General features: G+C 37.5%; 2 protein-coding genes and 1 long non-coding RNA gene across 6 annotated transcripts; all 3 read left to right on the top strand.

Annotated features, from left to right (window-relative positions):
• Positions 1-545,645: 545,645 nt before the first annotated feature.
• On the top strand, positions 545,646-1,049,052 carry GALNTL6 (polypeptide N-acetylgalactosaminyltransferase like 6). Its single transcript, XM_042808290.1, has 12 exons — positions 545,646-545,881; positions 729,946-730,054; positions 757,608-757,746; positions 774,790-774,956; positions 956,706-956,891; positions 962,463-962,646; positions 1,000,183-1,000,300; positions 1,012,197-1,012,304; positions 1,024,637-1,024,858; positions 1,033,121-1,033,237; positions 1,040,177-1,040,326; positions 1,046,290-1,049,052. Exons 1-12 carry the CDS (start codon positions 545,753-545,755, stop codon positions 1,046,455-1,046,457), a joined length of 1,797 nt encoding a protein of 598 aa, XP_042664224.1. The 5' UTR covers positions 545,646-545,752; the 3' UTR covers positions 1,046,458-1,049,052.
• A 9,275-nt stretch (positions 1,049,053-1,058,327) lies between these two features.
• On the top strand, positions 1,058,328-1,074,871 carry LOC116959422. The gene is made up of 4 exons (XR_004405831.1): positions 1,058,328-1,058,604; positions 1,066,205-1,066,335; positions 1,072,151-1,072,273; positions 1,074,732-1,074,871. It is a non-coding gene; the product is annotated as an uncharacterized LOC116959422 (long non-coding RNA).
• A 2,686-nt stretch (positions 1,074,872-1,077,557) lies between these two features.
• GALNT7 (polypeptide N-acetylgalactosaminyltransferase 7) lies at positions 1,077,558-1,153,149 on the top strand. Of its 4 annotated transcripts, none has more exons than XM_032983909.2 (12): positions 1,077,558-1,077,686; positions 1,107,260-1,107,717; positions 1,127,663-1,127,829; positions 1,133,827-1,133,957; positions 1,134,220-1,134,299; positions 1,136,502-1,136,684; positions 1,139,880-1,139,997; positions 1,141,914-1,142,036; positions 1,144,124-1,144,342; positions 1,146,519-1,146,617; positions 1,147,938-1,148,066; positions 1,150,808-1,153,149. In XM_032983909.2, the coding sequence occupies exons 1-12, from the start codon at positions 1,077,561-1,077,563 to the stop codon at positions 1,150,943-1,150,945; spliced, it is 1,971 nt and encodes a 656-aa protein (XP_032839800.2). In that variant the 5' UTR covers positions 1,077,558-1,077,560; the 3' UTR covers positions 1,150,946-1,153,149. The 4 variants fall into 4 exon arrangements, with proteins under 4 accessions (XP_032839800.2, XP_032839799.2, XP_032839802.2 ...); XM_032983908.2 differs by lacking the exon at positions 1,136,502-1,136,684 and adding an exon at positions 1,136,146-1,136,328; XM_032983910.2 differs by lacking the exons at positions 1,077,558-1,077,686; positions 1,136,502-1,136,684 and adding exons at positions 1,105,847-1,105,970; positions 1,136,146-1,136,328.
• Positions 1,153,150-1,153,433: the final 284 nt, after the last annotated feature.

The raw sequence follows: 1,153,433 nt of genomic DNA, 5'->3' as shown, positions 1-1,153,433 counted from the left end.
TATTCAACCTGTGACAGAGCCTCCTTTTCTGACAAGAAAGGCTTTCTAGATATCATTGTGCTTAAATATATTATTCCAGATCATGTACAGATTTAGAATTGTACAAACCTGTTAATGAGAACAGGGAATCCAGTCATTACTAGCTCTTTAAAACTACACGAAATGAAAACTGAATGTTTTTGATGATAGTGTTAGAAGTGGAGCTCTGAAGCTGTATTAGTGATTGATGTTCTGAGTGGTGTGTTTCAAGTTGCTTTCAGACCATGAGTGATGGATTGCTTTATTTTGATCGATGTGGGTGTGCTTTGTAGAAGGAAAGGACTTCAGAAACACTCCTCATCATTTTAAAGCACAGTCTAAAGACTGAAGTCTTCTAGATAGACCAATGGTACTGGGAAGTTTGGGTCTGGATCCAGTTTGCTATTTGGGCCTACTGCTACGTTTCCAGCAGATGGGCTCTGAGGGTTTGTAGATGATGAAGATAAATAATGTGCATCTACTGCATCACTGACAACTGATGATGTTCTGTTTTTAAGCCTCAGTTTCCTCCATTTACCACTGCAGTTCCCTCATCTCTCTATGCCTTCTTCTTCTGCTCTGAGCTGTCAAGAGGAGTAAAGCCCTGCAAATCATTGGTCAGATACCAGAGGCCCAGCTAAATTGTTAATCAAGGACCAGGTAGATCAAGGGATTGGAAAAAAAACAATCCTAGGCTATTGAGTCTCCTGATAGAGCACTGACTGGGCAAAATCTGAAACAGCCTGACCAGCCAGCCCGTTCTCACAGCTAGGGTACACACAACAGTAGTAGTGCTTGCTTTGTAAAGCTGTACCCTGAAGATGCCTCAGAGACAATGGGGCAAGCCAGCCTCATAGGAATTGTAAAAGGATTGCAATTTCACGTAAGAAAGTGGCTTTACAGTGCTTTTGTTTACTTATAGGGAAGTGAAGTGAACAGGAAAGGAGGAACACTAGGAAAGTTGGTAGACCCTTGCCTATATTGGGACAGTGTAGTATGAAGAGGCAGGGGGAGGAGTAATCTCTAACGATTAACACTTAATAAGGTCTGTTAAGGCAATGGAAATAAGGGTAACATAAGGGAGAGTAGTAGTGAAGTGACGATGGTGCATGGTGACTAGGAAATAAAGGAAAATATGAGGGGGAATGACAGGGATGCAAACATAGATCTGTTAGAGATTTTTGTTTGCTGGATAAGGGATCAATACCTTATTAGAGAATGTGTGTGAAACTTATGGATGTGGGAATCCTTTCTGAGCAAGGAAACCGAGAAGCCTTTCTGGCAAAACCCACCGTTTGAATGATGAAGGAAGTAGGATATTCAGTGTGCCATGGAGCGCAGCTCCCTATTCATGTGGATTTTGAGTTGGCTGGTAGCAATAGTGAAGTGTTGCACTTGTAGAAAACCTGCCAGGCCTCAAAGTGAGCTTTTAGTTCATCAGTTAGTGGACCTGCCTTCAGTCTGTACTCATTTATCAGTTCATTCAATTGAAACATTCAGTGGGGACATGAGGTACCTGTCTACTGATGTGCTGGAATCCAGCTGATGTCTGATGGGTAGAGGAGGCCTAATTTCTTACTTGCCATTGCCAGCAATAAACATGGCATTAAAAAAATTGCATGTAATGTCTGTATTCCTGAAACACTTGTGAAAGGTCAGAAAACTATTTTCCACTCATCCCTTTTTATCTGTCTGCTTGCTTGCTTTCTTGATTGCCTTCCTTCCTGTGATGACAGGAAAAAAACCCGTTTATGTTGTCACAGTATCTTGCTTTGGGATTGTGTAAAATGTATTATAGGAAGGGCTAAGTGAGACCCTGAATAGTTACCCTGCATGATGAAGATCTCTTTGCCTAACTGGATTCTTGCTCATAATTTGGAATTTTTGTGCATTTTTGTGACACCAGTGGAAGAACAATGCAGTCCTATTCAAACACATGAGGAGATATAAATTCCTATCTGGTGATGGAAGAATACTTGCTATAATAATACTGCAGCAATTTGTTTTTATAGTTGAAGTATAAATCCAAGACCTGCAGCTCATATTTCACATTATTAATAATGCCTCACTTTGTTTTCCTTTTTGTTTTAATGTTGTTTAACACCCAACAGCAAATTGAACTCTCAAGTGTTTTTTTAATTTGTGTGAAACAAGTGAGGCAAGGATAAGTCCTGCATTCACTGAAGGTTAGTTAAGGTGCTGGGAAAACACAGACAATACAGGTTCCACTGCATGTAAGAAAAAACCTTAATCTTTAGAACATTTTTTGGAAGGGTATATTGTGGCTTAGTTCTAAGATTTATAGTCCTGTTTGAAAAACTTGGAGAATTTTTTTTCACTTATTAGGAGAAAGTGCACCTAATCTGACCACTAAAAGTGGATATTAGATGAACAATAATGTTGGTTTTTAGCTTCCTGCCAGTTGAAGTTTTCTGTAAATCTAAATTGTTGTTTGTCTTCTGGATATACAGACTTGTTTGGTGCCAGAGCTTTTGTTTTTCTTTCAACCCTAAATAGCAACTCAGGTTTACTGGTATTTTTGCCTTGATTCATTTTTTCATCTTATTGCTACTCTTTGGTTCTTTCAAGACCATTCTCCTGTTTGTGTGATCTGGCAGTAAGGTTGTTAGATTTATCCCAGTGTCTATGCTGATAGTTAAATATACAACATAAAAAGATAAAAGGAAGAAAATTCCTTTTCCAGCATCCCTAAACAAGATATTCAAAGAAGAAACCTACCTATTTGCTGCTGTGAATTAGTTGTTTGGTTGCACTGGAATTCATGTTGAAATCTTTCACATACTTTTTTCCTTGAATGATCATGCAGCAGCTTCTCCACTTATTTATCACTGTGCCTTGCAGATATTCCAATTCTCGTAGACTTCAGTAGTGAAGATTAGGCAAGCTTTGTTCAAGAGTATTAAGTTTTGGCTTTTGTTTCTATAGTAAATAACTGCCTGGCACTGAGAGGGTTTCCCTATTTTATCAGAGCAGGTAGTTAATCACTCATGGACTACAGGGGCTGCTTTTGCTTTTTGTTTGCTCCTGTTCCACTTCCTGTTGTTTGGGTTGTTTCAGCGTATTGCATCATCCTGTCCGGAGCTCATGCAGAAATGTTAGCAATTCATCTTAGCATTTTCCTCATGTCAGCTGAGGTTGCAAACCAAACTAACATCATTTTTCAAAATGTCACTTTAGGTGGCAAAGAACTGAATCCTGTAGTCCTTACTCAGCCAGAAAAAAAAAAAAAAAAAATCTCATGTTTGCTGATTTAACAGTACACAATCAGACTCAACTGTCAGTAGAATCAGTGTTCTGAAGTTTACCACTGATTTACTATTTTCTGCCAATATTAAGAACAAATGGCATTACACTATGGATTGTTTTTTCACATGCTTGTAATATCTGAGTGGTAACTTGAGATGTGAAATTCTATATGCTTAGGTACAGATTTTAATTCCTCAATTGACTTGGAAATGCTACAAGCAGTAACACTTTTGACTTATGTTAGGGGTAATAAATCCATCCTGAGTACTTTTTCCTGTCTGTCTGGGGATCGTATGGGATTTTCTTTGACCTGCAGTCAAAGGTAACCAGAAATTTGACTGAATTGTTTGACAGGGTGAGGAGCTAGAAGATAAGGGTTGCCTTCAAATTTCATGAAAGTGAGTAGCGAAGCAAAGAAAACATAATTTTATATTCCAGGGAACTGAGGGCTTGCAGTGTTAACTCAGCCCTATTATTTAACCACAGAATTCTCAAAGGGAAATTATTAATAATGACCTAAAATTTTTAGATAATGTGCTGTATTAGAAGACAGAGGATGTCATCCCCAGTAAATCATGCTTTTCTTGTTGGATTCTCTACTGTCTAATAAGGGGTGAACTTACACTTTTTAGAACTGTGGAGATCTGAAAAAGGCTTGTGTGCTCAAAACTATGCTGCTCTTTCAGTGATATCATTTGATCGATTAATGTATTATCACTCTGTATAAACCTTGCCTTGCTTCATTATAATGCAGTTAAAAATATCAATCAGGCATGAGATGCAAATCTATAGAAGAAATGTGTCATTAATTTGTGCTCAGACTTGTCAAGATGAGTTTCTTTAGAGAGAAAAATAACTAAAAAATAAATTGTAACTGATATGACTGAAACAGTCATACTTATTGAAAAGTACTGCAACTTCATAGTTTTTTGTAATGAAAGTAAAAGCTGTGAGAATGCAGGAAATGCCCCCATATCTATGGGTAAAAGAAATGTCATTTTAAAGTTGTTTGTCTTCGCTTCCATAGTGTCACAAACATTAATCTATCTTTCCTACCAGGTTGGCAGAATGACTACCCCATTTTATAGATGGGTAAAAATGGAAAGGTCAGAAAATTTAGGAGCTAATTCTGGCAGGCTGTAGTAAAGTATCATTTTTGTTTAGGGAGAGAGTGGTTTTGAGTGAATCCTGTGACTGTTTCCCCACTTACTGTTGTGGGTTTACTTTGGAGGGTGGTTTTGTATTGTACAACTAGATCCCTTCCAGTATATACTCTTCTGAAAGGTGTCTTTTGACTATCTCAGTGAAACTGTAGATTACTATGTGATTCAATATCTCATTGAAATGGGTTGAAACAGCCAGAGAGTCAAACAAAGCAACATTGCTTTTCCACAGACACCGAATGCAGTATTCTGAACATATTTAATACACTTAAAAGCCTGAGTTTCATTTACTGCATACTTTAGCCATGGTGTATTAATGTCTCATTAAAGAAATGAACAGAAAGGAAGATAAGACAGAAAACTGAAAATGTTGTGTGAACTGAAGATGTTTTGTAGAGTCTACAGAGTGGAATCTCTGCTAATAGATGGTTCCGAATCAGCTGCAAGTAGTGAGCAATGGGAAAACACCTTATGACCGAAATTATCTACATATATGATAGCCAGTGTGTCATATTTAATATGATTTTGAGGACAAAATTACTGGGCTGAGTAGCACTTGAAATTTAAGAAATCTATACCTAAGGTGGAAAACCAAGGAGTATGTTTTCTACAGAACCTTTGTGATATATCTCTAAGTGAAGTGCTGTATCTAGGAGAAGTTTGGAAGTGGTTTTCTACTCCTTTTCTACTACTGCCTGTACAGAAAATGAAGTGGAATAATTTTTTCTATTTGGTAAGGAGAGCCAAAAGTCCTAATGCTTCAGAATAGTCTAATCAATTAATAAATTAGCATGAAGCGGCATCCATCTCATTCTGCCCAAGACTGCTTGTCTTATAACAGTGTAATTGCTTGGACTATAAGAACATGTAACATCCGGGTGTATTTAGGGAAGTGTACTTGGTCCAACAGGTGTCTTACTGAAAAACTCAAGAGCAAGACTGAGCAAAATAGTGTAAGTTATGTTCCTCAAAGTATGTGTTCTCAAAGTTTACAGTAGTATCTTAATAAATTAGTAATATTATGGAAATATTTTAAGTGGTATCTCAGTATGTGAAGGTTAGTGTGGATAACAGTAGATTTTGACTTTTTCTGAAATGTGGAGTAGGTGGAGCTTTTCCACTGCACTAAAATAAATATTCAAAGGTCTCAGTGGTCTTAAAGTCCCCGTACTCAATAGATGTTCCCTTTCATTTTAGGGAAAAGGGGTGGTTAGCTGTGCCTTCTTAAGTTTTACTACCATGTAATTCTTTCTGTAATACATTTGGGGAAAGCACTCATTTGAGGATCATAAGCAATTGACTTCAGTTTTGTATTGGTGGTATTATGAAATTGTGACAGCTAGAATAATTTGGTATCTATCAATGACCTTTTCGGAAGATATTTAATATGTATGATTTAAGATATTGGAATAATTCCTTGATTAATACCATGCAGATACTGAAATTGTTTGGTGAATCGGGTCGTAAGAGACGTTTAGGAACTGAACTGCAGATGTGTGTCAGCTTCAAGTAGTTCAGTTTGAAAGTTCAGTTTAGATCATTATTTGTCTTCAGAAAAATGGAGGATTAGCTAGAAGCAAGACATGTCTCCACCTGTGGAGTACTGTTCTGGTTTGCTTGTGTCTGCTTCTCTCTTTTGTTGCTGCTCTTTGTTGCTTCTGTCTCAGATCCTGCCAGTTCCCTAAAACAGAGACTTTGCTCCGGTAACCTGAATGGTATTTAATAAAACTTGATGTTCTATTACAACTAAATAGTAAAAATTTATAAAATTGACCCAGAGTAGTTCATTTACATTGCTAGACACAGGAATGTCTTACTGTGTTCACCTGCGTTTTGTTGTTTCCTTAGCCTAGGGTTACATGTATAGGGTAAATGAAAAGATAAGGATTATTTACATCCAGCGATATAATGAAAGTTACAGACAAAGCTATTACTTTCTGTCTTTCATTTCTGCCTTCAGAATATAGGAATTTTCTGATTTCCTGTTTATCCCCTCCACAGGATAGACAGATTATCTGTGCTGTCCTTATATGAATACAAGCAATATGGCTCCCTGCTACTACAATTGAAGTTGGTCTTGACTTTCTGCCAGTTCCAGGTCTCTTGGGATTTAATTTCATAGTGAAGAGAAGAACAGAAGAAAAAGTAATGATAATCTGTCATGCTTTAGGATGGTTGCTACTTCCAGGTATGCTCTGAAAAGTTTCAGCTGTTGGAATTGCAGTAGCTGTTTCCTTTGGTGCTATATAATGATGTGAGCTCTTTGCCTGAAGATATTGTCCTAGGTACCCCTCTGACATGAGGTCATATTCAAGGTTCTGATTCTTCTCTTCAAAGCACCTAGCAGCAATATGTCCAAGGAGTCACTCCTTTGCTGTGGTATCCAACTGACATAAAATTCTGCAATAGATGATGACAAAAACATCAAATCACTGAAGAGGACACTTGATGTATTTTAGTACTGACATGGTTTTGGATAGCTGCAGATTTACTACCTTCAGGATGCTAGTATAAAACTCACTTCTCTTTAAATTTTTTTTTTCCAGTGTCAATGTAGAGTAGAAAGAAATTCTAAATGTGTGCTCCTGTCTTACCTCTAAGAAAAAAGGAATAATAACATGGCAACCATACTACTAATGTGTGAAGGTGCCCTAATGATGAACCTGGAGTCATAACTTAATAGACAAACTAAAATGCACAGAAATCATCCAGGATATAAAGCAAGCCAAGACTTATTTGACATCTACCAAAAGAAGGTACAGAAAAATAATTCTGTATCTTCTGTAAATGTTGCAAGACTGAATACTCCAGGAGTTTGTTATAAAAAATGTAAACTCAAGAATTTGGTAAACTTTGAGATGGTTTCGGGCAGTTCGTTGATTCCATGTTCTGTACAGCCCAAGAGCTGTGTGTTGCAACTTCTGGTTCTATTATTCTGGTCCTTTTTTGGTGGCTTTTGGGCACACAACCTGGCACTCTCTCTGGATACAGACTGAGATATGCTGGGAAACACTGTGCAGCTTTATGCTCCTCATGCATAGTATTAGGTTGGGGAGAGCACTTGCAGAGATCAAGTGCTGTTGTTCAAATATAAGCTCAAAGTGGAACTATTAAATATTCTCACAGTGCAAAAAATGCTAAATAGAACTTTCCCATAAAATCAGAAGTATCCTTCCCAAATATTGGTCAGCAATGAAGTCAAATTGACAAGCAACTGGGTCTGTAAAAATCTGTTTTTTAGGTATGTTGTGGTTTTTACAGAGGAGTTAAAACGTGTAATGTAGGGTCATATAATGTTAAAAGTGGCTATGGAACAGATTCTGCCTCAGAGCACGTGAGGGTAAAGTAAGCGTTTGGAGAAGGTTGAGGTCATTCTGTGGTGAATATGTGACTTTCCTCTGCCCTAAACATAGTATCTGAAAGATTAGATATCTTTACATTGGTCATTGATTTTTTTTTTTTGTTTTCCTGGTGCATTATGGATAGTTTTTCCTGGGTATCATCTGCATTCCTTTCTCTTTAATTACGAGGGGATTTTCTGCATATCTGACACCAAATGACTATAGCCCCTTTTATGTTCCACAGTCTCCTTAATTTTAATTGTAAAAGATGCAAAGTGCTACAAAAGGAAAAATACGTGAAATGTAGGTGGGCAACAGAAAAGGACAGTCAGCTTAAAAAAAAAAAAAATGAAGGAACGTTATCAGCAAATAAATAGCAAGCCCCAACACATCTCTGCTGACTTCTATAAAACTTCTGTGGTTTTTTTTTTGTTTTTTGTTTTTTTTTTTTTTTTTTTTTTTTCCCCACACTGTGCTCAATATTTATCAGTTTCATCAGCCTTGAAATAGGAACTACAATTGCTTTGAAAAATGGATTCAGGTTATTTAGTTTCACGCTACTCTCTGTAAGCAGCAATGTGTCTTCTGCTGAAATGCTATTTTGTAACTTCAAGGAGGATTCTTAGTAAATTATGACCTATACCCTTTCCCTTCCATGAAAACGGTGGGAAGGGGTATGGTTTTCTAGCAGACCAATACTTTCCAAAATGTAATAGTCTCAAGCCTTTGCTTCATTAGAGGAACATGGAGTCAGAGTTGTAACTCCTTTGGTCTTGCAGCACTAAGGTTAGTATAGCCTAGACCTTATTTGGTATAAATTAAAATTTGCATCAAAACTATCAGCTCAGGTATAAATAATCAATTTTTCCCTTGCTCATAGCACGCTACTTAAATTCTTCCTGTGTGTAAGAAAGGATTTGCTGAGGGGTTTGTGGCATGGCTATGGCATATGAATAACACATGTTCTGAGCAGTATGGATAAGCATGAAAAAAAGGCTGGTGTGGAAACTGATACAGGCTATGACATATCTAGTGAAATACTCATCAGGAATGTTTTACAACAGCTGTTTGATCATGCCTGCTAAGAATTTACCAGTTACTCAGCTCACCCTGAGCTGTCTCATCTATCAGTTCAGAACCTGTAATGGTAAGACTGAATGAGCTTGCAATGAATGTGTGTTGTTTAAGGAATACTAGACAGCCCAATGTTTGTCTCTTAAAGTTACTAATTTTCAGTTAAAAATAACTAACAAACTTGGCTAGGCTTGATGGAGAGGCTGTGCAAGAAACTTCATGTTTGGGAGATAACCTGAAGCCATGCCACAAATCCCATTCCAGGCCCACCCAGACATCCCGCTGTGCTCGCTCTGCATTGGTAAATCACAGCCTTTTCCCTTACCTGCTTTGCTGTCCTACTCCATGCTGCTTTCTTTAGACCTAAGGCAGAGCTTATCCATGTTTTATGAAGTATTCACTGTATAGTTATTTTTTTTCATTTGCCCTCTTGCTGTTTTTTTTTTTTGGTTGGTTCTGCATTGCTGTGAGTTTCACGTTTTTGTCGTAGTTGTGTGACTCTTGTGATTATGCACATGTGCGTGATTACACTGACCTCAGTGCAGCCCTGCATTTGCAATTAAGTGTCTTAAGATCAGGACTTTACTGTTTAATCTTTCAGTTTTAGGAAACACGATTTTGCATTATACAAAGGCACATCATCATGTGAACAATCCTGTAATAAAAATATTTACTGCTGCTAAAGGGAAAACTATTCTTATATAGGAACTGAGGCTTTGATCTAGTTTTAGACAGTTATCAGCAATGCTTTTGCAAAATTGCAGTGTGCAGGACTGTATCTGAATTTAGCTGAAACAGGATAAATTTTTAAGTCTCCATTCTTGTTGGGATCCCAACTATAGAAAAGTAAATGATCTGGAAAGTTAAAAAATAAAAATGAGTAACTGCAATGGAGTTAAAGAGTATGACATTGAATATATTATGTATGTATGTGCTATTGTCTGTATATTTGACCAATCCCATATATCATGCAAATTAAACATGTCTAAATCTGCAGGTTTCAAGTTTCTTTTTTTTTTTTTTGGCAGGAAACTGCACAGACTTGTTTTAATTTGTTCCATTTACTATTCTTTTCTTTCTCTTAGTTCTGTACTGACAGCATAAAACCTACTGGTCTGATAAAGCACCTGTAGCCTAAATATTTAGAATTGTTTGCCTTTGGTCTGGGAGTCTACCTACCCTTTCAATCCATTTTTATATTACGAAATATTGAAGTTTTGCATGACATTTATCATCCTCCAGCTGGAGGAAGAAAATTCATTACTGGCAATAAATGGATACAGCCATACTGCTGTCACTGACATAACATCTGCTTATGTGGGGGGAACTTTATTTTATTTCTACATCAGTAGGATTAAATTGGGAACCATCTTTTTTTTTTTTTTTTTTTTTTTTTTTCCCCCTACATAATAATGCTAAATATTCTCAGCAATTGAAAATCAGTAATGTTTTATAAATAAGCATATCATATAAACTCAAATATGTATTCTTTTGGACCTTTAAATCCTGCTTTCAGCATAAAGACAGTGTTGGTGTAGTAAATTAAAGCTGCCTTACTGCAGCTATTTTGTCCAATGTTCTATCACAGACCCATATTAATATTTTATCCCCTTTAATATTATTACATGATGCAGGCTTTATTTAAATGGATTTGACGGGCCTCTTGGTTGGCTTGACAACCAGAGGGAAAAATTAATGTTCTGCATTTAATCTCAGCTCAAGGCACTAAATTATTTTGGAGGTCGAAGCTGTCATGCATATCATGCTAAATTATTGAATGTAATAACTATTAGCCTGATGTCTATTTATAGGTATTTTTTTTTAAAAATGTTGTTTACTTCATGCATCTTCAGCTAATTTTGAAGGGAACATCTCTTAAGTTTTCCTCATCCAGTACAGTGCTACTGTATCTTTTACAGATATAGCACTGGAGGTTATTTAACCAGCAATAGAAAAGGAGATGATGGAGTCAGCAGTCTTTAAAGCTGTGGAAATAAAATGGCTTTCATGCTGATGAATTGCATGGTGTACACAGCCTGTGTAACATATGCAGTCTTAACTACTTCAGTTCAAATATATTTAACTTTAAAAGTTCATAAAGGAAAGAATTGTTTCCTTGTTTTTACTATTATTGAAAAGACATAGATCCCAAGGAGGAACTGAACTGCTAAGCATGCAACTTAGAAACGCAGATTTATAGCTGAAGGGCAGTGACTTGTTACCTTAGGAGTACCATATGCTTTAGGAAAAATGGGATGCAGGATAGACTGAACTATAAAATGTCATTAGCAGTTGTTTAAAGAATGCTACAATAGGAATTGTCACATTAAAGCTTGATAATACAATTATTCTCACTGGTGGTGGTACATGTTTTCATAGCTTTGTGTCTCCCCCGCTGTCTTAATCTGCCATGTTAAATAATGTCAAGACGTGTGATAATGTATACACGGTAGAGCACCATTAGGCTTACAGGCCTGTTTGTATAGCTAGGGCTCTGAGGAAAGCCAGTCTCTAGAAGTGGGTGTGTATGACACTTTTGAACTGCCTCTTCTCTTTCCTGGCCCAAGAATCAGTTTCTCACCTCTGTTTTATTCTCATCTTTTGAGTATGAAAAGAAGAGGTACTAGTATCTGTATCATTTAATAGAAATCCCTATATGATGCTCTGTAAAGTCAAGCTTCTGTAACTGTTTCCCTGAAGCATCATCAATTGTGACCAGTGAATTATAAGGAAGTGCTAACATCTGGAAGACTGTCTGTCTTCCTTGCAGTGAGTAGTGATGGACCAAAACCATTTCTGTGCTATCAGGCAGTGCATGCTTATCACAAGTAAGGGTGGAGACCATTGTACTGGTTGTATATGAGTTGACGCATTTTTTGTTTAGATGTATAGCAACAGAGAAAAATGATCCTTGGGTATGTCTTGTAGGATCCATTGATTCAATATTAGAACAGTTAATGTAATAAACTGACTCATTTTAGACATTGGTATAACCAGAGTAACTGCAGTGTTGCCTTGTCATTCTGACAAAACAAAACTAAATGCATCCTTGTACAAAAGCCCACATGAAAACATTTTTTTTTGTTTGTTTATTTTAGATTTTTGTTACTTTGAACCAAGGCAGGATGAACAAATACCTTTTTTTTTTTTTTTTTTTTACATAACTGTAATATAAATAGTTCTGCTGTTCACTGTTTTGACTGCGGTAGAATGATATAAGTTGCCTTGGTACCGTGGTTTAGGCATGTTCCAGCATTATCTCATTTCTGACCCCTGCTACTCACCCTGCCTGTACTGTCTCCTACCTCAGTAGCGAAATGGAGTGTCTAATTACTCAGGCTTCTAGGACCAGTGCTGATCCTTTCCTTACAATGCCTTAGTTACCGAGGCATGCTGTTTTCCAGAGCTTTTGTTTACTGTTTTGTGTACTACTTAGTGGACTAGACAAAACTGAAGATACGTATTTCTGTCTTTTTTGCAAAAAGATGTTCTAAACGAGTACAGCTGGTAGAGGATACATACAGATCCAGACAAACGGTAGGAGCCTGTGTGTGCTTTGTTTGCTTCTTCACCATTTATTATTTTTATTTGGTCTGAATTACCTAAAATATTTATACCCTAGAAGATTTTTTTTTTCCCTTGCATGTGGTTTCTCCTCCAAGTCACGTAGCCTTTCCTGTTAAAATTGCTGGATATTTAACTCCAAATAGAAGAACATTGAGACTTACCTGCTGGTGTATATTGCTACTAATAATTTTACTAAATGACTTCTTATTTGTATCATATTTTTTTTTTTTTTTTGTTATATGGCTACTCTCTAAATTCCTGATCCAAAATGGAGGTATAAAGGCAGTGTACTAACTTTGCAAGTGAAGTAAGATTTGTAGTTTAAAAGTACAGGAAATTCAGTCTTGAGCAAAAATTATAAATAGTCCATAGACTCCCTTATTTATCACAGCTTGCATTTTTCTGTGCACTGTGAAATGCTGATAAAAAAGAAGTATGGCTGTATAGGAGACTAGAATAGTTTTCTGGATATAGTATATAAGTCATGGCTTTCTGTGCTGTGTTTCTGTCGCTTTCTCTTCCAGTGAATTAACATGATATGCCACTGTTAAACAGTTAGGGTATGTCTTCATGAGCAAATAGGAATCTGTCCCTCAATCTTGTGAGCTCAGCTGAGTGAACTTAATATGATTAAATAGTCTCTTCTTTAGTTTGGTCAGCTGACATGGCATTAGATTTTCTGGCCTGCTCCTAAACAGTGCTTTTCAATCATATCACACCCATTCAGTTGAGTAAACATGACTGAAAACGCACATTCAGTTTTTTGCTCATTGAGACCCAGCTTCAGAGAAATTAGCTGGGAAAGAGCCTGAGGATGCCAAGTTCAACCTTATTTACTTTGAAGTCAATGGTAGCTTTGCTATTAACTTCCACAGGATCACAAACATAGTATAAGAACATGATTTTTCAAGCTATTTCACTAATTAAAAATTGATTTTTGGCTTTCTGTGGGTTAAAACAGCTAGATACAAAGTTGTAGGTGGTTTTGTATTTCCAGCCTTTAAGCCCAGTTGCCATCAGCTTGTATAAGAACTGAGCTGGAAATACTGGTAAATCTAATTCTGCTTTAAAACCAACAAAAGGTACTGCTAACAGCTGTGTACAGCTAGGTACACAAATGTCTGGTACCTGCAGAATTTCACCGACTTTAGTATAAAACACTTAATAAAACTGCCAAAATCAATGTTAGCTACGTTTTATTTTCAGTGCAAAATCTCAAGTTCTGTCTGTATATCAATTTCTTTTGTTTTGCTAAAATTCTGTAGGTTATTAAGTTCTTTTTGGACTGCCAGTTTTCCCTGTTTATGATGATTTAAATTAGTTATTCCTGAAGGGAAGCAACAAACACCTTTGGGATTTAATTAAGCATTTGTTCCTTTTCACATGGAAAAACCTTCCAGTTGACAGCAGTCTACTTCCCAGAAACACTGATGCAGTATGTCTCTCCCTGCATCTGGAGTCTGAGTAGATTCATTCTGATTCTCATGTGCTCCAGTAAAAATTTCCAAATGAAGTACTTCTTTTCATGACCTATTTTCAGTTTGAACAATGCTTTGAAGTTCATAGCTGAACTCAGAGGAAGGTCTATCTGGCCAATAAACTTATATTAGTGTTTTACTATTGAACAATTTCTAGTTATTTAGGTTCTCAGGAATGAATTGTCTTCTAATCCTTTTTTTTCCTTTTTAATTTTTTATTTTGTTTTGGCCAGGCAAGTGCAGCCTGAGAAGTACACAAGAAGCCTACAAATCTGCAGTGGGAGTGAAGCGTGTTGAGTGTATAACTTGCATGCAGTGACTATGGACCCTAAGACTGCTTAAATGACATTAAATGAAGTTTTCCTACTGAGTTAAGTGGGAAATTCTCAGCTAAGCACTAACGATTAGAGCTTCATCCAGTGTATCTACCATTTAATATCCCACTCTCTTTTTCCTCGTTGTGACTTACGCTGCAGTGAGAATTTAAGTTAAACAACTGGATGAACTTTCTGGCTGTAAACTCTGAAGCAAACGGATAGTCTATCTGGGGAAGCTCTGGACCCTTAGGGGATGTAAGAGGTTAGACATGCATCTCAGAATGGTTCAAGTATTCTTGTTGCTGGCTTAAGTCAAGGATGTGGACTGGATACGCCCTTTAACTCTCTGCTGATGCTGTTCTCTGATGGTTCTGGTTTAGACATGTTAAACCTTATAATGAGCGTATCAGTATGGGTGAGTGCAATAGAACAATGAAGAGAACTTGAACTTAATAGAAAGTACTTAAACCAGTACAATGTATTTCTTTGTGTCATTCAGAGGTAGGAAATCCATCTGTTTAACTTTCTACTATTGTAGATATATAATGAGAAGTTGGACTTGCTCAGATTATAGCATTCAACTGGAAAAACAAAACAATTTGGGGAAAAAGTACTGCTGTCTGCTTGTAATCTATAGAAGTCTGATACATAGTGATATTTGGAGTTAATCAGTAAGCCTGAAGTTCAGGATGTGAACTGGTATCATTAAGTCATTGACCATAAGCAGCATTTGCTTCTTTGTGTGTCCCCAGTGTAGCAGTAAAACGTGTAGGTATCCAGAAATGTGTCAAAGAGTTGGTTTGCTGTTGTGGAGATATAGCGCATGCTCTCCCTTTAAGTATCTAGCTTTTAACACTGTTTTTAATGGTTACGTGCTTAGTAACTGGGTTTCTTAGCTTAAATAATTAAATAGAAGTAGAATAAGTAGGTTAACTTCTATCACTTGTTCACAGGTGAAAGCTGATGAAAATCCTTCTCATTTTGCAGTTTTTCTTAGGGAAAGGGACAATATTTGTCGTATTTCCTAGTGCAGACAGCCTGCTTTCTGTGCTGCTGTTCAATAGGATGAACTAAGCTCTCTGAGATCAGCAAAAAAATTGTTTAAATGACAGTAGACTATTAAAAAGGATTAAAAAAAGTAGCTAGCTATATATTTTAATACAACAGATATTTTAATGGTAAAACATTTCTGTATAAGCAATTCTATTACTGAAATTCCACAACTTTTTAATGCTCATTTCAATATTTTCTATAATTTCACATCATAGTTACCTAGAATTCAGAAATCCCAATGAATAATATCTTAGCAGTGATCCTCCTATGCAGTCTTACTTTCTGTTGACCTACATTTGAAGTGCAACTCTGTGCTGAAAAGCTGCAACTGTCTGTTGAAAACATTGTGTAAAATGGACTTACTGCTCAACATCCCTTCTTAGAGTGAAAAGTCAGAAAAAAAAAAAAAAAACACCAAACATTCCTGCTTTTTCCTATGACCAACTTGGAGGCAATAGTCAAATTAAAAGGAATACAGCAAATTTGTATGGCGTATCATTCAAGGATTGGTTATTGAGCTTTAGGGGAAAAGTTGAGTTGTATAATTGCAGAAGGTGTGATGGTGGCAGTTGCATGGGCCCCAGCAAAGTGGGGTGGGGGACTTTGTACCAGCAGAAAGCCTCTCCTTAGCTGGATAAGATTTGCTCAGAGGCAAATCAGACATATTGATTCCTTCATGTTGCATAAGCAGTGCTGGTGAGTAGCATTGGAACAGGGCCCGAGAGATGTACCAGATTTTTAGCTTTCCTAGCTGTCTGACTTTTCTTTGAAGGAATCGTATTTGAAGGTGGTATTTATGTGTGTATTGACTGGCGAGGAACATTCGGGATTGAAACACTAGCATCTGCGGGGCTATTAATTTCTTCTCAGATTTTTTTTTTTTTTTTAATGTTAGCTTCCCTGTAGGTAGCGTAAAGGCTCCTCTTTGATATCAGTTCTGACTCCCAAGTTTTCTTTAATCATTATCAGGGTCGGAAGTATAAATAGAGTGGTAGGTAGGGAAGAGAATGGAATAACAAACTTCTGAGTATCTTAATCAAGAATCATTGCAGACAATTGGAGAGGCATCAAGGATAAAAGTAATCTCTTAGTGAAGCTACAGAAATTGATCTATTTAATAGTGGAATGACATGAAATCCGGTTATAAAACTGTAGTAACGAAAGGGGAATGATACTGTGTTTTGTGGAAATAATTTTCTGGGAGGGATTTCAAAGAGAAGGAAGTTGGATGAACTGTTGTCCTGGTTTCAGCTGAAGCCCCCTCCCTCACTACCAAAACCTGCCACACATACAAACCCAACACAACTGTCAAAATGCTTTGTAAGATTTGAGACTTACTCAGGTACACAGTTTTTGAGGCTGGTGGAACCCCTAATTGAAATCGTGTTATAATGGAGCACCATGGTAAGAGAAGACTGACAGAACATCCTGGCGGGATGTGGAAAAAGCAATGAGAATTTGCCTGCTGCAGAGTGAGATCAGGCTGTAAACTTGAAAGAAAAGTAGGACAATGTTATCCTTGAACCTAAAAAGGAGCTTCTAATTTAGTCAAGAGAAGCTTGAAAGAAATAACGCAGAAGATTTCGCAAATCATGAAATAAAACGCTGTCTTAATCTGTGCCCAGTTTTTGGACAGATAATTGTGAGAAGTGAGAGAGGTGTGCCGAACCCTGAAAGTAAGAATGGAAAATACCTGAGGAGAAGCAAAATATATTTTGTGCAGCAGAGGAAAGTACTTGTGAGAAGTTTTTCATAGACCTTTCTAGCTAGTGACTAAATTATCACCTTGAACACAAATGAAACTTATATGCTTATAAATTTGCTCAGTCATGCAGAAACCAATAGACTGTAACTAAAGCTACAGTAAAAAAATATATGACTCTGTCAGATTGAACATAGACTGGTGTTTCTGCCCTAGATTGTGCAGCGGGGGAACGTGCTTACTAAATGTGCCCGTGAGCTAAATGGGATTGCATCAGGAATTAAAATTACATATTCTGGGGCTGAAAATACGCCCCCAAAAATAATTCAGAAAGACTTGCTATCATAGAGTAACAGGAACTACTGTAGATAAAGTGTAGAGAAAAAGGTCAAACTAAGTGAAGTTCACTAAGTGAAATACTCTAGGACAGACCAGATTCTCAGAAAGGAGGCAAATGATACCATTAACCAAAGGATAAAACTAATATTTAGCATGAATTTAGTGTCTGACAAAGAATATTATTACATGTTAACATGCTTAAGGAAAGGTAGAGGCTTTGGTCTAAAACTGAAGAGTTTGTGCATCCTGTAACATAATTACTTCATGCTCCTTCATATGGTTGTTATATCTGCAGTCCAGAAATAGCATCAGAGTGCCACTCCTAAATATATAATTTAATGCATGAATTCTGCACTGAGTATGAAATGCCATTAGTGCGCATAATATTACTGTTTGATCCTTATGACTTGCCCCTACCAAAATACAGGGCATCCGGGGACTGTTCTAGTGTGTGGTGCCGCCCGCCAAGATGCTGCTGCTTAGAAAGCGTGGTACCAGGTTCTTGGTTGTGTGGTCACTTTTGTTACAACAGAAGAAATTCCAACCAGATCATATGTTACAGTGAAGGTTGAGATGACCTACTTAGCTGAGCATGAGGCCACTAGATAGATTAGGACACGTTAGTGACTTTTTGCAACTGGAGATGCTACAGAGGAGTATCTGAAATTTCAGCAACCCAAGAGAGCGTTGTCCCTGGGGAAACCAACTAACGGCAGTATCAAGGGCTGGGCAAAGCAACACAAGCTAAAACCGCCAAGGCACTTCTTTTCATATGGATGGTGCTATCACCGGCTGTCTGACAACTTTGATTTACGTGTTGTTTTACCAAGACTTTTTCTGTCTTTCAAAGAAGGGAATGATTAGAGCTAGATTAGAGTTAGAGCCTGACAGATGGAGATCCTTCACTGCTTCTTGCATGTTGCCTTTTTAAAAGTAATTTTGGTTTATGTACCCAATAAAAATACATAAAAATCATAGCTACAAATCATACTGAGTGTTTTCCTTGATTGCTTTCACCTAAAATACTGCAGGATGTTATTTGTAAGGCTGATATCTAATATTACAGGGCTAATTGGATATGTTTTCTCATCTGTGTTCCTTTTACATATCAGTGAAGAGCTTTTAAAATGTAAGATATCAAAGTCACAACATTTCTTCCATACTTTATTCTTCTGTTTAAAAAAAGAAATATTTTTTTTTTCTGCATCTGCTAGTTCTAAATGAGCTAACTGCTTCTGCTCCTGTAAACAAATAGTTATAAGCAAATTATCAAGAGACAGATGTGAAATCTCTTTCCTACTTTTGGCTAGTCTTCTTTATTAATTATCATGGCAGTTCCATGGACAGGACCAGAAGGCTGTTTTGACCTCAGATTAATTTGGCCTGTGAGTTGCTTCACTAAGGACAAATACCAAGATAATTTCTGGGAGAGAAGTTTGAAGCTGTACAGTTTGGGATACTTCAAGCAATTCAGAGTCTCTGCTTTGGAATCAAATTTGTCCTGGTGCATGAGGAAAAGCCAAGGGATCTTGAATTTTGCATCACTTTTTCCTTGATCCTCTAGCATGATAATGTAGTAATGTAGTTCTGAATCTGGCTCATCAAATGTTTTTTTTATACAGTGGTAGTATACATAAATGCAGATTCCCACAGTTGCAGATTTGTGTAACTCGGCAGAATTTTAACCTTCTATTTATTTTATGGCTTTTCTGTGCCAAATTTTTGGATTCTGGTGAGAAATATCTCATGATCAGCTTTTTATTTGAAATCATCTACACTGAGACACATTAAAAATCTTCATATATATTTAGCATCTAAAGATTTTCATATCTTTACCATTATCACTTCTGGATTTTTTTGAAAATAGAATCCTAACTTGTCGAAAGGAAACCTGGCACTATCCATCTTGTGGTGGCACAGCAGGAAAAACAGATCTTCCCACAAATTCTGAACTACGATAAATTGATTTTATGGAGGATGCATCTTAAGGCTGCTAAATTGCTTAACGTTACCTGTTCTTTAAGCACATATTACTGCAGTTTAGGCTGTTGGAAAAAAAAAAAATGTAGACAAGTTTTGTTGTTCTGAGAAGGCGGTGTTGTATTCAGTGAGAAGTCCTACCAAGTGATGCCAATGGCATGTTCCACTGTTCAGTGGAGGAAAAGTATTAGGTGATGAATTTAAAGAGCAGAAATCTCAGGGACTTCGTTGAAATGTATTTGAGCCTCTGGATGCATGATCTTGTTGTGCCGCCATGGATGCAGCAGAATGCCTCTCTCCAGGGAAAAGGGTCGCAAGATGATGGTTCACTCACTTCGGGACAGTGGATATGACAGGCAGTGGGGAATGTCCTTACCTGCTGATTCATATCAACTGATAACTTATTTTCATTAGCAGTGGTCCAGTCAGGTTCTTTCATCACACTTCTAATTCAGTGACCTGTAAAATCAGAAATGTCTAAGTCATCGTCATAAAAATATGTATCTTATAAGTGCACATTACAGTTGATAGTATTCAGTTCAAGCTGAAAAGAAAAGGTGAATTTCATCTTATAAGAAGTGTTTGAAAGGATGTTTTGAGAAAAGTGATATGCAAATATGATTGAGGTTGATAATTAGCTATAAATACTTGTCTTCTGGGAAACTGAACTAGAGTAACAACCAGAATGCCAAAGGCTGTCCCCCTTTGACCTTCCCCAAAAGGTTATGAAACATCAGTATTCTGAGATCCCAAGTGCTGGTATTTTTGGCTTTCATGGAGATTAGCTGATTTAATTATATTTAATTTATTGATTGAAATCAATTTAGTTGATTTAATTATATTTAATTATAGTACTGAGTTTCTTCTTCAGGGTGCTTTTGATTTATTAACAATTGTTGAAAATATTTGTCATACTCAAGATGAAATTCTGTCCACAGAGATGAGTGGTAGTATTGCCATGGACTTTAAACAAATTGATCTCTTATATACTAGACTCTCCTGTAAGCAGTAATTATATTGTATTAAAACAAGAAGTCAATGAGCCAAATTTTCAGTAAAAGGGTGAAATAGTTCTTAAGTCAGATCTTTGCTCATTAATATGTTAACAGCATGGCTGGCTTTAAAGTAATATAAAATTTGCTCAGTTAAGAATTCAGAAGCCAGGAAATGGCAAATCTTGGTCTAGTGGATGTGTAACATCACAGTTCCTAATTAGATTAATGCGTGTTGCTTCTCAGATCATGCCATATGATGTTTGACTGGCTAATTTGTTCATTAGATTGTGTTTTCAAGTCTTTGTTCTTGGTATAATTTGAAATTCATGGTTACATAGAAAAATAATTTATATAATATATAGAGTTCAAATAATGTAACAAGACAAATCCTTCTTTCAGGGAAAAATATTGCTTATCTCTAGAGAGATCTTTTATAAACTCCTTGCAACTTAGTATTTTTATTTCCCATATACTTTATAATGATGCTACGTATGTGCTATTCTTTGTAGTATTTTTTACATCTTGTTTAGAAAATTATGGAGATTGAGCATCAATCTTCATAAATTAATTTATGTAGAGTGGATTTGTGTTGATAGTTTTCTCTTCATTCCGGCAATCTTGCACTAGGTAGTTTTGTGGGAATTTTTTTTTTTTTGTGATCTCCAGTATCTCGAAAAGCAGAGTGGGTAAAGATGGGAATAATTACTTTGCTAGCAAAGTACAATTTTATGGTACCAGACTTCCATCAAGTGATATCTAATACTTCTGAAGTGTGAGCCCCCTCTACCCACAACCCCCTTCAAAGCAGAGTTAAGTAGTAGAGATAAATAGTGATGGTCAAATAACAGTAAATTGTATCGGACTGTGGAAAGGAGGGATGTCAAGAAGTGAAAAAGACATTGATTCTATTACATTTTATCCATATTCTACTGCAGTTTTGATCCCACAGTGATAATGGCAAAGGGGTAAATATACTCTGTATATAATGAAAGGCTGCTTTTCGCAGTTTTGTTACTGCACTGGTGATGCTTGCATTCCTAGTTTATTTGGGGTTTTTCTGAGGTGGTCTAAAATAGAGCCAGAACTCAGATTTTTTTACTCAGTAGTTCAGAAAAATTAAAAATATGTCTGATTTGAAGTCACAGACACCTTATTTGGAGGAAGAATCATACTTCTGCTTTAGGTATGTTCATGCCTGTGATTAAAAGCTTTTTACATATGCATCCATCTCCTTTAGCTGTTCTGCTGCCTCTGTTTGAAAATAACAGTGCTATCACAGTGACAAAAGGCTAGGTTGTACTCCTAGGGGAAATAATTATAGCAGCACAGAACAGAAGGTAAAATTACCATTTGCTTGCTGTTTTATACTGCAGTACCAAATATTTATCATAGTATTAGTAAGAAAGCCATAAACTTTATGTAGATTTTAGAATATAACAATAAACGAGCTCGTACTGCAATGAAAAGCTAGGTTTTCATGAGACCCAAAAGAAATCTGTTCTAACAATTGTTCAGTCACAGCATGAAATACTCAGGATGCAGTGTTCTGCTGTCTTGTTTTATTAAAAAAAAATTGATAATTTTATCCATGGGTATTCTTACAAGGTTGGATAGACGGTTCTCAGGCTAAGCTCTAACTGTTAGGGCTTACTGTATCAGAAGGGAGATGTCACAGGTATGTCAAAGGTAGGCAATGTTTTTCATGTTTTGGAAAAATATCTGAAGGATGGCCTCAAAATCTATATAGTTACCTGAGGTACCAATGTAAAGGAATATTTTGCTAATCTGCAGCTATTTGGGATAATCTGGACTGTGGCAGTAACAAGTTTGATCTTTCATGCAAATGAGAAAAGGACACCATATGCACTTTGCAAGAGACAGATATGACTTTGTACCTCTTGTTCCTTATTTTCTGGGCTGCCCTTTATGCGGTATACATCCCCGCAGCGATTAATCCAGTTCTTGAATGTGCCCACTGCAGGTAGTTAAATATTTGTTCAGTTTATAAATAACTCAAACAATGCACTGGTGAGTTCTTGCCCAGGTGGAGGGGCAGCACCCGTCCCCCGGTGGAACAACGTGGGTACAGTCAGCTCTCTGACCGCTGCCCTCCGTCCTGTAGTGCCTTTAGTAGCACCTCGGGGGCGGGGAAAGACTGTGTATCCCCATCCATGCTCAGTAAGAGGAACGCTAATGTAAAAGATAATGCTTCACACGGCCAGGTTTCCTCTAGCAGTGAATGGTTGTTCTGGTGAATGCAGGTCAAACAAAATAAACTTTTTTTTTTTTTTTTTTTTTTTTTTTTCTGTGGAAAAGTCAGTATTTTCCACTATACAGTCATGTGTGGGAGCTGAAGAGCTCGAGTTAATATGGCTTGGTGAAGGGCTGCATTGGATTTGTTCTCCTGTTCTCCATTCCTCTGAAATCTTATCAGCTGGCTGGGAAAATTTTGAGCTGTAACATAATAGCACTTACTCCATACCAGGACATTGTGTTATACTGGAAGATATATTTTTAGTAACTTCATCAATATAATGAATACATTTCAGGTAGGATGGAGTAAGTGCTGTAAGCCGTAGTAGCTTCCAGGTCGTACTCCCAGATGGGGGCAGCATTGCTTTAAAAAGTAAAAAGAGAATCGGGCAGGCCTGGACTGGTAATTAAACTCTTCACTCTGAAGAAGTAGGTCGGGTCCCAAATCAGACTAATAAATCCGTGGGTTTATAACGTTTTAGTCAGATCAGCATGCCCCGTAATCACTGCTGTTGATCCATTGGTCTGTCTTGACACATTAAATTGAATTTTAACCAAGGATTCATCAAAGAGGAAACTTTCATAAGAAAAAAAATGCATAAAAACTAAGACGACCAACCATGGTTCTTTCTTCTTGAACCCTAGTGGATTGTTAGTCCTGTCAGGAAACTAATTCTTGACATTGCAACTTAAAATATTCTTCAAATGCAACCCTGTGTTTCCCCAGTATTTCTTATTGCCAGTAATGGATTATGTAAAGAATTACAAGATACAAGGCTGGTGCTCTAGAGATTGAAGGTGACAGAGTTTACTGCCAAGAGCCTGCAAAAACATTGGCTTCTGAGCTTTGTTTCTGGTGGTGCATTTTCGGGTTTTCCACAGCAAGAGAGGAATTCCTTCTCCTTCGGTCAGACAGGTGTTTATGCACACTCACCTCCCCTGTCTCAGAGGACCACTGCAGCAGATGGAAAATCATCTTTATTAATCCTGGAAAATGGGGAATACATTGAGCAAATAGCAGTTTGCTCAATAAAGGAAAAAAAATAAATGGGCAATTAAATTATATTTGGAGTGCGTTACAGGTATAGCTTAGACCAATTTCAAATTCTGGCACTTACTTGCTTTGGAACTAGATCATAGTTTTTCTTCAGTTCATAAAGTTCAGTTGTGTTGTCAGTGTTTCCATAGTGTAAAGATAAAAGCTGCACAAAAAGTTAATGAATTTCTCAGAGCAATTTGAGGGAATTTTTTTGTGGCTTGTTTTTCTGTGGCTACAGCAAAGGATAGAGTAAGAGGAGATATCCCATTGCTACTCTGCAGAACTGCTGGATTAATTAGTCTTGAAACCTGCTGCCATTTGCTTGTTCATTTGTTAACTAGAAGAATCCATTCCTCATTCAGTCTGAGAATGGAGGTGTGGCAATCAGAAGATTTGCATCTTTGTTTTTGTTACCAAGAATGGTGATCAAAGCCTTGTGAGAATAAATTGGTGAGACTCGCTACAGAAAATTTCTTCTTTCAAGCAGCTTAACTATCAGCTATAAAATCCCCTTCTGGGACGAAAGCAAGCTGGAGAGATGAACCTGTAAAACTTTGCACTTGTATGCATAAGGTTTTTGTGGAAGTGTATATAACCCAGGCTATATTGGCATAGATGTACTTAATAATGAAAAATGTCTTGTTTGGATGTACAAAAGCCTGCAGAAGTGCGTTATAACACAGATGGAGTTGTGATTATGACCAGTAGGGAAATTATATCTTCCTCTTCAGACATGTCTACATTCATAGTTTGTGTTCCCACATTTGTATGTGAAGAATCCCACCAAAGTGCTCATGCCAACAGCTTTCAGGTTTGTTATGGGCAGAGACAAGGTCAACAGAGCAAACACCCTTCTCCTTCCCCCCAGATTTTAGCATTAATAAGTTATAAAGGTGTGTCCTTATGTCAAACACTATCTGAGAAAACTCACGCTTCCTGTTATTTGCCCCATGTATTCACTGGCTGACTGAATATTGTACAGATTCAGAAATGCCACCGCGTGCTCTGGGCCAGCTCATGTAGTGAAAACACATGTTTCTCTGGTATGGTGAAGGGGATGAGGTCTAGATAAGACTGAATAAGGCTGAAATCTTTCTGGATGGCCAAACAAATTAACCGTTGGATACACAGGATTGCCTGCAGCAGGTGTAAAATTGCATTATGTTGAATCTTTGTGTGAGAATTGCAAGAAGAGTGGTTTTGAGTTGCAATTAGGAGGAGAAAAAATCAAAATACTTCCTAGGGAGAGAAAAGCTAGAGGGAAGTTGTGTAGGGAGCATGCGCATTTTGGTTATTTCATATCTGTGTCTGAATTGCAGTGAGAGGTGTAATTACAGCATGCAACGTCACACCTGAGTGGTCTTTATCCAAGTCAGCTGAACACTAATGCCTTAAGGCCATGGTAATATCGACTTTAGAAAGGGAGGGAGTCTCCAAAGAGATTAGTGGCTTCCTTTTTACTGAAAATAAGTCTAAAACTGCGAGATGGGGTATTAAAAATGCAAACTAATATTCATTAAAATAATACAACTGACACTAAACTTGAGAGCCCTAGATGAGTATCTCATGTGCACATATTATCCCTAATATGGCTCAATAATTGCACTGTTCACGTGGTAACTGTTAGAAATGTTCTCAAATTCTCAGGAATTATACAGTAAAAAATGGGTCTGAGGTGATAGCATTTCTTCTTTTAGTTGATTATGATAGGCTGATGTTGTAGGACCAGTTTATAAACCTAGTACTCTGTTGGATTTTTATAAAGGGCATACACACACCCACACATACCTGCCCTGCTTTATTTTACATTGGCTTCAGTGCAGATATTTTAGAAGATTGGGTAGTTATGCAAATCTATAAAAAATGGAGAACCTAGCAGAGCACTAAATATTACAGTACACAAGAACAATATTTTCTTGCTCTCTTCCCTTTTCATGGTAGATTCTTTTAATTGGAAAAGGTAAACTATTAAAACAGACATGGTTGTTTTGATTACTGAAAATATTCCCAGTGTTTTATGCATGCAGGTTGATTGCAAATGTATCGTGACTAATTTATTTCTCAATGTTAGTCCATTAACTGAAGTGTTTGTCTACTTGGACATATTTTTTTAGATAGTAAGCTAACTCTGATTCTGTGCAGCTGCATTTCAATTTCTATATTGAAATACTGTTTGCAGAATAAAGATGCTTTATCAGATTTATTCTGGTAAAACTCCATTGACATTGGCCATATCTGACTGTTAAAGTCAACCAGGTTATGCTGTGTGTGATTGACTCTACAATGATCAGTGATGAAACATTAATGTTATGTTCTTCATGGTTTCAGGATGTGAAAAACATTCACCGATGTGTATAGCAGACAGATGGAAAACCAGATCTTATTTTCAAAAAGGGAATTTATGCAGAAGTAATTTTTAAACCATGTTTGCTGTATTTCACACTTAAAGAAACTTCTCTTTACTTCTATTATTCAGTAAATCTGTAATACCAAAGCATAACAAATTGTTCAGTTAAGCTCAAGACAAGTTATGAGGAAATATATATGCAAGGAAGGTATGACTACCTTCATATCTTTAATTTATGGTATGTTTAGCGGTAGTAACATATATAAACCCTGATCAGGGAATAGCAGAAGAGGGTTAGCTTCTGTCATAAAGCCTTCAGTACTCAAATACAATGGGGCAGAAATGTGGGGGCCAGGGGGTCAGTATGTTGCATTTAGGCCTTTTATTTCATCTTTAAGAAGGAAGTAGAACTTATGTCTTTATTGTATGTTTTTTTAAGCTACTAGCTGATTTTCTCTTTTCATGATGTGTACAAAACACAGAGTACTGGTCCTTTCAAGTGATGCCATATTTTTTGGTAACATAAACAAAACTAAATATATCAGAGAATACAGCATGATAGTACCGTGGCATTTTGAAAGCTATCAAGAAGTGAATTAAAAATAGAAAATACCAGGGAATTTCTGGTGGAACCCTTTTCATCACAAAGGGTTTAACAATGTTGGTATTAAACAGGGATATCGGTGACCCTGATCTGTTTTTTTGCTCCCAGTAAGGGAGCAAGAGGCATTAAGATATGGAAAATCTGGGTCCAGGTGAGTGAACAAACACTGGTTGCTGTGTTTGGCTAGGTCTCTCCTTAACTTTATGTGAAACTTTTTGAAAAATGTCTATATTGTCCTCATATAGAACAAAATAAACTTCTCAGCCTTGAAACCTTTTAATTGAAGTGGTACGTTTATTTTTCTGACCTGCCCAGTCATTTAAGCCTTGTGATTAATTTCAAGCTCACTGGGACAGTATCTTCTCCTCTCCTAAGGACAATGACGCTGGAGCATATTTTATTGTTTCTTATATCTTTCTCCTTCAACAATGCAGGCCTCTGTTATAGATTGGATCTACAGCTCTTTGCAGCTTTTTCCTACTCATCTATTGGTATGGAGAGCTGTTCAGTAAACTAGACTTAACAGTCAGTGAATGTCTGGGGGAAAAAAAGAAAGTAGAAATGCCTACCCCTTTTACCACTGCTCCCAATTACAGTCTGTATGAAGTGCTTAGTCTGACAAACTCTTTTCATATCCCCTAGGTGGCAGGCAGTAAAAGCCAAAAATGAGACCCTTTATTATAATAATTTTAGGCAGCTAAACAAATTTAAACGAAAAAAATATTTTAATAGTAGTTGATTTTATTACTCTAATGCAAGTGTCCCGGGTCACTGTGGGTGAATTGTAATGTCTTAACTGTAAAAGTGATGCAAGAATCCTAACCTGAACAAAGCTCAGTTCAATGAGAGTTTTCTTCCCAAGGCAAAACTCAGCCAAGTGTTTTCAGGAGGATTTGCTGAGGTCCAAAGCTCTTTCTCTTTTCTTGGATAGCATACGCCATAACATTAATGCTACCTACCTGTGCTCTGTATTTTTCATTGGTTGGTATCCATTAAGTCTACTAACTGGAAAGAAGAGTAATACCAGTTAACAACTTTATACTGTGTGACAGTCTTGAAATTAGGTTCTGGGAGACTTTCTATTGGCCTCAGAAGCCATGAATTTGAACCAAACTTCTTAAGCCTTCCTAAAGATATGTTCCACTTAAGCTTTAAAGTGTTTTGAACTGTTTCTAAGTTTATAAGAAAAGATAATGTTTTTAAGATATACTTTTTTTGACCAATTTCTAGCATGACGATTCATTTTTTTAACCAAGATTTTCCTATTCTGATCTTAAATTTTCACCTTCCTTAAATGACAGCAAATGCTTTGCAAGACTAGAGGAGAATGGGGTGAAGGTTATATTAGGAGTATCTCTCCCCAAAACCTCTAACATTACCATTTTGTGGCCTGACTTAAGAGTAAGCTAGGAAACAAATTTATTAAGCAGCTTCTTTTCCAAGAGTCTGAACAATGACCATAGAACTGCCTCGACTAAAGTACCCAATTTCTTCCCAACAGTGAATGTTTCCATGCCATAAAGAAGAGAACTTGAAAAACAATCTGGAATGTTACTAGCTAACATTTCTTACAGGGATAAATACCACATGTGGAGTAGGGTATTTCTCTTACCTTTGATGGTCCTTGCACATGTTTAACTCTGTGGCAGTCCATGTAATGCATCATTATATAGTTCTGGGGTCTCACTGGATTTTTGTGGTTTCATGAAGTATCTAATTAAGTCTCTTCTTTTTTTTTTTTTTAAATAAATGTAAATCTGCACCTCTCTAAATATAAGAAAAAAAATGGAAGACAAAAAAATTCAGAGTTCAGAAATTACATGATTTATTAGCAAAAAACCCAACTATTTAAAACTACAGGATGATAGTTTCATAAATGGATGTCATGGTAGGAACATCATTATCTAAAAAACTTCAAAATTGTATTTTCCTATTTCATTTTTATTGGTAAAGATAAAAATGGGATGAATATCTTCTATATAAAAAATTGTACTGCTCTCAGTTAATCTCTTTATATAAGGAGATTTAACTAAAACTCGTGTCTTAAATTTTTGAAGGAGGCTCAGTAGTAAAGTATGGCCTTTTTTATAGGCTTATTATGGAGCATGTACTGCTGCATAGAACCACAGGAAGAAAAAAGTTTATATGATGCACTGAAAATGTAGAGGGGGGAAAAGTAATATTAAAAAAGTGATATTAAAAGTTGCTTGGATGCTTGTCAGGATAAATTTGTGCAAGGATGGTCCCTGTGTGAAATTTGATGGAGGTGCTCTAAGTCTGAACATATATATGACTTCATTTCATGTGGTGTTGAGTACACCCAGACTTACACCAACCAGGAAAAGCAAAGGATCAAACAAATGCTCTTTCCATCCTTTCTCTTCCACTCTTTTAATCTTTAAAATGGTCATTAGAGCTGTAAGGGCAGCTTTTTGGTGAGCCTGATAGGGGCAGCACTCTACTTCATGCCTAAAATGCTGCATTCTTATCTTACTGGTCGTTTTTGTTGTGCTGGAAAATTTTTCTTCTTCATAAATTACAAATTTGATACATTTTAAGGAGCACTTAAAGGCTTTATGCTGTGTTCTCTTTGCTTCCCTTACTTGTCACTTTTCATGTGTCCTTTCTTTTACCCTCTTCAGTGCAGGAATGATCCCAGTGCCTCTTGCCAGTTAAGGCTGTTGTCAGTACAGATCAGTCATCCTTGTAATGGTGTTTGTGACTGAGCAGAGAATACATGGTTAGTGTGAGTATAAGGATTAGAGTGTCAGATTTCATATGTGTTTTTTTTCAGAAATTTTCAGAATCTATTTGCTTGCATCTCATGTTCCTTGGTTGTCTCTTTTGATCCTCTGCCTGGGTCTTATTTGAAGTCTGTTGTAATCATTAATGAAAAGTCACAAACCACTTTGCTTACTGGATGAATGATTTAGAGGAAAAAAGCCTATGTTGCCATGCTTATGGTGTTTAAAATTACTATGACCTAACTTCACCACGTAAGACTAAGGGACAAGCAGAAGGAGCAACTTAAAAAAACCCCAAACCAGAATCCCACTGTTTTTAAGAATTTGTGAAATCTTTTATGTCAAGGTTTACACACACAAACTCTTGAGTTTATATGTATGTCAGGTGTACATACAGGTGCACCGGAAAGGTGAAGGCAGCCTGTGTTCCTAACTAGGTGTCCCTTTCCATTCTGAATCCTATTTAGAACAAACATGATTTTTTTTCTATAACTGTGGAAACGATACAGCTATTTGGAGACCCAGGTGAAAGTCTGAAGCTGTGCGCTCCAGTGAGCACGTGTAACGCAGCATGGCTGCTCTGCTGCAGCAACAGGCCCTAAACAAAATTAAAAAATAAGGCATTCCGTGGTAGTTTTTCCCCATAAACCGAAATAATTGATTGTGACTTGCCTGATAGTTCTCAGGGGCTCCCAAACCCTGTTACAACCTGTTGGTTAAAAAGAAATATGCTTTATAGAATTCCACTAAGGTTGGTCTGCTGCTGTAAAAGTGTAATCCTGTGTTGTTTTATATATTATACTGTACTGGAAATTTTGTATGTAATTGATCATATGCAATTGATGTAATACTGTGCTGCTACTCCATGCAGCTAGGGGCAGCTAGTGTGCCTTAGATAAGCTTTGTGTGAGCAAAGTATATGATTTTAACAGAATCTGCTGGATGAGTCACTGTTAAGAGATTAGGAGACCAAAAGAATTGAAGGAAGAAGCCTCTAAGAAAACAATTGCCGATTGTTAGATAAAAGAATTATAGTAACAGTATTATTCATAAACTTGGTGTCTGCCTAATTGTTCATAATGTCACACTCAAAGGGAAAAATGGAAGGAGAGGTAAAGCAGGCTGTTACAGTAAATTTGGGGAGTTAATGGAGGAATTGTTCTTTTTCCATCTTTGCTGTAGACTTTCAGTGTATTGAAGTCTTGCTAGCGCTCCACAGAGCCACAGAGTCCAGCTGTATAAATGAGGCTGTTAGTTTTTTACCTAAAAATGAATGTACTAGGCTTTTGTGGATGTTCACTAAAAATAAAACCATATCTTAAAGTGGGGGAGTCATATCTGTTTATTGCTTTATGTCACCACAAAATTAATGGATTAATAAGGTAAACAATAAAAGACTGGCTAGGAAGTCTTGTTCTGGAGAAGTGTTAGAAATAATAAGAAAATTCAATCTTTCTTCGACAATCATGTCTGAAAGCAGCCTGTTGTGCCTGAGTTTTACAAGGTGCTGAGAACCTGATGTAATGTTGTATGTTGGATGTGCTACAATATTGACAGCCTTAGGGCTGAGCTGAAGAATGAATGTCAACTGTGATTACAGTTTTCTTGCTTTTGACAATTGGTACCAGATTTAACCTCTCCTGAAGTGTACTTCTTCATTTGCTTTTTAGGTTTATATATGCAAAATGGATGTAGTGTGTGTTTACACTTTACTTTTATGAATGTTAGTTATATCTTCCATACTATCACAATCATAGCCCAATCCATTATTGTGGGAAAACATAGATTAATGATACTCTAGGAGCAGGGAAATCACATTTAGAACTGAATAAACTGCAATCCCACTGAAATATCGAATGTAACTTATTTGTGCAAAAACTTAGTCCTCGAGTTTTATTATGGCTCTAAATTGATCAAACTTTTTAACCTATTAAATTTCCTGTATATTTCCTCTTTGCTAAGAGGCAGTTAGTAAATATGGTGTTAAAATGCTAATGCGAATCTGACATAAGATTTTTTTTTTAACAAACTTATTACTGGTCTGCTCATGTGTTTTACAGTCAATATTACTGCAGCTGCCTCTTCTCGTTGAGTGCAGGTGTCTTAAAGGAAAACAAAATTCTGAGGGAATTCACCCTTGGGACACCGTCTACTAAATAAGAGCCTGGAGAAATTAGAAATGGAGAGTGAAAATAGAAAAAACCCCAGTGTAGGTGAAGACTGGATAATTGCAGCCTACATGAGGAAGCAAGTACTTGCAGACTTAGTTACTGACCATGTCACAAAAAGACAAAATGCAACTTAATGGCCCAATTTCCAGAAATAGGAGCTCTTTACTGAGTACACACAGTTGCATATGCTAAACCGGTTATACAGGCAGACATTTGCCTGCACATAGCCACTGAGATACTTAACCTAATACCTAAAAGGCATTCATCATCATGGCAGAGGTCTACAGTGTGATTTCAGGGAAATTAAATGGAAAAATTGCTTGATCAGAACACATTAAATTTCAATTTTTTTTTTTTTTTAATTTGCCTTGAAGCATCAAATTATGACGGTAGCACTTTAACCTTTTTCTTGCTTATCTTAATTCTAGAAATAAGAGGTATCTGAATATATACAGTTGTATCCCAGATGTTTCAAGTTCTTATCTTGCTTCCGTAGAAGGAAAATTGTGTTGCAACGAAAGTGCCTATTGCAATAAGGACTGTGAACAGTGATGGGATTGAGAACAAATGTGGTAAACGTTTGTCTTTCCATCTGAATGAGCTTCTCTTGCATTTTTTAAAATTGTAATCTTGTGTAGTCTTTCTTTTTTTACCTTCTGGGAGCTATTGACGTGAATGGAAGATAAAGCTGTTAAAACTAGCGTAGTATATGACTCCAGAAATCAGGGGAGTAACTAGCTTTAACACTGTAAAATGATTGCATTTAATCCTACATGCTACTTTCCTTTAAAACTTTGTGCTTGCTGTTTTATGTGGATAAGAGCAACACGAGACTGAGTTACAGTCTACTTAGAGAAGCTAGAATGTGGTAAACAAACATTATGCTACTGCGAGTGTTTGAGTTAAACTATGCACTCGCATTTGCAGTTCCTGCCATCAGAATGGACTGACTGAGCACGTTTTAGGCAAGTTACTGCCCCTCCACGGCAGCTTTTACCTTTGCACTGAAGCAAAGCTGGCTATTGTAATGCCCTGGTGATGGTTTTCACAAGTTGGTTTGGGGGATGTCAGGCAGTCAGAATTTGGTGTCGTGGAAGAGATGGTTCTCGGCAGGGAGCAGTGGGTAACTGATGGGGCTCTGGGAGCTTTAGACTTTCTACCAACCCTAATCCTAACCACTGCTGAACCGCGCACAAGTAATCCAACAGCCATCACCCAGATGGAAAACTTTCCCACAGTGGAGTTGAGAAATTTCTCATTTTGGCAACGTGTGGGGTTTCTCTAATGTTCAGCCTGAGGTGAAGACGATCAAAGGAAAGTGCAGGCTGCTGCAAGAGCTTGGCTGTGTTTGGGCAGTGGCTCGGGTTTATTGTGTAAAGCTTGGCCAGTGCTTATGGTGGAGAGAAGGCTTTGAGTCTTGGTAGTGGGCTGAACAGAGGCTGTCAAATAATTAATGTAATGTCATTCTTTTCAAACTGTTGAGTTTTTGAGGAAAACATAGTAAAGAGAAACCAGGGGAGTCAAACACAGTTTCTGTTTTAGAGAAATGGGGTTGGTTTTATCCCCTGTTCCATCACAGCCATGTTGAATTTTGCTGGTTTTGTTTTAAGCCAGGTTTATAAGATACTCATTCTAGATACTGTATGGAAAACAGGCGTAGGAACAGCTTTAGGTAGAGAAGTGTGTATGTTCAGAAGTCTGTTTCTGATATGCACTTTCTTCTCCTTTCTTGATTTTGTCTGTAGTTGTGTTTTTATAAGGTTCTGAATATAATGTTCTAGGTTCAGATGGGATTTTTTTTTTTTTTCCCTCTTTCTCTTTTATGCTGTGGCCATATGATCTCAGCTGGAGCCTGAGATGTGGATTTGACTGACAGCATCCCTTAAGCAAGGGACAGTGTCTGGGAAATAACTGATGACCTTCATGTTATAGTCTGATAATTAAAGCTGTGATCTAATTAACCCTCATTGCCATCATATGGTTCTTCTGAGAAAACCATTTCTTAGTGGAGTTCCCTTGCTTAATCAAAATTGCAAGGAAATTCTGGACTTGAATTTACCTGAGTGCTTTTACAACTCCTTTGCTTTACTACTGCTGTATGACATCATCTTCACTACCTCTAGTGTTACTGTTTTTATGTATTTGTCGTCCTAAAGTTACTCTGGAATTACATATTCACTTTGGAAGTACAAAGCCATTTAAGTCCTGTGAAATTTGCTTTGCTTAGGAAGAGAGGTTTTTAATGCCTAAAATGAGATGGAGGCAGGGAGAATTTGGGAAACACTCTGTTTAAGAAATTGACTTGTAACAACTGATCTCACTAATGTGATTGTAGTGAATCTTTACTTGCCTTACTTCTATTACAGCTGACAGGATTCAAAATGATGTGATGCTTCCCTTACTGAGTCCACTCTTGTCTTCCTCCCTTATTTTTGGTGTTTTCTCAAGGATTTAAAGAGGCAGAGAAGGGATTAAATCTTTAATGTCACCCTTTATTCAGTCTTCAGTGCTCTGTTTCCTAATTTAGGATGCCTTGCCAGAATCCTTCTTAGCTAAATTCTGAAGTGCCAGCTTTAGATTTAGTGTCAGTAGTCAGGAAAATGTCTCGGAGTAACTCAACACTACTGATACTTAGGTTGGCAGAATTCAACACTAGGGATTCCAAAGCAGGAGGAAGAGAGTTTCAGGGTATCTAATGTTTCCCAGGGAGTGAAAAAAGGGAGCAAAATGATGTGAAAATAACAATTGCACATTTTCAAGTGGTAGAAATAACATTTATTTATTGTGGGAAAACAAACAGGAGAGTATGAAAAGCGCAACATCTTCCCATGACTAAGCTGTTCCTAAGCCTATTCTTTTATGTACAGTATAGACACAGCCAGGCAAAGGCTGTGCCTTATTTTGATTTTATAAATCATTACATACAATTATTTAACAGCAAAAAATCCAGAAAACTGCTCCAGACTGCTGATGTTACTCTTAGTACTGTAATTTCTAACAAGGAGTTCATTGCATTTTTATCTTGTATATAGTATTTAAATAGAGACATATATGTAATGATTATTATCACTTAATGGTACCTTTCTACCTCCCTGCAAAACATAAGAACAAAAATATAGCTAGTTGTGTATGAACTGTATAAAGTAAAACCATCTGTATATATAAAATGATTACAGCAATATATTCGAACTTTGAAGGAGGGTGATCCTATAGCCTTTTTCAGTCCAGTAATGCCATAAGGGACCTAAAAGATACTAATTATTATGACCTCCATTGAGCAAAGCTTTTAAACACATGCTTTGTTTTAACCCTGGGATTTTATTTCCACAGTGCTTTAGGGCTTGCTCTTAGTACAGAAAGTAAAACTGCAAGCCCAGAGTACAGCCTGAATCTGTTCTTTGTGGAGCAGGTGGAGACGAAGGAGCTCAGTGACTTTGTGGTGCAGACTGCCCAGACAGGCTGTCTCCAGGTAAGCGTGGCAGCCCAGCCTAAATAGGTTGTACCATTTGTCTTGATGCCTCTCTTGTAGGCTGATGTGAATACATTGACATAACTGGCCTAGTGTTAACATTTTGGCTAACGGGATCAGCATGGCTGGATCTTCCTTTGGACTAAACCCTGTGGAACTAAGCTTCTGATGATGAAGGTACAAAAGCATAGAAAAATAATAGTTTCAGGCAAAAATATACCTAATAAGAATGCCATGCAGTGCCAGCCACTTAAATACAGTTCCAGATATTTCGGTGATTGCATCATGACTTGCAAGAATAAGGTTCTACTCTATTTACGCTACTTCTATTAAGGAAGAAGACTAAACTTTTTCCTATGAGATAAACTGACTGAATCTTGTATCTGATGGTTTTTGTTTGACTGTCTCCAAGTTTTTGATTGATGAAGCAATTTTAAACTTGTGTGACGTTTTTCTATCTTCAGATGCTTGTGATGTGTCCGTAGTGACTTGTGGTGTACAACTATTCAAAATTTAAATTAGATTTTAAAAGGAAGCATTAAATAACTTCTTTACATATCTTTAGAACTAGAAGAAATGTTGAGTATCTGCCACAATGGGAAATTTTTAAATATGTTAGATATCCGAGGTACTTACACCTTTGAAATTTTTCTCTAAATAAATTTTAATTCTTGTGGCTGCAGCATGTGAATAATCTTTCTTTGCTTCTTGCCTCTGTTGGGGAGATCTGCTGTAATCAAAAAACTTAAAGAAAAAGTAAAAAGCCTCTTAAAAGTTTTTAAAAAACTGAACACATGGGAGGAATGCGCTGTTTTCCTCCAACTTTTGTGGTTAACAAGGGTCTAAATTGTTGAGAAAACTTTTAGCTTTAGATGTTTAATTTTATGTCTGTATTCTAGAAAACTGGTGTTCTTGTCTTGTCTTCCATGTCTCCTTAGCAGTACTAAGACATTTCTAAAGGACCGTGTTAGCTTGTTGAGTCCATTCAACACCTGCTGTTTTGCTATGGGAGACGAAAGTCATACTGAAAGTATTCTTTTAGGACTGGGAGTATAATGCCTCTTACAACTGCTGGTGCAGTAGCAACTTATATTACACAAGGAGAGCAGGTCAAATCTGAATTGTGTCAGGAATGGTATTTAAATCTTTCTGCCATGGCCTGTTTCTTATGACATGGTGAGACCTGGCAGCAGAAGATAATTGATAATGCATCAGTGTTCATTGCTGGAGGCAATAACATGCTCTTGCTTATCTGATATTAGCATTTTGATTTTCATTGCAACCTTAGCGCATGTCTCTAGGAGCAAAGAATAATTTGCATGGGAGTAGTGTTGCACATGAGCTGACTTCCCTACAACATCTGCTGCAAATGGGATTCCTCTTTTAGCAGTCATATTTTCTTATTGTGAGGCTGACAATAAAGAGTCAAATTACTGCTGATCATGCCAGAAGTTTTAATAAGTTATTTATAGTTTCACACTGAAAGTCAGCTTTCTTAGTGATACAAATCAGCGTGTTATTTTTTAGCTGAGCATGTGTGTCCTCAGGTGACAAAATCATTGACTGAAATCCACCCTTAAAAGAATTTAATTCCCATGGCAGCCAAGCAGGGAAGAAGGCCTATTTGTTGATAGGTGCTTTGACATTGGGTTTGAAACGTTGCTCTAAGCTGTTGTGCAGCTATCAACAAGAAGCTTCTCTGACATTTAGTGGTTGTAGGAATGTTTTTCAGAAGAAACTAAGTAATTGTCAACAGATCTGGGATAACAGTGAGGGAAAGGGAATAAATATTTCAAAATTGAGCATTTAAATTAGATGCTTAATTTACCAAGAATGAAAATGGGTAGTGTAAGTGACTTGGTGAGTGGAGTTACTGTGTTAACCATCTGAGTGTACGCAGCAAGCCCGTTTGGGTGCTAGAACTGACTCTCCACCTAGCTTTAGAAATATACATGTCTTTTCCTTGGTTGGCTTGGAGGAATAACCCTATGTTTGACAAGAACATTTCAGCTAACAGACAAGACCTATTCATTTAGTGCCAAACCTGGTTCTCATAGGCTAATAAAACTGTGCTACTTTGGTCTGGTAGTGGTAATCCATAATGAGATGATGGGATGTTGTTAGTGATACTAATGTTATTGAGACTTGAAGTCTGAGGGAGCCCAAGGAGTGCTAAAGGTACCTCTTCAAAGCACTGCTATTCTGGTATAGTAGAAGAGAGGTAAGTGAGAAGGAGGTGTTGAAGAAATTCCTTCCTGTTGTCTTACATATTAAGATATATGAGTAGAAATACTACCCAGTCACAAGAAGGAAAGCTCTAGACTATTTCAGACAGGCAATTGCTTCAGTATCGTTGACCCAGCTGTAGTCAATCTCTTACGCTTGTAGGGAAAAGCTTATCCTCACAACACTCCATTAGTAGATGTTATTTACCTGGGAGGAGGGAATTCAGAAAATAACCTAATTCTTCTATAGGGACTTTAAATGTATTTATTATAATTGTCTTAGCAACCTAGAAGACTATGACTGTTTTGAGTAAAATGAACAATCTGTTAACCAAAGGGCCCCCAACAGTATTAGCACAGAGACTGGAATAAAGATTCTTTGCCCAAGCAGGCCAAAGACTACCCCAAGAAAGCTGAGTCTGAACATAACTCTTAGTGGAAAAAAAAAAAAAGAAAAATTAATTATTCTTTAAAAATGGTAAACCCACCATTTGAGGTAAGTTGTTTCAGTGTTTGTTCATTTTCACTGTTCGTCTGGAAATTTTCCACTTTTTGAAGTCTCAGTTTAGCTCCAGCTTACAATTACTGGTTTTTGTATCCTTGACAGCAAATGCTAAATACGTCATCTACCCTCAGTAACAGATATTTTTCTACACATAATTGAAGTGATAATCACCTTACAGCCTTCTTTTGGAGAGTGGAATAATCGACCTAAGTTAAAAAAGCTTTTCTTGGAAAGCTTTCTGGCATGTGCCAAAAGTTATGACTTATAAGACCATATTTCTGTTATCTCGAACAAACATTCATTTGCCTAACATTTAGCTATGCAACTTTGCAAATGCAGATATGAAACTGGTCCTCTTGTGCATTTTGTATTAACTTCTACAAAAGATTTCCCCCTTACTTGAACATGATATGATTTGGGCTATTTTAAAACTGTAAAAGCAAATTCTCCACATCGTTATGTGTATTAATGAGAATGACCTAGTATTCGTTTAAAACACTTATTCTCTAAAAACCTTAAAGGCAATTCAAGACTTTAACTCAGTGTCCTTATTACTGCATTATTTTTCTTGATCTTGTTTGTGTGGTAGTTGTATATATGGATGTGAGAAAAATTTGAGAGGTTTGGTTAAAAGAGGCACTGGAAAGCATTTCAGTTATTTAATGAAACCACACAGAAGAGATTTTAACAATCTAGCAATTTATTCTGTAGTGTGAGTTCCTAGTTGGGAGTAACTGCTAACGAGAGAACCTGTATTACCACAATTGCAACTTGCAGTCTTTATTTGAAAATTATGGTTAATGTTCTAGAAGTATTATATTAAAATACTGTCCTCCCACTTGTCTTAACAGCCTGAAATTTGTACTTTCACATATAATGATTGAGACAAACTCAGCGTTAGAAGCATGCAGTCAACCTAAAATGTACTCAACTTAAAAACAAAGTCAAGCCATGTCAGAGACGATATCTGCTACTGTTTTGACTATGTACTACAGCACATTTTCTCTTTCCTCTGTTCTTGTGGGTAGAGACAGTGACTAATATCCAGCTTCTGTAAGGAACAAGATATCTGGTTAAATCTAAGCAGATGAATAGTCTCACTGAAATCAGTAGGACTACTTGATAGCTGAAAAGAAATTGAGTTTAGTTCTAAGCAATTTACTTTTTTTTTTTCCTATTAAATATATTGTCTATTTCTTGGTATTTCTTATGTTTAGAGTAATTTTTCTCAGATATCTCAGCAATCACTACAGGAAAACGAAATCAAATTTGGAATTAAATTTTATAACATCTTATTATGGAATATTTCAAATGTTCCTAGTGAACTTTTGGAACCTTTTTTGCTGGAACTTTGAAGTTATTAAAGCCATTATTGCTTTACGGGTTTGATTTATATGCCTAGTACATCAAGGTGCTTTTGATAATATGTCTTAACTGCTGGAAGGAACTTCAGATGCTGAGTTGTGTGCATATCATTATACTATTTCTGGGATTTTTCCTTGAAAGGAAAAGTATAAGGCTTTTGACAACAGAAGGTGTTTTGGTCTCCTTACTAGGTCACATATCCGAGACTGCCTCTTAAATAAAGAGGTATACTTGAAGAAGTAATTGGCAGTAATGTCTGCTAATAACTCCTAAGACTTGAACCTTGCTGCTGTGAATGTGCCACCTGTGCTGCTGTGAATAATGTTCAGTGTTTTTCCTAATGTTTTTATTTTTATTTTTCCTGTCTAACTTCTTATTCTAAATATCAGTGCAGGAATCAACCTTAGAAATATTTTTTGTTTTGTTTCTTGACTTTGGCGGGAGATTCTTCAGCACTTTGCCTAGTGTAAGAGTGCTGCAGAGTCTTGGGCTGATGTGTTTATCATCATGATGTGGCTCCAAATGGCCATTAGTTTACAAGAGGTTCTGTACTATCTGTTGTAGTCATTGAAGAATGGACTCAGTCACCAAACTGCCGCTTAGAAAAGTAAATGCAGAGATTTTCTTAGAATAGCTGAATTATATGGTGTCATATTTACTTTCATAATTTTTGTTTCTGACTTGTGTTTATGAGATCTGCTTGTGTAACTAGACATGTATTCTTTGGCTGCCTGCCTTTTTATTGAGGAAATAGAACAAAGCTAGGATGCCTAACAAAGAAGCAAAGCAGCCCCAAAGACCTTAATGAAATAGAGATACACTAGGCAAAAGAAAAAAAAAAAAAAGTCCTTTTGCCTGGCTAGGTTATTAAATTCAGGAAAACAGTGCATAAATAATATTCTGTCAGTACTAGCTGCCCTTTGACAGGTTAACTAAGGTGACTATGAAGATATCAGCAAGCCCTATTAAGCAAGGAGGAAGCCTAAGGCATCATGCTTGCCAACGAGGTTGTGTTCCTGTGTGCATAAATGGCAGCTGCTGGGCAGTTTCACAGAACTGGATTTTAGATATCTGTGTGCTGGTGGTTGATATACTGGGAGAAAAGTCTCTTTGTACTTTCGTTCACTTTTACTTAAACTTCCAAGGATAATGTGAAATGTAGTAATTTGTACTACATGGAGTACAAGGATAGATAAAGGAGTAATTTGCCATTTGTAGCAGATTAAATCAGGCTTTCAGTTCAATCAAGACAGCTTGCAGCTCAAAGTTATAATCGGATTACCTGACATTGGGAGAAAAATTGAGGCTTCCCAAAAGACCTCCTCAGGTTGTCTTCATGAAATAGAATTTTCAGTTTCTCCCAGTTGCTGAATGGTTTCAGATTTACAAAAAACACCCCCTCTACCCCACCCCAGGCTTTCTCAAAGTTGCATATTAAAACTTAATGAAACCATTAGCATAATGCAATAAAATGATGGTGCTGCTATTCCATTGAAATCAGTAAGGCATTTGGTCAACATCTAGTTAAAGAGTGGGGAAGGATACTTTAAACAATCGTATCTTGAAAATTTAATAAAATGTTCATGTAAAGTTATTTAGCTGAAAGTGTCTGGCTGCACAATCATATATTTAAAAATGCTATATTTTGATTTTTGCCTTTTTTTTTTTTTCTTCAGAAATTAGAAAGAGCTTCTGTCTGCTCATGCTTGTAGATTTCTTATTTTACCATTTTGACCTCAGCTATTGAATGTATGCCTGCTTGCTTTCTCCTGGGTTTATAACATCGTGGTTTCTTAATTAATCTTTAAGTCCTATTTCTTCTGCTGCCACGTTTCCATGGTTCATTCATGCCAACTGGCTTGCAAAGTTATGAAAACTCTTTTAGTGGATGTATTTCATAGCAGTAATCATGCCTGTTTCCTGTGTGACTCTAATTTTATAAAAATATATTAATTCTGAACTCTTGCTCCTTGCACAGCAAGCTGACAGTTTGCAAGTGACAGATCTGCTGAATGGCTTTGCAAATAGAAAAAGAATTTCAAGTAACTGAATAATTGCTTCAGAGCACCTTTCGTGTCAATAGGAGTCTTTTCACAGAGTGCCATAATCTTTGGATCCAGCCTATATAGCCCATTAAATGCATTTAAAATATTGTAAGGGCATAATTAAGTCTCGGCGTATTCCTGTATTCCTTGACAATATCTCCCTTTAAAGTTGTAACATCCTATTATCTGAAGTAGGTTCAAGTAGTAGAAGATCTAGATGTGCTATTTAAAATGGTTTTTGTCCTATGGGAACTGTGGGCTAGTCATGTCAAAACCTTTTATCATTATCAGTTACAAGTGCTTTCTAAAACTATCTCAGATTCAGTGATATGAAAGACGAATCTGTCATCTTAAAGGAAGCCTTCCTGTTGACTGACGTTTTCTCTCTCTCCCAACCAATAATTCCTGGGATTATAGGAGGAGGAGTGAGTATTCAGAAGGAAACTACTACAGTTTTTTTCTATTTTCACTTTGACTGATATCAGGTGTGATGTAGTCAATGCCACTTATGCTATGGCGGTACTGCAGTTCCAGAGGTGACAAAACCAGAGGGATACTGGTGTGAAGCTAGCTAGGATAGAGTCTAGCTATCCTGGATGGGAAGGGATGGGGCAGTGTAGCGTAGGATGGTGTGGTAGCTCACTTTGGTGATGAACCATTTTGGCTGAAAATTGTGAGCCTTTCTTAAGTGCATCAACAGGGAAAGGAAACCTCTTTAGAATTAGAAAATGCAAATGTTTGTACAAAGACTGAAACTTCTTTGAGTTTAACATGGTTAGGTCACCTTTTAAGTAGACTTAAGTCTGATGTTTTCTTTTTATACATCTGAATAGGCTCTTTTACAGTATACGAAGCAACTGGTTGGAGGTTGTCCTTTATTTACGGGAACTTTTCACTAGTGCTACAAAATATTTTCTTAGGACCACAGGGGAATCCTCTTTTTTACCAAGATAATCTAAGTGATTTCTTCTAAGATCTATGAAGTTCCTTTGAATTTTTTGAGAACGCAGAGGAAAACAAAACTGAAGTTAGTTATAGTGAGATAAAGTCAAAACCGCAAAGCTGGTGTTGCTGACCGGATTTTTAAAGGTACCACCAGTGCAAGTGGCTACTTAGAGAATTCTGAAAAGGCTGTTATGAAAAGGTTAAAATAAGCATGGTATTTTAAAATAACCAGGTATGCAGATGTCAAGTTCTTGATGTGGCTAATGATTTGAAGAGGATTGATAGAGCGTGGTGTTTGAAACAAATAGAAACAGAAATTTCAGAAATACAGAATTTACAGAAATTTAAATATAGTTGCGTATCAGCAGTCACAAATCTCACCAAACATCACTTCCAAGGAGCTGCTAGTGAATTATTAAACTGAACTGTGGCCCTGAAAATAGATTTTTTTTTTTTTAAGAAAGAGAGGTGGGAAAATGACACCTCTTGAATGATCTGAAATAAATGTGACAGTCATCTACTTTGAAAGCGTTGTGAGGATATTAGGAAGATACTATCTGATTCATACATTTCTACATCAATTATATGGTTTAAAGTAAATCTGTTGGTTCCTAATTAGCTCTTTGTGCAGCTGTCAGGCTACTTTTATCTTTATTTAGTGTTATGCTTTCGATCTGTGATAGAGCACCAGTGATTACAGATAGAGATTTAGAGTGAAGGAGATAATTTGAAATGCACTGAATGACTTGAAAATAATTAGGTGTGTGCTGAATGGCATTTATCTTGGGACTAGAAATGGGCAAAGGACTCTTGGTGAAAATGTTTTTCTAAATGTTATGGTTTATTTTGTGTTTGGGGTTTTTTTCCACAAAACACTTGGAAAAGTTTTATTAGTCTGGAGAATTAAATACTAAAGTTGAATATCACTTCTAGGAAACTCAGTAAGACACTTTGGGCATGCATATATCTGAAAACCAAAACACATACATACACATTATCACTCACACTGTGTATGCTATCTCTTTTGCCAGAATGAAGAGTTGCACAGATAAGGTACTAGCATCTGAAATAATATTTCCGTATAGGAATATGTCACTTTCCATCCGTATAGGTTTAATCTGAATTTATTTTCTGTAACCTTGAAATAGTAAGATAAAACATACCCTAGTGCAAGTTTCGAGTAAGAAAAAAATAACAAAGATAAAGTTTCTTGAAAAGACTGTAGTTGCACCATCAATGGGAACAAAATTACTGGGGTGGTTCCACAGAGAAAATAATGTCTTACTCCCCCAAGGAGGTAGCTGGAGATCAAAGAGGATCCTTATCTTCACATAAAAGTCTCTGAGAGAGCAAAAGCAGGCAGGCAAGCGTGTGAAGACCACCTGAGGGAAAGAGAATAATTACACGGGTATCAAGTTATGCTGCTTCTCCTTCAAAATTATGGAAGTTACTTGAGTTCTTGGGGATAGAAAGTATGAGAAAACTCTGCAAGCAGTCCTGATAACTCTTTGCTTAATGGGTAAATAAAACCACGGTGTTTTTGGAGAGGCTTGAGTTACTGTGTCACTTGCATCGTAATTCTTACCTGAATTTCCACCTGTGATGTGTTAACACTGTTTGGAATTGTCTTGCATGTGGAATTTAATAAAAGAGATAATTGTAATCCCATGGCTTCTCTGCCAGGAGAAGCACTATATGGTTCTTAAAAAATTAAAACACAGAATCCCAGGCTTGTCCCAGATGGGAGTACAAATATACAGCTTTCTCTGTAACTATGACTCAGGTAACATGATGCTCACAATGAATTTGTTTATTCCAAATCCTTTAGAGAAGCCACAGAGAATATCAGTACAGCAATCTTAGGTCTAACATGAATGGAACAAAATAATTTCTAGCTAATATTTAACAGGCCGGGTTTGATCTTCTTTCACAAAGCATCTTAGTGGTGAACATTTCAGATGAGATGATAGCATTTCAGTTTCTCAGAGTTTTCCAATTATATGACTAAGAGAATGGTTTTATCTTTCTGGGGAAAAAATTGTCCACTGTCAGTTAAAAAGCCTACATTCTTCTTCTATCAGGGATAAAAGCCTGCACTGAGAGAGCAGGAAAGGCCAGGCCCTGTCCTTTACTTTTTAGTGTTTACTTTTCCATTCACTCTCAGTAAATCTAGATTTTTTTTATTTAGATGAAGAACAGTTGTAATTGACAGGAAAATATTAAATTTTAAATACCATTGAAAGTATTTTATACTTAAGTTTATAACTAAAATTGTCAGACCAAGTGGTGAGTTTATAACGCCTTTGTCTCCATTGGGCTTTCTCAATAGCATAGCTCAAAACAGCATATTATGCAATAAACTGCTTGTGCTGCAGATTAATCTGTGGGATGCTGGTGTCCAACTGTGCGGAAGTCTGTAGGACAGAGGACTAAGGATTCTGTGTTTTCTGTATACTTGTTCTGCATTCCCAGATATCCGGGTTTCAGATGTATCTAGTAATTAAAATAGTGTGTTGTAATCATAACATTTGCTTTATATACCCTTGTTACTGTACAAATCTATATTACAACACTTCAGTTCTCTATGAATAGCTATGTCCTGTGTTTAAAACAGCAGATACAATGCCCTAATGGGGATTTTTTTTTCTGCCTAAAAAGAAAAAAAAAGATAACTGATTTCGGGTTCCATCTGGTTGCTTATATTTGCTCTGTAAATAAAAATAATTCCTTCCCTTGGAATACTCTGCTTGCTGCATAAACTTTAATTTCCTGGCAAAGACTTTTCTGTATTACATTTTTTCCTGTGTTCTTTAGTGAGTTCTTTAGATGATCCATGAGACAGAACAAGGAAAAGGGTGAGGGTCATGTCTCTTCTTTAAAAAAAAGGAAATTAATGATGGAAAAAATACAGACAAATGTACCAGAATATGTCAGAGGTGTGCTATGTGAGAAATGTCTATAAGTCATCAGGAAATGTTATAACAGAAAGGATATATACATACTGCTTTAATTGCACCCAGTAGCTCCACAGGTAAACTCTGGTTAACAGTTGCCTTGTACTGGGCTGAAGCAGCCAGGATTTGTAGACATCCTTGCCTGGAATGTGCAGCAGTACTGGAACCTATAAAGAGGATAAAAACTCTCAAAGCAATCGCCTGATAGTCCCTGTTGTTTCACATTTCACATTGTATAATTTAAACAATCTCAAGGATATTTTCTGAAACTGAATGTTTGCATTTCAGTTGTAGTCATGTCTGGGGTAGCTTAGAGGATTCCCCTGCAGACATCCTTCTTGATTCTCTTTCACTATGTCTGCATGGATTAGGAAAATGTTGTATTCACTTTAGTCTTTTACTTTTCAGTGACAGGTATTTGTTTTTTTTTTTTTTTTGTTTTTTTTTTTTTTTTTTGTTTGTTTTTTTGTTTGTTTGTTTGTTTTGGTTTTTTTTATTTATTTATGAGGAAAACAAACAACAAAGCAAACCATAATCCTTACAGATTTTTCTTTCTTTCTTTTTTTTTTTTTTTTTTTGGTGGTGGTGGTAGCAAAATCTCAATTTAATTGGGTGTTTTAAAATACAACTTAGTTGCTGAGAAGTATTCGGGTTCGTTGCAGGGCAGATTTGGTCCATCTTCTACGAACTCCAGCGTAGAGGTTAGACCCTGCACTGGTGCAAAGCCAAGTGCTTCACTGAATTCCATAGGGTTTTCCTCACTCACTGCAATATTGCCTACCTCCTGTCTCGGGTGAAAAATCTCAACATGTTTTTTCCTTCCCCCCCCTGGCCTCTATACTTACTGATAATGTAGCTCCACTCTACTTCTACAGAGATGGGAATATAGGCTGATAACCATGGAGATTTGACAGAAGAGTTTTGCTTAGAGAATATGAAGAAGTTAACTAAAACTGTGCAAAAAATGTTCCATTGTTTTAATTATCTTTGTGGTTTGGTTGTAGGTATTGCCAGAAATCCAGTAGGAACACTGCAGTAGGCAATTTTCTTCACGCCATACAGTATATATGGAAATTCTTCCTTCTGTTTTTTTAAACTATTTTTAGCTGGTCTCTGGGAGTTGTCTTAAAGGTATAAAAACATGGGTTATTTATTCAAGTTTTCAGCTATGTAAATCTACACTGCACTGATTACGTATGTTTGCTTTTCTTGTGTTAATCCTGCTAGTCACTGCATGCAGAACTTTCCTTGTCCTAACTTTCCTCTCTTCCTGACAGCATGGATCAACAGGTTAGAAAACGTGGATTAACAAGTAAGAATGCACAAGCACATTCCTTGTTCAGGCACATAATCAGTCCTACTGTGAACTAGCTGGACAGTCTACATGTTACTCTGTAGGCTGCAGTGTGTACATCTCAGTACTTCTGAGAGAATGAAAGTAGCTTGTTCTTGCATCTGCTGTTGGCAATATATGCCAGTGCTGCTTCTTTTGCCCTTTTCTGTGGAATATTTTTTTATTATTATTTTTCTTTCACTGCACTAGGAAGATCATAGATATGAAGCTTGAGCTGAGATGCCTGAAAGCTGATTTCTGCATATCTAAATACACAGCTAAATTACACAGTGGGTGGATGGAAATTGTCACTAGAAATTAAATTTTCTAGAAGTTCTTCTTACACAAGATATAAGTATATTTTGAAGCTAAATATTGTGGTCTGGAGTGCAACTATGCCATGCAGAATTATATTTTGAATGGTGATTTTTCAGAGAAAATTGTGCTGAAGGCTGTAAGTTTAATCCTGTTGGTCTATGCGGTGGAAATGTTCCTCTCAGCACTGCTGTCTTGCCTGGTTGCCTGGTTCTTAAGTCTATTAAAAGGCAGAATGAACTAGGTAGTGTCTCAATGACTGCTCAGAGGTTACTCTATGTTGTGTACATATACATACCTATACATGCTTCTCAACAAATTATTGCATGAATTTTCAATATTACGGTACCAGAGTACTTGTTATCAGTCATGTGTGTGTGTCTTTGCCTCCATCTCCTTTCTACCTTTGACATTTCTCATTATTGCAATATGCGGTTACGATTGGTAGACCAGCAAGACCGAATGCCTTCCGTGCTCTGTTTTAGCTTTCCTTTGCTTTCAGTTGTAATTCAATGTATAGTATGTTTTCTTACATCACCTGTGACACAGAAATATCCAGAGTCCTCTTTTTGGGGTGTGTGGGTGTGTGTGTGTGTGTTATCAACTATAATTGCAGTACTGAGGGACTACCATCTAAGGGAAGTTCTTGAGGCAGTTCACAGATTATAATTACTGAAAATAGTGTCATCTGTGTTTGTCGTTTTTCACCTTGGATTTTGATGTACCCAGGACCATTTGTTCTATTTACAGAAATGTCCAATATTAACTTTAGAATTGCCAATGATGGAAAATCAAGTGTTTGTTTAGGAAACCATCCTAGAAATCATTGCTCTTAAATGTCTGGATCCACTGGAGCTAGTAATGCTTTTTTTCTATTGTGTTGTAGAGTTCACTGTCAAAATTTCCTTACACTTTTTGTTTAGTTTTTCCTTAACTAGTTTTTTGATTGTTCTCCTGGCATCTTATGTAATGTCTGTTTTTTGGTACTGGAATGGTTTCTTGTGGAATATCTATGAACCGTTTCTAATTTATGAACTTTAACACTGTAAAATACATTATTCCACATAATGATCCCACTGTAAAAGTTACCTCATTACTCTGACTTTCTTCCTTTGCTTGCACACGTACAGACTGCAGTAATCTTCTTATGGTGCAAAGACTAGTTAGTCTCTTTCTCACTGTCTGATGGAAGATATTGATGTCTCCTTCACAAGTGGTCCACTTGGGCTATATTTTTAAGGAGTTAAGTATTTAGCTATAACCAGGTGATTACTGAAGTTAGCGCAATCATTCATGTGCTTAAACATCTGCAGCATCTGGCCATTAGCTCTGCTCTGCTCTCCTCTCTTCTGAAGAATATGGCTTTGTAGTATTCCAAATACCATACTTTTTTTTTTTTTTTTTCCTTTTAGTGCTGTTTTTGTTTCTCGCTCTACTCTATTCCACTTTTAGTCATAAATCCCTTCTCCCAGCTTCTCCTTGACCCTCAGCATTTTTCACTTATGGGCTTTCTAGTTTCTCCTTGACTAATCATCTTCTATTTTTTTAATAGCCTGAAGAACTTTAGCCAAAATGCCATTTTTAATCTCATTTTTCTGTTTCCGACATGCATTCTAGTAATCCTCTTTTCTTATACTACTTGCAATTAATGTATCCCATTAGTGTCCCAGTCTATCAATGTTTCATTTGCTCAAAGGATTAATGTTGAAAAATGTATTAGCACTAATACATAGTAAATGAGAGGGATTCCACTTATGCCTTTAACTTCAGCATGATCGCTGGAAACAAGTATGCTGGCCTTACCTGGAGTCCATACTAGAATGAGTATAAAATATAAACTAGGACAGTTTCTCAATAGATGGATTCTCTCAAACATTTATTAAAGCTCATTTCAAGTAGTAGGCAATATTCTCCTATAGTCTGCTGAGAATCCTCTTGTTGTGCGCTGCATGCTTTATGGCGATAGTCTTTGCCAGATAAGCCTGCAGAAGTATAAGTTAACTGATTGTTTAAATATTGGCTTGTATTAGCTATATAGCTATAGTTTTGAGAGGAAAGAAGAGTACAAAAATAGTTTTCTGGTGTCTTTGGGCTTCTTTGGTTCTGGCTAGTCCCTGATGGGAGAACGAGCCTTCAGAAGGATTATGCTGTTTTGCCTAGGAAGAGCTCTTTGCTGTGGAGAAGTCAGGTACCCAAAGGGCATCCTAGTCCAGGCAGGTTGGAGTCAGTTCTATACCTTCTTGGGAACTATATTACAAGATGTCAGAGTAATTTCTGTTTCCTGGCCTAGATTGAATATGTACACAGTAGTTGTCACATGTATTCTGGTGATCTAACAGATATTTTGTATGGCAGTAGAAAACAATAAATTGTCTTAATCTGTGCTTGGGAGTGTTTTACCTGTGTCTATGACTGTGTTCCTAGCCCACAAGCATAACACTCTGTTTGGGAAATTGCTGTTTATTTGCTGGGCTAACCAAAGACTGAAGTGTAAGGATTTTCACTACTCATTGTTTTATATTTATGTTGCAGGAAGATCTTGATACATTCTTTCTTATGCTTTGGTGCTGACAGAACAGTGTCTTTTATAATAGAATCAGGCCCCACTCTTGATATTGGCCTGAACTGTGCCAGAGTTCAAGTGGCATTTCACTGCCATTTCTTGGACCCTATTGATCAATATGCCAGTGCAATTCCAGTTTCATATACCCTTGAGTTTACAGTCAATTATAAATTAACTTGAACTGCATGAATTTTACTAACAATTTGCTCAGTTTTGTACTTGTAAGTTTCTGAAAGATAAACTTCCTAATTAAAATATGGACTGTATTTGTTCATTCCTGCATACCATATATGCATGGGAAAGAAGGAGGATCAGGGGAACCACAGGCTGCTCAGCCCTAATCCCTGGGAATAGGATGGCTCAGGGGGAATATTATCAACATGTATAAATACCTGATGGGAGCGAGTAAAGAAAGTGCGTCCAGGCTCTTCTCAGTTTTGCCCAGTGACGGAACAAGAGACAATGGACATAAGCTGAAATACAGGAAATTCAGAAGAAAAAAATTTTTACTGAGAAGGTGATCAAACACTGGAGCAAGTTTCCCAGCTGGTGTAGTCTCCCTCCTTGGAGATATTCAGAACACAACCATACACAGTCCTGGGCAGCCTGTTGTGGCTGACCCTGGTTTGAGCAAGTGGTGTTAGAGTAGATGAGTAGATGATCTCCATCTGGCCCTTCCAAGCTTGGCAATTCTGTAATTGTTCCTAGGATGTGGACCAGACATTTGAGTTGGATTTTATAATTGATGAGTCTTTAAAATTAAGATTAGCAATCATTAACAGAAACATTGGGAGTCAAGCTCCTGGTTTTGTGATAACTGAATTCATTTTGTGATGGATGAGAGCCCTTGTGCATCAGGATGATTTTGTAAGTTGTTTCTGTTGCCTGCATGATCTGTTTTAGATTAAAATAGGAAATAGTTGCTTCCTTTTGTCACATGCCTCTTTCTGCAAGACCTTTAACATCAATTCTTTCAAAAAACAACCTAAATCCCCACTAGAGTATCTGAGCCTTGTTCTTCAGTGGTCATAAATGGTCTGTTCGACGTCTTAAACAAAGAGAAGATTGCTTACAGTTGAAGAATGCCAGGCAGTAGACACCCATAACATTTTGAAGACAGTTGAAACTGTGTACAAAAAGAATTCAGTCAGGGTCTGAATTGTATTTTAGCCTTAAAACTTTATTCTTACATATGAGGATTCAGAGTGGCCAGATGGGCAATTTCAACCATAAGACCCACGTACAAGATGATCTAATCCTACAGTCCAGTTCAGATGGTATAAGTAGCACAGCAGGATGGAAAATTAAAATATGAAAGTTAGATTATGAAAATTAGGTAATAGGTTGGAAAAGCCACTTTGATTTTTAAAATAGTTATTGATGTTATTAATTGACGGTTCGATCTATTACCAGCTAGTATTGTTGAGAAAAATGTAACCACCTTTCATGCAGAAGAAGAAAGGTGTATTGTTCCCATCACTAAGAATTTTGAAAGTACCTGCACTGAGGAAGGAAGTCGTCAGAGGAAGATTGAAATGTATTTTCCCGAAGTTTATATACGTCTTGTGTTTACATGCTTTCAAAGATGTTCGTTGGCTTCAGTGATAAACTCACAGAGCATGAAGGCATAGGCATAAGTGTTTCATTCTCTGAGACTGAAAACTGAGGTAGTGCCTCTGTTCAACCATTAGCTAAATTGATAAGTCAAATAATGGGCTATTAGTTATTTTTGGTCAGTTACCAACACTTGATGCTTTGCTCGGTTTACAGATATTTATTGCAAAATTTTTTCTTAAACTTGAGATGGGAAAGACCTTTAATCTTCAGTGAATGCCATGATACATATAATTTTGGGGAACAGGTTCTCAGCAAGTTTTAGTTCTTGTATCTGGTTGGATCTCATGGGCAAGTACCACTTTTCATATGTTGGGAATTTAGATTTTTCTTAGCATTACACATACACTGAATGATTTCCAATCTACTTCATCCACCGATCTCAGAGTTGGCTTGGGTGTGCAGATGTGGCATCTGGTTCCTCTTCAGAACCAGGACATCACATGTTGGAGAAATACAGAATATTCTAGATAATATTGTTGAATATTTTTGTAGATGAGTCTTTGTCAGTATTTCAACTAATTATATTAAAAAAAAAAGTTTACCGAGTTCATCTGTTATCTTGCAAAATGACTTGTATGACTTTATCCACATGACTTAATAAGAAATAATTTTAGTCAACCCGAATGTGCAGTTTGTTACAGATCTTACAGTTGCCACTAATTATCTGATACAAAGATGGTGCTAAATTTATGGGTTTTGATGCAAGTTGTTAACTGGGTGTTAAGGCAGTGTCATTTCATGTAGTTCAATTAGTGGTTTGTTGACATTAGGAAATAACTGAAACAATTTGGAGGTCACTTTTAATGGTCAGTTATTGTCTCTTCTCTTTAACTCATTCCTTGAGTATAATTTGACATTTTCTGAAACAGTACAATATCCTTAAATCACCGTGATTGTTCTTGTTACCACTATTGTCCAATTAGCATCTGATTTTTTTTTTTTTTTTCCCCCTTGGACATGTTAAATGTCCCAGTTTTCATTTTAGGCTTCTGTTGCTTTTGTATTTCTGCTTTAATTTTTCTCTTCCTCTATTCAGTCTTCTTTTGTAAAATCTGTTTTGAATATAGCCCTTTGACATGCACATGGCCTAAATTCAACACAATCCCTTTCACATTCAAAAGATCCTACTTTTGATTTTTGGCCTGTTGCATTCTTCCCACGAAGCCATGAGACTGTTGCACATACATCACCGCTATATGTTTGCTTACAGGAACCCGCTATCACATTCCAACTTTTTCCAAACACCAGTTTCAAATCTTTTCCTTAGAGAATCCTGCAGAAGCAGCACATCTTACCACATTCAGTAAACACAGCTATTTCAAAGACCTTGCAGGACTTAAAAGTACCTGCGATCATTATGCTTCAGTGACAAATTGGAGTTCTTACTGACATCTTTTCAAACGTCTCTGGCAGTACAACCCTGGGGAGACTTCAGTTGTCGGCTTCCCTTTGAACAAGGTTCCCTCATGATAGATTTGAAGACATCAGGGAAAAGAGAAAGAATGGGAATTGTGTCTATTTTTTTTTTTTTTTCTTTCCTAGGTGCCAGGTAAAGAAAAAAGAGGGATTATTTAGAAAGAAATGGTGAAATGTAGGTACCGCACTCCAAAAGTGTCATCCTGGAAACCCTGAACTGAGTTACTGACTAACCCTGGAAGCACAAAATCTGAATATGAGCTTCAGTGATCACTTCACTTCTCTTTCATTCGTGAGAATATTCTACCATACATCTTTCCTTTCTTGGAACATCTCAAAAAGACTGGAGAATTTTAATGCTAATCAAAACTTATATTACAGTCCTCATCAAGTGGTGGCTACTTGTTCTTGATCCCATGTAACTATTACTTGCTCATCTGGTGATTGTGCTCTTAGGCTTATTAAATCCATGCAGGCATAAGTTGTGACAATATAGCTGCAAAATTAAAGAGAACGAAAAATGACTTAATGAAGAATGAATTAACATCCTCTCATTCAATAACTGATTTTATATTTTGGCAGACAAAAGCAATCCCACTCCCATATGTTGCATCTATATAAAGCTTGTGCAGGCTTTCTCACCTCAAAGATTTAGCGAGGCTTCATAGTTCCAGAATAGCTTTCAACCTAGCAGGTAGTGCGCTCTGCCAGGGAAGGGTTGTATGGGTTTTGACCAAAATAAAGTTTTGATCTCAGTACAGAAATGGAAGGAGCTGCCCTTATTTCTGTAATGAAATGTGATACCTCTTTGCTTAATCCCGGAATGACCTAGTGTAGGAGATTGACTTCAGGTAACAAGTACTAGGTTGGGGACTCTTTCAGTAGAGGAAGGAACTGGCTGGTAGGCAAGAAGTAATGCACCAAACTTAGAAGTAAGGGACTGAAGGTAGTTTTATTTTTCAATTTTAGTTCATGCTTTCCATACTGGCTATTGGGATCCTATTTCAGGATGTTTGTTTCTTTATACTGTGTAAGGAGCCTGAATGCCTGACATGGAGTTTCAGAGTGCTTAATGCTTACATAGAAATGCTGCAAGAATTCATCTTCATGGTGCTTAAATTGTTTTCTGGACCTTGCTGCAAAGGGATGTATAGTAAAAACACTTATTTCCCTGACATGCTGCCTTTTCTTAATTGAGATCAGGAAATCAAGTGCTTCCAGGAAGTGGGACGATGCAAGCATAAATTAAATTTGTCATGTATTTCTAGTGTTATGTTAAAAGCTTGTATTGACCTTCTGTACAAGGATTGATATTTAAAGGGAAAACCAAACAGTTAATGGCACTACTAAATTATCTAGTATGGAAAAATAATGCTTTGTATTATCTGCAATCATGATTACAGGAAAAGAGGAGTAGTTCTAACATTTTGTACCTATTTACGATAAGAAGCAAGCTCCATTTTTTCCCCTCCGTTTTTTTTTTTTTTTTTCCACTAAAGGAGAGGAAATTTTATTTTGTTGTTGTTCTGAAACTTTTTTGTAGTCCTTTCCTTACATGTCAACATTGATCAGAATAATTTTATAGTAGCCCTTGTATCAGCAGTTGCAAATGAGGTCAATATGCTTCTGTGTTTCTTCCTTATACATACAGTGGCAGAGAGAATTATCTGATAGAGAATTTAGATTTCCAGGCAAAGTGGTAACAGTACATAGCCAAATTTTATTTGTAGGTATTAATCTAAAGCAAAGAATTTGTTCAGTGTTGGCCTAGGAAGTTTTTGTCAGAATCAGTATTGCACCCAGATCTCCTCAGTTTGAATGTATTACCTTTGCTGCAGTATTTTTTCCTCTGTTATAATACATGTGTGTATGCATGCATGAACAATACAACTCCCAAGACATTTGTTCAGAAAGGCAAAATTTATTCCTACTGGTATATAATTTTTTGGACAAGAGACTGACATGGAGTAAACAGAAGTAACAGAACCCGACTGCTCAGGCTCATTCTCTGTAGTATGCAGCTGTTTCATGAATCCTGTGAAACAATTGCATGCCTACTGAACTTGATAGTTATTTTAGCTGTAAGAAAGCACAGCCACTTGTGTGTGTAGCGCAGAACCTTTTCTGAATTGTGGAAGGGATGAGGATCAGAAGACATCAATCTTTGAGTTCACGGTTCAAATGTTACAACTACTGAGACTGGCTTGTTTTCATCTTAAATTTCTGTACAGAAATTATGTTTTCTGGTTGATTTGTAACCATTTATTTTCCAGTGCTGGTAATTTACCCTGGAAGTCTGTTCTCCCACCTTAGTTAAGTATTCCACTATAAATAGTTGATATTTTGTTAGGTAGGCATAAACAAATAAATCTATTCATAAAGTCTTGTTATATCAAAATCATGTATTAAAAAAAGCTACATTTACTACCTGTGTGCTTTAAATTTATTGCTTAAGACAGTTTCATGTCAGAGAAATCAACCAAGAACACATTAAAATGTTTATAAGATTATATATAATGCTTATACAGTGTAATAATGTGCTGCTTACATTCCTGTAAAAATTAAGGATTATAAGCAAGTTTTTAAGTTCTTGATACCCAGGATGCTGGTAGATATAAATTCTTTCAGTTTTTGGCAAATATGGTTTGATCTTTGTGATGAATGTGGTGTAAAGAGCTGTCAAGAGGGAAGTCAAGAAATTCCCGTGTCCTGCTGTATCATCACTATAGACAGAACCTTCGCTACTGTCAGTTATTGAACACTATGGGAAACTCCTGTACAATTTGATACATTTCCAAAGCCACACCTTAACAAATCAGATTTCCTCCAGAAAGATTTCCTTCAGCCCATTTATTAATGACCTAACCAAGCTGCAGGACTCTGTCTTCTCCATTGATATTTTCAATTGTATTTTTCCAATGGTCAGATCAGAAGTTGACTCTGTGTGTTAATCATTTGCTCTAAAGGGTTTAGAGACCTAGATGAGCAATAGCCACCATTCTACTAGATGCAGGAAAGGCGAACTAAACATAAATCTTCCCTCTTTCTTTTCCATTTTATGTTGATGGAACAGGGTATGATATGTAGCTTCTGTTCTGGAACTTGTATGGACTTTGTGTTCGTAACTGGCATCCACAACCATAGTCTAAAGTGGCTTACTGTGAGCTGGATGCAGGGAAAGAGGAAGAGGTGATAGGAAGCTACAAGCATTCTCCTCTTCACAGGAAAGGGAGACCCAAACTTTCCTAGTATTCCAAAATAACTATGGCCTATATTTACAATAGTTCCCAAAGTCCTTAGAAGTCTGAATTTTGCACATTGTCCTATGCCATTACAGATGTAATCAGGCATTGGTGTTAATACCTCAGATATAGTTTGGTCAAAATGAAACAAACATCCTCCATTACATGATCTGAATACATTTGAATAACGATAGTTTAACTTTGCAGCCTAGTTATAGCACTGAAATCTTAGTATCTGTACAGCACTAAAAATGCTATTTTTCGAATATCAAAGTAAAGCTTGAGGCTAAAAGACCTCTTGCTTATTTCCAATTTACATCCATATGCCTTCCTGACTATTACAATAAGAAACACTGTATTCCTTCATCCCTGTGGCTCTCTTGTAATTTATTTACCTGGGGAAGATCTGCTTTTAGATGCAGCATCTGGTTTTCAATGATTTCCTGCTCTTAGCCAGCTGAATTGACTGAACCAGAAGAAGGTCAAATCTGTTGCTTGAGGTCACAGATTGAATGAATGCCTGAGCTTGGATTTACAGTTAAATCTGGAGTATTCCTTCTTGGTTTTTTGCTGCTTGCAATAAATACTTATTTTAAAGTGTCAGGTGTATTTGGGAATAATAAAGCTGTATTATATGCAAGCAGAAAATTATAATGGTACTTACCAAGTACATACACAGTTCTTGCAAATGTTATCTGTCAAAGCAGCTAGAAAGCAGGAAAAGGGTGGAATATTTTACATTTACAAAATGTAAACATACCTAAAGCAGTAAAAAAGTTAACTGGTAAATGAGGAGATACTTTTTTTTTTTTTTTTAATTGGATAATTATTTGTCTTAATGGCAAATTTAGCACAATGCTATTTCCTTTAATGGTAATCAGGTAAGAAGAAAATGTGTTCTTTATTCCTGTTTTTAATAATAAATTACAGTGTGTGCATCTTTATGGGAATCTGAATTACAGGACCTTGGACCTCTGTGTAACATTTTCCCAATATTCTGCTTGCATAATTCGTTTGTTTTTTTAATTCATTTTTATGTAAGAAGTTGTTTATCAGGAATTGGAGAAATTCAGACTTTACACAATTGTATTGCAAAACTTTAGTCATGATTAGGGGCATGGAAAAATGAGTTCATGGATATAAACATAATTGTCATAGTTGAAATATAACTTGTAAAGATGTTTTTTTCCTGTTTCTTATGTAAACAAAACAAAAATGTGTGTCTAGAGAGATGCTTTATTCAGTTTGGAAAAAAAACATTGGTATTGTCAATGAGACCTTTTATATCTTAACTCAAGGAAATTCTGAAATACTATTTCAAACTAGAAATTGAAATATTTTTGTCTGTTCTGAATTTTTCTAGTTGAAAAAGTAATGCCATATTTTTGTGCAATTATAATGGCAGTTTCTAAATGGAAACAGTTAATCTGAAAAAAATATTCCCTTTTTCTGGCTACTGTGAAGTTGGATGATCATAAAGCACCTAGGAGAGTAATTGAAGTGACAATCCAGTCTAAATAGAGTAGGAATAATTATGCTCCCAGGTCTTCTTGAAATGAACCTCACAGTCGGTCTTTTACACAGACCTGCTCTTTTCTTGGAGGTATGACCTGTCTTGAAGTCGGCATAGATCAGCTGAAAATCTTTTGTGATGTTTGCTATGAAGTGGGAGTGTCCTACAAGTGCCTAATGCTGCAGCTAAGCTGAAGGAGCTGGAAAGCCTCTGGATCCTTCCCTGCAGTGCAGCATCACGTTGGTAGGTTTCCATGTTTGTCAATCAGCAGATTGCACCGACTGAGAGGTGCCTGTTGTCATAAAATGGCACAGTTGTGAGGAAAAGCTCTGGGCTAGAGGAGTACAAATTTTTCACTGTTCTGCATAATATTAGTAAATAGAAGGATCATATCTTTCCATCTTGTTGTCTGCTTTTTGAAACGTTATTCTTATCCCTCTATCTTCTCATTTTGGTGTGTAATTAAACTTCTGAGGCCTTGTGAAATAGTGTGTACTAGTACTTTTTTCCTTTAAAATTCTTCACTCTCTCAATACGGTAAGTGGGTGTGCTTTTGAGAGCTGTATTTGTTGGCATCTTTTTTAGCACACTCAATATTGTAATGCTGTGCTTTGAACAGTCAAAAGCTACTGTTTCTTCAAGCTGTTACAAGGCTAAACTTGTACTCCAAGCTTTGTGTGCATATCTGGCTTGAGGGAAGCCAGTTGTTTTATGGAATAATTTATTTCTCCATCAATTATTAATTATTTATGCAGCTCCAGCAGGTGGATTTAGGGTGTCATTGTTTGATATATATAGAGAAAGAACTAAAGCAGACAGTCTCTGCTTCACAGAGCATAACATTTAGTATCCCAATGACATCTGTCTTCAAGATGTTCCTCTTTACCTTAGATTTTAATTCTGTTAAATTTTTGCATTTGTTTTCTCTTTTATAAATCATTGTTTTGGAAACAAGTCTCTTATAGACAGGCTAACAGTATCAGAGAGATACTGCATTGTGGTTTGTTTGTTTTTTTTTTTTTTTCCTAGTTCCTTGAAACCACTGACTTCATTTAAACTTCCATCTATTCAAAATTTCCTCTTTCCCAAGAGCACACTTTTTCCATATTTTTTCGCTCGAAGTACTATTAATACTTTCTGATTATTCAGCAGAAAACTAAAAATGTCTCTTGAGCCATTCAACCTGATTTAATTGGTTTCGGTGTATGGCAAGCTAAATTCAGAAGTCCATTTATCAAGCTCCAAGTCTCTCCTCCCCTCTAAAACCGAGTGGTGCTCAGGTAAAAAAAATCGTGAGGCAAAAACCTGTTTGGGACTGTGCATAAAAGATTTTGTAACATTCACAAGGTCAGTGCAATGCACAAACTAAAGAAAGGTTGGTTGCTTGTGTTCCCCACCCTCTCCCTGACTTCAGTGCTTTTCTGAGGCCCTGGACTGTTATTCCTGACAGTTTTCCAGGTTTCTCTGAATTGCTTTGAAGTAATATTTTTACTTTGTTCTTTACTTCTTCATTTTTTACTTACTCTGGCACAAAGAAAAAGGGGTGGGGGAGTGCATAAGAATATAAAATATTCTTTCCTTGTGTATCAAAGACAAACAGTGTATTCAGAAGGTCAAAGTTCCTTTTTTTCCTGAAGAATATCAGTTCCTAGGCCCCTTGAGGTATGTGAAGTTGAGCAAGTATCGCCATAAAAACTTTGTTTTCTATTGAAATTTGACATGCTCTCCCACAGTTACCCTCCAACCCACCCAACCCTCCTAAATTCTACTGCTAAGCTTTGCTTACTGTAGACTTGTTGACTTCAGGACAGTGAATAAAGCAAAACTTGAAAAAAGATGACAAAACACCTGGAAGAAATGAATTAATTCCATTTCAAGTTATTTACATGCTTAAATAAAAGAGCTGACATGCAAGTTTGTCCTGATCTTGGTTAAATGTCAGTTGTGTAGTGGTTCACAACTTCAGGACTGGGATTTTTTTATTTGAATTCCATGCTGTTAGCACCCCATGTCTGCTGGGTCTCCTGTTTTTTTCTTCTAAAGTGGATACAAGAGGAAAAAGGCCCTCGACTCAATTCCTGCATCTTCATTTTTTCCTAACTTGGCAGCTAATACAAGCACCCTGTGACAGAGTTGGGAATAACAGACTACTTTTCCTTCCTCTGGTGTAAAAAAAACAGATGTAAAGACCCCGATTACAGCTAACCTTGCAATATGTGAAAATTCTTGGTTGTGATGCGCAAGTGTGAAAAAGAGACAGGAATACAGAACTGGGTTAAGTTTCTTCCTTCTCATCTTACCAAAAATCTTGATTTCTCCTCCATACAGTTGTCTAACAGTAGGGAGAACAATTAACCACCAACTACAGTTACAGCCTGTTAGGCCACTCTTTATGATAGCTGTGGAACAAAGACAGCAAAACACTCCCATGTATGGGAGAAGGGGCTTGGTCTGTGCATGTACAGATAATCTTTTCCATTGCTCTGCATGTGTAGGTCTTTGCTCAGCAATCAAAATGTACCTGGCTCACTTGTTCTTGTGTAAAACCTCAGTGTCCGCTGAATTTACTGATAATTTGCCCTCCAGAAACTCACCTGTACAACAGTGTACCAGAAGCTACACAGGATGGGTGTAAAAGCTCCTGGGGTGATGCAGTTTTGCTGAAGTGTGAGACAGGTTGGCCTTGCCTCTCTACGAGGCTACATGCACTGGAGCACTGGAAATGTCTGCATAATCTAATATTTAAGTATGAAAACTGCCTAACTGTTTTCTGATGAGATCTAGGCAAATAATCAAGCCACAAGGGCTAATAATGCAACTCCTCTGTGGTCTACTCAGGTGTGTTACTGTCTAGGTCATCATTAAAATAGGTCAGTATTATAGGAGAGAGGTAAAATTTGGATAGGCCTTTTAGCCATATGCAGTTATATAAAATCTAGAGTAATCTGTTAAAGATGCTGATTACCACCATGGTTTCACCAAAAATAAACATTTTCAGTTTTTAATAGCATTATTTTTGGGGGTGAAATGACTAAGTTAATAGTTGGAAAATATGCAGTTTATTTGGGGATGTGGTGGTGTTATTTGTACGATCGTGGCTAAAGTGAAAGTTTGTAGGTCAGAAATGCTGACATGAATAATGGAGAAGTCAAACCAGCTGCTAACAGGCTGAGTCCAGAAGGAAGAAATAAATGGGAAGTGATCTTCCTAGCAAAATCTCATGAGCAGAACCCCTGGAGGGGGCTGGGGGAATATTTTCATTTTCCACTTACAATATTCTGTTTGTTTATAGATGGGACTGTGGTTTCTATCTGAGAATTTCAGTCCTGGCTGCTGTATATGGGGTGGTAAGTTTGAGAGAAGGGAGGGAGACGGATGAACAGCACTCCTGCATGTTCAAGCAATCTAACTTTTGAACAGTGTTTAGTTATGGAAAAGACACAGCAGAATAAAAAAATCCTTGCAGTGCCTGTATGCACAGGATAGAAAATCTTTGTACAGTGGTTGCTAGAAGGGAGCGAGAAGCATCTGAAATCAATCAGTCAATTTGGCTGGCGACAAATCAGGAGAGTTAATGGCTCAGCTCAGTGGCTTGAGGCTGCGAAGTAACCTGGACTGAAATGATCCCTGGTGTAATTGGAGAGGCTGCACTAAAATAGAGGGCAAAGTGAATCAGGCCCTGGGCCTGGAGATCAGCACACTATTCAGATTTCTGGGAGATTGTGGAAAATAACTGAAATAATTACTGGGGTAATATGTGGATCTGTCAAGGTAAATCTTAAGAGCTTCAGTTGGTTAAGCCCATTTGTGGGAAGACTATGGCATGGGAGCACTATCTTAAATTGAGTTACACAAACCATATTTGTCCCAATAACTGGTATTTTGGCTCAATGTATTGGAGATAAATGGGTGAGCTTAACTGACTGGAACATACTCCCACTCATTCGCCGTGCTTGATCCATATGCCCAAACTGGGTCTGCTTTAAGGATGCCATATGGGAAGCTGTACTGTCAGGCACTGTGAGTGGGAGAGGTGCATCCCCGTTCAGTAAAATGCTACTGAAGTGCTCAGGGACCAACAGACTGCTGGGGCCAAAGGGAGGACAGGGTTTGACTGAAGGTTATAATTTCAGGTTACAATCCCTGTGTGTGGTACAAGCAGTATTTAGGGTAACGTGAGGATGCTGATACAGGGAAATAGCTGTACCAAGGTATGTTTGGTCAGCAGCTTTGGAAATGCCAACACGACCAAAATTGTGGCTACTTACCTTTTTGGGCACTTACGGGTGGCATAGAAAACTATCACATCACAGATGTGTGCTGTGTAAAGGCAATTCTGAGCATTCCCATATAGATCAGAGGATTTCTCTAACACTGTAACTTGTAGAGAAAGCCCTTACATGTCATTTAAAGATCTATCAGTTTGAGGATCTGTGGCACTAGTGTGGGGAGAAGGTTCAGTAAGATCTGGCTTTAAGTCATAAAGTTATTAGAGTTCATAATTCCTAAGATAGTAAATGAACAAAAAGGGGAACAATGTTTAGGTCAGTGAATAGACTTCTTCTGACTCACATTAGAGTAGCAAGCTTAATTAAGTGGGTGTTTTATGTCATTTGGAAATATCATCATATAGACTCTGCTCAGTTGTGCATCTGTTTTGTCAGTGCCAAGAGAATACCCACAGTTCAGCTGATCTCTGTCTCTGGCGTGCTTCTACGCAGTAATCTTCTGTGTTATTTTTAATTACTAATAAAGACAATAATTATGGATTTCTTTCATCTTAAATTCTTTGATTTGCAGGCTAACACATTCTGATTGACATCCTTACCTTCTGCCCGTCTCCTCCCTTCTGGAGCAGTGGCAGAGAGGCACTTGGCAGTGACTGGGACAGAGCCAAGGGGAGAGGCTCCATTTGCAGGGTCTGTTCTCCGCTCTGGTGCTGACTCCCACTTCTGGGCACTTGATGTCCAAAGGAGTCCCAGTCCACAGCCCCATTTGGCTCTATAAAAACCCTAACATGCTGTTAAGAAAGTACATTTATGTAGGGAGAGCCAGTCCTCAGTGCCTACAGGCTAGATACTGACTTTAATTACAGCCCCAAGCAAGTGAAACATTGTGCTTCTCATAAGTAGCCTCAGGAAGCACTGACCCCAAACCACAGCTCCAACAACACAGTCCTTCCCTCGTTGACTTTCTACCCTGAATGCCACTACCTCAATGTTGGCATATATCAGCAATACATTACTGCTTTCTGTTGCTATCATTTCAGCTACTCTGCACCTTTTAGTGTAGGTGACATCTGCCCCATGCCCCTTGCTGCTTACTTTACAGAACAAAGTAGTAAATGCAATACGGTGTTGATCCCGCGCTATTTCGTTACTGTTTATGCACAAAAGCTGTGCATGTTGGAGTTAGGAGTTTATAGTAAAATTCTTCTTAAAATGAGCAAAGACAGTAAGAGCAGGAAGAGCTGGGTTTGTTTAAAGTAGCTCAAGGAAGCTTGTCCTCTCAGTAGCAACATTGCCTTGGCTTTCTCTAACCTAAGCCTTGCATTGATACTGAATTATCAGTATTAATTTTCCTACTGCAGACAAGGTCATAGTGATTAAGTGGGTTTATAATCCTAGGTACATAGGTATGCTGACTCCTCATGCTCAAGTTTTTATTCTAGGCAATTTCTTCATGACATTGAATAGTTACAAAAAATTAATAGTCGAACTCTCACTGTAGATGATTTGAGATTTTTAGGAATATAGATGAATCTGGTGAATTTTTTAAAAATTTGCCAAGAAAAGTTACTGGGCCATCACTCGCCCCCCTCCTAGTTCATTGCTCCTCATATCAACTGTTGATACAGATGTGGTTGAGGCCCACATTTTAGTTTCAGTGCCTAATAAAAAGTTTTATAGAGAGAAAGGGCCAGTACAAAGTATGGGAGATAGAACTGCATGGCCATATTCAAATCTTCTCTGGCAACATGAAATAAAGATATCTCTTTATTAGTACTGAAACTCGCTCCACTTGAATGGGCCTGCCATACCACAGTTTGCTTACTTGTTTGGCCGATCAGTTGTTGAGAATGTGTAGTAAAAGTCCCTGCAGCACAAATGGCTTGCATGTATGGCTCCTTTCATGAACTTTTTCCTTAGAGGAAGACTGATTTGAGACCTCATTCTACTGACTAAATAAGACTTAAATATTTATAATCCCTCTTCTTTTGCAAATAATCCAAACAATCCATATATTTAATTTGTGTGTTTTCACCTATAATTTAATTACAAGCAGATATTTATGTTCTGAAAAGTTAGAGGATGCAATCCTTTCTGAAATGTCCAAATAATTTCCTTGTACTATTTTACAAAGGTTATTATTGAGGGGATGGTCACATATGCAATCTACTGCAGACAAGTCTGAGGCTGGTGTAAATTTCTTTCTGATACTACGCACATAGGTGGTTCTGGTTTGTCAATACTGTATGGTAAAATTATATCCTGATTTAACTTCTCTTAGCTGGTTTGTCTGCCCATACTTAGAGTATTTTATTGGACTAAAAGTCTTTTACTTTTCTGAGTATCTGAGAAGTTTAAGGTAGTTGTATAACAAGCTTATCTAAGTAAGCAGTGAGCATGCTGGTTCAAGACAAGGAGGGGAATGCATGAAAATCAGCGTGAGTGACTAGCAGAGGAGAAAGATCCCATCCATTCAATTGAATTGATTGTCACCACATTCCTTTCTCGCTCTCATCAGCTACAAAAAAGGCAAAAGGCAGTGGTGCAAGAAGGAGTTAAAACACTGCTTTTGCTGTGCTGCAATTGATTTTGCTGTATCTTATATGGATAACTTGTTAGCACCATGATAAAAACATGAAGGTGGGTTGCCAAGAAGAAACTTGTTTCTGCATAAGAGTTGTCAGGCAGGTGGATAGGTAAGAAACAGAGATCGTTAAATATTTTGGCACAGTGGGCAGTGCAATAGGAGAGAGCAAATACGCAGAATTACAATTAGCCTTGAAAATAAGAGAACAAGTATTGAACTTTGTATACCTGGAAACAGGGAGCAATGGTGTGAATGCAAATGGAGTGGCACTTCAAACAGTGGGGACTTGGGGAAAACAGCACTGTGGATGCTGCGGTTAGCTTGAACTCTATGGAGGTAAGTTGAAAGAGAGTCAGACTTGTATACAGCAAATTTTGGCAGTAAAAATGTGAGTTTTAGGTACATACCAAATACTTGGATGTTCACATTCTGGATGTCTGAGGAGAATGGGTCAGGGATGTCAAAGATGCATGCACTCGGGTAGCAGGAAGGTCAATGATGTTATCAGAAATGAGAGAATATATAGAGTAGGGAGAGGTTAAGAGAAAAGCTAAGTATTTCAAGTAAAGCTAGACTGGTTATATTGACAGTGAGGCCCCAACAAGATTGTGTTTGAGAGACAGCTGAAATGCAGAATAGTAGGATTGGAAAAGTAGTTCTTCAAGAGATCATCTATAAGGAATGAAGAGAGATAAGTATGAGGCACCTTGGAGTAACACTCCTTGGTACTGTTTGAAGTCACATCTTCAGTCTTTGGGTCTTTCATTTCTGTCTGAGAGTCAAAATTGTCTCATGATTTGTGTTCACTATGATGTCATTGTGGTCAAAACTAGTCATTGGATTAAACATGCATGAAGAGCAAAGATTGTGGGTAGTGTACACTCAGTGGTATGCAAGCCATAATGCTAACAATAAAAGATACATATCGGGACTGTTTTACCTACTTATATCACAGGCCCCAAAGAACTTGGACAGTTCCCAAAAGCCAAAGAGCACAGCATTGATGTGGTGTTCAGAGGAGGAGGTGCTTTGAAGAAATCACATAATTCATCAAGATTTTGTGTCTTGATTCTTGCTGAAATAAGTTTAATTCAAAATGATAATTCATTGCTGTGGTATGGAGTGTGACTTTTTTTTTTTCTTTTCCTATGAAGTTTGTGGCATTTATTTCCTGGTAGTGTATACTTTGCTCGCAATCTTTAAACTTCATTAGTTTGTCACAGATTTTGCCATTATACTGCAATACTATCCACCTTTGCTCATGAAATGCATTTTTGGTAGACTCATTTGCTTATTTTCCTAAATGATGAATAGGGAAATTAAATGAGTTAACATATTTAGCCTGAAGTCACTGGACTTCAAAAAAAGCTTCAACTAGCCTCAGTCAGTTGTTTGGGTTAGACAAACGTGCAAGGTGTTAAATTAATCAAGAAATAACTCTGGCTAAATGCACACAGGGATTTGGTGGTGGTGGGGTTTTTTATTTTGTGGTTTTTTTTTGTTTGTGTTTTTTTTTTTTATTATTTTTTTTTCCAGATTTTTACAATGCTAGTATTACAATATCTAAGTTACTAGAAATTCATCCAGCTTTAGAGAGATAGCATAAAAACTTTCCTACTAAAAAACCTGATAGTCTGTCATGCCTGAAATTGTAAGTCTGCTGGTGGTAATTGCAGTTCGTTTCATGAAGTGTAACCCAATACTGTACAATAATTAGTCCATCCTAATTGAAACCTGATGATCCTGAGGGGGAAAAAATGAATGCAGATGTTATTTCTAACTTTTTGGGCTCCTTGCAGATGATCAGAATTGAAGTATCGTTGCAATGTTTTTCAGTACAGGTTCTGTGAATGAATCTCATGTTCAAACCCAAAGCACTTGTCCTGGCAAGCCACACTTCTTAAAATAGCAACTTGGAGCTTTTTTGATGATTTTGCCTGGAGTGGGAGCAGAGACGACAAGCACCATATATCTCAAAAAGTGTTTGTGGAATGTCTGGCATAATGAATACAAGAACCTAGCTGAAAAGAACTTAACATTTTAAGGAAAAACATCTCTTGCAAAATAAAATTTAACAATACTTCCAAGCATGAGGAAACAACTTGCCAGTTAACATCTGCAGCATAATCTTTCGTCCCCTCTAAATTCTGCCCATCTTCCCAAAGTGCAGTGCAAAATGTTGATAGGTTAAAAATTGACCTGTGTCCTAAATAGAAAGTGGGATGGAGGAGTACACTAATAAAGGGAAGAAAGTAATGCCCCTGGTATTATGAAGAACATGAAACTCCTGACAGTAAGGCTAAGAGCTGGAAACAGTGTTTGAAGTGGAGGAAGAGCAAGGAAGGAGACATAAAAAATGTGGGGAATGCAGGTAGGAACTTGGTTTGTGTGCCACTGAAATGGATACTTTAGCTGGATGACTACTTCTATGGTTTTTCTTGGGCAAAAATAGGGTGGAGCAAGTCAAGGGCTTGTTTTTTTTCATGTTTAAATTCAGAAGAGGTATATGAATTGTCATTTAAGATCTTCACTTGTCTTAAACCCTCTTTTCCTTGTTATATTTTTCCGTAAGATTTCTATAAACTTCATTTTAAACACCTTCACAATATGTTGAATGGTGCTTTAATTTGAACAATTTGGGATGAAAGAATGAATTAATTTAGTGTAATAAATTTAGTTTTGTAAGTTAAGCTTAGGGGGCTGCTGCTCTGCTTTGTACTTGCAAGTTGCTATACATGTACTAACCTTTAAAATAATTGTAAAGTTATTTTAATTATCTTTAAGTTAACCTAGTGACAAAATAATTTCACCATCATGGAGGAAAAGATCTTACCAGTGATGTTTAATATTTATATAAGGTCTCTTCTTCAAAGTTTATCAGAGATGGGTGCATGAGAAAGAAGAATGATAATTCTTCATTAAAAGCACCCTGTTGTCATTGTCTGTGATATTGACTGATCAAGTTTGGTCTCTGAAAATTGGGGAAAAGCTGAAGACACCATATAAATAAGTGGGTTGTTTGTTGTTTGTTTTGGGGGTTTGTTTTGTTTTTTTCTTTTTTTAGTAAATATTTCCTATAAGTATTCTTAAAGATATGGTGGTCCAAAAAATCCCATAGCTAAGTAGCACTGAGTGTTTACTTTGAAGCTGGAACAGAATATTTTCTAAAGCCAAACTTCTTAAGAATGAAAGAAAATATGAGGCAATTACATTCTAAAGACCATATATTAAACCCAAACTGTCTCAGTAAAGGCTAAGATCTGTCTACATGTCATAAAAGTTACCTTATTTTTTTCAATTGTTTCTGTAACATGTGAAGCCAGACTGCAATTAGATTCTAGCTGCATCATATTTTCATTCTTATTAAAAGGGTATGTGTGAATGTGTTCGGTAATTCTGTAGTGTTTAATATCCCTATTTCCTACTGTCATGGGAAGCGTCATGCTTTTGCTTCATAACCAGACAGTGTATGTTTTCAATGAAATCTTATTTAGGAAAGTACAACACATTCATCCTTGGTATTTAAGCAAATTCACATTGCAGAATGATTAATTGCATTCAGCCTTTTCATCCACTTCTAATTTTTCAGGGGACATAATTGGATGCAAATTGGCTAGTGTTAATCATTAGATACCACTAATTAAAAACAGAAGCTGAAGGTAATAGTATGATTATTGGTAGAAATAAATGAAGCAGATCAGGTAACACTTTTCTTCAGGGACTCATGACTTGTGCCTGAGCCTCATTAAATTCTAACATGTGAAAGTGCCCTGCTGGTAGAGGCTGCAGGAGAGATGTATTTATAAATAACTTAAAAGTAACATAGGAGGGCAGTGTCTGAAAAAGGAGGTGGGGAACATTCCTGTGGCTCAAGGACTCGGCAGTTTAATAAATTAGGAACTTTAAAAAAGCAATTTAATTAGGTGGAAACTGGTTTTGCATAATGAGAAGCCAGTTGAAAGAGAACCTAAGGACATTTCTGACTGTTTCTGAAACATATGAAAGTGCTGTGTTCTGAAAATTCAATGAGTAATATTTTTGAACCCAAACAATTCATTTCATACTTTATCTGACTGTGATGTTAGATGACCTGTATACTAAGTAAAGTGAATGGTCACTGGAAAAACTGTGACCATGCAATCAAATTGATCACCATGTTTTGTGTGTACATTCAGAGGAGATGATTGCCTCATGCAGAATCTTCTGATTTAGCTTTTAAATTACTTTTAAAATACACTGACAACCGCCGAAACCTTTCAGTCCAGTGATTTTTTTGCATCATAGTCACCAAAGTTTATCAGGGTTAAATGTTAGTAATAACTACCCTTAAGTGATTCATACAGTGGATGGAAAACACCATTTAAATGATTCAAAATACTGGCACCAAAAAAAAAGATATTAATAACAGGTCCTGCATGCTGTTCAACCTCTTGGACAGAATTAGTGAACGGGGTTTTTTTGGGGTTGGAGAGAGCCATCTTGATTTTCACTGGCCTCCTATTCCCCACCGATGCGATGGTCACCAGTGATGTAGGCAGTGACCAGGAGCTGAGATCCCATTTTTTCTGGATCCCGCGCCGCTTCTGCCCAGCAGCTTCACTCTGGCACTGCTACAGCAGAGGAGGGAAGGGCCCAGTGGGACCTGATCACCGCCTTGTCTGTCCGGCAGCTGGAGTGAAGGACCTGTGCCGAGCGCGGTGCCCCAGCTCTTCCGAGGCAGAGGCTGAGGAAGGAGTTCTAGCAATCAGAACTGGGACCTAAGCTTTCTGCTGTGCATACCGCGATTTTACACGCATGTGCCACACTTAGTCATTTTGATAATGGCTGCTATTATATATGCTTAGAATTGCAACTACTACTGTGGTATCAATATATTACAACCAATCTTCCGTAAACATAAATGATGGCTTCAGCACAAAAAGTTATACTGAAAATAGATACTTTAAATTTGATTGTTACTGTTTTAATGGCCTAAAGTTTAGCGTATCCAGTCAGTTTATTATCTACACAAATAGCTTTCTTTTTCAGTGCCACATTGCCACATTCTTATGTCTGAAAGAAGTATTTTATATTGCAGGATTCTCATCAGATCTGAACAAATACTGGGTTAGTGCCAGCAACAGCAGAAAATATGCACAAAAGAATGTAAACGTAAGTACAATTTCTAGGACTAGTATCAAATCACAAATGGATATTTTTACACTGCGTAGTTGCTGGATTCACAAAATAGAGGCCATCAGAAATACAACTCTCTGCATACTACTACATCTGGTCTTAAAACTGTGGGAGAGTTTCATAAGGAAAGTCCAAGCCAATAAAGCTTGTTTGAATAATCTTGCTTGTAACACATGAAGTTTGTCTAAAGTGAATTAAATTGTAATGAGCTCTATATTTATATGACTTCTTTTTTAATATGTTTTTTTATATATGAATGTGAAGCCTAGAGAATACATCATGAAAGTATTCTTAAGAAACAATACTGTCCTCTGAAATAGTCAGTAAGAGCAGATAGACTGAAAATTCTACATTTGACTTGCCAACTGTAAATCCAAAGTCTAAACATTTTTCTAAAATAAGACATGTCTGAAAGGAAAAGAATGTGTTCAGTGGGGCACTAACAGGATGATTGAAAAATATATATGTACAGGTGTGCTGGATGAGTGAGGGAGAAGACACTTGCCTACTGCAATATTACAAACTAAGTACTCTTATTTCAAATTACACCTTCCATCTAAATCTGTTTAATGGAAAACAAGAAATACAGGATCATTTATTGGCAGCTGTCTTGAGAATGGTCTGGGAGTTAGCGTGAATCACAAGTGAGCATGAACGAACAGTATCGTGTGAACATTTTGGAGGGCTGTGTATAGGTAAGGTTTTAGCTACATGGGAATGATGGTATCCTGTTTCAGCCTCAGCTCTGTGAAAGAGATGGATTGATTATGAAGAGCTGAGAGTAGGGGAGCAGTAAAAATAATCAGAGGTTAGGAAGATATCACAGGTCTGGAAAGACTATAGGTGTTGGGGTAGGATGTACTCTAGTGAAAAGAAGAGGGTGGAGGTCAAGTCTTCAGGTGCTTAAAGGGTTGTGACAAAGAAATAGTAGATGATATGTGCACTATGAATTAGAGAACAGATTAGGTAGTGGGTTTGCATTTCACAGAGGTGATTAGATGACAGCAAAACCCTTTTTCAAATCAAGAGTTAAAATAGACTGTTCTGCTGCACTGGAGATCTTTAAGAGCAGGTTGCGTCTCTGAAGGATGACACAGATATAACTGAATCTGTCTTTAGGCGAGGAACTAAATTAGGTCAGACTGACAGCTTGGCTATTGATAGTCTTTATGACATCAGGAAGTAGTTCAGAAAAATGACTGTATAACATAGAATCTATATAGAAGAACATCTTAAAAAGCAGGTGCACAAATATGGCTGTATGAACTAGGAAATTAAAAAATGAGGGAAGCCAAAAGTAATTAACATTCAGAATTTAATCCAGTATTAATTCAGTCATCATGAGAAACAACAGTGGCCACCTGCACAAAAAAATTAACCCCTCCCATGGGTTAGATAGCTTTTATTTCTAACTTGATTATTGGAAGTCTATTTAACACTTTAAAATAACTTCTCTTTAAAAATATATATATTTAATAAATATATAGAGTATATAATTCTATAAAGCATGCTGAAATTCTAAGCTCTGCACAGGGGATCAACCAGTGCCATCGTGAAAAATATGACCCTGCTTTACTTGTCTGTTGTGTGTTATTTTAACCATTTAATATTTCTTGCTTATTCTGTCTATATAAATGCAAATAAGTGTACGGGTGCTATGAAATCATTGCTAATACCAGAGGATACTTAATCTTGTGAATATATGAGCCTACAAGGAGATGTTGATTGATTCACACTACTGTGGTATTTATCTAATGCCTCCTAATACTAAATACAAATTCAGACCCTCATGCTGTTGACGTAGCATGGGGGTCCATACTATGGCTGTAGGCTGGGAGCAGCGTGGGGTGTGTGAATGGGGTGATTGCAGCATTCTATGGGTTCAGGGATTTGCATGAGATGGTGCTCTGCCACCCCAGTAAAAGCTGCCTGGGCTTGCTGCTTCCAGGGGTGTGCGGGAGGGAAGGGTAGCACCTCAGCAGTGTGCGCTCTGCCTCACGGAGCAGCTGGTCAGACTGTGTGAAAGGGTGTCTGCCAGAGTTACCCTTTTAGAAACATGTGCACGCAGTGTTTGAGATGTTTGTGCCAAACTGTGAGGGGCACCTTGCTGGCAGATACCTCTGTTTCTTACCTTGGCAGCTTCTGCTTTGTGTACTACAGTTGCCATTAGATACTGTGAATTGAAGAGCTGAAAAATACTCCTTCTACCCGGACTGTGTATACTACCTTGTGTCAAAAAACATCTGACCCAGGCACAGCCACGATTTCCTTTCCCTGACTGCACAGGTAGAAAGAAAATTGACTTCATCTTTTGCTCTAAGATGAGTCCTCGCAATTAGGAGTGTGGTGGTAGCCCAGAGGATGGGGCCTGTGGGTGCCTTCCAGTGGCATTGTGGCAGACCCCGTGAAGAGAAGGGTGCTGGGCCCTCATTCCAGGCTTGGCCACTCTAAGGGACTATTCCCCATGTTCAATCAGTCAGTGCAGCTCAACATTAAGGACAGTTACGCCAAGTGGCACTGGCGTGGCAGTGTTTCTTCTGGGCAATAGTGGATGCCCTTTTCAATATTTTTCATCTTCTCAGTACCGAGTGAGTGCTGGTGCAGGTACTGTGCAAACGGTGACTGTGATTTGATGATGTTCTTTGCAGTAGGTTCCACATGAGTGTCCTTCACCCATACTGCTCTGGGTTCTACTTTGATGAACAAATGAGCAAATCCGAGGTCTGTTAGCCTTCTTGAGAGAATGGGCATGTGTCGTGGTTTGAGCCTGGTCAGCAGCCAACCACCACAGCCAGTCACCCACCCTTCCCCCTCCCCACCTGGGAATGGGGGTGGGAATTAGAGGGGTGAAGGGAGACTCGTAGGCTGAGATAGGAAGAGTTTAATAATGGCAATAAAATGAGAACAATGATGGTGATAGGAAAAAAAAAAAGAAATATATAAACAGGCAGTGTACAGCATAATTGCTCACCACCCGCTGACCAATACCCAGCCCGTTCCCGGCCAGCGACCCCGAGATACCAAGATCCCACAATCGCAATCCCGGAAGCGAGAGAGAGAGAGAGAGAGAGAGAGCTCCTTCCCGACCACCCCTCCTCTATACAGTGAGCATGACGTGCCATGATATGGAATATTTCACTGGCCAGTTTGGGTCTGGTGCTCTGGCCGTGCTCCCTCCCTGCTCCCTGTGCCCTTGCGCACGGGCAGGACATGGGGAGTCGGAGAGTCCTTGAAGTCTCGGTAGCAGCTGAAAACATCAGTGTGCTGTCAGCATTCTTCTCACACCAAACCCAAAGCTAAATCCAAAACACAGCACTCATCTAGTCCCTGAAAAGGAATATTAACTCAATTTCTGCCCAAACCAGGGCAGCATGTTATAGCAGTGTGAAGGCCTGTTGTTGAGCCTACTCAGCAGCTGAACACCACGCAGCCGCTCACCCACCCTGCCCCCACTTGGGGATGGGGAGGGAATCGGAGGGGCAAAGGGAGACTCGCGGGTTGAGATAAAAACAGTTTAATAACAGTAACAGAATAACACGCTGACAGCAGTATCAGCGGGTGATGGACAATACAGCTGCTCACGTCCCAGCCAGCAATCCCAAACACAAAGGCCCCACAGCCACACTCCCAGAAGTGGCAGCCTGTTCCGGCCCACTCCTGCATTTATATAGTGAGCGCAATGTCACGTGACATGGACTATGGGCCAATCGGGGCCCAGCCCTCCAGCTGTGCTCCCCCCGCCCCCGCACACAGGTGAGGGCACTGGGGCCTGGGGAGCCCCTGGGGTCTCAGGGGGCTGCAGCTCCTCCCGCTGCCAGACCAACGGGAGCTCTAGGCCAGCCCCAACCAGGACAAAGACATTTCTAGTATTGCAATAGCTGAGGTCAAGAGAAACTGCAGGAGCAAGAGAACTGTGGAAAAGCATGAGAGCCCTGAAGTGGCCAGAGCTCAGATCCTGGTGTGTGAATCCTGCAGGACCTGCTTTTGGCTGGCTTTCTGCATCATTCCTCTTTCCACATAAACCAAGGAGAGGGAGAAAGAAGGGAGTATGGTTCTTTCCCCAAAATTCTTTTTTTTTTAACATATTTGTAGTTGTACATCTTTATCGGTATGAATGTAAGCATTGATGTAGTTAAACTTGAAAGCATATATTAAAAGAGGAAAAAATGTGGGGGGACAGAATGGAAGTGTCACAATATGTCTTCAAGAAAATGCACCTAGCATTTCAATGTTAAGAGTCCACCACATAACTTGAACTGACTCAAAATGAGAGATTACTGATGATTAAGCTAAAATCATATTAAGTTTAGAGGCTTGAATCTTTTGATATATTTTTTCTGCAAATGATTATCTCAATATTACACAATCTATAACCCTTCCAGTTTTGTGAAAACGTCATGCTTTTGAAGTGCAAATAATGGTGATTGCTTTGCTTTATCCACAGTAATTAAAAAGGTCCTCTTTGCCCTGCTGTATGTATATTCTCTATTATCTATTTTATCTTTCAGCAAATCTGTTTTACTGGAATAGCTTTGTAATTGGGAATCTGTTCTTATCTACTACATGCCCTTCTTTCTTCTTTTTTGAAGATTGAAATATTTAATGTTTAAGGTTGTTTCAGTGTGTTGAAATTTGTATCTGTGGATAAACATGAGCCTGAAGTTTCCTGCTTTAAAAAAGCAGCTTTTTGATCTACACTAAACACTCATAACATTAAACTGACATCATTATTAAATACTCAATATATGAAGTCTTAATCAGCAGAAAGTGGGTACCCCAGGTGTCCTGTTCTGATTTTCAGTAAATTGCTGTTTAAGCTCCTGTAGATTTCATACTTCAGATTGATACTATACCAAGTGAAATATTTTATGAGATTTTAAAGTGAATTTATTTATTTTTTCTTTAATATATATATATATATTTAAAACAAAGCTCCCTTTCTTTTAGATATCAGCAAAATTAAGTTAGCTGCATCTAATTTCAGACATGAGCCAGCGTGGCCTACTTTCCATACAAATTTAATCCGGTGTAGTGTGCATTATCCATGACTCAGAATAGCATAACAAAAAGCCATCAAAGGTTCCCATTATGAATAAAATAACTGCTAGATAAGATAAATATTCAAGACAGATGATAGCAGAAATTAAAATTTTATAATTGGCCTTCTACAATCAAATTCTAAATTGAAAAAGAGTTTCTTCTGGTTCCATCTATTCTTCATAAATACCATTTGTTACATCTTTGTGTAACTTGAAGAGGGGGAAATGCATTAAGTGGATTGTATTTTTAAAAGGATTATTATGATGTAAATTGCAGCTTGTAATGTGCAGTGCACAATACTGGTAAGAAATAAGTTCATTAGAGGAGGAGTGGACAGCTCAGTGGACTGAAGATGGGAGAAAAGCCTTTCACTTGTATTTCGTTTTGGGGATGGGATCTGGTAATAGCAGAAGGCTAGTTGTAAACTGGTTATGTGTTGATGATCTCATTTATTTTCAACTGAGGACAGAAATCACCATCCCTGCTATAATGATCTTTTTCTCACTGGTAAAAATGATCAGCACTGAGGATCTGGGGTGCTCTCTCCTGTCAATTCATTCGTCTCATTAGTGACAGCAAACTCTCCTCCTGAGACCTTTCTTGTAGGAAGCCTAGATTAATTAGTAATGACAAATAAACATTACATGACATATCCTGCATAGTCAGAAAGTCCCTTCGCTCTTTGAGTGTTTAAAAAGGAAACAAATAGGGAAACAGGAACTTCCCACCTCACTTCTGGTTCGAAGAGAAATACCAGTGATTACATGATTCCTAAAGCAATGGTGCTATGTTTTGTTTAGCTGGCTGTTTGCTATTGCATTTTTTAGGGCTCAATCTCTTTCCTTCCTCTTAGGTCCTGTGCATGCACAGAGCACAAATAATGGTTTCTAATGACTTTCTGTAATTTTGTGCTTTGCAATGGCCATTTTAGCACTGAGCAAACCATGGGCATGAGGCAATCATTGGGGGAAATGTGAGTGGAAAAATAATTGGTACTGAAAGTAGTATATGGAGAGATGGTTCTCACATTTGGAACTGAGGCAGTCTTTAGAGAAGGGGGAACATGATGAGCAGGAGGGATGCACACTGGAAAGCAATACAAGGAACTGGGACCAGCAGGATATATTAGGAGAAAAGTGAGGTTTCCCCATTCTGATTTAGTAGAAAATGATACTGGAAGACTAGATTACAAGGTAACTCTGTACTGTGGACAAGAAACACGAAAATATCTGATCCAGTGCCAGAGTCATGAAACCCTCTTACTTTACAATTTTCTTGAAGGCCTTAAATTTTCAGTTTTGCATAACATCTTTTCCATCTCTATGTCATCCATTACTCTCATCTCTCTCAGGTGTGAACAAGTGGGAATTACAGAATAAGTATCAGAAAGCACTGATGATAGAAAAAAATTACAGCTGTTGTTTGATGGAGTGAAATAAGATCATAAAATACTGAATAAATAAATCAAAAAGCGCAGTCATTCTAGCTTGGGAGTGAGACACACTAAAGAATCTGTCTGAATTGTGATGCTCTCTTTGCATACTGTTTTGGCTACATTTGCTTAGGAATGTAGGTGCTTTAATGCAAAGGTAGATGAAAACAGGAATTCTTAAGTTCTTCTAACGGGCAAAGGGAGCTTGTAATGTAACTTATGCCAGTTGCAGCCTTGATATGTTTTTTCTCAGCAGCAACTCTTGCATAATTTATTGTTCTTAATTTCACACATTTACTTGGAGATAGGGGACACTAAAATAATGAAAGTAGTTTCCCTGTGGCCGATTTTTCTATTTCAGAAAGAAGCTACAGTTTTTAGTGATATGAAAAAAAATAAATATAATTGCATACTGTTATCATACTAAACATATTTGCTTACTAAAAAATCTGTACATCAATACTAATTAGATTCATCTTTGCACACAGGCTAAATGACAAGACACTAAATTTCATTTTCATCATGATGGTGTTACTGTTGTCATAAAGGGAAGATGTCTCAGTAAAATACAGCCATCTTAAAGTGCTGGCCTGGAGTGTCTCTGAGCAACGGCCAGATTTTCACCCTGTGTTGCTCCCCAGAGTAAGGCAGGCAGTGAGGAATTCTGTCTGCAGCTGGGGATGCTGTCAGCCTTGCTGTCAGCGTGCTGGCTCTTGTGGACCTGCCTCTGCTGCTGCAGCTAAGTTTCTGATAGCAACTGAGGCATGGTCTTACTACATATGGGTCTATACTATATATATTACATGGTCTTACTATACAGGTGGTTCACTAGAAGGCCTTTTGCAATGACATTAACCAGCAAAAAGCAAAACTTTGCTGTGTTGTGTTTATATCTCTTATACCTAGTCTGGATTTTAATTTATGTTAGATATAGCTTCCTTGGGATCATTTTTAAGCTAGTGTAAATGGAGGATTAGCTGAGAAGCAGATATCTTTTTGCCTCAGCAAATAATATACTTAAGAGTGACATCTGTCATATGACAATGCAAGTGTTTTTTTTTTTTTTTATAAATGTAGCAAAATGTACTCTTCTGCTTAAATAATCCTTATGAAACATTCTGTTTTGAAAATTTTCCTGGTTTTGGCTGAAATAGAGTTAATTTTTCTTCTTAGTAGCTAAAATAGTTCTGTGTTTTGGATTCCGTATGGGATTTGGTATGAGGAGAATGCTGACAGCACACTAATCTTTTCAGTTGTTACTGAGAGATCAAGGACTTATCGACTCCCCGTGTCCTGCCTGTGCGCAGGTGCACAAGGAGCTGGGAGGGAACACGGCCAGAGCACTGGACCCAAACTGGCCAGTGGAGTATTCCGTATCATGTAATGTCATGCTCAGTATATAGAGGAGGGTCAGCCGGGAAGGAGGGAGTTCTTTCTCACTGCTGGGATTGCAATATTGGTATTTTGGGATCACTAGCTGGGAGCGGGCTGGGTATCAGTTGGTGGGTGATGAGCAATAACATTGTGCCTTGCTTGTTTGTACTTTCTATTATTGTTATTGGTTTGTTTTATTTCAGTAATAAACTGGTTTTATCTCAACCTACGAGTCTCCCTTTGCCCTCCAATTCTTTCCCACATCCCCCAAATAGGGGAGGATAAGCGAGCTGCTGAGTGGTGTTTGGCTGCCGGCTGGGTTTGAACCATGACAAAGTACATACAAAATTAATGTATTTTAAGGTATTTGAAGAATACTTGTTTAAGTATCTATTTCAGAAAGTAAGTTTTCAGTTGATTTGTCAGTCAGCTCTCTTAAAGACAGCTGAAGGATTTTACTGATACTCTAGAGAAAGAAATTCTCAGTACTAGAACTATCATGGAAACTACTTGATGATGACGACTGTTCTGGAAAGCTGTTAGAGGTATTGAAAGTAAGTTTGTCTTGGAAATCATTTTGTACTAGCAACTATAGCAGCATAATTTTGAGTTTGCAGACGCATCTACGATTACCGTTTTATGTTGTTTTTAATATGTATTCTACTATATCTTTTTGATGCTGGTGCAATCTTACTGGTAAGGATATGAAAGAAGCTAAAGATCTCAGGAAAAAATAGCTGCTTTAGACATTGCCATACTCTGAAAAGTTAGAGGAAGTGACAAGGAGCAAGGAAGTTACTTGTTAAAAGGTTATTTTTTTCTTTCCCTATTGCAAAGTTGACTTGAAGGAGTTATAAAATACAAGAACTTCCCTGTTTGTATTACCTTGTGTACAACCATCTAGGCATATTGTCAAAAACTAAGAAGTACTAGCCAGGGGGTGCCTTGGCTGAAATAATCTGCAAATCCATACTTGAGTGAACACAGGAGCCCAAGGAATTAAAATAGTGAACCAGGTGCGTTAACAATGACAGGCCATTAAAGGGCAACACCTTATTATGACAGTTTTGGGCTGTCGAAATGTGATGCTGAAAGTTAAGAGTGCATTGAGGTTTAGGCTCATGCTGTGAATACATAAGTCATAAATAGGTCTCTCCTGGAGGTGGTTGTCTGATTTGTCACAAAAGTGAACAACTGCCCCTGAGGAGCAAAGCAGGGAGCTTGCAGAGCTGCGTGAGGTCTTGCCTTTTCAGCTGTGCAGCACTGCATTAGTAGCTCACCTTGTGGTGGCGAGTAGTCTGTGGATGCTACAGCTCACTGGGTTGATGCTGTTTGTCCATTACAAAGAAGAGGCACGGAATCTTATAAATTGTTTAGGGATTTATATATTATTTCACCTAATCTATTACAAAATGTGGGCTGAGTTAGGATGATAAGATGTGATACTAATGGACAGTGTCTTAAACACATGGCTAAAATCATTACTTGTCATTACTTCTGTCAAGTGATGAAAGTGGATTATTCATCCTTTATCATTTCTAAAATGAAGAAGTAAAAATTACTCTGCATTCTTCCTCTCTGAATGATGACTGAGTTCAAGCCACCATTTTGAGGCTTCTAAGCCAATGAAAGAGAAAGTTCTAATTGGGTCTGATTGACTCAGTACTATTATGCGTGCAATTTACAAATGACCTTCAAAATGCAAGTGAGGAATAACTGTACGATACTGCTTTTTTTAGCTAGTGACTCTTTTCTTCTTTCTCAATATAACCTTTCACAAATAGATCAGTCCCTGGTTAGAATATTGACAAAACACTTTCATATGCTTAAAGCTTAGAACAACTAATATGTATAACAGCATTCATTTAGTCATTTAACTAAATAATTATATCCCCAAGAAAGTCTGATGGGATGACATGTCAAAGAAGTCAGAAAGAACTTTTAAAATCTGCAGTGCTTTAATTAAATAAACACATTTAATATTTGCATATAGAGATTATATTATTTATAATTAACTTCCAAAATAATTTATTTTGCAACCTTTTAATTTTCTCCATATCATTCTGCCTTATTGATAAATCCAGTCGCATTTGACAGCCCCAATCTGGCATTTAAATGTGACCAAAGTAGACAGAGCTATCATTCTTTAAACAACTTATCCTGAGTGACACATTAAAAAAATCTTAAAATCAGTGCCAACAGTCACTTTTGCCTATGGCAGTCATAGATCAGGCCATTTCAAAGCCAAACACACTTTTTTATTATGTGGATAGAGATTACTGTATTCCGATTAACTTTATCCACAGTGTAAGAAGTACTACACTCCTGGGAGCCTTGTCATTGGAAGTAGTAGCCAGGAAACACAAACAGGAAGTTTATTCATCTTTTTAATGGTAACAATCAGTAAAAGATGAAATTTTTAAAAAATTACTTTAATTTTATAGCAAAAAACATATATACTCTTCTTTTTTATCATTAGTCCATCTCACTACCCAAATTATTCTCTGCCTCCAACTCAGCTGCTGATCTTTTCTTGTGGCTTTCCCCAAGAAATACAAAGGATTTTTACTATGTGAATCTTCTACTTTTAGCATCTCAGTTAACTCAGTCTCTCCTCAAGCATGGAAAGTGATACATGCTTCTTCCTTGTGACTAGATTTCAGTAAAACCCCTGTAAAAGTTACTAGAAAGATTATGTTACAGTGAGAATTGAATTGCTCCTTATCAAATTGCCTTTATCCTGCTTCATCCAGGTGAGTCCATCATAATTACTCCTACTGTTTGTCTTCATGATGTGACCTAGTTCTCTGCTGTCAATCCACTTCCAACCTGGAAGGATGGGGGAAAGAGAATTAATGTGAAAAATGAAAGGAGAGGGGCATACAGCAAAGTGGAAGGTGCTCTGGGATCAGCTAGTTTCTCCCTTTCACCCTCATTACTCCCAGGCTTGCTACCTAAACTACTTAAATAAGCAACTCCTTATTTTATTAGACTAATGTTTCTTTTCACATGAATGGCCTTATGGCCATGTAAGTTTGACGTTTAATGTTCATAAAATGTTGATGTTAAACGTTGAGCATTACCTGCTTCCAGAACTAAATGTAGAATGCAGAGGATAACTAGTTAAACATTGTCCTTATTATCAGCACTCAAGGTACATGCTCTATACCAAAAGTCAAATAATGATTTCGGCCAGACATACATTTCTGTGACTATGGGTAAATCAAAGAGTAACCAAATATATGTCTAGTATTTATGCCTGGATATTTAGCTTTTACCAGTAACTGTTATCTGAAGAACTCTTACTGCTTTTCATCATGATTGTTACCCTCCCCTTAAAGAGAATATAGAGCCCTGGTAAGCTGCTGTGAGTGGCACCTCCCCTGATACCTGTTTTTTCTATTTTTGCTTAGTTGCAGTTCTTGGCACAAGGCTACTGTTGTTATCTTGTTTACATTTTCATGTGTGGGTTTGAACTCCACAGTGGTATGTATATATCATTATATTATAGTACTTACACAGTTCCATTTGATTGGAAATCTAATACTTTTTTTCTGAACTGAAAATACTTTTAACTTGATATTGTAGTATTTTTCTATTCTGCATCTCTGCCCATACTTCTGTTCATTTTCTCTAGGTGAAGAAGTGTCTGGTAACAATATTATCCAAACACTGTTGGATAGGATGTGATACTGTCTTAAATGTGGGTCCACCGAGTCTACTAAAAAGGAGAAGAAAAAGGTAGGCTGTTTGCACTGACTAATGAGAAACATATTGGCATAATGGCTGCAGAGGAGCCTTCTGTTAGGAAAAATACTTAATCGTGATTTAAAAGTTCTTTAGCTTCACCAATGTACAATAAGTGTCTCGGAAGTAATGGAGCAATCTTGTGAGACTTAAATCTAATCTGTGGTGGCCTCTATTCAGATATTTAGTGTGTGAAACACTCATCCTGGCAGAATCTTGATGGATTCTATCATTTTAGTGTAGAATGTTGCTGTAAGGGGCTGTTTTTTTTGACTGTTGGGTGAAAGTGGTATATATGCAAACTGACTTTGTAAAGCAACATCTGCTGTTTTCTTTTTGGGGTCTTATTTTTGTAAAAGTCTCTAAAAAGTTATAAAAGGAGGTTAATTTACAATAAGCTCAACCCTTTTAATACAACCTAAAGGCAATAATTGAGCTTTTCCAAATAGGAAAAAATTATTTTAGAAAAGTTGTGGTAAACATCCTGATGTGGATGAACATATTTGAAGTGGCAAACTAGACTTAGTCAGGTTAAGCTTGCACTGATATAAACCTTTGCATCAAATCTCAATCCAAGCTTACTTATAATTTCTTGAAATGGATTCACCTTTTCCTCTGTGTGTTGAAATTGCTTCTCTTTCAAAGAAAACACACTGGAGATGGAAGTGCTTAGTGAACAACTGTTTGGAACTTTCATGTTTGTCAAGAGTTTTGTGAACTTGTGTAAGTTACTTGCTATTTCCATATTCAGTTGATGCCCACAGATACACTGAACAAGTTCAGTTTTCCGTTACTCTAATTCCTGTTACTCTGTCAGACTATGAAAGAAATTTTCTGTATTTAAATGTATGCAAAGAATGCAGTGTATGATCCAGACCCCAGTGAAGTCAATGGTATTTTTTTATTTAGGGAGGCAATCTTCAATTAACTCATCCTATGCATGAAAAACAGATGCATAAGTTAAATGGGAATTAGTACTTTCAGTTATTGATATTGTTCTCACTGCATCCAACGTCAACAAACTCTTTAGCACAGTTGTCGAGTACTTTCATGATTAGCTACTTTTCCCCTATTTATCACTCTGGTGTTACCATTCCACATGTTTTCCTTGTGATGATGAGATCATGAAAAATAATTCCTCATGTGAGCCATACTTGAATAACTGTAACATACGGTCGTACTGAAACAGTCATAGAATCATGGAATCACAGAATGGTTTGGGTTGGAAGGGACCTTAAAGACCATCTAGTTCCCACCCCCCTGCCCCGGGCAGGGCCCCCTTCCCCCAGCCCAGGGGGCTCCCAGCCCCGTCCAACCTGGCCTTGAACCCTTCCAGGGAGGGGGCAGCCACAGCTGCTCTGGGCACCCTGGGCCAGCGCCTCACCCCCCAAACAGGGAAGAATTTCTTCATAATAGATAATCTAAATCTGCCCTCTTTCAGTTTAAAGCCGTTGCACCTTGTCTTATCACTACATGTACTTGTAAAAGGTCATGTTAACTTAAATCAAAATTACAGTTACATTAACATATATCAGACTATACTTTTGTAGCAAATGGGAAACGAGCTCTACTATCGAATATACTCTACTTTTTGTTGATGATAGTAGTAAAATGCATTCAGAACTATGAACTTCTGGCTTCAAGCCTGCAGGCCTGTGATCAGTATACTGACCTGCTGCTTTCTAGAAATTAAGAGTATGGTAAATCCCTGAAGTGTTTCACCTCCACCATTTCCTCTGACAGGCTTTCACAGAACCTCTAGTGATTAATTGTTAGGCTGAGTATGCTTGAACTAAGTCATTAATTTTGTCTGAAAAGGCATAATTCCAGAGCACTTTCTCTAGCAAGATGATATTGCCTGCATTATTAAATACTTTCTCTAATGCCTGCCATCCATAAACCTTCTGCTCCGCAAGCACAGATCCCTTCTATCTGCCTGCAGTTCATGAATAGAGACAATAAACTGAGATTTTTGTACTTCAGGTGTCCTTTTGAAACATTTTGTTTTTCTGAATCTAAAAGCAGTAAATTATGAACTTTGAGTATTTTGAAGCTTTTTGTTGTGTTAGAAGCAAAATTGCTCATACTTAATGTTTTGTATACAAATTTTTGCATAATTCAACCAGAGTTCCCCTTTTCCCCTGAAGGAACTCACAGGCCTGCTAACTGTGGCCTGACAATGACAAAGTGAATTGGAAGAATGGAGAGATAGTGAAGAGAAAGGTACTTAAATTGTAATTCTTTTTGCTATATAAAGTCATAGCATATTAGACACTTTTGGCAAATAGTTTATTTTCATTTTAATTAAAAGTATAACATAAATAAAGGTTTTGTTCTATTGGCATACACAACTACCTCTATTTATATGGTGTGATTTTGCACTAACTTAATAAATTGCTGCAGCTTTTTTTTTTATAGACATTTGAGTCAAACGAATATAAATTCTTAGCATCAATAAAAGAAATAAGGATCATGAGCCTCATTCATTTCGGGAGTGTTCCCAGTGCAATTCTTTGCCTGAAAGGATCCATATTATTTATTGGGCAATGTAAACCAGTATAGGATATAGTCTTGGCCTATTTAACGCTTTATAAGTGCAGTGTGTATGATTTTAACCCCCTGGGTATGAACATAAGTACAGTCACACAAAGTTTATGTCATTATAAGTTTATAATGAAAATTAGCACAAGTTTACATTCAGTTGTTTCTGACCGCAGTCATTGAAATTTATTGGGACTTAAGATGCAACCATTGCATCTTCAAAGAAATCCTTCCAAACCTGATTCAGCAAAGAGTTTAAGAATTTACTCAGTTTTGACCATTCTTATCCTCCCGTCCAGAGAAACAGTTGTATCTATGCTTGCAATCCATTCAAGGAAGGAAAAGAATGGGGCAGATACGATTTTATACAAATCAAACATGTTGTGTTTTCTCAATTTGTGTTCTATAAACACTAGTAAATTTTCAGAGTAATTAAAAATTGTTCTGATAATTCATGCTTGGGGATGGTGCTAATAGCTTGCATCTAAGTGAGAGAATGAAGGTCAGGGTGGCAAGTGTGTGAAGCAGGGTGATGAGAGTCAGGGAGCCCTCAGGAAAGATGAGAGGCTAAGAGGGCTCATCTCAAGTGCTTGTAGAGGAAAGCACACTTGCCTGGGAAACAAGCAGGAGGAGTTAGAACTCCCTATGCAGACACTGAAGTATGGCAGCATTGAGGCAGCTGAGATAGAGTGGGATGGTTTGGATGACTGGCCTTCTGTGATGCATTGAGACAGGCTCTTTAGGGAAGACAGGCTGGGAAGATGAGGAGAGTAGCATCCTTTTACATGAAGGAGCAGCTTAAATGTATGGAGCTTTTCTATGGAATGACAGCTAGGACCTTGTGGAGCAGGACTGGGGAGAGGCAATTAAGGATGATGTGCTCGTGGGTGTTTCTTAGAGACAATCCAATTAACATGAGGAAGTGAGTGTAGCTGCTTTGGATCTCCTATTAACTAACAAATTACATTTGGTCAAGAAGGTAATCATCTGTGGCAGCCTTGTCTGTAGTGGTGTTCAAGATCCTGAGGGAAGTGAGGAAGGCAAGTAGAAGACTGCAGTTTCTGAAGACAAAGGGGGCTTTAGTTTGCAAGACAATATGCCTTTGAGAGGTAAACATCTCTTTAAAAACAAACCAAAACTTTATGGAACACTTACATCTAAAGAAAGACCTCTCCTTCAGTTTTCTCAAGGGGAAACTTCCTTTCAGTTCCAAGGACTTCCATGGAAATCAGGCACAAATGGATTGAATGTCTGTGAGGTAACCCTACTCCATCAGAGTTTCAAATTATTTTGTACAATTTTTACACTGCTGTCAGTGAGACTTGAAAAATATTACTTATTTGGCATTCTTTAAAGCAGGCTTGGATTGCCCAGATTTGATTGAAAGTACACATTGGCCAGCAAAGCCAGGCAGTGTGATAGCTGAGAAGGCAGGAATCCAGCTTGGCTTTTAAATTTGATATTGTTTAAAGTGTTGGCTTTTGGAAACATCCCCTCCTCTGCTTTGTTATGTGTATAAATGGCAGTCATTGAAGACTGGTGCTACTGGCAGAGCAAGAACATGAAACGTCATGACAACAACTGTGAGCTTTCTTCAGAGCAAAAACAGACCTTAAAAACATCCTAAACTAGTGCCATGAATGTAACGATCGTTTAAATTTGTTGATGAATAATTCAAAAATAACCAGTAACATATTCATCAAGTCTACCTGGGAAATAATGAGGAACATCTTATAAGAACCTCCATATGAAAAGTAAGGGACATCCCATGAAGACAGCAGCAGGTGGGCTCAAAATAACCAAATGGGCTGTGGATGGGATTAGTTTATAGACAAGCAGTAGAGCTCTTTGCCACAAGATATGGAGAGGCAAAGAGCCATATGGAGTTAAAATGAGCCCAGTTATCCTTTGAGATTGCTAAATACAAATTAACCATATCTGTCTCAGTAAGTCCATGAACTAAAATGATCAGAAGCTGTGGGGTTGCTTTGCAAATATACTTATCTTGTTCTGCTACTTCTCAGGCATTCACTTTTGGCCACTGTTGAATAGATGTTGGGCTAAATGGACTCCTAGCATGTGTCTGTGGCTCATACATGCTTAAATGATTCATGGATAATTCAGTGAGGAGAAAAAGAAACTACATTTTATGAGTTAGTCATAGTGAAAAATGTAACAAGATCAATCCATTTTTAATTATATCTTATGTAGAAAGATTTTTTTTCTTAGAAAGCTAGTAAAACAGAATACTAGAGATTAACAAGGTTTTTGCTGTCATGTGTGCTGTAACGTGTATGTTATATGACCATGTACCTACATAGAATATTTCTCAACCTATAGCCTTAGTATTTTACAGAATACAATAGGAAAACTTCAGTTGAATTTGAGATAGTTGCGATACTATTTCCAGGTGTTAAAACACATGAATCACATGTTCAACATTCGATACAGGTATTTGGCAGTATTTTTGTTTTATAAAAGAAATAAAGATCAGACCAGAAGAGAAGGTGTACCATTGTGGGAATTTCATGACATAGGCAATTAGAAGACACAGCTGACAGTGGTAGAGCATTCTTTAAAACCCTGCCAGTTTTCCCCTTGTGACACATGTTGATTTACAAGTACAGGCACAAAAAATGGGGTGATTAAGGAATTTATTCTCATTCATTGAACTCTGCAGGCAAATGTCTTCAATATTTAACCAAGAGATCAATGAAAGCAAATTGTTTGCTGACAACCAGCTAGTTACTTCCCTTCAGGTAAATTACAGCTTTAAGTACTCTACCGTTATGAGGACTGTTTTCTCTCTTTATTTTCCTTTATTTCCTGCATTCATTTTCCTTCCTATTTTTCTTACCTCTTTTCCAAGAGCCTCCTTACAAGATAGAACTGGAATTACTTAAAATGCAAAGCAGCTAGTTGCTACTGTGCCATGTATTAGTTAAGCTCCAGTAAGGAGCTGCATGTTTCAGATTCATATATGTGGATAACTGTAATTTCAAAATGAACTCTACAGCCCAGAGTATAGAAAAGTATTTCAACAGGATCTGCTTGCAATCTCCCCAGCTGGGCAGTGCCTTTTTACTTGTGACACCGTTTTGTCCTTTGTTGGGCTAAGAATTTACCAAGTATCACTACTAGCCAATTCTGGAGGGGGAACAGCTCCTGTAAAAACGATGTCAGCTTTTCCAAGGGGGCAATAGTTCTTTTTCAGTGCTGTAAGGTCAAGTCTGACATTCTGTATGATTTTTTTCATAGGATGTTGGTAGCAATAAGAGAAACGCCTCTCTTGTCATGTCCTCTCCTTGTTATGGGAAGTGTTACAGTAGTTGTGAGATTCTTTAAATAGCTACCAAGCTGGGATGCAGTACATTTCAAAAGTCACTGTATACCTTAGAAACTAACCGTCTTTTCTTCTTTTGTGCCTTTGTGGTTAGGAAAGTGGCAACACATCATTAGCTTACAGATTTCTACATGAGAATTGCTTGGGTAGTTATTTTTTCTGTAGGGTTATAGATAAGGAGCTTTTGATTGTTCTTAGCCAAATTTATTAAATCTTAAATTGTACACTTGTAAACCTGAAGAAGCTGATCCACATGGTAGAAGACCAGCTTACAACATCATGCCAGCATTTAGAATAGCCTCAATCTCTTATCTCTCTAGCAGCCCACGTATTGCTTCTGTCAATTCTGTCAAGAGATGGCCTCATTTGCACAGCTCTCGTATGCCACTTGCTGTTATTAGACCCTGGCAAATCATTCTTCTCAAGGAGTAAACTGATATTTTCCACATTTACTTTCAGCCATTACTCCTCCAGGTGCAAACAAGGAAACAACAGAGAAACCATTTCCAATTAAGAAGAAATTGTAAAGACATTTTAAAAAATCTAATAAAAAAATGTATACTTGATTATAAACTGCATCATAGTGCTCTTTATACACATTCTTTTATGTCCTAGAAGCTTTTATCTGTTGCCTAGGATTCTGTTGTGCTTTGCGCTCTATCAACACAAAACAAAAACATAATTCCTGTAACCCAGGACAATGCTCTCTGTTATCCTATGCCATTTTATGTTCTGAAAATCACTTTACAAAACACTTGAAAAAATTCTATAAGCATTCTTTGTCCTTGTATACTCATTGCTTAATTAAGAGACTTATAAATATTCTCTTGAAAATTGATTTCTCAAAATTTCCATAATGTTTTTGAGAAGTTCTTTATTTCCAGACAATTTTCTTGCTTTAAGAAATATGATTTCAGAGAAAATTCTGTTACCAGAACTGGTAGCATTAATGCAGAAGCAAGAAGTAATAGTGGAAAAAACCCCAAACTGTGTAGCTAAAAGAACTTACTAAATGGGCTCTGAAGACATGCCTATAAATATGAGAAGACACTAGAAAAGTAGGTTTTTAAATTAGAAATTTATTTTCAGACTTCATTATGCATTGCAAAACATTTTTTTCCCAAAAATTAAAAGTTACACTTCCATTGATTTTAATAGGTCTATACTCCACACTGTTGATTATTTCTTAAATGCTGTCATAATAGCATGGTAAATTAGATTTGGTCAAACAGATCTGTAGGGCAGGATATAAATCAGTGTAGTAATTCTGACAGCAAGAAAATTACAGCAGTTCTGATACACCGAGGATTTTTGCCTATGTCCTAGGCATGTTGGTTAAATCTCAATATGTCTTTGATGGACATTTGTAATCAGTAACATTATCTGGGATTACTGTACCTACTAATAAAAACCTAAGAATGGTGGTCTTGGATCAGATCAGATGTTCATCTAGTCTGGCATCCTGGAAAATGCTCAAGGAAAGAAGAGCAACAACAGTGATACTTTCCCTGGCATGTTCATCCAATTTCTGGTCTTAGTAGCTTAAGTACATCCTGTGCTAAGGTCTATTTTATGATTCTGGATACGTTGTATTGTTAGTTTATATTCTTTCTTCCCTCAGTTGGATATTTAGCTGCAATTTTATAATTTCTCATATAGACCAGGAACATGATATAAAATAGAAAGGTTAAAGTCTGTATGGAGATGAGAATATGTGGTCCAGCCACTTCAGTGGGACCACCATAAATATCCCCAAAGCATATGGGTAGCCTTTGTACATCACATCAGTGGGCATATAGATCACATGCTTCTGCACATAAACCCCTACTTGTGTATGATTTCTCATAGAATCCTGTTTTTAATCATTCTGTGTGTGAGTCCAAGAGAATACAAGTGTACAATTTGTACGGTTTTAATGATTTCCAAAATTATCTCCGTACATGCAACCTTTTATGGATTTCTGTAACTAAAACCAGGGAGAAAAAAAAAAAAAAAAAACAAGGAAATTCTTTAAATACTAAATCCACTGTAAAGCATTTCCCAAAATGCAGTAAGGAATATAGAGAAATGTATAACAGGAGAAGTTCAACGCTTAGACAATTTCAACTAGAGGAGTTTTTTTCATTATTATGTAACTTACTATCAGAAACAGTTATTGGCATGACATCAAGGTATTTTTGTTCATATGATAGTGTCACTGGACTACATTGATTAATCGCAGTTCCACAAAGCCAACTGTCCTGCTTTAAGTAGCTGCAGCTCCTGCTTGAACTCCAGCAGAAGCTGCCAAGCAATAGACTGAAAACAGTATTTACAAATGTAAAGCAAGAAGAAGTTGTGTTTGTCTCCTGGACCAAAGAACATTTTGTGTCTCTACCATAAAAAAGAGTAGCTTAAGCATTACTCACCTTCCACAATCTCTGGTCTTGATTCAAACATACTTTATTACACGAAATGAAAAAATCGCTGGGATCTTCTGTGCATACCTATCACTTTAGTTTTTCCCATTTGTGTCCATTTTCCTTTTATTCCTATAGGTGGTGTATTGACATGACATAATTCCAGTCGGTTATATGCGGGCTATTAGTCTGAACACTAGTCAGGCAATATGTATTTGACAGCAACCAACTGGGTCAGTAATCCATAATTTGTTGATAGCAATAGACACAGGGCATTAGGGGATTGTAAATGAAGTGCTGATGTAGCAGTAATTGCAGTCAAACTCAGCAGCATTGCCAGAGTTAAGGACTGAAGTTTGCTTTAAAGTCTGTTTTCAGTGGTTTATGTAATTTAGCCAGGGTAATTTGCAGTTGAATGAAACCTGACATGGAAATTGTCAGCTCAAATGCAGATTTCCTTCTGAAAAGGGTTCAACAAAAATCTAGAACACATCAGTCATTGGAGAGGAAGTTTATTTTGCCAGATATGGTTAGGTAATAAATCAAACATAAGCATTTTCAGCTTCAAGGAGTTGATTTTTTAATGATTTGCAGCTTTGTTTTTAAAGTACAATATCAATGAAAAGGTACTTTTTGTTATTACTGTATGAAGCTAGCTGTCAAACAGCAGTCAGTCCACATAAATCTGTGAAATGACGGTGGTACCAAATGGTGTAAGTGAGACCACAACTGGAAGAACAGTTTAACTGTGAAATTAGTTCTTGGTCCTCATATGAATAGCTCTAAATGGCTACTGTTAATAAGTTTATTCACTCTTCTAGATGACACTGAAGCTGGCTCTCCTGAAGAGTCACAACAGGTAAAAGCAAAAGAGGGAATTAGCAGGACCTCTAAAAATTCAAATGGATATTAAATGAAGTTTTCAGCAGTGATGTGGCTGTATTTCTTAGAATGTCAGATCACTCTATGGGCGTTCACTTGCTTCATTTGGAGCTTTCTCTGTATTTCAAATTAAGAAGTTGAAGAAGAGGTCACTAGCCAATCAACACAACAAATTGATTGTAATTACTCCAGTACCCAAAGGTAATAACATTTTCCTTCAAGTGACAGATCTGCGTTGCCTTGTGGTAACCGAGGTCACCTGTACAACTTCAATCCTGTCTAACTATTGCACCATGGGAAAGGAAACCCTGCTCTAGGAAGACCTTTTTCTTGAATAAAACCTCTGGAGTTCAACATTAAGTCCTTGCTCAGTTCAGATTCCACTTTGGTGTATTTATCTTCTAGTACTGTATGCCTGTGCTTACCATTATGTATTTATTTTATCAGAAAAGAAGTAAAGGAACAGATTAGGTATTTGATATTGAAGGTTAATGTTACTTTTATGAAATGTAATGCAATGTCATCTCCTGGATTATGCTTTTGCTTTTCAAGATCCCTTGGCTGCTATTTGTCCTATTAATCTCACAGATGTGTTGTTGAATTTGTAGGAACAGATACGATGTTCTACTTTAAGAGTGAACCATGATCAAGCCAAATAGAACAAACTTGAAATAATTTCTCTTTGGGCTCAGACCTCTTTAGTTGTGATCTCAAGGTTCCTGTGTTGCTGGCATTTGTCGTGATGGGATTTGCTTCTCAGAGGTTGTAACATGAAATAGAAAGTGTTATAGGCAGTATTACTATTATCACTTGTTGACCTAAGCAGCACAACATTCAAGCTTGTTTCGATTATAAGGAGAAATTGGATGTATTTCATTGATGTCACTTTATTTATAGAATCTGTTTTCCTGAATATGGGATGAATTAAATAGGGGCATTTTGTGCTCATAACCTCAAGACTTTTTCCACTAGCTCCTCACCTAGAAACCTCTTGCTAGTGCTTCTAATGTTGTACTGATCATATTAAGCTCTTTATGGGAACTCAGAGTGTGTCGGTCTTGGAATGCTCAGCCCCAGTGTACTTTTCTCTCTTTCACATAAGTGTGTTCTGGCTTAAATGGAAAATGCTGTATAATGCTGAGGATTGTTTGGATTCTTGATGGAAATTTTATACAATTTTTGTGTGTTTTTAACCTGAAGGAAATGAGAGGGAGTGCTGGTGAGAAATTGTTATCTGCACTCAGTACTTCTTTCTTGAAATTAAGTAAAGAATAGGTAGATGGGTATTACTGCTGCCAGTTTTAAGTGGGATATTCAAAATAAAATCATCATCTCTGTTAGAACGGATAGGGGGAAATAAATAGGGGTGGGAATTCCCAAACATTGTCAAGGATGCTGTTTTTCAGAATCTGTTTCAGAAAGTGAAACTTCATGAGATTTGTGTTGTGGGTTAACCACTGTTCATGAGAGCTGGTGCTCAGATGGCTTTGGTTCTCATCTGGACCAGAACTGTAGAATCAGAGGCCTTGGAAAAATCCGTGCTCTTCAGAAAAAAAGGGTTGTTTAGTGTCAGCAAATTCCAGTGTAGTTTTATGTTTAAAAAAATAGTTATAACTATTTAACACAATGCCATATTCTGAGCACCTTTCAATACACGGGTCCGTGCTCCCATTATGCATGGACTGCATGAATCTCTTACAAAGTATGTTCGTGGTTCACTTAAGGGAACTTGCCATTTTTCTTTTCCAGAGCACGTAAGTAAACTACAACCAGCCTGACTGTAGAAAGGTGTTAACTCTGAAGAGATGTATAACTCATGTATCTTCTTGATCTGTCTTACTAAGAGATGTTATGGAGACACTGTAGTTGTCTTATTTTTCACATCAAAAAGAATGAATGAGCAGTGTTTCTTGCACAAAATGCAAATCCTTGAATTTGGTCTTGGTTTCGTCTCAAGTTCCCCCTTAGTTTTTAAAGATCTTCATTGATACTATTATTTACTTTGCTTCAATCAGTTGCATATGTTCTAAGAAGTTTAGCAGATTTATTTTGGCTATGTTGCCGTGAGAATTCATTCTTGTTACTGTGTCCTTATGTGTTGCATGAAGTACTTGTAAATTACAGTCTATCTTCTTGCCACCAATTGGATGGATTCTAAACTCTATCCCATGATTTAGAGTTGTGTTCAAACGGTGAAGTTGAAAATGTGGAATTGTCAAAAAATCTTTGTTAACTCACTGTCTGCATCTGGGATTATGACTCCTCAAACTACATGACCTAGATTTAGATAGCAAAGGAACCTACACTTAAAAGATACTACCCTGTTATTTTGTGTTACTGGTTTTATTTGAGTGAGAAAGGAGAGGAAACAACCCTCCAACTTCTCCAAAGCTTGAAAAATGCTAAAGTCTCTCAGTTCTTTGTCCATACTATGTTACTCTTTGTTGGTGATATAAGATTTTCAGATTCCTGCACTCAATTTCGTGGCTGTTAATCCAAATCAAATTTTAAGCATACTCTGTGGAATAACGAGACTTGCCTACAAAGGGGAATTGCTGCAAGCAAAGTTGTATATTCATCTATGTAATTTGTTCTAAGTGATCTCTTTATACTAACTCCTTGCATAGACAATTTTAGAGCATGTGTCCACCATACATAGTGCAGAAGTGCCCATGCTAGCTTCAGAAACTGAAGGAGTACAGTTATGTCACAGCTGTATTGCAGTGAAGTTGATGTAGCAATACTCCTTTGAGATTGATCTGGTTAATAACTCTTCATAACGTCATGTGGATGTGCCAGCTTTGTCAGATGTAGCTGCAGGCTGTCTCTGCTGTCGGCTGCTAAATGGTTTAGATATGCTCTCTCCATGATTTTCAATGAAAGAGTACGTAATCTTGTTTAGATTAAACTAGAATTGTTTGCAGTGGGAAATTCTCACCAAGTGTTTTGTGCTCTGCGTATTTCGGACAGGTTAGTGTGCAATACAACTTCTCTGTGTAGGCAAACTAGCAGTCTTCGGGATAGAGACTGTGTGTCCTTCATTGTCACACCAGATGACCTGAAGGCACTTCTGTGGCCAGGGACTAGAAAAATGTTAGATTTCAAATTCCTAGCATCTCTCATGAAAGCGCTGCAGATGTTGAAATGAACAGTTAAGAAATATATATATATAGTGGCAGGAAAGTATTTAATTTCTCTGTTTAGGATCTCTGCAAAGAACAATTTCTTGTGTTTGTTATGCATTAACGACAGTGCACAAACTATACTTCATGATGCATTCAGGCACAATAACTTAGTTGGACGGTTGAATACAATTTAAATATGCAAACAGAAGGGACTAATGGAGTATCCTCAAGGACCAACTAATACCTTTATTTATAATTATGTCATTCTACCTACGTTTGTGAAGATACATGTTTGTCACAAATATTATGTTCCGTTTCTGTGGAAATATACTACTCTGATTCGTGTGTTTGGTTGGTTTGTTGTTTTTTTTTTTTTTTTTTTTTTTGTTTGTTTTGTTTTGTTTTATTTTTTTAATTTGTAACACACCACCAATTCAAATGCCTCCTGAGAGTGGGCTCTGAGAGCACTTTTAGTAGTTACTGCTCCTCTACTTAGAAGAACCCTACTTACAAAATAAAAATCAAAATCTAGGCACATTTAGGGAGGAAAGGAGCAATGGGGAAGAAAATAGCAATAATTTATATCCCAGGGGGAAAAAGGTGCTTAGCCTGGGAACTTGGAATAGTCTGTGAATTTGGTTTGAGCTCAAGGGCTGGCCTTCTAGCAAAACCTGCTCCTTGTCATCTTTCCTGCTTTCCATCTGCCACACTCCAGCCGTCAGGAGTGCAGAGTGCTGGGACATGCTCTGTTGGCTGGCCTTGTGGAGGTAGGTCCTCTTCTGGGGCTCCAGCCCCTTACTCAGCTAGGGTGAGGGTTCATGTGATTCCTTCAGGCCTGCTGCTGCCACTAGCATTGCACATTTTCAACAGTGGTTAACTTCTGCCGTTTCTCCTTGTGAATTTCTCCCTGCCGGACCTCAGTTTGTGAGTTCTGAGCCTCGTGTTTTGGTGCAAAGCTTAATTTGAGAAACAAGAGTTTTTAGTGGAAGAAAACCAGTATTGCGTAGGAATGTTAAGTAAAGTGTCAGTTAAGTAAAGTGGTAGACCAGTTTAATTGGCTAGTTTTCTGTTTTAGTGATTTTAGGGACCGATAAGTAGTCACCCAAATAATTTTCAGATAAGTATCTTTCTAACCTCTGGAAGGTATTCACCTGGATTACTAGCTGGACAGAAGCACCAGGGAATCTGGAAAGCTCCTTATTTCCTAGAGTTTAACTGCTATGTTGTAGGAAAAGCTTGTCCATCTATTTCTGAAAAAAAAAGAGGAACATCTAGAATATCTACTTTCTGTCAAATAACATAACCAATTGTGTATACTGTGGCCCCAAGGGATACCTGCTGCCCCAAGGAATTTTCATTCCTTCCAAATTTTATTTAAAAGTAGTTTGTTTTGAACTCTCTCTGGGTACTTTCACAGACACTTCTATTCATATGCAATGGAAGATATTTGTTTTTCTGATGCTCAATCGCTTCAATCAATATGATTGTCAGCTGCTAGTTAAAAAATTGAGATAATTACATTTTTTCATCTACAATCTGCTGGGCTTGTTTGTAATCCATTTTACTGCTTTCCCATCTGCTTTTATTCATTACAGGAAATTTAAATACCCTATTTACTCTGAGTATAATCTTCATTTCCTTTGTATTTGTAAAAGCAGTCATCTCCAAGAAATCATTAGGCTTAATGTTAACCTTTAATGCGATCTGTGAATATGATGAACTATTTTATGAGTTTTCTGAAGTTTGTGTATGACATTTCTATGTTGCCAAACCTGTAATTGATCAGCAATGTAGTGGTGCATTTATGGTTTCAGGGCAACACCTTAATTTTCTGAGGTTTTGTGGATGTTGTAAAGTAATTTTGGTCTTGCAGTGCTGGTTTTCTTGCTCTAGATTCTTTTTCAACTAATATAAAACATGACAGAACTCTGGCTTGGAGTTTCAGTCCCACTGTTTATTAATAAAACTAAACTTAAGTTTCGAGCACTGTAATGCTGCTTGTTTGTATTTTTTTTTTTTTTTTTTTTACTTGAAGAGCTGGAGGCATTAAACATTTATCACTTACTTTGCAGTACCTTATCCTTCCAGCACTCACTGGGCACTCTGGAACACGAGTCAGCGTAATGAACTGCAGCAAGAGCATCTGTGACTCAATAGACAACCTGCTTAATAAATACTTATTGATTTAAATTACAGATTATACACATGCATGAGATACTGAAATAAATTTAATCAGAGCTGGTTATGCATCTGTCTACACTTGACTATATGTCTAAAATAATTATGGCAATATTTGAAGCAAGGCAAAAGGGTTAACAGGTTGAGGGAGCAGCTGGTGGATTGCTGGGTTTCTTTCTGAAGGTGCTAATCAGTTGCTGCCCCCCCTAGAAGGAGCTTTTTGAATATATCCCCAAAGACTGAAGACAGTTTTTCAAGTGCTTACTTTCTGTACATTTTCAAGGACCTTTACCTTGTGAGGAAGTACTACAAGCCACACAGCTGGTGCAAGTGGGAGTAAAGGCACTTACTGTGTGGCCCAGCAGTAAGTTTGGCTTTATGCCTCTTTGCTTTGTGACATATTTCCGTGAGAATATTGTATGAGAAATTAATTTTTCTCTTCCTCAATAAGCTGTTGACTGTAATAAACTATTAGAGGTACAGCACAGGTAGCTATCATAACAATTTTCTTATACATTTTGTGCACAATTACAATTTTCCTTATTGTTCCTGACCTTTATTGGTTCCCTCTCCCCAAGCCCATGGTTTAGAGTTTTATCACATCTGGAGGACATTATTACGTTCATAAGAAAAGCATGTCTTAAAGATCTGCTTGTAAATCACTGCCTTTCAGTGATGATTTCTAGGCACTATTGCCAATAGCTGCACTTCTGTGTGGCTGCTTTAACTGTCTAAAATAATACAGAAATAACTCAGACAAAATTTACCTCTGTGATTTACAGTCTGAGATCATCTGTTTCGGGAGTTCTGTTCCTGAGCTAAGCTGTATTTATTGCAGAGTAGTGTGCATAGATAGCAGTATGTTTTTGCATTAATTTTACAAAGTATCCAAAATGATCTAGTTCTGCTGATCATCATGTTCTGCAGTATAATACAGTGGATCATATTTATGGTTGTGCTAACAAATGGAAGCAAATTTGTAATTCCAGCTCTGTGATACTTCACAACACTAACTTGGTCCTGGAGTTCACTTGAGCAATGATTAGGATCCAATTTTTAGGTGATGGTTAGATGTTTCAGGACGTAGATTTCTGCTCTTTCAACCTCAGGTGCCTTGTACAGATCTTGTGCAAATTCATAAACAACTGTTTCTGCCTGAAAAGTTTATACTTTTCTCCCACATGGGAATTAATTCTGTTATTCTCTAGCCGCAAGGTACTTGCTAAGGGAAAAATGGGATTCTAGGATGCCCCACGATGACTGAAGTGATGTACATTATAAGCAGGTTTCTTACTTTCTTACTGTTACTGCCTGTGTTTAGACGAGCTCTGCTTGCTTCTTTTTGAGGTGTTCAGAGATTTGATCCACACATAAAGAACCCAAATCCTATAGCAAGGGGAGATGTAAGGTGAACACCAGGGCGGGGGGCATTGCTACCAGCCACCTCAAAGTGGCTTGAGCACCTTCCAGGGTGATTGTCCAAGGATGAAGATGTGGCTGATTCAGAGTGTTTTGTGTTGCTAGAGCTGCCCACATGGGCTTGACTGTGTTTTTAACTTTTGTCAATGAATGTGACCAAATGCCAGCAGGTGTAGGGGGTGGGAGGTGGGGGACGGGTGTGAGGCTGTGGTGAGACACTCAGTGTGGTTCTGTCTAATCAGGTTTCTCATTTCTGCACCCGTGTTGTCCCAGTGAGAGCACTGGGTAAGCTTGGACAGTGAACTGAGTAAAAGAGCTGGTCCAGTTGTAAAGAAACCCTGCCAACACCCATCCCTCTCTTTTATGTTTGGAGTATATGAAATTTTATGATTTACTAAAACATAAAGCTGAATCACTTCCACTGTCTGATTTACCAGGCTTTGGCACAGGCTGGTGGTCGGGAAGCTGGAGCAGGTGGGCAAGGGGTGTGAAGGTGAGGAAAGGAGAAAGGGCAGTGACTGGTTTAAGCTGCTTGTTGGACTATATTCGCAGTGTCTTTACAGAGTTGTTTAGTTGTCATGATGCTCCATATGATTTGACTTTTTACACATGTGAGAATCTCATTAACTCTTCATAACTATTTTACATCTGGGTTTATTTAAATTTGTTTTGTCATATAGTCTTGAACTGACTAAAATCCTGTTGTGGTTTCAGCTCAGAGGGCAACTGAGCATCACACAGCCACTCATGTCACCCTTCACCCCTGGTGCTAAGAATAAAATAAGCAAAGGCTTGGAATTCATGATTTGACAGGAAGAGATAAATCACCCATTATGGTCATGGGCAAAAGACATACTTGTTAGGGGAACTAAAAAAGAACATAAATTTAATACAGGCACTAACACCACCAACACTTAATAGAGTAGGACAGTGAGAAGCATTGCCACATCTTGAGAACACCTTCCCCCCACCCCTCCCTTCTTCCCGGGCTCAGCTCTGCTCCCGATATCTCTACCTCCTCCCCCAGCGGCGCAGGGGCAGGGAATGGGGAGTGCAGTCAGTGCTGCCTCTTCTTCCATTTTGGGGGGTGGAACTTCTAGAACTTCTTCCCCCTGCTCCATTGTGGTCCCCCTCTCACAGGAGACAGTCCTCCACAAACTTTCTCCAACTTCAGTCCCTCCCACAGAGCACTTTGCTAGTTGCTCTCATGTGGGACACCCCCGCATGCTGCTGTCCTCCTAGTGCTGAACTACAACAGCAGGGTCTGCTTCTTCCCACAGGATCCCAGCCTCCTTTGGGTGTAGTCACTTTAAATATCCAGGTGGGGCTCCCCACAGGCCATTTACCAGGGTCTGTACCATCATAGACCTCCACGGGTGGCGGGGGGGGGCCACCCTGTTGTCTCACTACAGGATACAGGGGGGTCTCTGCTCCGGCACACCTCCCCGCCCCATTCCCTCCTCTGTTCTTCCACTGATCTTGGTGTTCACATAGATGTCACAACTTCTTCTCACAAGTCCAACTCCTCCTCCCAGGTCCCTTCTTAAGTACGTTATCGCAGAGGTGCAGCTGATTGGCTTGGCCTTGATGCAGAGGTGGGTCCGACTTGGAGCTGGGGGAGATTTGAGAAGCTTCTCACAGGGGGCCACCCCTATAGCCCCTTCCCCTGCTACCAAAGACCCCACCAGTCACTCAATCCCAGGACGGTCTAAAGAGGTTTCTCCTGAATCCTAGTAAGTACTTTGCTCACTTGGTATTTGGGATCTAAATCTCTTGCTTGTAGCTATATTGACTTACTGAACGGTTTTATTCCATTTAGTATATCAAGATGAATATTATGTTAGCAAAAGTGGAAGTTTAATGCTCCCTATTTACTTAGAGAACTATGATATCTTTTACTAATTATGTTGGCTGTCTGCTGAGTTTTGGAAATGTCAGTTGCATTCCATGAGTCTTTGGTACCATTGATAGAAGTAAATACTAATAGCACTTACTTCAGAAGGGTGTTGCATGGCTAAATTAGTGTTTGTAAATTATTCTGAAACTCCAAGATGCCAAATAGTCTGGCACAACAATTAATGTTGCTAGTATTAAGTATCACCCAATTTCTGTATTACATATTCATGCCCTTTAGCAAGGGAAAGGAAGCAGAATGTAATGCTCATTGATGTTTTTAAGTCATTTATTAAAGCTAGTGTCTTATTAATAGCCTGGAAAATCTTCTTTGAAAATAAGAGGTTTAGTTCTTTTTCTGCTACTTTTGAAGTCTAAAGACTGTATAGAGGAACTATTACTGCTTCATAAACAGTTTCTGGGATGAATTTTCAGATTTACTCATGTGTCATTTTAGGGTAGTCCTAGAGATACTATTTCATGAATATGTAGAGTGTGTTTGCTATAATTTTTTATGTTGTAGATTCATGGCAAATTCCCAGTTTATTCAGAAAGTGACCTGCTGTGGAATACTCTCTATATAAAATATCTTTGTTTCTTTGTCAACTCAGACTTTGTTATTGATATGAAATGAATCTGTATTGCAGCATTACTATGCTTTGAAAGCATTAAATGGCATTTGTAGTTCCTCTGTTCTTTACAATGTATCATGGATTTTAAAAAATTTGTTACTTTTCTGATACCAGATTTATCACTACCGTTCATGATTTTGCTTGCCACACCACAGATAATTTTCTGTTGAGTCAGCACCCTCCCTCTTTCTACATAAATACCTATGCTAAGTCTTTTTTACTCAGAGATCTTTAGAACTACACACAGTTTTGACAATTTACCATCTCTTTTACACTGTTGCTTCTCTTCAGTTCTCATGGTCACATTATGCTGGTCTATATTTCACTTTCTTTCTCAGTAGAGTCCCCCCTCAGTTGGGAGGGACCTCAAGGATCATCTCGTCCAACCTTTCTGGGCAAAAGCCTGGTCTAGGCAAGATGGCCCAGCACCCTGCCCAGCTGAATCTTAAAAGTTTCTAGTGTTGGGGAACCCAACACTTCCCTGTGGACACTATTCTAGTGGCTGACTGTTCTCATCGTAAAAAATTTTCCTCTCGTGTCCAATTGGAATCTCCCCAGGAATAACTTGTACCCATTACCCCTCATCTTTTCCGTGTGACTCCTTGTAAAAAGGGAATCTCCATCTTCTTTGTAGCCACCCTTTAAATACTGGAACATGGTGATAAGGTCTCCCCTAAGCCTTCTCTTCTCAAGGCTGAACAAACTCAATTCTCTTGGCCTTTCTTCACATGGCAGCCTTCCCAGTCCCTTGGTCATCTTTGTGGCCCACCTCTGGACCCTCTCCAGCCTGTCCACGTCTTTTTTGTATAGCGGGGACCAAAACTGAACACAGCATTCCAGGAGTGGCCTGAAAAATGCTGAGGAGAGTGGGATAATGACTTCTTGATCTCTGCTGGTGATGTCCTTGTTGGTGCAACCCAGCACCCTTGTTTTGCCGCAGCAGCACACCGGTCACTCATGTCAAGTTTGTTGTCTACCAGGACCCCCAGGTCCCTTTCCACAGAGATGCTCCCCAGCCAGGCAGATTCCAGTCTGTGCTGCACTCCCAGATTTTTTTCCCAGGTGCAAGACCTTACACCTGTCCTTGCTGAACTTTATAAGGTTCCTGTTAGCCCACTCTTCCAGCCTATCCAGGTCTCCCTGCAGGATGGCTCTCCTTTCCGAAGCGTCCACTTCCCCACTCAGTTTGGTATCATCAGCAGACTCCACCAGGGTACGCTTGATCCCACCATCCAGCTCACTTATGAAGATAATAAACAGCGTTGGGCCCAATATCAATTCCTGGGGGACCCCACTTGTGACAGGTTGTCAGTTTGAAAAAGAGCCATTTCCCCCCACCCTCTGGGTGCAGCCTGTCAGCCAGTCCCCACCCACCCACAGACCCCTTGTCTAGACAGTAATACAACAGTTTCTCTAGGAAGTGTCTGTGGGGAACCATATCAAAGGCCTTGGAGAAATACAGGTAGACAATGCTCATTACTTGCCCCACATCAACCAAGCGGGTTACTTTGTCATAGTAACCTCACTGAAGATTCCCTAATGTGGTTGGAAATGGAGTTATAAGGAAATGGCATTTTTACTTAGAAATTAGCTGTAGTCTAGGAAAAGATTGAGACAATCTTGTAGCAGAGATAAAATAGGATTTAGAAGAATTTATGCATTTCTGCGGCAAATTTGGTAGTAGTTTGAGTGGCAGAGATGTCTACGTGAAATAAATACTTCAAAGTAAGTTTAACTGAGTTCAGTGGCCAGGTGTGTCATTAATAAACTTGGAAGGTAAAATGAGCAGAAATTTGCACAGTTTAAACCATTCATGCAACTGAAATGAGGCTGTAAATGATATACGATACCTACTGAGGAAAATACTAGTGGCCACGAAAATAAATTTGATTTCTAAAATTTATTCAATAAAATGCTGCAGAGCAGACCAAATATGCTACAAAGTAATTTTAAAAAATCATGAAGACATTATACAAATTGCATTTTAAATAAATGCAGAAATTGTTATGTAGTTTTAACATGAGAAAAAATAGTGATAGAAGAATCTGGAGTTCTGCTACAGTGGTTATTTGCCTACCTGCTTATTTGGCACACTTAGTAGTACCAGATAGATTCCTGAAAATTAATTCTGTGAAAAGTGCTGAAAATAAAGTATTGAGATATTGAGAAAGCACCAAAAAGCAATCGTAGCTTGAGTATATGGGAAAATTAAAGAAAGATGATATTGTTTCCAAACGCATCAAGAAGAGAGCAGTACTTAAAGTATTGTATGGATTGAATACAGAAGTCTTCTAACTTCATTAAAATAAAACATAACATGATTTCCAATACAAAAGACTGAAGGCTAAAAGTTGTTATATATTTTTGTAACAAAAAATGTTTCATAAAACAGGCTACATGGGACACCAATCTTCTGGAAGTAAGAATAGAATGTAAATTTTTGGTGGTGCTATTCTTTAATAAGAAATGAAGAATAGCATAGAAGTGGAAAAAATTATTAGCTTGTTGGATGTAGACAGTAAAAAACCCTAACATGACAATACTGATTTTTGATTGAAGAATTTGGATGCTGCATTGCATTAATAAAACTCAAGTTGTGGGCAGCTAGCCTCCATTTCCTTTCAATGTGAAAATGTAATTCTACTGGATGATTTCCTGCAATTTTACTGCCAGCATTTGTGAGTGTGATTATGGTGGGGTGTATGAAAGTAGTCGCTTCTTGCCAGCCATGAATCTTATGCTATTCCTTCTCAGTATAGAAAGGAAAAGTTGAGATCATAACCTCACACAGTGAAGTGGGATTCCACATTGCAAACTGAATCACTTCTGAATGGCCCAGTGATTGCAGAAATTAAATTTCTGGTTTCTGTAATCTGCTTGCCTGCCTTATCAGCAGTCCATTGGGATAAAAACAAGGGACTAGAAATTTCTGTTTAATCTAGTCCTTTGCTGTCGCAGGTAAATGCATAATTTAATTCTATTCACTGATGGTTTTTTAAGCTTTTCAATTGCTGTTCTACTGTTTCACCCCTGTTATAACATTGTTCTTTCAAGAATGAGAATGTCTAAAGTGTTCATTCTCTTGGATGTTATGGTAGGAGTTGACATTCAGGATGCAGCATGTGTGCACTGCCTGCTGTTCAGAACTTGGAGGGGAACTTTGGCTCATCTACTTCTGCACTGGAACCTCAAGGGCAAGTCAGGGAGCCTAAGCTGCGGTAAATAATGTAGATGCTCAATGTAGCTACATTAGTACTTTTTTTTTTCCAGGTACAAAGATTCACTCCTTCATCTTGAGACACATTTTTCATTTTATCATTAAGGCCTCTCTTCTGTATTCCATTTCTCATTTTTTCCCTGTATTAGTTATTCATAACCTTTATATTTCTATGATTAGCACAGGCTACAACATTGTCTTTCTTTTTATCTTGCTCATTTGTACTCCAGCAGTGAAATCCACACTGATTAGACTGGAGCAAATTCTTCATCCTGTAGTAGTTTACATAGCCCTTAATGTAGACATTACCTTTTACAATTCACTTATTCAGTCTTTTCCTGTATAGTGCATATAGGTTTTTTTCCTGTGTGGTACATATAGATGCAGATCATTTAGACCCCGTGCTTCCACTTGATTTCTACACATCTTCTAAATGAGACTTGCTTTTCAAATAGTTCAAATTCTTTATGGTAAAGCTAGGGTTTTTTTTTAACTTTTCTATTAGAGCAACTTAATTTCTTTCTGTTCTTATTATGCTCTCAGTTTTGTCTTTACATCAACATTTAAGTTTCACTTTTCCCATCTATTAACTGTTAGTAGAATTCATGAGTTTGTCCATTTAAACAAAGTGATTTTTACCACTTCTCCTCTTTCACACTCATCACTACTCACATTTTGTAGAGCAAAACTGACTTCAAGACCCAAGCGTAAGTATATACTGTATCAAAAGCAAAACCACTGGTTGGCATAAAAATTCCAAGGTAGCTTCTGTGAAATAGGGTAAAATATAAAACCTGCATATAGTAAGTGCTATATATGGGAATGTCACAGTAAAAATACTGAGAAGCCTCATAATATCAAATGAGATGAAAGTGGTAAGAATTGTTAGAGCAAAGATAAAGAACATTAGGACTAGTAAAAAATGATTTAGTTACTTTAACACAAGTGTGCTTGCTACTGTGCCTGCCAAGAGGACCAGTTGGTTCAACCTTTTCCTGGAGCAGACATTGCTTATTGCCAGGTCTGGCAGCCCCTGATGAGAATATCTGGCCCACTAGAAGGTTGTGTTGTGAATTTAGCTAAATTCATGTGCACAATAAAGCCTGTGAACGTGTGTAGCTGTGTAGCTTTCTCCCAAGTTAACAAGTGTTTTACAAAGATTCTCCTCCTGTCCTCACACAGTCAAGAAAGAGAAATCTAGATTTGTCATTTCCTTAAAGACAGACCTGCACTATTTGCAGGAACTTTTCACATCATTATTCTTGGAACCTGATATCAAGGCAGTATGTCAAAAAGTAATCCATTTTCATGCACGTAATCCATTCTTTAGAACAGAACTATTCCTTAGAAAAATAAAAGTATTTAAAGATTGTTTTCAAGCCAAGGAAAACCCCTGTGTGGATATCTCTTCCAAAGACAGCTGTGCACTCTTGCAGATTCCCAGCTTTTGGTGAAAGTGATGGTGAAAGGCAGAAGTTGTGGGAAATAGGTAAAGAAAATAAGCTAGAATGAGTCAAAAGTAAAGGGATACTCTGGATCCTGTTGCGTTGTTGGTACTTGCTTTGATGGGCATTGCTGCTGAATCAGTTTGGTTTTGGAGGTTGTTTACTTGTTTGGGGAATGAATAATCTGCAGTGCTATATAGGTGAAAACACCAGACCATAAATTTGATGGGCCTCTGTCCTGCCTAATCATTCATGTGGCTTGCTGAATCTTTGTCATCTGCCCCAAAATAACGACCCTACTGAGTCTGAGCTGGGGGAGACAGAAGTGCCATAGAGCAGCTGAACCTCTCCTTCAGTGAGAAAAGAGTGATTTGCATACCTAGATCTTCTCTTTGACTGGAGGGAATTTACTTGAAATTAATTTATCCCGAAATCTGCCGTGGCAAAACTTGAGGAGAGATTTGATACAGGCATCCTGGATAGTGATGTGGGTCAGGTTGAATGCCTGAATTATTTAAGTCTTGGGAAAAGCTTGATTTTTATTTTTTTTTTTAGGACAAGGTATTGTTTGAGAATGATTAGTAGTATACTTGAATATTTATTTACCTTTTCTTTCAGCATAAAATGACCAAGACCATTGTTAGGTCAGGTGCCTGATCCTGCATAATGTTAGAATTCTGAATGCCAGATATGATTGTTAGTGTTTTCTCTAAAGAGAAAAATATTCTCCTTTCTGTGAGGAATTATTTGGAAATCATTCTGATTTTCTGTTTCTCTTGCCTTTTACTAACATTTGTGTCTGCCTTGTACTGTTTTATGGAAAACAGTGTTAAGAAATGCGCATGTATGGCCCAGATGCTTTCATTCTGATTTTCACAGAACACCCCCTGATGTCAACAGTTTGCTGAAAAATGATTTTTAAAGAAAGGACATGAGGCTGTAAATACAGGATTATACTATAGAGAAACTAAAGCTTCGTGAAGAGTGCTAATGAGCGTTTTTACTGGGAGAGGAGGTTTTCCAGGTTTATGCCAGGTAGAAAAATTATTTTTATAATTTTTCTGTTAAATGAAGATAGAAACTAAATAGCAAAAATTTGAAGCAGTTACTTCTTTGAATATTGGCATAGTCTGTTTCCCTGAACAGCAGTTTACTGTAATATTACTGTCTTGCAACTAAATGAGAAACGTTTCGTAAAATTAAAAAGACAAGTATTTCAAGAAGCTAATGCTTATAGTTAACTTATAAAGTAAATTTGGTGAGATATTTTTGTGATATACTGCTCTAACTTTCTTTAGGAATGTACTGAACTCAATAAAAACAGAAGTTTAACTAACATATCTATATATACCGATGCTGAATTTATCCAAAATAAAAATATTTTCTTTGTCCAGTTTGCCAAACCACGTTATTTATCTTTGCTGAAAGAAAAGTCTCATAGCAATTTTATATAAAAATTTTTTAGAAATAAATCACCTAGATTCCCATTCATCGTCATACTGATTTTTATGGTCCAAGGAGGATGATGATGAGAGTGACACTGTAGCATGGTAGCGATCATATTCATCTGAGACCTGTAGGCCCCAGGCTTTGCTTTAATGAATACTGAAGTGTTTCGCACAAAATGGAGCAGCTTTGACAGCACCGACTGAGACAGACTCTAAAGCTTTAAATATAAAGTATATGCTCACCCATGGATTGCAAGGGAAAAAATTTCTTTTTAGTATTGTTGGTATAGCAGTATCAGCTACCTGCTAGTAATGAGCCAGGTATCTATTGTGTTAAGCTCTGAATGAAAAGGTAACTCCTGCCTTAGGAAGCTAACCTAGAATTTTGTATGCTATGGTAAATTTAAAAAAAAAAAAATCAGTTTCACGAAAACAAACAAGTGATATTCTAGAGTATATCACTTAAAATTGGGAACAGCTATAGAGTCTTAAGGACGAGAGAATAGACAATAAATATATTTATATAATGGGTTGACTTCAGGTTGAAGTACTCTGTCATGTGCCTGTTGATTGCTGCAATTAGTCTGGAACATGTCAAACTTCTCCCGACTTTTCTAAGAAAGGCTTGCTAAATTAATTCATTCAGCCTTTTCTTACTGGCTTTGTTCTAAGGACTTACTCTTTGTTCCAGTCTTGGTGTTTCTTCTCTTTGCATATCAATGCCTTTCATCATAATGCTGTTTATAAAAGTACTGCAACATTTCAAAAGTCACAACTGTTCTATCCTGGTTTTGTTTTCTCTGTGTCTGATTAAACCTCAAAATGATCACCAGGAAGATTTCATTAAAGTAATTCTTTTTTTTGCTATTAAAGATGTCAAATCTAAGTTCCCAAACTTCTGGTTTTGTCCTTGGCTTTCTTCCACTGTATATTTAAAGTTGTTCTGGAACTTGCCCTTGTAGTTAAATTACGTTTAAATAGTACCTAGACTTTGACCTTTTCTCCTGGGCAAGGAGAATTTTCAGAGTGGTCTTCTGAAAAACAGAAAATATATGAGTAGATGAAAAAATAAATGTAATGCGATTTCCCTGCTTCGTGCATAGTCTCCAGAGGACAATGTCTGGTATGGGTGGCTAGACTAATTCAGTAATATGACAATTTTCTTTTCCTGGCATCACTCTGTGAGGATGATGCCTACCTAATTTAGAGGAACAGATTCTCTACTAAAATGTAGGACACTTCAGGTTGAAGGTTTTTCTTGTAGAATTACTGAAAAAATCTTGCCTTCTCCTTTTGCTATTCTCAAGTACTAAATTATGGATGTTGTGTTTATATTTTTGACCAGATGTTTTTCGGACATCAGTTCCTTGTTGCCGAAGCACTGTGAATTTTTTCTACTAACAGAAGTAGTCTCCAAGAAGACTTTCAGTTATACGTCAAGGTGCCATCCACATAAACAGGCAACCCCAATTTGGCTTTACGTCCATATAATATTCCTGTCATTCTGTGCCATTTAATTTTTGAAATATAAACAAGATGCACATATATGACTAGGTCAACGCAGAACTTTAAAAGACATGTCAAGTTACGAAAACAATTTCATTTATTAGAAATGAAGTGAATTTTAAATGTCAAGCAAAGCTCCCATTATGAGTCAGTCATTCTAAATAAACTGTATTAGTCTGAGATAATTTAAAACCAAACAAGCTGAAAATGTGTCTGGGTTTTGCATGATAATTTGCAACACATTGTTAACATTTGGATTCTTTTCATTCTTCTATACTGATGAGTTTTTAACTGTTTAACTCGGGAAAAGGAATTTAATTCTATGGCTGCATGCTATATAACAGCTGTTAATAATTGCCTGGTCTACAGAATTGCTGCAGGAGGGGATCTTGCTGCAGTTTTGCCAGGTATCTGCCAGGAATTTTACCCGAAGCTTCGCTGTCAGGCCCAAGAGATAGCAGATGAAAGTCTAAGGCACTATCTCCCTCCTTCTTTCTAGCGCTCAGAAACAAAATAAAAGAGAAATATGTACCCCAGGAGTGTTAATACCAGAACATGTGTCATGGTTTAGGCCTGGTTGGCAGCCAACCACAATGCAGCAGCTCTCTCTCCCTTCCCCTCCAGCAATGAGAAGGGACAGAGAGCCAGGCTTGGGGTTAGAGATAGGACTGGGATGGGGTAAAATCCCCCTTTTATGATCATGAGCAAAAGGCAGACTCGTTAGGGGAAGAAAAAAAAGAACATACATTTATTACAGACACTAACAACACATAACAGAGTAGGACAGTGAGAAGCATTGCCACATCTTGAGAACACCTTCCCCCCACCCCTCCCTTCTTCCCGGGCTCAGTTCTACTCCCGATATCTCTACCTCCTCCCCCAATGGCGCAGGGGCAGGGAATGGGGGGTGCAGTCAGCGCTGCCACTTCCTTCCTCTTCGGTGAGGGGAGTGTCCAGAACTTGTTCCTCCTGCTCCATCGTGGTCCCCCTCTCACAGCAGACAGTCCTCCACAAACTTTCTCCGACATGAGTTCCTCCCATGGGCCGCAGCGTTCCCCACACTGCTCCGTCATGGGTCACTAACTTTCTCCGACTGGATTCCCTCCCACGGCTGCAGCCCTTCCCGAGCTGCTCCGGCATGGGACTCCCCCGCATGCTGCAATCCTCCCAGCGCTGAATTACAGCAGCGGGGCTGCCTTTTCCCATGAGACTCCGGCCTTCTTCGGGCACAGATCCTTGATCAGCTGAGCAGGAGCAACAGGCCATAAATCAATGTCTGCTCTACTGTAGACCTCCATGGGTGGCAGGGGGGGGCCGCCCTGCCGTCTCCCCACAGGATACAGGGGGGTCTCTGCTCCGGCACACCTCCCCCCTCCTTTCTTCCTCCGTTCCTCCACTGACCTTGGTGTTCATGCAGCTGCAGCAACTCCTCCTCACAAGTCCCACTGCCCGTCACCACGTCCCTTCTTAAATACGTTATCGCAGAGGCGCAGCCGATTGGCTCAATTTCCCAAACAGAAGTGGAGCTGACGTGGAGCTGGGGGAGCTTCGAGAAGCTTCTCACAGGGGGCTGCCCCGATAGCCCCCTCCCCTGCCACCAAAAAACTCCACCACTCACTCAACCCAGGACAACATGAACACGCATTGACAAGTTACAAGCAGACCCAAGAGATTTTACTATTTAATAAATATGCAAGTTCTAAAAGGCATCATAAACTAGTACTTGAGATGTGTGCTTTATATTACAGAAAATTTGTGTGATGTATTAATATTGGTCTTATGATCAAAATCATGTGGTTAATAGATTCCTGCAGTTCACAAAAATCTTTCCATTAGCATATAACCTTTTACCTACATACAAACTGTTAATTCTTGCTTAATTGTAGTAGCTAGACCTAGTTTTGCAATGCTGATGTATCTAATTAAAAAATGCTGGTTACTGGTATATTCACAGATGAAAAAGCAAGATTTTTTTTGTGAATTGGCAATTTAACATCCACCTGATGCATAATAATACTCTTTTGCAACAATAGTGTAATAAAATGTCACTTTTCTTGTCATGTACAAACTTTACTCTTCTCCCTAAACATACTCATCTTTTTGACTGCATACTCATCTTCTTGGTGCATGGAAAGTAGAGAATAAAAGTAATTCAGGAGGTTATAAGACCTGTTAAAGCACTAGGTATGAAATGGCTCTCGCACTTCACTTTCACAACTTCAGACATAATTATTGCTGCTTAATGGCTGACAGGCTAGAGTCAATTTTTGCAGTCTAAATGTTAAGAGTGGATGATGGCAGCAATAAATACCTGTCAGCAACAGCTTTCAGATACTAAAAAAAGATCCACTTGTATCTGGTCAGAGTGATAAAAGCACATGAAAGTTCACAAATTAACTGACTTTAAAGGATTTGTCAGGTCGGAACTACTGGATTTATTTATCTTTTCTGAATAATACTTGTCGTTACAGATTAGCAACTATTGTTAACGGAAAATCAAGTTAGAGATGAGGAGAAAGGGAAGTGTGTTTTTATCTGCATTTTATCAGGTTGCCTGTATTTTTGAATAGCGTATGCAGGACTTGGTAGTAAAGTACCTCATCTTGTGCTGATGAGGCAAGAGTGTTCAGCTTTGGGCTATAAGCCTAGCTCTCATGTCATCAGCAAGCACGTTTAGGATAACAACATTTTAATGTATTTAAACTTAAATACTATTGCTTTAGGTCATATTTCTTTTGGTTTCCGTTGTCTTTCAGCTTTAGTACTAGAGGTACAAAAGAGGTAGTATTTGACTTCCTAATTAATGCTTAGGTAATGTACAATAAAGCTCTCCAAGCCCCTAAACAGACCATAAGTCTGACAGTGGCTTTGTTTATTTTGCCATTTTTATTTAGTTCATGGTGGAAAGATAGCGTGCCATTACCAGATGTGAGTGAGAGCCAATCTGCTGGCAGTACATTTATAGCACTGGATCTCCTCGCTGTTTAGATTTAGTCTTTTGGTACAACGCGATATGGCCGAGGTAAAGGCCTGTGACCGCTCCTTCCTTCACACTCTTCCCTGCTCCATCTTCCCTGTTCTTGTCCTCAGCTCTGGTGCAGCTCCTCCATGGCCGCAGCCCCTGGGAGCGCCAGCCCTGCCACGGAGTGCCACCACCGCACTGCCCCTGCGCTTCCTGGTCCTCAGCCTCTGCTGCCTGTGCTTAAACAGCTTTCGGCGGTGATGCCGCCAGCTCTGTTTGGTTCCGAGGCACCACAGGCTGCCCCGTTGTCTCTGGCTGGGAAACCGGCTGGATCCAGCTGTTGCTGGTTAGGGGACAGCCGCCACCTTCTCCCACGGGGGCCCCTCTGCAGGCACCCCCCCGTCCCCCCCCCCCCCCAACCGAGACTTTGCCATTTACGCCCGCTACAAGGGGAGGGCACCTTCAGCAACCCGTGGGCCCTGGGGGGCTTCGCCACCGCAGGAGGGGCTGTGAGGAGCCAGCCCAGCCGGGTGCTTACCCTGTCACCCCAGAGCTGCTGGCTCCGGGTCTGCCAGGCCCCTGTGCCCAGATCCATGGAGCCAGAGCTCAGCTCCTCCGAAACAGACCGACCTGCTACCCGTAGGAGCCTCGCTTCCAATTTCCTGTGCCACTTTTCCCAGGATTTAATTTACCAGTATGGTTTTGAAGTTAACCCTCTTCTACATGAGCGCGAGGGCCCCATAAGCCCTGCTGTGGTTTCTCACCTGCCCTCATTTGCTTGTTGCTATTTTGGACTCCTGTTGTCTCCTACTCATCCATGAACCTGACTGCCATAATAGATATATCACTCCCAAGAAAAAATACAAGCAGTAGAAAGTTTGACAAGGCTTCTACCAGTGCTTTCCTGCAGGTTACCAGCCCAGCATTTGGCTCACATAAACCGCAAATTATACCTTCTCACCAGAAGGGAATAAAAACGTTTTACCTCCCTGATCGCAACAATTCTTTTATACGAAAAGCCCCTTCAATTTTATACAGCAGGTTTGGATTCTGTCAGGCCATGGAAGGTATCTATGCCAGACCATTGCTCCCAGCTGAGTACCACTATGCTCTTTAGTTACTGTTTCAGGTCCTCAAAAGACACAACTTTATTTGTTTCTCCAAACCAAAACTACCTTGGGCCCATAACCGAATCACTGCTGAGAGACCAGTCAGAAATGAAACATAGCATTTCATCAGTTCAGCACGGTGAACTGCGCATATTCCACACCCAGAGGACTGGGAGTTTTCAGTCTGCTCCGTGCCTCAAACACACGGTGAGCTATTTCAAACCTTTCTTTTAAAAATCAAACAGCTTTTTTTTTATGCTAGATTTTTTCCCTGACAAACATCTCCAAACTTGTTTCCATAGCACTGTCTTTCCTTACAAAGAAACTGCTTGCCACTCCTGTTATCAAAGTAATTTCATGAGAAGGGCACACAGGTTGTGCCGCTATAGCTTGGATCTGAGCTTTTGTCCAAAGATTTCAGTAAGGATCCAACCTTTCCATGATTTGTACGTTACAAGAATCCAGCCCGGGCATCTTTGGAAAACTGCTCTCAAAAGCCATGTTCCTCATAATACCAATCAGGCTCTTGCAGACAACTGGGCAGGGAGTGCATACTTGTGTTGCAAATAGTCAGCTGCCCAGTGCTCATCAACTCTTCATTCACAGAGGCACATACCCACACAAAGTCATTTACTGGTGGTGGCCTGGTCCAAGTGGAAATGTTTTCTGCTATTACAGACACCATGTGTGTTGCTTTCCAATCTTTCATCAGATTTATAAATGACTGTTCTTTTGTTTTCTTCTTCTAGTACTGTGCTTTGTACTGTTTATGCATATGATCTATATAATTTATATTGTTTATGCTGTACTTTATACTGGTTGTTACAGAGCTCTTAGTCCATGTGCACTGCCTCATAGCACAGCTGACTTTGTGGTTACAGCAATAAAAAGACTGCAAAGTTATTTTAGATTCATACTAGAGTTGAAAAGTCTAACTCCCGCATGAGCTACGTTTGAGTTAAACACAGAGATTGTCACATCTCCTTTAATCAGAATGACATTAAGAACCTTCCCAAGACACCAATTTATCTAAAATAAACCCACAACATTGTCCCCTCCAAACTGTCTTGAACTGATCTTGAAAAAGCCCCAAATCTTAAAGGATCCACTCCTGACTGCAGGTGCTTTTTTGACACCCTGGTCTCTTTTTATACGCTTCCTGTTCAGACAAGGATTAGTGGAAGGCAGTGAGGGTTAAGCAGCAGTCCCCCACCAATATCCCAGTTTTGCATATGGTGCAGGTTACCCTAGGGATTAGGCTTTGCTCACCAACACCCTCCCCACCTTCCTGCAAAAAGCTGCTCCTTCTCTAAAGCCTTCTATCCCCAATGGCTTGAGGACAGCCCAAGCCCTGTTTTTGGCTGGCAGGCTGGAGTGATTCTGTTATCAGGGGATAATGAAAAGCAGTGCCCAGATAAAACCACCTACCACAGTGATCTTCCCCAAAAGCCCTTGTTTTTTTGTTAATCAAAGAAGCCACTTTGTTTAAGCAAAAGCAACGTAACTTTGAAAATACAGCTCTGTTTTTCTGGACTTAAGTTAACATGCCAAACAGGGAAAATGTAAAGTAATTGGTCAGAGAAACAAAACAGAACTGAAGAGACTCATACCCACACAAATATTCAGTTTGAACAATGGTAGCAGCATCACAGAACGCAGACAGGGAAGCAGGACAATGAAATGGATGTAAAGGCACTGGTTCCTTCTGTGCAATGAATCTAAAATGCAGAAAACCAGATGTGTTTCTGTGCCAAAAAAATACTGAAGTTTGCAAGTTACCCACAAGGGCTATCGCTTTCCACTGGAGTCCTCAGTGTCTCGAAGTTCATGCACTGATGGACAGGTTGAGAGAAGATCTCTGCTCACAGGTCACCCACTCTCTCGCTGGGTGGGAGAACCCAGGGCTTCTGCACTGCATAACTGAAGTGAAAGGTTTACATTTAGACCCTTAAGGCCAAAGGAAGAAGCCGAAAATCAGTCACTGCTTACCTAGGTGTTTCAGTCAATTAACGTGGTGGTTAAGATACCCTGAAGGGAGGAAGTAATGTTGAAATCTCACCTTTCTTGGTTAGTGCTTTAGCAACTAAAATATGTAAAAGTAGCGTGTGCATTTTCCTTCTTAAATTGTGGTACTGTTTACTTCAGTATTCATTTACTTATATCTTCTATGTTTTCTAGGGTTTTTCCAATTACTCATAAAGTGGATTTGATACTTCTCAGCTTTGTCTCATGTGTGCTTCCTTCCTGTAGTTAGACTAGGCTGGTTGAGGAGTGAGTAGCTACTGTGATGCTTATTCTGCTTTTCTCACTCAGTGATCTCCAGCTTTGTCACTGTTCTGTGCATATTTGGAGTATTTAAGTTACTTAAGGCTTATTTTCTCTTGATGGATAACTTGGATTAAAGTTACTAAAGGATTTGAATAATTATCCTAGAATAACTGTGTTTATGAGCTACAGAACTGCCACAATGGTTTGTCTCAAACTGTTTTCAAAATGGTTCATGTTAAACCAGATGTGGCACTTTTATCCTGGAATAAGAGTATTCACCAATGAATTATTCAGGGGCTACTGTTCTGGAAAAAACTATCCTTGAGTATTTCTGAGAAGCTCACATGTAGAAAAGCTTTTCTGGTGATGTTCTCCACAAATCATTCATCACTCACAACATTTAGTGTAACAGCAGTCTGGAAGCAGAGGTGAAAAGAACCACAAATCTCACTTGATGTGCCATGTGTGTTGTTTTTCCTGCAAGCAGCTTAGATGTTACTTTATAGCCATTAAAAGTTTATTAAAATGCATGAGAGACATCCATTATAAACCAGAAAAAAAAAGTCCATTAATATTACATATCAAATGAGAGTTATATCCACACACCCCCCCTCCAAAACCTCCAAACACCAAAAAATGTCACATTTAAATGTAGAAATTCAGAAAGGGCAGGAGAATATTCTTATACTGTGCTGGGCAATTGATTAAACTATTAAAAAGTGGATCAATAATGAGACCTTCTGCCTATAAATCCAGCCAGTTCCAAACAATACTGGCATAGCTCCATGACATTGTGATGCAGCTGACATTTCCTGACCTTGCATACTTTGAAGGCAAATTGTATGGCCTTCACACAGTAGTTCTGGGAAGAATGAAAATAAGCCATAAATATTTGAAGGGTAGCGACAATAAGGAAGAAGAATCCTTTAGAATAAACATAGTGATACTGGATTTCATAGGATGGAATTAAGAAAAAGGTGAAATGTAGGTGGACTATCATGAGAAAATTTCCGTTCAGAAGTTACTAAGATATATTTGAATACAAAATAGTTTCCCAAGAGAGGTGGGGGATAATACTCTTACTGGGATCTTTTCATCCTGGTCTATGTGCAGCTATATTCACATGTGACGCTAATGCAGTATTGACAGAGAGTAGATTATTTGTTCATTACTTAAATGTTTGTCTAGTTTACCCATGGGATCTTCTTGTTTCAGTTACATAGTGGGAAATGGATATAGAGTGAGTTTCTCAGATGTATAGAATGTGAAGTGAACAAGCATAAACTGACATCCTAAAGCAATATTCATTACTGACTGCAGCTTTAAAGATGTTACTGTTTTCTTTGTAGTCAGCTCTAGCTGTGTTTTAGGTTTTTAGCCCCCTAGGAGACTTCTTACTGCAGGATACTCTCAAAATTAGGTCTTTCTTTTCCAAGGTATGTGCAATGTTAGTACATCTGTGTGATTCTTGCAGTGCAGCTCAGCAGGCTTTTTCCAAGTAGTAGCTTTCAAGATAACTCCCTATTGGTCTTCTCTGGAAGCAATTGATTAGTAGCTTGGCTTTAAACAAAATATTTTTCAAAAATATTTTCTCCCTAAATAAGCTTTTCTTAGCTTGTAATCATTCTCATTCTCCTGTAAATTATAGGACATATATTTTTGGAGGAAAATCATTCTCTTTCCAATACTAGGAAGTTAATATGTGCTGATCTCAGCCAGCAGAGCCAAAGGTGTCTATGAAATATGCCAGGTGGATAAGCTTCTTTTCAATTAAAGATGAATCATCACTTGTTTGCATTTATTTCAATCATTTCTTAAAATTGTAACCCTGGAAGATTAAGAAGAAATAAATTAAGTTTTTGAAAATATTCTTCTTCTTTAAGATAACTTCTGAAATTGTACTGCAGAACTTAACCCTTCCTTGCAGAAGGAGCTCAATTTTCACAGTACCGTCAGTATTGCATCACATTATTTTATGTGGTCTCCTCCAGGTGGAAGCTCTGAATGAAATTCTCAGTATAGACATTAATCTGCTTCTGCAGAGTTTACCTGCAAGGTCAGGAAATGTTAACAACTTTGTCCACTGAGACAGCACAAACCTTCAGCAGAGCAACATGAGCCATAATATTAATCACCAGAAGTCTCCTCTGTCTTTGAAAATGCTATGGTTTCTTCTACCTGTGATATTAGACAAGGGGACACTGCAAATAAGTGCAGAATAATTTGATACTACATTTACTGTGAATTGGAAATGTTTGTGATACATCCCATCAACTCCGCTTACAGATTAGATCCCAATCACTTTTTTCCTAATTTTTTAGGAGACATTCAATATATATCAGCCAGGAGGAAAAGAAGAAATAGCTGATGTACAAAAGTCTGATGTTTTTTCTTGCTACTGTTACATATGTGACTGGTGTGACATATTGCGATTTATTGAATAGTGTTTGGTTTTGAATCAAGAATAAAGAAGTTGCATTGATCATAAGGAATTGTGTAGTTTCTATATTCAAGTTTAAGAAGCGTACTGAATACGATGTAACATTTATGATGTGCAGCTATTTCTGTGGCATAGTATTATTGCAGATAATGGGAAAAAAACATATGATCATCTTCTGCAAAAACTGTTGAACACTTAGATTGCAAACTGATTTGTTATGATTGTAATGTCTGTATTAATTAAACAAAAGGTTAGACATCTTTTGATGACGATTAAAGTCTTTCAGCTGCAACTTTAAAATGCTGAGTTTCAACCTGTCGTAGCTTAGATGAAAAGGGAACACACAGTTTAGGGCATATAGCTAGGGAATACTTGTCACAAAAATTGCCTGCTCTGGAAATCTAGTACAGGTATATTACACCTCTGTCCTCATTCTTTCACAGTCCAAGATTTGACACATGAGTCAAAAGAGCCTGAAAATGAACTTCACATAGTGTTTCAATGCACATAGGCTGGAGTCACTGGCATGCATAAATCTTCTTATCACTAACGTGTATCTGGATTGTTGAGTTATACAAACAGAAAGCTTGCTTTTTACTCAGATTTAAATCGCTGAAACTAGTTCTGTCTAGAATAACACATAAATTTTAATGTTATCACAGTTTTCCATGGGCTTTAGTAAAGATTAGTGGCAACTGGTCATCTGCTCTGAATTTATATGCATTTAATCAGAGTGGCTCTGTGCTGGTAGCTACAAAGAAATTCTTTGTTAAGTCTGCCCTTAGTATGTTTCTGTAGATATTGCCAAAATACATCTATTGAAAATATGTGATTATCTGCAGAGAGCTTGGGAAGTTTCCATAAAATTTTTTGTAATTTTAGTCTTGTTTGTATTTTTCTGAATTTTAAGTTTGCCTGCATTCTGGCTTGCAAATTATCTGTAAAAACATCTATTAATAAATCCTTGTATTTTCCCTCTAGATGAATAAAACTGATATGAAATTGCTTACTCTAGAAGTCTAGAGTATTTCTAATTAAATTGTAAATCCCGTGTTTCATACATTGCTATATTTACATCACATTTTTGAATTCAATTCTTAGGCACCATTTACCCTGACAAAAAAAATAAATTTAATTATAAAATGGGACTATGGATGTTAAAGAGCTTTAAACATTGGTTCGATTGTAGCCAAAGGTTAAATTTCTGTGGCCATGAATGTGAAGAGAGTTAGCCTGGCAATAAGTAGTTTTGAAAATCTATGCTATGTACCTAATTCCCAATGATTTTCAATAGGAGTTGGTTTCTTATTCTCTGCAGATGTCATAAAATCATTTAAAGAATGTATCTAAATCTGTATTGGAGTATCACTGATTCACAAGGATGTTGCAGTGAACTTTAGAAATTAGCAAATCACTCACTGAGAGTCTGTGGCATGGAGTTAACATTTAGATACTATAGGCATCTAAGTTTTTAGACTTTGGCATTACTAGATAGGATAAATCACTAAAATATAGTAAAATTCAGGGTAATCTTGGGACTGATAACCTGTAACACTTCCCCATTTGACTGTTTTTATTTCATGGTTTTACTAGCCCTGTAGTTTGAATAGCCAAAACAATATACCTTAGCATCCTTCCAACATCTGAATTCAAACTTTTCTACAGAATTCTGGTTTGGTGATAACTAATATTTTTCTAGTGTCATTAATTACATTATCTTCTGTGAATTCCAAGTAAGAAATAACACTGTTAATCAAAAAAAGACTGCCTGGGAATTATAATCATGGAACCATGTGAAGGGAAAATCAGTAGAATGTAAGACCTGTATGTGGGTTGAAGCAATTTTGTAGAATGGTATATCAAAAACCATACAGACTATATAAGGAGTGTGATGATTTAAGTGAAGTAGTGGCTAATCATTGTGTTAATCAATGAAAATTATTTTTTGAAAATTAATGCTTTTCAAAAATTGGGAAAGCGTAAAGGCACTTTTTTCATCCAAAAGTCAAATACTTTCTAAATCAGAAGTGCTGTAAAAAAAATTAGTTTTCAAAGTAGAGAATATTTGTGTAGCTCTTGTATATTGGTGAAAGGAGACAATGAAGTAATCAGGAATGCCTCTGGAATATGAACACTCCAGGAACAGCCAAAATGGAGTCCAGGAATTGCTACAGCAAATGCAATTTAGTAGAATTGTCAATTATGTGTTGGGAAGGACCCATTCCTGTGTTTCTTCTGGAATGAGGAAGTAAAACCGAAGTCTTCTGCAGCTCTTTTCTGACACACTCATCTGGGCCTGGGTTGGTGCTGGGCCAAATATTTTCCCTAGAATATCTTTGGGGAAGAGGAACTGGGAGTGACAGTGATGGTCAGATATTTTAGAGAAAGGGGGCTGATTTTATTTTGTTTTTTTTTTAGCCTCTGAAAAATCTATTTTATCATCAGAAGCTGTCCTTCACCAGCTGAATAAAGGCAATTCATCGGTTCCTATAATTCTTATAATACAGATGAGATAGTTGTAATAGTACAGGTAACTTAAATCTTTTGCTCCTTTGTATTTTTTATGAGTAGAATGTCCTTCCTAACACCATACATAATGTGATACTTTGAAACTAATTTCCAGTGAAACCATTAGTTTCAAGGCTTTCTTTTAGCCTATTCTGGTTTTGTTTGTCCTGACACATCAGTAGTCAGCTTCTTATAATGAGATTTTCATCAGAATAGTACAGGTTTATTCTTCAGTATGATGGGGGTGGAACAAAGCTGCTTAGATTAGCTTTTTGTTGCCAAAAGGGGTCAATACTTGCTCTGATAAAAAGAAGCAGCTAGACCAAATACCTTATTATTGCGCCCTTGTCTGGATGTGCTTTTTTTTCTAATGTTATTTGCTCTGTTCCATTTTAGTAGTTAAAAATATGTCCTGGTCTACCTGGATAGAACAGTACAATTTGATGAAGTACTAACTGCAGACGTAAAGTCCACCTAAATCTTATCCTAATTCTTTCAGAGTTATAAGAACAAAAGTTATAAGTCACACACCTCAGCATTCCTCAGCAGTCACCATCAGAAGATTAATTTACACTGGAAGCTGTGCAAGATGCCAGACCATATTTATAAAAGTATTTTCTAACCCAAAGGGGAGGAAGTTATGGAGAAAACTTGCTGTATGAATTCTTTGACATGTTTGTTTCAGGGTCCACCAGGCCTGTGCTATTATACAAACAAAACAAAACAAAACAATCCCCAAACAGAATCCTATCCCGCACTATTTATGAACTGTTGAAGTTTTTTATTTGTAAAGAAACACTTCAATGTCAACAGTCTTTTTTTTTTTTTTTTTTTCAGTTTGGCAAGCAGCTGTCTTTAAACTTTTGATACCTGTAGTGTTACTTGTTATTCAAACTATTCTCTAAACATGAGTGAAAACAAAAAATATGTGCTAATATTCTGTTTTACTATTTCCTATTGGTTTTCTCATGTTACCAGAATGACTGTGTGTTGAAAGCTGATTTTGCTGGTTGTTGACTGAGACTATATAGCAAACAACTATAAAAGATATCTCAGCTTCTAGCTGCCAGTCTTGCCTTGCTCTCGGAGCTCCAGCTCCTGCAACTGACAGTTTCCATTGGAATCTCCACTTTCATTAAATAATGTAAATTTCTAGCTTTTCAGGTGAAAATATAACCTGATTTCAAGGGTGGAAAACTGCTACCAACAGTGGTTATCCCCAAGATAATTTGATCTGTTACATTTTGGTAAAGAAGAAGGTAAAGAAGAAGGGATTAAGAGAGTTCTGATTTACAGTCTTGAACACATACTTGGCAGTGCTTAATAACAGGACATGATAAATGAAAGCCTTCCATATTTCTGTATGTATTTTGCAAACAAGTTTTTTGCACTGGAATATTTTTCCAGAATAAACTTCTGCTTAGCCAAAACCAAATTTGGGAATTGTGTTTACTTGGGCTGATTGGCAGGTTGCCTGATTTCCTTACTTGATTTGGGTGTATTAACAAATCATCAACATTTAGTAATTTCCTATCTTTCTAATAGGTTCTAATCAGGTTGATGACCATGCTTTACTGTTCATCTTGAACATATACAGCATCAAGACAGAGACTGTCTCTGACCACATCAACATATAAAAAAGATATTACTTCATTTGTACTTTGTACATGTGGAGTAACACTTTTAGGCTTTTGAACATATGAAACAGTTTTAAGCTGTATTTGTGATGTGTAAGGCACTCACTTTAATTTCTTATTTCACCTTCAGTTAGTAACCAAATACATATTAAAGAGGAGATAAGCGACGTATATCCTGGGTAAAGTGAAGCTTTATGTCTCATATGTTTCGGTAGGATTTGACCATGTACATTAGTTAATCATGGACTGGATCCACTAGGAAGCATATCAAACCCCATAGTTTCCTGGCTGCTTGGTGACCTAAACACCATTGAAATAGTCTCACTAAATGAACAGCAATTTGGGGGGACCCCTCTTTACCTCAAACAGTGTGTAGTGCTCCATGTATGAAACTCTAAACATGAAACAGTGGTCTTAGAGTCATAACTGAAGTATTTCATTGAAAATAGGGCAAGAAATCCAGAAAAGGAACATTAGACTGGAAAGAGAAATAAAGAAGGGGAAGCATGGTACAGAATAATTATTTTTAGATGTGTCTCAATCTGTGCTTAACATATTTTTGCAAATTACAACTCAGATTCATGCTTTTTCACTTCCTCTGTGTGCATGTCCTCCTTTAAACTTTGATATAACTTTTGCAGTTCACATTTTTCTATTGAGAAAGCAGAAAATGTAGTAGATAAGCTATTGATATCTTCCCCAAACCATCTGCAGGGCTTATGGGTCCTTTTGTGTATCTGCTGTTTCAATTACACCGTCCCTCTGCCTTGTAACTTCACAAAATGCTCTTTTTCTTGTTCAGAGTTTTCATATTGATTTCAATGGCCCCATCTGAAACCTGTTGGTGTATAGTTGATCTGACAGCTCACTGGGCATGGATTTTGATGGTATAGTCATGCATATGACTTAAAGAACAGAAGGCTGAGACTAGCATGTGGTACAAAATATTAAGATGACATTTCTCCCCTTTAAAAGAACCAGGGGTCTCTGGAATAATCTCATCATCTCTCCCTAAGAGGAAGAGATAAATTCATTGTATACTGGTTTTGATATTTGTAAATATTGAAGTATATGCATATGTATGCTTTAACATGTTTTAAAACATTAGTAGTCTTTAACTTTTATTTCTACTAAACAGATTTTCTGGAATAAATACCTATTACTCAATTACTTTATATTTTAAAATATAGCGGAAATGAGGGTGACTGTTTAGTCTTCTACTGCAGATTTACATCGTTAGAATCTGATTATCCTGTGAGCTGCCCAATGATGTAATAAGATTAATTTTTGCTAATGAGAGTTAAGACAGTTAACCTCTCCTATTATCAACAGGATTAAGAGTTCAGAGCTAAAGGTCTGAGCCTGGATTTCTTGTAAACAATGCAGAATGGCCAGTGTCCACCAACCCCTAAAACTGAAAGATGCTGAGTACCCATTTCTGGAACATATTTTACCTCGGGGGAACTATGTTATGTTCTCACACTGTCATCTAATGAGATAGGCAAAGTTGAGAATAATGTAACCAAACCAAGTCTTAACTCCCACCCCCATCCTTTTCCCTTCCCCTGCTTCCCTCATCCCCCCCTACCCCCCGCCTAGTTTTCGATCTCTTATCTACAACTGCTAGTTTTTCTTAAATATCTGGGACAAAACGCAAAACCAATGAATGTATTTGAGGAGGGAATGGAATATGTATCACTGAGTTACAGTTCTAACAAACTTATATAATTTTTTAAATACTAGTTTCATTTTGGAAATTTTAAACTGGGAAAATTCTGTCCAAGGCTGTTGAATAAAACTGCTTTCCTGGGTTCTAATATTAGTTCTGCACTTAATTAGATATATTAATGGACTGTAGTTGTCAGTGAGCTATCTGAAATACATTCCAGATGCCAGAAAGAAAAAATGCAGTGTAGTCTGTCTTCAGATGCTGACAGTGGGATACTATTGTCTGTCCCCTACTGATTGTGTGTGTAGAGAGGAAGAGGGAGAGGAGAAAGTTTGGCCAGACTGATGTTTTCCTTTCTTTTGTTATGCTTGGCTTTCTCTGCTTTTTCAGCAGTCTTATTATTGTCCGTGCTCCCAACAGTGCTTTCATCATCCCCACAGGCAGCTGCCTGCTATTACTGATTTCTCTAGTAGGTCTCCCTTGTCTTGCTCGCTGCCTGTTTCTGAATCTGCACACTTCCAGTTCAGTGCCATACCTACTGTTATTTGAAACCTCATGATTAAGTATTTTGTTTCATCAGCACAGAGTTAGAACTTTAACCTCAGCTAATAATGACAGCTCACTTATCAAAAGTGTTACTTGAAACAAATGTGGTAAAAACATTAAAGAAATGCTTGACTGAAATATTTTTTTTTGTAATTTATTCACTCTCACTATCAAATAATGTTTTTGCTTGTTTTTAATATTTTATCATATAAATGGTTAGTTGGCTTAAATATTGAAATGCATCCAAATATATTCTATATATGCTCTCTCTATACATCAATAAGCATATATACTTGATGTAAAACTGTATGTGTTTAAAATGAATAAAGTACAAATATATGAGACAATTTTATATTTATTGATAATACATTTAAACTATTATAAGACCAATACCATTACTGTACTAACAGGTATTTGATATAGGAAACATTTGCTTACCCAACAGATGTCTTTTATTCTTTGAAAGTGTTCTTGCATTTCACTTTCACCTTTCAGGTTGAAAATAGTTCTCCTCACAATATATAATTGCCATTTTTCCTGGCTTTTCTCCATAACTTGCGTAAATCATAAACAACAAATGAGCAGGGGCCCATTATCCAATGGTCTCTGCAGAATATTGGTCTTGTCAGTGCTGAGCGCTCAGAATTATGATGAATTTTCATACTTCCAGTGGCTGGAATTTTATGTTGATATTTATGTCATACCATGCTTCACCTACCCTGTTTGAATGTTCTGAGGCTATATGCTAGAAGCCATGATGAAACTTGGTTATGTCAAAACTGCTTCATAGAGGTCTACATGTTTTGATGAGAAAGCTTCTGTGAACAAAAGCATAGATAACAAGCCATTACCGAATAACTAGTAAACTGGGAGTAAAGATACCTACCTGGGAAATGAAAGCGGGAGTCATGTCCTTATTCTGCCTAAATGAAAGCAAAGACATAAACCTGAATCCCTCCTTGAGGAGAGTTTCTTGTCTCAACGAATGCTGAGGGCATTCAAATATAAGCTAATTCAGCTCTTCTTTAAGCTTACTTCACAGAATAAGTTGAATTTATAACCTTCTAGTACTCCCATAAATCCATGTTCCAACCAGAGTGAGATAAACAGAGTGGAAGAGCATGAGTATAGGATCTTGTATCAAACTCCATCGGTACCTGTGTGCTGCCCTCAGACTAGAAGAGTAGGGTGAGCACGGCACGGCACTGATGACCCTACGCAACTTCCAGGTGAGGCACCAGCTTGCACACTGCGAGCGTGGGCGTCTCTACATCCCGATTCCCTGGGCAGCGTGGACATGTTCTGTTTCTGGCCCTGAATTGGCAGAAGCAGGTCAGGTGCTTGAGTTTGGATTTCCCACTATATTATTGCAGCCTTTTCTGGATAATGGACTGGTTTGGTATGGATCAAAGGAGGGAAGGAGAGTTCTTGATTAACATGTAGCATGTGTGCCTTAATGACTTTTTTCTTCATGCTGTTAAAATAATTCAGGATGTTTTAATCCAGTAAAATTGTATGACTGAGCATTGGAAAATTTCAGAATAGAAGATTTGTAAAGCTAATAAATAATTCAGTTAAATGAAACATATTTCCCCCCCTCCCCGGTAATATTCTCCAAAGTCATACTGGGAAGATGTATTAGCCAAACTTCCTCTCAGTTCAAGGATGTTCAGGACTAGGATATGGTTTTTCATGGACTCCGCATAGATAAGAATTTGTTGTCAAATAAATCGCTAAAGTGTCTGCTGTGTCAGTTTTGTCTGTGAAGTTGCTGGAGCAGTAAAGCAAAGCGCTTTGAGGATGTACAGAATGTGAATAAAGATTAAAAAAATCTTTGGGGAAGGAGAGAATTCTCAAGAAAGAAACAAGAAAAGCCTGATTATTTTGCATATATGAACTTATCAGTGTTTCACTGGAATGTGACAAAACCAGATGATATCTCAACTGAATTTATTTTTAAAAGTGTAAATTTACAGTAAGAGGAATTAAATGAATGTACAAAGAAACTAAATGCCCACAGTGTTATACTGGATTGTCTATATGGATTAAGGCTAAATTTTGTGAAGCACTTTTTTTACCAAATGTGTGTATATTCGCATGCAATGATTCCTCCTCTCAGAAAGTTATGGTAACTATTTTCTCTACTTTTTAATTAATGCTATTAACTCGCCATTTCTGTTTTCCATTGTGATTTTATTGTTCCTAAGCCAAGACAAGATTTCAAGTCCTTACAATTATATTTTAAAAGGATCTTGGGACATATATGTTGACTGTCTGAGCTTTAATGGATGTAATTGAAATAGTAACTCAATCAAAATTCCGGTTGATTTCACTAGGAAGAAGGATTCGGTCATTAAAATAAAAGTAAAGGATTCAATTAAAAATACCTAAGCAAGCCCAGAATGATTTATGTTCACATCAGTGATAAATTATATGTCAAATTAAATTATTTGATTCACACCACGTATTTTATTTACAGTACAGTTCTCATAAATAAATACTTTCAGAAAGCAGAGTGGATTTCTCAGCAGTTTGCATGAAGTTAAACCCTCAGCTACTAAAAACAATGAGAAATTGCTATTAACTTTGGCTTGGAAATCCTAATTTCAGGCTGAAAATCAGATATAGAGAAGTGTATGAATTGTGGCAGATGTAGATGAAATAGTTTAAGATACTAACCTCCAGTTCCCTGTTCTGTAGTTCTTGCCTGATTCATGAACACCGAGTTTCTAATAAGACTGTCAGAGCACTAAATCTTTTTCAGATGTACTTAAACACCTCCACCTCCCCCCCCCACCCCCCCCAAAAAAAAAATATCTGATGGCAAACTGGAGAGAGACTCAAGGTGGTTTTGTTGTTGTTTTGTTTTTTTTTTTTTTTTTTTACCTACTTGTTATTGTCTTTTTGGAAAGATTTCATTAGTAACACAAGTATTTATCTTTTCAAGCATCACAAACAATGAAAATCTGAATATTTATCAGGTCTCTTTTTCAACAGTTTTGTTTCCATCTGGACCTACCTTATGACTCCCTGCTTTCTTGAATCAATGATTTTCAGAGCAGTGGCTCCTGTCATTCTCTCCAATGCTTCTGTGCCTGGGCATGCTGATATGTAACAGTGGGCAGCTGACATGTAAATGGCCAAAACAAGAAGGAAGTATGAGCTGCATTTTTAAAGATAAGTTAAGGAAAAAAAAAAAAAAAAAACCAAACATTACAGGAAAGCTAAGATTGTCTTAAAAGCAAGGTTCATTTTTGGCTAGATCTTTCCTGTACTTACCCAAGTCCTATAAATAGTAAGCATTAGGCAAATGTAGTAAGTAAACCTTATGACTATCAAAATAAGATTCATTTAGATGAAGAATTTTTAGAAGAGTAGATGGTATTGCTTTATGTATTGAATTTGATAACATAGTCTTGTCAAATTACAATGAAGATTTTTTTTTTACATTTGGCTTATTTCCTAGGCAGCATTGCTGCCTTACTAGTACAGACAAAGCGGATTGAAAACTTTGTCATGGTCTTTTCATGTTGTAGAACTGCACAACTGAAAACAATATTAATTATATTTTCAGAAATGGATTGTTCATTTTGCATCAGGGGAAAAAAACTTCAACAAAACAAACTTCAACATGATATAAATCCCATTAAAAGTTTAAGGAAAGAAGCTCATATTTATTTCTTTACATAAGCAAGTAAGTACAGGAAGAGATTTAAGTTGTGCTTACTTCTTTTCAGTGCAGAGTGTGAGACAAAAATTAGTAAACCCACTAAAATTACGTAAATTTTGTCTGAAGAAAGTAAAAGCTTGTGACCCTCTTTCCTAATTCTGTTCTTTCTTGATTCTGAATATTTTCCTTATACATTTAGATTTTTTTTTTTTTAATCAGGGAAATTTCTTAATTTTATTGCAAAAATAAATTTTCAGTTACTGTCTTGATTGCGACATTTTGGAAAAGCAGCTTAACGCATTCAGTTATCTACATATTCCCAGTGATCTTGTTAGTGATTTTCTTGTATGACAAAGCTTGTGTGGTGTCACGGTTTTTATCAGAGGACTCTTGTGTGAACGATAACATCAGGTTGCAGTGAAAGGTCATACAACCAATAAAAAGGAAGAATGTGGATTTAACGGGCAGTAGACAATATGCTTTTTTGCCTTTATCTTGGTGAGTGTGGCAATGGTGGGAGGTGTTGCAAAAAGCACTTGACCTCCTTCTGAGAATCAGGAAAAAAAATTAGAGTGAATTTATAAAACCAGATCAGCAATACAGATTGGTCGGGATAGCTTTCATTAAGTAAATTAGACAGTGATGAAAATCCAGACTTCAGTGCATTCAGTCTTCTACATGAGAATAACTGGATGAAGCATGGGAAACCAGTTGAGTCTAGGATAGTTAGACTTTTTCTGCTAGGTTGATTTTGCAATGTAATCTTTATCTCATTTTACAGTCCATACATACAGAAAATTCTTACAGCTCAAAGTTAGGCAACTTGCTAGAGCAGGTAGCTTTTGGGCAGAAATTTTGCTAACTTGAAAAGAGAATAAAGAAAAGCTTGGGGAAAAAGGAAAAGTATAAAGTTAGTACAAATCTTCCGCTTCAATTTGCAGCTAATTGAAATAAAATTTAACCACATTTACTGTTACACAAACTTTTTGTTTAACAAATATTAGTGAGTGTCTAGATTATGGTAGATATTTATGCTATGAATGATGACTAGGTGGTAAACCACACACACAGTAAATCATTGGCTTAAATTGCTTCTATTGATCCATTTGATCAATAGAAAATTATTTGTATAAATATATGAATACATGTGAATTGCCTATGCTATTTTCAGTTCTAATTAAAAGAAAAAAATCCTAATAAGAGGACAAGTAATTTCCTGTAAACAAAGAGATTCTTATTTGTGACATTATTTAATGAAGCTATGGCCTGTGGCTCACTAAGCTAGGCAGAAACTAGTGCTGATTTCTTCTTTGCCACTGTAATGCCATTTTCTCCTGATGTAGTATTTTTGAGACACCAGCAATTTTTTTTCAAAGGCTTAAATGAGATTCAGCTGTTTAACACTATTTATAGGAAGAAATGGATCTTATAATAACTGATATAGGTCTGAAATGATTTTAAAATGGTAGGAAAATTTATTAATAACTGGATGCAAATTACTTACTAAAAATTGTGTCACGTTGTTAGTGTTCATATGTTTCTCTTTTGTGCAATGAGAGAGAGAGAGGTTAAATTACGTGGAATAAATACTGCAGTGTGGTCTTTGTAGGAGCACCTGGAATATGTTTTCCAAGAAAGAATTGCATTTTTGAAACAAAGACAATTTATTTAGAAGGGTGGTGTGTTGACCCTGACCAGCACCCACACAGCTGCTTGCTCACTTGCCCCACCCACGCCTGCCCTGGCAAGACTAGGAAGAGCAAAACTCAGAAGACTCATGAGTTGAGATAAAGACAGTTTAATAAGTGAAGCAAATAGGGGAAAAAACCCAACAAGTGATGTAAAGACAATCATTCACCACCTCCCACGAGCACAGTGATGCCCAGCTAGTCTCTGAGCAATGGCCACCTTTGAAATGCAACCTACCTTTCCCCTTCTTCTTCCACTACCCCACTTTTACATCTGAGCGTGACATGATGTTGTATGGAATCTCCCTTTCGCCAGTTTGAGTCAGCTGGCCCAACCGTGTCCCCTCGCAAACTTTTCCCTACTTCCAGCCTTCTTGCTACTGGTGCAATGCCTTGAAAACTGCTACTGGTTCTAGTACAACAAATGATGTCTTTGTGTTTTTCCCCATCTAATACTGTGAGTTTGGAGGCCAGTCACAGCTGATTCGATGTCTGAAAATTTATAACATACAGACAAGCAAGCCAGAGAGTGTGCCAGTCCAGTTCTTCTCTGGGCTCGCCCATATCACTATCCTCAGAGCCAAGTGCAAAAGAAAGCTTGGGCAGGGTTGCTTTCATTTCCCATCTATAATGAGAGCTTCTCTTTCCCACTGAAAGGGGGATTTTTCCATCTTGTTTTGTGGTCCTTTCACTCTGCTTGCATGATGTGGCAAAGTGTCACTCCATAGTTTTCAAAGAAGAAAAGTTTGTTTCATGTTACAACCTCTCTTCTCCCGTAATACGCTCTTTTTATATCACAATAAAACATTATCTGCGTAAGGCTTTGAGTCAGGGGAGATGGACTGTCAAAAGCCTTTGACTCTTTTACATTTAGAGGAGGCATTGCATGTGCAAATGTGCCAGGAATTAATGTCCTTCATTTCTGGAGTCCCAGCTGGTTTCTTAAAGATTTACCAAGCACTGTGACAGTAAAATTACCTCCAGGCTTGCAAATGAAGAGGGGCTCCATACGCAGTTGGAGACCAGGCTGATGGCAGATGGGAGGGACCCATCTGTGGAGGGTCTTTGAGGCTCCAACAGTTTCACCCTGAAAAGTTTGGCTTCATCAGAAAGTTCAAGGTTATCCTGCAGACTGGAAAGTAGTGTCTGATAAATAAAGTGCATTAAATCTGCTTACCATTCTGCTTAACAAGATCCTGACTTCTGTTTTACCCATTTAAAAAACTGATTGAATGGAAACTATTAAAATAGATTTTACTACTAATTAAAAGGTAAGTACTGCATCATTTTGAAAAAAATCTCTGGAAAATTGACAGAAACTGAACAAAGATGGAAAGCTTTGGAAATTACTTCATTTGTCTTTATTGGATGTACAAATAGCCTTATTCCAGGATGATGTAAATTGATAGAGCTTCACTAAATTTAGTTATGCCTCTCTTGCACTAGCCACAGATTTGATTTGGGGTTATCTTTCATACAGTTTAGATACTCTATTGCCCTTCCTTACACTCAGCTTCAACAGTTCCATTATCTGTCTCTAACTCACAGAGGTCAGAAATCAGCCCGCTGGAAGAGACCCACCTGCTTGGAGGTGGCTCTAGTCAGGTCTGGCACATGGAAGCGCTGAATGTCTCTCCCTGAGGTGAAGGATGGAGCCAGGCTTTGGGATGCTCCTTCCACGGAGCATCCTGGGCTGGGACCAGGCTTCCCTACTGCTCTTTACCCCCTGGAGGAAGGATGGAGAAGGGAAAATTTCTGTTTCTGTGAGGAACAGTGCTGCCCAGCTTCCAGACGCTGGACCATTCGGTAACGATACCAAAAGGCAGCTGCCTGCATTTCCAGAGCTCCCACATTTGAGGCAACTGCCTTTCCCTTGAAACAGGACAGCTGTCACAGATAGTGATGCTGAATGGTAACAGATACCAGGTTTCAGAAGGCACGGTGTGTATAATATTGATCTGCTTCCTCCCTCAGTTACTTGGTTGTAGCACTTCATATCTAAAGAGTAAATCACAGTTGATCAGAATATCTAGAACCTTAATATATTTCAGGGAATAAAATGTTTTCCAGTTCTAGCTATGTTAAAGACCAACTTATATTTTGCCAGTTTGAAAGTTCAGGGACATACTGTGAGTTTTTCCCAGGTTATTGAACATTCAGGTTAGTGGCAGTTATTGTTCTGTCCCCTCAGATGAACTTAAAGGTTTTCTGTCTTCCTTTATTTTATTTATAAAACCTCAACGTCTGCATCAGTTCATCTCTACTCAGGAAAACACTTAGGTAGGTACTTGCTAGAAATTGGTCTCCAGAACAGCACTGTCATCTACAGAAAAATGAATTCATAATGCAAAAGATTTAAAAACACCTTTGTGATAGTACATCACTAACTACCTACTGATGTGGACATAACTGGGAGAAATTTTTTTTTTTTTTTTGTTAGAATCTTAAGGTTGATGAGATCATGTCAAAACCCCAAAAGTGGTTAATATTTTTAATTTAATCTTTTTGCCATTTCTAAAGACAGGGAGTACCCTGATGATTAGGGTATGCTTGGAAAACGTATCTTCTTTGATTGCCAACACTATTATAATTGTTCTGTAACAGCCTGATGGCTGCAGCGGACTGCTGCAGCCTGCTTGCAACAGTTTATTGCAAGCAGGAGTCAATGATGCTACTGACTCGTTCTGTTTAGAGATACAGTGACTACAGATTACTTTTTCCTTTCTAAAGGTGAGAAAGGTACAAAAATAATTGCTCTTCATTATGTGGTATTCCTGTGTTTGTCCCTGTTTTTGATTGTGTTTCATTAATTAACATAGATGAGACATGCATTGTGGATGTATAGTGTATAGTGTATTTCACATCTTTGCAAACCAAGACCTACACAATATATCAAAATGTTTGTGAGTTTGAAACTTAGTTTTATTTTTGATAAAAAGTAAAAGTTTGTGGAAGATATTAATTCTAAAACATCTGCTTGCTTTTATAGATACATTAGTGCCAACTGATTTCTATAATTGTATATTATGATTCGTAATTAATGCCACCAAAGATGATGATATAATTTAAAATTTATTAATTATGAATGACTTCTGTTCTTTAGATAGCTTATTTTTTTCCCCTTTGAATATTGAGATAGATTTTACCTGTGAGTAAGTCCAGTCCACATTCCCCTGGCACTTTTTGTGTATATTGGATTATTTTCAGAAAATCTGCATCAATATGTGCAATTTTACAGAAAACATTTTGCAGTGCTTTAATTCTGAATTTGTTTGCATGTGTATGAGATGCTGCGAGTGTAAACATTTGCAGTGGTGCTGAGAGTGGGCCAACGTGAATTTTAAGCCCAGATGTTCTTTTCTCTCACTGTCTTAACCTGGATATTTAGCACATGAAAACTGCTTGGAAGTGCCAGCTCTGCTGGAAACAGTGTTGAAATGCTGGTAGTTTGTAAATACTAGATATTTATGTGTGGCCAGTTTTACATCCACTGCTCACAATATACATTACTTATGGGTATGGCATACTCTGTGGGCATGCAAACAGTTCTGTAGGTTAGATGAAACATTTGCTTTTAGCACTTTAAGCAAAGGGATGTATACATTTGGGTATCAGGAGAGAAAAAAATGTGTGGTTTCTGAATCCATATGTTATGTATAATGAAGAGAGATTATGCAGAAGCTTGTATGAGACTGTCTTGTCCCCCTTCGTATTCAGCAAATTAATTTCAGAACATCATCTGTTGGAAAAGTTGTGTGCCCAGTGTGGGCTTATTCAAGTGACATAGATTAGATAAAGGTCTAAGCACCAAAAAGACAGACATATTATTTAGCACTTCCCATGAGTTATAACTGGAATAAATTGAATCATAAAAAGAGCTTCAAACTAGTGTGGATGGGAGAAGGCCATCTCAAACTTCCACTCTACCCCTATAGACCACAAATTGTGCTGAAGCTGAACCACCCAGGCATCTCAGATTGTATTTCCTCATCCATCAGCTGAAAAACAGGGAAGGACTAGACACCTCAGCTGTGATGGGCAAGTTTGCTGGAGTCCCTGGACAATTTATGACCTTAGAGCAAAATGCAATATTCTTCTGTCCAGATTCTGGTGTCCAGGTGATAGTGTGAAATTCGCTCCAGTGCAATTAGCCAGCTAAGCACACACATCACTGCCCTTGTGCAGAATCTCAGGGTCTGCTGGAAAAGTCAGAAAAGTTTGGAGGCCAGCAATGGCTGGAGTAGACACATTGCCTGAGGTGTCAACTCTCAGCTGAGGCCAGTAAGCTGTAAGCTGTAAGTAGGGAGGCCAGTAAACTTGAAGATGTCGGCCTGAGTGCAGTGATACTGAAAATTTGAATAGATACCTTCAGCAGGCAGTGGATTAGAAGGTGAACACTACCTTTTGGCAGCCAGCTAGGGAGTGATCAGCATCATCTTTGAGATAAATGTATAGGGATAGAAGATGTGCTGGATGATGATACCTGTTTCGGTGACATGGTGATGCATTTTCTCACACTAGTCTGAGTGAAATAGCCAGAATGCGGGGAGTGGAGTCTGCCCTCTTGGGAGAGAATAGGATTTTGAATGTTAATGTGCCAGTGTTACAGATTTCACAGGTGACACTGCACAGAAGGCATGAAGGTAATTCTCACTTTTCTTGTCTCCTGTAAAATGTGCTGAAGGATGGACATCCCCTTAGCTGGAATGCATGCAGTGCCTTCCTATGCCAGGAAGTTATGAGAGACTTCTATTGCATTTGGCCTCATCACAGAGGAAGAAATATGCTTGAGGTCTTCTCCCATGAAGGGCTTCTGATCACTTACTATCAGACCAGCAGCTGGCAGAAAGCTTGTGCAAACAAATTTAGCACAGATTATAATTCTAATGATGAGATGGAGCCCTCTCTAAAAGGATGTGTTTGTAGTGTCTTGTGGTGGGAATGGGGCACAGGAATTAATGGAGGAGTGCACTTTATGCTGCGCCGTTTTGGGTGGCACATTAGAGACAGTGTCTTGTACAGTGTGTTGTAATGCCTTGAGCCTGGGGGCAAAAGCAGTTTACAGGATGGATATTGCTGATGCAGATAACTTGTCTTGATAAATTTAAGCACGAGTTTAGGTATGTGAAAGGCAATATAAACTTTACTGCTGAAGCTAATTACAAAACTTCCACTCAGTACTGTGCAGGCCAGCCTTTGAGTTTGATGCAACTGTTTTTTGTTTTGTTTTGTTTTGTTTTGTTTTGTTTTGTTTTGTTTTGTTTTGTTTTGTTTTTCTAATGTAAAAAGCCTATTTCTTCTTACCCATTCATATGTCAAGGTTATGTTCACATAATTTTTGCAAGCAAAACTTTCTGTGCATGGATTCTATATGGAATGTATACCAGCACAAAGGCTTCAGGAAACTGCATATTTCATAACAATCACTTCAGTGTGGATATAAAGGCTTCTGGCAGTATTTTTTGTATGAAAATGACTTCAGGACATAATAAGCTTGGTGCACTGCAACCATAATTCACTTTTTTTTTTTTCCCCCCAAGTCTAAGGAGCTGCCTTTTTTCTTAAAAAAAAAAAAAAAAATTACACTTGTAACCCTCTTTCTCTGATTCATTTTGACAACTTTTACTCCTTTTGCTCTTTTTACTGTGAGCATTGAGCACAAAATTTACACAGCTGAAGAGTACAGAGCAATTATTGGTAAGCACACTGTGGATAGCTAAGACTGGTGAGCTAGTAGGTAAGGGTTAATATTACCAGACTGAGAATTATGTGCTCACCAGTCTGATGAGACATCTGACAAGCACTTGCTGCTCAGGCAGTTTTAAGTCAGGTGAGGAGAGGTCAACCGTCTTTGCTCCTTAGATTGAGCTGATCCTTGATGTTGCTGAGTTGCCATCTTCTGGTTTCCCATTTTTTTCCCATTTTAAAACTTGTAATGTCAGTATTTTTCCTCTTGGGTCCTCATGCTGCTAACTATCCCCATGTCTGCACTCACACATTTTTCTGTGTTTTACGCTTCTTACCTAACATGGGTTTTGGTTCGCTTCCTTTTGGTCATCTCAGCAGTTTTCTCAGGAGACTGACCAAAGGCCACACAGTTGTATTGCCCCAGACTGGGCTTTGGTTCATAGACAGCACTAGCCCTTGTCTGAGGGTTGCATGTGAATGGTGTCCCCAGATACTTTCATTTTCTGACTTTTTTATCTGAAGTTTTTGAGAAAATATTAATATTTACACTCACGGATTTAGCTACATCCCAGTAAGCTTAGCTAGTATATAGAAACAGCCAAGACCAAATTTAGTGTCTTGACAGTGTGAAGTCTTTATAGTATTTATAACAATAAAATGAAATGTCATGATAAAAGACTAATACTTAGGATTTCTATTGTGTTTTGCTGTTCAAGGATGTATACAAACATTAAATAACTAATCACTGAATAAAGTATGTTTAAAATAAAATATAAAACATATTCTAATGTTCAGAAGACAAAGAGCATTGCGCTACTGAATAAGAATTATACTGAGAAAATTACTTGTGAGACATCTCCACGGTAAATCAGATGTTATTACTTTCATTATTTGCCATTTCCTGGCATATAGAAGATCCTATCACAGACTAGAATTCCACCCTTTTACATACTATACAAGCAAAAACAAACAATTACCTCCTATTGAAGAATTTACAATCTAAGCATAAAATGAGGGATGATAGACAACAAAACTTTAGGATTTGGTGAGATGTGTTAGATGACAGTGTAGGTAGTGTCCTGCTACATGAACTACCTAACTTTAATCTGGCTTTTCTTAGACATAAAGACAAAAGAGGTTATAAAGAAGGAATATATATGAATTTAATAAGTGAGTCTTGCAGCTGTCTTTTTCATAAGTTTTATGAATCTTAAGCAGAGATCCCATGGGAAGCCTGAATTCTGTTTAACGATAAAACCCAAGTGGCTGAGACTGCTGCCTTTACTGCAAGACTGGCATTCTTCTTTCCACACTAGAAGAAATGTCAGGTTAATTATCTTCAAAATAAATTCAATTTGCTGATATCTAGTTGCATTTTTATAATTTAAAGCTGTGATTCTGCAGGCATTTAAACAGGTGTGTATCTTGGCTCATCTGAGCAGTTATCATCTGACATGATGAAGTGAGTCACAAACACCTTGGCAGCTCTCCACTCTGAAAATACACTGTTTTTTAGCAGACTTTGAATCTACCACTATTAGGTCTGCAGGAAAATTTTGAAATAGTCTTCCAAGGTGTCTTGTCTGATTTCCACTGTGCTTGTTCTCTTCAAACCGAAACTTTAGAAGAAATGAAAATCCGCCTTAGATGATTGCTATTCAAATGTCTCAGAATTCCTCTAGAAGGCTCCTTGGTTGTTTTGTGACAGCCTTTTTGTGCTTCACGTATTAAAGCACCAGAGACAGCTGGTGGAGCTGCCTCTTGAGCACCTTGCCTGTTACAATAAACACTTACACAGCAGTGTGTTACAGGTTGGTTAGCTAAGATTTACAGGGATACAGACAACAGGTTTAAGTTTTGGACTTAATTTGTTTTTAGTGAGCCTGAAGACTCTCAGCAAAAAAATTTTATTTTTGTTATTGAGAGCTTGTATAGTTTCACATCTGTCTTTGAACTTCCAGCTTTCTTTATACTCCTAGGTACAGGTTGCAATCTATCCATGTACAGCACAGCACATAGGCACTTTACCCGAGAGTAGAGTAGAACCATATGGACAGATAATAGCCCTGTCTTCTCTCCTGAAGTATGAAGAGGTATGTGATTAATGATCTCTGGCCTGCAAAGCTAAGATGTGTCATGTGGCATGATGTAGGACGTTTTCCACCTCAAAGCCTGGATTATGGAGATGAGTGTATAATTAATGAGAAAGAGGAAAAACCCCAAAACATTAGGGAAAGAAATTACATGTCTAAGATGATTTGAGTGTCTGTGATTCCATTTTGTGCTGCAGAAATGGACTGGGTAATCCCTCAGGTTTTCTTTCATCTGCCTTTTATTATTCTGTTTATCTAGCAGAAGAAATGTAGAATGCTAGGATTAGTACCCGTCTGCATGCAATGCAGTTTCTAAATAACACCTAACACCAAAGTAACATCTTGTCCACAGCCAGTGTCTTCCTTCATTCAGCTCTTTCAGTTCGGAAGGAGGGATTTGTAAGGGGAGAGAGAAAGAGACCAAACAAGGACATAGGCAGAAATAAGGTGGAGGCTGAAAAGGGGACTGACATCTAGCTGGCTCTGCAGTGAAGGAAAATCAGTCTAAAGACGATAGAGAAAGATAAAAAATCATCTGGTGATACTGCAGATATTTAGTATATTTATAAAGAAAGAAATGTAATGCATTCTCAAAGTAAAAATATCTTGTAATTCTTGCTTTAGCAGGGATTTTCATGTTCCTGAGGGCACCAACAGCCCTGACCAGCCTTGCCCATCCCCTTGGGACCTGCTCCCACCCACCCAGGGCCCAAGACCCCATTTCAGCCCCCTCGAGCTGTCAGCCCCTGTCCCAGTGAAACCACAGCAGGGCTGGTCTCCAGCTCCCCGCAGTCCTGCAGACCAAAGTCCTGGCCCAGCTTCAGCCTGTCCCTGTCCCCAGGCAGGTGCCCGATGCCCGGGGATGGGGCTGTCCTGCTGCTGGCTCCTGGCTGTGGTGGTGGGATGTGTTCTGCCAGGGCTGCCAGGCCCTACCCTGATGTCCCCGGGCAGTCCCTGCAGCGCCCTGTCAAGGGTATGGAAATCAAAGTCTGGCGTTAATTACTGCGTTTGTTACGTGGAGCGAGCCTACCCTGCGCATAACCGAGACCTTACACATCACTGCCTCAAACCTTTTCAGCAGCTACAGCCCCAAACAAAAGCCGTAACAAGTCCCATATAAAAAAGTTTTGTGAAAGTATGTACGTGCTGCATGAGCATATTTAATAACAGAAAAACAGGGCTGGAAGTTTTGTGCACAAGTCAGTCTTGTGCCAGTACAAGTCCTGTTTTCAGACACATCCAGAACATATTTTCCAGTCTATAAATACTACATACATGTATGTTGTCAGTGTATAACCCAGCTTCTTAATCATGAAGGTTTGAAATGCATGTCTGAGTTTTATCCACTGCTTTAAAAATGGTGGGAAGTAAAAGAGTAGAAATAACCTTGACAGGAGAACTTCCTTGTGTTTGTAGAAGGAGCTAATTGAGGTTTAAGTTAGTAATACCATTTTCAATGCAATTCAGATGTTACATGAACATTTGAACCCTTTTTCCTATTTTTCAACAACTATTTAAAGAAAAACCTTTCTTTTTTTCAAGCTCCATTTTTTCTTGGACCATTATGTAAATGTAAAAGTCATGTTTGCATTAAAGTCTGCGTACTGTCATTTCCCTTGTTGATTTCTAAACATATCTAGGATGACTCACTCAGAAAGCTTGGTTTATTCCATCAAGTTTGACTGAGGCATTTATGGATCAGATCAAAGAAGAAGCTGCTGGTATCTGAACTGAGAATTCTGTTTCTTTGTGACATGGAGAGAGCATTTGGAGAGACTAGCGCAGAGATACTTACCAGAAATTAAGGTAGTTCTGCCTCTGAACAAAAAAAGCTAAACTACAGTGATGTATGATGCTTCAGTCTTGCACAATTCATCTCACTAGCTTTTGCTTCCAAAAATGGCTTCTTATGTTCGTCAATCTTCCTTGAGTTGTCTGACATTTTCATTCTATTTCTTTTCCTTTCTCTCACTTCCGAAAACACTGTTTGAATTCCGAGTAGCTGCAGAACAAGTTAAATATATTAAGACAAGAGAAATTTTGCGGACTTGATGACATTGAAATTTGTTTTGGTTTGTTTTTTCCCTCCAATGAACAAAGTTTAACATTTTAAGATTTGTTTCTAGGAAAATCTAGATTGTTTAAGATAGGTTAATCAAAATGTTTCTTCTTTACAAAATCAAACTGTTGTGTGTTAACATTTAGACTTCTTATTATGCTGTTACACAAATTGGAGACTTTGAACAAAGAATGATTTGAAAATTAAAAGATGGAACATTTTTCTTCTGCTTGCATCTTGTCAGAGATTTATTTTCTAGTTTTCTTTTGAAATTAAATTACAACATAATCCAGTTTTATTAAATGCTCTGATTTCATCTAAGCAGCCTATTTTTCAGAATTTCTGCACCAGTTCTACTTCCAGTAGCTAGTGTTGAATAGGCACAAAAAGAACAGATTCCTCGGCAGGAGTTGAAATAATGTTGTTAAGCAAAGACTTGTGCTGAATAGCCAGCACCGAATGTACAAAATTAATTTCAGTGTGTAGCTTTTGATATTCACAAGAACTGTGATGCAGTATAATTCCTGCAAAAATAATTGCACTATAACTCCTAAGAATGATTTTGAAATAAAATAGAAAACTTGTAGAAGATAACAGGCATGCAGGACAAGCACTGTCAAACCAGTAAACCACAACATGATTTTTTCATATAAATTCTGCTCTGTAGATAGTAAAAATTTTATACTTTGTCCAGAAAAAGACAAAGATTCATTGTAATACTAATGTACTGTGTATAGGATTTTGAAGAAAATGGGTTTTGCAGTCCTGCCACTGGCTGGTGTGTCAGAGTCTATGTTGAAAGGTCTTTTGATTTTGGTGCCAGTTTAATTAAGTTAAAGATATTTGACATTATGTCACATATAATTTGATATAAAATGTTCTGTGGTAGTTTAGGTGGGGTTTAATTTTGCCTACTGCCACTATTAGTGCTTTAGAACATGGTGAGAGATTTATAGATGTTTGAGTTTCACATGAGTTGAGGTGATAAATAATATTTAAGACTCTCTGGAAGACTAAATACTCTAATCCCTTCCTAAAATCCTTTTTATACCTTTTGCTTTCAGAGGTAAAATGAACGGTACAGACTAAGAAACTCACTCAAATCATGCAGTTGAATTAAAACATAAAATATTGCTGACAATGCCTAACTCTACACCTGAAAATAATAGAAGTTAGGAATATGATATAGCACATAATATATTATAGTAGCTGTTAGAAATTAGAAAGGTGAATTAGTGTAGGTTGTAGATAGACATGAACTGGAGCTCGTTTTAATCCAGTACTCTAAAGTGTGTTGCAAATTAAGATAAACATTTACCTTTAATGTAAACAATTGGTAAGAGCACGTGTAGTTATTAATACTGCAGAAAATCTTACAACTCTAATATGCTTAATGTGTGATGCCTATAAATAGCTTTGAATAATGGAGAAATCTGAAGTGAGAATATGTTGCTGCCTGCATTCAGTATCATTGCAATTTATACAAAGAAGCCCTCCCCTTTTATTTATTAAAACAAAGACCAGTTCCAGAGTATAAATTTACTCATAAACCTTGTTGCCTTCAAAATATTTTTCAGCAAATGAACAAGAGCTTGGGAATATACTTTTCTGCAAGAAAAAGTATACATTTGCTAATTTTATGCTGTTAGAAATGGAAGTAATAGGATTTTGCATGGAACTAGGTAGAAAAAACTTAAATAGCTCTATGACTTACTAAGAAACTGGAATTTTTTGTAATTCTGAGTTTAACTTGTGCTTAAAGAGCTCCCATGATACCTCACAGTATCATGGATAATACCTGGTTCTTTCCTAATGGTAGTATTTCTTGCAGGATTGCTTCCACATGTCACTAAGGTCTGCTTTTTGGTACCTGTGGCGTACACCAGGAGAAACAGCACATTGTGGTTTTGTCCTGTAGAAGAAAAGACTCATGTGATGAACAACATTATACAGATCCTAAACAATTTTGTGGAAATATAGGAGTGTGTCATATAAATGTTGAATCGAGGCAAAATGAAAGCTTTCTGTTACTCTGATGTTTCAATACCTCGCCTGACTTTCAGAAGAGCTGTGAAAATTCATTAGTAGATTAATTCATTACAGTTATTGTGAGTTTGACCAATTCTAGTGCTTATGTAAGATATTCCTCTATGGTTGCACAGTGACTAACACCGTAAGAACCTTGTTGACTGCAGTCTCTGTATCTCACCAAAATATAGAAGACGGTGGTGATAATCTGTAGTTGTATGGCACATAACTGGGAGGGGGATAAAAAGGAGAGAAGATGCTTGATCTGTATATTACAAAGCAAATGTAAAAGTGTAGACACTACTAAAAGAGGCAATGGCTCAGAATTAAACTCCGTACCACAGAAACTGGATTTCTACATTAAATAAATTAAAACCTTAAGCATGCTGCAGGTAGCCTTAAGATTGAAATATACTGTCTCTATTTCTTAATATTTAAAATTATGAGAAGTATTTATCATTGAAAAGGAGTTCCTTAGCATGCTCAGGTCCTTGTAGCATTTGAACCATTTGAAGTAGCACAGAAGCAGGAGTCAGGAACCTGGGTCAATATCCAAAGGCACTTTGGAGTTTCAGTCATGGGACTTTTGATCTAAATATTCTTTGATCATTTTATGGTCAGGAAAGGTAAAATTGAAGAAATTGGTGGAGAAATAGTTTTTTATTTTCACTAATATTCTATAAAAGGGAACATAGATATTTTTCTTTGTTGTTGTTTTGAAAAAGAGACCTTTTTGAAATCACCACACTGATACATCATGGGACTGCTCTGTTGTGATGACCAATGATCCTAATCATCCCTTTCACCTTTATTGCAGCAGTTTGTAGACTGCAACGCAAATCATAAAGGAATGCAATGTAACTGCATCAAAAATTGATGTAAAATTTGTATAAAGTGCTTTGAGAATCAGTGATTTGCCAGTAGAATTGATGTCTGTATAGAGCTTTGTACCTTAAAAGATGATTTTAGTGTTAGTAGTAGTTACAAATAGTGAAGTTTTTCTTTTAATTATTAATAAGATGGAAATCATTAAAAGGTCAATATTAGCAGAACCAGTTATTCAATAGAATAAGACCGATTATGTTTTCCTAGATCAATATTGAGGATGAACTTATATTGGAAAATTGGCAGAAAGTTTCAGTGTGTTCTTTGTAAAAGAATGACTTCTCCATGTGGGCAACGTTGCTTATGCTGTCCATTTCCAATTTATAAATCATGCCTGGACAACATGAGACTTCAGAAAATCAAAGGTTTTTATACTTGCTTTTGGTTTTTGAAGTTCTTGGCTAAGTCTGGTTGACTCTTTCAGACTTTTTTCTGTGGAAAAGTTGTATCTACTTTTACGTCAAGGATTTTAGTGTGGTATACCAAGCCTATGGATGCAAAAACCAGAATGCTTCTTGCGCATCACAAAACATAAAATGGTGTTAAGATGCTTGGATAACAGTTAAAGCAAAAGCCATGTGCAGAAGCAAAGCACACCAAGGAATTAACTCCTGCCTTCCCCCGGGCAGGCCGGGGCTCAGCCGCCTCCAGGCCAGCCGGGCTCCATCACCTGTAATGGGTGCAGGGGAAGACAAACACCATCGCTCCGAACATCCCCCTTCTTTCTTTTTCTTCCAGCTGTACGTGCTGAGCCTGATGTCACATAGTGTGGGATGTCCCTGGGGTCAGCTGTCCCAGCAGTGTCACCTCCCAACTTCTTGTGCCCCCTGAGCCCGCTCGCCGGCAGGGCGGTGTGAAGAGCAGAAAAGGCCTTGACTCTGCGTAATCCCTGCTCAGCAGTAACTAAAACATCCCTGTATTATCAACACTGTTTCCAGCACAAAGCCAAATCATAGCCCCGTACTAGCTACTGTTAAGAAAATTCACTCTAGCCCAGCCAAAAGCAGCACAAAGGCATTGTGATTGAAACTTTTTTCCCTGATCCTCCATATGGAGCCTTTCTCATGTGGGCAAATGGTTGGCCCACAGTGACTAGAATTCAGAAAGATAGGAATGGGGAGGGGGGCCAAAAGACTATAATTAGCAAGTAATTAATGTGGTAGAACTGGAGTAACTTAATAAACAGGATCTCAAAACAAGTGGTTGTACAGAAAGGTTCCGCTTTTGTCAATAGGATCCCCAGTACTTATGCCTGCCCTCGAGGTGTTTTAAAATGCAATTGAGTATGTTTTCCTCATAGATGCCACAGAAGGGGAAAAAATTGGTGGCTGGGAGAACATAAATGGGGATTAAAATGCTAATGAATCTCTCGTTTTGCATTGTTAATGCATTTATTGAAAGATGGTTATTGATTTAATTATACTAACAAACCAAATTACATTAAAAACGCAGTCTAACTCAGTTTTGAACCTTGGAAATGGAAATAGGTTGCTCACCTTCAGAAAAGAAGAAAATCCTGTTTCAAAGACAGAAAATCAGTTGGATTATGTCTAGAAATTTATTATGGATGCTTTTGAAATGCTGTTGGCATTGAAGTTGCAGAGTGCTATTATTCTCCAAGGTAATTGTAATTGGCTTGATTGCATAATCTTATACATCCTAGTAATAACATTTGCAGAAGTAGATATTGTCTAACTGAAATCCAGGCAGACTTAAATTTTCTGATAACATTCTTAAAGCACAATGGTAGATGGTGAAGGAAGAACATTTGCAGTGCTGCTACATATTGTAAGTAGTTTGATATCTCCATGGAATGTGAAGATTCAAGGTACATAACTTGAAGTATCGTAAGACTGCGTATTACATGTTATGTATAGGCAGCAGACATTCCAGTTATGAATGGAGATTTTTTTTGGTAATTTCTCTTTCCAGAGTTTGGGAGACTTACAGCCTCTTAATAATAATTTCTGTTTATACAAAAAAGCTAAACCACAACCCTTCAACTTGCATATGTTTTGAGTACTTAGGCTCACAAGCAGCAGTTGAGGAAGCAAAATTTCACTCCTCAACTAGGGACTAGTCCAGGATCTTGTTCCCCAGCTATAAGATTTCTGTTGCTGGCAGGCAATAAATAAGAGGGCCTTCACTACTTTATGTGAGCGTGCTGACAGGCAAGCTGACTGCTGCCCTTTGGCTGCCACTCATCAGAATGACGCTACATCTTAGCTCCTCGGAAGCCAAGGCCCTATCGCTTCCTGTGACCATGGAGCCATTTGTTGTGCAGAGCTATCGTAGGAACCCATCCCTAAGTGCTTTTTTTCAAATATGGTTGAAATTTACTGATAGACATACTGTGCAGGAGGGATAAATAGACAAACTTACAGCATGACAAGGCTGTTCTCTTAGCAATCTGAATTAGAAATGGTTTATGAAAATGTTTAAAATTAGAATTTTTTAAAAAACAATTATATGCAGATGAAAAATTAGGAACCTGTATTTTTTTTTTTATTATTATTCTGGTTAATTCTTTCTTCTTCCTCCTTGATTTTCTTTTCCCTTTAACTGTTTTTGTTAGACTGATGTTATTATTTTCCTTTGAAGAAGCTGAGTAAGTTATAAAGAACTACAGATGGACAAAAAAATAAAGTGCAAAAAGGAAGAGGAAATGAAAGTGAAACAAGTATCCCTCCACAGTGTTCCTTCTAGTATCCTTAATGGCAAATGAAGGAAAAAAAAAAAAACAAACCAACCTTTTTAAAATTTTAAAATGTCTTATTTTGACCCCAAATTGAAAAATGTGAATAATTGTATGGAAAATCAGGGTTTTAAAGGAAAAATGCTAATGAATGTAAAATACCTTTTTATCAGTAAAATGTCAAACTTGTAGAGTCTCTTGGTCACAGGATGGTTATTATCAATATGTCTTCTTATTTCAGCAGCACTACGAAAGTGTAATAGCAGGGATTTAGGCATGCTGAGTAGAAAGTACATTCAGAAACTCTAGTAAGGCTCTGACAGAAGACAGTTTTGAACCATGTTTTCCTGCTGACCTTGGCTACTTTTTCTCCATATTGGCCACTAAACCAGTGATAACTATACTTCTATTCAATAAATACTCTCTTTGAACAGTTTGTTAATACCATTCTTGTTTCGGTGGTAACTGTCTGTCTTTATCTTGGTTTCACATTATGTTGTCATATAACCTCTGATAATATGTCTATATTTTCTGTTTCAAATCAACCATCTTTTCTTGCCCTTGGATATCTCTTTACTAGACAATTATTTGCTTCACCATTCCTATTGATGTGTTTCTATGCTTTTTGCTAGTACATTGCACAGAATCATAATTTAGATTGAGAGAAGACTCTGCAGGTCATGTAGTTCAACACAGGTCTCATCATATCATGCTTCTCAGGGATCTGTTATCTAGTTATGAGTATCTCCAAAGATGGAGATTCCATAACCTTTTTGGGAAACTGAAAATGTGTTTCAACCTGTGACCATTACCCCTTTGCCCTACCTTCAAGAAAATCTGGTTCCACCTCCTCTGTATCCTCACAAGTGATGAACAGAGGAGAAGGATCACTTACCTTGACTGGTGAGCTACACTCTTGCTAATACAGCCTCATAGCTTAACACTGATAGCATCTCATGCTTTCAGCTACTGAAGCTCCTGGTACTTGTACCTCTTTTTGAGAACTTTTGCTATTAAAAGAGGCATGTAAAGGTTGAATTAAATCTTTAGTCAGTTTTTGTCTTTGGCTTATTCTGTTTTGCCTCATTGGTGGGTTCTTGTGGAGAAACCAGCAGCTGCTATTGCTAGTACCACACTGACATCTGCAGTTATTGACTGTGACAAAAGAAGCAGGTGCTCAAGCATTACCCAACCTCAGTTTTGTCCCCTCAAAGAAAGAACTATTTAAAGAAAACCACTTGGGCTGCTCATCATGATATGCAAACCTGAGGCGTGTTACGTTGTTGCGTTTCAGAGAACAGCTCAGTAAGGAGAAAAAAAAAATCAAACCTGCAGTAATCCATGAAGTCCATTTGACTCCAATATTTTTTTTTGTTGTTTTGGAGCAAAAATAGTTCCAAAATCATCTTAACTGTAGCTCTGGCTGCATGAGATAAGGAATAGTGCTGAGACAATCCTGTTTCTTCCTTTCAACCTACACATCTATACCTGTGAGCAAAGGCTTTGACTGGCAAGATGAAACTTAATATATCTTGCTTATACTGAATATTTCCTTGAACAGTTTAATGAAATTGGCAAAGAAAGAAAGGACTTAAGGGCAGCATATAGACATTTACTACTATATAGAATATATTCAGTAAAATGGAAATATGTGTTTTAAAGAAAAAAATTCAGCCATTTAATTCCAAAAGTTGAAAATCATGAGTAAAAACTTTCTTATATATTTTTTAAAGTGTTTTCGTGTCTGCATTAACTGTACTTACGTTTAATATAATTTAGTGGAACTATTAATACTCCATTTTTTCAAAGAGTTTAATGGAAGTGAAACTTGCCACTTCAAAAGTGTTGGAGACATTTGACCATGGAATATTCAAATACTGAAAATGGCAATGCAAACTTTAACATCAGTGGTCTTCATTACTGTTTGCTGTGCAAGAACTACTTCTCTATGTTATCATATTCTTGAGCTTTCCAGTGCCTAATAGTGAAGACAGACCAGGTGATGCAGAGATTTGCTTCAGTCAGGCCACTGATAAACTATATGTGTCATTTATGTGCCCACTGTTTTCATAAATGACTGTTATCCACCTAGATGGCAGCACTCTTCAGAAGACTTTTCCCTACTTTAAAGGAAGGAGGGATTAATTAATTGTTTCAGTAACCTATGTACATACCAGATTGCTTATATACTTTAATGTTATTATTGTCACTATTTTCATATATCACCAGCAGGAGATCCTATAGCCACCAGTTAGCACTGCAGCGGTTGAAGCAAAATGTTTTATCTGTAGCTTGCATGAACCTTACAAGCATATATTCATTGACGCTTTTATTTTGTATAGCAAAGGAAAGCATATAAAAATAATGAAATTTGCAGAAGTTGATATAGCAGCGTGTTTAAATTTGCTGTGTATACAAGATGCAATGTATATTCTTGACTAAGCCTTTGCCTTTCTTCCTTGTCCTACCCCACGGTGTTTTTGTTCTTCGTAAACATTCAGAAACAGTATTTATTTATATGATTTTTCTAGTAAAGTATATTGAACTGTGGCTTTAATTTTTCCTTCACATATTTTCTCTGTTGCTTTGTTTTGGTCAGAATTATGATTAGAATTATGGGTTTGTTTCTTATATCTGTAACCTGATATTGCAGAGAAATATACTGCTTCCCAAATAATATTACAGTCAAAGCATCTAGCTGACTTTCAACAATATTCAGTTCCAAATTTGACAAGCGTCCCACAAAGGCACTTTGACTGAATGGGTAGTGAGGAAATCTGGTGTGAAAGGAGAGTTTAAACTATTTTCCTCAGTCTCTATATTCCTTTGCTTCTGGAAAAAGAAGCGGATGATTCCTCCCAAGTGCATGGCAGTATAAAGGCCATAACAACACTGTTAGCGTCTAAGTCAAGATGTGAAATGGAGTATTGATAGCCCCATAGAATAGAGGATTATGTCTGTGACAATTTGGCAATTACAGCATCCATAGTTTTGGTTTAAATGTACTCATCAAGCCTCATGATTATGCCTTGAGCATAAGCTGCTAAGGAAATACTTCCAAACTCTTCCTGAGAATGGTTTCTCCCTTGAGAGACAAGCTGAGTGAAGTAAGGATGATATCTTTGTGATGTATATCTCACCAAGAAGTGCTGCTCAATTCAAATAAACCATTGACAATTTCTGCAGTCATCTTATTTACAGCATAATAAACTGAGACAGCTATAAATCTAGAGCTGTGATACTGCCTTCCCCATCTAGTACACTCCTTTATATTATTAAAAATAAAAAACGGCTCTAAAACTGCACTCAAGCTAGCAAAATGTTTGTCTCCAGACTTCACTAACTATATAACAACTCTCCCTCAAGCCAACACCCTTCCCTGACAGGAATGGGGCTTCTAATTAAGCATTTAATTGTAAACACAAGACCTTAACTCCTGGTATAAAACGACACTGTGTGATGCTCAAATGTAATGGCATAACTGAACTGTGGATAGGTCGTGTATTTTTTTTTTTTCCCAAATGTGAATAGAAATAAGAATGGATGGAAATTGTTTCCTTATGTTGAGAAAACAAGCTGAGAGCTCTTGAAAATCATACATTCAGGTATGATACTGTGGCATAAATTTAGTTTCCATTGTACAGGCTCAAAGTTGTAAGATTTGTGTTTTGCAAGAAGACTATTTTAGCAGAAAATAATTTATTGATTAATCCTAAAAAGAAAGGAGAGGCCTAAGAAAGTAGAAGGTGGACTAGCTGAGCTAGTAGATGTTTCTTATACCTGAGATCCTTAAAACTCTTATAATGGCATATGCAGACTCTTATCTCGGTTTGGTTTTGCTTTGTCCATAAGAGTAAAAACAGTTGAGAAGTTAACTGAAGTTATCATTAGGACCAGCTGAATATTATTGAAATACAAAATTTAGGCTCCAGGAAGTATCAGACTCTTTGTACAGTTAGAAAATAGAAAGTATTGAGTTTCTAATGAAAATATTGCTTCTGATCCTAATTTCTCAGTTTTTTCAGGGCAAAATGAATTATTCAACCTGTAGAAATAATTTGTTTATTCTGGGTCCTGTATGTATCAGTAAGCAACACTGAAAGGAATTTAAAATACACTGAGTAACAAGAAGTATTATATTCTTTTTAATTAGAATTTCTAAACTACAAAACTAAATTACTATCCAGGTTTTTTGTCTGGACAGTAGCTTGATTAGAATAATAAATACAGTGTCTGCATGCTCTGAGTTCTCTGTCAGCATCTGATTCAACAGTGCTTAAAAATTAACTTTGCTTTGAGGCCTGTTTCAGGGATGTTGATGTCAAAAGCACCTTCTTAGCTATAATTTAGGGTTGCAAACTGAATTACTGCAGTGTTATCTGTCAGATGCTAATTAGCTAAAAATATGAGCCTTCTCTTTTTTACCATGCTAATTCTCATTAACAGCAATGTAGAGGTATAAAATATGTGGCTAAAATCCCACTATTTCATTTTAGAATGTAGACTACACTTTTTTAAAGTATGAAGCATTTTTATTTATTCTTTCATGTGTCAGAGAGGGGAAGGAATTTTCTACTGAACTCCTTGAGCTCTCTTGATAAGGCCAAACTTGCATGAAAAAAATACTTCGTGCAAGACAAACAGAATTGCTTCAAGACAGGAGGGAGGAAACACTTTAAAATAATGTGCAAGGACACATAACACTTCCAGACTGCAGATCAAGGAAGTAGAGTAACACGCTGGGGAAAAGTGTTTCTCTTTTATCTGAAGAGCTGTGAATGTATGGGATGCCAGCTTTTTCTTAAGGTGGTGGGTGAGTTTTTGCAGCCTTCGGAAAGGTGAGTAGCCGGGTCGACAGGCTGCGGGGTGTATAGGAGAGAAGTGTCAGTAAACAAACCGCAGGGATCACGTGAGGTGATGGCACGTGAGCGGAGTGAGGTTACCCTGGTTTCAAGGTGTTTTACAGGATAGCAGAGACCTATGTCTTGCTTTTGAAAAGGAGGCTGGGATATGAACTATTGAATACTGAATGTCAGAACTGTGAATATTAATGTGCTATTTAAGGTAATTTTTCAGCCTGCTTCACAAATGTGCTTGTCAGGTGTCTAAAAAGGGGGAGGGGAGGAAGAAAAAGGCTGTGAACTTGTTTGAACAAATATTTCTTTTAGCTGTTGGAACCTGGTCATATTTCCCTCTAAGGCTTTCCTTTTTACTAGTATGCATTATAATCCCTGAAGGATATATGCTTTAGGCCACAAGAAAGCAATTTCCCCTGTCAAATCTGAGTGGCAAAACATAAACTCTGTAGTATAAATCAAATAGGACATACTGATCGATTGCTGTAAACATACTTGAATGTGTTTTTTCTATGTTACATTTAATCTTCTGTATTGCTTTTAATAAAAAATATGTATGAAATATTGGTTGTGCTTAAAATCATCTACTGTGTATCCAAATGTCACAATGGTATACACAAAAGGAGAAAAATTAATAGAATAATGTTTTCAGTATATTTCTCTTTTCAATATAACTTTTTAAGCATCTTGCATAAACAGATGAGATTAAAATAATGCTCTTTATCAGACAGTGTATTTTCCTTTTTTGGAATATTTTTCCCTATGAGTATTCTTACTGAAAATGACACTTTAAAGTAAAACTAATTTTCTTATAATTTTTATTGTAACTGTTATTTTAGTGCTAAATTGAACATTTACTTTTCTTGTGTGTAAATTAATTATGTTAGAGAGAAGACTTCCATTTAAGCCTTGAGTTTCGTAAAGGAAACAAATGGTAATGTGATGTTTTCATGCCAATACTAATCAAATAAAACATATTACTGTCATCTTCCTCGCTCATATCATTCCTGGCATGTACACAAAACCTCTATAACATTAATTTGTGCATGCTAGATATGTATACTTCAGTGCCTGAGAGTATTTCCTACTACTGCCCTTGCATACAAATACACGCACATGCACAAACACAGAAATGCCCTTTGTAGTTTCTTTTTTTTCAGGGTTTTACTTTGGGGAAAAACTTCACCAGCATTTTTTAAGTGCTGGATTGCAGCACCCTTAGAGCGATCACTTTTTAATTCTTCCTGGTAAACCACTACAATTTAACAATCCTCTATGTGAATGCAAAGCTCATTAATGGGATCAGGCTAAAAGTATTGTTTATAATGGCTTTAATGGAGATCTCAGATTTATACAGTGCTTGAATAAGTGAAAAGATCTTACAAAGAAAACCGAAGGACTGCTTAGTCATCTATTTGTTTTAGAGAGGCAGCATACTAAGTGAGTTCAGCAGTCTGTGTAAAGGACTGTGTTACTGCACAGTAACAGACAGTCCTGGAAAACTCCTGGGTGCTCACAGTTTACGGACCTCACTGCAGCTCTGAGCTGTTCCTTGCTGAAGCAGTTGTGCTCAGTTACTATTTAGTGAGGTGACTGGGCTGTATTCAAACAGTTAGGAAAGGGTTGTCCTTCGTGCCCAGCGCCGTTGACATGTATAGTCAGTAATTTCTGCCAGGGCTGCTGTGACAGGTGGGTTCTGTAACCAGAGTTTGGGGGTCTTCTGGTTTATGACAGGCAAGCACCATGGAGCAATTCGGTGAGTGAGAATGTAGTCAGTAGTCTGTAGGAGGGAGCGGCAGCTTTATGTAGCTCATACCCTTTATGGTGCTTAAATGTTATCCATCTGTAGTCCATATATGTGTGCATCTATAGCTACTTGTGATCAGAGGACATTCACATCTGCGCTTGGTCTAGCTGCCTTATGCACATCAAAGCCACCACAGTATCACTCTTCATGCCGCACGACAGTGAGCATGGTTCCTAGTAAGTGTTGCTCACAGCCTGCACAGAGGTGTGAAACAAAAAAAAAAAAAAAAAAAAAAAGATAAATTACTAATTAGCCACATGTTTTCATGAAATATTAACACATTAATCCTTCTCCATACCTCTTAATGTAACTAAATGAGTTACGGTTACCGAATGAGTGAGTTAAAGCTGATATAATCTATGTAGTGCAGCAAAGCACTGTTAGATGGCGTAAGTACAAATTGGAGCAAAGGGTAATTTATATCTTCTTGTGGCCTCTTCTTGGCATGTACCCTGAGCAATCGATGTGTAATTTACCATACAGACTATTTGCATTCATAGATGGAAAATGGAATCATTGATGTGCAAGCTTAAGTAACTCTTGGATTAGTCATAAAATGTGGCAAATGACATCAAAGGAATACAAAATATGTTGCATGCATGAGCTTTCTAACATGATCTGGATTTCCTCACACACCTGACTGATCTTTTGCATCTATTGATGTATATGAAGCAAATGATTTGATTAAAAATACTTAATTTCACATTTTAAAATGTAGAGGGGCAATACTCACCAACAAAAAGAAGGTATTTATAGCTAATGCTTGTTTTTCTTTTTGGAATTTGTGCAGACTGTTTTGATTTTTCTTGCTGAAATTGGTTGCCAAATAATATTTGTTAAAATGCCAGTTACCTTGTCAGCCAGAATTGTTAACTACATAGCAATTTCTCCATTTCTCACACATTTATGTTTGATTCATTTACAATTATACCGTAGCATTTACCATATATCTTGACTGTGGGCTACTTTCTCCTGTGATATTACTTCCCTTTTTGTCCAGATACCAGAAAGCATTCAGGAAACAATCCTCATTTTATCCTCCGCTTTCTGAGATTGTAAATCAATGCTCTTCTATGATCTTATTGATATTAGCAGCTCCTCCAAAATTTTGATTCTTCTTTCATTCTCAGAATGTGCTATTCATAGTCATAAGGGTGGTTCTTACATGAGAAATTATGTCTCATGCACGTTGTGTTGCTCATGTAAGGATTAGGTCCATAAATAGCAGAATTGTTCTTTCTCTCCATTTCAGTATCTGTGCTACAGAGAAAGTGACATGTTCCTTATTAAAAAGAAAATTAAATCCAGGAAATGGTGATGCAATGAAACCATCATTATGACCAGAGAACAGAAAGGATATTAGACTTCTAGTACATATACTTTTGATTGTTAAATACTTCATAATTTATGAATGGTTATTACAACCTTCACTATATGCAGTATTAGCGGAAATTCATAGAGCGCACAAGGAAAGCTGTACTAAATTAGAATACGGCTTTAACATTTCTCCAACTCTCTATCTACCTTCCTGTAGATTTAAAGTTAGCTGATTACCTTTTTGATTTAAAATTAGTTATGAATGTTACTCTTAAGTGATTCTGCTATTTTAGAGCACAGATTTATCAACATGGTTTACCATCATGTTAAATACTGATTAATTTTATGAAAGCTGCTACACTTGGTCTGTCTTACAGCAATGCTGAAAACTCTTTACTGCTCAGAGGGAATGTGTGGATCTCCTTTGCATTCTGTGGTGCATCATTTAGGAGGTTATTAATGGATTTTCATTGCCTTTGGAAAGGCAGTACATTTTTAGACTGATAAAATAGATTGGAAGTTTTATAAAATTAATATGGAGAACTCTAATTGTTGCTAGTCCTAAAGCTGATGCAGGGTTTATTTGGGACTAAGTTCTGGGCTATATGTAGGGTGGCAAAAATCTCCCCAGGTATGTGCAAATCTCTTACTTTAATGTTTTTTTTTTTAGAGGAAAATGGTCTGTCAGTAGCTTGGGAGCAGAGAGAACAAGGAGAGGGTGAAGGTCTCAAGGGTTATTCTGAACTGGTGGTAAGGATGCTGAAATTCATAAGTGGTACAAGTCAAGCTTGTGAAACCTGATTTGTAAAAGTTCACACATTACATCCTCAAAGATGTGAAGTCTTTGGCTCTCCTCACAGGAAAAAAAGGATGTGGTAGAGGAGGAGGGAAGGCTTTTTAAAGTTAGGGGGTTTTGTTTGGTTTGGTTTGGTTGGTTGGTTGGTTGTTTTTTACTGGAATGTGAGACAGGATGGAAGTGGCTGGAAACACTTGAATCAGGCTGGTGAGATGCCTGGTGGCATTTACATGAATCAATACCTTCAGAAATGATTAAAACTCTTCTTTTGGAGGCATTCAGTTTCAACTTAAATAGACTAGTGGGAAGCGGTGCTACTATCAGGCTTGACGTACTTACTGGGGGCAGACAGATGGTTGCCAGGTGTAATTACATGGTAACTCTGAGAGGAAGGCATGGGTTTGTCATCTTCTCACAATACCTCAAGATTCTGGGACTTCAGTTTTGGGCCATCTCCCTGTTACACCAAATACTGCAAGTAACAAATTCAGTGTAGAGGCTGGGAGCCAGCTATGGAAAGGGAGATTAGAGGTTACGCAGGAAAATGCGTAGTGAAAAAGCTCAGGGTCATGTACTTAGAACCATGAGACCGTGCATTAACACAGCTTTATGAACATTATCTGCCAACAGAATACAGCACCAAGCTTCTATTCCTGAAGATTAGAAATAATTGTGGATCAAGAGGTGTCTGAAATGTGCTATCCCTATATGTTTCTTTTATTAGGTGAGAAGTACTGTGTGTTAACCTATGCATATATATGGATCCTTTATAATACAGTTTTTCCTCCCACCATAGGGGATCAGCTGAGGTGAACTGAGCCCAGATCTGAGGGTCTTCTGGAGAAACAAGTACCTCGCTTTCATTTCTCTCCTTTACTATTGTAATACCATCTACTAGTCGTTGATTCTCCATTTGAGTTCAACTGTTGTATTTACAGCTATTATTTTAGTGTGCATCTGAAATTTCCACCAGTTCCACATAATTCAGAAGGAGCACAATAGCTTGAAAAATTGTCAGCTGTGACTGAATGAATGTCATAACAAAGAAAAGACCTGAAATAATTTATTTTCAGAACAGTGTGGCCGACTGAGTGTGGCCTTTAGTGTGACCCGTGTCCTCAGGCTAGAAATTCTTTTTGTATGTTAGTTACTCATCTGAACAATACCGGTACTAGTTATTTCATAAAACGCTTTGAGTTGTGTTGGTAAGAAGTTCTATTTCAAAGCAAAGATTCATTATTATTCTCTTTTATGCTGCATGATTTTCAAAGAGCTGCTGCAAATAAAGGAGTTATTAAGGCTTCTTGAGAAATGATGTAAGTAGCTATTATTATTTTAGCCTCCCATAGAGGGCTAGACTTCTACTACATTAAGAAGGGGAATTCTAACCATGGTTACTTCATTTTAAAATGAGACTCACTTCATTCTGGCAATCTTATTTCTTTAACTTAGCCTTTTTTTTTTTTTTTTTGAGTTAGTACTGTGATTTAAAAGATTATGGACAACAAACAAGCCCCATTCATTATTGCCTGATTTATTATTGGTGAGGAAATTTGGGAGGGATATTTTTAAAGCTTTTTGGAGGGCTAGAGGTTGTCAAAACAAGAATCTTTGTTACAAAACTGGTGAGACAGGACCTCTAATATTTTATTTTCTGAGATGGTCAGCAGTAGGAACAGAAGCCCATCCATTTTAGTGAAGCGATTTCCTGAAGTGTACAGTTCATTGAACTCATGGCATTTAAGATCATCAGCTGGCCTTTTTGTTAGTGTCTTGAGGAAACTTTCAGGAGTTATGAGAGCTGGCTATTCCCCTTTACACTTAGAAGGTTATCTTGTCCTAAACTGTGGACGTACAGCCTGGGAAGCAAAAAAGCCAGACTGACTTGAAAGGGAAGGAATACTTATCTCTTTGGCCTGCTGTGCAGGTCTGGTGAAAACCTGTGGCGTGTTTGCATAGGCAACACCTTCAACAGACGAGCTGAGAAATGTGTGATTCCAGGTTCCCCTTTAATCCAGGGTTTCGCATAATTTTTTTGAAAAAAATAATTTTTGGTTTAAATCCAGAAAAATAGAAGAGCTTGAATTTTGGCATCCCATATATTTCACCAAAAGCTCTGCACATGGGTATACCGTGTGAGTATTAGAGGATAGGATATGTCCCAGGTCCTCCACCTTTTTACAAAATAATGTGATATAGACACAGAAGAGAGCTCCTGGTGAGTCATGTGAAGAGATGTGTCTGGAGAGGAAAGAATTATCCCTGCAAATGTGTGTGTGTTTTTTTGTTTGGTTGAGGGTTTTTTTTGAGGGCTATGAATTTAATCAGTACTAGTGGTCATTTAAGCAGGAAGCCATTCATCATGCTATTTTGTGACTCCTATTAGTAATACCTAAAATTTCCTATGCAGTGAGAAGATAATGTTCTTTATTTAAGTTTGTGAATCTCAATGAACAGTGGAGAATCTAAAAGTTAGGCCTTGTATTGTCCTGAGACAATAAATAATTTGGCCTCTAAGTGCCTTTGGTCTTGGAACTAGTGATCGGATAATTCAGGGAAGCAGAACATGAAGATGTGAGAAAGACATGGACCTGCTCAAGCAGGTCCAGAGGAGCCCACGAAGATGCTCGGGGGGCTGGAGCAGCTCCCTGATGAGGCCAGGCTGAGAGAGTTGGGGGGGTTCAGCCTGGAGAAGAGAAGGCTCCGGGGAGACCTTATAGCGGCCTCCCAGGGCTTAAAGGGGGGACAGGGAAGGTGGGGAGGGATTATGTCAGGGAGTGGGGGGATAGGGCAAGAGGTAATGGTTTAAAACTGAAAGAAGGCAGATTTAGGTGAGCTCTAAGGCAGAAATCCTTCCCTGTGCGGGGGGTGAGGCGCTGGCCCAGGGTGCCCAGAGCAGCTGTGGCTGCCCCCTCCCTGGAAGGGTTCAAGGCCGGGTTGGACGGGGCTGGGAGCCCCCTGGGCTGGGGGAAGGGGGCCCTGCCCGGGGCAGGGGGGGGCACTGGAGGGGCTTTAAGGTCCCTTCAAACCCAAGGTATTCTGTGATTCTGTGATACTGAATGGGAAAGTAAAATGGTTAAATGGAAGGTCCTGAACTGCACCTTTATTTACATCAGTAAGTCAAAGACACTGCAGTTGAGGTTGCAGTGAAGGCAAAGTAACCCATGGACATCCCCAAATGAAATGTGACAGAAGAGGAGAGTGTCTAATCTTGAGGGAGAGGCCAGGCCTAGCATTATACTGAGAGATGTAATAAAACAATAGCTTTCTTTTTTTTTATTCCCCCTCACCCCCACTCTTTTCCATGAAGGAAATTTAAATTTACAACTAATAAGGATGCCATTAAAGACATCAAGAATGTTTTTGAGAACAAAAGCTTTTATCTTACAGTATTGCTGTCCTCCCTTCTGGCCTTTTTTAAGACTTTAAACACTGTCTTTTGGACTATACTGTGCTGTATTACAAATAAGCATGCTCTGCTTGTTAAATACATGGCTCTTGAACAATTTGTTCTCACCAAACTTTGTCTGTTGCTTTTGCACTTTGCTTGAACACATACATCTCTTTGAATGTGTATTAATTTTGTTTAATTGCACTTGGGGGGGCTAGTAAAGTCAAGTAATAATTAATAAACTTTATTCATTAGAGGAAGGTTCAGAATTACAAAAAAATGAAAGGAAGAAAACATAAGTGGAAGACATCTCATTTCACAGTCAGTGGTCTATTAAACTTTGCAGTGCAAGCAGAAATGTTCCCAAAATAATAACTCTGCTCATGTCATTGCACAGTATGTCTTCTACACATACCAGCTTTAGATTACTTTGATATTTGCCCAACAAGTCTTCCAATTTCTCTTCAATGATATCTGAATTATTTAAGCCTTTTTTTTTTTTTCTTTTAGAGAGTGGGAATTTAGGAATGTGTTGGCAGTGTGACCCTGACCATTAACATATAAATAATGTAAGCTGCTCTATACTTTGAGAGAGATGATTGGTTCTGTAAAGATATTTGGACAAATGTGTTCGCTATTTGATCCTCATCCACACAAAAACTAATCATACTGGAAACAGCCTATGAAAGATAAACTAATAAATCTTTGCAAGAACTATGGATGCCTACAATATTTGTTTTGAAAAAGTAGTGAATAAAGGATATGTATTAGGGAGCAAAATATTGATTGATAAACCTGTCATTTCTAAGGGCTGAAAAAGTATGGCTCTTAGACTTATTGATGCAGAGATGGCGGTAATTTTTATTTTAGTAACAAATCATAGTGTGACATATACAAAGGTATTAGGTGATAAATCATGAGATAGGAGGATTCAGGTAGCATCTCTGGGAAAATAGTCCATTTACAGAATAACATTTACATTTCATTTATGTTTTAAATAGAAAAAGTATGGAAGCTGAAGCTGGATACTTTTGTCTGAAAGGTGTTCCCATTCTAAATTAGTAAGGGAATGAGTGTCAGGGCCTTAAGCCACAGCATATTTCAGTGACCTAATTGTGAGGAAAGAGTAGGGCACTACTTATGTGACATTTCTACTTAGGGAAAAATGGATTTTATGTTCTGGTTCCTCAAATTAATTATTCAAAATGCTGAAACAACTAAAATCGGTTTCTGTTCATTGACTTAGAAGTGGCATGACCTAGAATGTGTAAATCCAGGACATTTGGGCTCTATTTGCACATCTCCAGTGATCTGCTTTGTGACCTTGGCTTGGCTTGGCTTCCTTCTTTCTTCGACCTTCTTTCTGCTGTATTTAGGGGTTACTCTCCAGTGCAGATGCTATCCTCTGTTCTCATCAACAGTTTCTGTCTACAGTGTTCTTTAAAGGCAGCTAAATCTATCGTCCAAGTGAAACACTTCTGCACATTGAAATCCTCCAAAAGCCATTTCAGGTTTGGTTGGAAGATGCATTCTCATGTATTCTTTGGGTTAGTACATTGCCAGATCTTCCAGGTTAGGTACATTGGCAGTCTCTAGGCTGTAAGTGAGAAAATAGTTTGTATGGGCTTACACAGAAGATGAGGAAATTTAGAACTAAACTAGCAAAAAATCAGGGGTATAGTCACTATTAAAAAATGATGCACACCTAACTGTAGTGCTTACTACAATAAGATCTTGTGGTACTAATATAACTCTCAAGTGATGCTTGCTTTTAAACTAGATGTAGTTCTATTGACCCCTCTCTGAAAATCTAAAAAAAGAAGTTGCATAGAAAGAGGAGCTGGGAGTAAGATCTCATTAGTTCCTGGCTGGTAGTGGAACTTGGTAGCTCTTTATTGCAGGTTTTTTGAGATATTATATATGATATGTTAATTCTTCAAAATACAAAATATTGGGATTAAAAAAAAAAAAAAATCAGTCTGAGAAATTTCTATGACATCTGATTAGATCCAGCTTCTTGAGGGAACCAAGGTTTTGCTGTTAAGGTTCAATACAGTTATAAAAGTCTTTTCTGATCAATCACAGCAGACTGTATTTGTCTCCAAGCTGGCCAGAAACAGAGTAGTGAATATGCAATATTTTTAAACAAACTTTTAAATTGCTTTGTTCTGGGCCTAATTCATAGTATATCAGAGAACTAATGCAATACTTCACTGTTGTATAACAACCTGTGAGTTACACTCAGTGTTTGGAGAGATCAACATATGTTAGGATAGTGGACATAAGAATAGCACCTGACTTGACAAGAATAGCTTGAGGTACTCTAGAGGATACTGAAATAATGAAAATGTTCAGCTGCTGTGGGAAATCTATGCTGAGCTGCAACAAATAGTACAGCTTAAAATTGGGACCTTACTTTGACTATAAACTCTGTGAACCATATGATGCACAACATTGATGAGTTCTGTATTTGTCTATTAATTTGTCTGAAGAAAATTGAGCAGTTCCAATTGCCTAGACACATGCATGTGATAAAGGGTGAAAAATGCATTTAGAGGGGAAGGGGCTTTGCTGTGTACCATCAATGTACCCATTTACCTTGTCTGTAGTCCTGCTGGCCTTGGATAATGAATGAAAAATGAGTTTTCATCATTAAGGCTTACAGTTCACCCTTGAACATTCATATACAACTGATACTCTTGGGATGCTCAACTGGTAATTCCTGCTGAGATGCCATGGCCTTCTTCCCTGCAGAAAGGAGAGAGAGCTCTAATTTAAAACACTGAATGTATTTGTATCTGTGTGTTAAACAGATATAATGTGAAATTCACTGTATGCTCTCATCTAGTTTGTATTCTCTCAATTGGAACTAAAATTTAATGAGATCAATGCTCTTTGTATCTGACAGTCTTAGTGCACAGCCTTAAGCTGTCTCACTCTTTGTGTTTCACAAACTGCCAATGGAGACAATTCACCTTGTGTCACAAAAGATGAGGAGTAGCTCCATGTTTGTTGTTTTTAGAAAACAAGCATATGAATAATTCTGTGACATTTTTACATGAAGCCCAGTTCAAGGTGAAGTATTGGAGAAGCTGGAATTAATGGACAGAACAGTGGTGCTCACCTGAATTGGTGACTCTTTAAGGCAAAGAGGAGCAATATTTCCTCTGGGGCCCTGGGAACTCATGCTCATTTCTACCTGAGATTGCTGATACAGCATCTGGTAGCTCAGTCAGTTAGTTTGTGACTCATGCGCTTGCTGACAAAAGAGAAGGTTGAGGAGACCACCCTCTGCTCCTCAGTCTCTGCTGTGAGATTCACCTTCCCTCAGTGTACGCTTCCATATCACCAGAGACCCTGTCTGTCACAGGTTTTAGAAAGGTCATGACAGCACCTGAGGCCATTCACATTTATTGTATGAATATGAAATAGAAATTGAAAGGGAAATTATGTGAATCGTTGTACTTGCTCATTCTCTGAGACCAGATCTTGCTCTGAAGAACTGAAAATCCCCTCAAACGTGCTAAGCAGTATGCAGGCAGCATTTATATCTGATACATGAATGACACTTTCCTGTTCCATTCTTCTTGAAGGCAATAACGTGTGCTTTTGTTCCCTTGCCAGCATAGAGGTGTCTAGTGCCATCTGAGGTGCTCTAGGACATCTAGATGTAGCTAGCAGATATAATGGAGAACCTGCAGAAGAGCTGTTGACTTTGGAAGTTGACAGGGGGGAGGTTGGCTGTGTTATCTTGATGCATCTCAGGTGACACTCCGTGTCTATGTATGGCAAATTACTTAAGGCTTAATTGTCTTGTGTATCACAGGGTTTCTGAGGTTTATGAAGTTTAATGCAAGACCTGTGGTAACCAGACATAATATCTAATAAATATCTAAAACACCGTGATCCTGCAAAGAGTGCATCTTGTGCTCATAGGAATGCTTTAATTAAATTACTGTTCTCTATACTGAAGAGGATTTGAGCACGTTTACTTAATCACTCATGTACCTTTCCTTTGTCTATACTTGTAGTAGAATTTCTGACAGAGAATGGCCACGATATTTTGTTGCAGGGTTTGGACAATCCAGGCCTGAGATCAGACCGCTAACAGCCCCTGTGTTATGAGGATGACCTTGAAGGGCTGCGCTGTGAGGAACTGTATCTGTTAATGAGGAATTTTCCCAGCTATGTATCTGGCTACGCTAAGCACAAGTAGGCAGCAAACCGCAAGATGCTTGCCTATCACAGTTCCCCTTTGGGTGCGTGATAAGTTGCTTACGACCAATAATCCAGGGGTATGGGGTGTGTGGACAGCGGGTGCTTGCTGTGCAAGGGATATAACCCAGCGATTCGGGCAATAGAGGGGGACGACATGTAGCCGCATCGGGGTGACTGTCGTTACTCGGGCCACTCTCTGTATTGGGACCCTCTTCATATACTGACTGTGAAATAAAAATAGCACATATCAAGAATCTGAATCTGTGATGTTGGCCTCTCACCTGGCTTTCTGTTGCTCAGATAAAATCAGTCTTCTATTGTTTTACATTAATCTTGTGTTCACAGTTACAGATTTCTTTGATAGAAACCTTTGCTGTTAATTATAGCAATATCTGTCCCAATCTCCATACTTTTTGTTTCCGAGCCAATTTATATTTTAATTTTCATTTAGGTATTAGATACTTCTAAGCGTTCTAGATTAATTTATCAAGGTAATAATCCTAACATGTATTCACTTGGTAGTTTTCTGTGTTCAGAATTTGCAAACAGCCAAAGCCTTCCAATCAGAATAAGTTGGCCTTTGATTCTTAAACTGTTCTCTTTTATTTTTTTTTTAATGTAGAGTTTTTATTTTTTCTAATTCTCATTATAATCCTACAAACTGACATTTATTAAAAGTACTGTGGCAAATCTCTAAAACACTGAAGATTTTCAATTGATTTTAAAGCATAAGAATTTAAAAATGAGTGACCTGATTTTCTTGCAGGACAGAAACTAATTTCGTGATGATATTGGCTTTTAATCAGAGGGGTATGTTGAGAGTGATCTGGTTTGGGGTTTGTATTAAAAATAATAGTAAAACCTTGAGAAGACACTAAATAGTCTCTAGTATTCCTCTCAGAATTTTTAGTTAACTTTCAAACTCACTTGGCATCTCTAAAAAAAACTGGGCTGCATATTCACTTATACATACAGAAGTAACATTACGTTTTAAATTTTATTACTAAAGTCACAGTGACCACTGTAATGGCTAGCAAAGGCTGTTTTTTGCTTCAATTGCTTGCTAATAACATAACATAAAAAAAAAAAAAAGCTACAATTTTTTCAGGCCTCTTTTCATGCTTTCTAAATATGAACTTACGCAAACAAATTTAATGTTTTTCACCTCAAAAAAAAAGAAAAAAATAGAGGCAATTATTATTTTGTTTGACAACTAACTGGACAAAATTATTAAAGACTGCATTTTTTCTTATCGTTTCGCTCATTATCATCACTTCTTTGGGATGACTTACAGGAAAAAAAAAAACACAACAGACTGATATTGTCAGCTGTATTTGTAATATTACAAACATTTCTTACAGTTCACAAAATTAGAATTTATTTTAATTTCAGAAAAAATAACCATTTCCAAAACTGCAATGACTTTTTTTCCTTTGTGTCACAGTATTGGGAATATAAGTAGATAAGTTATGTATAAGAAGCGAATTCTTATAATTATAAATAATGCTGACTGAATATATTGTTTAATTTATTTGAATTAAGTTCATTACCTCTCCTGAGATATATATTTAACTAGCATTTCATATATGGAAGTTGGAGTTTTCACAAGAGAATAAACACATTTTCAGAAGATATTTTTGTTAGCATTGCAGCATATTAAGACTGAACTATAGCTGAATAGCGCTGATTTAGTATTCAAAATATTAGAAAATTATTTGTATTAACATAATAGCAAATGCTATATATGTCACCTCCCAAATTTAAGCAAAGATTGACGTTTAAAAGAATTTAAAATATATGCAACAAGGGCATATGGAACTAAGATGCTAAAACCAACCACAACATGAAAGCTAAGACATATTTTAGCTTAGTTAATGCTGTGAAAAGGTTATGAAAAGGTATTATGAAGTTTTAAAAAGAGTGGCAGTAAATAATTCTTAAATGTAGGGTCAGCATTGCTATTTTTATTGTTATCTTTCAAAACTTTCTCCTTAAGTGGGAATATTAAATCTTCAAAAAGCTTCAGGAAAAAACTGCTGTTCCTCCCAATTCTCTCATAACCTGTTTCTCTTGCATGTCTGAAGGCAGTAGGACAGCACTAGCAAAACCTGTAATTTCTTTCCTTAGTTTCCGGTAGGTACGTACTAATTGTGCTCAGGAAGAATGTTGGTCTTCTCAGCTGTCAGTAATCAGAGGAGGAAGGAGAAAAGGAGAAATTGCATATTCTGTTGTACTAAGACCACAGTGATCTTATACAACCTATGGTGGTGTGTTCATGGCATCCATATATATAGGCTCACAGCATTATTTTGAGGAAAGGGATATTAAAGCCATGTAAGAGCAGTGCAATTCTCTTGGAGTTTGTGTAACTGAGAACATTACTCTGTTGTCTCAACCTAATGAGAAATTTCTGAAGTGTTAGGTATGATCTTTAAAAAGTTATATGCCTCCCCCCACTCTGTATTGCAAATGATGTACAAACACAAATCCCCTCAGTGATCACTCCTCTGCTAATTTTTATGTAAGCAGAAATATTATTTTTATATCTAGTAATTTTGTTTAAAAGACTGTTTTAAGATTTCTTATGCTTATAAGTTAACAAATTGATATTTTTTTTGTCAGTTCATAAAAAGTAAATTTGTGCTGTAGTTTTGAAGAGGAATAATAGTGTATTTTTTAGACATGAATAAACTTAATGTATGTTCTAAGGGCAGAATAAATTTAGAAATCTAAAATACAGAGCCAGGATAAGGGTTTTGGCAGTGAAAACAGAGCAAACACAATTTTTCACAATGGAAGCAGTACTCTTGCTGTAGTAGGGCTTCACAATGCCCCTGTGATTGTAGAATAATCAGAAGTACATCTAATAACTTAAATGTGGGATTAAATCTCCACTTTACTTTCAGAGCATAGGCAAGCAAGGTTCCACTGGAGATCAAGATAGTCAAAGTATGTGTTTTGAAATTAAGATAGTAGGCCTAATGTCTTAGTTGTTCCTTGGCTTTGCTTATATATTTTTAAATTTTATTTCCACTTAATTAAATATAGTTAAAGCTTAAACAAAAGACAATGAGGAAGTGACACAGCCAATAATTTCTTCTTGAACATAAAAAAACCTTTGAAAAATATCCTTGTTTGAGCTCAGAGGGCAACTGAGCACCACACAGCTACTCACTCCCCTCTTCCCCCCAAGCACTCAGAAGGAGAAAAAACGCAAAAGGCTTGGGATTTGGGATAAGGACGGGGAGGGATGAATCATCCATTATGGTCACGAGCAAAAGACAGACTCATTAGGGGAAGAAAAAAAGAACACATTTAATACAGAAACTAACACCACTGCAACTTATCAGACAGAGTAGGACAGTAAGAAGCATTAAAACATCTTGAGAACACCTTCCCCACCCCTCCCTTCTTCCCAGGCTCAGCTCTGCTCCTGATCTCTCTACCTCCTCCCCCCAGCAGTGCAGGGGGGCAGGGAATTGGGGGTGCAGTCAGGGCTGCTGCTTTGTCCATCGTGTTTGTGTGCATGGAAACTTTTGGAACTTCTTCCCCCTGCTTCAGTGTGGTCCCCCTCCCGCAGAAGACAGTTCTTCACAACTTTTCTCCAACTTGAGTCCCTCCCACGGGCCACAGCATTTCCCGAATTGCTCTGGTGTGGGATACCAACTTTCTCCAATTTGTCTCCCACAGGCTGCAGCCCTTCCTGAGGTGCTTCAGTGTGGGAAACACCCGCATGCTGCAGTCCTCCCAGTGCTGAACTACAACAGTGGGGGCTGCTTCTTCCCATAGGGTCCTGGCCACCTTCGGGTGCAGACACCTTAAATATCCATATGGGGCCCCCCAGAGGCAGTATATGAGCTTCTGCTCCACCGTAGATCTCCATGGGTGGCAGGGGGGGCTGCCCTGCCATCTCACCACAGGATACAGGGGGGTCTCTGCTCCGGCACACCTCCCCCCTCCTTTCTTCCTCCGTTCCTCCACTGACCTCAGTGTTCACGTAGATGTTGCAACTCCTCCTCACAACAGCTCCTCTTCCCAAGTCCCTTCTTAAATATGTTATTGCAGCAGTGCAGCTGGTTCGGCCTTGGTGCAGAGCTGGGGCTGACTTGGAGCTGGGGGAGATTTGAGAAGCTTCTCACAGGGTACCACCATTGTAGTCCCCTCCCTTGCTACCAAAAACCCCACCACTCAAACCCAGCACAAGAAGTTAGACTAAAATCCAGAGGTCCCTGCAGACTTTAAAATTTTCCCTTATTAAATCAGCCATCTTTTGAATTCAGTGACTCATTTTTACAATGATCTGTGTTAAGTGTGAACAAAGACTGTAGGCTTTGAACTCCTGAATGTTTTAAGTCAATCCTGAAGCATGCTAAGGATTCTTTACCAGCCTCAAAAGCCATTCTGAATTTACTGTTATTTTTAAACGTATGTGGATATTATTATGCTTTTTTTTTTTTTCTTTTTCTTTGTTGGACTGAGGGCTAGCTGATCTCCTTATGGTAATCTCAACTATATGGTCAGATGAAATTTTAAATCCGGAGTGGGGAAAGCACAAGAGTGGATTTCCACAGCCTGTAGCTGCTGGTGGAGTTGTCCAGCACAAAATTGGGCAGCTGGTGCTGGAGAAACAGCCCCTGCAGCAGCAAGTAAAGGCTGTGAAGGGGTCTGTCGTCCACCTCAGAGCCATGCAACTGTCCCACAGCACTTGCTTCTCAAGCAGTCACTTGCTTTTTCCCCCAGAGAAAAAGGAAACAGCCTGGATGTCAATGGGCTGGACAGGTTTATAGACTGCTGCCAGAAATCATCCTGTGCACATCAGCGCAAAAGAGCTGTTGTGACAAGAGGGGGATGCTGGGCTGCAGTGGTACTTCAGTCACAACCATTGGTCTGTGACCATAACTTTATTCCTCTATAAAATGAATGCTTTATTAATTTGTTAAAACAGATTAAGGAGTACTGTGAGACATCAGCAGCCCTTTATTAAAAGTCCTTGGAAGGCTAAAAATTGGATTTAAGCCTTTTTACTTTTTCTACAGGTATTTTCCTTTCAGTAGACAGGTTGTATCGGTATGAAGCTCTAAGTTCTTTCATATCGTGCTTGCAGTACATCAGGTTAATACATTATTTCCTTTTGTAATTCTAAAGATTATTTTAGGAGCAGTGTGTTGAAGAAATTCATGGGCAAATGGTTGAGAGATACCACTGATGTTATTCCAGTCAGCATTCTTTCTAGTACTATTTCTTGTCTAAGAAGTGGGTTTTAGTATCACATCTGACATGTTAGCATGCAGAGTGCTGTCTCTAACCATATGTTTTAGGTGTCTACATTAGCAATAGATGTGTATGAATAGCAAATTATTCTATTCATTTATTACTCCTGATGACTAGTAAATTATTTTAATGACGTTGACTATCCTATTCATGCATTACTTGTAAGTGATTGGAAGCGAATTGCTGTCAAAAAGGCTTTGCAGCTGCAAAAAATTACACTTCTACTTATATTGTATTCCCTTTACCCCCAAATAGAATATACTATTTCTATCTTTCCACTCGATTCAGCCAGCTGTCACTCACACATCCTCAGACAATTAGAATGCACTCTCATCATATCCCAGCTGCCTGTGATAGACTATTGTTTTGTGGTGCAGTGCGTACAGGATAATCTCTGAGTATCCATATCCCACTGGAAACTGTTCTTTCATTGGCCACACTTTTTTCAGCTGAATGATCTATGATGTTCTAGTCAGGTTCCCAGCATTTCTTAATCTAAGAAGAGTTTTGCATGGTCTCTGTAACATGGGGCTGTCTGAAATGAACTTCTCACTAATATTTCCAATGATTTTGTTTCACAAGTGAGTTAGACATAGTTTGATTTGCTTTGTAGAACTTCTAACATCTCAGATCAATAATTTATTCTGTAATGAGCATACATCAGTTGTATAATTACAGACAGAAAACAAAATTGTTGCTTTTCATACCAAGTGGTCTGTGACAAATGTCATAAAGAATGCTTTCTAAAAGGCACTTATTTTCTAAGAATACATTATTTTAATTTAGGGTTGCTTGAATTGTGATAATATTTCCTGGTCTATTTTAATCATTAAGTGTGCATGTGTTTACTATTTTTCTGAGTATGAAGAACAAGTCCTTAAAGAAATATGCAGAAACAGGAAAAAGTACTATGGTCTGGGTACAGTAAAAGTTGGCTACTTTCATCTTTGCAACACAGACTGTGTTGAATTTTGTGCTTATTCTGATGTTTTCCCTTTCTTCTCTTAGTGGTCGCATAGGAAATAGAGCAATTATAAATTTATTAATCATCTGTTTACTATATAAAGCAAGAAAAAAGATGACCCTTGGAAGGGGGAGGGAGTGGAAAAGAAAGCTTATATTTCTCTTACAGAAATTCAGGTAGCCAAAGGATTATTGGCCATTTTACCATTTATTTCAGACATAGTAAACACAGTATTACAGATTAAATCTAACTGAATGTGAAAGTAAACGATGACTGAACTATTCCTTTTTAGTAACGTCATCCAAAGTCTTGAGCTGAGCACCAGTGATGCTCAGGAGATGAGGAATTTGAAGTACAAGGTTTTCCATGTCTGTGCAAGAAAATTCTGAGGAACCGGTGGCTTTACTACCTGCCAAGGGCACACAGAGAGTAGATCTTTTCAGCTTCAGTGCTAAACTGCAGAGAAGGTAGCATAGCTTTAAACCATGAGTCATCTGTGTCGTGATTTTTGACAGCTTTGTTCTGGAGAGAGATTATGGGTTTTAAGAAAATTACAGAAAAATCTGAGTCCACCTCTTTAACAGCAAGACAGACATCTCTGTCTATTATTATTTTTCCTTCATATTTTAAGCTTGGCATAAGGAATCATTTTCACACCTAATGGTGATTTTTTTTTTTTTTTAAACCTCGTACTGCACTACCACGTCAAGTCCTGAAAATAATTCTAAACTTATTGTTATATACTTTATTGGTAATATTTCCTGTTATCCCTGGCTCTGAAGTCATCTACTAATTATGAAATGAATTTTAAATTTTATCTTCTATATGTATATATATATACGCATCTTCTTCTTATCACTAATTATTATGGCATATGATAAAGCAGTTTTTCAACCACTCGTTTACTGTCATTATTGTTTTCAAAATATCAGTCTTCTACTTCCCTTATGAGTGGTTGGGTTAAACTGTGATGCTTTAGGTAGGCATGAGTTGGCACATACTTCACTGATGCAAAATGGTGTGTTCAGTTTGTCCAAAAGAAGGTTAGGTTCTAGTGTGATTTTTCTTTGTGATAAGTGAGATTTACCAAAATAATGTATGATCCTTTTTTGTGTTGACACTGAATTATGGCTTTAAAAATACTAAAGTTATTAATGTATGTTTTACACTAGAGTTTTTCTCCAGTTTTTAATTTAGAATGATTGTGTTTCTTTCCTTCTCCTTTCTAACTTAACATCCTTGTTTCAGCTTCAGACTACAAACTTCAGTGAAGTCAGTAAATAATGTCTTTAGAATTGGTTGCTCTTAAATCATATGGTCTTTACTGTCAGCGAGCATGTAGAGTGAATTAGAAAGGGTGACATCCAGTTAACACAGCCTTTTGCAGGTTTAATGAGCAATGATAAATTTAAATCTTTTCTTTTGCACTTTCAAAGTAAGTGAAGTTACAAGTAGAATGAGCTAGAGAGACTGTTGTTCCACCAATTCATAATAAATTATTTGTAATTTATTTATACTGGGATAGGAGATGTCTTCTTTGAAATGAGACCTATAGGTTATTTAAATAAATGTCTGTTATCATAAAACCCAATAAAACATTAATTCCTACAACATGTGGAGTTACATGGGAAGATGAGCCATACTATTTCATTACTTGTTTTTTTGGTTGTAAATTTTCAGATATCCCATATACCACTGAAATGTGGCTTCTCTTGATTTCCATTGACATCACCTTATTGATAGCTCTGAGAAAAGGTGCTGCCAGTTTTGTAGCAGCAATTTTATGGACTTTGGAAAACAGTTAAATACAGTTTTAATTAGCTAGTAGGGCCTCTGCATAACAAATAATTTCTTCTCTGTGGTTGTTTTGGTTTTACATTTTTTAAGTCAGAAAAAAATTATAGTTAATCAGAAATAACTAGTTTTGGAATACACTGCATTTGATTATTTGGATTCCAGTTTGTGTAGACAAACTATTTGTGACCGGGGTTTGGTAAGATGCTTTTTGGTTTCCCTGAACCTTTCCTATCGACAGCAGCAGAACTAGTTTAAATGTATTTATGTGGATATTTGAGGACACTTCAGTGTAGTTGAGATGCTAAGGTATAGAGGCATTGTCATAATGAAATATATAATAAGTATTTATCAAAAGATTGAAGATAGAATTGAAAGATTGTTTTCTTAGATATTTTCAGATAATGAAATAAAAATAGACTGATTTTTTTTAAAAGGTGCTTATGCTTCATACTTATTTTAGTTCAAGTAGAAATAAATAGAAACTTGAAATAGGCTATCATTTTATCTTGTGAATATAAACTTGTAGCATTTAATCAAAATTATGAAGGTTCTAGACTAATTATTAGATTTAATTGAACATAACTCTTTTTCTCCATATTAATAACTGTCTCAGTTGTTCCTTCACATTCTCCCCTTCCTGATGAATAGTTCCTCTAACCTTAAACTCCCAACATATCCCAGAATTCTCTCATTTCTTCAACTCAGTATCCCTGCAAAGTCTCCTTCCTGACTTATTGCTGACTCTGCTTTCTAGGCACTTGGGATATCTTTGCCCATGTCCTTGCCAGCATAGATTGTTTGCCTGAAATAGTGCTTCAGTTCACTGTGTCTTCTTTTGAAGAAGTTCACAATGCGCTTATATTGATTATATTTCTGATTCTGATCAACCTTATTTTATTATAAAATGCGAATACATGTCATAATTCCTCATGTATCTCAAGGGAACGATGTGAAATGCAGCTGATTAATGCTTGACAAACACTGAATTTTTGTTTGAAGTGTAGAAGTATGAAGATTCAGATAGTGGTCATGTCCATACTTGAATACTAATAGCTTTGACCAAATGCACTCAAAAAATAACTGTGGCTTATCTTGGAGAATAGTAATGAAAAGGAAAGGTGGTTTTAATCATTATAAAAGCTCTTAGGAAGAGCCCCTCATGAAGGATGCATTTTCTTCCTCTGGGAGAAGCTTGTGAGGACTTAATGGAAAACTGAAGATCTACACTTTGAACATAAGGTCATAAACAACAGTCATTTGTTTCAAGGGAATTGCTTAGAAAGCATTAATGAGAGTATATGCTGGAAAAAATAGTTGTTCTTACACCCTGTATTACTATGTGGTCATTATACTCTCACCAGGTATTTCCCACTCTAGTCTATGCTGCTGATGTTTCTAGAGAGGAACACATCAGCCGTCTAGAAAATGCAAAGAAGGACCCTTTCTGTCTAGAAAAATTATGGGGCTTCTTTTAGATGACTGCTTGTAGGTGGAATTCTTCTTGACACTAGTAGGCCCTCAGAATGTCATGAACTTACATATTCAGTGTTTTTAAATTTGAAGCTTTTGTGTGAAACTGGTTAATGCCATTTGAGGGACCGCCTACAAACCATTTATAATGGCCTCAGTGATTCTTATACTTCAAGGATCAGGGTTTGTTGTATACGATTTTCCTAATTGATTTAATGGGAGATATTTAAACATTCATTGCACACACAAGCAATTATTTTATTTATTCTCTTAGTTATCACATGTACACAGCTGAAGTAGAGTCAAAAGAAAATAGGTGAGAATAAATTAATTATTTTTTTTCACAATGATATCTGAGAAAAGTAATTTAATATATTTTTTAATCCCCAGAACTAACCTTAGTTGTCTTATGAAACGTTTCAACAAATAACTGATAGTCTTTGCTATTAAGCATTGTGAAGCTAGACTTGAAGAAGGAAGCGTTGTTCTCTTTCCTCATATATTCTTCGTTCATTGACACCTTGCTTAACTACAGAAAGCTCTTGAACAAATGTTAAAATGTTATGTTTACTTCTCCACCCCCCCCCCCCCTTCCCCCCCCCTACCCCGGCCTGGAAATTTTGGCATTCTGTTACTGTCTTCCTGTGCTAATGCGTACTTGACAGTTTACACAAGTCCCTTCATTTTTATAGCTCTATGTGTTTGAAAAAATTGTTTCTCCTATGATATGATTTACCTTAATTTTCTTAGGAAGAACCATAATTCTTCACATCCCCTTAAGGGAGAAGACCACTTTATTGTTGTTGCATTTTATTATTTTGCCCAGTCCTAAATTTCTAAATAAAAGTCATATTGGTTCATCGGTCGCAAAGCTAAAGGCTTCACTGAAATGACTGTCACTGAGTAGCTGAAAACCTGACCTATGGATCAACTGGAGAATTAAGGCTTCAAATTGAGAATGGAAAAACACTGAGCACTCGTGGAAAGACTGGCATTCAGGAGAGTAGGCTCAGGGTCACTTGGCTGAGTGAGGCAGCAGGCAGCTGGATGAGATGCAGATGGAGGATTCTGCCTGTTATTTTCACAGTCTGTCCCTAAATAAAGTAAGCTATGGTAATGCTGTCTGAATATGATGATTGTATGGCTCATTGTGGTCATTTTAGTGGGACAGAATACATGAGGGACATTGGGGAGCTGCTGCAACAGATTTATTTTGTCAATATTTAGAAGGTTCAAGCTGCTTTGGTGTAGCAATCAGTTTGAGCAGAACCTCATGCCTTTACAGACGTGAAGAAAGAAGAGAGGGAGATTGGGAACTGAGTAAGGATGATGCTCAGTTAGTTATCAGGTTTATTTTGCCTTCCTATTGCACACTATCACCTAATTTTTTCACCTGTTTTGGTCAGAGCTGAGTGTATTTCATCTAGCAATAGAGTGTTCAACTTGATATACTTGCTAGGGAAAGTGGGACCTAGTAGCACATAACTCAGAAATCCAGTCACGGATAGCTGCAACTTGACTGTATTTGGAAATGTTCCTGTTCCTTAATTCTTCCTTTGTTTCTTAACTTACAATGAATAGACTAAGAAAATTAAGTATTTCCAGGCATGTTTTATACTACGTGCTCTTTAAAAACTCAGCTGTAAACTGAGGTAAAACTGAAAACTGAATTCCTTGACAGGGTTGGTGTTGAAAATTTTAAACTACAATGCTGGTTTTACGTCAGGATTGTGACAATTCTGGCACAAATATGACAGCATTCAGATTCATGACAGTGATATTTAATAGGACTGTGTCTTCAACTGATGTTGCGAGAGGAAGTATAAATTGATCAAAACCTGCAAGCATCTTCCTTTTTCCTGCCAGGAGTAATTTCATGACCACATTGGGTAGCTTGGTCTCTCCACTTGTCTCTCTTTGAATGGCAGAGGCTGCATAGTCCTCCAATCCCTGCCCAAGCACAATTTTCTTCATAGAAAGTAAGGCTTAAGTGCTCTCGAGCTTCCAGAAATGTAGGGTTTCAGACTATACTTCTTTTATCTGATCTGATGAGCTTTAGGAGGTTGCTAGGTTTTCTGTTTTACGAGGGCCTATTAGACAGATAGTAAACCTTGGCCTGCAACTAACCAGCACAATTACAGACCAGTAATACCCTAAAAACTCCAGTCAGGCAAGTTTCAGACATTTATTAGCTGAAGATTAAAGACTAACAGAAACCCAGGATTCCAAATTAGAGGATGGGTTTGTAATAGTTGTGAACAGCTGCGTACCAACTATATATGCTACATCTGACAAACTTTTTACTTCTAATATAATTTTTTAATCTTCTCTCTCATTTTCTTCACAGTCTTCATACCAGGTATAAGGTACCCAAATAACTCACCTTCTTAAGACCCTCCTTTCAGAAGAGCATTCATAGCTAAACATTAAAAAAAAAAAAAAAAAAAAAAAAAAAAAAAAAGAGAGAGACAGATAACTGGAAAAATGCAAATCCTTCTTTCCTTCTCATTTCCATTTAGTCCTTGTTAACTGAAGCATGTTTGCTTAAGAATCTCTTCCCTATGGTATTTTTTTACGCTAGCATTATCAGAGGTAGCAAATCTGTAAGTTTGGAACATGTGTACACAGCTGTTACTCTCGAAAATCACGTGCACTCAAAAGGAAGCTGAGTGTAAGCAGTTCCTATGCAAGTGGAGGGAATATAGGTATTGATTTATCAAGGGGTCATTTGAAATATTTTAAAAATAATTAATGACTGAATATAAATGTGACAGCTGTTAAAATTTATTTTGTATCATACATACATCACAATCTTGGTTTAAAAAAAACCCAAACAAAAACAACACCCCCAAAACCACCCCAAAAATTCAAGCCTAATGCCCCCAAAACTCACTAAATCTCTCCTAAAACCTTGCACAGCTTGAAGCCTTTTTCTACAAATATTCCAGGAGGGTCTTTCTTCCATATGTAATTTTCCAAGGTTATTGTGTGTACTTCAGAATTATTATGACTTGTACATAATGAGGGTATATTTTTAGAGATGAAGTATGAATACTCAACTTCCCAGGCTGTTTCCTTTTTCTGTTACTGAAAGATTAAGTTAGAAGATACAATCTTATATATGTATTCAAATCAGAATTATATATAAAACAGGCATGGATATTCTAGGAGTGGTTAGTATGTATTGAGTATCCTTGGTACTTCTATTAAATATGACGGTTTAAACTCCTGACAAAATTACAAAATTACACAAATGGGCTCTGGTGTCATATGGTGTAAATTATAAGCACTGGATTGTTTGAATTTAACCTTTCTTGTTGACTTTCATCTTATTTTGAACACTGGGAAATTTAACTAATGCTAAATGCCTAGAGATCATAATATTTTTAGATCCCCGTCATCTTGCCAAGTAAAAGAGTTTTGAATGACCTTCTGAAGAACATATGAGAAAATTGCCTACTGTAGATAACACAGTAACTGTGACCAAGGACAGAAAGGACATATAATTCTTTATAGTGAATTTTTTACTGGCTAGTGGCAATCTATTACTGACAGTTTGAGGCTGAAATGAATATCAGTCAGTTTCAGCAAAAACTCCATCTTTGACATCTAAGGAAATCTATGCACCTTTTGATTAGTACTGCGTCAGCCTGTTCACCAGAGATTCAAACACTGGCAAACAAGTCTCATTAGATAGGGAGGAGTGAACTGGCCTTTTGACGATTAAGTTCAACATGCAGTTCAACTAATTAATTTTAATTTGGGGGAGAACCAGTTTCCTGGAGTCTTTTAATGGAAGTGAGAATCCCATCTATATCCTTTTCATTTACTTTTTATATTATTTCATCTCAGATAGCTTAATCTATATGGACTAAAAAAATAATAATTTGTCTGAGTGTGAAGGCACTGCTGTGTTTACTGGGCAAATTGTTCATATGTTTTTACTAACATTTATAAATATATGTAGCATAAAAAAAAGAATATAGATGATATGACCTACATGAACCCAAATAAACAGCTCTACATCACTAAGGCTGATCAATATGGCCAATTAAGTTTTTTTTTTGCAAAAGCTTCACACATCGCATTTTTAACTTCTCTGAAGGCTAGCCCTTTGAGAAACAGTTTAGTAAAAGAAATTTATATTTCAGCTCTGCTGTCATATTTCAGTTACCATTTCTGCCAGTAATTTATCTAAGGCTTGGTGGGAAACAAATTATTTTGGAAGGAATTCTCAGAAATCCACTAAAAAATAGCTCAAGTCCCCTTGACAAACCTTGTCTCAGAGATAAGTTTTGAAAAGCCTGTCTAACCTGAAATATTATAAAGAATAGATTGTGAAATATTTCATTACTAGTTACAAATAGATAAGACTTTGTGCAGCATAATCCAGGATATAGAAATACAGTTATTAGGAAGCATTATAATCAAGTCACATATTAATATGATCAATATTCATGTGATAGATACCATTCAAATGAGAAAAGTCAGACAATCTATCTCAGTAAGTCCAGGGTATTATTATACCTATTCGTCTCAGTTCATATGTTAGAAAACAAAGTTATGATTCCTTAAAAGTACCCTTTTTGTATAAATAAGGTTGGCTGATGGAGTTTTCTGTAATTGATAGAATTTCATCATCTTTTGTCTACTATGCCTACTTCTGGGGAGCAGTCAGGAGAGAAATATAAATCCCTTTCTAACCTTAGTCTTTCTGGAATACGTTATCTGAGCATGATCAACTATAGAACAGCATCTTAGCAATGTTAAGTCTACTTTTATTTTCATTGCACATTGCTTTCACTGATGGGAACAGGAAAAGGTGTGTTTCAATCTGAAGACAACACTGACTAAGAAGAAGTTTAGAGTCTCTCTTTTCCATATTTTGTCAGCAAACCTGTTAAAAGCGATAAGTTTTTACTGGTAATTACCATAGGAAAGGGCTTCAGCAACCATGATCTCTTATATTTGCCCATGTTTTTTCTACGAATATATACTTTTTCCAAAGAACACCTTGTAGTTGTTTATAGGTTACAGAAACCTACAGAGAGAGTGGTGTGCCTTATTCTTGCCGTAGTATTATACGTTGTTGGCAAAAGTGGTTTTCAAAAACCTTTGTAATGTAGGTTCCATCTTAGTATAAAGATTATTTCAGGTGTCAGCTGAGATCAATCCTTATGCAAGTATATTTGAGTACTAAAATAAATAAAACAAAACATGACTTTTTAATATCAGATGGACGTAAGGGGAAAAATCACTAGTACAGGATTATCAGTTTGCTACAAGAATTGTTCTGTGGACAACAGAACTGTGTGGAATATTCTACTGTTTAGTTCTTGTTATAATGTACTTGGTTTAATGTGCATCACCTGTAGTACATTCATCCTTCCAGTAATGAATAAAGCACAGCAACATCAGTACATATTTCTTTTTACAATCTATGGTGTAAGTCACTGAAGTCTGTTCTTTAAGGTCCACTTACATTTGATAAAGTATTTTTACAGTGTGTCTTGTGTGATCAGTCAAGGAGATCCAGTAGTAGTTTTCAGACTACAAGCTCTGGAAAATGGTGCCATCCTATTTTAATTTTTTGACGGATACTAAAATTAACTTAACACATTGCTGTTGTCATATAAGGATAAATCTGAATTTTTTTTTTTTTTTCTATCCAACGTGCAAGTAAAGGAGGGACTTAACATTTAGAAAGTCTAACTTTCCTGCTGAACTTCAAAGAGTACAAAATTAATGCTATCAGTTTATCTGTCATGGTATTTTGTTTTTGATATGGAGGCTTTTATTTTTTGCACTATTGAATTTGTGTATGAATAAAGTTTGTAGCTATTTAAGAAATTAACTGTACTTCAAATTAATGGCACTAACTAGTTTTCCGCTATCAAAACAGATATTAAGATAAACAACAGCAGAGTGAACCTGTAAGGGATATAATTTGATTCCCCAATTTACATATCTAACCAAGTATGACACACTGTGAAGATCTCATCTGAAAGGTATGGTTCCTGACTTGTCCAAATCAAAGCTTCTTAATGCTGTCTGTAGGAATGTAACTCAATTGATGGAAAATTTTTGCAATGTATGGATTACCCAATTTTGTTGGTTTTCTTTGTATTGTGATATTCCTCCTCATTTTTCTGTTTCCTTTGTCAGATTTAACCTTCTTCCTATCTCACACACTTTCTTCCCCTATTTAACTGTGTATTTCTCCACTCTTTATTTTTCTTCACTGCAGATATGCTATCCACTTCCCACACCTCCAGTAGTCTCCTTTCCTGTTCCGTAGCTCTGATGCAAGAGCTGTCAAGTGTCGCCCACCCTGCACACCTTTGTCAACTCTGACACACCTTACCATGGCTCCTGTAAGCAGCTGGGCTGCTGTTGCACCTCGCTCTGCTGATAGCTAAACAACTTCCCTCCACTTCTTTTGCTGAGGCACTGCCGGACCATAGCTAGAAAAAGGAATTTACAATTTTAACTCTGGTTATATTTCAAATGCTCAAGAAAATGTAGAGAGAAACTCTAAGAAACATGTTATGAAGACAAAGAGCGTAAAATGTTATGTGTTTGGGAATACGGAAAAAAAAAAAAAAAAAAAAAAAAAAGATAATTGATTTTTCAGTGTGTACAAAGCCTTGAGGGAAATCCTTTAAAATGTAGTAGCAAATAATAGCAGTCTGAGAAACCTGGGAACCTTGTGATGCTCTGTCTCTCCCACTGCTTTACTGCAGTAAATTGTAGACTTGCATCTAAAATTTGACACAGGATTTTCTTGTGAGTGAGAAACAGTCTGTGGACCTTTTGGGGCAGTACTTGATTGTGTGGGCTTGCTTATCCATTCCCTATTTTTCATTTCTGAATCACTCTGTGTACTTTGATAGTGGTTATATGGTTTGGAATTCCCTAATGAGTAGCTTCTTGTTTCTTATAGATTTCAAAGGAAGACTGTAAAATCTCCTGGAGCTCATCTGTGTAATTCCTTAGATCTTGTCCATAAGAGAACCTAAAAACGTACTGGACGCATCTCACATCTCTAACGTTGTTCATGTCCTATTCATGTGTTTATGTATCTGTGTGTACATGTAAGAGATGGAGAGAGAATTTATGATGGGAATAAAACACAAACTCCTTTTCAAATAACAAAGTTTAGATAATTGCTTATATTTGTGTTGGATAAAAGAATGAAAGCTAGATGATGGAAAGATGGTAACAGGAAAGATGACTTCTAATAACATTGGAAATGTTAATAAACTATTCTCCAAGAGAAATAAGATAGAAAAAGAACAGATTTGTTTCATTTTTAACAAAAAGTGATGTTTATTAGATAGTAGGGTAGAATGCAAATACAAGATTAACAGAGCTTTAGCATGAACTAATCTTAATTAAAGAGCATGTGTCTTATAGGTGTGACTGTCCATGCCTGATGGTGTGGAGTTACTATGATTCTCTGCTTATTGCAACATGACATTGGTGGCCTGAGTAGACGCTTTGCCTTCAATTCTGGCCAGTGAGGCTCAGCTACTTTAAACCAAAGCATCAATGGGGATTTACAGTTGAGGCTAGTTATGAGCCAGAAAGATGTGATGGCTTCTGAATTGGAAAGTGGGTGAAATATAGACATTCATTGCAAATTTGAATATGAAAAGGAACTAGGAAATGGATAAGGGATGTAAGACTGAAAAATATGTATCTTTATTCTGACTGATCTAAATGAAATATTTTGAAGAAATTCAGCTCAAAATTTAAGGTCTCAATGTCATTTTATAATCAGAAAAATAGGTGGAAACATTTACATTTTGTTTTAAATCTTGCATTTTAGAATCTCAGACTCCTGAGACACACATTTGTCTTATTAAATATCTTCAAAACACCTTGGACTTTGATAGAGTGGTGCAAGTATTAATCAAATTAAAACGTCTAAATGTAGACTTTATTCAATGTCTCTAGTCCTTACTCATCGTAGCTCATCTTACTCATCCTATCTAATCTATCCTTATAGATTCTTCAAAACAAGAAAAAAATGTCCATGAAAGAAAGTATACAGTACAAAAGCTGACAATCTAGTAGACATATCAAGTATGTGTTGTTCATCAAAAGGACTGAAAGCTCAAATTCAAGTTCTGAGTCAAGAGCAGATTATGCCTACTGAGAATTGCATTTCGCCCCTCGCATCTGTCTGTTTCTCGGTGTCCTTACCAGCTTCACTAATCCTTTGATTCAGAAAGACAGAAGTTTCCTCTAAGGTTAAAGTGACATGTGATTGACTACTGTATTCTGCATTCAGCCCAGCAGGGTATGATGCAGAACAAGACAGTCCAGTAGACTGTAATTGCTGTTTTACAAGAGAAGAATCTTTCTTCTTCATTTAAAAGAGCAATAGTATAATCAGGGAGAAAAATCATGTTGGAGTTCTGACGTTTAATATCATGTTGAGCTCTCACAACATTCAAAATCATATTTGTAATTTTCTCAAGATGGTTCTTTTTGCAATTTTTATAGTGGTATCACTGTATAAAAAGTTAATAAAAATCAGGAAAGGCATCAGCATAGACTACAGTCCCTTTTATCAAAATTCAAGCTTTGTGGCTGCTATTTCTGTGATGCCATATATTCAAACTTTATACTTTGCTGTATTCATGATTACACGCATTCTCTTCAGTCCATTCCATGTATTTTTTAACCCAACTACCTTCAGTCTCTCTCTTGTCTGGAGGTTTTGGTTTTGTTTCTTTTTTTTTTTTTTTTTTTAATTAATTTCCTTAAGAAGATTGAATTAAATAAAAGATATTACTCATCACCTCAGAACGTGAGGTTTTATCTCCAGGACCCTGAAGTATATAAATGCGTTTGCTACTGAAAATGTCACACAGGTCATTCTTCAGTACCCTCACTTCCAGCAAAACTCTGGGTGTGCAAATATATAACTGCAGCTAGAGGAGAAATAATTCATCTGCAAATCAAAAGACACTGCCATATAGCTAGAATAATTAAAAGAATTCTACTGTAACATATTTTGAAGGTATCACTTTAATTCCAGAGATGAGATTATTTTCTTGCTTTCAGCTAATTTTTTGACAAACCTTTTGGCCTTTCTTTAAGGCTTCTGTGAAAGGTTTCTGTGAAATGTCCTTAAATTCTTCTCTTGAACTGAAACAGTTATGGCTACAACATTGTCAGAGGTAGTTACTGTGTGCTTTAGATCCAGGTCCATCAGCAAAGGACAAGCAAGGCAGCCCTGGCTGAATGGGAACAGGTGGGATTAGAAATGGACCGAGAGAGCATCCAGAGGTATATTCAGTGACTCTTCCCAAAACACTGACAGTGGTGTCTTGTTCTTGGGAACTGCTCAGTGTAACTGTTTATTTAGTGAAGCTGCCTTGCTTCTGTTACACATTATGACAGAAATGACAGCAGCATGAATGGTACTGACCTGATGACATTCTTTGCTTTTTTTAGAAATCATAGACAACCAGTCAGTAAAGGAAAATAAATACCCTATGATTTTGGGGCCCCTGGTTTATAAATCAAATGAGGATTTAAAATATTGAATGCTCAGTGAAACATTCAAAATGATTGATCCATAAGCTGAAAAGAAGTATCTGTTACTATGAATTATTTGCTTATTGCATTTTAAATATGGTAATTTTTTCTTATTTTTTTGCAAGGAATCATATGAATTCATGGTTATGCATTAATTTAGGCAGCTGCATACTGGTGCTTATGGTCTGACATAAAACTTATATTTTGCTCCACCTTTTTTTCTCAAGAACAACTTTTTTCAGTTTTTTCTATGATCTACTGTCAGTACTGTGCTGACAGAAACATGTGAGTGATTAACTTCAAAATATTACATGAAATTGTTTTCTGTGTATTTTATGTACTGTAACTTGTTTGACAGCAGTTCTGTCCTCCCTTTGCAGGTATTCTTTACTGGGCTTGCTTTTCCCCTTCAATGTCATCATTTACTTCTGCTAAGAGCTGGCAAGTGTCTGTCCTCTCCAGGCACTGTTTACTGTTCAGGTATGTTCAGCTATTTACTACTGCTTTGTATTTAAATAATACAAACATATGTTGAGCACACAAATAAAATGTTAATTTTTTACACAAAGGGAACAACAGCAGTCATTGTCGAGGAAAATATTGGAACATTATAAGCAGCGCCTCAAACTGTGCTATAAAGTACTATTATGTGGTATTTCAGATGAAATAATAATAATATAAAGATGCAAAGGAATATTAGACGCTCATCCTGTCCAGGAACCTGCCTCTGAAAGCACTTAGTAAGCAGACTGAGTTAAAACTAGGACTTTGCTGTATATGCAAATGCTTGCAGTGAAAACTAAGTGCAAAGTGCAAAAATGCTGCCGGTCTGATTTCATAACTTTTTTCCCTTTGCTTTGTGCCTCTGTTGCACTTGTTTAAATAGTAATATGGACTGCAGGATCATGCTGACTGGGACCATATGAGTGACTGAACTGGCTTTCGTTTTTCATGACTGCCAAGTTAAAGAGTGGATACAACATTCAGAAATATCCTATCTCTGTGACAGCATCTGGTCATCTTGGCAAGGCAAGTCTAGTTTCTCTATACTGACTTACCCTGTCCATTGGTAGTGCAAAAGATATGAGTAAGGAGCTGTTTCTCCCTAGAACACCAGGAAGAGGAATCTTGAGCCTGAAGGTAATTTTTGCTTTAAGTTAAAGTAATGTTAACTTACTATATAATGGTTTTCATAAAGTAGTCATGCTTTGAGATCATTGGCACCTTATATGGGTAATGGGGGAAAAGGTAAGAAAATTTTAGTAAGTATATTAATAATTAAACCTTTAAAAATCACAAGAGAACATAAATATAGATCCATGCTGACATTTTATAGTCTATCAAATACATGCCTGGAAGCCAATGGAGTTGCACTGAGAGTTGATTTTTGGCTTGGCATTTCCACATTGAAAGAAGGGATGAGTGTGTTCGCTTCCTTATACTCACAGTGAGTTCTGAGCTCCATAAGATTATTGTTAGTCAGTTAAACTTTGAAAGATAAGAGATTATCTGAGACAAAATAGAGTGCTCTGCAAGTGTGGATGCTACAGATTATAACTGTGCTTTAAACTCTGAGAAGGTAGGAAACTGTCAGGAGACCGTTTTATATCTATTCAGTTCACTCCATCAAATACAGTACTTTAAATTCTCAAGATTAGCAATCTTCACCTACAAACTGCTGAAGGACAGAAAAGTTTTACAGATTTCATTTCCAGTGTGTGTGACAGCATCAATGGATTTGTCACTCTCAGCAGTAGTTTCTTCCTGAAACATTTTGACAGAATTTGGAAGCATTAAACTAATTTCTACATCAACATTAAAGAAGTCTAGCAACAACTTGGTATTTTTCCACCATATTTAAAGTATGAGTGAAAATACCTACAGTAAATTTCAAGTTCACGTGTGCATTGTGATTCTGACTGTGGGTTTCTGACAAGATGCTGGAGGCTGCGATATACAGACTTGGGCTCTGTAGGTCAAACTCTGCATTTGGATTGTTGCCACTGAAGTTGTTAGAGATTCTTGGGATAATGATGTTTTACTCCATACTATGGAATGAAAGGGGAATCCAACTCGGTCCATTTGTTGTATTTGGAATTATATATGTGCATCCTTTTTGAGTAAAACCTGACTGACAGTTGTATGCTGTCACTGTTACTGTAGGGCTATTCATTTAATCACAATTATCTATAAATCTTATTATAAGTCAATAATATTTGAATTTGCATGTATCTTCCCCACCATGTGTCTGTTTCTTTTTGGGTTTTTTTAAACCTTACGTTTTACCTAGGAAGAAGATTTCAGGGATCAATTAGCCCCCACTTCTTCGCTGTGTTTGTGCTGCAATAGTAAGCTATACAGAAATAACTTGTGTAGTTATGCACATTTTATTATATAGGTTGATTAGAAAAAAAAAAAAACAAACAAACAAAACTTCAAGGAAAGGAACATCCTTTGTTCAGGAACACCAAGGGAGAAACAAGAATTTTATACCATATTGAAAAAAAGGGTTACGTGAGACGTGATTTTTAGTGTAACAGAATAACATTTACATGTAGAAGGCAAAAAAACCTAACTCCCAAATGCACCTTTCATTGTAAGTAAGAGGGTGATCATGGTCTCTTCTATGCAACAAAAGAATACAACAAATTTAAGATAAAAGATACTGTCTGAACTGTTGACTGATGCCCTGAGTACAGACAAGGGTGTATTACTCTGACTTAGAGACACTCTTGTAAATCTTGGCATATGAACACGGAAAAGAAGATGCATATTGAGTTGGTTGTTCCTGGAATCAGCAGGGCATAGATAAATTACTTGGGAGGCTCTGATCAGTGCTGCTTTGAAGAACTGTGGCAATGTTAACATCCACAGCCCCTTGCAACTGCTGAACCTTATGCAAAGATGATTTAAAGTCTGTTTCATCTGCAAGAGAAAGACATTTAAATTACACTTCTTGAACAGTTCTACTGACTTAATTTTTTAACAATAAATTGCACCAGTGGCAACAAAGGGAACAATTTATAATGCGTTAGTATGTTCCCAGTTTTGCATATAATATATGTTTTCAGAAATGTGTTACTGTATATACCCATGAGGTTCTACATGGAACTGATTTAGGATTATCACTGTACTTTCAATTCATTTATAAGATTTTAAAAGGCAGAACATACTTTTCAATTGAATAAATTGCAGATTGTGTATGGGTTTACTTTTAAGAAACAGAGATACAAGTTCAAAAACTTTGAAAACTAAATAAATAAGAATGGAGAATACTAAAGCAATGTTTACTTCTTAAAAGGAAAAATAAGTATCAGGAAATTCAGATTTTAGGGAATATTTCTGCAGTTGCAGTTGAAAGAACTATTGTAAAATGAAACTTCCACAACCAAATAAATAATGAAAGTTTGATATAATAAAATTAAACTGAAAGGACAGTAATTCATTTAGGCATATTGCATGTAATTTTTGTAGTAGAGGATGAGAAGGGAGAATGAAGAATAAGGTAGTGTGTGAATGCAGATTTGTGTCAATGTGAGTAAAGTTCAAGATAAAGTGCTGGTTTTAATGTTCTGCAGGCCTACAAGCTCCAGAAACACAGTTAATTGGAAGGTATGTTACTCCATTTTTTCTGTTTTCATTGTTGTTGACAGCAGTCTAAAACTTAAAATGCCCTAGTCTCTTATGCTCAATCTGTTATCTGTTTGTTCTTTCACATTCAAGCCAGGTTATAAAGTTTTAATGCTGTATTATCTTATTTGTTCGTAAAATCTTGGCTTTCAAAAATATTAAGTGACACAAAGCAAATCTGGAAAGATGGTTGATGTTTGCAATTTTCCATTAAGTCAATATGTATTGCAAATTAGCAGCTGTGCTTTTCATGATATGGCCCCGTAAGTAAGCAAAATTTAATATACACTACCTTATGGAACAAAACTTTGTGAAATTGGCAAGCAACACACATAATTGCTTGTTTTTCCTAAGGGAGTCACCAGTTTTTATTTAGTTTGCACTGTGGCCCTTCTTCTGGGTAAAACATTTGAGGAAAAGGAAGCCATGCCATGAAGCAGCATAGCTGTCCTAGCATGTTAGGTGATCCTGGACTGTATCACAGTGTCTCCTGGCTTCCAGAACCATCTTAGTTTGGATGAAATACACACTCTGGCAGAAGGCACTTTGGTTTGTGGCTGCTCCTGGCGCTGTCTGATAGCATCAAAACCTGAGTAACTGCTATCATACAGCCCATCCAGAAACCTGAGAAATGGACTGATACTGCATTCTGGAAGAGCAATGCTTTCCCACTCTCACGCAACAAGCTGAGCAAGTAGACACAAAGAAAATTAGATATTCTGACTGCATATATTATGTAAGATATCTGAGCATTCTGGTATGATTATGGAATTCACTGAATAATTACTCCACAAAGTAGTCGCTGAAAGATGAAAAGACAGCTCATTTCCCACCCTCCTCCTTCCCATTAGCCTGTAAAGTAGCAAGGGGCTGACCATCCTGCTCCTTAGGCTTACAGGACTTGCTGGAAAAGATAACCACTGCTCCCCTTCGCCTCCCCACTCTGTTCTCCACTTGGACAATCTGACAAGAGTCCAGCTAACAGGCAGATTGCTATGAAGAGATTATTTAATTTCCCAAGTTTTTGCCTCAGTGTGATATAGTTACCGTTCTGGTCCCAGAAGAGGAGACTTCACCAGGGTCACGATTGAACTTTGGTATTATTCTTTTTATTGCTGGTCCTCCACTAGCTATATTATTCATGCTGGTTACACATCATTTCCAGTAGCTTGAGTCACCTGCGGCTTTATTGCTAGGTGCCCTGCTTAGTCATCATAATTCCTAATCTCTCACATTAGCTGTACTCCTCATTTTTTCTCCTTTATTATTTTGTTCTTTCGGATGATCATCTCTAATGGAACAGCTCTTAGCAATCCATTTCTTGCTATCAGTAACTGGAATGTTTAGGATTGTCAGGCCGCTTGGATACTTTACTGTTAGCTTTCCTGGTTATCAGGGAAGCCATTCTGGATTTCTGGCTGGTTCCACTGTGTGTTGAGTGTATGTTTGCCCTGAGTGTATGGAAACATAAAGTATTCTTTCCTCTTCCTTTGGATTTGTTGGCCTTAGTATAAAAGGTAGTCTTTGGGTCTAGTGCCTCAAGAGTACCCAAATCATCACAAACACAATAGTTTTCAAGAGAAAAACTTATTGTGATAAAAATTCGTTGTTCAGGGTTATTTTTAAAATCATATCTTTCCCTGGAGGACTAGCACGACTGAAGGCTTTTGAGCAGGGCCATTCCCATTTACAGGCAGGAGAAATAGACAGTGTGTGATTTTAAAAAAGTAATATGTTTTAGGACCTGTACTCCAAAGGAATAATTTTGCTTTATAGAATTATAAACACTTAATGGAATGGTTTTACGTACCATAGCCCTATCCCCTAAATAGAATAGATTTTCAGTTATTAAGAATTCATTATCATAGGGTAAATGTAGCATATAAAATTACCTCCCACCAACTGAGGTGAGTGACAGATGCAGGGTGGTGAAGCTTGTTACCTGAAAACTTGAAATCCTCCTCAGGGATCTAGGAGGAGAGTAACACACCAATATCAAGCAGAACAATAACAAACATACCTATTATGCATCTTCCACATAAATAAACTTAGAAGGGAAGTAATTGACATGCTGTAGTTTATTGTAGCAAGATTCAAACATTTTCTATTTTATTTTTTATTAATCAGCATAACATTAATGATTGGAATATAAAGCAGAATTTTTTGCCTATAGATTTCAATGGCAGTTTTCCCCAGGGTGTAATTAGGAGTGTTGTGAGACATTTTTTGCTTCATTTCAAATATGTGAAGCCTGGTTCTACTTCTAGTTAAGTCAACGGCGAGTTTTTCATTAACTCTCACCTGTGACTGTACTAATTTAAGATTACTACACATAAACAAATTTGTTATCTCCCTCCATGCTTCAGATGTCCCACCACGTTAGTATGTGGAGTATGAAATTATCAGTGTAAAAATTGGAGAACTTTGATATCCAGTACTATGTTAGTAAAGTGCTTGACGATGAGAAGAAGAAGAAAATGATGATACACAATTAGAAAAATTGTGTTTTCTAAAATCCTATAAACTAGAAACAGTCTGTAAAGACTTGTACAAATACTACTGTATATATAAAAAGATGTGTTTGAAAAGAGAAATTTCCCCTGGAATAACTGGAATATCTTAATATCTTTTGAGTAACAGAAGAAATAAATGGAATATACAGCACACTGGAAGACAAATGCTAGGAGAAAATTCATTGTCAACAGGAATTACTTGAGAGAAAATCATTGGACTGTTATTGTGATTGATTAGCATAATACACCACTTAAAATTATTTTTTGTATTAATATAGTTATTGGAGCAAAAGAAGCATTTTATTTATTAGTAATTCTTGTCAACAGAACTCTAGGCCGCAGGCAGATTTATCTGTAATTTATTCATATCTGGGCTTGAGTTTTACACTGTATTATAGAGAGAAATAGTAATCTTTCTATTAGAATTTAAGACTAATTCAAAGTATTTTTATCAGAGTTTTTTTTCTACCTGAAGGGATTTAATCATGATTTACTAGACTCTGTTCAACACTGCCAATCTAGTCTCATAAAATTATATTTCTTCTCTAGCTCCTATTTTGAAGTGGTCATAAATATTCTTGTTCTGACTACTCAGACTACTTAGTCTTCGTCATGTGTTGAAAGATGCTCAGCTTCCATCAAAAACTTTAATGTCAGGGGAGCTGAGTACTCTGAACAATTCTCAAGTATCCTGTAAAATAGCAGCAGTTTCAAGGTATTTATAAAGCCAGATAAAGCAGCACTGGCCTGTTACTATAGCGCAAACAGTGAAAAGTCATAAGAAATACAAACCACGTAAAGGCTGGTGAAGTATTTTGAGAAGTGACTGTAGTGTTTTTACAGCTTGATGTATAGATGAACAGCTCAAAACATACCAGAAAGTTAGCAGACATATAAAAAATAAAGCAAACAAAAAAGACAAAACTAATGGCAAACCTAAACTTAAAAGTTTTAATTCTTTGCAAGTCCAGCCCATTGGAGCTTGTGCTTTTCCTACAATAATGACCTGAATTTAACATGTGGAAAAGTAACTTAGTGTGACTGTGTGTGTGTATTGCATGACTGGGAGTGTATTAGTTTAGAGTTAATTGTCTGACTGGATACCCCACATAAAAATGAATGCCCTAGGTTTTAGTTTGGAGGGGTTTGGACAGCCAATATTTATAGGTTATGTGTAAACAGCAAGTTTAAAGAGCTAATTAAGAGTAAATGTATGCATTCATGTAAAAATTGATAAATACAGTGTTTCAAACTAATTTTCTTTAACATTACTTACATAATATGCTTTTAACTGTTTTAATAGAGTAGCCTGATGTCCAGAGTTGTTGATTTCTCATTATTACTTGCAGTAGGTGATCAACAGCTTTTTTACAGAGGCTATCTGTAGGCATAGTCTTGTTTGAAAAAGTTTGCCATGCTATAAGTGTGTTTCTTTGTGTCCATATATCATCAGATCCTTAAGCGCAGTAAATTAACACGTCTCTTTAAAGTTTGATACTGTGATTTATTCCTGTAAATCTGGTAGGTTAAGGTGGATTTTACTTATTTTTCTTCTGCTATGCAAAATTTCATTGAAAAAGTCAGTCATACAAGTCTTATATAACTTTCAGAATTGTTAAAAAAAATTGGAGATGTATATTATGTCATAATTGTTGAATTATACAATGTATTTTTCCAGATAAACAACAACTTTATCCTTTGTCTCTCCTTGAAGCACTTTTTACATATGTCTAGATGTTATACACTAAAGAAAATACAGTCCAAAAGCTGATGTAAAAGATTTTGACATATAAAATCAAATTATATTAGGTCAACAGTCCTTAATGTCAATAGACATAAGTTTGAATGTTGATAACCAAATGCATGACAGGCACTAAGTGTTGGCAAGTTGTGAGAAGGCAAGTGAATTAACATCATTTTGCTAAATATTTTCAGTGGTGCAGATTAATAACTATTTTCTTTAGGGACCAAAATTAGATTTAGTTTTCTCAGCTAAGACTGCAAAATTATCTTTCTAAGCTGGGACTGCATATTTATGTATGGGCTGCATTAGATATATAAGGATTTTGATTTGCTGTTATTATGACATTACTAAATGTTCTTTCACTGAAGTTGCTTTTTGTCAAAAGTAATTAAAGGTTGTTTTGTTTTTGTGAAAAACAAGACTTAATATGAGTTTCTTACCAGTTGTTAAAATGCTACAGTTTTTAAATTAGCAGTAATGAGCATGTTAGAATGAATAGGTGACATATACCTTATGAAAGCTGCAGCTTAGATGGCTTCATCTTAGTTATAGTTGACCCACATAAGAGTCCTGTTCCTGAATACACTAGACGGGGGGGAAGGGGAAGGAATGATTTTTAAAACAGGATCTGCTGTTCAGTGCCAAACAAAAGTGCCCTACATCTGTCTCTGCCAGCAAAATTCAGGCTCAGCAGTTTGATATGACACTAATTTACTTGCAGAGAGATTTATAAACTTCATAAATAGCAGAACAATATGATTAGATAGTACTTCTGTTGATTCAATTACAACTGAGGTTTAAAGATACGAAGAAAAAAAATCAAATGGCCCAAGATGGAATTAAGCTTTCTTAATGGAATGGGAAATAAAGTCAGCAGTGATGAAAAAGAAACAAAGAATTTCTGCTGTGATCAAGCAGGGGGCCCATTTCTTAAGCTGTGATGGATGTATTGCATCAAAAAATAGAATTCTGAACCACACGTCATTCTTGTTCAGGATCTAGATTTCATTTATAACTTTAGTGAAATGTTTTAAAATTATTTATTTTGGTTTCCACTGAACTTGTGTCTTTTCACACAGAATGGGTTATGCACTGGATCACCCCCTCGTAAATATACCCAGAATACTGTGAGGACTTTTTTGGTAGTGACATATTATGCTTTCATTCCATTTAATGTGCAATGTCAGCAGTTCTCTGATGTCTGTTTTTAAGCTGAGAAAGGCAGGAGTTTCAAACTAGCATCCAGCATACAAATCTGTTTGCAGTATTGATAGTTTGGCCATATGTTACAGATATGACATGCCTCTTGTTACTTGTCTGCATTGGACAATTTCCTGTGAGAGGCAAAGATTGAACTCAGTGGGCCATATGGTTATAAACTTCAGCATGTGGCCTAGCAGCAGTAAATCTTCAGTAAAAAATCTCCAGCAGACAAGGATTTATTTCAAAAAAGGTTTTATCTCTCACTATATAAAGCTTGGCTCAGCTTTTTGGCTCAGCTACTTATTTGAAGAAAATTACATATATGTATATGTGTGCACATAAAGAAATTCCATGTTTTTCTGGCAAAAGCAAATTTTTAGATGTTATTTCATCTTGAATGAAACATTTCATATCTGTAAAAATCCTGAAATATCCATCAAGTGAGAGAGATAATGAAAAACATGAGTACTGAGTGCCTATCAGTGGGTAGGGAAATTAGTTCGAAAGTTGAATACCTGTATTTCAGCCCAAACAGTAGCAAATATTCAAATACCACATGATATTTGGTCCTGTCATTCCAAGAAGTACAAGCTGTTTTGTTCAATCCACTAAGATTGCTTTTTCCCATTCCTAACTAATAAAAATTAGCTGTTTGACCGGTGATGCTGGATTACAGTACAAGACTAAGTATAATGTACTCCTACCCTACACCTTCAAGTATAAAGCAAAAATAAGAGAATTTGTTGTGGCTACTGCTTTGAAAAGGCTTATGTTTGATAGCCATCAAGCTGATAACTTCTCAGTGAATATGAAACTGAATGAAAAACAGTTTTGTGAATCCCTTACACTTGTGTCCTTCTTAAGTTTGCTTTCTGGGTTTTGATTCTTTAGTTCTGTGTTTGTTGGGTTTTTTTTGCTTTGTGGAGTATTTTTGTTGGTGGGTTTGTTTTTGGTTTTGGTTTGGTTTTTTGTTTGTTTGTTTTTTGTTTGTTTGGTTGGTTGGTTGGTTTTTTTGTTTGTTTGGTTTTTTTTTTTTGTTTTGTTTTGGTTTTGGTTTTGTTCTGTTTTTTTCCTGAAGAGGGAGAACTGAAAGGACAAAAGGACAAGCTGTTCACCTGGTTTTCAGTTTCATTCATATATTTTTTATAATTTGAGCTATTAGTGAATTATGGAATGTCTTGGATATAAAGGCTTGACCAAGATGATACAAAAGCCTTTGTGAATTTTTCTATAGAGAAGTTCCATAGAGGCAGAAATGCATTGATGTACTTGTTGTTCTAAAGTACGTCTAACTGACAAGTACATTGAGTAACTGAAGAATCACTTCATTTATGAATAAAGATCAAGTAACACAGATTTAAGAAATGAAGAATAGAGGTTTAAAATTATTTGGCAGTGTATTTAACAATAGGACTTAAGGATAAAGCAAACATTTTTGCTATCTGAGGCTATTTTATGCTTAGCAATGTTTATGTCATTAAATTATTGAGACCCATGCATAAGTGCATCTCCGTGTAATAAGAAAAAAATAAAATCAGTATATTTACCAAGGGACAAGAAGTTCTTCATAGGATACTCTTGATGGCATCTCTAGACAAGCAGAGAGAAGCAAGTGGATCTGAAGGCCTTATTTGCAAACATGTTCTTGCATGATTTAAAGTGATTTGAAGTTGAATCAAATTTAATGTTTGCTGGAAACTGTATTGACAGAGACAACTGTCTACCAGTCCTATTAAGGATTATTCTTAGCAGTGTAAGGATTATTCTTAACAGTGCCTCCCTATACTATGATAGTGTCAAAGAGCCTTGGACTGAGACGGTGGAAAGGAGAAACTCCTCTTTCAGTTGCAGGTTTGGGGACATCCCAAACAGAGTGTGTCACTGTTTCCTCAGCGGGCTTACTGCAAGTGGTAGGCAGTCAAATCATAACAGAGCAGCATAGGCCACTTTTCTGAGGCTATTGGGGCCACAGCCTACAGGGGATTACTTAGGTAGCAACAGACCTGTGCTAGTTTGTGCTGGAAAAGCTCTCCAGAAACCTCCGACACCTGGAGTTCTTGAAGCCTGCACAATGAACTATGATTGCTGTATAACCACCATTAGAAAGAAGTATCTGATTACCCTGACAGCTACTCAAAGTAGTAGGAGAGTGACTGGGATTTTTCCATTATGGATGTACTCTGAGACACCATTTGTAACATCATTACTGTCGATTGTGCTGATTTCCAAAGTTGCTGTTTTATTGTCCTTTTTCTTTCTGAAGTACAGTGAATATTTAAACATGAACTGACTTAGTATTTGAAAATGTGAAGGTATTTCTCACGAGAGGGAATCTAGCTGGTGTGGTTTATTTCTCCAGTTTTCTGACTGCATCCTTGTGTGGTAGTATCAGTGGTTAGGAACATCTACACATTGAACATTTATCTGGGCTCTGGAGATTAGTGCATAGGGATTAATGCAGCTGGAATTGTATGTAGGAAAACGGGGTTGTTTTGGGGGATGTAGGGAGACTGAAGACCTTTCCTCCTGATTGAGTCCTTGCTCTGAGCCTATACGTATTTCAATCAGTGAAGTTTTTAATAACATTTAACTGTTGACTGCTGCTGTATCAGCAAACTCGGCGATCAGGTCTGGGTGAAACACCTGCACAAAGTTACCTGTAGTTACATTGCAGTAGGGTTGCAAAAGCCATCAGATGAAGACTCAGTAGATCCAGGTGCTACTCCTTAATAAGAAAGTAAAAAAACTTGGTCTTTCATAGTAACTGGTCTAATAAAAGCCAGTTCAATTGCTTGAAGAGGAAATCTTATTTATCTGCAAGAAATATGTTTACACACGACATGTATAGCAACTAAGATTACTGCTTGCTTTGTGGGACAACTGTATTCTTTAAGACTCTCTTAATTAAAATGGTTGGCTCAATCCCCTTATTATATACGTTTTTGTTTTTTTTTTTTTTTTTACTCTCAGGAAGGCCATGACCTTTCCATAAAAAATATATCCACAATAAATCCGGGAATACTTGCCCAGAATGTTCTCATGTTCTGTGCAGTCAGAATAGTTATGTTCATTCGTTTTCAAATTCAAAAATGAAAATACAGACATGTAACTCAGAAATGTGAAGAGATTTTCTTAGATGTAATCTGTCCTTTGAAGGAAAAGAAGAAAAAAGAATGCCTGGTGGGATTTACCAGTGAGTCTTTCTTTATGTTATTCTGTATTGTAAGTCCCAGTGCTTGCAAATAAAGTACACTGAGAGGTAACAACATCCAGAGGGAATAATACTGAAACAATGGTTATGGATTTCCAGAAGAAACATTTCTGCTTCCAGCATGGTCAGGATCCTAGGATCCTGTTATTGGGTGATGAAAATATTAATAATTTGAACTTTATCTTTAAGAATAAAGAAGATATAAATCCAAAATACGAAAACACCATCCATTACATCTTTTATGCGGATAATAGAGTGTAGAAGGTTGACTAATAATGTATAAAATTATGCATTTATTAATTTAAAATAATCATTTAACTAGTCCAAGTGTTCAAAGTATATAGAAAGTTATCAAATAACCATTACAGTCTTTCAAACAAAACATTCTTATGGCAGGCAAGAGAGACTAATTTTGCAGCTTTTCCCTATTTCTGTCCTCCAACGTTTAACAGAAAAATATAAACAAATAATTATTCACTCAGTCATTTATATATTATCAAACTGATCAGTTGCAGAAAGTGACTGAATTAAATACTTCTTGTTTGAATGCATTTCTGCCTGTCACAAAGCAGGGTAGAAAAAAGAAAATCCTGAAAAGTTACTCTCTCCTTACCTCGACAAACACAAGATAAACCAAGAGCTCCACATTATCTTTCAGTAAATATTAGCACATAAAACATTCAGAAAAGGTTTGTTTTAAGCTAGTCACTTCTCCACAAAGCTTCCTTTGAACCTTCAGAGTTCAAACATTTAACTATATGTCAGAAAACTTGTGTGACAGTGACTGACGCCACTTCTTTCCTGTTTCCTTTGATATGACATACAATCCGGTAGATTTTCCATGAAAAAAAAAAAATCTTAGTCTTCTTCGATTCTTTGGTATATTGGAGCTTTATATCTGAAAGCTGTGGCACTGGGCTCCAGCACTGTTATTTTTAGTGTCTCAGTATGTTTGGAAGAGGAAAATCATCATCCTGAAATTAGCTGTTGGGGTTTGAGCTAAGGAAAGATGCAATGAAAAGTGTCCATTTACATTTTCCAGCATAGACAACATGTTACAAATGTCTATAAAAGCACCACCAAGGAAGGAAAAGAAATCAAGTTCAAACTAGTTATTTGAAATTAAATGATAGTAGTCTCTCCCATAATTTGTGGATCCTGGCCTGATTTTCTTATGAGATCCCGTTTACTCGCATCATATCTTGTATCTTGGGTTGTCCTTCTTAGAGCAAGCACCTATTGGCAAAGTAGATGTTAGCTTTTCTGTCCAATCCACTTGGATTCAGTTTTCTTCTGCTCCTCTTCCTCCAATTTCTTTTGCCTCTAATTAATTCGGGGAAAAAAAGCAGTGTCAAAACTGACTAAATCAAGAACAGATTCACCTTTCTGAATACATAGATATTCTGCTGACAGCTGGGTCTCTTTGGCCTATTGATGATTTTCCAGTTTAGCAAAGGTAACCTCCCAGATCATAATCATCAAAGTGATAAAGTACTCCGTTCACACAACTTTCTTATATAGGCTTGTGTTGTGGTTTGAGCTCAGAGGGCAAATGAGCACCATGCAACTGCTCACTTCACCCTTCCCCCCAGCACTGAAAAGGGGAAAATAACCAAAGGCTTGGTATTTGAGATAAGGACAGGATGGACAAATCACCTATTATGGTCATGAGCAAAAAACAGACTAGTTAGGGGAAGAAAAAAAAAAGAATATAAATTTATTACAGACACTAACACCACCACCACTTAACAGACAAGAGTAGAACAGTGAGAAGCATTACCATATCTGAAAAACACCTTTCCCCACCCCTCCCTTCTTCCCAGGCTCAGCTCTGCTCCTGATATTTCCACTTCTGCGCCTACAGTGGCGCAGGGGCAGGGAATGCGGGGTTCAGTCAGTGCTGCCACATCTTCCATCTCGTAGGTGGGAGGAACTTCTGGAACTTCTTCCTCCTGCTCCATCATGATCCCCCTCTCACAGGAGACAGTCCTCCACAAACTTTCTCCAACTTGAGTCTCTCCCACAGGCCACAGTGTTTCCTTACACTGCTCTGATGTGGGACACCACCTTTCTCCAACTTGAGTCCCTCCTATGGGATGCAGCCCCTCCCGAGCTGCGCCGGCGTGGGACACCCCCGCATGCTGCGATCCTCCCAGCACTGAATTACAGCAGCGGGGGCTGCTTCTTCCCACGAGGTCCCAGCTGGCTTCTGGTGCAGTTACTTTAAGTAGTCATGCGGGGCCCCTCACAGGCCATAGGGAAATACCCTACGTCTGCTCCACCGTAGATCTCCATGGGGGGCGGGGGGTGGCCGCCCTGCTGTCCCACCACAGGATACAGGAGGGTCTCTGCTCTGGCACACCTCCCCCCTCCTTTCTTCCTCCGTTCCTCCACTGACCTTGGTGTTCATGCAGCTGCAGCAACTCCTTCTCACAAGTCCCACTGCCCGTCACCACGTCCCTTCTTAAATACGTTATCGCAGAGGTGCAGCTGATGGGCTCAGTTTTGGTGCAGAGGTGGAGCTGACCTGGAGCTGGGGGAGCTTTGAGAAGCTTCTCACAGGGGGGCGCCCCTATAGCCCCCTCCCCACTACCAAAAAAACCCACCACTCACTCAAACCCAGGAAAGCTTGCTTATTAAAAGATACTACTGCTAAAAACACTGCAGTGAATCTAGAGTATTGGGCAATATTACTAATACTTGCTCTGAGATGGAATCTGTTTACAGTCAGTCACTGTAGCGTGCTAATAAGTTTTAGACTTTCAAGGCACTTTTTTGAAGAATATGTTAATAGCAGCAAACACATACTAGCCGACAATATTTAAGTGTTGAAGCTTAGGTGCATAGAAGCAGCATTACTATATATCTGTGTACACCTGAAGACTTGCATACAGTATATTAAATGGGGAGGGTAATTGCTTAGCTTCTATTATTAGCATTTCTGCAGTGAACCTCATGATAAGTTTGGCCTAGAATTTTTGCCTGTATTTACAAATTGTAGAATTTAGCTAATTATTTAGACTACATGTCTGTGCTAAGTGGCTTGCCTCTAATTTACTGCAAAATCTGCAATGCATTTATTGGGTTTCAGGGCATTTCACTTATGTCATGTTAGTTTTGCAAGGGCATCTCTGAGTTTCTGTATAGATTCTGAAAACCATACTGCAAACAATGTGTTATTGTTTCTTTGTACACCTGCATGCTTTTCATTTACCTGTCCCTTTTCTATTTGCTTTTACATTGCAAACAGGCTACAGCTGCATACCTCATAAGGTGGTGTTACAAAGAGATGCTTAAGAAACATTTATGAATTCATAAGGTGATTAAATATTTTAATACAGCTTCCTCAATATATCTAAAATCTGTAATATGTATGGCTGTGTAGTAAGATGTTAGCACAGTTTAAGATTTAGTTGTCCAGTTTTCCTATTTTCTTTGACAGAAGACATATATATGATTCATTAAACTGGAAATCTATGTAACACACTATATGCCTTACAGCACATTGCAGATGGTGCAGTTCACATGAGAACAAGCAGAGACGAGTCTTAAGGTATTGACACTAAAAATTCTTCTTCTATTCACAGTTATTGAAAAGGAGATATTTCTTTTGTTGAATGAGGACTTTCTACAATTTTCTCTTTAGAGAACTCTGTCCTGGTATTCTTTCTGCATTCCTACATGGCACACTATGTCTCACACTCAGAATTTGGTGGCTTTTGTCATTTTATGAGGTCTGTGAAGCATTTGGATGGATAAGATTTCTTGGGCTAGACTGCAGAAAAGATTTCAGATATCAACATTGTAATCTGAACAGCACTTAAGCAGTTAAATCCAAAATTGTGGTCCTGGAAACCCTGCTGACCTATTGCCTAATCCCAAAGGGATATAAACTGTGAATGGACCCTAATTTCAACTTTAAGAAAAAACTCCTTGCATCTTAACAGTGATATCTGTCTTCCTGTCCAACTCAAGTCTTAAGAAAATTTTGTCTACTGAAGTCTCCTGATGACTCAGTCAAGAAAACCACCTGGGTGTGTGTTGTGGTTTGAGCCTCCTCAGCAGCTAAACGGCACACGGTCGCTCACCCACCCTGCCCCCACTTGGGAATGGGGAGGGAATCGGAGGGGCAAAGGGAGACTCGCAGGTTGAGATAAAAACAGCTTAACAACAGTAACAGAATAACACGCTGACAGCAGTATCAGCGGGTGATGGACAATACAGTTGCTCACCACCCACCTGCTCCCAGCCAGCAATCCCAAACACAAAGGCCCCACGGCCACACTCCCAGAAGTGAGAGCCCCTCCTGGCCCTCTCCTGCCTTTATATAGTGAGCGTAATGTCACGTGACATGGACTATGGGCCAATTGGGGCGCAGCCCTCCAGCTGTGCTCCCCCCGCCCCCGCACACAGGTGAGGGCACTGGGGCCTGGGGAGCCCCTGGGGTCTCAGGGGGCTGCAGCTCCTCCCGCTGCCAGACCAACGGGAGCTCTAGGCCAGCCCCAACCAGGACAGTGTGCTTCTCAGATCTACGCAGAACTGAGTTCCCTGTAAAATGCAGTGGTGGTCAACACTCAGTTTTGAAATCATCTCTTTCTCTTTACTGTTACAAAATGCACCCAAGAGAAAGGAGATTCTTCTGTTTCTAAGAGTCTGGCTGGTTTTCAGAATACATAGGTGATCTTTGGAAAAGGGACAAAAATTGAGGTTTCACTGGCACTGATTTTTGTTTTGTTTTGCTTTGCTTTGTTTTTACTTCATGGATGTGCCTTTTAAATGCAAGAAAAAGAAATAAAGTCAACAGTGTTGTAAATTTCAGCTTTGTACTGTAATCTGTTTTAGTAATTTTAGTTTACTTCAGTGTTACCTTAAAGTTTTAGAAACCTTCAGTGTGTGCAGGAAGAATAAAAATTAGCAAAGCAATGCACCCTAAAACTAACACACCATAATTACTTCAGCTTCATTGTGTTAAGTGCAATATGCCTTTTTTAGTTAATTATATCATCACTTTTTTTTTCCTTCCCTAATCTTTGCTTTATTATTCAGTTGAACAGGACTCTAAATGAAAAAAGGGAAAGAGAGTCACTATTTCAGTTTGGTTTAATCTTTAAATATGTGGTTTGAGGTTTCGACTTATCACCCATATCTTGCTCTAAATACAAAACATTAATTTCCTCATAACCTCTTCTGGGTTTCTCAACAGTATAGCACCTGAGTGCTTCACAAGCAAAATTCGATGAATTTATATTGCTAAGGTCCTCTGAGTGAGGAATGTGATTTACACCCTGCAAAAGGAGAAGAAAACTACAGCCCTCACTGATTTCGGCTGCAACTGTAAATTGTCTGTGTTTTAACAGCTCATACCTTCGGATTTCAAGTAAGGTTCCCAGAAAACAGGAACACATAAGTTCTGGCTGCCTGTCAAGGTGATGCTTTGAAACTACTGGATTGCTGGAGAGAAGCAGCCAGGTGAGAATCCAGTTTTTCAGCACTACAGTCAATCATCCTCACATTTAAAAGGTGATACCAAGCCTTTGTTAATACCCTTTATTATTATAGGGGTGTTACAGACAAATGCATCTCCATGGACTTTGGAGATGATTCATCTTATAGGAGGGGATTCTCATAGTGTGGAATGGGATCACATAGTTAATGTTTATGCACAGCTGATATAAAGTGTTAAGGTACAAAGATGCCTGTGAATCTGAATTTTCTTAAATGTTAAACTTGCAGCCTCAAAACATTTATGTCTTGCTGCCAACTACATATAATTTCCTAATCCATTTGTGATTTGCAACTTTTTGCTTACAGAAAATAATTATTTCTGTTAATTCAATTCCAAAGAGTTCTATTTCATCATCATTTTTCCTAGTGCTAGCATAATGTTTTTAGTCAAGTAGTTTATTTACTAAAATACAGTTCAGGACTGAATAAAAGTTCCCATAGAATTGAATTCAGAATACACTTTGGTCCCATAAATAGGGGAAGGAACATTTTGGAAAGTTTTTTTTTTTTTTTCTGTGAAGTAAAATACATTAGTGTTTTTTCCAACATAAAAAGAAGATTAATTAATAATAAAAAACACTAGTATTTCTTAACATGGAAGCTTTAGTCCCAAATGATCTAAAATATCCTGTATTTAGTCAAAAAAAATCCTTATTTTAGTGAAATGACGTTGTTTCTACTTTACTTAGTTGAGAAAAAATCCAAACCAACAAAAAACAACTCCAAATAATTTCCTCTGCTCTTGCTCCCACTTTTTTTACCTTTTCTGTATTTTTTTTTTTCCCAAGCTGTCCTCTACTGCTTGATTCTACACTTGCTTGTCCCAGTCTGAAAATCTGCTGTTGTATTTGCTCCTTCATGCTCTGACTCCTGTTTCAGTTATTCCTCTCTGGGCAAGTTACCATTATGGGTAGTCATCAAATTATCTCTTAGCAGCTGGAGTCCAGAAATGATTTGGAGATTCTAGGGCAGAAAAATCACCTCCCTTCCCTTAATAGAACCCAATCTTTAACTTTCTCATGGAGTATAATGAATGCAGTGAATTATTATGCAGTGATTGTGCATGTCCTGCACAGTACAGGAATATAGTCAGGGAAGGCCAGTCTTTGCAGAATTTAACTGCTAAATTCTGACACGTTACTTCAGCATGAAAACTTAATTTTTATAGTTTTATAATATATAGTTTATCTTTAGGAAGTCTGGAAAAGGCAGATCTCTGACTCTAGTCAGTCCTTTTTTTCAAGTTTCATGTTCTGCTGCAGACTTTGCAACTTTATGTGAAGTGGCTCTAAGAGTCTAACAGGACATGAAAACGTACCTCTTTCTGACTTTGTTCTTAGAAATTATTGAGCCTTTATTGCCTGAGAGTTGCCTAAGAATGGCATATGGCTTGCAAAATTTTGATGTTATTGGCTTCAGTTTTTCCAAAATTAGTTGTAGCTAAATGAAAAATATTAAAATGAGAATATTACAAACTTAGAGGTAGCAATACTTAGCAGAGAAATTCTTTCCTGATTACTTTAAAAGCCAGGCATATTTTCACCCAACACAATGACAGGACCATTCAAGTGCTTCCTCTGGGAGAAAATTCCTAAAATAGTTTACCTCTCTTGAGATTAAAAAGAAACTGTATGAAGACTCCAATTACAGAAGAAGCTTTTTTTTCCCTGCATTAATCTCTTGTTTCCGTCATCTTGTAATCTAGCTGCAGATAGATGTAGCAGTTTTGCCTTTGGATAGTCACTATACTATTTTCTAAGTAGCTGATGAATTTAAGCAGCCTACTGTATTCACTGAAGTAGGTGAGGTTTCACTAGTGTTGCTGTAAGCAGAATCTGACTGATAAAATGATCTTTTTCTTCTCTGCAGTATTGCTTACGTCTGCTGGTGACAGGATTGCTTGTTTTATCTTGGTGCTTTTATCTGTTCTACTTTCCAGTAAGGCCCTTCTTCCAAATGGCTCTGTGCTTCTAGGTGTATTTTAATAATTCATAACAAAAAGCTTGAGTAAGCAGGATAAATAACAGAGTATGACCCGTGGCTGCACCTCAAAGGCAGGAAACACAAATCGTGTTTAGCCACATAAACATCAAGCTCTCATCTCACTTTACAGACAGCGAGTGGTACACTTGGTAAAAAAACACCTGATTTATAAACACCTGACTTGTAATATAAAAAAGAAGAAATGGGTGACAAAGTTCACAAAACAGATGGTAATTATTTAAAAGGAACATTATTCAAAAATATAAAGGTGCATTCATGTGCAAAGCAGTTTTTCAAAAAAGTATTAATACAAAACCAGCTAAATACGTCAGTGGTAAATGTCAGCTCTATTTCTCTTACACTGTAGTTTTTGGCTTTCTGTGAAGAAAAACCTCAATAGTAATTCAAGGTCTTTGTTAAAACTGAGGTCTTTGCATATTATCCAGGGTTATTTGGACTATTTTAGTAGAACTGGCTGATAAAAATATAGCTGACCATGCAGCTATTGGATAGCTGACTTCTCTTTCTTCTTCTCTACTTACTTCAAAGTCCCTATTCTTCCACCTCCCCAACCTCTCCAAATCCTCAGCAAATTCCTACTTTTATACCTGTTCCCACAACTCCTAGCTCTTCCTCTAAACTTTCCATGGTGATACAGAGTCTATCCATTAATCATACTTTTAAATATTTTTCAAAATAGTTGATGAACTGTTCACAGTGGTCACTGAATGCTCCAGGGACAGCAAAAAGCTAAATATTCCTAAATACTGGGCAGCTGGGCAGTGAAACTATAGCATACTAATGTGTAGAAGGAAAGAGGGCAGTTTTTTGGGAATACCCAGCGGAAAAAAGTGTGGAAGCTTATAATGTTCATAATAGCATTAGCTTCTGCTCTGTGCCTTCTCTTCCACTTTACGGATAAGAGATGATTAGGCAACTGTGGGGAGAGCAGGGAGATAAGGTTCACCATGCAGATGCTAGGGAACAAACTGGCTATGATATCGATGCTCCAGGAGACGTGCTAGCAAAGTCCAATAGCCCCGCAGATCTTTAAGCTCACTGGCTTTTCTAGTACTTTTCTCCTTTCTTGGAGATTTGCAGAAACTATTTCATTCTCAACAATTTGTCACAATTCTAATGCTAAGTCTTAAAAAAAAAAAAAAAAGCCCTTTAACTTAGGTATTTGTGTGTAACAAGTTTGCATTCTGATAAACTTTTGGTCTCCAAATTATGCCTTTCCTTTGGCCCTAAAATATTTGCACCTGTCTCTTCACACCCTATATTTTTTTCCCCTAATCCTTTTAGTCTCATGAAGTGTCCTATTCATTTCTATTACAGATCAAAATCTGGGTCATTAGCTCAAGATACAGGTGTGATCTAATGTTTGTTCTTCTGTATTTTTAAATAAGAAGGATAGTGTAGATAGATCAAGGTCTATTCATCCACCAGGATTCTTTCTCTCTTCAACAACTATTTCACCAACTGTAAATTGTGCAGAAAAATCTGTGATACCTACGGACTCTCACACACTGACAAATAAGATGGTTTGATGTAATTGAAATAGTCCCAGGCATATCATTTAAACAGAATGAATTTGGACAGCACCCAGAGGGGTTAACACAGTGTGAATGTTTCCAACGCTTTTTTTACACTTTGGTGATCTTGAGAGAGCCAAATATTCTTATTAATCAGTGACCATATAATGTACATTATGAATAATGTAACTACCAAGTGCAGTCATCACTGAAGGAAGTACTTAAAAATACACTGTATTTGACAGCAGTTTATGTGAGTGTGTCTCTTATCCTTGCCATCTTTTCTGTGCTCTTTTTAGGACAAAAAGTTGGTTGTTGCCATGATAGAAGTCCCATCCTCCTGCTTCTTTCGTGGTTTAAGCCCAGAGGGCAACTGAGTACCACGCAGCCACTCACTCGCTCCTTCCCCATCAGGGATGGGGAGGAGAAAGTAAAACAAAAGGCTGGGGAATTGAGATAAGGACAGGGAGGGATGACTCACACATTATGGTCATAGGCAAAAGACAGATTTGATTGGGGAAGAAAAAGAACATCAATTTAATTAAACCACCACCATCACTTAATTTACCAATCAGACAGAGTAGGACAGTGAGAAATACAACCACATCTTAAAAACACCTTCCCCCACCCCCTCCCATCTTCCCAGATCAGCTTTTCTCCCGATTTTATTACTTCATCCCCTACAGTGGTGCAGGGGGGCAGGGTATGGATGTTGTGGTCAGTTTGTCACCCGTTATCTCTGCCAATCCTTCCTCCTCAGGGACAGCACTCCTTGCACTCTTCTCCTGCTCCAGTGTGTGGTCCCTCTCACGGGAGACAAGTCCTCCAAGAGCTTTCTGCAACGCGAGTCCTTCCCACAGGCTGCAGAATTTTGTGAATTGCTTCAGTGTGGGTCCCTCCCATGGACTTCAGTCCTCCCAGCAACAAACTGCTCCAGGGTGGGCTTCCCGCAGAGTCCCAGCCTTCTTTGGGCACAACCACCTGCTCTAGCATGGGGTCCTCCACGGGCTGCAGGTGGGCATCTGCTCCGCCGTGGACCTCCATGGGTGGCAGGAGGACAGCCTGCCGTCTCATCGTGGGCTGCAAGGGACTCTCACCCTCACACACATCCCCGCCCCATCCTCTTTTCTTCCACTGACCTCAGTGTTTGCATAGGTATTTCCTTTGCAACTCCTCCTTCTCCTCCCAGGTTCCCCTCACCACACACACAAACCCAACACACCGTCCTTCTCCTTTTGCAAAATGAAACGCACTGACTTGCAAAAGGTCTTGACACAGAGGAACAGAAGGGCATCGCATTTCTGGCAAATTGTGCTTGGTGTGGAAAGAATTCTTTACCTTATTTTTTATGCAGTAGCTAAATTATTTCCCTGATCTTTTTCAGATACTTAAGTGCTGCCTATAATGTATGCTACTGGGATTAGACAGCAGGTGTTTGCTTCAAGTAGTCATAAACTCTTTTAAAAGACTTTAAAATGTCAGTATCAGTTAAAAAGTCTTGGTGGGAAGTTAGCTACTGTGGAGATTTTATGGAAATTTTCAATACAGTGCTTTTCTTCAAAGAATTATATCAAATTTTCATTCATCTGTGACAGAAGATAGTCACCTGGATGCCTCCAAGAGTAAGAGTCTTCTGAAGCCCCTGTGTACAGAAATTATGCAGTTACTCTCTGTGCCGTTTTCAGGCCAGTGCTAGTTTTGTCAGACTTCGTTTCCTGCATGCAGAACATAACCGCCAAGGGTTATGCTTGAAGCAAAACTATCCTGTATTTGTTTTTTTTTTTTTTTCTTCTCTTCCCCTGACAAGCCTTTCTTAAATTTCACCTTATGATTTCCATTGACCCTACTCTGATCATATAAATTTATTCTTTTCTCCCTTGCTTCTAAGGAAAGATTTTAATTTTTCAGCCATCTGAATAATCACTAAGAGAATGAACATATTATTGTGTGTGTAAGTATCGAGATAAAACTGGAGTTAGGAACAGATGTTATCTCAATGGAAGAGGTCTAATATTTGTGAAATGATTTAAATTAGAGATATTTTAATTAAAAATTTTAAAAGTAATCAGATAGTGAACATAAATGGAATGCAACAAATATACTACATCTTTAACTTTTTTTCCAGAATATGATGTGCATACTAGTTGTGATAATGATTTTTAAAGCAATATTTAGCAAAATGCTATTCACTAGCTGTATAAGGAATATGTAGATGTGAATATATATATGAATTTATTCCAATAGTTAGGAAATACTTACAAAGCTTTACATACAATATTTTACATTAAAAATTGTTCTCTTTCTATCTGTGTTGTTCTCAGAAAAGGTACATTTCACTGTGTTCTATCTTCCTGATGGCTTAGCTGCAAGAAAATCATGGTAGAATAACTGATCAATACTAATGCACATTTTAGTGACAACATCAGCAGTAGAAAGGAACTAGAGGCAGTCTCTGATGTTATAAAATGTTGTATTGGATATATTTAGGTGATACTCCAAGTTTATGATAGAGTTTCCGAAGTTTTTTATGTTTTAGTAGCATATTGTTTTTTACAACACTCTGTTTTTACCTCAGAATGACATAAAAAAGAAGATGCTTTAGACTGTTCTGTAAAATAGGTAAAAGATACATGTTGGTACTTTTGGAAGTTTACAAAGACTTTTTTTTAGAGCATGAAAAAGGAGCAAGCACTGTGGGAAATAGCCCTAACAACTGTTGGGAATCTCTCATGCACTTCTGTAAATATACCTTAGTCTATTTCTTCTTGCTTTCATCCTCTCATGTCATGTAGTGACTGAAGGCCTGTATCTATATGTCTTAACATATTTACACGCTATTTTTAGAAGTTTAGTAAGGAAAATGATGATGGGAAAAAAAAAAGTCCGTCCCGAGTTGTATACAGGTCCTTTTTGTGAGAGTTAATTGGCACAGAGAGGTAGCGGAATGCAGCGCTGATGTTTTACATGTAGACTGCTACACAGCACATAATTCTGCAAGAAATAGTGGTAAAAATATTTCACTCATTGGTTTAACATACCAATGCAGCAATGTGTAAGGTTACAAACAAAGAAAAATCAGTTTTGTTCCAATCCAGACCCTCTATAATTCTACAAATTAAATTCAGAGAAACAGTAATACATAAATATAACTGTCATCTGATTGTATTGAGTTGATACTAGATGATATGAATTTCACTTTAAAATTTTATTGACCTATTTTACTACATCAAAAACTTTATTTGGGTTTTGCATTGCAATTTTTCAGGCATTTTAAAGGACTAGTATTTCTTTAAAACGAACAAACATAAAATGCTGTCATATTGATTCCAGAAATCCACATATATTATGCTACAAACACTCTTTTTCATCATCTGGTTTTCATCTTGTCTTTAAGATTTCAGTTTCAGGGAAGCCTGTTCCTTGTTAATAGATTATTTAAAGTATGGTCTGCATATCATACAGTACTGCTGCTGTCTTGAACTCTGTATTATTTAATTTTGTTATCACTTGGGAGCAGAGGGGATATAAATATCAGCAATAAGACTTCATGCTACTTCTGTGAATAAACAATATTTTTTTGTTGATTTACTTGCTAAAATCATCATCGACTGTCTTTCACATGCATTCCTGTTTATTGACAATTAGGATAGGACTTGATGCAAAAGGCTGATTCAACATTTACGAAGTGGTGAATCACCTTTTCTAGATGCTTGTGTCTTTCTGTTGTGGTTTGGGCCTGATTGGCAGCCAACCACAATGCAGCAGCTCTCTCTCCCATCCCTTCCGGCAATGAGAAGGGACAGAGAGCCAGGCTTGGGGATCAAGATAGGACTGGGATGGGGAAAAATCCCCCTTTATGGTCACGAGCAAAAGGCAGACTCGTTAGGGGAGGAAAAAAAGAACATACATTTATTACAGACACTAACAACACATAACAGAGTAGGACAGTGAGAAGCATTGCCACATCTTGAGAACACCTTCCCCCCTCCCCTCCCTTCTTCCCGGGCTCAGCTCTGCTCCCGACATCTCTACCTCCTCCCCCAGTGGCACAGGGGCAGGAAATGGGGGGTGCAGTCAGTGCTGCCACTTCCTTCATCTTCGGTGAGGGGAGTGTCCAGAACTTGTTCCTCCTGCTCCATCGTGGTCCCCCTCTCACAGGAGACAGTCCTCCACAAACTTTCTCCGACATGAGTCCCTCCCATGGGCCACAGCGTTCCCCACACTGCTCCGTCATGGGTCACTAACTTCCTCCGACTGGATTCCCTCCCACGGCTGCAGCCCTTCCCGAGCTGCTCCGGTGTGGGACACCCCCGCATGCTGCAATCCTCCCAGCTCTGAATTACAGCAGCGAGGCTACCTTTTCCCATGAGACCCCGGCCTTCTTTGGGCACAGAACCTTGATCAGCTGAGCAGGAGCCACAGGCCATAAATCAGTGTCTGCTCCACCGTAGATCTTCATGGGTGGCGGGGGGGGGCTGCCCTGCCGTCTCCCCACAGGATACAGGGGGGTCTCTGCTCCGGCACACCTCCCCCCTCCTTTCTTCCTCCGTTCCTCCACTGACCTTGGTGTTCACGCAGCTGCAGCAACTCCTCCTCACAAGTCCCACTGCCCGTCACCACATGCCTTCTTAAATACGTTATCGCAGAGGCGCAGCCGATTGGCTCAATTTCCCAAACAGAAGTGGAGCTGACGTGGAGCTGGGGGAGCTTCGAGAAGCTTCTCACAGGGGGCCGCCCCGATAGCCCCCTCCCCTGCCACCAAAAAACTCCACCACTCACTCAACCCAGGACACTTTCATTTGCTGTAGAAGAGCCAAGATGACCAGCCTGAGCAGGAAATTTGACTTTCAGTCATCTAAAGGTCAGTGAAACATCTCCCAGGCACAGCATATAACTTGCATTCTTGTCACTTTTCAGTCTTTCAGTTTCCAAGTTGTTCCATTCTATGTAGTCCTCCAGAATTTGGCTGCCAAGAGGAGGTTTGTTTAAAGTTTTAAGTTCTCCTGCTTGAAAGTGTCCAGTGAATATCAGTAAGGGTGAAACAGGTAAAGGTGCACAGACCACACTGGTCTCCTGGCCAGGCTGTTTTAGAGTCCATCACATAGAGACATTATTCATGGTAAGTAGCAAGGCACACAAAAGTGACATGTCATTTTTTTTCTTTTTTATCTTTTTTTTTTTTTTTCTTTCTGATTTCACCTTTTCTAAGCATTTGTTTTTGACAGTGATATTGATGAGGTGATTTTTATGAGTTTCATATATTGTGCTGCCATGATTTCTTCAAGTAGTGTGATTTATATACAGTATTTAATAATTAATTTTATTTTTCTCCAAGGTCTTTACCTCAGAAAGAAAATGGATGTTTTCAACCTGGAAGAAATTGTGATATTTACCTAAAAAAGGAGGACAACTTTTAAAGATCATGAAATCAACACTACAGCTAAGCATTGACTTCTATGATGGTTGTGGTGAGCAAAAATATATATGATCATGGCTTTTTCTTTCTATTTCTGGCCAATTTCTTTCACATTATACCTTACTTTCATTTTATGTAGATAGTGACAAGCATGAAAGTCTATTACTCAGATGGCAAAAAATGTTTCTCAATTTAGTACTTCCCAAGAGATTGATTTGGATGTCTCTATGTATTTAAATTTTTTTTAAAAAGAATGGTAACAGTGTTACTGATGCTGAAATTAGTTTCGGAACAATTTTCAAGCACTTTTTAGAACATCTTATTATCATCTCTCTAATTGTGCTTCTCCCTTGCTTGGATGAAATGTCAAGTAAGGTTTGATTATATGCATTTCTTCATGCTGTAAATCTTTGTTGATTATTTTACTTGTTTATTTGGTGGCCAGATCATTGAACAAAGAAAAAAGACATGAATTCTGGTCTATTTTACTATGTTTTTATTGCTTTATCACACCAATTGCAAAGGGATAAATCTGTTTTATCGTTTTTCAAAAGGTTAATGTGACCATTAATCTCTCTTGAATTTATGCTACCCACAATATCTTCTTTATTGCATATCCATTCAAGAACCAAAGCTTTGCGAATTTGATCAAAACCAAACAAATTCTTTTTCCTCTCATCCTCCCCAAAACCCTTGTTTGCCTGGAAACTTTAGTGTAAATCTATTTTGTTATAATCCCTTTAGCATTTTCAGTGAATTAGCTAGCAGACACAGTAAGAGTGTCTAGATGACAGAGTAAATAGATATGCGTATTTCAGCTTTATCAGCCATTGCACACTTTAAACTACGATAGCAGTGAAGCTACTTCAATGGAAGCAATTTTTAATCCGTAGAATTGACTGTATATATCTCTTTAAAGGCAGAAACAGGACTTACAGTTTTCTTCATTAGTAATGGTGTCTTGGAGGAAACAAAAGACTTTGCTTTGTGGAACTTTGGCAGGTGTCAGGTCCCAGAAACCCTCAGAGAAGACTCTTTAGGACGCGTGGTCCATTTTAACCTATGGGCAGCCAGCTCTGGTTCCAAGATATGAAAAAGACACTGACCCACCTAAGATATCTATTGCCCATATAAGAAAGCTAAAGCAGTAGGTGCTGAGAAGATCTGGAGCTGTCCTGTAGCGATATAATGGGTGCTACCTGTAGAATGGCTGTTTACTGTAGGAGTGTATTTAGTGTGGCTTGGATACGTTTATGGAAAATCCCTCAGTGAGTGCTTAAGATGTGATAAGAGACAAGGTCACAAGCGGAAAAAAATAGTCCCCATGGAGCATCAAAGGAACTGTAGTGAATTTAGAAGGGAGGACACTCTCCAAAGAGATGGGTAGCTGGTGCAGGTGTCTGCAAGGTGTAATGCGCAGTGCTGTGTGTTGTCTCACGGATGCGACAGCTCTGGGGCAGAGGGCGGGTTCATCACAGCTGCATGCAGTAGTCCCATGTTTATGAACTCTGCTGGGAGGACGTTACCAGCACGTCTGCTCTTCTCTTTGTGTACAACTGTAATCGCTTGGACCCCAGCTGGCTCATTGTCAAACCAGCACAGATGCTTTCTTATCTTACTTTCCAGCAGTAGCACTGTGCTTAAATCATCTACTCTGTAGACATGCCTTGTAACATTGACAGGAAAAAAGCTTATCTAGTCTTGCTTAGGTAACCACTGGGAATGGCAAGACAGATGTGTGCTTTTCTTGTTTTACAGACCTTTTTTTCCCCCTAAGTATTCTGTTTTTATTGAAGCATAAATAATACTTTGGTTTACTCTGGCCACAAGCTTTTGGAAAGAAGACTCACAGATACTTAAATCTGGTCAAATATGTTTTCATCTAGTATAGGCTTGTTAAAGGAGTGGGAGAACCGCAAAAATTTCAAGAATACTTAGCCCAGGAAGGAGACAGTAGTACAATTAGATCTGTAACTGACAGATGGTACCAGCCAAAAAAATATTGTTCAGGTTTTCCTGTTATAAAGCTCAGCTGGCAAAGCATACTGAAGAACTGGAGACAAGGTTAAATACAGTGTCTGCCACTTAGTTTTGGAAGGCACATCAGTACTTGCTCTGAGTTCTTGGACTTGCTTGTCAGTTTAGAAAAAACAGCCTAGGAAGTGCATTATGTTTTACTGTAATCTTAATTAAAGATAATTAGAATATTCAGATATTCAAAGTCATCTTAGTGAGAGCCATGAGTATGACACTGAGCAGAAGTTTCAAAACTTCAGGCTCCTTTCCAAATTAAGCTTGTTATATTATCTTCCTTTCTAAGTTAAAAATAGGAGGCATCATTCCTGTGCTTTTCTGCATTTTATTTCCTTTGCAAGCATAGTAAACATAATACATCTGCTTAACTATAAGCAAAAAAGGGAGGATGTGCTCCCACAGGGATTAGAGAACTAAGTAAATGTATGGTATTATGAGTAAACGTTTCACAGCCTGCAAGGAAATAGTCATTTTTCTTCAACTGCTTTCTCTTCTTGCTAGTCCTCCACAATGGACTCACTTATAATTCTTCATCTCAGCTACCTATTAATTGCCCCCTGTATTTCATTCAAAATCCCAGGGGTGACTTGGAAAGTCTGGATCAAGATTCACCCTAAAAAATTTAAAAATAACAGAAAAGACATCTACCATCCAGCAAGTTTTATTCTCTGAAGGGGTCGCTTTCTGATCTTTGAGTTGTGTTTTCTTTCTCTTTCAAACAGAGGAAGTCCTTAAGCCCAAAATGTATCTTTAGTTTCATTGTGCAGTGCAAAAGGTTCAGACAATTGAATGCCTCTGCAAGTCTTCAGCCTACACCCCAAGCTGCAAGACAAATTAGAACAAGTAAACATTAGGAAACAGTCATCAACTTCAGGCAGGATACTTAACTTTTCAATAACTTCTAATTTTTATACAGAAAAGAGATTATTTATGGCAATAAGAGATCCCAGTATGAGAGAATTCTAAGATTTTTCATCACCCTCACTAATCCTATTGGAATTAAACTAAAAAAATAATTAAAAATAAAAGGCACTAATTGCATTTGCCCTCTGGAAGGAATGTAAACAAGGATTTGATAATGCTTGATATCCTGGACTCTCAAGGGTGTCCTTTACAGACAGAAAATATTTAGATGAATGGGCAAGTAAAATGTAGAGTCAAGCCCCTTGAAAATGAACAGCAAAAGGACCCCCCAAATCCCCTCATTCTTAATTGTTAGTATTTTTGGTGGTTTTCCTTACTTTTAATTTCCCCTCTAAATAAAAAGCTTTGATGAAGAAGAATGAGGGGACAGACTTGAAGATACTTTGCCTGATGGTATAGAAATCAAGTTATATCTTTATTAAAGTGACAGCCAACAGAATGCACTGAAGACAGTCAACCACATAGCAAAAATACTTCAGAGACATATTGTGCTGCACTGCAGAGAAAATGGTCAGGCACTGGCTGTTGTAGAAGGCGAACACTTCTGATGAACTTGTTGGCCAAAAAAACCAATAGTTTTCATTTTTTCACATGAAAGTGTCAGAGGAAGTACATGTTCCTTTTTGAGACTAGGCAACTAATTCTGATACTGACTTTTAAAATTTATTTTTTATTTTTACTCTACTGTGGACATTCTTGCCACTTCTAAAATTTGAAACTGGTTTTACAATTTAGTAATGGATAATACTTAATTTTTTTAATTGAACAAAAGAAGATCTCAGTACAGGAAAAGTATTTCCAGCCCAGCTCTACTCATAGTGCTTTTGGATTGCTCCTGGAGATGTTATTTGGATGAAAGCTCCTGTCAGACTCGATAAAATGACTGACAAGGCCGAATTGGCATGCATTAAGGGAAATGACAGGAGAAAAGCTTAATCATGCCTGTACCAATAGATTCAAGCTATTTCGGTGATCATACTGCCATCCTGTGTGTGTCAGTAAGGCTTCACTTTCATCTCTGTAGAGAAAGCTACAAGGCAAAAAGGCAATTGGCCTTGATTACGTACTGAAGAGAGGCCAAAGAGGGAAGTAAAGATTTCTTGGCACTGATAGGATAACCGGTCATACTAATACACTCTGCCGTGTCCCACAGAAAAAAATGGGAAGATAGTAGTAAGATGGAGAAATTAATTCTTTTGCTTGGAGAAAGCTTGGAAGTACACACCTTGGCTTTCTCATTCTCTGACCCTGTTCGGTGAAAAAAAAAGCCAGTGAAAAGTGTGGAATAGTGCTAGATGAACAAAAACCATTCAGGTAACCATCAGGGTACTTCAGTATAATGTCTATATGATTACTATGACTGATATTAAATATAAGCTTGCTAATTAAGGAAAGGTTAGTCCAGTCCTTTTTCTTAATTCCAAGTGGTTCCACTGAATGCCTACCATGAAGATTTTAGGTTTCTCCATAGCCACAGCCTATGCTGGAGGCTGCAAAAACTCACTACTGAGAATTTTAGAGTGGCACAGCTGGCAAGCCTTTAGCTTCTTGGGACAATATTGGAAATAAAAGAGTCTGTCTTGAAGATAAAATTCCTGAGTGGCTCCCTCTGTCATACTGGCTTGTTAAAATCCGAATGTGCAGGATAGCCACGACAGCAACATTATCCTGAGAAGCTGAAGGCTATCAACCGCATTACAACACAGCTTTGGAAACAGATTTTATCCCACTGACTACAACTGGCCACCCTTAGAGTATAGCTGGGTGTGCTCTAGGGCTGTTATCTCCTTTAATATTCCTTCTCTGTTTTCCTTATTTTCCTTAAATATTGCTTAAGGTTATTAGAACAAAATCATCTCCACAGGACCTCTGCTTTCTGCCAAGCCCTTGTTAACTCACAGGAGAAGTGAAAATACTAAAGAACTATTAATTCTCTGTGCTTGAAAGAGAAAAGGATGCTGCTATGTCACACAGGAGTTTATCTGAAGTTCTTAAGCTCGGTTTCAGTTCTCCAGATGGGACATGCTCAGACTTGTTAGTGAGAGACAGAATGATAGACAGGTTTTCTTTGCTTTTCTCAGTTTTGGTTTTTATGTCTCATTACTTCAAAAAAAAAAAAGGAGTGATTGGGTTAGGTGGGACGTTCTGTCAGGAGGGGAGCAGCTGTGCATGCCTGTGATGGGAAGTTTATCAGCTGGAGTCTGGGATGAGCTGGAGAGCGAGTGCCACAGCTAGGAGCAGGAGCTAGCAAGGCTGGGGGGCTGCTGGGAGTAGGGTACAGATGGCCCTTGGGGCTCCTCACTGACAAAGATACTTCCTAGAGACCAGGAGGGGTTTTGGTATTGAGTATCCTGACAGCAATACAAGGCCTCGTCTGCAATAAGTGGGCAAAAGGAGATTTGTTTTATATATATACACATATATACATATATATATATAGTGTTATTATTGAACCTACAGTATCCTTTTAAAAAACCCTTTGCTGTCTACCAGGAAAATATCTAGGCAGATCTGCTTCAAGGCTCTGGGGTCCTTTTGCAAGCAGAGACATAACAAACTTGGAACTCAAACCAGATATTGCACTTTCACAGCTTTATGAACACTGGGCTTTTTTCTTTCATTTATACAGCTTTGTCTACATAGGTATAAATCTAGCAAGAACAGTATTTCTGTCACCATATTGTGCAGATGTTGTTGTAACGGCGTTTAGCTGGAGTGGCACTGAAAACTCCAGCAGCCACAGCTATACCCTTCTCAGTGAGAAATACTCAGTGAGTTAAGATTATGGCCAGCGGACAAAAATACTGTATGTCTCCCTCTGTAATTCTCACTTTGTAATATCCTAATGCACAGCAACATGGCCATGATAGTAGGTAATTATAGAAATTGCATTTATTTTAAGATGTGAGTCAGGATATTACCACATGGTACCGTAATCACACAGGCCATAAAAGGATTTGTCTCTTTCTCTAAACCACGAGGGGAATATTGGTGAGTTCCACGTCTCGCTCCTTTTAGTCCGTTCTTGTATTTCCTACCAGTTTTGTCCGTTTGCACATTTCTTCCCTTCAGGCCCTGATTTAAATGTGATTCCCATTCTTTTACTTCTACATTCCTTAGTTTCTGCCTACAGTAAAAGACGTTTCATGCATTCAGAGGCATGATCCCTCTTTTTTTTTTTTTTTTTATGTTGTCATCACTGCTTTTTATTTATCAAATCTTCAGCTTCTCTTCCGCTCGTACTAGCTACTGTGGGTCTTTGTCACAGTTTGATTGTCTAGCACGTTGCTTTCATTTTATTTGGACGTTTACTTATATTTAGTATTTTCTGTTATTTTTGAGCCAGTGTCATTCATTAGCCGACTCTCCCTTATGGCATGACAATGTCTTCATCTTCTACTGTAAAACTGCAGAATGCTTCTGCTTGATGGTGGTTATTGCAGCCTTTCTTTCTCTGATATATTTTTTGTTCATTCCTACTCTAACTAATGTTCCTCATTTTCCATACTCAGACCAGTCATCATGTCTATTTTCTTCTCATTCTTAGTAGTATTAAGAGCCTCAGGGTATTTCTTAAGCCTGTTTAGTGCCATGGAAGTGTCTGATATGTTTGTGGATCACAGTGCTACCCTTTAAAGAGTCCAGAGCTGCTATTAAAAATGTGTTTGCCAGATATTATGAGAAAAGCTATATGGAATTATAAAAACTTACTTTAGCTAAGATTTAGCAAAAAATCCCAAACCTACAAATTCTTTTCACATGACAAAAAAATATGTGATGCTCTTTAATAGTGTGAGCTCAGGCTTTATTAAGACACAACCAGATATCAGAGATGACAGTCCCTAAAATATCTATGTATTAAACAGCATCATGCATGGCTTGGTTATTGCTGAAAATCTGAACTGATGCAGGTTTACACAAACACAAGGCTTTACAAGTAATGCTCAGTAGCGCTAAGCTATTGAAAGCCTTAGTTGATGTTTCCTTTATGACGAGGATTTTTCAAAGGAACGCAGGAATTTCAGGTCATGTGTCCCACCAAAATTCAAGACCAAAGGGATTTGTCTGCGTTAGATTCTGCCACTTTAACATGTACTGAGATCTCAATCTCATAGAGTCCGTGTGAGTGCTAAAAGGGATTTAAATAAAGTTCAAGATTCACACATGGGACTTTTGCTTCCATTAACCTTAATGGGCTGTGAATCAGAGCTATTGAACAATAGCAATGAGAAATCAATTACTTATTATAATAAGCTATTGTGTGTGAGAGGGACAGGCAGATCCTACCCTTTGATTTTATAATTTCTTACATCTCTGAGGCTTATTTTTCATTTATAAAGCCACAGATGGACTAACTTCTGTGGATTCACAAAAACACAAACCAGACTCAGATAAGAGTCCCTTTAAAGTGGTAGCCAAATCTACCTAACACATATCATGTTCAATGAATTAGCTAATAATATAACTTAGTAGGTGGTAAATGAGCTAATAAAATATGCAATATAGTTCTATGTTGGAGTCCAAAACAAGTGTTAAAACAACATTTACTGTTATGTTTGTAGCAATTTGTATAAGCTGCCTGGCAGGAGGTAAGTGTGCTGCACTATTACAAAAATTACAAGAGGAACAATCTCATTATTTGTATCTGGGGCAAAAGGAGGCCTGTGAATTTATCCCCAAAAATGTGCTTTATGAAGAACTGACTAAGCACATATATCAGTGCTGGGTATTAAAATTTAAAGCCCAAGAACTAAAGACAACATTTCCCAGTGAGCAAATGAGGACTGGAGTATTTGATCATAGTAGCCCAAAAAATAAAATAAAATAAAAGCACACCATTGTATGTCAAAGTCATAAAATTACTTACATAATGTTGATTTGAGTAACTTCTGCTGATTCCACAGAAATATAAAACAAATGAACATTGAAAGCAAATCTCAACTGAGAGAGCTATATCACAGAGAGCCGTATCCCCTGACTGTGAATTCTACAGGAACTGCTTTGAAATATATATAAAAAATTTTGTAGTGAAATGATCACGCTGGGCTTCTTCTGCACCACTGATTTTAATGGGATTTTCCTGAGCAGCAAATGCATGATTCAGCTCCGGTTAGTGGCAGTGCCACTCGAATCCAGTCACATAGCTGGTAAGACAGACCTGGGAGTAGAAACCATGTACTGAATTGTATCACCTACCTAAATGGGGAAAAAATGTTCACAAACTTTTGTCCAGTATAATAACTGGAAATACGCTTAATTCTTTTGATCAAAGGGTCAGGTAAGTTATTTAATTGAACCTGCCTTGACTATTAATGCTTGAGGATACCTGCTTAGGAAGACATGTACACTAATGTTTAAATCCCATTCAATTCAAAACAGTGTTTAAGCATGCACTAATCTTTGAGTTTAATAACTCCACCTGTGTAAGTGCTCTCTTCTGTTGCCTTTATCCTACAGGCTACTTCAGGCACGGGTTTGGGGAATGAGGATATAAAACAGAATAACCTCTCGAAAATGTGTCAGCAGTGCTCCTTTGGGTGTGGGGATGCTCACCTCAGCTGTGCTGTTCTAGCAAGAGAGTGCCAAGCAGGCCAAGTGCCACGAATATTCTCTTCTGCTTGGTTTTCTTGAGATTGCACCCCACATATGCTGTTCAGATTTGGGCTACTTAGTTCTAAACAAGGGTTTGTTTAGCCTGCAAAAAAGAGTCTGAAAGGACAGCTAATTGCTGTCTTCTACTACGTAGAAGCTAAGCAAGAGCTGGTACCAGGCTTTTCAGAGGAGTACAGTGAAATAAATAGAGATCACGGTCACAAGATACAGCAAGAAAAATTTGTGCTTTTAGATAAGAAAAATATTTTTCATGGTAAGAGTGGTGAAGTACTGAACAAGGTGACCCTGAAAGGCACTGGAATCTCATAATTTTTAAGATATTCAGAATTTCACAGCACACAGCTATTTTGAAGTATTGTCATAGTTTGAGCCTGGTCGGCAGCCAAACACCACACAGCCACCCTCTCCCCATTCTCTTCCGGCAATGAGAAGGGACAGATGAGCCAGTCTTGGGGATCAAGATAGGACTGGGAGGGGTAGGTCACCCATTACTGTCATGAGCAAAAGGCAGACTTGTTAAGGGAAGAAAAAAAAAGAACATACATTTATTCTGGACACTAACAACACTTAACACAGTAGGACAGTGAGAAGCATTACCACATCTTGAGAACACCTTCCCCCCACCCCTCCCTTCTTCCCAAGCTCAGCTCTGCTCCCGATATCTCTACCTCCTCCCCAGAGTGGTGCAGGGGCAGGGAATGGGGGGTGCAGTCAGTGCTGCCGCTTCTTCCATCTTTGGTGGGGGGAGCTTCTGGAACTTGTTCCCCCTGCTCCAGCATGGTCCCCCTCTCACAGCAGACAGTCCTCCACAAACTTTCTCCGACATGAGTTCCTCCCACAGGCCACAGCGTTCCCCACACTGCTCCATCGTGTGTCACCAACTTTCTCCAACTGGAGTCCCTCCCACGGCTGCAGCCCTTCCCGAGCTGCTCTGGCGTGGGACACCCCCACATGCTGCAATCCTCCCAGCGCTGAATTACAGCAGCGGGGCTACCTTTTCCCACAAGACCCCGGCCTTCTTTGGGCACAGACACCTTGATCAACCAGGCAGAAGCCACAGGCCGTAAATCAGTGTCTGCTCCACCGCAAATCTCCATGGGTGGCAGGGGGGGCCGCCCTGCTGTCTCACCACAGGATACAGGGGGGTCTCTGCTCCAGCACACCTCCCCCCTCCTTTCTTTCTCTGTTCCTCCACTGACCTTGGTGTTCATGCAGCTGCAGCAACTCCTCCTCACAAGTCCGACTGCCCGTCACCACGTCCCTTCTTAAATACTTTATCATGGAGGCGCAACTGATGGGCTCAGTTTTGGTGCAGAGTTGGAGCTGCCTTGGAGATGGGGGAGCTTTGAGAAGCTTCTCACAGGGAGCCACTCATATAGCCCCCTCCCCTGCTACCAAAAACCCCACCACTCACTCAACCCAGGACAAGTATGAAAATATAATTTCATTTAAATGGCTAGTATTTATTTTAAAATTAGGTCATTGAAATCTTCTCTAAGTCTTTTTAATATTTAAGAGACATAGACTCGTATACTCTTCCTAACTGTAAGTTAGATATGCTATTGTAGATATTTGTGTTTCAGCTGTTCACGTTATTGCAATACTGGTTTAGAGAAAGCCAGTGGGTTTCTGGAGTCCCAGTATATGGCTAAAGCAATGTTAGAGAAGGTATAATTCAGGACCACAAAATACAAAACTTTGTACAGAGCCTGAAATGCAGATTTTCATAATTTACATGCCACCTTAATTCTCAGTTTATTTTATGTTCTGTTGAAGAATAAATATTGATCACTGGGATTTTTCTGTAATTGGAAGTCATACATACACAAAAACTCAGAAGCCATCTAATAAAGAGTGTCTTTTCAGAAACTGGACCATTTGTGGGAGTATTTGAATTGGAATATTGGAATTATTTTTAGCTGAGAAACTGAGGTTGAGATTGGTTTTGAAACATCCTTAGTGCAGAACAATGTAAGGGTATTCTACTGAGGAACAAGCAAACATAGTGGTATTGAGATCCTAATTAGAGTTGTAAATGCTGTTAAAAAAGAACTTTCTTCTATCCCTTTCACAAGTAAAGACCTCTGATACACAGAAAAGTATTTTCAATAAAAGTACATAGTAAAACCATTGGTTAGCTTTTATTTGACTCATATTTCCTCTCATTATAATAAATCTTGGTTCTTCTTTATGGCTAAGATGACAAGAGCCTTTTAAGATGTGTTGTAAATGCTGTGTATCTTTATATAACCTTCATGTAATATTTTCTTAATACTCCTGTAGATGAATAATTACATGATTTATGAAAAATATATTGAGGTCATTTGATAGTACAACTGGTTATTGCTATAAGAATATTGATACCAACTGGAGAAAGTAATTACCTGGCAAAGCTGAAGCAAATTCCTTCCAAGCACAATAACCCAGAGCACTCTTTCCAGAGGATGCTAACACTGTTACAGAAGTTGAGAGGATTTGTATAAGATTCCAATAGCTTGTTTCCTTGAAATAAAGAACCCCAACTACTTATTAAACCCAAGTAAAATGTAAAAGATTACACAGAAAATTAAACGAGTAAAAAAAAAAAAAAAAAAACCAAACAGCTACTATTTAAAAGGTACCTGGAATTTTGAGAAGAGAAAGTTTAAATGACTCCAAAAGTCTAGTTTTATAACATCTAGATAAAGCTGATGTGGATTACTGAAGCTGTAGTATAATACAGAAACCAATTCCTGTGAAACACCAAGTTGTTCAGTGATCACGTGTGCTCAGAGGGGGGGTGTAAGCTAAGATTTGATGAAAATAAAGGAACAGGGCAATTTATTTCAGATCCAGGACTCTTGATGTTCAGTGATTTGCCTGTTTCAAGGCAACTTCTTATGTGCCTTTTCTAGGTAACTGACTTATTGTCTTTGGGTTTTTTTAGGAATTTTTTATAGGTTACAGCCCCTTATCCTGTTATAAGATATTGAGGGCATCTAGTCTGTGTAATGCACAGTGAACCAGCATAAAGAATGTTTACCTATTTATTTCTTGCTTTAGCTATCTTTAGTGATCATTTATATGGGAGGTGAGATAGTCAGGTTGACACCCTTCCCCACCACCATCTCCAGAGCAGGCACTCCTCTGGTTTTAAATCTTTTAATCCAAGGTATGAAAGAGCCCTGCAATTTTGTTTTCTGTTGTCTATTTTGTTTAAATATTCTTTTTTTAATATAATAATAATAACAGCGATAATGTTGATCATTATGATTATTTTACTTGTTTCAGCTATGATAGCCCTAGGGCTGGGCAAAGGTAATTAAAAGTTATCATTTGGTAATTGCTTCCACAGAGATGGCAAATAAGAGTTTAACCCCACCTTTTCTCAAAACCGTGAGTAGCTGTTTTTAAGATAAAATTATCTGACATTTAGCAACAGACATATAGTAAGCACAATTGCTATAATCAGTGACAGGGAAGCTCATGGAAGAGAAAAAAAAAATCTTACTAGGGATTTACTAACTAAAAAAAATGTAGAATCCTTTGCCTTAGTTGGATGGACATAACAGCTATTAAGTGGGGAGGAAGTCTATGCCAATTGAATTGGAATAATATAAGGTAATTTCTGACAGCAAGGAAAAAGGAATTGTTCTTTGTTTTTTCAGTCTATTAAAATCACACTGGAAAGAGCAATTTGGACTATTGTGTAGGAAATACTCCTGCACTAGCAGAGCATGAATGGCAGAAATAAGCAAAGGGACGTAAAAGGTCTTACAAGTTTCTAATTAATTGAAATTAAGGTTGAAAGGATTTTTTTTTTTTTTTCAGCTACAGTAAAGATTTAGATTTGTGGTGGATGAACTAAAATGTAACCTTTAACGACAAGGAAAGATAGTGGTATAAAAAAAAAATGCCTTCTACTTACTGACATAGCTAGATCAATGTTTGATTAGTTCACAGATGGTAATTGAATTAAAGCTTGGAAGTGCAATATATAGAGTATTGATTTTTCCTGTTGACTAATCAAGAAACAACAACTTAGATGCTGAGAGAAAAAAAAAAGGTTGCCAGAAAATATAATTGCTATTAAAACACATGTTGTAAGGCAATGACAAAATCAATAGACAACTGATACCATGCAAGTCTGGGTACCTCTAATTACTCAAAATTATGCAGTCTAAATTCTGTATTGGCTTTAGACCACATGTAACCTCATTGATTTCAGCATGAAAGTTGGTCCAGTACCTACAGAACACTTCTTATTGCTTTCCTTTCTCACCAGGGGTCTTTCCCTGCTGAAATCAATAGCAGAACTCACATTAAATCTCAATAATGTATGATCATGGAATATTGTTACTCGAGGAGACATTTGTATGAAAAATGGGAGAAATAATTTCTTCATTGATAACAATGGCAGTTATATTGATGAGGCTGTTGCTTTGCTACATTTGTTGCCGGCTTTTAATTTAGTTTAACAAAATGACAGTTAAATACAGATGCTTATGATAAAGAAGAGTACTTGAATAAAGAATCCAGGAAAGCATCTGTGTATTCTTGATTTCAGCTATATGAATAAAGTCAATAAAAGGCAACTGATGGTTCATTCAAGTGTAAAGCTAAGGTTGTGCATAAAGAATTTTGCTTGGTCAATTAAAACATACACTATATGTAACTACACAAATATTTTCTGCAAAAGTCCTTCTAAAGTTTTATCTTTTTCTCCAAGTGACTGTGGATTTGTGAAGATGTTTTTGGAGGAGCAGTCTACCATCCGTGCTTTTCTGAACTAATAGCTGTTTGAACAAATACATCATGTTTTATTTTTCTTTACTGTCCCACAGAGCTCTCCGGTTACAATGTGGTGAGAGTCAGACAGTACTTGCAATGTGGTTTTGCTGTCCCTAGCTGCCTTTCAAAATCTGTCCAATATCAGAATTTTGTATTGCTCCCTGTATTGCTGTTTGGGCTAGCCTGAGCAATTGTTGAGCTTTGTAGCTGAGTGACATTTAGAGATGAATACTTTTAATGTTTCCACATAGTGTACTTCATATCCCTATTGGAACTATAAAGACACTCCTTTATTATGCTTTAACATATAATCATTACCAAAAATGGCTGTGTTTAAACAGAAGTACTTTCAAAATCCAAAGCTTCTGATGTAATTTGCTGAGGCCTCAGTGACTGAATGAAAATATGCTTGCCTGTCTATTATGCCAGATGTCCCATTAGAGATATGATAGCTATTTTCAATCTCAGTGATTAATATGCTGTGACATCTATAGATGGATGGGAATTGAAGCGGATTTTATGTTAGAGGATACTATCTGGTAATTTAGGGTATGCATCTATCTATCTACCCACACGCAAGTTTTACATTGACTATATACAGATGTAAATGGAGTTCTATCAATTTGGCAAACTTTTATGATGACATAGAAATATTTAAAATCTATCTTGGTTTTTATCATAGTAATTTTCCTCTAGACAATATCCTTCTTCCTCTCACTAGCCTTCTGAATAACATTGATGTTACTTACAGACTTCCTGCTTTACCTTTAAATGGAATCATTGTGTGCTGGAAGCCTCCAGTTCCTGAAGAAGGACTTGCAAGTTGGACGGCAAATATTTTTTTTCCCATGTAAGAAGAAATTAACATTTCTATTATGTCCATACAGAATGAGAGATGTGGACTCTGGCTACTTTAAGAAAATGAGTTATTTTGGAGGATTAAGCAAAATGTTAGTCAATTATATTCACTGATGCAGAAGTTCAGTGAGCTCTGAGGTATTGTTTAGTTGAAAAAGCCGCAGATCTTCTCCAAGCAGATGATTTCACATACCCAGCCTCGTGGTTAATTGAAGACTGTATCTTCTCAGACAAGAGATTCAAAGACGATAAAAGAGGTGACTAAAGAAAGTAGAATACAGAGTTCAAAAGTGAGAGGTAGAGGCAGCTTGATAAAAGCATCCCTCTCTCTTTGAAGAGCATCCTGCGAAGGGGAGAAGGTAAGATACATGTTGGACTTGGGAGTTTAGGAGTGAGTCCCTTTGGGAAAAAAATATGCAGAGCACAGGGATTAGTTCAGCTAGTGAAATTCCTCTTCAGATTGGTCTTGGGTAAAGTTGTATTTGTGAGAGTAATGGTTACTGTTACCTGTTAGGTGAGGTTCAGCAATTTTCTGGCTGAAAGTCCTCACTGTCTTTTCTGTAAGTGCTCTGACCTCCAGGCTAGGGAGAAAGGTTTGGTTTTGTGAGGTACTTAAGGAGGAAGGCAGTCTTTACAGTACTTGGATTTCCCTTTCTTTCTACTAGTATTTATGGAAGTTCTGACAGATTTGTAATGTAAGATCTTATTGACTGAAATAAGAAAGAAATAGCATTCACCTTCTAGTTGTTCATAACAGAATCCTGGTATTCTCCTCATTTGTTATTCATTTTGTTAAAAAAGGTTAAGATATTAAAACGTTAGGGTAAAAGGCCAGTTACATGCCAAAAGTAGTCAGTTTATACTCACAAACAGATCCGTTACGAAAATGGTTTGTTGAGAATATTTAGTGAATATACATATTGAAAAAGGAACAGCTTTCAGCAAAATCATTATTTTAAACTCGTTAATTTTTTATACAATATAGTATACGCATGCCTTTTATATACTGTAGTATGTACTGTGTGTATGAATATATATATATATACAAATGCATATGTAAAACAACTAGCATAAAACACTGATGGGCAGTTATGTTGAAGACCAATTTAAGTTGATATGCAACAACTATAAAGCAACATTGCATAATAACAGTAATATCTGAACAGTTTTCCTTGCCCACAATCACCTTTAGAAATCTGCTGTGATTTCATGCAACGTGTAGCTGTGTTAATTGCTCCAAATCTGCGCTGAATTACTTCACCATGAAATCTGGTTCTCTACCTGGAAAGATTTGGGAATGTAACATATTTGTGTGTGCTGTCTGTACGGAGTATAGGATTAGGCATCTGAGCTTGAATGAAAGCTGCCAAACGCTCGTCACTCTTGATATTAAGTCTCTTGTTCTTTGATCTAAATACACATTCAGAAATCTAATTGTTTTACTCCATCTTTAAAGGTTGTCCTGCTTAGGTGTTGGTTTGGGATCCTGTCTGTTAGTATTAATTAGTGTATTTAGTGTTGTGAGTGAAGCTTTATTCATAACTAAAAAAATTTATACTTTGATTTATATTGTGCACATTTAGCTTTATCCGATCATATTTATATTTCTCAGTTTAGCCACCTAATGGGCTACAAGGTTTAAGGATTCATCTATAATGCTTCCCAAATCCCTTTTTATGTCAGTGCCCTGATATTCATTTACCATTTAGCAGCTATACAGTGTCTATTTTGTTGATCCAAACTCGTTAGTCTACATTTATCCGCATTTGTCATCCACCATCCAGGTGCATTCATTATTTACATTGTTACGTATTGCATTGCTTTTTTTCATTTGCGGTTCTTCCCAAGCACAGCTGACAGAGTATTAGGAAAGAATCCACAAACTCACCAAATCACTCTTTCTTTCTATTGCTTTCAAGAAAAGAAACACTGAGTTTCATTCAGTACAGTTTATGTGGTTATTTATGACAATTTGGATAGATATTGGCAAATCACAAAATATTCATTAATTACTGTATGCTCATAAATTATCAACCATAAATCTTTGCTCACCAGAAACCCATAGAGAGTACATTGTCCTGTTTTTGTGATTCTTAAATTAATTGTGGCATTTTTTCATTACTAAAATGGCACATTACTAAAATGACATTCTCACAGAGAAGAAATTGGCATGATGTGACAGGCACGTAAGCAGATACCTCAAATATCAATAACCTTATTTCACCTAACTCCTTTGGTGCACTTACTTATCTGGTGGTGAATGGGTTTCTCTCACTAGCAAAACTGTATCCCTATGTGTTTCCATGTGCTCTGCTTCTCAGTTGCAAGGACAGAAATGTGTGAATACTCTCTGAATGGCTACACCTGTGGATATTTATTTCTTGTACCATATGCCTGCTAATACATCACCTCATCATTCCTTTTTTACTCAGTTTCCAACATATAATTCAATTGAATCATATTTTACTGCTCAACAAGGTATAGAACTCTGATTATAAATCAGATACCCCCTTCAGATATCTGCTGGAACACAATCTACCCTATATAAAGCTTTTTGTGTTTGGGTTTCTCTTCTTCTTTACCACTGCACTCCACTCTGTCTAAGAAAAACATCACCATAAAAATCACCAATGATTTTTAAATGTGCTTTCCTACTGTATTATACTGTTTAAAATGTGGCGCTCGTTTTGTTTGGTTGGTTTGGGGTTTTTTTGTTGTTGTTTTTGTTTTGGTTTTCTTGTTTGGTTGGTTGATTTTTATTGTTGTTTTTGTTTTATTGCTGTTGTTGCTTTTGTTTTGGTTTGGTTTTGTTTTGTGTGTGTATTTGTTTGTTTTTTTTTTTTTTTTTCCTGCTTTCACCTTTTCTCACAAGGAGGAAGTCTGGACCTCCTTTGCCAGGAACTGATCCTCAGTTGTCTATACTCCCAGCAAAATGGGTTTGGAAAATTATGCAATTTAAAGTCTTGTTTCTGATACTGAAGTTATTTCATCCATAGTGAAATTTGGCCTGTAATATTTATGCAGCACTATCTGGAAATTCACAAGCAGACATGATAACTAAGTAAATACTGGAGACAGCAAAATCCACATTTCACAAGACAAAGATGGACAGATGCACTCAACAGTAAAAGAAGTATGACAGATACTTATGTAGAAATTGAATCTTTTTTTATTTACATGTTAAAGTCAGATGTTTTCTAAACCAGTATTACAGAAACCACCCATAGGTTTTGAGCATGCTGAGCTATTAATGAGAAAAACAGCTGCATAAATCAATGAATTGGGAAGGGGAAGAGTGCCAGTTCTGAGCTATTTCAGGGGTGGTTTTGCTGCTGAGTGAGAAGGGGAATAAAGGCAGTATTTCCAAAACTCATATAAAGCAATAGAAATACTCTTGGCAGATAGATCAGGTCTGCACAGAGTGAAGATCCAAGAATAAATGAGAAGTTATCATTACCAAAAAATGCAAACTACCCAAGTAAGAAGAACTCTCAGCAAGCTGTTCTGAGCCTGGCCACTGTGTTACCCTTGTGCAAGCCCTCCAACATAAGCTGAATGCTAGGTTCTCTTTCTCTGCTCATTGATGGTTTGAAATTGAATTGAAGACACATTGATGGTTTCTTTATCAGAAGCTCTCCATCAGCTTCAAATATTATGAGCCATTTTCTATTTCTTTGTTCACATCAAATCCCTTCTGGTTCCGTAATACACATTTTTACTTGCATACTGTAATTGCATAAATAATTTCTTAGGGAAAAAGCTGAAGTACCATTTTAAGAGTTTATTTAAGCAAGAATTTTAATATTTATAATACATTTAATCTCGAAGGCGGTTAGATCCAAGCATCTTTGATGAAGTGATATTGATTTGTTCAACTGCCCTAAGCAAAATGGATAGTATAATTTCTCTTGTTTTTGATTAGTAAATGCTCTGGCTCTGCTGGCTTTATTTTTTAAATGGTTGACAGAATGTTTGGGGGGAACAGACAATGAATTATCTTTTGAGAATTGCAGCATTAATTTAAATTTGCTTTAATTTATTTTGATGTTATGGTTAGAACTATGATCATTTCAAAGATTTATATTTTCACAGAAGGCAGTGATGGAATTTCCAAAAAATGCATTTGATAGTTCCCTTTACAGAATATGAAAATTATTTTAGAAAGAAGTAACAACTGCGAATTACACACAGTGACATCTATAATATTCATGTGAAAAATGCAAACGCAAATGTGAAATTTATGAAAAACCCCAATCATTCATTGTTCCTCAAAACTGAATGAAATCATAAAATTGCTGCTGGAACATTCTCAGCAGGCTTTAAATGTACTTTTCAATTATATGAGCGTCATTCACCATCTGTCAGCCCCCATATCTGGTCATTTATCTATATGATGACTCACTGCAGGGTGCTATAAGTATCACCATTACTTTATTTAATGAGTACCCTGTCTATCTGCACCCCTCTTGACAGCTTGTGTCCATATCATTCATTCATTGTCAGCCTACCATCAACATAGCAAGGAAGGCATCTGTGGCTGCTGTCTCACGACAAGCTGCTGCTTTTGGTAACATCCGTTCTGGATCACTCCTGTCACCTCTGAGTCCACTCTCCTTGCAGCACCAGTAGCCACGAAGCCACTTCAGCCCACGCGGTCGCAGTACTTCTCCCAGAGGAGGAATGGAAACTCACCCAGGGAATCTGACATTACTTTTGACCTTGAGAATAGGGAATTATCTGATATAAAGGGAGAGTGGGAAGGAGATGCTGATTCCCATTAGTCTTTTCCATGGAAAACATCAGGAAGGTTCTGGATCAAGCTAAAAATTGCATGGAACTTCCTCTCGTAGGCCAAGATGTTCCATGTGGGAGAGAATTCCTCTTCTCACTCCACCCATGTAGGAGATCTGGGGTCCAGGTATGCTCTGGAGTAGGATACCCAAGACTATTAATTACAGGCTGCATGTAATGCTGAAGCATAAAGAGTAAATTCTTATGACCATCATGGACAGGGTCTGTAGAGAGGCTAGAAAGAAAATCCCACAGGAGGAAGTGCAGCGGTTACAGATGCATTTTGAAAACCAGTTTCTGCTATTATTCCTTGCAATTTCAAATTTTATTAACTCATGCAGTTAAAATTCTCACAGTGAATCAGCATATATCAGTACAAAGTCATTAGATAGTGTCATGGTTTAAATCCAGTCAGCAGCCAAACACCACGTAGCCACTTGCTCTACTCTCCTCAGCCCCGGGGATGGGGGAGAGAATTGGAGAGGTAAAGGTAAGGAGACTCATAGGTTGAGATTAAAAAAGTTTAATAATTGAAATAAAATAAAATTCAAATAATTATAATAATAATAGTAATAATAAAAAATGCAAACAAGTAATGTGCAGTGTGATTGCTAACCACACACTGAGTGGTGCCCAGCCCATTCCCAGCTAGCAATCCCAGAGAAGTGAGAATCCTGAGATCGCAGTCCCAGAAGCAAAAGAGCTTCCTGATCAACCCTCATCTATATACTGAGCATGACGTTGCATGAATATTCCACTGGCCAGTTTGGGTCTGTTGCTCTGGCTGCGCTTCCTCCCAGCCTCTTGTGCACCTGCACATGGGCATGACATGGAGAGTTGGAAAGTCCTTGATTTATTAGGAACAACTAAAAACATCAGTAAGTTATCAACATTCTTCTCATGTCAAGTCCCATCCTGAATCCAAAACACAGCACTAATCTAGCTACTAAGAAGGAAAAATAAAAATTAGCTCTATCCCAGCTGAAACCTGGATGAACAGGCATCTAGTATATCTTTCCTTGTAATCTAGTAGTGGTATGCCATCCCTTTTCTCTAGTCATCCAAACCTCAGAAAGTTGAGAAGGGGTTTCCTTTGGCTGCCGACCAGGCTCAAACCACAACATCTTCTTATAACATATGTAAGTAACCAGTCTGGATGTACTTAAACAAGGGCTCTTTATTCTTGATAAGAATTTGTTGGGGAAAAAAAATTCCCACATGGAATTAGTAATCATGGAACAAGGTCTCCTAGCTCTAATAGCCTCTACTGGAGGACATCAAAATTAATTAATATTCACTAGAGAGGGCAGAAGGAAATCAGTGCAATGTTTCTTTATGCAAAGTAAAGAAAAGAACACTCATGTGAAGTGAACTTCTATTTAGTTGGTTACATTTTACAGTGGGATAAAATAATGCTTCTAGACTTGTTATTCATTGACTATATAATTTTAAAATGTGTCAAAAGTGTGGGTCAGCTATATAAATGTTAATTTCACTGGTACAATGAAACAGAATTTAAAATTTAATGAGAAATGCCTATCTGAAGTGAGAATAAGAGAAAAGTTATAACAACTTGCAGTGGTATAGGTGTATAGGTGGTAAGATTTAACCCTGGTAATGGGAGAGGTTAATATCATTCTCATTAATAATGAAGAATAATAAGGATAATGGCATGACATTCATAGATCACCTTCTGTTTGCACTCAGATTATCATAAATTATGACTCTCTGCCATAGGGTTAATCAATGTCCACAGACCCCAGGAAAAGATTTTTCAGGTCTTTTCCTCTTCTGTCTTGTTTTCTGTCTCCATGGAAGGAAGAGTCACCTTGGACTGTGAATGATCTTACTCTTTTGCCTCAGCTCAACAGAGAGCATCCTCCTGTAAATGATGAAGCAGTAAGCAAGCAAAAAATCCTTTCTTCTCAGTTATTTTAAGTTAGATACTCAAAAGCATAAGTGCCTAAAATATAGGAATCAATTAGTATTCTAGGAGGGGACACCAGGAACACAGTACTTCACTTTATATAAATAAAGCAGGTAATAAATATAAATGAGGAGATACAACTAAGCTATGCAGAGGAGATGTAAGAGATTAATGCATGGTAATAAATTTCCCTTGAAGTAAAGAACCATAGCCAAGGAAGGAAGAGTTGTCCCAGTAATGTTAGGTTGAAAAATATGGATCACAAGTGCTGGCAGAGATTCTAAATGTGGAAATTCCCATTTATTTTTCAGTGATTCTATCGCTAGTATTTGGCTGGTATTAATATCTGACACATGTAAGTGGTCAAAATGGAAATTGCCCCACCAAACTTTGAAGATGAGCTTCAGTACAAGAGCATGTTCAGTGAGAAAATCCTCAGAGAAGACATGGAAAAAACCCAAACCCTTCTCACTGCAAGTTCCAGCCCAGGATCGGTTGTCAGGTGTCTTCTCCCTACTGTAACAAAAGTAGCAATTAAAAGAAAAAAAAGTCATCCTAGCAGCCCAGATGTAACCTAGGCAACTTGAGAAATATATGAGGAAACAGTCACAGAATACACCTCCTGTGTTGGTGCATTCTTGTAAATACATGAAATAAAAATATACTTATTTCCTTCAAATAAACAGAACAACCAGTTCTGAAGCATCTGTTACATGTTATTTTACAAAACTGGCAAGTAAAGCAGCATTTTTAATGCTAACATAATTTAAGCAAATATAAATGTAATTGCCTTGAATGAGCTGAGATTTCCTTGGAGTACTCTAAGCAAATACATCCCTTTTTCTAACTAAGATGCAAATGAAAATGGCTTCTTGCTCAATAATAAATAAAGCAGACTGGTTAATCGATCTCTTTCTCATTTCTAAGGCTTTGTATTTCTTTTAGATTCCTAACAGAATAAACTATATCAAAGCCTACTATATACTAAAGTGTTATCTAATATTTACTAGATATGCTTTTTCATTATTTTTAGGAGGAGCCAAAAATAATGATTTTGTTTCCTGATTTTGAAAAAATGAACTCTTGTCAACTCTTAAAAATGTTTATAACTATATTATGACATAACCGCATAATTATGACATTCACCACATAAAAGTGGTGAACTTTAAATATTAATGTTTATTGTGGTTGCACAGATATCTTCAAGTCAAAGTACTCATATTACAGGCTTTTGCCAGTATGATCCACTAGCCTAGAGTGTAAGAAAGAGGTTCTTCAAAATTGTAAATACTAATAACCTTTACGTGAGTAATCTGGCTCGTCTCTGGTACTTTAGTATTCTGTGAGGCAAGACCAAATCTTTCAGTTAATGAAAATGAAATTAAATGAAAATCAAATTCTACTCACTTAAATTGGATGTTCCCATAAAATTGCCTGTATTGGCACTTAGTTGTTTGGTTTTGATTTTTTTTTTACAAGAGGATACCTGACATCTCCTACATTTTTGTTCAAATAAGACTACTAATAGATAAGGTTTAGTTCTTTAGGCCCAATACTTCAACATAGTCAGTATTTGGTGCAGAAATTTGATTTAGATTTAAGTTACTGAGAAATTAAAATTAAATTACTGAGAAATTAAAATTAAATTACTGAGAAATTAAAATTTTATATGAAACCCATCTTAGGATAGTTTGTCTTTAAGTAGCCAGATGAGTTAGTCAAGAATTTAAACTTTATCAGTCAGTAGACCATTTTTCAATAAAGTAATAACCCATTTCTTAGTAACAGAGCGGTCTAGCCACGTCACTCATTTCTGACATTTTACAACTATTCTGTTAATTTATCAAAAATAGATGACATGTTGGTTAGGCAAGGATAGAGTTACCACAGAGTAAAGGTTATGTGTTAAAGAGCCAGCACAAAGTCAGCCAACAGCACACTTGACATCTGGTGAGATTTCTTGGCATTTATTAAATATCAAATTGTGACATTTAGGAAGGCAAAATCATTTAACCTGATACTAATAAGCTCTTAAGATACTATTGCCTATATAAGCCAAACTAAAATAGCAGCAAATATGTGTATGCATACACACACATAAACACACATACACCAGAAGCTAAAAAATCACTAAGGCAAGAACTGGCCTATGTATTATTTAGCATATTAATACTCACTTATCATATTTTCTCTTGAAAAGGTTATAACCTGTGTACAACTACTCATCAGTTTTGCCCATCCACATCACTTGATTCTGAGCTGCTTGCTGATACTGATATGCATACTGGACTTTGATTTTTTAGTGTGACTTCAGTCATACACTCTTTGAAAAATTGTTACTGGGCAATCTGAAAAAAATATGAAACACTTCAGAATCTGAAAAAAATACCCACTTTTTAAATGTAATTTTATGCCCAGGCTTGCTTTTCCAGGTTTTATGTTGACAGCCTTTTCTAAAACTCATTTATTGGTCTTATTGCTCTGTAGATGTGTAACATCGACATCAGAACAGCAGCAATAGGTGTGCCAGATTTTGACCCCATATGTATTGAAAGTTCACTGAAGAGTTCACCGAGGAGAGATTTGGAGAGAGTGTTTTGTTTCTAACCACTAGGACAGGAAGGAATTTGTGGTAAAGGACCTTGAGCGAGACTGATTTGCTCAATTTCTTTTTTTTTATTTTTATTTTTAGTTTAACACTATTTGGGTTGTAAAATTGTTTCTAGCTTGGGAGTGCCATATATCAACCAGCAGGTGTTATTATACATGAACAAAGCATGGTGTATTGCAAAGAAAATGGATCACAAATAATGTGTTCTGGGTATGTAATGTATTATTCTTACCTTGGACTATTTTTCAACTGTAATGTTGCTTGGGAATATTTGCTTGTAATTCCTCATGATATATATTCTTTGCTGATATGTATCTACTGCTTGAAATTATTAAGAAGATGCAATACAAAAATAAATTAATAGGAAAAAGAGATGCAAAATAAGGAAGTGGGCAGAGGCTGTTTTTTAATTTTTATTCACAAGTGAAGCAAGCTGTCTTAAGAGGTCTGTCAGGAGATGACCTGCCTATGACAGCTTTTGCAAACCTGGAGAGCTTTTGTATATGAGTTAGAACAACAGGCAAACCAAACCCAGGCTTACCTTCATTGTAATTATTTTCAATAGCTTACAAGCAAATAAGAAACAGTGATTTTAACGAAAAAAAGTGATACAATGCAGGCTTGAAAAAGACAATGTCTAATTCTTGTCAAACTATTAGCAGGAGCTGGTAAACTTATAGATAGATCATGGCTGATAAACTATCAATGCCTTTCTGTAGCCCATCAAAAAAACAATCAAAGTGTAAACAGATAAGCAGACTTTAATGGAATTCTGGGATAGTTTCTGAAGTGTCAGTGGCACCTTCGAAGGTGAATGCATAGATCAGATTGTAGTGTGTACATTCTGGAGAGGAGAGCCATCAGAGTCTAAAAACCATAAGGAAGTATACATTTCAATATACAAAATTCCAATTGAAAGATTTGCATTTAGTTCTTTGGGCAGGCAACTCTGCCATGATACCCCTTAATCATCTGTAGACTGAAGTTGCCATTGCTACTGGCTGCAAAGCCTCAATGTTAATTTCAACTCTAGGACAGGACATACTGCATGAATCCAGTCCCCGGAAGAGACCAGAAACATATTGAGGAGTAACACTGTGACTGATATGGATGGTCAGTTCTCCCTGAATTACTGGGTGTTGGTCAGCATTCCTTGCATGCAGATGATTCCTAGCCATCAGCTGTAAATCAGTGTCCTGAAGTTTCAGGAGTCTTTGCTATGCCTGCAGGTAGCTTTTGGAATGAATCAGCCAGCAAGAGAGGCTGAATCCATAAGGAGCAGGCAACAGAAATCAAACATTGTGAATTCACACATTGCAAATTACGTTAAAAGCAATAAGTAATTATACAAGATTTCTAGCTATGCTGTGACATTACCTATTTGTTGCCATCACCCCAAATTTAAAAGCTGATCATCAAAAACAAGTGAGATAGAACAGACATAAAATGAAGCAGCAAGATTAATTTAGCCCAATCTTAATTGCAATGATTTATCATTGTCCACTGGGCATTGCAAAAATATTAACAAATCCCACAGAAAGATTAATAGATACCCAGTAATAAACTTAGTCTCCACATCATACATAAAATTAAACATGAAGTTTCCTCATGAGACTCAGATTATTATTATTTAAATACTTGAATTATTATCACTTTAGTGTTTCTGGTTTGTGGAATTTCCATTTCTGCTTCAGCTGTAAGTAAGATCATATTTGTCCAGAATTGTCTTGACAGCCTCAGGAGTCATGAAACACACAGTGCTCAGTGCTGCTTTGCCATCCCACAATGGGTATGTGAGCTTGGCCTCCACCGTTCTCATATCTCACCGCTCATGGTGGGAGAAGCCAGGAGCCCCATGAGGCCCTTTATGGGTCCTCCTGCTTCATTTCACCAAGCTGTTTTCTGAGGGGCTCACCATCCTGCCATTCTGAGTGCAGTCTTGTTGTGATAGGCAACCACTAAAGCTCTTGGAGCCAGATGAGGAAACTGGTGCTTGATAGCAACAATAATAGGATGGGAAGTGCTCAGTGCTCTGTCTCCTAGAGCTCCACCCAGAGCCCAGCCAAGTGCCCTATGCTGTGTGCAAGCAGAGGAAAGCACCTTCACATTGAACCTAAAGCCCTGACAGTTGAAGAGGAGCAGTTGGCATGACAATAAAATTATATTATTTATATTTTTTATATATTATTTTTATATTTTATATATTACTTATATATTATCCCAAAACAAGTGACTCAGGACTTTAAGTGAGGAGATCTCTGTGTTTAGCATATACAGTCCTGAAGTCTTTTTTGGAAGTAACCCTTGAGTTAGTTCTTTCTTTCAAAATGTGATAGTAGCAAGCCCACATTTTAGCATGTTGCCCTCTGTTTGATATGCTCATGACCAAGACAAGTCATGAATATGAGGTGGTTTAGTGCCTTCCTTGGTCAAAGGACCAAGTCATCTTCCAAGGTCATGGCATAGCATGGCAGGCATGTGCAGCATGTGAGTACATCACCTTGCCACCAAGAAAGGCTTTTCATCCTGTTTTCCTTGCTGGTGTATAAAAGGAAGTCCAAAAGATTTCCCAGAAAGGCTGGAGATGAGCAAAGAGAAGGCTAACTTATGGGCTTTAGGGATACATAAAACTGGCCTCTCCTAATTTAGAGGGGCTTCTGATCGTGTGTCACCACAGGAGTATTAGCTTCATAACTACAAGAAATGGGGACATATTTCTCCTTCTCATAGGTTGAACTGGCAAATAATGAACATTTCTATGATGGATTCAATAGATATGGTTAATTCTTTTGGTAAAACACATTTCACAACTTCTGACAAGAAATATCAGTTAACTTCTCTTCCTACCCTCAGGTCATTTCTTTATGATGTCTTTAATTAGACATTTAAAACTGGACTGTTCTTATTGCATGACACTCTGCAAAATTCCTACGTGAACAGAATTTTATCAAATGCTTAAAGGTAGTTCCTGTTTGAAGCTTTATCAATACAACAAACAGGTAGAGATACTAGGGAAATGTAAATACAGTTAGACAAAATTATATAATCATTTAATAATCAACATATTTTCTACAAATAAAATGATGGTAGAAGGTGTTTCCCAGAGGATCTTCAGTTTAGGTGTAGAAAGGACTTCACAAAAGCTATCAGATGGCCACAGAAGTCATTGATTTCAGTACGTGAGCTGAGATCTGATGGGTAAGTAAGATGTTCCTTGTATATTTGCTTAGGTGCTCCTTTTTAGGAATGTTTTTCTCGAGTATTATCTGTAGTAGAAAATCCCCCAAAGCTATGCTATGTGGATTTTAGTAATGAAATAGCTGAGAACTTCTATATAGATAATAGAATTGATGATTATCTGCCTGTCACCATACTGATTGTGCTTAATATTATTACTTTCTTCCCCTTTTTCTATTAATGTTTTTTGAAATGATGGAATATTTGACTGAAGAGTTAAAATAAAAATAAAATGATACATAAAGTAGTAAAAAGTACAAGAATAAGCAAGAAAATACTAAACCACAAAATGATACACTACAATAAAATGATAGAGTACCGGCTTTTCATTTAATGTTTTATGGATGTGCTGAGACTTTATAGTGCCTACTGCTGTTAACAGCTCTTGGACTAATTAGCAGATGCTTAAAATCTCTAAAGATTTGGCCCAGAATTGCTGATTACCTATTGTATGTCCCAGACTGAAGAGAAGCTGTAAATATATGGTATGTGTCATGTACCTGTCAGGCATTCACTCCTTACTTAGAAGAAAAAGCACATGAGATTTTCTGAAATACCATTTTTTGATTGTTATAGGGTGTGGGGCTTTTCAAGAGTTTAAGATCTGCTCATATTCTCCTCTTTCATCACTCACATTTCAACATCTGATGGAGCTGACAACATTTTGATACAACCTTTTAACGTAATAAAATCTTGAGGAGAAATGCTGGAGAGAAATGGAAGCAGCACCCATGCTTATGAAGAGCAAAGCTGCTCATTGTGTTAAATAGTGTCCATGTAACGTTTATGGGCTGTTTAACACAGACCCATTTAAACCTTACAACAAGAAACAAACAAACAAACTCCCTCATTTATAATGGAAACTTCAGAAAGTGACTTATGTAGATCGTAGACTGATATTCTGTTTGGAAATGACTGGGTTTTTATATGGCTACCTTTCTGCCTTTTAAAAAATGCATCACTAACATTTGGCTCATCTTTGAGAAAAAATCTGTCTTAACTACCTACATTTTAGAGACGTTTCAGTGTCTGCAAACAGGTACTTCCATGTGAACATATGTACAGTACAGGAGAAACACTGTCATGGTCTGAAGTTCCTGTTTTATTATTTTTTCACCTGCTTAAGCTAACTTCTTATTTGTGTAATGAATATAAACAGAAACACTTACCTGCAGTTAAGCTAGTTTTTCTAATAGTGTTATTGAATAATCACAGTTTGTGTAATGCTCTGGTATATCTTATTTCCGGTGCTTTTTACAGAGTATGTTATCCTTGTTAGCCCAGCTTAGCATGATGACTGTCAAAATTGGGCCCATGTTGCTTAGAGCTCCATTAGTCCTGTTGATTAAAACACTTCTATCTATTCTTAGTTCAGTCTTACACTATATATCTTTCGACCTAAAAAACCTCGTAAGAGTATGGAGTGGTTCTGTGTGCCAGCGGTTACTGTTTCAAAGGTCCTTTGAAGGAGAGGATCATATCAGATCAGTTACAGGTAAATTCATTAAATCCTGATGAAAGCATTTTGAAATTAAAGTAATCACATTTTCCTGAAAAGGATGCTGGACCTCTCACAGGATTGCCTCTCCATTAGAGTTGTGCATAGTAGTAATACCCAAAAGTGGCTGGTGATCACTTTTATTAACACAGAGGTAAAAATCTGTTCTTGGCTGCGCTGGTTTAGTCTGGGATAGAGTTAATTTTCTTCATAGTAGCTAGTGTGCAGCTGATTTTTGGATTCGTGATGGAAACAGTGTAGAAAATACAGAAATATTTTAGTTCTGAGCAGGGCATACAGATCATCAAGGCCTCTTCTGCTCCTCACACCGCTGTGCCCGTGAGCGGGCTGGGGGGACAGAAGGAGTTGGGAGGGGGCACAGCCACGACAGCTGACCCCAACTGACCCCAGGGACATCCCACACTATGTGACATCAGGCTCAGCACGTACAGCTGGAAGAAGAAGAAAGAAGGGGGATGTTCGGAGCGATGGTGTTTGTCTTCCCCTGCACCCATTACAGGTGATGGAGCCCGGCTGGCCTGGAGGCGGCTGAGCCCCGGCCTGCCCGGGGGAAGGCGGGAGTTAATTCCTTGGTGTGCTTTGCTTGTGTGCATGGCTTTTGCTTTACCTACTGAACTGTCTTTGTCTCATCCCATGAGTTTTCTCACTTTTACGCTCTGAATCTCTCCCCCATCCCACTGCAGGGGAAGTGAGCAAGTGGCTGTGTGGGGCTTAGTTGCTAGCCAGGGTTAAACAACGACACTGGCCTAAAAGTTTTATTTTGTTTGGAATACTCTTAAGGCTTGATTTTAGGATTTGGAGTACTGTTAAAAACAAGGACTGTCAGCCTTTACCAGCCAAGTATGTTTTAGCAAGCATGGGAGTAAATAGCTGACTATTAAAATTTTCCTCCATATCCATACTGTAGAGATATGGATTAATGCTATACTTTTCACTTTAATGGTTGTCTTTGTATTTTTAACATCTAATAATCCTAATGAATCTTGAAGATGTTACACATAGATATCCCAATTTATTTCTTAATGAATTTTTATGGATGTCTTATCAGTAAGCTGGAACCATTCCTGATTGAGTTAGTCTGATGTACTTAAAAACATACTAGGAATAATGAGTAAGCAGTACATAAAATCACAAACCTTAACATAACAAAAATTAGGTGGCATTGTGCAATGTATTTTATGTCTGATTTTTAACGTGGCTCAACTTTTCTACTACACTTCATCCTGATGAAAAAGGGCATTGCTCATACCTAGTGACACTGCTGCCTGTTTAGCTTCACTGCTGCATTGAAATAAAATAATTTTTGCCTGAGATTCAGAGGCTATATTTTTCCAGACAAAGAAGTAGGCCGTTCAAGTGCCCGGAATGGACCCAAAGACTGCAGTAGTTAAAGGGAACTTTCCCTTGGAGGACAAAATCTGTGTTTTTGCCAGAAAAGAGGAATGGAAGCTCTTATGGTTTTAGATGTCATATGTAATTCACAATTGTATGCTTATAACAAAGAAAAGTTTGATAAGAGAAAGAAAAGTTGAAAGAATGTAACTTGCTTAATTTTTCATGTATCTGTTCATTTTATCTTCTCTAACATTCTGCTGTAAGGTCTGCATATATAAGCATTGTCTGAGAATTCAAAAATTAGGTTGGTTCAGTATTGGTTTCAGTAGTAGTAGTAGTAGTAGTAGTAGTAGTAGTAGTAGTAGTAGTAGTAGCAGTAGTTGTTGTAAATGTGAACATAGGTTTTATACAAGGAAAGTGCTAGTTTAAATTATAAGAGATGTTTAAACCCATACCATTTAGAAAGGAAAAGCAAAGAAAGTTCTGGCTCAGGACAAGTTGTTTGTCTCTGGAGTCATTTCTTTGTTAGGGGGGTTTATTAATGTATTTGGTAATTGTATTTGGTTTGTTCTTCAGTTTTCAGTATCTACAAAATTTGAAGGTTAGTTGTTTGACTTTTTGGAGTGGATATATGAGAAATTAAATGGCCATCAAGGTGAAAACAATCACCAAATAGGTGTTCAAAATGAACAATGTAAATTTGATATCAGTGTTTAGGCTTTTGCCTGCTCAGAATTTGCTTTTATGGAAAACTTCAACACTGAGCAAGCTAAATTATGGTAAAATAAACCCATCATTCACTGTCATCCTGCTTTCTTGGTTTGTATTTTTGGTACTGGCGTGGTGTCAGTCATCAATATGAAGTCTGTGAAAATGCATGTGGATCACAAATGTTTTATGAATGCTAGTTACTCAGCTAACAGCCATATTTCTTTCTGGTTTGTAATTTAAATGCAAAATTAATTTGTGTGTGACCTATTGTCAGTTCAGTGCATTGCTGCACAATTCAGCGCATTGATCAGTGCATAATGAAGAATACTGGAAATGTGGACTGGGTAACAAGCAGTAGCAGAGACTGAAATTGCAACTAGTAAGTCAGCAAATATTTGAATGTTTGTTCCTGGCTTATGATGTTTGAAGCAGGAATACAATTTCTTTGCTACTTACGTATATATATGTATAAACAAAGTCCTTGAGAAATTACAAACTTTAAACAGACACAAATGGTAGAAATTAAGGCAATGATGGAAATAGTGGCTTCCTGTTATGAAAAGGCCACTGACATTTCAGACCCCCAATGCTTTCCTGGAAGCTCTCTACATTAACATTTTTTATATTTTTTTCTGCTCTTTGTCTACTGATGCTTTATTATTTAATGCATTTCTTATTCTAGCAAGTAGATGGCATCAAAACTCACAGCAGTATTTCTCTAGAAATCCATAGAAGACATTGCAAAAATCTTTAAATGGATTTCAAATCTAAGGGAAGGGAGGGTGAGGTGCAAATATAGTAAAAGCAAAGTAGGAAAATAAATTCAGGGAAATGTAAAGAGAGTAAAGAGGCGCAATTGTCTGTGAACATTTTATGGTAAGATTTGCATCCTCTTTTGGACACTGAAAGAAGGGATACTTCTCTAATTCTGATCTAGCTAAACTGGAATGGTGAGTTGAAACTGAATCACAGAAAACATAAGGTTTCATTGCATTGGCTTTCTTGTCAATCTTGCATACAGCTTCACTCTTTTTTCTTCTTTTAAGAGGAAGTGGTTATAAGCCTGACTTACATAAGAGTTCCTCTCTCTCCCTGATATGCTAAGAATGAAAAATGAGTAAAAAGCTGTTACAGCCGTAAGAGTGACAATATTAAGCCCAACAGGTGGACTAAAGGTCTGGAGATGTTTATGAGAGCTGGAGTATATCCGGGTGTCAGTAGCAGACTATAAAGTGGTAGCAAAATCAGACAAGGCAAGATAATCAGCATGACTATGCTGAATTTAGTGGTAAGCAGTGTCTGCTCCCTACTATCTTGACTGGCATCTTAATTTTTCTCATGTCATGGATTTAGCTTAGATGGTTTAGAAAAATATCTGGCACCAAAAGAAATCCAAAACTCATTGTATTAATGCATCAGATCAATTCAGCTGTTGCAAAATGTTATAATTTCTGTTAAATGAAGACTTTTAGGCCTGCCACATGATGCACAGACCACAGATGTTACAACAGTGGCATCTGCAAGTTGACAATGCTAGACAGCAAAAGAAAAAACAGTCCCCTTCACCCCACCTCTAAAATAGAAATATCTGTTAAATTAATTAATCATTAAATATTGTTTAATGATATATAAAGTAGACCCTGTTAGGCAAAAGGGAACTGATTTTATTATATCTTGTTTTAAAACCAGCAATCACTAACATACTGGAGAGTATGTATGTGCTCATATGTGTGGATGGATGGATGGATGGATGGATGGATGGATGGATGGATGGATGGATGGATGGATGGATGGATGGATGGATGGACGGACTCCAGCATGGATTGCCACTTCAAAGGCAGGCTTGTGCCTTAGGGTAGGCTCAGCTTCTTCTGTTATCATAAAGAAACTAGAACATATCAAAATGATTGTCATGGCAGCTAGCAGGTGTCAGGGGGCAGCTAAAAGAAGCTTCCTACTGCCTGAAAGCCACATCACATTGTTAATATTTGAGTTTACATTCAACTTATGTGCAGAGAGGTAAAGCAAAGACACATTTCCATTATTATTGTCTTATTTCAGTGTAGGCTGATAAAAAATGCTTGAAATAAAATATCCCAACCAAGTAAAGACTATAGTATGTATTTGTCAATATTATTGTTGCACAAAGGATATTGAGGTAGGCTCACATGAGAAAAGACTTCGTAGTGGGATCTGTAGCTAATGACATATGTTAGAAGAGAGAAATGTTCTGGGGTAAGATAAAAACAAAAGAGAAAGAGAGAGAAAAGGGAAAGGGAAAACTCTCCACAGGGGTAAGCCAGTGGGGGCATTCCCCAGCATAGCAGGTGGAAATGGTGAAGGTGACGAGTGATGAAGGTGATGATGGTGATGATGATGACTATTTTTGCCATGGTTTCTCCCTAGTAGTATATACTTTACACTGGAACTTGCTCAAACTCCCTACAGCAAGCTCCCTCTTGCTTAAGAGGCTGTTGGCACTGATTGGAGTGTGCTAACCAGGTGCAAGCACAGCATCCTGTTTATCAGTTAAGTTCCTGTGTGCATGTATTATTGGATAATATTTACAAAGTATTTCAGTGGCTATCTACCTTATTTTGCACTGTGTGTTTAGCTTTCTCTCATATAAACAAAAAACAGGAGGCAAAGGAAAGCAAAGGAAAGAAGTGCAACATCTCACCAGTGGTATTTTTTTCCCAGGAGAACTGCCACAACACAAACACCAGGGTTTTGCAGGTGCAAGATCGTGGGACCAAGAGCACAAGAACAATGGTGTGGAAACAGAAGGGAAAACTACTGCCACAGAGGTGCTGAGAAGAGACTGCATCTGAGAAAGACTCCAGAGTTGCAAAGAGCAGGGCTTTAGCACTACTAAGGCACCCAAGGCACTTCACAGCAGCATCAGCTGCATGTCCCAAGGTTTGGATTTTATGCATTTTGGAGATGACTTTTTGATTTCTTCTCCTTTGTCCCGTAAAAGTGATACCCCAGTGAATGGCAAGACACGGATAGCTTTGTAAGGGAGAATAAATCCATTTGCAAAGGGAAAAGACATGGTAGATATTGTCTTGGATTATGTCATGAAAAGAAAGCTTTTAAACATTTTTTCAAAGCAATTTGAAATATTTTGACAACTTACAATGACTTTTTTTTTATTTTAACATTTTTATTTTGCATTAGAATATTTTTTAAAACTGTTCTTATTTTTGAGCTTATTTCATAATGACTTTATTAAATATGCTTCATTGTGAAAAAACATGCATACTGAAATTTGTCTGTATTATTTAATTTTTTTTTCATTAGTTATCAAAATGACAGTGTCAGAAAATGACTTGCCATCAACCTAACTTTTATTAAAATGGAAAACCATTAACTATTTTCCAAGCAGTTCTTGAAAGGACATTTTGGAGGGGAGCAAGCACCCTCTGTAACTACAGAACCAGCTGACTGAATTTTCATATTAAGTTTCAAAGCCAGACTTAACTATTACCACCTCTGCTGCTTCTGCACATATAAGAAGTAACAACTGAACAGTTAGTGTCTCTAGATACCTCTTACCCATCTACCCTTGTGTATATATATATATATATACGTATATAAACACACACATTACTTTTATTTACTTTTTGTTTTATCTGTAAGGCTAGTGCCAATTATACTGAATTCTTCCACTTGAGAAAGATCTAAACAATGAGTGAAAAAATTTCTCTGGCCAGTCTAAAGCACAGTGCTTTACTGTCAGTGCTGTTCAGTGCTGTTTGGTAGCTACTGCCATCTACTTGCATAAAGCAAAGCAAAGGCAAGCTCTAAATCTAGAAATTTCAATTTTGTCTGCTAACTAACCATTTTTTTAAATGCATTTTTGTTTTACTGGTAAATACTCCTACCTATAGACATTGTAGTATGTAGGAATAAAAAACTTATAGAAAATTCATAACATAAGTATAGTCAGATTAGTAATAAATGAAACACAGAGGCATTTACTCTGGGAAGACTCTGGACTAAAAGACAAAATTGCTTAGAAAGATGAAGGAGATGTCAGTGACTTTCTGTGTGTACAGGTGAAAGTCGGTGTCAAGTTACAGAGAAAACATATTACTCTCTAGGAGAATAGCTATATTTGGAGCAAGGAATTTTTTCAAAAAAGAAGGCTAGAAGTCTTTTTAATGGAGAGCAGGAGCTTGTGCCACCCTAAGAGCTGGGAGGAGGAATGGAATGGAGGCAGAATGTGAAAGGGACAAAACCAGAGGGACAAAGTACAGTGAGACAGAAGAAAACAGGAGAAGAAATGGAGATAGACATTTGCTTTACTTGCAGGCTAAGGTCAGGAATTCAAAGGTGATTTGTTAGGTGCTGATTGAATGCCATTCCTTTTTCCCTCACACTGATTTTTTTTTTTTTTTTTTTTCCCAAGGAATCGCAGAGTACAAAGAATTTGAAAGTAACCTACAGTTAGCGGCAAGAAGTTGAAGGAGAGACATTGGGGGATGGAAGAAGAGCAGAAAAGGAGAGTAAGTAAGACTTTTACTCCCCATACATAACGTGTCAGTCAATGTCAAACCAGAAGCAGCTTTCATTCTTTTTTTGTGCAGTTATGACAGGAAGACAAAAATATTTAGCTGGGAAGGACACATTTTTCCCTCAACTTGTTTTCCTGTGGTACTCTTAAGTGGCAGCTTGCCAGTTAACTTAAAGTAAGCTTTACAATCCTTCTTTTGAGAAATATAATGATCTTTGCAGAAACCAAATTTGGTTGAACCTGTGTTGTTCAGACTCTTACCAGTGGGCTTTGTATTTTCAGCTGTGCATCCAAATTCTTAGACTGCGCCCTCCTTCCTGCATATGTGCTTTCCTACATAATGCCTTTTCAATAAGAGAGTCTCTTAAGGTCGTCTTCTTCAGAATAAAATTTAATAAATCCCTCAAGATGAGTTCTGGAAGGTGGGTGATCTTTAATATCTTCAAATTTATGTTGTATCTGTGGCAATAGGGGACATTTCCTAAAAGGTACATTCTGAATCCTTTGGTAGTGATGGGTAACACATTGCTATGCAAAGAGTACCATTAAATTTCCAGTGATGTGTCTTTTCTATAACCTTACTTTGGGTCTTAATCAAATCTGAACTTGGATCATTTCCATCTGAGTCTGGATCATTAATTCTGTTTATGTGATGGCTTATGCTCCAGCTCATCTTTCGTATATAATGTTGCTTCTTCTGCCAGGAAAACACTGGCTTAGAGTGGAGCTTGGTTTGTATTTGAACACTGTCCCAAAACTGTTACAACTGCATGTGAATCCTCTTCTGTGGTTGCCCCAGAACATCTGATGCCTTACATTACTCTTTCTGACATATTGAAGTACTATTTTAGCATTTTTTTTCTGCTTCTCCTTATAGTCTGACCATGAAAAAAAAAAAAAAAAAAGAACAACAATACCTGAAAGATAGTTGCAATCCACCACCGGATGAATAACTTGACTGTTAAAGCGACTGTCAAGGTTCAATACAAAAACATCTTCTGGAATCTTGTTCTTGCAGAATAGTCTAAGATATTGGGGTAAAGTTAAAAAAAAAAAAAAAAAAAAGTGGAATAGCTTTGCAGCAAAATTAAACAAGCTCTACAGGATAGTGCCCTACATTTTCTTTTACTCGAAAAGTTTTAATAACTTCTACAATGCCAAGACGTTAAGGATGAAATTTTAAGAAGAATTGAGAAATTATTTATTATGAAATCAGAACATAATTTAATAACAACATGAATTTGCTAGGCTTTGATTTCATATGTCTCTTTTGTCCCTCTGGCTTTCAAGCAAAGTTGGAAAATTCTAGTTTTAAAAAAGAATAGTTTCATTCTGGAATCTCAATCAAGGTGATTTGGAAAAATTTTTATGAGTATCTCAATTCTTAACAAAGCCTGTTAAGACTTAGTCATTACTACATATTTATATACAGTGATGTAGTTTATATTATCCTTTCAGTAAGTGATGTTTGTTAACGTATCTTTATCTAAAAAAAGTAGTCATTATTTTTCTATGACTGTCCAAGACAGTAATCATTGGGTTGAGTACATAATATACTATTTCGTTCTTGGTAAATATAAGAGATTTTGAATTTGGCATTGCTTTCCATCAAATGTCTTCTGAATGCAATATACTTTTTTTTTTTTTCCCTCTGTGCATTTGTTATAGGACAAAAGTCCAGCTGAATCAAATAAATAACCATATGTGTTATTTTCACCTCCTGCTATAGGTCTTCTGTTTCAAGATGCCAGTGAACTGAAAGGACAGAAGGTAAAAGCTCTATGACAAGAGTGAAATAATATTTTTTTCAGAGGAAAAAAACCACCACAGCCCTTTCCACAATACTTAGTGGACTGCTTCATTTTCCTTTCAGCATGTGGTTTCAATCTTTTTTCCATGTTAATAGTTCTAAGGAAAGACTACCAAAGCACCTGGAACTGTTGACTTTCATCAGTGTTTCTAATGGAACAAATTGGCAAAATGTTATCATGCGTGCTGGAAATAAGAAATATCTCACTATCCTTTTTTTTGTTATTGAGTTCTGGTCCAACACTGTTAGGTAAAAAAAGTAGGAAGAAAGACCTGCTAGATCTAACAGATTATTTGAAATCACAGTAATTGTTGACACTCCAAAGAACCAGTTTAAAAAAACCCACAGAATTCACTTTCTATTTTGTTTGATTGATGTTACATTGCAATTTAAAATACAACAACAAAAAAAAACCCAGATGTCTTGTATTGGACTGAAAAGGGCTTTGTACATTAGTGTACAGGGCTGCATCATTTAAACTGCTGCCTCATTTAGAAGGACATGAAAAGCACATTCTACATGGATATATCTTCCATTCTTCTCTTCCCTGAGGTTTGTGTGCCTTATTTAAGATTGTACATACTTTTCACCTAGGATTCACAAGTTGGATTTCTTTCTTGGGTTATTTCTTTCAGAACTTTTCCTTGCAGCTTGTCCCTTCCCAAAGGTGGTCTAAATCTCCCACAATAACTTGGTAGTTAGCACATTTGACCAGAATATGGAGAATACAAATTTAATACCTCCTTTTTTAGAGGTGGGTCCAAATCCACATCCTCTATCTTCTGGGAAATACCCTAATTAAAAGGCTCACATACAGTGACTGGGATATGACTTCTTTTGTGGAAAATCCCAATTTGGACAAAAACATTCAAGATCCACCGCTTGGTAAGAGAAAACGTGAGGGAATAGCCTTTCTCTTGCAACACTGACCTGGAATGGCAATGCAGAATCCTACTTCCAGTGCAAGACAATGAAGTTTACTTTAATTCTGTTAATTAGTTTTGTGGTAACACATATGAAATGTTGCTAGTAAAATGTCATATGTTATCAGAGATCTGATGTACAATATGCTGGCCCATTTCAAGTTGGACTTGACTGAGGAAGGGAACAGCCATGCAAAGATGGGTGGTTTGTTTTTTTTCACTGTATAAGTAGTAATTTATTTGAGCAATTGGAAAAGCTATATTCCATTGTGATTTTTCAATTTTCTTTTAAACAGACTTCGTTCTTCCCCTGCAAGAAATTGTGTCACTATACATGAAGATATCTGTACAGTGTTGGGGATATTAGTCAGGCCTCACAACCTTAGTCTTTCTCTGAAATCCTATAATCTGACAGTCCCTTCTCTTTCATCTAGACTAGTATTGTATACCTTTCTATTCTTATAATCAAAGCAGCGCTTCTTTTCAGTTTCTACTTTCAGTTTCCATTAGAGCTCCAAGATTCATTCTCCTTCCTCTGTCTCCTACAGATTGTCCTCAGGCCACCTCACCTGGTCCCATTTACAGACAGTATCGCTAAATACCATCCCTGAACTGACACCTTCTAGATCTACTCATCAGATCTGACCTTTCACTGTCAGTCTGCTTTCTGTCACTGCTGTGCTGCTGCCAACTCCAATTCAAACTGGCAAACTCATGTTTATGCTCCAGAGCCCTGCACAGCTCTAGTGAAAGGAGATTTGAGTGGCAGATTACCTCTCCTGAATTCCTTTTAACATTAAACACACAGCCAGTACTGCCTGAGCAATGACAATTTTTCTCTTTGCTACGGAAGGACCTGCAAAGTACGTAGTCAGAGCTCAGCTGTGCTACGCAGGATACCAGTGTGGCAACTGGGAGTTGAACAGTTGAGATGGAAAGACCCTTTGTCTGTGTGGCTGTGGAAAACATTGCTGGTTTTAGGGTCCCTTTGTGGAACCGCAAGTCCTGTGCTAACGAGGAAATCATTTCAGTGCAGGCACAGCTTTTCTGAAGTCCACTGACACTTCCAGAGAGTGTATAGTTTTATTCTTCGTCATTACGTTCTGTTAGTCCCTGCAAGGGAATGATGGCAAGGCTTGTCATTATTACTAGGCACATAGCGTCAGTTCTAATATCACAGACTAAACTATATTGCAGGTAGCGGTGAGGAAGATTGCTGTGTGCTGCATTTTTATTACAGGTACTGTATCATTGTAATGTATACATCAGAGCTTCCTGTGCCCTTCAATTGATCATGCTATGATATATGGAACTGTTGAAATAATTATGAATTGAGGACACAAGTATAAAGATCCCCCCAAATTGACTACATTTCTGTAATGCATAATTAAAATGTTCATGTCAGCAAATACCATTGATTGCACTTGATAGTGTATTATGCTACTGTTCCATTGAACTGGCACAGATACTTACAAAAACGGTTAGGTTTTTAGTAGAAAGGGAGTGGAAATCTATTTCATATTCTCACTTTGTCTCCTTACCTATAATGTGACTTTATACAAACATTCTTTAAAGTCAAGTATTGACACCTGGGACAGTTCTGAAGAATGTATAATATGTATAAATAAAACAACTGTTTAAAACTTTCTTATCTTTCTAATGTGATCAATCAAAAGAAAAGTGAATCAGCTCACTGTATCTTCAGTGGTGAATAACGTTCCTTGCAATAATGCTTCCAGCTGGATAGTCACCAGCCATCCCTGGCTACGTGATAAATCAAAACACAAATATTGTTTTTTCCATAGCCCTAGAAGATATAATGCTTAGACAGATTCAAAACAGTGTAGCACAACACTGACTTTATTGAATGCATTCTTGATTCATGCTGTGATCCAGATTTAAGTTCTTTAATTATAAGATTAAAGAAAGTTTCTAATGTATCCCTTCTAATTTCCTCACTTTCTTTATCTTCTCCAACATGGTTTATTCATTGCTTCTCTGATTCTCTGAATTTGAAATTTTAAGAATGATTTTCTGCCTTGCTCTACTGCTGCTCCTGCTGAAATCAGTAATGGCCCAGTATTCATGCACTCAGTATCTAGAAATCTATTAATTCCTTTCTTCTAGGTTGGTAATGATACTAACACGCTCTATATGCAGTAGGCAGATTTTCCTCCTGGGGCAGTGTAATTAAAGTCTAAGTTTAATTCCACATCTCTTTCCTTGAAATGGGTTTATTAGCTGTGGAAGATATGGAGGCTTAAAATAACACTTAAAATAACTGAAGGTTATCCAAATTTGCACTTTGTTTAAATTAGGAAGAGAAGCCAATGCTGAGATTGATTCTAAATACTTTTTCCCTAAACATGGAGGAATGTGGCAAGAGCCATTGCCTTTTCAGGGCTCCATGCTGTTTTTAAATTCAGGCTGAGGTGAAAGGTCTCTCTTCAAGTTTCATCGAAGAGAAGGAAGGCAATGGAATACAAAAGAGCCGGAAAGAGTGTTTCCTGTGGTTGCAGCAAAATCACCTTTTTATTCCCTATTCCCTTTGTTATTGTGATAAACACCTGCTGATCCCAGTAGTTAGCTTTCTGCCTTTGCTATTTACCTCTGGGAAACATCTTACCCACAAAACACAGTATTGGCCTCCCCTCTCTGATGATGGTATAGCAGGCCATTAGCTGCTGATTCAGTTTTGAATGTCAAGCTGGGAATGACATGTGTCAATTTCGATACCATTTAACTCAATGTTCAGGGCAATTTAGCTCAATCCATGGCTTTTCAAAACACATAAGACTTGTTTTGAAAAAAAATAAAGGAAATCTTTTTTCTTAATTAGCTCTTCTTGACTGCTGAGATGAGTCCTGTCTCTGACCCCTGATCTTTTCCATTTGCTTTAAGGACTATGTGTGATTTTCCATATAGCACATGAATATTGACTCTCAAAGTAATAGAGTTTGAAAGTACTCAGTCGGGCTTAACAAACCTGTGCATGTAAAATGATGTACAATAATTTTCAAGAGGATATTTCTATACCATCCTTCCTTTATGCCACAATCTAGATACAGTCCAGCTTCTAAAGGTATTTAGGCAGAATTTGCAAGTCACTAAAAATATGGGCAGATGCTTGGTGTAATTTTCAGAAGCAGTTATGCTTCAGATTAAGTTTCTGTTACCTTAATGATTCAGATCAAGTATCTCTGTGCATGAGATTCATATTTGCCAGTTCCTTGTGATTTTGAAAGGAAATTGAAATAGTGCAAGGACGTGAAATGCCACTCAATGCATTCATGATACCTGTGACTAGGCAGTGCTCTCAAACTTTCCCTGTAAGAAACAATTACAGATACTTCAATCTTTAAATGCTTTCTAGCAGTATGGAACAAAATTGCCTAGAGGAACATTATGTACTAATTTAGATACAATGAAAAAGGAAAAGAAAATGGGTGTTCTAAACCCAAACATTTAGTGAACTAATTCAAAAGGTAATATATAAATGCAGTATTTCCACAAAAAAAAAAAAAAAAAAAAAAAAAAAAAAAAAAGAAACATGAAGGCAGCCATGTAAAAACAATAAACTAATGGTATAGAATAAAGTTGATGTGTTTTTGAACTCAGTGTTTTGAGAGGTTTTTTAATCCCAGAATAATATATTGGAGCACCGCTTCAGAGATAGCATAAGAAGTTGATTATCATTTTAAATTTTTGGTTTTTTCTTCTTTTCTATTTAACAACAAACTGGAGTTTAGATTAGCAATGAACAGAGACCATCTAGGTGAGGTGCAAGTCTGTAGGCAAAGATTCTTATAACATTTTTGGAAAATGTATTAATATACTTCCTGCAGTACTATGCAGATATCAAAATTAGATAGAAAAGACCTTTACAAAACCTTTTTCATTAAAACTTTATCTTCCATCAGCAAAATTGATGTGATTAAGTAAAATATCCAGGAGAAGTTCTACTCCTGGGTAAAAAATTACTGATTACACAGTTGTTCCTCTATGTATTGTAAGCAGATTAAGCAAGCATGAAAGATAGGACTCTATTATTAGCACAAAATAAAAAGGTAACTGGTCCAGTTGTGAGAAATGTGACACGGATGGTTTACATTCATGTTGTAGTAGAAGTAGACCATTGCTATTATGGAAAGATCACACTGGATTTCCAACACTACTGTAGTCGCTCTATGAGAAAAATATATCAGTGTCCATCAGAAATCCTGACAGCAGCAGCCAACAGTGCCAGGCTGGTGGGGAGGAAACATGGGAAAGATCTAGGTGTGTTAGGGGTATGAAACTACCGTGGGTTTGGGGTTAGGTTGGGTCAGGAAAAGCAATAAACAGCATGGCGATGATCCCAAAGGATCCTCTGCAGTGAACAAACGTATTTCAGTGAGAGAAACCACAGACAGGAAGAAAGGACCCATCACACTGTGTCTAAAAGCTGTGGAAATACAGGAAAAACTGCCAGGGGATTTCCCAAAGCATTCTTGACTTAGTTGATAGAAATTCATAATCATAAACATCCCAGAATTTCATTTTATATGACTATATAAATGCATGCGAAATAGTGTAAATCTGATAGCACACATCTGGACTTTTCCTATCCCTCTGGGTATGCTCACTGTGCTGTGATGAGAATAGGGTTAATAAATGTTTTGGTTTACCCTCCTCCTGATTGCAAATGAATGCAAGATCAATGGTACCATTACTGGTCTTTTTTCTGCATCAATGTATTTCTGACAATGTGCACTATGAGCATAAGAGGATGATTTGACCTCTTTATTGTAGTGGGATGTGGCAATTAATTTTTTATTGAAATTTCAATTAGCTTTTCTGTTCCTATAATGTTTTACCTAAATCCTCTTTTTAAGTACTTACTGAGGTTACCAGAAAAGATCATCTAAGCATGACTGTGTTAAAAGGTAGAGGTAAAGAAAACAAATTATTTCTATTGTGTACAAAATTGAGGTCACTTTAGGTTAACTGAATCAGATTCCTTGAAGAGATGAAGACTTTCCACATCATGAAGAATCATTCAGAGAATTCTAATTGAAAAAAGAAAGGCACCAACCTCTTATAAAAAGAAAAAGATACCAAGATTAGTACAACTGAACAAGAAAACCTGAAACAGATTTTACAGACCGTTGCCTTTATGACCCTCATAAAAGAAGAATTGCCAAATGAAAAACAACGGAAAAAACTCCTGCAGATTACAACTTTATATTAAGCTGTCTGGCATCTTGGACCAACTACAGAACAAAGGAATTAGGTTTTACATTTAGAATTCTTATACATCTGAAATACTTAATGTTAATAAAGAAAAACCCACCCTTGCACTTGACACCAAATTAAAAAATGTTATTCACAGAGACAATTTTAAATTTAATTTGGCAGTGACTACGATTGCTAAGGTTAAGTTATTTTTTCCTTGGAAAGCTCTTTCCAAACTTGGAAAGTGACTTCCTGAAAAAAACAGTAGTTAATTGAAATGTTGTGTTATTAATGAAAACTTAAAACATTGTTTTCCCATTCTTTAGCCTGCATTACACAGAAGACATTTTGTACTGAGAAATGAAGCTATTTTGAGGAAATGTATATATGTTAAATATAGGGAATTTGAAGTCCATTAGCCCTTGTATTGTATAAGTGCTAAACCAGCATTTACACTGCATGTCAGCTTTACTCAATACCAAAAGCTGACTAGGTTCAAAAATGTAACTGTATTTCAGTTATATTCTGTTTTCCATGAAAACGTAAGTAATTTGTCAAGCTCAGTCTCTCGGATGCATTTAAATAAGAGAAGTTCATAAATTACATACTAGAAACTTTCATAATAAAGCAAGTAATTCTTACTGTTCTAGCTAAGAAGCCAGTAAGTCCATTTTCACAATGATAATGCCAGTATAACTCATAGGGCATTTAACTCTGTCCAAGAAAGGAAGAACAGATAGATGGGTGCCTGTGCATGTGTCTATGTTTCAGGAAAGTGTTTATCAACTATTTCACTGGTATTGAGTGCCTTTCGTGAAGTGCGGGGGGGCCGGGGAGAGGTAGGGGGAAAGAAGAGTTATGGCCTATTCCATACTCGAAGAAGACTTTTAAAGACCCGTCAGGAAGAAGTTAATGTAAGCTTAGGGGTTCAGTGTACACCCTCTGATTTGCAATAACACCAGAGATTGGCTGAAATTCACAGCTGATACGGAGGAATGCAAGTCCTCTGGACCAAGTGGCACCCTGTCTGCCACGCAGGTGGACGTTTTGCACCTCCTGCCTTCCCAGTTGGGGGTAGCGGTGCTGCGTGATGGGTAAAATTCCTCCTTGTGTTTTGAAACAAAAATCTGTACCTCCAGAAATGATGTATTTTTCCGAGTTCTTATGCAGCCTATGGGGAGATTACAGGTAGAGGAAAAATGTCAACTACCTCCACCTGTAATCAAAGCTGGTTGCCATAGTAACAGCACCTCATTTTTGTGTTAATGGGGGTCAGAATCTGGTGTAGTCCCCAGCTATCTCTTTTTTTTCTGTATCATAGGTTCTTTTAAACTCTGTACATGTGCGGTTGGTAATTTGAGTCCATTTTTTACTCTTCTTAATCTAAAAGAAAACAGCTCAAAGCACATCAGTGTTACTGCTGCACATCCATACATGAACAGCTGAGGAGACTTAATACTCCCTTTAAAATAACATTGCACGCATGCGTTTTTCACCTATCTTTACATACTTGAAAGTAGTTAAAATCCGTGATTATCCAATGACAAAAGACTGATACAAACATGAGGACAGTTTTCTCTGTTTCTGTTGTTCTCCTTTAACCATGTGTCTTTAAAACTTTGCTATTTAAAGCTTGTCTTTAAAGGTAAAGGAACATAAAGAATGTTTCCTTCTGGGACAGTGGATGAATGGTTTGTAGGAGTGTCTACACTGATAACTGCTTACCCTAAAATTATGCTTGTGTGCAATGTACCTAAGAATTTTATTCTATAACTTTTAAACATTTAATTTCCTAACTTCTGACTGTTGTTAATTCTTAGTATCTTAGGAAAGTATATATTGATTTCATTATTTTATGGTGGCAATTTTGTCTCCCTTTTTGAGAATGAAGGTGAACACAGATTTTCTTAAAACTGGAAAAATGCATTGCTCTCATAAATTACTCTCAGAATATTTAAACACAACAAAACAGTTCATAACCACCCAAGGGTTGGATAATATTAAAATGAATACATCAATCAAGTTGCTGCCAGATCTATAGGCAAAGTCGTGATATAAAAAAACACTAAGTAACAAAATATTAGTATCTTCCAATATTTATCCAGGTGTCTTCAAAATAGCTGAACGTAATAAAGTCCAGTAAGTAAAACAATGACAATAAGGTGTTACTGACTTACATTCTTCACATATTTCATGTGCTTGGATTCTCCCTCAGATTTACAGGGGAGTGTGTCTGGAACAAAACCAGTGAAAAAATAATTTGTCTTTTAAATAAATCTGAGGTTCACTGGGGAAACCATAGGTCCTGCCTACGTATATCCAGTAAATTGATAAGAAAATATACCAGGTTGTTTTCAGACTGATTTAACAAAATGTGTTCCTGTGTATTTTTGCATAAAACACCAGATGCTTTAAGGTTAAATCTGAAGCTCATTCTTGTTTACAGGGATCAATAAACTCTGTAATGAAATGCAGCAGATTTTTCAGCTTAATCTGTTTCTACCTAAAAATACTTCTGCATCTTTTCTCATTTGTTGGTCTGATGAATGAAGGGTATCTGGACCAGTGAACAGCCTGAAACAAAACTCACTGGAATGAACAGGAACCTCCCTGTTGACTTCAGTGATCTTTGAATAGATCTAAGGTTACTTTCAAGTCACACAGATGAATTTCAGCGATGAAAATCATCTAGCATGGATTGAAATGTATGGATGATGAACAAGACTATAACATTTTTAACATGATAAAAAGACTGTATAATAATATAACAATACTAAAAAATCCAAATAAACATCCACAAAAAAATGCATAGAATCTAAACCAAGGAAATACGTGAGAATTTAGAGAAAAATTAACATTTAGAGAAAAATGACATCTCTGAATTATTTTCAGATGCAGATGGAGCGTATATATCTTGGACAAAATACACTAGTGTGAAAAAATACATCATACAACATAGGAGAAATGGACAATGTTTCAGTGGGAAATGAATAAATTATTACCCTAAAAGTATATATAACTTATATTAATTCTAAAAAAAAGAGATGTACAAGCCTATGAAATACCAGAAAATGAAGGAAGGAAAAGAAAATCTGCAGGCAATAAAGAGTAAGAAACTCAGGTCTTATGGTGTTTAAACTACTAACATTTTTGCTATTAACTATTTTTTTTAGCTTAAATACATAACATTATCTGAATATTTCCTGCTAAGATGTTACTTCTATATGTTTTCTTATCAGAGTAAACATGTGAACTTTATTTTGAATCCTTCTCTACAAAGATTCTATTCTCCTGACTCTCGATTGTTTTCCTCAGGTTTCTCATTTCCCGAGTATGAGTAGACCAGCAATGCATGTTTTTAGTATTCTGTTCTTTAAAAGTCACAGTGAAGCTATGGTTTTCTTTGGTGTCCTTCAGCTGTTTTCTGCAGGAAATATGTACGGCAGCTCTTTTCTTAAACAAAGGTTGTCCTGGGTTGAGTGAGTGGTGGAGTTTTTGGTGGCAGGGGAGGGGGCTATCGGAGCGGCCCCCTGTGAGAAGCTTCTCGAAGCTCCCCCAGCTCCACGTCAGCTCCACTTCTGTTTGGGAAATTGAGCCAATCAGCTGTGCCTCTGCGATAACATATTTAAGAAGGGACGTGGTGACGGGCAGGGGGACTTGTGAGGAGGAGTTGCTGCAGCTGCATGAACACCAAGGTCAGGGGAGGAATGGAGGAAAAGAAGGAGGGGGGAGGTGTGCCGGAGCAGAGACCCTCTTGTATCCTGTGGAGAGACAGCAGGGCGGCCCCCCTGCCACCCATGGAGATCTACGGTGGAGCAGACATTGATTTACAGCCTGTTGTTCCTGCTCAGCTGATCAAGGTTCTGTGCCCGAAGAAGGCCGGGGTCTCATGGAAAAAGGCAGCCCCGCTGCTGTAATTCAGTGCTGGGAGGATTGCAGCATGTGGGGGAGTCCCACGCCGGAGCAGCTCGGGAAGGGCTGCAGCCGTGGGAGAGAATCCAGTCGGAGAAAGTTAGTGACCCATGACGGAGCAGTGTGGGGAACGCTGCGGCCCATGGGAGAAATTCAAGTCAGAGAAAGTTTGTGGAGGACTGTCTCCTGTGAGAGGGGGACCACGATGGATCAGGGGGTAACAAGTTCCAGACACTCCCCTCACCGAAGATGAAGGAAGTGGCAGCACTGACTGCACCCCCCATTCCCTGCCCCTGCGCCACTGGGGGAGGAGGTAGAGATATCGGGAGCAGAGCTGAGCCCGGGAAGAAGGGAGGGGAGGGGGGAAGGTGTTCTCAAGGTGTGGCAGTGCTTCTCACTGTCATACTCTGTTATGTGTTGTTAGTGTCTGTAATAAATGTATGTCTTTTTTTTCCTTCCCCTAACGAGTCTGCCTCTTGCTCGTGATCATAAAAGGGGGATTTTTCCCCATCCCAGTCCTATCTCTAACCCCAAGCCTGGCTCTCTGTCCCTTCTCATTGCCGGAGGGGAAGGGAGAGAGAGGTGCTGCATTGTGGTTGGCTGTCAATCAGGCCTAAACCACGACAAGGTCTATGGTTGTTTTGTTACTATAGACTTAGCCATATTCTTCAGCTAGTCCATTGGACTTTGGGTAACAAATTAGGTTTGCACCTGTGTGCAGGTCAAATAGAAGAAACTCCAGGCCTTTGCAAATGACTAGATTTATTCAGATATGTGTTGTTTTTCATTCTTTGAAATTAGGTCATTTTGCTATTCTCTCACATAACCAGAATGTCAGACAAGTGATGCTGTGGAGTATTTCACTGTAGTTTTAGTGAACAGATTGCCCACTGAGGAAACTTAAGAATGCTATGAAAAGAAGGTAGTATTTTTCTGATGTTATTTTTGTGCATAGTAAATGCTAGGATTCATGTATGATTTTTATTTCTTTTTTAGAATTTCTGGATAAAGTTCCATTTCCATTCTTTCTTTTCACAAAAATCTAATTCTTCTCAGTTATCTGGTTGGGTTTTTTTCCTTCATAAAGGTCTCCACTCATCAATGAAAATTGCTGTTTTTGTGAATGTTAAGGTTCATTGTTCTATGTTTCTCTCACTATTTCTCTTATTTCTGGATGCTCCCAAATGCTCCTGCATTATGTAATCAATTCTCCAAGTCTCTTCATCTGCCCTCACAAAAGTGTGCATGAAGATCTGGAATGAAACTGTTTTCTGGGTCTGCTTTTCACTTCAGGTTGTCTTTTTATCACTTTAAGATCATAAAATGAGACTTCTGTGGGAGAACTCCCTTAAAGGCTGGAGTTTTGTCAGAAATGTTCTCCTGGGCTTGAAAACTGATTAGGTTTATGTGTATATATAGTGAGAAGGAGACCCGGAGAGAAAGAGAAATATGAAGTTTCTGACATGTATTGAGAAATGCAATTCCTTCTGACCTGAATAAAACTCACCCCAAAAGGACAGGAGAGATGGTGGGTTGGTGACGCTTTATATTAAAGACATTATTGTTTGTTAAAGTCACTAAACTCTTCAAATGCTTATGGATTAGACTCTGAGACTAAATAGGATCAGGCATCTATATACTGCCCACAATGCAAATAAAAAGCAGGACTTTCAGTGGTCACGGTAGGGTTTTGAGATGGTTACCACCAGGAGAAAGAGACATCATCAGGAAAGAACAACAACCTTCTTGCTTTCATTACCAGGTCTTTACAGATATGATTGTTATGCATTTGACATTATCAAAGGTCAAAGTAAATGTTATAGCACCTGTATTAGATTCAAGTTTTTCTTTATCAGTGGAAGTTTTCCCTGTCCTTGATTATCAGCTACATTTAAAATGTTTCAAAGAGCCTTGTGCTGTTACTGCTGGAGAAACTGCTCTTGTATTAATCTCCATTCCCCAAGAAAGCAGGAAACAGAGGAACAGGTCATTAATATGTGCCTGCTTTTAAGGAGAGGCATACTGTGATTTCTAATTAATATATCTATATCAGAAAAAAAAGTATATGAGACTTTTAAGCAATCTAAATAGTTATATACCCCAAAAGCATGAAAAAACCCCTCAGTTAGACCATTTTTCCTCTTTATGTCAAGCAGGGTGTTACAGATTTCAAATATAAGCAGTTGTACATCAGGCCGAAAAAAGATCCCTTTCACTGCAGTTTGCATCTTATTTTCTCAAAATCATATGCAAAAAAAATATATCATTGTTTTGTTCTTTATGTACTGGTCTAGAAGCCTGAGTTTCTGTGTCTGTATGCTAATTTCGAAGTAGACCAATATAAACCTGTTCTTAAAACATCCTGAGATTTGGCTTGCTTAAAAAAGAGATAACAAGTAGTATTATCCATTTAGTTAGATTTTATCTGTAGGTTTATAATGAATAAGCCATGTGGTTGGCATATTTTCAACTATTGCACTGGATTTACAGGTACTTATATGAATAGGTCAGCATGTGCAAAAGAAAAAGCATCTTTCATCATATGGATGTTTTATTACTCTCAGGGTATGTAGATCTTGTTGTTGTTTATCCATAGGACAATTTATTTTGCTGTGAAAATTGCTTTTGCACAAAAAGGTGAGGACAGCCTTTATTTAAATAAGTACCAGCATCAAAGCATCTCAGTTGAACATCTCTACTTTATTAAGACAAATGTCCTATTTACAGTAATACAAAAATTTTCCATTATATAGTTTTTCTGTTTCCTGTCCTGGAGAGATGAAGTTTATTATTTATAAAACTAATAGACATAATCCTTCTACCTTTCCAGCCATCTTGGAAAATAACAACTATTACTGTATCCCTCAAGAATTTAATTCCCTCTGTTGTATTATTTATTTATATAAACGCATCCTTTTTCTGAGAGATGTTTTGAACTAAACCACTTCCCTAGTAAGTTCCATGTGAACTTTTTCCCCACTCACCAGAAAGTTTGGAAAAATTTTTCTGCTCAAAAGAATTATTCTGGGAATTCTTCCAGGGAAAATGAGTGTTATGCTGCTGTTGGATACTGCTTTTTCTACATGCAACAGTGAATGGAATCATAATTGTCATGTAAGCTGCTCTTTAGGTATGCAGTTTGTATGAACTGTGCTTTTTATCCTCTTTAACTCTTAGGTTTGACTATTTTATATGCTATCACTTGTCACGTGTCCATGAGTACAATAATATGTTGCTCCACTATCATACCACACTTTTAGAGGTAGACCTTAAATATATTCATGGCCTGGTTCTTGAACTAGTCAATAAGCTATCAGCTTGCTGGACCTGCATAAGCAACTTGTTTAAAATACCCAACCTTTATTAGAATGAACCTGGAGATTAAAATTAATTATTACTTTCTACAAAATGTATTTTGTTTTGGCTCACTCTTGTTTTCAAAACCTTTTTTTTTTTTTTCAGATGCTTGGATAGACTAGCTTCTATACTGCCTTTTTCTCCAATCTTAATTAGTCTATTAGGCACTTAGGCAGGGACAGGGAACAATGTGGGTATTTTTTAAAGAAGTTGTAATTCATTAATATCATCATATGCATTTTTGTTCTGTTGTGCCTGTGATTTGATGGATATGTTCATACCAGAAAAGTGTGAATATTGTAGCTTAGTGTACCACAGAAAGTCACTGAGCTACACAAGTAACTCAGAACACTGTTATTTTGGGGGCAATCAATACTACTTTTAGTCTTCTAGTGTTCAAATACCATTATGCAAAGTGGATTCAAAACCCCCTAAATAGATAATTCAACTGATTTCCTCACTGTTAATCTAAAACACTCAGAGAGGAACACCTGAAGCAGTTTAGCAATCTAATTCATAGAGGTAAAGTACATTCATTGTCTATCCTGTTTCACTGAATTTTCCTTCAAGATCTGTGTTCCTGTAAGTGTTATTATAAAGACAGGAATGAAAAGGAATTGGTGCAACTAGGAACAAATTCGATTTTTACTGAAGTTTCCTAAAATACTTAAGTCAGTATAGGGCTGTTTCTGGATCCGTGTTAAAATTAAACAAATAAACTTTCAGGACCTTTATCTGCCAGATTGGTGGTGTTATAAATCAATTCCCTTAGTCTTAAAAGAGTGATCCATTGATCTCTGGATTATTAGCACCAGCCTGGTATCCTCCCTGCTGACCAGCTGTCCTTATAACTTCTGATAGACTCACATGGATTTCAGCTGTCAGGGGTCAGGTAATCCTTAGCAATGTTACAGCAACCATAAAGCATTTGAGAATGTGCACAGCTTTTTTCAGGTGCCCACCACTTAAAGTGTATTTTTTCTTACTGAAACTGTTTTGCGCTTTTTCAAGTAATTGTATTTGAACCTAATCAGATTCATGTGCCTATGTAAATAAGGAGGGCTTCCTGTATCTTTTTGCCTCTTTATTGGGGTAAGACTTAGGGAGGTGAAGGGATGGATTTACTCTACTAGGGTAGGATGTTAATCAACTCCTTCAATTTTGTGTCGCTGTTCTAAGGAAATAAACTGCATATCTGAGATTAAGTGTTGTGGTTTGTTTATGCTGTTTTTTTTTTTGTTGTTGTTTGTTTGGGTTTTTTTTATATATTTGAAGTTCAAAGTTTTGATAACTTAAAAAGTTTTGGGTCATTTATGAATCATGTAAAGACACTTAACAATGGGACTTTATTTTTTGCCCTTAAAGGAAGCAAAATGATAACTCAGGATCTAGAGAGTGGCTTAAAACTACTGAGCGTGCCTTTGTGGTTTGGAGAAGAAACCACAGAACAAAATGTTCAGGAGATCTTTGGACTGCATACTCAAAATGCTGAAGAAAAGTAGGAAATGGAAGCAAGAGGCTTGCTTAGTAAACGTTTGTGTATTTGTTGCCTTGTAAAAAGACTGTTTTTTTTTTTTTTTTCTTATTCTAGCTTTTGCATCATCTTTGGTTGATTTAATGAATGCTTGCATATATTTTTTCATATTCACTGCATAAGAACTGATTGTTTTTTGGAACGCTTTTGTAGGGCTGGCCAGCTGTCTGCTTTTGTTGCCATAGGCATATGAAGAAGTGAGGAAAGCATGTACTTGAGTTAGCGTTGGTTTTAGGGATTACTCTTGTAGTCTGTATAAAATAATCAAGAATTCTGAGTTTAGTGGTTTTCCCTAATGATGGGAATATATTTTAGTGGGGAAGCTTCTGGTGCAATTTGATTGAGTACTGATTATAGCTTTTAAGAGTGCTCTTGCTGACTACAGAATTTAACTACTGTTTTGAATATATTGTTCTTACTTTTGATGCCTATAAATTGTTCTTCAGAAACAGACTTTGTTCTCTCCCTCCATGTGTTCTACCCCTTATGTTGATCTGCCACCGGTGTGTTGAACTTGGATCACTTTATTTTGTTGTTGGAGGTGTAACTTCAGATAATGTGTTCTTTAGATAGTATAGCCACTAAGAAAACTATCAGAGTAGGCTCTCATGATGAGTACAAGAGATTAATTTCAGATTGGGCATACAAATATTTTTGATTTTAAAATGAATTTCTGTATCTTCCCTACATCTGAATATGTAGGGGGAAGTTATATGCAGTAGCACAGGATAAGCATGTTGTTAAACTCTTTTAAAATTGGAAAATGCTACTGTTGACATTGCTATGTGGTAAAATTAAATAGTATTTTGGAGAAGTACAATGTCCTGCTATATTCATGGTATTAATTGGGAGATGTTCACTTTTTGGGATTGATACTAGTTAGTAAAGTAAACTCAGAAGTATTTGTGCTACATTTGAGAAAGTAGAAAACTGTTTTTTGTTTTATTTGAAGGAATTAGAAAGCCAAATATCTATAATGTGAGTTGTTTTGAGCAACACATGTTTTAATTTCTTTTACGTTAGTACTAGACTCTTTTTTAATACCTGCCTATTCTTTAATTCTAAGATGATAAAAAAAGTGTTGCACTTGAAGAGTGCATCATAGAAGGTGGCAGTTCTTGGATTTCACTGAAATATTATGATAAAAAATATAATAACAGATGTTGAATAAACTTATTTTCAATGGAAACTTTAAGAAACAGTTACTGTTGCTTGATCTTTGAATATTAATAATATAAAGAGTACAGAGCCTTTTTCTGTTTGCTTGTTTTTGTTTTGTGCTAATAAGGGGACAGATTTCTTACAGGAAAATAAGGTAGTAATAATAACACAAGATATTTAATGTGCACTGACCATTTTTTCTTTCTTTTTTTAAACATGACTAAAAAAGTGTTTCAATTCTGTATTCATATGGATGAAAACTCACTGGGGAGTGCACTGCAGGTATAGGAATTTAGAACACAGATGGTTTTGTATAAAGTTCCTTTCCCCATCTCTGACACTGATTATTGCTCATTTAGACCTCAGTTAATGATTTTAAAGGAACCGGCAGAGATTTGTTGTGAAAGATAAATGCTGGGAAAATAAACAAAACCACTGAATCTTGTTTCTAGAATATGACTGAACTCTGAATGTTTAGGAGCATGGAAATGTTATGGAAGATGCTCTTGTTATAGTATATGAGAACCTAAAACTTCCATAAGGGAAGAGAGAAAATTATTCCATAGCTTAATTGTGTTAAATTATCCACAACTTGAAATGCACACTCTGTAATTTAATGGCAAAAAGCAACAACAGAAACTAGTTGTGTGGGTGGTTTTTTGTTTTTTTTTTTTTTTTTTTCTCTCTCTTTCCCTGCTTTTTAACTATTTTTTTTCTCTCTAAGCACGAATAGGCTCAAAGCACTACAATTGACCTAAATCTGCTAAAACTCACTTTATGGACAAGGGCATTTAAAGCTATCTTAGTATACTCTAAAGTCTGTTGAGCAGAAGACTTTCTGTTATGCATCTAATAGGAATGGTATCATAGGAGAACATTTGAAATTTGGGTTTTCCCTTTAGTGTGCAATCGTACAACAGAACTATGGAAGTGTGATAGACATTACATGATTTAAATTCAAAACTTTATTCTCCAACAGTAGTTTTCCTAACACTGAATTTTCTTGTGACACTGATCTCTTTCATTAACACAAATCTCTTTTAGTGAGAGCTTGGTATCTGAGTAGCAAAGTAAAAATCAATGGAGCTGCTTTTAGGAAATGTAGAATTTCATTAATGAACATAGACACGTTCTTGTAAATGGTCAAGTGATCTGCAAAAACTCTTGGATCAGAGCTTTACTAGGGATATGGAAAGGATGACAGATGTAGCTAGACATAAAGGCACTGAATTTATGATGGCTATAAAAATATAAAACCCATTGGCTTGAATCATCACCTGCCAGGTATGTTGGTCTGTGCTTGAAAATAGACTGACCTGCTGAACCACCTACCCGTCAGGAAATTGGATGAGTCACAATATGGCTTCAGTTTTCAGGGCTGGGCTTCTAGGCATGCGTGAAAGAAGATGGGGGGAACTTACAAGAGTGTACACTGAACCTGGACTACAGCTGCTTCTTTGTGCTCAGAACTGAGTAGTATGGTTGGAAGACTGTAGAATTATTTTTTTTTGCAGAAGAGTGGAGATAGAAAGAAAACTAATTTCTCATGAAATGTGCCTTACACCCTATCCCATGTCCTTCTTTCCCCCCCTCCAGTTAATATTTTCTGGGACATCTCTCTGACAGTCCTATACTAGAAGTTCATGCAGCTTACGTGGTCAGTTCTTCAGGTTGCATAATGAAGTTTGAATAATGAAACAGTGGAATAAGAACTCTCTGGTGAGGGCGAGGGGGAGGAAGAAATGAACTCAAATGAACAACCAAAGCACAAAAACCAACTTGCTGATAGTAACTGGCCAACAGTTCCAATAAGAATAACCAGCACGTTGAAAGAACTTTAGTAATTCAAAGTTTGTGTTTAGTGATTTAACTACACAGCAATCTTCCACTGAAGGGTAGGGAGGTAAGAAACAATGACTTGGTTAGGAGTCAGGAACTTATTTGGACTAATACTAATTTATTTAAATGATAGGAAATGATTAAACTTATGCCAGTTATGTTTTCGCAAAGTAATTTTTCAGTTTATGAAAGCAAAGTTCTTATTTAGCCAAGAAACTGCAGTATGTATCACTTGCATACTGAATTTCTTTTATTGGTATTTCTGGCAAGTACAAGCCACTATGTAATGTTAGTGTAATTTCTTTGTAACATTCATGACTTGCTCTAGGATCACTCACAAGGAAAGTGCTCTATAAACATTAAAGATGACCTATGACTAGAGCAATTTATCTTGCGCTGCTTGCAAACTTCCTGCAGTGTAGCAAATGGGACTTGGGTGCTGTGTAGCTCTTCCTTATCCACCTCTCACAACTTGCAGTATGGTAAGAAACGTTAATGTGGTGTTTTCACCACCCTGTCGTATCAAGCTGATTATTATACTTTCCCTTCATATATGGACATGGTCCTCTAAAGCTGAGGTATCATACTTTTCTGCATTCTTGTTAGAAGGAAGATAAAAGAAACACATCTAAATGATATAGGGACTGTTATCATTAATGAAAGAAAGCTGATTATAGCTTTGCTGTATTGGAGAAATGGCTCAGAGGTACCAGATGCTTTAAATTTTTGGTTTGATTGTCATTTTGTTTAAGATCAATTCACTATGAAAGTAAGCTGTAACATTTTAAATACACTGGCTTCAGGGAATGGAAGAGGTTCACTTCCAAATCTTGATTGATTTTTTTTTTTTTTTTTTATTAATTGCTTACTGGCTTGTTGTAAGAATGTGGAGAAGGAAAAATAAAATGACAAAATAAAAGTGCATAATCTTGAAACATTCCAACAAGACTAATACTATTTTTCAGAAGAAATTATGCATTTTTCCATAAGATTATACTGCTAAGATTCTATTTACTCTGCATGTTTCCAGATGGCTGCAAGAACAACCTGATTTGATTATTCCAATATCCTATGGATATGATTTTGTTCTGGAGTTATATGCCAAGGTACATTTGATTTTAACAAGTCAGTAGGCTCTGAAATAAGTTTCATTCCAAATTTTTTCTATACATACCAAGTTGTTGTTTACTACCTTCAAGATGCCTGTGTTATCCTGGTGTTGTGGTGATTGTGGTATACTAAGTTAAAAAGAGCATGACATCTTCTGGGCTTTTTTCATAAATGGAACTCTTTAGAACCTCACTGCTATATTCAAACCTCACTGATTTTACAATGCCAACTTAAATCCTGAAGTTCGCTTTCTTCTGACCTAGACAAGTACTCTTGCACTATGGAGGTTGTAAGGCATGATTCTTTCAACCTTCTTTGTCCTAAAAATATATCACTGCCATCTTATTGATGTAACTGTTTTCAGCAGTTTCTCTTTCCTTTATCTACTAACTCTTATTCTAGCCCTATTAAACATAGCTATTGCAACTGTTATCTACTGCTTTGGAGAGTCAAAAAAAAAAAAAAAAATCATGAAACCATCTGACTTTAAGTGATTTCTTTCTGATTCTAATGGTCTTTTTGTAAACATGGACTTATGAAACAAGATAGTTTTAAAGCAATGGGATTTCAGAAGTCCAGCAATTTGATTTTGTTTTCCTTGTCCCTCTGACTTGCTTTTTGCTAATTTTCATGTCTGCTACTGTTTAGTCTCTGTCTTTGGCCTAATTTGCATGGCATTGATGGGTATGTTGTATTCTGCTCACTGCTCAGTTGTCACTTCTCTTGATTAACCTTGAAGAAATGGTCAATAGCTGTTGCAGTCTGCATTCCCTTTACAGAAAAGTGTTGAATTCATATATGGGAAGGGTACTTGGAGCAACATGGTTAAAAGGGAGCGGATATCCTGCAATGCCTGGTAAATGGGTAGGCGTTACAGAAGCTATACAGTGGATAAAACTGTAGGTAAGGTGTGTATGCATAGCAAAGGAAAGACTTCTAACATTTCAGGGAAAATGCAATGTGTTTTAGAAGAAAAAGATGGGACAGAGTCCTTAATTGAATCAGAACAATGTCCAGTGAAGTAGTATGTTTCCTTGTGATTAATGTTACCTCTTAGGTGGCTGTGATTAATATTGCTTCCTAGATGGTTGTTAAGATAGACTGAAACTGAAGGTGTGGTGTTGTGTTTTTGTTTTTTTTTTTTTTTTTTGTCCACCGTATAAATAGAAAGGAAAACTGATTGGGATTTGTCCATTAAAAGCAAAGAGAATGAAAATATCTTTAAATTGGAGGGGGAGGATTTGGACTTCTTCCCAAGCTGTTTTTTATAGGTTGCTAGTACACGAGAAGCTCCATTCTGAGCTAATAATTGGGATACATGGTGCCCCTCATTACTAGAACAACCCTGTAAGCATTGAGTTTTTAAACAGAATATCCTCTTTTGATTTGCCTCTGACATTACTGTAATTTTTTTAGTGGAAATATTATGGCTCCAGGTAAAGAATAAGCTTCTAAGGAAAAGAACTTGTTTCCATGCAAATATCCAACATAAGAAAAATAAGAAGTACAATTATTCTTCTCATATCAAAATTTTGTTGAAAAAGAAATATCTACATAGAGAGCCTCAATGAGGTCTTTGACAAAAGGATTAATATTCTTGATCAACACATAGCACTCACTGTAAGTACATGCCTACAGACATGCTTATGTTTGCACTTGTAACACTCAGTTATTTACTGTGCATTTTAGTATTTTGAAGAAACATTCAAACACTATGCTTCCAAAAATCCAATAGGCCTTAACTTAAAGTTCAGTGTTGATCAATAAAAATAACATACTTGGATATACCAAGACCTGAAAACTTGTTCTATTTGAGTATTTTAATTAGCCAGTGAATTACTGACACAGCCCAAGCTCTCAGTCTTGCTCTTCATCATTATCCTTCTGTTACATGTCTTTCTCGCACTTCCTTCCTACTCTTTTCCTTTAGGGGGAAATAAAAATGGATGAAATGGTGCCTATCCTTTTATGAAATTGGACCTGGAAGTAACTAGCATCAATTTATTTCTAGGGATAGAAGCATTTCTAATGCAAAAGAAAATGTGCTTCTGGAAGCCTTCTGGAAGCCTTTTACATACTTACCAATTATCCAAATTATTTTTTGGGTGATCCGTATAGTTTTATCCTTTCTGTAAATATCTTTTGCACACAGAAGTAATGACAGCAAAGTCACAAATAACAGCAGTGAAGATAGAAATAAAATGCCTGCCACCATTTTTTTTTTTTAGGAAACAAATGTCAAATGCTGAATACTTAATCTTGAAATTTTATATTTGAGTAGGGGTGCCTAATCCAGAAAATAGTTCCAGATCACTTGTGTGTTTTTAAGGTTTTGTCTAAATCTGTCTGCTCGGGGGAAAAATTACTTTAAAGAAATACAATTTGAATATTTTGATAAAACAAACATGTCACTCATAACAGAAACAACCTAGAACTATTTTCAGCTAGAGGAGGCGATAAGGTTTAAGCACTTCAGATTTCTGCAAATGCAACACTGTCTTAGAATGTCTTGCAGTGCATTCCTTTGGGCCCTATATTTTAAGCAAAATCCAGATGGCTTCCTGATGCGGGAAGATGCCTTGAGGTACTTGACTACATTGAAGCATGTATTTTTAGAGGAGTGGGATACATCAACATTAGAGCAGTGAAGCACAGGAACACTGCATGTGTTGCTCAAATTGCATCATTTTTTCTCAAGAAACTTTTGGTGTTGAAAAATTTCTGTTTCTGGAAAAACTTGTAGAATCATTTCTTCTTCCACCTTGGAGTAGTTATATGTGTGTACCCATTTTAAAACTTCTTTGTTCTCTCCAGACTTTTATCCCCACTTTTTCCCGAAGAAAGCCGAGGTATTTCACTGTGACTTTTGTTGTAATCTTAACTGCTCTCCACATCTGGTCTTCAAATCTGCCACATCAGCAGGAGGTTACAAGTGTCGTAAGATATTATTAGTGTGTATCTCTCCACTACTGTGCTACAGAAACTGTTGTGACACCATATAATGAATATTTGCTCAATCTGTCATTATTCGGTTAATGTTCTAATTTAGCACTCCATATACCTGAGGACTGTGTGGTAGTTTTTTACTATTAAATTCACTTTTTTCACAAAAGGGGGAAAAAAACCCCCAACTATTAGGCAGAATTACTACATGCTGCATAGATTTTGCTCTTACCATAGTTACATGAATGTAAGCCAGTCTCTTCTAGGAGGAAAAGTAGACTTAAATCAATGTGTTAACGCATGTGGAACTAAAAGCACCCTGGTATGCAGGGACAGAAAGATAAACCAAAGTAAACCTGTCTAGCATCAGGGGTGGCTGCTGTTCAGTGCTGCATTTTAATCTACTTATCAATACATTCAGCTCTGCACTCAAAGTTCTTTAGCTCAGGACCTCCTGAAACATATTCTCAGCTGAGGTAAATGGGCATGACTATCATTTTAGGCAAGGCAAGACTGTATTTTCTATCCTTTATTTATGGCAAGACTGTATTTATATATTAAGGCAAGACTATTTTCTATCCTTTATTTATAAATGTGTGTGTGGAACTCATTGCTTGGAGGCTCAGTTTTACCAGCTCTGTTTGCAGGCTTGTTTTCAATTAGATTCTCCTCCCACCTCAAGCCAGTGCCACAGAACAGAAATCAAGGGTCTCTGAGGGGATAAAATACTCTACTGTGACTGGTGCTGTCAGATGGAAATCACTAGATATCCCTTAGACATTCTGTAGCCTTAGGAGAGGCAGGGACTTTTGATAACAACTACTTTTGGAAGCCAGCAGATGTCTGCTCCTGTCAATGCTGCCAGAGGCGCAGGTGAAAACAGCCACTAACGTGCCCACTGTGCCTCTCCCTCCTGGAAGTGCTGCATTACCACTCAGACTGGAGACTTTTTACAGAATCAGCTATCTAAATGAAGTACAAGAGTGAGGGAGATGTGGATCTTATTTAGGTTAAGTATAAACGGAGCAAAAACATAAGGCAAATTTTCCTCTTCTGTCCTGTGCGTTTGTGAGGGAAAAATATCGTCCCGGCCATCATTGCAGCAATGATCTGTTTGTCTGCTGGCTCCATCACAAAGGCCTCAATCCTACTAACTGGAAGGGAGGATGGAGAGTAATGCCTGGTTGGACTGTTCCTCTTCCTGTGGAGCCATGCAGCTTGGTGCTTACCAAAGTACCCATTGCTGTAAGTGGGGACATATATGCACGCTAGCTTTTAAATAACAAAGACTACAGAAATACATAGAAGTTGATGGTCTTTAAATGTGATAATAAAAGCAGATGTCCCTGTGGCAAATGAATAATCGGTTTGTTTCTTCAGCAGGCTATTGTGTATTATTTAAAAGTAGTAACTGTACCTTTAGAAGGAATGCTGTTGCTTTTGCTCTTTTCCTAGTTTCACTCTGGGTCTCTTACAGGAAGGCCTTCAGTTGAGAGTGCTTACCTGGGAAAAACTTCAAAAGCATGGATTTGAGCAGGCAGATGAGGACCGAGGAAGCAGGGAGCTGCAGGAGTGCAGGCAGAGGAATAGGCTTCTGGGCAGACTTAAAGCTAAGCTGTCGCAGGGCAGAAGGAATGAAACTTTTATAAGGGTTCAAGAGGACTCCAAATTCAACCAAGAAAGGCAGTAAAAGTTTCCACACTAGAAAATAAAACTGGAGGAAAGGGTCCTATGCAATACTGGACAGAGAGGACATAGTTATCTGATTCATCGATGAGCTCTCACATTCTTTGTTGAGAAAGATCTTGTTCCAGGTCACTATTTCTGTGGTATAATAGGAGTCATCTTTAGAGAGTGAGCAGACTAAGCTAGCTTAATAGATGCATCTAAATGTAAATATGGTACAATTCTACCTCAAATTTCTGGCTGTACTTGACAAGGGAAGTTCAAGAATTACTGGAAATAAGGAAGTATGATCAGGAATTACCTAGCTGACAAAGGCTATTACTGTTTATTAATCTGTAAAGAATTTTCTATACCCAGGCTTTACAGTTACCACTTAACCTTCCTTAACTTCAAAAAAAAACCAGCATCAAATTTCAAACAAAGTGTCTTAGACTGGTCAGAATTAAAATCTAAATTGTGATCTGCATAAATTCAGCGATGTTCCTTGTTTTTTAAGCTCGCTCACTCTTTCAGTATTAGCACTTACCTTCAGAATATTTCCTCTATCTGTCACTTACAAACATAAATAATTCTAGTTCATCCTACTTCTCCATAGGACAACATAGTTTTAAACCCCTTTATTTTGTAGCTCAGTCAGCCTAATAATATAAACAATTTAATTCAAATGCCAACTAAACAATAACTTTGTTTTGTCCTTGCATTGTATATTTTCAACACTTTAAACTTGTTTACTACAATGTTTCTAAACAAGACTTCTTATTCTTTTCTGATGACATCTGAATTATTGAAAGATTTCATCTTGACTGCAAAACTCACAGAATGTCTGAAAGAATCTAAATCTATTCCAGACAGTATAAATAATTCATGCTCAATTCTTTTCAGCTGTGGGAATGTTGTTGCTTGTTTACAGCACACTTCAAGGAAAAAAAAAAAATTATAATTTTATAATTTTATTAACATTTATCTGCTATTAAATAAAGCTCGTCATACGTTCGTATAGTAGCTACTAAAATCCTTTTACTATGATGTAATTATCTTTAATCTGCTATGTTTATAGCTACTTTGTTCCTAATTTCTGAACTTAAATTTGCAGAGCTTTTTTTTTTTTTTTTTAAACACTATACAAATGAGGTATTATCAATGTTTTCATGTAAAAGATCCACCCATTTCCCTTTCAGAACCAGAGATGGAGAATGATGTGGGAGGCAAGAGTTCAAATTTACCCAGGATTTGGTTTCTGTGTGCCTGGTTGAGGACAGTAAGTGTGTCCATGTTAACGTTCAAAGTCTAGACATTTGTTTTCATTCCACTGTAGAATGAAAATAAAGCTTTCGAACATTTCTGTGAATCAAAATTGCCCAAATACTTCCCAGCTAAAAATCTTAGAATTATTCTATGGAAGACTCCTTTTCTCAGAACTGACCAGTAAGACCAGCATAACTTAGCCAGTGCCCTCCAATAACTTCATGCTGATTACCTCTCGTGAAGTGTTTTGATATTGATGATAGCAAGTGTATCTTGTTGGATTCCCTTTAATAAAATATGCTCATTTTTTATAATAGGCTCTGACTATTGTGGTTGAGTCAATCTAAAGAAATAAAGGGGAAACTAAAAAATATTTTTTAAAATATTTACTTAGATATGCTCTCTTTTCTATATTATAGGTATTGGAGGACTTGAGAGAAACCATTATATGTAAGCTTCTAACTTTTTGATCTTTGTTTAATATTTCAGGTCAGACATCTCTAAGTGCAAAAGCAAACATACTACTGTTAACAAAGACCTCACAGATTTTGTTTCATGCTAATGTGTGATATGTTTGCATGACAATTTAGAGGACTGATACTGGAAAGGAAGCTGCTGCTGCTAAAAATGCTATAGTGATACTTTTTAGCCTTTTTAGTTACTTAAATTAGTAATGTCATAGGTATAGTTCTGTTCCCTGCACTAGACAGTTTCCCTCATGTAGCTCTAAATCCAAATGAATCCCATCAGTTAGGAGAATAAACCACTATGAGTGTAGGGCTATCCATCTTCACTCAGTAACTGGTAACTGTTTCAGAGAAAATGAAGCCATTAGGTACTGGAAATGATGTAATTATCTGCTCAAGGGTATACTTCCTCTTTCTTCCCTTTCAAGAAGGCTTCCATTATGACTAGTGGTTATATCTTGACTTGCAGCTATAGATGCTTTCACTATACATAAAAATCTCTAACCCTTTTTTGAGTGTTACTGCTTTTTGGGAGCCTATCTCAGTATGTATCCTGTAGTAGTGTCTTATGGGTTAAGAGGTCTGCACAGAAGTTTTGAGTATTCTGTATCTATTTTATCATGGTACTGAGTGGTTGTTACCTCCAGTAGCTACCTCAATTCATTCATCTTTCTGTTCTTGCGGTTTCCAGTTTACATAAGTTTAAGTATTTTATTAGAATGCTTCATCTTTGTATTCTTTTTTTTGACTTCCAATTTGCACCTTAAGGGCCCGAGATTTTTTTCTACTGACAGAAAGGATTCCGTTACTGTTAATGTAACAAACAAGTTTAATGCTTAAATTAAGCGATTAAACAAAAGTTACAAGAGAGGCATTTAATGTCACTTTTTCTAAATACCTAGAATGAAAACAACTATTTTTAATGAGGTCTTTGTCCAGAATTATGGAATGGTTGAGGTTAGAAGGGGCCTCTGAAGGTGACCAGTCAAACCTCCCTGCTCAAGAAGGACCAGCTATAGCAGGCTGTCCAGGGCCATGTACAGTCAGGTTTTGAGTATCTTCACAGACAGACTACACAACTTCTTTGGACAGACCTGTTCCTGTGTTTGACTACCTACACAGTAAAGAAGTGTTTTCTCATTTTCAGATTGAATTTCATGTGTTTCAATTTTTCCCCATTGCTTCTTGTCCTAACAGTGGGCACTACTGAGAAAAGTCTGGCTCCATTCTCTTTGTTCCCTCCCGCCAGCTATTTATATGCATGGATCAGATCCCCCTGAGCCTTCTTTTCTTGAGGTTAAATTATCCCAGCTCTCTGTCTCTCTTCTTGTGAAAGATAATTCAATTCCTTAATCACTTTCATGGCACTGTGCTCAACCCACTCCAGTAAATACATGTCTGTCTTGTACTAGGGAGCCCCAAACTGGACTCAGCACTCCAGGTATGGTTTCAGCAGTGATGAACAGAGAGGAAGTTTCACCTCACTCACCCTGTGGGCAAAGATCTTCTCAGTGCATCCCAGGATTCTGTTAGTCTTCCTTGCCATGAGGATGCATTGGGGATGCTCATGGTCAGCTTGTCCACCAGGACCACAAGATCCTATGCAAAGCTGATCTCCAGCTGCTCAGCCTCACCAGTGTGTACTGGTGCATGTGGTTATTCCTCCCCAACTGCAGGACTCTGCCTTTCCCCTTGCTGAACTGTGTAATGTTTCATTCATCCAGTTCTCCAGTCTGAGGCAGACTCCTCTGGCAGCACAACCATTTGATGTATCAGTCACTTCTCCCAGTTTTGTGTCATCAGTGAACTTGAAGAGGGTGTGCTCTGTCCCATTGTCCAGGTCACTAATAAAGAGGTTAAGCAGCATTTGCCACGTTACTGACCCCTGGGGTATACCACCAGTGGCTTGCCTCAAAATGGACTTTGTGCCAGTGATCACAACAGCCTAGGCCAGGTTGCTCTGCCAGTTTTCAATTTATTTCACTGTGCAGTTATCTAACCTGTACTTTGTAAGCTTGTCTATGATTATGTTAGAGGACACGGTGTCAAAGACTTTACTAAATGTTGCCTTTCCCAGGCATGGCAACCTGGTTCAGGAACGGCACGGCGACCAACCCCAGGCCGCTCGGGCCATCAGCTCACAGACACCAATGTGGTGGATGGCAAATGGCGTTTTATTGAGGAATATACAGGCCTTATATAGCTTGGGTTTACAACATCGCTTCCGTCTGCTTACACCACTGCTACATTACTATTAGCTATCGGGCTATCAGAAAAAGGGGCCCTATCTTTCCGTGCAGCGCGATATCTTCCGGCCGCCAGGCCCTGACTACCTACAACTAAAGTCAAGCTAAACAACATTCACTGCTTTCCCCTTCATCCATTGAGCTAGTCACCTCGTTCTAGAAGACTATCGAATTGGTCTACCATAATTTCCCTTTTGTAAATCCATGCTGACTACTTCCAATCACATTTTTGTCCTTCATATATTTGGAAATGCTTTCACAAAGGATTTTCTCTGTCACCTTTCTAGGAGTCAAGGTGAAGCTGATTAGTCTCTGGTTCCTCAGATCTTCCTTCTTAGCTTTCTTGAAGATAGGTGTGCTATTTGCTCTCTTCCTGTCTTCAGCAACCTCTCACAATCACTATGACTGTTCAAAGATAATTGAGAGTGGCCTTGTTATGGCACTTACATACTGTTTGTTTTAGTTCTCCCTATTCTGGTCCTCCTACAATGTGGTCAAGTTTTCCTTGTTCTAGACTTTCCCTCTAGTCTTCGTGGCCTGGGATTCCTGAAGTTAGTTTTACAAGTAGAGACTGAGGCAAATAAAGCATTGAGTACCTCAGCCTTTCCCCTTCCTTTATAGTTTATGTATCTGTAGAATTCTTGTTGCTCTTTGCATCCCTTGCCAGATTTAACTCCTCATCAGCCTTGGCTTTCCCAACCCTATCCCTGCATGGTTGACCGCAACTCTATACTTCTCCTGTAGTATAATTACAATTTATTAATGTACAATTAAAAGATATGAAAACTGCATAAAACTGCATGGGGGAATTAAAGTGCATTTAGGAATAATTCTTGAACATAGACATTGTTTATATTTTGCTTACTTTTACTAGTAGAAGATATTAGTTCCCATTTTATGAAAAATATAGACATTAATTTTTTTGGTGAAATTTTATTAGCTATATGAATTCAAAGTTGCCCTGTGCTTTGTATTGGAGTAGTTTTTGATTTACCATGGTATAACTGTGTGAAATATATATCCTATTGCTTATTTGTCAGAAAACATGTTAAAGAATTCTGGTGGAGGCTCTTCCCTAACCCATGATGTTCATACTCATTCTTCTCAAAACTTTGACTCTACTGACTACCTATCTACTCTCAACAATGATGGAAAGAACATTGAGCAAAAGTCATAAAACAGCCTCAGTTACCCTGAAAGCACTAAAAGGTGACTCAGAATAAAAGTGGTAAAAGACATTATGCACAGAGTTCTGTTTTTTTAAGCTACTCTGAAGAAAAAAATACATGTTCAGAACAGTGCAGTTACTATTTTCATACTTACTATGCTACATACGCTATTTGTTAGGTGCAAAAACTAAGTGCTAAAAAGTGAATCCAAGGTTTGTTTCCAAAGGCCGTATTCAAGCAGAACTCTCACTGACTTCTCAAAGTAACTTTGAAATTCACGCCAACCAAGTGACACTCAGAAAGTAGCAGAGTTCTGATATAGCTCAATGATGGGGTGCTTTTTCTTCAGCAATGATATTCTTTTTGAAAGAGATTGCAAAAAGAAGCTGTAATAATTCCATTCTGATGCAAATGTGTCTGTATTTCTGCTGAACTTGATTTACCAGTGCTCTTTGCCTGCTTTAGTAGTCTATACCTGTGCAAAGTGCAGAGGAGGGGAAAAGGAGGAGAGAGACTCTATTTTAGTGAAAATCCCTGATTACAAGAACTGATCTCAGCTGTGGTTGTTTTGTTAAATCTGTCTCTGCTTTTTTCATGGGTCCATCTTTTATATGTTTCCCTGATACAAAACAATGTACTCTGGTTTTGTTCTTCTGAATATTACATTTTATGAGATGCTTATATACTTTGTTATGAAATTATTTATCTTCTGCCATTCATGTTCAATAAACCACTACAAAAAAAGTCAGACTCAATAAGAATTAGGAAAGGAAAAAACCAGTGTGCCACCACATCAATTTTATCTTCCAGCAGTTTTTGCTTCAGTGATTCCATTCCCCTGTGTGACTGTTTCCTTTTCTTTTGGAAGAGTGTTCTGCCCGTCATGGCATCTGTTGCACAGATGCATTTCTCATGTTGTACTCAGAAGGAAACTCACCTCTGACTTCCCCCTCTATTTGCCTAGATCTAGATCAGATCTGTTCCCTGTTTTGAAGGTCTGTGGAGGGGAGTCTCATGGATGTTTGCATTCATTCTGCTCAGCATTCTTCCCTGGTCAGGGCGTAGAGAACAAAAACAACACCTTTTGTTTCTCAAGTCCTTGCTCTTTTGCTTGTCCTTTCAGTCTACTTCAAACTTGATCTCAAATATCAACGTTTTTCTCTACATAGTTTTTATTAATAATTCTTGATAGTTCCATATATATACATAGATTTTCTTCTGTCACCTTCCTCCCTACTGAAGTTATATTTTATTAGATTTCTAAAGTACTAGGAAAATGAATATAGTATTTAATTTTCATTGGTGAAAATTACCACTTGAAGTTTTGGAAGCTGTAAATCATATAGGACATATTTTACCATGGGAGGAAGAAGTACTTATAAACTTCAGGACTTTCTATTATACCTCAGTAGGACTTAAGTGTCTTATGCTTGTGTAGTGCCTGTCACATTAGATTCTATCTACTTCACACTACTAGTACAATACAGATAACAGTATTTAAGTGTTTTATTAGCCACATGGTCCTCTGCTGGAGCATGTTCAATTAGAAAGAGAATGCAGAGTGTAACCTATGTAGATGACCTTGCTTTGAGCAGGGGTTGAACTAAAAGATTTCCAGAGATTCCTCCCTACCTCAACTATTCTGTGAATAGGCCTGTGGGAGGAGGGGAGGACCACAGGTGCTCTTGGCTCCCTATCTTGCTCTTCTAGATAAGGCATATAGATCTTGTGTCCAAGCTTCTCAAAATACCCTTTTCTCACAGCTGGGAACTAATCAAGAATGAATGAGATCTTAGCTCTGCCTCCAGTCCTGCTTCCCAGACAGAGTTACTTTGAGGTTGGACAGAGTGAATGGTAAACTACCAAGAGTCTTTTCTAAAACAAACAAGTGTGCCTTTAGAAAAAGAAATGGGAGAGAACAACTGTGATTGATGTGTCTTTCTGGACTATAGTGACTCCTGGTATTAATATCTTTTGGATAGTAATAGAAGTAGCTAATACAATACCTATATCTCTTAACCGTGCCTAGAGTCACTGCAGCCTACAGTGTGCCTGCTGGTGTCCTGATCTGAGGCTTTTTGTGTTAGCAAGAAAGCTCCCACTGAATTTCCTGATGTGGAAATAGGTCTGTAGCCCTTTAGAGACTAGAGGAACATATACTGTCTAACCAGTTCCATTTCAGTGTTTGATATGTGTTCCCACTCAGACAAGAAACGTGCTAGCTGAAGATGTGTAGAAGATGCTGGGCAGTTTATTTTGTACTGTTTCATGGAAGACTTTTTGTGATAATTACAAATCTGATTAAATTTCTTTTGATTACCTTTCCAAAAGTGCTACGGGAGAAATAAATGTCCATATGTTCAAATTGCTACTTTATCTATGAAGTTTACATATGGTGTTTTGAAAGCTTTGTGGACATTTATTTTAACCCTTATGCAATTTATTATTTTTGTTCTTGGTTTTGTTTTGTTTTTTTTTTTTTTTTAAAAAGAAATCTTTGGAAAATCTAATCTGGTGAACACATGCACAGAGTGACTGAAGGAGAGCTTACAGGTCCTGATTCTCACTTCACTGCCACCACTACAGAACTGGCTATTGAAGATAGAGGATAAAACCCATTTTGTGTGGAAAATAACAAGTAGCAGCAGAATTACGCTTTTTGTTAGTCCTTGGGAAACCTAGATTTCCAAAATAGTCACATTTTTCTGTGACAGGATATAACTCTTTAGCAGTAAGCTCTGTGTACCTGCTATTTATTTATCCACACACATTCAGATACTTTCCTTGTGTTGTCTCATTATATTTGAAAGAATTAGTCCCCCACTTTCTCTGTGCCCTCCCTATTTATCTTCCTCTATCCTCTTCCTTATATAAATCTAGAAATGGATGGGAATTACCAGTGAAGGATATTTTGAATTCAGTAATATATTGCTAATTTTAATACCATTAGAGTTTGAGATAGAAGTGATTGCCTGTATGAATTGCTCTTTAGTCAGGTAACTTGTAATAAATTGACTATATCAGAACTGAAGTTTCTTTCTTGTTGTGAGAATTGAAAAGATCTGAAAATATTTGTTTAATTTTGTACTTGTAGTGTGAATCTGATCTTATTTCACTTCTGAAAACATTCAGCTTTGTATTAAGATGTGTTATCAATTTACACGGAGCATAAGGAATACCTGCTCCAAGGTTCTCTTAACTATTTTCATTCCAAGGTTTAATACAAAACGTGTGTGGGAGTAAGGTATTTTTATTTATACTTTTATTTGCTCCAAACTGTTCTTAAAATTAGAACTAATGTGGGTTCTGTCGCTTTAGTGCGGGCTTACACTTGTTTAATAATCAAAACTGGTCTTGAAATCCTGCCTAATATATAAGAATACTAATGAAGTTTCATCAGTTTAATAGTTTTTGTTCACCTTCAGTAGCTAGATTTTCAGGGTAGGCTCTCTCTGATACTAACAAGACTCGGTAATGAAGGAAGCTGCTTGTTGTACAAGCATATTCCTCTTTTCCCCAGTTAAATGTGCTAATGCCTATTAAGCATAAAACCATCTCCTATTTACTTTCTGTAAAACCCAATTTCCCCAAAATTTAAGAGCGTTCCCAGATAACACTCTTGCGAAGAAAAATTAAAGACTCATTCCAGGAGACATGGGTACTTTCCCAATTAGATCTTGGCCATGGATTTCCTTTGATATGCTAGGCAAATCCCTTGAATCAGTGTGCAAGGCAAAAAAAAAGTCTGTGTTTCTTCCATCCTTGTTCTAGGCCATATGATGGGGATATTGGAAAGCTTTGGCATGTAATGGTGTGCTAAAAACAAACCTGCTTTTCCTCTGGATTTTTTGATCTTCAATCTCACTGTTTCTTGTCCGGAATAGAAAATACAGGTAATGCAGCCTCTCCTTTTCTACATTATTATCGTTCTAATAGTGATAAGCACTAAATATGGCACAGTTAATAAGAAAACAAATTATTTTTGAATCTTAAACCTTGTTAGTGTTCTGAAAATAAGGTATGAGGTCAATACCATATAACTTTTTTTTTTCAAAAATGAGAAAAAAATATATTATCAAAAGTAGGTTTCTTGAGGAGAAAAACAATTGATGATCACACAAGAACAGTACATGTCAAGTGCACATTTTGAGATGTCAGTATGTCTTGATGTCCAAGAACTTCACTTTTTAAAGTATTTAATTTCATGTCTATAATTTAACCACCATGATATATTATTTTCACCATGCTTTCCACTGCTACTGCAGTGACGAGATTTGTAATGAAAAAGTCAGTATCAGGTTGTTTTTGTCAGCTGTTGCAGTGTATACTAAAACTTCCAGAGGAGGAAGGAAACGAGTCTTATTCACACCAATTTTGAGGGACAGTACAGTAAGAATGCATGGAGGGAATAGACAATCCCTTTAATCTTAAATATCTCACTCCTGCCTCAAACAGTTTCTAGTCATTGTCTTCACAAAGTTGAATTTGTCTGACTCAGTTAAAATAGAAATACTGAAAGTCATAGAAAGGAACACAGCAGATATTGGTACTAATCAGTATTCAGAAGATGGAAATAGACCATGAAAAGCAGAAAGAAAATCAACCTGAAGCCATATTGTTGATGAGAGGCCACCTTGACTCTCTGACAAGTACAGAGAAATCTGTGTCATGTGAAATCTCTTCAGAGTAATTCTTCTGAAGTGAATTTGAGAAGAATCAGGGGGTGACAGTCCAGAGATCACACTGAAAATGAATTATTCATTTCCCTGCTTGTTAAAATCTTATTATCAATCATAGGTACATGATCTTCAGTACTTGATTGGTTTGAACTGCAAGAGTGCAACCCCTCTAATTCATGTTTTAAACTGTTTTGGGGTTTTTTGGACTGAACTTAATCCTTGAGAGGAAGAGATGCGAAGGAAACAAATACAAGATCTGAATTTATTTGAAGATGGGTAGAATGCTGTAAAAGGACTACTGTGTTCCTCTCCATCTGATGTGGCATAAACCAGTCTTTCTCTGTTAAGGGACGGGGAGGGTAGATGGGGCATTGGAGGAAGGAGAAGGAACTCAAAACACACAAACTGATACCCTTGTAAATTGTGTTATGTTATAAAAGACTGTTAGGATCAAATTTAGGCTTTAATAGATCTGAAATTGGTCTCATTCCCTTGATTATATATGCTGTTTTTGAAACTTGCAACACTGGAGTAGACTAGATGTGCTTTATCAAGATTGAAAATTCTGTAGTTTGCAAAGCTAGCTAAATGGACAGCAGTGAATGTGAATTTACCAATGTTTTTTTCACTAACCTTTTTTGACTTTGACAGGCAACTTTTTGTTTGGTTGCCTTCAAATCCTCTGATGGAAAGTGATAGATATCTGTACAGATAGACAGACAATATATATGTATCTAATATAGATACATAGATTTAAACGTATATCTTAAGTTAAAAGCCTGCAGGTAGTTTTGAAAGTACACATTAGTACTTCAGACTGCTACTGGATGAAAATCAAGTCTTCCTATGCCTGGTAGTGGCTTGAGGGAATCCCTGCATTTTGCTTCATTGTAACATACCCTGAGATAAGGCAAAGAGTAATGCTGCTGCAAAGAGTGAATGCACAGGCATGCATATATCTTGCTAGCACATTTTAACAAATGTTTTTGATATATCAGTTCTGTAGAAATTTGAACTCTGGTAATAAAACTGTAATTCCCTCAAATGAATTATTTATTGAATCTTTCTTTGGTTCCTGCATGTATCTTTTTAGATGTCTGATTATTTCTTATTTAAAGACCATCTTAGCACTACATGCTCCTAAGGAAGAGGAATGAAGTAGTAGAAATATAATGGTGAGATCTTGAAAAAGCTGTGTACCATATTAATTCGAAAACTTTTGTATCTGCCCAGGACACACACACATGACTTTTCCATTAGGGGAATGGTACATAGCTCAGCTCTTGTACACCGCCGTCACCACCAGAAATAAAAAAGGTGCCAAGTTCTAGCTGTTTCATCTGTTTCTGTTCTGAGAATGATGTGGTCGTCTTCAGGTTTTTTATGCCTCCTGTAAAGCACTATTGGTTTCACTAAAGCATTCTTTTCAAATGTGTGCCCCCAAACCACCAGTTTTTCTGTACCCATTACTAGTTTTAAATATTAGGGTTTGAACATGTCTGTTAAAGTAGCTGATGGAACTTAATATGAGATAATGAATAGGTGCCAATGTCTTGAGATTACTAAGAAATTGAGGAATTTTTCAGATAGGGATGCATGATGCAAGAAAGCATGAGTTACAATGTATAACGTTTGTATCCCGGTACTTTCTTAATAACAGAAAGGTTTGTTAGGCTGGATTAGCAATAGATGCATGTGCTCCTAGTACTTCAGGTGTTGGGCATTAGGGCCAGTATTAGGGTTCATTAAATCACTGCCTCAGTGTGATCATGAGTTCAGAGGGCTACGTTTCATACAGGATTTTGTACAGTTAGAGTTCATTTCTGTATGCTGGTGTATTTAGTAACTTCAGTGGGGACACCGGGAAGCTGTTCCACCAGGATAAAGAATTTGGGATTTCACAGGATATTCTTGGAAATGTTACATTATTCAACCAAATGGGTGCAGAAGTTGACTATTTCCTTGATTTTTATTTTCATAGATAAGAGGTCAATTCCTGGTTTAAATTCTATAGATTAATGTTTACACTAAAACTTGATGAATAATGAGAAGTTTGTTTGAAAATATTTTTTTTCCTACAAAAAAAAAAAGTCAGAAGTGCTGTCCGGAGCAATTAATCCAGACTTACGTTGCACAGATAACTCCATCAAAATAACTGCTTCCTCTCCCAAAAGGTCTTTTTCCTTCAGCTGCTGATCCCAATATAAAGTCTGTGAAAGGTAGTGGAAACAGTTTATTTAAATGCAGTCTATTTTCTGTTCAACATTGGTCACTCCTTGCTATATAGGAAATAGATGGTTTATGATTGGTTCTTGCTGACTACTGCCCTTGGCCATGTATGCTCTGTCTTATTTGGCCAATGTAAATATTACAGTTTTAAGTACTATGACTCCCACTTCATGTGCACACACCTTTGCTTGCTAGCATAATTTTCTACTTCATCTTTGTGGGCCTTTTTTGCCTTGCATGCCTAACATGTATTTAAGTTGCCATTCTTAGATCTAAGCAGCAAACTATGGGGTTTTGTCAGTCCTGTGTTGCTCTGGCCAACGACTGAAGGAAAGGACAGAGAGACTATAGTACAATTTGGTTTCTGTCTGTGCTTAAGATGTCGATGTCTGCTAGACAACAGTGCCCTTTCTTATTCCTTTCCAGATAATTTCTACAGCTTGTGGGTTGAAGTGTTGATTTTGGCAAAGAATGCTTAAATCATCTGACTTAGAACTAGAATACGTAATAGATTTGATAACTTTTACCATAAGAAAGTACATTTGCAAGGAAACACTTTCATACTAAGATCATGACTTTGTATTAAACCCTAATTAGTTTACAATACCATCATCTCTTTCCTGCATAATGATTTCTTCCTTAATATTTTCAACATATTAATGAAGCTGTGTACTACTTACACTGACTGCTGAAGTTAAATGTTAGAGTTGGTCCTACACCAGTGTTTCCATACAAGAAGTTTATGCAGAACACTTAAGTCTCAGTTGAATGACGGTTGGGAACTGGCCAGCACATCCACCTTCTCCACTTAAGATCTAGCCCTGAGGTCTTCTACTTTAGTCCAGAGACTGGCCCACAAGAAACCAGAAACCTTTACATATAATCAATTTTGTTCATTTTTGCATTGCTTACACATGTTTGTGTTACAAATTAATAGCTGTTTTTTCCCTCCTAATTTATTCCTTGGTACTTGATAATGTTGATTTGTTCCATGTTATTCCTATTTAGTTTAGGTTTTTAGACCTTACATGGGGGCTTTCAAGAAAGGCTATCTGTAAGTAATAAGGTTCTAACATTTTAAAAATATATTTATCCAAAACACCACAACTTCATCTATCAATAAAATGGAGTGGCTGATCAATCGAAGTTCTCGGTCAACAGAAGAGGAATTGGTAACCTTGAAAATTTACTAAGTCAACTCAACTAAAATACAAACAGAAAGGAATTAAAAAACCATTCTCAAGACAAGAAAGAGAAGGAAACAGGCCTGCATTTTAGAGCATGGAGTATATATTAGAGAAAGCTGGTGTAATCAATACTGCATTCTTTTTTGTCCAGTTGGTATCCAAATTTATGAAGTTTAACCTCATTGCTTTTGTATCTCTGTGAGATAATGAAATTGTTATAGAAAAGTTTAATTTCAGCACACTGACTGTATTTTCTCTTTCTATTTGACATTTGCAGTTTCATAATTAATGTACTATGATATGTTAATTTCAATCATCAGCTGTTTCACATAGCTCATCCTGTTGGAATATTTTACTTGTGGAATGGGATTTGCCATTTGTAACATGAGATAGTAGATTGATAATGCATTTGAAAGAAAATTTAAGGATATGTAGCTGCATTAGTGCCTAGGGGAATCAAGCTCATGTTTGACGAGTGCCAGTACTTTTTAAGAGTGTATTTATACAACTTGTGTCTAAGCCAGGCAACCTTCCTCAGTGTTTTAAAGATAGTGTTAGATCTAAAGTAACTTGCTAAAAAAAAAATGGGGGGGGGGGGGGGGGGGGCAAAAGAAAATTAAACCCTAAAACATTAAGATTACCTAATGTACAAGAAGAAATAGAGGCTGGAATAGGCAGGTATGGAAAGACAGTGTAATGTTTTAATCCATTGTGACTTTTGAGGTATTTAGCAAAATCTTTCGCTGACTCTGGTTTTCATCAGTGCTCATCCATGAGTTCCATTAGCTATAGGTGCACAGTTGCAGTAGCAGGGCAAGTCTTCTACAATACAGAAAATATATTACAGGACACTCTGAATATGAATAATTCAAAAGGTTTGAGTGGTTCAATGAGGGGAAAAAAGGCAATCCAAATGGATTCTTCCACTTACAGGTTTTAGGGGTCATTTCTAAAGATTTCACTCTAACAAATTGGTTGCATTTAAAAGCCTAATAAAACTTAAAGCTATGTTACTAGACTGCATCTGCTCTTGGTACAATGGTTTATTTTAAAGCATTTAAATTGTGCCTGTCAAGTAAATTACATACCCAAGAAATACAACTGACAAGTACATTGGATGGAATATAGTCTGAGCTGCTTTGAATTTTAACCACTGTGATATGTGGTACATCAAAAACTTTATAATGAAAAACATCCATTTCCTTTTTGTGAAATGTTCAGATTCCTTGGAACTCTGGTTCCAATGTGTTCTTTCACTCTGAAAACAGTTCAGGAGAGACACTGAATCCTTCTCTCCTATTTTCTTTGGATCTTTTTGCCTTCTCTCTTGGCTTGTTAGTCTTCATATTGATTTCTTTTTTCTTTTTTAGAACCTAGAGATAAAAGTGCTATCTCACAGACGAATTAATGGAAAACTGTTATTGTTTTAAAAGGCCATACTTAAAGACTGTGTTTAGCCCAGCAACAGAGTGGATTTAAACCTCTTGTTCCTTGTTTTTCACACTATGCATAAACTGATCTGTTTTAGTATAATATGGTATGATTCGTAAAATATGGTACTTAACCTTTTCATGGGTTGCCAGCAAGCTCAGCTGCTGTTTCACAGTAGTTATCAAATTACCTCAGAATTTCTTAAGATTACTGAAGTATCATAAGTAGTTCATGTACAATATTAATTTCAGTATCAGTCTTGCTGTGAGGTGGGAAACTGGCATGCACAATGGGAAAAAGAGTTCTTTCAACTGGTGCTAAAGGAGCAAGAAGACAGCAAATGACAGAGGAGTCATTTTGACCATACCTGGGATTTCTGGGTATCATTTCATGCATTGGATGGAATACCTAACTTCATTTTGATCTTTCTGTATAGTTGCCATTGTAACAGAAGACCAAAAATCATGATAATAAAGATATAATGACATTCCAAAATGTTGTCTGTGGGGTCTGATTCTAAACTACTGCACTAAAATCGTGAGCCTGAATAAAATAGCCAATTTACAGAGCTTAAAGGCTACAAGAGAATATTAAATCCCTAGCTATTAAAAGGCTATAGAAGTTTTGGTACCAGACCAGCTTGAATGTATGTGATAAAGACCTGCAACTGAGACAGCAATAAGAGCAGCCACTTGAGCTTAAGCCAAGATGAGCATAAACAAGTCCTATAGGTTGTATGTAATATCCTGAGCCTGTTTCTACTTGTTTCCTGCCTCATTACAGAAAAGAACACAGTGCTGAAGAACTTGCTTCCTTGTTCTTTTTCAATAAGGATTAATAATGTTGAGTTTCTTAAGCCTCCTCTTTTAAAGTGGCCAAAGTGCAGGTGAGGAGTTAGACTAATTCACAAGTTTAATTCTCTGTGGCTAAACTGTGGTTCATAAATAGTACTTGATAATGTGGTAAAATACAAAGGCCAGGCTCCAGCTTGTCACAAAAGGCATTAGTAAGATGCAAGACTCGACCAGATGTTTTACTTTTTTAAAAGAAAATATTGCAGAGGAAGGATTTTAGGTACTTTGAGCACTTCTAGAGAAACAAAGAAGTACCCTGATTTCTTTTAAAATTATACAAAAGGCATGGGATATGGGGAAGTCGGGAACTCCCTGCTTCAGCCACTGTTGGGATGAAGAGCACTGACCTCTCTCTTATCCTAGGCCAGTGATAAAATCATCAGACTCTAGTAAGGCAAACTGAGATTATCTCCCTGCAACCCTCCCTAAGAAAGAGCCAGAAGAAGGGAAGGACCTGGAGAAAACGTCAGATTTTTTGATTATCAACATATCAGTGGAAATCACTTAGATCTTAAGACAACAGGGAAATCATGACCATTGCAGCATTTTCAGTTTCAAAAAGCTTGGCATTACAAAGGAAGAGTTTTCTTTCCCTGAAATGTTCTCAGAGATGGTTGTGCTTCAGCCTGGTCATCAGCCAGGAGCTGGCTGCAGGACTGATCAAGTCTGAGACTCAATTCTTTTTCTCCACTCCCCAGTTCCCATACTTATATGTGTTTCTAGGTCTGTGAGAGCTCCTACACTGCAGAGTAAGAACTGCTTTGGGCTAGATATCTTCCAAAGTCTCCACCAAGTCAAGATCCTTTGTGCTTGTTGCTAAACACAGATACTTCACTTGCATTCACAATGGCAATGTGACCTCTTTACTTTATCCATCTACCTTAATCTCTCACTTTGGGGTTAGTTCCAAAACTTCTGCAATATCAACACGTCATTTTCTTTTTTCCTTGTTTGTTGTTTGTTCGGATTTTTCTCTGGCTTTTTTTTATCTCTCATTGTGAACTAAGAACTGTATGTTAAGGATCATATGGCCAATCAAATATATAATTGTCTCCTATCTCTTGCCTGTGTCATTTAACAAAAATAATATTTTTTTTTTTTTTTTTTTTATTTCAGGTTGGAAAACCTTAGTATTACTTTCAGGAGCCAGGAATTTGACTCAGATGAACATTCATTAAAATAAATAGTCTGTCCTTTCTCATCGCTTCACTTGAATGAGAAGTTGGTGACTGATTTTTCCTGCCCCCCTCCTTTCCCTTGCTGTTGCATAATGAAAAATGTAATATTGTTAATGAAAGACAAAATGAATGGGAAAGTACTTACACCTGTGTTTGTGATAGTATTGAGAGCTTAATGAAGGTGGAAACCTCATTATTGATAAAATTCAACTGATTTGTATTTAATAAAATGCTTTTGTTCTGTAGCATAATTGCAGTTTTAATATTTTTTTTGGAGACATGAGGCTTATTGAATGTTATCTATACTTACTGCTTTCAAGAAATGGCTAATTAAGAAGACAGTATGACCTTTTTATTTAAGGCTAAATTCTACTCAGTTAACAGGAGTTCTTCACTGATGATTTTTACCTGTACTAATCTAAGATTCAAGGACCTCCGATTCATTCTGCTAGCAGCAGAAGGTAGGAATTGTTCCTACTTGGACCATAAGCAGACACAGCTAAACCAATAAACAATATCTAAGGGCCAACTTCTACATCATTCACTTTCTTTTTTCTTATGAATACTCTGCTCCTGTTGCATTGTGTTCTTTAACTCAGCTAATACTGTATACTGAGAAAACTAGCTAGATCAACTTTTTAATATAGATGAAACTATCAGGTTTTAAAAGTTGTCGGAAATCTTGAATAAACAAAAAGCAAAATAATCCAGAGAAAATAAAATGAGAGCCTTTTTAAATGATTTTTTTTTAATTATTTTTATTTTTAAAAGTAAATTTAGTGTAGGAGCCAACTCTGTGTAAGAAACTTCAATGTATCACTGCTTTGTATTGTAAGTGGGCTCTATAAGAAGCTGGAACATGAGTTGTTGCTGCAATTTTTTTCTAAAGGCTGCTGTCAGCTCTTTATGACTAGATGTTTTCCAAAGAGACAGTAAAAGCCATAGTAAGTACATGTACAACGGTGTGTTAGGATGCACACAGGAAGGAGTTTGTGCTTCTGTGGTGCATCTTGCTTCTACAATGCATAGAAAACAGTTTAAAAAGCAATGTATTTTTTAAGATTGTTAACCTCCTGGATGAAATGAACTAGCAGACAGAAATATTAAAATACTAGTGAATGCATTTAATTCCCTTTATAGCTGTCTTCACTGTCCTTTGTTATCCTCAGGCACTTGCAAAACTGAAAATCTGATGAAAACTTTCCTTTATGGTTTGTCTTCAGGAAGAGCTGTTATGAATTGTTCATAACTGCTCATTAGCCTCAGCTCTTGAGCTCCATTAAAAAGCTTCCTTAACAATTCATGAAAAATCAAAGAAGAAAGGAGAGATTAAGGAAAACATAGAATGCATTTGGAGACATGAACATCCATTGAGCCCAAGGGTTAGATTACAGTAAAGGAGAAAGAGAAGATGGAATACACTCATAGTGCATCAAGGGACTGACAAAAGAGAAATAGAGGGAGCACAGTATTTGATATGTGGCTAGAAAAAAGAGGTTCAGAAAAGCAGATACGTATATGAAGATACACAGTTTCAGAAAAACAATGGCACAAGGGGGAAAAAGTAGAACCAAGAGAAGAGAGAAGTAATGAGTCAAGCTTTTAGAAATTTCTGCTTAAATTTCAGCCAAGTATGTAAATGCTGTTGCAAGCAGTTCTGCACAGACAACTGTTTTGTTTTTCTGTTTGTTTTGGGGTTTTTTTGTTTGTTCGTTTTAGGTTTCTTTGTTTATTTTTTTTTTTTTGTTTGTTTGTTTGTTTGTTTGTTTTTTATTTTGTTTTTCCTTGGGGGCATGGTGATATGCTGCTGTTTGGGGTGGTTTTTTCATAATCATATTTGGCCTTAGGCATGAAATGCTTCAGGCTAATGAGATCTTAAAATTTAATGTTATTTTTAGAAACCCTGTGTTTTTGTATGTGTGCTTGCTTTTTAAGCATAGTACTGAACTCTTGAGAGATTTTCAACGCTATGGAAAAGTGAGATGTTTAAGGAACCAATCTGTGGAATACAGTATGTGGATGCTTGAGTAAGAGAGAGACTATGTTTAGATTTGGAATAAATATTTATTATTTAAATAAATATTTGCTACATGAATCAGCTTGACCTAGCAGTGGAGTGCCGAGTTTAGACTTTCTTCATTTTTATACCTACTTTAACGAAGGAGCTGCTTGAAAATGTATTTTAATCTCCAAAGCCTATAAGCCCTATAGTGCTAAAGTCAAGTTCTATTTAAAGTTAATTTAAAGTGTAGATTGCTATACTGATCTAATAATGGCAAGCCAGGCTGGTTAGTTATGACTCCTCCTTACTGCTGAAAGTCAACTGTCACCATTCACCCTGACTTCACAGGGTTCTAATACTGGTGGATATACTAGTTAATAATCAGTTCATTTTATAAAAATATGAGAAGGATGTTCTAAACTTCTTATATTTTAATGCAATTTAGTAGAATTGCATCTGAAAGGTAGAAAAGATAAAATATTCAGACTGCAGATGTACTTGGAGTTACCAAGAAAATTTGTGTTTGTTTCAATGAAATCTGCTAAAGATTAACCTTTTAAATATGGTCTGTAAATTGACTTGACAAACTACTGATGAATACAATGTCGTAATTACAAAGAATAAGGAATAAGAGTGTTATAGTAATGGAGATACTACTGATGTATCTATCTGTGTGATAAATAATATGCCGCCTTTCTTGTGTTACTAATCATCTGACTTCCAACACTTACATTAAACAGTAAGTACATCTTACTAGGTGCTTACATCACTTGAGTGTTACAGGAAGAAAAATGCACATAGAAATGTTGCTTTTTCCAGTGTTATTCCCTGCCTGACTGTCCAGGGAAAATGCATATTACCCTCCTGAGACATTGAGAATATAGATGAGAAAGCTAGAGAAATAAATGCTAATACACCAGAACACTGCATAAAAGACTAGAGGAAGGTGGAAAAGTGTGACATGGTTTTTAAAATGGATTTAGAAAGCATGATTTCATGCCAGCACCATGATTACTGAGAAGTTTGCTGCTAACAAATTAATTCACTTTTCCAGACTGGATTGAAGGAGGGTTATAGATTTGATATTTAGTACTTTGAAATTCTCATATAAAAGATAAGGTAGGGAAGAGGCCAAAAATACAACAAAAAAGAAAACATGTATATATTTTTTCACTGATTCACTGTCATCTTTGCACATCTTTTCATTACCATCATGGCTATTGGCAGCAAGACTTATCTGAACATTTAACAGCTCTAATTCTGAAATATGAGATTTTTCCTATCATTATATTTTGTAAAAGACCAGGGATCAGAGCTATACCCTCTGTCCCTATAATCTTATTTTTACTTTGGTTCTCTTCAGTTACATATCCAGTCTACTCTGCAACTGATTGATGTTACAGACCACAACAGTGTTTAATTGCTTGCATAGATAATTACGTGATGGATGCCTCGGTGCTGTGCTTTTAGGAACTTAGTAATGGCTGAGGAAAAGTTGATTTTGAGTTCACAGCATGGCTTGTTTGCCAACTGGTATCATAAAAAGGATTCCTGATTGTATTTGACTAACTAAATATTAGCTCTTACTTTATCACAATAATTTCTGTGCTAGGTACTAAAAGTTGTACGTGCATGTACAAACTAAGCTTTAATACTCTAACATTAAAAAAATCACAGCAGAAGTATTATCTTTTAAAACTGACATTAAGTAGATAAATGCTGAATTAGTGGCAATGTGAGCACTCACTAGAGTTTAGGTATTGCCTGCTCTGAAGAACCATACCCTAGTTCCAGGGGAAAGAGGAACTCAAGCATTCAACCTTGAACTCCAATGGCTATGATGGTTCTAGCTTGACTTTGAGATGCTGAGAAGTTATCAGAAGAGGAGCTGGTGGTTCTCCTGCCTGCACCTGGCATTGGAGATGTGACATGGAACAACAAAAGGCTTTGATTTATGTTTTCCAGATATCTGAGGAAAGCCTAGAAATAAGTTTTCACTCAAAAGCTTGAGCTATTGATTAGTGAACTTGGAAAAAGTCTAAGTTCATTTTTAATTTGTTTTATTCTTGGATCCAAATAAAGTCTTGGGAGAGGGGTTACATTAACAGGCCTGAAACTTCTAAAAGTTCAAACAGTTTTGAAAAACTTATTTCACATTCTTAGTGTACCATGCTATGGGTACTTTAAATTCAACCTTAAGTCCTTTGTTTCTGTAAATTCTTAAACTCTTTGCAATGATATTTCAGATTTTTATTCTCTTATTTGACCAACGTGAGGGTCACTAGATACAAAAATTTATGAATTTCAGTTAAAAACAAATAAAAATGTTGGGACCACAAACTTGGAATAAGTTACTTAGATAACTCACTTGTGATACTGTATTTACAGATTTACTGTTTGTAAACCAAAAGCTCCAAAATTTTTCATGTTTGAAAATGTTTAGTTGCAAAAGATGCAGCATTATTCTATAGTCTAAAGAGCAATTTTTGTCTTCCTTTTTACTTTGCATAACTTCACTGAATACAGTAAAGCAGAATAGAATGTAAATTTAGGTGATCCCTAGTCCAGAGTTTCTACTCAAAAACCAGTATGCAGCATCAAATTAATTAAATAACAGGTGGTGAGGCTGATCTAGTTGCCTCAGGGTTTTTCTTCCAAAGAATAGTTATAGTTGATTTATTTGTTTTCTTTAATTAAATTATGGTGTGTAAATGTATGTTTCTTAATGCAGTCTAATTACGACTGGACTGGTGTTCTAGTAGATTTTCAGTTTTTCTGTCTGAATAATTGTCTACAGATATAATAAAATGTTAAACGTGGTCTGAAGAGTAAAATCTTCCCAGGACCCATGTTCTTGTTCTAGCTGTTGTATTGGAAACCTTTCCTGGTCCCTTCAGACAGAATAAGAGCTGTGGAACTTTTTAATACAGCAGAGATTAAATGATAAGAGGACAAAATATGGGAAGAAGAGAGAAATAGAAGAAAGTAGAGTTACAATTAAGTGAGCAAAGAGGGGAGAGCAAAAGGAGATTAAGTTTTTTTGTTTGTTTGTTTTAAAAACCCTCTCTTGTATCTGCCTGTTTGTTTATGGTGGGTTTAGAATATTAAAGGTCTTGTCCAGGAGTTGTGCTGGGGCTTTCCTAGCAGTCTGGATCTGTTTCAGTCTGATACTTCTCACACCCCTGGAAACCATAGGCCTAGGGATGGAAATATCCTGTAAATATGTCAGTACTCCCTAAAGCATATGTCATTTCAATACAGAGCTCCGAAGAACAACACAAATATTTTCATTATAAAAAACCGACACATTTAACTAACACAATCAAAGGATGGCTCTCCATGCCACAGCAAAAGCCTGAACAAGTGATGTATGCTGTCTTGGTCAGCAAATGTAAGGAAATATCTGAAAAAGAGTAGGAAAAATGCAATTATTTTCCAGCTTCCAGATATCTCAGTTTTGAGGGCCCTCCAGAGACATATACATATGTATTTGATAACCTTTAGCATGTTTGCATTAAAATATTTGTCAGGTGTCTCCTTGAACTTATGTGGACATCTCTGTTGGTCACAGTATCCTCTGGCAGCAAGCCCTATGAGTTTATTATCCGCTGCATGAGTAACAACTGGTGAACAAGTGATTTTTTTTTTGTCTGTTTTTTTTTTGTTTTTTTTTTTTTATTAGAATTAAGAATCTACCAAATGTCTCCTCAGCTGTTTCTAGTCTAAGAGGACCTAACTTATTTAGTTGTCTGTCCCTGTAGTAATCATTACTGTCCCTCTCTGAACCTTTTCCAATCTTATTCTATAGGTTGGTCAGGAGGTTTGAGCTTGGGTGAGCTAGTTGAATGCCATGACATTAAGTTGTCTCTGTTTTCCTAGAACTAGAAATATCATAGGCTTGATCTCTGTCAGTATTTTTCCTCCCTCTGAGGAAATGTCTATGTAACAACGGGGTTTGTACGCTCTGACTTTTATATATACATAAAAGAGAAATTAATAAACTTTTCTTTAAGAAAAATGAGTGCAGGAAGAGGCAGCCCTCAGGAATTTTTATATAATGCTTACTGGAGGAATAAGGCAGCATATGTGAAGAAGAAGAATATGGGCTTTTTATTATGAAAGTACAGGTTCTGCCATCTACAGAGTTAATCACCTGAGAGATGTGGGGAGCTAACACATACTGCTGTATCAGCCAAAGTCATGAGGAGCACCTTTTTCTTCTGCTGTTATCCTTCTCAAGCTAAAGATTGATCTTGAGACATTGAAACAGATGGTGATTTGACTTGCATAAAAAGTTAAAATCTCTATTATTGAATCTTATCACGTGACATCTTTTGTCCAACCTTCTGTTTTTATTTTTTTTCTGTCTTTTTAAAGATTTTGGCTTATTCATCCATAAATTTATTCTTGTCAGCGTGTGTCCAGGAGAGCATTTCAAAATAATTCCATGGTTTGATTTTAGTGACAGTTTCCAAAGACCCAAGGTAGTTAAGTGTCATGAACTTAGTGTGCTGTGCATGTAACTTATTTTTTAAATGGTAAACATAAATTTTATTCTTCTGCTTTTCTTACCATTTAAACTGTAGCTTTCCAAAACCAACTGATTTTCTATGACTGATTTATTTTGAATGCACTTTTAATATATGTAAGCTGTCAGGCATAAGATTCCCTTTTTTGAATGAAACCTTAGGTCAGAGAAAGATTATTAAAGGAAGTAACATGTATTTTAATGTTTTATGAATATTAATTATTAATTCATAACTAAATATTTTTGTTTTAGTATAACTCCATTATAGTAATTCTACTGTAATGTTGATATATAATTAATAAAACTAAATTAGCTGTTCCTATTTAAAAGTATCCTGAAAATAACAGGTATTGCTAATATTAGGTAACCTGGTTTAAGCTGTCTTTATTGCTATAGTTAGGAGTCTTTATTGTTGATCATTTGAAACAGATGATGGACTAACTGTGGGTTTTGGCTCCATGTTTAAGACTTCTGTCTGCAAGTGCCAAATAGGTGTTCACTTTTCAAAGATCCCATTTGTGTGCTGCTATGGCTTATGAAATATGAAGGAAATTCCAAACGGGTCTAGAAAGACAACAGAGAGCTTTTAGAGGTATTGATGTAGAAAAACATAACAATACAGATATTCACTTGTGCCAGATATAAAAACATGACTTCCACAACACCACTTTAAGACTGGCTTTTGTACAATTTCCTCTATACTAATCAGATCTGTAAAAGACATCTGGATCAGATCTGTCTGTTGCTTTCTAAATCACTGTATTTTTAATTATTAGTCTAATGATAGAAGCTTCTGGTGGTTGGCTTTTTCTTCCTCAAAAGGAAAAATAAAATTGAAGGTCTTGCTATTTGGCTCATCCCTTTTATTCTCTTGAGTACTAGTGTTGTGATGATGGCTGAAAGATCAGTGGAATAACATAGCTCTGTGGGAATTATATTAAGCTATTATTAGTAGTATTTTATCTGCTGAGGAAATATTTGTATTGTAGGTTTGTTTTGTGTTTTGTTTTTTTTTTCTCCTCTAATAGAATAGTCCATTTCAGAACTCTAAAGGAACTCATGGGGAAGAGGGAACACTGACTTGGACAGAATTTTTCTCTTTATAATTACAGTAGTTAGTCTGTATTAGTTTTCTCTCACTTCAGATAAAGTGTGTGTGTGTTTGTACATAAAACATCTTTTTACAATAACTATATTTAGCTGTGCTGTACCAAGATGACATCCATTTATCTGTGTTAGTGTGGCTGATTCCTTTTACAATTTCTCTCTGAATGGGAATAAATGAAGGTACAGTAAAATTGCATTTTGGACTTTGAAGGGAGATTGAAAGAGAGCTTAATCAAATCAAAATCACTAAAATGAAAAGGAGTATTTCTAAATCTACCCATGAAGTAGAACTGCGAAGCCAGACTAGGCATGATCCATGGAGCTTAAATACTGGGGCAGACATTCCCTTTCTGAGCATGATAGTCTGTCTTACAGTGCTCTGGTACTTCTGATTTCAATCCTGGCTGAGAAGGGAGAAGAATAAGACACTAAGTTGCTGTAAAAAAATAAAAAGGAAACACACAGTGTTTCAGTTCAGGTTCAGGATAATTTTTATTTTATTAATCTCAACTTTTTTCTTGTTTTATTCATCCTATGTTCTTTTTCTCTCAAAGTTTAGAACAGGCACTGACAATGAAATATCTGAGGACTCTACCTATGCTTACTTAAAATGCTGCTAGTATTTTATTGTAAAGTATACACATTTATACCAAAACCACTTTATGCTGCCATGCCCTTGAATCGATTGTCTTTTTTCCTAAATATCTTGTAGACAAACATGCTGTACTCAAAGGACAGGACAATTTCCATTTGTTTTTCTTGAAGTGAATGTGCAGGTGGTTGCCCTGAGGGATCTAATCATTGCGGTTAACTAGTATAGTGGAAAAGAGAGGCAGGCACCTGTGACCCCACAGTTAAAAGGAAATAATTCTTCAGTGAGAAATATAAATCCTTATGAGACAGCATGCATGATTTTTTCCACTTAATCTTGAAAGTTAGAAAGAAGTGAAATGATAGGTAGAGTCTGAACTATAAACAACTAAGATAAATGAGAATGTAGTTAGAAGAGAAAAATGAATAAGAACAAGTAGGGCTTGGGGTCCTTTTAGATTTTCAACAAAAGTGAAAACTAAATCATTGGAAATAAAAGCTAGTCACACTAGTGTCCTGGGTTTGAGTGAGTGATGGGGTGTTTGGTTGCAGGGGAAGGGGCTACAGTGGTGGCCCCTGGTGAGAAACTTCTTGAAGCTCCTCTGGCTCCAAGCCAGACCCACCTCTGCACCAACCCCAAGCCTGTGCCTCTGCAATAATGTATTTAAGAAGGGACGTGGTGAGGAGGAGTTGCTGCAGCTGCCTGAACACCCAGGTCAGTGGAGGAACAGAGGAAGAAAGGAGGGGGGAGGTGTGCCGGAGCAGAGACCCCCCTGTATCCTGTGGTGAGACGGCAGGGCGGCCCCCCCTGCCACCCATGGAGTGCCCCATTGTGTATCAGGTGACTTTGCCAGAAGGAGGCTGGGACCCTGGGGGAAGAAGTAGGCCCTGCTGTTACCGTTTGGCACTGGGAGGATTGCAACATGTGTTGGTTTCCTATGCCAGAGTAGCCTGGAAAGGGCTGCAACCCATGGGAGGGACCTAAGTTGGAAAAAAATTGTGGAGGACTGTCTCCTGTGAGAGGGGGACCATGCTGGAGCAGAGGGAAGAAGTTCTAGAATCTCTCCCACCCACTCCCTGAAGATGGCAGAAGTGGGAGCACTGACTGCACCCCCCCCCGTTCCCTGCCCCCTGAACTGCTGAAGGGAAGAGATAGAGATATTGGGAGCAAGGTTGAGCCTGGAAGAAGGGAGGGGTGGGGGAAGGTGTTTTCAAGATGTGGTAATGTTTCTCACTGTCCTACTCTCTGTTAACTGTTGTTGTTGTGAGTGTCTGTAATAAATTTATGTTCTTCTTTTCTTCCCTTAACAAGCCCATGAACGCAACAGGTGATTTATCATTCCCTGTCCTAATCACGAATCCCAAGCCTTGACTTATTTTCTCCTTCTCAGCACTGGGGGGGGGGGGGGGGGGGGGGAGGGGAAGTGAATGGCTGTGTGGTGCTCAGTTGCCCTCTGAGCTAAAACCATGATACTTGCCTACTGGTAGCATTGCATAGTAGTTCTTTACTATTGACCTGAACTAAAACTCCTTGGGGTAAATTGGAGAAGTATGTAAGGAGAAGTATGTAAGGAGGTTGGAGCTCAGTCAGTTGAATGGATTGGTGTTGATGAGATGGTTTAATGCAACATGAAGGGCAAACACCTAGCTGATCACTCTCAGGAAGGAAATGTTTTAAGGTACTTAAACCCCGCCACCCTCCCTAGTTTTGCCCATTGTGGCCTCTGATTGAAGATACCATTAAGTATCTTGCTTGGTGTTAGATGATGTGAAGCTGTTCTGTGCAGTGGAACAGCAGTGCATGGGTAACCTGGCAGAGGTTTTACTTGTTTCACATAAGCTATCAGATAGTAACCACATTAAAATGCTTCTGTTTTTTTAATTTCTGTCACACTGTAGAAATGTTAAGCTGTTTTTTTTCCCCCAATGATTTACTCATTAGTTATCTAGTTTGTTGCCTCAACTGCATTAGGTCTGTAGTTGGTACATGTTCTGCAGCTGATTCATAAAAGATTATTAAATTGAACATGCATGACAGAAGCTACTAACAAGTGGGCCATTAGTTAGTCATTTGCATGCTTGCTGTAAACTATCCTTAGATTGAATAAATAAATTAAAAGAGAAAGCAGTAATGCAAGCAGATTGAGAAAAATAAAATGCAGTTTTTTGTTGGCTTTTGCTGTGACTTAAATGGGGTGAGTTCCTAGAAAATGAACAACATTCCCAAACAACTATGTTCTATACTAAGTAAATAAAGAGTTGATGTTTGAGAAGTGATTAAAAAATGGCATTCTGAGTGTGACAATGTTATACAGAGAAAACATCTCTTTATTCCAGCGAAAACAATACAGGAAATAATTTATGCTAAATTCTGTCATATTTCTATGTCTGTGCAGTAAAAAATTAATCAGGCCTATTGACTAGTGAATTGTTTTTCCTTCCAGAAGGAGAAATTGACAATAAAAATGGAATTCAGTTTGTTTTATGCTGCAAGACTGTAACATATACTGTTGACAAAATAGCATTGTCTAAGTCTGAGCTTGTCATTTGACCGGCAAAGATAATTGTCCAGTGACAAAAAGATTATATTGTTACTAGATAGTACACGTGTTGTGTTTTCATTTTTAATTAAGGTAAAAACTGAGAAAATGGACCTTTCTAGCATTTGTGTGGGTATTTTGCTGTATTTTTATCAGATCCTTACTACTGTGATGCTTTCTTGCCTCTTGACAATGCTGCAAGTTGCCAATAAAGCTATTGTTGCCTTCAAGGCAGCAAATAACAGAAGAAAGGAACAAGTACTACTGCAGATGTACAGTACAAATTTACGATTTGTTTTTTGTAATCCAGAATGCACTTCCTAATTGGATAGTCAATGCTTTGTTCTCAGATGGAATTCTGTACAGAGAGTATGTGCCCACCAAGGGTGCAGTGAAGATGGAACACAGACCCAAGTGGTAAGAGCACTGGAATGGAAAGCCAAGGAATTTAATATAAAATACAGATTGGCTATAAAATATTCTGTATATGAATGGTATATAGCTGATGACTTAGAGGGTTGCTTGGCATATTTCTTAAGGACACTAAGATATGTGCTGCTCTGTTAAAATTAGGTAAGCTTACCTAGGGCATGATTGTGTAATTTTACTCTGATGGGATGCTTTAATAGATTGTGCCCTTTCTCTAAGCAGAATTTATGCAGATATTAGCCAAAATAACAAGATATTGTGACATGACTTGTTTTATATGTTGCATTTAACCCTTTTCTATAAAGGCTATTTGAGACTGCAAAAGTTCTTCTTTAGAGGATCAGTAGAGCACTACAATAATAAAATGAAATCTCACAGGCTGTCACTGAGAGGCTTTCCTGTGTGTCCACCAAATGGAAGATAAATTGAAGGGTAGCATTGCAGTGTCAGATAGGATGGCATGAAATGGATATGTACCTTTATGATTCAAATTATTAGGAAGTGAACAATGAAAGAATACAGTTGTTATTCCCTTGAAACACTGGTAGTTTACCTTGTCCCAAAGTAACGCAACCTGTTTGCTTTGTCTTCCTTGTAAGACATGATCTGGAGAATGGTGTTTCCCAATCCATTGGAGTTGAAGAAAACTCTGTTTGTACGTGAATGTCTTCTGCCACTTTTTGTTTATAACTAATTTCATAAAAAAATGAGATCAAATGAGAAGAAAAAAAACCCCAAACCATAGTGAGAGAAAAATAATATGTTCCATATTAATATTTTTTCACAGATAGTGATAGGGCCCTCGGTTTTATAGAGACCTGACCCGAGTCTTTAAGCTACAAGAGGCATTTGTTTGCACAAAATTACATTTGAATAGAAAAATATGCATGCATTCAAACAAAACCAGAGATCATTATAAAATTCTGCAAATCCCACGAAAATACTGTATTTATTTTGTGGCTTACAGTCATTTGAATAAATGAAAGAAGAATGTAAGTTTTGTTCTAGGTGAAATTGTACAGAATTAATATTTTCCACTGTCAGGGTGCTTCAATTATTTCTGTGAAGCAACTTTGTAAAATCCTGCTAAGAATAAGTGTATTAGCTTTGAAACTGAAAAGAAATTCTACAAAAGACTTTATTTCATAATGTGATTTCATAAATAGATACCATCATTATTGCATAAACATGCAAGCCTAACTCTGCTGTCTTAGCAATAACTTATGCCGGTATTACTACCAGCAGTGAACAAAGTTGCTTGTGTGATTTTGGGAATCTAACATCAAAGATACTAGGATTTAAATAGATAAAATAAATGTACAGGAAAATATATATATGTGTATAGAAATCAGAGACTCATCTCCCAGGAATTAATATAATTGCTCAACAGCTAGCCTTGAAGATTAGCTATTTATCCATGAAAAGTGAACTTTGTTGCATGATGAGGGTTTCTTTTCTTGTTTATAGCTTCTGAACTTCTTTGTAGGAAAACAGAATTACTTATATACTTAAGGCTTTTGCTTATACTTTAGAAATTGCTATGGAAGGATGGATTAATTAAAGAGTTGTACAGGAAGATGCATGTGTGCCAGACAGCACTAAAGCAAAGTTAGTACTAAACATAACTTGAGACAAGGAAAAAGTGAGTGGTATTACTTAGAGCAGTAACTCCTTGGGATAAAGGACAGGAGAAAGTAAGAGGAGGATGGATGAGTTCTTTGAGTCTATATGCTGTTATCAGGAGATTTCTCCCATTCTTGGTTATACCATTCATCAGTGTCAAGCTTGTGACTAGTGGAGCTTACTGCTAATAGTTATTGATCAGTGGAACCGACAACGGAGTTATAACTGAACATGATTGGGTCACTCCAGGCAAACAAAAATGTCACGCCTCTCTTTCCCCCCCGTATTCTGGTCCAGAAGTCATCTTTGTATTCTGTGGTAAGCCTGCTGGAATGGTAAACTCAACCGCTGTTTAGCACAAGATAGCGATTTTAAACTAAGCAAAATTATGCAAACTAAATTGCTGTATGCCTAGAAAATTCACATTTGCCGAGATCTTAGTAACAAGACAATCCAACTTTCCCCATAAATCATAAAACAAAAAAGAGAAATCATTCCACTGATCATTTCAAAACCTCTTTTCTGGACAGGGTTGCTCCTACCGTCCAGTAGAAAAAACACATTGCAACAAACTCCAATGTACAGTAATGTTGTGTACTTTGGTGCTATGCTTTCACACAAAAATAAATGAGAAGAAAAAAGGAAATGTGTCCATGACACAGATGTACGCTTTGGGTAGACTTAATCCTTTCCTTCCTGTTAGATGGACAGAAAATAAGTTGCATCCACAGTGGCAAAAACTGTTCTCTAACATACAGATCGAGAACTGTAATTTCAACACTGAGTTTGGGAATAGGGTTTTTTCTTTGCAGTGTGAACTAGCATAGACTTAATCAGGTAACAAGAAACTGAGTTTGTAGGCTGGCTTCTGTTGGAATGTCTATTTCGGATGTTGATAACTTTTGTTGTCAAGACTTATTTCAGTCTATTCAGGCAAAACAGCCACTTTGTAATGTCCACATGGATATTCGAATCTCTTGTGAAAAGGCTCTGAATTAGTTATCAACCTGTCTCTGTACAAGCAGGTTAAATTGTTCATTCCGAAGTACATTCCCCTGTACATGTTTAAAGTAAATGCTTCACCTGTCACTCTTCCGGCAAATTATACAAAACTAATGTCTTAAGGACTTTTGAACAAATAGTCTTAAAAGAACACCACACCTCATTTTTCCTTGGAAACAAGAAAGCATATCTTTAGTCAACACATTTCATGCTTCTTCCCAAGACCTTCCTGATGCTCCAACAACATTTCACTTTTTCACATCTTCAAATCTTTGTTAGAACTGTTTGTTGTGATATTGAACAAGTTCCAATCACTACCTCTGTGTGTCTTGCCTTTTTATTTATTTTTTGGTAATGGTCTTGCATACTGCTGTTCATGTCCTCTTCAGTCTACCTTCAGTGATAGCAGCAATATTGTTCTAGCTACTGTTGAACTACTTCACAGGTCATAAGTGTTTTCATATGAACTGTAAGACCAAGTTTTATTTCTAGATCTGACACTTCACTTGAACTTAAAATTATTATTCTGCACTCAGCTGGTGAACCTCTTTATTAACTGAGCTATTCAATAAAACTTTTTCCCACCTGTTCATAGAATCATTGAATGTTTTAGGTTGGAAGGAACCTTAAAGATCGCCTAGTTCCATCCCCCCTGCCCCAGGCAGGGCTCCCTTCCCCCAGCCCAGGGTGCTCCCAGCCCCGTCCAACCTGGCCTTGAACCCTTCCAGGGAGGGGGCAGCCACAGCTGCTCTGGGCACCCTGGGCCAGCGCTTCACCCCCCGCACAGGGAAGGATTTCTTCATTATCTAATTTGATTCTACGCTCTTACAATTTAAAACCATTACCTGTTGTCCTATCTCTACACCCCCTGATAAGAGTGCCTCCCCATTTTTCTTGTAAGGCCCCCTTTAATTACTATAAGGCTGCTACCAGGTGTCTCTGAAACCTTTTCTTCTCTAGGCTGAACAACACCAGTTCTCTCAGTCTGTCCAGGTATATGACGTCAGCTGCTCTTCCCTTAACCGCCAGCATGGTAACCCCATCGTAGAAGGCCAACCAATTTTTCAGACATGACTTGCCCTCAGTGAAGTCGTTGGCTGTCACCAACCACTTCCTTATTTTTCAAGTGCCCTAGTATAGTTTCCAGGAGGATCTGTTCCATCATCTTGCCAGGCACAGAGGTGAGACTGACTTGCCTTGTAGTTTCCTGGGTCGTCTTTTTTCTTTTTTTTTTAAAAAACAGGGGTTATGTTTCCACTTTTCCAGTCAGTGAGAACTTCACTGGACTGCCATGACTTCTCAAATAGGATGGATAGTGGCTTAGCCACTTCATCCACCAGTGCCATCAGGTCCTGTGGATGCATTTCATCAAGTCCAATGGACTTGTGTACCTTCAGGTTCTTCAGATGGTCTCAAACCTGATTTTCTCCTACAGTGGGTGGTTCTTCATTCTCTCAATCACCACATCTGCCTTCTGTATCTTGGGCAATGTGGCTGGAGCCCTTGTCAGTGAAGACTGAGGCAAAGAAATCTTTTCCATATCCTAGGTAACTGGGTCTCCTTTTTCCTTCTGGAGAGGGCTCACATTCTCCCTAGTTTTCCTTTTATCACCGATGTGCCTATAAATATACCATTTATACCTAAATATATAAATTATCTCACCTACTGCTACTACTTCAGGATGAGTTTTCCAGAGTCTGTGTTTGATCTTCCAGCTATATGCAGATGTTTTGGATACATACAAGCATCTCAAATACTACTAGACCCTTATATTTATGCAACTGATGATCTTGGTCTGTCCAGAATTGGGTTTGTAGAGTTTTAGGAATCTTCCCTGCATATGATGGTTGGGAGAAACTCCATGAATCCTTGTGTTGGCTTTTGCAATGTGTATACCATTGTTCAAGCCCTCAGTACTCACTCAGAGGATTTGTGAAACTTTGTAAGCCAATGCATGATGGAGGTTAAAAACAGTTATAAAATTTTTATAACTGGCTCTCAGATAAATAAAATCATCTGATACTGGTTAACATAGAAGGTTAGGTAATCTTAGCATGAAGCAGTTCACAATTTCAGGGTCATCATCACATCTCTTTGTGTGAAAAAAAAAAAAAAAGATTTTTCTTGCTATTCAAAATCATATTTCTTAGACTTATATATGCTTATGAATAAACAGGAAAATTATTTTTAAAAATATGTATATAAATCAAATGGGATGACTATTAAGAAAACATGATGTTTTCTTTCCAGAATGCTAGCTAGAGGATTTTGAGTAATTCAAGAAATCTAAAAATTTAGGAAAAAAAAATTTTCTAGGTCCCACTTTTATTTCAGATACATGAAAGTAAACTTTGAAAGTAGAAGAGATTACTGTGATCAACTTTCAAATTACTGGATTCAGTGAAAGGGTGACATATCTCAAAGGCATGTGCATGAATTAAATCAGACAATTTTAGTATCTGATAAACATTCTTCTTGACGCCAGCCAGATGCCATGTGAAACATCTGTCATCTCCCCCATTCTATTTCTCATATTTATAAAAATTTATCCTCCTTCCTCCATACACCCTAATTCATCTATGTTCCATTAATTTCTTAATTATGGAGTAAGGAGAAAACCCTGTTCAGCCCATTGGGCCTGTGTTTTAGTTTCTTTTTCCATTGTAATTAAGAAAGAAATATTTTAATTTTTTACAAAAGACTTGAAATTTCTATTCCCTTGTCATTTGCTTAACAGACAGCAGAATGTATTCTGGTTGATGTGCCATCAGACGTCATTGCTTTCTTTTTAATGTCCCAGTGCATGTGTTGGATAACGAGTCATATGCCGTCATCAAGACCAAATGGAGCAAGTTATCTGTGGAGTCAGCAGGAAAGGGGAGGAAGGACTTGTACAAAGGATTGACAGTGTTGTGCATTAGTGAGGAATAAATAATAACCAAATACATGCTTCTCCCTGCAGCCTGACATTTCTTCTGAAAAGTTCCTTAAACTAGGGTGTGACTTGCCACTCCCTATTGAGGGTAATTGATTAGGTAATGAGGACCAAGTCATGAGCTCTTCAGAGTTCTCTAAGAGGGTTTGAGCTTTGTGTTTGGTTTGGGCTCCTTTCTAACATAAACATTTTCAGGCAATAAATTAAGCTGTAACAAAATAATTATTGGAAGAGAAAAATTGTGGACCTCTGGTGTTTATTTTCACACTTGCTCATACCTGCTATCAGACCTTAGTTAAATAGCATAGATCTCAGGTGATGAATTTCTTGTTTGCAGATAAATGGAAGCAACATAATTTCCTATCTCACAGGCTTTCTCTTGTACCTCTTGATGCTTCTAGATTCTTGTGCAGAACTCATACAAGCACATGGACATCAGTATAGTTTGCTCTCTAAATTAGAGAACAGAACCAAAAGCTGAGATTGCAATACTAGTAACTAAGGATCAAAGTGAAAAGTGGTTTGTTTGTTTGGTTGGTTTTTTTTTAAATTTTGTTATTATTTGACGTTCAGTTATCAGCTTTATGTTCTGCTTAAGGCTACATGAATTTAATATGTAAAGCAGGCACCTAGAATACAGCATAGTACCTTCTAGATAAGCTTGCAATAACAATAGCTCTGGCAGATGTAGAATTGAAGCCCTGTCAACTCAGAATTAGAATTGAGTGAAATGGAAAAGAACACGTGTGACTTGATAGTACAAAACATCCTAAAGGTTACTCAGTCACTATGGCATCAAGTCTTGGATTTTTCATCATTATTTTCTTTGTTAAAAGGAAGTTTTTGGAATGTCTCTTGTTTATTTTTTTTTTTATAGTTCTTGTTTCCAAAAAGTTTCAGACTGCAGGAGCAGAACACCGTAGTCCTTTTTTGGGGGGAAAAGGTTCACAGCAAGTCACACCTTATTTTAACTTACAAAATAATAATGAGAGTGACTTCTCAGCATATCTCATTCTATACCAGAGTATCACTGAACTGATGAAAAACTTATTTATAAATCTGCTATCACTGCTCTTATTTGCACGATGCATGCCTGCATTCTGTGTAGTAAGCACTGTGTCTAAAGATTTATGCGAAGTAGAAGTTAGTAAAGTTACTCTCAAATACACACGGAAAATATATATACTTAGCATAATTTCAGAATATTCAGATAGCCATCTGGTGTCACCTTAGGACACAAACTGATGAATGTTTTGGTCAGCAATCCTGGTGACACAGTTTTGTTCTGCTTCTGAATGCGGCCAGAAACGTGTAGGAAGGTGAAACTCCAGAGACTTAATACTGTTAGAAATGCCTCAGCATGTTTAATGGGAAAGTTTCTGGATGTATGAAAATAGGCTATGGTCTTTAAAGGCAAAAACACTGTCATACAATACCTGCTTCCAAGAGAGTGGTAGGTTACCTCTGTATTCTGATGCTATAAATGAAAGGGCAGCCACTGAGTCAGATCAAAAGTCGGATCCTCAGTGTGAAAAAGTGTCTGTACTTCCATTAGTGATATCCAGGTATGTACAACAATAAGGACTGAAAGACAATCTAACCATTACTGTTACTTACTTAAAAGAGGCAATGCTTACGGTAACTGCTTATTCTTATTATTACTCATGTATTTGATTTACCACAGTCTCTTTTGTTCACTACAGTAACGTGTTTTATACTTGATTAGTATTAAATGATTGGATTAGTGTGGGAATCTTGTGTAAAAGACTGACTTTTGAATGTTTTCTTTGCTCATTGCAGCCTTTTTCTATGGTAAATTGTACTCTGAATACTATCTGTCAGTGTGCAATAGGTAAGTGATGCTTTTATTACTTAGCTACCTGGTGTCTGATTCTTCTTTTAAAATGGACAATCCTCAGCTCAGTCTCTTTATGCTCTTTTATGATACAAAATCCCAGATGATCAAATAGTTGAAGAACTAAATAAATAAAATAACACTGGCCTCTGGGAGGTAAGATAAACAGTAATGATCAGCTCTCCAGTCTGATGACCTATTTGGCAGCATAAAAGGCAGACAACAAACCAGATGGTCATTTCCTTAAAACTCATTTTCAGTTATTCTACTTCATAGAAATCTATGCCCAAATGACTAAAAAGAGGGTTAGCTGAGAAATGAGGAGGCTGGAGAGGAACTTGGGTAACAGCCAATAGTGATATAATTCCCTTTGTAGAAATTCTCTTTGAAGTAAGTGAAAAACCACTTATGTTCTCAAATCAAGTTTTGAGGAAAAAGGTATTTATAATTTTTTAAGTACTGAACTATATACAAAACACACTGGATAAATCTGTCCTAATCATAGCTGAAGACAGTTATCCTTGTGCTCTGCACTGGACTCAGCAACAGCTTACTTTACTGAACAGAACAGAAAGCTAGAACTTGGGCCCAGTTCAGATATAAGGTTAATGAAGTAATAGGATCTTCTGAGATTTTTCAGGGCATTAGTGGGAGGAAGGTGGGAGGGGAGAGGGAGGGACATATTTTTTAAGACCTGTTTTTTCTGTACTGTACTTTCAAATTTTTTTAATTTTTCTTTTTTTTTTTTTTTAGATGCAAGGAGTTTTGTAGTATGATAGTTGAGTTTTTCCTCATTCAAAATCCTTGTCTTTTTGGGGTGGTCACTACAATGAAAATGTCTTGTTTGAGCCATCACAAACATCTGTTCTGTTTGGGGTCTTGTCTCTATGTTAACAAATTAATTGATGATATTTAACTGCTTTTCTGCACCATAAAGGGTGAAATGGATTTCAGTCAGCCAAAGACTCTCTATTCCAGAGTGCACTGCATATTCAGATGGAGTCCAGCCCTTCTGATCTGAACTTTCTATGCCAGGTTCAAGGATGATCTTCTTTTAATGCTTTTTGTTAGTGTCTGGGGAAAAGGAATTTGGACATTTATTCGTTGTCCCACAATTAAAGCTCTTCTGAAATTTCTGAAATCCAGCCCTGTCTGTTATTGACAAATCAAATAGCTTCCATGCATTCATAAGAGATTGAAGTGTGCAAGGATGTGCAAGTTAGAATATCAACCAAAAAACTGATGATAGTAGCATGCAAGGTTGTTAAGAACAATTCCATTAAAATGAGGGGGGAATTATGCTGTTTGGAAAATATAGGTACTGCACTAGCTGCCTTGTAATATATTACAAATGGATTTCATGTGTTCTTTAGTTTAACATTGAGCAGAAACTTTAGTCCTTACTTAGTGGACAAAAGTTACACTTCCTATATGCAACATACTGGATTATAACCCTTTATGCTTGTGATTATGTGGAATAGTGTTCATATAAAAACAAAATTCTCACCAATAAAATGCTTGTCAGTGAAAATTACCATTACACAATTTTAAAAAATAAAATTTCATATATATTTTATTTATATATACATAAAAATATAAAATTGTGTATATACCAAATCTGCATACACAAATATCTTCAAAAAGAATAAATGGAGTTTATCAACTGAAGTCATACCAAGAGCTAACACTTCTGATTTTGGCTTATTGACTAGAGTGGCATACAAACCTTGAAAGACAATGTGCAGTATCTTCAAGATTGTAATGCCAAATGTGCCTTATAAAAGATTTTTTCTGCCCCCCTTTACTCTCTAAAACTCTTTATAAAATGTTTTGCTGTAGTATACATTATGAACACTACATAAAAACATAACACATTTTATTGTCAGACGATAAAAGACAACGGCTCAGAAGTCTGTTCAATGAATGAATTTTACTGAGTAACACAAATAGTGAGGGCTGAAGTGTGAATATATGTGATATTTTCAGGTTAATATATGTAAGCATGGAAAGAAATATTCGATCTGCCTCATTATTAACCTGAATAAGCATATTAAATAACCAGTCTGAAAATACTGTAAAAAGAGAGCTGAGAGTCTTTAAACAAAATAAGGCATTAAATTCTCATAGATTAAATAGTTAAGGATTCAAGAGTCCTGATCCATAGCTATTCCCTTTGATGTGGAATTGCATATAGCTTTGTATTTGTGTACTGAAAAAAGGACTGGACTCTATTTCTTAGACCTTTTTTACTTAGTTTATCTCTTCCTTTTGACATGAAAATAACTGTGTAAGATAGACACATCCATATTTCTCTATTTCTATTTTTTCCAGCGTGCTCATTGGTATTTGTCAATAGGCAAAGTTTTATATTTATGGTGGAAAGTCATTCTGCTGTAAAACCAAAACATATTTTGTGAAAGTGTTTGGTGTGCATCATTTTCAGAGGACAACAAATATAGATTTAGAGTTTAATGTTAAAAAGAATTATTTAAATACTCAGCAGAAAGCATGCTCTATAGGGAATTATTCTGAGAGGTATATAAGGATGGATACTCAAGCCAGAACTGGAATGAGAATGTGAGTGTAAAGGACTGGGTTTTTGGAATGAAAGACATTGTATATCTGTCTAGTACAAAGAGGGCTATTTTTACTGTACATAAACAACAAAGAATATAAAGTATTCTTAAAACATCCAGAAGGAAAAGTATATAAAGGCTTTAGGCTAGCCTTTTTCTAGACCTTTTTAAGAAATCATGATATCAAGGAATGTACCAGCCATAATGCAAACATTCTAGGATTCATATATATACTAATGGAGTATATATGCACCAGGTACTGAAGATAAAAACTTTTTAAATGTCACGAGTCCATAGGATAAAGGGTACAGCTATGTCATGTTTATCTTGTGTTCAGGCTGAGGTTCTTCATTCCTAGGCAATTTGTCTAGAAAAGGCCTTTCTTTAAAACTGTGTTTAGTTAACTGAGTTATTTTCTCAGTATCAAGCACTTGGCTAAAGAAATGTTAGGCTTTAAACAAGTGCAACAGGATGCAACCCAGTATACTTATGCCAAGAAAAAAAAAGAACCAAAACAGATTCTTATGAATTCATGGGGAATTGTCTGCCCTTCCATGTCTTTGAAAGTGATGAACTTCCTACATGGAAAGAGAAGTGTAAGAATCAAGAGATTTAATTTAGAATAGACAGACAGTTACCTGGGAAGGAACAGTTGTTGATATGAATGGTTATTTGTTCTTATTATTTAAAATCATAATTCTGCTATATTTAATCTATTTTTACACTTAATCTTGTTAATTTTGGGGGAAAAATGACAAATCACAAAGCAACATTTTTTATGTTTTTCAACCATCTTCTCTTTTTTTTTTTTTTATTTGAAGCAGATATTTCTTCAACATGAAACTCCGATATGAGAACCTTAAATGATGAGCTGACTTTGAAATCCAGTGTTCGATCAGGCTCACTTTGAAAATAGTTTCATTTGAGTAATAAGAGGCATAAACTTCAGAATTAGTAGTATGCCTGAAATAAAACTGGTTTGAATGTAAGGTCTCAGAATTTAGTTTGGTTTGTTTTCTTTTTGTAAGCTGTCCCCCTTCCCAGATCTGTATTGCTAAAATAAAATTTTTTAATTTTTATTTTATTTTTAAATCACAAGAAATCCCTATTTGTTCCCATGGGAAATTTTAATTATTTATTTTGTTGAATGACCTCTGAAGTATTCTGGATGATAGTTCTAGGTAGCTAAGGGCCAGTTGCCATTCTAGCCAACTGTCCTACAGTACCAAAACACAGTGGCAGGAACTATGCAATTGTCTGTGTTGCTTTACTGTACAAGAACTGCAGAAGTATTGTTTTTGACTTTGGAGTGGTATAGATCTACTTGTACAGTTTCTTGCTGCTTCCAACAGTTATAATTTATCTCCAGAAACAGATGGTACATCTAAATGACACATGAACTCTAACTCTCAAACTATTTAGCGAGTTGTTTCTTGTGCTCTGATTTCACTGTCAGTTTTACCTTCTTAGCATCCTTACTAGGTCAGTAAGTCTCATTCTGTCAGTGGTCAGTCAGGAAAACATGTATGAATCAAGATCCTGCTAAAAGCAAGCTTTTTTTTAATACCTGTTACTTGATTCAGTTCTTGATTTGTTATTATTCTGTCTGAAAAGTTGTTGTTTTACTATTTGAAACAAATTACTAAATCATGTCTAAACCTGTTTTTATACAGAATTCACAGGTGAATAAGTGACTCAGTGCATCTCTTCTAGCATAAAATATTTGTCCTTGGAAGTTTACCAAAAAGCTGCTATTCTGAGGGGTGGCTGTATAAAGAAAATAAAACATTGTTAACCTGCTCAACTTCATGAATCTGACTTATTCAGCTGGCCTCCTTAGGTTCCTTCTAGACTCATGAACAGTGAGGTTCTCAGAAGATGATTCACAGAAGGATCACAACATGCATTTTCTGAACTACTTTTTGCAGAAAACCACCTCCCTTACTTACAAAGGATAGTAGCCCAAGTGGTAGACAAAACAGGCCTTTAATTTGTGGGGTAAGAGTATCGGTGTGAGTCACTCATGTAGTAGAAGAACTTGGACTTAAATGCAGACAGAGAGGGTGATGGAAGAGAGAAAGAAATGGAGAGGGAGGCAATGATAGTGTAAGGGACACATTGTTCTTTATAGTTTTCAGATGGAAACCACAGATTTATTTATTTTTAAATTATGGCAGTATTTGTGAAGTTAATGTTTCAGAACTGATTTATAACAGAAAAACGCACTTCAATAAAATTTAAATTCTTTTTTTCCCCAAAAAATTTTAGACTTTGCAGAACTGAAATAAAAGTAAATTGTGCTGATTTCTGCTAGCTTTTGACCAAATAAAAATTATTCATTAGAAAGACATTTGTAAGATCTGGGAAAATATGTTTTCAAAACTTACTTGAACTGTCAATCTCTGTAAGAGTTTGTGGAGAGTAAAATTTGCTATATTTGTTGGTCTTCCTGAGTACTGTAGCTCCCTTAAAAGAAGAAAATTGCTTTCCTCGGCAACTTTCTTCATCCACATAATAGCTACAAAAAGACTGGCCCATGAGGTGGTTCAGGTGAAATGTATAACTTTCTGCACGATGCAATGGGTTATTATAGAGAAAGTAATGTTTGATGTTGAGGAAATTAAAACATTTCTGATCATTTCAAAGAATGAATGAAATATTTGAACACTGCTATTTCTTTAAATCTACAAAATTAAAATGAAATATATTAACTGGGATTTTCCCTCTTGTAAAAATATACTCAAATTTTGTGCTTACTTAACTCACTCCAAATAAGAATTTAAAAAAAAAAAAAAGTCACTTTTTTAAGTGTCAGAAATTTCCGTTGTTCACAGAATCTTTTTTTTTTTTTCAATTATAATTCAGAAATCAAGGTCTTCTGCACTGTATGCTTTTGGTCTGAATGTCTCTGTAATTTCTCAGCTTCTGTTGATTAAAGAGCAGCAAGAATATGTGTAGGCAGGAAAAATGAAAGTCCTCCAAGTTTCATGCATCAGTCCCTTGAAATAGTTTTGCTTATTCTATTTCCTGTACAGCTGTCTTACACTGCAGGATTGTTTTTTAATTAGTTTTAATATTCATAGCTTCTCACTGTATTCCTTCAATTCTTTCTCTGTAACTGGTGTTTTAAATATTATCAAAACCTGTGGGTCAAGATGACCACACAAATCTTTTTATATCTAGTTCCAGTGAGGCTCCAGCTGTAGTGCTTTTCCTTACTTTGTGGGGTTTCTTTCCCCCCTTTCTTCCCTCTTTTGGCCATATTGGCTTTTTAAACTTCTCATTTAAAACTCCTGCCATAAATTATGCATTCCATATCCTTTGGGCCCACTTTAATCTCATTATACATGTTTCAGTTTCTCTCTGCTCTTTCTTCTATTTTATTTTATTACACTCGTTTGCACTCAACCTGCTGAATTTTTTTTCCCTAAACTCTGTTATTCTGAAATCCAGTATCTTCATTTCCCCCCTTTGGCTTTACTGTAGATACAATTTTACACTTAACTATATTAAAATTACAGTGCAAAGATCTGGTTACTTTACTTGTTCTATAGCTTTATCTCAAATACTGTCTGGAACTAAAAAAAAATTCAGTACAGTAAGAAAAACACAAAAAACAAAACCAGAAAAAATAATTACTTGACAAATGCATTAATCATTCAAACATATCTAGAAGTGAAGGAGGGAAAATTGAGAACCCCTTGGAACAGTTTAAAAGTATGTTCAAGAGACTGGAAAGTAAAACACAAGATGAGGGTAGTGATGTAAAAATAACACAAAAGATAACAAACAACACTAATACATTATATTAAACAGGTGAACAAAAACAGAGAAATAAGCCAGCTGAGACTGAAGGATTACAATAAGAGAAGAAAAATGTCTGTTGGTCTTGCTCACTGTCAGTATCACTAACTGCTTCCTTCTCACTCATCACCCAAATTGTCATGTCTTATAAAATTATCTGACTGAGAGATGGCCAGATGGGAATTAATATTTCCATGGAGCAGTTAAACATATTTGAAATTGAAATTAACTTTTTCTTCTATGCATTAGTCAGAGGTGCAGAAGATCGCTTCTTCATATGCAAAATAAACATGAAATTAGTCAGGTGTGACATACCCTTATGTACCATTGCTCTTTCGTATAACCTGCGTTTTACAATGGACTTTCATATGCTTGCTCATTTTCACACTCAGTAACATTATTGTTAATTCATTTATATAAGCTATGCTGTGTCCTTCCATGTGTTTTTCTTGTTTTCTAAAAAAAACACTCTTTGACTAGTGCAAAATTAAGATTTATTACTGTAGAGTTGGACCATCACTAAACTTGACAGAAATGGAACATTTGGGAACATTAGAATTTCCAGAGGAAGAAATCACTGCTATTTTCTTCAAACATTAGAAAAATTATGAAAGGAATTACAATTTATTTTAATTGGCTTGAGTATTCTATGACTGTTTCTCTACTAGCACAAGAAATTAATACCAATAAAAAGTTTATTGCTTTGCAAAAAAATACTATAAATAGATTTTGATTCTGTTTAGAATATCACTTCACATTGAAATTATTTGCCATGGATATATTTCTGTGTACTGTACTCTACAGCTTTCACCTTGACACTTTGATTCCTACTTTTTATTTCATTTAAAGATTCCTTAAGCAAACTTTAATTATATGTTATATTACATGTCTCTGATACACTGTTATCTCTTCATACTAAATTAAGAAATGTGCTGACCTGCTTTTTCAATGGATGACTATACCCCTCAACTTTTTTGAGAACTAGCAACACTAGCATGAGCGTTTTTCATTCTCTTGTAACTGTCTGAGGAGTGGTGGGATGCTTGCTCTGATGTTGCTTGTTTTTCTTCTTAGAAATATGCCAATATAAAGTTTATTTGAAATCTTGGCTTCTCCGAGTCCCCCTGTGGCTAAAAGCCATTCTGTCTGGGAGGAAATATTAAATAGGTTTATAGAAAATTGATAGCTACATCAAGATTTGAAAAAGGAAAACTGTATTTTACCCACTTTTCTTATACATTAAAAAAGTGAGCCTGCCTTCATTATTTACCGTGTTACTAACTTTTACTGTAACATGCAGCTACATTTTGATTTATGTAGAAACAATTTCCTTGAACAATTAAACTTTAAGTTCATTCTGCATTTTCCTGTTGATTGGCTTCAAGCATCTTCCCAAACAAAGCATTATCTTTTTTTTTTTTGTGGTCTGTCAGTAGCAAAATAGAAAATCTGAAGTTATACAAGAGAGACAATTAACACTATTCTGTATAAAAAGACTGGAATACCATTTAATTAAAGACTTCCATAAAAGTCTTAACTATCTGTACAATATTCCTATCTGTGCTTAGAGGAATTTTAGAAGTCTAGAATCAGAAAAGTGTGTAGCTTAGAGTACCTTGTACTCCCTGCATCTCCAGCTGTACTGGAGGGTGAGTCAGGTTTTAAGAACAGAGGTTTTTTTGTTGTTTTCTTCACAACCAGCACTTGCAGGGAAATTAATTTTATATATTGCTATCTTGGCAAGAATCAGAACTCTCATTCTAAGTCCTTTTTCAAATTGTTTATTTTCAGAAAAAAATGTTTGCTGAAGTGTTTGCAAAACTAGAAGATCCTCATAAATGGGTTATCTTCTACTATATTTGGTCAGTTTTTGGTGTGATACAGATTATGTTTAAAGAGGATTGGCCAGAAGTCATCTTGAAGTAAAATGACAAGGAGGAATAGGAAGGACTTAATTCCTGAAACAAAAAAAAAAAAATTTTTTTTTTTTTTTAACATTCAGATATGTCTACCTTAGAAAATAATTGAGGCAAGAATAAGATAGAGCATGCTTTTGGTTACTTTGGGGACTTTTAGCACTGCGGTGCTCTTTCCCCTAAATATATAGAACAGGTCAGATTATTCCCAGTTTAATTTTATTGAGTGATTTAGGAGACACAGTGATTGCAGACACAGTACTCTAGCATGTTATGATTTGGATAGAGCGTCCTGCTGAGAAAATCCATTTAAGTCGGAGGGAAATGTTGGTGACAAATTGTAATGAATTTAAAAGCACCAAATCAAGGGCAATGTCCTTAATGAAAAGGGATTTTGTTCAGCTGCAATGGCACCATCATAGGAAATGTAGAAAAATAACTTTGAAGTTGTGACCTGTTGAAAAGCAGCTTAACTCAGATCAATATTTAGACCTACTTTTGACTGTCCGATACCACCATCTGAAAGAATATCTAATTTTCAAAAATGTATTCTGTTCATGAATCTTACTTTTTTGCTCCTACTGCTGAATGTCTTTTTCCAGCTACTGATTTTAAAAGACTGATGAATTTAAGGACATTTAGCAACTTAGGCATGAAATTAATATCAGGAAAGTAAAGAAACAGGAGCATAGAAATAGAATTGGTATGCTGTTAAAATGAGGGATTACACCAGAGTAGTATGCTTGCATATCAAACTAAACTGTAATATTGACTCATTCTTATTTTTCCGTCCCATCTTTTCAGGAATCAGAACACTCTTAAATTAATAACATGATAGAAATGTTGATACCCTAAAAGAACTTACTAATTATTCATGCATCGTTCCTCCCATCAAGCTCTTGGTGATATAAAATTACTAAGAAAAAGCTGTGAAATGGGCATTTTTTCATTTCCACTACCATTTGTTGAATCAGAAAAATTCTGTAAACCTGCTAGTCAGTAAGAAATAAAAGGTATTTAAAATACAATTTTAAAACAATAATAATACTTAATTCCATGGTGGATTTTCCATACTTAGTACTATTTAAAAATTATATCAGATTCTATTTTCATACATGTACAAATTTAATTTAAAAAGAGATTAAGAGACTTTCTTAGTAGAGAAAATATTCATGGTCATCAGCAGTAAAGCACAAACTAATTAGCATTGCCTTGATTTTTTTTATTTCTTTATTGCTACATTTGTTATAAATAATTCTTGGAAACTTTTTTTTTTGTGCTCATACTATTACTGCATATTTCTTAGCTTCTCCCTTTCCAAGACTCTATAGTTCCTTTGATTTTTTTTTTTGCACTGACATTGCATTAAATTTTTGGATTATCTTCTGACATATAGAAAGAGGCTATCACACTTTGCCATTTGACACAAGTTCATCTAACAGCAGAAGCGTAAAGATATAGCAACTGAAAACCTCAGTAATTAAGGTATTGTTCTGTGTATCAGATACTACCTAAAGTACAGCATAAATGGCTCTGAATTAATTTTGTATCATGGTAAGCGATATATAATTTAATTAATTATACAAAGTCACCATTTATCCCATGCATGTTCCTGTTTTCAGGTATACTTTCATGTATTAGCACGTTAAAATATTAGATTAGAAATATCAGACCAGAAAATCAGATGATAAACTCAGTTTAGGGGTTGGTCACATGTAGACCAGTACAGGTAATAACGTGTAAAAATGCCTGTGATCCTTTTTTAATACAGATTGGCCTGTTTTACATTAGAAAATCCAGTCTGATTTATTTAGTTTATCTCCTAAGATCGAACTTCCCCCTCTGACTGAAGGGTGTGGCCCACTGATCTGATTTGTACAGTGTGCAAGAATATTCTTTCTAAACGCCGTTCTTTTCTCATGCACCCTCCAAAGCAGGGAGGTGTGAGCCACTGCTAATCTAAAGGTTTTGTGTCTGAAGACAGAAAACTGTGCTGAGACACACCCACCTGCCCCACCCCTGGCAGGAAACAGTGCTGGCTTGGAGAGCAGGCAGTGCACAGCTATGTGCTAAAGATTGCTTCTGCAGGGATGAAGGAGAATTTGGAAGTCACTAGGAAGCATGGTGCTGTGTTGTTTCGTGATCTACTTTTAAAAGTAATTTTACTGAAGTATTTATAGCACAATTATGCTTTCTAGTATGTGATGTTCCTGGAACAGCATATAAAAAGTGTCTGAAATTAGTAATTTCTTACGGAATTCAAGCAGCACTGGACTGTAGATATCAGCATTAAAATTTGGGGGACTGCGGGGGGAAATGTATTAGGAGGAGGAGGAAGAGAATGGAATTTCCTCTTTAGGGAAGGGGATGCAGTAAGTAACCACGCTGGCCAAGGAAAAAGACCAGAATCCTTCCCCTTGACCAGCGCAGAATTGTCTGAGCACAAAACAGCTGCCTTAGCTCTCACCGGGTTCTGGTGAACTGTAACGGGATAAGAACTGTGCTGCAACTAAATGGATATGTTATTATCTGTCTATGTGTGGCAGTGGTCTAAACTGTATTCGTTGTGTTGTATTCAATTAATCCAGTGGTTTCCTCAAAAATTTTCAGTCATATATACTCCTACCTAATTTAGCTCTAACTGAATGAGTTTTGAAAACAAGGATCAAATGCATAAATAATTTCCATGGGATTTCTGTCAGAATTGGAGTTGAACATAATGTTGGGTGGAATAGCTGCCAGCTTTGTAGAAAGGTATAGACAATTCACAGGACTTTATGCAGCAATGGCTGTTAAGTAGTTTCTGTTTCTGTTAACTATTGTAAATGATAATCCTTAAAATTAGCTTAGTTGATAAATGTTTTAGATAGCACTACATTCACAAGAGGAAACACTGAGGGAGAACAGATTTGAGATTGAAAAAGTTATGACTGTCACTTTTTTTTTTCCTTTTCAGAGTCTTTTCACTTTTCATTTTTAGTGCTGGCAAATTAGACGAAAAACTCTTTGGTGACTGAATTTTTCTTAAGAATTTTTTCCAGTGGGATCTGAGTGCTTACGTGCACATCTAGGGCTAGGAAAGGAAGGGAGAACTTTTAATACTCTTGCTCAGTTTTACAAAATTGGAAGGTTTTTAAAGGTTAAAAGACAGCTTTTAATCTTCTAGGTGGATTGCATGAATGTAGGTGAACACTAATTCAAGTTAAAAAATACTTATGAGAAGAGAAAAGAACAAAAATCTTAATATCAGTTTAACAAAGACATACATAATGTATCTGCTGTTGGTTGTTTTGTTCCTAATCTGGAACCATGTGCAGTCACCTTGATTTTTCTTTTGGCACATATCCAGTTAAAAGATAAAAAGCAATAGAGAAGTTATTCTCTCCAAGGGAGTTGTAGGTTATTAGATCAGACTTACCTTAATAACAGACCCACAGGATAGTTCACTTACCAGTAATGAAAATAAAAGCTCTACTCTGGCAGCTGTCAGCTTGCTGTGTGCTTTAACACACTTATGATAGGTAAGTGACCCATGTGTATGTACAGAGTTGATGGGGTTAAAATGTCAAAGAAAAAAAAAAATGAAAATTCATAAGTATATCAAAGTGTATTTACTTAATTGTCAGGCAAAGGCAGGAAATACAGGAAGTATAGCTCAAAGTGTAAGTGTCCTGGTTTGGGCTGAAATAGAGTTAATGTTCCTTTTTGGTAACTAGATGAGTGCTGTGTTTTGGGTTTAGCTTTGGGTTTGGTATGAGAAGAATGCTGATAGCACACTGATGTTTTCAGCTGCTACCGAGACTTCAAGGACTCTCCGACTCCCCATGTCCTGCCCGTGCGCAAGGGCACAGGGAGCAGGGAGGGAGCACGAACAGAGCACCAGACCCAAACTGGCCAATGAAATATTCCATATCATGGAACGTCATGCTCACTGTATAGAGGAGGGGTGGTCGGGAAGGGGCTCTCTCTCTCGCTTGCTTCCAGGATTGCGATTGCGGGATCTTGGTATTTCAGGATCACCAGCTGGGAGTGGGCTGGATATTGGTCAGCGGGTGGTGAGCAAATGCCTTGTGCATTGCCCATTTATATTTTCTATTACTGTCATTGTTCTAATTTTATTACCATTATTAAACTGTTTCTATCTCAACCCGTGAGTCTCCCTTTCCCCCTCCAATTCTCTCCCCCATTCCCAGGTGTGTGGGGGGAAGAGTGGGTGATCTGCTGTAGGGTGGCTGCCAACCAGGCTCAAACCACAACAGTAAGAAACACAAAGGCTACAAAACTTATGTAGGAGTATTCAAAGGTATAATGTCCATAATCTTAGTCAGCTAATGATATGTAATCAGAGAACCAAAGCTGGAAGCCAAACTGAAGCTAAAATTCTGCTTCAGTCTCTAGACCATAATTTATCTCTGGCTGCCTTCTTCTATCAATACTCATGAGCTGGGCAAACTGGAAACTACCATGTCTGTATGCTCCAGTTCAGCAATTTTCCAATTCCTTTTGCATATCTACCATCTATTCTATTTAGAGAATAAGAAAGGGAAGTTAGAGCTCATTATGCATTGGATTTTGGTCTCATTAGTAGCAAGTCAGTGATTGCAATCCTTTCTGGAAGGTATAGAATCATAATTTAGGTCAGAAGAAACCTCCAGAGATCACTTAGTCCAACCACCTGCTCAAAACAAGTCTAATTAGATGTATTTGCTTAGGGGCATGTTGAGTCAAGTCTGTTACATCTCCAAGGACAGAGATTCCACAGTGTCTCTGGGCACCTGTTCCAGTAGTTAACCAAATCTCAAGGTAAAATATTTCATCTTGCATCTGTTGTCTCTCCTTTTACTACCATGTGCCTCTGAGAAGAGCCTAACTCCATCTTCTCTGTGTTTTCCTATCAGGTAGTTGTAGACAACAGTGAGGTTCCTGCTGAGCCTTCTCTTTTCCAAGTTGAACAGACCCAGTTCTGTCTCTCCTTGCACGTCATATTCCCTTGACTGAGGTCCTCTGCTGGACTCACTCCAGTATGTCAATAACCATTTTGTACTGGGGAGCACCAAACTGGACACACCACTGCAGACACTGTCTCACCAGTTACAGAGGGGAAGGATCATTTCTCTGTGTCTCCGCTGGTTAATTCTTACTGATACAACCCAACATTCAACTTGTTTTCCACCGGGAACACCCCCTCACCCCATTTCATTTTCTCTAGGAAGAGCTGCTTTCCCCACAGTCAGCTCTTGCATGCATTACATTGTGTTATTCCTACCCAGATGCAGAACTTCACAGTTGGTCATGTCAAATTTCACGAGGTTCTGTTCAGATCACTTATCTGCCTTTCATAGGTCTCTCTGAACAGCTACCCTACCCTTCAGCATACTCATTGCTCTCCTGATTTGGTGTTGTCTGTAAACCTGACATTGCACTGTCCTGGCTGAAGACAGTAAACATCACTGGTCCCAGTACGGATCCCTGAGAAACCCCCCTAGTTACTGGAGGCAATCTGAGCTTTGAACCACTGGTAATAACTGTTTTGAGCCTGGCAGTCCAGCTAATTTTCCACGTGCCTTATCTATTTCTCCAGCCCATATCTCACCGATTTAGTGATAAAGGGAATATGGGAGGCTGTATCAAAGGCCTTGATAAAAATCAAGGTACATGGCATCCACTGCCCTTTTCTTGGCCACAGTGCCTTTCACCTTATCTTTGAAAGTAATGAATTTAAGCAGTTATCATTTGCCCTTGGTAAACCATTCTCACTGATCCAAATCACCTTCTTGTCTCTTGTTTTAAGAAATAGCTTCTAAGAGGATTTGTTTCATAACCTTCCCAGGGAATAAGGTGAGGTTGACCAGTGTGTAGGTCTCTGATTGCTCCTTGTCCTTTTTGAAGATGGATAGGATATCTGCTTTTTTCTAGCCATCAGGAACCTCCAATGATTATCATGATGATAGACAGCAGCCTCACAGTGACACAACCAGTTCCATGAACATCAATCCCATAGACTTGTATATGTCCAAGAGGGTTAAGAGATCCATAACTCTTTCTTCCTCTACTGTGGGTACCACTTCATTTCTGCAGACTCTGCTTAGAGGGATTAAGATGCTTGAGAACAAACTTTAACAGTGAAAATTGAGGTAAGGAAGGCAGGGAATATCTCAGATTTATCACTTGTCATTAGACTTCCTTCCTCACTGAGCAATGGGCCTACATTCATCTTAACCTTCCTTCTGCTAATAAGGAACTTACAGAAACAGGTTTTAATACCCTTTACTTCTGTTATTGGTTTCAAATCCATCTGAGCTTTGGCTTTTTCCTACATGTGGGCAGTGTCATCTTATTTCTCCCAAGTAGCCTGTCCCTGCTTTCACCTTCTGTATAATTTTTTTTTGAGTTTAAGGTCGAGTAAGGAGCTCCACATTCATCAGTGCTAGTGATCTTCAGTGCTCACTCAGCTTTCTGCAAATCTAAATCTGCTCTTTTCAGGTCCAAGTTTGTAATTCTGTTGTTAATTTTGCTCACTGCGCTTAGGATCTTAAACTTCACATCCTTGCGGTCTCTGACGTCAAGGCTGCCCTTAACCTTTACATCATCTAGCAGTTCTTGTTTGTGAGTAGTACATCCAACAGAATATCTGTTCTGGTCTGTTTATCAGTCACCTGCATCCCTCACCCTTTTCCTCATTGTGTGGGTATAAGGTTCAGGCTAAGCTCGTCCTAATGAATCCCAACAGGTCTTGTTCTCACCACTGCCCAAGGCACTAAATACACCTGGAGCTGCAGCCAGAAGCCAGGTGTATTTGCCCTGCACCAACAGCCTCCTCACTACCCTGGGATGGGCAGCAGAGCACTGATGGGCTGCAGCACACACTGGCAGCACTGCCTGCACCTTGTCCATGCTTTAATCAGACTCAGTGACCTTCTTTGGAACTATTTTATTTCTGCTTTTATCATTTAGAGATCGTGTAATGAAGCTAAACAGAATTTTCAGAGTTTCAATTTCATTAATTTATATAATGGCATTTAAATGTGTTTAGTATTATTCTCATCTCTTACACAACCTGACACATTTGCTTTCTGACTGTTGTGTGCTGAAGTGACATTTTCATGAGCTATCCCCTGTTACACTTGCATCTGAGTTGTTTCAGCTGGCCTTGAAAGCTGTGGATATGTACAAATCTGAAGTTTCTTAAAATCTTTCCTAGGTGAGACTGACTTCAGCAACTGTGCTGCAGATTTTGTTATCTCATTTTGTCTTTCTTTTCTCAGGTTACTCTAAATATACTACATAAAATACATGTTAAAATGAAAAGAGTCATCTTAGTCACTTGGCTGACTGTCTGGTCAGACCTATGTGCACAATACCAATGTGTTCAGCAGGTATCAGGATGAGTTAGTCAGGTTTCTGGTATTTTGGAAATATTAGCTCCAACCACTCCTAAATATACTTCAGTAAGATAGGAGTAGACAGTAGAAATTCTACTGGTTTATATTGTGAACTTTAGAAAAAGTCCAGGAGAGTGCATTTTTTTCTTTGCTGTATGTGTATGGCAAAATAATGTCTGCTTCTCTTATAATAAGTTTTTAATTTTTTTTTTTAAGTTTTATTCTAGAAAGTGCTCTAGGATACATAGGTCTCAGTTGTCACTCTAACAAAGAGATAACTGACCAGTCCTCATGTAAATCATTTTAAGTCATAAAGGTAAAAAGGGTTTTGAAGTTTTATTTATTTAAGATATTATCTTCCCTTCCTGAGGCAAGAGAACACTGCCTTTAAAGGTCTTTAGGCAGTAGAAACTGCAGGTTGTTAATGCTCTCTGAATATGTAAAAACATGTGTCAGCATCTGTACTAGTATTCTACTCAAATGGTAAAAAATATTCTTATCAGTATGTACCTGTGCCTTCTTGAAGAACACAAATTAAATATATGCAAAGAAAAATGTACACAAAATTACTGTAACACTAATACTAATTTTCACATTCTGTCATTTGGTTATACGAACTTTTCCACATTATCATTATTTCCTCTGTTAATAAAAAGTTAAAAGAAAATGTTCACAATGGATGACTAGTGAAACAACAGCAGGTTATAGCAACAGGTAAAAAAAATTTAAAAGTTAAGAGAAATCTTTTGAGCCTAGGAAAGAAACTGCATAATGTTATGGGACATCAGGACTGTCCTGGGTTGAGTGAGTGGTGGAGTTTTTTGGTGACAGGGGAGGGGGCTATCGGGGCGGCCCCCTGTGAGAAGCTTCTCAAAGCTCCCCCAGCTCCAAGTCAGCTCCACTCCTGTTTGGGAAATTGAGCCAATCGGCTGCGCCTCTGCAATAACATATTTACGAAGGGACGTGGTGACGTGCAGTGGGACTTGTGAGGAGGAGTTGCGGCAACTGCGTGAACACCAAGGTCAGTGGGGGAACGGAGGAAGAAAGGAGCGGGGAGGTGTGCCGGAGCAGAGACCCCCCTGTATCCTGTGGGGAGATGGCAGGGCGGCCCACCCCTGCCACCCATGAAGATCTACAGTGGAGCAGACACTGATTTATGGCCTGTGGCTTCTGTCTGGTTGATCAAGGTGCTGTACCCGAAGAAGGCCGGGGTCTTGTGGGAAAAGGTAGCCCCGCTGCTGTAATTCAGCGCTGGGAGGATTGCAGCATGCGGGGGTGTCCCACGCCAGAGCAGCTCGGGAAGGGCTGCAGCCATGGGAGGGACTCCAGTTGGAGAAATTTGGTGACCCACGACGGAGCAGTGTGGGGAATGCTGTGGCCTGTGGGAGGGACTCACATCGGAGGAAATTTGTGGAGGTGGAAGACTGTCTCCTGTGAGAGGGGGACCACGATGGAACAGGGGGAAGAAGTTCCAGAAGCTCCCCCCACTGAAGATGGAGGAAGTGGCAGTGTTGACTGCACCCCCCATTCCCTGCCCCTGTGCCCCTGGGGGGAGGAGGTAGAGATATCGGGAGCAGAGCTGAGCCCGGGAAGAAGGGAGGGGTGGGGGGAAGGTGTTCTCAAGATGTGGCAATGCTTCTCACTGTCCTACTCTGTTACGTGTTGTTAGTGTCTATAATAAATGTATGTTCTTTTTTTTCTTCCGCTAATGAGTCTGCCTTTTGCTCCTGCCCATTAGGGGTGATTTTTTCCCCATCCCAGTCCTATCTCAAACCCTGAGCCTGGCTCTCTGTCCCTTCTCATTGCCGCAAGAGAAGGGAGAGAGAGTGGCTGCGTGGTGGTTGGCTGCCGACCAGGCTCAAGTGGTTTAGAACATACATTTATTATTTAGGATGGTGTGTCCTTTTCTAGTGAGAAAATCACTTGTGACCTAGTTGTGACCAGTCTAGGACCAGTTCTAAACTCGAGATTACCTGGGCTAAAATGTCAATAATCATCACTGATCACTGGAGAGTGTGTTGGTAATTAAGTATTAGACACCGATCTTCTTCCTCAGAGTTTGCAATAAAAGTGATCTGGCATGTGTAAAAGTTATTATGTACAAATGCATCATGGCTGGTCAATGATTACATGAGCCCTGGTATTGTGCTACTGCAAAGTCTGAGATGAAGAAAGTAGAAATGATGAATGTGGTAGATGCTATTTCATTGCATTGTGTGCAGGCAAATATCTGGTACGAAATTAACTGGAGATGTCATTCAATTAGTAATCAGTTATTGTTTGGGAATATGTATTACTGTTCCTTTGTAAAAAAAATATATAAAGTCTGTGAATAAATACAAGTAAGAGTTTAGAGCTGGTTGGGGTCAACTCTGGCTACTCTAAGCAGATTTTTAATTTCTGAGTTTTATAGACCTGGGAAGTAATTTGTTGGTTTAGGTTTTTTTGTTCCATCAGCCTAATCCCTGATTCTTTCAGAAACTAACCTTATGCGTCTCTCTTTTCTGAAAACATACACATACATGGCTTCTGAAAAATACTATGTGTTAGATTTCAAACAAAGGAGGTTAGGGTAAAATTTACACTTGTGAAACGGAAATGCACAACGTCTTACATTTTGGTTAAGTTCCAGTGAAGTCTGTGTTCACCTATGTGAAAATTGAACAGCTGTTAAAACCATTTTTGGGTGACTGCTACCTCCTTTAGGTTTTAATTTCTTTCCAGATCAGTAACTGCATCTTATTCTCTCTCAACAGTCAGGTTATAATGAATAGCTATTCAAAATATAGCTCAAATTAATCTCTGATATAATTCTGCTATCTTTGAAGTACCTTCTTTGCCCATTTTACAAGTGGAATTAAGGTTGCCCTCGTGTACAGTGTACGTATCGGTGTATAGGCACACATACTTCATAAGACACAAACTGACATATGTATATAAAATTGGGGAAAAAACTCCACATGTATTGTAACTGTATGAAAAATATGTACTATTATATCATTGCTCTAATATATTTCTTCTGTTGTAGGTGCTCTCTCTTCCCAAAGTCTATTAAAGTATCGTTTGCAACCATTTCCCCTATCATCTTCAAGGTGATTTCTAGATTTGGCATAATACTTCCACAGTATTTAAGTTTAAAAAACACACAAACAAAAACCAAACCAAACCAAAAAAAAAAAAAAAACAAAAACTTCAGTGGAGACTGCAGCATGAACTTTAACTAGTCCAAGTTAAAAATGGTAGTGAGAGCATCAGCACCAAGCCATTTTTTAAAATATATATTCTGTTTTCTCTAATATTTTAATAGTTTTCTTTGAGTATTCTGCGTGGTTTGATCCTGGTCAGCAGCTAAACGCCACGCAGTCGCTCACCCACCCTCCCCCCACTTGGGACTGGGGAGGGAATCGGAGGGGCAAAGGGAGACTCGCGGGTTGAGAAAAAAACAGTTTAATAACAGTAACAGAATAACACGCTGACAGCAATATCAGTGGGTGATGTACAATACAGCTGCTCACCACCTGCCTGCTCCCAGCTGGTGATCCCAAACACAAAGGCCCCACAGCCACACTCCCCAAAGTGAGAGCCCCTCCTGGCCCACTCCTGCCTTTATATAGTGAGCACAATGTCACGTGACATGGACTATCAGCCAATCGGGGCCCAGCCCTCCAGCTGTGCTCCCCCCGCCCCCGCACACAGGTGAGGGCACTGGGCCCTGGGGAGCCCCTGGGGTCTCAGGGTGCTGCAGCTCCTCCCGCTGCCGAACCAACGGGAACTCTAGTCCAGACCCAACCAGGACTTCTTCTAAGAAACAGGAATTCTGAGAAAAAGATTGATATTTTATCAAGAAAAATAAGCAGAAATAATAAAGACCTTTATAAGGAGAACAGTAGTGTTGAAAAGTATAATTTTTATGTGACAAAATAATAGGGACCTGACACTCTAAAGATTCCACCACAACGTAAATGCTAATCAGTATAGATTGCTATTCAAATATGGAGTAGAGAGAGAAAAGAAGAAAAATGTATACCTTCAGAAACACATTTTTAGAACTCTCTTTTTTTTTTTATGAGAGAAAAATAGGTCTTTCAAGTTTAAATCAATGTCACCTGTTAAATACCAGGGAAAATTTTGATTGTATTATATACAAGATCAAATATAGATAACTGTAAAAAGTCATAATTTGATCTAATCCTTCTAGAATAATAAGTTTAAAAACAATAATAGTATATATTAGTCTTTTTATTACAGTCTTATGCATAGTAGGGTTGTGGGTAAAGGAAGGTGAATCTACCCATGGGAATAGACTGTAAGTACTGTTTTGATGTAAAATTGAAAACCTTCTAGCATATTGTTCCTTTACTTTCCATTATAAATAGGGCAGAAAAGAGTGGAGATGATGTATAGAAAAGAGAAATTAGTATCCTTCTATATCCCTTAACAGCCACTAGTCTTCTTTTAGGCCTTTCTTCTTCCACCAGATGGGATTTGTCTTAGAGTCTCATATCATCATATTGAAGAGTTGCATCATTAACGTAGGATAACATTTTCAGACATACTGCACAGTTTTCACCTGGTGTTCGTATTTGCTTACATGAGCCCTGGTATTGTGCTACTGATCTATTTTTTGGTTTAGAGATCCCAATTCAACATTTAGTTTTCTCAGCCTTGATGAGCCCAACAGTGCAAGCCAATTACATTTTGAGATAATGCTGGATATCTACTGAGTTAATGAGGTAGGCTACCTTGTTTCATACAGAGCTGTTATCAACAGTAGCATTGTACACCTTAACTGGAATGTGTGAAAAACTCTTGAGAGAAATTTGAGAACAGTTGTCTGTCTCTCAAGATAACAGTAAACTTCATGGCAGTTAGCACACTGTCTTGGAAAAGAACACTTCAGGAATTAATTTCTGAACAGGGCTTGGTAAGTAATTTGTCTCTGACACAGATATCTAGGACCTCCCATCCACCATGTATGTCTGATGAACCAGCAGAAGAGATGATTAGACTCTTGTAGTCTTCTGTACTTACTCTGATTCAGATAATCTTCATGTCTTCCAGAGACATTTGAATAATTTCAGTGGAAAGGACTGAATGTGCTACTGCAGGTTAATGGGTAGTGTAGTTAAGGAAGCTGCCAGGAGGGGGAAGCTGTGGTAGTCAGTAAGAAGGAAGAGGGAATTAAACCACTCTCTGTATTCTAACCTCTGAACTACAGAGCAAGAATGAGAAGGATTGGAAGCTTCTCCCCAAGTTTTGAAAGAAATGAACATTTCTGAGAAATGGTTTAACTTACAATAGGTCAGTCTCTGGTTTTGGTGATTTTAGGCATAGACTGTTCCCTTGGAGGCATATGTGTCTACTGTTCTGTATGCTCAGAGATGCTGGAAAATTGAACATGCTGTTGATCTTACATAAATAGTAACACAAATTTCTGTTAAGTTACCTGATTTCATTTGGGTGTTCTTCCTTTGTATAACCAATTGATAGCAATCAAATAAAATTGATACACACTAACTTTGTAGCTGAGAATGTGGGTTAAAAGAATTAATTTCCTTTAAAACAGTATCATAAAATACTTCTATCTTTCTTGTTATTTTGAACCATTTCGAAACCAAGACAGTCCAGAATACAAGTGATGAATTTTCTGCTGATTGTGCTGAGATATAGAAAGTAATAAAACCAGAGAAAAGTCATGTCATCTATAAACCTGAGAAAGTTCAGTATCTGATCCATAAGTATATAAAAATTATATTACTATGAGTCAAGTATTTTTTTAAAATACAGATCTTTTAAAGCTGGCAGAATCATTTCATAACTCTGTCTTTATGCTGCTGGTTTTTTTTTGACTAACTATATGTGACTTAGAACTTCTCTACAGGTGTCAGAGGATGCAGAGAGGACTGATTATACCGCTGCCAACAACAGTTAATTCCAGAATCTAATCATGCTTATAAAAAATACCTGCCTAATTTCACAGAATCATGAATATCTTGAGTTGGAAGGGACCCATAAGGATCATTGAGTGCAACTCCCTGCTCCTCTCAGGACTACCTAAGAAATAATATGAGCATCCTCCAGACACTCCTTAAATTCTGACAGGCTTGGTGCTGTGATCACTTCTCTGGGGACTCTGTTCCAGTGACCGACTGACCGACTGTTTTTCTAACGTCCCGTCTGAACTTCCCCTGACACAGCTTCATACCATTTCCATTTATTTTTTTTCTAATTTTAACATCCAGCCATTGGTTCTTGTTTCCTATACTTTTTTTAAAAGAACTTCTGTTTTTCTGCTGTTTTTTTTTTTTTCCCCCTGTGAAGCTGTATAAATACTACAACTAAAGTAATCTCTCAATCTTCCTGAGAAGTAAACTTATTTAAATTACTACACAGAACAGTTTTTCAGCTATCTTTTGCATACTCAACTTTTTTCATCTCCTCTTAAACAAATATTGACTGCAGTTTTGTATTTTCTACTAGTATTCATCTTACTGTTATAGCAGACAGCTAAAATATCATATCCATAGTCCCTCTCACTAGTTAGACATTTTCCCAGATTGCTATATTAGTTGCTTGGGTTGAACCCTCTCATAATGGTGCTCTGCTAATGCTGTGTTCTGAAAAAAGTGTGATATTTTATTTTTCTAGGCAGAATTTAGAAGAAAATTGCAATTCCTTTGTGAACTTAATATTTAGCATTTTCATCTTTGTATATGTTATCCTTTCTGTGCATCAATGATTTTATTCTTGGGGACCTCAATTTTCAATAGATGACATAGTTCTGACAGTGTGCTGGAGCCTAGATGGGAATTATCAACATAGTGCCTTCTGCTCTTCCATTTGCATTCACTTTAAGGTAATGTATAGTCTGGAGATTGTAGCACTCCTGACTTGCTGTAGCCTCCTTTTCCCACAGCACACATAGGAATGGAAAGAGAGACAACACTAAACCCAAACTGGTAAAATATTAACAGTCTCCACTTCTGTTAAAATCCATCTGTGCAATCCATCTATGATAAACTTTCATCTCCCTAGACTTATAGCTTTAAAATTCTAGATCATAAGTATATTGCACAATAGAGTTATCAGTGTATCAGCTAAGCACATGTATATTAGCCTTGGGATTAAAAGAAATTATTTAAGTACGTTATGGCAGTAGATTGGTTATAAAAAAATTCAACTGTGTAGTGCTACTCTGTCTTTTGCAACATACAATTTTTGAGAAACATTTATTTTTCACAACTTGAATGGATAGCTCAGGTAAATTTGACCATGTTCTCTGAAAATTGTTAAAAGTACTTTGTTAAAAACATATTCAGTTATTCATGACCTAACTGTGTGTAATACCTGTCCCATATCAACCCTCACAATAAGAGTTTGGAAATTTCTGAGACAAATATGCTATGTCACAGAAATGTTTTTGCGTATTGCACCTGATTTCAAGCATGTTACTATAGAGATAGTGCTAAAAATGGATCTTTGGCATTCACTGTTGCTTAGAAAAATAACTTCGAAGTCTCTGGAGGTAATTTACAGGAACACAATGCATCTCAAAGGTTCCATATCTTGTTCCTGTATAATAATGTTGAAACTATTCCCGGCAAACAATAATGTTACATTATCAGATCAAAGGACTTGCTATTGCAAGTTGAGCTAGGGTTAGTCTGCCCAAGATGGTATTTCTGGAAGCCAGATAGAATCACCGAATCATTTAGGTTGGAAAAGACCTTTAAGATCATTGACTCCAAACATTAACCTAGCATTGCCCAGTGCACCAATAAGCCAGGTTCCTAAGTGCCACACCTACAGGTCTTTTAAATACCTCCAGGGGTGGTGACTCTACCACTTCCATGAGCAGCCTGTTCCAGTGCTTGACAACCCTTTCAGTGAAGAAATTGTTCCTAATATCCAATCTAAACCTCTCCTTGCACAACTTCAGGCCATTTCCTCTTGTCCTGTCACTTGTCATCTGAGAGCAGAAACTGATACCCACCTTGATACAACCTCCTTTGAGGTAGTTGTAGGGAGCGATAAGGTCTCCCCTGAGCCTCCTTTTCTCCAGGCTAAACAACCCCAGTTCCATCAACCGCTTCTCATAGGACTTGTGCTCTTCACCAGCTTCATTGCTCTTCTTTGGACATGCTCCAGCACCTCAAAGTCTTTCTTGTCATGAAGGGCCAAAAACTGAACACAGGATTCGAGTTGCAGCCTCACCAGGGCTGTTTACAGGGGGACAATCACTTCCCTAGTCCTGCTGGCCACACTATTTCTATTACAAGCCAGGATGGTATTGGTCATCTTGGCCACATGGGCACACTGCTGGCTCATATTCAGACAGCTGTTCACCAATACCCTCAGATCCTTTTCCCCTGGACAACTTTCCAGCCACTCCTCCCCTCTTCTGTAGCGTCGTGTGGGCTTATTGTGACTCAAGTGCAGGACCTGGCACTTGGCCTTGTTGAACTTCATACAGTTAGTCTCAGCCCATTGATCCAGCCTATCCAGATCCCTCTGGAGGGCCTTCCTACCCTCAAGCAGATCAACACTCCCACCCAACTTGGTGTCATCTGTTGCCTGGATCCTTCTTCTGGCCCTTCTTGTAAATGGGCACCACATTTTCTAACTTCAAATCAATTGGGACCTCCCTGGTTAGCCAGGACTGATGATTAATGATGGGAAGTAGCTTGGTGAGCATTTCCGCCAGCTCCTGCAGTACCCTTGGGTGGATCCCATCCATTCCCATGGACTTGTGAGTGTCTAAGTGGTGTAACAGATCACTAACCATTTCCCCTTGGGTTACGGGGGCTTAATTCTTCTCCCTGTCTCTGTCTTCCAGCTTAAGGGGCTGAGTATCCAGAGAAAGCTGGTCTTGCTATTAAAGACTGAGGCAAAAAAGTCATTAAGTATCTCAGCCTTTTCCTCATTCTTTGTTACTATGTTTCCCCTCACATACATAAAGGGAGGAGATTGTCCTTAACCCTCCTTTTGTTGCTAATGTATTTATAGAAACATTTTTTATTGCCTTTTATGGCAGTAGCCATATTAAGTTCTGGTTGACCTTCAGCCTTTTTAATTTTCTCCCTGCACAACCTCATGACATCCTTTTAGTCCTCCTCAGTTGCCTGTACCTTCTTCCAAAGGTCATAAACTCTCTTTTTTTTCCTGAGTTCCAGACAAACCTCTCTGTTCAGCCAAGGTGGTCTTCCCCGCCATCTTGTCTTTTGGCACATGGGGACAGCATGCTCCTGTACCTTTGAGATTTCTATCTTGAAGAATGTCCGCTTTCCTGGACTCCTTTGTCCTTCAGGACTGCCTCCCCAGGGACTCTGTCAACCAGCAGCCTAAACAGGCCAAAGTCTGTCCTCTGGAAGTCCAAGGTAGCAGTTATGCTGACCCCACTCCTTACTTCTACAAGAATCAAAAACTCTATAATTTTGTGATTGCTGTGCCCAAGACGGCCTCCAGCCATCACATCTCTCATAAGTAATTTTTTGTTGAAAAAATCAGTGGGGTGCCTTCCCTAGTTTGCTCCCTCACCAACTGTGTATCTTCCACACACTCCAGGAACCTCCTAGACTGTTTCTGCTGTATTGTATTTCCAGTAGACAACTGGTAATTTAAAGCTGCCCATAAGAACAAGAGCTCGTGATTGTGAAACTTCTTCCAGCTGTTTACAGAACATTTCATCTGCCTCTTTATCCTGGTTGGGTGGTCTATAACAACTTCGCACCATGGTATCTGCTTTGTTGGCCTTCCCTCTGATTCTTACCCATAAATACTCAACTTTATCATCACCATCATTAAAAGCTCTAGACAATCAAAACACTCTATAACCTACAGGGCTACCCCACCACCACTCCTTGCTTGCCTATCCCTTCTGAAGAATTTATAGCCATCCATTGTGGCACTCCAGTTTTGCGAGTCATCCCACTATGCTTCCATGATGGCAACTATGTCATAATTTTCCTGCTGCACAGTGGCTCCCAGGCCCTCCTGTTTGTTGCTCATGCTGTCGGTATTGGAGTAGATGCACTTCAGTTGGACTACTGATCCTACCACCTTTATCTGGGGAGAAGCCTTAAGTTCTACATGACCATTCTCAGGCTCTTCTGTGGTTTCTGATGCATCAATAAACCTTTAATCTTTGCTGCCTCATGGATCTCCATCCCTACCTCCATTGAGACAGAAAACTGAAGAACCTTGCTAGCACACCATCTCTCAAATATTGGCATGCTGACCCCTGGGTTTATCTGTAGTGAGCCTGGTTTTATCCCTTCTACCCTTCAAATCTAGTTTAAATCTCTTTCAATGAGCTCTGTTAACTCCTGTGCAAAGATCCTTTTTCCCCTTTGATACAGATGTATCCCACCTATTGCCAACAGGCCTGGAATCATGTAAACCAACCCATCCTCAAAAAAAACAAAATTCTGCCAGTGCCACCAGGCTTAGAGCCAGGTATTGATCTGCTGGCTCTTCCTGTTTCTTCCTTCATCATTCCCTGCAACTGGAAGCATAGAGGAGAACACCAGTTGTGCTCCTGATCCCTTCACCAGTCATCCCAAGGCCCCAAAGTCTCTCTTGATTGCCCTCAAACTTCTTGTTGCAACATCATCACTGCTGATTTGAAAAATCAATAATGGATAACAATTGGAGGGTTGTACCAGGGCAGGAAGCTTTCTCTTCACTTCTTTAACGCAGGACCCAGGGAAGCAGCAGACTTCCATAAGAAGTAGTTCCAGTTTCTATATTGGATCCTCCTTTCAGAACAGGAAGGGAAGTTTCCTTCCTGTTAGAACGGAACAGAAGGGAGTTTCCTATGACAATGACCTGTCTTTTTTTCTTTATTGAAGCAGTTTTGATGCAGGGTGTAGGCCTACTTAACTTCAGCACCACCTCTAAGCCAGATGAACCCCAGGTACCATGGTGTTCAGTTCTACTGCAAATATATAAATTCATCTTACGGCAGGACTAGTGTATGTGTGGGGTCCACCTTGACAGGCCATCTTTGGAGTTCACTTATTTATTCTCTTTTAGTTTATTGCTGTCATACAGCTGTCAGTTTGAAAAAATCTGATTAACTGCAACAGTTTGGAACAAATCCAGTAAGTTGCTGAGAACATGCTGTTAGGAGCCTAGCAGCACTTTTGTCTCCAGGGCAAGCAAAAGTTTTAAAAGTGCAGACATATGTGATCTGTTCATCAGTGTTTATCATGCCAGGGCTTACCTCTCTACCCAGGCAGTTTCTGGCCAGGAGAGCTTGGTGCTCTTATTTGTCTGCTCTCATTACAATTGTTATATCCAGTGATTAAATATCAGTGGTACAGTGTTATGGTAAAGAGGCAGAGTGTGGCAATTATGGGACATAATAAAGACTAGCAGGACAATGCAGCATTGTTATAGAAGTCATAAGAAATTGTACAAATAAACTTATACTAAATCTAGGATTTTCCTTGAGTCTGTCATTGTGATTGCCTCCTTAACTTACATTTTCTTTTAAAACTGTAAATTCTTAGGGCTGGAAAAGAATTTTTGAGAATGTATTTTTTGATAATGTTTTTCATAGCTGTATTTCCATTGAAACTTTTCTACACTTTTCTTTTTAAAAAATGTAGAACACATTCAGCAAGTACAATCCTGAAGTCTGTTCTTGAGCTTTACTCAGGTAAACTCAAGTCAGTTTCAAAATATCTGATAAAAACATGAATTTGTATTTTCTAAATAGTACAGGCTTTGGATTATAGAATTTTGCAGAGTACTGAAGAACCAGTCCACAACAATAAACAACAGTTATAGCCAACTGCTAACGTTAACAGTAACATTCAGTGTAAGAAATGAATTTTACTTATTACATTAGCCTTTGCATAGAGGATTTCAGATGCATGTTGATGTCAAATGCCTTTCCAAAAGAGACTGTCAAGAGAAGTAAACACTTACAAAAGTGACTGATTTAGGAGACAAAATGTACAGATAATAAGCAAGTCAGCAACATATAATTTTATTTTCAGGTAAATGGCCTGAAATTGGTGACTTGCTCTCCCTGGGAGATCAAAGGGGTTCATAAGATTTAGTGAGTGGGAAATATAGAGTGATTTTTTGCTTCAGGTAATGTTGGAACTTCTGGGGTCTTGGGGCAATGCTGTAAGTGGGCATAGTGGTCTTTACATTTGTTCCTCAGCAGGAACATTTGATAACACATTTTCTGAGAGTTGAAACACTCTATTGGAAGATTCTTATCCAAAATCTTGTCTCAATGTTTCTGAAAGCTAAGATATTTAAAGCACTGATAAAGGCTGGTGAGGTTAATGTAAGATGAAGGCCTGGGAGAGATCTGGGTTACTACAAGATTAGAGATTCCAGACAGCTTGTGATAAATTAAAATTTACAGAGAAGATTTTTCTTTCATTTCACCTCAGTAAAGCAGTAAGAGTAAAGCGACTCTCCAAAGGAATTTTTCCTTGTGAACTTCTGCATGAGCAACCCATGTTTATAGATAATACCCTTTAAAATGTACTGCTTGGTAACCACTTTAAAAGTCCTTTTTCATTTACATTATTGAATTTCATTTATAAGGAGTATAAAGAATTAAAATGATGGCCATATCTTCATTGGTGAATTTGCTGTGGAACACCAGGATCTGGTGGCTCCTATCAGTGTAGTTAAAAGTAACTGTGTTTCTGTTGGTCACATATGTTAATGTCAATCAAACTTTATTAGTGCTTTTTCTTGTTTCTGTCTTTTAATGTGTATCTGAAAGGAGAATTTTTACTTGTTTTTATCCTTTCATGAGAGCCTGGAATGTCTCCATTAAGTATTCTCATGGTAATAAGAAAGACAGGCAACCAGATGTTTGCCAGCAAACTGTTTTTACTGTGGAGCAGCCTCAGCTTGTAATGATGGTAGCCCTTAAGTAGGATCATCATGTGCATTTGACTGTTGAATACTTGATGATATGTGTAATCTATTTGTTTGCAAATTGTTCTCATGTAAATTATCTTGAGATAGAAATTGCACTTATCACTAAACCACAAGGGCCAGATTCTATCCTTTTTACTAAATCATCTTGCATAGTTATTATGATGATGAATAATTGTGATCAGTAGCAGTACAGGCTTTGGGGAATTTGGTCTTTAACAAAGTCTGGAAACAAATGCGTTTCATAAATATTTTATGGAAAAATCTGAATGCCATCATGGTCTTCATAATACCACCTAGGGAAAAAAGGCAATCCATGATTCAGATATCTCTTCTATACATTTTCTGCTCTTCAAATTGCCTTCAATATTTTTCCCATGAAATTGTAAAGTGGGATCAAATTTGGAAGTTCTCAGCTCCACTAAGGTGCGCAAAGTTGCTTTATATTTCCAAATGTTGCCTTCCAGTGTTTGGGCAAAATGCATGGTAAATGAAAGTGAAACAAACTCTGGCATAGGCAGGTATGTTGATTGCTTCGGGTCTTCAAGTTGATCTTAATGTTTGTTACAAGCAAGGGATATTGAAATTCCTCTTAGAGTGCTTGAGGTGCTTGGGTTTCCATCTTATTCCAGTTCTTCTTTCATATGGCTTTGGCAGAAGCCAGGGAGGCATCAGACTTCTCTAAGAAGTGAGTCCAGTCTGCATATTGGCCCTTCTGTTCCCTTCATAAGGGAGTCTTCTATGACAATGACCTGTCTTTTTTTTTTTGTTTATGGAAGCAGTTTAGATGCAGGGTCATAGGCTGACTTAGCCTGAGTGACACCTCCAAGCTGGATGAATCATCATCCTCTTTATTGTTTGGTTCCACTTGCAGAGCCCCATACCTATTATGCAAGGGCACCTGAGGAAGTGGGGTAGTCACAGAGGAGATGCACCTGCTGTGGTGGGCAAGAACTTGTCACCATTGCTCCCTATCCTTTAAGTCACAGTGTTCAGTCAGATGGAGAGAGGATAGGGAATCCTCCATGTCATGCATCCTCTCTGTCTCTTGGGTCTGTCTCAGAGAAGGTAAGGATATGATTCCAGTAGTCTGTCTCTCTCTTGCACTCCCTGATACTCCTCAACCTAGTCACCTCCTCTTGGAGCTCTGTCACTGAGCAGAGGAGTTCCTCTCCCTGGGCACACCTCCCACAGGTGTGCTTGCTCCTGCTGTACAGTACTGGCGTAAGAGCAGGGCCCAGCCTGCAGCCTGACACCCAAGGTGCAGCATGTTCCCACCTGAGCTCTGTCTGGGAAGTTGTATCAGTCACGATGGGTGCAGAGCTTGGAGAGGCCATGCCTTTCTGCCAGGATGATAGTATTGCTTCCTGGTTAAGCTGGCAGAACTTCAGCACCCTTCCCGCATGTGCAAACTGCTGCACCATGCCCTTGCTGGCACACACTGTTCCCTGCTCTCCTGGTTGCTAGAGCTTCCTAAGGGATTCTTTTGTATCTGGTGGGGGGTGGGCCTGGTCACCATTGCTCCCTTTGTATTCAGCACTGGTGAGGCTGCAACTCGAATCCTGTGTTCAGTTTTTGGCCCCTCATGACAAGAAAGACTTTGAGGTGCTGGAGCATGTCCAAAGAAGAGCAATGAAGCTGGTGAAGAGCACAAGTCCTATGAGAAGCGGTTGATGGAACTGGGGTTGTTTAGCCTGGAGAAAAGGAGGCTCAGGGGAGACCTTATCACTCCCTACAACTACCTCAAAGGAGGTTGTATCAAGGTGGGTATCAGTCTCTGCTCTCAGATGACAAGTGACAGGACAAGAGGAAATGGCCTGAAGTTGTGCAAGGAGAGGTTTAGATTGGATATTAGGAACAATTTCTTCACTGAAAGGGTTGTCAAGCACTGGAACAGGCTGCTCATGGAAGTGGTAGAGTCACCATCCCTGGAGGTATTTAAAGACCTGTAGGCGTGGCACTTGGGGATATGGTTTATTGGTGCACTGGGTAGTGCTAGGTTAATAGTTGGATGATCTTAATGGTCTTTTCCAATTTAAACAGTTCTGTGATTCTATGATCACTTCCCTGGTCCTGATAGCCACACTGTTTCTGATACAAGCCAGGATCTTCCCCCTTATCTGACTGTGCTTGCTATGGTGAGTAAATGATGACTGTATCAGCTTGAGGCTGATGCTTTGTTCATTTTTTGATGGCTAGCAGTGTCATGGCTTTACTGTATGTTAAGGACAACTAATTGTGCTACAGGGAGTATGCCTTCAGTAGTATGTTACAGAACTTAGTTATAGCTGCCAATGTGCTCTGGTATTATGAATGAGTATCTACTCAATGTACCTTGCTTTGTAGCCTCTCCTGTAACTTCATGTACAGCGTTCTTTCCTTTTACATCCATGTATCTAATGGCACTTTCAGCCTAATGTTCATTAATCTCCTGAAAAAAACATTAAGGCAAGAGAAATACCACAAGAAAGGAAGTGGATGGTTTCAGCAATGGTAGATCACTAGGGTCTCTACTTTCTTGGTAAATTTGAGACTAAGAAGCACATCTCCCTTGATTACCACTTGTTTCCTTCTTTGTTGACAGTTCTTCACAAATGGAGGAATGTTCAGTGCTATTTTCTTTCTGTTGCAAATTCTCAGGGGTGCATGCTTGGTACTTGCCCAGTCCCAGAATAAATGCCTTCTCTGTCCTTGTGGGCATAAGGATTTTTATGTGATAAACTTCATCAGCTTGAATGATGTAGCAGTTGCTTGTAACTCAAAATGTTTAATTTACAGTTTTGTTTGATTTATTGGTTGTAATTTGTCTGTGAGCAGTTTTTCATGTGTACCCATTAGATAAAATCTGACAAATGGATCCTGTTGTGTATCTTTTTTTTCTGATTGGTTCAGACTAATATTTTAGAAATCAAAATGGCATTACGTATACAAACATAAATTTGAAATTCTCTTTTTTTAATGTCACCATTTGATAAAGATGGTGAATACTTTGCAGATCTTCTGCTAGAGCTCAGCCAGTCTTTTAACCTGAGAGAACATATGGCTTGTCCCACTAGAGCCTTGCCTGTGCTTGGCCACACCTCAAAGCTGAAGGAAAAATTGGAGAAGCCCCTGGTGAGAATATTCTTGGAAAGATATTTTATCTTCTATAATTTTTGTAGCTTTCCCTGCGGTGAATAATCTTTGCAGAGATAGGTTTCCCCCTCCATTTTCTTTTAACAGCCTATGTATATTAATACAGATTTTTAAAATTTGATGACGATATGCTATTAAAAATAATAATAAAAAGTCCTAGAACTTGAAACAGAAATGCATTCCTTTAACAAATGAGAGGGTTTTACTTAAGCGGATACCATATATATTGAGCTGGAAACAATCCAGACAGGAGATTGACTGCTCAAAATAATTGTAGTCCAGTAGGATATGCTTAATTAAGTTTTTCAACAAAATTTTGGACTGGGTGGATACATTTGAGCTTTATCTCCCACCTGTTTTGCCATTTTCAAGAGAGCAGTCAGATTTTTCCATGATGAAATTACCATATTTTGAAGACTTTGTGCTGGTACTATGCCCTGCCCACATAGCAGAGGATCTTGAAAGAATGTTAAGCAATCTGGCTGCCTGCAGTCTGACCACCCTCATCTATCATTTTTACACCATTGTGTATATTACTTCTGAAACCAGCTTGATCCTTTTCATTCACTTGAAAACCACTGCAATATCACTGTTCTCACAGAATATTGCTATGGTTTAAGAATTCTTGTCAACCAGGAGTATATCATAGTGAGACCATGGAACGCTAAGATTTCTTGATATGTTTAAGATACAATGGGCTCTGCTACCCAAATTGAAATAAAAACAAAGGGATTTGGTTGTTTGTTTTGTGGGTTATTTTTCCTCCATAATTAATTGTCCTGTGTTGAGTGAGTGGTGGGGTTTTTTGTTTGGTGGCAGGAGGGTCGGAGGGGGCTATAGGGGCATCCCCCTGTGAGAAGCTTCTCGAAGCTCCCCCAGCTCCAAGTCAGCTCCACTTCTGTTTGGGAAATTGAGCCAATCAGCTGCGCCTCTGCGATAATGTATTTAAGAAGGGACGTGCTGATGTGCAGTGGGACTGGTGAGGAGGAGTTGCGGCAGCTGCGTGAACACCAAGGTCAGTGGAGGAACGGAGGAAGAAAGGAGGGGGGAGGTGTGCCGGAGTAGAGACCCCCCTGTATCCTGTGGGGAGATGGCAGGGCGGCCCCCCCCACCACCCATGAAGATCTACAGTGAAGCAGACATTGATTTATGGCCTGTGGCTTCTGTCTGGTTGATCAAGGTGCTGTACCCGAAGAAGGCCAGGGTCTTGTGGGAAAAGGTAGCCCCACTGTTGTAGTTCAGCTCTGAGAGGATTGCAGCATGCGGGGGTGTCCCACGCCAGAGCAGCTCGGGAAGGGCTGCAACCATGGGAGGGAATCCAGTTGGAGAAAGTTGGTGACCCATGACGGAGCAGTGTGGGGAACGCTGTGGCCTGTGGGAGGGATTCACGTCAGAGAAAGTTATGGAGGACTGTCTCCTGTGAGAGGGGGACCACGATGGAACAGGGGGAAGAAGTTCCAGAAGCTCCCCCCACTGAAGATGGAGGAAGTGGCAGTGTTGACTGCACCCCCCATTCCCTGCCCCTGTGCCCCTGGGGGCAGGAGGTAGAGATATTGGGAGCGGAGCTGAGCCTGGGAAGAAAGGAGAGGTGGGGGGAAGGTGTTCTCAAGATGTGGCAATGCTTCTCACTGTCCTACTCTCTGTTACGTGTTGTTAGTGTCTGTAATAAATGTATGTTCTTTTTTTTTCTTCCGCTAATGAGTCTGCCTTCTGCTTGTGATCATAAAGGGGGATTTTTCCCCATCCCAGTCCTATCTTGAACCCCAAGCCTGGCTCTCTGTCCCTTCTTATTGCTGGAAGAGAAGGGAGAGAGAGCCGCTGCATGGTGGTTGGCTGCTGACCAGGCCCAAACCACGACACCAGCGTACACGACAAGATGCCACTGGGTTCTTAGGAACAGGATTAGGAATACTAAACAGCATAGATGCTGAAGTCTTAATGAAAAAACTAACTGCTACTACTGATGACCCGATCAAATTGGAACACCCACTAAAATCATCATTATCAGCCTTAGGAGCAAGTCAATGGCTCCTATCAGACACTTTACCTCACTGGGAACGAATTGAAGAAAATGATCATCAATTAATTGCAAAAACTCTTGGAGCAACTCAAGGTAATAATTCTCTTGCCTTGAGTTGTATCCAAGGGCAATTGTGGATACAGTCCATAGTAGCAGCCATTATTAGAGAAGGAGAAGGAGGAACCCTACCCACTGAGATCCATAAACTGGTCTAGGACAATGCCTCAGAATTTGAAAGGGAATTTCAATCGCGGTGGCAATTGGTCAACTTCACTCATGACACAGAAAGTGATAAAATTATTGCCTTTGTCCTCACTATACGCAATGCTTCGGTGTACAATATATACCAAATCATTGCATTAGGACTAAATCACAATGGAACCATACTCTATCCCTTAGAACATAAAGTATGGGCCCACCAAAAGGGGGAAAACTGGCAAACAATTGATGTAAATGCATGTACCGTGCGAGAACAAGGCTTCATTTGTGAAGGCAATACTCTTGAAGCTCAAAACATTTGTCTCGATACTGAACAAAACATCTGTCACTTTGAAATCCATACAAACAAAACCCCTGAAACCATAGTCCTTTATGTTGGAAAAGGATGTGCTTGCATGCAAACATTATGTGATTTTTTATTAATAGAAGATTTTGTCTATAACATAACTAATCAGTTCAATCTATGTGTATGTAACTTTTCTGTCATTATTGGTTGTGATTTTAATTTCTCTGTGCCAATAACTGCCTATGAAGACTTATATTTCAATTACATGCTCTACTGCTAGTTACAACCTACACCTATTGGGATGAACCTAACCATAATCAAGCAACCCCTCCAACACCCTGACTTAATCAACCTTCTACAACAAGCACGAGAAACTGGACTCTTATCACAGTCCAGCATGATATAAAAGAAATACATCAAGTGTTAATGAGAGTCAAAAAGGATGGAGGACATTGATGGTGGGAAATCCTATTTGGATGGTCACCAACAGCAACAGGACTGTTTAATTCCATGCTTCATCCAGTCATGATTTTCTTAGCTCTAACTTTAGTGTGTTTCCTGCTTATAATAGTGTTGTATATTAAGGTTTGGAGAATGGTTAAACAGATTATGAAGCTGCAAAAGTATCCCCGTGTGTATACTTCCCCAAAACAATATTTTTTCTTCTAATGGAAGCTAATCAAACACAAAACTCCCTCAAATTATAATTCGATTATGGCATCCTCTGTTCATAGGTATAGAGGCAAGAGGCAACCACACTGTCACTCTATGGACAAGATAAACTGACTAGTCATGGGGTGGATTGTGGTGGTGCAATCCTCACCCCCTGGGCAGCTTGGTGCTAAGTGTGATTCCACCCATCTCCCCCAGGAGGTATGTCCACCTGGAGAGATAAGGACTGCTAATGGCAGTGAATCAGAACCTGAAGGAGCCTGGCTCCTGCCCCTCCCTAGAAAATGGTTATCACAGTCCATCAGCTCCTAATGGTCTAGTCTGTTCTGGCACACCTGTACCGCTGATGTGATCAAATGAGAACAAGAACAGTTGCATCTTTATCAAATTCTTGTGCAACTGCTGGAAGGTCCCAGAATGTTTCATTGTTTGAGCTGGGCCTGATGGAAAATATATGACAGAAGTGAGTTATCTTGGACCCTACAAATTGCGACTCCAAGTGAGACCCTTTGAGCTCTCTTAGATTGCAGCTCCCCTGTGACCAGCAGCTCCCCTGAGCTGGGACGCCTCTTGGCTATCAAAAACCTTAAGGTGTCAGCTGCTGCCAGAGCTGATGGAAGGCCAGGGCCAAGTCAACCCACTCCAGTTACAGCCTGTTGAGGTATGCCAAGACATTGTGAGGATTTGCTCTAAACTTGAGGAGGGAACTTTTACTTTGAGCTAGCTTCTCTTACTCTTTCTCTGCCTATTGGGGTGTGGGTATATAATTTATTTTATTGGATCCAAATACTTTGTCGTGTGTGTCTGTGTGTTTGCATGTTTTTGTCTTTCTGTATGCGTGCACATATATATATATGTATTAATTTAAGATACCATATAGTAAGTTAGAGTGAATCTTGTCATCTTAGAATCTGCAGATAAGTTGCTATTTTAATTACAACATTTTCCAGAATTATTTTGTATGCATTTAAACTGGTTAATGATCAAGTACTATTAGTTATTAATAGATTTTGATTTGTTGTTAAATCATCACCATGCTAATACTTACATCCGCGACAACTTGATGGTGTTCTAATTCACAGCATCTGGGAAACTTCTTCAAGATATCAGAAATATTAGAGGATACCCTCCATTACATGTTAGAAATTGCAGTTGATCATGAAATATTACAACCCATGTGATTAATAAACCAAATAAGTATGTTGCTCTGAAAAAAGATGCTGAAGTGTTTTTTAAGGTGTCTGTATAAAAACTTGCAGTGATTAATACACCATGGACTTGAAGTGAGATGGAAAAGTGCTAGCATATAAAAAAAGCAGCTATCTGCTAAATCCCCATCATGAGATAGGGTACTAATGTAATGGGCAGAGCAGTGTAGGCCCATCCATACAATATTGAATAGAACAAGATCACTTTGTGAAAAGGGACAGTGAATAAGGACCTATCTTCATTTGAGGAAGACTGTAAGTTGCACACACTCATACAAAATAAAATGTCTAATAGTTCTGTGTAGGATTTTTGTCTTCTTTCCTGTCTATAACTTAAATTTTTGATCCTGCTGTAATTTAGTTTCTTGGTATTGGTGCAGACACCTTTTTGTCTAAAAAATGGTTGCTCTTCAGGAGGAAGTTTTAGTGGACACATCGGTGAGACTAGATAAAGTGAAATCAACGAAGTGGGGGTAGCCATTATAAAGTTGTAAAAACTCCTCCACCTATCAATCATTATTAAACACCCTCTTGATGTGGAGATGCTTGGAGTTTCCTTTTTTGCCCCTGTCAGTGTGTGTATGCTCTGCAGGATTGTTGTTTTCCTGATCTTCACACTTGAACATCTTCGTCAGTGTTTGTAATGCTGATTCATCACTTTAGAGTTGAGTCATCACTTTAGAGGTGGGGGTATCTGAATTAAGTTTTGCCTCTTTGTTTATTGTGAGGTTCGTTAGACCTTGATAAAGATGAGTGGGAGTAAAGTGCCTCAGTAGACAGCAGTACTGAGTCCTAAAACTATTTAGCTGCCTAAGCAAAATTGCAGGTGCCTTCAGTGTTTCAGAATGAATTAGTTCAGTAGGAATTTGCCAGCTAATTTAGCAAGGACTCTCCTGAAGTCTCATTTGAAAAAGTCAGGCGAAACTGAAAGACAGTGAAATAATAGTAAGATTGTGCCCTTCATTCTTTGGTGAAACTGATGTATATCTATCCACAGGCAATAAAGTATGTTTCAAAATCTTCCTCTCTCTTTCCCCTCCCCATTCCAGCCTAAAAAGACAAGGTTTCTTAAGTTAATTATCAGTAGGTGTACTGATGGATTTGACCTCTAGAAAGATCAAGCATGGTCTTTAAGAGACTTATGCGTATCTTTTCTGCTGGACTTGTTGTTCTGCCACACTATTGAACTGAACCCCCAATGACTTTTCACTTGAGCATTGCATTCAGAATTTGAAGATTATTTCCAGCTGGTAGCGAAAATGCAACAGGCAGCTTTATGCCAGTTACCTCTCCTGAAGTCAGTGTCTTTATGCCTGAGTATTCAGCACAGGCAAATAGAATCATTCCTGATTCATAGCAGGGTCACTTAGGTCAGGGTAGATGGTCTTGTTTATGAAGAACCAGATTAAGAATCAGTAGATCTCCATTTACTGCTGCTGTCCAGGCTAACTTAATTTTTCCACCTTTCATTTCTGCGTTTGTAAAATTGTATTTCATCCTTCTTGTCTGTTTAGAGTCAAGTTGGAGATGACTATTGTTTGGCCTCAAAATTTTTACCAGCAGTCTTCCTTTGACTGGGATTTGGGCTTGGAGTAATTTTGATCTTTATCATAATCTGTTTATTTATTTATTTATTTATTTATTATTTATTTCTCCCTGCAATTAAGTTTTCTGTTACAATGGGTATATGATAAACTATGTTGTTTGGTTGAGAACCATTTTTCTTTCATATATTTCTTCAGATGACATATATGAGATCTAACTAGTATCAGTATTATAGCAAGCAGAGATTGATTAAGAATGTTGACTGTTCTTGAAGCTGTCATGCTGGTTACCAAATTTGCAAACCATTGTCTGGTCCAAAATTTTTCTTTGCAAATGTTCTAATGACTGTGTTATTCTATGTTCGAAGGAAGCAGCCATCTTCTGTACTATTTCTTCATAAGGAAGTGAAAATCAATGCAGAACGTGTAATTAATTTATGAACTATGTCTGCAGCACAAGACATTTGTCTTGCATTAAATTTTACCTTAATGCTGCCTGAGCATTTAAGATATAAATCACTTGCTCTGTGATTGCACTGAGATTTCCAGAATGGTGGACTCTATTTCATCAGGCACAATTTTCCTTCCCCTTTCTCAGAGGATACACGTGTACAGGATAAAGAGATTGGAAGAATATTTATGAAGGCTGCAAAAAAGAGAGGCTATGAATTACAGCAAAGGGAGCCGATTTACCTACGAAAACTCCAGTGAGGAAGCTACAGTTTAAATAGGTCACTTAAAGCCAGTATGTCTTCCTTGTAACCAGGTGATAGTGCTTCACAGAGTGTTTATCTTGTATATTTGACTTCTTCCTAAAAGCTCAGAGATAGCACTGGTAATACTGAGAACATGTGGCCTGGAGTTCTTTTCCAGTTGCTGGGAGGGAACGATGTGGTCTCCTGCACACAAAAAAAAATACAGCAGAATTCTGAGACTTTCAGTAAAGGGCAAAAATGATATTATATGCAGATTTTTCTGTTGATAATGTGGTTTATTTTTCCTTATTCCCTTTGGTAAGTGGTAGAAATTGCACACAGAAACTTCTCCTCTGCAATTATTGAGTTCCCCTGCCAATCTCCCACAGCATGTAAATTCAACTATACAACAGTGGCCCTTTCCTTTGTCAATCACAATGTGGTTTTTATAAAGAAAATATTTGGATTGTTTTGATATTTGTTCAGGAGGGCATTTTATTCACCTTTAGAAAGCATGTAAATTATTAAAGCCACCCCTGAAACTCTGCAATTGAATGGGTCTTCTAATCCTTGTTTGAAAATATAAATTATTCATTGTAGGATTTAATTTAAAAGTTGGCTGTGTGGTTCCTATGGTTGTTTACATTGCATTCTGGTGAAATTGAAAGCACAAATGAATTCCACTAGGTTTTGTTAGAGACCTTCTGACTCAGTATATCTGAAGGTTGTCTTTCTATTTCTTTAAATCTATAATCCCTTTGTTTTTGCTTCCTGTATCAAAATAAAATATAGATAAAAAGAGAAAGTTGCAAAGTGCCTTCAGCAATAGCATTTCACTGAATGCTGCTATCCATTCACACTGGCCACAGTTGGCTCTTGGATTAGAAACATCCGAGGAAAATTGATGTCTGAAGTGGTACTACTATTATTTCAATGTATTATGTTGCATTGTGAGAAAGAACTGAACTGATGTGCTTAGGCCCTGATAATTTAGAGATATTGAATAGTCTGCCATTTTTTTGAAAGAGGAGTAATAGCATTTGTGGGCTACATGAATTTTGTTTGGATAATTTTATCCAATGTAAATGCCCTGCTTCCCCATCCCTATTCCATTCTAATGTCTTAGGAACATTATTGTTAAAGCTTAATGCTAAATTTACTGCAACAAGTGAGCAGTGTATCTTCTCTTTTATTCTAGTGTTGAATGCTCTTGCATTTAACAGATCAAACTGTAGAGATCACTACCTAATGTCCCCTCCCCAACATGCAGAGATGAAAAAGAGCGATGTTACACGTAAAACAATTTCCTAGTGACTGTTACAGCAAAGGAGAGAGGGGTTAGGGAATAGTCTGATCAAGCTTTCTCTTTCTTTGTGTCTTCTAAAAAATGCATCAGGGAAAAATGAGCAGAAAAATCAAGGACAGTCAAATTAAATAGTATGAAAGCATGGCATCAAAACGAGAAATATATCTCTGTGTTAACCTCATAGCAAGTGAATGTAAAGAGCAAATAAATTTAAGAGGAAGTGCTGTATGAAATCTGGAGGTTTTTCTCTGATTCTATTAAAAATTTTCATCAATTGTTATTGCTATAGGAATGTTTTAAGTATGCAGGGGTGTATTATGCCAGTTCAAGATTTTTTTTTTTTTTTTATTAACAGTATTTATCCCCCTTATTTCTGTGAAAATCCTAGATCTTGGAAATCACTGGTCTGGAGAACAGAAAATACAATATGCCTTCAATATGTAGGATTATGGAGCAGAGAGAGAATCCATTCAGGTTGGTCTACACAGGAGTGTGATGCAAGGACCAACTGTGTACGTCCAATGCAGAGCAACTGAGATGTGATAGTTGTGTGGGAATCTAGAGAAGATTGGTCAAAGCAGTCATTATTCTGTATTTAACTTGATTTAGCTGAGAACAGAATACAGCACACTTCTGGCTGAGTCTGTTTCCTCCAAGTTCACTCCTGTTGTGTTCTGCTCTGAACTTATTCTTCTGTTTCTGACACAATTTTCAATGCATACCGCTTCTGTAGCGTGATGCTATACTGTGGTTTTTGTGTAAACGCTTAGCTTCAAATTGATGATTCAGTTTGATCATCCATATGCAAATACATTTGTGTTTGTCTAAGAAGTGTAACGTTGCAACTGGCTGTCATGCCACCAAGCAGATTTACATGCTGCAATCCTGTGCAGTGTTCCTGCTATAGGCCAAGAGCAACCATATGCAGCCAGTTTTTATATATCTCTGTCATTTCACATCACATCAACAAGTTTGCCTTTCCTCCTTTTTAAAAATAAGTACTTTAGAAGAAAGTTTATTCAAAATGTCAGCTGAAACAATCAAAAATCTGTGATTGAGATGCTAGTTCAGGGAACACTGAGATTATTATATGTCAGCAAGCCTGAGAACTAACTGAGTTTGTGGGGTTTTTGGTTTAATGTTTTAGCAAAACAGGGCATAAATAAACACTTCTTGAAAACTTTCAGGAACTTGTTGCGCTTCTTGTCTTCTTTAAGACACATCCTTTTATTAATAAATATGACATTCAGTTTTATTTTTCTGAAAGGAACTTCCACTGTGTGCGGCATTTCCCTCCACAGTCTCATTAATGATATTTACCTTTTATAGTATTCAGGAACTGACAGAAAAGGTAATTTTCTTCCCCACAGGATTTTTGTCAATTTCAGTGAAATGTACTTAAGTAGCTTTGAATGGGGACAAAAGAAGGAAAAAAGATTTCTGTTCTCAGAAAATACATACTGAAAGTATGTAATGGAAAATTGCAAAATACAACTTCAGTATTAGAATGGGAAGTGAACATGTTTGGGATTTTTGTTTGTTATTTTTTGAACCTTATGAAGGTGAGTTCTTAGTTCTGTCAAATATCACAGGTGACTTGTGAGTATGTGGGAAAATGGTTCTTTTCCTCTATTTGCTGTTTAATATTTTTTTGTAGAATCATAGAATCATTTAGGTTGAAATAATCCTTTAAGATCAAGTCCAGCCATTTTACTGGCAGCCTTTCTGATGGTACCAATATTCCGTAATATCTAGGAGTTTGTCCTCACTGACTGCAGAATACTTACTGTAGCATTTTACTATGTGTTTCTGCTGTCAAATTTGTAGTCATTTATGTTTTGTTTGCTCTTCCCCACCACCCGCTTCCTTCCCCCCCCCCCCCCCCCCCATATCTCTGAATCCAGTATATGGAACATACCTCAATGGTTTTCTGCCATGTCTGAAGGAACCCCAGTGATTCCTTCAGTGTATTCTTCCAGTTGCTCCTAAAAGTTAATTATATCATTCTCTCTAGCTTCAAACATCTAGCTAGAGCATGTCAAATATGCAGCTTTGCTATCCTAAGGCACTGTCATTTGAATTCTTAAGTTTCTTCTCTCTAAATCATTTATGTAAAACAGAATAAGGAATGTTTTCCTTTCCTACAGTTATAACCAATGTTAGGTTCTCTAGGCAAAAGCTAAAGCAACATCAAAAAGCAACTCACACACTGAATAATTTTCCCATCTTCCTAACATAGCCACGTTTATGGCCTGGGCATTATATAGCATTTCCAATCTTAGCATAAAACACTCTAAGGCTTGATATTAATACCTATAGAATCAAAAGAAGAGTTGAACAGTTGAACATGTGCTATGAATGCTTTAAATTCTGAAAGCAAGGAAAGTTATGTGGATTTTCTGGCTTCCAGACTATACGTTCTGGAACAGTTTCTATTCAAATAATATCATACATAGTGTCTAAGGACTTGGCTTATGCCTGAGCTCTCAGGAAGCAAACCTCAGAAAGTAAGAACCTAAGATCAACAGTTCCAAGCCAGACAAATCATTATTTAGCCTGGATCCTTTGGCTAATAGCAGAAGCCTAGGGAAATGTGCAAGATCAGAACAAGTACGTAATGATACTGCCCTACATTGCTCTCCCAACATCCAGTGATTTGTGGCTCAACTATTCTTGAACCAAAGGTAGTTTCTTTCTGTTTAAGAGACTGTGCTTGATCTGCCAGTCCAGGTTATTTTTGAATCACTGTAGTCTTCTAGCCTCAGTAATATCCTTTGTTTGAGGCTGAAAATATAAACAGTGAGTGTTAGGTTAGTCTAAACTTAGGCCCAACTGTATGTGGAATCATAATGACAAACTGCAAATTTCTGGAAACTCCTGTCTTCTCGCATGGTAGCATATCCATCTGTCAGTGAAACTTGTCAGTTATACACATGTTTTTTAGGAGTTGCTGTAAATGTACATAACAATTATACTCTTCCTTGGACTAATATCTTAGGTCTTGCATGTGTAACTGGCTTGAATATTTTTGAGCACAACTACACGAACATTTGTGGTAACAGTGTTTAGAGGGGGGGGGAAATGTATTTAATCCAAGTTGATGTATTAGTATATTGGCTTTGACACAGGTTTTCATCAAGAAGGCTTCTATGGCCCTCAGTGAACTCTGAAGAGAGAAAGAGGTGTGGGGGGCGGCTTACTGGGAAACAGTTTAAGTATTTTTTTTTAAATTTAATTTTCTATTGTTTAAAGGTGAACAAATCAGTACAGTGTCATTCTCCTGTGAAAGAAAAGCAAATTCTGAATATCTCACAACTGCTGCAGGACTGGTTTGTTTTTATTTAACCACATGTTTGTAATGATTTTCGCTAAGTGGTTATGTCTCCATCACTATATACTTCTAACAAGGCTTATTTTGAAATGCTTGTTTCATTGTCAGTCGTGCTCCTCTCTGTGCTTTGCAGAACAAGTACAGATGAGAAAGACCTTACACGATTCCTTAGTCTTTCCTTTTGATCCTAAAGTAGATGATGCTAATAAGACTAGAAGACTTAAAGTACATGAAGAATTTTCGTCCTCCTTTCGTTAATATACACCTCATACACACTACTGATTTTCCTGATACACTGTGTTATATGTCTTAGAGGATTTCTCAGTGTGTACTGGGGTTCTTTTAGTAATGATATGTTTATGGGGACAGAGGAATCTTCTTCTCTGAGTCTTTCTATCTGTGGGAAAGGAGCCATGCAATAATAAGGAAACAGTAGTTCTTGCCTTTGTGAAATAGGATTGCTGGAGTAGAAAAGGGAAGCAAAAGATTAATTGGGTCCTGAAAACCTGGGGGAAAAGTCCAGTTTCAGGTTACATTGGGTAGAAAGAGAGATTATAATCAATTTATTACTGCAGAGAAGGACCATATTTTTATTAGGAACAGCCAAAAAAATTAATAAATGAACATGTTTTGATTCACAATGCCAACAAGAAGCTACAGTTATGAGTCAAAAACAATGCAAGGAGTCTACACGCTGACCCCCAGAAGACATAATCAAACATTAAAGCTAGGCTTTTGGAATGCTTCCGATAGTGATTAATATTTTTCACAGTGGGTAGTTGTTGTAAACTAGAACAAGTAGAGAAAGTGTCATTTACTTGTGTTATGTTTGATTCTGAAGCACTCTTGAAATCATGGTTCAAAAGGGTGGAGGAAAAAATTCAGAAGAACCTGTGTTTCATTTTGCATGGTAACATAATCATTTGGGAACATAAGCCTAACTGAAAGTACTTCTAGTCCTTAGAGAATTATTACTATTCTGCCTTGGGCATAAGGTAGAGACTTAGGTCTAGCATGCTGTTACACACAGCACAGTGCAACAGGGAAATATCAGTCTGGGCCCTGAAAGTAATATAGTCATTCTAGTGCATTTTTAAACTTCAGTTTATAATGCATTTCAAGGGCACAGTAATACAAAAGTAATCTGGAATTCTCCTGACCGTGTTGTTTTGGGAGCACGTATATGTTCATGATTTCAGTTGATATAACTTTAATCATTGGTCTCAAATTCTTGTTAAGGTGTTTAAGACATTCCCAGATGATAAAACCCTCTCAATATATACTTATTATCTTTCAACTGGTCTAATGGCATAACTCTTGCTGCAGAACTCTGGCTTCTATAAATCTCACATTAAACTAGAGAGGGTGGCATTAATATGACCATTTCAAAATCAATGGCAATGTGTCAGATTGTGCTCGGTAGATACAGTATACTCAGGCTTCCAGTATTTATACTTCTTGATATGAGAAGGAAATCTGAGCTGGTGTCAAAGAGGCTTCACAGTAAGAAAGACTGCCGAAACAATAATAATTTCTCAATGACTTGCATTAATTTACGGTTCTATAGACCTTGTTCTACTTTGCTAGTATGTAAAAACTGCAGACTGAATTTGTAACAGAAATCACTCTTAGAATGTCTGATTTAGTAAATAGGAGTTCTAAATTAATTCTATTAATTTTTTCATGTCAGCTTTGGTACTGTCTTCAATTCTGTGATGACCTACAATAACATCACTTCATGAGTTCTGTATATGAAGAGTTTCTATTTCAGTAGTATGTGGGAAAAACTGAATAATGTCACAATTTTTTTTCTCAGATTTCAAATCTGCAAGTTTTTTTTCTCACTTATCAAATTCAGCAAGGATCTGAGTCTAATGCTGCCTCACAGTTTTATCTATTATCATTTCTGGTGACAAAAGATTCTGCAGTCAGAACTTGGTTGATGATTCTGTTTATAATCTGATAGATAGAATACAGTCTCTGCATTGCTAGCTGTACTTATAGCTAGTTTATTGTCAGTAAGGAAAGCAGATACTTCTCCAAATGTCATGGAATGCAGGTGTTTCATATAAAATGTTCGTAAAATGGCATCTTATTTGAAAATTATCAGAAACCATTTCAAACGTATTTGATTAAATGATTAACCATAAAGGTATAATTTTTGGTAAAGTGGAAATGTACTGTGGGTTTAGAATTTCAACAGTTTTCTATAGGAATGTTTCTGAAATACATTGTGGGCTCCATGGTCACATCAATAGAAAGAAACAAAATAGTAAGGGTATGGTAACTCAAATTTTAATTTTTTTATATAACCTCCATGCTTTGACACAGCTTCATTTTCCAAAGCAGTCTTAGAATTTAGGTTTTTGTCTTGTAGTCAAATAAAAGCAGAGTACAAAAACTGCCTGCATGCAAAATATTTGCTTTAATACTTTAAATGCTCAAAATTTGATGACTCCATTTGGGGGGATTTTTTTGTTTATTTGTTTTGTTTGTTTGTTTGGGGTTTTTTTGTTTGTTTGGGGTTTTTTGTTTTGTTTTGTTTTTGTTTGGGTTTGTTTTGTTTGTTTGTTTGTTTTTTTTCTTTATTTACACTTTGCCAAAATCATGAAAAAAACAGATTGTCCCACTTTGCCCAGTGAATGAATTTGACTGATTTCAGAATTTTCCCACACCTTGAGTAAGAATGAATGGAATTTGTGCTTGATGAAGTGAATATCAATTGCCTGGGGAAAAAAGGGTTTGTACAATGAGGTATAGAGGTAAGCCAATGCCACTAGCACATTTGAGGAGTGTGATGAGACGAAATACTGTTAGAAGTTTCCTGGTGGAATATATTGTTTCCTAATTAGAATACTTTCCTACACCATTATCTAGAAAATTCGAGTGGTACTGTGTGTATGATATCACTTTGTCATTAGAGTGTTAGTATTTATGGGAGATGTAAATTGTATATTTGTAAGCACAAAGTACTTTTACTACATATTTTATTCTTATGCAGTTTTGCACTTATGGATGCAATCACATATTTTGTCTTTTTGTACCATATATTAGATTATTCAAAAAGATAAAAGATTTTTTCCAAGTCTTTATATATCCATAAAATATATATTTTATTGTTCTACTGATACATAACATCTGATACCTTAACATTGTTGATAATTTAGAAGTTACATTCTGACAGTTTCTGATAAATCAGAGTTTTTCACTGAAAAATACGAAATTATTGAAATTAACATTTCTTCAAAGATCTTGATTTTTTCCCTCTTTTCAAAAGAAATGTTTTTATTTTTTTCAGGATAAAATGACTGTGTTTATTGTATATTGAAATGAATTTAAATTTAAGCTTTCTGAAACCCTCAAAACATTATTTTTATATGGAATAGTGATTCACTAGTATTTTTAGTTTGTTTTATTTTCCTAATCACAGTGGGGAAAACACCTAAACCATCAGTCTTCCTTTTTTTCTATTGAATAGGAAACCAGTTTCTTAATTATCAAAAGGTCTGGTTGAAGTCCTGCACAATTTTTAATCCTTGCTACCTCTTTGATGCTCCAACTTTCTGAAGCTAGTAAGCTAACAAAGTATAGGAAAATTAGTTTTAATAAAGACAGTATTAATTTCCTAAACTTTCTCTACCGAAATATAAAAGTGAAATTGGCACTTGTCAATTCAGTATCTGGCCTTTAAATTATTTTGTAATTTAGTACAACAGCGTACAAGAGTGGCTATTTAACAATGAGCTTCTATAATGAAGGTAATGTCTTGTAACCTCCTTTATGTGTAACTGTTTAAAAAATTCATATTTGCAAAGATCGCTGCTTTTGCTACAAATGGTACTGTATATTTTCATATATATTAAAAGCTTGTTGTCCTTGCATATTATGATTGTGTAAAATACTTATGTATTTTCCGTCCTTGCCACCAGCAGTGTAAATGTGCTACACAGTAGTTTTTCATTGTGAAACAGTGCAGTGAAGCATGAAAGACTGCTCTTGCCTCCCATACTAAGACAGCTATTTGTCCTGTGATGCTTTGTGAAGGACATTAAACAGCACAATGCCATCAGTAGGATGAGGCATACAGTGAAGGGCCCCAGTTAAAGAAATTCACTCTCATGGAATTGTAGACCATCAGTCTAAGGCAATCCAAGGAAAGTAAAGGATAACATGAAAGATTTCTTCTTTGTATATTGATTTTTACTTAAAATGGATTTGTGACATTTCTGACATCACCAAGTTTATTTATTTATGGTATTTCTCAAGGTATTTGTATAACTGTGGAACATAACATCTTGGGAATTAAACATGTCTTAGTAGGAGAATGTGGAACTGAGCCAGGCTGTTTAAAATTTAGGCTACATAAACGAGAGGAAATTAAACATTGAAATATTCCAGGGACTGGAACTTGAGTGTCATGATGATAAATTGTTGAAACAGTTTTGCTTTGGTTTTGACCCACAGGCTTGCAGATGATTCTTGATGCCATTTGGGGGTATGCATGGTCAGAGGCCACTTCCAAAAAGCAGTTTGGACAGTCATGTCCTCTTAGAGCATAAGAGAGTTTACAGAAAAAGCCATTTAGTGCCAAGATAGCTTCAGTGCCTGAGGAAACTCCTGAACACATTAAATCTATTAGTGTAAAAGTAGCTTTGCTATCTGTGGCACATGTACAGGGGAAAAGAAAGGAAAACAATGTATCCAAAACTTCTTGTTTTCATAGAGTATGTTGCAGGAAATTTTCTTTAATTTATATCATATTAGGTGAGTGATGGTTATTGATGGAGACCTACAGATTATTTATTTTTTTTTTCTAAAAATGCATTTCTTTCTGTCCATCTTGTCTGGTGGAAATCAGTTTTATTAAGCACCTGTTCTTTAAGGGCAAGTTAAGGACTGCTTTTTGTTCTGGATTACAACTTGATTCCATTGTGCCACAAATAGGAGGAAATAACATCATAAAACGTTGGAGGTGCCACTCTACAGGTAGAAAGAAGATGGAAGATTCACAGCAAACTCCCTCTCTTGATAAATACACTAAAATCTTACTTCTAGTCCTGTGTGACTGGGTGTGGGTGAAGAATGTCAAGCCCAAAGAAAATCAGAGATGGAGAACAACCATTTTGTAGGGTATGACCCTTTCAGGATCAGCAGTATTTATAGTAGATTTTAGAGGAAACGAATATTTCTCCTATTTTCTGTTGAAGATATAAATCCTTCTACAGTAAGATGAGCTGGAAAAATTCCAAAGGGAAGCTGGTGTAGATACTGTATTGCTATCAGTCTGTACAGTACTCTGTTTAAACCAGGTTTTTGATACTTTGTCCTTTGTCTCTATGTACACCTGCTGCAGCAAACTTAACTCCATCTCTCACAAACCTCTCCTTGTCCCATAATGTTACTTTTCCAGCTCCTTTCAGCTTCTTTAAATTATGTTATCCTACCCTCACCTCCTTCTCTTGTTCCTTAAGTACTTGTCGTGGTAAGTGGCAGTGAGGGCTGTGGCTAGCTTCAAAATACACATAGTCTAATTAGCTATGCATTTTATGACTGACTAATTAAAAGATCAGGAGACTAGAAAATGTTGAAATTAGATCACAGTCCTTCTGGGAAACACAAAATTGAGCCTCCTCTACCCCATTATGAAATACATTGCAAGCAGCTTGTGGCCTCCTGCTGCCTCCTTGCAAAATTGATTGAAATGAACCAAATAACAAAATTTATGGGATGGGGGCTAGGGAATGGATGGGCAGATAGAAATAGTCTCATGAACAGTCTGAAGTAGATTGAGTCTGAAAGCTAAGGATGGTGCTTATTTTCAGTAAGTAATAAATCTGTAAATACACAATTGTCATTTTTATGTTCCCAGCACAGTACAATGAGTAGAGTCTGTATCACTGAAGTGAGTCTTTTCACTGGCCTGGAGTTACAAATGTTTTTTAGACTTATGAGTCCTTTTTTCTCCTTTCTTCTTTTTCCTCTCTTTTTTCCTCCTTAAAAAAAATCAACTTTAACTTTCAGGTGGTTTAACTTCTCAAATTTGCAACAGCAATTTACACCTTAATCTAAAATATATACTTTCCTAAAACAAACAAGCAAAACCACAACAAAAAAACAAAATAAGCTTTCAATAAGATTTCAAAGTTGTGAATAAGATATGATGGGCTGTATCTTATTGTTCATCCAGTTTATGATAGGCTCAGCAGGGACATGCGTTTGATGAGAGAGTGATTATGTTTCCCTCAATCTCTGGTTTACCCTGGCTGCAGGCCTATTTTAAACCACATTTGTTTGCTTTGCTGCATCTGCTACATGTGATCTAGACTGACATGGTATTTTTGCTGTTTTTCCACTTCCAAAAGTAGAAAAGTTTCAGCAGCTCCATCTTCTGTCAGTCTGGGCCTTCTATTGGCAAAGCAGTAACATTAGAGTAGAGCTGATACGTGTAGAATGGATCAATACCTGCAACAAATGGAGTTTTTTACTACCTACCTGTTGGCTGCTTGATTTCATAGTCTAGTGATACCTTTGACTATAATGGAGTTTCTTTCTGGTCTACACAATTTTATCTTGAAAGAACTAGACATACTGTTCTATGGTTTGATATACTCAATAAGCCATTTATTCTAAATGACTGAGAAAGACTCCTATTGTATTCATATTGTAACAGAATAATGTGCCAAGCATTTCTTCAGGTATACTTATGAATCTAAACCATGCAATAAAACATCTACAGATAATTAGTAAATTATAATCAGTCAGAATTAAATAAGGTTTTCATATTTTTTTTTTTAATGGTCACTTTTTAAATTAATATTTTATCTTTTAACCTTTTCAAACTACTTTGAAACAGGCATGTTTCCCTGCTGTCTACTTCCAAAAGATAATATTCTAAATAGTGATTCAGGTTTTGAACAAGTTAGACCACAACTGAAATGGAAGATTTGCAGCTGTAAACCTAATCCACACTGTTTGTCTTTGAGCTGTGAAGTTTGTCAGTCAGATTCAGTTTTAGCCCTGGATCTCCTCTTGGCTCTTTCACTGGGATGTAACTGTTGTTGCCTGGTAAGACCTGATCCAAGTAACAGGGGGAAAACAAACCAAGCCTATCCTCATGTTCTTCCTGGAGGAAACACATCGTTCAGTGAAGTTAATAGACAGAAGCAGAGAATATAGTAATTCACTAAGTGTTAGTTTCCAGTGATCAAAGGTTTGTTACTCCATATGCAAAACACAGACTTTCCAAATTTGTCTGATCTGATACATTTTTTATTTTTATTTTTTTTTTTTTAATTCTTAGGTATGGCATCTAGTCTGTGTTTAAAAATAGGAAACTTCCAATGTAGAAATTTTTAGATACATTTTAATGACTAGGATTAAATAGTTCACTGTTCATTTTGGAAGAAAAGACATTAAAGATTCCCGAAATGTGTTTAAAAATAAAAAAGAAAAAAGCAGTTTAAAAGTATTATCTTTCCCTTTCATAACATTGAATAATATTTCTCAAAAAGTTTGGCTATAATTGCATTTTAATCATCTGCTTATGTTTTATTCCATTTTTTAATGCATCATGATTCACAAAAATGTCCATCTATCACTTCAATTAAATATTTCCAAGGACTATTATAATAATAGTGTCATATTCATTCTTCATTTTCAAGGTAGAGCATTTTTATATAGAATTTTAAAACCTGATTTTAGGTTTTGCACAGTTATATAGCAGATCTGTTTCCAGATGCATTCTCCTTGTTTTTCATTCACCTAAGCTCCCAGTTTTCTTTAATCGGTCATTGCTACCTTTCTCTATCTTGAACATTAATATAAATTATAGAAAACAGTTATGCAAGTGGAAGATGCTAAGAAACTCCACTATACTGGCCAGATCTCTGGTAAAAATTTACCACAGTGTATATGGAATTCAGTGACAGCTGCCTGGATGCTACTTTATGTTTCCTGTTAAATCTGAGTCTAGGTCTATAACCTGTAACTGCCTAAGTATGTAATTGCCATGTTACCCCCAGGGCATTGTGGTACTGCAGTTGTGACTCCAACGTGCTTTGAAATGCTTCCTACATAAAGTTTTAAAAAACAGCATAGATCCACTTTGTCTAAGCAGTGTGCAAATTTGAGAAATAGTCATGTTAAAAATTGTGTTCTAGGTGCTGAAATGATGCTGTACAAAAAGCCTCGATATTCAATTATATATTAAAAGAAATCTCAGCCTTAACATGTTACAGGTGAAAGTTTAAAAATATGAAGTAACACTGGACTACAAGCTGTGAGGACATTTTTTGGAGTTCACAAACAGGCTAAGCTGTAACACAAATAGAGCTTTCAAAAGCCAGAAGGGACGTGATCTGAGGTTTGTTTTTTGGTTTGGTTTGGTTTGGTTTGTTTGTTTGTTGTTTTTTTGTTTTGTTTTGGTTTTTTTATGTTTATTTGTTTGATTTTTGTAGAAACCGTGTCATGATTTCTAGTCCTTGGGACTGACAGTTTCAAGCTTCCTGCACATCACCAAGTATTTAACCTTTTTACAGAAAAGTACCTCTGAAGCCCAAACAGTGCTTCTTCACATCATTTGTATACTGCTTGAACTGAAGTTTGGACAAAGGCTTGAGTTATTTCAAATTTTGATTACTGGTTGGTATCTAATTTTTTTCTATACAATAAAAAAAATTGATTCCAGCACTTAGAGAGGATGTCTAATTAAAACCTTTCTGTGGTAAGCATTGTGAGCAATTCCAACACTGCTTTTGATACAAGGAAAGTGGGGGCAAGGATTAATGGATTTGTTGAAGGCTGGTGAATGAAAGTCAGACTTTAGAGACAAGGTTAGAATTTACTGCTCTGTATGGCCTGCTTCTACTGCTGAAAAAGTCAGGAAAAAATACTGAAACATTTGAGAAGGTAAAGACAAAAGACATTTGAGAAGGAAATGAAAGCACAAACCACAGTTTTAGTCACAAGAGGACAGCTTTGCAAGCCTGATTGCTCTATGTTTTAACAAGAGATAATAAAGTTAGTAAACATCACATATTTTGATGATGAAATTTAAATTTTAAGAAATTTAAGAAATCTAATTTTAAGAAAACTGGATTTTCTCTTCTGGCTTCTAAGCACTTAGGGATTTTTGTATTCTCATGTGTTTGTGCATTTGCATATGTGTAGTGTGTAAACAAAAACATATGTGTATAGAAGTGCACTAAAGTTATCAGGCCACTTTTGTTCTCCAGTCAGCAAAGAGACTGATAGCAAAAACCAGTTGCTAGGAATTTCTGACTGCAGCACCCTTCCACTACACTTTAATCCAGCGTGTTGGGTTTGTATGCGTGTAGCGGGGTTTTTGGTAGTGAGAAAAGGGGCTACAGCAGTGTCCCCCTGTGAGAAGCTTCTTGAAGCTCCCCCAGCTCTGCGTCAAACCCGCCTCTGGGCAGGGCTGAGCCAAACACCGATGGTGGCTGCAACTCTGTGATAACGTATTTAAGAAGGGGAGTCGTGAGGAGGGATTGCAAGACACCCATGTGAACGCTGAGACTGGTGGAACAGAGGAGAAAAGGGCGGAGGTGCACTGGGGCAGAGACTCCCCTGCAGCCTGTGGTGAGGTGGCAGGCTGTCCCCCTCCAGACTGTGGAGGACCTCATGCCAGAGCAGGTGTCTGCACCCAAAGAAGGCCAGGACCCTGGGGGAAGCCCACGCTGTGGCTGTTTAGGGCTGGGAGGAATGCAGTGCACAGGAGGGAGCCACGCTGGAGCAGCTCAAGAAAAGCTGCAGCCCGTGAGAAGGACACATGTTGGAGAAAGTCTGTGGAAGAACTGTCTCCCATGAAAGGGACCCCATGCTGGAGCAGGGGAAGAGTCCTTCTCAGGGGTCCGGAGGAGGAAGGAGCGGCGGACTGACTGTAACCCCATCCTCTGCCCCTCTCCGCCACTGCGGGGGGGGTAAATAGAGAAATCAGGAGCAAAGCTGAGCCTGGGAACAAGGAAAGGGTAGGGGGAAGGTGTTTTTAAGATGTGATTATACTTCTCACTATCCTACTCTCTTTGTTAAATATTATTGGTGTTGGTGTTTGAATTAAATTTATGTTCCTTTTCTTTCCCTAAGGAGTCTATCTTTTGCCTGGGACCATAACAGATGACTCATGTCTCCTTGTCCTTATCTTGATTCTGGAACCTTTTGTTGTATTTTTCCCCTTCCCATTCCTGAGGGGGAAAGGGTGAGCAAGCAGCTGTGCAGTCTGTTGCCTTCTGGTCTAAAACCACAACATCCAGCAAATTGGTTTTACCTCCAGCCAATGAGGCTGATAGGGTGATATTTTGCCAGTTACCAGTCTCTACCTTGCAAAGTGAAGCTTAGGTTCCATTGTCTTAGAACTTCTCTACATTATCAGAACACCAGAGTACCCAGAAACAGGAAAGAAATTTTATTCACTAATCCAGATTATCACTTCCAGTCTAGGCTACTAAGGATGAAGGACCAGCCAATAGTTCAATGGGTGCAAATTTGACTGCAGGGTAAATTTAATCTAAAGGAGGTGAAGACTTTTTGAATATGCCTGATAAACTCTTCTTTTTAGATACAATTATTTGTATTGCTATTGGCTATTCCTGCATAGTGAACCCTTTGTTGAACACAGAAAAAAGTGTTTAGGTTATAACTCCTTAAATTCTTCGTGAATCCCTGCCCAGGCAACAGACTACATACAAAAGGTCAGTGATACTGATGAAGTTGTAAGAGTCAGATTGAATAATAAAGAGGTTGATTTCTGGGGAAAGTTGCTGAAGCTATTGTAGTGCTGGCTACTCTGTAACATCTCCAACACTAAAAAATCTGAAATCTGGCTCTATTTCAATATATATGGGGACCTCAGAAGAATTACAAGTCATGTAACTTGTAAACTCTTTTATTTATATTTCCCCATAGCAGAAGCAGCACTTACCTGCTGTAAAAATTAAACTCACATCACAGAGCTGAACAGCAAATGTGCCTTTCCCATGACAAATCCAGATTCTGTCAACTTCCTAAAGCCTCAAGATTATTGAGTTACAATCCACAGGCTCACTTACTCACTCTAGTGTGATGAAATAAATTTAAACTACTTGGCTAGTTTCAAGTAATTTATTTTCCTTTTTTAATTTTAAAGAAGATAGTTAATTTTAAATTACTACTACTACTATATTTAGTTAAATTCTAAATTAGTATTTTCACTGAACACAATAACCTTTAAGAATTCACGAGGGAAAAACGGTGATGTGTCTTTTAATATGTGAATCAACTAAGTGTGCCAAAAAAAAGTTATTTCTTTAAATATATAATGAAGGGCAGAAAAGTGTTTACGTAGTCTTATCCTTGGCACAGTTAATTCAGAAGACTTGCTGAGAATTTTGCCCCAATATAATATTATTAATTTGCTGACGTGACTTTAATATTACAAGTCATAATTCTGTGAATTTGGGGCTTGGCTCATAAATCAGTAATAAAATATGACCTCTCTTCACCCCTTTCATTTGACTAAATTTGTTGTAATTAGTAGCAATGTAATTTGTCACTATTGAGGATTCTTTTATCAATTAAAAAAATACCTTTCTCTATCATTATTCAGACCCACAGGAAAAATGCATGGTCACAGGTCAATACAACGTAGACATTTATCCTGATATATGCAGTCCTCTGAGTCTTTCTCTTTTCTTCTTGAAATAAAAGCCCAGGAAATAGTAATCCCTGTATTAATTTTTCTAGTGCTATAAAATAAGCACTGATATCTCTCTTCTGGTCCATTGATGGTGGCTGCTCTCCTTCCTTTCTTTTCTTTCCAAAGCTTTAAAACAACAGTTGTTTCAAGGGAAGGCACTAGTTTCAATACTGTGTCTGTGAAGTCTAAATTAAAGACAAAAAAATAAAAAAACAGTAGTACAGGAATGTGACTGGTTTAGAAATAGTCCTTAACTAATCTCAAATTAATACTGAGCTGATTTTATAGCTGCAGCAGTGTGTCTGTGCTGGAAGTAATTGGAAATAATAATGACTATGACTGCTACTTCTTGTAATTGTTGAAGTGATCATTACCATGACTCCATTAGCTGCTTTCTGGAAATCATGGACCAAATCTGAGTAAATACTAAGAACTTTTAACACAAATCCAGACATTTGAATCATTCAAAGTGAGACACTTTTGTAAAGAAAATAAGCTAATTTAGGGCTGATTTACGTTATTATTCTTTGCTTGCTATTGTAGCCCCAGGCCAGGAATATAGTGCAAATCACAGAGAAAATGGAGAGTCCTACACTCTAGTATTGATAAGAGGCCACAGGCCAACATTCAGAACAAGCTTACACTTCTTATTCCAACCAATATAGCTGCACAGGTTGATTTTAATGTCTTTGTATTTCTTGCAGTTTTAGGTCTCATTTCATTTCAGCATTTTGCATTTTCAGTAATGTTTGTGGTACCAGAGCACTGTTTTTATAAACTTTGCTTAGACCCAAAGCTTCCTCTCTGGAAGAAATGTCATTTTCTGGTTAAACACTAATTGTCTTGTTCAGGGTAATTGTGAACACACCAGTAATATGTCTGCCTTTTTTTTTTTTTTTTTTTTTTTTTTTTTAATACTAAAATGTAACCACAAGGTGAGGTCTGATTAGCATTTAGACTTTCCCAAATGCAAGACTGTTGCTTTCCTTTTATTTGTTTATCTACGGAAAATAATGTCTACATTTTTTTTTACCAATTTCCTTTCATTTCTGGACCTTCACCTGTGCAGAATGTGTGATGCTGCTTACATTTTTGTAATAGTTTTATGATTGAATACCAATTCTTAATTAAGGGAAAATTTAAAACCCACCGAGAGCACCCAAAGAGTCTATTGGAGTTACAGGTACTTTTTGATTGTCATCTTTCTGTTCACATCCACTGCTTACAGTGTTGAGTTGACTATCTTATTTTCCTTTTCTTTTAGAGTTTTAACTTTTGTGGAATTTTACTTGCTGTAGTCTACTCCTCAGCTTATTTTACTTTTAAGTCTGGGAATCAGTTAGGCTGTTTGGTGAGTTCTTCACTGGTGAATTACCAAAAAATTGCTGTCCATAAGAAAAATGCTTCTCTAACATCCCTTCATTTTTCCTGAGTTGTGAAAGATGTTACTTAAAGGAACAGTGCTCAAGAATGTGCATTATATACACGCTGTAGTCATTATATACCTTTAATGATTACTCATGCAACCAAGAAAGGCACTTCTCTATGGGCTGAGTTACACAGTTCATTGAAAACGGTGTCTTTACAGCTGTACCACAGTTTAAATTGGTTTCTGGAATGAAGGCAAAAATATAATTTAAAAGCTAGAATAAAAATAATTATTTTTTCCTTGCCTGTTACTACCTTAATATGCATCTGATGTTCTGAAACTTTTATTGAATAAAAAAAGCTGGTTTTCATCCTTGTGAAAAAGGATCGATTGATTATCTAAGAACACTCTTTTCAGTACAGGATTCATATGTCCTGAAGCTAGAGAGAGGCCATTTATAGATTCAAAATGGAGCAGATGAAAGAGAGAGCTTTCTAAAAACTGATATGTGGTATTCTTCAGTATGACCTCACTTCCTATGTATTTGAATGTAGGGTGTGTTTTTCTCTAGAGAATGGGTCTACATGAATGTAGAAGAATTTTTTAAAATAATTTAAAAATTCCAGTTTTACCAAAATCTTTAGGATGAATCAAATGCTGATCTTTGTTTTGAAGAAATCAGCAAAAATTCCACATAAATTAGTAATACATATTTAGGGAAGACACTTGCTTTTGAAGCAAATAAACAGTATGGATATAACTGAAGACAAAATTGACTTTGCGATGTATTGTAGTTAGTCTTTGAATGATTTAAGCAATAGATAAGAGACTGGTTATGTTTGCTTTCATTAATTGTTGCTTTGCTTTGTTTTCTTTCTTTACCTTTTTAGTAGGACTAAATTGTAGTTATACATTCATTCTTGATAGATGTTTCCTCTGGGAACCATGCAACTATGCTAAGAATCTTAGGTTTAAGTAGCATTATATTTCACAGACAGTACCTTGATTAAGATGAACTTTAATTGAGATAAATGGTGGCTTCTTAATCATCTGTTTGGCATGGTGAGTCTTGTATCTTCAGACTAATGCTGGAAGTAATGAAAATTTTTCATTTCCTTAGTGAAAGCACAAATTAGATTTTTGCAGAATTGTTGCCCACCTGTGCTGGTAAGTGTACACCTGTTAGAAAGCAATAGTAAGCAATTTCATTTTACAGATTTTTCTCTATAATGAAGTTGTATTATCTTCCCAGTTATCCTATAAGGATGCACGTCAGCAGTATCTGTTCCGGGAACAATATTATTTAATCATGGTTAGGCCTAATGACTACTGATGCAAATAATCTTCATTTCTTAATTCATAGAACAGTTGGGCAGTGGTGGTTTTTGATTTCTTTGGGAAGATGCTCCATTCAGAAATCAAGATAAATTGTTCAGTAGAGAAAAGCTCAGAATGTATACATTATTTAGATTTGACATTTCATCTTTGTTAGAAGTATTAAGCACATCAGCTTGAATAACAATCCATAAAGATACCATTTTGTCTGTACATCCACAGGAAGGTTTGGATCTTGTGCAATGAGAAACATGAATAAACAGCCAGTTCCTTAGTGTCAGGTTTAAACTGAATAGCCCATTATCTTTCTGGGAGTAATTTAAAATAGCACGGTGTTACTGGATTTTCAACCAAGGCATTCTTAAGGTTCCACTTAAAGAAATAAAGACAAAGAGGACCTATATGACCCAAATCTGCCATAGCAGAGAGACTTGTGTATGCATTACATTTTTATCCAAAATGTGAGCTCTTTGACATGCCAGGGTCACAGAGAAAGTCCTGTCCTTTTTCTGGTCTCTGGGTTTTTCACCTGGGTTCCATCTTTCTACTTATTCAATATCTCAGACTTTTTCAAGGACGTGTACATGAAAGATTTGACTCCAAATGAGTCATAGAAAATAAAATGCAAGTCCCTAGTAGACAAAATAATAGGAAGATACCAGTTACCTAACTTTTTTACACTTTTATGGGAATAGTGTTTTGGTTACCTGTGTATTTTGGCTGATGTCATGGATTTGGTCTCATCCATATAGAAATGAGAATTTATATTGGAATACAGCCAGATCAATGAATGCCTTTTTTCCTAATACTGACTTAGAATGGCATCCTTACAAAGGAATTGCATTTCTCCTCTTGTGGGCGATTATCTTACATTTCAAACATATGACTAGACAAACCACTTAATGTGTGTAATATAAAATTGTGTACAGGCTCTTTAAGATCTCATATTCTTCAAGGTTACATTTTAATAAATCACTGAAAGTGATAAGTAGCCTGTAAAACATAGATCCAACCTAATCCTGGGCTTAATTTAATCTAATATCTTTGTTCAAAAGTAGATTATGACATCTTTTAACTTGTGTATATATGCTTCCCTAGTCAGAAAACCAAAGCAGACTATAAAATGTGGAAAATAGTGCCCTACTTCAAGAAGACATATTTTCCATTATTATTAAGTATCCCATTGCCTTTTTCACAGTGCTAGCGTATTTTGAATCATTCAATGAAACACGCAAGCAGTTTTTGCAAATCTAAAAGCTGGTTACTATAGTCATAGTATAAAATTTTAATGTTAATATTTTCTTAATATGTCATACAAACAAGTTACTAGGAAAAAACAAACAATATAGTTGTACTCCTTGCTTCAGATTTGATTTAGAAACAACATAATTCTCTCAGCTTTTGTCAGTGCATATTGTAAAGACAACAAGATTCTTGGGTTTACATTTTATCGTATATATAATCTTGGTGTAGGTAGGATTTTTCAAAGGACTTTTTTGTACCATAGGCTTGAAGTAATTGAGCGATTGTCAATGATGACACCTAACTCTTGTAAAATACTCTCAATATAGCTTTTTAAGTGGTGTACAGAAAAATAGTCAAACAGTATTTTCTTTTATGGTAATAAAATATTTTCTGTCCACCTGATTGTGAAAACATGTTATATACACTTATGGTTTAAACAAAAAGCTGAACAAAGGCCAGAATTTTATGGAAATGCATATTTTATTAAATTCTACAACTGTGTAATTTTAGGATTTGCCTTTAACTATATACCATTTACTACTAATTACTGTTTTGCTGAAAGCACTTTTTGTATCCAAAGACAGTGATAAGGGAAAGAAACCATATAACTTGAAAAATAAGAAGCACTGTTATTTTGAAATGTTAGTAGAGAAGTACAAACCACTTGTGAAAGTTGTACATAGAAGAACAAAAAAATCCAACCATTTAAATTTGACCTCCTTTTCTTAGGAAATATAGGCCTTATTTTCCCATCCTGTTTTATTCATTTGGAATATTTGTTAAATATTTACACTCCAGGATTCAGTTGCAAAAGGAGATTGTACTGCAGGAGGCTCAAAAAAACAAATAACTTTCAAGTCTGTATAAATATTTATTTGCCTTTGTTTGTGGTAAATGACAAAGAGCATAGCTTTACAGTTTCTTAGGTCTTGGCATATTTTCCTCTTTTAAGTGAAAGGCAGGAACACTAGCTACAGTTTTATGCAGTGTAAGACAGGTATAGGCAATAGTACAGCGTCCAGTTAGTTTTTATATGATTTCTAGGCTTCTTGTTTATATCATCTTCATAAGAAATACAATGTAATAAAGACAGAACATTTTGTGAAGGTGTAAGGCTGCATCAGACAGAATCAAACAGATCTCAGGAGCAAGATATCCTGTAGTTTAAAAAAAATATATGAAAATATTTTTTCAGCTTCTTGACCTCTAGTAAATAACTTTCAGCCTTCATCTTTCTTGCAGGGACTTTCTAATCTTTAGTACAGAGTAGCATTTGGTATTTGATTGTAGCCTTAAGCACAAGTGTCTAAGTGAGGTAAAGCTTAATCTCTTCATTTTAAATAATCTATTTCTAGAGGAGATGTGGTTTAGGAAGAAGGTTCAAAACAGATGCATTATTTAGTTCTATCAGGGACTCAGGAAACCACACCAAAATAAAATGGCTTCCTACCCCATTTCTCTGCTCCCTTGTATCTGGGCTGTTATACAGTTCTTATGGATGTTCTCTCTTTTTTCTACCTAGAAATGTTCTGAAGTACTTGAAAGATTTACATTTATCTGCAATTTTCGTATATTTGGTAGCCTTAATAGACTTCATGGCACCAGCTGGGATACAGCTTGTGTGGAAATGCTATATATTACAGCCATGTCTAGCAAAGCTGTTTCATAAAATAGATTATTTTAAAAAACATCAGGTGAACTACGTGTGCGTGTAGTTTGATTGTATATGCAAAGCTTGTACCCACTGAATCTGCTATATCCCAGTAGTGCTAGGTACACTGCATATGCAGAGCAACAGTCAGCACACGCGGAGCAGACTGTGCCTCCCTGCAGCACTGCATACTCTCTACAGACAATGTGGCCATAATTTCCAGGCAAAACTTGGTGGGAGCCGGTCTTGATAGGTCCAGAAACATCCCTGTGGGGCTGGAATATACAGTGCTTCAGTTATGGGTGACCCATGACTTTACAGAGAAGACAGTGAGAAAGCAGGCAGGATACCCTTTTAACACCTCAGTTGACACTAGGTTAATGGATAGGCATCTGAACTGAGCCTTGGTGTAAGGACACCTGGTACAGGCACAGGGTGATTCCAGAAATACTGCTGGAACTTCCCATGTGTAAGTCATAAAAGGGTATACAGAACATCATATCTATATCTAGACATGTAATTTATATTTTTTACATACAGTCACACTGACTTCCTGTAGTGTGTGCTGTCTTTTTGTTTTTTTAATATAGTCTACTATGTTACATTACTTGAAGCATACGAGTAAAAACAAGTGTTAGCGGTCGCAATCGCAAATAGAACTTACCTACACATAGCAGATAAGCAGGCACTTCTTTATTCCAGCGCTGGGGAACACGGGGGATAACTCCACCAAAGACGTGTTCGCCGACAGGTACAAAGCACAACATATTTATACACTTTTTCAGCAGAGTCATAGTTACATAAGATCAATAATTCCATAACGTTTAAGCTGACCTTTATAATGATTGGCTTTTAGTTACCTCTCCCTACCTATATTCCTATTCTGCAGAAATCATTGGTCATCCTCACTAATTGATTTAAATAGAATGGGGGGAGGGCAATGATTAGCATATTCGTGCTATTTCTTGGAAATTATTATCATATGCAAATGTCTCTAACGCATGTATGATTATACTGGATGGGGGTCTCTGGTGGTCATTGATAGTCTTCATCACTGTGTCGGCTGATTGAACTCCATCCTTGTGCATGCTCACTCCACCTTTGGTTAATGTTCACCTCTCCCTTGGCCGATCTTTCCAACCAAACCAGTTTTCCTCAGGTACCTATTGTTTCAAGTCAAGATCCATAACCAGTACCCATTGCGTTAATTCAGAGTCCAAGACGATTCTTATAATGTTCAAAGCACACAGCATACTAGTTGCTTAATCCTAAGGGCCTTAGTATACTTTATATTCTCAGAGCTACTGTAGCTTCATGTTAAAACAAAATCATATTTTTAAACTAAAATCAAAATAATATTCTAGGATTCAAACTGTAAGAAACTATGAACTAAGGGTATTGTTTATTGAAATTTATGTTAAGCTCAATGTAAAGGTTAGGCGGCAAAAGACAAAAAAACTGCTTATGCAAATAGCTGCCAGACACCACTTGTGTGAGACAAGATAACCTGTGAGACAAGATGACTGCGTGAGATAAGATAACCGCAATTGCTTACACAAACCAGATACTTGTGCAAGCAGAAGGGGGTACTGATCAAAGACAACCACGAATGTAAAAATGTATAAAAAGGAACTGTTTGAACTGATCAGTACGGCAGTTGGCGGAGCGCAGACTCCCCTGTCGTCCAGCGCTGTCTTTGCTCATATTCTACTTGCTATAATTAATAAAATTATAATTGGATTATGATCCATTGTGGTCTCAATTTATAACAATTTCATGGTGCCGTGACTCGGATAAGGAACGGTGGGCTTCTGTCCTCCGGGGAGGCGCCCCGCGGCAATCCGCGGCCCCGCGACTGATAGCCCACCCCATCCTTACCGACGAACCTAAATTCTAGAATAATGAGCAAAGGAGAAACCGGTAAAATCCCATAAAAATTCTGTGCACGGGAGTCCGGACGAAGACGCAGGATGCGTAAGTATATTGCGAATTTGTTCGCGGGTTTACCGTTCGGGCGGGATTGGGTTTCCTGGATTATAACGAATGAGAGGTTCGATATACTGAACCAAGCGAGTGCGGACCCTTAAGTACTGCGTTTCCCATTTCCCGCGAGGGACTGGGCCAGGAACAAGGGGAGCAAGTGAGTGTGTGTTTGTGGATAATCCAGAAGATGGGGGCGAAGGGCAGCAAGCCTTCGACTCCCATGGGAAGGGTACCCACTGTACCTATGAATACCCCTCTGGCATATATCTTAGACAATTGGAGATATTTCCCTGGAACACTAGGGAAAGATAAGCAGAAAATGATAGAATATTGTACTAAGATATGGGGAGGGAAGAAGATTTCTAAAAATGTCTTTTGGCCAGTCTGCGGGTCAGAAGAAGATTGGATAAATGCAACAATTAAATCTCTGGGTTAATAATAAAAAACCCCTTAACCCAGAAGAAAGTCAGTATGCGGAAGTGTGGGTAAAAAGACCGGGAGCTAGACTTTACCCGCTGAATGAAATAAAAACTAAACAAAAGAAAAAGAAGGAAGGGTTAGACAAAACCCTTCTAACCCCCCCTCCTTACATTTCCCCTCCTGCTCCCACAGCCCCTCCAGAGGTCCCCAGAGCGCCCACTCCCCCACCGGAGTCGGAACAAGAGTCTCCCCCTCCTCCTAGACGTGTAACTAGAAGCCAAAAAGGGGCAGCTCAGATGTACCCCCTAAGGGAAATACCCATGGGGGGACCTCAACCCGTGATCGGATATATTTCCGTACCCCTAAACTCGGCTGACCTATGAGATTTTAAAAGAACCGAGATGGGAAACTTAATTGAGGACCCACTCGGAGTGGCAGAAAGATTAAATCAATTTTTTGGACCAAACCTTTATACTTGGGATGAGATGCAATCTATCCTTGGTCAATTATTTACTACCAAGGAAAGAGATATGATTAGACGAGCAGGAATGAGACTGTGGGATGCTCAACATGCCCAGGGACCTCAAGCGGATATTAAATGGCCACTCCAAAGACCTAATAGGGATAATCAGGATCTGGTGCATAGAACTCATATGCAGGACCTGAGAACTATAGTAATTCAGGGAATTAGAGAAGCAGTACCCTGTGGCCAGAATATTAATAAAGCATTTAATGAAATGCAAAAGAAAGATGAGAGCCCTACTGAGTGGCTGGAACGACTGAGGAAAGCCCTTCAGCTGTATTCTGGGGTAAATCCAGACGACCCTTTAGGGCAAGCACTCCTCAAAACTCAGTTTGTGGCAAAATCATGGGAAGATATCAGAAAGTCTATGTAAGGCGAGAGGAAGAGAGTAGCAAGCGACAAGTAAAAATGATGGTAGCAGCGGTCAGAGAGGACCGTAAAGGACGAACTGGTGAACACAGATCTGCTGGAACGAAACAAGGGAACGTAGTAGTAAAGAAGGAACAGAGATGTTGTTTTTACTGTGGAAAGAAGGGACATATAAAGAAGAATTGCAGAGAAAGGATCAGGGATGAGGAAATATTGAAAACGGAATAGGAGAGTCAGGGGCTCTATATCTTAGGGGACCGGAGTCATCATGAGCCCTTGATAAAATTAAAAATAGGTCCCCATAAACAGGAGTTCACCTTTTTAGTAGACACTGGGGCTGAAAAAATCGACTATTAAACAAATACCTGAGGGATGTAAAATTTCCCCGGAAAAAGTACAAGTAATTGGGGCAAAAGGAGAACCATTTAAAGTAAACAAAATCAAAAATGTGGTATTCGAAACTGAAAATAAATTTGGAATGGGTGAACTCTTGCTCGTCCCTGAAGCAGAATTTAATCTGCTAGGACGAGATTTAATTGTTGAATTACAATTAGAAATTAAAGTGAAAAATTAAGAGCTAACAGTGTCTACTTATCCTTTGACCGTGGATGAGCAAAAACAAATTAACCCCGATGTCTGGTACTCTCCGGACACAATTAGTAGACTGGAAATCCCACCGATTAAAATCCAAGTTTCTGAACCCCACATACCTGTGAGGGTAAAGCAATATCCCATTTCCCTAGACAGACGGAGAGGATTAAAACCAGAAATTGATCGATTATTAGCACAAGGAATCTTAGAGCCTTGTATGTCACCCTTTAACACCCCCATTCTGCCTGTAAAGAAACCAAATGGGAAATATCGGCTCGTACATGATTTAAGGGAAATCGTTTAAGGGAGCACGGGGCGGCTAGGGTTAATCCCTTGCGGGGAAGTCCCAGCGGCAGGAATTCAAGGGGGGATGGGATTTGTGAATGTGCCGCTCAGTAATGTAGAAGTGAGGGCGTATAAGAATGAATTTAGGAGGTTATTAGAGGACCCTGTGGGGCTGTCAGAGAAGACTGATCAATTTTGGGACCCAGTATATATATACATGGGAGGAGATGCAGTCGATTACGGGAATTTTTTTTCTCTCCTGAGGAAAGACAGATGATCAGAACGGTTGGAATGTGGATATGGGAGAGAGAAAATCAGCAGGGGATACCCGGGGAAAGGAAACTCCCTGTAACCCCTCTGCAGTGGAATCAGAATGAACAAGAGCGGAGGAGAGATATGAGTGACTCTAGGTCATTATAATAAGAGTCTGGAGGAACTCCTGAGAGAAGCACAGAAAGTAGATATTAGGAAGGATGAAGAAGAGGCTAAAACTAAAGCTAAAACTATGATAACTGCACAAGAAGCTGTTAGAAACAAACACAAGGAATCTCAGACGGGAAATCACAAATTTGAAACAGGCAAGGGAATGAAAGGGAAGGCGGAACCAAGAGGCACCACTGGCTAGGGAAATCACAAGGGAATGTTTTCATTGTGGGAAGGAGGGGCATTATAAACAAGAATGCCCCCCGAGAATACGGGACCTGTTGGTGTTTGAAGTAACCCAACAGGATGAGGGTGGTAATCACTAGGGGTGTCAGGGACTCTACCTCCTGGGGGATATACCAACAGAAGAGCCCTTGATAAATTTGAAATTAAGACCCCAGGAGGAAGATTATGTAAAAGATACAACTTGGGCTGTAGGGGCTAAAGGTGAAGGGGTTTTTGGTCCCAGTTATAAAGAATGTGTTAATACAAGGGGAAGATCAATATGCTGTTAATGATTTGTTGTTAATGCCAGGGGTAGGATGTAATTTGCTAGGTAGAGATTTACAAGTGCAATTAGGAATAGGTGTGGTGCTGGGTGAAGGAAAACTAGTGGTTAAATTACTAGATTTATGGGAGGAGAATCGGGGAGGATATTTAGGAACCAGAGCATAACTGTTTGGATTTTATAAATTATCAAACGAAAATAAGAGAAGATCTGTTAAATAAACCTTTGCCCTAAAGAGAAAAACTATTTATTGATGGGTCCTCTCGATGCCTAGAAGGAAAAATATTGGGTTATGTAATTATCGAGAGGCAGAAGATGGAAGTGTTTGAAAAGGGGAAATTACCTGCTGGGTGGTCAGCACAAGTCTGTGAACTCTATGCCCTAAAACAGGTATTGGTGTATTTGAGAGATAAGGAAGGGACAGTGTACACAGACTCAAAGTATGCATTTGGAGTGGTCCACACATTTGGAAAAATATGGGAAGAAAGAGGGCTTATAAATACAAAAGGGAAGGAGCTAGTACACAAGCGGCTGATCAGAGAAGTTTTAGAAGCCCTGAAGCTCCCCACAGAAATTGCAATTGTGCATGTGAAAGGACATCAGAGGGGAGCATCAATGGAAATAAGGGGGAATAATTTAGCAGATTAAGTAGCCAGAGAAGCAGCTACAGAATCATCACTGGTAGTTTTATTGGTAATAATACCAGGGGATTATGAGAATTTAGCCCCAAATTTCACAGAACAAGAAAAGGATATACTTAAAAATAAGGGGGAAAAGATTCAGAAGGAAAATGGACTTTAGCAGATGGAAGGCAGATGTTAAACAAAACAAGATCATGAGAAATTCAGATCATGAGAAATTCTGTCATTAATACATTAGAAAATACATTGGGGAACACAATCACTTTGTGATCATTTTCTTAGACAATATGGGTGTATAGGAATATATATATGGTGGCTAAACAACTAGTTGATCGATGTTTGATTTGTTAAAAAGTGAACAAAAAGGTAATGAGATAAGGTGGCTGGGGAATAGGAGCTAGCCATACAAAGCCTCCAGGTACTCCAGGTAGACTTAACAGAGCTACCTTAAATACAAAGGTGGAAGTATTTGTTGGTATTAGTGGCTCACTTAACTCATTGGGTGGAAGCAATCCCCCACACCAAGGGCAATGGCAAGCATGGTATCCAAGGTGTTACTGGAAAATATTATCCCCAGATATGGATTAATAGAAAGAATAGACTTGGGCGGAGGAACATATTTCATTTTAAAAAAAAATTATACAACAGCTATCTGAAGCCTTAGGGATCGAATGGGCATGGCACACCCCATGGCATCCTCGGAGTTCTGGAAGAGGAGAAAGAATGAATCAAACTTCAAAACAAACCTCGACTAAGATAATGATTGAGACTCAGATGTCTTGGATTAAATGCCTGCCGTTGGCCTTATTAAGGATCAATACTCAGCCACGAACAGACCTGGGAATTTCTCCCTATGAAATGATGTTTGGATTACTATGTATGAGTAATGACAGGGATATTGTCATCCCTGAAGTAGGAGATCAGTATGTAAGAAAGTATGTAATAAGAATTGGTAACACTTTAATGAAGCTAAGAAAGAAAGGACTTCTGCCTCAAATACCACCATTGGCTTTTAAATATCCACAATGTAAAACCAGGTGATTGGGTATTGATAAAAGTGTGGAAAGATTAATCATTAACTCCCGAGTGGGAAGGTCCATTTCAGGTGCTGCTGATCACCGAGACAGCGATCCGAACAAAAGAAAAGGGGTGGACTCTTGCCTCCTGAGGAAAAGGACCGGTGGAAAAGCCTCAGGAGTGGACTGTGGTACCATCAACTGACCAACTACAAGTCACCCTCAAAGGACTAAGTAAATTCATCAGGAGGGGATTGAATGACTCTTAACCAGTGGTTTGACTGGGTTTTTGACTGGGTTCAGAGGTAACACTGTGAAAATTTACTTATTCATTTACTTACTTGCTGTATAAGGAAACAAAAACAAAAAAAACAGACAAAACCAAACAAAAAAACTGTCAGGGAAAAGCTGGCGTTTACCGAGCATTAACCGACAGACATGTTACAGAGTGGCTTTTGGTAACAGATTATGAGCATTTTGGATTCAATTAGGCATTGCTAGAAAATCAACCTAATAGGGTAATACCTTGTCTCGAGTGTAGGTATGGATGTCATGAAGCATGGGTTTTGTGTGAATGTGAAATGTGTTACCGGATGTGGTATTTCTTGCAGATGGAGAAAATTGTCTTATAACTGTATAGGGAAGGGGCATGAACTGTAACCTTGATTTACGGGGAAAAAGAGGTTAGTCCCCAGAATTTGTGATGTCCCTGAGAGTTGATGGGAGGACACTATCGGAAAGTGCCAAAATTTTGCTTTGCTTAGAAACAAAGGAAGTGGCTACAAAGGAGCTGCACTTGAATTGACTAACTCTTAACACACGGATTTGTTAAACAGTAGAGGGCAAGACCGGGTTAACCTCTGTGCTCGCCACCAAGAAGACCTTTTTCTCAGCTGTGGGCTGCAACCCCATAGGCATGAGAGGTGGGAGCATATGTTATACCGGACCTCTGCTAATCATCCTGGTATGGTTTGCTTTAATAGTGGCAAATTTGTGCAGCAAGTGCTTTACTGTTATGTCCAACATCAGAGTGGCTTTGCTTTCCCAAAGACAGAAGGGTGGATGGAGATATTTTTAGTGGGAAGAAGAGAATCCAAGTAAAAGATGTGACAGAAGTAAAACAGCCAGTACCAAAACCGCCGAAAAGACCTATAACAGAATTTTCGACATGGTTAACCAAAGGAGATGGTGGTTTACATAAGCAGATACAACTACATGGGCACTTGAAAGAGGAACATTTACAAGGGCAAAAGATATGTAGTAAAAAGGCAAACAAAGTGAGGGCTACCAACATCAAGGCTGCACAATAAATTGCTGCCCATGCATAAGCACGCTCCATTGTTTTCGCGGTATCGGAGGTACAAGAGTGAGAGCGCAAGTGGTGAACCTGCCTGGTCTGTAGGGATCAGGAGTCAGGGTCCACATACGCAGCAGGAAAATGGATTTCCACGCCCCCAGTCCAAAGCGCATGTGTTGTTGGAGGGTCTCGAAAGTTCGGCTATACCCGGATGGCAAAAACAACTGCCAGGCCCGCCCAGATCTAGGCAGCACAGGCATTCTGGGTGGAAGAGAAACTTCCGCTCATTGCGCACTTGGACCTTCCTCGGTCAAGCCGCTAGCCTGGGGCTGGACTATCCCACTAATCTTACTGATCCCGCTGGATTGCAATCTTGGGAAGATGGGAGTAGGGGACGATCCCGTGTGCGCCGGCCTGCTGTTAGGATTTTTCATTATATTGGTGGTGACTGTCGTTGCCATCGCGGTATGCGAGGGAATGTCTCGTGGCTGGTGTCGGAGATCACCTCCTCCCCCCAATCCTCCAAGATCACGAAGACAACTAAGACGCCCTCGAAACCGTGATGAGGTGATGGAAACAGACTTATAGTTCAAAGAAGAAAATGTTATTGATCAGAGGAGTTACCGCGCGGCGTGTGACTGTTGTTCTTGGACTCTATCTTTCTGTCGCTATCGCCCCGTGAGTAAGGGTAACAAGACATCGAAGGACAACATGCAAAGGACAGTGCTGATATCTTTGGTTCTTACTTTTTCTCTTTCTGATTGTGTCGCGTGGGACTTTGCTGGATTGTTATACAGTTAATTATTTCAGGTTCTTGTTTGCTAATAAATTGTTGATTATTGTTTACAGAGTGTCTGATAGTACGGTTGACTGTGCAGTTCGGCACACAGCTCGAATGTGCTTAACACCAACAGGTGAAACAGTAGTAGCAAATTGCATGTTGGTCACAACTTGTTGGATTAACTGAACAAAGCAAGGAATAAATAACACACGGCAAAAACATTAAGGCGACAACTGCACATAGCAGATAGAATAAGAGCTGTTTTACCTATGGTGCTCTGAAAACACCCTCAATGTTAGACTCAGAATGGTGGGATGATCTATTAGGAGCTTCCTGGTGGAAAAGATTGTTGTGAATGCGTTATGCCACGTGAAAACTATGATTGTAATTGTAAGGTATTATCTTGAGAGTGTTATGATAAATGTTGGAATTGTGGAAAAAGGTTTGTTTGCAGTGACGAAAATGAAAGTAGCATCTAATAAACAATAATAGGATAAAAGAAAAAGGGGGGATTGTAAGAAACTATGAACTAAGGGTATTGTTTATTGAAATTTATGTTAAGCTCAATGTAAAGGTTAGGCGGCAAAAGACAAAAAAACTGCTTATGCAAATAGCTGCCAGACACCACTTGTGTGAGACAAGATAACCTGTGAGACAAGATGACTGCGTGAGATAAGATAACCGCAATTGCTTACACAAACCAGATACTTGTGCAAGCAGAAGGGGGTACTGATCAAAGACAACCACGAATGTAAAAATGTATAAAAAGGAACTGTTTGAACTGATCAGTACGGCAGTTGGCGGAGCGCAGACTCCCCTGTCGTCCAGCGCTGTCTTTGCTCATATTCTACTTGCTATAATTAATAAAATTATAATTGGATTATGATCCATTGTGGTCTCAATTTATAACAAAACTGTTTCATTAAGGTAACTGCAACAGGAGTACCTCCTGTACAGAGGACTTGCTGGAATGTCTTACTTTAAAAAAAAAAAAGAAGAAAAAAATCTTTTTCTTCACAAGGCACAGGGCATATTTTTGCATATAGATGCAGTGTTACAAAAGATGTCATATTAAAGATGGTGAAACATACTTTTACAAGAAGGCTTAGCAAGGTGATTCTAGTTCTCCTTGCTTGCCAGTGTAGTAATGTACTAGATTAAAAAGCCAGGAGACCACAAATGGATGCAAGCAAGAAGTATCAGGAGGGTTCTCCTCAAAGAAAGTACTTTCGATAAAAGGGTGAGGTTTTAAAGATATTTTTCACTACTTTGTGACTGTTGACTAAAAAAGACAAAAGAAAATGAATTTCAATCTTTTTTTCTTAAATTCCACCAATTTAGAGAATTGTAGGCTTTTGAAAGAAAAGGGAGGGAGACCGTAAAAAAAAATGAAAAATGTTATCAAAGGCAGAGTATGTGAGGACAAATTTCCAACACTTTTAGACAGCCTGGTTTTGTATTTTAATTGCCAATTTCTTTTTATCCTTCACTCCTCTGGCATACATTTGATTTTCCAATCTGCTATTGTTTCATGATGTTTAGCAATCCAGTTGTTCTGAGCTCTGAGTGATGATTCCTTAATGTGTCTGTTCACCCAGGTATTTACAAGCTGCTTGTGCATAAGCTTTTTCCCACATCTCCAGGGTACATACTCCAGTTTACAGATCATCATTTCAGTGACGCACGGTATCTGAACTACATAACACTCAGAGTTTGCTGAAGATTTAAAAACAAGTACCCTGCAATTCGAGTAACAGAAGTACAGAGGTCTAGACAAAGCCATGCCCCCAGGAAGCCATCAGTGGGATTTGGATCAATTGCCTTTCAAGATTAAAGTCTTTTACCAGGAATGTCTCCTCCTGTTTCCCCTCTGAAAAGGGGAGCTCACTAGCAGGCTGTTCCTTGCAGTCTTTTTTGGTTCACAGTCAAGAAAAAATCTCCAGTATTCTGTGCTCTTGGCATTTTAATCTCTCCCGTGTATGTTTTCATTGTCCACTTTTCCTTTTATGTTGGATTGCCCCTGCCTTCTTCTTTTCCCCTCCTGTATAGAATTATCTTTGTTTGACTGGGCTACTCCTTTTATCCCACCTGTACCAGGCTAGAGCAGGTAAGGATTTACAGTATTTATCTTTGATTCCAAAGTGGTAGATACATGTGCAGGACCATGTGATCTTGTATTTAGCTTACTATTTTATAAAATACTTCAGGATATCAGAATATCTTGCATATTTTAGAACAATTTAGTCATAATACAGTTCATATATCTTGTTTATTATTTATAGTTTCTTTAGTCTACCTTTTACAAATAAAGCGCATGTGTGAACACTGGCATTTTAGTCTGCCCCTACAGCACATCTTTTTGTTTTCCAGTGTTCATGTTGACCAGTGGCATGTACTATTAATGTTACTGTAATAATACAAGGTCTCTCTATATATACTTTATGTGGTTATGATACTTGCAATACTGTAGCATCAGTTGGTAGTGGATTAGTTACACAATTAAAAATTATAATTAAAAAAAGCTATGCTGTTGTTCCTCAAACAGGGTTCGTTGCCCAGTGTGCAAAAAGCCCATCTTACATACAGAGCAGAGAGATCTGTTTATTCCATATTTGTCCAAAGGTGGATGCTAGGTGGTAATTCCACAAAGATAGCACCCCACACAAAAGAACTTCAAAGTATTTATACACTTCAAACCACATGAATATACATTTACTGTAATGACTATTAGTTAGTTCCTTATCACTTTATCCCTCATTGGTTAGTTATATTTAAATTAGCCACACTCGCTATGTAAATTAGTACACATACTCCTTACAGGCATGGGAGGGCAAGTGTTTTTGATTTTGGATTGAGTGGGTTGTGATCTTCCCCTGCTGCCTTTACCTTTCCCCTAGTTACTGCCTATTTTTACTGACTTTGTGCTTCTTGGGCGATTATCCAGCCTTTGGGACCTTCTGGGGTAGGATGTTCCCCTCTTACAAGTCTTTTAGCTTCTTTTCAAGGGCAGGGTCGTTAGCAAGGCCTGAATTGTTTGTACAAATTATCAGGCTTACACAATAGAGCCAGTGATTAGTGGTCCTCCTTAGATCAGTGCAGTACACCGGATCCTAAATTAAAGTGCCACTATAGTTTAGGCATTAACCCCAACATATGGTTTTATTCAGGCTACGGTACCTTTACATTGCATAACAAATTGATATGGACTCTAAAATTCTTTGTGGTTAAGGTGTAGAGGAAAGAATCTTATTGCTGTTGTTTTTTACTTCCTTAACACAAATGGCATTTGAGAGCAAATTCCATGAGAAATCACCTGTATCTTCAACAGTGTCTCTTCACAGTCGCGCTAGAAGGTATGTCTGGCTAATACTTTTGTCAGCTCTCATGAGCCCTGAGTAGTGATCGTTAAACCAAGGGCTACTTTCATTGACTTTCACAGTGTAGCAACGTTAATGAGGCTCAGTTATTGGTATAAACAGTAATTTAATTTACAAATGCAAGGACTATGACAAATGAAATGAGAGCTGTCTGTCTGTCTGTCTGCTGATGTGATTTTGTTGCTGTTGTGATGGAACCTTGTGAGTGTTCACACCAAAAATAAGAGTTTTGTACTATTTCTAGTGTTCTAAATATATTCTTGGAGTAATTTTCACTGTCTATTCCAAATTTATCTAATTGTCTCAATAAGTCTGATAGAACAGCAGCTGACATCTTGTGGGTGCCTTGCCTCTCACAACCAATCAGCTAGAATCAACTCAAGCATCTGTCACTGTTAGAGCACAGATTTAGTAGGGGAGTTGTGGGTCACAGATTTGTTTAAATGAGTGAGGAAAGGATGGGAAGAAATAAGTAAAGAAAGAATACTAGGTTTTGGCAGGGGGATGCAGAATAGATGTATTATTTAAATCTGGTAACACCATTACTTCACAGTTTTATGTGTAATTTTTTGTTTAAAAATGGTAGTTGTATGTTGTTCCATGTAACCTACAATGTTTTGGATTTTTTGCTTGGGTGGGAATCTCAGGGGGGAAGGAGGTGTCTAAATCAATACTTTCAGAATGGGAACAATGTTTTGGGGGTATTAATCGGACCTTTAGCCGAAAGAAAAAATGAAAGGAATGCCAGTGATTACACTTAACGAACAACAACAACAACAACAAACCCCTCTACCTTCCCCCCAAAACAAAACAAAGTAAAACAGACCATGCAGAACCTACAGTAGTGGAAGTCAGGTAGGTGTTAGTTGTTTCTCCTGGCAAAATAAATAAGGCATCTCTTCTGAATGTTTTCGAAGTAGGATGTTGCTTTCTAAATCTATCAAGCAGTGATATTTTCAGTTTTGATCTTGAATAGTCACTATTCTGCTAGGTAGTTCTGGCTTAAATCAAAAGAACTGAAGATGGAAAATAAAGAAATATATCTATAAGCAAGAGAATGCAGTGCCTATTTTATCAGCTTATCAAGAAGACAGTGACTCAATTATGTGTGCCTTGGGACTTGTCTGTCTCTTTTGATTTTATATAAAGTTTTCATACAAGTTTAAATAAAATCAGGACACTACAGTAGTATTTTAAGGTCTTCCCCAGTAGTACAGTGAATTGTCACAGTCACAGCTTTTGCGCTGGTTAAGAAGGTAGCTGGTCTCTCCTTCATCAATACCCAGTACATGGAATTTGGAGCTAAGTGTAGGCTAGGTCTGTGTAAATAGCAAACACTATATCTTATTGTTAGAAGTCAAATTCTCATTCTTCAAGTTGTACTTTGTAAAACTTCACAGAAGGCAACAGTGGTATTTATTTATTTTAGTAACTGATGGCTACATTATCACTTTTTTTTTTTGTCTTAGAGAAAGGTGGTGACTTTTCCAACAAATAAGGTTTTGCTTTTCTTGGATATCCTAACATAATTTAGCGAGGATTTAAGTTATGAGAGGTGGGACAGTAGGGAGCTTCTTAATGTGGGCTTTTTTAGGGGAATGTTATTTCTGCATCCACATTATTAGTCTTTATTGTCTTTATATATGCCTATATGATAGAAGCAAGGCAGAAATCCAGCTGCTATTTGAAAGCAGTAATAGAGCATCTAAAAAGTTAGAAGTTGAACCTACTAGCTTTTGGATGGACTGCTCTTGGCTCTGTTCCATAGGCACTTGCCCCAGGAGCCTTTGCAGAGTCAGAGATGACTGTCCATGTGAATCCAATTACAGCATTAAGCCCACAGTAAGCTAAATCAGCAGATGTTGTAAATTTAGAGGAAACATATTCTGTACCAGCTAAAACTCCTGAAAATAACCCTCTTCTGACTGTCTGATATGCTTCTTTCTTTTCCTTAACCTATGTTAGTTTTCTCTGATCTTTTAAGTCAGGACTGAATGACTGGTAGAGAATCTATTCCTTTATGATTCTTGTTGACCATATGGTTATTCTCTTAATTTGGCTGTTTGACTTAAAAACAAAATCTTAGGATGTTTAATGAAAAATTAACCTTCAGAGAAAATTTCAAGTCAATGTCAACATAGTGCTTCTGTACAACAAGTTTTTCATGAACATGGTCTCTTCCCACAAAAATTTCTTCTAGCAGATAAAAGGAATCTTTTATTTAATTTTGTTTTTCTTGGCACTTGGTTGGAACATTGTCATTTGAGTAGTAACTTCTCCTGAAAAAATATTGACCAAGATATTTAGAATTTCTTCAGAAATATCTGTAGGAGAGTTGGACCATGTGAGGGTTTGTTTTCTTATAATTTTTGTGGAAACAAGCCCAGTCCTGTCACTTTCCTGTGCATCCAAACCCAGACCTTAAAAATCCTGGAGTTGAAGTGCTGTTTATTAATAGAATATTGCCAAAGAGCATTTTGCTCATCCACTATTTCCTCCAGCGACACGTCTCACCAAGAATATTAACTGAATTAGAGGATAAATTAATACCTGCAGCTAACAAGATTTTTTATATAGCTTAATGAAAGTTTGAGGTTAACCAAGATAAGTAGGTCCTGATCGGGGGAGTTGTGCTCATCTAAACAGCCCTGTTGAGGCAGTTGAACTATTCAGATGAGAAAGGACTGAATGGTGAGGTCTTGTTTCTTCTGTATTATGCACCTAACTTAAAATTCCTCACAGCAGGAGAAAAAGCATACGCAGAGGCTAAGTTACCTTTAAGACAAATATTTAAATTGAAGCTAAGTAGATGGAAGGCATTATGGAAAATGTATGGCTAACTCACAGGTATTATGCAAGCCAAGCATAAAAGCTATCCTAGAGCCTAAAGCATGTCAGCAGTTGGAGTTATGTGATAGCACACTGTCAGGTTTCAAAGCAGTAAACAAAGGTGAAAAAAATTACTGGCTTATTTAACACACTAATTAGCCTCTTTTTTTTTTTTTTTTTTAATAATGACTATTTGCAGGGATTTAAATGAATAAATCTCAGAAAACATCAATAGAATTTGGAACTTCAGTGATTAAAATGTACGAGAAATGATATATTACTCTCCATTTGAAACATATAACTTTATGATATTGGCATTCCAGGCACTTCAGCATGTTGTTGTTTTTTTTTTTTTTTTCCATAAGTGAAAATTCTCAGTATTACCATACATTCCTACTGTCAGTGATGAAAGGCCCTGGGATGAGTCTAGTGAAGCTGTAATTATATACTGTACATGCAGATAATCTGTAAAGAACACAATTTATGTAATTATATTCTGACTTATTAATTATGTCTTGAATTGATGACTTGCTTTCAAATTAATCAATATATACACTGCCTCATACTAAAATTGACCTCTATGAGATGTCCTGTGAGAAGACTCAGCTGAAGCATTGGAGGCTTCAGTTATAAATTTTGGAGAACACAATGGAATCCCTTCCTGGTTGCTATGGGTGATAAAGCAATATAAATATAATGTTCTTGAGTAAGAACATAGATGATGCAATAGTGTGATAACTGCTAGTAAATATTGATTTTTAATTAACTCTTGCAAATTAATGTGTGGTAATGCACGTAAGCAATATTTGAAAATATGACATTACAAAAATGATGTTGTGGTGTTACCTTTCCCTTTCATCAAAGGAATGTTTAAATTTGGGGAAAAAAATAGCAATAGACAAGTCATGCACACTGTTTTCAAGATGAAAAGCATATAAGAATGAGATTTGTGGTGTAGAAAGCTTTTAACCCTTTTAATTCAACAGTGCCTCTTTCCTTGCAGCAATGGCTATAAATGCATTTATTTTTTCACTAAATTTAGACTGGCAGCAAACATTTATGTGAATTACTGAGTCTGACATCTAATTAACACAGTCTTTACAGGTTTAATGAGCAGTGATAAATTTCTATCCTTTCTTTGGCACATTTTAATTAGTTGTAATTATGAGTGAAGTGACCTGAAAAGCTTGTTGTCCCATGGATTCATCATAAATTTCTGTAATTTATATATGTAGAGACAGAATGAGTTTTTATGGAATTGGAAAACCAAAGGTTATTTAAACTGTTACATCAGTCATATAATATCCTTCTGTAAAACTCAGGTAAGCAAAACACTGGACATAAATATTTGACTACGCTGCAGGTGATGCTTCATAAATTAAATTATTGTCTTTTTTTTGTCTGAAGAATAAGTAAGCATTGAAATATACTTCATCTGTTGCTCACGACTGAAATGTTGACTGCTGACATTCATCTTTAGTGACAGTGTAAGTTTCAAGAAGAAAAAATATATGTGCTTAAAATATTTATTTTTAATGGTTTTTAGCACTGAATAGTTGCTGAAATGAAAGGCAAAGAAATAAAAATATAATCTCAATTAAGGTCACAACACTGAGTACAAAGTGTTTTCCTTACTAGAGCCATAGCCAAGACTATTCTTCCTGCATAGGGAGTTTTGTAGTCTCTAGAGTGAGACATGAAAGAACTGTCAATGAGACCAATACAAATTTACATTGCCTAACAAAGCATAGGAAAGTAGCTGAAATGCTCAGCCATTAAAATAAATGTGTATTTCTTAAAACTGTAAAATGAAACATGCAAAACTTTATGAAGATTTCAGTCATGAACTGTACTTTGATTTAGAAGATATAATTTCATAAAATGCAACTTTATGTAGAATTTCTCTCTTGTAAATATGATATTTCACTTCTTGTATGAGTAATGAGGGCTGTTAAAAGAGGGCATGCTGAGTTAGGGTTAAAATCATTGAAGGCCCAAACCTGTGAAGTGCTATACCTTTTGGGAGCTGGTGGGAGTCCAAGGCATATGGCATCCCACAGGAGTCCCTGTTCTCCGTGCTGTGAGACACAGTGTCCTTTTCACAAGGAGGAGGGTCTCCTGGTAATGCTAGTTTTTTTGGCATCTTTCATCCTAACTCCTCAAGTCTGACAGCTACTGCACCACCATGCAGAATATCTGAAGATATGAAAGAGAGAACAGGTGGGGGTTTTTGACAGAATTGTGAAAAAGGGGAACAAAAGAAATCTCACTTGTTAATATAATGAGAAAAACTTGATTATTCTCTATTAAGGGGGATTAAAATATTCATAAGTCAGAAAAACATGAGTGTGTCTATTTCCATGATTTGGGCTCAAACACTCTTTCTTGCAATCATCAGGCACTGAACAAATTTCTAGCTTCTGCATTAGTAGCAAATTGGTGATTCCTTTGGTATCTCTTGTTATTTTCATTTGGGACAACACAACTTTGCATAGTTTCTGCTGAAGAATTTTTTAGTGGTAAAATTACTGAATAAGGTCTTCTGTTGAACCTACATCTCATACCTGGCAGCCTGTGAATGGTATGGGCGGAGAGGGAGCAGTAGGTCTTGGTCTTGTATTCATTTGACTATGGTTTTTGGATGCTTGAAACTGTTCTGTTAATCTAAACAGTAGTCTCAGAATCTCTGGATTGACTAACTGGACTAACCTGAGGTGAAATATATAAGAACAGAACTCAAAAAGGAAGAACAGCCACAGTAAAAAGAACAAGTAGAAGTAGAAACAGTACATGTATTGGAAAGGTTAAAAATTTAAGAAAGATATTTTTTCCTCAGAGAATCTCTTGAAGGTAATAGTAAAGTCAAGCATCACTGCCAAACTCAGGTCTCAGTTTGTTGTAGTGCCTGACTTTAATGAACTTCCTTCTTTATTCAATTCTTTCACAGTGTTTACTAGACTTGTCCTCTGCCTTCATTTTCACTGCATATTTTCTATTCCTTTTATGAAAGATAAGTAAATTGTTCTCAATTACTTGCCATAATGATTGATGACAGTGTCTTGTTTAATCACTTTCTGATGTTTTTTTCTGTCTGGTGGGCTACTCAAGGAGTGTAACAGTGTAACATTTGTTAATACAGACAGTAATTGTGAGTACAAGGAAGTGTTTTTTGTTTTGTTTTGGTTTTTTTGGTTGTTTGTTTTTTTATTGATGAGAAAGTTGCATCAGGTCATACATGCAGCTATGGGTTTGTTTCCTAGAGAACATTTATTATTACTTTATCAGGCTAGTTTTAAACAGGGAAAAAAAAAAAAAAAAAAAACATAGAGTTTATTTCAGTTTTCTTGGGAGTCTAGACCAGGTCTGATCAGGAGGACATTTGCTTTCCCACAGTCATCCTACATTTTCTTCTTTGGGCATGGTTTGTAAATTCTTAGAAAATGAACTGAGAATTAACATTTCATTTTAAAAGGCACAGGTAGAATTTCAGAATATCTTATTCTGAAAGCAATTTATTAATAGCAGAGTACTTCTTTGCTAAGGACCACTAGATAGTCCTTAGAAAGATGAGAAGGTGTGACCTCATATTTTACCAATTTGGTTTTTTGCACTCTCACAAGACATTTTTCAGGATCTGGCTACTCAGTTGAAGCATTGGAGGTTTTCATTATAAATTTGGGGGAACAGAGTGGAATCCCTTCCTTGTTGCTGTGGGTGATAAAACAATATAAATATAACTTATATAACCATTTTTCTGGTTTTTGTTAGCCATTAATGCCATATCATCCCAAGGGCACTTTGCTCCTCTGGTAAAATTGATCTGTAGAGTTTGAGAGTTTGATTTGTAGCCTTTCTTTTCATGCCATTTATTTTGTTTAGTGAATTGAAGTAACCTCAGCTTTTACGTAATTTAAATTCAGTTTTTCCTCTTCAGCAGCACTATTCAACAAAATGAGTAAGTCAAGAATAAGTATTTTTGGTGTGGCATTTTGAAACTCAACTATGAAGACGTAAATGAGAGCCTCAGCAGATGAACATCAGACATGTGAATACTGTTTCTGAGATTGAACATTAACTTCCAGTAACACCTTTGAATATAAAGGAATCAGACTTCATTGTGTCGATTTGTTGAGCTGGCTTTTTTTTATCCCCTGCTAAACTCATGAGGAGCAAAACGATGAAATAAAATATTACGAGAATCAAAGTGAAAAGTATCCAGCCTGTGAGTCTGAGACAGATCCTGGAATAATTATCTTTCCTCAAATACTGCTGCTCATATCTTTTCCATTGCTGTTGTTACTTATGCTGTCATCAAGGAGAAAAATTGTTGAGTCCTAAATCTTCTCCACTGTATATATGAACAGAGATAATGAAAACTCCCTGGACTCCATCTGGGGACATAATTTGACCTTTCTTGTAAATTCTGTCAAAACTGCTCTATAAATGGGGAAGGAACAATGACAGAGGATACACATCATTGTCCTTACTAGATCTGTGGAGACTACTTAGGAAAGATAATGAGGACACACATTAATTCTGACAGGTATCATTTCCAAACAGTGGAATTTCCTTTTGCGGAAGTTTCTAGTACATTTCTAGCTCAACGCATCATGTGAAGGGCCTGGGCATGCTGTTTTGGACTGGATATGCCCATATATTTACTGCGGAAGTAAATACTTTCCCATTTCTGATCATGCAAAGGGAAGATATGGTTTAAATTGTACATGGACTGAATGAAACCGTTATGTGTAATAATGAGGTCAAATAAGTTAGTTTGCAACATTGCAAAGAAATGAATAGAAACACCATTTGTCATATGCAAATTACCCATCCAGACACACTATTTTTCTGGTTTTGATTGTTTTAAAATCAAACCTATGTAGATAAAAGGATGAATGAATGAATCAAATAAAGTTTTCCACTTAAAAATGGCCAGACCCAGACAAACCAGTGAGATCAGTAAAATGGTGAGGAGGATAGCAATATATTTAATAGTAGAAAAGAAACACAGTATATGTGCTCTACAGCATATATATTGCTTATTAAAAAGTTGCATAGGCCCTTATTCTTAAAGGTATTTATTCAGCTCTTCAAAGTTTGACTGACTTAATCTAAATTTCACTGGCAGTGCGTGAGACCAAAAGTTAGGGATAGTAAAGGATTTAGGTGCTTTAAAATATGTTTTAGGTATTTAAATCCAAAATTGTTATTAAAAAATCCTAAACTTATCGATGCCATTGCTCAGGGCAATTTCAACATATTTAGATGCCCTCTTGATTAGTTTAAATATGTCTCTTTGACTGTACAGAAAGTAATTCCATCATTGCTTAATTCCCAGAAGAAACCAGTAGCCAGATGACGCTTCTTAATTTTTCTGCAGGCCCAATTATTACACCTCTGTCCTGGTTTGGGCTGAAATAGAGTTAATATTCCTTTTCAGGGACTAGATGAGTGCTGTGTTTTGGATTTAGCTTTGGGTTTGGTATGAGAAGAATGCTGATAGCACACTGATGTTTTCAGCTGCTACCGAGACTTCAAGGACTCTCCGACTCCCCATGTCCTGCCCGTGCGCAAGGGCACAGGGAGCAGGGAGGGAGCACAAACAGAGCACCAGACCCAAACTGGCCAGTGAAATATTCCATAGCATGGAACGTCATGCTCACTGTATAGAGGAGGGGTGGTCGGGAAGGAGCTCTCTCTCTCTCGCTTCCGGGATTGCGATTGCGGGATCTTGGTATTTTGGGGTTGCTGGCCGGGAACGGGCTGGGTATTGGTCAGCAGGTGGTGAGCAATTACTCTGTACTTTGCCTGTTTATATATTTCTTTTTGTTTTCCCCCTAGCATCATCATTGTTCTCGTTTTATTGCCATTATTAAACTGTTCCTACCTCAGCCTGCGAGTCTCCCTTCACCCCTCTAATCCCCTCCCCCATTCCCAGGTGGGGAGGGGGAAGGGAGGGTGACCAGCTACGGGGGTTGGTTGCCGACCAGGGTCAAACCACAACAACCTCTTAAACATAGACAAGGTCTTGCTTCCCAGGAGGTAAAGCTGTGGCCATTCTGTTTCAGGGGAAGGTCTGTGGTGACACATTTCATGAAGTAAACTATTGTGTAAACTATTTGCTCAAAGAATAGGAAATCCAGGGATGGCTTGGAAAAGAAATAGACCTGAATGCTTTAGCTGCTAGGAGAGTCATTCCTTTCCCTTATGCTGTTTGTGTATTTTGTCTCATTATTATTAAATTCTCTTTTCTAAGAAGTAATTGACAGGTTATTTCAAGTAAGAGTTATGGTATACCGTACTTAATGATGTTACCTTGCCCAAAAATAATTTTTGCCTTCTTAACTGCTGCTTTTTCTCTGTTATAACCATGAAAAAGAAGTAAAAATGAGTCAAGTGTAGTGCCAACTTGTACAGGTTGTTTTTATTTGTATTAATGTTTAGAATTAAATAGAAGGTTCTTAGGAGGTAGAAATTCTGGTTGGCATGATTTTTCAGAGAAGTGTTTTGAGAAATTTTTTAGTTCTTAATTTTTCCAGAAAGCTTTTACCGAATGGAACAAACAAAATATTACTTATGCACTATGTTAAATGAGTACTGTCCCGTGATGCAGAAAAACTGTCTCACAAGAATTCTAATCTGCTGCTGAACATTATTGATTAAAAAAAAAAACCACAACACCAACAAAACCCTATACTGGTCTGTGTAGAACTTTAAAAATATCTATTGATTGTTTTCTACATGAAGGATTATTTTTATTATGATAAATCTGTTCTTGTCTTTGTGGCTTTCCTTGACTCTAACAAAAGCTGTACTTGTGTAAATAACTGAAAGTATATATAGTCTTTTCTGTTACAGTAAATGAGAGGAAAGAAAGTTTTAGGTACAGTGTGATAGAATACTCTTTGTACTGTGGTTGGCCCTTTTTTTAAGAACAAATAAGGGGATCTTCCTGCTCTGTTTCCTCTGCATTTAAAGAAATAAAACTGAGACAACAAGATATTGGTCTGGAAAATGTGCATAAAGACTTTATCTGGCTGTTTAAATAGTAATTTTGTGTTTTCCATCCATATGTGCCAAAAAAGCAATCAAGTATACTTTAAAAAGCTACCAAGAACTGAAGTACAATCCCTAAATTTAAATATGTTTTTACACCCGGTATTTGTAATTCTTTCTCTCATATACTCAGCAGTTACAATAGTCCCAGACTGTACCAGCTTCTACTTACATTCTTTATAATGCTATCCCGGTTGTAAGGAGCAGCATTAGTTCCAAGGTTGTCCTGTTTTATGGAAACTGTGGTCTGTGTATAAAGCTATGGTTTTTTTCTCTGGCTCCACATCCAGCTGTCTTCAATAGGTAGCTTTGGGTAGTATGAACTATAGCTGCTGTCAAAAAGACAAAGATATGGTTGGTTTGTGATGGGGACCGCACTTAAAGAGGTGGTGGCTCCTGTCTCTTAAATCAAAAAGAAGCAGTGGTCTCTTGGTCACAACTACCTGAATATACTGGGCAGCTGAGTAGCTGAGTAGCTAACAGTAGTGTAATATGCATTTACTTAGTGTTTAGCATAGACTAAATAAAGTTCCACTCCACATTAGATACTAATGTTCAATTCTGATAAATAAACGGAGCTGCTATGTAAAAACTACAGGGTAAAAATCTTAGTTCTGAGCCGTTCTACTCCTGCAATAATTGGAGATCATTTTTCTTTACTCCATCTTCAAGCATGTTTTTGTTGGAAATGTTTACTTCTGTTGGATCTCAATCTATATATATATATATATATTTATTGTTATTCTCCCTTTATTGGCTTTGTGGACCTTCCAATGTCAAGGTGTATATTTATGATTAGCACAATTGTAAAGGTTGATGTGTTAGACTTCCTACCCGGTTGTATTGTGTCATATTCAGTGATTGTGTCCTCTCTCTCATTGACTTTTCTACTACTGCTCTCCTTGCAGTTTTCCACAGGAAAGAAATACACCTGTATTTAGACATCTGAACTAATTTGATGAGACATTTTAGTGTCATGGCAAGTGTAGGGCTGAATTCACTGTGCTAGCATTCTTTCTCTGCAGTAGATGAGTAAGTAAAATGTCACTCAAAACCAATGAAGACCAATTCATTGTGATGTGCCTTAAGATGGCTGGGATACTAGCTGGGTCCAAAATAGCAAAAATTAAACCAATTCAGAACTAGAGAAACAGCTAAAAGAAGGCTAGAGTAGGGAACAGAATTTCTACTGAAGAATAAAACTGGGTAAACTGAGGGGAAGGCAGCTTGAGCAGTCTTTTGCTGTGGTCAGAACTGGGCTTACATACTACGCAGTACTACTTGAGTGGTATACAAATATTACTATAAGGAGATGCATAAACCACCTCTCAATGATATGTCAGAAATTAGGGTAGACAGCTGACTTATGTCTTCCAATCAAACATCTTTGTCCTCCTCTCACATAAAGTAACAAAATACAAACCCAAAAATGAATCTTGGGGATGTAAGATTTATTCATAGTGCCGAATGTTACTTAGTGCTTTATAAATAGACTCAGGTGAAGTATACACTTCAGTATATACAGTATGGTGAAAAGCATAGGGAGAGTCTACCATGGTTTCCAGAAATATTAATGAAAAAGTAATTAGATTATGTACATAGAAATATTTGTCTAAATGTGCTGAATAAGTGTTCAGCTGGGTTTGGAATAACCAGTGTAAATATTTTTCTTGATAGAAGTTTTTTTTCCCTCCCAAAACAAGTGTTTCTTGCATGTAAGTATTTCCAATCTTTAATGGCTCTAAATTATATTTTATTTATACTTAAATCAGTATGTTGGAGAATTGTCTGACATTCATTCAGAAAAGTATTTCAATGGAATTAATTTTTCTAAGTTTTTTATAATGCTGTACTAGGGGAATGAGAATGAACTGTAGCAATTTAAGAGAATTAAGGTGTAGGTTTTTTTTTTTTTTTTTTTAATATCCCACTTTAACCCTTGAGTCTGGCTCTCATGCTGCCAGATTTTTTCAGATGATCAAAGTAGGAATTAATTTAATGTGTTTAGTAACAGAATGCATCATCATACTGGAGGCTTGCCATCAGGGAGGTGGACATCAGAGATGCACGTGGTTTCCATGCACCTTTCAGAGCTGCATATGCTTCCCAAGGTACAGGAAAGTAAAAGAAGGCTTTTCCAGAGAGAAGAAAGGAACAGATATTCTTCAGGGATAGTAGCTGAAAAGAGAATGCATATGTATTATGTGTCAATAACATTAAAATAAGTTTTCTTGCACTTGAATGCTGCTGAAAGATGAGCAGCAAACCTGAAGTACAAGGCTTGAACTGATTTGAGTACAACAGCTGAATGCAGATAATGCTCTGTTCTTTAGCCATTTGAACATCTTCCTGCTTTTTAATGTGTCAAGCACAACCAAAAAGGAGTGTGACAGAAGAAAGAGAAATGATGTATTTATCCCGATGCTTAAACACTATCTATAGAAAGGAAACAGTCATTGTTTTTACAGTATTTATTAACTGATGGGATTACGTACTTTGTGAGTGTGTAAAAGAGTTGCCTGTTTAAAGTGAAGACTGGGTAGGGGAGGAGCTGGGAGAAATCTCCTAATAGCAGTTTTATCAGACATTATATGCTACAGATCTCACAGGCAGCTTTGGTATGTAAAGGATACTGCAGCAAGTGGGGGATTGAATCAATGGTATTCAGCAGAGGCAGGAGGAAGCGGTGGAAGACAGGCAAGTGTCATAAGATCTGTGATGACTTCTGTATGTTATGGGAAATCATAGGAGTGGCAGAGCCAGGTAAAAGAGTTAGAAAGGGTTAAGATGTCATCTCAGGATGAAATTTCATCAGGATGAAATATAATTGCTTCTACTGAGTTTTAATAAAGTGAAATTTGTGATCATGTAAAAACAAATCAGTTTTTCCATTAATATACAATAGGTATCTGAGGACATAATCTGAACAGTGCAATTTCATAGACTCTTTAAAAATCATACCTACAGTAATACAGAGTCATAAAATCTTTCAAAGATTGGACTCATGCTGTATACCGTACAGGAAGTAATAAAATATGAATGCAAAATGTCGAACTATAATAAATAAAGTTTGAACTCTTAAAATATATGATTTAAATGACACTTTAATAAGCTTTCCAAATGATGAAGAATAAGAATCTTACAGTGATTATTTTTTTTAAGATATGACAACATTTTAGGCATCTCCAAATTGTATCTGCCAAAGAAAAGTAAAATCAAATGATTAATGACAGCATGTACCTTTCTTGTCCAAATAAATTAAAAAAAAGAATTCTGATTAGAAATACTCTCCTATGTAAATGGGGAAATAAATCTTAATTCATGTATGGGTGCAAAATGGAAAGTGTTTTAAAACAAAAAAAAAGTTCCCACATGCTGGGACATGACATGCTGTGGCATGATGTTCAATGACTAATGTCATCCTCTAAAATCTTGTCAGTTTTTTGTTTTTTTTTTTTTTTTTTTTTTTTAATTATTATTATTTTTAATAAGCATTTCTCTCAAGTAATAATGAGATGTAGCTGGCAGATAACACAAGCTAAAATGTTATCAGAGAAAATGGCAATTAGAGATATGTATGTTATATGGAAGTCTCTTCACTTATCAACAAGGAGAGTGGAGCACTACAGGCACAGCAAAACTGAGTTTCTTACTGGCTTTGTAAAGATTTTCCACCATTTGTACTGTCATATAATTAGAGACTTTTCTCTTTGAGGAAATTTGGTATGCCACATAGAGTATGCCCTAGTAATGAAAGAGCTGCCAGACGAGCTGCCACGAGGGTGATCCTCCCACACTTGTTTTTCTGAGCTGTTGAATTTGATTTGAATTCCTATTCTGGTTGCTTAAATTACAACACTGTTGACTACTTCACTTGGATTTTGGATATATGGACCTAAAATCTGTATACATAATTAAAAGTTATTTTCACAGGTACTCTATAGATAAATTCATGCTTTAGGAAGTGCGCCAGCCAGAACAGCTGGGTTGTATTCAGTTTTCACTTACAGGAACAAAATCTTCTTTCTAGTCTCTCTTTTTATCGATGTAGAACTTATCCCTGGTGTATATTTTATTTTTGTGTCTATGTTCTTTTCATCTGTCCCAGGTAATTTGAAGACTGTAGGATAGTTTTTCAGTCTAACAAGTCTGACTAACCGAAAGCTTTTGAGATACTACAGGTCATCCCTTTCATTTCATTCCAGGTGACAGCTCTTGAAGCATACAGCAGAGATAAGTTTGCTCCTGTGTTTCATACAGTATTTTTTTCTCCTTTACAGAAAGCCCTTCTTGTTCTATTACAAGAGTGGTTTTCTACATACTCCCATTTATTTTCTGGTAAGAAGGAACTGAAAAAGAAAAGCATGTTCCTGGTGTGCAGCTTCATCAGTGTCATGTGGTCCAGGCTTGTTTGATGACATGGTAGATCTGCTTTAATAGTGACTCTTTGTTTCCATATCTGCCAATTTGCATTTCATTTTCTCTTCATTTCCAACATATGAAGACCGCTGTCCTAGTTTCTGCTCTTCTGTAAAAATTGTGTTCAGGATTCTTTGATGTCTTTATCAATTTTTATATTTTCTTAGCTTAATATTAGTTCACTTTACCCATATTTTTAATGCATCCTATACTCCATCTCCTGGCTTTAAGTGAGGGGTGGGGTTTTTGGTAGAAGGGGCAGGGGCAACCAGTGTGAGAAGCTTCTTGAAGCTCCCCCAGCTCCAAGTCAGCTCCACCTCTGCACCAAAACTGAGCCAATCAGCTGCGCCTCTGCGATAACGTATTTAAGAAGGGACGTGGTGACGAGCAGTGGGACTGGTGAGGAGGAGTTGGGGCAGCTGCGTGAACACCAAGGTCAGTGGAGGAACGGAGGAAGAAAGGAGGGGGGAGGTGTGCCGGAGCAGAGACCCCCCTGTATCCTGTGGGGAGATGGCAGGGAGGCCCCCCCTGCCACCCATGGAGATCTACGGTGGAGCAGACATTGATTTATGGCCTGTGGGGGGCCCAAGTGAAGATGGCAGAAGCAGCAGCACTGACTGCACCCGCCATTCCTTGCCCCCTGCACTGCTGGGGGGAGGAGGTACAGATATCGGGAGCAGAGCTGAGCCCGGGAAGAAGGGAGGGGTGGGGGGAAGGTGTTTTTGAGATGTGGTAAAGTTTCTTACTGTCCTACTCTGTCAAGTGTTATTGTTGTTAGTGTCTGTATTAAATCTATGTTCTTTTTTTCTTCCCATAACAAGTCTGTATTTTGCCCATGACCATACTGGGTGATTTGTCCCTCTTTGTCTTATATTGAATCCCAGGCCTTTACTTATTTTCTCCTTCTCAGCACTGGGGGAAAGGGGGGACTGAGCAGCTGCATGGTGCTCAGTTGCCTTCTGAGCTCAAACCACAGTACCTCATTTGCAGATTTCTGTATTCTGACCTGCTAATATAACCCATGAATTTTGTTAGTATTTACATAAGTTATTAATAGAAAATTTGTCTACAAATGAAATTTATGTTGTTTTTGTGCAATAAAACCAGGAAATTTTGACAGATTTTATTGTAGGAATCAATATTTAAAAAAAAAAAAAAAATCGTTTATCTGAGTTTTGCTTTGGAAACTCATGGGAGCATCAGTATATTTGCATGTATTTTCTTCTCATTTTTCTTTTTCTGAATTTTTAGCTGTAGAAGGTTTACCTAGATTTGATAGTAGATAAATCAGTAATTACAGTTTCACCCCCGAAAAACTGTCACTAAGAAAGAGTTACAAATTTACACGTTGAGTCTGCCCAAATTCCACAGTACCAGTAATGCAGACAGTACTTCAGAGATCACTTCTGAACTGTATTGATATTTGTCCTTAATACCGCATTGACTTGCATCAGGATCACAATGCCAGGAACGTATATTTATGGATTTGCACCTTTGTGCTAGTCTCACCATATAGAACAATAATTTTGGGAATTAGAAATTGAATCATTCTCTCATGATTACTGCTTCTGCTCAGATGCTGTTGAACTGTTTATTCCCAAGTCAATTGTACTGTTTCTTTTTCTGTTACTGTTTTAAAAAAGGAAAAAAAAAAAAAACCCAACAATTTAAAAAGAAACAAAGATGTATACAGTTCAGAGTAGTTCAGTGTGCTTACGTTAACCCAATAAATGCTTTTTCTTAACATCACTTACTATATTATAGAACTATTTTGTGAGGTTTTTCAAGAAATGTGAGCTTCAGTTACTGTCCATCTTGAACCTTTTCAGTTAATTGTCTTGTAGAATCATAGGACAATTTTCTTTGGAAAGGTTCTCTGAAGTCCTCTAGTCTAGCCTTCTACTGAAATCAAGGTCTGCAAGGTTAGATGTAGTTTCTCAGGGCTTTTATCCAGTTGGATCTTGAAAACTTCAAGGATGGAGTCTGTACAACAACTGTGATCAACCTGTCCCACTGTTTGGCTGTTCTCACAGTGAAAACCAGTCCATATCTCCCTTGTTTCAATTTATGGCCACTGATCCATGTTTTTCTGGTATTGGTCGTCCCAAAACTGTGTTCTATGTGTGATCTGGCAGGTAATGAACATTTTTTTAGAATTCTTTGCTATTTTCATCCCTACTGTTAAAGGAGCTCTTAGTGCTGAAGATACTGGCTTCAGTCCTTTCTTAATTCTCAGCATATTGCAATTCTTTCCTGGGAAAAAAAAAATCTTGTTTCTAATTGCTCTAAGAAGATATCAGTGTGAATCATTGGAGGAGAAGGGCAAGGAGCACCTTCTCTACTAAATTTGCTTCATTTAGCAACAGCATGTTGTCTGTGGGATTCTCCTTTGACACAGCTGTTTTCCTCGAGGATGTCGCCCTGAATAATCTAAAATAATCAGTGCTTTTGTTGTTGGTCATGGTACAGCCATACTTCAGGGAACTCTAGTGCTTATTTATTTGGCCAAGTTCCATTCTCACAGAGACAGAGCATAACATACAGCTTTATCTGGAAGGTAGCTGAACATTTTAGCAGAAATGCTTGTGTAATTACTCAGGAAAAGGGGCTACATTTTTCAGGATGGTTTAACCTCAGCAGCCATTGAAAGTGATTCTAGATTTTGGGTTCTGCAGGCGATTTGCATTTTCTCTTCTCTAAACATCCCCTGCCTCCAGCAAAACCTACTTCTCCCCAAGCAAGCATATTTTGTCCAAAATGTAGATGTTTGACTTTCTTCCCTAAGCATCATCTTACCAGTCCTACATAAACATCTATCTCCTAAATGTTCACTGCCTGCAAGTTACCTCCTCCATCAAAAGCAACTGATGTACAGAGATCAGCTCTTCTTCTTGCCACAGAACAGTGGCATTAGTGGGTGTCTCTCCATGTTGGGATACGGGTAGGTGTAACAAAAGCTGCTGAAACTGTAGGTTTCAACTGTGAGAAAAAAAGGGGGGGTTTCTGGTCGACCATGCTGATTTCTATCAAAGAAGGATCTCTTAAAATGTTCAGCTCTTTTGTGATGAACAATTATGAACTTGAAGATCTGAATGAACTTCATTCAGCCTAAAGAAAGTTTCTCTGTACGGCTTTAATACCGAACAGATGTTGTGCCTGGCAGGAATCTTTCCTGCCTAAAATACAAATCACAGCAGCTTCAGGGCTGTTCAGAGCTCTGCTAGCTGCCAATCTTGTCCAGTGGACATTACCATATGTGCTGGCTGAATTAATTCTGCTCAGTGGAAATTTCTCTTCCTATCTGAAGAGTATCCCAGCTTTTATAGCTTCTTCAGCATTGAAGGAATGGATACGGATGAGGAGGAAGAGCCTGAATGGACTTCTTGTGAAGGGAGAGAGAGGCTAGTAACATGCTTGTAGACACAGATAATGAAAGAGATTGCTTTTTATGCAGTATTTTCTGTGTTACTTTATTTGCTTACTTCAGAAAGGATATTATATCACTCCAAAAATAACACAGATATATTAAATGGCAAAGTTGTAAAATATTTGGTTCTTCCAGATATCATGCCTTTCTGTTTCTTTTTCAGGTTTGTTTATTTAATGTGGAGGATGTATCTGTGAAATGCACAACAAAAATGCACCAAATCTTACAACAGTTTGTGATACTGAATGCTTTTAATGAATATACTTTTAGGTAAGTTTGTTTTTTCATAGTGTAATCCATTGAATGAGTGTAACTCAGAATAGAACACCAGATTCTTATCTCTATCTAAACCTAGTCTGCAACATTTGATCAGAAGTCTCATAAGGGAGGGTGCTGAAAGATTATTCAATATTGTTTAAAGAGCATGTTTCTGCCTCTCTGATCCCTTTCACTTTCTCATGTAATTCAAACATTCTGGATTTGTTTTGACCTGGTGTATGATAATGCTGTGAATTTCTTAAGTTTCAGACTCACTGTCATTTCATCAGGAGAAATAAACCTATTCTGTCAATGTTTCCACTAGTTTCAAACCTGAGCTTTGAGGCGACCATTCTGTGCCCCACATTGCACCTTTGTTCAGGAATATGGAAATGCCTGATTCGAGTCCCTACTTTACCTGATCCATGGCAGAGGTTTGAGACTGGAGTTTCCTATTATTCCACCTTTTTTCTGTTTCCCAGAAAGTGACCGGGGAACCCCAGGACTCTGTGGGAGGTAACTGCTGCATAGTTGACAAGTTAGCTCCTAGTATCCAGTGCAGACTTACCACAGTAAGGACATCTGAAACTGCAGATTGATCTGACCTGGATGAGTCAAAGTATGCTATACCTGGACGAGACCAAGTGGTATCTGTACAATGTCTCCAGCCTGTTAGTCAGCAGCATGTGTATAAAACAAGTTAAACCACTTTCTCAAGTCTATGGGTTCATCTCTGTTAGTATTTTACCTTAGATCAGAAATGCGCTTTTGAAGCGAATATTCTGATCACCCTGATTTGTCAGCCTGATATATTGCATACTGATCCTACAGTACACAAGGTGGATTTTCTTTACATCAAAGTAAAAGAGAAAACATGCTGTGGGAGCATGCATGTTATGATCTAAACACTAATGGTTATTCAACCTATTGAGATCAGACTAGAGCTATGCCACAATAAAACATGCTGAAACACTTATAATGTAGATGTCAGGTCCTTGGCCCAAGGAGTTTTTCCTCTGGATTCATTCCATGCTGCCTTCTAATGTCCATACTACCCCCATGTTACCACACTCTGATGTAGTCATACACGGCCTGTTCGCTCATATGTTGGCTTACACGGAAGTAATGTTTGCCTATTGATGTTGCAGCAATCTTCCAGAAATTTCATCAACATCAAAATAACATTTTTCTGTACTTCACAGATAGTAAAAAAGTAAACATCAATAACATGTTAAGGCCATCTACTCTTTTATTAAAAGTGTTATTGGCCATTATTATTGAGATTTCTTTTTTTTTTTTTTAATTTTTATTAATGATTTTATTAATTTACAATTTGAGCTGCAAACTACTTTCTTTTTTTTTTCCTTTCTTTCTTCCTTCACCTGATGTTTTACCCCAAACTCATTTGCGATCCTTGCTAGGAATAATCTGGCATATAATCAGCCTCCCAGGAACAGTATAAGTGCATTGTGGGGTGAGAGTAGGACTGGTACTAATAATAAATTATCCAGTGTTTCTGTTTTTTGCAAGATGTCTTTGTACATTAAAATAAATATTGATTAATTTGTTTAGATTATTGATTTTTCAAAGGATCTTGTTTATATCTCTGTAGGAAGGGAAGTTAGATGCTTCAAATTAAACCAGTATGAATAATCATCTTGAATTTTACCAGGTGGGATTAATGTGGCTTTTATAGCTCAATCTTTGTCAATAGTTTTTCCAGTCAAGGTTTCTATCATTTCAGTAATAAGTAACTTCTTTAATAGTCATAAATCCCATAAGGTTTTTATACATATATGTAATATAGTGGAAGGTCAAACAAGTTTTTCTAAAATGAACTGTCAGGTACAGCGTATAGTGAAACCTCAAATTCTGCAAACAGGGAAACAATCAAAAATAAAACAACAGACCAAAACAAAAAAAAAAAAAAAAAAAAAGGAAAAGAAAAGAAAAAAACATCCTCAAATCCGGGTTAGAATACATTAAAAGCTCACTGGAATGAAAGAAGTCAATTTCAGAAACAAAATGAGCAGAACACTGTATACTAAACTCCACTCAGAATAAGGCTTCCATCTGCCACATGCCATTCAAATACATAAGATAATAAATACTCACATTCAAAAAATAAAGTACACTGTATTTATGCTTTTTCCTTTTATGCAGAAACGGAGGGGAAAAGCTAATTGTATCTCTACAACTCTGAAGAAAGTTGCGTATAAGTATGGCTGTGCAATATAGTTTTTTTGAATGGTTTCAACAACTGGATGTTTTATTTAAATTTATATTCCAGGAAGTCCTCTGTGCAACCACAAGTGGTGTGATCTCACAGGGGATTTTTCCAAGCATGAGACTGTCCCATCAGGGGATTATCCCACTGTTTTGGGTTTTTTTTGTTGCCCATTTGTCCTAAGGTCCTCCTGCTGTCATGTGCTGCTATTGTGAATTTCAGGAATAGCATATGATTTGTCAGGAGGATCTTAAGCAACAATGTCTAGGGCAACTATAAGTGTGTCCACTTTAGTGTTCTACATTGGATAAGGAGTCTCTTTACAATCTTGCTTTGGTTCACGTTCAAGGGTTTTCAGAGTGCTCTAATTCAATTCTTTCCTGATGACCCTGAATTGGTAAGAGGACCTGTCCTGTAAGAGCACAGCTAATGAGCTCTAACCCCGAGTGGGCATTAGCTCACAGGATGAAACTGGAGCTAGTCAGCTATAACCCTTTCAAATATATATAACATGGACTGCTGGTTCTCTGCAGCAAATGATTCACTCTACAAATTTCACTCCCGTTGTGCCATGGTACTTGTTAAATTAGATATAGTCTATGTTCGTCCTCCTTCTATTGTATTTTCTACTGCTTCAGCAAATGTATCTTCTCTACCTCACATGACTTGGAGAGGATCTGTAAGGGGACGCAAAGCTTTTGAAGGAAAGCAAGCATTTTTAGATCCAGTGATCTCAGCTGGATAGAGCTTCAGAATTATCAAGGGCTACATAAAATAGATAAAAATAGAGTGGATATTTAGGATTCGATTCAGCTATTTTTATTCCAATATCTGATAAGAATAGTGCATCTGAACTGATTTCTTCGCTTAGTAGTAAATGCACATTTCACCGATTTCATCAGAGATTCTACGACAAGGTCAGAGTTCAGCCTTCATCCAAGAGTCACTTCTGCTGAGGATGTGGGACATTCAGTTCAAGCTTTCAACTCAAGTAAACAAGCATGTTTTAGAATTTTTTCAACCTGTCAGTTCTACAAATTGGAATTTTAAACTAATGCATATTTGTCAAGCATGCCAAGGTGTGAGAAATTCACTAGGGAAGAACAAAAGTATAATTTACTGACTGCAGTATTTTTCAAGTTATTTAAATGTGATTCCTTTCCTGCCTCCTTTCTCTGAACTTACTACGCTACACCTTACTGAGGACTAAAAATACAAGGTTATGATGAGCACCTCCATACAAATGAATAAAATTGTTTTATTATACGGAAGAATGAAGGGCACTAGAAGGTCTTGATATTCCCAGAAATAAACCTGCCTGTGGTTTGATGTGATTTCCTTTGTCTGTGACAAAGACAGCATTAAACACATTATTTCTGAAACTGATTCCAGTTTAAATCCTGTAGAAGAACTGTTGATCCATTCACTGACATAATAGTAACTTGTAATTAATAGGGCTTCCTAAGCCAGTGACCTCTACCTGCTATCCTTCTGCCTTTACAGCATTCTCTCATTCTTTTTTTTCTGGAAGCTCTGTACTATGGCACTCCCAATAAATGCCAGAAGTAATAGTTCACAGTTTTTGGTTCCTTAACTCTAAACTCAGTGGTCTTTCAGTGCCTTCCAGGCTTTGTTTCACCCCTCTTGCAGTCCTCAATAACCTGGATCAGGTATACGTCATCTCAGTTTATTCCTTCATTTTCAATTCTACTTGGGAGACTTTTGTTTCACAGCTGAGAACACTTTTCTACATTCCTCATCTCCTTGGTCTGCTGCCCAAATGCTCTAAATTTCCTGGAGTCCTTTCAAGTTTGTTCACTAATTTTGGGCTATTTTAAGGACTTTCTATCCTCTTTAGACTTGCTATCCTCTTAGTTAAAACTGTCAGAAGATCAAATACATCTTTGATTAAAGACCTTGCTAGTACCACCACATATTCAGAGGAAGATGGAATCAGAGGAAGGTGGAGAATCCACACAGGATGTTGCAGGAAATTTTTACACATTCTGTATCTTATGATAAATTTTGTATTATTAGCATATTCTTGTGAAAATACTCCTTAAAAATACTCCTCAAAACATTCACTTTAAACAATTTGTACTTATTTTTTAGAACTCTTGAAAGAGGTATGTGGTATCCATTTGGGTCTTGTTTAATATATCCTTTAGCCATAACTTCTAGGGCTGTTAGTGTTGTAATCAAGAAATAACCTAGGTTTAGAAATTGGAAAATGGCTAATATTAAGGGAAGAAAAAAAAAACCCTATGATCTTCTGTTGGGAAGCTCTGCACATAGTGACAGAAAACAATTGCCATTGCTTTTTTTGTATTTTTATTTTTATTTCTGGAAACAGAGTAAAATGTTATCACCTTATAAAGTACACTTTTATATAAGCTTTCAGAGATAAAGCAAACTTTGAAGGAAACTGGATGACCACTCTGTTTACTATATGGTCTGCCAACTGTGTTCCAAATTAATATACTGAAGACTGCTGGGCAAAATGGTTTGCAGATTTTCAGTATGAGTGTGAACTGTTGCCATAAATATAGGTTTATAGATCAAACACTTGGCAGTGCTGAGAACATTGAGAATGATGGCAGCTCTCCACAGAAGGAAATGGTGTTTCGTGTGACCTTCCAGGCATCTTCCATGTGGATTAGCACAGACACAGTCTCTGGATTGATGATACCAGGCACAAGCTCAGTAAGAAAAGTATGTGTGTTTATTACTGGAGGGGAAAGGTCATCTTTGCATCTTCGTAGTGAGGTGTTCCTTCCCTCTAAAAAACTGTTGTTTCTTGTCTTCCAGCTCCAATTCTCAAAGCTGCTCTGGGAAAATCAGGCTTGACTAGCACAGTAGCCATTACAGTCTGTGTAAACAGGCTCAGGAGCTGTGATATTCATAATGAAACGAGGTTTGAATTTGGGTCTAATTATTCGGTGTGTTAAGGACTCTCAGTTCCACTAATAAAATATGAGGGCACTCAACATTTTTTGCAAGGAATTCAACACCTTACAGAATTAGTCTCTGGATGAATTCAGATGAGATGTCCAGGACAGATAATTATAATGAACAGGTATTAAAGAAATAATTGACACTTTAAGTTACAATAAAAGAGATGCTGTTGTGGCTGGTCACTAACATCTATAAACTGTGACTTGAACAAAAGATTAATTGCTTATAGAGTATGTAAATACTTTTCTACATTTTTAAAAATTGCCTTCTGATTATTTTTTAAATAGCAGGGATCGTGTTTTGGGGATTTTCTTTTCAACAAGTAATCTCATTCAGTTTTAACATAGACTGGAAATGCTCAGCCCTGACCCTGTACTTCAAAATGCAGTCTACCCCAAACAGTGTAATTAAAAAAACAGAAGTTGTGGCATCTGTTATATATATAAAAAAAAAAAAAGAGTAAAGTAAATCTGGAAATTCTTGTATGATGATCTTGTTTTAGGACCTAAGGGTTAAAAATAAATTATTATTAAAATATTAATAATAATTTAATTATTTAATTTATATGTTATTGTGCTTTATTTTTAATTACATTGTCTTTAATGATATTTAATATTTATTTTAAATCATTTCATTATAATGAATTTCCAATAATAAACATTGGATATATTTGAACTGCATAATTGATCCCAGAGTATTCTATGTAGAATAACTTCCAATCCCTTCCCCGCCCTCTGCCTAGTCTCCAATACATAGGTGAAATTACTAAAGTGCCAACATTTATTTGTTTTCAGTGCTGATTAATATGTCAGACAACATTTTCTCTTCTTAAGTCAATACTCAAGTTTTTAAAACTATGATAAGGGAAAACTAAGTAATTTTGGTTTAATTCTCACAACTCTACTAGCTCTAAACAGCATATCCTTTTACTGTGTAATTTGCTATAATATAGGCGATGCATGTCATTTAGAATATTTTCTTCTTGCTTTAGAAGATCACTTTTTCTGTGGTAGATGTCTATAGCATTAATAGCAAATGTTGTGTAAATTCTTTGTTACAGCTACTTCTGTATTGAATGAAGATAGAGAGCACTGAAGACACTGGAGTCATCAGGTGGCCCAGGAATTTGCTGAAGAGCAGAGTGCTTTGATTCTATTTCATATTTGTTATTAAACTTGAGAACTGCAATAGCTTGTCATGAATTTCAGAAGCATGTGGGAGGAAACACTGTAACAAGTACATGAGGGAGAGAGACGGCAAAATTTACAAACAATTGGTTAAATTAGAGTCAACACAGCTCACTTCAGAGATGACTTAGGTGACAGTACTTGTTACCTAAAGGACAAATTTTCATATGGTTGCTTTTCATTTTTCTGGTTAAAAATCCTTAGAATTACAGAAGTACTACCAAAGATTGTGAACGAGTAATTGATGTACTTGATGTCAGGTGGAGACAATAATTGAAAGCTTTGCTTTTTGGAACAAATTGAATTAAACTGTTAACTGCTACCTAATGTTTGATGTTTGAAGGTATGCATGAAGAAATACAAGGCAGACGTTTTTGCTAAGAAATAACTTTTTACTGAAAGAATATCTGAAATTACAGTCTATTATTAACATTGTTGTGAAAGTGTTTATGAAACAGTGTATTAATCTAATAGTAAGTCTTGATGTATGGTAATTCTTTCAGCATCACTTACTGTTACTTTTTACCTCAAAGAGTACTCTGAATTTTTCTTGGGCTCTCTGGGCATGTTTGTGTAGCAATTTAAGCTCTAATCAGAATCTTAGGTTTAAATTTTATCTGCCTTTTTGACCATGATGAAATCTGCCATGTGTTGGGGCAGGAACTGTGCCAGTGCCATTGCACAAGGTGAGGTCTAGTCCAGTGGGCCTGTATGCAGTGTTGAATTGGGACAGCTCCAACTTGTCTCATTTAAATATTCTCACCCCCAGGCCTTTTCAGGCTGCTTTTACTGTTGATTTTCTCACTTTCTTCATAGATGAATGTGTTTACAAGTTCTTAGCTTCGCTAGTAGCAGCCTGCCACTTAAAAATGTTGTCAGGTGATTACTTGAGAACTAATAACATGCACAGTAACATAGCTGAGTTCAGTCCAAACAGACATGTTCAGTGACAGGATAACTGCTCATGGGGTTGTAAGTGGAGGAAGTTCCTAAGACTTAATTCCTAATTCTTAAGAATTAAATGATGTTTGTACAGGAAAGCTTCCAGAATCAATAGTTTACTTGCATTTTTGAAAGAAAATATTTTTTTCTGTTTTGGACAGGACATTTTGCATTTGTACTTGCAAGTGCATGGGTAGGAAAGAGGAGTAAACAATACAGCAACTTGATTTTTTGAGCAGTGGAATAGCTCTGAAATGTTGTAATTTCTTTATAAACATTGATACTTAAAATATGGTATTGCTATTGTGAATAAAATTGAGACACAGTCTTGGTTGCTCGTTAATGACAAAATCTTTAAACTAGACTTAGAAGAGGTTGTAAATATTCACAGATACATCTGAACAATAATGACAAGGAAAAGGACTTAAAAATTATTGAGTTTAGGGTTGATTTTAAGAAGGTCATAAGAAGGACTAATAGAATAGTAATATGTCAATCCACCAAATATTTTAATTGTTTCTGCACTAATTTGAGAAGTAAAGGAAATAAACAGGAAGAGCTGAAATCTTAATTAATGATCACAACAGTGTCTCAATTGGCATATGAGACACTCAGTGGGATAATTCACATGATTATAATATTGGTGGTATAATTTCTCCAGAAACATCTACAAGTGGGGAAAATGAGAGAATGTATTGCTTTGCATGGCAAGTAGATCCATAAAGAGATGATGTACACTTTCTTGATATGGATAAAATGGTCAAATCTGCTATGAACCACTAGATAAGATTTGATTCTTGGGGGGAAAAAGACTTTTTCTGGAAGAAAAAGAAAATAAACAGAGTTTTCAGTTGCACAGACAAGAGTAGTAAATATTTTTTTTAGAAAATAGATCCGAGTCACAAAATTTCCAGCATATTTTTACACAGAAAATAGGAAAACAGAAAAAACAAACAAACAAACAAACAAAACCTATAAAGAATATTAGATTATTAGATATGTAAATCTAAACATGTTTTGGAATGGTAGGAAATGTGAAAGTAGCAAAAAACCTGTATTAGAATGACTGTGAAAAGAGAAGGTTTACAGTTCTCAGAAAATACCTAAACCCCCAAAGAATAAAGCTTAAGGAAGTAAGCTTAAATAGAGAACTGACAGGAAAATGTGATAGGAAGCAAGTCTATGTAGAAAGGGAGTTCAGAGCAGTTCCATTTCCTTAAACAGACTAAATTAAAGATATGCATGTATTTATCCTAGGATAGAGAAATAATAGAAAGTATAAGCAGGGATGAATGAAATAATATAATTAAACCTTCAATGATCTCAAATGAAAGAGTATGTACAGAATGAAGAAAATATAGCAAACTATTAAGGACATTAAAACTAGCATAAAAACCTAGGCACAAACTCAGAAGTGGAAAGGTAGAAAATGAGATATTTTTGACAACAGGTTAGGAAGGTAAAAAGGAAAATATTGCGTAAGTGAAATTCAGAAAGTCCCTGAACTGATTGGAGTCTGGGAGGTAATTAAGAAGTACCAGATACGCGTGACATGGTTTTCCCACTTCTATCATGGGTGTTTATGGTCACTGCTGAAAAGGTGATCCTGGCCTGGAGGGACTGTTGATGCAATGTACTGTACCTGTGAGACTGAAGGCCAGAGACCCAGCCAGTGGATATTCTTCCCGCTGCAGGGCAGCATTATAGTGTCTCTGCTGTTCCCGGGCAGATGCAATGCATCAGGATGGTCACAGAGCTGGGAAGCTGTGTTTGGCTTCCATAGCAAGGCAAAAGAAATGGAGTGGCACTGAATGAAATAGAGGTCTGCCTGCAAAGGGCAGCATAAGTTCACTGTAAGTTTTTCTGTTTGTTTGAAACTTGACAGGACACTGTTTTGAAAGACGTTATAAAAATATGTCTCTTGTGTACACTACGTGAGTGAGGTAACACATTAGTCTCAGTTCCACCACAGAGGGACCTTTTATTCCCACTCAGTATTTTCAGTTCATTAGGATTACAGTTAAAAAAAAAAAAAACAAACAAAAAAGGCAGTTTTAACTTAGGCAAGCATATTTGGAGTTAAATTGGTATTTAATTATATTCTTTAAAATTTAGATGTATCTTTCTGTTTCTTCCTCAGTGTACTGAGGTTATTGTTTGTACAGCAGGCTGTTAACAATTGGACTGGAAACATATGGAAAAAAAATACACATTGTGGAGCAGATATCAACTTAACAGCAGTAACTCGTCTCCATAAATTTGGATTTAATGAGTTCTCAACCTTGAGATTTTCCTTTATTTTACAGTGTTACTATTCTCATATTATCCTTATCTATATTATTTAATATTTTGCATAATTACTAAATATGTAACATTTTTTTAAAAATCACTTCGAATCCATGTTACAAATTGAAGAGTGGAGCTTGTGTCTTCATCAGAATATTAACACCACTTCTCTTCTCATATTCTAACCTGCTGCTTCTCCAGCACTGCAGAGCTCCAGTTGCCTCAATAAACATTGCCTTTCATATCATTGGTAATTAATCACTGATACAGAAGGAAAGGGAATAAAGGGCACCATTTTTACCACAAGAAAGTACAAAAATGTGTTTCTAATATCACCTTTAAAATCTCAAGTCTATTTTGTGTGCGTGGTCCAACACCCAATGTAAGACTAGTATGTCAAGTGTAGTGTTCTTATGACACTAGTGTCACAACAAACAGGAGTGGTAAAGCACATCCTTTAAGCCTTTTGTCAGTTATTATTTTCAGCTCTGGTAAATATCCCAATTTCAAAGAGCACTTTAGTTTTCCCTCTTATTCCCTAGCCTCCTTTGCAGAGGAATTTGTGTTTTGATTAGTTGCTAAGATAACTGTACAGAGTCTCTGTCTCTGCTCAGTCTCATGGTCTCTCAGTGTCTCAGTCTCTCCCCAAGATGTATTCCCTCCAGTGGCCTCTAAACATCCTGGAGGTGTTCTGGTGGGAGAGTGTCACAGCCCATTTGTCAGGAAAGTAGAAAAGGGGAATTGGCCATTGGCAATTCCTTGTAGCACCTTCTGTTTGAAGCAAGCAGGCAGGCAAAGGTGGTGCAAGGAACAGGGCATCAGATAAACAAGATACAGAGAAGCTTACACTTAGTTTACAGGTAAGGTGCTAGAGATAACACTCAGAAATGTGCAATAACTGCTTGTTTGATCTGTATGAAGTTTATACAATGTGGCTGGTTTCTTGAGTGTATCTGCATTGCAGGTCTGGTGATTGCTCATCACAGCTGTAGTGCCAGGGCAGGTTCAGAGTCAAGCTCTGGATCAGGATGGTATGTGGCTGGGCACAGGCAAGGCACAGAAGCAAGGACCAAGGGGGTGGCCTGAAGCAGGGGCAGGTCTCTCCCCACAAGTTTTTTAAGGCTCTTTTTGAACAGCTCTTTCTTCAGAGTGGTGTGAATTAAGATGGGTGCCACATCAGAGAGCTGTCCTTGAGCACAGGCAGCTGAACTCCTGGGAGGCAGGGAGTGTAAGCTTCAGGCCCTGAGAGTAAGTAAAAATAGTGCTGGTATGCCAGACATTACAGAAAAGAAGAATGATACATAAATATTAACACACAAAATCAATTACTTAGAAAATCTGTAATTGCAGGAGGCAAATAATTGCTTTGTGTACCTTTATGATTCAAAATAACTCGACTTCTTGTGAAGTAGCGTTAATCCATGCAAGTCAACATATTGTAATCTACTCATGTAATACTTCTGTGTGAAATTAACTGATGGAAACAAGAGAGTGATCAAGGTTTTAACTGTCCTTTTAAAAGTGTTTAAACAATAAGATATTTTTCAGCCAGAAACAAGTATATTTCCCCTTAACTGTGCAAATTTAAATTACAACCTTTGGTGTATCACTCTACTACTTTGCATAAAGCAGTCATTATACTGCAAAGCTGTTAGGTCTCACCAAACCTGGTTTGGTTTGGTTTTCTGGGCCACATGTCACCACAGCCCTTGTTTTGTATCAATACTTTTACAAAGTGTGCAGTGACATGCAACACGCAGTTTTCGATTTGAAATATCTGTCACAGAAAGAAGACTTAGAATAGATCAATGACCCATTTTAATTTTTAGAACCTTTGTATTTCTTCTGCTCCTTGGTTTATTCTAGGTATTTCCCCTACGATGGATGTTCAAAGAAAATTCCTATTTAACCTTTAAGGATAATCCTTTTACTCCTCAGAATTCAGGCCACTAGTTTTACATACAGCATAAAACATAGTATGGACAAGTAATTTCTGTGAAATGCCCTCACCTCTTACTGGATATGTTTATGTTCAGTTAATGGGAATGCTAAGAATAACTGTAGTTTGGGATTTCAGATATGTGCAGGGAGGGTTACTATCTTAATTATCTATTGAGAGAATTTATAACTTTGTATTTACAGCACAGTTATTAATCCAATATATTTGTAGGTACATACAAAGATGTTCTGAGCATGTTATGCATACATTTTCAAGGCAATTGCCAGCATGTTTTGAAATACAATTTCCATTTAGTTATGAACATACAGTGCAAGGGGGATTATGTGTTCTGCTTTTTGACATATTTTAGTCCTCTGTGCCTTGTCATCACTCAGCAGGTCTTCAGAGTATGTACTGCTTATGTAAATGTTCCTTCATCACCCCTTTCAGTCCTTTTGCCATTTCAGTTTGTCTATCATACCAGTTTTATAATATTAATTCTCAACTTCAAAGTAATTTATTTATCTCCTAAGACATAATTTCTTTGGATTTCTATTTCCTGTTTTTTATTGTGTTAATTTATACTTCCAATCTCACTGTTTTACAACTTTTTTCTTGCTGTCTCTTCATCATCTCTTCACCTTTCTCCATGTCCACAGGCAGAAGGTGGGTAGGGGTGAAGGGATTGCATTCTTGAAATGATCTCTCCCCTTTGTTAAATCACATCTTGAGATTTCTTGTATGACATTTACAAATAATTAATGACATAATTACATAATTGTTTGATATTGATCATATCAGATATGTTACTTTTACTTAGAAAAAAAAAATAACATTTTTAAAATGTTATTGTTCATGTCATAGATAAAACCAGTTTAGAATCAAGTCGTGATGACACTTTGTGGGTGGGCTGTAGTTTTATGGCATCCAATTCCTCATTACACTACTTGCTATCTTGTGCGTCAAATAATATCAGTCAGATAATCTAATTTAATACGATTATTAAATATTTTCTAAAATATAAAATTTCATAGTAATTTATTCCTTAATTGTTATAATTGGTTTAAGGATAATTTTGTATATACAGCTCCTGAGAATGAGGGCCTGTATATGGCTAGTAGCTTCACATTACGACAGGTGAAATCATGGTTATAAATATAACCTCTGTGTGATCTCTCGACACTTACTGATGAGAGCAGCCAACATGATAGAAATTCATGCATAAATATTTCCCAAACCTTTAAAATAAATTAGGAATGATTACAAGGAATAAAAACCACCTCACTGTTACTGGAAGGGTAGACTCTGCAATTCACCATTAGCATTAATTTCCTGTAATAAGACTATGGGGTTTTTGTCTCTTGAAACTTTGCCAAGTTCTAAACATTCGGGTTGATGTCTTCCATGTCATATACCTGCCCTGAATTTAACTATTTTATAAAAATTTAACCCCACATGGCTCATCAAGGTACGAAAGCAAGGCCAGATTGCAAATATCTTGTGTTGCAATAAAGAAAAAATTTCTGAAGCTCTGTTTATTATTTCACATTTTATGTGCAATATATATTTTATTATTATTACATTATTTCTTATTCTTTTATGCAACGTAATTCTAGCATCTCTGTTTTTGTAGTGAGAATTTAAAAATTGACAGGGAAATGGTTTCTGTGAGGAAGTGCCTTTTGACTTCGGTGGAAGCTACTCAAATGTGTGCAAGCCAAAAACTTTTGAAAAATCCTATGTGCTTTGCCTAGAAGCTAGAAGCTTTGAGGTACTCTATTATTGGCAGGGAGTGACTGCTCTTAGTTCTCTTGCAGCTCCCACTGCAGACAAGACAATACTCTTTTACCACAGAGAAACCAGACCAGAGTGCAGCTGGAAGGAGGACAGAAGTCTGTTTCTCCTCTGCTAATAACTGAGGCAGCAGAAAATCATACATCTCAAATGACTTTCAGTTAGAGAGAAAGGAGTAGGCTGTGGCTTTGGAAGCCCCGGGAGACAAAAGCTGGGTCAGAAGGGGATAAAATTTGGAGGAGGAAAAAGAGAATGGAGAATGGGAAAAAGAAGAAAAAGCAGAGCTAGTTGGACAGAGGAATGGAAACTAGTGCAGGGAGAAGTGATATCTATTTGTGATTTGGATGCTCTGTTTAGCATCTTTAATGTAAGTTTGTATATGTAAGGATGTAATTTTCAGTGTTCTGGTCTCCCTTCCAGCCAGCTGGGCAGATGTATAGGTAGATTTGAGATTGTTTTTCTTGACAAAATTAGATTTTGCTTCTCCAAGAACATAATAAAACGTGCATAAGATCTCACTGACACTGTAATCTGTTAATTCCAGGACCTCAGGGAGAAATTTCTCCTGAGATACGCTCACATGAGACAAACATTTAAATCCAAAAGACATAAATACTACTTTAAGAACATGAAAATTTAGACATTCACATCAAGGTGACTACTTTTGAAGTGTTTAAGTAATAACATGGTACTCTAAGAGTAAGTTAGAGCTTTGTATTGTTATATGTTTTAAAGGTTTATTGGATATTTAGAGCCTTATTCTCTCACCATGTACTAATTTTCTGCTAGCACATATACAGAATTAGGCTCATGTAGAACAACACTGGGAAATATGCTGTGTTGAAAATGTAAGCTGACAGAATCAGTTCTGCTTGAAAAGTGCAATGTTACATTTAGTTCACGTGCATCTCGCATGTAAACCTGTAGGTGGTAGTGAGTGGGTAGATAGTTAACAGTGAGATAACAGTTGAAATATACTTAATAGTCCAGCTGAGATGGGCACTTTGTGAAGGAAGTGAAAATTCATGAGTCCCCTGCTGCTTGGCTGAGTGGCTTAGGGTGCATCATGCTGACCAAACTGGCATGTCTGAGCTGTCTGCACAGTAGTCAGCCTATTTTTATTCTACAGGTACAAGTCCATTTTGTCATGCAGCAAAATTTCTTATTGTGTTGTTTTCTTCTCTCTCCAGTCTGACCCTAGTAAAATTAAGCCTTTATATGTTTTGTTTGAGGTATCTTTTCTTAGAGAAGATTGTCTAGTAAAAAGTTCACATGAAGCAAGGAACTTCACCTTTTGCTTTTACTACATTTAAGCCTGAGTATAATTAGGCTGGAGTTTGTGAGGCAGAAGAAAAATAAGTACATGTTCTTACTTGAAATAGAATGTTCTACCTTCCATTCAGCCTTCTATATGACTCTCAGGGGATCCTAATGTTTGTCTCAAATGTTTAATATGAACATTAATTTCCTTAATCAGCCTGAAGTGTTGCCAGTGTTAATCCAGGAAAGCAGGTAGCTTGAACCTGGGAAATAGCAGAGCAGAACACTCTGTATGTTTTTCATTGAAAGGGAGTTGAATAGAATCTTTCATTTGGATGAATATTGCTCAACATGTGAAATCATTTGAAGGCAGTCTTCAAATTCACTACCTTGTGCTCTTGCCTGCATCCTTAGTATGTATAGGGAAGGTAAAGAGGACTACAAAATGTCTGCTGTTGAGACCTCAGTCATCACTGCAAATATTATTTGATATAGAAGTTTCACCTATGCAAGGATTGTCACTAATCTTTTTCAGGAAAGCATGTAAAACTGCACGTGGAAAATATCCCCCTCTTCACAAAATGCTGTTAAGAGTTGATTTCCCTCTGAGCCCAAGTCAAGATGATCGTTTGGCAGCATACCTTATTTTGATGTTAGGTACTACTCAGACATCAATTTCAATCAAGATGGAACCTCCTGAAAACTGCCTTACTAGATCCTGTAATGGGATTAGCCTTGAGTTTTTAGAGCTCCCATTTCCAAATCTTCTATTGTTTTCCTCCACTTGACAAAAAGTATTTATCAGACAAGGAAAAAAAAAAAACAAAACAAAACAAAACATAAAGAAAACAAAAGAATCAAAACCTTCAGTGACACTTTCAGCAGTATTTTTTTTTTTGAAATCTCAAATGAATTATAAATGGATATGATTGACTAGGTTGCAAAACATAGCTACTGCTCAGGTTCAGAAAAGGAAGGTAACCACTTGTAATAGACACCTAGAATTGCATTCATTTCATCAGTTCCTTAGGCTTCAAATGAGAAGTCTTGTTTCTGATGGGTGTATCAGGTTGTCTAAGTACATATAAATAAATAAAAATCTATAACATGACAAGATAGTGGCATCATTACTTCTGGTCACCTAAGCACCACATGGGCAGCTGCACATGCATCTTTTCATGTTTACTGTGCTCACATACTGTTCCAGTTCTCAGGCTGACATGGAATATAGAATCCTATAGTAGACTAGCTTAAATCCCACAGACATTAGTCTAGTGAGATGCTACACAGTCTATATTGCTGGACTAACCACTTCACTGGAGGAACTGCATTAGAACTGGAGATGGAAGATGTCCTAAAACTCTCTTTATAGACACAATTTTAGAGATGTGATTCCATAAAAATAAAACTCTTACCAAAGAAGGACTCTTCATCAGTTTTTTCATATTATTGCTATCCACATAACCTTGGAATGAAGACGCTTTTTCTCACCTTAAAATCCATTTCAGAGTTACTGCTGTCATACAAATTAAGGTATGCAAAAACAAATTAAGCCTCTTGATGTATTGGGTAATGGTATTGCCACAACTGAGTGTGGTGCTGCCATACTGTCAGGGCCTTGAGTATGTTACTAAATCTTAACTATCTAGACTATTTTCACCTGGGACATCTACCTACATATCCTCTAGAGTCTCCAATTACCTCCTGGGAATGTAGATCTTCTCTGAGCTATGTTAGAGCTGACCCAGCTGATGTATTCTCCTGAATGAAGGTTTCCTACATTGTAGGTTTCTTTGTCTTCAGTACAGTTTTTATCCATCTTCTACTATTTGTGACTGAACTCTCTGAATAAACACCAGACCTCACCTTGTCTAGACCTGTTCAGATACTGTGGGACTGTGACCTTGTTGATGAGAGCACTGCCTGTGCTATGGTGGTCTTTGGCTCCTGGCTTGTCCTCCCTCTTGGAGTAGCCAGTCTTGCTGCTACCTCGATGCACAGCTCAAAATATCATTACTCCAGGTGTTGCTGCATATTGAGGCACAAGTGGATATTTGGAAGATGAAACATGATGAGAACATGAAGGGCACTAAACACTCCCTGTAATTACCCAGAAGTTGATACTTGTCAGATGGGCCAGGTATCTTATGCTGGTGAGAGTATTAGAACTCTATCTCCTTTCAAGCTTTACAGATATTTCTGTTTAAAAAATATATAATGTGAAATAATAAACTGCATTTTATTGGTTTTCACAATACATATAAAGTATACAGTCATCCTGCAATTAGTGAGCATGATTTAAAGAATGAGATGGAGAATGTCAGCATCCCTGAAAAGCTGTAGGGAAGTTGAGCATCTTTGCTCAGCCTTTCTGACTCTTCCATTCTGTACTCAATGAAACAAAATTACACTGATATAAATGGCAAACCACCCTAGACTGTTACTGCTTTGGTTGCTGGAGTATATTGTGTCAACACAACTACTATATATGTTGTAGTGAAACTTACTGGTTTCTCTGTTGTATTCTAAAAAAATCTCTGAATCAAACTCTCATGTTTTATCTGTATTCAGAATAAATCATAAGAAAGTATCACAAAAAGAAGGGCTGATGCCATATAGAAAAGAAATCCATATATATGTTCTAGTCCTTCTTTTTCCCCTAAAGGAAAATATTTGTCAAATGAGGGAGATTTGCTGCTGCAGTTTGACAGAAAGAAAAAAGATTATGCAATATATACAGAGAAAGGAATGAATTTCCTGCTGTTTAAAAGCCTGAAATTTCGGAAGGGAGGAACACACAGTTAAAACTAAAAGACCTCAAACAAAAAGTTAATCTGGCAAAAATGATTGTTCTCATCTTTCATTCCTATTTCTAATTGATTCAATATTGTTGATTTGTATAAGGTATTTATTGTATAAAAGCTTTCTTTAAGAAATAGAATTCTTCAATAGAGAGTCTAAAGGAGATATGCACCCATACACTTAATATTGGTTGTATTTTACATTAGATTTTTTCCCTAGTTCAATATTCAGTTATAGTTATTGACATTAATTATTACTATTATCACATTAATTATTGTTATGTTATTAATAATATCCATAAATAAAAGTAATGAGACAAAATGCTGTTACATGACTCAAATTAGAATTTATTAAAATAAAAGTGCATTTAATCAAAAGACGTGAATGAAAGCACAATAAAAACTAGACGGGGAATTCTTTTAATCCAAACCAAAGGAAACCAGATGATTAATACCATGATAAAGCCATAAGAATGAATGAATATCTGATAAAATACCTGATAGAAATGAATGATTATTGCTACATATGAGAGAAGGCACCCTACCCTAGGGAAAACAGGAAATGAAAAAGTGATAAAGCAAGCAAGGTATTCCATATCATATCAATGAAACTTATTTAATGTAACTTAAAACTTTAAAAATTAATTTTATAAAAGGAAAAAGAAACCACAATTTATTTTTCAGTCAATAAGTATATCAAACAGGTTTTTCATATTTTCAGAGTTCCAAACTTCTTCAGGCTCTCCATCTCTATTGCTTCCTTTGTTTGTGATGTGTTTGCATCACTTCTTTAACCTCTAGCACAATTAGACATCAGAGGGCACAGGGAAAAGCTTTTGTCTTGTAGGGCATGGTGGATTTTGTCATACTCCATTCTTTTGTCTGTTTCCTTTGACTAGGAAACTAGAATTCTGCTAGGTTTTTCACTTGCCATATGAAGGGTGGTGCCTTTGTGTGAAGAGCTTTACTGCTAGATGGGAAATCAAAGTAATGTTTCTTTTCAGGGGGAGATGACTATATTTCAGATTAAAATTCAGAGGAAATAGATCTGCAAAGGAAAACGTGGGAGCAAGTTTCAAGCTTCCTTGGGGAGTTCTACAATGTGCAAAATTATTCTTCAAGAATCTGAGTCTTTCAGATAATTTAAGGTTTGCAAATGTCTTGCTAGACCTGTTTGAGACTCAGATGCATTTTGAGATGTGGTAGATGTAGTTTTCTTACTTCTTAACATATATTATTCCTGCCATATGCTTCAAAAGTTTATAAAGCTTTATTGCTACCAAATTAACTATGTAATAGCAGCAATTTCAGGGTTAAGGGGAGAAGAGATAGCAGTTATTTCTTCAGGACAATGCCCTTTAATTGCTATATCAGAAATTCATCTTACTCTCTCTGCTTACTGAAATTCATCTTCAGTGTTTTCTCCCAAACTGTCCGTTTGAAGTTCAAATGGCAGCAATATGTTTTCGTGATATCATCAGCAAATATTTTAAAGCTTATTTATGTATTTCTGATTTCATATTACTATGAATATTTTTAAAATGAAAGCGCTTTTACATATTTTATTTAATCTCTCTTTATTCAACAAGGTTGTGTTGGAGTTTCCTCAAGTGGAATGAAACCAAAAATACCATGTTTTTACCAAGGGCATATGATGGGAGACTTCTTGTAATGCAGTATTAGTTACTTCTAAGGTTCTTAGAGTTTCTAGGCAAAGCAAATCAATTTATCCCAAGAGCATTGTCTCTTGGAAATTGGGAAATAAAAATAAATAACTAATAAAAAATAAATAGTTCTGCTCCCTTGGTCTGCTACTGCTAGACTCAACTATAATTATAATTAATGTAATCAATCTATAATTATAATTAATGTAGCTCAGTTATACTACTTTTACTTGTGCTTAAATCAATAAAGCTTTTTGCGTCTGGAGGAGTATCTTTAGACTACAGACTGTGTCTAAGTCTTCTTTTATAGTAACAATCAGCCTAAAAGAGAAGAAAAATGGCAGAGTGAGGTCTAAAAGAATTTTGTATGAAAACTCAGGGTATTCTGATATTTAGAATACTTTATAAAATTAGTCAGTAGGCCATGTCACTGCAAGAACTGAATCCAGACAGGAATTCAGTTAGGAATGATCCTAAACTACTTAAGAATGATAACATTTCATTTAAATATGTGACATGGCCAAACCTAGCTTCAAAATACTTGGCTTACATACAATATATGTGCATGAGGCTCCCTGTGGCTGCAAAACTGTGTCAGTGTGTTGATAATAAATACTGAGCTCTAGGCTGCTATGGCAACAATGGTAGCAGTACAGGAGTTAGCTAATTTTAGTCTAGTTTGAGTATGTCTACAAAGGTTGTAGTTACTCTATTGCCTATACTAAAAACATAATCTTAGATCACTTCAACATCTTAAAATATGAACCAAATCCTGAACACTCAAAAGTGATATTTAGATGTATGTGATGTGCTACTAAACATTTGAGTAACTTCAGACTTTTTTTTTTCTTTTTGCTGTATATTCTAAGATGTATTGCAGTAATCAAATGCAAGGCATGAAAAAAGCCTTGACCTCCATGACCAGAATATATACCTGAGGCAAAACCAATCTGCTTGATATTTCTTTCAGTATTTAGTAGATTGAAAATCCAATAATCTCGTTGACAAGAATGTTAATGTCCATACTTTTCCCCTGGGAATCAATGAAGTTTCTCAGATAGGTATAACATTCATAGGCAGTAGTTATGACATGAAGATGGGAACGGAGCATCTAATTTTTACACTAGTGGGAAATAACATAGTGCAATGATGGAGGTCACCTTGAATTACAACAGATACATGTTGCAGACTTCTCTGGTCTGGGCAGAATGTCAAAATATCTTGTTCAGGTAAGCCCAAAGACAACTTAAGGCCTTCAGCAGTCACTTCCACTTTCTCTGTATTGTTGATGCCACACTAAAATTAGAATTTGTTTATAGACTAATAGTAAACTACTATACCAAGAATTTATCTTATGAGCATGCTTGATAAAAGAAATTAGATTATTGAGCTGAACATTATCAGCTATTGTAGGTTTAAAAATACAATACCTGATGAAGACAGATACTCTAACAGAGGTAAGAAAAATATTTTATTGATTTTTTTTTGTTCTTGTTGTTATGGACTGATTTAACAAAATATGCTTGCAAATTTGAGTTATCTTAAAAGTTTTGATGAGTTATATACACCTCCCATTTTGGAAGGTGCTTGATAAACTTTTAGATCAAGGGGACTAAAATAAATATGTTTAGTTTATTTGCCTGACACTGCTTCCATTATCAAAGCATGGCTTATTTGAATTTAAACAGAAGTTTGTGTTGATCTCACAGCTGAGAATAGGAGTGATTCCCTTGCCAACAAATTAGCTAAATATTCTCACTTTACACACCTTATTACCATTTCATCCTGGGTTAGCTAAATGACATTGTTATTGCATAAGCTACCTTGTTCACAAAGCTGCCTTTTAGTGAGGGCTTATCTTAATGCTTTCTAATAAAACACAAACCCAAAGTCAGCACTGGACTTTTATAAAGGCAAGAATAAAAGAGCCTGATTTATAAAAGTCTTAAAGTAAAGCATTGTCTACTCACATATATGACTTTCCTCACATGAGTTGCCGAGCCTGGAGAAGAAGGTCCAGTGTGAAGCATCCTAACTGCTTCAGGTGACAAATGTTGATAAACAGCACATTGTTAGAGCAGAGAATGTATTAATGTCCATACTTACAGCACAAATACATGAAGATTTTGCTGAATATTGGAAATATGTGAGTTACTTCTCCTTATAGTAACAGCAGTGGGATTACCACATCATCAATTACGGTTAGTTGTTTTTTGTTTTCTTTTCTTTTCTTTTTTTTTTTTTTTTTTAATTTTGTTTTTGTTTGTTTGGGGTTTGGTTTTGTTTTGTCTTGTTGGTTTTGTCCTTTTTATAAAAGGGTTGTTCCAATGTGCTGAAATGTATTTTGTAGCCTCTGAGGTAGACCTTGACTAAACACTTTGAGAACTATAATATTGGCTCAGTTCTGGAGTGCTGGATCTGATAACAAAGGTACTCTCATTCAGATTTGTTATTTTTTCCCCATTTACCTGCAGTGAGAAGGTGGTAGGAGAAATGGGCAAGTGATTCTGTATGTAAGAAAGGAGAGGAAATTCTTGTTGCTCAGAAAGAGCATTATTCTTTTTTTTTTTTTTTTTTTTTTTTTTTTTTTTTACAAATGTGTTTGTTTTGTTCACCAAGCAGTCTTCTTGCAAATTTGAGGATGGTCCTGAAGTCTTTTTGATTACTATTTTCCTGATACTACCTGAAAAATGTGGGTTATTCATAGATATATAGCAGGAAAAAAAAAAAATGAAAAAAGATCACTTGGCTCTTGTGTTGATAGAAGAAAGGAGTTTCACAAATTAGGTAACAGAATGGTGATGAATCCAAATTTCTTACTAGTGTAACTGAAATATACCTCAGAGTTTGATGTAATTTGTGTAGGAATATTTTCCCTACTTGTGCTATTAGCACATTTTTAAATCTCAGTTTTTCAGAAGCAGGGGTATATGTGAAAACATGAGGGAGGCAGAAGGCAAGGTGGGTGAGTGTCACTACACAGAATGTAATTTTGAAGAGTGTACTGACTACTGAAACAGTAAGTGCCTGACAGACCATTACATTAGAAGGGGAGATGTATTCTTGTCTCAAAATTAGCTTAAAAGCTACTGACGTGACTATGAAGCTTTCACTGCAGAATTAAAAAAACAGAACTGATCTTGTGTCAGCAAGATAACACATTAGAGATATTGGAACAATTCCTGAACTCATTGTTCAGAAAGCAACATGCATCAACAGGTTGCATAGACAAGCCCCAGCACAGCAAAATGGCCTCAGCAGTTAGCAGAAAATACAATCTGATATTTTCCTTAATGCATGTGCTCAGAGGATCTGTAGAAATGACTAGGAAAAAAAATATTTACCTGTTTGGAAAGATGAGGTGGAAATACAGGCTGACTAACCTTTACTGAGTATGGAGTAGTAAGGTCTATGTCTGCTTACACAGACATTGATAGGAATTTTGCAACTAAATTAGCACAAGCAGCTACTGCGTTTGGAGAACATAAGCAAGGAATTAAAATATGAAGTATAACTGGTAGACTATGAAAGAAACCGCTGAGATGTAAACCTGGTTTCTGTTCAGATTTTTTTCTATACAAACTTGCACAAGGTCACTTCTCTGTATGCCATCTCACTCATTTGTAAATTAAGAATAACACCTGCCTGCCTTGGATTATTTATTCTGAAGATTAATTAAAATTCATAAAAGCGCTTTCAGAATTTAGTGTTGCAAAAATGCGAGAAGAAGATTTGTAATTTTGATAAAGAGGAGACCTGTGATGACTGGTAAGAAGAAACACCACATACTAGACAGCTAATATAGTTAGAAGAACTGCCAAAGATTTGGTCACTCTTTATGATGGACGGTTTTCCTGAATTATGTACCTTTTTTCTGAAAGAATGGAAGTTTTAAGAGTTATCATTCCCTATTTATTCTTGAAACAAAGCACGTCAACTGTGCAACAAAACATGCACACTGTGGAGATTTTAATGAGACTGGATTATTTTCATACTATTGAAGTCTAATTGTGGCTTTAAATCATAGGTTAGCTCAAAGAATCTGAGCAAATTATAATATGGGAAAACTGACCATCAATTACAGTGGAAAAAGAGACCCCATTTTCCTTAAGTACTGTAACTCGAAATGAGTACTTTCACAGGGGAATTTCCTTTACAGACATTGTGGCTGTTTTCTAATCAGAGAAGAGGAATAGGACACTGACTCCTTAAGTGTTTTTACATATACCATTTCCTGACACAGGTGCCAAATCACAGTTTGGTCTTAGATTTTTTCTCCCAAATAGGAAATGTATGCAATTCCTGTAATTCAAGTTGTTGCTGGGGATTATTGCTTTGTGCTTATTGCAGATATTACTGTACATTCTGGGTAAGAATCTCCACCTCCTTTGATGCCTTGTTACATGACCTGGTGGAATTATATAGGTGCTTGAAATGGGTTCTTGTGTAAACCACTCATAGAACAGTGTCAAGGCATTTCAGTGAAAATGTAAATGAGAGTCATTAAATATATCTAGGAATATTCAAACAATAGCACTGCCTGCCAAATTCTTGTGGTCACCTAGATACTAAATGTTGCAGACATAAAACTCGATGAAGGAGGTAATGACTCTTCATAAATTCAGTACTTTCATAAAGTCACCTGTGATGGTTCTCAATGCATATCTGTTAAATCCTAGTTTATTTTCAGTCAGAATATCTGGTGACAATATTGAAAGGGCTTTTTAGAACATAATTTTTATTTCTTGGAAACATTTATTTGATTATTTTGAGGTTATTGCATAGCATTTATGCATATATCCAGATGATACTGCTGAAACAAATAAATTTTTTAAAAGAAAGGCTGAAGAATTCAATCAGAGTTTACATGTGATCTGTTCTGTAATGTTTTTATTTGTAATAAAAATAATTTAAAAAATAGTATCAGTTCTTGGTTTTGAACAGAATCAGTTTTTTATAATAGCATTTCAGCTTGATTTCTTTCTGTAATTTTTGTTATATTTCCAGGTAATTGTAGTGTAATGTATAGTGTAATATATATGTAATAATATACTGAAATTGTAAAAAAATTATAGTGAAAAGTCAGAAATATTTTTCAGCAGTAAGAATATTCTCTGTTAATTCATTTCACATACCAAGTGATAGCACTTCTCTTTCATTTGGAAGGTTAGTTGAAAGAATATTTGAGTTTATCATATCTGAAAGTCCTAACTGTCATTTAAATTAATTTCCCTAGCTATAGATTTTCAAATTAAATTTAATACTAGTAATCTTTTAATTACATTAGAAGTTTTGCTGTTTGCTCTTTTCTTCTTACAGGATTGTCATCATTTGAATTATACTTAATAAAAATAGAAACATGCAAACATGGGTCACTGACAAATGAAAAAACTCACCATTTTATTAAAGCTTTGAATAAATAGTCAAAAGTTATCATCAGCCACACATTTAATTTCCATCTTGATCTTATCTCATATCATTTTCTTCCAGTGGAGAATATCCATACATGTGGGTGCTTCTCCATCATTAATTCAGCAGTACAAAACCCATTCATTTCCAAAGGCTCCTTTCCTTCTCTGTAAATGATTTCCTTATTTTTTTGCTTTAAATTCCTCTTGGCCTAAAGTTCTTTGCAACCTTTTTCTTAGTGCTTAAAAGAGGTTCTACATTTTTAAATAAATGACTACTTCCTTGGTAAGCTTTTAAAATAACCCAGACATGGAATTCATAATTTTTACACTCCCCATATCTAACATATGCACCCGTCAATTATTTCTAGGCATGCTACCAATTCAAAAGTAGATGAAGTGAACATTTACAAATCATGGTTGAGAGAGTTTTGAGCAGTGTCTTTGCACTCTCCATAGCATTTGTACTTTGTAAAGCGCTTGCACAAGAACTGCTGACAGACAGATATTTGTGTTGCAAAAGGTTGAGAAAAATTGAGATTCTGTCAGATCAAAGAGAAAACAAATTAGAAGGAACATCCTACCTTTCTATATATTGTGTAAAAATCTAGATATTACCATGAAAATTGTCTTTGCTGATTTCAAATAGATGAATACTCATCATACATACATGTGTATGAATTCTAAGATAGACTTCAAGTGTAACAGAAATCAAAGTTGGTGTTTTTTTTAGACTGAAGTTATTAAGCTCAAGTTAACACTTGACTTGGAAACGCCTGGAAACTAAGATAGAAAACAGAGCTATCCTGTGAATCACAGAATTTATGGGCACAGAATGTCACATTTCTTGTTCCATAAATTATTTACAATTAATTGCAATTATTGAATGTAGATTTGCTTGTATAGTTTGGCTTAATCATCCTAATAGTTATTGTTGGGCAGAACTGACCTCTGTATAAATGTAGAGGTTTCAATTTTTTCTTACAGTCTAAGTAGCAACTAATTTTCCTTGTTTCATGTGAAAAAATACCTTCCCCTGTTTTTCCAGTAAACAGTCTTTCATTAAATTTTGATTTTTTTCTGTGAAGTTTCATGCAAATCTGTATTTAGTTTCTGAGTTCCAGTCCGTTAAATACTGGCCTAAAATAGTTCCTATTTGGAGTCTCATGGTATTTTGGGCCTCTCAGGTGTGAGGGTTAGACTATGCAGAAAATCAAAAACTACAGAACAAACATTAGTGTTTTTGGGTTACATAATTATTTAGTTACGTATCAAAAAGGGAAAACTGCTCACTAATAAAAGAGAAAGGTTTGCGACAGCTGTGTGGTATAGCATGTGCCCCACTATTTCAAGCACTGTAATAATAGAAACATTAAATTTTCTTTAATGTTGAAATGTCTCTAGATTGTTTGTTTGAATATGATTGTTAATACTGCATAGGTTTTATTTTTGCAAATACAGTCTAAAGTACTCTTGAAATTACTGTATCTGCACTTTTCCCTTAGTAAGAGGCATGGCATTCATTTTACTCATTTCACGTCAGCTTAACATTGGTGTAATCAATTATATTGATTACAGTGGATCAACCGATGTATTTGTAGATGAAAGGAGGTGTAGCTGAGATGGTCTCAATAACTAAAAGTGCAGACCTTACTCTATTGTAGTATATTCAAGAAAGAGGAAAATAGACTGAAGAGATGCGGAAAGCTCTTTATTGTACTTTGTACTGGGAAACAATGATTTGATGACTTAAAATATGAGCAGAATCATTAGTAGTTCTTATATTGCCCCAACTCTGCAAATTATAATGGAAACCTACTGATCTGATCTTTTTTTTTTTTTTTTTCTTTCATGATGTATGACTGTGTTTGAAAAGTTAATATCGTCCACTATTATCGTGGTCTTCAATAATAATAATAGTAATTATTATTATTATTACACTTACTATGTTTTCTTTTTATTAAAAAAGTGAACTAGATGCACAGTACATTTTGCAACTACCTATCTTCATCTCTCATGTTAATAGAAACCAGGATTAACTAAACTCAAGAGAGTATAGTCACTTTGATGAATGCTGCAGGACAGGATATTCAGCTTGTGAAAGCTTACCCGATTTTTATTGAATATCAAGCTTCTGCATCTGTGTTTGAAAATACATTTTTCTCTGCTCTAGTGAGAGCTAAGATTATTTTTAATCATGACAAGGAAGATGTTTAGAATTAGTGGTTTTGCCTTCTACCTACTCTTTTTTCAGGGGTTAGGCAAACTGAATTTATGCATCATGAATGAAGGCAAAGTGAGTTGGTTTAGGATTTCACATCACTGGTGAATACCTTTTAAATGAAACGGATGCTTTAATTCTCTATACGTTTGCATACTGTCTGGCTTTATTTTGCTTTTCTGTTTTAGAAAATCCTCCTCCTGCCTAGCTTATTGACAAGATCGGGATACCAGCATAGCAACTTCAATGGCTGAAAAGCCATTCCCTGAGCGCAAAAGCTAATGAGTTGTGGTTTCCTGCAGTTCTGTGTCCTTTCTCCTCCCATCACTGCTGCAATACCTCTAGCTCCCCCTCACCCTGCACAGTAGTCATTTTCGTTCTTCTATTTCTCCTAGCTCCTGCTGGTCTTCAAGCAGCATGAGCTGTAACTCATTCCAAGCCAAGTGCTGAGGGCCATCTGGTAGGTATAACAGAGCAAGTAAGTCTTGAACTGTTTAATTGAATGTGATTGGAGTTTAATTCACTACCAGAAATTAACTCGCAAAACTCAAACGATGCTTTGGAATAAAATAACCTGATTAAAAATTGTGAGTTTGTTACAAGATATAGAGATGTCTAACTCAGAAATGGAGTTTTGGATTCAGACCTTGAAAAATAAGTTTAGATATGTGAATGAAGTTGAGAGTCATCCAGCTTGAGGATTTTGGTTTCTACGAACTAAGTTAACATATTTCATTAATTCATTTGTTAGAAACTGCGTGTGTTTACTGTTGTTACTATTTAAATCTAGGTAATGATGCATCACTCTCTTATCCTTGTTAGTCGATCAATGTATGCAAGTAATTGTTTTCCAGTTTTCATATTCTCAGTTCCTACAAAACACATAAAGCTCTTCAGCTGCCATTCTTCTTTTTTTAACCTCTTACAAAGTATGAAAGGGCAACCGGACTTGTATTTTTTTATTAATGTATTTTTTAATTTATGTGTTTATGTATTTTTTTTTTTACTTGCAAACCAGGTGTCCTTTATTTTTGACATGTCTTTTCATGAATGAATTAAAATTTTATGATGAAATAGCTCAATACACTGCTATAGAGAATTACAAATCAAATATTAAAAGTAGTTCAATTGTTTTTCACATGCTTCTTTAGTCAGTCTCCCAGCTTGTAGCTTGCATTGCTTTCTTATTGTTTGTATTATTTAAAATTGTTTGCCCTCTTTTGCTGTGATACAGTGATTAAATAGTCCCATCAGTGTACTAACAATTATTTAGGAAAACATCTGGTCTAAATAAACATTAAGTTACTAATTTTCATTCTTGGTTTTATTACTGATGGTTTAAAATTTCATGCACTTCTGATAACAATATGGCAATAAAAGTACTGGTGATGTGGGCCAAATTCTGTAAATTCTTGCTTTGAAGTTTAGAATTCAGAGTAAAGAAATTCTACTGAAAGTACTTCTTATAGTCTCACTTCATTGTCTTTAAGTTGTCTCCTGAGAATAACTATTATATATCTTAGGAAAGCCTAGCTGGCAGGACTGCATTATTATCTTGAGCTTCACTGTCTTTGCAATAGGTCAGTAGAATCAGACTGGAATAGGTTTCTTCAGGCTGAAGTAGGCTACTACTCTCTGAAAAGCTGATAAGCACACATGCTTAATGTAAAGGGGTTTACTTATCAGATGGACACATCAGTATTCAGACATTACAGTCCCACTAATGCTTTTAATAAAAAACTTGGTAGGTACTTTCAACAAATCAGGAGCTAGAGGACAAATGAACTACAGGGTTTTGGGGTAGGATGTACTTACAGGATCTGAGTGAATGTATTAGTTTTGCCTGGCAAGGTTTTGGTATCGAGGCTGCTACAGGGGTGGCTTCTGTGAGAAGCTGCTAGAAGCTTCCCCTATGTCCAACAGAGCCAATGCCCACTGATGGCCAAGGCCAAGACCACCAGTGATGGTGGTAGCACCTTGGATAACATATTTAAGAAGGGGGGGGGGGAAATGGCACAACTGGGCAACTGCAGCTGGAGAGAGGAGTGACAATATGTGAGAGCAAGAACTCTGCAGACACCAAGGTCAGTGGAGAGGAAGAGGAGGTGCTTCAGGCACCAGAGCAGAGATTCCCCTGCAGCCCTTGGTGAAGACCATGGTGAGACAGGCTGTGTCCTGCAGCCCATGGAGGTTAACGGTGGGGCAGATGCCCACCTGCAGCCTGTGAGGGACCCCAAACAGAGCAGGTGGATACATCCAAAGGAGGCTGTGACCCTGCGGGAAGCCCACGCTGGAGCAGGCTCCTGGCAGGATCTGTGGTCCTGTGGAGAGAGGAGCCCACGCTGGAGCAGGTTGGCTGGCAGGGCTTGTGACCATGGTGGTAACTAGTGAGTAATCTCTCCTTGTCCTTATCTAAACCCACGAGCCTTTCATTCTATTTTCTCTCCCCCTGTCCAGCTGAGGAGGGGAGCGACAGAGCAGCTTTGGTGGGCACCTGGCATCCAGCCAGGGTCAACCCACCACAGTGGACCTGAGTGAGTAGTTCAGCAATTTTTTTACATGATTTGAACATGAGCCATTTACATTTATTTGTTTTGCCAACTTAAAGGCATAGGCATACAGGTTGTTTGAGAGGCTGATTAACCACATACAGTATATAGATAACAAGAAATGAATATTAGTACATTTTGAAAATTCTAACCAAGTACTTGAAAATGCCAGGAAAAATGTTTCCCATCCTTTAAAATAGAATCTTACATTTAAACCATTTTTAGATTGTGCCCATTGCTATTGCATGTGCAATTCTTGGTATTTTATAGCTGCAGCAGGGTAATATAACATTCAAATATTGAGTTTATACACCATCTAAAGTGGTCAGCTGAAGAGATCCAAATATTCAGTTTAATGTTATGCTTCTACTTCCTTGGAAACATCCCTTGAAATTGTCACTCAGGTTCCAATACACCTACATTTTGTTATTTCTTTAGATACTAAATCTGGGATCATTTTATTTCACCAGTTCTTTTAAATGTATTACTGTAATTGAAGAGGGATTGTTTACATATTTCATAATAGGACCACACTCTGGAAAGAAATTGAGAGGCTGAAGGTTTAAAAACAAGCAAGCAAATGACAAACCTGCAAAGAAACAGTACTGAAAACTATTTTAAATGTTGTTAGAGATGAGTTTAAATTACCTGCTTTCTGGGATGGGTAGAATTCAGAATCTTATTTAAAAAATTCAAATACTACTTTCTGCTGCATTTTTATTCCTAACATTTTTATTTAGATGACTGGTATGAAATAATTATGTAGTATTTATTTTAGTATTAGACATTTATCACCAGTGATTTAAGTGATATGTTGTTAATGACTATGTACATGTTTTAGTTCTCAGTGCTTATTCAGTCTGATCTCCCATGTCAGGACCCATGTCACTGCTGAGTTACATGACGATACTATCTCCTGCTAAATTGAATGTCTTCTGGAGCTAATGGAGCACCTTAATGACTTTGTTGGAGTCTAGAATGAGTTTTGTAGAGGGCAAACCATGGCTTTGTGCACTTTTACTATAATTATGAACCTCAGCAAAATATTACTGTAATTAGGCTAACGTAGTCCATATTTAGTTAATTTCACATATTAATTGAAGCTAATAACTTTAATCACTGTAGTTACTGAGGCTAATTTAGATAACATATACATAAAATTTTGTATATGAATAAATGTGTATTTGTAGGATTGCAAGCAGTCATGCCGTCTGCAAAAATCTAAAGTATTTACTGCCATTCAGGCGTATATACTAACTCTCTGATTGTAACCCATTGCGATAACAAATAAACATGGATTAGCTACTGTAACCCATACAATAAAACCTATCAAATGAGCAGCTGGCAGCTGAAGGCCTCGCCTACAGTAACAGACGCTGATTTGGGAAAGACAGACAGGTCTCAGAAATGTGAATATTCCAGCAGCTAGTGTGAAACAGTCATAGCAGAAACTTACCTTCTTTTACAGTTCAGATGGGTGCTATTAATTCAAAGCAGTATGCTGTGTTTGAATTCCTTTTCTGTTAACAGTTTTGTCAAGACTCAGACAATCCTTTGAGAAGTATCCATTATTTTTCTGTGAGAAACTTCATAGTGTTCTTACAGTAAAACTTTTGCTGTTCATAGTATAACTTGAAAATTTTTAGCTGTGTCTGGCAGCAAAAAATGGTTAGTGTAACAATAAGATTGTGTCAATCTTGTTGAGTGGGGAAGCAGGAAAAGCTTAAAATTTTAAATACTGATTAAATACCATCAAAAGAAAAATTAAAATTAGACTAAGGAAGAAGACAGATAAAATCCTGATTCTGCTGATATCTGAGGGAATCTAGGTCCTTGATTCATGCAGTCAGCGTTTCATCAAGTGTATAGAGTCCTGTTTTGAGGAGGATGGAAACTTAACATGCTCAGAAATTTTGCATAAAAATTGAACCATTGTACAGTTACGTATTTTCAGGTACAAAATAAGAACAATCAGTCACCTAAGACTGGTTAGTCATGACATAACTGATATAACTTCTTGTTCATTAGGTTAAAGCTTCATAAAGAACACAGTTTATGCTGGGCATTATAATGTTATTTGATTGTCTTAATTCTAGAGATAAAATGCTGAGAGAATAAAAAAAGTAAAATTCTTTATTACTGTCCCAATCCTTCACAACATAGGACATAATTCAAGAAAAAGAAGAAAAACACAGACAAAAAGTAAATGTGAGTACCTTTTTATTATGTTATTTATTTAGCCTATTAGTTGCTGTGGAATTGAGGTGATGCATGCCATACTATTTCTCGATTTTAATAATGATCTTCTTGAACTTTTCAGACACCTCATTTTCTGTACTGTTTTCAGGCTATCCAATTTCCCTTTTAGCAGTAATCCATAAAATTCATGACAGGAACATCAACAGAAATGTAGAAAGTAACCCACTTTGTGTCTTTCTCACTTAAGCATTTCCTGTGAACACTAAGGACTTTTAAGTTCAATTCTAACTTGTAATATTATGAGTGTTCTTCTGTAATACTCCTTTCATTTACTGGTTTAAGTTGTCTATTTTTTTTGGCTTGTTTGTTTGTTTTGGGGTAGGTAAAATAGGCACTACTGAAGCCGTGAGAGATATACCATTTTTTATTGTTTGTTTTAAATAACTAAATTGTCTTACTTTTTTTTTTATCCATATCCTGTGCAAAAATTACTCTGATTATTTTAAATTTGTACCTCAGTTACTGAACAAAACAAAGAAGGCTGCCAACTCCATGTTTTACAGGATATGGATATCAATTTATTTAAAATGCTTTCTAAAATAAATTGAAATGCACCATACTATAATTTAAGTGTGCTGCTGTGCGGTTACTCAGGAAGCTGTTAATAAAAAAAGAAAAAAAAAGTAATTTTACTGATACCTGTGGGAAAATCTAGAATAGTGGTCATTCATATTAAATTTATATCAACTTTATGAGGTTTTTGTCATCTTGACACATTTATGGAGCTGTTAAATTTTTGCTGCCTGGGGGATATAATGTACTTGATGTGACCCCAGTTATTAAATCTGGACCATGCAAGTAACATTGATGACTTGTCATTCAAGAACAAAACAGATCCAAGTCTTCTCTGGTTCTAGAAGAAGGACATTTTTCTTCAAGAAACAGGTATGGAAATAATTATTATGATCTATATCAAAAAGATACTTGAAAAGGGAAGGAGGGAGAAATATACAGGCATTTAATCAGGTATTATGTAATTGTTCATGGGTGATAAAATAGGGCTTTGCACATTCTACAATAGCCTAAAAGATCTTCCATTGTCCAAACATTAAACCTGAGTGGACAAGCAGATATACAAGATTTGTAATACATTTCAAATTTCTGTATTCATTTACTTTATAGAAGCTATATTCTCTATAGGGATATGCAAGTGAGCATAAATTGTATTAGGGCCTTATATTATCACTATGTTGTCATTACTGTTGTCTCAGAATTCCCATAATCATCATGTTGCATCAAATCCAATTTAAATAAACAACTTTTAAAAAAACCTATTAATTTACATTGGAACCAGATCTAATAACAATAAGAAAAAAAAAAAAAAAAGACAGTATCCACTGTAGTTCAGAGATCTATCTAGAATAATTCTAAATTAAGATTCCATATAATTAATCAGGAAGATTTCAAGCTTGTCAATAATCAGCTCATCGTGGAGAAAGTCGTTGTGTTGCTACATCTCTGTAGATTGAGATTTATGCTTCGTTCTTCATAATCACTAAGAAAAAGACATGAAGTCATTTACAAAAAAAGAATACACTCATATTTATACCTTTATATTCTCTAGAACACATGGTATTCTCAGCTAAAATTTTGGGTTGGAAGGGAACACTTCAACTTTAAATATTTAAGAACTTTTACAACATAAACATTTTGGTTATATTCGAATTAATAGTAACAAATAATTTTGTTGTTGGTAATTTTTTATTGTATTATAGCAAGATAAATAGCATTATATTTTAAATTTTATTTAATTTCTGGGTTTATTTTCACTAGTTCATTTATTTTTTCTGTGTTGGGGCACATTCTTCTGGATAAAAAATGCATGCTTTGTTTCACAGCCAAAATCTTTCTATTTTTACTAGTCACTAACTGCACAGTTGTGCACATATTACCGAAAGTCTCAGTAGAAAAGATTGGTTATATAGCTTTTAGGTTCACTTAGGGAAATTTCATGGTAAATATTCCCATTTCTAAACATAGTACTATAAGATACTTACTGAACTGAATCATAACCATGCAGATTCATAACGTGTGCTTTGCAATGTCTAAATTCCCTCCTTTTTACATTTTGTTTTATGTAATGCTACCAACACCGTGGTGGTTCTCTGATACTAATATTGTGAACCTATTTACCTTGCAAGCTAACATTCACTGCAAACTGGTTTTGCCCAGATGAAAAGTACAGTGAGTATAGCCTCTTCTTCAATATTTAATTACTTTAGTTTTCTAAGTGAAGAAATTAAATGACATATGAAAACCTGTATGGGAATTAATAATTTTTTTGTGTGTGCTTGGGCTAGAGATTCCATCTTTACTTTTTCTTTCTGCTTTTCTCATCGTTATTACTGTTCTTAATGCACAGATTACTTACAAATGATGAAGCCCAAATGATTACTTTTTCCATGAAGGCAGCTATATCATGTAGGCAACAGGTAGCTCTCTTCTTCCTATAATCTCTAGAGTGTCCCTATAGGTCAAGGACTTTAAATCTTAAAGAGGTATGTACATTCCAGATATTAAAAAAAAAGAATACCAGAACCAAAACCCCACTAATAAATATTTCAGAGCTAAGTATGTCTTCACTATTCCAGCTACTGACATTTAATAAAATTCTAAATGTATTACAAAGCATATATAGTGCTTTTCTGTTTCGAAGATAACCAGCTATGACTAATTGTAAAGTAGCCATAAGGTTTTCTCATGAGAGTAAACTCTTTATGCTAAACAGGCAAGAGACAGGAAACTTCCACAAATCTTGTTTAATCCACGAATCTTCTTGACAGATTGTACGTTATAACATCCAGAATTTTTCATCAGAGAGATGAATGAATGAAGCTGAAAACAAAGGTATTAATATCACATTAAATATATATATCCAGTCATGTGCCATATATTATATATAGCACTGAATTTTAAGTTTCTTTAATTTCTGTACCTATATTAAAAACTTACAAAATCACTTGAGAAGAACAATGGGTATAATTTTTGTATTAGAGCCATTTTTACTGTGTCTTCAGTGATTATGTTATTTATTAATATAATAGCAATTTAATTTAGCTACTTTTGCTTTTATCCCATTAGTGAGGTTTTTCAGTTGTTTTTCCAAACAATGTGGTGCAAGTTCATTTACAATAGTTTCCTTATATAACTTTGGCCTTAGTTTAAGAGGACAGTGTAAGTATTTTTAATGAAAATTGAACAATCTGTATATTTTTACAACTAAAACTAAAATATGTATAAAACTAAAGTTTTCTATGTATGCATCCATGTGTTTAGGAAAAAGAAAGGCCTTCATTACAAAGACTTCTCTATTATTTCTTCAGACTAATCATAGAATTTAGAGAAGTATTCTCTGGGACACATCTGTTTCATGTGGGTCAGTAATGAAGGAATATGCAGCACAGACAAGTGCAAAATTATTTTGAAAACCCCACCAGAACCATGTTCAGATTATGACAGGTTAACATACTACATAATATTGTAGACAGAACAGTTATTTTATACTTATGACTTACTCTAATTAAAAAAAAAACAAAACTACTTAATATTAAATTTCTGAAAATGTATGCAGATGTTAATATCAAATATTTTAGAAAATATACAAATCTGAATTTTACTTCCTTAGTCATATCTGTTTGGAAAATGAGATCTCCATGTTTTCAGCTATCATGGGGACAGGCCAGTCAGGCTTGGAGAATGTCAGCATGAGGTAAACTCTTTCATCTACAAAAACATCCACACATGCAGATACAGTACAGAGTGGAGCTCAATATTGGAAAGTGGACCTCAGTTAAAAAAAAAACAACGAAGTGAGTAGTCATGAAGCATTCTAGTTGTTTTCTTTATCTTCTTCATTCCATACTTTCTTGCATTCATCATTAGATGTATTTTTTACCACCAAATGGGCTTAGTTTATTATCATATTTTTTGTAATAGCTAAACAGCACATACATTGTTTCTACTAAGCATGTTTTATTTATTAGAAACATGCAAACCAGTGAAGAAAACTAAATTGCAGGCATTTTAAGGCATACATATCTCACATTCCCTATACCTCTAAAACATATTACTATCTTACTAAGAATTACTGTGTAAGCAACATGCAAAAGTACTTTATTGACTACAGCAGGTGTATCTGAAGAAGAATTTTATCCTACAGGTCAAGAGGTGTCTTTTTAGCCCAATATTAGGAAGAAAATAACTTCTAAGTTTAGATTCATCTAGATGAGCAGTTTTTCTTCAGCTGTTGACTATGTACCTGACTTAGAAAATATTGGAATTTGGGCTTAGAATTTGGTTATGTAGGATGACTGTGTTAACATGCTAAAAAAGTATTGAGATATTGAAAAATGACTGTTCTGAGCAAAAGAAAACTGAAGAAACTTTTTCTATGTCCTGATCTTTTGACAGCTATATCAATAAGAGCTTCTAGTTTCAAGATTCATAGAAGGTCCCAGCTATAAGTAAGATTATCTAGTAGTTAGTTCAGTTTTTTCTATCTTTTCTAGTTTGTGCTCCTGCTGTTTATCAAAAGCAAGTCAGACAAGATGACCTTTCGCACTGAGACAGATAAAGTATTTCATTACAATTTCCATTATCACAGAAATAGAGAAAAAACATTCTGAACTGGAAACTATGTCAAAATATTTAAAACAAATATAAATTGCAGGAGTTTAAATATTTAGCTCATTCATTCTGTTGGGGTCTATTTTTAAATCTAATGTTTTGAAATCTGTGGTTTTTAAAAAAGCTGTTCTGTCAGGGGATTTTTCATCTGCAGGATGTTTTATTTCAGATACTTACCTGTCTTGTCATTAATTTTTTTACCAGAGAGAAATAGGTATTGAGTTAGTGGAGGGGGAAAATTGCCCCTTCAGGAAAAAAGAAGGAAAGCTGCAAATGCATCAGCTTTTACAGTACTTTCTTGGTATCAGTGACAAACACCACCATAAATGAGTTACTGTAGTAGAATTTTCAACTGCTTAGCAAACGATTGTCATGACCATTTTAGGTGAAATAATGCAAGTTGATACAGGAAACAGACTTTTATCATTTGGATATTGCAGAGTCAAGAAATAACCAGTAATGACTAACGGAAAGGAAAAAGACCATATCATGGTTTACTGTATAAATATCAGTGAGAATACAGATTAGTTTAAGGAAGTTCAAAAAATATGTTTCTAATTTACTTTCTGCATTATGTTAAACCATTCATGGTGAGAAAACAATACTTTTAATGTTAATATGAAATAGTAATTCGTGTGGTATTGAGCCTGTTACTATCCTGTAGTATCTAACTTCTAGTGAAGGGCAAGATGCAACAGCTAATAGAATTGTGTGAAATTTGTGAGGGAGTCCTATTTTTGTGCATTTGAAGGTACCTATATGACAGCCATGCAGAATATATATTTCAAAAATCCTGTCAACAACACAGCAAAACCATGTTTTTATCTGCAAAAGTAAAACACTTTTGTCCACAAAAGCACTAAAAATACACTTATGGAATAGTGCCAAACTAGAGCCAGTGTGTGACATCTTAGGCTGTGAAACAGCTCTACCGAGTGTGAAATAGAAGAACCGAAGAAGTACATGCAGTGATTTTCCTCCATTTTTGCTTGGCTTTAAGAAAAAGACACATATTTTAGAATAACATTGACCTCATGGTAAATGGACAAGATAACACAAGTACAATCACAGTATTATCTCAAAATTACTACAGTCCATTACAGGCCATTCATTCTGGTGAATGAACCACAAAAACAAAGGTATATAACTGGTATATTTTCACTTCTGCAGAATTAATGCCAAGGAGTGTAATTTTACTACCTGTTGGAACAAATAACAGATGACAAGCCTTTGAGCATTCAGCATCAGTTTTGGATGGTCAGCACCTTGCTGAGTGTCTTTGCAGATTAATTTTCTACCTAATTCTGAAATGTTGTCATATTTAGGCATATCATCTTGTTCTTAAATTGGAGTCATATGATTCTGGAGAAGTTGGGTAAATTGATGTACTTGGTGTACATCAGGTCTAGATCTTGATCTGATTCCCAAGCAAGTCAAAGGAGAATTTCCTCTGAAGTTCTCCATCTTCTGTGACTAGGCTTAGTGTCTTAGTGGAGAATGAAGTTCAGCCCCAGGGGTGTTATTTCGTCATTTAGTCAGAATACTTTCATATTTTTAGTTAGAGAAATAAGTTAATCTATGTGTTTGTGAATGTATAGATAGGAAAAGATCTTTTAAAATTTCATTTTGAAAAGAAAAGAAAAAAGAACATGAATATGCACTTGTACTTTTCCTAAGCAACAATACTATTCATCAAAAAATTATATTTCAAACTGGTTTGTCACATTTACAGTACTTCTAAATATGCAAGATATAATGAAGAGAGCTATAAGATGTTTCTCATGTAGCATTTGAAATTCAAAGATCACTTCTACCATGCTACTCAGAGATTTGCATATATGTAAAGGCATGTTTAAATTGTAACAGTCATTCAATTATAAACACAGAAAAGAAAAAAAAAAAAAAAAACAAATATCAGAAAGATACAGAAATAAGGGACTGGGAAAAATACATTTTTTAGCCTGGTCATTAATTCACGTTCTCACCTTGTCATACAAAAATATTTAATTTGAAGAAACACTGGTCAAAAAAAAAAATCACTTTCTTTTTTCTCCTCACCTAAAATGATAACTTCAATCCAAAGCAATTAAGGTTAATATTATGTGTAAGTGGAAATTCCCTTTTCCCAGGATGCTTTCTAGGTTATACTCTGTTTCTGTGCGTTTCAAATAAGAAGTCTGTCTGATACACTTTAGCTATTAAACTGAAGGCTTCTAACTGTTAAAAAACTTACTTGTCATGTTTTAATTAATGGTTAACCAATATGCTTTCTCTGACAGTGAGCAATCACTTTTTCTTTTTCCTGAAAGAAGGTAGGTGCAGTCTGTTCCTTTCATCCCTGATAGAAGGAGGACAAATTATAGACTAGATAAATGCAAAATTTGTGCTTGGTTCTGTCTTGCCTACTGAATTATTCTTCTGGCTCCAATTTGTAAGGCAGAACTTGAAATTTAGATCTTGCACCAAAACCTTACTTTCCAGACAGTGTGCTGCTGAAAGGTACTTCCTCTGCCACTGCAGTACAGGAAACACAAACTGTAGCGTTTCTCCAGTTTTGTATTTCTTGGCTGTACCTCAGATGAGAGTGCAGGCTGCTGGCCTCTGGCCTGTATACTTGCTGAATACATGGACTTGGCACAAGTAGCTATAACACTGTAGAGGGGCAGATTCCTATCTGAAAAAGATGAGTTCCGGACATACACGAAATAATTGCATTTAAAAGCTTCATAGAAGACTATAGAGACATCCAGTGACATATGGGAAAATATATTAGATCCCTTTGGAAATGCCAGCCACGCTGACCACTGACAGTGGTGTGTTATAAAAGCCATGTCTCATTATATGAGATTTCCCCGATGGTTTGGCCATTGAGTCTTGCAGCCTGTGAAACTGTACATCCACAGAGTGCTCTTTGCTTCTTTCCCGCTTTCATCTGAATTGCTCGGCGTGGCTGGTTCAACAATGGTATCATTATTTAAACCCCAGGAGCAACAATATAAAATTGAAAAGAAATCAAGAGAGTAAATAAATTGAAAGTAACAGATGATGATCTAGTTCATGGTGTGCTAAGGCAAGAAGATAACCTACCCTGCGCATGCAGATAAGTCTTTATGGCCACGTCAGGGGCTTTCTGTTCTCTCAGAAGTATACAGAACACTTCTCGTCCTTCCACTGTGGCAGCACAGGAGTGATGCATGATGGAAGGAAAATACAGATTGTAACAGCCAAAGAGTGGCTTCATGAGGTCAGCCCAGGACAGACTCTCTAGCCAAGCATTCCACCTCTGCCAGAGATAAGAATATGATGCCCTGGAAAATGCAGGGGGCTATCCTCTACTTCCAAGAATACTTCTTCCAGCCCAAAAATTTGAGCCCCAGTTCGCCATTAGGCCATGCTATTACCTCATTTTCTCAGCTTTTTAAAAGTCCTTACATTGTTCAATTGGGGGGGGGGGGGGTTTGACCCCTGTAAGATTTTAGTATCCACAACATCTTACAGCAGGAAGTTCCATGCATTAAGTAAACATGTGACCATGCGGTTACAAAAAAAAAACAAAAAAACAAACAACCTTAACCACATTTGTTCTCTATCTGAATTCTTGTTCAAGCGGATCTTCCATACTTCTCGGAAAAGACTTAATTATTGTTTCCCTCTTACCTCTATGACCTTTTTTATAATATATAGATGCCCATCCTTTTTCCTATCAACTGTCTCTTCTCCAGACCAAAGGATCCATGTCTTAAGTCATACCAGTTGCTTTTCTCTGAACTTCTCCCAGTTCTTCCATGAACTTACTGAGTTGCAATCCAACTGCATACAATATTCAAGTCACCAGTGCCTCATACATTTCCATGACAGCGTGGCAATGTTTTCTATTTTGCTCTTTTCCTTATTGTTTCTTGCATTCAATTCATTCTGTTTTCACTGCTCCTGAACTTTGAGCTGATGTAGTGAAAACCCCAAGACACCACTCTTGAGAAAGCATAGAGTCCATTGTTTTTTATGTGAAATACAGATATTTTTTTCCATATGCATTACTATATATCTTATCTTTATACACCTAATTTTATCTGCCATTTTATGCTACAATTTCTCAGTCTTTTTTTTTTTTTCCCCTGAAATTGTTCACAGTTGGCTCTTATCCTTACTATCCTCAATAACCTTATATTGTGAAAGTTCGTTCTTCACCTTCCTAGACAAGTTGTGAATATATTGAACAAAGCAGGTACTAGTACAGATCCTGAAGTATTCTCTGCTGAAAGCTGCTCATTCTTTTTTCTGTTTTTGTTTGTTTGTTTGTTTGTTTGTGTTTTTGTTTTTGTTTTTGGTTTTGGTTTTGGTTTTGTTTTTTTTTGACTTAGAATTCATCCTTGCAGAACCTTCTCTTTTAATCTAGAGCTGGAAGACGAACCTTCTTGAATGTCTTAGAAATAGACAATTGGGTCTTCCTTTTCCACGTTACTTCATAATCAAGAGATCTGAATGTTTTGTTTTCCTGATGGATCATAAAGAATGCCTATGTTGAAATCAATAGAGGAGAAGTGCTGTTCTCTCTGATCATGACTGCTGCCAATGAAAAGTGTACAGAGTAAAACTAATGTAGATTTAGTTATTTCTAAAATAACATCTTTTATTTCTGAGATATTCAGCCATTTGCAAAGCATGTGACAGTACTACCTGTATATGGTAGCTTGCATTACCCTTCTTTTACAATTTTACTTAGGACTCCAGCCAGGAAGTAACAAGTGCAGCTCATTTGCCCTTTAGTCATTATATATCATAAGATATGCCAGAATGCTGACTAAAATGATATGTGTTCTACCTAATGTATTACATTTTGTGCTTAAAAGTAAAAAGATTTATTGATAAAACTATTTTGCCAGTGTTTGAACTTGAATTACTTCTCATTCATTCATTCTGTTCTTTGTGCATTCTTAATATTTGTAATTCAAAGGATGGACCCAAATTTTGCCCTCATTTTACACTGCATTGAATCCAATGTGTAATGGACTGAGTCCAGCATGTGAAAAACACAAGTAATGTTCTCTCCCTTAGAAACTGAATACCTGTGATTATATGCTACATTCTTTAAGGACGGCTGGGGAGATATATTTTAGACATCACTAAAAAAACAAGTTATTTATTCTTGGTTAGATTCAAAGACGGACAACTTTTTCATGAGACTGATTTACAGTATTCTGAAAGCCATAATCTGTATCCCACTGGCAATTGCTTTTTATTATTATGTTTATATATGTTTTAATAAGAGCTGCCTTTTGAAATCAGCTCCTCCTTAGACCTAATCTAGGAATAAAACCATAATGCCAAGTTTATGATATCTTAGTGTGTTGCTATGGAAGTGATATTAGCAATATTAGAAATCCAGCACTGTGGGCTGTGTAGCAGTAGAATGTGACAGAAACTGAAAGCGTGGATGTGGTAGAAGAAGCTTGTATTTCAACACAAATGTCTTTGATTCTTTGGAATGCCATCAGAAAAAAAGAGGACAGTATATCAGAGGAAAGTAAGTATATTTAGATATTACAGTTTATCTTGATGAGGATGTCTAGAATGTAAGAGTGTAAAGTTCTTAATTGTCAAAAAATATGTTTTTAAAAAATAAATTTAAAGGTTAGAATCACTACACATGAATCAATATTCTTATTAAGGAAAAAGAAAGGAAGATTTTTTTACTGTTTGCTGTTGTGACCATAAGCTCATTTTTCTTTCATATTTTCTTAATTTCTTAATTTCTTTCTTTTCTTTTCATTTTGATTCTGCAATGGGAAACAGACCAAACAGATGGTAGCAACCTAGTTCTGTTCCTTTTTAGCTGTAATTATTTCCAGTGACAGTTAAGGATGCCTGGCTCTGTCTTGGGCCCTTGTATAGTAAGCCTGTTGATATTGAGTGATTATTGAATAACTCTAGAATATATATTTATGTGCAATTTAAGGTACAAAATGATCAGTTGAAGTTTTTTACAATGTGCTTAGATACATAGAAAGATGAAAGACTGAAGAATGGATCAATAAAGTCATTACTAGATGGAAAATGCTATGAAAACATATCGGTGATGTACGATTAAACTAAAGAACAAAAATCATATACAATCACTGGTTCCAGCTTTTGACAGGAAACATGAGCCTTTAGGTATAAATGACTGTGAATGGCAAAACGCAGCTGCTGCCTTCATTTGAATAGCCTAAGGAAGACAGGAGAGCAATCAAAACATGCCCCAGCAACAAGCAATCATTTCAGAGCTTTAGATGACTTAAAAAGTGATAGCAAGTTAGACCCTGAAGAGTACTAGACAGGATCCTGTGATGTGGTATTGCCAACCTCTTTGGAGGAGATACAGTGAATAAAGGAATATTCATGAGAAAAGGAATGTTCCACAGGGAATTAAGCAGCTGCAGAACCCGCAGTCTCTGCATGAAACATCACATACGTTCCAGTTTTTGCAGCTGCCCTTCAGCCTCTCTTCAGCTGCTGAAACACTCATCTTTGCCTTCCTCTTTCTGGTCCTAATGAACGCTCCCCAGCATCAGCTGAGGGCTATTTGCATGTTCTGCAGCAATCGGCTGCAGTGCTAATAAAATCTGTTCTCAAGTGCACCGTTTTACATTTACTGCTCCTTTTTTTTTTTTTTTTTTTTTAATTTTATTTTGTTAAGAACTTAACAAGTGAGAACATACCAGTTGACCTAAAAGTATGCTGGAGCTGTAGAACTGTGCACAGCAACTATGACAAATAAATTGCTCTTGTGAGTACGATTTAAATACAACAGTGGATTCAGGAGGAAAGAGATTCCAGAGGTGCAAACCAGAGATGAGATCCTCACAGCCTAGAGCAGTGCTATTTTTTTTTTAAGAGCCCTGGTGATAACAATAGCCCAGGTCTAGAAACAGTAGGACCATCTTAGCAACACACTGTCCTGGCTAAAAGCCCATTTTTATTTTCTTTCTGGTTTTGTGACAGACTTGATCAGCAAAGAGGTTGAATGTCTGCATCATGCTGCCTGGTGTATTTTGCAGACATGTCTGCAGCTATCTTTAATCTTACTGACATCAAATAAAGCATTTTGGGGGAAGGTAAGAGCAGGTAAAATGGTGTAAAGCATAACAATAAATTTATCTACTGTGTCAGTAGGCCCATATTTTGTTGACCTAGCTCCAGTTTCCTGCTTTACATAGCTCCGTTTCTCTTCATTCACCATTCTCCCTTTTATTGCATTCCATAATTGCCAGAGACAAATGAAATCCAAAAATTCTGTGGAGAAAAACAAGTTAAGCACCCCCAGCTGTTCACAGCAGCATGAGCTGCTGGTCCATTAATTCCAATATGTATGTGCACAGGCCTCAAGCTCAGCCTTGCCCCAGCAACTGCTAGGAATGCAGAATTATTGCTTATAATAAATCATTGTAAGCCAATCGGATCTCTGGATACCCTGGTGTTTTGACACATGCTGCATTTGTAAGAATGACATTTTCAAATGTTAAAAAACTATAGGACAACTTCACTTTATTATTATCTTTGCTAAACTTACTTTTGACTTCTGTCATCTTAACCTTATTCTTAAAAAAAAAAAAAAAGGAAGAAACAGAGGAAAAAAAAGAAAAAACAACTTGGTTGCTAGTGTAAACAAAAAGAATTTAAGTTGCTCATAGAAATGCATTGCCATCGTATAGCGTTGCTTACATGAGAATAAATGTAACCCAAGAGCTGTAATAATTTGTGGAAGTTTTAACTATGCCTGTGTCACCATTCAGATGTTTGCTGTTGCCTAGAAATGAGTTCTTTATGAAGGTTAAACAAAAAATAATGCTGGGTAGCAGAAATTGCTAAACTGACACTAAAGATATCATAAATATTTTGGTTGCCCAAGGAGAACAGATAAATAATTATCTCCAAGTCTTGAACGGTACAGTCATCAGGCATATAACACCACATCATTTTTTTTTCCCTTACCAGATCATTTCATAATGGCTGATGGAATGTCCTGCTTAAAATTTTTTGAAACAATATGGCCAACAGCTGTATCAGGTAATATGTTACACACGGAGATCGTAAGTAGAGAGTTTTTCAGGTATATCCAGGAACTTATATAAATATAGGAAATGCACCAATTCTAATGGGTTTGGATTTACTTAATCTGAATTGAAGTCTAGTTTATAAAATAAACTTAATTTTTAACTAAGTAAATGTCCTTGCAATCTTTTACACTATTATCTATGTCAATTTAAATAACAATTAATTTTTTGATTGGAAGACGTGAAGGTATGAAAAAGTTGTTTTGTTTGGTTTGTTTTTAAAAGAAAGCTAAAAACCTACTTCAGTTTGTTTACTTTACTCCACTCTGCTATCTGTCAGGATCTAAGTTAAAACAAGTCCAGTTCCTTTAGCTACAGTGATAAAAATTCGGCTAGTGTTTGCAAGTGGCTTTCAAATTGATGCTGGTAGTTAGTGGCATGTTTTCACTGCACAATTAACTAGGCACTCTATTTGAGTTATAACTCACCTCAACCTCAGCATCCATACAAAGGAGCTAGGTTGTATTTTGCTCCCTTCTTTAAGTGGGAATACTATCAGGTGTTTAAGTACAGTCTTCTAGCTGAAATCCAGTGGTGAGGATTCGGGTAGTGTCAATATGCAGAGGATAGTCATCCAGTGCTAGGACCGGTGTCAAACTTGGCTGTCAATCACTTGTATACACCGCGTGGTGAGAAGCCAAAGTGCATCAAGCAAGTCAGCATAATGAAACATTGGAGCTTACTGGTCTGTACGGTCCAGTAATAGAGTGACACTGGGAGACAGGAAAAACAGTGTTGTTTTGGGACTAAATAAACCTGCCTGTGTGGGGTTATTACTAAAGAGTGTTCCAATCTGTGCTTATAGTTTAAAACCTTACAATACTTTCCATACATGAAATCCAATTCTGAGTTTTGCTCAGTGTATGGACAATTTCTACATGTCAGAGGAATTCACATTGTTAGCATTGACCTGAAGATACAAGCCTTAGTAAATGTTCCCTGCTAAATAAACAGGTACCATACATGGTTTGGGAAGTAATACAAAATAATTTTGGATAAATGTGATTGCTAGTATCTCTTAATAAAAACAAATTTTGAGTAAAATATCAAAACTGCTGAATGAAGTCAGTGATAGCAATGCCTTTGGAATTTCAGTGCATACATAATAGAAGTGTGAAAATGAATGTGTTTCTTCATGTCTAAAATACTTGTTTCTGTAACACTAGTCCTTTGATCCCTAGATAGAAAAGGATCATCCAAGTGACAAGTTTCTGGCTCACTCACTCTTAATCTAAACTAGTTTACACTGTGGAAAAATCACAGAATAAGTCTGAGAGTGATGCAGATGAAATGTAGTGAAATAATTCTCTGTACAATGGATGCAGTTGTCAGAGCAACCACACTGTGGAATTTCTCTAATGAGAATCAGTGTAGTTTAGTTTAACCCCTGTGTTACTAATTTTTTCTTTTAATTCCTTTACAGTCACTGGTTTATTTCACCAACTCAGCAGTGTTGGCAACTAATAATCCAAGGCAGAAAAAAAAGACCAAGCCAGTATTAATTAAAAAACATTGTAATGAGAAGTTAGTGCCCAGCACTGTGAATCTGGAGACTGAAGTAAAATTTACCTCCTCTCAATTTAATGTGAGCTTTATTGTAGTTCAAGACTAATCTTGAATTCAGTGGCAGTTCTACAACTGACTACATATCACCTTGATTTGACTTTGGTGAACCCACAAAATTCCCTATCTGTAAACTGGATGTAACTTTTCTGCTTAAAATGGATGCTGTGAGACTAAATTAATTGTTTTTTTTTTTTTTGCTTGCAAGAAACATGAGGTACTTGTAACAACTAAGTCTATGAACAATCAAAGTAGATAAAATCTTTGTGAGTATTGGAAGGGAGGAATCACAGGCCAAATTGTTTAGTTAAATTATTCAAGGCATACCTCACCAGAGTTATTCTGATACTCTTAAAAGATTTTATTGGAGAATGATAGTGAAAATATAGGGAATTCTCTTCTGTGCTAATGTTAGAAAGCTTTCTTTATCTTGATAAGATTTTATTTGGGTGTTGTAAGGAGGCTGGAGAGGAGAATATATTTCTCCTGAGGATTGGTAAATTGTGATACTGCCCTAATGCCCCATAATAGGATTATTATTGTTGTTGTTGTTATTATTATTATTATTATTATTATTATTATAGCGTTGATGATTTTAATTATATATTTTTGATTCTACTTTAATAAATGAAAGAATTTTTAATTTAAATTATCATTTATATGGTTTTGACCTCAATTTTAATATATTTCTATACACATGCAATGGGTATATAAATTCAATTTAAACTAATAATTACTCAGAACATTAAATTTGTTGATTGCTTGCAGAATGTTTATACCAAAATATTCTTCTTTTTGATAAAAGTGAAATGGTCAAGTTTATTCTATCATATCTCAGGTTAACAGATACTGAGTTTGAGTTAACATGTCACTGCATGAAAATTTAGATGTCTATTTTGCATACTATTTTAACAGTTTTTTAAAAAAAAGTTAGTCTACTATTGAATTTTCTCATATGAATTAGATTATATGACTTCAGTGTTTTGAAAATGCTTCATCAATCCAAAATGAAGTTCCACTTTAAATTTCCATGTGTTTTATAATACATTCAGCCGATAAAACTGAAGTGTTTTATAATAGCTGTACTGAAACATAGCTGGATTTTAGTCTTAGTATTGACCAGGTAAGTATGGCCTCAAGATACTGATCTACATTGACTTTTGTCCCATGACTCCAGAGCACATCTCCCTCATCCAGTTGTCTTACCCTGAAATTCCTTTTTGTTACTCTTCTTTCTTCTAGCAATACTTATAAACTCAGCAAAAAAAGCCTATGCATTTCACAGTTTCCCAGTATACCAGTATTTGAGATATACATCAAATAGCAAGCAAGGTATTGTGGGATGTGTGTTGTGTCATACACACCCTAGTTGGTTGTCATTACTGCACGTCTGTCACAGACCCTCCACTTATTATACTGTTTGGGTTCTCTGCACCAGACAGTTGTCCATGTCTCCATCCTCGACATAAACTACCTCCTTTCTTCAACACTCACTCTTTCCCTGATATGCCACTTTATGTTAACCTTGGCTGCTGTTGCATTGTTCAAACAATTATTGTTTGTCATTGTCCCGCTGGGAAGGATGTTTCCTGGGCTGAACAATATGTGAATATGTGAAGTATCTGTACAAAAAATGATAGCCTGGCATCTTTCTTCTCCATCTATCCTTGATTCCTACACTGCAGCAGATTTTAGGAACTCCCTTTTGACAGTGGTTGTGGTCTTCAGGAACCCAAAGCCAAATATCAGGATTTTTTTTTCCTCCTCCGTTTAAAGTGTCCCATGCCTCAACTAATGCACAGGCTTAAATGCTCATACAACAAAGCAACATCAAATTCATCGTTGTCATGATAAGGGTAACATTTTTATATTAATTTAAATCACTTCAATACTGAAGTTATACAGGAGGGTCTGTCTGAAGACATGCTTCTCCCTGTTTTCTTCCACCAGTAGCATCAGTTAGTAGGCTTATGCCGTGAATTGTGCGCCCATCAGTTCAAGCTGGATTTACATTAAAGCTATCTAATTCTCAGTGGATAGAATTATTTTCATTTTTTATTTAATTTTTTGGTGGTTAGTTAGTGACAGGCTTTTTCTGATTTAGTTGTGGTTTCTTCTCTGCTGCCTACCCTACTGCTATGGAATGTATAATTTACTGCATTAATTTAAGGGAAGTTTTAACTGGGTTTTGTACCTGATTGATATTTTCTAGTTATAGAATTCTCTTTAGATGAGCTGTTAAATACTACACTGTTGCCATGGGTTCAGTTAGAAGGGTATACTAGTTAAATGTTGTAGAGCATGACAATTTCTACCAGTATATCCTACTCTCTCTATATATCTTTCAAAACTGTAACTTTTTCAAACCAAGTAGAAGTTGTTTATATCATGAAGAGATGTCTGTTTATGAATTTAGAGAAAATATGAGGCTATTTAGGCTAATTTGGGGGGGTTTGACCTTGGCTTAAGTAGGAAACTCATATTCATTATATTTAGAAAAGGTAATAAATTGATTGGAAGGCTTAGACTGTGTCATTTATCTTACATCATGACTTTAACAGTTAGGCTATGATTTTAATCAAAAAATGTCACTTTGGATTTTAAATCCATTTTTATCACCTAGAACATCTCATCTGTCAATATCTGATTAGAGGTCCTCGCTGCTTGAGACAGCTTTTCTCTTTCTGACAGATAATCTGAAGCTCTGAGACCATCGATTGAAGCTTCATCTCCAGAAGAAAAAAAAAAAAAAAAAGAGCTAAGAGATAATTTTGGACTACACTTTAACCTGTGACTTCTGCCTTGCGCCCAATGGAAAGGCTGAATCTTCCTGTCTTATCACTGCAAAGACAGACTACTCCTGTATTGATTTAGACAGAGAAGTTCAAATAGGTTCCAGATTGATTATTTCTTCATAATATCTCATCTGAGTTTAAGGGAAACTATCGGGTTTTTTTTGTTGTTTCTTTTCAGCCTCATTTTTTCTGCTTTTAATTTTCAGTGCAGTAGAATATATGTCACTGGACTAACACAGGCACTTGATATTCCTGTCCACAGTGCTACACATACCATAAGAAACTTTCTGTTCACTCTTTTTGAGGTGATTACTTCATTACAATACAGTTACAGTACAGTAGCTGTCCTGAAGATGAAAAAGAGGCTAAAATTTCAATCTAAGATATATGTAAAATCAGAAACAGATAAATTGATTATTGTTGGAGACCCTGAAAGGTCTGCTATGTCCGCCTGCTATAATGACAAGTGCTTTTCTAATCTATTCATAACTATGTCTTCTGAGAAAAAATGAATTCTATTTCTTGGTACCTGTAGGAAAAAAATACTGCAATTAATGTTTTCAAACATTCAGTTAGTTCACAAATCTGTATTTGATAGTAAGTAGCACAAGCATATTTTCCCCACATAGCAATTTTGAGTGCTGAAAATCAGGCATTTATTTAGATACGTACCATAAATAGAGGGGTAGATTTCTACATTTAGTTATCCAAGTAATTTTTTAATCTAAATGCATAGCTTGCATCTATTGCTTTCTCCTCTTAGAAGGAAAACTTCTGTATTTGTCCTTCTATGGACATATCTGGATCCTGGATAAGGCAAATTCAAAGACTAACAGGCAGAAATTTATTATCTGACTATACAAAAGCTATTATACATATTTTATTTTCTTATATTCATATGTACTGTGTTGAAATTTGACAGTATTCTAGGTTTGAATTTACATTTTGTCAGACAGAGAAGTGTTGGTGAGAAGGTAAAAGGAAGGTGAAACTTTGCTATGCCTGGGAATATTTAGCATAGACAAAGAAAGAATCAAGATTTTTGTGTGGTGTCCAAATTAAAAGGTGTTGATATCAGCCAAAATCATCAAGTGCAGTGGTAAGTACCTGAGATTGCAAGACATCTAAAGATGTAGAGTCAAATGTATTCAAACCAAACATACTTGAAAACAAGAAATACAACCACCAAAAATTTGCCAGATTTTTTTATAAAGAACTCAGCGCTGTTGACATTCACATTAACAGCTAAGAATTTGAATACAGTATGTAGAAAACTTGAAGCCAACATAGGACTCAAAGGGGTTGTTCCTGAATTTATCTGTAATATTAGAACAGTGATAGGGACCCTTAGTAATAGGTGTCCAAACAAATGTACATCAGAGATGCTCACAATTATTAGATGATTCTTATCTAATTAAGCTCTCCTTTGGGTTTCTGAGCTAATGACCTGATTTAATTTTGATTTGCAGCTTTGTCAATTAAGTATTTTCCTTTTATACATCCATTTTTGAAGCAAATTCATGGTATGAGCACAGAGTAGTTGTTTGCACACATCACAGAAATACTATCATCTGCCTTGGCTTTCTTAATTATTCTTGTGAAATGCAATATTGAATCTACTTCAAGTAATCTTTGGATTTTCCTGTTGATTTGAATTTAGATTAATCTACTTTGTCAAAAGCCTTAGAAAACAATTAATAACTTAGATTTGTTGACAAGAATGGGCAATAATTGTTGATTTTAACAAAACTTCATGATGAGTCTGAAGATTTTTCAAGCTTTTGAAGTTCAAAGCAGTGAGCAGGAAAAATGATCCTGCTCAGATTCTTTCAGTTCCAAAAGCTGCCAGCTGAAGAGTATTAGGTAGCTTTACAGTTAACTCAGTAAACTGAGCCTTGAAATAACATTTAATGGCAGTCTGTATTTCCCAGCTCCCTGAAGAAAAGGATCTCAGGGATCATGAAAGCAATTATGAGCATAGCAGCAAAAGAAGATAAAAGCAACAGGAGAAACAAAACTAAGAGAACCTGTCTTTGTTTTGAATGGAAGGAAAGCTGTTTGCAGTGACAGATACACACAAAACTCTCTCTGAGCCTAGACTTAAAAGATGAGATGAAATACTACAGAGGAAATAATATATTTAATTCATTTCCATTAGTGCAGGAATTAAAATGTCATTTAGTTGACATATTGAATCTGCTACATATTTAATTTCTAACAACCACAACTATAAGCAATATTAGTTAACAAGTAACAAAATTAACAAAGATCTCATATTTGCATTAGTCATTTATACTATGCTCATACATGAGTGAATAAACAATAGTTAAATAAACATCAAAGCTCTTCCAGCTATTATGCTCTGGAGAGCAGGTAGAAGAATAAAAGTAATTTCTATATACTAGAAAATCCCATCCTAGAAGAGAGAATTGGATTGAGATATTTTTTTTTCTTTTCATTTGTTCATTAATATGTCATACATTAGTTGTGAACTTCAGGAAGGAAATAACTTCTAGATTGTTAATCATTCAACTTACCTTCACATTACAAAAATGCCCAGGGCATTTTGGCTTTTTCTTTGTGCCTTTTTTTTTTTTTTTTTTAATTTGCTTTTCCTGAAGAGATTCAAAGGCTTAAAATGAGATTGGATTCAACAGATGAAGACCTATTCCAACTCCAGGTTGTCCAACAATGTCTTTCCTTGCTTTTCTATGGAAAATATACCTGCCTTATTTGTTTCAAAAACATTTATTTTCAGATCACCTTGTAAAATAAGAAGCTGGCATACTGTCATATACTGTCATACATGGAGATTAAGGTCAAAATACCTTTCAGTTTGGGTGGCAAACTGAGCTACCCATGACCTGCTTTCCAGACTATTTAGCATTACAAATAGCTCAATGGTACAGTAGTTTTAAGCAAAGCTTCTGCTGACTTCTGTTGCAGATTTTACTATTCAGTACGTCTGCATATCAGAATCATAGGTCAGAAATCAGGTGATCACAAATTATGTGTCCTTATTTAATGGACATCCATAAAAAAGTCTATTTTAAATGGCTTATTCATTAGCACATAGGAATTCAGTAGCTAAGGAAAGAATATGGTTTAGTTCTATGGGTTTCCATTCAGCTGCTTCAATTGTGAGATTGTATTTTTGTTGTTGCTATAATCCCAGGTTTGTTTTGAGGAAGGAAGGAAGGACAGACTGAGACTGAGGAGTGAGGCTCCTGCTATCAGCGTTAATAAGCAGATTTGAATTTACATGGTCCTCAGACGTTTCCAGGAAAATACCTGGCAGCCTCAGTCTGAAGCATTCTTAGTACAAATGAAATTTGTCACAGTAAAGATATCATTTTTAAGAACATAAAGATTGTATTTTTAAAAGCAAATAATTTGGGCAGACTTCCACAGGCATGGCTAGCTCACGCTTCCCGTAAGGACATTCCACACTATATTTTGGCTGCCTGTTTGGAAAGCAGAGAATTTTGATAGCTTTCCAATTAATAATTTATGAGAATCAATCAACAATAACAAATTCTTTTAATATTAGGAACAACACAGTTTCTCTAAACTGTTTTTTCTAAAATCAAGACAAAACAAATTAAAGCAATATTGCATGAAAAATTTTAGCCTCAATGATTCTATTTTGTCAAAATTATAGATAATTAAAACCATTGCCTTAAAAAAAAATTAATAGGAAGCACCAAAGGTGATGCAGTTCCACAGTTCTAATATTTAATGACAGAAATAAAATGAGGAGTTTTTTGTATCTCTCCTTTTGCAGCAAAATGCAGCGTGCTCTGAAACCCCTGAAGTGAGCTGAAATCCTGTCACTGGTTGTAAGTGGGCTTTAAACAAAGCCCATAATGAAGCTACAAAATAACTTTTACAAAATTTCTCATCAGAACAGACGTTTTTCATTCTCTAGCGGATACAGTTAGAAAGAGCTTTGCTGAAATTACATGTGTAATTGTTTCTTTTTATTCCAAAACACTTTGTCGATCGCTTCGGTTCTTTGATGTAGTAGTTATAATATTGTTAAGGCAAGCGGCCAGTCAAGTTTCCTTACACGTGTCTCAGCAGATGGGTTATTGGCAGACCCATCCCACAAACATTAATCTTTTTAAACTATTTATTTGAAACTTTGATCATTCAATTGAGTTCTCCACTGTTCCTTTGAGTGAAAATATGTATATGTGCATATATACATATATATGAATACATACTTTGGTGTATATACACACACACCTATATATGCATATGGCACACACACATATACAGATATACACCAAAATGAAACAAAATATTTCTCGTTTTGCTTCCTGTGTTCAAAAAAGAGCTGTCACTATGGAGTTGCTGATCATAGCTAACCACATAAGAAAATTAACTTCACTATTCTTGTGTGCAGAGATGTGTTGACAGAAAGTTGTGAATCTTTTACATCATCGAATAAAACTAGTTTAAGTTAAAGGCAAAGAAATACATCTATTATATCACAGACTTCTAGGACACAAACTGTTTAAAGAAATGTCTCTCAGGTATGCTTATAAGTTTAGATTCAAGGAAGAAGATGCAGCTAGGAATGTAGTACTTTGATTATATTAGTTCAGCTTTTAACAAATCATATTCTGATGCTGTTATGCTTTCGGATGTCTCTTAATCTAATGTTATTTTTTTGTATCTTGATAAACAACCCCCTTAAAACTTTACAGAGAAGTGTAAAGCTTCCTTATTTTCCCTTTTTAATTACAATTTAAAATTTAATAATTATTTTTTTTATTTTATCAAAATGGTAAAAAAATTCCAAGAAAAGTTTATTATTCAGTATTAAATTCTTCTATGTATCATTATCTACTTAATATTGTTTTTATTTTTCATAATATATAACCATGGAGACTAGTAAGAATCCTGAAACTTTAAGTCACTGCATTGCTCATAATGCTGTCGTCTTTTAGTATTTGTAGGAAAATGCCAAAATGTTTCCCCAAACTCAAAGGCATCCTTTCTAACTTGTCTAAAATTAAATAGCAGAAATTTACAAGACATCTCATTCTCTGTGTATGAGAACAGTCTTTTTTTTGAAAACTCAGAAACTTGGACCCTTCTAGAAATACATTGTTACGCTTATTTAAAGTAAAGCTAAAAAGTACAATTAATGGTCCTCAGGGCTTTCCTGGGACAACCAAAAACTAGAAAATATGAAATTATATTGAACATTAAGAAGCTGAAATATGGATATAGAAAGAAAAATGAACATCTGTAGAGCTACATTTTTGCTACTTTATGTTCATTTAAAATGAGACATAATTATCTCCTCATCTTTTAAAACTAATACAACCATCAATGCCCCGTATTATATCAAAGCACAGGAGATTCCGGTCTCTTGACCAAGCATACTCATTCGCTTTTTTTGTTTGTGTGTTTGAATGTCTGACAGAATGTGAGGAAATGGTAAAGAAAGTAAATTGGGCTAGCTGGACTTTGGTCACTCCCCATTCCTTCCTGTTTATAGATTGTATTTTCCAGGGGTTCAAGTTCAGCTTTCACATCTGTAAATGATAAAATCTTATTTCAGACACCTCATGAAGTATTCTTAACATATTACTTCAAAAGGGGACAATTGTATTTAAAAGATTACTTCGTAGATTATACTCTAGATGTATATATAACAATTCAGTCTCATTTGTCCAGGTTCAGGAACAGGTTTCTGCTGAATATAGTACTGAACTTAATGTCACCATGAGTAACCATGCATATCATGCAAGAATGGGATACTGTAACAGAAAGATAAATGGAAGCTCTTTGGAAAATGCAATGTTAATTCTTTCATCTTCTTTAAAGGAATTTTCCTGACATATTGATCCAATTGAATGCCACTAGTTAGATGTCAGGAGCGCTCTATTTTTATTCCTTAGTGGTTAGTAACAAAAAGGAGTATGTGAATTTTATGTTTAAAAAAAAAAATGATAATTGGAAAAGCATACAGTGAAAAGTACCTAGAAAAAACAATCATTTTGTGAGAAACATTCCTAAACCTCCAAAATATGTTAATAGTTTTACAAGTAAATGGGTATACAGTTTCATGTGCAAAAAAAATTTTTTTTTTTTCTGGTAATTTTAAACATTTTTTTTTTAATATCTGCTGAAGCTCACTCTAAATTTGACTGAGTTTTCCTTATTGTATGTAGTTGTCTGCTAAATACAAATATTGGGGTTTTTAATATGTCTGGTTTTAATTCCTATCTCTAAAAATCTTCTTCTCAGTTTGGATATTTGACCTTTAGGATGGCATTTTCCTTTCATTCTGTATTAGGTTTAAGACTAGGCAATGCATTCCAAACAAAATCAGTGAACCACAGAAAGAGATACATGATAAGACTGCTCAAGAAATATTTGTGTTTGGTTCTGAGGTTTGTAGATAAATATTCTATAAGTTTAGAGAAAATAGTATAACATCATTCATTACTATTTTTGTCCCAGTGAGATGGAGGTCATTCCATAAAAATTTTATTGCATACATCAGTCCTTCATTGCTATCATATAAAATGTTAAATTTCTATTCTCTAAACTGCTTCAAAGGCAGTGTGAGCAGCACATTTTTCAATACACGCTGGTATAAATTCAAGAAATCAATGGTAACATTTTTGCATTTGAAAGCAACACAACTGAAATTCTGATGTTGTGGTTGAAATATGAGAAAAGCTGTACAGTAGCACTTATCACTAGATCAATAACTAGTATTTTTTCTTCATGAGCTTGATTATTTTCTTTGCTCTGGCTCATCAGTGTCATTCTTGACTCCTCTCTATTCTCTTTTTCAGCTCAGCAAGCCTTCTTTCCATCTTATCATAAAAATTCATCCTTTCTTCCTTTCTGTTCATGTCCTTGTGGAAAATTTGTCCCTTCTTCATTTGGATCTAAAATTTCAATACTTGATATGTTGTCTTATCCCATACTTATCTCTTTGTCTTCAATTCTGGGTTTTTTGACTTCATATCTCTTGCAGAATCAAATTTAAGCCCTTTGCTCTGTTTTTTAATAAAGGGTCTTGCCTCACATCTAAACTAATAACTTCCTTTGTCCTTTATCTTCTCTTGCTTGAAATTACTGATTTGGTTTTCATTGCTATCCCTCTTGTTCCCCATGTTGTGAATAGTCATTCCATCGTCTTATTACAAAGTATTTTTAAAAACAGTAGTTCCAAGAAAACTTCTTACTCCTTTCATTTCCAAAACTTCCAGTTCTTATATTTCTGCAGCAAAGGTCTCTGAAAGCATGTAGAGGGTAGTGTTTCCTATTAGCAGTGATGTGAGTTAGCATGCTAAAATGAAGAGTAAGTGATGTGACACAAGACTGACTGAACTGGTAACATGCATTCAGATTCTCTGACCCTGTTTTGGTTGTTTTCTCTGACCTGCTACATTAGTTTTACAGCTTCAGCTGTTTTAGATGTAATGATTTACAAAACATAGAATATCAACTGCCAAAAAAGTGTCAGAGAGAAATGACTAATGTCCCTTTCTAATAGGGAGGCTTGCTTTTTTCCCTTTCCTTTTATTTTACTCTTTTGGGCATGAATTATTTTATAGTATATTAAATTAATATGCTGTTGGTCTTTAGATTTTCATCAGTAATGAAGACTAAGAGTAAAAAGCCCTGATCTGAAACAAAGCCTAAATGATCCTTCCTACCAAAGGAGATATTAAAGGAAACAGGAAATCTAATAAATGAAATCTCTTCGATCTTCACCATTGAAATTGCTAGTCTTAGATAAGGTGTGCTCTGCAAAGCGTCAGTATTCATGCCAGAGTAAACTGAAATAATAGCACTTGAAAATGAAATATTTCATAGCATAGATTCTGTTTCTATTCTGGTCTTTTTAGAAGAGAAAATGAAAATTCATTAACTCTGTGCTATGAATTATTTTCTTTTTTATAGTATTTAACTTCAATAGACCATCATTGCGCATGTCATTTCTGGTGGATAAAATATTCCTGCAGCAGTTGTACAACAATATAATTAAGCATCTTTCCTACTTTTGATGGATAAATTACTGAAAGTATTTATACAGTGGAAAAACTACATTAGCTATCATTCCTTTGTCTGGTATATTGCACGAGAAAACCTCATTCCTCTGTACATATTGTAATAAAATTGCGGGGAGGGAAATTACAATCAGGATGAAATAGCTGATAGGAGCCTTTTTAGTTTTGACAATGGAGGTTTCTTGGGGAGTGGTAGTAAAACATTGTTTAGGAAGTAAAAGGTCTGTTTTCAGTTTGCTTGAAAGGAAGTTAATCTATTAAACATCAAATTTGCAAATGTGATTTTAGAGCGTGTCAAAATTTGAGATTTTCCTTTCTCAGGGAATTGTAAATATTGCTGTTAGTTTTAACCTTGAAATTTCAATTATACAGGTCTGTTGTTGAATAAATACCAAAATTTCCAGATGAAACATTTGTGTGGGTTTGTTTCACATTTAACCTGCATTATTTTAGAATTTTATTCTTCCCCTCTCTATGAGATCACTCAGTCCCAGCTAATCTGTATCTTCATGCTCCCTGAAGATCTGACTTATAGGAAGCACAACAGTAGTGCAGTTAGTGGGGACAGTCCCTGACAGGATCAGACATCTTACCAACCCAAACCTTAGAGACAAACAGGGAACATGAAACATCTGGGTTGAATTTCCTAAGAGACACCTCAACAGCTTAAAGGAATGCATGTATTAATATTCTGTGATTAGTATATGAAGTGCAAATCCCTAGCCCTTGAACTTGGTGGATTTACACTGGGGTGGTTTTATATGTTTTTATTTACACTTTTTCCCCCCCTTTAGATGTCAAATTGCTCTTACAAGAGAAACAAATCAAGTAGGGTTACCCTGCTCACTTTTCACTAGGAATACCTCTGGAAGATTGGTAGGAAGGAAGAGGAGACAGCCGTGCTGTTGTGCTGCACCACCAGTTACCAGGTAACACTGCAAGTTGTATCATGCACAGCTGTGGGTAATTCCTGCTTCTGTATTGCAGTATATGGCTACTGGTAGTTAAAACTGCTTTGGTGTGTTGCAAGTCAAACCTAGATACCCTGTGGCATTACACAATTAACACAGCATCAGTTAGGGATTTAACATTTGCTTTCAAAAGGATACTAGACTGCTGTAGCAGTATCTTGGAAAGCAGTGATCCGAAGTATATTTGCAATAGGTTATGGTGCCTGAGTGAGGAAAGGATTTATCCTCAAGATCTATAGATGATCAGTATTACCACTTTAGCTGTTTGACAATTCAATTTAGCAAAAAGCTTGTGTGTTCTTTTTCACTGCGGTTTGTCCTTATTTCCCTTCTCTTGGATGGTCCACCCTAAACATATCTGACCAAGTCCTGTCCTGAAACTCATAACCTACAGCTTTCCAGATACAGAAACATCAACCACAAGGACAAATGAGTTCTGTGAAGATTGACATCAATGTGACTCTAAGTGGAGGAAAATTTGACATTTTCTCTTTTGTATAGGACAAATTCTGCTTCCCACAGCCCTGCCAGTATTCCACAAGAGTCAGATTTCAAGCTCCATTTAAAAATTGCTTCAGCAAACACTAGAAACTCCTTTAGAAGTAAACTTTTTTCTCTCCATTGAGACTACATTTTTAAGCTGTGTGTCCAAAGTATATGTAGACATTCCTATAGCCTCCAAAGTATTTATAGCAGAACAGGCCATTTGAACTAACTGGGAGATTTTTATTATTATTACTTTGTGTCTCACGATAATAAAAAGTCCTTACTTTGAGATGGTTAGCAGTGGAAAAAACGAATCTTACTGGAGTTTTGGCTTGGCACTGCGCATCTATAGGTGATACAAACAGCATGCACTACAGGAGAAAAGAAACAAATGTGACGGGTAGAAAGGAGTACGAGGGAAATGTATGGGAGGCTCTTCTGAGGTTAATTCCTTCATTAATAGCTGAATCATCAGCTTTGGAACCCAATAAAGACTACAGGACAGCTATCATTGCTTTCAGTGAGTTTCAAATATTATTTCCATTTCTTCTTTAGGTTTATACAAGTCTTCTCTTATTAGTTCACATAAGTGTATTCCCAAAACTAAAATGAAATATGAGATGGTCAAAACTCATCCATGAAGTTTATTCATGATAAATATGCTTAAGACTGTTCTACATTAGCAGAAATATCTATGTTCTACTAGAACAATGTGCAAGCAAATGAAGAGATGCTATCTTCTCTGGGAATTTCCAAGAATAAGCTGGAAATGTAGATCCTGAAACATTACAGTGGTCTTTCCTCTTACAGATCAGCTAGTCTGTGCAGTGGATGCACTCTGTCATCTAGATACTTTCCACTGAACTTGTGATAACCTGAAGTGCATTCCTGATGCTTCATTCAGTGTTGAAATGATAATGTGTTTTGTTGTTCCTTTTACCCCCCTTAAATTTATATGCAATTGAACAGTGAAAAAATAGTTGGAAGATACACAATTTGGAAGACAGAATGCATCAGAAGCACTGAGATGCATGCAAGAGAATGTACCTGTATATACTACTATCTTCCAAAGCATTGTTTTTCTAAATTCCATAAACTAAGGAATTTTAATAATTGATGGTATAACCTTGAGTAAGCAGTCACTGTGTTTTGAAGCCAAGGTATTACCAGAATGAACAGTAGCGCACATGCACAATGAGATTTGAATGTAACTTTGAGCTCAACAAATTTATTTGTCTGTTTTCTTATTTGACTGTTCCTGAAAGAGAAATATTGCCTGCATGTCCAAATAAGAAAACCAAGTACTTTAATGTAGTTGAAGGGTTATGTTGCAGGTTATTTTTCATGTACAATAGTGAAATTTAAATATTATTCAGAGAAACAGTAATTAGGAATTTGTGCCATTAGTGAGAAAACCTGGCCATATGCTATTGAAAGTTGCTAGTATAGTTTCACTCTCCAATGTATCTTCAAGCATACATTTTTACAGCCTTCAGTGTCTGTACATACTCTTATTCTCTCTGCCTCAAAGGGATCTTGATCGTTTCTGTCACTTGGTCATGTATCTAAATTAAAACGTGGAAAAACTTTAACAAATCTTTGGTCTATATAAAAAGAGTTACTTTTGTTGCTAAGAAAAATAATAATGCCAAGAGTGAAAAATTTACACCTTACCTGACTGAATTGCCTGAATATTTGTTTGAACCAGAAGCACTGTCCAACAATTGAAGAATCTGATTCAGTGACAAATATTTCTCTGCCAACTACTTATTTTTATAGTCAAATAACTTAACCATTTGTATGATTAAAAATTATGAAGATCTTTCTTTAGTATGAATGTTTTTACTTTTGCTTGTCTACTTTATCAGAAGTTGATTTCTGATTTTTTTCTTATAAAATTCTGACTACACAAGAGAAAAATTTTGGAAGGTTATTGTTAACGTCAAGGGTTGAATGGAAGAAATTACATTACCTCTACTCTGGTTGTCACTATTGTGACTGATATAATTATAAAGAAAAATATATGAAAGATATTTTGATCATTAGTTCCTGAATCTATAAATGGTAAGCTGTCTTCATGTTTCTGATATCTTGATTTTATAAGATTAGCACATTAAATTTAATGATAAGTAAGACTTTAGACTTCTGTCAATCAGTCAATTTATGGTTCATCTGAAAATTTAGTCTTTATTTAAATATTATGTAAATATACACAGTGTAGAATGACCACAATAAAAGATTTCTTTTTCATTAAAAATGCAGCTCAGCAGCTTTGTAATAAATGGTGACATTATGTATATGCCAATCCCTTCTGGAAAATTGGAGTGATTCTACACTTTGCCAAGAATTTGACATGCCACCCTAAATGTTTAATCAGAGATGCTGTGACATTCAATGTTGCTTGTATAAATGTGTCAGTCTAACTTTTATTAAACCTCTTCAAAATGAAACAGAATCTGCTTCTGGAAAAAAATAAAATCACGACTGAACCAAACTAATGTTATTAATTTATTCTCACTGGATATGATATAAATAATATAAAATTAACTATGATCCTCATTTCACTGAGCACAAATTCTTCTAGTAAAAGTTTTGAATTGGAATAGAACTCAGAGGAGTGCTGTGTCAAATTAATGATCATGAAGGAAGGCTCACAGAGCATTAGTAGTCAGCTTCTGCCTTGAGTGAGACCAGGGAATAGATGCCATTCAGCCATCTGAACAGAATTTCTATGATAAAATCTGTCCTTCAGAAAACCAGAAGAACCTAACGGGAATTTCCTGTAACTTCTCAATTGGTTTATTCTATCCTGGCCATGGAAAAGACATATTGGATTTCAGATAAGGGCCAGAGAAGGCAACTGAAAAGGATCATTATTAATCTGCTGGTGCTGCAGATTAAAAGGGCTGTACAAGTTAATAGTTCTAATCCTGAAAAGCTTTACTTATATGTTTTATCTCTTCATTTCCATATATAGCCTTTGTTTAGTGAGACTAGCTGCATAATTTAGGAGAATTTAGCATAATTTAGGTTTGTGTATATGATTTAAACTTCATAACATGGACAATATTTCTATACCAATATTTCTAGGTCATAATGTTGCTTTTACTGTTGTTTCTTCAGATTTTTCTTATATACTTTTTATCTGCTATTTATTTATCCTCTGGTATCAAAATAACAAGGTAATTAGGTTCTATTCTGCCATCAACAAGTGACAAAAGCCTTACTAATGCCAGCTCATCCAGGTTTTAATTCCCAGCGCTTATGAGAAAGTAGTGGGTCCCATTGTTGTTGTCATATTGTTGTTTATTTGTTCTCGCATGGGACACTGGGAAATGAGGGGCAGGGAGGTACTCTATAAACACAGAACATAAACATGTTCTGTAGGATGGACAAGGTAGAGGCATATGCACAGAGGAAGTGGAAGGCTGGGAGACAGTGCTGGTCAGTGTAAGAACCAATAATAAGCTCTAAATCTTCTGAAGTTTTACAGAAAGCTTGACACTGAAGAATAAAAAGATATTTTGATGTATATTTATAATATTAAAGGAAGAGAGGGAGAATTGTCTGGTTTTATACAGCTAAATCTGCCAGACAAGTTGAGTGGAGGAAGAAGATTTTTTTACAGCTGTTCTGGTCCCAATGTTTTCAATATGAAGTGGTACCTTATTCATTTTTTGCAAAACAATAAAGTAAGACTCTAATACCTCAACCAGCTCTGGATTGTAAAGCTAGTGACGTGCTCTTACTTAATCAACCCCAAATTGCAGAATTGCTGTATTTGCCAGCATTCTTTCCTCCCTGGAAAGTGGGTATAGTCAGAACCCCCAGAATCCTTTCTAGTTGCTGAATGATTATATATGTCTACTGGCAGCAAATATTGTTGTTCTATATTTTATTTGGTGTGATGCTGTGTTGTAGGATATGCACTGCTGCACCTCTACCCAGACCTGATATCCACCTGTGCTGTTGGATGTGAATAAAAGGTAGAATCCAGGATTACATTTAAAAGTACAGATTATGCTTAAAAAGAGGCATCAAGTGATCTGGAGCTTTCATGGCTCCTGTAGATGCGAGATTCTTTTGAGAAAGTTGGTGTTTAGCTGTTAGTACTAGCTAAAGTAAAATAAATCCCTGCTTCATTCCATGTAGTCATGGTTCAGCAAGAATTACATGATAGTCATATGCTCATAAATGTATTGTTTGTAATTATAATATATTTTTGCAGTGTGAACGTAAAATGAAAAACAATGGAGTAGCCAGGCCTGTAGAAACACAAAATATTTCCATTGTTACAGAGAGAAAATTTCTATAGGAAGGAGGATTTGGGGATCCTAAGAGGGAAAAAACTGTTCATAATTTATACTCTGTAAATTCTGGTAAGATACTAACTTTCTCGTCTGGTAGATGGACCTTTAATCTTATGTACTCAGCCATCATTCTTGTTATGTACCCAGTCTTCATTCTTCTATCATCAGGAAGTTGTTGGTATATCCAGCAACCTACTGAAATGCTGGATTAACCCAAAGGGAGAGGAATTAAAGATGGAAAAATATCTAGTATTTCTTACAGTTTTAAGGCTCCTTTTGTCATGTGACTGAAGCCTTAAATTTAGTCACAAATGCTTTCTCGTTCTCTATGCTTGAGAGATTTCTGGGAATTATACTATAGCAATTCTAGAAAGTAGCAACCTGACTATTTGTTCTTTCCCCCTTTAAAGTTTCCTGACTCCCAGCTACCCTGGCATATGATTAAATCATGACCTTCAGTCTAATTCATGATTAGAAGAAGGATAAGGAGGATGTTTTAATGAAGATGCTGAGGGTATTATACTGTTCAGAGTTGTTGAGGTCATTGGAAGAAAGTATTGTTCATCAAGATACTCTTTTTCCCCTTACAGCACTTTTAATTTTCTGTTTCTCTATGTTTATATGCAAATGTCATATTTCTGGAGTTTACAAGTATTTCCAAGCAAAACTGAAGAGGCAGTCATACCAGTCATATGGCCTCTTTAGGGAACAGTAGAGAAGTCTGACAAAACAATATTGATTTAGTATCCAGTGTTATCTTGTTTACTCCACTTGAAATATTTAGGTTGCATTAACAGTAATGCTTCATTTGGGCATTGCATGGCCTTTTATGACCATCTAGGAAGAGGAGGAAAAAAAATCCAGGCTGGCATGAAACCATCTGTTTGCTGTCTGAAGGCAGCTATCTCCCAGACTTTTCAATACAGAGAGGAAAGAATACTGGACAAAAAACTCTTCCCACTAAAACTGTAGGAATAACAAACCTACAAGGAGGTTTCTAAAAAACCACCAATGATAAATCAGATAGAAATGTACGGAGAAGTATGTCTGATATTAAAACTCCCCATGATTTGATCAGTATGCTTAGTAACTCAGGAAAAGTAGCACTTACATTTTATATATTATAGAAGAGGAGGAACAGCAGGAGCATAAAATAGAGAAATGACTGGGGAAAATGATCTTTTACTGTAGTGCACAAAGTAATGTTTGTATTCTAGGATGAAATAGGAAACAACTGGAGATCCCTTTTAATCATACCAAAGACTGTATGATGATATACCAATGCCACAATATTCTCTAGTTACTACAGCAGTGTGGTAAAGCTGTACTGGCTATTCATATCCTTGAAGTAAAAGCAAGGTCTTGCATTGGTCTTGTGGAGGCAAGTCATCCATAACCTTAGTGTGTGGAAAAAGAAAAAGAGATGACAAAAGCTGTGGAGTCTTCAAAATTGCCTAAGGTGCCCTTTATGGCAGAATGAATCCTAGCCTCAGAATAAAATAAATATTACTTGATCAATGTATTACAGAGAGTATTTTATTCTGTAATCTTATGGAGCACTGTTTAGTTCATAATTTGTTTTTGAAATGTTTTATTCTACAGCATGCCCATAACAGTAACTGCCATAACTTTAATGATGTTTTAATATCATGAGATCTCATTATAACAGTCTGCTTATTCGGTTTTTGCTGATAAGTGAAGTAAGAATGCCAGCTGTTCTGGTTGAATTACTGGGTCCATGGATTACTAAAAAGAAAATTAATGTAGTTATTATTCCTTTTTTTTTTTTTTTTTTTTTTTTTTCTGTTGAGTAGCATTTAAAGGTTCCAGTCAGGATTAGAGCCTCATTATAATAGATGCTGTATAAACATTAAAGATGGCCTTACATGTTAAATACAACATGCTGTTATTGTTCAGTTTAATGTTGAAACAAGCTGCATTTTATTTACAATTTCAGGAAGAGAAGTCATGTTTAAATAATGTTGTTCATATTTAACTAATACAATTAATTCAGCCATCCAAAACCTGTGTAAAGACTAAAAAAAAGTATATCTTAGAACTGAGATGACAGTGATGACTGTCTAAAACCTAGTTCACTTATTTTGTACCAACAGCCTAAATATTGTATTGCATACTGATCTGGGGTTGGGGAAATGGAAGTAAACCAAATTGATTTCCATCACAAAACAACAATGAATACAGTAACACTATTTTATTTACAGCACAGATGTTTATTTAATCAATTTATTGGTATCAACTTAGAGAAAATTGAACTAAGTTGAAAAAATACAGCATTTCATCACATACTGGAAAAAAATAATGTATACAGATATGTATTTACGGCACTTTGAGATATACTGTATACTGCAGGAAAGATAATTTATCTTTATATCTTATGTTATTATCGTACGTGTCAAATAGTATTTTAGTTTGTCATATTTCTAAAAAAAATAGGCTCATTTCAGGAAAGCAGTCATCACTGTATATGTGTGTTTGTCATATTTATTTTAAAGTTTAACCATCACCTCACCTTGATTTTTCTTGGAGTGATAGAAAGAAATCACCTTTCTCACTGTTTAAAAGAGCAAACTCACCAGCAAATGGGCAAGACCTCTAAATATGGCTATAGCATTAGCTCATCTGGAGCGTGATGTAGAGAAAAAAGGATGCAGAGCATTTCTGCCATGATGTTCTAGTAAACACTTGGAATAAGCCTGTTCTTAGAATCAGAAACCTTCTCACAGAAAGTGCTACAAAAACATCATCAGTAATTTAATACATGGCCTTTGGATACCTCACAATGACTGTTAGCAAGTTTCATGCTGGGCAACAAACAACTTTTGTATTTTCTGCCTGATCTTGCTGGCAGGCTCCTAAAAAGATAACAGAATAAAAACCCCACTAACTGGTGCCAAACCTGGAAATAATAATGTATGTATAGACTTTTATCAAGCTGACGTCATAATGCACAGCTTCTAATAGGTGAGGTATGAATGGTACCTATTCCATAAGTGAAAAGATGATGGTTTTCTGGATCTTATAATATCCAAACACTTGAAGCTCATCACATAACAAATTATCTTAACTGGTTTAAGCAATCAAGTATAAAATACTGCTGCCCGTTGAGAGTTCGCAGTAGTACGTACTGTTGGCAGGGGTGAGCGGGCAAGAGCCGGTGGGAAGGGTTTGCAGCATTTGTGCGCATCAGGTGCAGGGTCTGCTGGCTTCAGTGTTCGACACTGCTGGCAGCCCTTTGGTCCACAGATGCTCGTGTCCTTGGCTCTGTGGATCAGGCAAATGAGCAGCCACGTTACTTGTTTATATCTGGATCCAAATGTATATATAGCCACGACACAATCCTCCCGTTAATATGTGCTGACACCACACACGCTGAATTTTGCAAATGTCACAATAGGCCTATCTAGTATTCTCATTTTCTGACAGAGATGATTATTTTTTTTAACTGGCAGATTAGTAAAACTACTTGTCCACTACCAGGTATCTGTAAGAAGTCTCTAAATACCATAAAGGTTCTTAAAAATCCTCCTGAATTATAGAAGGAGCAAAACCAATTATCCATGCTTAGTTTTGATATATATTAAACTTGAGCTTTCTGACATATGAAATTGATTTTTCTGTTTTTTTCCACTAGCGAAATAGAGTATTTTGAAGGCTTCTGTTCTAGAAAGTGACTACAGTCAGTCAAAAATTTACACAGGATTTTCTTTTTATAATAAAAAATGTTATTTTTGAAAATATCGGTTTTTTAATTAAAAAAAAGTATTTAGATTTTTCTATTTTTAAGAGAACTGCCAAGCCTGTATACATTTTTCTAATTCTTAGTGAAAATACTACCTTAGATGTCATAATTGTTCATTGTGATTTTGTATATTAAAATGAACTTCTCAATCACCAAATGGAACTATTGAAATAATTCAAGCATTTTTAGCTCTGCTTCTTAAAAATCATTTTAAAATCAGTAAATCATGTCAAAATATATCCATTCAGAAATCTTTGGGAATGGGAAGCTCCAGAATTTTGCCCAAATTTCACTTCTTCTAAAAAAGTTCCATATTGTTTATGTTGTCATTCAAGTTTAACAATGACAAACCTTAAATAACAAATAACTCACTTGACTTATAGTAGTGTAATAAATACAAAGATAAGCAGCTCTGTTTCTTTTCAGTTATTGGCTACAAGAAGAGAAGCTTCAAGTTTGTTAGGCTGGGATTGGAAAAGTCTTTGAGGATGTAGGAACAAGTCCAATAAGTGACTATTTTTCTGTTTTTGCTTTTGTAAGAAACCTTGCGTTTGAAAGAAAAAAAATACCGTCCAAGATTATATTACAGCTACCTTATTTTGTTTTGTGGTTTTTTTTTTTTTTAACAAACAAAATGTTTAAAAATTAAGGTGAGAAAATAGATTATACTTTGCTTTTTAAAATTTTGCATTCAGCTGCATACTTTCATATAAGTATTTTTTTTTTTTTGAAAACACATTAAACTTTGAAATTATATCACTGCAAAAACATGTCATACAGGAAAAACAGTTAGCAATGATCACTTGGAAAAAAAATGCAACTCATTTATGTAAATTGATAGCCCAGAGGAACCCAAGAACCATAAAATAAATATGCATATCATTACAACAGATAAACGTAGCTTCTGCAGAAATCACTTCCAGAGCTTAATTACAAATGGTTATTTTTGACAGAAATCTTGTGGTTTGAATTAACAAATGTAATAAAATATTCAGACTAGCAGTTTAAAATATGTTTTCTTTTACCCTTTGAGACAGGACTTAAATAGGAATGGAACACATACAGGGAATTTTTTAATTATTATTTAGCAGTACATTAATACAATATTATAACAAAAAAAAAAGAATCTTCAGTGTAGCAATCTTTTCAGAGTAGTATACAATCTATGGTTTAGTTGTATATTTACAGAACAATACCTAACATATTTGATCACTGCAGTGCTTCCCAGAGCCATCTCATCACTTGTAGTAACAAGTCTGTGAATACTGTAGCCAGGTATGGCCAGTACAGAGCACAGAAAGTATTTTCTATATTCAGCTGTTTTTTTTGACATTATCACATTCTTTAAACAGTCTGCTGACAAAAACTCCAGCTATTTTTCTTATATAACCTAAGAGAAATACCAATAATTCAGTTACAGATAATTCATTCATATCCAAATGAATTAATGTCATTTAGTGATGTCAAAAATTGAAGTTCAGCACAGCAGAGTGAAATCCAAGAATAACATGTTTGCCTGTATTTGTCAATCCTACCGGCATTTTGAAAACCTTTTTACTCCTATCATATTGTCAAAGGTTATACATGCAATAAGGTTTATGTGACCGTGTCTCAACCTTCATAATTATGACACAAACTCTTAGAACATATAGTAAATATTTCAATCATAAAAACTTTATATTTGGGGAACACTGTGGTAACTCTTGCAATAGCTCACTGTGACAAGGTTCGGGGGTTTTGCAAAGATTAATTTTATGCAACACGCAGATCAGTCAGAGCTCAAACAGTGAATAAATTAGTCCCAAGTTGCACTTTAATGCAGTCTGATTGATGATTGACAACAAGTGTTGCAGGGTAACTTCAGTAATATATAAGTATCCAATTCTCAGACACCATACTTCCGTAAATATTTGCTATTTCCCCCTTTCCTGCTTGTAGTTGATCCAGTTATTCCTCACCCTGTCATGATTCCTAATGACAGGAATTGTCTGGAAGTGTGCACCTGCAACAGGGAATCTTGAAGGCACTTAAATTTGATTTTATCCAGCCAAACAGTTCCTGTCTCTTCTTTCCTAATTTCCTGGATTTTGAGCTTTGGGGTTGGTTTTTTGTTTTGTTTGGGATTTTTTATGTTTGTTGAGTTTTTTTGAGGGAATAAGAATAGGTGCAGAAAGAGAACGGGAATCAGAATAGTAAATACTCTTGTCTTGAATCATGTGATAGTCCGTCTAAGTGTCTAGTTTGTTTATTAATACACCTTGTCCTTCTAGGTTGACTAGACTAAGAGAAATGTTAAGAGAAGATGATGAAATTTATTCTCCCTACATCTGAGCCCCAAGGTACTAATTTGTCACCTTGACCAGCTGGCCCAAACTCCAACTGATGTATAATATGGCTGTATTACAAAAAGTTATGTCACATTAATTATGTTATTTGAACAGGCAAACACAACGCACTGCATATTAGCTTCAGCCGCTCACTGGTGTGGTGATGATATGCTCTGTCCTATTATGACTGCTGGGATGCTCAGAAGAAGGTTGACTTTAAAGATTTCTAAAACTGTGTCTTTTATGGCAAGCAGGTAAAAGGATGTGCAAAAAAAAAAAGGCTGCTGTCATTTCTGGCTGAAGGCCAAACAACTTGGAACAACTCAGCAGAGAATTTAAATTGTTCACTCCATCATCTATAGTGGAATAAGACTAATAGTCTAAATTCTTTTTAAGTGATCAAAAATTTATGTCATAGTAGGCTCAAAGTGTTGGAGATACATCTTATATATTAGGAGTTAAAATATCAGATTCAGATATTTCTGGCAACATCTTTGTCTGGTGTTGTTATAATTTCCTGACAGCTTCAATAGAGATCAGTGAGTTATTACAAATAAGTTGCTTATCATGTAGCTTTGCACTAGAAGAATATTTAGTGAAATTAGTGTCAGTGTTAGTGACAATGAAACCCTTTGGCAAATCTAGCAGGGAATTTAAAAACTAATATAGAATTAATATATGTATCTCACCCTTCTTGTCCCTGTAATGTATAAATCTGAGGACTCTCGTATAAGGTAAGTGTAAATCTCCCGTCTAATATAAAATGAATTTTAATAATGAATTAGGTACAGAAGTATTGATATCTCTTCTGAAAATCTGATAGCAAGTTGACCAGAGTTATCAATTTCTGATGAACCTTAGACATACGTATCTTTGACCAGTACATCTTTCCTATTGTCTGTGAGTGGCTTGACAGCCATACAACACAAAGGCACAGTTTTCTTCCATGTTTATTAAAGATTATCTATCCTTATTTTCTTTAAATATCAAAGCACAGTTTTGTCTAAGTGGAGGAAAATATTGCTTGTCTTTTTTGCAGCTGAGGAGATCGTGGCCAAGGAAAGGAAGACCAGAAATTTTCAAAGGTTAAGTACCAAGTATGAAAGGTGAGAATTGAGAACAGGGGAGACAGGAGCAGGAGGGCTGAGGCATTCAGATCACACCACAAGACTGAAGAGATGCTCTATACTAGACAGAACTCTCCAGGAGGCTGCTTCTGTCTTTGCCTTCATCTTCGATAGTAAATCTGCATCTAATGTTGCCTTCTTGTTGCATCAGCATGCAGAGGAATGACCCATTTTAATAATCTTCAAAGGTCTTCCTCTTCTCTGCTCATGACAAGAATTGGATAATTGCCTGTCCATTGGATTATAGCAGCCACCATGGGTTACTCAGACAAGGCAAAATAATTTCCTTCTACCTGTGATTTTGAATGCATCTGCCAGCTCCTCTGTCCAAGTTTTAAATCACATCAGGACAGGAATTCAAGATCTAAATGGCAATAAGATTAAGCATACAGTTTTCTGATTTTTAGGGGGGTTTAGTTTTTTTTGTGTTGTGGGTTTTTTGTTGTTCTTGTTTTTTTTTTTTTGTTTTTTGTTTTTTTTTTTTTTTTTTTTAGTGTATAACAAAATGACTTAAGGTTTATTATATTAATGTCGGGAATTCACTATCAGACTTCTTGTTTTTCAGAATACCATCAATGCTGATAAAAAATATTCCAGTAAAGGTTTGCTAAAATGTAAATTCCATGTGTTTACTTCTGCATTTCAAATCTAAATGGTACAAGCAGTTTCCTTTTAACGTTCACATTTATTCTGTGTTTATTTATAATCTGCTGAGAACAAAAAAAATATCTCAGTGTGAGTTGCCTTATCTTAAATAGTGGACAATGGAACCAACGTGTAAAACCATCTATTAGCATGTCAGTCAGAGTGTTATTGTACTCCCCCAAAATAGTAGGTCTACTTTAAACAAGACTGTGATTTATGATTCAGAATCACAAAAACTCTCTTTCTAAGCCAGTAAAGAAGACATCTGGGAAGAGCAGATCTAAGTCTATTCAAACCTCAGAGATTTTACCTTTTATAAATTCAAATTATCTGCTTTCAGCATTGAAATAGTGTTTCAGAATGACAAAAGAAACAGATCACTGGTGTACAACAGGCTGACTTAACCACAGGCTTCAATGGCAGTGTGCAAGAGAGGTTTTGTAAATGTGGCATTAAGAATAACTGGTGGTTATCTTGTATTTGCTGTGATCAAGAAAATAAATTCAAGTAAATACACATGATAGTTCTTAGATGGCAGCTCCCTATGAGTTTATGTCTAATATTAATAACTATACTTCCAAGAAAATTAAGGCACTGTAAAGGTTATTGGATTCAGATTTTAGATGAAGCTTTAAGAACCTTGGGTTTGTCACGTACAGAGTAAACAAAGGCAACTGAAGGATCTTCACACACTGAAAGTCAGTATGGTTGAAACTGAAGCTGCAGAAGTCAGAGCAGAAACATGGATCACAACTGCCTAGTGTTCATGAAGTCACCAGATTCTGGTATGAAGTTTGGTGATGTTATTTTAAATGACTACTTTGTGATGTGTATGGGATCTGGAATAATAATGCAATGAATAAGGATTCTGATTCCAGAATATTTGAGGGCAAATCTTTCATTGATTTCAGTTGAGCCAGGAAAACACCCAATAAGTATTTTTGCATGTCGTTCCAAATACAGTGTAAAAAGTAGGAACTACATATTCTGAGATCTGGCTCCCTATATTTGAGCCTCTTGTCTCTCTTTTCTACCTGACCACAGAATTCCTGTTCATCCCTTTTAACATGCTTGCCATAGTGTTAAAAAAAAATAATAAAATACAGAAACTTTGGTAACATACCATTAGGCCAACTTCTGAACTAGAGTGGAAGCATTTCGTAGAAGGTGAATTGGAAAAAACTCACACTGAATTTGTCAATGCAAAGTGCTAAGTCTTGTTCTATTAGCTCTGTAGAGGATTTACCTACTGAATCCAAGTGTGTACACAACTGTGTTTAGAAATTTCAGATGTGACCTTCAGCATCACTTTTGTTTAGGAGGCAGAGAACTGCTTCTCTGAAATTGCTAATTCTGCACACACTGAAATCTACCACTGGCTTCAATTAAGGGCAGGATTTTTTTCTGGAAGAGACATTTCCAGTAGTGACGAATGATGTAATGGATTTTTTATGTGACCAAATGGACACTTAATATACCTAATAGTATTTCCTTAGTATCATTTACCTAAGTTCAAAATGTGTAATTCGTTTAGTGTTTTATAAATTGTTATTTTGGAGTTGTGCCAGAAATTAGAACAAAAATTGAAATGACCATAATATTATTTTTTAATATGGAGTGCACATATAAATGGAATACACCAAATCAAGACATAATTCAGACTCATTATAGATAGCAACTTAACACTGAAATGTGCTGATATGAAAAAAAAAAAAAAAAGTTCAGGATTAATTATATGGAAAAATAAAGCGAACACATGCAATAAACTAATTAAATGTGAACTTGTTCATAGAAAAGGAATGTTTACTCTGTCCAGAGATAGATTTAAGGCCTACTGATAATTAGAAAATCCTGCTAATAGTGCTACAGGACATTAAAAATTCCTATACAATATTTCATCAAGTGATAGGATTTGAAATACAGGAAACTGAACACACTTTTCATTCCTTTTAGTACCATGTGCTTCAGCAGTTTTTAGATATGCTGCCTTCTAGAAAGCTATATCTTCTGGATGACACTGGCCTTGCAGTATTTCTGCTCTACTCTAGTTCTCCTGTAACAGATTGGATTTGGTATTGAAACCATTCCAGGTTATTTGGAGTATTTACGCCTCTTGCACCAAATGGAAATTAGCTTGTTACATATTCAAAATTCATCAGGACAAAAAATTATTATGACAAATATTCACCTATTCTTCTCTAAGTGTCCATCCTTGGAGACTTTTGATGTGTAGTTTATGGGAAATACTAACTTTAAATGAAGAAGAAGAAATTTAGAGTTACATCAAAAATTGTGTGTCAAGTAGCACACATCCAGTAAGAGAGCTTGTTGCTTAGGATAGTGGTGAAAATACATTAAGGTCAATGAAATGCTTTGAAGTCTTAAAAAGGCATGTAGCTGTAGCCTTTCTTGTTAGACCTGGGTTTGCTTTACCACAATATTGTCATTTGCTTCAATCCAAGGATGTTCTTTTCAACTCAGTACTGTGTGCAATGTGTTCAGATGCCACAAGGCATCTTCTTTTCCCATTTGCTACATTCAGTAATCAAGGACACATTTGAGAAAGGATCAATCATTTTGTGCACCTCTACCTTTTAGAAAGGTTCCCAGATTACTATAGGGCCACATTTTTTTGTTGTTGTTCATATTTTCAATTTTCAATAACATCCACAGAGCATGGCCATTAGAATTATCAGAACAACACAAAGGTTTTTATCTCTTTTTAATTACAACTGTATTCATCTGTATTATATATATTTATGCAAATTGGTGTCTAAAATAGAGATGGCCCTGAACTGAAATGTTGATTCCAAATACTCTGAAACTTTTTAAATGGGTGAAGTACAGATTCAAATTTTGTGTTTCTCATGAAATTCTAGTTAAAAGGTAATTATTTCTGCCATAATTACTGTTAATCACGAATTTCTAAGTATGATTCAACCCTGAAACCTCCTCAATAGTAAAGATGTGCTGTCTGTCATGGTGAAATGAATTTTGATTAAAATAGTGGTTCTAGAACAATAGCAGTTCTTTATTAGTCAAAATTTCCACTCCAGAAACTTCTTGGCAAAGTTTCCAAAGGACTGATCTGACTCCAGCCCAACGCTCACAAAAAGAGGATGGAGTAGCTTGTGGCAGGTAGGCATTGCTCTGAGGTGGATCATTAAGGGATTTCAACCTATCGAGCAGGGCACGGACAAGGATCTGAGGGTCATGGCCTTACCTCAAAGCTCTTGTTTGAGCAAGAGTGAGGTAAAGCCTGTTTCAATAAGTACGTGGAGCCAGTTGTCTCTATAGATGAGACACAAGAAATGAGAAATGGTCTCTAAGCACAGCAGCAACAGTTGTTCCTGAGCATTTTTGTTTCAGAAAAAGGTGGATTTTTTTTTTTCACCCATCTGTATACTCTGTATACACACATATCTTTCAGAAACAGATAAGAACATTGTGAAATTAAATAATCTTTATTTTTTCTTACTTGTTATGTTTTATTCATAAGAGTTTTTTTCCTTTTTTCTTGTGCTTTTCTTTCTTGTTAAGGGATATTTTCATTTGCACTTCAGGCCAAAACCAAGCCCCACTGATTAGAAGGAGTGTTTCTGTGGGTTTCAAAAACACCAGATCTTTTAAACCCCTGAGCCAGCACCACTTACAGAGAGTGTTCTGGACCTTTTATGATGTTACAGTATGGTAAATTTTATAATCATTTACTACTGCATAGAATGCTAATAAATGCCTCTCTAATAGGCAAATACTTTATTCCTAAAATGTTGATTACTCTAAGTGATTCAGAAATCCTAATGAATAGTTATGTATAAGGAAGTAATTTTGAAAATGAGTTTTTGGAGTGCATGAAAACATGAAGAAATGCGGCTTGTTTAGGAGGTGCTGATGAGATCAAACATGTCCAGCAGAAAATGGAGTTCTTGGACTTGACAGGAATAATTTTGTTAAGTGTGAGCAGATATGACTCCCAAAAAGAGTAAGCATCCAAATAAAAGGCATTTAATCTTACAATAAAACAGTGCTTGAAGCATTTGCAAGCATTCATCAAATCCTTTCAGTATGGGCAAGGAATATTTTAGGCTAGATTTTCACTATACTTTCTGGCAGAATTCAAGTTATGAACACAAATGGCCTTTACCTAGATGGCTAATAGTAACAGCTTAGATGATGCCTTAGGATCAGTATTGAGATTGTATATCTTTGCACCCACAGCTAACTTGTAAAGAGCATGAGGAATGAGGAAGTCACAGGCTGCTTCCGGATATGATATTTCTTCTGGCAATGGTTAAATTTGTAAGTTTGGCTGATATAATTTCCTAGTTGATATACCATGGTTCAGTTCTGCATTCTTACACATTTATTCCCTGGGTTCATTTATTTTGGAGAATTTATTTATTCTCTGGGCTCAGTCCTAGAATATCCTTTTCCTCTCAAGCTTTTAGTAGGCATTCTATTTCACTTGTCCTCTAAATAAAAACTTCACTATTTCAGGAGACCTACAGTGTTTCTATTGTCCTATTAAACTTCAGATGCTGGGGAGGCTGGAGTTTACTTTTTGTTTTGGGTTTTGGGGGTGGGTTTTTTCAGTAAAAATGTAAGCCTTTTTTCCTGTAGAATGTTTTGAAGTTTTCCCCAGAGTCTCTGAGAAAAACCTTCGAAACAACTTCTGGTTTCTTACCCTTCTTCTTTCAGCTCTGTGTACAACACACACAAAAGTTTCTCTTTCCATTTTTTTTTTCCCCTCTGTGGGAAGAAAAGCTTCAGAAAGGCTGTCTTTCCCTTTGCTTGCTATCCAGTTGTCTCAAACACACTTATTTGAAGTATTCAGGTAGTGCTGAGTGAAATGTTTTTATTTTTTCATTTGCTTTCAGGTAAGACTGGATTATCTCATGATGCCTTGCATTAAAATTTGAGCTATAAAGGATGATGCTGTCTACATACCGAGTCTTGTGTGCTAAGATGCCTGAGGATATGATGTGCCTGATGTACAAACCCTTCTGAGATCCTCTTGCACATGTCATATACCCTCTTCTGTCCCCAGTTCAGACAGGATCCTAGGAAACTACATGCAGTGTGATCATTATCAATACCACAGCATTGTGTTCAGTCTGTGCATCCTGTATTGGTAAAAACGATCTTTTAATTGCTGATTTTAATCCAGAAAATAACTCAGAAAAGAATTATACCAGGTGTTTTAGACTGTGGGATGAAGACAGGAGCATTTGAACTGCCAACTACTGAAATGCAAATGGGTCATTATGCCTATAGTTTTACTGAAAAGGATATGTTATCAATGTCACAATAACACTTTTATGCCAACTGCTGTGTACATGAAGTCTTGTTTAAAATATCACCAATGAGGATCAACACATAGACACAGATAGTTATCTCATATTAGCTTCCTCAGGAGAGTGGATCTTGGCAGATGAGTACACTTAGAAATGCTCTGTGGTTTTGAGAGAGATGATTTGTGTCATAAAGTTTAAATAGTCATTAATAGTCATTTTTCTTTCTTAGAGGATGTTATTTAGCAGACTGGCATCTAGACAGTCAGACAGATTTAACTGGAGCTACTTGAAAACCAAGCAATGGTTAGTTATCAGCTGCCAACGGTTAAAGTGAAATATATTCATCTACAGGAAGTCAGAGGAGTCAGTTTTAATGAACTCCTTCTGTTACTTTGGATCAGGAAAGCAATGACTGTAACACATGATCTCAGAAATGCCTCTGGTAGACATCCATTTTCTCCAGAAAATGCAGTGAGTGACATGTGTGCTCTGATGGAAGTGCCTGGAGGAGAAGCCAAGATTGTTCAGCTCTTGGGAAAAAGGAACTCCAGAGATTGTCTGGTTCAGTGGCTGCCTTGGAACATGAAAGATGTTTTCAGTTCTATATGTAAGATTTCAGTCCTAGATGACCTGGGTCTTTGATCTCTGAACTCACAATGAGTAGCGCAGTGTTTAAGCTTCCTTTTGTTATTTTTTATGCAGACTTTAGTGTCACATAACTTTTCAGAGTGTTTTTAAGGCATCCAGATTGATGGCAGCTAGACAGGCACAACTCCACCTCACTCAGATTTTTACTTTGAGCCTCATTATTGGTAATGCCTCATATATATTTGATATTCTGAAAATGATGAAAAAAGTCATGGTTTCAGTTACTGAGGAAGGAGGATAAATTTTTCAGATGGAGAGGGAGCACTGAAAATCCTGGCATTTTCATACAAGTATTCAGCACATTTTAGATCCTAAGTTAATATCTGATAATCAAGTTATTTGACTATATTCAGTTTTAGTAAAATTTGTTAAATAATGCAATATTTATAAAATACTAAACAAGTAAGGAATGTTATTCAGACATCAGATTTTTTCATAAAATAAAATATCTCTTTCAGTGCAGACACTTCTGGTAACACAGTAAAAAATAAATAAATCACATTATCAGTAGAGGAAAACAATTTAAAAAAAGCATTTAATCTTTTCTTTTGTACACACAAGGAAGGAACCCATACTGCTTTAATCTGGGATTGTATTGGCTTCAGCTTGCTCCAGTGATGGATAAGGATGTGATTATTTGTGACAAATATGAATTTCTTGTAGGTATTTGGTGTAAAAACACAGAGAAGTGACAAGAAACCTAATCAGTATTCAGGCCACAGGGGAAGTTTAATCTGCCTTTGGAGCACATTTAGTTCAGTAGGAGTGTCCTGCACTCATCCCTGAATGAGATTTAGTTATTTTGTGCACAGATTATGATATTACCACAATAAGCGTGACAAATGCTCCAATTTTAGTCGGAATTCTATCTGAATGTTAAAAGATCCCTTTCCAGGCATTGCCTCTGGATTTCCAATTTTCTAACCCTATTTATTATGAAAAATATATGAGACACCATCAAGACCATATTTAAATAAAGGAAAGGAAAGAAGGGAAAGAGGGAAAAGCATCCAATTAAAATTTCCTGGGAAAAAGGCTATAAACACACAGATGCTTGCACACATGCACCCCTAGTCCCCTTTCTCCATTACAGAATTCTTAATTGTTTCAGAGCTCTCTCTAGTACAAACTCTTTATGGTGGACATGACCAATATTGTGTTCTATCGGGTGCTCCTAAAAAATGTTTACTGTACAATCTCTGTAGGATGGATCAAGCAGGTGTAGTCTGAAAACCCTGAGTCCAGTGTAACAGAGTGAAAAGTGAAGATATTTGCTGACAACAAAAGTTCTTTCACAGGGAAATGCTGGTGAAAAATTAAGAGTTTTTCATCAGGTCTTAAATGTATGTTGTTGAGGCTTCTTCCAGCAAAAGAATGTTGATCACCATTAAAGCTTTCCAGAAAAATGAGAAGAGGAAATAACATAAAGAGAGTAGAAATACATTTTGCACTTTGATTAAGTTTATTTGTGAGGCATTATGTGTGACATTAAATGACTTGTTAAAGCTCTCAGATTTGGCATCACAACGCTTTCCTAAGACTTGTGATTAGTGATTGTAGCATTAAGATGTCCTTGATCTGAGCACACTTGCTATTTTTTTTAGTATGCATACCTACCCTACTGAGATTCTCCATTAATATTTTTGTGGTTTTCTTTTTTGTATTTTGCGAAACTAACCACTGGCTTCAGTCTGAAGTAGAGCTCTTATTTTGAACCACTGTTACTTATTAATTGTAATTTTAAACTCGTCTTGGCTTTTTCTTTGTATATAATATCTTGTCCTCATACAATAGCTGTCTGTAACCAGGCTGTTCTACTGACGTTGGACAAACTTAATGAAAATTTGAACTGGGAAACAGTGGCTGATGGTTTGGAATGTCAGTTGGACTGTGTTCATTATGATCACATGAGTTTTAAAACCTAATTTTTGTTAACATACTGCCTTTAAATATTTTTTTAAATTTCTCTTTAGAATAGTTACATAAACTTGGTTGTCCTGTGTAAAATTCAGCTCAGTCACCCAAGCCTCTGTCTACCTTTTGGTTAAGTTGATGTGATACAAAAAATGAGGCGTTTCTATATATACTATGTAACTTGTATTTCAATTTGTAAAGATACTTTGATTAGCTATTTGGTGAAAAATGATTGAATGCAAGATGATTCTGACAGAAAAGTTTAACTATAGTATCTATTTAATAAAAAAGGTAAACTTATTTATTAAGAAAAATAAGTCTTTTATAATTGGAAGTAACCAGTGTGCTTCATGTAATCTGGCAAAAAATGGCCATGCACCCACAGGGCTACTTAGTTCAAAACCAATTTGGTAATCTTCCAACTGGAAATTACAATAAATTAAGGTCATTTCTCCAAGGAATGACGTAAACACTTAAGTAATGGAGCTCCTCTCTTTATGTTGAATCACATAAGTAAAATTAGAGCCTGCTTAATTACATCTATTGTTGAATGTTTCAATCAGGCATTTAAATACCTGCAGTGGGGCTCATAATAACATTTCTCTTTGCTAAGTTGGAAACATTAAACCCCCAAGCAATCAGGGCAGACATATCTATTCTATATGAAAGGCAGTGGGCAAAACTAGTCTAACTAGTAAAAAAAATCCCAGCCCTACAAATTGTGGTTTTTTATATTTTATGTTAAAATATTTGTTGCTATTATATTTTTACACCATGCCATTAAAAAAACCCCAATGATTAGTTGCTCATAGGGGCTTACACTTTGTGTCGTTTTTTTTTTTTTTTCAAAACTTATAAAGATGTAGGATATTAAGGGTAAATAGGCATTTTCCCTTCTTATTTCTCCAGATCTCCATGTAATTTTGCAAGATATACCGTATCTTCAAAGCATAAAATACTGCGTGGGACCACACAGCTGGATTGTCTTTAGCCTTCTCTGAACTCTGAAAATGATCATATGTAAATACTGTCATTTTCTAATGTAACTGCATGGCAAAACTCCTTTTGGTACTCAGAATTTGGTTCTTGGCATTTTTTATTGGTGTCATCTTTAATCAAACAGCAAAGTTACTCAGTGACACAAAACCAGATTTTTGGAAGTAGGTGTTTAAGCAGCTGAAGTCCTTGATGTACTTTCCATGTTTCAGGTCTGGTAGCCTGACTCTGGCTTTTAGGATTCGCACAGGCTTTCTGGTAGTAGTAATGCACTAAGAAAGGTGATTCAGCTTGGGGCCACCATGTGCCTTCTAAGAGAAGAGACGTGAGACTTTATGGGGAATTCTCTGCTGTTCAGTTTACTCATTAAGCTACTTAGTTCTGCACTCCACGATCCTTACTTGGACAGTAAGACCAGAAAATGTATTCTCTTGGGGCTTGGAGAGGTAGAAAGGAAAAATAGTAATGCTCTGAGCGGACAGGAATGTACAGATGCATCAGTATTTAATTCAGGCCATTAAGTCTTGTGAGCAATAGACACTAAATTTACAAACACCTGTGAATTTAATGTTTTTCATGTTTAAACTTTTTGGCCTATTCAAGTAAACTGATACACAATAAGTTGACTCAAGGAATGCAAAAAAGGACTTCATTCAGATGAATTAGCTGAAAAAGGCTGTGCAAACTACAGCTGATGTTGACAAGTGAACTGTGGAGTCTGTGTTTTATTGAATTTTGTTCAGTTCAATAATGTATGAAAATGACAGGTGGAAATGTATTAAACCTATACATATGGATGTTGCAGTCATGCATGAACATCCTGGACATAAAAAGCTACTTAATCATCTTTCTCAGATGATAATGTTTGATGTTATTCTCAGAAGTATTTTATATATAAGCAGATAGTATTAATAAAGCAATAGAATTTAACAGGAATTTTATTTAAGTTCATGAATATGCATACAGGTATCATCTATCTCTGGATGAGATATCCATGATTTTCAATGCCTGTATAGCATGACCATAGTCCTAGGTAGTCTATTAAAAACCTATTATTCATAACAACATATGAATAAGCAAGGACTTCCCTACATGGCTACAAGTCAATATTGTTATAAGTAACATTTAATTTAATGTAGACAAAATTGGATGTTTCTGAACAGTAATTATGCTTTTGTAATACATTATATTTGGAAAAACAAAGTTGAAAATGTTTTCCTTTTTATATTATGTGGAACCAGATCAGGGGTGAGTGACAGATATTAAAAATACATTAAATCAATTTCTCTTGCTTATTTCACATGACATTTTACGTTTCTTTGTGTATTTATAATTAGACTTCGTGCATATGCATATGATACGAGTGACAAAACGCTCAGTTTTTAAAGACATATTATTATAGTAATGTTTAACTGAGTTTAAATTGTTTTTAAAACCTTCCTTTCCCTGTACAAAACCAAAACAAAACAAAAAGATAAAAGATGCAATAAAGCTTGCAAAGTAATTAAAAAATTTAAAAATATTTATACTCTTAATATACATCATTATTAGTACATGAAACATGGGGTTTTCAGAAAATGGAGGGAAAAAACCTAAATCCATTCATTGTGCAAAGATGATAAAGGACTCTAAATTTACTTAATCCTTGCTTAAGGGTTTGCAAATTCACTCTTCATTTTATCTGGTGAGGTACTTGCTTCACTGAAAGAAAAAGGTTTGCCATTGGCTTCAGTAGAAACCTTATTTTTTTCCCTGTGAAGTGCAGAGTAATGTAGAGATTTCATTTATTTTCTCAATAGGGTGCTTATTATAAGGTATTAGAGAAGTTTCTCCAAACCTGTACTCAAATAAATTTCACCCAGTCAGAATTAAACATCATGATGACATTCTGGGTTCCAGGAACTGAATTCTGCTTTTAGGATTCAGTGAAAATATTCAAGTAACAGGAATGGAAAAATGCTGTGACTGTGTTTTGGAATCTATTTCAAACACAGATGGACTCACTTCTCTTTTCAACTTCAGCCCAATTTCCCTTACCTGGCTGAGTGTTCCCATCTCGCTGGGTATTTCCACAGGGAACCGCATGAATCCCTGTCTTGTCTCTCGTGTGGTTTTTATGTCAGATGTGCTGGTTAGTGTGAATCTCAGCAGTACTCACTGGCTGGTAGCTGAGTAGAAATTCAAAGAAATATCAATGTATGTGTAAAAAAAAAAGGTTTGATTTAAGGTGCATGTAAGTTGTTAATACTTTTAAACTGAAAACTGTATGCTCTTGGCACATATTGTTTTAAAATCGAAAGGTTATATTTTGTATTTCTGCATACAAAGTACTCAGTGGTCTCCTCTAGCAGGCTAATTTGAAAGCTCAGCCTACATAAGATTAGATTGTAGCTTTCTTAATAATGAACGGTGTTTTGCTGGAAGACTAGTTCTTTTCTAAGCCAGAGACAGACCAAGATATGCTTGAATTTAAGGAAATACTTTATAACATGGCTGATAATCATGGCTCAGTTCATCTCACTTCAATTTCAGTGAGGATTGGAAGGGCCCCTGTACTGATTATATAGATTTTGTGAGAATGTTAAAGTATAAAAAAATTATTAAAATGAGTATTTGATTATTACATATTTGTCAGCTGATATCCTGTATCACCTGTCTAAATGACTGGGTTAGCTTCAAAGTTGCAGACCATAAATATAATTTTAAAATTCTTCCAATAAACTAAATGAGAGGTTAGAATATTTGTTTGACTTTTTCCTTCCTTTCAGCATGTCACTGTTAAGATTCTCCTGCTAGAAGCATCTTTTCCACTAGGCTTCTGTGAATACCCCCACTTAAGGACAGATCTTTTTAGTTTTCAAAGGCAGAGGGGAAAACAAAACCTAGAAGATCTCAGAAACATCATAATATCCCTGCTCACTCTGCATATTATAAAGTGTAAAACGGATACTTAACTTTAAACATCTGTTAGTACTTCTATTAGAACAACATCCATAGCACCGTATAGCACAATATAATCCTACCTCCAAGAGCTTACCATCTTAAGGTCCTAGTCTTATAATGGATCCCAGTGACCAAATGAAGCACAGGAAAGCCTAAAAAAAAAAGCCTGTAATATACAGACTTATGGCCCTTTGATTGTAGAATTATAAAAGCAACAAGCAGTGCTAGCACCAATAGGGAAGAAAAATTTGAAGCTCCTTTTGTTAGTTTATAACAAGGATCCATTCAGCAGTATCTAGCGTGCCAGCTAGAAGACTAGAGTCAGAGTACTTCAAGCAATTTCATTATAAACCTTGCTATTGAGAAATTTATAAGACTGCTATAAAACTTCACTCAAGGCTGATCAGTGCCAAAGAACATTCCTTTTCCACTTAAAAATAACATGTAGCTGCTGTTTATAAATGATAGGGTTGCAAAATTAGAGAGGGAGAGAGATTTTCAAAGGCATAAATTGGGACTGGACACACATTCTTTCTTTCTTGGAATATCAGTCAATAAATTCAAAACAAAAAAAGGTGAGGCAAAAAACTTTTACACAATTCCTGTGTAGCAAAGCATACATTTTGATGAATAGAAGGAAGTAGTGATGGAAATTTTATTGCATAAATTTTTTTCCCCCCTCAACAGGCTATTTTTTTTCCAACTCCATTTTTTAAAATTCTAATTAGGTTTTGGATTATGTTCTTTTGGTGATTGAAACTTTAAAAGGACAAGTTGCTAGAGTTTCAAAATTATCTTGTATAACTTCTCCTTGGTATAATTTTATACCTGCCCATATTGTCATTTTAACAGCTTCCTGCTGTGATAAATTGTAATGACTATCTGCCCATGATCACCTGTCAGCTATAAAATATTGCAATATACATTTTGAAATTGGACAAATTAATCTTTGTGTGATAGACTTTTCCACTGTCTTATTTCTTATACACCTCTGTAATATTTCTTCTTCTAAATTTGGTTGCCTTCTAATTAATAAAATTAAACAAGAAAAGTTAGACAAAGGAAATTAAATTCCAAGTTGCCAAAGGAAAAAGAGTTTGAGTAATATACACAAAAAGTATGATGAATTAGGGTTCCTGTTGCAGCTTTGTTATTCAAGAATTTACAGACAATACAGGTTTTATCATCCCTTATTTTCTTTCTTTTTTAATATGTATATCAAGTATGTATAGTATTATTAACACTATATATATGCTGAGTGTAGTTTCTCTTTCTATCAACATTAATTTCTAGTGAGGTGCAGTTGTTCCTCATTGACTTGGATATAAATGTCTCCCTTGCAAGCACTCCACCTTCTCTCCAAGAACAAATTTGTCCTATTCTTTTGACCCAGACACACAAAAAAAAAGAAAGGGCAGCTCCAGATATGAACAAAATGAAAAGGTGATTTTCAAGAAAAGGGGTTTCTGCCCATTACTCTAAAATGAACAACTGAAAAATAACTCTCTTAACAACGCAGCATTTTTCAACTTCCTTTCTTTTCTCTGGTGCTTCCTTCTATGGTGGAAGAACAGGAGAATGCTGCTGGTGGAAAATAGTCTAGTAAAAAGGAATGAATGCAGACATATCACTACCATAGCAATCCAAGTCCTAGGAATACAACTAGAGAACAGGATGTTTTTGCAACTTACCTCCAGACTTCTTAACGCTTGGGTTTTGTGGGAACAGACTGACTTCTGCTTACACGGTACAGAGCATCTACCTTCTCCCTCTAAAATCCTCAGACACTGAAAGGGAAAATCCCATAGAGCTGACTCTTTGGAGAAGATACAAATTATATCTAGACCAGTAAAATTTCTTAAAGCATCTTTTAGATGCAGTTAAACCGTTAGCCATATCAAATGCAGAATTAAAGACAGCCTCTTCATGCCTCCTGTTAGATTTGATGGTCTTTAGCTCAGAATTTTGAACTAATTTTAGAAAGGAAAAAAGGACCTGTTACAAGTGTGAGGTAAGTCTTACATAATCTATCATCATGTTACTATTTCCCTGTTTCCAGTTATATATTGCTATACCCACATAAGTAATAAAGAAGAAATTATATTGTTAGATTTTTCTATACAGGTGGTTCATCATTTCATGTAGGCATACATAAAAAATTATTATGACTACTCTGTGTAGGGATGTTTTCTTGTGACATGGAAAATCTGCTTTTCATAGTTGCACATGATGGCAGGAATTTTTCTCCCCATGTATGACACGACACTGAAATATGAGGTGTATGATTTTGTGGGAGAATAACAGTTTTAACTATATTACATGTTTAAAATCCCAACTGAACATAATATAACTTTACTAGCTCATTTCTCCTGGGGCATCAACACCATTTATCACTACTATTTTCATCTGGCACATCTGAACTATCATGATCAGCGTTTTATGTGGGAATGAAAGCATTCAATATGGTCTCTCTTCTCTAATGATCTGAGGTCAGATACAATACTGCTGGAGGCAGTGAAGATGCATTTTTATCATACACTTGAGAGACATCCATTTGACATATTTTATAGTTTTCTAGGTTAAGACCAGCCAAGCTGCTTCTTAGTTGCACTGACCTGGCATGGGGTCATTTGCTGTAATAACAAGATTAATTCAAATAAGTTTTGTCATACTACAGTGCTAAAAGTTTGGCACATGCAGCCCAGTATTTGGGGACCAAACCAAAATTTCTAGTACTTTTTTTGCAGCTCTTAGAAAGGCAATGGAATCACTTGCCCAACTGATTTCTCCCCACAGAAAGGTTGCATGTGGTATGCTTAGATAAGGTCTTTGTGAAGAAGTGTTAGTTGCTCTCCTTTTCTCACAGAGGATTCATGGAATGTGGGCTGATGACTTAGTCAAGAGTATCTTGTGGGTTAGGTTTAAAACTTCAATTCCAGTGCATAAAAATATATGGCTGTTCCTTTTTACACCACAAATTCATGAGTCTCTGTCAATTTGTAAGCCTCAGTAATCCATCATGTGAGAAGCAGCATTACCACAAATACGTTTTATCATCAGCTTTTTCACAGAGATTTGTGATCATTTTAAGATAGAGGAGGAATTTGGGAATAAAATATTCCAAATCAAAGCACAATCCCTAATTTATTTGAATTCATCCTAATAATATATATCTACTTACATAATTTCAAAATCCATTTTTCAGTGTGACATTAAAATAAATGCATTGTTTTTATTGACATAGTACAGGTCATGAAAAGTAAAGATAAATTTAGTATAACGAGGATGTGATGAGTCCATAGGACATTTTGAATATGTATGAAAATTTATTCTGAGCACTGCCTTTTATTGCCACAAGGTTTTCTTTGGTTGGATAATATTATGCTAAGGCAAGAATCTTCCAAAAATTGTCATTTATTAAGATTAAAAAGTCAACACTTGATGGCAAGCACTGTGAGTTAGTCAGAAGAGAACAAGTTCTCTCTGTAGATTACTGCTTATTTTGCTCATAAAACCCCACTCATTGTCACTCATAGCAGTTGTAAAAAAAAAAACCAAAACAAAACAAAACAAAGCTCTCCATGTTTATTGATTTTCAGTAATTCCACATTATAGCTACCGATCAGCATCAAAGGGTCAAATTCCAATACCATAGCTAGGAATTTACTCTGTTATTGACCTTATTGCAAAAAAAAAAAAAAAAAAAAGGTGGCATATGATACTATGCTATGTGAAGAAGACTAGAATCTTCCTCCACAATATCTGTTTTGAAACTGTAATCTCATAAATACATTCAGAAGGCTAAAATTTACTCGATGGAAAGTGTAACTTAAAAACCACACGCCTTATCAGTGAAATATATTCAATTTTCTTACCCTTGCAAATTCCATGGTAGGTTGATGTTGCCCTTCTGAAAACTAGACAACTTAATGTTTGTGGTTTTCAGATATTTCCTAAATAAGAACCATAAACAGTTTTCTGCAATTTACAGCATACTTACAGTGTCTACCATGTTTAGAATACAGTTGAAACTAACACTAGTCTAAAAAAATTACCATCTTATATAATAAGTGTCATATAATATATAATAAATAACTAGTTTTAAGATGTTTGGGTTTGATACTTTTCTGATGGTGCTTGGCTGAGTTGAATGTTGTCTCCAAGATGCAGAAAGAAGTTCAGCACAGCAGTGGCAATATATTGATTTTTCTTATTGTTAATTTCTTTGCAACTTTCTACCATGCTAATTCTGAAAAAGCAAATTATTTCCTTCCCTTTCTTTATTTTTTCACTGTTGTGAAAGTTTTACACATTTTTAACCTTTAATCAGCCAAAGTTCCTTATCTGTATATGTAGTCATCTGCCTTTCACATGCCAGCTCAAAAATTACAAATTCACTGTCCACTGAAATTTTCAGAATTAAAGAGCTCAGAGTATGAATGTAAGATTCATACATGGTACAGCATGTATGTAGTTTCAGATGTTGAAGATATTATTTCTTAGGGGAGAAAATTTAAATAACTCATATGGACACCCTCATCTATCTAATTTCTTTCTGTCTCTCGTGTAGTGTCAGTAACTTTGAGCATAAGACGATACAGTGAGGAAGAACTACTGAAAGTAATTAGCACCAGTGACAAAATCAAGTCCTGTTTTTCCGGAATAATATCTCAAGTAAACTATAAAATTACTATTCAGACATAAGCCAAGTTACATTCATAGTTAAGTTATATCAGTAGAAAGCCTCCAATTATCTTCAGCAGGCTTGTCTCATTCAGAAACTTTTATGAGTAATTAAAATAATAAACATGTATAAAATGGGAGTCTTTGAACATCATTCATGAAAGATTTAAAAAACCTGAGAAATAGTGAATACATTGTCTGTGATTTCTCACTATGCTGATTCTGATGATAACATAATTACTGTTGATCTTCTTTGCAGTCATTCCATTTATGGCCCTTGCTATGAGTGTTACAGGTTAACAACACTCTGAAGTCATTAGTTTCACTTTGAAAATGAGGACTATGTCTATATTTTAAGATTAATTTTAAACATGTATAATTTTTAAATGGTAGTGAAAGATTTTCAAATAAAGTAGACAAAGTATTTGTATAAAATTAAGTCTGTGCAGTTACCATTCTTTGATTTTGATAGCTGAGGACAAAATATGGGTAGTCATTTGCTGTGTCATAAAAGCAAAATGCTAAAATTGCTCATTTTGCTCTGATGACTGTTGAAAATGGGACTTCTGTTAAAGTTGTCTTAATATTGTCTCTATTTTGGAATTTTATTCAGAAATATATACATCCTTGTACTTCAGTTATATATTTGATGAAACCTTTTTGAGGGGAGACAGCATCTCTGTGCTTATACAAAATAGGTTGAAAAAATCAGACAGCTAATTCTCTCTAGAATTGGGAGCAATTTTTCTCAAATAAATACATTTTGCTCTTAAATGAGGGTGGGTTTCTGTTTTGTTTTTTTGGTTTGTTTTTTTTTGTTTTGTTTTTTCAAAAATCCTCCCTCATTGGCAGAGTAAGCTAAGCACATAATTAACTTAATGAAATAGAAAATTTTTAATATTCTCTATTAATTGTTGTATGATTTTCAGAGATAATAGGGATATCTTGCCAAGCAATTATTTGTTTACATATATCAAATAATGAGCTAAAAAACAATTAATGGGGACATCCTACTATAACTATCGCCAGTCCATGTGTCCAGTACGTAACAAATAATGTTCAAGTTTGGGTTATTTATTGCAACACTGTAAGAAATATAGTAAATCATTTATTTATAAAATGGTGTTCATACTGGTTACTTGTGTCTTTGTACCAAAATGTGAAGGCTCTTGTTTTTATACTATGCTTTAATTATTACAGAAAAGTAATTTTCATCACTCTTCTAGCAGATTTTAAAATAATGGAAAAGCATAAAATCTTGCCTTCCACTCTATCAGTTGTCCTTTTAACATGGCATTCTACTCTATTTATTGAATCAAATTATGGGAAATGTCATATGTAGTGATGTTCAAACTACAGTCTTTAAACTCCTTCTAAGAATGCTAGGAAAACTAACTTAGAGAAGTCAGCTCGCTGTCAGTCAGTCTTTTTGCATTATTCAGGAGTCCATAACTTTGTAGACTATACCAGAGGTCTCCTGTTTGAAAAATCATTTTTCCATAAAGCATTAATTATGTAAAAATTGAGCAACTCTCCCATCAGTTCTATGGGGGACCTGAGACCAGTTCGCTGACTAAGCTGAAGTGTATCTACTTCAGGCAAAAAGTAAGAAATGGAGTAAAATGTCGTTTAGATTTAAAAGAAAACAAAACAGCTTTTACAGTTACATATTCCCACAATATTACAAGCAGCACTTTAACACACAACAATGAACAGCAGGTCACATAAGTGAAAAGTTACCATCAGTTCAGCTATGGAAATCACAGCTGACCAGAACCCAGGAGGAGCTCAGACAGATCATAAGAACAGATCTCCTGCATTTATTGTCTTCTAAAGCAATCCCCAAATCATCCATCCTATACTAGAATAAAACAATCAGCAAAAAAGAGGGTAAAAAATAAATCTCTGCTAGCAAAACCTTTGCAATAAGCAGGCTGACTGCCTAGCAAGCGTATCTCTTAGAAGTTGACAAGGTTCATGTCACCACAAACTGCAGAATCTTTGGAAATTGAAGAAACTGCAATATCAATAAATCCTTCAAGGCAGAGACAACATTAAGTTCAAGCAGGGATACAGGAGACTATGCAAAGCTTTTCTGGAAGAAATTCAGAAGCAGCCACCGGGAGCACTCACAACTGAACCAACTCCTTTCATCATCTGCTGTAATGCTGATAGTCAGTATGTCTTGTACAGGATTGTGGCTTTATTTCTTTTACGTGTGTACACTATGAAGACCTCAGCTAGAGGCAGCTGTTCTCTCTGTAAATCCAGGTCCAGTTTGTGTTAGGACATAGCTAATGCTAGGTCAGGGCCTGAACTCAAGCCCCAGCTTCATATTTTCACCACAGTCTCGCAACAAACCTGGATATATATACATGTAAATATATATATGTCCCCATCCAAGAGCATCTTGAGAGAGAGAGAGAGCACAGGGAAAGGGAAGCTTAGTTCCTAAAAGCTCTTGGTTTTGGAATACAGGTGATTTTTCTAAATTCCTTGTCTACACTGAAACCTGACTTTAAGCATCCTATTTCAGGGTTTTGAGCAGAGGAAGAACCTCTCTCAGCCCAGCTTAGCCACCTGTGAGCAGGAGGAAAACCACTCCAGACCCACCACCTCTGTGGCGCAGGTGACCTCTCAGCTGCTCCCTGCTCCTCCTGAGTGCCCATGAGTGACTCCACTCCTGCCTCATGGAATTACATTTGCTGTGAGAAATCAGACTCAAAGTGTGCCCCCACCATCAGTGGGGGCACCCAGGGGACTAGCAGCCTGAGAGAAGCCCCCAAACATACCACCTGCCCAGTGCCAATAGTCTTGATGGTGCCCAAACTTGACCTTTCCCTCTACATTTCACTCCCACATAGTTCAGGTATTGTAGCGTTAATGATTGAAATTCTTCACGTCTCTTCTTGGGAAGGCTGGTCACTTACACTAGGATCAGAAATCCTGTTAGGAAAACTTCATTTTGGAAGGTAAAGTCTAGACATGTCTTTGAAAAATCTTATGTGTTAATCCAGTGCTTAGTGCTGTGCTCAACAGCATACAGATGCAATGCATACCTTCAGAAGATAACAATCATGAAGCACTAAAATCTGTTATAAACTCTAAATTCAGCTACATTAGTTCTCTCAGACATTTAGCTTACTTTTAGAAAATAGATAATTGCAGAAACAGAGGCAAGGCTAAAAGACCTTCACTTTTGTTACAATTTCTGTTAATAAAGTGAAAATTATTTCTGAAATATTACCATAATAATAACAAATATAAATATATTTATATCACAACAGCTATTTTGCACTAATTTTTAAAACATCCATCTCTGTTAATATTGAAAAGCTGAATATTTTAATTATTTTTTCTTAACTCACTGCTTAGCTATTAATACTTACAAACAGCTTTTCTCATTCTCTGAAAACATACATTTTAGTATTCATTGCAGGAATTAAAATTAGCAAAAACTTGGAGAATTAAACATGACTGACTAGGATAGCAAAGAGTCCTGAGGGAATGGCTGTTCCCAGAAATAACTAATTACTGAGATTTTTTCTAGCTTTGTATATCCTTTCATACTCTTCCCAAGTGATAAATACGTTTTATACACTTTCTAAAGGGAAGAAGGAACCACTTGATTTATTTATATTTGTGTTTTGAAATCTCAGACTTGGAATCCTTTGAGAAGTCAAAACAAAAATGAGAAATGTAAAAATCAGAGTTCCTAAATTACTACCATCCCAAACTAAACTGAGTATCTGTGTGATAGCCAATGACATCACTGACAGAGGTCCTGAAAGGTTTTAATTATCCAGATCAAAAGCAGCCATTTATTATGCTAAACCCCAGAGTTCATCATAAATATTTGTTTTTTGTATTAGATAAGACCAGATTAGTATAATATTCTATACCAAACAGTATCTCATCAAGAGAATAATTATCATTTATACCTTGATTTGTATTTTTTTTCCAGATGTTTCTAAGTGATTTATATACATAATTCATGTTGCTGTGAATGACAGTTTTGAGCTACCATTTCCCTGGTGGCTTTGAAAGTTTTATTTGAGCTGTTTTATCATCCTTCAACTATACTTATTGAATATTCCTTTTCTTTTTTTTTTCTTTTTTTTTTTTTTTTTTTTAGTTAGTTACAAATAAGTAATACAATGGGGAAAACTATGAAATCTACCTCAGAAGAACATATATATTTGAGTGAAAAATAAGTGCTTGTATCTTAGAATGTTTGTGTTTAATCTGAGTTTATGTACCACTTTCCTAATATGTGAGATATGAGACACTGATTTACGACCATTTCTGTAATTCCCCTGCAGTTTTAGCATGGCAAAATTATATCCTTAGATAGAACTGAAATGTCAGTTGATGATTAGTGCACTATTACGCCTTTTCACTGGATGGTAAAGTGTTTATAAATCTACCTGTTATGAAGTCAATACAGATTACACCTGCAGTTAACTTGAGGTTTTGCTACTTTTAGGTTAGCAATTACATGTCACATTACAGACTTTTATTAAGCCAGATTTCAAATGCCTATAAAACAGTATACTTTTCTGCAGAAGCATCAACAACAGCTTATTTTTCACTATTTTATGGTGCTCCAGACAATGCCAGTTTATTGCAGAAAACATACATCACAAACGAGCTGAGACGAGCTGAGACAAGCTGAACAAACCTTTCAAAGTCTACGACATGGCATTCGCTTTCAGTGAGCGCACTATCATTTGTGCAAGTCTTAACGAAATCCATTATGTCATCTCTGTTCAATGAGGCTAGAGAAAGTAGAAACATTAACATCACTGAACTGTCAAAAAGCAGACCTATTTGCAAGTGTCGAGCTTGAAGCACAGAAGGGAACGTTCTGCACAGGATCAGCAGCTTTGCCTAACCGAGACATGCTTGAGATGTGGGCCAAGAGTTTCAGGCATCTCAGCTTAAAGGACATATTTCACAGCACATCAGTGGCTCAGATTTTTCTAGGTTTTTATCATGGTGGAGAGAAGGTACAGGAGAGGAACCACCTCTGAATTCAATAAAAGAAGGATTGTGCCCATTCCATCACATCAAAAAGTATTTATTTTAAGTACAGGCAAAAAGAGTTATCATAAACTACAGTGTATAATTCTAGGTTTTAAAAGATCCTTCATCAATGAATACACAGTACCATCAAAGTTTCAATAACCAGTCATTGTATACTTAGACCCCAAGATCTTTTCCTTGGGCTTCTGATTGCTTTTCTGTGAAGCTAATAGCATATGAAAGGAGTAAGGTGGCCAATTCAATTTTAAAAGAAGTTTTTAAATTGCTGTGCAGCTGAAGCATGACATAGCTTGAACAATTCCTTTATCATTGTCTGGGTTTTTTGGACAAACTATGCTATATCTACTTCACAGTGCTAGGTTCCTGCTTACTTAGAAAAACAAATCAAAACACAAACAGGTGTGGAGAAACAAGGTCCTTTTTAACTAATGCATGAGGATAGTATCCACAGCAAGGTGCTAAAAATCTCTCACTTACCATGAACATATTTTGGTGTTCATTTATTGGGAAAACCTTTGACTAATAAAGGATAAGCATTTGGAGTGCTTGAACCTAGCCTGTGCTTCAGTGGTTTTCCTTGCAAAATGAGAATAGTATTATTTTCTTTTTTTCCATTCTTTGTTTACCTTATGTAAAAATGAAAATGAAAACATATATACATTTACAGTGAGATTATATGGTTCAAGGGTTTTTGCCTGAACACCTGTACTGGAACTTAGTCACGCAATTGACCCTATTTTAAGAAATGTGAAATACTTTCTTTTCAGGGGGGAATCAGTATCTGCAAAAAATGTTGCAAAAAATGTTGCAAAAGTATCTTCCAAAAGAATCTGAGTCGCTGTGTAAATATAGAAAATATCAGCTAACCATTGTGAAGTTTAGAATTTATTTATTTGTTGGATCTCATGATGACAATGCTACTTTAGTAAAAAATAAGAAAATGGTTCAACACTATTTTAAATGTAGTCGGTCTTTCTGCCAGTTATAAACAAAATTTTAAAGACTATCCGAAAAGAAACTGAAAATACAATTTGAAAGCCAATTCCTAAAAGCTCTGAACAGCACTGATACTGGCTTTCCCTAGTTTCTTTCACCTGCTTTATATTTTTTCAAACTGTTCTTCATTTCAGATATTATTTCTCACATTTTCTGTAGTTAATATGTGTCTCCTGAGGTTGGTTGTGAATTCAGCTATTCCCATCTACTTCATAAAGTCTACAATTAAGGCTGTATCTCATTTTTAAAACTCATCTATTCTTTGGAAGAATTTTGAGTCTCTACTAATCAGTAAATATAGCAAAAAAAAAAATGGTATAGTACTTGTTACAGAGAAAAGAATGTCAGCTAGATATGACAACTTGTACCAATTTTGTTTCACCTGGGATCTTTTACGAAATGCCATTCCTTGATTGCTTCCACTTATTTCTACTCTCATATGACCTCTTTTCTACCCTTCTCAGTACTTCCTTTCTGTCGCTGCTTCTCACCTCCTTCCAGCTTTCTTCTGTTGTTTTTTTTCCCAAGTTTCTATTGAAATATTTGGTGTTCATAATCATTTGGATTAACAGTTGATATACAGTCTCTTGCTGTATAAATACTTATCATGCATGTATCTTAATTAGTATTTGCGATATTAATAGATCATGATACAATCAAAATGCTGGGATTTTATTGGCATAATTTACATAAAGCAATTGTTCTTTATCTAGTGTAATTAAATGAACATTACTCAATAAATAGATCCTGGAGGCTTTACTCCCAAATCCGTATGTTGTCTGTATCATCAATAATGAAGACACTGAAAATTTAACATTAGACTAATAAATAATATAATGTAGTTAGTAAAATCTAAAAACAGTAAAGTGGAACAGTAGGTAGTAGCTTGCTGTTTTTTCGCACTAAGTAGGCATTCAGAGAGTAATGGGGCTGTGGATTTAATTTTTGATGGAGCTGCTAACCAGTCGAAGATGAGCCATAGTTTTTATCCTGGAAAAATTATGATCATGAAAACTGGAAATAAAACTAAGAAAGTAGATGTACATTTTAAGCAGCTAAGTGAAGGTAATACTCACCAAGGTCAATGTGGAAGGATAATTAATCCTGTTGATGGGTTTACCATTTAATATGTTTGTTTAAGGAAGTTAGAGTGTAAATACATATAGTTTTTTTAAAATCATGACCACAAATTTACACCAGATCAATTTAATAGCAGAAATAACTTCATTTTAGTTGTCCATAGGTCTAGAACAATGACCTTTCTTAGAGTTGTGAAATAGAAAACCGAATCTCTGATAGCTTTAGCTTCAAAGGTTTGATATCTGAAAAGGAGCTCTGTATAAATCCGTGTTATGTTTTACAGAGGCATTGGAACTACTGTGCTGAAATAAATAAGATAAAAAGTGATTCGTGAGCATGACACAGAAATAGCAGTATGAAGACAGTAAGAAAATAACTTGAGTGAAAGAAGAGAATAAAGAAAAAAAAATCCACTAGAGCTAAATTTGAAGAAATAGGGAAGAAAAAACATAAACTACAGCATGTCTTTGAAAAATGTGCACAGGTGAAGAGTATGCTACTTAATTCAAAGAAACCAACAGTGGTTTTTTTATACATTAGATGTACTTAACATTTTTATTTAAGTCACAGAAAAGAGACCAACTATAAACATACGCTACAAAAGTTTGAGAAGTATGTCACTGTACATATGAAGGAAATATTTTTTAGATTTCAGAAATTTATTTTACAGATAAAGCATCGTTCTGACAGGGTCAAGCTTGTACTGAGACCTCCCAAATTCTGCCCTAGTACTGGTTTCATAAGTAAAGCTCAGAACGGAGAACTAAACTGAGAATGTAGTTTAGTGGGCATGAGATTATGTGGTTTGTAGGTAAGAGTGATCTTAATCATTTAGTTCTGCCATCACAACCTAACAGTGAAAAAAGACTGAGGGTAACAAAGCAATGATTAGATAAAGCTGTAGAATCAGTCTGAGTTGAATATGACATTGCTAATTTATCGGGCAGCAGCAGTGAAACGTGTTTCAAGGCTTACAGAAATTTTTATGGGAAACTGAAAAATTCAATGCCTGTAATAGAAGCTGATGTTAAAAGAACTGAGAAATTACATATATATAAAGACTCAGAGTAAGATTGGAGAAGAAAAAAATTCCTGAAATCACTATTGCTTTTTCAAAATGACACAATGCCTATCTATGATGAAAATTTTTTTGAAGGCTGATGACACAAAATAGTCACTCTGAAACTGTTTACCCAGGTCACTTCTAAAATAGGGAAAAACCAGCATGTTGAATCACAGATCATTTACATGGAAGACTGGCAAGAAAAGGGTGGATGAATTACCAAAAAGGCAAACTGTGTAACTTTAGAGAGGGGTTTTTAATATGCAACATTTTTTTCCCCTCCTTATTTAAAGAAAAGGTCAGTGCTTCTGAACAGAAGTATAACATGCCTTGAAAGACAGCGGAGACCCTCATAACACTGCCTGAAAGTGATTGTGCATCTCTTGACAGCAGTATGTATGAGTGACAGATATCACTATGCTTTTCAGAGGTTAAATGACATTAATAAATTCAGTCAGTGGATAGACTAGAAATATTTGGAAATATGCAGCAGAGTTCTGTAAATTGTTGTTGTCTTCTTCGCCTGGAAAAAGACAGATGTGAACTTAAAACTTATGCACCAGTTTCAACAAGCACCCTGAAAGCCTTAATTCCATTTTAACCTCATACTTAACACTGGTTAGATCTGCCCTGTTATCTTGGTTGGTTTAGGGAGTGTGAGCTTGAAACTGCAGAAGCTCATGAATTGTTTGGTAGGTATGGGTCAAACTGATCATCGGGTAAAAGCTGCATTTCTTACAAGTACATTGGGTCGAAACTGATTTTGTACTCAGAGGCAAAGCTTACGGTATATGAGATATATCTCCTTACTAAGTGATAATAAAACCAAAAAAACTATAAGCTAGAACTCTTTGATACCAGCAACAGTATCTTTTTCTCTGGCTGTGATTAACTGAATTTCTTTAAGGATAATATCTTTCCTACGTTCCTTCCCACTGTTAGAGGTAGACAGTGAGGATTTCAAGTAACATTTTGTTCTATGTAGATCTCAGTGAGGTCTTCTTCTACACAGTTTTGAAAGGGACCAGATGCATCCAGGTTTGTAGAAACTGAGGCAAACTCCTAAGTTAGTACATCTTGTAGTCTTTGTGTTCACAAGGAGATGAATGTTTGAGCTAATTCATACAATTTACTAGAGATTTAGGTTTTGACAGAGTGCATTACACACAGCTGTGGTGTTTTATCAAACCTGGTTCCTGCTCTCTGTGCTGTATAAACTAATCTCTACTATAACTTCACTCAGTCCCTAATTTCTACCTGCTACAGAGAAGTGTGATGTGTTAATTACCTAATTAACACATCTTCTTTGTAATTAACCTGGCCTTCTCTTTATCCTGACTATTCACACCAGAAAGAAAGATGTCAGGTGGATCAATTTACAACAATCTAAGCTGTTTACAAGTATATAGGCAGTTTAAAACAAATAGTATGTTAAAAAGGTCTCAATAGGGAAACAAGTTTTATTACCAGTTACTGAGGTAGTAAAAAATGACATTTTCATTAGAATAATATCTATGCTGTACTCTCTAATGCCCAGCTTGGGAAAAGCTGAGGATCATTTGCTACAAAAAATTTGGAAAACATGTCCCACCGGGCAGAAAATGGGAAGAGGAAAAGATTAGTCTGAAACAGTCACCTGCTGGAAGGGTGCAGAATCAGAGGGAATGTTTCTTGACAGCAACCTTTGGGTGAGGCATTAATCATTCTCTCCTGCTTGGAGCTTGTTGCTTTGTGTAGGTGGGTCTCCTAGGGAAAATCCTGCTAAGGGGTGATTAGCAGCAAGAGGTTTCAGGGATAGACTACTGATTTATTCTATTTGATTTAGGTGGATATTGTTATGGAGGGATTTAGTTTTTAATTTGTATGGCTGCGAGCGTAACAAAAAAATTTTAAACAACTAAGGATAGTTCAAAAAAGAGAGTTTATGCATTGCTACAAAATACTGCTAGTGCTTTTCTTTAACGTGTTTGATCTCTTGAATGGAATCCATAAGCCTCATAGGAACTGTTCAGTGTAGAGATGTATTTTTAAATCCATTCCTTCTCCAGAGCATAGGTGACCTATCCACCAGAGGCTCAAAGTTTTAATTTTGCCTACTTTGGAACTCAGGTGTGGAGAGATTTTTTTGACAATTCTCCTTTAAAAAGAAACATTAAGGAAAGGAAAAAGGGGAGGGGGGAAACCAGACAACCCAGTAGTTGTATTTCTGTGATGTTGATAGTAGCTGATTACCATGAGAAGTACAGTCTGCAGTATTTTACATATCTTACCCACTTAATTTTTCATGAAAATCTATAAATAATTTTGGCACCTGGTGCTTCCCTTTGTAGGGAAGTTGTCTGGGGTTTTTTGTTTTGTTTTGTTTGCTTGCTCGTTTTGTTTGTCTTTCATAGTTGTGCATGTTCTATTTTTACATGGTCTTTCTAGCAATTGAGTTACTACATAAAGGGAGTTGATAATACTTTCCCCCGTAATGTTTAGGAGAACTAAGAGGTTACTAGTAGGACTTTATGTGTGGCTTTATTCTGAAGGCATTTTATGAACACATTTAAGCAGTAAGAATCACAGAAAAATAATAATAAAAAAAGAATGCTAGTTTATTATAAGATATTAAGCTTAGGTGGGAGATTGTATGGTATGTCTGATCATCTCTGACAGTACTGAGGTATTTGGGGAAATACAGTGGAAAAAATACTTCCAGCACTTGAGAAACTGTTAGGATAAAAAAGTGGAAGCAACAGTGACAATTTTAAGAGTTTTAAGTGTACTGAGGTGGATGAGCAGGTATTTCTAGAACTGTAAATTCTGACTTAAGTGGCTATCTTCTGTCTAAATTGTGCTTTAGATGCTGAAATCTTATTTTAAATCAGGCTACTAAAGCTTAGGTAGGAGTGGTATAAACCTAAAAGATTAATAGTTCTGTATTCCTCAGGTGCAGTAAAGAAGAGCAGAACCAGACTTTTTTTTTCTTCCTTTCCCCTCCCCTTACCCCGTTCTCCTTTTTCTAAAGGAAAAGTGAGAGTTGGTCTTAAAAAGACTTCCAGAAAACCTTTTCAGCTTATTTCTGGAATGTAGCCAGTCTTTCAAATGTAATGTAGCAATTAACTCACCCTCAAATCAGGTGATTTTCCAAATCTTTCTAAAGCTAAAATTATTTCCATTGCAACTGAAATTTCAGGAGCACCCCGTTGAGCGCAGTGAGTGCTGTTTGGTGACGCATGGCACGAAGGATGCAGTCCATATGCTGTCGTGTGACTCACAGGGGAGAACGTCCTCAGTGCAAAGGGATGCTGTCAGCTTATCCTGCTTTTTTTAATTTGCGTTCATTTGCTGTAGTTGTTCTTCCGGAAACATGATGAACTTAAAAAATTAGTGCCCGAGATGCCTTTAGCAGATTTGGGTACTTAGCTGAAAGGAAGCAAAACCCCATGATGTTTTTCACTGTGGTCTGTTGCGGTCATTCGGCTTGGCCAGAGCCTAAGCCTGGGCCTGCAGGTGTAAAGCATTGCTTTGTCTGTTAGAACAGGAACACAGCCTGTCAGAAATTAGTTTGCCTTATTCTAAACTTCACTAGTTCCAGCACAAAGTGCCTTTTTGAGCTGTGCCACCAAGAGCTGATGTTAGTAAGTCCAAAGAGCACACTGCGGGGCCTGCCTCCCATCTCGTGTAACCGCAGGGGATGGGCCGCCCGAGCGAGCACAGAGGCCGTTCTCCATGGGGTCTCGGGAAGTGTATGCATCAGTACGATTCTGAATGTCTTGCCCAGCTCTGGGCACGGTGGCGGCGAGAGCTGCCGTCTGTGGAGGTGCCAGGGGTGTGCGGCAGCTGGGGATATTGACTCCTTTGTTTGTTGGGGAGGATCTGTACCTTTGAATCCTAGCTGAGAGCCGGCTGCCTCCAGACAGGAAGAAATTGGCTTCCTGGTGTTCCTCTCGGGATGCTACCTGCCTTACAGCTCTTCTTGTGTGTCCTTCAATCCACTTTAAAGCAGTATTAGGAATTTTCATTCATACCAGCGCAAACTAACGTTCATTGAAGCCAGTAGGGGCCCTGTGCCTGTGCTACATCCCGCTGCCGTTCAAAGTCAGCGCCACAAAGTAACCGCGCAGCACTCGAGAAGGAGGTTCTGTGCAAGTCTTACAGTTACTGCTTTACTGAGAGCGTTACTGCTCCAAAATGATGGGGAGAGATTATGAGCACGGACAGTTGTATATGTCTAAGTTTAAAAAATCCCGATCAGTAAAGAATGGAATAAGCTACACATTATATCCTGAGCAGCAGCCAAGTAAATCACCCCTGATTATTCCTGACATCAGCCTCTGGGATTCCCTCTTTCCTCCTGAAATGTGTGCTGTAAGAAGAATTTACAAAATAAAAAAAATTGCCAACTGCTATTCAAATGATAAGTGGTGCATACTAATTACATTTTATATGGTGATTAATTAAAAATAACCATGCAAATGTCTAATTTAAGAGTCACTCAATTCACTAAGTCTTCAGACACTGCCTAGCTGCCCTAGGCATTTGGTGGTTAGGCAATTTATTCAAGCTTTCAAAATATTCTCAAAATGTCTAAGATAATGAAGGTTCTTGAAAAAGTTCCAGTTAGCTTGGAATATATAAACAGAGGTTTCAGAACAGTAAAATAGCACTGCATATATTTGCATTTTTGAGCTGAAGTACTCTGTATATACATAAAAATAGACCAGGAAGGGAATAATAGAGATTCTAAATAATCTGAATATTTTGTTGCAACGCATAGTGGACCAGTTCATAAATTATTTAATTGAATTAAGAAAATTAAATATTATCTCACTTAGATCCAACTTTTTTTTTTTTTTCTTTAAATAGGAAGCTTTTGATACACATGTAGACAGGGACTTTGCCTTATTCACAAATAAATGTAATTGTATCAGGAGACTTACGTCATAATCGTGACGGTTCAAATACAGTGAATGTTAATCAGGGGAATATGCAATTTACAGAACAGATTACAGCAGCCTAGTGGATGAGAGATTAAAATATACAGTGTAAAGAACATTTTCAGAAAGTAATGACTAAAAATTTACAGAAGTATAATTTAACATTTTTGCTAATGGAAAAATAATGTTAATACTTGAATTGCTATTTTAGGATCTCAGTTCATATGTCTTTTTTGGTAGAACTTTTATTTAATTTGGTCAATAAATAACAACAAAAAAAAATTACAATCAATAGGTGTCTAAGAAAACCCCTGCATTTAATTTCATGTTTCTGTTTATGTAGGAAACAGTACTCTAATCATTATTGCCACAAATCTTCCTAGACAAAATATTTGCAGTTTCTGTATTATACAAGAGAATACATGCTGTTCCATCATACTCTCATAACTTACATTTTTAATGTTAAGTCTCTCTACCAGACATCCAAATGTTTTCCACAGAGGTGAGTGAGTCTTGGGTTATGACAAATGGTTTTAAAAGCTCCATCTGCACTGGGGCACCTTCACCCCAGTAAAGGAATTATTGATATGGCCCTCTTGAAAAATAGAATGATATTATAAGGACATTAACCATGCCGTTCTGAGCCACTTGAGAATTCTTTCAGCTCTAAAACTATTCCTGTAAACTCTACAGATATAACAGGGTTATCTGCAAGAATATTCTGGAATTAAACCAGAGAAAATCGAGATCTGTAAATGCAGAATGCATTTATTTTTCCATGCATTAGTGATGTCCCTACTGCTCTCCAAATATTCCACACAATTTTCCTCAAATTAATCCAGCAATAACAGATACTTGTTTTCTGGGACTATTCTAGTTTACAGATGGCTATAAATAGTAACCGGTTTCTGTATCTGCAGACATTCCTGCCTGCAAATGCTTTACAAGCATAAAAGTAAAATTAATTAGTTATTGTATTAATTATGAAGTATCTCTCCATGTTTTTATAAATAACAGTATTTCTTGCCATGTGCAGGGGAACTCACAGTAGATGAGATTATATAATGACACTTTCCACTATTCTCTAAAGTAAGTTTTACACACAGAATAATTATTTTACTTTTCAGTGTTTAAATAAAGTTTACCATTTAAGCACTTCACATAGAAGCTGCATAGAATCCTGAATAGTAGATATGAAAAAGACATACTGTGGTAGATTTTTTTAGTTATCCTTTGTTCATACAAAACTTGCTACTTGTTTTGTAAAAAATGTTCAGCATGCTATCTTTCTTTTTTTTTTTTAAACTCTAAATGACTCAAATATTTCAAGTGGTGGGATAAGGTTACTTCCCACTGGCAGCATCCACTGTAGATGCATCAACACTGGAATCTCCATGTGTCTACCAAAACCCCTTTTTGTGTGTCCAGAAATTATATTTGGTGTCTGTTATTCTGGTATTTTCCTGAAATTAAAAGAGCTTTTTCTGTTTACTGATGTCCTGCCGGTGGAAGTGTTTGGTGTAGTTCGAGACTTTACTAGGTAGTACTTTGAATACTGTACTAATTACAGAGAAGTATTTAATAAGCTCTGTCATCTCATAGTATTTTCTAGTTCCAAATGGAGATACTTCTTCATTGAGTTAAGGTCCTGGGTTTTCATAAGGAGTTCATTCAATCCATAATTGCTTTAATTTTGGATAAGATGAGATGCCAGTATACATGTTTATAGCTCTCTCCAGATTTGCACATACAGCTCAGGCACAGTTTTTGGACTTAATAATCAAAAACTGTGTTTTCTGAAGTAGTTCTTTTTTCCACTATAAATTAGCTATATAAAAATGTCCTGGATCTCACCCATAGCCCAACAATTAGAAGTGATTCCTTGTTTCTCCAGGATATTTGAATTAGAAATGAAATTGGAATACTAATTTTTGATTTTGAACCTCCATAAAACTGTAAAATAACAGATGGAAAATATGATACATATTTTTAGCAAAATATTCTATCGCTCTTCCATCTTTTGATTAAATTTCCCCATGATGCGAGTCCCCCAGATTGGTTTCATTATAATATTAGTCAGAATCTGGTATGATCTTAGGTCAAAATCAGTCACCATCAATTTAATTTCACCTGTATGTAAAACAGAGGTATACTATTCTATTCTAGGCATTTCTACTATTTCTCTTTCTTTTTCTCATGGGTTTGGTTTTTTTTTTTTTTTGATAATTACAGGAGGTTTTATTGCTGAAGTTTCATAAGTATGTTTTATGTTCACCTGGTATTTGACAGATTGGCCGTCAGCATGGAAATTTTTTCCTGGGAAGCTTGAAAACTCAGTTGAGCCATTGCTGAGAACCAACAGAGCAAGGATTAGAGTTGCTGGTTTTGGCAGAGCACTATATATTCAGCACTAATAAGGCCTGTTTCACGTTGGTCAGCAGCACACGACATCTGGCTAGGACCAGGAAATGGTCAGTGACTCAAAAGAATCAATGTGTTGTCTTCCAGCTGCGCTCTCTTTGGTGAGGCAATGACAAAGGACAAGGCTTCTGGGGAAGGGAATTACTGCTCTGGCCTCCTGCCTGTGTGGTCAAGAAGTCCACCGTTTCCCCCTTACATCCCACCAGAGTCTGCTAGCGCCCACTTCCACCCTTTACTGCTGGGCCCCTGGTTCCACCCCAGGCTCCGAGAGGGTAAACTGAGGCAGCTGGCCTGTGCAGTGCTGTTTGCATTTGGCAGATGTTAACCCCCTGCATCCCGGACGTTTACGCTTGTCATCTGTGTGTACACAACAGCTACATTTAGCCCGTAAAACAATATGATTCAACTGAGCTGCTAATTCTGATGAGCCCTAAATAATGCCATTAATCAAATTGCTATTCCAGTTGCCTGAAGGTCACTCATTTTTTCTTTTTTTTTTTTTTTTTTTTTCCAAATTTAAAAACTTGACCAGAATGGGAAACTGGCTAATAGGATACTTCCTAGTGTTATATCTTGTTCTCCCTTTTCTTTCAGAGTATACAAATGTTAAATATCCATTAACATAAAAACACTGTAGACATAATACATGTTTATATTTCAGAACAATAATGATGTTTCTATATAATTCTTTGCAGTTCTTTTGTCCCATACTTTATCCTCTGCATTATTTCTAAAGGATTTTAATAGAAAAACTTTATATAAAAATTCTGCAGAGGAAAACACTTAAATATTTTCTAAGCTCGTTTACCCTTTTTACAGATCCGGTTACCATAACAACTTGAATTGTTGCTATAGTAATATTCTTTTATTATGAAATAGTATTTTTTTTGCACAAGATATTTTCATAAGCATCTTGACCTCCAAAATTAGTTATTTAAAAATATTTTCTAGAATTTATTTCATAGTTTCATAGGACAATATACAAGGGATATTTTTTTTTTTTAAATAGGGTTTGATTTTTATTTAGAAAAAATCAAAAATATTCTCCTCAGAAATAAGTGAAATCTTACACATTTATACTGTGAGGGTCTTTACTAGTCCCCTACAAATTTATTTTTTCTACCTTCTTAATCCATTGGCTTATGAAAAGTAGAAAAGTTAAATATTTTTTTAAAGGCTTGTTTTTGTTTTTCATAGGTTTTTCTTCCCACATTTACAAGGATTTTAGTTACTTAAAAGCTGGTCATTTCTATTTTTATATGTAAGAACCTGAGGATCAAAAAAAAAAATCAAAACTAATGCAGGTTTTCAGGAAACTCCTTCCTTTTAAAAAAAAAATAATATATACATAATAAGTAACATAAACTAATAGTATGTCAGTGTAATATATAAATAATCAAATATATATATTATTGGATCTTATATATAATTTATAAAATAGTAACATTTTTATTATTTTATTTATAAAATAGTAATAGCCTTTTCTTATGCAGCCTGGTATAGGTTATGAGAGGCATATCTAAATTTTCTGCAAAATTATTTTTTTTTTCTAGATCTAAACAATGTATAGTAAGGATATTATATTTTTCTACCAGCTTCTGCTTATTTCTCCCTTTACTCTTTCCCATTTCTTTTCTATTTGTGAAAACTAGTCTTACTTTTGCTGTATAATGAGAAGCTGGTTCCTAGCTCTTACTCTGGGTCTCCAAGGATAGAAGACAGTCAATCCCCAGTACTGTATTCTAAAGAGAGACTTAGCAAAGGAAACAAAGCAGTTAAAAGTTAGGTTCTCTAGAGCAAGTTGTTTCTTTAAAAACAAACAAACAAACCACCTGAAATTATAGAATTGAAGTTTACAGAGAGATGCTATTCTTAAGCAAAATATTTTAAAAAACTTACACATAATCATTGGTCTCTATCAGAATTCTAATGTTTGTTAAAGGAACATTGGATTAGGAGATTGATAATGCAAGTTAGGTATTTTAAATTCATCAGGTCTGATTCTATTTCTGGTATCTGTTGTTAGAATGATTTTTTTCCCACCAGTGTCCTGCCTGAGGGCCACATTTTGAAGCTACTGTCCTGGGAGGTGACAGATGTGTAGCAAACTGAATGTTTCCTCCCATTTTGTACATGTAAGCTCTGTGCAAGAGAGTTTAGCAATGGCATCATGACTGTTCCAAAAACAAGTGGCTGTTACCAATTCTTTTTGTTGTGAGCCCCATCCTTTTAAACATAAAAGTCAAAATTTAAGACCGTCGAATAGAGGTCTTTGGGGAATTTACTGGAAGAATGTGGCTCTTAAACAGACTGAACATAAGTGCTGAACAGTGAAATATTTATTTTTTCAGAACTAGGACATATGTGAGAAATTTTAAGATATGAAAGTTCTTTAAAAGACAGTGTAATTAAACTATGTTATAAGATGGAATTTGAGTAGATTTTAATGCTTGCAATTTTGAACTTGAACTGTTGAAAAACTCCAGACACGTCCTGATTCAGACAATTTCCTTCCTAGGAAGTGATACTCTGTCTGCAGTTGTAATAAGTGTTAGTAAGCTTTCTCTGTGACATTGCATAAAGACTTTGGAATGTCTTTGTCCTGATGTAAAATGTGTTTAACGAGTGCAGTATCTCAATATTAACATTTTCTGGTCCTGAGCATCTTTTTAGATGACACTTTCTGCTTCAGGATAGCCAAAGTTATATCACCATAATGAAGCCATGAAGCTAGTTCACTTGTCTTCTGTTTATTCACAAACTTTTTTTATTGGATTTTGTGTAGAAGACTACAATCGCTAATCAGACATTCTTCATTTGAGCAATTTTACACTTCTCTAATTATTAATATATTGACTTATGCATATGTAACAATGCTAGGAATGCTGGAGGTCATCTTTGAATGCATTTTAATGCAATAATTGCAAAATTTACAGGAGTATTCATTTTCTAGAAAGAAGGTCCACAAGACATAAGTTATGAAGAATTTTCAAGTTATATTCAGTTATCTTCTGTTCACACATTTAGCATTTTGTGGGTTTGTTTTTTTTTCATACTGTACAGACTTTTATAAAATAATCACACTTTCAGTAATTGCATCAATTAAAAAAACAAACAAACAAACAAATTATTTTTAGCACTGTCTTTCACTATTTTTCATTTTCATTTTACCATAATTTCTCCTTACTGTCTAGTCTGACACAGGTCTTTAGGAGAAAGAGTGTTAGCTTTCTAATAAGTATGAGGCTATTTTTATTCCTAATATTTATTTCTATAAGAGTATATCTATTGTAGAGACACTCATAATATGTGTGCATAACACATTAGTTAGATATATATCTAGGAATTCATAGTGCATGTACACTATCAGTGTCTATATAATGTCCTGTTCCTATATAATACCATAGATAAACTGCAGGAGCAGTGCTGCAGTTGCAAATTTATGGTTGCAACATGGAGGCTCTGAAGTGATTACACTGATAGGTCTTTGTTTTAATAATGTGAAAATTTATCTTCTACATGTTGAGAGCAAAAGTTCAACAGTAGTTATTCTAACAGCTTTTCTGATAAGTTGTTATTATATAAGAAAGGTAATAAGTCTTTGGCTTAATGTTCGCATTAGAGGGTATACTACATTCAACAAAGGTTTAAATAGTGTATATCAATGAAATATTTTTATGCCTTGAAAGGGCCAGGATCATATTCAGTGACAGCTACTCATCTCTGGAAATATTTCATTTTTGTTATTAAAAAATCCAAAGGAGTTCTTACAACAACAAAAAATAATTTGGATTTAACTCTGTTTTCCCTTTATCCTAATATATAGTAAATTCTGGGAAAAATAAAGTCGCTTCTGTGAGATCAAAATCTGATACTAATATTAGGTCCATAAGTGTGTTTTACTCTAGATTATGTCTTGAGCACTAGCTGTTGGAATACAAGATTGTGCTTATGATGCTGTAGGGGAAAATTTGGGTACAGGAGTCAAAAAGCACTCCTATTTGCAGAAACCAGGCAGAGGTATACCCAGCCCAAGTTTGCCACTGTATATTTCTTCTGCCCCTTCAGCAACATCAAATGATCAATGTCATGTAGAAGGTTTGGGACCCTGGAAGGGTCCAGTACTGTATTTGCAAAGGCCTGTAAGATATGTAAGTCCGACTGTGCTCAGGTAAGAGCAATGTGGCTGCAATGTAGAAAACTAGATGTCATTTGGCTACTGACATAGGTGCCTGGATCAGGGGTTAGGGAAAATGCTGTACTGTAACTTGCTCCTTAACATACATACCTCCTGCACTTTACTGTTAGAGAGGCCTGGGGAACATGGGGACTGAGAGCTTAATAGGTGAAGTGAACATTCATGCAAGAAAGCAGATTGACTTGGTTTTCATGTACTTCTATTTATTTCTTTAACACGGTTTGTACAGAAGGACTCTTCTACATTCCCCTTTTCCCACATCTCATTTTGCTCTAGAGATACTGTAGTAATGCAAGTTTACGCTGTCCTTTGCATCTGAGATACTAAAAATGCTAATTAATAAGGTTTCCTTCCAGCCTCACCCCTCTTTTCATTTGTAAGTGTTCTGTAAGTCTGCCAGAACAGTCATGCAGTACTTGTCAAATGGGCTTATTAATAATTAGTTTGTATTTTTGGGGTCAGTTTGGAGAAGTTTTTTTTGGTTTTGCTTTGTTATGCATTTTCTAAATATAGCCAAGGAGTTTTTTGGGTCTTGTTTTGCTCTCTTATCATGCCCTTTCACAGGCTGTAATGAAAAACCTACTTATCAGTGAGGCTGTACAATTAGCTGTTCACTATTTTCTTTTAAGTGTGAAGGTAAAGATATGCAACCATGTTGGGCTTTATAGTTAATTATTGAATTTTTCTACAAATACAACCAAGCGGTTACACCTAAAATGAGTTCTAAATTGTCAAGTTAAAAAAACCCCAATGCTTTACCTTTCAGCGGTATTGGAACTAGAAACCTAGAGCACTAAGTTTAGTCCCATAAAGTTCCACTTAGAATTCTGAATTTAAAAACATGGTCCGTTACTGTTTGAACTTTGGTATCAGGATCAGTAGTATGAAGAGAAAAACTGATTCCAAACTCCCCATAAAGACCTACCACACCCACGTGGTCTGTGGAAAAGAAAATGTCCCATCACATTATAAAATGTGACAACTGTGAGGGTCTTGGGGGTCTGGTGACAAAACTACTCATGTCCTGGTTTCAGCTGGGCTAATTCTCTTCGTAGTAGCTGGTACAGTGCTGTGTTTTGGATTTAGAATGAGAATAATGTTGATAACACACTGATATTTTAATTGCTGGTGAGCAGCCATACACTAAGTCAAGGACTTTTCAGTTTTTATGCTGCCCTGCCAGTGAGGGGACGCAGCCAGGACAGCTGACCCAAACTGGCCAAAGGTATATGCCGTACCGTATAACACCATGCTCAGCACATAACCTGGGGAGACAGCTGGCCAGGGGGCTGCTGCTCAGCAACAGGCTGGGCATCAGTCAGCTCTTGGTGAGCAACTGTTTTTCATTTGCTTTACTTGTTTTTCTTGGATTTTATTTCTCTCTCTTTTTGTTATTTTCCTTTTCATTACTATTATTATTTCATTTCGACTATCAAACTGTTCTTATCACAACCCATGAGTTTCCTTTTTCTCATCCTTCCAATTCTCGCCCCTATCCCACTGACAGGGGCGTGAGTGAATGGCTGTGTGGTGCTTATAAGGTTGCCAGCTGGGATTAAACCACAACAACGTGATTAAGTCAAATGAACGTTACACTGATTTCTTCTCCTCCTTCTGCTGGAGGGTATTGAAGTCTTAGGTTTTTAACAGCATGGAAATAATTTTGTGTGCTAAACTGTAAGATTGCAATTCTATTAATCTGAAACCTAGTTAAACCGAGTATGTCACTTTTCATTTAAAATTTAGCAATCTCTAGGACTGTCCTTTTCAAGATTTTCTTTAATTTTAACTGGAAATTCAGAACATCATATATCTGCTTTCCCTGCAGATACTTTGTTGTCATAAGACAGAGCCATAGCTTTATAGTCCTTTTTTTTTTTTTTTTTTTTCTTTCACCTACTAGCAATAATCCATATGGAGCTAAAATAACAGCATGTAACTTTTGTCACCAAGGAGATCAGATGGTAGAATATCTACCAATACCTCCCCTAGTGAGAGAAGCTTTGTGCAACTTAGATAAACTACCAATTTTTATGAATTTAGCTACTATACTTTTTTTTTATATGCTCTGAAATTACATATTTACAGAAGTCTGCACATGTTCTGTTTCAGTTCTCTGCAAAAACTGTTTGTAACATTAAACTAATAGTTTGAGCACTTGTACCTTATAACATTCCCATCACTAAAGACAAATTAGGAGTAGTAGGTAGCACATAGTTAACATTAATGATATTTTAGAAATAAAAACATAGGACTGTAGTAAATAATAAAATGCATCATCCATCAGTTCTCTGAGTCTTATGTCAGTCTAACTAGAACAGTTGTTCCTGTTACTGTCACACTTGTTTTGTTAATATGAAAACAAATAAGCCAAGCCAGAAGAGAACCTTTGTGAAGCATAAATCCAACTTGGAGTCATCTCATGCCCACTTCAACAAAGATTTTGAAGGACAAATAAATTTATTACTGTTCAAATGGCTTGTAAATGTTCAAATTACTTGTAAAAGGTTGGGAGAACAGTTAATCTTAAAAAAACTTGAAAACAATGTAAAAGTTACAGATCTGTCTTTGTATTATGTACCTCCATTTATTTTTATCTTGTTGAATTCAAATAAAGTTGATGACGCTATATAATACATCAGCCAAGATACTGTGAGATTGCAATTTTCTCCTGTTCTGAAAAATACCATCCTTGAATGCTAAAGTGTAATTCTACTTCTGTATATTTCCCAATAAATCCAAATAACTTTTGTTGAATCACTTCAGTTACTCTTTCTTGCACCAATATTAATTAGTGCACAATATTGTCAAGTTTATACTTTTTGACAATGAAGCAGTGTATTTACAAGTCTATATTATGTAGTATTTTATTAACTTACTAAAAAATTTGTTCTTTATCGTAGAGGATGTCTATACAGGCTTAGGCACCTTAAAACTTAAATGCTTCAGGAATCACCTCACTGAATTTAAGAAATTCTGTTTTCCATGTAACTGTTCTCATAGGTTGTTAAAGATTATCAGAAGATGAAATGATGGAGGAGAACTGCTGAATTCTTAATGGTTATATAGAAGACCTTCAGTCATTCAAAGTAGCCTCTTAAGGGGTTAATCTCAAACAACATGATCTTGCCATTGATTTCTGAAGGGAGAGGATATTTGGAAAAGGTGAAAAGTCTTAAAATGCTTGTTAAGAATCGGAGATGAATTAGTTTGTCGTTTTCAAGGGATGCCTTAGACTTGGGTCATTGTGAGAAAGGAATCAAGAACAGAGTTACCTTTGCACTGTTGACACACAGGAAAGGATTTATAATACTAAAATATTCTTGAATAATTTTGAAAAAATTTTAATAATGCTAAATTGGATAGAGAAATGTAACCATAAGAATTTGATAGAATTAAACTCACCATTTCTCATGACTCTCACATCCTTGATTTCTAATGATTCCTAGTTCAGTAAAATATAAATAAGGACAGCTCAATTTCATGCTCTTCAGCAGTAGTAGCAGAGTCTTGCTCACAAATGAGAAAGCTTGAAGATCAAGTAATTCCAATGTTCCCCCACAACAGTGATTGTGCACTTGCATTACTGCTCATATTTTCTGTTTAGATAACAGCAGAGCCAACAACCCATTCAATGCATTCAGAAGCACAAGTGGGTTATTTTTAAAAGATTAATGGTTCTGCAAAGCAGCAACATACGTAATTAAGAAGCCTATATTCCTACATTTAACCTGATTCAGTGCCCTACACTTAAAAGAAATGTTAAATTTGACATTCTATTGAGTTCTGACACAATATGAACAAAAAGCAATTTAATTATAGAGCCTACAACAAAGAAGAGTGAGGGCAAGACTGAAATTAGCTTGATCTAGTTAGAATCAAAGGCACCTTTTCATCAGGTAAGATAAAGGTCAAATTATGGAGAACAGTGATATAATTGTTGGGTCTGGAAGAATTAGGAACAGTATCACAAAAGGAAGGCTCTGGCTAATGGCAGCATTTATAATGGGTACTCGCAAGGTAATGGAGGCTGCAGTGGTTAGCATGGGAATAAGCTAAAGCTAACCCATTATATTCAAATAGTATGCAACGATAACTAGCAGGTAGCCATAAATTCTAAGATTACTGCACAGGATATTCAGACCTGTCTGAATAGTTGTTTCTTGTTTAACCATAACCAATACACAACACAAACGCACCAGAGAGCATCAAGGGCAACTATAACTTTTTATCTTTGTGTTTGGTCTGATTAATATGGGAGATGGGTTTTATTTCCCCACTAATGCTTTATTTTTACCCACTAACACTATTAATATATCTAAATTGGCTCTAATTATGTCTGAAACCAGGAACTGTAAAGCAATACTAATATGGTGTGCTGTGGTATGTATAAGTTTAGCATATTACATCCAAGAGATGTTGTTGAACTGTTGGTTGTAACAACTTGTTATAAAACTTCTATTAATCTTTTTTTTTAGTAGTTATTAATCTCTGAGACTATTTTAGTGATTAAAAAATAATTTTAACACTGTGAAAAGGTATTTATTCTGTGCAATATATTTCAGAATAGCAGATGGGTGTGGGAAAACAAGGAGAGGAAGTGGCATGTGCAAAACCAGGATGCAGCAAGTAAAGCACATGGATATCATAGGAGATAAAGTACTCTAAGCAAATTGTAGTGACTAGGAATTTGGAGTTGATAAACATGCAGAGAGAACTCTTAGCTAGTTCCAGAAATTCCAAGGGAAACTAGCATCCTTCTAAGTTATAGTTCTTTAATAATGTACCTTGAGTAGACTTCCAAGAACTACGAAAGCAGTATGTTATGTATTAATATAAAGATATTTAAAAAACAAAACAAAACAAAACAAACAAAACACAAACCAAAAAAACCCCAAGCTTCCCTTTAAGGTTTTCTTACTTTTTATGGATAAAAAGATAATCTTGAAAACACAGGGGATTCTTCTCCCTTCTACTCAGCACTGGTAAGACAAATCAGGTGTGCCATGTCTAGTTCTGGGCTCCTCACTACAAGGGAGACATGGACATACTGAAGCCAGTTCAGCAAAGGGACACAAAGATGAATGAGAGTTTGACAGAAAGGCTGAGAGAGCTGGGAATGTTCAGCCTGGAAAAAAGAAGGCTCAGGCTTTTCCATGTGTACCAATACTTGATGGCCAGGAGAGGAGGGAAGTAAAGAAAACAGATGATATTTACTATTGCTGCTTTTTATGAGTGCCCCTAATGGATGTCACATGAAAAAAAAGCAATCTTGGTAGCTGTAGGCAGATCCATTTAAATTACAAACAGCATAAAGGTTATCATATTGATTATATTAGGAATAAGAGAAAATACTGCTATGGTTAGGTTAATGAAAATGAGAAAGCAGAGTTCTGGAGATTTCTTCTCTCTGAGGAAATGCACCACTATAAAGGCATAAATTTTGCATGGCTTCTATTTCTGAAATAACAGATTAGTGTGGACATAGTCTTCAAAAATTGTATTCTTTTTGGTGTCCAGAATCTCTATAGTAAACACTCTGGTAAGGCACAGGAAGAGAAAAGGAAGGAAACTGATAAGTAGAAATAATATTTGGAAAACCTTCATAAAGGCTTTTATAATGGTAGTTGTGATAGAAATATCTACAGAAGCTGAAAATATCAGTGGACCTCTGATAATAAACACAATTAGCAAGAAGTCCAGAAAATTGCACTGCATGGTTGCTACTCCCCGGGGAAGGTATATTCCCTCCATGACTTACTGTTAGATTATGGCTTCTGTCTGGAAACTTAAGGCCAATTTAATGGACATTGACTATCATCTGTGTCTTACAAGGATTTTATTCCTTTTTTTCCTTTTTTTTTTTTTTTTTTTTTTTAATTAGCCATGTTTACATTAATACTTTACACACAAATTACTTGCAGATCTTGCATACTTTCTGAATTCATAGTGTAGCTTCTTGACCAAGCAACTACAATGATTCAATTGTACAATATTACACAGCATGAAGCTATATTGTACTACTGCTTGTAATGGGACATTATTTTGATTTCTCAGCAAGATGCAATATTAAAACAGTAACACTCACACTATTTTTCAGTGTGAAACAGCTCCCATGTTTATGTTGTTTTCTCAGGACTGTAAATTTGGATAGCAATTCTTGACTCATGGCACAGGTTTTCAGCTGAAGTGTGCTGTCCTAAGGAAGAATGGCATATGAATGCTTTTGTATTTCTAGCTATTTGACTAGTGTAGAGCTTTCAGATCATTAGTCTTTGCTGACAGAAAGGTACAGTTTGCATCAGTTTAAAAGTCTACAAAAAAGAATTGCAGCAAGGCAGGCTGAATCATGTAGTGTTGCTTCAGTTTGCTTACAAAGTGAAGATCTTCCTAAAAGGTATGATAACCCTTCAATGCCTAAATGAAACATAAAAAGTAATGAAATTTTGGAATTCCACGGAAATACCTGTACAATGAGCTAACAATCTTTCCATTTATTAGTTGAGAAGAATGTCTTGTAAGTTTAACTTGATGATGTGCTGAGAAATAGAAAGACCATACTGGAATGGTATTGCAGTCTCTAAGAATCTAATACACAGAAGGATTAAAATTAGATAAGGTAATTTGTAATATGATATTTAGTGATTGTTATACCTTTCAGTATTTACTTATCATGTAACACAGAAGGTTTTTTTTACCATAGCCCAAGGAAAAAACACTTGAATATGAATTGCTAAAATTGACCTTTACTTACATATTGTGACTTTTACATGGCACTATTATGATAAACTGACTCTAGCTTCAAATTTATTACTCAACCCTGACCTTTGGTTATATTAGAATATTGCTTTCAACCAGACTAAATAATAATGTCTCTGTGAATGTAAGGAACTGGCAGATCTGAGATGTCAATTGCCAGCTCAATTTTCCTTTCACCTGGGAGTACAGCATGTCACAGTGCTTTATTGATCTAAGAGCCATTAGAGTTCAGTGTTATACCTCTTTAGTTTTCCATACAGTTCAGTACAGTGCACTGTAAAAGAGATGAAGCATGAACTGGAGCATGGCTCCAGTCAAGACTGGTCAAAATTTGGAATGTCTATTTCATCAGAAATAAGTACAGTTATTTTGAATATTTATTTTTTGAAAGTTGGAACATGCAGCCAAAATGTCTTAGTAAAGATCTTTAAAAAGATCCTTCCAAAAGTATTACTGCATAAGATTTTTAGTATATTCTGGTAACAAACTTTTTTTTTTTGAGATTTAATTGCTTAGTTTTTATGTTACTGGAACACTTCGAACAACTTCATTATTGCAAATATGTTATGCTCCTTTTGGATACAGTATAGTAAAATATTTTGGTTTTGTGATTGAATGTAATATTCAAAATGGAGGACAGCATTTTACTGCAAAGAAACTTCTTGAGAACTTTTTTCCTAAGTGTCAGTGATGTTGATAGAATTTGCTGATACGTTTTGATTTAATAAAATCAGTATCCACTGATAGAAGCTGTTCAGATAGTCAGTTTTCAATCTGCTGTAATCTAAAGGATAATAATGAATAAAAGTGCCTCGTTGTCACCTCTTCTCATCACACTTCAGAAGAATTATTGTATTTCTGTGTAAGAATGTCTTTCAAGTGGTGCAGCATCTTCATGTGCATTTGCTTTTCAAATAGGGACTGAAATCAGTAGGTTTTTTACTTTAGAAAGGACTAAGATTATAATCCTATAGAAACCTGCATTATTAAAATGATAATTCATTTACTTCACATCTACATAAAGATTAAGGAGTTTGGCCAACTATTATTATTATACTATTGGTATCAGGGTTCTTCTGGATACCAAAGCACATGTCTGCTAACATTCAGGCCGTAGCCAATTTTTAAGCATGTTCATAAACCTATTAGTTGTTATTGAGTCTTAAAACATCTTGTCACGTGCTTCTGTCTACTGTGCTGCTATGTGGATGAAGAGCAGAGCAACTTATTTCTCCTTTTTATGAGGCTCTTTAACTTTTATAATTTAATGTTTTAATATTTAATGTGTTAAATACGGTAAAATTAAACTGTGTTGTCTCTATCCAAATTATTTTTAAGGTATTCATGTTGACTGAAAGTGAAAGTGACTAAGTAGGTAGGTATACATAATAGAGAGATATTTTAACAAGGTGTTTTCTAGAATACATATTGTTGTATTCCTTTATTCTTCCAATGATGTTTAATTAGTAGTGGGAAAAGAAAGCAGAATTTCTCCATAGATTAACAGTGTATAGTTTTGTGGTTTAATATTTCCTTCAAACTAAATACATATTGGTGTGTATTTTTAATATTTTAGGCAGTTTTGTGTAATTATTTTAAGTGTACATTTTTCCTTCCTTACTCATGGTAGATAGAAAAATACTTTAGTATCTACCAGAGTGCTTAATAATGGAAGTGATAAGTAAAATAAAAAACATTGGTATTGTCTTACAAATACCAATGTCTTTCAAATTCCCATTTGTTAAAACCTAATTTTGTGATAATTATACTTGAAGACATTAAGTACTGCACATAGTGTTTTATAATTTTAAACATCATCTTTAAAATTCACTTGTAGTCATTCCACCATCACAAAGAGGTCTCCAGTCATCTTTCTTTAAAATCAGAACTATTTACAACAGATACAGGATTTTACTAGTTTGTTGGCAGCAACAAGGTTGCCTTTAAAATGTTCACGTTAAAGCAGAGGTGTTTTCTGGAAACAAATTCAATATGTGATGCTTTGAAAGCAGTCATCAGTCAGCAAAACGGTTGTAGAAAAAGATTCCACCATCTATTCCTCATTTCATTTGACTGATTGATCTGATAAGGCCAGTACAACAGAAGCAGTTTGTTATTCCAAGCACTCTAAACTTAATCTCACTTAAGGAAAAAAAAAAAAAAAGGAATAAAATCAATTGTCATTTTCAGCTTTTTAGAAGACTCTGCATCTTATTTTACAAAACAAATACTTGTTCCTATTATGATGGAGGAAATAAAAATGCAACTTCTGTCTAGAAATTACTGCTTAGCTTATTGCTATTTTATGAGCATTTCTTCCCCTGACTGAGAACACAGTTTAATTGCTCAATAAAATTGTAAGATTTCAAGACAAAAAATCTACTATAAAATTAAATGAGATTTAAAAAATGTATGCTAAACAATGTGGCAGTTCATTACACCAGTGCTGGCGGTTTTGAGAGCTGAGAATTAGAGGGTCAGATCCATTAAAGCTATATTGATGTCAGATGAAGTTGAGGCAGCATTTTGTCCTAAGTTTACAGGGTACTCAAATTCAGCAAAACACTGTAACAAAAATTTTGTGGAACTGATCACTACTGGGGATATGAGGTCTTTATTCACAGATAACCCCATCTTCCCAAATGAAAGAAAAGTCAGATTGCAACACTTTGTTATTTGGGGGGGTTTGGGCTCTGTGACATTTTATCTGTGAATTTCAATTATTGGGCAGTGACAAGGCAGACAGAATTCTCTGTGCCTGCTCCGCTATTCGAAAATTAATGAGAAAAGACAGCAAAGCCTAGGTTTTAAAGCCCCTGAGAAGAGGATGTTGGAGAAGCATCACAGGGGAAGGATTTTTGCCTGTAGCATTCTTACAGATTCACAAGATTTGTGAATACAGCCAGTGCCTGACAGCTGGATGTGATGGCACTCCACAAAGACTTCTGTCAGCCACTGCATTCGCCTCCACGGGGTCTTTGGTATTTCTGTGCTGGAAGAAATGCTCCAGCCTCTTTCACCTTCAAACCATAACCAGGTCACTTTTTCACACTGGCTTTGGCACCCTGTCAAAACAAAAGTAGAGCTTCTCAGGGAGCGCGGCCAAGCAGCAGTCAGCGGCACTGGCCCGGGACGGGTACCTAGCTGAGGCTGTCCCCTGGTCCAGCTGGCGCAGGAGATGGGCTCCCCCGGCTCAGGGTGGGAGCTGGGTGGCAGGAGGCCATTCCCCCAGAGTGGGTGCCAGGGAGCGGCAGGCAGCAGCGGTGCGGACAGCAGACTGCAAGAAACTGCTGATGAGACAGTCTGAGGTCAAGGGGAGGCTTACCCGTTCCATTTTGATACAAAATCAGAGGAGCTGGGAGCGATTGGCTTTTTTAGAATTACTTACACCAAAGCAAAATTCAGGGGCTGTATAAGCTAATGTGATGCTAAATTTAAACCATGAATCCTTTCCAGAATCCTGGCCAGGTTTAAAGCATACTGATGAGATGAATTTTATGGCCATTTTTACACCTATTTGCTTTCAGTTTTTTATACATATTTCATTGTCCGTTAAACCCTTGCATCACTGGAGAGCCTAAAATAACTTTCTTCAAAAGCTGAAACCAAATGGACTTCTTTATAGTGAAAATAGCATACTTTATTCTTCATTATTTTTTTGTTTCACTGTTAACCTTTGTACCTCATATCATTCCACCTGCTACTTATCTTCGTTCTACAGGTTGGAAAAGAAAGAATTCCATATTTATAATCCCAAATTGAGTAACACGGTAAATTCACTGGCCCTACCTTCATCCTTCAACCATGGAGACATGACTCTTTCTTGCAGTTTGTACCCCTGAGTCTCAGAAGTATAAATCTTTATAGGAATATACTAGCACAATTGCTGAATCTCTCACACTGCTTATAACCTGCTATTAAATTTAGATTCCCTTTTGTGGATATTTAATGAATTTATAGATTTCGTCCTTGATGAATGGTTACATCATAACAACACAACATCTTTTACCACACTGCAGAGCAAAAGATAGTACAAATTTTGAGTCACTAACCACTTCAGGGTGAATCATCTACTAAGGGGACTACTTCTCTGGACTTTGTTTACTCTGTTTGACACCTCTGTTTTTCTGAAATTAGGTCTGTTTCCAAATGGCCTCTGAAGTATGGGGAAAATGACTCTTAAAGAAATGGAAAAGAAGAGAAAGATCCAACTCAGAAAAGATCTAGACAATGATACCTATTGATGTTTCTCCATAAAAAGAGAAATATTAGATAGTATTTTATCTATGCAACTTTGTAAAATTCAGTTAGATATAAACTGACTTGTCAATTCATGCTTCCAGTTCCTGTAAGATACCTTTCATACCTCAGAGAAAAGAAAGAATATTTATTTTAATTTACACTTTTCAGAAACAGTGGCTTTGAAATCAGTCATTAACACAGTAAAATTAATGGTCTCGTGTCGCAGCTCCTAAGCAGAGAGATCCTGTTAACTTGCATAGCAGTTCTCAGATTGCAGCTGAAAAATTTTATTTTGGATTGATCCTGATACATTTTCTCCTTGTAAATGTTTCATTTTATGTACAGAAAAGGTGATGATGTTAATTTTCCTAGCTACTTCTAGCAGTTCAGGAAAATATTACAAAACATCTTCCTTGTTTTGTTCTAGAATGTGAACCTTTCATTAAAAAAAAGGAAGTCCTAATATTTAGATGCTAAATATTATTAAAGTTATGTGAAAATTAAAAATATTATCTCCATTTTTAGAAATATATGCTTTCAGTTTTGTATATATATTTCATTGTCTGTTAAATCCTTGCATCACTAAAGAGCCTAAAATAGCACCTTCAGATCTATGTGGGCCAAATCTTCTCCTTCTCTGTTTAGCAGTCATTAGTTGGACCAGAGGCTATTGACAGCTCTTGATAATTGATTATATAAGAAGATACAGTTCACAACTGCCACTAAGATTGCAGGCAGATGTTTAATCTCACTTAATTTTCCATGTTAATTTTACCTATTCTTTGTAAGTCAAATATTTATTAGTGCAATAACATGTGTGATTGTACTATAGGTATCTGAGTAAAAGATGTATGCCTTCCTGCATAATACTTTTATTAAGAAATGAATCTCTAAATAAATTTATCATTCAGAATTTCAGATGTTTCTAAATAATGTTTGAATAACTCCATGTTCTACCAAAGAACTCTGTCACCGACTTTTGTATTCCTAATGTTTTCAATTGTTTAACGTACCTGGAAAACTTCACTGCAAGTGGTTGAGGTTGTGAATGACTTAAAGCATTGTGGATTTAACATCTTCTATTCCGATAAAATTATATGGTAAGTAATTCACTCATTTATTTTGAATTAACATAACAAAATTTGAAATTAATTGGCATCGATTGTCCAACTGTGCCATTTTCTGAAGCAGCCTCAGTACTTAGTCTGAAGCAGTTTTTCCATTTTTTTATTGGTACATAAATTATAAAGATGTACTTTGATATTTTATTTCATTTTAGAAAACCATAACCAACAATTGGAAAGAACCTTACTGTTCTTCAGGATATGTAGAATTCAGCAGACAGAAGTAGAAGAAACTTTTTTTATTTTCCTCTGCCAAGACAACTGAGTCAGTGAATAAAGCAGGAAAAGTATTGAAGAGGTACCTATCTTCACCCTAGAGCACTGAGACAATTCTTTATTCTTGGCTGTTGTGTTTTCTATAATTAGAATATATTTTTTAATCATTCGGAATGCATTCAAGTTTTAAGTGGCTCGGGATGCACACAGTAAATTATTATACTGCTGGTCTATACTGGAAGCTTTATGAGCCATTCTGTATACTGATTTGTTAAAGAAAGAAAAAACAACGTAAAAAGTCAAGCTTAAAGTTACAAAAAGCATTGCTGCTTTGGTTTTCCTATTTATGAAGCACTGAACTGTAGAGTACTCTAATGATAGCTGGTATTAATGTTAACAAACTTGAAAATCTTGCTGACTAGTCTAACATTTAGGTGCTTTTCCATTCTGTTTCTCATCAACCTTTAGCTTTCTGCTGGCGGCACTACATTTATTATGTTAGTGTGAATAGATAATTACAAACAGTGGTAAAACGAAACACCACCACTGGCAAAGCTAAGAGGCTTTTAAAAGCTTCATCCCACTCAGTTAAAAAAAAAAAAAAATTAAATGAAAACACATAGATTGTGAAAATGCCAGTTTTATTAACACAGAACCCCCTTTTTTGTGCTGCTTGCTAAATAGCTTCAATTCTATTAGAAAATATCCTGTTTCCTAAAACTAGCATTTTCTGGTTCTTGCTTTCTACTTAAAAATGAACAGTAGAATATTTCTTCAGAAACTATCCAGGGGATTTGAAAAAAAAAAAAAATTAATTCTTCTTCTCACAGATTGGTCTTTAACTAAAGGTTAATCTGTATAGCAGTTGAAATTCTGGTGATCCCGAGTTGTCTGTTGGAGGTGATCTTTAGCCTTTTGTAAGCAGAGCTTTATTTTGCAAAGACACAGGGGACATGTTGTAGGGGAGATAGGGTATAATGCCTGATGTATTGTACTGGAGAGCTGAAGAAGAGAATACTAAAGAGGGAATAATAAGTGTGAAGAGAATACCACAGGGCACAGCAAGTCCCTCCTCTTCAGTTAAGTTTAGAAAATAAAAAAAATGCTGGTGGTTCATTTGGATCCTTAGCCCGTAGCTGCATCTACTGATGCTGCTTCAGAATTTGCTTATGTCTAGGCAGAATATACTTTACATTTGTCCTGTAAACACTACAGCTCTTAATGCTTTATTTGGCCTTTGTACTATATTCCATTATCCTGTATGAAATTCATCCTGGGAGCAGATGTTGGGCACAAGATTGCACAAGAGTCAATGAAGTTGTCAAATTAAAAACTAAATAGGACATGGACTATGTGTTGGCCGTTTTCCCAGCATGAATTTCACTTTTTTTCTACATGAATTCCTGACTCCTCTTCTTCCTTTGTGAGAGGTCTTCTATTTCTTTAAGGAGACCTTGAGCTCTTTAGAAATTAATATGTATTTTAGTCCTTTATTAAAGAATGTGACAAGAATACTGACAACAAAACGGTGTCTTTCCTTTCTTATATCTTAGTGAGATTGGTTAGGGAAAAAGAAAACTAAGGAAATACATACAGACTGGCACTTCATAATACCTATTTGTAAATAATATTCTCAAAATCATGTTGGTTTTTCTTTTTTTTTTTTCTGTCCTGTTTCAATATCAGCATATGCCCTAGGGGGATACTACAAAAAATTGTAGATCTGTTATTACGATTTTTTCATTTCCATGCTATGCAAAAGAGTAATCAATATTGGAGCACTGTAGTTTTTGATCCCCTTGACTTTATTACACATGAAGAATGAGTATTGCTTCCACAGGTATTTGCTACTAACCTTGTCTTCATATGATTCTTCATAAAAATATGGATATCCTGTCTTCAATCTACAGATGTGGATGCATTCTGCAGTAATATTTTTCTAAACATTAAGTTACAGAATTTACTTTTAAAGCCTGTTTAGCACTGACCTATTAGTAGTCATGTTTTATAATTTAATTGATTTGCTGGTTTTTCAACTATCATGGTGATTTTTAAAGTCTTTTTTTTTTTTTTTTTTTTTTTTTACAGAAAAGGTTTGTAAGAAAATACTCATGCATACAGCAATTCAGTTTTCTGTATACTTCATGAAGGTCGCATTTTCAAGGAAAGCATAGACAGTTCAGGGAAAAAAATCCTCCACATATACAAGCACACACACTCAAGCACACATGCTATCTTTATGACATAGTTTGTTATGTTAGAAATAGAAATCAAGTATATGGGGTGGAAGGGAAATTTTTAGGCTAAAGAAAAATTACTTTAGGAGTTGTCCTTGTGTGAAAAGAAGAGGAGAAACAGTAACCATACACAGTTTTCCAGGGATATTAAAATAGTCAAGTGTTAGAACTGTTTAAGCAAATGTGTACTTCAAGATGGGAATGAGGCATATGGCAAAGTTGTTGAATATCTTATTGCAAGAGTTGTAAACTGATTTCAATTTAGGTCAGTCACTGACATTCCCCAGAACTCAAGGCATAGGTTCAACAATCCTTCTTTAGCAATATTCTGCATTTGTGTCAAATGTGGTGGTTTTTCATTAAAAAATTCAATAATGGTCTTGAATTTTTAAAGTATTTTTAAGAGGTAAAAGCACAAAGGAAGTGTTTTATATCAGGCTAAATAACTGAAAAAATATGTGGTGTTTTCCTACTTATTTTTTATACTACAGCTTCAAAGTGTGATTAACTGGTTGTTACATTCTATTATAAATATGCTTCAACTGAAGAGGTGTTCAATTGGCTGTTAACACTTTAAATTAATCAATGTGTACCTCACAGTCAGCTAAAACTCATTTTTGTGACTGTAAAGTGCCATCTTTGTCTTCTTCTAGTACAACATATATACATGCTTTTCTCCACAATATCTTTTAAATAGTGCTGAAGTGATCTCCAGGGAGCATATTTGTCATGAGATAATTACTGTCCTGTACTATATGAAACTCTTGGCTGCTCTTCATGCTTTAGGATATCCCAGGAGGATAATCACTGCATTACAATGTCTTTTCTATTGTGATTTAATATCTTCTTACACTGATTGACAAAGCAGTCAAGGTGAAATTAATTTCTCTTGTACCTGTAGTTTCCCAGCACAATTTGAAGTGAAAAGACATTGAGTAATGCTGTTCGGAAATGTACAACAGCCCTCCTTTCTGAAATTAGACTAGAGCTACCTACATTTAAAAAGCTATGAAACATGGCATCTGGCAAGCTCGTTCTTCTCAATCTTTTTTTATAATCAGGCTTAAGATGTCATAGTATATTCCCTTGCTGAAGATGCTCAAAGCATAGCTCTGATACAGTCTTTACACCTTAACATACATAGGTGGTACAGACACACACAGCTGGAGAAGATGTTGGTACTCAACACTTGAGCAATTCAGAGTATGGGTCTCATTGGGGCTAGGTCACCACTTCCAGGTGGGGTTGGCTTGTGCAAAGCCAATCCACACCCCGAAATGCAGGGGTAAGTAAATCAGGAGGAACTGTTCAGGCTGACTTCGCTGACCAGTGAAGCGAGTGGGTAGTTGATGAGGAAACCTCTGTGGTTGTGTTGGCGTCGGTCCTGGGATAGTCATACAACTATTTCTCTTAGGCTCTCCAAGGGATGTGTTATACATCTCAGTCTAAAACTTGGGTACGCAGCTTTTGGGGCTAAAAAGATTACTGTTCCTGACCACACGCCACCCGCACTGAGCTTCAGAGTCACATACCAGCATCGCACACTACAGCTTTACCCCTTACTCCCTTCCCAACCCCTGCGGTGCCTAGCTGCCAGAACAGACCCTTCTTACCAAGGAGACACAGCCTACGCTATTTTGTATGATTCTCTGACTTGTGCCAGTAAAAAGACCTGTTCATGGTATTTTGAAAGGAAAAGGGAACCAAGTCAGAGGCAGCTTGGGAGCTTGGGAAATGGAAAAAAAAAAAAAAAAAAAGAAAACAAACCCCAAAACCTCATAGGAGCATTTGTAAATCCAAATGAATATTTTAATTGTTGAAAGAATGACTGCTTCTTAAAGACAAGAGTTTGGTGTTGTGAATGCCTTTGTGATTGCACGTGCTTTTGAAATACACACACCTGCTTTCACAAAAAAAAAAAAAAAAAAACCACAACACCTTAATCTTTGGTAGCTATGTAATGAGCAAGGAAGCATATGGAAAGAAGGCTGGAAACCATTTAAATCATTGTTTAATTTATTATGAGAGGAAAAGTAAAGTTATATGAGAAGATCTGATTCCTCTTTTTCCAGTTGAAAGACAGAGAAAAAGAACAATATAACAATGATTCGTGATGCAATTTATGATTTGCCCTTAAGATATTTATGAAACTATTATCTTTATTTCCCCTTTTTCTTCTCATATAATTTGATTTGCAGGAAAATTAATAAAAGAAATTACATACACAAAATCATAGCCCATAACTGCTGCATACTCAAATTGATAAATGTGAGCCATACTCAGTGTGATATTTAACAGAAATTAAAATATGATGGTACTAAAGTTATATCTCTTTTTTTTTTTTTTTCTCTTCATTGGCTCTGCCATTAAATGAAAGGAAATCTGAATATTATGCATCTTGACAATGGACTCTTACATAGTGAAACAGCATTTAGCATTATTAAAATGTGAGCTATTCTTGTAATTGCATTTTTTTTCAACACTAAAGCAGTGATTGATATACATAATATTCGGTTGATAAGTCATGGAAGATACAGTAACAGTAAATTTCTTAAAGCTATTAAGCTGTCTTTTGTTAACATTGAAATTACAGCCAAAGAATACTTAGGATAATAATTGTATTGGTTGCATATATAATTGAGATTGAGGTAGAAACTAATCTAAACTGAATCAAAATGAATTTTTACACACAATGTGCTTCTAATAATGTGTCTGCTTGCTTAGACAGACAACCACAAACTCAATCCATGCACCGTGATGCAGAAGTGGAAAGATGCCACCAGAAACTTATTACAGAAAGGAAGATTTGAAAACAGAAAAGCCGGTCCAGTGCTTCTTTCTTACGTGTTGTAGTAGTGTGGTTTCTCTGCTTTCCATGTAGAAAATAAGAATAAGAACTTTTCCTTAACTTACTGCTATGTTGATCTTCATCTGTTGTAAGATCATAAAGAAAGGTCTTGGATACTATGGTAACAGTGGTTTATGAGCCTGAGAAATCACTAAAAACACTTTATCATTTGAATAAAATGAAAAATGTATTTGCTTGTAGAGCCTAAGAAAATCAAAAGAAAGTAGAAAAGCATGGAAGAATAATTTGCACAAAACACAGAATGCAAGTACAACATGCAGGTAAAACAGTGCCCTGGTAACATGCAGTGTAGACTTTCATAGCTCAAATAAGAGTGGCATTAAGAATCATCTTAAAAACAAGAATTATAGAGAGCCTTCCCATTGTGGTCAAGCAAATCTTCTGCCATACTTCAGCCAAGCATGTTCTGTGGTTGTTAAATATTTTACAGAAAAAATATTTAGAAAATATTTTCATCTTAATTATTTTTGCTACCACTTTTTGTGATTATTAACACTAATTTTTGTGCATAAAGACTGAATACTGAATACGTGGGGAAAAATATATAGTGAACATATTTTAGAAATCTATGGCATTATCTAAAAAAGCATTAGTCTTACTGTCATAATCCAAAGTCTCACTACCTCTTTTATAGGTTATAAAAATGTGCTTTTGGAAAGTTAGACTTCTAGGATTCCTATTATTGGAGACTCAGTGAAGCATCATATGCCAAATATTTCTGCAATGCAAAGTTAAATGTTGCTAGTTTAGGATTGAATCTTGGAGGGAAAATTCCATGTGTGAAAACAAAGCACCTTATTTTCTTTTAAACACTAGTTGTGTGAAGCTATTCAGAGGTTATACTATAGCTTTGTCAAATTTTCTAGGGTTTCTTAGAAAACTTTCTGAAGTGTGTTTCTTAGCAAATAATGAATCTACTGCGTGCATATGCATGAATGTTTGTTCTAGGTAAATAGTGGTACTGAAGTCCTGCCATGTTTACTTCTGGATTTCCAAACAATCTGCTTAAAGTAGGGTTTTTCACCCTTGTGCAGACTTCTGGCATAAAGAGGAAGAGAACCAAAGGGCAGAAAAAAGTTTGCTTCTCTGGGGCTCTAGGTCCCCATGATTTATTCCAAGAAGCCCCATGTGAATTTCTTCAGATGAAGTAATAACAACAGGAATTTTGCCGTTGTTCAGTGGGATCAAGGCTCTGCACCAAACCACTGACTGTAATTCAATTATACGGTGTCAGAAGCAGAATAAACCCCAGCCTTCACATATGACTTGCCCACATCTTTGCTTTCTACTGGTATGTAAAATAAGCGAAATATGCTCGCCTGAGCATCCAACTATTATTGTTGGCAAGCCTCCAGCAGCAGTAGCATAGGTTATAGTGTCCCAGGGTTCAAATTAACACCATCATATTGGGAAAGTGGTTGGTTTGTTTCTTTTTTTTTTTTTTTTTTTTTTTATTCCAAGGTTCTGCAAGTGTGGCACAGCATAAAGCTATGTGTTTGTTCTCTCCTGGATGGCAGGACTGACCTTCAACCAAATATTTAAGAAACTTTGCAGAGCCTGATGTGCTTCACGCTGCATGATTCAATGGGAAGGAAGCCTGCCTCTACAGGAGGTCATCCAGAAAGTAAGATAAAGCAGCACTCTGAAAGGAACAGCAGCAGGACATGGCTCAAAATATTATCAAAGGAAGAAAACTGTTTTCTTAAAGGGCAACAGCCTCCATGGCAGAGGTAATACATTTGCATTGCGACACTTTTAGAAGGTATGTGATTTTCAGTGGGGTGTCATGGCATTCAGACAAAATGCCACACACAAAAAGAGTACCTATAATCTATTGTATGTTTTCAAAAACTGCCTGAATATGTGTCTGCTGCTATGAAGAACTTACACAGTTTAAAGAGAAAAAGTTCTGCAACTTCCTCACCTAAACAATTTCTTTTTCTTTTCCCTTTAATAGAAGGCACACAGATAAGTATTCTAAGTATTGGTCACAACTCTAACTATAGATGTCATACAGAGCAAGTGTGGTAACAACACATTACAGAAAATATTTCTTTTCAGCCTTATTTTTTTTTCTTCAGAATGTATTTCTGAAGGGAGAATTTAGGCTCTTATGTGTAAAGGTCAGGAGCAATATTTCTAAAGAAAGTTACAAGACCGACACTTTTCTGTTCAGCTTTGTGATTTATGGTAGCATAGTAAGGCCTTTGTTAAGTTTCATCTGACCTCATGCTCTCCAAGTCCTGTTTGAGCAAGTGTATAAGCAGTTAAAGAATGTATCTCATATTAAACAACATCTAGTATTTGGTTGTCTTACTTTGTGCTTTTTAATGCAATTATACAGAATTTGAGACACCTGGAGCCTCCCCATGCTCCTTCAAACTCTTCTGCTTTAACATTTCAGCAGCTACTTCAGATAAATATTGAAATTTTGAAGGAAGGCATGAGTGAGAGAGAAGAGGAGGGTGGAGCCAAGGGGACTAGCGTGATGCTCCATTCGGTCACTGACCAGCCAGGCTTCCTCTGGCTCTGCACTGGTGAGAGGCCTCTTCTGGCCCATGACTCTGGGGCTGGGTAGGATGATTTCACCTATTTAATTAGATGTTTATGAAAGAGCACCACACCAGCTGTCAATTCTAGAAGTCCACTCACTGAACATAAGGGAAGATGTTTCTTTTCCCTATTGTTACTTGCCCTGTATGAGCCAGCACAGGCAGGATGCAGGAGTAACCACAAAATCACGGAAGAAAAGTGAAGAATAAATTTATTTTCATTACCTCATCAACCAGAGGATCCCAGAAGCAGCATCCAAGCAGGGATGCAGGCACTATGGAGCTTGGGCCATGCTAGAGGATCACCAAACCAGCTGGTTTCACCTGTATTTCAGGGATTTGCACAGGTGCAATTTACCACTGTTTTGTTTTTTCCCATAGCAGGGCGGGAGCCTCAAGCATGTTCAGTAGTGCGCCTCTGGGTCTATCACAGGGCTATGTTATCTAAACACAATTGTTCTACTTGTTCAACACACAAGGCCAAACAAAATTAAGATGATATATGTATTTTTCAACACCCCAGTTGCAAGTCACTTGAGCATGTTTACAATCCTCCTTGCCAATCTTCAATTATTTTCCCATATATGCTATATAGTTCTATGTTAAATTAATCTCTGTTAAATGTTCAAAAACATTGAGGAAGGATATTACTTTTTTTTTTTTTTTTAGGTAAAGCTACACATAGATGTCTCATTTATGCAGGTATACACTCAAATTTTTATACACATGTGCATGTACTCACATATAAGTGAACTCAAATTTATAATAGATTTTAAAGAGTAGATAATGCCATTAATATTAAAGAATTCATAAAACATCTTCTTTAAAAGAAAATTTTGATAATTATATACACACATAGAGTCGTATAATATTGCAGTGTGTTTTAAATACTATTCGAACTCTCTATGATTATAATGCGCAAATATGTAACATCAAGACTGTCTGAAGGCAAAGGAATGTCAGAAGAAATACATGATGAGAATAAAATCATAGTCAAGACTGAATATATTAAAAATGCTAACTGAATTATTCCAGTTATCGACAACATTTTACAACTTCAAAATTTATCTACAAGTATACGATATGAGCATTTTACCATTCTGGTTTATCTGAACATGATTTGATTGCCTTAGCATCCTCTTCTGCCAATGGGCTGTAGCATTAGAAGTGTAGCAATAGCAGTTGCACTAAGATGATGCTACTGATTAGAGCAACAATCCATCCCTGCTCTCTCCCATCTCTGATGGTGGCCAATCACAAGTTCATAGGAAAAGCATACTGAAAACAAAGGTAGAGTAGATGCATGATCTTTAATACTTCTTCCAGGTTTTTAAAAAAATCAGTAATTTATGTTTTATTATATTATTTTCTCCCACATCATATACACAAACTTTTGACACGTTTTATTTCTTCTATAATTATTTCTTAACCCATTTTTGCTACTGCTAAATGACATGGCAAAGCTATGTAATTTTACAATTATTTTCTTTTGCTTGTTTTAAACCTGTTACTTGGTAGTTTAAGTGCATGCCCCACCTAGTTCAGGTGTTTTGGTAGGAAAAAGTGAAAAGAATTTTTTTTTTTTTCACTTAATTCAGAGCCTTCATAAGCCTACAGCTCTCTATCAGATTCTCTCCAAGCCATCCCTTTATGAAGTTGGATAATATATAGCTACCTATATGTTCTTATATAGAAGCTTCTTCGTGGTTAGCCTCATCACCCTTTTTTTCTATCTCTAGTTCTTTTTGAAAGGTCTATTTCAAGTCTGTATTACAGAATTTCTCCATTTTCTTTGCACATTGTTGCAGAATAACCTAGATTTCCCTAGGAAGCTGAAATTCCACCAGCAATCTTCCTTTCCTCTGGCAGTAAAGTTGATTTAAAGGATAGCTAGTATACTTAAAATGTTGGCAATTTGACATTGAAATCTGAAGAAAATATCACATGATCTGTTTGATTTATTAATATTCAATTTATTGATCTGTTTATGAAAATTATCTATTATCATGTCTAACTGAAATGATTCCTCAGACTTATCTTCTATAAAGAAAGGCTGTGATATCAGCTTTCCTTAGGCTTCTCTGCTATGAACGTCAAGGCATTGGGATGCTCAAATTTTCTCTGATGGTTTTTTCTTCCCATAGCATCTCTTCTGTACCTGCAGGTTCTATTGACCTTGAAATCACAGAGCTTTGGCACATGACTGCAAGATTGTACAGCTATTTGGCAGATTCTATGTTTATGATAAGTTTGTAAAATCAGTCATAGCTTTGAGGTATTTACTAAAACATTCCTCAGATATTTTCTTTGTCTTGCGTCATTGACAGTTTCATATTTATGTTATGAAAGATAATGTTTCTGGTCTCATTTATTCCTAACTTCCCTATCTTTGATGTATTTTTTCTGTAAGGTCCTCCTGTTTGATTTAGAAGATGCACCCTAATTAAATGAGATGGACCTTTTTTCAGAGAGGAGGCCTTTTAGATGTGCTTTTGGTGTGATACTATTCTTATTCTGATTGGCTACTGTGGTGTCTGTAGCTAATTTACATGCTGTATTTTACCCTTTCAGCTGCTCTTTTTCATTTCCGTTTTTTACAAGCTTGACATTTTCATATGCTGCTAATTGAAGGTAAGCAATAGTATTAAGAATAGTTAACACTGTATCTCTTCTATAAGGACATAGGTCACTGTTACAAAGTCGCTATTCGATTGCGGTATTTTGAACAAAATCCTGCCTTTGTTCAGAACTAAATCACATTTTTTTTTTCTCTTTTTGTGAGTTCTGCAATGATTCACTCTGAGTAGCAGTCATATATGATATCAAAAACCTATACTTCACATTATATATCATCTGACGTTTATCCACTGTGGATTATGTTCTCATTTATGGTTTTATTGACCTCTCTTGGAACAAGATATCTATTAGACTGTTTAATTGAGCCTTTCTTCTGACCTAAAAACAGATCAATCAAACTTCCAGTCTTATTTACTCATGTACATTGAACTGTATTTCCTAGTAAAATGGATTCCAGCATTACTTTGGGAACGTTAATTTTAAAAGGGCCATGGGAAATCTAGTCCACAGAGAAGGAATGGAAATAAATCAGTTTTTAAACAGGGGAGGAAGGAAGGTCTTCCATGAGCTGAAGCAGCTCATATCAAGAGATGTTTAAAGATCAAAGCAAATTTCTCCAAAGAGCAAATATAGATAGCCCATGGAGGAAGTGTGGAGTTCTAGAAGAGTAAAATAAAGTTGCCTATGGAGAATAACAGAGAATAATGTAAAACTTAATGATTAATAGGATACACAGACCCAAACAATAACTCTCAAAAGTCCTTCTTTCCCCAAAAACTGCAGGATAGCAAATTGCTTTTATGTGGAGAAAGAAGAACTACAAATTGTGCTTTAATTTAGACTTTTGTCACTTAGTTCAGGTGGATTTTGTAATTTTAAGTGACAAAGTTTCAAGATAAATGGAAGAAATAAGTATTTTCCCAAGTTACTAAGGTATGTCTCTGTTGTGCTGAGTCTGTGCATTCTCTATGCGCTAGATTTGTACTTAACTCTAGTATTCCTTCTCTGAAATAGCAAATATACCTATGGCACTTCATACAAATGTCATTGTAAATGAAATGCTAAACTGGAGTATGAGCTATGAATTGCCTATCCACGTAATCTGCAAATTACTTTTAATAATCCATCAAAGGAAACAGACTGTGTCATGTTAAAGGTTTTTGCCGTATCTCAATGAGCGCAGCTCTGCAGAAGACACTTGAGCTCTACAGTTGCATCCATTCACTCTGGGAAAATCTCCTAATGCCTCATGTGGAGGAAGGTCTTCAGCATCTAGTCCTCATAGCAGAGATCTCCAAGACTGAAAGAAAAAGGTGTTGCTGTAACTGCTCAGACAATATAGTCTCCATCTCTGGCACAATTATATAATGAATAGTTGAAGTCTGGGGAGTAGCACGGCAAAATTGAACAGGGAAGAAATTTAAATTGTATCACGTTGTTTTGAGTTACTACACAGCATAAATGCCTGTTTTATATGAAAAGAAATAATAACCTTATTGTGAGAACTGTGCCAAAGGAAAGTGGTTACTTTGAGGGTTTTCTTCACGTTGATGTACTTCAGAACACTCTTGATACTACACTAAATGTAATGTTATGACGTAACGTATGCATACCTTAATTCCACCCCTTGAAACAATACAACCAGGCTGGGCTCACTTCAAGAAGTAGTCTCTTGTAAAGCTCGTGTCAGATCTTACAGCTCCTGTATATATTAGTCAGCTTTAGTCATCGAGGACTACTCAAGTGTTTACAGTGAATTATAAAGAATTTACGGGATCATTGTGAGAGAGAAAAAACAAGTTTTGTCTTCAGAAATGCTGACAATCTCTCAGTATTGAAAGACCAGTATGAGTGCTTTATGATCCATATCAAAGAAAGATTTCAGTGTTGCTGATATTTTAGTACAGCTACATAACAAGAAGCAGTCAAAAGAATAAAACTATATGGCTGAGATTCAAATATGCTCATAAAGCCAGTGTTTGGATGCTCAGTGGGCTTTGTAGCCCCAATAATTCTCACTTGTGTCACATCAGAAGCCTTAGGCACTCTTGTCCTATGACAGCATCTTGTTAGCAAGCAGCAGACCCCAGTAGAAACAAAAGCTTAGGGCATCTCTGCCTAACTGCCCATGAACTCCAGTTTTGTTAGAATTCTGCCTCACAAGAGATTTGGTTACTAATTTGATTTGTAGAAGAGCAAAACCCTGGCAAATTAAAAGCAGAAAACACTCCCAAGTGATTTGCTGCAAAGTATAATAAATGAGTAGCTGCTTTAAATGAATAATATTCCATTAATTTCACATAACAGCAAAAGTAGGATTTTTTTTCCCCCTAGTTTATGAGTGAAGTTGTCTTGTTTGAAAAAAAATCCATTATTGGAAGCATCGATAGAAAAGATGGTTTATAGACAAGACTTGATTATGTCAGTCCTTGATTCAAAAGTTGCCATTTAAACAGTATTGTCAATACCAAGTCATCAAAGCCTCAAAAATTACATGGTTGATGAGAGAAATATATTTGGAAAACAGCAGAAAGATTTTCATGCTTAACATAATTACCACACAAGTATGAAGAATCAGAAATATTTCTCACCTGTATGCCTCACAGTATAGTGAAATAATTGCTCAAACACCTAGGTTGAAGATCAAACAAGCCAGGCATACTCAAAGTATATTTTGCCATTGTTTTCCCATTACAGGTTTTACAAGACATTTTAACAACAGCTAACTCCAGGAGAAGAAATTAAACAAGTGAAAACTGGAACAGGTGGGTCTATTCCAGGTGTTGACACACAGAAGGATTTGCGAATCCAAAATGTCTTGACCTATTTTACAGGATAAGAGCTAAGAAAAAAAATTTCAATGATTCTTGAAATAGCAACATTCCCTACAAATATAAAAATATAGAAGAAATCAGGACTTCCAAATATAATGTCAGATAGAATGAAATATTTCTGCACTGGCATGCTGTGCTCTTATTCATTCTCCATGCATTCATTCTCCACCATCTTACTGCTTTTCACCATGATTTCTGTCACTCTTCCATAAGCAAAATAAAACAGATATGTCAATTTTCACACAGAAATTTCTGCTTTTGGTGCTCAGCATCATTCATTGTTTTATTTCTCTTTCTTTTAAAAAACTTTCTTTATGTTAAAGCTAAGCTAAAACTTAAACTGTAGAAATTATTCCTATCCTGATTTTACAAACAGTTTGTGTATAAACCTTTACTCACTTTAGCAGTGGTTCCACTATAGTGTAATGCTTAATTTACATTAATAAACCAAATGACTTCATTTGGTTCCTGTTATGGGACTGAAAGCCAAATATGCATCTTTAATCACATGCCTGATGAGCCTATTTGGCATTCAGTCCCTCAGCAGGAACCAGGTGAAGTCATTGGGATTATTAATGCAAGTTAAACATGTAAGTATTTTCTGGACTAATAGTCAATTGTATTTAACTGCTCCTCACAGTCAGTAGAGATAACTACACTGAATTGTGATTATTATATGATTTCTAACAATCATAGAAGTGAAACACAAGTTCTTTCCTTGGAGGTCATTTAGGATTTTTTTTTAATCTTGAAATATAAAAGATACAAACTACAGAGTAGGTACAGCCTACAGAGATGCATATTATGAGTAACAATTAAAAGTATAACTTGCTGATATTTGTGTGAAGATCTTGAGAAATATGGTGATATTCTCTTGTTATAGAGGGTGCTTAACGGCTATAAACCCTAGTGTTATTTCTATATTCTTAATTATTAAAATATCTATTTACTAGCTAGAAAAAAATAGTGGGTTTTCTGTGGAAGGTGGTCAACTTTGGAGTCCCACTGGAATCTCTGTTTGAACCCATGTTGATTAAAGTGTTCTTAAATACCCTGGAAAGGGGTTGAATAAGTGGGAGTAAATGGTTTGCTGTTAAACCAAAACTGTGGGACTGTAGTAAAGAAAAGGACCAAATGCAATTAATTATGAAGGGACAAAATAACCACTGAGTGACTGGGTGATAAAAATAATAATGTGTAATGTAAAGTAATAGGAGGAAAATATTTGAACTTTATGTATGCAGTGTTGAGTTTTGAGCTATTATTATTCAGGGATGAGATTATGGGACTGTAGCAGATAAAACTATCCACATTACAATAAATGTTTTCTAAGAAAGCAGCATTTCAATGTACAGTGTTCCAAAAAACAAACTGTCAAAAAGAGGAGCAAATAGAAAAAGTCACTCTGTCACTCTCTAAAACTATGACATCCCCTTCTTTTGAAAACTGTGCACAGTGCTCTGGTTCATCTTCTCAAAAGGGATACAGTGGACCTGCATGGAAAGGTGTGACAAGGGTACAACAGGATTTTGGGCTTGATTGGGCATTTGGTCTTGCACGTTGCAGCTGCTTTCACAGACTAGCAAATCACTGTCAGCAAAGTGAATGCTCGGGAGAGAGGATTCTTCATTTTCCCAAAATGTCCAGTCCACTTGCAGATCTATGGGTGATGGAGAAGCCCCCGTGTAAGACAGAACACCCCTGTGGGACCAGTGTCACACAATCAGCATGACTGCACGTCCTAGTGCTGATTTGTTGTTTTCTTTCTCAGTGCTTCTCCAACTCTTCAAGGTTCATTCAGTTTGTTGGTGATGATTTTCTCACATCCCCACGACAGGCAATCACAATTTGATAAAGGAAAACACTCCTTATGAATGATATAGGTATCACACTGATTCGTCAGTGATACATCTCAACCTCTCAGCCATCTTTTCCAAGTTTTGTTTTCTGTGCTTTTAAGTGCCGCCCTAGATGACAGTGGAACTAGTCTGACACTTGCTCAGCAGCAGTTAACAACAGACTAAAATGCTTTTATGACACTGTTTGTATCTAGTTGCAGTAACATTCAGATTTTTCATGTAAATTGGAGCTCTCTTTTTTTCTTTCTTCTGAAACTTGTATTCACACAGTTGAGCAGAATAATTTTTCATTCTTGATGCAGAAATAATTTTGAGATCTGGAAAGGTCAAACAGCTCATGGTCTGTATTATTTTTACAGCTTAATTGGCACAAAAAAAAATAATTATAAATCTTGAAAATTCACAACAGGAAAATCCTCAGTCTATGAAGAACCTGCCTATCGGAAGGGGCTAGGTAAGGGACAGAGGAGAAATAGGTTTCCTGTCCTCAGCCATTTGTGCCTTTCCTAATCAAATAGGATGGATAGAATGTAGTTCTTGCCAGCTTTGTGCAATGTAGGCTACTAGAGCAGTAAAAAACACAGTGAGGATCCTTAGGGTAAGAGTAGATAAGCAAAGGAACTAAATTACAAAGACCTAACCGGGTATCCCTTAAGAACTGACACTGAAGGCTCACTTTAGCTCCTTCAGTTGTGAAATGCACTGGTTTAATATACCACGCTTTAGTTTTTGAAAATCTGGATTTTGATCATTTCCTCTGTTAGGCTGAATCTGATGGAGAAACTACATTTCTATTTTCAAGCAAAAATGCATTAGTTGATCCTAAAGTGTGGTGTATTCTGTAGATGTGGGAGATGGTTGTGGGCATGGATCGGTTAATGCCTTTGACTGAGTCCTAGTACGTTTAAGATGGTAGGCGTTACTCTAGGGTCAAAGAGCTGTGGAGCAGCAGGATTTTTCAGACATGCATAATTCTGTTTACTACGGTCATTAAAAGAGCAGAACAGTAAGAGTTGATGGTTTGTAATCTTTCATATACTCTTCTTGATAATCATTATCCACCAGAGGGAGCTGCCCTAGAAGTATTAAAAAAAGTAGTTTTTATTGTGAATTTTGGCTTCGAGTTATAATTTTTCCTCACCTTCAGCCTGAAGGAATGGGGATGTTTTAGAATTAGTTGTACTGAAGTAAAAGACCAACCTTTATACATGCAGTATGTTTTTTTATAAACATATGTCATAATTTTATCATTTTTATAAACAATTTCAATCACAGGGTTCATAAGAAAAGCTAATATACAAGGTTCTGTGCCAGTCTGAGGGCACAGTTATTAAGATATGTTATTAACAGAAGTGACCTCTGTCATTTCTCTGTCAAGCAACTAAGCTTGCTTCTGAAACCTGTCTGGTCTTTACCAGTTTTCTATTTTAGATGCTCCCTTCAGCACATCAGTGCACTGCCACATTAAGTTACGGGATTAAAGGAATGTAAATTTCACCACTGAAAATATTCCTGTATGTAAAGTAAAATTTGCTCAATCTTGTTCAAAATCTGCTGAGCCACTGACTTCTGAACACTAAATATTTTCTTTTCTGAATGCTAGATTAGACAGTGTAAAAGTGGTTGAATCTTTCAATTTTGGACTAATTTGATAATTTTTTTTACTGGTGTGACATCTTGCCTTTTCTTTTCTTTGTTTCCCAGTGCTCTGAAAGAATCCATCCAGGTTAATGATAAATTTTATTATACTTAGTTACAATTGAAGCTTACTCATAGGAATAATCCTGTCAATCTTGAAAATTAGATAGATATATCATCATACATTAAGCTGTTCACATATACACAAATTATTTCCCAAGTCAACACTTTTAACAACAGATCACATAGTAATTTAGGTCAAGTCTGCAACTATTTATTTTGGTCATCCTTTGAATTATTTTTCTAGCTATGTATAAATGAATATGTGGTTTTAAGAATTAGTTTCTGTCAGTGTTTGGTTTAGCTTGTTTTTCCACTAAGAGCAAGTACAATCACGTCTAAGGTAATTTAAGAGAAGTTTTTACTTCATACTTGTAGTGGACTGCATATATGGCAAATGGGAATGGCCTTTAGAAAATATTACTATCTTTATCATTTTTAAATTTCCATGTATGTAAACCAAAAAGAGAGTAACTGGATGAATTTTACAGCATCTATTTTATCTGTCTCCCTCACAAAGAAATATTATCTCTCTCTAGAACACTCTGAGAAAGGACAAAACCAAAAATACTTTGAGAGAAATACCTTAACAGCCAGGAGATATATTTCTCCACTGGAATGCTGAAGTTGTAGTACCTTATTTTCTGAGGTTATATAAAATAGTAATATGCCTTAAATGTTTAGATGCTCTATTATCTACAGAAAATTAGTATTTTTTGCAAGCAGCTGCTGAGTCTGATCATTCGTCCATATTCAGCTCCAAAGTCTGCGGATGCGTTTTTAACAAAGATCTTTTGTATCAAACAGTAAGCAGATTAAATGCAATTTATTGGGATTAAGTTTGAGGCAGATTTCTGAGTTGACTTGCCAGTCGCATCTTTTTGAAAAGCTACAGGTAGCTGCAGCGAGATGCATTTACAACTTCCAATAAGCTTAAATCTAAATGATCAGCAGCATGCCTGAGGCTGTGGTGAAAAACTAGGGCAGATTCACTGCTTTAGAATCCAATAAAGGCAAGTTTGCTACATGCTACAGCTACTGGCAAGGGAGAGCATCCATTCAGCACCTGCTGTATTTCAAGCTCCATTGAGCTTCTTCTGGGCAGCTCATCTGATAGCCCTGAAGGAGAGTTTAAATTTGAGCGAAGTCCAAAGAAAAATCAGACAAATGTTTTGTGCCTCGGAGCACTAGATAGAAAGAAATTTTATATGTTGCATAAAGTAGTAACTAACATAGATTTGTATATGCTTTGCATAATTTTATAGGCTAGTCTTTCATTTAACTGACAAAGGGAATGCCAGTAAGCCTGACACTGCAGCTTTTTTTACAGTTCTGGCAGTAGAAAGAGGCATTTTGGATACACTGTGATGTGATGTGATCTTTTCTGTGAGTACCCTTAGGGGTCACAATTCCTAAGAGTCCAAATCAGGTCTGAATATTGGTTTTAACACATAGATTTATAATTGGAAATTTGTACTATTGTTGCAATTTCCACAATTTTTTTTTGTGCTTTGAGTCATTGTGTATAAATTCTTGGTACAGCTTCCACATTGGGAAAGAGCATCAAACGTGTTTTGGAGTTCAAAATATATTAATTCAGGTGACTCATTAGATCCTCTGTTATCATGGCATTCTTAAATTGGGACTGGTCATCCCAGCTTCACACCAGATTATCAGCAAATTATTTCATCTCCATCTTAGTTTTTTTTTACCAAGCTTTTAATTTAATTTTAGCACTATCAGCTAGTATTTTTCCTGACAGAAATGTCATTATTTAGACACAAACTGTGATTTTTTTAATATCGTTTGGTTTCCTGCCTTTTTCTATATTCAACAGACCAGACAAAACTGCATGAAAATAAACAATTTTTTTTTTTTCATTCCACCTGATCACACTAGAAGGGCTGCTTCTAGTGCAGAAAGGCATTTAGAGCAGAAAGATATGTAAGGAAACTTATTTTTAAATGAATTTATTTTTCAGAGAGATATTTTTTTCTAAAGTGTGATTAAAGCTGAAGAAAGAAAAAAGAATTGCAAGACCTGAAAACTTCTGGAAAACAGTTTCCCAGTTACTATGGTGGTAGGATTTTAAAAGCCGCCTACAAATTTGATGTTTCTCTCCAAAGGATCTGACTGCTACTTCATATTTGTAAAAACTGAGAGACGCTGGGAACATTGAAATATTAAAAGAAGTAAAGTTATTTTCTTTTCCCAGCACAGAGAAAAGCTATAGATGCTTCAGAGAGATATAGAGGCGAAAAGGAATGTTCTGAGATTGAGGCTATTTAGTCAATATATTCTCTAAGGGAAATTACAAAGTGATTAACAACGTGAAGCAGACCCAGGGCATGCAGCCAGGGATTTATCTCCTCTGGTAAGCAAGGCATGAGAAGAGGCTATTGCAATGGTATTACTCAAAGTTTTACTGAATGCAGGTATTATTGGAACATTTAGCCTGACCTCTAAGGTAATTGGTCCTTATCTTTTGCCAAGATACCTTGTACTGAATCCAAAAATATTCCTGGATAAAACATATCTTCCAGAAAAGCAGCAGGTGAACCCACTCATCCTATTAATAAGGCATTGTAATAGTTAATCCCACTCATTGTGGAAATTGCATGCATTTTTTCATATGAGTTTTATTTGACATTAGACTTTCAGTGCCTGTTTCTTAATCTTGTCTTTTTTAAGCGTCATGCAGTGTTTTCTCCCCGTGAAGGTACTTGGACACTACTTGAATTACCACTACTGGGTGGGAGTGGAGGAAGGACAGAGGGAAAAAAAAAAAAGCAGTTTGCAAGGTGTCTCACTGTAAGGAGTTACTTTGTTATGTTCATCAGAAGATGCATCTAATTACCCACCAACACATTTGACCTGGTAATGCTTAAATCTTCTAACTTTCTGTATGCCCATTCTACCATGCATTTTCCACAATGCCTTTAACTTCCTTTATCGGATTTATACATCCTTTAGTTTTTAAGTTTATATTATTTTCTATTTCCTTGATGTTTTCTTATACTGTTAAGTACTGTCCTCACATTGTCCTAAACCAAGATGTATTTTCAGATATAATTCTCATCTTGATAACAAAATTGTTACTGCATGATTCTTGCTCTCTAACAGCCACGTTATTTTTATAGAATTTCCAAATTTCTTTTGATCTTTCTCTTTAAACATTGTTCTCTAACCCGTTTCACTTATGACGGCCTTCATTTTGGGGAAAATCACTCCTATGGAAATTTATGTACTAACACAGTTCTTAGTGTCTCTGAGTATGTTCTTTTTCCTTATGGAGAAATCAGTGGGCAGCTGCGTTATTACTATTGATCTGTAGGTTCTGAAACAATGTCTGGTTCTGTTATTGATTAATCTTTATTCAACATAATGACATCCAAATTAAATTAGAATTGCAATTAAACACAGTGTCTTTTGAGCCTGGAAGTTGTTTTCTTCATTTAACACTGCTATTATTCTACTGTTTGGTATCCTACGTGCTTTAATCAAACTGTATTACCCAAAATCCAGGTTTTCTTTATGATTGTTAGAAAAATACTTAAGAATGACTTCGTTCTGGTAATATTCTTTTAAATTCAAATATTTGAATAAAATTCAAATATTTTTATTATTTTCCTTAATTACTACTGTTTCCTAGGTTTGGGTGTTTTTAAAATTTGTTTGTTACAGGGATTCACATGCATTTATGTTCTACATTATCATTATTTGTCTTAAGTTCATGTTTATTGGTGACTTTCTAACATTAAAATAATCTGACTTGTTCTGCCAGGTTTCTGATAGTTGCTTGCTCTTCTCATGAGTCATAACAATTCTTTTCCTTAGCAAAACAACTGGCATTGGTTATATAAGCAGTTTTATATCCCTTGTCAGCTCAGCTGAACTTGTTTGCAATATGCTGAGTAGGAGTTTGCATGACAGTTGTCTTCTCAGCACCCTTTTCTCCCTGTTGCTGATGCAACAGCCTCCTTGATGTCCAGCTAGTCTCTGAGATCATTAGCTCATTATCATTGGTGGAGATGCAGCCTGTTCTTCTTGTCTAGCCTCCTCCCTTATGGCGATGTTGTACGCTATTTTGCAAAAACAAATTTTCCACTTTGCACTATCTATGCAAACAGTAATGTGTCTGCAGAACTCTCAATAACAAATCATGCTACAAGAATAGCTCTAGAACTTTGTTAATATCCTGAAATCTTCTGCTGTTGAAGTAGGTCTCTGACAGCAAAGTACGTCATTAGAGGCAGAGTATAATTTTATAATTCCATGCAATTTATGGTTGCATTTTTACTTTTGCTCCAGGCAATTGGCACTGTATCTTGTACGTAGTACTGAGAACCTTCACTCTCACCTCAGCTGGAGTAACACTTCCAGCTCTTTTTCTCCAGTCTCTGAAATACTGTGTAAGTTGATACATCTCTTAACTGAAGAGCTTACAAATTAGAAAGGTATATTTTAGTTCAAACAGTACTTCTCAGGATTGATTCTTACTTCAGAGCTTACTTAACCTCTAACACTAAGACAAATGGAAATTCACTACTAACTCGCAATGTATATTTCAATAGCTAGTTTTCCCTCATGTTTAAATGAACAGCTTAAATGAATAGAGGTGGATTGAGTATGATAGGCCAGCAGCTATGTATGAAAATGTATTCTGTTAGCGTTCTATATCTACCTCTGAATAGGAAGTACCCCTTCCAAAATGAGTACAGGATGTGTATGCCAGTTGCATACACAACCTAAAATTTGATAATCCCCCTAATTGCTAATATACTGAATGACTCTCATACATACAAATGAACGCTTAACACATTTTTGTAGCTCATTAGCCTTTATAAGTATTTTTACAGAGCACAGCCCTGAAAATTAGATCTCCAGAAATTTGCAGAAGTGACATCCTGTTACTGCTCTTAAATGAGGAAGAAATCTAATTCCTAGTGTGTTAGTTACCAGTGAAGGCACTGTATGAACCTGGGAGGATGATGTTAATTCTTTACATCAGCCAGGCAAAACTCAGTCAACATCCACAGAATCTTCTCCAGCCGTAACTAGGAATCAAAACCTGAGCTCCTCAATTCAAAGTGTTCTTTGCTTCCCCTCTCTCTGTCATATGGCTCTTAATCAGTTTGGGAGACTGCACCAAATAGACTGGACTGTTTGTGACACTCAGTGGTTCATCCAGGGTAGTAACTTGGCCTTTGAACTATGTTTCCACAAATACACAAGCAAAGTAATAAACTAGTAGGGTTTTTTTTTATTTTGAGTATCCCTAGAGTGACAGGAAGAGATGTATTAGGAAGCACCCATTGTGTCTCTTTCTAAGAATAATTTAGCCTGACAAGGGCATGGGGAGCAGCGTCAAGCTTCAGTCATAACATCAGTTTTGATGCTTGCTTTTTTTTGTTTTTTTTTTTTTTTTTTTTGTTTGTTTGTTTGTTTGTTTGTTTGTTTTTTGTAGTTGTTTTTTTGTTTGTTGTTTTTGTTTTGTTTTGTTTTTAATGAAAGAGCAGTGCATAACTGGTACAAAATATCTTAGAATTGCTCTTATTTTATATCACTATTTTTTACTCATTATTTTAATGTGTAGCTGAGCATTAACATAGTGCTTAAAAAATAATTTAATAGAGCAGAACAGCTTTCAGTTTTGGAAATGAGATTAAGGCTTCACTAAAAACTGATGTATATGATGCTTTGCATTTTAGAACATGCTGGTGAATAGGGAAGAATAGTCTTTGCTTTATGAAACTAATTTTGGAGGGGTACTTTAACAAAGGAGTGATTGATGCACTTCATTTCAGTTAAGAGGCTTTATACTGAATTATACCTTTCATTGGCATATAAAAGTATTTATCTAAAATCAAAGATGTTGGCTGTCCCCAGGACACTTGATTATAGTCTGAAATATTTGTGGAATGGCTTTATATGTATGATTGCCTTTCTGAAATGGGAATTTCCCCCTTGCTGCAGTATACCTATGATATAATATACATTCAGCAGCAATGAAACTTAATGACTGGCACTCTGTATAAACAACTAGCTATTTCAGTTAATGAAATAGACTTCTTGAAACATTTCTTCAATTGCAGATAGGTCTAAGAAATCACTGTTATGTAGGGTATGACAGAACAAAGCATTCCTGTAGGAAGCTGGGTGCTCTCAAACTTACATTACGTTTCTGATTCTCTCTCAGCAGTAAGTGTAAAGCTCATGCTTTTGGCTCCACCATGGAGCTACCAATTGTAACTGCAACTGCACTGTTGACATTCATCACACGACTTGAATCTTAAGCTTAAATGTCTTTATATTATTATCTTTAGCCTACCTGTTTGTAGTATAATTTCATATAGTCATAACACATTTTAAAAGCACATGATCTTTGTAGAGAAATAGTTAGAAAGAACAGAAAGTTTGCTAAGCTATCAAAAGAAATAATTATAGTTTGCAAGTTAATGCATTTTTTTTTACTTTATTTAGAATACAAACATGGTAAAAAAATATTTTAAATTCTCAGTGAGGAAGCTGCTTTGGTACATTCTTATTCATCAGACAACTCTTTAACTTTCTGAAGTTCTTTAACTTCATCGTAATTTTCCTATGCTTATGAACTTTTGTTAGTCACAAAAATGTGCCTTCTTACTGAACCATCTCGGTATGTATCTCAAAACTGCAGAATTTTGGTCTGCTTTGATAAAGTTTTCAATGTTTCTTTTATCTTGATAACCGTTATATACCTTTTATATCATGTTTCATATTGTGTCTTTTCCATGTTAGCCTCAGCTTTTAAATTCTATTGCCGTTTTCCACAAAGTGGGTAACTCCTTCCTCACACACCTGTAAGCAAAAAATCTTTAAAAAAGAAGCTTGGCACAGTGTGAAATATAACAAAGTGATCACACATACTACCATGTCACATAATACTCACCTCCTAGTATTCCATCAAATAAGGACATAGCACTGTTCACATTTTTAGATTCACTGTGGTTTAGACACAGGTAGTTGAAATGGCAGTTGCTAGTTTTAGGATATTCTTTGTGTGTATTGGGAAGATTCATTAATTCTTCTATCTGATACAGATTGCTGTGTGTGGATTAGTTAAGGGGGAAGATTAACCAAGCCTGCCCAGGGTCACCATATTTTGAAATAGATTTTTCTATTCCAAAATATTGTCAGCTTATTAATGAGTCACTTTATAAATTTTCATTTTTCAGAATTTTAAGCATTTTGTGACTGTGCCATATTAATAAATAAAACAAATGTGTGCAAAGTCTAGTTCTGCCTTACTTCAGGCACACTCCTTATAAACTAGGCTCTCTGATGCATAAGTTTGAGACTTACAGTCATGTAAAATTCTGATGAACTTCTGTGGAGCTTTGGCCATGTAAAATACATGGCATTCCAGCCAGGAAAAAACAGCATCTGAGACCTTGTTAAACCAGGAACTTTATGGGTCGGATTCCTCCCAGAAACAGAACTTTCATATGTTTGAGTTTATCGTGACATATACTGAGGAACTTTGACAACTTTTCAACTTATCACCAATGTCCTTATACAGTCACACTGACCAAAACTACTCAGCCTGTGTACATAGATTGCTCCCTTCAAAAAGTAAGCAAGCAAGCAACCAACCAACCAAAAAGCTTAAGGTCTATTTTGTCTTCCACTTTTGGACCTTTGCTCTGAATCAGCTGGAAAACAAATAGTAGAGTTATGTGACTTAGTACATAGTGGGTGACTCAATACATAGAAGGAGATTTATTGCTTCCTTTAAAAGACACTCTGACCCAATTCCGGCTTGGTTTCAATAAGGTTTCAGTTGGGCAGTAACAGTATTTCTCTTTCTGTACTTTGCCAGCTTCATCTTCTGTTCTTTTCCTTTAGCAGCTGACTTGTCAAAGAGACTAAGCTATCAGTAGTCTGAATTACAAGCATTTTCAAATGGATCCAGTTTTGAAATACTAATTCTTGAAAGAAGTAGACAATTTGAAAACTAGGTAAGACAGGGCTCCAGGCCCTTGAGTGGGAGGGGAATACACAAATTTGACAGTTTTAGATTTCTTCATAACATTCATTCATAAAGGAGGGATGAGTAGCAGTAGTCAGATGGATTAAACAAGTCAGTTGAGCCCCTCAGGTTGGAAGGGACCCCTGGATCTGTCAAACAAGGTACTGTACATAGTCACAGTGCATTTTCCTAAACAAAAAGTTAGCAAGATCCTTTTAAAACAAATTAAGTTCCTTTCTCCTAATACTTGATTGAATTTTAGTTTACTAGTGAAAATGTCATTCCCTAATTTATTTTTTTTTTTCCTCCTGGACATTTTTTATATGATCTTGTCCCAGACTACACTAAACTCAGTTTCAGTTTCATTATTCTAGCTCTCAAGGTCCTCTTTCTCTTTCTGTATAACATTCTGATCTTCTCCTTTATTGCTGATGACTCTCAAAATGTCATTAGCATATTTTTGTGCTAAGATCACTAATAAAATAATCAATAGCATTTTTCGCCAAGACCAGTGCTTGACCAGCCTCTACAAGATCTGAAGTTTACACAGTGGAGATAGATTAATTAAAAAAAAAAAAAAGAATGTATTTCTAAATTATAATCTAAAATAGTGTATGCACCCTAAAGACGTAAGTATATTTCTCAGTCAACTTGATTAAGCAGTCAGAAGTTCAAGAACAGAGCTGAAGGAAAAAACAAAATTCCAAATAACTCATGCTGATAATGAAAAGTGCTTCTAAATACAAGTTTATATGCAGATGGTATTCCTTTTGTTTCATAATAATATTTAATACGAGATATGGATTAACTTTTTTCTCTGTACAGAACCTCAAGAGACCAGAGGGAATTTTTCAGAATGAAATTTGAATTAGCTTTTGCTAGGAATAATATTTTGACTGGCATGAGACTGACCGAAAACTGATGTAGTGCTGCATTATTAATCACAAAAACTAGGTAAGATTGTCCGACGTCCTTTGCCTTCTTGAGAATTTTTCCCCATTGTCTTCTGCAGTGACAAAATAAGCCCATTATCAAATAGAGAGGTGCAGTCTTTCTGAAAATTAGGTAGCATAGATGTGCCTCCATAACTATATTTATACAATTATGACTGCTAAGCCTAACATGAAAAGCACTTATAGCAGTAAAAACACATTTTGTACATGCTGCCTGTAAACACCATCTCCAAAACATGTTTTCCTGTTACGATTTTAGGATACTTTTCAAGAAGGTGTTCAAACAAGTGTGCTTAAGCAGCCTTTTAAGTGCAGATGGATAAACATAGTAAACAATTGTGTATTAAATGCTGTAGGAACCCCAGCTAAACAAGAGTGATTGCAAAATACAGAAGAACCTTTCTTGTAAAAGCATGAAGTATTGGTTGCAAAACAGATTTGTGTTCATAGTAAAGACAGGTCCTTAGTTGCAGTGACCTAAGTCAGCAATTTCATGGTAACAGATATAAGCAGGGTGGTTGACTCATGCAGAATGGTAGCTCCATCTTCACTCAAAACCAGACATAAACAGTGCTCAGAAACCTCTTTAAACACTGTGAGGTCTTTTCCCTCCTTTTTCATCAATAAAATTTGTGCCTCTTTGCAAGATATAAGAGTATGTGTCATTGTTATTCATGGAAACTGTCAGGCTTTTTAACTCCACTGAGAAACATGAAGAGTGAGTGACAGATGGGGACCGCTATCTTGGCAAGGAAGTTCTCTGCTAGCAGAATGCCATGATATGAGACCTGAAAGAAAGAAGAGATGACAATTTAACTTGTTCTTATACAGAAACGTCATCTGAAAAGAGGCATCTCATTGTGAAGTAGCCTAAGATGCCATGATATTAACTCCTATGTATGCAGACTGATACTGTCTTCTGTCTTAGCTTTTAGATGCCAAGTGGTCTTGAAAAGCTTGAAACATGTAAATTAGACTTAATAACACTAACGCAAACTGCTCTGGTGACTTCCCAAAGGCTGGAAAGCATTTAACTCAGGTGTGATATCTCGAGAACATGAGCTTGAAGATTTTACACGAAACTTCAAAATCCCTACCTATTGATGAGGTGTTCAAACCGTAGTGACTCTTTATCTTGATAAGTGCTTTGTATGCCTCTTTTATGCTCTTTAAGTCAGGAACATGTATCAGAGTAGTTAACTCCAATATTACACATCTACAGTCATGATGTGCCAATGTCCACAATGCAAGGTCATTTAAAGCATGGGAAGGACATAAGTGAAAAGCACTGCTCAACCGAGCACGTGTGTGGGAACACAGGTGGGCAGGAGAAGGAGGCTGATGACCTTCCTGATGGCCAAAAGGAAAAACTGAAAAAGAAAACTCATTTTGGGCTGAACAAAACCCCTCATATACATTGAAATGGAGCACTTTATTTGAACTTTAAAATGGTCTTACGGGTTTTTGTTATTTTAAACTTTAAGTTTCCTTATAGTGTTCATGTTTTACTTTTTTTTTTTTTTAATAGGGTTTTATTTGTTGTTGTTTAGTTTCCAGCCAATCCATTTGCTTCCACATATATCCAAATTCTGATTTTTTCATTGAGTAGAATCTATAATTACAGCAGAAATCTTCTTCCTAATTTTTTTCTCTCTCCTCTAGTATATATAAAATTGTAGATGCATGTACCTAGAAAAAGTTCTAGAGAATTCAGGATTTACTACTTGACAGACTTCATCAATCACTTCATAAAGAGCTCTTAACATTAGCTATTCTTAAATTTATCATTAATTTCAGGATGAAAGATTTTTGAAAATCCATTTGGCTCTATTCTTAGCTATTTTTTATCCTTGAACATGGAATGATCCTCTTGATATTGTATTAAGTGACTAAAATTAGCTCCCCAAGGTATGGAAGGCCCTCTATATCCTAGTTATAAAAAATATTTCCTCTAAATAATGAGGGAGTGGAGGGGTGGGAATTCTAAGCTATATTTGCTAAGATTGGGCATTACCATGGAAAAACATTTCTGTTTCAGAATGACAGCTTTTTTAAAAAAGTAAGTTTGTCAAGTCCTATGAGCGAGTACTGCTTTATTGCCTGTAGCCTGATTCACCCCTCATTTACTCCCCTTTGCTGTAGTTACAATGAAGTTGTTCTCACTTTAACGAAAAACTTCGAGCCAGATACATGTGTTGAAGAGCTCTAACTCTGAAGTGAAACGACAGGACAGAATGCTTATTGATTCACATTACAGCAGTGGAGGTTGTTATTGGCTTTCCCCATGCACATTTCAGTGTTGTCTAAGGACTATCAGGTCTCCAGTTAAGTTACTGCAATTCTAGCACCTGGTGCTGCTTCTAACTATTTGGAGGCAAACCAAGATTTAGAACCATACAGTAAGCTGGGCATTTCAAAACAATGAGTTCATGGATATTTTAACACCAGAAATTGCCAGTTTTCACAAATATTCATAAGAGGGATAAACATATGCTCATGGAGACGTCCACACATTTGGTAAAATTATCCCTGCCCTTAGTTTCCTGAGAGTTACCTATCTTGTCTTTTATTCAGGGTATGAGAAGGAAGGAAAAAAAAAAAAAAAAAAAAAAAAAAGGGCAAAAAGGCAACAAACAAACAAAACAAACTGAATGAAAAAAATTTTTTTTTCACATCTGAGAGCCACCAGTACTTTATTTCTTCACCTTTGTGCCAATATGAAACTCATTGAAATTATAGGTTTTAGCTCAAAATTTTCAATACATTTTTGATGAAACTCTTTGGTTAGTTTTATCTTTATTTCCTTCATAATACTCAGTGATGTCTCTATTTCTTATGTTTGATCCTATAATGTATTCTGAGTCCTACTACTGTTGAATATCCTATGAGCCTGAATGAAATCTGAGACTGAAAAGACAACTTGTCATGTCGGAACAGTAATAGCCAAAAACTCTTCCAGTTCTCATGATGGCTTTTTTGAAATATGGATAACAACTTCCATGGAAAATACTAAGTATCTGGTTAGTAAGACTGTAGATCAACCTGACAATAACTGTTGGTTATTTAACAAGAATTTTTCTAGTCATTCTCTTCCTTTATGGTTTTGCTCTGGTTGGTTTATCTCTAGTCTTCAATATTTTCATGTAAAATGTCAAATATAGTAATCATTAAAAAGCAGAAAAAACTCTTACTAATATCTCTTAGGAAAAAATGCTTTCTAATATAAAGTATTTATCCTGAGCCTTGTTTCTTTCAGCATTTATTTTCTTACTTGAATATGGTGGAATCAATATTGCAAATCACATTCATAGAGCTCATCAGAAATCACTGGGTTTGGTGATTATAATTTTAAATAAAATGACATTTTCTCCTTAATGATGGAGCAATATGTAGTCATTAGAACCCAGGTTATGCAATTGCTGGGTTTCACCCCAGAATATATAAAACTGTCATCTTGCCTTCTGTGGCATCTATGATGCCTTTCTACAGTACATGATGGAATTCAGTGTGGTAATGTAGTATAAATGTGTTGCTTCTTGCTTGCTTCATGTTTTTATATATATTTATATGAGAAATTTGCACTGATGGAACTGGATCTGTCAGCATCATGATCTTCATTTAAATTCTCCTTGACATTTTCTTCGTCTTCAGATTTGAATAAAGTATTTATATAGCATTTGTTGTCCAAGGTACACTTCACAGAAATTAATAGTCAGATGTTGGTGAGTTAAGGAAATACTACATGTTATTCACACTGAACTGTTAGTAGCAAACCAACATTTTAGTTTGCTCACTTTTCAAGCTGATATCTTGATCTCTGATGCAACGGAGAGAGGAGAAGGTGCAGGCCATTGCAGTGTTTCAGGTGACATGAGGGCTCTGTGTGATCACTAGAGTGGCTTCTTCAAATCGCAGGGGTGTGTAACGTGCCCTACGGAACGGCAGGGAGGCACGGTGAGGGCCTGGGGCACGTGGTGCTCAGCCGGCTGGGAGTGCGTGGAGGATGACAGAGGCACTATGTGGTACCATCTCATCCATTTATCGTTTTAATATGATTAACTGAAATACATTATTCCCAGTGCTGGACCTGGGCTTAGTCTTGGAAAGAACTGTTTAGAGCAGCCCAAAACAAAACTGGAGGCAAAAGAGCAACTAAGTAATGTGAGCTCCCTCTAGCCCCTTCTGCTCTCCTGCTTATCAGCGTAGACATCTCTGAAGTTTGTTGGCGATGCCTCTAGCGAGAAATCAGAACTGAAGGTGACATCTGCTACCTTTTGATATATTCTGCACATTTTACACATGTGGTGAGATGAGACTTTCAATCTTGTTAAGGAAGCTTTGCAGAACGTACTGTTTTATTTCCAGTAATATAATGTTATTTTAAATCCAACCTGGATCAGGTTGTGTGACCAGAGTATGAAGGCCCTATGTATTATCAGACAAAGGAAACTCTTCTATGTGAAGAGTAATGTTGGTGTGAGGCCTTACTAGACACTTGGAAAATGTATAGTGAGCTTTCTGAAATGGGCTAGGAAGAAGACCTAAAAGGAGGGTTGATCTTCTAAAAAGCTGAATGCTTTTCCTAGCTAACACAGAGTTGAGTTTGTTCTGTTCTTGTAAAGCTAATATATTGCTTCTGTTTGTTGAAAAAGATGTTCTAAAAGAAGATAACTTTTTTTCATCCAACTTCCTGCAAATGCCATGTTCCTGCGCCATATTTAGGTCCAAATTACTGTGGATTTTTGTGAAAGGAAGAATGAGCAACTATTTTTCCTGACATCAGTGTTTTATGATTACTGAGCTATTTAGAAATATTTGACATTGTACTGATTTTCTCTCTCAAAATAAACTTTTCTGATTACCCTTACATTTCAGTGATTTCTTTTGTGCAGTAGTGAATCTGCAGCTTGTGAGGTAACTGGCAAAAAGTCTGATACATCAGCATTTTTGTTTGCTTTCTTGAGTTTGTAGTGGCACAGCAACAATGAAGAAGCAATCATCCATCATCCAGCCAGTCAAACAGAATAAAGATTTGAAAATGGAAATAATGTATGGTGTTAGCTTTGCTCATTTAAGTTTTATGTGACTTTTACTGGACCAATAGCATTTCCCTGGAATTTAAACCAAACTTGGTAATTCTGGAATAGGAATGACATTATTTTCTAAATGCCAGAGATTTTTGGGTGGAATCCCCTGAAAAACTTTCCATATGATTTATGTCTTTTCACTGCTATTAAACTTTTATTTAAGGTAAGGGACCTTTAAATATACTGTGGCTATAAAATCTCCACTAGCTAAAAAGAAGAGGTCTTCAGATTTATAACTACTTCATTTTTAATAAATGTTTGTAGTATACTTCTCAAGTAAATTTTCTGGCTCTATACAATATTGCCAAACCTAATAACTTCAAAAGGCCAGGAGCCAAAAATCTTGATAAAAGGAACTTCTCTTAAATTTCTCTCTGGGGACTGAATTTCTGTATTTCCTATACGAGTAGGAGGGATCCTAGCTTTCCCTTTCAGTTGAAATTCTCAGTTAACTTTGAGAACAAGAGTCTGATTCTAAGAAAAACCCAACGAATTAGATTTACAAAAAATATTTCCACAGTTAACAGCAGTACAAATATGTGATGATGTTTTTGAAACTTGATGACAAAACTGAAGACAGAGGAGGCCAAAATGACTTAGAAAAGGAAGGTCAATAACAAACTGTTATATGTATTGTTATTTATAGCTAGAGTCTATGTATAAATGAGTATTTCAGTTTTTGAGGTGAATATGTTGAAACTTTTTTCTGCAGAATACATTGAAAATATATGTTTTCTGTGGGAGTTTGGAAGATCTTGGATTTTGAACTTTTGTAAAAGAGTACTGTGTTATCACATTGAATTTCCATTTCTATTTCTAGTATGCTACCAGCATCATGCCTTTCTCTTGAGATTTTTTGAGGGTGTGAGGTGCTGTGAGGGACCCTTGGAGGTCTGAGGATTGAAACCAGCCATGATAAAATCATGTCAGTCCCCCAAAATACCAAAATTCACAATTGTTTGAAACTCCATTTCAGATCTGGGTTATACTAGTAGAAAACCAGACCCCTTGGCCCACCTTCCTGCCTTTGAGCGTGGTTTGCAACACTATGTATTGTCTCTAGCTAAGAAGACTGAGACAAAGCATGGGAACAGACCTGGTCATTTTATATCTCAAGTTACCTGGAGGTAAATATTGTAATCAAAGCAAACTCCTGTTCCATTACCTTTATTTACTCTTTTATATGGTAATGTTACAGACAGTTAATCATAATTTTACTAGATTCATTCTCTGTTTAAAGCACATCAACCTCTGCTGTTTGTAACAGTGAACATGAAGGTGGGTACTTTATCTTTCATGGGAGTGCAGAATTTGTCTCCCACAAGATACACACTGAATAGTCTCTTTACTGCATGAAGAGTATTGATTAGCCATGAGCTGGAGTCTCTTTTGGGTAATTCTATACGTAAAGCTGTGGTCTCAAAAAAATTACCTCGCACTCTGTCCAAGTTCAGCTTCTAGGTTTGCAATGTGTGGCTGAACAGCTTTTTCTAGTCAGTCATCTTGCTTGGTAGCTCTCATCCCTGAGAGGATCTTTCACACTTAGCTCTGATTTTATGTCCTAGGTCATATCAGAAATCTTGGTGGAACTTTTAGCTTAGGAGGACATGTAGAAGCAGAAATGAAAATACACTAAATTGTGGTGCCAAGTTGTACACAGTTTCAGAATGCACCTCTTTAATTCTTTTTCCTATATGGCTTGAGATCTCAAACATCAAACACTTAAATGTTCGAATGTATTCCCACTGAAGAAACCATATATTCTGCAGCTCCACTACGAGTTCTTCTAGGGCAAGCATATGTTATTGCCACATGCCTTGATGTGTGTTTGCAGCTTTTAAGTCACAGAACAGTGATGATTGGTTGTTTTTGTTTTTGTTTTTTTCCTTTTTATAAACCAGCTTAGTCTCTCAAAAATTCAGCAATTCATATTAGGGCTAGGTGGTTTATGATTGTGTGAAAAAATTATTTGCTGAAAAATGTGCCTTTATTCTTTACAAAGAAGACCTGAATTTGTCTGTTGTGGACTATGACCCTTACTACAAAATCATTCTCAGGACTCAGGAAATTAAATTGAATTTCATCTCCTGAGAGTGAATGTCTGCATTCACTTCAACCTCTGGAGAGGGACATAACTGGTATGCTGTGGAATTCCAGTATGCAACATCTTCTAAATCTTTCCTGCCAGTACTTCTACTTTTTCTATACAATTATTATGTGATCTCATAGCAATCATTTCTATACTTAGGGTGGTTCTGTCTATTAAGCTTCTTGCACTGAGTGGAGGAACATCAGGGCTGAATTCCATCAGACAAAAAGGCATCTGAATCAAAATTTTCTGTGTGCCGGGTAAGTTTCCTAACCCTGGATGACGAGGTAAAAAAAGTAAGTGGAATTTCTGACAAGAAGATCAATGCCCTTTGTTTTTCTGAATACTTCTAATCCTTTGGTGGATTCAGCTCTTGAATACATCCCTAGCTGAAACAATCAAAAAGTGTAATTGCTTGAAGAGCCTTTCTGGTGATCTTCCATGACATCCTTATAGCCTGACAGGGGTGAAAAGAAAGCAATGAAGTATATCCTTTGTCACTAAGACAATAAAGCAAAGCCTTGCACATGACACTCTTCTAAGCAAGATTAGTTTATGTAGGTCTTGCAACTATCAGGGTGAGTGCAAAATTGTCTGGAAGCTACAGAGAGAATAAAGTATCAATGGCTCACTCTCAAGTGTGGGCGGATACGTTTTGCAGAGCTCTGCAAGGGTCTGTCCTGCATCTGAACATGTCAAAGTTCTTGCTAACAGCCTGGATTACAGAATAGAAATTGTTTATTAAATTTGTATATGACAGTGGAAGACAGGCTTAAATTCAAAGTGATTTTGACAAGATAGATAAATATTCGGGGAAAAAACAAGCCAAAACAAAACAAAATTATGTTCAATAGAGATGGTGCAAAAAGGTGAAGTATTCAGCCATAGAGAAAGAAATAGGAACAATAAATTAGGTGGTAGTTAATCAGAGGGAAACGAGCCCAAGCAGAGTTTAAATTGTATCACAAAATGGTCCTCAGTTAATATCCTGCTGCTGTTAAAACCAAAGCTTGTGTTCCACATGGAAACGTGGAAAAAGAGCATACACTGTGACACATGCACAACTATCCTTCTTCTCTTACAAATACTTAAAAGGTGCCAAGTAGCACCAGCGTCCAGCTTCGGACGTTGCACTTCGAGAAGGATACAGATCAGTTGAAGACAGTCCTGATGAAAGTAGTAAGAGACATCAGCTATTGAGAGGTCCTGGAATGCCTACGGAACAACATCTGAGGTAGGCTTTAACTACTTTAAAGACTGAGGGGAATACTCTGGTTGCTGGTTTTGGTGGCTAATGTAATACTCTGAAATCACAGCAAGGGAGATTCAAGTTAAACATTAAGGAAAAGTTTGTAACAGCAAATCAGAACAGATTGCCTGAGGAGGCTGTAGTGGTGCTATCACTGGAGGACTTCAGAGTGGGGTAGACAGACACTTGTCAAGAATGACATAGATGTAGGTGATCGTGCCTTGGGGCAGAGCCACACAGCTGACCTCACAAGGTCTCTTCTAGTCCTGCTTTTACGTGAAGAGCATTATGCTGTTTCCTCCCACCCCACCTTCAGAGATCTTCTGTTCCTCCCACAAGCTTTCCTTAGCTCCAGCTACTCTCCTAAAAATAACCTTTAACTGCCTCTTTTACTGTTTTATGCATGTGTAGGAAATGCTTTCTGCACAAGATGGTTCCATGGATGGACAAGATCGATCTCCCCTGTGAAAAAGGACAGGAGTAGTCCTCACCATTTGTAGAGATCGACTTCGGTTACAGAAAGAGGATTCTCACTGCAGGATTTAGATCTAGATGTTGAGAAATATTTCAGCCACAGGTAGAAATACGGACTATAATTGAGGTGACAGCTTTTTATACGCAGGGCAGAAAAAAAAAGGAAGTTAGATTTACCTTTATTTTTCAATATTCGTTCTAGACACATTAATGTTACAAGTTTGCACACGTTTTCCCCACTGTTTGATGTGACAAAGCTGAAAGGGCACTAGGTCCTAGAAAGCTTAACCCAAGTGTCCTCCTGTTTTGCTGAGAGGAGTTAAGTTTGAGAAGAGAGGGTAATTGCACAACGTAGTCAGAACGAGGAGCTGAACTCAGACCAGGAACCCAAACGGGCCTGAGGCAACAAGCAGGGTAGAGCCGGCAACCGGAGCGACACCGCTTTGAACATCTCCTTCCTCCCGGTGCAGCTCCCGGGGCGGGGGGCGACCTCAGCCCCCCGCGGGGCGGGCGAGGCAGGGGCTGCCCGGGCTGCCGGCCGGGGAAAGGCGGTGCTGCCGGGGGGGGGGGGGGTGTGGGGGGGTGTGGGGGGGTGTCCCGGGGAGCCCCCGGCCGGTGAGAGCCCCGGCACCGCCCGGCGCAGCGGGCCCCCAGCGCGCTTCACTTCCCCCCGCGTTTCATGGAGCGCCGTGGAGGACGGACCGGAACGGGAATTGCAAACCCCGTCCCCACGGTGCGCGGCGGCGGCGGCGCCGCCCGGCTCCGGCCCGCGGTCCTCCGCGCACCGCGGGGCTCCGCTCGCCGGCGCGGAAAGGCGCGGAGCCGGCGGCTGGCACACCTGAGGGCGGCCGGGATGAGGGGGCCCGGCCGGCGCACCTCGTGGCGGTGGGGGGGGGAAATGCGGAGACCGGCCCCTCCCGGAGCACCTCGTGGCGGTGTGGGGGGGGAAATGCGGAGACCGGCCCCTCCCGGAGCGCGGAGGAACGCGCTGCGGCGCCGGCCTCTACGCTCCTCACATTTATTTTTATTTCTTTTCTTTTTTTTTTTTTTTTTTTAATTTAAACTCTTGCTTAGAAAATTGCGCGTGATGAGCTCACGATGCCGCGCCCCCCCCCGCCCCGGGCCCGGGCAGGCAAGGGGATGTGAGGCGGGCGGGCGCGGCGAGCCGCGAGGGCTCCGCGCAGCACTGAGGGCTCCGCGCGAGCCAGGAGGAGGGAGGGGGCGCTCCCTGGGCTAACCCTGTTTACCAGACTCGGGCTGTGGCGGTTTTTACCTCTGTTTTTTATTTATTTATTTATTTATTTATTTATTTACCACACCACCCACCCCCCCACCCCCGCTGTGTGTCGGGCTGTTTGCCGCTCCGTGCGCAGGTGGATCCATGTTCTCCCCCGGGAGCGGCACCGCCGCCGCGCAGCGCCGCGCCGGGGCGGGGGGAGCGGCCGGCAGCTTCGGCCCCGCCGCCGCCGCCGCCGCCGCGGGGGGCGGCCCCGCCCGGGTGCGGGGCGGGCGGCCGTGAGGCGGGCGGGCGGGCGAAGTTTCTCCGCGGCGCCGGGCCCTTCCGAGGGACAGCGGAGAGGGAAGGAGCTGGCCCCGTGGTGCTGGGGTAGCCGCTGCCGCCGCTGTCACCAGAGCAGCCCGGCTTTGGCCATGAAGAGGAAACAGAAGAGGTTTCTGCAAATGACGCTGCTCTTCACCGCGGCTCTGATTTTCCTGCCCGACATCGGCCTCTGGTCTCTCTACAAGGAGAAGCACCTGGTGAAGCCCGCCGAGCCGCAGGTAGGTGCGAAGCCGCCCGGGAGCGCTGCCCCGCGGTGCTCCGCGCCGCTCCGCGGTGCCCCGCTGTGGCGGAGGGGGGGCTGCCGCCTCTCGGGGCCTCGCCCCCCGCCGCGGCTGAGCGGGGCCCGGCGGAGCGGAGCGGAGGGGAGCGCCGGGCGCGGAGCGGCAGCACCTGGGCTCCTCCTGCCTCCGCGCCCGGGGTGGGGAGGGGAAAGTTGGGGGCGGCCGAAGGAGCCTACCGGGGTGGGCTGCCCCGGGAAAGGGCAAGGGGAGAGGGGACACAGGGGCCGGCTCTGGATTCGGGGGGGACGCGGGATTCTCGTGCCCTGGTTAGCCCAGGGGGGATGCGGGGCTCTCATTTTCCTGGCGAGGAGTGGAGTTTTTTGACCGCAACTTTTATTTGTCCGCCTGTCTGCGATACTTCTGGAACTGTTGTGGGGCTGTGCGTCCGCTAAAATTGCTCGGGATCCATCTGGGTAACTAACTGCCTGGGGTTTTTGTTTCCCCTTCCTTTCTGTTGAAAACTCGGCAGAAGTGACCCACAATCTTTTTCTCTTCTGAACGTTACTAATGTGACCTGCTACAACTGTGCTGTGTGTCACTGCTTGTCGGACTGATGTCACAACGAACTTTCAAATGTTTTCAGTTTACAGTCTCCTCAATCACCGTTATTAATAATAGCAGTTGGCACAAGCTGGTTTTTTTCTTAACTTATTCTTCAACTCTCTGGTTTATGTATGGCTCATAAATCACAGTATGATCCGCGTTAAACGAAGTTTAGTTTTGGGGAGTTGTAATGCAGTGCTTTAAAACCCTGCCTGTAATTTACCAAAGCTTGTATTTGTTCTGTTCGACAGTGCTGTGCTCCTACACTGTAATTGTCAGTGTAATTTAAATATAACATAAATATTTCATAGATCATTAGTAAGAAATTATGGGATTGATTGATCTTTTAGTTTGTTTGCCATTTGCATAGCCTTCGTGTTAGAGTGTATAAGACAGCATCATGTATCATTTTAGTGTATTAGTAGTGTTAATTTCAAGGGTCATCACCCATCTATATAATGTACTTTTCACATACTAAATGTATTTAAGTCAATGGCTTCAACTGAACGGTAACGTATTTGATTCTTTGTTAATATAGCTAACCATTACAGAAGATAGTCCTCTAAAGTTTCGTAACTTTTAGTTAATGAAATATGCTGAGTGATAGATACTTTATTACTACAGGAGGAAGTTAGGGATAGCTTCTTAATTTGAAGCTTACTTTATCTTTCCAAGGGTTTTGAAATGCAGTGTGTCAGGTGCTAGATTTTAGTTGGAAGTAATTGCTGCTGAAAGAAAATTATACACAATCATAAGTCTCCATCATTAGTTTACAAGGTGCATACTGTAGTCTTTGTGGTTTCAAATTTACTTTGTGATTTTTGAAAAGCTAAGGTATTCCATGCAAATAATGATTTCCATGTTTGTTGCACAGCTCTTCACAAGACACATGCTTTGGCAGAAAATGAAATTTCTAATGTTCAAGACTATAAGTAGAGCACGACTGGCTAGCACTCAAAGGAAAATAACTTAAACAAACCAAAAAAAAAAAAAACCAAAAAAACCCCAAACAAACCAACCCAAAACCCAAGTTCTGGATAAAATGGTGGAAGAAAGCCTCAGAGGTCAGCAGCTGAGCATACATGAAGGGCTAGTGAGACTTGCTAATAATATCCCAGCAAATTTTAAATCCCAAGTTTTCTGAAAGGGGATTTTTACTAGCTTCTCTCTCTCTCTTTTTTTTTTTTTTTTTTTTTTTTTTTTTTTTTCCTCCCTTTTCTCCCCACCTGAATACTAATTGAGCAGTAATGGGACTGTTTAATGGGGAAACAATAAAAATGAGCAATGAAACTTTGAACCTTACAGCTGACTCTAATGTAATTCAGTTATCACTATCAGAATTGAAGTCATGTTGGCAATGTCATTACCCAGTGAGGATAGCAGGTTGAAGTAGAGGTGAGTAATGTAATTACGGTACTTGTGTCTTTTGATGTGCACGTTATAACCCAAAATGCGTACAAGGAACAAGGGTTGAAATACAAGTTTTGAGTTCAACTCTTCTAAATAAAAGGGAAACGGTGCGAAGATGACCAATGTATTTCTTTGAGACTACACTAGAAATGAGGTCATACTAGAAAAGACTGCGTTAGAAATAATGAAATAGTATCATAGTAGAAGTATAACCTTTTTTCCCCGATAAAGTTAGTAGGAGATGCAAGAACTTCAATGCTCAACGCAGTCATTCTTTGCCCTTGAGGTGTTCAGTTACTCAATACTTAGTGTGACTTAGCACGAGTTTAAAGGTCAGTCCTACTGAAACTGCAACAGGCTTCTCTTACACATTCTAAATTTGTGTTAGTTTACGTAGGTAGGTGTGTAGAGTCAGCACCTGGCAGTGATGTACAGTCAGACTGCTATGGTATGTCCTGACCATGGAAGAGGGGCAGAGCTGTCAATGACTTTAAGTTAGCCATAGGCTGAACTGGTTTTGCCCTCATGGGTAAAATGTGTGTCCGGTGGTATTCTGATGCTGGCAGTAATGTTTATAAATGTGCTGTATTGTTTTAAGAACAATTAAATTAATGTTATTGATCATCGCTGTTTTTGAGGAGATAGCATGGTGAAATTCTGATTTTCTGACTGGCTATAAATTAAACTTTCCAAGTCACTGCTAAAGCAGACATCCCCAAACTTCCCTGTGAATGAGGGCTCTGTCAGCCTCTCCCACCACCTCAGCTGCTTGCCACAGCACTGGAGCGAAGGAGGGATAGCAGGCTGATGGAGGAGGCATTGATATCCTGACAGCAGTAAGCAGAGAAGCTGTTCAAAAGCAGTCCACAATGCAAAAATAGTCTCTTTCTATCAATGATAGAACAGTGTCCCCTGGGGACTGTCATTCCCAGTGCCTAGGAGAGGGCATTTGTGCTCTTTAGTGCTATCTAGAAATTCTAACATGACAAAATAAGTTGACTTTTTTATTCTTTAAAATAGTGCTGCAATAAGTTACATAAGAATTTTTTTTTTTGTTATTGTGCAAATTCTGTTCTGAGCCGAGAAGCTCTTCTTTAGGAAAGATTAAAAGATGAGAAAATGGTATTGACAATGCTGATTTCAGATAGCATTAATGGTTTTGATCACTGTAAATTAATTTTATGAGCACTATTAACCTGTGTTTCATACAAACTTTTTTTTTTTTAACCTATCATGTTTTCCTAAGGTTTTTATTTGTTAACTCGATAGGCTTGGATCTTTAAATTTTGATAATGGTTACTTACTTTTGGTTTATCACAGTATTTAAAGTGGACCTCCAAGCATAATGCTACAGCTATTAAGGTTCTGGGTTACATGGAGCAACAAGCTCTCCATAAAATATAGTTTGACAGTAAAGCAGTGCATGTGAGGAAAAAAAATATAATACATTTCCGGTTTAATTCTTTCTAAGTCAGTCTTCCTTGCTGTACTATGGGAATAACGGAAATTGAACAGGGTATTTTTATTGCCTTTTAAAAGAAGTCTTATAAATTCCTTAACACATTATGGTGTCCTTGAGTTTTGATTACAGTTTTTACATTCAGTTTAACTTTTTAAATTTTTTTTTTTTTATTTGTCACTGCAATATTATGTATGTGATACAAGGATCCTGTTTGATCTTTTCTTTGGTTAAAATCCCAAGGCCACAGTGTTTGAACACTAAGTAATACTGATAAAACTGCTAATTTCAGTGTTGTTTTCTGTGGAGGAAAAGTGACAGTGCAGTACCACTAGTAGGATGTAATCGTAGTCCAGAGCTGGTTATCTGATGCTTTCTAAAGTTAGTGCTACTTTATTTGGCTCTAGTAAGGCTTTATCCATGTCTGTTTATATACTTTCAATATATGAAAAATAACTTAATGTAAAAAAAATACATTTCTTGCAGCAGTTTTCCACTGGGTGTAATAGAGGCTTTTGGTGAAAAGTGGTGTGAGATATGTTTCTGTTTTTATGGGATGCCAGTGCAGTTGGCTGAAAGGAGGGCGGTCTAGTGAAGTAACCCCTAATGCATTTCAACTTGATTTGGTACTTTTTTTCTTTCAGTTGTCATCTCCCTGCTTCCTGATGTCAGATCTCCTCACTTAAAATTGGATTGAACAGCAGCATCTCTTAGTCACAGATGCTCTGTAATACTTATTCACAGATGTATTACTGAAATGCTTTATCATGTGTGAAGTAAGGAAAGAAGGTAGATTTCTGGCTTCGTTTTACTTATGCTTTGGTGCAGTGGAGCATGCTACTTTAACCTCCTGATTTAGGCTCTTCTGCAGGAGGAGCTCTCAGTGGTATTGGCCCTTTTTATTTTGGTGCATGCACACTACCCATAGCAAAGACCAAAATACAGATGTGCTGTGAGGGGAAAGTGTTGGTCGATGTCACAGTCACACTCTTTCACTTGTCCTGTGAATTCTGTATTTCTCTCTGGTTAGCCCCATGATTAGGTCTTCCTCTTGGGATATGTGAGGTACGCATTTAAATTAACTTCTCAGGATAACGAGAACTTATTTCTTACGAATCCTGGGCCTGTATTGTAGTTGAAAGGCACAAAATCCACCTTCCAAGCCTGCTGGCTGTGAAAGTACTAACTTTGTCTCTTGAATCCGGGAAGCGGTTTCAGCCTAAAATTCAGCTTGCAAACAGTCATTAGTATCTGAAGTCTGAAAGAGGTGAAAATGTGCAATGTTTCCTACTGTTTAGGACACAGGTTCTTATAATAATTTTAATTGTTCTAGGACAGGTAACACTGTTTATTCACTGTTGATGCCAGTGAAGTATAAAGTTTGGATGGGTGAATCTTGTTTCTGGAGCTGTATAAAAGCTGTATCTTGAAAGTGAAACTCTTCCTCTCCCCACTCCCCCCTTTCCTCTTCCCCCCCCCCCCCCCCCCCCCCCCCAGTTTTAGCTGTATTTCCCTTGCTTTTCCAGTTGATTTCAACAGCTACAAAATCTTATACTAGGTAGGGTTTGGTAGGACACAAATAGATGCTTATTTTGTATGTTGCGCTGTCAGGATACTGTCAGTTACTTACATATTTAGTTCCACTGCCTCAGTTACTTACCTTTGCTTCCACCACAAACTTGTGAGACAGAAGAGTTTTGTTTAACGGCAAAGTAGATAAAGTATAGAGTGACAAACAGGCCTAAGTCTAAAAAGTGGCTGCTTGACTATTGATGACATTAATTTGTACTATTTTGTGAGAGTGCATGGCCAAACATAAAAAATACTGACAAAATGAAGCCTCACTTTCTGTGCTCAGTCTCTCAGTTTCTATGCATGTGCGGGTTCTGAGCAAGTCCTCATTTCTCTCCCCAGAGCAGCAGCTGGGACCTGGTGTGTTCAATCCTCTTTTATTCTGTGTCCCTGTTTGTTGCTGTGCTGGTATGTCAGCTCCGAAGGCCCCTATACATGTCATGGCAAAACAGAGATCAGTGTATTAAAATGCAGTGCATTAGTAGTCTGCATTTGCCATTTAAGTATTTAACAGTTGTACAGTTAACACTTCTGTAATTCACTCCTTTGTCCGAGTTGTTCATGTATAATTTTATTCCCCTGTATATATTGGAGCCTACAGAGGAAAATATTGTTTGAGGTCTAAAACCTTTGTTATTTTTAAGATACAATATTATTTTTGGCAATTAACAGTATGTTTCTGTTGTATTCACTATACCAGAGGGAGCCCTCCTGTGGTTAATTTAATACCTATCAATTTTCAGGAAGGTTACTAAGCAGAGTATTTCTTACAGGATAAAATGGGCTGTTTTCTATATTTAGTTTTCTTTCCATTTTACTCAGAGTTTATAATGCATTCCAGCTAATGTTATTGTGTGTAGTTACCTTTTTTTTTTTAGGCACAGTCATTTAAAATATATCCAGATCAAGAAACCTCTGCGCATGCCAACATTTGGACTTGTAGAAAGAGCACTGCGATGGGGGGGACTCAGTGGCCTTATCAAAGCAGTGGGATGCAGTATTCCTCTCACTGATTAGGGGACATACCTAACCTGTATTTTGCCTCCTCACTGGGACATGATGCCCACTTCCCTCCTAAACTTCCTCCTCCCCCCGTGCAGGGAATGCAGCTCTTGGGTTTGGGTCCGGGCAACCACAGCAGCACTGTAGGTGCATCCCGGGCGGGAGCCAGTCTGCACCGTGCCACTGTGCCTGCTGTTCTGTGGAGATGCAACCATGTGTGTAGGCAGGTGTGTCTGTTCACATACAGAAGAAAGAACAATTCATCTTTTCTCGTCTTTTTTTTTTTTCCCTTTTTTTTTTTTTTTTTTTTTTCTTTTTGAATGCTCAGATAGGTAACTTATGGTCTTTGTCTAGCAACATGCTGATGCGCACATTTATAGCAATTGACTTCAACAAAATTGAGTGTATGCTAACTATTTCGATGGATTGGGGCCAGGAGCAGACATGTTTGGTTACTTTAAATAAGGCTGAAAAAAAACTAACTCAGAGGTTGACAAGTTAAATACAGTGCAGCTCAGGAATCCCAGGCTAAAAATCCTATGTCTGTCATAAGTGTTCCTCACTGTCAAGATACCAAATTATGCTGAGTGAAAGAAATAGAAGTCCCAGGTTTTTTCGTGTTTCCTTAGAATGTGAAAAGGCTTTATTAGGAGATGTCAACCTCCTGTACCAACTCGTTTCTGAGAATTCCAGTGTAAACTGGTTTTTAAGTTCAAGCTCTGTTGTGAGTCATTGTTTTCAAACTGGTTTTGACAATTGTCACATTTGGAGGAGTTTCACTGTGTGATGGGTTTGGCTGGGTAATCCTTCTCAAAATATGTCTTTGACAGAGAAATCTTTTCCTTCTTCTTTATGAAAAAAAAAAAAAAACTATAGAAGAGACCTACTTGCAGAGGTTTGCTCAAGAGGTAAAGGAGAGGAAGAAAATCTATTGCAAGAATTTAACAGGATTTCATGCTTCTTTGTCAAATTCTTCACCTTCATTTCCACACATCTTTCATCATAGAGTCATGACATGACTCCAAGTCTGTGCAAACACCTAATGATTCAAGTCAGCTATTTAATCACCGAACTAATAGCAATATACTGAGAGAATTGTAGGAGTACAAATGATGAGGTGCATGTGCAGCTAATGTAGGAAATATATGGGCTGAAATATTCCACTCGTGTGGATATTTGTAGCCTGCAGGTTCAGAGTTGCCATGTTTCTTTTCAAGGTGGTGTTTCACAGGGACAATATTATCTCATGCTGGCATTTTAAGATGTCTTGGAAGATCTTATTGAAGGAATTTCCAATCCCCTCCTTCTTCTGGTCAGATCCTGTTTATTGAAAACCTCTGGCCTCACTTTTGGAAGCAGTCACCAGCTGAAATGTGAGGATTTCATCTAGCCACATGTGGATTTAAGAGACAACTGCAGCATCCTTTTCCCCCTGTCACCTCCAGCTGTTGGTTACCATCCAATGCCTGAATTTTTCAGCAAAATCTCTGGTGACAGGACATAACAGCATTTGACAGATGCTTCATTGGATCGTCTGAAACCACCTCCACAACAGTTTAAGCCAATCTGCCAGACTTTTCCCTGAAGTAGTTGAAGAATATTTACATGTCTTCTTCAGAGCCATGTGAGCAGTAAAGCCCATGAGAGCTGCAGCAACAAGGAGGTTGGAGATTGGTGACATCTGGCAGTGCCGCGAACATGCAGTGCCCAGAAATCGCTGTCAGGTTTCTGCCATCTAAGAGTAACCATGCAGTTTCCTATACTTTGACAGTTGTGTGTTTGGTTGTTTTTTTTTTTTTTTTTGGTTTTGTTTGGTTTGTTTTTTTGTTTGTATGTTTCTTTAAATGCCAAATTTACAGTTCAAGTTGGGCATAGTAGACTAGAAAGTCTGGCCCGTACAACTTAAATGTCTCATCAATCAGTGATAAACCATTGATTCTGTGCTTAAGATGCGACGGTGACTTAACAGTTTACTACTGTGCTATACAGCAGTTTATGAGACAATGCGATACTACTAAGAGATTTAGCTAGGCAGAGTAATTATCTGAACTAGAATTTGGTCAGGACACCAGTATTAATACAGTGTGCTTTAGAAATTGGATTGCTCACTGAAGTATGAAAGTGTAGACTTATCAGACTAACTTAAGGTGCTCATTTGCCTAAAGAAGCATAATTTTTCATATTTGTACTTAAAATAGAATAACGGATGAGTTTATTTAGAAAGTTTTAGCCTATTTACTTATTATTACTCTCTGAAAATAGTATTCTATAAATTAAGTGCTAGGAGAATGCAAACAAGTGTTTAGGACAAGCAGGAAGATTTTATAGCCAGACTGTGACGAGTTCTCTTTATAGATTAAGATGGGGGAAAGCAAGGGCTCCCTGTCTCTGTTCAGAGCCAACGTCTGGGAAATACAGTCCCTGCACATGTATGCCTGAAATGTTAACGGCTTCTGTAGTGTGAGATAAGTATTTTATCCCATATGTTTTGCCTTGCTGTGATTAAAATCTCCCAGTTTTGCATTAGATAACATAGTTGTCTGTCACAGGCAGTTTGTCTTTCTGTTTTGTCACCCAATCCCCGGGCTAAAAGTTGTGCTTGTAATGTAATATTTAGTTAATGCTCTGAAGCTTTATGTGGTTCTTTATGTCAGTGAAGGCAAGGTCAAACAACTGCACATGTACTTGGGAGGTTTGAAATATTCCCACCCACAAGAGTTACCTCTAATGGATATTGGCAACCGAAGTCTCTCTTCTGCACAGATTAACTATATCCTTGGCAAAATTTTGCCAGTCCCTGGCAAAAGCTGCACAGATACAGCAGTAGTTAGTCAGAGCTAGATAACTTGAGAAGAGACTGTAAATTGTACCAAGTCTTGTGCTGAACCAGTATCCTTCAGTGGTTCACCAGCTCTGAATCATGTGTCTTGCACAGAATGTAATACATAGTTCAATGCAATAGTTCAATTTATATATATATATTTTTATGAGAGGCAAAATGCCTACTGTGGACCTTCAATGGACAAAGCCCTCTTATTTTCAACATTGCAGCACATGTCTGTCTCTTGCCTCTTTTTTTTTTTTTTTTTTTTTTTTTTTAAAAAAAAAGAAACCAAACGCCTTTTGGCCTCTAATGTTTTTGATAACTCATTTGATTGCTGGGTAAATTATTATATTGGATTGCTCGAATCTTGGAAATTTTTAGATTGCTGTTTCTGGAGAGTGGTAGTTTCACGTTAGCACAGGGAATGCATGAAAAAGACGCATTAATGCCATCCTACAAGAAATACATTGCTATTTTCAGGCTCTGATAAATGACTACATTTTAAGTTGCATTTCATATGGATACAAAATGAATGACAGGCTTGAATGAATGTTGTTTTTTCCAGAATTGCTCAACATAAACTAAAATGACAGTCAAATTGCTGATCAAATTTTGCAATTATAACACCAGTATAAAAGTGTAAATCCAGAACTTTTATGACATTAAGTAATGAATTCTCCACTGAAGTTACAAAATCATTAGAGACACAGCATACATGGACATAAAAAATACATGGGATGGCTGTAAAAATTAGCAGAAAACTAAAAAATGACATGCAAAAGCCTCACAGCAAAATATTCTGGCCGTATGTTTAACCTGTGTTTCATATCAGATTAAATCTTTTTCAGCACAGAGGCATCCTTGACATAATTCCCAAAGATGGTGAAGCAGTGGGAATTTCTCCAAGTATACAGAGATACTCCTCCTAGTGATGGTCAGATTTTATTTTGCTCTATATTACTTCTTGATCTATACATCAGTCTGAGAGAAGAGTGGCTTTATCTCTCCATTTTTCCTAAAGTAGTCCATTTAAGAGATACAAGCCCAATGAAAGCACAGCCAGAACATGTGTACTAGCCTGTGTTTTGCTAACATGAAAGTGAAATTGCATTCACCTCCACTAACTGCCTATATACTAATAGAATTTTAAAAAGAAAATTGAAAGCTGGCGTCTTGAGCATTGCAAACAGGCATGCCGTGTGTGCAGGAAGGGCTGCAGAGGAGGGCAGGGAACTTCTGGAGCTCCTTCAGGGAAAGCAGCAAAGCTGCAGAGGGGTGGGAAATAGATCTGCCTGGAAACACAGTCCTTTACCTTATGTGATCTTGTCCTGGTTTGGGCTGGCCTAGAGCTCCCGTTGGTCTGGCAGCGGGAGGAGCTGCAGCCCCCTGAGACCCCAGGGGCTCCCCAGGCCCCAGTGCCCTCACCTGTGTGCGGGGGCGGGGGGAGCACAGCTGGAGGGCTGGGCCCCGATTGGCCGATAGTCCATGTCATGTGACGTTACGCTCACTATATAAAGGCAGGAGTGGGCCGGGAGGGGCTCTCACTTCTGGGAGTGTGGCTGTGGGGCCTTTGTGTTCGGGATTGCCAGCCAGGTGGTGAGTAACTGTATTGTCCATCACCCGCTGATACTGCTGTCAGCGTGTTATTCTGTTACTGTTATTAAACTGTTTCTATCTCAACCCACGAGTCTCCCTTTGCACCTCTGATTCCCTCCCCAAGTGGTATGGGTGAGCGGCTGTGTGGCGTTTAGCTGCTGACCAGGCTCAAACCACAACAGATCTTTCCCCATCTTCCCTGTCTCCTTGTTTCATGAGGACAGGATGCATCAAGAGCAGTAAACATGCTGAGATGTTGTTTAAGTCATCCATACACAAAGTGTAGAGAGAAACTGCCTGACAAAGAGGTGTTATTAACATGAGACTTACTTTTTATAGAAAACTGATGTGGTATCTCAGCAAATTACTACTCAGAAAAATCTGAGTGTTGCAGTTCACATGCTGACCCCACACAGAGTAATAGTGCAGTCACTGAAGATTAAGGTGTTTTCACTGAAGCAACTTCAATATGAACATGTGAGAGAAATTTTTCTTCGAATGCTCAAGATGCACAACAGATGTCTCCTTCAGAAGCAATGAAGAAAAATTGTATTTTATATTGGGAGAAGGGAAATCGAAATGGCATCATGCTAAGCAGCAACCTGCTTCTGCATCTGGAATGGATGTGCATGACAAATGGACACAGGAGATCAAGCCCAGGACACATGTATTTATTGCCTGTTCACCTTGTAACCCCTTCAGACAGGTCTTGGAAAAACTTGCCTTTTTTTTGTGTTCTAGTAATGTTTGTTATGTGATTTACAAGAGTAAAATCTTACTGAATTAAGTTTAAAACTAAAGTTCAGTGAATTGAGACTCTTTCAATGCATTCTGAAGAAACTGTTAGTAGAATAGATTCTTCAGAAATGGTTATTAGTGTGTGCTTTGAGTTTTTCCTCTAATTTATATATACACACAGATATGTACACAATGTGTATGTTTGTTTATGGGCAGGAGGAGGTGAGGAGATGATCTTTGCTTCCTACAGGAAGAGGGAGTTTATTTTTTTTTTTTTAGGTAACATGTCCTAACACTCTTATGAGGAATGGAATGATTTTGTGAAAGACACCGTGCAAATACATGGGAAAGTACGTGTATGAGTACAAATTCAGTACAATCTACAGTGTCTATGGCATTTTCAAAGGTTTTTTTTTGTTGTTGTTGTTGGTTTTGTTTTTTAATAAATGGGGATTTTTGGTTTGTTTTTGTCTCTCCTCCCTCTTTATGCACAGATTGTATGTGGGCTGGCTTTATGTTCGATTTTTGAACAGTGATAACTTTAGATGATCTACTGAACTTTTTTCCCCTCTCTACTTCTAAGTCTTGAAATAAGTAGGAAATAAAAGATGTTGGCTCATTTCATTTATGCCCTCAATTCTTTCTAATCTTTCCTGTTAGTCATTTATACTCTTTAGACAATGGACTCCCATATAGATATCTATAGGAGACCATGCACAGTTTTGTTCAAAAAATACTTGCCCAAGGCTGCCTTCTTTACAATATACTTTGCTAACCTGCTTTTCTCCTGATATGTGTGATCTAAATAATCAAATAACTGACCTCTTCCATCTAGTAACCTTTCTCATATTGCAGATTAACCTCTGATTTACTGATATGGTTGTTAGAGAGACCAGCTATTCTCTTTTAATGATAACTGAGACTGAGAAGCTGCCAGAGTTTTAGGATGGAAATGACAGGAAGGAAGCAGGAGAGAAAGGAAAATGCACAGCCAGGAGAATAATAAGAAAAATATATCTTATAACATATATTTCTGGAACTTCTAAGTCATGTTGCTATCATGTGTCCTATGCCTTCTATTTCATGTTGCACTAATCTGTATCTCTGACATATATTATCATATTATTATTTTTTTAAATGCATGCTAACTGCAACCTTGCTTCTCTATTCTAATTTATTATAGCATATTAGTAAAGCTGCTTTGGAATACCTGGGATTAATGATGCATTTAAACTGTTTCAAAATGACCCTGGGCTAGGTCAATTATTGAAGTAGTGCCAGTGAGGAATATTTTATTTAGATTGCAGTAAGCTCTTAGTTTTATGTTAACCGCATCATACAAACATGATCTGTGGACTTTTAATGCTGTAGTGAATTGAAAATGTGTGAATAAAGTGTGCTTTATATTTTTATGTAGCAAACTAAGGCTCCTTCTCAAGAGGAGACTCTGTAACCTTTTTTTCTTCACCAGTAACTTTAGTTTTTTTGTTAAATTGGTCTTCTGGAAGAGGAGATGAAAACTGATTCCAGTCATGGCCTGGAAGTATAGCTACACAAAACTTGTAGAAATTCACTTAAACAGAATATGCATCTCCCCAGAACAACACTTTCAACTAATTTAGAGGTCTATTACTGATATAGGAGGGATAAGAACAGTGTTTAAAATTAAGACTCCTGTCTTGTGTAGGCGAACAGTGACTTCACAGTGACTGAGATGCTCAGGAGTTCAGCAGACATCCTGAACATTAAGCCACTTAAAAGGAGAAACAAAATGTAAAACAAGACCAGAAGGATTCATTCCATGTGCTTCAGAAGAATCATGGGAAGGGAAAGAAAAACCCTTTTATGTTTTGGGGTTGTTATTAGTCTGAGGTACTTCCAAGGTGCTTGAAAACTAAGGCGGTCCATGCCTAGGAAGCAGGGGCATAAAAAATGATCTGTGGGATCAATAGCTGGTGTTTGGAAGATTCATTATAATGGGCAGAGTTTATGTAATGGAAGAGAGAAAATAAAAAATGGGAAAGTTGGGGTAGCATACAGGCAGAATTTTACTGCTATAGCTAAAGATCTCTCCCCATAATCTTCTGTCTGTCTAGCGCTCTGAAGGAAAATGTGGATAAATATAAAATAATGTATATGGGGAAGTAAATAACCTTAGTTTTACATATACAGCAATAACTTTTGACATAGTAATTGCTACTCAGGAAGGAGCTCTTGATGCTTATATTAGTTTTATGAAAATGTTAGCTTTCGTTTCAAAGAGGATAACATTGTTATGACTACTGTGTGAATTCACTGTGTACTTTCAAATACTGTATGCAATTCTTGTGCAATCAGAATCGTCACAGATGGGGAGGGAAAGATACCCGTCAGGGGTGACTGAATTAAGTAAAGGTTTCATTGTTAAGTGACCGATGAGAGCACTGAGAATACGGTAGAGGTATCTAAGAAGAGTGACATGGAAAAGATATGCAGGGATCACTTTATTCACTCTCTCTTTCAGTAGAAATAATAGCATAAAATTAAATACTGTACCAGGCTCAAAACAAGTACAGAACTAAGTACAATAGGTTATTAAGCTGTGGATCTTTCTGAGCCAGGGATTGTGAATATTAAAAGCTTACATGTCTTCAGCTGAATACATTCATGGAAGAAAAATCCATTAGGGCTAAAGACAGCACCTCTGGCTTGCGAAGTCCTTGAACCACCAGTTGTTGGAAGCTGGAAGGGTATTGTAGGGAAGTGAGGTTGTTTGTTTGCTGTGTATTTATATATTTCTTTAGGATTTGCTGTTGATCAGTCAGAAACAGATAGTCAGCTAGATGGGGCTTTTTATGTGACTTCTATAAAAGTCATTCTTAAACTAATAATGTATAAGTTGAAGTCATCCACAGTAGCTGCTGATAAGAAGTCAAGTTGTGGAACAGGAGGAAATTTTGAATGAGTTACTGGATGCTGGAGAGTGCTTTGGTAAGCTAGAAAGAATTATAAATGCCAGACAGTTTCAGTGTTGCAGCTCCACAATGAATTTGAGGTGTGGCACACTGAGAAAGCATGTGCTTGAGACTAAGTGTAACTGTAACAATATCCATTTTCCTATTATAAGTGAGTATTTTGGTGCATGAGTTAACGTTTAAGGGAGACTAAAGGCACAGTTTAAAGGTTCTAAACTTCAGTTGATACTTGCAGGGGCACTGGTTGTCATCGTTTCCATCCTCTGTTAGGTGCTAGCAATAGGATCCCAGTGTCTTCTGTGTGCTTAGCTTGCTTTATGTTTTTATGCAACATTTTCTCTTTTTCTTTGTCCTAACTAGTGTTAAATCTTTGTTCCTCATGATAAAACAGGGACATGTCGAATATGATAGTGTCATAAGGAACATCTTAAATCTGAGTTCATGGTATTGTGTCAGTGATGTGGAACAGCTTGGAGTGTTTGTAGTTTTTTTGTTGTGTTTTGATTTTTTTTTTTTTTTTTTTTAATAATACTGAAGGGAAATATTTGCCTATATTGGTATGTTGTATCTAAAGATGAGATTATGGCCTTAAAATATTTAAATTACTATGTGGAATATCTGAAGAGCTGTACATTTATTCCTCTGTGACTTGAACTCTTGAGTATATATAGATATGAATGTGATGTTTTGCTGTTTCCAAATGGTTCCCATTTTCCTGGTATTGAACTTTGATATCAAGGCTGCATTTTGGATTTCAGTATGAATAGAATCTACCACAGGAATGTGTATCTTAACCAGCTAAGAGTAAGGAAAAAAATCTTTTCTTTCTCCCCTGCCTCGGTAGAGGTTACTTACAGGAAACCGTATTCATTAGGATTCTATAGGCTGAGCAGGTCAGGGATTTGCCAGGTAGCTTACCAGAACACCACTTAAGAGTTTGCTGACAGTAACTGGTGAAGATAAAAGCTCATCTCTCTTTTTCCTTTTTTTTTTTTTTTTTTTTTTTTAAGTGAATAGCATAATGTGAATTTGCTAATGCAAAGCAGTACATGTAAGATGGAAAAGGGCTTTTTTTTAAAGACCTCTTCTGGAATTTAGTTTTAGAATCACAGAATGGATTGGGCTGCAAGATACCATAAAGACCATCTAATCTAACCCCCCTGCCATGGGCAGGGACATCTTTCACTAGGTTAGATTTCTTAATGCCCCATCCAACCTGACCTTGAACACTTCCAAAGATGGGGCATCCACAACTTCTCTGGGCAACTTGTTCCAGTGTCTTAATACCCTCATCATAAAAAATTTTCTACCTTATGGCCTACCTAAATCTACCCTCTTTCAGTTTAAAACTGCTGTCCCATGTGCTGACGCTACAGGACTTGGTAATAAGTCTCTCTCCATCTTTCTTATAAGCCTGCTTTATGTATAAAAAGGCTGCAATAAGGGCTTCCTGAACCAATGCATGCTTGTTTGCTAAAATCTTCTCCTGCACTGAAGTTTTATGTATGATGTAGGAATTTGTTATATCTATCTCTTTCCTAAATACATGCCTGCTAGATAGACCTAGTTTGTATGTTGCAGTGTGATACTATCGACTATGCTGTTGAGCAGTTGTCAGGGCCTGAATTTTAGAATTACACAAGTGCTTCCAGATTATTTCATAGCAAAACCACAGGATTAAAAAAAAAAAAAAATAGTCTTCATTGCCATCATCCTCATTACTGGAGTAAAGCTCCCATTGCCTTCAATGGGAACTGAGTTTTGTAATCAGTGCTGTCAGTCACCATCTGGACTGACTTTCTCTTTCATATCGGAATCTTACCATAGAGTCCTTCCTTTCTGGGATGCCATCTGTCAGGCGGTTTCTTTTGACTTATTTCCAGCATCAACCTTTGTACCTTCTTTTATATCTTCTTCTGTGCTCCAAGCAACCTCTCAAATCTTCATTCTCCCCGCTGTTTTCAAAATACCTTTTGAAAACTGGTGTACACAATGAAGTACCTAGCAATAATAGCTATTACCAAACCCTAGGCAACATCACAGTCATCTGAAGAAATTCTGTGAGGAGGACAAGGCTTGGAAGACATTAACCCCAAACCCTTTTCTCATCCCTACAAGTGATATTTCAAAGCAGTGGCTAAGGAAGAAGTTTGAACCACTGACGAGTTTGAGTCTTTTCTGTGGATAAAAGAAATCAGTTAGTATGGCAGTTAACCTAATAATAGCTTACAAAAGTAACAGCTCCTATAGATTTAAAAATAAGATCAAGTAACATTAATCTAATTGTATAACTGTTTTTGAAAGGCTTTTACTCAGTAAAGCTGTAGTTATGAAGACTTAAAAAACCTGTAGCTTTGGGCTGATGGTTGCTAACAGTCCTGCATACGGTGTTTTCACCTTGATGTAGTTAATGTTAAATGTCACCAATTTATCTGGCACTTTATAAGCAAATAGAATGAAAAGTGTGGACCCAAAACCTTCCAGTTTAAAAGAAAAAAACAAAAAATAAGAATGTATTAGAAATAATAAATATAAATTTGAAAAAAAAAATTTTTTTGAAAATAAATCCAAGATAAGAAGTTATGCATCTTCTTAATAAACTAAAGATCACTAGTCCGCATGTGGTTTAATTAATGAGTTTTAAATATAATTCAGACATGCTATCCACTGTAACTCATGCACAAAGGAGATTTGTGTATATCTGAATAGCAGCCTTTCTTCCAAATGGTTTCAGGGATGTGATTTTTTTCCAAACAAAATTTGAGTAAACTCTTGTTGGTTTATGAATTCTATTTGAACTATAAACAAGGATGATTTAGACTTTCAAAGAGATAGAAAAAGCAGTAATTTTTATAGCAGTAGGCTTTTTTAGTGTCTATATTAAAAAAAAACCCTACCAAACTCTCTCACCTTGTGACTAGATAGCCTACAGGTAGAGACAAACCAATTACTGTGTTCATATTGTATTCATTCTCACAGGAAAATATTATCTAGTATGAAAAGCCCTACTTATTTCAAAGGTTAGAAAATGTGGCAACAGACAGTTGTGTAAGAGAAAATTGAAATAGAGATTTTACAGTATCAAGGCTTGCCAGCACCTTACCATGCCATATTTGCTCATGGTTATTTTGCATGAAAATTAAATAATAGAAGTCTGTGTTGGAAAAGTATAACTACATTGCAGAATAATTAAGAAGTGACATGCAGTATCTGTAGATAATGTCATTTGTTTAAATGTATTGAGAATAAGCAGTATTCTTTCTGAGAAGCTAAGTTGGCGTAAGATATATGCCTTTTCCAAATATCAAATCCATTTCTTGCTGGGAAGTGGTGTGAATGACCAAGTACTGGCTTGTCCCTCGGCAACTAAGGCTCTATTCATGACTTTTCAGTCCCTCTGTGATGTCTAGTTTATCACTTTGTCTCTCTGTGATGAGCTTTCCTTACTTTTAAGATGTAGCTAGGAAAACTTCCTCCGAAAAGCAGTTGTCAATTGCAGATGAAGAGAGTGATACAGAAGAACCAAATGTCTAATAATTATTGCGTGACTGATGCTACTGCTCAGCTTTACCTTAAAATGGTTTATTGAAGGATCTTTGCTCTCTAGTAGATGCTGCAGGGAGCTGGCTACTTATGTGCTTTTTTTCCTAGGGTAAGATAGCTGTGATTATTTTACACCTCCAACTGCACGGTGTCATTTTTGTACTATTCCTCCTGGAGAGGAAAATGAAGAAATTTGTCTCACAGAAAAGTTAGAGAGGTTTTTCATACAGGTTAGTGACACACGTAAGTGTTTTTCAGTCTTATATTAAATCTTCAAGGTTCCCTAAGCAATAAATCTGAACTATTTCTGTTATGGAAAACTGTCCATTTCCCCCATTTCCCTCTTGCTTCTGAGAAGCCAAATAGAGATGGAAAAAGAAAAAAAAGTATAATTTGAACTTTGCCAGCAAATTTACTTGTGGTGTCTTTTTGCAGAGTAGTAATAGGTGGGAGCAAGGATGGGGAATCTGGCTGTAGTATATCTGCTTTCAGCAGCTCTGATAGTTTACCAGACTCTTATTTTTCAAGGCAAAGCTTCGTTAGCTCCTAATTTGGCTTTTCTTTCTGTCTGTCTTGGAATTTTTCTGATTCACTTCATGTACTTTTAGCTGAAACTGCGGAAAAAAATTAAAAATCTGAGAAACAACCACTGTCCTGTTGTCACCTAACAGCTTCCTTCTCAAAGTCAAATTCTATAGGATGGTGCCAGCCCTCATCGTAGGGGCCAGTGAGCTTGTGATGTCATAATCTGTATAGAAAGATCATGTTTGCTTTTCTTTCCAGGCAGTGAATTGTATGCAGTTAAGATGCTGCTTGAAACTGTAATAGAGCAAAATTCATGGGAGTTTTTCATATGCACCAGAAAAATTTGTTGTTGCTACAGACTTTGTTGGATGCCTCTGCCTTGAATGATTTCTTCAAGTTTATTTTGTCAGTATGGGGACTTTCACTTTACTTATTTGTGGGCACAATCCCATCATTTTATCACTACTTTTTTAGACCTGGCCCTGAGCTGTTATAAGAAGTGAATCAGTCTTGTTCCTGCAAAAGGAGCTAATTTCAAACACCTTCTATGGTATGGTAATTAATTATATGTGCAGTCAACAGGGAGTTGTAAAAAGACAAGGCATTTAATAGTGTGGGATCATATCTAGAGAAAAAGAATTTTCTACTTAGGAAAGTTGACCTAGTGGGTCTGGTGTACTTCTGTTGCTTACTTAAGTCCTCTGATGGTATCTGATCTGACTGAGCCTCTTTAGATAGCTTAGCAACATGCCTGTGTCTTAGAATTCCTCTGAAGCAGTGGTTTCCCAGGGAAAGTTCCCCACTTTTTATGATGAGTCACTTGAAAAACCTGGGTGTAATTAGGAACTAGGTAAAATTTACTACTACTTAATTTTACTATGTAAACTTTTTTTTTTTAATAAACATTGGTTAGCTTTTGTTTGTAACTGTTTGCCTTTTTCACTTTATTTGCAATGAATAATCACAGTATATTTACAAAATATGATCTTCCGTATTGAATAAATCTGTTCTTATACCAGTTTCATGAGCCCCTCTCTAGCCCTGGATAGTAAGAGGTGTTACAGAGAATTTTTTTTTTTTATGAGTTTCTGTGATGGATGATTATGGAATAACATGCCCACAGGGAAAATTATTTCTTCCTAAGCCTTGTCACTTAGTGGTTGGCTTATGTCCTGTAGTCTGAAGACTTATATCCCATATACTTTACAACTAAGTTCATACAGCACTTCATTTTAGCTGACTTCAAATTTTGTTCATTACTGACTTCCAGCTTGGGAATATTATTATTCCTTATTGTTCTGCACTTCGACAAAATCAGTCAAGAGGCCATCATTCTAACAGAAAGCTGTGACCGATTGCTTTAAAAATAAATGATACTTTCACTGACACGAGAGAAAAAAGGTTCATTAAAACTCATGTTGGAGAACTCTCATCACTCTTTTTCCATTGCATTTGACATTGCCTGAGAGACTGTTATATATTATGTTTATTTTTAGAGACTATTGTTCTCTTTAAACCTGCTCTGCAACTAGTGGAAAGCACTAATGCTTTCAAACAGAACTTAAATTTACAGAAGCAAGACATTCATGCTTCTGTTATAGTAAGGGGCTATCTCATGAAAAATCTCTTAAAAATAAGTTTGACTTTGTCAGAGAAGGAAAATAAAACATAAGGAGAATCACACACTGCTTTAACGCACACAGATTGAAAACCTGTGCACCTTTTATCAAGAATGTAATGACATTTATAAGTCTGAGGCTCAGCACCTCATGCTTATTTTAATAATTTCTTTTGAAGTGCTGAAAAAGCAAACTAGTTTCATTTAGTTTACTTTTTCCCCCCAAAACAGACCTACTCTGCTACTCAGTGTCCTGAATCATGTACAGAGCTCATAAACTAACGTGTTCTATAATCATATGAGATAAATTGTTATAGTAAATGAATTGAGGTATGTTTCAGTTCCTTTCTTAATTAATGTAATAAAAACCAATAAGAAAATGACAAATTATTTTGGTTTCAGCATAGACCAAAGCTAAAATACAACTAGTTCCAATTAGAACATACATAAATACACAAAAGTATATGATTTAACCAGACAAATTGTAAACCAGCAAATTTCCTGTGTTTTACAAAATGGTAAGCAGATTCAGGAAAAGCCACACTTTTTTTTTTTTTTTCCCCCTCATTGTCTTCTGTGTTTCAATACCTACTTACTTTGCAGGGATAAAATACTAGTTATTACATGGGCTTTCTTTCTCCTTTTAGGTACCTGGTGGGTTTATCTCATACAGTTAACATCAAATGGACTACAAGATCATGGTTTCCAGGGTCTGTGACTTCAAATCACCTTTGCAAACCCCTAATTTCAGCCCTCAGAACTCACTTTTGGTCGGGTGACCAGACTACGTCACCGTATTTACTTGTAAAACGCATCATGCTTCTCCTCTTTCCTATTAATACCAGAGCATCATGACTTGCTTTCACCTGAACTGAATGTCTGTAAGGAGAAAGATTCATGACTAGATAAAAATTCAGAAAGTAAAGCTGTCATTCTATATTCTATATTGCTGAAGCAACTAACACAGTATAACAGCTGCCAAATTACCTGTAATCAGCATCCACACAATAGAAGGCACACTGCATACTAATGAAGTTGTGATTAACATCTATTAACAATGTGGAATTTGTCAATGAAAAAGTAAAGATGATTCAGTGCAATATTTGGAAAGAATTACTGTTTGTGAAGTTTCATGACTTTGGACATAGCGATTTTAGATTGTTGTCAGAAATTTGTTAGTGGTTTAAAAACATGCCTTGAAAAACTGTGTGCATAACTGCTAAGAAAAGGAAATGTGTTGAAAAATGCTGTCGTAATGGAAAAATGAGTACACCTGTCCTCCTGGCTCATCCCCTCCCCATTCTGACTATATTAAATATTAAATTTTTTTAGGCATATCAGGTCTCAAATTTCCTTGGGTAGTCTGTCCCAATTTTTTCTTCCCTCCCCTCCCCTTTCCTTATTTTATTCTGCATCCAAGCTCTATAAAACTTGTTGTAGTAACCTATGATAGAAGGATACACTAACTATTGTAATGCCACCCTTCTTAATCCCCCTGGAATAATGTAGAGAACACATGGGCTTCTCCGTGGAAGAGTTACTAGAAAAACCATGTCAAGAAAATGTTATTTTGTTTATGCTTTTTTTTTTTTTTTTTTTTTTTTTTTTTTTTAAAATGCCCCAAAATCTCAGCAGGTAAGTAGAGACACTGAATTAGACTATTCTAATTCTTTCTCATGTTGAATTTTCAGTCTAGAACTTGTCTCGGGACTTCATGTTACAAAAGTCAGTTTATGAAACATGTTTATGGGTTTTAACCAGCTTAGAGCCCTAGGGTAGTGTCTTGACTTTGGTACAGTCATAGAAATTCACCTTTGGAATTTGTGAGTTTGTAGTTTGACTTGATCAGCTTAAGGCTAGATCTGAAAAGAGGCCTGGATGTTAGAGGTGCTGAGCTTTTCAACACTTAACACAGGAGAACTGCGAAGTGTTCCAGAAGCCTGTTTGTCCCTGAAGATTCAGTGTCTCGATCATACATTCACTTGTGACTTGCTTAACTTAAGGACAGGGGAAACAGTCCTGCATGGAAGTAGCTTGTAAAAAATGCTATTCAGAATGTGATTCCTTCACTGCATCCTCCTTAAGAAGCCAAGCTGAGGGAAGATATAGATAGATTTCATTGATAACGACCCTGGAGCCATATTTTAACATCCTTCCTGTAAAGGCGACGCAGTGGTATTTTTTTCCTCAGCATTTTTCTCTCTGACATTAACATAGTGATGAGGGCATGTGTAGACTCAGGTTCAATTCCCTTCTTTGCCTGAAGGTCAGTTTTCATCTCTCTGGAGAAAGAAAATACCACTTTTCAGGCAATTTTAAAACAAGAATGCTCTCCTTGCTCCCTGCTGAAGATACACCCTGAAGAGAATTCAGCACTTGTTGGTTACCGTCTAGGGAAACAATGTTATTTCGGTGTCTGTCTCTCAAGTGGCTTAACTTCTGGATATGCCCAGTAACCACAGTGCCTAACTGGTTGAAGAAATAGGGGATACTGGAAACATCCATACTGTGCTTGTAGTAAGAAGTTTAATGCAATTGGGTTAGCTGCTGTGTGGTGGAGAGGTCGGTGGATTTCTGAACTAAGGAAGCCTGCAGATGAGGTCAGCCTATTTAGCATGAGTTCTGGAAACACATTATCAAGACTCTTAGCTTAGTTTCGCAACAAAAAAATTAGCTTCCTTACAGGGTTTTCTGAAGAGAGGTATCAACAAAGCCTGTCTTAAAACACCTTCACTGCTTTCTACTGAGACATCTTGTTGTGTCAGAGTTCCTGGTTTGCTCTCTTTCTGCAGTGTATTTTGTCAGGTTGTTTAAGAGTAATCCATTAACAAAATGGGCTTGTCAAATCTCCTCATCATGGTTTAGAAAAAGTATAAATTTAGTAATTGTTAAGTTATTTGAAGATTAGTCAGTCTCTGAGGTAGTCTACTATGTTCTGCCAGCAGAATAGCAACATTAGCCAAATTTAGGGTCTTTGTTTCATCTGTGTAATCCTCACCAGTGCTAACAGAGGCACATAGCTCTAGCTAAGAAGAATAACTTGAGCCAGAATACGTAAAACCAGAAGTCATATACAGACAACTCTAATGATAATGCTTTTTTTTTGTCATTAAAAAGTATGTAAATTTTAAACAGTTGTGAGGTTTTCAGTTGATTTAAGGGTGCAGCAGTTGAGATGAAAAATTTGCAGTCCTGTGCATTTTTTTTCTGGTGATATGACAACTGGCAGAACTCATGTGCTTCTCTGATAAGACTTATCAGAGATAATTAACTTGGGATTTTGGGCTTCTTTAGTGTATACATCTGTCACTAACATTGAAGCTCACAAACTGGATAAATGTGATTTATTAGGTTAGAAATACCTGAAATGTTTACAAGGGACAGAAAAGAGTTGGGTGCTGATGTCAAGCTATTAGACAAATTTGTATATAGTACTTCTATTTTTTTTTTTTTTTAATAGACAGACATTTTAAAGGTACAAAGAAAAATTATTCCCTAAAGTCAGTAGGCACCCATGTTAAAGGAAGACAAGTTGAACTATTTGCATGTCCAGAGTTGTTCTATGAAAATGAAAGCTGATGTTTTTATGACTAGAATTCTTTAAACCTTGGAGGCCTGTATTTTATATGTGAAAACCTCTTAAAAAGTGAAAGAGCATGATGGTGTAGGGCACTTAAGAGTATTTAGTGCTATAACTCAACTATTCTCAATGCTACCCGGAAATAACATTGCTTCTCCAAGATGAGGTGTCTGATCTACATAGAATTTACTGCCTCTTGTTTCTGTGGGTTTCCTTCCCTTGGAGCTGGTGCAAGGTCCTGTCACTGGACCTTGATGACCCCTAAGGCCTGTGTAACTTGGACCCCATGGAGATCATAGTGAGGTTATGCAGGGATAAAATCAGCAAGGCACTGGTGAGACCTCTTCAGATGTCAAGACTGGAAAGTAGTTCTAGCCTGCTGTGATGGGCTGCACTTCGACAAGTTGCATCTCATGTTTCTTCTGGCTACACAGGTACAATGTCAGTGTTTTCTGATTGCTTCCACAGATGTCTCTAGCTGGCAAAATGTCTACTTTGAAGTAAACATATCCCTATGGAGGCTCATGGGCATGGACTTCAATGTCATAGCCCTCAGCAGAATTTTCCTGAGCAATCTCTTGTTCTACTTTTGTATGTGTGGTACCACAAGTACGTGAATACTCTAGATTTGCCATCAGTCTGGTCATTTGTCAGGGGGGTTATTCCTATGATTCACCAAGCAACCAAGAGCAATGAAGTTTTGTTTACTCATTCCTTTCTTTCTTTCCTCTACTCCGTAAAACATACTGGACCTCCAATTCTTTGCATAGGGTTGATCTTGGATGATGAATTTTCCACTGAGAATAGATATAAAAATTTACTGTGTTTTCCTGCAAGCAATAAGGAATGAGAGTGGCAATAAAATCTTGAATTAATAGCAAATAGTCAGCATTATTTGACTGTACGAGTAAAATTTTGTTAAGAAGATGATTGAAAAAAGGTATCTGGGTCATCTGATTGTCACAATAGAGAAAAAAAATAAAATCACTCAAATATAGTCACACGCCTTGAAATCTCTGTTCAAAATACTTTAAAGGCTTCTCTTTGCTCTGCTGCCTTTCAAAGATTTGATTTTTTTTTTTTTGTGACAACAGAAAAAACAAACTGTAAATTTGTGATTAATTTGCAATGTGCAGTATGATTCAAGAAGTTTGGTTCTAAAACACAAGGTCCTTTTCTTCCTAAGAAGTTTGGAAGTACAGTGTCTGGAAAAAACCCTACAACTTGCCATCAAAATTTCATTAGTTTCTTGTTCATTTTTAGATGAAGAAAAGAGTGGGTGAGGCTGTTTGGTGGGAATGGTGCCCACCTGCGGAGCGGCAGAGGAACGAAGTGCCGAGACGGACTCAATGTGGGTGATAGAGCATCGTTTTTCTTTATTGGTCCAGGGTACATATATTTATACAGACAACGCTAATTATTATTCCTACTAGTCACTAGCTGATTGGCTTAAGTTCTAAGGGTCATATTCGCACGGTCCACCTACTTGCAGTTAGCTAACAGCACAAGCTTCTCGGCCACTATTTCTAATTCCTCTTAACCTGTTTTCGACACACCATGGTACACAAGGCTGAAGCGTCCTTGACATTCTTCATGTATCAGCAGCTGCGAGCAGCTGCAGGCAAACCCTAGTGAGGCCCAGCATCAGCCCCTAGAACAGGCTCTGATCGTACAGTTGCTCAGTGGACTCATGACCCTTGTCTCTGAGCCATTCTCCAACACCCACCTGTGGAGTTGCAAGGTTCTTGACTGTAGCTGAGGCTGCCTGCTTCCTTAAGAAGCAAATTAATCACTGGGCAGTGCCCTCTGTTTCAGTTTCAATGCTTAAAGCATTAACCTACAATGTGAACATTTTTGGGAACAGAATAGCATGTTTTGTATCTTTTATGTAACTATTTTGGTAGTACTTGAAAGGATAACCTTAAAATGTCTCAATTTCTGCAAATATATATGCTGAAATATAATAAAGTTTCAAACCTAGCATGGAAAGCTAATGTCTCATCAAGGTTACTGTTTAAGTTTACTATTTTCTGTTCAGCATCTGAATAACATGCAATAAAGCAATGCAGTTGTTTGCAAAATAATGTAAAACATTGAAATATGAGATTCATCCAGCAAATGGAGCTAAGTGTATTGCAGAGAGGGTGATTGATTTTGGTTTTTCTTTAGTGCTTCCAAGTTCTGTTTTCAAGGTGATTTTATGTTATTCGGAAGCTCTCTACCTATTTTTCAAGGACTAAAGGACTCAATATTGTTGTGCTGTGGGTTTTTTTTGAGATTTTTTTTTTTTGGGTGGTTGTTTAATTTTTGTTTTAATCTACATTTTAAACATAAGGGACCAATTTTCCTGTGTGTTCTTTGGGTTTTATTTTGGTTTGCTTTTTAAACCTTTTGTTGTCACCTCTGTGCCTTTAAAGTGGGAATAAAATGCTATCAAAACAGAACAGCAGTGTTACATCTGCTTTGTACCTGGTTCAGAAGCTATAAATCTTAACATACACACACACAACCTATCATGCTGTTATTATTCATTCTTGACCAGAATTCTTTTTTTTTTTTTTTTTTTTTCTTTTATGGAAAATAAAGCAACTTAAAATATTTCTCTGTTTGTTGCTGCAGGGAGTTGCCAGGTAAACCTTTACTTGTTTATAGCTACAGTGGAAGACCTTTTTAAAACAGGCCTTTGCTTTTGGTCACATGAAAGTTCATATACTATTAAAAGAAATAAAATTCAATCTGTTCTAAGCATAGTTTCTCGTGTTTGTTTTTGTAATGAAATAAACATGACATGGAAGTATGCACAATCTTAACTGATGCTTCATCCTTATGCTAAGATCTGATATATGGACAGATTATCTGGTTGCACTGTGTACTAACAAAAGCAGAGCTCTTAAAGGTAAATGTTTCTTTCACGGAGATCATAACTAATATATGGACTGAACACACAGGGATTTGAGCAATATCTGAATTTATCAAATTCCTATTGGAGCCCAAATTATGTGTGTTCAGATTGCAAGAGTGTTACTTTCAATTTTTTCCATCCTCTTGCAAGGATAATATGGGAGAATTGTTGTCGTGGTTTGAGCCTGGTCGGCAGCCGACCACCACGCAGCCACTCTCTCTCCCTTCTCTTGCGGCAATGAGAAGGGACAGAGAGCCAGGCTCGGGGTTTGAGATAGGACTGGGATGGGGAAAAATCACCCCTTATGGGCACGAGCAAAAGGCAGACTTGTTAGGGGAATTAAAAAGACAACATGCATTTATTACAGACACTAACAACATGTAACAGAGTAGGACAGTGAGAAGCATTGCCACATCTTGAGAACACCTTCCCCCCACCCCTCCCTTCTTCCCGGGATCATCTCTGCTCCTGATATCTCTACCTCTTCCCCCCGGCAACACATGGGGAAGGGAACAGGGGGTGCAGTCAGTGCTGCTTCTTTCTTCATCTTCGGTGGGGGGAGCTTCTGGGACTTTTTCCCCCCGCTCCATCATGGTCCCCTTCTCACAGGAGACAGTCCAACATGAGTTCCTCCCACGGGCTGCATTGTTTCCCCACACTGCTCCGTCATGGGTCACTAAATTTCTCCGACTGGATTCCCTCCTACGGCTGCAGCCCTTCCCGAGCTGCTCCGGCGTGGGACTCCCCCGCACGCTGCAATCCTCCCAGCGCTGAATTACAGCCGCGGGGCTATCTTTTCCCACAAGACCCCGGCCTTCTTCGGGCACAGCACCTTGATCAACCAGGTGGAAGCCACAGGCCATAAATCAATGTCTGCTCCACTGTAGATCTCCATGGATGGCAGGGGGGGCAGCCCTGTCGTCTCCCCACAGGATACAGGGGGGTCTCTGCTCCGGCACACCTCCCCCCTCCTTTCTTCCTCCGTTCCTCCCCTGACCTTGGTGTTCATGCAGCTGCCGCAACTCTTCCTCACCAGTCCCACTGCCCGTCACCACGTCCCTTCTTAAATACGTTATCGCAGAGGTGCAGCCGATTGGCTCAGTTTCCAAATAGAGGTGGAGCTGACTTGGAGCTGGGGGAGCTTTGAGAAGCTTCTCACAGGGGGCCACCCCCATACCCCCCTCCCCTACCACCAAAAAAACCCCACCACTCACTCAACCCAGGACAATTGTAATCATACATTCTGCTTTTAGCATCTGACTATCTAGATACACTAAACCTGAAATGTTACTCACAGTGTTACCTTTTGGAAGACAGCAGCTGGTATTTTCTTCTCTCCTGCAGGCTATGACAGTCTCTTGCCAAATTGGGGTATTGTGCCTCTTGCTTTCAGACAGATTTGGCTAGTTCATGAGTTTTCAGCTCTGGTGTCTGTCACCTTTTTGTAGCGGTAATCTGTCTACACCCATCTGTGCAGAAATAAGAGGTTATGCAGGTATTGAAGTGGAAAGGAAACAAATGGCAAGTTGGATTAAGTGGAATTCACAAATTAACGTTAAATGAAAAAAACCTACATGATAAAGAAACCTCTCTGGTGGAGAAGAGCAGGAAGGAAATGAAGTTGTTGAAAGAGCACAGAAGGGGAGGGGAGGTGACTGCTAAGAGCAGACATAGGTAGATGAGCCTTTGGGTAGGTTTTAATTTTTGTTCCTACTATGCTGATAGCTTGCCAAAAAAAACCAAACCAAACCAAACCAAAAACAACCCAAACAAAAAAAACCACCAAACCATAGGTGGGGAGAAGGAATGACATCTCTGTGTCTACAGCCAAATATATTTCTTGTTTTTTAAAAAAGAAAAAAATGTATGGTCCCACAGACCTCCTTCACATAGAGCTAAAACAAAATACAAAAATCCATTTTTGCTTTGGAGGGCAGCTTCTGAGCTATATGTAAGTCCATGACATGTAGAAATCTTGAACAAAATTCACATATTTTGGGAAACCTAAGTGAATTCACTCTCACTTTTGCTGATTGACTAGAAATAGTGTGAAGGATACAGAAACCTCATTATTTTAGGCTTTTTTTATCACTGAAATGCAAGACAATGAATTAATCAAAATAATCCTGAGGAAAGTCTGAGACCTACCTATGCTTTTTTGGAATGTATTTTCTCACATAATTCTGAGTTTCCGAAGCAGCTTATTATTAATATTGTCATATTAAAAAATAAGTTGATGCTTGTTGAATTGGATATGTTATTAAATAAAAACCTCCACATGTTAGTTTCACTTATTTTATAAATTCAGAAAATCAGAATTTATGCAACTGGAATTAGTAACTAAAGTTTTGCTTATCCTTAGTGATTTTCTATACTTCTTTTTTTTTTTTTTGGTTGGTTGTTTTTTTGTCTTCTAATTTTGTAATGAACTTCGCACCTTCAAAGAAAGCTACAGCATTATTTAGCACACAAGATTCAAATGCGTTTTGTCTTTTAAATAAAGTTCCTTTAGCCTCTGTTTTTATACTATTAGTGTTGTTATTACTGTGTAGTACTTGAAAAATTAAGTGCCCTTTATCTTGGCAACTCTAATTAAGATTGAGACAAAAAGTATTTTGTCTTTCAGATCTTCTGTTGATTTAAAATGTTAACTTACTTATTTGTAAGAGTATTTCAGTGTACTCTATGTCCTTCTCTCATGGAATATTTAATTATAGTACTATTTCAAAGGTAAATTTTTGGTTTTTAATGCAGTGGCATACTACAGTGGGAGGAGTGGTCAGCATCGCAGCTATTAGTCTTCTACACCTTTGACTTTGCTCCCTGAAATATATACAGAAATTCTTACTGAAAATGGGAATTCACTGGCTCTGTACCAACACTTAAGCATATGCATGGTTTTCCTTATGATAATCAGGCTTGTTATGCTGATTCTGTGACTTGAATGAAAGATTGGTCAAAAGGAGTGTAAAGACCCATAAACGTTGCTGAAAGTCAGTTTCCACACAACTGGTCAGAGCCATTTTGTTTCACATTTCCTCAGAGTTTAAAATAATAATAACAAAGCAATGAAGAGGTCTATTTCTCCCTCCTTTCAATCTAGACCATATTTCTGAACTCAAGGTGTGTTTGCTCAGCTTGGCTCAGTGGTCATTAAAGCTCCATGAAACATGAAAAGCATTTGGGAAAAGCCTCAGTAGGGCAATTCAAAATTAACCCAGGTGAACTATGGTTTGCTTATCTTCTGTTGTAGATTTTGGGAGTTTTACAGATTATGAGTTTGCAGACTCATTGTTACATTTATTGTTCTGAGTTAACATATACTTCAGAAAATAATTAGAGTTTTAATAATGCTGATATATTAACTGATTAAAATCAGTTATCAATTTATATAATTTTTACACATTTTTCATTTCTTTAGTGTTGAATGTTTAAATTTTCCTCTCTTGCCCATGTTTTAATATGTCCTGCTTGCCTCAAAATAAAAAATTGTTTCCTGTTGCATACATATTGGGAGGGGGGCGGAAAAGACATTTTTAAAAAATTGTTCAAAGGACTTCACAGTTGTCTCTAGAAAAAAAAATCTAAACCACTTCAGATTAATTTTCAGTGGTGATGTTCTGCTGAGTCTGTGAGAAAAGAAATGAGTTTCATAGGGTCTGCACAGATGGATCCCTGCACCATTTCAACAATCCCTCCTGTTCTTTTTGTATCTATCTGTGTTTTAACAAAATGACTCATCGGCATTGAATCCTGGATTTATAGTCTGGGTTTCTAGTGTTTAGATGGGAATTATTTAATCTGGTTGGTGTCTGACAATTTGTGCAATCACTGAGATTTTTAAGTATTAGTCTTTCTTTTTTTTTTTATTCTGGAATTTAATTTTGTACACCAAAAGAGAAACAATTCGAGGTATTACATGGTTAACAGAACATTGACATAATTTTGGCTTAGTTTAGGAGTGAAAACAGTGATGTTTGTAAGCTGTGGGAGAGGGGGGGGTTGTGTGCAGGACAGAGCTGTCACTAAGGGAGCTGGGCAGGCGGTTCCTGGCAGCAGCCCTCTGCCAGAAACACAGCACCCGCTGAGAGAAATTTTCTTTTCGCAGATTCAAGTTTGCCTTTTGAGTAACAGGAGCCAAATCAACTTGAGCACTGTTTTGTCAGTCTGCACCAAAGAGTTTGATAGCACTGTGATGAGAGTTTTGAGGGTGTGGGAAAGGAGGGAGGATGGTATATTTCTGTGGATAATTTTCTATATTGTCCTAGTGGAGATAGCCATGCTGACAGTGTTTCAGCACAGGCCTAAGCCAATCCTTTAGCTATGGGATGTACTGAAGATAGAAAGTGTGTTTTACAAGTAGAAAGTCAGCTGTCAGGAACATGGCTTTGGTGAGAAAGTGCTGATTGAAAAATTTGTGAATGGCTGTTGGCCAGGTCCTGGGGAAACACAGGAGTGCGTGTCTTGTGCTGTCCCTGTCACACCGCGCCGGCTGGTTTAGGTGACATGGTTGGGAGGTATTAAGGGTTGTTAATCCGCAGTGTGTCCCCAGCCATGCAAGACTGGTGGAAAGCAGGGTCTGTGCCTCATGCTATCCATGGAGCTGTTGTTTTCTCTCACACACACATACTTATGCAAGATGGTGTGCCAGTCGAGGGAAACCTCTGAAGTTACACATGCATAAACCAACCGAGGTCCTTTAAATCAGGTATGAAATGTCAAAACCAACCTGAATAATCAGCAAGTTGTGGACTGCCCTTCTGCAGGCACGTGGTGATACAGTGAAATGGTGACCCATTTCAAATAAAACAAACTCTTTTTCTAAAATGCAAGAGCTTGAGTTAGTCCGTAAGTGCACTTCTGTTGAAAAGCACTAATTATTTGTACAGAAGTATTTAATTAATTGAACAGTGTATAGAGTGGGTTAAATTTGCAGTGGTTCTTGACACTTTTTACAGATTTCTCCTATTTTAAGTATGACATCAATGAATGCATTTTGCATAGCTATCAACATGCTATGACTGCATGCTTACTTCTTAAACAGAACCTTTTTCCTGAAATTACTCAACATTGTGGACTAAGTCGTTAACTCTGCTCTATTGCTGGTACTACAAACTAATTTTTATATTGCCTTAACTGGACCCTTGGGATTCTCTTCACTGTGATTCTACATCACTGTTTAAGAGCTCATCACTGGTGTGGTCCTCACCTGCTGGAGAGTGGTAATTTGATCACTGACAATAGAATAAAATGCTTTAATTTGAAGATGCAAATACAGTTAGAGTAGAATAATGAGTCAGTTCCTCAGTTGTGTAGATGGTAGCATTGACTTCAACAGACCTGTGCTGTTATACATCAAGCAAGAATTTGACTCAAAGCCTAATGAACTCATTTAACTCCTGTGACTCAGAAATGACCTTTTTTTTTTTTTTTTTTTACTGTAGCATAAAGGGTGAGGTGTATTTAAAAAGATTTAATTAACCTGTCTAAATTTGATCATCTGACTAATAGGTGTTCCTGTTCATTTAAGGATAAGACAGAATCATTGTGTTTTCTAATTAAGAACTAAACTTCAGGCTGTGTGCCCATTTGAAATATGTATTGTTTGGATTGGAAGGGGAGATTTGGAAAGAAAAAGAAAGCCATCTGAACACTTAATAGAAAGGAACTTGGCCAAAAAGGAAAGGTAAGCATTGCTGGTCATTACTCCAAAATAACAAAAAATAGATTAGATACTATGCTTTTATTTAATGTATTTTTCAGTGGTCCTGTGTGAGGGTTTGCACACCTGGTGTTTTACTTTGCTTTCAAATTTACTTCTCATTTGATTTCCTTATTTCTCCTGGTTCTCCCTGTGAGAACTGAAGCTGTGGGAAGGTGGGGTTTAAGATTATTTATTTCAAGAGAGCTCTGATTCATCCCACCTGCTTCTCCATCTTAAATAAAACATTTACAATATAATTGTGATTTTTCCCCCCACCCCCCTTGCCTCGCCCTTTGTTTTCCATCTCTGTTCTCCCCAGCCCCCTGTGCCTGACAGCTCAGGGTCTCCTCGTCTCCTTGACTGAACTTACTACCTGCTTCCATGCCCTTGTTATGTGTTTTACCAATTTCAGTGCTTCTGTGGCATTTCTCTGAATCATGGGGAAATTCTCCCTTATTTCCCTCCCTTAGGGCAATTTCGTTTTCCATTTGACTCAATCTGAACTTCTGTTATCTCTCTCTTCTTCCTTCTGCTCCTGAAACTATCATCTCCTCCTCTGCGAACTGAAGTGACATTGCAAATGCCATCTCTGTCTGGGCCCTGCTTGTTCTTGGGTCGTTTCTTTGCTTTTGGTTCCCTCTGTGCACTCTGACTTTGTTACAGCTACTTGTTTTCCGGCTGTTCATCCTTTTCTCTCTGGGGTGCTCTGGAACTACTGGAAAGGATATTTAGGGCAGCACAAATTAGGCATATGAGCAAATCTTGATGATACTGTTTCTTTACAAGCTGATCATGACCATCCTGATCAGAAAAATACGCTGTCTCTGGCCTCTACTGTCATTATTTCTGGTGCTTTCCTTTTTGTTCTATAAAATTGATCTTAATTTCTGCTTTTTAGAGCCACTGTTGCTCTGGATCCTTGTTTGCCATACAACAGTGGGATGACTTTTCTGTTCTCTTTATTTCTCTCAGTTGGTGAGATTGATCTTATTTTACTGAAATTTGCTGTACTGAGGGCTTTGTAGGGAATGGATTTTTTCAGTTTGTTAGTAACTGAAAAGGTAGGAATTTAAATGAGTTTTAAAATATAGAGTGAATAATAATTTACCCTTCTCATTATCCATATCATTGTCTTTTTGGAGAGTTTGAGACATCTACCCTGTTTTGTCCTCAGTTATCATCTTCCCAAATGAATAATCCCAGTGTATTTAATCTTGCATAAAAAGGCAGGTTGTGTTCTTGTGATTATCCATTCCCAGTGCTACTAAAACTTATAAAATTAGGAAGGACCAAAATTTCATTCATCCTTCAAAATGTAGATACACCTTGACTTATACAACAGCACAGGAGGGTTTTTTTTGTTTGTTTTTATTACCTATCTAATAATTCTTGGCATTCTGACTGTGTTTCTGGAGATCTTTTGAGCACTGTCTCTAGTTCATACTTTATTTTTCCCTACCACATATGATTTGTAATTCTGGCTAGTAAATGAAGAGAACATGTCAGTGCACTGGCAATTTCAGGTAGGCAAAAATGCAAACCATGGAATTTCGTTAAAATACTACAATTAATAGACTGGTGAAACTGAGTTTAAGTATACGTATCATCTAAGAAATTGGAGATCTCTGTGATGGGAGTGTTTAGAAGGCTGATATATCAGGCCAGTTCTAGATTTAAAACAAAACTTTACTAAGCTAGTAGTCACTAACATCACACCTCCTGCTAATAGTTTTTTTGTATATTATTAATCTCTGCCACTGTATTCAAAGCAGTCAGTCCTTAAAACTTGCATTCTGTGTAAGCTGTGAATACACAGTACCACAGAGCTGATGAAGATGGAGATGACAGATGCTGGTAACACGAACTTCGTTAGCATGAGCCAAGACAATTTGGGTTTTCCTGAGGCGCGGAATCATGACTTTGCAACCAGTAAAGTTATAAAGTAGGTATGTTTATTCAGCGCTGGGCGCACGGGGGAATCATTTCCTCCAAATGTATGGGCACCTTGGAGCGAGAAGTGGCTCCTTTTTATTACGTAGAATGTTACATATGTATCACAATTCTGGGGATAGGGAGGGAATATTACAATTAGTTCCGAGAAATCCTTAAAATATCTCCCGTCCCAACCCCCCCGCGCCGACCCTCCCCTAGCAACTCTTATGTTATCAAATAGACAGCATGTCTTACCAAAACACAGGGCATGTCCCAACAAACACAGGGCATGTCCCGACAAGCAATCTTAACAGACAAAGAACATGTCTCACCCTCAGGTGCAACGTCCTGAGGGTGGGGGGGGGGCATCTGGTTTCCTTAGTTCATTCCCACCTTCCCATTCTACTCTTTGACTTTTCACAGCAGGTCTGGAGGAATTTTTCTTTTCTCACTTTGAATCTTGACCAGGTGCTTGTCAGAGGAAAATGCTGGGAGGAGCTGGAAGGCTCAGAAGAGCACTCGAGTTCAGATATAGCTGATCTTTGGGTCCTTGTGACCTGACCCTATTCTTGGCAGTATGGGCAGAAAGATTCCCCTTTGCTTCAAAGTCAGGTGGGTCCTTACAGAGCTCTGCTGTTTTAATGGTAAATCATATGAATCAATGAATCCGAACCCACAGAAGTTGTCTCTGTGTTGGTAACTGCAAATCTCAATTTAGACAGCACTCATTCAAGGCCAGCAAGGCACTGGCTGTACAGTTCAGGAAGGCCAATATTAGCTTTCTCTGTGATAATGGCTGCCAACTCTGGAAAACTAAATTTTTAGAGAATTTCAAACTTGTGAGATTTAACAACATTAAAAAAAAACCACCACTGAACTACTGATACATTGCTAATGTCAGAAGAATTTTGGTTGAGGTTAATAACCAAAAGTCACATGCCGTGACTGATCTTGTTACTGTAAGTTGTAGTTTGTAATTTCAGGACAGTGGAGCTATAAAAGTTTACACTGGCTGAGAAGCTCCTTAGTTTTTAAAAGTACATCAACACAGTTAGGTTCTGCAAATATGGCATTTCAGCAGCCAGGAATAAGAACAGTGTAAATTGATTCTCTGTACTGAATAAGTGAAACATATTCGGTGGGAATTCTGGATGTGATGAGCACTTCAGAATAAAAACTGTATGTAGGCATCAAATTCAAATACTTTGGCTATGTTTCTTAACATACACAGACACACACATACATGCTGAGGATATATATTTCTCTCTGTCTCATTAAATTCAGTTGCATCAGTCTAACTGCGTGTTGTGGTTTAACACTGCAGTATTTTACACAAACTACACAGTTTGCATTTTGCAAACTTAAAACTGTCAGAATATATTGGTAAACAATATATACAGATATGTGCAGAAATAGCTTTTTTCAAGTAAAGATAGAAAGCTGTGTTATAAATTCTTACGAAATTCTTACCAGAACACAAGAATTACTGTATACAGAATTTTATATATGCCCTTGAGAAGTGAAGATTTCAAAGTTAAAAAAAAAAAAAAAATTGAAGAGAGGAAGGAAAAGAAGTGGCAATAGCTTGTCAACAATACTTAGCAAAGTACTTAACAAAATTTTCATGAATTTTATGTTGGGAAAAAAATGATACTTTTTGGCATTCAACATAAAGAGAATTCAAAAAAAGTGAGTGTAAAGCATCAGATAATGGAATATGGCGCCTGACAAAACTGCTAGGCTCACAAGAAAGAGACTAAATATACTGTGACTTCAAGCAAAATGTTTCAGGCTGATTGGTGATCTAAAATTAATTGAGTTAAAAAATCTCTTAAGAAAAAAAAAAAAATAAAATTTTCTACTTTCTACAACATCAACCTGAAATTTTCCCTGAGGGATGGGGAAAAAAAAATCAACTTCTTGGAAAGCATTTTGAAAATTCCCAATGAGATTAAAGTATTTTACTTTTTAATTTTAATTTTTTCTATCTCTGTTTCAATTTAGAGGTTTATGAAGCCATTACCAATATGGATATGCAGGCATTTACAAACTCCTTTAATACTGTCAAACTGGTTTTGAGAGATTTGACTTGTGTATAGATCTATAGTTAATTCATTTTATTGTTGGCCTCAGAATTGTTGTGAGGAGGGAAAGTTATCTGATTTTTACAAATGTTGTTCTGATTTTCCATGTTTTTTTCCTTTAGTCATCCAACACAAGCTCCATATTGTTGCAGTTACCTTAATAAAACAGTTTGAATCCTAGAATATTATTTCGATTTTAGTTTAAAAAAATGGCCTTGATTTAAAATGGAATTATAGCAGCTATGACAATATAAAGTATGTTGAGGCCCTTAGGAACAGATAACTAGTATGGTGTTTGCCTTAATCACTATAGGAATCGTTATGGACTCTGAATCAAAACAATGGGTACTGATTATGGATCTTGAGTTAAAATGACTATGTAACCATGACTATGTAACCATGACTATGTAACCATGACTCTGCTGAAAAAGTGTATAAATATGTGGTGTTTTGTATCTGTCGCTGAATACGTCTTTGGTGGAGTTATCCCCCGTGTTCCCCAGCGCTGGAATAAAGAAGTGCCTGCTTATCTGCTGTGTGTAGGTAAGTTCTATTCGTGATTGCGACCGCTAACAATATCATCTGTACATTGCAATCACGATTGTTTGCAAGATGGATAATGTGGAAGTACATCTGAAATTACACGCACAGATTTTCTACTCGTGATAACAATGAACCACTAGAACTGTTTTGTACTAATAATTTCATTGCAAAGTTGGGATTGTTCATCACTACAAACCACTGAATTTTCTTGAGGTAAGGGACTAGTAATTAAAATGAAATTATATTATACAAAAATACATAAGATATTTTCTCTAGAGCTTAAGAATTTCTTCTCTAAAAAGGGAGCCCATCACCTGGAAGGGACAGCTGAAAAAAAACCACCTAGTCTCATCAGATCATTAAATAATTGCAATCTACAGATGTGATTCAGCAAGAAACAGACATGTGTGACTGTAATTTTATGAGGAAAGAGGAAGAGAAGTGCTGGCACAACCGCACATGTTCCTCCCTCTTCCTGAATGAGGAATGTAAACACATGTGCAGAGGCACTTCTTGGGTAACCAGATGAGGGGAGATGGAGCAGGCAGGAGGAAATTAAAAGCTCCTCTTGTATTTTGCCAACCAGAGAAAAAGCAAGAGCAGCCTACCTTCAAATATCCAACACAACTGTAGAAAAGAGCCCCCCAAAAATTCCAAACTGGCCAGTAACACATCAAGTTGGAAATGTGGAGGAGGTCCTTAAATGTAAAAAACATGTAAAACCCACTCAAAATGTATTCTAAGAAGTAGAGATGCCACAGAAATGCTCAAGGGATAATCTGTTTAATATTAAAGATTTTAACTGGACAACATAATTAAAAATGTGAACATGAGTTGTGTTTTTAAAATACATTCTAAATCAGTATTCTGGAAGTTGGTATTGTATTATGCTGGATACTTCTAATGCCACGGTTTTGTGAAAGTTCAGGGTGTCAGCCACTCACGCAGCTGTACTTTCTTTCATTTCTGATTTGGTTTGATTTAATTATGTTAGATTTCTTTGAAACTACCAAGTTTCTTTGTGTGATAATACAGGTCTGTTATGCATAGGGGGTTGCAGAGTTTGCATAAATATTCAGAAAGGGAATTTTAATAAGCGGATTTATTATGTGCACCAAGAACAATAATTTACAACCTGATATCAACCAACTGTGTTTCAGGACACAATTAGTGAATTAGGTGTCAGTACTTACACATTTCAGTGATAGTTACGTACTTTTTAAGAAGTCTTCTAAGATCCTACATGCTAGTTAGATACCTAATTATTATAGGAAACCTGACTCCTGATTTTTAAATCTATTTGGTATCATGAAAAAAGGTCAGAAAAGAGGAGGGCAGCTTGCTAGCAGTATAAATCACAGATATTAATTTATAAGAAATAGTCTGAATTGTTTGTTGTTGCTTCGTTAAGGTGTGTGCATTGCCCTGTAGGTGAGGCTTAGGCTCCTGAGGAGCTGTAAGGAAGTGCCAGGGTACTTCTTGCAATAGCAGCAGGCACTGCTCCACCTCTCTTACTCAGTGAGGGCTGCCTCTCATCTTGCAACTCAAGCAGAGGCTTACTTGGTCCTAAACATGCGTATACTTAAATCCTATAATGGTTGAAGCATTTTTGTACCCAATAAAACCAATATTCTCATTGCTAATAACCTTAAGGTCAGTGTGCTTCATGTGAACAGGCATTATGCTGACAGTGAGGGGCCCAGTCCTGTTTTTTTATTAGGCTCATTATCAACTAATGATGAGGACTTGCTGTCATGGTGCTGTGATGATGATGTGTGGCGTAAGGGTAGCAGTAACAGTCAAAGCCTTGAAAGCGTGGGCACAGGGTGCTATCAGGGTCCCTGCAGCCAGTGTGCCCCACTGATGGGCAATGAAAATGGCAGCCTGCAGATCTGGGAAAAGACTGGTTTTGTTTTAAGAAAATTAGCCAAGCAACAGGATGAGGAAACTGCTGTGGCCTGGGAAAGAAACACCCAGTAAGCACGTTGTGGCAGGTGGTGCAGGTGAAGGGGGGATGGCAGTTGTCTGCAAAATCAGATGTCTGACAAAAGGACAAATCCCAAATGTAGGAGGGGACAGATCCCCCTTTTGATTCGGGCTCCCTGCCTGCATGAGCTATCTTGAGTCTGTTTGCTTTGTCCTTGAGGGTTGAGACCATCAAATGTGAGGTGACCATTGGCTCAATGGAATTGGAAGACCTGAACAAAAAAAAAAAAAAAAAAACTCTAAAAATTTTCTTCTGTGGTGTTAAAATGAATATGTAATTTTATATCTCATCGAGAGTATCACATTTACATAATCCTGTCATGTCCCACCTGTGGGGAGGGAGGAAGTAACTAAAATTCTCAAATCCCCTCAGTGTGGCTTAAGATGCTACAACACACAAGGTCTGCACGTAAACATCAACTTTAATGGGAACAAATATTCTGGAAATGTTGGCGCTGTCACAGTTATGTCTACCTAAGCTATGCAGCTTTATGGGAAACCAAGGTGGGCCTTTATCACTTTAACAACGTTAAGAGAATAGAGAAAGGGATAGAGGGGGAAAAGAGGGAGAGATCATCAGTCCTGGATCCAGCATCAGACCTGGCAGCTGTGGTGTTTAGTGTAGAGAGTCCCCCCGAGTCTCATGCATGCCCCTATTTATGGCTCCAATTCCTGGACTTCTGGAACTTTCTCTTACCCCAGTTCCAGGAGTGGTTGAGACACCAGTCAATCAAGAGAAGTAACATGAGGGCCCTCCCCATGACTTACTTCTGGTCCTCACTCTTGGGGCATTGCCCGGGCACACAGTACAGTCACTTGGGGCTTGTTGCTTATAAATCTCCGTAACACATCTGTGTTGCACCTTATTGACAGAATATCCTTACCTCATTTTTTGTGAGTTGTGGTTGGCAGATTGCTGTTTACATCAAGCCCTGGATTGCAAAATAGCAGATTGTGGGGGGCATAGCTCCATCTATTAGAGCAACCTACACTGTAGTAGGCTGTAGTAGGTATACTACACTAGTATGGTGAACTATGAGAAATGTGTAACTAAGGAATAGCATATATGAAATGCAATATACAAGTAAGCCATAGGATGCGTGTTTAAATTTTGCTTTGTTCTGGGCTAATACCAGTAATTGCGATGTGGAGCCTTTTACGTGTAGGGTGTGAGCTCAGACGGTGCTGGTCATTGCTTGCTGGCTACTAGCTGCAGGAGGTGCCAGATCCAGTCCAACTTCCAACAGACAAAACCTTGTTAGTGTAGAGAGAATTGCAATCCCAGAGGTGGAGATGCTCAAAATCACTAAAAATTATTCAACAATTTAATTTTTTTTTTAAACATAGTTTGTTCTGTCTTCAATCATTTCCTTGTCCTAGATCATAGAAGAGAGAAAGGCTTATTTTTCAGCATGACTGAGAGCCAGTTCATATTACTTTAGGGAGTCTGACTGATAATTTGCAAGAGAGAAGCTGGAGTGATCTGAAAGGTTCAAGAAAAGAGCACTTTTTCTTTATGAGTTATTGAATATAAAAGACTAATTATGTCTTTTGTTTTTGTGGGGGACAGAACTCATCATTGCAACACTACCAATCCCATCAATCTGAACAACCCGATGATTTAAAAATATTCTGTCATAGCTTGTGGTTGCATAGTTGTTCAGCTCCTTTCTCTAGAGTGAAATAATCTGATGTGGTATTGAAACTGCCACTAAGAATTGTTAATGTATAATTTATCCTTGCAATTAAAAAGCATTTTTAACCAAGTGTCACAACACAGTGACAAGTAAATTAGGCTGTGATTTACATTACAGTGCTTTGCAACTTGATTTAGTGTCACTCTGGAGGAACTGACAAACAGCCCCAGTGGAGTAAGACAGTGCTTTCAGTAAAAAATGAATTAATTTCCCATGTGTTAGCAAGGATTGAAAGATAGTTGCTGCCTGGTACTGAAACAATGATTCATATTTTTTGTTTGTTTTCTAAAATGTTAAGCAATACAACAGCAAAACTTTCTAGACAGAAAGAATACTTGGGTCAGACACAGTGATTGATAACTTGGTGCTTTTATAAAATAAAACTTAATTTAATACCTTAGGGCTTTTTTCCTTGCTGTAGTAAGAAAGGAAGATGAATCTAGTTATTTTATATTTTCCTTAGTCACTGTCTAAAATTGCAAGCTTTGGAATGTCAGAATATGAACATCGTAAAGAAGTCAGGTTAAATGCTGCTAAATGAAACTCACCAAAGGTAAGTTAGGTGAAACACAATTACCATTGGATTTAGAAAAAATACAGTCCCTTAAATATCATCAGTAATATCAGATATTCACTACATTAGTATTCCAGGATATCATTCACTCTTGGTTTTGGATGCTTCCATTTTTTTCTTGTCTTATCTTCTTTCTAATGAGTACAATAACATTATAGAAAGTAAGTGTGAAACTGTAATGCTGTTGAGATTTTTGTTGAGGGCAAGAGGAGGAAGAAATTCTCATACAATGAGCTAAATGAGTCAGTCATTCTCCTCATTAGCTATAGTTAGCTGTTTCTAGGGAAACTATACCAACAGTGATGGAGTGACATTTAATAGGTTGTTCCATCTGTACTTGCTCTGCTCTAGTAACTAGAAGTAGCTGAATGAACTTCTCAGTGTCCTGACCATGTGAGAAATGCTCTTTCAGACCATGGGACGACTTGGTAATTGCAGTCACTAGAGATAGTTAAGTAAAGACAATTCCTGCAGTGGGAAGGAACTTCCATTATTGCAAGATATTTGTAATGGTCAATCTTTTAGTCCATAGTTCTTCCCTCTTGTCATGTTTTTTTAAAAAAAGAGGGGTGGTGGTGAATTCAATGCTTGATTATCTACATTTTATGAACACGTTCATCAGTCAAATAGTTGCTGGAGGTGCAAGAAAGCATCTCTGCAAGTGGATGTCATTTGGTAGTTAGTTCACTTACTAACAGCTCAGTTCTTCATTGCTGTTTAGCTGCCTGTAGCTAAAGGACAAAGCAAGGAGAAAAAATACCATAAAAAGCTAAGAGTCCAGCCCTGACTGTTTTGTTAAAACACAAGCTTTCACACTCCTTAAAATCGGGAAAGCATTTTGTTCTACAAACATTTCTTGTTGGAAATATAGAAGAAAAATATGATTTAACCGGATCTTATTTATTTATTTATTTTGCACTGCAAGAAAATTATCATATGGGAAGAGCTAGTATTATAGGGAGGAAGAATTGTGTGTTCATGTTGGTAGCATATTAAGGATTTGTGGGGGCCTTGGAGTGGGTTTAGCAGTAGTCTTTTATACAAGGGAGTATGTCTTGCTCTAGAAAATAATAGCATTAGGATGATTACATATGATAGCTTCTTAAGTAAAATGGTTTGACTCTGGCATATTTTAATGGTTTGCCAGACAATGGAAAAAATACAGGCCTTATGAAGTGTATATAGTGTCAGTGAATTGGCAGTGTACTTTTCTGTGTAACCAAAATGCTGCATAACAAAATTTGGAATGGTGTGTCCTGGTTGGCATTATGGGAGGAGGTACTGAAAAGTCTGTGGGTAGAAACTCTCTTAAAATGGGATAAAATGAGGTTTGTGCCTTTGTATCATCTTGGCTTATGTCTGCTATGTGAATTACATTCTACTATATTCAGGTAAATTACCTGAAGACAAGGCAGATAGGTATTTTGGTTCCTTGTTTTTCTGCAGATAATCATGGTTTCACTTCATGAAGGGGCAGCATAATACACTGTGGTACAGGAATTTTTCTCCCCAGCTCCCTTTAGATCCTCCTTAATAAAGATGATGAAAAACTGACAACAAATCAATCTCATCCAAACGGTCACAGACAAGTTAAAAAGGTGACACTAATTCTACATTCTAAGCATGTTAATTACTTTTTATGGCAAATGATCACAGTGGATATTCCTACACAACATCAACTATAGACCAGTAAGTACAAGCTCTGCAGGGCATGTTGTGACCTACTTACTCTAAGGTCACAAACTTTCAAGAGCCTCTGAGGAAAGAATGGTTTTTCACAGTTTACAAAAGCTACTTTCCCCACCATTTTTTAAATGGGAGTCTGAGCAAATGATGTCAGCTTTAGCACAAAGTGATGTGGCATTACCATGACTTGGACTCAAGTGCCAGCTATCGTTATACAAAATACAGATAATAAGCAGACAGGTCTAGTGCCCAGTGGTATTTCCAAGAACTTTTTCTTCATGAGGAATTACTCATGTTGTTCTCATCAATCTGCTGTAGCCATACTACCTTAATAAAGTGTCCTCAAAGATTCTGAACAAATTGACTAAATTTGGAACAAATTACATGGATTTTTTTTTTTTTTTTTTCTCCCAGAGAGTATTATTTCAATCCTTTATACAGATTCTTAGCTGGGACTCCTTATACAAGATCTTGTTAGACAACTGTCTTGCATGCCAGAAAAAGTATGACAGCAAAAAAGCAAGATTATCTTTTCATAAAGTTCAGGTGTAGTGGCTTCCTTTCTTGGTTTCTCAGGCTGATGGCTTGAGTATTTTGAATACTTAAGGCAAGGTGTGCCTTGGTGTCATCTGCTCCAAAATGCTGTAAGCCAGAAATGAAAACATCATAAGATGAATTTTCCTTCTTGAGGAAATTTCCTACTATTTCTGCTCCCGCTGTCAGCAAAGACAATAACAGGACTGACAGAGCCGGAAGTTCAGTTATCTTTGGGCTTTCCTGTGCAAAATTCAGGAAGCAGAAGAGTAGTAAGACAGGAGCAAGAGTTGTTTACTCTATACTGATATGTCTTTATTAGGAGAGCTATGTGCTCAGTCACAGTGAAGAAGGAAAACGCCTCTGTGACCTGCCCAACAAGAACATTAATCTTCTGCATGTTTTGTAACTCTTGGAAGTTGCTAGTTTTCAAAATGGTTTTGGGGATTTTTTTAGTTTGTTTTTTGTTTGTTTGGTTTTTTTTTCCCCTCCTTTGACTTCTCATGGGATGTTTCTTTGTATGTTCATGATCTAATATGCTGAAAAGTTACTTCACATGAATGGAACAGTGCCTCTTTGGTACCTTTTTTTCTGGGTGATCCAGTTAAAGTAATAGAGGTATAAATCCAGATATGTGGTTAGCTTTGTAAAGAGGGAGTTTGATACTGAAAAGCTGGGTGGACCAATGCCTGTTCTTTCACAATTTTGGATTTAGAAAGATATATGTTGTATTAAGAAAAAAGTAGGTAAGTCCTCATTTCAAAGGATATGAAATACTGTTGAAAGCAAGGGAGCCAAGTTCGATATTACTGATTTTTATAGATGTGACTTGAAAGGTTGTCAGACTTCCAGATTTTCTGAGTTTAAATTAATGAGATAGAGTTATTTGTACCCTGTTCTCCCTGGTAACTTGCACTCATCTTAACTTGTGTCCTTCTTTATTTCTCTCCATGGCATAGGTCAGCATTACAGGAGACCTCTCTTATGTACGCCTAAAGTGATTGTATTGTGCTATTGATTTATGCATGAAATATGTCTCTGTTATTGTCCAATGTAAGGCACATTACCTGAATGTATATTGTTTCTCAACGTACCTGATGTTGTCTTTACAGTGCTGATACCAAAACATGTGAAAAAGCCGAATATGGGTAGCAATAAATAGAGAGAAAAGGAAAATCTTGTGATGTTAACTGCTTGGAACTGGGCTTCATACTTCCCATTAGACTGTGTGTAGTTTACATGTTTATACAGTAAGTAACCTGGTAATCTACTGTGATTTATTTTATGAGTTTAAACTAATTTCTGGTGCAGTTATCATGGATTAGAAGCAGAAAAGAGGCAGTGGGAAAAGAAAAAAGTAAAAGTGGTGGGAGAGGAGACTTCAGGAGAAAGAAAGGTGATGTGGCAAAAGCAGGAAAGAATCGTTCCCTAAAAAAGAAACTGTGTTAATTACCAATAGAAAACCAAAGGTGACTGGGGATGGTAAAGAGTGTAAAAGAAAGAAAAACACAGTGTCTTTAAATTTTCTACTACTAAATAGGTTACAAGACCTTCATCACAGGATATGGGCAAAGAAGAAGGAAGCAAAAGGAAGGTGAAGCAATTTTAACACAGGATTGCTTGGTTTGTTTCTATTTAGTGTCTTAAAATACACACTAAATGCACTAATTGCATTATTACAAGTATTGTTATAAACAACAAAAATCAAGAGGCAAGTGTCTGTGGTATGTTTCTTCCACACCAGCAATTTGGGAAAGTGATGGAGGAAACAGGCATTTAAGAATTAATACAGTATTTTACAAAATGTAGCAAAGCAGGTATAATTTCCAAGCCAGTTCAGACTTATTTTTAATTGAATATATTGCACATTGATAATTTTTACTTACCCTCAGTTCAAGTAAACTTGAGTGTACAATCTTTCCTAAAAATTGTTAGATTATCCTTAAATTATAGGAACATTGGCAATACTGTTTGCCTATGACAGGAGCTTTTCTTACAGAAGACATGCTGTGAATACCTTGTTGCTTTATTGTCCTGGGTTGAGTGAGTGGTGGGGTTTTTTGGTAGTAGGGGAGGGGGCCATAGGGGTGGCCCCCTGTGAGAAGCTTCTCGAAGCTCCCCCAGCTCCAAGTCAGCTCCACCTCTGCACCAAAACTAAGCCCATCAGCTGCACCTCTGCGATAACGTATTTAAGAAGGGACGTGGTGACGGGCAGTGGGACTTGTGAGGAGGAGTTGTGGCAGCTGCGTGAACACCAAGGTCAGTGGAGGAACGGAGGTAGAAAGGAGGGGGGAGGTGTGCTGGAGCAGAGACCCCCTTGTATCCTGTGGGGAGACGACAGGGTGCCCTCTCCCTCCCTTCACCCCCCCCCCCCAAGATCTGTGGTGGAGCAGACACTGATTTATGGCCTGTGAGGTGTTTTGTATGGATGATCACGGTGCTGTGCCTGAAGAAGGCCGGGGTCTTGTGGGAAGATGCAGCCCCCGCTGCTGTAATTCAGTGCTGGGAGGATTGCAGCATGCGGGGGTGTCCCACGCCGGAGCAGCTCGGGAAGGGCTGCAGCCGTGGGAGGGAATCCAGTTGGAGAAAGTTGGTGACCCATGACAGAGCAGTGTGGGGAACGCTGCGGCCCGTGGGATGGACTCATGTCGGAGAAAGTTTGTGGAGGACTGTCTCCTGTGAGAGGGGGGACCATGATGGAGCAGGGGGAACAAGTTCCAGAAGCTCCCCCCACCGAAGATGGAGGAAGTGGCAGAGCTGACTGCACCCCCCGTTCCCTGCCCCTGCACCGCTGTGGGGAGGAGGTAGAGATATCGGGAGCAGAGCTGAGCCTGGGAAGAAAGGAGGGGTAGGGGGAAGGTGTTCTCAAGATGTGGCAATGCTTCTCACTGTCCTACTCTGTTATGTGTTGTTAGTGTCTGTAATAAATGTATGTTCTCTTTTTCTTCCCCTAACGAGTCTGCCTTTTGCTCGTGACCATAATGGGTGATCTGCCCCTCATGGTCCTATCTCAAATCCCAAGCCTGGCTCATTTGTTCCTTCTCATTGCTGGAAGAGAAGGGGGAGTGAGTGGCTGTGTGTCGTTTGGCTGCCGACCAGGCTCAAACCATGACATTTACGTAATTATATATCCTTAAAGCTGTTTCATATGTGGTTAATGATAGAGAGTTTGAAGGCATTTAAGTTTGTACAATGCAAAGAGAGACAAAAGAAGGAAAGGGTTTGCATTATTAATATTTGTATTTCAGTAAGTTTTGGAAACATCGTAACAGCACTGAATTGGAGGGAACAAAAACTTGATAAATGTTGGGATAAATTGTTTAACTAAGAAATTGGTATTAGGTGGGATGAAATTGTGCTTTTGTACTCTCAAATTTGCCAGTTTGTTTCTATGTCCTGGTCTTTCAGTTTTATCCAAGTAAGCATCTTTTGTCCTAAAATTTCTCCGTGTGCCCTTATAGCATGCAATAGGAGTCCTCAGCACTGTGTTATAAATGTACTGACAAGTTGCACCACACACTTCACAGTGCTTCAAGTACATTGATTCGAAAAACACAGAAGTATGTGTTGGGCCATAGAAGGCTCCCAGATGGGGCCAAGTACCATGTTGTGAAGGTCCTTCCATGAGCATCGTGCACGTGAGCCGCTTTGGCCTGAGAATCCACTTAGTTCTAGCACCAGGGACTGTTGCTGAGTGTGAAAACACATGAGGTAGACAGATACACCTCAGAAAAATCTGTGGTGTAAGATATTTGATTTTACACTGAAGCAAGAGGAGAATTGTTTTCAAAGCCTACAGCTGGTATTCAGCATGGAGTTGGAAACTACCGACATAGCACAGCAGAGCCTGAGTGAAATGTCTGCTATCTCTCAGCTGGTAGCAGTTTCTGTCTGCATGAGCTTTTTTTCATCTGCTTCCATCCAGCTCAGAAAAGTGCTGCAGATACTGTCAGTTAAAACAATTTGACGTTTTGCAGAGCAGAGGAGAGCTGGAACAGGCAGACAGTGATCTCTGCTAGGAGGCCACATACTGAGGGTGCTGCTCACCTCAGCTGTTTGTCATCGGTCACTCTCCAAGGCTCACCTCCCTGCTTCTTCTGCAGAAGGTGTCTTGCTCCATCCAAAGTGTCAGAAGAAGCTTTCTTGCCCATGAAGGAAGGATCAGGCTTTGTATGACTGTGGGCCTAAGTAACGATTGAGTACGTGACTTTGTGCCTTTGATATTCTGCCACAAGGAGGTAACTCCCAGGATGGTGTAGGGAAAACTAAGAGTCAATTTTTGTAGCAAAATACAAAAGAATACAAATGTGCATTCAGGGAGGCATCTTACTGAGAAAATAACTACAAGTAATAACATATGGAAAAATGTTTGTGTGTATGAAAGAACAGTATTGTGTATTTTCAAGACTTAAGTTTACAATTACATTTATTATGCAATCAAAATCATGTTTTTTTACTGGCATTTTGTCTCATTGTAGAATATTTATTGTTTTGTTAGATTCTAAAAGTGTATCTGAAATCTCAAGTGTTACTGAGCATTTGCCAGTTTATATTAAGAGAAGTAACTGTAGTCTTTCATTCCCTCTTTCTTCCCCCTTTCTCAATTTCATTTTTCTACATTTATCTTTCTGGGGGAAACCATGGTAGATTTTGTATTTATGTACTAAGTATGGTTCAGCACTGAGTATCCCAAACAAAAGAGTTCATAATATTTAATGCCAGAAAAGAAGAATGAATCAGGGATAGTTCTAGGTGTTGTGGAACCAAAACCCGAAATATAGATACTTTTAATGTATAGGACATCTGTGATAGATTATTAATGTTTGGTATTTTTAAGTCTAGTAATTTTGTTTATAAATGCATTTTATGTTAGCTGAGAGAGAGAAATAAGTGGTAATAGGAAATATGTCAAAGCTATCTGATCTTGAATTCTTAGTCTTTAATTTATTCCAATAATCTGCTGGTTGTAGTTTGGTTACAGAGTTGCAAGTTCCAGCCATTAAAAAAATTATGACAGCTTTAACAATTTTATACTATTCACTTTTAATTTGAAAATAAAAAAAAATTTCCAAAGACATAAAAAATTGCAGGTAAATACTTAAAACACCTGTACCAGCTTTTAAGTGGTATAAAGTGCTATAATTTTACTGACTTCAAAATTAATTCTAATGTGTTGAGAAACTGTCTCTTCACTTTGAATCATCAATAATTTATCACAGATCTTGGGCAAAATTGCTGTTAGATTTCACAAACCTGAAAGAAAATGCAAAAACTGTAGCGGGGTGGGGAAGAAATCAAATGTATGCTTACAGTAATTGATGTTTGACATGAGCAAAAAAATGTTTATTGGTGCAGTTTAGATAATGAAAAAAGCATTCTATTTTAAAACTCAGAAAGACTTCAGAATCTGCTTCAGGAGACACTGAAGAGTTTATGGTGAATATTCTTAGGAGAAGAAATTCTTCAATGTTTGGTCTTTCAGTAGCAGCTTCTTTAATGATTTATGTGCTGTTGCAATATATTTTTTGATAAACCTTATTAAAAAAGTTATGGTTGGAAGTCCTGTTTGCTGAAGCAAATAATTAGCATGAATACCATTATAAAACTTCTCTTTCTGTTCCCTCAAATTTAAATAAATAACACGTGTGATGCTGATTACTGCCTTCCAAAGACATAAATGCTGGAGAGTTGGTTGATTTAGAGCACATGTATTTGTAGCATTAGAATCTTTTGTGTGAATCCTTCTACACAGAAAGTAGAGATGATGAGAACGAGTTTTCTCACATTAACCAGCAATGCTGTGTGTTAAAAGATGCTCTGTGTAGAAGACTCAGTAAACAAAGCAGGGGCATAAGAAGGATCAGTGAAATATGCAGAACTTTCAGGCTGGAAAGAGGACTACATCAATTAGAATAAAGATCTTTGCTGTCATAGAAAAAAAAAAAAAAAAGTAAAAACCAAAATACATTTACAGGTGAAAACATTAAAATAGAAGGTCCGGCATAAACACAAAATTTTGTATGTGTACATGAAGAGCTCTTCATGCAGTTTTGTCATTTTTATAGTCAGTGGCCAAGCAATATAGTCCCTGGAGCCTTCTGAGTGATTTAACCTATACTAAAAAGGATTAGGTCTGATAATCAACAGAGGAAAGAAAGAAACAAGCAGATTAATGCATTTTTAATTTATAATCTGGATTATGTAAAAACTCTAGTGAGGAAATAAGTATGTTCTTACAGATGTTTAGAAGTGAATGTACAGCACTTGTAGTAAAATCTTGTAAACTGGAGAAGTATATAAAAATTGTCAGAAGAAGAAGAAGAAAAAAAAAAAGGGACTTTGCAGATAAGGCAGTTATTTTTGATGCTGTGATAGTAAAAGATGATCCACAGGAGATGAGTAATGGCAGTGCATTAATGAGTTCCAAAGGGGGGAGAACGGCAAAAAAAAGTGTTAACTTACAATTGCCACAGATGTAGGACTTGTAATTGGAGCTGCATTTGCTGCTCTTAAGGACAATGAGTAAGGGTTTAGTTCTTGGTTTTATAAAGACATCAGATGGGATGCCTCAACAGTTTTATTCTGAATATCATCCCTGCAGTTTTGCGCAATTCATAGCATTCTGTCTTTTCTCTCTTGATCTTTTTGAGTTCATGTCACTTCTTTCAGAGAGTGGAAGGACAACTGAAGGAGACAGGCACCTGGTGTAATGAAACTATCATTAGCGAAGATACAAATACTGAAAGGTTATAAGTTAACATGTAAAATTTAGGTATTTTTGATGTGTGATTTCCCTCTTCTCCACATACCCCTCTCCCTCCTGAGTGGAAATACTTAACCTTTAGTTACTGAATAGGTTTCAGTTATTTCATTTATATATTTTTTAAAATAAAAATGTATTTTTCAGTTTTCTGTACCTCTTTTAGAAGGCCCATGCATATTCAGGCACACAAGCATGTGCTTTTTTCTGCATACAGATATTGTAGCAGTTCTGTGCGAATATGAACTCTACATTGTTTGAATTAGGTACCTGTAATGCTTCTTTTTTATTGCACTGATTGCAAAACCAAACAAATAAAAAACACAAGCCGGACAGTAGCCTGCATTTTTATAGTAAAGGAATAGAGTTCTGAAAATGTAATCCATTAATTTGATCTGCTCATTGTCAAAAATGCCTTGAAAATTCTAATTTGACTTGAGGGTCAGTTGAGAGATCTGGATGGGAATCCCAGTAAGAATTGCATTTCCTATTTCTCGTGGCTAACATTTTATAGGGTTTTAAAGAAAACGGGCAGAGGCACAATTCTACAGTGTTTTCAATAAAAAAATAAAGATATAACCTTCTTATTTGGAGAGAGGGGAGGAAAAATTAAATATCTGCAAGCCGTAATCTGTATCCCAGAGGAGTATTAAGAGTTTTGCATGCTGTGAATATATTAACTATGCATGCTAATGCAACACTATCGGTACAGTGATCTCCAGCAGTATTGAAGTACATTCCACTTTTTGGGCTTATCTAAATTTGTTAATTAAATACTGCGGTTTATATTTGAAAAAGTGTGTTTTCTGTGCATTAAGGGTTAACAGGTGTGACACACTGCTTATCTTCTATTTATCAGCAGTTTGTCTTCAACCAAACTGTAATGGAAGCCTCTGCTCTTTCTTCAAATGGGGACTTTAAAAATAGAAGCTGTAGCTAGAGCAATCATTAAAGCAACAAGGAACACCTGAATAAATTTTGTCAAATGCAGTTTTTTAAAGTAGTTGATGTTTGTCATCATAATTATGAATGCTAGATCTTTAACTTTTCTTAATAGCTGCAGAGACTTGGACTAGTAATGGTATATTTTTCTTTCATGATAAGCTTCTTTAAATGGGCAGACTTTTTTCACTTGAACAGAATCCCAGTGACATCCAGTATACAGCTTGTCCCTCTGTGCCATTTAGATGCAGGAGCTCTTTGAGTTTCATACCTGATCAAGCATTTAAAAACCTACTTACCTCTAAACACAGGATTTTAACCAGGTGATTTCAAAGTGAGGCAATGTGTCACTTTTGATAAAATGAGGCCTGAGAAATTTTAAGTGAAAAAAATAAAATAAATATCTACTATTAGTATTCTGAAAGTGGCTCCTTTCAGAGCATTGATCCAGAGATAAGCACTGCACCCTCGCTGCAGCTGAGAAGGATCCAAAATTGTATTTGCTCTGTATTGCAATGAAAACAAAAACTTTTGTATGTTGTTTGTAAAATGCCATAATCCTTCTCCAGTATTCTCATTTTAGCCTGGTGATAAGGGCAAATCTGTAGCACAGGAGTATTACAACTTGAACAAGTTGAAGTCAGTGTCCTACTTGATTAAGATAAGAATTACTTTAGCAACCCACCTAAAATGTCAGAGATACTTGATTTGATACTGCCTGAGTAACTAAATGTAACTGACATCATCAATGATGATTAGAGGTGAGTAATGATGTTTAACAGCAACTGCTTTCTGCTTCTGGTTTTGAAAAACTGCATCTGCCCTTTTTTTTTTTTTTTTTTTTTATGGTGTCACTTGGAGTCATCGGGTCATTTAGCTCTAACTCTGATATTTCAAGACCATACTGTATAAACCTCACCTGAGCGGGGAGAGCAAAGACCAAAGTCTTCCCCAGGCACGTGATCGTGGTCATCTGACCTTAAGGAAATAAAGTACTGTTTCAGGCACATCACGGAAAAACCGCATGAGGCATCAGGACTCTAACATGCCATTGTGTAGCAGGCTGCATATACTGTGTGTGTTTTCCAGGGTAGTTGGAAGGTACACCAGTGCATGAATTCTGTGATAGTGGCAACACTTGCTGAGTACCACAGAGGGTGATGGATGTTTTCTCTGAGTGGAGTTCCTGTCTTTGCACCTTAATGAAGTCACCCTGACAACACTGAAATAGGTACCCAACTACTCTAAAGTAACCATTAATATGCCTTGTTCATTCAAGTCACTGGAGATACACAAAAGAATGTAGTTATTCATGTATGGGATGATTTACATATCAAATATTTAACACAAGTGTTGTTCTATTCTGAAAAAAATATTTATCCAAACTTGACATCTACTGAAGGTGGTTTCTGAAGTCTGACAAAGAATCAACCGCAAAGAAAATAAATAATCATTGACATGTTTTCAGGAGAGAGAGGAAACCTTAATGTAAACATATTTTTCGTAGTGAGGCACTGTCTACACTCAGATTCTGACTATATTAAAATATAGATGGATAGCAAAATTTCCCCAATACAAGGGTACTTTAAAAGAAAGAAAGGAGTGATTTTGCAAAGTCTGGTGAAGGTTTTTTGGTACTAAAGTACCATAGTAAAAATCTGATCCAATCAGAGTAATTAGTGGCATAAGGCACTTTGTCTAGACAAATGCAAATTACTCCATAGGTGTTACTAACTTAAGCATCATTTAAAAACAAACCTCATACACACCACAGTTACCTAGTAAAAATTTAGAACTATGAAGCCAACTTATCATAAACTTTTCAGTATCAGTCTGATTTCTCTCATGTTATAATGTGTCTGAATGCCAAATGACCAGTGGCCACCTTGATGGATGCATGCAGATGTTCACTCTGTAGGTAGCAACTTTCAGCAGAGATGTATTTCAGGTCCTCAAAGATGCTTGTTTTATGACCGTGCTGTGTAAATATAAAGTGCAAAAGGCAGAGTTCTAAGAAGAAAGTACCATCACAACCTTATAGAGTTCAAGACTAAACTCTGGAAGTCATTGCTCCACAATTTTAAACCATTTAATTATTTCATTAATTTAGTTAATTGAAATTATATTGATTTAATTTCTTAATAAATTCCTTTAATTCAATTTAGTGGAAAAAATATGGTGTGGAAGAGGCATATCTAATTATTAGTGAATGCCTAGTACTGCAGTTCAAATCCTCTCCTCAACTAGAATATGCCGTATGTCTTAAAATAAGTTTTAATCTCAAGAAAATTACCCCCTCTCCTGACATAGGATAGAGTTGTACTTGTCATTTCTTAGATCTATCATTTTTATAACTAGGTAACTTTAATGAAATTCAACATTTTTGTTATAAACTGATACATAGGCACATCAGCCATCTCCCTGAAATGTCTGAAACATCAAGAACATCAGTTTTGAAATACCAGGGATAGATTAAATACCAGGGACAAAGTATAAATCTTTGCAGTTCTTTCTAATGCAGGATTTAAAATTATTCATAATGCTTCTTTTATACTATAAACTATTGACTGGAAAAGCACAACTTTGGGAAAGTTTTAAAAAAGTTTTTATGAATCGCCTTATTCTATGTATGCATATATTTTTGTATGTACTTCAGTAGTAAAAATATTTGGTGTTTTCTAACCTTTTCTGAAACTGGAATTAAGAGTAGGTGTTGCGCTAAGTTGTTGCTTTTAGGAACAAGAAAATTACATTTAAAACAGGCTACCTGTGCTGAAGTGGAAGTAAACTATTTTCCTTATTCACAGTTGATTTAAACACTTAAGATCCGCATCCTGAGAGAACTAAATCTTGATTTTTAAATTCAGTTTGAGAGTCTAACTCCTATAAGCATCTGAACAATGGAAAATGAGATCTTACGTAAATTGGTAGGAGTTACTATTTTAACTGCTTTCTTTTGATTGTTTGTTTATTTATTCATAAAGAAATATAAATTTCTATATTTTATATAAACGATATAAATCTATTTTTATGCTAAAATTTACTGAAAGAGTGAGTTGGTTTGCTGCCTGGTAAGTAACAAAAGCTTTGCAAATCTGAAATCATGCTAGTAAGTCATTAAATCTGAAGTAATTTTTTTGCAGATCTTGTTAATAAGTGGTTAATAGAGTATGTTAAAAGGTCTTGTAATTCTCTACTAGCTAACTGTAAAACTGAGCCATGCAGTTTGCAGAGTGAAAATTTAAATTATGAATTCCATCAGTTGATTACAAATTATTGCTAAAATGATTCTTTATAGTCATTTATTTCTTACATTTCTAATTTTCTCAAATCACTGCGTTCTTGCCATAAATTTTATAAGAGCCTTAAATGCCACTTGGAACAGCTGTTCTTCCACAGTACTGACACTCCTTGAAAGTTTAGTTTATTTTAGTCTCTGCTTAAACTTCTGTCTGGTCCAGTCCCATTATTTGAAAGGAATATTGTAAACAGGACAACTTTAAAATCAGAGAGTTTCCAAATGTGTCTATTTTTTTAGAATGTAATGCAGAAATTAGATTATAATGACTCTAATTGTTTTTATTTGCATAAGCAGAAAAATAACTGTGATAAATGTTTCATACTGCTGCCAACTTTTTTTCACTAGGACAAGACCAGTGTGGTTGATATCTTACATGCAGGTGTACAAGATTTGGTATTTAAGAAGCATCACTGCCAAATGAGGGCTAAGATATAATGAGGGCATTATCAATTTTGTCATTCATTTCCAGTTACGGGATGTGGTGTTCAATCTTAATTGACAGTACTTTAAAATAAAACTGAGGTTTGGTTGCTTAAGTGACAAAATCTTCAGCAGACAGAGACAACAAGTAGAGAAGGGTATTCTGTTTTGCGTTCAGATTCTTGTTTCTCATGCGCAGTTCTCTTAATTTTCAGTGGTAATAATTATCTCATAAGAAAAAGGGGCCATTTTAGTTATTTATAATGTGGATATGTGTAAATAACTATATGTATGAGACATATGTATGTACACATGCTCTATAGTGTAGGTATAATGTATAATGCTCACATACTTTCATATACATAGATATAAATTCTTGTTGATCTGTCACATCTTTGTACTACTAACACAGTACGGTTGATAGTATAATATTTTCATAAAAAGGTAATCCAATATAACAGATACCCCACATAAGAAAATATGGTAGTCAAAATGATAGAGTTTATGAATTATAGTAACTACACATTTTATTGTATGTTATACTTTGCATTTTACCTTTTATTATAATATACATTTAATGATTATTACAAAGACTGTAGCTCCTGAAATAATTTAAATGTTAATTTGATATGGGTAATAAATTGCTCCTTACTTTTAGGAGATACAGCTAGAATTGTTACCTGTTCTATTGCCTGGTGGAAAAAGAATAAATAATGATAAATGGGGACAAAAGATTCTCAGGCTTAGACTAAGTTTTGCATGTTCAAACTGCACTTACAGTGAAGTTAAAGAGAATAACATTGTTGTCTGGCAGCATGATAGCAATATGAACATAGTTTAGTGGAGACTCGTGAAACAAAGAATTCCAAAGATTTGAAGTGCCAGATTACCTAGTATGTAGTGTAGCAAATGGTCACAAATCCATTGCTTAAAACCTGTCTGTGACTGATGGAAGTTGAGTGTCAGTATAGGAGAAAGTGTGATGCTCTTCATTATTTGGTTTGAGTATAACTATGTAGGGTGAGTGTTTCCTGTTAACAGGAGGATGAGCTATTGCATACTGTCAGTTTTCAAGCAAGGATGCCATTATAGACATTTGTAAGTGAGAGGATGAACTCAGAATTTCTATGTAATGTAATAATGTTTTCTACTGTTCTGAAGTATGTTTGTATAGCTTTTTGTTTTCAGCAATGTCTCTAGTCATACACTGCCTGCTTAATGAAATGCCCTCTGATGACTTCTCTCTTCTGTGAGGATGATATGAGTTCATATTTTTAAGAATACATTTAAATTTGGAGAGTCCTGATAAACAGTTTTCACTTTATCTCACTGACTTCCAAAGGAATATTGCCAGTGATCCATTGCCAGTGGATCCGACAAATGCTTATTTGGTACTTGATGAAAGACTGCTCAGTGATGAAAACTGAGGAGTAAGCAGGGATGGAGCTTCTACTTCTTGAACTATTTAACAAGCAGAGGGGAAATTTTCTCTGGTGAAGTGTGAGCCTGTTTTAATCTCACCTGTGCCCATTGGCTTTCATGCCTTTATTAATATGGCATAGGATTCTCACATTTCTAATCAGTGCAGCATTTGTACGGTGGAGCCTTATGCTTTTGGCTTATCGCGAGTGTGTTGGCACATAGTTGCTAATTCAGCATGGTCTGGGTTTGCAGGTTGAGCCTGGCAGATCTGAGCTGTGGTGGTGCTGGATTCAATATACAGGTGTCGATTTTACTGCACAGTAAAGTCATTGTGAATGTGTTGGACTCACTATTAGTACACAGGTAGTCCTATGCTTATGCTCCTATAAGTTCTGGTTTTATCTTTTTTACTCTGGACAAATTTCTGAAGGGAAAAAAAGAGGACTGCATATGACAATTCTGACTTCATACCCTTTGAGTAGTTGCATATGTTTTTTGTATTGTGAGCAAAATGCTCCTTTGTTGCAGAAATTAGCTGGTATTTGTAAAATATCAAAGGAAAGTTGAGATGGCTTATTGTGAACTTTTCCTTTCGAAACAAAATTCTGAACTTTTTCAGTCTTCACTCATGTCAAAATACAGTTGAATGGGTTCCTTTATGACTCCAAGGATTAGTTGGCAAGCCAGGACACTAAATACTTCTGATAAGTAAAGACTTTTCCCATAAGAGGAAAATGTTTCTCACTTGGTCTCTAAATTTATGCATAACTATTTCCAGGTAGACTGCATAACTGAAAAAGCAGTACAAAACTATCTTTTGAAAGCTTTATGCACAGGGGTTTGAGTTCTTTTATGTATGCCAAGTATTAATACATTAAGAGGTAATGGGTACAGATATTTGAGTTTTCTAGAACCAGGGATATATTTGAAAAGAATTTATCATGAAAGTGATATAGTTCAGTGTCATCACCGTAACAGTGAAAGAGGAGAATATAGTAAACCATAATTTGCCTGTGGGGTAAGATGTAAGAAAAAGCTGGAGGGGAGACATACTCTAGTTCTTTGGGACTATCCAGATGTCAGAGAACAGAAAAAGAAACCGTTGAGCAATAGATTTTTTTTTTTTTTTTTTTTTTTTTTATCTCCCCTGCCCGGTTAGTAAGTTCAGTGGGGGCTGATTGTGGAACTGGTAAATCTGGGTAAAAATTTCTGACATTCATTTGTAAATACTTAATCTTTTTATAAAGTTAGGTGCTCTACTTAATTTTATTTAAATTGTGCATCTGACGATTTCATTAGTCATCTGATAACTCTAATCAGCATCAACGTCCTACACAAAAAAATGTGTATCCTAAAAAAAAATTATATTCTAGTCAGAGTTGACAGTCACTGGAAGGTTTTTGGATTATACGGTCTTTCGAATTTAAATTCTGAGGGGTATCAAGCAGGGGAATAACTTGTGCTTGATTTAGCATATCTGTGATTGTTCTGTGGATCCTCAGATGGTGTTCTCTGGAGCTGAACTGTATCACACTGTTTCTGAAAAGGGTAGAAACTGTGGCCATCTCTGACATCAGAAGTAGTTCTTTCTCTTAATTTTAAAACATGCCTTTCTAATTCACAAATAGAAAGTATGAGGGAACATAGGATTAAAACATCAGGATCTCTTTCTGACTTGGATAATGACTTGCTGAACAGAACTTCTGAGCCTGATGAAGTTACACTGTTACATCTCTAGAAGAATGTGACAAAAAAACCCTGGAATTTTAGATATTTCAGGATTACTTCAGGTAGCTTCTTTCATCTGGTTGGAAGGGGCCGAAGAAGAATTAGAGACCTTCCTTCTAGCTTTCCAAGCGTGTGGAGGAATTGAGAGGAACATCATGTTGACCCAGTGCTGCTAAGGTAGTTTGTAGCTTCAAAGGAGATGTGCCTCATTGCTTTTCCTTTTGAAGCCCAGCTGAGCTGATGTCAACTCTCTCTTGAAGCCCCACAGTTACCAAGAAGAACCCAAGCCCCTGTTTGCCTGATCTCGCCTTTCCTGACCACCACCGATCACTCTTGCCCATCTATGTGAATATGCATCTGCGAATTGGCTTTGTGTAGTGTCTGTGTTTGTTGATTAAATACGTGTTAATATATTACACTGTCATGCAGTAAATTTAGTTGTTTTCCTTTGGTGTCCTTCCTTGCTCCAATATTTGAAGAATTATTTTCAAGACCATGCTAGTGTCCCGACCAATTAAGTCAATGCTAGACAGTAACTCTGCTTAAACATAAATGTATAAATAAGCTTATGGAGTGTTTCTTTTCTTAAACATGGAGTTTATTTCCCTAAAATTACTTTTTGATTTACAGTTAGGAGTCTTTGTTCCTAGGTTAGTAATTGCTTTAGGCACTAGACTGAAAGTGAGAGCTCTGCCATTGATGTAAGAGGCATACAAAATTCAGTGGGGAAAAGGAACTGAACATAATACCACAGATTTTTTTCTTCAGAAGTCATTTAAATGGAATGAGTTAGGTTCATATCATTTCCTAGCTATAGAAAAATTTGGGCAATGAAGCCCTTTGATTTAAGTGTATTTTAGCATAGAGAAAATATTATAGGGTAAAACGTAGTTGGTTTATTTCTTTATTTTACAGTTTTAAATGACTGCAGTTGTATTGTACAATTAAAAAAAAAAAAAATAAACAAGTCCTATGAAATGTTGTGGTACAGTCTTTGACCTTAAAAGTATATTCTATAAATTGCATTAAAATTGGAGACTTACAAAAATTAATATAATTCCCTTCAATACTATATGCAAATTGTGTGGCAGATTGTTGGGCATTTTTTAGGTATTGTATGGCTATGCCATTGAGTAATCTTCAAGTTGTATTGATGGTGAAGAGAGGCAAGCAGTGTGTTGAAAGTAACTTTACCACACAGTCAAGTGTTCTCTCTCCATAGATTAATGCAAAGTATTTGATTAGGGAAAATTTAATTTCTGTGGTGGATCACTTGTCTACAGATTGCTGAAACAGCCTTGTCTGTGGGCTTGTTCTATTCTGCTTTCATCCAGTCTCATGTGACTTTTTTTTTGATAAATAAATAGAGAACACTCGAAGAATACAGAAGCCATACCCAAAACACATGGAACAAATTTAATAGGGAAACTTGGGCTATCTAGCCTATCTGTACATCACTTTCGTAATTCCTTTATGTTGTTTTTTTGTTTTGTTTTGTTTTGTTTTGTTTTGTTTTGTTTTGTTTTTTTGCGGAGAAGTTTGTGATAATGTGCTTAAGAAGTGTATTAATTTTGAATTGTCATGCCTGTGAATTCCCTCTTGAAAATAACAGAGGAGAGGAGTTGTTACACTTTTATATTTTAACTTCTAGGGATCTTTTGAAAGGAGTTCACAGTCTTTCACTTTTGTGCCAGGAGAAAACTATTTGGGGGAAAAAAAACACACTTTCAAAAAGGTTTTGTTGAATAGAATTCTGTCATCTCTCATTGGACAAACAAAAAAAAGACTTTTCAGCCTTGATGGATAAAGTAATACAGAATAAAGCACTGTAGAATAAAGAACACCATACTAGTTTCAAACTCCTTTTAAATTCAATATTTAATTGCAATAGGATACTTTTTCATCATTATTATTATTTTACCTATGACAAATTTATGATAAAAAAAGCACAGAATAGATATACTTTTCTGCATCTCTTTTACTTAATTGCCAATTAAAATTTAATTTAATCAAAATTGGTTACAGTTTTTGCAAACTTGTTGTGCTATGTTATTTGTCATGAAAATGGTTTAGTATTTAACTTTGGTCTAGATGACTCACATAAGTCTATTTTTTTTTTCTTTTTTTCTGTCCCCCTTGAGATACTCCACTAGCTGCTGGTTTTGTTACCCTTCACAGGATGCTCTGGAAAAGCCAGAAAGGTTCCAGCTTTGTTTTGATCTTACTTCACATTGTATGAAGGAGGCAGTTCAGTTGCAAAAAGTAGCTTCTTTCTTAGATCTTTTTGTCTGGAAACCATTTATTGGTTTCAGAAATTTGCAGTAAGAAAATTTAAAGGCTGAACCAGCTAGAAAGAAGTAATGACTGGGCCAACTGAGTTGGAGGTAGACTTACCATTTCTGCTTCTTTTCCCTTCTGAATACTTCTGTAGAACAAAACTCCAATTGGTAGTATTTTTTTGCTGTAGAGATTCTGTCTGTCACTTCATTTCAGTAGTTTATCCGTGTCCTTTTCCACAGGTTTATTTAGTGGAAATGAGAATATTGATTAATCTTTGAAAGAGAAATGATGTCTTACATCACCTGACAGAGGAAAAAGGAACAATGGAAAAATGGAATATTCTCCTACTTCTCCTCTTGCATCCTTACAGAAGAGCCAAGCAGAAATCAGTACTATGCTAGTATATTTTTTTTCTCTTTATGTTGTAGTGGATAGCAACAGAAGTTTCTTGACTGAATACAGGTGAAAGGAAAGAAATACTTTTTTTTTTTTTTTTCATATGCTTGCAGTAAATAGTGCCTTAATCTGCATTCAGACTGCTGAAATGGTTGTCTTTTGCTATCGTGTATCAACTATGACAAAATATGCCAGAATCTGCCCTAGAGATTCCCATGAACAAAAGGTTTTCATACCCAGTTATTTTTAAGAATATAGAGTTCTAAAAAGCATAGTAATAAAATTAGAAAACCATTTTATTTCCCACTCCATCTTACAGAATATTTCTCTGCTAAAGTGGGAAAATAAAGTGCTTATAAAAATGAGTTACTGTATTTTGTATAAGCAATGATGTGTAATTCTAGGTATATGCGTAGTGGATACTACAAGGAGATTAACTGTAGGCTCACAGAGGACTAGCAGGGAAACATGCCTTACCTTCCAAAGTTGCATGGGGACTTTTTCCTGAAAATCCCCAATAAAGATCTTTGTTCTACAAATAAAAATAAAAGGCAGTTTTATGCCCAGTAACTGTGTTATCTTTGCCATGAGATCAGAGAAGGATAAAAGTACAGAAATTATAGCATGGTTAATAACCAAAGATAAATGTAATGAATTGACATCAAGGAAGCAAAGACAGATAATATGAATAAATTTGAATTGTTTTAAAACATAGGCCTAAAATGCTATATTACTTTGAAGTTGCTTAATCTCTCTTTAGACCGAACTTCTTCAAACTTAAATCTTGTTTTCCTTATACTTCAATACTAATGACACAGCAAAGTGTGAAATTTAAGCTTCATTTATATAATTGGATGATTAATTATTAATGAAATGTGAATGATGATAAGTGTACCTTATTAATCTTCAGTTATCTTTTCTACTATTATTATGCATTGTCTTTGCCTTATAGTATGACTAACAATAAAGGAATATTAATACATCCCCAGTGAATAGAATTGAAAAATCAGTCATATGCTTTTATTTTGCTATTGAACACTTGTTTCCAAACCAATCTGCTGCAGAAATACAATTGCTATGAATCAGCAGCTGCTATTACCACTAAATAGAGACTGTTGGCTGCTCTGAAGATGGAGTTTTACTAGTCTTTGTAAGATTTACATAAGTGTTTTTCTGAACAGAATGAGCAGTTATAATATAGACATTTGGTGTTTTCATTTGGATCTTCCAGTCGTTTTCTCTTCTACTAGAACTATCGCAATGCAGATGAAATCCATACAAATAATCAAATAAGAACAAGTCTTTCTCTAAAGCGGTTTGCATGTAAGATCTGATCTCTCTCATCAAAGTCACTGGCTAAGCTTAGAGTTAAAAAAAAGCAGAAACAAATACAGAATTTGAAATTCATGTCTTATGTTGTTGTTTTAGTGAGTTTATTTCACAAAAAAAGATGTTCGCTCTGTGCTCTCAGCTGGTGACAGCATTCATAAAGAAGCTCTGGCTAAGACTCTCATAATTGGAGCTTTTACAAGATGATTTGCATTTCTCTTGGTGTGGCAACCCCACGATAACTGGTAGCGGGTAGAGGAGGCCCTGGGAAGGGTTATGATCAATGGAGAGCAGCTGAACAAGGCAGCCCAAAGCCAACGGGCTTGCTAAAACCTTTCAAAGGCAAAAATCTGCCCTGGATGGGAAACAGCTGGTAGATGGGATGTCTTGTTTGTCTGAAGGTCTCCTGTTGTACAGCTCTTCAAAGAAAGAGAAATGCTCTGGAAGCAGAGTGGTCATGGAGAATATTTTGGCACTGTTTATGAGTTAATACTCATGAAAGGCAGGGGGAAATTAAATTACTATTGAAATAAGATTTAAGGAATACTTTTATAATATTAGATAGATAAAGGTAATATGTGAAATACTATTTAATGTGTCTTAAGTATCATGTTTAATAAAGCATAGATATTTCAAAATAATTAACTTCATAATGTTTACTACAGTAATACTTAAGTATTAGTGAGGTAGGTGGTTCTATAACTCTATAGTCCCCATCCCGTCATAATTGTAAACACAATAGCATGTACAGAGAAGGATGAGGGGTCTAGGCTATATAATGTGCAATAGTGTGATTATTGCTCATTTGAGGACTGTCGGCTCCCCAATGAGAGAAGAAAAGCTCATTATAAATTGTCACACAGAGATTTTTAGGATAAGAGCCTGTGATCCATATTGGTGATGAGAGCAAAATACATCTCCTCTTATCTTCAAAGTAATTCCATGACAGATGTCAACAATATGGGTGATTACTATGTCATTTCAAAGGGAAAATAGAATGCTAAATAAATGTTTGGCACAGCTAAACATATTCAGTGATTTTATTTTTAATAAATTTTTTTCATATTTTCATTATTAGTCTCAATTTTAGCTTGTCCCCTGTTGGTTAGTTAAGTCACAATATTGTTTCTGCTCCTTGAAATAACATGTGTGTTCACAAACAGTTCAGTAAGGAATTATGAGGCTTTTCTGCAATTTGCTCTCTGCAGAACTTTGACTGCTGCAAGTTCATGGCTTGTTCACTGAGAATGTAAGTTATTTTACAGACCATATGCACATTATATATTTTATGTGTACATATACACATTAATTCTTCCTTAATTCTTACACCTCTAACTGCAGTGATTTGTCTGTTCACTGGTATTTTCACATCATTATACCTGTAATTCTGGTAAATGCTAATGTTATACAGGCATACTGGGTATAGGTTTTTGTTGTCGGTTGTTTTTGTTACTGTTGTTCCCCCTTTCCCAAATGTAGAAACACTGAAAAAAAAAACAAAAACAAAAACAAAAAAACAAATAGCTCTAGATTTATTGTCTTTCTTACTTGCTTTTTAATTTCTTTTCTCTTTTCCATTTCCTTACCACTTCAGTCTCTATTACTTGTAGAATCAAATCTTAAGTGAGTAGTTGAATGAAGTTGGTTTATCTTTCCTAAGAAAAGAAGAATTTATTTCTTTTTTTTTTTTTTGCACTGCTTCAACTTTCAGTGACACTTGGGTAGATCGACATTTCACTGTCCTGTTGTTCTAAGCTCAAAGAAAAAGTTTTCTTGACAATTTTTTTTCCACAAAAGCATGAAGTAAAAGAAAAAAAACAAACCAAACACTACAATATACAGTAGATGATACATGCTTTGCAACTTGTATCTACTCTTTGTGTGGTTTTATGTGCATATAATTGCAAATGTGATACAAAGAAAATGTTGCATACATACTGTGAAAAATAGAATAATACTGGTATAGTGATTACAAACATTATTCTGAGAAAAGCAGAAAATAATTAGGTATCTCCTTTTCCCTTAATGATCCCAAACTTTTTTTCATTACTTTGAATAACCAAAAATCTAATGACATTGTTTTGACAAGCTGAAGTAAATTACACGCTCTCTCTGCCGTTTCTTTTGGCATATCCCAAAACTTCTACCTAACTAGGTCAGAAATTTCCATCATTTTCACTGTGATTTCTCCATGCAGTAAACTTTCTTTGTAGTCAGAGAGAATATGAACACAGAACAGCTGTAAGATCAACCTCCCTCTGTAGAAAGATTTTGCATCATTGAAGCAAAATAGCTGAGGATGTGGCTCACAATGATTTAGAGTTTTTGTTGGGTTTTTTTTTTGGTCTCAGACAGCTCTACCAGACTGTTTAATACAAATGAATGTGCCATGTTTAGTACTAATAAAACAGATGGATGTAGAACTGTTATCAAAATGGACTGTATCAGAATAGAAGGTGTGCAGAACACTTCAGGCTTAAGTACCTTTTTGTTCTTTTGTAACTGCATATGCAAATATACATCCTTTCAGTATGTTTCTTTTCCTAAAGCTGACTTTTTTTTTCACTCATCTACAAATCATTAACCAAGTAAATGTCAAAATCCTGAGAAGAAAGCCTTGTGTGGAAAAAATACTGTATTATAAACAGGTATACGGACATGATTTATGTATATTCACTGCGGGAAATTTTCTTTGTATTTTTGAGGGAATGGCTTTTAACCAATTTATTTACCTACAGCAATAAATCAATAAATATGTTACATCTAGGAACAGATTTTGAAGTGTCTGCCTGAACATAAAAAATTCTCATAGGTATTAAAAGCCATTATGTTCTGAAACTGCAACACCCTTTGAAATTCACACAAAAATTTCTTAATATAGTCAGAGATGTTCACTACAGTTATTAGAAATATTCTTGATACTGAGGTGGGATTTGATTTTATAATTTACAAAATTATTAATTTTTCCATGGAATATCTGTAAATGAGGTTGCATTTATAATTGTATGAAGTTTTTGGAAGCAAGTTGTTTGTAACTTTGGCTGAGTTTTGTGCACGTGTAAGTTGTAGTCTTTAAAACATGAAGCTGTAATTTGTATTTTATGAATAGTTAGAGTTCAGCCTTCCCTGCACACCCATGTGTCTCTATGCTGCTCATCTATGATTACAAATCAAATACAAAGCACACTGCACTATAATCAATTTAAAGAGGGAAACCAATATCAAGAGCTGTTGTAATTCAGAACCACACCCCCCATGTGAAAAACGTCGTTTTCCATTTAAGAGTGGAAAATTAAACATTTTGATAAAACAAAACCAAATCCACTGTCTCTTAATGCCCTATGAATTAAGAACCTTGCTACTGATTAGTTGTGATTGGTCCATTTGATCTCCCAATAGTCAGAAGTGGCAGAAGTGGCTGCTGTCCTGGGCAGGTTTTCTGTGCACACATGGGTGGGTGCAGGAGCGCACCTGATTCTGTTGATGGCTTCCGCTTTTGCTCTGGTGAAAAAAGTTATCCAGATTACTATCCTGAATGTATTGCTTGAGTATCACACCTTACACCTTCTCAGACTGCTTCCAAAATGCTATAGAAATGCTTATGGGGTTGCTCACCAGCAAGCTATGTGACACTGTATTGTTGTTCTCTTAGTACTGACTTTAACTCAGATTTACATATTAAACTGTTTCAGTTTTGTTAACTGTCTGTGACTCTCAGTATTTTAATGTGGGATGTTGCATATTTTAATGTACAGTTCATTAATAGAAAGTGGTTATAAGAGGAGTAGTACCTGGTGTAGAAATATGTAAAAATTACTTAATTTTCTCTATTTTTTTTTAAGTCCTTATATATAAAATCTATGTTGTTCCACACATCCACATCCTAGGCTATAACATGTCTCTCTCTACTCAGGAGATTCCTTGAATTATTATTGTGGAACTACTTTATTGAAAAAAGAAAATGAAGCTTCAAATTTATTGTTATTTGTGGTGAAATACTGTGCATTTGACAAAGACCGTAATCTTCAAAGATCTGAATTATTATTCTTCTTTCTTTACCCTAAGACCTTGTAGTATTCTTGTTTCCAAATCACAGATGACAGTGTCTTTTTATCACTAGCATTAGTTCTTTATTGCAAAACGGGTTGCACAAGGTGAAGCAGTCATTACAGCAACTGTAAGTCCCCACAAAATAACAAAATCTACTTTCACCTTGGGTATGATCTCATCTGGCAAACAAGATAGAGAAAGGAACAAGACTCCTATGTGATGCTGAGCTGTGTTAACAAATCCCAGCTTGGAGTTAAAAAAAGTTTAAGTGTGTGTATTCATAAATGTCTTATGTATACTTTAGAAAGTGATTTAGGAACAAGTAACCTCCAAAATACAGTGCCATCTGCACATTCTACAAACATTAAAGTGAAGAATCTTGTAATCATTGTATAAAGCACAATACGCGCAGATTTCAACCTCTAAGCTATGCTATTCTTTTGGCATAAATTTTCCAAATTAAAAGAAAAACCTCGTACAAGTTTTGAAAAATTAGTGAGCTGGTCACTTATCTCTGTATTCCCTATTGTGAACACTAAAGATGTGACATTTTGTTTTAAATGTTTTCCCCCCGTGCAATCTGGCAATTCTTGACAAGAACAATTCTCCAGCGTTGCATAAATATGAGCAGGTAGGTGTATTTTCCTTTAATCACTCTGTAAAGAGTCTTTCCACTAAAGCATTGTGCAGAGCACTGGGTAGAATGCCAGGGAACTGATTACAAAGATATCCATAAAATAGAAATACCAGTCTCATAATTCTGTATTGATTACCTAAGCATTAGTGACTGCTGCATACTGTGTCTCATGAAATCACTGAATATGAAGTGTGAATACTCTTTAAAAATTTTATTGACTTCAATCTGACAGTTTTATTCTCATGTTAGTAAATCGTCTCAAGTGCTGCCTTTTTCATGTGACGTGTCTAGAGATTCAGTTATCATTAACAGAACAAAGGCTATATTGCAGGCATACTCTTACCCATAACTAAGAAAAATAGTATCTTGAAGTGCCTAAAACTGCAGAGGAGATTTTGTACCTGGCTACTGAATAACTGAAAATGATTTCTTGTAAATATTTCAGTACTGCTTATGAGAGCAAATGAAATCAGTTTCCCTTATTCTGCACACCCACCCCCATCCGGATCCTGTGGTATGTGGTTTCCAAGTGACAGTTAAGGGTATTTTTCATTGTTAGCATCAATTTGTGGCTGCAAACTGGGTTTCCTCATCTGATTCCTGTTGATTTTCATTCTTGATCTTTGTTTGCTTCTTTGGCTGCCAGTTGGGTATGTAAGCTCTAGTTCTTTCTGATGAACCAAATGCCATATAGTACATCCCTCTTTCCATTATGAAGTCTTAGCTCATTTAACAGTAGTGCCATTTGGGTTGTAGCAGCTTTCTTACCACTTAGGCCATGGAAAGATCTCCAGTAATTACAAAAATACTAGTCCTGTTCTCCCTCATCCCCTCTTTTTGTGGGTACCAGTCTCTCCCAGCTGAGGGCAGAGTACCACCACACTGTTGCAACTGGAGGAGGTAGAGCTTTCATCACCCAGCTTCCTGCTATCTCCCAGAAGGTTTGTATTTCAATGTCAAGATAAAACTTAGTTCTTTTGAACAGCAGAGAAAGGTCCGAGTGAAATTTATGTTTTATTTTTATTGGTGGTGGCTGTTACTACAACACAGCTCAACAGAATTATAGTACAGTTACTTTTATACTGTATCAAAACCAATGTTCCAGACATTCTTAGTGTTTGTAGAGGTTTTGATCTAGACACGGCCAGTACAAATGCAGAAACCTAGTGAACAATTAAAAACCAACCTCTCTGAAATCTCTGTGAAACTGTGTAGCCACATTTGAGCCTTGTCATTTGTATCCATTTTTAAGTATCACCGTTGTGTCTTTCTTTGTGTATGTCCTTGGGGGCAAGAGTTGTTGGGTTTTATTTGTTTAGTTCTGTGTTTATTTGATGGGGTTTTTTATGAAGCTGGGGAGACAAGTCTCTCCATGGAGAAGAAAGAATAAAAGAGTATTTCCTTTTTCTCATCTTGTTTGTAAAGACGTTACAAGGAAAGTAGGGTTAAAAATAAAACATAATTTCCTGTGAAAGTGATAGTAAATGGGAAAGATATTGTGTTTATTTCATTTGAACCGGTTCCTACTGGATAAACAAAAAAGTAAATGTTGCTTTGAGCCAGCCTGTGGTACTTGTCTTATGAAACAAAAATTTTGCATAAAGTCTTTATTTATTCTGACATTACATAATTATTTAATTTGAAATTAAAATAAGTAGAATATAATGTAATTTCTGTATGCCAGTGGCTTCAGTATTGAAGTATTGAAAAATTATGACTGAGTCAGAGAATATATGGTGTATTTAGCAATGGTTAGATTCTTCAATAAGTTCAGAAACATACACAGTTTTTTTCTTTGAAGAAAAAATTCTCACGCATTTAAACTTTCTAAGAATATTCATGCAGAATGCACAAGCTTTTCATTTGCATGAAAGACTGCACAAGAATATTCATTTCAGAATGCACATTTTCTTAAATACACTTAATTCCTAGATGTACTTAGTTTGATGTAATAATGGCAATGATCTGAAGCATGCATGTGCACATGTGGGTGTGTGCATGTTCCTTTGCATCTAGGGAGCAGTTAACCAATTTGTGAGCCTAACTAATTTCAAAGTGTGTCTCTGGAGCAGCAATGTTCTCCTCTTCCACGCTTGTAGAAGAAACACATTTGACTTCTCTGTAAACTGCTTTTCACTTTGAAGGCTTTACTTGTTTTTTTGTGAATTCCTCCTAGAGCCAGAACTGCTGTTCAAAGAGACAATCTTTCCCAACTGCCTGAGTTGGTGTGAACACTTGCTTTTCAGGTAATGTCTGCCACTTTGATGGTACTTGTCTATCCAAGCATGTCCTATTTTCAAATACAGATTCAGATGATAGGAGGAGATAGGAACCCAAGCGTGTATTGTGAGGTTAGTCCTTAGATCTTAGGATTTGGGGGTCCTCAGAGACCCTGCAAGTCTTTGGGTTATAGGCATGGTGAATCCTGGGAGTTCTCTGCTTACTCTGTGAGGGAGCAAAGAGTTTCATGAAGTTAAGATTTGCTCAGAAGATTTATTTTTTAAGTGATTTTACTACTTCTGTGGACTTGGATATTTGAAATTCATATCTGTTTCTTACAGAAATGTGTTTTGTTCAAAGGTAATCACACTGTGATTTAGTATCATTTGCATGTCATACACAGAATTAATATGTATAGGTATTTTATATTATTAATCGTATTATAGGGAAAGCTCTTTGAGATCTAAGGTATCATAATGTCTTTAAAAACATATAATGAAGAGAACATAGATAAAGCAAATTGTTATTACTGTCCTTTCAAAAATAAATTAGATCGTGATCTCTGAATCAAGATTTCAAGGTTTCTTCATGTCATCTTACAGTTTGTTCTTTTTTACAGACCTCTGTAAATTCTGTATCTGTATGTCATTTATTTAGCTACTGTATACTTGTGTTCTAGTACTACAAAATGAGGAATACTCTGCCAATTCTAAGGATATTTTTACTCTATTTTTTAGCTGACAGAATAGATATAATTAAGAATGGACTGATTTCCTGGATGTATTTGAAAGCCTTTACAGGAAACTAATAATTTTCTTTTTTCTTCTACAAATAAAACATCTCTCAATGCTTTGTTGCTATTGTGGTTTGTTGGCAGAGCTGCGGTGGAGCAGATGTCTCCACATCAATGTCACGTCCTGCTGTAGAGGCTGCAGTTTGCACATTTATTTTACTAATGGAAGTATGCAAGGCTGTAGGTCAAAATTTTCTTCTTTGGAGTTTGTTTATCTAATGCCATTGTTCCTATGGTTAAAATCTACCACTATTTCAAAATATTATCAAACAGTACTGGTTACTTGGTATATTGAATTAATCCCTTGTCAAAGCAGTGTTCTGTTTAGAGGCAGAAATTTTCAGGGGTTTCATAATTTCTTTATCATAGCCGAAGTCCATTTTTGGTGATTTTTTGAGGCTTTTTTTTCAGTTTTAGCAAATCCTGAACAGCAGGAAAACAGCAGTCATTCAGTTACGATCTTAACTAAAATGTGCTATACAAGATGACATTGATGATTTGTCGTTGACTTCTTATTTACAAAATGTAATGAGAAATGCGGTGAGGTTTTTTCCCCCTAAAAGTGAAAAATTACTAACATGAAGAGATAAATTCACTTAATTCATGGGATATTTAAATTTTTTTTTTTGGTAAAGAGTTAACTTTTCTCTTTCCAATTTGGTGTTGAGGTTTCTCTGCATTCACTTCTACTCACTTCTGTGCTTTATGTGGATCATCTTTTATCATCTAAACATTAAAATGGAGATATTAAAAGTAGGAGAAATTTTTATGATGAATTGTTCATTTTTCATTGAAAAAAAAGAAATCTGGTAGAATCACTTGAAAGTATAAAATATAGTCAAATTTCTTGTGTGGGAATGTTGCATCTGGAGAGAATTTTTAACCCTAGAGTTATCTTCTGTAACCTGAAAGCTTTCCTTTCACTCTTTAGAATATCTGGAATAATAGAAGTTTTTACAGAGCATAAGATGTCTGACTTCTAATGGATGTTTGCCACTACCCCATCTTTAATAACCCTTTAATATATCTGGCTTCCACAGCATCCTATATTGGCTGGTTGGAATATAAACTGCCTTTGATGTATGGCACACCTTGGAAGAGGGCCTTCCTAGGAATTTTTCCTCCAAAATAAGCTTTTTAAGAACAGGCACCATCCCCGTCTTTAGCTCAGGGGCAAAAAGGAAGTATTATTCACCTTCTTTACCGAGGAATCCTTTAACTGTAATATGCGTTGATAAATGTTCAGTGGTCCTTTTGCTGAGATTTCCAGAAACACTTTGAATCTACAAATTATAATGGATTTCACAGTTTACATGATGTCTGAAAAAGTACTTTGTTGTTTTTTTGTTTTTTTTTTTTTTTTTTTCCCTATTACTTTTAAGGGTGCTCCCTTACAGTTTACGTTATGAGAAACAATATGTAATGTTTCCTTAAGCAACTTCTTTATATCATTCATGATTTCTATAGCCCACTAAACTGAAGAGTCTTGGAGCTGTTCTTGGAAGCTTTTCACACCTTTGATCACCTTTTCTGCCTTTCTTTGTACAAGGTTTTTAGCTTTATTTTAGTTTAGTCATATGTTTTTGAGAGATGGTGAGCATTGTGCGATGATCAAGGTGCTCCACCACCATAGAGTTATATAGTGAGTGGCCTAATAGTTTATTCTCTGTTCCTTTTTAATAATTCCAGAAGTTTTGTTATCCCTTTGTCTTCTACTGAAAAGAGATTCCAATATATGTTTTTTCCTAAGAGAAGATAACAAATTTACAACTTATCATAAAAATTATCACAATAACTGACTTCATTATCAACACTCAATTTTGTTTGTTTTATCAAATTGCACTTCTTTACCATTTAGACTTACATTTCATTATTCTGAATAATTTCAAGTCATCATTAAACTTTGATATAACATTCTTCATTCCCTCTTCCATATAAATTGTTCAACATTCTGAAAAATACACAGCTCTAGCCAGATACTGTAGAACTTGTAAATACTGCTTATTGTGGAAATGACCATAGGTTCTTCTCTTTGCTTTCCCATCTTTAATACATAATCTTCCACAAGATTGCTTCTGATTTTATTCCATGAAAAGTTAGTTTCTTTAAGAAATTCTGAAAAACTGTGGAGACATTTTGGGAATTCTGGTAGGCAATAAGACCAGCATATTCTTTCCATGCTAATTGACTTCTAAGAATCCAAACGTATTTGTGAAATACAGCTTTCTTCAAGACGATACTTAGTATACACCATTACATGGAATGCCACCTGAAGTGTTTTTCTGGCTGATGAAATTTACCCGTATGGGTTCTTTAAGTTAGTGATTCTGTTTAGAAGGTACGTAATCAATTGGTTTATGGTGCTGCATATAATATACATGGGGTAATGATTAATAGAGGTAGTACTTCATGTCCTCTTTATAGAGGTTTCTGTCTGCTGGCCATGTATTTCCTTAACAAGGCCAAGAAGCAACATTATGACTTGTCAATTCTAGATAAATGCTGTGGTGAGGTCTCTTATTCCATCAGTGTCTCCCATGAATTACAACAATACCAATATCATCATTCCAATCTGCAATAGTTTAATGAGGAGAAGTAAGCTCTCAGAGCTAATCTGCAAAATTGTATGTCATGTACATTCTCTGTATGACTATCCAAGTGTCTTCCATGGTCCTGATGCCTTGTTCATAAAATATGTGAACTCAGTTGGGGCTATATGGTTGTTACGTTATTGTGTGTAAAAGGCCAGTGATTATAACCAGTCCTTACAACAAAACCCTACAGCCACAACATAGTATGGAGTGTGAATGGTAGAGGAATGCTCTTTTAAAAATGCAAATGCTAGCAGACTATAAATAAGGAGTTGTCAGGCTTGTAGTTAAATTTGTTAGCAGGAATAAACTCCTTTAACCTAATCAAACATTAATATCTCCTTCTCACTGACATTAAGCTAATGCTGTGAATAATTGAAAACCATAGACTATCATCATTCTGTAACAAGAAAACATTTTCTATACCTTCTTTGTTAGTAAATAGCAATACAATACATTTTCTAAAATCTTTGTATCTCTCTCCGTCCAAAGTGCTCAGCATAGTTCTCCTGTCTCTGTGCTGTATTTTTGCTTTGATGGGTAAATAGAAGCTGTAAACCAGTGCCACTAAGGCCATAACTCTAAGCTTACTGTTTCTGTAGCTCATTACTATTCTTTAGCAACAAACATGCATATAATGTAAAGTAGTTATATTTTCTGTTTCACTGCATCTCTGCTTTATCTGATGTTTCTCTGCTAAGGACAGCTTCACATAAAAAAACATTCAGTGGATATATTTGGAAATGTATCTTTTAAATTATTAATCTGGATACCATGAGTATGTAAATCAGAAAAAATAATTTCCCATATGATCTATTTATGAGAAAGTGTTTTACATACAGATGGTCTGATCTTAATCACTTAGGGCCATATATAGCCAAAAATATAGACAGACTCTGTGCCATAAGCTGGCTAGCAGATTAAGGCAAGCTTCCTATCTCATTCTGGTGGCTATAGCTAGAGAGAGTGTGAAGCAATGTTCCTTTCATGCACAAGAGCACAGTAGAGAAATTCTCTGTATTTGCCAGAATTTGTGAGAATCATCTTTAATCTTTTAATTCATAACAATATTGCTCATTCTGGAATATCTGGAGCCATAGTATATCAAGTTGTTAAAAGTCAGTCTGTGAAAATGTCACACAGACACAAAATTTCTGATCTTTTTATAAGCAAAGTCGTGTCACATAATTAAAATCACAAACTCTTTTTAGTGCTATTGTTCTAGTTCAACATTTTTCACTGCTAAGAGTATTTCCTGTCTTCATAACTTTCACTTTTTGGTTTACTTCAACAAATGTTAAATAAGTCTCAACAAACTATATCAAATGCATAAATCATTACCAGCTGGAAATCCTTTAATTTAATTAACTTCTGTGCGGCATACTCAGGTCTTCACACAGAGCTTTCCACTTTCTGTTGCTCATTGTATGAGATAGGATATATTGGGTCAGATGCTACCAGGGAATGTACAGAGGAGTGCAGTAAGGTTGGAACCCGGGAAGAAGCTCTTTTCAGCCCACACTGTATGGATGTTGCTTCAGGATCTCAGGTATTACCTGATTAAATCAGAAAATGCTGTGATGTGTACAGAAATTCAGGCACTACAACAGAATTCTTGAGGTCATGGAGGATCACACTGTATTTGAGAATGAGCAGAAGATCCAAGATAATTTGGGAGAAGCAAGGAAAGTTTCTTTATATTTCAGAGAGATGTAGCAGTAGTAGCATTTTGCATGTGACTAATCTGCTGAGGTTAGCAGAATTCCTCAAAATCACAGCACTGAGTGCATTTTCCAAAGTGTTACACTAAACCTGTGGCAAGAGGGGAAGCAAAGCAAAAATGTTGGTTTTTTTTTCCTTTTTAAAGTTTTTTTTTTCAATTTTAAACAATTTTATTCATGTTTTAAGACCTGGAGGGGTGTAGTAATTCTGATTATTGTGGTAGGGTTTTTTGTTTGTTTTTTTTTTGTTTGTTTTTTTTTGTTTGAGTGGTGGGGGTTTTTTTAGTGCATATCTTGGCTAATGTAATACCACATGAGAAGTTCTGCACTAGGGATACCTCGACATTACAAGGTGTCTTGACATTTTAAATACATGTACTTTAAATGCTGATGCAGAAAGAGTAGGGCTTTTGCTTGGTTTGTTGCTTTTTTTTTTTATTTTCCCCTCTTCAAAAGAAGCTACAATACTATTCATATTATTTGATATTTGAGGAGGCTTGGAAGAAGAGCAGAAAGGAGATTGTTACTCTTGATATTAATAACTAACAGTAAATAAAATAATGTGACAGAGCAAAGCACATGGAGGAAGCAGGACAAGAGGATTAGCATAGGTTACAGCATGCCTGCAGTTTTTGCCAGCCCAAATGGTACAAGATGGAAATCCTGCTGCCTGAATTGAATTGTGAAAGAGAATAAAAATATATAAATCCATGTAAATATCGCCTTTGCCATGTGAGATAGGTTGTCTGTGTATAATGAAGGCCAGAGAAACAAGCATTATTCAAAACAGTTCTTTACCTTGCTGAAAATGGAGCGATTGGTAGAACAATAACCTAGCAAAAGGGCAGTGAAATGAATGCTGAGGAAACGGATGTTATAGCAATAATCTATTGGGAGTCTGGAAACTCTTAAGAGTGTGAGTAATAATCCATTGGAAATGATTGAGAAAAAACTGTAAATGTATTACAGCACTCACTACAGAACCACACACAGATTTCCCAGTTATTCTCTCAAGTGTTGTCAAAATTTAGCAGTATAATATCTTTTGTATAAGGTGTATTTCAATTTGATAATGAGCTGCTAGTTTATCTAAATGACCCCAATAGAGAATGCTGTGCTGAGTGTCACCAGGTGACCTAGTTCCATGGTTTGGCATAGCAATGTGTGATACTCTAAATCACAGCTGTAAATAAGAAAAAAAAAATAACCAACATATAGATTGTGTGTGAGTATTTTTATTTTAAATTTCTCAGGGGTCTTTTCCCTGTTGACTATTTGAGCTTTTGGTCCTCTCTAACTAGGACAGCTAACTTAATTTTTTGAGTGCTTTTAGAACATTTTTAGAACAACTTAAAATTTTGCTTTGAAATTACTTAATTATTCGACGCTTTAAAGTGAGTATCTTGTGGACCTTAAAACTGAACTCAACTATGCTGTGATACTGGATTTTCATCTGTTTTATCCAAACTACTGTTTCGCAGTAATAATAACTTAATGTGCTGCATTTGAGTGAGTGGTGGGGATTTTTGGTGTCAGGGGAGGGGGCTATAGGAGCGGCCCCCTGTGAGAAGCTTCTTGAAGCTCCCCCAGCTCCAAGTCAGCTCCACCTCTGCACCAAAACTGAGCCCATCAGCTGCGCCTCTGCAATAGCGTATTTAAGAAGGGACGTGGTGACAGGCAGTGGGACTGGTGAGGAGGAGTTGCTGCAACTGCGTGAACACCAAGGTCAGTGGAGGAATGGAGGAAGAAAGGAGGGGGGAGGTGTGCCGGAGCAGAGACCCCCCTGTATCCTGTGGTGAGACGGCAGGGCGGCCCCCTCCTGCCACCCATGGAGATCTACGGTGGAGCAGACATTGATTTATGGCCTGTGTTTCTCATGGGTGATCAGGGTGATTGTACCCAAACAAGACCGGGGTCTTGTGAGGAAAAAGTAGACCCCACTGTTGTAGTTCAGCACTGGGAGGATTGCAGCATGCGGGGGTGTCCCACGCCGGAGCAGCTCGGGAAGGGCTGCAGCCGTGGGAGGGTCTCCAGTTGGAGAAATTTGGTGTCCCACACCGGAGCAGTGTAGGGAAATGCTGTGGCCCATGGTAGGAACTCATGTTGGAGGAAGTTTGTGGAGGACTGTCTCCCGTGAGAGGGGGACCACACTGGAGCAGGGGGAGAAATTCCAGAAGTTTCCCCCACCAAAGATTGAAGAAGCGTCAGCACTGACTGCACCCCCCATTCCCTGCCCCTGCGCCCCTGGGGGAGGAGGTAGAGATATCGGGAGCAGAGCTGAGCCCGGGAAGAAGGGAGGGGTGGGGGTAAGGTGTTCTCAAGGTGTGGCAATGCCTCTCACTGTCCTACTCTGTTACGTGTTGTTAGTGTCTGTAATAAATGTATGTTCTCTTTTTCTTCCCCTAACAAGTCTGCCTTTTGCTTGTGACCATAATGGGTGATTTGCCCCTCCCGGTCCTATCTCGAATCCCAAGCCTGGCTTATTGGTCCCTTCTCATCGCTGGGAGGGAAGGGAGACGTGAGCGGCTGTGTGGTGCTCAGTTGCCATCTGAGATCAAACCATGCGACTTTAAAAAGCATTTTTTTCTTCTTGACGTGTCAGAATAATACAAAATAATTGTGGCTTGGTTAATTCCGATCTGGTGGTCAAACTACATGTTTTCCTGCCGTTTACATGCTCAGTAATTACTTGAAGCCAGAAGCAGAAGACCAGCATCTGAAGCAGATGAACCGATCTGTCTTACGTGCAATAAACTTCCATGTTCTTGGTAGAAACAGTCCTCTGTGTCTTCTTTTCTCAGTTAAATAGATATATCATTAATAATGACCAATATTTGTATGTCAAAGACCACTTAGTTTGAAACACCGATGTCTGCAACACTGGATGAACTTTCAGGACTCCCCTAAACATTAGCTCCTGTTGACAAGTGCCAGTTAGGCTAGTAGTTTTCCTTGATGTTTTATAGCTGTTGCTAATCTGAGGGATATTAGTTGGAAAACAGCCAGTTTGTTGATTTCTTTCTCTGCCATTTCTCTGCCATTTCTTTCTCTCTCATAGTTTTTAAGGAACTAGGGAATGATTTCCTACTCCTCCTGGTACATGTCTCTGTGGGCGAGAACTGCATGTCTGTGACACCTCTGCCATTTACAGCCATGGTATTAGATTAGGACAGTGCCATATTTTTAGCACTTCATAGCAATTACTGACACCTTAATTTATATATATTTTTATATATATACATATATATATATATATATAAAGAAAATAGAAGAAAAGCTTCTCATTCTTCCTCTGTTGTCTTCAGCACCTTGTTGACATAAATTAGACGGGTTTGAGCCCAGTGACTTCTCCCTTCCCTTACAAATCTTGCCTTTTTCCATTTCTTAATTGTATCTTTTGTTTCAAGTGAATGCTACATTAGTAAGATTTAAATCACTATTACCCATTCTTAACACTTCTTAGCTTGCCCATGGCCATTCGCTCTGTGCTAATATTGCTGCTCCTGGCTCACCTGGGACTCTGTGTCACAATCAAACCTTAAACAAATAAACCCCTCATATCCATTCACACTGATATGCTAATTTTCTGTTGCCCTATTTGTCCAGTCCTCCTATAAAGAGATTAATTGAAGTAATGTTACTTTCTTAACCTTTTTGGCAGTGCTGCACTTGCTTTGCTGTGTTTTTACATTCAGTTTTTGATCCTTGCAAAACCTTGCAAAGTGGATAATATATTGCTTTTTTTTTTGTAACTTCTTCCAAGTTTAGGCACTTTGTGTTGCTTGCAATACATGAGCTGTTTTTTGGGTCTTTTGTTTGTTTTTGGTGGAATTAGATTTTTAGTTCTGTTTGCTTATCTTTCTCAGGAATATTTCTCATAGTACTTGACATTATAAGTCCATAGCATTGCGGATAGTGCAGTGGGGATTCTGTCAACATCTTCACATTGTGCAACCACTGGTGGTTGTAAACTGTTGCAAATGAATGTAATGTGGATTGTATTTTTGCGTCATTTTCCAGACACAGTTTTAGACTCTGCCAAATTTTGTATACTGATACTCCAGAACAGTTTTTGTCAATTCTCTCATAAAGTTCTCACCCATAGTCTCCTCTTTTCTCTAGGGTCTTAGGTTGCTTATAGCATTAGAAAATGCCAGCACACTCGGCTGGCATACTCTGGTAGTTTTTGCAAGAGTTATTTTGAGACATAATTCCAGGATGTATCTTTATGAGTGTTTTGGTCCAGAACAGTCTGGTCATGTTTCAGGTACTTGGTAGTCTGGAAGATTTTTAGGCAGATTGCAGTATTTTTGAAATTTGACACATTCTTAACATATGTGCTTTAAGTTAACTGATACCTTATTACCCACATAAAAAAAAAATAAAAACAAAAACAAACAAAAAAAAACCCACATAGGAACCAATTCTTATTTTTACTGAGAACCAGCAATATTTTTTAACTAGTGCTCAATAATAATCTGAGGTGCTTTGTGAAATTCCCTTTTTTCCCCTCTTCAAATTTCTCTTTCTTTCAAGATTCTTTTTCAGTATTCCTAAGGAATATTTTTTCAGCTTGCTATTTTCAGAAATTGCATAAAGTCATGAAGCTCCACTTAATAGTGCCTATAATCTAAATCTGCATGCCATAATTTCTGCATAAAACAGAAACAAGTTCCAGCAACTAGTTTAAATGACACAAGCCTTTTAATAGTACACTTCTTGACATATATTCTGTGTATAAATAATCATGGGGTCAAAAGTATAAATTGTTTTAGTTTGCAGAGAAGTTGTTGCTTAGACACATGCCAGTTTTTGCATGGTAATGAGGCAAATTGTTATTGTATGTTAATCTGTTATTTTTCTATTTTAGAAGTATAATGAATGCTTGATAGGTTGAAATATATTTGCATAAACTATTATGGGTCAAATTCATGGATATTCTTTCTGAGTTTGTAATGAGATATGAAAATATTCTAATTGAAAGAGTTTCTTAATATGGTACTATAGAAATGTGACTGTGAAATGTATCATGAGAAATGGAACAAAAAGAGAACGAGGTAGTGTTTTCTCCGAAAGAGATTTTTAAAAAACGACCAAACAACCTTCCTTATCAGGATTGCTTCTTATACTGTTTGTTCTTTGATTCAGTCCAAACTCTGTTGAACTGACCTTGGGAATAGGATCAGCAATGGATAAACCACTTAAGAATTTAGTAGAAATTTTATTAATTTATGATGTGAGACAGGGAAGACATGTACATTATTTCAGTCAAGAGAGGGATTTGCTGACTTACAAGTAAAGAAATAGAGCCACGGCATGGCTCAGAACACTAGCACCCAGTTCACCATACTGCTATACAGTGGGCAGTGTAAAGAACAGGGTGTTGCTGCTGCAAACTACCACTCTTAAACAGTCCATCAATGAAATTCAGGGATTGGGATGGCTGGTCACCACTCATATTTGTTTGGATGTGACTGCACTGATTCAAAGGTTTGCAGAGTTTGGAACATGTTATATCAGTTGGTTTTGGGGGCAAAGAATGGTGTCTGGCCAGTGTGGATACAGGTTAAATGAGTGGCTGAAAATGAAGCAAAAACCTAATTTTTGTTCACCTTTGTTAGCCAATGGTGAATTTATGTACTGCTTATTCCAGTTAAGTACAGACAATGTAAATACTGGTTTCTTTGAACTGAATTTAAAACTCTTAGACAGGACTTGGACCCATGAATTTAACTCATATTTTATGAAAGTTTTTTCTCACAGCACTAAATACGTATGCAAGCTACAGTAAGAAAGAGAACAAGAAAATCTAGGTATAGAACATTGTAAAAGTAATGATCAATAGCACAAAAGATAATTTCTATTATAGAAGTTATGCAATTACAAGGTATTGATCAAATTCTATGTCATAAATATTGGTAGAACAGTAATTTATTTCAAGAATAAGACAGTCTGAAAGATCATGCAAAATGTTGGAATATTATCAGAAAAACATGAATTACTGGACAATTTTCCAGAAGTTCTCCTGAAAAAAATACTGCTGAAGCCGTGCTGTCTTCTCCTCTCAATGCCTGGTGTGCCAACGCAGCTAAAAGAGTACATTTATCTCCCTATACCTCATTTGAGTCCCTTATTAATGCTGACATCTGTTCAAATCTTAATTACCACATTACCACAAATAGTCCCTTGTCAAATCTAACCTAATTTAAAAATAGCTCAAAAACAGAAGTGCAAAATGTGTCTCTATGTAATACAATGATGTTTTATTAATAAGTAAATGGATAAATAATTTGCATAATATTAAAAGCATCAAGATTACAAAGCTTTTTTATTCAGTTTTTGGAGATTTTTGGCATGAAAAGCTATATTGTTGATAACTTTTGTATATATGAAAACCAACTCAAATGCATTATGCATTATGCATGGGAGGGTGATCCATAATCTTCCTAGAGAAATGTTTTTTATATGATATACAGTCATTTCCTAGTTATGTGTCCTTAGGTCGTATCCTTTACAGAACAACTGCAAACATTATTATTATTAAAAAAGAAAAAAAAATAAAACACCAAGACTGAAATATTTTTGTGCCATTTTTGATACTTAAATATTGAACACATTATCGAGTGTCTGAAATGAGTATTTGAGTAGCAGAAACAGAATGATAGAATATTTCTTGTCATCCAAAGTTAGAATAAATCAATGGCCTTTCTTGATGCACGTGTTTTCAGAGGCATTGAAAGACCTTTAAAGGTCATTACCAGGTGTGTGCGGCTCCAGATGTTCCTGCCAAATGTTATCACACTGTTTAACTTCCTTAATGATACTGTTCAAGCCTTTGCACAATCTTGTGCCCTTTAACCGTCAGGTGAAGTGGCAAAATCTTGACGGTCAAAATCTCAGCAAAAGTCAAAATTGGCCCCTTAGAGTTATATAGATGAATAGGGCTTTCGGGTGCATCTAACCCTTGATCAGCTGTAAAAGAAATGTAAGGAATCTCAAAGATGGCTCAGAATAAAGGGTGCCTTCTGGTGTGCTGCTCATCTACTTGTAACTAAATAAAAGCAAAAACTGTGAAACGGACAGGGAAAAAGAACATATGTAGATCTATATCTGGACCTTCCTGCCTGGGCATTTAGAGCTTGATTACCAAGGCTAGTATCCAAAATGTGATTTTTAAGTATCATCTCACCCCAGCTATTGGCAAAATAAGAGCTATATCTGCAACTTATAAATTTCCCTTACTACATGGGTCATTGCTTTTGGGGAAGGTTTTGAGGCAAAGTCTAACAGATCGGATTTGAGACCTTGATAATCCTTAGGGTTTTCCTTCAGTAAAGCTCATCTGTGCTAAGGGACTTTATTAATAGTTCTGTCAAACCTAAGAATACAAAAAAAAAAAAAACAACCACTTTGTAGACTACAAATGTATAAAATGTCAGTTAGTCATTCTTGTCTCAGGTTGAATGAAGATACTTCAGAGCAGGCCATGAAGTTGTTTGGTTGTTTTTGGAGTATTCTGAGGTGTTGGAGGAACGTAGGAGGTTAAGCCTGAGAAGCAGGATCAACAAGCATTTCTAGCCAGTGCACTAAGGGACTGCTTCATAAGAGGCATGTGTTGACACAGGTCAAAAATTGTAAGATCCAGCTAGAAGGTGATTTGTGGCTCATAAACTTCCAGGTATAGAGGAAGGAAGATGTAAAGTATTTGTTCCTTCCCTGTCTGAAAGATCCCTGTAATACAGAAAACCAATGGTCATCTATAAAACCAGCAATGTTGTTACTTCTATGCATCATCATGTCATTTTATGCTTCTCCAGTTAAAACTCAGCTGTCTCAACTAGAGAGCAGATTTCTGTAGTTATCTAGATAAGGTTCAGAGCACTTCTAATGTGGGGACCTCAGTGTTTGAGCAATGAAGGATTTAATATCTGTTCTTTGAGATGCTTTCAATCTGTAGAAAGTAATTACCATTTAGATACTTTTCTTCTGTTGTTTTTGGTGAATTATATGATCGTGGTAGTCAAGAAGACAGTGTTGTAAATCCGTGTTAGTGACATAATCTGAGAGAATTGTTCATTTAGTGTCTGTGCCTTAAGAGCTCAGGCCTCCACACTATACAAACTTGTTTGATTTGAAGCACATAAGCACTCTTACTGACTTTTCTGACAATTTAATCTTTCCTCGTAAATACATTCAATCTCTGCATCTTGCCATTGAGTAGGCTTCCAAATACATACTTATATGATACACTTATCTTGGGGGAGTTCTAAACATCTCAGGCAGTTCTAAACATATAACATTCTGTGTCAACATTAAAGATTGTGCCTTCAGACTGCATAAACTTTATTCCCTCAAAATGCAAATTTTAATTGTTGTGCTTCAATTTAAATGTAAAGCACAGAGTGTTATGTTACCCTCCATGTTTATGCATACACTTGTATTTAGTTTGCAAGCTGAGAATACTCATACATTCCTATAAAGATTTAAGTGAAAAATATCTTCAGAAGGGTTGTAAAGAAAATGAAAATCTCAATTTAGGCCCTACATTCTCAATTCTCTACAATATGTTTTAACTTCATCTACCACCTGACTGTTAGAAGATTCAGATGATGATGTTTTCTTTGAAGATTTTTAAAACTGGGATCATGTCTTTTGGAAGGTCTGATGAATGTTGGTATTTGGATAATCTATTGTGTATTGAGCATGAGTTTATCTGCTGGCTTGTCATACATCAATAACTGAAATTTTTTAGTAATGCCTTTTGTGAATAAAAACTTGCAAGAACCTTTGGAAGTTTTGAATGAGCCAAATCAATGAGCTGAAAAATCAAATAATAACTTCCTCCTAAAAATTATGTTCTCTTGAGGTATTAGGAATATGAAATTATGACTAAAGAAAGCAGCTGAATTTGCTGTTTTCTCATCTCTATACTATCAGTAAAAAAAGAACACAGTCTGTTAATTTTCCCAAACTCTTGAGTATTTTCGGCATCAATGACTTTTAAAGAGTTTGAAGTGGGAATCTGCTGAATATAAGGTGATATGTCTCAGGTAGTTCTGTGGGTTTTTTTATGCTAAGAGAACAGCAACCAAGTATTCGCCTTTTTTTTTTTTTTTTTTTGTCTTTTTGTTATGCAGAAATTAATTTATGTCTATAATCCAATGCATGATAGGTTCCTTCCTCCAAAAACAACACAAAACTTCCCTTTCTCCCCCACCAAATAAAAGGACTGAAGGGTGGGGCATGCCAGAGAAACAAGTGATCCTTACCCTTGAATAGCCTGATCTGTGCTCAATTAAGTGATATGTTCTTTGGCTCAACATTACTCTGATCTAGACTACATGTGAAAGAAAATGGTACCAGCGTGTTGAGTAATTTCTGGTTTTGTGTATTTCAATACATTTACTGATGAAGTTTATCTTATTGTTTGTTTATTGTAGCACAGTTGAACACCATAATACATCACCAGCTGAGTTAGCTGAATTCTCTTCTAGTGCAGAATGGCTTAACCACAACTAATGAGTGACATCTGTGAGGCTCTAGCAAAAGCAGCTGATGCTTAGAGTCCATTTTGGATTACCAACACTTTATTATGTATAAACACAATAGCAGAAAGTCTACTGACCTCTCTAGCCCACATCTGGCTGCTGAGGGAAAAGAATCTGTTTTCACATGTAAGCACAGCAGATTTTTGATAGCCAATGGAAACACACAGTTTTCAGTGATGCATAGTTTAAGAGTTTAAATTTTCTAATGGGTATCTAGGTAATTGCATGCTTTTGCCTGTTAGAAGAAAGTGAATGAGGCAAGAATCAGGGAATGCTGTTCAAAATTGTTTTCTAATTATTGAGCCAACTACCTCAAAATATACCCACAGTGCTCAATCCCTTCTAATTTCTGTCACTTTGCATCTGCTTTCTTGGTCCCCTCAAGAGCATTTAAGAACAAGAACGGTTTTTAGCACTCACAGCTTGCTGTCTGTATCAGGAGTGCTAAGATCAATACCATGTACTCTACCTCCAGAGGAGATCAGTGCATTTTATGCTTAAAACTTAGTGTGTCATCAGCACTTCTATTTTAGAAATGGGAATACAAGCCTGCAGCACTAAGGACCTTGCTGAAGGCTTACACACTTGAAACCAGCAGCAAGTCTGTTGCTGTAATTGTAGTGTGTTGTTGCTGATTGTTAATGCCTGTTGGGTGGGTTGCTTTAAATGTGTGCTATCTTTTCATGTGTCAGTCTCTCGGAAGGTTGGAGGGGCTTTAAAAACAAAGTGGAATTCAGTAAATGCGTAGATGACATTCAGTGACTTTTGATGTGTTAAAAAGGAGGTAAAGTTCTGAAATGGAGAACAGAACTTTAGCTTTTCTTCCCCAGCAATGAAATATTTTAGTCTACTGATCCTATTCACTCACTTTTACAAATACCATATAAAGTGTCATATCGTTATATTGTGAAATGTAGTCTATACATCTCAGCAACTAAATGATTAATTATCTTTTCATCTACAGCGATCCAATTGCCAAAATTGAAGATGTGTAATGTCAAGTACTGCGTGTATCTGTTTTTCAATATTGGCTCTCCAAATGTTTACTTAAATGGGTAGAGCTGATCATTGCAGTCCCTTGAACAAGAACATGTTGTAGATACTCTGCTTACTTGAGGAGCAAGCACTTTCTCAGGAGCTTGTCTTGGATCCATCACATTTTCCTGTAGGTCTAAAAATTAGAATGCCTAGGTGGTAAATAGTAAAATTTGCTATTCCACTAACAAAGTAGCACAGTAGTTGTATGTTCTGCACATGCTATAGGGAGATAAATTTTCTGTTTTTGCAAGTATGATGCATTTACTTGGTAACGACTGTCCTGTAGAGGTGTCCTCAGTTGGTAAGAAGAGCTTATGTGGTGACTCAATTTATTGATTTCTGGGACAATGTCTGTACAGAGGCATCAAACATATCTTGCTTCTTCCCTAGTGATGCTCACTTTTATGTACCATACTGAAAAGACTGTCTGATTTTAGTCCTGGCAATGATCTGTTTATTGTAAATTTGTGTTCCACACTGATATCTCAGGTAACATAACAGAACATGCATTCCCATCTTGGTCTTCAGCTATGGAGCCTGTGTTACTGGAATTACATTTCTGAAGTGGCTGCTCACTCAGAATTGCATACTGCAAAGATAAGAATAATTCAGACTAATTCTTTGTTATTTCATTGTTAACTTGATTTGATACCATCTGTGCATATTTACCATCACTCCCTGTTGGGCTTCTTTTCTAGACATATTCATCACCTTTCCTTCCAATTCAGTGCTTGCCCAGCACCAGTGAAGTCAGATAGTAAGTCTCTCTCTTTTAATTCTCATTGTTTGCTGACGGGGAATGTCTGTTCATTCATCACAGAAGCACAGTCCTCTTTGGCTTCTCAAATGAGGATTGCTTTTCTTTGAATACATAGAATGTGCATTGTAAATTCTTATTCACTGATGGGGTCCTATTTCTTCCTTGAATATGTTCACTGGACCCCATCTGCTGTGCTTCTGATTTTCTGAGCATCTACCTACTGTGCATGTGCATAATTGTAATTTTTAGATGTACATAAATAAATATCTACACACATGTTTTTTTTCCAGTGCAAAAAAGTGTCCTATGAATTCCATCTTACTTTGCCACTGTTTTATTGGACTGCCTCTGATCTTGTCACCCTTGTGTCCCGATCCGGTATCGGGGATGTCCCGATCCAATATCAGGGAGGGTTCTACAACGATCCCAAGAGTGAGATTAAGACACAAACGAGGTCAGATGCTGGACAACCTTGTGATCTTTATTAAACAAGCGACTGATAAAAGCGATAGGACAGGGAGAAAGGAGAGGAAAGTCAGAATCCCTAAGCTAGAAAGCGGTAGAGATGCGGCAAGATTAATCACCACCACCATGAGCCCGCGATGTCCCGTTGGCTCAGTCTCGGTGCAATCGATGATGGTCCAAGCTCCAAGCTCCAAGCTCCACCGAAGTCCACAAGAGAGATGTTTTGGGAGCCCGCACGTGCACACACACACACATGCACCACACACCCCGCACCCAACAACACACACAAGTACAGAGTACGCAGTCCTTTTATCGCCTCAGTCCCCACGATTTCCCGGAAAAGTCCGCCCACTTCCACGGAGCTCATTGTAATATGTGCCGCCCCATGGACCTCCATGCGCACATGCCCAGGTGTTCATGGGGGTCTCGCTGGCGAGGGTCGGCCCGCGGTGCCCTCAGCCTCTGCACATCGTCCTCGCCTCGATTTCCTCCCGACCCGGCTCGCGCGCAGGTGCATCCTGGCTGGCACTTCCAGGGACGTTGGTATTTGCGCTTCGGGCAGACGTCGTGGTTTCTTCGGGGACTACCCGTCTCCTTCAAGGCGTACTCTGTCGCATCAACAGGATGCGGGGGCCAGGCAGTGGTAGTGGTGCAGCAGCGATGTTGAGACAAACAAAGTCCTACACAGTCTCCTACACCTTGGCACTTCTCTTTAGCCTGTAAACAACACCCTTGTTGCCCATGCATAGACAGGGATAGAGATCTTCCATGAATTCAGGTTGTATTTATCTAATGGAGCATCTGTTTGCTGTTCCTGAACTTTTTGTCTATCCTTAGAAGCAGGACTGTCTTTTCTTGTATCTTTGAAAGATGTCCATCTTTGACATTACAGTAAACAATAACCTCAGGTTGGAAACCAGCATGAGATTCACATCCCAAGAAGAAATTTTCCACCCTGATAGGCATCAGATACCTATTTGCTGGTTATCAAAGACAAAATAAAGTTCTGGTCTTCCATGCAGTTTTATATATAAGCATGTTTCTTGAAACAAAAGACGAGATTGTATTTTTTTTTAGAATATTCTTAGTAATGTAATAGTGATGTTGGGGTTGACGCGGACAAAATTACGGTCGAGACGGACAGATTCTTCGTTACAGCAAGATAACAGCAAAGCCACAAACAAAAAGGGCCCTTAATTTCTCCTTCTCTGTTCCTTTATTCTTTTTCTACAGGGTGTGCAGATTTTCCAACCGCCTACCGACCCGCCCCTTCATGTCTGTGTTCATACATCGCATGTTCATGGAAATGAACCCTGGCCCTTCCCAGGGCGGAGAAGTTAATATGCATGAGCTCATCATGCAAGCATAGTAAGATGAAAAGTTCAAAAGTTCAGGCTCCCAAGCTTTCTAGTATCTCTATCCACCTAAAACTAGTTCCAAGTACGAGGTTATCAGTTCTTCCAATGTGTCTCTTTTCTTACTGGTTCAGAGTTGTTGTGTTCTCTTACTGAGGTCCATAAGCTTGCTCATCTTGCAGCTCCTCCTGTTCTTGTTTGCTCTCTCAGGGGTAGTTTGGAATCCTTTCAAGGTTGAAGCTGTTCCTTCCCAGGGCCTCAGTCCAGCTGAGGTCCCCCACATAGTAACATTGTCGTATGACCAGTTTTGGCAAAAGAATCAATTTTCAGTGTCTCTTGGAGCTGGGGATACCTGGGTTTCAGTTTAGATTAAATGAAGCTTTGCTTTTTTTTTCAGCTCTGAGGAAAAATCCTGTATTATATAACCAAAACCGACTAGTTCTATATGATCTGTGCATATGTACAACACTAGTTTTAAGTCATTATTATTAACACTAATGACTAAATGTGTAAGTATTACTATTCTTAAGCAAGTGTAAAAACATTTAAAAAAATGTGGGAGAAGTAGCTTAGGTAAAAATGCTTTTTCTTTGGTAAAAATTGGTACACAGAAGCATTTTTACATGCAGTATTTTTCTCCCAACTATAAAACACAAATATAATTTTTGATTACTACAGTATGTATATTTTATTCCATGTAGTGTATAATAGAATTATTGGTAAGGGAAGAATTCATTGCAGTTCACTTATTGTGATTACTGTTTAAATTTCTGTAGCTTTCAATGTGCAAACAGCAACATCCAACTAATGTTCTTTTCACTTCATTAGTAAAATGAGGAAACACGATTTATGTTAAAATGTAAATAGTTTGCTAAAACAGCATCACAATATGGGCAGAAAAAAATTATATGAAAACATTTTTTGTTTTCCTTTCTTTCTGAAATCTTTTCTGAATTCAGTTTTATTTTAGAGATTTATTTTTTTTCATATGAAGATCCAAGTGATGGAGCTTTTGCTATGCTTCTCTATTCAGTTTGGCCATGATTAAGTGGTTCTGCATCCAATACAGCTGCTGTTAGTTGTCTGCGTGCTGAAAACTACTTGCACTACTCCTTACTGACTATATTGATCCATGATGCCTGACACTACGTACTGAAAGTGTCAAGAAAATTTCTGTAGTTGTCAACACTGCATAAGCAAGTTCAAATAGAGTATCTTTCCTCCTCCTGTGTCCAAGGTGTTCTGTCTCGTGGGAAGTTGCAAAATAATTTTCAACAATTTGAAATGGATGAGGAGAGGTTTTGTTTCCAGCCTGCAGGTAATACAGCTCTTTTCAAGATAATTGTGATGCTTGTCTGTGTCCCTGAGCACATAGTCACTCTTACCTTCACTTCACTGGAAAAACTGTATTTGTCCATCATAGCAAGCATTCTTCTTCTTCCAGTGAGAGTGACTTTTCTAAGTGTACTCCACTGAGAGTAAATGCAATACATCCCAAACAAGTCTTAGGAACCTTTCCTTCTGGTCTGTAATTTCCACGAAACTGTTTTCCTGGTGCTCAGAATGTTGTTTTGTTGCAGTAGGTTATCCTTTATGGAAAGAAGTACTCAATTATGGATGTAAACTTATGTTTATGAGTTCAGGAAATAGCAACTCCTAACTTCTTTTGCACTTATGGAAAATTTACTTGTCCATGACACAGACAAATAGAGTGCCCATGGCACAGCACGTGATGGCCATGGCTGTGTGGGCGCACAGCTTCCCATTTAAATTTCCATCCATTCTTTACAGTAAGCACATTTAATTCAGGTAGATTATATCATCAGATAGTTACAGGGGCTGAAACAATGTTCAAGATTAATTTCCTTAAAGAGGAAAGGATTGCAGTATTCTGGCATCTTTCAGGCAAATTCACATATCTGTATTTGCATGCTTTGGTTTTCATCATACTTCTCTTTAAAAAGTAAACCTTTTAAGATTGTATTTAAATACAGTAGATGCTGCATTTGGAGTGTTGAAACTGTATTCTTAACCACATCTTACCCAATTAGCCAGTGCATTTCACGAAAATAGCATCTCAAGGCTTGCACAACAAAAGCTATGATAACACTAAATAGTCATTTATTTGTTCAACAGCCTTAAGTTGTTCTGGTTTTTTATTATTTTTTATTTTTATTTCTTTTTCCTTAGATCCTTAAATTAAAGGTATCTTGTAAAGAAGTTTTAGTCTCTGTAAAAGAGCGTTCTCCTTCATGGAGGAGCTCTATGGTTTTGAGCTCTCAGGGAGTCTGATTACCTGCCAATTGAATTAGTTCCTGAACAAAATCCTTAGTTTTCTTTTCTACAAAGGGTTTTGGCAGCTGTTTTGGGGATTTTATTTTTGAATCCATGAGATTTATGAATGGACAGACACAACAGTCATGATGCAAGAGTATACAGAAGGAAATGGAAGAAGGAATCAAAACAAGGGTTCCTTACTTTGAAAGACGACAACTTCATTGGTGTTGGAAGGAAAAAAAAAAAGTAAATTAAAAAAATCCATTATCATGTTTGAGTATAAGTGTATCTATTAAGTAATTGAAAATTATCAATAAGAGTTATGACGAAGTGTATTTCTCTTCTTAAAGGAGACATTTTTTCTGTAAGTTTTTGTCTTTTAGCTTTTTACGTAAGACATTCCTACTCTGAAAACAAATTTTCATTGCAATTAATTTTTCAGATAGCTATCCAATAAAAGGCCATGAGTTGGCTGCCGGTTAATGGTATATGATTTTTTGTTTACAAATTCTCTCTTAGAATAATTCTATTAAACCTCAGTTGTAGATAAGGTGATACCTTACTGAACAAAACTGATTTCTAATTCTTTCTCCTTCTCGTTTTGATATTAATTGCTTTACCAAGCCATTATTTGTCAGCTCTTTTCTGAATTTGAGTCACCCCAAGAAATCTTAAGTATATTCAGACCCAAATAAGCTCCAGTCCTGCAAGATGTCAGATGTCCATTTAACTCCAAGATCCTGAGAACCCCGTTTCATGCAGAATTGGGATATGTGTTTGAATCTGCTTTAGCTCAGTATTTCCTTAGAGAGATGTTTGTATTTCAGAAGTTTTATACTGATGTGTCATTACTTTGATATTTCTTAAATATGCATTTAAGATACTGGATTAACATGGAGTTTGGGTTTCAGAGATTACAGTTTTCCTGTAAAATCTGTAACAATAATGAGACCAGAAATTGGGAGTTTTGTTTAGGTAAGTAAAGATCAAATAAGTGAATTGTTAAAAGGTATCAAAGCTGATCTGAGATTTTAGGAATTTTTAAATCTGGAATTGTTGATGAGGGCCAGATTTCAGTATTAACAAAGTTATCTGTCCCAGTTTTGGTTGTCTTAGATTGCAGAGATCTGTAATATCTCAGTTGACATAAATGTATTTACATCTGTGACGAGTGTCGAAAATGACTGTGAAAATTATAATCTTTGACTGTCTGTACTTAAATATATATATAGAAGAGGATGTATGGTTTAGTATTCTTACCTTTTTATGACAGCCACTGCATTTGACGTTATTGCTGCACTGCCCAAAGAAAAAGACCCATCTCTGTTATGTTTTGCTTTCATTACTTGAGTTAATTTAAAGGATAAATGTAAATTGTGGTTCTGTTGTTGGAGTGTGCTGCAGCTGACAGTGTTTAATTCTGCTTTTGTATTTTTTCATAGCATAAGCAGTAGCTGAATTATTTTGTTGACATTCTCTTTATATTACATTTATTTAAAAATCAATAGAGAAGCCACATTAAATAAATATATTTTTTTAAACTGTGTGCTTTTTTTTTTTTTATAATTCTGTCTATGCTGACTTTTTTCCTATGAAAACAAACAAACAACAACAAAAGTGCTGTATATCCCTTGTTACTTTGCAGTAATGTTGGTTAAGGAGTTTATTCATCAATTTGTTAGGAAGGCTTTCATGCAGGTTATAGAATTGCTTATATAATAGAAGTAAGTTAAGTCTAAAGCCTTGTGAGTTGGAAAAACTTTCTGAACTTTTACATAAACCGTGCTCACAACTCTTTTGTAATAAATGTCTGGAACTATATTGAGGATGTACGAGAGAGATTTGGTTTTAAACTCTAAAACCTGATCGATATTTGTAGCTAACCCACAGTATACTGTCAAAAGAAGGGTTTTTTCTCTTAACAGTGACCATATAATATATGTTTTAATTACGCTTTTTCTTAAATTAATTTTCTCATATAGAATAACATTAAAATTTAATGACAAATTCTGTTTTCACTTATGTCGTTTTGATTCCATTAGGTGGCAACAGAATGTGGTCAGTGGTGTTTCAAAAACATATATCACAATTAAATACTTTGTCTTAGGGCAGTGTGCTTTCAGGAAATTGATTTTTGAGTTTAACACTGAACATGGTAAATTTGGGAAGCCTTTATATGCTACTAAAGCTATTTATTATCTGTCAGATAGGGAATAGACTCCTGTGTTTTGGAATGAAGTCATCCTTTGCTTCCTGATTGAAGAAAACCTGGACACGGTGATTTGAAAGTATCCACACTGGGGTAAATCTTTCAAACTGGTGCTTGTGCTGGTATATCACAGAGCTGATGCAGAGACAGAGCTGCTGAAGGGAGAGCCCACAGTGCAGGCCTCGGGCTGCACAAAGTGCCCAGACCCATCTCCTGGGACAGGGGTGGGGGGCAGAGCTGCCTGCTGCAAAAGGTGTGCCCGGGGGAGGCCCTCCTGCTGCAGGTGCTGAGCTGCAGGAGGCAGCGGGAAGGGTGCATAGCATCAGGGAGCCTGAGAAGGAGTTGGATAGTTGGTTCCAAGCGCAGTCTGCAGTGGACGCACAGCCCACGGCCAGACAGTCAAAACCTCCCTCACCTGCACACACAGAAGTGAGGAAGGCCAAAAATGCATAAGAATGGAAGCTTGCAACGGCAAGGGCCTGCAACAGAAAGGCTTCCCCCGAAGCCTGAGGTGCCCTTGCAGAACTGCTTCACCAGTTTGCAGACTGAAGAGGAGAGACCCGTCACAGCAGGAGAGGTGCTGGAACTGAGTAAGGCAGCCTGGTCTGCTCCCTGTATAACAACCAGCGCAACTAAGCAAAGGTGATGGGTGACAGTGGTAGGCAACTCTCTTCTGAGTGGTGTGGAGGCACCTTCTGCCAACCTAACGCACTCCAGAGAGGTGTGCTGCTTACCAGGGGCTTGAGTCAGGGATGTCACCGACTGCTGAGCCTCATACAGCCCACTGACTATTATCTGCTGCTGTTGCTTCACATGGGCACCAGTAATACAGCCACAAGCAGTATGAGGAGTATCAAGAAGGGTTACAGAGTCCTGGAAGTGGCAGTAGGTCTCTGGAGCGCAGGTAGTTTTTTTCATCAGTCCTCCTGGTCAAAGCGAGGGGATTCAAAAGGGCCAGTCAAATCCGGTGAATCAACAAATGGTTCCAGGACTGGTGCCACAGCCAGGCTACTTAGACCATGGGACACGCTTTGCGAAACCTGGTCTGCTGGGGGCTGATGGGGTCCATCTATCAGAGAATGGGAAGGGTATCTTTGGTCATAGGCTTGCCAAGCTGGAGAAGATCAGGTTCAAGATCGTCTAAGGAATCTGAAGGTGCACAAGTCCATGGGACTTTGTGAGATGCATCCACAGGTCCTGATGGAACTGGCTGATGAAGTGCCTAATCCACTATCCATGCTATTTGAGAAGTGGCAGTCCAGTGAAGTTCCCACTGACTGGAAAAGAGGAAACATAACTCCCATTTTTAAAAAGGGAAAAAAGGAAGACCTGAGGATCTACAGGCCAGTCAGTCTCACTTCTGTGCCTGACAAGATGATGGAGCCGATCCTCCTGAAAAATATGCTAGGGCACATGGAATATAAGGAGGCTATTGGTGACAGCCAACATGGCTCCACTAAGGGCAAATCATACCTGACAAGTTTGTTGGCTTTCTACGAGAGGGTTACAGTGCTGGTGGATAAGCGAAGAGCAGCTAACATCAGCTACCTGGACTTGTGCAAAGCATTTGACACTGTCTCACGTGACACCCTTGTCTCTAAATTGGAGAGATGTGGATTTGATGGATGGACCACTTGGTGGATAAGGAGTTGGCTGGACAGTCACACTCAAAGAGTTGCAGTCAATGGCTTGATGTCCAAGTGGAGAGCAGTGACAGATGGTATTCCTCAGGGGTTGGTATTGAGACCAGAGCTGTTTAACATCTTTGCTGGAGACGTGAACAGTGGGATTGAGTGCACACTCAGCAAGTTTGATGTTGACACCGAACTGTGTGGTGCGGTCAACATGCTGGAGGGAAGGGATGCCATCCAGAGGGACATTGACAGGTTTGAGATGTGGGCCGGTGCAAACATCATGAAGTTCAACAAGGCCAAGTGCAAAGTCCTGCATATGGGTCAGGGCAATCCCAAGAACAAATACAGGCCGGGTGGTGAGTGGATTGAGAGCAGCCTTGCGGAGAAGGACTTGGGAATGGTGGTTGACAAGATGCTCAACATGACTCGGCAGTGTGTGCTCACAGCCCAGAAAGCCAACCGTATCCTGGGCTGCATCATGAGGAGTGTGGCCAGCAGGATGAGGGAGGTGATTCTCCCCCTCTACTCCACTTTCATGAGACCCTACCTGGAGTACTGAATCCAGCTCTGGGGCCCCCCAACATAAGAAGGACATGGACCCTCTCAAGCGGGTCCAGAGGAGGCCACGAAGATGATCGGGGGCTGGAACACCTTCCTTATGAGGCCAGGCTGAGAGAGCTGGGGTTGTTCAGCCTGGAGAAGAGAAGGCTCCGGGGAGACCTTACAGCGGCCTCCCAGTACTTGAAAGGGGCCTACAAGAAGATGGGGAGCAACTTTTTATAAGAGACTGTGGGGATGGGATGAGGGGTAACAGTTTTAAACTGAAAGACTGTAGATTCAGATTAGATATAGGGAAGAAATTCTTTACTGTGAGAGTGGCGAGATGCTGGAACAGGTTCCCCAGAGAAATTGTGGCTGCCCCCTCTCTGGAAGGGTACAAGGCCAGGTTGGATGGGGCTGGGAGCAACCTGGTCTAGTGGAACGTGTCCCTGCCCGTGGCAGGGGCTTGGAACTAGATGATCTTTAAGGTCCCTTCCAACCCAAACCATTCTGTGATTCTCTGATTGCTGAGAAATGCCAGATGAAAATGGCATTCTCTCTCTTTTTCTTCTTGTTCAATGGGAATGGAGTAAAAGAAAGAGCATTAATCTACATTTCCATTATATGTAGGAAACGACACAGAATATTATTGTTTGTTTTGTGTCTTTAACTCTTCATGGGTCTATGAATACCTATGTAGCCACCCACGCCAATTACACTATTTCATGTCATATAGGAACTGGCATTTTTTGAGCTCAATTTATTCTGTTTTTTTTTTTTTTTTTTTTATACCAGTTATAGCATGAGAAGTAAGTAAGTGAGAGTAGAAAGAAGGTAAAGTATTTCATTTGAATCAGCTGCAGAATTCAGTACCATGTTATTTGGTCGCATCTTCAACTACCAAGAACAGTGTTGAAATCTTATAGCTTGAAACATTTCTGACAGTAGTTGCTCATGTATAGGAAACAGAAAGACTTCAGATAACCACTATTTCAGTTGTTTAACTTGGAAAAAAAATAATATAGGGATATGGGATTGTTTGTCTTTGCTTTTGGATTAAAACTTGCTTCACTCAAAGCTCTTCACAGAGTTTCTAGTTAGGCTTGATTTTCTGCATTTCATACAATTTATTGCAATTATTTTTTTTATTTTTTTTTTTCCTAATTGCCAGCTGCATTTGTTAACCACTCTATCAGGCATCGGGCTTTCATCAATTTCTGGGGGATTTTTGTTTTTTTTTTTTGACTTAGGAAGAAACTTCCTTCTGTTATTACTTTATTGATCCTAAAATGTTGTCTGAAAGTATCCTGTTTGGTTTTTATTGAATCTCATGATGTCTTAGGCTTGTTGGTTTCTGTGACACAGTCACCTTTTAACAAGGATCTCTACTTATGTCATGTGATTAAATATTCTGATCAGTGTTGCTTTTTTCCTGTGTGTGGTTCTTCATATGCTTCCTTGTATACCAACTTAAGTTTTCAACGTGTTTAGGCAATGGTCCACTTGGTTCTGGAAGTGGTAGTGAATAAGATATTTTATGCACAGGAACTATTTTAAATGTAGTGGAAGTCCTCATTGTAAGCAAGTGTGTGGAAAGAAAGAATAAGCGGAACCTGTCATGGTCAGCAGGATTCCCAAACAGGAATTTCAGATGTTAGTCTGGACCTTTGTAGGTGGTAAATGAGCCTTGGATGTCCAGCAATGGCTTAGTGAATGAGCAGGGTCAATGTGCACCTGAGCCTGTGAAATCTTGAACTGATTTCTCGGTAGCCAGTAATCCAAACCATTAAAGCTCTCTATATTAATTGTTCTACAATTATTTCAACTTAAATGATGCTACAGAAAGGCATACCAGCAAAGTGACTAAACTAGGTTAAACCCAAGTGCAGTCTTTGAGCTTAAATCCTATCACATTTCTGGTTTAAAGTTATTTATTACTTTTTGTCTGTTTGTACATCTTGTTCCTAATTACAGCCAGTTATTAAGATTAATACTTACCTTCAGCAAACAGTGTTTGCCAGGTTTACCTTTGTTTTGTCTGCCTGATGGATGTGCTGAAAGGAGGCTTATAAGATTCCCCCTTAGAAACAGGGAAGATTGATCAACTGTAATGATAAGAACAGCAGCATCGTTTTGGCTTCACCGTGGGGTAAGAGCCTATCAAAATGATATAGTTAAACAACAGTGGAAATCAATTAGTCAGTGACTGTAGTTTTTCTGTAGGGATTTTGTTAACCTGTTTTATACAGCTGTAGAAAAATATGCACTCATTTTTTTTTTCCCTTGGTTTGACTGAAACAGATGCTATTTTCTTTTAGCATTAACTTTTTAGTTTATTTCATTAACAGACTGTCAGTTCCATTCCTAAAGCAGAGAACATTTGTAGTCATCTCAGCGCAATAAACACACATTGAAGCTCAATGACCTAGACTGCAAGTTTAGTCAGAGGAGTCTTAAAATCTACCCCAGGGTAGAAACAAAATGACAAAAAAGCTGGAAGCTGTCAGGGTGCTTTTTGAATGTTAAACCTGTGAAATTTGATGCTTCTTTGCTTCTGTAGGCTCTGCATGTATACAGAGGTCAGCCTTTTCTCCTTTCTTGTGAAGATATATATATACTGTGTACAGGACAATAATGCCAGTTTGTTCAGTTAGGCCATATTTGACTTTAATTATGGTGTCAGGAGTTGAGCTGAAATTATTTAAAAACTGTTGTTAGGGTATTCTTCAAGCTGAGAGATACCTTGATATTTAATAAAAAAGAATACCTACGGTTAAATAATCTCATTAAGGCATTATACAGTCATAGATCTCCCTTCCCTCCCCTCTCCCCCTCCTTTTTGTAAAATGATGTTATTGGGAGGACTGAAAGACTGAGTAATCAAGAATCAAATAATGGCTCCATCCTCTTGAAAAGCTGCATCATTGACCCCATTGCCTATAAGTTTTAATTAGGGTAGGTATGGTTGTCATGCTGATGCAGGGCTCCAGTGATCATGAGAGGTTTTGGTTTGACTGGCTGCCCATGGTGCTCTTTGGGAGCATGGGAAGGGAGGGAGAGTGTGAGGTTCTTGTATTGGAGAGGCAAGCAGCCCCCTTGGGGACAGGCACTCTGATACTGTGGCGTAGAGATGGCTGTGATAGAAAATCAAAGAAGCTGCCTATGCTAGGGGTTTTGAAGTGGTGTGTGCTGCATGTCAGGCTGGAAAAGTGGCAAGAGTCTTGGGATGCCCCAGGCAAAGATATTCTGCAAGGTGAATCCTGCAGGAAGCAGCAAAGGGTTAGTTGCTTTTATTATTTCATATTATATTATATATGGCATATCCATTCAAGAAGTCCTAGCTCTCAAGAAGAAGTATTGATCCACATTGTGTACAGAGTCTCATTAGAGCTTACTCATTACTGCCAAGGTAGTCCTTCTCCCATCTTGTTTTTGGAGAGTGGATGCTCCCAAAATCATGCACTTGTCCTTACTGATCAGATATCCCATCTAGTTAATTTTTTTTATTTGTTTACAAATACTTCATATTCTTCTGTTGGGTCACAAAGCATTTACTGCCCTAAAACTTGACATTGCCTGAAAATGACTCATAAATTAAAGCACTATATAACAATGCTGTCTTATTTGATAAGGAAGAGTTTGCAGTGAGATTTCAGGTATGTTTCCCACAGTCCATACATAAAAGCACTTGTTAATTATTAATTCCTCCCCCTTATTTTTTTAGAGTTGGTTCCCAACACTTCCCAAGAACATGTTGAGCAGCTGTTTTCAGTTGTGTCCATTATAACAACCTCAGCTCTCTCAGCCTGTCCTTGACGTGCGGAAACAGACTCCACAATCTGATAGATTGTAAAGTAGGTATGTTTATTCAGCGCTGAGGTACACAGGGGATAACTCCTCCTATTGTGTACCCAACGTGGGGTGCTGTTACCTTAGATTTATAGAGCAAATGATTACATATTCATAATATTTCGCAATACGCCTATACATATGCAACACCTATCCCCGCTTCGTATTATAATTAGCATTTCCATAATCTCCTCCTAGTTGAGTCTGCGCAGTGTCTTCTGGTGGTGGTCGTGGGGGTCTTTGGGGATGAAGTCAAGCTCCTCTTCCTCCTGTCCGCTCTGTGACCCCAGGTTTTGCGCAGACTCAGTTTCTTACTGGCTGTTGTCCAAACCGCGGGTCTAGTTCCAACCGGCTTGGTACTGATAAAGCCTAGAGAGCTCATCGTGTTTTACAAACTGTCTGCTCACTAAGCAGAACTGTTAACCGTTATCTAAACTATTTCCCTTGAACTATTTTCTTTTGTTATCCCCTTCTTGCTATTCTCATGTTAACCCTTACATCCCCTGTTCCTATCTTGGCCCTGTATCATCCTCATAAGGGCCTTGATCATCTTTGTGTCCCTTCTTGACCTGCTTGAGCAGGCCCGTGTCCTTCTTATGTTGGGGGCCCCAGAGCTGGACCCAGCACTGCAGCAGAGTAGAGTAGATAGAGCAGAGTAGAGGGGGAGAATCCCCTCCCTCGACCTGCTGGCCATTATTCCATTTGGATAGTAAATACAGAAAACAGTTCAAAAAATTCCAGTTTTATGGTATAAATTATCCCCAAATAAAGCTTTTATCTAACTTGAACACTTTTTTACTTCCTTGTAATACTTCATATGAAAAACATATCTTTGTATTGTAGCGGGGATGCTCAAGTAACACAGTTGTTTCCTGAAAGCCAGGCAAATCATAAATCCTACATTAATATAATCTGCTAAAGGGAAATTTATATAACTGTTGTTTTGATGATAAACCTGTATTTAACTTAATCCAATTTTCTATAAATATTATATATGTATATCTTAAAATGGAAACAACAAATTATGTAATAAACTACTAAAAAATAAGACTTCAGTAAAGACTGAAACATGCTTTTGAGAATTTATTCCAGCTACTATTCTTTAAAGAAATGCTCTTAAAAAGGTCCCTAAATGTGCCTAATCTGCACTGTTCCTTTTTATTGTCCTTTGCTTTTTCTCCTAAAGCTAAATGTGGCAGACATTGTAATGAATTCATTATACATACATGTCAGAACTGGCTTTGTCTCTTCACATTTGCTAACAGGTAATGAACTAGAACAACTGACAATCTATGCAGATTTCTTACTGTGAAGGCAGTTTCTTTAATTTGAACAGATGACCTGAGTACAGGGTCCATTAGCATAACTATAGATGGTGTGTGCAAGGGGTATTTAGCAAGAGGAGTTTCTTAGTATTTTTCCTTTTCCTTCTTTTGACAGAAATAGTTGACATTTGATTTTGTAATTACTTTGAGCCAAGAATACTTTTGTCAAGGACAGTGTTTCACTAACAGAAAACCCTAAATAATCTTGACACCAAAATCTAGAAATAGGAGTTTTTCACGTGTAATATCTTTACTCATATGTTGTATAATGATCATCCCACGTTATACCACAAATAAATTGTTTATTGAATTAAAATGGGAAAGACAAACTACAGACCATGGGGATCAGATCCTGTATTGTGATACTGTGTTTTAAACATAATCCTGTAGATGAAGTAGACTAATTTATTTCCATCCTTCCCAGGCATTACTTCCATTAACTTTAACCTGCAGTGATCTTCATAGTTTTCTATTTCTTTTTGATTGTTATGAAAGTATAAGGATTTTCACCTCATGATTCCATCTATCCAATTGTATCCTGTTGAGATTAAACACAGATTTATAAATAGCAGTGAAAATATCCAGAGTCATATTTTGCACTTGAGGGGTCAAAACTTGGCGTGTGTCTGAATTGCACACTGCAATGATAATAAACATGGCTATTAGGATAATTTGTTGAGTGCTGGCAACACAATATAAAATAGGAAGACATGGCCAGTGTTGTAAAACAGTTTGTAAGGGTTAATTGCTGCCTCTGGCTTAGCAGGAATGCTAATGGAGAAAAAAACTACAATTCACAGTTTGTAGTTAAAAGTCTCCTCAGGTGGTGGATCTCAGGATTTTGTGTAAGTGGGTAGCGCAAAGATGAGTAGAGGAAAGAAAGAAAGAATTGGAAAGAAAAACCCTCAACAAAACCACAACCACCTTAAGGATTGTGGAGTTTCTGTGCCAAGCCCTATGTGGTATTTGCCTTGCTTCAAGGTGCCCTACATGATTTCCTAACCTCTGCCTGTAAGCTGTGATACTGCTTCCATTGACTTGTCCTTTTTATAACTAGGAAAGCAAAACAATGAAAGCAAGGGAAAAAATTCACTTCCATGCTATATAAATGCTAGGACCATGGGTGCCATCCTGTCCACTCTAACCTCCAAGCTTAGGTGTCCCAAAAGAGGAAAAAAAACCCTGGGGAGTATGTCCTTTGCTATCCCCTATAAGAACTTACATTTTGCTAAAAGAAGGTGCGTACACTGTACAGTAAAGCTGAAAATCATTAAAGGAAGACAAACTGGGTGTATTCAATTAGTTAATCTATTAGTGGAGTACTAATGCAGAAAATCATGAAAGAGGATCTAATTCACTAACACAAGAGTGAAACTTATGTCTGAAGACATCTTAATAAGGGCTGGATTTTTTCAGTTCTTAAGAAGTGCTACCTGGGGGAAAAATGGCCATCCCGTTCAGAAGCAGGCAAATTTGAAGGCTGATGGAATATATTTTAAACTGGAAGCAAAAAAAAAGGTCTATAAAGTCATTAAATCCAGTAAACGGAATCTCCTTCCATTATTCAACTTTCTCACATTTCCTTGACCTATAATAAATTATGGTTTTCTTCTCAGATAAAATTTTGAGTGGTCTCTGTGCTCTCTCTGCTGGCTCCTGAAGACCTGTTTGCACCCAGTGACTAATTCCAAGGTTTCCAGTTCTTCCCGTTTCTTGTCCACATGAAGCAATAAAGCTGTGCAGATACCCATGTTCAGGTCAAGGCTCAAAAGGAACAAAACTTTTTAGTTGCATCACTTACTGTACTGAATTTTCTAGTTTTTCTTCCTTTACAGAACTGTTCTTTTTAATCATTTTATTCCTGATTTCAAAATTTCCTGGATGTTCTGGAAAAAACAAAAACATTTCTATTTTTTAAACACGGCCTAGAATTACATGTGCTACAGATGGAATGCCTGATTTAAAACTCTACCTCATTCAAGCAATTTGGTTTAGAAAACTTTAATACACAAATTAAGTCCAAAGTAGAGACAGGTGCTAACTAACCGTTCATCCACTCAAACACAGGGGAAAAACTGAAAAAAATCTCTAGTTGTATGCTTTTCTATTTCTAACTCTGCCTTCCAGTTTTGAACAAACGGACACTCGAGTAAAACACTGGATTTCATCAGAGTGTTAATTATCACTTGATAAGAGAACTGAAACTTTCAACATTTCAGAACAAAACACTGAAGAATTTAGTAAGAATGTAATTGTGGTCAAAAAGAACTCTGTAGAAAATAGCTTCCTATGTATTTATCTGTGGTTTGGTTTTGGTTGGTGTCCTGGTTTGAGCCCAGAAGGCAACTGAGCCACATGCAGCTGTTTGTTCACTCCTGCCTCAGGAATGTGGAGAAAATAAAACAAAAGACTCCAGAATCAAGATAAGGACGGGGAGGGATGACTCGCCCATTATGATAAGGGGCAAAAGGCAGAATCATTGTGAAAGAGAAAGAACATCAATTTAATTCGAACACCACCACCACCACATAATTTTCCAATCAAACAGGACAGTGGGAAGCATTACTACATCTTGAAAACCTCTTCCCCCCATCCCTCCCTTCTTCCCAGGCTCAGCTTCACTCCCGATTTCTGTACCTTCTCCCCGCCACAGTGGCACAGAGGGGCAGGGGATAGGGTTTGCAGTCAGTCCATCACCCATTATTTCTGCTGCTCCTTCCTCCTAGGGGGGAGGATTCCTCACATTCTTCCCCTGCTCCAGGTGGGGTTCCTCCCGCAGGAGACAGTCCTGCACAAACTGCTTTGACATGAGTCCTTCCCACAGGCTTCGCCGCTTCATGAAATGCTCCGGTGTGGGTCCCTCTTGTGTGTTGCAATCCTCCCAACACTGAACTACAACACAGGGACTTCCCTCAGAGTCCTGGCCTCCTTTGGGCACAGCCACCTGCTCCCGCATGGGACCTTCCATTGGCGGCAGGTGGGCATCTGCTCCACCGTAGACCTCCATGGGTGGCAGGAGGACAGCCTGCCCTCTCACCATGGGCTGCAGGGCAGTCTCTGCTTCAGCGCCCTTCCCCCTTCTCCTTTCTTCCACTGACCTTGGTGGTTGCATAGGTATTTCCCTCACAACTACTCCTCCTCTCAGGTTCCGCTTCTTAAATATGTCATCACAGAGGTGCAGCCACTGTCACTAATTGGCTGGGCCCTGGCCAGGATTGGAGCTGAGGAAGCTTTGAGAAACTTCTTATCGGGGGCCACCACTGTAGCCCCCTCCCCTGCTACCAAAACCCCGTCACGCACACAAGCTCAGCATAGTCATGTTTTTGTTTGTTTTGCTTTTTAACTGTGTCCTCATTTTATTTTTTCAGATCTAATTTTTTCCCTACTTTTTAAAAAAATATTTATTATTTATTTATTCTTGAATTTGTGGCCTAGCAGACACATTTCTTCTGACAACACAGTGTTTTCTACATGATGATGAGGGCAAAGATTTATCCCTGGCATATTAATCACAGGTAAAATAATAAAAGGAATCCTGTAATTTTTATTAAGCTTTTCCGTATACAGTGGTAAAACACATTGCAAGTAAGGTGGTAGTCTAGATGTGCTGTTCTCTATACAACCTTTGCAAATTTTCTGTTAATATTGTTCAAAAATATGAATTGTGATTTTCTTCCATCCCTGATGGTGATGAGACAGTGAAATGAATACTGAGATATGCTGAGATGGCTGCTTCAGTAAACCTTGGACTAGTAATTTGTTTGATTTTTTTAAATTTACTGTATAAATGTGAGAAATACCACTGCTAGTAAATTTTTTAGACACACATTTAGAAACGCTTTATGGAAGCTCGGGTCTTGGTAGCACTATTCTCATGAATGTAGAATTTGCTTAAGAAAAAAGCAGAGATGAATTCTTTATTTTTTCTTAAGTGTTATGAGCTGCAATAATTGCTTATCTCAACCCAAATTAAAAAGTTTAAATCCAGATCTTACATTCAGAGAAAGTGGAACAGTTACACTGCTTCTGCACTGCTGGTGGTAATGGAAGTTATGCTGTCAACAAACTAAGGACGGATAGCAGTAGTTAGGTGTGAAACCAAGCTGTCATTTCTCCAGGTCTTTATTCAGTGCATAATCACAGAAGGTCTGTTGTCAGGAGATTACAGAACTCTGTAAATGAAGCTAGAGCACATGCCAAAAAAATTGCCATCTCTACACCAAACGTTAAAGGAAGTTTAAGGTAGCGTGTCTTGCATAATTTTCAAAAAAATTAAAGGAACATTCTTTCTGACAATGATAAGAAAGATTAGTAAGGCATTTGGAGCAAGATTTGCTGGAAAATATGATTGGGCTACTAATTCACTAGCAGATTAATTTTGTAAACTACATCCAATGGAAATGATTGGTCTACCTTAACAATTTTTTAAAAATGAACTGCATCAGGAAGCATGCATGAGTAATGCTAAATGGTGTAGTAAAACTATAATATTTTTTCTCTTTTTAATAGGGAGATAACTAGAGCAGCCGTACCGAAGTGCACTGCATGGAATTGACTGGTAGTAATTAACAAACTCAGCAACTAAGTATGCAGCCATCAATCATCCTAAAGAATTAAAGAAAAATCAATTAACAATTTAATTAAAAATCATTTGATGACCTCAGTTATTCTGTTTAAATAAGATCATCATTTTGCTTCCCAGTTTAGAATTTAGAGCAATTATTTAATTAAAATGCCAATGAAATATTGACCTAGTGAAACCTTTATTCTAGGTGTTTTAAATATAGATTATCAAATTATTTTAACGACTACGTATCAAATGAGATATGAACAGTGGTGTTCCTTTTATTTTATGAAAGATTTTTACTGCTGGTGTTATCCTTATACTGCAATATAGAGGTGTTTTCTGGCAGAAGGTAACTCAGGCTATTTTTATCTGCTCCTCAGATTTTTAGCTGTTATCTGAGGGCTACTTTTCTTATACTCACTACAGTCCTCGTCCATTACCTTTCACCCTCCTGTGATGAGAAAGCACACTGAGAGTGAATTACTAGTTTTTGTTAATTCTTTTCCGAATGTCGTTGTTGCTGTGGTTTATCCTTTCCTTATAGACAAGAGGCTTCTCAGTCCTTGACTGAGTTCTGCCTCTTGTCTGTGGTAACTTCTGTTTTCCCAGACTAAGATTTTGAATCTGCAAGATAATGTTAACACTCAGTTCAGTTACCTAGATTTTATGGTCGGGTTTGTTTTAATGCAATTAGATTAATTTTAAATAGAACATTATACCATTTAAGCAATATACACTGGTCAGCTAGTGTGGTTTTGTTTGATTGATTTTTAATTTAAAATAAAATACTTTTTAATAAAAAACTTCAGTAGATTTGTAATGCTTCCTCTTACACTTCCATCTTCCCATATTTCTGCTAGTAAAGGTTAAAAAAAATATTTAATATAAAAAGAAATATTGAAACTTAATATTCCTTAAATGCTTTCATGTCTTGAGCAAAGGAAGTGGAGGAGAAAAATAGAGTATATAAAATAATACAGTATATTGGTAGTCCTGTCTTGCTGCTGACATTGTTAAGATAGTAAGGAACCTAACATGAAAGATGTAATTACCACCGTCCCTGCCTCTGCATTCTGCCCTGGCACACACAGGCATCTGCAACAATGAACATGTATTTCCCCATTGCTGAAGTACAAGTTTCTTGTAACAGGAGTTTAACAGCATTGTCACCAATTGTCATGGATGGGAAGAAAGGAACTTGATAACTTGATCTTAATAATTTCCTAGGTGTCACTTGGCACTAGGACAAGCTCAAACATATCAAGCAGAAATGGGGCATCCAAGCTAATAGCAGCTGGTTAGCATGGGTATTTGCCACTATGAAACATATTGCAAAACTTTGAGCAATCTTTATGTCTTTCCCTTGAATAAATTTCATGAGATCTTCCTTCTTAGGCATATGTTGAGATATTGCTAATAGGTCCTGATGGTCAATATTCACGTAACTTTGGTAAACTGAGGCTCAGGATCAACGTTAAGTGTCCTTTTATGCCAGTGAAACCAGCATGATGATTCTGCAGTAGGATATCGGGCTACATGGACCCATTGTGACAGTTATTAAATTACTTAGAAAAAATCACTGAATCAGTTATACAAAAAGACCATCAAGTTCAGTGCACCATCTTCCCCTGTATCTCTTGCAGCTGGCAGAAGTATGCAGTCTTTCTGCACAGCTCCTGTACTCAGTGGAACTTCGTCCCTCCCAATCGCTTCACCCATAGCGTGTTTTATTAAGTAGAAAGAAGGCAGTTTACACTATGTCAGTTTTACAACTCCCTTTGCTGACAAAAGGAAGCACTGTGTTTCTTCAGATTTATATTGCAAAACAAGATTGAACTATTTTTACAAAGCTCTAAAAGCACTAACTGGTGTCTGTGAGAACTTGCACTAGAAAATGGATAATCTGAGCAGTGTTAGGTTTTTTTTTTTTTATATGAAAGTTATTAATTAAACTGACTTTTTAGTTTAGACTGTTAAAAATAGGGAAGATGCATAATGTGATATCTTAGTCACTGATGTACTGAAGGTCACATTAAATATTTATTGTGAACAAATTGAAATACGACTGAATGAGTCTTTGCGGACTAGGGGCCTCCATCCTTCAATCCGTGAAAACAAGCTTAACATTCAGAGCTTTCCTTTCTTACATTGCATTTATATATGAAATACAAGAGATGTCAGAATATACAGCCAGAGAGCTAATGACTTGTTTTGTTGTTTTTTTTTTTTTTTAAAAACATCAATAGGAGTGTAAAATTTATGTGAAGAGCTAAATTATATAGAGTCACTGTATGTACATACTCACTGCACTCAGTAGTTGTACTACAGAGTATATAAGATGTCTCTGCCATGGTAGATTTTGTACTTCAAGTCAGGTGCTATTACAATTTGATGTCCTAACTAAATCTTTCCCACAGTATATGCAGTTTTAATGTACTAAAATATACTTGAAATGCGATTAAATTGGTTGTCATGTGCTTTGGAACATTTTACGTCCTCTTGTCTATCAATATGTCTTCTGGATATGCTCACCCTTGCACACTTTTAAACATCCTGTTTCTCTTAAGCAATCATAGTCAGCTGTTATATGTCCATTTTTATTTCACTTGTAGACCTTTATATTGCACCCTGTCATTATGTGCTGCTTCACAATTTATTTTATAACAATCAACTATAAGACAAGGACTGTATCTTGTAGTTTTTTGCACTAATCCAAAATGATGTACTGCATGATTTAATAGACCAGGTCATGAGCGAGGCTTGGTTCTGTTCGCTGGAGTTTATTTATACTGCTTTAAAATGTGCATTTATCCCCTTCGTTTTTTTTCTGCCTCTTAAATGTGTTGATTTTGTGATTCCACATTTTCATCTTGACTGAAATTTTAAGTTTAAATGTAAACCTACTGTAAGAGTACAAAAGCAGTTTTTCTTTTATAATTTTTTATCTTTATCCTAGTCTTGGATGACTGAAATGAGATTTTTTTTTTTTTTTTTTTCTTTCTTCTCTATCTAGACCCTGTGTCTCTTAAGTTGCTTAAGCAAGCATCTGACCATGGTAAACTTGACTAAAAATAACTTTTTACAGTGTTGTATGTGACTTTTATAATGGTGGTTTGTTGGTTGTTTCTTTGGTTTTGTTTGGTTGTAAACAACTTTTTATAGACATTTTTTATGAGTCTTACTTTCTTTCTTTTCTGTTAGCTTTATGTTAATTATTTGTCCTGGGTTCAGCTGGGATAGAGTTAATTTTCACAAGAAGCTGGGAAGGGACACAGCCAGGACTTTCTTAGGCTTTGTGGGTTTGTGGAGAATGAATATTCCAAATTACAGTCAGATTGTAAGCCATCTTTGTCGAGTGACCCAGAAGAGAAATTACTTTAAATGAGGCCCTGAGCAATGACAAACCTTTCAACAAATTAGACGGAAGGTAGTTCATTCAGTAACCCTTGGACCACTCTGGGAAGGACAAGATGTTAAAAATGTGTTCCACACCGCAGCCAGGGAGAATGGCCCTACCTGGAGTTTATGGAAGAAAGCACCAGGTTAGGCCCGAGGCCAACCTTTGGGGTTTTGGAGTTGGGGATATAGAGGATCCGAGGCCCACTATACTCCAACTGAAAAGGAGATTTTTGGCAGCATATGAAGGAGTTTGAGCTGCTTCAGCAGTGGTTGGTACTGAAGCGCAGCTCCTCCTGGCACCCCAACTGCTGGGGCTTGGCTGTTAACAGAAAGGGTCTGCTCTACACATCACGCAACCGATGCCACATGGCGTAAGTGGGTCGCACTGATCACACAGTGTCGCACTGATCATGGACTGCCCAGAAGGCAAAGATTTCGGAATATTGACAGAGGAGGTGATGTGTGCTCAAGAGGCCCTACCATATAATAAGCTACAAGAAAATGGGGAGCAATATGCCCTGTTCACTGATGGGTCCTGTCGCATTGTGGGGAAGTATTGGAGGTGAGAAGGCTGCTGTATGGAATCCTGTACGACAAGTCACAGAAACTGCTGAAAGAGAAGGTGAATTGATCCAGTTTGTGGAAGTGAAAGCTGTCCATCTGGCCTTAGATATTGCTGACCAAGAAAAGCAGCCAGTATCCGATCTGTACACTGACTTATGGATGGTGGCAAATGCCCTGTGGGGGTGGCTACAGCAGTGGAAGCAGAACAACCAGCAGCGCAGAGGCAAACCCACCTGAGCTGCTGCATTGTGGTGAGATATCGCTGCTCAGGTAGAAAACCTGGTTATAAAAGTACATGCACATATGTGCATCAAAGACAGAAAAACTGGTGGTAAATAATTGGAAAGTAGAAGATTGGTCATGATACAGATGGTATAGAATACGAGGTGGATAATGTCGGGGGTTTGGCTGGGATAGGGTTAATTTTCACAAGAAGTTGAGAGGGAGCGCAGCTGGGACAGCTGACCTGAACTAGCCAGGAGGATGTTTGGTACTGTTTGAAGTCATGCTCAGTATGTAACTGGGAGGAGTTGGCTGAGGATGGGAGGAATTGTGGCTCAGGAAGGAGCCGAGCGTCAGGTTCCAGGTGGTGAGCAATTGCATTGTGCATCACTCACTTAATATATTCTTTCATTAGTAATACTGTTTCTTCTCTCTTTCTGTTGTCCTATTAAACTGTCCTTATCTCAGCCCATGTTGTTTTACCTTTTTCTTCTGATTCTCATCCCCATCCCACAAGGGCAGGGGTAGTGAGGGAGTGGCTGAATGGTGCTTTGTTGCCACCTGGGCTTAAACTACGAAATTCTTGCACACTGAATTCCCACAAACTCTGGAAATGTAGGTAGGTTTTCCTGGCTGAGACATCAGTAGCACTGAAGATGGCAACTTACTTATCAGTTCTGCTGACAGTGAATGACCTTGACTAGTTTCTCTGTCATCTAGACCCATAACAGTACGCAAGCAAAACATAGTAGAAGACAAATTCCATGTTCATGCATGTCATGCATCTATTGACAAAAATATTGCTGATTAACTAATACTTTTTCCAAGCAGAGGTTTATGTTAGCTACCCGAAATTAAATAGACAGAGATTTTTGGGCAAAGTAGCCTAATGCTGACACTCCGTAAGTACCAGCCAGTGTTTTATTTGCACTACTGGGACATGTGGTCCTGCCTCTGCCCTGTTTCCTGCTTCACCCCCCTCCTACTTTGAGGTAGTTTGTGTATTATACTGCTCAAACGGTCATGAAAATTCTTTTTTTTTTTTTTTTTTTTTTCCCAAACAAGTTTAGTATTCCCAAATGCAGTTGTAAATCCCCTTTTGTCTGCAATTTACTAAATTTGCATTATTTTTTTTTCTGTTTGTAACTTTCTTGTATGTGTCTAAGCATCTTTTCCTGGCAGTTTCCTCAGGTTGTGAAAGTACTGTGTTCTCTTTTACATGATGTCCAGACACAGTTGATTTTAAAACTTTTAGGTTTCCGTGGGTTACAATTTTCTACCTTCTTTTTTTCTTCCAAGAAACTATAGATATATTTAGCTAAGTGAAGGGTGGAGTTTTCATAAAATCAGGTGAATCTATGAGCCAGAGATTAACAGAACAACTCTATTATGTTCTTTGGAAATAAGAATCGTTAAAATTTTAGTAATTTTCTATGCCATTTCCTTACTCATTAACATTTTCTATCACTTCTAATGGAGTCTGCATGAAGCTCATTTTATTTTAAACAGATTTCATTCTGTTTTAAGCCTAAACTTAGCTATTTATGTGTATTCATACTTTTCTTCATCATCTTACAATATAAAAGAAGGGGTTTTGTTTGTTACGTGATCTTCTACTTTACTTTTACCATTGCTATAAACTTTGATTTTGTGAAATATTTTAGCATATGCTCTCTGTGAAAGATATAATATTGTGTGAAATTTTATTGTCCTCTTAAGATTGAGAAGACATCCTGTTAAATGTGGTAAATTGTTTTAATGTATGGCAATGACTATTAAGAATAATATAGGAACATAAAGCACTAGGAACATATATTTATAGTGGAAAGTTTGGTGATAATTATCTTTCATGCTGCATGATGAATGTTTCAGTATGTAAGTGGTGGCAATTTCTCAGTGATAAATCTCTCAGGTATTATAAAGGCTAAGAGTAAAACTTTCACATCAAAAGCTGTCATTCTCTTCTGGTACAGCTATTTGTAAAGGCAGCCTGGAAAATAAGGTTTTCTTTATAATGACATATGAAGTTTCACAGCATGATTTTTTTATCAGTATTTCATTTTCCTAACAGACCATGCTAAAGGTAGTTTATCTAGCTTCAGTCTTATGTGGAGATCATTAGTGTAGTGAAACAATGATAACATGGCAAAATTATCAGAGTTGTGATTTGTACTTCCACCATATAATGAGAGAAGGGTGACAAAGACTTTACCTTCCCAGTGAAGTTTTCCTTGAAGTGCATGTGAATTTTATTAATCTGAAGCATATACTTGTTGTATCATCCTTCCTGTAAGATAATACCCATCTTACTTTGCATGAAAATTTGGTCATATTTAAAGAATATTTAACATAAGTAGAACTTTTCTGGATTAAATTGTGACCTTGAAAACTTCTAGAACCAATAGAGCTTTGTTACACAAAGGCCTCTGCTTCTTCCATTAATCATAATAGACTGTGCCTACAGCTATTGTTGGCTTTTCAAAGTGAATTATTAAAGATATAGGAACATGGGAAGTATTTATTGCAGATCATTTTATCAAGCCAAAAGGGCAGGAGTCATTCTGTATGGAATACAGGAAAAGGGATGTTTTTCCTGTCTGCATTTGCAATAGGCCTGTAGCTTCATGCTTTTGGAATACGTCAGCTTAAAATCAATGTACTATTTAAAGAATAAGGATTTGATAAACCAACTGCTACATATTAGTGTCTTTATTCACAAAAGTATCTTCAGGGTCCTTTATTCCAGTGCAGGCAAGCAATGTTATCTGAAATCTCCCTGCATATTTAAGCAGCTCTCACTTCTATTTCTATGTCTTTTTGGAAGCATACAGTCTGTCATCACAAACTCCTGGGGGATATCTGTTAGGTAAAGAAACAATACTTGACTGCCTTTTTATCTTAATTAAATCCTCATTGATGAAATGATGTATTGATTTATAGCTCACAGACATGCCAGGAACTTGGGGTTTTAGGCTGAAATGACAATCCTAAAAATACTTTTTTAAAACAAAATGAAAATTGGATAGTAACGTTACTTTCCCCAAAAGCTTATAATTTTCTTTCTGTTGGGTTTAATTAGTTGAACCAAGGCTAGAAGAAAAAGAAGAAACTATAATCAGCAGTCTTAAGAAACACATCATTTAAGTGGCAGATAAATATAGATAATGAAGAACTTCTGAGACAGGCCACAGTGTGGCCCCTTAATGATGCACATCCACGTCACTGAGCGGTGGGATAGGATTTTCCTGGGGAAGGTATGTGTGAGAATGTTGGATGCTGTACTAGGATGCACCAGTTAGGAATTTCCAGTAAACTTCCAGAACTCCATTAACTCAAAATTCTTAATTGATGCATCCAATGGCCATGGCCATTCAGAACAGAGCACTGCCATGTGACATCTTGTTTTATGTGTGTCTGAAGATGCATATTTGCTTATTCAGCCTCAGGTACTTCAGAATTAGGCTCAGTACAAGTACATTATGCGGCAAAGGGAAGGAGGTTCCTTCAGAAAGCTCCAGAATGGAGTGGTACCAGGGGGATGAGTTGATACCTACAGATAGTCAAGAGAAATGGTGAAAGCCATCACTAATGATGATTCTGTGATTCCGTTTCTTTGAGTTTGGAGAGTCAAAAGGTAAATGAGTGCAAGTGCTAATGACATCATTCCTTTCTGCACCCACTGAATACGCTCAGATGGCCTATGACTGACACTTTTATATTTATATGTGTATAAATATATATTTATATTTTATATTTACATTACTGCTATTTAATCTTCATTCTTGGTTGGCTGTATGCCATCAGTTCTACAGTTAAATGGTATTTATGTTAGACAAGGCTTGTTATCAGGTTATGAATGCAAATGTTCCCTAAAGCGTATTTATAACGCACTTTTTGTGTCAAATCAGAAATGTTTTAAACTTACTGTATGTGCTAAACAATTGATTGCATAACTACTCACATGTAATGTGCATACAAGGATGTAGCAAGGATATGACCTTGTAGAGAAAGATATGACCAAGGTCTACTCTTGTAACAAGGTAAATTAGCTTTAGAGAATTTTTGTGCCACAATTAACAACTTTATTCAGCCATCTGAAATTCACTGTTCTGATCTGTATGTGGATTGCAAGTGAGAATATGTGTGTCATCTTTGAAACTAACTTTGAAAGAAGAGTACCACAATATTAGTAGTACTTAGCAGTGCAGCAGCTGGTAAGGCACAGGTGCACTTTGCTTTCTTGGTGTCAGAGTAGAACTTGAGTTCAAAAATTTTGTTGTGTGTAGTGGCTCACTCAGTTCAGTTCCCTTTTTGAAAGTATATTCACGGTCAGTATTTGGCTAGTTTAGGAAGTTTGTTTTCACTTTGTTGTTACGAAATTGAAGCTCGTTTCCCTAGTATACTGCTACTAAGGTATTTCAAGGAAAGCAAATATTTTTTTTTTTTCCCTGGAACATGTGGAAATCTTATTTTTCTGTCTTTTCAAGGTGATAATTTATACAGGAGGTTCTGTAAACAGATACTTACATTGGATATAATAACTTGTATATTTTTTTTTTAACTGAAAACCCAATTAAGTGTTAGCTAGATAAGCTGCTAAACCCTTTTATGGATAAACATGATTTAAATTATTCCATACTTTCCTCTGAGAATAAAAATCAGAAAAATAAATTTATTTGGACCTAGGAAGAGGACTGAAATGAGACATTGCAATACAGACATTGAAATGAGATAATAATGATTTTATACATTTATAGTATTTTAAGCTGGTTTTTAGCAATTTTTCAATATTTTAGCTTTTACAGTTGTTACAGGCTTCCTGTGAATCCTATTATTTAATGAGGACAATACACAGTGCTGGATGAAAAATGAGAATGCTGTTTTTCTGAGGCAGAAAACAAAGGAACATTAATGAACCTTAGTTTCTCATACAGTATTAGCTTAGGAGCCCCTGTTCCTAAGATGTTTAAGTACACTGAAGTTCACTGCTTAATTACTGAGCTTGCAACATTGTGTAGTCTATTCTAGAGCTTCATTAGAATATTTTTTTCACTATCTAACCATGCATCTTGCAGCAGTTTAAGGCCATTTCTTCTTGACCTGCTCATCAAAGATATGTTTCTGGTTTGCATATTTTAAAATTGCTATTGAGTCACAGCTCAGCTCTTATTTGTATATGAAAGCATTAGTTTGGGGATGAGAATAAATTAATGATGACGTTATCTAGAATAATGAACAGTAGCACAAAGACAGTGACAGTAATTAGAGATGGTATTTTGAAGCCTCCTCTCGGGCCCTCAGCGTCAAGGTTTGAGATCTCTTGTAAGGATCGGTGTTTTCTGTGGTGCTTCCAGGCATGTCTGAAGTCTGAGAAATAATGTCAGTCTTTGCTATTATTTCAGGTTTAAGCAGGTAAATTAGGCTATGTAAGCTCTTGGGCCAGGCTGGGCATGTGCAGCTGGGCCCCACCAAGTGGGGCACTGTTGCTTTCAGGGCCAGGCACACACATTAAATGTGCTTCATGCATTTAAATGTGATAGGGTATTCTAAAGTGTATTAAATATATGAGTGATAAAGCAGTCATCCAGATTGACTGCATTAGATGTTATAAATTGGGTGACAGGTTTAGGTACATAACACAGGCAGGCTTAATTTTTATGATTTTTACAACTTTAAAAATTGTGGAAAAGTCTTTTATTGCTGAAACAGTTTGCCAGTTGGAGGACAGCAAGTATGTTGTGTAATGAGAATTTAAATTTTCTGAGAATTTTGCTCATGACAAATGGGAGAACCAAAACATAGGTAAAGTTGAGTGTGAACTTTCAAGTAAAAACTTCCCCTTCTGCTGTATTCTGTGGTGGATTTTAATTGTAAAAAAATGTAGATTTTTTTTTAGAACTAATCTAACAACATTGTGTTGTTGTTAGATATGAAAAAGAGATGCACTAGAATGCTCTCTCAGCAGAAGATTTCATTATAAGTAAAGATATGCACTTGTTTTAGATAAGTATATATATCAATACTAACAGGCATTTAAAATCTTGACTGTAAGATGTTTCACACATTTCTTTCAGCCAAAGAAGGAAGAATGTCAGCCACTAGTAATGCTTTTGAAGCAAAGTAATACAGAAAATATAGTATAGTACTCCCAGAAGATGAAGGTGTGAATTTTCCCATACATCATCTTAATGGCAACATTTTCTACAAAATGACATGGGGCATTCCTTTCATATTTCATGACTTCTATTTGCCCAGCTTCAAAATGCCAAATGTGCCAGTGAACAGCACTTTAATATTCATGGGTTTCTGGGATGGCTTTGACAGTTGTCAGCTAGAAAAATGGCTTAATTAGAAGGAATCTGACTTGTGATTTCTTCTTCATACTCAGCCACGTGCACAAACATGCAACATATATCTCCACATTTCTCTTCAATGGAAAGTATAATTCATGAGTGAGAGTATTCTTTTCCCATTACAGTTGACTATGTTGATTTAAAATGCATTTTCATTCATTAAAATTACTAGAAAAGTACATTAATGGAAAATATACTAGAATCCAGGGGAAAAAAGATCCTGATAGGCACTGAAACTAATGACTTAAAATTGTAAATATGATTAAAGTAACATTAATATTAATTTATGTTATCAGAGAGACAAATATAAAACTAAACCACAGGCAACCATTTTCCAGACAGCTGAGCTACTTGTGTAAGAAACAGATTTTTTAAGAGATTGAAGAGGAACTCAGACTGTTTTAAAACAGCAAAGGTTCAGGTGGGGATCATGTTCATACTGAATTATTAACAGCAGGAGGGGATAAGCTAACAAAAGCTTCAGAAAGTAATTGGACTAATCTGTAAGGAAAATCAAAGATAGTGGTGGAACTTGTTGTTCTGAGAGGAGGAAATGGAGTGGAATCCTAGTGGATGAAGCCCTGTTTAATTTGGGGGTCCTATAACTTCTCTTACAGTTTAAAGAATAAGAAAGAGACTGTCAGTATGAAAACTCAAAAAGCATGTATAAAATTGATTATTTCCAGTTCATCCAGTACTCATTAAAAATGAGGCAATGATCAGAATGTGACTGTGTGCTTTAAAGAAGGTGCATTGTTTGGACCACATCAAAGGTCCTCATTATAAATTACATATGAAAATGTAGGAAGCTAAGATACTAAGCATCTTTAAGGTAAACATTAAATGATCACATGCTTTTAAATCAGATATAATGTATTTTGTAAATGACATTATAAAAAACAAGCAGGAAGTTTTCTCTATAGTTCTGGCATACAATATTTTAACAAGGATCCAGAGTTTCATGGGTATAGAGGTAGAACGACATGACTAGGGTCTCACATAGAGCTTTAATTAAAAGCAATACAGCCAGATGGGAAAGAGTACAGTCTCTCATTAGTTTAACTTAACTAACTCCATACTTGAATTCTATATGGATTTTGTTGCAATTGGAGCTCTGATTCTATCAAAACAAAGCAAACCAAAAAAGCTTTTTTTTTTTTTACAATTAGATTTTAATTTAATTTTAATTAACATGTTAAATTGAAACATGAACAGGGTTTCAATCTTTATCACTAGAATTTCATGAGTTCCCCTCTGCTTCCATCTCAAAGCAATAGCTAACTACTTCAAACTTGCAATTAATGGACTTTCTTCTCTGTATCTGAACCACAAGTTAGAGGGATTTTTTCAGTTTTAGGTCTCAACTAGATACAAAATCCCAAGGCCAAGTACAGATTTTGTGATCCAAATTGCATTTAAAATAACTAAATATATAAATTTTAAAGGCATTTTCAACCCAGGTTGTCATTCCATTTCACCAGTAGCTCTGACAGTGTATTGTGGCTGTGCAGAGGTGATTTTTCTTCTACATTTTATTCAGTGCTTGATCTGTTCCACATATGACTTGTGGTGGAGTTCCTAAGTTCTGTGAAATCATGTTGTGTGTAAACTGCAGATGCTGTACGCTGCAGGAGTATTGCAAAATGGGGCATTTGTACAAGTTCTTGACCAGAAATATTTTCCCCACTAAATTCACAATTAAATTTCTATAGTCAAAATTCAGCTGTTACACCATCTTAATGGTTCTGTAGTATGGTTCCATAGCAGTAGCAGTACTAGATCTGAAGGTAATCTGAAGGTAAATTCATTATATAGAGTTCTTTGTAATTTCTTGTCCTTTTCTGCTGAGTAAATAGTGCTATGTGATGGTAGATCCTGAGCAGTGGAGATATTCATGTTGATGAGTAAGTGCTTTTCTGCACTGAGTAGTCACATAGCTGAGAGTGGCTCTGTAGAGCTATCTTCATGCAAGACCCATTTCAGAAAAATTAATAAACATTTTCTTCAGTCCTTCTGTAGTCAAGGAAGCACTTAAACACTCATTTGAAATACATACCCAGCTTCCTTAGTAGTCAATGAAAAGTTATGGATCTGAATTGTCATGAATTTTGAACACAAGGTTTAGACTTGATATGATGGAGGGTCAATCCTGAACTTTCTCTTCAATTGAAAAATCTGCAAAAGTATGTGATCTTTTGATTATATCAGCTGTGAAGTCTATAGCAGTGATCATTCATCTGCCCTTACAGTAATTCAGGCTTGTCTGAGTTACTTCGCAATAATTTATTTGTATTTTAGTTACTCTAGGATTCTAATACATGTTTTTTTAGCTTTTAGAAATGGTTAGGTTTTACATTATATTTATTCCCTGTAAAAATGCTTTTTTGAAGAAAGGTATTTGACTTGTTGCAGACATATGTTTTACCACAAAAGAACCTTTACTTGAATGTATTCATTGTGCTCAGTGCCACAGATAATTAAATTTTGAGAGAGAGGAACAGCAGGGAATTAATTGTTTTTATTAAGAAATGAACATGACAATTCATAAATAATGATAAGGGTAACCATGAAATGTTACTATACTGGCTTACTGTTTCCATTCATCAATAATTATTGTTATTTCTGGACTTAAATACTAATCCTCTAAACACTTTTGTGCACGTGTGTATAAATTCAAATGAACTTCCATTAACTTCAGGAAGAGTTCCCATAAAATTATATATGCATAAGCTTTGCAGAAGTGGCATTTCAGATTATTAATATTCTAGATAGAAACCAGAGAATTAACTTCCACCTGGCATTAGCTGAAATAAAGCCATAGCTTTCGCTGAAACGGAAGTGATTTATATCTCCCGATTTTCTTCGTTAAAAGTTGTTAGATTTGATGATTAACAAAATTTGCATTTAGTCAATCAGTACTAGCAGTATTCAAAATCAACTTTTCCACACAAAGGTGAGAAATCAAGGAGATTATAAAGATACTGAGGTAACTATGTTTATCTTGGGATCGCAAGTACACAAGTGTTTCCCTGCCTTTTTCACATAACACAGCATTGTGTTACATAAGTGATATGTTATATTCCAGAGTAATATATTAGAGTTAAAAAAAAATTGCAATTCTGTAGTTACTGTTGTCTGATGTGAGATGATCAAGACATTTTTCAGTGCTATGGCACTTTTAAATAAGGAATACTAATCAGACTCTTTCATCATCTAGATGAGGAATAGGTCACTGGAGAATATAACATTCTTGGGTGACATGCCATTATACAACAGGGACATCTCTAAGAAATTCTTTGACATGGCAGTATTTCTTAACATGATTTGCCTAGAGATGAAGTCAAATTTACTGTAATTCTGCACAGCTAGTAAATCTGCCATCAACCTGTCAGTTACATCAGTAAAGCTACCTTTTCCCAGATGTCAGTCTGTAAATTATTGTATTTATTGATTGAGTCACAGATTATTTCACCTCTGGCCTTCAGTTTCTGATAAAACAATAGAAAAGAATTTGTTTCTTCCTCAAAAAAAGGATGTTAAATTTAAATTATGGATAACATACGGATGAAAAAATCTGCATACTGTTCACATGTGTTGTCCTTAATGTAATTCATTTTATTTCCTTCCTTTGTGAATACAGTTCAGCAAAGTGTGGGTATTTTTCATGAATTTGCAAGTGATTTTGTTAAAAGAAGTAGTAGACTTCGGTGGAAACTCCTGAACTTTAAATTATAATCTGGCATGTTTGCTTTAGAGCATATAGTACTTACTGTGTGTTCAGAAAAGAGCACGAAAGTGAGTAGAGGAAAGATTGAACTTGCTGCTGTGATGTGATGTATACACTAAAAAGACATGGAAGTAGTGTGAAACACAGTAGACCTTTGCTCATTTTCAGTTAGCTATAAACTAATTTCAGTGTATCTAGATTCTGTAACAATAATAATGAATTGAATGGGCAGGGAAGAGAAAGGCTGCACCAGTTAGCTGTAAAACAAAAATATGAAAAAGCTGTACTTCAGAGGAGTTGCTCAGAACAGTAACATTTTCAGTAATATACATTTCCCATTTGACTGTTATTTTCCATCAAGCTTCTATCTTCATATTACTGCATTATATAAATGCTCAAGTTTGATATATTTTTTTGAACAGAACCTAAATTTTAGCTTATTTTCCAGTGTAGTACAACTCCTGAAAGGAGCGGATTTAATTTTTTCAATGACAAGCAGTGAAATTCCCGTGTAGATTATTCTTGGGTCATTCTGATGTTGTTTTATACAAGTAAGAATATGTTATGGTGCTAATTTTAGTTAGTAACAATAATACAGCAAAACGTGCAGGTAACATAAAAAAATAGGAAGATACACCATAGGCAGATCATTTTAACCTTCCATATTATTAACAAAAAGACATTTGTTTAAATGTATTAATTTGAATATTAGCAAGCAATGATAGATAATTAGTCATGCTAGTAAATGGAGCACTAACATTACAGTGAGAAGTCATCAGGTACACTCTTTGCCAGTGGCAGTTTTTGACCTTTTGTATAATTATGAGATTGTTAGAACTAGATGGATGTGAGAATGCAAATTCAGAAGAAACCACTGCAGTTTGCATGTTTTCTCTCTCTATTGCTTGGTAGCATCACAAAGGGTTCTCAGAAAGTATCAAAAATGTTAGTAGCTCTGAAGTCAGTGAAGATGAGAAGATTGACTCTGGAAAGTGGGGTGAAAATGTGAATCCAAGCCAACTCTTTTAGCTTGCAATCTGCTAAATTTAATGTTGACAAACTCAGAAGAATAGCATGAAAATAATGAGTTTTTAGTTTATGATGTTTGAGAAGGTTATGCTGAACACTCAACAGAGAGCTTTGAATTCTAAATTTGGAGTTTAAATAATAATAATGATAATCTTGTATACAATATAATTAATTTATGTGGTAATGTCCCCACATCTGAAATATATGCCTATCCTTTTTTTAGAAAGATATTGTACAGGTTAATGTGTGCTGTGAGTTAGTAAAGTACTATACCATTTCAATCATTTATTGAGGTCCTCAGTCTTGATGGGCTCCTCAAAGCCACATCTCTTGGCACTTACTTCAGCCGCTCTGCAGTCCTTCTCTCCACCTCAGCCAACTCTGCTCCCCACTGCACTACCGTCCCCTGTCTTCCTACTCTTCAGAGCCTCCTTAGGCCCTGCTCACCCTTCATTATTCATTGATTTTCGATGCCCACTGATTGCTGTGGATCTCTGGAACAGTTATCCAAAACAGCCTGCCAGTTTTTCCCTCTTTTCTAACCTGAGTTCCCAAAAACTTGCATTGGTCTTTCCCATCTGTTTCAGATCTTTATGAAACTGTTGAGATATCCCCATGACCACAGAAGATGTATCATCCCTGTGGCAAGGACGCTCCCTGTGACGTACATGCAGAAAAGTTTTGATGTGGCTGTGACCAAATTATATTCATAGCAATCAGCAAGTATAAAATAGAAGAAAAAAAAAAAATCCCATAAGTATTATCTTACAGCATCTCTTCTTTCTTGCCAGACTTGTGTAACTATTTTTTTAATTCTTTCAGTATGAAAACATTTCTAGTACAATCTGACTTAATTTATTTCTTTCAAATTGTATCCTAACATTATAGATAGTTTAATAACAAGGGTACTAATAAATCCTCAAAACCAACTTAACTGTATCTCTCTATTTCCAGTTAATTCAGCTAAACTATTCATGATTGTTAAGTGGATGTACTTGTTAGCAGGGCAAAAGTTAAATAACTAAGTAGTAAACAAAGAGATGAGCAAGGAAGAAATTCGGAGTAGAGGTGTAATTTAGAAATTTATTATGAAGGGCAGATCTTGTCTTTATGCCGAAGATTTAAATGGAAAGGTCAATACTTTAATATTCTCTTTGGCTCATCAGATATGCTATTAAATGTCAGGACTTTACTAAGGTGCATACTAAATTTTTCTCCAGTATTTTGGTCTCTCAGTGTTTGTCTGGGCCTGTTGTTTTACCAAAGTGGCAGAAGACAGGCCATCATTTTCAGGATTCCAATAGTAAGCCTTATCTGTGAATTTTGGAGGGGGGAGATGAGTCACAGTTTTGGTGTGATTGTAAAAACCTTACCAGGAATGGTGTTTCTCAACATCTTTACACTGAGCTTAAGTATGGAAAGGGTAATTGTCTTCTTCGTCTTCTACTCACTGTCCTTATTTAATTGACTGGCCCATCAGCTGATGTTCTTCAATCACTGTGTCCCCTTCAGCTCTCTACTGATTTTCTGGTAAAAAAGTTCTCTGGGACAGCTGCACTTGACTGTAGTTGTGGGTTTTTTTTTGTCGTTGGACTTTGCTCTTGATTAATTTAAATTTCTCTGTTTAGATTTTAGACCAATGGGATTTTATAACCAAAAGGGAAATTATATTGTAATTAATTTGTAAATTCCTTAGTAAAGGAAGCCCTATACAGTGTTATATGAATGATCATGGAGCTGATCAATAACGTGGCAGGAGGGACCCACTCTGGAGCAGCAGACTGTCCTGGTTTTGGCTGGGATAGAATTAATTTTTCTTCTTAGTAGCTAGAATAGTGCTGTGTTTTGGATTCAATATGAGATTTGGTATGAGAAGAATGCTGATAATACACTGATGTTTTCAGTTGTTGCTAAGAGGTCAAGAACTCTCCAACTCCCCATGTCCTGCTCGTGCACAGGTGCACAAGGAGCTGTGAGGGAGCACGGCCAGAGCACCGGCCCCAAATTGGCCAATGGAATATTCCGTATCACGTAACATCATGCTCAGTATATAAAGGAGCATTGGCTGAGAAGGAGGGGACTTGCTCTCGCTTCTGGGACTGCAGTTTCAGAATCTTGGTGTTTTGGGATTGCTGGCTGGGAACAGGCTGGGTAGCAGTTGGCGGGTGGTTAGCAATAGCATTGTGTGTTATCTGTTTGTACTTTCTGTTATCGTTAATGTTTTATTTTATTTCAATTATTAAATTGGTTTTATCTCAACCTACAAGTCTCCCTTTACCCCTCTGATTCTCTCCCCCACCCCCCAAGTGGGGGAAGGTGAGTAAGCAGCTGTGTGGTATTTGGTTGCCATCTGGGTTTAAACCACAACAGTCCTTTGTGGCATCTAACTTGGGGCATGAGGAATGGAGAAGATAAGGATGGTAATTGGGAGAAGTAACAGGAAATACACAGTCTGAAACCTGTTAGCATAATGATCATGGGAATTTATCTTTTCACTGTAGTAGAGGGTGAAGGGGTGGATTTTGTGGATTGTGTTTCAGTATTGTGATAATGTTAATTTTATTTTGCTGTAGGGAAGTTTCAGTTTTTCCATTTTTGTGTTGACGTGACTGAAGTTTCTGAATATTGTCTTTGTGTAATGAATGTGTATTTTAATGAGAATTCTTAAATATCTGATTCACAGAGGTGAGGGATGGAAAGTACTGGGTCTGTGTGTGTGGAATGGGTTTTTGATAGCAGGGGAGGGGGCTACAGCAGTGGTCCCTCTGAGAAGCTTCTTGAAACTCCCATGGCTCCAGGTTGGACCCACCTCTGGCCAGGGCCGAGCCAGTTAGCGACAGTGACTGTATGTCTGTGATAACGTATTTAAGAAGAGGAACCTGGGAGGAGTTGGATTTGTAAGGAGGGGCTGTGAGAAGGACAGCTATGCAAACACTGAAGTCAGTGAAAAAAAGGAGGAGGAAGGGAAGGAGATGCACCAGAGCAGAGACTCTTCTGCAGCTCCTGGTGATAGAACAGGCTGCCCCCCTGCTACCCATGGAGGTCCATCGTGGGGCAGAAGCCCACCTGCAGCCCTTGGAGGGTCCCATGCTGTAGCAGGTGGCTGTGCCCAAAGGAGGCCAGGACTCTGAGGGAAGAAGCTGATGCTGTTATAGTTTGGCACTGGGAGAACCGCAACATGTGGGAGGGACCCGTGCTGGAGCAGCTTGGGAAATGCTGAGGCCCATGGGAAGGACTCATGTCAGGGAAAGTTCGTGGAGGACCGTCTCCAGTGAGAAGGGCACCACACTGGAGCAGGGGAAAAAATGTGTGGAGTCCTCTCCCCAAGGAGGAAGGAGCAGCGGACTGGCTGTAACCCCTATCCCCTGCCCCCTGAGCTGCTGCTAGGGGAGAGGAGGTAGAGAAATCAGGAGCAAAAGTCATCCCTTGAAGAAGGGAGGGGTGGGGGAAAGGTGTTTTCAAGATGTGGTAATGTTTCTCACTGTCCTACTCTGTCTTTTAAGTGGTTGTTGTTAGTGTCTCATTAGAATTGACATTCTTTCTCTTCCCCAGTTGAGTCTGTCTTTTTTCCATGACCATAATGGGTGAGTCATCCCTCCCTGTCCTTATCTAGATTTTGGAGCCTTTAGAGCTCATCTAAATCAAGAAGGCATTCAGGATTAGACACATCCAGTTTGCATGTGTGAAAGACTTTGCTCCTTATCAATCCATATGTCCAATTTTTCCAAATTGCTAAGAATTTAGAAAACTCCAACTCTTTATGCGTCTGTAGAAAACTTCCCTCTGCCATCTCACAAACACTTTATTCTAGTCAGGGCTGGAACACATGATCTCTCAATCCAGCGTTGCAGCTTATCTCCTGGTATAAAATCAGTTGTGTATCTAGGCACTTAGATCAATACAAAGTCTGAGCAGGGCAGTGAAGTTACTGATAGAGGGCAACCCAGATTAAATTATATCAGGACACATTCAGTTAGGTTTAGCAAAGACATTAGGAGGGAGCACAGCAAGAAGAAAGCAGAACTGTGACAGCATTGCATTACTTGCTGACAGCTGGCATGCACTGTGAGTGTCTTTCAGATCTGTCTACAGAAATATTATTTATTGACATCTGGGCTGAGGTTTTGGTTTGTATATGGTTTGTAATGTGTGTTCATAGCCCAGAAAGCCAGCTGCATCCTGAGCTGCATCAAGAGAAGTGTGGCCAGCAGGTCAAGAAAGGTGATTCTCCCCATCTACTCTACTTACAGCCTTCCAGTACTTAAAGGGGGCCTACAAGAAAGATGGGGAGCGGCTTTTTATCAGAGAGTGTAGTGATAGGATGAGGGGTAACAGTTTTAAACTGAAAGAGAGAAGATTCAGATTAGATATAAAGAACAAATTCCCTGTGCGGGGGGTGAGGCGCTGGCCCAAGGTGCCCAGAGCAGCTGTGGCTGCCCCCTCCCTGGAAGGGTTCAAGGCCAGGTTGGACGGGGCTGGGAGCCCCCTGGGCTGGGGGAAGGGGGCCCTGCCCGGGGCAGGGGGGTTGGAACTAGTTGATCTTTAAGGTCCCTTCCAACCCAAACCATCCTATGATAACCCTTTCTAGAGCTTGTGATATTTTAAAAGGGTTGCCATATCTTTTCTCTTCATTTTGTTTTTAAAGATTGAGTTACATTATCATCACATATTAACTTATGCTACAATATAGATAATTATTAAAACATTGCTACATATTGGTATCAGAATACACAAAGGCCACAGACGGTTTTAAGGCCCATCACACACAGTGCTTGTACCAGCCTCCTCCGAGGCACAGTTGGCTCTGTCAGAAAATTTTCCCTTAAGGTTTTCAAGGTTTGTTAGCTACGTCTATATATTATGTTATTATGTGTTTAGAGCCTGTGCATATGCAATCAGCATGGGATATTCAGTGGAATTAAATACCAGCTCACAACAGACTGAAATTTGGGGTTTCCAACTCCCTGCCTGGTCTGAGTTCCATTCCGAGGATTACTTCCCAGTTCAATCTCCCCCAATGTACTGGCCATGGTTTCCCTTTTTGGTCTTCGACATTTTTACTGATCCTGGGCTGTATGGTAAAGAAATCTTGCCATCAGTGGCATGTTGCTACAGGTGCTACAGCCATGTCCTAGAATAACGATGGTACAGTAAATACTGTCATAGAGTTCCATATCAATGGATTTCAGCTCCATCTGTTTTTCTCAAGAGTTTATTTCTGAATATGTTGAAGGTAAAAGACAAAATCCCAAAGAATTAGGATGACAGAAAGTAATCTTTCATCCTTTTTGCTGCTGGAAGGGAGAGCTCTGATCCTGCCCTCCAGCTGCTGCATAGCCCATTGCTGTCAGCTGGAAACGGAGATACAATCTATATTTTATATATTAGCATCCTATATGTAACAGTCAACTCCTGGACTGAAACTCCCCTGAGCCTTTTGTTTCCCTGCCAGGACTACAAGCTCCTGTTTTTCAAGCAGCCTCTTTAAAGACAATTAATGCAGAACAGCAATAAGCTACGTCTGTGATCTTTGTGAACAGTATGAGCAGGAAACTCAGACTTTAGATTTTAATTTCTTAAGTTTTATTCTGCAAATAGTAATGCTCAAAGTTGCTTCTTTTGTACAGGGTGATTTTTAAGCAACTCCTCTAGAGATTTGTCCTGGGTTGAGTGAGTGGTGGAGTTTTTTGGTGGCAGGGGAGAGGGCTATCGGGGCGGCCCCCTGTAAGAAGCTTCTCAAAGCTCCCCCAGCTCCACGTCAGCTCCACTTCTGTTTGGGAAATTGAGCCAATCAGCTGCACCTCTGTGATAACGTATTTAAGAAGGGACGTGGTGACGGGCAGTGGGACTTGTGAGGAGGAGTTGCTGCAGCTGCGTGAACACCAAGGTCAGTGGAGGAACGGAGGAAGAAAGGAGGGGGGAGGTGTGCCGGAGCAGAGGCCCCCCTGTATCCTGTGGGGAGACGGCAGGGTGGCCCCCCCTGCTACCCATGAAGATCTACGGTGGAGCAGACACTGATTTATGGCCTGTGGCTCCTGCTCAGTTGATCAAGGTTCTGTGCCCGAAGAAGGCCGGGGTCTCATGGGAAAAGGTAGCCCCGTTGCTGTAATTCAGTGCTGGGAGGATTGCAGCATGCGGGGGTGTCCCACGCCGGAGCAGCTCGGGAAGGGCTGCAGCCGTGGGAGGGACTCCAGTTGGAGGAAGTTAGTGACCCATGACGGAGCAGTGTGAGGAACGCTGCAGCCCATGGGAGGAATTCAAGTCGGAGAAAGTTTGTGGAGGACTGTCTCATGTGAGAGGGGGACCACGATGGAGCAGGGGGAAGAAGTTCCAGAAGCTCCACCCACCGAAAATGGAGAAGTGGCAGCACTGTCTGCACCCCCCATTCCCTGCCCCTGCACCACTGCGGGGAGGAGGTAGAGATATCGGAAGCAGAGCTGAGCCCGGGAAGAAGGGAGGGGTGGGGGGAAGGTGTTCTCAAGATGTGGCAATGCTTCTCACTGTCCTACTCTGTTATGTGTTGTTAGTGTCTGTAATAAATGTATGTTCTTTTTTTCTTCCCCTAACGAGTCTGCCTTTTGCTCGTGATCATAAAAGGGGGATTTTTTCCCCATCCCAGTCCTATCTCGAACCCCAAGCCTGGCTCTCTGTCCCTTCTCATTGCCAGAGGGGAAGGGAGAGAGAGCTGCTGCATTGTGGTTGGCTGCCAACCAGGCCTAAACCACAACAAGATTAAATGTTCAGGTTAAACAGTCATAAGATTCTTCGTTATCTACTGAATTTTTGATTGGAGCTGTGCTGCCCTGCGCAATATCTAAAAATATTTAAAAATTGGCTGGACATTTTAAAATTATTAGATCAATAGAGAAAAAAACCCTGAGTTTTCTTATGTCTGAAGTATACACCGCTCACAGCTAGAAAGCAATTCAGTGTGATATGTGTAAGTGTGAAATGAATATGAAAAGATTAATGAAAATAATGGAAAAGTTTTGGAGCAGCGTTATGTCTAAATTTGTTCTGGGTACCAAATATGCAATTATAAGTACTATAATCTTTTTTTGCTATAACTATATTCTAAAAATTAGAGTATAATTAGTGCTAAGGAACATTCCCTTGTATTCATTTCTTATTACATGCTTTTTATAACATTCTCAAGTCATTACACTCAGGAAAGTACTACATTCAAATGTGTAATCCTTCATATTCTAACCTCATTGTGTTTTACAAGAACTGAAAACATGGAAGGGCATTCTTCCTGCTCTTAAAGCCCCAAGTGGGGTTTGCATTGTGTGTTTTCTCTTGACCATTGCCTATTTGGGGTTTCTGTATGTATGGTTCTATAGTAGTTCCAAGGTAAGGAATCGTGAAAGCTCTGAAATGCAGCCAGGTCCCCTGTGAGTCCTTCTCACCCAGCAAATATATCTATAAGGTACCTTCTCTGTTAACATCAGGAGAAAACCTTATTCAAAGTTCATTCTGATTGAACTTCAAAACTGAAATCTCCTTATACTCTATCCTTAGTCTGAATTGGAACATTTGGCCCTGTTGGCTAATTCTAAAAGAGAAAATTATCAGTCATAACTTAGTTTTCTTCTGAAGACTTATAATCAGACTTAGAAAATTTAGACCCAGATCCCCTAGAGTGCTAGATGCTTTATTGCTAGTGACATCAAGGGCCACTCCTTTTGAAGATGTTCCAGACTGGATGTTATGCCATTAAATATTTTAAATACTAGAATGTCTAAACCAGTTCAGAAATGCTTTAAATTGCACAGTTACATTATTTAATGTATTATTTTGAATTAGGTTATATTGTACTAATATAGTGTAATTAGTACAAAAGAGCTAGTCAAGATGATGTCTCTTAATAGACTTAAAGAGGTAAGCAGACTGGTTAAATCATCAAGAGGAAAAAATAAGTGTGCTTGTTGCTAATCAGAACAAACGCACATATTAAAATAATATATTTTGAATTCAGAAACTAATATGCTTTATTTACTTACTACATTGCATGATAGTTTAGAAATTTATGTATCTAACATTTGTCAGTGCTGCTGTAAATAATTCCCATTGATGTTCTTCACTTTTTTTTTTTTTACTTTTTTATTAATCTTTACTTTTAAGTTAGAACAGAGCTGGAATTTGTGCTCTGCTCTGTTACTATTTCCTGGGCATGTCTGACAGCTTAGCTAGTTGCTTGACCGTAAGATTTAGAAGTCTGGGGAAGAAAGAGGACAATTAATCTCTCAACCCCAAATTAAAGTCTTTCCGACATTTTGATGTAATACTTTACACCTCACTAAGTGAGTGTCAAGTGGAGACACTGACATCTGACACTACAAAGACTAAAATATTCATGCATATTATAAATACAGAATGTAAGAAATAGTGCTCTCTACCCACATTTATTGCTAGGAGTTAAGGCCAATATATTAATCATGTCTTTAGTATCCCCCTCTGTACCTTCATTCACTTGCCCAGAACCAAAATAAGATATGCAGCTTTTGAACAAGTTTTTATCTTTTGTTGTTCTGAATTATGATCATGTTGGAAAAAGAAAGAAACCTCCAGTATTCATCCTCTATACAATCCTCTTCAAAAAATAATGTTTTAAAAGAAGGAGAAAGAAAAGGAATGCAAAATCAAGTTTGCAATCTGTATTGTATTATTACAGTTGTTTGTCTCACTTTCTGTGCTTCAGCAAATCAGAAACTATTATCTCTCTTTAAAATCTCTGTAAATAATTTAAAATCTCACACTCTGTTACTGATTAGATGGAGTCACTCAGCATGTCATTGGCTTATCCACTACTCAAAAAAAGATGTAAATGGAGGAATTGTATCAATCTGAAGAAGGCCGAACTTCTTTCAGGAATTATCTGTTGCATGCAGGAAAAGCTTTTATTTCTATTCTATTCTGTTCTGTTCTGGTTTAATACTTCTGTGCACCATTTAGTTTATCTTTGGAAATAAAGAGCCAGCATTTGTTCTGTATCTTTCTTTACTTTTGAACAAGCTTGGGGCAAGCAAGTCAACATACAGTACAAACTATGCTAGAGCTATAATTTCTGCTAAATATTGTCCCACTGCTACGAAACAAATCTTATTTTGCGAATATTTCTCCAAAGTGATAATACTTATGGATCTGGCAGCTCTTGTACAACTGTTGAAATGCTTTACTATTTTGTATGTTTGTGAGAAGGAGTTGGAGTGAAGTGGAAGAGAGGGAAAGACATTCTTCTGTCCTCACTTGGGAATGTGTGTTTTTAGCTTAATGAGAGGAACAAACAAAGCCTGTGATTCATAAAGCCAAAAAAAAAAAAAAATTTGAAATAGTATGTCAAATATAAAGAAAATACAAATGGATTTTTTTGTTGTTGTTTTTTGTTTCAGAAAGTTATATTTCTTTGCCATATCTGTGATGGAAAAGAGAGAGGCAGATAATTACTTTTTGATTTGTAGGGTCAGCAATATTGCTTTTTATAAAATTGGTATTTTTTTAATTTTGGGTTTGTGAAATCACTTACTTGATGTGTTTGTGCGAATGGTAGGTTTTGGGATGAATTATATGTGAATGACTTAGATATACCAAAGAAATGCACAAATACAGCTGTATTGAATGTTTCTCACGTACTTCTTCAACTCAGTCACTGCCCAGTCGGATGTTTTATCAATTTTTTTACATTTTAAACATAGATTATAAGATAACATTCTTTGTTGTAGTATAAGCATTTAAACACTTATAAAGGGGAAACAGAGGAAAATAAATTCAGTTAGTTTGGAAAAGTATATTTTCCAGTTATACAGATAACTGACTTTCAGCAAATTTAAGGAGACATTAATTTTTGTTTGGTTTGTGCAGAACTCAAAGATGCTGAGCTTGTCAACATGATAAATTCCTTGGTACACTTACTTTCAAGATTCCTTGAAAACTGGTAGCAAATTTTAGTGTTGTTGACAACAAATTCGACTAATAAAATAACCAAACAAAACTATACAATTGATTGTCTTCTTAAAACTAAGAGATCATTGACAGTCAATTGAAATCTGGATGACTAAGCATAAAACTTCTTCCAGATAAATATGTGAACGCTAACCCTTAAATGTTAGAAGATTCTATTTTTGTTAGAAAACTAAGAGAAACATTAACTAATTACTCAGTAGAGTAAAAAATAAATATAAGTAATTATAAATAAATATAAAAATGATACTCAGTGCAGTGCAAGACGCATGGCTGTTCCACCACAAATACATTTTTCAAAACGTAATAAATTAACTTCCCATTTTTTTCAATAGAAACTTGATGAAAGCATAGAAATCTAGAAATGTATTTGTGAGAACCAAAATAATCCATTTTGTCCCCATGTCTTCTCTAGGGCTTTATACCAAATGCACAAGAAAACGGCGTTTTCACCTGGAACATCATCTTTGTACTTTCACCATGGTTTTTTTTTTCTATACCAAATATTCTTGGGTTTTTTCTTGTTTTATTATTAAATCAATCATAGAAGTATGATTATCACTATTAGGATTAGGAGTTTTTTAATTGCTGTTGTTTTGCATTGATTTTCTGTCTCACCGAGTAGAAGGATTTTCAGAATATTGAGGAGTTTCTGATACTTTGTGACTAGCAGAGGAGCTCTGGGAGAGGAATAGGAATGGTACAGTGATGAGATTGGTAAAATTATATAAATGAGACTTTTTAACAAACAGATGACTTGACATTACAAAGACAGTTTTAAAAAATTACTTTTCAATCTCTGATATTTAAGGACCATAAAAATACTTATTTTTAGTATAGATGATTTTTACCAGATAATTCTGTAGTGGTCTTTGTCATATGTCAGACTGACTTTCCCAAAAAGGTTTAAATTCTATCTTGAATTGAATCTCTGTTGAAAATTTAAATCAATACTTGAGAAATAAAAGAAAATTATTACTGAGAATATTATCTGTGCAATTAATTATTTAAATTTCTAGCTGTGCTTCTAAGATGTTTTGAGAGGTAATTTCAGTCTCTCTGTTTGTTATATGTGAGCAAAACTGTCTCTTACAGAAATAGGCTGAAGTTCTAGAGGCTGGGTGCGATATAAACTTATTAATATTTAACTATAAAGTGATTATCTTTCTGTGACCTGACAATATTATGGAAGATGCTTGCAATGCATGGATTGTGAAAGTAATTAAACAAACAAACAAAGAAAACAAACAAAAAAAAAAACAGGCTGTATTATTTCCACCAGTGAAGTAGTTACTATACAGTAAGTTTGCTAAGTTAGATTCAAATAACAATGATAGAAAATTCTGTAATAAGCTTCCTAAGAATGAGAGATGCAGTTTCTTTGTCATTCCTGCTCTGTCAATGTAGTCATTTCATGCAGTTATCCCTTATAAATCCAGTCCAAAAACACTTGTCTTGATTGGTGAACTGACTTGTAATGAATATAAGATGCAAGTTTGTGACTGTTGGTAAATGTAACACTAAGAAAAACCCTAAATATTGTTTAGCTAGAACATTGCTTTGAATGACACAGCAGTTTTCAGAGTTTTTTTTTTTATTAGTTGTTTTTAAGTTATTTAGACTATGTTTTTTTTTGTTGCTAATGTAATTATGTAATTTCGTTGTCTGTCTTGGCTAGTGCAAGAACTTTTTTTTCTTTTTTTTTCATTTTACGGGGGAGTCTCTCAGTTCTCTTTTATCATTCTTACACAGCTTAAAGTTCTTGGTAAAGTTCACACTTTCTTGCTTTATCAGTTTAGAATTCTTCAATTTCATGTGGACATGGAACATCCCATATGATATTTGATCTGTATTGTTTAACAAGTTACAAGCCAAGATCTATGAATATGAAATTGTGCCTCTTCCCCAAGAACATGTATACACTCAACGTGAAGTGACTATGGCACTATGACACCATTTTTCTCATTCTTAAATTTTAAGTTGGAGCAAAAATAGCTAGAGAAGGGACTAGATCCTCAAAGATATTTAGAAACCTGTTTTCTTTTTTTAGTCACTTGCCTCCTAGATTGAACTTTGACCCTGAAATTCCTGGTCAAAAATGACCAGTATTGGAAAATTAATTAAGGCAAGATCCAGAGTCTGGCTATCTCCTAACCAGTGCCTCATTTGCTTCAAACAGGCAGACATTTGGCTGTGAATATTACCATAATTCAATTAAAAGAACTGACATAGGTATTTACATTTATTTCTAGATAGAGTTTGTTGCTTTATTTCATACTAATGAGAACAGTTTCACAATTAATGTTACAGTGCTCTTTTCTTCATGTACTGCCTGTCATTTTGTCATATTACTGTACTCAGTAAAGCCAGGACTGACCCTGCATAATACACTGTCTTTTGTTCTTTTCCATGTATTGCTTTCCCCTAAATTTCTGACAACTTCACATATTTTTGAAGAGCCCTTTTTTTATTAATAGTTGTATCCCCCATAATTCAACACTTGCATTTGTGGATGATGGGGTTGGAAGGAGAGCCTGGTGCAGTGACTCCATTCCAACAGCTTCGAAGTTATTTATGACTTTCTACAGAATACTCATTAGACTCCCCTTCTGCCTCTCTCCAGTTCTTTTGTGAACACTTTCCAAAATGGTGACCCTGTTGCCTTTCTTTCAGCAAAACAACCCAATTAGCTTCACTAAATGTGCTTGCATTTGTTTAGGCTTCTTTTTCTTTTCATGGTTCGAGGGCCATTTCGTCATGTTCTGACAGTAACTACTTTATATAGATACCTTTTTATTAGCTCTCCTTGTGTACTTACAAAGAGTTACTATACTCTTTCCGTAGTATTTTTTTCCTCTAGTATATATTAACTAATTTCTCCTACCTGTTTCTTTTTAACTAATTTCTCCTACCTGTTTCTTTATGCAGAATGCCTTCTAATTTTTATCATACTGCTTTTGCATTACAGAATATGTTTTTACTGCTCTGAGTTCTTGCTCTCACTATTCTGACTATACAGATTAGCAGCATATTTACAGTATTCTGTGTTTAGCTGTATCAGTACATCAGCAAGAGAAATAATTGCCCCATTAGAGCTGTCTGTACAGCCATTCTATGTACAATCTCTAGCATATAGTGCTAATTTTTTAATTCTGTTCATGTTCAGTATATTTTATTCCTCATATCTTTTCCAGCACTGCTGTTCCCTAGTTACTATTTTCTGTGGTTTATATTTATCTAAATACAAGTGTCACACAACCATAGAAAGTGGCAATCCCTGAGTTTCAAAAATACTGCAAAAGAACATCAGAAAAATGCACAGCATTAATACAAAGGTGATAAAAAGCAAGATTATGTCTTAACCAGTGCTCTGTCAAATAGGAAGGAGGTGGGGTAAGCAGGGATAAGGTGAAAATACATTTTTTTTCAAGAATCAAGAGGAGAAAACATACTCTAAACTTTGTTTGTAGTCAAAGATACAAGGTGGTTAACATGTTGACTAAAGATATAATATTACTGGATAAATATGACAATCATTTGACTGAGACTTTAGCAAAACACACTTGGAGAGGAAAAGCTTTGAGGGATAAATATAACCTGTGGTTGTTTTTGGTTATGCAAGCAGTTCTTAGGGTCTTAGTAAGACAGAGTATGGATTTGCAAAAGTTTCTATCTCTTATAATGCCTTTCAAAACCTTTCTATTAATAGAAACACTATGGAGGGGAAAGGAGGCAATGCAGGTGTTGACATCATGAAGTAGCCAGTTTAACTAGGGTAAGGGTGTCAGCAGCACATCACATACAGAGATGTTCCAAGTGGTGGTAATTTTGTGGGCTGAATGTTTAAATAAGAGTTCCTGCTTCCACGCTCCTTTGACACTTGACATTGAATCGGTGTTACCTTCTGTGTGCTCTTCTCTTCAGCTGCACTGTGAATTTGAGCCAGATTAGCATGCATGGTGGTGTTGCCACCTGTGTCATGTTACTCGATTTGTTCTTCAGTTCAGTGTAAGAGCTCTTGAGTCTGTTCAAGAGTATCATTGGTGCTCTCTTGCTAGTAATCAGTGGCATATTTCAATTGTAAATACAGTAGAAACAGATAGAGTTGTTTAAATTCTTATGGAGGAAATGGAAGTCTATTAACATAATCATAAGGCTATTTAACTTCTTCATCTATAGTATCCTCACTAGTCATGAATCATGGGGGGAAATGCTATACAAGTATACACATTAAATTCTTAATCTTTTTCTCAGCCTTACCAAGACAAACCTAGAGTTTCTACAACAGTTGTTTAAGCAACTGGGAAGAACCCAATATATCCCAGTTGAAGTCAGCTAAATGGCAAGCTAGTGCTTGAGGCATAGAAAACTGAATATGGCATACGATTACACCAATAACAGATACATTGTATTGTGAAACACCATGAGGCAGTATACAGAGGACCCAATTACTGTATTTTTGTTGTGTTGATATTTTTTCCTTGGACGATTAATTGACAGTTACAATATTGAAACATGAAGTATCAACTCAGAGAAGAAATGGTAAGCTACTGAAAAACTTCAGAATGTTTACTTTCTGAATAAAAATAAAACATTATTTTTTTATATTTTGTCAATGCATAATTGCTTTCTAACTGATGACTTCATTGATTTTTTTTTTTAATTTATTTCTCTTTTAGAATTTGAGAAGGGAACCGCTCTCCTTTGACATTTATATGATGTCTCAAACACTATACAACACAGAAAGTAAATATCATAAAAATAGATCTCTGTCCATAGTTTGTTAATATAAGGAATACAGATATGGAATCTCCATATTCATGTTTCTCATGGAGTTTATGTCAAGGATTCAATTATTCCTGTTATTTCCAATAGAATAATATATGAAGGAGTATTTAGTCTTGAGAACGTAATGAATTATATTACTACTTAATTTAATGTGACTAACATTACAGTGGGGCAATAAATCATATACCTCCTTAGATTGGCTTTGAAACATTTTTATGGCCAAGATCAGGATGTAAATTGAAAAACTGTCATACCATTTTAGAAATAATGATACTGCTGCAGCAGGGATAGAGATGGCCAAGGATAAAGAGGCAGCCTCATTTTCTGAGGTAATTGCACCTGTGCTCCTCATGATTTTTGACATTGCAGGAACTGAGGCCTCAGAAAGTGACTTCAGTTTATTACCAGTGGTTCTCTTCTTGTCTGGGACAGGGAGAGTGTAATCCTGGGATCACATCTCTTATGAAGTGAGTTTTATGATAAAATATTTTTATTAATAAATTATGGATTTGTAGATTACCAGGAAGCTGTGGGCCTTGGATAAGAAATATTTTGAGTCTGATTATACAACTCTTTTGTTGCTAATTGTTTTTGTGCCTTTGACTGTTCAAGTGGTTTCTTTCTTGTTCAGTTGTTCACTCAGTCTTTCTCTTTCCCCTACCCCTTTGAGGTTAGGTAAATGAGGTTCAGGTTACTATATGATGTTACAGATCATCCATAGATTCAGATATTTTGTTCAAGAGCTACCAAAGTTTTTGCTTTAAGAAACTTGTAATGTGTTTTTCTTTTTGGAGAATAGCCTCACCCATCTTTAATTCTATAGCTAACCTCACTAGCTGTGAATCAGCCGATTGAGTATTAAATAAGAACGTTTATTCTGTTCTTTATCTTTTTCTCAGTCCTAGGAAAATTTGAATCATTGAGCTTATCACCAAACATGATCTATGAGATTATTATGGAGCTACAAGCCATTTTAAAAGTACCAATACTATAAGAGATATTAATGATAATCATTATGTTTAACAAGATGTCTATGTAAAGGTAATGACTGCACAATTTTATTTGCCTTGGAGAACAGTTTAAATGCAGATGAACAACACAACAAACTCACATTTGAAATATATAAGTGGAGTTGCACTATATTTAAACTTAGGAGAAGATATCAATACAGCATGACTATTAGTATCTAATTTAGCAGGCTAAATTACCTGACTAATCTCCCTAGGATGTCTTCAAAATATATGAGAGAATGCGGCTTCTCCAGAGAGTAATCCTTGAGTAGAAGCCTAATTTAAGGCTCTGAATTGCCCTCTGGAGAAGTTTATTGCTCTCCTTTCAATAATCCAGGAGCTTGGTTAATAATTACTAATTATTTATCAGCATGCTAAGGTAGGTATCCAAAAAGGAAATCAGAACGTCTATGAAATATTTACCTAGTTACAGCAATTTCAGAGATTCTGTGATTTTAAACTAAATGTCTCACTTTGGTCTCTTGTTTCTATAGTTCCAGACTATAGAAATTGTCGAGGAGCAGCAAGAAAAGGCTTAAAATGACATTTACCATAATATAAGATATTAAAGCAGACCTCACTTCAAGAAATCACAAGGGAACTTCACACAGATGTTGGGCTAAATGCATGGGCTAAGACCAGAATTAGATTGAAAGAGGCTGTTTAAAAGAGCTCATCAGTCTACAAATTCCTGGGTGTTACCAAGATGCAGTATTTTACAAAGCCTGATAGGTATTCCAACCCCCCTGAATTGTCTTTAAAAGACAGTCTCTGCAAGAGATGCAGAGGTAACAACACAGTCATAAATACTATTTTCCTGAAGGTGTCTTTCCTGAGACCCCATAAATAGCAGCTGCTGCCTTACAGCTGGAGAACTCATCTGGGGAGTTTTGCAGCTATTACCTCGTAACTAGCAGAAGCTGTAGTGTTGGTGTAGGGATTTTGTTGATTTGCTTTATAATTGCATGATGGTTACTTTAAATATTTTTGGAAAGTCTTTACATTGATGTTTTAATTATGGGTCATTTTCTGCTTGGTTGGTGTTTGTTTGCTGAACATATATATATACACACAAGTGCATAAGGGCATCAAACAAAGCGCTGAAGTGAATTCAATTTCCAGACTAGGAAAACCTTTTGAGCAGTACTGGCCTTGTAGGACCTCCTAAAATAGATTGAATTTGAGCTAGCTCAACCTTCTGCTTAGACTGTTTCCTAAATTGGAGTAATTGCATTAGAATTGTGATGAAATTTATTATCCCTTCAGTTCTTCCATCTAATTAATTCTGGCCTAAGTGTATCCACTGGACTCAAAAAGATTAAAAAAAAAAAAAAAAAGGAAAGGAAAAAGTAAATGGAATAATAATACCATACTAGAAAAGTCTACCTATTTTTTGAGTTGTTTTTTGTTGTTTTTTCTTTTTTGAGTGGAGGATGGAGGTGTGTAGCTTAGTGAAAACATTTAAAATATCACCTAGGTTTTCCGGACTGCTATGCGTATGTCTGTACTGCAGTCGGGATGTATGACGAGCAGCTTAGTTAGGCATACCTGTTCTACCTTTAATTGAGCTGTCCTGGATCATCAATGATGCCATAGTTGCACAGATTTCTACGTGGATTGTACTATCTTTACTAGACCTTGCATATTAATTTGTGTGTGTTTGCTGCTATTGCTGTTCATTTTCATATGATATCACAGTCATGTATCAATGAAGTAATTAGATAAAACCTCAGCTGATGAATTATTGGTATGTTGATTTGATGTAGAGATTTCTAACAGATGTTTAATGTGTTAATAGCATGTCCTATTCATTCTCTGAAAAATGAGAAGCTTGTTGAATAATGTTTGTTTAAGTTTGTGTAACACAACAGAGCAGAGATACTCAAGCTAGCTCAGCCTGGTAGAGCGGTATTTTCAGATGGCACAAGATAATTGCATACAGCTGCATGTTAGCAGCTAACACAGTACTCCACCTGGGTTTATATTACTCTGCCTCTCAGTGTGGGTAATTAAACAAAGCAGAAAAGATTAAATAAAATTTCCCCCTTTTATACCTATAAGCTAATATAAGTTCTTAAGCTCATTTACTTAACAGGACATTAAAGTTGAACTATTGGGAGCAATGAAACAAAAAATTGTCTAATAATGATGTATTTAGTGCTGTCCTTCATTGTTTTATGAGGAGATACTCTTCTTGAGACAGATGAATCATTTTGACATGATTGTTTTGGCATATCTTGTCACAAATAGTCAGCTACGTTTTGTAATACAGAAAGTTTTATTTTCCTTATTAATTAAATATCACAACTTTCCTATTCTCTAAGTTATAATTTGAGTTAGTAAGCTCCAGTTCCCTATCAGGATGCTTTAATTTACAGTTCTAACATGACCAATGCCAGTAAAATGTTCTAGTATATTATCTGGCAGTAAATAAAACCTGTCAGAAAAATCGATAAAAAGAACAGTGCTTAACAAAAGACATATGCCTCATAAATAATATGTCATGACAACGAGCAGCCATAGTAACATATTTGAAGGAAAAGGATGAAAAAAGTAACCAACCAGAAGGAGCTAATGGGCTATTTTTTCTAGAGATCTACCATAGACTTTTCCTGTCACAATATTATTGCATTTGTGATAAAGCAAAAGGATTTGTGCTGTGATTTTTTTTTTTTTTTTTTTTTTAGTATACTATGGAAATTTCAGATAGCAAAGATCAGCTTACATTTTTATAAAGAGCAAGAGTGTCATCCTATCACTAATCCCTTTATATATTAGTATTATATCAGTATTCCTCCTCTGTCTTAACCCCAGATCTGACTCATTGTTTTTCAAGAACATATGATGCATTTATGCAAAAGGTGCATTTAGCTATTTATGAATCATTAGTTCAAGTCATAAACCACAACATTTTGGAAGAAACACATCCTAGTAGTTTGGAAATGACAAATAGGTTAATGGATTTGAGAGAAATCTGTATGTTTCACTTGAATTGGCAAACTAAATAAGCTTCAGATCTCTTGATAGTAAAGTTTTTTGTTTGTTTGTTTTTTTAAATGAGCATGCTGTAAATATTTGTGGTGAAGGGAGATATTTGCTTTAATGCAATGATGGTGAAGTATAAAATGGCAGCAATAGCATGGAAGAGCCACACCATTCCCACCTTCCTTCCCCACCCCACCCCACACGCCCCCTAAAAAAAAAAAAAAAAAAAAAAAAAAAACCACACACAAAAAAAAACCAAACCAAACCAAAACCCTCCAATCCTTCTCTCCAAAACAAGATATAAAGGTATACTGAAACACTAGCGCTAAAAGTAAGCTTTTAGGAAGATTTCACAGGAAGAGTTAACCAGAGACCTGGATAAAGCCAGATTTGATGTCATGGAAAACTTAGAATATGAAGGCCAAAAAGTTTTTATACAGAAGATAGTGGAGACATAATGTAGGGGTTAGGGTATAATGCAATAGAAAATAGCAGTAAATTAGTAATGAAATAGAATATTAAAGGGAAGCAATTTTAGATTTGTCATCTTGAAATCATTCAGAATTAAAAGTTTAGTTAGTCTGGGGAAGAGGAGATAAAGCAAGAAAAGACGTAGTGTACAGCATTAGGAGTTGCAGGAAAAGGCATGACACTGTTTAATTCAGCAGGTAAATTAAAACATAAGTCTTCCATGTGTTCTGTGATGCAAAGAAAGAGGAAAGCAAACTGTAATGTAAGGAGTTCCTTGAGTACTTAGTGGGCTGGTTTATAAAAAGTTCAGTACTTGTCTGATTTATCTACATTTACTCTGTGGGTGGCAGAACAGCTATTGTGAAGTATTGTCTTCCAGTATTAACATTTAAAAAAAAAAAAATCACATGGCTTTTAAGTTAAATGTGAATCTTCACCAATCTTAATACATTCATAGTTTTCCTTTGTTTAATTTGTGATTTTACTGTACAAAGATTTCAGTGCTTCTGTTACTGTTCGTGAATTGAAAGTGTGTTATTATCACATCAGACTTACACAAGCTCGTATGCGAAACGGTGGCAGGAGCTTAACATCACAGCCCTCCTGATGTGCGAGGTGCAGGAGTCGTGCTATTTGCTAATTATGTTCCTTTTCTTCTGTGAACAGAGATGCTGAATAAGACCAGATATTGTAAAGTGGCGTTGACTACCTGTGTCGTATTTTCAGGAGTCAGTGTGTCACAATTCAAACAGGAAAAGACTTCTATTATTGAAATTTTTATATAATAAATTCTCCTTTTGGGATGAGGAACGTTATTTCTGTTAATTTAGAGGAGAGGTAAAGTGTCCCAGTAGCATCATAGGTCGTTCGGGATGCTTTTCAGATATGTCAGCTTCAAAAGCACGGCGTGATTCTTTTGGTGGGTAGAGTGGTATTGAATATGATTTCAGTGTTTCTGTATACTTACCTAGGAAACATATTGAGGAGGAATACATACTGAAAGAAAAGAATGGTTTGCATCATGTGAATACTATAAAGAGGATCATCTTAGCACTCAAGAAGTATGGTCCTCTGTGTCATTTGGGAAAAAAACTCTATGTAGACAGGGATTTGGAAGGTTTTTAGTATATTTCTGTTTTAATTCTCAATTGATGAGGAAATATGTAATAAATGGAAAAATAATTCTGATAAAATATTACCAGGTGTTACTTTGTGGTGTTAGTAGATCTGTGGATGGATCTCACACTGCTTAGGATTTTCTACTGTTATGGTCATTATACAGAAATTTGTCCTACTCAAAACACTACTGTCCATAGATCTGATGGAAATGTTCATTAATCTCTATAAAAAGTGTCTCTTTTGGGGTGTGACTGAGATAATTGTCTTCCTTTTGACTTCTCATAGGCCTGGATGTGTCTAATGTCACATCCCCTGTTTGCCTATTGGCACCTTCCACTAATGTGAATGCATGCAGCCTTGCACACTTCTCCATGCCAGTACTGGAAATCTAAATTAAAATATGCTCTCAGCAAGCAGTGCCACAAAGGTCAATATGAGGAAGAATATTCTGTCTGTAATTTGGGCAGCAGGAATGGTAGCCAAAGAAACCAGCTGTGGCAAACAGAAGAAAATATAAGCAGATATTAAAAAATACGAAATCATATTTAGAAACCTCAAACCACAGAATGGAACCCTAAAAAGGGATTTATGATGTATCACTTTAGTTCTGATTTGCAGTCTGTTATTATGATATAATCTGTGTTTCTCTTTGGGGAACAGCAAATAGCGTCTGGTAGCTCTTTGGATTCCCTCCAAACTGCTTTGAAATAGATATGAACATAGTAAAGTAGTTTGAAGGATGGGCAGCTGGTGAGCGTATCAGAACGATGAGAAGTTCTTGGTTTTGAGGGAATTCTGATCTTTATATTCTAGTAAAGTTTATTGTTATGAATGCAGAGTTTAATTTTAAACTTAAGTAAGCTTCTTATTTCAAGAGCAATAATACTGCTTTGCAGTGTGAATGTGTTCACAGACATCATTGAAGGTTTCCATTAGTTGCATAACATAGAAATGTGGAGACTAGATGAGCTTACCAGTCAATCCTGAGCACTGCACTGGAGTGACTGAATCACTTTGAGTCTGTGTCTGCTTCAGGTTCGCTGCCTCTTTGCAGTGCAGTGTAGTGCCACAGCCAGGGAAGTCTGGGGATGAGACCACCTAACTGGGAAGGACCACTGCCACTGGCTGACTTCTGCAGCTCCAGAAGCCTTTAAATCCAATAGCTCAAACTCTACTGACAGAAAATCCACATAACCTTTTGCAGATTGATGTGAACTGGCTTCATCAATAGGTTAGGCTGATGCAAATGATTTTGCGTCTGAGAGAGAATAAATGGAAGCTATTTGGTTGTGTTTGCACAGTGCAAAATGCAGGCAGATGTGTGCCATTTTTTATTTTTGGCTTGGATGGGTGGCCATCGGTGGCTAAGGTTACATCAACAAAGAGCGTTGATAGCACAATAGCTGCTGCAGAGGACCTAATGTCTGGTTTATGTGCGCTTCAGAGAAGCTCACTCTGGACTAGCTCTAGACTGGTCCCATGGACTGAATGCTCACTAGATGTTAGCTAGTAGAAGATTTGGAAAAGCTCAATTCTGTGAGCCTGGGGGGTTAGTTCCTGTCTCTCCACAAAAGACTGTAGAGACGTAGCCTAGGAGCCCAAGCAGAGGAAGACCACTCTGTAGGTATATACATATACCACATTTTACTTCCTTTCCTCCCATGGTATTTTAATGAAATATAATCACTTCCTTTGGAAAACTGTATTACAATTTAAGTAACCTCACTGTTATGAAATGGCTTTCAGTGTCCTGTCCAGTTTCTTTAAGTCGTGTCATACCTTTAATTATTTCTTATAATAATCTCATACAAGTTCTCTGCTTTCTTGTGCTTAAATCTATGTAAAAGATTTATCTTCTGCACCATATGTGATTATTTTCCATTTATAGTTATTCATTATTCATATTTTTAAAGTAAATAAATGATAAACAAGTATACAGGAAAAGTAATTATATAGGATATCTAGACATATCAGGTAAAGGCTGATTTGCATCCCCCACACTTCACACATAGTTTCTTATATTCTCCCTTCCAGGAAATCTCATCTCATGTTTATAGAATTTTTTTGATTTTAATAGTTTACTACTTGTTGCCTTGTATGGCAATCCTAATTGCCGTTTACTCATCTAATTCAGTGTGCTGATCTCCAAAGATATTGATGCCTATTCAGTGACTTGATGTCAGTGAGTGCCCAATATTTGGAGTAAGGTTCTTACAATGAAATCCCTACCCCTTGTGATTTCTTTTTGCGTTTATAACTTCTAACCTGCATGATTAGATCATATGTACCATATAATGCAAATCAAAGATTCATATAAAATCCACAGTGAGAAGGATGTATAGGAATTTTCAAGTCTTTTAGTGTTGTGTCTGTTCTTCAAAAATTACATTAATTGTGATCATGAATAGAACAGTTAAGCTGTTTATTGCCATGTACATTGGTGAAAATTCTTATAGCATAGAAAATCTTACATATGTTCTCATAGTGAAGAATGCAATCATAAAGAGGACATTATTTAATTATGTGAAATATTACGGAATTTAAATAGTGAAAGACATAAAAAGAGAGCTTGATTCTTGTTTTCATGAGTCAACTATCTCACAAATTTATAAAGAACTTCCTCATCAGCAGAACTGTATGATTATTTTTTTGTAAGGATTCAGAGTTACAGATACGGCATCCAAACTGAAGATTTAATGAAGCTGGTCTTTACTTGTAATCTGAGTAATAGTGAAATAATTAACATGGTAAAACACACTTTCTTTTAATTCCTCATCAGACTCTTAAGAAGTTTTTAAACTAGGAAGGGTTTTCTATGCTTACTATAGAATTTTCTTGGTCAGAAACAAATTCTTTTTTCTCTTTTATTCCAGGACAATTAATCTATTAATGGTAGGGTAAAATCATTGAGAGCAGCAGTCTCTTAGCCTTTGTGATTTGGAGTGTGCTGAACAAGAGAGTTTCTTAGTTATTTTCAAAAGCAAGGATCCACACAGTAATTGGGAATGTTTGTCTATGCTTCTTTACTTTAAAGCAGACTTTATATTATAATTTGACAACACAGATCCCTGTTTGAAGCAAAGGAATTTTTATCAGGGCCTGGATGTGTGAGAACATGTATATAGCACTCCACCCACTCAGGAAAGGAGAATAAGCCTTTGAAAAGCACAGTCATTAGCATGGCCCAATGTTTAACCTTCCAAAAATAGGTGAGTGCTATGTGTTGTCTCTTATTAGGGAAGCTGTAGATAAAAATCATTCTGAATCCCAGCTTGTGGGTACCAGGTGCTAGTGTAGGAACAAAAAGTTTTTAGTTACACTATTACTCTTAAAACTCACACACCCATATCGGACTGAAAGTAGATTACTTCACTTTAATGCAGTGAGAACCTATTTGTTCCTAAAAATCTATGAAGAATATAATGAAGGCCGCTAGTAGAGCAATCCTATTACAACTTTGCATGCAGAGCATTAGCAATAAGCGTTAGAAGCTGCTGGATCAGTACCTTTGCAGTTTGCCCACTGACTCAAGCAGAAATTGTTGTGAACTCTGTCTGAATATCTTGGGCGGTGACATCTGTTGGATTCTTTTTCTTCTTTGAAGTATGTTGGTTTGGGTTTGGGGTTGGGTGCATATGGTGTGCTGTTACATTATAAATTATATATGCCAAGTAGAAATGGAACATATTAAATCTTACCTATGACAGAAAAGCAGGCACTTATACTTTGTAAAATTGTATTTATATTTATTGTATTGCAAGCAGTCTAAGACATGCTAGACTTAGCTAATTATTTTCTTCCTTTCTTTCAAGTACTGCAATTTTCCGAACGATGAATCAGAAACATTTATGGTTCTTAGCAATCTTTATCAGATTTTTAAGTTGTGTTCTTTTTGTTTTACCAATGAAAAATAGGCCTTGTCCTGCTTCTTTGAAAGTTCATAGCAATGTTTTAATTCAGGTTAGCTGAAGGAACTCAGATAATTTAAACAGATTATTTGATGACATTAATATTAAGCTCTCCAAATTCATTATTACAAGTATTGTTTGTCTGTAAATCTCACAGTGTTTAAAAGACAAGTTTACAAGAGGGATGCTGGTGCCTAAATGTCCCTGCAGGCATCTAAATCAAGCATTTAAATGTCAATGTATTCATACCTCACCTGTAAAGTACTGAGAAGAAAACTCCTTTGGATTTTTTGTTTCAAATCCCATAGCTGTATAAGCTGATAATTTAATGCTTCTCAGCACTTACATGGCTTACAAAATGTGACCAGTGAGCTGAGCTGCAAGGAACCAGTTTGAATCATTGACCTTATTTGTGAAAACAGTGTATACTCAGCATGGATGTTCATGTCCTCTATTCTGTGGTAATACGCAGAGGGTGTTATTAAATGAGCTGATAAGAAAAAAGCTTCCAGAAAAGATGGTGTAAAATGGTTTTACTTAAAATACTTGCTGAAATATTGGAGAGTCCAGAGTCACACTCCCTCCCTTTTCTAATGGATTTATATTCAGGTTTTCATGCTAACCAATTGGGTAGTCCTTTCAGAGACTTTCATGATGGAGCTGTTCTATTTAGAATTAAGTACTTAAATATCTTTTAAGCCAGAGAGAAGAATTCTGTAACCTAGTGATTAAGGCAGACCTTTGGGATAGGGAATCAGGCTTTCAGATTCCATGACAATGAACGTTTCAGTATGTATTCTAAATTAAGCATTCATTAGAGCGGGGACTTGAACTTGATCCTCCCTCCTCACAAGTGAATATCCTAATCATGGAGCTATGTCAATTCCTACGTGTTCACTGTAATGATTCCTTGTGGTGCCAGGGAGGCGTGCCAGGGAGAGTACGAGGATGAATACAGAGTGTGTTATCACAAGCTCCCTGTGGCACTCTTCTGAAAGTGGAAAGCAAAGCATTCAGATGCCCTTTAGATGAAGGGGGTTTGAACCTGTGCTTTCTGTTATCTTATGTGCATTGTAACCAGTGAGCAACCAGGTAAAATGCAACTCTGTCAAACATGTTCTGAAAGAATTGATGCTGCTTAGTTTTCAGAAGGAAGCTCAGGATCCTGTTTCAGAATTACAAATCAGGGGATAAATGCCTTCCTCTGCCAGGAGTGACCTGCCCTGAGCCTGTGGAAGGGAAAGGACTTGGCTTTCTTGTCAGCCTTTTCTAGTGACTAGCATAGATGTCCTGTGCTCAGTGTGCTGACTGTAGTAAACTTTCCTAGACACATGGTTCTCCTTACACATCATGAAAGTGTCATAGTAAGATATATATATATATATATACACACACATAAATTTCTAGCCTTGTCTGAAAATAGAGGTATATTTTGCAGTAGTCATAGAACCTTAGAATGGTTTGGGTTGGAAGGGACCTTAAAGATGATCTAGTCCCAACCCCCCTGCCTCAGGCAGGGACACCCCTTCCAGCCCCGTCCAACCTGGCCTTGAACCCTTCCAGGGAGGGGGCAGCCACAGCTGCTCTGGGCAACCTGTGCCAGCGTCTCACCCCCGGCACAGGGAAGAATTTCTTCCATATATCTAATCTAAACCTACCCTCTTTCAGTTTAAAACCATTAGCTCTTGCCCTATCACTACACTCCCTGATCCAGAGTCCCTCCCCTCCTTCCCTGTCCCCCCTTTAACGCCCTGGGAGGCCAATATAAGGTCTCCCCGGAGCCTTCTCTTCTCCAGGCTCAACCCCCCCAGCTCGCTCAGCCTGGCCTCACAGGGGAGCTGCTCCAGCCCCCTGATTGTCTTCTGGCCTTCTCTGGACCCAGTCAAGCAGGTCCATGTCTTTCCTATGTTGGGGTCCCCAGAACTGGACATAGTAGTGCAGGTGGAGTCTCATGAGAGCAGAATAGATTTGGTTTAAAGAAAAACTATATGTTATTTTATATAAATGTCAAGTTTTGAAATACTACATAAAGAACTCCATATAATCTTTCCTATCATTAAAACCAGCAAATCAGTTAAGTGAAGAAATTACGATTGCAAGTGATTTGTATGGCATAAGTGTGTGCTGCTTTGTAAAAATAATTGCAGTTCTTGTGCCAAATACTTTTAAATATCTAATTGATTTTTAATATTTTTGACAGAAGGTTCCTTTTGTGAGCTTTAACAATTAATATTGTAATAGAGCAATCTAGGGACTTCCATGATCTAGCTCAAACAATTTATACTCTAATACATTGTAGAATTTTGTACTCAATTACTGTAAGTAGAACTGATGAAATGTCTATTAAGTTTGTTCAATATTTCTCAATATAATTTTCAATTTTAAGTGGTTTATGACACTATTGAGTATAAGGCATAATGGTTGGAATTCCTAATGTGAGATATCTGCATCAGGTTGAATATTTGGAGGGAGATTTTCAGGCAAAATGCATATTTTAGAAACCTCAAGGGGGGAAAATAGTGTTTTACTTATTTATACATATTATTTTACTTTAAATAGTCTTACTGTCTTCCTACTTTGACGCAGGAAGATGAAATTACAGGGAGAAGAAGATTTCATCAAATCCATGTTTATTGTCTTCTCCATAGGCCCAAATGTGGACAAGTTTTAAGACTTCTAAAAATACCTCTTTCTGCATTCCCAATTAAAACATTTCACTTTTTCGTAGGTAGCCAGATCTTCAAAGATCTTTTTGTCACCTACCATCATTAACTTTGACCATTCCATGGAGCACCAGAGTATAATCCTATGGACTAGTAGGTGAGAAAGATGGAGAGAAACATGTCATGGTGTCTAGTGAGGGAACCTTAGAACTGAAGATGTGGCACATGTGGTCTGTGTCATAGGTTACATGGGAAGAGAAAGGGAAAAAAAATGGACATAGAATCTGGTAAGATTAGGAGACAGGTATTGGGGAAAGAATCTAGGACTGGATTTAAAAAGGAAAGGCACCAGAAGAAGGAGAAGTTAGGAGAAGAGAATCTACAATTTGATCTGGTGATGGTAGCACTGGGATAGGTGAGGTATTTTGGAAACAGAGCAGTGCAAGTGAGATGAAGTACAGATAAGAAAAGAGGAAGATGACTTTGTGGAATCTTGATTTCACCTACGTTTCTAGATATTAGTTTTCGGAGGTATTTTGAATTAATCCTCTTTTCTCCTTGTTATAAGACCTGATTCAAGAATAGTCATTAAGCACTGAAGATGATTTGCCACAAGTAGACATGGAAAGGAAATGATAGAAGAGAAATCATTTTAACTTAAAGTTTACCATCAGTCCCGTTGTTCCTGCCTTTGTCTCTGGAGCAGTTAGGAACCATTAATATTAGGTATATGTTCAAATGTGTGGATAGTACCTTATTGGCTGATGGCTTATTTGATTGCAGATCGAGCTGTAAATTTATTTCTGTGGCAGAGATATGGCTACATGGTGTAGCTCTTTCTGCATGAATTTTAATTTGGAAGAGATATTTTCTCATTTGATTTAGGAGTAGAGAAATACACTTGAAATTGATTCTTTGGAATGTTAATGCTATGGGAATCTCAAAATAGTTTAAAATGGGAAATAACTGCTGTCTGTATTTATGTTTTTCCAGAGGAGCAACTGTCTCCATTCCTTGCCTAGTTTCAGGGTAAGTTCTAGCAAAATTCAGTGTCCATCAATAATAACTATTCATTATCTTTAAATGTACTGAGGGCTTTGGTAACGATACATCTAATCTACAGATTTCAAACTTAACAAATACCATTCCTTAAGATTTCCTTGAAATATAGGGTCCAGAGGGTGAGTGATTTCATCTTTCTTCTTCATTTGGGAATGCTTATTCCCATGAGTTTTACCTGATAGAGTGTAAGCAATACCAGTAAATCCATGCTGTCATCACCTGGAAGCAAAGCTGCACATTTCCTTTCTATAAAGATGTGTCTGGGAGTTGAGGCACTTCCTGTCTCCTCACCCCTTCACCCCAAGCTTAAGTGATGAAGTCTTTAGTTTTTATTTGTTGTGTATCTTAAGCCATGCTTGATAAGGTTTGTACATTTCAAATGTTACATTTTCTGAACTTGTAGAACCTTATTTTATAAAAAGAAAGATACTTAATATATTTTCATAAAAGTCTAGTTGCTAGTGAAGAGGCTTTAACCATGATCGATGATTTGCATTATTGACTTGCTTCAGTAGCCTAAATAATGTGTTTCCTGCCTAGACATTGCAATCACTTAGGTTACCTTCTTCAAATGTTTAGTATATGGTCTTGTTTCTCAGTTGAGAAAAGCTGGGAATATTTCCTTTTCCATAGAAGTGGTAGGAATTGCTTCTCTTCCTTGTTTCTGTCAGTTTGTGTCTTTAGAAGACATTAATTTTGTAAAAGTTGAAAAGTAGGCCAAAATTGGTGCCTTTTGTATTGTTTAATTTAATGTAAAGGTCTATTGTAAACATAAATGATGCTAAACTGCTAATTTTCAATTACTTCATCAATCATTAGGCAATGTAATAATGTTGCTTTAGTTTTCACTTGACAGTTTTAGACAGATTCTCTTTTTCTGCATTATTTTTGAGCCCTGAAAACTAGCAACCTTTATATATAAATGACCTTTTGAAAATTAACTGGAATATTTTTTAAAAAATGCGAAGGAAGCATTTAATATTTGACATAATCCACACAATTAATTTGTTATCAAGTTATAGGGGTTTTGAAAACAAATGAAATGATATGAATTTGTGCATTCACAATCAATAAAGACAGGACCGTATATCAGTGAGCATTTCCTTAAATTGTCCTCCAGGACTTGAGTTAAAATTACACTAATGATAAAGAAATTGAGTCTTTAAAAGAAAACTGCAGCAATGTTCCAAAGCACTGAGCACTGGCACAAGTTTCCCAGGGAGACTGTGAAATCTCCACCCTTGGAAATACTGAAAAGCTATCTGGACATGGTCCTGAGCAGCCTGTTCTAGGTGGCCCTGACTGAGCAGGGGGGTTGGATGAGATGACCTCCAGAGGTCCCTTCTAACTTCAGCCGTTCTGTGATTCAGTGAACCAGGTGTTAAATCTGTATTGCTTAGAGGCTAGATTTTGGGCTGGATAGGATCCTTGGAAGTAAAAAAGATAGGTGCAAAAACATATTAAAAACCAACCAACCAACCAAACAAAACCAAACAAAAAACCAAACAAAACAAAACAAACACAACCAACCAAACAAAAAAAAAACCCCAAACCTGCCACATTTCAATTTCTTTATTTTCAATGATCCAGTTTAACCAGTATTCATGGCTTTTGCTTTCTTTTGCAATAGTTCAGAGCACAGGTGAATCTAGTTCAACATAAGGAATTAATCTCTCTACTCTGTTTACTCTTGGTTTTCTCAGTGGCTTGAAAGTGAAGCAAATACAACTGAAGCCAGATCTTGGTATAACTTGGAAAAAGATTTAGTTTACTTTATAATTTATTTATTTGGGGAAATTGCATAGCTCAAGAGAATGGTAATGGGATACATAATCTATCACATTGAAATAACCAGTGTAAATAAGGTCACCATTATTAGTGGTCAGAGATTTTTAGACATTCCAGTGGGTCATTGAATACCTCTTTGAAATGAGATTGGTCTCAGTCCAGTTCACAGACTTTCAGTGGGGTTTTTCACCTTGGGAAACATCAGCTTTTGCTGACAGTTTCCACAGACGGGTCAAGAACTTTTGTGGTCAGTCTCTTTGAGACGAGCTGCAGGTGTAATGTATTTACGTATATTTTGATGCAGCCTGATGCTATGTCTGTATAAAGTAAGTTCTTTGAAGGTCAAGTTAGATAATGTCTGTGTTTTGTTTGTTTTTAGAAAGAAGTATGTTATTAATTTTAAGCAAAGATCTGTAATTTTTAATGATGCCTTCTCTTAACTTTTTTCTATTATAACAAATCAATTTACTTTGAAACAATTTGGTTAAAACTGTATTGATATCAATGTTTAATTACACGCACAAAGGATTCTAAGCTTCTCTGCTTTTTCTTCTGCTTTTTAAAAGACTTTTACAGACTTATTTATTTTTTTATTTTTAATAATTAGATCCTATAAAAAATCTTGAGTTAGTAAACCTTTGAATTAGCAAAAATCAAGAGTATGAATGGCAAAACAGCTTAATTGCAGGGTGTGAATAAGCATGATTTTCCTGTGAATTTTGCTTAGAGATTTGTCAAGAAAAAAATCCACTTCCATTTGTAACTGTGAAGCTGATGAGGTAATATATACTATGAAGGCTGATGCAAGGCATAACTGTGGTAACTTACTGGATCAAACCTCTGTGCCTTCTCTCAGCCCATCTATTGATTCTTCAACAGTGGAGCTGCAAAATTAATTTTTGTGTGCCAGGGTCTGAAGTACCCGTTTGTATTGTTTTCCTGCTGCCAACCATTCTAGACAATAAAATTGTGACATTTTTTAAACACTTATAGCAGTGAAAGAATGTAATTGACAAATTGTGCATAGATAATTGTTATTTTGGATAGGAACATAAGGATATGAAGAAAGGGGGTTTTAAACTAATTACTAATGAAAAATTAAATTTATTTCGCATTCAGTTCGTTCATTCGAGGTAAGAGATTAAAAACTTCATGATTTGTGAGTTTGAAAAATGAGGTTTAAAATCTCATTAAAAATACTGGATGATTTTTCTACTCCCCACATAGTATGTGTAACCTTCTGCTTCTGTAACCAGACATGCTCGCTATTGCCTGTCACTTCATTGTTTAGCTGGTGCTCAAGCCATTGAGATCTTTGTTTTGTTCTTCAGCTAATACTTTCATCCTAGTTTGGACACCTCTCCTGTGTTCTTTGCATTACTCATCTTGCCTTCACATCTTAAGAAAAAATTATATAAAGACATCATTAGGAGTAAAAAAATTTTTCCATGCAGACATAATAAATGATTTGATGGAGGAGACTTCATTGCAGTATATTATCCATCAAAGTCATTGTAATTGCAACTTACCCTGAGACTTTTTATAATATAGTTGAGTAACAGAAATACAAACAAGGTCATTCTCCTCTTGTGTATGAAAAGTATGAGATGTTTTTAAAGTCCGTGCTGCTGATTCCACAAGAATGTATTGTCCAAGGAAAATAACTGTTTGCACTATTTTGGATTGTGCAGAAAGACAATTTCAAAGGTCAGTGTAAGTTCCTCCATTAAATCTTTCTCCTCATCCTCAATGTTAATATTTATGCCTCATCCCCTGGTCTGTCCCCTCTCTTTTTTCCATTCTTGATCCTCAGAGATCTTAGTGGGCATAATTAAGGTCTGTCTAAAAAGTTCTAAAATTATCACAATAAAATGCTTCATAACCATATTAAAGAGGGTACTTTGAATGTTACTTGTTAATTTATTTTGCTTAGTTTGTATCCAAAACATATACAGGATGTGAAGATTTTTCTATTTCCATCATTTATGTGTGCTTGATGAGAAAGAGCAAATAAGAGAGATTTTATAATTTTTCTGCAGAGATTTTTGTGGTGTAAACATAAAGTTGAAGGTTAAGCTCCCTATACTTTTCCTGCCTGTGTGATATATACATAGTCTTGTACGCATTGGTTGCACTTCTTCATTTCTATCCTGTTTTGTACTCACCTTCTAGTGACTAATTCTTTGCTGACATGTGCCAGCTGATAAAGCTTCTCTGAATTTGATTCAGGCCTATGTAGAAGCAGACAGGTAAAAAACATTGCTTCAGCAACTTCCTTGAAAAACAAATTTGTCATTAAACTGTGTGTGTCCAAAGTGTGCCCCAAAGTCCCACAACTTCCAGAACAGTGATTTGGTATTTCCAAACAACCATGCTGTTCTGTTTTGTGTCAATACAAACTTGCCTTTATACCTATAATAAATATACTATGATGCATACAACATTTTAGGGATAGAAGGAAAAAATCGTACACACCTGCCAAAATATGTAAGCCTTTATTCATGGAGCTCAAATAAATTATTGCATTCCAAGTCTATAACAATATAGCAAAAAACTAATCCACTTCTCTGTGTAGTACTCTGTCTCCTGACTGCTATTATCCACCTATATGGTTATCCAGATTTTCAATATAGTGTGTAGGAGTGAAATAAGGATTTTTTAAACCATCAAGACAGACTACCCAGAAAGATTATTTTTTTTTTTAATGAGTTAAGTTGCAGCTCATATTTTATGATATTTGTGATTCAGTCATCGTGGATCTGAAAGCACTATAGAGCTTTTCATTGATAAGAAAATGTAATTATCTAATTTAAAATGAACACTGGAATAAAATAGTAAAATGTGTATCAAAATTATGAGGACTACTTTTTCTTTTAACATTTACCAAAGCTGATGTGAACACAGTTCACCTACTGAGTGCCTCATGTCTGTTTTGTGCTTTCATCACAGCTATTTCTGATCTGCCTTTCAAGCTGACCCCTTTGTGGAGTCACATGTTTGACAGACAGCTTAGGCAGTGGCATTTCACAAGTGAATTACTTGGTCACTGAAATCAGTGCTACTATTCTCATTATATCTGTATTTTTATCTTGTATCTTCATAGCTCTGAACTGCTTGTGTTCTTGGAAGTCTCCAAGATAATAAAGCAAATTAGAGCACATAGATTCTATTAAGAAGCACTTCATGGTGTTTGGAACTGTTTTGTTTTGGGGTTTTTTGGTTTGGTTGGGGTTTTTTCTTTGTTGGCTTGGTTTGGGTTTGGTTTTTTTTTTTTTTTTTTGTTAAATTGAAATAGGAATGCTGAATGGAAACTGCAGCTCTACTTCTTAGTGGCACGTTGTCTACAGATGTGGTCTTTCAAACACCTTGAAATCCAGCTTTTGAATATCAGGCTTTACCATGACAGCAGGCTCCTCTCTACACCTCAGTCTTCATTTGCACTCAGTCATTTGTTGAGGGGTCTTCTGGCCTTCTTGTTCTTATTTTGCTCCCGGTGGTCCATTTGGGCCCCATTCTGCAAAGAAATGCACAATTTAAAAAACAAAATGGGACGTGTTCCTGTTGTTGCTCTGCTGTTGAACTTTGTCCAATTCCTGAATAAATAAATGGACATTCAGAGTTAATGGCCATGTTGGTAGGAAACATATTATCCCAGTACAGAGAGCTGTTAAGTGCCAAAAGCTCAATTCTTCTGTCGCAGTTTCTCAGACAGAGAATGTCTGTTAACTGTCAAGCTTGTGATGCAAGATGAGTACTGTAATTTGCAGAGAGGACTTTGATCGTAAATAGCCCTTATATATCAAAAGCAAATTCATAACCTGAGACAAAGTATCTTGGAAACTCCCATGAAAATAATGCTTCTTTCTTTGGATACAGGAAATTAAGGTTATGGAACTCAGTTAAATTATTGCCATTGGCAACCTAATTTCTGCCATACTCTGTACTTTTAATTTCTTATGTTAGGATTGCCATAGTTCCCAGTAGTCCCAGTCTTGAAACATATTTCTCTGTCATAGGGAGAGTAAGGCTCCAAGGGCAGCCCTTACTTCCTGTTGTATCATCTTTGCTAAAAATGCTAAAGGCCTTGTAACATTGATGTTATCCTATTTTCTTCATATTGTCTACAATGATTAAATGTTTATACCAATTATCAGTTGTTAATCAAGGCATTAATAACTGATTATAAGTCATTTTGTTATTGCTACAGAAAAAGTAATATAATGTAACATACTTTATTGCTTAAAAGTCCCTGCAAATGGTATTCTTAATAAAACTTGGTAATTATCACTATTGAAGTAAGCAAGCAGGGCTCTAATTATAGTCCAAAAGCTATAATTTATTGTAAAAAGCTGACATTGTAAGGCTTGTTGTGCCTTACTTTGAAAGATCTAAATATTTGCACCAGTACTCCCTATGACAGGTTAACAATTAAGAAAACGGTTGAAACCTGTGTCCCATAAAAAAAAAAACAGTCTAATATCCATTTTCACTAGGTTTATGGTATCACTGTCTTGAGCTTTGGTAGATAACTCCTTAAAATTATTCAGCCTTTTTTTTGTTTGTTTTTTTTTTCTGTTTGATATACTGAAGCTTTTTGTATGCTAATATAAATAGGCATTAAGTATAAGAGTTTAAACCAGTGTCTTATCCACTATCTTTGACAGGGCTGGAAAGACCAGAGAAGATACTTAATAAAAGAATATATAATGAACTTCTACTGCTAATACAAGGCAATTCTTTCTTGATATAGAGGTCTTGAAGCATTGGAGTTGGCAGTTTTCATTGCTTTCATTCCAGCAAATGTAACTTTTGTGACTACCCTAAATTTTTAATATAAAGTTTTTAGATAGAAACGTGAAAAACATCCTGATTATCATAAAAAACACCTTGCGACTAAACAACTGAAATTTTTAAATCAAAAGGCTCTGAGTTTCAAAATGTAGAAGTTCCACAATACTTACGGAAAGGCAGAATTTATCTTCATTATATAAAATCTGCATTAGATGGAAAGGTGTGGATCATTCAACAATGTGACAGCTGAGGGTAGAAGTATTTTCTCATGAGAGCGTAGTGATGCTATCAGATAAGGAAATAAGACATCTGCAGAATTTTGATAAAGAAGATGGTATATCTTGATGATTTTAAGCCTGTGGAAAAAGCTTGTCCAATCTACCTCAACAGTCACTAAAGCAGCCTAACTCACTATTGAAAGGTTGACCTATCTGCTGTACTGCCTATTCAGTTCCATATCTTTCAGGAATGATTTTAAGAGGATTATGGATGTACTCTATATCATATGTTTCAGTCTCAACATCACTGAGGTTTTGGTACAGTGATTATGACCAAAAGACATAAACCAAAAAAAAACTGAAGTGTGACTAATCTCCTCCTGTGAAATTCTGCAGTTTTCTGTTAATGACATTTAAAAAAAAAATAAATTACTGCTCTGACACTAATGACTCACTATTTGTATTTCTTCTGTCTACAGTTCTTATTACAACTGCTAGTGCATGTTATTAATACTAATGTAAGTGTAAATAATAATATAAATATTATGGTCTGTGAAGCTGCTAAGTTTGTGGTTTAAAATACTCTAGCGGTTGTTTCAGTCAGGTCAAATCCTATCATCCAGACATGATTATCTTCTATTGTTATTTACTTATCTTCCTAGCTATAAGCCCATGGAAATGTATTCAAATTCAGATAGGATCATGACATCCAAGTCTCATCTGGGGATCATATGAATTACATTAAGATATTTTCAATGACTGTATCAACTCAAGAATCCCCTTGACTAAGTCTACTTTAGTTTTATTTTTCAGATTCCAACATAAGTAGTATGATTGCACAGCATCAGAACAGGACTGAACAAAATTGCTTTTGAAAGGTTAAAATGGTTCATTTTTACATTTCTGACCTCACATGGTTTTGGTTTGTGATTTTTTTGTTTTGTTTTGTTTTCATTTTAAGCAATGTGAAACTTGTTTCGCTTTGTTTTGGGCAATGAACAGTGGAAAAAAAAGATAAATATTCACGCATCTTATCACCAGGCATACATGCATAATTTTCACACCATATGACTTGGAGTATTCCTAGTGATGATGGCTGGAGTAGGAATAACAGTTTCTAGGTCAATGACATAAAAATCTCAATTGGAAGTAATATTTCTCTATGTTCTCTCCTCTTCCGTACTGCCAGCATTGTAGGGCATATTTTTACCTCTTCTTCTTTCCCCCTTTGCTTTCTGGAGCATCCCACTGTACTTGGACCCCACTCTGGAACCTGATCTGCTCACTGCTCTTATCACTGCACTACAGGTGTGAATAATCCTTGTGAGCAGGTGGGGAATTGCTGAAGGTGTCCTCTCACTTTCTGTCCCACGGTTATGTGCTAGACCCTGGTGTGGCTGAGAGCTAGACAGACTGTCAGTTCCAAGCCCTGAGCATGTTGGGTGATTTGCATTTGCTTCATGAGTTTCATCTTTTCTGCAACATACAGAAGGTGTCTGTGAGTATTCTTAATTTTACCATATTTGTAATACACATTCACTGTGCCCTGTTTACACTATACCAAATTAAACTTAAAAATCTATGACATGATGAAGGAATAATTTATTTAGCCTGTATGTTTAGACAAAAGCACAATCACAGAAATGAAATATGGACATGTAATGCAAACTGGTAGTGCAATTAATATGGATTATAGTCAGATGAGTATGATTGCTTTCTATCACAGAAATACATGTTCTTTTCATCATTGGTATGCACAATATATTATCTTAAAAAGGTCACGTACTTGTCACAATGTATCAGATTTTTAATAACACCAGAAAGCCCTTGTGCTTCAGTTTAAAAATCTAATGGTGCGCCATCTATTCTAACAGAACTAGAATGTGTATTTTGTAGCTTCATAAACATTGACCATGTGTACATTTTGGTTAGTTTACAATTTAATATGCACCCCTGTAGCAAAATTTACCAAGATACAACGCATTACTCTCTAACAAGTAACTCTATCATAAATAAAGTTCAGATATAACTTGAAAATATTTATTATACACTATATATATTACATACATGCTTATTATATATGTTTGTAATACATATATGCAATGATCTGAAATAATTTGTTACATTAATGTAATGTAGGTCTGTTACATAATTAATACAATTTTTTAAAATACCAGATGTTTTAAGAAAAAACTACAGTGTCAAATATAGTTTTTGACCATAACCATCATGCTTCAGTGCACAGCCTCTGAAATCTGTTCTTTGCCTTAACACGTTACCAAATCCTGTGCAAGTGAGAGCACAAGTTTAGTTGTCCTGATATCTGCACAGGGAACTCAGAGGCACTCAGAGGCATTCAAGACAATTTGGAGGAAGGGGAGGTGGAGAGGATGAGATCTGCTAATTAGGGTTGTCACAGCCCAATTGGTATTATAGCAGCTATGCTATTTACACAGCTCCTGTTTAAAAGCTGCAAACCCACTCTACATATTCTTTACTTACTTGTTTGGCACATCTAAAAATTAAATATAAATAAACTCTTCTGACTCTAGTTTAATTCAAACAGAAAGAGTGGATTTAACAATATGATTTGAGGTAGTGCTGCACGATTCTAACTAAAATAAACTTTCCCTCATAGTCGAAATTTGACCTGACTTGAGGAGAGACAGAAGTGATAAAATTCAAACTTTGACCAGAGCTCCAGAGTCGTATGTTGAGGAAAGCAGCAATAATATCTGGTGATTTGAAATTCATCATTCAAAACATGTCTATACATGTTACTGACTGGCCTACAACCATGTGGTCACAGTGCAGTTAGTCTGAAGTGTTCTGAAATCCTCAGCCTAAGGAGCGGGGCATTAGTTGTTTCTGTTCTGGGTTTCCAGCCACTCCTGTAGTCTTGGGACTCTGGTCCGACATCCTTCCTTTAAACAAGCTGATTGCAGCTTTGTTTCAACTCTGAAATCGGTGTCTTGAGTCTCCCATGTGTGGACCCCATGCTCACTCATGCATACATTCCCTCAGTATCTGATGATACTCAGGCATTAAGTTTAACTCGTTTGTGGATATGCTAGATAGCAGTGCAGGCACAGCAGAGGAACTTTATAGCAATAGCCAATTTTAAAAGCACCTGGAGAAAGATATTTTAAAAATGCACTTATAGTTCAAGCTGCGCATTTGATTGGACAGAGAGGACACCTTGCCCTTTATTCTCCAATATATGAAATCAATACATGACATATGGTGTCAGTAAAATCATCTTCTTCCTTTGAAAGGAATCTCTATTTCCACAAGTTAAGCTGGGAAATTCAACTCTCTTTCCTTAGTCCCACTCAGCCCATCTGTGCAAAGAAAATGTATTGCTCCAGGGAACAGATGGAGTCAGTGGCTTTGTTGTACTTTGTTGTGCTGTGGGCTCCCCATTCTGGATTAGTCATGTTCCTTGAGTGGGGTTACTTTTCTGCAGTACAATATAGCAAGCGCTATTGTGTAAGTTTACTAGATGCTCAGCATGTAACAAAAAGTAGGGTTCAGAGTAGTATTCAACCAGGCTCCATTCTGCCCCACCAGAATTTCTGTTTTCTGGATGGATTTGAATTTTAATAATATCTACCAAAATATATATATACCTCTGTGTGTGTGTGTGTGTGTGTGTGTGTGTGTGTTCATCATTTTCTTTAGTTTTGTTTTTTAATTATATATCTGCTTTGGAAAAGAAAAAAAAAAAAGCAACAAACCTAAAAATAAAAAATCCACCCCTTATAATTTGACTTCTGATATGTTTTGCAGTCCCAGAAAACACAGTATTCACCATGCAGAAATTAGTTTCAAGAGAAGTTTATGATCAAAAGAATCCTTTTCAGTTTGTTAAACAAGGATGGATTAAAAAAGTTGTAGAAACAAATGCATAAGGATAGTGTATGGATGGTATCACTGATATAACATTCATCCCTTGGGTGAAGTTGAAGTTTCTGTGAGAGTTTGCTATGAGACTTGATTGTGATTTGCTATTTAGAGCAGCCACAAAGGAAACATGAAAAAACCCTTTCAAGGGTGTGTGAATCGTCAGTACCTACATTCCAATACTATAGCTTTTTAAAAACTTAGGCTTTCTTATTACAACTATGAAGTTACTTTAAGATAAATTTCTACATCTTCTGAGTTTAGGTTAAGTATTATATTAAATTTAAAACATTAACAAAAATATCTTTTTTCTTTTGTAGAAAAAATGCATTAATTTTATTGGTGGAATAAAACTTCCACCATTTTTAGTACAGATAGATTTCTTTTTCTCCTGAGAATGGTGAAAATAATGTTTTGCATATATTATTGAAATTGAAATCTGTGTTATTGAGTTTACAAATAGCAAATTTTCAAAAGTAAACTCAGAATATGTAAAAATAATATAAATAAAATAGATATTGAATTCTTTATGCCAAACTGTAAGTAATTTAATTTTCTGTGGTGGGAATGGGCTAATTAATGGACAAAACAAATAGGTAGAACATAGATGTAGTTTATGCTTTGCTGTCATAAACACATCAGATAACCTTGTGTGGAAATTATATGCTTTTACATCCAGCTATTTGCTAGAAAATATTCAGTCTGACAGGTGGTAGTACACAAAGGACCTTGTGTTATCCTCAGGAAAAGGAGACTTGGGGACCTCTGTAAGTTGACAAAGCCTTTGTTACCTGATGTGTTATTGCTTAGGTCATCCTGAGTGCTGAAAATGCTAGAAGTTTGTGGATGAGACATTTTTGCATTATTATGACCTTTTTTTCCATCTCTTTTAAAAACAAATACTCATTATTCTCTGGAATTGCTGTCATTTGACACTTGGAGAATGTTGGGGTTCTTTGATGGTACTTATCTTCAGTAATAACTGTAGCTGGACACACAAACAGATTTCTGCATCTTGCCAGTGTTTTTGAAAATACAGTGTTGTTACCCAAGGTCCGTATCTATGTGAAAAATTTAAGAAGCTGATGAAAATTCTAGGTGGCAGCTTTGCAGGAAAGTGGACAGACACAAAGATAAAAAAAAAAAGTTAAAGATAACACTGCTTTCATGACACCCAGTTAAAATACTTTCTAAGGTGCTTGACAACGTTATACGAAAACTCTTTGATTTAACTGCATGAATTAAGGTACAGTGCACCCTGAATATTTGTTTCTGAAAACCACATTTAAGGGTGGTGTATTCTGAGACTGTAATCTGAGCTATATTTGCATTTTCCTACATTTTCACCCTCTAGGAAAGGGTGATGTGTGCATATGGACATTTCCTGGGTCTTCTCCATACAAAGGTGCTGTACCATACTGAAATTACTTAGTTCATGTGGGATAACATGTTTCTTCCTGGCACAGTATTTTAGGATGTTATACTGCATAGAGTCTAGAACATTTGTCCCCACTGTCAGTTCTATATGCACCAACAGAACACCATTCCCATAAGAAATATTATGTAGAATAATCTCTTGTGGGCAACGTATGAATAAAATAAGGAACATGTGCTTTGCACAACATGCAAAAGGTCAGGGGCCTAGGTGTATGAAACTTTTAGATCTCCAGGAAGAGTGACAAAACACATCAAGGTCTCCTGTCTGTTTATATAGTCACTCAGACCAGCTTCTTCTGCCAGGCAGGCCCTTTCTTGCATCTGCAGATCCTCTTTGGTAATGGTGGTTAACCAAGAGAGAGACTTTATTGAATAAAGTTTGTTTACATTCTTATGTCACCCACTACTCAGCATCACTTCAGCCATGCTCTTTAGCAAAACCTTCTTTTAAGGTGAAGTCTTTATGTCAAGATGACAGTCATGGCTGGTGACACATGTGTAAGCCATCCAAGAAGGTGACAGGCATTCCAATAACCTGTCAGCAGCTTACCTGTGACAGCTACTCACAACTGAAATAAGTTCTTGAAACATAGGTTACGCTTTTCCAAAAGCAGCTGTCACGTGAAATGAAGGTCACAACTTTGATACAGATGTGTACAGACATGTGTCTATTATACTGAACTATGAGGATTAAGCAGAAAACAATGAGGCGGTATTTAGAATAAATTAAGAGACTATGAAGGTTTTCTTCTGTCTGCATACATTTTTGACTGTATAGTAGCTGTAATAATTCAGTATTTGTGATTAAATTATTGCCATACAAAATCTGTAGTGCTGGTTATATGATATGGTAAGTAACAGTGTTGTGGTTTGAGCCTGGTCGGCAGCCAACCACCACGCAACCACTCTCTTTCCCTTCTCTTCTGGCAATAAGAAGGGACAGAGAGCCAGGCTTAGGGTTCGAGATAGGACTGGGATGGGGAAAAAAATCACCCTTTATGGGCACAAGCAAAAGGCAGACTCGTTAGGGGAAGAAAAAAACATACATTTATTACAGACATTAACAACATGTAACAGAGTAGGACAGCGAGAAACATTGCCACCTCCTGAGAACACCTTCCCCCCACCCCTCTCTTCTTCCTGGGCTCATCTCTGCTCCTGATATCTCTATCTCCTCCCCCCAGGGGCACAGGGTGCAGGGAATGGGGGGTGCAGTCAGTGCTGCCGCTTCTTCCAGCTTCAGTGGGGGGAGCTTCTGGAACTTCTTCCCCCTGCTCCATTGTGGTCCCCCTCTCACAGGGGACAGTCCTCCACAAACTTTCTCCAACATGAGTCCCTCCCACGGGCCACAGTGTTCCCCACACTGCTCTGGTGTGGGTCACCAACTTTCTCCAACTGGATTCTCTCCCATGGCTGCAGCCCTTCCCGAGCTGCTCCGGTGTGGGACTCCCCCGCATGCTGCAATCCTCCCAGCACTGAATTACAGCAGCGGGGCTACCTTTTCCCATGAGACCCCGGCCTTCTTCGGGCACAGAACCTTGATCAGGCGAGCAGGAACAACAGGCTGTAAATCAATGTCTGCTCCACCGTAGATCTTCATGGGTGGCAGGGGGGGCCGCCCTGCCGTCTCACCACAGGATACAGGAGGGTCTCTGCTCTGGCACACCTCCCCCCTCCTTTCTTCCTCCGTTCCTCCACTGACCTTGGTGTTCATTTAGCTGCAGCAACTCCTCCTCACAAGTCCCACTGCCCGTCACCACGTCCCTTCTTAAATACGTTATCGCAGAGGTGCAGCCGATTGGCTCAGTTTCCAAATAGAGCTGGAGCTGACTTGGAGCTGGGGGAGCTTCGAGAAGCTTCTCACAGGGGGCCGCCCCGATAGCCCCCTCTCCTGCCACCAAAAAAACTCTACCACTCACTCAACCCAGGACAAACAGGAAGGTATAGGAAGCACTTTTGATACTTTAATAATTCTCTCTACTTCCAGTTAATAAACATCCAAGGTATAGTAGTTATCAATACATGGTGAACAGTGTAACTACGAGTTTTATTTCTATGTCTGCAGAGGCTGTTTTATAGATTGAATTTTTTTTTACAGTCTTACACATAAGAGACACAGCAATATTATCTATCTACTGTACTTGAATTGAAATGTACCATCTGATGATTCAAACTGGGTGAATTGACTGCAGTAATGAAAATTTGTTTGTATGTTCCTCAGTACTCTACTACAAAGTACAAGTAGTGACTGTAGTCTTTTCAGCAGGCATTTCCAGGCTTTGACATTACTGCTATTAAAAATGAAAGTTAGGAGTGTTACAGCTAACATATTTATAAATTTTTATCATGAAGTCAGTTAACTGTATTGTTCAGCTGTGAAAGAGTTTGCTAATATTTTTTACTTTTGTTAAATGTAAATGTTATAACAGAGAAATTGGATGATGCAATCTGACAGCTAGTATTTGACTATGTTCCATTAATGTTCAGTCCAAGCAGTGCTTTTCTTGTATATGATACTCCAAATTTTTAACTCTGCCATGAATGGTGGCCAGCTGTTATGGAGTGGCCAGCGTCTGCACTGTGCAACTCCTGGTCTCCAAAACAGGATGTCTGGATGAAAAACACCTAGTGGGAATTGGTGCTCAGAATATGATCACAGCAGAAATGTATGTGGGCTAGTTGGCAGGGGACAAAAGCATGACAGAGGTCATTCTAACAGTTCTCAGTTATGAAGAGCCACGTTCCCTTGCCCAAAATTACTCCCAAGCACTTTTAAATGTATTTGTGCAGATATAGCCTGTCATCTTTAATAGGCTGCAATGTGCCCTGTCAGAGAATTACCCTTTTTAAAGCAACAAATTACATCAGTTGTCAGTGCTTTCATGTAGTGCCTTGTTTAGTATATCTCCATTATCTAGACCTTTTTGATAGATGACAGGGTTTTTTTGATACTGATTTGACTTATACATAGTGCAAACAATTTTTCTTCATGATTTTCCCTTCCCTTGTTGGTTTTATTTTACCCTATGTTCCCCTTTTTATGACCAAGATGTGTTACGTCAAGTATATTTTTCTTTTTAGTAATAGTATTGTGTGGCTGTAGCCTCGTATTTTCTACAAAGAGAGGCTGCTGTTTATGGTATTTGTTTTCAGGTATGTTAATTTCATCGAGCACATCATGGCCGTGGCAGTATGGGGATTTTCTTGTAAGTGATTCGTGTTGGGTCCAGAAGTCAGCTGGGCACGTGGTTTCACCAGAGGCACTTTAAGGAAGGCTCTAGGCCACCATAAACTCCAATTCATCATAAGCCACAGAAAATTGACCTCCATCTGTTGCTCTTAGTTCACTCCAGGCTTATTCTATTTCTTAGGTAACATTTAACAAGCAACTTGAGCAGATTGGCTTCTATGAATGGTGCTGGATTTTGGTTTTTTGTATTGCAGATCACCATGTGGATGGATGGCTCTCAGGCCTTTTCTGGACAAAACTCTAAGTCGTGACTTTTTCTGAGTGTCCAGTTCACAAGGGTGATCCTGTAGTGGTGATTGTGTGGCTGAAGTTGTTGGGTTTTTTAGCTGACTTTATATGGTTCTTCACGTTATATAATGATTAATTAATTAAATCATTATTATGCCAAGTATTCATTTGTATTATATGACGACCCACTTACGTTATCCACAGAAATATGCATCTGTATCTCCAGCTTCCTGGTGACTTGTGCATTTTTTTAAGGTACTTGAAACTAAGTTTCAGGCCTTTTGAATGTGGGAAAGTGAGGAATACTTTCCGTGCAGGATTGGCCAGGGAGCAGCAAGGGCTCAGCAGGAGGGCCAGGCCACTCCTCAGGAGCGCGGTGGCAGGGCCGAGCCGGGCCACCAGCACACAGGTGAGGGTCAGGATCAGAGCCGGCAAGGAGAACCGGGGTGAGACACAGCCTGGGATGGCCAGGCAGGACCACGGGGACAAGGAGGCAGCCTCTCCAGCTCCCGGGGCCATGGACAGGCCTGGTTCGGCAGCAGTGGTCACTCAGGTAAGGCCTGGGCAGCCCCCAGCCAGGCCCCAGAGAGGGAGGCATGGCACTCAGGGCACTGACAGGATTATTCAGTTTTAAAAATACCTTACAAAATACAGTTTAATAAGCCAATTCGCTCTAAAAACTGTGAAGCATTAGAAGAATGACTGTAATGTGATTATATGCCATCAAGTTACACTTTAGTAATTAAGATACAGTGTTTGTAAAAAATATTTTAGTATAGCATTCACAACAATTACATTATGGCTATCTATATTCTCTTTGGAGAATCATAATTTTTTTTCAGATAATATTAATTCATTGACAGGAAGAATAAAGCTATAGATAAATACAAATTCAAGTAAAACTCTTCCAAAAGAGTTTTCTGCAGTGAGTTTTCCCTTTCCACATGTGCATTAGCTACAGGCACCTGGTGATTAATCAAGCCATGATTCAAAGAACAATCCCATCCTTTAAAAGGATGTAGAAAATGTTAATGGATGAAAAAGAAGTTACGGCCAGCTGCTGCAGAAATTGAATGAGTCTTGAGTTGAATGAATAGCTCTAGTTCAACTGCTTATTGAATGAATTCCTTAACTTTCAGTTGCTCAGATATTGATATTAGATATAGATTAGAGATGAAATTATGATATTTTTCATATCAGAGGAGACTGTTAACAATAACTGAAGGATGGTGGGTTTTTTTTTCCTCCCCCCTCTGTTATGAGGAGGACTAGGTTATAACTTCTCTTGAAGCTCTTATTTCCTCTTCAGGTCATCGTAAGAACTATTCTCACTATGAGCGAATAGTATGTTGAACTGAGATTGGGTGGCAGACATATTAAAAGAAACTGTTCTTAAACCATTTATGTTAAATGTATAAATACAGACAATCTGACTTAGAAGAATACCTGAACATAGATGAATAGCAAGTACTGACTTACACTGGTGCTGAATCAGTGCTGAATTGTAGTGAATGCAGAACAACTGATGAAAATGAAAGTGTGGGCTCGTGACTGGTGCTTGTTTGCATGCCAGATGGTGTGTTGGAGGACTTCTCCAAGTCAGGACATATCACAGTGGAGATGTTGAAATACCCAAATGATGCACTTTCTGTAGGGTTTGTATGTGCAGTATGGGCTTGGTACAGGTAATCAGTGAAACAGAGACCTGACAAAGGGCTGTATCTTGAACATATTCTCCAGGAAGAGCAGAGTGATATGAGGCCTTTACTGATTGTGCAGTTTGCCATAACTACCTGTGTCATCAGTGTCATACCTGTGTGAGTGCTATAAAGAGGTACTGGGAGGCAGGAATGCATGGGTCTAGTTGACTGTGTAAAACCCAACAGGCATGCTTAATATACAAGAGTGTATATGAATAAAATTGTATCTTACAAAATTTCCAGACCAATTATAAGAAAAATCAGGGAGCTAAAGAGTTAATTCTGATTTAAGGATAGTGTGTGATATCTTATTTGAAGACAAACTGAAAACTTAAGGTTTTTTCTCCATATCTTCAGGGAGATGCAACCTTTCCTATTCATCCATAGAGCTGGCTCCAGTGTCTTTCTCCCTGAACTTGATAAAGAACAAGAAGGTTACTGCCTTGACTATGTCTCTCTCTTGTCTCTAGTATAAAACATGAAACATTCTCTGCTTGATTTTAATCGCCCAAGTGGTTCAGAGATTACCCCAGATCTTTCAGTAGGTTTTGAAACATCAACTCTCATCAGCCAATGGAACGCAGACTAAACCCTGATCTCCCTTTTGTGTAGGTGCCTGGGAGGAGCACAAGGTGAACTTCTATGAAACAATGTAACTATTCCTTAATTAAAAAGAAAAATCCTTTGTTATGATGATTGTATCTTAAACTTAGTGCTGGTTAGGTTCATAGTTCACTGAAAATATAATTTTCCTTGCTGAATGATACCATCTCATTGCTTATATTTCTCTGCTTATCTGTTTAGACTCTAGATTGTAAACACATTTGGTCAAAGACTAGGTTTCACTACAGAGCAAAGCAGTCTTATGATTCTTAACTAGGGATGTAAGACACACAGTCATAGTGAAGGATCTATAGTAAAGCTTTAATTGCAACTGTTCTTGATACTATTTCTGAAAATGTGTCCATAGGAAAAGCTTAATAAGATTTGCTTGCACTCAAAAATTTTATTAAAAAAAAAAAAAAATTCTATTCAATAGATTTGTAGTTAGTATGAATGCAGAGGCGTGGATGGTAGATTTAGTAACAAAACCATATCCTTTTTTTTGATTTCCATTAACATTGTTCATGCTGAACACATCTAAGAGCATAATTTAAATTTATTCCTTCTCCTTCACCCTGACTGGATTTGATAATTCACCTGCAATTAAAGGATTAACAGGCTTCACCTGTGTAAACTCCAGGATGCACATGGCTATGCACAGGTGTTTCTGGGGGTTCAGATTTTGCTGCTCAGAATTGTCTTGGAGTAAAAGACCATCAGAGGTTTGATTCATTTAGGATTTGTGGTGACCTGATCAGCTTTATGTAAGTGATGGGCTTCAAATGGCTTTATCCAAGATCTAAGGTTACAGATATTCATAGAATCATAGAATGGTTTCAGCTGGAAGGAACCTTAAAGCCCCCACAGTCCCACCCCCCCTGCCCCGGGCAGGGCCCCCTTCCCCCAGCCCAGGGGGCTCCCAGCCCCGTCCAACCTGGCCTTGAACCCTTCCAGGGAGGGGGCAGCCACAGCTGCTCTGGGCACCCTGGGCCAGAGCCTCACCCCACGCACAGGGAAGGATTTTGATCTCTCTCTCTTCTCTTGATGTCATGTGTATTGGTGACTGTCTAATGTAGTGATAGATGCTGTAATATAATAAAAGGACCTTACTGTATATCTATCTTTAAATATATTTCTAAGATATTTTATGAATTACTATTAAACTGTTAATACTTCGTTGTATGGTACATGTGCCAAGCCAGTGTATATCAGAGTGATAATATAGCACTTAGAAGTGAAAATTTCCAGTTAAATGGATACTATGCATTCAGAATATGCTGTGCTCGCCATCATATGCTAGTAACTCTGATTTTACAGAATTACATCTTCAAATACAGCCTGGATGCACAATTCTGATTTTTATATAGAGTTACAGAAAGACACCTGTGACTTTAATTTTTAGTTTTTATCTGTGTAATATCTGGGATTGGGTTTTGTCTCACTATTTTTCTGTCAAATGTGCTAGTGTGCTTCCAAATACTGAATATCTCCCAGGTTGGTTTTTCATTTTGTAACTAGAAATTTTTATCTTCAGGCATGGAGGAAAGGAATATCTGCTTTTATACACACGGTGGCGGGGGGGTGGGTTGTGTTTATGAATAAAGTGGTAGAGGAAGAAAAGTAAATTAAAAATGTATGAAAAATAAGCTGTCACTTGGCCTATGATCGCTGGCTTTCCTATTCATCCTTAGGTATTTCTTTCCTTGTATTTTGGATATGCTGACATGCTGATAGTGCATATTATCATATATTTTAGTGTAATCACTGTGTATTTGGGTTTTTTGAATTATTATGTTTATAGCGTGGGCACTGGAGTCTGCAGAACTGGAGACATGGGAGGGACAAGGGTCATCAGGATGCAGCTATTACTATAGTTTTGGTTTTGCTTATGAAATCTTCATTTTAAGGTTTGTCCACTTCCTCTACAAGTTGTTCTAAAGTCACCCAGTCTGTGGGCTCTCAGTTTAAACATTACTTTGTTAGGAATACATACATGAATTGGACTATGTATTCAATTACATTCCATTTCTTTGTGTTTTATATGAAAATTCTACTTGTGAAAATGTGTATACATTCCTTAATAGCCCTTTTAAGATCAGGCTTACTTGAATCTCTCTTTTTCATCTATTGTATGTTCTGGTTTTATGGTGGTTCTGTGGTTTTGACCTTTATTAGTTTCCCTTGTGAACTTTCTTTCTCTGTATATGAGCTAAGTCATAGCTCTCTGATGTTTCACTTTAATGTCTTTGTACCTGAGATCTCATTAATGTTTAATATTCATAGATGAAAAGTGAAATTTAATGTCTCCATGGATTCTAACATATATTAAGCTGACAATTTAATGTGTTTCCTTTTTGACTCCTCCCCAGACCCGAGATATTTTAAAGTTCAGGTTTTTTGGGTATTGAAATATCCAGCTAAGAGAAAAAGGGGACTAATAATATTAATCCCTGTAATTGTAGCAGTCATCAGTAAAAAGTCAGTTTTTAAAGAACAGCTATTTCATGGTGATAGCTGAGATAATATAATTTTTTTTCTCAGTGTCTACATGGTAGTAATGGTCCTGGCTGTAGAGAGAATTGGCCTTTAAGGGAGCCCAGGAGTTTTCCTTAGAGCCACTGAAGCATAGCTGAATATCAGATCTGCTGGGGAACATAAGGATACTGAGTTCAGACAAGGTAGCGCGGAGGGAGTAAGAGTGTTTTATGTTTATGCATAGAGACTTAGCAAAGGCAGAACAGAGACTCTCCTAAGCTCTCAGCCAGAAGGCCTGGTGAGAGCCAGCCTGCAGGAAGATGTGAGCCTGCTGGGATGAAAGCCTCCACAAGGGCCAGGGTTAACCAGCACCGCAGCTGTGACCCAGTGGGAGGCTGGCAGGAAGGTCTGTTGTCTTGAGTTTGCTGGAAAACCTGCCCTCAGAGGAGGGGGCATATCACTGCCCTGTTTCTCAGGGGTGAGGGCTATAGAAAGTGCAGTACCATTTCTCTGTCTTGCCATGTTTTCTGCAGAACTTGCATGGCTCATGAGCACAGTATTTTCATTAAGTCCTCAGTGCAATGTCACAAGATGGTCTCAAGTACACGATGTTCAGATACAGTAACTAACACTAACATTCTTAAACTTAAGTGCTGACATCAGTAGGAGCTGTGGGTGCCTATGAAAATTGGACCTGCTTATATTAATGTAAGGAAACACAAATACGAATACCTGGCTGTCCTGGATTTGAGTGAGTGGTGGGGTTTTTTGGTGGCAGGGGAGGGGGCTATAGGGGTGGCCCCCTGTGAGAAGCTTCTCGAAGCTCCCCCAGCTCCAAGTCAGCTCCACCTCTGCACCAAAACTGAGCCAATCAGCTGCACCTCTGTGATAACGTATTTAAGAAGGGACGTGGTGACGTGCAGTCGGACTTGTGAGGAGGAGTTGCTGCAGCTGAGTGAACACCAAGGTCAGTGGAGGAATGGAGGAAGAAAGGAGGGGGGAGGTGTGCCGGAGCAGAGACCCCCCTGTATCCTGTGGGGAGACGGCAGGGCGGCCCCCCCCTGCCACCCATGGAGATCTACAGTGGAGCAGACATTGATTTATGGCCTGTGCTTTTTGCCTGGTTGATCAAGGTTCTGTGCCCAAAGAAGGCCGGGTTCTTGTGGGAAAAGGCAGCCCCGCTGCTGTAATTCAGCACTGGGAGGATTGCAGCATGCGGGGGAGTCCCATGCCGGAGCAGCTCGGGAAGGGCTGCAGCCATGGGAGGGAATCCAGTTGGAGAAAGTTGGTGACCCATGACAGAGCAGTGTGGGGAACGCTGCGGCCCGTGGGAGGGACTCATGTCAGACAAAGTTTGTGGAGGACTGTCTCCTGTGAGAGGGGGACCACAATGGAGCAGGGGAAGAAGTTCCAGAAGCTCCCCCCACCGAAGGTGGAAAAAGCGGCAGCACTGACTGCGCCCTCCCATTCCCTGCCCCCTGTGACACTGGGGGAGGAGGTAGAGATATCGGGAGCAGAGCTGAGCCCAGGAAGAAGGAAGTGGTGGGAGGAAGGTGTTCTCAAGATGTGACAATGTTTCTCACTGTCCTACTCTGTCAAGTGTTGTTGTTAGTGTCTGTAATAAATGTATGTTCTTTTTTTTCTTCCCCTAACAAGTCTGCCTTTTGCCCATGACCATAATGGGGGATTTTCCCCTCCCGGTCCTATCTCGAGTCCCAAGCCTGGCTCATTTGTCCCTTCTCATCGCTGGAAGAGAAGGGAGGAGCAAGCGGCTGCATTGTGTTTGGCTTCTGACCATGCTCAAACCACGACACTGGCTTTGGACATGGGCTGTGTTCTAGTTCTAAGAAGACTAAAGGTTGTCTTTAATTAACTCAGTTAATGAACCCACATTGGAAAAGAATTAATATCTTGCATTTTAAAGACGATTTTCAAAACCTATAGTAGTGTGTAGCAAATGTGGATATAGATTCTTCTGCCAAAAAGAACTATGAAAATTAATTTTAATGTCAGTCTTGTTATTTTTTGCAAGTAAGGATTTTATGTTTAAAAACTTTCCACATAGCACATAGCTCCAGACCTTTGAATTTGGTGTCTATATACTACAGGGGAAAAAAAGTCCAGGAAAAACTGAAGGTCAAATCTTTAAAGCTGTGTTTGAGTATAGTAGCTTACCCTGTTCGATGATGTGTAACCTTCAATTCCTGTCAAAAGAGCGGGAGACAAGGAATTAGAATTAAAACTCAGTGTAACAATCAAAACTGTTCACCTTTTAATATGCTATTCACATTCTGGCTGTTGATAAAATTAGATTTAATTAATCACAGTATTCCATTTAGTGAAATGTACTGTGATTGGTTTTGTAATTGAAAACTATTGGCATAAAATGGAAAGGTCATCTTAAATGGCATTAGACAGAGATCATCTGTTTGTCCAATTTCAAAGTTTTTGGTTCAGAGGGAAAAAAATGAGGTCATTGTTTGAATTTGAAATAGTTCATTAAAACCTCTCATAAGTCTTCCCTCCTTCCACTCCTGTTCCTATTTTCCCACCTGGGGAAGAGTTTCTGTGCATCTCTGGATTCTTTAAATAAGCTTTCGGTGCCAAGGGAAAAATCAGCATTCATTCAGGCACAAGCAGAAGTACAAGACCTGTTAGATCATCATTCCTAGTAGTTTGGTAATTATATGAATCCCATTTAACTTCAGTATCTCTTCAGGTTGCTGACATATTTTAATCTTGACTGCTTTAATTATGTATAAACATTTTGGTCATTTGTCCACTTTAATTAAGAGCATTCACTGCTGCTTCATAAAGTAGTGTGAGGTTGGGTTGGAAACATGAACTATATGAATGCACAACATGGGTATATTAGGATATTTTATTGTCAGACAGAGGGAAAAAGCATGTTACAATAAATAATCCTTATTTTCAGAAAATGGTCACCTCCAGGTACTTTTATTCTTTGTCCAGTTAGTATTAATGTTTCTTGTTTGTTTGGAGTTTTTCAATAAGCAGTTTATACTTGCTATTCTTAGTCTTATCCAATTACTAACAGTGTAATGCTTTTCACTTCAAAGTTGCATATACTCCCAGGGTCAGCAACAAGAGCTGAGGAGAAGTTGAAAAAATAAGAGCATTTATTCTTGAGGAGAGAATAATTTTCATGTCCATGAAATGTAGCTGCTGGAAAGAAAATATGTTATTTCTGTCCCTGGTGAAAAGAACAAAGAAATAAAAGGCTTAAATTATGGCAAGTAATGCAGGTTAGATGAAAGGGGAAGTTTTCTAATTGCAAGAATAATGAAGTATTGAAGCAGTTTGCCTTGAGAGATTGTGCAATCTCTGCTATGGGAGGTCTACAAGGGCAGATTAGTTAGATATTTCAGAAAAGTGATTTGGCATACCCAGTCCTGATTTGAGGTGGGGCAAGATTATACCTCAAAGGACTTTCTAGATATACTTTTATGATTCTGTGACTGATCGTTGAATTTCACACAATAAAACATGGATTAAAACTCTGTAGTAGTGAATTTATTTGTGATGTTTCAACAAAAATGGTCATGACAAGTTAGCAACAGAAGCTGCCATAATATTTTAGTATAAAGATTCTTTAGACCTTTTTCAGTATTAATTAACATGTTATTACAATTAACTGGATTCAGTTAAAGGAGAGCAAAATCTTTTCTCTTTTAATATCATAGGATCATGGAATGTTTTGGGTTGGAAGGGACCTTAAAGACCATCTGGTTCCAACCCCCTGCCCCAGGCAGGGCCCCTTTCCCCCAGCCCAGGGTGCTCAGATCCCCATCCAACCTGGCCTTGAACCCTTCCAGGGAGGGGGCAGCCACAGCTGCTCTGGGCAACCTGAGCCAGTGCCTCACCACCCTCATAGTAAAGAATTTCTTCCTTATATCTAATCTAAATCTTCAGTCTTTCAGCTTAAAACTATTACCTCTCACCTTATTACCACACTCCTTGATAAAGAGTCCCTTCCCCACATTTCCTGCCCCACCTTTAAGCCCTGGGAGGCCTCTAGAAGGTCTCCCTGGAGCCTTCTCTTCTCCAGGCTGAACAACCTCAACTCTCTCAACTTGTCCTCACAGGGTAGGTGCTCCAGCCCCCCGATCACATTGTGGCCTTCTCTAGACCCACTCAAGCAGGTCCATGTCCTTCTTTTGTTGGGGGCCCCAGAGCTGGATGCAGTACTGCAGGTGGCATCTCATGAAAGTGGAGTAGAGGGGGAGAATCCCCTCCCTTAACCTACTGGTCACAATTCTCTTGATGCAGCCCAGGATATGGCTGGATTTCTGGTCTGTGAGCCCGCACTTCCGGATCATAGTCAGTTTTTCATCCACTGATACACCCAAGTCCTTTTCCTCAGGGCTGCTCTCAATTCACTCGCTGCCCAGTCTGTGTTTGTGCTGGGGATTGCCCCAATCCATTTGCAGGACCTTGCACTTGGCTTTGTTGAACTTCACGGGGTTTTCAAGGACCTACCTCTCAAGCTTGTCCCAGGCCCCTCTGGATGGCATCCCTTCCCTCTAATGTGTTGACCTCACCGCACATCTTGGTGTCATTGGCAAACTTCCTGATGGTGCGCTCAATCCCACTGTCCGTGTTGCCAACAAAGATGTTAAACAGCTCTGGTCCCAGCACCAACCTCTGAGGAACAACACTCATCACTGCTCTCCACTTGGACATTGAGCCATTGGCTGCAACTCTTTGTGTGTGGCCATCCAGCCAGTTCCTTATCCACTGAATGGTCCATCCATCAAATCCATGTTTCTCCAATTTAGAGACAAGTATGTCATGCGGGACAGTGTCAAATGCTTTGCATGTGCTCTAGCATAGTTTCCAGGAGGATCCACTCCATCATCTTGCCATACACAGAAGTGAGACTGACTGGCCTGTAGTTCCCCAAATATTCTTTTTTTTTTTTTCCTTTTTAAAGATGGGGGTTATATTTTCCCTTTTCCAGTCAGCAGGAATTTCACTGGACTGCCAGGATATCTCAAACAGGATGGATAGTGGCTTAGACACTTCTGCCAGTTCCTCAGGACTGTGGATTCATCTTATCAGTTCCCATGGAGTTGTGCACCTTCAGGTTCCTTTGGCGGTCTCAAACTTGATCTTCTACAGTGGGCAGTTCTTCATTCTCCCAGTACCTTTGCCTTCTGCAACTTGGGTGGTGTGGCTGGAGCACTTGCCAGTGAAGACTGACGCAAAAAAATCATTAAGTTCCTCAGCCTTCTCCATATTCCAAGTAACCAGGTCTCCTGTTTCCTTCTAGAGAGGGCCTAAATTTTCCCTGGTCTTCCATTTATCATCAGCATACCTACAGAAGCTTTTCTTGTTGACCTTGACATCCCTGGCCAGATTTAATTCTATCAGGGCTGTGGCCTTCCTAATGGGATCTCTGGCAGATCAGACAATTTCTCTGTATTCCTCCCAGGCTACCTGTCCTCGCTTCCACCCTCTGTAGGCTTCCTTTTTGTCTTTGTGTTTGTCTGGGAGCTCCCTGTATGTTAAGGTATGCAATATATTCTCTTGTTATTGTTCAGCTGGTAGAAAGTAAGAGTGAAAAACTTTTTGTCACTTGAAAAGAGTGCTAAACAATGCTATTTTGTCATATCTCCCTCAATTGACTTTATTTTTAGAGAGTTACCTGTAAAAAGGTATTTGCGTGGGAATAGCTTGATTGAGAAACACTTAGAAGAATGAAAAGGAAATGATTGTGGGAATGAGTATGAGATTGAGAAGGGAGCAAGCATGGAGTTAAGTCAGGTTCAGAAAGCATGATGAAACCAAGAAAAAAAACAAAACAAAGCCCAGAAAACAAAAAACCCCTAAAACGAATTTATGAATAGCAGGAAGAAGGGTTATAGTGTGGACTGGAAAAAAAATGCAGTCTAAATGTAATCTAATTTTACATGGGGAAGTGAATCAGAGTCTGTAGCTCAGGAACTGTTTTCTTAAAAAGTATATGACTCTTACCCTTCCCTTGTGATCATCTGTGAAACACGTGCAATCACCAAAAATTTTAATTGCAGACTCCATCACACTGGAATCACTAGCAGGACTGCTGTTGGCCTCAGTAATGTTGCATTGAGTTCACAAAAAGCACGGAAATTGTCATGCTTCCAAAGACCTTGGAAGAAGTTTCCTTGTCAGCTTTGTATTGTCTTATGAAGGCTGAAGAAGAATGTAAACCTGTCAGTTATGTTTAACTGGCTTGCTTTCTGCAGCAGTTTGTGGAGTTTGTTTGAAAATCTCTTCACAATGGAAATTACTATCAAATGCCCATATGAGGAAAGAATGTTTTGGGAGATTGAGTAATGATACATACACTGCAGCATCAGAAGCCTGCTGATAAGAGTTGGCATTTGCATTTGGGCAGATTAGTTTGATTCAAGGTCTGTTTTAAAGTGCAAGATAATAATTCTTTTCCAACGTGGATTCATTACTTTAGTTAATTAAACGATGTTTTGTTTTCTTTAATCCAGCATTACCTAAACTGCAAATTTTAAAATTTGATATTAATGACACATTTAATTGTTATGTTTTAATACTGGTTCTTGGATTGATGGATGTTTTTTCAGGAAGAAAACAACTTCTAATAGGAACAGAATTACTTCCTGTAGGGTTTTTTTGCATAAACGTTTACTTTTTAATATGATAGTTTGAAGTATTTGTAAACAGATTAGCACTATGTGACACTTAGCAAGACAGTAAAGTGTTTTCCTCCTCCACATGGGCATTGCCAAAAGTTTGAGTAGTCTGTAAACCAGTGCCCTTGGAACATGAATTCTGTTGTAACCTTGATCAGCAAACCACTTCAAAATTAATATATAAACAAATCAGTATTTTCCTTCTGCTGTTTGTAAAAATGTTCTGACAATTGCATAAAATAAAAAGTTACTGTATTTCACCTGTACACAGAGGCTGTTTCATAGTATGATAATTTATAGAGATTATAATTTAAAGTTCATTAAAGACTTCATTTAAAAATCTGTTACTTTTCTATTGTAACAATTAAAAATGTACTTAGAGAAGGCTATTACCTTTTACAGATACTCTGAGAGGCCAAATTAAGTTTAACGTTATAGTGCAGTCAAAAATATGGATTATGCCATCTCATTGCTGCAGAAACTGTTTTTTTTTTGTCACTAAAACATTCCAGGTAGCAAGTTTGGCTAAAGTTAGTTTCTGCATCTGACCTTTCTCTTATAACATTTCTATTACAACAGAATATGCCAAGAAAAATTAATTTCTACTGAAAATATTGGTCAGTTTGGGTTATTTAAAAAAAGCAATAATAAATGGTAGCTATTTTTTTCTAATATTGCTGGGTCTGCTGGGTCAGTGGTATCAGATTTGCTGCAAAACTGTTAGCTGTACCACAGAGATTTGAAGAATGTTACACTCATGAAGAAAACAATTTTTTTAATAAGTAAGAGGTGCACTAAAGGAGAGAAAAAAAAATAGAAAATGCTTCTGAAATTGTTGTCTCTTGCAACAAGGAATAAGTTGAAATTTTCTCATTAGTGATAACCTAACTGTAGTGATCGTTCTGTACTTTTCATAAAATACGTTCAGTTCTCTGTGCATATTACCTTAGAGAGGATGTGGTTTTATTAAAAGAAATTCAAAGGCAAATTACTTTAGAAGTAAGTTAGCATAAGAAAATATGATTGTTAACCACTGAATAGATATCTCAAAGTGAGAAATTATTTCCTAATTAAAACGCCTGACACTGGAATCCAACAAAAGCATTTCTTGTCTTGAGTTGTTACATTGGCCAATACAAAACAGTGTGATTCTTAGCGTAGTGAAAATCTAAAGACATTATGCTACACTTGAGGAAAAATGTGTATATCTGAAAAGTCTATTAACAGTAAGCACTATCATATCTTTATTATTAATCCTTGCAATATTGCATACTGCAAGTAGTCAAAAAATTAATCACTCCCTAAACCATAAATAAATTTCTTTTTTTTTTTTTTAATTAGATTTTAAAAATTAGCAAAATTGATAACAATCTGATTCATTGCGATGGACATAGTGTTTGGGTTGTTTTGTTTTTTGGTTTTTTTGTTTGTTTGTTTGTTTTTATTTTATTTTTGTTGTTGTTTGGGTTTTTTTTTGTTTTTTTTTTTTTTTTTTTTTATTTTAGGAAGAAGAGCAAGGCTGTTTATATAAAAGAACATACTTATAATTTCCTATGACTGTGTGGCACATGATTAAAAAAAACCCAAAACCTATCATGTAAAAAATTCTTTCAGGAGTCACTCACAATCATTGATTATATTGTTCATCATAAGAGTCTTAGAGATGTTTGCTGGTTACAAAATTAACCAATAGACACGCTGGCAAAAATCCTGCTGAGTCTCTGCAAACCCTTTTCATGTTTTTTGATGTAAAAAAAAAATTCTGAAAGAGGCAGTCATTAAAAATATGCATAATAAACACAGTACCAGGTATGATTTTTAAACTTACCAAAAATTAATAGTCAAGTAGGGATGCAGACTCTTCTGCAAGCTTGCCCTGTTGCTGACAAAGTACTCTTGAGTTGGAGACCTGCACATTGTTAGCATCTGTTTTATTTCATTTAGATCTATCATAGACACCTACGTTAATTGAGTTTGGTTACTCTTCACCAAGTTGGAATTGAGACACGTGAAAATAGAACATTAAGAAAAGATTGGTTTAGGTGTTTTAGTTACTGAGCAAGTCTGTCAGCAGCTTAGACCAGCAGGAAGAAGGAGATGGGAGTTTCTTGCTCTGAGGAATCTTTTATTATTGTCACTTCAGTCTAGACCCTACCTCCTGTCCTACCATTAGTTGAAATTGTGTCATTTATGAAGCCACAGTTCACTGCCAGACTTTGTAGGTCACCTTTGGCAATTCATGGTGGTTCAGGTTTAACTCCTCTGGAATTCAGTGCATTTTATCCCGCATGTGGAACTAGTAATACCCTCATCCACCTCCAGGAGGACTGGAGGATCTGTCTTACAGGGAGAAACTGAGGGATCTGGGTCTGTTTAGCCTTAAGAAGGCAAGATATTTGTACCCATCATACCAGCGGGTATAAATCCCTGACTGTGGTGAGTAAAGACGACTGAACCAGATCTGTCTCAGTGGTGCCAAGGGAAAGGGCAAAAGGCAATGGGCACTGACTGAAATACAGAAAAAAACATTTAGACATACTGTGATGTGCCCAGGATAGCTACCTGGTGCTATTCTGTCCCAGTCCACTCTGTTCTTGTGGGGATCTAGCATACTTTTCTCTGTGTTACCCAAGTCATTCTTAGCAGTGAGGAAATACAACTGGCAACTTTGTGGGTACTTCTCCTTTATAGTAATAACAGATGCCAGCATGTGCCTCATTGTTTGTATGACAAATTAACTGAAATCGCCCTGGTCCTTCCATCGAGGTGATACTGGATGTTTTGGAAATGTTAGATGTTACAGGCAATGAGAAATAATTTTTTGAGGATAGTTTCAACATACATCAGAGTTGCAAAGCTTGGAACTTTCCTTGAGATATCACTTGATATAGTCAACATAGGAGGAGTCCATTAACCCTTTTCCTGATAACTTGTGAAATACTTGTTTAAAATTCTACAACCTGAATAAAAGTGCATACTGCAAGCTCTTAATCCATGAATGATGGGTGTAAGACAGTATTTGTGCTAAAGTTAGTCTTCTCATACCAATGTATATTATTAAACATCTGTAATCTTCCATAATTTGACATGATAAATAACAACTTTCCATCATATAAGTGTGTCCTTACAGAGTTCTTATTCACCCAGTGCTCAAACACTCATACACTGGGTCATTAGAAAATTGTGATGTTTTTAAAACTTGTGTTTTAACTTAGTTTTTTCTGTAGTTTTGTGACTTTAACAATATAACTGTAGTGCGGCAATAACAGCTGTTAGAGTTGTCTATAAAAATCTCAGTAATTAAATGCTTGGAGAGCTTGGCATTTTCTAAATAGCATTATTAACAGCTTTAATTTGGAATTGATGGCATGATGCTACTGGGTTGTCCATGATATTCTAGAAACTAAAAGCACAGAAAGTCTGATATAAGTGTTTCAAAAATGAAATAACCTTGAGACATTCAGATGTCACAGACTAAATCAAGTGCTGCCCTTTTTTTGATGTGCTGGCTAATTATTTCTACTAATGTAAATGTCAGTGCAATGAACACTTATTTGCTGTGGCATAACAAATAAATGGCACAGAAAATCTGAGCATAGGAAGAAATTCATCATGTTCTCAACTCTATTATATTGCTTCAAGCCTAGGGTTTAGAAAACAATTTAGGTTCATATTTTTAAAAATGTTTTAGAAGTACTTAAAAATATATTAAAAATAAAATTAAAAGGCAGTAATTATACCTGAATGCATTCTGATATTTTTTTGGTTTTGAAAGAACTTTAGGGCCTTTACCTTCTCTTGATAGCAAATAGTAGTCCTCTGCATTTTACTGAACGACCTTTGCTTCATCCTTCATGTCTTCCAAGCTAATGAGGTTATCCAGATCTGCAGCAGTCATTTCTCTGAAGTTTGTGGGAGAGTGACACTGTAGGATGAGGTCCTCCAAATGTCCCTCTAGCTCTCTCGTCTCTCAAGTTCTCTCCCGGCATCTCTTGTATGTCCCTGAAGTGCTGCTCTGATGGGCAGCAGTTTTGGCAGGCAGTGGCTGGCCAGCGGCGGTGCTGGAACCCATCGGAACTGTCTGTGAATGGCATCAAGAGGTGGGTGCCCTGATGGGCAGGGCAGCAGCTGCCCGTCCCCCACAGCCTCCCACTGCACCCTCTGCAGCCACTGCTCCCCTCCTAGAGGGACAGCATCCCGCGGCTGGACCCTGTGAATCGTAGCCCGGGGGATCAAAACTATCAGCTGATATTTTCAGGCTGTGCAATGCCTGCTCCTGATACCTTTAGGAAAGATCATGGTGGATTCAAATTACTAGGTGCAATACTTTCATTTTATGGTGATGGGAACTTCACAGGTGTAAGGACTGTATTTTACAGATTTGCTCCACATAATACATATATGCAGATCTCAGTTATATTTAGCAGTTCAGATGCAAGACCTTTTTCATTTTTTAGTTTAATACTGAAGAGTTACAGGAAAGGAGAGCCACACAGGTCATGTTCAGAGTTTAAGCATAGAGGCGTAATGATGAGATAGTGTGATGTTTGGGTTTTATAACTTTACTATAGATCAGACTGCCTTTTAACAAGCACATCCTTAGGGGAAGTAGTATTTTGGTTTTCATCTCTAATATCCTCAACCAGTCACTGCTGCAGAATGGATTTTGCTTGTATGTGGAAGCGGGCGAGCACTTGACTTTGGATTTGGGTGCTGTGGTGCTAATATTTCTCTTTGATGGTCTTGTGCTAAAATTTAACATGAACAGAAAAAGGGAAAATCTCTCAAAATGCGTAGTTTTCATGATCGTTCCAACTCTTGGGAAAGAATCTTTATGAGAATGTCTGTCTTCCTATGCTTGTGATAATACCAGATGAGAAATTTGGGAAATGGATGCGCTGTGATTTTACAGCTGATTTATAATAAATATATGGTGGTATATCCAATGGCACCACTCTTTAAAAAGTGATCCTTAACTTTATTTTGATAAAGGAATTAATTTAATTGCTCACTGGGTTCTGATTTTTTTTTATTATTGTCTTGCTCAATCAGAGTAGTTGGTCAGAGCTTAGAGTCCTGAGAGTTATCTGTGTTAGGAGGATAGAAAAAATAGTTAATTATCTGTTTCACACAACACTGTTTACAAACACTCTACAGAATCTTTTATTTCAAGAACAAAGGGGAATCAAACAGTGGTTGTTTTTATGTTTTTCTTAAAACATCTCTGAAGGTGTCTAATCTCAGTACTTCTTTACTGCCTTTCTTTCCCATATGCATCTTTTCCTGAGCAGGAACAAGTGGTTATGTTCTAAGTAAGATTATTTCCTAAAATTCATTAAACAAATGGAAATGGTTATGCTGACCAGCAGATGATGCTTTTTTTAATGCAGTATTTGACTATATATTGGTGTTTTGTAAAATAACCCTAGAGCTAGTGAGAAAATCCTCAGGCTCAAAGTGAATCTGTAATTATTTCTTCTTTTTTTTTTCAGAAAGGTGCATTTCCATTGATATATCATCTTCCTTTGCCTAAGTCCCCTCTAATTGTCTGCCTCCACAGAGTGAAATTAAAAATAAATGAGTTATTCAATGAAGGCACTTGTTTCTGAGTTCGAACTTTCAAATGTCACAGCAGAGAAGCTTTTTTTCCCCCTCTGAGGGATCTAATAGTCTCTGAGTAAGTTTTTGATAATTGTGCTATTTTTTGGGCTTATCATATTCTCTGTAATTGAACCAGATGTTGAGTCTTCTCTAGAGGAGAAGGATCTTCTGAGTCTGTGCAGTACTGTATCAGTCTTGCATCCCAAAAGGTTTGAGGTTAATGTGAAAATGAAATAGTAAGGCAGATGCTCTATGTAATGTTGCTGTAGGTGGGTAATCCCTTTTGGACCAAAACACTTAAAAATGTGCAATTCACAGCTGCATCCTATGTGTAACAAATGGTTGGATGATAAATTGTTGCAGGATTTTTTTGACAGCCAGTCAAAATCCAGCTCTTTGTATGCAGAGTGATATTTGCTATTATAGTAGTGCTGCAATGACAAAAATAGTTCTTGAGCTCAAGAGGCTAAGGGCTGTAGAGGCAGACTGCACAATTTATGGGTGACTTACAGAAATGTTTTGGAGGGGAAAACCCTGAGTATGTTTCAACTAATCAGCTGTGCTCGTTTCTCATTCCTGTATGTTGATATATCACTAAAGAATACATATAAGCATTGCTTCTATGTTAGGGTGAGGTACTGGGTGGGGAGTGGGCGTGCCTGGCTCTTCTTCTTTCTCATTCCCTGGTTTCCATTGGAAAGGAGCCCTACTGCAAAAGTTGGAAGGAACCATAATGTTCTCCAGTCATGCTTCCATTTTCTTAGACCCTCATGTATATCAGAAGACTATTGTTGCCCTTGCAGTTACAGGTATATCTAGAACTGACACTTCACACCAGTCTTGCAGAGTTGCTGGTGTATAAATACATGAGAACCCAGAATGTGCAAAGAACAAACACGTATTCTCCAGAAAACTTTGTCACCCATGATCTATGACTCAGTAATTTGCTTAGCCACAGATTAATAATCCTTGATAAATTTTTCTTTTGTGGTCTGAAACAGAAGTTTATTTGATTATTTGTTTAAACGTCTAAACTCAATTTTGTGCTGAAGTTATAAGGTATTTTATAGCATGAATTTAATAATTTATGGTCTCACTGCTCATATGTTACTCTTCAAATAAAGAATTCAATTTTTTGCCTTCTTTAGCATTTCTCCTTACTTGGTGTGGTTAACTTTATTTCATCAATTTAGTACATGATCTTGTAGTTAAATATGTGTGCAGCAAAAATTAAGAATCAGGATCCGTTAGTACAAAACATCTTATGAAGTGACTTCATATTCACCTTCTCAGAACTTGGCTTTCTGAGATTAACTGTAGAGGTTGGGATGTGGTTTCTGGGTTTTCTTGTGCATACTTACAAGTAGCAACAGTATCTTGGTTATTACTATCTAACCATTACACCAGCTAGTCATAGCCTGTGTATAACAAAATCAGAATTTGTTCTAGTTTGATGCAAAATAATGTAAATTATCAGTGTATCAAAAAAGACAGAGAACTGCAAAAGAAAATTTGAGATTATGTAGGGAGAAGTCAAGGTTAGAATGAGTAAGACTATTATTTTTCCTTTTTTTTTTTTTTCTTTTATTTTCCGTCATTTGTTTATTTGCAGACTAGAGATGCTTTAGAAATGGGGGCTTTTCCAGTCGGTGTCATCTGGAAGAAGGAGGCATGTGAGCGTATTTTGACACAGTTCTACAATGGAGCCTTTTAGCAGTTTTAAAACATTGTAGAAATGTGTTTTAAGGTCTTTCAAAATGCAGTTTGTTTGCCATTAGGCAGAAGTGAAATGGAGGAACCCGTTTTCTCAAGTGCTTTTGTGTCTCGTTAAGCAATATAACAACATCAAAAAAAGAAAAAAAAATCCTTCTGTTGCTGACGAGAGATATTTAGTTGAGGGACTGAAGGCAGTTCTGATTTCTTCATGGCTATAGAATTTTCACTGCAAAACTCTTGCACTTTCCAGAGTTTGGCTGTGAAACTCTAAATCCCTTCCTAAGCCCTGTTTCATGCTCACTGCAGAAGAAAAACTAGTGTGTATATGAAGTCCAGTTCCTCTAAGGGCCGCAATGTTCACTACCCGTTGAGATTATGCTGTCTGCATACCACTCTTAGGAAGCCACTTGTGAGGGCATTGTATTTCATTCCCCCCTACATTGAAAGGATGTCAGAGCTGAAAAATCACCATGGTATTGATTTCTCTTAACAGTATGTATTTTGATGGGACAGAGTTAATGGATTTATTAAAAACCAAACAAAACCCTGTCATTAAACAGGGACTTATGATGACATCAACACTATGTGGATTTGTTTGTTTCCTATTTACGCTTAGGGCAATGTAACCCTTCCAAAATATGAGCCACAGAAAGACCTCAGTTAGATTTTTGTATATCGCATGATATTTAGATTTAGATCTATCCTTTTGCTAGATTAATTTTAGTGAATTTATTTATTTAACTCTATTATGCTTGCAAGAGGGCCCCCTGGTACATTAGACTTGTAAATGTTAACAGGTAAAGCAACTACAAGTAATTAATATTTTTTAAGAGTAATGGAATCAAGATGCAAATGGGCAACAGGAAACCAGCTGTAAAATCTACTACTCAGCTGTCTTTCAATGTACTGCAAGCTTGCCATTTGAATCATTAATATCAGAGAAGGACATTAACACAGGCATAAACGATTACAAAAGTAAAGTTTATCCTGCTTTTGACAGTTTTGATAGTCTTGAATTTTTGGAACCAAGTGGTTCACACCAGTTGTACCCGTACTGACAAGGGACAGAAATTTAATTGAAGCCAATCTGTCTGTGCCTGACTTCTAAAGAAACAGTTAATGCTTCAGAGTTGGTGATTTTAGGAATTTGGGCTCAAGAATCATGGTTAATGCTGTTGCAGCCTGTGTTCTACCTTGTGCTTCTGACTTTAAGAAACAAGCTATTTCATATTGCTATTAGAACATTAGCACTATTTGGACTCAAGCGTTATTGAAATTAATGAATTCATTTCAAGGACGTTAAAGGTTAGATATTTTGAGGATATGAAATAATTTTATCAGACTATCTTCAGTTCTTCTTCAGTTCTTCCAGATGAGAACCCCTGACTTGTATTATAAAACATGACAAAAGAATGTTTTCTTGAAATATGTCTTCAGAAGTTGCAATAGAGGAATAAACAGTGGATGGATTGCATTTTGGTGATATGTAACATAAGTTACCTTTAATATTAAAACTAAAAAAACGTAGGTCATCCTAGCAGAATGTCATGGATTTTTCTCCATAACTCAGGGATTTACCGGAGAACACTGAGCTCACAACACTTTGCCCTGAATATTCAACATTCTCAGAAATAGCAGCTGACCCAAAGCAGAGATTTTCTGCATGAATCTTTGTCAGTCGGGATTTCTAGCATCCTTTGCTCGAAGGTAACCAGCCATGCCTGGCATGCCTCACTTCCTGCTTACAACTCTGAAAGCATTCAAACCCCAGTTTTAAGGATGGCTTACCTACTAGATCCACGTCATGTCACTTGGCAAACGTTTCTCTGTCCTAAAAAGAGAAACTCTAACTTAAAATGCTGGGACAACTTTACTTGGAGCCACTGAGTATCATCCACTTTTGTGCTGCCAGTAGTGTAAAATCAGTAAGAGAAGATGGGTGAGTCCAGTGTTTGTTGGGTTTACATATTTCATACACAAAAGTTCAGAGCATCACTCTTACACATGCATAAGATTTTTGGAGACCTTTCAATATTTCCTAGTAGAAGACTGATCAAACATTGCTTCCCCAGAACTGCTTTTCAAGTCTGTTTTCTCATACCCTTTGATAACAAAATTTGTAACATACATTATATATATGCCCTTTGTTCTGGACAACTTACTGTTTCAGACCTAAAATTAATAGAACTAGAGTTTTCATGTTACTCCTAAGCACTTCTTCACTTTCTTCAGCACAGATACAGTAGATCATCTAATTTGCTTGTTAAAATTTTCTGCCCTCATTTTACCACATTTTCGTAAATTAAGCATTTAGAAACAGGCTAACTTTAATTGAAACTTTCTGCAGCTTTGCACTGTGTCCTACAGATCTAAATTTTGTGTACTTCTAATGGTACTTCTGTATTTATTTTTTTATAAAATACCAGCATACTTAGGCATAAAGAATGTGAAAAATTAAAAGCTCTAGAAAGATAAATTTTCTTAGAAGAAAAAAGTGGTTCCTAGTTTTACTCAAGAATTTGGAGTCTGGAAAGAAGTCAGCTTACCAACTGCATGTTGCATGGGGGTTTTTTGCTGGGTATTTTTTTCAAGGATGGGTTGGTTTGATTTTTCCCTTTATCTCTTACCATGAAAAAAGATGTACAGGTTTTGAAAGTGCTATGAGAATCTCTTTGCTCTGTGCCTCTGATGCAGTGAGCCTGGCCTTATGTGAGTAGCAATAACTCGTCATTAGCTATTAAGAAACAAACCAAACCAAACAAACAAAAAAAAAGAGGGAACATTGAAATGTGCTGAGTAACTATAACTCCAGTTTTGCACAAGTGGTGGTTTAAGGAAAAAATCAAGATACTTCATTAGTTGAAGGATGAGGCAATTTTGAAACCTGTTCAGTTTTAGTGGTGCACTTAATGTCCATGAGCTTCGTGCCAAGCAGTCATAACAAGACACTGCTGGAAAAAGAAATATTGAGAACAAGTTGTTTCACATAATTCATTTAATTGTTTGTCAAGAACTAAATTTATGGTTTTCTCACACTATTTAGAAAAATAGCTTCGTTTGCCACAGTAAAGTTTCAATATTTGCACTGGATAAACAGAATGTTGTATTTGCTTGTGCCATATTAAAAATATTCTGTAATATGCAAACCATGTATGTAGGTATATATTTATTCATTTGTTTGTTTACTGTTTTCACAGACACTTCTGTTGGGGCTGGGAGATGGACAGCTCTTCACCTGGACTGATGGCTTGAAAAGGAAGGACTGGCATGACTATGAAAGTATTCAAAAAGATGCCATGCGTTCAGGTATACATAAGTTCAGAGCAAATTTAAGTGGTTTATTCATTCTTTCTCCATATGGTTATTTTTTATTTTAAATCAGCTAAAAAGCATTTCTAACAGCCTTTTTTTGATTGCAGCATTTCGCAATGTTCTGAACTGAGGGGTCAGACTAAGCACAAATACCTTATCTCTGAAAATAGCCAAGTGAAAATAAAAATGTTTCATGCTAATAGCTAAATAATGATTGCACAAGGAAATGGATAAAAATTATTATTAACAAAATATATTTTGTGTTCATGTCACTGTGAGCAAATATAAGCAAAAGTGTTGATTTCCAAAGGGACCTATGTTAGAACTGAAGCTGAATTGTCCTTTAATCATGCATAAAACCTCAGTCCAGTGCCTATATCTGACAAGAACATCCAAGGTTATGTTAGAAACAAACTTTGACCCTTCTACCATTGTCAAACTCCAATTCTTTCGTCTTGCTAAAGCCAATTCACTTCATTCTGACAGTCTAAAATTATTTGAAAATGGGAGGAAATTGTATTTGCAGATAGACTGAAGGATACTTTGTTACAGTGAGTAATGTAATTTTAATGTCCTTTCACATGCTGTATGCCATATGTGCAAAGGTTTGTGTTCCTCTTTCTGTCATCAGAGCATGTTCAGATTTGAATCTTTCTTTTATATTACAATTTATAACTATGAACATAAGATGAAGTAAAGTAAAAGGAAGGAAGGAAACAGCCATTGAATTGCACCTTAATCAGTGTCTGAAAGTAATTATTTTACAAAGGCCAATGTACTATTATAAAATAAACTGCTATCTTGATCCCACTGTTAGAAGGCAGCCCAAACCACCCCACAAAATACCTCTGTAACTGAATCCAGTTGACATATTCATAAGACTTCATAAATACTTAATTTTACAGGGGCCTGAATCAGAAAAATATTTCAAATGTGGGTTAATTTTGTAAACTGGTTTTTTCCTTTCTTTAGAATCTATTTGATTACTAACTGGAAAAAATATCCTTCCCTCCAACATGTACTTAGGAGGAGAAACTGTGGGGAGGGGGGGATGAAGTTATTCTAGGTACTTTAGGAGTTGTCACATCAATGTTAATTGTGTTTCAAACTGCTAAGTGTAAAATGACAAATATCTAAGAGAGAATGTACAAAATAGAAGCAGCCTATATGTAGAAACATGCATGATTGTACGGAATCATAGAACCTTAGAATGGTTTGGGTTGGAAGGGATCTTAAAGATGATCTAGTTCCAACCCCCTGCCACAGGTAGGGACACCTTCCACCAGAGCAGGTTGCTCAAAGCCCCGTCCAACCTGGCCTTGAACAATTCCAGGGAGGGGGTAGCCACAGCTGCTCTGGGCAACCTGTGCCAGTGTCTCACCACCCTCGTAGTAAAGAATTTCTTCCTTATATCTAATCTAAATCTTCAGTCTTTCAGCTTCAAACTAATACCTCTCACCGTATTACCACACTCTTTGATAAAGAGTCCCTCCCCCACATTTCCTGTAGCCCCCTTTAAGTACTGAAAGGCTACTATGAGGTCTCCCTGGAGCCTTCTTCAGGCTGAACAACCTCAACTCTCTCAGCTTGTCATCACAGGGTAGGTGCTCCAGCCGTCTGATCATCTTCATGGTCCTACTCTAGACCCACTCAAGCAGGTCCATGTCCTTCTTTTATTGGGGGCCCCAGAGCTGGATGCAGTACTGCAGGTGGGGTCTCATGAAAGTGTAGAGGGGGAGAATCCCCTCCCTCAACCTGTTGATCACACTCCTCTTGATGCAGCCCAGGATAGATTTGGCTTTTTGGGCTGTAAGTGCACAATGCTGGCTCATAGTCTGTTTTCCGTTCACTACTACTCTGAAGTCCTTCTCCTCAGGGCTGCTCTCAATTCACTCATCGCCCAGCCTGTATCTGTGCATGGGATTGCCTTGACCCATGTGCAGGCCTTGCACTTGGCCTTGTTGAACTTCATGAGGTTCACGTGGGCCCACCTCTCAAGCCTGTTCAAGATTCCTCTGGATGGCATCCCTTCCCTCTCACATCGCACAGCTTGGTGTCATTGGCAAACTTCCTGATGGTGCGCTCAATCCCACTGTCCGTGCTGCCAATTAAGATGTTAATCAGCTCTGTTCCCAGCACCAACCTCTGAGGAACAACACTCATCACTGCTCTCCACTTGGACATTGAGCCATTGGCTGCAACTCTTTGTGTGTGGCCATCCAGCCAGTTCCTTATCCACAGAGTCGTTCATCTGTCAAATCCACGTTATCCATAGTATGACATTTTTGAAGGATGTGCCCTGATGCTTTGGCAATGTACTTTTGTTTCCTAAATATGTAATGTGGACCTCATATATTTTGGAAAATAAACAGCAGTACTTATGGTTATCTGATGGATAGCTATAGCATTGCCAATGTGATGCAAGCCATTGCATGAAGTCACCTAATAAATTAACAAAACATGTTATGTAGCTTTGTAATTCCCAGTCCTACCCCATACATTTTAACTGTAGTAGAACATCCTACTATATGAATATTTTTTCCAGCATACATTCTTGGTGATAATAAGAGTACTTAAAATATTCTGACTTCTTTGTGTTTTTATGCTTGTGATAGTGTTTGCTGAGTTTGATCATTTAAGAAATCTTTTATAATGATTTCTATCTGTCATTGTTATTCATTAGATTAAATTAACTTTTAATGATATTTTCTTTGAAAATTACAATATAGTAATACAAATGTAAAGCTACAGTATCTCAGTGCACTCTTTTGGGACATAATGTATAATTTCTGTCCCTAATAACAAAACAAAATATAGCTGAGATAAACTTTTAGTTGAATATCATTCGGAAGGCATGCAATAACATCAATGAAAGGGCTTCTCAGGACATTTCAGGAAAGGCAGTCAATGCTTGTTACACAGAAAAGAAGGAGCAATGTCTTTTCTGAATTCAGTATAGCGGTTTATCTGTAAAGATTACAGTTTCCTAAGCACTGGGAATGTGTATTTCATACATCTAATTTTGGAGAATTACAAGTTTTTCCATGGCTAGTTCTTCTGTTTCAAGACCAAATACTTTGATCCCCATTTATTCCACCAAAATAAACCCAATGTTCCTGAATTTGAGTGGTCTCTCCTCAGTGGAAATCATTCACTTATTTTAAAGCTAAAGAGAAAAGCCATTTGCAAGACGTGCAGAAAAATGGTACTATTTCTATTTATTTCAAGGATTCTGGCTCATCTTTTTTGACTCTAAAATCCCAAATGATCTTGCACATAAATGCTGAAGTGAGCTCATGTTACTTTCCATTTTGTGGGGCTTTGTTGGACCACCTGAGGTTCAAATGTATGTTTATGGTGTTTCTACCAATAGTTCATATTCTGTTAGCCTGATGATGATACTTGAGAAGGATTGAAGTGAATAATGGAGTGGTATGGCTTTACATGTAGCCAAAATGTAATTAATATTCAGAGACTCTTGTAGAGCCAGGAACTTCAATAACTGGTACCACTTTTTCAAATTCTCACTTATATGCAGTTTGCTCATGGTATAGATGTTTCCAAGGTCAGTTTTCTTTAGCTGGAATTATTTGCCAAAGTCCCTTTGGGAAGAAAACATGCTTGTGGGTTTCCCACCTGAGAAAACAAAGGATTATACAGATGCAGTCACATCATAGCTGCTGCTTACTGTCACTGTTCCATCAGTGAGGGTCAGAATCTGTCCGGTTTCTGCCACACATAGTTTTTATTTAATGTTCTTTCATAGTTTAGAGTCCCACATTGTAAGATATCTGTTTTACAGAAGAACATACATCAACTGGTATCTACACATGTAATCCAAAGACCTGTGATATGTATTCATGGTGGGTGTCTCTTGAGATGAGGTGCTTACTTTTGGAAAATACATATCTTGTGTGTTAAGAGTAGGAGAATCACATCTGAAGCTGTTTCACATAGGAAAGTCCAGGCAAGACTCTTCACATGTGCATAAGATGACATCTGGACTTGGACATCAGATCGTCTCTTTTTAGTGCTCTTGTGGTTTATTACTCTGTTCTCAATGTAGAACCAATGTACTTTTACTGCGTATATTTATGTGTGCATGCATGTGTGTGTATATATATATTCTACTCCGCTGCTAATGATGTTACAGAAAGAAATAAGCTCCTCAAGGAGGTACACTACTGTAAGATATCGCAGGTGGTATGGCCTGTAATTAAGGCAGCATTCTGGGAGTCTATAAATCTAAGTATAATTTCCAGTTTTCTCACAGGTATTTCATTTTCTCTGTGACTCAATTTCTTGGAAAGAGATAACACTTTCTGGCTGTGTTAAGAATGTTGTAGGATATTGTTTCTTACTGGTGGAAAAAATGAAAAGTAGTCTTTGGAGCCATAATTCCTCAACAGCTAATTTGTCCAAAAGACATATTTTTTCTGTATCCTAGTAAAAATCTGTAAATTAGCATGTGATGTGGGACTACACTGCTATCAGTTTTGCTTATCACAGCAAGATCTAGTGAGCTACACACAGGTTTCTCTCAGGTATTTTCATGATCTTACTGATACTGTTGCACAGATGCGCAAAAAAGCAATTAGCACTTACACCTGTGCCTAGCTGTGTCTTGTGTAAGAGAATACCTATTGTACAGCCACCATTGAAAGGAAATGATCATCCATTCCACTTGGATTTTCCTCTCTGACTTTGAACCATGTGTCATTTTGGTTTAGAAAGAAAAAGAAAAAAGAAAAACAAAACACCACAACAAAACAAACAACCCAACTCTGGAATCAACAACTTTCATTTTCTAAAATTAACTGGACACACATATGGGTTAAAAATTGCCCACTGATAGATCTGCAGGTATAGTTGCATGCGAGTGATTCCTTCAGCTCCAGAAATGATGACACAATGCCAACACAAATGGTTACAATTTAATAAATTATTCCTTAGTAGTCACATGCAAGATCAGTGAAATGGATAATTCATGCCATCCCAGTTAGGTCATTTTCTTGCAAAGAAAAAAAGTCTTGGGGATCCACAGATAACTTCTGAAGTATTTTCTGCCAGGAATAAAAAACCTAACGTGGTCTTAGATAGATATGGAAAGAAATTAATTTACATGATAGTAGTAAAAGAATTATTCGATCAGTTAATGTAGATGGAATGCCCAACCTTTCTTAAAGAAATTATGTATGGATCTTTGCTGAAACAAGACCATTATGTTGAAAGCATCATGATGTTTAGTGTTGATGTTTTCCAAATAAGACATCCCAATTTTTTATTCGTGTCATGGCTTGAGCCTGGTAGGCAGCTAAACACCATGCAGCCGCTCACTCCTCCCTTCTCCCCAGCACTGAGAAGGGACATATAAGTCGGGATTGGGATATGAGATAGGATGGAGAGGGGCGAATCACCCATTATGGTCATGGGCAAAAGGCAGACTCGTTAGGGGAAGAAAAAAAAAAAGAACATACATTTATTACAGACACTAAAAACACTTAACAGAGTAAGACACTGAGAAGCATTACCACATCTTGAGAACACCTTCTTCCACCCGTCCCTTCTTCCCGGGCTCAGCTCTGCTCCCAATATCTCTACCTCCTTCCCCCAGGGGCACAGGGGGCAGGGAATGGGGGGGTGCAGTCAGTGCTGCTGCTTCTTCCATCTTCGGTGGGGGGAGATTCTGGAACTTCTCCCCCTGCTCCATCGTGGTCCCCCTCTCACAGGAGACAGTCCTCCACAAACTCTGTCTGACATGAGTCCCTCCCATGGGCCGCAGCATTCCCCACACTGCTCCGTCATGGGTCACTAACTTCCTCCGACTGGATTCCCTCCCACGGCTGCAGCCCTTCCCGAGCTCCTATGGTGTGGGACACCCCCATATCTGCAGTCCTCCAACGCTGAATTACAGCAGCAGGGCTACTTTTTCTCACAAGACCCTGGCCTTCTTTGGGCACAATCACCTTGATCAACCATGCAAACCACAGGCCATAAATCAATGTCTGCTCCAGCATAGATCTCCATGGGTGGCAGGGGGGGCCGCCCTGCCGTCTCCCCACAGGATACAGGAGGGTCTCTGCTTCGGCACACCTCCCCCCTCCTTTCTTCCTCTGTTCCTCCACTGACCTTGGTGTTCATGCAGCTGCAGCAACTCCTCCTCACAAGTCTGACTCGTCCTCACCACGTCCCTTCTTAAATATGTTATTGCAGAGGCGCAGCTGATTGGCTCAGTTTTGGTGCAGAGGTGGAGCTGACTTGGAGCTGGGGGAGCTTCGAGAAGCTTCTCACAGGGGGCCACCCCTATATCCCCCTCCCCTGCCACCAAAAAACCCCACCACTCACTCAAACCCAGGACAATTTCAAAACTATGCTTTTTCTTGGAACTTGGTTGTTTTAAAATTCCCAAAATTGAGTGGTTTGGTTTGTTTGGTTGTTTTTTTAATTAATTATTTTTAAATCCCCCAAATTTAATTTTTTTTTTCTCTTAGTCTAGAAATAGGAAATCAGTTATTCATGTGTTCCTGTTGCTTACCTAATCTGTACAAAAATTTTGAAACTCACAAGTCAGTGAGATGAGACACAGGAATGGTAGTGGTCCAGGTGATTGAGAGATGAGTGTGTTATGTTTGAGGATTTTTCCCCATATTTATTGGTGTTGCTAAAGGCTCTTCATTTAAAAAGAAAAAAGAAAACAAGCAAAAACCACACCAACAAAACCAAAACAGACCAAAAAAAAACCAACCACACTGAGTCACAGTTTTAAAGATATTTGTGCTAGATATTATGCTTTGGTTTATCTTCCTTAAAAGGTTAACCAAAGAGCACCCCCTATTTTAAATGTACATATAAACAGATTAACCAGTGTCTGATCCATGTATTATTGGAAGGAACAACTGCACCTTGTTACACTGTTCATTTAGGAAATACATTTCTTGCTCTTTTCAGATACTTTGATAAATATCTTTTCATATAGCCAAATTTTTCATCATCTACCAATTGTCACTGTAGGTATTCCATTCCAAAATTTCTAATTCTGTTTAGAATCTTGCTAGCTCTTTGACTGCTATGATAGAAGGTTAATTGCATAATTTTTGTATGCTATCATGTTTATTCTTGCTTTTTTATTATGAATGTGGAAAAGCACCGAAACTACTTCTTTAATACCAACTAATTTGCTTTTTTACTTTCAGCTTTTTTCTCTTTCCCGAGTTTTTAAAGTGATTTAAATATTTACAATCTGTCTGTGTTGAAATAAGACTTTGAAAACAGTTCTGAGAATTTTAGTTGGTTAATGCAAGAAGCCCATAGAGGGAACATGCTGTTGGGTTGCTGAAGTACTAATTTCTATACAGTTGATAGAACAGGGAAGATAGCTAATTAGTTGCCATTTATACAAGCCCTGATTTACTCAGTGGCAGAAAGGAACATTTTATGACTTATATTAAATATACTGCTCATCAGTACAGAATAGATGTAATGAAATGAAAAATTATTTCATTCAGTCAACTCAATCACTTCCATTTTTCTCTGAATATTATTCTGTCATTACTTCAAAACCTGTGATTGAAATATAGGAAGAGAAATACAAAAATGTAACTGAAAAAAAAAAAAGTAATTTCTGACTAAACAGTTGTGATATATATACTTTAGGAAGGAAACAACAACAACAAAAAAAGTTTAATTATTTTAATTTTCTGAAGTAATCCATTAAGTCAATCAGATATTACAATGGAGGGGGAGGGAACAGAATAAGCTAATCAGAGAAACTGACTTTATTGGAGCTGATATGTCATGCCATCTTTTTGAAGAATGCTGAAGAAATCAGCATTTAAAATAAGAGCTGTTTCTATTAACTTACATTCCTCTGGGAATACAACTGATGACATGCCTTGATGAGGAATATGCTTAATTTACATTAAAAAATATGAGAACTATAAACAAATGCAAATCTTACATCTGTCATAAATTTTGTTTCAGTAAGTAGTAAACAATGTCTTATGTATATTTGAAGAGCGTTCTTGAATTTCAGTTTAGATTTGTGAGTGCACCCTATGTAAATGTAGCTTGCGTAGTAATAACCTAGGTAGCTACCAGTATGCATATTAGTCCAGTTACAGCAACACTGATTGTATCAGGGCAGTGTAAATTTGCCTGTATCTCTGGACAGAGTAGAAATTCTGGATGCTGAAGACCCTTATATTGCCATTTATCAGCTACTGACTTGGCAAGTTTCTTCTTTTCATCAGAGATTTCCCTACTTCCCTTCAGTTGTCTAGGGAGGACTCTGAGGACGTGTCTATTAAGATGTTCATTTCAGGAGGATGGTAACTGCTGTGGCAAAAAATGGCCACTGATTTTCCAGGCTTTCTGTGAGAACTAGGAGTCTTAGATCCCTGAATGCTCCCATGATGGATGAGATTCAGAGGAAAGAGCCATGAAAGGCCTAAGGTAGTAATTCAAAAGCATCCATGAGAAGAAATTATGTTGATTCCACCGCTATCTTTATGTCCTGGCTAGTGAGACTAAAAGTCCTAGAGAATCAGTCAGTGTCATTGTTACTCCATTTCTGAAAGTTATTTTATCTATTTCCCTCAATAAATTCTCAGCTGTATGTGCTCATCAATAACAAGTAGTAGCAGTAATGAAGAATTACAGCCCTTCTCAGATAAGAGGAAGGATTCAAATGTGTAATTCTTGGGCTTTTAAAGAAGTGCAGATTGAATGTTTATATTTAAATATGGTGCTATTTCTGATCATGAAAAGCTATTTCTAACTACAAGTGATAGTTTTCCCATTGTAAAATATTGCAAAAGGACAACTGAAGGAATAGGAAAATGGAAACTTTCCAGCTGTACAGGACTGATGGAAAACAAAAAATAAGGCTTAATTTCTGAAAAAAATTTTATCAGTTCTATTAAATTAATAGCCTATAGGGTGAGGTAGAAAGATTGCATAATGCAAGTTTCATAGTGGATTTTTGGTTTCAATTTCTGTTATTTCAATACTGGTTTTTTATTTCTTTACAATGGTTTGGAGATATTTTTGACTGCTTGCACATCCATGCTGAAATTACTGTATTCTATGAGGGATATTGAAAATTCAGTGTAATTCACAGTAAGGAGTTGTGTTTATAACACTAAATATAAATTTATAAAAAACTTTGTCTTCAAAAGAAATTGGTTAAGGAATTGATAAAGTGACTTCTAAGAGGTGTCTGTCAATACTTTTATATTTGACTGTTGAGCCATTTTGCTCCTATCTGCTAATAAGATCTCAGAGAAAAAAACTTTTAGAATGTACTGTATCACCCAGTGGTTATCCCAGCACTTATCAAGCCATTTGCACAGTCCTTTTTCCTCCTATTTGTATATTTAAATAGCATGTGAAGCCTTACGTGGAGGGAAGGAATAAAGGTTTTAATTATTTCTTATATTCAGTATAGTCTATACCTTTCTGCTTCTTCAAAATGTTGTCTTGACAGGGAGAAGGGGATTTTAAAGATCTTGACCTTTACATGCCTCAGTGCAGGCATTTCATAAAGATTAGTTCTATAAACAAACAGACAGCATGCTCTATAGTTCTACAAACAAACATTCATACAGATTAGTTCTATAAACACACCAAACAGAGACATTGAAAAAGAAGTAAACTGTATATGTTCGTGATGAAAATGGAAATAGAATGGAACTCTGTGTTTTGGGGGTGGAATGCTAAAAGGAGGCAAAAGAGTCAAGAGTGCATTTGTACAGCAATAAAAAGTAGTGAACACCTGAGATTGACTTCTATGTGACCTAAAGAAATTGTGCCCTGGTGATTTTCTTTCCACCACTTCTGTTCAAGAATTTTCAAGAATAAAGTGCAGTAGGATAATTCCCCCAAGTTTCTGTAGTCAGTCCTTATTGTTTTGAACGGTGCCCATTCTTAAATTTGGAAGAACTTGTCAAAGCACAACGTAGTAACAGTGTGCCTCTAGAAGATATGAGGCAGCATCATGCAGATAGCAACATTAAATGTAATTCCCTAATGGTTATGAAAAAAATATTTCTGTGTTACTTACACAGATGAGTACACAGCGGCCTTCCAGTACTTAAAGGGGGCCTACAGGAGAGATGAGAATGGACTCTTTATCAGGGAGTGGAGTGATAGGACGAGGAGTTAGAGGGTGGATTTAGATCAGATACAAGGCAGAAATCCTTCCCTGTGCGGGGGGTGAGGCGCTGGCCCAGGGTGCCCAGAGCAGCTGTGGCTGCCCCCTCCCTGGAAGGGTTCAAGGCCAGGTTGGACGGGGCTGGGAGCCCCCTGGGCTGGGGGAAGGGGGCCCTGCCCGGGGTGGGGGGGGTGGGAACTGGATGATCCTTAAGGCCCCTTCCAACACAAACCATTTGATGATTCTATTAAATATAATCAAAGTTGTGCAAGGAAAGAAGTGTAAATATATTTGCTCTGTAAATATAAAGTGCTGTGGACTGTGATCTGATGCTACCAATCCTACTCCAGCTTAATGATCTGGATGTACTATTGAAAATAGTGAGATCAGTTAGGAGTCAAATGCCAAGCACAAATATTGTGCTCTCAAATATTGATTTGGAAAGTGATTTTTCAGTAATGCCTTCTCCAGAAGTTTAAACCCTGATATTTAGAAAATATGTTTTGTTTTGTTTTATTTTGTTCAGTTTTTCACAAGTGCTTAAGTGTTTCCCTGGACAACAACAGACTTGCTTCCTCAGATTGTGAAATGGCATCTCACAGTATTATTTAAGTGCTGGTTTGGGCTTAGTACACACACCCACTGGATCTCGAGTTACAGCCTAATATTACATTGCTGCAGAAGAAGCCAGGCAGTGTAAGGCTGTTGCACTATAGCATTTGTCTCTGTCGGAAAACTGTGTGCATGATAGAACTCTTGCCACTTAAATCTACGTGTGAAAAGGAGTTTCTGTGTGGCTGTAAGACAGAGTCAAGCTTCCTTTTTAAAGCACAATGACTCTGTGGGCTCAGTACTCACAGCAAAGATTTCAGGCACTTTTTGTGGTTGAAGTTAACTAGGTTCTCCCTCTGTTCTTCCCTGCCTCAGCCCTGCCTTTGAATACTCAACAGTGATATTATTTAAATGTAAGTGGTAAGCAAATTTTTAAAGATTACCAGAGAGGCCAAGGAAAGCGAACAGAGTTCATAAAACTTCCCTTTGACTTTTATTAATTAGGGCACTGAAAATGATCTTGTGTACCCTTCTGTACTAGGCATTGACATGTTGATTTTTACCATGACAGGAAGAAAGAAAATTGTATTTCCAGTAAGTCAACAAGAGATGTCTGTGACTACACCATAAACCACCGATACATATTCTAGCTTGAGACTAATGTTCAAATTTCAAAAAGTGCTCTTACAAAAATTATTGGGGGGGGGGGGGGCACGGGGAAGAGGGGGAAAGGGGGAAGAATGGTATGTGTATGTGTGAGGAGGTCTCAACTCAAATCTGTCTTTTGTCACTTGAAGTTCAGGAAGGTGTTTGGTTTTGGGCCACTGTTAGCACCCTGTTTTCTCCTTTTCCTTAAACTTTTCCAGGACTAAGTCAATTTAATGAGTTCATCTGTAGATAGTATTTTGGGGTTTTTTTTAAGCAAAATGTATTTTGTAGTAATTCTGGAAAAGAAATTTTATCTGGATAGTTTTCTAAAACGTGGCTCATTTTCAGGAAGAGTTTGAAATGAGCAAACAGCTGGGAGACCTTTCAAACTAGACCTGCCTCTGTGCAGAAGGAGGAGAGCTCTATAGACCATATAAATTGTGTTGCTTGTCTCTTGTGATAGGTGTAAAAATGAAGTTTGTCAGCTCAGAGCAATTACTGCTTGACTCAGTGGCAGAAAGAAACTGTTTTATTTTGTATTTCAGTTTCCAGTTGTTGCTTGTTTTGTTATGAAAATCCCAATACAAAGAAGGGGGAAAGGAATCCTGACTAAACTGTGGCAAAAGAGCTGGAACAAGTCCTTGACAGCAATTATAGCATATCAAGACTATACTTTTCAGTTCAGAAGCAATGACAAAAGGGATTTTTTCCTTACTACTTTTGTGTTATCTTTTAGGTTTAAAACATGGAATGAGCTGCTGTCAACCAGCTTCAAATACTATTTCTTTTAAAAATTTAAAGAAGGCATTCTTTTAACCTGAATCCAGGTCAAAAAACCCGGAAGAGGAACTTCAGTTTTAAAGGTTTGCCATCTGGTTGACCAAGACACTTTTTTTTTTTTTTTTTCTAATCTACCTAATACTTGCAGGAATTTGCTATCAGCGTAGTATGCTGGTGCCACATATTACCTGCACACTAGTCAGTAACCTTGTGTGTTACAGACTTCATCATCTAGAATAACCATGATGATAATTACAAGCACATCGTTCCAAAGAAAGTAGAAAGCTCTTTACACTAAAATTCACCAGTTGTTTTCCTTAACATTGCAATTGTTAAGGTTTTTCAGAGATGATATATAATGTATTGCTATATGATACTATCTATGTGCTTCTATTTGACTTGATGTTGTAATCTTAGTTTTTTCATGTATGGAAAATACAGTTTAGCAGAGGACATAGTTAAAGTGACCAACACAATTTTGAGGTAATTTTTAGCCCTTTGGCCTTCAAAAGGCCAACAATATGTTTGAACAGTCATTCCTAAAAAAATACAAAAAATTGTGCTTACTTTCCTGTCATAGCTTTTTTTTCTTTTGAGGGTATGAATTAGGTTTACAAGTGCAAAACTCTAGTATAGCTATCTCAAGGCAGTTTATGACTTAAATAGGTGTAAGGTGACTTTCTTTTCCTTCCTGTTTTCATTAAATAAACTGGCAGAAAAATTATTTGTCTGACATGGTTTGTCTGACATGCAATCAATATATGTGAAAAGGCAGAGATATATGATGGTTTTGCTATAATTTACCTTATAGACACTAGCTCATCAAATGATGTTCTGTAATCACTGCTTCTCCAGGAACACAGCTACCTTTTGGCTGTGGTTATGTGACACAAAGTCATCCTCCTTCTATGTTTTCAGTGGAGTGGTATCTGGGAGAATCTGTCCTCCTTCTAACAAAAAGACAGTAAAAAAAACCCACACATTTTTAGGAGTGACATTTTGTTCTGTCAACCTGTGTGAAAGTTTTGCTGTCTGCAGACTGGAAACAAACTCTTTTTTTAGGCAATCTTAACTAAAAGGCCTGCAGGTGATGTTGAAATGTGAATAATAAGACCTGCCAGGAAATTCAATGGAAAAACAAACTAACTCCAATGCTCAGATTAAAAAAAAAAAAAAAAATCAAGACATTTTTAAATTGCATTATCAGTATTCTTAAAATCTGGAAACAGTCTTGCTTTTGGTATTTGTCAGTTAAGTTACTCTTAAAACAGGTTTATGTTTTTATATTTTTAAATGATAGCTAAAGTAATTGCAGGTCACCCCGACTATTACTTCTGTGTTGCATGCTGATTCATTGGATAGGATGTATGTGTTTTGGAAACTTTGACCAATGTCTGTGAGGCTACTGATGATTCTAGTTGCTCTATTGAGGAAAGGCTATTCTGGTTATTGAATACTTCGAGTCACTCTTCAGGGATTTTTTTAGTTGAGAGACTAATTTTAATTTTGTCATGTAAAAAATAAAAGAAGCCTCTAAATAAATAATGTCAGTGTATTTGTTTTTTTCGATATATTTTGTTCCCAGCTTTTACTAGAGCAGTTATACTGGGAAGAAATCCAAACTTCACATGCTTCAGAAATGAGTGAAAGCTGTGAGCTGTTGAAGTTCTAGAGGGCTGACATTTTAATTAGCTGCTTTTAATCAGTAAGTTAAGCAAGTTGCTAACATACTGACACTTCAGTATGGTATTTAAATGACTTTTTTCGCCCAGTTTATACAACTACCAACTTTTTTAAAGTTTATAATAAACTGTGATACAGACCAGGTTTTCATCTGTTTTTTTCTGAGGAATCTGAGTTTTTACATAGAAGTTATGAGACCCTGAACATTTCTTGGCAATGTGATATACTCAAGTAACATTTTCTCATTTGGTATCTGTTCTATTTAGTGAAAATAATTACACATCTCAAAAATGCTAATAAGGATACTGATAAAAGGATAGATTCTTAGCTACAATTTTCGGCCACTGGTTTAGTTCTGTTCAGACCTATAATTCAAGGGAAGCTTAATATCACAGTTGTAAGAACTAAGTTCAGAAGCTAAATTCTCATTTTGAGGAGGTCCTTTAATGATAATCCTTGAGGGTAGCTGTCTCTCTGCGTGGATGAAGAACAGTTTATGTTTTCAAATATTTCTTGGTCAATTGATACAAATAAAAGGGAAAAGAGAGAAGAAAATGAATTGATTGGAAGATTTTTCATTGCTCAGTGTAAAATGTGAATATACCATGTAGGGATTTGTTTTTTCCATTCATTTATTTATTTTTAGCAGACTTTTAAAGGTATATTGAAGGATAAATTCATTCAATGAGTTTAAGTGTATTTCATGTATTTTCAGACCATCTGGATGATGAATTTATTGTAAAGGAAGCGACCTCATTACTAGAGATTTCTGTAAGCAGCAAGTCTGATTTTAGCAAAAGCATCATGGATTTTTGAAAATGTATTCTGATAATATTACTAAAGCAAAAGAATCAAGACTCAGTATTTAGAATGAATATCAAAAATTAAAAACATTTTGAAATTCCAAATGTAACCTTATACAGAAAGTCTTCTTCTATGTGGAAAGTCAATTCTTAATCCAGTACAAGTCCTCTGTCATAATTTCTCTTAATTGTAACAATACACAGTGAGGCTCTTCACTATTTTAAAGATGTAGGTTTACTGTTCAAAAAGTACAGGAAAAAGTAAATTAAGTGTGCAGAAACACTTTTTGTAAATTAAAGTATATCAAATGAATGCAGAGATGAATTAATGGCAACAAAATGGACAAGCCTAGTGGGCTTTTTTCCTCTGGAAAACATGAGGAACAATGATTTCTTTCTGGTTTTCTAGTTTCAAATATAGATGTCAAATTTAAAGGTAGAATTTCTGGTAATTCTTCTAAAACAAAGCATGCAATTTAAATTAATCTCTGCTTTATGTCCTGTTATTCTGTTACCTGTGGTAATAGAGGGCTAGGGAAGTGTGTACGCTTGCTCTTTTCACATGGTTGCTAAAGATTCCCTCCTTTCTCCTGAAAGACTGGATTTAATGAGGGGCTTTTGATCATACAGACAAAAGTAGAATTGAGAATTACTGTGTGCTGCGTAAATCCATCATGAATCTGCGTACTAGAATTTAGAATTTTTAAATTTTTCTCAGTGACAAAGAAATTTTTAGCAAGTTATTTCATATACGTCTGAAAGTTAAAGCTGTGTATATGTAAAACTTTTGGGGTTGATACTTGAAACTGTGATAAAATAAGAAAGTATTGTTTTGGTTTGCAAACAAAATTTTCAACTTGGATGTCTATCCTATGATTATGTTAGTTAAATCTTGTCACACAAGATTTCAAAAAACAAAGACTGTAATTCTAAAAGTTTGGTTTTCAAAATATATTTTTGATTTGCTTCTTTTAACCCAGACATCAACAAAATAAAAGAAGTTCATCAAATACTTTTGGCTGAATCCAAACATCAGTTTTCATCAAATTAACTTTTTCAGAAAAGTTCCCAATGGGCATGTGCAGGTTCCTGATGAATTATTCATAAATGTGGAACTTAAGATAAATATTTAGTTGTATTCTGTAGGTGATGAGTTGTCCTTTTGAATAGAAAATATTTTAAACTAATTAGTTGAAAATCTGTTCAGTTCATGGATGAAGGGGATTTTTTGAGTCGCCACGTCTGCCTCTGGTTGATTCCACGGCATATATTGACTGGAAATTTTAGTCAGCTTTAATACAGGAAATTGACTCAAATTTGTGTCAGGAATTTGAAAAGTAGCTGGCATTAATTAGACTCCTGTTATTCAGAAAGAGGTGAATCAGTGGCAAGGGAGGAAAAGGGCTGTGTAGAGCTGTGCTCATAGCAGGTCAAACATTAAATTTAGTTCACCTTACCACAAGAATGTCAGTCAGTTGTAAGGCTCTTTCAAATGAAGGATGTGTTTTGAAACACAAAATGAATGATAAAAGGCAATATTAATGATTGTAACTCTATTGGGTCTGGCTGAAATGGAGTTAATTTTCCCCAGAGCAGCCCTCACAGTACTGTGCTTTGTAGTGGTAGCCAGGACGGTGCTGATAACACACCGGTGTTTTGGCTACAGCTGAGCAGTGCTCCACAGCATCCAGGCTCTCTCACCAAATTTCCCCTCCTCGCCAGTAGGCTGAGGGTGGGCAAGATCATGGGAGGGGGACATAGCCAGGACAGCTGACCCAAACTGACCAAAGGGATATTCCACACTATTTGACATCTGCTCAGCGATAAAGGCAAAGAGAAAGGGCAGGGGAGGGGCATTTGTTACTACATTTGTCTTCTGGAGAAATCACTAGGCGTACTGGAGCCCTGTTTCCTGGGAAGTGACTGAACATCATCTGCTGATGGGAAATAGAGAATAAATCTTATGTTTTTCTTTGCTTCCATGTGCAGCCTTTTCTTTTGCTTTATTAAACTGTCTTTATCTTGACCCACAAGTTTTTTTCCATCTTATTTTCTAACCCCTCTGTCCTGCTGAGAAGGGGGGGAATGATAGAGTGGTTTGGTAGGCACCTGGTGTCCAGCCAAGGTCAACCCACCACAGCAGCATTAGTGGTATCTTATAAGAAGAAAGAAAGGCAGTCACTGATAAGTACAGTAGCAGTGAGTATATGTAGTATCAAAACAGTTTTCAGAAGAGAAAACATGAAAAGGAGAAGATCACTGAGATTCAGTGTGTTACTCTGGGTGTGGTAGAAAAAAAATCTATTACATTTTAAGTAAAGCAGAAAGACTTAGGTAGACCAATCCCAGCAATGTGAAGTAAGTTGAATTTCAGTGGTTATTCGGCCATAATTGCACCTTGCTATATCTTAACATGTTACTACAGTTCCCTGGGCTTATACTTCTTGTCATGAGAATAATTCTAGTATTTCTGAATTGATGGGTGTGGGGAAGTCTATTTTTTTATTAAACCAGGTAATTATTTGCATACTCAACTTCAGTTTCTTATTAAACTAATTTATCATCTGAGAAATATGGCACTGTATTTTATACTGTATCCAAGCGGACCTGAAAAAGCAATAGAATACATATGTATTACCTGAGGAAGTTACGTTCTTGGTCCTTAGTGTGCAAACTCTGCTTACTTATCATCACTCTTCTCAGCTTTACAGGAGGAAGGATAGCCTTGTCACTGAATCAGGTGGCGTAGTTCTTGTTCCTGGTTCTGCCTCAAACTTTAACCGTGAATATAGCGGTCTTCCAGTACTTAAAGGGGACCTACAAGAAAGATGGGGAGGGACAATTTATCAGGGAGTGGAATGATAGGACGAGGGGTAATGGTTTTAAACTGAAAAAGGATATATTTAGATTAGACATACGGAACAAATTCTTCCCTGTGCGGGGGGTGAGGCGCTGGCCCAGGGTGCCCAGAGCAGCTGTGGCTGCCCCCTCCCTGGAAGGGTTCAAGGCCAGGTTGGACGGGGCTGGGAGCCCCCTGGGCTGGGGGAAGGGGGCCCTGTCCATGGCAGGGGGGTGGAACTGGATGATCTTTAAGGTCCCTTCCAACCCAAACCCTTCTATGTTTCCATGATAATATTTACTATCTCCATATATAAGAATGGATTTTTGATTTTTTTTTTTTTTTTTCCGGTCGGGATCTTACAGGCTAAAGCTAAATTTTCCAGGAGCTGTGACAGCTGTCCTGGGTTGAGTGAGTGGTGGAGTTTTTTGGTGGCAGGGGAGGGGGATATCGGGGCGGCCCCCTGTGAGAAGCTTCTCAAAGCTCCCCCAGCTCCACGTCAGCTCCACTTCTGTTTGGGAAATTGAGCCAATCGGCTGCGCCTCTGCAATAACGTATTTAAGAAGGGACGTGGTGACGGGCAGTCGGACTTGTGAGGAGGAGTTGCTGCAGCTGCATGAACACCAAGGTCAGTGGAGGAACGGAGGAAGAAAGGAGGGGGGAGGTGTGCCAGAGCAGAGACCCTCCTGTATCCTGTGGGGAGACGGCAGGGCGGCCCCCCCTGCCACCCATGAAGATCTACGGTGGAGCAGACATTGATTTACAGCCTGTTGTTCCTGCTCGCCTGATCAAGGTTCTGTGCCCGAAGAAGGCCGGGGTCTCATGGGAAAAGGTAGCCCCGCTGCTGTAATTCAGTGCTGGGAGGATTGCAGCATGCGGGGGAGTCCCACACCGGAGCAGCTCGGGAAGGGCTGCAGCCGTGGGAGGGAATCCAGTCGGAGGAAGTTAGTGACCCATGACGGAGCAGTGTGGGGAACGCTGCAGCCCATGGGAGGGACTCATGTCGGAGAAAGTTTGTGGAGGACTGTCTCCTGTGAGAGGGGGACCACGATGGATCAGGGGGTAACAAGTTTTGGACACTCCCCTCACCGAAGATGAAGGAAGTGGCAGCACTGACTGCACCCCCCATTCCCTGCCCCTGCGCCACTGGGGGAGGAGGTAGAGATATCGGGAGCAGAGCTGAGCCCGGGAAGAAGGGAGGGGTGGGGGGAAGGTGTTCTCAAGATGTGGCAATGCTTCTCACTGTCTTACTCTGTTATGTGTTGTTAGTGTCTGTAATAAATGTATGTTCTTTTTTTCTTCCCCTTGTAACTTTCTTGTTACAAGTCTGCCTCTTGCTCATGACCATAAAGGGGAATTTTTCCCCATCCCAGTCCTACCTCGAACCCCAAGCCTGGCTCTCTGTCCCTTCTCATTGCTGGAGGGGAAGGGAGAGAGAGGTGCTGCATTGTGGTTGGCTGTCAATCAGGCCTAAACCACGACACAGCTCATGTATTCTTTCTCTGCAGAATACACATCATGGAATAGTGCTTCTAGTGCAAGAGTGACTACGCTATTGCATATATTACAAACTATTGACTCATACATAGCTAAACTCCTTTTTACAGGTTATTCCATCTTCTTTGTGCAACAGGCACAAAACCAGCTTCTAGAGATAGGTTAGATTGAGTTCGTAAAAAATAAATAAACAAAGAACTCTTATTAATAGATTTGTTTTATGGCACATCCTGTTTGTTTTATTGTGATGGTATGCAGTAAATGACGCATGGATATAGTATGTCTCAGAATGAAAAAAAATTAAAAAAGAGGAGCAGGGAAAAGTCTCATGGTAATTACAGCTGTTGAAACCATAACAGTTTGTATTTCTGGGCTTTCTAAAACTGTACCTACACACCTGTAATTTTGCATTAACTATGTGGAGCTGTTTAGTTCCTGTATATACCATGTTAGTAACACTTTAGTTTGAGCTTTTCCAAGAGATCAGCTTGGACACATGCATAATTACAGAAGACCCACTGGTACAAGAGTCTATTAGAATGCCATTCTTGATGCAGTTTGTATGAATTAATTTATTTAAGCACTGAAACAAACACCTTATGATTATTAGTAGATTTTTTTTTTTCAGGTAATCTTGTTCCGTACTAGGTCCTTTTTACCCTTGCAGATCATTCAGTTACTAAACCAAACTGTGAAACCTTTTTTATGGTTGAGTTCTGTTTCTCACATGCTTTTTCATTCAGTGTTTGGCTCTGATTAATGGTCTACAGCCAGTCTGTTCTAATGTTAAATGAAAAAAGCATTCCAGTGGCTGTGGCATTTGGAGATAAGTAGTTAGACTAAACAGAAGATATACTGTGAATCCCTTGGCTACAGAGTTATGATTAGATTTAGCTCAGCCTGCAGAATGCTACTGAGGATATTGCTGCTCTGCTGTAGTCATAGAGCAACTCATATCAAAACAGCATGTGTTGCTGCTTATCTTGCATTGTACATTGCAACATTCTAAATACACTGGACATACCAAATAGTATGGTCTTTTTTTTTTTCTTCCTTTTTTTCCCTAGACTTATTAAAATGGGAAAGAGGGTAGACAAAGTCTTTCTGCCTGACAAGCTACTGTACTTTCAGCAAGTGTTAAAAGCCATAGATTTTTAAAAAATATTCTTATTTATTTCTGTGCATTTTTTGTGCAAGCCTTCAGACAATTTGCTTTTCAGATTCCACATGCAGTTACCCTTCTGCTGAAACAAAAATGCCACTGGTTAACCTCATGATGTATTTTAAAACAAACGCTTTTCCCCCACACACTGTATTTTTATGCCTCAGTGCATATGTTGGAAATTCAGAGGCTGCATTTTTAATGTTTCAAATGGATGAAAAAGGTGAGGGATACACTACTCTAATGTTCCATAAAGTACAGGCTACAATTTTTAGGAATTAATTATTGATTGAGAAAATGCACATATTTGAGATAAAGCATAGTATCTAGATTTCAAATAACCAAAATGAAATGAATAATATAAAGGTTAGCATAAGCAGAGGTGGATTGTTCCAGCTGTTAGCTGTGTAATGCACCTTTTCTGCTTGGACACAACTGCCAACAACAATGGCCAGGTTGAAATTTAAAACGATATCTAGTAAAATGCCTACACATCAGCAAGAATTGATCTCAGGAGCACTGATCTCATTTGTCCTTCTTGTAAATTAATTGACTCAGCAAACATTATTTTATTAACAATAAACAAATAACATAAGGGCTAGTTCCTTAAGTATAACAGTAAAAATTTTGCAGTCCTCTTTGGCATGGCACCAGCCAGGCCAGCTGGTTATTCCCCTCCCCTGAACTAAAACCTTCCTTACGTTTGGGAACTGTGGAGTCCTGCGATTCAGCAAGGCCCAATTCATGTCGCCAGAGCTTTGGTGCTGCAACCCGGGACTTCAGCCACTCTACCAGATGTTGATGTTTCTTGCTCCACTTGCTATGCTGCTTCATTCTTCTGCTCACCACCGCTAATGCTCTTCTCATCTTTTAGCTGCCCTGCCTCACCACTGTGTCTTTTGGTAGCACTTTCTGTTGTTTCAGGTTTTAAGAAGAGCACATGAAGCACTACCATGCCCTTAATGTATACAGAATACTTGTAATCAGCTTCTCCCACTTCATGGGCACTTAAAAAAATCTTGTGCCATTTTTTTCCCTTGCAGTCTGACACAGAAGTTATTATGTTAGATTAATATGAACAGTCAGCCCAGGCCTTGTTAATCTATGGAAATCTGGAAATTATGTTTAATGCAGTTAAAAAGCTGTATTTTACAGTTACTGGGTTTTTTTCACTTCAATATATATTTCACTTTACAGACATTCTTCTCAAGCATATGTAAAGTAAGTACATTTCAGAGGTTCCTATTTGTCCCTCTCATCTCCTCTCCAGGAAATGCTCTTCCTTTTTCTACATCCTAGCCAGTATAGGATTTCTTGTTCTTGAAGGATCGAGGAACACATCTCAGCTAGAAGTATAGATCTCATTTCTATGTTAACAACCGATTCTTTTCATTTTTATCTCATGTGAATGATAAGCAAACTGTAAAGATTCAACTACAGTACAATATGAATGTACCTCTTTAATATTTTAAGGAGCAAATTCTCTCTTCTCTGTTTCGTGGTTCTTATGGTTTGTTTTTTTCTTCAGTTCTGGTTGTGAGCAGAGTGTCAAATAAAAAAAAAATTAAAGTTATATCTTTTTCTCCCAACCTATACTATTTGTATAAAGCCATTCCTGAAGAGAGAAGCAATTTAGTTCATATTTCTCCTGCGGACCATCATGTTGCTGTAGCAGCAATCTGTAAAGGACAAGGCCTCATATTCACACCAAATAACATTTCTATACCACTTGCTGAGGACTACATAGTCCTTGAAAAGAAAACCTGTATATGCTGCTGGCAACTGAAGGTTAATAAAATAGTAGGCATTTGAATGCTTTCTACCAGAAAAATTGAGTGAATTTTGGATTGCTTGTTTTCTGTAGTAGTTTGATATTGAAACAGTAATAAATAATTTTATATATATATATTTATAAAGAAATTATTTATTGTTGCACGAAAATGTGTTGTTCAGGATTTCCTTGACAATGTTTTTATTTTTCCCAATTGCAAAAGTAAGATTTGATTACAGCTGTGTCTGTAGCGCTAAGGAAAAGCTTTTTATATTGCCTCAGACCTTGACAGAGTTATGTAATGATTAATTAAAAGTACTGTAAATCTTACTGCAGGGGCTTTCCAAACTGTTACTAGGTAGAGTAGCAAAAAAAAAAAAGTAAAACCAATAGATATTTTTTTATCCCGTTTCCACTGATGTAAAATCAATTAAATTGCTTTCCTATAAATTAGGCTCATGAAGATGTACACCTAGTGGGATATTCTGAGAAGTTTGGGAAAAGTAGAAAAGACTTGTAATAAATATATTTTGGTTTCTAATACAAATTTTATTGACTCTGAGGAAAAATATAATTCCAGCAACTTATCCCCAGTCCTCTTCCTATTTCTCATAGAGTTCATAGAAGTTGAAGATTGGGATCAACCTCAGTAGATGACCAAAGTTGTATCAATCATCTCTTTGAGTCATGGTATCATTTTTTTATTGACTGTTTACGGATTCCACAGTTCCCTGGATTGCCTGTCCCATTGTGGCACTACACAAACAGCTAGAAAAATGTTCTTATTTTCTAACTGAAAAGCCATAACAGATATATAAATACATTTTTTACTACTTGGATAGTCCCATTTGATATGAAGGCAATTACTTTCATGGGTGGCATATGCAGTCTTAATTTTCTTTCTCCGTAACAAATCTGCAAAGAAAATTCCTTCATGCTTTTATTGAATTAAAGTTTTCATACTTTTTACTAGAAATTAATATGGACATGCAAAATGACAAAAATCATTTGTTCAAAGCAAGCGGTTCCTTTCCTGGTATGAAAGGAGAAAGTAATTCGCTAAACAACTTCCTTTCTTCTCGAGGACTAGTCTGTACTAATCCTTAATTTGACTCTTGAGCTAATTTTAGATAAAAAATGTTCTCCTACATGTCTTCTAAAGTTATCAAAATACGAAATTAAGAACAGGATGAGAACTCCACCAAGTGTAGATATTCCAGGAGAAGCTGAGACATAGACTGTCAAAAAAAAAAAAAAAAAAAAATCCTAATTTATGCCATTATCAAATCACCTCTCTGTTCAAGATAATTTAACCAGTATTTTAGCAGATGTGCTGCACCTTGCCCTCCTGTCTGCGAGGATAAGGAAAAATAAGGAAGAATATTACTTTGTACTCAAATGGAAATTCGCTTCCCCCAAAAAACAGAATGTAGTGGCAGTTTGAACTGATAATCTGTTATACTTATTAATCAAAAGCCCATCTTCACAGCAGAAGATGGTAAACTTGTATACAGCTGTGCATTAGGAAAATTCAGAAATTATGTGAAAGATACTACAGATTGCTTTAAACAGAGTTTTTGCCCCCGACTTGGCCAGTTGCATTCTGACTTCCATATCAGGGAGTATAAAAGGTTGTTGTGTAGAAGTTTATGTGGCAAGAAGGTGGAAGATGGTGTGTGGCTTTAACATATGGCAGAATCATCCAAAATAATAAGATGTACTGTAAGTAAGTTTACTTATTTGTAGGTGTATTTGTTAAAATAATCTCATTTTATTTAGTAAAGCACTTAACACATGGAGAATTATTATTCCCTATTACAAATGTTAGTGGATTAAAGGATGCTTAAATGCTTGAAATAAAGGGTGTGCTTAAATATTTTTACGAATTATAGTCTTGAGTTGGTGTGATTGTGAAGTCTTGCCTGAGTAAACTAATGACAGTGAGTACAAACAGTAAATAATTCAGGTCTGTACACAGTTCTTCCTCACAGGTACAGAGTGACTTATGTTCTTTATCCACTTAGTTTCATGTGTTAAGATGTCAAGCAATTGCTTAACTTCCTTTAACTCATATGGCAAAGCCGATCTTTTTTACCATGCCTATTGAATTATAAATAATGTTCATCTGAATTATAAAAACAAACCCCCAAAACAAAACGCAAAAGACCATGAAAACAGAACCTGTTGCAATATATTTTGTTATTTACACTTTTAAGCAAGGTTCCCTATCTACTACATGCAGAAGTATTGCAGAACTCCTGTTGCATGTTCAAATTGATTTACAGCTGATATATTTTGCCAAGAATACCCCTGTTCTCTTTATCATACCTGGCAACTGTATGAACATGCCTGATCCAGAGCTATTATTCTGCTATTACACATTTGTACTGAATATACAGAATGGTTTTTTATTTTCTTGTCTCACCCTTATCCTCTTCCTTTTGTGCCATCTGCAGAACAAGAGGGTTTATTCTCCTTCTGTATCTGTACTTAAGCATAAGACACTTTAACTGATGTGTTCTTGAACCATCAGTTACCACAAATTGTAACGCATAAAACTTAAAAAATTTTGGGCTAGATATAGAGTGTATTGTTTCCTAGGAGACAATAACGTCCCTGAGTGGGACTAAAAAAGCCTTATACAGCATCTGATATTTGGCCGAGCCAGTGCTTTATCTGAATGGCTATAATATCTTACTTTACCTTTTTTTAAACTGAATATCTATGGAGAAGCATGTCGAGAGGGTATATTAAAGTCAGTACAATAACATAATGCTAAGCAATGTAGAGATGTCAACTCCAAAACCATCATAGTATTGTAACAAAAAAGCCATCTAGCATATTTTCAAAATGTTGCTTACATTGAATACTGAGTTAAAAATCAGTGTACTAAGCCCTTAATCACAAAGGTTAGACAGCACTGTGTGACTTAAACAGTGCTGTTAGGGTTCCCATGCAATGGAGCATTCTGATGGGATTTTTGGGCCAAGGTTGAATATATTGTCATTCTCGTGCTTTTGGGTTCTTCTCCTCCTTTTCTTCCTCCTTGGGTCACCTAGGAAAGCAAATCAGTGACAGAAGAGTTTTAATGTGCTTATGATAATTTGTGATGCTGAGGAGACTTGCACATGTCAATTTTCTGTACAAAGGGAACACTTCAGGCCTACTGATCATCCAAAACCTGTATTTCATTTTTTTTAAATACTTATATTCAAAGCTCTCTAGCTCTTTCCTCCCCAGGTCACTCATAAGAAAGGGTCTCTCTTTACCTGAGCTCATTTAGAGAAATTAGCCAAGCGCTTTCAGCTGGATCAGGAAGATGACCACCTGATCCCTAGCTATTCAGGAGGAGCTGCAGGATAAGGGAGTAAGCAAACAACAAATCTGGGAGAAATATTTAAGGGATTTATAAAAGTCCACAAGTCTCTCTTAATGCTCTACACGAATATTTTAATATAATGTATAGGAAAGAGTCATGCTTCACAACTTCTAGTGCACCTCATGCCCCAACTTACTGTATAAGTGCAAAAGCAGTTTGTAGACTGCAATTGGTTTACCTCTGTGGCACAATATTAGAAAGTTTAGCTTGTTCCTGAGTTGCTCTAGATGAAACCCATGATATCTATTCGTTTGTCTTATACATAGTGATAGTGCTTTTTCGGTGAGGAAGACTGGAAGGCTTCAGTTTCACTAGGAGGAGACAACATGATGAAACTGTAGGACTATTAATCTCCTGAATTGCCAGATGGACTCCTTTAAGAAAAGCAAAGCAAAGAATCCATTTTTCTTCATACAGGCTGAATACCTGGAATATGCAAACCATAATATTGTCAAAACATTGCTTAGCAATAGTATGTCTTACTGTATAGGTCATTTATTCTCAAATTTCCATTATATTAGAAAATACCTGGATAAGTCTCTTATCAAAAGCAAATTAAAATAGTTATTTTAGGTCTATTTAGAATATGTGCTGAAAGGAAGGGGCTAAAATTTCTATGCCTTGGGGGTTGAATGGCATTATCTTATTGTTACTGTATTATGAAACAGATTTGATATAATTCTACTACTGAATTTTGAGTAATACTCTGACTCATCAGCTGCTTCTTTATTATTATAGTTTCTCTTCATATTTAGTATGAAATTATAAAGACTCACATAGAAACTTAGGCTCAGATTTTGTATTATGTTAGTGTCTTATGTGCATTTGGGGATGTTTGAAATTAAAAATGACAAGATACCTCTTAGTAATGAAATAGCATAAACAAAGAGTGTTTCATAATACAAGCTAATCTTTTTCCCTTATAAGTAACATTAACTAATTTTATTAAGAATTTAAATGGAATTGTAATTATATGCACAAATTTTGGAATTGAAATATGATTATTTTGTCTACAAAAAAATCTAAAATTGAGTAACCATGTCATCTTCAATTGCATATTCAATGTTTTTAATGTTTTGTGTGTATGCATTATGAAATAGAGCACTGCCAGAGACTCATAGGCTTTAAGAATACCATGGGATGTTTCTCGCAGTTGCTTTCCTCTTCATCCCCTCCTGCCGCTGCTCCTGATTAGCTGAGGATCAGGTGGCCTTGGTCACTTATCAAGTCCAGCTGGGAAGTTGATTAATTTCTTGAAAATAGCTCAAGTAAAAGGAGCTATTTTCTTATGAGTGGGCCCAGAGGGACAGGGAAAGAGAGATTATAAACTGATCAACTAGATGTAAAGAAAAGTGTATCTCCTTGGGAACCTGAGTAGGCATGAAGGGCATGGAAACTCTGATGAGTTCATCCTCTGCAAGAATGAGAAGAGTAAAAGTAGTTGGAGGCTTTTATGTTCTGATTTTCTTTGCACTGGCTTTGTTTGTTCTCTGCTCTCTGACTGGAAGAGATAGAGGTAGAGTTTCCTGGAGTAGGTACTAAGCAAGCCAAGTAACTGATGATGAGAACTAAGTTGGGAATAAAAAACTGGAATAGAAAGTCTGTACTTTGCCCGGGAACTAGCAGATGATTTCTTTAGGGAACCAGAGTGACCAGTTTCTGAAACCAAATCAGCAGTGCTGAGGCATTAGAAGCACAGAGTACATCTGGCTGGTCCCTTGGAATGCAAGGGTGTTAAAGGAGCCTAGAGCAAAACGTGTGGTTTCATTACCATTTTTTCTGGAAAGTAGGACACCCTAAACTTCAATACTAAAGTTCTTTTTGGAAAAGGAGGGATGGGGAGGAGAGGGGTGCTCTGCCTGCTACAATATCACTTGTTTACAAGTGATAGGTTCCTCCTATCAATCAAAATGGTTGCTGGAACTGATCCATTTGTTCATGTTTTTGCTACGTTGCTATAAGAGCTTGATTCTGATACAGAAAGGTCTTGGTTTAATTTACAATTCAAATTTTTACGTATAAAGCAGCTTTAAGCTGATTGTGTGTCTGGAAAGAAGAAAAGCTAGATGAGTGAATTCAGAGAGACGTGTGAGTCATTATTTGTACTTACTTCGTATTTTTGTGTTGGAAGTAACAGGGGTATCACTAAAGGCATTGCAAGAAATTCCTTAAAGATCTTCCATATGCAGTGTACTAACTGAAGTTCAGTCTAACTTATTTTTGTCTTTGTAGTCCATTTTGTGCTGTCAGTTTGAGGCAAATAATTGTTTTGTTTTGTTGTAGGGAAGGGTGAACATGGAAAGCCGTACCCTCTTACAGAAGAAGACCGTGATGATTCTGCTTATAGGGAAAATGGCTTCAACATATTTGTTAGCAACAACATAGCACTGGAACGATCCCTACCAGACATCCGACATCCTAAGTATGTAAATTATTTTTTGGGACTATTTGATTTTAAGTTTTAATCTTTGTATATCTCTAAATAACCTTTTTTCCTAGGAGGTCAAATATGAATGCTCAGCCAACAAAAAGTGACCATTTCATTAAATAGGAAATGGAAAATTTATCACTATTGTTAAATCACTTGCTCTGTCTTTTAAACTGACCTCTGCTCTTATTAGTAACACACTAAGACTATAGAAGGCATCTTCTACTTACAGAATTATTTTCATGGCATTTCTGGGTAGTGATTTGTTAGGCAGTGATAAATAACGTTTCACATAGTTTTTCAGGCTCTCATTTGGTAATAGCTGCAGATCTTTGGTCTGGCAAGCAGGGTGACAAGTTGCATAAAATTTTTGGCTACACACTTGGACCACTGTTTCCAAAATGTTTCTTTTTGTTTTGTTACATAAAAAGTGAAAGCAATCCAATAACTACAGCTTATCAGGTGCTGATACAACAGCTGATTTACACAGTATAGAATTTTGTTGAAAACAGAATGAGCAATGATGCAATGCACATGCAGAATTGGGGGGTGGGTGGGTGGGTGATGGTATTGTTCCTTAATAGCAGTAATATCCTCCAGAGAAATAGGATAAAATTTATTCTGGAAAATAGCTGAGCTGAAAGTTGCCATGCAGTTCTCGGCAAACACAACTTTCTTTTCCTGTTCTGTAGTTTTTGGGTCTCTTGGAAGACTTTACTCTTCATATATCTGTAACAGGGAAGGGCAGGTATGCCTTTCTAGGCTCCAGGCCCTAGTCCTTTAGAGTAAATTTGAGCTCCGAAGGCAGGGGTGATGTGGTTTGTCTCTCTGTGGTGTTTAACTAGTGTATGAGGGAAAGGTACAGGAGTGTGACAAAACTAGTTTCTCCATGACTAGGTTTATATTTACCTTCAGATACGATTATCTTTATTATGCAATGTTTCAAGTTAAGATACCTGCTCACTTCTTAACCTATACATTTTTATTGTGTAAATTAGTTCGAAATTCCTCAGGGAACTGCACATAATTTGAGAGCTTGACAGAAATTCTTGGGGAGGGAGGAGAAATATCATGGCAAATAACACTTGTTCCATCAAATGTGGGACTGTCCTTTTCAAAGAATGAGCAGTATATAAATGTTTGCATAGTAAGATTTAAAAAAAAAAAAAAAAAAAGTAACTCACAGTGGAGGGATTAAAAGATATTTTTTTAAAATGCTTTTTGGTTGTTGTTTTTGGTTGTTGGAGGTGTTTTTTATTTAATTGCCATGCTGCAGTGTTTTGAGAAAACACTGTTTATCTGTTAATTTTTATATATTAATATTGTTTGCATAGAAATAAGGGGGGGGGGGGGGGGGAAAGCACATTTTTTTTAACAAGCTGTATGTTTTATATACTTTGTCTGCATTCTACTTTGCCAAGTTACCTGGAATTATTCACAGAAAGAGTGCTTCCAAGAAGTTTGAGTTCTAACATACAGCTGTACAGTATCAAAGCTGTGTTAAATTACATTTTTGACGTAATAAATACGCTCATCAAACATCCTTCTCTATGAGCAAACTTGCGGAGGACAATTACTAAATACAAAAGGAAGCTGACATGTTTATCCTCCCTTTGTGTTTGTTTTTTTTTAAGTTGGTCTTCTGGCAACTTTTCTTACCCGCTACTGCCCGCACAGTCACTGACATTTCCATGCACGTCCCCAGAAGCAATGTGAGTGATGTGTTGTCAGAAGAGACATATTAGGAACAAGTCAGTTCTACACCAGCCTTTCTCTGCCCCCTTTCCCTCTGCACAAACCCTCTAGTGACTTTCACCTAAGTGCCTCATTTGGGAAGCTTGAATCCTTAGGTATCTGCATCATGTTCATGTTCTAATCCAGCTAGGTTCTGATGGCATTCAGTGAAGTCTTTCATGGTGGATGTTTTGGTAGTGTCCTGAGTGAGCTGACTTATGTCATGTCTTTCTAACCTTCCTTGTGTTAAACATTCATAAAGCAAGTAGTCCATTAGTTAATTGACTGTATCACTTATCATCTAAATGTAAAGATTAAAAAATTCCTTACACTAAATTTACATACTAAGTAGTACACTGATTAAGGTGACAAAGCTGGGCTCTGTACTTCTGATGGTTAGACCTTTAAGCAAGTCTATGTCTTGAACTTCCAAGACACACAGAAATCTGACAATGCTTACTGACCTACTGTCAGAAACAAACCCAGCTCTCAGCTGCTGTCTGTTAAATATGATGCAAGCCAGTTCTCAGACTGCACTTCATTTTCTCTTCAGAAGCATGCGTGAAATCTGAAGTGATTCATACCCCATAAGGTTGCTTTCAGAAAAACTCACTGCAAAACTTTAAAGCTTCTGTGCCAGAAAAGGATGTTCTTACTGAAATAAAATTGGAGTAGGTAATTTGGGTGAGGTATAGCAAGCAAGATCTTATTTGGTCAGCTTCTGAGTATTATAAAGGGCTTTTGCTTTGTGGAGCTTCTAACTGCCCTTCAGGTTTTAACTATCTTTTGCATGTTTGTGGGGGATACTATTATTATAGACTTTGAGCTTTTGATCTTCCATCTCTATTTAGTGTATACCATTTGCACAAGGACATATCTGTGCTGAAGACTGTTTTCCTGAAAATGTTGTCTAGGATTTGTTTAAAAGAACCAAACGGGGTGGTATTATTGCCATCAGTAAAGAACATTCACAAAACAATCTTTCAAATACAACAAAGATTGAGTGATGAATCCTGTAATTTGGATCAATTAAACTGAAAGAGCAGCTACAGTAGTTTCTACAGTGCTCTGAAATAACTTAATTGAAAATATTTTATTCCGAAGTCTTAGACCAAAGAAATTTCAAGTCCCATTTCTAAATGTTTGGTTTTCTGAGAAGTATGCAAAGATAGCAGATAAGCAAGACTTTCTCTTTTTAATGCAAATGAACTTTCTCCTTCCTGCTTTCTGAAAATTGGGCTCAGAATTTGCAAAATGCATCTTCTGAGAGGGGGATGGGTAGGAACTAAGCAAATTCTTAGATTACAAAGCTCTGAGAAATTCAGGTTTTCAATTTTTTTATTATATTCTTGGGTGTTTTCCTTTTAAGTGTGACATATTTAAAGCAATTCAGCAAGATGTATTCAGATTGATGCTCCTTTCCTCTTTGAGACACTACAGTGTGTGTGCTGTAAAAATCCCTAGAGAAAGGAAACAGTTAACTTCTATTTTAAGGCTGACTTAACAGCTTCCCTTTATCCTCAATATGTTTCTATTGCATCCCTCTAATATCTCCCATGCTTTTTTCTGTCTCTCATGGCTACACTTGAAGAATATTTTTTTAAATTTCTGAGTGGTTTTTGTCTTGTTCTTGTCCCACTCTCATGCCAAAGTCTTCTTACAGTGGGTGCTCTTGCTACCATTAATTCTTATCTATTCAGCATTATTAAGTATTCTGCCATTCATGCCAGGTTTGTTCAAATGAACAAAGCTGCATCTGATTCACATTTCGAATAGCATTCAAAATGTATTTTTTAATGAGGTTTGGGGGAATGACTGGAATTGTCTAGTCTGAACAGTGGATATAAATTTTGTTGTATATCCTGTTTCAAACTCTTAAATCCATGTAAACTAGAGCATGACATTTTTTAGGTTTCCGTTCTTGAATCAAGAAATTAAAGTTAATTTCTGATACTGATAGATTTGCAATCATTATAATTTAAAATTTTTGGCTTTGGTGTGTTTGTGTAGCTTGATTTCAACAACAGGTCTCCTTTTATCTGTATTTTGTAGATTAATTGTTGGCAATCTGTGTAGTCTCAGATCAGATGCACAAATCCTTGTTGGCTTGCACGAATAATCTATGACAAGAAATCCCATCCTTTTTAGGTTTCCCTGGGCATAGATAGATTCATTTTGTACTGAAATTCTTAATGTTCATATTGTACATCAAGGATGCCAAACCTGATTTTTGTGGTGTCTGGTTTTCAGCCCATATTGGCTGGAGTCAGTGTTTCCAAGCATTGACTGCTGGTCTTTCTGTTGCTATGTGATGTGGTGGCCCTTCAGTGTCACTCCCAGCAGTATTCCTTTTCAGAAGTCTGAGCTATACTCATTTTTCTTACACATTTAATTTTTTACAGGACTCAGAACAAGTGCATTTTCATATTCAGATAAATACGGGTGTTTAGCTAAAGGCTATGAGATCTTTTGTCTCCTGAACACTAATGAGATTTTCTTTCTTTTTAATAATAAATCAAATTTCACTCTACCTGTTCTGCACAACTGAAACTCTCCAGCTTTCCCTTCGTGTCAGTAGGAGATACTGAAGGAATTCTTGAATGGTTCTCTCTCAAAATATTTGAATGCAATGTGGTTACTGTACGTTGTATTTTTAAAAAGAGGTTAAAATGACCATGTGATGGGATTTTGGGGGGCATTTGTTTGGTTTTGTTTGGCTGTATTTTTTTGTGTCTTTGGACTAGTTGCAGAATTACTATTAATCCTTACTTATGTCATAGTAAACTTTGCAGAAAGACTAGAATTCCTTGATTTACATTGGAAAGTAATATATTCTATAAATAATATAGTTATACAGTCATGCAGTAGTTCATATCTGAATCCTCTAAGAGTTTGCAGTTATTGCACTGAATATATTTAATTATTTTTATAAATACAGTGCATTTGTCACAGTTTAAGTTATGTATATTGTTCTTAACAATAAAATTTTAAAATCCATTTTTAATCCAGTGCTCTAAGATAGCTTTCAATTAATTCCCTCAACAATCTACAATCTTGAAGACAGGCTTAGGTTGTCCTGCTTAAAGACACTGAAAGAAAACTTATTTAATTTAAGTACCCTGAACTTCATGATATTTAATAAGGCTCATGGAAATAATCAGCAGTTTGGGTCAATCTTCTATCGAATTTTTGATTATATGTTGGAAGAAACTAAGGAAGTAGGAGGTTTCTTGCTAGTTCTCATTCACTGTGGGAAATCAGAAATGCATTCATGCATACATACATGCCTCATTGCTGTGTATTATTGCTGTTTATCAGTATTACCTTAACCTCATCTGGCCACAGAGAAACTAGTTAAACTCAAATTTTGCTTTTAATGAAGTAGTGAGAAATATGGAGGTTATTACTCTGCTCTTCAAAGGGTTTTGTGTAGTTACTGAATAGTGTAGTGAAGGTAGAAAGTCATACGGTCCAAAACGTTAAAGGTGATGTCCCTGTCTCCAAGCCTCACCGGATTGTTCTCTGCAATTGCTTCAGGACATCCCATTTGAAGTACTGCTCCTCAAAACAGGATCAGGGATATTTGTACTCAAGAAAGCTTGTAGCCTTCTGCCTGTCATGCCTGCTGTCAGTTCCTCTGCATGATATGTATTGATAGTAGCAAATAAACTGGAATAATTCCCAAGTGCTTTCTGGATGCTGTGTATCTTTTTTTTTTTTTTTATGGCAGCCACAGCTAAAATGTGGCTGAAGATTGACCATTCCCTGACCATCCTTTTGGTAAGAAACGAGCTGCAGTGTTTAATAGGCCAGTGAGGAGAGTCCAAGCCTGATGGGTCTGTTTCCGTTTACTGAGATTTTGATAAAAGAAGTAAGCTGTTTATACAAGTGGAGGGAAGTAGTTCTGCTGTGTTTAGAAGCCTTGCATGTTACTTAGAATCCAGTAAAGCCTCCCACACTGCTGAGAAAATAGCAAGCTGCAGTAAATGTAACTGTGAAATCTAAACTTAGTAGGGACAGGAATACTGAAGGATATTTACCTTCCAGACAGTTCTGTACATCTAGGATTGCCAAATCTATTAGCATTTGGCAATAGTTCAAGCCAGAACTTCTGACTCTCAAATAATACAATACTAAAATTGGAAAGAAAGTACATGTAACTTCACTAAGATCTGAGAGAAATGTGGCATGTTCTGGGAATCTGTATCTTTGCAGTTCACATGTGACAGTGATGTTATAAGCTGTTAATTTAATAGTTTTAAGAAAAACCTTAGTATACCTTCCTTTTTCCTGTATATCCATTCTTGCTTCCTTTCCAGGTATTTTTTTCTTACAATTAGGCATGTATCTAATGTGAATTTACATAAGACTAGATAATTCCAAAGCAATGAAATTTCAGCTCTAATACTAACAAAACACAGCAAGTGTCATCAGTACATTGTCACTGGTAACAGAAACAGCTGTTACGCTTCATGTAACAAGGACAGCGAATGTGCAGCAAGGCTGGAATGAAAAAGCAACTTCTTTCTGTGTCACCTGGTTTGGTTATGAATAACCTTATCAAGCTCTAATCTTTGGAAGGCTGCATTGGCCGCAAGATGTGTCAGCAGGCATGAGAACTTACTGATCATGCTGGCACATTTGGTCCGTGAGTCCTGACAGCAGTATTCTCATAGCATTTTCTCTCATGTCTACTGGCTGTGATTTTGGTGTTATAGACACGGATCAGACCTAGTAATATCTCACACATTATTTTTTCTCATACATTGTGTATGGGAGATGATGTTGAGAGCGATGTGTGCACCTGGTCACATACTGCTGTGAAAGGCAGTGGAGAAGAGATGTAGGCAGATCACAGAAGGTCTATCTTAAAATACATAAGCAAACTGGACGTAGTAAGCCCATGGGCCCTGATGGGATGAAGGTACCAATGAATGCTGAAGGAACTGATAGTGTTTTGAGGCCACTCTCAACTGTCTTTGAATGACCACGGCAACTGGGAGAGGCACCTGAGGACCGGCACAAAACTGGGAGGAGTGGCTGATATGCCAGAGGGTTCCTAAAAGCCTACAGGATGGCTTTGGAATGTGAGGGCAAGTGGTAAAAGGATAATTAGAATTTCTGAAAGAGAAGTTAAAAAGTAGCTTGAATGTCATGGGTTGGTTTGTTCCTGAGGTAATATGCTTAAAACACACTTTGGGATGACAAAAACCTGAGATACTAATCCTGTTTTTTCTCCTTCAGTCAGAAAAATGAACTTAAACTCAAAATTGAAGTTTTTTTTTATTGATCACGTTAACATCTGCCTGACTTCTGAGAGATATATGTGCTTGGTGTGAATTAATGAATTTTGAGTAAATTGATATTTCTCTAATCTTCTCTCTCTCAAAAAAAAAAAAAAAAAAAAAAAAGTGGTTTGGGGGTATGTATATAATAAATTGGACTACTTGTTGATATTTTGGAACTCTTAGGTAATAAAATGCAAAATTTCAGGTGTAAAATAATTATCATACAAAGATGCCTGCTGATACAAGCTTGCTTGTGGGGGATTTTGAAATGGTATAAAATGACTACATGCATTCATTTTTTTCCCAAGCCTAGATTTAATACATATGGGTGAGAAGATAAGCTTCCTAAAGAATGTCAAAGAGCGATTTCTCTTTTACATTTTTTGTAAGATCTTTCTATGAGTGGTGATGGCTTCCTACCTCATTATCTTGTAAAACAAAGTTTTGCAAACATAAACGTGCTTTGTGTCATAAGCCTTATCTGTTTCTTATGTTTTTCCTTTGGCTAAGAAACCTTTTGGTTTGCAGGACGAAATGAGGCAAACTCACTGACTTTGATTTTTTTCAAAAACATGCAGTGCTGCTGGAGAAACTGGCCATGACAGAACATAATGATGCCATTTGCCATAAAGTAACAAGCACCTAATTCATCTCTATCAGTTCTGATGAAGTCCATACTGAGGGAAACCTACATAAAGAACCCAGGACTTTGCCTATTTAGTTTCCAAGACATGTTGTTTGATAGTACGTTTAACAGCAATAATGCAAACTATTTCTACTGTACAATTTCTTTTTTTTTTTTTTTTCATGAAAATAGTGATAATATTTTGGAGAAGGTTTATCTGTTCTAGTAGGGAAAAGTGTTGTGACATTTACTGAGGCCCTTACTCAGTAATGCCTGCTTGCTTCTCAGCTGTGAGCCACTGTGAAAATAAAGATTACTTTCCCCTCCATCAGCTCACACCCAAGCTAATTTTACAGCCTTGTCAAATGGCAGCAGAAATTACTAGTTATCACTACTTTATCAGGCTCAGTTGACAAGGCTAGATTGGAACAGAAACACGGTGTGACTGAAGCTTGTGGCTGTAAATTGAATACTTTGACATGCTAAGACAATTACTATGTAAATTTTCACTGGAAAATGTTTTGTCCTGGTAGCTTAGAGAGGGCTTGTCAGTATCTGGGAGCCCAGTGGGTGCTGTAGTTCCTTTAATAAACGGAAGGAAAAGGTCATATCTGAAAAAGCAGCTCAGCTAAGAGAGTGTGTGCTGACAAAGCTAGAGGAAAAAAAAAAAAAAAAAGATTGAAAATCTTTCTGTTTTGCTCTAACTTTCTCTGGTACTTCCTGTAAGAGGAGAAAATTGAAGGTGGGCTACTTTTATGATCCAGTAACTGTTCTAGTAGTCTGCTACCTCGCTTCCTAAATGCAGCAGAGGGATGCCTGCAAGACATTTAACTTCTCCTGTGCTATTATCTATCAGAAAGGGCAGTTCACAAGGTTGTTGATGTGTCTAGAAGGCACAGAGCCTGGTAACTGGCCAAGGCATTGCTATTGGCATCCCTTAATGTGCATAAAATATTGTTGTTGTTATATCCACAGGGTCAAACAAATTACTGCTTTTATGAATCAGCTTTTGCTGTAAAGTGGCTGAAATCGTACCACCTCTGCTCTCCTTTCTCATCTTTTTAGAAACCCATTTTCTTTCATTTGGTCTTCTACAGGGATAAAAGATTTCTGCATGTTTCTGTTAACAGAGAAGCTATAAAGATTGAGAATTTTGCAGTTCTGCATATTTTCTTAAACTAGTATGATGTTTTAGGAGGTTTTTTCCTACTTATAAACTTATCAGGAAATTAAACGGAACTACCCCTATATCTTGAAGTAAAAGGATATTATTTATTTATTTCTGCCTAGTATAGTAGTTTAACCTACAAAGTGAAATCATAGTAGTCTTAAGACTCTCAGTAGTGAATAACAAAGAGGTGTAATTATAACTACTTTTCACTACCTTTTTATGAGTGGTCCTCTTTTCAAGTTGTATTTTATTAGAGCCTACTGCAAATAGCTCCCAGATGTTTCTGGTTTGTTGTTTTTTTTTGTTTTTTTTTTTTTTTTTTCTTTTCTTCCTCAGGCAGGTTAGTAGTTCAGGAATATAGGAACTTCTTACTATTACGTTAACCTTCTGAAAGTCTCTCTGCAACTTTGACATTGACTCTAAAATTCTTTTATTCAGAAACTCAGTTTTGATTCTTGTTTCAACCCAGCAGAAGAATTCTGTATCTCAAAGGAATAACTAAATCAGTATTAAGTGTTTTAAAGTGAGTTAAAGGGTGTGACAATTTACAATTTTTATGAATAAGCCTTGAACTCCCAGAGCCAGATGCCCAGCTATGATAACTAACAACAGGAACAGCATGCTAAAGACAAAGCCGGTAGAAAGTACCACTTAGTTATATATATACTTATATAAGTATATATACATTTACTTTGATTTCATAGTAGCCATTTTCTGGTGACTCTCTGGTAGGTGTATATAATAAACAGTATTGTGCAGCTTTCTGAGTTCAGTTTTTCAAAACAGTAATAAATTATATAGTCAAATCGTACATTTGATTACTGCTTAGCAATGTATCTAATAATGGAATGGAGAGAGAAAGGATATTCTTTGGCCAGCGATAGTGAAGAGATATTTACTGCTTTGAAAATTAATTTGTAAACTGCTTATGCCCTGCTAGAGAAGTTCTCTGTCTTTAAAAATCTCATCTGAAAGTCTCTAAGGGACAAATTTAATGTTGTCATATTAGTCTTTGATAAGAAATATCAGATACTAAACTCTGAAATATCATGGAAAGAAAGACAAGATTGGTCAAAGATAGCGATATTTGAAAGCATAATTCAAGGTTCATAACTTTTGATTCATGATAATAATCTTGAAAATGTCATTGTATCTGATTCAGCAGCAAATTCATGATTTGGTGCCAATTTTTTCATACATACATGCACAAGTGTTTGTGTCTAAATTTTTTTTTTTTTTCTGTCAAAGTCCACATTGATAATGCTATTCCATAATTCTGAGGATCTGTGTGAGGGAAATGCATAATGCCCCTTGCACGTTCTCCTCTTCTAAACTTCCTTTGTTCTGAATGATAATGTAATAACTTCAGTAAGAAAATACAGGTGTGAGCTACTTACGTAGCGGGATGACAGTTACTTATGGTTATTTTCTTCCTAGGTATTTCTACCAAGACGTTTGTGTATCTGTTTCAGACTTAACATGGAAGTTACTGTGAGATTTAAGAGTTTATTTAATAATAAGTTTGCCGAAATCTGTTTACATTTATGCTAAGAAATAGTCATTCTCATAACCTTAGCTATTATTCAGCATTGTTCCACAAATAAGTGCTGGTGTGTTTCACTTAAGTAAGTGATGTTTAAATGCATGTAAAGACGCATCTTTAAGAAAGCATCTGTAGCACTTTATTAAGGCCAGTCTGTAGTATTCTGCTAAGGTGAAGAAGAAAATGCTTATGCTGACTAGGAACACTTTTCTAGTTTCAAACCTCAGGTGGCTCTCTGCCCTGAAGAGTATTCCTGCCATGAGTCCTAGATATGTATGGTTGTTTATTTAACCCCTTATCCCCTCCCAACTTGTTGATTCAGGCATTTGGATGCTTCACTTTTGAAATAAATTACCTTTCCAAGGTCTTAATAATCTCTTTTGATGGCAGCCATTTATTCATTTTGAAAAGTACAACCTTAAGACTAGTTATTTGACCGAACTCTGTCTGAAAAGTTCTGCATTTTTAAATGTCTAGGGCAAGTTCATGGTTTAAAAATATAAAACTTTGAATGACACAGTTTCTTTAAATTTAAAAAAAAAAAAAAAATCCACTTAAAGAACACAATGGACTTCCACTTCCTGGTTTACCTTTGTAACAGTACCAGAATGCAGTAGGACTGTACAGCAGAAGCAAATGATTTTGGTTTAACAGCTAACTTGCCATATGGAGGAACGGTAAGCTAGGTTTTTCCCTTGCCTGTGTGATCGTTTCTGACGGAGTACAAGCAGTTACTGTATGTGTGTTTAGGAGTGGAGGAGAGATCCTTAGAAGTAACTTGTGTATTAGTTATATCTTCAGACTTATTAGGAGGAAAGAGAATGAGCATATCAGCACAGTGTGCATGTCCAATACAAATACTCCTACAGTTACATAGTAGCTAGAAATCATAACCAAGATCAAAATGCTGTAGTATTAATAGCTTACAGTTAGTAGTATAGGCAGAGTAGTCCTAATCACTGAAAGCCACTCTTTTAAAGCTCTTAAGAGAATAGTTGGCATGTTACATGCATATAGATGAGACTGCATGGTGTAAGAACAAGAGAGATAACATTCCCATGTATTGCTGGATTCCAGTCCTGACTGTGACATGGGCAAGCTGCTCGAATTCAGCACCCTGGTCTGTCAGTCTGTAAAGCTACGAATAATCCTGAACCTGTCCTCTGGAGAATACTGGAGGCCTGGGTCTGTCCGGTTAGGATGTGCCACAGGATGTGCAGGTGCCTGCTGTTCCACGGCACTGGGTGCTGGTGGTGTAGCACTGCATACACCTAGAGATATGAGCATGTATGGGAGCAAAAATGACTGATCAGGATTTCTCAGAATACTTTGGGGAAGATGACATCAAACATTGAACAACTAAGCCTCCAGTTCTGTAAATGATCGCTTACCAACCATTGATGATGAGGCTGCATTAGTTATGTAACTGGTCAAGGGAAGCTGAAGATGAGCTTAGGGTGAGGTTTCTTAACTCTAGTAATTTAACTTATAGGGACCTGTACTTCAAGTACAACTTGATGTGTTTCCGAGCAAAGTGAACGCTACCTCAAACATGAAACATTAAAAATTCTGCCGAGCTATTAGGTTATCTCAGGAAACACAAGTATGGAGATAAGGAGGAAAGTGAGGAAAAATATAATGAAAATAGTGGAAGACTAGTCAGGTAATGTGCTGTTAGCATCCTTAAATATTTATTCTCTTGTCAGTATGGGCATGATGTTGACTATACATACATAGCCAGGACTAATTACTGAGAACACTTTAATGGAAATTACTGTGATCAAAGCTGAAGCGGAAAATCAATTTGGTATACTCATTTCAGGTAGACTGATTTAGTTTTCTGCCTTCAGTCCCATAGGCCAAATTATCAAATTTCATGGGAGGTTTTTCTTCTGGGACTTTGCATATATTTATACTAACATACATTTAATTCAAATAAGCCATTTTACAACTTATATACAACTGACTTATCTGAGTCAAATGACCTGTCTTCATCTTAATTGACTATTCAAATCAATCTGGTATTGCAAATTTCTCACAAGTTATTTTAAAATTTAATCCAGATGAAAATACCAATAGGGCAAAAACTGGCCCTGATGAAAACAAATTAAAAATAGCAACTAATAACTTAGTATAAAAAATTATTTTGAAAGACCTAGTAGTTGCACCCTTTTTTCAATTCCTCACTGATTGATATTTTTTTTTTAATAACTGAATTGGGATATGATGTGATACTAAAGCCCTACAGTAATATATTTACCTTTATCAATTGCACTATGATTTGATAATGAAAAGGATAACCTGACGTAATGTTGATGGACATCAATTATGTTACAATCTTTCGTATGCTGAGTTAAATCTTGGAGCAAACCCTTGCTTGACTGAAATTGGCTGAACTGACTATCTGTCTGTCTTAAATCTACTAACTTTTTTTGAATATTGATTTTAGGATTTATTTCCAGGCTTTTGTGGGTTTCCCAGTATTCCAAGCTATAATGAAAGTCAGTGTGTTATTTGGACACTTTATTCTGCCATTCAAACTACCAGAATAGCACTGTCCACCTAATGCCTACATTCGTTTTAAGTGTGCAAGTTGCAGAGGCTGACAACTGGAGTTCATGTGTGCAAGTACTATCATTTTCTAAAATGATACAAGTTTGAAAGTTTTCTACTGTTGTGGAAAACTGTGAGGCTTTGGAAATAAAATTACTTTGTTCAGCAATATTTGAAATATTTCTATGGGAAGTCAATTCAGTTTCTTTTAACATATATACTGTAATTCAAAAAGCCTTGCCCAATAAATATTAGTGTTCATTTAAACACTGTTAAAATTGGATGGTAACGGTAATCTTTTATACATAGGATTTTTCCTTTCAACAGTAAACTTTGCTTTATTTTTATTGTAATAAATTTTGGTAAAATTGCATTGTTCAGGAAATATGAAAGACTCTTGAATTCTAATTTCATATTTCTTTGGAGAATCAAGAATCTCACTTGTAAAACATTAATTCCACAGGATAGTTAGGCTATTAATCACATTAATTTTAGAGAGGAGACATATTGACATCGGGGTCTGTATTTTTCTTGGGAATGTTTAAAACAGTGTTAAGATTGTTTTGGTGAGAACAAAAAGCATGTAATCTTGAAAGTAACATAGTTATTTATTAAGAGGTGTATTAGAATCTGGGAACCAGCATAAATAATAAAGCAGGGTTAGTTTGAAGCTACGATCAAACTTTGTCAGCACCTCTCCAAATGCACTCTACAGAAATTTTGATAATCAACTAGTGCTGAAAGAACACTTCTAAAAATCTTTGATGCTGATGCAAAATTGTTGCAGTTAACAGTAAAAGTATCTTTCTAGTAGCTTATCTGATAACTTGATGATGCTTCTTGGTTTTAAACATCATTCTTGTCAGTAAAATGCAGATGAGTTAAAATATAGGCTAAGATAAATCAATGTATGTCATGATTTATGGATTTCTGTCAGTTCGTGTGCATATAAACACTGTTGTATTTTCTGCTTAATACTTGAATCATGCATCTATCTAGACTGTTTTATTCTATGTTATAGCACCATTAATAAATTTGAATATAATAATACTTCACGACTATGGACTTCACTCTGACCTAGTGATAACTAGCTCTTTGTTGTAGGCACAAAGACCTGATCATTATTTTTAAGACTCACGATGGCTTACAAGAAGCAGTATCTGTGCTTCCAAGAAGTCTTTTTACAGCGAGGATATTTGACTTCACTTCTAAAATGCAGAATATAAAAAACTACACTGATAGACTTTGAACAAATGCTGCATGCATATATGATTATTCTCTTGGTAGATCCAAGGTCTCATCAGTGGATGTCCAACTGCATCTTTATTGCAATTCATGGACCTTTCCTGAGCATTACAGCTATCCTTCAGATCTGTCCTACAGCCCATCACAGCACAGAGTCAGCTACACTCTGCTGTAGATAATGCTGAATATAACTTCAAATAGAATGGATTTCTGTGTTACACCTTCTAAAACATAGTGATCTTCTGTTACAGTTGGAGTCAGAGAGCAAGGGGCTAAAAATGAGCAGAATTTAACTTCCTGAGGAAAGTCAAGTAGGCCACCACTCTGAAACCTAACAGACTGTGTTAAATTTCATCATCTTCTGTTGTTAAGGTTTCATTTCTACTAATTTCAGAATATGACCAGCTTTTCTGAGAAAAGTAAGAAAAGGGCATTTTGGTGGTTTGTGGCTCTTACTAGAAAATTGTTCACACATATCCAGGTACCTTTGTAATGATTATCAAAGTAAAAGTAAATATAAGTGAGGATTAAAGGTCCAAGTGGAATGATGGAGATAGGTTAAGAAAATGTGATGTGTTTTCCTCTTCTGACTTCTAAGCATGGTCCTCTTTTAATAGATCAATCTGTTCTGTAGGAAGAATTAAACAGTTTTACACTAAGTTCATCAACGTTGATTCTTCTTTTCATCACTTAAAATACATAATTACTCTGAAACCATCAATGAGACTATCCAAATCCAATGACCTTTCCCATCTGTATATACTTAAGGTTACAATATTGATCATGCAAATACACAAATATCAGTACAGCCTCTATGACAAGGTATATTGTCATGTAGGAGGGGCAATATTTTTATAAGGAAACAACATTCTGATGTATTTGGGTGTTTCTGGTATTTTATTTTTCCCCTTTACCCTTTAGAAGTTGTAGTCTGACATGTGGCATTCTTTTGCTTGGTTTTGTGTTGGTGGGTTTGTGTTTTATTTGTTGTCTTGGGGTTTTATGGAGATGGAGAACTTACTGATTTTAAAATCATACTTACTGGGAGTTAAAAACGCTAAAGGAAAAGAATCTTGCTTTCAAGAATAGCATAAGAATTACACATATGTGTAGTAGTTGCATTTGTTCTAGTCCAAGAATTATCACTGTCAGCAAACAGCTGGCAACAGTAGGTGGTGGTTTTGGTAGGTGGTTTTCTTAATTTGCCAGCTGAAACAGCTACATATTAACAATGGGCTTCCTTCATTGTACTTCTTCCTACAGATAAGAAAAAATAATTTTTACTTAATTCTATTGCTGCAGTGGATTTTTATTTTTTTTCCTCCAAAAATGCTAGAATATATGCTTAGACTTTTCTGTCACTAGGTAATGAGCACTGTTTTCTCCAGACCTTCACAGTCTTGTAAAGCAACTCTCCTGTTAGCAGTGTGCATATATGTTCTACCAGCAAACTGCTTATTGGAAAGTTTCAAAAAGTATTATTTTTGCAAATGGCTTGTCATTCATTGTTGCAATGTTTTAGGAAGAAATGTCTGAATTACAAATTTAAATTTTATTTTTTAGGAAAGCATCCAAAACTTTGATTGTTTATTCACAGCTACATAACAGTTAATATTTTGCAAATATAACTGTAGGAGCTGTGAGTTCTTATTTCTTTGGAACATTTTTTCAGTGTGATAGCTGTACAATAAATTGGTAAATATTGATTTCTCACTGACATTTATAAAGTAGAAATGCAAACTAAGCTGCAAATGTATGTAAATCAACATTATAACCTACAGCAATATTTTATATACATAGTTATTCTTTCTGAAAAGCAGCAAAGGTATATGTACTTTTCTAAACCTAGAAGTTGCAGGTGTAAACTTTTTCCCTTTTTTTGTTGCTTTCCTGTATCACAAAGCTGACATGTTTCTGCTTGTAGGAATACCTTTATCAGGGTGCAACTTTGTCGTAGGAAATGAGAAATCATTCTGTTACTTTGTCCCCAGAGCTGAAAATGCCATAACAACAACAGAGGAATTTGTCCTTTTTCTCCCTTTTTCAACAAAACATGAAAGATGAGATACCATCACTTTCAGTAACCTAAATATTATTCATTAAATATTCTTAGCTATTAAGAGAAACTCAATTGCAAGGCCATTATTTAAAGAGTGGTTTTTGCTCAAATATGTAAATGAGTCAGTATTGAAAATGGTAAGGCTAAGCACTGATATCACATAGATGATGTTCAATTAAGATGCTAAAAGTGCAGTGCTTTCAAAAATGAAAAGTTGTTTATGTTCTCTTGCTTGTATCAGTCTGCATTTTCAGAATCGTGGTGTTTTATATTTATATTTAATAGCAGCAATCATTTTGGATGTGTAGATAAGAACTTGGAGTAGTATTTGTAGATGTTGTTTTGCATATTGTAAGCACGTGTCACCCAGGATACTACTGAATTGCTTTCCAGAGTTTGTCTCTTGGTATAGTAGACTGTTTTTATAAATTTTGTCTGCTAATGGACAAAAAAAAAGGATCATTTCAGATTTCCTTTTACTTCATATTATGTTTCAGAATTCTTTTGATAAGAGGATTTGTTTTCTGGAAATAATGTAATAGAAGATATGTCCTGTCATTCTTCAGGAAAAAGTTTCCAGTGAAGGAAAAGAATCTAATTCCAGCCAGTTAGATTTTGTCATTGCTCAGATTTTTTTGTATGCTGTAAGCAATATAAATATTTAAAATGTACTAGTTATAGTCATATTTAAATACTGCTTGACTACGCAGTTGGATTTTATGCTAGAACTCGTTATGGCTGAATAGCCCAAATGGATGACAGTATATGCTAACTCAGACTTTTCAGTATGCTTATACAATTATTTTCCTGTCTTTCTAGCTGTAAGCACAAGGTATACTTGGAAAAGCTACCAAATACTAGCATAATTATCCCATTTCATAATGAAGGCTGGACTTCACTCTTGCGAACAATACACAGTATTATCAACCGCACTCCTGACAGCCTGATAGCAGAAATCATTCTTGTGGATGACTTCAGTGACCGAGGTAAGGCCCAACTGGTTTTGTTTTAACTGGAAATTTATAATGCATTGTGGCCCATATAGAAACTAAAGGGAAGCAAAAAGTGAGGAGGCTGTACCTGCTGGACTACTTGCGTTGAAGTACTGTTTGATAGTTAACTGGAATAAACATGTATAAGTGGCTTTTGTTTTATTTTGCATGAAAACTCAAGTTCATTGTCACTTATTAATATAGTATTTTGAATATATTATTTCTGAAATACTGCAGATTTTAGTGTTTCAACATCTTTTTCTTAGGCTTCACTTTTATTCAGAAAACCTATTAACTTTGACTATTTTGGATGCAAGTCATTAGATTTTAATCCTGGAATTTTATTGGGTTAGACAGCTTCAAATACTAGTACAAAATAGCAATACAGATAAATGAGACTCTGGAATGGAATGTGAAAAACTGCTTCAGAATAGTTAATCAAAGTTTACATCATCTATATATAGTAAAATTAAGAAAACTGCAATCACTTAATGACTTCTGCCATCATTATTTCTTGAATGCAACACAAAAAAAATTATAGTTCTAAGTTCCTTAAATGAAATTTAACAATTCCTTAGGTAAAATTCATCCATACTAATGATATGGAACTGGGAAATATTTTTTCTTTTTTTTTTAATTTCTGTACATCTTTTAGGATTTCAAGCATGAAGATCTTTGACTTTTCTTTGGTGTGTGGGGCTTTTTTTGATTGTTTCTGTTGAAACATCAGTTTCTAGTGTGTATGTGAGCATTGTTCTGAGCAGATTGATAGACAGCAAAAGAGAGAATTGTGCTCTTTGCTAATGTTTTTTAGGTAAAACCTTTGTCTTGGTAGGAACTTCCAGGAGCAGATTTCTGACCTACTATTATGAGAAGCCCCTGGGTGAATGAGAGGAATATTAGTAGAGCACTGCAGTAGAATCATTTTTGTAAGATTTTTCACTTGATATTTCAGGGGTTAGAAGGATTAATACTGCACACATCTATCTTACCCTCTCATATCTGCTGGTTTAGTTGCAATATGTTCTTTGATGAACTGCCTCTCTATCTGTAATGCAATTTAAGTGAAATTGTAAAGTGAGTACAGTTCTGGCTATTCTATGTTTAAAAAAATCTAGACTGTGGATGAAAGTTTTCAAAACAAGAAGTGTAAAGCAGCACAACAATTTTTCTGCAGGCTAACAATTTCCTAGTAGGAAACAACTTACAGGGAAGTCTGTAACTTGGTTTTATGAGGTGTCTGACAAGTAAAAATGCTTCTTATACTGAGAGAGCAGCAGCTGAGGCTATGCTTGCTCAATATGCTGATACTGTAGCATTTCTTTTTAAGGAAGATCATACCGACCATTGTTGATATACTTTAAAATGTGTTAATGTTTTAGAAACCTAATCTACTTCCCAGTTATTAGAAAAAGAATTAATGCCAGTAAAACGGGAATATTGTCACTTCTGTTGCTCATTCTTGCCTGCCCCTAGCTTAGGTTCGGCTGCTGGCTGAAAGTATTTTGGGAGTAAATATTACCTCTAACATTAATTCCTATAACACTATAAAAATTTCCTGAATCTTCTTCATTTCCAGTTATAAAAACCTATCTAACATTTCAGTGGAACAAGTGGTTTTCAGATGGAAGAAGTGGTTCATATAGAATGGAAATACTTAACAGAAGTGTCTGGTTTGGAAATGTGCAAGAAACCTATTAAGAAGACCTGTATGGAGCTGGGTCTAGAACTGTTGTACTATTATCTGGGGTTTGGTATTATTAAAATAAAGATTAGAAATGTGGTTTTGGAAGATTGCCAGCTTTGCACTTGAGCATATTTGGTAGTGTATGTTTTGAGATGAGCAAACATGAGAAAAATGTTCTCACGTCTCTACTCTGAATACAGTATCATTGAATTTCAAGTCAGATGGATCATTTTGGTACATCTGAAGTGGGTTTAATTCTTGTATTTGTGATCCTCTAAACTGTACTTAACTGAGGCTATAGCATATTTTCTTGTGCCCTCTTATCTTTTGCATTAAGTGGTCACACGTAATACCATTGGGTTATTTTATGATAATAAGGTGCTGACTGATGTTTATCTTTCTCCCCTCACAGTTTGTGAAATAATATCTTTTAAAAGTTATTGAATAGATGCCTTGTTTACTGTTATTAGTCCTTCACCCTCTAGCTGCTTTTTCTTAGGCTGATGAGAGCAGTAAGGCAATGTGAAAGACATTGAAGACAGATTAGGTCAAAAATTAAATATAAGTGTGTTCAGTTGCTGTCAAAACTGCTAGAACCATTGCAAGCAAAGTTTACTGCAGTGTTGAAGCAGTATAGGGATTAGTGATAAATCTGTATCCCTTTTTCTCATTGTATAATTTCTCCATGGAGCTTCATCTGTCAAATAACTGACCAAAGGCTATTACTTTCTTTTGTGAAATCAGTTATATACTATTTAAATGATATTGTGTATACTATACCTGTTCCAAAACTTTATATAATAAAGGAGGAGTTTTCTGCTAGGCAACTAAACATGATTTTTAGGTAGTTGAAAGTGAGAATGAGACATTTGAATAACACTGTTAATTTAAAAGTAGTCATTAAATGACAAATGTTTTTTGTTTTTGTTTTTTCCCTAGGGTGTTCTACTAATCAAACTTGTCCTTTTTACAAAAGTCTAGCAAGCTGTTGTAAAAAGCCAATCCCTGTTAGTAATAGAATAGATGAGAAAAAGTAGAAACTTTAAAGCTGTGTAAGTTATAGATAAAAATAATGGAGATTTTTCTTAACTACTGTAAATGAACGTAAAGAACTTTGGGTAACAGATGATGAAGACGTTTTAGGGCACAGCCAGGTATCCAACAGCTTGCTGGTTTGTCTGCAAAATTACTTGTGTGCCTTCATTTTATTCATATTCACTTCTTTGGCCTTTGTTATTAAAACCAAAAACTTCAGATAGTTCATGCATAATTATGATGTTTAGATGTTATAAAAGGACAGCTGCACCTTTTTAAATATCAATATAATGCAGACTAGAAACTTGCTATTAAGAGGGAGGTAAGAAAATGTTATGAAATTTGGAAATGCAATGTTTGGTTATGGGTAAATTTAATATTAGAAAACTACATAGATAGAAAAAGTAATACATGACAGTCAAAAGGAACTGTATATTTAAATGTAGGTAGCCAAAGTTGCAAAATACCTTTATTCATAGAATTTTTACAGAGTTTATGTACTTAAAAATGATAAAGGGGTGGGATGGAGAAAAATGATGAAACTAGCTGAACTCTTTGCTTCAACAAAAGTAACACTTTTGATTTACATTGTAAACATGAATGGCTTCATTGGTGAGATGAAGGGAACTGAATCCAGAGTTTATAGGAGTTTTAACACAAAAGAAATATATTGTCACTTAGCAAGCTCTATAAAAGAGTCAAGTATTAGACTTCTACGTAGCTTGCCTTAGAAAGCTATTAATAAGGGAACTGGCTATGCTGTGTGCTGGCAGTCAGTTGAATTTAAGAATGTTTTTACTCTTCCCAACTGAGTTAGCAGTCAGGTCTTCACTAGAGACTTCCACTAAGTAACTCAGTTCTAGGCCCTAGTGCTGTAGCTTTTTCACAAAAGTCTGACGATATACATACCGCTACCTACCAAGCTTTGCAGAATACTTCTGACTTTGTGATGGATTTTCGGTTGCAGTTCCAATACCTGATTCATACCAGCGCTCTATTTCAAACTCTCTGAGTTTAAGAGCTACCAAATACAGTAAGTGTCACCTGCCATGGAAAATGAACATCTTTATGTTAGAGGTACTGACGTACCTCTGTGTCTGGTATGCTTGCAGTGGCTCTGTGCGTAGGTCTGGTATTGTGAGCCTGGTTTCTGCCAAAATGAGCCTTGTAGAAAGTAGCTTTTGTCTGGGAGGGTTTTTTTTTGCATGTGGGGGATTTTGAAATGAGGGGTGGGGGGTTGGTTTGCAGGTTTATATTTGGGGATGAGGTATTTACAGTTGCCATAGTTTGCTCTGAGGTTACAGCCTCTTGGCAAACAGGTCTCTGAGAACATGGCAAGGAGCAGATTGTGGGCAAGAGTTTTAGAGGAAAGGGCAAAATGAAAAAGGAAACAAGTTTTCATTGGTTCTGTTATAGAACAGCTTGCATTTACAAAGGAATACTAAAAATTCTAATTAATGTTTTAAAACTTTGGGGAAACATAGATTTGCATAATTAATTAGTTAAACAGTTCATGCGGGTTGCCAGCACATCATAGGTTTGTACCCTCAGCCTTCCTCCTTTTGTGTTTTAATGAGTTTATTAGCATAGTCAGGTCTAACACAGCATGTGCCCATGTGTGTAAAATTAACTTGCCAAGCATTTTTATTTTACCCCATAGTTCTCTAACTGGTACAGCACCTATTATAAGAAAAAATAATGTGATAGCCAGCAATAAATTTATTAGCAGTAACAATTATTGGGCAGTTTTTTAATTTGCAAAAAATCAGAGTTGCTAAATTAAAAAATAAAACCTACAAACTTAGCAGCCAACAGCTTGACAGAACTAGTTTTCTGCCCAATTGCCCTAATAGCCTGTTAAACCCATTTTGGCCTTAGAGAGGTTGTCTGATTTTTGTTCTTTAAAAAAAAAATAAAATAAAATAAACTGTAATTCTGCAAATTATATTAGTCATATTATACAATAACAGTAGGGTAAGGAGGTTTGTGCTAAAAACAAAGCCTGTCTATCAGTGTATCAGATTGTACAACTTCCCACTCAAGAAATAGGTGCTATTTTTTGCACAAAGATTAAATTCTCTGTATTTTGCTTGCAGACAGCTAGTTTATATAACATGTCACTTGCGATTCCAACTTATGGATGCTTGGCTTCAGATCGTGGCTGGATATAACTTTTCTGATGAAATGAAAGTGAAAGTTATATTGTATGAACGACTATCTTTTCATAGGAAGCCTCTGCTATAGACAGCAATTCTCTGATATGGTGAAAGCTCACTTCTGCAAAAATTACCATTGTTGTCAAAATATACAACATTTTAAAAAGAAAATTGGAAGAGGATGTTGTAATATTGTCAAAGTAGTCAACCTCTACCAAAGGAAATGCATCTAAGTCTGTCCCTTTCCTTAAGTTTAGGAGCCTGTTTTTCAAGATGGTGTATAATTGCTCAATGACTTCTCTTTTAAGCTGAGCTCTTTAAAGTTACACAAGTGATTTGTTTTTCTTTAATATTAGTAATTCTCCACCCTCATATAGGCTGTGGTCTAAACCCAGCTGGCAGCCAAATGCCACATAGCTGCTCACTCACCCTTCCCCACCCCAGTTGATGGGAGAGAGAATTGTGGAGGGGTAAAGGTAAGCAGACTCAAAGGTTGAGGTGATAATTTAATAATTGAAGTAAAATAAAATTAATAATTATTATAATAATAGTAATAATAGAAAATACAAACAAGTAACGAGCAATGTGATTGCTCACCGCTTGTTGACTGATACCCAGCCCATTCCTGGCTAGCCATCCCAGAAAAAGGAAGACTGTCATCCCAGAAGAGAGAGAGATCAGCTTCCCAGCCAACCCTTGTCTATATAATTAGCATGTTGTTAAATGATATGGAATATTCCATTGGCCAGTTTGGGTCCATTGCTCTGGCTCTGCTCCCTCCAGCTTTTTGTGCACCTGCAGATAGGCAGAACATGGGGACTTTGAATGTCCTTGACCTCGGCAACAACTGAAAACATCAGTACATTATGAACATTCTTCTCACACCAAATCCCATACTGAATTCAAATCACAGCACTATTCTAACTAAGGAGGATAATTAGCTCTATCCCAGCTGAAACCAGGACAAGATCCTAGACACTGTACTTTTGAACTTGGGTGTCTGCCCATTTCTGAAAAATAGCCACCCTCCTCAGTGAAGCATGTGTCTGTGGGGATTGGGGCACCAAAGAGAACACTTCCAACAATGTACATGCTGAACACAACCAAAATTAATGCTTTTCCCAGAGACACAATAGGACAAGGAATGGGGCATTATTAAATGGTAATGGGAAGGTGTCTGGGATTGCCTCCTGATGCTGTGTATGGCTAAAGTGGCTGCAGCCAGGAAAATGTTCCGTGGCAAGCCTTTCCTTTGAGTAGAGAGGGTGTAACTAATAACTGTTTGGTAGCAACAGAAGTCAGAACCTGAACAAGACATGCTGGAAGTCAGAGAAAAACCTGGCTGACATCAGTGGTGTGTGTGGAGGCAACAGTGGTGGCAAATGAAGGGGCTGAGTACCGTGATTGCTCTTGATGGCAAATTAACAGCTGCCCGATTGTGTGAAGTTTCAAGTACCCAATTGCTGCTGAGTAAGGTTAATGATCTGGGAAGTAATGCTGTGTGTATGAGATGACTGCTTTTGGAACTGATGCTAGCTTGACTGTCTCGCTGGCATTATGTTACATGGCATAAATATCTATCATAGGAGATCTCTGCTGGTGCTACTTTTCTTCTACTTACATAAGATGTCCCATGGTTGGAAGTTTGTACGATAGGATAAGCTTCAGAAATCACCTGCTGTACAGTAGGATAGACTGTAACAAGTGTTGAGAGTTAAAAAGGAATGGGATAAAGGTGCAGAGAAATCTGTTGCCTTGACTGAGTACTAAACTGAAATAATTCAGTTGAAAAATTAAAGGTAATTCTGTTTTATCTTTACAGATGAAAACAATTTGTTAGTGCTGTAGTGTGTGTTCATCGGTATTTACACCAATGCACTTAAGTCAAGCTGACTTCTCCAGAGGACTGCTATTTAGTGAACACTAGTCATTTGGAACAGGTGAGAGAGATGTGCTTCATTTCGGAAGAGCTGAGAGAAAAAATAAATCTAGGTGGTGACCATTGAATTTGAAGCACACTTACTCTAATAGAGGGTGTGAGGAGTTGCATTCTCTCCTTCATCAGTATACTCTGTGTATCACATTGGCAAGAACTCAGAAAGTTGGTCTCTGTTATTCCTATACCAACACCAAAATCTGAGTGTAGTATTATAATTTTCTGAAGCAAACTGCTAGGTATTCTTAATAAAAAGGAGCAATGGGAAAATAAATGCTAATAAAAGTCCTTAGATAAGGCTTGGTACTTGATTTAGTTCTGAAATACTTGAAAAAGTCATAGTTTTTTTTATCTTTTTATTAAGAACAAACTGTAAGTGTCTGTGTAGAACTGTAATAAAATCAGCAATTAAACAAGCATATACTTTTGCAAATGGAATGTTATTATTCCTCCCCACTGCTCCTTCCTAGGTTTACCCAAAATGCAGCTCTGCCAGAGAAGCTTGTGGTGAAAGGCATACCAGTAGGGAGTGGTTCGCTGAAGTAAGGTTCAGATCAGGTGAAACTTCTAGGCCAGTTCTTGCCATCCTTCAAAGTAACAGGAGACTGGGGAAACTGGGAGTGACCGGCTAGGAGCAATTTGTGCCTGCCACGTAAAATGGGCCTCCTGTGAAGGATTAAGCGTACAGACTTGTTTTGTCACAGAAGAGCACTCTCAGTATTTACCATTCTTGTCTCCTTGAAGTATCTGTCCTTGTGGTATATCATGGACAGAAGGGAGACTGCTGACAACAAGAGGCAATACCGTATCTGTTAGACCAGCCCAGTTTTTGCCTCTTAACCTGGGAAGGATTAATGAGCTGTTAGTAATAAAGCTGCTCGCTGACTCTATCACTTGTGGTATGATCTTGCAGTAGACACACTACCTAGAAAGAGGACTTGCAAGTGAATCAGTGTCATCTGAAAGTTATCCCAAATGTGGGTGCTTGCATCCTAGGTGTTTGAAAGCTGTCAACTTCAGAGAACTAACACTGCTGTCTTGAAAAATCTTGCCAAGTTAAGCGTGCTCTCATTAACCATGGTATTGGCAGGTATCTGCAATACTAGACCTAACTCACATAGACATTATGTGTAAGAAAGTAAGTGTGAATCTACATAACTATTAGGTTTATAGCTGAATAGTTATATGTGAAACCCCATAGCCTTACCAGCTTGGAAACCTATTGCTGCAGTCAAGTAATTATACAAAGAGAAAGATAGATGTTTTCTATGCCCTAAAGAATTTGCAGTGGCTTTACCCCTGCCTAATGTAACATCCTGGAGTCCAGAGTGATCCCAGAAACTTCAGCTGCATTGTTCATATCACTGATAGGGTAAGCAAACCTTTACAGAAGCAGAGTTTAATGCAGCAAAATTTTGAAGTAATGTTGACCTTAACATTAGCATATTACTGCTTCATGTGGACTACCTCAGAAAAATTGAGACTGTCCCTCACATAGGGTTAAAAGTTAAGTCTCTTTATCCAAAGTTGATAAAACAATACATAACTGTTTTTAAAAGGAGATTTAAAAAAAAAGGCCAAATAGAAAAAGAAACCAGTTTCAAGATGTCTATATTGACTAGAGATCTAACTAAACACAGGATTTACATTTTCATACTTGAGATATCAAGCTATAAAATGCCTCTTTGATTTCGTCTATAATGCACTCACACAGATGATATTTGAATTTTATTAAACTTGGACTTGCTTCTGGTCAAAATAAAGTACTGTCAGTGTAACAAGTACAATTTAAAAGATATCAGAGCATGAGTTGGAATAAACTGATTTGAATCCATAATACCAAGTTTTCTGTTCTTCACTATCCATTCTCAATTTTGATTATTTAATATTATCATTTCAGTTATGGGTTTTTTATTCTGAAATTGCAGAGTATAGGCTTTTGCCTTCGGCTCCTTGATGTACCTTGCAGTAGCATTTTCCTTACTGAAGGCATTCTGACTTGACAGAATGTCTTTACCAACGGGAAAAGAAACGGTTGCCATGAGGTTGAGGAGAGTTCAGTTCAGAAGAATAATGCTCATTTGAAGGCATCTGCAGTTCATCTCAACATGCTTGTGAGACAGGGAGAGGTAGGAAGAACTTTAAATAATTGAAATTGTACACTTCACATAGATAGAATTAACTGGGAATATGGCTGCTGTGAAAGTTATAAGTACCCCCCACGTCCCAAAGCTGTCTGCAATCAAATGCAACTCAGCTGTAAATATGAAAATTCCAGTCATGCAATATTAATATGAAAACAAATTTTTACATTTCACATAGTTCCTTGAAATGGTTATAGTAGATACACAATTTTATTTTTGAGTACTTGTGGAGTCGGAATACAAAGGTGGTGTTTCCACATGTTCTGTGTTGGTCAATCCTTCTTGGCTTGCCCAGTCTATGAAATGCTTGCGGGGTGTGCATCATGCGGATGGCTGTAGGCTGCATCCCTTTCTCACGTGAAGATGTGAAGAATTTTTGAGATGGGAACCAATGGGCAGCCTGCACTTTCCAAAATCACGTCCCCTGTGTGTCAACTTCTAAAAATGTTTATGCCATACTTGTATGAAGTGTCGTTCACGAGCTACCCGAAGTAGATTCGGAAATAAATTAATATACTCACTCTGAGTAATCTTGAAATACTAGAAGCATATTTATTCACATACTAAATTAAATACATTTGAGGCATGTGGTGTGTTTTTGTATTTTCTACTACACATCTCAGCTTTGGTTTACATTTCTTTAGGCTTAAACTGAATTATGGCTGAAATTAAATTATTTTTAAATTCTTCATGTGGAATACTCAAATTTGATCTCATAAATAGGAAAGAAAATTTTTAAACCTGAGTAAACGTTGGTTTCTACAATGGTTTTTCTCTCAAACATCAGCTGTTTATTTTCCACTCGAAATAGCATTATTATATTACAATGATACATTAAACAACTTGACAAGAGACTTTAATAATTAACTCATGGTTACCTTCTTCAGCTATTGTAAATAATGAACTACAGAAAGGATACACATTAGTAGCTGAAACATTTGAAAAACTATAGTTCTTGCACATTTTCCTACATTCATTCTTCTCTTTTAGTATAAGTTTCAAGGGTATTCTTATTTTTCTTTTTTTTTTTTTTTATTTCTTCTATTTTTTTCTTTTCTTTTTTTTTTTTTTTTTTTTTAAGAGGTTAAAGTTGATGGTATGAATTAGGTGATCTTGGGAATCTCATTGGTATTTAGCAATTCTTAGCTAGTACTCCAAGTGTATTACTTCTACAATTTCAATGAGTAGTATAATAGAGTTATTAATTAACTTGTACATCTTTGGGTGATATATCTCCTGGATAAAGTATTCAGTGTGAAAACCTGTGGTCAGATGGTGTAAGATAGCAGTTGAAGTTAATTGATTTGGAGCTCTTGCAAACAGTCCATCTAAACCAATAAAATTTTGTTTTCTGGGTGGTTCTCTCTTATTAGGTGTCAGGAGTACAGGCCTGAGATCTTGTATAGTATTATTTTTCATGACCTAATCAACTAGGTTTTGCCCTAGAATCACCATAAAGGGTGCTTGCTAAACATTAACTGTCTGTTATTTAGAAACTTAATTTAAAATTGAACTTTATTCATGATCTTTTTTTGTACCTGACTGCTGTTTCAATGTTACCCTTACTTTAAGTATATCATAATCTCATTGTACACGGAAAGGGATATCAGCTCTCAGTGTTCAGCTAAAAACAGTTTAATAAGGTGTGACAAACTTTTAAATTATCATCCTAGTAGTCTTTCTAAAGATGCTAGTTTGTTGCAGTCAGGGTTGTCAAGTAGTCTTATAATCACCAAGCAAAACAGTAACATCCTTAAAGAACAGGCAATAGCATTGTGTATCCCACGAGTTACATTTTATAAGTTTTAAAGAAACTAACTTCAGAAAACTGCCTACGTTATTTGGCTGTATCATAAATGTCATCCCCTCCCCCCCTTTTATTTTTTTTTTTCTTTTTCCCCCTCCTGTTTCCAAATCATGGGCAAGCCTGAGATCTGCTAACATTATTCCAAACATATTACCAATAGTATAAATAAGCAGTTATTTTCCTGTTCATTCACTGGTACCAAACCTGACATCCAGTTAAGAAATAAAGGTGTAGGTAGTATAAGGAAACCTGTGAGATGACGAAAGCAGGAAATTATGATCATCAGTTCTAAGAGAATTTTAAAGCCCGATGTCTTGGTTTGGGCTGAAATAGAATTAATATTCCTTTTCAGGGACTAGATGAGTGCTGTGTTTTGGATTTAGCTTTGAGTTTGGTGTGAGAAGAATGCTGATAGCACACTGATGTTTTCAGCTGCTGCTGAGACTTCAAGGACTTTCCGACTCCCCACGTCCTGCCCGTGCGCAAGGGCACAGGGAGCAGGGAGGGAGCATGGACAGAGCACCAGACCCAAACTGGCCAGTGAAATATTCCATATCATGGCACGTCATGCTCACTGTATAGAGGAGGGGTGGTCGGGAAGGGGCTCTCTCTCTCTCTCGCTTCCGGGATTGCGACTGTGGGATCTTGGTATCTCGGGGTCGCTGGCCGGGAACGGGCTGGGGGTTGGTCAGCGGGTGGTGAGCAGTTACGCTGCACATTGCCCGTTTATATATTTCTTTTTGTTTTCCCCCCATCATCGTCATTGTTCTCGTTTTATTGCCATTATTAAACTGTTCTTATCTCAGCCTGCGAGTCTCCCTTCACCCCTCTAATTCCCTCCCCCATTCCCAGGTGGGGAGGGGGAAGGGAGGGTGACCAGCTGTGGGGGTTGGTTGCTGACCAGGCCCAAACCATGATACCCGAGTTCTGGTAGCAAAACACTGTACGTTGGCCTGTGAAAGCCCTTACAGATACTAGGTGTAGATAGTAACTTCTAATAATTTCTCTGGGAGATGGCTGGGAGAATGTTGATTTAGCTGCTAACTATATTAATTTTTTCCAAACTAAATGCTGGTGTCCTTCCTAGACGGCTGCTTATATGTGGAATTCCTAGTGAGTGTTTAGTCTTCAAATCTTAACATAACCTAGACAAAGATAAATCTGTAATGAGTTTATCAAATGAATTGCTCCAAAGCTTTATGTGCGAGAAACCAAGGTTTGTCCTGTCCTACTAAAGTGGTAACCCTGAACAAAATCAGAAATGTTTAAAGAGCTCTAATAGCTATTCTGACCTTGCTTCAGACATAGAATAAAACAGAAAATAATTTCAGTTTCCATTAAAGCTCTGATATATTCTATTTCTGTCAAAACAAGCAATGAAAAAAAAGCCCACAGAATATTTTCTATGGGTATTAAAAGAGCTGCAATTCATTTGTATTCATTTAATCTTGATGGTTTTCTGTTGAAATAACACAATACATTTGTGCATAATTTGACAACATTTGTTTCTGATGATTCTTTCCTAGCTAATGGCAAGCAGTTCCACCATCATCTGTATTTATTTAATTTATTTATCTTGCATAAATGAAGGCCCTGATGCCAAAAACATCAATTTTGTTTAGTGTTGTATGTGTTTATGCAGATTTTTATTTTGTGCAGTCAAAAATCAAAAGCGTACTTATGCGTGTTTGTTCATTGCTCTCTGCATCTTGGATGTCTCACAGGAGGCATTAATGATGTATGGAATTGTCTAATTACAAATCTTCTTGTACAAAAATACAATTATAATTTTGATTACCTTGAAAAGGGATACTTTGTTGCTCTCAAAAATCACTATCCAGAAATTTCAGTCAACTTTGGGGGCTTTTCTTTTTGTGTTGTTTTCCCAAATTGACCTCATGCATCTTTCAGGCAGATGGGCAGTTTTAAGAAGTTTATAAATGGCTGAACGCTTTAATGGATCTGTCATGCACAGTTTGTTTTTTAAATGCTACTTATTTGTGAATAAAACATTAATAACTTGTATCTAGCAATTACAAAGGATTTATTTTAATAGACTGGGTCACATCAGGCTTTCTAAATTAGAATAAGGTCCACACAAAGTGGAAGATTTTGTTGAAGAAGAGAGTGTCAAAGCAACATGATTTGGTACATGCCAGTAACTTTTGAGCATTCCCTTCTGCCTTCCCAAGTTGCAGATACTTATAAAGTACTTTTACCTGGGATAGTGATTTTTTTCCCCCCCTTTTGTATCCTGTTGTGTGCTTACGCATTGTGAGAGTCCACACCAGTTTTTTTCAGCTTCGCAGGGCTGCTGCATAATCCCACTGAGACACAAACAGCACACAGAGCCTGTTGATTTCATTTATGGTTAGTGACTTAGCAACCTTTTTTCACCTGCTGTAGGAACCCCCATATCTGCCATTCCCATACACAAATTCAGTAAATAAACATTAGGACAAATTTTTCAAACCTGAAATGAAGCTAATAGTGAGAACGCATGCATCTGTCTTAAAAAAAAAAAAAAAAAAAAAAAAAAAAAAAAGGACACCCAAGCTTGAGAAAGGCCAGACTCCTGCAGTGTTTCAGCAAAGCAGAGTGCACTACACTATAAGGCAAGTCTGAACAGTGTAGAACAGGTAATTGTTAGGGATTTTGCTTTTATGGTAAGGAGAGAACACTTCAGATTACACCTGTAAAACATACTGAAAAATATGTGTGTGGTGTTCAGGGATGCAGATTTTCAGTCTGTTGATTTCTAATTTTGGAATCTTGAGTGAATGTTGCTATTGTCAGAGAGGGGTGTGGGTTTGGGGGTTTTGGTTTGGTTTGGTCTGTTTTTTTAAGATATATACGGTAATTTCTCTTATTGCTGGGTTGGGACAATTTTCCACAATATTTTCTGTCTCTGAAAAAAATTATGCATAATATTAATTTGCAGGCAAAATGTTGATTCTTTACTAGAAACCTAATAATCTTCAATAGGTAGAAATCTCTCAGCAAGTCTGGGAAAGATGTCTGGCTAAGGTCTCTTTTTTTCCCCTTCATTTGAAGGGCAACACACCTAATTTAGAAAACAGATTTGACCTTCTTTATAAAGGTGCTGTTTGTGCATAGCTATCAAAAAAGCAAGCTTGTTGCTTTAGATTTAGCAGGATAGATATAAGCTTGCTATCTTACTTCATTTCTGTCTCATCTAATTGCAGAAGAGACCCAAATTAATTGTCTTTAGATGTTTGCAGGTGTGGAAGTCTTTTAAAGGGAGCCCCCCTATGCCTCCTGGATTTTTCTGATGTCCTCTGGCTATACTGAGTAAAGTGATTGCCTGTTCAGTCCAGTGTTTTATTGTAAGAAATGTAGGTTTTGGTTGCCGATGCTTTTTCTCTAAGGATTCCTAAATGTTCTGATCAATTAATTAATTATCATTGCCTGCAGGGAATGCAGCCATTGGCTGGGTGAAAGAGTGAGGAACCTTTCCGGGTATCGTATGTATCCAGTAATTTTAAAGGCCAAAATGACATTAAAGTTTTCTTTCCGATGAAAGTTAAATTATAGATGTCTTCCATTTTAAAAGCCGCATAATGTATTATCCTTCAGATTGAAAATCAGTATTGATGGAGAAGACAAGGTAAAGGAGAATTAATAAGGCATAAGATTTCTAACTTTCTCTGATATATAGAGTAGCAGTTGTTTCTGCTGCAGCTCCACAAAGTAGCTGTGAGCAGCTTTCCTTTGCCTTTTCCAGCATGTTCTGTATTTGTGGTACAATATTTCTAGTCAAACAGGAAAGCTGCTCACGTTTAAGACAAATTTGTAAATATTCTAATTTCACAAAGTTTCTTTTTAAAAAATGTGTTATGCAGTTCTAATGCAAAGTGATGGTGCTTTAAAACTTGTTTTAAGTACAACTGATTCACTTAAATGAGAATTGAAAAAAAAATACTCAAAGATGTTAGGCCCACAGTCTGTTCTATACAGTAGTTCCAGGTGTGAAGAGAGAGAGATACTATGTCCAAACTAATGATATTGAAGTCAGTATCCTTTAGAACTGCAAAATAATTCAGAACAGATGTTAGTCTTGTTCTTCTTCGAGTGGTTTACCTATTGCAATTTTTAACTGAAGAAAGCAATGGTAGATTATGCTAATGAATGGTAAAATGAAAATAATCCAAACTTATATTTGAGTCTAGAACTATTGCTGTCCTTGAATGTATGTGAAAATACTAACTGAAGTGCTTGCTTCTTATCTGCAAACCTCCTTCTGTTTTTCTGTTGGCAGTTTGATATTAGTTATAGGAAATAGATTTTGTGCTACAAACTGTAATAATACATGGACGTGGCATTGAAGTGTACTATAAGACAAATTAAAATATGTGCATCTAGTTAGGATGTTATTAACAACCTTAAATATCCTCTTTTAGCTTACTCGCTGTTTTTTTTTTTTTTTCTTTGGAGGAAAGTCGGACGTGTTCTTAACCAGTGAGTGACAATCTGGATGCCAGTTGTAAATGTAAGGGCATGAAATGTAAAATAGATTGACAGTGCCAATTATGCTGGAGCCTTTTTTTTTTTTTTTTTTTATGTGTACTCCTGTGGTACAGGTGATTAAATTTTGAAGGTAATTGATGATTATTACTTTTGAATGGATTATTTCTGTAGAGTCTTGTAAATGTTGCTAGTTGGAATAATTTTAAATGAGTTTAAGAACTTCAACAAGAACTGTGAGTTAATTTCTTCCCCTTATGTCCCTGCCTTTTTTTGTTTGTTTGTTTTTTTAAATTATTGAAGTGTTATCTCTTTCAACTTTGTTTCCTTCTTGGAGTGGGTAACTCATGCTGTACCTGCCAAAGTTTATATAATCTAAAATGCTGTTACTTGATTATGAATGACAGTAAAATAGCTAGTTATAAAAATGCAAATAAAAGAAATTTTCCTTTATTTCAGTGGAATAGAGTTTGGGAGCCCTTCAAAAAGATATGATATTCTGTAAACTATATGCAAATATCAAATAGTAAACTATTCTAGCCCATTTGTTGGTCTTGGTGTCATCTTCATCTTTGTTACAGACAGTCACTTCCATGCTGCTGTGAAGTAGTGGGTTTTGTTTGTCTCTTTGGGTACTTCCAGAATTCACGGAAAGCCCAGTAGAAGGGATGGGCTTGTCCTAGTATAGAACAATTATGTTGACTGAAAAAGATCTGTGATGAAATGGCTTGTATCTCTTGGATATCTACTTGAGTTGGCACATACCGGGTTGAATTTTAGCCACATGCTTTACATCAAAAAAATCAAACCAATTGTGCCCAGTGACTATTACCAAAAAATAAACAAACAAAAAAACAACAAACAAGCACCAAAACCCCAAAAAACCAAATCACCCCCAGGACTATTTGCTATATTATGAAATCTTTGGAAAAAAATGTAGTATAGTCACTTTGTTTCAGTCTGTTTTGTAATCAGTTTTCCTTTAGGCAGATGATTTTTTTATTTCAGGATTGCCACCTTCTATTCCAGTGTATTGGCTGCCTCAGTCTGTATGTGATAGGAAGATCGTAACTCATGTGGCACTTCTGCATTACACAGGCAGCAGCATGAGCTGTGAGGCAAGTCAGGGGTACAGTGATCTAACTGCATACTAGTCTGTATGAAATAATTTTTATCTCCAAGGTGCAAATCTAACCTCTCTTACTATTGTAAGTCGTATTGCAGATGCATACATGGGGTTTTGGTAACACGTCCTTGCAGAGTATTTCTGTAAAGCCGCGTAAATATATATGCTTTCTTGTCATAAAAAGGTAAAAATGAATGAGGTAGCAGAACCCTGCAAACAAAGGCACATCCCTGCATGCATACAAGAGATAAGTAATGGAGAAGAAACAGAAATTGTCTCTCTGTTTCCTGTCTTCTTTCTTCTCGTTCAGGCTGGGTTCTTTGTATCACAGGAAACAGATTTTGTCTCTTAAGGTTTTGTCCAAAAAAAGTGTTCCCGAAGCTGAAACCACTTCAAAGCTATGGAATGGGCTACAAAATCCCAGGGAACCTGAATGATTTCAGGTTTCAGTGTTTGAGGAGAAAGAATAGGGACTGTGATGAAGTTATTGGAAAAAAAGTGTGTTGAAGGAGATCTTGATCAGTACAATCTGGAGGGAGCTGAGGGACAAGAATGTCAATCTGTTTTGCAGGAAATGCAAAGGAGGATCATAGCAAAAAGGTGTGACTGGTAGAAGAACTCAAGTCAGACCAGAAACATAGTCCTGATGATACAATTATTTTAAACTTTCATGTACATTTGCTTTTTCACTCTTATCTTTCAGCATAAGAGTGCATTTTAAGATGAATCAGCAGTATTTCTCTTAATTTCTCAGTGTATTAATCAGGTATCATTCAGAAATCTAAAAGCCAGTTACCATTTTCTGTAAAGGTAAAAGCATATTTTATTTTTTTTTAATTATATTTATATACTAATACAATATATAACTGCATTTCTCCCTGTCTGCTTTAGATAGATGGAGAGAGCTTTGGAATGCAAAGGTTATTCTAGTGTTCCTGATTAGTATGATATATATATAAATCTCATTGGTACAAAATGTATACCATATTTGTGATTGTAAATTGAATTATTTACATATTAGATGCAAATATAAACAATCTAGTAAATTTAGTATTCCTGATCAGATACATATTTCAAAAAAACAGGTCCAGAAAGATGAGCAATTTTCATTGGTTGATAGTGGCATGCTTATTGATTTGACTGTTTTATTCAAAGCCACAATGTGAAAAGTATTATATAACACTTTCTAAATCATTCAAAGAGTTTGTTGCTGTAAAAAGCTTCTTATTGAATGTTCAAATACAACTTTGTGGATTGCTGCCAAATATATGTAAATATATATATTATTTTAACTCTGTTGCTTTTAGAAGTATTACACAGGAAAATCAGTAATACTAGTTTTATGGAAATTCTTCTTGAACTCAATTATTCTTTTATTGGTTTGTCAATCTATAAAATAAGATAGATGTTTAGTATGTATGTTTTTGAAATAGTAAGTTGTTCTAAAATTACCAAAATGAACATGCTTCTTCTGTGGCATGCCAGTTCTCTCCTTTAAATTAGTTACAGAAATGTATGTAAAGAAACTCATTAAAGCTTTTATGAGCAACATGCTATTACCCAGCTTCATAAGAAATATTACTGAAAAGTGATGAAATGGGCATTTGGTGTTTTCTTGCATATTTAAATAGAACTAAGTTGCTTCAGGACTGAGGTCAGTATCTCTGACCAGGAGTTCACAGCTGCCTCACTGTGTCTCATGAAAGCAATGATCGTCCGGCTGGCACCCAGAACTGGCCAAGCACAGTGAATGCAGAGGGAAATGGTTCCATGTGACTGATAATCACGACCTGCAAGTCTGATTTTCCTTCTTTGTGTAAGACTCAACGTTGAGGAGCTAATTAAAATACTTAGTTTAAGCCATGAGAAATCAGAGAGATGTAAAACGGCTTGTTTCTGGTCTCTGATGAAACAGCTCTGGGATGATATAAAATGCTATTCTTCGCTCATTTTCTGCATTGCTTTAGGGGACTAGTAGTTGTCAAGGAGAATTCAGGCAGAGTGATTGATGTGTTAAGGTAAAAAGTCAGTGATGTAATCTTTATCCCAGAAGGCATGTTGTTCCATGGTATATCGCCTGTTTTACAAGGAAAGGCTTAGAGTAGATTGATTATGTATGAGGAAGAGTAAGCTAGAAGAATTAGCCAAGAGAGTATAGTATTCATCTAGACAGTTTCCTTTCAAAATTGAACCAAAAAAATCTATGCCAGTGATGATAATGAAAAGCAAATAACCTTAGCATGAAACATAAGTGAGAAATGAATTGGTGGAAACAAGAAGAAAGAAGCTGTCGTATTTATTGCAACAGAAACGTGTGTTTCCAACTATACATGGATCTATCCAGTGTTTGTCCCTTCTGGGACAGACTGTTGGATAAGATGCCATCTAGAGAGTAGAGTCTGAAAAAGATTTAAGATGGTATTGTTGTTTTCATGTTGTGTATCTTTCTACTGAAAATTACCTTTTTAATTCTGACTTCATAATTCACAAAAATTGTATCCTGTGGACATATAACGTTGTCTAATGCAGCATTATTATTTTTGTTCTATGGTCTTTGAATTTGTAGTGCTACATGGCTGTATTCCAAGATTTACTTGGGGGGAAAAACAAACAAACAAACAATCAAAAAACCCCACCACACTTGTATTTAAAGAAAAAATTAGGGAATAATGCATCTTACTGATTTTCAGGTTGATTACATTATTTCTTCCTGTTTGTGTCAGTGGGACTTGTGTTATGGGACATAGGCTGTCTAATTTTATGCTGAAAGCTGGTGAGTGATGGATGCTTTTGATAAATTGTACTACTTCTCTGATCAGTACAGCTAAGCACTATGACTTTTGCTGGTTTAGGGAAATTAAGGTTGAACAAAGATTAATGTACAAGACAAAATTAAATATAATTAATTTCAGGGAAACATATTTCGAATTTCTCTTGAACATTTCAAGTTATCCCTTTTCCATTGAGCAACCTGTTATAAGAAACTTATTTTTAATTGGAGCATGTCTTAGAGGGAGAGAGGATTTTTTACCTTAATCCTGTTTTCAGCTTTTTAAATTGTCTTCTAGATCTGTCTTGCATTTCTTTTTTTGATATTTGACATCTCTGAGCATATTTATCTCTGAAGTCATTCTTGTCTGCCTGGTATTTTGATATCATGAAGTAAATTTGCTTTGCCAGTGTCATAATCTAATTTTATTTTTGTCTTTTTCCAATAATTTTTCAACAGGGAAACCAACATCATCTTATGTAATTGAGCAAAATGAACTTAGCCTCAAAATTCCTGTTGCTTTGTATGATGGTCTCATACAAAGGAAAGCATCTCATTCACTACTTTGCCCAGAAGTACCTCTAGCCAGCTGGAATGTTAACCCAGCAGATAAGATTATGCATTTGAGAAGCTTCATGGCGAATGGGTATAGCTGCTGTTGGTATCCAGTGATATTCCACAGGCACAGAATGTCTTACGTTAACATCTTATTGTTAACATAATATGAGCAGGGTAAAAAAGGGATTTGCTGTGGGAACATTCTCAGGTGGGCCTCAAGATTTGCATATTTATGCTTGTTTTGTGTTTTAAACGTCTGCACGGTTCCCTGGCGCTCTGATCACATCTCTTGCCTTGCCAGCAGTTTATCGCACAGCAATTGGAAACATTTGGTTTGTGGTGCCTCAAAGCACATGTTAATGACTCCAATGTTTGAACAGTTAGACAAATGTTTGTTGGCTGTGGGATGCAATGAAAACAAGATGTATGTAAAGTGCAATGTACTCTAGTGGCACAACACAAACAATGAATAGTAAGGAAAGTTTAAATTGGTTTTGCACAATTCATTGGAGAAGGTTAGTGTCTTCCCCTCATGCCTATATTTTGTTAGTCAACCCCCCACCATTTTGGAAATACAGCTGTTACTTGAGTGACAATGTGTGTCTCCATTCCTTTTGTTTTAATGGCCACTGCAGTTTTAGCTTCTGTTTTAATGTCAGTTCTGTAGAGGTTGTAAACCTGAAGAAAGTTATTTTGGGTGGGCATGCCTCAGGTAGGTCACTACAGGAACTTAGGCAAGGCATACATTTTTCTTAAGCTTGCATTCAGCAGAATGAGACACCTAAGGTTGGTATGTTCCCTGCAGTTCATAATACCTCGAGTGCTGCTATTACTGCTGTTACGGCAACTTATAGTAGTATCATGTATTGAAAAAAAGTTAACAGTATAAATGCTTTTATACTCATAAAACTGCTCGCACTGAGGTGATACGATCTTTGAAAGGGGTTTTCGTAGTTGTTTAATGCAGGATAAACACTGAGGTAAATCGTGTTAGGCTTGTTGACCTTACATTGAAGTGGAAGGTCAGGAGCTATGTAGAGAAAGTTGCCTCCATAATTTGGCTGACTTTATTGGCATTATATTCATGATTTGCGATTTCAGATTATGTCTAGCCTCAGCATAAAAATCAGGTTTGAAAAGAATTTGATTAATTATTAAAATAGTAGATTCTGACCAAAGGGTTAAAATCATAAAGTTATTTTGGTCATAGAACTGTAGTTGAGAACTGAAATTAGCTTTCATAGAATAAATTGTTCAACTGTTTAATTTTTCCATAAAGTAAATGTTACAGAGAGTGACATTTCAGGATATTAATGAATACACCAATATAGCAGCACAGCATAAATTATGTTGTAAAATAAGTAAATAAATGAGAGGACTTTCACTTGGTGCACTTGATCCTTAAAATTAATTATCACTGTCTCAGTGTTTCCTCACTCATTATGGAAATCTGCTTCACTCTGCTTGGATTTCTTCTGAAAAGTTGTGCATTGCAGGCAGAATGTAAAATGGGAATGGTGACGATGGACAGGAGGGGGTTATCTGTGATAGGAAGGAGGGGAGCAATTATTCTGAATGCTCTCCTTTTTCCAAATGCCTCAACAGGGGCTTTGACACAGGCCCTGCTCACTTCTCCCCTCCCTGACAGCACTTCCCTGGTTTTCTTTCTTGATGTTGAGAGATGGCTTGGTCTGGGACTGTCTAGTGATGTGATGGACTCTAATGTGTTTGTTTTAGTAACAGACACAAATTGCTCCCAGGGTGACAATAAATTATTTGGGTGTTCTCAGTGTTCCTAATTGCTGCTTTTACAGCCTTTCTGTCAGGTTATCAGGTGTGATTTAAGTTGACTGTAGGTCATGACTGAAGTGAGAAAAGACAATGAAAATTAAAGGACAAAAAGGCATAACAAATTCTTGACATTATCAGTTCTTAGCTTCCCTCTCAGACCATTACGGTTACTTCAAACTTCTTTTAAATAACATACTTTCATGGCAATTAATTATATTTAGTGTATGATGTTGTAGAAAGTATATTGTAATTTGTAATGTATTGCTATTTTAAACACTGAACAAGAAACTATACATGCATTTCTTATCCATCCAGCAACTGCCGGACTTGTAGGCTGCAGATCAAGTGTAATTTCTGCATTAAATGTGGTCACACGTCTGGAGTATGCTGCTAGACAGATGATCGTGAACAATCCATTTGCTTTGTGAGATGAATGTTGATTTTAGCTGTTCAGACACTGGAGTCTTGCCATTAGCTTTCAAGAAAGGAAGTGAAAATAAGTTATGTTTTCTGCATAATTTCTAAAGCTTTGTACTTTTATCCAATGATCTCCCAATTTTGTTGTTTTGTTTTGTTTTGTTTTTTTAAATAAAAATTTTGTGATGATGTTACAATGTTACATGTGAAAATTAAACGCCTAGGGGCTTTTGACCTGACCAAGTTGTATAGGAGAAGAAAGTAGACTTTTGAATAAAACACAAGGTTTATTCCTATCTGCTCCTAAACACTCTTGCAATAATACTACAGTTTAAGAGACAGTCTTTAACTAGTATGTGTTTGCATAGATGTTGTGACAGCTAAGCAGGGAATGTAAGAGAAATTAAAGTAGATAAACTTCTTAGGAGTCTGAATTCAGAACATACATAAGTGCAGTAGTCTTGGCTGTCTTCTGACTTAACTAAGCCTAATTGTTCTTATCTCTCAGAATTGATTGTTATTCTAGGCATTAACTCAAATTTGGCTTGGAATGTTTCTTAAGAAATTATCTACTGAAATTTACAGCACAGCATCTGTATTCACTTTATATTTTTGGAGACACTTTATGCTTTAGGTAGTTCCTAACTGCCCATTAATAACAGCAGCAAAATTCTTTCAATAATGGCAGAAATTATGACACAAAGGAAACTTTATTTTTTTAGAAACACACTGTTAAACTATACTTGAGACTACATTTATTAATATGTCTCCAAAAAGTGTTCAGATGCACACAAATGTCTTGCAAGTGAACAGATGCAAGTACCGCAACAGTAAGGTAAAATAAGAAAATAAATAAATGCCAATGGCCCCTTTAGGGCTGAGTTTCTTCAGTTATAGTTTTATCCTGTTGTATAATCTTGCAGTCAGCTGCAGACTCTGAAGCAAAAACTGGTTTTAGGGGGTGTGTGTCTGTGTATGTTTAGCATGGTCCTGATCTCAGCTGATGCATGTAGGGATTACTACAAAGTACATTAAAAAAAAAAAAAAAAAAAAAGAAATTAGTTGCCTCACAAGCTATTAATATTATGTCTTTTAAATGTAACTAGTAGTGATGGCTTGAATATTAAAGAATGCCTTAGTCTGAATGAAGTTTACCATTATGTGAAGCAGTTACGCTTTTCTGTTCATGAATTATTTAATGCATTTTTCATTTTGTGTGACAGGGGGTACCTTCTCGGAAATGCATATCGTTTTCCATAGAAATAGATACATATTCTATGTAAACATTATATATTCTGAAAGCAATGGTATTGCACAAAGTAAATGGTCATTTAAAGTGGATAAATGTTACTGTTCCACGCTAATGTGTGGTTAACCACATGCTTCTAGCTCTGTTCTTAAAGTTTCCTTCTAGAGAATGAATGTTGATGTATATAGCATCAGCCTCAGTACTTCTTAAAGCATTTTTGTTGTAATCAGATCATGGTTTGGCAGCTTCATTTAATTTCGATTAATTTCACATTTAGCTATGTACAGACTTGAATTACTGGACTCCTTAAATCAGTGAATGTTGTTCATTTAGTTTTGTCATTTCCTAGGATTGTCACAACCCAGGCAACTAAATTTATTCCAGTTATGAAATATGAGTCAAACTCAATTTTTGGTGATTAAAGCTAGTAGTGTACATTAAAGCATCCCTAGTTAGTGGTTTTGTTTGCACTGTGAAGATGACAGCCAAAAGGGTTAATGTGAATTACTTTGTTTATGATAAGAAACTGGGAGATAATTACTTTATTTCTGACATGAAATTGGGAGACATAAGGAGTGGAAACATAGTAGCAAATTAATAACATTTTGCAAAAGAACTCAGAGAAGCTTCTGTATGTTTGAAAAGCAAGACCAACATACACCTTCTGGACAAACTTACCCAGAAAATAAAAATTGGAAAAAAAAGCAGGCAGCTTTCTTCAAAACAGAACTATAGTTGTATTAAAAGCTGCTATGAAATTATATTACAACTTAGAATCCCTGCTATTTCATAACGAATACAGCAGAAAGTAAAAACAGGCTTTATTTTAAAGTTTTGTGCATGTTTATTTTTTTTCCTACTACTTCTACACCTATGTTTGTGTAGATAGCATTTTTGTGATAAGTACACAATATACACACTTTTTTTTATCTAGCTTTTAGCTCTGTAACATTTTGCTCTACCCTTCTTGCTTCCACAGGTCCACTATGCAGCATTTGTGTTTTTCCTGCCCTTATATTTATTGAGGCATAAATGAAACCTGTGAACATCAAACTGTTCTCTTTAAATATGTATGTTAGGATTGCATCCCCACAAATGCTTTTTATTGTTTTTAAAAGTATTTTCGGTTGTGAAAGTAGTAATACCTTTATTGGTCTTCATAATGATTTTATTTATACAACTGTTCATATATGTTTATGTATATATTAAACAAGCGTATTATCTCAGCTGATTTTAAAGTACTTCATCATCTCTGCTAATGTGCATGCTTTGAGTTCTAGTTGAAAACAAAATAAACAACCCCTCTGCCCCTCCACTGCAATTTGTATCCTGTATCTTTTGTAAATCTCAAATATGCAAATTTAAGATCTACCAGGACTGGTTGGATTGCTTAATCACAGCTGAATGTTTTCCACTGCAGACATTCTGATGTGTTACTGACCTAAAGTGCTTCTTAAAGTTTGCTTGCAAAAGACTCTAGACTAATTCTACAGTACACCTTTGTTAGCCCATTACTTAGATTAAATGCTTAAAATCTTTTGAGGCAAGTTTCATCAGGAGCTCAGTATTATTACAGATGGGCTTTAAAGAGAACATACTCTTACAGAGGTATTCAGCTGATTCTCTTTCATATTCGGATTTTAAAATGTTCTAAAATGTTTCCTTTTTGCTTGGGGAACTGTCATGGTTTAGGCCTGATTGGCAGCCAACCACAATGCAGCACCTCTCTCTCCCTTCCCCTCCAGCAATGAGAAGGGACAGAGAGCCAGGCTTGGGGTTCAAGATAGGAATGGGATGGGGGAAAATCCCCCTTTTATGATCACGAGCAAAAGGCAGACTCGTTAGGGGAAGAAAAAAAAGAACATACATTTATTACAGACACTAACAACACATAACAGAGTAAGACAGTGAGAAGCATTGCCACATCTTGAGAACACCTTCCCCCCACTCCTCCCTTCTTCCCGGGCTCAGCTCTGCTCCCGATATCTCTACCTCCTCCCCCAGTGGCGCAGGGGCAGGGAATGGGGGGTGCAGTCAGTGCTGCCACTTCCTTCATGTTCGGTGAGGGGACTGTCCAGAACTTGTTACCCCCTGCTCCATCGTGGTCCCCCTCTCACAGGAGACAGTCCTCCACAAACTTTCTCCAACATGAGTTCCTCCCACAGGCCGCAGCGTTCCCCACACTGCTCCGTCATGGGTCACTAACTTCCTCCGACTGGATTCCCTCCCACAGCTGCAGCCCTTCCCGAGCTGCTCCGGTGTGGGACTCCCCCACATGCTGCAATCCTCCCAGTGCTGAATTACAGCAGCGGGGCTACCTTTTCCCATGAGACCCCGGCCTTCTTTGGGCACAGAACCTTGATCAGGCGAGCAGGAACAACAGGCTGTAAATCAATGTCTGCTCCACCGTAGATCTTCGTGGGTGGCGGGGGGGGGGCCGCCCTGCCGTCTCCCCACAGGATACAGGGGGGTCTCTGCTCCGGCACACCTCCCCCCTCCTTTCTTCCTCCGTTCCTCCACTGACCTTGGTGTTCACGCAGCTGCAGCGACTCCTCCTCACAAGTCCGACTGCCCGTCACCACGTCCCTTCTTAAACACGTTATCGCAGAGGCGCAGCTGATTGGCTCAATTTCCCAAACAGAAGTGGAGCTGACGTGGAGCTGGGGGAGCTTCGAGAAGCTTCTCACAGGGGGCCGCCCCGATAGCCCCCTCCCCTGCCACCAAAAAACTCCACCACTCACTCAACCCAGGACAGGAACATAATAGCAACTCGATTGTGGTGAAATGAATTTATCAAGAGCTGTTATATTTGCAACAATCGTACAAAAATAACAAATACAAAATCTGTACCAATCTGGACAGTATGCTCAAAACTTGAATTTTGCACAAAATAGATTGTCAGACCTTAGACTAACATATCAAAAGAATCAGCAAATTCACTTTTCCACTTGCTTGTATCCTTTACAGTAAAGCACTATTATAAATGAAGGTCTCTTCAGTGCTAGCTGCAGTATACAATTTGGCTTTAATGTGATCATGTAATCTAAAATTTATAAAATTTGCAAAGACAGGACTACCTGTCTTGTAATCTTTTACCAGATTTGTAGGTAGCAAAAAGTATTGTTACTGATTGTTGATCTTTCAGGTATTCTGAAGTATCTGGAAACCCTCCAAAATCTACATTCTCTCTTTTTGAATATCCACAGAAAATTGGCAATCCTTGTTCTGTTTTCCCCATTGAGCTGACTGGATGCCATTGACCAAAAATTATAGTTGTCTATCATTAAAGCAGTACTGGATGTCTGGGACACAGTTAAATTCTTAATTCCAGTGGAATATAAGATTTACCATATGGGGTTAGAGCAGTGCTCCATATCCAGTCCCCACTAGGCTGATAACACATACTTAGGAAAGAGTAGAACAGGTCAAAAAAGTATGGTGCTTACAGAAAAAACTTTTTCAGCACTCTGACTTAGTAAGCCTTTGAGGCAGAACTACTAACTTCTTTATTTTTAGAACTTGACTTTTCCTTCCAGGAATTTGTGTAATTGTTTTGAACAATGTCTTGTGGCACTGAGTCGTGTTTTTAAATGCATGTAGCATAGAACAAGTACCTGTTTAGTTCACTTGCATCTGCTTTGATACTTGTCGGTCCTTACACTGGAACAATCAGTAAACAAAAGCAGGGTTTCCTCCATCATCCATGATTTCACACATAAGGTTTGTCTTCAATGTAGAAAAGAGGTGACTGAAGACTCTTCATCTGTCTACCGTGCCTATCGTTCCTTGTTCAGAAATTTTTTTTCTACCATCTCTTTTTCTCTTTCTTTTGCTGTTTCTACCTGTCTTATACCTTGGGTAAGTGCAGAGAGAGCACTGTAGATAATATTAAGATCCAGGCACACATCAGATGTGAGTGGCATAAGGAGATTTTATATTTTCTTTTCATTCTATTTCTTATTTTGATTACTAGTCAACACAGAGCTGTCATTTCCATGAGATGTCTATTTATATCTAGTATCAATATTTTTTTCTGCATAGTAGTAGTTGTCAGCTCAGTCCATCACATATTTGAAGTTAGCCTTTTCTTTCCCATGTGAGTTATTTTATCCACATTGAAATTCATCTGCCATCCAGTTATTGATAGAAGGATTTAGAGTCTTTTTTACTAGCCTTTTTGTCAGCAAAAAATTGTCATTTCACTACTAACTCTTCTCTGAATCATATATGCATAAGGTGAAAAGCAGTCCTTAAATAGCTCCTTGTGGAATTCCAGTGTTGGCTTCCCTCTGATATGAAAACTAGCAATTTGCCTAGCATTAATCTTGTGATTAGGCATTAATCCTTTCATGAGAGGAATTTTCCTGCCTAGCAGTTTAGTTGCTTTCTCTTTTTATGTTTGGTCAAAACAACACATAGATTCTGTAGAATGATATCTTATCCATATGTGCACAAGTTCTGTAGTTTTTTGCACTTTCTATCAGTTTTCTTGATACTGCTGCCAGATTCTAGGAGCTGTAGTTTCCCAGATCCTGCCAACACACTATTCTTAAATAGTGAGGCTGCATTTGCCACCTACTGTTTCTCTAGTGTCGAAATGCTAAGTGATAGTAACGTGCTGCAGTTGCAATTCAGCCATTTCACACGAGGGTTCCCTTAAAGTCCCAAGTCGAACAGCCTCTGCTTTTGAAATTCTGATACTGATCGTATCATAAACTTGATTGACAGCTTCTTCTACTAGTGATTAATTTTGAGACAGATCTTCCACCATATCTGCAATAAGTAGAAGTTGTAAGGTGAAAATCACCACAAACTCTTCTACAGTGGATACAGATGCCACATAGCATTCATAGGTATCTGCCGTTGTTCTATTTGATTGCTTTTATACAGTAGTCTTACTTTTTGGCAAGCTTCCCTCTTTGGAAAATAATATCTTTTTAGGCACGTATACCTTTGCAAGCTGTTCCTCAAAATATTTTTTTTCTTTTCTGTCCTACCTTCTTGGGGTAGGACACTCAATTTTCTAACCATGAGGTTTTTTGAGTGATTTAGATTTGACTTAGAATATAACCTTATTTTAAACAGGCTTTGATGCCTTGCTGTTTGACCACGTGAGCTGCCCCTTCTCTCTCTCTTTTCCTAATTTGTTCTACATTTATTGCTCTGAGACTAAAGTGTTGTTTGTTTGAAACAGAACAAAGACTACCAAAACCAAAAATCCCTCAATGCTTCGGGGCTGCTTTTTACCCCTTCAGATTCTCCTCGTAACATTCTATTACTGAAATTTCTTATTTTGATGTAATTCTTACTTGTCTATCTTACTTCAATCTTCTGCAAAAATGTAAAATACAGGGAATTTTAAAAAATCTGTGTGGAAGTTATATTAGATTATTCAATCGCTATCTTGAGTATTGCTCAGGATCAAGCAAAAACTTGTTCCTCTTCATGTAGTTTTCTTCACTGTGTACTATCATATAGCACTTATTCATTATATCGAAGAATAAGTCTTTGAAATTGTCCTGAACTGAACTTCAGAGAAATTACATTGATAATGAAGTCATTGCCAATTTTGTAATGTTTCCTACTCACACATCTTTCTAATGTCTATTAGCATATCACAATCATTGATACAATGCTGGTCATCTTTTAATTTGCAACACAGTGTGATTTTTCCCTGATCAGACCTGAAATGTCAGTCCATATTTACTGTCTGCCAAAAAAAAACCCAAACCCCAAACCAAAACAAGTTAAACAACAACAAGAAAAACAACAAAAAAAAAGGCATAACAAATGAAATTTTGCCGCACTATTGGATACTGGACTGCCAAATATTGAGAGAATTGGAACTCTCCAGTTATACTGATAGGTGACCTGCCGTGGTCTGTTCTTTGCTCTTAATGAAAAATTAACAGTTAGGGCTGCTCAGCAACTCAAATGACTGCCAGTCTTTATAATTTGTTTTGGAATTTTTTTCAAGTAGGATCTATATGCATATGATCTTTAAGTATTTAGCCTCTTGATATCTCTTCTGGCAAACCCATAGTATCCCAAACCCACAGAATTTAATTACCCTGCTATGTAAAGCAAGGTAACTGGTAAAGTCTTGCCAAAACAGAGTGGAGGAGCTGATTATCCCTCATTGTTATTGTGAATATATGAGGCTGACTCATAATAGCAAATATTGGACTTTTTATGGTGTCTGCCTTTTCAGTGTCAGCCAATAAAGTATCTTCAAGACATTCAGATTTCTATCTGATCCATTAAAGTAACATGATATAAATAATCATACCTGAATGTCCCTCCTAATCAGACTGTGTACAGGGTTTTTTTTTTGCACAATCTCATATGTCTCATCTTTCTAACATTGTATTTTTTTACTTCTTGATGTTAATGTCTTTATTATAAACGATTGAATGTACACCGGCACTGTGTTTCCCTGTATCCTGTTACATCCTGGGATCAAATGATCATGTTGTAAGGGAAGAACTCCTATTGGTTAACCACTTTCATCTAAGCTTCTTCATGACATTTAAACAGTTGAATTCATCCTCTGTTGCTCTTACTCATCTGAGAGATTGACATGAAACCGTGTACCTAGAAAAGAGAAACATTGCAGAAATGTTGTAGAAAATGTAAAAAGATTGTTACATTTACTTTTATTAAGGACGTGCAAAAACAAAGATATAACTAGTAGCTCCCTACTCTTCTTGATCTGAATAGACTTAAGTTGTCAGTGATGACTGCAAAATAAATCACAACGAAGCAATTCCTGGCCCCTTTGACTGTTTCCTCACTGCAGTTTTTACCTGATTTCTATATGTATTGTCAGTTGTTATCAACATTGTGATTTAAGCTTATGGAGGGTTTGTGGTGCATAAATCTTGGCTCTTTTTTTAATTGCAAAGAACTGTGACTATTATGTAGCTGATATTACAAATTCAAAAATATTCAGTACTTTAATTATGCTTACTTTATTTAAGTGCTAAAGGCCGCAACAGGCCGGCAATTGTTAGAATGCTAACAGCACATAATACAGCCAATTGCAAACAGCAGTCTAATTTGTTGATTTCAAGTGAGGTGTAATTATATTGCTTCATTTGCTGAGCAAATCATATGAGAGTTTCTCTAAATCAGCCTGATTGTGTAATGAAGAGCTAATTACAAACAGCAGTGTTCTTGCAGTGAATTTATGGTGACTGCTAATGCCAGGTTGGCACCAGTATGACAATGGCTCATTAGTACATTTACAAAAGCAATAGTGGAACTCTGCCCAAAGCACAGCAACTGTTCTCTATTTCAGGAGACCAGAGTGATTACCTCTCTCCTTTCCATTGCTGTTATGTAAATAAATAAATAAATAAATAAAATACACTTTTGTCACTTCTTGGAGGGAATTGAATAGCACTTCTAGAAGAGCCCACCATAAAATGGAATGACTTGGAAAGCATTATTCCTAATCCTTAAGGCAGACAGGCTTTGAAAATATTTGACCAGAAGCCTTTGCCATTAGTGACAACTGGAGGTCTGGAATATCCTCTTTCAAAGCCATTTCTCCCATTATACCTTCATTGCACTGAGCCAAGGGTTGTGCTGGCAGTCACAAGGCTAAAAGAGAATTTCTGGTAGAATTATGTTTGAATCAGCCCTGTGCTGATTCAAAGAATTTTTAGATTTCTACATTTTAATATTTTTTTCTGTTTAAATTGAAATTTGAGGTGTCCTGTTACAGCTTCTGTTATTTAATTCTAAATTATGTTTACTGTCAGATCAACCAAGCTAAGCAGAAAGATGAACTGATAACTGTACAAATTCACAGCACAGGATAAATTCTCTAGTTTTTCTGAAGTTTCCATTAATCTTTTGGTTTTTATTAATTTCTTTGAGTTCCATGAAGCATACTGTCTTATAGGTACTTTAAAGCAATCAGAATAATTTATTTCTCAGTGGATGTGTGTAATTGCCTGTTCGATTTTAAGCCTGACACCCACAGTAGATTGAATGCTATTTTACACAAAGGCTTCTAATCTATTAAATGGTGTACTGGAACTGATTTCCTACGAAATTGTCTGGTACGCTTTCTCTCTTGGCACAATGCATGGAATAAATTTCTTCCTGCATATCTCCATCCTGCTTTCTTTTTCCTGTAACACAGAATAATGAAGCTGCAGCCTCTTATTATTTCCTGTCTAATCCTGCCTAGTGACAGGTGACCCTTGAATAATGGTCTGATTTGGACAACCACCCCAAATACAGAAATACATATTCATTAGATCAACAGCAATGGACTCAAACTTATATGAAGGAGAATTCTTTGAAAAATATTTGATATTTAACTCCAACACAGCAGTGGGGCTTTCCCCCTGCAAGCTTCAAAGTGGCTGTTTGCTCTGATGCCTTTGAGTTTTGACTGGTTCTGGAGCTTGTACATAGCATGAAGACAGTCCAGGCCAAATTTGTAAATGACATCTTGTGGTCATTATTGCGGAAAGAATATAAAAAAAGTTGGTAGGAAGAATATAGTAGTCACTGGTAGTTATTGACTCTATCTGGGCATGTCATTTCCAACAGAAGGCATGTATGTGCAATGTTAATTTGAAATTCCAGAGAGGAAATGAATACATGCAAATTTCATCTAATTGTACATTTGTTAGGCACGGGGAACACCATTTAAAAAAAAAAAAAATCACTATTTACAAAACATTTTGACTCATCTTGTGAAGTATACATTCTCAATGAGAGATTATAGATGCTCTCAATTTTAGTACCATATTCTAACATAAAATCTGTTTCACTAAACAGATCATCTGCTCCAGAACTAATATGTTAATAACTGCTAGTAAGGCTATCAAAGGAACCATATTTTTGTGTTTCATGAGACATAGCCAAAATATTGCAGTAGAGAATTTCATAGTTATTTTTATATTTCCTTAATTGTTTCTTTGTTCTTTGGAGAATGTGGAAAGGGGAGTTTGCAAAGGCACAGCAATAATTACTTTCCAAAGTGATTCTCCCAGTTTTTCAGACTAGACATCAGACAGAAGGGAAAGGTACTATAATGGTATATTAACCCAATGTGAATGTTAGCCATGCTACCGTAGAGAAAATCTGTAGACGACTACATTTCTTTCTCTTCTCCCTTTCTACCTAACGGAAGACTACTGTCAGTAGAGTACTAAATGGTTATTGTACTGTATTGAAATATTGCTTTCTCATTTATGGGTGGTCTTCATGTTAATCTGCAGGGTTAGAGTTCAGTAATTCCAGTTGACACCAAAAGAAACCCTGTCATATTCAAGGAAGTTTGCACTTTGGTTGAAGACTGGTGTCTAACTTAGAGGCTGCTCCTAGCTTTCTCTTTTGATCTTGGATTTGCAGGCTAGTCTCCATATCCACGCTTTCAAAGAGCACACATTCATCTGCTTCTTCCCTTGATCTCCCTAACCAAGATTTGTGATAGAGATACACCTTTCACAAATTATTCTCTTACTTTGATTTCCCATTAATCTGAATTTCAAATCTGAGTACAAAACAAATTATATCTTTGGGTGGGGTGGAAGAATGAAACAAAGGAGCAAAGCACCTCGAAATGGGCTGATGCCTGAGGTATCTGCATGAATTTTTGTCTCATTTCTTGTGAGCACCAGCACTGACACCTTGTTCCCTTTGCTATTTACATTTATCACGTTTTGTTATTATCCTATATCAAGTCTAGATCATGATCTCAGAGGAAAGGATCTAGGTTTTCTGTGTTTCCGGAAAATAAAATGTACAAATATCTCTGTCTATCATGATCTTTAAAAAATAAATATATATATATATATATATTAAAAAATCAACAAATAAAAGTTTATGATGACCTATGCAGTTAGTAAAAACTGGTTTTAGTTAGAGCAAACGTAAAACAGATTCAAACACAAGACTGTAGCTCTAAGAATTATCTGAAAATCATTGGGTGGCATGAGATGGCATTACATACGGGAGGAAAGGCTTTCTTTCTGAAATCCTCATGTGAACCAGCCCAGAGACTTGATCTTACAGAAATTAGCATGAAAATACTGTTGAAAGTCAGAATGCTTATTATGGTACTCTAGTTTCCATATGCTGTATCTGTGCCATATCTTATTTTCCTGTTTTGTATTGCTTATAATGGATGTCTTCTAATTTTCATGCTTATGATGTCCTCTTGGGTGTACTGTACAAAACTGGTGTCCAGGATTTGGTTTGCTACTGAATAAAAAAGGAAATTACATGTCAAGATTGATTGGGACATTGAGTAGGCTTTATTTATTGCAATGTCATAGTGGACTCAGTTGACTGGCAATGATGAACAGATGTAGGCTGTAGGATTATTCATACGTGTTTCTGTAGCAACAGTACCATTGAAAAGTATAAATGTAGATTATGGATAAATATAGTATATCTTTTAGGAATGCTAATATTGTTTTTTGTGTTGTAGCACTTCACTAATTCAGTTATATCTGATGTTCACTGTCACGGAGTGGTTTTACTTATTTTTTTTTTAGATAACAAGAAATAATTTCAAAGACTGAAGCGTATATGGGGCATAAGAAGTGGAAGATATATAACTTCCTACTTTTGTGGAAGTTTGTACATTTGGATAAGGTTTGCGTGTGAACACGTATGTATGCATGCATGATGCGTGCGTGTGTACTCCGCATATTCTAGGTTGTACAATACCGTTAAATCATAACTGTCTTTATAAGTATTAAGTAGGTATCTTTCTTAGTGTTTTCATTTAGACAGTAAATTTTTACTGATAGAAGAGTGTCTCATTTTGGTTAACAGATTGCTAATCATTCTGTCTGAAATCACCTTGAATTCATGATCATTTTGTGGAACTGTTTGGTTTGAGGTCTCCTGAAGCCAGCTGTACTTGAGTGTTACCTACATGTGGCCAAGTTTGGCTGTTCTTTAAGTGTCCATTTGACAACTTGTGTATTAAAGAATAAGGGTTAACGATTTATATTTATCACTTCATTAAACACCACTTAGTTCTATCTAAAATCATACCCATTACACTCATTTCATGCTAATACTGTCCTGTTTCAGTAACACTTACTGCTAATTCTGTGTTGTCAGATGAATCAGTTTCCTGGGATGACTTAATAAAATGGCAGCCCTGGTCCAGCATATCCCAATTAAGCCAAGCATTTTGAAGCAATGTATTACACTTATGCAGCAGTTGCCATGGAGTATTTTACAATCGTGGATATAGAATCATTGGACTACATCTCCCTAAGAGGTAGAGAGCAATTGTTAACTGAGATTTTAGACAGTGCGAGTTAATCAGAAGAGGAGAAATGTCAAACAGTTACGTTAAGGCAAACATGTTATTTTAATGTGCAGTACAGGCTCGTCAACATCAGCTCAGTTCAGTCAGTGCTGAAGTTTGAGAATGTACCTGAAAATCCTTAGAATATATAATCTAAGAATTTGTAATTAAAAGACAACTCATCTTCCTGTTCCATTCTCCAAACCCTATACTGGTCTCCCTTGAAGAAGAGGAAATTCCATTTAATGTGACATGTTGCTTTGAGACTTTCTTTGCAATACAGCAAATATGCTATTAGCACATCTTGTGGTGCTACTGAAGTACTAAAAGCACCACTGAAGTACTAATAGCTTGTCACTCAGTTCAAGTTGCCATCCTCAAAAGGAACATTGATTGGACTTTGCTCTGCACACCCCCATTGTTCACAAATACTGGCAATAGCCTGGCAACTGACTGTTTCTCTTAATTTCTTTAAAATAGTGCTTATACACTCTGACTAGAACAAACTATAGATGAATATTAGTAATAATTGTAAATGGAAATCTGTTCATACAGCCTCTTGGGAAATAAAATTATTTAAATTCATGCAAAATTCTGGTTGAACAGGATAGAAACTTCAATCATCAAGGATTCTCTGCTGCCTTGACTCTATCTAAAGTGGAAAAAGAGGGGGATTTGAGATTACTTCATCTTGAAGTATAAAGGTCATATATAGACTCCAAAGAGCAAGCCCATTGCATGAGTTTGATATCCTGATAATCACTAGAAGTTATTTTTTCTGCATAATAAATATCACTGGTTGTATTAAAGCTTTCTGGCCATTCCAGGAATGGTAATGGATCACTCACACCAAGATGTCTCAGCTGAAAATCACCACTGAAACAAGCAGTTCAGATTAGTAGTAGCAACCTGAAAGTGTCCAATTTGCACAGTTTAGGAAGCTAGGCTTGGTTTTCACTAATTGTGAAAACTAGTATTGGCGAAATAAATTTTGCCAAATGGAACAAAGAAGAGAGAAGAGGAGGAACTTAGATTTTTCAGTACCAGTTTGCATCACAGCTGCAACTAGATGAAGTTGAAGTTCTCCAAGGAAATCGGATAACTGAAAGCAGGATTCAATCAGGGCATAGAAACTCTTTCCAGTCTTCTTCAGTGTCACTCCCAAGTTTTTATGGTATTATCCAGATAGCAGAAATCTATTATTATCAATATCATGAGGATAGACTTTGGGGCAAAAGGGCTCAGAAGACATGTCAGTTCACCCTTCAGGAAGTAAAGCCGAAAATCTCATACTAATGAAAGGAAACAGATAAGCATACAAAAAATTTTAAAGCCATTAAGTGAGTCATTCTGTGCATGAATTTCAGCTAGGTTTTTCAAACCCAGTTAGAGCAGTGACAAATAAATATGTTGCTCTTCTGAAACACAACTAAAATTATGTGGTTGTGTCCACATCTCCAGTGTGTATCAGATGCTTCCTTTAATATCTGAGTGGAAAAAATACAGAGTTTTTGTCATATGATCATTTTCTCTCAGAATATATAAATTTCAACATAAATTATTGTATACTTGTAGGAAAATATTAACTAGAAAATGCAGTTGTTTTGCTTGCCTAAATTGAATGGGAATTTATTAAAGGGTTTGGATCAAGGGCTTGTAGTTGATATGTCAAACAGTACAATGGGTTTCAAGTGTTAAAAAGATGATACTCATTTAAGCACATGGAATTGTGACTGAACTCTGATATGCTTTTTTTGCTATTACAGTATTTTCAATGCTGGCTCCAGAGTATTGTTAAAACACAGTTAAACTTCAATAAGAAACTCTCTGAATTATATCAAATATATTTTGAGCATAGTTTTCACTAATTTTCTAGTAAATTAGTTTCCTGATGAAAAGTTATAAAAAATAGAGTGTCTTTAAAAATGTTGCTTGATTTCTTTTCTTAAAAGCATCTTAACCTATAATTCTGGGGAGACTAAAAGCTGTGCTTACACCATTGCAGAACTGAAGCTTGTTATTTCTGCTAAAGTTTTGACTTTGAGTATTTCAGTGAACCCGTTAGCAAGCAGAAATTACTTTCATAACTTACATGAATTTGTAATAATAATAGACCAATTATTGGAATCTTGATAAGTTCACAAATACTGCATGAACAGACTGCAGGAAATGACAGAAGATCAGTTATGACCTTTCAGAAGACTTTTATCTTATAGTTTGGTGGCATATGTAAAAACAGTAAATGATATCTCTAACCGTGCAAAAGTACCCCATTCTTTAAATATAGGAAAACTGCTGTCAAATGTTGTAATCTCAAATGGCGGGATATATTAGTCATTCTTCAGTATCTTCCAGTCATACAGCATAGCCTTCAAGCCTGACTTCATACCATCTTAAGGAAGTATTTGTTTTTTCATCAAGCATCACCAGAATCAAAGTCAACAAACCATCATTAATTCAAGTGTATGACTCAGACTATGGGCAAAGTCCTTTTTCCTAAGTCAGTCATATTCTAAATTGACAAACATCAATTATTTTCAACAGGAATTCAGTGCAGCACTATCTAAATATTTATTTTAAAGAAGCTAGCATGGTACAAGCTGCTGAAATGGAAGTTGATTTCCTGTTTTTCTTGTTTGGCGATGGTGTTGGTCAAAGAGGTCTTTAGTCCTGTTTTACATGGGCGCACACACTTTTCATGATATGTTTGTAACACCTGACTGACACAGTCCACTTCAAACTACTGGTGAGAAGTACTTTACTGGAGAAGCCAGCATTGCTGTCTCAGTTCTGTAGATATGGACAGGCAGGCACAAACAGTCACAGTTTCTTTGAGGTCATTAAACATATCAGTACAGGAAAAGACGATATTGTTTTATTTGGAATCTTCTTATGTCAAATTACTGGCTTAAAAATCTTGTTATCTGATTTTACAGTATAGTCAAACTCTTCCTACAGTCAGTATACCTTCCTACCTTCCTTTTCTTTCTGCTAGTTTAGTATTATATAAAATAGACTTTTAAAATGTCTTATTTCATGTTTTGCCACTAGTGCATGTATTCTTTTAAATACTTTTTTAGCCTTAGAAATTAATTTGGCCTTTATATTTAGTAAACTCAAATGCTACCTTATTTTAATATAACTAAACTAGGCATGGTGTTTTCCCATGGTGCTAATCCTACTCAGTGCCTATCAGTATGCATCTCTGTTCATGGGAGCCTCAGGAAAATCATATTTAAAAGTCTCAGGAAGTATTAATAGGTTTTCTGCAAGCAGACTTGGTTTGACAAGCAGCTGTTGGAAACATGAAAAGTCTCAATTCTTTGCAGCATCCAGCTTGCATGCCAGTCAGCTAGAGACACAGATAATCTCTGCCTCTAGAACAGAAAATAAACACTTAGTATAGTGTGTCAGTATCACCTGTTTTCTCTTTCCAAGATTCACAGTAGATTGCATTACCTGTTTGGAAATATCATTCAACTAGTTTTTCTCATCTGTAAAGTAGGATAGTATCTTCTTTGAAAACCCTTGGAGGGCAAGTGAGCTATATGCAGAAAATACTCAAGGCATTTGAATCCATGTTCTTTCCTTGTAGGTCACTCTAACAAGTTAAGTATTCCTTTACCTGTCTGCAAAATTGTTTCACACTTTGAAGGTTAATTTAGCTCACAGCAGAATTACAGTGGCAGATAACTTAAACGTGACAACATGTGAATGTTCTCATATAAGAAACCCTGCCCTTGACTCTCACATTTCTTAAGCTACATGATAGTTTAGTGGTGAACACTTACAGCCATCTGTGAAGATGGCATGTAGCCCATTTCTAATAGGTGCCAAATAAACATGTTTTTAGATGGGAATCTTGTGCAATACTGCAAATGTAATCTCAGCTACAGAAAGGTCATGCATTGTGACAGTTTTGCCAAGCATCTCTTTACACTTCATGATACTTGTTGACACTAACACGTCAAAAAAAGAGGATTTTTCTTAACAGTGAAAATAGGCACCTGTGCCTGCCCACAAGGAAAATATAACTGTAGAAGTGACCTTGAATAACAGAATTTGTCAGAAAACTAGCATACAGAAGTCCTGTATCAATTGTCTATTATTAATCTAATTCCAGAGTGCATTAGTGAATTAAAGAACACGGCACAGATTTCAAATTTTTCAAAGAAATTGGTAATTGGTAATGAAACCAGCAAGTGCTCCCTCCCACCAATTGTCATCTTTGGGTTTTGGCATTGTGGTTAGCTGAAAAAGGATATTGCAGATTTGCCGTGTGTCATTAAGCTTAGTCATCTTTATTAGCCAGCTTAATTAGACTCTTAATTCAGCTCAGAAAAGTTGTAACCTTTGAAAAATATTTAATTGATAAAGTTAACTGATAAAGTGAAACTTTCTGCTTTGTGTTTTGTTATTACTTTTTTTTTCCCTTTAATTGCCTGTCTGCCTTTTAGCATTTCTCAAGGAATTTCTTGTAAAGTATCGTCTGCTGTCATTTTCAGCACAGTTCAGTGCACCAACTTGCTAACAAGTTGTATTTAAAACATTGATTTATCATCACATAAAAACCTTTGAAGAAATTTTTTATCTTAAAAATATATATTCCTTTTTAAAAATTGGCCAGAGAACATGCTGTGGATAGTTAGTATATGGAAATTTTGCTTACAGGAAGAACTAGTGTATGTTTGAGCATATATTAATTTCAACCATATTTTGTCATTTTAGAACTCATTGGAAATTATTTCTTACTAATTCTCTCTTTAGAATTCAGGCATATTTTTACCCTGTAATGATCTTAGGTGAAGTTACTCTAAAGAATACTATTTGAACCAATTATTTCTCTGTGCAACAATAACATCACCGGTCTTATGTTCAAGCTCCATTTCTTTTTTTTTTTCTCTATTGTACAAGAATATAAGATTTGTGAAAAGACTCAGTGGAATAACACAAAATTAATCAAAACATAAATAATTCTCTTACAGTCATACTACTCACCACTATATATGCACAGTTTTCACTTGGCTGAAGTACCAGAAGAAAGGATTAATCTATGTAACGTGTTTATCTTGAAGAGAATAACCAAACTCACAAAGTGATGGGACTGGTAGAATAGTTCAAATCCAACTTGTGCAACTTACTGATAAATAGGAATGAAAGTGCAGATAATGTATGTGTGAAATTAATGTGTCTTCGACAGAAAAAAATGTTTCTGCCTTGATTATGCTGATGAACTGTGATCCCAAGTTGTCTTTTCATAGCTGGAAGGTATTTGTACAGATGCTGTGAGATCTGCTTTTATTTTTCAGCCGAGGACATGATTATGGGGCAATATAATCAGTACTCCTAATGTCATAAACTGCAAGGGCATAATCTGTACCATCTGTGGAATATCAGGAACTATAATGGAGTATCTCTGTATTGGTATGCAGATGGAGTTAAAGTATTGTCCTCAGTAATGAATACAAAATTGTTTCATTTGCCCTCAGTTATGACAATGATTTATGTTACTTGAATACAGCAAGTAGAACTGGTGCAAATTTGCTTCAGAGAAGGCCAGTGACCAGCGTAGAGGTCATAGTTGGTGGTGAAACACAGAAGCATAAAAGAAGCCTAAAATGCTGGTTTGTTGTGGACTGCCTTGCAGCAGTATTTGATGTGCAAGAAGGGTGATCCGTGCAAACAGTGTTGAGCTTCTGTTCAGGTATGTTTGGGTTCTTGTGGCCTTTGCCACTGACCTGTTGTGTAAATTTGGGTAACAATATTTCATATCTTCAGTAGACATTCTTTTCTGATAAAATCATATATTACTGGGCAGGAACTGTTTGTTATTCTGTACAGTGTCTGGTGTAACACCTTCTCAAACTTGATTAGCTCGATCTTATATGTTACTATAATAGGCCCTCCTCATCCCCCCATGCCCCAAAAAAAATAAAAAAAAAAGTCTAACTGCTTTTTTCTTAGTCATCTTTCATTACTTTCCACTGTTGGTACCACATTGTCCAAGGATTTAAATTCAGAGAATTAATTTTTGTGTGATGATATTTCTGTTCTGTTTGTTCATACTGATTTTATGTGTAGGTTGGAAATAGCCTTTTATTTTTATATGTATAACTCAATTTTTAGTCATATGTGGTGGCAGTATAATAAATTTTTAAGCACCTACATTCTACTAGATATGTAATGAATGAAATATGGTGGAAACTGCTATTTAAACTTACTTTTTTTTTTTTTTTTTTCTTTAGAGCTTTAATGGCATGTTGTCCTGTGACTCTATCTACATTCTGTTTAGTGGAGTCTTCAGTCCAGGAGTTTTAAGAGAAGAAGTTTGTCCTTCCTAAAAATGACTAGTCATTCATAGAGTTGAGGTATAGACTTTGAGAGTCTCTTAAGTACATGATCAGAATTAAAGCCAAATTTCATGTAATGTTGCTGCTGTTTGTCTTCACTTTCATTAATTTCACCACTACTCTATCATAGTTGGAAGCTCTGAATCATAATTTTTTCCAATCTCTAACACATTTTTTTTTTCCCAAAGGAGATGCTACATTTAAAAGTTAATTAGTTTCCTCACAAATGTACAAGTCAATAAAATTGAGTTATGATTATTAAAATCATAAAAATTACATCAGTCTTACAGATCTGGAATATTTCTGAACATGTATTCATCACATGCAAATTTCATTGGGATACAGGTCATCTGTACTTCATGCTCTGACAAGACAATATGTTCAGATAGGGACAAGCTACAAAAAAAAAAAAAGGAAAAAAAAAAAAAAAAAAAGGACAAGGTCATGTTTAAAAAAAATTAAAAAGTGAAATGTTAACTGGTGCCAACCTGCAGACATCTCTTGCTGGCTGACCTCTCATTTTCTTTCATTCCTCTTTCATGGTTATAGTTCTCATTTGGATAATTTTGGAGGAGCAGTTAAGTTACTTGCCTGTGTAAATGTGCTGCACATAACAGGAAGGCAAATGCTTGAACCAGTAGTGAATAACTTAGCTACAAGTAGAATATCTGAAGAAAGAAAAACAGAAAGGAAACAGCAAGTTACCAGAAATTTGTGTGTGTCAAATACATCAAAGTTCCAAATGGCTATTTTTGGCAAACATAATTTTTCAGGAAATTCAAGGTTGTATGTGAAAAAACATGTCACTTAATATATGTGTTCTACTACATAAATAGCATGTCAATAGCATGTCCAGTGACAAGGCTATTGTTCCTTATTCTCCATAGCGCAATAGCGTTGCAATATTTAGGCCTAACAAATGGGTTTAGGAATGGAAGGAACATGTATGGTTTTTGTAAGGGATATGAATATTCACCCCCTTTTTCCATTTGCTGCTTTCCTTTGCATGAGATTAAGCTATTTTAATTTTCTCCCTTATTCCTGGCCTAAGTATTTCTGAAGCTGTTAATGCTATCGGTTTACAATTTGTGTTGCTATGTTTTTTGTAGAGTTCTAGTTATGGATCATTTCCACTGTGGCTGGGAGTGTCAAGATATGATTTTTGTTTTACAAATTCATGAATGATATTCACATAAATTAGGAACTCGTAGTATAAGTGAAACTACTCTTGCATGTGCAGTTGTGCTCACAATGCTGCTCAGCAGCTCCTAATAAAAACAGCAAGGTATGTGTGATATCCACAGAGTTGTGCTCTGGTTCTGATAGCATTATGTATTTTTACTATTGGAAAATGGAATAGAACATGTGTCTGTTAAATCCAATGACAGTCAAAAGTTGAGAGGGAACGAAAGCAGGTTTGGTTGCACAATTGCAGTCTTAAAAGATCTTGACTATTTGAAGAAATGACCAGGAAAACATGATTTATTTTTCTCAAGAAGGCAGTTCACAAGGACAGATGTGTTGCTATTCCTTTTAACAAAAGTATTCAACTTAAGTATGGGATGAGGAAATCTTGGGTATAAGTAGGCTTGAGAAAATTTATGTAGGTGTCTAGAAGTCTATCATCTACATGTATATGTAAACATGAGGTATAGTGAAATTAAAGTAGCCAAAGAGTAAAGCCAAAAAAAAAAATATATATATAAAAAAACAAAAAGCTGTATAAAAAAAACAAAAGCTGTATAAAAAAACAAAAGCTGTATAAAAAACCCCAAAAGCTGTAGTGGACTGTGTAAACAAGAGTCCAAAAGAGGATTGAAAATACTTTGTCTTCCACTCAGTTGTATTCTTCACAGACCTTCACAAAAAAAGGAAGCTTGTAGATTTCTCCCTAGTTTTATGCTAAAGGGATTTTTTTCCTCTCTCAGCTGCATGTTAAACTGCCATCGTTTCACTATGGTTGCCATTTCTTCTACTATGAAAGTACAAGAAAGATTGAAAGCATCCAGAGTGGTCTGCAAGTATAAGATATGTCTGTAATGTATGTCTACGTTTTGCCTAAAGTACTTGTATGGACTTCAAAGTTTACACTAGCAGTGTGCCAACTCTCCTTCTATAATTTTTATATGAAATATTTTAACACAAATATTAAAAATAAAGTTGTTCTGAAGAATGTCACACCTATGCAAAACTTACTTCCCTCCATTTATTTTCTCTTCCTGAAAGCATAATCTATTTCTGTGCAGTTACTATTAAGTGATACTGTGAAAATAATTTTGTAACAAAACATGGAAGGAACTGTTCATAAGAGTTCATATGTTCAGAAGGAAGAGACCGTTTTCATCAGAAGAGCTTTATGTTTTTTCAGTAAATAAGGTTTTTAAATATATTATAGTAGTACTTGAAAACCTCGCTGAGATACTAGCATATGTACTAAAAGTAATAAAGGCCAAAGAAGAGTTGTGGACAAAGTGGGACAAATCAGCATATCGTTCACATGTTTTTCAGGCTTTCCCAAAGAGGATTATCAGCCTTGTAACTAGTAACAATGAGTCCTGATATGTTTTTTGTGAGTTACTTCTTAAATAACATCCTTTTTCCTTAAACTAGGGTGTGTAATTTTTACTTCAGTTTGAAAGAGTTTTTTCATAACAGAAATCTTTCTCATTCAAATAAGTTGCTGTCGTGGTTTAGGCCTGATTGGCAGCCAACCACAATGCAGCACCTCTCTCTCCAGAGGCCAGGCTTGGGGTTCAAGATAGGACTGGGATGGGGGAAAATCCCCCTTTTATGATCACGAGCAAAAGGCAGACTCGTTAGGGGAAGAAAAAAAGAACATACATTTATTACAGACACTAACAACACATAACAGAGTAGGACAGTGAGAAGCATTGCCACATCTTGAGAACACCTTCCCCCCACTCCTCCCTTCTTCCCGGGCTCAGCTCTGCTCCTGATATCTCTACCTCCTCCCCCAGTGGCACAGGGGCAGGGAATGGGGGGTGCAGTCAGCTCTGCCACTTCCTTCATCTTCGGTGAGGGGAGTGTCCGGAACTTGTTACCCCGTGCTCCATCGTGGTCCCCCTCTCACAGCAGACAGTCCTCCACAAACTTTCTCTGACTTGAATTCCTCCCACGGGCCGCAGCGTTCCCCACACTGCTCCGTCATGGGTCACTAACTTCCTCCGACTGGATTCTCTCCCACGGCTGCAGCCCTTCCCGAGCTGCTCTGGCGTGGGATTCCCCCGCATGCTGCAATCCTCCCAGTGCTGAATTACAGCAGCGGGGCTACCTTTTCCCATGAGACCCCGGCCTACTTCGGGCACAGAACCTTGATCATCCGGGCAGGAACAACAGGCTGTAAATCAATGTCTGCTCCACCGTAGATCTTCATGGGTGGCGGGGGGCACCGCCCTGCCGTCTCCCCACAGGATACAGGAGGGTCTCTGCTCCGGCACACCTCCCCCCTCCTTTCTTCCTCCGTTCCTCCACTGACCTTGGTGTTCACACAGCTGCAGCAACTCCTTCTCACCAGTCCCACTGCCCGTCACCATGTCCCTTCTTAAATACGTTATCGCAGAGGCGCAGCTGATTGGCTCAATTTCCCAAACAGAAGTGGAGCTGACGTGGAGCTGGGGGAGCTTCGAGAAGCTTCTCACAGGGGGCCGCCCCGATAGCCCCCTCCCCTGCCACCAAAAAACTCCACCACTCACTCAACCCAGGACAGTTGCATTTTATGAGCTTTCCACCAGAATGAATTTTCAGAGATTATGTACTTGACTGTAGAACTCATCAGAAAAAGCACTTTTCACTCTGGTTTAAAAAAAAAAAGAAAAAAAAATAATGTCAATTTCCTTCCAAAGAACAAAACACAGCATATCTTCCAAAAGTTAATGGCATCACTGGTCTTTCAGTTCTAACTTGTAACAGTCAAAATATAATAAAAACGTATACCTCTACACACAACCAAGAGCATTAGAAAATCTGCTGGTCCTTTTTGGTATCTTTGTGTGTTGCAGCACTAGTACTTTTGGTTGGTTGGTTGTTTTTTCTTTTAAAAGGGAAAACCATATGGGGAATATTTTATCAACTCAACTGATATTCTAGTGTAAATGAAACGTAAATTATGTAACTTTAGCTTTCTGATTTTTTTGTGATTAACTTGCATTGTTTAAACTGTAACTATCAAATACCTATAGCATGTAATTTATTAGATGTACTTAAATAGTTATATATTTGCTCTAAATTTTTAAAAAGACAAGCAATCAAATGTTACAGGTTTTCTCCCAATATTTTGATTTAATACTCTGAAGTCCTTTATTTCTGTCTCACTTTCAATGCCGGGTTTCCCTGGCAGTTCAGTAGCATCTCTTGGACAGTGGAGCTGGCCAGATGTCCCTCGTAATTCTGTAGCAGTCATGTGTGCCAAAAAAACCTAGTCAAATTGTAACTGTTTACTTTGTAGGTAGACATTTAATGGTATCAATTCACAGCTATGCAAGTTAAATTAATGCAAAAGGAAAACCAAATACTTAGAGTGTATTTCTATTATATGTATATAAACATATACGCATTTTTTTTTTTAGTATAAACTGAGTTGACTCCAAAACTACCATCAAAGGAAACGGTTAGAGTCTGGAAGAGCACTGAAGGAAGTATTGTGTAGGTTTGCCCTATTTTTTCTTTACTTTTCCCTAGACATCTTTTTATGGGGTTTAGAGACATTATAGTTGAATCAAGTGGTTGCTTAGTCTAATCCTGTACACCTGTTCTTACATTGCACCATGAGCCAGAGCCGGTTTTGCTTTTTGAAAGAAAATTGTTGTTGCCTTCTTCCTTGCTTCCTAGATTTGTTCATAGTCTTAAACTATTTACAAAAGGCTCTTCACAGCAGACACACTTGAAAAATTCAGTATTTGATTTTGATCTGAATGGAAGTGTTGTATTAAAAGGAAATTGATTAGAAAATCAAGGTTCTTTTTATACGTGGTGGGGAAACAGTAATAAATCTATGAACTAAATTTGTCATATATATATATATATATATACATACAGAATATACTGCAGTCCTAGTGTGTGATATATATATTAATTTTATTTATCTAAACTGTCAATGGAGTCTAACAGGTTATTCCTGACGCTCTACTGAAGCAAAAAGGTCAAGTTACAAAGTTAAAACCTGTAAATAGACCAATTAAGAGTAATTGAAATTAAATTTGTTTAGGTATAGTATGACAGAGAATGGCAGACACTCTTTTAAGACCATCAGAAGAGTAATATATAAACTGTTGTAAGTTGTCATTGTAAAATGACATCTTGGTGCTCTTATGTTTTGCTTTTCCTTGTCCATGAGTTTCCAACAACCTACATCTTCACATTTCCTGTGGTTTACATTGTGATTGTAGTTGTAAAGTGTGTTCAGGATTAATCAGTACAGTGAACCTTATGGAAAAACTGATGTAGCTATTAGGAAAAGAAAGTGCCCTTCCAGGTAATACAAATCAGAGTTAATTTGAAGAAGAAATTTAATTGTCTTTGGGTGCATGCTGGGAGAATGAAACATACTTCTGGAAGCTATGGTGAAATTAAATGTTTGATCATTTTACACCTTTTAAAAGTTGTGGTAATATTTTCTTGGTGTATAAAATAGATAAGAAATGTATATAATTTTAAGTGCTGTTTTGATTATTTTAAAAGAGATTCAACATCAGAATCAAGTGTATTAGATTTCAGTGAGGAAGGCTTTTATCTTGCAGTACCCACTTTCTGCCTTAACAAGGCCTATCAGGATCTTGCTGAAAAATTTTAAGAGAACTGCTTCAGGCAAATGTTTCATGGTGCACTACCTAAATATGTATCATTTGGGAATCTGATGGCCTCAGTTACTTCAGAAACACTGGATTCAGAGTCGGTAACATAGCCAGTTTATCAAAAGACAGAAGGTAAACACCTTTCCTACCATTCATTTCCTCACCTTATGGAAAAAATGTATCGGAATTGATCTTACATGGCAAAGAGATTTAAAAAGAATGCAGAATTATTTCTGATTGCTAAATAACTGAGGTGCAGTAAAAAAAAATCTGTATCAGATGTTACTGGTTTTCATTTATGCATACATATGTGTGCAGCAGTCTGTTTTTAGGTAGGCCTGAAGTCAGAGATGGTTTACTTTTAGCTAAGCCTGTTTGTAGTGGAGAAGAACAATCCCTATGCGACTGTTAGTAGCCAATTACTTTATATATATTTCATTTGCTTGTATTCAAATCTTACAACTTGAATTTTATTGAAAGTGTTCTTACGATGAGTAAAGCTGAATGGCATGTTCCATTTTTCACTAAATCAGGAGGCTGGAAAACCAGCTTGAAAAAATCTCTTTTCTTCTTTAAAACATGAGTAAAACATTACATAAAATTTGCTTCTTTACAGGAAACATTTAATTTTGCTGGAAGGAAAATACTCCTTTTTAATCTGAAAATAGCAAAAATAAACTCCAAATCAAGATAACCTTTGCATTTAAACCATTTTAAATTAAAATTCTGACTTTAATTTTTATTTTTTTAGTCAGAACAATTTACTAAATTTAACATGATCTTTTGTGCAACCACTTGACTCCAAAATACATTGCTCAGCAAATAAATGATTTTTAAAATTTTGGCGAGATATGGTATTGAGTCTGATTTAGTTATGAGTGCTGACGTGATAACAGCTACCATCTGCTATATGTAAAAGGAGAAAGGGAAATACAAAATAGAAATAGATAATGATGTACCCTTGTCATATCACAGGCTATGCATTTTTTTGTCTATTCCACAGTTTGGTGAGATGAAGATTTTACCAAAAATAGTTACAGATCAGAAGTATAAAAATTGTTCATATTTCTCACATCCCAAGTTTGATATACCATAAATCATTACTGTCTCCTGACTATGCCAGTTACTCTGTTAATAATATTTCCTTTTTAAAGTTTGTTTCTAATTTTATATGTGTAATTACAGTAGCAAATTATCAGATATACCTGCTTAACTTATTATTTCTGTTTAAGTTCTGTTATCTGTGCCTTCAAGTGGTTGTGAACTAAAATAAATTTAAGGACCAAGACTGTCTCCGAGAAATTAGAAATTGAAGTTTAAAGCCTTTTTAAACATATTCTTTTCCATGTGAAGAGTAGTTATTCATGTTATGTCATTTAAATTAATTATGGACCACACTTGGAAATAAGACTAGAGCGTAGAATCTTGAACATTTAGAGATATGCAGGCTGTGGGACTGACAAGCTGATTGTGTTTAGTAGGTGGGAGTCTGCTTTTGTCAAACCTACAGATGATCCTGAACCAGAGTTGAGCATGGATCTGTTGAGAACAAAAGAGTGTAAATCCAAAAGACGGAGACTAAGGTGCTTGGGATTTAGTGTCCTGTTTTATTGTGTATATACTTAATCCACTGTGTTGGACTTGTGTTATGTAAGATTATAAAATTTTAGATGTACATTTGGATTTCTGGACTTCTGGCTGCTTGAGGCAGGCCTACCAATAAACTACATCACTGTTGTAATGCGTGATATCACTGACATTGCTAGATTTACTCATTTCCTTGTTTCTCTGCACATAACCTACATCATATCGCTTTTTCATGTCTCCAACTCATGGTCACAAGGATCTGCAAAGGAAAGGAGTTGACAATAACTCTAGAAGGAAGTTGCACAGTCTGGACTGAAGTTTAAGTCTGTATGAAAAACCCCTTCAAGATCAGCACCTAAGTTTATCACATTCCCAAAACCAAAAATTATTTTGTATTTATGGAGTGAATTCTAATACAAAATGCATTTAAGAGCAAGATGGGATATAGAGAGATTATATATTCCCCTACATTTGTGTTAGTAGTCTATTTAATAATTTTCAACAGCATCAGTAAATGTCAGGCATACTCTTTGTGTTGTGGTGATCCAGTCTAAACTTTGGTGTGGGCAACTAACCAGGTTTTATGGGTTTGTTATTTAAAGTACTTCAGTGCAATACAGCAAAACAAGATCTGTGCGGAATCTGTTCTCACTGGCAGTGGTATGGAAAGATTGTCTCCAAGCCTGGGTGCCTATTTTTTTACCACTTCTAAGCTAATCATTTTCCCTCATTCATGCTCAAAATAGTTATACTTTTTTTCTTTTGTTTTTTTCCTTTCTTTTGTTTGCCTACAACTTTAATGATTTCTGTAAAATTTTATTTGTTGAATGTGGTGAGCTGTTCTTATTGACAGGTTTCATATTTCTTCAGTGATTTTGGTTGATACCAGTGAATTCACATACAGTTTACAGAAATTTATAGACATTTTTTTCTCCACGTTTAAACATAAATTGAAAACATGTCATGGAAGACAGAGCAATCATACTACAAAAGGGCTTTCTTTGCAGTTATACTGAATGCTTCTGGACTAAGACCACAGGTTTAAGCTTTCTTAAAATAACACTGTTCAAATCTCACTTGAACAATTATGTGAGTTGTAATTATACTAGTGACTAATGAACAGCCATCATTTTAGAGCATCCTAATCAGAAATGTTGCTGATGCTAAATAAAAAGTAATGAAAGGGTTTCCAGATTTTAAAATTGGCATCAAATTGAGTACTTGAATTAGTCAAAATAATTGTCTAATTTGGACAATGGATTCTTGGTTTTGATAACTACACCTTGAATAAGTATCTTTATTGGTAGACAAAGGATAGTGATTTCTAACTATTTGTTATAAACATTATTTTGACATGTTTATTGAACATCAGTGGGTTAAATCTAATTGAATTTTGATTGCCTAGCAGATTTGTAATGGATTACGTAGCAGGAGTCATTGGCTTATATTTACAGCTATAATATACTACTTAAAATTCAGCCTTCTTATAACCAATTCCATTTAATGATTCTATTTGGCATATTAGAGTCAGCAGTGAATTTCAAGAACTTGCCTATTGCCTATCGTAACCATGCTTTTATAGAACATGAAAATAAAAATGTTGGGGTTTTTTTCTCTAGTTGGGTGAAGGGAAGAATCTACTTTAATTATGACTGACTTATTTCCTACTGTTAAACAGGAAAAATATATTGGGAAAATGGCAGGGCCAGATGAGCAAGAATTTAATTTGTTTTGTTTTGTTTTTTTTTATCTCATTACACTGTGTGACTAAACTTCATGAAGAAATGTGCTCCCTTGATTTAGATTAGCTTTTGATCTATGTTTATAATGGCCTGTTTCCAACAATAACTTATCAGCTGCCTTTCAGTTAGCACAAAATTTCATAGCCTCATTGACCTTTGACCAAATATATTGCATAAGCATTGCTAGTAAATCATTCAGTGATAATTTCCCACTGGGTAAAAACGCATCAGGGAAAAGTACATTCTGGGGATTTTTCAGAGAATTTCTGTTTGTGCAGAAAAGGTAGAACAACTGAGGCACCGAATGGAAAAGGAAAGGAGTCAACAACTGCAGTAGGAGACCTGGAGTGAGATCACCGTATGTAACGTGTTTGGGGAGGAGAAGGAAGGAAAGCACCTAACCTCCTGCCTTGGTAGCCAGAGTGCCTTGGTTGCCAGATCTGCCAACACTTGCTCTTTTTTTCAGGCACTGCAGATCTCCCCCAGCAGTTTTCTTCAGAGTCAGTGCTGGAAAGTGAAAGCACCAGGTCATGATGGTAAAGTCTCTCTTATTAAGCTTTGAAATAAAACAAGTGAGTTCACTGTCAAGAGCTGATAGTTTTACCAGGAAACAATTTGTCAGCATAGTATCCGTTCTGAATTATAGTTCAGATGCTTCCGTCTTAGTTTGAAGAAGGAATTTTACCACACATTTCTCTTTGTGTCTAGCAAATTCTTCTCCTATTGATGTATATATTTTGATTTTTCTGCTGTAGAGTAAGCAGTAGCAGCAGGCTACTCACTGACCTTGAAAAACAGTCTCTTAATGTTTTGCTGTATCTGTAAATGTTCTTTAAAAAAATTCCTCATGTTTATTACATGGGTATAAATGGACCCCAAAAATAGAAACAACTTTATTTTTGTGATTATCTCTTCTTTCTTTTGTAGTGCATAACTGTTTATACACAACATTGTGAAATACTTGCTGTACTTCAGCAGCTGACAGTACTCTAGATATCCCAAAGTATTCTAAGATAACAAAACAGATGCTATTCATGCAGAGCTCCATGGACTTTGATGATGTTCTGCAGGAGGAATTTGAATAACTAATTTCCATGTGTGTTCAAAGATGTTGGGGAATACAGTCAAATATAGAAGGGCCGCATTAGAAGGCGAACATTAGACTTGCCTAGTTATTTCTCAGACTAGGCTTTGTGATCTCAGGAAAAAACTTTACTTATTTTAACTTTGAGAAGGGATTTAATCGTTATCCTTGGGTAGGGAATCTTTTTTAATACTACCTGATTTAAAAGTCTCTTGTCACTTATGTTGCTGTTGTAGCTTGTAATGTTTCTAGTGCTTTTGCTGAGCTTGAGTTGTTCTTCAAGGAGCTTTTTCTGTCACAGATATAGAAAGAAATGGAAATAAGGTTTAGAAAGAAATAATAACTGCACACCATCCAAACGTTTCCTAGGAGGAAGGAGGCAATAGCTTCATCTCTTTGCCATTTGCTGTGGCACTGGCACTTGTCTGTGTAATGTGCTGCAGCAGCTTCTTTGAGAGTCACGCATCAAGTGAACGGCCAGAAAGCAGAGGAGGCTGTCTGCTAACTGCTAGCTGCTGCTGCTCAGAATCACAGTGGGGTTTGGTTGTCTGGTACTGCTGTGCTAGAAAAAGGCTTTGCCACTGTTAGCGTTGCCCTCTCAAGGTCTGGGCTAGGGAGTAGCACAAATAGCAGGGCACAAATAGAGTTAAAAGCTCAGGTTTCTTCTGCATTCGAGCGTCTTCTGGATGGTGCGTGGCTCAGAAGAAAAAGTGACAGGAGTTGCTGGATTGTGACGAGCTGGGGGGAGAGGGGACAAAAGAACATTCCATAGAGAAAAGTGTATAATAGTTCATCACTTGTAGCAAATCTGTAAAGGTGAGAGCTTGCTTGACCCTTTGCCGTGTCAGTCAACCATATAATGACTTTCAGATGAAGTCTTGTGGCTGGGAAGCCTCAACTATTACTGCTATTTCACTGTTGGTAACAAATTGTTACCAGAAGCTGTTAAATCGTGTCTCTAAACGCCTTAAGTAGCAGATCTACATGACAGCCTTTTGCTGCTTCATCCAAAGAAAGCTGCCAACCTTGGATAGCTTAGAAGTTTGGCAGGAAGTAGTTCCTACAGGGAGCAAGTTTGAAGTTAAAAGTTTAAAAAATTAATCTTGGGTTGTTCCATTTTTTTCCTCTGCCAGACTTTGCAATGCAAAAAAGTGGTCTTTAAATATGTCTGCTTTCATTAGTTTATTATTTATGTGAATTGATATTATTAGGTTTCATCCTACATTTTTCATCCTGGTAGTTTTTCACTCTGTGGGCAGATGGAGAAAGATTACAGGAGGTCTCACTCCGTCACCTTGATTGTATATTTGCTGGACAAATAGCCCAACAGTTAAAATATCAAGGTTTTCTCTCAATAATCTATTTTTCTACCATATAGAAGAATCCTTTTGATGTAAATTTTTATGGGTGTCTGAAAATACAGAATACACATTCTTGTGCACACGCTATGTGTGACAATTAACTATTATGTAAAGGCAAACTTTGGAGGTGTTATTTGAAAAGTTGATTTTAGCTGACTTACATTGACACTTTTCTAAACACTAGCAGAAGTTCAGGCTACTTGACTAGGGAATAGTTGTGGTCTTCTCAATCAATGGAGACTCCTTTATTTTTTAATAGAAATTTGTGTATCCAGTATTTAATACAGAATGTATCGTGTTTCTTTATTTTTTCCATGCTGGGAGGTTCTTTACCGGAGTGATTTTATGGAAACTTCCTCAGATGTGCTGTGCCTTGTTTCACTACTTGTTAGTCAGCTGGTCAGTGTAGAGGCTTACAGCATTGCTTCTGTGTGCTAGCTGAGTAATGTATTTACTAAATGATCTTTAATCAATTCAGTAGCAGGGGGCCAGATTCTGAACTAAAGAATTGATGTACCTTTGTTTCAACATTCTGACCTCTGTGTCCTCGGTTTTGGATCTGTGATTACCTGTTAACAACTAACTGGTCCATTTGAATCAAATTTCCCAAATGCTAAATTCTGGCAATTCTTCCCCAGTTCTTGAAGAATAAAGAAGAAAATGTTATTTTTCTACTGGGTCTGTCCTTCCAGCTTCTTATGAATAAAATTCTAGTAAATAAAGCTCAGTTAAATACATTTATTCACTCTAACCCTTCTGAGAGAGTATTTCATGTCAAATAGAATTAGAGATGCACCAGACTCTTAATTTGAGGTCTAGGTTTGGCACAAGAATTATCCTTTCATCCTTTCACGTGTGAAATTGAAGGTTCCCTGCTGGCTTAACACAGCCCTTAACTCAACAGCTGAGCACTTGGCCACAGCACTTGAGCTGCAAGTATCTTCCTACAAATAATTCCTCCCCATGCCTGTTAATGTCAGGAGACTAGGAGAGAGGCAGCCCAGCGTGTGCTTATTGCAGATTTCTACACAATTCTGCTAGCATTTAAAGAAATAGGTGAGCTATACAATTCAGTGCATATTTTCCCTCTGTAATGAATATTTGTACTAGAGGTATGTATTCAGAGATCCCGGAGCGTTTTCAAAAATGGCTACTCGATGAAGATTTTAAAATGAGTAATAAAGTAAAACTAACCAGTGTAGTTATTTGTGAGTACCATAAAATTCACCAGTTGTCAACAATGGCTGCAACCAACAGCCTGTGTGTGGACACCTGGTTTGTGCCAAGTGTGTTTTTAGCCTCAGTGTGAAAGATCAACAGGTACAATTGCTTAATACTGGGATTATATATTTAATAAATCAAGAAACATTTTATTTATTCACAGCAACAAAATGGTATGAGAATGAAACATTTATCCCGTGTGCCTGTTCCTTCTGTGAAATTTTTAGGTGATGGTTGCCAACCCTTCTCAGTTCAATCAGTTTTCTTTTCATATATGATCTACATCAAAAATGAGCGTAGAGCTGGGAAGGCTAACTTCTCACAAAAGAAAACACTGTTTCCCAGCTCTGATGGTACTACAGCAGAGAAGTTTTTTTAAAGCATTGGTTAGAGCTAAATGATTTTTTGTAATTTTCTGAAGACTGACACATTCATAGATACTTATAGACCATCACGTTCTATTTGAAAAAATTTCGTACATACACACTTTACTTTTAGATGGAAATTATCTGTGCTTTCTCCATCTTGTTCCTTACTGCCCCTACTTGGAAGGCACGCAACTAGACAGTAAAATCATGTCTTGTAGCATGTCCACCAGGCAGAATAAACTTCACCTACAGACACTGAGTTTCTACCTTATCACAAGTACCAAACACAAAACATACAGATATAAGTAAAACCACTCTACCAGCCTTTCCCAGTTTCTTAAATGTGGAGCATGATCTAAATGTCTTAAAAAACAAAACAAAACAAAACAAAAAAAAAACCCACAATATATTTTTACATTGGAATGAGAAAAAAAAAAATCCAACAAGCTCAAAACCTGGACTCAAGGATCCAAGAATTGTATTATGAAAGATCTCATGACCTTTCAGGACTTCATAGATAAATTTACTGTATCTTGCTCTGCCTAAAAATGCCTAAGAATCTAATGCAAGTGTTGGTGTATTAATTATACAGCATCATTTCTGACTGTGTTTTGTCAGCATTCTTTTGAATGCAACATCCTCTCCAAAATGAATTCTGCACTTGTGAACCAAGGCCCATAAAACTAAAAATTCATTTGAGTGCCTGTCTGGGTATTTGAAGCACATCAAATAAAGTGGATGAAAAAAACATATGGATATTCACAACCCTGTGTTTTCAAAATATCATTACCAGATATTTCTCCATTTTTTTTGTATTTTGAAAGTGTCTACTGATATTTGCTAAAATAAAGCATCTGACTGTAGCAAATTATGTTTCCTAATGAAAGTAGCATAAGCATTATGTTCTCAAAGAACATTTTTATAGCTTTTAGGAAGAGTGACACCGGGCTGGAAGTATTGATTTTCCTTTCACCATGTCACTTTTAGAGAAAAGCCATCCTGCAATATATAGATTATCAGATGTAAATGTTGAAGGGCATAGAAACATATTTCACACAGGATATTACTTCACGCTAAGATACGTCATTTAAATTCTAAATTTTAAATTGCGACAACAAAGATTACAAAAATTACACTGCAAGGAAACACTATGAAGGTTGGTTTATACAATATTTTATTTTATATATTTTAAACATTGTTATATGAACATTCCCTTGGTTAGTTTTTGCCCCTGACAAATTACATCCTTTTTATACTGCAAGAGATCATTTTCTATTCTTCCATCTGCTGTCCTCTGTTTCTTACTGCATAACTGAAAAGGAAGTGAAATAATTTTCTTCTGTACTAATGCTAACATTATTCCTCTTACCCCATCTGTAATTTACACAATGTATTCAATAAATATATCATGTGGGTTATTTAAAATTCTGTGATTGTACCTAGCAACATTTTTTTTTAACATGTTTTTGAACACTGACTTTTGTGCCCTTCTTTTTAAATGTGTTGTTTGCTGCAGAACTGAAGAATACTGTATTTGTCTCAAATTTCCTACATTCAAATAATAGTTTAAGAGGCTTTAGGGAAATATAAGCTTCAATCATGTAGTAATATGCAGTGCTTATTGCTGAGGAAGCATCTCTTTTTCTAAAACTTCTGACATTATAATATATATCCATGTCTTTCATGCAAATACCTAAAGTAGCAAAATACAATTAGGTCAAAGGTAAGATTTTGAGAACTTTTAATCAGGAGGAGGCCCTGGCTAATTGATTGTTTTATTAAATAAATAAAATCTGTGGGGAAAACTATTTCATGTAGCACAGTTCTGCAAGGTGTGAAAAATTCACTAATTATAGAATTTGCTCAATAGTAAACAGGGTTTGGTTCAAGTTTTAATAACTGTATAAAGAAACAGGAAACTACAAGTAGTTGATAAAACACCATAAATCTGGGCGGAGATTTTTTTTCTTTTCAGGACACAAATATTAAAAGATCATCAAAACATAAGAATAAACTGCTGTCATCCTTCGTTTTTGACATTAGCAGTGTAATGAGCTTAAGGATGAAATGTATTGAACTATTAAAATCTATGAACTATTGTTCTAGTTTAACTATACTAAGATATACCATTAATTATAAAGAATATGTTCTACTAAAGCTAATAAATGTAAATGTTAATTTTATGAAGTCAGTAGTAGTATACGAAATGCATTTTAGACTAATTAATAAATTTCAAGAATAAAGGTTCTACGCAGGGTAACTTCTTGAGTCTTGGAAGTCATATTCTAACTGTGTAACTTTTTAATAATTACAATTTTAAAAGTATACATTACTTGGTGTGGGTCAGTGCATGCTTACCACTTGAAGTGCATTTCAATTATCACTGAATGTCACGAATTCTAAGAATTATGACTGTCCACTAACATGTGAAGGCTTTTATTCATTGCACAGTTGTCCTTTTCTGGGGACCAGATGGAAGAGTGAATTTTATTCGAAAATGTTGACAGATGAATTCTCGAGATGAGAATTCAATTTTCATTCAATTTGAAAAAATGTTTTATTTGATGTAAGCAGGTGTCCATCTTAAACTTTGTTATAAATTTTAAAAAGGTAGTAATTTCTGAAGATTAAAATTTTTTGGCCCACCTTCACGTATATGTCATTTTAATGATTCCTCAGATTGTTAGTGCAATAAGGTTGAAGGTGTTAGTGTGGCAACTTTATTTGACCTCTGCCACAACAGACAGAAGGGGAGAATTAATGAGAGTTTGGCCCATTTGTATGTATGTCCAGTCAGGTTTTTCAGTTTCAGACTATCTAATGTGAACACGAGCTCCACTCCAAATTGAAGACGTGTTTTAGGTTCTGGAGTTTGGTTTTTGGGGTTGTTTTCCAGTCTTGAAGGGCATTTAATCTTAGGCCAGACAGAAATTAATATCTTGTTTACTTATACTCATTTAGATGCTTACATCCCCAATTGGTATAAATCTTTGTGGCAGTAGGCATTTTAGTCAGACCTCAATGCAATGTTTTTAAGTGAAAGTTAAGAACTCCAGAATCCCTGTCATAGACTTCTATTAGCTAAAAATAAGTATTTATAAATTGTATAAAATATATGAGAAAAAAATGAGGACTTCTTTGTACTTAAAATGTGTGAAATCTGTACTGTCTGCTTAGTGCTTGAGATTTTTAGTCTTTATACTAGAGAAAGCCTTATGCTCTTACACTTCTAGAAGAAATTTCCATTGGAGTCATAGTACCATACATGTGCCTGAAATTACACCTGTGCTTAAAGAATTTCTGGGTCAGGGAAATAATCAAAGTTATAAGTAATTTGTCCACTGCTATTTTGTTTTCTCCTTTTCCCCTCTGTTCACTGAACTTTGTGTAAATCATTTTACTGAAATTAATAATGGAGCTGCAGATGACAAAAAGTTATATATTCCTGCTTTGAGAAGAAGCTTGTTAGTGCAACTAAAAATACTTGTCTGTGTCCATCAAGTTCTGCTTCTGAAGAAATTAATGACTTTGAAAACCTTCTTTCTGAAAATACCAGACTTCTGAATGCACAATGGTTATGGGGGAAAAAAAAAAAAAAATCTAGTTTAAACACCTCCTAATTCTAAAATATGAGCATTACATTTTTTAAAGTGCAGAAGACCTGAATGTTCATGGTATTGTTCCAGTATTTCTGTAAGTTGTTACGCTGTACAAGCATACTTTTTGAGGGAGGTCTTTTTTGAGTGTCTGAGTGACTGCAGAGAGTGTCACAAAAACCCGTCACAGTACCACATCTGAATAGAAGTCTGATCTGGTTTTGGAATGATCAGTCTTTGGTATGAGCATGACTCCATCCTCATGTAGAGTATCTACTTATTCCTTGTTTGAATACAGCAACCAAAATGCTATTTAAAACTTCAGTGTCAACAGCTGTATACATCTATGTAAATAACCCAGGATACACTTAAAAATGTATGTGTGTATTTGGAGCAGGTTCTTTTTTGTATTTGCCTATATTCTAATGTTTTGATGTGTATGAGATAAACACTCTTCTCTCATGGCATATGACTGTAGTGGAAAAGAATGAAGCTTAAGGTAATACTGCAAAAAGTTTTTTTTTTTTAAAGTCCATCAGCTCCCTTTTTTTGTAAATATAGATGTAGGTCCATGCACCATAATCATCAATACTTTTATCATATTTTTTGGTTTCTATGTAAGAGACTAATAAGGCAGACTGATATTTGAGATAAGGAGAAATTTTCATTTATTACTTTTATATGCATTTTATGTCTTTTTTTTTCATTGCTCAGTTTGAATAGGCTGAACAATGTAATTTATAACAATAGGGTAGAATGACTAAATGATTAGCTGGCCAGCCTGCAGACTCTGAATTTCTGCTATTCAGTGATGGCAGAATTTTTCAGATCTGTTTCATTTCTTCGTGTGCTTTCATAAAAAGCACACTTTCCATTACCACAGTGATGGTTTTGTAAAAGTCATTTGGAAACTAATTTTTTTTTAAAAAAAAAACATACTTGTAATGAAATTTCTATCTTCACTTTTGAATTCATTTTTCATTTTAGTAATTTATTTCTGTTTATTAAATGCCAGTATATTGCAGTTAGTTTTGAGGAGGTTCACAGGGATTTTTTTTTTTTTTTTTTTTCAGTTCTTCAAAATTGCACTGAGAAGAATCTGGCAGATGTCAACAGAACTTTTGAGTAAATTCAGTCTTCTGATTCAGTGCAGCCCCCTTTATTCTCCTTGGAAAGCACGTTTTTCTTCCTTAAAGCACTAAAATCGTTAAACTGTGATGCACAGGGAAATATGAGATACTGAGGACCACACTGAGCATTCAGAATTTGAAAGATTTTTCTTCCTCTTAAAAGTTCTAAATTTTAACTTCTGTGTGTCATAACCAGTAGGAAACTATTCTTACCTGATAGTGAGGATGGAAATTGTTCACTGACTTAATGCACAGGCATCTCAGTTTTGCACTGTGAGCATTAATCTATTGTTAGTTGCATGTATGATATGCAAACATCCTAGTGACCAAAGCAAAGATTCTGTTCTTCTCAGTGTAACAATGTTGACAGAAACAAGACCAGACTGTTCCTATTTGTGGCAATGCTTCCAAAGCCATTAGAAATATTATCTCATTGGACTAATATCCAAGACTTGGGAAAAACTTCATTTACTAGGCTGGCATGCTGAGATGGTGAGAGGCAGATCAGTACCGAAACTCCTGTTCAGTGAGAAACGGCTAAAATAATAATTGATGGACTGTCCTGAGCAAAAATTCCTTTGTAGTTCTTAATAAAGATAGAATAACAGCTGATACCACTGGTAAACATTTTTGGCTTAGACTTAATGGGGGGAAACTGTGAAAAACACTTGCTTTAATAATTTATGTGAAAGCAGCCAGAAGAAATTACACTCTCAGAATCTCTAGACTAATGGAACTGTCTGAATAGGTAGGCTGTTCTTCTTTCTTTATCTGGTGAGTTGATATTTGGGGTACTGAACATTACAGTGCGTTTTGTCAATTTTACTGCTTGTGGTTCCCTGTGGAAAAAATAAATCAGTAAATATATTCCATTCAAACAGACACAAAAATGTAAAGCAAAGAATGAATTGAAGTAGTAAATTCTTCATCTCAATAAATCCTTCTACTTCTCTTTCCAAATTATTTTGCTTCCTGTCATTCCTGTCATTTGCTGTTCTCTTTTTGTTAATAGCTAGGATTCCTTTTTTTTTTTTTTTTTTTTTTTATGGGGGTAGCAATTCAGCCTGTGTGTCACAGAAAAGCAGAACAGTAGAAACGCTCTTTTAACATCTAATGTAATTAATAACTAATGCAGTTCATATAATTTAATTAATCAGAATCATTCATGTTCTTTGATGTAATTCCATAGCTCTTAAACAACCAGATGATAATAATCCTAGTACCTTTGATTATGTGAAGAATGGTCACCATTAAATCTCTTCTTTCTTGATGCTTTGAGTTAGTTACCTCTAAGTTTTGTCATTCCATGGTAGTTATTGGGATGCATGTGGGATTCATGGTTCCAGCCTAGCAATTTGAATTACTAGGGCTCCAGTAGTTGCTTGACAATGCTCATCCACTTCTTCAGACGCCTTTATCATGATCAAGTCTGTTTAGCACTTTTTTGCATCACCAGACTTCTGGGTGACAAGTCCAGAACATGGATCAAGAACAGGGAGGACTTTCCAGTGATTTAGATGACAGTGAAAACTGTTGGGTCAGCATCACCTATCAAAGTACATATGTTAACAGTATTGACAAGCTGAAGATAACCTCTGTGAAATATCTTGGTTCCTGGTGAACAGCTGTACAAGTGCTAAATAAATTCTGCATAGTGTGTACACTTGTAAAGGGAAAGAGTAACTTGTGATTCAGGAGTCATGGTGGTCCTTCTGTCTGATCAGACCAATTGGCCAGATGTTACCTGACACATCTGTCACACTAGACAAAGCCTACAGTTGTTTTGTTTCTATATTGGGACCTTTAGCATGTTCACAATCTGGTTTCAGGAGGTGAGTTCCCTTACTTGGTCTGTGGTGCAGTGTAGAACCCTGAGGTTATGCTGAATGAACTAGACTTGGTGGATTAAAGGACTAAAGGGTGACGTTTCAACAGGGAAATGGGCTGTTTTAAATGCCTTTTGACAGTTTTGGCTATTTTGTTCATTTAATCTGTTCTTTATTAGCAAGAGAAGACAAAAAGGAATTCCTTTCACATATGTACTGTCATTTTACCCAAACTGCAGTATTTGAGCATTCTCTGTGCATGTCTGAAGTAAACATGAGGCATAGTCAGTGCAGTGTGAGCATGCCAACACAGAGGAAGGGATGAACACAGAAAATATCCTTAAGAGGTGAGAGGCAGTTGTGACTCATATGTATTTTCATGCATTAATTTGCTCAGTTATTCAGCTCTGATACTCTGGAATTATACAGAAGCTGCATAGAAGGATAGAGGAATATGTAAAAATAATGCAGCGGAAATTTGTTCTGCTTTGCAGTCTCATGTGTGGTGCAGAAGACCAGGTCTTTGTGAATTGAAATCTCCATGCTTATATGTCTGTGTGGTCTAAGAGAGGAATTAAGAAAAGTAGTGGAAAAGAGAACAGTAACATGTCTGAAATTCCCCTACTTCTGACTTACTCCTCCTCGGTTGGTACTACTGCTGATGTGCAGAATTTGATGAAAATAGGTACAGTTCAGATAAGGGAAAACAGAATGGTGGAAGGTAGAATTTATTTCCAAGTGGTAGATAGTGCACCTCTGCAAATTCACATCTCTACATGAAAATAATGTTTACACGCAATGCTTAAACTGCTGTGTTGTCAAAGGCAGTATACATCTCCATAGGCAAAGCAATAAGAAACATGCAATGAATGCATCCTGTGAGAGGAGTGTCAGCATTTTATTTTGACAAGTCTGTATATTTGTATGTGTTTGCATATGTATGTCCACATTCATTTAAAGTATTTTTAAAATACGAACTAAATTCTTACCACTGAATCCTCACTTCTGCTTTCCTAGGAAGACAGTAGATAAAGTTTTACCATCCAATTTCTGAGTAAACTTTGACCTGACATGTCCATATGTTCAACACATCTAGGAGCAGGTCCTCACCTGATATATTTGTTAATTCTACTGAGACAGTGGAGCTACAGCAGTACTTATATCATCTATAAATAAGCTATAAAATGACTCTTCTCCTTTTCCTCAGAACTTTTGTGCCATTTGTCCATGCATTTTTCTTCTGGCTAGCTAATGCAGAATCACAGTCTTAAAATGTTTACAGCTGTTAATTATTTTTTCATTTTTAGAATTTTATATAAATGGTCGTGTTCTAGGTGTCATTTTCTTGAATATCCAGTAAGTCCACAGATGTTTCAAAGGAAAGTTGGGAATAAAGATCCATTTCAATATAATTTACTGATCAAGCCTGCCTTTTTTCCTCTATTTTTCCTCTATTCCAAGTGAAGCCTCTTGTAATGTATCGTCACCTTTTTTTTATTAGTATTATTTCATCACTGATGTTTATCTGAATTTAGTTTATTACAACTGAGAGCAGAATTCAGCCTTGTTGCTGAGGGTGTCTGAGGAAAAGTTATTGCATTTTTTCATTATTTTTTAATTATTGGAGCCAATACTCCATTAACTCTGAGTGAACTACCTTGACTCTTACGCACTGAGATTCAGCAGAAAAATACAACATTTCAAGATATTTTACAATCGAGGTTTACAATTTCCCTTCTGTCCTCTTTTATAGGAAGTAATTCTAACATGCACAAGAAAGCAACCTAGTGTTAATTAAGACATTATCATGGTTGTGCAATTAGAGAAGTCTTCAAAAATAGATAAAAGAGAAGTCAGTGAAAGAGGCAAAAACTCTTGAATATAAATATTAAATTTAATTTGTTGATTTAAAGAGTAAACTACCTTAGAAAGACATACTATTAATTGTGTTTGCCTCATTACCTTTGCCTTGGTGCTTATAAAGAGGTGATAGGGATAGGTGCCTTGTAAGGAGATGGCAGGGATGGGTCCCAAGAAAGCCACCTGAAAGGAGAGTAGGTGGAAGCAAATCAGGCTTACACTCAGAAATGGTGAACTGTTAACGCGTTAGAAAAATGTGCTTTCTAATGTGTGTGAATGAATCTGCCACGTTTTGTGCTTATGAGGTGCTTGCTTGCTGCCTCCCTCAGTGGGCTTCTCCCTGGCAGGAGCTTCGCGAACAGCCAAACCAAAAGCAGCAGCAGCAGCAAACCTCCAGTTGGAAAGTCACCACTGCTAATAGTACAACTAACTGCACAGAAATCCTTAGTGAACGTATTTTAATGTTCTTATCCATGTTCTTTCTCTCCATAACTAACTAGAAAAATACGTAAAACACCGTAATACTGCTATTCTGTGCAACAGAATCCCATGACAGTGGAGCCCACCTGCTGTTCCTTAGGATAAGGAGGTTGGAAGCAATCTAGAAACCCGTATCAGCTGGGAAAGGAGGCTTTTCAAAGAAACTAAAAGAAAATTTGTAGCTACAAAAAAAAAAAAAAAAAACAAAAAAACAAAACAAAAAAAAAACCACACCAAAAAAAAACACAAAAAAAAAAACAACAAAAAAAAGCAAAAAAACCAAATCTTGTTTAACATATTCCAAATTAACATAGGTGATTGAAAGTTAAAAAAAAAAAAATCTGAAGTTCTGATTTTCATGTTACTGTGTTTGTACCAAGCAAAATCATAAAACAGTAATGAGAAACACTACTAGCTACTTACAGATGAGAGAGTAAGAACTGTTTTCTGTCTAAAATCAGAATAATTATTTGTTCCTAATCTTTCACTTAAAAGATTCGGGTGCTGTTAAAGCATGCTGTTGCGTTGAACTGTCTCAGGCCAGGAGCTTTTTGCTATTTCCCTTTCCCTGAAAGCAAGCCTTGAGTATCTAAAAATTCAGCAATAGAGGGGGGAAGAGTAGAAAAACACAAATAAACATACATGTCAGATTGCATATAGTTTGCATTTTCCCATAGGCTATCAAAGGTAGGCTGTTTTCAGTTTCTGTTACAGAAAACATGAAAGCACCATACGTTCTCTTGAGCAGAAGATCTTCCTGTGACCCACTGGAGTCAGAGCTGACAGCCTGTCCTGCTGTTTGCCTGTGTTGCCTCCTCTCCAGAGTGAATGTGCGTGTCCTCCTAAAGCAGAACAGACACATGGCTCTCCCACTGGGAGTCTATTACCATATTGCCCTATATTGTCTTTGTTTCTGATGATGTTCTGTTCAGGCAAACGCTGCCTACTGCAAAAGCAGGTGCTCTGTTCTCAACAGCACCTTTCCCATGGGATTCCCATCTTTACAAGTATAAAGCTCCAGGAGATGATGTTGCCCTATTTCAGTTATTTTAAGTGCCTGCAGCTCGTCACTGTTTCATCTTTTGATGTGTGCATAAGGGTGAAAGAAAGCAGCTGTAGTCCTTTTCTCTATTCCACCAATCTCTAAACTATTCTTCATTGATACTCTATAAATCTTGCAGGGTTTAGTCACCAAAGTAAGAGAGCCCCAAGCTTTAATACCTCTTTGCAGTATCTTCACCATTTTTCTCATAAAAGCCCTTTTATATGTGTTCTAGTAATTTGCTGTAGTATTTGTGTGTGTTTGGGGAGAGGTTCTGATTCCTCTTACAAGTTTTCTTCTCCCCTCTTTACTTCTAAGCTGTTGCATGCTTTTCTGTATTCTTTTCTTTGTGGGTTCTTCATCCCTCTCCTGTGATAATCTAAACCTTTTGCTTCCTGTATTTTTAGTATTCCAGCCTTCACCATAAATATGTTCTTTCATGAAACTGAAGGAAAGATTAGATATATTTCAGTGTCTAGCAGAATTTGCAAGCATTTGCATCTGCTCTTTTTGAGTCCCAATGTTTGTGAAAACAAAACTTAGTAAAGTGATTGCTACAAGAGTATCAAATCCATAAGGATTAATGTGAGTCAGCTTCAAGGCATGTGTTTGCTTATTTGATGTTTTCCTACATGTACTTGAAAACATGTAACTATTGTTTGTTCTAGACAACATGCTGTATTTACCAAAACTGAGTTCACAAACAACACGGTCTCTTAACCAGATTGTGTACATCTATTTAAAAGGGCCTGTGCAATCCTTTAAAAATACTGACATACAGAGTAGTTTTTCAAAATGTGTTTTTCTTGTGTTTCTGTCTTTATTTTGTATTTTTGTTTCTTTTTTTTTTCACCTTTAACACAAGTCTTGCTCATGGCTGTTTTCTTAGTTTTCACATTCAGACTTTATCCTAGCCAATTCTTTGCTGCAGAATCTCAGTTTCTCAGTCTGATCTGGGATATCCTACATTGCGCTTCACCGTTGTCTTGAAATCTTTCTTTGGTAACTATCAATCTTATGGTGCTTTTTCCCATGAGCAGCTGTAGACTGAGTGCCATGTCTTCCTTGATTGTGAATGCATCCCAATCCTTGTATTCTTAATTTTGTGTTGCTAAATCTGTGTCCTTGATTTTGACTTTAAAAATTATATTTGTCCCTTTAAATAGAGAGAAAACAAGAACTGAAGTTACTTGTATATCATAAGGCTTTAATGTCCTGAAATGTTTGTTGATACCAGGAAATGGTCATTACAAGAAAGTCCTAGGACATCATGTCAAATAACCTTGCTAATAGCCAAGATGCACTGCATTTCTAGTCTTTCATCCAGTTGGCAGTTAACATGTTTGAGAAGAAAACTGAATTGTTTGTGGTTCTTTTCTATTGGCAAACTTGTGGTGATGGTTTCTCATCCTGTTCTTTCATAGGTGCTCATGGTTTTTTTCTATTGTTGTTTCTTGTTTGGTGTTATTTTTTTTTTTTTCTTCTGCTCTAATATTTTTCTGGGGGTTGAATCTATTTGGACTAGTCTATAAATTCTCGGGTTCTCAATTGTTCTTCCATTTTATAAAAATAGGTACTATGTTTGCCCTTTTCCAGTCCTCGGAGGTGCTTGTCTTCTATAAGTTCATAATGATGGTGTAGAGATGGCTTCAAATGCTTCATTAGTTACTCTAGAGTGAGTTCCATCAAGTGCTGTGGGCTGGGCTGGGCTTTCTGTCCTTAAGATTAATCTTAGTAAGTATCTGTACGTAATTTATTGTTCTTATGAATATTCTTTTTAGATTCAAGTCTCCTTTTGTCACAAAGATCTCCTTAAAGCATTTATATTATGCCCCTTATGTCACAGTGTCTTTCTACCACATCAGGTTAGTTTTTCAGGGAAGCATTTAATGTTCCTTTTAGCAACTTTCACCATTCTGTAAGTCTGTGCTTTTCTCAGCGACTCTATTTAGTAAAACTCTGTGCCATGATGTTCCTCTTGATGCTGTCTCCAATGCTGTGCATTTGCATCTGGTGGTATTTGAATGAATTCCCACATAGGAGAGGGATCTGAGCCTGCAGCAGGTAACACAGTGCAGGGGAAGATGCTTTGCAGAGGAAACAGTAGGTGCTGAGGAGCCAAAATCTGCACTGTTGGTACTAAAGGGAGTTATTCTGGACTAGTGTTACTCTCATAGCATTGCTTGAACATCAGTTAGCAAGAAAAGGATATTGGATGTTCTTCTGCCGAGTCTCCAAGTCTGTTCCACGAAGTGTACCAAAACACAGTAAGTGGGGACTATTGGGAGAGTAATTTCAGAAGTAATTTCTGATTGTGTCTACTTCTACATTTAGTTCAAGTTAATGTCTTACAGTTTGGCTCCTGCCAAGTAATTAGTTTATACAGATAATGAGCTGAATAACAGGCAGTGCCTTTATTTCTATTCTCCTCCAAGTGATGTTTTTGTAATTTGCTATTTTGAGGAGTCAAATGCTTACCCAATGTTTCAGAGATTTCCTCCTCTATATGATGGTGATGCGATCTGCGTCTTCTAGTTAATTAGGAGGGTTTTCTAATCATCAAGCCATGGGTTATTCTAGGTTCAGTGCCCTGCCATTACTTTCACTCCTGAGGCTGTGCCTCTCCCTGTGGCAATAAGGCAGAGTGACAGCTCTGGTCTACTCCTAGTGGGTTTCATTCCAGTGCTGATTTCTGAAAATATGTGTTTCTTTTTCATTACACTTTCTTACATGCTTAAAGAAAGCCTTTCTTACATTGTGGACTTTATTTGGGATAGCAACTGAAAAATGTCAAATCCCAACCAAAACATTTTGTTTTGTTCTTTAGCTATCGACCTCCAAAACACCAATTATTTCCAAGCCAAAAGTCATTCCTTGTCATTGCCTTGCAATCTGATCACCTGAATCCTATTTGATAATGGAACACTGTTTTGAGCTTTGGCAAGAAGATGGGAAAAAAATTATTTGCACCTCTTCTTAAACTTAAAGCCAACAACAATAAAAAAATCTTACAGGCAAAGACTGGTAATAAGATGAATGTTTTTCTGACTTTTTTATTATATGTTTTTAACTGGTCTTTGATGAACACAGACTTTGTCCATTGATTTGTAAAATAAAATTACCCTGATTTGTTGGGGTTTTTTAACTGCAAGTTAAACAGTTGAAGTGATAGCTTCTATGCTTTTAGCTATGAATTTACTTCACTGTAGCATGTACATACTTTTGGTTTACTTTTTATATTTTTTAAAGTAAAGCAATAAGCTCTAGCTAGGATAATTTTGTATTGCCAAAAAGAAAATGGAGAAAGTAGTTTCCTATTTCAGTATTATTCATGATCTTAGACTAAATGGTAGGGTAAAGAAAAATGACAGTAAGTGCTAAGCATGGTTGCATAGATTAAATATCTATAGGATGCTGAGCACCTTAGTGAAATTACTTAGTGCATTGTAGTGAAATTACCTAACTATTCCTGGTCTATGCAGGTATGTGCAAGAGAAGATGATGAGGAGAATGTTGATGTTATTTCTCATTGTCTTGACATAACAATGGAAAGATATTTAAGAAATAATTAGGTGATAACATAAAAAGAAAAGAAATTGCTCTTTATCCTATGAAGTATACTACAACATGAAACTCATTCTTTCAAGATAGTGTGGATGCTCTATGTGTAACTAGGTGTGCAAAAATTTTGTCAGGTGAAGTCATACAGACCAGATTTATTGATTACTGAGAAAAATTATGTTCCAGATTCAACTTCTTAGTTGCATCTGGAAATAGGGAAACATTACTGTGGAGGGATCACTCTATACCCAACTGTTTCCTTCTAATTCTCTGCTGCTGAGCAATGTAAGAAGTGGGACAGTGCACCACTCTGCTTTCCTCTGGTCCTGGGTCGAAGCAGTTTTGCCTTTAGTGAAACCTGGATGGATGCAAATGGCACCTGGTCCCTGACAGATGTACACGTCCATCTGAGGCATCAAGCCTGGCCTTTCAGCACCACAGGCACTTCTCGGGCTTTCCAGCTGGAAAGGCTTGGAACCACCCAATTATAAAGCCAGTTTTGTAACACCTGTTTCTACCCGAATTCATGTATTTGCTACGGGACAGAAGCAACTCAAATTTCCTTAGCAGGAACCATTTTTATGGTATAGGTGATCTGTCTGCTTGGGTAGCACCAGACTTAATCTTCTGAATTCAGAGGAGTTGAGACAGAAGGATTACACTCTAGCAACACATTATTGGCTAATACATTTGTTGGTTAGGGAGATTGAGCATGTAGGTGAATATAGTTTTGTCATTAAAAGATTCTATACTGCTTTTAAGTTCTAGTGTATGGATATTAAGGTAGTAATTTCCTAGTTGACACTTCGTCTGTATCTCCACTGAATCTTTGCAAAGGCAACTTCAATGTACATGGTATTGTACACATAATAGACACAAAACAGATTACAAAACAGATTTTCTCAATTCTAGTAATGAGAATAAAATGCTCTTATAAACTCCATATGTGTCTTAATAGGTCTTTAGAGTGTTTTTACTGCTTTTTTTCCCCTCACTAAATTAATGTATCATTGTTACTGGTGAAATTGTATATGTTCTAGTATAACTCATAGTGCAGAAGACTCTCTTCTGTGTTCAGTAGGATGAAAACCATAGTCTGCTTTTGATCTAAATGAAACACAAAGGCCTCAAAGAGGGATAAAAGCAGCATGTTGATGCCAAAGTCATGCTTAATACATTGAAAGAATTAACTTTTTAGTTCTGAAAGTAATTCCTGCAGAAGATGGAGAAGGATTTTCATCAGTGCAGTCTTGCTCCTATTTTTCTTTGACTGTCTGTTTAGGAAGACCATTAACTTGCATTGTAATTCCACTGGCATATTTCATAAATATTTTCCCCAACAGAAAAGAGAAAGACATCAATATTGTATAACCACAGTTACCTTTCATAATCAATAATATCATTACACTATATAAACTTACATACTATAATCTATAATGCTATTACAGGGATTTAATGCAGGGTCTTTTACATCAGGCAAACCAACCATAAGCTGTAGAATACATTCATGATTCTGAATTCAAAATAATGTAACTTTTTATCCTTAAAAGTAACTTGGAAAGGTGTTGTGACCTGGACTGGGAGCCGAGGGAGTCGTAAATGTTCTGTGATCCCTTCAGGTTAAATGAAGGTGAAACGACACCAAACAACCAGTTAAAATGTCTTACTTGCAGTAGAAAAAAATTAAACTTGGAAAAGGATAGTAAGCAATGGGGTCTCTTATTGATAAATCTAAAAGAAAGAAAAGAAAGGAAATAAAATTAAAAGAGAAGAGTCTGGTCACCACCAACATTCCAGTGTTGTCTCAGGTCCAGAAATCCTGGGAGGTGGGTGCACACATAGTAAAGTTTTCTGTCGCCTTTTAAGTTCATCTCTATCAGCTGATTAGCATAGTAGACAAAGAGAGGCAGGTATTCCAAAAACTCATTTCCATGAGAGATGAGGAAAGGGTGGAGCATAGGTTCTGCACGTGCGTTGAGGGGGAGTAGGGTGCACCAATCCCCTTGTTGATCAAGTTGGTGGTCATGCTCACTCACCCACCCTTACTTTTCCCTCAGTTTTTTCTTAGGTTGTTCTGGTGCTGGTTATTTATCTCTCTTATCAGTCCTTTAACCTGAACATATGGTTTCACTCAGTCCACATTTCCCTCTTTTGAGGCTTATCTAAGGAGTTTGGCAATACAACGATAAGGGAGTGAAGCCGAGCATCCTTTGATGCACTCTGCACTGACTTGGGTGGCACACCTTAGACTAATCACAAAGGCCACAGCTTGTCAAAGTTCTCTGTGTCGATGAATGTTTGAGACATTAATTCCTTCATTTCCTTACAGAAGGATGTGAAGATTTACAGGTGTTAGCCCATGTTATTTACCAGATTAATGCAACTGTTGTTATTTTACTGGGGTATTTATTTCCAGATATATTTTTAATTTTATACATAAATGCTCTATTCTTGCCTTCCAAATGCATGCTAAGTCCATGTGAAAATCTATCCCAGTTTACGATGTTATTTAATCAACTCCATATACAAATGCAATATGCTAGACATTTATTCTGTGTGCTTTGATATTGTTTACTTTGTTTCAGCTTTCCCTCAACAAATATGTTCAGAAAAAAGGCTTCGTTCATAAGGGTTTGCAACACAGCTACTGTAAAACAGAAATCCATAAAGTTGCCTTTTACTGTAATTGCTTCATGTTCCCAGTCCTCTCAGGATTATTTTGCTTATGCATTTCTCTTAGTCATAAATTTGATTATTCTACTGCAGTGATTTACTCTAAGAAAATTAATATAATCTCTTCAGAACTCTCAGCTGTGAGCCATAACTCTCTGAACTGCTGTTTAACTTTCCAAGCATTATAAATGCATTTTGCTAGCTGCTCCATGTGGAAGTCAACTCATAGCAAAGTGTCATTTTCCCCATGGACCAATGGCATAGAGTAATAATAAGTGAAAATAGTAAATATTTTTAAGACTTGCTGTACAACAATCACAGAATAATGCCCCATTTATGAGAAGCATTCAAATAGTAAGTTTGTATTTTAGACTTAATCATGAGTGTGAGGTGTGATGTGTCAAACAGGTTCAGAACTATATGACCTCATGAATATAAACTCAGTAGCTTTGTGGATAGCTTTTTGGACCATAAAAACCAGTTATGAAAATGTAGAAGAAGTATGTATGAAAGAGATCCAGTGCATCAAAGAATACTCTGAATATTAAAATTTTAATGAGTAATACTGCTGTGTTGCATACTTTTAAGTACAAAAGACAAACAGTTAGCAGGTCAAAAATACATACTATTTTTGCCCTATATACCTCATGAGACATTTAATGGAATGCCATTAAGTGCTTCAAATAGCAGGTGCTTCAAATATTAATTTGTAATTGTTTCAAATACTGTGTTTCTGAGCATTATGCTGTGTGCCTCGGTTACTTGATTACAATATTTACCATTTATATGAGGTCAGTTTTTTTGTCATACTGGTGAAGAGGATTACTTACCTAACTCTGTAGAAACTCTGAATAATGATCTCCAGAGTGTTAAACATCACGTAAATGAGGACACTTCTTACAAATGGTGAATGCACACACAGGCACACACTTATATGCCGTGTGTGTATAAGGGCCACATGTCTTTCTGCAGATCTATCTAGAAAAATTGTTTGGGTTTTTTTTTTTTTGGATGGAGTTTAAACATCTCTAAATGAATTTAATTTCTGTTACCAAGAGAGTCAATATATAGATTTGAGAACCAAGGTGTGAAAAGGTGAATACTGTTTATAGTAGGGGGCACTGAATTCTCATCACTTTCTTGTCATCCCTTGTGACTATACACATTTTGAAGGAGGTGAAGGTAATCAGTGTGAGATGGCATTTTGCTGATGTTGCCTCCAAATGTGAATTGACCAAAAAATATACAGCTTAGATAGAAAAGCAATGCATTTGTTCCCTCCAGATCTGAAACAGAGACTTCTCAAGAGGTTTTTCAGAAGTGTATGTCCTCCTGGAAGAGGAATTCAAAAGGAGAGAAACTTCTTTCTTGTTTTTACAAAGTAGAAGAAAAAAGGTGTCAGTTATCATATGGTTGAAAATTTTAGTTGCTGTGTAGAGGCTGTGTTACCAGACCTTACTTTAAGACCACCTGTGACAGCAAGGACTGTGTCCCAAAACATTCCTTCCAGATCAGTGGTGTCAAGGGTTAGAAGTGGTATATATCTATGCTGATCTGAGAGAAACTGTTGGAAGAAATTAGAGTTTTCCAGTGTCCAAGGAAGGGGGATGATGTTCTTTAACCTTTCACAAGGTAGGTCTCTTCTATTCTGTGTAAACTATTCTGCTAGGACAGGCAGGGAGGCTATGAGGAGGAATATGAAAAAGCAAGACATTTCCATGTTCTCACTTGCATTTCATGGAAAGTCTAACTCTTTGTAAAGCAAATACCTTTAGGAGAAACTGTGAGCTTTGTAAGGCAGTGAAATTAGTGTAATGTAACAGCTATAAAGCTGTATCCGACTAGGTACCTAAGGAAAAAATAAGGAAACATGTCATTATACTGATTTCTAATTATCTTGAATTTTTCAAGTCTCTGCTTCTCATAAACCCTGTCATAAGCATGGTTGTAATGACTGCAAGCCTTGCATTTGTACAGTTTCTTCTTAGGTGTCTGTGATATTTAAAACTGTATATAAATATGTTTATGCTAAAAAATAATTATTCTCTCCACTTATTATTTATAATGGTTTGGTTTATATCACCTTCTGTGATTACTTGAAAACATCCTAAAACTTTGTAATGTATGCTTAGGACTGTAAGAATTGCTTATATTAGCTTCCCTCTATTGCCACAACATTATTTCACTATGTACATTGGTGGGGAGGGGAAGAGGTGTAAGTGGATACACAACACACGTTGCTTTGGAATGCATTGCCTGTATAACATGCATTCTTCAATTTTGCTAATGCTGCAAGTGTGTGTCTATCCTGAATTCATTTTTCTATTTCTAAAACAACACCACAAGGTTCCTTTTCCATCTGTTAAGTCTCTGTATTCAGATAAGTTTCTTTATTCTATCCATATTTCCTCTGTCAGATATAATATCTTTTCTAAGAGAAACCTCTGCCTTTTTGGGGGAGCATTGTGAGACTGAGGTTCTTTCCAATGAAAAGCAGGTTGATGGCCACAGTAAGTGAGAGGATCTGGACTGAAGGTGTTTTTTATTCTTAGTAGCTTGTTGTGCAGTAAGAACAAACAGCTGGACTTCATTTAAAAAGTGAATTTCAATAAAGGTAAATAGAACTCAATAATCTATGAAACAACCTTACCTTAGACTTTCCAAATGATGTTGTAAAAACTTAATTATCACTGTAAATTAAGGCAATGTTATGCTACTGACAAGGGTCATAGGTGCCTTTTCCCATTAGTGGTCACTGTGATGTTTCTATTTTCATAGAAATTTGCCATAATTTGAAATTTTTCCGTGGCACAGTTCTTGAGAATATTTCATCAGTAGATGCACCACATTTTCATGGTCTTCTGAAAGCTGCAGAAATTTGTGTTCCCATTATCCCATCTCTACATAGAATGCTCGTTGCTGTGATAACTTAAAAAGCATGCCAGCTTATTCTTCTGTTAGCACAGTTCCATTCAATCACTGAAGTGAACCAGTTTACAGCAGCTGAGTTCTTATCGTTTACATACCAGTGATGATGAAAACCCATATACAGGAGTGGAGCTCTGTTGGGCTTTGCAGTTCCCCATGCATTATTTAACAATTATGAGGTGAATGATACATGCTGTAATAATTCTAAAATGACTAGCTGTACATCTATGACCAAGAGTAAAGGCTGTGTAAATGAAGTTTTGTTTTGGAACAGACCATCCTAATATTAACTCCACATTAGCTTAGGATAGTTTTTCAGTCTAGAATACTTTACTGATTCATTCCTGTACATTTGCCCTTGGCTACTGAGATTGAGAGAACATCTTCATTACAGGTGTAAGAATTTGCATAAATAAGCACCACAAGACCCTTGCTGCCTAAGTTTATTACAAGGTTGCTTTACTGTATACAGTGACATTATAATACATGTTCTCTGAGCTACTCCCCTAATTTTTATTTTATTTCTTAGTCTTATGTGATCATTCTGGGGATGCTGTTTTGGCAGCTTTTCTTACAGCTGGCCAAAACTTTACATCCAAAATTTCTTTGCCTCTTACTGGCTCAGTGATAGTCATGAGAAATCTGTTGGCTCTTGCAATCACTAAGCAGCAGCTTGACCTTTTGTCTCCTGCTGTGAAGAGAGCCTCCGGTCTCATGTTGAAGACCTGTACCTGACTTCTGACGTTACGCTGGTCAGAACCTGTTTCATTTCGTGACAAAATTTGGTTTCAACCCAGTTAGGTTGTGTTTTATCTATCTTACTGCTTTTTAGTATCTAGCATACTCATCTTGTTAGTGTGTAGCATTATATGCTCATTTCAGGTTTTATTTTCATCCTTCTTGAGGAGACATATCTCTCTATCAAACATGGTTGCTAGTCCTTGCTGCTCCAAGTGTGTGTAGCATCTGATTTCATGTCATGTGGTTCTTTCACCACCTAGATGTGCCTCCTTTATGACACTAGGGTACAAATTGTATCAGTTGCTTCTCACTTACCTTGATGGCAAGCAGCAGCTGTAGGCTAGATGAACTTAATTAGTTTGTCAGCCTTGAACTGCTGCCTTTCAGGTCTCTCTACAGTATGGCAGGTGAGGGAAACAGAAGGTATTGGGGGAGACAGAAAAAAGAAAGGTGATACTGTACAGGCTGTAGTACGGACCCCTGGAGATAGGTCAAAATGAGACAGGAAGGTGAAAGCACTGTTAGATGAATGACTGATTGATTTGTCAGCATCCCTTGTAGATTTAAATTAGTTTATCATTAATAACTTCCATGATTAGCATTTAAACAATGCTCACAAGTGAGATGTCCTGAAAACTAATATATTTTGGATTATGGTCTTCTTAGAGATAGACGTATTAAAATGCCTATTACTCACAGTATAGGGGGATTCAACCAAATACAGAGATTGACTACTCAAGTGTCGAATAAATTATTTCAGTCCTTCTTTAAAGCCCTGTTTCAGTGAATTGCATAAATGCCCATGTTGGAGTCATACTGAAATAAGATTTAAACATTGTTATTTTTTACTGTTTCAGGGTATAAATGCAAATGCCTAATGAGCTTCCACTGCGCATATGTGCATCTTGTCAGGATGTGCTAATACAGAAATGACTCCTGCTCAACTTTTTACTCTCAGCATCCTCCTTACGTGTGTTCTGGAAACATTAAAGCAATTAATAATTTTGCTGCCAACGTACACTGCTTTTGTGGATAGATTGCTCAGCTATGTCACATATTCATTAAATAATACACATATTATTTTGCTTGCAAATTTTTGTGCTGTTGTGTTAGCCACATAAATTGTAGTTTAATGCGTATGACTTTCTGAAGTGCATATGACTTACTGTAGGTGCTGGGTGAAAAAGTGGGTGAGCAACCAGTGTTGTTCCTTTAAACATATGCAGCTTGAAAAGCAGATGGAATTGTGTTCTCACGATGTTTAAGGACTTTTAGAGCACTGCATATCACCAGCATCTGGAGACCAATTACTGAAGAGGCTCCATAGGGGTCCTGCCTCAGGGTTTTTAGTCGGATGAATAATATATAAACTCTATAGTTTCCCACAGAGAGCAACTGGAGCAGTATCAGAAGGAAATAAGCCTTTTAGGAGTTGAACTGAAAATGAGATAACAGCATAGGTTTTAAAATGAAGCAGTTTTGCTTTTACATATAGAGTCAAACTTAGTATATTACTGTTTTTTATTTTGCCTTTATCATTTTGGAATCTTGCTTTTCCTAATTTTGGCACACATTTATTTGAAAGCATTAGCAAAATGCTGGAAGGCTTATTCAATTACTCCAAGAACTAGCACACTAAATTTCCTTTTAAAGGAGTGGTGGAAATTATCTTTAATATGTGCATCATTCTTTTTGTAACACGGGTTCAACATTATAACACTCAAACCATAACCTGTCATTGTGTCTGGGTCCAGGTTTATTCACTGTGCTTTTTACAACTAGAAACAGATTGCAAAATGGCATATCCAGTACTATTACAAACCCTCTTCCAACTCATGATGTCCCCTCAAATTTCTAATCATTGTCCTCTGTTTCAGTTTACTTGAAAACAAAACACATTTGAAAATGAAATAAAAATATCTGAATTGGAGATACTTGGATCTGAGCAGAAATTTGTGTCTTTTGTTTAATTATAACAGAAATCCTTCTAAACTGGTTCATTGCAATACAGATGCAAGTGGAAATTCACTGAGTGGGCACTTTAGAGTTGAAGAATACATGAGCAGGAGACCATTGCAGAGACCTATGCAGAAAGAAACAAAGGAGAGTGTAGCTTTTATTAGAAACAAAACAAAACCAAACTCCAGCATTGTCATTGGTGTTGTGATTGTTTTAGTTTACAACTTCCTACCTGATATTTTGGGTAAATCTGGAAGCTCAATCCCTTGAAATTTTAATTGTGGTAGTAATCTTCATGAGGCAAGTATTCCTACCAACTTCAGCGTAACTACTGAGCTGAATATGCAGCTGAAGCATTTGCAGGTTTGATCCCGACACCAAACACCAAAATCTCTGTCCTGGGTTGAGTGAGTGGTGGAGTTTTTTGGTGGCAGGGGAGGGGGCTATCAGGGTGTTCCACTGTGAGAAGCTTCTCGAAGCTCCCCCAGCTCCACGTCAGCTCCACTTCTGTTTGGGAAATTGAGCCCATCAGCTGCGCCTCTGTGATAACGTATTTAAGAAGGGACGTGGTGAGGAGCAGTGGGACTGGTGAGGAGGAGTCACTGCAGCTGCATGAACACCGAGGTCAGTGGAGGAACGGAGGAAGAAAGGAGGGGAGAGGTGTGCTGGAGCAGAGACCCCCCTGTATCCTGTGGTGAGACATCAGGGTGCCCCCCCCCCCCCGCCACCCATGAAGATCTACGGTGGAGCAGACATTGATTTGTGTCCTGTTGCTCCTGCTCAGATGATCAAGGTGCTGTGCCCGAAGAAGGCTGGGGTCTCATGGGAAAAGGCAGCCCCGCTGCTGTAATTCAGTGCTGGGAGGATTGCAGCATGCGGGGGAGTCCCACACCGGAGCAGCTCGGGAAGGGCTGCAGCCGTGGGAGGGAATCCAGTCGGAGGAAGTTAGTGACCCATGACGGAGCAGTGTGGGGAACGTTGCAGCCCATGGGAGAAACTCATGTCGGAGAAAGTTTGTGGAGGACTGTCTCCTGTGAGAGGGGGACCACGATGGAGCAGGAGGAACAAGTTCCGGACACTCCCCTCACCGAAGATGAAGGAAGTGGCAGAGCTGACTGCACCCCCCATTCCCTGCCCCTGCGCCACTGGGGGAGGAGGTAGAGATATCGGGAGCAGAGCTGAGCCCGGGAAGAAGGGAGGGGTGGGGGGAAGGTGTTCTCCAGATGTGGCAATGCTTCTCACTGTCCTATTCTGTTATGTGTTGTTAGTGTCTGTAATAAATGTATGTTCTTTTTTTTTTTTCCCCTAACGAGTCTGCCTTTTGCTCGTGATCATAAAAGGGGGGGTTTTCCCCATCCCAGTCCTATCTCGAACCCCAAGCCTGTCTCTCTGTCCCTTCTCATTGCCGGAGAGGAAGGGAGAGAGAGGTGCTGCATTGTGGTTGGCTGTCAATCAGGCTCAAACCACAACAATCTCCTACATGAAATTGAAATTGAAGGGAAAAAAGTAGTAGAGTGATGTTCCTGGGAGAAAAGGATCAGAATGTATGTGAAAGCTACACATTGTGATAACACTGATTAATTTGATATTCAGAGCTTTAGAAAAACAAATGCAGCTTACCTTCCAAGAGAATAGAAAGTGCTATATTATTAATTAAATAATTATTGTCACGCAGTGGAATGCTAGAGCCACAACAAAACTCTGGGTGTAGTTGTGCCAGATTACATATCAAACTGTATTGAAAACATGTAAATTATCCTGTTTTTTTGCATGAGAAGCTACCCGTGCAGTAAAGGGAAAGGAAAGTAGCTACTTGGACTAAGTATCAGTCTAAATTGAGCCTGGCTAATATATCAGAGCTCAAGTTGCACTTTAAAGAGATTAAAACTGCCTTTGCTTTAACTGTTCCAAAACCTGTGTCCTTACCTGAATTGTCTCAAGTTGTTCATGTGCATCATTGCTATTTATGGCTGGTAGTGTATTTCTGATGATGTTTGAAAAAGTCATTCATCATCTCTCCTCCCCACTCCCTGTTTTTTCTTTCCAGCCTCTGTTTCAATTCATGACTGTTATATCTGGTGTAAATTAGTGGTACCTAATCATCCTTCATCTGGTCATAGTCAGTGCACTGTGCCACTGCTTCTTTGTGAAAACAGTACCAAAAAGGTTATTGACCTTGAAGCTTAAAAGTGATTGCTAAGTAAATTATGATAGCCTTTGCTGTGAAGGAAAAAAAAAAAAAAAAACAAAACAAACAAACACATGAGTAGGGAATTTGGAGTGTGAACATACTGCGTTGTTGTTGGGTTGTGTCTTTCTTTTTTACTAAAAAAACTGAAGACTTCAAAATCAAAGAATCAAAACTTGATTTATGTGGAAATAGAATCTCTTGGTAACTTCTAATACCCTCCCAGAACATGCAGGTGAGCTGAATCTAAATCCCTGAAAGTACGGATGTGGTTCAGGTATACAGTGTCTGCATAACACAACTTTTGAGCCTGCAATCTCAAGTGATGCTGCTACAAAGCAATAAAGCAGCTTAGGAGCACTTCTGCTTGCACTGATGCTATAAAAGAATATAGAAATAATGCAAATGTTCTCTGTAAGTCAATCACTATAAATTTCTGTATGGAGCGCTGGCTTAAGTCAGGCCAGGAGGTGGGGAGATGCTTGTTTCTGCCACCTGCACGCAGGACTTAGCGTTCCCTCTCTGGGAGGATCGCACCTAAGGCGTTTCCTTTCCTTATCCATTGGTCAGCCTCTGAGGTTGCAGCCTAATATGCCACCTTTCTTCTGAGCATCTTCGTGGCAAGATGAAAGTTCTGTGGGCTCAGCATAGTAAGTCTATAAAATGAGAAGTCTGTAAAAATAGTCAGTAATACGGTGTGCTTGATCCCTACAGGCACAGAGGCACAGCTCTCATAAGCTGCTGGAATGAATCCTTCCACACTTTGGTATAATATAGTTGCGTCTCTTGCAATAGGACTGTCGGACTGTATTCAGCTACGTGTCGGAATGGAAATGGCATGCACTGAAATAAAAGTACAAAATAAAAAGATATAGCACATTCATTTTGAATACCTTTGTTTCTACTTATGATGGCACTTTTGCTATGCCATTACAGTTCCTAGGGATGGTAGACAAAATAATACCTCTTTTAGCATGTCATTTTAGTAGCTGTTTCTGCTCCATGCCCCTCCATCTGTGAGAACTAGCTTACACTATCTTTACACAGCAGCTGAATACAAAAGATCTAAGCTTTGCCTATGCCCAATTTTAAATCAGCTTTTATCCATCTAGCAACTTAACACACTCATTTTAGTATCAGATTTACTTGAGAATCTAATTATCAATTAAACATAATTCTTATCCTACTTTTTCTAATATGATTCTTTTGTTCCCTCTCAGTTTCTGCATAATTAAAATGCATTTTGCAGAAAATCATAGCTTATAAACTTTCTTTTTTATAAAGCTGTATTTGACTCAACTATTAAAACTGTTAGTTAATTTATAAAAGCAAAACCTTTTCTAGCAATGGTAGAAAAAGGAGAAATGTAATTTGATTTCTGTTCTGGACTTTATAGAATTGAAAATTAAAAAAAAAGTACTTCTTGATTTGCAAATTGAACAACTTCTGCATTGGACCTGTTTGGGTAAAGTAGCTATTGATACTGAAAGAATTAATCTTTACAAATTTTGTTTTGGAGGAAAACACACTTCAGTGTGTTCCAGTAAGTCGAGAGACGTTTACTTCATGTTCTGGGTTTCAGCCTCTTGAGAGCTTGCTTTCTCAGTAGTCCGTGTGATAAGCAGGGCTGTTAAGACTCTGATTTTCATCTCCTTACAATTTAAGCACTGGACACTTCCTTTGAAAGTTTCATGAAATATTAAAAACCTGTTTCTTCTGGTATTTCTCATCTAATTCAGCACATCTATACATATTTCAAACAGATCACTCCTTAAAATCTCTCTCTAAACTGGTTGGGTCTTTTAGGAGTACTTTTGAGCAATCTCCAATGATAAAAGTTTAAAACCCAAAGGCAATCTGTAACTACTAATCACAATAGATGCCTTTTTTCTTTTCTTTTTTTCCAAAAGAACTGCATACATTACTACTTTTTTCTGTCATTCATGATGGAAGAATTTTGAGTATCAAAAGTAATTGGGTTGGCATGTAAGTATGTATATGTATGTATATATATATAAATCACAATTTTATATATACTTTTTTTCACCTGCTTGTAGTTGGGTGTAAGTTAGAATTAAGAATAACCTTCTTTGCTTTTCATAGCATCATTTGCTATGTTATAGTTTAAATGAAGGGTTCCTTGAAAAATATGTTCAGCAACTTGCTAATGAAAAATTAATCCTATTCCAAAATATGCTACAGTTTTGCATTTTTAAGGTTTGTTTAACCTTTCAAAGCTGATTTAGCATCTTAAAGAAGAAACAAGTGTTTCAGCTGCCATTTGTAGTGTATATGTGATTGTACTCCGTACTCTTACAGTGTTTACAAAATGAAGTATTTTATTTAAATATCTATTAAATAACCTCATTCTTTTTTTTTTTTTTTCTGCTTATTTTTCTGCCAAGAGATGTTTTCTCAAAAACTGTCATCTTTCCTTCAAACTAGCCCCTTTGTATGATTCATCCCTTGCTACATGAACGTGGCATTGTGACTGCTCAGCCATTTCCCAGGAGGGGAATTGTGAGGTTCCAATCAATTGCACAGTTCTCTCCATATTTCTGCTATTGCATTAAAGCAGACTGATCACAAAGAAAAAACTTCTCTTTGACCAGACATATCCTGCAGGCTACTTTGATAAAGAAATTACCTTTTTTTACAGTTTACCACAGTGTGGCAGTAGTTCTTTTTGACTCCCTTGAGCTGATCCTGGCTTCTGTTGCAAGGCTTAGGCTTTTACTACTCAGCATCCATCTGATACCTTTCAACAAATTGCAGCTCTTGTCCTGTTGATAGTGGCCAGATTCCAGAAGCATTAACTACAGTAGAGTAGAGATACAGTATGATCTCTTAGCATTCAGAGTATTTTCCTCCTTTCCCTTTTCATGGATATCGAACGCAGAATTTCCTTACTTTATCAAATGGGCAATCAAGTCTGGGATATCTTTGGCAGGATTTTCCTGGGGCACATACCCCTGAATTTCTACTGCAAGTCACTACTTTCAGCTTTGAGCTGCCTCCCTCTATACTCTTCCTTCCCGCCCTTTCATGTTGTTTCTTCCATTTCATCTTTCTTGGTGATGGTGGCAACGGTCACACTGTATCTCACTGTACCAATTGATTCAGAAGGCCATCACAGATTTGCAGCTTACATTTTTTTATTTGCTTGATATTCACACAGGTATGAACTCTAGATGCAGTATTACTGTGTTAAGGGATGCCTTTGTGATTAAGTTCTGTTTAGTTCAATACCACAGTCTGGTTTAAGTCCATAGACTAGAAAGAAAACTTAGTATACAAGGTATCTGTGTGTGTATGCACTGTGATTATAACTATCATCAACAGGTTAAATCACTGAAGCATTAAGATGGTTGTGCCATCTTCCTTTGAATAACCTTATTCCGTAGAAATGTACTCATTTGTAAAACTTTTTAAAGTACGGTCCCTCTAAGCTTGTGAGAGGCAATAGCACCTGATAATGTGCTCTCTTAGAAAGGTCAGTCTGGAGATAGCAGCTTGCTGCTTGCTTCCTGAAGGTACCTGAACATGAGTGACCGCGCTCTGGTTTTGTTGCATGGAAGATATGCAAGAGATAATTCTGATGTTGGATGTTAACAGGATTTTTCTTTTTACATTCAGAGCAACCAGAGAAAGACCAACCAGTCTGTTACGTACTTCTAAATAAATAGTTGGGTGTGTTATGAACTGGATCTTTAGAACAAAGTCTGAGCATTAAACAAAAATAACGTGATTCATTTTGAGTGAAATTTCAGACTCCTGTGTGAATCTTTCCTATCTACAAGGTCATGCTTATGGAAATTCTTGGTCTGTTGAAGGAGTGAGAGTATCTGAAGTAGACTTGTTCAATGACCTTAAAATATGGAAGCTGAAATTACGGGGTTTTAATTCCAGCTCTGGTGACTAGGTGCAATACAGAACAATATATACTGATGGAAGTAACTAGACTGTTTTGTCAGCTGCACTGCAGAGAATAATACTGCTTTGCCTTCAGAATAGTCAGGGAGCATGATACTTGCAAGATGAAAAGGTGTTTTGTTTTGATTTTAATTTGGAGAGCTGGTAAATGCACTGGGCCTGATGAATGAGCATGTGCCTCTATTACTCATTAAGAGAGGAAATACCAAGAGGAGGCAGGTTTTTTATAGAAAATGCCACAAGCATCTGAATCCTGGGAGTTCATCGAAGTTGATGGGCAAAATTCATTAACAGAAAAACTAACTGGAAATCAGCTGGAGGTTTATGATGCTTTCTCAAGCTCAGCTACTAGAGGATGAAAGGATGAGACAATTGCTTGTGTCTGGGTGGTGTGAATGATGTCACATCTAGAGCTGTATCAGCAGCGATCAAGGGAAATCATTTCAACTGCATTGGTTGTATAAGTTTTGCTGACAATTCCAGAAATTCAAAGTTTCTTAAAGGGAAAGTAATGGCAAATTATCTCGCTAAACTTCTACAAAGCTTTGAAGTTTCATAACTCTTTCTCAAAGGGGATGGAGAGAAGAAGTAGAGAATAAAAATCGTTATCTGAGAAACTGGCACTGTACAGTAGTCAAAGATCTGATGAATCCTCTTTGTCATCTTTCATGTTGGTGACTTCTTGAAAGAAACAGTGTGGTTATTCCTGAGCTATTAAAAATGAACCAGCTGCAGAAAATAGATAGCAATTTAAAAATGCCCTCTGATGTTTTGCTGACTAAAAGATGGAGCTATGCTGACTAAAATTAATTCCATGTACAGTGCCTGGAGTTTTAGAGCATGTGTAAAATTCTGATGTAGTCCTTCATCTCACATAGTATTTACCATAAAGACCGTGTTTCCTCAATTCCTTGAGTTATAGCATTATAGTTTAGGTATTTTGAGATTTTTTTTTTTTTCCTTCTAAATGTAGTTTAGCTTGATGATACTAACTTTGAGGTATAGCTATAAAATCAGGTAATGTTGACTGAAAGGTTGACTCTGAAATAGTGGCCAAAAATGCAAATTAGGAAAAGAGTTGAGTAAAGAAAACAGAAAGATCGTTACACCCTTAATGTACCCTTGATCCATCCACAAGTTGGATCCTCTGTGAATGCTCTCATCTCAAAAATGGCACGGCAGAATAGGGATAGATTTGTAGAAGAGTAGCATGAATGCTCAAAGATACGAAATTCCTTTGCTACACGTGTTATGGATGCTAAATGATTACATAAATTTGCGAGACTGGAAAAAATTAAGCCAAATTCATTGAGAGTTCATAAATATGCAGTCAGGCCCTTCATCTCAGGACACTCTGAGGTTCACACTTGCAGAAACAGAGAGAGGTGTGAGAAGAGATGATGGTAAATCCATCTGTTCTCATGTGCTTTCAAAATTACCTGCTATCGATCCTTCAGAAGATGCTGGAGTAACTGAACCCATGAAGGACACCTACTCTGAACAGATTCAGTAGAAAAGTGAAGCTGAGAAATTACATATATTAAAAATTCCTTTTATAATATAATCAAACAAAATTGCAATCATATACAATAAAATCCAGGTTTAGAAGCAGCTTTCACACAGGTGTGTTAATCTGGGCATGTAACCCTGCCTTAGAGCACTTATATACCCTCTCTGAAGTAAACCCTGGTTTACGACTGCAGAGCTACTCTACTCTGTTTTTCCAAGGAAAATAATTTCTAGAAGTATGGTCTGAGCAGGCAAAAGATAGATCAGTGAGTAAATGTTAAATGGGAGAGGAATATTTATAGGAAAAGAGATTCTGCTGTTTTAAGAAATTGAAAGGGATTGAGTTTAATGAAAACACATTTTTTGTTTTTCCTGTTGTTATTGAGATATCACAATGAAGATTTACTGTCAGATAACCATCATATTAATTCTTTGAGAAGTCTTAAATTTAATGATTCAGGACTGAATTATGTTGCTCATAAATAGAAATCTGGAGACTTTTATCAAATTATTGCAGGTTTACTCCAAGTTAATCAAGCCCGGTCTTGAACCTCTTTTTTCTTGGAGAAAGAAAAAAAAAAAAAAATCCAAAATAGAATTTTAGATTACCCAAGTAATCAAAAATTAACCTGTTCTTTGAAAGGTAAAAAAGCGTTCATATGTAGTGTGTTTCCTGTCTTTCAGTGCTGCCTTCTCCCTTTCGTTGTCACAACAGGAATTGTAGACAGGTAGTCTTCAGAAGTCTGGTCCCTTTCCAGTTCCATGAAATGTGGAACATTTCACTTCTGTGAAGTAGAAGTATTGGCTTTTCTTGGTCATTTTTCCTTTTGGTCTGGGATCTACTGCAAAGGAACAACACTTCAAGAAAACAATATAGGTGGAGATATAGGCTTAACAAATGCAAAGGATACAAACCAAAATTATCTGCCAGGGAGTGGAGTTAGACTGGACATAAAGGAAGCTGAGCTCATGGTGTACTGGGAGCCCATAAAGGAGTAGTAGAAAAATTATAAAAAAAAATCCATTAGATAAAGCTTCATAAACACATTCTGATTGTTGAAATATAAATTATTGCATCGGTATTCTTTCTAGTTTTATTCCCCATGTATGATCTCAAGGTGTACATCTGATACTAGTTGTGAAAACTATTGAGAATTTGAAACTTTAAATTAAAAAAAAAAAACCACATAATTTCCACAATGCCAAGGTTAAATGTTGAGACTAATTGTCTTTTATTTATTGCTACTTTTTAGTTCATACTGCAGTTGTATACAGAACATGTTAATCATTATAAAAACAGAAAGACTTTTCTCATCTCAGGAGTTTTCTGTTTGTCTTTCAGATCATATTTTTGACTGGCATTTACAAATTCCACAGCAAAGCTGTTAATTTACTTCTGACATTTGTTAGCGAAGGGAAGGAAAATATTTTCTGGTGTGAAAATAATACAGAAAGTCTTCATAATTTTTTATTGAAATGTTTGCTCTTTGGAAAATAAGGTTTTCTTAGTCAGTCATTTCTTCTGTGAAGAATTACCATTTTAATTGAAAGACTTCAGCAGTGTAATAATAGAAAATAATAAAAAAAAAAAATAAAGTTGAGATTTTATTTCAAAATTGCTTCCACTTTACCTTGCATCATATTTTACCCTTGGAAATGAAAGCAATTCTGACTGACCCATTCTTAGATTTTAGGATTGCACATATTTTAACTTTTTAGCTTTGCTAAAAACAATTTTGAAGCTGTTCAAAGAAGTCAGTCTGTAATTATCCTCGTATTTCCTTCCTTTTTTTCTTTTTTTTTTTTTTTTTTTTTTATTTTGCTTAGCTTTGCTAAACAGGCAAATATAAATAAGAAGCAGTAATAAATTATGAAGCATCTGAATACAAACTTGTACAAAGAATAATGCCTTGAAAACTTTGGAACAAAGATATATCGAAGAGTAGCCTTGTTATTCTTGGGGAATTTGTTTTTTTAACAATATATTGATGGAAACAAGATTTCCAACTAGATATTAAAGTCTAATGGAAGTTTAAACAAAGTCTAATTAAAGTTTAATGAATGTAGAAATTTTAATAATGTAACAGTGTTGTGCAGCATGTATATGTGCTGTGACAGTGCATGCTATTGTGAATTAGTTGGCAGAACATGGGCTTTCACAGTTCACACATACAGCTTTCCTAAAACTTTCTTTTGATTTTGACAGTTCTGCATATCTTTAGATAGCATGAGCAGTTTGAAAGGAGAGCATTGTAATCTAAAGCCCAGGCTGAAAAAAACTGTTCTCCCTTTGGTTGCAATTCCTTATTTCCTTTGTACGTTCAATATGATACTTCTACCGTCTTGGATCTGCAAATGCATGCTTGCTGCAGCTATCTATCACTCCTTGTTAATGATTAATTTTAAACCCATAACAGATACAAAAAATGTTGAACTAATTAACACCACCAGCAAAAACAATACTTTATGAAGAACACTGTAGGTTGTCCTAAGAGTGCCTCCTGAAAGTCTGTAAAAACATCCAGATGCAGAAGGTAGCTATGTCAAATCCCAGCAGCTCGATAGCTCCCATGCTACCAAATCTCTCTATGGCAGCACGACAAGGATATGGAACGTACAGCACCAGGGGACTGAAAACTCTAGAAAGTCTCTTCTACTGCTTTCCAAAATGCAAATTTAGCATCTTCATCATCACTTCCTAGTGCAAATAGGATGAAGTCTGTTTTTTATCCAGAAAATTGAGTTTGTAAGTGTCTCAGGCAGTCGGGTACAAATTGACTTGTCTTTTTCAATTTCAACTACCTGTTAAGATTTGAACAGCCTTTGTAATACAGAAGTGTTATGTTTGAAGAGCTTTGAGAAATTGGTCATTCTTATAACTGTGGGTTAACCAGTAGAAGTAGTTACTAGAGCAGGTTCCAGGATGCTCTTCACAAGATTTGTATGTATACATCTGTATAGATAATATTTTGTATATTTCCAGAGCATTTCCTGTTTTGGAACCATTTGTCTCCTATCTTTGGAAAACAGGGCAAATAAATTTGGAAAACTGTAGCAATCATAAGCAATTATATTCTATATAGATTATTATTGGGGGGTTTATTCTGTAGTTCAAATAGATATAATTTTTTAAAAAGGATAAAATTCCTTGTAGCACAATTACTTCCTTATAAAACCACGGTAAGTAGATCCAAAAAAAAATCTAGAAAAAAAAATAGAATAGGTGTTTTATTGTATTTACACATGTTGTAGGTATTAAATAAAATTTTTAAAAGTATAACATCTAAAGAAATGCATGGATGACTAAAATATTCAACTATGAAATATGTCTGGTTTTTCAAATGTACTAAATATGGGGATAAAAAGGGAGTTTTAGGAATTTTTGAACCTCTCTATCTTCAATAACATTTGTTTTCCCATTAATTGCTCTTTTTCCATTTGTGCCACACCATTGCAAACACTCTTTTTAGACCTTTGAAGGACTGAAGAACTCTAAATTTAGAATTTGGGAAAAAAAAATCTTTTAGCACAAACAGACCTTTGGCAGGTTTAACACTTCCGTAACAGCTGTTATAATTTGCCATAATTTTTTATGCAACATCATAAAGAAAAGGCCATAACTCCCATCTCTAAATGCAACTGGCATATTTCTTCCTGCTCCTCCTGCTGTGGATTGCCAATTATCAAGAGTGAGTAATGAAAGAGTGAAGCCTTTGGAGCAGCCAATTCTCAGAACCATTAGTTTTCTTTTATACTCCAGCCTAATTCCAGGAATGTGCTAGATGAGAAATAAGACATATCATGTCATTTCAGGATAATACCATGTAATTTTGGGGTAATAAAGAATTCATTTCTGGAGAGAGAAGTGATCTGATATGGAAAAGTTCAATTTCTTTCTCTCCAGAGAGCTTTATCTCTTCAGATGTGACCTTGTATAATTAAATATATTTCAAATATCAAGAGAAATGGCAGCAGAGCAGACAATAGAATTCTCTATTTTATGTAGAAATGAAATGAAATTATATGAAGCAGTCAGTGTAATATAAGATGAAGTAGATTGCTTCTATTCATTGTTTCCAGTGGAATTCCTGCTGTTTGATTTTATTCATTACAGTTTCATGAGAAAGCAATTGTATTGTGTCTGTGTGACTAGAGTTTTAGACTCTCACTTAATTGCATTAATTCAGAAAGTACTGGCAAGGATCAGTACTTAATTGCTGTTATTACTTGAATATAAAAGAGAAAAGAGGTGGTGTCCACTATACAAGTTGCAAATTTCACATATGAAATACCAGGTGTTTGGAAACTATAGTTCTGATTCTTAAAGGAATATGTGTTTAATAATAAAAGAGGATCTAAATCTCCTTTTATTCCAACAATAGATAAAAAATTTTTCAAAACAAAGTAACTTTTTTTCCAAAACCACCCATTTTTCCTTAAAACAACCAGTCTCACTAATCTAAGTCAGACAGTTTTGTTTTAAGAGGACATGCTCAGACACAAAAATTCCTTTATTTTTTGTAGTTTGAATACTACTGCATTAACATGCCTGATAATATAACATCAAAATGGGATTGTCTCAATGTGGTTTTAAATCTGGGTTTGTAAGTGGCTGTCCTTATTACAGTCTTTATACTTAATGAAAGTGACAAAAGATAATGGTTGGAGACATGTTAACTGTTAGAAAAGAAGGAATGGCTGAAAATATTTTTTCCTGAAACCAGCACGCATCCTCTGTTGCATTTTCATATTTCGCATTCAGTCTTTCTGAGTTATTATTTAACTATACTGGTTAATGGTGCACAACTAATGATGATTATTGTGGTGTTCATTGGGTTACTTTCCGAGTAGAGGAACAAGGTTTCTTCTTAGGCTCGAGCTCCGCAGCTCACCCGAATTAGATGTGAGCACACTAAAGGGGAAGGAACGAGCATACATTACCCTGTGTCCTCACCCTGCATCTCCCCTGCTTGCAGCGTGGCTGGACTGGCGATGGTAGGCTTGTCCTCAGCCCACCCAGGCGTGCTCGTCCTGAGTTAGCAGGTATTCTGCAGGTGGCAAGGTGGATGCACAGTCCAAATTAAAGAAAGCGCTGCACTTTAGCCTGCACTCTGACACGCTTTCCAGAGTGCACAGCAAACATCATTTTTGTAAGTGTTTTCTTTACCTCTGATTTTACAGCCTAGGCAGCAAGTGATATGGTAACGTCAGATGCTATCTAGAAAATATATAATAGTTGAGACTCCTTGGCAATGGATCGGCCCTCGACCTTTTCTTTATGAGTGGTGTCATTTTTAAAGCAATAACGTAACTTAATGTAACATGGTAAATTTTATTCTATAAATGAAGCCTGCTAGAAAATTAGATTTAGATTTCCTTGCACTTAGGGTACTTGTGGTTAATGACACTTCAATGCTCGCTGAAAAGGCAGTTTTAGGGACTTGTGGTCTGAGGTAGATTAATAATACAGCAAGGTGACACTTACTACTGAGATGGACGTTTTGTTTCCTTCACATCATATCAAAAGTTAAGGAATGTAAGGCTTGAGTTTAAAAATTCATTAATGTTTTTCTATATGTTTTGCTATGAGGAAGTGTGCGAATTTCATCATGAAGTGTGGTGTGGGTTTTCGGGTTGGGTTTTTTTTCCATACTATTGATTAGATATTGCCCTCCACTCTGTTTGGGGTAGGGGAATAGTGTGTTGGAGAAAGTCTGTCTCAGAACAGTACCTTACATTTTGGTAAATATGAACGGATGTTTTATACCAAGATAAAGGCATGAGTTAGACCTTATTCTTGTAAAAAGCAGCTTCTTGGAGTTCCATTGGGTGATGAATCACTAAAATCTCTTTGAACAGAAGGTCTTCTAAATGTTCGCTGTATTCTTGCATGGTAGCCTTTCATTCTACAAAAAAAAAAAAAAAAAAAGTTCATTTTTTCATTATCTTATTTTTTTGAGAAAGATAGTGGATTTTAGAAAAGAATGCAAAAAGAGGCTTTTTGAAATTATTTACTTTTCTAGGGTCTCAGTTGCTGATTGATGCATGTGCTCAAAAGAATGTTTGTTTTATCTTCTCTTGCAACTGTCCTTTTGTGGACATGATCTAAACAAGAGTTAGAATAGGAAAGCATTTCATTATACAGGTCCAAGTACAAGCCAGCTAGCTTGATTCTCTCCTGTAATTTGAGAATCTAGTATCTTGTGAAGTCAATGTGAGGAACACTTTTGAAATTGATGGTTTCACTGTAACCTCAAAATTAATATTGCATTCATTACCTTTTGAACTATACTACAGCCTTTGTGGAAATCATGCTTCACCAAGAGTTTAAGTTATTTCAAATGTACAGTCTTGCTGGGCTTTTGTAACTGATGTACAGCTCAATTCAGTTAATAAACATTTCTTGTCTTTCTATCTATAGTAAAAATTAATTTTATTGAGGTTGCTAATTCATGTATTTTTGTACTGCTAAAATAACTTTTATTCTGCAAATTGCAGTTTTACATTTCAGTTGTTTCTAAAATTGCATGATTAATTTACTGTTTGTTTTTTTTTTTTTTTTTTTTCAAAGTGCAAATTGCAGCTGAGTATCAGAACAGGAATTATGCAGATTCACATTTAGTGTAATATAAAAAGTCCTAGTTTAAGCTTACTACTTCATTAATATGACTCAGTATCAGTCACACAAATGAATTTGTTTGAAGTGTTTAAGTTACTTGTATTATAAAGGTGCTAGGAAGTAGTATTTTCTCCACCCCCAGGGGTGCAGAAAACATAGAATAAAATACATGAGGGGAATATAGGAAGTCACCGTTATTTTAGTGGTTTGTAGTCAAATAGTCAGGAATTGAAGCTGAAGAGTTTCATACAGTTGTGTACATAGTTCCCATTTGTATATTCTTTCTTCCAAAGAGAAGGTAGTTGATAATGAGACCCCAGACTTTTATAAAAGATAAGTGCAAAAAAGATTTTTCAATGATGTCTTCAATGGATGGCTGCTACCAGCAGGATAGGGATCTGATAATGCATGTCATATGTTTCCCCATCTGTTCCTGTGTGTTGCCACAAAAAAAAACATGTTGATGATAACAAAGGATTTGATAAAAGAATGACTGGTGTGTTTTTTATTTTTTACATCATAGCACTGTAAATATTTACATGAAATTACAATAGTCTTTGACAGAACAATCTCAGTAATTGACCTTTTCTGGCCTTTCATTCTTACATCTGTCTGAGCCTGATATGCTCTCAGTTATGTTGGTATCTGAAAAAATTGCAATGATTATGAAGACCTGATGTTGATAGTATTCAGATGTAGCCCTGCACTTAGGTGCATGTGCAAAAATAGAAAGAAAAGAAGGCATTTCCTTGGAAGAGTTTTAAATTTAATTTAAGTGATACTATTTTATAAAAGAATGTTAAAAATAAGAAAAAACCCTCTAAATATAACATCAGTTTTTTTGTTGCCGGTATATGAAGTAAAAGTAGATACAGGTTTTCAAAAGAAGTGTTGTCTTTACTGTAAGTTTAATTACATTAATCAAAACTGGTTTTCAACTACTCACAATTATGAAAGGTTATTTATTTGTTCCTGCTTTTTCTTCTGTTTGCATTTTCTTTCTTGAATAAGTGTGTGTGTGTGTGTAGAGAGCATTTTTATGTGTGGTGAGGCAATAAATATGTAGGCATATGTACGTAGCTGTCTCTAACTTCCTTTTGATGTCCTCTGAATGATAGACATGGAAACCACATATATCTATGTCAGACAAGTGCAGCATCTTCTGTCTGTCACCTTGAAAGCTCCCTGATCCATCTGGGTCCTACCAGTAGTTTGAATTTTCACTTTAGAAGTTCTCGAGGATGAGCACAACGGACGCTGTAATGACTTAATTGTGACCACCTATTCAGGTTAATCCAAATACTATTCTTTGCCTTATTGACATATATAATGGCACAATGTAGCTTCCCTACAGGCTGAGTTTGTAAAATGCTTGTGTTGAGAAGTGGTTTTGTGAATATTCACTAAAGCTGCAATTGCAAGAAATATAAAGTGTGAAGGGAAGCTCCAAAGAATATAGCTGCTAAAATCTCTATCTCTAGGGAACATATACAAACTATATTGAAATGGCTACCATAGGAATGACAAAAAACAAACCTCTGACACAAGCCTCACCCAAATCTGTCACATTTCAGTTCTCTGTTGTGAATTAGAGGTTCTCAAGAGGACTTTTTCCTTTTTCTTCTTTTTCCAAAGCAAAGATGCTGAGAAATTTTTTATTAAAGAAATTATGTATTTTCATCTAGTTATTCATAAGCTGTTGAACCATTTTCTGAAGTTATTCTGATGATAAGAAAATTAAAATAAGTCTTCATTAAGTCCATGACATGGAAAATTTCAGTACTGATCATTACACTTTTGTAAGGTTGACATACTGAAGCAGTGTTGCAACAAAGAATTGTTGAGAAAAGTTATTAGTAAATAATGCTACAATTTTCTCTGTATAAAATTAGCAAACACCTTCAGTATGTACAGGCCACTGTTTAATAGTAATGTATTAAGCCCACTACGGATTAGTACGATAACCTTTTATTCTAAAAGGTAGATAACCTGTGAAATACAGAATTTGATGAATTATCAACAGAGGGCTTTTGTAAAGTCGCCAGTAGAAGGGTTGAAATTTTTCAATTCCTTGTGCTTTGACTTACCTGTACAGCCATGAAGATGCATTGAGCAAAGCATCAAGTTTCTTGAACATTAGTTTTCCATGACAGTTCATATACACTTATTCATTTACAAATGTAAAATAAGACAAGTTTTTATTCCTACTATTTTTCATTCTAGTTAGAAAGGTAGTAGTCAGCAGCACACATTTTCTAATATTATGGGGGTGGGGGGGAATTGAAAAAAAAAAAAATTAGTTCAGAATAACTGTATGGAATTCTTGTATTCATGAGGTACCTTAACCTTAAATGAAAATACCTAACTGAAGCCCTGGATCATGCTACTTATAAAAGAACAGAAAAAAACCCTTTTCGTTTTGATTAATGTTTTCCTTTGATCTTGCTTTTGAAAGGCAAATGAATTTTTAGTACAGGTATTATTGTTCCCATTACCCACAGTTCTCCTATAGTGACTCTTTTCTCATGGGTTCCTAAGAAATACATTGATACATATCTCACAAATTTGCAGATTAGAAGAGTAGAAATTAGTAATGTTCTGAACATTTTGTGGAATACTATGTTTTGAAGTGCCTTTTTCTTTGGTCTTTACCTTACAAAGTTAAATTTTTATGGAGTTAACATTAGAATATTAGAATATGTCTAAAAATAGGACTATTCCAACTATATAGCAGTGAATCACATCATAAATAAAGTTTTTATTTTAATAATAGCTTTCCAGTATTTACTTACTGAGTAGAAGAGATAATAGAAAATAACATTGTTATCATAAATAATGTACAAAACAAACCAAGTATGTATTTTTTTACTAACCACTTAACATCTCCAGCAGTCTAGGTATGACTTAGTCCTGAAAATAGGACAGTCAGAATCAACAAGATTAATGAACTTCAAGGTCTTACAAATCCTCTGACCCTACAAAGACAAGGATTCTTTCATCTCTGTGTCCTGCACATGGATATCCCCCATGAAATAATCCAAATAGATATGAGGTGGTAGAGTTGAACATATTATCTTTTTTAACATAGAGAAGCAAACCAATAATAGAAAGACTGGACAGCAGCAAAGCTGTTGCTTTCACCGAGCTAATTATTTGCTTTTTAAAGTGTTTTTCTGCAGTACTTTAGAAGGGAAAAGGAGGTGAATCTCTGAATGTTTACTCTGACAAAAAGGAAGCTAGTGTATAACAAAAATGTTTATCGCTGGCCCTGAAGATTACTCATGGGGAAGCCTTTTCCAGTGCAAATTAAACTGGACACTATTCAGGTGTCAGTAGTTCCACTCAAAGTTATCAATCCTGTGTAGATTTGAAAAGCTGCAAGATCTTGATAAGTTTTTACAAAGTCTATCATATTTCAGTCAGGGTTCTAAATTTTTCATAGCAAAACTACTTCTTGTCATCATCCTTGGCTAATGCATTCTTCATACTAGCAAAGAGCTAGAGGACTTGGTAAAAGTGGCTGTGCCAGGTTTAAAGCAATCCCTGTAGGTTGTTTTTAAAAAAAAAATGAGAGAAACACACTTGAAATTCTAAACCTGCCCTCCCTTCTGGCTTTCATTACTTGTGTTCAGACCAAAACATCACATCAGCTTTTTATTTAGACAACCGTACAATTAGGAAGTATTACCAAGTATTACTGATGTCCTAACCTACATTAAATCATATATTAAATTCTCACTTTACATAAGTATCATTCTGTTTAATTCAGTATAGGTATATGGATTAACTTTAGCTGTGGTTCTGTTTCAGTAAATTCCTGTTCAATTTACAAGTATGTAAGATTGGACTATTGCAATATACACAGTGGCTTTGTGGTATTCCAGATACCCAGGCTCCTTGGAGTGATGAAAGAGAAAAGCTATTCTATAAAGCATGTTATTTAGCCTTTTCTTTAACTTCAATGTATGAGACAAAAAAATAGCGACATCATTATTAGCAAATTTTGACCATTGCTAACAGCACCAAATACAATGATTCTGATATGTTATTTGTACCTTGCTGCTTTCTCACCAATAAAGATCCCTTTGGTAGAGTTAAGTTGATCAGGGAGAGTAATTTGCATTTCTCTAAATTAAGTTAAAGCAGTTTTAGCGGCTATCTTGGTACCACTTTAATCTGCCACATGTTAAGAAGTTTTCCTGGCTAACACAGGCTCTTGAAGATGTGTCTTCACAGACTCTATAATTGCCAGCTAAAGCATTATTGAGGGGAGTTAACAGTTTGATATTTTCTGAGTATTCCACAAAAATAGATACTGGTGTTTTGCTTAATAGAAAGCACTGCAGTGTCCAGAATTTACAATTTGCCACTGTGATGTTATTCAATATCCATGAAATCTTTCTTAACACAAATAAAATTAAGATTAAATATGTCTATTAATGTACAAACCCCCAAATTAACTATATACAATATAGTAAAGCAAAGAAAAACATGATTAAGTCATTCATCCTTAAACCAAAAGGAAACCACTGCTCCATCTTTCATGGAGCTGACAATTAATGTGATCGGGAACTTCAACCTAGTACAATTCTGTTAGCTTTTAATTTTTTGGAGGGAATATTCAAATTCAAATTTTCCTCCTGAAAATCAGCGTTGATCCTTCAACACTCTCCTCTTGTGAAAATATTCCCTATATTAAGTGACCAATTAAGCTGTAATTCCCAATTTTCTATGTTAACATTTTACACTCAATTTAGCTGAGTTAGAAGAAATAACATACCAGAAGAATGTTACTTGCCATTTTCCTCTCTCATATCCCTTTAGTTTTTTTGACTGTGATGAGTATACATAGTCGCATGAAGAAAAGACAGTCCTCCATCGCTTCTTTCCTTTACCTGCATCCCTTAGGTTGTGCTCAGCAATATATGCCCTGCTTGAATTCCTTGCATACTCTGAGGATAAGACAAAGTAAGATCTCCTTTCCCTTCCACACTGCTCCTGATGTCTAGCTCCTCCAATTAAATCAAATGCTATAAACCCATGAGTTTAAAATTATTCTGGCCTCTCCTTTCCATCAGAAGATGCTTTTAGAAATCACTAATGGACAAATCTTTCAAAGAGTCTCATGACACTTTAAATGGAAGCTGGGTCTGTAAAGGGTTCTGCTGTTACAGTATTTGCTCCCCCTTGGTGGATTTCAGACCTGTTGTCTGCAGTCACTCAGTTATCACCATAGAGGGGAATGTTTCATCGATGTGAGTTATGCACCATCTGTAGATTTCAGTTACTACTATGAAATTTTCCAAAATGCATACAGTTAAGGATTCTAAAGGTTGGGAATGTGATGTTTGGTATTTATTCTAAGAAAACATTGTAATTTGTACACTATAAATTAAAAGATTTTGAAAACAGGCTAATACCCAGACCTGCTCTCAGGAAATACAGTCACACTAATATTATTTACCATCTTGGTTATAAATGCATCTCACTAATGAAAAGATGACACTAATCTTTTCAGAAGCACCTATTGTTACAAAGGGAGGATATTATATATAAAAATAAAAAATATTTTTAATTAACAAAACTTGAAAGCTGATTTGAAAGAAACTATTTTTTTTCTTTTTTCTTACTCTAAAATAGATACTAAATTACTTCTATAACACAAATACAAGAAAAATAAGATTAAGCACTTTTTTGCCCTAATTATTTGTTTACATTTTTTTTTCTTTTCATTTTTCATCTTCATTATTGGAAGAAACAAATAACTACAGGTTTCCAGGCTTTTAATTGCTTTTTATTAGTTAGTAGATATAGCAAGAAGATTACAGGATTGTTTAAAGTCATACCTGTAAATCTGTGACTGTGAATCAAATGCAGTAACCATCCTTGCAAATAAAGGACCCTTCAGTGACCAGTTTTGATATTTAATGGCATGGCAGTGGTTGCGTTGCAAGACAGATTCTAAAATTTTATTTTATAATACTTAGTACTAAGAAGCTTTAACCACTACAGAAGATTTAATTTAGGTCGTCTTTGGTTCCAGTTCAATTATTTTCTTTATTATTTATTTTTACTTTGTTTTATTAGACAGAATATCTCAGTATTATGTTATATTGCTCTCTGTTTCATATAGAAGATCTCTTGAGAAAAACAAAGTATTTTAAAATATTAATAAATTCATGGGTGAAAGGAAGTGAAGCTACAGAAAAGACTCTAAAGTATTCTGCAGTTCATGGCAATTAGGTAGTGTAACTTAGTCCTGCATGTGTAAGTGCATATGCACTTCTACTGAGTATTCCACGCTAATTAATTAGGGACAAGACCTTTGAACTTATCCCTTTTCACCTTCTAGGAACTTTGTGAATTTGACACACTATTATTAGTTTCTGTTTAAAATACTGAAATAATCTTTGGCTCGCATAACTCAAATACATTACACAGGTGCTTTAAAAGTGTTTGTAAGGCTACTTACCACATAAACTGATCTACTCATTAGGAAGTATTGCAGTCTAGATATACAATTAACATTTAAGTCAGATGTATGCAACTGCTTATTTCACTGATTTGTGTTTTAGTCTTCTGTTATTTTTCTTACGTTTTTCAATGCCACTAGGTAATCAAAACTGCCACAATAGTCAGAGCTTGGGCAGATGATGTTTAATGGTAGCCTTGATGTCAAGTCTTAATGTTATTAATTAGCGAGCCTTGGTTTTGCAATTAATAGTTCTGTCTTTTAAATCATACCCCAATATTCATGAAATCAGAATCTAAATTTCCCAGAGCCATAGACTGAATCTTCTGAAATTAAAGCTTTCAAGGAATAAGATGCTAAATACTTCCCAGATGGTGGATCAGGTATAACATGGATGATTTTCAAGGGATGCATAATGAGTAAAATGAAGTACTTTTAATTATTATGTATGTTAATTTGAAATATCCTCTCAATATTCAGGCATTTATTCATTCATATTATACAAGCTATTAGTTTTTTTGAGATGGGCACACTCTTACTTGGAGAAACAGAGACCTTGCAGGATTCTTTTTTAATGCAGAAACATTGTGGGACTATATTTTCCTGATAGTTTTGAAGATTTTCAAAATGCTGTATTAAAAAGAACTGAACCCTGAGTCAGGAAGAAAGGCAAATAAACTTTTTTCCCTTTTTGATTTGTATGGCTTAAGAAAGCTAAACATTAAGTGGAATCAGACAAACCTAGTAATACTGATAAATTCTGTTAAGTCCTTCAATAAGTAGTACAAATAAATCACTGTGTTCATGTTTCCGATGATTTTCCTGTCACGGGGAATACTGTAGAGTACTTCTCCATGCAAGGATACGTGGAGCTGTGTAGTAGAAATGCTCACAGTGTTTTCTTGAAATGAAGAAAACAAAAATTTCTGTTCCTTTCTCTCTCTGTTTCTCTCTCTCTTCCCATGTTTACAGTGCAGATGTTGAGTAACCAAAGTCATCTGGAAGTCAGGTTAGTCCTCAGTGTTCTGAGCCTGCAAAATCATTTAAGCATTTGCATGACTGATTATTTAGTCTGAATTTCCTGTGAAATAGCCCTTGTTTGTTTTTCCACCTAAAGCTTTCAAAGACAGCCTGCTTAATCAAGGGAATTGCCGTTACTGAAACTTGGCTAATAGGAATGGTATAATGCCAGAAGTGACTCTCTGTGCTGCCAATGATCTTCAAGCCATATTTGAAGCCAGACTTTGCATTTTTAGATACACTTAAATAGCTAGAAATTAGCTGAAGGGGGGAAACATGCTAAAGATGACTTGTCAGGGCCAGTCTAATCTATGTGACGTAACAGAATGCGTGTAGTACCTGCTTCCTTCAGGGTCAGTTACTGCTAATAATCATAGTAAATGTTGAATCAGAAGGAACAAGAGACTACTTTGAAGAACTTTGACTTGAAATTTCAGTGTTTCAGGGGAGGGGAGGAAATGTGTCCCATAATGCTTACATGTAAACATGATCATGATGCAGCACTGCTGCAGCTATGGTTTTTAAGATGCCATCAATAACCATTACATTGGATTAGAAGAGGAATTCCAGAATTGCAAATCTACTGACATACATAATAATTAAGAGGAAAAATGTTCAAAAGTAATAAATCCAGAAGTGACACAGTAGGAATTTCTCAATGGAACAAATGTCCCAGAGTATAGTAATTATTTTGTCAGTTTTTCACATCAGACGTATATATGTGCTTAATTACAGTTCCCCAGGAACAGATGTTCCTCAGTTATCCAAAAGCAACATGAGTCACAGAACATAAGATTCCCTGAATTCTAGATCTGCAAGAACCTCTGAAACATCATGCCTGCTCAAAAGTTGTCCTGTTTCATTTCATAATGGGCAGCAAAAGATGTTTTTATGGAGGTACAATAATAAACAAAATTTTAAAAAATAATTAATTCTGATACTTCCTATGTAAAAAGTTTTGTGTTTGACAAAGTAGTAAAAGGGATTCTTTATTATTTAAAATTAGAAGTCAATTCTTTAAAATATTTAAAAATTGAATAGCTGAGATGCATCAAAAAGGCACATTTTGGTCAAGTGTGCCAGAGGAAGAAAGGCCATTTTTTTGCAGTTATTGTATATGCAGTGTTACTTATGAAATTCATATAATAAAAATCACCTGGAGTTGGCATACTTGTTTATGTCTAAGCTCTCATCAAACCATCATTCATTTGATACCATGATTTTCATGTGACAGAATAAAGATGTTAATGGGGAGAACAGAGAGAAAAAGAGAGAGATACTTACTGGGCAAGCTATTTATTATAGGAGCCGCTAGTGGTCTGCATACAGGGTTCCATCAGTAGTTGGAGGGGGGAGGGAGGAGCGGGGCAGCAGGGAACCTGTTTTGCTGCTTGTTTCACCACGTGGGAAAAATGGTACTTCTTTTCCCCAGAAGGAGACTGCATATTAAAGAGTTAATATATATGATGAGTTTGAAGGTGAAAAGTGATTTAACAGTACTAGGCTTTGAGAAAACCTTTATAAGATAGATAGTAAAATTCCTTGGTGTCTATTATGTAAAATAAGCAAAAGTGTTGTTTTCTGTTGTAGTAATTCAATATTCTCTGTTCATTAGTAATACTAAACTCCTATTGATCCTAGGTATTTCCACTTGCTTCAGTGATATGGGGTTTCTATATGGGTTTATGGTCTTCGAGTTAATCTTATTGATCTAAACAGGGTATTTCAAGAATGTAGGCAAGTAACCCCTCTGATAAATTCAGTGAAGAGATTCCTCCTTAAATATTCCTTCCACTCTTTAAATATAGTGTTATTCCCTGTTGTGTCTTAATGATATAGAAAGTCCATTTATTGGGTTGATAGTATACAGTTAATTCCATAGTTTATATGCAGACATTTTGTGTATTATGTCTGAGTAAAACATTAGCCATTTCTGCAACTCCAATCCCTATTTGATTTGCTCTGTCCTGTATCTGTAGATTTTTTTATTATTATTATTTCCCAGACAGCTTGCTAGTAGTTATATTACTTCAGAAAATTTGATACAATGTGATGTTACAGCCACAACCTACTCAAAGCAGAGGAAAAGTAGAACAGACTGTCAGATATACTAGTTGATGGGGAAAAAAGATGGGAAAATATGACAGTGTCAGGCTGACTCCAACAGGGTAGTTTCAAGGATAAAGAGTACCTGTTATGGAAGTATGTGCAGAGGCTGACTGTCCAAGCTGTCTCTCAAGTACTCTTCTAGTTTCCTGAAGCCTTTTTATTTGTGAAAAATATCCTAGGACTCATCCCTATGACAGAAAATTCATTTTTACACATTGAACTGAGGAGCACTGAAGTAGTTCTGGCAGCTGCTGTGAGACTTTTATAAGGATCCAGCTTTCAAATTAGTCCCTGGCACTCAAACTGAAAACCAGCATAAGAAATGCACCTCCGACAACAAGTTGGCTCGCACTGTGTCTTATTTTTTTCTTTTAAATATTTGAGGTCCACTCGTGTAGTACTTTTTAGTTTGTTTTAAAATGTGGATCAGTTGTTTCAGTAGTAAATGCATTTGAAAAAAAAAAGCAAGAAGGGAAAGTATGTTGTAGTTAGAGGAGGGGAGAGGAAACACTCGTTTACCTGAAATATTGCTATTTTTTTTCAAACTGAAATAATGTACTAATTATGATAGGTCATTTAGGATTACATGGCTTGATCAAAGTTTCTTGTGGAATATAGAAATCAAAGGTAATAATTAAATCAAAAGTAATAATCAAAGCTATGAAACAGAATGCTACTTGATCTATCCCCATTGCTTAGAAGACTTTCATTACAATTCTTTTCTGCCTTTTCTTCCAAAAGCTCTCTAATCTTCATGGCAAACCTTTGACATTTAATAGTGAGAATCCACTTGCAGGTTCCATTGTCCTCTGAAACACTGTGTAGATTTGGGTCAGGTGCAGTGTATTGAAATACTTACTTTCATTCCTTCTGCTTTTCTGTGTGGATACTGGCATCTGGCATGTCACCAGACATTCTGGCTCTTACTGCTATAATAAAGAAGTTTCAGATAATGCATTGAGAATAATTTTCAGTTACCTCAACTGTCATCATGTAGAAGCATAAGAGGAGACCCGTTATAGCCTTGCACAGTCATCTCGCCAATTGGAGTAGATCTAGATGACCACTGAGGGACTAATGTAACTCGCTATATAGATTCACCGTTTGCTATCCAACATTTTGTGATAGCATGGTGCCAAGGGCCAAGCTCAGTATTCAGTCTGCCCTTAGCAGACCATGTTAATTCTGTCGGGTTTATGCTAGCTACATGCATCTTGTACGTGGCCTCCAGCCAGTCCAGTGTCTTGAAGAAGAGCTAGGGGTGTCCCCTGTATTGTTCAGGTACTATTCAGAAGCTAGGAATTGGGCAGCAGCCACATTTAATTCAGGGCCTTAGTTCTAGTTCATGGACCTTGTACAATATGTATGAAGTAACAGTTTCAGAAGGATTTTAAAAGTTTTCATACTGAGGCTTCTGCATATCAGTAGCTTATTATAATATCCATGACATTAATACAGTACAACATTTCAAATACCTATAACTGATATATGAACTAACTCTCAGTGACTCTCCCAAAGTGCCTTGCTTTCATGTCTTGAAAACATGCTGTTTTCAAGAGGCAAGAAATTCCTTGGGTCTGACTGTCATCTCCTGAAATGAAGCTTTCTCAGAGTGATGAATTTGCACATTGTCTGAGACTTTCTCAGGCAAAACAGCTATTTAGTGCCCTGGATCACATTTCTTAATTTTGAAATTAAATATTCCTCTCCCTGGAGTATGTCTGTGTGGACAACCTTGTACATTTATAAGCCTAACTTTTATGTCAGAAAGTGAGTGTTATTTCCTGTTACAGACATACACTATGAGTTTCAAGAAGCAGTAGGAACTCTCAGGCATTGATTGATATTGATCAGCTAATGACAGAAATTATTATATGTTTACGCAGTCTCTACATTTTATGTGATATCAGACAGATGTGCTTAGGTCCTTTCCTTTCTCCTTTTTGAACAAGCAGTCTAGTTGTAGAGCCTTGCTTAGCAGCATCATTTTCTCAGGAATCTAACTGTGAAGTTGTATTTGTAAAAGAAAAAAAAAAAACAAAAAAACAAAACAAAACAATGTCTGTATTTTCTAGGGAATGTTTATTAGGACCTGTTTGGTTATAATGCTAGCAGTTTGCAGTCAATATTATTTAACGTGGACTTTTCCTGCATAAGGCATGTTTTCATGTGAATAGACAATTTTTTGTGCTGATGGACTACTGTCAAAGCCAACTATTCTAAAGGAGTATAATCAATATGGTACAAGTGTATAATCATATAATGTGTATTACTTTGTGAGGTGAAAAGCCCCTAGGCTCTGCTGTATAATTTTAGAAGAATTGTGCTGGATTTCTGTGATAACTTCAGTTTTGGTAGACACTGCCACAGAGACTTAATTCTTTCAGTATCTTAAAAATCTTCATCTTTTTTTCTGTAGATTTCCTTTTTTAACTACAGAGCTCTCAGGTTGTGTCTGTAGGACAAGCAAAATACAAATTTCTCTATCAAACTCTCTTCTGCAAGGAATGTGGATTTTCTTGTTATTTTGGGGCACAGGCAGTGATGTATCAATTTTACTAATACTTACTGACACCACTAATGTGATAAATTCTCTTGAACAGGAATCATATACTTAGCAGACACATTGAAATTATTCTGTTTGGGGTTAGTCATATATTTCTGGCCCTTTCTAGAATCGTTCTATGTTTGCAGTCATGTTCTTCTACAGATCATAATCTCCTGAATACCTGTATAGCACATTAAAAGTGATTATGTGAAGGTCTTTAGGTACAGAATATTATCCAAATGGCAAAAATGGTTTTTAAGTACACAAGTGAATGCTGTGACCTGGTTATAGCACCTGACAAAACCTTGCTGATACCTAGCAGCCATCACATTTCCTACAATTCCTCCTCATATATTTGTTGACAGTACAGAATGTTCCATCCTTAATCTTTAAACACAGGAGCCCATCAACTCTAATTGTAATTGCATAATGCTTTAATTCAGCCATCTTTCAAAAGCATATACATATCACATTGCTGCTCTCATCGACCATCTCTTCTGGTTTTAACCTTAACTAACTAATTTTAAAAATACTACTTGATGCAGTGTTACCTCAATACTTTGCTGCTGAGATTCCTAGGTATGAACAAGGGGTAGATAGCTCAAAAGGCTAGGGAAGTCTTAAATACTCTCAGAAGTTGGTTTCTGTTTGTCTTTTTGGGCTTGTAATGCTTGGATTTTTGTAAATATTTTGCACATTTAAGAATGGGCATATTAGCAGTTAACGGTTAATGTATCAGATTACCAGAGGAATCAGGAAAGAAATCTGTTTTCAATGACATATGAGGAATACTATCTTGATTTGAAAACTGGTACATCATCAGCAAGGTAATTCGCAGCAAATAGAAGAAAACATGTTCCAGAGAGAATTGGAGACAAAGACAATTGTGTTAGAATCATAGAATCACAGAATGGTTTGGGTTGGAAAGGACCTTAAGCACCACCCAGTTCCCACCCCCCTGCCCCGGGCAGGGCCCCCTTCCCCCAGCCCAGGGTGCTCCCAGCCCCGTCCAACCTGGCCTTGAACCCTTCCAGGGAGGGGGCAGCCACAGCTGCTCTGGGCACCCTGGGCCAGCGCCTCACCCCCCGCACAGGGAAGGATTTCTGCCTTACACATTATCTAAATCTACTCTCAGTTTAAAACCATTACTCCTCATCCTACCCCTACACCCCCTGACCCAGAGTCCCTCCCCGCTTTTCCTGTCCCCCCTTTAAGCCCTGGGAGGCCGCTATAAGATCTCCCCGGAGCCTTCTCTTCTCCAGGCTGAACCCCCCCAACTCTCTCAGCCCGGCCTCCCAGGGGAGCTGCTCCAGCCCCCTGAGCATCTTCATGGTCTCCTCTGGCCCCGCTCGAGCACACCCATGTTCTTCTTATGTTGGGGGGCCCAGAGCTGGACCCAGCACTGCAGAGGGGGGTGTCAAGAGAGCTCATGTGGGAGTTACATGAGGGGGAGAATCACCTCTGTGTTCATCATGTCTTTAAATGAACTGATTCACAGTGTGTTGTAGGATTTGGAAGGGAGGGAAAAAGCATCACAGTAAACAGGTCAAATGTAATGAAATGGTAAGAAATAAAATGTGGGCATGAATAAGGAGCACAGTTCTTCATCCCTCAAAATAAAAGCTACATAATCCAGTTATTTAGGTTACAAAGGGAGGGCTAGGTTTTAATTTCTGATCAGTATTAAAAATGCAAAATCATAGTAATTAGACTCATGTTCTTAATATTACAATCTGTTTGTTATTCTCTGATAATATTAGCATTCTCATATGCTTGACTGTGCTTCATTAAGTTTTATTTTCTACCATTAGATGACCCTATACATCAGCTCTCCAAGGATTTAAGAGATTAATTATATTTTAGTCATGCAGTAGTCCATACTTGTATGGCCTAATTAAACACATCTTCACTGCTAATCCAGACAGGTAATTAATAATAATATTGACGTATAGAAGTAAACTGTTTCCTGAGCTGTATATCTAGAAGGGATATAGTTGTGTGCTGAGTGTAAAGGTAACAACTGTTTTACAGTCAGCTCATGCTGATGGATTGTGTAGGGCAGTAATGGGTACCTCTCCCAGAGAAATCTTTTGGTCCATGAAGTGAGAACAAGGCCGCATAACTCTGGATTTTAGAAATGAAAAAAGACGACTCCCCAGAATATGCAAAGGCAACTGAGTTGTCAGCTGTCTGGCACTAAATATTAGGAGTCTTAGTTCTTGGAGAGCTAGTCCTGTGTTTGCAAATCATTATATTTGATGGTGTGTCTTGTCAGGAGCTAAATAATCACTTTCTGCAAGTATCTGCTGTGCAGGCGGATCACCTCTCTGACTCTTTAGCTGGTCGATCTGTAAATCTCTTCTAAAATAACAGCCTGTGCTGAGATGCCTGCAAAATACCTGTCTTTCCTCTACTGGTGATGCTGATCGTTTGATTAGTCAGACTAGGTGCACTATTATCCTGATTATCCCCTTGTTGCCTTTTTGTCTTACCCATAAACTGCAAAGCTTTGCATTACGTGTGCTTTGTGTGGCAATGACTCTGATGCTTGCCAGTGCTTCTAGAGCTGAGTCTCAATCAAACCCTGCCTTTATATTCCACATTCTTTTCCATATGTTTTTCTTCCTTTCTGTGCCTTGAAAATACATCAAAGGTCAAGACTGTGACAGGGTTGATAGTCCCAAAAGTAAGTGTAACCTCTACTTCACTTAGCACAGCTTTTAAATGTGGTACACTCTCTTGGACAAAGTCCTTCAATCTGGCTCTTATCTACCAAGGGACAGAAGGCCACATACCTTCACACACATTCTTCCTTTGCAATGTCATGTAACTTTCAATATTTTGTATGAGACCATGAGCAGTGCAAAAATATGTAAGCAAAACTGCTTTGGCTTTGGTTTAAGAATTAATTGAATTATTCGGGTTTGATTTGCTAGGTAAGATGTACAATTCTCTGTGTCTACCAGCTCTCTGAATCTTCTTAATGGACAGATAATCAAAATGATTCTCTTTTCTCTGCATTTCCTAAGTATTCCTGAGTTTCAGAAAAATAAAAAGATGGAGAACCAAGAAAGTTGTAAATTAGTGTCCTGGTTTCAGCTGGGATAGAGTTAATTTCTTGACTAATAGCTGGTACAGTGCTGTTTTGGACTTAGGATGAGAATAATGTTGATAACACACCGATGTTTTAGTTGTTTCTAAGCAGTGTTTACACTAAGTCAAGGACATTTCAGCTTCTTGCACCACCCCACCAGTGAGCAGGCTGGGAAGCACAAGAAACTGGGAGGGGATACAGCTGGGACAGCTGACCCCAGCTGACCAAAGAGATATTCCGTACCGTATGACGTCATGCTCTGTATATAAATTAGGAGGAAAGCTGGCTGGGGACTGCTGCTCGGGAACTGGCTAGGCATCCGTTGGCAAGTGGTGAGCAATTGCATTGTGCATCGGTTGGTTTGTATATTCTAATTATATTATTATTATTATTTTCCCTTCCTTTTCTGTCGTATTCAAATGTCTTTATCTCAACCCATGAATTTTACTCTTTCTTTCCCAATTGTCTCCCCCATCCCACTGGGTGGGGTGTAGGAGGAGTGAGTGAGTGGCTGTGTGGTGTTTAGCTGCTGCCAGGTTAAACCACAACTTTCCTTTTTGGTGCCCAAAATGGGACTCAAACCCATAACCCTGAAATTAAGCTTCTCATCAATAACATATTCTCCAGGGTATTAACATTTTCTTTTGTAGTTATAAAGATACTTTTTTCTGTTTCTGTTCACCTGTTAAAGCTATTATTTTTTTGTTTCTGAATTCATAGGCTTCTTTTCTCCGTGAAAGATTCATTTTATTGTTATATTGTCTACATTTTTCTCTGTGTGTCTTCTGCATTGTATTTTAAGCTCCTAAAGCAAGTGGTTGACATTTTGTCCCCTTTCTAACTGGTTTCAAATCTTTCTCTTCTGAGGAGGAATTCACCGACATGCTTGGGATTCTCTGCTTTCCATAGTCAGTGTATGACTCCCAGTAGCCCTGCTTGTAGTTAGTGTAAAATGAGAAACTGGCAAGTAGTGCTCTGTTGGGATGGAGTTATTACACTTTGGATACTGGATGATTAATGAGGTTTAGGTCTAGAGAGGAATATTTTCATATTATGATCTCTCTTGTATACTTGTATGTAGTGTACCTGTGTTTTTTACAGATCATACTCTCAGCAGCACCAGTGCAGCTAGAATGTATTTCCTCTCTCCCTGCATGGAAAATTACAATAATTTCAGATTAAAAGACCTGCTGTGTAACCAGGCCTCTACAGAAGACAGCAAAACTTATCTGAAGAGTTAATCTCTGGCTGTCGGTGTGTCCTCATTATCATCCTGAGCAATGATTGATTTTTCTAACAGAGCCTGAAGAGAGAATAATGTCAGTATTATTTCTAGTAGTTGTATAAATAATAGGATGGTGTGTAATATTTTGTGGCTGCACAATTTTGTATGGTCTTGTTTAAAGTTCTTGTGTGGGTGGCATTTTTCCTACTTGTTTGTTTAATTTGAATCTATTGATTTCTCTGAGTAAGAAAGGTTTTCCTCTTTGAAACTCAAGATAGGGACAATGTTTATCTTATTGTGCTAAACCCATGTTGCATAGCTTTTTGATATCTGGCTTCTCTGACTTTCATGATGCTGTGATCTCCACAGGGTTTCTAAAGCTGGTCTCCTGTCACTTTTTTCTCCCCTTTTTAAAGCTTTCAAGAGACAGAAAAGAGAATAATTACTGCCATAATTACTGAAATTGTTTACACAGCTATACTATTTGTCAAATTTAATTCTGCTTAAAAACGGTTCTTTATAGATCCAATTCACCAAGCATCAATAAAGAATAAGGACAATTAAAAATTGAATTTCAATGCAAATGTGGCCTTTTCCCTATTCTGCATGAACACACATTTATCAGGCTCATAAACCCTGCTGTTGACAGTGTATCATTGAAATAACCAAGAAGCAGGCATACTTTTATTGTTTCATGAGCCTTTGATATCAAAATTCATTTCCCTCCAGAAAAAGATTGTAAAGGTCAATAACATGTCACAGAAGTCTGTACAGAAGCAGCCTGGGGACGTATTTGCCTAAATTTTCAAAGAGTCCACAACACTGATGGGCCTGATCCCTGCAGAGTGACTTGTTTGAACTAGCATTTAATACAAAACTGATCTCATTCTTCATTCATCTATTCCATTATTACTGACAAGTTGTGATTATAGAACGATAAAATGGTTGAGGTTGGAATAGACCTCTCAAGATGATCTCATCCAATGCTCCTGCTCAGGCAGGTTCAGTTAGACTACGTTGCCCAGGACCATGTCCGGTCAGGTTTTGAGTATCTCCATAGATGGAGAAACCACAACCTCTCTGGGGAATCTGTTTCAGTGTTTGGCCAAATTCATGGAAAAAAAAAAAAAAAAAAAAAAAAAAAAAAAAAAAAAAAAAAGAGTGTTTTTTTGTGTTCAGATTGAATTTCATGTTGTTTTCATTTATGAATTTAATCTGGTTCTTAACCTTGCAATAATCCTATGTATTGAAGAAAAGGTGACACAGTCCTTCAGGACAGATCCTTCTGTGTACAGAAATCTGACAAAGTTTCAGCAGATATTGCTGGCTGTTATTTTCTTCTTTAAAACCTGTGTTGCTTTTTAATTAATGAAATTTATACCAACCATTTAGTAAGGACAGGCAATGGAAATTTACTTTTCTGTTTATTCTGTAGGACTATACTTTTAAATAAGATTCTTTGCAATCTAACAAGTTGTTGGATGAACTTCACTGACTAGGAATATTAAAATTTACTTTTCAGTTTCACACTCAAAGATTCTGCAATGGAAAAATATAGAAGTTTGAATTTTAAGACACGATAAATGGATCTCGTATATTTAAAATCTGAATGTTTGTTTATGTATAGTGGATGCCCTAAAATGAGACCTCTGAAAGGCAAGTGACAAGTCACAACTCATTTCATCTCAGGAAAATTCACTCAGATTCTCATAGTGAGATGTAATAATAACTTCTGTGGAATCTAAAATAGTAAATGATGTTTAATACATTGATGTGTGATATACATAATGAAAAGAGGACGGTATCAGTCTTGTCGATACTGGACCACCAAGAAATTCATTAATGTACAGGGAGACTAGAGGATAGAATGCGCATGACAGTTTGTGACTGAGTAGCTATTGAGTTCCCAGAAAAAGCCTATAGCTCTAGGTCAGAAATACTTGCTGTTAAGGGCAGAACTGATAAGTAATTGAATGGTGCTTTCAGCTTTCCAAAGTATAAATTTATTGTTTAAAAAACTTCACTCCTTGATGGCAGTCATGAAGATGATCTCAATCTTTATCTTTTCTCTTTTATCAGGTAGGGGCTGGTAGTGACTGATTATTTTTGTTTTATTAGTATTATTATTGTTTTTTTTCACTAGCATCAGAACTCCCATGATCAAAGCCCTCTTGAAATTCAATACAAAAAAAGAATACCGTAGCCGTGATGTAAGAGATTTCATGATCAGGAGATTAGACTCCTTTCCAGGCAGTAGCCAAATTCAGAATGCAATTAAATAGTCTTCCATATTTGGCACTAAACTTGCCCACTACATATAACATTGGATTTGTTTAACAACAAATTGATGTCAAACTTTGTGATTCAAAGCAAGAAAAACATGACATCGAGAGCAGTTTATTACATTATAGGATCATTTTATATTGTGTTATTTTTATAGAGTTAAGCGTAGGCATGTTTCAGTTAGAAGAACAAACATCTGAGATTACCACATATAATGTGTGATCCTTCTAGTAATAGTAATGTAAAAAAGTATTAGCCTCATGACAATAATGATACTGCCTAATAAATTTTGATGGCAGACATCACCATCATCACATTTTTACAGAAAGTTGTGGACTACTGTCATCTGAAGTGGTGTGCCCACAGTGACCTGTTTGCACACAAGATCTGGGTGTTAAGCAGTAAGGCCAGAGCTGTACAACTTAGACTTGTTGCGTGTGAACTGCATAGTTGTTTTTTGGAAGGGCAGGGTGCATTCAATACTCTGAATGTATTGTCCATGCACAGTCTTTATTGTTAGTGTTTCTTTACAATGATACGCTTTTCAAATTAATGACTATTAAAGAGAGATTCTCTTTATGCACACACCAAAGCTGGAGAAGAAAGGAAAAAACACTATCCCCTAAATTTTTCCTCTTAAACTAAAAATACCTTTTTCAGTTATGTCATAGTCCTTTTTTGCTGGAGGACAAAATGAATGAGAATGCATTTGCATTTGGGAATTAAGTACACTCATGGATCCATTTTTTCTATACTTAAACAAAATTTTTAAATCATCTTCTTACTACTAGAGGAAACTTGCACATCCACATTTGATGGTTTTTCGTTTATAACAGTAGTTCACTAGATCAGCTTCCTATTTGGTTTTTCTTTTGCTTTGTAAACCCTTTGTTTGGATCTGTATAAGCAACATAAAATTCTACTGCTGAATAAATGTGATGGAAGCTAAAGGATCATTTGAGCCTTTGATCACAAGATGAAATACATTTGTGAGTCCAGAATTCTTTTATGTGTTTGGAACATCAAAATGTCTCCCTGTTACAACAGGAATCATAATTTAGCCCTTTGGGAAGAAAAATCTATTATTGGAGTGGCAGATTTTTTTCAATGGATAGATTTCCAAGTGAAGATTGATTGAAATCCAAAAACAGAATTATTAAACTCTCAGTAGTCTTGATTATCACTTATGCAACTGATTCCAGTGGATTGGAATGAGGTTATTATTGTGAATAGTTGCTCCATCTTCATGAGAGAAGGTTACAGAATAGAGCCTCCAAGCATTCAGGTCAGACAATTTTTATTCTTTACATCCCCAACCCCTCCAAAAACAAACCCCACAATGTAAGGATACACAAATAAAGCAATGTAGGAAAAGGGATTTTTTTTTTTTCATCAGTAGAGATAGTAGAGAAGATACAGATATGTGAAAGTTAAAAAACAGTGTCAGGAAAAAATTCACACAGATAACTTCCATTTGTTTTCATGGGCATCTTGGAGATTGATAGCTAGTGCAAGCAATACGGTGAGGGCTGGGTTTGCTGCTTGATAGTGGTTGTTATTAGCAGGTTAGAATATTCTATGAAGACAGCCTGTGATGCTGAGGACTCTTTGTGTTAGTTTCATGCTATTTTGTGAACTTCTACTGATGACTTGTGACATAATTTGCTTAAGGCTTTTGTTATAGGCTTTGGTAACAATTCCAAATTGGATTGCTAATGGAAATTTGTTGTTCAGTAGTATAAATTAAAATATCAGTTCTATAAATATTGCCACATGTAATAAATGTCCCTGGTTCCCTAATCATTTGCATCCTCCTGGATCCCAGTTGTAAAACTAATAGATTTGCTACCAGGGGACATTAATTGAAGGTGGCACTACTTTAGTTCTGTGCACATTCCTATTCAATTGTCTTTATTGTAACTTGATTACTTTTCATTCGATTCTAAAAATTGCATTATATCAAATTACCATAACATAGCTTCTGATATGATTTTCTCACAAATTAAAATACTTGTTATTGCTATGCTTGGGTTAATTTAAATCATTAATCATGCTGCATTTCAGTATTCCCTGGAGGAATGTTTCAGGCATCACCAATAGTCCAGTACAATATAGGAGTTATTTTTGCTTTGAGTAATATAGAGACAATTGTATTATCAGGTTGGAGGAACTGGATGTCAATACTTCAAACTATAGAAAATATTTTTTAATGGGTAATTTTATTTACTTTGCAAGTTTCCACTTTACCAGGTTACATGGTACTGAGATAGGAATAATCATTGTAATGTTTAATGATTTGATTGTTTGTATATCTTAATTTGATCAGCTCTGAGTTTGCTTCAGGATTGATTTTTATTTATTTTACTGATAACAAAGATAAATGCATATAGCACTTTCTAGTCAAAGCCCTCGGTACCTCTGAAGATCTTTAAGCCCAATAAAACCTCTTTCTAGGGAGGATTTTAATTCAGGCTCGGTGACTGTTACTTAAATGCTAACACAAACTTTACAGACCAGCCCAGAGTACCCACTGCTTCAGCAACACTAGTAATTTAGATGTGCCAGTGCCGTTACACAACACAAACAAATTGCACCTTACTGGGTTCCCACTGCTTTTTGCAAAGTCTGTCTCTCTGTCAGCTCAGCAGTTAAGGTGCCCAAGCACATCAGCAACAACAGCATTGCCTGTGACCATCCAAACTTGTTGATTTCAAGCAAGCCAAATACAGTTCACCAGGCCAAGGATGACACGTGACAGCCAGAGATAAAGTGGTCTTGGCTGAGGAGTATTGGTTGTAGAAAAAGCCTTTTATGGAGACTGATGTATGCCTTCTGTTCACACGGAGGGTATTTTTGGTAAAGCTTTCCCACCATAAGAATAACTTGCTTTCATAAAGGTGGAGGAAGAAGATAAGGATTTTCAACCAGGTACACTTGGGACATTTCAGGGCACATTAACACTGGTTGCATGGTAATTGCTTCTATAGGTGGATTAGCCTATATGTAATTTGATAGCTAAGTGATTTTCTCTAAGAAGGTAAAATATATTTCTGTCTATTTTAGGCGGTTTGTTTTCATTACCTAGTCATCTTTGTGGTCTTCACAGTGTCCAGTGATAGGCAAGCACCCTACCCCTGTTATAAACATGGTGAATACAGTTATAAAAAGTAGTGAACTCCAGTTTTGATTTGCTATTAGATTTTCAGACCACAGTGCTTACTTTTATCTGCCCTGGCTCTTTAAATTTTCTCCTACATGTAGGCTACAAAGCTCTCTGTTCAGTGCAGATAGAGAATTTGGCAGTTCTCAGGATGATACAAAATGCCATCAGGAATTCACTCCAGGAAGGTATGAACCTTAACTCACCACATCTCAGCCCTGTTTCTATGTATTGCGCACAGTGGGTGCCCCTTCAGTATTGTTTAAGTCAGAAGCAGGCACGTGATTTTAAAGAAATTCTCCATCACATAACTTGACTGTTCTTTGGCTCACATCACGAAGTGTTCCTGGATTGAATCAGCTTACCTTCCTTTGCAGCGTGGTTGCTCTGCAAAGCCGTCACAGACTCACGGAAGGGTGGAGGTTGGAAGGGACCTCTGGAGGTCGTGTTGTCCAAGCTCAAGTAGGGACAACGAGGGCAACTGGAGTCAGTTGTCAGGCGGCTTTTGAATATCTCCAAGGATGGTGACTTCAATGAGCTGATTATTGTGGGAAAAAAAATGGAGAACAAAAGGCAACAAAATAAAAATACGCAAAGAAAAAAGGTTCAATAAATAGATAACTCTATGGCAAAAATAGTATCCTATGTATAACGTAAAAATATATCCTAAAAATATGTTCTGTAGGATCATGGAAAAAAGGGAAATATCATCACTGCATCATGGAGGTTATGGCATTCCCATAAAAAGGATAAGTTGATGATACACGAACTTGTTTGTAATTAGCTTTTGTTATATAATTTTTAACTTGTCTTGAAATAGTACTTGATTTCTAGGGAATTCAAAGCCCTTACATTAACACCAGACTTGACCTATTCTTTCAAGTCTATGTTCTGAATGTCAGAGTAAGCAGTCTGTAGTTTCTTGAAGGTGTGGGGGCAGGTGACAAATCTGCCCCTCACAAAATCTTCTAATGGTGTTCATTCTTCCATCATATAGACAAGAGAGAATAAAATTGATAACCTTCAAGATGAGCATGATCCTTCAAATCACAATTTGTTATATCAGATTATTTGATAAAATTTTATGTATTATTTCAACTTTTTCTCTGTCACAACGGTTTTCAGATGTCTTTATAGGTCTGATGTAATTAGAGGAATTGTAATTTTATTTTTTTTTTCCAGTAAAATCATGAGTAATTCAGGTCTACCACCTCTAACTACTCAGAATTCTGGTGACTTCTGTGTACTTGATCGATAGTTTTCAGAATTTCTTGTTATGTAGTCCTTCTGGATTTAAAAAGCAAACCAGTGGTTTTAAAGTGAGCATTTCTATTTGAAAAATGCATCCAGGAGGCAGTCATGAATAAAACTATTTTATAGACAAAGGTTTAATACATTTAGTTTAGCTTTTGAAAGATGGGTAAGAACATCCTCTGATGCTCCAACTCCAATTCTAAGTTAAGCAGAGAGAGACCAGTGAGTAGAACTGTGACTATCCTGCCAAGCATTTAGCAAAGCAGTCATTTTAATCTCTAAATATGGGAGCACGTGCTATAGTTGTGGCATTAAGTCCCTTCCCTGGAACAATGGGAAACTGGGAAGACGATTCTAACCATGTCATCAAAAGCTTTTGATTAATGGGGCTCTGAACAAAGCTTCTCTCTCACTTTTCTTCAAGCTTTGGTGCAGTCATAGTGTTCTTGAGGTTTTCTTTCATATTACTTTTCATGTCTTCAATTTAAGTAAAGACATAATTTCAAACAATTAAGTATTATTCTCACTCCTTTTTTATGTTCTCCTCTTTGTATATTTCTGTGTTCTGTTAATCATTTCTTTCCACACAACCAGTAAAGCATACAGTAAAGCTTTAATTGTTCTGTCATCAGTTTCTCTTCCTTTTCTGAAAAATTACAGGATTTTAGGGGTCTTGTTTTATTGCCTTTCCATTCTTCTGTTTACCGTCTGAAAAATGAATAACAATGGATTTTCCTCTACATTGGGTTTTCAGCACCTATTGAATTGAGTGAGTCCTTCATTTTTCTATGTTCATGGCATCCTCTTTCTACTAGACATGACACAGTTCTTAGCAGCAGATATGTACATAAATTTCTGAATCCGAAAATTATGTTGCGTATATGTTATGGGACTAATGTGTTGTTCAGTAAAGAAAACAAAAAAAAAAAAGAAAAATACCCTGTATATATTCTAATAGCAGATCATCTCTGCCTCGAATACTGTCAAACTTTTCCTCAAATATATACTTTTTTAGGAGAAAAATGTAGTATGTGTGGTGACTAACAACACAGTTAATCTCTAACTCATTAATTAATCTCTGTGATATCATAGGGATCCATCCCTTGATACAGAAAGGCAATATTTCCTCTTCCCTCTTCAAGTTTCTGCTGTGGGATAGCAGCATATTCTTTAAGCAGAAGTGCCCCAAGCTGGAACTGCTATTTCCAATCCCAGTTTGTGTTGGTAGATTCAGTTTGGCCCATCTATGCCAACAAACGGTTTTCCAGTACTGTTATTCAGAGATATGCAAAACACAGGGTAAACCCCATCTTTCTCATGAGTAACTGTTGTAGCAATGCATCTCTGCTTCTATTGTTGCCAAGATTGCTGTGTAAATGCAGCATGGGAGTATTGTTTCCAATTTTTGTCTTTTTGGAAAAAATCTGTGTTGTTTTCTGAGGCCCATGAAGGACAGTGATGCTGTTCACTGTTGTGTCCTGTTTTGTGGGTTTTTTCAGCTACACTTTTATCATGTCTTTTCAACATGTTGATGATATAAGCACAAAATTTTGTTTACACATTTGAAGAATGAAAACTGAATGTGATGATATCTAATAAATGAAGGCAAAACTGAAAACTATGTGGAAAAGTTGATATACACGATTTCTGAAAAATATGTTCAGATAATATTCAGTCAGCAATGGCCATTCAATGGGAGGGTGCTTACATGTTGCAGGGATGTTTGTAAAAGTAACGCTAGCTGCCCTTTAACTTTGTATCTGAAGAAAAGAACCGACAACATAGATTTTAAGGCATATATTGCACTGAGACAAAAATCTGTCATCTGGTCCTTTGGGTGTTAGTATGTCAAATTGTTTTAATTCTGAAGCAGTAGTCTTAAAATAGCTAGATGGGCTGTAATTCTGAGTAAAACTAAGGAACCATTGTCAGCATTGTAAACTTAATAAGGTAGGTGATGTGGATCAATTCATGCTGTCCTTGACTTTCTGCTTCTATTAGAATTCTGTAAGATCATTAGCCACCTCTGGGATGTATTTGATTAATAGGCTTGGTTAAACAAAAGAGGTGAGGTCAAGCGTGATCTGAAATTATGAAAAACGTGTATTCCAAAGGGAATTTCCACTTTCCAAATTACTAATGAGGGAACGTACCTTCTCTTTTCTGATTCTGATTAATTTAACTGTGTTTTATCATAGTGATAACCTGTGAGAGCTTTGTTATGCCTATAAATAAAGTTCTATGGTGTACTGCACTGTTTAAAAGCAGTATGTTAAATATGTATTATTAGTATCCATGTCAAGGAATAATAAGCTTAAAAGACAGTTCGAAGGAACTAGTGTGTTTAAAAACGCCATGCAAATTCTTTAACTTAGAATAAGACGGGGAAATGCACATCTTTATGATGTCCTTTTTCTCCTCTGAAGATGATAAAGTAGACTTTATTTTGCATCTGCTTAATTTCATACAGGAGGCAATTCAGCCAATTCACATTCTGTTTTCTATGTGCACGTACTTATCCATCCAGAGGTGGAGCTATTGGCTGGTTGTTACAGACGATGATATTATGGTGGTGTAGAAAGAGTGAAAATGAAAATCTATTTCAACCATTTGTAATCTCCGTATTTTTCTGCTCCCTCTTCCTCCTCAGTCTTTGCTGTTCCAAAATTTATCAAGCAGGCCATTTATTTCAAGCAGTGATGAAAAGCAGAAATTACGTAGACACCTGGTTTGCTTATCAGTGGCTCTGGGTTTTTTTTTTTCTGTTGCTCCTATTTTCTTTTTCAGGTCCATTGGTTTGTGCAGATTAAACATGCATTATAGCCTAAAGATGCTATTTCTGTCTACTTAGTTCCCCATGAGAGGAAAACAATGTGTTTCATTGTCTTTATTTCTGTGCTATTCACAATTAGTTTTATGATCTATATCAAGAATGTCTGTGTTTTATAAATCTAATGCATATCTCTCACTTCTCTGGTGATGGCAGTGAGTCCCAAGAGATACAATATGACTTAATTTCCTTATTATAACACCCCTTCTCAGCTTTTAAATTACGGCTGTCCTAGAAAATTATGCTAACATAGGTAGTAGGTTTGCACTAGCTGGATCTTAATCTGGAACACTGTTATCATTCTCCTAATGAATAACATAGTCATTTTTTGTTTATTAGACTCCACAGGCATGTATTTGTCTTTTTTTAAATAGGTAGTTTTGCCTTTTTTTATGCAATTTTTAGTTGCAAAACTGTGACTGTTGCATCAAATGGTTTACCAACAGAGTAAAGCTTATTGGACTTTCATCTTTTCAGATCTAGTATTATTTGGTCAGCATGTGCTTGCTCATAACTTAGAGATCTGGGCCAGTTTCTTTAATAAGAACTTGTTACTGAGACATTGTCTTTCTGCAACTGTCTTTGTTGCCCTCTAAACAAAATAGTTTAATTTTCACTAGATACAAATGAAATTCAGTGTAATCATATATGTTTACTTCAGCTGTTTCTTTTATTGACAGACTTCAAAAAATCTTATATTTCCAACTCCATCTGCTGTTTCTGAAACAAAACCAACAACATACTCTTTCTTAAACACAGTCACGTCAATAAAGGAAGATGTGCCAGAAACTATTTAAAGCCTAGTTGTGAGGACTTTATTCAGTTGATACCAGTTTACCCCGAGTTGTTCAGATATTGTGGTCATATGTTATATTTTAAAACTCTGATCAGTTCAGACATTGAGACATTGTACAGTCAGATTAACAAAAAAGATTGTATATTCTGAGTGCCACCAAAGGAAAAAAAGCACCAAATATAATAATAACTGGCCATAAGGTCTTAATCTAATGCTTATGAGACGGTCTTTGTTTTTCAGCCCAGAATTGTATTAGCAGATTACATTTTACATAGTATCTAAATTGTTGTCCTGGGTTGAGTGAGTGGTGGAGTTTTTTGGTGGCAGGGGAGGGGGCTATCGGGGCGGCCCCCTGTGAGAAGCTTCTCGAAGCTCCCCCAGCTCCACGTCAGCTCCACTTCTGTTTGGGAAATTGAGCCAATCAGCTGCGCCTCTGCGATAACGTATTTAAGAAGGGACGTGGTGACGGGCACTGGGACTTGTGAGGAGGAGTTGCTGCAGCTGCGTGAACACCAAGGTCAGTGGAGGAACGGAGGAAGAAAGGAGGGGAGAGGTGTGCTGGAGCAGAGACCCCCCTGTATCCTGTGGGGAGATGGCAGGGCGGCCCCCCCTGCCACCCATGGAGATCTATGGTGGAGCAGACATTGATTTATGGCCTGTGGCTCCTGCTCGGATGATCAAGGTGCTGTGCCCAAAGAAGGCCGGGGTCTCATGGGAAAAGGTAGCCCCGCTGCTGTAATTCAGTGCTGGGAGGATTGCAGCATGCGGGGGAGTCCCACGCCGGAGCAGCTCGGGAAGGGCTGCAGCCATGGGAGAGAATCCAGTTGGAGGAAGTTAGTGACCCATGACAGAGCAGTGTGGGGAACGCTGCAGCCCATGGGAGGAATTCATGTCAGAGAAAGTTTGTGGAGGACTGTCTCCTGTGAGAGGGGGACCACGATGGAGCAGGAGGAACAAGTTCTGGACACTCCCCTCACCGAAGATGAAGGAAGTGGCAGCGCTGACTGCACCCCCCATTCCCTGCCCCTGTGCCACTGGGGGAGGAGGTAGAGATATCGGGAGCAGAGGTGAGCCCGGGAAGAAGGGAGGGGTGGGGGGAAGGTGTTCTCAAGATGTGGCAATGCTTCTCACTCTCCTACTCTGTTATGTGTTGTTAGTGTCTGTAATAAATGTATGTTCTTTTTTTTCTTCCCCTAACAAGTCTGCCTCCTGCTTGTGATCATAAAGGGGAAATTTTTCCCCATCCCAGTCCTATCTCGAACCCCAAGCCTGTCTCTCTGTCCCTTCTCATTGCCGGAGAGGAAGGGAGAGAGAGCTGCTGCATTGTGGTTGGCTGCCAACCAGGCCTAAACCATGACAATTGTAATCTTAAGCAGCCATCACTATAAGTTTTTTCTTGTTTTTATATATGGAGAGTCACATGGAACAAAATTCTGATGAATAAAATCTCCCATTTGTTTTGTAAAAGGGCTGTTTTCCAACTGCCACCTCAGTGAAAACAGCATTTAAATTTACTTACAGGAAAATAATATTACAGGAGGAGAAAATGATAGCTTTCTCGTACAAGCTTTTTAAGAAGTAATCTTTTTCAATCACGTAACAGTGGTTTTCAGAAGTTCACTGCATCAGAGGGATGCTGGGCCAAGTATTGCCCAGGCACTCTTACAGGTTCTTCTGTGTTCCTTCACAATTGACCATTGACTTTATTGCATAAAGAAAAATTTTCATATCATCAGCAAACTATTTTCACCCTGCAGTTTACCCCTTGTTTTCCAGGTAATTTTTTAATATATTGATTGGTATAGATCCTAGTACACTCTATGGCAGAACGTCACTGGCGATCTCCCATAGAACTAACTATTTAATTTTACCCTCTACACCATATATTTCAGTCACTGTATATTTATACATGTCAGGTTTTTCATTTTATGCTATGGCTTATTAAATTCTTTAAATACCTCATGGAAATCCAAGTGGACTATATCAGCTAGACCACCCTTATCTCTGTGCAAAGTCTGAAATTTTGGCAGGGCAGGATTTCCTTTTGCAGGAACCATGCTGACTTTTTTCTGTATTTATCCAGGTGAGGTGTTCTTCAGTTATACCTTCTAATAATTTGTTACTGAAGCCTGTAACTCCAAAAGTGTTCTTTAAAACCTTCTCTGAAGATTGGTACCTGAATAAGAGTGTTTGAAAACGGGCAGAGTTTAAAAGCCCTTCTGTTCCACTTACACAAAAAGGACGCAGCTTTCATAGCTTTTATTGCAAGCAGAGCTAATAGTGTTGTAGCTGTACTGGTCTGATGGCATCAGTGGGGCAAGGAACAGGTCTTCTCAGTAAAAAAACTGAATAAACCCTTGAACCCCTCCTTTCATGGTTTCATATGTGTAAGTGTTAATTAGTTTTACTGCAGGTTCTATGTGTAATTATATGTACATATATATGTATGTATACATGTATATTACTTAATTACATGTGGAATATAAATGTAAATTATATTGTATAATATATAACTATACCTATATAAAAGGATATATTTGTGGCTGTGCAATTACATTTGAATGTGCATATTTATTTACACTTCTAGCTAAGTTGGTTTAACATGGAAGATTTTTCTTGCCATGTTTTCATACATAGACAATAGACAATTTTTTTTGTGATGGGTTCTGGAACACTGACATATGCAAGTGTACAAGCTAAATCTGAGAGCATTTAAGAGCCTGGAAATTCAGGACCACAGGAAAAACATCTGCTACACCAGAGAGAGCTAATTTTAGTTTAGCACCTTGCTTATGCTGTTTCTAATACCGCACCTTTTCCCCTCACCACTGAAATGGAATGTACTACCTTCAATTGTTAAATTCCTTGTATCACTTTATTGCCAAGTGAAGGTCAAGTCATAGATAGAGCATTACCATAATACCTCTTCATGGAACATAGTTAAGCAGCACCCTACTTCTGTTAACCACACATTTATCTTCTACTCCATGCAAACTGTGGTTGTCCTCTTTACCACATTTTTGGTTGCTATGTAATAATAATATTAATCTACTGTTGTGAAAAGAAGGAAACTGTCTATAATATATATTGCTTCTAAAGTCTTTAAACAAACTTTAAATACAGCAGACCTGAGTTTCTATTTTGTTTTCCCGAATCCCTATCTTGTAATTACAGGAAGATTTTTATGAATTATAAAACACATTGATTTATTTATGTGTTTTTATGGAAACAATATGGAGTAACTGCTTTTGTGAGTGCCATGCAAGTAAGACTAATAAAATATGAATTAAGATCTCTTTACAAATAAATTGGAAGCAAACATGCTCATTTGCCCATGTTATCTAATGATTCTTTTACATTTTACCTTTCACTTAGGAAACCACAAGTTTATTGAATGTTAAAATGCGTATTCTATGTTAGTAGAGCTACAGAGCTTATCTTAGACAGTACAGGGGTTTTTTAAGAACTAAGTGCTTTTCAAAAAACAAAAACAAAAACAAAAAACAAAAACAAAAACCTGGGGAAGATTTCTGTCTATTGTCTCTCTTTCCCAGAAAGCACTGATACATACCGGTCTGAAATGGCAGTATGATATTGGGTGTTAGCTTCATCTACACGGTGCATATAAAATATTTGAAGTGATACTTCTGTTGGTCCATACTTTTACAAAGTTTTTGTTGTTTTTATAGTTTTTTAATTCAAGATATCTCATTAGAATATGTTTTGCTCCTTCTTTGTAGAAAGAAGGATTTCATACTTTCACATTCAGGAAACCTGCTTCATGTGCTTTTGCAGACAACAGCAATCTTGAAGGGCTTGCAAAGACATGGAGGGACGAGATTGGCATTGAAAATTATTTCAACAAATAAGTAAATATGATAAGGAGATGCTATTCAATAAGAGTAAGTGCAATGTTTCTATGTTTTGAAACAATATATTAATACATATAGAAATAGATATAAAGAGAAATAGAAATAATTAACAAGTAGAGAATAGGGAAGCTTACTCAGTAGCAATTATTTAGAACACGAACTTCGAACACTTCACAAGGAGAGTGTGACTTAATAGTCTCTTTGTGTTGCCAAAGGTTAAAGTCCTTGCAGGTGATATTCCTATATATACATCCTGTATTTCACAGAAATGGCAATGCCTCCATTGGCATACACTGTTCAGGTTTTGGTTCCACATTGTGAAAGTTTCTGGAGTCAGTGTTTTAAAAACTATGTGGAAAAAACAGATCCATAAGTCCACACTGTGTTCATTTATTCTATTTGTTGACAACACTATCTCTTACTACCTGGTAGCACTGGAAAAACACGAGACAAATACATTAATATAGCTTCAGTACACAAGAATTGAAGTAAAAGTTTTAATCAAAAGGTTAGATGGTTGCTTTTTGTGGATTTTTTTTGTTATATTTGTATTATAAAAAAAAAAAAAATCCATGATAGAGTGGAAAATCCGTGCAAATCAGTTGCTGCAAAACATGCAGTAGAGCACAAGAGGTATCTTTTATGGCATCCTTTGTCTACAATTTTTCCTGTTCTTGCTGTTCCTTAGCTTTCCCTCATTTTGGTGCTTCAGATGAAATGCTAGCTGGTAAGATGCTTTCCACCATGCAGATCGCTCGCGTTCCTAGAAGCTTTCTTGGGCAGCCATTTTGTTTAATTTGACATCCATATTTAGAACAACAAAATTCATATAAGCTTGTGGTGAAGAATCCATACCTATTTAGCTATTCACACTTTCACACCTACCCCCATAGCGAAATAAGCCTGTATAAACTATTTCACAATTATTCTTTCAGGCTTCACTTCATCAAACCTGTCTGGGAAAGCAGTATGAAATGAAAGAATAAGAAGTCAGTAGCATTGTTAGTTCCATGTTTGTGTATTTTCCTTTATGATTTTTTTTAGAAGGAAATTACTTACTGGATAACTTTGTTTTCTCTGCTGTCTGGAGGCTTCAGATATCTTAAATCATTACTTTGCTGGTGTTATAATCTCAGGATCTATCTAGCAGAAAATACAAACTTCTTCCCAGCTGTTTTATTGAAGCAGTATTTATTTTATCCTTGTGTTTGTTGACCTGCTTCTCCACTGACAGCAACAGCAAAGGAATCTGGAACCCATTGTCCTTCAGATATCTTCTGTTCTTTTACCTGTGAAAAAAGATAATAAGCAGAATTCATGGATTAATGTTAATTAATGAAACAGATTAAAAAAGGATCTGTACTCAGGGGGATAAGAAACTGTAATTTCATTAGAGTTTAAAATAACTGGCAAAATGATTCAAAAATGGTTGTAATGCCAAGCTGATGGGAAAAAGGAGAAGCGGCCAGTTGCTCATGATGAATGACTGAGAAGTTGAAACCTCTTCGATATATTTTCCAAATAGACTTGTTGTGTTGCTTTACATGATTTAAAATATAGAATATAAACAACTGTATCCATATTAAAATCAAGCAAATTCGCCATGCATTCTTTCTCTTATAACAATCCAGCGTCTCTGCACAGACACATTTATTTCACTTTTTATTGTTGATAGATTGACTTCAGAGAAAATCTCAAATGAGAAAAAAAAAAAAAAAAAAAAGGCAGCACTGATTTCCTGTACACTGCAAAAAGATCCTATGCTTCTAGTTTTGTGGTATTAATCAAACAACTTTCTGTAATACCACACCAGTAATTAGTTGAACTACACTGAAGAATTTCATAGTGTGTGGCTATTGTATACAAGTTCAAAAATTTGAACACACTAATGAAGCCACAGAATTTCATTTCCAGGTATGCTGAAAATGTAGGGAATCATACACCTTACTGTTCTGAGTAAATCTATGTTATCTGCCATGACAAAAATAAATAAAAATATATTTAACCATGTAAAAAATAGATGCTTTGAAATGATAGAGAAGAAATACTCTAAGCCCTACAAGACTTTCCTTTAGTGTGCAACCATTATTAGTATGATTGAGAGAGTAATTATTTCTGACCATTAGGTAATCATTTTACATGCTGAAATGTGAGATTTGATCACCATTGTTAAAAGAAAATGCACAGCTAAAAAAGCAGTTGGAAGTTATAAAACTGCTGGGCAGCACTTCCAGCCTGGGAACCTGAAGCTTCCTCCCCTGTTCTCCCTGAAGTCAACTCCTGGCTACCTTAAAACCTCTCATTTAGTCTGGGCTGCCTCTCATAAGGCACTTTGTTCCTAAATTGGCTCATGACTAGATTTACATGGAAAAGTGTTTCCAGGTGGCTGCAGGGATAGGTGCTTTCTTTAATAGCATATAATAGAAATTCAGCTAATGGGTTGCATATTTCTCTTCTGAGCCTGAATATAAAGGCATGGTTTCCAAGTCGTTACCTTAAAAATTTATTTTAAGACTTATTATACTTGTACATGGATGCAAGTACTTTTTCAATGTAGAAAATCATGATACTTCAGGTAAAGCCTGTGTAACATTATAGCCATTCAACTTGTAATTTAAAACTGATAATTGAAGTACTACAATTTAGAATTATGCAGTAATTGATACAAAAATTAAATATTATAGTTCAAGTGGATTCAGGTATAATTTTAGTAAGAATGTAATTTTTCAGATACAATCATTTTGCATTTCTGCTCTGTACAGTGGTGTGATCATATATTTATTTAAAAATTTGACTTGACACTTCTGCTTAAAGAAGTTTTTATTGAATCTGTGATAGACTAAGAGTCTTTAAGAGAAATGCGGTGCAGTTTGCAAAGCACTTATCTTCGAGTGTTGTTTCTGGTCTTTTCACTTATCCTAGAATATCATTAGGAAGTTCCTGTCTGCTAGTGAACAGTTTTAATGGAAAATTGTATATATAAAATTCTTTGGTTTATATGTTATATGAAAATTTGTTAAGAGTTTTAGAGAATCTTGCAGACACATAAAAGAGACATATTTATCCATTTATAGAAAGAAATGACACACGTGGAAAAATGGAAAGTGAAAGATGATTATGATCAGCATAAATATATAGTCTTCCTCTATATGCTGTTGTTAAAAGTAGGAATAAAAATTGTATGTATTTCTGGGTTTCTGTGTAGTTAGCACAGTTTTGTATGAGGGCATATCACAGATAATTACAGATCTTTTTAATCTCAAAAAACATCTGTAGTTTGACATTATCAGACAAATCTCCCTTTATAGTAATGGTTGTTTTCTAAATAATCTGGCCATATTAGGTTATAAATGTTATTAGAGCAGTAACTCAAGTAACAATAATTGAAATATTAATAATTTTAACATTTTAAATTTAATAATTTCTAGTGAATTTGTTGCTCTGGCATGTGTCTAAGCTTATAAAGAAAAGAATATTGGATCCATATTTTTTTGAAAGCTACATTTCTTCCTCTCCCAAGTACACCAGAGTAGTGTGAAATATTTTAGCACTAATATATAAGAAAGTATGCCATATTTCTTGGACTGCTATATCTTGGACACAAATTCTATGGCATGCCAAATACTTGAAACCATATATTGCCAGGATTTTATCCACAGCCTATGGCTAGGAGGTATTTAACAGAAATAACAGATAAAGAACATAATATGTATAAAATAATCAGTCTTGGCCACAGTGATATCAGTTTGTGATATCTTTGTTATTAACAGCAGAGTACAATATATTGCACTACAGAGTATTTCATTGCTTACAGTTCACACACAAATCTGTTTCATACATTTAAGAAGACATGTACCTTTCTTCAGAAGTTATCAGTGATGAGCAGTATTCATTTATTTTAAATGGTGATAAGTGGTGTAACATTTCCTTGTCTCACATTTATGAAGGGTTCTTCCAATATGAATGAAGTCTATGGATAGGATAGCTTTAGGAGAATATGTTTATAGGATCTGTCTTAATCAGCAGGTTTGTGGACTGCTTGAATTTGTGTTAAAACATACAAACAACCCACTCATTTCTCTAAGGTGCTTTCATATTTCCCTGGAATTTGTTCTCCAGTGCCTGATAGCAGTGAAACTGAATTTCAACTCATGGTCTTGGAATAGAAGAAATACATACGATTGAGTCCTCCTCTAAAAGTCAAAGATCTCCATGGTAAAACACATGTCAAATTACTTAAACAAGAGAAATTTTAACAAAGGTGTATTAATAACAGAGAAGTTTCAAATAGGAAAAGCTTATTTAATTACTGCAGTTTTCCATCTCTTGTGGGCTAAGCCATGTTTGATATTTAGACATCTCATTCCACAGGTTTCTTGTTTCACAGAAATATTGGTGTATCACTGTCAGAGTGTAGCCATCTGGCTTAAAACTTGCACACCCTGTTAACTGTTCTAAAATACGCTTTGTTGGCATATACAAAAAGCACAATGCTTCCTGTCAGAAAGAAGTTCCATAGAAACACTGTAGTGGAATAAGGGAATATGTATTTCCTTACCTAATGGGATGTAATCCCTCCATAATGGAATATCTATTGCATAATCCTGTCTAATATTTAATAAACCTGTGATATTTGAGATAATCAGATATATTTCTCATTTTGATATATAGGCTAAGCTTTCATGCATTAACTTTCCCTATAGTTTGGGATGTTTTCTATGGGCTGGTTATTGTCTTGTCACATTGCAGTGTTTTTACAAATCCTAATCCCTGGCTGTTGATCCCTAATAATAATGAGTTCTACAATTTATTATCATCTTTACTGTTAATACAGTAATTACAACTTTTTTCTTGGCTGAGGCCATGCCTGCTGAGTAGATATTGATAAACAAATGGTGGGGTTTCTAAGTAAAATTTCTCAGTATGATCTTATTAAAAATTAATCAGATGTATGCTTTTTGCAATACAATATTGAGAACAGTTCTGAACAATTGCATGCTGCCACTGTTTTTGTGCTTTACCACGCTGATTCACCACCCATGTCAGACAGTGCTGTCATTTATTTTATAAAAATGGAAAACTCTTCAATAAAACACCCTTAGTTTTAAAAATAGCAACAGCAATAGAAAAACCCTTTTTGTTTATTTCTTACCCAGTTAATTAGATTACAAATAAATTCCTTAGAGGAGATAGTACAAATCTCTGTATGCGTAATCTCATTTTGTAATTTTGCATCTGCAGTTATTAGTGAAAAAGTACAAGAATATATTGTAGCTACTGAAGATATTGCTTATGATGTTCTAAGCAGAGAGCACTTATAGTTGTTACTCCTGACTGACCCAGTTGTGAGACTACTTGGGTTGTTGAATGGCAGGTCCACTTTGTAACCAAGTGTAAATTGATCTTAATGTTACAAGAAAACTACCTGAAGGCGTCTTTTTTATTTCTTTTCCTTAAAACCTGTCTCATTTTTTCCTGCCACTCTCATGCAGTTAAGTTTCAACATATGACTTAGTGGCATACAGTCAATCTATGCTCCCATGCTCTGTCATCATATATCACAAAAGAGCATGCATACACAGCTTTCCATGCAGCAGGATTTTTCTTCTCCATCTCCACCATTTTCACTTCAGCTTAAGAGCTCTACTCAATTTTTACATTTCTGTTTTAAAAATTCACACTAGGAGGACATGAGAATAAAAGTTTGTCCTTTGAAGGGCCAATTCACCATGAGAAAAAAAATTTACCTACCTTTGTTTTCTGGTGATAACTGACCAGTAGAGCTGAGTGCCCATGCCTCTTTTCCATACAGCATGTGTATGTTTTTAAAAGGATTGATTCCTCAGGGGACATGAACAGGAGTAACATTTTCTGAACAACCAAATTATTTACTTCTTGAGATGCCTGTTGCCTCTACTTACTTTCTGAAATTCTGAAATCAACTTTTAGATGTCAGACATATGAAAATGTCCTTTTTTTGTGACTGAGTTTGCTGTAGACTGCTGAGGGGTGAAATAGGTGGTGTCTAGCCCCATCAATAGGTTTCCTTCTGCTGACCTGCTGACTTCATTTTTAAACTCTAAGAATAAAGCTTCAGCCTAAATATACAGTAATGCTCAGAAGTTTTACAATTTATCATCCTTCAGAATACAATTTTTCTTTGTCATCTTAAGAAGAAAGCCATGGTCACTGTAAAAGTTTCAAAGTTGTCAAGTCTTTTTATGATTATAGTCATAGTTCATTCCATCAAGGATCAGAAAAATCTTTGTGGTTTTTAGAAACAATTAAGCAACACACTCAAATTGTACGTGTTGGATACTATTGATTATAGAGTCTATAGACTCAGCATCTAAAGATGCTGAATTTCCTAAATGATTTGTTGTGAATTATTCACTCTGCTGCCAGCTATCTGTTGGTGCCTATAGCTAAGGGACTGGGCAAACTGCTTTGATAGGTCTTCCTTTTTCTAATTGCATTTCTTTGCCCTGTCTTACAAAGTATTTTCATTCACCTCTCAATCCTACTGGTTGTTTCCTCCATTAACAAGGACTGTCAATGACTGTGGTTAGTAATTATGTTGATGTGGGCAGACAATCTATCATGGTGGATTTTGCATGTGATGGCCGATAATTAGTCATGGGGCCATGGTGTAGAAACTACACAGCAGAGCAGAAATTTCTCTTCTAAAGGCAAGTTCAGGATTGAAGCATAAAGAATAATGAGCCCATAGCTGGTAGCTCATGTCTACCAATCAATCTTCCTATTTTGCCTTTTAAACTCCTCTGTAGGGTTTGATGAAATCATCCATGGAAGTGATAATAATAGCTCAGTGGAAAAAATGCACTTTTGAAGATTTCACTTTGATACTCTTGGGTGTTTTTTTTTTTATGTTCCCATCTAGTACATAGTAAAAGGGGTTAGATACTTGATAAATTAGAACCTGGATATATTAGTTTTGGCACCAGGTGAGGGGGGAGAAGTCTGTGCAAGGGTGGAAGGTCTTGTTGCTATACTCATGACAGACATAAAGTCTAGAGGTGACTGATGTTCCTTTAAAGCATCTCCACTCAGATTAATTGAAAATGTTCTTCTTTCTATGGATTCAGGATCTTGGCTGTAGGTTATTGTATGAAAAACATTAGAAAGGATTGAAGTTCTATGTGGCTTGTTCCCTGAACTTGCCTAGTACTGGCTAAGGCAGTGTTGTTCCCGCAGATGTTACAGTCCAGTGTTCCCATAATGATAGGATCCCTCAGCCACGCTGAATTAAGTCAGGGAGAACAGATTATATTTAGCTGCAGCAATTAATGTTTATAGAGATCCAGAAGAAAAAAGAAGGGAGCAAGCCAGAATTCATTTTTGTTCCTTAACAATAGCATCTCACAGCTTCTCTTTGAAAAATTTGTTGGTTTCTTCCAATTGATTTTTGGTTTACTGCTAAGTTTCATCTTCAAGCAGCCTTTCTCAACCCTTGCTGATAATTATTCTTTTACTCTCTCCCACCCACAGCACTGGTTAGTGGTATCAGCCGATAGTGTGTACCTGTGGACACTTCCTCATGTTGTTTGAAGATAATCCTACAAGAAGATATGTCTCATCTATACCTGCCATTCTTAAAACTACTCAATTTTACCCATCTAGTCCAGGACGCTATATGAGTGTGTTGCTGCACCTGAGTGTTACAGCGCAGGATGCAGACACAGCAAGCACTTCCTGAGCAATCGCTAACTTAGTGAACACATCAGAAGGAAATTTGGCCTAATAAGCAATAAAGAAGAGCAGGTAGCAATGATTTCACTATTACAGTCTACGCTTGTTTCTACCTGAAAGAGTTTTGTCACAAAAGGCAGATGAGATAGGGTTCCACTCCTTTTTCTTTCCTGATGAACACTCCAGCGGAAGGTAGCCTGGCAGAAAGCCGGTGCAAAAGATCAATCTTTGATTCATTTTTCTTTAAAGAAAAATATAAAAAATCCAGTCTATATAAAACATCACTTTAGAAAATCGTTAAACTGAGTGTAGTTTTTGTGGTGTTTTCAAAGTCAGTGTCTGTCTAACAGCAACAGGATATTGAGTGAGACAAACCTTTAGTCTGACTTGGTATGGCTACCTTATCAATAAGAATATGATCCATGCATCTTTGAAAGCTCTGTGGTCACTTACGTTATTTAGACCCAAAGTTGTAGTGCATCCATTATATCCAGTGAACCTTGAACTAGTCCCCAAATATATCCTAAATAAGCCTTGCCTTCCAGCCCAGTGGGTTGAGCAGGTGACTTCTGACTACATTGTTTATGGCTGTACAATGGGTACTTAATTATGCTGTCCTTTTCTCTTAAAATGAGAGGTGATTGTTTCATCTACTGATATCAACCAGACTTGTAATGTTCTGTCACTGGTGACATTTCCACCATTGAATACTTTTAAGTATACATGAGATAAGTGCCATAAAAATTAAGTTACAATTCCTTTCTGACTGGGATGGAATAGCTACCTCTTAAGTACCCTTTCAGCTCTCTTTATTATATTTTTATCTACCACAAAAACACAGCGGCTTCTCAGTGGTGCCTCTGGACAAAATTTGACATATGCGTATGTATGTTATTTATTGACACTATATCATTTACAAGGAGCATCTACTCTGCTTCACATGCTTGTTAGACGATTTCTAAACATACACATTTTGTCTCATGTAGTTTACTGAATGTAAAGCACTGAGTTCACTGTTTCATTATTGTTTTAATCCTGCCTTTATTTGTCAGTATTCACACAATGTGTATGGACCTTCCTGTCTCTATTCTGAGTGATAACTGTATAATTCTGCCAAAGTTTTCTTTTATCTTCTATCTTTTCTGTTCCGGTGAAATATTTCTTAACCTCAACACGTTACACCAGAACTTTGTTTGCTTTCTGGGATGCTTCTTTACATTGCTGTTACAAACATTCTCAAGCTTTTTTTCTCACATTCTGGATACTTGAAATCCTTGTTGCTTGTTTGCTAGAATTCTGTAATACTGACCTATTATATATTAAATGTTAATTATTTTCATGAACTAATAGTAAAGATCATTGAAGAGCATTCAATGATACCACAAGCATTTATGCTTTAAGGACAGATTTAAAAGTTGCAAGAGTAAGATGCTTTTTAATTAAGGCAAAACTACCTGCAAACAGAAGGGATTGCAAAGCTGAAGTAGACTGTAAAAACATTGTATAAAACACTGAGATCTTATATGATTTGCAGCTACTACACTCTGTGTTTATTCCTTTCTTTTGCATTTTCCTTGCCTTTAGCTGTAGCACCCATCCATCTCTCCGTCCAGTCAGTCTCTCCATTATATCTTTCCACATAAAAAGGTTCTCTCCTTTTTTACTTGTCTCTACACTTTGGCTTGTTTCCTTAGGTCATTAGGACCACCATAAGGGTCATAAAAATAGTGACTCTCAAATATTTAAAAAATCCTATTTGTCTTACTGTTTTCAAAGTGAGAACAAGGACACAGGTACATATCACGAGATGAAGTACAGGAAATACATGTAGAAGTAGCACAACTAGGTACAAGTGTCAGAGGCTGTCTGGTTTATATCAGTAAGAGTTTTACAGCTTACTAAAACATCTTTTGAATTTCCGTGTGTGCCATTTCCATGCTGTAAGCCTCCCTACAGGCAATGCTGTCAACTAGTAAAGAGTAAGATTTTTTCATTGTGTTTGTAATTAGTACTCCATAGAAGCTACCTTGTAGTTTCTACCACTGTAGCATGGAAGACCCTTTTGCCTTTCATCACTGTATGTCCTTTGCTTGTTGGACAAAAGGGTTGAAACAATTGCTGTGGTTAGAGGAGTAAAAATGCTACCCGTGAAGATTGTTTCCTGACCCTTCATCTGGTCACACTGTAAAGTTACTATCATGTAACTCAGTAATTGAGCAGATGCCAGGAGGTGACTCTATCACAGGCAGCAGCGTAGCAACAGGATTTAAAATGCATCAGACTGACCTGCATAAAGCTACATTAATTGAAGTTGGTACACTGTAAACTGGCAGAGTGGCACTAATGAAATGTTGAGGTTAAAAATGTATGAGTCAGTATAGCAGTTATCATTAAACTATAATAAAGGTAACAGCCTCAAAATGTTTTGAGACTACCAAACAATTGTTTTGGCTACACTGTCAGAATAAGATTTGTAAAGACCCAACAAGATTTGTAGCCTTGTGTATTGTAGGAGATAAAAATTTGTATGGTGGCACTAAGCATAAAGATTAGAGGTATTTATTGGGTTAGTAATGCCTCATAATCTCAGACAAAATATTCACTTTTTTACTAATGTTTATCCTATTTGCGACATGACCTCAAAAAATTCCCAATATTTCACTTAAGTCACTGAAGTGCTGCCTACCACTGCACTAAAAGTACTAGAGTATCTGTTATGCACAGATGAGCCATCAGTATAAAATAACATATAAGAACAAAACTCTCATCTGCTCTTATAAGAGCGTTTGCCATGGCAAAATAATTGGTTTTTGGGTGTAGAGGAAAGCTCTAATACCTATTGCATCCTCCTGTTTAGTATTTTTCACTAATTATGTACATAGTATCAGTTTGTAAAGGTATGCTGTACATTTACCTGCGGGTTTTTTTCCCCCTGCATAGGCTGTAAATCAGTGCTATCCTACCTGTGGTCCACTTAAATATGGCAATTCTGTTTACACTACATTTTTCATTAAGAGCTGTTTCGATAATTTTTCCAGTGATCAAACGATGTGATGCTGGGTATACAGATGTATAAAACAAGGATAAGGTAATAAGTGAGAAGGGCCTTAGAGCTAGACAGTTGTCATAGGGGCAGAAGGGGACTAGCAAGCTGATGTAGCAATGAGGCACGATGAAATTGAGTTACGTGTGTCCAGTGAGAGAGGCAGTCATGGTGACGTCTAGTTTCCCAGGTGAAGTCCCTGCAATGTGTAGGCTTTTAAGCGTGCTTTCCAAGCTTCACTAGCAGTTTTAGATGGTGATGAGGTCTAAAGGGGAGCAAACAGAATGCTTTTGAGTCCGATCAAAAGAAAACTGAATTGAACAGAACAGCTTCTGGGACCACCGCAGTATTGCAAGGTACAAGTACCATGTGCTTCTTGGAATTGCATTGCAAGAAGTCAAAAATAAAAATTGTCTTCATTCTTAGGATTAGGAAAAATAGCAACATGTTAGTTGTAGGAAGAACGTGGTGATGAATAACTTTTGCAGACAGGGACTGCCCACAAACAGACAGTCAGACTTGAAAACTGAACCCATCACTGCTTCTTTTCCTTACCCTAGGAACTTTCTAGAACTTGAGCCTGAAACTTGGTGCAAGGCACAGGCTGAGAGTTGGTTAAGAGCTAGCTTCCGATCATTAAGTCAATTCCTAAAAATTTAGAAAGAGTGAGGTAGAGATCAAACGTTAGAAAAGGCCATTTGACCTGCTTCCTGCCTTCTGTATTTCTTCCAGGTAGAGTACACTGCACATAATTTCTGAAGATTTTTAAGTAGTGATAGCACAGTCCAACTCAAGAGAAATTGAAGGGATGGTTTGTTTGTTTTTTTTTTCATAGAGGACTGGGCAACAGCTATTTTAGCAACAAACTTGGTAAGATCATGGCATTTTCAGAATAGAGAAAATCAAGTGCTTCTCAAGAGAAAGAGCTGCTGATGTTTGCCACATATTGCATTACTGCATCCCCATTTGGGGACACTTCTGACAGTGATATTCACATTTACGCCATATTTGTTTCATGCTTATCAAAGTTTTACAGAAATTTGACATATCTTTAGAAGTTGCCCTGGGGACAGTAGATGTTCATTATCTACCAGGATGTGTTCTGGTTTCTTGGGAGATAATATAGAGGAAGAATCATGGTTGCATGTGACACCCCCAGCTGGAGAATCAGGGGAAGATTGCTGGCTTTGTGTATGGTCTACAAAAATGTGGTTGAAATAGTAAAATATGTCTCTGGAAGAATAGTTCTTACTAAGGCAAAAAATACTTTTCTAAAAGATGCCAATAAACAGAAAAATACAGTGCCAAATATGGTTTCAGATGTAGCTCTATTTCAATCACTACTAAAAATCTATGAAAGAAAGCAAACAAATGGAAAAAAAAAAAAAAAAAGAAATTGAAACTAATCCTTCATGAAACTTCTTACTGCAAGCCTACAAAATGGGGGGGAAGGAATATGTATGCAATTTTAATGTTATATCAAAACTCCAGCTACATAACCCTTAATAAATGTCTTTATAAATACCATAAATCTCTACTGCTAAATATCACAGCTTAGAGCTTCATCTTTCTCTTTGACCTCAGGAGAAAAAGTGTAGTAGGTCCTTTTGAAACATTAACAATCATTTTAGAAGCATTGTATCAGATTGTTTCATTACTATTTTTCAACTGTTCTTTTAGTGAAATTGTGGCATGAATTTGAAATGAATAAGTCAGAAAGTAGAGATGTTTCATTTGAAAATTGGTTTCACTGTACATTTCAATGGGGGTGTTACTCCAAACTGACTTGCTTTTTTGCTCCATTTGACGAGAATAGCCTGGTAACTCTAAAACTAAACAGTTGCTATTGTTAACTAAAGGTTGCTATTTTTAGAGGAAAAATATTTGAGTTTAAGTTAGTTTTCTGTAATTTTGTATTACCACATTTATTTTTAATCTACTGTGAACCCTGTGTTCCCTTTGGCTGGGGTTTGGAAGGGATGAAGAGGACATGCAAGGAGACAGTTGCTCTTCATTCTGACATGTACCTCTTGAATCCAGTGGAAGAACAGTAAAAATGGAGACAACAGGCTCGAGTCTGCATGTTCTTGGGCCTAGTTGGATCCTTTACACCTTTGCAAAACCAATGTGAAGCATAAGGTTACTGATTTTTGTAGCGTGCAAACTTTTCACTCAGTTTTCACAGAATGAATTGCAATAAACACTTGCCCTCTGGGCAACCAGAGCACAGCATGCTTTGACTATCTGCTGATAAATAGTACTATTGTCCATACAATTTTTTCTGCGGTCTTTAAGAGCATGTTAGACTGCCATTTTTAAAAATGTTCTTCATCGCAACATGTATGTTGTGACCCAGAAGTTAGTTTAATTAGCTTTAGTCAAGCAGGTTCATTCAAAACTAAAATTATGGTATGATCAGATACACTTAAATTAAACAAAGTGGATAAAAATGGCTTTATAATCAAATAATTAATTGAAGAATCAGAGACATTTATTGAGATAGGTGCACAGAGAGCACGGACAAATGCCAGAAAGGAGTCTGTAATGAGCACTCCAAATGTTTTTTTCATGAGCTTTCCATTGACTCAAAGTAAACTTGATGATTTAGTTTGATATCATACCATGCTGGAGGGAAGTGCACTAAATAAACTGAGATTGAGTGAGTCTGTGGAAGGCACTGACAATAAGCTTTCAAGACTTCAAAACCATGGTGCAAAGATCTGTGACTGCTGTCCTCTGTGAAAAAAATTATATTTATGTATGCACACATGTAGTCATACATGTAAAACATTTGGGTACAAAGCCACTACAGTGAAGGCACTAGACAGAGGAAAATTCCATAGATTATGAGATCCCAGACATTAAATACTGAGATTCAGCTGTTGTGTTACAGACGCTTATTTTTCTTGGGACACTTTCAGTTATAGTTTGCAAAGAAATTAACTGATTTTGAATGGAAGTCAAAAATGGTTGAAATTTGACAAAGTTTCTTCAAATGCTTTAGAACTGTAAGAATATTTTTTTTTCTTTAACAGAATGAAGTGCAGGTATTTTCTGAACTCACTAACAGTATGTATCGCATATGAGCTTACTGTATCTGGCCAGTTTCTTATCACTGTCAGGTGAGCTTACTGCTTTGTGTTTAACATATCAACCCATATCAATCTAATTATGCATTATCCCTCAGGCTTAGCTAAATATTTATAAAGAGAAAAGCTGACCTCTCCACAGGAAAAAAAAAAAATGCTGATTATTTTTAATTATTCAGACAGAGTAAAGCAATTTTTTGTTTGTTTGCAAGTATTAGTATGTCCTTCTGGAAATTGCTTTTCACAATTTAATTAATAAAATAGAGTAATTCTTAGGCAGAAAACCTTTTAAGTTCTATAAATAAAATAATTGCATTAATGGGTAACTGAATTAATTACACTTTACTGTGAATAAAATACTGCTAAAAGAGAGGAAGTTTGAGCATCTTAGTTAAATTCCTGACTCTAACAACTTCTGTGCCTAATTTTGGCACATTTCTGGTTGTCTATACATCCTTCCCTTTCCTCGTCTAAAAATTCATCAGCTTCCATAATCTCCAGCCATGCTGTCAGGAGTAATTCAGTAGTGCCTATGAAAGCAAAATGCTCTAAAAATAAATAAATAAACAAAATAATTTTGACCTGGATTTCCCTAATCTGATTTAAAACATAGCTGCATAAATTCTTGTACCAGCATAAAAGGAACAAGATCAGGTGGTGGGGTGAAAGGGTAGGCAAATTGCTGCTTTTGGAGGTACCAGCTTAAAATGTTCATGAAACATCACCTTTAATGGCTTGTAAGGCCCCTGAATACACAAAGAGGAGTCGCAGCATGTTTTAATCATACATGCCCAGTTCTTGCTAAAGTTAGAAGCAAAATTTACCTGTGACTTTAAAACAAGAAAGGTTTTAACTCACCTGAAAGAATATAATTGCCTAAGCTGTTCCCCACCACAGCTGTATAACACAAGCTTAAAATGCTTAGTAGTATACAAACTCTGCACAAGTTCTAATAATTTGCCAGATTTGGAAGCTTTTGCTTTTTTTTTTTTTTTTTTTTTTTTTTAAGAATCAAAAAGCAATTGAGGTTGGAAGAGAAGGGACTGACTTCAGAGGAAGAGGAGCTTGCTCAGGACCTTGTCCAGTTCAGTTTTAAATATTTCTAATGGTGAAGATTCCACAGTTTGTGGGGTCAAGAGTTTGATCCATGAAAAAATATTTTGACAGCAACAACACTGATGGTCAAGCATAAGATTTACATACCTTGATAAATCTTTCCTGGCTTACCATATCAGTGGTTTTAGAGAAGTGGTTCAAATCATTTGCACACAGTCTGAATTGTTGCCATTCCTCATCCTTGTTTGAAAATAACCCCTTTTCCAGGGTTGCTGGCTTTGCCTGCAGGTTGTCACCCATGAGGATATAGCAATGTTCAGTAGTTATCATGCAGGAAAGCTAGGGCTGGTTTCATGCAATTAATTCTGTAACTGTGTCACTTAAGTGAGAGCCTGCAGTACCTTTACAAACAGTAGTGTAATAATGATCCATTCACTAGAAAAAGAACACCTAAACACTACAGTAAATTTCTTGTTTTAAAACATGCAGGATTTAGAAGAGACAAACAGTACAAAAGTAATTTGATTAGATAGAAATTTAAAGTTAATTTAACTAGTGTTTCTTCATCAATTAATTGAATTTTGCACATTGAGTTGCTTTTGTTAATGTGCCCTTTCTTCTATCTCTGTCAGCTGAATCAAAATGTAATGGAGATCTGTCTTTGCTTCTAAAATATTCCAAGTGAAATCCTTCTGGTTCTGTATCTTTTTTGACAAGTATCCCAATATAAAGAGTTGTCTTTTAACTGTCCCTCTCCAGTGTGTTAAGATGTGGCAAGCTGGGTGTTCCAGAGTTTGAGGACAACTACTGTTGTTGCAATTCAGACAGCTGAGATGGGCTAAGAAAATCTGTCAGACAGCAATCTTTCTTTAACTGTACCCATAGCAAATCATGGATATCAGGACTGGAAGAATCCTCATGAAACCGTCTTGTCTGTCTTCCACTTCAAGATAGGATCTCAGTGTGCTTGTGCCTGCTGACAGATGTTTGTCTAACATGCCATTGTGGTGCTCCTAGAATCAGACAGGCTTTCTTATTCCTCTGCTCACGTCCCATTTCACTCATATTTCTAGACTGAATCTCCTCTGTTTCAGTTTAAACCCATTACTTCTTTTATTACATGCCATGGGTAAAAAGAAGGATCCTTCTCTATCAATTTTAATTCCAGTTTCTTCAGTGTTTCCTCATGTTTTCTAGGCCCCTGATCTTTCTCACTGCTGTCTTCTGAAGCCACGCCAGCTGGTGGAAATTGGTCACAATGAGTGGTACCCGAAAGTGGGGACATCTTTTCAGCTAAGATTGTATCAGTGCCTAAGGCAGCTTATGGATTTCTTCTCCCTATTTTTAAGACTAATGTTTATATGAGTCTTATATGTTTATATTTTTTTCCCAGTATAATGATTGTCATTTCAAAATAACTGGACCTTATTGACTTCTGATCTACTATAAATTAGAGAATTGTTTTAAGTCACTACTAGATGAAGGAAACTGTTTCCCATCAGCCTTTGTACAACTGCTTATTTGTCCCTGAATGTTGGAGCCTTCCCTTTGTTGAATGAAATACCTTTTCTTCAGCTCATCTCTCCACTTTGACCAGATAATTTTAATTCTAATCCCATAATTTCATATCTTTTAGCATTTTTCAGCTCCCTGTTATGTGGAAAATTAACTGATATGCTATTTAATAAATGGTATGTTCCTTTCCAGATCATTAATGGAAAAAATAGAGCAAATTCAGGACAGATTGCAGCAAATCCACATATGATAGGTACCTCTTTCTATTTTATAAAGTTAATGATTGACAATGAGGAAAAGGTAATTTAAGTTATGTGTAAGTTTTCAATGGCTGAGAAAAAAAGACTGTGCAAAATGAGATGCACATTAGTAAAAGGTACATGTTTCAAGTTCACCTCATTTAACCTCCTTAAACAAAATGTTCTGTATGAATTTGAAAAGTGTGATGGGAATGAATGGCAAGTATCTAGCTCTAAAATTCAAGTTCTGTTAGTTAGCTGTTCTTCTATAGCTCAAGTTTGTCATCGTTCCCTGATAGGAGCACCATTTCATTTTTTACCTTTTCAACTCATTTTCTTTCTGAGGCCTGATTTTAGGCTATAGAAGTATACTGAACACTGGGGGAAAATAGGGAGGTAGTGTGACATCTTTCTGATCTCTGGTATCAGGAACCATATACCAACCATCAAGTTATTTGAAAACTTTAAAGCTATACAGAGGAGCTTGAGCAGCATAAAGGTACAGGTCTATTAATCAGTCTAATTGTAAATCTCATCTCCTCTGCTAATCAATTTTTCTTTTATTACTTTTAGTATATGTCAGTATTATCCTAGAACCATCTATGGTCAAAGAAACACCTTGGGAATTTCTCATATTAAAAACAAGTAAATGATACCAGGTAGAACAAGAGAAAAAGAGCCCTGGTGCAGGTTTTTAACATAACAAAAAGCAAATAATCTCCTAAGGTATTTGTCCAATACCTTTAGTCCAAGACTCTATTCATTGAGGGCTGATTATGTGCTGTGTTACCAGTTCAATATGAGACAGGCACAGAGCAGTTTAGTAATTCCTCTGAAAGATTTGTTGAGCTCCTGTTTCTGTGGTTCCTCCTTCAGACTGGACAAACTGCTTAAGAGATCAGGGACATGAAAAGAATGCCTTTTTTTTTGTCTAGAAGCTGCCAGATAGCACAGAATATCAGATTTCATTTCTTTCCTTAGGCTGTGTGGAAGCATCTGAGGACAACAAATTCTGTCACGTATTCACAACCTCATAAATATTGAAATCCATGATTTTCTCTGTAAAGACGACAACTGTGTATTTTCATAGCCATAAATAGAGCTGTAGGTACACTCACCAGGAGCTTTATCTGATTGCTGTCTTTAGCACATATCTGAAAAAAAAAAAAAAAAGAAAAAAAAAAAAGCCATAAGGATCCAATGTTAAAAGGTAGTAGTTAAAATGCCTTTTGATGTTTATATGTAGAGAGAATTATGAAATGGTTCACTCAGGCACAGAAAATCTTGTTCCTGTTTTCCCTGCACCTGATATTTTCACTTGCAGTCAGTCAAATGTGGAGAGATCCCATTTAAATTCAGTGGAAGGATGTGGAAGCAGGTGTGCCGGAGGAAGCCTGAACTGCTTCCCCGGCTTCAGGGCAGCCACTGAGGACTTGTGTATGGCAGGTAGGACTTGGGGTTTTTTCAGTGGCTTCTATGGAATACAGAAGACCATTGTTCTGGTCTGCAAATTAGAGTTTTCTAATGCAGAAACTTGCCCAGTGAGAGGTCTTCTAAAACTAGGAGGAATCAGGAGATTACAGACCAAGGGGTTTGTTCAGTCTCACTGAGCTCAAAAAGAGCATGTAGCAGCTCCTGAATCACCACTTGGTGCCTACGGTATTTTTCCACTGTAAAATGGAAGAAGCCACAGCTGTTTTTTCTCCCTTGACTTAGAAATGTTTGCTTTTTGCTTTCAGTCAGATCAAATTACAGCAATTGTGAAATCTTTTATGCAGCCTTCTGGGAAGATAAGAAGCTTTAAATATTAAATCTCTAAATCTTTACAGATTTTTATAGGCTGACCAAGCACAAAGCAAATCACCAAAGCACGAAAAGTTGCCCACTGGTGACCAACAACAGGCAGCTGAGAATCGAGCTAGAAGTCCTTCCAGAATTTGGCAGTTTTAGATGTGTGGAGATTGTTTGAAGTGGTCATGAGATGTCTCAAACATCTGCACTGAAGGAAGTGACAAGTCTTCATGTACATAAAAAATGCTTTGTAAAAGAGAAAACCAGCTCAAATTCGTGGTGAACAGGGCAGGACAAAATGGGCCTAACTGCCTGCAGCGAGATAGATTAACATTAGACTGTTGCAAAAATGTTCTCGCTGTAGGAGGCATAAAGCATCAGAGTAGATGGCTAGGGAAAGTGAAGACATCTTTATTCATAAAACCACATTACACAAAAGTACATCAGGAATTCTGTCCATATAAGTATCCCACCTTGACTTGTAATCTTGAAAGCAGAAGTACCTTACTTGGATATTCATTCCCAGTGCACAGCTGCTGATTCTAGAGTTTGTAATTCAGGTAAGATGGTAATAAAAATTGAAAGAGTTTAGAGGAAAGACATAAAAACATTCATTCCACAGGAGCACAGTCTATGTAAACTAACAATGCAAATTTTAGTTATCTCTGGATGTCCACACAGAAATAGAAATGTGATACTAGAACCTTAGATCTATGAAACAAAGGTATAATCCAACAGCTGGAAACTGAACATAAGTTCTCTGCTGGAATCTCTTCCCTGGCAAGATCTAAATAAAGTTTGGATAGTCTTCTTTAATGACAGAACAAAAGTGTTCCAGTAGGAATAAACGGATGTACAGACTATTAGCAGATTAGACCACAGAGTAGGTTTGGATTTATGCTGGAAGAGCTGTTGTGTAAGTGTTGACAGAATCCCACCCTTCATGGGTTCAAGAAAAAAAAAAAAAAAAAAAAAAAAAAAGAGAGACGGAATTTTTTCATGACTATATTAGGCATAGCAATACTAAGCCAGTTCTGTTGATTTGGGAAGGAAAGAGTAGAAAGGAAATAAGAAAGAACAGTCATATATTTGTATGAATCTAGAAGTTTCATTGTAAGTATGCTTCAAGCCAGTTGCAGGGGATGAGGAAGGAAAAAACAAGAAGTAATACAGATAAAAGAAAGATTTTTAATTTTTTTTTTCTTAATAAATAGAATGGTTCAGGGACAACTGAGTCATAGATTACTGAATCTTTATATTAATAGTCAGTTCAGCAATCCCTTATCCATCAAACAGGACTTCGGTATTTATCAGCTTGGAAAATGAATGTGTTAAAAATAATGCATATGATAGTTATAATTATCTCATGTATATAAATACTGTCATATATATTAAAATACTTAAATATCAGTTTATGTGGTAGAACATTTCATGATATAATTCAGTCATCACTTAGTTTTTAATATTATCTGTTGATTGCACATGCCCTCTTTCTCTATTATATTCTTAAAGTCACCTAAAGTGTAAGATTGAAGGACAAGGTGAAGTCAAAAAGCAGTATCTAAGTCCTTCTAGACTTCAAACTCACAATTTTTCTATGTTCTAAGACTGACCTTTTCAATAAGCTGCTTCTATACCTTCCCCTGCATGTATTCCACATTTTTATTATATGTTTGGGGGAGGCAGGGGGCTGTCTTATATTTCTGCTGAAAGCTTTCTTAACATGAAGCTATAACTCTTGGAACCTCAGCCTATGTCTTGCTCTTTGAATGCGACATGTTTAGTGATTGTGTGTATTGAGAGACAAATTCTGCTAATAGATTTGCTCTGGATGACAGCAGCTGATTCATCAACCTGAGGTGGTTTAATTTTTTTAATTTTCTTTTTTATGAAAGAGCTTATTTTAAAACTTGCAAAATTCAGACTTTCAGACAATGCTTAAAAAAGTAGAAAAATTTAAATACATTATTTATTAATGTGACTTAATAAAGTTTGGGGATTTTCTCTGTGAAGTAGCCAGTAGATATATAGGATGTTTTTGGAAACTACTTTGGAAGTGATATGCTAACATAATGACTTCTTAGAGTTGAGGATATCTACATGCAAGCTAGCTATTTGGAAAGCTTTAGCAACTAAAGTATTTTAGGTCCACTTAGATTAATATTTTACCATAATTTTAGTAGCTTTGCAGTGCAATATAAACTTGAAACCTAAGCTCTCTCTCAGTGATTGCAATGGGGAGCTCTAAGAACTAATTCATAAATATCTTGATATTGGAAACATACTGCACGTGCTGTTATAGAAAGGTACCCAGCATAAAATGAATTGTTTATTACAAATAGTAAAGTGGTTGGGGCACAATAATGTAGGAGCCGTATATCAAGTTTGGAGTACTTTGCCTTATAAATGTTATTTGAAAAAATATTCTACCAAGTAAGAATACAGATCTTAGACAAACAGATCTCTTTTATTATCTATGTAAACTACACAAGATCAATTTTCAAGCTGTCGCAAACAGTTTTATATGTATTTATCATATCCTTGTTTCACTAAGATTTGGACACAAACCATATGAACAAGCACATGATGGCACAGGAGTGTCAAAGTTTGGAACTAAGATTTGCTCCGTATAGGGGTCAGCTGAATAACACTGTATGAGCCAAGTTCAGTGGCCCGGCAGGCTGAGCCCCCGCCATTCAGAGTTGTCAGAAGCAGGCACACAGTTTGTTTGAAAATCATCTGTGTTTGATGGCATGGGCCTGCTGCTGTTCAGCCATACCTGGAAACTGCCGTTCCCCCATCACTTACTTGCAGTGGTTCAAGGCAACTTCCTTACCCAAGATCTAGCTTATCTGGTATGTTTGATACTGTGAGGCTGATCATATCCTGAGTCGAAATGTATGTTTTAAGAGCATGGAAATTAATATCTGACCATGCATTGGGTATTGGTCTGGTCTACAGGTATGGAGTCCAGCAGACAGTTCCTCTGAGGTATGTATTCTGCTTCAGAATCACTTTCTCCGAGATAAATGACGTTACTTGAGAGAGAGTTTTTCCCCAGCCTGTAGTTCACTAGGAGAGAGGAGGCTTAGTACAATATTTAAAATAATCATCAACTGTAGATTATTCCAGGGCTTTTTGATACTTCCTTTTTGTGTTGGTTTGAGGCAAATGGACACTATATTAACAGTCAAACATGCTGACTGCCATATTTTTGTGATTGGTGCCAGCTTTTCCCAGTGCTTCACTTTCCCCTCACACTAGCAGGATGCTCCTATGAGTGATAAATCCTTCCATTCGAATAGCCCTCATATTGCTTCTTTTATGATCTATTGAACTATAAAAGGACTTACACATATTAGATGCTAAATCTCAATATGTTCCAGGTGTGAGCACAGTCTTTTATCCCAGGCCAATAGCTGTTGGGAAGATGATTTTCAACTTTAGCATCTGTGGAATTATCAACCCTTTTCCATAAAGAATTCATTTGGGAAAATACGGGTGTGAAACATTAAATTTTAAGGAGAATAAAATATTTTAAAATATTGCTAAAGAAAAATTTCCTTCATCACTATAATCCCTTCCCAGCCAGAGGTATAGCTCATTTCTTTTCTGATGTATGAGGTTTTACAAGATCTCTCTTGATTTTCATCCAACAGTGTTGAAGTTCTGAATGATAAATCCAGCTTATTGGAGTACTGAAGGACTTTCAGTGTTAAATTACTCTGAAGATTCCTTGCCTGCATTTTGAACCTCTCCTCGAGACCTAAACGAGCAGAAAGAACTAAAAGCAAGTGTGCTGGAGAAACAGTAATGGCAATTTCTTTGTCTCATTTGAGCACAAATCAGAACAAATAAGACTTTCTTTTATGTTCTGTGAAGATAGAAATGGTTTCCCCCTTAATATTGCACTGTTGTCATTAAGGCTTTCTCAGCATATTTTTGCAAAGTTGCAAAAGTAGAGGCACAAACCTTCAGTTCACTGCAAGAACAGTGAAAAGTCTTTACTCTTTAAATAAAAAGGAATTGTTATGAAACACTTAAGAAAGTAGAGAAACAGCTGTACAGATGATAAAACTAGCTGAGACAGAGCTGACAGCAGTCTGTGAGCTCCAGTTTTATTCTTACACAACCGTAAATTGCAAACTAAAGATAATACTACAAAAAAAAAAAAAAAAAAAAAAAAAAAGAGACATGGGGAGTGAGAAAATCTGATTGAAAAATTCCTATATTCTTGTATATCACACAGCATTGCATACACTCAGAAAGCTTCCCTTTCCCCAGTCCTTTAACAAGCAAGTCTTTGGGAGATTTTTTGGACTTCTGTAAAATTTACCAGACTACTTTGTACTGAATTTTCTCTTTGATTTGATAGATCCTTGTGCTGTAATATATGTTACAGGTAAGTAAACTGTATTAAAAATTGATATTAAACTTGTAATTTTTACCAGCAAAATTAAAAATGCTGCTAATCCATGTTTGCTGCAGTTAATCTACCTAAAAATCATGGTACATATGGGAAAAGATACTTCCAAAGACTTGATGGCACTTTTGGGGGGGTGGCATTTGAAAAGCAGTTTGCAGGTTTATTTAATATGAAAATTTTTTTAGCTTTTGGGGGGGAAAAAACTGTAATTTTGGACTGAATTTTAGCGTCCAGTTTCTACTTCAGTGCCACCATTTGAAACAAAGTCTGCTTGGAAAACAGAAAAATATTGGAAGCCAGTCCTATCAAATGACACATAGGTGACAGCAGAAGTAAAGGCAACAGTCTTCTGCAGTACTCTTTGATATGATGTAGAATGCTGTGTTACTTGTTCTGACATTTTTCAGTAACACTGCAAACCTGAATTCTCACTATGGCATGCCACTTTTGTCCCCAATCCCACCTACCACCCACTGATACAGTTTGTGAGTTAATTAAATTTTCTTGGTTCAATTCTGTTACAAGGATTATTTACAGAAGTACGACAATTAACTTCAACTGATTATGGCTCTGGGAGCTTTTTGGTGCTTTTTATCTTCAGTTAATATGTTATTGTTTGTTTTACTCTTGACTTCGGTGACAGATCTTTGTTTATGAAGAGTATATATTTTGAAATGAGATTAAAAATTGGTCAACTTTAAAAACTGTCCATTTAGTCAGTGTCAAAACTGCAGGGAGCAGGAATATGAGATGCCTTTTCACACAACCAGAATGATTTTAAGGAGGAGGGTATCAGTTTTGCTTTAGATGAAATATATACTGTAAAAAAAAAAGCTGAAATGAAAAATATGAGGCGAAATGCAAATTCAAGGACTAAAAAGAGAACGAAAACAAAGTGAAACCTGCACAGACATAAAAAGATAAAAGTAAAAAATGTATATCCTATTACAGACTGAATTTATCTGTCGTAATTAGGTCTGCCAGCAATGTACTCTGCAAATATGAAACAATATGTCATTCTTGAGTTTATAGAAACATTTGTATCCAAATAATTATGCATAGGGAATATTTAATTAAAAGATAGTCTGCTGTCACTGGTGCTAAAGGTGGTACACCTGTTGCAGGGAGACATTTCCATTACAGCTATATATAGACAAATATCTCGTAACGTGTCAGGTTCAACCTTCAACAGTGTCACAGTGGATGGTCCTCTGTATCTGAATCTTAATGTCAGCATATCTCTTTTTGTAGGTCATGTTAACAACACTGTGGTAAGGGTCATCACTTTTTGAAAGGAAAGAAAATTGTTTTCATAATGTAGAGTTTGTGGCTTATGAAACTTCTACAGAAATCTGTAGAATTTAAAGTATTTTCTGTTTCTTGGGCAATCAGGTATTTCAACCTGAGCCTGATATACACTAATATATTGGAAGAAAGATGAGGAGTAAATGATCATTTTTCTAGCTTATATATGTATTTAGGTTATTAAAATCTTTAGATGGATGTAAAGAAATTTGGAAGAAAGTTAACTCTGTGGTAATGTCCCCTAAGTCACTCAGATGACCACAGTGGATAAGACCCTGTTCCCAGGCAATGGTGGCCTTGGGAATAGGTTTAAAAACTATTTGAGGGACAGCAGACAGTTTCAAACACTTTCCTACCTTTGACTTCTCCTGCGATTACTGTGTGGATGAATTGTGGTGTCTTGGTTTAACCCCAGTCGGCAACTAAGCACCACACAGCCACTCACTCACTCCTCCCTGACCCCAATGGGACGGGGAGGAGAATCAAAAAAAAAAAAAAAAGTAAAACTCCTGGGTTGAGATAAGAACAATTTAATAATTGGAATAAAATAGAATATTATAATAACAACAACAATAATAATTGTAATGAAAAGGAAAATAACAAAAAGAGGGAGAAATAAAACCTAGGAAGAGACAATGCAATTGCTCACCACCTGCTGACCAATGCCCAGCCAGTCCCCCAGCAGTGATCCCCATCCCCCCAGGTAACTCCCCCCGTTCATATACTGAGCATGATGTTCTATGGTATGGAATAGCCCTTCGGCTAGTTCGGGTCAGCTGTCCTGGTCATGCTCCCTCACAGCTTCTTGTGCACCTCCTTGCTGGCAAAGCATGGGAAACTGAAAAATCCTTGACTTGCGGTAAGCACTGCTTAGCAACAACTAAAACATTAGTGTGTTAGCAACTTTATTCTCATACTAAATCCAAAACACAGCACTGTACCAGATGCTAGGAAGAAAATTAGCTCTATCCCAGCCGAAAGTAGGACATGTGTATAAAACCAGCATAAACTTGGCTGAAAGTACGTGTAAGGAACAGCATTTTAAGGTGCCCCTGTACCTATGAACCAGCTGTAACTGGTGCCTCTCTCGTGCCTCTTCACTGTGAATTCACTAGGTGTCTTCACCCATGCAGTGTGAATTAATCTGCCTGTCTTGATGACACAGTGGAGGAGGAGCACTTTCACACTCAGGCAGCAGTTTCACCCTCGAGATGTGGTTAACAGCTAAAATGTAATTTAAGATGTTCCTTGCCATTGGCCACTGTTGCTGTTTCACTTCTGAGTGAAATAGTCATTTGTGCATTTTATTGTGCCACCACCTAACTCATCAGTGTCCTTTACCCTAAAATTCTCAGGTTAATGCAGGCAGAACAAGCAATTGTTTATATTCCACCAAAGTGACTTTTGAGTTTGGTACAAGTCTCTCTAGATGAACTTGAATATCTGCTTATTACTCAGTTTTAGTAGCTCTGTGTTGTAATCTGAAAAAAGGGGTTTCTTCTTCTTGGAGTTGTGAGGGACTTTATCAAAGATTATTTTTTCATTGTAGTCTTTCAGACTTAAGGGTCTGAGCTTTTGAGTTTATTGGGAGAGTATAAATCTGAAAACTTTGACTTCAAAGTTACCAGGTTTCACGTGTTTATCATCTTTGTACAAGTCATATCAATCCGTTAATGAGCATCAGTAAAATTGGTTTAAAGACTCCAGATAAGGGTTGTAAGCCAAAGCATGTGACTTCCTTCTGGATTTATTTATTTGGATATACTTCATAGGGTTCATGTCACAATCTCTGTGCTCTTAGTTTTTGCAGGAATTTGCATAACCAGTTTCTTTAACTGGAACTTCAAGCCAGCTTTTTGTCTGTCTGTCATGCCAGGGAAGATAAGAATCAGCAAGACTATTTTAATAGAATGATGTCCAGAAAATGTGTTTGACAGTACTACGTAACTGTCTATTGTTTTGTTATTTCTTTTTGTTCTATATTGCTGGTCTTGCGTCAATGGCACAAAGTACTTTCTTGTTTGCAGGGCAATCTATTACAGATGAAAAGGATGAGCCAAAGTGAATGGCAAGAAAAATAAAAAGTTATATTAACCCTAGGCTGACTCAGTAATTGCTGGTGTCTTTATGCTGAGATCCTGAGCTGCTGCTGTTACAGAAAAATCAGGATTTTAGCTAAATAGCAAGCAGTACAATGGGGGGGGGGGGGGGGGGGAGAGGGGAAGGCTACCAGAAACATGGTTCAATTTCAATTTAATTATTAATCTGTTTGCAACTCAAAGTGTTGAAAACACCATGACAAACTTTTAATTACTTGTGTGGAACATAGACTTAATGAAGCAATGAGAGCAAATGGTTGCTAGAATAACCAGTTTTCTGTATTGCAGTGATATTTCTTGTGACAAAGTCATCTAATCAGTGCCATGTAAGATAATTTTGAAAAAATATTATTATAATCTAAAACAGAACTGTAAAGGTGCCTTCTTGTGTGTGGTCACATAGCTGATCATTTCATCTATTCACTCCTGCTAGTCTTGAAAAACCAAGGCAGCTATGAATGATTGAACAGTATTGCATTCCAAGTCAGCAGAATTGTTTCTCAAAACAAAGCCAGCCTAATGAATAAGTTAGTAGAGATACTTTGGCTCGTATCAGCAGAATGCATTAACAAATACTATGCTTTTTGGAGTGTAAACAAAAATGAAAATGTAAGATACTCCTAATTGTAGGATATGACCTCTTCAGGGGTGCGTGCGATACTTTTTAAAGGTGATATATGAGGGTAAAGCCCTAGAAGAGAGATGAAGACACAAAGACTGTCACCATCCCTTTCAGATGTTTAGAGAGTGCTTCCTCTGTCCCAGTTGAGGCATTTAATGACTGTAATGTTGATGCATATACATGTCTGCACGGTTAGGGATTGCTGCTCCTAAATGGCATTCAAAAAGAACCAGCACACTGCCCCTTCCTTCTGGTAAGAAACCTTGATTTGAGGCTCTTGCATAGCATCCCTTCCTTATCTTGGGCAGGCTACAAGTGCTTGTTTGCATGCCTTTGGCAAGAACTGCTTGCATCTGTCTTCTGGAGTTATGTACATTCTTTGAAATAATAGGAAAGGCTGAAACCATTTTTTTAAAGTATTGTAAATGTGGGAGTAAAAATGACGCCATATATACTTGCCAGAGGAAGGGAAAGTTAGTGAGTTATCACTGTGTAGCATAGCTTCCCTATGGAGGTTTATATTCCACAGACTGTTTATATATTTTATCCAATTAATATTTTATGTAATGTCGGCAGCAGGGTGTGAAATAACTAGCCTATATCGGACAAAGTGGATATTTCCATATAGCTTGATAAATGCAGGTACAGGCTCATGCGTGTACACACACATCTGCACAATGCTGGGGGCCTTGAAAAACATATTCCTGGCTGCTCAGCCATTAGGTGCTGTAGAGATTAGGTGGATTCCAAGGACTGTGGTCCAGAGACGACACATATACTTTTCAGGGGGATTTATGTGGGTATCTTCTTAGTATTTACTGTTATAGGTCAAGACCGAAGGTTTTCTGTATGTTGGTTGACTAAAAGTGGTAGTAGTTCGTTTGATTAACTATGTGCATGTTGTTCACAAGAATGTTTGAGAAGCATCCATATATATTCAGTATTCTTTAATCTGACAGCAAAGGAAATAAGTTTCAAATCCTACTGCCCAAGCTATTATTTTCAAACAATATTTTCACCCATGATATCAAAATTATTTTTTTCTTCAATAAGTACTTTTTAAGAATTATTTCTATGCTGATAAATCATTCTAAAATTCCGATTGCTATCGTAAAAGCAATGCATTAAAACACTTGCATTTTTTTTTTTTAAACACTACTCTCACAGCATCAAAATTGATATAAGCCAATATATATCCCTTTGAAAGGTCTCTTGGCATGAGTCTGGTGAATTTCGTGATCACTATATAAATATAACTTACAACCAGGTGTGGTTTACAACTTTGAAAACTAACTGAATTAGATTTATTGCGCTAAAGCGTTAGATACAGCATTAATTTATACCCAAAATGTTCTCTATGATTTTGAACAGTTTATATTTGTATTTTTATTTATGGGAAGGAGATTTCATGCTATGCAAGGTCTTAATCTGAAGCTTGTAGTTAGTGCTCATGAGGATCATCTCACTACTGCACGTGAAGTCAGGAGCACCAAACCCCAGATCTTTTCCAACACCTACAGGGCAGCTGAAATTTTTGAACTTTTATTTCCTTTTTAAAACCCTGTTTCTTGGCTTTTAGGTTCCCAACTCAAGTATCAGCTAATTATCAGCAGCTGAATTTTTGGTGGGTCTGTGTTTCTGTTATAACTGAGCTCCCCTAGTTTGGAAGCTGCAACCTTACCTGCACTGCTGTGGGCATCTCCTGAAGGAAGCATAACAAGGAGGGTTTGGTGTTTTCTGTATTCCCAACAAGATAACAGTTGTTTCCCTACTTTAAGTCAAAATTACGTTAAGTCCCTGGCTAGTATTTTTGCTATGTGAACATAGGAAAGTTTAGAAGGTCCCTGTCTTAACTCCTGCTGGTGGTTTCAGGCCTGATTATGACAAGCTGTGCCACTGAAGTTGTCCTTATTAAAAAGTACCAAATCATTTTACAAAAAGTGAATAAAATCTGCGTGTTATTTCCCTAGCCCACAAAAAATATTACAGGGTGTAAGATGCTGTCAGAGTGTTCCTCCCACCACACCATCTCCTTATTCTCACACCAACGATGGTGTCAGAGCGTTGCCAGAGGAACCCCCAGCAGATGACACTGCTGGATCTGAAGTGCCTGCCACAGCTTGTCTTGCCTGCCTGCTCATCACTGGAACAGCAGCCAGCATAATGCTGGCTCTGCCTTTCCGCGGCAGGTCTCACATGCACAAGCAGTGTTGTAGTGTCTGAGTTCAACCTTACCTGGCACTGCCCTAGTTCCGAAAAGCCCAGTCCAAACTAACATACAAAGAACCCCACCGTCTTAAGCACCTCCTTCAAATAAACACAAACTGATCTGTGGCATACATCCCATCACTCTGTATAAAATGATCTTGTCCTCAGCTTTTTGCCCTGCAAATCCTTCATTCCTTAACCTATCAAATCCTTGCTTCACAGCTTTTTTCTATTTCTTTTCCTGATTTTGTTCTTGTCAGAATCAAAATAAGCTTATCACTCCAGCTGTGGCCAGCCCCTGCACTTCCAAACCCTAGCAGTGCTTTTAGTTTGCTACTTCTAAGGATGCTGGTGACAGAAGGAGCACGTATTCTCTCCTTGACGTCATTGATAAATCTGCTGCAGAACATACAGTAAGTCTGAAGTGTATTCAGAGTGATAGAATATCAGAAAGTTTCCTTAGGGCCTCTGCTGCCTTGAGTTTACTACTTTGTCATGGACCAAAATCCCACTCATGATATGCGCTGAGCAACTTCTTGTGCTGAAAGGTAGTAGTGCCTGATGAGAGACCACAATGTGCCAGTAATGAAGCATGCTGATGTCTCCTCTTTCGGAAGATAGGCAATTGTGGCCCATTCCCATATCGAATTGCATAAGCTCGCTAAAATGTTTGAAGTACTGGCTACTTCCAATGTTCCTGAACTCTGCAGTGGTCTGAGGTGTATGCTTAAGATACTTGTGTTTCAGGCAGGCCAGATACCACCCAGTGTGGACCAAAACCATATAGCAATTGAGCTCATAGTGTTTAGTCCAGACAAGCCTGATTCAGTTGTGCAGAAATTGTACCTGTTTTGGAGCTGCATAGTGTCAGGTCTGTTTACAGAGTGGCCTGAGAAAATGCACACAAAATCTCCCATGTAGACACATAAACCTTATGAGTGATCCTCAGCTTAAAAAGCCATTGTATTTTTAGGCTTTCAGGTTAACTTCCAGTAGCAGGTCTTGAAGTCTACCCACTAGAATGAGGATGCACCGGGCACATTGCTGTTGATTCTCAGTACATTATTTTTCTTGTCCTTGCCCTTGAGTCTCTTGGATGAGCAATGAGGTCTTGACCACTTGGGAGAATGGGATATGATCTCATTTATACTGCTGTATCTTCTGGCTTGTGTCCAAAGAAGTTATTTGACCGCAGGACTTCTGGGCACTGTGGTTGATCTAGATTTATGTTAGAGTACAGTGTATGAAAATCTGATCTGTTTTATTTAAGAGTCATAAAATTATGGGAAATATCTTGGGGATATCTGAGGTCATGCATTTTTTTGATAAAAATAATGTCTGTACTCTCAATTATGCATAGTAGTTTTCCCCTTCTCCTCTGTACCTCTCCATTGAGTAATGTGCTGTGAAACATTTCTTTAAGCAGCTTCAGAGCACCAGTTTCTAATCCTGAGAAGCAATGCCTCTGCAGTTTGAGAACAAAATGCAGCACTGAGTTACATGAACATAAATCTAGGTTAACTCTACTAGTTTCTGTTGCCTGTATTTTTAATGATATAACCAAAGGCAAAATTTTATCTTATATAAAAACATCTTTGAAAGTCAATATTAACCTTTCTCAAAACACCATTTTATATACAGTTGTTGGTGCATAAATCATTAATCATGTTATACAATACTCTGATAGGCATCTCAGATTTTCCCTAAATCTCACCCTGTTTTGTTCCCCAATATTGTAACATATACATGATTAATGTTACAAAACGCCTTGAGAAATGCTATATCCCACAGATGAGTGTACATGCTGGAAAGGCACTTTACCACATTTTCTCCCTTCCATCCTACCTCAGGAATCACGACAAATTTAAAGCTGCTCTGGTGAGCTTTCCTTCAACCTTCACACTTTTTCTGCATTGCTTAATTGTGTTTAATAACCATGAATAGTATGCAGTGTCGTAAAGGCTGAACATCATTTGCTCAGCCAGAACCCAGAATACATTTAACAACATATTGAGAGTGAAGTCATATCAATTGAAATGTTTAGTAGCTATGCATATTAAATGGCTGTTAGTAGAATAATCAAAATCAATACTTCATTCGTGTCTCAGGATGTGACTGCACTGGAGTTTTATTCATTCCTTGTCTAATTATCCCTAATCTGCTGCTCCACATGCTCAGCAAGAGAAGCAATTGAGATAATAAAGTTGTATTAAGGCGACCCTGGCAATAATGTAAGCGTTTTGGATAATAGAAGAATTTTGTTTGTTTTGTTGTTTAATAACAAAAATATTGAAAATGTGTTGTGTAAAAAAAAATAATAATTTTTAGTCAGGTATTCATATTCTGCATATTTATAGATCATGATTAATGTTGCTGCTCAATTTTGACAAGACACCAAGTTTAGGTTTTGAATCTGCAGTAAGTCAGCAAATGGAAAAGCCACTTGGCAAATATTAATTTGTTTGATGGCAAAATTATTTTAAATTTTGTATATATGAAAGGTTTTTTTCTTCCCTGTAGAGAACCCCAAGTACAGTTTTAAAAACTTTTACTGGTGTTTTGTGAGGCTGGGCAAGAGACTGTCTAATTGGTATGAGTGCTGGCAAGAGAAGAATGCCAAGCATGTTGTAGCAAGTGCGTATGCATGTGCTTAGCTTTCTGTACCATGAGAACATCTCGTGTGCACTGAGAACACCTTGATTTGTCCTTGGGACCCTCATACTATGCAGAGTAGGCACATGAGTTTGTAGCTTTAGGCCAGTGGATTTATCTGCTTCTTCGTTTGTATGATGGGACAGGTTTGCTAAACTGGGCCCAGTGAGAAACTCAGAAATGTGCTGCTGGATCTTAGCAGCAGCTTCCATGTGAAGAGCCCAGCACAGTGATTCAGTAACAGAGTAGAGCTGCCAGCACTAATATTCATAGAACAAAAACAATTGCATGCCTAGCAAGCGTAATGTTTATTGTAATACTACTATCCCATTTTGCATATGAGCTCGTGTGCACGTTTTTTTACAGCCTTCTCCTTAAGAGGTAAAATCAATCTCTGAATTGTAATCCTGACTTCTGTACCTAATGGGATGACCAGGGTCATATACTCCCCTTGACACATAAGAATTAGTGCAGGATGTGTTCATGTAAGAGATCTGAATTGTAAATAAGGAGATAGAAATCTTTGTCTTGATGTGTAGGAGGATTGCTGTTGACTTTGGTGAGATGACTTCACCTGAGGTTTGAGTTTCAAACTATTTCCTACACTTAAATAGCATTGCAAAAGACTTGTAGTGGCTGTTATGAATTATGTATAAAAAAAAAAAAAAAAAGTTAAATTAATGTGTTACTTGAAATATCCCTTAAAAAGTGGTATTTGTGAGTTTTTCCATTATAAATGTCCAGCCTGGAGATAATTTTCGGTATTTGCAGTTCTTCTGAATTTGTTTACTAATTGTATAAATCATTTGCTACTGTTACTCATCCCAAAGTAGCTTAGTGTAAGATGTTTTCAAGTTGTTTCACTATCAGTAATAATAACTTATTCCACTTATTAGCGTGGCTGGCAAACAGTGGAATTACTATTCTCAACAGCAGAATTATGACCATCAGAAAACATGCTAATCTAACCCCCGAGTACTCTAATAACATATACTTCTAATGAACAGTCAGTATTTTGAGAGGAGCGTTCACTTTTTCTGAATGCTGTTGACTGATAAAGCTCATATTGAAGTACACTAGAAATCTGAATGTAAGTTTTGGGGTTTTTTAAAACAATTCACTTTTGAATTGTAATTATTTGTGATATTATTTTAAGCAATATTATTTATTTTGCATGTTATTTCTAATAACCTTTAAATAATTATTCATAGTGTAAAAATTCAATAGGAAACCAAACAAGCTTTAGATTATTTTCTTCCAAGACCGCCTACATTAATGATGACAGCAAAGTATAGGTAGTATTGATCTTGAATTTTAACTGTCTTTCAGTAAAAGGCAAAATATTTCATAGGTGCTGAGTTCCTTCAGCACTTCTGGGGAGCCTAAATTGTTAGTGCCTGGAGTAAAAGATTTGAAACATTTACTCTTTGCTAAAGGTCAGTCAAAATAATTATTATAGAGCTATTAGTCTGAAGCAAAAGAAAACCATTTCTTTTTGTAGAAAAGGCATTATCAGCATTACTGCATGGCTTCCTGCCTTCCCAAGAATTCAGTTGGGATTGAATTTTCATGGTTTTGCAGATTTATAGAAAAATTGTTAATTGTGAAACGTTGAGGTCCTTGGACTAAATTGTTGAAACTTCATGTTTTCATTGAGAGGTCCATTTCTGGAGGATTAAAACTCACAGTTTCACACGCGGAAAAGTTTTAAGCATTCAAAGTGAATCCCAAAAGCCACCTTCTTATTTGATTTTCAAATCTATTTGCATTTTAAGTACATCTGATAAAATCCAATTACTATAAGCTTTGAGGCAAACTCAAGTCTCTCTCATTTTTTTATATAGTTATGTTATTTCCTAGTATTTTGTCTTGTTATTTTGAAATATGCTATGAGGACTGGATTTAAGTGGTGCTTTCAGTAGCTTATAACAAGTGTGCAAATGCTCATGTCAGACATGGTTTGTGTAGCAAGATGCTAAATTTTTTTTATTTCCAAATGGGAAGTGAAGTAACTGGGAAAATGCTGTTATAACGGCAAGTACAGAGAAAGCTAAGATGTGCTGCTTCAAAGGTGTGGAGGAAGGGACATCAATCTTTGTGTAAGTACCAGAGAAGAGTTCCATTTTGGGAGGTGGCAGTATACAGTAGTGATTTATGCTCATATCAAGGAATAGTGTAAGCCTTATTTTAGGGTGATAGGAATATGCCAGTCAGTAATTTCATCTGTTTCTTAATCAATGGACACAGACACAAATAATACAGGAAAAATACTGCTCAACCTGATAGAAATCTTTAAATGGCTGGCTGAAAAATTCCTTGACCATCCTTGAAACAAATTTGCATTGCATTTATTTTGTCTGTAAAATAATAGTACCCCAGTATCTATATCAGATTATTCATTCATAAACATGGAACACCAGTCCATTTGTTCAAAGACTGTTTTAATTCTTACAGTATATTTATGTTTCTATTTATTTTACCTTATTCAAGGGTAGAACATTTGTTACTAACATTGATAGCAAAAGATTATTTCATCTAATAGGTCTATATTCACTCCTTGAATTTTTTCTGTGCTGTTTAAATTATTTCACAGCAATATTCATGCAGTCTTTCACATTTATAAATGTTTGAGCTATTTTGATTCAGCAAACATTGAATTTCTCTTCATTATTTTTCTGTTTTTTTAAAGTGTAAGGAAAGTATGACATTGTTTTAATACAAGAATCATGAATTATCTTCTATAGGTCACTTCAGGAGTATGTTACCTGAGAAATTAACAATACAGTATTTTGAATGCTTTGAAACTTCTGTATATTTTTTTCAAGTATGTGTTGCTAAATACCTTGGACATGTGTCGCTTCGAATTAGACTGCTAACCTGAATTCATCCTACTCACTTCCTTCAAGTGAGATTAATTTTTACTAACATTTATTTCATTTATGTAGCTTCTTTTATTAGACCTGATGATATAATTGAAAAAAAAAAAAAAATGTATTCACCTACTTTAATGAAAGATTTGGTCTGTACTGCAAATCCTTGTTTCCCCTGTACTCTCAGGCTGATGCAGCTACATAACACTGATATTAGTAATTCTCATGGAGGCATAATTTTCCTAAAGCATCAGGGAGTCTCTTGCCATGAGTGGCATTAAGTAACTAAATTACCTTTGTACTGTTTAAAATAGTTTACTTTGAGAGAATGAAAAGATAGGAGACTACCATCAACAACATCTTGAACCATTTTTTTTCTTCTTACTCCCTTCTGCATTTTATCTTGTATCTTTTGGGTCTTCTATTTTCAAACTTCTGCCTTAGCATAAAATAATGGTTAGTAGAATCTTGGAGAAGCTTGCTCTCAACTCCTCAGGAGCCCTCTCCTTATATATTAGAAATTAAACTGGATCTCTGCTCTTTTGGAGTAGCATTAATAGTTCCTGACATTGTGTGTATGCTACATATTTTAAATTACCAATTCTTGTATAGACATACTGAAAGAGCTTCTCAGAATTGATTTCTCATGATGTTCAATCAATATCTGACTCAAATGCCTACCAACCTGTTTTCTAATCACCCTCCTGAGCAACAGACTATGAAAATTCTTCTGCTAACTTGAGTGAGACTATTTTAAGAACATCTCTGAAAGCTTAACATTGGAAGTTTGATTTTGCCTGTTTTCTTAGTCTTAGCACTGAATCTGCAAGCTTATAAAAAATATTTTAACTTTAAACGGTAAAGTCCCATTTACCTGAATGAGACTGTCCAGATTCCTAAAACAAAGATTAAGCATAAATATCTGCATCATTAAGTCTTTTTATGGTTGTCTCAAAATAGATGAGCCTATGGTGTTGTCTCCTGCAAGATCACACCCCACTTTCCAAGTATTGTGTTAATGGAAAATTTAATATAATCTGTCTTTCTCAGTAATTAACATTTAATTCATCCCTGGTAAATCACTGTTTGGTGTAGTTGGACATAATTTTTGATGTTTGAGCACACAAATAAGTGTGTAGATACTAATGTGAGATCTACAGTACAGAGTGCAAATATGGTGAGGTGGTAAAGTGTAAAGGTTTAACTTAGGAAGACAATACCACCAGACTTTCTGTGAATCCAAAGATAATGTGTTGCTAAAACTTCTAATTCACACCATCACATCTTTTGTATATGCCACGTATGATTATACAAGATACTTAAGAAAGTTTTCAAACTTTGAAGGGTATATGTTTTTGGCATCTGGACTCGTAATGCAAGGGATTGCTGCTAGGAGTGAATAATATCTTTTGCTATTATTATTGAGCGTGTAAGGATTATGTTCATGATAAACGCCATTACCATTATCATCATTATATCCTGTATGTTCATCACTGTCATAATTTTATTTTCCAATATCCAGTTCAAATATCATAGATCTCTCTCCTCTAAGGTCTAAATCTTCTGTTTCCAGACCAATATCATGACTGAAGTTACGAGCTCTGCTTGTTCAGTGCACAAACTAGTCTAATTTTGCAGATGTGGAAAGGGAAATATTTCTCTATGAAACTGAATGTATTTAAGGGGTGGAGGATAGGGGCAAATTGAGTCTCTGTAGGCATTGCACTACTATGCTGGAATAAGCCCCAGATCACATCCCAAAAGAAGAGCCTTACATAGCAAAGAAAGTTTTGCACAATCAAATTTGTAGATAAATCAGTCTTTGAGCTCACAGCATGGACAAGCACCTACCAGATCAGTGCTTAAATAACTGCATCATGATTGAATTTTTAATGGATAATGCCTCTATTGACATTTAGAGATCCTTTTATTATATGCACTATATCAGTGCCAAAATTTATTCTTATTTCATTATTTTTTCCTATTCTGACCCTTCTTTGCAAAACTGATTTTCTGAACATGTAAGGCTGTTGTGGTTTGAGCCTACTCAGCAGCTAAATGCCACACAGCCGCTCACCCACCCTGCCCCCACTCGGGAATGGGGAGGGAATCGGAGGGGCAAAGGGAGACTCGCGGGTTGAGATAAAAACAGTTTAATAACAGTAACAGAATAACACACTGACAGCAGTATCAACGGGTAATGTACAATACAGCTGCTCACCACCCACCGACCGACCGACACCCGCCTGCTCCCAGCCAGCAATCCCAAACACAAAGCCACCACAGCAACTCTCCCAGAAGTGGCAGCCCCTCCCGGCCCACTCCTGCCTTTATATGGTGAGCATAATATCACGTGACATGGGATATCGGCCAATCGGGGCCCAGCCCTCCAGCTGTGCTCCCCCCGCCCCCGCACACAGGTGAGGGCACTGGGCCCTGGGGAGCCCCTGGGGTCTCAGGGTGCTGCAGCTCCTCCCGCTGCCAGACCAACGGGAACTCTAGGCCAGCCCCAACCAGGACAAAGGCATAATATGATAATGAAGGTTGTGCCTCAGATCATTAGACTTGCATGTTTTCTTCAGTGCACATCAGTAATTTGGGGAGCCAATCTGAACTGCTGAATAGGGATCCAGATTCTAAATTCATTAAGCTTAGACCAGTTCAGACCTGGAATGCTAGTTTATTTGTTTGCTTGTTTTTCCCAGCAGAACGCAAATTGCAAATGCATATTGATATTTAGAATCCTTCATGGACCAAAGTTCAGAGGGAATAACCACTGGAATTGTTATTAGTTAAAACTGTTTTAATTTTCTAGAATCATTATGATCTTAGGTTCAGCCTTCACAGACAGCCAGGGTCAGTTCACCTCTAAGCAGACTACAGAGTCCCAGGCATCCTCCGACTCATAGAGATATGATTACATGACTGGCTTCATCCTCATTTCAGTACCTGGACGCGTACCTCCCACTCCCTGGGCTCTGGTTTCCACTGGAAAGGGACCTACCTAGGTAGGAGCCACAGAAGGCTGGCTCAAAATGGGGAAGAGAGTAGCATGGACCAGAACTGGAGGCACCCTCCACACAATCTGACGTTCAACAACCTGATTATCAATGAGCCACACATGCTCATACAGCATGGTAATTAGTTAATGAAGGCTAAATTGGCCAAAAGAGCTTAGTTTCTTTGCAATTCTGGTAATGCTTAATGACCAAAAGTGATTTTGCTACTTAAATTGCCTTGTACCTGCATTAGGTACATCAATAGGAGCTTTGTCAGAGCTGTTGGATCAAATTATTAATTTGTGCCGATATTGAGACAACTTCGCTTACATTACCCTAACTTCTAACTAAAGAGTTTCTTCAATGTGTACATTTAATTTTTGTTGAACAAGAGGATGTGTTAAAGCAGATGTAAAATGTACAGTGCTGCACTGTAAATGTCAGAGGCTAAAAACACGTCTTTCCTGTGGCATATGAAATGTATCCATGTAGCTATTTTGCTCATGTTTCTCTCAAAAGCAACTGAATAGTTTTTGGTCACCACAACTTGGTTATGTCAAGTTAGAGAAAAAGGAAGTATTTCTGTTACTTTTCCACCTCTCTTTCCCCCTGTTTTTACCACTGAAAAAATGCCAACAAAATATGCTTTAATGGTTGGTATCTTAACAATTTGTAAAGAGTTCCAGAGAACCATTTTTACAGCATAAATCAGACTGATAATAATCACCATAACACATGTAGTTAGCTTGGAAGCTGATGATAAATTCTGAATGTCGTGCGTCATGGAGTGGTAATTGTCACTTCTAATAAAGAGCATCTTCTAAGACCTTGTTTAGGATGTACAGATTAACATTCTTTCTGAGGAGATTTATCAAGATCATGATCAAGTCTCTTTCTGCATTTTTCTTGCCAGGGATAGACTGCTTTCATATTATTACTCTTACTGGATTACATTATCCAGTAACACTTGCAAACTTACTTGAAAAATTACAAAACGTTTTCTGAACGTGCTAGGGAATGTATCAATGATACTTCCTCACTGTCTTCATCTGCCTGAAGCCATCAGTGTGGAAGATTTATTTCTACTTCTTATTTACTATTTTGTCAATCTGCATTCATCTGGTCTCGTCCATCTGCAAGTGTTGTCACCTGCACTAGTAGAGGTGCTTTGTTATTTTTAATTTTTTCTGACATTTAGGCCATTCGAACTAAGCTGAGATTTACTGTCTGCCAGTCCCATCAGCACTGTGAACATAAGCTCTAGCACATGGGTTTGTGCAGCTGTTCTTCAGCATGTGCTTCGCACTTCAGTCTTCACGTCCTTTCACGATGCTCTGCTTCACTTTCAGCACCACTACCCATGGCAATGTGGATGGCGTGTAGAAGGAACAAGAGATTTTTAGTAACTACCAATGACCAAAACATTTTGTTCACAAAGGAAGATAATTGTAAAGCATAGATAATTCATAATGTAATAATCCAAACCATTAAATTAACGCCAATATTCAAAATTCTGGTTTCATTCACAACTCTCCTTATCTGTGTTATGGTGCTTGGATTAGTAAATACTTGATCCCTGCTTTTATGTCATTGTACAGTGATAAATATTGCTCACTAATTATATTCAATTCCATTTTCAGGTAGCTTTTACAAATGAACTTGCTGAAGAAAAATAGCAGAAATTGAGGTCAGAATATTTTTACCTATTAAGCTTCTTTGTTATTAATGAGAGTTTTTAAAGTACTTAAATACTTCTCTCTCATTGTTATCAAGGACTGTTCAATGCTTGAAGACTTTTAGCATTCTGGCCATTACTTACCGATTAGCTTATCTGACATAGTGTTTGCTTGTTAATGACTTTTCTCTACTTAGTTTAGCCATATCATTTAATGAGAACTCACAAATGTAAGGAAGGAAACTTTTCTAAAAGCACCTGACTGACTACCATTAATTTCTCTCACTTCAGATAGAGAAGCAAAGTGATCTTCAGAGATTAAATAAATGGCATCTATTTTCCTAATGCTCTGCAACATGTGGCTGAACTGTGAAAATTTTAGATTATGTAGAAAAACCTTCCTGCCAGGTGTCTGCAATTCATAGCTGTCTGAAGTTGTTAATGTGAGGAATTGTTACTAAAGCGTATATTCCCAAATTATCCTTGCAGGGATGAATTGTGCAAAGTGCAAAGAACATGAATCTTTCTGTGAGGTATTTTTGAAACCAGTCTTTGCAGTTTGGCTTCAGCAAGAACATTTATAGGATCTAGATTACACTTAGGGAGAAAATTTCCGTTCCACAACACAGTAATTTAATTGCTATTGCAGTATGTATCATTCCATGCTTCCCATAAGCATTGATCTGTGGTAACATCAGTCGCAGTTTTCCAATTCTACATTGTCCTGCAGACAGTTCAGATTCAAGAGCAGGTGTTAACGTGGCAATTAAAGGGGAAAACACAGTAACTGGGTAGAACACAAGTCATTTAGATGACAAGAAAAATAAGGAAATACAAACTACTGTGATTTAGAAGAAAAAAAAAAAAATTCAGCAAAGCCTGGATCTGTGTATTTGTGATGGGTCAGATGCTGCACTGTTTGAAACTGAGGTGTATAACAGAAAGTAAACAAAGAAGCAAGTTTTTCTTTACATGCAGTTTTTATGACTGATGAAAGAAAAATCTGAGAGAAATTATATTGTGGATCAGATGACTATACACAGCTATTTCTGCTCTTCTATATTAGCTGAAGTTTTCCAAGAGAAATCTAGTGCAAGGCAACCATTTTTTAAATGTACATATATTCACCTTGTTTGTTTTTTGTTTTATTTTTGTTTTTTTTTTTTCAGAAAAATTCAGAACATTGATAAAAACTTATTGGGTGTTTGAAAGTGCATGTGGGAGTACTATAAAATATTAAAAAAAAAAAAAAGTTTTTGTCCTGCAGAGTCTTTTTAGTTCAGACAGTTTTGAAACTCTTACATGATATGAAATACATGATGTCATTCCAGCGCTGAATAAGTGTTTTACAAAGCTACCAATAGTAACCATTCTCCATTTTTACTAAGACAAGCACCTTTTTCACTCAGAAATATGAAAAGGGGATTAACGTTAGCTTTTAATAATGAAAAATAACAAGTGATGTCTGTCTTTTTCCCTAAAAGAATGCCCACAGTCTGATTTTATTCTTTAATCTCATGTAACCATAGCTCTAATAACAATACAGTGTGTGAAAACATATGAATACATAATTAACTGACTTTAAAAATCCTTCTCCATGTTTTTGCAATATGTCCATTTTTGTCCAGGAAGAAAGATTGTGAAAAAATTCAGAACTATAGAAAAATAAAATTAAAATAATCAGAAGCATACAATAGATTCAAAGTTACAGATGTTATACACAAATACGTTTAAAACCTAGGTGACGTTTTGGACAAACAAACAAACTGTACTTCACTGGAAAAAAGAAACAAAAGTTTCTGTAGCCTGATGATAAATTTAGCAAAAACACCAAAGTGTAGACAAAGTACTTAGAAAAGCTCAGTCGTGGCATTAAATTGACTCCTACTGTTTTTCCAAATCTTACTTGTATTAACATCCAACGTCTTGATAGTGAATTACTTCCTCAGTGAACATTATTTTTCAAAGTGTTTAGTGTTCTGTTTCTTCTTTAATACTATTTGCCAGGTTACTTTTCTGAAGACATTTTGGTGTATGTGTCATTTTTCCTCATGTCTGTGGATAAATTCATGGCATGTAGTTGTGGATGAGCTACCTGCTTCACTTCAGTGGGTGGATCCCAAGGTACTGCTTACATTCAGGGACTCCAAAGATGTGACTTAGAATAAGGCCTCTCGTGCATATGTTTGCCATATGCATATGTTCCAGCAGGTAACTTTGGTTCAGAAAACTTATCATAAAGAAGATAGCTCTAAGTTTGAGTGGAATTATTTGTTCTCAGCTTTAGCCACCTGAGATGGTAATTTTTTTCACTTTTGTTGTCTAACCGGTCACTGGAGTGAGACAGCAGCTTCAGAGGGAGTGAATTTCCCACCTGCTGTCACTTCCCGTCCTCACGTGTATACACACACAAGTGTGTATACACACACAGGTAAAGTGTTTTGTATTATTAGCGGGCTTTGTCTTAAAGACCTGGTGCTACCTTCTTCAGTCCTTAGGCTGCAACAGCTCATTGGAGTTAGGAATTTCCCTGCTTCCCCAGCAGTTCTTAAAGCTCCTCCTGGCAGTGACTCTTGAGCCCTTCACACTCCCCAGAAATGACGCCCTGGAAAAATGAAATGAGTCGGGAACTGAATTGGGGTCCTGCAGTACCTTGGCAGCTCGGTTAACAGCAGCTCTTGCAGAGATTGTACCTGACTAAGGTTTAGTGAAGCTCGTTCCTGTCTGAGCCATCAAACAGAGATGGCATTATAAATTCTACCTCCTGTTCTTCTGTATATGCTGAAGTTTTCCCCGTGAATTATCTGTGTTATATGAAAGTCCTTTTCAGAAGATCTTGGTTTAAAACAAAGTGCATTTTCATAAACTTGGTAGATGTATAAAGCTATTGCTGGTGTGTGTAAAGCTGCCTCGGTCTTATGGCAGATACTGAATCATTACACTAACAAGCCCTAAGTCCCATGGTAAATCGTTGTCTGATGAAACAGATAGCTCAGGTGTTCAGAGGCTGCAAAGGGTCTTAAAAGTAAAAACAATATTGACAGTGACGAATAGATGAAATACTGCCTTGCTGACTTTGTTGCTTTCAAAGTATTCTGCCGAGTTTTACTAGAGTAGTTGCTAAAGAGAAACACACAGTAGGATTATTGAAACAAGAGATTATAAAAAGTCACTAGGACATGTTCAAAGGAAACTAAAGTATTTTTTATTTTCTCACATTCAGTGAGATCTTTCAAAAAGCACAGTGTAAGTGTACTGTTATATATACAATTTAGTAATGGAAAACAAAGGAACACACCGCTGTATCCAAGAATTAGAATGTATTGTTAATCTAATGTTTTAATTGCCTAGTCAAAATACCACCATCAGTTAATTTAGTGTAATTTAAATTGTATTTACACTTACGCAAGTTATCTAATTGTTCCTTGTTCTTATTAAATATCAATTAAAATAGCTGTAAGCCAACATCCTGTTATGTACCCTCTTCTCTGGTGTTATGCTCACCCTCTCCATGATGCATTTCTCCATTGAGTTGAGTTCTTTGACAGCAGGAGTATGAAGTTGAGGGTAAGGGTTTCTCCCTCCCAGGGTTAGTTACATAGTTTTTTTAATCCTTCTCTGTAGATGCTGTGATTTCCTTTTAGGGGGAGAACCATGCAACTACACAAAGCTAAACAAAATGCAGCACAATAAAAATCAAATAATGTAACTAAAGTTCAGAAACACAGGATAAGCAGCAGCCAATTTACCACCAGTAATTGTGGTGCTGCAGCTAGGGCAAGCTAGACAACAGCATCAGATCTTTAAGCAAGTTGCACATATGGTCTGTGTTTCTTACATGTTTTTACAGGTGCAGTAAATCAGGGTACAGGAAGTTCAAGACACAGCATAACAAGTCCTATGTCCTGATGTGTTTAATTTTTTTTTATAAAGATAGAGCCCTATTGCTAGCACTTAGCAATGCCAAATGGAGTGGTCCACAGAGCTCTTCAATCCTTACTTCTCTTGAAAATGAAATTTACACTTGTGTAAAGCTCTTGCTTTAAAGAATTGGCTGGTAATCTTAATAGACGGAGCGCATTACCTTTGTACCGAGGGAAATTTCCTGTTAAGGATGTCTCTTATCCTTGAGAAAATTTCCTCTGGGCAAAATGAAGCATGTATCAGTGAAAGAAACCTGGTAGCATGTTATTTCCTTCTGAACATCTCCAGCTGTTCATTTGGAAATCGGGTTCATTTGTATTTCATTTGTCTGTGAGTTTTAAGACTTCTCCCTTTCACTCCAAGCTGCAAAGTGAACCAGATTACAAGATGTATTGCTAAAATGCAGTCTGCCTTTTATAACAGAACTAAAAGCCCAACATTTTCTTCAGCAGAATGATAGCCTGGTATGAATAGAAGTCATATTCATTTCAGAATATTGTAGTTACTCGTATTTTACCTTTTACTTATGTACTCTCTAATGTTTTGTTTTTTATAGTTTTTTCATATTCAGCTTTGCCCACTGTAACTTTTATTTACTCCCCGGTTATTTTTCTGTGCTCTTATTTCCTTTCAGCTGCTTCCAAGAAAATAAGAACACAGAAACATAATTCTAGGAAAGAACTCAGAGCTCTTGCTCTCAGGTAGCTTTGAAATTAAGCTAAACCTGTTTCTTGACCTATAAGCACTGTCACAGTTTACTTTTCAGAGCCTGACAAGTATCTGCCACTCCAGCTGATAAGTGAATATAAGAATGTCTTAGCTAATCAGAAAGCTAATCAGAAATTAATAATTTCTAAAAGTAAATCCACTGAATGAGAATAGTTACAACATGAGTATGTGGATCACTGGTGGCACTGTTCCTCCGTTTGCTTGTACCTGCTTTTACCCATACCTATTCTGTTTGGTTTTTACGTGTAGTACTTGGGCCTCAGCGATGCCTTTACAAGAAGAGCTAAAAAACAAACCTCAGGGAATAAGTTATTAAAAATTAAACAAAACCCAACAAAAAATTAAAGAAGTGATTACAATATTTCCATGGAAAAACTACCAGCTCTACAGGTCAAACTACAAGTAAAATGCAAAAACACTTGTGTTTTTCCCAGTCAAGCCATTGCTGGAGCTGCCATAGAAATTAATGAGTTGACTATTGGAAAGGGACGGGTGCCCATGTGATTCTGAGTAGTTGGAGGAGGTTATCTGTAATACAGAACATCTCTTGATATGTGACTCACACAATGAATAGTTTTCCCAGGGAGAATATTTTCTGCCTTGATTTTTTTTGCATTGCACTTACATGCTTACCACAGTCGATCTTCATATGGTTGGTTGTCCATTTGAGAGTGCAGAGGACACATTGATTAAAAATATTAAATGCTTGCAGCAAATGGCAACAACTTTATCACTCCTTTTATTACAGCTTTTTTAAAAATACTTCCTCTGCTAAAGGTGGGAAACGTCACACCAGCACAAAGTTAGGAGTAGTGTAAGTGACACACTATGTGTGAAGCACATTTTCAGTTCAGCAAGAAGACGGTGAAGGGAAGATGGATATGGTTCTGGTCAGGACCAGTGGGGCTTCTTGGATCAGCCAAGATATTGACAGTCTGTTGAATACTTAACATTAAAAGTGCATTAAAATTAAAATGAGACAATCTTTTGTTTTTCTGTTCATATATTTCTTAAATTCAGACATTTCTATTTGTCGTGGTGTAGGCCTGATTGACAGCCAACCACAATGCAGCACCTCTCTCTCCCTTCCCCTCCGGCAATGAGAAGGGACAGAGAGCCAGGCTTGGGGTTCAAGATAGGACTGGGATGGGGAAAAATCCCCCTTTTATGATCACGAGCAAAAGGCAGACTCGTTAGGGGAAGAAAAAAAAGAACATACATTTATTACAGACACTGACAACACATAACAGAGTAAGACAGTGAGAAGCATTGCCACATCTTGAGAACACCTTCCCCCCACCCCTCCCTTCTTCCCAGGCTCAGCTCTGCTCCCGATATCTCTACCTCCTCCCCCAGTGGCACAGGGGCAGGGAATGGGGGGTGCAGTCAGTGCTGCCACTTCCTTCATGTTCGGTGAGGGGACTGTCCAAAACTTGTTACCCCCTGCTCCATCGTGGTCCCCCTCTCACAGGAGACAGTCCTCCACAAACTTTCTCTGACTTGAATTCCTCCCATGGGCCGCAGCGTTCCCCACACTGCTCCGTCATGGGTCACTAACTTCCTCCGACTGGATTCTCTCCCACGGCTGCAGCCCTTCCCGAGCTGCTCCGGCGTGGGACTCCCCCGCATGCTGCAATCCTCCCAGCGCTGAATTACAGCAGCGGGGCTGCCTTTTCCCATGAGACCCCGGCCTTCTTCAGGCACAGAACCTTGATCAGGCGAGCAGGAACAACAGGCTGTAAATCAGTGTCTGCTCCACCGTAGATCTCCATGGGTGGCAGGGGGGGGCTGCCCTGCCGTCTCCCCACAGGATACAGGAGGGTCTCTGCTCCGGCACACCTCCCCCCTCCTTTCTTCCTCCGTTCCTCCACTGACCTTGGTGTTCATGCAGCTGCAGCAACTCCTCCTCACAAGTCCGACTGCCCGTCACCACGTCCCTTCTTAAATACGTTATCGCAGAGGCGCAGCTGATTGGCGCAATTTCCCAAACAGAAGTGGAGCTGACGTGGAGCTGGGGGAGCTTCGAGAAGCTTCTCACAGGGGGCCGCCCCGATAGCCCCCTCCCCTGCCACCAAAAAACTCCACCACTCACTCAACCCAGGACACTATTATAGATTTAAATGCAGTTTTGGACAAAGTTATTTTTAATATGTTAAGGAAATCTGAAATACAAAGATTATTTCCTCTATTGAATCTATAATCTGTAGTTTCAACAGTAACAAAGGTATGAAAATTGCATTCAGACATAAACCAGTTAGTCCATCTTTAAGGATCAGTGAAATGCTGTAAAGCAGATACGACCAGTCCAGTTTTGAAATAGCTTTACACTTTCCAAGAGCAATGAGACATGTTCATGGCAATGATTTATTTTTCACTTGATAGCTGCTAATCCATTAATCCTCTACTTGTGAAAGACTTGAAAAGATCACTAGGAGGAGACTTTGTTTATACAAGTAAAGGCCAGAAGTAACAAATTCTTGTATTTTGATCTGAACCCATGTGTCTGTCCATATAGAGATGAACTGAGCCTAAGGCTTAGCTTTCCAATGGGATTTAGAACAGTGCATACCATCCTTATTCATTGTATCCAGAGATGACCATGTTGCATAAACTTTGCTAACATAATAAAGTAAAAAATACTACGTTATATCCTATGTCACATCCTCTGTCTTTGACATTGCAAGACAGACAGTGGTTTGGAGGAGGAGTGTTCAAAATAAATTGTATAAAAATGCATGCATGTAGTCTGAGCCTAATCCCATTGTCATTGTATGAAAGATGCTGCGTGTTTGGATCTGCTCATTAGTATTCAGTATCATATTTATTTATTAATTTATTTATTTAAACTTTGGATCTTAGCTGTTCATTTAATATTCATTATGTCTTTCTGTTTCTTAAATTCACATCCTTAATGAGGGAACCTGCCAGCCTAAAGAGGATTTGAAGAGCATCAGTGATACAGCAGAACAGTTGTGACAGCTGAGAGATAGAAAAAGACAGGTTGATCCAATGTGTAAAACAAAGAGAGAAAAAATATAACAAAGAAAGAATTTGATGTCTCCTCTTCCAAAGCTTGACTTATGCAGCAGCTCATTTATTTGTTCTTTTTCTTGTTTTAAATAAAAAGTGAAAAGCCAGTCATCTACCCATGAAAAAAATATGGTGTTATTGTTTCATTAATAGCTCATACTGATGTTAGGAGATGCCTAATTATGCATCAATGTTTGCTTCATTATGTAGAGGAACATCATCATAGCAGATTAGTCTATGAAGAGGGAATGGTTTCCTTTTTGACAAATAATTCTCATGCTTCAAAGTATGTAACCCAAACAGCAGTCTAATTCTTTCACTGTAAGATTTCTATACACCTAATTTTGGAAGCAAACTGTTTTTTGCAAATAATGAAAGAAAAAAAAAAAAAAAAAAAAAAGATGCCTGACCTAATCTCGGAAACATGACTCAGATTACTTTTCTTTGCCAGTAAGTTATCAGAAAATTCCCATGGACTGCAGCCTCCCAAAAACCTCTATATTAACTCTGTCTTCTTTCAGTGCACTCCTTGGCATAGCAATGACTCCAAAGGTTATACCACAAAAACGACTCACTTTTGCAAATAAATGAGTGAAACATTTTTCAAAACTGCAGTTCGAGTTTAGTAAAGACGGAAACTTTTTAGTATAGAAGTTTCAGAAGAAGGGAGGTATTTCCCTCTAGATTAAGTTGAAAAGAGTAAACTCTTGAAATAACTAAGATAAAATGTTTGGATGATGGAATGCAGCAATCGAGAAGGAACTGGATACTTGCTTTGACAGTAAGTGTTCTTGAAAATTGTAAAGGCCTGCATTCCAGCTGTGAAGAGTCTAGTAATGCCAGGTGCTGTGTTGTAGGAAATAAAATTCAGGAGATACAAAGGATATTTTAAAATTTATGCCTACATACTTAGTTCTAGCATTTGCACTACTAGGAAATTAAGGCCTGTTTCAGTAGGTTAGAGAAACCTTGTTGAGTATCTTCATGTTTTATCCTGCTGCATTATGCAGAGCTTAGGTAAATTCATCACACCATAGTAAAGACTCAGTGCCCCAGAACTCAAATTCCTATGTCAGGGAGGGAATTTTTAAAAAGACAAATGCTGGTACAAAAGTTGGAAGACAAGAGCAGCTTTTTGATATAATATCAAGCTTCAAGGAGAATAAGTTATTGCCTAAACTCTCTTCTATTTTGAAATCTCAGCTTCAAAACACAGTTCAAGGACTTCTATTTAGACTTCTATTTACAAGAACAAACCCATGGACTAGGAAAAAACACCCACTGAATTCTTGAGGAAGAGGACTAATAGCAAGCTCTGTTAAGGACCTGAACATTTATCCGGGATGGTTAGCACATAGGAAGGACAAGAACTACAGAAGTGTAGCATCTTCAGTTAGGCAGAAAGTTATTCAAATATTCTGTTAGGAAATGGCCATGTTCTAATATCTTTAAGAATAGTAGGGCCTAAGGTTTGCAAAGAGTTATAATGTCAGTAGAATTACTCTGGGAGATAAAAGTGTTTGGTGTAGGGAGTGTACCCGAATTTGATGCCACTTAAAAAGTAATTACACGATTTGCGTGACTTCTATGTCTCCCCTTCCCAAGGACTGCTGTTACTGTCCTCTGCAAATATAAGGTCAGTGCCATCCTCACAGCAGTGTTTCACCAGTTCTCCTGTACAATCTGTCCTTGGCATTTGAGAGGTTAAAAAGAGCAGTATCAGAGAAAACTGTTCTCTTAATATAGCACCTACTGTAAAAGTCAGTGATGTATTTTGGTGGAAAAACTAAAAATATATCAAAGATAGTTTCAGGCAAAACAGAGAAAATGTCAGTGTAAAGACAGGTCTCAAAATCTGCAAGACTGTTTGCAGTGCTAGTAAGATGTTCCAAAAAAAAGTCTTGCTTGACAGGTCATCGTTTACAATTTTTAATAATTAATATTGTCATAATGCAAAAGTGTGACTCTGAAAATGAGAGGATAGCATTTGTGAGTAAAGTATTGATCTCAAGGAAAGTTACACTTTCCTGAATTCACTTAAAAATAAAATTCTTCTAATTGGCCTTGCAGTCTGGAATAAACCTCACAATGTGCTTCCCTTGGGAACGAGTTACTGTACAAATACCTGTGTAGTAAAAACTCATGTTAAAAATAATCAAATTTTAATGCAGTAAGGTCACCCTTTTGACAGGTCTGTACTACATAATTGTGTCTAGACAATGATCTATACAGGAAGCTGTACATTTTTTTGTTATCTTACTGTATTCTTATCAGAGTTTCCCTGACAACTAATCCAGTTGCCCAGATTCTTGTTTGAGCTGTAGCCGCAGTTACATTCGCTGGTTTCGTGGTGTAAGAAAATGCCAAAGCAAGTGCATCCACCCACAGTAAAGTTTTGTTGTAAAAGAGCTGTCCATAAAAAAAGCTTTTGCAAGCTCTTCTGCCTTCCTTCTCATCACCGGAGTCGGCAGTATGTCCCTGAACACGTTCGTGTGGATCACATGAGGTTCAGGACTACCAAGGTGGTGCCAGGGACGAGGTCTTCTCAGCTTGGTTGAACTTATTCCATGAGCCATGCTGCTGCAGCGGTGTAGCTCTTCCAGGGAGCTAAATGTTCTGCGGAGTGCCGTCCAACATGAGTTGTATGGTTTCCTTTCACCCTTAAGGTCAGGCATGGCACTTTTAGTGCTCTCAGCCTGTGCACTTAGCAGGAGGACAAGCAGAGAGGAATGTAGCTTTCATTTCCTGTTCGTGCACTAAGAGCTCTCTCCTGTTTAATCTGCTGCATCATTAATTGGACTCAGTTTCTTGATCACATTCCAGTTCAGGTGATTATTATATTTACCTTGCAGCAAAAATAATTTCCTGCTAATTGATTTTAACTTCCCATTTAAGACTGCTTTGCTCTATGTTCTTAACCAACTTCCTCATCCAGCATATGGTAGTTGCATTGTATAATGTGTCATTCCTCTGGTGAACAAAATTATTCCTCCACATATTATAGCTGGCAAACCATTTGAATACAACCAGAGGAACAGAGTTATAAAAAATAAAATATTTCCTCACTCTTTTTTCAAAGATATTATCAGGGAAGCATTCAGAAATAGGCATGGGCACATGTGTGAAGAAGCAGGCCATAGGCTTTTTTCAGACAGTTCCAAAACTCTTTTCTGAACATGGACATTAAAGGGATGTGAACGGCCCGAATATATAAAAGATAATAGTTTTAAAATTAGAAACAAAGAAAAAACAAAGAAAGAGTCTTTATTTTAAATATTTTAATTTAAAAGGTCTTTTTCTTTAAAGGAGATATATTTAATTGTCATAGCTGCAACAGACAGGCCAAAAAGCAGAGGTGCCTACAAGGCATTTTTTAAGTTTGTTTAATTTTGTGTGTTAAGCATATAAGATCAACTAATAAGAAGTAAGTATTTAAGTTATTTTTGCCTCTATTTTAAAGTATAAAATACATTGAGTGTTGATTCGTTCCTGGAAGTGTTTAACTGTGATATGTAAAATACAATCTTAGTAATTTTGTTACTTTAGAGGCTTTCAGATGATGAATAATAATTAGATCATTTAGTCTTTATGTAAAAGGTAGCCCCACCTTTCTCTCAGCTGGAGACCCCTTTCTCAGTTAGACTGATGCAAATATAGCAAATGGAAGAGTCTGCTCTCAGCTGTGGAAAAGACGTGAGTTGTACTACAACACCAGTGAGAGTATCAACAACTACCTCATACAATTGGCAGTTGGAATAAATCCATAAAAACAAATGACCGTCTTTCATTCTTTCCTTATGAAAAGGGAAAATTCTGAGCTGTGTCTGCACTACCAACAAACTAGCAAACCAGCCCCGGCTGCTCATGGGGTGGTCTAACTTACTATGCTAAATTACTGAAACCTAAAAATGAAGCGTTTTGCTCCTTCCCCTGTTCACAAAGTCTGGAACGGAAAGGTACCTCAAGGGTTTAATGCTGCTTCCGTGGCATCTGTATAAGAAGTCACCACATCTTACACCTGAGTAACCTCCTGTGTTTATTCAATTACCTGATCACTCACCTTGTTGACAAAGAGGTCTTAGGTGCTTCTGTGCTGGCAACAGAGCAGCTGTGATAACAGTCACAATTACATGAGCTCAGGGAAGTGGAACAAAGATACACCAGGATCTCTGCATGTCTCCATTGACTGGAGTTATGGTCTGAGAAAGTCTCAGCAAATCTAGCTAGCCTCACAGATGTTGGAGTCCCAGTCACTACTTTCATGAATATATGAAAGCCCATACACTACAAAACAGGTTTGTTTGGAGAAGTTTATCTTAAGTCTATCATGAATGAAATCAAGCTATTCAGCTGCTCTGTTCAGCCTCCTGCTATCAGAAATGCTGACCTTTTCAGGCTGTGATAAAGGAACCTGCATTTACTGTCACGTCTGGAGATTCTTTCAACTAACAGGCTGTAGTTGAAACTCAACATCAAAATGAAGGTGCTATCTGGAAGTTTATATTCATTGATGTGCAAGTGATGAATGGAACTATTACACATGCAGGATACTCTCCATTGCCTTGTAATATATCATCCGAGGACTTTGGCTCATTAATATCAGAAAAAGAGACTGCATTTTGGCTTGCCCCAAGCCAGCTAATCTAAACGTAAGTTAGGAGAACAAGTTTCCAAGTGATTGGCACAAACGCCTCTCTAAACAGTGCTACTTCCAGATCACCAGTAACTACATAGATTTTCTCAAGGGATTTTATTCTTACATATGCAAACTGTTTGGAAGGAATGGTTATCTAGTGCTCAAATGAGATAGCTGTTAGCCAGTTACTGTTATACCAAGCAGTTATAAATTTTGCTCTTATTTATGAGTCTGTGTGAGACTTACCCTATACAACGGTTTTCACAGTACCTGTCTGCTTCTGGAACTTTAGTTTGACATGGCTATGGAACAGATGCTAAAGTCCATCTGGCAGAAAATCTCCCCATCCTTCATCCAGGATTACTGAGTCAAGACTAATTAAGAGCAAAAGACTTTGAAACTGGGTATCTGAAGAGAGAATACTATCACACTCTTCTAGATGCACAATGGAAGATAACCAAAAGACTGGGCAACCACTGGAAATGACAGTCAACTAGAATGGGTCACCAACTAGAAAAAGGTGCCACTTACATCTCTGAGAAAGAGAAAGAAATGGCTCCAGTAACTGCAGACCAACAAGCCTCAGCTTACTGCTTGAAAGGATCATGAAGCACATCATCTTGTTGGGTGGTACCTAGCCATCTGCAAATACATAAAGGACAAAAAAAAATAATATGGGATGGTCATCACGTGTTTACTAACTGCGAATCATGCTTGAACAGTCTGATTGCCTTTTGTGATGATGGTGGTCAAGGGAAAGGTGATGGATGTAAGTTGCCTTGACTTTAAGGAGTTATAGCCCCTGTAACTTTCTCACTGGTAGACAGAAGAAGCATGTGCTGCATAAAAAGACTTTTAGATGCGTTGGGTCAATGGACTCAAAGGGTAGTTAATCAATGACTTGATATCTGTTTGGCAGAATATCTTAGGTAAGTACTGGGGGCAATGTTAGTCAATATCTTTACCAATAGCCTGGATGACGAGACAGTGTACCCTCGGCAAATCTGTGGATGATACTAAAACAGAAAAAGTGGTTGACACATCAAATAATATAGTGTCAGTCCAGAGAAGCTCTAGGGTTGGGCAAAATAAATCTCATGAAGCTCAACAAGGAGCGTTAAATTCTGCACCTAGCTGAATAACCCAGTGTACTAGTAAAAATTCAAACTGGCAAGCTGGTGTGCCTTGAAGGACCTGCAAAGGTCATAGTGGATACTAAGTGAACAGGAGAAAGTGGGGGCCTTTAATCAGCAAGAAGGCAAACTGGATTGGGCTATGCTGGGATGAGAGTGAGCAGATAAAATGAAATCATGCTTTTTATTATATTGGTGCTACATACACCTGCAATTCTGCATCCAGTTTTGGGCTCTGCAGTTCAAGAAGGATGACAGAAACTGGAGGTAGTTTAGCAGAGGACTATCAAGGCTGTCATGGACCAGTTGTATGCGACCTTTGAGAAGAAACTGAGGAACCTGGGCTTGTTTAGTCTGGCAAAGCAGCAGCTAAGTGGTGATCTAATAACTACTCAAAGCAGCTTGGATGGGAATTGCACAGATGGCAGAACCAAATTCCCCTGGTATTGGCAGATGGCACAATAGGAGGCAAGAGCCCCAAGATGCAGCTTAAAATATTCAGTTTGGACTTTATGAAAAAGTTATTCACCAGAAGAGTAGTGCAGCAGTGGAGTAGCTTACCTAGAGGTGTAACGAGGGGAATTTTCCTTCTTGGAGTCTTCAACTTGGCTTGAAAAAGTGGCAGCTGACTTGGTACAGCCTTTGCAATATTTCTGCATCCAGCCGGCATTTCCAAGCAACCTTCTGCAAATAAGAAACTTGAAAGGAAACTGGAAGAAAGATGATGTACTCAAATTCATGGACTCACTTTGTATTCCCTCTTCAGATGGATTTGTTTTTATTGTAGCATACATACAGGCAGTAAAAGTAAAAATAGTGACAATGCACTAGAGAGATGTTGCTCTCTGTGCACTAGATAGCCACTCACTCAGTCCTCCCTGCCACCGGTGGTATGGGGAGGAGAAAATACAAGAGGTTTGTGGATCGAGACAAGGACAGGGAGGGATGACTCACCCATTATGGTCATGGGCAAGAGACAGACTCAATTGGTGAAGAAAAAGGGCATCAGTTCAACACCACCATGACCACCACTAATTTACCAATCAAATCAGAGTAGGATAGTGAGAAATACAGCCACATCTTAAACACACACACACACACACACCACCTTCCTGATTCCCATGCTCAGCTTTGTTCCCAATTTCTCTACCTCCTCCCCTATAGCAGCACAGGGGGGCGGGGATTGGGGTTTGCAGTCAGTTCATCACCCATGGTTTCTGCTTCTCCTTCCTCCTCAGCGGGAGGACTCCTCACCCTCTTCCCCTGCTCCAGAATAAGGTCCCTCCCACAGGAGACAGTCCTCCATGAACTTCTCCAATGTGAGTTCTTCCCAGAGGGCTACAGCTCTTCATGAGCTGCTCCAAGATGGGTCCCTTCCATGGGCTCCAGTCCTCCCAGCAACAGACTGCTCCAGAGTGAACTTTTCTCATTCATGACCTTCCTCAGGTGCAGCCACCTGCTCCAGCATGGGACCCTCCAGGGGCCACAGGTGGACATCTGCTCCACTGTTGGCCTCCATGGGCTGCAGGGGAGTAGCCCTGCCCTCTCACCATGAGCTGCAGGGGACTCTTTGCTCTGGCAAACCTTTCTCCTCCTTTCTCCCACTGACCTCAGTGTTTGCACAGGTATTTTCCTCACTCCCTCTCCTCCTCCCAGGTTCCCCTTCGTAAATACATTATCAGAGAGGTGCAGCCACCATCGCTAATTGGATAAGCCTTGGCCAGAGGTGGGTCCAACTTGGAGCCAGGAGAGCTTCAAGAAGCTTCTCACAGAAGCCACCCCTGTAGCCCGTCCCCTGCTACCAAAACCCCGCCATACACAAACCCAATACAAGAGGGCTATTTTGTCATTTGCAGCAGAAAACAAATAATAACTGAATAATCATAGGCCACTAAGTTTTCTTTATGTATTTTCTGTCAAGCTTAAAACTTAAACTAGGCAGAAATATTTCTGTCATCAAAAGATTAAGCTGAGGTGTTCCAGGAAAAATGTATGCTGAGGCCTCAGAAAAGGAATGGACAGTATTGCTGCTATTTTTAACCAGGAAGATAATCCTGTTTTGCAGTAAAGGACATAAAGTGATGGAGGTCCTTTTCACAATGAGAGCCATGGGTGTTGCATAAATGTACTTGCAGGTTTTTCTGTGCACATTGGGCACAAAGTGCCCTGCTGCTGGCTGGAGAGAAAATGACTGAGGAAAATCTTATTGAGCTGGCCTCATTATTGTTGCATGTCAAAACAGTCATTTGCTTTAATTTTCACCAACAGAAATGTTTACTTGCAGATTTTTTTACTGACCTAAGATCAGAGACTACTACAGTTTTGGCCACATTGCTTCCTCCCTTATGCCTGTGCTGAGGTAACAGGAGAGGCCAGCATATGCTTTCTACTACTGTAAATTTTTCTTGAACTATTTTTATATGGTTTATGTTGGGAATGGCACAACAGCTCAAATTACATACTTCTCAGTCAATTAAAAAGAAACAGATATAGTTCAGATTGTTTCAAGGCATTTAGCAGGATCTGTTGCTGTTCTTAATTATCTGATAATTTGCAGGTCAATGATACTATAACAGGTTCAGTACTTTTGGGCAGATACTGGAAATGCTACAGAGATTCAGAGGGTAAACTGTGTTACAGGCCCAGATTTGGGATGAACCTACCCAGCTGTCCAGAAGAGAGGCTTTATTTTCTTTTTATTTTTCCTTCCTCTTTCATGGTTCCTGCTGTAATCAAGCAAGTACTTGAAGACCAGCTCCAGCTTTCACATCATCTTTTAAGTCTGTCTTAACACCTTCTCAATAACCTTGGAGGAACATTGCTTTTCAAATAGCACATATTGCCACAGGGTAACAGTGTGATAATTAAATATTCCCTATATGCATCCCAACAGGAGAGAAGAATTATAGTTCTGGTTTTACTATGATTTTTTTTTTCCCCTGAAAAAGGCAGAACCTTGTTTTCCTATTTATTTCTGGGCACCAAATTAAGTAACTGGGTACTCCGCTTGGGTAGCTCTTTAATTACTATGACCAGGCAATTCTGTCTCTGCTATTACTTCAGAAAAACTTCTCCAGACTTCTAATGAAGACAGAGATGTCCCACACAAAGCAATTACAAAGGAGAATTTGTTTACAGGCTATCACTAGAAGAGACATAATGCTTCCCTTTATCATCACTTGTCATAGGAGTGACAGCCCATAAACCTCCTGCCCGTGCATTATTCTTTATTTGTCACTGCCTGTGCCAACTCTTGCCCTGGCAGGTGCCTGGCATGTGTCAAACATATGATTCATGGGTTCATTTGATCAACACTGTGAAGAGAAGAATGATGTATTTTCTTTTAAATTACAAATTAGACATTTACTCCCCATATCTAGTGACAGGAGCTCTGGCTTCTTTATATCCAAAGTGCACCATTTATAGTTCACTGTAGAATTTTAATACTGGCTTCTCTCTCATGCTTAACTCTGAAAGTGAAATTTATATAATATTACAGCATATAAATGAAACTGTCCTACCTCCTTGTTTTATTGTCATGGCAAGCTTGCTTGAACTGTTTCCTTTGGTAATAAATGGGCAGAATGTGTTGTCCCCTGGTCATTTAAAGGCATTTTTATTACAGGTTGCTGTCTATTTTACACACCACATAATAATTTCTTGCAGAGAATTTCTTTAGAGTTATAGTTTTGCTCTGACATTGATTGATGCATGTTTACTTAGGCAGTTGAGTTTACTTGTTTCTAAACGCATACTTGTAATATATAGATTTTGTGTGTGAGGTGCTTCTTCTGGAGATAATATTAGCAACACAATAATTGGGAACTGTGAGAAAAATGCAGTTATACTATAGGAAATACAATAACGCTTGTTTTTCTCTTCTGTGAAGAAAATTTATGGAGTTCTGTGAAAAAGGGCAGTTTATTTTTATATTTTTGGGAAAAGAGAAGGTTGAAAAAAAAATCAAAATTTGTTAGTGATTGCAAACACCTAGATCATTTGTTGATCAAAGCTGTTCCCATACAGAGAATTCTAAAGTCTTGTCTAGTCTGTTTTAAGCAGCACTTGAGCTGTGAAATTCCCAGGTATTGCATTTGTCAGAGCATCTATGTCTTCATGACCCCTGGCTCAAACACAGGCTCTTCTCTTGAGTAGCTAGCTTTTAAAGCCAGCTGCTGACTGCAGGTCCTGCAGAATTGCCATTTTGCTTTAAAGAGTCTCACCTATGATAATACCTGTATATTGAGTAATGTGTGAGTAGCTTTAATGAGTGGTTCAACATGGAAGATATGTATTTACTATTTATATAAGTAGTAGAAAATACTACAGTTTTCTTTACTACTGTTCTACCATCTCTGGCTGATACTCTGTGTTTGCTTACGCTTTAAGAGATTGGTAAGATTTGAAACAGTGTCACAAGACACTGCAGGGAAAAATACAATATGAGAGCACTTTCATATTGATTTAGGTTTAAAAAATCATTATTTATGGATTGAAAAGGGACTTTTTCCCCTCCACTTTAAGATATTTTCATTCTCACAACCATATTGGAGTTGGTCACTGAACTTAAATACTTCATGATGTTTTTGTAGTTATTGAGAATTTTTCCCAAATAAATTCCTAAACTGTCTTCTTGGCCAAACCTCAAAACTAAGGATACGGTAGATATTGTTACTGGCATCTGTTTGACTATGTCATGACCTATTGTTAGGATATTACTAACATGGAGCTGTTTTAATAAATCTAGATACCTTACGTATCTCTAGTGATCCATATACTTTGATTTCTATGTAGACCTGATCTTTTTATGTCACTTGTCTAACTAAGCTCTATAAAATCTAACACTTTTTACTTTTTTTTTCTTCCCAATTACTTCCAGGTATGTCTAAAGGAAGATGAATTTAGAATTCTGTGTGAACAAGGCGTGTAAATTTTGTTTGTATACTATTGATTTTTGCAAGTTGTTCTTTGAGCAACAAGGAGAAAATAATAAATAAAATTATTGTATTGTGGGACTAATTGAGTAGATAAAAACAATTTGGGAATATGTGATTCTGACATCAAAAGATGTGCTAGATGTTTTAATGTAGTTCTTCACAAATCAGATGACATGCTGTCTGAAATGTGTGAAGAGCTATCTGAGAGGAAGGGAGGAAGGTGGTGTAAAAAACTCTTTTTTGTTCCACAGAATTTCAGATATTATTCTGGGAAAAAAAAAAAAAAAAAAAAAAAAAAAAAAGAGAGACCTCTTTTCCTGAGTTTGCGAGGAACCTGAATGGAAGAACAATATGAACTACCATTGATTTCATGGAGTTCAAGCTCCAATACAACTGATGACAATCAAATTATATTATTCAGCTCTTTTGTTATTTATCAATTGATGTAAGAATAGAAAAGAATGTACCATAATATGATACTTTACATCATTTCTCCCTGAAGTGTTTTCCTGAAGAGATCGACACTCAGCTTTCAGACTTGCTTGTTGCAAGCTGTGAAAGGAATGAAATTAAGTCCTTTGTATGAGGCTAAATTTCACTGAATTTATTTGTCCCAAGACAAGTGATAACAATCAGAGTGCATGAAAAGAGTGCGTTTGTATCAGCTCATTTAAACATCAGTGGTGGCCATATCCAGACCATCTATTGCAAGGGCCTTACGTTAACCACTGTGACACCTACCTAGTGCAGCTCCAATTCGGGTGTGCCTTGGATTGCTGTACAGGCAACAGAGAGCCTGCCAACGCCACGGACAAATCAGGCTGACTAAGGCTCCTGCTTCTCTCCATCAGAGGGTTTAGGTGCTTCTTTGGTAGCTGCCTTCGCAGACAAAGAGGGAAACTGCCTAGAACCAGCTCACAGAGAATGGGAAAATGAGAATGGTCTCTGATACATAGCCAAATTCAGACCTATGTAGTAGGATCCTCTGATCAGTCCCATCAGTAAACCTATTTCTGAGGGCAGGCAGGTGAAAAGGGAGGATTTGCACTGTAGCCAGGGTGTTAAGTGCTTGCTCCCATAGTTGGAGAGCTGTGTTCCGGCTGAGTGACCTGAATCTTTTTATTAGTTGTCTGTACAGTGTGCAGCGATGTGGTCTTGTTCTTGGTGCAAGGTTCCTATTCACTATTCAGTGCAGACAAACTGAAGACTTGTGGGTGGAAGAGATCAGAGTAGCAGGATGAGATGTCCTTAGAGAACTACAGGAAATTTCCAGTGTCTGAGGACTAACAGAAGCTATGGTACCTAACAGATTAGGACTGATATGCTTTGGAAATATATATTATCCTGTCACTTTGAAACTGTTTCATTTTTCATGGCTACAAGATGATACTGTTTACAATTTAGGAAGAAATCCAGATTGACATCCCTAACAGACATTCTTATATTACCTGCAAGGTCTTTGTATCTTTGTTTTTAAGGTCTATTTCCCTTCTTCTATACTCCTGCGCTATGGGAATAACCTCAGTGGAGCTCATAAAAACAGGAAAACAGTTTGATAAATATACACTTTATATAGTCTTGAATATGGGCACAATATCATCTAAGACTAGATTTAACCTCAGTTCAGTCATGATACTGAATTGTATCTGGTACCTAAAATGAGTCAGAGTGCCCTTGTCCCGGGAATATGGTTGGCTGGTCATACAAAGACCACCATTCAAAGGCACAATATATCTCTTGTCATTGTGACTGTTGGGGGATTGTGTGGTTTTTTATTGAGTACAATTGAGTGAGTAGCAAAATGGGACAAAAAAAGGGATACCTCTTTTCCTCTTATTTCAGAATATAAATGTACATTTTACAGTCAACCAGAGTAGAAGACTGATGCTTATCTTTTGATAAACATCTTTTTGGTGTTTATCTGAATGCAATTTTTTTTTTTTTTGGTGTCTCAGACTTGGCCTTCCTTACTTGACCTAATACTTCTCCCAGTTAGTACTATGAACAAAACCCACTTTCTTGACTCAGCAGGTCTCCAAAATGTTGAGATTCTCCTCCCAAAACCCCCACTCTGTTCTGTAATCTTTGCAGGCTGCTGTTCCCAGATCTTCAGCTGCTCCCCTTTCTGTGTCAGCATACATCAGGATTCCTCAGTACAGAGGAGCATCCCATGCAGTACTCTCCCACTAAATACATATAATCACACACCAGTGTTTCTAGTCCTTCCTAATCTGCAGGTAGATTTGTAAAATCCTGTGTGGTGGTCAGCTAGGAAGGAAAGGAGCAGAGATAAGAAGGACCATGTGCAGGGAGTTCTATCTCAGTGGAGCTTGATTTTATTTTAACACAAGATCCTGTAGTCTCTGCACCGTGACTTCTTTGCTTGTTGCCTTTAATCAAGGCCTGTACTGACCATACAAGTCCAAAGAATTAGCAGCTGATGTAAGAAGCAATCATAAACAGACAAACCCATTTTAATGAGATTCATCTTACAATCCGTAGCATCACTAAATGTGGCTAATCGCCATTTTTAATTGTTGGAGACTATCCTTTTCTCTCCCTCTTTCCCTGCCAAATTAAATTATCAGATTTTTCCAAAGTAATGAGGCCAACAAGCTGAGGTGTTATATCAAAGACAAAAGACCAGGATTTCTTTTGTAGATGTACTTAGGAAGAGTCAAAACTGTAGGATGGTTTTTGTTGTTTGGGGTTTTTTATGATTCTTGGTACATGTTTCTAGTCAGAAGAAAAAATGTTCCCAAAGATGCTGTTTTGTGATACAAACAGAGCTAGATTGTGCAGATAAGAGACTCTGTCAACTACTCTATATTTGCAGCTTTATTTTATTAGGAAGCCAGCTATTCATTTGCTTCACGCAGATATCCAACTATTAAAATCCTGTTTCCCTTCCCATTACAAAAACAATCTAATCATGCTAGTTTAACTCTTACTTTTTAAAAATTTCTTTTCATGCATAGTTCTTCGTAATTAGTTGAGATAGGAAACCCACTTGGAAAGGACACTGTTTATAAAACGGCATGCCAGAATGTTTATCTGGCCTTGGGCTGCAGGAATCAGAGGATGGATGAATATCCTGCAGTTGTTTTGGCCATGATTATATCGTGGATGGCAGGTTGCCAGTAGCAACTGCAGTAAAAGGTCCAGAGTGTCAGTGTCTTCCTCTGTGTGATAAAACAGAGAACATTTGCTGTTTCTGAACTGTCTCAGGGAGGATTTGTGGCAGATTTTGGAGGACTTGAAGTAATAAGAGATGGAAGTAGATAAGCTGCTTGCAGGTTGTATGCCAACCTGTCCTGTTGGCTCCTCCAGGCCTGGCACCACTGACGCATTTTTTTGCCCTTCTTTCTAGAACATTTAAAAGAGAAGCTGGAGGAATACATGGTCCGTTTTGCCAAAGTGAGGATTGTACGTACCAAGAAACGAGAAGGGCTCATTCGGACCAGACTGCTAGGAGCCTCGCTTGCTAGAGGAGAAGTCTTGACATTTCTGGATTCTCATTGTGAAGTCAACGTGAATTGGCTGCCTCCCTTGCTTAGTAAGTGTATGAGCTTTCATCAGACACTAAAATTAGACTGCACAGCATAGTTTAAGCAATTGAAACCATGTCCCACAATAAGCAGGACATACACTGTATAGAAGCGTTTGGAGCTCTGCTGCAGTGTCTGAAGAGTCAGTATGAGAGAGAGCTCAGAGAAGTGTGAGCATCTCCGTTTTATAGTTCTTGTGACTAAATAACTGGTAAAATTTTGAAGTATCACTTTGACCTATTAGAATTACAATTTATTTTATTATTACTACTATTAAATACACTAGTAAATCTAGTATTATGCTATGCCTTTAGTATACACCTGAAAACTTTTGTTATGCAGGTATTGTACTTCTTCCTAGTCCTCCACATTCCATTAAAACACTTCTTGTTGTAAATGTATCCAAGACCTCAGTGTTAAATCCAATAACAACTGCATTCACAATAGGAAGCTCGGAAAGAATGATTTGCTATTGACTGCTTTGCTGGATTCCAGCTGCAGCTGGCAAAGCTCGATTAGTCGAAGGAATGGAAAGAATCAGTTACTTTAGTCTAGGATTTCACTTCAGGAAAAAATGGCCCCTTTTCTACACACCTGACTACATGCAAAGGGTATGTGCTTTGCAAAGTGAGTGCTTTTTGCTAGCAAACACAAGGAAAATTTCTGAGTTTACTATTAAAAAAATCTGTGTTAATTAAAAGAGTATATCATACATACATGACAGGATAGGATTTCACCAATTAATGGTTATTGTTTCTTGAATTTTGTTGCTAGGACTGTTCAGCCACACAATAAGCTGCTAAAGCATTTGCAGCCAAGAAGAGATGCTGTTCTGCTAATGAACTATCACTTGAGACCCAAATAAAAATACTAGTAACTGCTTTTTCTTCAGACTGGTAACAAGATAATGTAAAAAATTCCTAATTTATATCCTTTCTAGCTTCCATATCATATTACGCATACAGTCTTTCTGCTTGTTACCATTTTGCCCTTAACCACAACATCAGCATTTTTAAAAATAACCTCCATATCTTCATGTAAAGCCCAAATGGCATATAGGAGCAGAGGGAATTACAGGTTTCAACAAGCCTTCCACAAGCAACCCCGACAAGTAGCTGTTAAACAGTCTGAAGTACTCGACATATACAGCCCCCTTTCCTATGCTTTCTGATTTTGCCCCACTGCGCATAATACATTGCCACTAATGAAAAAATTTAAAGAACATTATTACTCTTGTCCTCTGAAATCTTTTGCTAAGTTACTGCAGATGAGGCGTAGCCCTTCTATATTGCTAACTTAGACATGGGGAAATTACACGTTTCAAGAACAGTTTCTTTTCTTGCTTTCTTGTCTGAAATGAAGGTACATCTAGCTGGCTTTCACCCTATGAAAACTGAAAGATAAATAGAATGGTCACAAAGGATTCACGATTGCAGTTATGTTGCAGTTGGGTATTGAACTGATCATTGCAACCCTCAGTGTCAAGCCAGAAAACTAGAAAGACGAGAGAAGCTTCATCAGGGACCAGGTCCCAGTTCTCCTTAGTTCTCAAGTGGAATGAGATCTTTCTCATTCTACATACAGTAGAAAGGCCCATAACTAACCAGCCAGAGGATCTAGAAATTAATCTTGAGGAATACTGGAGCCCAGAATCAAGAGGCTTTATTTTGAAAGAAAATGTAGTGCACTATATGAAGAAGGACAAACAGAGAATGAACATGCAGCTGGTATATTTAAGGATGCCCTGTGCCCTGTTTTCCTAAGGGGATGAGAGAACATTCATATAACCATTAGGTGGCAAATATTTACTATACTGAAATCAGATGACACCTGGCTACTAATAATAGTAAAGTTAATTATTTTTGTAACTGTTTATCTAAAGACCTATCTTGTGGTTCACTCAGCACTGCATGTGACTGAATGTCATTCAAGGAAACCACAACAGAGACTATATTGGATATTTATTGCTTTGAGGCTGCCCTATTTCAGCTCTGCTTGTATCTGCCATGCGTAGTGAAAAGTTCTCAGTAAGAGCACGGTTCAGCCCTGCTCTGGACTGAAGACTACCAGTCTTCACTGAGAGGGGCAGCGGTTTCCACTGTTCCGTACTAGGTTTTGTTCAGAATGAAACCTTGAAAGTTAGAGGACAAGGAGGTGGTGAGAAAACCAAGAGCAATCACATAAAGACAGTTCTGAAAGTTATTTAGGTATCTAACTTATATTTTTAGAATTAACTATCACTTTTTAGACTGAAGGAAGACTGAGTTATTTCAGTATTTGTTAGGTATCTAAATATCTTTGTGAAGCTGAGCCACAGGTGTTTTCAGTGACAGTACTTTGTTTTGTTTTGTTTGTAAACAGGTGCAAAATGGCTTTTCTATATTTGATTTAAGCTTTATTTAGTTTCTTTCTTTACCTTAAATGGGTTTCTAAACTGAGATAAGTCACTCTGAGATGTCAGAGAGTTTTGCCTGATGTTCACAGAGCAGGCAGCTGTAGTCATGTAAAAATGTTGGCAAACACAGCTGTTTGTTATCACCCCGCAGTAGTATTAAGTCAGCAGAAGGCAGGATGTGACCTGGGCTCCGGCTGCTGTAGTTGAGAGTCTAATGTAGTGTGAAGTCACAGTTATCACAGGTAAGAAACTAAGCTGCAAACGAGCTGAAAGATGCAGGCACATCTTTCCTTCTGCTGATGTTGCTGCGGGAGCTGTAAGAGGGAAGATGGACAATAGATCAGCAGTGCCATAGGCTACCAGAACTAGGTTTGTCAAAACACATTTTTGTCCTGAGCAAGACTTAAAACTAAATCGTGATTTAGCAAGTTATCAAGATACCTGCTAGCTACAGCTGCCCATCTCCGCAACATTTAAATGATGCATTACTTGCCAGTGGGGAGACTGAGCGTACAAATACTTATGACAACTCAGATAACAAGAGATAATTTGCTGAACGACTCAAATGTCACCATCTGCAATCACGTATTTAAGTGGCAAAATAAGAGTATGTTCAATGTGGTACTGTTACTTTAACCAGGCCAATTTGAAACAAGCACTTGAAATTAAAAGGACGCATCTTTCTCACAAAGATAAAACCTACATTTTTGAGATCGTGACTTGTCCAATATTGAAAGCTTCTGTTTATTGCCATGTATGCACACTCTGATTGATACTAAAAGTGCAGAATTCAAATATGTATGTATATATTGTTTAAAATTTCTGGGGAGACAGCTCTGAGCAGTGTTCCCTCTTTTCCCAGGCTTCCCCTCAAATCTGCAAGATTTTTACATGCATAACAATGCATACCTGTCTGTTCTTCCCTTTATCTGCAGCATATATGCACTGAAGTAATGCATGGAAATTTTCAGATCAGTAGGAATTTGTGAGAGGATGATGAGTAAAGGCAATGGAAAAGAAACTGTAAAGCATTTCAGCTGTGGCTTTCAGTGTCTTACGTTATGAGCAGGTGGCATAAAGAGCAGTGACTGGCAAAGGCAGCTGCATGCTCACATCTATAAAGCTATAATACTGGCACTCTTGTGAAAGATAAGCTAGCCCCACAGCCCTTTTTTCTGTTTCCTCAATTTCTATTGGGGCTACATTTAAGCCTAAGAAGTACATATGCAAAATTAATTATTTTAAGCATGCTGAAAAAAGCACTGAGGTTGCAAGTTTGATTACTCTGATTACTGTGTGCACAACCACAAACACCCTGATTTCTTCAAAAGTCAAGATCTTCCTGTTGTTCCTCACCATCTCTAAAACATTTTTCGGGCTGAGAAGTAAGTTCTGGAGAAATACACAAGAACAGGCAGTTAAGCATCATCTTACTTGCAAAATTCTTGCAGAGTTGTAGAAATGAAGACTGGAATTGAGTTTGAGCATTGCTCAAATGATTTTCTCCCTGGCTGTCTCTGGATGTGACTTGGAGATTTCCAATCCTTCACTCTATTTAATGGCAGTGGCTTTTAAAGATCAAGAAAAGGTTGCTAATGTATTACGAGTCTACCTTTGACCTGCTCCAGCCAAATCAATCCCATTTAGTTTCTCTCCTCCAATCAATTTAGAAGAGGGGATGAGAGACAAATGATTATAAGCCCTATAACTATTAGCAGGACCATCACAGGAAAAAGATTATGTAAAAATTACTTTACATAATGAATACAGATAACACTACACAGTGTACCAGTGACTGTAATTGTATTTGGCCATAGCAACAGTAATGCAGCCATTATGTCTGAGATGAGTTTCCTAGAATTTTGTGAGAACCTGTACTTTACATTTTTTTTCACTATTAAAGGACAAGGATATAAAAACCTGCTGAACTTCCAGGCACAGTCATTTCTCGCTAGCAGTCATCATTGTTCCCCCATTTGGACAGTCTCTAACCAACAACTGAGAATAAATATGAAAACTACAGATGTTTTGTTAAATAATCTTTTTTCTTAATTTCAGTCCTTCTGAAGCAAGGAAGCAGAATCTGTATTACTAATTATTACACCAGTACTACCTGTCTTGTTATTTAAGTGTCCATTCCACACTCAGTCCTCTGTTGTTTTTTTTTTTTTTTAGCTTATTATCAGGCACCAGTGAAACCTAATCCTTACAAACAAAAAAGAAGTTTTTCCACGTAGGACCTACAATGTATTACATTTGGTAAAGATCTAGGCTACCATTCAGAAAAGAAACTTTATTATACTTGTAATTTTAAGACTTTGTTTTTTCAAGGATTCATAGATAGATTGTCTGCTGTCCTTTCATGCCAACACAACTACAAATTTTCCCTGTACTTCTTCATTTCAAATCATTATTCTTCTGCCTAGTTCTTGCAGTTGGAATATCTTCCTTACTTTTTTTTTCTGAGGAGCTCTATGGGATTAGGCAATAGGATTCACCAAAGGAGCTTCAGGCCTACCCTGCCCTTATACTAGAGATGGTAATTCGATTTAGCCTCACAGTTCTAATTTAAAAAACAAAAGAAAACCCTCCCTTCTTTTGAAAACAGGTGAGTTAGAAGAATACTGTGGGGCCTTTATATCTCAAAGATTGATACAAAAAAAGGACACAAGCCCTGTTTTGTTCGTTGTGTTGGAGCTTGCCTTTAATTTGCAGCACTTGATCTCAAAGCTGATGCACACTAGAACAGCAGCTGAACGGTTGCAGAGGCTGAGATTCACATTTAGGAACACAAATCTCTCTCACAGGAGCTTGCCATACACATTCCCCACAGCTGAAGGTGTATTTTTACATTTTGCTTGCTGGCTTCTTCTGTAGCTGACAGATTGGGAAAAGCTCAGAGTAGTAAAGTGACAGAGATACAGATGACTGGACTCCTGTGGCTCTCACATGGATATGCCTCCCTTTAAAGAACTGTAAATGCTTCTAATCATTGCCCAACTGCATTAAGTCTACTTTAGATAAAGGTTTGATACAGATTTGAAAAATGAAATTATTTGGGGGCCATAGGGAACAAAGCAAGCAATCTTCAAACATCAGAAAACCTGTGGGAATCACTTTGCAGTAATATGATAGATGGCTTGACTAGACATGCCGTTTCCTATTTTCTACTTTCATTTTTCAGACCAGATTGCACTAAACCACAAAACCATCGTGTGTCCTATGATCGATGTCATTGACCACAATCACTTTGGCTACGAGGCACAGGCGGGGGATGCCATGCGAGGAGCTTTTGACTGGGAAATGTACTACAAAAGAATACCGATTCCTCCAGAGCTCCAGAGAGCTGATCCCAGCGACCCCTTTGAGTAAGTAACAATAAAGGGGAGAGTGGGAACATGAAGCAGAACAAGCAAAGAAGGTAACTAGCAGAAGATTCCAAGCCCAGAAATTTCCACGTAGGCCACTTCGTACTAATGAAAGGTAGTAGAAGCAAACTTCTATGCAAGTTTATAAAACCTCAAAACTAGGAAAAAAAATCAGGGCAAGAAGCTGCAGAATTTACAATCTGTGCCTGGAAACACAAACTTTCCCCATCTTTTCTGACCCAGTGGTTGTCCATATAAGAAACAGGCATATACTTGTAGTTAAGAGAAAGTATTGGCATTGGTCAAGGTGTGAATGCACCTACCGTTATGCTGTCTATTCCACAAAACGCTTCCTGACCGGACTTTAATGTTTACTTTGCTGGAGGTTGATGCAATACATGCATCAATAGCTGAGTCCACGTACTGCTAGCAGATGCTTTGTTTATGTTTGGTGATATTGGTACTGTATATGTATTACTGTAACTTAAACACAGATCTGACAAACCTGAACAGTGTCAAGCTGATTTGTAAATACATTTTGATGTCAGCATCCAATCCCAGTATTGTATAGATCAGGTCATTCACAGGAATGATATTCTTTTCACAAAGGTAAATCCTTTATTCTTTTTCTTTTAATTATTCTTATGTAAGGATCATCTAGGATTAATCCACATCAGCAGAGAGAGGACAGACAGACAGACATGGGTTTAGCATAGCAAAGTCTCTAGATCTCTCACCGTGCATATCTCAGCAGGACTGGCTCTGATGCTGCCAGTAGCCCTGGCTGAAACTCCACACTGCAGGTTTTGGCAGTTTAAAAATTCAGCATTTTCCCCTTCCCAAAACAAAAGCTGGAAACAATAGCAACAGAAAACCTCTGTCTCTGGCCCAGACTCTGCGCTATTTTGAAATAATGGATCTGATTTGTGCAGAAATTGACCCTTATATCCAGGGAATGACCAACTCTTTATAGGGAAGAGTAGGTAATTGCAGCATTCGGTGGGCTTATTTTCATTATTCTGCTTGTTCCTCTTTACCTCTCTCCATCTAGGCCCATCAGTCTTCATCTCGCATTGGTGTAAGTGCTGATGAAGTACTTTCCATCAGCTGCCAATGTGACCACTCCACAACATAGATGCTGCTAGTGCAATCACATAACACTCCGGAGCTGCTAGAGCCTCCGTTGCTCTTCCACAAGTCTTCCTGCTCCTCTGAGCAGTTATAGTTTCTTGCCACTTACTGAGAGTCACCTAGCACATCGTATAATTTGGTTCAGCATTCAAAGTTTGTGTATAAGTAAAACTTCTATAATGCCAGTGTGGCTGCGGGGTTGCTTGTCAGCCATTTCACACATTTGCAGTTTGCAGTATGCGTCTCTCAAAGACAAGAGAGGCCTGAAGGAGACACTCATAGGAAACTTTCTAGAACAGACGAGGCTTTGTGCAGAACAGAACAGATGTGGTTTTGCATGAACTGTTGTTACGATCATCACGGCAACAGTTGATACCCACCTTGCCCTGCCTGCATTCATAAGACACACAGATAAATAGCTTCACAAGGAACAACATATAGGGTGATGCAGCCTATAAATCTCTTATAATCTGAGTAGTCTCCCCAGAAAGGTGAAAAGGCTTCCCAGTTCTTGCACAAATCAGTAAGAGTCTTCCTTTGTTTTCCCCATCACAGGATTGGCATCAGAGCAATGCAGGCGGAAAAGCAGCATTGCACATGGAGTCACCATGTCTGCCCCCACGAGTGGCAGCAGGATTGAATGCTGGCTGAGCCAGGACAATCTCTTTGCTCAAAAGTACCTGCTGTCTAGAATGGTGAGGGTAAAGAGGTGTTTTAAATAATCAGTATGTATTTTGCTTAGGGGAGGACTTATTTTCTAATTCACAGTCAGTACTGCTTTTCTCCTAAGGCCTTCTGTGTTGATACCTCAAGCTTTTAATACCTTGCTTACAAGTACGGTAAACGTTACAAACTACTTTGGATATCAGTAATTTAATTGACCAAGACAGCTTCTATAGAATTAAAGAGACAGAACAGTTTTCCTTTAGGTACATATACACTAAAACTAGAAATGGCTTCGGCTAGCACCATAATTATTATGTTACTATTTTGTAAGCAGTAGGGATATATTTTTTTTAATTTAGGTTAAATATTTTACTATTGGTATCTTAATAGCTTTATTTCTTGCCAGCAGCATCAGATCTGAGCTGATCCTTAATGAACTGGAAAATTGCCAGCGTTTTTAGTAAAACACCAGCAAATAACGGGTACGTGATCCAAAAATTGCGCTGATGAGCTTTTTCCCTCACTTAAAATGCCAACTCAGTGTGTGTGTGTTAAGCAGAAAAGGTCTCATCAGCTAAAGAAATAATGTACATAAAACCAGATCAAACTACAGAAGACCTAAGAGCAGTCATGGTATTATCTGAGTGCTAAGTTTGCTTTCCATCTGTACATGATCAAAATACTGCTGGGCAGGCATCAGCAGCATGTTTGCTGTTGACACAACAAACTGAAATGGTGTCAGGTAGGCTTTTGGTGTGACAATAGCATGGAGCTTACTGGGCTCCAATGCCAGCTGAGTTAGTGTTTCTGGAATTAATTTCCTACCCCCCCCCTTTTCCCCTTTTTTTTTTTTTTATTGTACTCCATTAAGGTCGGTGTTTGACAGGTACTTTCCGGTTGGACGCCATCTATCTGGACACAGTCTTTCAGTTCAAAATACCTCTTGTGAAGAACCTAGACATTCTTATCCATTTGTGGTGTGAGCATGGGCATGGCTCAGGCAGCATCTCCGCCCTTCACTCTGACAGACCCTGGAACTTCACTCCAGATGTCAGCTTTTCCCGATGTACACCCACACCCATTCTCAGGCCCTCTGCAGTTGTTCATGACAAGTGGCTTTACACCAAGATTTCACTTGATGTTTATGACTTTAAGGCTATAGGCTATATAATGCTTTCAGAAGCTTCCAGCCTGCTCAGTGTCAAATTCATGTACAGATGATGTACGAGCACCAACCTGGGAGTCACATAACAAATTTATAACTGCATTTGGATCAGGCTGCATTCATTTACAAAATCTAACATTTTGGTTCACATGCAGTTTTTCACTGGCCATGCCAAGTTTCCCATAGGTTTTACTGAACTCAACTGTAGCCATATAAACTATATTTTTAATCAAAGCTCATATGTGAATTATTTGCTATTGCTGTATGCTTATTGTAGTGTTTATGGAAGTTTAACAACTATCCCATAAATGGATCTTATGTAGCCTTTAAGATTAGCTATTTTTCTGAAAGATTGTGTTGCTGTTTTTCAGCAACTTTTCATCATCCTTAGAGGCATGGAAATTGGACTTTACCCCTAATAATGTTGCCTTCCCATCCAGAAACTAAATCTGTGAACTCCTTGTTGATTTCCCTTATTCATTTGCCATGGAAACAACAGAAGTTTTTTATTGCATTCAACTGATCTGTCACACTTGCAGCTCATCACAGCTGGATGTAGTGATTTTTCTCTTGCGTTTCGTGTACAACTAACCCCAATGGATTCTGAAGGGGGCTTCACGACATTTTGCTCTGATACATTCAGGGTTGTGTAAATGACACAGATCAAATTGGTGCTCTGATGGATTGTGGGAAATTGTCAGACAATCATGAAGTCATCACCATGTCACGATGGTGCTCACTGTCTTGATCCCAGGGTCAATGATCATTCAGCAGAATTTGAGAAGACTTCGGAAATTTTTTCTAGTCTATAAACAGGGAGGACCAGTGATGTTTACCTCCTTTGTGGCAAGGATCACCTTGGCTTATTATCTCTCACTGCTTTGTTTCTCTGTCACAGCACATGTTTGGGATCATGCCCTTATGGGACATATGGGTTTGGGACATAAAAGCATGCTCTTGTATGGCTGTTTCTTTCCATGGTGCAAGCGCTCTAGACTGGAGGAATTTGCCTAACCCAAGCAATTGCCACTTAAACTAATAGGGTAACCTTGTTACTGTAATGGACTGTGATATACAGCATGTCAAGTTATATGATTTAATAACCTGTCTGGGCTCAAAGATCTGAGAAAGTTTAAAGCAGGGGTTTGATATGCTCAAGCCTGCTGGGGATGACTGCTCTTTATTTCCTGGCAGAACTTACATTACATCAATTCATGCTATCACATGCCTGATGTGAAAATGGGCATCAGTGTCCATTCATGCCAGCAGCAACGTATTTTTAACCAGATAAGAAAACATCAACAATTCAACTCAAAAAACTATTTGGAAAGCCACAAACAAATTGAGAGGATTAATATAGCAGAGAACAATTAGGGTAGGAAAGGGCTGCACAGCTCCTGAGAGCAGTTTTATGGTGGTGTAACTTTATGAAACAGGAAGGAGAGAAAGGTGTGGGTGAGACCAAACAGCATTGCTACTGATTCGCAACTCAAGATGGAAGTCCTAACCAATGAGAGAAGTGTTGTGCTACTTACTGGATGCGAAGACTTCTAGCATCTATGTAGTAAAGTTAGTAGTTTTTTTGTTTAGTGGATTAGTTTAGTTTTTTAGGGTTTTGGTTAGTAGCTTTTTACCTTCTGATGTAGACCTGTCATCTCCAGACCTCCCTGAAGGGAGACAAAGCTGAAGAGTCCTGTAATTCTAGCAAAGGACCTGAACAATAGTTTGGCAAATACTGGGCTAGCCTAGGAAATAGAAGCAACTTGGTAACCTCTGACAAATTATTTTAGTTCCTGTACTCAGTTTCTTATTTATGAAATAGGAATAGAATCACTCCACCATCTCAAGGCTACTTTGGGTACGAGTCTGGCAAAGGTTATAGAAATAAGGTCTCACAGTAATAGGTGCCACTTATGGTTTATGGATGTACTTTTTGGTAAAATGTTGGACATGCTCAAAGGATGAAATTAGGTGATCAGTATATTTTTCTCTTCCCTTGCATCACAGACTCTCAACCTTGGATGTAATATATGACCTTAATGTAGCCAGTTGTGTGTTAGATTGGAAGATTACTTGGCACTTTCTGTTGAATTGCATATCTATAATCTTATTATTATTATTATGCAAGCTGTTGTCAGCATACTCTTTTATTTGAATTTGACATGCTCTCAGAAATACTGTTTTTTTCTGCAGCTCCTTACTTTCAGTATTTATATATACTTTTTACACGTTGGTGCAAAGAAAGTCTTCGCTAAGACTGCATTTCAAATCTGACAAGTACTTTTACAATTTTATGATCATTTTCTGAAGTTTAGAAAGTGCTTTGGACAATGATTTCTTTTCTATAGCTCCCAGTGCTTTATAGTCTGTGTCTTTTATGGCTGATTTCTGCCTATAAACATATTCATAAAATCTCTCACAACTAGAAACAATCATCTATTTTTTTAAAGCCTGAGTATAATCTACTGTTTTGAACTGTGGTACAAGAATGTTTGCTGCAAAGGCATTATTCTAGAGAGAAGCAGTCTCCAACCAGTGTGAGTTTGTGTAGTTTAAGGTCTTGATTTATTGTTTTGACAAGCTATGGTCTGTAGAAGACTGTTAGTGGAGATAGCAATAGTGGAAATAACAATAGCTTTTACAAACTACCATCCACCCATGGCCCCATGAAAATCTCAGATTTTTTTTCAGTGAAAAATGCTGCCACTAACACACCATTTATGATTGAAGATATGCATATTTAATCATTTTCTCCTGCCTTCGGTGGGATTTCAGTGTAGAGGTTCTGTACAACCAGTACATTTTCTCTGAAGGCCAGCTCAGAAGAGAGAACTATACAGAGAGTGTAACCTGTCAGAATTAAAGGATAAAAAGCTTCTGCTACTGTAATTTTTAGAACCTCACAAGAGTCACTGAAGGAATTAGTCAAGTTCTACATTCTAGTTAAAATGGGTAGATTCAGGTTTGATACACAACTTTTCATTTGAGTTGCTAGTGAACAGAGAACTACTTTTGTTCATAATGCCTTGATGTTGCAGTGCCAAAGTAGCTACGTTTTTCTGCTTCTGTGGAAACTCATATTTTCAATTTTCTTTCACACTTGCAGCTTCATGGTTAGCATAAAATTGTAAACATCTTGCATGTAATGTTTCTAGAGCTGTTAGCCTGCTACTTTACACAAATATTAACTTTAGAGCTTGATAGTCTGTATGCCCATATGCTGGGGCAGATTCACAGAGAGGGTCACCAAAACTAACAGTAATTAGAAAAGTAAGTAGTTTCTGGACATGAATTTAGTATTTCTTTACATAAAAAAAGACTGGGATGATGTCCAAGAAGACAGAGATATGTTGCTTAATGCATGCAGGTGAGGCATTTAGTGCTATCAATATGCTATTGATACAGATGAATTGGCTTTCAAAATTATAAAAGCATGTCTGACCAATTTTTCATGAAGAAATAGAAATCACCCTTTAAAAATAATTATTTCTGGTTTTAATTGTATATTTTCAAGCTATTTTCTCTAGAACTTTCATGCAGAATTTGGTGACACCTATTGGTACTAAGAAGCAGAAAACACCACCCTTCTTGTATCTTACAGTATTTACCAGCATAAAGTTGGGAGTGAACTCTGCATTCACTTCCACTTCTGCTTTTTTCTTGTGTTTTTTTTAAAGAATGCCCTATAGCTATCTAAAGCCTCCATCTAGTGCTATAGTTGCTTCCAAATAAAGACTGACTAAAATGACTGTGCCAAACCTCTTCCAAAGCTGTACATTGGTGCAAGTTTCATATATGCTCATTGGCTCAAGTTTACTAATAAGCCTTAGTGTCTGTCCAGTACGAGCAGCTGGGGCTGAGGGGTATGTATGTGTGTCATTTCCCCCTTACTCAACAGGGTCTGCCAGATAGTCCACAATATCCCAGTGTCTATGGGTCTTTTTTCAGAGACAGCCATCAGCTAAGCATGGCATAGAAGCATCTTCACCTGCCAATATATACTTTCTGATTTTTTGTCTACACAGAATAATTCTGACTCTCCGGCTATCTTAGTATAGGACCCCGTTAGCCCTGGGGTGAAGAAATTTTTCTGACTTCCACTCTGAAGAAATTAAGCTGCCAATGCAATGTGTGCTAGAAGCACAAAAAGAAGGGGCTGGGAAGAAATTCACATGTAGTCAGTGTTTCAGTACTATTTTTATAATATCTAATCAAAAACTCTTGCCACAGCTTTAACGCCTTTATGTTTTGCCATATACACTGAGAGAAGACCTTTTTAAGTACTTGAAGACTCATATCAGATCAGTTTATTGTTCATTTCCAAGTAAATGATCTTATTTTTTTCAGTCTCTCTTAATAAGTCAGGTTTTCTAGAAGTCTAATTATTATCTTTGCTCTCCTCTGGACTTTTTCCATACTGAGAGCAGATACTGAGCCAGCCAAAGCCTTATCATTGCCTCGTAGAATAGGCGGGTGACTTTGACTGTCTCAGAGGCTATGTTCCTGTTTATATTTCCTTGACATTGTTGATTCATGCCAGGCTTGTGCTGTGGTGTAACCTCCACATCATTTTCTGCAGAACTGGTATCTAGCCAAGTGTTCATCATCCTCCTCTTGTAATTCAAATTTTACATGTCTGAAAGGCAAGGCATTTGTCTTCATATCTATTTGAAGCACATGTCCAAAAAAGTGATCTGTCTTCATTATCCCTAGATCAGTGTGATACTTTGTAGCTGAACATTTTTAATTTTAACTTTTTTTGCCTTTGTTTACTTCAGTTCTCCAATTTGCTAATATTTTCAAATTCTGATTAACCCTTCAGTTTTTACAGCCTATTGCAACGTTATTTGAGCTCTATTTGAGGTTCATGCAAATTACAAACTCTCTTAAATCCTGATTGTAAGATGTCTGTTTGGTCCATGACAGAAATCAAGATATGCGAAATCTCTGCCTTTCCAAGAGTACATCCTGTGGTTCCTCCATTTACTCAGCCAAAAATGCATCATATAGCACTTTTGTGGCCCTGGAGATCTTGTCCAGTTCGGAAGCCTTGCTTCCTGCCGGCCAAACCTTTATAAAATGATACACAAGACTTCCTCCACATGCTCTAGATGGCATCAGACTTACGAGCACAATGAAAACTGGCTCTCCAGCTCACCTTCCAGACCTGAGACCAAGATCTTGGACCTCGTGGGCACATGTTCCAGTCTGATACAGTTACGCACAAGGCCCTGTTTAAAGCTCCATGGAGTAGGGTTGCTGAATTGCACCATGCAGATTTTTAATGCAACACTGAACGGAATCAGGTGTAGGACAGTGCAGATACTGTTTTAAGACAATTTCCATTTTGATGTTGGGTTATAGGTGATTGCTTCTCAGTAATGGCTATCAGCAGTTTTTACATCTCTCTGACGGTCATTATGTCTCTTCTGTATTGCTGTAGTTGTTAACCCAGGCAGTTAGCTGTGAGTCAGATCTTATCTGAAACTTGAGTGAGAAAAAGAAAGTTAGTACAAATTTTGTTTAAAATATTAGAAGAGTTCAGTAGAGGTATTGACATGATAAGGACCTTAGAAATAAGACATGCAGGATCACATTCTGAATTATCCTCAGACACAGTAGCATCTGTTTGCCTTTCATGTAAGTAATCAAAATACCGTTATTCTAGCTGGAAGACATGTTTTGTCAAGAGGCAAAGGCAAATGCCTCCGGCAACCTGTGAGGTTGAAATTATGATAAACACTCCAAATTTTGCTGTGCTAGTTTATTTATAAAATGCTATGTATATCTTTTGAGAGACTAGGAACTAATGAGGCTCAAAACAGTTGACATTTGTTTTTCCATAAACTGCCAGTTGTCCTTTATTGGGAAACAAGTTTCATATATCAGCTTTGCTCATTTCTAAAAACACCTATTTCTTTTGTGGGAAAAGAGTATATAACTCTCTCTTCCAATGAATTATTTGGAAAATCAACCCCTGCGATATTTTCTGTTGTTAAGTTGGTGCACCATTGTTCTTTTCAGTGCTGGAAAGGTACTGTGGGCATTAAATTGCACAAGTGCATTTGCCCCCTACAGAGAATGGGGTACCTGCAAGGAGAGAGGAGACCCCACTCCCTCTGCTCTCCTGGTTCTCTAGCAGAAAGTTTAGCTGATTCTGCAGAAGTCCCTTGGCTTTTTTGTGCTGGGGCAAATAACCACTCTGTTTTCCCAGGAGTAGAAATGACCTGTGGACATGCAGTGATTTAGGAGTAGGAGAGATGATGATGAGCCAGGAGCACAGTGGGAGAGCAGTAACAGCTTTTTTCCCTTTCAAAGCATTGCAAGCATGCAAAGGACCTCTCAGAGTACCCAAGGAAAAGGTAAACGGTGGGGAAGAAAGTAGTTTGGAGCAGTATTTTCAGACCACTGTCCGGGGACCTCAGTAGTGGTTTTGAAGAGACTCCCAGAAGACATTGAAGGAGAGCAGGCTTCCTAAATTCTCAGCCCACAGGAAATGTTTCAAGTCCCCAGCTCGCTGCTTTGCGGTAGGTTTTAATGCCTAGCCCATTTTGCAGTGATTCTTTCTGACAGAATGACAGTCTAAACAGCAAAACTGTTCAAAGCACAGTCTTTGTTCCTGAATTGTTCAAAGGGCATTCAGAGAAGAAGAATAGTCCTTTGTATATTGTAGTTACAATATATATGTAGTAGATGTAACTAAATAATATGGGCCCTGTTATTTCAGGGGTGTTCTCATTTGACCTTAAATCAAGCAGCATAACCAAAACAAAAAAAAAAATACTGTAAATGTCCAACTAAATTGCCTTAATTTTTACACTGTATCTTGTATCACTGTAATTGTTTGTATTTTCATTTCTGCTAGATAGGGATATTATTATTATTATTGTTGTTGCTGTTATTATTATTATTATATAGCAAAGTGATGTTAAGAGACATGATTGCATTTTTTGTAAATCACAAGATGTTATTGCCATTGCAACAAATTTCCGGTATGAGTTCCTATAATGACAATTTAATGGATTCATAAATTTTTAATACCCAAAAAGACTATTGTGACTGTCTCAATGGAAGCGGTAATACTTTAAGAACATTCATATAACTACTGGAAGGTAATAACATGTTCATAATTTCTGTAGGCAGGAAAAGACTCAAAACTTGTCAAAATGTGGATATTGGGATGACTGAGACTATACATTTTTTCATACTGCTTTTTTTTTTTATTATTATTAACATGCTATAACAGAATACTGACTATGCTTTTTTAAAATACCTGACGATACGTGGTCAGGTACTAAAAATATGTCTTTTGATCATCAATTTAACTTTTTGCCTTTTGCTTTCATTAATAGTTTGTTGAACATTAAAGTTTCCTAAGCTCCACAAGCACAGCTGACCATAGGCTATGAGAACGTCTGTGGCAAGGAAGGCTGATAGATGGGCCTTAACTGCAGACAGATTTCATCTGTCTCATCTAATGCTTATTAAGAAATCTAACCTCGGTTAAATTGTATTATACAAACCTTCAATTTTATCAAGGACTGCCAAATAGCTGTTTTCTGCAGTAATTACTGGACTTACATCTCCACCTACTGGCTGGTGGGGCAAAGTCCCATTCAAACAGTTTAAATGAAATGCAATTAGCGTTTTGCCTTTAAAAGCTTTCCTTATGATATTAAAATCATTAACAGCCACGATTTTCAGGGGAAGTTTGTTCAAAGTTGTTTGGCCACGTACATAATGCAGCCACTGACTTCAAAATCGCTGACCAAGGCGTATTAGCCTAGGTCTTAATAAAGAAAATATGAAAAGACTTTTAAATCTGAAAAAAAATGTACTTGAACGCACCTACAGATCCTTTCAGTGGGAATGCATGAGGACATACAAGAGCCAAGTACATAGTAGACCTGTAGAAAGTTATTCCTATGCAATTCTATAAAGCTTAATAGCATAACACAAATGATGTCACTAGAGAAATTATTTTTTTAAAAAAGAAACAGGAAACTGTTGTAGCAAAGAACTCGGGCAGGGTGATTATCAGTGTTGTCATCCATCAGAAAAAGGAGGGGGGAAAAAAGAAAATCCCAATAGCAGTTTAGAGGTTAGCAAAGAAAAGAGGCTGAAATTTAGTAACAAAAGGTTCAAAGTCAGCGTGGACTGATAGTGAGAATTTCTTTCAGAATAGTTTTCATCCATTGGTAACAATAGAGGAGGAAAAATGTTGTTTGTAAAAACTGATGATCGTAGACGAACAACAACTCTCCAGGGTGATAACAGCTGTGAAAAGGGCAAATGAAATCCCGGAATTTATTTTGCCTTATTTTTTGTAGTCCATGGCCCTTCGTAGTTACAGAATATTTCAGAATCTCAGCTGCCCCCTTCTCCTTTTCCTCACAAGTCAGGATATCATCTCCTATCAGCCTCACATGGAATCTGTCATGCTTCTATTGTCTTTTAGACACTACAGCCTCTTCCTCATTTTCCCAGGAAGAAGAGGAAAACACAGAATAAATAGACACAAAATTACAGCATAGGGTGTTCTTCCGTACCTTAATTTTCTGTGAAGATTTTGCTTTCTAGTTCTTTATGATGGGGCATTCACCTGTGAGAGCTACTGTCACGTCCTCTCTACCTGCACCTTAAAATCCTTTGACTGTCATTTCTACTTAATTTCTGCTGAATTAGCAAGTTTCTGGCTTCAGAAAGCTTCCTACTAAAGATACATAGGTAAAAACTTAACTCTTGTGAGGAATATTAAGTACACAATCTTCCTAGTAGTCATAAAAAATAAATACAGTACAGTGCATGGTGAAACTAGAAATATGATGTTTGGGTTGAGTATTAGTTACTCTCCCACACATGCACTGTTAGTTTTAGAGACTCCGTTTAGATCAGATGCCTCATCAGGTGCATCTACACAAAAGTCATAAGAACCCCCTAGAATTAAGTGTCTTTTTCTACACAAGTTTATGTTGAATGGTGTTAGAATTCAGATGCTAAATGAAGTAAGTTTCTTCTAAATATTTTTTTGTTCTGAGAAATTTTTTCAAATAGTTACAGAAATAACACAAAATAGGTGCATGCCCTGAATGGGAAAACAGCCATTACCCAGCTGGAGAAGAAATTTTCCAGAAATGTGGAAGATAAAGAAAGAAGCTTGAAAGGCACTTTACTCTCTATCTGTAAACAATGGGCACCAGCAGAAATATTAATTACCTAGTGAGATGATAGCTGTAGTTCTCAAAACAGCTTATTTTCAAATTATTTCATTTGACTCAGAGAAAGTTAATTATGAAACTTTATTTAATGAATTTGTAAATTTCTGCATATTATGACATTCTGGATGTAATAGAGAATCCAAAATACCCCAAGAGCAGAATTGAAGCAGAAAGATGTGGAGTTCAACCTATAAAGCCACAACACTCAGCAGGACTAGAGGGTTTCCTTCAATTTGACAGCAAGCAGAGATGATGCCTCAGATCTCTGAAAATGCTGGTCTTTCTGGAAATGAATTGAACACACTTAAGCAGACAGGTTGTTTAAAAATATTTGATCTGTCAGATAACTCCTTGTCTGTTGCTAAAGAGAAATCACATCCAGTTTCAGTCTTTACTTCGGTGACCTTCTTCAGCCTCTTCTCATAAAATACCAGATCTGTAATTCCTCTGATTGTTCTGACACAGCTATCAATTTATTTTCATTTCTCCTTTTTTGAAAATAGCAGGCCGGATTTGTTTGCAGCATCATACTGCATGCAATCCTCAGCAGGGCTATTGATCTATATCTGCTGGAAAGATCTTTACTAATAGATCTTAAAGGTAGGTTTGCCCTTTCCAAAGCTTATCAGATACTTGTTTCATCCATTCCTGAACCATCTCAGATACTTGGAACAGCTATTCTTGCAAAAGTTCAAATGATCCACTCTTGGTTCTGATGAGGTGATGGGCACAACACGTACAGGAGAGCAGCAAGATGAGATGTATTTGAAAGATTCCCCAAGAACTTTGATGTTGCTTTTCCAATACTTGAGTCTATTTTTTTCCAATAATTGTTGATGTTTTTTCACTTCCATTTCTAATGAAGCCTGAAATTAACATAGCTTTTTTGTTTACTTTCTTATTTGCAACAACAACATTGATAGTAATAGTACAGCACTGGGAATAGTCCTCCTAAAGCAAGAGGCAAACGTGAAGAGTACTTTGCATAGATCCTGTATGTTGGGAGGAGGACTGCTTTGAGTTTTTGGATCCTTCCTGGTATAAATAATATTTAATATCTCTACTTTTAAACTACTATTTGTTAGGCAGGGGGAGGCAATCCATGTGAATCTGAACTCCTTGGTAGCATCACTTTACCTTAACACAGATGCTGTTTTATTAAAAAGCTTGAGTAAATACATTGATTTTCTTTTGGTGTTTTATTTTTCATATTGTGATTTGTAGTATAATAATAATAATAATAATAATAATAATAATAATAATAATAATAATAATAATAATAATAATAATAATAGCATGGAAAACACAATACATTTTTAAGGGAAGAATGATAGCAGTTAATTATTCTTTAATTTCTGCAAACCATAGATGAGCATATATTACCTATGAGCAAGATTTTAATAAGTAAATTTTGCCAGCTGGACGTTTGACAGGGATGACTAGCATTTTGATATTCAGAATATACCTTGAGACTTCTGGTGTCTTGTATATTTGCTATCTGTTTAAATAAACTCGATGTTAGCCATACAGTCAGAGTCTGTTAATGTTTACTTTGGAGAATCCTGCCTTTCTGAGCCTGTTTTTTTTGTCTCTCTCTGGTTTCTGTCCCTGTAAGAGTAATGTTAACAGTATACACATCCTTCCAGAGGTATGATAGTAATGGAAAAAGTAAACTTTGGTGTCCTTAATCCATTTCTCAAACTTAGGTATTTCAGTCTGAAGAATATACTGCTTTTGGAGGTTCTCTTGTTGGGACTCAAAAAATCTGTAGAAGATAACAATAGCTGGAGCACTAATAGCTCATCACAGTGTCAGAGGCAAGGCTGGTAACTGATGTGCTGTCAGATTTGTTAGCTAAAACAGACCCCTGGGGATTCTCATGACAGCTTTCCTTTCTGCACATTTGATATTCCTTATTTCTGAATTATTCAGCATTTCTGCTGCTAAGTCAGATAGTGTCTCTGGAGCATAATTAGCTAAGCAACGGTTAAAAACAGGAAAAAAGAAATGACCCAATTATATATTCATTGCTTTGTGAGTACTTGAATAGCAGTTTAAAATACCAGCTATAGTTCACAGGAATCTGCAAAGCGGGGCTGGGAAGCTCTGGAAAAGATACCCTGGTCCCAGTCAAGTTAATAACAAAACTTCTGTTGTATAAAACAGGGCAAAAGTTAAACCTCTCAAGATATGTAAAAACAGATAGACCTAAACTAATACTGGAATGTGATCTATGATGCATCTCTCTCACTGTTAAGAGAAATGGAAGGACAGTCCCTTTCTGCATATGTTAAAAGCTTTGGTTGTTCTTTTTTCATGCCTTGCCTTTTTTGTAAATTTAAAGTAATTTAGTTCTCACCAAGATAATAATGAGAATATTTAGCTAGTGTATGACCTACTGCTTTTATTTCTGGAGCTATGTTTTGCTAAAAAAAGGAATGATGTTTCAGGATTGGGAAATTGATAGGCTTTTGATTAGGTATCTAGGTGCTTTAATATTTGTCTCGTGGCAAGTCAGAGTATTCCCAGTTGGTTTCCTTTCAATATGAATAGCCTGGTTTAGCTTACAAAGCATTGTTCTTGGCAATCATCGTGCATCTCTAATCTATGACAAAATGTAGTATCAGGTACGCAGAATACACAACCTTTGTTTTTGCCGTGACTGATGTATATGGGAGAAATGGGCTTTGCTGCTGGCCCCTTGGTCAGTGCCAAGTGAACCCACTTTGGCTTTTCCTTTGGAAGATGGATATTTGTTTCAGCTGGCCGCTGGCTAAAATGAACCCTTGAAAGTCTCTGAAAGACAATGGACACACTTCTTAGGATTGAAACAAAGTTTTAAGAAAGAAAATGAGAAAATTATATTGTTAATTCCATGAGCACTTAATGAAAAGAAAATACTTTTTGTGCCCTTGATCTTTAACTGGGAGCTTTTAAATAAGATCTTTTTTAAAGCTTTTGTTTGCATCACAAGCTTTAGTGAATGTGTTATCAGTGCATCCAACTGAAGCACAAAGATACTAATATTGAATTTAATAGATGAAGCACAGAACAGGTGAATTACCAGAGGCACGTGGTGAAGCTAGGATCAGAGCTAAATTCAGTGTAATTATTGCAAATATCTCCTCCTTGTCTTGTCAAAATAATTAGACATTCTGGATTTGGGTCATTTTGATATTTTGAACCATTATTACACCTAGGGTCTTGAAGAAAGAAATAGCACTTTCCCATTGGAATACAAGGCTTAAAGAGCTCTGATCCTTGTTATGGCTGGATGTCACAGATAGTGCATATGCTTTTTGAAGCTATCTGCATTTGAATTTGTCAATAATTTGTCAACCATCCAACTATCTCATACTAAACTCAATACACTATGGTGCTGAAGTGTTAAAGACAAATGGAAGTGTCCACAGAGGACTGTTGAGGCCAAATTTTGCTACCACATCTTAGGCCTTCTTGCCCCATTTTCTGCAGCTGTTAACTTTCTTTATAATTTAACTAATTTAAATTAACTACTTAATTAGCTCTTTGGCAGAAAATAAAAGAAACCTCAAGCATTTTCTAAAATATTTTTGGACATTTAACCATCGTGTATAAATTTATAACAGAAAAATAAATTCCAATAAATTAATGTCAGCTACCACCCAGTTCAGTTTGTCTTCAGTTGATGCATACAACCTTTATTATCTTAAAAGTGCATGAAAATTATGTTTCAGCTTTCTCTGTGCAGGCCCTATTGAAGAGAAAATGGGCAGCTGTATATTTACACTGAAGCGAGGAAAGACAGCAGTATCATACCAGGTGACTCAATTGACTAGTCACAACAAATGCAGCTCACAATATGGAACTTCTGATCCATGAAGATAAATTTCCAAATATTATTCATGGTATCATTTTGAGTGACAAAGATGCTTGGAGAAAAGCTCACACAAGTATTTTATAAGCCTGAAAAGAAGCTGATTTCAACAAGGAAAATGTTTTGAATTTGAGTTTTCTGAATGCAAAGGTTGGTGTTAGGGAAAATGAATGAGAAGAATCAGAAATGCTGGTATGAACCCAAATGTTTTGTTGGAATTGTTATGTTTTATCATTACCAGAAGTAAGCTTGGTTACTGAGCGGAACATCCCGGAGGACAGGCTTAAAGCCAAATTAGCCATCTGTCTGTATTAGTTACCTGCAGGAGTGATGTCAGAGTTGGCTCAGGGACCCTCCAGCTGGTGTGCTCCAAGGGAAATACTGGATGTCACCAGTCTGAGTGCACCTTGCAGACACACTTTCCTGCCCTGAAGGTAGGGTCAACACACTCTGATAATAACAACAACAAGCGGAAGATGTGAGCCAGGAAAAAGTTGTTTGAGATGGAGGTTGTGCTGGCTGTGTCTTCCCCCAGTTCTTCCAAAACTGGAGTGATTCTCCGATTCTGATTTCAAGCACCCAGAAACCTGCAGATTTGGGGCAACATTGCAGATGCGAATGTTACTGCTAGGTGCAGCATAACTAGAAAGGGTGGGCATTCTGTTCTGGGTCTCAGAAGCAGCCTAAAATTCAGAATGCTCCTAGGAGTGCACTATCAGGTACAGCAGACACAGGGATTTCTCCCATGATTTGCAAATCTGATCTAGAGAGTGAGAAGGAGAAGAACTTGTGTAGTATACGAGATAATATATACTGGTTATGAAATTTTGGGACAGGCAAGAGACAGGTTTATTGAATGACTCTGGATAATGGTAGATATTATAGACTATTTAATCTATTTTTGGAGTCTATAATGAACTACCTAATCAAAAGAATTGAATAAGACTCCCTTCAAGCATGGATCAAAAATTAGAAAAAATACTAAATAATCCATTTGCAGTTATCTAAAAGATAATAAAATTATTTGTTGGAGAATGGCTCAGAGACAAGGGTCATGAGCCCACCGAGCAGTTGTACGATCAGAGCCTGTTCTAGGGGCTGATGCTGGGCCTCGCTGATGCTGGGCCTCACTAGGGTTTGCCTGCAGCTGCTCGCAGCTGCTGTTACATGAAGAATGTCAAGGACGCTTTGACCTTGTATACCGTGGTGTGTCGAAAACAGGTTAAGAGGAATTAGTGGCCTGAGAAACTTAGTGTTAGGAGAAGCTTGTGCTGTAAGCTAACTGCAAGTAGGTGGACCGTGCAAATATGACCTTTAGAGCTTAAGCCAATCAGCTAGTGACTAGTAGGCATAATAATTAGCGTTGTCTGTATAAATATATGTACCCTGGACCAATAAAGACACACATGATGTGATGCTCTGTCACCCACATTGAACCCGTCTTGGCGTGTCGTTCCTCCGTCGCCCGCAATTATTAGCATGGGCTTGTCAGGAACTGAACGTTTCATAGAACTTTAATTTCCCCCTTTGACAGAGGATGTGGTGCCATGAGACACAGGGAGAAAGCAGCCAGCTCCCTGCCACCAGGTTGGGGAGAGGATGCTCCTGCTGTGGGGCAGTCTGTCACACTGCTGACAGTGTTGCCGCCCATGCTTTACAGTTCCCACCTCCAGGTGCCATGTAAACTCACTGAAATTGTAAAAGAACCCCCACACTCAGGAAAAAAATGTCTAGTTTTCTAGCATTTGAGTGAACTAAGCGGTTTGAGGAGGACAAACGTGTTCCATGGGAAGGAGATCGCACACCTTCAAGCTACTGCAGGGAGGATTAGAGGAGTGAGTGGGGAGGGAGATCTCCCTTTGGTAGCAGCAAGATATTAGATGTGTTAAACAATATTAGGAACTCAGCTACTTAGAAGAATAGAGAGGCAGTAAATGTGATCCTCCTTTCAAGGCTTTTGGTGTTGCCAATGTTGCTTTCTCATTAAGTTGATAGAGTGTAGATACATCTTTAATTTTCATCAAATCACTACACAACAGGTTGAGAAGAAATTACTGTCAAAGAGTAACTGTGAATGATTTGATGTTAAACCATGAGATTGTCTCAAATACTGATATGGGTCCCTGAGACAAATGTCTCTGCAGAACCCCACATTCTAGTTCTGTTCAGTGTCTTCATTAATTATCTGAATAATAAATAGGTAGTAAATTTTTAAAAACCAAGCAAGCTGGCATTGCAAGGGCTTACAAGTCATTGGAAGACAGGATCAAAATGCAAGTTGGTCTGGCAAACTGAAGAAATAATTAGAAACAAGTAAGTTGAGATTCGGCACTGAAAAGCATCGAGTGCCACAGCTCAGGAGAAATTCAAAGCGTAAATGCAAATAGCTATTTAGTCAGCACTGTGGCAGGAAAGGATGAGAGTGTCATATTGTTAAATAAACAGCAAAATTCAATTTTCACTGTGCAACGGATTAACATCCATAATAAATTGCAGATAACTATTACAGTCTGCATACTTGTGAAGTCGTGGGTGCACTGTTGTGTCCAGATTTGATCACCGTACCTGGGAACCACACAGTAGTTGTTTGGAGACTCCAGTTGAACTTCAGTTGTTTAATCTAGAACAGAGGAGACTGAGAGGGAGGACGTTCTATCTGTTTTCTGGTATGAAAGAGGTCATTAAGAAGGGGATAGCGATTACTTGTTCCCATGGAGACTAAGGCAAGCTTTCAAACAGTTGTAGTATTGCCCCCGCTTTGTTTATTTACTGGGGTTTGCATCAGGCAGAGGCAGTGTGCGAAGTGGTCAAGAAGATAATCTGGTTCATCAGCCCTTAATATTTTAAGGAGTGCTATATAAAACTTCAGTGGTGGTGGTTTACTCATGCACAGCTATTTGTTTTGCTATGAAAATTGCGTTTCCATGGACAAAGAACAGTGCCTAGTGATTTGTTGAACTCTTTATCTCAATCAAGGGACTTAATTTAGTAACTGAGACATAGGGAGGAGCATTCTTAATTCATTGAAGTACTTCATAAATGTGTTCCTTTCCTAAGAGGGAAATAAAATAGTAATAATAATTAAACCTTTTGTGGTAAAGTCAGTTTGCAGAGCTTACAATAACAGGAAATGTTTAACTTTAAAAAGTTTAATTTTAAATATTAAGATTTACAGTACTGAAAAATAATTCAAGCAATATATTCAAACAATATATTCAAAGTTAACATTAGGGGAATGTGTGAAATCATATGTCAAATGATTTTCTTTAAAGGTAGCTTCCTGCATAGTAGCCCTGAAAACATTTTATTTGGTCTTATAGGTCAGTATTTTAATTTTTGAAATTAAAAATAACATTTCTTAAAATAAGGTGTTTTCAGCAGCTACCTAGGCTGGCATGAATGCAGGATGTCTAATTGCACTGATGCTGTAGGATGCATGCCCAGCTAGAGCAGTTTAGTGACTGAGGAAAGCCCTCCTCATGTACCAATTTCTAAACAAAAACCTTTTTACAAGAATTGATATTTCAAAGGATTATTAACATCAGCAGACAAGCCATGCCTTTCTGAAAATTGATTATTTTTATGTTTTGCTACTCACCACAATAGATTGCTTGCTGACTTCTTATTAGAAAACATATTTAAAAGATCTTACATTAATCTCCACCTAGAGTACAAATTAGCTGTGTTTCATCGATAAAATTCTGTAGCTGGAAAACTAAACTCAGAATCTTTCATGAAAGAAGAAAGATGTTCTGGACTATATTCCTTTCTTTGAAACAGGAGCTTTTTATTTCTTACACTGTTTGTCAAGAATATGATACATATTTCTTGCTGAATACTTGGCTGTTGGCTTTTTTTCTTGATAATGAAACACATACACACATGCTCTGAACGTATCTTGACAGTGGAGTGAACTTCATTATTCCACAGAGATGTGAAGATCTGTTGTAGGAATATTGGCTCAGTTGCGTAGTGTTCATCATGTGGACACCATCGCTCATGGCAATAGGAGTTTGAGGAGGCTGATATTATTCATTTGGAGTTTTGCCTGGCACCCATCGTTATTATTAACACACAGCAAATAATGTGTTGGTCCTGTAGAACAAACAGGAGTGCATACATGGATCTTTTACTGGCATCTACTGTGTACTTTCAGAGTTCCTCAAGTTACCAAAGCAAAAATATGAAGACTTCTCACTGTTTCTCAATTTTCTTCTTAGTCATTACTTTAGATGGCACCTTTATGGTCAGTAATGAGAGTCTGTGTCCTACATCAGTTGTCTTTAAAAACTGAACCCCAAGCAGACAGTGCATCTCTTGCTTCATTTCTCCCTGATTTAATAAATCCTGCAAGAACTGAAATCAAGTCTCAAGTTGAATCCCTCCCCTGTGACTCAGAGAGAGGAAGGTTGTTTTGTCTGTTGCTTCTGTACCGGGAGTTGGAGTATGCTGAGTTTCCTCCTAAGGAAATGCAGGTGTATGAACCACTCCCAGATTAATGGGAATATATCTAAATGGTGTTGGTACAGACAGGGTGATGTATGGAGGACGAAAACCGCTAGTGCAGAGCATGCTGTGTCAGATTTGCTTGAAGGTGCCATCCCTGCTCTGGAAAGAGAAGCAACAAAGACAAAATGCTGACCTCTGTGAAGCTCATTCTTCTTCTAAGAAAAGTACTCAGTCTTTCTTTCTTGCTATTACTCTTTGTCAAGAAATCGTATCTTCTAGGTAGGGCAAGTTTTGGCCTCCAGGAATAGTTGCATCTTCAAGTGATTGAAAGATGCTGTCAGGAATCCACTTCACCTGACCCCAAAACACAGCTTATTTGTGACTGTATTGCTTTTCTGCCTCCATTGAGAGATTAAGCCTTATCACTAAACAGCAAATTCAGTTATGGATGGGGTTCTTTTAACAAAACTTGGAAGCAGATTTTTTTCCCTTTTGCTTTTTTTGCTTTCCCACCCACTCCTAATATTATTTGTTAATGGAATAGCATCTTCTGTAATTACAGTGGAGGAATGGTTCTGCTTTATAGTTATGAGGGGAAAATATTTGCAGTGTTTTATTTCATTTTATCTTTATTTATAAGCATAGCATTCAGAAGGAAAGCTATAAAAGTGATTGTGTCAATGCTAATAATTTCAATATTTGACCTGCAATTCTGTGTTTTATAATGTACTTATTTTTGGTTTGCAATCTGTATTTACTTGAGTGTCTGAGAAGGCTTGTGCATAACATTCTTCCTTTAAATCTTTCATTAGTTTTATTTTCTTGCCAGCAGAATATGGCTGAATGTTGCAGCAGCTGCTTTGCAACTATAACTCTTCTCTCTTATTACTGGTAATGACAGCCAACAATTTACTGTGTATATTAAGTTTGGTTATGTGTTGTTGTATAACTGAAGTTTTCAGAAAAAATATTTTCACAGACGTAGGACAACAAATAGCAGACTGACCTAATTACTGTTCTTCTCTACAGTTTCTATGGACTCACTTCTGCTAGTTGGAGATGAGTGGTTTGAAAATGTATTCATTAGCAAAGTATTCAGATTTATTATCTTGCTGTTTGTGGCATCATATTTCCCATTTCTGTTTAGCTGGTAGTCAGGGAATATTTTCACTTACGAAAGTAAAGGAAGGACTGACCTAAATGGAGGGAGTGAAACCTGCTGGGGAGATCCACAGTCTCTGTTTTACACCAGCCATGGAAATAAGTGTGCCCTGAGAGCTCCCCCCTTTCAGGGGAGCTGGTGGAGTTTCCCAGGGGGGAGTTGGGGAACAAACTAGGATGGGGTCAGAGAGGGAAGTCAGGGGACTCAGGTCAAGAGATCAAAAAGAAAGGAGGTTACAGTGAAAGTGTAAGACACAAGTAAGACACTGCTGTCCTTCAGAATAGTACAGCTTTTATACGGTTGCATAATCTGTGCTGACTCTGGCCACTGCCACTAAGTAACAGACAATAATCTCAAAGATTAAGGATAGATTACTGAGCAGTACAAACAGAGGTGATGTAAATACCTGCAGGGCTAAAGTGACGCCCGATTGTGAGAAGTTTCTGGGCAGACAGAGCGGTTTGACTCCTTGGGGAAAACAGATGATTTGAGGTGTGAAGCCCACCTATATACTGACACGGAGAGTGGGTTACAGCAGCACCTTAATCTGTCACCAACAATCAGTTCACGCTTCAAGGACAGCCTCCACACTTGAGGCTGAGAAGCTGGGGAAAAATGGAAACACCTCCAAGTGCAGACTCAGTGCCTTAAAGGAGCCACTGATAATCCTCTTTGAATCTGCATCTGAAGTATTTCCATGAGGAGCTAAAAAACCTGTTGGATCAGAAGCACTGAGCACTCTTTGTGTAGTCTGTAAAATGATAACAGTATTACCAGTTCCCTCCTATGAATATCATCTACTTAACGAGACTATCTGTCAGCAATCATCTCGACAATATAGAGCCCATTTGTTCATGTTGGTTAATGTGACCGTGAGGGAGGAGATCAGATGAAACGACAGTTTCATTGGAGCTGGTAGCTGCCATTTCTAACAAAGATTATTCTGATTCTTTGTTATTATGCTTTTTCTGTTGTGTTTTTTGTGTTGTTTTTTTGGTGTATTTGGTGTTGAGGTTTTTTTGTAAATTCTTTAACAATAAAGCCTTTATAGGTCAGTTGCAAGAGTTCTTGTTACTGTCCATCTTACCTTTCTGCCAGTTCAGGATTTGATATGCCTTTTGTGTGTTTTCTAATTCTAAAGTTATAGGGCATTCACTGGCAAATTTTTTAAAATTATTCAGGAATGACTGATTGCCCCAAATTTCTCCAGCTCTTCAGATGTTTATTGAAATAATCATATAATTTATTTTATCTGTATGCTTTTAGTCAAGATAAATGCAAAAGAACAGTGTTTCCTGGAAGTGAGTATAGACAGAAGTCTTGGTATTTGAATTAATGCAGTTGCACTGCTTACATGTTATTGTTTTCAGCTCTCAGTATTTTCTTGCAGTATTTTCATTATAGATAGTTATAGGTTAGGATGACCCCTCCTGATCCTGTCGCTGCCACATGGCAGGCAGTGGGACGATGATGGCACAAGAGTAGCTGGGCTGTGTGAGCCTCTCGATCCCAGAGGGAGAAATCCCACAAGGCAGCCGCGGTCCCTATCAGTGAGTCACCCAAAAACCAACTATGTACCCAGTCCAGCAGGCCATGAGGCAGGTTTACTTCTGGGCAACTGCCATTATCCTACTTTTGAATTACTGCAGGAGGTCCCCTTCTGCTTGCTGTTCTCAGAAAAATATCTTGTATATTCCAGCTACATGAAAACTTCAGTGTGCATCTCCTAGGGTCAGGGGGTTCGGCCATCTCACTGGACTGGGCTACTCTTCTCTGCTGAGGGCAGTTACCATACACAGGGATTCTTGTTTCCAGCTCTGAGACCAGTATGGTTTCCTCAGAATGTTTTCCACTATGACCTGTGCAAATTAGCAGAACTGTATGGCAAGTTCATTATCCTTATTTGCCTTCAAGGTCAGGCCCAGACTTCATCTACAACGGTGTAATTTCACTAGCAATGTCTTTTTCATACGCCTAAACCATCTAAAGACCCAGCTGCAGGTTTGCAAGTACATTGTTTGGAAGCAAAAGTGTGTATTGAGCCATATAGATTTCTAGTGCTTCACCTCTAGATGTGACCATTTCTCAGTAAATAGTGTAATAAGTGTACTTGTGATGCTTATGTAAATATACACTTATATTTAGAATAAAAGAAAAATGTGGTATTTCAACTGGGATAGACCATTTTCCTCTCAGCTGCATATCAAAATACTCACATAGCTGAAAGAGTTTCTAACAGAAGTGAACATTCATAACAGCAGTCAGCAATCCTTGCCATCAGAACATTTTACTAACTGTTAATGAAAACTGTATTTTTGAAAACAACCAGTTCACATCCAAATTCTGAAAGCAAAGCACTAGATATAACTCTTTTTTGAGGAAATAAAATAAGCTATTGGGTATCTTCTGCAATTTCTGACAGCCTTGCTGTTGAAGACCTCAAAAATATTAATCTCCCATAGATCACAACGTAGATATTCACTCCGTAGCTCATTATTGCTAAGGCACAATTCCATGCACTTTTAGTACAGAGTGAATGAGCTTATGCAAATGTGGAGAGCTACCCATAGACCAGGCTTTCATTTTATTTTTATTATCAAATGGAGATATTTTTTTTAATGTGATTTACTATGATGATAAAACAGGGAGGTTCATTTCCCTGGGTTTCTACAGCCCTGCCTGCCCATCTTTGCAACAACATCAAATTAAAAGCAGATGATGTTGTGGGACAATGAAGCGCTCAACCTCATCAGTTTTCAGCTCCTTCATCCTTCACTGTGAAGTGTTTTCCAGTGTTTTTCTGTCGGTTCCATTTTTGAAAAACGGCTTTCACTGTTTCACAGTTTTTACAAGAAAATATTGTTGTGCCTCAGGTGCAAAGAGAAATCTAATTTTGTTGTAGTTAAGGACTCACTTTGAGAAACCTGGTCTACTGGGGGCTGATGGCATCTATCTATCAGAGAACAGGAAGACCATCTTTGGTCATAGGTTTGCCAAGATGGTGAAGAGGGCTTTAAACTAGAATTGCCAGGGGAGGGGAACCTCAATCCATCCCACTCTTACCAGTTTGATGCCAGTGCCAGCAATAGATGCCCAAAGTCTGGAGAGGGGCCACAGGTCAGCAGGAGAGCACCTGAAGAGCAGCACAAAGGAATTCCAGCCACTCCAGAAAGTAACTCAGCTTCATCGGGGGCCAACTTAAAAGCTTGTATGCGAACACGCGTAGCATGGGTAATAATCAAGAGGAGCTAGAGATGTGCACATGCCTGCAGGGTTATGAACTTACTGGCATCATGGACACATGGCAGGATGGCTTCTATGCCTGGAGTGTTGGAATGGAAGGATACAGGCTCTTTAGGAAGGACAAGAAAGGGAAACAAGGAGCGGGGGTCACCCTCTATGTCAGTGACCAGCTGGAGCGCATGGAGCCCTGCCTGGGGATGGATGAGGAACCAACTGAGAGCTTGTGGGTCAGGATTAGAGGGAGGGCAGGAACAGAAGATGTTATAGTGAAGGTCTGCTACAGGCCACCTGACTAGGAAGACCAAGCAGATGAAGCCCTCTGTAGATAAATAGGAGCAACCTCACGTTCACAAGCCCTGCTCCTCATGGGGGACTTCAACCACCTTGCTATCTGTTGGAGACCCAACACAGCAGGGCATAAGCAATCCAGGAGGTTCCTGGAATGTGTTGATGATAACTTCCTTCTCCAAGTGACGGAGGAGCCAATGAGGAGAGGTGCTATGCTGGACCTTGTTCTTGCCAACAGGAAGGGTCTGGTGGGGAATGTGAAGCTCAAGGGCAGCTCTGGCATCAGTGACCATGAAGTGGTAGAGTTCGAGATCCTTAGGGCAGCAAGGAGAATGTACAGCAAGCTCGCTACCCTGGACTTCAGGAGAGCAGACTTTGGCCTCTTCGGGGATCTACTTGGCAGAGTGCCATGGGATAACGCCCTGGAGCAAAGAGGGACCCAAGAAAGCTGGTTAATATTCAAAGATCACCTCCTCCAAGCTCAGGATTGAAGCATCCCAGCAAAGAGGAAGTCAGGGAAAAAACACCAGGAGGCCTGCATGGATGAACAAAGAGCTCCTGGACATATACAAACATGAAACTGAAGCCTACAGAAGGTGAAGCAAGGACATGTAGCCTGGGACGAATACAGAGAAATTGTCTGAGCAGCTAGAGATCAGGTTAAGAAGGCCAAAGCCCTGATAGAATTAAATCTGGCCAGGGATGTCAAAGGCAACAAAAGAAGCTTCTATAGGTACGTCAGTGATAAAAGGAAGACTAGCGAAAATGTGAACCCTCTCTGGAAGGAAACAAGAGACCTAGTCACCCAGGATATGGAGAATGCTGAGGTACTCAGTGACTTTTTTTGCTTCGGTCTTCACCAGCAAGGGCTCCAGCCACACCACCCAAATCACAGAAGGCAGAGGCAGGGACTGGGAGAATGAAGATCCTCCCACCATAGGAGATCAGGTTCAAGACCATTTAAGGAACCTGAAGGTGCACAAGTCCATAGGACCTGATGAGATGCATCTACAGGTCTTGAGGAACTGACAGATGAGGTAGCTAAGCCACTATCCATCTTATTTGAGAAGTGGCAGTCCGATGAAGTTCCCACTGACTGGAAAAGAGGAAACATAACCCCCATTTTTAAAAAATGGAATAAAGCAAGGCCTGGGGGACTATAGGCCAGTCAGTTTCACCTCTGTGCCTGTCAAGATGATGGAGCAGATCCTCCTGGAAACTATGCTAGGACACATGGAAAATAAGGAGGTGATTGGTGACAGCCAACATGGCTCCACTAAGGGCAAATCATGCCTGACAAATTTGGTGGCTTTCTACAAGGGGGTTACAGCACTAGTGGGTAAGGGAAGAGCAACTGACTTCATCTACCTGGACTTGTGCAAAGCATTTAGAACTCTCCTGCACAACTTCCTTGTCTCTAAATTGGAAAGACATGGCTTTGATGGATGGGCCATTCAGTGGATAAGGAATTGGCTGGATGGCCACACACAAAGAGTTGCAGCCAACAGCTCAATGTCCAAGTGGAGAGCAGTGATGCATGACATTCCTCAGAGGTCAGTGTTGGGACAAATGCTGTTTAACATCTTTGTTGCAGACATAGACAGTGGGATTAAGCACACCGTTATAAAGTTTGCCAATGACACCAAGATGTGTGGTGCACTGGAGTGAAGGGATGCCATTCAGAGGGACCTGGACAGGCTTGAGAGGTGGGCCCTTGAGAACCTCATGAAGTTCAACAAGGCCAAGTGCAAGGTCCTGCACATGTGTTGGGGCAATCCCAAGCACAGATACAGGCTGGACAATAAGTGGATTGAGAGCAGCCCTGCAGAGGACTTGGGGGTACTGGTGGATGGAAAACTGACTGTGAGCCAGAAATGTGTGCTCACAGCCCAGAAAGCCAACTGTGTCCTGGGCTGCGTCAAGAGAATTGTGACCAGCAGGTCAAGGGAGATGATTCTGCCCCTCTACTCCACTCTCGTGAGACCCCACCTGGAGTACCCTGTCCAGCTCTGGGGCCCCCAACATAAGAAGGACATGGACCTACTCAAATGGGTCCAGAGGAGGGCCATGAAGATGATCAGAGGGCTGGATCACCTCCCCTGTGAGGACAGGCTGACAGAGTTGGGGTTGTTCAGCCTAGAGAAGAGAATAGCAGCCTTATAGCAGCCTTTCAATACCTAAAGGGCACCTACAGGAAAGATGGGGAGGGACTCTTTATCGGGGAGTGTAGGGATAGAATGAGTGGTAACCATTTTAAACTGAAAGAGGGAAGATTCAGATTAGATACAAGGCAGAAATTCTTTACTGTGCGGGTGGTGAGACACTGGCCCAGGGTGCCCAGAGCAGCTGTGGCTGCCCCCTCCCTGGAAGGGTTCAAGGCCAGGTTGGACGGGGCTTTGAGCAACCTGGTCTGGGGGAAGGGGTCCATGCCCATGGAAGAGGGGTTGGAACTAGATGATCCTTAAGGCCCCTTCCAATCCAAACCATTCTATGATTCTATGAAGTGCCTGTCTCCCCATTACCCTCCATAATAGGGTAACACAGCAAATTATAGAACTTTAATAAATAGCAGTGGTGCACCTAGGAGTACATTTCTAGGATCCCAGAATACTGTTGTCTGTATATTTGCCTTTTCAGGCACAACATTTTTGTCTCCTTACAATTTAATGTTCTTGAAATCTTTGACCACTGGCAAATGGATGACCTGCTTTTTGTAACAATGGCATGTCTACACAGGCTCCAGTCTCCCTCCCTGTCAGCATGTAATAATTTCAGGCTTCTGCATTAGCCCCCAAAGGCAGACATAAATGACATATTGAAATTATCTTTTGTCCCCATTTCCTGCCTTTGTTTGAAGCGGTGTGTGTACGTAGGGGTAGAGTGGGGCAGTTGCTGACAGTACTACTGAAGAACTGATCAAAGGAATAATATTATACATCCACATACTCAGCTCCATGACAGATCACAAGCCATATCATTAACTGTGTGTCTCATCCACTTAGCCTAGTGTGAAGGCCCTGTCTGCTTGAATCAGTCGCTAGGGTTAGTTTGTGGGACCCTGAAGAAAAGCCAATTCCATCAGAGTGCTAGGAAGCGATATTTTAAAATACTTTGCTAAAAAATCAGAAGCAGGTTATTGTAACTATACTTCCACTTATTTAAAACCCTTGCAACTCAGAAATGTTCTGGAAATGGCCATCACTAACTATTTAGTCTGATCTGGCCTGTGAACGATGGGGTGAACAAAAAGAAAACCCACTGAAACTCCTGTTGCCATTTCCATGCAGTGCTTTAGTACTAACTCTTCACATTTGCCCATCTAAACCATTCAGTGTTGCACAAAGAAAGCCTCAGTCTGAAATATTGCGGGAGAGCCAGACAAAAAAAAAAAAAAAGGCTTCTCTTTTGTGTGGAGCTTGTGGTGGTGAATGTAATTCGACTGTCTTTTTTGTCTTTTTCCAAAGTTTCCCAACTGTTGCAAATATGCTTGTGACGCTATACAGTAGCATGTAGTACAGTTAGCAGAATGACGACTTTTCCTCTCCTGGCATCCATAAAAAGACCCGAGGAGGTGTTTTACCAGCCCGCCCGGAGGGCCAGGGCCTGTGTGGAGGCTGCGGCCCAGCCGGCCTGGCCTGCTCCTGAGCGGTGCTGGAAGGTGTGAGCGGTGCAGAAACAGGCTGTTCCCTGAGCACTTTGTGATCCCCCTTTGTGAAGTCACCTTTACGCGTTAGGTACAAAGCTATTTTACCGGGCTATGGTGCCTTTAAATCTACTTTAATCTGGAATAAGTACATAATGGTTTAGAGTTATAGATATCAGTCATAGAATTATAGTAATCCAAATAACTTTGTCAGAATCACCCGTAGCTTTTAATACCAGACTGCTAACCGCTTGAATTTGTTAACATTATTTATCTAGGTATCTCTCTTGGGAGGACATACTAAGTGTCCTCTTGGGCGGACAAATTAAGGGACTATTTGGGAAATAAGAACCTATGTTCAGGCCAGTGGCTATGTTTTAAGAGGAGTCATTTATCATCTTTAATGTAATTTAACAATTTCTCCTTGAGTTTAAACTTTGCTTATGATGCTATACTGGCCTTAAATAAATCGATAAAGCAAAAGTAATCACTGGAAAAGGAAGATAGTTCTCTGGTTTATACCTCTACATCTAAAGAGAGGAAGATAACATTGTAATTGGACGGCAATTCAGTCCAGCTGTTGCCCCTGTATATTTTGAGAGAACATCCTTAAAGGCAGTGATGGGATTTAATGAACTGTTGTTATTCCCTAATGCTTGGGAAGTGGTGATGGAGTTACTGTGCAGCCAGGGTGGATAATCTAAAGGTATGATGCTGGCTTTGTTCCTTATTTGAAAATAAAAGTTCAGTCTCAAATGAGATGTAATTCACCTAAGTGTTACTTTCCACAGATCTGGATTTCCTTGTTATCTTGAAGAGATTTTTCCTGTTTAAAAGATGTACACTCAGGTTAGAATATTGGCATTGTCTTAAAATTCCAGCCTCATGTTTCATAATAATCCAGAGGGAAAAGATGGTTAGGAGGTTCATTGTGCTTTCATAATCAAAATAATTGGCTTTTCACAACAACCAGAAACAAGGTGACTTCCTACACTTTTGAAATTCCCAGGCTGTACAAAACACTACTTATCTGTTTGAATTCTGGCCTTAAGTTAGCTTTAAATGCAGAAGCTAATATAATTGAGTATATAGACAAGTTAAGAATATATCCTTTTTCTTAAAAAAAAAAAAAACAAAAAACAAAAAAAAAAAAAAACCACAACTTTGTGTTTAGTTTTAGATATGCTTCAAAGTGAAGTTTAACAAAATCCAGGAGGGACAAAGTAAGTTCCTGTTCTAGGGAGAGTTGTTAAAATTTGGCTTATATTGATCTTTATTTTTACCTTTTATTTTCAAAGGACAGCCCCAATACAAATAATACTCATCAATATGAAAAGGTACTATCAATTGACAGTGTTTTGTTAAATTTTGCTTAGAGTTTGGCTTTTTTTTCATAACAGTTCTTACTCGCTTTCTACTAATAGGCTGAAGGGGTTTTTTTGCTGCAGTTGAACTCTGTGTGTCCAAGAGCAATATCTTCTCATGACATGAATGTGGTTCAGCAGAAGTGCTCTCAGCTCCCCTTTCTTGCTTTTACAGTGCTCAGGTCTCAATCTTATAAGACTGCATATGTATATACTCATCTCTTTACTGCAACTTGCAGCATGATATTCAAGCTGTCCTTTTGCTCCTCAGTTTTATCCTTCTGAACACTTTCACCTGTAGGACATTTCCAGAAGGTTTCATTTTCTTTTTCCTTCAGGATGCTCATTTCTGCTGACTCAGCTCCTTAGTCTGAGTTCCATAGATCTCCTCTAGTGATAATTCAGATAGATATCCCTTGGATTATGAGAGATAATTTTGAGAAGGGGAAGCCTTTTCAGAGTCTTCCATCTCTACCCACCTGACTTTCCTCTTCTACAGCTTCATTAATTTTCTAAATATGGGAGGAAAGGCTAAATGGGCCTTTTGTGGAAACTCCCAAGCCACTTAACAATAAATTTAAAAAAAAAAAAAAAGCAAAGTTTATTTTTATGCATAATTAATCAACATTCCACAAGCATACAAACAACAGGTCCAAATGTCCATGAGAGGAGAGCAAACTATCACCACACAAACTTCTGGGGTTTAACAACAACCCAAAACACCAACCAGGGGTTTAACAACAACCCAAAATGTTCAATCACTCACCTAATAAAAAGTGAGGACTCTCAACAGGAGAGGAACATCTCAAGGCAGCGTCGCAACCCGTAGGAACCCCAAGGAGTCTCCTTGGGAGGCATCCCAACCCAAGGAGAGAGTCCTTACCTGCAGCACGCTAATCTGGGAGGGACGAGCTCAAAAATGGCTCCCCCAGGGACTCCATTGGTACCCGAGCCCAATCTGACCTGTGGGCAATATCAGTCCCTATTGGCCAAAGACCCCAGCTCCCATAACGCCCTGAGAACAAGGGCACGGGAAAGGTTCAACAGCCAGGGAGCCACAATTTCATTGGGTGGGTGCACCTGCCACACCGGGCCTCAGCACCATTACCCACATAAGGGCTCATCACTCTTTTACAATATGATTTTTTCAATGAAGTTTAGCAATGTGTTAAGAAAAATATGCAAACTGTGGAAAGAAGCCATGTGATGAAATCATAGTGCAAATTTTTATAAACTGAACCTCAAATGTTTTTAGGGCTTTCTTTGTAGCTGACTCTCTGCAGATGACTTTCTGGCTGTCTGTTGGGGAAGAATGCGTTTTTGTCTTAATATTCCCCCCCTAAAAAAAAATCTAATTCGAAAAGTAAATGTAATTATATAGGGACTTGTGAGTTAATTTTAAGTAATACAACTTGACTGCTACATGCTTCATCATATTTAAATATGATTTAAACTCACAGGTTATGTAAAAACTAGGCCTGATGCCTTTTTATTTCTTTTTCATACTTGTAAAAATATTTGCTTAAATATCAAAAAATTATACTTTAGAGTGAAATAAGTATAGTGTCACTTACTTACAGAAGATTCATGTAATGAAACTAACCGATGATTGTGTAGCATTTTCATAATCTCCAACAACAGTCACTACATAAGAATGCAAGTTTTTATCAACATTTTTTGAATTCTGTTGGTCATGAGAAATTTGACACATTTGGCATCAAAATGAGGCCTTTTTGCAGTTTCAGTAGAAAGACTGTTGATTATGTGGAGATGCAAGCTACAAAAGTATGAGTCAGAGTAAATTAGCCCTGATCTCCATCCTGCATAATAGATCCTTCAGGTCTGGGAAATAGCAGAGAGTCAGGAAAAGCTTGCGTGATTTCGTTACAATCTGTCACAAGCAGCTACTATCACTAGTGGGTACTGTTGGGTACATATCCACTCTTCTGCCACATTAGCATTTCACAAGTCTGAGTTGCCCAAGAAAGATGTCACTTTAAGTTAAAACATAATAGAACTCTTCTAAATCTGAATGCAACTCTGCTCTGGAAAAAGGAATTATTTCGTTGTCAGCATTGACTAGAATTTGAATGGAAGTGCTTAAAAAGCAGTATATTTATCATTGCAAAGTCAGTCATTTTGTGCTAGTCGATGGGAGAATGCTCTTTTAGACTGAATATTTTAGGAATTGTTTGGGGAAAAAAATCAGGAGGACATTTAGCACAGAATAATCATGGGTGAAACTTTAGTGCTATGCTTCTTAAAGGACAGATATCTCACAATTTAATTATCACTTGTAAAATAGTTGACTGAATGCCAGTGAGTAGAAATCTATGAAACATGCATGCATATATACAGGTATTTATTGTAGGTAGGATGGAGACAGTGTGCATCTACATTAAATCTATCAATGTATGATGAATTTTGCAAACAACTCATTAGAAAGATACAGCAAATGAAAATCAACATAAGAATATCCCGAGTTTTTAAGAGTGACAATAAAATTATGCAACAGTTTAACAAGAGAAACAGATTACTGAAACTAACTGAATATATGAAAGGAGTCTTCACAGTGGGATACAGCTCTAGAAATTCAAATTTGAGTAAAAGTAGCTTCAGTTTGCTTTGTGAAAATTTCTGGTGTACCTTACCGAAACAGTCGCTACTTCAGTTACATACATTAACAGGGGAAAAAAGTCAGCTGGAAATTTACGGTGACAGCTTTGAATGTACAGTGAATGAACTGGGATGAAGGCAGTTTTTATGGGGAGCAAATCAACTTTGAGACAGACCTTTCCCTTACATAATTGATTTGCCATATATTTTAAGATACTGTTTCTAGACTCTCTAAGGAGATAATGATGTGGACATCAGAAATACAGTGGTTTGTAAAACCTAAGTGATCATTTGGTACAGACAGGGGCACATTCATCAAGGGTAAAAGTTGTTCAGAAGACTGGACACTTGCTCTTGAGGAAAAAAAAGAAAGAGTAAATCCCATGGGTTAATGTCACAGATACAGGTTTTACTTTTTAAATGTTGATGATTTTATAAACCTGGAGATTACTCATGTTGTTAGAATGGATAAAACATAAAAGAAAACGGTGCCTCAGAGAAACAGAAAATGTAAAAAAAGTCACTTTTAAATATATTTGGTTAAAGAGTTAAGTATATAAAAGAATCCGCTTCTTATTTTTTTCTTGAAAAATTCAGTAAGTCTGATCCATATTCATTCCAGCTACATCAACATCTATTTCTGTGCACAGCATAGAATCTGTCTCTCAATTTATCTTTAGATGGAGCAACCTTTAAGTTCATCTTTTTGTCCTTTATTTTATTAATCTATATCACTTCCTTGCCATTTGATCAGTTCATCTTAATTTAGTTTCTTTTATTTCCGCATTCACTTCACTTCATGTGAGTGCCCAAATCTGTCTCTTACATTACACGTTACATAGATTTTAATTTTTAGTTTTATTAGAACCTTTTATTGTCTAGGATTAGTGTCAGATTCTGCTACTTGCTTTGAGAAGATTTGGTTCAGTATCAGAAATCACTGCAGAGAGCACCAGGAGCAGTAACCACCGAAACAAGCTATTTTAGTTTATTCCCTCTTCTGAGGTGCCTTCATGTGGTATCACTAGGGTGGAGGGGCAATCTTCTTGATTAACAAGACATTGAAATTCACGATAAAAAGTGCACAAGCCCAGCTCAAAGCTGTGCTCAGTAGGTCACCAGTCATTTCTGGGACTGTCACTGTGCCAGCAGCAACATGGCCCCCATCCTCCTCCTCCTTGTCTATCACATCCTTGACTTCACCAAGTGAGCAGGACCCAGCGCTGACTCCTGACACAGGCTGATATTTACCCCTGGTTTTGTACCGTGTGCCAGTTGGTTTGGCACTGAAGGTCAGTTTGTCTAACTCATCCTGCATGAGATGGCATCCTGCACCTCTCTGGCATTCAGCCGTTTCCGTTCAGCAGTTCAGCACAGAGCCTTTAATCAGTCTGGATTATACAGAGAGATGCAGAGTGCAATATGCCATTCGCTGGATACGATGATAATGACCACATTTCAGCTGTTTCAGGCAGGTGATTCCTATTGGTCCTTTCCAAAGTACCCCAGTATGCAGCAGCATTTCAGTTCAACAATGATCAATGCACAGTGTAATATTTAATGTTAAAGAATAGGTGACACAAATCTACGTTCACCTACTGACATGATATGACACTAAAATAGATACACTGGACATCTATGACCTCTTGGGCCATTTTCGCATCTGCTGGTTTTTACTTGCAGTATTGTTCTTTTAGGTATATAATCAGTGAGTCTGTGCAGTACCTCTCATAGAGGAAGGTTTTTATAACTATTTTTAAGTTTAGCAGCCTTAGCCTTCCAGCTTTTCTGATGTTTTGGGAGTCTTTGGCCTTTTGACTATAAGTATTTTTGAGCTTCCCACTGTAATTACTCACATAATATTATGCTACAGTAGCTCCAGTCTGATTGTTTAAGTGTCTGAGTAGGACATTTCATGAAAAATTATTTCTCCGATCATAGCTTTCTACTTGACATTTCTATACGGAAGCCATTAAACAAGAGATTAAGTCTTCTCCTTTGGGCTCAGTGAAGTTCTTATCTGTGTGAGTGATCCTATTAACGACTAAAGGATTTTTCGTATCAGTCATGATTACAGGACTGGACTCTTGTCTTCATATATGAGAGATAATTTAAGGCCTGTTCAGCATCAGCTGCTTGTGGCATGGAGTGGAATACATACCCTGTGCCAAGTGATCAGGTTCATACAGCTTGTTGCTTATTGCTCATCCCACTCCAATGAAAACCAAAAAGCTGTCCTGTTTGTTCTCTCCATTGCTCTTCTTGCAAAACAACAAATGTCAGAACATGTTGTGGAATAGGAATGAATGGAGCAACATTAAATGTAATTTCTTTTTTTTTTTTTTCTTCTCTTTTTTTAAGTAAGTGCAAGAGCTATGAGTTTGCTTCTGTTCCAGTCATTGTTTGGTGGTTTTGCTAATTGTAATAAGTCTTGTGAACTTTCGCATCTAAATAGCAAAGGATTTCTTTACTCCATGTTATCACTGTAAAATCTACAGATTAGTTATAAAGTATCATTTGTAAGTATATGCCAATTATTTTGCAATCTGAAGTCTCTGATTTTTTCATCTTCTATCTGATTCATCTGCAGGGATTGTTATTTTCACAGGCCATTCACTGTGTCAAGAGAAATGCTCATGAAAGATACTGTACCTAAGAGAATTAGAGAAATCCTGCATTTCCCCAGCGATTTCTGGGACTTCATTTCTTCTGCCAGTAATGATTTAGTTATAAGCATTCTCCATTCAAGTCCATCTTTATAAAAGGACATTGTGTTTTGATTATTTAGAACCTGAAGTCACAAAGGGCATGTTGTAATTAGATTTACTTTGGTAGTAATTGAAAATGTATTGTAGTAGTCAGAATCCCCAGGGGAAGCTTTGTAATAAAATCTCCATTGAATTTATTCATATGTGGAAAGAACAGTCAATATTTGAGGTATGAAATGTCAATAAAAGTAAAAAAGTATTACCGTTCAGTGTATGATACAGTGCAGGGCCCTGCCAGTTGGAATATTGCAACTTTGTTTCACAAAGCTTCTAAGTGCTTTTAAAAATATAATTGCTGAAGGAAAATAGAATCCGTCTGTTAAAAACAGAGCTCCCTAGTTATGAAAATAGGTAGTTTAATATGTGATATAATCTAAAGTATATGTGTTTATTAAAAACTCTCATAGAAATGAAAGATAAAATATCCATAATGATTTTCATTACCATGAATGCAGATGAGAGGATAAATTTCTAACATTCATGCATGTGGGGATCTGCTGGCATCCTAATGACGGCAGAGGCCACTCAGCTGTCTGCTTGCTATTTTATCTCCTCTACTGACTTGCATAAAAGATAGGAATATAAATAGGATTAGGGCAGAGAAAATATGGCAGAATGTTGTTCTATTAACTTGATGTCCTCTTTAATAAACTTCTAACTTATGCATGGATTCCTGTAGTTCCTACCAGTCCTGAGTTCACTGCCAAATCCTAAATCAGTGTCAAAGGGGGAAGTTTTTATTTTCCAGCCAGTTCTTCAGGGATGGTACCTTCTGCTTCTATAGCCCCAAACAAACCGCCAATAGTAATTCAGAACAAAAATGACCCTAGATGGGATAATTTTCCCTCAGGGGCTGCAGTGTTACAAAGTGAATGGCATAGGATTCAGTTTCATGTCTATTCTCCAATAAGGAAGCATTCCCTGGAAGCCATCCAGGTCTCTCTTACAGTATGTGCCTTGTCTCTTGCTGACCAGCCATCAACAGGAATGTGTTCCTTCCAGCCTCTTGCTCTAAAACTAAGATGAGTGTTGATCTGCATTGATTGAACTGAACAGTTAGGTTGGACTTTCTTCAGCCTGTTGTTTCCTTCCTGTTCAGTGTAGATCCCTTTGCATCCCCCTTTCCACCACAACTTCAAGGAATCAGTGAGCAACATTTAAATCCTGAGAGCTGTCAAGGTATTTGCTGCATTAGAAACATGGTCTTCTTGGTAGTGAAAAAAAAAAAAAAACCAACAAACACTTAGTTTCCAGTACAAAATTCCTCCTTATAAATTTAAAATGCAGTTTTCATTAATATTCCCTAACACTAACTTTAAATATCCCATTTGTTTTCTATATTACCTGTGGAAAAGGCAAGTAAATTCCATATGTTTATTAATGGAATAAATAGAAACATAGCAAACTATTTGCCTACAAGTTAAATTATCACCGTGAAACAAAGTTAGGAGTTTTAAATGCTGCTGTAGAAAAGCAGATGTTTAACTCTGAGCAGCTGCTCTGTAGCCATCCGCTGTCACCTTTCTGCCTTTCTCTAGGCAGCACCTATGAGACTGAAATGAATTGAAAAGTTTTGCTAGCTTTCAAATGTGATTTACTTCACATGGAGTACTGAGACTACATAAAATGCTTTGGCAGTTTTCCAGAGTGACTTGCTTTTTCTGTTACATGGGTTTATTTAGTAATGAACAGGAATTGGGGGGTTTTTTTGAAAAAGGAGATTGTGCATGACTGTCTACCATGCTTCATCTATATCTACATGTCTGTCACTTCGCTTATTTCTCATCTAGATGCCATTTTGGGATGAATAAAGTTAAATGCTGTTTGTCTACAGTACTGTTGCCCATGTCTGCCATAGCTTTGCAGTTGTGGAAGCCAGACGACCTACATTCACACAAACAGATACACAGGCACACACACAGTCCAAACATCTTCATTATTGTTTTATTGTTTTATATATCCTTCAGGTCTCCTGTAATGGCTGGAGGTCTATTTGCTGTTAACCGGAAATGGTTTTGGGAGCTGGGAGGCTATGATCCAGGATTAGAAATATGGGGAGGAGAGCAGTATGAAATCTCCTTTAAGGTAAGTCATCAAGTCACCTCATATGATACTTCCTTACCTGTTTGTTGCAAGATTCATGTGATCATGATGCTTTCATTCATGCCAGCTTTTGTCCTTTAACTGAAATTAATTTAGTACAATACTACTTTTGTTTCTTTAGGAATTCTCAGTAATTTCACAGAGAATTATGCCATAAACATATGCTCCAGAAGCCATACAAAAATCACACTGAGTGTAGTTCCCTCTGAAAATGTAGTAGTTTACCACCATCAAATTAAGTTCTACCTTGTTCCTTTCATCAAGTCTTCTCCGCTTACCTTCTCTCAGACACTGCATTTCCTTCATGCTCAAGGGTCGAGCTCAGCTCAAAAAGCCAACAGAGAACTAATCCAGAAAAAAATAAAATTACATCATTTTCTGCTCAGATCAACAAGTTTAATCATCTCTGGGGATAGGCTCTCTTGGAGTTCAGGGACATGGGTGGAAATCGGAAGTCATAGGAAGAAGGACTCCCTTCAGTGTAGCAGTGAATCACTATATCAGCTCAGCTGCTGTGAGCTGTTATCTACAGGCCAGCTTCTGAAAATCAGATGATTTTCATTGAATTATTGTAATGACCAAATATATGGGGAGTTTTCAAGTGTTCAGGTTACATACAACCAGTCACAGTGTATCCTCATATCCTCTATGTGGACATGTGTATTCAAATCAGTTACTTGGCTTTTACATGTCAAGTTCAAAGTCCTTTTACTTGTTGCATGTAAAATAGGCATTTGCATTCATTTGATGAGGACTAATATGTCTAACTTTGAAAACTGAATTTATTGTGTACCAGTATACCCAAAGACATAAGAACTTTACCTCATGGCCTCTACATGCAAAGATTTTCAATGACTTGATAGAATTTCATGACATAGATTAATTGAGTTGAGCATATTTGGATAAAGCTTGGAACTGAAATTAGAATTCACATTTAGCTTCAGGATCTTTCCAACCTACTTCCAAACTCTGACAGTGTAAAGCTCAGTAAATAAATTTAGTATGTCAGCCATGACTAATACCATACATCTTGCTGAATCTGAGTTTCAACAGAGATTAAAACAACAGAGCTGAGATCATTCTGTTGAACAAAACATACAGTGTGATCCAACACTGGACTGCCAGGCTCTCTTTACAGGAGTTATCAAAAATAACAAAATGGTTTGTATTAACTGTGCTACTCTCATGTTTCTCCAAATCATTTTTATACCGCAGCAAAATAAAACAGGAAGGCAAGGGAAACCCAATAGCTAGACAGTATATTTAGAATGTATTGATTTACCTTCTGTCCATTTAGGTTGTTTCAGAGGCAAATGTAAGTAGCCACTAGTAGCGGTCACAATGGTCTCTGACAGGTCACCCATAATTCTATTATCCTATTTCAAATATTCCCCTTTGTTCGTCATCACAAAAGAATATACCTGTAATGCTCTCCATTCTTTGTATAGAAACCATGGTAACAGCACTGGAAATTGAGATACTAGATTGTGCCCCTGCGTTTTGCTCAAGTGATAGATTTTTTTGCAGGCAGCTGTGTCACACTGGGTCTCATTTCAGCCGTATCTCCTGATTCACTTCATTAGTATATACTGACCTTAGGTCCCTGTCCTTTCTTATTAGTGTTAGAAGAATTTAAAAATACTTTTTAGAAATTACTGACAAATAAGAACAACTTTCTATTGGAAGAATTTAACAGATGTAAGTTTTTTAAAAAAAAAAAGACAGCTGTTTGGTTTGGAATGACAAAAAATGAGAGAAAAGTCACGGAGGTGGCAGAAACAGAAAAAAATGGGGTTTATTGTATCAGAATCACCAATATCAGCCTGGGAAATGTTTCTGCTTCAACAGTTTCTACTGTAGCTATAGATTCAGTCATCTCAAAACTTATTTAAATGAGGACAAGTTAGCCAGAGAGTTTAATTTACCAGTTTTATTCTCAAAACTTGGGAAGATGATGGACTTACCATCTATCTGTTATTCACAAAGTCAGTGAAAAAGCCAAACAACCAGTCTGGTTCAGTTTCCTCAGCTGCTTGAGTGGGTCTGAAACTACATCTAACATTTGATTAATGTCCACATGTACGTCCTGTGGAAGTGTCATAGTAGGGGTGCCCTTTGTTGATGCCATGTCTCACATTAATGTTATTTTGCTTGGGAAATAATTATTTGGAGTATCCTGCCTCAAGAACATTTTTAACCACTAGATAGTTAGCTATTCTCACACAGTTCTTTGATTCAACTAATTCTTAAGTATTTTATAAAAATATGACTGGTTTTCATTAAGAAGTTGCAAAAGGAAGACAATTTGAAAAGTCCTATAATTGTGGGAAGTTTGTATTTAGAGGACAGTTTCAGGCTGATCTTTAACATCAAAGACAGACACAGTGTTCCTTTTATGTTCTTCATATATCTTGTTTTTAACTTTGAGATTCATTTGTATGAAAGCTACGTTATAAAGGTAAATAAGTAAACAATCTGTCTGCTATAAATGGGGACCATGCTGATGACATGACCTTCCCAGTGTCAAACTGGGGATTCTTGTGGTTAATTCAAATACAGTGATGTAGTTATGGAGGCATGCATGCCAGAGCAAGAGCTGTCATGTGCTCCCTGGAATGAAGTAGCGTCTGGTTCATCTGGAAGTGGTTGCACTGCTCTGTGAGCTGGAGTGAGAAGTGTTTGGAGATCATTTCTGGTCCTCAGTGATGCACTTTAAACTCTATGGATTGACAGACTACTGTAACCCTTCTGCTTAACATTTTAACAGTGGGTCCAGGTACTATTGAATCCATGTAAGCTGTGGCAGGTCTTTAATTAGCACCACTAATATTTTGATGGAAGGGAAAGCTTACATGCATGTTCAGGAAGATTTTTCACAAATGTGTGTGTCAAATATGTTTATATGTACAAATTCACTGGTGGCAAATGTGGAATAACATTTAAGAAATAGTATATGTTTCATATTCTCTAGCCTAATTTTATTTGGGGAATAATTTCCTAGATGTTGGAATGAAACGTCACGTCACAGAAACATTCACACATTATAGAGGGAAAAGATCACTTAACAATAAAGATCCTTTTAAGGAAAAGCATCTTCTCAACCAAAAGCCTCTGCATTACTGTACCAGAGACATCCACAGTTACCCCCATAACTCAGCTTACAGGAGTGTTTGCTACAAAGCAAGTGGGAAGCCATGAGTGCAAAGTGTGGGCTTAGAGAGTCAGAGAAATTGGATCTTTCAGAAAGGTATGATAGCTAGATCTGTAGTAGTGAAGACTCAGCAAAATAGTTTGTCTAAAGTCTTCTGACTTAAGGAATTAATAGCTTCTTCGTCATGAACTTAATATCAACTACTCTGCTCAGTGTAGTTCTACTGCACTTTGCAAATCCCAGACCCACAATGAATTGAGGTCTGGTGGTGGATCAAGGGCCATCATGCAAGCTCAAAGGAATCACTAAGAATAGCAAACCCATATTGCTTTATGAGTTCAAGACACTAAGACAGAGTCCAAGGACTGATTACAAATTAGATTAGCAGGACGAGTGGTTGCCTGGGGAGGCAGACAGCAGTTCCTGACAAGAGGATGAACCAGATTTAGGAAAGGTACTCAGGCAGGGAAGCTTGGAGGGATAGTGTCAATTTTGATGTTTCTCTCTGGCCATTTCACTAGATGTGACCTGGGGTGATAGACAACAGGCTTAAGTGCAGTCCACAGTCCTAACCAAAAGCCTTTTCTGGGGGAGAGGTTGCATTACCTCATTGTACAGGGACAGAAGGTGGGTGATGTGAGCAAAACTATATGTATGTGTTTGCAGGGGAAGGGCGTTTAATGGAAAAAGAAAGATACTATGGAGAGTGAGTCTGCAGTGAATTTAAATTTGCCGCAGTGTAATTCAATAAGTTTCTCCAAAATACAGTGTGCTTTGTAATGTTTCTGTGACATTTAGAATTGTGCCATAGCAGGAAAGGAAACTTCTTCAAACTTCAGGCATGACTATTGCAGGTGCTGGGTTGTCAGGATCACAGAGAGACGGGTTAAAAAAAAAGCTGCTGCTTAAAAATTTGCTTGACCTTTATTTCCTCAACTACAAAAACCAACGTATTTCTCTTTTGTTCTTTTCCTGCTTGCTAATATTTTTGCAGAGTACAACAGCAAGCATAGCAATGGGTGCCATGCTGATTAACTGCTGTTTCCAACTCAGAGCGCACTCATGCACATTCAATGGATGGTGAGGCAGCCACAATCCATGTCTCAAAATATGACCTCTTCATTCAATAGTTTATTAGATTAATTTTTACATAAGAAATAATGTGCAGCATTTTAATTTTTTGTCAGCATAACCTTGGGATCAATTTTTTAATTAAAAAATACGTTTGATATCTTGCTGGTTGATACTGTTCAGCGTGTGCTAGACTTGTGAAAGCTGGCAAAGCACTGGAATTAACCTGATTAATAGCATTTCTTCTCAATAACCAGGGAAGCCACTATTCAGGAAATCTTAAATAAATCCTAAATTTACGTTCATTAGAAAGGTACAGTTTATGTAGTAGTTTCCAAAATATAGAGTAGTGAAAGATACTAATTTCCTGTGTTTGCTGAAGATCCCTGTGGTGGGTTGACCCTGGCTGGATGCCAAGTGCCCACCAAAGCTGTTCTGCCACTCCCCTCCTCAGCTGGACAGAGGACAGAAAATATAACAAAAAGCTCATAGGTCGAGATAAGGACAGGGAGAGATCACTCACCAATTACCATCCCATCATTAATTTATTACCAATTAAATCAGAGTAATGAGAAATAAAACAAAATCTTAAAACACCTTCCCTGACCCCTCCCTTCTTCCTGGGCACAACTTCACTCCTGGTTTTCTCTAACCCCTCACCCTGTGCAGCGCAGCCGGGACGGGGAGTGGGGGGTTGTGGTCAGTTCATCACCCATCGTCTCTGCCGCTCCTCCCTCCTCAGTGACGGCACTCCTCACGCCCTTCCCCTGCTCCAGCGTGGGGTCCCTCCCACAGGAGACAGCCCTCTGCAAACTTCTCCAATGTGAGTCCTTCCCCCTGGCTGCAGTTCTTCATGAACTTCTCCAATGCGGGTCCCTTCCACGGGGTGCAGCCCTTCAGGCACAGACCGCTCCAGCGTGGGTCCCTCACAGGGTCACAAGCCCTGCCAGCCAACCTGCTCCAGCGTGGGCTCCTCTCTGCATGGGTCCACAGGTCCTGCCAGGAGCCTGCTCCAGCGTGAGCTTCCCGCAGGGTCACAGCCTCCTTCAGGCACCCACCTGCTCTGATGTGGGTGTTTCTCTGTGCTGCAGGTGGGGATCTGCCCCACCATAACCTCCATGGGCTGCAGGGCACAGCCTGCCTCACCATGGTCTTCACCACGGGCTGCAGGGGAACCTCTGCTCTGGTGCCTGAAGCACCTCCTCTTCCTCTCCACTGACCTTGGTGTCTGCAGAGTTCTTGCTCTCACATGTTCCCGCTCCTCTCTCCAGCTGCAGCTGCACAGGGAGGTTTTTTCCCTCTTCTTAAATACATTATCCCAGAGGGGCTACCAGCATCGATGATGGGCTCAGCTTTGGCCAGTGGCGGGTCCGTTTTGGAGCCAGCTACACTGCCTCTAGCTGACATAGAGGAAGCTTCTAGCAGCTTCTCACAGAAGCCACCCCTGTAGCCCCCCACTACCGAAACCTTGCCACGCAAATCCAATACAGTCCTTTACAATGGTTGTTCCTTCAGCATCATAAATCATACCTTAACAAAAATGCTAATGGTGATACCTTAGTCTCTTTGAAGCCAGTCACCTCTATCTAGAGTTGGTTTATCCTTATCCATGCTGACAGATCTTCCAGATTCTCTTCATCCTTGTTTTCCAACACACACCTCCGAATTCATTAATCCCTTTCTTTATTATCATCATCATTATTAATTCCCTCCACTGCTGGCAATCATTGCAGGAAATAGGGATTGGGGGAGCATTACCACTTGTCAATGCTGTTGTAATATATATGAAAAACTGACAAACATGGAATATTGCCACTTTTCTCAACATTTTAGAGGTGCTGGTGAGTATTGTTGAAATACCCACCAGTCGTCAGTTACCAGTTTACACGGTACAGTTTTAATATCCCTGACAGGAAATCCCACTGCACCACGAGTAGATGGTTTTGATGTTTGTGAAACCCACTGCAAATCTGCAGTCAGTGGTCTTATTTTTCAATTTTTTCTTGCATTTAACTGAACATCCTCAGTACATGGAAAGTTCACAGGAAAGTATTCTTCTTTTCTACAACTGCTAAAACTGTTCTCTTGGCTTATATTTCAGGAGTAGGGACTTAAAAATCCCATAGTATTTTTAGATTCTTATTTTCTGCAACTCCTTCAGTCCCACTGTGGTAATACATTTCTTCTGTTCGGTGTCCATTCCAAACAAACAAACAGTTTACTGTTATTTTTTTCCATCCGTTTCAGTGTCTGTCACAATTATCTGTCTCGTTACTAACTCTCAGCAGCAGTATATTTCTCAATTAGTTTTGAAGCCTGATCCAAAATCCATTCAGTCCCCCCTCAATCTTTTACATAATTTGCTGTATGTTTATGTTCCTGTTCCACAGCAACACATCCACCACTGATCAAAAATCATGAGTCTCTTACTGCAGTAATTATGATTGCATTGTAGCATATGGATTGGAGTCTCATTCTGGTGTGCACGGTATTTACATTTTCAAGGTAGTCCTCAGGCTGGATCACTCATAAACTAGAGAGATAAGGTGGAGGGAAAGGAAGAGGGGGAGGAACACAAGAGCAAGCAGAATTCAATTTCAAAGACAAAGAAATGATGTGAAAAGAGGGTGATTCACCCAAAATCGCACAAGACCTGTAGAACAGAGCCAAAAAATGCATCCGTGACATCTAAACTCCAGTCAGGAACAAAGCCACATAAGCACAGTTTAATCTCTTTTAAAGCTTGCGCTAATGCCTGCCTTTTGCTTTCAACCATCCCTATAAAGTGTTTTGCAGCATTCTGTTGGAAGGAGCTATATAAAGATAAATTGTGATAGAGTGTATAGTTGACACCTAAACTACTCTTTTGATCTTTCCAAGCTGAAATTGCACTGTTTTGGTTTCATCTTTGTTTTTTATCCCTCAGCTGCAGACCGGATTCATTGCTTTTTTAAGAAGGAAACATTAGCTATCTTAAGAGTTTCATTGCTTGCTCCTTGGATAAACAGAGAGGCATCAGTGTTGTGATATCATTTTGCCAAATGTCCCACACCACCTGAATTTCTTTTATGGTACTCTGGAGGTCTGTAATATTTAACACAGAAGTCATCCTCCAATTTTTTGCATTTAGCGCGTGCGACATAAAAATGCACATTTTAAAGACAAAGTTGACAGAATTGATCTTCCCAGGAAAATATAAAAAATGCTTTTAAAATCATTCCGAAGCTGAAAGATAAACAGGAACAGCTGCTAAATGTCCTTCAAGGCATCCCAAGATTCATTTCAATTACCCTGCACAGCGCACCTCAGGTGCAGCACAGCATTTTCTAGTTTTATATCTATCAAATATAAGCCTAACACAACGTGTTATTTTCTCCCACTTGTTATTGCCTCAGCATATGTGACAGGTTTTTTTCCTAAATCCTTTTCTCCTTTTTTTTTTTTTTTTTTTTTTTTTTTTTTTTTTTTTTTTTTTTTTTACGGATATCCTATTGCTGTAGAGGAAATGCAATATATGTCTACTTCAGCTCTCATTGTCTGAGTTAAAGTAATACTGGCCTATATAAATATATATATTTCTGCTTTCTTGTCTTTTAAATTTATTCTGTGTCTGACCTTTGTCTGAGTCAAACTGCTATGATATCCACTCTTCAAAGGCTAAGAAATCTTGATTAATCACTGTAATATCTTGTCCAGCCTTTGAAATAACACCTTAATTTAAAAAACAAGAAGAAATACAGTTCTGCATTTTCATTGGTGCACTGGGTTGTTTGAAGACGGCCACAGAGAGGAGGGTCCTGCTAACAAAGGTAAAAGTGATATAACATACAAACGAAGTATTGGTAGAAAGATGATAACTTTTTTTTACCAACGGCATTACCCAACTTATTTTAACACTATCCTTTTTATGAGTTTTTAATATGTTTAGGAACATGTTTTCTAGTGAATTAGGTGACATGGGATTAAGTGGGTGAGGATTTCAAGGGTTTTTTAATAAGCAAATTTTACAAAATGTTTTTGAAAAGAAAATAATTAGCATGTTTACATGTCATTGCAAGACTGGTCTGGGTGGTAATGAGCTATTTTCGTATGGAGGCAGTGTTTCCAACCCAACAGTAAATTTTCTCCCTGAGAAGGACTGTGCTTATTAGGAGACAGGATATCCTCACCACAGACATAGATACTGAAATATTCTTGATTCCATCAACATCCTTGCTTCCATCTGGCAGAGTGATGCCTGGAACAGCTGCCTTTCTTACCTTGCGCCACTAATCCGCAAAATTTGTCTCCTCTTCTGAGATGCTAGCATGCACCAGCAGCACCTACCCAGACCTCCTATGCTTTAGTTAACTCTGATGGGAGGTGGGAGGTGGCAGCTTCCCGAGTAGCTCTCAGCTGTATCCAACTGCACAAGGGAGTTTCAAGACAAGGCCAAGCACATGATCTTGCCCTACTTTTGGTGGTTTCAAAAACCTTCCTTAAACATTTACACTAATGTATTTAGGTTTGTCCTGCAATGAGGTTTAGATTCTCAAACATTTCATTACCAGGTCTCAGCTGGAAGCCATGGCTAACAGCTAGGAGACTGTAAGGGCTAATACACAAATGACTCATAAGAGGCAGCTTCTTAAATCACTTTGCAACTCAAGCCTTCACTCCAACCCCCATTTTCTACATTCACAGTATGAATAGCACAGTCAGTCTTGGGGGCTGAATTCCAGTGTGCTACCTTCAGCAAGTGCTTTAAGTCATGTTCAAGCACTGAGTTGTTGCAGTATTTAAGTTTATTGCAGTGTCCTGGGTTTGAGTGAGTGGTGGGGTTTTTGGTAGCAGGGGAGGGGGATACAGCTGTGGCCCCTTGTGAAAAGCTTCTCTAAGCTCCCCTGGCTCCGAGTCAGCTCCACCTCTGCACCAAGGCCAAGCCAGGCAGCTGCACCTCTGCAATAACGTATTTAAGAAGGGACCTGGAAGAAGGAGTTAGAGTTGTGAGAAGGAGATGTGACATCTATGTGAACACCAAGGTCAGTGGAAGAATGGAGGAGGAAAGTGGGAGGAGGTGTGTTGGAACAGAGACCCCCCTGTATCCTGTGGGGAGACGGCAGGGCGGCCCCCCCTGCCACCCATGGAGGTTTACGGTGGAGCACACATGGATATGCAGTCTGTGAGGGGCCCTACTCTGTCTCAGATGTCTATGCACAAAGGAGGTCAGGACCCTGTGAGAAGAAGCAGCCCCCACTGTTGTAGTTCAGTGCTGGGAGGGTTTCAACGTGGGGGTGTCCCATGCCAGATCAGCTTGGGAAACGCTGCGGCCCATGGGAGTTCTCTCCAGTTGGAGAAAAGTTGTAGAGGACTGTGTCCGGTGAGAGGGGGACCACACTGGATCAGGGGAAGAAGTTCCAGAAGTTCCACCCCCCCTGAAGATGGCAGAAGCGGCAGCCCTGACTGCATCCCCCATTCCCTGCCCCTGAGCTGCTGGGGGGAGGAGGTAGAGATATTGGGAGCAGAGCTGAGCTCAGGAAGAAGGGAGGGGTGGGTGAAGGTGTTTTCAAGATGTGGTAATACTTCTCACTGTCCTGCTCTGTCTGTTAAGTGCTGGTGTTCTTAGTGTCTGTATTGAATTTATGTTCATTTTTTCTTCCCCTAACGAGTCTGTTTTATGCCTGTGACCATAATGAGTGATTCAACCCTCCCTGTCCTTATCTCAAATCCCAAGCCTTGACTTATTTTCTCCTTCTCAGTGCTGAGGATGAAGGGGGGAGTGAGTGGCTGCATGGTGCTCACTTGCCCTCTGAGCTCAAACCACAACACATCTGCATGTTCAGATTACTAAAATTTAGTCCCAAAGTCACAGCCACACTGACAGGACCAAGCAGATATGCCCACTGTGACACAAACAGGAAAGCACAGCAAAAGAGGCCAAACTCTCGGCCATTTTCACTATTGTTTTAAATGAATTCAATTAATAATTTTGTTTTCCTATGATTTCAAAAATCCAGTAGCTACAGCCAGTTAGTGAGCAAGACAAAAGAGGCTAAATAAGAAATGTGTGGTAAAAAAGTGTAGAGATGCACATTGTTCTCTGCAGGCTTCATGCAAAATATCAAATATTTGTGAATCACATCATATTTTCTGATACTTTTTTTTAATAGTGTGGTTACTGTTGTTTTAATTCAGAGCACATCAACTTTTGGATTAATTCCTTTTTGTATGGAAATTGTTGGTGAAACTTTCAGTTGTCCATGTTCTGGTCTGCTTTAGCCTCGGTCACGAACTTACTTCATGCCATTTCACTCCAGAGTAAATTAAATACAGATAAAATTTGTTCACATATGTAATGCATGGACCTAAATTCTCATCCAGATTTATGGAGATGTTTCATGAAGCAACTTTATGTATGTCCACATAAAGAGACATGGAAAGGACAAGCCCTCTCTCTTTCTCAGCTTTGGTGTAGTTCTCTTTTAAATTGACTGGGAGGGGGTATGGGGTATTTTTGTTTTCAGTATAAAGGCTGAAAGCTGAGACCACTTATGTGGAATTAGAGCCATTCTGTTCTAAATTTGTGAGGGACAAAAAATTGTTTAGCCAGGATTAGGAAATGATTTTTATAATACTGATGTTTTCACTCTAAATTAATTTTAAGTTCTTGCTCTGCGGTTGGTTTTAGGATACTTTAAAAGTTGTTCTGCTTGGGGGCTCTGGAGGAGTGGTTTTGTTGTCTTCTATTTCCCTGATTTGCAAAGTCAGATTGCTTTTTTTTGAAATCAGAGAGTTATGAATGTTGCTAGCGTGCTATGTAAGTCATTTAATAGCCATGTCAAACATTGGTCGCTCTCCATTGCCAGAGCATAGAAAATCAGGCTGATAGGTTGGCATGACTGCCATAGTTCCTCTGATATGGCACACCACCTTGCTGTCACATACAGTTGGTAAAACCTAGTCGTGCTAGGTGAAAAACTGCAAAGAATTCCTTACTTGCTGCCCATCAGGAAACAGCTTGATTTTTAAAGCCATGAAGTACTTTCAGCTCCCATCAGTTTTGACTGAGTTTTGGTTGCTCAGACCTGAAGCATAAAACCTGTGTACTCCAGATGGTTCCATCTGTTTCAGTATTAAAGTATTAATGATGAAATGTAGCAGCATGCTCTTCTTCCTCTACCTACATAAATTTGATCAGAAGGAAAATTATTTTTCTTCCCTTTTCTTTACAAAATGAAGAGCATATCAATATTTGAACTCTGTATTCACTATTCAAAATATAAGCCAGGTGTTTTGGAAAAAAAAAATATTACTTCCAATTGATGGCTTGTTTTACTCACACAGCCTTCTTTTGAAATTTTTGTCCTGTATGTTTTGAACAACAGACACAATAATATCTTGGCTGTGTTGCAGGAAGACCATTGATAGGTATTCTAAATATGTTTTATGATTTTATTTTGAACATACTCTGATTTTGCACAGTGAAATTCCAGGTAGGAGAGTCTGCCATGTCACCTAATCCCAGCTATCAGCATGTGAGAAGGCCACCACTATAACTGTGGGAGGGGTCAGTACAGAACGATGTGTAGATTTCACATACCCTTTACTTAAAATGCCTTTCTTGCCTTATTTGTTTCCAGGAGCCATTCTTTCACTTGTTTTCTGTCTCCTTCCCAGGTGTGGATGTGCGGAGGTGGCATGTTTGATGTTCCGTGCTCTCGAGTTGGGCATATCTACAGGAAGTACGTGCCATATAAAGTCCCTTCTGGAACCAGCCTAGCACGGGTGAGTAATTGGGCCTTGCTGTTTTTCATTTTCGTTCATCACCATGAGTTTCCTCATTCCCTGTGAACTAGTTTCCAGTAAACCATTAAAATGGAAAAGGCATGTTTCTTTATTTTTCTGAAATGAGATGTGCAATTGCTGCAGTTATGCTGCCTTCCAGAGATAAGATTGCTAAGAATAAAATGGAAGCTGAAAAATACAGGGTTGGACATCTCAGCACAGAAGCACGTTTCATGCTGATTCAAAAGAACCTGGGAATAACCTAAGGCTTACAGTTCTCAAATTGCAGTGTTGTCAGTCAGTTTTTACAAGCAGGACAAATTTGAATGCATGCTTTCTTATCAGTCAGCAGAACAGGTAGAATCTCATGGAAGGGATGTTTTCTGAGGCAAAAGGACTGAGTAACAATGATTTGAGCGACTGTCTAATTATTGTGTAAAACCTGGTTGTGGAATACAGCCAGCTTGGAGATGTGTGAGTGAAAAATTACAAGGCCTCTAGACATTCCTCAAAGACTACTGAACATATCCATATCCGTGAGGGGCTTTTTGCTTAAGAGAAAATGTTCTGTAACTTTCTGGAGATGTTCATGGGATGTCAAAAGATGGGAGACAAAGGGCACAGATGTAGCTTCCAGGCAGATACTAGTATTTATTCATGTTTGAGTTTAATCTTTTCTGGTTTAGAGGATTTTTTTTTTTAATAAAATGGCATTAATATTAAAGTCTGCTTATTGCCATAGGGCAATGTTTTATGAATCATATTTTTTCCTAATAATGAAAATGTGGTATGAATAAAAGAATAAATTTTTTGCTTTAAGGGGGAAATATTTTTGGTTTCAGCACCACGGGACAAGGCTTGCTGTAGTAACTGCAGCAGTGGAAAGAGGCCGCCTGTGCTGCCTGCCTAACAGCTGGCTAGACAGAGGGAAGAATTTGCCATAAAAGAGCATCAGTGCAGACAATGGGACACATGATACAGTAACGGGATTACTGGTGGTGACAAAAACTGTAGTGACTAAACCGTGAGATTAAAATCTTCCCCCACTTTAGTTCTGTGTAGTATCAGAGTTTCCCCATCCAGATTTTTGCACTGGCTGAAATAAACATCTTCATTTATGGTATCCCCTGCAAAAATCACACACAACTTGAAATAAGAAAACCAAACCTCAGTCTCTATTTTTATCCATTACAGCACAAAGAACCTCATTAGAGAATATGCTGTCTCATGTATTACCTGTAGGAGCAAAATACAATCACTGCTATTTGGACTACCAGCTTCTCATACTGTTCAACACTTAACTAGCTTTCATGGAGGCACCATGAGTTCTTAGAGCCATCAGGTAGTCACAGCCTGCAGCATCTCTGTACTATTTATTTTAGCCTGATTTCAATAAATCACTCGTGAAATATTACTAAGAAACATTCCCAGCTATGAAAATTAAATCTCTGTAAATGCACAGACTGACTGCCCTGTATCTTGTGAGAACAGATCTAGCGTGCTGCTAGGGTGAATCTTATCCTTCCTGTTCAAATAATGGATAGTTTCCTCTGTGTTGTGGGGGTCCAAAACATGATGTTTAGGTACATTTCTGGCACATACTTATCACTGAAAGAAAACTTGAATTCTCAGGTTCCCAGCTTCTTTCCAGTACAATATTTTAAACCAAAGCATTGAAGGCAGGACACATCGCATCAAGGCTGCCAAGAGCACAAGGTCTTCTGCACGTTTTAGTATTTGGGGCTGTCTCGATAACTAGGCAAGGAAAAGAGCTTGGTCCCTGACCTATCAAATTGTGTGTAATTTTAAGCCTAAAAATATTATCTTTCTCTCATCCAAGCCAGAAAAGGAAAAACAAGGACAAATTCATCTTCAGTGTGTCAATCCCTTTGATACAGACCACTTGTGTTCCAAATAACCTGCCCCAAATTGAGCTGTTAGCCAAAATAATACTGGGGGTGTATGCACAGAAGTGGCCTCAATATTTTGGCTATCTTTGTATTATCATCCAACTATTCTATTCTATTATATCCTCCAATGACTATAGTTTACCCCTTAGGAGTATATTATCTAAAACCTCCCTCTAGTTAGGAATGTAATGAATAACACACTCAAGAATATCTGGAAGTATTATCCCTGCTGCCAAAAGCAATACTTTCTACTAGTAAGTAGTTTCCACAAGGGATTTTACTAAATCCTTTTCCATCTTCTGCTGTGTAAAGGAGGATGCTGGGATATGCAGTTTCACAAAGGAATGAGCCCTAGGAAGCCCAACTGTGATTCAGTAAATGATCACACTGGATACTGCATTGAAGAATGACAGATTTTCCCATCCTATCCCACAGCAGCCGCACAAGGGGGACTGGAGTTAAGGAGGGGACAGAGTTTCTAGACAAATTCAGGCATAGCCCAGTCACGCCAGGGGTTTCCTTTCAAGCTGTTTCAGCTTATGTTTGCCCCTCACAAATAATGCTTTAAGTTAGCATTTTACCTGTCCTTGGGATTTCATCTGTCTATATCTTTTAGCAGCGAGTCTCAACACAGTTTCAGCCAGCTACGTAGTACTTGACCAATCTAAATATCTTTTTGAAGAGCTGTGACCTGGCATAAGGATGACATGCGCTTTATTAAATGAGACACTTGTCAAAAACTCTGTTCCGCCTTGTCGTGGTTTCAGCCTGATTGACAGCCAACCACAATGCAGCACCTCTCTCTCCCTTCCCCTCCGGCAATGAGAAGGGACAGAGAGCCAGGCTTGGGGTTCAAGATAGGACTGGGATGGGGGAAAATCCCCCTTTTATGATCATGAGCAAAAGGCAGACTCGTTAGGGGAAGAAAAAAAAGAACATACATTTATTACAGACACTAACAACACATAACAGAGTAGGACAGTGAGAAGCATTGCCACATCTTGAGAACACCTTCCCCCACCCCTCCCTTCTTCCTGGGCTCAGCTCTGCTCCCGATATCTCTCCCTCCTCCCCCAGTGGCGCAGGGGCAGGGAATGGGGGGTGCAGTCAGTGCTGCCACTTCCTTCATCTTCGGTGAGGGGAGTGTCCAAAACTTGTTACCCCCTGCTCCATCGTGGTCCCCCTCTCACAGGAGACAGTCCTCCACAAACTTTCTCTGACTTGAATTCCTCCCATGGGCCGCAGCGTTCCCCACACTGCTCCGTCATGGGTCACCAACTTCCTCCGACTGGATTCCCTCCCACGGCTGCAGCCCTTCCCGAGCTGCTCCGGTGTGGGACTCCCCCGCATGCTGCAATCCTCCCAGCACTGAATTACAGCAGCGGGGCTACCTTTTTCCATGAGACCCCGGCCTTCTTCGGGCACAGAACCTTGATCAGGCGAGCAGGAACGACAGGCTGTAAATCAATGTCTGCTCCACCGTAGATCTTCATGGGTGGCAGGGGGGGGCCGCCCTGCCGTCTCACCACAGGATACAGGAGGGTCTCTGCTCCGGCACACCTCCCCCCTCCTTTCTTCCTCCGTTCCTCCACTGACCTTGGTGTTCACGCAGCTGCAGCAACTCCTCCTCACCAGTCCGACTGCCCGTCACCACGTCCCTTCTTAAATACGTTATCGCAGAGGCGCAGCCGATTGGCTCAATTTCCCAAACAGAAGTGGAGCTGACGTGGAGCTGGGGGAGCTTCGAGAAGCTTCTCACAGGGGGCCGCCCCGATAGCCCCCTCCCCTGCCACCAAAAAACTCCACCACTCACTCAGCCCAGGACATTCCACCCCTCGCCTCTGCGAATCACGTATTTAAGAATTAAGAGATCCAACATTCAGTACAGAAAACAGTATACACATCAACATCAGAACAAAGAGTAGGCAAAACCAGACTGAAAGGAACTTCCCCACACCCATATACTGACAGAATACTGAGACACAATACAGAACATCCACCCATAGTCCCTTCACCACACCTGAAAAAAAAACTTCCCCACAATTACAACTACAGACATTACAGAGATCATTCCACTAACGGAGTTCAGTCTGTATTTTGCTCATTACCTCTCCCAATTAATATCCTTATCAAATCGCAACCCTCTGCCCCACGTTGGGCGCCAAAAAACTGTCGTGGTTTCAGCCTGATTGACAGCCAACCACAATGCAGCACCTCTCTCTCCCTTCCCCTCCGGCAATGAGAAGGGACAGAGAGCCAGGCTTGGGGTTCAAGATAGGACTGGGATGGGGGAAAATCCCCCTTTTATGATCATGAGCAAAAGGCAGACTCGTTAGGGGAATAAAAAAAGAACATACATTTATTACAGACACTAACAACACATAACAGAGTAGGACAGTGAGAAGCATTGCCACATCTTGAGAACACCTTCCCCCACCCCTCCCTTCTTCCCGGGCTCAGCTCTGCTCCCGATATCTCTCCCTCCTCCCCCAGTGGCGCAGGGGCAGGGAATGGGGGGTGCAGTCAGTGCTGCCACTTCCTTCATCTTCGGTGAGGGGAGTGTCCAAAACTTGTTACCCCCTGCTCCATCGTGGTCCCCCTCTCACAGGAGACAGTCCTCCACAAACTTTCTCTGACTTGAATTCCTCCCATGGGCCACAGCGTTCCCCACACTGCTCCGTCATGGGTCACCAACTTCCTCCGACTGGATTCCCTCCCACGGCTGCAGCCCTTCCCGAGCTGCTCCGGCGTGGGACTCCCCCGCATGCTGCAATCCTCCCAGCACTGAATTACAGCAGCGGGGCTACCTTTTTCCATGAGACCCCGGCCTTCTTCGGGCACAGAACCTTGATCAGCCGAGCAGGAACGACAGGCTGTAAATCAATGTCTGCTCCACCGTAGATCTTCATGGGTGGCAGGGGGGGGGCCGCCCTGCCGTCTCACCACAGGATACAGGAGGGTCTCTGCTCCGGCACACCTCCCCCCTCCTTTCTTCCTCCGTTCCTCCACTGACCTTGGTGTTCACGCAGCTGCAGCAACTCCTCCTCACCAGTCCGACTGCCCGTCACCACGTCCCTTCTTAAATACGTTATCGCAGAGGCGCAGCCGATTGGCTCAATTTCCCAAACAGAAGTGGAGCTGACGTGGAGCTGGGGGAGCTTCGAGAAGCTTCTCACAGGGGGCCGCCCCGATAGCCCCCTCCCCTGCCACCAAAAAACTCCACCACTCACTCAGCCCAGGACACGCCTCCCCATCACTAACTAACCATTAGTGTACCACACACAATAGTATGTATCATGCCATTAATTTTCTATGTCTTTCTTATTTTATTTCTTACTTTCTCATCTGTGACTCAAGACCTACAAGGCCTACACGTACTTTTTGCTGGCATGTACCCCATAAATTGAAAGGCACCCACATATGAAACACTGTCAGTAAAACTGTCTGGTGGTACAGAGCAAAAGTAAAGCAAGCTGTAAACATGTGCAGTAGGTTTATAAAACAGGCTGTGACAACCAAATGCAGATAAAAAAGCTGACTATTTTTGTCTGGAAATGTCTTAAGATGTTGCTTCTTGCCAAAAGCAGTCAGTGTCGAATTTACAGGTAATTGCACATAAAGCAAAATTAATGGGCATGCAGATGTCAAGACTGATTCCACATTATAATGTGGAAGCACCACATGATTATTCGTTCATTCCAAACCTATCAACCCCTGCACAGAACTGCAGTGCTTAGTAACTAATTTTGCCTGTTTGTTGTAGGTAAGACATATATAGAAATCAAACCCTCAAATCTTAAAGTCCTATGCAAGATGTCATATTAAAAATGCCTGGATTGTTTTAGTTGCTTTGTGGTATTCTTGACTTTTGCTTCAGTTTTAATAATTCTAGCTAAGCCATTTAATTTTAGTCAGTTACTACGAAATTAGACTTTAATAAAATATTATTAGCGTTTTCTTGTAGGTGTATCTCAGTTTATTATTTATTTTATTTAGTTTCCTATTTGAGGGGGATTTTTTTCTATTTGTGATTCCATAAAAGCCTTAAGAAATTTAGCAATAAAAGCTCACTGTTCCATAGGATATGCAGAGATTAACCCAGAGTTTCAAAATATATCTACAGAAATTTTTTTCATTTGCAGGTATTTTACACAGCATTTTAGCATTTACTACAGAGCATTAGAGCATTAGGTCTTTCTGAAGGGAAGGGCCATCCCACTGAAGTTCAAGTTTGGATGCTAACCCAGCAGCGTGGTGATTCCTAACCTTAAGTTGAATTCCTCCCTGCACGCCAGGACGTGGGATCCCAGAGCACAGTGATCCTCTGACCCAGCAGGCACAAGCACGATGACATTTGCCTCATTACACAGTGTCGCTGAATTGGAACTTGCACGAGTTTGGGTTCAGGAATTCAGCTGATAAAGGTGGGTTCAGATTCCCACCTGAACCATTTGCTCAGCCTTTTCATGTGGCTTCAAAAGGGATCTTCACAGAAAATTACTGTAGCTACACCATCTAGTGCTGTGACCGCATTTGCATTTTTGACAGAGCTTCCTTCAATATTATGACCATTTCAGTGTTGTTGGGTTTTGGCTTTTTTTTTTTTTTTTTTTCCAGCTTCAAACATTGTTTGGGGTTTTCTTAAAGCATCCCATGAACATTTTCTTTTCAGTTTCCAGGCAAGTTAAAGAACCCAGAAGAATCGGTTAGATAACGGCTATATTTTCTCGTGACTGGAGTGCAAACCAGTAGATGTGACATGCTGTTTAGGGAGCACTGCTGGGACTTTCGCAATCACTTCTGTAGCACAAAAGACTGCAGCATCAAGTCAGTTACGATTCAGCAGTCACAGTAAGCACCTGAGACATCAGCTTTAGATTATTTAGGAATCAAGCAAGAATCACCCTCTTGCAACAGCACAGCTATAATGTATGCTAATGATAACGATTATACAATACAGCTTTTAAGTTCCCATTCTGTTTTTGTTTAACAGATTTATAAATTCATCATTAAAATGAATTAAACCAAGATCTCAAACAGAGCACTTAGCAAAGAAAATCTTCACATTAACATTTTCTCATCCTTGAATACAAGAAAGTCAAAGTAATTTTTTTAAACGTTAATTTTTATATTTTCTCCAATCTGAACAGAGGTTTTGCTTTTAAGATGATAAATGCAACCAGACAGGCAGCTTAGCTATCCAAAAGGAATGTAAAGATGATGGAGAACTAGTTGTTTCTGGACAATAACAACATCAAAGCGGTGGTAGCTACTTTCCAGGATTCATTCAATAGGCCAGCACTGGAACCTGTGTTACGTGGCTAAAGAAATCTATTTGGGATCAACCGCTGTGACTGTGCTTCCCGCAGCTCCCCTACCGCCAGCCTGCAGGGACCCGCAGCCAGAGCTGGGGGCAGGCAGCACCCTCGCGGGCCCCTGCCCATCCCTGCCCTCCACCACCCGCCCGCCGGCCTCAGCAAGCCAGCGAGCAGAGATGTAGCCTTTAGTCAGTGGCCTGGCTTCCTGGCTTTTTTTTTTTTTACACTTTTTTCCAACGTGTAGATCTTGATTTTTTTATTTTTTTTATTTTTTTTTTTTTTGCAGTGGAGATATAAACCTTTATAGAAGGAATGAAATCCTGGCTGCTTTCACATGACATCTGTGGAATTTCAGTTCTAGGTATTTGCAGGCTACAGGCTGAGAATAAATTGTCTCTTGCTTCTCTGCCAGCTGTGCTAACTCTCACAAGAGTTATTTATATACACCACCAGCTTTGTCACCTAGTTAGCATACTGTCTTCCATAGAGAAACATTTCTTTTATGCCTGCAGACATCTCTATTTTGTTGGGGGTTTTTTTACACAAGTGCAAACCATTGCTGGAATAAAACCCAGTTAAGTTTTAAACACAGATGGCACAAAAGAGGAAAAAACAGGTTATGCAGGTGAAATTAAACAAATAATAAAACTATTGTGCTGCTTTAGTGCCACCAGATAACAACAATCTACTTTAAAACATCTGGAGAAACTGAAAACAGGAATTATATTTTTTATATTAGTTTAACTGCTGTATCTAGAACGTCAGTTGGAAAAGATGCAGCTAGAGGATAGAGTTGTGCAGGCTCCCAACATGGAGTAGAATGCGGCCTGGTAGCTCTCTTATCAGTGCTGTCATTGCAAGCCAGCACACTAGCCACAGTTAGGAAATGCTGAACTACGCCTCTCATATTGGGGACCAATCTAGATAAACCTTGCTTAAAGGGAATATTTATGAATCTGGCCTTTGACATGTCCCTGCCTCACTCCACTTTTCTCATGGCCAGCATCTACTTTCTTCTCACTGTGTTTATTTGAGTAATATCACATCTCTTGAAAATGACAGATGGCCTTACACGCTTAAAAAGAAGGGACAGTTATTTGACCAAAGAGATGTATCTTCCCTAGTCACTGAAGAAAGTGAAAGGGACAAAATGGTCGATGAAAAATTTATTTTTTTCAAGTGGAGAAGTCCTCATTTATCTCTCTCTTTCTCCAGTCAAGTTGATTTAAACTCTTTTATTGAAGTCCAGGTAACAGTGACATTGTGACTTACTGTCCTGTAGACTATTGCTGAGTGAAAATACAAAACAAAGTCACAGTCTTAAATGTGTGAGTTCACACAAACTTAAAGAAAACTTGTCTAAATGTAAGCCCAATAGCAAAGGATTTACCAGAGACTAAAATCATCACAGTGGCACAAAACTTAATTATATCAAGAATGCGTACATGGGCAACTGATGGCAGCTGATTAGTCAGTTTTTGTGTGGTTGCCATCACTTTAGTATGCATCTCACAGCTTCTTGGTGACAGCTGTCACAACCTTATATATAGAAATATGCATCTACTAAAATATCATTTGGCCTTATTTATTTTCATATATAAATTTTTCACTGAAAATAACAAGAGAGAGAACAAATTATCATTGCTCTGCCACAGATAGGTCCTGAGAAACTCTTCAGATGTCCATCTAGAGTCCCTGTGACTTCCTTACATGGTGTGTCAATTCATGTAACTGATTAATATTGAATTGATCTTCATTTAATTGCTCCTATTTAATTTTTATTTTTCCTTTTTTTCTACTAAAAGACCAAGGTAACCAATCTGGACATCTGTAACCTTGCAATGAATTTGACAACCAAGCTAAGCTACAGTAGTCTTCAGCTGTAGAAACTTGTTTCATTTTTCCTTTCCATATGCATTTAGACGAGCTGTTCAAACTGAATCCAAACAAGTGTGATCTACCACAGAGATATTCCAGAACTAATTCTTCTTATTGATAAAGATATTCTATGCCATTTGAGAAACCAGCATTTAAAGGTATTTTCTTTAGAAGATTATGCAAAGAGTAACAGAGAGAGAAACCAAGAAGATTCAAATCTAACACTCTTTTTGTTTGTTCTAAATTCATTGTAGATTAGCTTCACTGTGAGACTGAAGTGCTTTAATGATGCTATAAAACATTCACAAAATGCTACCTAATCTGGTAGACGCTTAATCTCCTTTGATCTGTAAATTCTGTAGCAGTATGCACACACACATGGTAAAGTCCCAACAAAGTCTTAGCACCTGTTTTACAGCTGGACAATCTCGATTTGGTAGCTAGTCATAATCATTCCCACTTGTGGAGCTTAATATGTTGACATGCTCAGATTGTGTCTAGCATCACCTAAGGCTCGGGCAAGAGGAAGTGACTGTCCTCATTTCTCCCCTATGTCAGACATTCACCCAGATTGTAGGAAAGGCAACTCTGGGAGACTCGTAAAGGACTTGAAATCACATTCTTACCTTACAATAAGTAATTTGATTGGTAGGCCTTAAAGTGTTCAGAGATGTGCTCTCATTTTGGTTGTGCTCCTCTACCTTTCCGCTGTGATAAGGTGAGTGAAAGATCAGCAGCTCTCACTGACATCATTTGCAGAGAAGAGTTATGTTGCTAGGAGGTTGTTTGCTTAGGTCAACTTTTCATGCTGTTAGACAGCCACAGAATGGAGATATTCAGCTTATGAAAGCTCACTCATCTCATCTTGGACAGCCTGCATTTTTGCTCTGGAAACGTGTTAGGTTAGTATGTTTTAAATAGGAATGTAAATGATGTTTGCTTTTATTGTGCAAGGTTGCACCAGACTTTCAGGACAGCAGCTCTTCCTGACTGCATTCAATTCAAGTATGTGGATTAACCGCAATTTGAAGTTTTACTACTAGTCTGTACACGTTTATGTTAAAAGGAAGTATGGTGATTACTGATCTTGCATTGTGATAATAAGGAGGAGAAACCCATGCTAACAGAAGTCAACAAACCTCTTTAAAGTGTTTGAATGCTGAGTGCTTGCTTCCTAGTAAGTGGCAAATTCAGAAAGAGCTTCCCACTACTCCAGGACAGAGAGTTCCTTGCAGTTATGTTTATAAACAGCCTGGAGGTTTAGAGCTAGCAAATCAGGAGTTTATATTTTCAAGAGAGAACCTATTGCAATTCAAAGGGCTGCCTCATAAAGGTTCAGCTTATGACAGCAATGTATAAACATGTGAAGGATAATATGTGGGTTCATTACAGGCAAGGTTTGAGTAGATAGAGAGAATGGTCTAGGAAGAAATGGGGAACATTTTAAAATAGATTTGTCTAAAGTGTCTTACCTGTTACTTGGGGAACAGTGAAAAGAACTGATTTTTTTTTTTTTTTAATGCAATGTTTTGGTGGGTTTACACACACACACAGAACCCAAACAGTAATAAAATACTTACTGGAAAACAAAGGGGTTTTGACTGGTGAATGAGAATTTTGAGCTAGTGATCAGATATTATATCAAGATTTCTGCTGGACTCCTGTTTTATTCAGTTACAGTCATCTAAAGCAGCCAAATACCTAAAAAGAAAACTCCAGCACAGGCTACTCTTAATATCAATGGGGTAAGTCACTGCTGCAGTTACTCTGAATTTTTCTTTCTTAAGATAATTTTTGTAACTGTACTTTTACTGTATGGTTCTATTTGCAGTATGGTATTTTAATATGAAAATAGCACTATCCAATAAAGTGACTGCAAAAAGTAGTATGATGGTCTCTAGAACAGTCTTAAACTGCATTTGCATTGTAGTAAATGAGGTGTACAGCATTACAGTGGAAAATATGCTAGAAAGGTCACACCTATTTTCATTATTTTGGCTTCTTAGTTTAATGTGCTTAATCATATTTTGGCCTCATCTACAAAGTCTCATCACATGGTATTTTTACTCGTCAGGAGATTCCTGTGTTACAGGTTTTCTACCAAAAAGGTGGGACTGTCATTTACACGTTGTTCTTGAATTTGCTGTTTTTCTTTGTCCTACCCAGTTCCTGTATTCTTGAATCCTAAATTATTATAATTTAGGTTTTCGTGAAATTACAACAAAAGTGCCCTTATGTGGGGCACGAGCCATTTTTGGACAGTGATATAAGTGCTGTTAATTCTTCTGCTTTAATTTTACTTGCTTTATCCCTGCAGGTTTTAACATATTTTCTTCATAGGAAGAAAGAACTTATCTTGCAGTGTCAGCTAAAAGTACTTAATTTGTTCTGTGTCTTTCTGTCTTTGTATTCAGATAAGCCTTATTAGTTCAGAGACATTTAGTTTGCATGGATTAATAAAATTCAGGAAAGGAATTTTCAAATTAATCTTGAAAGCAAATCAAGAGTACAAATCAGACTTACTTAGACACAGAAAATGTTCTGAGAAGAAACATTACCTTATGTTGATGATAATCAGATGTATATTGTCCTCCAGCTTATTACAGAGCAAATCTCAGCATTTTGCAGTTAGTGTTCTATAAAAAGGATATTACAAAACTTGATGATCTTGTTTTTACAAACAAAGCAGTAAGAACACCCCAGTGTCTCAGTGTCATCCAGTGAGATGTTGCTTTGTTGGTGGGATAAGAGGTTGTTGGGCAGCTGTGGAAATACAAAATAGACTAAGCCTGTACTCTGCTACAATATCTGCATATAAATTTGTGTGGATTGAGTTGCAGGAGAAATTTTAAAAACAAACAAAAACTTAGAAAAATTTTCCCCTGGACTATTTAGACTCGATGATGTTAAATAACAATAAAATATATCTCTTCAGTCTCATGTATTCAGGATTTTTCCTGAATGTCTTCAACAGACATAACACCAAATCTTACAGTCAGCAGGAAAGCAGGGTACTTAATACTCTATAGTGCTTGCTCAACACTGTAATGAAGATAGGATACCTTTACTGCTATTTTTCCATGTTTTAAGACTGAGAAATTTGTCCAGCTAAGCTTAAAAGTTCTGCGGACTACTGAATAATTTTTTTTTGTTTTATTCTCACCATTAGAAATACCATTCACTCAAGGCATGAGGAAATTAATGATTGCTTTTTTCTGCTGCACAGAACCTGAAGCGCGTGGCAGAGACATGGATGGATGAGTTTGCAGAATACATTTACCAGCGACGGCCTGAGTACAGACATCTCTCAACTGGTGATATCTCTGCCCAGAAGGAACTTCGCAAGCACCTTAAATGTAAAGATTTCAAGTGGTTCATGGCTGCAGTGGCTTGGGATGTTCCCAAATATTACCCTCCTGTGGAGCCTCCACCTGCTGCTTGGGGAGAGGTGAGGAATACACAAATCAGATCAAACTTAAATGAGTCTAACATTTTACATTGCAGGAAATTAAAATTATGAAATGAGGTTTAGCTCCTATAATAAGTAGTGTTATTAAGGGAGCTCACAGTGATTGGAACAATCCCTGAACTAGCCATTAAAATGAGAAACTGTCATGTCTTAGAACTATTGCTGTCCCTTTTATAATTTATTACAAATCTGCGTGTCCAGGCCATAAGACACATGCACGATGAGGACAAGAATGTGGAAAAGAGTATGTAGCACTCATTATTGCATGTCACAAGATGATTTTAGATGCTGAGAATCACCTTAGTAAAAAGGAGGTCTGAAGTCAACATTTTTTTTTTTTTTTTTGCATATCCACTTATATACTTCCTGCTGTTCTTACAAGGACAATTGTATGCAGGTGGAGTTAGGTTTGCTTTGTTTTGCTCACATGTGCAGCTGTGACAAGTGAAGCCTGGATCCTTTTCTTTTAAAAAGCCTGGCTTTACCTAGCTTGTGATCTGCATTGTGTAGGTGCTGTCATGACTGAGTACTAGTAGCAGACAAATGCAATTTCTCGTTTGGGGGATGAGGGAAGGAGAAGGCACCAAAGAGAAGCCTATATCCAAGCATCACTCCAGAGCAGGGAGTGAGCAAACATCCTGCTGGAACTCTCCACCCGTGATCAGAAATGTTCTGCATTCAGACCTCTTTGAAGAGCAGAGCGGTAGCACACCTTGCTTTGACAATTTGTTCTGTGTAGAAGAAATAAAAACACAAAGAGTGCAGTGACAGGAAATTACTTCCATAGCTGCACTGAAAAATTGCAGTGGCCTTTTAGCCCTAGGAACTACATCGGATTCACTCCATGGAAAGGTGGCATGCAGAGTACTTCGCCCTGTCGATTTGTTAAGATTTCTAAAGAAGACTTTGCTCTTTCAGTGTATTGTGCTACTTTTATAAAAACCATAAGAATATATGTATTGTGAGCTCTGGTCTTCTCTGATTTCCTGGAGGTGTTCTTGGAGCTCTCAGGCAATTAACTTTTATATTTGAAACCAAAGGATGAAGTTGAAATTTTGACCAAAACATTTGGTAAAATCCCTCACACTTCTGCATATTCCCAGTGGTCAAGGCTGGACAATGCAGGGGATTTCTAAACACAAGTGCCTCTACTACTCTTCAGAATTTGTTTTTTAAAAAGCAAATTACCTCATTGTGAGATTTTAAAATTAACTTTCTGTGGTAGTAGAAGTCCTTAATTCTTCTTTATAAGCTACCAGTTACAAATGTTCAAAGGAACTTCAATTTATATGTCTTAGTGTTTGCTACTTCTTGGCAATAATTAATTCCTTTGTTATTAAGTTTCTTCTATCTTTGATGCTGCTGCTCACACTTTATGGTATTAATGTATACCAAGAGGTAAGGAGGTTATCAGCAGAAGTCAGGCTAGATCAGGGTGCTGTGACCGCTTCTATGATCTTCCTTCACCATCTTCCACATGTATACACGTGTGTCCTTGGAGGGCTGTGATGATGGGACATGTAATTTCTCTGGCCAGCTGAGAACATCCTTAACTCAATCGGAGGGTCTAAGTGGAAGAGAATGCGATTCAGGTATTCATTCTTTTCACAGCAATATTAACATACTGTGCATAAAAGCAAGACTTTTAAAAAGTGAATCAAAGACCATAGCAGTGGTATCAAATCTGTACCTTAAAAGCAATTGTTGAGTTCTTAGGAAGGAAGTGAAGACCAAGGGCTTTCTTTTTCCTCTAAAATGTACTTTCTCTAAAATAGCAAGAAGTTTCATCCCTACTACTCTATTTTTTTCCTGAGACTGACACATTCCTGTGAAGTTTTAATTAATTTGTTGGCACTTGCAAGGAACTTGAACAAACTTGAAGGTCAATAGCTGTCATAATTAGAAACTGAAAAAGGAAAACAGACTGTGTGTTATTGCTTTGTAAGAATCAAGCAGCTCTGGAAACCTTGCTGATTATACACACCAAAAGCCTGTGCCAAGACTGACTGTCATTTAGTACCCTTTCTGCTTCCACTTGGAAAGACTTTACATCTGCTTGCCTATAACAGTCTGAGAAAGAATAAACAATGAAGTACTCAGACAATTTTTGGCTCCAGTATTTTGATATCTTGCTAGTAAAAGCTTGTGGCGTGAAAGCAGACATCTCATAAACAGCCTCTGCACAACTCCTCTTTTTTTACAAACACATGTATTTAAAATCTGACTCTTACATTTCATCTGTTTATGATGAAAAGAAGGAAATTTGAAAAACAAAAAACAATCTTCGCTACACTTGTCATGGCCTTATCTTTTCTTGCGTGTTTGTGCCTTTTGTCCTTTTTAGCTGGCAGGGTGCACATTCCCTTGATGCTCTGTTCTGCCTTGTAGCATCTGAAATATGTGCCGTAAAGCAATGTAACAGCAAATCCAGACAGATTAAGGTTAGTGAGACTGTCAGTTCTGTGTTTGGGTGGGATAACTGTACTCTTTTCTCTCCCACTGTGGAAAAAAGGAAAGTTTTCAGTTAGATTTTGTTCTTATCCTTTCAAATATATTGGGAAGTATGCTACCAGTTGAAAAACAGTAATACCCATCCCATTCTCTTTCTAAACTAGAATAAATTATTTGTAATGTGTATTCAAAATCCTGTTGAAGCAAGTTAAAACAATAGCTGCATTAGGTGAAATTTGGACACCAAATGTTGTCTTAGGAGGTACTCATGAATCTACAAACTGTTATTCAGCATGAATATATTGTGCGGATATCACAGCTTCCAACAATATCTTTGAAAACACATTTTACAGTAAATCAATCATATACTGTCAGCCATTGGCATTTATTTTAGACTTGATGAGTCCTATAGTCAAGATGATATGAAAAAAAAAAAAAGTTTTACTCAGTCAAAAGGTAAATATTTAAGCTTGGTTCCATTTGCTGTTACCTAAACTTGTTATTCAGTGATTTAATACACAGCAAGTCTTTCAATCACTGCAGCAGTGCTAAGCTGTAGGACCTGAAAATACTCCTTTCTCAGTCCTGAATTTCTGGATTTTATAGCACTGACATGAAAATGTCACCCACGAAGTTAAGTCAAGTAGCACATTTGAAAAAAGATTAAAGCCTAAGAACTCACTAACTTCACTTTTGATTACTTTCTTTTTTTAAAGTATCATCCTCATACCCTTAATGAGCCAATCTCAGCCCACCAAGTGTCACACGTCTGTTGTACAAAAGCGATATAACCAGCTATTCCCCCACCCTGCACAGACCAAGTGCTGCACAGCTGGGCTGTTCGAATGCTTTCATCGGGATCAGTGTCACACTGAATAACGGAGTCCCCTGTTTCTTCAGTGAGGTCTTTGGCAGTACTTGACTTCTTTTAACTTCGACTTTTCCTTTTTATGGCTCACACAAAGGATAAATACTTTTAAATTACTATGTATTGGTTGACAGGAAAGGTGGTTCATTTTTTTATATCTGATCTGTAGACATTGATGGCCCTAGGGTTATCTGAAAATGTAAGCAGTGCACTAAAACTGGCTTTAAGTGCTGTTCAAAGAAAAAAGCAGCATAAATGAACATTACTAGTACCTTCTAAGAGCTACAGCCACTTTCTTATTTGAGGCATTAAGTCAGATGTATGATAATTATTATATAAAGTGATAGCACCAAGGTGCCTCTCTTGTTGCTGTATAGGGGCGCCCTAAGGATAGTCCCAGCACCAACTCCACATTCTTTGTTCTAACAGATGACCATATTGAACAGAGAGTTGTATTTAGATTTCTATGCTTTCCCACTTTTTGCTTTTGGCGCAGACGGTTTCATGCTGTGATGAGCATGCAGGGTAGCCCCCAGGACCCCTGGGAGGGAGTACCTCTCCCTCTCTGGCTCACCCCTCTCTGCCACCAGGGAGGCTGAAGTGTCCCTGGGTGACAGCCTGGCCCTTGTGCAAGCTGGGCAAGGCTGCAGAAGCCAGGGCATCATCCACTACCTCAACAGCAAATCTCACAGGAACTCATTTGCCTGTGAACAAAGTTGTAGAGCTTTAGAATTATCAAAGAATAATGGTCAATATAACCACTGGACCCTACAAAGTTTTAATTTCCCCCTGTAATTTCTTTTTCAGCCTCAGATAGATTCCCTTAAAAAGAAGGGGGAAATTCACTTTGCGTTAAAGTATAGGGGGTTGAGGGAGGTTGTCTTGTTTTTTTCTCCATTTAACACGGAGCATGCTAGTTGTCCATTACACAGCTCCTGCCAAAACGTTCAAAAATCTCAAAATTAATCCTAGCAGGTTGTATTAATGGCCGGCAACTCTTCCTTTTCCTCAGGAGACTGTTGCTTTTCTGACAAGAAGATTATCATGGTAATCGACACATCCATCGCTTTTCAGTTTCCATTCCAGGATTGCGCACTAATGACAAATACTATGTTTTTGAGAGTGTAGTGCTAGACCGTCTTAATCTGCCCCTCCCATGGGGAGCTTATTAAATCATATAACTGCTGGCTTTCTGCAAAACTCCAACATTAATTTAACCAGAGATCAAGTTATCTGGGAGACCATATATTCTACAATATGTAAAAAATGTTTGGGAACCCCTGATTTTCTTTTTTATTTTTCTTTCTTTTTTTGATAGGTGTCCAAAAAGATCTTTTCTCTTTTTTTGCCTTGAATACCTCTCTATCAAATCAGCAGCTTCAGATGTCAAGAGGTAACAGTGCCTTCTTCAAACCTAAGGTCTAGGCTTTCAGGCCTTCTGTCCTCCAATGCTCCAGCTCCTATATTACATCGCATTCCTCTTTCCCCATCACAGTGCCAGTGAGATAAACTACTTGTTTCTCAAGGCCTGGCCTACTCTGGAAAATACTTTTGAACACAGGCCAGCTAACATAGAGAAAGCAAGTTGTAGTTTTAATGTAAGTTCACTGCTTTTGACAAAACTCAAGGATTACTCTATCTAGGCTTACCCAGTGATTTCTCCTTATGGCTTGCTACCTCATTTAAAGCACAGAAGTCAGACACTACAGCAGCAGAAATCCCACTTGGGTGACACGTCTTTGCTTCCCGAGTGTTGGTGCAGCACTGAGAAGCCTGTACATCCTTGCTCAGACACCTCCAGTGTAGAGGAGGGGGCAAATAGACCCCTTTGAGTTTGTATTCTCTGTGCCTTCTTGCCTCATCTGTTCTCTATAAGGACTACAGGGCCAGTAGTCTTAACATCTATGTCCCAACATGCATTAGATGGCATTTCAAGGACTAAATATACATAATGACTTACAAATAGTGTCCTATGCTTCTTTTGGAATGTGTTTAATTCTGAAACAGCCTTTAAGATCACTGCTAACCATCCTGGTTAGTCCATACAGACTCCTCGAGAACATGCTTTTCCCATATGCTTATCTATGTGTACAAATGATAGCATTTAAGATTGAGCAGATAAGCTTTGCATGTAGCAACTCAGTGCCCTGCCTGCATGGGTGATAAAATCTGTCTCCTGTTCATGCCCACTCTCTACAATTGCATAAATATAAATGTTTGAAATGTGAGTGTATTAAGATCACTAGCTATTTCTTTGTGAGTTGTAACTCATAACCTCAAAAATTTGAAATCCATTGTGCTGTGTGACTGGAGACGAGGCAGTTCAAATTCATATTGATGTATAAATGAGAAAAAAGCCTCTCCTTGCTGTGCTTCTGCCTTCCCTCCTTTGTCCATGAAAGCATCTTAGGGGATTTGCAGGCTGTGTGGTGCTGGTGCTCGGCAGAACGTTCCCCGTGGCTCTGGCAGCAGCACGATGGCTCAGTTCAATTTCCAGCAACTGCCAAGGCCACACAGAAATGCCGGAGAACAAAAGCACAGACTTGACTGAAATGCCTGTATTACAAAACGAAAATGAAAAACAAACCGTGACCCCTCTGCAGTTGAAAGGAAGGATAAAACAACAACAAAAAAAGGATGAGCTAACATGTAAGCTGCAACACACTAACTCAGGGAAACCTTTCAGCAGTAGAGGGAAGAGGAGAGAAAATAAAGAACAGGGGAGACAGATTTCAGCAGTGAAGGAACTAAAAGTAGCTTCAGCTCAAACCTTTTCCAGAAATGCGTTGAACACATTTGCCTCATAGTCCAAATGGCTGAGAATGGGCTGGAACGATGCCATCGAGACAAAATTATGAACACCCTTTAATCCAATAAGCATTCATTGGACATGGAGTGTATTCACTGTCATTTCACAATTCTGATTCACATAAATATACCCCAGTTATCAATGACAGTTGTTAGCAGCTCCATTTTAATTAGCTCGCATGCTCTAAGAACAGAACTGATGTATCATTTAATTTTGTATTAGGCCAGTAATCTTTATTTATGCATTGTAAATTTAAGTGCACTCTTGAAAATAATATATTTGGAGTAGGTATTTCACATGAAACTTTAAAAACATAAAATTAAAATCTATTCTCCTTATTCTTTCCTGTATTTATTGCTGCATGATATGAAAATGAAGGCAGGGTTGTTGAGAACCAATTACCTTTCATCCTTTTTTTCAGTTAACGTGACCCTTTGTACTGTGGGACTTCTCAGTGCTAGATTTCTGCGTCTGGTTATGTGTATGAAATGCTAGTGTTCTACCTCATCCATAGCAATTTTTATTGTCTTGAAAAAAAAACAAAACAACACAAACAAACAAACAAACAAACAAAACAACAAACAAACAAACAAACAAAAACAAACTAGAACTGGGCTTGTCCAAGTTTCAGAAGAGTAATTCTCTGAGCTCTGGTAAAGGCTCAAAGGTTCTCGGAGCCAATCACTCAAACTGATGCCCCCCCATCATTTGGCCAATCTGCTCTTCTCTAGGCTAAACAAGCGCAGCTCCTGAAACCTTTCCTGAAGGTGACATTTTTTACATTTCATCCACTTCCTGTTGCTTTCCCATCTATCTAAACCTTTCTCAGATCGTGGTGAACAGACTCAATTCCAGTCCTCCAGAATCAGAAAAAAAACAGAGTATCTCTCCCATGTGTCTTGCAAGCATGAGGATTGCTCCTCCTTGCAATGTTTTGTGCTGTGCTGAGTTTTCCATCCTTTGGATGTGTATGAGGTACGCGGTGGTGATGTTTTCATTTGTCTTACATAATATGGCAACAACAGTGACTTCTAAAACTTTTTCCATGGAAAAATACAAATGTCAACTGTATTTCCATTTGGCATCTAGCTTTTTCTTTTTTTTTAAATAAGGACCAAAGTAGTGTCCAGAATGCCAAAATAAGCACCTGTTTTCTATATATCATACCTATAGAATTGGTGCATGTTTCCACGCATGTATGTGCACTTTAATTACTCAGTTTCTGTGTATCTCATTGACTGGGGCTTCTTTAAGAAATCTTCTTTCTGGAGGTGTCTAAAGGATTTTTAAATAGCCCAACTAAGGTACTCAAGGAGAAATGTCCATATATTTGCAAAATGAACTTGGGATTTTACTCTTTCTGGTGGCCATGAGCAACCTAAGCCTTTTCAGCCCAGTCTTTCAAAAAAATATACATGGCAGCAGTGGTACATAACTGGTATGACTGATAGTCACAGAGTAATTATTACTCAGTTGCTTCTGTCTCAAAAATGAAAGTTTCCTTTTCAGAATAAGTTACACTGCAGAATGTTTGCAGAAGGCATGCTGTCAGCACAAGGAACCTTCATGAGCAAGCATAGTTTGAGTACAGATTTGTTAAGTACTTTTTAATTTTATGTACTCTGGGCACTAGTGTGTGACCTGACCTACAACGGTGTTATTGTGTCAAAGTAAGAATAAGTTTGTAAGAACAAAGTAAGAAGAGTTTTTACAAAATATTGTTCCAAAGCCTGTGAGAGACTCATTCAGAAATTATTTCCTCTTAATACAGTTGATCTCTCTTGCTCTGGTAGGACGGAGAAGCAGTCAGACCAAGCTTTGAACTTCTTGGACTTTTTTTCTCTTAGTTTCTTTGCATGAAAATATTTCATACAGACCTACCTTTCCTTCGTTAAGCAGAACATTTCAAACTTTGCTGATTCTAAAGCTGATCCCGAAGAGAATAGTTCATTCCAGCACACAGCTCTCCACCCTGTAAAAAGTAGTTCCCATCAGTTTTATGTAGCTAATGGTCAGTCTCAAGCCCTTCAGAGTTAAACTCCTAGCCCCCTGATGTTGGAAGCTCTATTCTGTCACCTGGTTTAATGTGAAATGTTGCTGCTTGGTTTTGCAGATTCGAAACGTGGCAGCCAACCTCTGTGTGGACAGTAAACACGGAGCCACGGGGACTGAGCTGAGGCTAGACGTCTGCGTGAAGGATGGCTCGGAACGGACCTGGTCACACGAACAGGTATTTTAATGGTGGAAAGAGAAAAGCAGGGTAAAATTGTTGCTTCTCTTTTACAGTTTCCAAACATTTCTCTGAGGGCTTCTCCTTTTCGTAAAGCAAAGCAGGGTGTAGAAATAATTTGTGAATGAATGCTGACCTTAATGGCTTTTTCAAAGTACTCTCTAACATAACCTCTGAAATTCCAACCACTACCTGGGCTGTATATTTGTCTTCATTTCCAAAAGGAATTGCAATGCCCAGAGAGCTTTTTGGTGACCCATTCTCCCCCACTGTGTCATGAAAACATGTTGATTTCAGTTCAGTTACCTGAAAATATTTTAAATATAGTCCCTGGGCTTGTAAAGCTCTAGTGGTTTTCTGCTTCTGTGCTTTCATCTCAATAAGTGATTGTACTTTAAATGAATCTGAAGCATAAGCAAGATAAATGGGTAAAAGCTAGAAAGAAAGGGTTTCACGAAGACAAGAGATGATAAAGAATCAAAAAAAGCTTTTATCTAGGCTGGTTAGGTAGAAAAATATTAGCTCTCAGGAGTACGGAGGAAAAGAGCTCTAATTTGTACTCATCATTGCTGTGAGTGCCATAGGAAAGGGATCATGACCCACAGGCTGTGGGTCTGGCCAATGTGAGCAAAGAGAATCTGGATGAAACATACAACCTAACCATTTATTAGCAATTTTAGCGAACATGCCTTTCACGGGGGAAGGTCCCAGATTAGAAAATATTCTCAATACTGAGGAGAAAAATTGACCTGGCAGTTGCACATGGCACTTCATAAAATTCTAAAAGCTCAGGAGAGAGGACTTCTGCGGGGTATTTGAAGTGCTGAGGTCAAAAAATCATTCTCCGAGGATACTGAGAAATGCAGGGGGAGGGGTGAAAGTGAATGAAACGGAGAATCTGAAGGATGATCACAATTTAGGTAAGTGCCAACATGGGAAAAAGGAAGTTGCTGAAAGAAGACTTCTTCACATAGCTACCAAAGATACAGCGCAGTGATAGGATGCCAAGACTGGATAAATAGAATTCATTTTTGTTTATGAAAGACATCCAGTGTTTCAAACAATTAATTGAAGGAAGTTGTATGGTCCAGACTAGATCACCACAGTGCCCTCTGGCTTTAAAATCTGCAAACCTGCAGAGGTCCAACCCCTCCTCAAGAAGGGAAGGAGTCCTGAGACTGCCAGAGATGAGAGAAAGGAGGGGAGAAAACTGGATGAAAAGGTGAGAGAAAAAAAAAAAAAAAAAATATATATATATATATATATAGCAGGGAAAAAAGAGGAAAGGGAGACTTGAAATATCCTTTGAAGGAGTAATTTCTTGTGAGGAAGGGGAAGGGACTCAAAGGGAGAAGGATGAGGAGAATCCGTGTTTCGGTGTAGCCCAGTGCGTTGCAACGTTTGGGATCAGCCTCGATGTAAAGCGCCCATTCTACACTGATGACGAAAAGTGACTTCGTGAAAATAAATAGCCTTAAACTAGCACGAAAAGGAGCTCAACCGACCAGCTCCTCGGCTGGCACAACCAGACCTTGGCAGCCTCCAGCAGGGCCACTTCCTTCTGCCAGGCCGGAGCGGGGCCGGCGCACAAACCCCGCGGCCGCGCCGGGCTGCGCTGGGAGGGCTCTGCCAAGACCCACGCCGGGCCGGCCCACCCGGTTCCTCCCGTGGGCGCCCCCGCGGGTGCCGGCGCCCTGCATGGGAGGTTTAATTGGACGGAAAAGGAAGGGAAAATAGTAGTAGTAGTAGTAGTCATAGTAATAATAAATACTAATCATATGCAAAACAAGTGATGCACAATGCGATTGCTCGCCACCCACCAACTGATGCCCAGCCAGTGCCCGACCAGCAGCCCCCCCCCCGCCAGCTTTCCCGTTAGTTTATGTAGAGAGCAAGACCGAGCACGTCATGCGGGATGGAATATCCCTTTGGTTACTGATAGTTACCCACCTGTCGATCAAAATCCAAGCAATCACGCGAGAAATGCTCAAGAGTCTTTTAAGAAGATAGATTGCAAGGGTGAGTTTGTGCAAGGTGCAGATTGTAAAGATAGCAGCAGAGAAGGAAAGGAATTACCGAATCTTATAAAGATTAGGTGAACGAGGTGGTAGACCTGGCTGAAACTTGGAATTTCTATCCCATAGGAAATTTCAGTATGTGCAAAATATTTAATCCAAATGAGAACTTCCAGTTTTCTTCTAGAAGAGAAATTTTGAAAATTTTTCATTTTAGAAGGCCAAAACATTTTAGTGGTGCAGGACTTGGGGGGGGTTCTTTCAGAAATAAGATGGCATCCTTTCCCCCCTTTTTCCTGCATTTTCCCTCAGCTCATAGTGGAGGGACTACACGCACTGGGTTAGCACCTGGGCTTCCACTACTCCCGCCATAGCCAAGGCCTCCATGTCCTGTAGCCCCCCAGGAACCTGCAAGGCAAAATATCAAGTTCCAATTTGGCAAGCCCAATCTATTTCTATATTTGTGAGAGTTGATAGAGGTGAAAAATTACCCACAAAACTGTGGTTTATATTGGTATATTTTGATGGAAATTTCTTGACTAGCTCTCTGTACTCTATCTCAAAGGCTGCCCCGTCAGGAACGTTACCCGCAGTGCATGTAAGACCACAGTCTAATGAAACATCTCCTGAGGAGAAGGGATAGGATTTTTCCACTTGCACCACAGTAAACTGTGGAGATTAACTTTGTTAAAGAGTGTTTGGGAGCAACTGCCGAACATCTGACCAACCCTCAGAGAGCTCCTCTTTTTTGCTTCCATCTTCTTGAGTTTGTTGCCTACGTGATTTCTACACATGCCAGTAGAAACTAGTGGTATTACTGAAAATATCAAGCACTTTATTATCATATTTCAAATAGCATGGATTGACACTGAGGTGGTCTTGTAAATTCTGGCATGAATTTACAGAGAGTTCAGTGGCAAACTACAGTAGCTCGATGTGCCCAGTGCAGCAGGCGTCAGCGCTGCCGCTAGACAGAGATTTGATCCGTTGGGCCACTTGATTCATGTCACGTTACCAGGGCAGGAATTAAAAGCTGACAGTCTCAGCAGCTGTGCTGGGGGGGCGCAGCCCTTTAGCAGCCCCCCAGGGGAAGAAGGAGAGACCTTCCACCCCAGGGCTGTACGAGTCCCGGCAGGCAAACGGCAGACAAAAGGCTCGTGGGGCGCTTGCAGGCTTTCTGGTGAACAGGAGAAGGGTGGGAAGCTAGGATAAATGTCACTGCGGTTTCTGGAAACTTCCTCAAGATTAAAAGCCAGAGGGGAAGGAAAAGGACAAGAGAATGGCACAGCACGGTGTTCTCCCACCTCTGTCTTCCCAGAGCTAACTTGTGGCTGCAGGGGAAACTGGGGCTCCCCTGGCCTGATAACCAGCAGCAAAGGGAAATGACAGGCATCACTCTCTCTTCTCAAGTCCCCCCAACCTGGCCAGGGAGTAGGTGGGCAGGAATCACCTCTAACACGGCCCAGCAAGTAGCCATACAGCCTGCTCAGCTCTTTCTTCTCCCCTCGGAGGTATAGCTCAAGTCAGAACCCAGTTCTGAAACGTGGTGTTTCATCTTTGTGCAGGGCACATGTTGTCCACTCAAGTCAAAGCACAGCTCCAGCTGACGGACCCCAACCAGGCAGTGAGTAATTGAGCAACGTTGTCGGGCTGGAAAGCATTAATGGTATCAAAAGAGCCTTTGTCCTATAGACAGTCCCAAGCCAATGTCTGTGTCGGGCAATCATTCTTCAGGCCCTGTGCCAATTATAAATGAAACTGGAAAGCTGTATTTTCCCCAGTTACTGCGTGACAGGGCTACGCTGGGTGAAAAGCTAAAGCCTGAGGGCCAGGGGGTTGCTCGGTTGCAAATGCAGAGGGTGGGGCTGTGTTTTACCAGTTCGGTGGTATGAAAAGAGGAGGAGGAGGGTGAGCATCCGCTGAGCCAGGACACAGGGTTTCTTGGGTCCAGCAGGGAACAGGGAGCAGCAGTTGAAGAACCAGCCTGCTGTTTGTTAATAAAGTGTCTGGAAGTTTAGGTGCAGCATTGTTTCAAATCACCAAGCAGACAGGAATGAATGAAGGGGTGCAAAAGGGTTTGTCTGTTTCTCATAAAATGTGACGCAGGTGGCTCCTCACATCTTATGTCAAAGGAACAAAATCCAAAGTGACAGGTGGTGGCAAAGCAGAGCATTATGTACTGAGGACTTCAGCTAGTAACATACAGCATTGTTGCACGTTATGCAGTTGAGAGGTAATTTTTATATTGGCCAGATTTAGTGATAACTAGAGATAATTTGCTGTATAATGGGAGGCTGGCTTAGAATTATGAGATTGGAAGGACTGTAGGTCTTCAAATTTTGTCTGTAATTACAAGATCTTAATATTCATTGCGTATATAGAGAAGTATAGCCTTTTTTCCTGATGGATTTTTTTTTTCTTCTCTGTCTTAGTCCTTAAAACCGAGTTCCTGCCCATAACAAGGTTCAATTTAAAATAGTATCACTAGGGAGAAGACAGACTTGTTGATTTAAAAATTAAACTGTTTTACAAAAGAGGAGGCTAAGAAGGAGGAAAAAGAATCTATGCTAGTCTAAACATTGAGATTGAGTATTACACAGATTCTCATTTTCAGTGGAAGGGAATAAAAACCCCCTATCTATTACCACATCTTGACTTTCAAACTGGACACGGCCCTGGCAGTCTTCAGAAACCACACAGGAGTGGAAAGGGCAAAGGGATAGCCTGGATCAGTATGATCTGATTTAAAGGCTAGCTTGAGCTCTTTCAAGTGTACCGATGCATTCAGTGGGGTAGTAGTCCTCCAGCCAAGGTCCAGAGAGCAGCAGGAATTGGCCCCTCAGTTCACCAGTCACGCACAGAATGAGAAATTTGGAGAGTCACCCACTGGGAAAGATAAGAAGGTCCTGCAAGAGGATCTCTCTCTCTTGTAGTAGTGATGGGAGTGAGAATATCACAGAACCACTGTTCCACACCGCCTCTCTAGGTGTTTGTTATTCATCGCTTTGAACTCTAGGTTTATTACTTGGCTGTAGAAAGGTAAGGGGTAAGAGAAAGAAAATGGCTTTTGTTGGTTTTTCCTTCAAGGAAAATTATCTCAGGCTTCTCTTTTCCTAAAGAAACAGCAGTGTAGCTTTTTTCTGTACCAAATCTTACTTCTGTCTTTGCTTGTGAAATGATAAGTTATCTTTGTAGGGAGTCCTTGATGCTGCTTCCAAGAAACATGAAGAAAAGTGGAAAAAGACATAACCTTTTGAAAAGCAAAAATTGCTTTGAAAATGAATTTAAAGCTGTCCACTGCATTTTACTGCAGATAAATGTCAAATGCACTCTGGAAGAAAGAAGAAATAAGCAGGACACAGGAGCAGATTAAGAAAATGTTGTCTAGAAAACTTATAATACGGAAGTAAATAGGGAGTGACAGCAGCTAAGAGAGAGAACAAGGGCTTACAATAAGACACACAACCAACAAGTCAAATATTCAGATATATGCTAGTATTTTGTGCCTGCAGGCCAACAGAAGCCGTAACGCCTCTCAAATGTGGCATTTGGAAGATTGCACAGCATTGAAAATGCAGCATTTTTAAAAGGTTTATCTTTTAGGAAGACCACAGAAAGAAGATAGCTATCACAATGAAAGGGTTAAAACCTGGGAACCACCCCAGAAGTATTCAGGATCAGACCCACGTGAGGCTGAGCTTCATTCCTAGGTGCTGGTTCCCTCAGGGAACGCACTCATTGCAGGGAGCAGGGCGCTAGACAAGGACCGAAAGGATGCTGAGAGGAGGTAGCTGCGGTGCTGGACGCGGGCTGGGCACAGTATGGGGAGATGCTTCTCCGCACAACGAGCCTGCGTGCAGTTCCACGTGAACCATCACAGCACAACAGTTCCCACTAGCAAGGGCTGCTCACTTAAAGACAGCTTCCCCTTCTCAATGTGATGTTCCGGTTTATCCTATGGAAAATCGAAAGTCATACAGAAAGCCGAAGAACAGCATGGACACCAAAAAAAAAGAAAAAAAAAAAAAAAAAAAAAAAAGAAAAGGGAAAAAAAAAAAAAAGAAAAGGAAAAAAAAAAAAAGAAAAGGAAAAAAAAAAAAGAAAAGGAAAAAAAAAAAAGAAGGCGCAGCTTCTAGGTGGTTGTTTACAACCTGCAACCTGTTTTCTTCAAGGATTGGTCCATGGGAAAGGAAAATGCACTCCGCATCTTTAAATTTGGTGCTGTCAGACCTGTCACCTTCATCTGATGATTGAAGGGCTGCAGTGTCACAGCATCATTTCAGACAGCTGGTGTCTAATTGAGAACAATTCCTCTGTTAACTGTGAGCCACCATAATTCCTCTCAGGCAGCAAGAGAAAGGACTTTAACAAGCTGCCTGTAGCTCACAGGTTTTGCAGTAAAAAGACGATCTTTTAACGTATGTTGTTTGGGGGAAAAAAAGACAGTTGAGAGAGGATATGCTAAGTGTCCCACGTGAACAGAAGGAAACTGTTCATTAAACATGGGAAAGATGCTATGATAGGAAGATCTCTCCGGGTAGCTTCTTCAGACCTAAATGAGAGCTAGAGGAACAGCACCAGCAGACTTTCTGAGTCCCAGGTAGCTGTAGTCCTAGTGCGTACAAGTGCTGCTTTAACTGGGGTGGCTAATACAGAATAGCCTCTCTCCTCGCCACAGTACTGTGTCACCAAAGTTTTTTTTCTTCCCCTGCCATAGGGATTGTGTCTTCTGGAGGTATATTCCACCCCACCGCTGATGCACTTTAATTAAGGCAGTTGGCATCACCAAATTGTACATCGGCAGGATCTCATATAGCCAGCAGCCGGGCTGCACAGGGGAGGGAAATAGGCATCAAGCTTTGAGTGTGGTTTTAAACGTTTCCTGCTATTAATGTACCGTTATACCGCCTGATTGTTTTTCTAGCTCTTCACATTTGGTTGGAGGGAAGACATCCGCCCCGGGGAGCCACTTCACACCAGGAAGTTCTGCTTCGACGCCGTTTCGCACAGTAGCCCTGTCACACTGTATGACTGTCACGGGATGAAGGGGAACCAGCACTGGAGCTACAGGAAGGTTGGAGTCACTGTGGGGCATCTCAGAGGTTCAGACTGTCTTGAGCCTGTACTCAGTTCAGCACAGGCTTGTGTTTTCCCATCAGAGAAGTTTTGTTTTAAAATCCCGCCCCGCCTTATTCCAATTTAATTTTGTGGTAATCTCTCTAGAGCATGTTCCTGTTGAGCGTTCAGCTATTTAGGTCAAATTTAAATGAAAATGGATCTGATCCAGCTCAGAGGGTGTCTGTGTTGGATCTGTTCCCTGAAAGGTGTTTTACCATTCTGGCACTTCAAGATGCTTGTGTCATTTTAACAGAGGCACTGTTGGAAATATTTTCATCCAATGTGACAGCAGCAAGAAATGCTGCTCATGAGTTAAATATTATTTTTTCACTACCTTTTAGAGATTACAAGTGACAGAAAAACCTCCCTCAAAAAAAAAAAAAAAAAAAAAAAACAAACAAACCATCATTAAAAGCAGTGCTGTAAGCCCAAAGAAGGCAAGAGTTTATAAATTAAAGATAAGCAGCTTAGACACAACTTTGATCTGCTAAATTTCAGCCCATTTTTATAAATCACTGGAAACAGGAGGTCAAGCTAGAAACTCTCAGAGCCTCATTTAGGGCAAAAAGTCCTGGTAATGCTACCAAGTAATTATTATTGTTGTTAGGTTTTCTAAATGCTTAATCATCAAGTTGCCTCGATTAAATATTTCACTAATAAACTCTGTATTCCATGCAGGACATGCATTTCTCTGAAGCATTGAGGATTCCTTTCACACATCCTTCACTTTTCTTTGGCCACTACGCCTTGCCCACAGCTTTGCTTAAGCTGAAGCCAAAGTGCCAGGAATTGGTCTTTCCCTGATAAACCTCAATACTGCTTTCTAGTTTGAAATTATCTATAGTAGAAAACTAATTGAGACCCATTAAAAATAGGTTTGCCCCGACCCTTTTTCTGAGTGACTGCTTATTAGCCTATGCCTTTTTACCCCATTTGTGTTGCAATTGGAGATCCACCACAAGATTTTCCAGAAGTGTAATCCTTTGAAATTGAGTTATTACCTGAAATAAAGTTAGAATGTATGGGCCAGATACTTAGAGGATATAAATTGTCATGTCTGTATTGCTGCATATCTGGCTTTATAATGCCATAGTAATGCCTTCTTGCTTCACAACCCTTTCAATTTATCTTTTTGCCTACCCAAGCTACAAGGAAGAAGCTTTCTTACCTTTAGCACTTCATTGGTGCTTAATGTAGCTGGTTCATAAGACAAAACGCAGGTCTGGAGCTGCCCTCTGTAAGGCTCATCACCTTTGATGAGGACAGAATAAAGCAGATGACTAAAAGAAATGACATTTGAAAAAAAATACGGTGTGAGTTCTATTAAATTCTCTGCACAGCTTCATTTTTAATTTCTAGAGGGCTGACAGGGCTCATATAAAAATTCTTAATGCAAGACAGGCATTTCCATCTCAGCAAGAAGCACCACAAAATTTTGTTATGATGGAAGTACTGACATAGTCTTGACTGCAATACCAACCTGACAGCAGGCTGATTAGTTTGCACAGACCTTCAAATTAAAAAACTGCATTGGAATAATAGAATTATATATGTTTTGTTTTCTTTAGGCTTAGTTTGGCTACATAGTACGTAGTTTTTTATTGTTTCACATAGTCTGTTTCCTCAGATACAGGGCAGAATTACATTAGAGATTTTTGGTGGTACAGCTATACCTCCAAAATCCTCATGGTGTAATCCTTATCTAGTTTTGAAAGCATCATGGCAAATAGGATTTATAGTGTTTCCCAAAAAGAAAAAAAAAAAAACAACTGTACAAGAAAAGGATGTTATGTTGGCTTAACTGCATCTGTACTAGAGCTCTTTACCTAGAGGATGGTATGCTACTAAAATTACACCATAAATAAGTAAGAATAGTAGTCTGGTTAAGCAAGAAGTGCCTCCTTTTAAAAAACTGAGCAGGTCAGCAACTGCATTTTGTTCTCTGCACCACTTACGGATGCTGCAGTTTCCTAGTGGTCATGTATTCATCCTGCCAATAATTCTCCACATGCTTTAAGAAAAATTACATTGTTTCTTACCATGCTGTCATACTGTTCCTATAAAGCTAGAAGATAAGAGCTTTTTATTCTTTTAAGGATCGGTCTCTTCTCATGATCATTTGCATCCTCAAGCCACTGGTAAGAAGTTAGGGCTGGGAAGTGATTACAAAGTGCTGCAAATACAGTTTGAAGACAAGCTTTGTTTTAAGATTTCATATTCTTAAAGCATAGACACCATAACAACCTGTATTAGGATACTGGCAAATAAAAACAGCTTAAATATTTTAGTGGCAAGTAGAATACATTAATATTTTACTTTGGATAAGCAGTGCTCTTCTGAAAAAAATTTCCAGTTTATCCCCATTACCTGCACTTTGTTTCTTATTGCAGTGTGGTCTCAGAGTGCTCAAACTGGATTGTTTTCAGATGAATGAAACCAAAACTACCCCAAATAAGCATGTGTCAAAAAACTGTTCTTATTTCCATACTGCTTAAACTACATCTGAGCAACTATTTGAAGTCTAGTATGCTTGTGATATTAAGTAATCGATTTTTTTAGGGCCAATCCAAAATATTGGTCTACAGCCAAGCATACCTTTAAGAAAACCCTATAAGAAGCAGTGGAGTAGAATAAATCCAAGTAATACCATAAACACGATTGTGGTTTGGAAATAGAAGAAAGTGAATTTAATACCAGGAAAAAAAGATACTGACACCATAATGGGGCTCCCATCAATGATGGGAGCAATATAAGAAATTAGATAGGTAAATGTAGATAACCTGAAATTGTCAGGGATTTGGGAGAATAGTGGTTTCCCAAGCTAAAGCCATTTCCTTGACTCTGTTTGAGGTTCCTAAGCATGACAGCACCAAAGATGAACAGTGCCTACAAATTTCCATTCTTCCTAGGGAAGGAATACGCCTCTGGTTTTCAATGTGGCATCATTCTGGGTTGACAGTTAATACATTGGTTCTGATAAAGTATGATTCAATTTATGTTCCCCCATCCCATTAGTGCTATTTGTGGAGCACAAGTACCCAAGAGAGGGCTGATTTAGTAGGTCTTTAAAGAGAAACAATTGTGCAAAATCAATTTCATTATACGATAATTCTACCCTGAGTCTAGTGATTATGATAGATGCTAGACTCACAACATCAAAATCTGTGCCCAGACAGCGTGGTTTGCTCATACTCTCCTGACAGCTTCAGGGACAAACTGTAAGTTCACTCTTCACACAGTAGGTGCATAAATTATTCCCCCAGACAACTGAAGATGTCATTGTGATAGTGGCTTTTATCATATGGACATCTGTCCTGATGAAACTGCGCTGGGGCTACCAACAAATTTCAGATAAACTACTGCAGCTACCAGCTGATAATGACTTCCAGTTGCTATTGACCTTGGCCACAGTTATAGCAGTGACCTAGATGAAATGAAAGGCTCTGTGTCTCATTACCAACCCCTCTGAACTGTCAAGGCCCATTATCTTATGGAGAAGTTTCTCCTTCTGCAAATAATCTTCAGACTTGCCTTCATGCAGAAGAAAAAAACAAAAAACACTCTTCTGTTTTTAGATTTTAGTGTCTCCACAAGAGCTCTTGTGGTTTTGTAATATTTGTGTAAAGGGGAATTTTCTTGGAAAGTTCTTCCCTGGGATGCACGCAACTATTACCCCTTAAAGTCCTGAGCTTATTTCCTCTGAAATCCGTGAGAGCAGAAAGCTTTGACTTTAGGTCACCATAAACCTGAGATGGTAGATTAATAGGCCTTTATATATAGGTAAGTCAGAAGTTTTTTCCAGAATGATAACTGCGTGCCTGTTCTTAAAAGATGCTCTTCTCTCCTAACAACCAGACTTTCTAAAAGAAAGCACCAACAATGCTTCACTCAAAAATTGCATCCCCCCTGGATATTTCTGTGAGACCATCAGCTCTCTTCAGAAAGGCTGGAGAGTTTTTCATAGCACACGTTTTGCAGTGAAGCTGTTAACTTTCTTCTTGCAGCAGCTACCGTATTACAGTTGCTAGTATTCCAACTTTGGCTTCCTAATATCTTGGCTGAGCCTCGTGCCTGGCTATAACGCAGGGAAATCCAGACACCACAGCAGGTGGGGTGGCCGTCATTTTGAGTCACTGTGTCCTGATTTTGAGCAGTGCCAGTCCATCAGTCTCTTGCAGAAGGACAGAAGAAGCTGGCAAGGTGCAAATGGGTGCCTGTACCACCCCATGGGGTGCTTTGGAGTTATTGCAGACCCACCTTCTAGCAGGGACACGACAGCCCAGGCAGTACAGTTAGCCCCTTCTTGCGAGCCGAAGTACCCTACCTGCTCACCTCTTAGAGCAAAATGGAGCGTGATGGAAAGCCTCCACCCCGTTTGGTTTAGTCCTGCCAGCTTTGATAGCATCCCTCTGAATTACAGTCTTGTGTCTGTGTGTGTGTTTGCCCACTGTTTTGGGGGGAAGGGCAGATGCTGGAGGTAGAAACCAGTGTTTGTGAAAGGCAGATGGAACACCATCACCCTCAGCCAGAGCACAATATACTTTTGACTTTGCTCTTTGTTGCTTATGTTAATATAAAAAAAGGACACTGTCCTTTACCAGTGTTTCACAACCCACAAAATCAATCAATTTCATCTTTCCTAAATTAAAAAAAAAAAAAAACCACACAAACAAAAAAACCCTTTCTTTTTCAAAAGTGTTTTTAAATAGTTCTTATTTCTTATTAGTTTATTGTGTTGCATTTATTTTTGTCTTCACACTTCTCTTTTGAATGTGGGGTATTTTTACTAGACAAGTTTCTGTATGATTGTTGCTCAACACCCAGAGCACTTTTGTGAGTTTTTAATCAATTGCAATTTGAGAAGTACCTTTTTTTTTTTTTCCCCTCTCACAAACTAGGCAAGTAGGCACATCTTGGATTACTGTTAAAATACTGGCAGGGCATGTCTGGCACAGAGGGGAAAAGCCTGGATGTAGTTTACCAAGAGTAATCTGAAATTTATTATAACAGATATATATTTATTATAACAGTCCCTAGAAACTTTCAAACCATCTAATCACACCCACATCTGTCTCTCTCAAACATCTGCCTATGTGAAGTATGTTGAAACTACCCAACCCACATGTACCAGTTGCTCCTCTGGGTAATTTCCACTTTACCAAAGTTTCAGTCAGGTTACTTACAATTCACTCCAGTTTTGTGAAGTAAAATTAATAAAACTAATCATCATTAATGGCCTTTTTAAAGCAACTTAATCCATGCTTATCCTCCCTAAATCTCCACAGGGAGCTAAAACAGCGTTAGGATTTTCTTCTTATTAGGAGGGAGAGCATATTTCAGTGTCTGGTCTTATCAAGGCCATAGGCAAAGTCTGCATTTCATGGGGTGAGAACTGAGATCATCAGTCCTGTGTCTATCTGTTCATCACACCAATTCAGTTAATAATTCATTTTTAATATCTTCAGCAAGTTGAAGATTATCCACTTTCCAGGCAGACTGTTACAGATCCTCCTGCCCAGAAGCACAACCAAAACTGTTAAAACCAAATCCAAACAAAAGAAAACCACTTTTCAGGGTCACACATTTAAATGGGCTCCAGGCAAGCACATGGTATGCAAAGATTATTAAAAGACATTCTGTTTTTTTCATTATATTATGTGGTTGTTAGTTAAATACCAGAAGATGTCTTCTCATTCTTTTTGAATCCCCAATTCCATGAAAGATAATAACCCAAGGGAAAAATACGCTCCATTCTCTACAGCTTCCTAATAATAGCTGTGGTTATTACGCAAGGTTAGTGCATACAGACCACAAAATCATTTCAGATAGGGCTGTGTTAATCCATGTTCTGTAAAATGAGAACACTTCCAATGACTTAGCATTTGCTACTAAATTCTATTTTCTTTTTCATTCCTGTAGGACAAAACTTTGTTCCATCCGGTAAGCAGCAGCTGCATAGATTGCAACCCAGCTGAGAAGAAGATTTTCATGAACAGATGTGATCCTTTATCTGAAACTCAACAGTGGATTTTTGAACATATTAATATGACTGTTTTAGAAAAATTTAACAGCAAAGCCAGTTCCTAGAAAGAGAAAAAAAAAAAAAAAAAAAAAAAAGGAAAAAATGAACACACCTAATTACGTACAGACCACAGACTACATTTTCGCCAGCATCTGGGTCGAAGGAGTCAGGAATTAAATTTCCTAGATCCAGGAAATCTGTTCTGAGGATTAAGAAAATGCCACAGCAAGAGCCAGCAGGCTGTCCTTGTGGATGTACAGTATCTGGAGAACTTGGCCAAGAGCCTCACCGGATGCTGCTGAGAACTTCAGGCTGAAAATTCCCTTGCTGGTCAAGGGAAGAACTTTGTTTAAAAACTGTTTAAAAGTACTCCAAGTTAATAAAGTAAAACAAAACTCTAGAGTTTCTCAGGTCAAATCCTGCTGTAGTGAGTAGCTCAGAACAGACGCTATAATTTGGGATGGGTATATGGTGTGCATGATGGCTACAGGAACCTGAAGAAATCCCAGGTTTTAGAACTAAACATGCTGGTAGAAGAATAATGATGTCCCAGCACTCTCTAGACAAGATATATGCTCTGTTGACATTCTCTTAATAAAAGGTTGGGTTAAGCAGGTTTAACCCTCAGAACTGCTGCAATTAATTTTAAATACCTCCCTTTTACATTCCATTCATTACCAAAATAGGAATGGTAGAAATCTTAGGGTCTAGAATTACACTGTAGTGAAGCATGAAATAAACTGTAAGATTTTGCCCTCACATTTCCCCCCTTCAGGAAAAAAAGTAGAGCAATCAAATTTCTATATATAATATATTTAGCAATTGTGATTCAAATCCCATTGTCACACAAGGTGAGAATTTTTTAGTGACAAATATAACAGCAACAGCTGCAGCATAATGGAAGGCTTGTGAACTAGCTATTTTTTCTAAAGGTAGAATCCTTACCAAAATATAAATTAAATTGAAAGTAGGATGGGAAAAAAAATCAGGAGAATAGGAAATAATTGCATACTGCATGCTGAACTAGGTTAGACAAATTAACATTGGTACACTGCCATCACCTAAAAGCATGTTGACTCCCTGCAGTGCAGCCTAAAAGATCTTGCAGAGATCTTGCAGTGCTCTTGACAGACAGGAGTGGAGAAAAAACTGACATGAAACTAGTTGGGTGGTTTCAGAGTTTTTTTAAACCTGTGATGGAAATCGCATGCACTTTCCAGAGTTAGCGAGTGAATGGTGTTGTAGGTCTCATGACAAAGGAAACAAGAAGCGCAAACAAGTTAAATGTTACAATATTTTGGTACTTTAGGCACAGACACAATTCAGGGTAAGACAGACTTCTGTCACACTGATCATCGTGATGGCCCATGGTGTCCCTCGGACCCATTAAGCTGTTGGCATGAGATGCCTCTAAAACTTGTTAAGGGGGACCTATGGTTCTTCTCAACAGAAATCAGTTAATACAGATGCATGGAACATAATTAATAGGCTTGGAAATTTTTGAGGTGAGAGCAAGTATAAATTTATACGTAAGTAAATACATGGCCTGCTTTTACTCAAAGGATGAATTTACGGATGAAAGCACCATAAATGCAGATAGATCACATCCTCTAAGAGGTGGCTGTAACAGTGCTTTCAGGTTCCAAAAATATCAAATGCAATTAAGTTGCTTATTCTGATTGCTGGAGAGGTGGCTGACTAACCAAAATACTGATGTGCAATCTATCCTGTTTTGAGGGAGTAGGATGACTGTGTTTTGTTTATTGCTCCTTAAGCTGTTTATGCACAAAGAGCATTGATTGCATCCAGAGGATGGTTCTAGTACCAATAACGATGTGCCATTTTATGGCAGCACCTTGTAGTTGTAGGACCCAAAATTGTAGGTCATAGGAACTTTTGGGGAGGGGAACGAGATCCTGTAGCATTCAGGATGCATGCACTTGGAAAACTGTGAAATGCATCCATACACTGAGCGATTGCTGCAAGTCAGTGAAGAGATCTTTCAAACAACCTGAAAGAAACGTATCTATACAGTTAGACTTGTCATTTAATGATTTTAAAATAAGTGAGCTTGTTTACGTATTGTTTGAATTTAATTTGAAGATACGGTGCACTCAGGAATGGATGCAGTAAGGTCACTGTATGAGGATACTTCAGATTTGTTTAGCTATCAGTACACAGATCCAGACTAACCACTGTAGACTGTCAGCCTTCCCAGGTGCAGGGCTCACGGCATCATTTATTTACAGCCTGAACATGAGGAAAGAGGATTTGGAAAAAGGAGAAAATGGCTGACTGAAATGTAAATGCAGCCCTCAAATGCTGATTGTAACTGGCCTCAAACTGTCAAAGTCCTGGAAGCAACACGGTATGCCCAAAATAGAGAGGCAAAGGAGAACTGCTAAACCAGCTAAGCAGTTTATGTTCTGCACACATTGGTAGGGTTATATCATTCAGTGCATGACTACATCTCAGTGGTCTGATTTTGAAACGTCTAATGGGAACTAAGCTGCTGTTGGGGCAAAGAACTTCTATGCCTTTTACAACCCTCATTGCACAGCATCTTGCACTGGCAAAGGAAACCTTCCCCTTCTTGTATCTGGACATTAATTGTAAGCTCTAACAGTCCTTGTCAGAAAACAATCCACATAACTACTAATATTCAGATTTTTTTTTTTTTGGGGGGGGGGGGGGGAAGGGGATGGGAAATATGAGCTACATAATGTTTTTAGATTTTATAGGCAAAATATAAGAAAAATATATTGAAGTTTGTTGTGGGTCAACAGTGAGCAGTTGATCAGTCTGGAAATATAAAGGTTAAATGAAGGTCCGTATCTTGAGGAAAGTTTAATAAGAACTTGCCACAGTGCAGCATAGAAACAAGTGCATGCACACACATATATGGGTGTGTATATATATTTATGCATATTTATATGTGACTAGTGGAAAGCGGTAGATGGAGGAGAGAGGTTTGTTTTCACTTCATGGGCTGATTGTTCAAACTGCAGAACTGCACAAAAAAGACGTGATAGGACACGTTAGACTCATAGTGAAGACAGTTATCTCACTGTTTTCAGCTTAAACAAATTACTCTTCTTTAAGACAAACCAAGCTAGCATGCAGCTTCACCACAGACAACTCTAATCCTCCTACTATGGGTAGAATGTGGCCCTGGGGACAGAGTGCTTCAGAGCTGTGCTTCTGTAACATTTGCAAAATGGTTATGACTTACTACACACAGGACTCCTTCAACAGAAAGTTTTATTAATAATAAATGATCATCCCTACCTCTCAATTAAATTCTGTCTTGGGCGTTCTCCAAGCTTTCCACTGATAACAGTATTTCATGATTAATTTAACACTCAGAATTTCTTTAAGTCTTCCTACGACCATTTATTTTCCACCCAACAAACATCTGAACAACTTGATAGGATGGACAGGTATATCTTTCTCTCATATTTCACCAGGAGTATTTAGCTTGAGTATGCCTTTCTTCAAAAGACTGAAGTTTCTACACAGAATTTTTCTTTTTAAATACCAGATAGGTCTGAACATATCTCAAATATAGTGCACAGGTAGCATTAACTGATGTGAGCTCATCATTTCAGTGGAACTATACTAATCTGCCCCAACTGATGACTTGCTTCAGTTTTTTCAAATAATTATTTTATAGCAGAGAGGCCCAAAAAGAAGATCTTTCTATCTTAAGAGTTCATCAGCACATACCCTAAACTTTTTCCATGTAAGGTTATCTTACGTTTTTTGTAACCAGCGAACTACTACCACAGGAGAGAGCAACTGGAAAAGCTGGCATAAACACCAAGTACAACCAAAACTCTAAAATCACAGCTGGTTCCCTGCATATATTCCAGGATCTAAACCAAACATAAGCCTGGGGGGAGAGGGCTTGAAGGAGGGAGGAGAAGCTGGGAAACAAAACATTTCACATGTGGGAGAGCAGCCTTCTTGCGGAGGCGTAAGACTTCGCTTTTCATTGGGCACAGTCTTGTTTGAGAAAAATTAAGTTGCTTTAGAACAAATGTTTCTGCAAGAGTGTGGATATTTTAATGACATAATGCATACTTCCTGGGTGTTATCAGTTTATGAATAAATGGCCTGTAGCTGCTGAAATAGGTCTTCCTCATGATAAACATAGGCTAAGCTTGAAAGGAAGCTGACAAGCGCTTAACAACCTTTGATTACTGGCAATTTACCAGGCTTCAGTGTCTCCATGACCTCGGTGAAATCGGATGCCACAGAAGATCATAGAAGAAATTATGTAAATAGCTTAACAAAATTGATTTGATGGGTTGCACCTCTGGAAGAGTGGATGTCACCTTTGTTTAGAAAAAAAAAAAAAAAAAAGCCATCATAATCAGAATTTGTTTGCATTTTTACTGATAACTTCTGCAAGGGACTGAGTGGAACCCAGGCTGATGGGGGATGGAACATTTTAGGAAGGCAGTACTGGGAGGATTTCAATGTGGCTGCCACCAGGGGTGTATCCATTTTCTGTTTAAAGAGCATCAATCTTTAACACAGATAGCCCAGCGTTTTCCAAGAGAACACAAGATGTACATTTAAAAAATAATATGATTATGGATTTGGTTTGTTTTTTTTTTTTTTTTTTAATCCATCAAGGCTGTTAGGGAAACCATTTCAAAACCCTTGAAGACAAAAAGCTGCTCAGAAGTAGCTTTTTTATATCTGGTATTAGTATTATAAAGTTCATTAATTCATTTGTTTAACCCCTTTCCAAATCTGTTTCATATATCCCCTTAGGAAGAGCACAAGGGTCCACGAGTGCTTTTCCATAACACTTTGAGGATCTTGCCCTGTCTGAAAAAAAGTTTTGAAAGACCTTTAAAAAATTAGCAACTATAAGCCAAAAGGTAACAAAAAGCCCCCAGGAACAATACGTGGCTATTTTGTCTAGTGTACCAAGAGATATTGCTAAACTTCTTGTTCTAAGGTAGTATCCATTGACTGTAAAATATTAGATGAATAAGTAATATAGTTTAGTATATCTTTAGTGTATAGTGCTTTCTATTTAAGATTTTTTACTCTTAAAAAAAATAAATAAATAGTGAATTTGTATAGTTAGTTGCTGACAGGGTTTTTTTTAACCAGATGTAATACATAAATCTGTCCTGAGGTCTACTGTAATATTTCCTTGTTATACTTGTGAATGCACTGGACTGAAGAAAATCTTAAACAGAGGGGAAAAAACCCTCTAAAAACTAGCTAAGAAACCTGTATAAAAACAAACAATGAGAAAGTTTAACTAGTCATGGTCAGAAAAATGCATCACATTTCCAAAGCTCCAGCAGCATTGAGAAAATACATTTGCTCTGTGCGGTGGCTTGCTATTCTCTGAGTGTATCATTAATATCAGTGGTACTACTCCTGAGGCAGGACTCCCGAAAATGATGTGCTATAATTTGGCACAGTAGATGGACAGCATGGTGCCAGAGCAAAAAAAAAAAAAAAAAAAAAAAACACTTTCTAGAAACAGCTCCTGAAAAAATTGCATTCAAACATTGTAGTCTGGTATGCCTTCAGAGTCGTAGTTATTTATAAGGTTCGTATTACCTTAGTATTTTTGACTTTTTTACAGGACCTGGTAGTGCAGTAAGCACTCCAATGGCCCTTATGAAAACAGTGCAGAAGACAGGGGAACAAAGAGGACATGGGTTAAAACAGTAAGCATTTATGGTTCCCTAAAGGTGTCATGTCCACAACACTGTCAAGCAGCTTAATGATACACAAAGAGAAGTTTGGTTCTTTTGTGTGGCCACTGTGGTAGATGCCCAGAACACATGAATGAGGAGGAGCCTTGCAAAGAGGGCCATCAGGAAAGCTCGTCCTCAGCAGAAGGTGTAGAAAAAGTCACAATGATCCATTTTAGAGAAGCAGATGAACAGGGCCTTGAGACGGATACCACTGACGGGGTGAGGGATGTGAGGGGAGCTGCAACGAGGCAAGTCTGGTAGGTGGTACTATCTAAAAGACATTAAGACATAGGAAAGGAAAACTTGGTCCTCATTAACCTTAGCCCTCATTAACCTTGGCAGTATCCCTAATGCTTTGTCAAAGTATTAGATGATTTAATTAAGTTAATCCTTCACCTCTCCCAGTAATTTACGCAAACTGGAAGGAATCACAGTCCAAGAAAATTTCTGTTGATCAGCTTGGAGCATCTAACTGGCATAAAACACCACTAGGCACAGTTTAGTCAAAAACCCCAACTGCCACCAGAACTAAAACAATATTATCAGCCTGAAAGATCTGTAGGCCTCTGGCATCCCTCTGTGAAAAAAAAGTTTCACTTGCCTAAAGGAGTGATTGATGGTAATGATCCTAGATTAAGAAGATCAGGAATCATGAGCTTGCTCAGAGGTGAAAGGCCAAATGGTGAGATTAGGAGTTGGCAGTTTAATTGAGAAAGGAAGGGGGAAATAGGTGGTAAAAGGGAAGAAGCAGGAATTGGGTTTAATTCTGGATATGGAGGAAGTATGACCTACAAAGGTCAGCCACTTGATAATTTTGGATACCTCTTCATCCCAGGGCTTGTGTTTATTACCATCACAAATATTCAGGAATTGAAACGCAAACAGTTCCACCCCCTCCTGCAAAGGACTTAAATTTAGAATAAAGAGAACTGCATAATGAGAAATGTATTGATCATTAAATACATGAGTGCAACTAGAGCAAAGCTTTGCTGGACACAAAGCCAGTGCTGCGTTTTCCACTGAAGGTATGTGTGTGCGTTCCTGAGGATACTTTGTGGATAGTGTGTAGAAGCAGAACATTATGGTTACTGGTTTACCTCAGATTAGTATTTCTCTGCATCTCAGACTTTTTTGAAAGAGTAAAAGTGTTTAGCTAAATTTTCCAGGAAATGTCTACCCAGATCAGTACGAAGTAGCTCTGCCTACTCCCTATGTAGATAAAGACAACACATGTTTCTCTTTAGACTTCACATACAGCTCTTAAAAAAACAGTGTGGCTCTGCCTTCATAGCTTTTTGCAACATTTACCTCTTTTTATCTATTTTAGTTATTTTCTTTAGTCTTTTTCCTATTTGGTGTTTCTTCCCTTCTGCTGCCTCCCCATCTACAGGATTCTGCCAGAATGCTGGTGCTCTTTCTTCCCTCCTTTCTGGTTTGCACAGAGGTGTTTCTGCTGTTGCAGATCCCTTCCTTGCGATAGGAGTGACTAAGTCTGCTTTGATTTGACTTGGCAGAACCACAAGCCCTTCTGCCTCCGGTACTTTGCTTGCTGCAGCTTGTGCTAGCAGAGGGGTGTGGAGGAGAAAGACACCTGAGGAGAAGGAGGAAGTTCTGTCCTTTGGGATCAGTCTCACTACAGATTTTGTCTGTGGAAGATTTATAGCTCATAGCACAGACAGACAAACGTCTTTGAGGGAGAAAATTGCATTGGTCATCTACCTTCTTACCCATCTTCAAAATTCAGTGCTAGGTAAAGAGGGGAATATGTAAGAACAGAAGCATCTTATTCAGGGGATATACTTCTTACGAATGTTTGGAAGTGGCTGAACTTAACCTTGGCAAGCAGGTTTTTAACTTGTGAATCTCCTTACTGAGCTAACATAGATACAAAAAGCTGAGTTAGAATTATATTAAAATGGGGTTTGTATAAGCCACCAAGGGGTTTTAACAGCTTTAACCGAGGACATTGTTTCAAATCTGAAATGGATGTGTAATCTCTGATGAATGCATGATACAGGTCAAGATCTCTAGTCAAGATGCAGAGAGTCAGAGGGGTGATTTTTTGCAAAACCCAAAAAAGAGAGAGATTGTCCAACATGCAGCAGCTCTTGCTTTCAGCTGTACAGGGCTCAAGTTTATTCCCCAATATGTCAGCAAAGTTAATATCTATAAAAAGATGTCCCCATGATTCTCATTATCAAAGCTACATTTGCAGAGATGGCAGTAAAATGTCATCCATTTTTTACTAGCAGAGAACCCTTTCATTTGTTTCCTAATTGTTTTCATACACCTCCAGAGTCATTCATTTGTAATCAGAACACGTGGATTGTGCTAAATTGTTGTACTAAATTCACTAAATGAGTTCCTAGGAAATCAGAATACCGGCGTGAAGGCTGTACAAATGCACTGTTAAAAGGATTGCCAGCCAAGGAAGAAGAATTTTGTATCGAAGAAAACTAAGCCCCCCTAAAGTTTGTTTTCCTTTATTCTTGTCATGTCAGCCTCCAAATTACAGCTACTGCTCTAGATCTAAACATTTCATGGTAATCTACACCTGGAAAGGTACTGATGCTTCATCAAGGCTCTGCTGCCGGTTTTCCATACAAGTCTGCACCGTGGCTGCTTAGACCAGATTTTGGGGGTTGGGAGTCTTCCTCCACAGTTGCTCTCCCTGCAAGGGGCATGCTCCTTCTGACTTTGGCCTCACCTGCAGTTTTACACTTCAAGCTCTGTTGGCCAAAGTACCTTAGTATTGACCAGTTCTTCAGAAGATCTGGACCTTTGTGCATTTCTTAACGCTTCACAACAGTCCAGTCCACATGAACACACACAGCTTTTACCAAGCATTAGGTGGCAAAATAGAAATTTGTGGTCCCTTCTGAGCCTCTGAGATGCTTCTGTTTCTCAGCTAGCCTTTCTGATGGTCAGAGTGTTTTCCAGGCATCTCTGTGAAGAAACACCATTTCCTGCAGGTATCCTGCAAAATATCCATTTCTCTCACTTTTCTGAGAGTCTGGAATTACAGCCTTCACTTGCTGTTAAACAACATTCAGGACAAAATATTCCCTGACAATTCAACTATTATAAACTATTTTTAAAGGGCCAAGACGAGCTAGAGACAACTTTGTATAATCCCTATCCAGTGTGCTGGTAGGCAAGGCAGCTAGCGATGAGATGGACTGATAGGGAGCTGGTAGAGCTCAGTCAACAAGTAAGACGGAGTTGTCTAATTTTCTGGGAATCAAGGTCAAATTCTTTGGTTATTGTAATTTAGGAAATATAGCTCTCTGAACAAACGGAGAAAATATTTTCAGGTGTGTGCATTTGAAGTATTATACCATAGACTACAATTAGTAATATATACATTATAATAAATAAAAGGGAAAGATACACTTCTGTGCTGACTAGTATGAGATAGTTGGCTTAGTTGTTATTGAACAACAGCTATAGAAGCTTTGACCAACTTACTGATGCATTAAAATAATGTTTTCAAGACCTGATTAAAGGATTTACAGAGAGCACATGCCTGTAAATTACTAGACTGTAATTAAGAAGCTGAACTATGGAATAAAAATTGTACACCTGTCCTATTTTATATTTGGATGTATTACGTTATGGAATACAAAGTAAAAGATTGCTGAAGTACAGTTTAAAAAAAAAAAAATAACACCATGATCTGAATGAATAAATACCTCTCAGAAGTTACAGTATTAACGTTTCAATTTGTTGTACATCTACTGTTGCTAAAATAACTTGCTGTGTCGAGTGGGTGAAGGACCGGACAAGCCCAACCAGCTGCAGGGCTGCCCAGAGCTGTACGGCTGCTCGCCGTTCCCACAGCCAGAGTCAGTCAACCATCTTCAAAGACTAGGAAAGGAAGAGCTGCTTATTACCTATTATTCATCTTTAAAGGAATGATTTTTCCTTTTTTATTTGCATCTCTTTACTTTAAGCCCTATAACCTAATTTTATGCATACCCATACATTTCGGTTCTTCAGTGATGTACCTCTACCCTAAAACTTTATAATCTAAATTAGTTGGTGATATTCATTCCTGAGATCCACCACATATGGCAGAGTTGTGGTAGGATTTAACAGGACACAATCTAATTTTTATTTATTCAGGCAGCTTTCTGAGGGAACAGTTAAAGTGAACATTGCTTTTGAAGACCTCTGAACATCAGAAGTAGCAAAAATAAGAGAACTATAAGCATGCACTGAAAATATGTGGCTGCTCCTTGTCTAGAGAGTTTAAAAGGGTGCTGTAGTTAAATGCAAGCTGAAGATATCCCCAGCTGGAAAAAAAAAGAAAACCTGTTATTTTCTACCTAAACTTTCCACCTAAACTGTTTGGGACTAATTCCTTATAGGCAGTTCTACTGAATAAACCTTGGTAAATACCTTTCCAAAATTATGATAAACTGAAATGGTGATTATCACAACAAAACAAAATACAAGTGAGGGTGATTCTATGAATAACAAAAACCCCTATCAAGTCCCTAACGAGGCTAGAGTCATTAACATTACAGGCACTACCCTTGGCAAGGGAACAACTAAGAACAAAGAAAAATTATTATTAGAAGAACAATAAAGTGCTTTAGGTACATCAAAAACAATTAGGCATTAGTTTTAACATAGCCTAAAGTTAAACAGTAAAACAGCAGAGGATTCTCCCATTTACATCATTTAAAATTTGCAGCCTGGGGAAAGCACTGTGTATAAAGAAACCAGAGCACCTTATGTGAATTGTGTATCAGTTAGCTAATTACCTCTGATAACATCAGATGCAAACCTTCAAGGAAAAAAGCTTTAAAGAGCTTTTGCAGGTAAGGACATATTAGGAGAGTAATAAGACTTGGAGCAGGAAGAAAAAGGAAGTTGATTGGACTGTATCTTCTGAAATGAGCGGCTTGTCCCTGCAACCAGTGATGGACAGTTGTTACTGGTGCACGTTTATCAACTCAGAACAAAGTATTTCGGCATGGGAAGAGGGACAACGAGGCTAAGTGGGTTTCTACTTTGACCCTTCTCTTACTTCAAGGCTGAGATGTTGCCGCACGTATTCCTGCCAGTCTGGAAGCAGAAGAACGTCCAAGACTGGCTCCTAGTCCTCGCCTCCTTCCCTCCCCTGCGATGATGCCCGTGGATGGGGAAGGGGGAAGGTGGTTTGTGATCCTCATGGCTGGGCAGCTCCTTCTGCTGGAGGGGTCTGCCCTGGCAGAGGAGGCCAGCAGCAGCTGCAAGCCCTCAGCCTGCAGATGCAGCTCCACGGGAGCAGCAGCGTTCAGAAGCACTTGTGGAGTGCAGCCACCCGCGGCCTGAATTTCCACCATGGACGGCCTGTGAGAGCACCAGCTCTGTGCGTTAGCTGCCTGGTGGCTCAACGGTGGCACTTACATCCCTGCTTCTCTGACGGGTAATTCCCTGCACCGGTCAGAGACGAGTTGCCTGTCTGCCCAGCTGGTAATGTTACGAGCTCTGGTCAACAATCTGACCCAGACGGGTGGGAAGGAGACGTATTTGTGCACTCCTGCTCAGCAGAAGGGTCTCCTCCTTGGTTTTGAAGGTGGGTTGTAGTGACCTTTTCCACTGGAGGCCTTAGGGGGTAGATGCAGAGAAGAGTGGTGGGGTGTATGCATTTGGATTATTCTAACTAGATTTTTTGGGGGGCTTTTGAGATGGGGTGGGGGATGAAAAATCAGGAATTTTGTTTTTAATATTTTTTTTTTCTTCTGCCTAAGTGATTAAGTGACATCACCACTGTCTTAGTTGAACGTGTCTCCTGATTTAGAACTAATAAGCTTCTACTTTAAAGAAATGCCAGGGTAAACTTTCTTTCTGGCAGGGGAAAGCAAAACTGGCAAGTAGAGGGAAAGGAGCTCCTGGCAGGCAGTCAGACAGACAATTGGGAGGAGCTGGGATAGCACAGCCAGGGACTAACCCCAACAGTAGTACCTTGCAAGCTAATAACTTGCAGCCCTGTGCCAACGAGTAGCTACCTCCTGAACTAGACAAGAATATGGGCACTGTGTCTGGATTGCTTGGTTATCCTTGTCTTCTTGGCACTTCCCAGAGCCCACATTGAGGGCAGGAAGCCAGTCATCGGTGGGCGTCCCCCCAGAGTGTGTCCTTAGGCCACCCCACGCACTTCAGGTGACTCAGGAGGGTCCGTGCTGGCACCAGCAGCACCACCAGCACAGGAGGATGCAGTCAGGAGGAACTGCTGCCACCTAAGCAATCCCATACAGCAACAGACCATATAGGTTATATAAAGCCTTTACGAATTCACTGTCAGTGAATTTTTTTTGAGCTGTTTTGCTTCAGGGGCTCCTGGCTTTACCTCCTGATTAGTGACCAGCTATGGCTCCACCACCTTCATGCCAAGAAGCCTCTATTTGCATCCTTCTAAGAAAATATAACCCTGACTCTCTGAGCACTGGGACACGCAACTGAAAGGAGACCACACCAACCCAAAATCAGGTCAGTGAGTGAACTATTTGATGTTGGCAAGTCAAACGTCAGTACCATGGAGGAACTCATGAAGTCATTTGCAGTTGTTGCTTAGACCTGAGAGCAATAACTGTCTATTTAACTGTTTCTGAAATAGCGGCTCGGATGGGAAGGGAAAGTGTGACAAAATTGCAATGTGGTCCACTGAGAATGCAGATGCTTTTGCTACTGAGAGCTTATGAATGTGGTAACAGCAAGAGACACTGACTGACTGGCACACGGGTCTGAAAATAACCACGGACTTGGGACTATAAAAGTTTATGTCAAGCTGCATTTACTGGTTTAAATTTATTTCCTCTAAGCAGCATGCTACAAAACGAAGATGTGCGCCTCTGCCCTTTTAGGACCTCTAAACTGCTTTTTCAAGGCTCTAGCTCAAGAAGCTACGGCCCGGCATATCTGCTTGCTGGCCGCTTGGCAGGGCTGATGGTGAAACGTGCGCCTTGCCAAGCAAAGGCAAAATGGCATTGCTCCCCGTCCTACCTGGCTGTCAGCATGCCCGGTGCTATGTGTGTCATTCCTGTGCTCATTGCTGTTTCTGGTAAGATAAGGAGAAGACATTTTTTTTGCAGTATAGGCAATACCAGCAGTCTCTTAGGCTGATAGGAAGCATGGCATGGCCTAGGTAAGCTACCTTTTTCCCATCCTATAGCTCTACACGTATTACCTGGTAGAATATCTAGTGAAATGTGGTGCTGTGTGGCAGGCTAGCTAACATTCCTCATATAATTTTGTGCGTATGTGTAATTAGAAGAGAGTTTAATACTTTGTTAAAAGCTTTGAGTACTGCATCCTGCCTCTTCCCTCTTTCTGGCATAGCTTCTGCAACAAGAAACTCAAAGTACTAGAAGAGCATGTGTTAGTTTAGGAGCTATCACATTCCAACTTACAGTAAATGAAAAACAAAACCCAGAAATTTCACGTCCTTTGTGCTAGCTACTTGTGGTACTAGGGCTGTTGCTGAACTTTTGTTCCATGCAAAAATATCTGTCTCCTGTATCAGTCTTTCATCTGACCCATTACTGACATAATCTTCAGCTGTCTTACTCTTAAAAAGCTAAAGCTGTGGTGATTCTTGGGAATGCATATATGATGAAATTAAAGAAAGTCTAGCCGTGAATAAGGTCTGTAACATTTTTCAGTTCCCCTGAGAGGGAAATTTACTTCCATCAAAGTAAATTTAGGGTGAAGTCCCTTCTAAAGCACATGTTAGAAGCAGGGCAAACTAAACTTTTTTTCTATTATTTGCCTGCCACAATATTCTTCACTTGGTGTCTGAGCACATATGCAAACACGGCAGCTCATTTTTAAAAAAAAAAAAATCATAAGTGTTATATCAGTAATAAAGAAAGCAGTTTGCATTTCAGATGAATAGACAACAGTATATCATAAAATATTTACCCAGAAGAGCAGCAATTTACAGACAATTTATCAGCAGTTTGAGACTATTTTTTTACCAGTATGTGTATACATTTAAAGCTTACAGCTTTGTTTTTAACTAAGGTTTTCATTTGTGTGCTAAGTATTTTTTTTTTTTTTTAAGGAGAAGGATTAGATTTTGAATGGTTGGTATCTTTGACTTTATATTCTTACAAAAGCAGTAGTGATTTAGATCTGAGTTTTTATAGCATATGGCATGTAAGGCATGTTTAGTTTCTGGTGGAGTTTTTTAGAATTTTTGTTTTGTTTAATAGATCATAGTATTTATTTGCTTTTCTGGAGAGGACTAACATAAGCTCGTAAGTGTTCTGCTTTTAAGCAAGGTAGAAAATCTAACCTCTTTGTTAGTTTAGTGTAGTTTAGTGGTCTGAGGCCATACACCAAACAGGAACATTTTAATTAAGAAGGGATCTTAGTCTTCTTTCTCTCTGGTTCTCAAAAAAAAAAAAAAAAAAAAAATCATTTTTTCATTGATCAGATGGTCCCCATGGCATTTACTTTTCCAAAGATCATGCAGAGATAATGACAAGTGAGGGGAGGAAATGGCAGGGAGTAAGAAAGAATAGGAAGATCCCAGTTGAGTCATAGCCTGCGGGCAGGCTCCCAGTATCTTGGTCGGGCTTGTGATCTTGTGATCAGAGTGAACTGGCACAAGGGAGTTCTGTGCCGCTGTCCTAGGCGTGCTTCTGGTCCCAAAACTGTATTGCGGGCCTTTCTTTAAGCTTTATTGATTGTAATGGCAACAGCTGTGTGCAAGGACCAAATATGAGCTTACTTGCATAGAGACGTTCCCATCAGTAAAGCCAAACCCCAGCAAAGGCACTTTGGGCTCCATGGTGCCGGGCAGTTTGTGAGTCTGACTGTGAACTGCAGCCCCTCACATGGTTTGGGCAAGGACTCCACTGCTTCTTAATGAAATACAGTTTATAAGGAGAATGTCTATTGGCATTTGGCTTATCTCCAACAGGATCTAACTCCCTGTGCGGGTTGTGCTACCACCCTCCCTGCTGAAGCACATGCTCTCAGGCCGCAGTGAAGTTAACTGTACAAGCGCTCCCAAAATGGACCTTTGGAGGTACCAAATTCACAAAAAAGTAATTTACTCCATAAACCACATAGCTACCTATGTGCAGCAAAGGATGCTGAGGATGCTGTGTCAGATAACCCAGGCAGCGCATATATATATATATATATATATATATATATATATATATCCTTGCGATACCTGAAAGCTTCATCTAATTGCTGTCTTGTAGCAGCGATGCCTCAGAAGAAAGTCCCCAAACCTTTCAACTGGAGCAGGGGCCCTGGCTCCCACTGCCATAGCAACAGAAGTGCTCCCTGCTGAAAAAGCCGGCCAAGTCCAGAAAAGGTCACTAGAGACCTTTAGAAACCCTGGGAAGCTTTACCCTCAAAGAAAGAGGAAGAGGCACAGTCTGAAGCTGGAAAGACAAAATGGTTTACTAGTGGCAAGCATCCAATATTCACCACTTTACCTCATAATGTGGGGGTTTTTTTAATGTGTTTGTATTGACTTCAGGGCTACTTGAGTTTTCAGTGAGTTTTTTAAGGGGAGTGGAAGGTGATAGGGCTTGAGGAGTGAGGATGGGCAGATTGCATTTTTCTTTAGATGTCACAGCTAGAAGTTATTTATAAAGCTGCAAGGACTGAGGCCTTACAGAAAAAGCCCCAGAGTTGCAAGAGCTGGCATCAAAAAGGAGAAAAATATCTTGCCCCTGGCTTCTTTTCGGCAGCCCCCAGCGCTTGGCAGGGCAGATGTAAAACACGGCATGCTGCTTTCAGCAACGCTGGTACAGTACCAGATTTGGGGTCATGAGAGACAGCTTAGTCCTGCTTATGGCAGGCTGAATTTGTGGGAACTGTTGAGTCCATTTATCAGATCCAGGCAGGATCACCCTCTGGTTGGAAAGCTTTTTAAAGAATTACAATTTTTCATGCAGCCTGTCATGCTTAAGGCTGTATATGATTGCAGTTCAGTCTTGCATGCTTAAAGCATTAGTGTAATGCTTCCTTAAACCCGTATAAACTATGTCTGATTATAACTATTTTGAGAAGAAAAACTTCTTCCCCACCCCAAGGTATATTAAGGCTTCTGGGGTTAATACAGGGAAGAGGCTGAATGCACAAGCACAAACACAGCCCGGCGCGCTGACCTGAAACGCTGCTCTAGCCAAAGAACAAAAGCCTGACTCTGGTCGCCTTTCCTTCACCTCTCCTAAAGCAGCTACGCCAAGTAACATCACTGGGCAGCAAAATGCAGCAAAAAAAGACACACACACACATCCACCCACCCCATCCCTCTGTATTTAAAGAGGATGAACTAAAAGGTGCTGGATGGGAGTGTGCATTGAGGATTCAGCCATATCCTCAGTTCTGCAGCCTCCGCGGCTCCCAGTGCATGCTAAGCAAGTAGGTGATTGCAAACGCAGGAAACTTTTTCTCCAAAACAGTAAAACTTTGAAATACCTACAAAACATGTTTGGTGTTAAAGTTGTATTACTGAGAAGCTAAGGATTTAAAAAATAAATATAAAAGCATAGGTTTTACAAGGAAGAAATAGAGCATCAATAAGAATGAAGCCTTCTGAACACCTTAACATGTGGAAATACTCAAGTCTTAACTTTTCTTTTATGGTTTATCTTTCTACCTGTCATTCAGTTTTTCATGTCTACCTGTAATGCATGTTATTCTTGTAACCCTAACATTTCCAGAGTCTTTAAGAAGTCTGCAGCTACCAGTTTAATTTTTTTTTTTTTTCTTCAGTGAACACTTGAATCCAATCAGTGGGTATTACAGCCTTAATTATGGGAAAGCCAATGCACTTAGATGGCTTCAGGCAGTGTGAAGAACAGACCTAGCACAAGCCTTAGTATCTTGGTCATCAAATGATGACTTAGGTATATGTGCAACTTTATGCTAACAGGGTCATCATAAAGTCACTATCCCATAATCCCTGAGGAACAGACAGGGCAAGTGAGGACACGGGTGAAAACCTATACATATACTGGATAGTGCTTTTCTTTTTTTTTTTTCCCTCCCTCCCTTCCGGGAGACTTGCATAACATTCTTATTCTCCAATTATTTCTAAGTGTTTCACATAGCTCATTATTAATGGAATCAGCTAGTTAACCAAAAAGCTGCCAACGAGGCAAATACTTGGAACTCAAAATGTGGTATATGGAGGAAGCATTAGAATAATATGCTTTTTGGGGATGCAAAGTGCTTCAGCACGTGCTGTGATTAGCTCTGCAGAATAGAGCAGGATGAGAGGTGGTTTAGTTATGCCAGGGGAGGCAGGCGAAGGAGGGGGGAGAGAAATCAACGGTACGTGCCTGCACCCTGGCTCACATCGGGGAGCGCTCGCCTTGGGTTTCGGGATGCCAGCTGTCCTGCAGCCCCTGGGGAGAGCACACAGAGCAGCAGGTGTGCCAGCCTCACCTCAGGCGGGGAAAATATTCCAGGACCAACCGGCAGGATCAGCAAAGCCAACCCACCTTGTCTGGCACACGCTGGCGTGCCTGCGCTACAGCATCGCTGTGAGAGAGAACAGAGGCACCCGGGCCTAGGGTCGGCAAACCCAACCCACGTTGCCAGGCAGAGCGTGCTGCAGGCAGTAATCAGATGCTAGATAGGCTTACTGGTCATGAAACTTTATGTGAAATAATAATACAAAGTATAACAGTCTATGAAATGTCAGGAACCAAGCCAGCCTGCAAAACCCAGGCGTTTTAGATTAACATTTCAGGCATTGCTAATGTAAAAAACGTGGCACATGAGTCTACCTTTGTGGATCGGACTGAAACTTTACATAAGATATCTGTCTACAAGTTAATGTCACCTATACTTTACATAAGATATCTACGGGTTGTTGCCACTTACCAGTGGAAATGCTGGTCAGGCAACAAAAAAGAATGAGTCACCTGTTAAAGGAATGCAAATATTTTATGTATACAAATGCTAACTGCAGACTGGAGGCAAATTGGACAAAAACTGCAGAGTGTTACCAGCTGCTGCTAAGAATGACACATCCTTAGGTTATAAAGTTGTGTGCTAAGGGTAGATGTTTCCAAGCTCCTCAAGCATAGCAAGTAAGTCAGCAGAGAAAAGGGTAACTGTGCTGTAAAAGATGCACGCTCTGAGCAGTGTTTACAAGCCAGCAGCACAAAGAAACTGATTTCTTGAAGATCTTTTAACTCTAAAGAGTAAATCTTTAAAGCAGTGCAAGGGAGTCATGCACACAAATCTCATTATTCTGAAAGCTGCTTAGAAACTTTAGCCCTCAGAGTCAACATACCACAATGAATTCAGAAGTACAATTTCAAAGAGTTACAAATGCTTCTAACAATTAACTAATTTAAAAAAAAAAAAAAAAAAAAAGGGGGGGGGGAAATAGGATTTAAAAGGATTTAAAAGGAAAGAATTATAGAGGGGTTATATGTTAAGAAGGAGGTAATTGAAAGGGATTGAGAGGGGTACAGTAGGAAGTGGATGTGGTTAAGGCATTTGCAAGATTAGTTGAAGAAAAGTCTGGTAAAACTGGAAGCGGAAAGCCAAATCCTGGGACAAATGAATGTAGTTTCTTTGATGTATTTGGAGCTGCATGATTTATACATGCTCAGCATCTGGCCTGTGGACCTTAAGAATGATTGGGTAAAAGTAGTGATGAAAGCTTATTAAAATACAACCAGAAAAAGTAGTATATAGTATTTGATGCACAAAAGGTACTTACATTTTCAGAGATGAAATACACAGTCAATGGTACCAAACAGCTGCAGGTATTTCAGCCTCAGGGGTCTTAGGGAATTAAGAAATTTAGCAAGTCACAGCTTCCATTAGTGCTACGCAAGCTGGTTCTCTGAAAACAAAAATTGTCACAGGATTTATTACTGATTTAGAGATGGATTGTGAGTTTGAAACTCATTTTCAAATGTGTCCTCAAAGAAGCAGGATTATATGAATGTTAAAACTCGGGGGGGCAGCAGTCAGAGGCGATGACGAAAGAGTCGGCATGCAAACAATACTGACTAATTAGTGCAGATACACCTTTTCAAATTACTGCAGGATTTTTGTATCTATAGAAAACGCATTGAAACTCCTGGGTGAGTAGGCTGTATGTGCATGCATGTCTGTGTTTGAGGTCTCAACTTCTTCCAGGATTAAGAGGCACCATCCTGTAGGCACTCCAGTAACAGACTGGACTAGTCTGTGACAGGCACTGAGCAAACACAGGACGAAGATACACAACAGACAGCGTGCAAAGAAAAAGACAGAAGAGAAAGATAAAAAGCTGAACCAGGTCAGCATGACGGTACCCAAACTTTGTACTCCTTTGCCAAGCCTGCAGGGCTCCTAGGATCCTTTTGCATTTTGCATGCTGAAATTTCAAAACCAGAAGGCAAGCGAATCTCTGTCCTGATGTTAAGCAGACTCATTTCTAAGATTGCTCTTATTTCATTTTCATTACTTCAGTAACTGCGCACCATGTTCAGAGCAATGTCAGCATGGAGGAAGAATAGACAAGCACTGAGAGTTTCATGGTCATAAAAATAAACACTGTCAGCAGGGTACATAAAATAATGTATTGAATTTGAAACACGATATCACAGGAGAGTGAAGCAAAACAGATGCAACTGCTAAGCATTTCTGTACAGATCGATTTACATAATGCTGTTCTCTAACTATGCAACTTTATTTAAAAAGGTGGATGGGACAGTGCTTCACATGTGGGATAATCAGCAATGGACACCAGATCTTTATTATGTCAAAATAAACAAAAAAAACACCATCTTTTTTACCTCAGTACAAAACTCCTCAGGATGATCGTCCCCAGAACTCCTGAGTTTATTCTTGGTGGAAAGTTGGGTGTGTTCAACTTCATGAAAATTTGTCGTCTTGATTTCTGCCACTTTTTTAGAGTCCAGGTGTCGGCACGTTTAATACAAGGACTGTTGTAACAAAGGCATGTGCTGTCGTGCAAAGGTGAGGAACCTCACAGCAATAAACTTGGGGAGGGTCAAGGTGCTTGTTAAGGACTTTGCCCATCAGAAGTTCTTGAACCACGACAGTCATTTACTGAATGCACTTGCCTATTCTTTGTCTTTTATGCCAGGTCTCAGGATTCATCAGCGACAGACTGGTATTACCCTAAAGTGCTGGAGGCTTGTGTGATCACTGTGAGAAGTTTCTCCCACGCATGCAAGTAGCAGGGAGAAGGCTGTGACAGCAGAAGCTTTAAAAAAGGTCTGGCTTTTTCTTAGTCTATGTAGTGAGTGTAGATGCTATCGCTGGTCCTCTCCATACACTGTGCTGCAGGGTGAAACACTTGCCTTAGTAGTGGAGATTACTGTGGGTAATTGAATGGAGACAATCATTTAACTCTACCCAGATAATTGACCAGGAAACTGGAAATCCTGGTATCAGTGTTGGATCCTGATGGGGAACTTATATTGTATAAAAAAATCTTTTTTTTTAATCTTTTTTTTTTTTTTTGAGGGAGAGAAAAGAATGACAGACTAACAAAAGGACAGTAGCAGGAAAGGAACGATTTGGTGTAAGGTCAGAGAGGACACTGTTATCAGATGAAGCAAATTCTGGGAGGCGTACAATGAACTATTCTATTTTTTAAACAACATTTCAAGTTTTACAGCCATTCATAAAAACTTTAAAGCTCTTTTTAAGATAATTGCATGCATTTTACATGTACTATATGCACTTACTATTTAAGAGAGTGCAAGTCATTGATCACTCCTGCCTAAACTAATAGTGCATCTCTATCTGGATTGCAAAGCAATAACTACGTGTTTAATTAACTTCTGTAAGTATTACATGGAAAATTATGCCTGATGGTCTAAAATCCAGATTCTTGAATGTAGAGAACTTTTAAGTTAATGTGACTAATACACTTTTAGAATAACAACTTTGTGTTTCTCTGCTGTGTACAGGTCAGTAACACTCCAAGTTTAGAGCCCATATAAACCACACAAATAACTCCCTTCTTCAGTGCCCACCTCTCTGTCTCCTCAAGCTGATATGAAGACTACAGATAACTCCAACAACTGTAACTTACACTAACAGTCTACAACCTGCTCAGCTAGTTGATGCTGATGAATTTGAGAGGCTTGTCAGAAAAAAGTGGTGAAAATTTAGTAGCCCGGTGGGCATTGTACATGACGGAGAATGACAAGGTTAGAGAGCATTTTGGTGTCTTCATACTGCTACCACCACCAAAACACAGTTTGTACAGTGTTTGAACTGTGTGACACAAAGCACACAAAGGGGTAACATCCCTAACCCAAAAGGACAAATATGCTATAAGCTCTCAGTAGCTGTTCTCTGTCCCACAACATCAAGCTTATTTCGGTATCTTACTTGATGCATAGCATCAGAAAGCCCGTCACTGTTAGAACTACTTGCACAAATCTAGTTCATCCCTCACTTCTGAATTGAGCTGAGTGACCAAAATCCAGCCTACCTGCCTTAGCGCACGCTGTTGCTGCATGTCCTCGGAGGGCTCTGGGATACAGCCAGAAACATGGGCCACGATAAAAAAGATGAGAGTCCCTCTCCTAGGGTGAAGTCTGGTATCGTGGGAACCTTGGTGAAAGAGCAGTGTGAACTGTGGTGGCTTACACTAACTTGGAACATTATCACTACCACATTGCCAGCCTGTGTGCATTTTTTACCTGTCAAAATGACATTACTTTATTAGTTATCTGTGGGTTCATCCTAAAACATTAAGCGCAGGACAGTGGGATTTGGCACTTTAACAGCATTTCACAACTTTCACAGATGCAATACATCTATATGTACTTTTGTTGCAGGTGCACTCATTCTACATCTAAGAAAATCTGCTTTCCTGCTTCTAATGTGAGCTAAAATATAAGATGACTTCTCAAGCACAGTATGTAGATGTGAGGCATGTTAATGCAGCTATCAGCTGACCCACGACCGTACATTTGAAGGGCAAGTAAATCTTAACTCAGGCAAAACTCATGGTTGGTACTGATTTGACTATTTCTCAAATGAAATTAAAAAAAAAAAAAAAAAAAAGAAAGTTTTTCAATATGGATTTTTTTTTTAATGTGTTGGTATCAAGCATTTATGAATAACGTTTCCTGCTTTAGTAATCAACTCACATAGGAAAGGAAAAAATTATGCAAAAAATCTGCATCTTATTTACATTTGTAATATTACATAATTCTGAAGGTATCGGTAGAAGCATTTAAATGAGGATTTTGACAACAGTGCTCTACCAAATGAAGTGAAAATCCTTTTGATGTTTAATTAAAGGAGATTGTAATGATATAATTTGAAAAGCTGAGGGTGGGGTTAAAAAACATACCTCTCCCACTATAAAAATACCTGTGCTGTTCTTGGCCTATACTTTAAGTGCATATTAATAGATCTCCAATAACAGGTATTTCTTGTTCTGCAAGTAGTAAGTTGTCTTGTCATCTAGTATTTTATCATCAGGTACAAAATAAATCATCTGACTTTGCACTACAAACATGCTTTATCTAGTACGCAGATTGATGTAAAAAGTCACGATACTTTACGCTCAGAATGCAAACATGGTACTGCTTGAGTCACCCAGCACCTTGCATAGCTGCATGTAAATTTAGTGTTGCTAATTAATGCTCTATTTTTAGTACTGTGATTCTGTGAATCACTATTCTGATACACAGAACATGGATGCGGTGTATTTTTAGTTTAGTAAGTGTGCTGCATTGTTTTTTAGTGGTCACCAGTTGTGTATCCATGGCTCCACAGTGACAGCTCATCTTGATTTAAGCACCTCCCCAAGGTGACGAGTGTCTTTGAAAGCTGCTTATGTAATTTTAGCAGCGGCCATGGAAGACTACAGACTGCAGTTTAAAGTCCACAAATACAATTTAGCACCTTAACGTCTCCTGATCTGCATTAGGCTTGTAGGTGCAATTCTTATTTTGCAGACATTCTCTATTTTCTGACCTTAGTTTGATTAAACACATTGTGTTTGTATTTGGCTTAGAAAAATAAAAAATATGTTATTCTTTTGAATAGCATCAAATTTAGAGTTGAGAAGGCCATAGCTGGTAATTTTATCCTAAAAACAAACCGGGGTGAAACCCTGGCTCTGCTTAAATCAGTGGTTACATTCCACTAATTTCAAGTGAAGGTATTCACCGCTACTAAATACTTTATATCCTAAGGGCTGTGTAAATTGTTGCTTAAACATTATGTAGGTAGTTAGATGATGAAAAAAACACTCCTATTTGCCTTTAGGAAAGGGAAATTCCTCACCTAAGGTAAAAAACTTTGCTGCCAGGTTTCTGTGGGAGAAGCTGACAGAGGTAATCCAGCAGTGATGGAATATTCTGGGATTAATTAGATGTGGCCTAGATACACGCCAGAGAGTATCAGAATTTACCTAAATGTTACAAGGAACAGTGCCTCTATCTCCTTCTTTCTGCTAATCAACCCCGACACCAAAGCAGGGCAAGTTCAAAGAGAGCATTTGGATATAAGCCTGACAGAAAGGCAAATTGTTAAATTAATTTTTTTCATATTATAAATCTGTTTATTTAAATCTAAAATGTACTGAAGACATGTTTTAGCTTCCTGTGTCTTGTAGGTTATTAAGAAGTCAACCAGGTTTTTCAAGCAGTTAGCCAAGAGTCTACAAAAGCCCTTCTGTGGGCCACCATGCTTTAACAGACAATGAAGTTTTCCCCTTGCTTCTACTTTGTCCCGAAGCACCATTACAGAGGGGGGGATCAATTAATTACACAGATGTTGTGTTCATTTTTAGATATATACAAATATGTCAAAATTGTTGATAGTAAATGAGGAATAGAATAAACTTTACTTTGGCCTAAGGTATACAGGAGCAGCTTTCATTACTCAAAGGGTCAGTAAATGGGAATAAGAATAAAGCAGCAGTTCTACAGTTTAATTTGAAATAATGTTAATTGGAATAGTCTTCTGTTCTATGAGCATGCTCTTCAGGCTGCAATCAGTGAAATATATTGATTTTTTTTTAAGGACAAAACTCTAAATTAATCTTTTCCCACTTACTCTGTAAACTCTAACTTTTAAACCTAAAGAATGTCCTCGAGTTTGATCAAGTTACTCAGAACAAAGATTTAGTTAAGACAGTATTAAAACAAAAGTACAATCTAGAGATATTCTTTGTGATAATTGTATGCACCTGGGAATTTTAGAATATTTTTTGTTTAATTGGGATACTCAGCCAACTAGTTTTTAAGTCATTGCAGTTATACATTAGAAAAAGGGGGTCAAATGTCAGTGAATTGAGAGATCTGGAAACCCACAGTATTTGAAGATGGATGAGATCCTGCCATTGTCACTATTACTTGTCACAGGTGACTAAAAGGCAATGGAGTTCAGCTTGACAAGATGATGACTTTATTACAGTTCTTCACCTTTATTTCAAAGTCTTTTTGACAGGTCTAGGAATTTTTTCTCTTGAATCTGTTGGGTTTTGGGTTTGATGTTTTTTGGGGTTGTTTTGGGTTTTTTTTTTTTGTTTTGGGTTTGGTGTGGTTTTTTTTTGTTTGTTTAACTTTCAGTTTGGGGAAAGGATGGAAAATATACTCAAAAAAAAAAAAAAAAAAAGCAATATCTATATTTATACCCGAGCTAAAACTGTATAACTTGGAAATGGTTTAATTCATATCAAGTAAGAATGTCTGTATGTAACTTTGGACCTGAGAAAAGGGAAAAAAATTCCACAAAATGATGCATCTGCATGTTGTACTAAGCCCCTTATGAAATCCGTTTCATTATGATTATATTTAGTAAGAGACTGGAATGTGTTCAGTGTTATGATCCAACAGCTGCTATCGCCTGCAATTCCACAAGCAATTCCCACAAAACATGCGCCTTATAATAGAATCACTTCATTGAATTACTAATCAATACAACTTGGTGTCAGATGATACATAATAGAAATAATCTACCGTTTGAGGATTTCTCTCCCAAGAGCGGCTGGGTAAGAAAAGAGGCAGCTCGTCACCCTGGCCTTGGTTCGCAACCGCTGGTAACCCCAAACTGGCAGCTTAAGAAATGGGCGAAGCGGTAAGGAAGCTCGGAGCTGCCTGGCAGCGCTTTTGTGATTCCTGGCTACTGAGACGCTCAACTTCCAGTCACCAAGTTGTGATGGAGGCTCTGCGCCGCCAACTTTAAATGCCTAATGGCAACAGCCTTGCCGTCGTTTTCTGCTGCCGACACCTTCCCTGGTCCCCAGGCGCCCCAGGACCCCAGCTGGAAAATCAGAGGCCAGCTCATCCCTGTGATGTTACTCGGTTTCTACTATTTCAACATTAATGTATAAGCCTATCGACCGGACTGGACTTTTCCACTAATTATTAATTGACCTTTTACGTATTTATGTAAAATGAGGGAGACGACGCTTTCTGAAACAGTACTTTGCCCACTTAACCTGTGACTGAGTTAAGGAACAGCAGAAGACACTTGTTTTAGAGACTAGTAACAGTTGCACGTCCACGCTTTTCTATGGAACAGCTTTTGAGTGTCTTTTATTAATTGTTTGTGAAGCTTCAGAGGGCTTTGTCTTGTTCAAACTTGGCATGTTGGCGTTATTGAACTTATCCAATGCTCTACAATTGTTTATTATCTTCGGTAGTTAGGTTTTGTTTAATTTTGAACAACACAACAGAATATATCCTGGAGAAAAAGCTGTCAAACTTATTGAAGTTTTATAGGCGATATAGCAGATATGACACTGAATTGATAATACCCAAGTTACCAGCTATTTGTCAGACTACCAAGGGTTTATCACTAAACAGTAAAAGTCCACAGAATTATGAAAATATAATTAATTTATAGTTGTAAAATGTTCCATTTTGTACCTCAAATGCACTGCGGATCTTGTTCTGACTGACAATTTAATTGAATTAACTCCACTAATTTACTATACGTTAAAAGTTTTTTTGGAAAGTATATCAGCATCTGAAATGTGGGTGTTGACACCATTCATTTTTTTCAGCATAGCAGAAATTGCAGCAACCTATTTCAATTTTCTCTGCCCTAGATTCAGGAAATGATGCAAGTTAATTTCTGTTCGAAGTGCTCAGAAATATGACACCTTGGAAAAGGATATTTTCTGGACCTGAGATATATGACTACTTGTACTTACATCTGGCTCAAAATACAGGTGAGAGTTCCTTAACAAAAAAAAAAAAAAAATAAAAAAATTAAAATATATATTTTACTTTTAACATGGCAAAATCATGCTTAGAGTCATTCCAATTCTCTTCAAACTTAAATGAAACACCCACATAACAGACCATCCCATCCACTATTTTAATGAGATCTAAATCTGTCAAGCATTGTCGACACTTATCAGAGTGTGGATATTTTGAGGACTTGCAAATCCAAAATAAGTCAAATTTCTTTAGACAAAAGCAGTATTAAGAATACAATGTCGTTCATAAATGTTGATTGGTACTCAATACCAGAAAGAGCAGCCAAAAAAAAAAAAAAAAAAAAAAAAAGAGAGATATTTTTAGATATTTTTCCTTTCTAGTCTTCGGGACATAGGTAGAATCCAGACCAGTATAAAATAATAAGATCCCTTACTGTTGTGTGGGAAAAGAGAAGAGGAGCTAGAGGTTATATTGCAGGAGGAAAACTGACTAAGTAGGCATGACAGGAGTATGGGGGCTAAATGTAATGACAGGAAAGGAACTTCATAACACGTTCTTCATAAAAGTGACAGGAAAAGCAAAGGAGGCAAACTGTACTCTGCTAAAAGCATCCATTCAGGTCCTCAAATACTGAAGGATATTTTTTGGTAGGACACGCATTGCTAAACCTCTGTCTTAAAAAAAAGGATAAATGAGAATTATGGGATGAATGGTACTAAAGACTAGAGATCATGAACACAAAACAATGAAAACTAAGCCCATCTCAGTCTAATTTGCAAAAGCATGTATGAAGTATTACTGAGAGCCACTTATCTGATTAAAGTACTTTTAAAACAATCACAGAAATTAAGAAGAATTTAAAACCCTGTACTTCAGCTCCTTTTTATCAACTCTGAGGTTAAATACACGCACATTGTAAATATTTAGGGCGTAGCTTTATCTTCATCGTAGTGTATGCCAAACTCTGCCCTTCTGGATTGCTCCCAGCAGCAACCACCTCATTATTCCAGAATCTCACCACAAATCCCACAGTGCTGGGGCCAGTGTCAGGAGGGAGTATGGGACTGACTGACATAAGTGAAGGTAGATCTGGCCAGGGTCTTCCAGCCACATGTTAAGTTTCAACCTTTTCAGGTACAAACTAGGGAAGGGAGCATCTTGGATTCCACCTGGACACCCCGGGACTTCAATATGCAGCACTAATAGATCTGCTGTAGCGCTAATACACCTCACGGGTTTTCCCTAAGTGTCTGGCCAGCTCGCCTTAGACCCAAAGTAGCAATCTGGAAAACTGCGTAAGCTTTGTTCGAAGATGACTGCTTCAATGCAAATGGCCTTAGAAGTGCTGGCAGTGGAGTAAGGGAGGTCAGAAGGGATGGGAAAAGGGGGTGCATGGAGCTGGAAGCTTTCACTGGAGCAGAGGTGTTGCTTGTGTTGAGGGTATTCAGTTTAGGAAAGCAAGTTACTGTCTGCCAGCTGGCACTTCCCAGTGCTTTCCATAATCAAAGCATGACCAACTCTGGCATTACATGAAGCCTAGAGTATATCATGTAGTGAAATACTGTACTAAATGAAGCGTTGGTAGTTAAATCTGGAAACTTCTAAGGAAAGTGAAATTGCTTGGGGTCTACAATCCATTGCTAATTTCAAAGAACCTATTTACATGAAAAAACCCACTTGTGTTTTGTACTCACTGCACTCAGTAGAAAGAGAAGTTGGCCTCTGACTTGCAGATTTTACAAAGGAGACCTGTTTTGTCATAAAAAAAAAACTCGCAGATGAGCAGATGGGGGCGGGGTGTTATGTGCAGTGAAGCATTACAGCAGTTTGTTGTATTACGGAACTTTGTACTACATGACTTTCAACTTGATAGGTACAAAAATCTATAGGAATTTCCTTCCAAACATTGTGGTAACGAAACAAGCAGAATGCATTATTGTGGCCAAATATTCAGGGCAAGGGTGAAGAGGCATATCCAGGTCCTGACGCTTCTCCGATGCGAGCGACTGCACGAGGTTTAGACAACCACCAGTGACCCTGCTCCAGACATCATCCCCCAAATCCCCAGCAATAAGGCAACTGCAGGGCTTAGGGGATTGGTAATCGGATACTTCACCTCCAGGTCATCGTAGGCCTCTGGTTCAAGAGCAGCAAGGCTCTGTAATGACTTAAACACCATTGGATATTTATTTGGAGGTATATGGAGAAGTGAACATATTATTTCCGTGCAGCAAGCGGTAGACACGTCCACATATAGTTACAAACATTGTGACAGTTGCCAGTCTGTTAGAAATGTTTGAATGACAGAATATCAGTCTAACAGAGGTTGATTAACTCCCTAATAACAGTCAGGTTTGTATCTTGTTTTAGTGCTGGCTGAGTAGTCAAAGCATCATGGTTTATACAGTATTTTGCAACTAAGAGAGGCAAAAATTCATGTTTAACCCTCCCTCTCTCCCTCTCCAGGTCGTAAAAGACTTTTAAAAGTGGTTTTGAATGTTACTGGAGGCAATCCAAAGGCAAGTTTAGTTTTAATTTTCTGTCTTAGCTGGTATGAATTCAGCAAGAGCAGAATTATGTTCTGCAGGTCTTTTTAGGCACTTTACTACATAGGAAAAACTGTAAGTGCAGAATTTGAAACTTCAGCACGTTCCTAATGAGGATAAAACTGAAAAAAGTCCTACTTCCAAAGTCAGTATTAACCTGATATGGCTGGAGTCAGACTGTATGGCCTGTGTGTGAGAAAAAAAAAAAGTGGATGATGCTCCCCGTTGGGGAGGGACCATGGCAGGCAGCTGTAAGAGTAAAATAGAAACATGATGCCTTCTCCAGTCCCCTGTCAGTGGCAGAGAGAGGGGCTGGCTGGCATGAACACCCTGTCCATTGGCCCGTACTGCCTCCCAGTGGGCATCAACTACTTCTCTTTTGGGGGAAAAAGCAGGGGTTTTTAAAATGTCCGGGACAGAAACCACTGACCTTGGATAATTCTCTGGGGAAATTCACTGACGGTGAGACTTTTGGTATCTAAAACCAAAACACAACAAAATTCATGGTCACCGTCCAGTGTGCAGCACTCTGAAAATCACAGATGTATGGTTCACCCATGAATTTCTGCAGAACACAAGCCTCCATTTCAAAAGAAAAAGTTTTGGTGAGCAGCCTTGCAAATCTGAATACACACAGAAGGCCCTGGCCCTGTCACTCTCAGCTTTGAGGAGCAGCAGCAGAGCAGTATCATATCACATAGCTGCAGCCAGTTTTACAGTACCCTCTGTGCAGTGCTAAGAGCAACTTTTTTCTTTACACTCTTCTTGAGAGTGCTCAGAGCACTAGCACGGGACAGAAGAAAGGGATCCCAAAAATAGAGAATAAAACAACAGGAGGGAAGAATGCCTTTTGCTGCAATAAGGCCTATGGAAAGCAGTGAAAACGGGTTGGGGGGAATGTTTCCATACCTCTTGGACAGCCTACAGAGTTTCAGTTTGTAGACCCAACCTGCCTTTTCCGACTGGGCTCTGTGAGCCAAAGGATCTGTTCAGAGCCAGGCACCTCAACTCTGTGCCTTTCCCAGCAAAAAAAAAAAAAAAAAACAAACCAATCCCTCACAGCCCTGTGCAGGTGCTGTTATCTACCTGGAAAAAAAAGCCACGTAAACCTTTGTGTTGGGACGTTTGTGTGGTTTCTGCAACCGCAAACAGGGAGGGGGTTTGGGGAAAACACCTCTGGGGACCCCGTGAAAGTCACAGGGCTGTGCAAACACTCATAAAGATTAGAGCTGCTGCCCATGCTTTAAGCATCACATTTGTCTGTGTCTCGTACCATGAGCCTACAGAATGGGGGGGGGTGGGAATCATACAGTTCTATAGCACAAGTTAGATGAATAAACAGACTTCTGTGCCTAGGTGTGTCCAACTACAAAGGTCACGGGTGTGGGGTTTTTTTTTCTCCTCCAAAGTGTTCCTGTTCAGGATGTAATATCCTGTTTTATTTCTACAGTGCTTATCATCGGACGTTAACACTCAGGATCCTTGGATCCGATATCCTCACAGGGCACACAAGAAATAGAACTGAAAAACATCAAAGCAAGTGGATAGTACCGAATACTCAGAAAAGGCCAAAGTATTGCACTGGAAATAATGTTCTTGCACCGCTTTGTTCTGTGGAGAGTTCACATTATGAGGCTTGTGTGTGCGCTTGCATGTGAGACTCCTTCAGAGGAGGAAACAGGATGCCTAACTTGTAGTGCAGAAAATTAGTAACAAAGTACACACAAGCCAAGGCCTGATAACATCTCTGTAATCTCGTACTTGATCTGCTATCCTCGAGAAAAATCAGTTGACTTTTTTTTTTTTTTTTTTTTTTTTTTTCTTTTTCAGCGTCCCTCTGCCCAGGCTGCACACAGTAATCACCGGGCCTGCGCGCTACCCAACGACCATCGCTGAAGTTAAGCGTTTGCACCTTAATTTCCCACAAGCCGGTGCCCCGAGTGGAGCTGCCCACTCCGCCGAGGAAAGCCTAGAGCTCTTCTCATCCCCCCCCCACCCCCCTCCCCACCCCCCCCCCGGCCCGTTCTCCAGGTGGGGTGCAGGCGGGGCGGGCGCGGGTGCAGGTGCAGCGGCGGGGGCCCGGTGCCGGGGGCCCGGTGCCAGGATCCCGGTGCCGGGGGCGCGGTGCTAGGATCCCGGTGCTAGGATCCCGGTGCCGGGGGCGCGGTGCTAGGATCCCGGTGCTAGGATCCCGGTGCCGGGGGCGCGGTGCTAGGATCCCGGTGCCGGGGGCGCGGTGCTAGGATCCCGGTGCTAGGATCCCGGTGCCGGGATCCCGGTGCCGGGCGCCCCCGCCCCGGTGCGGGGCGGCCACGTGGAACCGCGGCTCCCGCCGCCGCCGCCACTTCCTGCTCCGCATCACGCCGGCCGCTGAGCCCAGCGGGGAGGCAGCCGCGGCAGCCCCCGCCGGGGGAGCCTACCGGGGAGGGGGGGGAGGAGGAGGAGCGGGGGGAAGAAAGGAGGAGGAGCGGGGGGAAGAAAAAAAGGAGGGGGGGGGGGGAAGAAAAAAAAAAAGTTTGTAGGTTCCGCGGCGGCGGGAGGATAGGCTCCGTAGGCGGGCGGCTGCCGGAGAGCAGCGGCGGGCGGGGGGGGAGGAGGAGGGGGAGAGGAGGAGGAGGAGGAGGAGGAGGCGGCGGCGGCGGCGGGGCCGTGCCGTGCCGCGCCGCGCCGGGCGGGGGGCGGAAGCCCGCCGGTGCGCGGGGCCGGGCGCTGCGTGCGCGGCGGCGGGAGGGAGCGGGCGGGCGGGAGGATGCGGCTGAAGCTGGGCTTCCTGCTGCGCGCCGTGCTGCTGGCGGGCAGCTTCTTGGGGCTGCTGCTGCTCTGGTCCTCGCTGTCGCCCCGCGCCGAGGAGCCGGCTCCCCCGGGACGGGCGCGGGTGAGTGCGCGGAGCGGCGCGGGCGGGACGGAGCGGGCGGCGGGGCCGCTGCCCGGGATGTGACCGTGGGGCGGCTGCGGGCCGGGGGCGGTTGCCCGGGCTGCGGCCTGCGGCGCCTGCAGGCCCGAGAGGGGAGCGCGGAGCGGCGGGGCCGGCCCCAGCCCTCCCCCCCGGATCCGGCGTCCCTGCCCGGGCGGCCCCGAGCCGCGGCCCCGCCGCCGCCGCCGGGGGGGGGGGGGGGGGGGGGGCGCCGCCGCGCTCCGCTGGGCCCCGGTGGCCGGGCCGCTCCGCGCTGCCAGCCCCTCGCCGTGGGGCCGGGCCGGTGTCCGCCGCCGGCGCGGGGGTGCGGACGGTGCCCCGAGGGGGCCCTTCCCCGGGACCTCCCCGTCGGCGGTGCCTTGGGCGGCCCCGCGGGCGTGGGTCCGTGTCTCCCCTGGGGGCTTTTCCAGCCCTGACGTAACCGCCCCCGGTGTGAACTGCGTGTAAGTACCCCGCGCAGGTCTCCCCCAGAGCTTCAACAAAGGGTGGCGGCGGCGTGACCCTCTCCCACTCGCCCCGCTGCCACGCGTCGGCTTCCTGACGCTCCGCTCGCCCCACGGCAGGTCTCGCCAAGGAGAAGCCGCAGGTCAGGTCGTTTAAGAGCAGCGGGTGGGAAGCCGAAAGGCGCTGGGTTTATGGTGCCGGGTCGCCCACTCCGAAGCGGTGGGGTGACCCGTGCTTCCAGCTTCGGCTGAAGGGGACGCTCAGTAACCTCTAGAAATGCTTCAGGCGGTCAGGCGAACCAGCCTGCAGAGCCAGCCTCGCCGTGGCCTTGTACTAGGCAGTCAGGTGCAAATAACCTGGCCCTTCCACACCAGGGTCTCAGGAGGAGGCAAAGTGCTTTTTTTTTCCATTTTCACCAGGTGTTTTAGAGCTGTGGAACGTAACTGGGTTTAAGGAGATCTGCTTGAAGTAAGATTAGTCGAGATTATTTTAATCTTTCTGGACTCGTAAAATTTTGAAGTGATTTCCTTAAAGGGGATGTGTTCACTAGTGATCTTGGTCCTCTCCAGTGGGCTGCTTTGAATAATTGCGAAGGCAAGCGAGCTGACAGAATTCTTGCTTTTTGAAAACTGGAAATGACTTTGGACTCTTTCAGCAGATGCTCTGTCTTCTGAAGCTGTTACAGTTTGCTGTGTCTTGGCAGTTACTGCTGAGATAATAGGCCATAGCGGTTCTTTCAGAGATACGCAGTTTATTAAGTGGTGAAGTTTCTGTAATCTGTTCTGCTACACACAACGTGGGCTTTTCTCTGTACAGAAAACTCTTCAGGAATTTTGTTTGCATACCTCCCAAGAAAACGTCAGGCCGTAAACATTTTGTACCAAAACCAGTCAGATTGCTTTTCCTGCTTAGGAAAGGGCAACAGACCTGTAAAGTGACATCCTCTGAAGAAAAATGTATAGTTTTGGTTGTGTTGCTGTGTAGGGCAGTGACCATCTTCAGATGATTGTTCTGGGGTGACAACTGAAGTATTGCAGTCCTGCAGTGTACGTGCTGTATCCATTTATTCAGGTGCTGTAATGAATCACTGTCCTTTCTCACAAGCCTGAAGGCTTTCGCTTGGAGACTTTTGAGCTGAACCCTTGTATCCACCTCTGTTCGCATGTGACGTCTCATTCGGAAACATTTTCTAGCTGGTGTGTGCATCAATAAAGGAGTTGAAGAGTTTTTACGGTCCAGCCCCTGATAAAGCAGCGTTCTGTCTTGATTACCCCTGCCTTGACTGGAGGAGGAAATATCCATAACGGCCACCTCAGGAAGTAATTCAGTCTTTGTTGGGAACAAATAAAATTATGTTAAGTAAACACTGTCAAAGATGCAATCTAAACAGAGTAACTGGTTCATTAGCTAGATCAGCTGTTTACTTGTCATTGTGATATATCTGAGAGCGGGTAACACACCTTCTTCATCATTTTCTGGGAAACGGTATTGCTATGACTGGATCTGTGTTTTGGTTTGGACTGCATTTCTCCTCAGAAGCTGCCCGGGTGTGGTGGAATACTAGTTACACCGTCGTGGGCGGGTTTGCCTACCAGCAGTTGCTCCAGCGTATTTCTGGGGAGCTGGCGGAGCCCAGGAGTACACCCAGAGGTCAGGGCCTGCGTGTGGGGCATCCTGCGTGTCAGCCGCGCTGGCCCCGGGAGGTGGGCCTGTATCGCGGGGTGCGCTCCCGGCCACACCTGCCAACAGACTCCCCGGCGGTGCGGTTTGGGGACTGGGAGTTTAATCATACTGGCTTCTCTGAAAGGCACTGGTGTGCACTTTGTTCAGTCATGCAAATGTGTGTGTTTGCTCTGTTGTTAGTTACCGGAAAGTTTGTTAAGCTAAAGATAACAGAATAACTGTTCTTCTTCCCCTACAACACCCTCCTCCCTTTGCTTGCACTGAAAGCTCTGGCCAACAGATGTAAAATTCCTCCTCAGACAGTGCCAGCATAAAATAGAATTTTACTTTTTATAGCTAACCTCAGGCAGTACCCCTTCCCTCTCTGCACTGAGGTGTTAAAGCAGCAAAGGTGAGAAGTTCTGCCGTGTTGTTCTTTTTATGTTTATAACCTTGAATCTTTTCCTGCTTACAGCAGCAGACAAAAATAGGTAATATTGAAGATCTTGAAGTAGTGGTATAACTATGTACCTTTTTTTTTAAAAAAAAAAAGTATATTCTCCCTTCAAATACTGTGTTATCTTTTTTCTACTGATTTTAAAAGATGTCAGAGATCTTTTGGAGAGGTAAGATGATTAATGTACAGAGAGTTTTCAAAGAAAAAGTGGAAGTGGAGAAGTGGCTGTTCAGGAAGGAAATGAGAGAACACAGAGGTGATAACAGTAGTACAGACAGTTGGAGATAAGACCATTCTTTCTGATAGAAGACTGCCACAGCTGTGTATGTTCACTGAAAGCATATTCAGAAGTTGGGGGGACAAAGCTCTCTTCTCCAGGTAACCTGACTGTGGAACTTTGTTTCTGCAAGATGCCATTTGAGGAAAAAATGCTTGCAGGATTTGGAGGGAGAGGTTAAGTATTTATTTATAATCTGCATTATCAGAAATACCCAAACAGAATAAAATAATCCTTATCCTAAAAGCTTCTGGTTTCCAATCTAAACCAAATAGAAACAGTGAAAATATATTAAGGTCTGTCCTCAGAGTCTTTAAAAGTCTACATGCTTTTGCGTAAGGAGGGACACCTGCTATCTGATAGTAAGGATTACAAAGGTACCAAAGATCAGGCAGGGATGCTCTTGTTCATGGCTGTGAGAAAAGATTAGGTAGAATCATTTATTTGATTATTATGTGCACGTTGTGGGGTCTTTTCAGTGTTTCCAGATACCTTCTTCTCTGGATCAAGGGATCGCAGTTTTGGAGCTAGCAGGAAATGATAGAGGCTATTCATTGTAGGAAGATTGCTGTAGGGAACCCAGCTGTAGTGCTTGTTGGTCTCCAGCGAGATGTGTTGCTAATGATCAGCCTCAGAGGTACAGCCTTAAGAGCTGGTGCCATCAAGGAGTGGGTAGTACAGCAGGCAGAACCAATGGACTGAAACGGTAAAGAAAGATTCATTACTGTAAAGTTGAAAATAGTCTATTTGGAGGAATCAGTGTAGTACAGGTCAACTTTAACTCTCCAAATCTGACCAATTGCAAAGTGTTAAAGTGATCAAATTAGTATCTGGAAGCTCTAAAAGTTATGTATAATTGAGGTTGGTGGTTTGGGATATTTTTTTTTTTATTATTATTTAAAGGATCTGTTTATCCTACCTGAGGCAAAGCTCAAAGTACAACTTTGCATGCTCATAGTCTATGTGGTAGTAATATGACTGGTGGTTTCATACTCGCTGGAGCACTCCAAGAAGCTGATAGAAGTAACCCTATTAATTTGTCCATATGAAGGACAGTAAGAAAGCGTGTCCGATGTGTTACTAATTCCCTTCCAGAGCCTAGGAAGGTAATAAAAGATTTGCTGGAAGTGTGTGGCTGACCTTGCACAAGTCAGAAATGTGGTGGTGAGATTGCAAAACCCACAAAATTCCCTCTTCTGCCCTCTTCTCACCTGCAGCAAGAACTCCCTGAAGCCATGGTGTGGTATTTCCCAGGTTTAGCTATGCCATAGCCGCTGCACCTGAGCCACTGATGGGCTGCTGTTAACTTGCCTTGCCACTTATTGAAGGTGTTTAATTTTCTGTATTTGCAACTGATGTGTTCTTAATGAGCCCTTCTTTAGGGCGTATTTGATAATCAGCGGTTCTCAGATTGGGTTCCCAGGGCTTTTTTGTGTGTGCCCGAGTTAATTGGACAGCTTCCTCCTACCACTCCTGCAGGCCAACACATCTCCTACGCCAGGTCTGCTCTGAGGGCTCTGTAACTTAACAGATGCTTTTGAGGTCACAGTCTCCCACCTTTAGAAATTTACACCCTCCTCTCGCTGCCAGGACAGTGAGCTGTCCTCGCTGCCTGGTGTCAGGGCCGCGGTGCTGGAGCGAGGGAAGAGCTCTCGCCCTCGGATGGGGAAGGGAGGCTCTGCCAAGGGCGCTCGTGCAGGTGGCGATTCTGGCATAGACCTCTCGTTTGGGAAACCAGATGATGGGCTTGCAGCTGGGGCTGTGGGCCCTCACCAACCGCCACGTTTAAACATTATAATTCCCACATGGCCACTAGAACATGAAGAATTTATGATGTGGAGGCAGAGGAGTTGGGGGGGGGAAAAAAAAAAAAAGCTGAATGGACATTTTTTGAGCTTTCCGGTGACACCCTTTCTCTCCCACTTAAGGACTGCTAATATCCTGTATGCCTTGGCTGGGTTGTCACTGAGAACTTAATGACAAATTGCAGACTGAACTTGAAATGTTGTTGTGGTTTAAATTAGATTCTTTGAGGTGGAAGTCCCAGCGGAAATTCTCTACTTTCCCTTAAGGAGTAACAGCAAATGTGCTTAGAAGAGAAACCAAGTTGCAGGAATTTTAAGTTGCTATCATTACTGGAGGAAAGGCAGGAGTTGGATTAAGATGATAAATCTGATGTAACAGGGAGAGTGGTGTTCAGCCGTGAAGGGATTCAGGTTCAGTTTGGTGAAAACGTGGTGCGTTGTGGTACACAGGTGATCAAAGAGCAGAATAATCTCTCTCTCTTCAGTTGCTTTGTATAATTATCTGTATGTTGGTCACTTTTTTTTTTTTACTGATTTGCCTTTCTGTAGTTGAGTGAGACCTAACACAAGGAGTGCCACATCAGCTGGCTCTGCCACTCCAGCATTATCTAAAAGCTCAATGCAGTCATTCATCATCCTGGGTGTAAAAAGCTCCCTACAGGTGCAGGGCTAGACATAGGCACACCGCCTTCCACAAAGCTGTAATAAGTCACTAATTCTTGTGTGACATTCCGCAGAAATGAACACCTTGGCATATGTTTCATGTTTAATGAGTTTGGTTTGAAACCTGTGCGCAGGGTGGCAGTGAGCTTGCGACAGCCAAAGTGTTGCTGTTGTAGGAAGTCCGTAGCACATTTGTTTCCCCCTCTGTTTATTACAGTAATCTTTAGTGTTGCTAGTGACAGTAATAGGCAAAATGTTTTGAGATATTAAATGCTAATATTTTTTTTTATATGTGTGCTTTCATGTAAATTGGCTTTGAAAAAACTTGTAAAAATCTGTTGCTCTTGGGAGAGTGTAAAAACCCCAATCCCTATCATATTAAGTAAGTGAAATCTTTTGACAAATGCTTCCAGCTACGTTGCAGAATAAATGACTGCAAAGCAAATAATGTGAAGAAATGGAAAAAAAATTCCCATAGTTTATGTATACATACATAGACAGTATTAAAACTTTTTTGAACTCTTTTGTTATTAAGATTCCTTGTCATAAGTTAGGTAAATAACTCATTATTATCTCCAGACTATTAATTATGTAAATGTCTACTCCTTGAGAGAACAGTTTCACACCATTTTATATGTATGTGACAAGATTCCTTTTGTCCTATTCCAGCCCCAAGTGTTACCATTCATGAGTAACATAAAGGAACTGAACATCTGAAAAATCAAAGATCTTAAGTCTGGCGTTTGCTTTTCGAGAATCCTATTGCAGGAGAAGGGGATCTAGAGCATCCAGGGATGCTCAGCAGGATCCTCAGCATAGGATGAAAGGTGGCTCTGTACTCTTAGATCGGATTATGCAACAAAAATCTTAGTAGTTCTGTCTGTTCTGGTGATTGCACACGTAAAAGTATTCCACTGTTGCAGTACCTAATGGAGAGACCTTGAGTAAGACCACAGAAATCAGGAAAGATAAACACAAGTTCGTAGGTTGTTTGTTTTTTTAAAAAAAAACAAACAAATAAACAAACAAAAAACCCACCCAAAAACCAGAAGTGGTCATTTGTGCTTAGTGGCCAAACAATGGATCATGAAAAGTAACATGTAATGAAGTCCTTTTTTGAATAAAAATCTAGGTAATAGTTAACTCTCTATTTTAAAGGTGGTGAATTAAGATATAATACCTAAGATGAAGTAGTATAAATTCTGGTACTAGTACATTTAGTTATTAGAAAAGGCTCAGTGGGTCATCAGGATGCCAGCCTTGAGGGAAAGCATGTCATGTCCAGAAGTATATACGAGGGTTTTTCGCCATATGGCCGAGCAGCATGCACTTCCCTAACCCAAGATCAGCAGAGTTAAAATTGCTTGTACTGAGCTGACGTTCCCTAATGAAAAATGACAGTATCTTTGTCCTATTTTTGTCAGATATTAAATCAGCATTACGGGAGACTGCCAAGTGGAAATAGGGCAGGATAAGCTTTTACATTAATAGGTTTGACTTCAACCTTGGAGGGGCAGGAGGGATGCTTTTTACAGAAACTAGGCCATATAATCTGAGAGAAGGATTCCAAGTCTGGTAACAGTTACATTTAATTACTAGATTTCCTCCATAAGCATGGAAAACAAATGTCTACTGTGAACAATTAGTTTAAAAATAGCAACATGCTGCTTAAAAGGCCGCCTCCTCCATCAGTTTTCTTTAATCTTATTTTGAATTAAAGGAAATTTATCTTGCTTGAATCTGCCTTTAGCAGCCCACCTCCACCCCACAGTGCTCTAGATTTAGACACTGTTTCGGTGAGTGAGGTTTCCCCCTGCCCTGCCATGACTAATAGCGATGCCAAGGTGATGTGCTCAGTAAGGAGGGTGCTGCCAGAATGGCCCAACAAAGGGTCCAGCAGCATGCACGTCTTCACAGCCTGTGATAATGTTTAGGTTTGGATTTGGGGGTATTCCGGCCTTTCACCTAATACAGGTTTTAGGCGGCGGGGGAAAAAAAAAAATAAACTTGGTAGATTTTTGTAAACTTAAACCAAAGGTTAAAGTTGTGTTTTGCAGCAGATACCTAGATTGAGACCTGCCAGTTTAATTGTAGCCTCCTCCTTAAAGAAGCTTGCTGGGAATGTATGTGCTTTTGTGGAAAGGGGGTCTTCTCTTGTTAATAATTGTAAAAAGGTATAGAGGAGAAGCCTAATACTTGTATTCTACCTTTTGTTTTTCAAATAAACATCCTTGTTGTTTTCCCCCAGCTTGGGACCAGACAGTTTTGAGATGTTTGCTTACTCATTGGAATATCATTTGCATTGGTAGGTCTGAAATTTGAAAAAAAAAACAAAAACAAAAACAAAAAACCCAAATTCTTTGCTTAGTGCAAGCTGTTTTTGAAATAAGTTGATGCTTTCCTAGAGATACATTTTATAGCACAGAATTCCTATTTTCTGAAAATCAGTTGACTTCCCATGTGGGAATAAAAGTATTATATTTACTGGGCTACATAAATACATCATTACTAAAACAAAAAATGGCTACGTTTTGTAATAAAGAGATGATGCTTAAAAAAGGATTGTATTAAGCATGCTTCTCCATGCATAAGCATGCTTTCTTGCAACTCTTGAAACAGTATTTTTTTTCTTCTCTCTCTTATAATAAACTAATTATTTGCTGCTGTATGACGGTCTGTATTTCTTTTAAGTTTCTCTATTACCACGACTTCTTGGATCATTCATTCTAATCGCTGAGTCCAGTAATGTTTTTTGGTATTGCTCTGGCTTTCCTAAGCTACAACTTATTTTCCTTTGATTTCCTTGTGGAACATTCAGTTGCAAATAGCAGCAGTTGACACTGATGCACAGTAAACCCCTGAGCAGCAGGAGAGAATTGTAGGAAGGTACAAGGTTAAAAACAGTATACTGATTTACATGCTGTTTACATTTGGAAAACTTTCTTTACAGTTGAAGGTCTCAAAATATAACTGTTAATGAAATTAAAACATAAGCAGATGGTGTTCAGCCCACAAAGTTTCTTACTTATTTTGTTGTCTTTTAAAAAATTGGCACTGAAAATGGCTCAGCAAGAACTGTTCTGACTTGAGAGATTATGGTTGATTTTTTTAATAAGGCAGAAATTACTGTGTTAAATAGTGTGCTTTAGAAAAAATACACAATTTTTCATTAAATTGTATATATGTTTTTTTCCTATTTGAGTATTTTTGTCACAACTTGGGGATTAAAATTTGCTTTGGTTTTAACCTGTAGTAAAAGATTTCCCTTTTAAGGATGACTGAAAAAAAAGCAATAGCATTTCAGTAGGGCTGAAGCATAGCAGCACCACATTTTATTTCCCAATTCATGCCTTTATGGATTTGAGATATTTAAGCAATGTATTTGTTTTGAGCTAGTTAATAAGAATTCTAGGTATGTCAAAGAAAGAGTTACTTAAAATTTCAAATTGGCTGTAGAAAATGCCTCATCTATAATAACATTTTGAAGTAAAACGAAAAAAAGTAACCAAGCTACCTCTTAAAAGCAGGGATGGTAATGTCATGAGTTTTCTACCCCCTCCTGCTGAGGAAGGAAGACCAAGAAATACAATATCAAGATAACTTGTTCCTCAGAGAAAATAAAGCGTTCTCTGCATGCTTTAGTCTTGAAACAAGATTTGTTGCACTCTCACTTAAATGAGGCCTTGAAGTCAGCTCTTCAAGGCTTGTAATATGTCTTTTATAAGCCATGCATGTGTCAATGGTGCATTTATCATGCGCCTTAGACTGCTTCACCTGCTCTGGCTCTGCTAATCCATCTCCCATGGTGTTATTCTAACTTGCCAAAGCCTCTGAGAAGCTTTAAACAGCAGCTATGAAATATGTTCATTTTTTCTCACCTCTTCCACTTTTTCCACCCTGATTTCCCTCCCTTCTATAAAATACGTTCTTCCTGTACAGAGCCAAGACCTTCACTAGCAATTAGTTTGAAGACAGCGTCTCAGTAATCTGCAGAGGTGGAGAAGGGTGGGAGGTGCTTTCTTATGTTGTTTGCTTCTTTTGATGGAATATGAGCTTTCAGTGATTGTCTAGAAGTGTGTCACCTGCCTCTGATCGGCGAGTTCATAGCCAGCAGCTCTCAGGTCCAGAAGGATGGTGCGTGGGTTTCCTGTGCCTCAGCTCCTGCTGGTGAGGGAGAAGAATCTCCTGCTGCCTCTTGTATCACTTTTTGGAGATCTTCAGCTCCAAACTCGAATATTTCACTCAGTGTAAAATATTCCTACAGCATGAGATTTGCTGAGTGTGTAAAGCGGTCTTGAGTACTCTCTGTGGAGGTATTTCAGCCCTGGGTGTCTGAAGTAAGACGGCAGATTAGTTTCTGCGTTGCATTCGTGTGATCTCAGCGTCTAAGAGTTGAAGACTGTTTGTGTCTTATGTCCCTCTCTGTGTTTTCCAATACCAATCTAAAATATTTGTCCTGAACACTTGCTTATTTTTTAGTTACGTAAACAGTACAAGAAAGGTTGGGCTAAGGAAGACCAAGAAGCGTTGGCTTGACGGTGAGGCCGTGAAGCAATTTGAGCAGGTCCAGGCGTGAGCTTCTCCTTCAGGGTCACCAGTAGGAAAAAACGCCCTCAAGGAGAGCAGCTATCCATGGCACTGGAATCAAGACTGGGAAAAGACTGTGATTGTCAAACCTGGGGCTGATGGTTACTCTGGCCAGCTTTGGCAGTCTGTGATGAGACCCTTGAGTGCTCATATGCGGAGCAGTGAGTAGGTGTCCAAAGCAGCTATGCCATCACAGTTATTTCAGGTACAGAAACAGAGGGGGCGAATCTTTGTGTCTTACAGAGATTCTGTGTTAGAGAGCAGACTTACCTTTTCCATGAATAGTCATGTCAGTCACCTCCCAGGGAGTTAACAAGTCTTGCTCCCGTTATTATCTTCTACCAAGGCTGGTGATGACAGGGGAGTTGTCAAGCTGTTGTGATAAAAGGGAGCAGACTGCCAGGATAGTTCATGTAGCCTTTAATCTTTGTGTATGCCTGAGGGGCCTTGGGAAAAGAAGATGGCAGGGAGCAGGCTGGATTAATTTTTCTGGATGAAATGTATATGTCCTGGGGGTTGGCCTACTTTAAAAATAATTAGAATTATTTGAAATCTATTGTCCTTGAGCAGACTTTATCTGTCCTACATCCCCTTTCTCTGATTTCTATATGCCTAGATCTTGTGGTTGAGAGATGCCTCGTGCCTCTTTGGGAGCTGTTTGTTTTGGTGATATTTCCCAGGGGGGTGTAATTTCTAAACCCAAACTGACTTGCATATATGTGTGTGATGAAATGCACAGAGGGATTGCAGGTAATCAGAGGTATTTAGTTATGTTTTTGCTTTAAACTGAGAACAGAGAGGCTGCTGGTCTTACAGTAAGGCATGTGAGACACTGATTTTCAGATTTTAACATAATTTTTATATTTACTGGAAACATTTTTAATTAACTTTTTTAAACAGTCCTATATATTTGCATCGGGTGATGAAGGTATGATTGGATCCTTACAAGGAGTCTTGATGGTGATCATTGAATGCAGCCAGCACAAGGCCATGTTAGTGTAATGAGGTGTATTGATTTTTGTTGTTCCAGGTTCTTATTCCAATCTCATCGTCTGATGAAGGATGAATAACTCAATTTATTTCTTTTTTTTTCCTGGTCACTTTTTTTCGTCATTTATTCTTTGTGGGAATTTGGGGAGTTAATTAGGCTTATTCTCACAACCCACTGTTCAACGGCTTAAGAGTTTTCTTGTGTTGCAGTAGGGTATTAAGTGATACAGCTATTTGGAAGTAAGGAAGAAAGATAAAGGGTCAGACTACTTCACTTGACTTTGTCCTCTGTAATAGCTCGGGCAATCTATCTTCTAACAGGTTTGTCGTAGGATATAAAACGCTAAGGTTTTTATGGGGGAAAAAAACCTGTTTCATTTTGAACTCCACAATTCATGTCTGTGATTAAAGAAGTCTTCACAGCCTTAAATGCTAAGCACCAAAGTTTTCACTAGTAGACTTGGCCAGTTAGTGTTGCTGCAAAGGAGAGGCAGCTTGAACAGGTTTTTGAACAGGTTTTATCTTGCACGGTATTTGCAAGAATTTAGTCTGTACTGATAACTTGTCAAAATACAGTTTGCAGTCTAATCCCAGCAATCCTAATTTTAAGGAGTGGTTCACGGCTCTTAATTTCTAAGAAACAGGCAGAACTTTTAAATTTGGTTTATCGAGCAACCATGATGTAGTACTTAATGTTACCAAAGGCATAATGTTGCAAGCAGAATTTATTATACTGTTTAGGTCAGTGCTTTCAAAATATATTTTAATAATTTAACTGAATAATCTTGACTTTGATGCCTTAAAGAGTTCATTGGTGAGAATGCTTTCACATATCAAGCAATTGTATTTTATCATCTTTTTTCATTCTCAAACCTGAGATTTCATAAGTCCAGAGCAATATACTTTTTACGTATTTACTAAAATGCATGGGCTTTTTTTTAAGACCAGTTTTACTGATGAGGAAGTTAGGGTTTCAGATACAGAATCAGTGTCTTATAGCTGAATCCCTTAAATATTCCTGTATGTAGTTGTATGTGGCTGACTTTCTGTAAGTCACTTTGGCTTTACAAATGGAAACCTTCCAGCAGTGTATATTTAGGAGATCTATTCATAGTCTAACACCAAACCACAACAGCTTTCCTGTAGGAAGTCCATTTTCTCCCCTGCATGCATTTGTTAATTTTGTCAGACCTTAATGTTGCTTAACTGTTTTTATACTGTATCATCTGTAGGACTCAAAGAAACTTTAAACTATGAAAAAGACCAGTTATGGCAACTCTAATGTGTTATAACCAGTGCTGGTTTTATCCCAATGCATGTTAACCTTTGTAATGTTCCTTTCCTTTCATACATTTTTGCTTTTAAAGTTTCGTTTTCTTTCCTTATTTTTATTTATTTTGTGTGTAGAGTGAAGAAATGTGGCCAGCACTAGACTGGCACATTCCCTAATACCTTTTCTACCTAGCTGTAGTGGCATAAAAGATTGGATACAGGAGTGAGAAAATACGTGGAAGGGAGTTCTGTTTGACATTTGGGTGCATTTTCTAAGGAAAGGGCAGTACTGGAGATCTAGAAATAGGTGTTCAAATCATCATGCAGTGAAAAGTCACCATTTTTGCACGTTTTGAATGAGAACTCTCTTGAGGCTTGGAGCTTTCCTGAAAAGGGAGGAGTGCCCTCACCTAGCGCAGGGCCACCCCTGGTTATGCATGCCTTCCCCCTCCTCCTGGAACTGGCGAACGTGCAGCCCTCTCTTTAACTCTGTAGTAAGAAGCTTTGGTGTGGAAGAAGAAAGGGGGGTTCATACTGCTAAGAATATTTAACAGAAATGTCCTTTTGTTTAGGGCATAACGGTGTTCCTGCGTTACCGTGAACAGTTACCACAGGAAACGCTGGAAGAACAGTCCCGGGTGCCTGGGGCAGGGGAGCAGCAGCCAGGGCCTGGACCACCCAAACCAGTCTGTTTTGCCGTTACAGGCTTTCCCTGCATAGGAACACCTGGATTATTTCTGAGATGGGGTCTGGGTGTGGTGACTCAGAAAACCATACCAATGGGAGAGCCTGCAATTTTTTTTTTTTTTTTTTTTTTTCCCCCCTGATGCTGTTAGCACACCATGGGTGTCTGGCCTTAAATTAAGTAGGGACACAAGCATCCTGCCTTTTATGCCTCTGCTTCCTCAGCACAGCAGGTGAGTCTCCTCCAAGGGAGAAGAAGGTTTTTTTTTTTTTTTTTTTTCTTGTTCTTTGTTTGTTTGTTTAGCTGGGCCGTGTTGTTTTGTTTCACAGGTACAAAAGAAGCAAAGTCTCTGGAGCCAGGCGGCTGCTCTCCTGCCAGCCCTCCACCGAGGGAGGTCCCAAGGAGGGCTCTGAGGATGGCTAGAAATCACTCTGGGGAGAGCAGGGCTGCACGGCCCTTGTCTCTCTGCTTCATGCCTATGCACAAATAATGGTTTTAAACAGCCCGGGGAGGCAACTGGGTTCTGTGTGTTTTGCTACTAGGGCACTCTGTGGTTTTCATCGACCTCTCTCTTCCAGCAGCTTTTGTTTTGTTGTTCCCCCCCCCCCCCCCCCCCCCAGCTCCTGTTTTGAACTAGCTTGGCACTGGTGATCACCATGCTTACGAATGCCAAATCCACTGGCTTGCCCACACAGCTGGCTGCAGGGAGTCCTTGATCCAGCTCAGTGTGCAGGTGTAAAGGTGCTTGTGTTGGCTGGCACACGGGCAGGACAAAAATGTGTAGAAGAGAAGTAACCTGACTGTAGAAATGTGTCCATCCTGTTCTGGAACATCAGCTTGAAAAATCTAGCACCTATCGGACAGAGGATTAAATCCACAACAAATTAGCGAAAACAAAAATGTAAAGGCAGCTTGTCTACAGCAGCTAAAAAATATGGTTTTCATTAATTTTCTGCAAGAGCTAGGTGCATCTTGTAATTTGTATTCCTGGCATTCCACAATTCACCTTGCAGCAGAAATGAAAAATATCACCATCAGGTATTACTGTATATCTGGAATCTTGGGAAGATAAACGTCAATGTAATGCATCATAGTATTGACATTCAGAAGCCTTCCAAACTTTGCTTTTTAAATAAAACAGGGAAGTCGGCCTTCAGTCCCTTTACTCAGTAGGAAGAGTAGGTAAATGATTATTTTTTGCTACATCTTAAATAAATCTGAGTTCCTTTACAAATCTACAGTTGTCAAGAATTATAGAACTGGAAAATACACTGTTTCCAGATAAATATGTCTGAAGTGACTTCTATTGCTTGTGGCTTTTAACTGCTCTCTCCTAAAGAGAGGCACAGAGTTTCTGCTGTTCATGTTCAGTTGAAATTATTAAAAATGGAAAGCTGAACAGTAGCTTATTTTTAAGCTTTTATACTTTTTAATTTAAGTAAGTTGACAAGTCAGAAATTCCAGTTTTAATGATGTCAAAAAGCCTATCCAAATTTCTTGCATAAGATCATCGGATTATTCAAACTGGAAGGGACATGAGGAGGTCCCTAGTCCAACCTCCTGCTCAAAGCAGGGTCAACTGTGCAGTCAGAGGAGCTGCCTGGGGCTTTGCCCAGTCAGGCCTTGAAAACCTCTGAAGAGGGAGATGGCACAGCTGCTGTGCCTAACTTATCCCACTGTTTGGTGATTCTCATGGTGTAAGTTCTTTTTATATCCAGTTGGATATTTCCATCAATTTCACCAGAGAACACACTGACACCTCTTAATCACTGTCCCTATTATTTTTAGTTTGCTATGAGACTTAAAACTGTAGAACTGTTTAATTGTAATTTAAGAAAAACAGTGGGTTTTCTCATTGGATTTTTGCATTGTTTTTTTGTTTGTTTGTTTTAATATACTGGAACTCTTTGATGGAATAGTGACTCAATCTGGTTTTCTCTATTTTAACTTAGCAGGTTTGTCCAAGTCTACATTGTATGATAAAGTAATGAGGAAATACTGATTTGGGTAACTCGCACATGACAGTTTTAAACAGAGTATATACCTTTTATGTACTTAAAGGGGGGGCCTACAGGAAAGATGGGGATGGAGTCTGGTGATAGGACAAGGTGTAATGGTTTTAAACTGAAAGAAGGCAGATTTAGATGAGATGTAAGGCAGAAATCCTTCCCTGTGCAGGGGGTGAGGCGCTGGCCCAGGGTGCCCAGAGCAGCTGTGGGTGCCCCCTCCCTGGAAGGGTTCAAGGCCAGGTTGGACGGGGCTGGGAGCCCCCTGGGCTGGGGGAAGGGGGCCCTGCCCAGGGCAGAGGGGTGGGACTGGGGGGGCTTTAAGGTCCCTTCCAACCCAAACCATTCTGTGATTATGTGTTGTGCTGTTGTCACTTATGAGAAAAAACTTTTAAAAAAGAAAGCATCTCATCCCAAAAGGCAACTGATTAATGACAGCAATAATATTGGCTTGGCTGATAACCATGTGAGTGTATTGTCTCTTATAGAAGAGGCTCTTATACATCACTTTTCCTTACCATTTTCAATATAGTAAGTTTTGCAGGTTATTGAAAGGTAGCAAAACACAGTAGATTTTATTTCTTTTGTATTTTGATTAGAGTATCTTCCCTGTGGATTTTTGGGTTTCTTTTGCTGATTCTGTTTTGATGTACAGTAAACAAGTCTATATTGTTGACTGTCCTGTCTTGGTACATCTGTCAGTTCATCTTTCTCTGGTATTTGATGGCTTATGCGTGTAGCTTCTCTTTCATACTGAAGATCGAAATACTGACATCTTTCTTCTTTTGCAGCTCTTCCTCTTGGGAGGCACTGTCTCTCCCCAGCCAGACACAAGTATGAACTGCCTTATTGACTCTCCTTTCTCCAGCTGCTGGCCAGATTTTGCCCCATTAGAGACAACAGACTCTCTTTCTCAGGGACTGCAGAGGGCTTTTGAAATGAGTTTTCTGACAGGCCTTAACAGAATTGTCTTTGTTGGAAGTTAAAGTGCAAGGCTAGCACGTAAAGGTCTTGATTCAGCGTACTGCATTCCGATTTAAACACCCATTTAATGAACTGGATAGATCATAAGTATGCTTTGCTGATATCTTTTCTGTGCTAGATGCAGTAAGTGAAAGGCGCAGTTTTCATAAATGCAGTTGTTAGCAGCTCCATTTGAAGCCTACCAGTAGCATGCATGCTTAGGTCTTACAGAAATCAGTCTAGCTAGAAACAACATTACTGGGGCAAGTATAAACTGAAAAAAGGCTCACCATCATTTTGAGATCAATTTTTAACCAAAATTCCGTTCTTACTATTTACATGGAGAGTCTGAATTGCTAGACTTCTGATTTCATAACAGAAATGTTTACAAGGAGTGAACATTTGTTGAAAAGATTACAGTGCTTCAGAGAAATGCCTCTTGCTGTGCTGTTTGGATGGTGGGAGTATCCTGTGGTTAAACCCGGTGCTGAGAACCCTGACTTCTGTTTGTTGCAAGCAAGAAAGATCCTCATGTTTTTTTCTTTGTGTGTGCTGTACACCAAATAATTTAAACAGTAGAACGCTACAGTCCAGTTGCAAAGGAATTGGTGCACACGAGAGGATGATGTTCATTTGCATCTTCTCCAGACCTGCGGTCAGAAACGCTGGCCAGAGTGTACCTGAGCTGGAAATGGAAAGGTCACGTGAAAACTCTCTTCAGGATCTGACAGATGTAGGTGGGTCCCTTGGAGGATGTTCAGGGCTAGAGTTTGATCCTTGGTGCCATGTGAAGAGAAAGCAGTAGTACGTCGGTTCCCAGACTTGGCTTTGGGAGTAGCATTTTGAGTGTTAGCCTTGGCCAGCTTCAAGTTTAGATTGCTGGCACCACCATGGATCATCAGCACTATCAGAGGAAATGCCAGGGCAGTCCGTTTCTTGAAGTCCAGGTGCAGCGTGTCTGCTTCTCTGCTGGGGCTTGTGGTCTGGGCATGAGCATGCTGACTTCCATAGTTAGAATAATAGCTACTGTGTCGAGAGTGCAGAGCTGAGTGCAAGGCTGGAAACCTGGTGGAGAGCAGACAGGGTCAGTGGAGTCTGTTTGAAGAAGTTTATGGATTACATTGTAGTACCCTTGCTAGCTAGCTAGAATATGCAAAGAACCTGGCTTTGCCTCCTATGTGATGTGGCTTCTAAAGCAAAGCTGTGAGATATATTTTGATATTCATCGTGTTTACTTCACAGCAGAACAAGTAATGTCACTAGCTGTATTAGTCACAGAAAAAGAGTAGTCAATTTACCAAGACTGATTTATCTGTTCAATAAATTGGTTCTTACTAGTTTAGGATTGTCGCAGGTATTGGTTTTTTATGTCTCAAATGTATGCGCTGTGTTGAATTATTTTTTTTAAGTACTTAGGACAGATAAGAACTTACCTCAACAATTCAGTAGACTATAACTAATTTATTGGCAAATACTACACAGATTCTCTTTAATAGCCTATGTAGGAAAGATGCAGGAATGAAGGGTCAAGGAAAGATGATACAGAGAGCACAACTGATCATAGTGAGTGATTTCCCCTCACTTACCTAGTCAAGCAGTACACAAAGTAATTATGTAAATACTCTGAATTTCTGAAATCTTTTGGGAGTTCAGATGAAACTTTCAGAAACTGGTTTTAGACAGTATGCATAATTTTCATACAATGCAGCTTTTGGCTTCAACTGTCTGTTTCTTTGAAAAAGCTTTCAGAATGGTAGGGTTGATCAAATTGTGAAATTCAATTTTTAAAAAAAGACAGAAACAGGCTGTTGTAAAGCTTGAGAATGGTAACAATATTTCAAGATAAATGAAAATTTAATCATGCAGTTTGCTTCTTAATAGCAAGAAATATGAAATGAGTTTGACATATGTGTCTTCAAAAATTGAGGCAGATGAGATACAGCATGGAAGCCTGCATCCCTTGATCAGGTGTGTCCATCAGTGATGGATTTATTGTATTGCAAATGTCATTTACTCGCTGAGGTATATAAAACAAATGCATGATTTTTAAATACCCATCTGTCTCGGATGATTGAGAAACAAGGATGAAGTTCCTCTGCAGGCTTTAAACAGTGCAGTGTTCAGAGCTGATGCCTGGAGGGACAAAAAATCTGTCCTCAGACACTTAGAAAATGAGGATTGGTGGTGGGTTTTGTTTCTTTCTGAAGCTTTTTCCCTCTGGAGGGAAAAATAATAGAAGTTGGATATTTTCAATAGCAAAGTTATGTATTATAAATTGTAACTCTTTGGTCTCTTACTTTTCAAATTCAAAGTGTATGCTTGTTTTTACCACCTTATCTCAACAGCTTAAAATTTGATTACTTAAATTTTGGTTGTTTAAGTCCAAAAGAAACATCTTCATATATTTCTTTCTTCAGACTACAGAGAACATTCCTAAAAGAGGCTTGGTCTTAGTAAGATGAAAAGCCTTGTCCCCTGATAGTCCGCTGTGTAACACTACTACATGGGAGAAGGAGAATAATCCTTCCTTTATGGAATGAAATTAAGCTGGACAGAGGACATTTTGGAAGTCCTTAAGAATCTCTAATGTCCATATGAATAAACATGAGCTCTATTTTTAAAGATCTCGTTCAAACATATGCATAAAATGAAGGATACTCCTGGTGTGAGATGGAACATGGAAGGATCAGTGACTCAACTAGAAAGGTCATAAGCTTCATTTAATGTTGAAAAGCAGTGACAAGAACAAATCTTGCACTGAACCTCTTCAGTGATGCTTTGTTTTAAGCCTTTCACCCTGGGGGGGACAACTTCCCGGGAAAAGATGATGAAAGAGTTTTGGGGATGAGAAGGAGATGGCTAGTTATTGCTGAACTATTAAGTGCTATGGAAGAAAGATCTTAGCAATTGTAGCAATGCCTTGAGCGTAGGTGTAGGACTGGATAAGCCCAGCTCCTGGGCACAGAAGGCAAGGCGGTGCTGCTGAAGATCATGGGAGTGCAGGAGTGAAATGAGAAATTTCCAGAGAGAAGGTCTTAGCAATAGAAATGATAGTGTTCTGGATGAGGACGGTATTGCGGTGAATACATTCTCATGGCTGTTTTCTCTCTTTGTCTTGTTCTTGATTGCAAAAACTTTTGGAATTGTTTGCGAACCACTTGAAAGCGGGTATGTGAGACAGTAGTAGAATAATACTGTAGAAATAGTCAAACTACATGGATCGGTGCATACTAAATTTACAAGACATCAATACAACACTATTTTCAGGTATTCAGGATCACTTGCTCTTAATTTTTATTAATTGTTAAAGTCAAATAGTCTTAGGCATCTACAAGGGAAGGAGGTCATTTAAGCTAAGAAATGGGACGTGCTTTCCTGTGTGAATGTTGTTTTACTAATCTACGTTACTAACAGAGTATCATACTATTCTGATAACCTCTAATTGGCAACACAGAGAAAGACAGTAAAGCTCAGATGAAAAATCAATGCATTTTTTTTATGAGGATGGGAAGAAATTGAGAATCATAGATAAAGACCTGATATCTGGAGGCGCTTTTGCATCTTCCAGTCAGCTCTGATACAGATTATGTCTTAAGCAGTTGTCCATTTTGTTCTTAATACTCATAATTTTTCCAGTCAAACATTTATCAAATCCCTCTAGAAAGAAAAATTATGGACAGATATTTAATTATGGTATGCTCCTCTTTTCCCATGTATCCTGGGGAGAAACTTCATAGACCAGCAAGATATTGGTTATTCAAATTATTATGAAACAATTTATTATAGCCCAAGTATGTTTCCGATTTAGTTTTATCATAAATGTGTGATAATAAATGCCTTTATACTCACTCTGGTTTGCTGGTCTTGACTTGAAAGACTGTTTTTCTATTAACAAAAAATGGATTTCAGTTTATCAGGCTGCATTAGAAAACTGTGTGTTATGGTTGTGAGGTGTTCTATACTACATGGTCCAAATGGATGTCTCTTAGGAAAAGCTTAGGGAAGATGGAGAAAAGCATCTAATACTTGACACTGAAGACCTTGTATGCAAGTTGAAGGGCAGAGTTTTGTTTTCCTTTTTTGTTGATGATTTTACTGTTTTCTAGATGTGTTATGTGAGCCATTCAGTACTGTTTTCAGAATCAGATTGAGCATGTAGCATTGCTCCAAACCACATAGCCATATGCAAATGTGATACTCCTAATCACTTGGAGGAGGGAGAGAGGGGAAAAAAACCTTGCATTTTATGCCATTCATTTCTGCAATCCATTTTTCAAAAGAGATTTCCTGATAGTCAGCTTTTGTTCAGAAGAAAGAGTTGGAAAAAATTTTTGCCTCTACCTTCTGCCCCTCTAACATAGGGTGAGAAATGGCATCTTAATCAAAGCACTGTAAACAAAACCGGAAATTTGAGAGAAATTAAAAGGAGAACAGAAGGTTGTATTTGAACAAAATACATAACAACAAATGTTTACAGAAATGATAGATGATAATATTGATTAGAGCCAGCCAGAATTCTGAGCATTTGGCAACTTCCCACCGCCTTCATCTGCTTAAATATTTTTCTGGGGTTGGCTGCGTCCCTAGAAGCCAATTTGTTGCACTTTTTGTTTAGAAATGCATCAGTTCATCTTCTGCTTTACTCCTCCTGTGATAACTACGGCAGCTGTCACATTTGCTTAAGGAATAAGTCACCTTGCTGAACCTCACAGAGCAAGGTACCCCATGGATTGCCTCCAGGTTGAAAAGGTGAAAAGAGAATTATTTTTCAATAAGTTTCTTAAGAGAAAACAAGGTTTAACTTTCTAGGCAGTAAGTGGTGTCCTTTCTCTGAGCAGGTGCAACTTGGTATCTCCTAAGAGTTCAGGTGGAGAGTTGCTTCAGGAGAAGAAGGAAAGCTGGAAGCATTTGGGTCTTTAGAGTCTGCTGTCAAGACTAGACAAGAAACTAGGCTTTGTTTTGGAAAGATAAGTGTCAGTGTCTGGTGGGCTTTGCTTACCTGGGACAGTTTTTCTCCCTGCTGCTGCTGTAGAATAACTGTGGTCTCCTTGCTCTTTGGCCTCTTCATGGGGCTTGGCTGTTATTGTAACAGTGTTCTGAACAACTAAACCACAAAAGAATATTTTCAATGGCTGAATTTAATATGAAGTGAGTCAACTGGCATGCAAATTTGATTAAATTTTTTAATTTATTATTTTTTAAAAATTTATGTGGAGTCTTATCTATGATATAGCAACCCATATGGTGCATTTGAGCATAAACATACCAAACAGGTGATTCTTTGTTGGCTTGGAGGTCTGAGTCACTGCAGTCTCTGTTTGAGAATGACTTACTGTGGATGATGCTCTACAGAAGTTTGCAGTTAAAATACCATGCTAAATACGTTCTAATGATGTAGGCTGCAGTGCATAGAAATTTGTCTGTTGTGCAGAGAAAGGAGGAGAGTTACAGGCATTTGAAGAGCAGTTGGTGGCAGACTCTTAGAGTTGAAGCACAGTCTCTAGGTCAGATGGTGGTTGATTAGACCAGACTTCAGTACTTAACCTAAACTGACTTACCTTGTATGATGTACAGTATTTGTCTTTTCTCCATACGCATCATCTTCCATTAAGAAGAGCGGGCCAGGATCAGTGCAGTCAACCTTCTTGGCAGTCAAGGAAAGCCTGTGGTCTCTTGTTGGTCTCTGGCTTCTTGGGGTCCAGAGAAATTGCTCTTTGATGCAACAGGGAAAGCCACTTAATTAACAAGAAGCAGTAACACACCTCAAAAGACACAGTGTGTAGGGAGACACTTGCTGTTACGCTCTTTTATTTATGTTCTGTCCCACTTGATCACTTTGGCTTTCTTCTACTGCAAATGTTGATTATTCTAGTTGTAATAAGCTTATAATCAGTTCTCGCTGTTAGGAGTTTAAAAGCCTTTCTGTTATCTTTGGTGTGCTGTGTGTAAGGAGAAGATCTGGGAGGCTCTGGATCATACTTCTGTTTTATCCAGGGTCCTTTAACAACTTATCTGTTATTCTGCAGCAAGCAGGTACAAATGTGTTGGTTTGGTTTTGTTTGTGTGGGTTTTTTTTTTTTTTTTATTGTACAGACTACTAGTGCCAACATCTTTCCATTTCTAGAACCTGTGATGTATTTTAGTCTCTTCCCTTAAGTAATATAGCAGCTTTACTTATGATTCAGTTTAAGAATATTAGTGTTACTGGAAAATGATTGTAATCTTACTAATAAGAAGCTATTTTGCCTGCTTTAAAACTAGCCTTAAGTTACAAAGTTAGGCAGAAATTTCTTTAATATCTGTTTATTCAGGTATTTATCTGAGTCTTTCTATTTTAGATCTCTTTAATTACTATCCGAGATTACACGGTGCTGTCCAGAGACACAAGAAGAGGTGCATTGCTTGTGGTTACCTCCACAATGTTCTCGGGCATCTCTTAAGTGGAGGCTTTGAGTGAAGTGAATCTCTGGCAAGACTACTTTAACACAGCATGGCTATTGAACTACGGATGGGACCAGGGGCAGTATGGGACAGTAAGCTGTGACAGTACCAGGAATGGAAGGATGGGATGTGTAAAAGCTGAGTAAGAGTTGAATCTCCGGCAACAATGAAGGCAAGTTGGAAGGTTTAACAGCTGGTTTGATGTTCCCCAAACACTGACTGCCAGTGAAAACAAGGACAATAAAAGACTGATATGTTTGACAGTAATCTGTTCTGAAGCACTCTGGTTTTATTTTTACTTGCTTTCAGCCAGGCGGAGTCTAATTGTGGAACTGCCTGTCACACAGGAATTTGAGAAGTACTGCACCTCTCCTAAGGAGGCACCGTGTAAGATAGGTCAGGTACAGGTCATGTTCTAACTGACCTTTTTCTACTATTAAATCTCACTGAAGGTGAGACAGACACATTTCCAAGTTGTGGGTGGCCAGTGGCATGCCCATTAAGAGACTGGGTCTGGCACGAAGCACTCAGGCCAGGTCTCCTAATAGTCTCTGCTTTTGATGAAGGTAATTGAGTGTTGCAAAGTAAAGGAAGTTGCTCGGTCTGAACCAGATACATACGAGTGTGCCCGTTGCATTTATAGAAAATCCAGACTCCCTCAGGGGGGAGGGACATGTACAGCAGGAGGTTGTCGAGGAGCAGGGGCATTGGAAAAGGGAGTTTAGGAGCCAGGGCAGGGGGTAAAGCAGTACAAGCCAAAACAGCACTTGTGGCAGGATTGCATTGCTCTTCAGGAGTTGAAGTGATATGTGTACAGCAAGGCCAAAGAGGATGACCAGTATCCATAGCCCAGACAAATGCCCCTTGCAAGTGAAAGATAATATCACAACAGAACCATTTTGTTTAAATGAGATGCTTATATGGGTATCATACTGACTTATCTAAATGTGGATATATATCTTTAAACAAGGTACTCTGCACGTAAATGAGTATACCTCAGGATTTATGGTGTTCCCCTCTGTTAGGCAAATAGCTGGACAGTGAAGTTATTTCAACTGAAAATAAGTATTCTTGCACTGTTAGAAATTTGATTATCAAAGTTGTTATATTTACAGGTATGACACAAGAAAAAAGGGAAGGACAAGGGGCAGAGGCAGTCTCCCTATGATTAGTTACCTGAGGACTTCCATAGCTTAATACAACTTCGTATGCAGTGACCTTGTAAGATGTTGGCTGCAGACCATGGCAGTATCCAGCAATAGCCTGAAGTCACTGTCCTAAATGAAGGCTTCTGCTGTGACAAAGTAAACAGTATCTTCACAGAAATCCAAGAAGACAGGAAGAGCTAGTTGTTGTCTTCCAGTTTTTTGGTCATGAGAGTGTTGTGGAGTTTTTTTTCTATCATGTGGCACAAAATTAGTTGCAGGATTAATGCCATCCGTGCCCTGAACTGTAGCCTGGTAGGTAATAACTACAGACAATGATTCAAAGCAAACCAAAGCAGACTACAAGTTGGCATTTTTTCTCTCTCTCATCAGCTGGTAGAACAGAATCATAGTAGAAGCTTGGCTGAGAACAGGCATTATTTTAGTATCTTGCCAGCATGAGTCTAGTTAAGAAGGAAATTTGTGAATTGAGCTTGTAGTCCTTTTCCTGTTTTGTTTTGTTGGTTTCTGTTTTTTGCTTTTTAACAAGGTGAATAAATTAAAACAGCCCCCTCCTATTTACTCTAATCAAGTTGCCTTTTTTCTCTGATAAACGAGAAATGTGACTGCATTGAGTTGAGGCAAAGAAAGCAAAATAATATGTTCAAATATGTTGAAATCCTTGCTAAACTGGTAGCTGTCTGGTCTCCATCAGAGTATCTCCAACAGCAGCTCTATTCAAAATGCTTCATTTTTGCATAGGAGAGGAACTTGCATCAGGGGAGCTCTCAGAGCTATTGATTCATCCTCAGCTAAAAGTCCTTGAACTCTTCCTTATGGTAGAGCATATATTGTATTTGCCTTTCATGGTGAGTGCAGTGGTGTAGATGCAGCCAAGAGCTAAGAAAGGTAAAAGCTGGACAACTACATGGGGATTGGCCTCCTAGGTTACTAAAATATTAAATTGTATCAGTTTTTATATTTTTTTTCACTGTGGAACACCAGAATATTGCAATGCTTGGTGTTTGTGTTTAATCAGCTGGGTATGAACATGTATATGCTGAGAGTGTAAGGGTTGTTTGTTTGGTTTTTTAATTTCCTATTGTGTTCTTGGGTAATGAGAGTACTACTGGATTCTACTAAATTGTTCCCCTTTCCATTTTTGTCCATCACTGATTTTTGTCTAGCTGAACAAGTTGCTTTTATAGGTGTTGCTTTGAATTAGCAAATTTTTTTCAGTATGATAATCTTCCATTTTTAGAAGTGAAGCAAATCCACCTTTTTAGCATCAATTTGTACTTCAGACACTATTTCATAGGGCGTTTTAGGGAGTTTCCAGTCTTGAACTGGTTGACTGAAGAAATACAGATTATGCAATTTTTACATCTGCAGTTTTACTGCCAGTGACAACTCCAGCCTTCCTACCAGTTGACCAGTCTTCCAGCCCTACGAAGACCTCTCCCAGTTTTTCCTTTTGTATAATTTCAGAACATATTTCCAGAGGGATACAGTTACATTCCCTATACTTTTCACTTACTCCTCTCTTGCAAAAAGGAAGAACCTAATTTGCAAAAAAACCTCACATCAAACACCTAATTTTTTTATACAAGTCAGGGATTGACTGTATTTATATCATCTGTTTCTGAAACACCCATTGTGGTGACTCATATATAATCCCCTAAGGAGTGAAAAGAACATTTAAAAAATAAAGTAGTATGCACTGAATTGGAACTAGAAAAGCTGGCAGGAAACCCTAGGTCTAGCCCTATAGAAAAAAAACAGTGATCTGTAGAAAAAACAGTTTTGTATATCACTATATGTAAACAGCTTACTCTGTGTCCTTTATAAAGATGTAATAAGATTTTGTTGTTGTTTGTCTTCAGATGTGTGAGAATTCACAAGTTGGGGTTGTTTTTTTTTTTGCTTTTCTCCCCTCAGTTTTGGACAACCTAGAAGGGCAGTGTTCAGATGTATGTCATGTTCGCTTCTTCTGAACCGTCCCTTCACCTTGTTGCCTTTGATTTGTCTCTTTCACAGTTTTTCAAATTTATTTAAGACTACCTTGTTTTTCCACTTTAGAAAGGTTGTTGTGTTTTATTTTTTTTAAATGCATGCTTTCCAGTTTGATTGTCATTGTTGTATGAATCTTTTAGATGTTTGATACTATATTTTTCGCCGAGTCAGACTTTTAATCAGTGATTCACACTGATTTAAAATTATTTCAAGTTTTTTTATATGTCATTAAATCATTTGTTTTTTTAAAAAAAAAAAAAAAAGATGGGGGGAAGTCATAATTCATGAAAGATAAGAAGATCTGGAATTTCCTAAATGAGGCATTGTGTCTTATATGATGACCAAAATAATTCTTTGATTGTGGTTTGACTTCAGTTTTTTTTCCAGACAGTATTTGGGAAATCTTTGTCTCAGTTATCTCTGGAGAAACTAATAACCTCCAGGAGCTGTAATCTGCACCACGAACTTAAACACTACTAGTTCCTTGGTTTGGTTTTTTTTTTGGTTTTTTTTTTTTGGTTGGTTGGTTGGCTGGTTGTTTTTTTTTTTTTGTTTTGTTTGTTTTTGGTTTTGTTTTTTTTTTTTTTGTGAAAATGCTTATAAAATGCTGAGACAGAGTTGATTTTCTTTATAGCATCCCATATGATGATGTGTTTTAGATTTGTGACCAGGGATGGGGAGGAATGAGTCAGCAGCTGTGTGGTGTTGAGCTGCCTGCAGGGGTTAATCCACAACAAGCGCCTTCCATCATATTTGTCCTAGGTACATAAAAACTGGAGGAAAGAGGTAAATGAGTGCATCTGTGTGTTTGTGTATAATTTTCTTGTTTTATGCAATATTTTCCCAGGCCTGCAAAAATTGAATATATTTTGTGTCTGGAAGGGAACAGCAAATAAATGCATTATTATGCAAATTGTGCCTAACAGTTATAATGAGGCTAAATGTAATACAAGATAAGGCATAGTTCTGACAACAGCAAAATAAACAAATTACTTTGAGAAGTGTTATGTTTCATTTGAAGAACTGGCTAAGTGGAGGCTTGTAACTGTTTCGTAGAGGATGGAACAAAAGGATATTTAATTTCATACAGACCAGGGACATAAGAAATTTCTGCTTGATTGAGACTAGTGATCCAGGATGCTGTCTTAGAGTGTCAGCATGTAAACCTGACTACTTTCTATGCTCCTCTTCCCTTTGGACTCTTCCAGTTGTTGAATTAAGAGTTTTGAGAAAGTACCTCCCTGCCCAGCAGCCTTTTTACAGTCCACTCTAGACCTGTCATCCATCACGTTGTCTCATCCCTTATTATTCAGCTGTTTGTACTGTATCTCCACAGCCTCCCGTGCAGCATATTTCAGTAGATCACTGTGCAAAGAACATTTTTTGGTTGATCTGTCAATTTTGTCAAGTGCCTCCCGTTCTTGTACTTAGGGTAAACAGTGAGTTTCTATTCGATTTATCCATCACCTTCATGGTTTTCTGAACTTCAGTTGTATACTCCTCAGCCATCACACTTCCAAACTGCACAGCCTTTCTGGTCTTCCATTTCAAGGCACCTGTCTGTCTTCTCCTTCATTCTGGCTGCTCTGCTCTGTCCCTTCTCTAACTTCTTTTGAGTCGCGGAGACCAGGACTAAATATTACTGGAGACATGAATGCCTCAAGATTTTATCGAAACTGATGCTGTCTTTAAGCATCCTTCCTGATGATGCCTACCGTTTTGTTGGTTTTTATAGCTGCCTCTGCACTTGGAGCAGGAACTAGCAAGTTGGTAAGAGCTGAGTGCTCATCAGCATTCTGACAGTCGAGTGCCAAAGCCTTCCTTTTGATATCGAGGGTGAGCGTGAGATGATGCTCTCCTCAAAAGTCCTCTCAGGGCTTTATTTAGATCCATGGCAGCCTTCTACTTCCATGCAAAATGTGCCTTTCCATGTGCCCTTACCCTTCCCTTCCTCATGCTGGCTTCTGAGTTCCTCAAAAAACAGTGATGGAAGAACAGAATAATGTAACACTTCCGCACTGTGTACGTCTTCCCTGTTTAAAGCAGAACAAGCAGAAAGGTCAGAAAGCTTCTTGAATAAACTCTTAATATTTTGAATTGGAACCAGTCTAACTCCCATTGTTACCATGTTAACCTAGACGTATTTTATACTGGATTTTTTTTCATTTCTGAAGTTCTGTTATGCAGAATGATATATGAGGAAAATACTGCAGTGTAGTAATAAATATTGTGTGGCTTAGTTAAACATGGATGTGAGTCAGCATTGTTGCTTTGCCACAGTAAAGGCAAACTGCATAACGGGTTACATGAGGACGAGCTTAGCCACCAAGCAAAGGGATGTGGTTTGCTTCCCGACACAGAGCATTAACAAGCCTGCGTCTGGAGCACTGTGTCTGGTTTCTCTTCCTGCACTGCCCAGCGCAGGAGAGATGTTAACAAATGGAGAGTACCTAGCAAAGACATGCTAAGGAGGCTAGAGGGCTGCAGCATGTGACACAGTCATGGAAAGGGTAGAGGAACTTGGCTTGGTTTGGCTGGAGAAAAGTCTAATGGGGAATCTAATTGCATCTCTTCACCCTCAAAAGTTGAGGCTACAGGGAAAATGGAAATAAAATCTTCTGAGGGGTACACAGTGAAGGGACAAAAGGCAATCATCACAAGATGCAACATGAGAAACGTCTACTGAGGTATGAAGAAAAACACCTTCATTGTGAGACTGGTCAAGCAACTGGAGCAGGTTGTCCAGAGAAACTGGAGATTTTCAGGGTGTGACTGGACAAGCCTCTGAGAAATCTGATCTGTGAAGCTGTTCCTGACTCCAGCAGGTTTGAATAGGTGACAGTCTTCTGTTCTCAATTTTTTGTTTGATTCTGTATTTGTGAATAGATAGTGAGACGTTACTAAAATGTGTGTGGTGTTCTCTGCAGATTGCAGTGTGATCTAACGTCTGTCGTGTTTACAAATCTGTCCTGTTTACAAACAGATCGTATTAGCAGGAAATCTGAACTTTCAGCAATGTTTCTCTTCTGTCCTCTTGGACAGTAGTATTGGAAAAAGCAATGACTGTGTGTTTTGGGGAGCATTCATGGGTGGGGCTGTTGTACTCTGGAGACATCACACTCAGACACGTCAGAGCCTTTCTGTCCAGTTTCTTCCAAAATCACCCACCCTTGTTCTAACTCCACTGACATCACTGAAAATGTTGAGCAGTTTTCAAAATCCCAGCCTTTCTTGTCAGGGAGAACTTCAGATCTCCTGGTGAGGGGGCAGGGTGAAGGGCTGTAAAATGGCAGAGTTATTTTCGGTGAGCATGCAGGAGATAATCAGTGTCGGTGCCTGTGGCAGCTCTTCAGCCCCGGCACTGCTTCCCCAGGCGGGTCTGTCTGTGTGGCCGTGCAGCAGATCAGATCAGGGCTGCAGCTCATTTTTGGCCTGTTGTTCCCGATGCCTTCAGCTCGCCTCGTGGCTCTCCACAGACAGTGCTGCCGTTGCAGCAGAGGGGGGTAACGCTTAGTGGGAGCCTGTCAGGGGAGTGAAGGGTAGGGATTAGATGTAGCTCGAGGCTGCCGCAGATGTGCGTGCCAGATTACACGTAGTCACAGCACTCTTTTCCCAGCACTGGAGTGTGTTGAGGCTGTATCTAGCAATCACTGAGACCCCGTAGAGGTCCCAGCAGCTGGTACACGTGGCCTCAGAAACACCCTGTGTCCAAGAATGCCCCCGGGGCCACAGTGCTCCGCACCACGGCATTGACTGCCTCCATGCCACCCTCTCCTTCATAAAATGCTCTGCTGGAGCTCACTGCACACTGGTTTGGTGTGCAGCCCGAACGATGTTCAAGTTAACATGTCCTACGTGGGCATTTGGTCTTTGGGAATGCTTTGGGCGTCAGGCCGTTTCCATGACCTATTCACCAAGGTAAGTGTGGACAACGGCTGATGACGTTCTCCGGCAGCCAGGCTTTAGTAAGAAGTGCTTATTGAGCACCTTAACAGAGACTTCTCCCTTCTTGCTTAACATATATTTAGTACCAACTCTCAGTGCATTAAGGTACTGGATTTAAATAAATAAAGGGTCATCAATTTATATGATCTCCTACTGTTTCTTTGTGTGTGTATATATAGGATGACAAACAAGCCAACAGACCTATGCCAAACAAAGGAGACCATGGACTAGGAAATGAGAAGTTCAAACCTGTGGTACCTTGGCCTCATGTTGAAGGTGTGGAAGTGGACTTGGAATCCATTCGAAGGAAAAATAAGGCCAAAAATGAACTAAATCATCATGGTGGTGGTGATAACAAACAGCAAAACATCATCCAGAGGCAGTATCTCACATTTAAGCCTCAGACATTTGTGTACCGAGATCCTGTTCTACGACCTGGAGTCCTTGGTAATTTTGAACCCAAAGAGCCTGAGCCTCATGGAGTTGTTGGTGGCCCTGGAGAGGAAGCGAAGCCATATGTTTTAGGACCAGATTACAAAGAATCCATTCAAGCCAGCATTAAAGAGTTTGGGTTTAATATGGTGGCAAGTGATATGATCTCACTAGATCGGAGCGTTAATGACTTGCGTCAAGAAGAGTAAGCAAACTTTTGTTTCCTTTTAATTCTGTTTTTACAGGATTTAGTTATTTTCTTTCCATATATCTTAATTGGTGCTTAAAATAATATTATTAATTAGGCCAAATACTTCAGGCTTCTTGTTCTGACAGACAGGAGTGTTGTACTATACCAAATCTTTCTATATATTAGTTTTAATGCTGTTGCAATGATTCTTTTCATGAATACTTAATCTATATTGATTTATCTCTGAAGTCATCTGTTTTAGTGCCTATCTGCATGTTCCAGGTCCAGCCACAGCCTTCATTGTCATATTTTCTTAATCCATAACTTCTTAAGATTTGTCTTTAGGAAAGAATGATTTTCTTTATTATTTCCCTCAGAAATTCCTACACTAGTTCGCTTAATAAGTTTTAGGTTCACCCTGATGCTTTAAAGATTAAAACTAGATAAATAGAGAGAACAGAATCAAAGAAATACTGTTCCCTCTAAATAATTCTGCTTAATTACCTGCATTAACAGAAGTCTAGATCTGCCATACTGGGGTTTGGAGCCAAAGGAAGAGTAGTCTTCTAACAGTACTCACTGCATTTGTCATAAAGAAGGAAGCAGTCTTAGAAAAAAAATTTTTTACTTGTTGGGAGGATGTCTACTTTGATGTGGGGGAAGTTATTAACGTTTGTTCAATGATTACTGACAGGTTTACACAGTCTCTTCTGATCTTTGGTATACGCTGGAGTTAAATTTGCTCTCAGGCTAATCTGCGTTTGTTATAATTTTCCTTGTTAATTATCAGCTAAGGACAGGTCTCTGAGCAAACTGATTGATGGATAGAGGGTTTTGGTTTGTTGTTTGGGTTGGGTTTTTTTGTTTGTTTTGGTTTGGGTTGGGTTTTTTTTTTTTTTTTTTGCATTTGGTGGGGATGGCATATGAATTTAGATATGAAATGAGGTACTTGCCTGTTTTCACTCCCCCCTCATACCTAGCAGTGGAACTATGCCAGTCCATGGATTGGGTGCCAACCTCTGGGTTGTATGTTTCCAGATGTTGCAGCTGATCTGTTTGGTCACTGGCTGGTTACTGAGGCTCTGCTGTGGCCTTTTATAGTGGGTGCTTGTCCATTTTGTGAGGTAGAAGAGACGTGGCCAGCTGTGAGTCTGACTCATGCCTGTGCAAGTATGGCTGCTTGAATTTTACTACCTGGTGGGTACTCACTGAAAGAAAAGTGCACAGAATACAGTTTCCCTTCCTTCGTGCTGTGTTTCTCAAGTGACTTCCAGCAAGTGGAAACCTTTAAGTCAGAGGAGAGGACCATGCCCCTCTGCTGCCAGTGGCAAGGAATCATTGGCTGTCCTGGGGTTCACTTCAGTTTTCTTTCTTCATGGCAGTGAGCAGTTGGACCTCTGCACTAAAGAAATTTTTCTGAAGGGGAAGAAATAATCTGGGTAACCCGCCCAGATCAGCGTTTTCTTTTAGGAGGTTATTCCCTAGACACTGCTGCTTCTGCTGAGGCATTTGCAGCCACTGGGGCCCCTTCTGTAGGAGGCAGCAGGACTAAGGGAACTGACTGGGAAAAAACATTTCACTGTCAGGTGTTTGATTAAGGGAACAGAGGGGAGCTAGTGCCAGGAGTTGATTAGCAGAGCTTGCTTTGGCCCTGCCTTCTTGAGAAAGAGAGAGAGGGGGAAGGAGTTGGAAGCAGGCTGTCCTGCTCGCTCTCTGCACTGCCAGGACAGCAAAGCAGAAATGTCAGCGTGTGGTGTGCGGGTGGGACTGGGCTGCCTCTGCCCGGGTGAGCAGCCGTGTCTTCGGCAGCAGAGCTCAAGTGCTCCCTCCCTTCTGTTTTTCTCCAAGGTGGCAGGCATCGGAGAGCCTACATATCCACCAAATAGTTCCACACCTGTAGCTTCCTTGAAGTATTTTTGGCATAATCTCAGAGTTTGTCCTTACTTTTGTTCTGAAGGGGAGCAATAAATAGAAATTCCCAAAGAAGAATTAAGTACTTTGAGGAATAGGAGGGACAGCCATGTGACCAATCAGAGCAGAAAAAATTAATTTTAGAAACAGTTTCTTCCAAGCACACTTGCAGGTAAGTCTTCCTTGGAGGTCAAAGCCAGTAAGTAGCTCAAATCAAAGTTAGGTTTTATTATTTAATGTTCTAAGCAAGCGAACAAGACAGCATGAAAAATATTAACAAAAGGCACCCTTCAGTCAACTTTACATCAAATATTTTGTGCTGAATACTTGGGATGCTTGCAGTTGCCTTAAATAGGTTAAAGGTTTATAGCTTCCATGTGTCTCCTGGGAACGGCAGAAGAGAGGGGAAGCAATGTAAGATTGGCTGATATTGCTGTATGCTTTCAGGTATCAGCATACTTTCCTGCTCATCCTTTGATATGGGTGAGGAATGCAGCAAAAGGTAGCAGATTGCCTGTTGGATGCACCATTTATTTTCCTCCCTCTGATCTGTTCAAGAAGCCCAAAAGCCATTTTTGTTGATAAGCCTGGTCAACATTCAATTTAATCTTACTGAAGCACAGTATAATCATCTTTTTTTTGGTTAATAGTATCTTGGCATTGCTAATTGACGAAAATATTTGAGGCAAAGACCAGATTATTTGTTCATAGGCATTCAAATGGTAGACCTCACCTCAACCTTCTCTTCCTTTTAAGCATCAAAATTTTTCAGTGTCACCCTAAGCAGTCAGGTTTCTTCAGTGAATTACATCAGCTTTCCCAGTCAGTGCTAGCCGGAGTGAAATGGTGTTACAAGAACTCTCTCTGGGGTTAAAAGACATGTAACTTTAGGGCTTGTCCCTGCTGGAGGGGGAAGAGAGGAGAAATGCCAACAAAGGGGGATTCAATCCTGCTATGTTTAGATGTGACTTTGGAGTCAGACACATTGCCAAGATGATTTGCCAGCTGCCTTTCTTGATTCAGTAGGAACATTGCTGCTGGCTCTGGGCAGTCTCAACTGCCGTAAAAAGCCTTAACCCTTGCTGTGCCCTGTAGAGAGGAATAACATTAGATGGCATGTTTAAGTTTTCTGTCCGGTGCATCAGAATATTTCCATTTTGCCAGTCCTGCATACTCTTGCTGTATGGATTTTAACCGATCTGTTTTGAGGTTGAAGCACTTCTGTTGGCATACAGCAAGTCCTAGGTTTGGTTAAACAAAATCAATGGTTAACCAAATGTTATGGAGATACATAACAGTCAGCACACAAAATTTTGAAGATGGCATCATCTCACTGCAGCCTTTCAGCACCCTGCAAGAGGGCCAGAGGAGCCATAAAACTGGTTTTAAGTGAAGCAATACTTGCTTTCCACCTTATTTCTACTTGCAAAGAAGTAGAGAGGGTTTAGCAGACACTGTCTAAAACTTCTGTACAGTTTCTGGAAGAAAACTTTTTCTTAAAACTTGGTGATTTTTACCCTTTTTGTAAATTTTTTTATTATCCCGATAGGTGGCAGCCTTTTACTTTTAAGAGCAGTCATTTATATTGAATTTTACATGTTGTCCTTGCCTCCTAGCAGACTTGTGATAAAACTAATGGCAGCTTTAGGGAAGAAGGATATTAATTTGATTGCTTCATAAATATTTTGTGTGTGTGTGTGATCAGTAGTCTGCACAGAGGTAGACCTGCAGTAAAAATAGAGTGATAAAGTTTCTGGATGATCTTGTTTCAAGATAAACACACCATGCTGGGGAAATAAAAAATGAACCTAGGTTTGAGGATGAATGCTGTCAGGTAACAAGGTGTGCCCTCTGGGGGGAAAAAAAAAAAAAATGGTAACTGAAGAGTATTGCTGCTAGGGATAGCAAGAACTGATTGTTTTTTCCAGCATAATGAGCCACTTATCCAGAGTATTTTAAAATAAAATGAGATTTTTAAAATATAGCTGTACTGGATCTGACCAGAGATCATTTTTCTTGACAATCTTGTCTCCAGCTCTGGCCAATAACATCTACTTGGGAGAAAACATACAAGAATAGACTAAGTTTCATTCCTGGCAACCAGTGGGTTGGGACACTTGAGCCAAAAATTGCAACAGGATTGTCATGCTTCATAGACTTTTTTCTGTGCACAGACTTGCCTTTTAAATGCACTTGTACTCTTGGAATTAATGACATCCTGAGTCAGTGACTTTTTCCAGGCTGAAGAACACGGTGTTTATTTAATCTCTCCTCCCGGATACTGCCATGTACCTCTGTTACTCTGCTGCCCTGCGATATGGGAATATCGGAAATACCTACATCAAGCTACTATATAAATGTTTCATATTCCTTCCTTATTATTCCTACCATGCTATTTGCCCTTTCATTAACTCCAAGCTAAATTGCTTAGAGAGCTATCCATGTTTGACTCCAAGATTGATTTTTTTTTTTTTTTTTTCCCCCCCCCCTTTGAGTGGTAATGCCAAGTTTAGGGTCTTATCACTGAGTGTACACACTATGAGTGATCTAACACTACACATACATTCATTTGCACTTGCAATGAGCTCTCCTGCCAGCTCATTTCCTCAGTTAGTGTCATTGAATTATTCTGCAGCTGTTTGTAGTCATTTTAATTGCAACTGCCAAGAGCTTTTTTTATTGTTCAGTAATGACCTGGAAGAGGAGGTGGACAGCTTGGCTCACAGCACAGACACTTATGCTGCTACAGTCACAAATTTGCCTAAAAAATTAGAATAGACAGTTTTTACACTTTAGCAGTTAGTAATCTAAGAGATCTCCCACCTCACCCTGCCATACTTTGATGAAGAACTTCACTTATAAAGCAAGCAAAGAATCTCATCAAAGGCTTTGTGTCCACATAGTTTTTGATTTCTTCAAAAGATGATAGTGTTTCTGTGACATGGCTTTCTTCAACAAAAGCTGTGTCTGTGGTTTACTAATTTTGTTATTTATTACTAGCTGCTTTTCAACACTAAAGTCAGACTTAGTGGTCTGCAATTCTTTAGCTCCCCAGTGCCCTTTTATAAAAATTGGTGTCATGTTTTGCTGCTTCTGTTTATTTGATAACAAAGTTGGTGTCAGCAATAGTTATACACCACAATAGTTGGTCAATTGATGTTGCATTCTTTTGGAAATACTGGGTTTATGAAACAAATGAAAAAGCAGCCAGGCTATTCATGGCAGAAGAATCCAGTAGAAGCTATCATGCAGGTATCTGTTCTGTCCAAATTACGAAGTCCCTAGGTTTTAGGTAGCTGAAGATAGGAGCATATAATGGGAAGTATCACTGTATGCTTGCCCTCTTTTTGTTCTCTTCCCTGGCTATCTGTCATTGGCCACTGCTAAGAGAGTTCAAGAGAAATATTGAATTTAGCTTTCCTGCTTTTGAAGTGATCTCTTTTAATTTTGGTCATCTATCAGCCCAACAGACTTTCTGGCATGCGTTCTACTTGTGGTGTTTGAAAAAACATAAATTCAATAGCTGCTTTTATACATCAGTAGCCTTTTTTTTTTTTTTTTTAATCTATCTTATTATTTACATTCAGTTTGCCTGAATTAGTGCTCATTTCTGTTTTCTTTGTTTGGATACCACCCTGTGCATTTAAAGAATGACTGTCTTACTGCTAACAGCATCTGGTTTTTAATCATGCTGGTTTTCCCTAGTTCCTGTCTAGGCTTTTTTTTATGATTAGCGATAAACACTCTCAGCTTCTAATACGGTGTCTTTGAAAAAGCGCTGTGCTACCTGTTACCAGGACACCTCTCTTTGGAATTAAAGCTTCAGTGTGTTGTGGCTACAATTAGAGCATGGCTCCTGCACACGTATTTCAGTCTTCAGTTGAGCTCCACGTTGTGCTGACGACTCAAAATGTCCTGCTTTTCATGTGAGTTCTCTGATGTGCTGCCTCCCTGGAAACACTAACTAGTGATGCCTGAAACGGTAGTCTCTGGAGAACAGTTGATATTCACTGTGTCCCCTCAGGTGATGGAAGTCTCCTGTCTGTGTCTTCTGTCCTCTCAGGTCCTCCAGTTCCTCCACACACGTTGTAGGTGCCAAGTCCTGCGTGGGCAGGCACTACTTCTGTGTGGTTCTATCAATGTCTTCCCCTTGTCTTCATGCTAGATCCCTGGCACATTTAAGCTCAAGTAATCTGGTTCCAGTTTATTTCAGAGAAGGCAGTCTTTCCTGGATAAAATTAATCAATTCTAAAAACTTCATCAGGCACTAATGAATTCAAAACATGCTGCTCTATACCATTTTCTCATACAGGCACTGAAGCTCTGTTTCTTTTTTTTTGCAACTTCCCGGAGATATGGAAAATCCAGCTATTTTCTCCCTCTTTCCATCTGGAAAAAAATAAGAAATAAATTGTCCATGTCCTCTCAGCCCTATGGCTGAGGATATGAGATGCTGAATGAGCCCTTAGGCCAGACTTTTGTTGTGCTTCTTCTGATCTGTTTTACTGCTTTCCATGGCATAGCTAGAGATAAAGGCATGGCAAAACAGGCACAGTGCTGGCCAAAGGGGCTGCGGCATTTGGAGCTGTGGGTAAAAGCCTAACAGAAGAGACCTGCAAAATCAGTCCTCCGATTCAATAGGTTTAAAATAGATACCCAAGTGAAGTGATTATCACTCTTAGAAGTCCAACTGCATGAAGTCTGTGTTTAATGGTCATGTCAAATCAATGCAAAATGTTCATTCTTACGTTGTTGTGGAATACATTAGTTCTGCTGCATGACTATCTAAGCAGAAAGTGTTGTATAATAATCTCAGTATGTTTAAAAAAATATTAATACAAATCCCAGCATTAAATATTGTCATTGTGTGTTGGCGTCATTCTGACAAGGCAGAGTCAAACTGCAGTTTGCTTTTTAGGTTGTTATGCTGAGTGGACCCTTGCAGGATGTAGCCTTATGCTTTTTATTTCCAGTGGTTGCTGTTAATAGCTGATCTGTTAGGGGAGAAGGTATTAATTTGGAGTTGGAAGCTTTTTCATGGTCAGGATGATGGGTGTGTCCTTGGTAAAACCATGCTGGCTATTCCCAATCACCTTCTCCTTCATGCACGTGGAAATGCCTTCCAGCAGCATGTGCTCTGTCATCTTTCCAGGGGCTGAGACTAGGCTGGCTGACCATAGTTCCCTGGATCGTCCCTCTTGAAGGTGGGCATGACATTTGTCTTTGCCAGTCCTCAGGAACCACTGTCAAGCACCAGGACCTTGTAAAAAATGGTAGAATGTGACCTCACAATAACATCACAAGCTCCCTCAGCACCCTCTGGTGCAGCCCGTCCAGCCCCACGGACTTGTGCTGTATTTATCCCATTTGCTGTGGTATGTCCAGTGAAGTGGTTTCTGACCCACCCTACCTCTATGGTGGATATTCCTTCACTTCTGCAGACTTTGCCACTTAGATGCAGGGGCTTGGGAGGTGTGACAGCAAACCTTGCAAGTAAAAACTGTTGAGTGTCTCAGTCTTTTCTGTGTCCTTTGACACTAAGTTGCATCTCATTCAGCAGTAAACACATGGTTTCCTCAGTGTTCCTTTTGCCCACCGGCCCTTCTTGTTGCCCTTCCCATCTCATGGATTTCAACTCCACTGGAGCTTTGCCTTTAATTCTCTCTGCATCTGCTCAGGCAGTATTTCTGTACTCCTAGGTAGCCAGTCCATGCGTCTGCCTTCCTTACTCTTTTTGCATTGGAGCTCCATCAGGAGTTCTTGGTGCAGCCAGCTGGGCTTTCTGCCATGCCTGTTCGGCTTACTGTTAGTGGGAATGGTCCGTTGCTGTGTTTTGGGGAGCTTCTCCTCAAATAAGCCATTCCTAGGCTCTTTTTGGCAAAGTTGTAACACCTGAAATCATGAACTTCTTGTGGCAGGTGTTAGGAAACACTGAAATAATGGTTTCTCTATGAAAGAGTCAAAAAGGGAGAGAAAACTGCCTAATGGACAAAATCACTGATGGCTATGCGTGTGGAGCTCCAGGAGGAGGCTGTCAGGTGTATGGCTCATTTCAACTGCTGTGCCTGATTATACAAGGCCAAAGCAGTGGGAGTTGTTCCAAATAATCTGCATTCAGTACTTCTAAAAAATATGTCTCTACAATGCATTAGTTGCAGTAGTGTCGTCGTAGTTTCATTTATCTCAAAAACACTAATTGGCAATGCAGATTTTCCTTTGTGAAGTTCAGTTTCACAGTAGAACTCTCTGATCCACATCTGCCATTTCCATTGGTATATTTTGCTGAGCTTGGGTCATGCTTATTGCACTTTGGGTTGAAATTTCAGTCAAGAAGCATTTTCTTAAATGATACTCTAAGTGATGCTCAGTGAAACTCCCTATCTGTCCTATTAACTAACATATTGCTGCAGAGCCCTTAAGCCAAGGATGTTCGTACTGTTGATCAGATTTCATGCCAGGGTAATTAACTGTGTTGGCTGTAAGAAACAGATCAGTGCTCAACATGATTTGCTCAGGCTTGATATGCTGTTGTTATCCAACCCATGGAAGACTTGCTCACAGATTATTCTTACTGACCCAGAGGGTTTTAGTCTTACGACTCTATTTAAGTAGATTTTATTTTTTTTTTAACAGATTCTTTTAACAAATGTTGCAAGAATTTTCCGTAGTTTGACTGGGAGAGGAAGCATCATGACCCTTTGTGAATGTGTATGGCATGAGACAAATTAATCTCTTACTGGATTTTTTTTTTCAATATGGCAATAGATAACTGCTGTCGGCTCACCAGCATGAGCCAGAATTTCAGCTTCATCGCCTACACACATCTGTCAGTCTGATCATGGCAAAATAAATATTTTTAAGTTTTTTTTTTCCTTCCGTGGATTATCCAGTTTGACCTTTCCTTTTTAATGACGTTATTGCTGTTACAGGGCATGCCCCCTGGGCCATACAAATTCATACTTGAATAATGGGATCTGTTGCCATGGGTCACCTTCTCACTTCAAACAGAACAACTGACAGTAAGCTTTTGTTGAAAAACCTGAAAAAGTAACTCTTCTTACTTGAGTACAATGCTCCTTGTGTACAGAAATGTACTTTTGAACAACTGTTTTTGCAGTTCCTGACTTTTTATAAAACAAATCAAAAGGGAATGAGAATTAGTGTGTTTTTTAAAATCTTACATGTAGTTTTGAAGGGTGTTTGTTTTGAGGTTTTTTTTAATTATTATTTTTAGTACAAGCAGAGGAGGGAATTCTTGCCAAAAATAAAGACTTCTGACTTTACTTAAGAATACACACATGCAGAGCTTTTAGTAAAGATATTTTTACCTATTATAGCTTGATGGTGACAGCTTGGACCCTTTGGTTCATCCAAGTGATAATAAAAATATCAAACTATGTAGAAAATTTTTGGTGCTGTACTTGAGTCAAAAAAATACCAAAATCTTGGTTGTAAACAATTACTCAGGGTATGAGATAAGGCAGGTGAATCTTGACTGCTCATTAGAAATGGATGGTCTTTTTACTCTGGGCAAATAACATGAATTTAATACGTTCTCTTACCATAAATAGTTAGCTGTCCAGTCAATCTTGTTGTAGCTAAGGAGATTGAACAGAAAAGCTCTGGAGTGGAGCCTGCTTTCTTCAGGAATGTGATTAGTTCCTTAATTATAGCACTGTGCAAATTACATATTTGATAATGTTACATGAAAAAAGATTTTAGTAATTACTGTTGGTATCTGTGTCATTGGAAACAGAGCATTAGGGACTTCGGTTTCATTTCACATGGTACCTTGGGAAAATCTTTTATTCAAGTACCACATAGTACGCTGGAACTGTTCTGTAACCAAGAAAACTAATTTTATAGAATGAATATAAATCTTTGTGCACCTCAGCGAGAGCTGGGGTTGAGAACCAGATGAATTATAGTGGTCACACTAAATCAGGAAGGCTGCCTTTCCCACTGCAAGTTATCAGCTGCCTTAACGTTGGCAAGACTTCTGGAGGAGAAAAATGTGTTTAAAATATAATTAGCTAGGTATTGTCAGAGCATCTCCTTGTGGTCAGGAAAGATTTGAATTCCAAGCATTGGCCTTAAAGCAAAACCAAACATTTTCTGTTAATGTTTTAGGTCCCAGTAGTGAAAACTACAGTGAAGATGGATCCCGTGTCTTTTTAGTGTTGGCTACTAGTGTTTAAATTTTAAGTTTCAACAGAGAAGTGGTTCACCTGAAGAGTACAAAGAAACTGACAGAGACACCGGGTGTGTTATCAGTAACTGGATTTACTTACCTCTGTGTGTACAACTGAAATGAGAAGACCAAGCTCTGAGCAGGACCTCTTACTTCACAAAAATGTGTAGTGTGGCACCTGGAGTATATTTAAATTCTGCCTTAAACCTTGACTTTGGAAGAGGGGGCAGAGAAAGTCTAAGAGGTTTCCTGCAGCTGCTTGTGTAACCCTCCAGGTGCTGTCTTGCATTTTGGGGCAAATGGAGGAAACATTCAGTCAAACGAGTTGTAATTTGAATGTGAAACTAAAAAAATAAATTAACTTCTTACACTCTGCCTTGTTCCTGTTAACCAGAACTTAACTGTGGCAGAGCATTTAAGTAAACTTGCTCTATATAAGTGGGACTGAGTGCACCCTCAGCAAGCTTGCCAATGGCACCAAGCCGTTTGGTGCAGTCGACAGGCTGGATGCCGTCCAGAGGGACCAGGACAGGCTGGAGAGGTGGGTCTGGGCAAACCTCATGGGGTTCGACAAGGCCAAGGGCAAGGGCCTGCCCGTGGGTCGGGGCAGTCCCCAGCACAAACCCCGGCTGGGCGAGGGGTGGATTGAGAGCAGCACTTAAAGGGGGCCTACAGGAAAGGTGTGGAGGGGCTCTTTAATAGGGAGTGTAGTGATAAGGCAAGGAGTACTGGTTTTAAACTGAAAGAGGGTAGGTTTACATTAGATATGAGGAAGAAATTTGTTACTGTGAAGGTGGTAAGACACTGGAATAGGTTGCCCAGAGCAGCTGTGGCTGCCCCCTCCCTGGAAGGGTTCAAGGCCAGGTTGGACGGGGCATTCAGCCACCTGGTCTGGTGGAAGCTGTCCCTGCCTGTGATAGCAGAGTTGGCACTAGATGATCTTTAAAGACCTTTCCAACCCAAACCATTCTATGATAAGTTATAATTCAGTTCAGTTGAGCATGTGAAGTAACTTCAAGGTGTAGTATCTGATGAGCAAGGCGTGGTGGAAATAAAAGTATTTCTTTGGGACTGAACCCACCACTCCAAACTTCTTTCTACCCTTTTGGTTTTTATGTCAGGTAAACTCTGTCAGCATTTGATAAATCCAAAATCATGCACAGTCTGGGCTCTTTTGAGCTGTACATAAACAAACGCGTCAAACTCTAACTTCCTAAACTAGTGGCCAACTCAGTGGAGGAATAATGTGAGTTGCCATATGCAGCAAGTTGTAGCTTCTTACCAGTGTTTTCTGAGGGCAGCACGCTGGCTGCTCCAGAGGGGAAGAGAGGAGCGCATGGCAGCAAACTGCTCTCGTGCAGCTGACCCACAGCAACGTCACCCGCAGCTGCACCCCAAGTGCTGTGCTTGCCCCATCTCCCTGCGGTAGTGCACGGTGTGTTGCTGTGCTGCAAAAGGGCTGGAGACATGCAGGGAGGTACCGTACCAGCCTAAACCAAAGCAGGGAAGAGGGGTTTGGCTCCATCTCTCTGTAAGGTGGCTTCCCCTTCCCTGAGGAAGGGAATTTATTTTAGCCTTCTAGCTGCCCCAGCTCTCCTGCCCTATAGCATTTCTTGCTTCAACTTTTTCAGTGTTGGGCAAGTGATACTATGAGCAAGAGTCTTGTGATTAAAAAAAATGCAAAGGTTATTCCTTTAATTTTCCTGTTAGCCCTAATGTTTGGTTTCTGTAGAAACCTTGCCCTGAATTTGGATCGTAGCACTTTCAGAGGTATGATAGGAGATGTAGCTTGTGCTTCCAGGGACACTAATCGCAAAACTCAGTCACATAGCCTTGCAGGCTGCTTCAGGAATGAAAATAGACAAAGCTTGTAGCTAATGTAAAAATAAGAAATGCTGTTTCAGCATAGGTTTAAGCTGTTAGGTAGTGTGTAGTAGAGGTTTTGCTGCTGTTTACTGAAGTGGAAGGAAAAAAAAAATACCTCACATGATCAAACTGCCCTTCTTGGGTTGTTTGTTCAGCTCTCTTCCAGAACCCCTGTTTTGTAAGTTGACCACTATCGTCTTATGTTGATATTGATGATGCATAAAAATATAAGGCTTCATAGGTAGCAAATGCAGCATTGACATTATATTTACTTAGCTGTATCTTTACAAAGAAATTCCCAGTTCTGTAATCTGTTTCTGTTTCCTCTAGACTTAGGCAGTGATCCCTCTGACTTGCAGGCAACAAGCAGCCCGTCTCAGCTAGGACGTTGGTGGTGACGACCGTACAGATGAGCAAACGGTTGAGGGTGTTTTGTGAAAGAAGCTCTCATCCGTCTTCCTAGGGGGTAGATGCAGTTTCCTGCAGCAGTCATAATAAATTGATGATTTAAAATAACAAGCAGCCCTGAATTCAGTGTTAAAGTATATAAACAGCATGCTGTCTACTGAATGACTGTCTCCTTATAAGACATGAACAGGGCTTACTAGAAAAGAAAGCTGCAAATGAAAACAGACATGAAATGAAAACTTATTTTTGGGTTCTGCTAGTGCTAGACCCTCTCAAGGAGTAAGAAAAATGCATGCACTGTGAAGCAGTTATCACTATGAATCTCATACCCCTTTAAACATGAAATAAAACTTAAAATACAATTTATAATTGTGAACATTTTTATATTAATGGGGAAGAGAGATGCCATTTTTTGATGTCAGTTACAATTTCAGGATAAATGCTGAGTTGAGAACCTCAGCTTTGTACTGATTCAGAGCTCTCAGCTTGGAACAACTGAGTTGAACTTCTTAGGAGTTGGCTGCTGGAGTAGTTACAGGAATGCGATGGCAGCTGCTTGCTATCTCAGAGAAATCTGTGCTGCAACCTTTTGATCTGAGCACACAAGTACAGTGCTTTAAAATCCATAGAGGAGCCTGATGTGCCTTTGGTAAGCACAGGTGCTAGTTAGATAGTTGACCTCAGGAAAATAGTGTCAGGATAGAGTAGGTTGCAGCCACGATACCTCTTACTTCTGTGTGGAGTTTAGGTGCTGGTATGCTAGGGAAGTTAGGAACTTGGGATAACAGGAGAAGCACTTCTGTCGACTCAAGATCTCAGACTGCCTTCTGAGTATCTGTGTGGTTGGAGCTCACCCTTAAATTGCTGTCGAGGTGCTCTCTTTGTTCACTTCTTGCATTTTTGTTTGATGGCAGGATTACTTTTCCAGGAGAAGCAGCCTCTGGCCTGGTCTTTTTTTAGCCTGCAGAAATTTGAGCCTACATCTGCAACTGCAGTGGTTGGAGCCTGTACTCACGATCACATTTGTGGGGCCAGAGGACAGCAGGAAGAGCAAGCCAATGAATAGAGTACAAAGCTTTAAGAGCAGAAGTTTCCTCGAGCCAAGGAGCGTTCCAGCCCAGGTGTCCAGCTTCTTGTGCAGAAGAGTCCCCCATAAAAGAGCTCCTCGCCTGTTAGGGCTGGTGCACAACTTAATGATTGAAGGACAGGGACATTGGTGTGGCATGGTCTCCAACAGTGCTGTTCCCACTGTCCTGGTTTGGGCTGAAATAGAGTTAATATTCCTTTTCAGGGACTAGATGAGTGCTGTGTTTTGGATTTAGCTTTGGGTTTGGTGTGAGAAGAATGCTGATAGCACACTGATGTTTTCAGCTGCTGCTGAGACTTCAAGGACTCTCCGACTCCCCATGTCCTGCCCGTGCGCAAGGGCACAGGGAGCAGGGAGGGAGCACGGCCAGAGCACCTGACCCAAACTGGCCAGTGAAATATTCCATAGCATGGCACGTCATGCTCACTGTATAGAGGAGGGGTGGTCGGGAAGGGGCTCGCTCTCTCTCTCGCTTCTGGGATTGCGATTGCGGGATCTTGGTATCTCGGGGTCGCTGGCCGGGAACGGGCTGGGGATTGGTCAGCGGGTGGGGAGCAATTACTGCCGTGCATTGCCTGTTTATATATATATATATATTTTTTTTTTCCTATCATCATCATAGCTCTCGTTTTATTGCCATTATTAAACTGTTCCTATCTCAGCCTGCAAGTCTCCCTTCACCCCTCTAATTCCCTCCCCCATTCCCAGGTGGGGAGGGGGAAGGGGGAGGGTGACCAGCTGCGGTCGTTGGTTGCTGACAAGGCTCAAACCATGACAGCCTTTTTGGTGTCCAACGTGCGGCAGAGGGTTGTGATTTGATAAGGATATTAATTAGGAGAGGTAATGAGCAAAATACAGACCAAACTCCGTTAGTAGAATAATCTTTATAATGTCTGTAGTTGTAATTGTGGGGAGGTTTTTTTTCCTGGTGTGGTGAAGGGACTATGGGTGGATTTTGTGTCTCGGTATTTTGTCAATGTTATTTTTTATTTGGGTCTGGGGAAGTTTTTGTTGTTTTTTTTTTTTTTTTTCCCCCCTCTGTTTCAGTTTGGTTTTGTTTTCTCTTTGTTCTGTTGTTGCTGTGTATACTATCTTCTGTACTGAATGTTGGAAGTCTTAATTCTTAAATACGTGATTTGCAGAGGTGAGGGGTGGAATGTCCTGGGTTGAGTGAGTGGTGGAATTTTTTTGGTGGCAGGGGAGGGGGCTATCGGGGCGGCTCCCTGTGAGAAGCTTCTCGAAGCTCCCCCAGCTCCAAGTCAGCTCCACCTCTGCACCAAAACTGAGCCAATCAGCTGCGCCTCTGCGATAACGTATTTAAGAAGGGACGTGGTGACGAGCAGTGGGACTGGTGAGGAGGAGTTGGGGCAGCTGCATGAACACCAAGGTCAGTGGAGGAACGGAGGAAGAAAGGAGGGGGGAGGTGTGCCGGAGCAGAGACCCCCCTGTATCCTGTGGGGAGACGGCAGGGCGGCCCCCCCCGCCACCCATGGAGATCTATGGTGGAGCAGACATTGATTTATGGCCTGTGGCTTCTGCTTGGATGATTGAGGTGCTGTGCTCAAAGAAGGCCGGGGTCTTGTGGGAAGAAGCAGCCCCGCTGCTGTAATTCAGTGCTGGGAGGATTGCAGCATGTGGGGGTGTCCCACGCCGGAGCAGCTCGGGAAGGGCTGCAGCCGTGGGAGAGAATCCAGTTGGAGAAGGTTGGTGACCCACGCCGGAGCAGTGTGGGGAACACTGCGGCCCGTGGGAGGGACTCATGTTGGAGAAAGTTTGTGGAGGACTGTCTCCTGTGAGAGGGGGACCACGATGGAGCAGGGGGAAGAAGTTCCAGAAACTTTCTCCAACACCTCCCAGGGATAGAGAGGGAAGGAGTAGGACTAATTCATATCTTAAGTATGCAGGCTAATAGTCAAAATAAATATAACTCACCCTGTTTCTTCATTAGATCACTACTGTGTCTTTCAAAGGCTTTCTTCTCATTCCAGTGATGAGTCAGTCCACATGTTTGCTTCATAATACCGGTGCTGATTTGGGGATGGGAAGTTTTTATTCATGGACTGATCTGAAGGTGTTGCTTCCTGTCCCGCGTGAGTTCCCTGAGGAGAGGAAGCAAACAGAGCTGCTCTTCCCTGCAGCTGCCCAGGGGGGGTGTTGCCAGCCCTTCACGGAGCTGTGCGTGCCTGCTCCCCCTCGCCCCATACAGTAGCTCTTTACAGGGGTCAGGAAAAGTGATGTGAAGTGTCTAGAGGCAAAGCTAGCTTAAGGATGCTACCCTCTCGTTCCTACCTGTCTGCTGCCATTTGCCATCCTCTCAGCTATACCAATAAGAATTCAAAATGTTTTTTTTTTTAAGTGAGCTTGTTTACTAATTTGGTTCACAGTGTATCACCACTGAAGGGGCACTGTGCTACTGTATGTGGCAGGCAGCACCCAGGGGATGAAGCTAGAGGTTGAAACATATTTAAATCCTCTTTGTCACAGACCGTTTTGTACTTTAAATCTGCCCATGCCAATTTTCAATAGTTTGCAGATGTCACCTGGATACCCATATCTATTTGACCCTATCTTTTAAAAATGAAGCATGAGTCTGGAAATTCAGCCTTTTTATTTTCCTTTTCTGGTGCTTAAAATTTACCAGGAAACTAATACTGTAAAATTCCACTTAAACACAAGGAAAATGTTTATGGTTTCTTGGTATTTGGTTTGCCAACCACTGGATGTCAGTGCTGCTCCACTGAAGAAAGGCTCGTCCCCACTTCCTTCCCTGTGGGTGTGAAGGAAATGAGAGTAGAGGCTCCTGAGTTTTGTTGCTTAAATCCTTGAACAACATTTGTACTTCTTGGAAAAAATTGCCACAGAGCTTAAAATATTTGTTGATTGCACATATCTAAAACAACTTCTGTGTTTCAAACCTCCAATTCTCAGTGCAAGATGAGAGACAAGATTGTGCATAGGAGTTACTGCAGCCTGTTGGAGCTTATGGGCTTGATGAGTCAGTCTGTGGACTGTCCAATAAGTGAAATAAAGCCTCTGGAAAAACCTAAAAATGTGATCTTACTAGAGGTATAAATGTGTAGGACTTTTATGGCTTGCAAATGGCACGTTTAGCAACACGTAATTTTTCAAGTTTAAAAAGTAAAATGTGCTGACAGATTTGAGAAGCTTAAGTTGGATATGTAGCAAAAATCCTGTGTAGACCTCTGGTTTTATGTTTTAAAAATGTATTAAATACAGATCAAAAAATGCCTATAAATTGCTCACAGATGTGTTGTTCAATTCAAGATTTTGTAATAGGTTTGACTTTTTAAAATTAGGTGAAATTACTTACTGTCTTTCATTCTTATACTGTTCACTGTTTTGTTCCTGAATATGACTTACCTACACTGCAGGAAGTGGGGGAAATAAGCAACCAAAAAATCTGGGGGTTTTTGCAGTGTTTGCTTTGTTTCTGTTGTCAAAGGCAGTCTGAAATGTCATAGCTGTCTGTCTTTGTTAATTGGAGAGCAAAAAAGTTTCCTAGCTAAACTGTTGAAGGTGCAGGTCAGTGGCACAGTGCGACGTGCATCAGATACCGCCTTCTCCTTTGAGACAAAAGGTGCTATTCATTTCCACAGCCTTTTGCATCGAGCTCTAGAAGGGTATTCAGCTGGCATGCTGATTTTGAATGCATAACACCCTGTTTTCCTCCATTTTAACGTAACTGTATCACCAAAATTAATCCAAGCATATGAATATATGTGTAAAGCAATACAGTTCTGCTATTAATCTGTTATTAAACACAGTATGGAAAAATCTTTGTTTTACACAGCCAACTTAATGCACCTAGGTAACATATCTATTTTACCTCTGTAAATGGCTAAATAAGTTGTCGACAGCTTAAATGCTTGTGCTACAAATGGAAGTAGTGCGGTCTGTAATCGGCTGCAATCTTTTGAGAGGGATCTGTGAAAGGAAAGCATCAGTGGCCTGAACCGTGCATTTTAAACCTTCAGTCTAGCACTTGTATATTGGTAGCTTATAAATATGATTAGTTGTGGCTACTCCAAGCATATAAACAATTGAGCTGGAGGATTTTAGTTGGTAAACCATACTTATAACAATTGTGCTGCTTCAGAGGTTACTTACAGTGTACCTGACTAAGGGAAGAAATGCCTTGTTAGATCAGACTTAGTAATAGACTGTTTTGACTCTGTAATTTTCCTTTTGCCCAGGACCAAAATTAGTAGTATGTTTCTACCAATTTCTGTTTTCTTCCGGTGGGTGAGAAATACATATTAATGCTGTTCCCTGGCAACAAGTAAAACATGTCCCTCTTCACCAAATAAATGCTCTTTAAATACCTATAGATCTGTTATGTGAGTTCTTTCCACATTAAGTTTAGTTTCAGAACCTCTGGTGATTTCTGATAATTAAGGTAATTTATTTTCAACCACGGTAATGTTTCTGTGCATGTAAGCTTTTTATTGTATATAGAGAAAGATAATTATGGAAGTTTGTGCATCCACAAGTGTAAAAGTTTCTATTTATCAATAATAATTTCTTAATACATGATAGTTGTCTTCGAAAACTCAGATTCTCTCCAATAGAGACTTGAAATCAAAAGTGCTATGTCTCTGGGTTTAGTGATAGGAATTGTATTATTATAGTTGGAAGAGGGACTAGTGATCAGGTAGGCAGACTTTCAGGCAAGGAAATACCTGGACTGGCTATAATTAGAGAGACTGTGAACAGTCTCATTTAGGGATGCAGTTGGGGAAAGGGACTTTACAATTGCAAATGAAATCCATTGTTGATAAATGTTATTAATAAATATTGGAAAGGATGGGCTGAATTACTTATGTTGCTTGTTTCTAAATTATCTGTAATCCCTCAGGAAAAATGACCTGAGTCCAGGTCCACAGTGAAATTGAAATGCAACATGTTTTAAATGGATAAAGGAGTGCTTTTTTGTGGTACGCCAAGCTGGAACCCACTGATACAGATGCTTAAATTGAAAAATGGAATGGGAATGAACATAGGCAATAGTTACATTTCCTGTGTTACTCTTTCTGATGCTGGTTAGTCATGCACATTCGGTTGACGCAACTGTGATCTGTTATGTTGGCTACTAGAAAGATGTGTATTATATGCAGATACGTTCTTGATTGAACTTGTTACTTGAATATCCATTCAATGCATTTGTAGGGTTAGAAACAGTTTATTTTCATCAAACTTTGTGTTCTTTGTTACTGTTGATAGCATTTATTGTAAAATTCTGTATAGATCTTACATTTTCAAGTGATCTATAAATTCTTGGCCTTTTTCTAAAATTTGATAGCCCTTCAGTGTTCAATTTCTCACTTTATTCCTTTGAGTTTCCTGCGCTATTTTTGTTTGGATTCTCACCTCTCTTTTGGTTTGTTTCTTTTCCCTCTTCTCCTTTCTTTCAAGGAAGGAGCCCACTGAAATTGGGCCAGGTTTGAAATTTGTCCTTGGCAGCCTATTTTTAAAATTTTTTATTTGTATCCGTTCAAAAAACTAAGTACAATTGCACAAATTTGCCCAAAGCTGTTACCTTCTTGCATCTGGTGAAACGTGACTGCACTTTGACTAGGGAAATGGAGGCCTGAATGGATTTGGTAAGGTTGTTTTTTTTAGCTAAGTTTGTTATACCTGAAAGTTTAACCATGAATAATAAGTAAAGATCACATCTTGTCTGCTGTGGGATTACATTTTTCCCACAAGCAGCTATGTTTTGATGACAGTTTTTGCAAAAGGAGAGAGTTTTATGCAGAGCAGCTGACGTGAGCGTTCAATGTGCTGCTGTACTTCTCGCAAGTTTACGTACTACGTTTAAATCTATTTTATTGTGAAAGGGCAGAAATTAATGAGTTTTGCCTTGCCACAGCAATGTTTGTAACTTTGCTAATCATGCAGATTTTGCATGTGGTCTGTATAAAGCCAACAGAAACATGTTATAGACAGTCCTTCTACTGGGTAAATCTGATTTAAAGAGGCTTAGAAAAAAAACAGCACTGTTTCACTGTGTGTTACGCCGTAGGTGAGCCAAATGCACAGACCATCCTACATCCTCATATATCTGATGTTTTGAAGAGGACCCCCATCTTGGCAGCCGAAGTCTGGGGCTTTTCTTCCACTGTTTTCTGCTGGCCACAGAAGCCCGAGGTGGTGGTGCTGGCAGGGGTGTCTCTCGGCAGGGCCCGTGCGGTGCCATCCACCCACACGGGAGAGAGCCTGTAGCTCTTGAGGCAGGAGTCGTCCTGCACCAGCTGTATCCTACCTCTTTCAGGAAGAAAAAAGGCTTGCTGGCTGGAAGCAAGCTGCTCTTTGGGCCTTGTACCTCTGTGATGCACTTAAACTATATTACCTTTTATATCCTGTTTCTCTTTAATGTGAAGGATAGCCATCAGGGAAGGTTTCATTTGCACGAAGGTGGTGTTAAGCAGTTCTGTAAATCACAATGTCAAAACTAATGAAGTCAAATCTTTTTACAGATGCAAATACTGGCATTATGATGATAACCTGCTCACCTCCAGCGTTGTCATTGTCTTCCATAATGAGGGATGGTCCACACTCATGAGGACAGTCCACAGTGTCATTAAGAGAACTCCAAGGAAATACTTGGCAGAAATTGTGCTGATTGATGATTTTAGCAACAAAGGTATATTTGGAATATTAATACACTACTTGTAGAAAAGGAAACTTTTTTTTTTTCTCCGTTAAATAGTCTTCTTTTGATATCTTACATGCCATGGATTGAGTTGACTCTGCAAGAAAAGTAAGTTGCTTCTTCACCAGTCCTTCCAGTTTTCAGTGAAGGGAGAGCTCTTCTCCAATGAACTGCTTTCGTAAAGGTGGCAATCCTTTATGTGTTTTCAGCTGTTTGAAATACAGGATTTGTTGTGGGCTCTCTACCACAGTTATGGAGTAGTATATAGTAGAAAGCTGGGATAGCTCGTAACTCTATGAGCTCTTGTGAAAATGAGTCATTTTAAGAGTACTGAAGAAGACTGAGTTAAGCCTGTTAGGAATAATTTCTTTCTTTATTCCATATAGAAATCAAGATTCCGTTCTTTTTTTTGTTTTCCTTTTTTTTTTTTTCCCACTGTAACAAGAATATCTAAGGCTATTGAATTACTCAAATTAATTGTCAATATCTTTTTAATTTCTAACATGCTTTTTAGTTAAACATCACGTCAAGGTTTTTATTGTTTCTTACTGGGGGGAGGAACTTTTAAGAACTTGTGTTTTAATTTCTGCCTTTCTTTGAGTCCTGCATATCGACATTTTCAGAAGTCCAGAGATTTTCCTCATCCTTTGTAATATACATTCTAGTCTTGGTTTATAGTCAGGATGTATGTACCTACTTGTGATTCTTATAAACATACACCGACTTTTTTCCTTTAATGGTGGTATCTTCAGTGTTAATGCAAATTAAGGCTGAATACAGAGAACTGTATGTGGTGTGCTAGCGATATGATTGATACAGAAAAAATCTGTCTGGTTTTAAACTTGAAACAAATGTCAAATAGTGCACCAAAGGTGCACATTCTGCAAGGTTTTATTGCAGCATAGTTCTTGAATAGAAATTGACAGAGGAAAAAAGGTAGATGCATAAATAAAAACATAATTTTGAGTGTGCAGGATGACAGTCTCATCTAGGTAGTGATGATGATGGCTTTTAGGAGCACAGATAAGTTTGAACTGGTCAGCAGCATAGGATATGTTCCCTTTACCCTCCTCTTTGTTTTTATACTAGCTGAATTGGGTAGTGGCATGCAAAGCAAATGACTCTGTTCTGAAACTCCCCGTTTTATCAAGTGATTTGGGCTTTGCCCAGTTCCAGCCTCACAGGCGGAGTTGTCTCTGCGGGTATACCCACTATAAGTTTTAAAACTGAACTCATCACATAGTTGGGGTTGCCTTTTTTTGAGTATAAATCACTATTAAAAATAGTTACTGTATGTTACCGTTTTACATCATACCTGTAGGTATGTACCTACAGGTTTTCTGTTTGTTTTTACAGGAGAGAAAAAGTTACCTGTATTGTAAACTTGACTACATCTGGCTTAGTCTAACAAAGATACTGAATGCTACATTATAGTCTCCCATATCTTTTTCCAGCTTTTGAGAATTTGGCTTAGATACACACACACACACACACACACACTCTCCTAAGGGCTATAATTTTAATAATTCACTCAGCAGACATGTGCTGTGTTTTTCCTTTTCAGCTGGGATCACAGCTTTCCTTCAGTGCTATTCAAAGACAGAATTAGGTGTATAAAATAAACATGATACTGATGGTCTCTAGAAAAATGACCAAATTTTTTACTAATGATTTGACTTAGTACTTGAGTTTCCCATGAGTCATACCTGACTCTGTGCTATGTATATGTAGTTAATGGAATGAGTTTGTCTGGCATAACAACTCATACTACTGTTTTCCAATATATGACAATTTTTAAATAAAGGCGGTATTTTTCAAGAAATTTGTTTTGAAATACAGAACTGTACTTATACTTCCTGCTCATATATGAATGGTTAGAAGATACAGGTAGCCTAGACCTGCTAACATCCAGCAGACCCTCATCTCTATATTTCCCACATTTAATTTTCCAAAATAACTTTCTTGAATCAGAAAATTCAGTAAAGGAAGCTCAAGATGCAGTTTTCTCATGTGTGAGTGACTAGAAAACAAGCACAGACTGGAATGGCTCTGAACACCTTGCTGCAACTGTACTGTTTCACTATAATAATTCCTCAGGCTGCTTTAGGCTATTACTTGGTAAACATAATTAAGTTAATTTCAATAATTCAAATTGCATTCTAGATGAAAAATGGCCAAGAGAGTAGAATCTTGCTCCACTTCTCTCTCCCCAGGGAGAAGCTTGAACTAGTATGGGCTGCAAAGCGTGCCAAGATGCCTGAAGAGATCTCCAGTTGTTAGGAGAGCTGCAAAACACAAACACTCTTAATCACACCAGAGCTGCTGGTAGCTTTTTGCTTTTTCAGCCAGAAGAAAAGCAGTGCTGACAGCACAGATACAGGATTTTTTCCTTCCCCACCTGCGTTCAGACTGCACACTTCATATCTACCTTTCCACCCAGCAAAGAGTGTCTTATGTTCTTTGAGGCCAATGTTGAGGGGCAGAGATGCTGGACTGGGTAGGTGTTTGCTTACATTCAGTGTGGATGGCCTTATTTCTTAGCTGCCGCCTTCTCCAGTGATACAAAATTAAAATGGAGCATAGTGGTTGCAAACACTTCTAAAGGCTGGCTGGTAAAGAGCCCTGCCTGTCCTTCTTTATGAGAAATCCTCTTTGATCAGGAGGGAGTTACAGCTGCATAGAAGCTTATGTATGTTATGCCTTACAGGGAGAAACAGTTGCAATGCTTGGAAAATGTTCTTTTCATTCTTATTCTTTGTACAGAGTCAGTTGGGAGCAGTCATTTTGCTGAACGACACTCTCCCTTCCTTCCTTAATCTCTTCTGCAAACAGCAGGGTTTGACAGTGGAGAGCTGCGCGTAGAGATGTGCTGAATTCTGCTCAGGCATTTTTTCCTTTTGTCAAAGCACAAAGGGAACAGTAACAAAAAGATGATGCCAAGCTAATTGAATGATGCTAGTTCTGATATTTTCAATGGAGACCTCTGTATTAATGCGTGCTGGAGTCCAAGAAGTGCAGCAGCTTCTATCGCAGTGTCAGTGTGGCCACGTTGCTGTAGGTGGGGGGGGGTTTTCCCTCGTTTTTCTGTGTTTCATGAGGGAAAAAAATTATTTTGCTGTGAGTGCTAGCTGTACAGAGGATACAGTTGTTCTGGAGGGTCAACAAGAATTCATAACAACAGATTTTCTGAAGCTCCCTACAGTTACGATTGTGTATATAGGTCTTCAGCGACTACTTGTTATGTATTTAGGTACCAGCTTTATTTCTTTCTGAAGCATAGAGGTCAATATCTCAGCTGGTGCAGGTCGCTGTTGTAGCCCATACACCTGTAAAGGGTGACTGCAAGGTAGATACCAGTGTTCCTAGTAGTGTTTAAGGGCTTTGTCTACCTTTTTCATTTACTTATTTTTTTCTTTATCGCTATCTATATTTCCCACTGATACAGCATCCCATAAAATAACCAAAGGGAAAGTAATGAGCGTAGACAGGTAACAGTATTTTTATTAACTTGTTTAATGGTACTTGCAGTGGGGAAACTGAAGCATTAATCAGTGCTTGTGTTGGAGCTGAGCGCCCCATGTTAGTAGTACAGGGGACTCAGAGGCAGCTGCTTTAGGGAGGACTTCTCATACCATTTTTCTAGTTCGTAAACTGACATCCATGAGTTGAGGGGAAAAACCCTGCTTTCCTCCTCCTCCCCCCCCGCCTTGTAATCTACAATGCCTAAGATCTTTTGGAGAAGGGACGTGTTTTTAAAAAACATTGATTCATGCTTTAATCATGCACTGAGACATGAGAGACGAACCCAAACAAGGGGAGACGAGATTGGTGATTATAATATTTTGAAAGGTAAAATAAACATTTTTAAACAAAAACCAGAATGCTGCAAGGCTGTTGATAGATATCATAAATACACGTTCTAGGTGAACAAAATTTAACGCCGGCCAAACAGTATTTCTAACTGTAAAAGTATCAGGATTTTATACACTACTGTCATGCAGACTTTGTAGTATGAGAAGGAGGGAAAATTCAGTTTTCCTGTGGGAAATAGCACTTGCTGCTAACTCTGGCATGGTTTCAGATAATGGACTGCAAAGTCCTGAGACTTGTACTGTAGAAAAGCTTTACACAACCAATATGACAGGTTTTTACAGCTCCCTGTGAGCCTTACATAGTTGAGCATTTGATAACTAAAACATTTGGCTTCATAGGCAGGAGAGCTGGAAATAACTCCAGGTTTTAAATCTTTAAAACATTCCTGACAGTCCTTCTGTAACGTGTATTTGGAATTTGCAGAATAAATAATGGTGTGATATAAAGATTCTCTTAGTACTGCTTCAGTATGACCTCATAACTCTGTTGATTTTATCCTATAAAAATTTATATCACAGCTATCATATCATATATTCCATATATATTACATGGCATGTTATTCTGTACAGCATATGTGTTAAAATTGTTCTTTCTTTAGTTTAATACTTATGTATCCTTGAAGCTTTCCTAACACGCAAGGATTTACAAAATAAATTGTAAATGTGTGTGGGAAAGGAGAAGAGGATACATAAAACTTTTAGTTGAGAAAAGAGGATGAATAATAAAAGTATTAAAATATAGTGGTTTCAGAAGTTTGTTCTTTGGTAGAATTGCTGAATTTTCAAGTTTGAATACTTCCAAACACCACCATTTCCATTTGAATTATTAATAAGTAACTTTTGTTTAAACTAGAGGGTTTTTTAATACTGTTGTCAAGAATATAAAACATTCTGAAACGTAAGTTGCAGCAAGCTCCAGACAGCAATGATTTTCATTCAGGGTGTGGAAAAATGTTGCTGCTGAAGCAACCTGATGGCTTGTTGATGCTGAAAGGGGGATGTCCTTCTCTTTCCACCTCTGCACGCCCCCTCACCTGTTAGCTCGGCACAGGCATGGCACCCGCAGCCCCTCGGAGCTGGGTCAGGCCAGCGCGTTGGTGCCTCGGGCTGTAGCTTAGGTGGCTTAGTTTGGTTCCTGGCTGAGAGAAACTGAAGCTGTAGGCAATTCTTTTGAGCCTTTCAGTACAAAAATAGATTTTAAATGAACGCCAGTCGTTAAATCTGCATGGCCTCAAACGGCAAGCGCCTGACTGCCAGCCCGCCTGCCTTTGTGAGTTTTCTCAGAGGAATCATCTCTGCAAAAATATTACGCAGTGCTAGGATCCTTTTTTCAAATTGTGTGGTAGGAATGTGGTTTCCAGATTAGTTTGGCAAAGACCAATGTGCAAATACAAGTCTGTAACCATTTAAGCATAGACCATCGTGATTCTTATGTGGTTACTCACCCCTTTGCTGACCAAGTCCCTTTGGCTAAAGGTTTCCTGTCTCATCAGTATGATGAGCCACAGCTCATTCACGGCAATTCTGGCCCTCCAATTATTCTTAATTTTATTAAAAGATTAGCATAAGACCACCCCCAAACCCAGGAGGGAACAAGTTTAGATGAGGGAGGGCAATAATTTGATTACGGTGGGTTTCTGTCACAGGTTTCCAGATTCAATCAACTGACAAAAAATTTTGTGAGGCAGAAAGTGAGTGAAGAGTAACATTTAACTGAAAAATGGTTCCTTCAGCTGTACATGTGATTGTATCTGATGAGGAAAGACCATGTGCTAAAGTGTAGAAACTTCTCTGCCTGGTTGAAAGCCACTATGTGGTATATTGAAGTGACTGGGAATTGTCTATACCCAGCTGCCCTGTGGTGTGGCCAACTACTTCAACTGCTTTTTCTTCAGATGTGCCAGAGACAAACATGTGCCATGAAGCAAGAGAGCTCCAAGTCTCGATCTCTTCACATTTAGTGTTTGTCAGCAGTAGCACAAGCAGTTGAATTTAAGGTTCTCTTGAACGTCTGTAGATGTTTTTAAGTAGAGTTGGATTTGGGTTGTATTAAGAGTACAAAACTGTTTATTGTTAAACCTCACCAAAATAATATTTTTTCTTTGTTATTTCATAGCGCACTTAAAAGAGAGGCTGGATGAGTATATTAAGCAGTGGAATGGCCTTGTAAAGGTATTTCGAAATGAGAGGAGAGAAGGTTTAATCCAAGCTAGGAGCATTGGAGCCCAGAAGGCTAAACTTGGACAGGTTAGAAGGCAGTTCACACACAAGTCTGTCTTTGTTTTCTTTTTCTGGGGGGGAGAGGTGGTGGTGGTTCTATGTTCAAATAGACATGCAGAAACGTAGTATTGTATTATTGACATTGTTTTAAAAATAGATTAATTTTACTCATTTAAATTTCATTCTTTGTTTATAACATTAAAGTATTTCAGTGTAAATAAGCTTAATTAAATCACCATGTTCTCGTATACAGAATTATAAATGACTTCTTTTTTTTTTTCTTTTGAAGGTTTTGGTTTACCTTGATGCCCATTGCGAGGTGGGAATTAATTGGTATGCGCCACTTATAGCTCCTATATCTAAGGACAGGTAATGTTCTCCTGTTATTTCCAGTATCTGGCCTCTTAGGAAGAAAAAATCACAGTAACAATCTTCACTTTTCAAGCTCTAGTCAATATATTTTGTATCTACAGATATATATATATATATATATGCATATATATATCAAACTACCTCAGTATTCGCTGTATGACGATTTTATTACCTCCCAGCATAAAAGCTATGTAAGGAGGAAAGAAAGTAGTCAGGCAAATAAACCTCCGGATAGTTTATTTTAATAGGCATACTGAATATTTTGCTTAGGATAGATTAAATATACAACTCTTGTCTTTTGCAACAACCTGAGGGACTGTTACAAAAACGTTGTGTTCTGGCTGAATAAGGAGCCCAATGAAACAAAGTAACTAAAAAAAAATATGATTTTTGGTAGCGGAGAACTAGCAGTAAATGCTTTGATTTAATGGAGATTTTAAAGCCCCTGTGATCTCAAGAGTTCTATAACTTTCTCATCTTTGGTCTTGCAGTATAGTCTTGCTCGCTTCCCCTGAAGCATTGGGAGGGTTTTGTGCAGCGAACGGAGGCAGGGCCTGAGCCTGTCTCTGCCGCCAGCCCGGGGGGCCTGTGCCCGGTGCCTGGGCTCTGCGAGAGGTGACGGAGGAGGAGGATCCCCGGTGGCCCCGTTTCTTCCAGCTGTTGAAATGCTGCTGCTGTGTGCTACCGCGCTCTTAGCTTGTGTGGTCAGGGGGTAGCGCGGTTAGGAAACCATGTGCTTGTTTAAACTCTTTAATCCCATAAAATAACTGCTGAATCCTAAAAACTGTATGTTAACCTGTCGTACTACCAGAACTGTCTTGAAGAGGTGTTTTTTAAAGGCTGTAACTCAGCTTCCAGACTATATTCGGGCCAGGATACTAGAGGGAAGATGGATGGAAACGCTTGCGCGCTGCCGTTGAGCGCGTGTTACTCTTTTGCACGGGAAAGGCTGGTGAGAACGAGCAGCTTTGGAGGCATCCTCAGCACTGCCTACAGAAGCGGGGGTGACAGGAGGGCCAGCGGTGCCGAGGCGCGTGGTGCCGGAGGGGCAGCGCTGGGCAGCCCTCTCCCGAGCCCTGCTCCACCGGGTGCAGCGTGCTGCCTCCTCTGCCTCAGAGCACGGCTTTAACGCTTCTTTTTCCCCCAGCTTATTTTCCAGTCTCGTGGGATTTGACTTAAAAAAGATGGAGCTGTTCCAGGTTTGGTCACCGGGAAACTAATTTAGAAAACCTGGGGAGAGTAACAAGATAATGGCTTTTCCTCCGTTAATACTGTATGTGATAGATCACAACGAGGAGCATGTTGCAAATCAAGTTCTGCTGAAGACTGCTGCTAGGCAAGCACCAGTAACATTTTTTTTTTATCCCGAGAGGTTGGATTTACAAAGCAGTTGAATAGGACAGAATAGTGAAAATCCATGTTTACGCTAGTAAAAGCTAAGAGCTTATCATACTTTTTGACAGCTGAGATCTGATGACTAGAAATTAAGGGAAGTACTAATACTCTGAAAACCCTAGCCCTCTAAAGGCTCCTCTGTTGCCTCCAGCAGTGCTTTATTAGAAGACCGATGTTAAGAAGTATACGTAAAGGAAAACGTACTGATAAATGGATATATTAGCATTTCAGACCTAACTTTTCTGCTTTCAGAACCTTGTAAAACAGCACAAAGAAAAGACTCTTTTTTCTTCTAATGAGGCTTCATTTTTTAATAACATGTTTACAAGTGACTTTTCATATAAACTGTTCTATAAGCTTAATAATTAACGATGTAAATTTCAGATTAGACAGATTACTCTTCTGAAATTGTATTTTACTCTTTCTTTCCCTTCTATAAATGTTTCAGAACTACATGTACTGTACCTCTAATAGATTACATAGATGGGAATGATTATTCCATTGAGCCACAACAAGGTGGGGATGAAGATGGTTTTGCCAGAGGGGCCTGGGACTGGAGTTTGCTATGGAAACGAATTCCGTTAAGCCACAAGGAAAAGTCCAAACGAAAACATAAAACTGAGCCTTATCGGTAAAGAGAGCTGTTTACATCCTGTGAATCATACTGAATAATTGTCTAAACCCTTTCGTTTTTCCCTCTCCCCCCCCCCCCCCCCCCCCTCTTCTCCCATGAACTACGGTTGGTGCGCGTGCGGGTCCTTGCACGTAACCGCATCTTCCCTGCCACCACCCGCCGCCCTGCAGAGCCACGTGCACTGTGCCGCTTATAGATGTCATAGATGGCAACACTTATAAGATTGTGCCGCAAGGGGGTGGTGACGAAGATGGGTTTGCTAGAGGAGCGTGGGATTGGAGTATGCTATGGAAGAGGGTTCCCTTGACCAAGCGAGAGAAGGAGAGCAGAAAGACAAAAACTGAACCGTATCGGTAATCACTAAATCACTTACCCATTTCTTTTTTTTTCCCGAAGTCAGTATTGATCCACTAAAACTTGCATGTACTTCTAGCCTGAAAATCTTCATCTTTCTAACCACACCAGCTGCTTTGTTTAATCAGACCTATTTGCCCCAACTGACTGGTTGTTCAAAATACCTTTGCTACTTTGTGTTGCCTCTCCGTTCCTGCTCTTGTGTGGTTAATAGGGTGCACGTTAGAATGACAGGGGTTTGTTTGGCAAAATAAAATACTGTATGACTTTGTTTCCAGGGAAAACTTTATTTAGCTATGGTATTTTTTTAAAAGTAGCGTTGGAAACAGTGCTTATTTAACCATTTGACTTGAAATAACGAGCATGCTGTATATATTTATAATAGCCAGTAATGCATAAAATCTGTAGCCTGTTGTCATGGCTTGGTGCATGCATACAGCTTGTGGATTATGCATGTGCATCAAAAAAAAATCCCTTTTGTCATATTTCTTCCACTTGCTTCATAATAATTCACATCTGACAAAGAAGCATACTGTTTAAGAATCTTGGCTAGATATTTTCTAAGGTCTCAGTATGTTTTGGGGAGTTTAATTTAGTACACCTAACATTAAAAAAAAAAAAAAAGTTAAAAAACACCACCTTATTTTCTGGGAAATCTCCCAGTAATTTTCACAGAAGTCCCACCTTTTCCTTACACTTTGTAGGGAGGTATGTTTTCTTCCCAGCAAACAGAAACTGGCTAGAAACCCTAGCTTAGAAACTAGGGTTTCTGGATGGCTTTTCAAGACTGGGAGACTGTGGTTCTGTTGTTTTTTATTACTTTCCCCTTCACACTTAACTAACCATGTTACTACATTTGGAAGCAGTCCTCACATCTTCAGAATTTAATGTCTTCTATTGCTTGTATATATGATTTAAGCATTGTAAGAACTGATGCTGGTAATTCCCTATCCTCACCCATGATTGTTCTCTGCTAAAATGGCAACACATGCAAGGTTTTGAAGCTTTGATCTGTTTCGTATACAGTATAAATAATACCATTTTCTGACAAGGCTGTCCACATTGGAACTTTAATATTCGCTTAGAGGGGGATAAACTATTTCAAACATCACTGTTGTGCTCTGTGTTTACCATCCAAACAGGTCTTAAAATGCTTTAAACTGTTCCCAGGAACACAGAACATATGTTCTCAGAATGGTTTAAAAAATGACTTTATTTTTAATAATACTTTCAGGATTACAATGCTTCTTTTAAAAAGAGACATTCCCTGCATCTGTTTTTGTCCAGGCTGTATGCATTTTGTTGCAGCAATACCAAGGCAAGTAAGACCAAGTAAAAGTCTTGCTGAAACAATAGCCAGGATTGCTTAGTGTAAAAAGAAAACAAGCAAAAAAAAAAAAAAAAAAAAAAAAAAAGGAAAAAAAAAGAAAAACAAAACAAACAAACAAAAATAAACAAAAACAAACAAACCCCAAACCTCAACAGCTTAAAGTGCAGAAACAAACTTTTTGTAATGTGAGAATTGCCCTAGGGCTGAATCCTCCTTCCAGTACTGTTGTTATGCTTACCTCTTCATATCCTATAAAATAAACTACTGATCTTATTGCAGATTTTACTGTGTTCTTTAACACACTTGACAGCACATTGGAGGCCAAGACCAAAACTTCAGCATCTGAGGCCTCCACCCTTGCCAGGTCTTCATGGTGCTGAGAAAAAATGAAAATGCAGGAAAGCCACGGGGCTGTGCTATGCAACGTGCATCTCCCTGCTGTGCTCACTGGCTTCCTACCCTTTGAACCCCAGTGATGCAAAACCAGTGTTGGAGAAAAATACAGTAGGCAGACAAGTAGAAGGGGACACTTAGGAGCAACTCAGCATCTGATCAGGTGATTTGGAGAGCAACTGCACTGATAACCATTATATTTAACTCAGCTGATTGGCCCAGCAGCTCTGTTTTTGTTGTTGCCCTGCCCCTAAGTTAACTTTACGAGTTACTTTCTCAAGCTGGTCTCCTCCAGACATTTATGTGCAGAAGTGAAATACATAATCATTGCTGTTGAAAGGAGCACCACTAAGTTAAAAATCTAATGGAATGAAGAGACTGAATAGTGCTAGAAATGACCCATCAACACGATATGAACACACAGTATCAATATGAACAATAACTTGTTCATGAAGGAATATTTCACTTGTGTTTTACTTGGCTGACCGTAGTTATCTGGACTCTTGGATCCTCCTCCTTCCGGTGCTGCAGATCATCTGAAGTCAGAATTCACTTTTTCCTTAACAGCTTTTTTTTAAAAAAAATTGCCAACTTAGTAGGGACTCCAGCTTGTATCCATTAGAGGTTTTATATATTTATTGATCCTCAGGTAAAAAATGCTTGGTATGTGCACTGGAAATGGCTTAACATATCCTACTCTCTATTTCAGTATGAGCAGGCTACCAAAGAATTTTGGTTAGAGCCATTCTGCAAAAATGCTCTAATCCAAACCACGACATCTTTTTGACACGTTAAAACTTACTAATTGAACTTTGGCATATATGGAGGCATTTACAAAGTCATTAAATTAAAAAAAAAAAAAAAAAAAAAAAACAAACAAAAAAAACACTAAACAAAAATGGAAACCTTGTACAACTTGATCCAGGCCCTCTTAAAAATTTCACTGATTATAATGAAAAGTGTCTCATATGGCAAGGGTAGAAAGAAAATGAAAGGGAGAAGATAGAAAGGTATCCTTTAGGTGGAAAAACTGTTGCTTAATAGACAATAAGTTTCAATGTGGCAGCTCCTCAGAATGTAAACTTCAGTCTGCTATGCAGTCTCATCTGTTATCTCAAAAACTTGAACAACTTTCAAGAGGGAAATGTCACACTGATTCTTAGCTTTTTTGATTTTAATAGAAGGACACTGCCTGGCCGAACAGATAATTCTGACCAGAATTTTGTATAATTAAATTAAAAACCAAAACAAGGAGACAAAACACAATAGAAAGCGTGACTTCACTGTAAGTTATACAGATGTCACTTTAGACAATTGCTGGAAGCTGATGACAAAGCTTTATGATTTTTCAGTGTATTGCCATTTACCTAATCTGTATTCTATATTAACCGTGAATTGCATCCTTGATTATTGCTTTCTCCGAGTGTTATATCCTTTTGTCAGAAGGAGTTACACTATGTTCCTCTTTCAGGTCCCCTGCAATGGCTGGTGGATTGTTTGCTATTGAACGTGATTTCTTCTTTGAACTGGGTCTCTATGATCCAGGGCTTCAAATCTGGGGTGGTGAAAACTTTGAAATTTCTTACAAGGTAACAGCAAAAATTGAAAACTAACTCAGTCTAGTAGATCTTTTTTCTGTAAATACCTCTGTTTGGAGTTCAGACAGACGTATCTCCGATTTGCACCACCTCTGGCTCATGAAGCCCAGAAGGTTTTGTTGTGGCAGAGATGTGTGTTGTCAGTGTTTCCTTGTGGGTTTGGGGTCAGAAGTGTTCAGAGTGGTGGTGGCCTAGTGCTGAGATCCAAATGCTGAGTAACTAGATTTCATTAGTGGTTTGGGATCTCACTGTCCCCTGAATATCTGATCTGAAACTAGACTGGCAAATTTGGTGGGAGGGAACTGAGTGCTCTCATGGAGAGTATAAAAAAATGTTTCTGATGGAAGTGATTATAGAGAACAAGTAGCACTCAGTTTATACATAAATGCCTGTAAAGTATATAACGATGCAACAAAAAGTAATGTGCCCTGGTTTCCTCCTTCCTACCATTTTTATGGGTGAAAAATGTTCTCCTGTACTTTTCAAAATTTCAAGAACTTCTTTACAAGAGAAGTCTTCATAATTAGAATGCTAACTGCATAATTCATAATCACTGCAGAAGATTTTATTTTCACTCCTAGGCATATGCATGCTCTTCAGTTAGCAGGAAACATAAGATGATAATCATTAGCTTCTTGTAGCTTCAATATTCATAATGACACAAGTGGCAGACAGCAGGAATCTGTCCCAATTAACAAACAAAAGTGGAGACATCTAATATCCTCAGCAGTGATCCGTGAAATCCTAGCTGAATTTTACTAAAAGTACATTCAGAGCTCCTGTAGCTACTCTTGTTCTTCGGGATTTTGAGGAAAGCTCTGAGTGCACTTGCTCAGCTGTAAATCCATATGCAAAAGGTAGTTATTGAGGAAGTTACATATACAGGGTCTTTATCCTTCTAATTCTCCATCTTGCTTAGAGCTAAATCATGATTGAAATTACATACAGTAGTTTTGTAATTGAAGTGCTGATTATGTGGAGAACTCCAAATTGGTTTCATGGAGATCACAGCCAATCTTCAGAAGAACTAAATAATATTTATCAGTCTTGCATGCTGCTGCCTAGGTAGCAAATATAATGGCCTTGGATATCTGAGGGTTTTTTTGATGAAACTTAAGAAAATTAATATGATAGTGCAATGAAGAAAGTAAACTATTCTGTCCATCTTTCCTAATACTGTTAAATAATATTTTTAATCTGGAATTCAGACTAATGTGGAACATCTCCAAAGTTAGCTTGAACTTGAATTTCGTGCTACATTTCAGACTTGTCAAAACTACGATCAACTAATTTCAGATTTAGATATGATATCTTTGCCCCATAAATAGATTATCCAAGGATGTGTGGGAGGGAGGGAATTTCAGAATGGTAATATTTTTTACCCATTTTTTATTTTCAGCTACTAGAGTTAAAGAAAAATCTGTACTTGGAACAATGGGTTACCAAAGACAACCTTATCTCCTAGTCTTTATTAAGAAAAACTTAAATGTGATGGGTATCTAACCAAAACCCATCTTAGTGATGGTATGTGGATTGCTTTAATAAAATAAAAATACTATTAATTCTGTCATAATAAAAATTACCCAATGCCAGATTTTGTGCACTCATTCATTACCGTTGTAGTAAAATAGCAATGGAATGAGATGGCAAACTTTTTTAAAAGCTTTTTTAAAAAGTAATTTAGTTGAGTAATTTCATGGCTGAGTTGAAGATGTACTCGATATAGCTTTTCATTTCAGAGACCTGTTATGTTCATGCTTACATCTGAAGCAAAAATATTTAAATATATTTCACAGTCGGTATAGTAAGAAAAATAGTTGACATTTCCTCCATAGTTTATTACCTATTTGTCTGTCTTAAATTCTTGTGCATTTTAATATTAATAATACCTTTGCTTTAACTTGCAGATCTGGCAGTGTGGGGGAAAACTGTTGTTTGTTCCCTGTTCTCGTGTTGGACACATCTATCGTCTGCAGGGCTGGCAAGGAAATCCACCCCCTGTGTATGTGGGGTCTTCTCCTACATTAAAGGTACTGTTTTGCTACAACCTTGAAGGTGGTTTTGATTCTAGCTAACAGTTCTAGATAAATGTATTTAAGTTATCAGTAGCAATTTAGAGAGCACTTCATCCAAAGCTATTTAACGTTTAAAGCTAAGATGATCATTCCCATGGGAGAGAGATCTTTGTGCCAACCCCACTGTTAAGAGTAGAGATTCCTGGAACCCACCTTGTTGCTCCACCCCTCCCCATCTTTGAGGTACAAATCACATTTCCTGTTACTTGCTCTCAGCAACCCAAACCTCTGCTGCGCTGTGCCCGACAAAGGTACAAACAACTCCAGTGACTGCAGCACAGTCCTGGAGATGCTGATCGTGGGTTTGAAATCCCCCTTTGGCTTGACAGGGTGGGATCCCAGGCTGAGTTAGCAAACGCTGTAATCTAGCATCTCTCAGACCTTTGTGGCTGCATTTGTTCGTTAGGGAGCAATGAGTGACACCTGGGAAAATGTCATAGTCTGCACTTCATTATAAAGGTTGGTAACTCCTCAGGCACCTTGCAGGTTCAGAAGTGTTGCTCAAGCCATGATATTAGAAGTAGACATCACCTCAAGAAAAGAGTGAGCCAGCTGTCTATGTCTGCAGAGATAATCTGAATCAAGAAAAACTCTTTCATTTAAGTTTGCACCTACCAGCAGAAAAAGAGACAACCCTCTTGTTAAGGTTTCCTATTGCCTCATTTAAGCTTTCTCTTGTGCAGTGTTTTGGCATCCCAAATCCTGTTCCCAAAGACCCAGTTCTTTGTAAATTCAAATCCTAGAGCCATCTTACTGGACGTTACCTTTGACGATACCTGCTGGTGGGGTTACAGAGTACGACTTAAGCCAAGCTAGCAGTTGGTTTTGTTGAAAAGGAAATGTCCCAGCCTATCTTAATGGTAGAAAACTAACCCGGTACCTCCCTCCTTTGTCACCCCCGGCCCCTAAAAAAAAAAAAAAAAAAGCCTCTATTAGCAATGTGAATTGATTAACATTTTGATCAAACAAACACTGGGACCAGTACAAGGAATGGTTGGGGGAGATGGGCATACCTGGGAGTAGAGACAAAGCAGTGGGATACACAAGATAGCAAATGATAGCTCCATTGCTCAGTGCAGGCAAGATGTTTGTTTGCCTTGTCTGAAATTACAAAAACTGTTTCGCTTTTCCAAAAAGCTGATCAAAAATATTTACTGCACAGCTAAACACCTTACATGAGTCTGCTCATCTGCTTACTGAATACAGAAAATCACTGCTGAGTGTTCTTAAATATTAAGTTGCTTCTCTGTACAAGGCACGATGTAGGAACAGCTTGCTCCATCTTCGGGCACTCCCCTGCCCCCATAGTAAATGTGCTTTTTTATAGCTTTGTTCCATTTATGTTGGATGTGGATTAAAGTAAAACTCACAATAATTTGTGCCTTTAGTCAGATCTATTAAGACTGTTTTAACACCAGGTCATTAATGCTAGAAGAATTGTACAAAGCAAGGTGTGCATCTAGAACATGTACAGGTAATACAAAGATAAGAACCATCAAAGAGACTGAGAAGAAGGATGTGAGGGAGAGGCTTGTTCACTAGGCAAACTATCCATTTATTTCCCCTTCTCCAAGCAGCGATAAACTACTTAAGAAGATAAAATCCCCTTGGTGTGTCACAGCTGACCCATTCAAGACTCCAAGACTTAATTTTTTCATTCTTAGTGCGGACTAGTGCATATCATTCTCTGTATTAAAATTGTAGAAGGTGAATAGAAACTTTCAATTTCGGTTCTGGCGCACAGCAAATAATTGCAACATTTTACTGCACCCATAACTGAGGAGTTTTTATTTTCAAATAAACGTTCTTTAAACTTAGAAAAAGACTTTGTACTCTCATTAAGCAAGCCAGTTTATTTTGCTGGCTTCAGTCCTGAACTGTCATTTGAAAATAATATGCCTGTGTTTTGTAGAATCTGCTGAAGGTGTTCATGATGTCACTTTCTAAGAGGAGAAATCCTTAAATTTCTGGACTTAACATGCAGTTGTGTCTGACCTGTTGCATGTGCTTTGAGATCGCAGCAATGTCATTGTTCTTCACAGAACTATGTCAGAGTTGTAGAAGTGTGGTGGGACGAATACAAAGATTACTTTTATGCCAGTCGTCCGGAGACAAAAGCACTACCCTACGGAGATATATCTGAGCTGAAAAAATTCCGTGAAGATCACAACTGCAAAAGTTTTAAGTGGTTTATGGAAGAAATAGCATATGATATAACTTCATATTATCCCTTACCACCTAAAAATGTGGACTGGGGAGAGGTAAGTACAGCACATAACCTGTAATTTTTTTTTTTTTTTTTTAAATTGTGAATTCAAAGGGAAGCAACTGTTACTTGGTATCAGTCTGAGAACAGGCTCTTTGGTTACTGCTGTACTAAGGTATGTGATACTAGCCAGAGAGCTATAGACACATGACCCAATGAAAATAAAAACTCGTATATACTGTAAGAGGTAGCTCCATAGGTCCTTGAAGGATGATTTTAACTCTACCCCTGTCTCAGTTATGTCTAAAGCTCTTTTTTCCACAGTTGGAATTCAGGTAGGATTTTTTTTTTTTTTTTTTAAGAAAAAATGTAAATCCTATGTGTGTAGGAGTATTGATGAAGATTAATAGGTAAAAATATTTTTCTGTGAAAGCCTAGAAGAATAGATCATAAAATCCAGGTGGAGTACATTCTGCCCACGTTTGCTAGCCTGGGATGTACTCATACAGTTATAGCCTCAGCAAATCCCTCATCTGCATGTAATAATTATATATATGATACCTTAACAGTCATTTTCAGCATTAGTGTATATGAGTATGACTTTGCTAAAATAAGGATGTGGTTACAAATTTGGCATTTTCACGTGGTTGACAGAGAGAGGCAGCATGTTGCCAGATGAGTGCAGGACACCTCACTGAACCCTACCCATTTTGTTTTGGCATTCAGCCCCACACCTTGAGTTCTTACTGCAGGTCTCCTGCCTGCTTGCATGTCTGGGGTTTTTTTTTGCCCTTTTCAGTTGGTTCCAGCCTTGCCCTGTCTCTCCTATCAATTTCACTTTTGCAGATTGTGGAGGCAAAATCATCTCACTAGCAGAGGAGGATTCATGTGTCCCACCAAATTTAACAGCCTTCTTTCCCAAAATACGATGGGCCCATTTCTGTAACTTCAAAAGAGCATTAGAAAATACAGATCTATGCTGTTTCATATGGCCAAGAAAGTGTCATCTCTAATTTCTCAGAGGAATTAGTGATACAGAGCATGTGCATGGTAGAAGGGGGTACAAATAGTCGTGTATCTTAGGGACCAGGTGAACAGTGCCACCTTTATTTCTTACCTAGAAGTTGACATAAAACATGAGTTACTACATTAGCCTTAGACTTCCTTTTGAATCCACATAAAGGGTTAGGAAGGCACGTTATATGTTACTATTCACTGAGGTGAAAGTATCTGAAGAGGCTAAAATAATAATGGCCACCTTGGGGGAAATCATCCCTGATAAAAGCGAGTGGCTCTGGTGAAGCAACAGGAAAGTCAGCAGTTCAGTGACTTCTCTGAAGTTTTCTTCAGCAGTTCTTCCTTGGATGCTAGTTATCCTACATCTGAGAAATTGCCACATGTAACAAATTTCCTATTTGTAACACCACACTAATTGCATTTCCAAACTGTCGGGAATGAAAGTGTGGGGTTCGCCTTCCCTAACACTCTCTGTAGAAATCAGGTCTTAGCAGAGTCCTTCAGACTTTCTTCTACCATCACAAATAAGAAAGAGTCTCTGGCAAAGAAAATAGGTCTGGAAATAATGTTATTTGTGTCATAAAGGCTTTGTAAAGCTGTTTGATGGCCCTTCTGAGAAGGGAATGGAATAATCAGCAGTTGAGATGCTTTCTGACAGGACTTCAGTTCTTTATCCCTGTGCCTGTACCTGACCCTCATCAATTTTATCTCTTTTTTTTCTGTGTAATTGCTGCTGCAGAAGGTACATCTGAGCAGCCATATCAGGGGGCTATGCTTGGCTGCAGTTAATAACAGCTGTGCATAACTTTTCTGCATCCCATTTCTCTCTTCCACAAGATGAGAGCAACTTAGCTGAGCTCCTGCTTTATTTATGAAGACCTGGGAGACTGAACATGCTTTGATAGGAGATTGAATAAATTAAAATACTTGAAAGTCCTACATTTCGGCGTCATTAAATTGGAACTGAGCTTTGCAACTCTAGCTTTATCAGTATACTCTAACTCACATAAGAGCCTGCAAATTAGCATGGGCAGCTTGAAGCTCCATCTCCCAGAATGGTTAACATCAGTATTTAAATTTTGCATGCAGGTTTATCTCCTATCTCTCTGTCAGATATCGGTTTCTGGTTTGAAAGATAAGTGGGAATTTTCTGAACTCTTTCACGCTTATTTTTTTCCTTGAGACTAACTTAGAGTGCAAATTGTCTTTTCCAGATTAGAGGCTTTGAAACGGCTTACTGCATCGATAGCATGGGGCACACCAATGGTGGCTTCGTTGAGCTTGGGCCGTGCCACAGAATGGGAGGAAATCAGGTAAGGAGCTTGGAGGCAAGTCTGAAGGAGAGTCACTTGCTGAGGATGATAACAGGCCGGTTTTCTGTTCAGCCTGTACATAAAAGTCACTTAGGTGCCAGCTACAAAGATGGGAACCCCATAAGCATACTGACATTGCTAAAATATGGGAATCAAATGGTACAAAACTGAAGGCAAAATTCGTAATCTTCTCTTTAATGAAGCAGGTACATGAGGAAGCAAGAACTGTGTTTTAAAGCAACCATATCACTGGAGTAGAGCAACTGCAGCTTTTAGCATTGCTGCTGATTCATCATTTATCTTCACTTAATAATTAATCTTTCAGGAAACAACCCCCTTACTTGCTTCAGCTCAGTTATTTCACAAAGTTGGTTTGCTCTGATGGAAATATAAAACAGTTCTGTGCAGTAACTCATCTTCCACCGCAGGAGACAAGAAATTGAATACAAATTTGTCTCTGCTTCATCTACAAATTAATTGGCAGAACATAATTACTATTAGATAGTTGTAATCCAAGCTGCTATTGTGTTTGACCTGTATCTTCCCAAACCTACTCACACTACCACACAAACATGCTGTTCTGTCTTTACCTCTCCTTTTTTGGTTGGAAAACGTTTCAGAATTTGAAGTCCTTATTTATGCTGATGTAGACTTGAAATAGGCAAGTTTTATCACAGCAGTCATGAAATCACATGCAGGATGATGCTTTTAAATATCATAGTTGGGTTAGCTCTTAGTAACCCCTGGAAATGTCTGTTTTATTTTTATATTTAATGAAAAAGTTCCCTAAACTACTTCTTCTGTATATGTTACCCCCCAACCTCCTGTAATAATTATTTCAGAAGAAGTAGCTAGGTTAATCTTTCTGTATCTGATTGAATTAGTATGATTTCCTCCATGGGTAAAATGTCAGAGTTTTACTGTCTCCACATGAAATAATTGTCCAGGACCAAGGACTTGCTACCAGACCTTTAAAAAGATAGTGGATTGTTTGGCCATCAAATCATACAAAGGCTTTTAATCAAACACTTTCAGAAGTCTCCCAAATAGGAATCCCTTTATTTTTATCATTTTTGTCTAGCTAGGTAAGTTGCTTGGCCTTCTGAATCCTATGCAGAAGTTATCCATGAAATTGAATGTCATGATAGTAAAAGTGCGTTACATCATGTCAAATTAAGAACACTCCCGGAAGATAGGTGTAGTAACACCAGAGAATGTCTTGAATGATGCAATTTCATTGGTAATTTCAGTGTTTCTAAAATACTCATTATTTTGAGTCAACTGTTAAAAAAGTGGCTTTTTGGTTTTTCTTCCTGTAAGCTTTTCCGAATCAATGAAGCCAATCAACTCATGCAGTATGATCAGTGCTTAACGAAAGGACCGGATGGATCCAAAATTATGATTACACACTGTAATCAGAATGAATACAAGGACTGGCAATACTTCAAGGTATGCAACAGATATATAGCAGGAAATAAATTATAATTTACATCCTGGGCTTTTGCACCTCTTTTTTAGTTATTTTATGTATATCTGAAGATAAAGATCTACAGTAAGATTAACTGAACCAAGTAGAGTAAATTGTTAATTGCACATTCTTGGAAATCCATGCTTGCTGGGGAAGCTTCCTCTAGGGAAAGATGTTTTTGCAGATCTAGTTGCTGTCCTCCATAGCAGAATATTTAAGGAAAATCTCATGAGGCTACATGTGCTGCCACAGGTATGTTAGGAGTTAGAACTTGTCTTGGAGGAAGTGAAGAGGACGTCCGCTACCAGTGACTAGAGTTTCTAAAAGCTTTCAGTGTCATCACCCTCTCTGCTTGTTAGCTTTTTATTGAGAAAATTTCTTTCGTAACGTACACTGTGAGAATGTTACTTAAATGCTGGGCTGCATTTATCAGCTAGGGTCAATATTAGATCTGATTTTGGGAGATCTAAATTGAAGTGTTGCTCTGTTTGAAGACAGAAGATCTTTTTAAGCCTACATAAGAATAGGTAGATGTAGTGTTACTCTCTGCCTTTCTGTGTTGTCTTTGCCTTCTTCAGTATTTCTTTTTCCTGTTCATTAGCCATTCTCTAATAACATGATCTGCTGTGAATTCTGGGTGTGGTGCCATTATAATGCTATTGCAAAATCTATGGATTTTTAATAAAGACTTGGAATGTTGGCTGATATACATGCAAGGGCTGCTACAGTCCATTTAGCTACTACAGCTGTAAGTCCTCTATTAATGCTAGTTTTGACGGTGTCACTTTAAGAAATGTCTAAGGTTATATTTCTGTTCATCTCTTAAAAAGTGAGACTGAATAGTCTAAGGGTGATGTTATCCTTGGATGTAGTCACACGTAGCTTGATTCTGTGTCTAAGAAACTATTCTGTGTTGATTTTTCTTCAGTCTATGTAGCATATTGCAGGTTTATTAATTCATTAGCTGGTTATCTGGACTGTGTTTGTCTGAAAGATGTAAGCACTGTTGAGTGCAGCAAAATCTGTTTGCTAACCTATAAGCCAATCCACTTTTTCTGATATTTGCATAGAGCTAGGAAATACCAAGCACCATAATGCTATTTCCACCAGCTTTCTTCTGCCATATAGACAGACAAAATTCTTTAAACCTGAAATTTAAAAATCAACAAGCAGTGTTTCGGTCCCTGATGATTTCTGCCTTAATATTGGAACTAGCACTTGTTAACTCCCCAGCCACTCTAGTGTGTCCCAGCATGTTACTTGGCTCTTCTCGAAGCATTTATTTTATTCAAGGAGATCCATTTCCTCCACCGTGGTACCGAGTTGTGTAATTGTTTGCTTATTACTGCAAGTTATAAGGAAGCCCAGTAGGCGCAGTCTGGGCTGTAGAACAAAACACTGGCTGGCTTCCAGAGGAAAAATAAAAGGGGAGAAGCGGTGGACAGTGAGAGCGAAAGGACCACGGAGGGTGTGTAACCAAGCCCATACTAGAAATCCGGCACGCACCGCTGTGCAGCGCAGAGGGTACCACCGTTTCCTCTAACGAAGAGGGTGGAAGGAGTGAAATGCTTGTGAGCTGCTGGAGCGAAATGCTTGTGAACCGCTGAAAACCGCTGTGGCCTCATGCACGTGAAAGCTGCCAGGAGACTTTACCTGGTTGGTCGGTCGGTAGTTTCTGGAACGGACGCTCGCGTGCCAGTTTGGTGAGCGTACCGTCTGTGCTGCCGGAGCGCTGGGCAGCAGCAGGGCTTCGGCACCCGCCGGCAAACATCCAGCTCGATGAGGGCTGGCGGGGTGGCCTGCCCGGCGCTTTTGTTCGGACGACTGTTGACCTCCCCGGGTAGATGTCACCCCCCCCAGGTCCGGCCGCCCAGCAGGAGCAGGCGTCGGGCTGAACCAGCGTTGGGGCGTGCACAGGCGCGCGGGAGCGGCGGGGTGACGGAGAAGGGCCCCACGCCGCCGGGGGGGAGCCGGGCGCGGGGCTGGGGTTTTGCTTTTGCTCCGTTGCTTCCCCGCACGAGGGGCAACCGGTCGGCGAGCCGGGGCTGCAGCTGGCGCTGGGGGTCAGCAAGCGGGAGGGAAGCCACGGGCCGTTTCGCAAATGTGCGAGGCTCGGGCACTGCAACACAGAGGGTGTGGAAGGAGCCAAACATGCGAGTCGCAGCCTGAATGTGCTGGGTACAATAGGTCTGCAGTTACTTGAGCAGCCTCCTGTTGCTCCGGAGGCCAGACTTGCTCTCCTACCCTCTTCCTTTCCTTCTAGCAGCCAAACAGGGAGCAGAGTTACTGTTTGGTTTTTTTTTTTTTCCCCTAGTGTGGCTGATGTTGGCGTGGAGCAAAGTTGCTTCACGTGAGGGCTAACCGAAGGAGGATCTGCCCGGTGAAGTCAGTTCCCATCTGCCCAGTGAGTTAGCTGTCCTCAGGAGTTAATCTTTAGGTTACAGGATGGATGAGAAGGCGGAAAGAATTTTAGACACAGTTTTGTTCATTTTCTTAGCAGTTTGCTGCCTACAAGAAATGGGAGGTGTCTCAAGTGGGCCTACACATATCAAACATTTCATAATACGAAAGCTGTGAAAGTCTAGATTTAACAAATAGTAAAACGAGAACGGGTCTGTTCTGGGACCCTGAAACCTGGTTTTGTAGATAGCTGTATTACAGTTGTGAAGAAAATGTTAAAATAAAAAACCAAACACATGTTCCTGATGGTTTTGTTTTCCAGAATCTGCACAGATTTACTCACATTCCATCAGGGAAGTGCTTGGATCGCTCCGAAGTCCTCCATCAAGTTTTCATTTCAGAATGTGACTCGAGTAAAGCAACGCAAAAATGGGAAATGAACAACATCCTTAGTGTGTAGACAGACAAAACCTACCTACTGACACATTAATTTGTACAGGACTGAAAATAGCCTGAAAACTGCTGCAATCGTTAACTTTGTACAGCTGCAAGCCTCCTGGCTTGGATGAAGGACATATAGGAACTGTGATTATTACAATAACATTATCATCCGCAGTTAATGTTTACAAAACTGCTTTACCTTAAACTCTGTAGATGTTTACATCTTTTTGTTTTAAGATGTTGGTAAATTAATGTGCTGTTAGCTATGTTTCAGAGGAACATAGTTAAAAGCGTTGTCGTCTTCTTTGGGATTACACTCAGGGGTCTGAAGGCAGTTTTTTTACACACACTTGAAAAGGTTGGAGTAACCAGATTTTCATAGAACTTGGTGATTATCAACCTGCTGTATATTTTTATTTAATTTTACATCTTACTAAGCACTGCCACAGGTTATTAGCCAGGGTGGCCTTCTCTCACAATCATGCTGCTTTTTTGGAAGGTGAATTTCAACATATTTAGTGCCTCTTTCATTTCTCTCTTTCACAAGAAAAGCATTTGTTAGAAATTATACAATGGATTTTTCTGAGCTGTCACTGGGGGTAGGGAGCAACCATACCACTCCGTGTAATTATTGTGTTACGGAAGACAAATCTCTCTTGCCAGTTTGGCTGCTCTACTTCGAGTGGACACTTTGTACAGTGCAAGGAAGAGCTTAGTGTTGAGTTTAGTGCTAATGTGGTACATTTTGATGAAAGTAAGCACCCTCGCAATTCCAATTAAGAATTTATAAGCACTAACTTGCTTGTTTAAACCATGCCTTACATAAAAATAATTTAAAATAAAAATAAAGCTGCACAATTATGTAAAACTTAGAAAGAATCCAATGCTTCGTTTATATTGTTATTTTAAATGGAAATCACTTAGAGGTTGACTAAAACTTTTAATTAGGAAAAAACATCCAGCTTCTTAACACATCTGCACAATTCTTTACAAGGACATCTCTCAGCTAGTTTGGGTGCCAGATCTAGATTTGAAAAGAGAAATAGAAATCCTGAAACTGCATTTATTCATACTAATTTTCTTGTTATTTTTGTCATTGGAAACTTTTCCTGAGGGATTACAAAGACAAAATACAACTGCTTGGTGCTATAGTGTACAGAATAGAATGTGCAAAGTTTCTAAAAATGTTCTGGAAAGGAGTTGATGCGAACTCCCTTAGGAGTAAAAGTATTTACTCTGGGTGAACAGAGAGGTGGAGAAGAAATGACTTATCCTCACTTCCTTACTCCAGATTTTGTGACTGTTAAATGTTGACATCAGTGTACTGACTTCATAAGAGTTATGCCTATAACATGTCACACTATTAAATATGACTAAATACTTCCCTGAAGTGTAGAATAGCATTGCATGCACCTTCCATTGATGTTAACGAGGATTATGTATCATATTTGGTGACAGAGTTTGATCTTCATAGGGCTGTCTGCACTGATCTATTAGTTTGGGAGCTTTCCTAGATTCTTTAGACTTCTCATCTATCCTTTCAGAGCTATGAAAAATAAAAAATAAAGGAGGGAGAAACTGGAAAAAAAAGGAAAATAAGGGTGTGTGCCGGTACTTGTTGTGTGTATGAAAACTGACTCCATTTTTGTGTGTTGGGTAGATTAATTTAATCATACGACTATGCATAAGAGAAAGAATGGTGGCACATAAATTGTGCGGGTGTGCATTTTAAATGGATATTTTGTGCAATTCATTGAAAGCTGATGCTGTATGTGAATATGAATCTCTATGCGAGACTGAAACCTTACAAAACATGAGATCATAAGAAGCTGTTGCTGTAATGACTTTTTCCTACTATAGCCGGCTTGGAAAAAAATAATTCCCATATTCTTGCTTTGTAAGTTGATGATAATATCACTATGCATTTCTACATATTTTATAAATTTGATTTATGCAGATTTTGATACACTGTATGTTTCTGTAGAAATTGTATAAATCTTTAAAAAATTTATTAGGGATAAATCTGGGAAACCTATGTATATCTTACTTATGGGTTGCTTGTTTTTTAGGTAAAGCAAATAAAATATTTGAATTTTTGGGTTTACTATACTTTTACAGAGTAAAAATGGATAATTACATTTATAGAAACCCCATATCTCAAAATCTAGACAACTTCAATGTTGCAAACTTACAAATATTAAAAGTACTTTATTTTCCTTTTTATCTATGTACCTTTTGTCACATCTCTAGGGACTCAGGGTTTTTTTCCAGTGAAATGAAAAATTAAATTCCCTGCCCTGATCTAATTAGATAGATTTAATATGCTTGTAGAAAATGAACTTGAGAATGATTTCAGAAGTAGAACCAAAGATAAGGACTAGTTGGTAGTGTTTTGACTGTATATTTTGTCTTACTCTGTTTACGTTTCCACCAGCAAACATGTTTCAATCAAACTGGTTTTTTTTCCCTGAGAAAATTTCTTAGCAAAAGAGCATGCAATTAAATTG

This window comes from Tyto alba, unplaced genomic scaffold (assembly GCF_018691265.1).
Source record: "Tyto alba isolate M040663 unplaced genomic scaffold, T.alba_DEE_v4.0 Super-Scaffold_6, whole genome shotgun sequence".
NCBI classification, from domain to species: domain Eukaryota; kingdom Metazoa; phylum Chordata; class Aves; order Strigiformes; family Tytonidae; genus Tyto; species Tyto alba.
Note: the sequence above shows the minus strand (reverse complement) of the source record. Positions and strands in the feature narration are given on the sequence as shown.

Excerpts from the sequence above, each read along its gene's own strand:
- GALNTL6 (XM_042808290.1), top strand. The coding sequence starts at position 545,753 with ATGAAGAGGAAACAGAAGAGGTTTCTGCAAATGACGCTGCTCTTCACC. Across the intron at positions 545,882-729,945 it reads TGAAGCCCGCCGAGCCGCAG|ACACTTCTGTTGGGGCTGGG; the intron begins GTAGGTGCGAAG and ends CTGTTTTCACAG. Across the intron at positions 1,033,238-1,040,176 it reads GGACCTGGTCACACGAACAG|CTCTTCACATTTGGTTGGAG; the intron begins GTATTTTAATGG and ends TTGTTTTTCTAG.
- GALNT7 (XM_032983909.2), top strand. The coding sequence starts at position 1,077,561 with ATGCGGCTGAAGCTGGGCTTCCTGCTGCGCGCCGTGCTGCTGGCGGGC. Across the intron at positions 1,134,300-1,136,501 it reads GCTCCTATATCTAAGGACAG|AGCCACGTGCACTGTGCCGC; the intron begins GTAATGTTCTCC and ends GCCGCCCTGCAG. Across the intron at positions 1,148,067-1,150,807 it reads AGGACTGGCAATACTTCAAG|AATCTGCACAGATTTACTCA; the intron begins GTATGCAACAGA and ends TTTGTTTTCCAG.